Source organism: Heterodontus francisci, chromosome 10 (assembly GCF_036365525.1).
Source record: "Heterodontus francisci isolate sHetFra1 chromosome 10, sHetFra1.hap1, whole genome shotgun sequence".
Lineage (NCBI taxonomy): Eukaryota > Metazoa > Chordata > Chondrichthyes > Heterodontiformes > Heterodontidae > Heterodontus > Heterodontus francisci.
The window spans coordinates 44,973,332-46,126,764 of NC_090380.1; the positions used below are offsets into that span (position 1 = coordinate 44,973,332).

The 1,153,433-nt window shown below is 43.3% G+C and overlaps 3 protein-coding genes across 5 annotated transcripts; 2 read left to right on the forward strand and 1 right to left on the reverse strand.

Moving 5' to 3' along the window:
- Positions 1–59,555: 59,555 nt before the first annotated feature.
- On the reverse strand, positions 59,556–104,497 carry prrg1 (proline rich Gla (G-carboxyglutamic acid) 1). Its single transcript, XM_068040549.1, has 4 exons — positions 104,414–104,497; positions 94,844–94,884; positions 73,915–74,075; positions 59,556–63,088 (listed from the first exon to the last, which is right to left on the reverse strand). Exons 2-4 carry the CDS (start codon positions 94,851–94,853, stop codon positions 62,573–62,575), a joined length of 687 nt encoding a protein of 228 aa, XP_067896650.1. The 5' UTR covers positions 94,854–94,884; positions 104,414–104,497; the 3' UTR covers positions 59,556–62,572.
- Positions 104,498–107,383: 2,886 nt separating this feature from the next.
- Positions 107,384–885,021, forward strand: LOC137374438 (cilia- and flagella-associated protein 47-like). Of its 3 annotated transcripts, XM_068040550.1 has the most exons (65): positions 107,384–107,601; positions 117,967–118,121; positions 119,393–119,508; positions 134,060–134,201; positions 139,537–139,762; positions 154,191–154,360; positions 160,976–161,109; positions 164,310–164,542; positions 166,915–167,107; positions 168,481–168,691; positions 175,364–175,507; positions 189,601–189,784; positions 194,732–194,785; positions 207,104–207,203; positions 214,978–215,194; positions 217,343–217,587; positions 224,723–224,853; positions 236,080–236,202; positions 240,429–240,560; positions 240,679–240,756; positions 248,910–249,054; positions 265,483–265,577; positions 277,851–278,016; positions 290,397–290,497; positions 290,622–290,784; positions 296,835–297,033; positions 302,540–302,746; positions 303,770–303,870; positions 313,418–313,555; positions 320,115–320,337; positions 339,184–339,348; positions 346,430–346,511; positions 348,684–348,791; positions 351,459–351,657; positions 353,771–353,868; positions 361,325–361,441; positions 369,611–369,745; positions 378,614–378,726; positions 384,009–384,159; positions 385,252–385,340; positions 392,882–392,995; positions 465,207–465,298; positions 469,001–469,146; positions 486,193–486,301; positions 494,861–495,090; positions 498,640–498,823; positions 577,954–578,162; positions 600,391–600,534; positions 605,033–605,206; positions 609,287–609,398; positions 620,223–620,369; positions 628,997–629,091; positions 683,982–684,157; positions 714,440–714,547; positions 728,038–728,149; positions 731,468–731,572; positions 737,819–737,975; positions 740,376–740,471; positions 791,091–791,250; positions 792,538–792,623; positions 821,509–821,661; positions 838,105–838,276; positions 841,741–841,902; positions 854,292–854,460; positions 884,231–885,021. In XM_068040550.1, the coding sequence occupies exons 1-65, from the start codon at positions 107,458–107,460 to the stop codon at positions 884,453–884,455; spliced, it is 9,564 nt and encodes a 3,187-aa protein (XP_067896651.1). In that variant the 5' UTR covers positions 107,384–107,457; the 3' UTR covers positions 884,456–885,021. The 3 variants fall into 3 exon arrangements, with proteins under 3 accessions (XP_067896651.1, XP_067896653.1, XP_067896652.1); XM_068040551.1 differs by lacking the exons at positions 117,967–118,121; positions 119,393–119,508 and having other exon boundaries at positions 107,521–107,601; XM_068040552.1 differs by lacking the exons at positions 714,440–714,547; positions 728,038–728,149; positions 731,468–731,572; ... (7 more) ...; positions 854,292–854,460; positions 884,231–885,021 and adding an exon at positions 687,114–687,196.
- A 103,544-nt stretch (positions 885,022–988,565) lies between these two features.
- On the forward strand, positions 988,566–1,045,906 carry tmem47 (transmembrane protein 47). Its single transcript, XM_068040553.1, has 3 exons — positions 988,566–989,022; positions 1,019,140–1,019,280; positions 1,045,020–1,045,906. The coding sequence occupies exons 1-3, from the start codon at positions 988,800–988,802 to the stop codon at positions 1,045,196–1,045,198; spliced, it is 543 nt and encodes a 180-aa protein (XP_067896654.1). The 5' UTR covers positions 988,566–988,799; the 3' UTR covers positions 1,045,199–1,045,906.
- Positions 1,045,907–1,153,433: the final 107,527 nt, after the last annotated feature.

Genomic DNA, 1,153,433 nt, shown 5'->3' on the forward strand with positions numbered 1-1,153,433 from the left:
ACAGCCAGAGGACGCCTCCCAAAGTCATACCAGTCCAGGGGGCAGCACGTTCAGCAGCCTGTCTCCACCTCAGCTACATAGGTGCACACAAAAGTGCATAAAGAAGAGCACCTCGACGCATTTGGGGTTTCACTGGTGTGAAAAATGTGACCTTGTTATTGGTTGTTTGAATAGTGAAAATAAATCGATGTCAAAGTCATTGTTGTAAATCGCTGATGCTTTGATTGCTGCCTTGTCTGATGTCACCTTCACCCTTGCTCCCTCAATGGGGTGCCAGTGTATGGGCAGGCTGCGTTTAGTCAGCATCACAGCTCTGTAAGTGCGTGTGGTGAAGCAGGGAGCTAGGCACTGAGTACGAAAGGAAGGAGGCAACAGGTGGACTACATTGAGGTGAGTCTTTATGGCATTGACTTTGAGAGAGCATCTTGCTGGCAGGAACTGAGTATGTATGAGATTGACCCAAGAATCCCATGCACGTCTCTCCATGCCCCTTGCCTCCAGTTCAAGAGGTTCATCATCCAGTGCTGCCTGCCCAATAGCCTCCTCCATATTCTGCTCATCGGAGGAAGAGTGGCAATCAATCATGTCCTCATGATACAATGCCTCCCCCCTATGCACTGCTAGATTGTGCAGAGCACAGCAGACCACCACAAAACATGAGAGCCATGCTGGGGTATTCACTGGATTGATCAAGGCACCGGAATCTCATCTTCAGCAGCCCAAGGACCTGCTCGATAGTCACTCAGGTGGACCCGTGGCAGACGTTGTACTTCTTCTCTGCAGCAGTGCATGAGTTCCTCACAGTCGTCAGTAGTTATGTCTTCAATGGGTAGCCCATTTCCCCAAGAATCCATTCCTGAAAGTGAGCAGGCAGCTGGATAAGCTGTGGCACCTGTTACTGTTGAAGTATGTAGGCATCATGGCAGCTTCCCGGGAAGCAGACACACCTCTGCAGGATGCACTTTTGGTAGTCGCAGACCAGTTGAACCTTGATGGAATGAGAGTCGTCTTGTTAATGAAGGCCGTTGGCTGATCGGTTGGAGCCTTGATGCAGCCAATGACACCTTGTGCCTGTGGAAATCCAGTGATGGCTCTTAATCCGATGGACCTTTCGGCCTGACTGTCAGGGTTGTCCAGTAGCGCACATAGTCGCTGGCATTAGTCACCTCCTTGATGCAGCGGTGGGCTGCTGCCTGGGAAACTCCAGACATGTCCCCATTGGATCCCTGGAACGACCCTGACATGTAAAATGTTGAGTGCCACACAGATCTTCAGGGCCACTGGCATTGGGCATTGTTACGACCAAAGCAGGAAGAGTGCACTGTTAATTCAGTCCCATTTCTCCACAAGTCACAACATATTCTTTAAATTTCCCACTTGTTGAAACAGTTAATCGGATATACTACTTTTTCCTCCAGAACAGAACACACTAATCAGGTTTCTTTATTGAATAACAAAATTAACAGTTTATTATAAAATAAGAGCAAAATACTGCGGATGCTGGAAATCTGAAACAAAAACAAGAAATGCTGGAATCACTCAGCAGGTCTGGCAGCATCTGTGGAAAGAGAAGCAGAGTTAACGTTTCGGGTCAGTGACCCTTTTTCGGAACTGACAAATATTAGAAAAGTCACAGATTATAAGCAAGTGAGGTGGGGGTGGGGCAAGAGATAACAAAGGAGAAGGTGCAGATTGGACCAGGCCACATATTATAAAATAAGTCTTTACTAGTATTAAAGTAAAACAATAGCACATTGATCAAATTTTTAAATATCCAACATTAAATTTTAAAAAGTCCTTTTTTCTACTTTAACCAATTTTTAAAGTCCCTTTTACCTTAGTCCCTTCACACTCGCATTCACACATATGTATATATTCCTATACATAAAATTGGTTAACCGGGAAAAGTAAAAAAGGATTATTGGATCAGAGCTCTGTTACAAACAAAAAGAGCTTGGGTAGATTACTTGCTCATTTTTTGAAGTAAGCAGCAGATGAGATATATTGTTCCAAAATGGCATACAGTCCAACCTTCTGAGCACACAAATCTTTAGGATCTTTAGAGTCTTCCAGAAACTAGTTCTCTTAAGGCGGTGTTGAAAGTAATTTAGCAGGCCTTCTTGAAATACAGGAAACAGGATGAAGTCACAGTGAACTTCACAGGATCCTTCAAAGATATTGGAAAATGAAGCTGGGTTGTGGTCTTCTGTTCTTTTTTGACTCATTCTCCAGGCTTGACACGTACACTGACTGACAACCAAACAGCTTGGCAGTTTTTGCCCACCCGATGTTCTGTGCCTGCTATGGGGCTTGTCCAATCAAAGGAGAGATGCCAATTTTCTGCCCCTGTTGCTATGGCTTCTGCCTGAAGTCTAGACCGAGCCAGGTGACAAACAATAACACTGTTGCCAATCCAGCCCTCTTGATTAAAAAACATTTATTTAGCTTAACTATAAACTCCTATTTTAAAAAATTATTTTTAACAGAACAGAGTCACTTTCATAACAGTAGCCACAGAAGCTCATAGGTCACAGCTCGTCCTGCAGCATGATGCATAAGTCTATAACGGCCATCCTGGAGAGCCATAGTCTTCGCTGACAATGCCGCTCAGACATTTGCAGGTAGCTGAGATGAGTCTGGTACACTCTCTGTTATGGATAGGCCCTTCTTAGTGCAGCCGGCCACAGTCTATTCGAACATCACCTGCATGCCCAGCTGTTTCCTGGCCTTTCCTCCCTCTGAGACGCTGCTGTGCAACACAGGAATCTATGAGATCCATGAGATCCATGCTAGGTGGTTTCTACCTTTCCCGTGCACTGCCCATGAAGACATGTCCTTGCTTTGGGATCTTCCCCTTGCTACTCCCCTCTGATAATGCCCCTTTGTGCCCACACTTGCACAGAGCCCACCACCTGAGACAGTGCCCATCTTTCAGAGAGCCCACCACCCAGGACAGTGCCCACCCTTGCAGAGAGCCCTCCACCTGGGATAGTGCCCACCTTTGTGGAGAGACTTCCATCTGAAACAGTGCCCAACCATGCAGAGAGCCCACCACCCAGGACAGAGTCACTCATGCAGAGAGACTTCCACCACAGGACGACCATGACCTCCGCTCCCCTCTCTTCCCTTATCCAATGGTCACCATTACTGCATTCCCACAGCAGCACTGAAGCTTTGCCACTACCTTTAAACGGCCAGGGGTCAGAAGGCACGTGATCCCCATGTTCTGTTCACCAAATTGGACACCCCCCATAAAATTCGAGTCAAGCCGATGCAAATACATAGAGTCATAGAGTAATTTGTGGCACAGAAGGAGACCATTCGGCCCATTGAGTCCATGCCAGCTCTCCAAGGAGCTATGCAGTCAGTCCTATTTCCAGGCTCAATCCCCGTAGCCCTGCATGTCTATTTCTCTCAGGTGACCATCCAACTTCCTCTTGAAGCCATTGATCATCTCTGCTTCCACCACCCTTGTGTGCAGCAAGTTCCAAGTCATTACCACCTGCTGCGAAAAAATGTGTTTCCTCATTCCTCCTGCATCTTTTGTCCAAAACTTTCAATTGGTGTCCTCTAGTCCGAGTACTATTTGTTAATGGGAACAATTTTTACTTGTCTAATTTATCTAAGCCTCTCATAATCTTACACATTTCTATTAAATCTCCCCTTGATCTCCTTTGTTCTAAGGAGAACAAATATCAAGAGGTTCTTCATCCTCAAAGGTGTTCAGAAGGCGAGAGAGACAGAGGGAAATGTCCCAACTCCAGAAAAGCATGCAGAATCTGCTCCTGCTGCAGATGGGGGTTGATGTCAAGGAGGATCTCCAAGAGGTGAAGAGCCGGCAGACCTCGTTATTTGCCTTGAAGGCCTCCATGATCATCTTCCGGTCCAGAGTCTATTCCGTTGAACAGGATGAGACGAGCTCACGGTTCTTCTTCCAAATGGTACACAGAGAGAGCTCTGTGATCAGCAGCCTGAAGGAAGACATCATTGAAATCAGAGAGTTGGCAGCTCAGCAGTATCGGCAGCATCACTGGGAGCAGTGGCCACTGCTGGTACTGGAGAGGCCTCCATCCTGCCGCAGGAAAAGGAGATTAGTCCAAGAGAGTGTTAATCGCAGACTAATAGACAGCTCTGTCCAAAAGCACAAACATGAAAAATAAAGTTTAAGGCAGGCACATGGTTAAAAAATAAAATAAAATATAATAATAAAAAAGGCCACTCATGCTCTGAAATTATTGAACTCAATATTGAGTCTGGAAGGCTGTAGAGTGCCTGATTGGCAAATGAGGTGCTGTTCCTCGAGCTTGTATTGAGCTTCACTGAAGCACTGCAGCAGACCAAGGACAGAAATATGGGCATGGGTGCAGGGTGCTGAATTGAAATGGCAGGCAACCAGAAGCTCGGGGTCATTCTTGCGGACCAAGCGGAGGTGTTCACCAAAGTGGTCACCCAATCTGTGTTTGGTCTCCCCAATGTAGAGGAGACCGAATTGTGAGCAGTGAATACAGTAGAGTAATTTGAAAGTATAACTTCAAAAAATTCCAATAGATTTGTCAAATAAGATTTCCCTTCCCTAAATCCATGTTGACTCTGCCAAATCATATTATGATTTTTTAAGTAGATACAGAGAATGCTGGGGATGCTCAGCAGGTCAGGTGGCATCTGTGGAGGGAGAAGCGGGTTTGATGTTTCAGGTCTGTGAGCTGTGGAAGGGTCACAGGCCTGGAGTCTTGTCTCTGCTTCTCTCTCCGCGGATGCTGCCTGACCTGCTGAGTATTTCCAGCACTTTCTGTTTTTATTTCAGATTTCCAGCATCTGCGGTATTTTACTTTTATGATTCCTTAAGTGACCCCTGGTCCTGGACTCCCTCGCCATCAGGAACATCCTTCCTGCATCTAGTCTGTCCAGTCCTGTTAGAATTTTGTAGGTTTCTATGAGATCCCCTCTCATTCTTCTAAACTCTACCGACTACTAGCCTAATCGACCCAATCTCTCTTCATATGTCAGTCCTACCATCCCAGGAGACAGTTTGGTGAACCTTCGTTGCACTCCCTCCATAGCAAGAACATCCTTCCTCAGATAAGGAGACCAAAACTGCACACAATACTCCAGATGTGGTCTCACCAAGGCCTTGTATAGCTGCAGCAAGACATCCTTGTTCCTGTACTTGAATCCTCTCACTTTGCCTTCTTAAATGGATTGAGGGTGGCATTGGATGGGGATATCATGGGAGGGAAGGCATGGGAAGGATTAGATTGAGATTAGATTAGATTAGAGATACAGCACTGAAACAGGCCCTTCGGCCCACCGAGTCTGTGCCGAACATCAACCACCCATTTATACTAATCCTACACTAATCCCATATTCCTACCAAACATCCCCACCTGTCCCTATATTTTCCCTACCACCTACCTATACTAGTGACAATTTATAATGGCCAATTTACCTATCAACCTGCAAGTCTTTTGGCTTGTGGGAGGAAACCGGAGCACCCGGAGAAAACCCACACAGACACAGAGAGAACTTGCAACTCCACACAGGCAGTACCCGGAATTGAACCCGGGTCCCTGGAGCTGTGAGGCTGCGGTGCTAACCACTGCGCCACTGTGCAGTGTTTCAGTGCTGTATCTCTAATCTAATCTAATCTCAATCTAATCCTTCCCATGCCTTCCCTCCCATGATATCCCCATCCAATGCCACCCTCAATCCATTTAAGAAGGCAAATGGTATGGGATGGTGATGGCATGAGATAGAGGGAATGGCATGGGGGTATGGCTAAGATGGTGGAATTGGTTAAGATTAGCAAAATGGAAGGAAATGATTATTATTCAAAAGCTTTTCTTTGTGCTAAAAGTGAAGGTTCACTAGATTAGAATGAAAAAGTTTTGGAAAGGCTGTGATGATGGGGAAGCCAAGTTGGATCTTCCGGGAGAGCAGCGGTCAGGAGCAGACCTGCGGGAGGAACACGGAGTGGGGAGCAGATAAATAAAGGCTGAGGCCCGTTGCCTACAGCACTTACATGCTAAATACCTGTTCAGCAATTGCTGTCCCACCAGGTTGTAATGGAAATGTCGCCTTGGACCTTTCCCGCTGCTGACCAGAACCAACATCACGATACCGGGTTTCCAGTGAAGTGCGTCCCAACCCAATTTTTCCACCACCACCACCACCCCCCACCCCCCCTGTCCTCACGCCTTTAACCTTAATCCTGCTGGCCAGATAAAATTTTGCCCTCTGATTCTATCCCTCTCCCCAGTGCATCAGCAGTCCCTCCTATCAATGCACCCACTCCTTACACCCAGCTGATGAAATATCGAACAACAATGCAAAGAAACTGCTGGACAACAGCAAACTAGTTCACTACAGTTCATTTCAAGATTCAAGACAGTGAATTTGGAAACTAAAACACTTGTGCAAACTGCTACTGCCTGTCTTCTTTGCTTATTTTCCTGTTCTGGCGCTCCTGTGTCGTGCTTCCCAAATGGCTACAGCATGGGAAATAGAAAGTTATTTCCAGTAAGGGCAACTGAGATGGCCATGTAAGTAACCTTCAGGAGTTCTATCCTATGAGGGCCCAGCTACAGGCTGCAGCATTGCATAGGTGCCTGGGCAGTCAGGTCAGCTGGCTGTCTGGCACCAATATGGGCACTCGGTTCAGAGATCAAAGGGGGAGCAAGTGTTCTGTCATCCAAAGTGAGGACAACATGTGTCTCTCCCATGGCACCAATGCCATTGTCATGGTGCTGCACCTCAGCACTCATACTGCTCTGTGCAAGAACAGAGTGCAGGAGTGATGTGACACTTTGGAAGTCCCTAACCACGCTTTCCTTCTTACTTTGAAAGCTAGAAGAAGTGCTGGAACTCAGAGCCAAGATGGCATCAGTCTGAGTTTCTATAAAAGCTGTCAGAGCTGTCAGAAGGCTTCATCACTGGATTGTGCTGTAATGTTCATAGAACTGACCACATGCTCCATGGTTGATTGCATTGTTTCAATGCCATGTGTGAATACCCCATGAAATTGGAGCTGGACTCCTCTAAGCTCTTCTACATTGTATGGCAGACAGTCCAATGCACTAAGTAGTTTGTCATGCACAGCCATCACTTTTCTTCTGTAAGCTGGGCCTTTGAAGTCAGCATTTGTGTCCTCTACAGCAGAGCCATGATGTGGACTTGGCTCTGATGAGCTGGTTCCTGGGCTATCCTATCCATCTGCCCTTGATCCTGTGCAGGGGCTGGATTAATCTTCCAGTGCAGACCCTTGTAATTGATTGTATCAACTACATGGGGTGCCAATTTCTGAACGGGTGCCTGCAAGGGTAAGGTCGAATTATTGTGTGCCCTCAGATGTGCTGTCCTTTTTGGAGGAAGAGGACCCAGTAAAATTGCCTGATGGGTTGCCTTTGAGATTCATAAGGCAGATATCCTGTTAATGCCTAAGGATGCCCATGCAATACAGAGTTCAGCTGCTGATTGAGTGCAGGAAAGTAAACATTGAATACACTTATGAAGTCATTATCTCTGGCTCAGGTCCTGGCAAGAATAAGTCATATTTGTGTGGCTCCTTCTGTTAAAAGTAAGACTGTAAATTAAGAGTGGGGTGTTTTAAGAGTGAAGCCAACCTGTTTGTTGTTCCATGCTTCAGTACTGACTTGTTAGGTGTGATTGACACAAAAAAAATCAATCATATGTAAATGAGCTATTTAATACACTTGCTATTCAAAGCTGTTAACTTGTCAGCTATCTAAAGAATTACTCTTGAAGTAATCTTATCCATTTACAAACTCAGGCTCTGGCCACTGCTATAGTTAATACTCAGCATCTGTCAGCATATAGTAATATTATGTTTTGTTTGTGGAACTTTCTCTACTTCTTTTGTTAAATAACTCTGGCCATTAATGATTTGCTGCTCAAATGCTCTATGTTTATGTATGTCTATTAATTGTTTGTGTACCCATCTTTAACTTTAAGTTGTGAATTGCAACCAATAAATAGTGTTTAGTGTGCGACTTATGATCTGGGTTCTTCCTTGATGATTTGGCAACAAAGTATTGATTCATTACTCAGCAGTTTGAGGGTAACCTAATTGAGCATTAATAAATTAAATTCATTTTTATGCAAACTGGCTAGTGTAAGATAATTCAGCAAGTCAAGCTAGGCAATATTCATCATTACACCTACACTGGGAGGTAAAACCTCAGATGGTTCCTTAGTAAGGAGTTGAAGGAGGGAATTAAGAATTCTCTTGACTCCTCAGAATATATTTATCAGAATACCAAACACAGCTTCCCAACATTTTCCCTTTGGTAAAGGGGCCCATGATTTGTAATGGACCTGAAAAGGAAAGAAAGGGACAAGGATTAGCAATGTGACAAGCAGAGACAGAATAGTGGCAGTTTATAGCAGCACCACTTCGTCATGCAGATTGTGGTTAAAAAGATAACTTGATGAAAAGAGAAAAGGAGGTCAAACTTGCTGCACCCTGCGAAGCATATCCTCCAACATTACTACTCGCAATACTCTTGACACAACTCAAGCTCACAATGTCCATTACTGCCTCCTCCATTTGGAGAAGATATGAGTGGATGGACAGTGTCTCTCCTTCTGTCCATGCCTATGCCATCTATTTGTGTGAGAGTTTGTACTGTAAAAAGAAAGGAAAGGTATTAGTTTGTAGCCTGATGGAAGGTTGTCAATATGAGCATGTTACGATAGAATAATGTTGTTGATACATGAAAGATGACACAGTTGTGACAGGTGTGGAAAAGTCAAGGAATAGCAGCATAAGTTGAGTGAAGTCTCAGGAAAACCCTATATGCCAAATGGGAAATATTAATTTCTTGGATTGGAAACTTACCTTAGACTTTTAATGGAAAAAATCCTACAAGTAACTTTTAAAATCTAGCAGCCAATATTGCCCACTGCCAATTACATCTGAAATACCAGGAGAAAGGACTGGAGACAAAAAGTCTACCAAGAAGCCCAGCCAGGCCAATGGCTTGCTCTAAGTGATTGAATTACCTAGAATGGCTTCATTAGCAAGGCCATCCCCACCCAATGACTTTGAAAGAGCCAACCCCCTTCAAGTGTAGAAGAAGTAAGGGACCTTGGAGTGAATGTCCACAGATCCCTGAAGGTAGCAGGATGGGTCCATAAGGTGGTTAAGAAGGCATATGGGATCCTTTCCTTTATTAGCCAAGATATAGAATATAAGAGCAGGGAGGTTATGCTGGAACTGCATAACTCATTGGAGAGAGAAGCAGAGTTAACATTTCAGGTCAGTGACCCTTCATCAGAAGGTTCTGATGAAGGGTCACTGACCTGAAACGTTAACTCTGCTTCTCTCTCCACAGATGCTGCCAGATCTGCTGAGTATTTCCAGCATTTCTTGTTTTTATTACCCCTTCAAGTATGAATGGACATCCTGGGGCATGTAGAACCTTGAATTTCATCAGAGGATTCCAGAAAAAACCTCATTAGAAACAAAGGAGATTGAAAAGAACCATGTGACTGCCTGTTCATCTCTGAAGAAACAAGTTTTGTTACACAGTGAAGCAGGCAAGCAGTAACCGAAGCTGAGAAGGCTACTGCTCCCCTGTCTCTCTCTCTCTTCTCTCTCTCTCCCTCTCCAGAAAACATCAAGTGGAAACTTTCTGTGACTGGGGGTCTCTCCAAGCCTACAGACTGCTACAGCCAGCAACCAGGGGAAGAGAACCAACTACAAATTCTGCCTTCTAGCCTGAGCAAAACAAGCTAACCAAAGTGCACTTTGACCAGCGAGGACTTCAAGAATACAGCTTCAGCCGAGGACTACTCGATTTACAGATTGTATTTAAGTTCCATTTATTCTGGACTTTAATCCAACTACCAAATCTATTTTTCCTCCTGCAATCTATTTGTGTGTTTGTGATTCTCGTGTGAGTGTGTAGTGTATTTTTAGTATTTTTAAATCGGGTTAGAGTGTTAAGTAATAAACTTACCTCTTTCTTGTTTAAACTCAAGAAAACCTGTTCGATTGGTTCTTTCACAATCACAGTAAAGGAAAAAGGTAAAACACTCACAGAGATGGTAAGCATAAACAATGTTTAAAAGGAATAAACCCTGTTGCAGTCAAATCAGAGGAAGAGGCATGAGGAGAGCCAGAGAACGCCCCCCCCCCCCAACCCCTACAACTCACCTGGCCGTACAAGAGTTACTGTGATTGGGGGAGAGTGATGGGAATCAAAGGTAACAAGTGGTGTAGGGCTATGATAGAGTCAGAGAAATGGGAGTAGGAGTCTTACTGTAACAGCTCTGGTCACATCATTGAATTTTTTGCTGCATTGCATCCAGGTTCTAGCTGCAATGCTCAACTTATTGCTGCTTGCCATGTCTGCCCACTGGTGCTGGGCAATTTGACTTGGCTCGCTTCTGCCATTTGAAGAGAAAAGCAGCTCCCTCCTCCTGGCCACCTCTTCTACCAGCAGTTCCAAAGCAGCATCAGAAAGGCAGAGAGCCCTTCCTGCAACAGTTCTGCCTGCTATTTCACCTGTTTAACTTTAATTCAGTTAACAGCAGCCAAAGTACACCTCACCTTTCAGCAATGCAGGCCGTCTTTAAATGGCATCACTGATTCCTGATTTCCCACCGTCCAGTCTGTGAATTGCCATTTAATACAACAAATAGTGCTTGCAGTTTGCCAATCTTAATCAAGTATAGCACAAACACTAATGCTTCTCTCAAGGTTGAAGAGACTACAGAATGTAAATGTTAAACCTTCATTTGGAGGACCAGGAAAAGCAGGAGTTCTTCTTCACGCCCTACACAAAAAGCCTCTGGCCCTGCTGCTTTGTGCCCCCAATCTTCCCACCTATGAGACCCTGCCATAACCACCTCCCCAAACACATACTTTCTAGCCAATGAGTGGCCTCTGATCTATGAGTTTCGAACTAGCAGCCATTGGCAACTATCTCATTCTTCCCATTTTGGGCAGGCAGCTAGCTGGCAGGATGCAAATGAGGTCCAGGAGTTAAAATTACCCAGGCCTCAAACTAATAATGTTATGTGTGTTTGATGTTCACTTCTCCTATTGCACCCGTGTGAAACCTGCTCCCAGTTAAAATCCACCCTCTATCTTTAAAAATACTCAATATAACATTTCCCTGTATAAAGCTTTTAAAATTTTTCTTCACATAATTTTGAAAAAACAGATCAGAAACTAAAGTGAGATATTCCATCAGTACAACTGACTGAATGGTACTCATGCATTCTGGAATATTAGGTACACAGCACATGCTCAGTATGCACAATTCAAATTCAGCTCAGGGTAAAAGAGTGAGTTGAAATCCAAGCTTTCAGAGAGGCTGAGGGCATCAAATAGAAAATTTAATGGAGTCACAGAGTCTGATTAAAAAATAAAGATATGTATTTACATGGCACCTTTCAGAACCACCAGTCGTCCCAAAGCACTTTACAGCCAATGAAGTATTTTTGAGATGTAGTCACTGTTGTAATGTAGGAAATGCAGCAGCCAATTTGCACACAGCAAGCTCCCACAAACAGCAATGTGATAATGACCAGATAATCCATTTTTGTGACATTGATTGAGAGATAAATGTCAGTCAGGACACCAGGGATCACTTGCCTGCTCTTCTTTGAAATAGTACCATGGGGTCTTTTACGTCCACCTGAGAGGGCAGACAGGGCCTTGGTTTAATATCTCATCTGAAAGATGGTACATCCAACTGTGCAGCATTCCCCCAGTCAGCCTTTATTTCTGTGCTCAAGTCCTGGAGTGGGACTTGAACCCAGAACATTGTGATTCAGAGATGTGAACGCTACCAACTGAGCCATGGCTGACAGTTAAAAGGCACAAAAAAATTCAATGGATAAATGTAATAATGCTACTGTTAAATGCATAACTTTTAGATTTTTAATTTCATTTAAAGCCTTATTTTGGACATTGAAATTCCAGTCCCTAAGAAAAACTAGCAGGTGAATCATTTTCATATGAAACGTTTTCAGAAAATATTTTGAGAAATTTGTGAGGTAAGATCACCCAATATTTGAATCGTGTAATGAGAGTGATAAGGTTATGTAAGTGATTTTCATTATAAACGTTGACATATAGTTGTTTGGTTGTACAGAACTTGAGAATTGCTGAAAATAGAGACATGTTGTCAAAGCTTTTCATCTTGAACTCATCACGACATTACGCAAGAATAACCAATGTAAGGGAAAACAACAACTTATACTGCATAAGAAGAGAGTGCTGATTGGTTGGCAAGTGAACACTGATTGGTAGAGGCATTGTCATGGAGAATGCTTCAGTTTACGGTGACTGACAGTTAACTACAAAGTTTTGTTTGAAATTTAAACCAGGCAGCTTGACTCTCATTCGTCAAGGCATTGCCCTGAGGAATGAACCAGCAAATGGCTGTCACTTATTTTGTTCAGCTGAAACAGGTGCAATGTGTGTACATGTTCTTTCTCTCTGCAAAGAACAGGGCCCTGTGTATTAATATATGTGGCTTCCAGTACGTGCAAATGTGCCACACTGCGAGCCCTACTGAAATTTTAATACACAGGGCCCTGTTCTTTGCACACAGAAAGAATATGTACACACATTGCTCCTGGTTCAGTGGAACAAAATAAGTGACAGCCATTCACTGCTTCATTCCTCAGGGCAATGCCTTGACCAATCAGAGTCAAGCTGCCTGGTTCAAATTTCAAACAAAGCTTGGCAGTTAACTGACAGTCACTGTAAACTGGTGCATTCTCCATGGCAGCGCCTCTACCAATCAGAGTTCACTTGCCAACCAATCAGCACTCTCCTCTCATGCAGCATTGTTGTTGTTTTCCCTTACCTTGGTTATTCTTGCGTTTTGTCTTGATGAGTGCAAGACGAAAAGCTTCGACAACATGTCTCTATTTTCAGCAATTCTCAAATGTTGACATAGGAATTTATAATGAAAAAATGTTGACACCAAAGTGTGAAAAAAGAGTAACATTGACAAGTACGCTTTTTGTAAACAGCAAGTGCAAACATGTATAATTTTTTTTATTCATTCATGGGATGTGGGCATTGCTGGCCAGGCCAGCATTTATTGCCCATCCCTAATTGCCGTTGAGAAGGTGGTGGTGAGCTGCCTTCTTGAACTGCTGCAGTCCATGTGGGGTAGGTACACACACAGTGCTGTTAGGATGGAAGTTCCAGGATTTTGACCCAGTGACAGTGAAGGAACAGTGATATAGTTCCAATTCAGGATGGTGTGTGGCTTGGAGGAGAACCTGTAGGCGGTGGTGTTCCCATGCATTTGCTGCCCTTGTCCTTCTAGGAGATAGAGGTCGCGGGTTTGGAAGGTGCTGTCTAAGGAGCTTTGGTACGTTGCTGCAATGCGTCTTGTAGATGGTACACACTGCTGCCACTGTGCATTGGTGGTGGAGGGAGTGAATCTTTGTGGATGGGGCGCCAATCAAGTGGGTTGCTTTGTCGTGGATGGTGTCGAGCTTCTTGAGTGTTGTTGGTGCTGCACCCATCCAGGCAAGTGGAGAGTATTCCGTCACACTCCTGACTAGTGCCTTGTAGATGGTGGATAGGCTTTGGGGAGTCAGGAGGTGTGTTACTTGCCGCAGGATTCCTAGCCTCTGACCAGCTCTTGTAGCCACGGTATTTATATGGTTACTCCAGTTCAGTTTCTGGTCAATGGTAACCCCCAGGATGTTATTAGTGGGGGATTCAGCGATCGTAATGCCATTGAATGTCAAGGGAAGATGGTTAGATTCTCTCTTGTTGGAGATGGTCATTGCCTGGCACTTGTGTGGCGTTATTTACTTGCCACTTATCAGCCCAAGCCTGGATATTGTCCAGGTCTTGCTGCATTTCTACACAGACTGCTTCAGTGTCTGAGGAGTCGCTGAACAATATGCAATCATCAGCGAACATCCCCACTTCTGACCTTATGACTGAAGGAAGGTCATTGATGAAGCAGCTGAAGATTGTTGGGCCTAGGACACTACCCTGAGGTGATGTCCTGGAGCTCAGATGATTGACCTCCAACAACCACAACCATTTTCCTTTTCACTAGGTATGCCTCCAACCAGTGGAGAGTTTTCCCCCTGATTCCCATAGACTCCAGTTTTGCTAGGGCTTCTTGATGCCACACTCGGTCAAATGCTGCCTTGATGTCAAGGGCAGTCACTCTCACCTCACCTCTTGAGTTCAGCTCTTTTGTCCATGTTTGAACCAAGGCTGTAATGAGGTCAGGAGCTGAGTGGCCCTGGCGGAACCCAAACTGAGTGTCAAGAGCAGGTTATTGCTAAGTAAGTACCGCTTGATAGCACTGTCGATGACACATTCCATCATCTTACTCATGATTGAGAGTAGGCTGATGGGGCGGTAATTGGCTGGGTTGGACTTGTCCTGCTTTTTGTGCACAGGACATACCTGGGCAATTTTCCACATTGCAGGGTAGATGCCAGTGTTGTAGCTGTACTGGAACAGCTTGGCTAGGGGTGTGGCAAGTTCTGGAGCACAGGTCTTCAGTACTATTGCTCATAGCCTTTGCAGTATCCAGTGCCTTCTGTCGTTTCTTGATATCACGCGGAGTGAATCGAATTGGCTGAAGACTGGCATCTGTGTTGCTGGGGACCTCAGGAGGAGACTAAATGGATCATCCACTCGGTACTTCTGGCTGAAGATTGTTGCAAATGCTTCAGCCTTATATTGACAGATTTGCAATTTTGTTGTACGCAGAAAGTGAAGGAAATTGTAACCTCACCACACAGACCCCAACTGCTTTTTTCCTGTTGCACGGGATAAATATTTTGCAACTAATAGTATTCATAATATAGCGCCATCAACTATATAGGAATTTTGGGGGCTAAATATGATAGCACCATAAATGGACGTGAGGACCATGATGTACGATTCACCTACACCTGTTGATTGTGATGCAGGCAGCATGCCAACTCCATGTTGCCTGCTCATTTCAATACTTTCAGTATCCTACTAGTGCTGATCATGTTTGTTGGTTGGATGCATCAGCAGAGAACATGAGTGGCTAGTACCATTTATATTTATATTTATCCCCTCTTAAAGGGGAGGTGCATTGTGGCTGGAGCAGGTGCTGGAAGTCATGCAGGAAGTAACTCTAACTTGGGAAACAGTGAAGAATGATACAATATGGGAGAGAGTGGGCTCCAACGTATTTGGATGCTGCACTGGAGGTCTTGGTGGGAGAGGTAAAAAGGAGTGATGTCCTGTACCTACAGAGGCCAGGAGGCCCTCCAAACACATGTTGAGAAGGCAGTGGGAGCAGATAGCCATGGAGGTCAATGCCAAGAGACAGAACAGTTGCAGGAAAAGGTTCTAGGAATTTTCCCTCATGTGTAGTAACTCGAGCAATGGCTAAACAAGTTCCATTGCGGGAGGTAAAATTGTCACCATCAGATAATTGAATATCTGAAACTTTCGTTGGGGATTTGGATAATCCAAAGGAAATGTTTAATACATTGCCTCTGATCAGGGCTTAGCAAGCTGATCCAAAGTTAAATGAAGTGGCACAATCAGCGCTAACAGAAACTGAGGCAAAAGGAGTTCCAGAAGGCTATTATATTAAAAATGGGATTCTGATGAGGAAATGGAGATCTCATTACAGACCTGTGGACGAAGAATGGACGGTGGTTCATCAGATAGTGGTACTGCCAAAGTATCGCCAGGAAATACTAAGGATAGAGCATGAAATTCCTATAGCGGGACTTGTCGGGATCCGGAAAACCCAATCACCGATAAGTCAACATTTTTACTGGCCAGGTCTTTCCAAGGATGTGGTGCAGTTTTGTAAAATGTACCATACATGCCAGATTGTGGGAAAATCGCAACCTGCCATAAAACCAGCACCTCTAATTCCATCCCACTTTTAGGGGAACCATTTAGTAGGGTGTTGGTAGACTGTGTAGGACCCTTAACGAAAATAAAGGTGAGACACCAATATATACTCACTATCATGGATATGGCTGTGCAGTTCCCAGAGGCCATTCCCTTGAGAACAATTTCTGGTAAGATAGTGGTAGGGCAGTTAGTGGTAGACAAAAAAAGGAAAGAAGGTACCAGCCCTTCGTTTTGCAAGCTGGAATGTCAGAACTATGTGTCCTGGCCTGTCGGAAGACCTTACACAAATCATCGACTCTCGGAAGACCTCCATCATTAACAACGATCTCAGTAGACTCAATGTGAACATTGCAGCGCTTCAAGAGACACGCCTCCCTGCGAGCGGATCACTAAGAGAGCAAGACTACACCTTCTACTGGCAGGGTAGGTATCCTGAAGTACCAAGACAGCATGATAGAACCATCTACAAATGGCTCGGAATGCATACTGTCCATCCGACTGCTCACCGCCTCTGGTCCAGTACACCTACTCAGCATCTATGCTCCAACACTGTTCCCCACCTGAAGTTAAAGACCAGTTCTACGAGGAACTCCATGATATCATTAGTAGCATTCCTAATACCGAACATTTGTTCCTGCTGGGGGACTTTAACACCAGGGTTGGGGCCGACCATGACTCACGGCCCTCCTGCCTTGGGCACTATGGCAATGGAAGGATGAATGAGACTGGACAGAGACTGCTTGAGTTGTGTACCTATCACAACCTTTGCATCACCAGCTCATTCTTTCATACTAAACCCTGTCACCAAGTTTCATGGAGACACCCAAGATCACGTCATTGGCACCAGCTGGACCTCATCGTCACAAGGTGAGCCTCTATAAACAGTGTCCAAATCACATGCAGCTTCCACAGTGCAGACTGCGACACCGACCACTCCCTGGTATGCAGCAAAGTTAGATTCAAACCAAAGAAGCTACATCACTCCAAGTAGAAGGGCCACCAGCACACCAACACTAACAGAATTTCTTATCCACAGCTGTTCCATAAGTCCCCTTATTCAGTAACTATGTTCCTTAGTTTGAAATTCCCCTACCAGCGGAAGCATATTCTCAACATCTACCCTGTCAAGCCCCCTTAAAATCTTATATGTTTCAATAAGATCACCTCTCATTCTTCTAAACTCCAATGAATAAAGGCCTAACCTGTTTAGCCATTTTTGATAAGACAACCCCTTCATCCCAGGAATCAGCCTAGTGAACCTTTTCTGAACTGCCTCCAATGCTAGTATATCCTTCCTTAAATATGGGGACCAAAACCGTACGCAGTACTCCAGGTGTGGCCTCACCAACACCCTGTACAGTTGTAACAAGACTTCCCTATTTTTAAACTCTAACCCCCTAGCAATAAAGGCCAAAATTCCATTTGCCTTCCTAATTACTTGCTTCACCTGCATGCTAACTTTTTGTGTTTCATGTGCAAGAACACCCAGACTGCAACTGTAAGGCCAAGTACAAAAAATACTGTGAGTGTAGAGGTTGTGAATGATACATGAGAGTTGTAGGGAATTCTCGTTGAAAGGAAAAGTAACTCCTTATCCCTTATGTGAGGCAGGCAAACCTATAGTTATACTTAGGGATACAGGAGCCACCCAAGCTCTTTTGCTGGGGAAAGGCATAACATTTTGACCAGAGAGTGCACAGAATGCTAAGGTTTTAGTGAATGGTATTGGCGGAGAGAATATGCCTGTATCTTTGTATCGCGTGCACCTCTGGAAAGGTAACTGTAGGAGTTGTCCATAGCTTGCCAGTAGATGGAGTTGACCTATTCCTGGGGAATGATTTGGGTGGAGTGAAAGTAGTAGCTTCGCCAGTAGTTATGGAAAACCAAGTGAAATTAAAAAGCCAGAACAATTACAGGAAAAGGTTCCAGGAATTTTTCCTTCCTGTGTAGTAACCCGAGCAATGGCTGAACAAGTTCCATTGTCAGAGGTAAAATGGCACCACAGCCAGACAGCTGAATATCTGAAACTTTCTTTGGGGATTAAGTAATCCAAATGAAATTTTTAATAAATCTTCTCTGATCACAGCTCACCAAGCTGATCCAAAGTTGAAGAAAGTGGCACAATCAGCTCTAACTGAAGCTGAGGCAAAAGGAGTTCCAGAAGGCTATTATATTGAAAATGGGATTCTGATGAGGAAGTGGAGACCTCCTCACAGACCTCCGGACAAAGACTGGTTGTTCGTCAGATAGTGGTACCGCCAAAGTATCGCCGGGAACTATTAAGGTTAGTGCGTGGGATTCCTCTAGCGGGACATATGGAGATCCGGAAGTCCAAGGCACATATAAGTCAACATTATTACTGGCCAAGTCTTTTCAAGGATGTGGTGCAGTTTTGTAAAACGTGCCATACATGCCAGATTGTTGGAAAACCATAACCTGCCATAAAATCGGCACCTCCAATTCCCATACCAGTTACAGGGGACCCATTTATTAGAGTGTTGGTAGACTGTGTCGGACCCTTGCCAAAAACAAAAGCAGGACACCAATATATACTCACTATCATGGATATGGCCATTTGGTTCCCAGAGGCCATTCCCTTGAGAACAATCTCTGCTAAGGTAGTGATAAAGAATTTAACCCAGTTCTTCACTAGATCTGGATTACTGATTGAGGTTCAGTCGTATCAAGGTTCCAATTTCATGTCTAAAATTTTTCAGGAAGTATAACACAGTTAAAGTCTTCAGCATACCACCCACACACACAGGGAGATTTAGAAAGGCATCATCAGATCCTCAAAACAATGATTAGGCATACTCTCATGAATATCCCCATGATTGGGATAAAGGACCAGAATTTCTTTTGTTCGCCACTAGGGATTCACTAATGAATCTACAGGCTTTAGTCCTTTTGAATTAGTTTATGGACATGAGATCAGATAGCCTCTAAAACTAATCAAAGAAAGATATTTGGGACATAGGGATGAATCCTCTGTGCTAGATTATGTATCTGCTCCTGGAACAGTTCACGAGAGCCTACAAAGTGACTCAGGAACACCTTAAAGCTTCCCAAACAACCATGAAAAACTGGCAGACAAGCATGCTAAGACCTGAGCATTTCGGCCAGGGGATGAAGTGTTGGTTTTGTTGCCTATATAAGGTGAACTATTAAAAGCATGGTTCAGTGGTCCGTATAAAGTGGTCAAGAGAATTGGTGAAATAAATTATTTGTTTGACACCCCAGATCAACGGAAAAAGAATCGGCTGTATCATATCAATATGCTAAAACAATAATATCGCTGGGAGGAGATAAGCCAGCACAGGTATGTCAGGTAGCAGGGACAGTGAAAATGAAAGGTTTGTGAGGATGAGGCAGGAGCAGGCCTAGACAATTCTCAATTTGAACCTCCTACTATCCGGTTAGCTTATACTGAATTGCTAGGGAGATTGGACACTATGCTTTCATATTTAGATGCAAACCAATGAGAAGACCTACCAAAGCTACTCACAGCATTTAAAAGAGTCTGTAGGGATAAGCCAGGTTGTACAACCTTAGCCACACATGACATAGATATAGAGAAATCTGTTCCTATAAAACAACATCCTTACTGCTTACGCCCAGAGAAACAGGCCCAAGTAAAAGTGAAATCCAATATATGCTGGAGAACCACCTAATCGAACCCATCAAAGCAGCTGGTGTTCACCAGTAGCATTAGTGCCTAAACTTGATAGTTCAATTAGACTCTGTATAAATTATAGAAAAGTTAATGCAATAACAAAGACAGACTCCTACCCAATTCTTCACCTGGAACAACTGGGGTGCTTTTTTTGGAAGGTTGCAGTCAGCTGATTTGGTGATAATCTTCGTTGAAAATTTAAAAATAAAAATGCCGGACTATTCCGATGGAGTTTACTGTTACAAGCTTATCACTTGGAGATTATCCACATTGCGAGTAAAAATAATGTTATTGCAGATGCTTTATTGAAAATCTAACTTTGTCAAGTTATTTGAATGAAGAGAGTGAATGAGTATGAGTGTGAAAATGTGCTTTTTATTTTTCCCACAATTTGTAATGAAACGTATTTAAAATGGAATTCCATTCCTCTGAGGGTGCAGCTGTTATGAAAGTGACTCTGTTTTGTTAATTTTTTAAAAGGATTTTATCGTTAAGCTAAATAAATGTTGGATCATTTTTTTAACCGAGAGGACTGAGGGAGCCAGATTGGCAACAGTGTTACTGTTTGTCACATGGCTGTTATTAGGCTTCAAGCAGAAGCCTTGACAGCAGGGACAGAAAAGTCACAAGAGCTTCTTTGATTGGACAAGCCCAGTTGTAAAAGAAAATATCTGGGTGAAAAGAAAAACTACAAGTTTTACCTACTGGAGGAAGAGACCAGATTCTTGTGGAATGCTTTTTAAAAGTCAAGTGCTGCTGAAGTGTCAAAAAAGGACAGAAGAAGGAGAGAATTCCAAGGAGGAACAGAAGACTACAATCAAGCTCGCTTTCTCGCACTTCCCTAAAAGACTCGCTGAAGTTCACTGTGAATTCGTCTTGTTTCCTATATTTCAAGAAGGTCTGGTAAATTACTTTTCAATGCCGCCTGAAGAGAGCTAATTCTGGAAGATTCTAAAGATTCTGTTGATGCGTGTTTGGAGATTGGACAGTATGCCAATTTGATGCAGCGTGTCTCATCTGCTATTTTTCAGGGGTAGCAAGTGTGTGTTTTTGTCTGTAATAGAGCTCTGATCTAAAAATCCTTTTTTAAAATTCTTTCGGTTAACCGTGTATATGTGTGGCCTGAATTTTAATTGTGCGCTGTGCTTCGTGGTGGCGCACTTTGAGCTCGGCGGCATGCCTGCATTCAGTGGCTGCCACCAAGCCCCTGTGATATTATGCAGAGGGGCTCATTAGCATCACTGCAATGCGCTGCGCCCCCCATATTACTTGGGGAGAGGTGGGGCATCTGGCACAGTGAGGAACCTTTTGACAGCTGTGCAGCAGGTGCTGTGCCCTTATTTAAAGGGCCCCAGCACCTGATTCCTGACAGCTGTCAAAGAAATACTTACCTCACTGTTGAAGAGTGGGGCTGCTGTCAATCTGGCAGCAAAGTGCTGGAGAAACTCAGCAGGTCAGGCAGCATCTGTGGAGAGAGAAGCAGAGTTAACTTGACCAAGTTCACAGACCTAAAAGTTAACTCTTCTCTCGCCACAGATGCTGCCTGACCTACTGAGTTTCCCCGGCACTTTCTGCTTTGCTGCCACATACTTACCCTGCTGTGTCCCAGTGTCCTGTGAAGTTGCGATCCTCTTCTTCCACTCAAGTGTTACATTGCTTCTTGTAGGCGTACCGCACCTGGGTGAATAAACTTAATATTGCACATTCCAGGACGTGAGACTTAAATGTACCATAAAAGGAAAATACACAACAAAAATAATACCATAATTGAAGAATATGTACATACTATGGGCTTCTAATCATCTGACTGTGAAAAGCCTCAGAATAATATGCATTTAGAATCTGTATTTATTTCTGTGCTAACTGTTATGTGAAAAGACATGTAAATGCAATTCAATGATCTTTGTAAAAAAACAAGAAAATATGTTCATCCTCTAGCTGCATTGCCAACTAGAAATATTACACCAACAACTATGATTAGCTGCTGCAGAAGCAAAGTGTTCGTGAACATGTGTCGATGTGTAACAGTTGAAAAACCACGACAACAGCACAGATTTCCTCACTAGTCGTGCACTGGTTTCAAACATGTGCAAGACAAACCTTACAGCCAGAAGTTAGAGCATTGAAAGGACCACACCAAAAGCCGAGGATGGCAGAGAAGCACTTTAGGTTGGCCTCACAGTTCAGCGAAGCCTCACTGTACACTCTACTCCACGCTGTGCGGGCAAGGCGGGAGGTCCTTTCACCAGCGGTGGTAGGAAGAGGTCCTCACGTCTGAACAAGGCAGCCTGGCTGGAGATGGCAGAGGGGTGAGTAGCCGTGGGGCCATCTGGCGCCAAAGGGTCCAATGTCGGAAGGCGATGAACGAGCACTGCCCCAGCTAGCTGGAGCCCTCTAGGCCTCGTGCACACAGGGTATGACCGCCAAAGTCATCCACAGCCAAAGGGCAATCATATCAGCAGCCTTCCTACAGTCAGGCTGCTCATTCAGAAGTGGCATTGCATAGGAGCTTCTGCAAGCATTTCCAAAAAGCATCGTGACACAAATGGGTCTGCATGGGTGATACAACAGTGTAGAAAGGCTGAAAACAAAATCGTCTTCACTAACATGTGCCTTGCTTTTAATGTGTGAATGAAGTGTGCCACCATGCACCAATCATGGCTCCTCCCATTACCTCATTGGCATTTCAGAACTGCCAATGTATGGAATAACATCATTGCCATGCCAGTATTATTCATGTGCGTCTCCACGGATGCAGTAACAAGGACAATGGCGCAGTCTGCTGCTGCCAGAAATGGTGGACGCAAAGATGTTGCATATGCAGACTGCTGCACAACAGGTGAATGAGGGTGCTGTGTGGCTTGCAGACCCCAGAGTGGTTCCTATAGTGTGGAGAACCTTCGATCAATGAGGCACTGCCGTGCATCCCTAGCTCACTGCTCACCCTGCATGCAGTTCCTGGATGCTCTCTGTCTTTCGATGTGCCTTTCCTGCTGTAAGTCCTCATCATCCTCATCATCTGAGGATGAGCCCTGCTCATGTCTCTCCTCATCCTGCAAGGCCTCCCCACTATCGTGTGTGTAGTTGTGCAGAGCACAGCAAACAGCAATGATACGAGCTACCCTTTCCGGCTCGTACTGTAGGGCACCACCCGATCTATCCAGGCAGTGGAATCACATTTTCAACATGCCGATCACCTACTCAATGGTGGCTGTTGTAGCTCTGAGGCTGGTGTTGTATCTCTATTCTGCAGCAGTGGTGGGGTGTCTCATTGGTGTCTGGAGCCATGTATGCAAGGGGTAGCCCTTGTCTCCAAGAAACCTCCCCTTCATCTGAGCCATTTCAGTGAACAGCAATGGCAGCTGGGACTGGCACAGGATAAAGGCATCATGGCAGCTGCCTGGAAAGTGGGCACAGATTTGCATGAATCGTTTCCGGTGATCACATATGAGCTGCACATTGATTGAGTGGAAGCCCTTACAGTTTACATATTCAGCTAGTCACCTGGCGGGAGCCTTGATGGCCACATGGGTGGAATCTATGACCCCTTGCACCTGTGGGAATCCCGGAATGGAGCCGAAACCGGTGGCTCTGTGGGCCTGGTTTCCAGGGTCCGTCATGAAACAGATATAGTCACCTCCAAAACAGGGCATTGGTGACCTCTCTGATGCAGCGGTGCACTGCTGACTGCGTGACCCCACAAAGGTGGGCCCCTGAAATGATGCAGCGGCATAAAAATTGAGAGCCGCTGTCACTTTGAGGGCCACAGGCATAGGATGTCCACCAAAGCCCCTGGCTGCAGGTCATCATTCAGCAGGTCACAGAGATCTGTCACCGCCTCTCTCGACATCTGGAGTCACCTCTGACACTGGTGCTCTGACATCTGCAGGTATGTCATGCGGGACCTGTAAATGCACGGCGATCTGTAGTGGTGAGCTCTCCTTGGGTGCTACTGCTCACAACCGGGAGCCTCTATGTGGACTGCAACTGCCTGTTGGTTTTACCTGTTGGACATATGGATCCTCTCAAGAAGCGCATCAATGAATCGAGGGTGAACCATCCCCATCTTCAAGTTGCAATACAACTCGGTTCCTTCAATTCTTCAAAGGTTCCTGACAGGGCAGAGATTGATGTTGAGTGGTACATCAGGTGCTTTCATGCAGCAGCTATGTGGCATTGCCGTCATAGCTCCCACTAAGAGTGGCATTGCATGACCACATAAAGATTGTACAAGCTGTATCTATTGGCCCACTAGACATATAAGCTTCACATGCCTACCGTCTCTGGCACTCTCCCCACATATGGGGTGACTCAAGTGCCATTGCTCCTTCACTGACAGAGGCAATCAATGGTACACAGCTGCCAACCATTCCGGAGGGCGGAATCGCAGTGGCTCCCTACACGTTTGCAGAGTGAAATCCCTGATTATCCCCCGTCCCTTCCAGTATGCAAAGTGAGACCCCTGAATATCTGGACTTACCTTCGCTGGTGAAAACATGCCTCTGATGACCATTCGGGTTTTCTGTTCATGAACGAGATGGCACGTGTCGGCTGCCCGTTCAGTGTAAAATGCGGAAGTGTGCATCGAGAGGCAGCAGGCTGCATAATCTGCAGAGGTAAATACCGCTTTGAATATGGTAATTGGGGTGTTGCTGCCGAACGGCGAGGGGGGGCACAGCAAGGTCCCCCGGCACTGGTAATATGCGGCGGGCCCATCTCGACGTTGCGGGTCGAGGCGGGCCTCTCCCTGCAGAATTTTACCGGCCCTCGCGTCGCGATCGGTGGCGTCGAGAGGCTGGTAAAATTCAGCCCTGTATGCGTGAGTGTGAAGGGACTAAGGTAAACGGGACTTTTAAAAATTTAATTTTGTATTTTAAAAAAACTTGATCTATGTGATATTGTTTTTCCTTCATTACCAATTAAGACTTATTTTACAATAAACTGTTAATTTTGTTGTTGAGTAAAGAAACCTGGTTAGTGTGTTCTATTCTGGGGAAAATAGTATATCCGGTTGACTGTGTCAGTAAGTGGGAAAATTTAAAGAATATGTTGTGACCAGTGGAGAAGTGGGACTGAATTAACAGTGCATCCTCCCGCCTCGGTTGTAACAACAAGCATGCTAGGACCTGAACAGTTCAACCAGAGGATGAAGTGTTAGTATTACTGCCTTTACAGGGTGAACCATTGAAAGTATGGTTCAGTGGTCCATATAAAGTGGTCAAGAAAATTGGTAAGGCAACTTATTTGATTGACAACCCAGATTGCCGGAAAAATAATTGGCTGTGTCCTATCATTATGATAAAACAATATTATCGCTGGAAGGGGGAATCAGCAAGCATAGGTATGTCAGGTAGTAGGGACAGTGAAGGATGATAGGGATAGTGAGGATGAGGCAGAAGGAGGCCTAGACAATTCTCAAATTGAACCACCTACTATCCGGTTAGCTAATACTGAATTTCTAGGGAGATTGGACACTATGCTTTCATAGTTAGATGCAAACCAATGAGAAGACCTAACACGGCCAATCACAGCATTTAAAAGAGTCTTAAAAAAGTTTCTTACAAAAACACTGCAAGATAAAGAAATATCAGCCTTTGTCACACCGGATGGTATTTTCCAATGCTGAGTGATGCCGCTCAGACCAAAAAATGCCCCAGCAACCTTTCAGAGACTAATGAACCAAGTGGTAGCCAGTGTTCCTAACTGTGTAGTTTACCTTGATGATGTGCTGGTGTACAGTGACAATTGGAAGGACCACTAGGAACAACATGTAGCTCTGTTTAGAAAATTACAATCAGCTGACTTAGTAATAAAAATTACCAAAAGTGAATTTGCGAAAGCGAGAGTGACCTCCCTTGGGCATATAGTAGGGCAAGGACAAGTGTTGCCAAGAACCACGTAAGTACAAGCATTGGTGGTGTTCCCTACCCCTAAGACTAAGCGAGAAATCATGAGGTTTTTGGGGATGTGTGGTTTCTATCGAAAATTTGTACCAAATTTCAGTACCATAGCTGCTCAACTGACAGATTTGCTACAGAAAAAGTAAACCAAGGTAGTCCGGTCAGGGGAGTGCCAAGCATCTTTTGAGAGGCTGAAAGCCATTTTGATTCATGAATGTTGGCTGCTCCAAAGATCACTAAGCCCTTCAAGGTAGCAATTGATGCTAGTCACCTGGGGGTCACTGCAGTCCTGTTACAAGACAATGAATCAGGGATAGAAAGGCCAGCGTGAAACTTTTTCAAAAAGCTAAATTGACACCAAAAAGATAACCAACAGTGGAAAAAGAAACCCTAGGTTTATTATTCGCTCTTAATCATTTTGAAGTCTATGTCCGCCACGACTACAGAGAGACACTGGTATATATTGATCATAATCCCCTAGCCTTTGTGGAAAAATTTAAAAACCAGAATGCCAGACTATTCCAATTGAGTTTGCTATTACAACCTTATCACTTAAAGATTATTTACATTGCGGGCAAAAATAATGTTATTGCAGATGCTTTATTGAGAATATAAAGTTGTTCGAGTTAGCTGAATGAAAAGAGGTTACAGAGCAGAATTGTATCAACTACAAGAAAAGAGTGAATAAGTATGAGTGTGAAAATGTGTTTTAAAATTTTTTATCTTCTATTTTTCCCATGCTATGTCATGAAATGCATTTAAAAATGATGTTTCATTCCTCCAAGGGTGGCGGTGATATGAAAGTGATTCCATTCTTGTTAAAATATTTTTTTGAGGAATTCATAGTCAAACTGAAGAAATTTTAGAAGAATTTTTTTCAAGAGGGTCATCAAGAGGACACTGAAAGAACTGGTTAGGCAGCAATGTTTACTGGTTGTCACATGACACAAGTTGAAAAGAGAATGAAAACCCTGGTAACTGTGGAAGATGTGAGCAAAGAAGTGTCAGTCATGCGCCCCTTGATAGGACAGAACCCCAGCTCAGCCCTGCCTATTCCATCTCTTTATAAAGCCTGCAGAAGGAGAGAATTCCCAAGAAAGAAGACCACAACCCAGCTCAGCTTTCCAGCACCTCTCTGAAAGACCCTGAAAAGTCCATTCTGTTAACTCATCTTGTCTCCTGTCTTTCAAGAAAAGCCTGCTAAATTAATTCTCAACGCCACCTGCAAAGAACTGTTCTAAAACATCCCAGTGACCCATCTACGTGTACTCGGAGGCTAGACTGTATGCCAGTTTTGGAACACAACCTATCTCATTTGCTGTGTTTTTCAAGAATGAGCAAGTATTCAGCCCAAGTGTATTTTTGTCTGTAACAGAGCTCTGAACAAAAATCCTTTTTATTTTTCTGGGTAATCAGTGTATGTATGTGTGTGTGAGTGACTGTGAGGGGCTAAGGTAAAAAGGGAACTTTAAAATTTCAATCTGTGTGTTCATGCTTTACCTCATTACTGGTTAAGACTTGTTTTATAATAAACTGATAATTTTGTTGTTTATTAAAGAAACCTGGTTTGTGTGTTTTATTCTGGGAAAAATAGGGCTGGATTTTACCAGCCCCTCAAAGCCAAGGGTCGCGGCAGGGAGGCCCCTAAAATGCTAGTGGGAGCGGCTTGTCATGACCCAGGAGACCGAGCAGGCCCCAGCGGATATTAGCGGTGGCGGTGAGGCCTCGGTGCTGCACCCCCCCCCACCACTTGGCGGTGGGGCTTTCATTAAAATATTTAAATATGGGTAATAAGCATGCAAATGAACTTACCTGCCGCCTCCTGTCTGTCCCACGCTGATTATATGGCCGCTGGCCACAACTCGCACGCCTTCGGAACTCTGTACAGAGCTCCGAGGCGAGACACTGTTGGGGAGGGGGTGATGAGTCAAATTATCAGGGCTGGGGGGGGGGGGGGGCGGGGAGGAAGCGGTTAAGAACTTTTTCATTGGGTGTGGGGATGGTGGGTAGGGGTTTAGGGTCAAAGGGAATAAAGTTCGGGGGGAGAGATCGTTACTGATAACTAATATTTTTGGGGTGATAGGCTAAAAAACTAACCATTTATGCATTGCGGGGGGGGGCGGGGGAGGGGATGGGAGAGGGGATTGTAGGTGTGGACAAATCTTTATTTAAATTTTGATAGAACCAGCACCTTTAAAAATTTAAATTTGTCCTGAAGGGCTGGAAGCCCTTTAAAAATGGCACCGGCGCCTGTGCTTTGTCGTCGGGGATGCGGCGCCCACCCCCTCGACGTCATCAGGGGCGGCCGCTCCGCCCCCTCCATTTAAATGAGACCCCGTGCGTAATTTCGCAGGGGCTCTGCGGCGGCGCTTCCGCGTCAGAAGGCTGCCGACTTCACAGCACGCCGCCAGGGAGTGTGGCGCGCTGATAAAGTTCAGCCCATAATGTATATGATTGACTGTATTGGTAAGTGGGAAATTTTAAATATATGTTATGACCCGTGGAGAAGTGGAACTAGAATAAACAGTGCACTCCTCCCGCCTCAGTCGTAACATACTCAAGAAGTGTCACCTGGACAACAGTGGGAGAACAGCAAGAAGACAGTGATGATAACAAACATCATCACTTGAATTCACACTCACAGCCACGAGCTCAGATATTGGCACTGCATTTAATTTAGAGGATAGCATAGAGGTGGGATTTGCATGTGGTGAAATGCCAGGCAAAGGTGGACTGCAGTGAGGGCAGGGGGCAAGGATAGCAAAGGTGTCAGCTCACTGCAGGGTGAGGCTACTTATGAGTTCTGTTGCAGAGTATGCAGATGAGCACTTTGATGGAGCAGCCTACAGAAGAAGGTTGTTGGATATTCACAATGAAATGCTTGGTGCATTGGCAAGCATACCAGAAAACTTGAGGTCAGTGCCAAGCAGCATGGAGAAGTCCAGCACCAACTTGGCACAAGGCTTTGTACAGATATTGGAGCCCATCCTTTCCAATATGGAAGTGGTGGCCAACTTGGTTTGCCTATTTGTGAACCCAACCATGATGCAGTGTCTGATGGCCGATGTCACAGCCTTCATTGCAGCACAAGCAGAAACCACCCTAAGTCTGAGTGCTGCAGTGGAAACTCAGATTGCTCTCATGAAAGGTCAGCTTGCTGCACACGAGCTCAGACTGCTGCCATCATAGCTATGAATTACAGTGGGCAAATGGGTTCAGCATGTCACAGGAGGCCAGTAATCTGTCCTCCAATACATTACATAGATTGCTGAGACACTGCCCCAGTCGAGTGGCAATGGCTCCATGAAGCACGCACCTGCAGTCCTCTTTCAGGAAGATGGTACTCATCGTCTCATTCCTTATACTCTGCCAGTGCTCTTGCTGTTGCCTGTCAGCCAGCCAGCCCAGACTGCTACTGCTAATGCTGAGATGGTGAAGTCTGCAGCCGTGTTTTCTAAACCCAGAGATGCTCAAGGTTATCCTTCAAGGCCATCTGCTGTCTCCCTCACTGAAAGTCAGCAGCTTTCCACCAGCCATGTTGCAGCACAGCATAGAAGCACTAGAACAGGCAAAGGCACAGGGAAGACAGGTACTAATCAGTGGTACAGGGTGATTAGTTGACTTTTATATGCAATGTGACATGATTTCATTTATAAATTTGGTTTGGAATGTTAATTTAGTGGCAGCTTTTATTTTTGCTATGTGACCTACTGGACAATGTGATGTTCAGTGAAGGAGGGAAGAGAATATGTGGGGCTGTTGGTGGAGGGGAATTGAGTTGAGGTCACCAGTATTGCACTTGAATTAATTCTTCATGTACGGCCCGACCATTAAGGGGTTGTCTGGGTTGTCTCCTCTTTTCGTCTTCCTCCTCCTCCTTCTCCTGAAGTGCTCACTTTATAGCTGGTGGCAAGGGCTGTTCCCTCATGATGGCGAGATTCTGCACTATGAAGCAGACCACCACAAATATTGACAATCTCTGCCAAGTATTGCAGGGTTCCTTCAGAGTGGTCCAGGCAGTGGAAGCGTTGTTTCAGCACAGCATTAGTCTGCTCTGTCACATTGCCTGTGGCAGCATAGCTTTCATTGTGTGCATGCTGTGCACATGTATATGGGTTGCACACTGGAGTCATGAGCTGTGTGGTCAGCCCTTGTCACCAAGTAGGCACCCTCTGGTTTGTTGTGGTGGCTCAAATGCAGACGGCACTGTAGACTGCTGCAGAATGAAGACATCGTGACTGTTGTCAGGATACTGTGCTTATTGGTGTTATGATGGTGCTTCTATATTTTTTGTTAAGTTTTTTTTAAGGACTCATATATTTTAGAATTATGGACATTGTTTTATTTGGGAAAACTGAAAAGGATTCCATGGATTTTTTTTTACTGGGATCATTGAAAGGACACCGAGAGGTCTTGTTTGGAAACATCTGTCTTTTGATAAATACCCAGCAGGGGCCTTTTGACTTGGGGGAGATGTTTACAGAGAATTGACAGGTCAAGATTTATAGGGGTCAGGAGGCTTGAATCTTGAGATATTGTTTTTGGTTTCGCTTTGGACAGTGAGTTGGGGTGTGAACTGTTTTGAAGGCAGTTGGAGAAAACCAGTCAAGAGAGCAGTCACCATCAGCACCCTCTTCCATAGCTCTTAGAAGTGAGTGTAAGAAATAGAGAAATTGATGCTGCATTCCTCTTGAAAGGCCTGCCATAAACCCCTGTTGCTGCATTTCTCCTGGAAAGCCTGCCAAACTGATCCTCAACATCACCTGAAAAGAACTATTCTAGGAAGACCCCAGTGACAGCCGTCTACGCATATTTGGGACGTGAGACCAAAAATGAACAACTGACAGCTTTCCATGTCTTCTTTTTCCTTCAAAAATTAGCATGCATTTGGCCAATGTATTCTTTTTCATCTTTTTTTGTAATAGACCTCTGCAGAGAGAATTTCTCAATTTTTTTCAGTGTGTGTTTGAGTTTGTGTGTGGGGAATTTAAAAAGGGGAACTTCCATATTTCAATCTGTGTGTTAATGCTTTGTTTCATTACTGGTTAATTCTTATTTTCTAATAAACTGATAATTTTGTTGTTTATTAAAGAAACCTGGTTGGTGTATTTTACTCTGGGATAAAGAGTAGAGTATATAATTAACTGCATCGATAACTGGGTCAACATTTAAATATATGTTGTGACCTGTGGAGAAGTGGAACTAGAAAAGACAGTGCACTCCTCCCACCTCGGTCGAAACAATAGTCACACACCAGCTGGACGTTGAGGGAGCGAAATCCATTTCAGTTCTGGTATAGGGCTGACATGTTGACATGAGGCATCCGCAAAGTGACACCCATGCACTCAATGGCACCCTGCACCAGGGGGAAGCCTGCAATCCTTGTGAAGCTGCATGCTCATTTTGCCTGCTTCTCTCTGGCAGGAGAGAATGAAATGTGATTAGTCCTGGTTGAATACAGAACTGTAGTGATCTGGCCTTAAGCAACAGTGGACAACAAAAACCTGGGTCAAAAACCTAGAATTCCCTTCCTAACAGCACTGAGGGTATACCTATACCAGGTGGACTGCAACAATTCAAGAAGGCCATCATCTTCTCAAGGGCAATTAGGGATAGGCAGCAAAAATTGGCCTTGCCATCAAGGCTCACATCCCGTGAAAGAATTAAAAAAAAACTAAGAGATAGTGCAATAGCCCCAGCTCCAGCTTGGAAGGAGTCAGACACATAAAAGTTAATTTATAAGTAAAAGTGCATACTTCCAGCTGCCATTCGCCGCACAATAACTCACTGACCAATATGGTGTCTGGCTCCATTTACCACAAAAGTGTTCGTGCACACCACAGTCACCATTTTGGAGCTCTAAGGGCACTCATCGTGTGACAAATGGGCACAAACGATCCCAACTTCTTGCCCTTGGTCTTCTCTGTTTTACTATCTGCAACTCTTGCTTGACTGACATATACACTGCAGCTATTTTCATCTCTTCAAAATTTCCTTGCTGTGTTGCCAGTTTCCCCTATTACAGGAAGTGGTGTAAGCCAACACGTGATCTAGCAGTTGGAGGAGTGTTAGTCAACAGTCAGCACATGTATTTCAGAGCTCTCCTTTAAGTCTGTTATTTTGTAATAAAGAATCCTTCATTCAACTTACCATGCAGCTTCAGATTGTTTGTTATGTTTGTGTTGAAAAATTGATAACACAACATGAACCAAACTGTTCACAACCTTGGTACCATATTTGACTTAGAGATGAGCTACCGACCACATATCCATGTCGTCATTAAGACCACCTACTTCTACTTCCATGACATTGGCTGACTCCACTCCTGCCTCAGCTCACCTACTGCTAAAACCCTCACCCATTTGTTACCTCTAGACTTAACTATTCCAGCGCACTCCGGGCCGGCCTCCCACATTCTACCCTCTGTAAACTCGATATCATCCGAAACCCTGCTGTCTGGGTCCTTACTCAGGCCAAGTCTCATTCACTCATCACCTCTATGCTCGCTGACCTGCATTGGCTCCTGGTTAAGCAATGCTTCGATTTGAAAATTCTTATCCTTGTTTTCAAATCCCTGCCTGCTCTTGCTGTTCCCGATCCCTGTAGTATCCTCTGGCCCCACAACTTTCCGAGATATCTGTGCTCCTCTTGAGTATCCCCAATTTTAATTGCTTCGGCACTAGTGGTCAGGCCAGCAGCTGTCAAGGCACTAATCTCTGGAATTCCCTCCCTAAACCTCTCCACCTTTCTACCTCATTTTCCTCCTTTAAGACACTCCTTAAAACCTACCTTTTTGACCACGTTTTTTGCCGTCTGCCCTAATATTGCCTTATGTGGCTCTTTTTAAAATTATATTTTATAATGCTCCTGTGAAGTCCCTAGGGATATATCATTATGTTAAAGGTTCTATATAAATACAAGTTATTGTAATTTTTAAATAGTGCAAAAGTTCGCAGGACCTCAATTTTCATTGGACTTTATTTGCACTTGACATTCTTTGATCTTCTGCGTTGGTTTGGCCGAGGTCAGGTGACTTGTGCTGAAAAAAAAACAGTGCAGCCTTGCAAAACGCCTGGTCAGATGGTGTTAATTTCAGCATTAGCAGAGGAGATCTATGCTTTGTAAAGTTTCTTCAGCTTAAGAGAATGCCAGCTCACAACATATCCAGTTCTATTTGGGATGCAGATAAAACCTGTCCACAAGGCATGATGATATACTACTAGTTGATCTCCTGGTACTAGCCACGCCAGATGCTATTTTGGTGAGGATATAGCGCACATGCAGGGAGTATCTGCCAGAAGCACATAGAATAGGCAGATAGTGGCGTCAATCTGCGTGTAATACTGATTTTACACCAGCCTTAAGATGTTTTCTATGTTAAAGGTGCTGTATAAATGCAACTTGCTGTTATTTAAATACTATTTTCTCTGAAAATTCCTTCTATCTGTATCTTCAAAATGCTGTACTCTTATCTTCTATGGACTTTAATATGACATTTCATAAACTTCTGGTTAGTTCAAATTCTTCACAAAAGAAGACTTCAAAAAATGAGGGAGTGAAGTTCCATGTGAGCAAATTGGCCTCCTTCTGTGCCGTAAATTTTCTGTTTCGAACAAGACCATCAACCTTTGACCTCTGACCCTCTATGAAGAAGCTGCAGCAGATGATGCTACGGATCAGCAGAGGATAGTGCCTGCGCTTATACTAAATTTCTCCTGCTACTTTTTCTCTACACTCACTCATTCAATGCTGCCGAAGGATGTACCGGCCAAGAATTGCATGTCATTTATCCAACGGAAAGCTACATCTGAAGAGTTGTCATCTAGATACCGCTGCAACATACATTTCTCTTCCCTTTTTCTAAGTGCTTCACCTGAAACAGATTTGGGGGGGCACGATCCTTCCACCTCAAAAGACATACTGTCCCTCGCACTAGCAGTGCAAAGTACCAGTGCAGGTATATCCACCTTGGGAACTTTGCAGAATGAGTTTGAGGAGAGTGCACTGGGTGATGCACAGAGCTCAAGTAGACAGGTGGTGGCAGCAGCAGCGTGCTGGTCAGAGGGCTGGAGCTTTTAGTAGCTTGTCCTTGCCACAGATGCATTTCCTGTTTTTGTTTCAGATTTACAATATTTTTTCCTCTCACATTTCTAATTGAATTAACCAACAGGGATATATTTTGGGTAGCTCAACAAGTCTATTTTCTTTTCATATCTGTAATTGGAGAAAGTGAATATTAAAATGAGAGAAACTCAATCACCTTGGCAAAGGTCAAGTGGCTCATTTCCAATTGAAGCTTCAATTTACTTTTTATCACATGTTGTAACTTTCCGTCAAATCAATTACATTACACAAAGTGCAGAAAATTGTGCATCTACAGTTGACCAGTAATAGCAGCTTACCAATCCCACTCCTACTGGGAAATCAGATTGTAGATTTATATAAAACCATAGTGGCATAAAGGGAGTCACATGAAATTGCAAACAGGGCACGGCCTGCACTGCAGACGAAATGGATGTTATTACATGACCCTGGAATGTCAACCTTTGGTAATGTAAAGGTACAAAATGGATTTTCATTTTACTTCTCCCAGCCCACCCCCCCGAATGTTTTGATCCTAGACTGGCAGCATGACTACATGAGGGATTAATTAGTTTGTTAAGGGAGTAAAATTAAATCCAAAAGAAATTTTAAAAACAGGCAGAGAACAGGAGTGAAAAAAATTGAGCAAAAGAAAGGACAATAGATGGAGCAGGAATTTCTAGGTTCGGGGCAAGATAGTTTTATGTGCTTCACATGCACATTGTAATACAATTCACAAACATTGCAGTAAAATGGTATTCAAACGTCTTAATTAGCTTTATTAGCCCCAAATTATAACAATTTAATTGAAACTATTTCAAAATAATAAAAGTTTTTCTTTCAATTCTAAATCCATGCAAGTTAAGTCCAGAGAAATTCAAGCCAATTCCTGTAGCTCAGAGGCAGTGGTAAATCTCACTTAGGTCTATAAGGATGGTTGGTGTATGTGTGGAAGAATCAGTGTGTTTTGTGATGGCATTCCTCACATTGGGGTTTTACTCTACCTGATTTACTCCCCTGTCTTGGGAATACTCAACATTGATTCTGAGTGTCCAAAGTGAATGAACCTTTTATTTCCCATACTTAGGGCAAGAAATTGAACTCAATAGCGTTAAGAGTGCCCTTAGAGTTCCAAAATGGCAACTGTGGCGCATGTACATACTTTTGGGGCAAGTCCCACCAATTGTGCCAGATACCATATTGGTGACGGTGTTAGCGTGCACAGTGAATGTCTGCCAGAAGTATACAGAGCAGGCAGATCATGACATCAATCAGTGTGCATTGCTGATTTGATGCCAGTGCTGCAATTTTGGAGTTCAATGCTTCAGTTAATGCCTTCTCTTAAACTTGCACAGCTGAACATGCATTCAGCAGCAGGGGGGGGACTCCCCACCAGAGCTATTTAAAGGGATCATCAACAGCTTAAAGGTTTGTTGCTGGTTATGGCTGTTGCTTAGATTCTATAAGCATTTGATGTTTTCTGTGGTTGCTTAATTTGCAAAAGTCTGCAAGGAGTGGTATGTAAACACTCAAGGAGTTGTTGCTGACTTCAAGGCATCTGCACAAATCAGTTGTACCCAGACATGGGTGCACTAGTAAGCCTTTCCCTTGGAAGACAGCGTGTCCATAAGGAAGGCCATTGACCTGCTCTATTCAAAGAGAGTAAACTGCATTACATTCTCTCCTCCCAGAGACCAGCAGACGGAGAGAGCACGTGCTTTGCTCGAATTGCAGGTTGCAATACGGTGCAGGATGCCATTAACTGAACATACATTGTTTGGTGAGCGTTACATGTCAACTCTGCCCTATACCAGAACCAAAAGGGATTCTGCTCCTTCAATGCCAGCTGGTGGGTGATCATTGGCAACAAATTATGCAGGTCAATGCTCAGTATCTTGGCAGCAATCAGGATGCTTTCATTCTGCAACAGTCCACTGTACCAGCTGCATTTGAATCACCACAGCAAACCGAAGGTTTGCTACTGGGTGACAAGGGCTATATGCTGTCCATGCTGGGGTTCTGATGAAAGGTCACTGACCTGAAATGTTAACTCTGCTTCTCTCTCTCCACAGATGCTGCCTGACCTGCTGAGTATTTCCAGAACTTTCTGTTTTTATTTCAGATTTCCAGCATCCGCAGCATTTTGCTTTTATTATTATATGCTGTCCACATGGCTGATGACTCCAGTCCACAACCCTCACACGTGTGGGCGGCATGCATATAATTAAACTCATACTGCCACATTCATTGAGATAAAACATAGAAACATAGGAAATAGGAGCTCTCTCCATTCGGCCCATCAAGCCTGCTCCGCCATTCAAGCAGATCATGGCTGATCATCTACCTCTACTACATTTTCCCCCGCTATCCCCATATCCCTTGATGTCCACATCCGTTGATGTCATTAGTATCCAGAAATCTATTGATTCCTGTCTTGAACATGCTCAATGACTGAGCTTCCACCATCCTCTAGGGTAGAGAATTCCAAAGATTCAATGCCCTCTAAGTGAAGAAATTCCTCCTCATCTCAGTCTTAAATAGCCTGCCCCTTATTCTGAGACTGTGTCCCCTGGGTCTAGACTCACCAGCCAGAGGAAACATCCTATCCACATCTAACCTGTCATGCCCTTTAAGAATTTTGTAAGTTTCAATGAGATCACCTCTTATTCTTCAAACTCTGGAGAATACAGGCCCAGTTTCATCAATCTCTCCTTCTAAGACAATCCCAGCATCCCAGGAATTAGTCTGGTGAACCTCCATTGCACTCCCTCTATGGCAAGTATATCCTTCCTTAAATAAAGAGACCAAAGTAGACACAATACTCCAGGTGCGGTCTCACTAAGGCTCTAGAGCAACCATTGGCATGTTGAAACAACATTTCTGCATCCTGGACCACTCTGGAGGAGTCCTGAAGTACCCAGCAGAGTGGATGTCAATATTTTTTGTTGATGGAATGTGGGTGTTGCTGTCTGGGCCAGCATTTGTTGCCCATCCCTAATGCCCTTGAGAAGGTGGTGGTAATCTGCCTTCTTGACCTGCAGCAGTCCTTGGGGTGTAGGTACACCCACAGTGTTGTTAGAAAGGGAGCTCCAAGATTTTGACCCAGTGACAGTGAAGGAACAGCGATATATTCCAAGTCAAGATAGTGTGCGGCTTGGAGGGGAACCTGTGGGTGGTGGTGTTCCCATGCATCTGCTACCCTTGCCCTTCTAGGTGGTAGAGGTCATGGCTTTGGAAGGTGCTGTCTAAGGAGCCTTGGTGAGTTGCTACAGTGCATCTTGTAGATGGTACATGCTGCTGCCACTGTGCATCGGTAGTGAAGGGAGTGAATTTTGAAGGTGGTGCATGGAGTGCCAATCAAGTGGGCTGCTTTGTCCAGGATTGTGTCGAGCTTTTTGAGTGTTGCTGGGGCTGCACCCATCCAGGCAAGTGGAGAGTATTCCATCACACTCCCGAATTTGTGGTGGTCTGCTGCATATTGGTCAATCTTGATATCATGAGGGGACAGTCCTTGCCACCAGCTACACAATGAGCAGCTGAGGAACAGGAGGAGGAAGAGAAGCAACAGCAAGGGAGGAAGAAACCTAGACAGTCCCTTTCTGAGTGCGATACCAGTAACAGCAACCCCAATTCCCCATTCACCAACAATTCCTGGTGATGTCCAGTGGAGGAGACTGCAGATGGCTTGGAGGACAACATCCAGCAACTCTAGCCTTAGCAGTCCGGCTGCAGATGGTACCATGCTGACTTAGGCAGCAGCAGTCTGGACTGGTTGGCTGGCAGGCCCAAAAGGGCACTGGTGGAATGGCAGAGGTGGGAGGACAAATGCTGCTTTCCTGAGAAAGGACAACAGGTTCGTGCTTATGGAACCTCTGCCACTGCCACTCAATTGGGGGCAGCACCTCAGCAATCCGCGTAATGTATTGGTGATCAGATTGCTTGTCTGCACATTTTAATCCACAGCCATGATGGCAGCAGTCTGATCTTGTATGACATGAGTCTAAGCTTCCACTGCGAGTGAGATGTTGGATGGAAGTCGGTTGTGCTGAATTGGAAGCTGCAACATCAGCCATCAGATGCTGCATTATGTTTTTCCTTACAAGTGCATGAATGAAGTTGACCACCGATTCCACACTGGATGGGATGGGCTCCAAAGCTCTGTGCAAAGCCCAATATAAAGTTGGCGCAGATTCCTCCATGCTTGATCTTGAACACAGGCTTTCTGGCAGGCCTGCCAATGCACCAAGTACCTCGTTGTGTGTACTCATCAGCCTTCTTCCGTATCCTGCCATATTGAAGATCTTATCTGAGTCCTCTGCACTAGAACTCATGTGCGACCTCACTCTACGGCAAGTTAGCAACTGCGCTATCCTTGCCCCCTGCCCTGGCTTCAGCCTACACTTACCTGGTCTCTCAGCAAATGTAGGTCCCACCTCTATGCTGTGCTTGTAAATCAGAAAAGAGTATGGGATGAAGGGAAAATGGGATGTGAGAAGGAAGATTAAATATAAGGATAACGTCATCTTCACTAGTTTCAACCACGCCTCTGGCCACAGCCTCAGCAATGGCCAGCACAATAATGACCAGCACCATCTCCTCCATGGGGGTTAGGATATGCAGGCCAACCTGTCCACCTCTGGTTAGCTCTTGCTGCTTCTGATTATGTGCCGCCTTGTCCTGCAAGAGAGGGGGAAGTGTATCAGTGAATGTCATTCAATCTGTTTGGATGATGTGGCTGGCATGGTTGAACAGCTGGCAGTGTATGCATGCTGTGAGGTGTGGGTGTGGGACATGTAGAAGTGCTAAGTGCATGAGGGTGTTGTGGAGCTTAGGAATTTTAGCTATGAGGCCTGATTGATATAGACTGTTGGTAGGTGAGTGGTGGGGATATGGTGAATTGAGTAGTGTCTGAGACTACTGGTGCAATTGGTAGGAAATGGCATTTGCAGATGCATTCACTGACCTTAACCATTCCTGTGAGGTCTTGCAGCATTGCATCCAGGTCCTCAGGGATTTAGTCCTTATCCTTCATGGCTATCTGTTCATACTGCCTTCTGAGTATGTGTCTGGAGGGGCTCCTGTGCATATAGACGTCTCTTCTTCTTTCCACCTCCTCCACCAAGGCCTTCAGTGCAGCATCCAAAAACCCTGGAGCTCTTGCTCCCATGTTGTACTATTCTTCAATATTTCCCCAGTCAGATTCACTTCCTGCATGACTGCCAGCAACTACTCCAGCCACAATGGATCTCCCTTTAAGAGTAGGAGGCCTGCTTTAACTGATACTAGCTACTCACAATATTGGACCTGCTGACATGTCTACCCAATCAACAGTGTCGGTAACACTGGCTGGGCACTGAAATCATTCAAATCAGCAGGCAGCATGAATAAAAGCAAAATACTGCGGATGCTGGAAATCTGAAATAAAAACAAGAAATGCTGGAACCACTCAGCAGGTCTGGCAGCATCTGTGGAAAGAGAAGCAGAGTTAACGTTTCGGGTCAGTGACACTTCTTCGGAACTAGCAAATATTAGAAATGTCAAAGGTTATAAGCAAGTGAGGCGGGGGTGGGGCAAGAGATAACAAAGGAAGTGTAGATTGGACAAGGCCACGTAGCTGATCAAAAGGTCATGGAGCAAAAGCAAACAATATGTTAATAGTGTGTTGAAAGACAAAGCATTAGTGCAGAAAGGGTGTTAACGGACTGAAGATTGAACAGCAGCAAGTACAAACATGAAAAAAAAACAGTGGGTAAGCAAACTGAACAAACTAAGATGAAATGAAATAAACAAAAACAAAAATTGTAAAAAAGAAAAAAAAACTAAAAATAAAAGTAAAATGGGGGGCCTGTCATGCTCTGAAATTATTGAACTCAATGTTCAGTCCGGCAGGCTGTAGTGTGCCTAATCGGTAAATGAGATGCTGTTCCTCGAGCTTGCGTTGATGTTCACTGGAACACTGCAGCAAGCCCAGGATAGAGATGTGAGCATGAGAGCAGGGGGGAGTGCAGCATGAAGTTGGCATACTACCTGCAGTGCAATAAACGGACGTGGGTAATGGTGCATCACGATCCCTGCACCTGTTTTTGGGGGCTATTGAATTTAGCTTTCTTAAACATCCTTCAGCATGCAACAAAGATGAGAAGCGAAATTTTATTTCTGACGGCCAGATTGTGTGGCAAGGAAAGATTTGAATTATGGTGGTGCAACTGAGGTCAAGTGAACAGGAAGAGTTTTTGGAGAAACAACATTAAATTAAGAAATTAAATTTGAATAATACTGTAAAAAATATAGATACAAAGTGGTTCTGTGATGAAAGATACACAACTTAAATTTATAAAACAGTTGAATAAACTGTATCACTTGGTAATTCTCCACACATTTTCTGATTTTTACACAATGCATTGTATAGAATTGGAAATTTTAGTTTAAGTCATCAGAAAGTACACAAATAACTTAATTTCCTTCAATTTTAACTTAAGGAAAAGATGGCTCATCTTCCTGAATCTCCTAGTCACTTCTCTTTACCATGCTCGTCTTTTGATGTGATCATGTTTTATTTATTGTACTTACAAATAGTGCTGCAGTGAAACTTGTATCCTGCTTATTGCTAGTTTACTACATCACTGTTTACAAAGCACAACTTAATAACTCAAAAAATGATAAGACATTCAGTGCAATTTAAATTTCAAACGACCTTGGCTGAAAATCTGTGCAATGCAGTCAGTTTGACTATTAAACAATTATCTGCCAAGGATGTTTACATCTCCTTTTGAAAGGGGAATTCCACCCTATTCCAAAATAAATGGGAAGAAACTATTTAGTCAATTTGGAGGCCCTCCGTCTAGCGAAGAACATGTGCACTGAAGATTTGACTCTCAATCAGTCTAACTACAATTTAATGATTACATTTTATCATCATTACCTAGTATGCTTGCCAATGGATTGGCATTCCTTTTTTGATCATTCAACAGATTATGAACTTACTCAAAGTAAGACCAATTTAGAAATAATTTGTTTTCCTCAGTTCTGTTCCCCTCCCATTTTTCTGATAACTTTTATCAACTGTTAAACATAGTACACATTCGGAATTCTTTGAGCCAGTTCCTACTTGTGTGCACTATTTTCCTATATTTATCTAATGTTTTGTCAATAGTCAAATAACACTTAACATATTTTTTGCAAATGGAGTTTTATTCAGTCTCTTTGCTTACTCCTTGAACTCACTAAGCAATATTTTCTTTTAAAAATACAAGGGAAGATAAATTAAATTCCAGAATATTTCTCTTTATCATTATGTTGTCCCTTCTGTATTTATTTTAAAATTTTGTAAAAATGTTATTTTTCATTTTCACATTACTGACTAATAACATTTGGAATTTTTCGAAGAAGCCATTTACTTAATTAAAATCCTGATATATCTTTTGCCATTTGCTAATTTGTGAAAAAATTTAGTTGAGAGGTTTTGCTAATTTAAATGCCTGCATATCCTCAGGTAAAGGTACTTTTAATGAAAAAGTAGACTGTTTCTTTAAAAAAAAACTGACATTTTATTTCTCTTCTGGATTTTCACATTTTAAACATAATTCACAGCAGTTCTAATGAGCTTTAGTCCTCCATATAACCCACCACAATAAACTTCAGACAGTTCTTCCATATCCATAGACCACATTACATTTATTTAATGAAATCTTGCTTTTTGTGCTTGCTTGTAGGGTGTGGCATGAAAGTGTTTGTGAGGCAAAAAATTCTTGATTGGCTTAAATATCATCTTAAAATAGCAATGAATCAGAAAGCAGTCTTAAGCTTGCTGATTGGGTCAAATAATCCATTAATTTAAGACTAATCAAAACCATTAAAACACAGCCAAACAACCAAACCATTGAATTCTTCATTCAACCACCCCTCCATCTTCCCCCTCAGCCAGCCTATCATTGATGCAACAACCATGATGTTTCTCCATCCAGCCAAAAATATATTGCTAAAATTAACAAATTAATTCCGTAAAAAACACTTCAATTCAACCATTTTATCTTGTAATGCACATCTTTCAACAGTTAAAACAACTTTGGCCCATCTCTCTGAGGGTTTCTGGGTTTAGCTTCTGCTTGTTCCCCAATTACAAGATGCTTGAACTAAACTTTCCTACACATGTATGTTATGTGACTGCAAAGAGCAGTACAGTCTAGAAGGGATCACATTATACTGCATCACATACTTAATTTTCACAAATATACAAACATTTGCTGGAAGGTAAACACACATATTGAGATGGAATGGGTATTATTTTTATTCTACAAAAGCTATATATTTCATGTTGCTTAAAATAAAAAGTAGATTATTTTGTCAACCATTTTTACTAAAATACTGAAGACTTTAGAACCTCAAGATTTCTCCTCCAAGTGATACAATATGTATCAGGATAAAAGCTATAGTCTTACAGCCAAATTGAAGTCAATGGGAATCAAGGGGAAAACTCTTCACTGGTTGGAGTCGTATCTAGCACAAAGGAAGAGAATTGTGTTTGTTGGGGGTCAATCATCTTTGCCCCAGGACATTGCTGCAGGTGTTTCTCAAGATACTGTCCTAGACACAACCATATTCAGCTGCTGCATCAATTACCTTTCCTCCATCATAAGATCAGAAGGGGGGATGTTAGCTGATGATTATATGATGCTCAGTACCATTCGCAACTCCTCAGATACTGAAGCAGTCCGTGTCCAGATGCAGCAAGAGCTAGACAACATTCAAGCTTGGGCTGATAAGTGGCAAGTAACATTCACGACACACAAGTGCCAGGCAATGATGATCTCCAATAAGACAGAATCTAACCATCTCCTTTTGGCGTTCAATGGCATTACCATCCTGAATCCCCCACTATCAACATCCTGGGGGTTACCATTGACCAGAAACTAAACTGCAGCAGTCACATAAAAACTGTGACTACAAGAGCAGGTCAGAGACTGGGAATTCTGTGGCGAGTAACACACCTCCTGCCTCCCCAGCGCCTGTCCATTACCTACAATGCACAAGTCAGGAGTGTGATGGAATATTCTCCACATGCCTGGATGGGTACGGCTCTAACAACATTCAGAAAGCTTGATACCATCCAGTATGAAGCAGCCCGCTTGATTAGCACCAGATCCACCACCTTAAATATTCAATTACTCCACCAATGCACAGTGGCAGCAGTGTGTACATCTACAAGATGCACTGCAGCAACTCACCACACCTCCTTTGACAACACCTTCCAAACCCTTCCACCTAGAAGAACAAGGGCAGCAGACACATGGGAACACCACCACCTGCAAGTTCCCCTCCAAGTCACACACCATCCCAACTTGGAAATATATCACCCTTCCTTCACTGTCGCTCCCTCCTTAACAGCACTGTGGGTGTACCTGCACCAGATGGACTGCAGCGGTTCAAGAAGGCAGCTCACCACTGCCTGCTCAAGGGCAAGTAGGTATGGGCAACAAATGCTGGCTTTGCCAGCGACATCCACATACATGAAGGAATAAAAAAAAATTTAGCTGGTTGGCTACCAATCTCTTTAGTTAGATGAGAAGGAAAGGAACCTTTTGAATACATCTTAATGTTAACTGCAAAAAGTGAATAAAAGATGCCTGAGAGAGGCTGGCACATGTTTAATCACCATAAAGTCATAAGTGACTGAAATTAACAAATTAATTCTGGACAAACACATAATTCACACATAGGAACCATAGGAACAGAAGTAGGCCATTCAGCCCATCGAGCCTGCCCCACCATTCAATATAATCATGGCTGATCATCCACTTCAATGCCTTTTTCCCACATTATCTTCATATCCCCTTATGTCATTTGTATTTAGAAATCTGTCAATCTCTGCTTTAAACATACTCAATGACCGAGCTTCCACAGCCCTCTGGGGTAGAGAATTTCAAAGATTCACAACCCTCTGAGTAAAGAAATTTCTCCTCATCTCTGTTCTAAGTGGCATCCCCCTTATTTTGAAATTATGTCCCCTGGTTCTAGACTCCCCAACCAGGGGAAACATCTTAGCTGCATCTACCCTGTGTATCCCTTTAAGTATTTTGCAGATTTCAATGAGATCACCTCTCATTTTTCGAAACTCCAGAGAATACAGGCCCAGTTTCCTCAATCTCTCTTCATTGGACAGTCCCACCATCCAGGGAACAAGTCTGGTGAACCTTTGTTGCACTCCTTCTATGGCAATAATATCCTTCCTCAGGTAAGGGGACCGAAACAGTGCGGTCTAACCAAGGTTCTATACAATTGAAGCAAGACTTCACTACTCCTGTACTCAAAACCTCTTGCGATAAAGGCTAACATACCATTAGCCTTCTTAATTGCTTGCTGCACCTGCATGGTAGCTTTCAGTGACTTATTGACAAGGACACCCAAGTCCCTTTGTACATCCCATGTTCTAATGCACACCATCCAATAACACTGGCATCCACGCAATAAGGTGGAAAATTGCTGAGGTATGTCCTGTCCACAAAAAGCAGGACAAATCCAATCTGGCCAAATACTGCCCCCATCAGCGTACACTCAATCATCAGCAAAATAATGGAAGGTGCCATTGATAGCAATATCAAGCGACACTTATGCATCAAAAACGTCCTCACTCATGCTCAGTTTGGGTTCGGCCAGGGCCACTCAGCTCCAGATCTGAGAGCTGAATTCCAGAGGTGAGGTGAGAGTGATTGTCCTTGACATCAAGGCAGCATTTGATTGAATATGGCATCAAAGAGCCCTAGCAAAATTGAAGTCAATAGGGAATCAGGGAGAAAGCTCTCCACAGATTGGAGTCATACCTAGCACAAAGGAAGATAGTTGTTTTTGTTGGAGGCCAATCATCTCAGCCCCAGAACATCGCTGAAGGAGTTTCTCAGGTTCTTCAGCTGCTTCATCAATGACCTTCCCTCCATCATAAGGTCAGAAGTGGGATGTTCGCTGATGGTTGCACAACGTTCAGTATCATTCACGACTCCTCACATACAGATATTCCTCAGTCTGTGCCTGCATGCAGCAAGACCTGGACAACATTCAGGCTTGAGCTGATAAATGGCAAGTAACATTTGTGCCACATAAGTGCCAGGCAATGACCATCTCCAACAAGAAAGAATCTAATCATCTCCCCTTGATGTTTAATGGGATTACCATCACTGAATCTCCCACCAGCCGTATAAATACATTGGCTACAGAAGCAGTCCAGAGGCTGGGAATTCTGCGGTGAGTAACCCACCTCCTGACTCCCCAAAGCTTATCCACAAGGCACAAGTCAGAAGTGTGATGGAATACTCTCCACTTACCTAGATCATTGCAGCTTCAACAACATTCAAGAAGTTCGACACCACCCAAGACAAAGCAGTCTGCTTGATGGGCCTCATCCACATCATCAGCTCACAATGGCAGCAGTGTGTACCATTTACAAGATGCACTGCAGCAACTAGCCAAGGCTCCTTCAACAGCACTTTCCAAACCTGCGACCTCTACTAGAACAACAAGGGCAACAGATGGTTGGGAACGCCACCACCTTCAAGTTCCCCTTCAAGTCATACACCATCCTGACTTGGAACCATATTGCCATTCCTTCACTGTTGCTGGGTCAAAATCCTGGAACTGCCTTCCTAACAACCCTGTGGGCATATCGACATGACATAGACTGCAGCAGGTCAAGAATGCAACTCACCACCATCTGCTCAAGGGCAATTAGGGATGGGCAATAAATGCTGGCCTTGCCAGTGAGGCTCACATCCCAAGAATTAATACAAAAACACAAACTTGGCACCAGGACTCCATCTGCCCTTACTCACGTGAACAACTCCACTTCACTAGTTCTCCTTCTTGTGGACTATTTTTTGTCCACCTTTAACGTTTTTGTCAGTGATAACTGTTTCTTATTACAAACTTCTTTAATCAAAGAAGTTTCGTTGCATTTTGACAGATAAATGAAGAGTTTCTTAGGCTGGGCGAGTCTGATAATTGACAACGTTATAGTGATGAAGCAAAATTAACTAAGCAACAGGAGTTCAGAATCAAAACCATAATTTGAACTGAAATAGACTGTATGAAAGTTGCAACTTGAGCTAAAGCTATTATATAGCAATAATATAACTAAATATTTGCTTTGAGATTATAATTTAAATATTGAGGAAATACAACAATGGGAAGAATGTCCATAACTCAAGTAGTAAATAAATGACCTGAACCAGATCAAAGTGAAAGGAATCTAGATTATTAATTACTCTCAAACATCAGTAAAGTGATGGAAGGTGTCATCAACAGTGCCAACAAGCGGCACTTGCTGAGCAATAACCTTCTCAGTGATGCTCAGTTTGGGTTCTGCCAGGGCCACTCAGCTCCTGACCTCATTACAGCCTTGGTTCAAACAGGACAAAAGAGCTGAACTCAAGAGGTGAGGTGAGCATGACTGCCCTTGACATCAAGGCAGCATTTGACCTAGTATGGCATCAAGGAGCCCTAGCAAAACTGAGGTCAATGGGAATCAGAGGGAAATCTCTCCGCTGGCTAGAGTCATACCTAGTGAAAAGGAAAATGGTTGTGGTCGTTGGAGGTCAATCATCTGAGCTCCAGGACATCACTGCAGGAGTTCCTCAGGGTAGTGTCCTAGGCCCAACCATCTTCAGCTGCTTCATCAATGACCTTCCTTCAATCATAAGGTCAGAAGTGGGGATGTTCGCTGACGATTGCACAATGTTCAGCACCATTCGTGACTCCTCAGATACTAAAGCAGTCCATGTAGAAAGGCAGCAAGACCTGGACAATATCCAGGCTTGGGCTGATAAGTGGCAAGTAACATTCGTGCCACACAAGTCCCAGGCAATGAACATCTCCAACAAAAGAGAATCTAACCATCTCCCCTTGACATTCAATGGCATTACCATCACTGAATCCCCGACTATCAACATCCTAGGGGCTACCATTGACCAGAAACTGAACTGGAGTAGCCACATAAATTCCGTGGCTACAAGAGCAGGTCAGAGGCTAGGAATCCTGAGGCGAGTAACTCACCTCCTGACTCCCCAAAGCCTATCCACCATCTACAAGGCACAAGTCAGGAGTGTGATGGAATACTCTCCACTTGCCTGGATGGGTACAGTTCCAACAATACTCAAGAAGCTTGACACCATCCTGGACAAAGCAGCCCGCTTTATTGGCACCCCATCCACTAACATTCACTCCGTCCACCACCAACGCACAGTGGCAGCAGTGTGTACCATCTACAAGATGCACTGCAGCAATGCACCAAGGATCCTTAGACAGCACCTTCTAAACCCATGACCTCTACCAACTAGAAGGACAAGGACAGCAAATGCATGGGAACACCACCACCTGCCAGTTTCCCTCCAAGTCACACACCATCCTGACTTGGAACTACATCACCATTCCTTCACTGTCGCTGGGTCAAAATCCTGGAACTCCCTTCCTAACAGCACTGTGGGTGTACCTACCCCAAATGGACTGCAGCGGTTCAGGAAGGCAGCCCACCACCACCTTCGCAAGGGCAATTAGGGATGGGCAATAAATGCTGGCATAACCAGTGACGCCCACATCCCATGAATGAATAAAAAAAAATGAAAATCATATATTCCAGAACTGGAATTAAAATGAAACACAATTTAAACTACAACATAAACAATAAAGTCAGATCTTATATAGCTTTTCTTGTGGGTACTCCTAGCTCGAACCTGGCTTATGTTGGCTATGACCTTGTAGGACCTCAGAAAAAGACTTGCATTTATATTACATTGAACCTACTGCACGGAAATAGGCCATTCAGTCCATTTAGTCTATGCCGACATTTATGCTCCAAATGAGCCTCTTCCCACTCTACTTCAACTCATCTATCAGCGTACCCTTCTATTCCTTTCTCCCTCACGTGCCTATGAAAAGGTTTAGTATGATTGGCAGGCGTGGGTCGAGAAGGCCTCCTGGTGCCTCCCACTCCATTTTACGCCAACGCCAACGCCCCCATCCTGCTCGTCGGGGTAGCGTAAAATTACCGCCATAATTTTCAAGGCCTTCATCACGTCACCCCACAGCCTTCTCTTTTCTAGAGAAAAGAGCCACAGTCTGTTCAGCCTTTTCTGTTTAGTAAATCTTCTCAGTTCTGGTATTATCCTTGTGAAGCAAGATAACTTCTTCCTTGACCTCAGGACGGCAGCAGTCCATTATGACCGATGAAGCACTTTTGATGACTAATCTTAATCATTTAGTGAAGAAACATAGCAGCCAAATTGCACAAAGCAAGGTGCCAGAAACGGCAACGTGATAATAACCAGATAATTTATACTGCACTGGAGTGTTAGCCCAGATTACGGGATCAAGTGGGACTTTGAACCTACAATCTTCTGACTTAGAAACAGGCAATTTAGCCCCTTGAGTCTGTTCCATCATTCAATGAGATCATGGCTGATCTGTGACTTAACTCCATATACCCGCCTTTGCCCCATATCCCTTAATATCTTTGGTTAATAAAAATCTATCAATTCCAGAAACAAAATTAACAATTGATCTATCTATTGTTGTTTGTGCAAGAGAGTTCCAAACTTTTACCATCCTTTGTGTGTAGAAGTATTTCCTAACTCCTGAAAGGCCCGCCTCTAAAACTTTAGACAATATCCAATCCTAGATTTTTCAACCAGAAGAAATATTTTCTCTCTATCTGCCCTCAGTTTCCCATACTATCTTGAAAACTTTGTTCAAATCATTCCTGAGCCTTCTAAATTCCAGTGAATACAACCTTAGTTTGTGTAATCTATCCCTCAGAGTTCAGCTATCATTCTGGTAAATTTACGTTCCAAGGTCAATATATTCTTCTGAAGATATGGTGCCCAGAACTACACTCAGTTATCCTGGTGTGGTCTAACTAGGACTTTGTCTAGCTGTAGCATAACTCCTACCCCTTTGCATTCTAGTCCTTCAGATATAAATGCCAGTATTCCATTAGCCTTTTATTATTATTATTTTCGGTATCAGCCTGTGACATTTTAATGATCTATATACTTGGACCCCACTTGGAGGTGAGAGTGCTACCATTGAGCTATGGCTGACAGCAACATGTAATTGAAGGAAAAGAACAAGATGGGGCCAGGAGTGGAGGGGGGCACAGTTAAATCACCAAGAAATACCATGAAAAATCACCAATGTTGTATTGCATTGTGGGTTATGTTGACATTCTACCAAACAACCAGTGATTTACCAATGAATGTTCCATATTAAAATAAAGTGATTGAAAGATGAACCAATGATCTCAAATCACGAAGAAGCAAATTACTGTTTCATGTTTCCACATTTACTTACTTCTGTGAAGGTGTTGACACTTGCAGGGACATGGTTCCACAGTCGCTGATCTCCTTGGACCATTGTTCTTCATGTGTGTGCCTAGTCAGTGAGTGCAAGACAATTGACAACTTAACTTCAGGGAGGGGGTGGGGCATCACATTTACACCTGATTCCCGTCCTCACCCAAGGTCAGTGTAAGTGATATTTCAGTGGAGCTCATTTATGAGAACTATTTTCTCCCCAACGTGAAGCCAACCTCAACACACCTACTGGCAACCTGGCTGAGATCAGCTAACTCAACAAAGACTGGGGATTTTCTTTTTATTCATTCATGGGATATGAGCATCGCAGGCAAGGCCAGCATTTGTTGCCCATCCCTAATTGCCCTGGAAAAGATGTTGATGAGCCAGCCACCTCTTGAAACACAGCAATCATGTGGTGTAGGTACACCCACAGTGCTGTTAGGGAGGAAGTTTCAGTTTTTTGACCCAGTGACAGTAAAGGAACAGCGATATAATTCCAAATTGGGATCGTTTGTGGCTTGGCAGGAAGCTTGTAGATGGTGGTGTTTCCCTGTGTCTGCTGCCCTTGTCCTTCTAGGTGGTAGATGTGGCTGGTTTGGAAGGTGTTGTCGAAGGAGGCTTGGTGAGTTGCTGCACTGCATCTTGTAGATGGTACACATTGCTGCCACTTTGTGGTGGTTATGGGGGGAAGTGAATATTTAATGTGGTATATGGGGTGCTAATCAAGCAGACTGCTTTTTCCTGGATGGTGTCCAGCTTCGGGTGTTGTTGGAGCTGCACTCATCCAGGCAAGTGGAGAGTATTCTGTCACACTACTGTCTTGTGCCTTGTAGACGGTGGACAGGCTTTGGGAAGTCAGGTGAGTTACTTGCAGCAGAATTTACAGCCTTTGACCTGCTTTTGTGGCCTCAGCATTTATATCGTTGGTCCAGTTAAGTTTCTGGTCAATGGCAAGCTCCACGATGTTGATGGTAGGGTATTCAGCGATGTTAGTGCCATTGAACAGCAAGAGGAGATGATGAGATTCTTTCTTGTGGAAGATGGTTATTGCCTGGCACTTGTGTGGCACAAATGCTACTTGCCACTTATCAGCTCACACCTGAGCATTGTCCAGGTCTTGCTGTATGTGCACATGGACTGAGGAGCATCTTTATCTGAGGAGTCATGAATTGTACTGAACACTGTGCAATCAGGAGCAGACATCCCCACTTCTGACCTTATGACGGAGGGAAGGTCATTGATGAAGCAGCTGAAGGACTGGAAGAACTCCTTCAGTGAGGCTGTCCTGAGGCTGAGATGATTGGCCTCCAACAGCCATCTTCCTTTGCGCTAGGTATGACTCCAACCAGTGGTGAGCTTTTCCCCTGATTCCCCATTGACATCAATTTTGCCAGGGCTCCTTGATTCCACGCTTGGTCAAATGCTGCCTTATTGTCAAGGGCAATCACTTTCACCCCACCTCTGGAATTCAACTCTTTTGTCCAGTTTGGACCAAGGCTGTAATGAGACATGGAGCTGAGTGGCCCTGGCAGAACCTAAACTGAGCATTAGAGAGCAGGTAAGTGCCGTTTGATAACACTGTCAACAATTTCATCACTTTGCTGATGATTAAGAGCAGACTGATAGGGCAGTAATTGGCCAGATTGGATTTGTCCTGCCTTTTGTGGAGAGAACATACCTGGGCAATTTTTCACATTGTTGGGTAGATGTCAGTGTTGTAGCTGTACTGGAACAGCTTGGCTAGGGGCGTGGCTGGTTCTGGAGCACAAGTTTTCAGACTACAGCCAGGATGTTGTCAGGGCCCCATAGCCTTTGTTGTATCCAATGCCTTAAGCCATTTCCTGATATCATGTGGACTGAATCAGATTGGCTGCTATCTATAATGCAGGGGACCTCAGGGGAGGAGGCCCAGATAATCATCCAAATGGCACTTCTGGCTGAAGATGGCTCCCCCATCACGAGGATGGGGATGTTTGTGAAGCCTCCTCTTCTGGTTAGTTATTTAATTGTCCACCATCATTCACGAGTGGATGTGGCAGGTCTGAAGAGCTTTGATTTGATCCATTGGTTGTGTCATAGAGAGATACAGCACCGAAACAGGCCCTTCAGTCCACTGAGTCCGTGCCGACCATCAACCACCCATTTATACTAATCCTATATTAATCCCATTTTTCCCTCTCACACCCCCACCTTCCCTCAATTCTCCTACCACCTACCGACACGAGGGGCAATTTATTTTTACAATGGCCAATTTACCTATCAACCTGCAAGTCTTTGGTATGTGGGAGGAAACCCACGCGGTCACAGGGAGAACTTGCAAACTCCGCACAGGCAGTACCCAGAATCGAACCCGGGTCGCTGGAGCTGCAAGGCTGCAGTGCTCGCCACTGCGCCCCTTTGCTTCATCACATGCTACTTCTGCTGTTTAGCATGCACGTGTTGTAGCTTTACCTGGTTGGCACCTCATTTTATGGTATGCCTGGTGCTTCTCTATTTTTTTATTTATTTATTTAGAGATACAGCACTGAAACAGGCCCTTCGGCCCACCGAGTCTGTGCCGACCATCAACCACCCATTTATACTAATCCTACATTAATTCCATATCCCTACCACATCCCCACCTGTCCCTATATTTCCCGACCACCTACCTATATTAGGGGCAATTTATAATGGCCAATTTACCTATCAACCTGCAAGTCTTTGGCATGTGGGACGAAACCGGAGCACCCGGAGAAAACCCACGCAGACACAGGGAGAACTTGCAAAATCCACACAGGCAGTACCCAGAATTGAACCTGGGTCGCTGGAGCTGTGAGGCTGCGGTGCTAACCACTGCACCACTGGCATACTCTCCAAAACTCCTCATTGAACCAGGGTTGACCCTGTGGCTTGACGGCAATGGTAGAGTGAAGGATATGCAAGGCCATGAGGTTACAGACTGTCGTCAAATACAATTCTATTGCTGCTGATGATTCACAGTGCCTCATCGATGCCCAGTTTTGAACTGTCAGATCGGTTCTAAATCTATCCCATTTAGCATGGTGGTAATGCCACACAACTCAGTGGAGGGTATCCTCAGCATATACACAGGACATCATCTCTATAAGGACTGTACGGTTGTCACTCCCACCAATACTGTCGTGAGCAGATGCATCTGCAACAGGTGATGGTGAGGTCAAGTAGGTTTTTCCTTCTTGGTTCTCTCACCATTTGCTGCAGGCCCAGTCTGGCAGTTATGCCCTTCAGGATCAGCCAACTTGGTCAGTAGTGATGCTATCAAGCCATCTTGGTGATGGACATTGAACCGACTTACTGTTTATTTACCCAAGCCATTAGGGAAAAGTTCTCTTCCTTTTCAGTTGCGTGTACATAATTCTAACTCAGTACTAAATGCCTACTGTATCAGACAGCTGTACGAATTGCACAAACAGACACAAACTTATTTCACATGCACCAAACATTTAGAACATACAGCAAATACCTATTTCATTAGAATCATCGAATGATCAACACAGAATGCAGCTATTCAGTCCATTGTACTTGTGTACAAAAATTGGCAAATCTATAAGAGAGCCAGAAGAGGTAACATATTAAAAGAACTGGTCTAATAATGTAGAGGCTCTTGTTAAAAAGGACCCATTTCAATCCGGCCTGTAAACAAGATTTTGTGCCTAGCACTGGGTGATGCTGCATTTTGGAGAAGTTCAACTGACATTATAGTTTATTCCTTGAGGCACTCTGCTTTTTGTTATGAAAATACTTCCATTTTAAAAAATATTATTTGAGAACCCATGGGGAGGTGGTAGCGTAGTGGTATTGTCACTGGACTAGTAACCCAGAGCCAGGGTATTGCTCTGGGGACATGGGTTCGAATCCCACCACGGCAGGGGGTGGAATTTGAATTCAATTCATAAATCTGGAATTTAAAAAGCTAGTCTAATGATGGCCATGAAAGCATTGTCGATTGTTGTAAAAACCCATCTGGTTCACTAATATTATTTAGGGAAGGAAATCTGCTGTCCTTACCTGGTCTGGCCTACATGTGATTCCAGACCCACAGCAATGCCCTCTGAAATGGCCTAGCAAGCCACTCAACTTACCTAACCGGTATGAAGTCAGTAAGGAATGAAACCGGATGGACCACCGAGCATCGACCCAGGCACCGGAAACAACAAAAGCAAATCCAGCCCTGTCGACCCTGCAAAGTCCTCATTACTAACATCTGGGGGCTTGTGCCACAGTTGGGAGAGCTGTCCCACAGACTAGTCAAGCAACAGCCTCACATAGTCATACGCACGGAATCATTTAATGTACCAGACACCACCATCACCAGCTACGTCCTGTCCCACTGGCAGGACAGACCCAGAAGAATTGGCTGCACAATGGTATACAGTAGGGAGGGAGTTGCCCTGGGAGTCCTCAACATCGACTCCGGACCTCATGAAGTCTCATGGCATCAGGTTAAATATGGGCAAGGTAACCTCCGACTGATTACCACCTACCGCCCTCCCTCAGCTGATGACTCAGTACTCCTTCATGTTGAACACTACTTGGAGGAAGCACTGAGGGTGGCAAGGGCACAAAATGGACTCTGGGTGGGGGACTTCAATGTCCATCACCATGAGTGGCTCGGTAGCACCACTACTGACCATGCTGGCCGAGTCCTAAAGGACATGGCTGCTAGACTGGGTCTACGGCAGGTGGTGGGGGAACCAACACGAGGGAAGAACATACTCGACCTCGTCCTCACCAAGCTGCCTGCCGCGGATGCATCTGTCCATGACAGTATTGGTAGGAGTGACCACCGCACAGTCCTTGTGGAGACGAAGTCCCGCCTTCACATTGAGGATACCGTCCATCGTGTTGTGTGGCACTATCACCGTACTGAATGGGATAGATTTCGAACGGATCTAGCAATGAAAAACTGGGCATCCATGAGGCGCTGTGGGCCATCAGCAGCAGCAGAATTGTACTCAACCACAATCTGTAACCTCATGGCCCGGCATATCCTCCACTCTACCATTACCATCAAGCCAGGCGACCAACCCTGGTTCAATGAAGAGTGCAGGAGGGCATGCCAGGAGCAGCACCAGGCATACCTCAAAATGAGGTGTCAACCTGGTGAAGCTACAACCCAGGACTATTTGCATGCCAAACTGCGTTAGCAGCATGCGATAGACAGAGCTAAGCGATCCCATAACCAACGGATCAGATCTAAGCTCTGCAGTCCTGCCACATCCAGCCGTGAATGGTGGTGGACAATTAAACAACTAACTGGAGGAGGTGGCTCCACAAATATCCCCATCCTCAATGATGGGGGAGCCCAGCACATCAGTGCGACAGATAAGGCTGAAGCATTTGCAACAATCTTCAGCCAGAAGTGCCGAGTTGATGATCCATCTCGGCCTACTCCTGAAGTCCCCAGCATCACAGATGCCAAACTTCTGCCAATTCGATTCACTCCACGTGATATCAAGAAATGACTGAAGGCACTGGATACTGCAAAAGCCATGGGCCCTGACAATATTCCGGCAATAGTACTGAACACCTGTGCTCCAGAACTTGCCGCGCCCCTAGCCAAGCTGTTCCAGTACAGCTACAACACTGGCATCTACCCTGCAATGTGGAAAATTGCCCAGGTATGTCCTGTACACAAAAAGCAGGACAAATCCAACCCGGCCAACTACCACCCCATTAGCCTACTCTCAATCATCAGTAAAGTGATGGAAGGTGTCATCAACAGTGCCATCAAGCGGCACTTGCTTAGCAACAACCTGCTCAGTGATGCTCAGTTTGGGTTCCGCCAGGGCCACTCAGCTCCTGACCTTATTACAGCCTTGGTTGAAACATGGACAAAAGAGCTGAACTCAAGAGGTGAGGTGAGAGTGACTGCCCTTGACATCAAGGCAGCATTTGACCGAGTATGGCATCAAGGAGCCCTAGCAAAACTGAGGTCAATGGGAATCAGGAGGAAAACCCTCCGCTGGCTGGAGTCATACCTAGCGCAAAGGAAGATGGTTGTGGTTGTTGGAGGTCAATCATCTGAGCTCCAGGACATCACTGCAGGAGTACCTCAGGGTAGTGTCCTAGGCCCAACCATCTTCAGCTGCTTCATCAATGACCTACCTTCAATCATAAGGTCAGAAGTGGGGATGTTCACTGATGATTGCACGATGTTCAGCACCATTCGTGACTCCTCAAATACTGAAGCAGTCCATGTAGAAAGGCAGCAAGACCTGGACAATATCCAGGCTTGGGCTGATAAGTGGTAAGTAACATTAGTGCCACACAAGTGCCAGGCAATGAACATCTCCAACAAAAGAGAATCTAATCATCTCCCCTTGACAGTCAACGGCATTACCATCGCTGAATCCCCCACTATCAACATCCTAGAGGCTACCATTGACCGAAAACTGAACTGGAGTAGCCATATAAATACCGTGGCTACAAGAGCAGGTCAGAGGCTAGGAATCCTGAGGCGAGTAACTCACCTCCTGACTCCCCAAAGCCTGTCCACAATCTACAAGGCACGTCAGGAGTGTGATGGAATACTCTCCACTTGCCTGGATGGGTGCAGCTCCAACAACACTCAAGCTCGACACCATCCAGGACAAAGCAGCCCGCTTGATTGGCACCCCATCTACAAACATTCACTCCCTCCACCACCGACGCACAGCGGCAGCAGTGTGTACCATCTACAAGATGCACTGCAGCAATGCACCAAGGCTCCTTCGACAGCACCTTCCAAACCCGCGACCTCTACCAACTAGAAGGACAAGGGCAGCAAATACATGGGAACACCACCACCTGCAAGTGCCCCTCCAAGTCACACACCACCCTGACTTGGAACTATATCGCCGTTCCTTCACTGTCGCTGGGTCAAAATCCTGGAACTCCCTTCCTAACAGCACTGTGGGTGTACCTACCCCACATGGACTGCAGCGGTTCAAGAAGGCAGCTCACCACCACCTTCTCAAGGGCAATTAGGGATGGGCAATAAATGCTGGCCTGGCCAGTGACGCCCACATCCCGTGAATGAATATAAAAAAAAAATACCCTCCATCTTGCGTGGCACTACCACTGTGCTAAATTTCGAACAGATCTAGCAATGAAAAACTGGGCATCCATGCGGTGCTGTGGGCGATCAGCAGCAAAATTGTACTCAACCACAATCTGTAACCTCATGGCCTGGCACATCCCCCACTCTACCATTACCATCAAGTCAGGAAACCAACCCTGGTTCAATGAAGAATGCAGGAGGGCATGCCAGGAGCAGCACCCGGCATACCAGGAGCAGCACCCGGCATACCTCAAAACGAAGTGTCAACCTGGTGAAGCTACAACCCAAGACTACTTGTGTGCCAAACTGCGTAAGCAGCGTGCAATAGACAGAACTAAGCAATTCCATAACCAATGGATCAGATCTAAACTCTGCAGTCCGACCACGTCCAGCCGTGAATGCTGGCGAACAATTAAACAACTAACTGGAGGTGGCTCCACAAGTAACCCCATCCTCAATGATGGGGCAGCCCTGCACATCAGTGCAAAAGATAAGGCTAAAGCATTTGCAATCACCTTCAGCCAGAAGTGCCGAGTTGATGATCCATTGCAGCTTCCTCCTGAATTCCCCAGCATCACAGATGCCAGTCTTCAACCAACTTGATTCACTATATGCGATATCAAGAAATGACTGAAGGCACTGGATACTGCAAAGGCTATGGGCCTTGACAACCTTCCGGCAACAGTATTGAAGATCTGTGCTCCAGAACTTGCTATGCCCCTAGCCAAGCTGTTCCAGTACAGCTACAACACTGACATCTACCAGGCCATGTGGCAAATTGCCCAGGTATGTCCTGTGCACAAAAAGCAAGACAAGTCCAACCCAGCCAATTACCACCCCATCAGCCTACTCTTAATCATCAGTAAAGCGATGGAAGGTGTCATCGACAGTGCTATCAAGCGGCACTTGCTTAGCGATAACCTGTTCAGTGACGCTGAATTTGTGTTTCGCCAGGGCCACTCACCTCCTGACCTCATTACAGCCTTGGTTCAAACGTAGACAAAAGAGCTGAACTCCAGAGGTGAGGTGAGAGTGACTGCCCTTGACATCAAGGCAGCATTTGACCGAATATGGCATCAAGGAGCCCTAGCAAAACTGGAGCCAATGGGAATCAGGGGAAAAACTCTCCGCTGGTTGGAGTCATACAAGCAAAAGGAATATGGTTGTGGTTGTTGGAGGTCAATCATCTGAGCTCCAGGACATCACTGCAGGAGTACCTCAGGGTAGTGTCCTAGGCCCAACCATCTTCAGCTGCTTCATCAATGACCTACCTTCAATCATAAGGTCAGAAGTGGGGATGTTTGCTGATGATTGCACAATGTTCAGCACCATTCACGACTCTTCAGATACTGAAGCAGTCCTTGTAGAAATGCCGCAAGACCTGGACAATATCCAGGCTTGGGCTGATAAGCGGGAAGTAACATTCGCGCCACACAAGTGCCGGGTAATGACCATGTGCAACGGGACAGAATGTAACCATCTCCCCTTGACATTCAATGGCATTACCATCGCTGAATCCCCCACTAACAGCATCCTGGGGGCTTACCATTGACCAGAAACTGAACTGGAGTAGTCATGTAAATACCATGGTTGTAAGAGCAGATCAGAGGCGAGTAACCCAGCCTAGTGAACACTGCAGGCATGAATGGGAAGGCGGTGCGACTCTAGGGTGCTGAGTCTGGGGACAGCGCGATACTGGCTGTGAGAGCTCTTTCTTCCACCCATGAGGCAGAGGGTGGCACTGGGCACCAAGGAAAGCTCAGCAGAAGGGGACATGCTACAAGAGCACTGGTTCATTGATGACGTGTACCTTTGAGAATGTGGGCATCACTCCTGACTCCCCGAAGCCTGTCCACCATCTACAGGTTTCGAGAGGATTTGAGGAAAAAAAAATTTCACCCAGAGGATGGTTGGAACCTGGAACGCACTGCCTGAAGAGGTGGTACAGGCAGGAACCCTCACAACATTTAAGAAGTTGTTAGATGAGCACTTGAAATGCCATAGCATACAAGGCTACGGGCCAAGGGCTGGAAAATGGGCTTAGAATAGTTAGGTGCTTGATGGCCAGCACAGACACGAAGGGCGTGTTTCTGTGCTATATAACTCTATGACTTCGACTCTGCAAGACACAAGTCAAGAGTGTGATGGAATATTCTCCATTTGCCTGGATGGGTGCAGCTCCAAAAACACTTAAGAAGCTCAACACCATCCAAGACAAAGCAGCCCACTAGATTGTTTGTAGATGGGGTGCCATTCACTCCCTCCACCACCTACACACAGTGGCAGCAGTGTGTACCATCTACAAAATGCACTGCAGCAGCGCACAGAGGTTCCTTAGACAGCACCTTCCAAACCCGTGGCCTCTACCACCTCGATGGACAATGGCAGAAGAGGCATGGGAACACCACCACCTGCAAGTTCCCCTCCAAGTCACACACCATCCTGACTTGGAACTATATCCCCATTCCTTCACTGTCGCTGGGTCAAAATCCTGGAACTCCCCTCCTAACAGCACTGTGGGTGCACCTACCAAACATGGACTGCCGCAGTTCAAGACAGCTCAGTGCCACCTTCTCAAGGGCAATTAGGAATGGGCAATAAATGCTGGCCTAGCCAGCAATGACCACATCCCATGAATGAATAAAAATAAATTGTGGAAATTGATTCATTTGAAAGACTGAAGAGATTCCATAGATGCTGGACTTTATTTTTATTTCAGAATAAAAAAAACAAAGTATATAATTGGCCATATTGATAACTGGGTAAAACATTTATATATATGCCGTGACCTGTGGAGAAGTGGAACTAAAGAAAGACAGTGCACCCCTCCAGCCTCAGTCGTAACATTTCCATCTTAACAGGGGACTGCAAAAACATCAAGTACAGCATTGGAAGAAAAGTATTGTTGCAGGATAGTTTATTTTGCAACCCATTACGGACAATGCTAATAATGGGTGTTAAATAAATACTGTATGTGAAAATAGTTTGTTCAATCTTTATTAAATTAAGCATAGAAATTACTGCAAGATCATTCCCAAATGGAAATAAACTGCTAAAACGTTTATTTTAATTGAAGTGTAATGTATAGATTAGTCATTAATGTATGGGAAATGAGAACACTTGCTAGATTTCCAGTTCCTTGCTGAGAAATAAAAATTGGTATCAAATATTTTCTGTTCACCAGAATGGAGAAGTGCTACTTATTTTCTACATTGCATATAGCTGCAAGCATAGAAGTGCCCTACATGGTCACAATATTATTTATCTAGTTTGGTGGGGGGCCATGGTGGTGAATTGGAAGAGGGAAAGGGAAAGCATCAACAGGAAGGATAAATGTATTGAACTACATCAGTCAAGGACAGAAAGCACTGCATTTGCAGATGGACATTTTAAATTGGTCATCTAAACTGACACTTCAACGCAATACTTCTGAGCAATGTTCTCTTCTATGCACTAGGTATAGTTAAATCAAACATTTATAAGCTCTTTTAGAGACACAAATGCTAAACTTTATCCATTGATTGTACATTTGTTTTAAAAAAAAATAAATCCAGCTGTTAATCTGAAATGCTTTGTTTCATTCCTCAATGTAGCAACTAGTATAAATACCACATGGTATAACACAATTAAGACACCATATGGAATAACTTTTAAAACATGTTTATTTTTTGTTGCATTTTGTAATAAAACAGAAAAGCCTCTTCTACTCAGGAATACTTTATAAAAGGTTATAGAATTAGTCTTGCATTATAAAATTAAGGCATTAAATATTTTTATCTTGTGCTTCCTTCATGTATTACAAAGCTTTTTTGTTAATTAGCGCATATCACTGAAAAATATCCAAGGTTTAGAATTGCTACATTTAAAAGTATAATTTATTTCCTTCAAATTCACTTTACAGTGAAGAAATTAGCAATACATCAGTACTTCTGATTACTTGGCATGATAAATTTGAACTCACAGTTGTATTACTCAGAAGATCCGTATGCTTTAGTGCACATTAATATTGAATCAGAACTTAATACCCAATATAGTAATGTATACACTTATTCTTGAAGCTCTGTCATTCCTCCCAAACTTCATTTCAATAAGATATAAATAAGCCAGGCTACTGATGGTGGTAATTCTATCAAATAAAATGGAGATTGAGGAGCATGTATGAGAGTTGACTGCAATGGCATCAGTATTCAGTTAAAATAGTATTAGTGGCATATTGACAACTATGTTTTCCTCCTCATCCCCCTCTAGAAAGACATCAATTAAGTTCTATGATTAATTGGAACCTCAAAACAGAAGACAACTTTTCATTAAAAAAAGTACTGTACAAATGTCACCTTTTCAGCATGGCATCTACAGCTAATCAACTGTTTTTCTAGGTTACTATGTATTGCAATAAAATGCACGCAAGACTAAAGTTGTTTTCTAGTGAAGGAAAACACAATAATCGTCCTACACTGTTTTACTATTTGCATGGGGGTTTAAAAAAAAAGCACAGCAGCATCAGGTAATAGGCTTTCCAACTGGGACAGTTATTTTTTTTACTGCATTTGAAGCTCGGCCCCAAACAATTGTATCCTTGGTTTCTTGTGCTACTGAATGTTATAATTTGTGAGGACACTTAAATTGCCTACAAGGTTTTAGTTTATACAAATACTGAAGGAAATTTATACATGAATCACATCCATGTGCAATTTTAATTGCTGCTTCCTGAGACATTCAACAATAATGGCACTTTTTGTTGCGTATTACTGCACACCATCTACACTTTATGAAAATTTTCACTAATATATACAACATACATAAACATCACCTTAATATATATCCAAGATATTTAATTCATTCCCATGCTTACACTAGCTTTCCAAACTTTGTACGTCTGAATAAATCTCAAAAATACATTGTTCTTTTGTGCCAAAAGTGTACACTATTATTTGCCACATCCAATCAATACACACAATTTTTTGCAAATAGGAATTAAAATGTACATGTATTTTTGTTGAACCTGAGGAATATTGAATATGGATACTTGAATACTGTGTGTTTCAAATCATCCAGTCAGAACATTAGCTATTGAGAACCAACCAATATAAAATCAGCTTCACTTTTTCCAAATTATATTTGACATGAGCTTAGAACACCTTTCTACTTTCCATATTTAAAATGACAAATCAGACTGAATTTATTTCCATTATGCTTAGGGGACTTCCTTAGTTTTTGTGGTAGTGCAGGGGAAAGGGAAACGAAACTAAATTCTTGATCAAGGAGGTCCAATTCTTTAACTATTCATGGTGTAGTTTATAAAGCAATTAACAGCATTTAGGAGTTTTCTATAACACTCACTCATTCATGTTTAACAAAGTTTGTGAAATACTACATTTATGGTGCAGCACAGCAGTTTGTCCAATTCAATTGTACAAGAAACTGTATGGCACTGTATATCCACTATTGAATAAAGATAAAAAGCTATAAGAGGCAGACAAGAAAAATACAGAGCCAGAAGATACAACAAAACTGGTTAGATGTGCTGTCAATTGCTTATATAAAAAAAAAAGAGTTTCTTGTGTATATTCTACAAAATTCAAGTGGTAAAGTCAATCCTTAAAACCTGATCCTTCCCCCACAGATCAAGGTCAAGTTGGGTTGTGTAATTTTCTTTGGGAGGGGTGAAAGGAGGGACAGATATATTTCATAGACCCAATTTAGCACACTAGAACTTTTCTTGTGTAACGCAAATCCTAATGTTTACTCTGAAATACAGCAACACGGAGGACCAGTTCATTAGCTATTACCAATCTGAAAATCTCCATGCTACTGACAATCTAGAGGCATCAGTGTAATGGACCAATTTTGCAGAACTGAAAGGATCCTACTTCTTATGGCAGTGTTTCCAGTTGATCTTTAGCCGTACATGAATGATTAATAAAGTAGAAACAAAATAGCAAAGGTTAGATTCTATCTTTGTGGTACAAATCATGTTTAAAGAAAAAACTGACAAGTCAATTAGTTTTTAAACAATCATATTCTTTTGGTCGGTTCCCAAAAGTGTGACTTAAAAATAAGAATCAATAATATTAGGGGCAGGAAGATTAGAGGGGATTCAAGGAAAGATTTTTTCACCCAGAGGGTGGTTGGAATCTGGAACACACTGCCTGAAGGGATGGTAGAGGCAGGTCCCCTCACAACATTTAAGTATTTAGATGAGCACTTGAAACGCCATGGCATACAAGGCTATGGGCCAAGAGCTAGAAAATGAGATTAGAATAAATAGGTGCTTGATGGCCAGCATGGACACGATGGGCCAAAGGGCCTGTTTTTGTGCTGTAAGACTATGACTTTAATTCACCAGACTAGCACTTGTATCAATCAGAAACATATTAAATAGAAAAAAGTAAATGTAATGTTTGTGTTTGCAGACTATTTCATGTTATTCTGGTTATCTGCCAGATTTTACTAATTCCAAACTTCTCTAACTAGGTGCCTTTTCCTCGAATTTATCAAATTGCAATTTTTAATGTCTATTTCAGTTTGGTAATGAAACTTCACTGTTAAACCGCTGTTACACATCACTAAAAGAAAAGCTGGCTACTTGTAATATAATGAAAGTGTGAAATTGAATATCTTAATATTTAATGATGCAATTTAAAAAAATCCTGTTCATCTAGCATTATTGGCAACGTCAGGGGCATTTTTAGCTACATTTGAGGTCACAATTTCTTCATACTTTGGAGGATCTTCACTGTGTTGTGCATCACTATTAATTCTTATATTATCCACCTGCCCAGTAGCCTCATCGTAGGTTGGGGGTAGATCTGAATTTAAGCGTACAGATGGTACAGGGAGTCCATTCCCATTGGAGTAATCAGTAGTCATTGCTTCTGGTTGCTGTGCACGTAATCTATCAAATGGACTGACAGGATGCTCGTTGTAACCAAACACAACCACTGATAAGTTTCTGGTGGGTTGGTTTGCCTGGTCCTGTGACTGCACATAAGCATTCTGCCTGCGATTTGCCTTTCTCACCTGGCACCTCCAGATAGCAAAGAGTATAATAATAATCATGAGTAGTCCTGCCATTAGAGGAGCTACAAGATAAACTGATTCCATATTGACACCAGAGTCATTTCCTTGATCCTCATTTTGTTCCTTTATGTAATTTGTCCAGAATTCATTCTGAAAACAAAAACAAATTGTTATTAACCTGATTTACACCAATTTTTAACATTACTCAGCACAAATAATCTTTCTGCACTGCATTGTAATATAAAATCTACACACATTATTAAAAATACAACTTGAACTAAGTTATTTTAATCAAATGCCAATTGTTCAAGATTGAGTTTATAATGAGAAGGAAAAGTGATGCAAATTTATAATAATTTGCAGGAGTTTTTTTTTGCCAGAAGACAGGAATGCAATTAAACAGCAAGTGTTTCCTGTATTTCAGACAAAACTTTCAACTAAACCAACTTTCCCCAATAGCTAGCTGCAAAGAGCCCTTCAGCAGAGTTTGGAACAGGCTTCATATGTTGAAAACGCGGTACAAGGACAGAAAACAATGGAGGTATTTGACACAGAGGGCTATGGCCAGGATGAAGCAAGACTCTGACATCAACAAATTAGAGATTGATTGGTAAAGGACCCGGGATTCAATTTTTTTTGATTACGATGCTGAACAGCTGTGTACACTTGTTCTAAAAAAAACTGTGAAATGTAACTAAGTCAATAAGGACTTTTTGTACTTTGAAGGACTGGGAGAAATTTCTGAACAACTGAAAAATACATTAACAGAATACATTTTCTGAAGGGAAGGAGGAGCAAAGGGAGAGAAGGGAACAGGAAAGCAATAAAGGACAGAGGGCAGCCTGAAAAATCCTTGGAAGGTTGTTGCCCCTCAGATAAAAAAACATTGCGTTTAGATACAGTGATTGAAGAAATTAGGTAGTTATACAGGGAATAACCCCATTGCTGAGAGTTATATCAATGGTAAGGCTCAATTTAAACATTTTATGAAAATCAGAGATCATTTAAATATTGAAATATAAACAAAACTACTAGGTCAGTGGTATATAAAATACAAAACCTGGCAAACTTTACTCTTATGCTCTCACTGTTTAACCCCGAGTTTAAATTACTAGCTTCAAAAGTTACACCAGGATATTTTAAACTTGCTGCATTGGTGTTGGCAGCAGCTTGATTCAGTTTTGGTTAACATTTCTGTGCCACCGGAGGTAATCATTGGAGACATTAAAAAGGCCAAAAGAACGCTACATTGCTATACAACATTAATGGATAAATAATAAATTATTGATTGCTAGAATGTTTTGTAGCAGATAAAATAAAAAAAAAACTAGGATCCACATAAAAATTGTGTAAAACCAAAATCAGGGAGAGCTTTATCCCACCTGCAGTTCTCGGCAGGTTACCAAAATTAAAGAGGGAGTGCCAACTTGAACTGAGGAGAGAGAAACATGCCACAGTAAGTGGAGGTGGGGCAGGGGAAGGGAGGGGAAGAGAGGGAAATAGCATCTGTATGTATTTGCTGGGTTGTAGGAGGAGAACATGCTTCTGAAGGGGTTGGGGCATTGGATTCAGAGATGAGAACTGGGGTTTGATGTCTCAAGTGACTGTTGAAGAATTTATGGGGGAAACAGACGTTACCCTTGGTCAAATGTCACTTTGATTTTCCTTTTGCTAAGATTAAAACTTAATCAATGCTGAAGGAAAATTGGTCAAATTAACCAGCATAATTCTTAGTATAATTTTTTCCATTGAAGCATTTTCTGGACCAACTAGAAATGCAAGTCCATTATGTTTTTGGAACATCTATATTTCCCCTTTTATATAGTTTCATATACTGATTATTTTTATTCCCTACATTAGAAGTGAAGGAATGTTGGAAATACTTACAGCTTAAACCAATGTAATTACTGTGTCACATTTCATGGTGCCTAACTGATAAATCTGAAGAATGGCCCCAATTATAAAGGAGTCAGCTTTTTTTTTAAAAAAAAAAGAGCTGTTAGTCATCTTTAGCTATCTTTCTAGGTTGACATATAAATGAAGGCCTGATCACCAGCCCGACCACCCCCTCCACAACCCCCACCCAAAAAGCCACCCCTGCTCTGTAACTCCTCATGGCAGAGATTTGGGGTAGAACCTTGAATAAATAGAGCCCCATACAGCAGCAAGTCTGGTAGCAGGTTAGGAACCTTTCTGAAACAGGCTTTGCTGTGTCTCTGACTCAGCCACAGCAGTAGCATCCTGCTTCCAGGTTTCCTAACCAATCCCACAGTTTGGGCGTGATGATGACCCATACTCTGTCAATGAAGGCTCTCTATTTAAAAAAAAACGACCCCAGCAGGGGTCAGAATGGCCACAGGAAAGCTTGTTTGTGAAGGATACGGACGGAAAAAACAGAGAAGGAAGGTTCTCTCTCTCTTCCCTGGAGATGGTGAGAGGCAGAAGGGAAGTCCTCTTTTCTGTGGATGGGAGGAATAGGCCAGTCACCTAAATGAAACAGGAATGGCTGGAATTAGTGGAGGCTGTGAGCAGCTGGAGTATGGTGCCGAGGACCTGGATTCCATGTCAGAAAATGTTTAATGATTGCATTAGGTCTGGCAAGGAGAGTGTCATACCACTTTTGGGTACATACTCTCTGGCTTCTCTAGCATTCTCCTACACAGCACTCCTTTGACTGACATCTTGCAGTTCCAAACATTCCTTTCTCTCCAGGCATCTCCTCAAACTTCCATCAGCAACTCACACTCAGCCTATTGCCCTTTTGCACCCATTCCTCACAGCCATCTGCCTCAAATGCCTTCACTCCATTTCTCTCACATAATTCTCTGCCTTCTCATTACAGAACAGAGCACCCAAATAGAGGGAGAAGCAGAGAACGGCATCCATAGCCATTCTGTCCACATTAGAGGACGATGCCTTGGAGAGCAGCAGGATGGCACACACACTATATGCACTGAAGAAATGGGTGTGGCCCAGAAACCTGGTGTCAGTATTAGATAGGTGCCACTAGTGTCACCAGCAACTGAAATGATGCGAATGTGTAGTGCTAAGTTTGTATCCTTTCTCAATGTCAACTAACTCATTTTGTCTCCTGCAGGCCTTTCACAGGTGACAGAGGAGCTGATTAGGGACAAGGCCAAGAATTCCTCAAAGGAGGGCAGGCACTCTGAGGATGCACTGTCACATGACTCGTGTACCCTCCAACAGCAGGGATACTGGAGGAGAGAGATAGTTAGGTTGTGATATTGAGAAGCGTACATCACAAGTGAGCAGGAGTAGGTGCTGGAGACAGGGACAGCATTGGACAATCCCTGTTGGAGGGTGCAGGACACTCCAAGCTCTGTTCAGATGGACATAGATGCTGAGTCTTGGGGGTCATCCACAAAAAGGGAAATTGTGGACGGGCAATGGGAAATGTGTGTGTGCTTTTGCGAACATTTTCACAAGCAGTGTGCACTTTTAAAGAAAGATTAGAGGAGTCAATCTCTTGCAGAAGTGCCATGTTCTCTTGGGCATTTGCTCTGATGTCCACCTCCATGGAAACAGTGCTGCCTACATTGGATAATTAGATGCATGCTGGCCCAAACCAATGGCCTGAAAACTCTGGCTGCCACTTTACACTAGATGAAACAAAGCCTCGCCTTAGTGGCTCAATGCCTTACTGACCTACAGCCAAGTGCTCTCTAGGTCTTGGCTAGTGGGAAGTGCAGGTGGACCATGAGAGGGAAGGTAGAGAAAGGGAACATGGTATTGGGATGCTTGTCAAGGTTCTCCCACCCCTCCGACAGAGCCGCACAAATTGCCTCCTGCCCGGATGGTCAAGTTTACCCCTGCACAGGTGAGAGTCTTTGGCAGGGCCTTCATAGGCTTCAAAACCCAGAGTACATCTGCCACAGGCATCTCATCTGTCAAAACAGGGAAACAAGCAGCCTGCCTCCACCATCTACAAGTAAAGAAGTGAATGAGAAAGGTTTATTAGTTGCACAAAGGGATTCACATTGAAATAAACAAACATAATGCCAAAAGAAACACTTTATTTGAACTCATCATTGTCCTGGCCTCTACTTTTTTGCCTGGGACAGTAGCTTTTAGTTGAATGGTATAACAACTTTTATGAGGTGGTAAAGGCATTGGCGGATTAAAGTATGCCTGATGAGACTATCACGGGCTTCTCTGGCAAGCAGGTTTGTGGCTGCAAACACCATGGCCACATGTGACTCCTCCTCCTTGGATAGAGATTGTTCTGCACCTCACTCTTTTGGCACTGTGATATTGTGAAGGGTGCAGAAGGCCACAGCCATTCTGGAGACCCTTAATAGGGCATACTGAAGGGTGCCTCCAGATCTGTTGAGGTACCTGAAGTACATCTCGAGCAACTCAATGGTTTGTTTTATTATTGTTCTTGTGGTCATGTGGCTCCTGTTGTATTTCTCCTCTCATTCACTGTTAGGGTTCCTTACAGGAGTCAGCAACCAGATCATCAGGAGGGTAGCCCTGGTCTCGCAGGAACCAGCCTCTAAAGCTGCAGGGAGGAAAACTGTGGGAGATGTGACTGCCACAGGATGATGATTCATGGCAGTTCCCTGCCTATCTTGTGCCAACAGACATGACCACCTTCCAGCGGTCACAAACTAACCAGACATTGAGGGAGTGGAATTACTTGTGATTGGTGAAGACTCCTGGCTGATCTGGGGGCACCTTGATTGGCAGGTGTATGCAATAAAGCCCCGCACCAGAGAACCCAGCTACTGCAGCAAAGCCAACAGCTCAGAGTTTGACGAGCCTCATCTGGGGCAAAGTGCACATTAAGTGGTAGCCTTCAAAGTCAAGGCATCAGCGACCTGAGAGGTGCACTTATGGGCAGCAGAAGAGAAATCACCAGCAGATCCCTGGAAGGAGCCGGAGGCAAAGAAATTCAGGGTTGTGGTGACCTTGACAGCCACTGGCAATGAGTGCCCACCTAGTCCTCTCGGAAGGAGGTCTGTTTCCAGGAAGCTACAGATGTCAGCAATGACCTGCCATGAAAGCCTGAGCCTCTTGAGACACTCTTGCTGTTATATTGAGGAAGCTCATGCTGTCTGCATATCCTATGCTGGGGGTATAGCCTCCTTCGAGTTGCAGCTCTCTACCACCCCCTCAGTCTAATGGAGGGGCATGTGGCTGCACAGAAGGCGACTTCTGTTGGCGTTGATGCGGCTCCTGGTGTTGCCGCCCCTGCTGCCTAGGAGTTCCAGGCTACAGCTGCATAAGTTATTCCCATGCTGCAGTGAAGACAGACTGCAAGGAAATTGAGATGAGGTGTTACCTCCAAGGCACTTGAAAGTACTTCCAAAAAGTTGGAAATGACTCTTAAAGTATGAAATTCAAGCACTCAGAATTAATCCTGCAAGTGCAAGCCTTCCATTGAGACTGACTAGAAGCTTTGCGAGTTTACACTTTATCGGCTTCCCAGCACATCAGTTTCATTATTCAATGAGTCCCTGCTGTGCTCTTGCTCCACGGACCCTAGCCAGATCCACAAAGCTCAGGAAACCCATGCGCTGGCAGTTAAACCCAGAATGCTAGGTTAAATTCACAGATAATTGCCTCATGGCATATTGAAATTACTTACCCAACAGCTCCACAGGGATTATCGTTGAGCAATTAATGGTCACAATTAGCTTCTGCAGGAGTCAGTGCAAACATGGATAACAAATCTGACCGAGGAAAATCCAAGCCCATTTACTAACAGTGCGATGCCCAGTATAACCTGGCAGCCAAGATCCTGGAGGTAACTGTACTAGAAGTTTCAGCAGTTCATTCACACCACAGCCTCTCCCTACGCTTATATAAAAGCAAAATACCGCAGATGAGGGAAATCTGCTTTTGGCTAGGGCTTTCATTATTGTGTCATTTAACACCCTCTCTGCACTAAGGCTTTATCTTTCACCACATTATTAACAGTCTTTGCCTTATGACTCTTTGTCAGTTATTCTCCGTGACCCTATGTCCTATTGTTACAACCAGGAGAGAAAGAGGTCTAGGGTTCCCTTTCAGCCTTCCCCTGGTCTTACTGTAATGGGGTTTTACTTTTAAACACTGTTTTTAGCTCCTGCCTTGGTGAATCCTTGTTCACTGCTTTCCAATTCTAAGGCAAAGAAACCAGCACAAACAGGCTTTCTTAGATTTAAAGACAGACTGAAATTTATTAAACTTAAACTCTAATTCGGTTGACACCTACGGATGCACGATGCGCCCACACTAGCATGCATATGCGATACACACATGCAAATAGAGACAGAAAAAAAAAGAAAAAATAAAGTGGAAAGGTTTGAGGCAATATCTGAAGAGTTGTTGTTACGGTTCTTTGAGCTCACTGTAGAGTCCTTTTGTAGGTAGATCTTGCTTTTTGTTGGGGCCCAGTATTCTTAAACCTTGTTCACTGTAGGAGACTTTTCTCTCTTGGGGTTTGTGTCATCAGTGAGTTTTGGAGTTCCGTGAGAAAGAGATGGTAGCAGACAGACAGGAGAGGTGGTCTGCTTCAGTCCAGGAGCATTCTGATTTCTGCAGGCTCAGTTCAAACTATACAATTCAGCAAAAACCCAAACTGCCAAGCAAGTTAGTCGCGTGATTAACTGGTTTGACCACATCTGTTTGTGGATTGTATTGGAGCAGGGGATAGCTCATTTGTTCCAAACACGGTCTGTTAATATGCAAAAATGTCTTTCCAGCCCAGGGCCTGGCAACCCCTTATCACAGGCCTTCTCTTAATCCCAGTAACAATTTGAAATTTAACGTCCATGTGGTGAAATTAATGTGCCTTATTCTTGACAGGTGGGGGCCTGCATGACATCCATCAACACCGTCCCTTTTGTTCTCTTTTGCCCCACCTCCACTTTATTTGCTTAAAACCCATTACATTTCTAACCTTTGCCACTTCTGATGAAAGGTCACTGACCTGAAATGTTAACTCTCCATCTCTCTCCACAGATGCTGCCAGATCTGAATATTTTCCAGCACTTGGTTTTTACGCCCCCTACTCTTTCACAATGCTCTTTTCTCATCCAATTCACTGGGGAGGTGGTGGCATAGTGGTAACGTCACTGGACTAGTAATTCAGAGGCCCAGGCTAATTTCTTGGACATGAGTTCAAACCCCACCATGGCATGCTGGTAGAATTTAAATTCAATTAATAAACTCAATTAATAAATAAATCTGGAATTAAAAGCTAGTCTCAGCAATGCCATGAAACTATCACGATTGTTGTAAAAACCCATCTGGTTCACGAATGTCCTTGAGGGAAGGAAATCTTCCATCCTTACCTGGTCTGGCCTACATGTGACTCCAGATCCACAGCATTGTGGTTGATTCTTAACTGCCCTCTGAAATGGCCTAGCAAGCCTCTCAGTTGTCAAGGGCAATTAGGGATGGGCAACAGATTCTGACCTTGCCAGCAATGCCCACATCCCACGAAAAAAAAAAAATCCCTGCCTCTTGCGAACCCGCTTTAAACCCAGAAGTGGACAAAATCATGTCGAGTTCCCAGCCAGATGTCACTTTTCAGGGCTTTAAGCACCATCCCTCCACCCCCCCTCCCCCCTCCACGCATCCATCCTGCCTCCCCTTGGCTGTTAAAATTCTGTTCCTGGAGCTGGTTCAAGTAATGAAAAAAACTCTTCATTCTGTGCCAATACAGTGCTTACAGAGAGGGATTTTAAAATTATGAAGACAGTGGAGGATGCTTTATACTGAAAGCAATCCAGCTCTCCATTTCCCACCCCTTCTCTATAAACTTCTCAGTATAGTATCTGCAACTTTGAAACAACAAAAAAAGCCATTTAGCCCATCAAAACTAGTTTCCCTAGCTTTCAATTTCAATTCGGTTTATTCCATGCATTGCGGGTGAAGTGAATGTGTCAGCGAATAGGTGAAGACTGGGATGATCTGTCGAAGTAAACCATTTGAGGCTTCACCATTTAACAAACTGACACAGATAATAGAACTGCTGGAACACGGGGACGGTGAACAGAACACGAGCACAAGATATTGTCAATGAATTGGATGAGAAAAGAGCACTGAGAAAGAGTGGGGGTAGGTGGAGGCGGAGGCTGTGGTGTGAATGAACTGCTGAAACTTCCAGTACAGTTATCTCCAGGATCTTGGCTGCCAGGTTACACTGGGAACTGCACTGCTAGTAAATGGGCTTGCATTTTCCTGGGTCAGATTTGTTATCCATATTTGCACTGACTCCTGCAGAACCTAATGGTGACCACTGATTGCTCCATGACATCTAGTGTCATGCAAGCTGCCTCCCGTCTGTCACTCACTCGGGATTCATTAGTTTCAAGTACCTTTAAAACTCAAAAAGTACCTACATGACTGTGACTTCTGAATTTTGAAAAGAAAAATTTGAAAAAGGTACTAAGTGAATTTCTCAAGAAATGAAACAAACATGATGGACTGAATGGTCATCATTCGTGCTTCGAAGATAACCTTGCAAGCCAGTGTGTAACAGATGGGCAGCCTTACTAGACCAACATTCGGATATCTACCAGTGCTCTTTCAGTGCTGAAGCTGGGTGGTTTTAGCTGATTAAGCTCCAGTATTTCCCTTGTGCACACTTGGGTGGAATTCTCCAAAATGTAACATCTACAAAGCTCAGAACTCAAGCACAGGTTGCTGAGTTGGGTATGTTCCTATGGAGAAGTGGATGCTCTTTATAGGAGGCAAGCAGAAACTATGTGGACTGCTCAGTAGCTTGATTTGGAGATTCTTAAGCACACAAATGGTTCCTGTGATTGTATCAATTTGTCCACCTATCTGTGTTCACTGGCGCCATGGGTGGAGCTGCCGAGTAAAAGTGAAACGAAGACAGCTAGAAGCGTCTACAGAACACACAGCTTGACTCTTGACCAAGCACACACACTGGCTGCTCTGGAAGACATGTACTGAAATCCTGCAAGAACTTTTGTAGTTAAGTGCTCTAAATAAGTCAGTTGGTTATATAACACAAGTGTGATATCTGCATTGCTCTGTGATTAAATCGGATATCAAAATTAAATCCAGTAACCCGGGGGAAACATAACAGTTCCCATTGTAAGATTTAGAACTGTACTTATTTTATCTTTGACCAGACAATAAATTCAGACAAGGAGGCACTTGATGTGGTGATGATCTGTCAGGACTCAGCTAAACTAATGACACAATTATTCCTCACGTCACTCAACTGGTCATCTTACATTTTAACACCTCCCTTTACTTTAATCTAATCCTTACCTCTTCTGTCAGTCCCTTTCTTCATTATCATTTCCGTAATAAACTCTATGACTTTGCTCCGCCTGGTTCCCATGCTTATTGGTCTCTCTTCCCAAGTCCAGTAGGAACCTATGCATCATCCCAGAAACACTCACTGCTCTAAGCAGGAGAAGATTTTATAGTGCCACTTCTCTCTTTTTCAGGTAATGAATTAGCAAATTAATCTCATAACAATAGCCCTGTCTGAACACTAGAACTCTGGTAACTCGAAACATATACATTGTAATTCACCATTACTCTCATTTCACTTCCAATTTCCATGTGTAAGCGTTTTGGGGGGGGGGGGGGGGGGGTAGTTGATCTAAAACGTATTAACTTCACAACCTTGAAATATCTTATTCAAAACTTGTAAAAGGTTACCCAACAAATCAAACTGCAACTAAAGTTAAAGGATACTCTTTCCCAAACTACTCATTTGACCTGCTGACTGCCAAACTGGTGATTTTACCCTACTGAACGAGGGACTTGCTCACTTTGACAATAGGTTTTAAAACATAAATAGGTGGGACATTGGCAAAAAGTTAAAGTGAAATCCATTTCATTATGCATACATAAACTAGTCAATATAAATAAATGAGTGAGGGTAATTTTGCATTTAAAAAACAAGTCTGCAGCACTTTTGACCCAGGATCGCAAATTTAAATTCAGTCTTCATAAGTGGAGGGATATCAATGCTGGAAGTTGGAATATGTTCTTGCATTTTATACCCAAGACCAGTATTAAGCGCTCCCAGGATTGCAATAACATACTGTTATGACCAGGTGAGAAAGAGGTCTAGGGTTCCTTTTGTAGGTGGTTCTTGCTTTTCGTTGGGGCCCAGTATTCTTCTTAAACGTTGTTCACTGTAGGAGACTTTTCTCTCTTGGGGTTCACGTGTCTCCAGTGGGTTTTTGGAGTTCCATGAGAAAGAGATGGGAGCAGACAGAACAGGCAGGAGAGGAGGTCTGCTTTCTGCCAGTTCAAACACTGTCTCTACAATTTAAAACTCCCCAAGTTGGCCAGCAGGGTAGTCAAGTGACTGGTCTAACCATTTCTGGCTTTGTGTATTGGGTGGGTCAGGAAATGGTCCTTTGTCTAAAAATACTGTCTGTTAATATGCAACAATGTCTTTCCAGCCAGGGGCCTCGCAACCCCTTGTATCAGGCCTGCTCTTCCCAGCAAGAATTTGAAATTTTATGTCCAAGTGGCAAAATTAATATGCATCATTCTTGGCAGCTGGGGGCCTGCATGACAATACTTTAAATTCCCAAGATGCATTAGCATCTACTTTTCTCTTCCCATATCAATCATTATGGTCCCAGACCAGATTATAGAATCATACAGCACAGCCAGCCATTTGCCACATCGTGTCTGTGCAACACTTTCAAAGAGCTACCATTAGTCCCACTTCCCTGCTTTGCCCCCTTAACCCTGCAAATTTTATCCCCTTCAAAATATTTATCCAATTCTCTTTTGAAAGATATTATTGGAACTACTTCCACCAGTGCATTCCAGATCATAATTCACCTGTGTAAATAGTTTTTCTTTTTCCTCCTCTGGTTATTATGGGTAGTTCTGAGCCTTGGACCCACGCAAGAACTCATCACAGCTTACACATTGCTGAAAATCTGCATCATCTGCAGTAAAAGGCAATGCATCAGCCCACCTATCACCCAGCAGAGCCCCAGTAAATTTCAACTCACTGTCTTTTCATCATTTTCAAAAGCTTCTCTCGCTTCTTCATAAGTACAAACTTCTTTTCGGCATTCACGTTCTATGTTGCCTTGTTGCAATTCTTCCAAGAAGGTATTTTTTCTTCGAAACCTTCTCAGAACTGAGTTGGCTTCACCATCTGTCAGGAACACTGTAAAAACATTAAGCATTTACAGCTTGTGCAAGTTTTTTTTTTTTTAAAGTTATTTTATGCATTTAACATGTTAAAATGAAGCACAAATTCATTGAAATTTTCCACATCAAAAATGTTAGATGTTGCTCCAAATTTTAATTTGTTGGTTTCTCTGGCAGCAACTTTTAATACTTATAAATGAATCACATGAGAAACTCCATATCAAACAGTTTACTTGCCTGCCTACCTGGCCCCAGCTTTACCAAATTACACTTACCCCTCTTGGTGGGCACCCTGTCATGAGGCACCCTCTTCCCGCTGCAGTGGCCTCAGCAGCATCCACTGCTAGTAGTGGCTCTGCTGAGCTGCAGGCTCTCTGATTGGACGAGCAACTCTTGGCGACAGACCAGGTACTTAATTTGATGGTGACCAATTAAGAGGCTGCCATTGGAGCTGCCACCAGCATCATGCCATCCTGGGTTCCGCCACTGGCCAAAGCAGGGTTGGCTCCCATTTTTGGCCCAGGTGGTGAGACTTCACTGTTAGCCACAAAATTCAGCCCATAGACACTTTTCAGGGCTCCTACTATAGGGACCCCATTCCTTTGAAGAAACTGGTCTGGTTCAATCGTTGCAAGCAGATCTCTATACGAGGTGTAGAAGCTATGGACCAGGATCTCTCACTGATAAACGTCTAATACTACGAAGTAATTATGTTTAGAAAACCTCCTGTGGTATTGTCGCTATGCTTTTGAGGTGTGGAAGTAGGGGAAAAGAGCACATCTCTGGCAAAAGGGTTTTGAAATAAAACTAAGAATTGTGGCCAGACACAATGAAACAGTTTAATGAGTGTTTTTAAGATTGACTTCTGGAAAATAGTATTTCCCTCACCCACTGGAGCTAGATAAATAACACTACTGAATAATTAACTATATATAAACAATAGTTTTCATTCCGTACAATCAGAAAAGTGCTGCAATCTCACATGCTGATTGACACATTTGTACATAAATTTTATATGCACATATACATGCATCACAGTGAGCCAGATTCACACAAAAAGTTCTTGTGTTACGACAGAGGCGGAAGGTGTGCACTGTTAATTCAGTCCCACTTCTCCACGAGTCACAGCAGATCAATAAAATCTCCCACCAACCACATACTCTATTTATTCCACCCCCCCAACCCAGAATAAAGCACACCAACCAGGTTTCTTTAAAACATTAACTATTTATTTATTAATAAACTAAGACTTCAACAATGAGAAATCTACATACAAAAAGATTTTTTAGTGTATGTCTGTGATGGGTAGGTGTTCAAGGCAATTTGTCTGCAACAGGCTTCACATAGGTCTTTCAGCAGTGGTGTAGCTACAGGTCTGCTTAGGTCTTAACAGCAGCATAGCAGAAGTTTTCTTCAGATTTCAGGATCTCCCAAAACACAGGATGCAACAGGAACTACTCAATGCAGAGATTCTTTAGAGACAGGCGGCAATAGGAATCTGCTACCTCTAGCATACAGGTGTCTCTTCTCTAGAAATGCAGTCTTCCTCTACAGAGAGGGTCTTTCTCACTCTCTCCAGGCAGGTCACAGCCAAATTTCAAATGCCTGTTCTTTGTCCAATTCTTTTTTTAAAAAAAAAAAAGTGCCCAAAGCTCTGAGATGCAGAATCGCAAAAGGTTAGTATGCAGGTACGGCACGTAATTAGGAAAGTTAATAGAATGTAATTGTTTATCGTGAAGGGAATTGAATGCAAAAGTAGGGAGGTTATGCTTCAGTTATAAAGGGCATTGGTGAGACCACATTTGGAGTACTGTGTACAGTATTGGTTTCCTTATTAAAGGATGTAAATGCATTGGAGGCAAGGTTTATTATACTAATACCTGGAATGGGCAGGCTGTCTTCTGAGAAAAGATTGGACAGGCTTGTATCTGCTGGAATTTAAAAGAGTAAGAGGCGACTTGATTGAAACACACAAGATCCGGAGGGGTCTTGACAAGGTGGATGTGGAAAGGATATTTCCCCTTGTGGGAGAATCTAGAACTAGAGATCACTGTTTAAAAATAAGGGGTCGCCCATTTAAGACGGAGATGAGGAGAAATTTTTTCTCTGAGGGTTGAGTGTCTTTGAAATTCTCTTCCTCAGAAGGTGGTGGAAGCAGAGTCTTTGAATATTTTTGAGGCAGAGGTAGATAGATTCTTAATAAGCAAGGGGGTGGAAGGTTATCGGGGGTAGGTGGAAATGTGGAGTAATCAGTTCAGCCATGAACTGATTGAATGGCAGAGTGGCCTACTCCTGCTCCTAATTCATATGAACATATGAATGTGAAAGAAAGAAAAACCTTCCTGAGCTGATCACATGAACAGAGTCTCCCCTGTCAAAGCATTGCATTGGAGATCAAAACCCTTGCTGTTCCCTTGAAATTGCCTGCCTTCCAGTTCCTTTGTACAGATTCAACATACAAAAATGCCAACTATTTGCAGGTCAATGTCCACTGAGCAAAAATCTTTTTCAGGTTTTTTTTTCTAAACCCCCCCCCCCCCCCCCACAGAATTCTAAGTTCTCAGTATAAAAAAATCCTTGTTTCATTTAGTCAAGGGCGAAGGTGTATCATTTTTGAATACATTTCATGGCAATGTAAAAAAAAAGATGTTGAAAACATTTTATTGCACTCATGCCCCCATTCACTATTTGTGGTTAACACAATTTTGCTTTGTACCATTTTTACTTATATAACTCTACAAAGTTAAATTTGCGACAAAACATCTGCGATAACATTGTTCTTTCCCAAAATGTGTACAGTCTTTAAGTGATAAGGCTGTAGCAAACTCCAAGGAATATGCTGGCATTTTGGATTTTAAATTTTTCAACAAAAGTTAATGGTTTATGGTCAGAAGACATCAGTGCTTCTCTGCAGTCATGGCAGACATATCCTTCAAAAATATTTATGAGCCAACAGACTTAACATTTCTCTTTCCCACGGTGGAATACTTTTTTGGGTGGCAATTCAGCTATTTTGAAAAAAGTATCCTCCTATGCCCAATTAGTCATCTTGTAATAGGACTGCACCGACCCCTAGGTCACGAGCATCAAATCGCTACTTTGAAAGGCTTAGTATATATAATCTGGAGCAGCCTACACTGGTTCATGACTCAAAATTGCCTTTAGCTTTTCAAAAGATGCCTGGCACACTGCTGACCACACTACCTCGGTTTTCTTTTTCTATAGCAATTCGGTTAGTGGAGCAGCTACAGCACTGAAATTTGGCACAAACTTTCTGTAGAAACCACATGATTTCATGCGTCGTCATTGGGATTGGGAACTCCACCAACGCTTGTACTTCTGCCATTCTTGACAATGCTTGTCCTTGCCCTACTATATGCCCAAGGTAGGTCACTCTTGCTTTTTGCCAGAGTTACCACTAAATCAGCTGCTTGTAAATTTTTAAAACAGAGTGTTCCTGCCAAGTGTTACAGTATGTTTGCACATCAAGATACACTACACAGTTGGGAACACTGGGTACCACTTGATTCATTCGACTCTGAAAGTTTACTGGGGCATTTTGCCTGAATGGCATCACGCAGCACTGGTAAGGACCATCTGGTGATACAAAAGCTGATATTTCTTTAGGAACTTTAACAAGTCTATTTTTGTAAGAAATATGACACAGCCCACTGTCAATACAGTCTTCCAAGCGAGGAATTGGGTAGGAGTCTGCCTATGTTACCATCTTGACTTTTCTGTAATCTATGCAAAGTCTGGCTGACCCATCATGGTTAGGCAATAATACTATTGGTGAACTCCAGCTGCTTTGACTAGGTTCAATTAAGTTGTTTTCCAGCATGTATTGGATTTCTGCTTCGGCCTGTTTTTCTGGACTTATTTGGCAAGGATACTGTTTTATAGCAACGGATTCCCCTACATCCACATTATGTGTGGCTGAGGTTGTAGGCTTATCCCTACAGACTATTTTAAATGTGGTGAGTAGCCTTGTTGGCCTTCTCATTCTTCTGCATCTAAATATGAAAGCAGTGAACAATCTCCCAAGCCAATGTGTATTAGCTAACCAGATAGTAGGAGCTTCAATTTGAGAATTGCCGAGGCCTCCTTCTGCCTCATCCTCATTACCCCTTTCATTCTTAACTGTCCCCATTGCCTGACATACCTGTACTTTTTTTTTTTTATAAATTCATTCATGGGATGTGGGCGTCTTCGGTTAGGCCAGCATTTATTGCCCATCTCTAATTACCCTTGAGAAGGTGGTGGTGAGCTGCCTTCTTGAACCGCTGCAGTCCATGTGAGGTAGGTACACCCACAGTGTTGTTAGGAGGGGAGTTCCAGGATTTTGACCCAGCGACAGTGAAGGAATGACAATACGGTTCCAAGTCAGGATGGTGTGTGGCTTGGAGGGGAACTTGCAGGTGGTGGTGTTCCCATGCATTTGCCGTCCTTGCCCTTCTAGTTGGTAGAGGTCGCAGGTTTGGAAGGTGCTGTCTAAGGACCCTTGGTGTGTTTCTGCAGTGCATCTTGTAGATGGTACACACTCCTGCCACTGTGCGTCGGTGGTGGACGGAGTGAATGTTCGTAGATGGGGTGCCAATCAAGCGGGCTGCTTTGTCCTGGATGGTGTTGAGCTTCTCGAGTGTTGTTGGAGCTGCACCCATGCAGACAAGTGGAGAGTATTCCATCACACTCCTGACTTGTGCCTTGTAGATGGTGGATAGGCTTTGGGGAGTCAGGAGGTGAGTTATTCGCCACAGGATTCCTAGTCTCTGACCTGCTCTTGTAGCCACAGTATTTATATGGCTACTCCAGTTCAGTTTCTGGTCAATGGTAGCCCTAGGATGTTGATAGTGGGGGATTCAGTGATGGTAATGCCATTGAATGTCAAGGAGATGGTTAGATTCTCTCTTGTTGGAGATGGTCATTGTCTGGCACTTGTGTGGCGCGAATGTTACTTTCCACTTATCAACCCAAGCCTGGATATTGTCCAGGTCTTGCTGCATTTCTACATGGACTGCTTCAGTACCTGAGGAGTCACGAATTCTGAACATTGCGCAGTGAACATCCCCACTTCTGACCTTATGATTGAAGGAAGGTCATTGATGAAGCAGTTGAAGATGGTTGGGACGAGGACACTATGCTGAGGAACTCCTGCAGTGATGTCCTGGAGCTCAGATGATTGATCTCCAACGACCACAACCATCTTCCTTTGCACTAGGTATGACTCCAACCAACGGAGAGTTTTCCCCGATTCCCATTGACTCCAGTTTTGCTAGGGCTCCTTGATGCCATACTTGGTCAAATGCTGGCTTGGTGTCAAGGGCAGTCACTCTCACCTCACGTTCAGCTGTTTTGTCCATGTTTGAACCAAGGCTGTGATGAGGTCAGGAGTGGAGTGGCCCTGGCCGAACCCAAACTGAGGACGTTATTGCTAAGCGAGTGCTGCTTGATGGCATTGTTGATTACACCTTCCATCACTTTACTGACGATTTGAGAGTAGACTGATGGGACAGTAATTGGCCAGGTTGGACTTGTCTTGCTTTTTGTGTACGGGACATACCTGGGCAATTTTCCACATTGCCAGGTAGATGCCAGTGTTGTAGCTATCCTGGAACAGCTTGGTTAGGGGCACGGCAAGTTCTGGAGCACAGTTCTTGATATCACGCGGAGTGAATCGAATTGGCTGAAGTCTGGCATCTGTAATGCTGGGGGCTTCAGGAGCAGGCAGAGATGGATCAAAAACTCAGCATTTCTGGCTGAAGATTGTTGCAAATGCTTCTGCCTTATCTTTCGTACTGATGTGCTGGGCTCCCCCCCCAATCATTGAGGATGGGGATATTTGTGGAGCCACCTCCTCCAGTTACATAGGAACATAGGAAGAGGAGGAGGCCATTCAGCCCCTCAAGCCTGTCCCGCCATTCAATGAGATCATAGCTGATCCACAGCCTAACTCCATTTACTTGCCTTTGGCCCATATCCCTTAATATCTTTGCTCAACAGAAATCTATATCTCAGATTTAAAATTAACAACTGTTCTAGCTTCAACTGCTGTTTGTGGGAGAGAGTTCCAAACCTCTACCACCCTTTGCGTGAAGAAGTGCTTGCCAACATCTCTCCTGAATGGTCTGGCCCTAATTTTTAGACTATGCCCCCTAGTTTTAGAATCTCCAACCAGTGGAAATAGTTTATCTTTATCTCGCCTGTCTTTTCCTGTTAATATCTTGAAGACTTCGATCAGATCACCCCATAACCTTCTAAATTCTCACAAAAACAGGCCTAATTTGTGTAATCTCTCCTTGTAACTTAACCCCAGTAGTCTAGGCGTCATTCTTGTAAACCTACGTTACACTCCCTCCAAGGCCAATATATTGTTCCTAAGATGTGGTGCCCAGAACTGCTCACAGTACTCCAAGTGGGGTCTAATCAGGGTTTTGTACAGCTGCCGCATAACCTCTGTCTTTATACTCTAGTCCTCTGGATATAAAGGATAGCATTCCATGAGCCTTTTTGATTATTTTCTTCACTTGCTCGTGGCATTTTAAAGATCTATGCACCTGAACCCCCAAATCTCTTTGGACATCCACTGTACTTAACCTCTTCCCATTTAGAAAGTACCCTGCTCTATCCTTTTTTGGTCCAAAATGGATAACCTCACACTGGCCACATAGAAATCCATCTGCCACAATTTTGCCCACTCACCGAGTCTGTCAATATCTCCTTGCAATTTTATGCTATCATCTAGACTGTCTACAATGCCGCCTAACTTTGTATCATCAGCAAATTTGGATAGATGACTTACTATGCCATCATCCAAGTCGTTAATGAATAACGTGAATGATTGAGGCCCCAACAGAGATCCCTGCAGGGCACCACTAGTTACATCCTGCCAATCGGAGTACTTACCCATTATCCCCACTCTGTCGCCTCAACCAACTTTCTAACCATGTCAATAATTTGCCCTCAACTCCATGGGCTTCTACCTTAGCTAACAGTTTCTTATTTGGGACTTTATCAAATGCCTTCTGAAAGTCCATATAAGTAACATCCATAGACATTCCCCTGTCCACTACCTTAGTCACCGCTTCCAAAAATTCAATGAGATTTGTCAGGCATGACCTTCCCGTCATGAATCCATGCTGGCTGTCCCTGATTAACTGACATTTTTCTAGGTGTTCAGTCACTCTATCCTTGATTATAGACTCCAGCAACTGACCCACCACAGATGTCAGGCTAACTGGTCTGTAATTTCCTTGGCTCCCCCTTTCACCCTAAAAAGTGGAGTGACATGTGCAACTTTCCAATCCAGAAGGACCACTCCTGAATCTAGGGAACTCTGAAAGACTAGAGTTAGGGCATCTACAATGTGCTCCCCTACTTCCTTTAACACCCTCGGATGGAAACAGTCAGGTCCTGGGGATTTCTCACTCTTTAGTTCCATTAATTTCCTTGTTACTGATGTTTTACTTACGTTAATTGTATTTAGTCCCTGTCCCCTATTTTTTGGGACTTTCAGCAAGTTATCCTTCTTTTCAACTGTAGATACTGAGGTAAAGTAATTGTTCGACATGTCTGCCATTTCCCCATTATCAATGACAATATCTCCAGTTTCAGCTTTTAGTGGGCCTACATTGCTCTTGACCACCCGCTTTCCCTTTATGTAACTATAAGATTTCTTCTTATTGATTGATGTCCCTTGCAAGTTTCCTTTCATAATCCCTTTTAGTAGCTCCTATAAGCTGCTTTGTGACCCTTTGCTGGTCTTTGTATCGATCCCATTCGGCCGGATCTGTGCTGCGTTTTGCATTTTTGTAAGCCCTTTCTTTTTGTTTTATGCTATCCCTAATCTCTTTAGTTGTCCATGGCTGTTTTTTCTGTGAAGTGGAGCTTTTTCCTCGCAGGGATATCTAGTTCAGTCCTTACACTCTGCGCATTTGTATACAGAACTCTTATTTGGGCTATATCCCCTAACCTGTCCCTCAGCACTGATGCTTTATTTGCCTATTCATTATTTCTCTCTTCTGGTTTAACCGGTATACTTCCTGCAGTTTTGCCAGTACCTGAAATTCCTGAAGTAGGGTTCCTGACTGTTTCTTTACTCTCTGCCCTGTTACTTGTTTTTGAAACTGTATTGACTTCCCCTGGCCTCCCCTCCACCCCCCACTATTTACTAGTTTAAAGTCCTTGTGACCACCTTATTTATCCTTTCTGCTAGGACACTGGTCCCAGATCAGTTCAGGTGGAGCCCGTCCCAACGGTACAGTTCCCTCCTGCCCCAATACTGATGCCAGTGCCCCATGAAATGGAACCCCTCTTTCCCACACCACTCCTTTAGCCACATGTTTACTTCCCTAATTTTCTTATCCCTATGCCAATTTGCACATGGTTCGGGTAATAATCCAGAGATTATAACCCTTGAGGACATGTTTTTTCATTTTGTTCCTAGTTCCTGATAATCCTCAAACTGTTCCTCTTGCCTAGTCTTGCCTATGTTGTTTGTCCCAACGTGGACCACAACAACTGGATCCTCCCCCTCCAATATCCTTTCAGGTCGGTTCGAGCTGTCCCTCACCCTGGCACCGGGTAGGCAACATACCATGTGGGACTCTCGGTCCTGCTTACAAATGATGCTATCAGTACCTCGAATGATGGAATCTCCTACCACTACCACTTTTCTTTATGCTTCCCCTGCTTGAATGGCCTCCTGTACCACGGTGCAGTGGTCAGTTTGCTCATCCTCCCAGCAGTCCTTTTCCTCATCCACAGAGGGCTAAGGCTCCTCCATTGCGGAATTCAGGATCCCTCTACCTGCCTCACTTGCAGTCACACCCTCCTATCCCTGACCACTGGCCGAAGGGATACTTAATCTACAGGGCGTGACTGCCTTAAGCACAGTGTCCAGGAACCTCGCCCCCTCCCTGATGTGTTGCAGTGTCTGAAGCTCGGACTCCAGCCCATCAACCGAGCCGAAGTTCTTAGAGCTGCAAGCACTTGCTGCTTATGTGGTCACTGTGGCTCACAATGGGATCTACCAGCTCCCAAATCATGCAGCTATGGCACATCGCCTGCCCTGCCATCTCTACTTTACTTTAGTTAATTAGTTTTTCAATTTTAGTGCAGATTCCCTACTAGTTTTCCTGTGATGTCACTTTTTTCAGACTTTTCTCAGTTTCAGATGGAATACTGAAGCAATGAAAGCAGCTCCGCCCCACCAGGTCCGCTCTACCTCTGCTCCCCGGTCCACCGCTGGATGGGGCAGGACTACACAGCTTAGATCTGATCTGTTGGTTATGGGATTGCTTAGCTCTGTCTATTGCATGCTGCTTACGCAGTTTGGCACACTAGTCCTCTGTTGTAGCTTCACCAGGTTGACACCTCATTGAGGTAAGCCTGGTGCTGCTCCTGGCATGCCCTCCTGCACTCTACGTTGAACCAAGGTTGGTCTCCTGGCTTGAAGGTAATGGTAGAGTGGGGGATATGCCAGGCCATGAGGTTTTAGATTGTGGTTGAGTACAATTCTGCTGCTGCCGATGGCCCACAGTGCCTCATGGATGCCCAGTTTTGAATTGCTTAATCTGTTCGAAATCTATCCCATTTAGCACGGTGATAGTGCCACACAACACAAAAGGGGGTATCCTCGATGTGAAGGCAGGACTTAGTTTCCACAAGGACTTTGTGGTGGTTACTCCTACCAATACTGTCATGGACAGAAGCATCTGCGGCAGCCAGATTGGTGAGGACGAGGTCAAGCATGTTTTTCCCTCACCACCTGCCACAGACCCAGTCTAGCAGCTATGTCCTTTAGGACTCGGCCAGCATGGTCAGTAGTGGTGCTACCGAGCCACTCTTGGTGACGGACATTGAAGTCCTCCACCCAGAATACATTCTGCGCCCTTGCCACCCTCAGTGCTTCCTCCAAGTGGTGTTCAACATGGAGGAGTACTGATTCATCAGCAGGAGGTCTGTCTGTCCATGTTTGACCTGATGCCATGGGACTTCATGGGGTCAGGAGTTGATGTTGAGGACTCCCTGGGCAACTCCCTCCCTACTGTACAACCTCTGCTGGGTCTGTCCTGCCAGTGGGACAGTGATTGCAGTGTGTGGGATATTGCCTGTAAGGTATGATTCCGTGAGTATGACTATGTCAGGCTGTTGCTCGACTAGTCTGTGGGACAGCTCTCCCAACTTTGGCACAAGCCCCCAGATGTTAGTTCGGAGGGCTGGGTTTGCCGTTGTCATTTCCGTTGCCTTGGTCAATGCCGGGTGGTCTGCCCGGTTTCATTCCTTTTTATTGACTTTGTGACGGTTAGATACAACTGACTGGCTTGCGAGGCCATTTCGGAGGGCATCTAAGAGTCAACCACATTGCTGTGGATCTGGAGTCACATGTAGGCCAGACCAGGTAAGGACAGCAGATTTCCTTCCCTAAAGGACATTAGTGAACCAGATGGGTTTTTACAACAATCGACAATGGCCATCATTAGACTAGCTTTTAATTCCAGATTTATTAATTGAATTCAAATTCCACCTTCTGCTGTGGTGGGATTCGAACCAGTGTCCCCAGAGAAATTCCCTAGGTCTCTGGGTTACTAGTCCAGTGACAATACCACTATGCCACTGCCTCTCTGACTTGCTTATCCTTTTCCCTGTGATAATATTGCTTTAACATATTGATATGACAGCTAATTCTTTTTTTTTGATGATTTGGGGTGTCAAATAATTTAACTTACCAATTCTTTTGACCACTTTTTACAGACCACTGAACTGTGCTTTTAATGGTTCACCCTGTAAAAGGTAAAAATACTAACACTTGATCCCCTGGTTGAATGTTTGGGTCTTTGCGTTCTTGTCTGCCCATTTTTCATAGTGGTTTAGGATGCTTTAAAAAGGTGTTCCTCAGCCACATTGCAAGCTTTCATGAGCCTTTCCCAGAATACGGATACATGGTCCAGTACAGAAGATTCATCCCTCTGCTCTACGAACCTGCCTTTGATTAGTTTTACGAGGACCTCTTATCTCATGTCCATAAACCAATTCAAAAAGACTAAAAGCTGTAGACTCATTCGGTGAATCTCTAGTGCCAAATAAAAGAAAGTCTAGCCCTTTATCCCAATCATGGGGATACTCGCAACGATATGCCCTAATCATTGTTTTGAGAGTTTGATGGTATGTTTCTAAAGCTCCCTGTTAAAGGCCTGCTCAGGTCAGGAAAAAAAAACCCCCGACCCGAACCTAACAGAACCACATCAGACCAGAGCCTGACCCAGCCAGAGTCCTTCCATTTTTCTCCGCACCTGACCTGACCCCAACCCAACCATAGTGCACTCACTATACTTACCACTTTTGGAAGGAAGCTGCAGCATGAGCGCGACGATGTCATAGAGACTCTCACTGCACAGACTCAGTCTCCCTCCTTAACATCACGGAATCCCAGCTCAGGTAGGCTTTTCAACTTCTGACACTTACTAAACTCAACTTCCCTTTTCCTCCCAGCAGAGCAAACATTAATACTATGTGCGTCCGACCTGGACCCGACCAGATCCCAAAAGCGCGACCCGATCCCGACACGTCGTCGGGTCTGGGTCGGGTAGCAGGCCTTTACTCCGTGTCTGTAGGTGATATGTTGAAGATTTTAACTGTCTGATAACCAAATTATCCATGACTTCTTGAAATATCTTAGACATAAAATTAGAACCTTATTCGGATTGAACTTCAAGTGGTAATCCATATCTCAAAGAATTGCGCTAACTTCTCTACTGCTGAAGTGGTAGTAATTGTCTTTTGTTTTCAGCAAGGGTCCTATGCAGTCTAATAACACCCAACAAAATGGTTCCTCAATGACTGGTATGGGAATTAGAGGTGTCGGTTTTATGACATGTTGCGGATTTCCCACCATCTGGCATGTATGCATGTCCTATAGAACAGTACCACATCTTTTGTAAGGCCCGGCCAGTAATAATGTTGACTTATAGGATTTGGTTTTCCGGATCCCCATGCATCCTGCCATAGGAATGTCATGTCCTAACCTTAAATATCACTGAGAATTTTTAGGTGGCACCGCTACCTGTCGAATAACCATCCAGTCTTTGTTCACAGGTCTATGAGGCAGTCTGCATTTCCTCATCAGAGCCCCGTCTTCAACACAATAGCCTTCTGAAACTCCTTTTGCCTCAGCTTTTGTCAGAGCTGACTGTGCTATTCTGTATAATCCTGGCTCAGCTTGTTGTGCTGTAATTAAAGATTTGTTAAACATCTCATTTGAATTATCTAAATCCCCAAGGAAAGTTTCAGATATTCGGCTATCTGTCTACGGTGACAATAGAACTTGTTTAGCCATTGCTCATGTTAGTACACATGAAGCAAATATTCTTGGAACTTGTTCCTGTAATTGTTGTGTTTCTTTAACTTCACTTGGTTTCTCTGTGACTATGGGAGAAACTGATACTTTTGCTCCAGCCAAATCATTCCCTAGCAGGAGGTCAATTTCATCTACTGGCAAACTGTGGACAACTCCTACAGTTACCGTTCCAGACATTAGGCCACACTCTTGGTGCACTTGATACAAAGGTATGGGTATATACTCTCCGCCAATACCATATGCTAAAACTTTAGCATTCAGTGTGCTCTCTGGTGGTAATGTTATACCTTTCCCCAGCAAAATAGTTTGGGTTGCTCCTGTATCCCCAAGGATAGCGATAGGTTTGCCTGCCTCACTTGAGGGATATGGAGTTACTTTTTCTTTCGACAAGAATTCCCTATAACTTTCAGGTATCTTATTCACAACCCCTACACTCATATTGGTTTTTGTATCTGGTTTTATAATGGTCAAATCCACAGCTTGATCTGCTGTACTCTCAGTCAGAGCCCCTTTTTCTATAGTAGCTTTGTGTACACCAAGTCCCATGGATTTACCTCGCAACTTCCAGCATTCTGACGAAGATGTCTCACCTTGCGACAACCCCATGTTGGCGTGTGGACCTCACTACTACCCTCAGCACCTTCCTTTATGGCGGTGGTGGGGGAGGGGGGGGGTAAATCCTGGGCTTTCCCAGCAGTCCCCTCTTTTCGCTGGCTACTTGCCTTCTTTTCGCTCTCCCACCTTCTACCCTGCTCGGGTTTGTGGGGGTGACGGACAAAAGGGCTTAGGCTTATTCACAAGCTCAAAATCAGGTGATTTCCACTGCTTGTCTGGCTTTTGAAACCTTCTGGTCCTCTACATGAGTTCTCACTACTGGAGGGACTGAATTTTTAAACTCTTCCAAGAGAATCAATTCTCTTAGGTTCTCATATGTGGCTTCTATCGTTACTGCCTGTATACAATGATCAAAATTAATTGGCTTTACTGTCTCAAATTCTACAGAAGTCTGTCCAGCCAAGCGCTGGAGGTTTAGTTTAGTTTAGAGATACAGCACTGAAACAGGCCCTTCGGCCCACCGAGTCTTTGCCGACCATCAACCACCCATTTATACTAATCCTACACATTCCTACTACATCCCCACCTGTCCCTCTAGTTCCCTACCACCTACCTATACTAGGGGCAATTTTATAATGGCCAATTAACCTATCAACCTGCAAGTCTTTGGCATGTGGGAGGAAACCGGAGCACCCGGAGGAAACCCACGCAGACACAGGGAGAACTTGCAAACTCCACAGGCAGTACCCAGAATCGAACCCGGGTCCTTGGAGCTGTGAGGCTGCGGTGCTAACCACTGCGCCACTGTGCCGCCCACAGGTTCCGAAACTTCTGTCGGTAAGCTTCAGGGATTAACTTATACGCAGCTAGAATAGCCTTTTTTCCATCTCAATCTGCAGAAGCCTCTTCAGAGAGCATGGCATGAACTTCATGTGCTCTGCCCATCAACCTGCTTTGCATAAGTAGTGCCCAGCTTTCCTTTGGCCAGTCATCTATTGGTTATCTTTTCAAAAGAAAATAAAAATGCCTCCATGTCCTTTTCCCTCAAACTTAGGGAGATCTTGTATAAATTTAAATAGCTTTTCACTGGATTCAGATTCTTCCTGAGCAGAACTTTCCCTGGAGTCGAGACCAACCCTTAGTCTTAGTTCCATCTCAATTTGCACGCACTCTCTCTTTTTCCAATTCAAGTTTACTTATTGATATTTCTTTTTCCTGTTGAAGCTCAAGTTACCTCATCTGTAACTTAAATTTAGCTAATTCCACTGCATCACTCTCTGACCCATCATCTTCCATTTTCAAATGTTGAGCAATTAGTCAATTATCTATGCTTTTTTTGTACCCGATTTCAATTCTAACCCCAATTGTGCTGCCAAATCTTTCAATTTAACCTTAAAGTTTTCAAGTCACTGAGGGACACATTCTCCTTTCCCAGAAAAGCTGCAGCAACTGCTAATGCCATTCCGATGGTATGAACTTCACTCTATTACACAAGAAACCTGGTTCTTTTATTTTCCTCTTTCAATTATTATTACGCTGTTTACAATTATCAGCATTGGATTGGATCCCAATAAGACCCCCTCCCCCAATTAATATGTTACGACTGAGGCAGGAGCAGTGCAATGTTAATTCAGTCCCACTTCTCCATGGGCCACAGCATATCAATGAAATCTCCCACCAACTGAAAAACAGCTGATTACATACTCTATTTGTCCCCCAGAATAAAGTGCACCAACCAGGTTTCGTTAACAAAATTATTTAATAAACTAAGGCTTAAACAATGAGATTTAAAAAATCTTTTCGTATATAGATTTAAAGCTCCTTATTCTTCCTAGCCCTCCTGTACAAACACAGGCATCCAAAAAACCGGTTAACTGGGTGTTTTGACAGGTGGGAAAAGGTGTCTAAGGGTTTTTCCTCAGCATTCACCTGGTCTTATTGCAACAGGGTTTAATTTTAAACAAACTGTTTTGAGCTCCTCTTTGCTGAATCCTTGTTCACTGCTTTCCAATTATAAGACAAAGTAATGAGCACAACAGGCCTTAAGTTTAAAGATAAGTGAAATTTATTAAAACTTAAACTCTAATTCGGTTAACGCCTATGGATACACGCTGCGCCCATGCTAGCATGCATACACGATACACACATGCAAATAGAGACAGAAAAGGGGAGAGGTTTGACGCAATATCAGAAGAGTTTCTTGTTACTGTGATTCAAGCTCACCGTCATCCTTTTGTAGGTAGTTCCCTGTGAACAATTATTGTTTTTCAGTTTGGTTTTTAAAATGAAAGTAAGCATAGATGCTTTTATTATGCCCTTCATGTCTCTTGGATCTAAGCTCACTTGCTGAATTTGAAAAAGAAAATCATGCGATAATTTGTGGAACTTATCCTAACACTAAAAAAAAAAAAATTCAGCTTGTTGTTAAATTATTATAAATGAAATTTAAAGCCCAATCCTTCACTTGTTCTGGCTTGAAAAAAGTTAGAGAGCCATATTAACGTATACTAGGAAATTTTAACACATTCAGACAGGCACAGTGGTTAGCACTGCAGCCTCAACTCCAGTGACCCGGGTTCAGTTCTGGGTACTGCCTGTGTGGAGTTTGCAAGTTCTCCCTGTGACCGCGTGGGTTTCCACCGGGTGCTCCGGTTTCCTCCCACAGCCAAAGACTTGCGGGTTGATAGGTAAATTGGCCCTAGCGTAGGTAGATGGTCGGGAATATGGGATTATTGTAGGATTAGTATAATGGGTGGTTGTTGGTCGGCACAGACTCGGTGGGCCGAAGGGCCTGTTTCAATGCTGTATCTCAAAACAAAAGGCAGCAAAATAGGAATTACAAGAACAATTAAAGTTAACTCCTTTCAGCTGACTGGGCAATAGCACTAAAGAAAAATATCAAATTGAAGCATAGACTCAAAAAAAGGAGACTTTAAGTGACTATGCTATTTAAAAAATTATTAATATGATGTGAAATCTATAATGGGGTAGTGTTTCTGCTTAGTTGTGCTGGCCTTTTTGGCACCTAAAAGTGACATAAACTCATGTAAAAGATCATAGAACTTTAAACGTAAATTAAATTTCTGTGTTGGTTTAAACACATCACACTAGAAGTCAGCCCCACTCACAAAATGGGCCACAGCCGGAAAATAAATCAATCACAGTTGGGAGTTCCTGCTAATTGCAGGCCTTAGAGTGGCTCAAAATTTTTAGGTGATTCTTATTAGTGTCCTTGCACTCATAAGTATATTTTTAAAGGTTGTGAAGGTAATTAAAATATTACAAAAGGAACTGAGCATTGTACTGCAATGTAACTAGCAAATGGCTTTGCTTATATTTTAAGTCATTTAAAAATCAGGTTACTCACAGGTGGTGAATTGAGTGATTAAAATGCTTACTTTTTGTGATAACCCATTTTCAGCTGCATTAAACCAAATTGCACCTCGTTACCTCTCAAATGTGTTGGGCTGGATTTTGCGGTCAGCAGCAAAGCAAAGGCGCTCGCTGCTGACCACGGATCAAGTCTCGAGAGATCTAGTGATCTCTCTGGTGAGAATTTCACCTTTATCACTGTGCAGTGGAACTGCAACTGATTGCAGCATTCTTTACTGGGGATTCTCAGTGTGGAACTGCAGTGATGTCATCGTGCTGTTGAAGCAGCCAGTCACATTAATTTATTTTCACAAAAACATTTCTAAAAATGTTTTTTTTCCCCCACGTAGAACCTGTGTTGAAACTGAGCGACAGACCGCAATTGCAGGATTTCCGCACTAAACCCAATATCCTGAAGTTGCAGTCAGATTCAGACAGGTAATGATGGCAAACACCAACAGCATGCCATTAACAAACACCCCCCCCACAAAATCCGACCCAAAAAAATTATTTTTATAATTACACTGCCCGGTAGTGCTGGCTCATGGCAGGTTTTGCATTCTGAGATACGCAAATAAGTCTTCAGAAAAATACTTCACAAAACAGGCACAATTTGTATCCAGATCGCTGACTTCACCAGAACTGGAAACTCTACCCCAACATTTTTAACGTTTCGCACTGTTATTCTTTATGTAGACGGTACGCACTGCTGCCACTGTGCGATGGTGGTAAAGGGAGTGAATGTTTGTAGATGGGGTGCCAATCAAGCAGGCTGCTTTGTCCTGGATGGTGTCGAGCTTCTTGAGTGTTGTTGGAGCTGTACCCATGCAGGCAAGTGGAGAGTATTCCATCACACTCCTGACTTGTGCCTTGTAGATTGTGGACAGGCTTTGGGGAGTCAGGAGGTGAGTTACTCGCCTCAGGATTTCTAGCCTCTGACCTGCTCTTGTAGCCACAGTATTTATATGGCTACTCCAGTTCAGTTTCTGGTCAATTGTAACCCCTAGGATGTTGATAGTGGGGGATTCAACGATGGTAATGCCGTTGAATGTCAAGGGGAGATGGTTAGATTCTCTCTTGTTGGAGATGGTCATTGCCTGGCACTTGTGTGGCGTGAATGTTACTTGCCACTTAACAGCCCAAGCCTGGACATTGTCCAAGTCTTGCTGCATTTCTACACGGACTGCTTCATTATCTGAGGAGTCGTGAATGGTGCTGAACATTGTGCAATCATCAGCAAACATCCCCGCTTCTGACCTTATGATTGAAGGAAGGTCATTGATGAAGCAGCTGAAGATGATTGGGCCTAGGACACTATGCTGAGGAACTCCTGCAGTGATGTCCTGGAGCTCAGATGATTGACCTCCAACAACCACAACCATCGTCCTTTGCACTCGGTATGACTCCAGCCAGCGGAAGGTTTTTCCCGATTCCCATTGACCTCAATTTTGCTAGGGCTCCTTGATGCCAAACTCGGTCAAATGCCGCTTTGATGTCAAGGGCAGTCACGCTCACCTCACCTCGAGTTCAGCTCTTTTGTCCATGTTTGAACCAAGGCTGTAATGAGGTCAGGAGCTGAATGGCCCTGGAGGAACCCAAACTGAGCGTTACTGAGCAGGTTATTGCTCAGCAAGTGCCGCTTGATGGCACTGTTGATGACACCTTCCATCATTTGCATGTGTGTATTGCGCATGCATGCTAGTGTGGGGTGTGGCCTGTATCCGTAGGCGTTAACTGAATTAGAGTTTAAGTTTTATTAAATTTCACTTTTCTTCTTTAAACCTGAGAAAACCTGGTTGTGCTCATTTCTGTGCCTTATAATTGGCAAGTGGTGAAGAAGGATTCACCAGGGGTAGAGCGTATTTAAAAATTAAATCCTGTTACAATAAGACCAGGTGAAGGCTGAAAGAGACCCCTAGACACCTTTCTCACCTGGTTGAAACATAGGTTTTTCACAGCAATAACCGACTTTAAAAACGAACGGGCAAGTTCAAAGTTTCACACCACTGATAACTGCTCATTAATAGTTCAGCATCCTACCCACTTTAAATAAATTACTGCAGTCTATTATAGTTTCATTGGGATTGTATTGTGTTTATCTTGTGTACACTGCTAGACATCTGAAACATCTGACAAATCCATCTACTCCCTAGAAAGTAGCACTTCAACACAAGGATTTAATTCAGTGGGGGAAAAATAAAAAGAACCTTCAAACCACAAGTAAGAAAAGCTTTACTTTTTCTGGTGTGGATCTCTCTTCCTTTTTGCTATATTAGATATTCACATTTTAATGACCTTTTTGTCCAATTGAGCAGCTTAGAGATCATTCAACCCATTACCCTATGAATGCAGTTTCTGTTGTTTCTCCCACCTAATTTTGTCCCCTGCAACGCCTTAAAGATCTTACCTTTAGTTCTAATGAAGCGTTATAGCCAAATATTTTGTCTTTACCAAATGGGAGACTTGCTGTGTATTTCTAGTATTCTTTTGCGTTTCAGAGGACAAGATTTTTTTTTTCCCCCTCTTGCCCACTTTAAGACTCCAGTTACCCTTAAGTGGATTGGAAGAATGGAGGGTTAGGAAAATAAAAAGTAGGTGTGTCAGAACAGATATGTGGAATTCGAAGGCCTGCAACTTGCATACTGAGCTTGGAACTGCAACATGCTTGAGTCCTGACAAAGCCTGCCAAGTTTTTATTGCAAGTGCTGCTGTTAAGTATACATTAATTAAACCAACACTTAAATTGGTGACATCTAACCTTGGAATGTTCTGATTTGAGAAGTAACATTATAAGAACACATACATTTACCTCTCCTCCAATAATGCTACTAATTAATAATGCACTTTCAGATTATTAGGGGATGGAAGATAAGCCTAGGAAGAGATTATAAATTTTCCTGGATGCACATCGAATTGTGTGCACACAGAAGTGCAAGGGTTCAAATGACTCATACTACAGGCTGCTGTGGCATATTTAGATGCTCAGGAATGTTGAGCATTGCATAAAAAAAGGTGACAACTTCCTGTTGTGATGCAACCAATCTCCACTTTAGGCTATAGTAATGGGGCTGGGAATAGAAGGAGTCACTTGTTGCCTTCATAAGGAACTATTCAGATGGATATAGTTACAAAAGAAATAAAGAGCTAAAGTGAAACCATCATAAATTCCATGGTAACCTGTCTGGTAGCATTTCAAGAAGTCACAGCAAGATTCAATATTAAAATCCACAATAAAAGCCTGATCACACACACACATTTACAAACCTTTACAACTTGAAAGTGCTCTTAATCAATGTTGTCCCACTCTAATTTTAAAGAAATCTATATTTAAACACGAAGCCTACCGTAAATGTGAATTGGATTACGAGTGCCCAAAGGGTACACAATCTCCAAACAGGATGCTTCCTACCAAACAATTTACACATTTCAATGTGTGTCCTTAATTTCCAAATAAGGAGTAAAATGTAAATCCGCTATTTAATTGATTCAATGAAGGATTCTGCTAATACTTTCCATGTCCCTATTTCCATAAGCAGAAGGAAAGCCTTGTGGAATACTTCCTGTTTAGATTCTATATGACTTTATAGGATGGGAAAGTAATCTGAAGACTTCTCTGTTTGAGGTTTTAAAAAATGTGATTTTTCTTACTGCATGGAGACCCTTGATTCAGCCCCACTTTTCTGCTATACTTCTTTTGGTGACATCCAATGAAGAAATATCTCCATTTAAAATTAGTGACTTTAAACCAGCTAACCACCTGGTTCTGAGGGGCTGGCTTTTAAGGTCTTTTGTCAGTAAGAAACTCAATTTCTGTACAAATGTCAAATTTCTAGTGAGTCTTATTATTTTACTCCTATAGAAATGAAGATACTTTAACAAAAAAAAAAACTCCCTCGACTTTGCTTTCCTTTAACACCAATCACGAAGAGTTTGCAAAGTGCAGGCAGTATTTTTCGCGTTGCTCCATAATCTTTCAACTTTACACAATATTCCAGAATTATTTATGGATGGATTAAAACATTTTCTTCCCAATTTTCTAAATAAGTGTCAAGAAGCTGAACTGGAGTACTGTAATTTATTTATTGCTGAAGAAACTAACTCGGACATGAGAGATTGTGAAGCTGTAAATCAAAACTTGGGCCATGCAAGCAATTAAGTCTATTACAGTAAGTTCAAGAGAAAAAATAGCTATAGAACAGGAGGATTATTTTGTTTCCTTTGTAGGCTGACCATAACATAGCTTTTTCCACCCAGTCAAACCCATGTTGTGGTGGGGCAAAAAAAAAAAAGATATTTCAACTTGCTGACCATGTATGTGTTGTCTTTACTTCTGTATATACACAAAACAAGTAAAATATATTTCATGTGACCAAAAATCATTTCTATACTCAATAAAATTGGAAACTTGCTATTATGTAAATTGAATTACAATTTAGGATAAACTGTTTGACAATACCAAAAATTCAGCAGAAATTTAATTCAGTAAATGATTCAGTACTTACCACCCTGCATGTTTCCTTTTTGGAATAAAACTTCAGAAAGTCTGAAAGCAGAAAAAGGTACGTAAGCATAGCTGTACTTGTGTACAAATAAAACTCCACTATACAGTTTGGAATTAAAATGAGGAAGGACTTGTTTGAGTAGTTTCTACAAATATTGGAGGAATTGATAGTGGTCAAAGTACTGCAAGTTGACAAGGTCCTCCTCTGCCCCTCCCTCACCTCACTGCGGCTGAAACCATCAGCTACGCCATCGTAGCTGGTCTAATATGCACTCTCCCTTCATTATTAGCAGGGCATTCAGTCATCTGGAACAGCCTCCCTAATTCACTTAGTATTATGTGAAATTTTCCTTAAGATGTGTCCCTGGAATGGCTCCCTTGGCCACCTCCTACTGATAACTTTTAAGTAGCAAAATGTCACAAAGTACAAGTTGTTCTCATTTACTAACATCTGGAGTACATTTTCCGTACCCATAGAACCACAGAAAAATTACAGGACAGAAGGAGGCCATTCAACCCATCGTGTCTGCACCAGCCAGGAAAAATAGCCGTTCAATCTAATCCCACCTTCCAGCACCTAGTCCATAGCCTTGCAGGTTACAGCACTTCAGGTGTATGTCCAGGTACCTTTTAAAAGTGTTGATATTCACTGCCAGGCAGAAACTTCCAGACAACCATCACCCTCTGGTTAGAACAGAAACAACTGAGGAGCATGCGATCAATCACACAGACAACCCCAATGTATTGTTCTGGAAGAATTGCGCAATATTGTACAATGATTTCATCAAATTAAATTTTCTATTTGGAGAATTAGATTTATTCCTCACAAGTGTAAAAATTAAACTATAGCCACGTACTCCTTTTTTAAAAATAACTATATATTGTAAACTAACTTTAAAATAAAAACCAAAGCTATACATTTTATATGCCCTTAAGAAATAAATTTTCGTTGAGGTAGGCAGTTTCCTTTACCCATGAAATTATTCAAAAGTTAATTTTGAAACTCAAGGAAGAGAACTTAGATCATACATAATAAGGCACAGTCAACTTAGTTAGATTGCTAAGCAGATTGCCTTTTTTTAAAAAAATGGGAGGTACTTTATTCTCGTTTGAGAATTCCTGTATTTTTTTTTTAAATTTACTTTTTTACTCTTAAATTTAGTCCAGCTCACTTGGCCATATCTCCCTACTCAATGAATGAAAGCCAAATTGATGTGTAAACTAAGGAATGGAGTTAAGACTGCAGTTGGACAGGATTCCACAGCAGTAGGTGGTGCCCAAATTCAAAATGTCAGTCTCAATAGAAGTGTTACAAGTCTGACTGTTCTGCAACTGGAAGATACCATAGTGGTTAGAAAGTAGAATTCACTACAAGTAGTTGAGGTGACTGGCATAGATGTATTTAAAGGGAAGCTAGGTAAACACACGAGAGAGAAAGGAATAGAAGAACATGTTAATGGAGTTAGATGAAAAAGAATGGGAGGAGGCTAGTATAGCATAAACACTGGCATGGACCAGTTGCTGAAAATACTATAACAAAAATCACAAAATAAAATTATTATACTGTTTGGATTGTCAATTGAGGCATAGCTCCAAGAACAAAGTTAAAGAAATTTTGCATTAGGATGTTTAAAACAACTGCTTGATAAAAATTGACATTTAAAGAAAAACTTCCTAGGTGACATCTTATTGAATACCTTTTGTTACATAAACTATTGCCATTTCGCATTTTTAAAAACTTAGTGCAAGTACCAGCACATGTTTATCACATGCACACAATTTGCTATTTGGCCTAACTTTGAAGAAATCAAACGGCCGTGGACAAGGTGGGAATGGGAGGGGGTATAGTGGAAGGTAAGAAATTTTTTGTTTCAAATATTTTGGATGAAGGCACTTGGAAATTAAATATTTTTCTGCCGCACAAACCAAGTGTCAGCATCAGGCATTCCCATGTCTGCTGTGGAAGTTGGGTCCAAATTACGCACCACCTTATCATGTTAAGAAATCACAAAGCATTTCACAAGTAATGAATTAATACAAGTAGAATCACTTGTAATATAGGCAAACCAGCAGCCAATCTGCACACAGCAAGGTCCCATAAACAGCAAATGAGGAGAATTAACAATTAATCTGTTTATTTGTAATACTTGTTCAGAAAAAGATGTTGGGTGGATCCCCAACAGCAAAGGTCCCTGCACTTCTTCACAGGATCTTTTATGTCTACTTCAACAAGTTTTGGTTTAACATCTTGTTCGAAAGACCTCTTATAACAAAGCACTCCCTCACTATTGCACTAAAGTTAATAGAATCCTGGTCTCTTCCAGTTGTCATGGAAGTGTAGTTTTTTTTCTCCTCTGATTAAAACTAAGGGGGATTATGTGCCTTTAAAAGAGAGAGAGACTTTTGGATTCCCTGCGCACAGTATGCCAGCAGCAAGCCTGTTTCCAAGGCAACAGCAGGAGAGAGAGAGAGGACCATTTGCTGTAATGTATTAGTTACCCGTGTGTATATATAAAGACTAGCTGAAACCAGTCTGTTCTGGAAACCAGTGAAGCATGCTCACTGAAGGAAGGATCCCTCTCTCCAAGCAGAAGGATCTACTTTGGTCTACAGCTGTGTATTGCCTAAAGAGGGAAAAATCCTGGAAAAGTACATTTGCATTGTTGGAGAGAAGCTTCTACTGAAAGACTGCCAATTTAAAAATCCAAATAGACCTGTTACTCCTTTTTGAAAGAACTGTGTGGTGCCTGTTCCAAGTGAACACCTATCCATGAAAGACTGTCCGTTGAATTCACCCAGAGACTTAGAGTGGCATCTGACTGTTTGGCTCTGGGACACCTCACCGAATTGGGAATACAATCTACAAAGACTTACAACCTAGGTGATTTATTTATTCCGAACAACTCTAATTTTATTGAAACCGGTTAACTGTTGGTTTTTGAATGCATGTGTGTGTGCATGAAGGGTAGGATAAATAAGAAGTTATAAAAAGGTCTTTAGACATAGATTTATCTCCATATTGTTTAAGATTTAGTTTATTAATAAATAGTTAATGTTATTGTTTAAAGATACCCGGTTTGGTCTGTTTTATTCGGGGTGGGGGGGGGGGGGGGGCTTAATAAAGTGTTTAATTTGGAAAATTTCCAGTAGGTGGGAAAACTTTAATAATATACTACAACCTGTTGAGTAATGGGACTGAATTGACAGTGCATTCCTCCTGCCTCAGTCGTAACACAGTCCAATAAGAGACTAATTCAGTTCATCTGGCCAGCCTTAGTATTAGGGGATTTTTCAACTTTCAATCCAAATTGGTTTTGAGTACTACCTCTTTATTGATACTAATTACTTTCAGTTCCTCACTTTTACAAGTTCCCAGTATTCCTGGGAGATGTTCTGTGTCTGTCTTCATGGAGGGAGGAAGACAAAGTAATCGTATCATTTGTACACAGACATAGCTGAAATGTACCAGTCACCAGCATGCTAATTTCTCTGAAGAGCCTAAAATAAATTAGTGAATATTTTACAAATACTTGTGCAGGAGGGCATTTTAGTGTTTACTAATAGGCAAAAAGCCAGTTGGCTCACAGTTTGGCAATTTACAAAAAGAAAAAGTCTGATGACAATTAAAAACTAAAGTACATTGATAAACGTGATTGGAGGATGTTTTTTTCCTCAACCTAATCTTTGGAATAAGAAATCACAAATGACGAACACTTGTTAGTTCATAAAAAAAGTACATGAAATTGAACCAATGAATAACTTATCCACACAGCTAGAAAGAATCTAAATCAGTACTCTGTCGCATTTTCTAATTTACTGTAATTTCAAATAATTTTTAAAAACCTGAATATTCTGCATACGATAAATTTTTATGTACTCATCTTTTTAAAAACACATGAAGGCATGTGAAAAAAGAGCATTTCATATAGTTGGGGGAGTCTGATATCTACACCGGTATCAATACGTTAAAAAAAAATTAAACACTAGCAGCCCCTCTTGGCATACATGGCAACAACAACTTGCCTTTAATGAAGAAAATCATCAGATAAATATTGACATCAAACCAAAGAGGAAGCTACCAAGCGTAACTAAAAACTTGGTCAAAGCGGTAGGTTTTAGGGAAGATCTTAAAAGGAGAATGGAGGCAAAAAGGTTAAAGAAGGGGAGAATTCCAGAGCTTAGTGCCAAGGCGTCTGAAAGTTGCGCTGCCAATGGTGGGGCGATGAGAGTGTCGTGGAAACATGTTCACTAGCTCAGTTCAGAGGCCAGTTCGAGGAATACGGGGTTCTCAGAGGGTTGTAAGTCTCAGAGATGAGACAGGTTGAGGCCAGGAAGGGATTTGAACAGGAGGATGGGAATTTGAAATTGGGAAACACTGCAGGACTAAAATCCAATGTAGGCCAGCAAGCAAACGGGCAAGCATGACTAAGATATGTGCAGCAGGTTTGTGTGAACTGGAAGTTTATGGAGGGTAGAAGATGGGAGGCCAGCTAGGTGAACACAAGAATAGAATCATAGAGTCATAGAAAGTTTAAGGTACAGAAAGAGGCCACTTGGCCCATTGTGTCTGTGCCGGCTGAAAAACGATCCAACCATTCTAATCCCACCTTCCAGCATTTGCAGATTACAGCACTCCTTTTGAATGAGTTGAGGGTTTCTGCCTCAACTTCCCTTTCAGGCAGTGAGCTCCAGACCCCCACCACCCTCTGGGTGGGAAGAGTTTTCCTCATCTCCCCTCTAATTCTTCTACCAATCACTTTAAATCTATGCCCCCTCGTCACTGACCTCTCCACTAAGGTAAATAGGCCTTTCACCTCCACTCTATCCAGGCCTCTCAAACTTTTGTACATTTCAATCAGATCGCCTCTCAACCTTCTCTGTTCCAAAGAGAACAGCAGCAGTCTATCCAATCTTTCCTCATAGCTGCTGCATTTTTCCAGTCCTGGCAACATTCTCGTAAATCTCCTCTGTACCCTCTCTAGTGCAACTACATCCTTTCTGCAATGAGGTGACCAGAACTGCACATAGTAACTCATTGGTTAGGCCACAACTTGAGTATACAATTCCAACATAACCTCCCTGCTCTTACATTCTATAACTTTACTAGTAAAGGAAAGGATTCCATATGCCTTCTTAACCACCTTATTGACCAGCCCTGCTACCTTCTGGGATCTGTGGACATTCACTCCAAGGTCCCTCACTTCCTCTACACTTCTCAGTATTTTCCCATTAATCGTGTATTCCTTTGCCTTATTTGATCTCCCCAAATACATCACCTCACTTCTCCGGGTTGAATTCCATTTGCCACTTTTCTGCTCATCAGACCAGACCATCAATATCTTCCTGCAGCCTACAGCTATTCTCCTCGCTATCTAACACATGGTCAATCTTTGTACCATCTGCAAACTACTTGATCATGCTCCCTACATTTACATCCAAATCATTAATATGTATGACAAAAAGCAGGGACCCAGTACTGAGCCCTGTGGAATGCCTCTGGAAACAGCCCTCCAGTCACAAGAACACCCGCCAACAATTACCCTTTGTTTCCTGCCACTGAGCCAATTTTGTATCCACCTTGCTGCATTTCCCTGGATCGCATGGGATTTTTTTTTTTCAAACCAGTCTGCCATGTGGAACCTTGTCAAAAGTCACCTAAAATCCATGTAGATCACATCAACTGCACTATCCTCATCCATCTTCCTTGTTACTTCTTCAAAAAATTCAATCAAGTTGGTCAAAGAAGATCTTCCCTTAACAAATCCATGCTGACTATCCTTGATTAACCTGTGCCTTTCTAAGTGACAGTTTATCCTGTCTCAGACTAGATTATATAATTTTCCCACAACTGTGGTTAGACTGACTGGCCTGTAATTATTCAGTCTATCCCTCGCTCCCTTTTTAAAAGGAAGATACAACGTTACCAGTTCTCCAATCCTCTGGCACTACACCTGTATCCAGTGAGGACTGGAAAATGATGGTCAGATCTCCTGCCATTTCCTCTCTTGCTTCCTTTAACAGCCTGGGGTGTGTTTCATCCAGCCGTGGTGACTCATCAACTTTCAAGGATGCTGATCCCATTAATACTTCCTCCCTATGTTTATCACATCCAATACTTCACACCCCTCTTCCTTAATTACAATACCTGCATTGTCCCCCTCTTTCGTGAAGTGGGACACAATGCATTCATTAAGAACAATACCAACATCTTCCGCTCCTACACATTGGTTACCTTTTTGGTCTTTTATGGGCCCTAATCTCTCTTTAGTTATTCTCTTACTCAAATGTATTGATAAAACATCTTGGGTTCACCTTGATTTTGCTTGCCAATATTCTTTCATGCCCTCTCTTTTCTTTCCCAATTTCTTTTTTGATTTCACTTTCTATTCGTCCCTCGGCTTTCTGTAGTAGAGTTCTCGGTGTTGGACATAAGCTTTCCTTTTCTGCCTTATCTCACCGTGTAAGTTCCTTGACATCCATGGAGCTCTAGATTTGGCTCTCACCCTTTTTCTTTGTGGGAACATGTTTACTCTGAACCCCTTGAACCTCCCCTTTGAATGCCTCCCACTGCTCTGATACTGATTGACCTTCAAGTAGCTGTTTCCAGTCCACTTTCGCTAAATCACTCCTCAGTTTAGTAACATTGGCCTTACCCCAACTGAAAACTCTAATTCCTGTTCTATCTCTGTCCTTTTCCATAATTATGTTAAAACAGACTGAATTATGATCACTACCACCAAAATGCTCTCCCACTGCCACTCCTTCCACCTACCCATCTTAATTTCTTAAAATGAAGTCTAAAACTGCATTCTCTCTGGTTGGTCTTGCTTCATATTGGCCAAAAAAGTTCTCCTGAATGCACCTCAAGAATTCTGTTCCCTCAATTCCTTTCACGCTAAAACTATCCCAGTTAATATTGGGGTAGTTAAAATCCCCTTCTCTTACTGCCCGATTGTTCTTTCACTACTCACTCAGAGATTTGCCTAAACATCTGCTCTTCTATCTCCCTCTGACTCTTTGGGGGTCTATAGTACACTCCCAGCAGTGTCATTGCCCCTTTGTTGTTCCTTTTCTCAATCAATATGGCCGCATTTGATGAACCTTCCGACATACCATCCCTCCTCACAGCTGTAATAGTTTCCTTAACCAAAATTGCCACTGCCTCTCCTTTCTTATCCCCCTCCCTATTGCATCTGAAAACCCTGTAACCAGGAACATTGAGCTGCCATTCTTGTCCCTCCTTAAGCCTTTCTGTAATAGCTATATCATACTGCCATGTGTCTACCTGTGCCCTCAGCTCATCTGCTTTGTTAAACTCCTTCATTGAAATAGATACCCTTGAGCACTGCCAAACTCTATTTTCTAACCTTTGTTTCCTCTGTCTTCCAGACTCATCCATTAATTTTCTGCCTTCCATTTTCATTTCTGATTTTGTCCCAACTGCGTCCATCCTCAAGTCCCTATTCCCCCTACCAAACTAGTTTAAATCCTCCCCAACAGCACTAGCAAAATGTCCCACAAGAAATGGATGTCTGAAGGTGAAAAAGGCATGGATGAGGTTTTCTGCAATAGATGGGCTGAGGTATGTTCAGAGACATGCTATTTTACAAGTTGGAAATAGGCCACTTTTGTGATGGAGACAACATGCGGACCGAAATATTAGTTCAGAATCAAATAGGATGCCAAGGCTGCAAATAGTGCCTTCAACCCAAGGCAGAGCCTGTGAAGGGGGATGGAACACGTGACAAGGATATGTAGTTTGTGTCAGGAACGCAAGTCAATGACTTAGGTTTTCTCAAATGTTTAACTAGAGGAACTGTGGCTTATCTAGGCTAATGACACAGAAGGAGTAAAAGGGATTGAGAAAACTAGTGGTGAGGTACAGTTGGGTAGCTTCAGCATACATGTGGAACCTGATGCTATGTTTTTGGATGATGTTAAGGAGCAGCATGTAGATTATTATTAGTCCTTTCTATTTCTAGATTGAAAGAAAAATACTGCAATGCTAAAATTCTGTTTCATGCATTTTCTGTTTTTATTTCAATCAGCAAGTCTGGCAACATCTATGTGAAAGAAACAGAGTTAACGATTCAGGTTGATGACCTTTCATCAGAACTGGAAAACAAAAGTTAAGATGTCTCATTTTACTCTTCTCTCTTCCTCCAAATAAAAGGGTAAAAGGTACAGGAGCAGGAAGAGAGGCAATGTCAAAAATGCTTTGTCTACAATTGGACAGGTTAAGAGTTGGTTCAAACAAAGACAATCCCTCTCAATTGGGCAATTGAGTTTTGGAGGAAGATAGTGTTGTCTACAGTGTCAAAAGGTTGCAGAATGGTCAAGAAGGATAAAATGGGTTAGTACATTATAGTCATAAATCAGAGGAGGTCATTAGGTAGTTGCAGGCAGGGAACCTAGAGTTGACAGAAAGACGGGCACAGGTTTGGAAGGCAACAGAACATTTAAAAGGACTTGAGAGGAAAGTGTGGTTGGAAAACGAGGCAGTAGTTTTCAATGACAGAAGGGTTGATGGTGGGGTTTTTGAGGCGATGCTGATGACTATAGTTCTGAAATGGAGGGAGCACTGTACAAGCAAAACCATTTACAATGTCACATTCCTGACCTCCGTTTACTGTTGGGAGAGACAGCAAGTTAAACACTTCCTCTTTGGAAGAACAAAACCAAACGTAGACTGGTTGATCTATCCCAGATCTACAACAGCTGTTTGAAGAACAAAACTGGCAAAGATCTGAGAAAAAGCTTATAACAAATGCTCCGTGGCACAGTAGAGAAAAAAAGTGTACATGCCTCTTATTCAAAGTCAAAGCAAAATTCAACAGAAAAACCAACTTGTGTTGTGCCTTTAAATGGAGCAAAGTAAACTGTCCCAAAGCACTGACGGCATGGTGAGCTGAGGGGGAGGGTGGAATGAAATGATTACATCAGTTATCAGGCTCAGTCATAGCAATCAAGATAAAATAGCTTTCCAACACTCACTGCTTAGGTCTCATGTAATTACTTGAACATAGTATTGAATAGCTGCTGCCCCTGTACTATATACACCCTACCTAACACTATATCTCAAACTTTGGAAGGAAAGTACACACTCAATAGAATACCATCCCAGATTATGTTTATAAATTACTCAAACTTCACTTTAATAGGGCATATCGCTAACCTCACCTTCAGCAATAATACATGCTCTTGGTACATTTCGCTAAAAAGAGAAGTATGACCAAAAAACCAATACACGGAACCTAGCATTTAACAACACATGAAGCGTCGATGTTTTCGCTAGTGTTTTAAACCGCCCAACTGCCTAACCCCAGCTGGAGACAAAGGAGTTTATTAAAGAAAGGATGTTCTTGCATTGATTCAACTCACATGATCGACACAGCATTACTCGGCAACAGTACAAACAATCAGAATGAAGGGAACATTCGGCACCATCAACTGCAATTTAGTTCACTTTTTCATGTAAACAACTTTTATATTAAATTACAGGTATAGAAACAAAAAAAATCTTCGGCCTACGGTACGAAATATACTCCAAAATACAGTACAGGAAACTTACCGCAGTTTATTTCTCCTCCCGCTCAGCTCCCACCTCCTTCAAAAGTTTCAATCAGCGATCCAGCAAGCGCATGCGCACATCCCAACACTCCACTTTGTCATAGCACGATCTTTAAATGGCCAATGTCCACTGACTGGAAAGGCAAAATCCTTAAAGGAGCAGGATCTCAATCCTGCTCTGTTGTTTTTACAAATGTAACTCATTTTGATATATGTCACGCTGATAAGCACAACTACGTTTTCTTATAAGGAGGGGTTTGGGATCTGTTTTATTCTTTTTGATTATAGATCTCACTCCTAACATTAGGCACTAAAGACGTTTCATACATATAAGTAAGAGTATGATGTAATCAGATTTTTGACTATTTCTGTGATTTTCTTTTGCAAACTCGGGAATGTCCTTGCTGGGCACCAGAAAACTGCAATAATAAAAACAGAAAGTGCTGGAAATACAGGTCCGGCAGCATCTGTGATGGGAGAAGCAGAGTTAATGTTTCAGGTCAGTGACCTTTCATCAGAACTGGAACCAGAAAAGTACACCTCCCTAAATTTAAAGAGGCAAAATCTGGACTGAACACAACAACAACTGGGGATGCAATCAATAATGACAAACATAACCAATACTGTAAAATCAAAAATAACATTTTGGCAATATATAGATGTAAGAGTGAGAAAAAATATAATGAGGCCCATGTCAAGACAGGAAGTGCAATACAAACTAGCATCAGTCTTCCAAAACATTGTCATTTGCTGTGTATAGGAAAAGGGTTGAAGAGAGGCTTGCTGGTTGCAATAAAGAAGGGACGATGATGACAACAAGGAGGAAGATTCTTCTTCACAACAGCACAAAGAGAATGCACAAAGAGGTGGATATGGAACAGGACAGTCAGCAGCCAGGGAAAGAAAGACACAACTTATAGCGCAAGGGTTTCAAAGAATATAAGTTGATGCACCAAATAAAGTCACATTACCCATTCTTTCCCCCATACCCTCACAAAGTTCCTCACTGTCCCTCTAAATGACTCTCCATCAAGACCACCAGAACTATTCGTGGCCGGCTATATGAGTTGAAAAACTGAGATGTGACTAAGAATCATAGAATGGTTACAGGACAAAAGGAGGCCATTTGGCCTGTCATATCTGTACTAGCTCTCTGAAGGAGCAATTCACCTAGTGCCACTCCCCGCCTTCTCACATAGCCCTGCACATTCTTCCTTTTCAGATACTTTACAAATAGAGGCATAGAGTACAAAAGCAAAGAAGTTATGATGAACCTTTCTGAATCTCTGGTTCTGCCTCAGCTGGAGTATTGTGTCCAATTCTGGGCACTGCACTATAGGAAGGATGTGAAGACTTTAGAAAGGGTGCAAAAAAGATTTATGAGAATGGTTCCAGGAATGAGGGACTTCAGTTATGTGGATGGATTGGAGAAGCTGGGGTTGTTATCTTCAAGAGAAGGTTGAGAGGAGATTTGATAGAAATGTTCAAAAGCATGAGGGGTCTAGACAGAGTTTATAGAGAGTAACTGTTCTCATTGGCATAAGTGCTGAGAACCAAAGGACACCGATTTAAGATGATTGGCAAAAGAAGAAACAGCAACATGAGGAAAAACCATTTTCATACAGCGAGTGGTTAGGATTTGGCATGCACGACCCGAGAGTGTGGTGGAGGCAGATAAAATTGGGGCTTTCAAAAGGGAATTGGATAATTATATGAACAGAAAATATTTGCAGGACTGCGAGGAAAAGGCGGGGAAATGGGATGAGCCAAATTGCTCTTGCAGAGAGCCAGCACGGACATGACGGGCCAACTGGCCTCCTTCTGTGCTGTAACCATTCTATGATTCTATTATTCTATAAGGAGTTGAGTGAAGCCTCTATCATTGGTACAGGATGTGAACTGGGTGGGAGCAGTGCCTTTTCTTAACTTGACATTCATTAAATCTTTTCCTGTAGCATGGCAGTGCTTTGCATGACGGAGGTTACATTGACAGCTTCAGCAACCTTCCTTGATACTGCGCCACCCTCTAATGATGCTTCTTGCCCTCAGTGTCTAATAGTTAATCCCTATTAGTCCTTACTTTAGCCAGCAAAATCTCAATGGAAGTATCAGATAATCTGCTGACTACATCAGGGCGCTGTTGAGGCCACACCTGGAGTAGTGTGTGCAGTTTTTGGTCTCCTTACCTAAGGAAGAACATACTTGCCCTAGAGGTAGTGCAACAACCATTCATTAGATTGGTTTCTGGGATGTGGGGATTGTCCTATGAGGAGAGATTGAGTAGACTCGGCCTATATTCCCTGGGGTTTGGAAGAATGAGAGGCGATCTAATTGAAACATAACAAATTCTTAATGGTTTGACAGGGTGATGCTGAGAAAATATTTCCCCTGGTTGGGCAATTGAGAACACGGGAGTCACAGTCTTAGAATAAGGGGATGGCCATTTAGGACTGAGATGAGGAGAACTTTCTTCACTCAAAGGATTGTAAATCTTTAAAATTCTTTATCCCAGAGAGTCGTGGATGCTCGGTCATTGAGTAGATTCAAGACAGAGGTGGATACATTTTGGTGTATAGGAAATTAAGGGATATGCGGATAGTGCTGAAAGGTGGAGTTCTGCCAGGAGTTCTAAAGTAGATCAGCCATGATCTTCAAACAAAACCAGCTATACCTTCACAAATGCTATTTCACATTCTTCGCTTTCACATAAATACATTTAAATTCGGCGTCTGTACATTCCAAGCTTCTCAATTCCGAAAAGGACGGAAATAAAAATAATTGACTATTCATAGATCCCCTTCTTCCAAAGACATCTAAAATACCATTTAGCGTTGTGCTCGAGATGTTCCGGGCGCGTGAAATAATTTTATTTCAGTTTTACGAATTTGTGGTCGAAGTACAAATTGCTTACTTTACTCAACTGTTGCTAGGTAACGGCGAATGCTTAGAGCCTGTGTTCCTTGGAAACGGTTTGTTGGGAACCAGGCAAAGGCAGCATTGCTGGAGAGGACAGGGAAGGGATATGTGAACCAAGCGGCCACAGAGATGGATATCGCAGGTGTGAGGCTTTCACATTCAAAAGTAACATTTATTGGTACTGAACCGGGAGAAATACACCGTGCTACAGTCACCTTGCAAAATATCAGCAGCATCTCCAAAATGATTCTCATTCACCAACCAAAGCACAAGGTAAGCCCGCTCTCCCGACCTAGAGCTGTTGGTGATGGTAAACTTTTTATATATTGTTACGACCAGATGAGAAACGTGTCTAGGGGTCTTCGGCTGTCTTTTCCTGGTCTTATTGTAACAGGGTTTTATTTTAAATACACTGTGTTTTAAGCTCCCCCTTGGCGAATCCTTGTTCACAACTTTCCAATTATAAGGCAAAGAAAAGAGCACAAACAGACTTTCTGTGGTTTAAAGAGAAAGATTAAATTTATTAAACCTTAAACTTAAACTCTAATATGATTAACGCCTATGGATATATGATGCGCCCCCACTAGCATGCACACGCCATACACACATGCAAATAGTGACAGAAAAGAGCAGAAGAAAAGATAAGTAAAAGAGTTTGAGGCAATATCTTGTCACTGTTTCTTGAGCTCGCTGTAGTCCTTGATTGAAGATATGGTCTTGCGTTTCATTGGGGCCCAGTATTCTTCGTAAACCTTGTTGACATAGGAGATTTTTCTCTCTCTGAGTTTACTTATCTTCACAAGATTCAGTTCTGTGGGAAAGAGATGGAGGCAGGCAGACAGGAGAGGAGGTAATTCTTGCTTCAGTTCCAAGAGAGAGCTTCACTCCATGAGCACATGGCTTTGTCTCAGTTCAAATCCTGTTTTCTCCAAATTAAAACTCTCAGTTCAAAACTCTGCAACAGCCAGTTAGTCATGTGACTAAAACTGGTCCGACCACTTCTGTGTATTGGGGAAGCAACTGCTGGGTCCTCATTGTTTCAACATTGTCTGGAACGATGCAAATGTTCTTCCTGTCAGGGCTTGTGATTTTAAGTTTTTGTTCATGTGAAATAATCTGTGCCTCAGTCTTGGCAGGTGGGGGGTTTGCCTGAAAATATACAACAGGTGAATGTGATGTAGGCATTGCAAAGCATCTGCTGTGGGCTATGTGAGTCTGCCAGACAGACAAGAAGGTCAAGGCAAGTAGTGCAGGAGGCCCCAGAGGGTATTCTACTTTCTAACCGGTATTCAGTTCTGAGGGTTCCTCTGGAGAGTGCAGTGAGAGTCATCAGTCATCACCAGAGCATCATGCGTGGATCAGCTGTGCAGGGATAGAGGAGAAAGAACAAGAGAGCAACAGTGATAGGGGATTCTAGTTACGGGAACAGATCGACGTTTCTGTGGTTGCAGATGTCATTCTAGGATGGTATTTTGCCACCTTGGTGCAAGGGACATAGGTATCACTGAGGGGCTACAGGGCATTCTGGAGGGAAAGGGTGCACAGCCAGAGGTCGTGGTCTACATTGATACCAATGATATAAGAAGAAATAGGGATGAGGTCCTGCAGGCTGAGTTTAGGGAGTTAGGAACGAGATTAGCAAGCAGGATCTCAAAAGTAGTAATCTTCGGATTACTCCCAAGGCCACGTGCTAGTGAGTATAGAAATAGAAAAATACACCAGATGAATGTGTGGCTGGAGAGATGGTGCAGGAGGGAGGGCTTCAGATTTTTGGGGCATTGGGACCGGTTCTGGGGAAGGTGGGACCTGTACAAACTAGACGGTCTGTACCTGAACAGGACTGGGACAAGTATCCTTGTAGGAAGGTTTGCTAGTGCTGTTGGGGATGGTTTAAATTAGCTTGGCAGGGGGATGGGAACCTTAGAAAGGACAATTTCAGGGCAGGGAACAGGGAGCAGCAAAATAGGTGAGTGACTCTGAAAGACAGAAGAAGCAAAGGTTTAAAGGTCTGCAGCAGAGGAATTTGGCAGTATTAAAGGGTATTTATTTAAATGCCATGAGTATAGTAAATAGAGCCGATGAGCTGAGGGCACAGATAGACACATGGCAACATGATATCGTTGCTACAACAGAAACTTGGTCTAAGAAGAGGCAAGAATGGCAGCTCAACATCCCTGGATGTCAAGTTTTTAGGTGGGATAGAGAAGGAGATAAAAAAAGGAGGGGGTGTAGCATTATTAGTTAAGGAATCAATAACAGTTTTGAGGAGGGATGATATGCTAAATGAATCATCAAATGAGGCCATATGGGTGGAGCTCAGAAATAAAAAGGGGCAGCCACACTACGAGGAGTGTACTATAGACCCCCAAATAGTGAAAGGGAGGTAGAAGAACAAATATATAGGCAAATTTCTGAGTGCAAAAACTCCAGGGCTCTAATAGTTGGGGATTTCAACTACCCCAATATTAAAGGGGTACAAACAGTGTGAAGGGCACAGAGGGGACAAAATTCTTGAACGTAACAACGTAACAGCATGGAACAAGCCCAACAAGAGGGGGCACAATTCTAGATTTAGTCTTCAGTAACAGTGGGTGACCATTTTGGAGATAGTGACCATAATACAGTCGGTTTTAGCATAATCGTGGAAAAGGACAAAGATAAAACAGGAGTAAAAGTCTAAATTGGGGTAAGGCAAATTTTATGAAACTTAGAGGTGACCTGGCGAAAGTAGACTGCATACAGCTACTTGAAGGAAAATCAGTGGCAAACCAGTGGGAGGCATTCAAAAGCGAGATACTACAGGCACAGTGCAAGCATGCCCCCACTAAGACAAAGTCAAAGTAACCCAGAGACCCAGGGTATTTCTCTGGGGACATGGGTTCGAATCCCACCACAGCAGAAGGTGGAATTTGAATTTAATTAATAAATCTGGAATTAAAAAGCTAGTCGAATGATGGCCATGAAACCATTGTCGATTGTTGTAAAAACCCATCTGGTTCACGAATGTCCTTTAGGGAAGGAAATCTGCTGTCCTTACCTGGTCTGGCCTACATGTAACTCCAGACCCACAGCAATGTGGTTAACTCTTACATGCCTTCTGAAATGACCTAGCAAGCCACTCAGTTGAACGTAACCACTACGAAGCCAATAAAAAGGAATGAAACCGGACGGACCACCCGGCATCGACCTAGGCACCGGAAACGACAACGGCAAACCCAGCCCTGTCGACCCTGCAAAGTCCCCCTTACTAACATCTGGGGGCTTGTGCCAAAGTTGGGAGAACTGTCCCACAGACTAGTCAAGCAACAGCCTGACATAGTCATACTCACAGAATCATACCTTACAGACAATGTCCCAGACACTGTCATCACCATCCCCTGGCAAGTCCTGTCCCACCGGCAGGACAGACCCAGCAGAGGTGGCGGGACAGTGGTCGACAGTAGGGAGGGAGTTGCCCTGGGAGTCCTCAACATCGACTCCGGACCCCATGAAGTCTCATGGCATCAGGTCAAACATGGGCAAGGTAACCTCCGACTGATTACCACCTACCGCCCTCCCTTAGCTGATGACTCAGTACTCCTCCATGTTGAACAGCACTTGGAGGAAGCACTGAGGGTGGCAAGGGCACAAAATGTACTCTGGGTGGGGGACTTCAATGTCCATCACCAAGAGTGGCTCGGTAGCACCACTACTGACCGAGCTGGCCGAGTACTAAAGGATATAGCTGCTAGACTGGGTCTGCGGCAGGTGGTGGGGGAACCAACACGAGTGAAAAACATACTTGACCTCGTGGTCACCAATCCGCCTGCCGCAGATGCTTCTGTCCATGACTGTATTGGTAGGAGTGACCACCGCACAGTCCTTGTGGAGACGACGTCCCGCCTTCACATTGAGGATACCGTTCGTCGTGTTGTGTGGCACTATCACCGTGCTAAATGGGATAGATTTCGAACAGATCTAGCAATGGAAAACTGGGCATCAGTGAGGCGCTGTGGGCCATCAGCAGAGGCAGAATTGTACTCAACCACAATCTGTAACCTCATGGCCCGGCATATCCTCCACTCTACCATTACCATCAAGCCAGGAGACCAACCCTGGTACAATGAAGAGTGCAGGAGGGCATGCCAGGAGCAGCAACAGGCATACCTCAAAATGAGGTGTCAACCTGGTGAAGCTACAACCCAGGACTACTTGCATGCCAAACTGCGTAAGCAGCATGCGATAGACAGAGCTAAGCGATCCCATAACCAACGGATCATATCTAAGCTGTGCAGTCCTGCCACATCCAGCCGTGAAAAGTGGTGGACAATTAAACAACTAACTGGAGGAGGTGGCTCCACAAATATCCCCATCCTCAATGATGGGGGAGCCCAGCACATTAGTGCGAAAGATAAGGCTGAAGCATTTGCAACAATCTTCAGCCAGAAGTGCCGAGTTGATGATCCATCTCGGCCTCCTCCTGATGTCCCCAACATCACAGATGCCAGACTTCAGCCAATTCGACTCACTCCGTGTGACATCAAGAAACGACTGAAGGCACTGGATACTGCAAAAGCTATGGGTCCTGACAATATTCCGGCAATAGTACTGAAGACCTGTGCTCCAGAACTTGCCGCGCCCCTAGCCAAGCTGTTCCAGTACAGCTACAACACTGGCATCTACCCAGCAATGTGGAAAATTGCCCAGGTATGTCCTGTACACAAAAAGCAGGACAAGTCCAACCCGGCCAATTACCGCCCCATCAGCCTACTCTCAATCATCAGTAAAGTGATGGAAGGCGTCATCAACAGTGCCATCAAGCGGCACTTGCTTAGCAATAACCTGCTCAGTGACGCTCAGTTTGGGTTCTGCCAGGGCCACTCAGCTCCTGACCTCATTACAGCCTTGGTTCAAACATGGACAAAAGGGCTGAACTCAAGAGGTGAGGTGAGAGTGACTGCCCCTGACATCAAGGCAGCATTTGACCGAGTGTGGCATCAAGGAGCCCTAGCAAAACTAAGGTCAATGGGAATCAGGAGGAAAACCCTCCGCTGGCTGGAGTCATACCTAGCGCAAAGGAAGATGGTTGTGGTTGTTGGAGGTCAATCATCTGAGCTCCAGGACATCACTGCAGGGCTTCCTCAGGGTAGTGTCCTAGGCCCAACCATCTTCAGCTGCTTCATCAATGACCTTCCTTCAATCACAAGGTCAGAAGTGGGGATGTTCACTGATGATTGCACGATGTTCAGCACCATTCGGGACTCCTCAGTTACTGAAGCAGTCCTTGTAGAAATGCAACAAGACCTGGACAATATCCAGGCTTGGGCTGATAAGTGGCAAGTAACATTCGCGCCACACAAGTGCCAGGCAATGACCATCTCCAACAAGAGAGAATGTAACCATCTCACCTTGACATTCAACGGCATTACCATCGCTGAATCCCCCACTATCAACATCCTAGGGGCTACCATTGACCAGAAACTGAACTGGAGTAGCCAAATAAATACCGTGGCTACAAGAGCAGGTCAGAGGCTAGGAATCCTGAGGTGAGTAACTCACCTCCTGACTCCCCAAAGCCTGTCCATCATCTGCAAGGCACAAGTCAGGAATGTGATGGAATACTCTCCACTTGCCTGGATGGGTACAGCTCCAACAACACTCAAGAAGCTCGACACCATCCAGGACAAAGCAGCCCGCTTGATTGGCACACCATCTACAAACATTCACTCTGTCCACCACCGACGCACAGTGGCAGCAGTGTGTACCATCTACAAAATGCACTGCAGCAATGCACCAAGGCTCCTCAGACAGCACCTTCCAAACCCGCGACCTCTACCAACTAGAAGGACAAGGGCAGCTAATACATGGGAACACCACCACCTGCAAGTTCCCCTCCAAGTCACACACCATCCTGACTTGGAACTATTTTGCCGTTCCTTCACTGTCGCTGGTTCAAAATCCTGGAACTCCCTTCCTAACAGCACTGTGGGTATACCTACCCCAAATGGACTGCAGCGGTTCAAGACGGCAGCCCACCACCACCTTCTTAAGGGCAATTAAGGATGGGCAATAAATGCTGGCCTGGCCAGCATTGCCCACATCCTATGAATGAATTAAAAAAAAAAGGGTGGTATTGCCAAATCTAGAGCCCCTTGGATATCTAGAAGCTTACAGGGTAAGTTAAAGCAGAAGAAGAAAGCTTATGACGATTACAAAAATCTTAATACTTTAGAAAGCCTAGAGGAGTTTAGAAAGTGTAGGGGTGAAGTAAAAAAGGAAATTGGAAAAGCGAAGAGAGGACATGAAAAATTATTGGCAGCTAAAATCAAGGAAAACCCAAAGATGTTTTCTCAGTACATTCAGAGCAAGAGGATAACTAAGGAAAGGGTAGGGCCTATCAGAGACGTGCAAAGGAACTTATACGTGGATGCAGAAGATGTGGGCAGGGTTCTTAATGAGTTTTTTGTTTCTGTCTTCACAAAGAAGAGGGTTGATGTAGACATTGTAGTTAAAGAGGAGGAGTGTGAAATATTAGATACGATAAGCATAATGAGAGAGGAAGTACCAGAGGGTCTGACATCCTTAAAAGTGGATAAATCGCCAGGGCCGGATGGATTGCATCCCAGGTTATTAAAGGAAGTCAGGGAGGAAATAGCAGATGCGCTGAGGATCATCTTCAAGTCCTCACTAGATACAGGAGAGGTACCAGACGATTGGAGGTCTGCAAACATTGTACCATTGTTTAAAAAGGGTACGAGGGATAGGCCAAATAATTATGGGCCAGTCAGTCTGATCTCGGTGGTGGGTAAATTGTTAGAATCTATTCTGAGGGACGGGATAAACTGCTACTTAGAAAGGCACGGATTAATCAGGGATAGTCAGCATGGATTTGTTAAGGGAAGGTCATGTTTTACTCACTTAATTGAGTTTTTTGAGGAAGTAACAAGAAGGATTGATGAGGGTAGTGCAGTGGATGTGACCTACATGGACTTTAGTAAGGCATTTGACAAGGTCCCACATGGTAGACTGGTCAGTAAAATGAAAGCCAGGGCAATGTAGCAGGTTGGATCCAGAATTGGCTCAGGAACAGGAAACAAAGGGTAGTAGTCGACGGATGTTTTGTGAATGGAAAGCTGCTTCCAGTGGCATTCCACAGGGCTCAGTGTTGGGTCCCTTGCTGTTTGTGGTATATATTAATGATTTGGACTTAAATGTGGGAGGCCTGATTGAGAAATTTGCTGATGACACAAAAATTGGCCGTGTAGTTGACAGTGAAGAGGATAGCTGTAGACTCCAGAATGATATCAATGGTTTGGTTGAGTGGGTGGAAAAGTGGCAAATGGAATTCAATCCAGAAAAGTGGGAGGTAATGCATTTGGGGAGGGCAAATAAAGTGAGGGAATACACAATAAACGGGAGGATATTGAGAGGGGTGGAAGAAGTGAGAGACCTTGGAGTGTCCCTGAAAGTGGCAGGACAGGTAGATAGAGTGGTGAAGAAGGCATATGGAATGCTTTCCTTTATTGGCTGAGGTATAGAATTCAAAAGCAGGGATGTAATGCTGGAACTGTATAAAACACTGGTTAGGCCACACTTGGAGTGTTGCATACAGTTCTGGTCACCACATTACAGAAAGGACATAATTGCTCTGGAGAGAGTGCAGAGGAGATTTGCAAGAATGTTGCCAGGGCTTGAAAATTGCAGCTATGAGGAAAGATTGGATAGGCTAGGGTTGTTTTCCTTAGAAAAGAGGGAGGTTGAGGGATGTCTTAATAGAGGGGTACAAAATTATGAGGGGCCTAGATAGATTAGCCAGGAAGGACCTGTTTCCCCTAGTGGAGAGGTCAATTACCAGGGAGCACAGATTTAAGGTGATTGGTAGAAGGATTAGAGGGAACATGAGGAAAAACTTGTTCATCCAGAGGGTGGTGTGTGTCTGGAATTCACTGCCATGAATGGTGGTGGAGGCAGAAACCCTCAATTCTTTTAAAAGGTACCTGGACATACTCCTGAAGTGCTGTAACCTGCAAGGCTATGGACCTTGTGCTGGAAGGTGGGATTAGACTGGGCGGCTAGTTTTTTTTTCCGGCCGGCATGGACACGACAGGCTGAATGGCCTCCTTCAGTGCCGTAATTTTTCTATGGTTCTATGTTTCCATATCTGTGCTCTCATTTTCTTGGGAGTATTCCTCCCATCTCTGCTGAATTCCTGAAGTGGCCTAACACAGGAATGCTCCATCAAATTGTGATTCACAGGTCCAGGACGGATGCAATCTAAGGCGAGGAATGGTGGGGTCCCTCTGGCTGCCTGTTTCTCTCCTGTGACCTTGTTATCTGCTCTGGTAGCTCCAGAGATTTTTTTTTTGTGTGTGAATCTGGATTTCCAGTTTGATTTTGAGGTTTCATTGTAATGAGGCAGGTTACTGTAGCAGAGCTGAATAGATGGGTATGCATGGTCGATGAGGTCCAGTAGAGAATAATCGTGCATATGATGCTTGGAGAACGTTTGTTGGCATGATGTATTCAGCAATGCTTGTATTGGGATGACATTTAATAAAATTGTTGTTCACTAGACATTGCTAATTTGTCTTTTTTGCTGCTGCTCCAGTGTATTGTACAGCTTTTTAGCCTCAAACACATTGTCATCATCCTCTTCATGGATGGCCTGACCCTTGTTTTCTATGGTGACCCCTCTTCAGTTGGCAAAATTGTGCAGTATGTAGCATACCACTTTCATTTTGAACCCCTTTAGAGGGCTGTACAATAGCACACTGGCAAACCTGTTCAATCAGCAGAATCTTTACCTCAATAGACCTGTGGTATGTTCTGTCTGTATCCTGTGGAAACATGTGCCTTATTGACTTCAGCCATGGTTCCAGACTGGCATCATGAGCTATGGATCAAGAGTGCATCCATGCCCCTGAAATAAATCTTTGACAAGGTACCACATGGAAAATTACTGGAGAAAGTTAAGGGGTCTGGCATTAGAGTGAGGGTAGCACACTTGATTCAAAAATGGTTAGAAGGGAGGAAACAGAATAGGAATTAAGCGAGTTTTTCAGAGCAGTTGGAAGTGGTTATTGGTGTCATTCAGGGATCTGTTCTGTGGCCACTTCTGTTCACCATGTATATCAAAGATTTATGGTAAAATAGAGTACAATAGGAAGTATGGTTAATTCTTAGAAATACTAAAGGAAGCTGTAAAAAGATATTAAAAAGAGGTGAAGAGGGGAAAATGGGCTAAAAATGGCAGATGGAATTCAATGTATATGTGAAGTGATGCATTTTGGTATAAAAAAAATTTTTCTCACTGGAAGTAGGCTAGGTTTTGTGCTAAAGCATAAGGATTTGAAGGTTTCATGAGGTAAAAATATCATTTAAATTCTAGGTTTTATGACAAGATATTGAATAGAAAAGCCAAGAGGTAATGATGAGTGTATAGAACTTCAGTTAGAGTATTATATGCAAAATTCACATCCACCTTATGGGAAGTATAGTGAGACTCTGGATGGGGGTATAATGCAGATTCACTGTGATGCTATCTTGTATGAGGAAATAGAAAAAAGATTTGGAAAATTTTGGACTATTTCATTAGAACAACAGAGATTAAGGGGTGATAGGACTGAAATATTTAATATTGTGAAAGGATGAGACAGGGTAGCTAGTAGCAAACTATTTTCAGTAGCTACAGGGTCTAGAAAGGGGGGCCAAGAATACAAGATTTTTTGTAAGAGATTTAGAGAGAGAGAAAGAGAAACTTCTTTACTCAGATTTATGAGGCTGTAAAATTCACTTCCGGGATTAGTGTTTGAGGCATAAACTATGACAACATTCAAGATTAGATTGGATAAGTGGCAGAAGTAAAAGAGAATGATGGGATATTTGAGCAGGGTGGATAAATGTGTTTAGGACTTTTTGCTTGCATGAAAAGTAAACAACATCACAGATTGTTTAGTTTGAAGGGTGTGTTTTGGCAAATAACTTCTATGTATTTCTGTAATTCTTGTCTCGATATGCTATTCAATAATAATAGTAGTGTAAACTTGTATAGGATGAATATTTTGTGGCAGCCTCCAGGCTGCTTGGCATCCACTTGCATGATGTGGTGTGGATGGCCAAGTACAACCTGTGCATTCATTGAATAGAATCCTTTCCTGTACTTAAAACGATTGCATTCGTGGATGGAGCCCAAATAGTCACATGGGCTGCATCAGTGAGGCCCTACACTTTTAGGAACTCAGTCACCCTCTCTTGGTGCTGGCAATTATCAGTTGTAAAAGTTATTTACCTTGACAAACAAGGTATACTGATCTGTCACCTGAGGCAGCTGGAAAAGAAGCAGTTGCATGGAAGCTCAAGATAGTAGTGATAGCTATGGAAGAGGCATCACAGTTCCAGACAAAGGTTGCAGGTTGGGCTGCAGGAGATGGCAAAGTTCTGAGGCTGGTAATGCATCGACAAATCTTCTTGAATATGCTTAAGCAACTGTGGTGGAATCTGTAGACTTGCCTCCTTAAGTAAAGGTAGCTTGGCTAGGTGTTTAAGATAATTACAGCACAGGAACAGGCCCTTCGGCCCTCCAAGGGCCGAAACCAAAGATGGTTTGGCAGACTGAATTGCTTGAATTCAATACAGTAAAATTTGTCTCCCCCTTTACAGTTATTCAGGATCATTGCGAAGAATAATGGAAAAAAAATTGCACCGGGAGTACAGATTGCAGCAATTATAGAATATTCCACAGATAAAAGAGAAGATGCAAAAGATGAATGCATTATAACCATAAATAATGATGTTATTCACATCCCACTGTTTGCGTATGTATTATTTAATAATTCATTTCATTAATTTAGAAATAGCATACACTGTGTAGAGTTGATAATGCATAACAACTGAGATAGGATTATCAAAGAACATTAATACTGTTTATTGTTTGAGGTCCAGAAGAGACGTCATCAGTAAAATGTCATGTACCAATTCGTCAATTCCATTGGAAATTAAGAGAGTGTTGAGACACAAAAATGAAGTCTAGAGATTGTATTTGTCCAATATTGGAATTTTTATTATCCTTTTCCTGGAAAAGCAGGATTGCTTAATTTACCGCAATTATATGTATCATAAGTATACAATGAATGCTATTAAATTGTCAGATGAAGATTTATAAAGCAACCTGGAATCAATGGAAAGGAAATCAGGAGAAGTGCATAACAGGCAACAAATTTTTTACTGCCAGTTTCTGCAACCACCAGAGTTGATAATTATCCCAAGGTACTGGGATTTCTGGAGTGGTGTTGAGCTACAACAGTTCTGACTCAGAGACACGAGTGCTACCACTGTGCCAAAGTTGGCTGCTTTCTATGTTGTGATCCCAATGGACACAAACAATCTTATCATATAGATTCACTACAGACAACAACAACTTGCAATTATATAGGGCCGCTAACATAATAAAACTTCCCAAGGTGCCTCACAGGAGCATTATGAAACAAAATTTGGCATCAAGTCACATAAAGAGATAATAGGGCAGATGAGGAGGAAAGAAGTAGAGAGGCAGAGAGTTTTTAATAAATCCCTGCTAAAATTATAATATGAACTTCACTGAAAATATTTTCTCACAAAATCAAATTAATTACCTTATGGATATAGTTGTATCATGTTGAAAAGAGCAACATAAATATTGTTAATGTTTACTTTTTCTTTATTAGATTCACACTATTGTCACACACCACCATATTTCTTGTTCCACAAAGAGTGCAGAGCAATCTTGGTCAGGGATGCTTTTGCAGCTTGTGTTATTTCTGCTCCGTTACAAGCCAACAGGAAGTATTTTTGTAGAGAATTGAGGGTTTTTGCCAGATTTTCTATTGTCACATCAATTTCTTTGAGTTGGAGCACTTCGTTTGTAGAGTGCTTCATCTAGATGACTGGTTATTAATATGAGGCTGTGTGAGAGTGATGTCACTTTGTGTGGCTTGGTGTGAATAGAATAACTACTTCAGCTACTTTCTACCATTTTTTAGGATTCATTGGATTGCTGATATTAGAATTAATTGGCTGGATCACACTGTTTTTTTGTCTTCTTGTGCAGGTTTGTTTCTGCTTGTGATCTTAGTATTGATCCAGAAGTTGATTTTGGAACTGTGGTAGCCAACAGTAAAGTTATTTCGAAGGAATTAAATGTTCTGAATGATGGATCTCTCCCAGGTAAGTATTCTTCAACAATAACTTGCCAAAAACAAAACTCTTATGTATTTTGTGCTTATTTATAGTATTTTCTATTTGAAAGTTGAACATTTACAAGTTGAAAAAACAAGACCTCCATAATATTACCACAACAAATGTCATAATCAGTTTACTAAATGTTAAAATAAACAGGGTATAATGGGTAAGTTAGAATGATAATAAAAAACCCGAAGAATTCAAATAACATTATAAACTATAAGAATGAAATATCTTCTTTGGCCTCCTTATCTCGACAGACAATGGGTAAGCGCCTGGAGGTGGTCAGTGGTGTGTGGAGCAGCGCCTGGATTGGCTATAAAGGCCAATTCTAGAGTGACAGGCTCTTCCACAGGTGCAGCAGAAAAATTTGTTTGTCGGGGCTGTTACACAGTTGGCTCTCCCCTTGCGCTTTTGTCTTTTTTCCTGCCAACTGCTAAGTCTCTTCGACTCGCCACACTTTAGCCCCGCCTTTATGGATGCCCGCCAGCTCTGGCGAACGCTGGCAACTGACTCCCACGACTTGTGATCAATGTCACAGGACTTCATGTCGCATTTGCAGATGTCTTTAAAGCGGAGACATGGACGGCCGGTGGGTCTGATACCAGTGGCGAGCTCGCTGTACAATGTGTCTTTGGGGATCCTGCCATCTTCCATGCGGCTCACGTGGCCAAGCCATCTCAAGCGCCGCTGACTCAGTAGTGTGTATAAGCTGGGGATGTTGGCCGCCTCGAGGACTTCTGTGTTGGAGATACGGTCTTGCCACCTGATGCCAAGTATTCTCCGGAGGCAGTGAAGATGGAATGAATTGAGACGTCGCTCTTGGCTGACATACGTTGTCCAGGCCTCGCTGCCATAGAGCAAGGTACTGAGGACACAGGCTTGATACATTCAGACTTTTGTGTTCCGTGTCAGTGCGCCATTTTCCCACACTCTCTTGGCCAGTCTGGACATAGCAGTGGAAGCCTTTCCCATGCGCTTGTTGATTTCTGCATCTAGAGACAGGTTACTGGTGATTGTTGAGCCTAGGTAGGTGAACTCTTGAACCACTTCCAGAGCGTGGTCGCCAATATTGATGGATGGAGCATTTCTGACGTCCTGCCCCATGATGTTCGTTTTCTTGAGGCTGATGGTTAGGCCAAATTCATTGCAGACAGCCGCAAACCTGTCGATGAGACTCTGCAGACACTCTTCAGTGTGAGATGTTAAAGCAGCATCGTCAGCAAAGAGGAGTTCCCTGATGAGGACTTTCCGTACTTTGGACTTTGCTCTTAGACGGGCAAGGTTGAACAACCTGCCCCCTGATCTTGTGTGGAGGAACATTCCTTCTTCAGAAGACTTGAACGCATGTGAAAGCAGCAGGGAGAAGAAAATCCCAAAAAGTGTGGGTGCGAGAACACAGCCCTGTTTCACGCCATTCAGGATAGGAAAGGGGTCTGATGAGGTGCCGCCATGTTGAATTGTGCCTTTCATATTGTCATGGAATGAGGTGATGATACTTAGTAGCTTTGGTGGACATCCAATCTTTTCTAGTAGTCTGAAGAGACCACGTCTGCTGATGAGGTCAAAGGCTTTGGTGAGATCAATGAAAGCAATGTAGAGGGGCATCTGTTGTTCGCGGCATTTCTCCTGTATCTGATGAAGGGAGAACAGCATGTCAACGGTCGATCTCTCTGCACGAAAGCCACACTGTGCCTCAGGGTAGACGCGCTCGGCCAGCTTCTGGAGCCTGTTTAGAGCAACTCGAGCAAAGACTTTCCCCACTATGCTGAGCAGGGAGATTCCACGGTAGTTGTTGCAGTCACCGCGGTCACCTTTGTTTTTATAGAGGGTGATGATATTGGCATCGCGCATGTCCTGAGGTACTGCTCCCTCGTCCCAGCACAGGCATAGCAGTTCAAGTAGTGCTGAAAGTATAGCAGGCTTGGCACTCTTGATTATTTCAGGGGTAATGCTGTCCTTCCCAGGGGCTTTTCTGCTGGCTAGAGAATCAGTGGCATCACTGAGTTCCGATTTTGTTGGCTGTAAGTCCAGCTCATCCTAAGATAAAATTATTTTCATTGCACTCACTACCATTCAACTTTTCATATTTACATTATATATATGACTCATTCGTAGCAAAACTAAATTTGTAAATATGTAGCCAGATTATGGGAACTTGATCTAGTGGGTTCCTGGGGAAGTGACACTACTGAATACATCATAATTGGAAAAAAACTGATGTAAGTGTTATTTAATAAAAATACTAAAAGAAGGATCAAGAATGGTTTTTATTCTTCGTGTTATAGAGATGATCAAATTGTAGTTGAAATCAAGGAACATGCAAATTGAGATAAATCTTCCCATTTAAAAACTATTCAAGGTGATAAATATACTTTTACCTGCACAAATTGAATAAACTTCAGGCAAAGTAAAAGGGACATGGTGTGGATATTTCAGCACACACCAGAAGTGTCATGATTACTATTTAACTGCCACAGAACATTTTTTTTGAAGTCATATTAAGACTAATTTTTGATGGTACAGTCACTCAGCTACCTTAGTAATAGAACCATAGAAATGTCATTCTAACTTGTATTCCTGCATGCACACTCTGCTCCTCCACCACTTAGCTTCTTGTTCACTCGTCCCTGCATTCCATCATGAATGGCTGCTCATTCACAACAACAACAATCAATGATATTTATATAGCACCTTTAATGTAATAAAAAGTGCTACAGGGCTTCACAGAGCATTATAAAACAAGATCTGACACCATGCCACATCAGGAGATAGGTCAGGTGAGGTAGATTTTAAGAAGTGTCTTAAAGAAGAAAAGCGAGGTAGAGAGGCAGAGAGGTGTATGGAGGATATTGCAGAGCTTAGGGCCCGGGCAACTGAAGGCAAATACTACACATACTACATTTCTACTTTCAAGAGCCTTCTTCCCAGTTTTGCCCACTGTAACACCTTGCCAACTTTGAAAAACTTCAAACCTTCTCTTTGATTGTGCCTCAGGTCATTCACCAATTTTCCCTTTGCTTCTCTGATTTGGCATCCTCTCTTGTGCTCTCCTTAAGGCTATAGACTCTGAATTGTCTTCCTGCATAGAGGAACTCTATAGAAATGCAATTTGCCGTTGTCGGTGCTATGAATTATTTATTTTTATTTTTATTTAGAGATACAGTACTGAAACAGGCCCTTCGGCCCACCAAGTCTGTGCTGACCATCAACCACCCATTTTATACTAATCCTACACTAATCCCATATTCCTATCACATCCCCACCTGTCCCTATATTTCCCTACCACCTACCTATACAAGGGGTAATTTATAATGGCCAATTTACCTATCAACCTGCAAGTCTTTGGCATGTGGGAGGAAACTGGAGCACCCGGAGGAAACCCACGCAGACACAGGGAGAACTTGCAAACTCCACACAGGCAGTACCCAGAATTGAACCCGGGTCGCTGGAGCTGTGAGGCCACGGTGCTAACCACTGCGCCACTGTGCCGCCCTCTAAGAATTCTCAAAAACAATGAGGGAAATTTTAACCTGGGGGAGTGTGTGGATTGGGTGCGGGTGGAGGGTTAAAGTCAACAAGAATGCTAGTGCTTCGGGAAGCAGGATCCGACACGTCGACTTTGGCATTTAACTGGAATGCATTAGGCTGCTAGCACACAACCCCCTGGGGAGAGACTGGCTGCCTATTAGCATATATTAATCACTCAGTTGAAGTGATATTTCAACTGACTTTGAAATTTTTGGTGCATCCATGGCTTTTCTGTGCTTCTTGAAATTTGCCAGTGAAGGCAAGATGAGAATACAGCAGCAATTGAGGGGGCTGAATCAATCTCATGGAATTTCTTTAATACTGTGTACTCACAGGTGCTTTTTTACCTGCAGGAAAATGCTTGTTCACAGTAGTTTTGCTAAGAGGTTACTTTGTACACTTAGGAAATTTTTGTCAAACACATCGGGATGAGTAGTGCCATGGCTACCTTAGATTGGAGCTGAGATGAGAACCAATATGACTGTCAACAGCAGCAGTACTAGCCTGCTGGTCAGAGACCTGTAGCTGGACATAAGAGAGGGGACCCGACAGGTGTGACAGAGGGGTGCAGCTCTCAGGAAGCACTACCTGCGACACAGCGTGTCGAGGCTGAGTTGCCATGACATATCTGAACAGTAGTGTCTGAGAAGGCTCAGGTTGTAGCTGTAGTGGAACAGCTTGGCTAGGAGTGCAGCTAGTTCTGGAGCACATGTTTAGCACTACAGCTGGGATGTTGTCGCGGCCCATTGTCTTTGCTGTATCCAGTGTGCTCGACTATTTCTTGATATCATGTGGAGTGAATGTAATTGGCTGAACACTGGCATCTGTGTTGCTCAGGACCTCGGGCAGAGGCTGAGGTGGATTATGCATTTGGCACTACTGGCTGAAGGTGGTTGCAAACACTTCAGCCTTGTCTTTTATTCTGATAGGCTGCGCTCCACCATCATAAAGAGTGGAAATGTTTGTGGAACCTCCTCCTTCCATTAGTTGTTAAATTTTCACCACCATTCACAACTGGCTATGGCAGGACTGCAGACCTTTGATCTGGTCCATTGGTTGTGCGATCACTTAGCTCTGTCTCTGGCATGCCGATTATGCTGTTCAGGGTGTTATAACTTCACCAGGTTGGCATTCTTAGGTATGCCTAGTGCTGCTTCTGGCTTGTTCTCATTGAAGCAGGTTGGTCCCCTAGCTTGATGGTAATGCTGGAGTGAGGGATATGCCGGACCTTGAAGTTACAGATTGTTTTGGAGTACAATTCTGCTACTACTGATGATCCCCAGCTACTCATGGATTCCCAGTTTTGAGCTGCTAGATCTGTACTGAATCTATCCCATTTAGTACAGTGGTATTGTTACATAACATGATGGAAGGTATCCTCAGTTTGAAGATGGGACTTTGTCTCCACAAGGGCTGTGCGGTGGTCACTCCTACCAATACTGTCAAGAACAGATACATCTGCGATGGGTAGATTGGTGAAGATGAAGTCAAGAAGGTTCTTCCCTCTTGTTGGTTCGCTCACCACTTGCTGCAGGCCCAGTCTGGCAGATATGTCCTTCAGAACTCACCCAGCTTGACTAGTAGTGGTGCTACTGAGCCACTCTTGGTGAAAAACATTGAAGTCCCCCCGCCGAGAGTACATCTGTGCCCTTGCTACCCTCAGTGCTTCTTCAAGATGGTGTTCAACATGGAGGAGTACTGATTCATCAGTTGAGGGAGAGCAGTAGGTGGTAATCAGCAGTGAGAGTTCAGGCTAGTAGATGGGTGGCCATCCGGAAGAGTAGGAAGAGGCAGAAAGTGCAGGAGTCTTCAGGGTGTGAACCACTGTTAATCTGGTACTCAGCTTTGGAGACTGCTGGGTGTGACACCGCCTTGAAGGAGTGCAGTCCAATGGCAAGGGATTGCACAGAAGGGAACAGCAAAGAGAAGCAATTCAGTCGTTATAGGAGATTCCATAGTTAGGGGGATAGGCAGGCAATTCTGTAACCATCATTGTGAGTCCCGCTTGGTGTGTTGCCTCTGATGCCAGGGTAAAGGACATCACAGAGAAGGTGCAGGATATTCTGCAGGGGGAAGGAAGTGAACCAGAAGTTGTGTTACACATCGGACAGAGAGAGAGCAGATATTGAGGTCCTACGGTCAGATTTTCAGGAGCTGGGGACGAATTTAAAAATAGGACCTCGAACATTGTAATCTCTGGGTTGGCGAGAGTAGAATTGGGAAAGTAGTGAGGATCAGTGCACAAAGGAGTGAGAGTGTTCGATAGTACTAGAGATGGAAGTAGTACCATAGTAGATAGGAGCAGACTGAGAAGGGCTATGAGGAATACGAAGACACGTTTTCACTGCATGTATGTAAACGCTCAAAGTGTGGTGAATAAAATTGGTGAGTTACAAGTACAAATAGTCGTGTGGGAATATGATGTCATGGCATTAACTGAAACGTGGCTTAAAAATGGTGAGCTAAAAACAAAATACTGCAGATGCTGGAAATCTGAAATAAAACAGAAAGTGCTGAAAATACTCAGCAGGTCAGGCAGCATCTGTTGTGATGAAAGGTTACAGATCTGAAACGTTAACTCTGCTTTTCTCACCACAGATGCTGCCTGAGTATTTCCAGCACTTCCTGTTTTTATTAAAAATGGTGAGGATTGGGTGCTTAATGTTCAAGGTTACAAAGTGTTCAGAAAAGATAGGGAAGGGGAAAAGGGAGGCTGGGTGGCAGTACTGATTAAGGAAGCCATTGTCGTGTTGGAAACAGAGAATGTCCTTGAGGGGGGCAAAGACAGAATCCATTTGGTTAAAGTTGAGAAACAAAAAGGAGATGATCATGCTACTGGGATATTCTATTGGCTGCCAAATAGTGAGAGAGATAGAGGAGCAAATCTGCAGGGAAATCACAGAGATCTTCAAAACTGTAGATTGGTGATATTGGGGGACTTTAATTACCAAAATATTGATTTGGATAATATTAGAGTAAAGGGAAAAGAGGGGGAGGAATTTCTGAAATGAGTTCAGGAGAACTTCCTTGACCAGTATGTTCTTGGTCCAACTATGAACATACATATGAACATACGAATTAAGAGCAGGAGTAGGCCAGGAGGAGGAGGCTTTGCTGGATCTGGCTCTGGGAAAGAAGGCGGGCCAAGTGGACTGAGTGTCTGTGGGGGGACACTTGAGTAAGAGTGATCATTGAATCATAAAGTTTAGGTTAGCAATGGCAAAGAGCAAGGAACAATCTAAAATAGAACTTTTAAATTGCAAGAGGGCTTTCTTCAATGGGATGAGAGGGGATTAGCCAGGGTAAAATGGAACCAAAGATTGACAGGAAACACTGTAAGGGAACAACAGGTGAACTTTAAGGAGATGATGTTTCAGGTACAGGCTAGGTACATTCCAACAAGGGCGAATGGAAAGGAAACCAAAGCCAGGGCTCCTTGAATGAAAAGGGAGATAGAGAATATGATGAAACAAAAAAGATGGTGCATGATGCATGTCAGGTGAAATCTTCAAGTGAGGACCAGGCCAAATGCAATATGTTGAGGGGGGAAGTGAAGAGGAAAATACATCTGACAAAGGGAGAAACATTAAAGGGCACCCAAAAATCTTCCACCAGCATGTAAATAGTAAGTGAATAGTAAGAGGTGGTACGGGGCCTATTAGGGACAAAGTGGGTGATATATGCTTAGAGGCACAGGGCAAGGCTAGAATGCTTAATGGGTGCTTTGTATCAATGTTTACTAAGGAAGAGGATGCTGACAAAATATCAGTAAGAAGCAGTGATGGTAGAGGTAATGGATGAGGTGAAAATTGATAGGCAGGATGTACTGGAAAGCTTGGCTATGCTTAGAGTGGATAAGTCACCTGGTCTGGATGGCTTGCATCCAGGTTGCTAGAAGAAGTGGGAGTGGAAACAGTGGAAGGGCTTGCCATAATCTTCCAGTGTTCCCTAGATATGGGAGAGTGGCACAGGATTAGAGAAAGGATATAAGGACATTCCCAATAACAACAGACTGGTCAGTTTAACATCTATGGTGGGTAAGGTTTTAGAAACAACGATCAGGGAAAAAAATCAACAGGCACTTAGAGAGGTTTCAGTTAATTAGGGAGAGCCAGCATGAATTTGTAAAAGGTAGATCATGCTTGACTAATCTAATTGTTTTTTTTTTGATGAAGTGACAGAGAAGGTTGTTGAAGGGATGGTGTCCATATGGATTTTAAGAAAACTTTTGACAAAGTACCACATAAAAGGCTGGTTAACAAAATTGAGGCTCAAGGAATAGGAGGGTCAGTGTCCAATTGGATAAAATTTTGTCTTAAGGACAGAAAACCGCAAATTGTGGTAAATGGTTGTTTTTCAGACTGGAAGATGGTATACAGTGGTGCTCCCCAAGGTTCAGTGCTGTGACCACTGGTTTTTTGATATATATAACTGACTTGGATACTGGAATACTGAGAAAAATTTCAAAATTTGCTAATGATACCAAACTTGGAGGTGTGGCAGACAGTGAGGATGATACCAATCAACTGCAACAGGACATAGATAGACTAGCAGAATGGGCAGAAAAGTGGCTGATGGAATTTAATACGGAGAAATGTAAGGTGGTGCATTTTGGCAAAAGGGATAAAGAGAGGAAATATGTACTAAATGGTACAGTTCTACAGAGTGTACAGGGGCAGAGGGCCCTGGTGGTTCATGTCCATAGATCTTTGAAGGTGGCAGAACATATTGAGAGAGCAGTTAGCACAGCATATAGGATCTTGCGCTTCATAAGTAGAGTATTGAATACAAAAGCAGGGAGGTTATGCTGAACCTTTATAAAGCTCTGGTTTGTCCACTACTATATATTGAGTCCAGTTTTGGTCACCACACTTTAGGAAGAATATGAAGATCCTTGAGAGAGTGCAGAGGAGATTTACCAGAATGCTTCCAGGGATGAGGGATTTTAGCAACAAGGTTAGGTTGGAGAAACTGGGGTTGTTCTCCTTGGAGCAAAGGAGATTGAGGAGAGATTTGATAAAGGTGTACAAGATTCTGACAGGTTTGGATAGGGTAGACAAAGAAGAGCTTTTCCCATTAGCTGATGGTACAAGAACTAGGGGACACAGTTTGAAGGTTTTGGGCAAAAGATGCAGGGGGAACATGAGGAAGAACTTTTTTTATGCAGTGCGTTGTAATGACCTGGATTTTGCTGCCTACAAGGGTGGTGGAAGCGGAGACGATGAATGATTTCAAAGGAAATTGGATGGGCACTTGAGGGAAATAAACATACTGGGCTACTGGATAGAGCTGGGGAATGGGACTGATTAATTGCTTTGCAGAGAGATAGTATGGACTCAATGGGCCAAATGGCTTCCTTCTGTGCTGTTATGATTCTATGACCCTGAACAAAGAGGTGTCTCTACAGCACGACAAGGTGGCCTCCTCCTGCCACCCTCTGGGAAGAGGACCTCCCTCCTCTCCCTCATGGCCTCCAACTATAGGTCCAGATCGGCATTGATGAAGCAAGGTGCTGACCTGCCCCGGGTGCCAGGCTTCCAGCTCTCCTGTGACATCTCACTTCCCTCTGGTGAAGTGGAAGGCTTTAGCAGCCTCAGTGGTGTCTAAATCAAGTACCACACCCATCTGACCTACCTCCATTCCCACCCTCACTGGGTCTAAGTGGACAGGAAACCCACCTCTATATCAATTAAGGGCTCACTCTCGTGAAAATCTGAACTTTAATCACTTTCCCACTGAAGGTGCATTTCTGACCCAAAACAGATGTGGCTCCTGTTTCCTGCCTCCATGGCGAAAATTCAGCCCTATGTTTTTGCCTTGAACTGATCGTTGTTACTTTGCAAGACTCTTGGAGCTTGCACACTGGCATGAAACTAAATTTGTGAAGTTATGCAACGTCTGCGCAGCTTGCCATTTGACTGTTCTAACCCTATCGGGATCCTCCACAAGTGGTGGTTGCATCATTTGCATCCTGCAATATTTCAGTAAAGTTCTGTGCCTCATGTTTACTCAGATACCATAAACATTCTTTATGCTAGCGTAGTGATACAAAAAACAGACCTTCATGAGAATTAACTGATGAATCCACAGCTCTGTATGGTACGTTATAAAACCATGATCTGGGCATAAATTTACATTGCAATCAGGGTGCTTTATGCATGTTTGTTTGCACTGCCTAAGTAGATACTCTGAGCAAACAGTGCTGTTAAAGGGAAATACCATTCAGTATGTCTCTTACAGGTATTGAATTGATGGAAACTTACATGCTAAGCAGGTCTATCAATAAATTAACGAAGTACAATCAGAAATTGAACAATGAATTGGCGATGGGTTTTACATGAGCGGACTGACTCCCCCGAAAGAGTGCATGATTCTTCAGGATTTTCAAGTGTTATGTCCGCGGTTTATTCTGGAACATTCTTTTTTTTGTTACAATAAGAGGAAAGGCTTTAATTGCTACCAGTATGCTTGCTCCCTTCAGGGGGCCAGTTTAATTAACGATATTCAAGCAGAATATCTATCATTGTGGAAAAAGAAGGAAACTGATAATTCAGCGCTATGGAATCATTCGCAGGGGCGATCAAGAAATCTCCCGATTTCCCATATGGCCAGTCTGCTCCTGCTGTAAATGACATAAATAAAATGAAGAAAAATGCACCCATACCCCAAGAACTAAGGGAAGAGTTCTTTCCCCCCACCCCATAGACACCACCGATGGGGGATATCAGTATTTTTGCTGGTTCTGGAGCATGAAGGGAAGTAACACAGGAAGTATAAAAGGGAGTTGCGTAATTCGGCCAATGTACCAGTCACCTGGATGCTGCAGGTTCTTTGTTGCTGCACATTTGGAAAGTAGCTGCTAATTCAAAATTTCACTCTCCCTTTAAAGGCACTTTCGAATATGGGTTCAGATAAATTATCTTCCCTGCACAGTTCAGCATAAGTTTCTCAGGAGAGGATTTTAACAAAGCCTTAATGAAGGCTAATAGGTCAAGACAATATTCATTTAAATTCATGCAAAGTACATTTAAAACATGTATTACAAAGAATTTTTTCATTTAGAAGGTGATAAATATTTGGAATAACCCTCCAGATAAGGTAGCAGATTCAAGGACATTATAGTCGACTGTTATGGTCAGGTGAGGATGTCTCAGACTCCCCTTTCGCCTGTTCTCTGGTTTGACTGCAACAGGGTTTATCCTCTTTTTTTAACCCAGTGATCGAACTTACCATCTCAGTGAGCGCTTGCTCCTTTTTCTGTAATGTAATTGCAAAAGGACCAATCAGACAGGTTTTCTTGAGTTTAAACAAGATGTAAGTTTATTGCTCTTAACACTCTAAACTGGTTAAAACTACTAAAATGCACTACGCATTCACGCCCACATTCACACGAGAGTCACACACAAGCAAAAATTACAGAGAAAAAACAGATTTGGTGTTTGGAGTCCAGTCCAGAATAAACAGAATATAAAAACAGTTTTAAATCTCAAGTCCTCAGCTGAATTTGTATTCCTGAAGTCCTCGTTGGGCCACGTGCACGGTTGTGGGCTTGCTTCTCCTAGGGCTCCTGAAGGCAGAAGAGGGGGTTGTCCCCCGATTGTTGGCTGTGGAGGACTGTCGGCTTGAGGGGCTTTTTTTAATTGCAGCTGGGACTTCTGATATTTACTGGAGAGACAGAGAAAGACCTGCTTCATTAATGGCTTTACAGTTACTCCTGTCTGTTTTCTGTGTGACAAAGATTACAGTCTCTCCAGAGCTGCACAGGCAGTCATGACATCATCAAGCCCCTTTGTGGTTTTAATAAGGTCTTTCTAGAATCTTCTCTGAGATTTTACGCGCTATACCTCAAGTGATCCAGTCACACTTGGTGGGGGGTTGGCTCTTTCAAAGTCGATGGGTCGTCATGCAGGCCCATGGCCCCACCTGCCAAGAATGAAGCATATTAATTTTGCCACATGGACATTAAATTTTAAATTGTTGCTGGGCAGAAGAGAAGGCCTGTTACAAGGGATTGCCAGGCCCCTGGCTAGAAAGACATTTTTGTATATAAACAGACAGCGTTTGGGAACACAGGAGCTATCCCCTTCTCCAATACAATTTACAAACAGACGTTGTCAAACCAGTTAGTTACATGACTAATCTGCTTGACAGTCTGTTTTTTTTCCTGAATTGTACAGTTTTGAACGGCAGAAGGCAGAATGCTCCTGGACTGAAGCAGACCTCCTCTCCTGCCTGTTCTGTCTGCTCCCATCTCTTTCTCACGGAACTCCAAAAACCCACTGGAGACACATGAACCCCAAGAGAGAAAAGTCTCCTCTAGTGAACAAGGTTTAAGAATAATACTGGGCCCCAATGAAAAGCAAGATCTACCTACAATCAAGAACTCTACAGTGAGTTCAAAGACCCTGAACAAAAACTCTTCAGATATTGCCTCAAACTTTTCCACTTTATTTCTTCTGCTCTTTTCTGTCTGTATTTGCATGTTGTCATGGTCCTGTAGCTTTTGTTTCAGGAATATGCATTTTGCCTTTAAGGCTTGCAAGGGATCAGTATTGCTTTAAGAGCTGGCAAGCCTTAGGAGTCATAGGAAGGTGCATTTTCATTGCCTTAGAAACAGCCATATGGAGACTGCGATTCAAAGGGTGCATTCTCATTACCATAGATATAGCCAATGGGAGTGAACCTGATGCAATACATTTGTTACAATTCAGCTTGAACTGGCTTTTAGTGGGACAGTTTGTCCTAACAGAACACACAGACAGAAGACAAAGACAGCTGTGGTGTTCAGACACCTGAAAAAGAGCTCTCAACCATTTAAACTGAAGGAATAGGTTTTTAGTCTGTTTAATTATTATCTCTCAAAATCCTAAAATATCAAGTCAAGACAGAGATCTCCGGTAATTTAAAATGAAGGAAGGAAAGTTAGGCTGTGACAATTTTTTATCCCTCAAAAACTCTAAAGTCAGTTTGATTCCATTGAAAGAGTTTGCAAGACGTTAATTATTGAAATCCACTGGCGAAGGAAAGCAACATTCTGTGAGGACTTCAAGCAACAAAGATCCTGTGAGGACTTCGAGCAACATCGTGTGAGGAGTTCATGCAACATTAGACTGTAAATTTGCAAGGACTCTAATTTTTTCTATTTTAAATGTTGTTTATATCTTCATAGTGTTTAAGAATTTAGTTCTTCTAATTAAAGAGTTAATGTGTTGATTTAAAGACACCTGGTTTAGTTAGCCTCATTCGGGGGTTAACAGATGGTACAATTTGGCTGGGTCTTTCTTTAATTTGGAAAATTTTTAAATGATATGTTAGGCGATCTGTGGAGCGACGGGATTGAATTATCAGTGTGTCTCTCCCACCACAATCAGAATCGTATATTTTGATTGGTGGCTTTGACAGGAGCGGTCGGTTGTAACAGTATGTGTATTGCGTATTCATGCTTGCGTGGGCGCGTTGTGTATCCATAGGCATCAACTGTATTAGAGTTTAATAAATTTCAGTTTTCTTCTTTAAACCTGAGAAAACCTGTTGTGCTGGTTTCTTTGCCATATAATTGGAAAGCAGTGAACATGGATTCACCAAGGGGGAGCTAAAAACAGTGTGCTTAAAAAATAAAACCCTGTTACAGTAAGACCAGGTAAAGGCTGAAAGGGAACCCGAGACCTCTTTCTCACCTGGTCGTCACAGGGTGTAGATGGCCCTTGACGACCCTACTGATAAGGTCATTCCAGATAATTTAATCACCGAGAGCATACCATTGCACTAGCTAGGTTGAGTCAGTCGTGTCGTCTCTGGTCTGCAGCGGCCATCTTGGCTGCCAGTTTACTTTTAGAAAAAAGTTGCTTGTAAGAATTTCCAGTAAAGGTCTAAGGGAAAGTTCCAACTGATGAAATTAATATTTCCCATTTGGCATCTAGGGTTTTCATGACACTACACTTAATTTCAATTTTCATAATTTAAATTATCCGATAATTCAGATTTCTTTTCGGCAAATTCCTATTTTACTGTGTTAATTATATTGGTTACTTCAAATTAGTAGATTCTTTTTAACACAGATACAACTTTGAATTATCAGTAGATTTAAGTAGTTCATAATGCAGTTGGAAGTTATGTTGGGATCATTACAATAGTAGAAGAGTACTTGATGTGTCCATAGTCTTTTTGCATTTTTAATTGTCCCCACGGTTCTTATATTCCTCTATTGGCATTCTCTCTATCCTCTTTTATCTTAATAGAATTTCCACATCTTCATTGCTAAAGCAGTCCCCAAAAGTCTGTCTTCCATTTCATTCAAAAAATTCTGTTCACATCCCAGCTCTTCATTACTCTAGAAAGCTCGTTTATCCAAGATTTGCTGAATGTTGCCATATATGGCGGGCTTCTTCTATCACCTCTCTTATACTCCTGGCCAAGATATGTAAGATAAAATGTGGGGTCTCAATGTTGATGCCTAAATTACCAAGTTGGAAATTCTTGTCCATGGCAATCTTGTGTCTTTCTTTACAGTATTTTATTAATACTACTATGGACAATGCTCCTTTGAATTTTCCATTCTTGTAACTTGCAAAATGTCACCCAACATGTTCTTTTCCCTCCCCATATCCCAATTGTTTTGCAATCAAAACTCATTGTCGACTCTGACTGATTTTTTTCCGAATACCTTAAAACTGTTAAACTCATTACCTCTTCAGTGTTGCTTTTTTCCTCCAAATTTCAGACTTTTGAAATCCGAGCTTAGCATCAACTAATTATACCTTTTTTTTTCTTTCTCTTTTCAACCATGATGGTATCCTGTATTACAGGTCTTAGCTCTTCACATTGGTTTCTCCATAAATAAGAAAACCCCAATCCTTCTTTGAGCTCTCCACTTCCACGTCTCAAAGTAGGATTGAAATCCACTTTGAAATTCAGCAGCATTGCCTGCTGGATAATTAAAATATGGTGTTCTATGAATTTGATGCAGGAAGCTACAAGAAACTCATGGTCTTCTTTTCTCCCGTAGGCCAGTTTCTAATTGTGGATAAAGGCAATCTGCCTTTTATGACTGTTACACCCAGGAATGGAATTGTTTTGCCTAACACACAGCAATCGGTCAAAGTTGAATTATGTACTGTCCGGCCAATGGTCCTCGATGAAACGTTCCTGTAAGTTTCTATAATTGTAGTTAATCAAGTGCTTTTAAACATTGATTCATGAGCTACTGATTGTAATTCTTCTGAACATTTCTCTAATGCATTATTTTGAGTCCAGTTTTTGCAGAATAGAAAAAGATCAGAAAAGGAAGAAAATTCTAGCTTCTAAAGGCAGAATTAGAATTTCATAGAGTCATAGAGTTACACAGCACAGAAATAGGCTCTTCGGCCCATTGTGTCTGTGTCGGCCATCAAGCAGCTATCTATTCTAATCCCATTTTCCAGCACTTGGCCCATAGCCTTGTATGCTAAGGTGTTTCAAGTGCTTATCTAAATACTTCTTAAATGTTGTGAGGGTTCCTGCCTCTACCACCCCTTCAGGCAGTGTGTTCCAGATTGCAACCACCCTCTGGGTGAAAAATCTTTTTCTCAAATCCTCTCTAAACTTCCTGCCCCTTACCTTAAATCTATGCCCCCGGTTATTAACACCTCTGCTAAGGGAAAAAGTTTCTTCCTATCTACCCTATTTATGCCCCTCATAATTTTGTATACCTCAATCATGTCCCCCTTCAGCCTTCTCTGCTCTAAGGAAAACAATCCCAGCCTATTCAGTCTCTCTTCATAGCTGAAATGCTCCAGCCCAGGCAACATCCTGGTGAATCTTCACTGCACCCTCTCCAGTGCAATCACATTCTTCCTACAGTGCGGTAACCAGAACTGTACACATTACACCAGCTGTGGCCTAACTAGCTTTTTATACAGCTCCATCATAACCTCCCTGCGCTTATATTCTATGCCTCGGCTAATAAAGGCAAGTATCCCAAATGCCTTCCTAACCAACTTACCTACCTGTGCTGTTGCCTTCAGTGATCTATGGACAAGTAAACCAAGGTCCCTCTGACCCTCTGTGCTTTCTAGGGTCCTACCATCCATTGTATATTCCATTGCCTTGTTAGTCCTCCCAAAATGCATCACCTCACACTTCTCAGGATTAAATTCCATTTGCTACAGCTCTGCCCATCTTACCACCCAATCTATATGGTCCTGTAATCTAAAGCTTTCCTCCTCACTGTTTATGACACCACCAATTTTTGTGTCATCTGCGAACTTACTGATCATACTCCTATATTCACGTCTAAATCATTAATGTACATTACAAACAGCAAGGACCCCAGCACCGATCCCTGCGGTACACCACTGGTCACAGGCTTCCACTCGCAAAAACGACCCTCGACCATCACCCTCTGCCTCCTGCCACTAAGCCAATTTTGGATCCAATTTGCCAAATTGCCCTGGATCCCATGGGCTCTTATCTTCTTAACCAATCTCCCATGCAGGACCTTATCAAAAGCCCTACTGAAGTCCATGTAGACTACATCAACTGCTTTACCTTTATCTACACATCTAGTCAGCGCCTCAAAGAATTCAGTCAAGTCAGTTAGACACGATCTCCCCCTGACAAAGCCATGCTGACTATCCCTGATTAATTCCTGCCTTTCCAAGTGGAGATTAATCCTGTCCCTCAGACTTTTTTCCAATAGTTTCCCTACCACTGATGTTAGACTCACTGGCCTGTAATTACCTGGTTTATCCTTGCTACCCTTTAATAATGGCACCACATTCGCTGTCCTCCAGTCCTCTGGCACCTCTCCTGTGGCCAGAGAGGATTTGAAAATTTGTATCAGAGTCCCTGCTATCTCCTTCCTTGCCTCACATAACAGCTATGGGATACATCTCATCTGGGCCTGGTGATTTATCCACTTTTAAGCCCACTAAAACAGCTAATACTTCCTCCCTTTCAATGCTAATTTGTTCAAGTATATCACAATCCCCCTCCCTGATCTCTACACCTACATCGCCCTTCTCTGTAGTGAACACAGATGAAAAGTAATCATTTAAAAACTCATCTATGTCCTCTGGCTCCCCACACAGATTGCCACTTTGGTCCCTAATGGGCCCTACTCTTTCCCTGGTTATCCTTTTGTCCTTAATATATTTATAAAACGCCTTGGGATTTTCCTTTATCTTGCCCACCTGTGTTTTCTCATGTCCCCTCTCCTAATTACTTTTTTAAGTACCCCCCACCCCCCACACTTCCTATACTCCTCTAGGTCCACCGCTGTTTGCAGCCCGCTGAATCTGTCATAAGCCTCCTTTTTTTTCCTTATCCAATCCTCTATATCCCTTGACATCCAGGGTTCCCTGGACTTGTTGGTCCTACCCTTCACCTTTCTGGGAACATGTTGGCCCTGAACTCTCACTATTTCCTTTTGGAATGACTCCCACTGGTCTGATATAGACTTTCCTACAAATAGCTGCTCTCAGTCCACTTTGGCCAGATCCTGTTTTATCGTATTGAAATCGGCCTTCCCCCAAATTCTATACTTTTATTTCAGGTCCCTGTTTGTCCTTTTCCATAACTACCTTAAATCTTAGCGTTATGGTCACTATCCCTGAAATGTTCCCCCACTGACAATTCTATCACTTGTCCGGCTTCATTCCCTAGGATTTGGTCCAGTACTGCCCCTTCTCTTGTAGGACTTTCTACGTGCTTGCTCAAAAAGCTCTCCTGTATGCACTTTAAGAATTCTGTCCCCTTCAAGCCTTTTGCACTAAGACTATATCCCAGTTAATATTGGGGAAGTTGAAATCCCCTTCTATTATTACCCTATTACTTTTACAGCTCTCTAAGATTTGCCTACATATCTGCTCCTCTATCTGTCCCTGACTGTTTGGAGGCCTGGAGTACACTCCCAGCCAAGTGATTGCCCCCTTTTTGTTTTTAAGTTCTACCCATATGGCCTCATTTGAGGAACCTTCTAAGATATCATCCCTCCTTACTGCAGTAATTGACTCCTTGATCAACAGTGCAATGCCCTCCCCTTTTACACCCTCCCCGACACGCCTGAAGATTCTATACCCTGGAATCTTGAGCTGTCAGTCCTGCCATGTCTCTGTGATAGCAATAATATCATATTCCCATGTGTTAATCAATGCCCTCAATTCATCTGCCTTACTTGTAAGACTCCTTGCATTAAAATAGATGCAATCCAGCCTTGCAGTATTCGCTTGTGCCTTAACAGGTCTATATTTGCTCTGCCTTCCAGACTGACTTAGTTTCTCTTCTATATTTGACTGTGAATCACCCCCTACTGTACCTCCATTCTGTATCCCATCCCCCTCCCAGCACAGCACTAGCAAACCTCCCAGCAAGGATGTTGGTCCTGATCCGGTTCAGATGCAACCCGACCAACTTGTACAGGTCCCACTTTTGCCAGAAACAGACCCAGTGATCCAGGAAACTAAAGCCCTCCCTCCTGCACCATCTCTTCAGCCACGCATTCATCTGCTCTATCCTCCTATTCCTATACTCACTAGCATGTGGCACAAGGAGTAATCCAGAAATTTGAGTACCTGCATTTTGATCTGCTACCTAGCTCTCTAAATTCTTGTTGCAAGACATCATCCCGCTTTCTACCTATGTTGTTGGTACCAATGTGTACCACGACCTCTGACAGTTCACCCTCCCCCTTCAGAATGTCCTGCAGCCGCTCCGTATTTCAATTTCAATTCTACATTATAACTTATGTAACACTATTCTTAGTATATGCAAATAAGGGGCCTAACGCTTACTTCAGGACCCCACAGAAAATTGATCTGTACTGAGGGAGTCAAAACAAATGGTCAGGAAAAATCGACCTTATATATTCTCTGCATAAAAATCAAGGTAAGTACTTGCCACCATTTCCATCCGAATTGCAACTGTTCCTGGTCCTGAGATCCGCAACCTCTGACTTCCAGCCCTGACCCCGCCTCTGATCTCTTTTTTTCCCTCACCCACTACCCCTCCTGCCAACAATTGCTCCCCTCCGTGCCTCCCTCCTCTGCCCCTGTTGCCTTCCTGAACCACCTAATCCTCACTGACCACCACAATCCTAACCCCCGAAGACATGACAATTCCCTGTGGGCCACTGTACTAGATATGTGTAATTTTCCTGCGTAGATTGGTCGGGTACTCAAGAATGGGTGCTTCCAGATTTTCCCAATGTGTCATCATGGAAGCCTCATTTACAATTTAGAGCTGTGTTCCTAAAATACAGGTGTTACATCTATCTTATTTGCATATTTTATTTTGGACACTCATATTGTCTGTGAACACTGTAGCCCTGATTTTAAATAAAAACAAAGTGCTGGAAATACTTAGCAGGTCAGACAGCATCTGTGGAGAGAGAAGCAGAGTTAACATTTCAGTCTGTGACCTTTCATCAGAACAACAGATGAAAGGTCACAGACCAGAAACGTTAACTCTGCTTCTCTTTCCACAGATGCTGCCTGACCTGCTGAGCATTTCCAGCTCTTTCTGTTTTTATTTCAGATTTCCAGCATCTGCAGTATTTTGCTTTTATTTTAGCCCTGATTTTAACTTGGGGCAGGAGGCAGGCAGGTGAGGGTCAAGGTGACCTCAGCAGTATGAAGCCAGGGTGATTTTAACCCCTAAGCTTCATTTGTACAGCCTCCTACCTGAAATCAGTAGAAAGCAGCAGCTGGTCTGCAGTCAGGAGCACAATGTCAAGTGGTAGGAAGTTGTTGTCGGGACCAAAAGATTAAAATAGTAGTCTGGCCCCAATGATGCCATTAGAGCCCCATCTGCATATTTAAACAAGGACCCAGCAGGTTTCTGGCATGTGTCCCTTCTGTCTATTCACAGGAGCATGTTCGGTGTCGGACATCAGAGGAAGAGTTCCAAGGTTGATATATAACTGCCTTGTCAACTATTTTCTGATGAGTGATCAGGGGGTTAAAATTGCTCCAAGAGTTCTAAAACTCCTTACTGCTGCTTTCAATTCTTTACAGTACAGTAAATTGAAAATGTAATCCAAATTTTGGATTACACGCTCATCCTTCACATTTACACTGATGAATAAAATACATCTTTTGTAGCATGGTGCCTTGCTTCACTAGCAACATCAACAGTAATGCTGATACGAGTAATTAAAATTTGGCTTCAAAGAGCAGGTGGCTTTATGACTAGCCACAAATCTATTGAAAAAATGACTGAGCTACATTTCAAAAGTATGCAAACATTAATTTAAACGCAGTGCAATATTTTGGAGCAAAATTCTTAACTTCCGTTTATTGAAAACTTGGACATTTTTGAATTGCTGGCCAGTCACAGACATTTGTAGTCGCTTGTGCAGCCCAAACTATTTTATCTGACGTTTTCTTTTTTTGCAGGGTTGGGGGGTGCAGGGGGAGGAAGGGTTGGAGGGAGTGTTGGAGATAAAAAGTAGAATTTTTCACTCTACCAGTTCTATGCTTCCTTTCCATTTGTTCTCTCTCTTGCCAGGGTGAATTTGGAAGGCGTTGAAAAAACGACTCTGAAAATTAAGGCAAATATAGTCCAGCCGTTTCTGGAACTTCTTGATTTTTCTGGCCAGAAGCTTGAATGTATTCAGTTTGGTGGTACCTACTACAGAACCTCAAAGCTGGATCAAGTTATTTTGTATAACAACAGTCCTGAAGCTATTAACTGGGTGGCTGTGATGGAAAACAACTCTGTTGGATCTGAAGTGGTAATAGCCCTAGAAAATGTTATTGCAGAAATATTTCATTATATAAGCAGTACCTGCCTCTTAATCAGATTACTGTCAAGTCGTGGATACTTTCCAGATGTATTGATGTTTATTTATTTTATGCTTTGATCATTTCAATGGTAAATAATTGTTATCATGTGCTGTATCGAAATATTGCAGTTATAGAATTTCAACACCTGGAAACTTCTTCAAAAAGCCATGAGGAAGATTGTACAAAGTAGTGGATCTGGTGTAGTCAGCAGTTGAGGAAGGGTAATGTAGTACCGCTTCATTCATGCCGTGTGACATTTACTGGCTTCCAGCAGTGTCTTCCCTTCTTCTTCACCTCATGTTAGACTGTTAGACCACAGCACTCTCATTTTGGTGTTCGTTTTATTCATTGTGCTATTATGTTCTACATATTTCAATGATCCTGAAATTATGTCATGGGATACCAGTACGTGAATGCTGAACGTAAGAACTAGGAGCAGGAGTGGGCCATACAACCCGTTGAGTTTGCTCCGCCATTCAGTAAAATCATAGCCAAATTTTTCCATCAAATCCACTTTCCTGCCCTATCCACATATCCTTTGATTCCCCAGTCCCAAAAATCTATTGATCTCAGTCTTGACTATACTCCGACTGAGTATCTGCAGCACTCTGTGGTACAGAATTCTAAAAATTCACAACATTCTGAGTGAAGAAATTTCTCCTCATCTTAGTCTTAAATGGCAGACTGTTTTAGGATGTTTTCCCTGGCTGCAATATCTGGAACTCTCAGCACCTACTCTGTCAAGCCCTCAACATCCCTCGATGTTTCAATGAGATCACCTTTTATTCTTCTCAACTCCAGATAATATAGGCCCACTGTACTCAATCTCTCCTCATAGGATATCCCTCTCATCCCAGAAACCAATCTAGTGAACCTTTGTTGCACCTGCTCTAAGGTAAGTATATCCTTCCTGAGGTAAGGAGACCAAAACTGTACACAGTGATCCAGGTATGGTCTAACTAAAATCCTATATAGTTGCAGCAAGGCTTCCTTGCTATTATACTCCAACCCCCTTGCAATAAAGGCTAATGTATCATTTGCCTTCCTAATTGTTTGCTATATCCACATGTTAACTTTCTGTGATTCAAGTACAAGGACACCCAAATTCCTCTGAATACCAACACTTACTAGTCTCTCTCACCTTTTTAAAAATATGCTGCTTTTCCATTCTTCCAACTAAAGTGGATTATTTTACATTTCTCCACATTATATTCCATTTGCCATGTTCTTGCACAATCACTTAATCAAGCAATGTCCCTTTACAGCTTCCTTATGTCCTCTTCACAGCTTACTTTCCCACCTAGCTTTGTATCATCCGCAAGCTTGAATATATTACTCTTGGTCCTCCTATTGAAGTCATTGATGTAGATTATAAATATCTGAGGCCCAAGCACTGATTCTTGTGGCACTCCACTAGGTACAGTCTGCCATCTCAAAAATGACTGATTTATTCCTACTCCATTCTCTGTCTCTTAACCAATTCTCAATCCAAGCCAATATATTGTCCCAAATCACATGAGCTGTATTCTTGTGTAGCAGCCTCTCATTTGGTACCTTATCGAATGCCTTTTGAAAATCCAAATATAGTACATTCACTGGTTCCCCCTGATCTACCTTGTTAGTTACACCCTCAAAAGGGGTACAATATCATCGTGGTAATGTTACTGGACTAGTAATCCAGAGGACTGGACTAATGATCCAGAAGCATGAGTTCAAATCCTACCACAACAGCTGGGATGTTTAAATTCAGTTAATTAAAATAAAAATCTGAATTAAAAACTATGTACTTAATGGGTTGTTTTAAAAGCCCATCTGATTCACCAATGTCCTTTAGGGAAGGCTACCTGCTGTCCATGCTTGGCCTGGCCTATATGTGACTCCAGATTCACAGCCGTCTGAAATGGCCTAATACACCATTTACTTGTCAAGGCAGTAGCTCACCACCACCATTTTCTCAGGGGCAATTAGAGATGGGCAATAAATGCTTGCCTTACCAGCGAGGCCCACATCTTGTGAATGAATCATACAAATGAATTCCCTTTCATGAAACCATATTGACTCTGCCTAATCACATTGTGATTTTTCAAGTGCTCTGTCACTCTTAACTGGCCTGTAGTTCTCGGTTTTCTCTGCCCGTCCTTCCTTGAGCAGCGGGTTACATTTGGCACCTTCCAATCCGTGGGAACCATATTAGAATCTAAGGAATTTTTGAACATTAAAACCAATTGTAATGACCAGGCGAGAAAGATGTCTAGGGGTCTTTTAAGCATAGAAACATAGAAAATAGGAGCAGGAGTAGGCCATTTGGCCCTTTGGGCCTGCTCCGCCATTCAAAAAAGATCATGGCTGATCTTCTAATTCAGTACCCTGTTCCTGCTTTTTCCCCATATCCCTTGATCCCTTTGGCATTAAGAAATATATCTATCTCCTTCTTGACTATATTTAATGATTTGATCTCCACTGCCTTCTGTGGTAGAGAATTCCACAGGTTCAGCACCCTCTGAGTGAAGAAAGTTTTCCTCATCTCAGTTCTAAATGGCATATCCTATATCCTGAGACTGTGACCCTTGGTTCTAGACTCCCCGGCCATCGGGAACATCCTCCCTGCAGCTAGCCTGTCTAGTCCAACATCTCCAGCATATACACCCTACTGAGCCAACGGCGCTTGAGATGGCTTGGCCATGTGAGCTGCATGGAAGATGGCAGGATCCCCAAGGACAGATTGTACACCGAGTTTCTCAGTGGTATCAGACCCACCGGCTGTCCATGTCTCCGCTTTAAAGATGTCTGCAAATGTGACATGAAGTCCTGTGACATTGATCACATGTCGTGGGAGTCAGTTGCCAGTGACCGCTAGAGCTGGCGGACAGCCATAAAGGCGGGGCTAAAGAGAGGCAAGTCGAAGAGACTTAGCTGTTGGCAGGAAAAAAGACAGAAGCGAAAGGAGAGAGCTAACTGTGTAACAGCCTCGACAGCCAATTTTATCTGCAGCACCTGTGGAAGAGTCTGTCACTCTAAAATTGGCCTTTATAGCCACTCCAGGCGCTGCTCCACAAACCACTGACCACCTCTAGGCGCTTACCCATTGTCTCTCAAGACAAGGAGGCCAAAGAGAGAGTCCTGTTAGAATTTTATAGGTTTCTCTGAGATCCCCTCTCATTCTTCTAAACTCTAGTGAATATAAGCCTAGTCGAAATAATCTGTCCTCAATACTGCCAACTCAGGAATCAGCCCAGTAAATCTTCTGTGCACTGTCTGCATGGCAAGAACATCCCTCCTCCGATAAGGAGACCAAAACTGCACACAATACTCCAGATGCAGTCTCACCAATTCCCTGTATAACTGCAGTAAGACATCCTTGCTACTGTTCTCAAATCCTCTTGCAATGAAGGCCAACATACCATTCGCCTTCCTAATTGCTTGCTGCACCTGAATGCTTGCGTTCAGTGACTGGTGTACAAGGACACTCAGGTCTAGTTGCACCGCCCCCTTTCTCTTTTACTGTCTTTGCCTGGGCTTATTGTAACAGAGTTTAATTTTTAAACACATTGTTTTGAGCACCCCCTTGTAAGAAATGAGCACACCAGGTTCTCTTTAGGTTTAAAGAAGAAAAGTGAAATTTATGAAACCTTAAACTTAAACTCTAATTCAGTTAACACCTATGGATATACGATGCGCCCACGCTAGCATGCACATGCGATACGCACATGCAAATAGGGACAGAGAAGAGCAGAAGAAAAATAAAATGGAGAGGTTTGAGGCAGTCTCTAAAGGGAGTTTCTTGTTACAGTTTCTGTGGTTCCAGCTCACTATAGAGTCCTTGATTGTAGATAGCTCTTACTTTTTGTTGGGGCCCAGTACTCTTCTTAACTCTCGTTCTCTGTAGGAGACTTTTCTCGCTTGGTGTTCATATGTCTTCCAATGGTTTCCGAAGCTGGTGAGAGCTAGATGAGAGCAGATAGGAGAGAGGTGTTCTCAGTCCAGGAGCTAACAGCCTTCTGAGTTTCAAACACTCTGTGGCAAGTTCAAAATTCAAACAACTCCAACAGTCAGCCAGCCATGTGATCAAACTAGTCCGACCACGTCTGTTTGTGTATTTGGCTATCTTAGCAGTTAAACTGGAATGCTCGCCTTTCCACCTTCAACGTCTGGTAATCAAAAGTCCATTGTGAATTAAATTGGAGCAGGGAATAGCCCTTTTGTTCTTTGAAGTACTGTCTGTAGATATGCTAATGTCTCTTTCCAGCCAAAGTTTCCAATTGTTTTTTAAAGCAAGTTCTTTCTTCACCGTCAGCAGTTTAAAATCAATGTTCATGCGGAAAAATTAATTTTCCTCATTCTTGGCAGGTGGGGGCCTTGCCAGACACCTCCACACCCAGGGAAAAAAGAACAGCGCATTTCATTACAGAGTTTGAGAGAAATATAAGATACAGAAAGAAAAACCATGCATTTCTCTCATTTATTTCCATTCATTCCCCTATCTTAAAGCTTATTAAAAATGGTCTTTTCTGGGTGCCAGAACTGCTTTAATTTTCCCTTTTTTTTCCTCAGGAGAGTTAGTTGTGGGCGGGTCTATCCTGAACTCTCTGAGTCGTGCAAAGACATTTGACTTCAGTGGATGGGTGGTTCCCTTTTCCTCTGACTGTGGGGGAGGAGTCTTTTGTTACTCTCCCCTTTGTTCTCTGGGACACTCCTACCTGCAGGTATTTGTGCAGATTTGACTGTACTCTCCTCTGACAGTTCGACTAGGCGAGGCATCACCCTCATGGTTTCTGTTCTCCCTCGAGGTCTCTCTTTGTCTCTGCAGGTTCCTGTAAATGCTGTTAGCAACTCTGGTGGGGTGCATCTAGAGTCTGCATTTACATAGGAGGGTGTGGGATCTAAATGTTCACATTTTTCGTGGTTGGTTAACCAGACAGTAGGGATTTTCATCCGGGTTTTTCCCAGACTTCCTTTAACCTGCCCTTTTGGTCACTTTTTCCCCTTCTCTTTCTAATCTCTTGTGCCTGCCTGTCCCCTTTTGTTCTCGGCGGGGGTCCCTTACAGTTCACCAGCCTTCTGCTCCTAACAGCGGTACAGGACTTAGGGGTGCAGGTTTCATTGCAGGTTGGGGTTTCCCCTCAACCTGGCACATGTGGCAACTCCTGCAGTACTCCATCACATCTTTGTGCAGATTTGGCCAGTCAAACTGCTGTCTTATGCGGGCTTTGGTCTTTCGTATACTGGCATGTACTGCCACTGTAGTCTCATGGGCCCTTCTTAATATTTCTTCCCGGTACCTCTGCGGCAACACTAACTGGTAAACTACTGTACACTCCTTGCCCTCAGGTCTGTGAGGAGAACTCCATTTCCTCATCAATACCTCTTCTTTAACTAGGAGCAATCAGGGACTTCCTCTGCTTCATTTTCAGATTGGGCAGCCTGTGATAACTCTTGTAATACTGGGTCGGCTCGCTGAGCCTCAGCTAGGAAAAATCCCTACTTCATTCCCTGGGTCTCCTAACTTTCCAAAGAAAGTCTCGGACAGGCATTTGCCTGCAGTGCCAATCCTCTGGGGAAACTGGTTTGATCATGGCTTTATCCACTACACATTCAGGGACTCTGCAGGGAACCGTCTCCTGCCACTGCCCTGTCTCTCTGACCTCCTGCACTCTTTCTTCCACTACTGGGGGGGCTACCACCTTCATCCCCGCCAGATCATTACCTAGGAGCAGGTCAACCCTGTCCACAGGAAAACTATGGTCATCGGTCCTGAAACTAGGCCACACTCCAGGTGCAGTTACAGGTACAGGCATACACTGCCCTCCAATACCATTCACCACCATTTTGGTGTTCACTGCACACTCTGGGGGAGACCTTTTCCCAGTAAAAGGGAACTAGTCGGCCCCTCTGTCCCTGAGAATTACTATGGGCTTGCTTGCCCCACTCGAGGGATATGGGGTTACTTTCCCAACAAACATAAAACCCTGATAACCTTCAGGAATCCTATTAACTTTTTCTGCACTGGCCATAGTAAGCTTCCTGGGTTGCACTCTTACTGCAGTTAAAGCCACAGCTTGTTCTGCGTTTTCCATCAGGGTCCCGTCTGCACTGAGCGGGTGTACCTTGATTAACCCTACTGGTTTTCCCTTTAGTTTCCAGCAGTCAGCTTTTAAATGCCCTGCCTTATTACAATGGAAGCACACAGGTCTCCGGGTCTCACTCTTGCTCACAGCGCCTTCCTTTTCAGCTGGAGGATGGTCCCCTGTGTATCCTGCTTTCCGTTCTCTTCCAGGACTTCCTGGGCTTCTATCACCTTCCCACCCTTTGTCCTTTTCGGATTTGTGGTGGTGATTACGTAAGGTTCTCCCTGGGAAACCGACATATAACTTAAAGCAAACTCATCAGCCACAACGGCCGCTTGCTGGGCACTCTGGACCCACTGCTTCTCTACATGGGTCTTTATTGAGAATGGGAGAGAGTTTTTAAATTCCTCTATCAGGATTACTTCTCTGAGAGTCTCATAGCTGAGCTGTATTTTTAAAATGCTCAGTCACTGGTCAAAAGCTAGTTGCTTACTTCTTTCAAACTCCAGATAAGTTTGATTGGCTTGCTTTTTGAGGGTTCTAAACTTTTAGCAGTAGGTTTCGGGTACTAATTCATATGCCCCGAGGATAGGATTTTTGGTCAGTTTGTAATTTGATGAACTCTCATCTGGCAACAATGAAAATACCTCATGAACTTTTCCGGTTAGTTTGCTTTGCAATAAGAGAGACCAGGTCTCAGCTGGCCATTTTAGCTGCCTTGTCAGTTTCTCAAATGACACAAAGAATGCTTCCACATCTTCCTCATTGAATTTTGGAAAACATGTGGTACAGGGTCCTGATCAGCAGTTTTTGTAATTTGCTGTTACTTTCTTGATGTGATCCTAGTCATATTTTCAGGCTGTTTGTTTTTTGTTGGCTCCTGAGAATTTTGCCCCAGCGAGGGTAGTTAGGGATATGAGATGATTGCAGAAGAGTTTTTATGAAAATACAACAGGATCTCCTATTGTTCATGGCGAGTCAGACGTTTTATAAGAATAGAGCTGTAATGCCAAGTAATAACATCAGGGCGGGGAACTTCAATGTCCATCATCAAGAGTGGTTTTGCAGCACCACTAAATGAGGATGTCATTTGTGAGTTTGGTTTAGGGGTATTTCAGTGCCGTAGCTGGAATGGAAACTTGATTCAAAAATGAAGTTGCATTTAAGATGGGCACAGATTGGGAGGTGACACCATGTTAAATAACCTTGCAGAGGAAAAGAGGGTTGGAGATAGGGCTGTAATTTGCAAGGACAGAAGGGTTGAGGGTGCTTTATTTGAGGAGAGTGGTGATGACAAGAGTTTTAAAAGGGAGGGTGTGGTATGGATGGTCTTAATCAAAGAAACCCATGAGTCCCTTGCACTTGAGAATGGCGAGAGTGGAGAAACAGTGGAGAGAGGTTTAAAGGATTGGTTGGGAATGGAGAAAATAATCCAAGGGATGATTATAGAGTCATGGGTGATTTGGAAGAGGGAGGCCAGGTCCAGTGATGGATGACTAAACCAGTTGTGTATCAGCTATGCTTAAACCTGCACCCCTTGGACAGTAGGGGCTGTACTATGGGAACGACTGGGATTAATGAGCAACAAAGATGAAGGAGAGGGAGTGGTTCATCAAAATAACAGCTGTCAAAGGATTATGACAAATAGTGGGTCAAGGGGCAGGCAGTTTGCAGTGCAGTTGTAAGTGGTTCAGGGGAGAGTTTTACCATTGGCAGTAGCGGAAAGATGTAACAACAGAGTAGAAGAATGTGGGTGTTCAGAGATACAAGTACTTGGAGGTAGCCTTGTCTGTTATTGATCATGGGAGTGGAGAAGCCACGTGAGTATTGCGTGGTTGAGGCAGTGGCTGTTAATATGGATAGAATAATTTATATGGAGGGAAAGCTTTAGTGAGTACAGGAGGACAGTGAAATCAGAGGAAAGTGAACAAGATGAATTTATTGTATATTGAAATTACTGAGGATGAGGAGTTGCAGGTGCAGAGTTTGATAGGGAATATCTTTGGGAGAAACCCAAAATAGGGTTTGAAATGGTGTGAGGAAACAAGGATTTGAAAGGAGAGGTAACAGGTGTTGAATAAAGTAAGGTGCTCACAGGAGGAGGGGATTCCACAGAAATAGGGGAAAAGGCCAAGGTGTCATTTGGTGATGAGGGCTATATTGCCAGTGGCAAAAGTAGCCAAGCAGGGAGACTTCAGTAAAGTGTTGCTTCTCATGAGCTAAGTTTCAGTCAAAGCCAGGATGTCAATGCAGTTGTCTGCAATAAGGTCATGGATGTCAAGGGCCTTGTTTGCAAGTGAATGGCGATGATGGAGGAAAATACAGAAAGAGGTAGCAACCAAAATGCTCTCATAAATGGACACAATGAATTCAGGTTATGTAGATTAGGAGAGATATGACCTGGTTGTTAGCATTTGGGAAAGTCCACAGTTGAAATACTTGAAATAAACAGTGGAAACATGTATAGAGTAGATATCATCTTGGTTTCAATATCACCTCTGCAAATAGAACTCACGTCCCCTATGATCAGGAATTTATTTTGCCTGTCTAATATATAATTAACAACAGTTAACAGGGGATCATAACATTGATTTTTTGTTGTGTGTACTGGAAACTGTGATCTCTATGCAGCACCATATGTGTTCTCTTGCCTTTATGTAAGGTGTGCAGAAAAACACTCTTGTCATAGGAAGCACGGTTACTAAATAACAAACTAGTCTGTTTTACATAGGATACAGTAATGAACAGAATATTGTTTTCCAATTAGACAAATATATTTCTTTGCATTCCCTCGTCATGTAAAAATAATAAAAATTCACAACTCTGCCACTTTTTCTAAGTATGTTAATATCTAATTGTCCCTCATTTAACTGGTCCAAATTTATACAGAGCCAGCACCGTTCACTGTCAGTCTGGACTTCTGTATGTCCCTGACTGACATACACACCCTCTCTCTTCTTGTGAAATACCTAGCTATGCTGATTTGCTCAGAGCCAGTGGGTTTGCTTTTGAAGTGCTGGTACATATATAAAATGGTAAATCTCCAATTATGAAATAATTACATTTCAACTGTGCAACCACCTTTTTAAATGCTCCAATTACTGCTTAACATTACTGTAGTTTCACATGGACAGTAATAAAATTGTATTCTGAAATGAAAACTGGATGCTTATTATCAATAATAATATTAGCGACTGGTGCACCTGCAACCAGCTTAAACTTTTTTTCAATTAATCTTGCACTATATTCTGCATGTTATACATGCACATATCAAAGTTGGAGTTTTTAGAAAAGAAAAATTCAAAAGTACATTTTTTAAGCAGCTGAGTTAGTGTATGTCATATTGGAAGAAGTACTGAAGGGAAAAGTTGGTTTGTATCCATAATTGGACATGCAGCGGATGCAGAAAATGATCTCTGTGTCTGAATGGTTAGGCCTGAGGTGCACCTAATATTGAGTTTGACCCCATTATCATCCAACTGACGAACTGCGGTCAGCTAATAGGTGTCTCCAGGCAACTTGTTGGAGAAGCCTTGAAGATTGGGCTGCCCTGTTGCTGGCAGTTGCCCTCAGGTAAGACCTAAAAGTGGACTTGGGAGAGGATGATTTGGAGGTTGAGGCAATTGGAAAAGGGTTCAGGAGGAGGGGCGATCTGGAAAGTGAGGGGTGATCGTGACTTGGAAGCAGGATGGTGATTGAGGAGTGCAATTGTAGCTGGGTTAGGGAGGAGTGGCAGCAGATGTTATTGGGAAGGTGTTAGGTGACTGGAAATTGAGGAGTGTTGAGGTCATGGGTGGATGGGGGTGGGGTCGGGGGTTTGTGGGGGTGTGAGGTTGTGATCAGTGCTAGAAATGGCAAACAGCTGTGGCCAGCAATTTGAATGTGGAGACTGGAGGAGCATTCCTGCTTCTCTTGGCTCCACATTCAGGTATATAATTTTAACAAACTTGCCTTTCTGGTGGTGACTTACAGCAATCAGTTTAAGGACTGCCTGTTAGGCAATATATAGATCTGCTTTTTTTGAGCATACCTGTGAGTAACTGATTTTAGATAATTGAAAATGGCTTTAAAAACCTAAACAGAACAATTTACTAGTTTCATCTGTTTCTTCGTAAATTATTTAAAAAAACTTTTAAAAGGTGCCTATTGGTGCTCTTGTGCCGAAAAGGAAATTTAATATTCAGAGTCTCCTCGAAGGGCCACAAATGGGCACTATTGGCAGAAGCTCACTATAGTGATTAACTCTATCTGGGAGTGTGGCCAGTTTTGTGGTCATGGCAGTCTTCCACCACAATTTTTTGTAAACCAGAGCAAAAAGGTTGTGGTTGGCTGACTCAGGGCAAACAAATATTGCAGAGGGAACCTCAAACACTTGTAAGGCCCTTTACTTGCATATGCAAAGGTTCTAATGCCAGTTTGGGGAATGGGCCCTGGATGCCTAGTTTTTTGCTTATACCAATACGGTGGGCTTCATAGTTGGAGTTTTGCCATTTTATATTCTGGCTGCAATGGGAATGTCCTTCTTACCTGCCATATTGGAGGCTTAGGCACTCAAAAAAATGGGCACAGTGCCATTGCATTTATAGGCCTATGAATTTACATATGAGTTTGATGTTGCAGTCTTAAAAGTATTTAAATATTAGTTAATTTAGATTTGCTTATTTTATTAAAATAGCAAATCTTATGTGTTTAATAAATTAGTATGAATACTGAAAAAAATGGTAATTTATTTTACAAAGGAACATCACTAAATTGTATTTTCTTTTTGTGACTGACTAATGGGCTAGATTGCTCTGGATTTTCTAGCGCAATTAACCTGAAATTGTCAAAACCGTGTCAAAAGATGGAGGAACTTCAAGTGCCAGTTGCGTTTGCCACAAACCAAGTTTCCACAATCTTTTGCTCATGTTTACAAAAAATTGTGGTGGAAGACTGCCACGACCACAAAACTGGCCAGACTCCCAGCTAAGGTTAATCACCATGGTGAGTTTCTGCTAAAGGCCTAATATGGCCTTTTGAGGAGACTCTTAATCGTAAACCTTTTAGGCACAAGAGCATTTATAGGCACCATTTAAAAGCTTTTAAATATTAAAAAATAATTTACTAAGAAACAAATGAAACAAGTAAATTGTTCTGTTTAGTTTTTTTAAGGTCATTCTCAGTTATTTAAAATCAGTTGTTCACAGGTGGTGGACTAGACACTTATTATAAATGCTCTTTTTTATGATAGACCCATCCTCAGCTGTATTAACAAAAGGGCACCAGGTTACCATTCTTAAATATATCAAGAAATATTTTTAATATAAAGGAAATAAATAAATAATTACATTCTGAAACTCTGCCCAATTGTGCTGGTTCATGGAAGATTTTATGTTTGTGATTATGCAAATAAGTTTGAGTGGAAGGTTAAACTATAACTTCATTTTGGAAAACGAGAGCACAATGTACACCAAGATTGCTGATTGTGCCCAAAGTAGAAATTCTACTTTTTTTTTTTGTTCTGTAATACTAACTGGAATGATCATTTAAAATTGAATTTGGATGCTGTTAAGTTAATAAAATATTTTAGTTTTGATAAAAATTTATAAGGATGACTTGCAAATGAATTCTGACATATTGAAAATTGTACATTTTATGAATTTCCTGAAATGGTGCATGTCCAACATGACGTCATATCATATTTACACATTGACATGATCTGGTATAGAATTTTGTGGGACACAGGTGAGCATCCATGATGAATTCTTAACCTGAATTGGATCATTTAAGTGTAATGCAGAATGGAAACAAGGGGCAGATTTTGATCTTGCTATCAACTATCTAGACTTAGCTCTGGAGGTTTGCCTGTTTCGATTTTTGAATGGATCTGGGTTTTGGAAGCCATTGCTCTTCCTGGAATTTCTACTTTGAATGCCCTAAAGACAGCAGTGGAGTGTGGTGAGGTTTGTTTATAGGTTAATTTGTTGATAAACAAGAACCATCCTTCATTACCTTTGCGATGGGCAGGGACAGGTATATACCGCAGGGCAAAAATTATAGCTGGGGGAAAGGAAATTATGATGCGATTAGGCAAGATTTAGGATGCGTAGGATGGGGAAGGAAACTGCAGGGGATGGGAACAATCGAAATGTGGAGCTTATTCAAGGAGCAGCTACTGCGTGTCCTTCATAAGTATGTACCTGTGAGGCAGGGAGGAAGTTGTCGAGCGAGGGAGCCGTGGTTTACTAAAGAAGTTGAAGCGCTTGTCAAGAGGAAGAAGAAGGCTTATGTTAGGATGAGACGTGAAGGCTCAGTTAGGGCGCTTGAGAGTTACAAGCTAGCCAGGAAGGATCTAAAGGGAGAGCTAAGAAGAGCAAGGAGAGGACACGAGAAGTCATTGGCGGATAGGATCAGGGAAAACCCTAAGGCTTTCTATAGGCATATCAGGAATAAAAGAATGACGAGAGATAGATTAGGGCCAATCAAGGATAGCAGTGGGAAGTTGTGTGTGGAATCAGAGGAGGTAGGGGAAGTGTTAAATGAATATTTTGCGTCAGTATTTACAGTAGAGAAAGAAAATGTTGTCGAGGAGAATACTGAGATTCAGGCTACTAGGCTAGATGGGATTGAGGTTCACAAGGAGGAGGTGTTATCAATTTTGGAAAGTGTGAAAATAGATAAGTCCCCTGGGCCAGATGGGATTTATCCTAGGATTCTCTGGGAAGCTAGGGAGGAGATTGCAGAGCCTTTGTCCTTGATCTTTATGTCGTCATTGTCGACAGGATTAGTGCCGGAAGACTGGAGGATAGCAAATGTTGTCCCCTTGTTCAAGAAGGGGAGTAGAGACAGCCCTGGTAATTATAGACCTGTGAGCCTTACTTCGGTTGTGGGTAAAATGTTGGAAAAGGTTATAAGAGACAGGATTTATAATCATCTTGAAAAGAATAAGTTCATTAGCGATAGTCAGCACGGTTTTGTGACGGGTAGGTCGTGCCTCACAAACCTTATTGAGTTTTTCGAGAAGGTGACCAAACAGGTGGATGAGGGTAAAGCAGTGGATGTGGTGCATATGGATTTCAGTAAGGCGTTTGATAAGGTTCCCCATGGTAGGCTATTGCAGAAAATACGGAAGTATGGGGTTGAAGGTGATTTAGAGCTTTGGATCAGAAATTGGCTAGCTGAAAGAAGACAGAGGGTGGTGGTTGATGGCAAATGTTCATCCTGGAGTTTAGTTACTAGTGGTGTACCGCAAGGATCTGTTTTGGGGCCACTGCTGTTTGTCATTTTTATAAATGACCTGGAAGAGGGTGTAGAAGGGTGGGTTAGTAAATTTGCAGATGACACTAAGGTCGGTGGAGTTGTGGATAGTGCCGAAGGATGTTGTAGGGTACAGAGGGACATAGATAGGCTGCAGAGCTGGGCTGAGAGATGGCAAATGGAGTTTAATGCGGAAAAGTGCGAGGTGATTCACTTTGGAAGGAGTAACAGGAATGCAGAGTACTGGGCTAATGGGAAGATTCTTGGTAGTGTAGATGAACAGAGAGATCTTGTTGTCCAGGTGCATAAATCCCTGAAGGTTGCTACCCAGGTTAATAGGGCTGTTAAGAAGGCATATGGTGTGTTAGCTTTTATTAGTAGGGGGATCGAGTTTCGGAGCCACGAGGTCATGCTGCAGCTGTACAAAACTCTGATGAGACCACACCTGGAGTATTGCATGCAGTTCTGGTCACTGCATTATAGGAAGGATGTGGAAGCTATGGAAAGGGTGCAGAGGAGATTTACTAGGATGTTGCCTGGTATGGAGGGAAGGTCTTACGAGGAAAGGCTGAGGGACTTGAGGTTGTTTTCGTTGGAGAGAAGGAGGAGGAGAGGTGACTTAATAGAGACATATAAGATAATCAGAGGGTTAGATAGGGTGGATCGTGAGAGTCTTTTTCCTCGGATGGTGATGGCAAACACGAGGGGACATAGCTTTAAGTTGAGGGGTGATAGATATAGGACAGATGTCAGAGATAGTTTCTTTACTCAGAGAGTAGTAGGGGCGTGGAACGCCCTGCCTGCAACAGTAGTAGACTCGCCAACTTTAAGGGCATTTAAGTGGTCATTGGATAGACATATGGATGAAAATGGAATACTGTAGGTCAGATGGTTTCACAGGTCGGCGCAACATCGAGGGCCGAAGGGCCTGTACTGCACTGTAATGTTCTCATAATACAGTATAAAAAGTTAATTGTCTCCGCAAGTAGTGACGCTTAAATTTTGCAGCATCAAATGTTATTGGTAAAATGTGCTTTCCTTGATTTTATTTTTAAACTACTTATCTTTGACTTAGGGTACAGACCTAACCTTGAGTGTAGATGCAGCTTTGGCAAATAAAGGGGTAGACGATCCCAGGCCAAGTGCTTATTCATCTGCTCTGATTACGTGTCAACCTTGCCAAGGGATTCTAAATCCATATAACAAAACCATTGTTACTCTGTGCTTCAATCCAAAGGAAATTGGGTAAGTCATATGGCTCTGAGGACACTGAAATTCATTTATTATTTATTATTTAACATTCAATTATTGTAGTGGATTAATCTTTCTTGATTAGAGAACACAAATTATAATGCTAAAATATACACTCACAGAATGATCCCAACTGTCATCAAAATTACATTTTGTTTCTCAAGTGTATATTTTATGTTGGAATAGATAACTTTGAACAGCTTAAGATCTATGCTCGTTGTTGTTGATCACATCTGCTGCAATGTAAAAGTGCTGGATTGCTATTATAATTTTTAAGGAACAGAATAAAATAGGATGGGAAATGACCATTTGATCTATCAGGCTGTTCCCCTAGTATTTCAACTCACCTAGCTGAGTAACCAACAACATCTTGAACACCCGAACATTGTTGATTCTATTACCTTACTTGGTGAATCATTCCAAACATTTATCATCCTTTGAGTAAAGATATGTTTTAAATTTATGTTTCATTAAATTACATCCTCTTGTTTTCTTAACCTGATTGATTTTAAAGTTATAAAATATATCAGCAGATCCATTGAGCTGTTGCTCACTGTAAGTCAATAAGAACACTGTTTTTTGCTCCCTGTTTTCATCAGCAGCAAGACACAAAACCTGCTGTTCCTTAAAGGGTAATAGCAGCACTGGTGGAGACAGGCAACCTGGGAGGCAAGAATGGCAATCAGATCCAGGAAATAAGCAGCGGATGGCATGTCCACGTAATGGAGTTATAGAGGAGGAGGTAGCAGCTGTTTGGGTGAGGGGCCAGCACCCCAGGAAGGTTGTGGTAAATGCTTTGTTGAGGAAGTGAGGGAACCTTATTGAACACCAGGACTCCTCTGCAATGCAGTAGAAAGCTCAATGAACTTATTAGAGTAGCCAAGATAGGCTACCAGCTTGTCCTGACCCTCCTTGCAATTATTTTGTATGTGTGGCATTCTTTTATTCATTGTTGTCACAGTGCTGGAGGAGGCAAAGGTGAAAGTTGGATCTGACGGCGATGTACAGCAGAAGGCAACTGTAGGTTCCTGAGCCTGTGGAGTCCTACTCTACAAAGAATGCTGGACAAACATTACACTTCTGTGGAGCCATTGAAGACTAGAAGAGCCTGAGACAATTAACAGGAATCATGGTCGAGTCTGATGACATCCTGTGTGTCATTATACAAGGATTCAATAGAGTACAATGCTATCTAGAGACCTCCAGACCAGCCAATGCACCTGAAGTGAATGCTTTGACCACCGGCCTTTAAGTCTCATGAGAACATAAGAAATAGGAGCAGGAGTAGACCATACGGCCCTTTGAGCCTGCTTTGCCATTCAGTGTGATCATGGCTGATATTGGGCTTCAACTCCACTTTCCTGCCTGCTCCCCATATCCCTTGATTTCCTGAGAAACCAAAAATCTGTCTGTTTTAGCCTTAGATATATTCTCTGCCATAGAGAGTTCCAAAGATTCACAACCCTTTGAGTGAAGAAATTTCTCCTCATCTCAGTTTCAAATGATCGGCTCCTTATCCTGAATCTGTACCTCCTTGTTCTAGATTCCCCAGCCAGGGGAAACAATGTCTCAGTATCTACCCTGTCAAGCCACTTTGGAATCTTGAATGTTTCAATGGGATCCCTCTCTGTCTTCTAAACTCCAGAGAATATAGACCCAATTTACTCAGCCTCTCATCCCAGGGACCAATCTATGGAACCTTTGCTGTACTGTCTCCAATGCTAGTATATCCTTCCTTAAATATGGAGACGAAAGTCGCGCACAGTATTCCAGGTGTGGTCTCACTAAAATCCTGTGCAATAGTAGCAAGGCTTCTTTATTCGTGTCTTCAATCCCCTTGCAATAAAGGTCAACATGCTATTGCTTTCCTAATTGCTTGCTGTCTTCTTCTTCTTAGATAGTCCCTTGGGAACGAGGATGACTTTCTTCCACTCCAGGGTTGTGGGTCCTTAGGTAACTGAATAGTTCAATTCTGGATCTGCACACTCTGCCACAAGTAGGGCAGGTGGTGTTTGATGAGGCGAGTGAATGGGATGCTTAAATTTCGAGATGCTCAAATTTCCAAATGCTCCTTCCGCTGTTTGCACTTGGTCCCTGCTTGGGCATGTTGACGTTGTTCGAACTGGTGGCACCTTTGTGGATGCTTCTTCTCCGTTTTGGGCGATCTCAGGCAAGAGAGTCCCACGAATCAGTGGAGAGGTCAGATTTTTTTCAGGGAGGCTTTAAGGACATTCTTGTAGCGTTTCCTCTGCCCTCCTGGTAGCTTCTTGCCATGACGGAGCTCAGAGTTGAAAACTTTGTTTTGGGAGTCTTGTGTCAGTCATCCGGACGATGGCCCACCCATCGTAACTGACTAGCCATGACCAGTGTCACAATACTCGGATGTTGGCCTGAGAGAGGACACTGATATTGGAGCGCCTGACCTGCCACTGAATTTGCAGGATCTTGTGGAGGCACCGCTTGTGGTATTTCTTCAGGGCTTTGGGATGTCTGCTGTACAGTGTCCATGTTTCTGACATATACAGGAGGGCAGGTAACACTGTGGCCCTGTAGACCATGAGCTTGGTGCCAGGTTTGAGGTCTTTGTTGTTAAACGCTCTTTTCCTCAGATGACTGAAGGCTGCGCTGGCACACTGGAGGCAATGCTGAATTTCATCATTGATGTCTGCCGTTGCTGAGAGCAGGCTCCCAAGGTATGAGAAATGATCCACGTTGTCCAGTGGTTCGCCGTGGATGTTGGTAGTCAGTTGGGGGGGGGGGGGGGAGGGGGGACAGTGTTGCGCTGTGGGAGCAGGCTAGTCGAGGACCTTTGTATCTGCATGCTAACCTTTTGTGTTCCTTGTACGAGTGCACACAAGTCTCTCTGAACATCAACATTTACAAGTTTCATGCCTTTTAAAAAATATTCTGATTTTCTATTCTTACGACCAAAGTGAATAGCCTCACACTGCCATCTTGTTGCCCACACACTTAACCTGTCTATATTTCTTTGCAGCCTCCCTGAGTCCTCCTCAGCTTGCATTTCCACCTAGCTTTATATTGTCAGCAAACTTAGATACATTACTCTCTGTCTCTTCATCTAAGTCATTAATATAGATTGTAAATAGTTGAGGCCCCAGCACTGATCCTTGCAGCACTCCTCTAGTCACAGCCTGCCAACTTGAAAATACTCCATTTATCCCTACTCTCTGCTTCCTGTCTATTAACTGGTCCTCTATCCAAAATAATATATTATCCCCAACTCCATGAGCCTTTATGTTGCATATTAACCTTTTGTGTGGCACCTTATCGAATGCCATTTGGAAATCCAAATATACTACATCTACTGGTTTTCTTTTATCTGCCCCACTCGTTCCATTTTCAAAAAACTCTAATATATTTGTCAAACAGGATTTCCCTTTCATTAAACCATGTTGACTTGTTCTAATCACACGATGCCTTTCTAAGTGCATTGTTAAGACATCCTTAATAATAGATTCCAGCAGTTTCCCAATGACTGATGTCAGGCTAACAGGCCTGTAGTTCCCTTTTTCCTCTCTCCCTCCTTTCTTGAATAGTGGTGTTACATTTGCTAACTTCTAATCTGCTAGGACCGTTCCAGAATCTAGCAACTTTTGGAAAACCATTGGCAGCACATCCACTATATCTGCAGCTTTCTCTTTTAGAATCCTAGGATGTAGGCCATCAGGTCCTGAGGATTTGTCGAATTTTAGCTGCTTGAGTTTCTCCAGTACTTTTTCTCTGCTGAAAATAATTACCTCAATTTCCTCATTATTATTAACCCTTAGGTTACCCTTTATTTCTGGTCTCAGGGGACCATTTGGAGTAAATAAGGGAAAATGGCTTCCAAGATCTTCAGTATGACATCTTTCAGGATCTGCAGGTTTTGTTTTTATTTTAGTCATTTATGAGATGTGGGTGTTTGCTGGCAAGCCCAGCATTTATTTATTGCCCATCCCGAGTTTCCCTTGAGAAGGTGGTGGTGGGCTGCCTTCTTAAACTGCTGCACTCTTTGTGGTATATGTACTCCCATGGTGCTGTTTGGGAGGGAATTCCAGGATTTTGACCCAGCAACAATGAAGGAAGGGTGATAAATTTCCAAATCAGGATCGTGTGTGACTTTGAGTGAAACTTGCAGGCAGTGGTGTTTCCATTCACCTGCTGCCTTTGATTTTCTCGGTGGTAGAAGCCATGGGTTTGGAAGGTGATGTTGAAGGAACCTTGGCGAGTTTCTGCAATGCATCTTATAGAAGGTATACATTGCTGCCATTGTGCACTAGTGGTGGAGAGAGTGAATGTTAAGGTGGTGGATGGGGTGGCAGTTGAGCAGACAGCTTTGTCCTGGGTGGTGTCAAGCTTTTTGAGTTTTGTTGAAGCTGTACTCATCCCACCATGTGGGGAGTATTCCATCACACACCTGACTTGTGCCTTATATATGGTGGACAGGCTTTGGGGAGTCAGGAATTGAGCTACTGACTGCAGAACTCCCATCCTCTGATTTGCTCTAGTAGCCATATTATTTATGTGGCTGTTCCAGTTAAGTTTCTGGTCAATGGTAGCCCCCAGGGTTTTGATGGTGGGGGAATTCAGTGGTCGTAATGCTGATGAATGCCAAGGAGATGGTTAGATTGTCTCTTGTCGGAAATGGCCATTGCCTGCCACTTGTGTGGTGTGAATTATCGGCATGAATCAGCTCAACAGGTAACGCTACTCATTAGCTGCATGCCTATATTGGTCGGGGAGTGGGCGCGGTTGGATGTTGGCTGATGGATATCGGATATCTATTATGCTATTTAAAGGTGGCCAGCACCTCTTAAAGGGGAAGTGCATTCTTGCTGCGCACAACTAGGAAACATTTTTCAAAGGAGCAATATGGTTGAAGTGCTCAGAACACCAGGGTTCTTAGATGGAACCATGGAGCCCAGGTGCAGGTACTGGACAGGAGAAAGTACATTCTTTTCCTACCAGGGGGTAGGAAGCCTCCAGGCATCAACTCCACAGTCATTTTTAAGAGATTGGAGAGTATGAGGATGCCTGGACTCTAGTATCCAGTACTTGATTACAATTCCAGAAGAAATTCATTGTTGTTAAGGTAAGAATACCTCTTACTCTCTGCTCATATTTGCACTACTTAAAGCACCGCTAATCATAAGACTGATAGCACTCACAAGGTTTACTCTCGAACTTCCCTTCTCTATCATACAATTATTGCCCAACACTTCATCACATCTTCTTCTCCTCTGTAGAAATATAGAATTTTAGAGGGTAATGTTCCAGCTATCAGAGAAATGGCGCTTTAGATAGTGGTTGTAAGGGCCTTCACTTACCGTCCATGCAGAGCACTCCAAATTATCATAAACGCTTGCTTAATTTATTGCTGACAGTAAATTCATACACCCAGTGTGAAGTTAATTGGGATTATTCAAATAAACCAACTCAAGAAGGTATGTATGCTAAAGAATGCTAATATAGACTAAAGAATGCTAATGAGTTTGACATTATACACTGGTGGTGACAGAGGCAGCAGAAGAGCTATTATATTATTTTGGAGGCATGTTCTCTCAGTACCTTCCGATTGCATCACTAAAAACAATCAACAGCTGTAGGCTAAGGCTGATTGACCCAGCTCAGTCATGATACAAAAATGGTAAGGAGACCAGGAACTGTATACTTAAAATGTTTAGATATTGTCTTACAAATAAGTTTAAAAAGTACTGGGGTGGGGTATTTTTGAGAAATTTCAAGAAGCAAACCTTTGTGGAGACTTAGCCCAGTTATACCATAGCATTCTCTCATTCTCAAATTCACTGCAGTGAAGTTGACCTCAAAAAAACCATGGGGTTCAATCCTGTCAGTTGCACAGGGATTGCATCCCCTGGTGCCCTCTAGCATTGAATCCACTGGAGGTTGCAGGGTCAGAGGGAGGGCCCCTCATTTGTGTTAGCCTGCAGGCAGCTCTACTAGTATGGACACATCTATGTTTCCTATCTGCTCCATGTGGTCTGAAAATCTAGTGCTTGCCTAGTCTGTAATTGGACTGATCCAAAATAACTGTGTTTTCTTTAGGAGTTCAGGCCACCTCCTTCCTGGGCCCTGCTCTATAACTGGAGGCTAGTATGTTTTACCTCTCTTGGCATGCAAAGTCCACGTCTTCACTCCATTGACCTCATTCTTCTTATTAATAAAAGGTGGAGATTCTGCCTGTTACGACATTGACTAGCAACTCCTGGAGTTGGCGAAGACTTGGCCTAACTTTTTTCTGAGGTGTACTACTGGGCTCCTGCAAGAGTTATGAGAAGGGTCTGGTTGAACTTTTTGTATGGTCTGAGCTCTTACTTATAATATCAATTGTGAGCAGAGATATAGAGGTAAATTTTCATATTCGCTGTCTGAGTGGTAAACTTGCGGAGAGGATTATTTAACTCTTGTAGAACCTGCCAATTTTCATTCAGTTGATTTCAAAGGAATGAAGATCAGGTGGGTTCTACAACAGATGGGTGACCCAATCCACTAGATTTAACCCAGACAGTGATGATGAAAATTTAGTCCCCAGAGATTGTTTGATTTTAATGCATGAAAAACTGAAAAGGATTTTGACCTTTCCTATAGCCCTCTCAAATTTAAAAAAAAAGAGGATGATCTACCAAAATACAGAGAATATGCCCTTTATGTGAAATTTGAGACTGTGCGCAGCTGTGATGGCATCATGCAAAAATCGTCCAGTGGAAACAATGAACAACAAGGTACTCAACGAATTTAAAATGCATAATGTTGATTAAATGAATCATAATTGAAAACTAATGGGGTGTCATGTTATTATTTGAATGCATTAATGCATTCATGTCACAACACCACACAGCAGGTGCTATATTTAATTTTGTTAACTACAGCTGTGCAATTCAAGTGCCAATGGTAGCTAATGGGACAGAGTTATGGGGCTGAATTTTCACCTTGAGGGTAGGAAACAGGAGCCGGGACTGTTTCTGGATTCTGAACCTGCCCCCAGGAGGAAACAGTCGCTGACCTGGAATTTTAACGAGGGTGCCCCCTTAATTGGCATGGAGATGGATCCCTGTCCAATTAAAAAAAACTTACATTTATATAGCGCCTTTCATGACCACCGGGTGTCTCAAAGTGCTTTATAGCCAGGGAAAGCTGGTGCACCAAGGTGGGGAAGGGGAAAACTTAGAATTTTTAGTGTAGTGGAGGGGGGAAATGGGATCAAATCTACATGTGTAATGCAGGGGAGGGTGGAAGGGGTGATCTCTGTACTTTGTGCAGTTGTGGGGGTGGGGTGGGGTGGGGGGGTGCGGTAGTGTGGAAGGTCACATATTAAATACAAGTGTTTTGTGGGGGGAACGGGGCAGCCATTTATTTTCTTTGTATTGGGGGGAGGGGTATGGACCAAAAATCAAGTCACATTGTTTTTTGGGGGGGGAACGGGAGTACAGGCTTCAACTGTGCAGCTCTGACAGTGCTTTAAAAATGGCGGCAGCACCTGCGCAGAGACAGCTGATGCCGTTGCCGGCGTTGCAGAGCCCATCCTCGCCATGTTCAGTTCAGCATGTGGGAGATCAAATGCTAACAAAACACAATATTAATGGCTCAGATTTTCTGTGTCATGGGAACCCTTAACTGGTACAAAAGAATGAGGAAATTATGGAGTAAGTGAATTGCAGCGTTGCTTATGCAATACCATATTTTGCTTCGACGATTACACCTGTCTGACATTACCCGCACTGAAACCTGTGAGAAATTATTGATCATAGCTCCACCCCATTAAACTCAATGGCGATCATAATTTTCCTCGATTAATGGCAGTTTTCTCTCTGCTGTGATTTAGATGCAAAAATAATGTCACTGGTAGCTTGGCAGTTTGGTGATTTATTTTTTCCTAGCTAGATTGTTTTAAACATATTTTCAATGTCTGCAGAAAATTCATAATCAGCTTTAGCAACATCTATTGGACTGGAAACATTGGGCTGAATTTAACTCCCCCGCAGACAGCGGGGTCTGTGGCTGGGGGCAGGTGCCTGAAGGTCGATCTGGGGGAGGCCAGACCCCGATGCCATGAGGGCCCGGCTCGATCTTCACGAAGGCGGAGAGACTTCATGGCAGCCCCCGGCCGCTTGGTGACGGGCCTGGCATTTACATATTTAAATAAATTTAAATACCTGGCATAATTGCAAGCCTGCCGCCGCCTGCGGTCCCAGTGTGATCTTCGTGCCACTGACCGGCACTCCCGTGTGTTCCGATTTCCGTCCAGAGAATCGAGGTGCCAAACTGGTTGGGAGGGGGGGAGCAGGTAATTTTTCCTGTGCGGGAGGGGGGAAGCAGCAATAAAGGTCCCTCATTGGCGGAGGGGATGGTGGGAAGGGGTAAAGTTGGTAGTCTTTGCACTTTGAGGGGAGAAAGGACCTTTGGAAAATTTTGGGGTGGAGAGGGAAAGTATCTAATATTGTGGGATTTGAGGGGGAGGGAGAGATCCAGAAATACCAGTTTTTGTTGTTTATAAAAATGTTTAGTGATTTCTTTAAAAACCCTGGAAGGACTCCAAGCTGTTTAAAAATGGTGTTAGTGCCTGCGCACAGGCAACTGATGCCATTGCCAGTGATGGACGGGCCGTCCCACCCATGTCATTGGGGGTGGGGGGGGAGGGGTGCGGGCCGCCCTGACCATTCAAATGACCCACCGCACCGATAATTGCGGCGGTTCACCGACATGTGGCATGTGCAGGCCAGCCGCTGCTTCCTTCGCCCGCTGCCGACCTCAGTAGCGGCAGAACAAGATTCCTGCCATTGCTTCTGCAGCTAGAAAACAGTGGTCAGCAAGTGGAACAGGCACAGTTTCAATTTTATGATCTCTGCTATCATATATACTAAATGTCCTGCTGCCATGTCAGTGGACCTCCCATCCCTCTCTTTCCTGGTTCCAGTTTTCAGTGTAGATTGGAGTCATGCTGAGTGCTGGGCCCACCTGCATGCTGCCTACTTTGTTAAAAGTGATGAAGTTAGAATGAATGGATGGGGTTCCATGGTGGGTCAGAGGCAAGAGTTAAAACAAGTTTTGAGAAAGACTTTGTTTATATAGTGCTTTTCAGGGCCACAGGACATCTCAAAGCATTTTATAACCAATGAAGTATAGTCACTGTTGTAATGCAGCAGCCAATTTTGTGCACAGCAAACTCCCATAAAAAGCAATGTGATAATGACCAGATAATCTATTTTGTGATGTTGGTTGAGAGAGAAATATTGACCAGGACATTGGGGATAACTCCCCTGCTCTTCTTCGAAATAGTGCCATGGGATCTTTTATATCCACCAGAGCAGGCAGAAGGGGCCTTATTTAAAGTCTCACCTGAAAGATGGCACCTCTGCCTTTATTTCTGTGCTCAATTTCTTGAGTGGAACTTCAACCCAGAACCTTGTGATTCAGAGGCAAGAGTGTTACCAACTGAGCCACAGCTGATACCATATAGAAGGCAGAAGATGTTTCAGAACAAGCAAATAAAAGAATGGCATTTCAAAAGGAATAATTATTTTTTTAAATTCCCAGCTTTGAGCTGGTTACAATCTCCCTATCAGATCTATTCCAGTCCTAGCCTCCTTATTGGAAGCAGGATTCATAACTGGTGTCTTCATCCCACTCAATTATACACACACCACAGTATAATTACAATCCACTAGACACCTTTGCATTGGACATTGGCTGTGTTGCTTCTGATTTTCCGTTATGCCCACTGTAGTGTATTTCAATTAGATATACAGGAAAATTTGCAATAAATTATGAATGGCGAGTGACATATTGCATGACAAAATTTACAGCATCTCACTGTTGCAGTGAAATCTGGGCCAATATATTTTTAAATTCCCAATGTTGAACTGTAAAATTTAGCTGAATGTATGTGGAAGACTTTGCTCATTGTTTCGTTTCTTTTTTTTAGATCATCAACAGCAAGTCGAGTTAGCACTGACTGGAACTGGGTTCCCTGTCAGTTTAAACATTAGTCCAACAACAGAATTTGATTTCAAGGAATGTTTTCTTGGTGAAAAAGTGTATGTTACAAGTACTCTTAGAAATGACTCACCATTGCTTCCACTCATCTTCCAGTTCCGTAAGATAGCACATTTTCAGGTCACTCCTGCAAAAGGAAAGATTCAGCCTGGACAATCAAAGGTAGATATATTTTAAATGTACTGTAATTTTCTCATTTGCATAATATATAAAATGTGTAAATTTGAGAGAGAAAATTTTGTTTGTTATTACTTTGAGTTAATAAATGATTTTGACAGGTAGCATTACTTTTACTGAACTTAGAGAATCATTTTTGTCAGTGGAGTGGTGACGAGCATTTATCACTGTTATGCTTTGGAAGTTTTTTAAAAATGGGTTACGGATTGAAGTACACTTCAGACTGATGGGATGAAAGTCTTCTCTGCAGATGAGATGTTGTGTGAAATGAGTATATAGCAGCATCAACCCAATTCTCATTAGATGCAAACGTATAGCACAGTCTACATACAAATTAGTAGTTAGTTGGCAACTCTCTTAAAAAAATATAAGGACAGACTTTCCAAAATGCTTCCCTTGTTGTGCTGAGGTGGTTTGAAAACAGAAGATTGGGAAAAGAAGGTCTTAGACCTGTTAATCACCCAATTTTAACTTGCTGTGAGATTCCAGTTGCAACATTCAGGCTTGGGCTGATAAATGGCAAGTAACATTTGCACCACACAAGTGCCAGGCAATGACGATCTCCAACAAGAGAGAATCTAACCATCTCCCCTTGACATTCAATGGCATTACCATCGCTGAATCCCCCACTATCAACATCCTGGGGGTTACCATTGACCAGAAACTGAACCGGACTAGCCACATAAATACTTTGGCTACAAGAGCAGATCAGTGACTGGGAATTCTGTGGCAAGTAACCCATCTCCTGACTCCTCAAAGCCTGTCCACGATCGACAAGGCATAAGTCCAGAGTGTCATGGAATACTCTCCACCTACCTGGATGGGTGCAGCTCCAACAACACTCAGGAAGCTCAACACCATCCAGGACAAAGCAGCCCGCTTGATTGGCAATCCATCCACCACCTTAAATATTCACTCTCTCCACCGCTGAAGCACAGTGGTAGCAGTGTGTAGCATATCCAAGATGTACTGCAGCAACTCACCACCCCTCTTTCGACAGCACCTTCCAAACCCAATGACCTCTTCTACCTAGAATGTCAAGGACAGCAGAGGCATGGGAACATCACCACCTGCAAGTTCCCCTCCAAGTCACACATCATCCTAACTGGAAATATATCATCGCTCCTTCACTGTCACTGGATCAAGATCCTGTAACTCCCTCCCACCCACTGTGGATGTACCTACTCCACATGGACTGCAGTTCAAGAAGGCATCTCACCATCACCTTTTCAAGGGCAATTAAGGATGGGCAATAAATGCTGGCCTAGCCAGCGATGCCCACATCCCATGAAAGAATAAAAACATTTGTTTCACTTACGTTTTGCCTTTATATTTTGTAATTTTCGTTGTATTTTTGACTGGTTCCTGCATCACAAAATTGCTGAGAGCTGCAATTTATTGCATAATTAAAAATTTGAGGATGGGAATGGGAATTCCACTTACATTCAATTGAAGGAGATAGAAGCATATCTAAGAGGGAATTGGAGACAGTTAAACATACCAGAGGAGAATAGTTTGTCCAGCAGCTGAGAATGAAGGTCATGACAGAATTACCACTGTTATACTGGAAGAGATCTGCCCTTGTGCCCCATGCTTCATGATGAAGGTAGTCAAAAGTTGTGCTGTTGCCATTAGTTAACATCTACCACTGAGATGGCTCTGTTAGTGGTTGTGAAGATGCCACCAGATTGTTCCAAGTTGCCACTGGTGATACCTATGAAATAAATCAGTTGGCAGTGCACTGGTGCATCGACCGAGTAGCAGAAGCATTGTTTGTCAGTGTAAATTCTTTTGTCATTTCCCCTTGCAAGTTCATCAGCAGCGTGACAGGTGGAAAGGTTTCAAAAAGTGCATAGATAGCACCAACTCCATTCATAATATAAAGGGCCTCTAATCAGTGCAGGTTGTGACCATATGCACCAAGTGATGAGTAAATTCCTGCCATCCTATTAGAATTTTCAATGCCTTTATTTTATATCAATGCAACAGGCAACCATTATTTGAAGGAGGAAGCAGCCAGAATGGATGATTTCTTTACAGTCCTCACTAGTGATGTCTTTGCAAGAGATGGCGACTGGTGGCAATAGAGGGATTGGAAATAGGGGCGGTGGGGCAGGGGGCTGTGGGTCGCAAGTGCCGGCGATTTTGAAGGGTGGGCATGTGGTCAAGAGTAATGCAATTTTCCACCTATTAGAATGAATGGTCAGAAAACTACGGGCTAGCGCTCACAGAAGCGGAAAACCCAGGTTACTAGAATTGTGTGTGAATGCACGATAATTTCTGTCAAAGGTACTGATTTAACTAAGTCAAAGCTATTTTATGTAAAAGTAATTGTTCTTTTCTTTTCCCTCAAACAGGATATTGTCATCTGCTTTGCTGCTCAGCAACTTGGCATCTTTAAAATAAATCAAGTGATAGACTGTTTTGGATTTATGGTGCTTCCAGACGATCCAATAAAGTTGAAGATGCAATCATTTCATCAAATAAAAATCACCTTAAGAGGTGTTTGCAAATCTACCATGAAGAAACTGGAACCAAAATTCATTCCTCGTAGGTTTACAGCCTAATTATAAAATGCTATGGATAATCTACAAATGAACTGATATATAAGGATCACTTTACAGCTTATGTGCTCTCAATAGGAAACTTCACTCAGAGTAGACAATTCAGCCCCTTAAGCCTCAAAATCTGCCATTCAATGGGATCATGGCTGATCTGTAGCCTAACTGCATTTACCTGCCTTAGCTCCATATCCCTTAATACCCTTGGCTAGCAAAGATCTATCAGTCTCAGATTTAAAATTATTAATTGAGTTAGCGTCTATTGCTTTATGAGATAGTTACACACTTCTACCATCCTAAGCATGAAGAAGTGTTTCTTAACTTCTTTCCTGGTCGGAGAATTGTTGCCACAGTGTCGTAGTCAGATGGGACATGGGAGCCAAGAATTCATCCATTTTATTAAAGGGGTGGACTGTAGTGTGACATTGAAATATTTCCGTTACTTTGTCATTGACTTGATTACCTTTGATTTGTTTTTGTGATGGTAATTGGTCATTAATGATACACAAGTTTCCATACACTATTGTGAAACAATTGTCCAACAAAGTTTCTTGTATTTTTATTTTGCAGCTATAATCCTTACATTCTAATATTTTCTACTGATGCTATGTGAAGTACAGATAAACATTTAAGCAATAGTAAAATCTGTTATAGGGATGGTATGATCTGCTGAATTTTTTTGTAGTTCTGATTATAATAAATGCTATATGCTTTAGGATTTCTGGTTACAAGCAATCATTTTGGGGTCATTTTTTGATCTGAATCAGGCAGGTGGAGCAGTGGTGGGGGTTGCTGGTGTGGCAGGCAAGTGCACAATGCACCCACTGGTCTAAGTTTCAGGCCTGGTGTATTTAACTCCCAGTCCTCATTTAAATGCTTCCAGTCCATTTCCTCACCCAGAATGGGGGTAAAGAGGGCCAAGAGCAGCTGCCAGCAGGTGAAAATTAGGTGGCCCTTAGCTGCCTAATGACTTCCAGCTATGTGACATGTCGGGAGTTTTGGTAAGGTCTTATGGGAGGGAAGGGTCAGGGAATGCACAAAAGTCAACTGAGTGTTGGGTGGAATTCCAGGATTGGTGTGGAAACTCCCCTAGGCATACCCCCTTCATGTAGAGGGCCAGGTGCAGATTAGCCCTATTTCTCCATTTCCAGAATTTTGTGGGGCTTTGTTCAAAGGCAAAACTGGGTTCTGTACCACTTCTGTTACTGCATTGAGTGATCTTCTCAATATTTGCCTGGGCCTTATGGAAATTTTGGATTCAGGATCTTCTTTCTTTAGTTCAAAAATACAAATTGGTCTTGCATGATATAGAACCTAAATTATTTTTTGTTGATTAAATTTATACTTGTGTTTCATCCTTAGCCATCGCCAAAGAACCTGGACTATTGGCTCAGGAGACAACTGATCAAATAAACAAGTACAGTGATTCACCTCCTGTTACACTCCTTACTGGCTGTGAAAGCGTACTCAAAAGTCAAAATAGAAGCGAAAATTTTGAAAACAATGCACTTGTTTCAGTTCCCGATGGCAGATCTGCAAGTATCAGACCCTGCAACAGAACTGAAAAATACATGTGAGTACTTAAAAAAACAACTTGCATTTATATACTGCCTTTGAATTGTAGTTATTGTCGTAATGTAGAAAACATGGCAGCCAATTGTGCACAGCAAGCTCTCACGAACGGCAATGAAATAAATCACCAAATAGTAGTTGAGGGATAAATGTTGGCCAGGAGACTGGATGACATCACTGCTCTTCTTCAAATAATGCTGTGGGACCTTTTATGTCTACTTGAAAAGGTAGATAGGGCCTCGGATTAATGTCTCATCTGAAATACGGTACCTCTGACAGCATGGCACAGAAATGCCAGCCTCGATTATGTGCTCAGTTTTCTGGAGTGGGGCTCGAACACATAACCTTCTGACTCAGGTGAAAGTGTACTCTCATATGATAACTCTCTCAGTATTTGAACAGAATACTGCTAATTTCTGTATAATATGTTTAATTTCTGCTAAGAATGCCTCTAAAACAAACATATAGAATAATACTGTTTTACTTACCACTTGATTAATTTTGAAATTCAGGTCACAATGACTCTTGGAAAACAAGCACCTGGTAAAAGTTCTGTGGCCTCCTCAGCTGACGCTTCCTTTCCATAGGGAATATGATGAAGTTGTTTTCTCTTTACAAAGTTTGGATTTTCCAACCTTTACCACCCAATTTTGAGGTGGTATTCCAGCATACAGGAGTAGGAAAAAGCCCATTTTCCATGCTCATTTTTGACTGGTGCCAGCAATGTTAGCCCTTAAATGGTTGCGTGTATTTAAATGAAGTAGTGATGATGTGGTGGAATAGTGGGCTGAATTTTATTTGGGCGCAGTGCTCCGCGGCGGTATCCTTTAAACTCAGCGTGGTGCCCGCATTTAGCGGCCACTGAGGAGCCCCTGTGATATTTCATGTGGGGGCTCATTTAAATAGTTGGGGAGGAGCGCCCGCCCCCAATGATGTGTGAGGGCGGGCCACCGCGTCCTTGGCAATGGCGATCGGCTCCACTGTGCACGCACCAGCACCATTTTTACAGGGCTTTAACCTCTTACAATTAATTTTAATTTTTAAAGGCAAAACATAATTGATTTTTATTAAATATAAAAATAATTGATGGAGGCCCCTCCCCAACCGCCCCCCCCCCCAACCATGGTCATTTCATTGCCCGAAATGACCATCAATTGATTTTTCGAATACGCGAACTTCCACCCACCCACGACCTTCAATTCTTTGCCCTTCAACCCCTTCCCACCATCCCCACATCCAATAAAAATTGATTTCCTCTTCTGTGCGGAGTTCTGAAGGCATGTGAAGGCCGAACGGAGGCCATAAAATCGGCGTGAGACGGCAGGTAAATTATTGTCCATATATTTATTGGCAATCTGCATATGGAGATGAAGGGCCCGCCACCAGGTGGTGGGGGGGCTGCACCGAGGTCCCCCTGCTGCCAGTAATATGCGGCGGGCCCTTCTTGATGTTGTGGGTCGACGCAGGCCTCTCCCCACAGAATTTTACCAGCCACTGCGCTGCGACCCACGGCGTCGAGAGGCCGGTAAAATTCCGTCCAATGTGCCCCATTTACCATTATTATATTGTGCACTATGCTTGTTTAAAATAGAAATCCAGTGTTGTTAGGCAGTAATGTGAGGGTGAAAATAAAGGATTCAACTGCTATTGTGAAGTTTGCAATAGGTACCCCACTATAAGTGGCTGTGAAGTAACAACCCCCCTCCACCCCTGCAGTACCTTAATGCTTTGGGGTTATTCCAAGCAATCAGTGGGGGTATTGGTCCCAGTATCCAATAAGTTGTGCACAGATGCCTAAAGCCTGTCACAGAGGTGTCTCAATGTTCAGCCTATTTGTGACTCGCAGGGTTGTATCATGCAAGTGAATACATGCTTTCCCAGCAATGACTTAACTTTAAGACAGCCCACCAAACTCACAAAAGTAGGTGTCTGGGTGGATCCTGGGAGATCACTGTGCACCCACTCCCAATGATGCCCCAGGAAGCTAGCATTGGTCCCTTTGGAGAGGCCCTAAAGGCAAGGTGAAGTGATCTTAAAGATAAGTTTTGATCTTTGGCTCATGGGGCCTTTTAGTTGGTGTTCGGCAACAGCATCCAGAAGGCTCCAAGGCCGGGATACAGGGCTTAAGAGGCCTGCAGCTGCATTCTTGCTTTACCCTCCAATTCTCAGCAGAAGGCTCTGCCACGGGATGTGCCTTGTCACTAGCCTGGGGCACCAAATTTGGAGGCTTGGCAGCGGGACTTTTGATGCAAGATGGAGGGAGTGGTATACCAGGGCAGACAAGTTGGTATCAAATTTTCCAACAGAAACCTATGAAGGTAATTTTAGCAGGCTAGGCTAATGGATTAGTCATGCAGCCAATTGATATGGATGAGCTGAGGACCAAAGAACATAAAATTCCACATGGGACCTGACTACCAAAATTGTAAAAATGGCCTGTCTGATTCCCTATAAATGTTTTTTCTTGCAAAACATTTTTCATCATCAAAACCTCAATAAATTTGGGCTATTATGTGCTAAAATTACAAGTGTGTGCATAATCTGAGATTCCAATGAATTGAAACGATCTGGGGTCATGGTGGGTGGGACCCTGGGAAGGTTCCGCCCCATTTTACCGGCAGCAGCAAGGCCTCGGGGCGGAGGTCTTGATATAAATATTTAAATAAATGTAAATGTATGCATAAACACCTTCCTTGTCCCGTAGGCCATCCCATGTCGATATTCTGGCTGGTGGCCAGAACTCCCGCGCCTTCGGATCTCCATTTGAAGATCCGAGGCATGACACTGGTGGGGAGTGGGGAGGAATGAAATTTTCAAGGCAGGAGGAGGTCACAGAGAAACCTCCTACTATTGGCTGAGGGGATGATGGGAAGGGGTCAAAGGTAACGAAGTTCGGGAGGAGGAAAGTTTGGCATCAGAATAAAAGTTTGTTTGGGGGAATAGGACAAATTGTATTGAGCAGTGGGGGGGGGGGGGGGTGGGTGGCGGTGGTTGGAGAGGGGATTCAAAGTGACATTAAACTTTTATTTCTATTTTTAGAACAACGGGACCTTTAAAAATTTAAATTAAACTGAAGGGCTTGAAGCCTTTAAAAATGGTACGGTGCCTGCATGGTGGCACCGGGCGCTGTTGCCAGGGATGAAGCGTCCACCCTCTCCATTTTAATGAGCCGCCGCCTGAAATATCACAGCGGCTCCCATGCACTTATTGAAGCTCTCCACCAAGAACAGCGACAAGCTATTAAAATTCAGCCCATGGTTTTGATATGATCCTTTGAATGTTATAACAAATGGAAAAAATCTATGTATTTTTATTTACACAATCTATTGGATTTTCTCAGGTTCTGGTTTTTGGAAAGAAGGGTGCTCTTTCTAAAGGTAGCCTTGAATATGACAATGTTGCATTATGTTGACCTGCTTTTTAGGTGATGCTGCTATGGTCCTTTTCTCAGTTGATATAATTGAATTGTTCATTCTGAACCTGCTTATGGTTTGCACAGCATAAGTTTTCATATATAGTACCTTTAATGTATCTTAACATCCAAAAGGGCTAATGATGAGGAAAATGGAAATACATGCTGAGCAGGAGTTAAAGGAGGCCACAAAAGGTGTTAAAAGATAGGTTTTAAGGAAGCCTTTGAAGGTGAGGAGATGTTACATTCAAGTGAGGAGGGATCGAAGGGCTTCCCTCTTTTCTCTCTCCTTGTTTGACCACAACACATTTAATTCTTTCTTAAAGTGGATGTACTGGCCAATTCAGTAGGTGTTTGGTTACATACTTACTATGATCATAACAAGAACCAATCAGACAAGTTTTTGAGATAGCCAAACCAAACTAATTAAATAATAAACAACATGCCAACTTTCACTCACACATACACACTAGAGGTTTACACACACAAATAGGTTATAGAGTGGGGAAAGGTAGATTTGTTGAGTTAGTCCTTAAAAAAAGTTAACAGTCTGTAAAGTTTGGTGATTTGGCTGGCTTCTAGCTGAATTCAGTAGTCCTGAGGCTTTAAGTTTGAAGAGGTAGATGACTGGTTCGGTGAGTCTCTTGGAGATAGAGATGCAGATAATTTCCTCCAATGGGGTTTCTGATTGTAGCTGGGGTATGCAAAGGTGGTCAGTCAACAAGCAGGATTTGAAAGCTTTCAAACTGGAATGGAGAGAGAGAGGGGCCCCCACTTAGTGTCTGCACATGTCAGAATCCAGTTGCTTCTTCTCTGCTGCAGAGAAAAAAAACAGCTTAAAAACCACAGATGGGGAGGGGCTCATCACATGACAGTCACTCAGTGATTCAAACATAGCAGTTACCAGTATTTCTCTGCTTGCTGAGAGAACGGTTGGTTCCTTTAAACTTCCTGGGTCTTGATTCTTGCTTGGGACTGAGCAGGCATTTCTTCTCTCTCTTCACAGTCTTTTGCAATGTAGGATATAGTGTTGCAAACTAGGGGATCACCATAAGCTGCGAGCAGTCATCCTGTTTTAAATGTCTTTTTAAAAAAAGTATATAAATTCAGATCTCCAATCAGTGGATTAAAGAAAATTATCATTCAACAAAACACATTGTTGTAACAAGAGAGAGAGCAAAATAGAGGATTTGGGAAGAGAATTCAAATACAAGAGACTGACAATTGAAGTCTTTGCCACTGATGGAATTATTTTTATTCTTGTAATAAATATACATTTCCATTTTATTGTAATTAATTATAAGATATATAGTTATAAATGTATCTATAAATTATTAAAATTGCTATATCCTGTCACCTGTCAACATTCTGTATGGAAATATCTATGGAAATTATATTTGTAATAGTTTAAGAGTTTTTTCATACAGAGAACTCAACCCTTTTGTCACATTTTTCAGTCACACAAGCTGGTGACCATGTGCATTTCCTTATTGCAAAGCTTTGTTTGAGCTGTGTGCTCTGATCACTTTGTGGCTTTGTACCAATTTGGATTCTTAAACAATTCTATTCATCAGACAATTTCCTAAAAGTGAACTTTTAGTTGTTGAATGGAATAACAATTAAAAACTTCCATATTATTAATGAGTTTCAATTTACCCTTTACATACAACCCATCATACAGCCCATGTCTGGAAACCCAGTCCTTCAGGCACTGGAGATAATATCTCTTCTTCATCAGTCGCCATTTTATGCCTTTCCAATAAGGATGTCAACCCTTGAACTTGGCCGCAAAAACTCTTTAGTAATTACAATTTTGACGACCCACATTGAGGTAGAATTCTGGAGTCTCAGTTTCCCTCTGTACAAAGCTAAGTGCCCAGCATTACAATGCAGCTACTCCATTGAGATCAAGGCCCCCTTCCTGTTGACATGATGCTCTTCTACCCTGTGATCCATTCTCTTTCCCCACTTCCTGTAGCCTCTTTGAACTCATTTCCTCCAGCCCCACATCCTTCCTCCTCCCCCTCCTCTCTGCTGGTTTCCCTTCCCTTCCTTGTCCATCTTCCTCCTCCTCTTCTCCCCATCTCCCTTCTTCTTCCCATCACCCTTCCCATCTTCCCATCCCTTCAGATTTCTTCTCCTTCCTTCTCTTTCTCCTTTCTCTCCTTTCCCAACCTCCCTTCCTTTTGTTTCCCACCTCCATCTTCCACTGCTTTCCCCCTTCCCTTTCCTTCACCTTTCCCCCTCTTTTCCCTTGTCCTTCTGCCCCCTTCCACTCCCTCATGCATAAATATCTTGTGATTTTGTGAAATAAAGAACTTGCATTTGTATAGCACTTTATCACAATCTCAGAACATTGCAAAATGCTTTAAAAGCAATAAATTACTTTGATGTACAAATATTCTACTTTGTCGGGAAACACAGCAGCCAACTTGCACATAACTAGGCCCCACAACAGCAAGTGAATGAATGAGCACAGCATCTGATAATTGGTGAACTGTGAACCTGACTGGTTATTGGTGAAGTTACTGTCTGTGCATTATCTGATTCATGTGATATCTTATTTATAGTCTCTAAAATTTAATATTGAATGTAGATGCCATAATCAGTTAACTGCACAGTAGTGAACAGCAAATCAGTTTGAGACAGACTTTGGACGGCACAGTGGCGCAGTGGTTAGCACCGCAGCTTCACAGCTCCAGCGACCTGGGTTCAGTTCTGGGTACTGCCTGTGCAGAGTTTGCAAGTTCTCCCTGTGCCTGCGTGGGTTTCCGCTGGGTGCTCTGGTTTCCTCCCACAGCCAAAGACTTGCAGGTTGATAGATAAATTGGCCATTGTCAATTGCCCCTAGTGTAGGTAGGTGGTAGGGGAATGGTGGGGATGTGGTAGAGAATATGGGGATAATGTAGGATTAGTATAAATGGGTGGTTGTTGGTCGGCACAGACTCAGTGGGCCGAAGGGCCTGTTTTAGTGCTGTATCTCTAAGAAAAAAATATGTTTGCTAATTTGGTAAATATCTTCATGCATGGACAGCCATTGCTTGTGCAAAAGGTAACCCAACAACCTGATAAAACTTACATGAACATGTGGCAGATCTTTCAAACAATGGTTATAAAATACTTTCTTCTTTAACACTTTTTTTCTGTTGGTTATTATCTTGACCTTCAACACCTTGATTATATTATCGCCTTGTAATCATATCTCTGCATTATTTCATGCAAAAATACATGTACACTGCATTTTTTATTTAATTTTCTTAGTACAAAAATGAAACAGCACACTTATGTGGACCCTGAGTACGCTCACAATGAAGATGAGGTAGCAGCAATGAAAGCACATAAGAAATATTACGAAGATTACTTGCAGCATCGAAGATTGCGTCGCTTCCAAAAGCAGGATCGCAGGTAAACAATGGACATATAAATATGCTGTTTTGGCAAAACTCGAAAGAAAAGGAAAACTTAATGACCCCTTATAATTTTTTTTGTCCCAGGAATGGGGCTATTGTTTAACATATTTTCGGGTTACCTCTTGTTCCAAGTGTTCGTTTAAAATAAGAATTTTGGAGCATATCATTACTTTTTTTAGTAACTTCACAACTTTTTCATTGAACAAAATACATATTCAATTGTAGAAAGATGCAAAAGAGTGTATAAGAAACTAATTGACCTTTATCAGTGCATAACAGTATTTCTTGACACAATAGAAATAATATTTGTCCTCAACTGGTGGGCAGAACTTGCAACAGTTTGATTTGATACAGCACCGTGTGGATAATTTTGGCTATACAATAATATAAAAATGGCTCCGAGCGAGTCTGCAGCCCATTTTACATTTTTGCATGAGGTCAGAATTAACCCTTGTTGGCATTGCTGTAAATGGTAGAATTCTGAAAAAACGTACACCTCTAATAAATGCTCCTTTGATTTGACCAATGAGGTTGCCTACAACTATGCCCATAGGCATTTGCCTAGCCTACTTGTTTCTTTCTCTTTTAGCCCTTTCCAATTAACCTGGAGCAAAAGTATAATTCTCATGAATGGTCCTATTATAGTACAATAGTGAAAATAAAGTTTGGATCATTATCTCATATTCTCATAACATTTGGATATGCTTCCTGTTTTGAGAGAGAGGGGGACAATACCCGTGGAGAGGGAACCATTTAATCCGCGACTATGGGTACCAGATAATAAAGCTGAGTGATCAGAATTTTAGTGGCATTGAAAGAAAGAAATTCTTGCACTTGTACAATGCCTTTCATGATTTCAGGACGTCCCAAAGCACTTCACAGCTAATTAAGTTGTTTTGAAGTTTTGTCATTGTTGTAATGTAGGGAGGGATCAAGGGAGCAGGAGATGAGTGTCATAAAATCATAGAAACTTACAGTACAGAAGGAGGCCATTTGGCCTGTTGTGTCTACGTTCGCTCTTTGAAAGATTGGTTGTACTCAGTCCCACATGCTTGCCTTTTGTCTGGAATCCTGTAAGTTCCTCATCTTCAGTACCTTTCCATCTCCCTCTTAAAATTATGAATGGAATCCGCTTCCAACACATTCCAGGTAGAGCTTATGATTCCTGTCACTGAGCCAATTCTGTAAACATACCACATTTTCCCCCTTAATTCCATGGGCTTCCATTCTCTTAAGAGGCCTTCAGTGTGGCACTCTGTTGAATGCCCTCTGGAAGTCCATATATATAACATCTACTGCACAAATTTGATCAGCCTTCTCTGTTACTTCATCAAAGAACTAAATCAAGTTAGTCAGACACAATTTGTCTTTAACAAATCCATGCTGGCTTTCCTTGTTTAATCAGTGCCTTTCAAAATGAATGTTTATCTTCTCCCTGAATACTTTCCAATAACTTGTTAGGCTATAATTTTCTGGTTTATCCCTCTCCCCTTTCTTGTAGTGTGCTATTAGCAACCCTCCAGTTCTCCTTCGGCCCCAATCCTGTATCCAATGACGATTGAAAACTTGTGACCAATGCCTCTGCTTTTCCTACCTTGGTTCTTTGCATTAGAACCAGACCAGGTGATTCACCAACTTTCACTAATGCCAGTCTTTTTCGTACATCTCTATCTATTACTATCCTGGCCATAACTTACCTCTCCTCCTTTAATGTAACCTTTACAGCAGCCCCTTCCTTTGTGAAGACAGATGCAAAGTACTTAATTCTTCAGCATGTCTTCTGCCGCTACTTGAAGATTTCCTTTTGGGTCCTTAATAGACTCACATTCTTCCCCAGCTAACTAATGGGGAGAAATTAGGCTCTGTGGAAACAATTTTTTTAGGTGCTATGCAGCCTCCAAATGCTGGAAAATAGTGTCCAAGATGCGACTGCAAACTTCTGACAGGAAGTTCTCCGATGCCATCTTGATAAAGGGGTTTTCGCGTGAACAGATATCGACCACCGGCAACATGCAGAACAGGTGGATTATGGCATTAGTCAGTGTGCAACGCTGATTTGAGCCAGCGCTGTACTTCTGAATGCCAGATTCCAGCCTACACCCTGTCCTAACCTCGCACAGCTGAACATGATGTTAACTGGCATGACAGACGTTCGGTGATGACCAAAGTTGAGTTTTCTTTGCTTCACTAAAGAGGTCGTGACTGAAATTTGCCAACTGCTTTGGCCACAACAGCAACCTCAAAGCAGGGCAAGGACAGCATACAGAATCACAGAATAACACAGTGCAGAAGAGGCCCTTCGGTCCATCGAGTCTGCACCGATGCATTAAAGACACCTGACCTGTCTACCTAATCCCATTTGCCAGCACTTGGCCCATAGCCTTGAATGTTATGATGTGCCAAGTGCTCATCTAGGTACTTTTTAAAGAATGTGAGACAACCTGCATTTACCACCCTCCCAGGCAGGGCATTCCAGACCGTCACCACCCTCTGGGTAAAAAAGTTCTTCCTCAAGTCCCCCTTAAACCTCCCGCCCCTCACCATAAACTTGTGACCCCTTGTAACTGACCCTTCAACTAAGGGGAACAGCTGCTCCCTATGCACCCTGTCCATGCCCCTCATAATCTTGTACACCTCGATCAGGTCACCCCTCAGTCTTCTCTGCTCCAGCGAAAACAACCCAAGCCTATCCAACCTTTCTTCATAGCTTAAATATTCAATCCCAGGCAACATCCTGGTGAATCGCCTCTGCACCCCCTCCAATGCAATCACATCCTTCCTATAATGTGGCGATCAGAATTGCACACAGTACTCCAGCTTGGCGTTACCAAAGTTCTGGACAACTCCAACATGACCTCCTTATTTTTGTAATCTATGCCTCGATTGATAAAGGCAAGTGTCCCATATGCCTTTTTCACCACTCTATTAACCTGCCCTTCTGCCTTCAGAATTCTATGGACAAACAAGCCGAGGTCCCTCTGTTCCTCGGAACTTCCTGGTGTCAGGCCATTCATTGAATACTTCCGTGTCACATTACTCCTTCCAAAGTGTATCACCTCACACTTTTCAGCGTTAAATTCTATCTGCCACTTTTCTGCCCATTTGACCATCCCGTCTATATCTTCCTGTAACCTAAGACACTCCACCTCACTGTTAAGCACTCGGCCAATCTTTGTGTCATCCGCGAACTTACTGATCCTACCCCCCACATAGTCATCTATGTCGTTTATATAAATGACAAACAATAGGGGACCCAGCACAGATCCCTGTGGTACGTCACTGGACACTGGCTTCCAGTCACTAAAACAGCCTTCTGTCATCACTTTCTGTCTCCTGCGGCTAAGCCAATTTTGAATCCACCTTATCAAGTTACCTTCTATCCCATGTGCATTTGCTTTCTTGATAAGTCTCCCTTGTGGGACCTTGTCAAAGGCTTTGCAGAAATCCATGTAAACTACATCAACTGCACTACCCTCATCTACACACCTGGTCACATGCTCAAAAAATTCAATCAAATTTGTTAGGCATGACCTCCATCTGACAAAGCCATGCTGACTATTCCTAATCAAATTTTGCCTCTCCAAGTGGAGATAGATTCTCTCCTTCAGAGTTTTCTCCAATAGTTTCCCTACCACTGACGTGAGACTCACTGGTCTGTAGTTCCCTGGCTTATCTCTACAACCTTTCTTAAATAGTGGGACCACATTAGCTGTTCTCCAGTCCTCTGCCACCTCCCCCGTGGCCAGAGAGGAATTAAAAATTAGGGTCAGAGCCCCTGCAATCTCCACCCCCGCCTCCCACAGCATCCTGGGACACAAATCGTCCGGACCTGGAGATTTGTCCACTTTTAAGCCTGCCAAAACCTCCACTACCCTGTCACTCCCTCTGACAATTTGCTCAAGAACCTCACAGTCTCTCTCTCTAAGTTCCATATCTACATCCTCATTCTCTTGGGTGAAGACAGATGTGAAGTATTTGTTCAACACCCTACCAATGTCCTCTGGCTCCACCCACAAATTTCCCCCTTGGTCCCTGATGGGTCTTACTCTTTCCCTGGTTATCTTCTTCCCATTGATATACTTATAGAATATCTTGGGATTTTCCCTACTTTTACCAGCCAGAGCTTTCTCATATCCCCTCTTTGCTCTCCTAATTGTTTTCTTAAGCTCCATCCTACACTTTCTGTACTCCACTAATGCTTCCATTGATTTGCTCTCCTTGTATTTGCTAAAAGCCTCTCTTTTCCTTCTCATCATACCCTGAATGTTTCTGGTCATCCATGGTTCTCTGGGCTTGTTGCTCCTACCCATTACCCTAGAGGGAACATATTGGGCCTGTACCTTCCCCATTTCCTTTTTGAGTGCCACCCACTGCTCTTCTGTAGATTTCCCAACAAGTAACTCTTTCCTGTCTACCTTGGCCAGATCCTGCCTTATTTTACTAAAATTCGCTCTCCCCCAATCCAAAACCTTTTTTGCAACTTATCTATTTCTTTCTCCATTACAAGCTTAAATTGTACCATGTTATGGTCACTATCACCAAAATGCTCCCCCACCAACACATCAACCACCTGTCTGGCTTCATTCCCCAGAATTAGGTTCAGCACTGCACCCTCCCTTGTTGGATCCTCGACATATTGGGCTAAAAAGTTCTCTTGTATACATTTTAAGAACTCCACTAGATCTAAGCTGTTAACACAATGACTATCCCAATTAATGTTGGGAAAGTTGAAATCACCTAATATAATTACCCTATTATTTTTACACACCTCTGCAAATTGCACGTATATTTGCTCCTCAATTTCCCGCTGACTATCTGGGGGTCTATAATAAACACCTAGCAATGTGGCTGTCCCTTTTTTATTCCTAATCTCTACCCATAAAGCTTCATTTGATGCCCCCTCCAAGATATCATCTCTCCTTACTGCAGTAACTGACTCCTTAACTAATATTGCAATGCCCCCTCCTCTTTTACCCCCTCCTCTGTCTCGCCTGAAGATTCTATATCCCGGGATATTGAGCTGCCAATCCTGCCCCTCCCTCAACCATGTCTCCATGATGGTTACTATATCACAATTCCACGTGTCAATCATTGCCCTTAACTCATCCATTTTGCCTGCAATACTCCTGGCATTAAAGTAGAGGCCTTCCATCCTGGTCTTACTCCCTTGAAACTTACTTCCGCTGTATTCCCTCTGACTTGTTCGCTTTCCTGTGTTTAGCTGTGTCCCTATTCTGCTAGGAGTCTGCGTCCCCTCCCCCTGCCAAATTAGTTTAAACTCCTCCCAACAGCACTAGCAAACCTGCCAGCAAGGATGTTAGTCCCTCTCTGGTTCAGATGTAGACCGTCTCGCTTGTACAGGTCCCACCTTCCCCAGAAATGGTCCCAGTGGTCCAGAAATCTAAAACTCTCCCTCCTGCACCAACTCTTAAGCCACGCATTCATCTGTGCTATTCTCCTATTTCTATACTCGCTAGTACGTGGCACTGGGAGTAATCCAGAGATTACAACCCGAGAGGTCCTGCTTTTTAGTCTACTGCCTAACTCCCTGAATTCTTGATGCAAGACCTCATCCCTCTTTCTACCTATGTCATTGGTACCAACATGTACCATGACCTCTGCTTTATCACCCTCCCCCTTCAGGATGCCCTGCAGCTGTTCAGTGACATCCCGTACCCTGGCACCAGGGAGACAACACACCATCCTGGAGCACGTTGACGGCCACAGTAGCGCCTATCTGTTCCCCTGACTATAGAATCCCGTATTACTATTGCTCTTCCTCTCTTTCCCCCTTCCTGTGCAGACAGGCTGCTTGCGGTGCCAGAAGCTTGGCTCTGTCCGCACTCCCTGGAGGAACCAGCCTCATCAGTCTCCAAAATGGAATACCGATTTGCAAGCGGGACCCCAGGGGACTCCTGAACTACCTGTTTTTCTTGGACTGCCTGGTGGTCACCCATTCCCTTCCTTCCTCAAGTCCCTTCATACCCTGTGACTGTCGCGGTAACTCTTAACTTTTATGTGTCTGGTTCCTTCCAGGCTGCTATTGCTGGAGATATAAATGACATCTCATAGTTAGCAGTTCACTGCTGCATTAGGGAGGTCACCAAGGCTGTTTATACACAAAGAGACAGCTTCATCTCATTCCCTCTTGCCAGTGACATGTAGGTGGTACGAGCAGACGAGTTTGCACCAATTGCAAACTTCTGTATGGTGCCAACTAATATCATTACCTGGTATGTCCTACATGTGACTAAAGGCCCATAACAATGTGATTGACTCTTAAAAGACCTCTGAAATGGCCTAACAAGCCACTCAGTTGTATCGTCATATGCTACCCCTTGATTCGAGGATGACATTTACTCAAGGTCACTCAAGTTTCTGCCATGGGTCTTCAGGTGACTGAACAGGCCAATTCTCGACCCTCAGACCTTTAGGCACATAGGGCAAGATGTTCCACAAGGTAATGGGATCTGGAGTGCAGGATTTGATTCCTTTTCTTTCCTTCTCTGCCACCGCTCTGTCTCATCATTTAGGCGTTTGGACTTAAAGCATGCTGCAGCTTGATGGACAAGTTGTCAGCTGCATCAAACTGCTACAAAAAAGCTAAATAAGAATAAAACCAGATGGGCTATCTGGCATCGATCTCAGCACCAGATATGACTAAGGCATACTTTGCCCAGTCAACCCTGCAAAGTCCTCCTCATTAACATCTGGGAACTTGTGCCACAATTGGGAGAGCTGTCCCACAGACTAGTCAAGCGATATTCTGACAGTCAGATTCCCAAAATTAAACCTTACAGCTAATGCTGCAGACTCCTGCATCGCCGTCCCTGGCATCTTGTCCCATTGGTAGGATGTACTCACCTGAGATGGTGGCACAGTGGTATATGGTTGGAAGGGAGTGGCCCTGGGAGTCCTCACCATTGACTCTAGACTTCATGAAGTCTCATGGCATAGGTCAAACATGGAAAAGGAAACCTCCTGCTGATTACCACCTGCTGCCCTCCCTCAGCTGATGAACCAGTACTCCTCCATGTTGATAACCACTTGGAAGAAGCACTGAGGGTGGCAAGGACACGGAATGTATTCTGGGTGGGGGACTTCAGTGTGCTTCAGTAGCACCACTACTGATGAGTACTGAAGGACATAGCTGCAAGTCTGAGCCTGCAGCAGATTGTGAGAGAATCAATGAGAGGGAAAAACCTTCTTGACCTTGTCCTGACGATCTACCTGTCGCAAATGCAGTATTGGTAGGAGTGACCACCGCACAGTCCTTGTGGGGATGATGTCCCGTCTTCACACTAAGAACACACTCCATCATGTTGTGTGGCACTGCCACCATGTTGAATGGAATAGATTCAGAACAGCTTGAGCAGCTCAAAACTGGACACTCATGAGGTGCTGTGGGCCATCAGTAGGGGCAGAATTGTATTCTACCAAAATCTATAAACTCATGGCCTGGCATATCCCTCACTCTACCATTACCATCAATCCAAGGTACCAACCCTGGTTCAATGAGGACTGTAGGAGAGCACGTCAGGAGCAGCACCAGGCATACCTAAAAATGAGGTGTCATCCTGGTGAAGCTACAACACAGAACTACATGCATACTAAACAGTGGAAGCAGCATGCTATAGACAGAGCTAATTGATCTCACAACCAATGGATCAGATCAAAGCTCTGCTGTCCTGCTACATCTAGTCATGAATGATGGTGAACAATTAAACAACTATCAGGAGGAGGAGGATTCTCCGTAAACATCCCCACCCTCAGTGTTGGTGGAGTCCAACATGTCAGTGCAAAAGACAAGGCTGAAGCATTTGCAACATCTTCAGCCAGAAGTGCCGAGTGAATGATCCATCTCACCCTCCTTCTGAGGTCCTCAGCAACACAGATGCCAGTCTTCAGATAATTCGATCCACTCCACGTGATATCAAGAAATGGCTGAGTGCATTGTATATACTGCAAAGATTATGGGTCCTGACAACTTCTTGGTTGCAGTGCTGAAGACTTGTGCTCTAGGACAAGCTACACACCTAGCTAAGCTGTTCCAGTACAGCTGCAACACTGACATCCACCCAATAAAGTGGAAAATTGTCCTGGCATATTCTGTCCACAAAAAACAGGACAAATCCCATTCAGCCAATTACTGCTGTCCCACCAATCTACTCTCCATTATCACCAAAGTGATGTAACGTGCCGTCGACAGTGCTTTCAGGCTGCACTTACTCAGCAATAAATAATCTGCTTACTGATGCTCAGTTTGTGTTCAGCCAGGACCGCTCAGTGCCAGAGACCTTGGCCTGAACATGGACAAAAGAGCTTAATTCTTGACGTGAGGTGAGAGTGATTGCCCTTGACATCAGGGCAGCATTTGATTGAGTGTGGAATCAAGGAGCCAATGTAAAATTGAAGTTAATGGGAATTGGGTGAAAATCTCCCGGTTGGAGTCATACCTAGCACAGAGGAAGGTGGCTGTAGTTGTTGGAGGCCAATCATCTTAGCCCAGGACTTGGAGTTCCTAGGGTACTGTCCTAGGCCCAACTGTCTTCAGCTGCTTCATCAATTACTTTTCCTCCATCATAAGGTCAGAAGTGGAGATGTACACTGATGATTGCATAGTTTTCAGTTCCACTTTCAACTCCTTAGTTACTGAAGCAGTCCGTATCAACATGCAGCAAGACCCGGACAACATTCAGGCTTGGGATGTTAAGTGGCAAGTAACAGTCGTGCCACACAAGTGCCAGGCAATGATGATCTCCAACAAGAGAGAATCTAACCGTCTCCCCTTGACATTCAACAGCATCACCATCACTGAATCCCCCACCATCAATATCCTGGGGTTACCATTGACCGGAAACTGAACTGGAGTAGCCACATAAATACTGTGGCTGCAAGAACAGGTAAGAAGCTGGAAATTCTGTGGCAAGTAACCCACTTCCTGACTTCCCAAAGCCTATCCATGATCTACAAGGCAAAAGTCAGGAGTGTGATGAATACTCTCCACTTGCCTGGATGAGTACGGCTCCAACAACACTCAAGAGGCTCGACACCATCCAGGACAAAGCAGCCCACTTGATCTGCACCCCACCCACCACCTTAAACAATCACTCCCTCCATCACCGGTGCACAGTAGCAGCAGTGTATACCATCTACAAGGTACCTTCGACATCACCTTCCAAACCTGCAATCTCTACCAACTAGAAGATCAAGGACGGTAGATGCATGGGAACACCACCACATGTGTGTTTCCTTCCAAGTCACACACTATCCTGACTTAGAACTAGAATTGCTGTTCCTTTACTGTTGCTGAGTCAAAATCAAGGAACTTCCCCTCTAACAGCACTATAGTTGGACCTACACCATGTGAACTGCAGCAGTTCAAGAAAGCAGCTCACGACCACCTTCTCGAGCAATTAGGGATGGGCAATAAATACTGGCCTTGCCAGTGATGCTCATATCCCAAGAAGGTATTAAAAAAAGAAAAAAAAACAATTTTAGGGGAGCAGAACCAGAAAACAGCAGAAAAGAGCAGCAATGAGATCAGAGGACAGAAAGATATAAAGAACAGTAAAATGAGAAATATTCCAAAAATTGCAGTGACCAGATTGAGGAAAATAGGAAAAGTTAAATTATTTGGACATCAATGTCTGTAGTGTGACTAATAAGGTAGGTGAGCTGCAGGCACAAGTTGCCACATAGGATTATGACATGGTAGTATTAACAGTTGTCACTGATACCGCCCTCAATGCAGCCCAGTCTCTGCCAGTCATGGATGAGCTGGACGAACAGCCAACAAAATCAGAACTCAATGATGCCATTGAGGGTGTGGAAAAATGGCGCACTGACACGGAACAAAAAAGTCCGAGTGTTTCAAGCCTGTGTCCTCAGTACCTTGCTCTACGGCAGCGAGGCCTGGAAAATGTATGTCGGCCAAGAGCGACATCTCAGCTCATTCCATCTTCACTGCCACCGGAGAATCCTTGGCATCAGGTGGCAGGACCGTATCTCCAACGCAGAAGTCCTCGAGGCGGCCAACATCCCCAGCATATGCACCCTACTGAGCCAGCGGTGCTTGAGATGGCTTGGCCATGTGAGCCACATGGAAGATGGCAGGATCCCCAAGGACGCATTGTACAGCGGGATCGTCACTGGTATCAGACCCAACGGCCGTCCATGTCTCCACTTTAAAGACGTTTGCAAACGCGACATGAAGTCCTGTGATATTGACCACAAGTCGTGGGAGTCACTTGCGAGTGATCGCCAGAGCTGGCCGTCAGCCATAAAGACGGGGCTAAAGAGTGGCGAGTCGAAGAGACTGAGCTGTTGGCAGGAAAAAAGACAGAAGCGCAAGGAGAGAGCCAACTGTGTAACAGCCCCGACAACCAATTTTATCTGCAGCGCCTGTGGAAGAGTCTGTCACTCTAGAATTGGCCTTTATAGCCACTCCAGGTGCTGCTTCACAAACCACTGACCACCTCTATGCGCTTACCCATTGTCCCTGGAGACAAGTAGGCCAAAGAAGAAAAAGATTAACAGAGAAATAGCTCAAACAAGGTCTGGAATGTGCTCTTAATATTCCTGGTTACCAAGTATTCTGGAATGATAGAGAAGGAAGAAAAGGAGGCCATATTGATTAAGGATGATGTTACATTTCTAAATAGAAGGGACATACTAGATGGTTGTAGGATTGAGTTTATTTAGCTTGAGTTAAGGAACAGAGGGAGAACTGTTACATTATTGTGTGTTTTTTATAGAGCTGCAATCAGCGAGGGGAAGGCATTTGAACAAATTTGATGGCAAATTTCAACAATGTGGAACAATAAATAGAGTAGTAATATTAGGAGACTCTAATTACCTTAATATGGATTGTAAAAGCATAGTGCTAAGGGTAGAGAAGGAGAGAAATTTCTGATATGTGTACAGACCAACAAGGAAGGAAGCAGGGTTTGATCTAGTTCTCAGGAAATTAAGCAGTCAAGTGGAGCGTGTTAAAGTAAGAGATCATCTAGCTAATAGTGACTACAATATAATTTGGTTTACAATAATTATGGAAAATATTGAAGGCAAAAATGCTCTTCTCAGCAAGAGCTAATTTCAATGGTTTATGAAGGGACCAGCATGGTTAGATTGGAAAAGAAGTTTGCAGGGTAAAGCAGTAATGGAGCAATGGAAGACATTCAGTGTAGAAATAGTTCAAGCACAAAATAGGCAGTTTCCTATGAAGGGAAAAAGTAGAGTATCCAAAGCTAATGCACCCTGGATGACAAAAGAAATAACAGTTAAAATAAAACAGAAAAACGAGGCTTATGACAAATGTCAGGAGCAAGATTCAGTTTCTAACCAGGAATATTATGGAAAGTACAGGAGGGAACTTAATAAGTTAACATGGGAGACGAAGAGCAGGTTACAAGAAAAGTTTAGCAAGCAATATTAAATTGAACCCTACAATATTTGTGAGCATAGTGGGGGAGAAATCGACTAACCACCAGAAACGGGAGTAGGGATCACAACACGCAATTAATCCATGCCCGTTCTTTGCATTGACGACAGTGCCTCGTGGTTGCCAGTTCTGAGTTGCTAAAGCTGTTCTGAGTCTATCCCATTCAGCACAGTACCAATGCCACACAAAATGATGGAGGGTGTCTCCAGTGTGAAGATGGGACTTTGTCCCCACAAGGTCTGTGCTGTGGTCACTCCTCGCAGCACTGTCATGGACAGCTGCATCTGTGATGGTTAGATTGGTGAGGATTAGGTCACATAGATTTTTCCCTCTTGTTGGTTCTTTCACCACCTGTCACAGGCCCAATCTGGCAGTTATGTCCTTCAGAACTCGGCCAGCTTGGTCCATAGTGGTGCGACTGAGGCGCTCTTGGTGATAGACATTGAAGTCCCCCACCCAGAATACATTCTGTGCTCTTCCTATCCTCAGTGTTTCTTCCAAATGGTGTTTAACATAGAGGAGCACTGATTCATTCGTTGAAGGAGGATGGTAGGTGGTAATCAGCAGGAGGTTTCCTAGTCCATGTTTGACCTGATGTCATGAGACTTCATTAGGTCTGGAGTCAATGTTGAGGACTCTTAGGGTCACTCCTTCCCGACTGCATAACACTGTGCTGCCACCTCTGGTGGGTCTGTCCTGCCAATGGAACAGGACATATCCAGGAAATGTGATGGTGGAGTTTGGGACATTGGTTGTAAGGTGTGATTCGGTGAGTAGCACTGCGTCAGGCTGTTGCTTGACTAGTCTATGGGACAGCTCTCCCAATTTTGGCACAAGTCCCAGATGTTACTGAGGCTAACTTTGCAGGGTCGACTGGGCAGGGTATATCTTTATCATTTTCAGTGCCTGGGTCAATGCCAGTTTTATTCTTATTTAACTTTTCTGTAGCAGTTTGATACAACTGAGTGCCTTGCTAGGCATTTCAGAGGGGTTTTAAGAGTCGACCACATTGCTGTGGGTCCGAAGTCGCATGTAGGCCAGAATGGGTAAGGACCCCAAAGGGCATTAGTGACAATCCAGTAGTTTCCTGATCGTTATTAATAAGTCTAGAATTTTATTCCAGATTTATAAATCTGGAATAAAATGCTAGACTTATTAATTAATTGAATTTAAATTCCTCCATCTCCTATGGTAGGATTTGAATTCATATCTCTGGAGCATTCATCCAGGCCTTTGGATTACTAGTCCAGTAACATTGCCATTATGCTACCATCCCATCCCCAACGATACTAGTTAACCTTTCAGTGAGAACTGGTCCCAACTCTGTTGAGGTGCAACCTGTCCATCTGCTTCCCCAGAAACTGGTCCCAGTGCCTCAATCCCAAGAGATTGAGGAATGGTAATACATGAGGGGGGCTGGGCATGGCAACACTGGCACATTTGGAATGTGAGATTATGTGGTAAATAAGAGATGGAGACAATGAAAAGGGAAAAGGGAGAAAACACTGAAGGAGGAAGCAGCATTAGTTCAGAGGAGGTTTTATGTTATGGAGGTAATTGGAAGGGTTTAGGGTCTGAGTACAGGACCTTGATAGGAACTTGATAGAACTCATGCAAATTAATGCCCTGTTACACTTTGAGCATCTGTCAGCACTCCTGACAGCTGCAGCTGAACCCTTATCGCTATGAACATAATGAATTAAAGTTTTATCCTCAAAACCTTCTGCCTTTTACCTTCCAATGCTTAAATGTTTATGGTTTCAGTTGCCTTTTGCTTTGGAGTTGCCAAAGTGTTGCCTGCCATCACTGCTGGATAATCCTCTTGGCTTTAGTTGCAGTTTCATATTGAAATGCTGAGCTGTTATCCCTCGTCCTCAGCCCATAATCTTTGTCGGGACATGAGACAACGTCCCACATCAGCAGCTGGAGGCAGTGACCCGATTTACACTTTAATATATATTTAGTAGGAACCTTTTATTTATTTATTTAGAGATACAGCACTGAAACAGGCCCTTCGGCCCACCGAGTCTGTGCCGACCAACAACCATCCATTTATACTAATCCTACATTAACCCCATATTCTCTACCACATCCCCACCATTCTCCTACCACCACTAGGGGCAATTTACAAATGCCAATTTACCTATCAACATGCAAGTCTTTGGCTGTGGGAGGAAACCAGAGTACCTGGCAGAAACCCACGCAGACACAGGGAGAACTTGCAAACTCCACACAAGCAGTATCCAGAATTGAACCCGGGTCGCTGGAGCTGTGAGGCTGCAGTGCTAACCACTGCGTCACTGTGCCGCCCCAATTAGGAGTTATAGTTTTGTTTCTTTATACTGCTGTGTTGAGGGCAGCTTTGTGGCCCTAATTGAACTACCTCTGTACAAGATAATTGAAGATATAATGGAATATTTTACAGCATTATTGTCATGGTTTTTTTAATGAATAGGATCAAGTTGCAGGAGAACGGGATTTCTCTGGGAAAATGAGATGCAAGCCGCTAGGCTTTTCCAAAGACAAGTGCAATTTCATTTAGATCCTGCAGCAGATATCATCTGCAATTGGCTTTTATTGTGATACATTTATGTTGTGTTTTATAATAATGATACATAGAATTAATACATATATACTATCTTTAGAGAGTTTGAAGAGTATAACAATGTAATCGATATTGGTATGAGACCAGCAGAAGGACTACGTTCTCCAACTCTTTCAGTCAAAGACATAATTCAAGAGAAATGGCTGTCAAAAACATGTTCTGCAGTCCCACCGATTAGAATACACAAGCTTAGAGTCAAAGACGTCAATCTAGCTGCAAGTCCGGTAAGTTAGTGCCACTTAAGATCCACATAAATAAGGTACAATGATGTGGCAGTAATGCTATAATTAGAAATAGAAACAGAAAATGCTGGAAATTATTCAGCTGGTCAGACAGCATTGGTGGAGAGAGAAACAGAGATAATAGGCTGAACTTTCATTTTAGGGTAGGGATCCTGATGTCAGGACCATTTCTGGCGGGCAGTCATTAAGGTGGGGCTGAAGTGTGGCAAGTTGAAGTGATGGCAGGAAAAAAGACAAAAGCGCAAGGGGAGAGCCAACTGTGTAACAGCCCCGACAATCAAATTTTTCTGCAGCACCTGTGGAAGAGTCTGTCACTCTAGAATTGGCCTTTATAGCCACTCCAGGCGCTGATCCACAAACCACTGACCACCTCCAGGCGCTTACCCATTGTCTCCCGAGACAAGTAGGCCAAAGAGAAGATGCCACTCCGAGTTGGCGCCTGACGGCTGATGCAGTTTTCAAAGAGATGACAAATTAGTGGTCCGTTGGCGCATTTGCTGACAATTAAGGGTGGTGAAAGTGGTGAGGAGATGAGTATTGGTGTAGGGGGCCCGATTTAATGGGCTAATGGCAGACATTACTGTGGTCGGCGATTATTTTAGAATGGAGGTGGGAGGAGAGCAGGGGTCTAGCAGCCTGTCAGATTCCCATGCAAGGGTAGCCTCACGATTTATAGATGCCTCCCTTGAGGTACTTTTAGAGGCAGTGGCTGCACGACAGAGCATCCTGTTATCAGAGTGGTAGGAGAAGGCCAGCCAGCCAGACGAAGCGGCATGCCTGGAGGTGTCTCATGAAGTGAGCAGCCGCAGCATTGTCAGCATAATGTGGGTACAATGCCGGAAGCACTTCAATGATCTTCTGAAGACTGGCAAGATGAGTGCAACATGACACCCAGGTGAAAGGCCTTCAGTTCTGTAATGACCAGTACACCCATGAGCCGAGCAGACTGAGGGCACACAGTGTCCTGGAACATGAAAAATATGATTGCCCTGGAGCACTACTGAGCCTTTGGCAAAGATCATACCAAAAGTACTTGTGGAGGATGCAATACTGAAGGCAGTGAAATCCCATGTGTTTGACCCGCTGGAAGTGGTCTTAACTCTCTCGCTGTTTACCTTGCAGGAGAAAAGAACCAACAACTCTTGAAAAAGTGATGGCGAGATGGGAGTCTGTCTAAGACAGGGTGAAATGATCTTACCATCTCCAGGTGACTGGGATGGAGCTTCCTCCCCCTCAGTTTCCTCCATGCCAATACATAAGCTCTATTAGCCTGCTGCAGCTTAGCAGAAGTAGCTGCTGACAGAAGCGAGTGTTCCTAACCAGCTTCTTATGTCTACCACAGGGGCTGTTGTTAAGGTGGAGCCTCAGCATGCCAATGTGATGTTGTTGGCTTCTTCAGTGGAGGAAGGAACAATCGAGCCAGCATGTCACATCAGTCAAATGCACCCTCCACCAGCACAGATATACTTACCTCAGTGGGGCCTCACATGAATTTAGAATGGGTGGCACAGAGTAACCAATGCTTCACTCAGGAGGTAAGGGAGGCCGAGGCTGCTGTGGGCATTCCCCTTGGAGGATGGAGGACTGACACCATGCTCAGCTGGGTGGAAATGCAGGGAATTACAGGTCTTACTGAAGGTACAGCGGGAGATGTGCGCAGGCACAGAGGGTGGCACAGTGGTTAGCACCGCAGCCTCACAGCTCCAGGGACCCGGGTTCAATTCTGGATACTGCCTGTGCAGAGTTTGCAAGTTCTCCCTGTGACCGCGTGGGTTTTCGCCGGGTGCTCCGGTTTCCTCCCACAGCCAAAGACTTGCAGGTGATAGGTAAATTGGCCATTGTAAATTGCCCCTAGTGTAGGTAGGTGGTAGGGAATATGGGATTACTGTAGGGTTAGTATAAATGGGTGGTTGTTGGTCTGCACAGATTCGGTGGGCCGAAGGGCCTGTTTCAGTGCTGTATCTCTAAAATAAAAAAAAATGTTGGTATTCCCTGAGGCAGTATGTAGTCATGGGCAGAGAATGGAGACGTCCATACATGACATGCCCCACTATGTCTCAGGCATATGAGTGCATGAGCTCATCGATTGAGAGAGTGGCCAACCTTGTGGAGAGCAAGATGTGGAATCATGCTGAGAGGATGCAGGAAGAGTGCACTAACATGCCCAGAATGGGCCTGCGCCTGTATAAATTCCGATGCAACAAGAAGGCGATGGCCTCCACTTCGCACCACCTCCCATTGCAATTCCATGGGCACCCCTGCCTCTGAACCCATCTTGGGGGCCCATAAAATTCAACCCAATGTATGCATTCTGTAGCATTGACCAGCCAGTGGCACTGATGGCGCAAAGATGTATGGAGTGGATGCCATTTGCGGCCCAGCTGGTGGATCCTTTATTGAGTGTCATGACAGGGCGGAGGCAGTCAGCAATGTTGCTACCCCTCATAGGTAGCGTTATCATCGTCTGCCCCCTTGTCTCACTGAGGCACCATTTATACAGGAAGGACATGTGACTGAGACTGCCCTGTGCAAGTGGGGCATTCTGTGGCAGAGCCCCCACTGGCACTGCGATGACAAGGATGCCTGCCACAGAAATCTCCACCGCATGCACACACACGCGAGCAGTCTGTCTCCACCTCATCGACAGCCACAGGGGGAGCACCCATCCCATAGCAGCGGATGTGAGCGGACAGAGCAGAGTCTCAGTAGTATCACTTTTGTGACTTTTCCTATGGTTCTATTCATTTATAAGGATGCAAGGTAAGGAAAATGCTGATGAATCGGCCCAGACTTGTTGATTCCAAAGTTTGATGTCATTAAGACAGAAGAATGATAGAGTGGTGGGGGACACACACGAGTGTGTTCTTGGAAATTGTGTTGGAGGTGGATGCTTGTCTTCCGGGCAGTGTGGGGAATAGTGGAAAGGCTATGCATCATGTGCATCTGGATGCACTTCCTCACTCTGGAAAAGGTGAGTTTCTGAGGTTGTGCCTTCTGGAGTGATGCCTGAGCCTTCCTTCCATCCTGGTCAATGTTTGATTCCTCAGCTGGACTTGTTGAAGGCCTTGCAAGGCTGGTTGACTCTGCTCCACTACTTCTTCCTCCTCCTCCTCCTTGGAGGAGGAGGAAGAAGTGTGCCTCTCCTCTGTATCTCCCTTTTCAAGGCTCACACCTTTCTTTGTTATGAAGCACGCAACAGACCACCATAATCCTTGAGGGCGTGTATTGGAGTGCGCCCTCCCCGACTCTTCAAGGCACCAGAACCTCATCTTCAGGAGTCCAATGGCTTGCTCTATGATGGCCCTTGTTCTGAGATGGCAGCGGTTATAGCACCTCTGTGCCTCCGTTGTGCACAGGTGTCAGAAGCCATCTCTTCAATGGATAGCCCTTGTCCCCTAGCAGTCATCCATGTATTCTCAGCAGTGCAATGAACAGTTGTGGCACCTGCGATTGCCTAAGGATGGCAGCTGCCAGGGAACCATGCACACACCTTCAGGAAACGCTTGTGATGGTTGCACACGAGCTGAATGTTGACGGAGTGAAATCCCTTCCTATATATAAATGCCCCGGCTGCTCAGCTAGTGCCTTGATGGCTACATGGGTGCAATCAATACCCGCTGCACCTGAAGGAGTCCAGCGATGGAGGCAGATCCAACAGCCCTTTGTGCCTGTGTGGCTTGATCAGTGGTGAACTCAATGTAATCTGATGCCTTCTCAAACAGGGCATTCTTTACTGGCCTTGTGCTGTGATGGGCAGCTGCTTGTGAGATGCCAGTCAGGTCCACTGATACCTCTTGAAAGGACCCAGAGGCATAGAAGTTCAGTGCAACTATTACTTTAACAGAAACTGGCAGGGTGTGCCCCCATGGCCAGTGAGGAATAAGGTGCTTCTCTATGACGGCACACAATTTTGTCACCATATGCCATGATAGGCACATCCTCTGGCAGCACTGATACTCTGTCATCTCCAGGAAGCTCATTCTTTGTTGATATACGCAATGGTGAGGGTATCGCTTTCGTGCCCTTCCTGCCCCTTGTGTATCACCTCGGCATGTCTCAGGCCCAGTGGATTGTATTTGCTGTTAGAGCGCTTGCTCCTTATCGCTGCTAATCTCCAACTTGGAGTAGCTCAGCCCCATGTCCAAGGATGGCCTTCCTTGACAGCAGATGCACTATAATGGCTGCCTGGACACCCCTGCTCTGCCCCACTAACCACTGGAGGTTCACTTCCCCGCCCCCCTGCAAAAACATTGGTTCAGTGCCTACAGATCAAACTCTCTGCAACCTCTACAAACTCAGTGGCCACTGTGTGCCACTAAATGAAGAGCTCTCTAATCCTTTCACCTTTTATGCACAGCTCTTAAATGCACCCACCTCCATGACTGGCTCGCTACTGTGATTCCGCCTCCTCTTCCTGAATGTAGTTGTGACCCTGCGTGTTCCCTGTGATGCGCCTCCAAAATTGTTTTTTGTGCTTCAAAGAGGTCTCAGTTGGTTCGTTTGCATGATCAGTTGATGACCTGCCACCTTTGGATGGGTGCCGCTGCACAGGTCCCAATGCTTGCGCCAAAGTCACTGAGAGGCAGGACCATGTTGGGAAGTCGGCATTCAAAATTGCTGGCTTGGCTGCTTCTGTTCCCACCTCCTCAGCTCAATGTTTCAGGCTGATGACCTTTCATCAGAGTGGAACAGAAACAAAAACCAAGCTTTTCTCCCAGTTCTGATGAAAGTTCATCACTGATGCTGCTTTCCAGCATTTTCTGTTTTTATTTCCGATTTTCAGCATCCACAGTATTTTGCTAATGTTATACTTAGAAACGTTGAATTATCAGGTGAAAGGTATCCTATCTTACTACCAAGACCACATGTGCCTTTTTTTTGCTTCATTTTACTATTAATATTTTTATTCTCTCTCTTTCCTCTCTAAAGGAATTGGCATGTAGTGACGAAGGTTCCATGGGCACAAGAGACCATTTTTCAAAAGTGAGTTGCAACAGCAAATGTCAGTAGAGTTGGGGGGTGGTGGAAAAGCAAAGTGGTGGTGTGGGGGCAACAGACATGAGCCTTCTCAGAATCCTATATCCACACACTAGCAGGGCTTGCTGCATGGCCTTCAGATTAGGATTGCCAACCCTATTGAAGGTTAATTTACTGTGAGAAAAATCATTGGGGCATTAAACTATCTAATTTTTTCATTTTCTTTGAACTCTTTTGCTTATTAGTTATAAAAATATTGAAGATTTGGGGAAAAACTGGATGATTCTTGACTCTCAATCACTCAGGGGCGAATTTTACTGGGTCCCCGGCATCGGGGGTTGTGGCGGGGGTTGGGAAAATACCTCCGGGCTCTCTCCTGCCGTGGGCCTCGACGCCAGGAAGACCCCGCCCCACATTACCGGCGGCAGCGAGGCCTCATGGTGGCCTCCCGCCACTCGGTGATGAGAACATAATTAAAATATGTTAATGCATGTAAATTTAAGAATTAATACCACGTTGCGCCGGTTGTCCCGCTGCCATATTCCAGCCGGTTACCAGGAATCCCGTACCTTCGGATCTCCATTTGGAGATCTGAGGCGGCACACTGGTTGGGAGGGTGAGCAGGAAAGTTTTCAGGGCAGCGAGGTTGGGGGGAGCTGGGAAAGCTATTGTGATTGATGGAGGGGATGGTGGGAAGGGGTTGAAGGCGAAAGTTAATAAAGTTTGGCGGGGAGGTCGGGATCGCAAGGTAAGTTTTTTTTGGGGGGAGAGGGCAATAAATAAATTGTTCAGTCATTGACTGGGTGGGAGAGGGGCTTGAATCTTTTAGAATATTTTCAAATTTAATTTTAAAATGTATACAACTTAAAAAATTTAAATGAAGTTGAAGGGCTTGAAGCCCTTTAGAAATGGCGCCGAAACCTGCGCAGTGGCACCAAACGCCTTTGCCAGGGACGGAGCGCCCGCCGTCTCCACATCATCGGGGGATTGGGGGGGGGGGGGGTCAGACGGTGCATCCTGTCCATTTAATTGAGCCGCCGCGCTAAATATCGCGGTAGCTCTGCTCAGTAAACCTTACGTGTGCGCCCAGCAGTTTTTGAAGTTTGCCGCCGATGTGAAAGTGCAGCCCCAGGTAACAAGAGTCTGTTCATTTCCTGATTACCATGGGAAGGTGATGCGCCGTGTGGATGGATCTATCAGTGAGCCAGTGGTGGGAGCCTGTGAGGGGGGTGGTGGGGAGCATTTGGAATCAGGAAGTCAAATGATGAAATCTCCAGGAATACATCCAACGACAGTTGGCAACCCTGCTTCGGGGCAGGAATTGATTCTGTGTTCAATTTGAGTTTGGCTACCACTGTTCAGCTGAAATCTGTAAACTCAGACAGGCAAACAATAGAACCTGGGACCTGCTGGTCTATGGCTCACTGACTCAATGACTTAACCAGTTGAGCTATTGGGTGAGCCCGTTTTTTTATCTTTCTGAATGAACAGAAAAATTAAATTGGAGAACTTGGAAGTGCTTTAGAAATGCTTCATGAAATATAAGAACATAAGAAGTAGGAACACGAGTAGACCACACGGCCTATGAAGCCTGCCCGCCATTCACTATGATCATGACTGATCTTCTGCATCAATTCCTCTTTCCTGCCCGCTCCCCATAACCCTTGATTCTTGAGACACCAAAAATCTGTTTATGGCAGCCTTAAATATATTCAACAGTGGAGCATCCACTTCCCTCTGGGGTAGGGAATTCCAAAGATTCACAACCCTTTGAAGAAGCTTCTCCTCATCTCAATCCTAAATGATTATCCCCTTATCCTGAGACTGTGCCCCCGTATTTTAGATTCCCCAGCCAGCGGAAACAAGCTCCCGGTGTCTACCCTGTCAAGCCCTTACAGAATCTTGTATGTTTCAATGAGATTACCTCTCATTCATCTAAACTCCAGAGAATATAGAACCAATTTACTCAGCCTCTCATCATAGGACAGCCCTCTCATCCCAGGGACCAATCCAGTGAGCCTTCGCTGTACTGCCTTAAATGCAAATATAACCTTAAATATGGAGACAAAAACTGCACACAGTATTCTAGGTGTGGTCTCACTAAAGCCCTGTTCAATTTTGGGAGACTTCTTTGTTCTTAAACTCCAATCCCCTTGCAATAATGGACAACATGTCATTTTCCTTTAATTGCTTGTTGTACCTGCATGCTAACCTTCTGTGTTCCTTGTACAAGTACACCCAACTCTCTCGGTACATAAACATTTACAAGTTTCATGCCTTTAAAAAAATATTCTGCCCTTCTATTCTTACAACCAAAGTGAATAACTTCACACTTCCCCCCCCCCCTCCCATTATACTCCATCTGCCACCTTGTTGCCCACTCACTTAACCTGTCTATATATCTTTGCAACCTCTCTGAGTCCTCCTCACAGCTTGCATTCCACCTACTTTTGTATGATCAGCAAACCTAGATACATTACTCACTGTCTCTTCGTCCAAATAGCTAAGGCCCCAGTACTGATCCTTGTGGCACTTCACTAGGCACAGCCTTCCATCTTGAAAATGTTCCATGTATGCCTACTCTCTGCTTCCTGTCCATTAACCAATCCTCTATCCATGCTAATATATTGCCCCCAACTACATGAGCCCTTATCTTGCCTATTAACCTTATGTGGGGCACTTTATCAAATGCCTTTTGGAAATCCAGGTATGCTACATCTACTGGTTCCCTTTTTCCTACCCTACTAGTTACATCCTCAAGAAACTCTAATAGATTTGTCAAACAGAATTTTTCTTTCATAACACCATGTTGACTTTGCCTGATTATACTATGATTTTCTAAGTGCATTATTAAGACTTCCTTAATAATAGATTCCAACACATTTCCAATGACTGATGCAGCCTAACTGGCCTGTAGTTTCCTGTTTTCCCTCTTCCTCCTTTCTTGAATAGTGGTGTTACATTTGCTAACTTCCAATCTACTGGGACCATTCCAGAATTCAGGGAATTTTGGAAAATCATAGCCAGCGCCTCCACTATCTCTACAACTATTTCTTTCAGAACCCTAGGATGTAGGCCATCAGGTCCTGGGGATTTGTCGGATTTTAGTTCCTTAAGTTTCTCTTTTTCGCTACTGATATCTTAATTTCCTCACTATTTTTAGCCCCTTAGGTTACCCTTTATTTCTGATGTGCAACTTGTGTCTTCTATTGCGAAGACAGACACAAAATGTTTGTTCAATGTTTCTGGCATTTCCTCATTCCGCATAATAATTTCTCCTGTCTCTGCTTCTGAGGGACCAATGTTTACTTTAGCTACACTCTTCCTTTTTATATACTTGTAAAAGCTCTTACAATCTGTTTTAATATTCCTAGCTGGTTTACTCTCATTTCTATTTTTTCCCTTTTTATCAACTTTTTGGTGGCTCTTTGCTGGTTTCTAAAACACTCCCAATCTTCAGACTTGCTACTATTCTTTGTAACATTAAAAGCTTCTTCTTTTAATCTAATACTATCTTTATCCTTAATTTCCTAAGTAAGCCACACCACTCTTTGAGCCATGCGTTTATTCTCTTATCTGCTTGACCCTATGCCAATTGGCATGTGGCTCAAGTAACATTCCAGAGATGAATGCCTTTGATGTTCTGCATTTAATTTGGACCCTAACTCCTCAAACTCTCTCAGCAGAACATCATTCCTAATTCTACCTATGTTGTTGCTTCCTACGTGTACCATGACAACTGGACCCTCCCCTCCCACTCCAAGTTCATCTCCAGCTGGCAGGCAATACAACCTTTGGAGCTCCTGGGCATGGCTGCAGAGAACAGAATCCCTCTGACTATACTGTCCCCTATCATTACCACATTCTTTTTCGGTCCCCCCACTTGAATGGCATCCTGCATCATGGTGCCATGGTCAGTTTGCTCATTCATCCTACAGCTCTTGTTCTCATTCGTACAGGTCGGAAGCACCTTGTACCTGTTGGTCAACGTCTAGGGTTGAGCGTCCTCCATCACTACATTCTGGATGCCCATATCTGCCTGACTTGCAGTCACATCCTCTTGTCCCTGACCATTGCCCAACTCTAAAGTTGTACTTAACCTAAGGGGATGACTACCTTCTGGAATTAAGTGTCCAGGTAACTCTCCTCCTCCCTGATGCTCCGCAATCTCTGCAACTCAGACTCCAGCTCAGCAACTCTGAGCTGAAGTTGCTCCAGCTGTAGACATTTATCACAGATATGATTGTCCAGGACTGCGATGCATTCCATAGATTCCCACATGTTGCAGTCACGCCACACCACCATCACTGCCATATCAGTCTAAACTTAATTATTTAACTGTATTTATTTAATTAGTCAATTAGTTATGAATTTACTCAGCTAAATTAATAGCAAGTTAAAGTCCCTAGCTTGCAGACAAAACAACATTCATCAGCTATTGGAGGTTGGACAAAAAGATATGAAAAACGGTACCTCTTTCTCAGGGCCTGGTCAGGTCACAAAAAAAAAACCTGACCTAAACCCGACGGAACCACATCGGACCCGAGCCCGACAAGGCCCGAGTCCCTCCATTTTTTCCCCACGCCCGACCTGACCAGACCTGAGCCTGACCCGACCACTGGAATGTTCCCTTTACTTACCTTCCGATTCCCAATTTGAAGGAAGCTGCAACATGAGCATAATGACGTCATAGAGATGCTCACTTGCTCACTGCGCAGACTCAGAGTTTCCTTCTTTGACGTCCCGGGCTCCCAACTCAGGTAGGTTTTTTTACTTTTAACACTTCTTGCTGTGCGTGTCCGACCTGGACCTGGCCCGACCCGGACCGAGCCCGAAAGCCAGACCCGGAAGAGCGACCCGACCCAACCCGAACCTGACACATGTCGTCGGATCCTGTAGGGTTCAGGTAGGGTAGTAGGCCTTTACCTCTTTCCCCTTCTGCATCAAATTCCCACCTGCACCAATATCCTGATGTAGCACTCAGTCCTCGAGGCATTCTGTCGTTGGCTTTCTCTGTGCCATGTAACTGTGTGCGGTAGCAAAACTTGACTACTTTTATAGAGGAGATATTGATTGCAAATCCTTGGGAAGTGCCCCTTAGTGAAATTAAAATGAAGAAGGGCAAAACAACAGAAAATGTTTGCTGCTGTTACAGTGATTTCTAGCTACTAAATATGTCTTTCTTTTTTGAAAACGACACATGATGTAATGCTTAATTTCTTCTTTAATTTGATAATTGTGCCTCAACTGGAGAGTATTCTCTTCAGAAAATAGGAACATAAGGAATAAGAGTAGGCTTTATAGCCCCTCGAGCTTGCTCTGACATTCACTAAGATCTTGGCTGAACTTCTACATCTACTCCATCTTCTTAACTATCCCTATAAGTTGTAAAGAGGATGTAAGGAGGCTACAAAGGGATTATAGATAGGTTAAGTCAGTATACTCCATTATACAAATGGAGTACAATGTGAAAAAATGTGAAATTGTCCATTTTGGCAGGAAGGATAAAAAAGAAGCAGTTTATCTAAATGATGAGAGATTGCAGAGCTCTGAGATGCAGAGGGATCTGGATGTCCGAGTGCATGAATTGTAAAAGGTTAGTATGCAGGTACAGCAAGTAATTAGGAAAGCTAATAGAATATTATCATTTATTGCGAGGGGAATTGAATATAAAAGTAGGGAGGTTATGCTTCAGCTATGCAGGGCATTGGTGAGACCACATCTGGAGTACTGTGTACAGTATTGGTCTCCTTATTTAAGGAAGGATGTAAATGCATTGGAAGAAGTTCAGAGAAGGTTTACTAGACTAATACCTGGAATGGGCAGGTTGTGTTATGAGGAAAGGTTGGACAGGCTAGGCATGTATCCGCTAGAGTTTAGAAGAGTAAGAGGTGACTTGATTGAAACATATAAGATTCTGAGGGGTTTTGACAGGATGGATGTGGAAAGGATGTTTCCCCTTGTGGGAGAATCTAGAACTAGGGGTCACTGTATAAAAATAAGGGGTCGGCCATTTAAGACAGAGATGAGGAGAAATCTTTTCTGTCAGAGGGTCGTGAGTCTTTAGAAGTCTTCTTCAAAAGGCAGTGGAAGCAGAGTTTTTAAAATATTTTTAAGGCAGAAGTAGATAGATTCTTGATAAGCAAGGGGGTGAAAGGTTATCCGGGGTAGGCGGGAATGTGGAGTTGAGGTGACAATCAGATCAGCCATGATCTTATTGAAAGGCAGAGCAGGCTCGAGGGGCCGAGTGGCCTACCCCTGCTCCTAATTCGTATGTATATCCATTGATTCCCTTAGTGCTCAAAAATCTTTCAATCTCAATCTTGAATATACTCATCGACTGAGCATCCACAGCCCTCTGGGGGAGAAAATTCCAAAGACAAAATGTTGTTTAAATCTGGAATACAGGCTCTCTCACAGACAGCTCAGCTTTTGTAAAGAACTGAAAATTAACTGATGGGTTTTTAACATCACATTAAGCAAGACCTTTTCCTTGTGAGATAGAAAGAAAGGCTTGCATTTATATAGTGCCTTTCACAATCATTGGTGTGTTATTAAAAACCTGTGTTGTTCATTTGAGTAGTAACAATGTTCTGGTTACAATCACTTTATTCCCTGCTTTACCATACAAAACAATTTCAAGCGGAGTATATTAGCAGACAGAGCACAATTGAACACAGGTATGCATTCTTCTCATTGTACAACCTAAAATAAGAAAATGCTTATACACTATTTTTCTTTAGCAAGTTAGAATTTTTTCCTTCTCTCTACTGATAGTCCTTTCACTGCACATTGCCTTATATGATAATCTGTAGCCTAATTCTTAGTATCTGGTCTATTCGTCAGACATCAGCATCTTTTCTGTTGTTGCTGTCAGTCTGGAACAATCTGTTGATCAAAATTGAACCCACTAACTATTGCTAGGCTAATGTAACACTCTCTCTCTCTCTCTCTCTCTCTCTCACTCATTGTATCAATAGTCAGGATGTCCCAAACAACTTTACAGCCAATAAATTACTTTTGAACAGCAACAACTGTTGTAGGGAAAGGCTCAGCCATTTTTCACACAAGGCCCCAGAAAGAGAAATGAGATTAATAATCAATTAAACTATTTTTGTAGTATTAGCTGAGGGATAAATGTTGTCCTAGACACCAGGAAAACTCTCCTGCTCCTCTTTGAATAGTGCCATGGGATCTTTTACATCCACTTGAGAGGACAGAATGGGTCTTGGTTTAATGTCTCCTCTGAAATATAGATATGTAGTTATATAAAAAACACATTGCCCTGGATTTTGCGGTCAGTGATGAAGCAAGGACGTTGCTGCTGACCTTGAAGAGCACTTCGCTGAGAGACCTAGTGATCTCTGCAGCGTGAACTTTACCTCCTCTTACTATGCAGTGGATTGTAGCATTCTTTCATAGGGATTTCCAGCGTGGAGCTGCAATGATGTCATCAAGCTGTCCTAGTAGCTAAGCACATTGAAGAATTCTCAGACACTCCAACCAGGAAATGAAAAGCACTAAAATAAAATTACTTAAAATTTTTTTTACAGAGAGCAAAATAAGGATTGGGATATACATATGGGATGAAGGTAGAAGCTAAAATATCGTGAAAAAAACTTTTAAACAAATTTTAAAAATGTATTTTAAAAAAACGAGTAATTAATCTTAATGGTGACATTCAAAAACACTCCACAAAGATAAAATTACTTTTTCAGGACTAGGTCTGTTGCTCCGGAACAGTTATAACTTAGTTTGCCATTAAAAATCCAGTTACATCTGATTGAACAAGGTGTAACATTTTATTGGGTTTCCAACATCGATGTGAGAGTGGAAAATTAGACGTTCTTGTCACATCAACTGGTTTCAATGATTGCTGGTTCTGACGGGAGGGTCCACAGCACAGTCTGCGGCAGAGCAGTGAATAACAGACCGCAACTTCAGGATTTCTTTGTTAATCTGCGCTTGCGATAAATCCTGAAGTTGCTGTAAGTTTCAGAGGACTAATGATAGAAAATACTGATATTCGCTGTCAAAAAACCCCTGAAAAATCCAGGCCATTATTTCAAACATCATATCGTGCAAGACCTTTTTCTTGTGAAAAGGTAAGAAGAAAGAAAGAAGGAAGGAAGGACTTAGGAACTTAGGAAATAGGAGCAGGAGTAGGCCATTTGGCCCCTTGAGCCTGCTCCGCCATTCAACTTGATCATGGTGAATCTTCTACCTCAACGCCATTGTCCCACACTATCCCGAAATCCCTTGATATCTTTCATATCTAGAAATCTATTGATCTCTGTCTTACACATACTCAATGATTGAGATTCCACAGCCCTCAGGGGTTGAGAATTCCAAAGATTCACTACCCTCTGAGTGAATAAATTCCTCCTCCTCTCAGTCCTAAATGGCCTACCTCTTATTCTGAGACTGTCCTCTGGTTTTAGACACCCACAGCCAGGGGAAACATCCTTCCTGCATCAACCTTGTAGAGCCTGCTATTAATATTGGGAGTTTGGTGAGTGAGAGAGTTTGGTGAAGAGGGGAACCATAAATTAATTAAGAAAATAAATTTAATTTAATGAACACAATAAAGATGGAAGGACAAGCGATGTGCTGTGGCTGCAGCATGTGGAAGCTCCTGGATGTCACGGCAACCCATGGCAACCACATCTGTAGTGAGTGTCTGCAGCTTGAGGAGCTTTGGCTCAGAGTTAATGAGCTGGAGGCTGAGCTGCAACATTGCGATGCATCAGGGAGAGGGATAGTTACCTGGATACTTTGTTCCAGAAGGCAGTCACACCTCTTTAGGATAGGGCCATCTGATTTGGTCAGTGGTCAGGGACAGGAGAGTGTGACTGTGAGTCAGGCAGGTAAGGAGATCGAGGGGAGTGGAGGAGCCGCAACCCTTCCAATTGAGCAACAAGATCGAGGTTCTTGCAGCTTGAATGGACAAGAGCGAGGCTGTTGTGTGAATGAACAGACTGACCATGACACCATGGTACAGGAGCCATTCAAGTAGGGGGGTGGGGGGGGGGGGCGTTAAAAGGAATGTAGAGGTAGTAGGGGAAAATATAGTCAGGGGGATAGAAATAGTTCTCTGCAGCCAAGAGCAAGAGTCAAGAAAGCTGTGTTGCCTGCCCAGTGCCATGGTTTGAGATACCTGCTGAGGGCTGGAGAGGAATTTGCAGTGGGAGGGGGAGGATCCAACCATCGTGGTGCATGTAGGTACCAACGACATAGATAGGACTAGGAAGGAGGTTCTGAAAAGGGAGTATGAGGAGTTAGGCACTAAAATAAAAAACAACCTCAAAGGTAATAATCTCTGGATTATTACCTGAGCCATGTGCAAATTGGCATAGGGTAAGTAAGTTTAGAGAGATGCTTAAAGACTGGTGTGGAGAAGTGGGTTCCTGTTTGTGGGGCACTGGCACCAGTATTGGGGAAAGTGGGGATGAACTTCACTTGAACCATGCTGGGACCAATATTTTAGCAAGTTGTATAACTAGGGAAGTAGAGAGGGCTTTAAAATAAATAGAGGGGGGAAAGGGATCATGTTGGGGAAGATTGAGTGAATTAAAGGGAAATGACAAGGCAATAGATCAAAGTAGCAATAAAGGTAATGATGATCAAAGTATGGCAGGAAGGGATAGTAATTGAAAACTTAAGAGTGTGCCAGTGTACAGAGATCACAAAAACAGTGAAAAAGCTGAATTAAGGTCTCTGTATCTGAATTCCTGCAGCATTTGCAATAAAACAAATGAATTATCAGCTCAAATAGAAATTCATATGTATGACCTGTTATCCATTACAGAGATGTAGCTACAAGGAAACCAAAGCTGGGACCTGGATATCCAAGGATGTGTTACATTCAGGAAGGACAGGAAGCTGGGAAAAGCTGGTGGGGTAGCTCTGTTAATTAAAGAGGGCATTAGCACTGTAGTGTTAGATGACCTTAGTTCTAAAGATGAAGACGTAGAATCAGTTTGGATGGAACTAAGAAACAGCAAGGGGCAGAAAACATTGGTGAAAGTTGTTTTTGGCCAACAAACAACAGTGGTAATGTAAATCACAGTATAAATCAGGAAATTAGAGGTGTGTGTAACAAGGGTAATACAGTAATCATGGGGGTTTTCAATCTACATATAGACTGGGTAAAATCTATTCGTACTAATGTTGTAGAGGACGAATTCTTGGAATGCATGCAAGATGGTTTTCCAGAGCAGTACGTTGAGGAACCAACTAGGGAATGGGCTATTTTAGATCTAATATTGTGCAATGAAAAAAGGCTAATTAATAATCTTGTTGTAAAGGAGCCATTAGGAAAGAGTGACCATGACATGATGAAATTTTACATTAAGTGTGAAAGTGATGTAGTTCGATCAGAAACTAGGGTCTTAAATCTAACCAAAGGAAACTATGAAGGTATGAGGGGCAAATTGGCTATGGTGGATTGGGAAACTACGTTAAAAGGTATGACAGTGGATAGGAAATGGCTAACAGTTGAAGAACTAAAACATAGTTTACAAAACATAGTTTAGTGCACAAAAACCCAGCAAGGAAAGTGCTCCAACTGTGGCTAACAAAAAAAATCAAGGATTGTATTAGAGCAAAGGAAGAGGGAAAAAATGGTAAGCCTAAGGTTTAGGAGCATTTTAGAATTCTGCAAAGGAGGACCAAGAAAATGATTAAAAAAGGGAAAATACAATATGAGAGTCATCTAGCAAGAAACATACAAACGGACTGTAAAATAGGTATGTAAAAAGGAAAAGATTAGCAAAAACAAATGTGGATCCGTTACAAGTGGTGTCAGGAAAATTTATAATGGGGAATAAGGAAATGGCAGAGAAACTAAACAAATACTTCGTGTCTGTCTTCACGGAGGAAAATACTAAAAACTTCCCAGAAATAATGGAGAATCAGGGACTAGTGTAAACGAAGAACTGCAAAAAATATATTAATATTAGTAAAAAAAAGTTCTAGAGAAACCTCTCATTCTTCTAAACTCCAGAAAATAAAGTGTATTTAATCTTTCCTCACAGGACAATCCCTCAATCTCAGGAATTAGTTTGGTAAACTTTCGTTGCACTTCCCTATGGCAAGTATATCTTTCCTTAGGTTAGGAGACCAAAACTGCATACAATACTCCAATTGTGGTCTCACCAAGTCTCTATATAATTGCAGCAAGACTTCTTTACTCCTGTACTCAAATCCTCTTGCAATAAAGGCCAACATACAATTTGCCTTCCTAATTGCTTGCTGCATCTGCATGTTAGCTTTCGGTGACTAATGAACAAGGACACCCAGGTCCCTTTGGACATCAACGCTTCTCAATCTCTCATAACTCTGCATTTCTGTTTTTTCTATCTAAATGGATATCTTCACATTTTCCCACATTATATTCCATCTGCCATGTTCTTGCCCACTCACTAAGCCTGTCTAAATCCCCCTGAAGCCTCTTTACATCCTCCTCACAACTCACATTTCCACCTAGTTTTGCCTAGTTTTGTGTCATCGGAGAATTGAAAATATTACATTTGGTCCCCACATCCAAATCATTGATAGCTGGGGCCCAAGCACTGACCCTTGCGGTACCCCACTAGTTACAGCCTGCCAACCTGAGAATGACCCATTTATTCCTACTCTCTGTTTTCTGTCCATTAGTCAGTTCTCAATGCCAGTATATTCCCCCCAATCCCATGTGATCTAAATTTGCTTACTGACCTCCTGTGTGGGACCTTATTGAAAGCCTTCTGAAATTCCAAATACACCACATCCACTGGTTCCCCATGATCTATTCTGCTAGTTATATCCTCAATAAACTCTAACAGGTTTGTCAAACATGATACCCCTTTTGTGAATCTATGTTGACTCTGCTAAATCCTACTATTATTTTCTAAGTGTCCAGTGATAACATCCTTTATACTAGATTCATTTATATATTTTGCACTTATATAGTGTTTTTCATGATGTTAAGATGTCCCAAAACAGTTCAGTCAATGAATTAATCTGAGTAGTTTCACAAAACCATTGAAGGTGAAGATCAGCCTTAAATAAGAATTTACCAGCTTTAGGTGTTATTTGAGGGAGAAATGTTGACCAAGGAAAACTGGAGAACTGGGAAACACAAAAATGTGATTAGCTTCCAAATATAATTGAATGAGAAAGTATTGTTGATGTGTTTGAAAAACTAGAATCCATCAATATCCAGAAACAATTAGACCATGTATTCATTGACATCATTCGCACTGTTTTTTGTGGTGAGGAATAATTTCACTGTTTTTCCCTTCCATTACAAGCATGTTTGACCTCCTTTCAATTGATTTACAGCAGACAAAGGATGGTCTTAATGCTGTTCCATCGTCACTTCAAGAGGAGAAGGATTGCAGTTTGACACTGACATCTCAACAGCTTCACCAAATATCCATTGGTAGGCTAAATATTAGTTTATGACTTTTGCATTTATAATTCAATTCTGAAGAGTAGATTTAGTAGGGGTAATTGTGCCCCTGGCGGGAGCAACGCACTGTCAGTTCAGTCCTATCGCTCCACAGGTCGCGGCATATTATGAAAGTTTTCCCGCCCAACTGGAAAACAGACAAATTAAGCACTCTAGTAACCCCCAGAATAAATCAGACAAACCAGGTATCTTTAGAGAACAACAAATTAACTATTATTAAAACAAAATCTTAAACACTATTAAGATAAACCTTTGTCTAAAGACCTTACAACTTCTTATTTTAACCTAACTTCCCCATTCACACACATACACTCAAAAATCATGGTTAACCGGTTTCCTTTGTGAAACAATTACCTGTTTCTTAAGAATAAATAAATAACTGGCATTTAAGTCTTTGTGGGTTATGTTCCTGATGGGTGAGGTATTCTAATGTGAAAATAATCAAATGCCCCTCGAAATCTCCACACGGATTTGATGAAATAGTCTCTTAGTAGATAGGCCTTCAAACACTTTGGTTGCAGCAGGCATCAAACAGATCTTTCAACAATAAGCACAGCAATAGGTCTACTTGAATTTTAAAACCGACAGTCTCTGAGTCGAAATTTTACTTCAGAAATACAAATGATCTCTTCAAAGGGCTTTTTTCTCCTTAGGCAATTAACTTGGCCTTTAGCTCCTTGTAGAATTTTTGCTGAGAAAAATAGACGGCTCTTTTCTTCAGTAGCATGCTTCGCTGGTGAGTCTCTCAAAACTGGTTTCAGCTGGTTTTTCCACACAGTTAAGTTGAAACATTATACTATGTAACGTCACTCTCCTGCTGTGGCCTAGGAACAGGTGTACCTGGCACACTGTGCCTCGTAGTTTTTAACGGCACACTGTTTTTAAACAGAGTTTTAAAGGTACAGACTGTTTTTAATCAAAGGAGAAAAAAATACAGCTCTGTGAAACAGGAAACTTGTTTATTGTAAATTTGGGTGCTTGTTGTGTATGATTTTCCAACCAGTTAAATTAATGATTGGAACTTCATGTGCACTTAACTCTTATATTTTGGACTGAATTTCACAGACATCCCCCTCCCCTCGACGTCGTGAGTGGTGGCGGGGTGGGTTGGGGGCTGGAAAATGCCTCCCGGAGAGAGCTGCTATGCACCCCAATGCCATGAGGGCCCAACCCGAAATTGCTGGCGGTGGTGAGGCCTCGTGTCGGCCCCCCTGCTGCTCGGTGATGGGACTGCCATTAACATATTGAAATAAATTTAAATTAATGAATTAATTACCTTTATGTTCCCACCATCGGTCCCGGTGTGATATTCGTGCCACTGGCCAGCACTCCCACCCCTTTGGGTGCAGGGAACCAAGGCGTAACACTGGTGGAGGGAGGGAGGAGCTAAGTTTCTCAGTGCTGGTGGGGGTGGGGGGGGGTGGGGAAATGGGGTCAAAGTAATATCATTGGTGTAGGGGATGGTGGGAAGGGTTATAGTTTAAAGTTTCTGTACTTTGGCCAGGTGGACAGGGTATGTGTTTTGTTGTGGGAGAGGGCAAGTAATTAATTTCATTGTTATGGGGAGGTGGGAGAGGGACAGAATAAATGCATTTTTAAAAATTAAATGTTCTTTTAAATATTTAAATTGAATCGTAGGGCTCAAAGCCCTTTAAAAATGGTGTCAGCGCCTGTGCACAGGCAGCTGATGCCATAGCCGGGACAGACAGCCTGCCACTTCTACATCATCGGGGGGTGGGGCGGTGCGCCCTGGCTATTTAAATGAGCCATTGTGCTTAATATCGCAGTGGCTCTGCGACATGCAGTCCGTGCGAGCGGGCCACCCTTGTTTTCAGAGTATAAATTTAAGCCCCCGTGTGTGGTCCCAATGTTCAATGTCCCCCACTGAAAGTGCAAAATTGGAAAATTATTCCTAGTATGTTGAGAGTCATTTATCTTCAGATAAATATATAGGGAGGGGACTTGTTTTTTATATAGATGTTTAAACAAGTAACAAAACTGGAGTTTTTGCTAACCTGGTTGTTAGGGACCTTATTGTGCATTCCTGCTGCTGACTTTGGCCTTCCCTCTCTAGCAAGTCTCTAGTTCCTGGAGAAGGGTCTGAAGAAATTCTGAAGAAGGGTCACTGACCTGAAACGTTAACTCTGCTTCTCTCTCCACAGATGCTGCCAGACCTGCTGAGTCTTTCCAGCATTTCTTGTTTTTATTTCAGATTTCCAGCATCCGCAGTATTTTGCTTTTATTCTATCATTTCTGGTTACTCTGGGGCATGTCTCATGGTGAATTTGGTCATTCCCTCTCTGGCTGCTCCATGCATATTGACTTTGCAGCATGCTCTCTTGTAAGCCTTGGCTTATATCTCCCTCCAGGCCTGGACTCAGGAGGAAGAGGCAGTCCAGATTCAGGAAGGAAATGATCCACTACCAGACTTTGAGTCTGCCTCTACCTACTATAGCCTGGACTCTGCCTCCCCCAGTGTTGTCTTGCAAAATTCCACAAATACTGTTTCGTGGCCACGCACCTGTATCAATATTGCACAACAATTCCCCTATCAGATAAGGAAATTAAAAAAATTGTTTGAGACAGATGGTGATTTAAAATTGGTTTCAGTTTGGTACAGCTGAATAGGAGTCACTTTGGGGCATGGTCAACATAAAAAAATCAAACCGATGCATCAACATTTTCAAAGAGTATTCATAAAAGCTAATATTGGCCTTTATCTCAAGAAGGCTGCAATACAAAGGAAATGAAGTGATGCTGCAGTTGTACAGAGCCTTGGTCAGACTCCATTTGGATTGCTGCATGCAGTTTTGGGCACTGTATTTCAGAAGGCTTTGAAGAAGGTCCAGAGCAGATTCACCAGAATGATACCAGGGTTTATAGGGTTACGTTATGAGGATAGGTTGCATCAACTTAGCTTGTGTTCCCTTGAGTTAAGTAGGTTCAGGGGTGATTTCATTAAGGTAATTAAAGTGATGAAAGAATTCGATAGATACAGAGAAGCTATTTTCTCTGATGGGGAATCAGAACAAGGGGAACAATTTTAAAATTAGAGCTGGAACTATTCAGGAGGGAACACAAGAAATAGGAGCAGAAGTAGGCCATATGGCCCATCGAGCCTGCCTCGCCATTCAATATGATCATGGCTGATCTTGGGCTTCAATTCCACTTTCCTGCCCGCTCCCCATAGTGAAATCAGGGGGAGCACTTTTTCACACAAAGAATAGTGAAAATCTGGAATTATTTTGACCAAAAGGCTGTGGATTGTGGGTCAATTGAAATTTTCATGACTGAGATTGTCAGATTTTTATTTAGTAAGGGTATTCGGGGATATGAGTCAAAGCCAGGAAAATGATGTAATTGAATGGTGGAACAGTCTTGAGGGGCTAAAGACCAACGCCTGTTCCGATGTTCCAATGTGCCAATGTCTACACTTGGAAATGCTGCTTTAGAGATACACGTCTCCAATCCACATCTATTTATCATAACTGGATTCACAATCTTGGGGAATCAGATTAAGACAGCCATCACATAAGGCTTCAAAAACCTCATTGTTGTCTGGTGGCCACACAGATTGCTGAAGAAAAGCTCAGCAGCTAGAGCATTAGAAGAGTTGGCATAGATGGTGGATATTTCTCTTGGGGTGACAGTATATCTGTAATAACCTAGCAGCCATTTTCAAATGATTCCAGCATACAATCCCAGGCAGCCAACACATCAATACATGTGGAATCTAAAGTTGCAGAACCATCGACTGAACTTGCGCAAACAAGAACTGGACCATCTTCATTCCTAGAGGTGCATATTGACACCCAATAGCCAATCATCTTTCTTCCTCTTGACACTGGGAAAACCTTTAGAAAGCAGCCCGTGGTTAGTAAATAGGAGAAATGCACTTTGCACTTTTACAAAGGAAAAGTACCTTAAAAAAGCACACTAAATGCAATATGATTGAAGTGACATGCCCAGTGAAATAACGTTGATGCTATTTGGAAAACATGGAGAGAGGATCACTGCAGTTTTAGAAAGTCAGAATTGCTTCAGTGATGAAACAACAAATAAGCAGACAAATCTCTTAATTTGTATCCATTTGAAACAACTACTAAGCAGATTCTCTTTTAAGAATACCCAACATGGCTGTATGGACTTAAGTAGTCATGTTTTTTTGGGTATTGTTTATTGAAACACAATTCAAGCCCTCTGTCCTATTTTGGGAATGGAAAGTATTTTAAATAATTTTCAGGGTTCTACAAAGTCAAATCTACAATGGTGCAAGTGCTGCAGTCATGACAGAGCCTACGAGATTATTGTGGCTCAACCCATTGATAGTTGAATGTTGGGAATACTTACTTGTCTCTTGGACTTATTTGGAAACCTTCTCCTTTACTCTGGTGAAACATGATGCACTGATTGAATTAAATGAGGCAAATCACTGAGAGCAGAGGTTTCAGGATGTACTGATACGCTTTTCTGTCCAATGCCACTCCTTTCCCGATGATCTCCCTCATTTTGTATTGTGATGTTAATTGTTAGACCAGTGAGTGTTGTATTTGTTTTTATTGTTAGAAATTTACATGCTGACTTTAAAATATTGAAGCACTGCATGGAATAGCTAAGTGCAAAAAACAAAAGACTTGTGAGCAAATTGCAAAGTTGTCAAAAAAATTATTTTTTAAACTAACGCTACATCAGATGTGCTCTTGACAACTTCAGTGGCAAAGTTGCTGAAAATTTTGGCAGTGACTCTACTTTTAATGCTGATAGCCCCAAAACATTTTGCAGCAATGATATATTGATTGCCTGATTCCAGTGAAGTTTAAACTGAGCTGTTGAGAGAATATCTCACTGACAAATCAAAGTTTAGTGCGGGAACTTTAAGATCAGAACTTTATTGTAAACATGGCCGTTGTCAACCTGAGCTAAAGCACCATTCCCAAGTGACTCCAAGACAAATTAATTAGCATTAAATACAGCATGTTATGAAACCATATTGAAGGCCAGAATCAAATGTAATGAGTTCTTTTATGTTGTCTGAGGCAACATAAATGAAATGCGTGGAGTCCAGTTGGTTGAAGATCTCAAACAGGTTTATTACGGCTAAACTATTATACAGTACAGAGCTAACTATTTACAGAACCTTACTCTGGGTATTACAGTTGCAGAGTGACTCAGGCTTGTAGTCACATGACTGTATCCTGGTACTCAGCTCATTAGCATACTAAGATCTTAAAGGGACATTACTCTTGAAGGCAATCATACAACATCAAACTTAAACCTGGTTGGCTATGCTAATCTCCTGTGCTGGACAAAAGATACAGCTAAACCTGTAGCCTTTTCAGGAATCAGACGGAAAATTAAAGTGACTCAGCATGGATAAGTGGAATGAGAAACTGACAGCATTTGTCTTGAAATATAGTGATACAAGAACATCTGATTGTCATTTTGAAGCTTATTTAGTAATTGATCAATGGTACTTGAAAAAAGAAGTTGGTTACTAGAGGCAGGATCTTGATTGCTAACATGACCCTCACTTTAGTTACCCCTAAGCCATTGTTGGTGAACCAAACAATTGCATCTTTTTGTCTATTGTTGAACTACTGGCCAAATACAATCCTATTCTTGAAGAACTTTGAAATGATGATATACCACAGCCCAATAATTCAAAACAAGATTATAGAGTTGCTTTCAGACCAGGTTACATAAAGTATTGTTAACATCAAAAACTCAATTTTACTCAGTGATAATGGTCAAGACCCAGGCCTCAAGCAAAGTTGATCAATTAAGTTTTTCAGTACTTTACCATAGACAAAGATGATCAAGGAATTATAGCCAAATTAAATATTAACAAGTTTTGTAAGATTTTATGAAGTAAATGGCCAGTCAGCTTCTGGATCAACTGTACCAAAAACAAATGCCTAGAACTATCTAAACTATGAGAACAACGCTATGATGGTGCTGCGAATATTAATAGAATCTATTCTGGCATACAAGCAAAGAACCGAATGCAAAATACGTGCACTGTGCTGCATACAATTTGAATCCAGTGTTAAACAAACAACACAGAACTTTGACACTTTCATGATTTAATTAAGAAATTAAATACATATTTTGGTCATAGCAATAACCAATGAGTGTTGTTCTCTTTGTAAGCAAATCCAATCTAACCCTGAATCTGAAAAGACTTTGGGAGGAATTTTATCGTGGCAGCGGGGGTCTCGACTTCGAGATCCCCGCATCACCTCTTCTATGGAAAGCCCTCTGAATTTAGTGAAAATTGGGCACTTAACTGGATAGCAGCCGGCCTTCCATGGGATCAAGGATCCCAGCGTCAGAAGTCCTGCCCTTGCAGAGCTGCCGACCAATCAGAGACTGGCAGCTGCAGCGCCATCGTGGAGGCGGTGGCTGCTGCTGCAAGTGCACCTGCCGGAGGCCCAGGAGCATCACTGGAACAAGGCCTCGGGTAGGTCAGGGCAGGAAGAGCCTTGATGGGTAGGGGTCGTGGAGGAGTGGGGGAGGGGGTCGCGGGGAGGGGGTGGCCCTCAGAAGACCCCCCCCTTGTCGATGCCGGGTCCCCTGTTCAGGCACTAAGTACCTTTTAACTAGGGATCAACCCCCCCCCCCCCTCCCTCACGGCAGAGCCAGAAAGCACCCACACGGGTTTTCCATGGTGTGCTTCCTGTGCAGCGACAGGGCTGCCCGCTGCACTGGTAATTGTGGCTGTGCAGGAAGAGGCCCTTAATTGGGTATTAATTGCTCAGTTAAGGGCCTCAATTGACAGTGGAGTGGGAAGGCTGTTCATAGGTCTTTCCACCCTGGACTAAATTTTGGTGGAGGCGGGATGATGGTGGGAGCCTCCACCCGCCACCATCCTGCCCAATTTTATGCTCCCCCCTCTTCCAAATCTGCCACGGGGGAGAGCATAATATCCCCCCCATCCCGTCTTTCTCCTGCATGTTGGTCTTCTCAGTATGATTCTTCATTGCTTTCAGATGTGGATACACAGATATACTTAAAACGTATTGAAATTCTATCCCAGTCGTTTTTTTTAAGGGTGACATTACCACTTTCCAAGCTGTTTTATCCCCTTACCCTTTATGAAAGCCATTGTCCAGTGTGAAGTAGGCTTTATATTAGTTGCATATTTTCTCCCATTTTCACTTGAAGGGGTGTGGGATCCTAGAGAATAGGTCTTTTCTGGTAGCTCACTCAAATAGCCATTGTTAATGTGTGACCTTAGACAGTGAGTTAATAAATAATTAACACTTTTTGTTTTGGTAATTAGAGGAAACTAGTCATTTACTAATTAAAATTGGAGAATAAATATTTTATTTAACCACTAAGTTTGTTTTTGCTGTGTTCCCATGCGAATTATTCCCCTTTAACTGAAAAAGTATGTTTTAAAAAATCTTAGTACTTCAGGCATAACTATAATTGGGATAGGTTTTAGCAGTAAATTTGGTGCAGAAATAACAATAGATTAAGCATCAGAAAAAGCAAACTACATACAACATGGTTGCACAAAGAATTGTTTAATATTTACATTTATCTTTTTTCTAAGTAGGAAGAATACAGCACCCACGCCCTCGGGTTAATAACAGGCTTTAATCTTGAAAGATTTATTACATTGTCAGGGACCTCCTACCCTTTTTCCCTTGTGTGATTGTATTTCACCTATTACAAAGGTAATTGTTTGATGCAAAATTTTGCAATATTTTTTCCTAAATTCATACTTCTTTTTAACCAGGCCCAACGACAATTGACTTTGGAAAAGTTTGTGTACATTCAACATCAATCCAGAATTTGAATATTGTAAACAACTTACCTATGCACATTCTAATTGAAGTGACAACTGATTGTGCAGAGCTCCGAGAGTCTAGCCCATTATCTCAGGTGGTTCCACCCATGTCTGCAGCTTATCTACCAATAATATTTGAATCTTCATCAGAGGGGGTTTTTCAGAAGTAAGTGTTGAAGCGGACTTGCTTTTCTTTCTAATAGAGAAACAAAGTAAGGGTGAAATTGGATATGGACACAAACGCAAAACAGGCAGAAATGCTTTTTCTGCTTTTTGCATGTCACGCTAATATTCATTTCTGTTGAAGTCTTGGAACTGAATATTGGGTGATATGTCTCATGGGCAAACAATGCAATAGCGCCTGTTTTGTGTCCCTGTCCATGCCCAATTTCACGGCCTTTCTTTTTGAAGTCATGACAAAATAAGCATGAACTATTGAGACATTCTGAGATCTTATGCCATGGATGCAACTTGCAAGCACTGGGGACCTTGTTGAAAAATCCTGATTGTGATTTTCCATTCATTTTGTAGGGTCTTGGAAAATTTAGAATTATTAGATAAACATATCACAAATTTGTCCTCAGTTTCCAGATTAAAAGAGGCCTATCGCCGGATAGGTCTGGAGAGCCGGCAGTCAACCCCAGTTTGAGGCCATTACCTGACTGTCCTGGATGGTGAATTTTGTGCCAGTACTTGCAGAAGTGATTGTAAAACATAAATATACATTTGGTACAAAAAATACAAGTTGTTATTGCATGAGAGGGAATTGGATAGCACTAATAAGTGTAAGTTTTGCAAACGGGGAATCACTATCTTGTTAATACAAATGAGTGTTAAAGATATTTGCTATTTTCACCCTGAAATTATGCTGATTGTGACATATGAACAGTTAATATATTTATCTGAAATTCCTCCAGCAGCAACAACCTATTTTAAAACCTGTGCCAAAACAGCAGCAAGAGAAATTTCATTTGAATACATTATAATTGCAGGACCTTTAACTTTTGAAAAATATAATTAATAACTGATGCTTGCTACAAATAGCTGAAAAATATTTGGAAAGGTGGACATTTTAGCAGAGAAATGGACATCTCTACTAGTTAAAGATAGTAATTCAATGACTCATTGTTAGTAAAGTGTACATATTCCTTTTTTCTCTTGTCCTGAAGACACAAACTCATCTTAAGATACAGTTCAACAGGCACTGGTGCATATTAGGTATGTCACTAAAATGGTTATTCCTCACGAATGAGCGTCAGTAGGCTATTCCATGATGATGGTACGACAGCCAAGTCTGATCATGTCCTTACCTAACTGCACAATCTGAAAGTTCCACCAGAGATTACCAGATAAGAATCAGGAGTGGGAACTGAGGCTAACTTTCTTCCTCTCTCACCTATTAATGCTGAAATTAATTGTAGTACCACTACTACTTCCCAGCTGAAAGCACAGCTAATTCAACATAGATTGAATTATGTTCAGAGATCCAGGACCTTCCTGATTTTTTTGGCTCAGTTCCCCACTGATAATGTGCTTACTAATGGAGCTATTGGCGGAGCTTCTAAAATGAGATTTCTGATTTGCTTGTGATAACTAGCAGTAGGCGAATTGATAGTCACTTGAAAGAATGTCACTGAAGTATTGGAAGGATTTGAAAGCTTTCAAGCAGGAATGAAGAGAGAGAGAGGCCCCTACTTAGGATCTGCACATGTCAGAGTCCAAAAACCTCTTTGCTGCAGAGAAAACACCAGCTTAAAAACCACAGATGGGGAGGGACTTGTCACATGACAGTCACTCAGTCATTCAAACATGGCAGTTAGCAGTATTTCTCTGCTTGTTGAGAGAAAAGGTAGTTTCTTTAAACTTCCTGGGTCTTGGTTCTTGCTGGGATATTAGCAGACATTTCGTCTCTCTCCTCACAAGCATTGCAGTGTAGGTTACAGTGTTGCAAATTAGGTAATCATCTTATGCTGAAAGGATGACTTTGCTGGCAGATTGTCTTTTTAAAAATGTCTTTTAAAAAATACAAATTCAGATCTCCAGCCAGTGGACCAAAGAAAATTATTATTCAACAAAACACATTGGCATAACACTGAGTTTTAATATCTACCATATATTGGACATGATAGGTCTGTTTGTAGATTAGAAAAGCAACACTAGTGATGAGTAGATGGGAACTGTACAATGGGCTGAGAGGTGGTTGTACATTTCTAGGATTGTGAACTGAACAGTTTGTTAGCATTGAAAGTGTTGTGTCAATACTGCTTTTTTTTTAAGATGCAAGAATGTTAACCACTTTTCTTTTATTATGCAGGTCAATAACCTACACAGTAAACAACATCCATACCGGTCATGTATTAGTAGTGGCAGATGTGGTTTGTGTTGCTCTTGAGCTGGCGACCAATGAGCTGGTGCTGACTCCAAACTATGGGCTCCTGGCAGAATCAGGCTTCAGAACGACAGTGCAGCTCTATAACAGGAGAAACTACCCTGCTCAATTCAGTTGGAGTCCAATACTCACAGATGAAGGAATCGCGTTTTTCATTCGACCTGATGGAGGTACCTGATGTAGAAATGAAGTTAGCTTTTTCTGAGGTCTTTGGCTGACTCTGAGTGAGTTGGTGATGAGCAGTGCGGAAATAATATTTAAAGGGCAACAAAGACATTTCTTTTGCTGTTTTGAGTCTATTTCTGGCCAGCTTTTCATTTTTTTCTCATAGCATATAGATTATTGTGAGCCTTTATGTCAATTGTTCAATTCTTTATTTTCAGCAGTGCCATTACATGCATCAGGGAGTGTACTAAAGGGCTCCTCTAATATGAGGCGCTGGGAATAATACGGGGATTCTGAAGCAGATTGCAATCAATAAGAGGTGCTCTGAGCCACCTGCTGGTATCTGTATACTTTTGCACAGGGGACTAGACCTCGCTTTGGAAGAAGACTTGTATCGACAGAAGCTTCTACTCTCAATGCAGGTCCAATGACACAGATACAGGTGAAGGCCTGACGAAGTTCCAGGTGACAAAAATTATAGATCCATTGATCCATGGTTTAATATAAATGAAGACTTGTCACTCCATTTAAAAAGTGAGTGTGATCAATGAAGAGGCCTCATGACGTCAAAGTAAAAATGGGAAGGTCACACTTCTCTTACCTTGGCTGTCCTGATCATGTTATTCTTTTCTTTTGGCACTGTTGCACTGTATCAGGAATGAGAGAAGTGGTAACCTCCTTCCTCGCAAGTCCAGCCAACCAGTCGCTCTTCTGACTGATCTCATCAAGGGAGATCTACAGCCGTTTAAAAATTCTCGACTTGCCTCCTGAAGCTTTCTTTGTGAGCCTCCGGAGAGCAAGATAGCATTTATGATGATGTCTTGAGAAAGCACTTGGAATCCTTTGCTTAAACATTATTGCAATTGAACATTCTAACAGAAGCTGAAGCAAAAAACATGGAATGCTTGTCTGCTACACTTCCACGAATCTGCTGCTACCTTAATGCTGCAATCTTTTAAAACTCAGTAATTTACTCCTCTGCTGTATGGGAGTGGTGCTCCTGACCAGTTAGCACATACTTAAGTGGGTTGACCCTGTGAATTTCTGGCAGGATCAACTGCACAGTGCACCAGCAGACATAAGTCTCGATCTGGCATTGTAATGCTGATTTTAAAAGCCTATCATTCTGATGGAATTGACATCAGTCCCTAAATGCTTTAGACACAACTTATATCAGAAGAGGAAATGTGGCTTCAATGTGTCTTAAATTATACATAATAATTTATACATAGTTCAAATAACCTTTTTTGACTTACTATCATCTGATGCTGGAAGCATTCCAGGATTCAATTAGACTTGTTACTTGTTACTTTAGTCTTGAACTTAAAACAATCACCATCACCAAGGAAAAGGTGCTGGGAAAACTATTAGACTAAAAGTCTAACAAGTCCCCAGGACCAGATGACCTGCATCTTAGGGTCTTTTAAAAAAGTGGCTGCAGAGATAGTAGAGGCTTTTGCTATAATCTTCCAAAAGTCCTTAGATTCTGGATTGAGCAGATTGAAAAATAGCAAATGAAACACCTTTATTCAAGAAAGGAGGGAGATAGAAAGCAGGAAAATATAGGCCAATTAGCCTAACATCTGTCATAGGGAAATTACTAGAATTAATTACTAAGGAGGTTATAGAAGGATACTCAGAAAACTATAATGGGATCAGACAGAGTCAACATGGTTTTTGTGAAAGAGAAATCGTGTTTCACCAATTTAGTGGAGTTCTTTGACGAAGTAACAAGCAAGGTGGATAAAGGGGAACCTGTAGATGTGGTGTACTTAGATTTTCAAAGGACATTTGATAAGGTGCCACATCAAAGGTTACTAAACAAGATAAGAGCACATGGTGTAGGGGGTAACATATTAGCATAGATAAAGGACTGGTTAGCTAATAGGTAGCAGGGAGTAGTGATAAATGGGTCTTTTTTGGGTTGGCAAACTGTAACTAGTGGAGTGCCACAGGGATCAGTGCTCGGGCCACAACTATTGACAATTTATATCAATGACTTAGATGAAGAGACAGAATGTATGGTAAGCTAAAATAGCTGTTGACACCAGGATAGGAAGGAAAGTAACTTTTCAAGAGGAAGAGTCTACAAAAGGGTATAGATAAGTTAAGTAAGTGGGCAAAAATTTGGCAGATGGCGTGTAATGTGGGAAAATGTGAGGTTGTCCATTTTGGTAAGAGGAATTCTGTATACTATTTAAGTGGAGAGAGATTACAGAACTCTGAGGTGCAGAGGGATTTGGGTGTCCTGGTACATGAATCACGAAAGGTTAGTATGGAGGTACAGCAAGTGATTCGGAAGGCAAATGGAATGTTGTCAGTTTATTGCAAGGGGAATCAAGAATAAAAGTAGGGAAGTTGAACTGCAGCTGTACAGGACCTTGGTGAGACCACATCTGGTGTACTGTGTGCAGTTTTGGTCTCCTTATTTGAAAAAGGATATAATTGCATTGAAAGCAGTTCAGAGAAGGTTCACTTAACAAATTCTGGGGATGAAGGGCTTATCTTATGAAGAAAGGTTGAACAGGTTGGGCTCATACCCATTGGAGTTTAGAAAAATGAGAGGTGATCTTATTGAAACATATAAGATCCTGACTTGATAGAGCAGATACTGGAAGGATGTTTCCTCTAGTCAGGGAGACTAGAACTAGGGGACACAGTTGAAGAATAAGAGGTCTCTCTTTTAAGATGGAGATGAGGAGAATTTTTTTTCTCAAAGAATCATTAGTCTGTGGAATTCTCTTCCCCAGAAAGCAGTGGAGACTGGGTCATTGAATTTATTCACATCTGAGTTAGGTAGATTTTTGATAGATAAGGGAGCCAAAGGTTATGGGGGGCAGGCAGGAAAGTGTAGTTGAGACCACTAGCAGATCAGCGCTGATCTTATCAAATGGTGGAGCAGGCTCGAAGGGTTGAATGGCCTGCTCCTGCTCCTGAGTTCTATGTTCCTATGTTTTTCAAAAGTCTTACATTAAATGGTTGATTTTCAGATCCAAATCTTTTTCTTCTTCCTAATTTATGAAGGGGCACACATCTAATGCATCGACATTTCACATTTCTTTTGGTACTGTACAGTATTGTAAATTTTGTCTGCATTAGATTGTGCTTGTTGCTCCATAGGTTACATAATTGCATATTTTTGGATCATTAGAATGCTTCCAATAATTATAAATGCATTGGTATTACCTGACCACATAATAGTGGCAAATTTGATAATGTTAGAAATGTTCTGTTACATAACCTTTGTGATAGTATAAACAGCAGATGATACTGAAAGGAGGTCTGGCACCTATATCTGAACCCACTGTAACTTTTAAAGTGTTAACATTTATGAGCCTTATTCTTCCTCCCAAAATACATAAATTGTACTTTTCTGTCTAATCCGCTAATCTATCTTTGTCCTTCTGAAGTCAGTTACATTCCTGTTTGCAGTTAGCTGTACCCCAGAATTGTATGTAATTTATAAATTTTGGTTATTGTGCCCTCAGTACTCAAGCACAGATCATTAATAAGGGCAAGGGTTCTGATCCTGACCTCTGGGAGCTACCACCTATACATTCTTTCATCTTTTTAAAAATTACTGCTTCCTTATTTGAAGCTCTCCTATCCACCTTCTCCTCTTGAATTCTTTCATTGCCACTATCATATTATTTTGTTAAAAACTGAGACAAGCACTCAGGTATCTGTAGCATTTCTTCATCTTCTTTGAGAATTGACACCAACCTTTTTTTAACTTTTTTTTATGTGCCAATAAAATCTATTACTACCTCCTTTTATGTTCCCTGTCAGTCTTTCTTCCTATTCCTTCTTAGTCTTTCTAATCTCTTATCCTGTGGTGAAAGTGGCTATCCAAGGAATGGAGGGAAAAGTTGCAATGGTGAAGATGATTCCATAATCAGTTGCATAAATCATATGCTTTGCAGCTGTATCTGTGAGTCCCTACGTAGTCTGTTGCTTCCTTGATGGTAGGGTGAGAGACATAATTCAATAGCTGTGCAAATTCTTGATAGAGGAGGAGCAATCAGTAACCATAGTTTGTGTAGGCACTAACAGCATAGACAAAATAGTTGAAGATCCTGCAGTCTGAGTTTGCAGGCGTGGATGCTAGACTGAAAATATGGATCCCTGTGGTGGTATTCTGAGTTACGGCCAATGCCACATTGTGGACAGCATAGGTAGAATTTACTGGTAATTCTAGAGACACAAAGGGAGATCATCCTATTTGTTATATCTAGTGAATAGGTGCAGTGAAGAGAAAGGGACAGAGATGTGTTAATTGGGTCTGCACCCCCACTGAGCTATCCTGGTGTTTCCTTGATATCCTCAAACTTATGTCAATAGATGACACCATGCTGATCCAGTGGCAGGTTGGTCCTGGGAACCGGTCCCTTTAAGGACTGCTGGCTAGGCCACTCAACACCTGCTACAAGTGGGCAAAGCATGTGCAACACATGTTTCACTTATTTATAGCTGAGAATTGGAAACAGTGTTCTACAACCAATATAGGACCTTGTGTTGCATATTTAAGCAGCCTCCTGCCAGAAACATGCAGGCATGCTGCTTGCCCAATTACAGGCCCATGGTTAGTATGTTTGTAGTCCAACAAGGAAGGAAGCAAAAGAAACTTAATTGAGTTCTTTAGTGAAATAATGGAGAAGGTTAATGAAGGTAGTGAAATCAATGAGACATACAAGATAATCAGAGGGTTAGATAGGGTGGATAGTGAGAGTCTTTTTCCTCGGATGAGGATGGCAAACACGAGGGGACATAGCTTTAAGTTGAGGGGTGAAAGATATAGGACAGATGTCAGAGGTAGTTTCTTTACGCAGAGAGTAGTAGGGGCGTGGAACGCCCTGCCTGCAACAGTAGTAGACTCGCCAACTTTAAGGGCATTTAAGTGGTCATTGGATAGACATATGGATGTAAATGGAATAGTGTAGGTCAGATGATCGGCGCAACATCGAGGGCCGAAGGGCCTGTACTGCGCTGTAATATTCTAATTCTAATTCTAATGTTGTGTGTGTATATTTTTATATATAGAACTGCTATGAGGCATTTGATAAAATGCTACACAATATACTTGTTGGCAAAATTGAAGCCCGTGGGATTAAAGGGGCAGTGTATAATGGTATGATATGTGACAGATTAAATTTAATGCAGAGAAGTGTGAAATAATAAATATTGGTAGGAAGGAGTAGGCTATTTGGCCCTTCGAGCCTGCTCCGCCATTCATTATGATCATGGCTGATCATCCAACTCAGTAACCTGTTCTCGCTTTCCCTCCATATCCTTTTATTCCTTTCACCCCAACAGCTATATCTAACTCCTTCTTGAAAACATACAATGTTTTGGCCTCAGCTGCTTTCTGTGGTAGCGAATTCCACAGGCTCACCACTCTCTGGGTGAAGTAATTTCTCCTCATCTCAGTCCTGAAAGGTTTACCCGTATCCTTAGACTATGACCCCTGGTTCTGGACTCCCCCACCATCGGGAACATCCTTCCTGCATCTACCCTGTCAAGTCCTGTTAGAATTTTATAGGTTTCTATGAGACCCCCCTCACTCTTCTGAACTCCAGCGAATATAATCCTAACCGACTCAATCTCTCCTCATACGTCAGTCCTGCCATCCCAGGAATCAGTCTGGTAAACCTTTGCTGCACTCCCTCTATAGCAAGAACATCCTTCCTCAGATAAGGAGACCAAAATGACACACAATATTCCAGGTATGGCCTCACCAAGGCCCTGTATAATTGCAGCAAGACATCCCTGCTCCTGTACTCGAATCCTCTCGCTATGAAGGCCAACATACCATTTGCCTTTTTTACCGCCTGTTGGACCTGCATGCTTACCTTCAATGACTGGTGTACGAGAACACCCAGGTCTCGTTGCATATTCCCCTCTCTCAGTTTATAGCCATTCAGATAATAATCTGTCATGCACTCATCGGTCCTGGTTGCTGTTGGTGGACTGTATCAAAGTTGGACGGACCAGACTTATGGAACGGACTTCTCGGTTACTTCCATCCAAACCTGCTCAGTTGGAGAGGCTGTCCCCTTCGTCCTGTCTTTGGGACAGCTCGCCTCACTGCAGCCGCTCAGATCATGTAGCCGGACCTTCAGGTACGATTGAGAAACCTGGAGAGCAGCCTTCCCAGGTCTTCTTCCCATTCCAGTTGTTGCTGCAGCCTGATAAATTCAATTGCTGTTGAACCCTTTAAACCAAGTCATGGCACCTTTAATTGGAAATCCTCTCTTTGACAAATTCAGCGTGTCATTCCGCCTGCCCTCCCTGATTGGTTGGGTAACCCAGAGGTGGGGAACCCTGAGGTGGAATGGTAACACTGTGGCTCTGGGAAGGAGCCTTATCAAAGCCTGCCAATTAGGGAATCGGGTTCCCGACCTGCAAGTTGTCCTGCTGTTCCGACAGGGAATAAATACAGAAGATTTTGCCCATAGAGTACAGATGTAAGGAACTCATGCTAAACCCTTATAAACACTAGTTAGGCATCAGCTGGAATATTGTGTTCAATTCTGGGCACTACACATATGGAAGGATGCTAAGGCCTTAGTGCAGAAGAGATTTATTAGAATGGTACCAGGGTTGAGAGACTGGAGAAATTGGGGTTGTTTTACTTAGAGCAGGCAAGGTTAAGATATGTGATAGAGGTGTTCAAAATTCTGAACTGTTTTGATAGAGTAAATAAGAAGAAACTGTTTCCAGTGGCAGAAGGATCACACAACCAGAGGTAAACTGATTTAAGGTGATAGGAAAAGACCTAGAGGTGACATGAGGACTTTTTTATGCCATGGGTTGTTGCAATCTAGAATTCAGTGCCTGAGATTCAATAGTAACTTTCAAAAGGGAATTGGATAAATAGTTGAAGGGAAAATATTTACAGGGCTGTGGGGACAGAACTAGGGAGTGGGGCTATTTCGATAGCTTTTTCAAAGAGCTGGCACATGCATGATGGGCTGAATGGCCTCATTCTCTGATTCTATGAAGGTGGGGGGGAGGGGGGTCGGTTGTTGAGAACCTGAGCAGAAAAATGTATATTACCTCACCTCAAATTTAAGTTTTATTTCATATTTATACAATTAAGTTTTTCATTCAAAGAATACTTGTGAACTATACTTTATACAGGCATTGTGGATGCATTCAAAGATTTGGAATGTGAAGTGGTCTGGCATGCATCATTCTTCTCCCCTAACGAAGGAGAGTTTGATCTTATTGTGCATCACGGGAACAAAATCAGATTGAAGTGTGTTGCTAAGGTACAATGATGCATTTTTTTTTATTTGTGTAGTTATTTTAAGCTCATATAAACTGAATAATACGATATATCAATGTAATTCATTATTGAACATAAAGTAGCTTTTGCTGACCTCTATTAAAAAGATGCTTTATCTTCTATACCCATTGTTGTCAACAACTTGTAAGAACTGTTAGAATGATTTTAAACTACTTGAAATATTGTGTGGTATGCTATATTCAAGTTAAATTTAATTTATTATTTGTTACCTCATACACTTAATTCTCCAGACTCATGGGAATGCTGGCTGTCGCCCTTATTAATCATGTGAAAATGAAGGGAATAAATTATTCTAATTTGAGCAGTATTTTCTGTTTCTAAGTGTAGTACAGTGTTACACAAATGGGGCTGGAATTTATACTTCCGATACCACCATCGGCAGTGGGCGAAAATAATGGCGGTCTGCCAATGCAGACCACACATTGCAGAGCCGCCGCGATATTCAACGTGGCAGCTCATTTAAATAGCCGGGGCAGACCGCCCACCCTGATGACGTGGAAGGGGCAGGATGTCCGTCCCCGGCAATGGTGTCAGCTGCCTTTGTGCAGGCGCTGACGCAATTTTTAAAGGACTCTGAGCCCTAATGTTCAATTTAAATATTTGAAGGTAACTTCAATAAAAAAATTTCAATCCATTTAAATTGCCCCTCTCCCACCCCCCCTAAAAATCATAAAATGAATCACTTGCCCTCTCCCCCCCAAAACACTTCCCCTGTCCACCTGACCTTACCTCCCCCACCCCCCCAAAGTACATAAACTTTACACTCTAACCCTTCTCAACATCCCCTACACCAATGATATTATTTTGACCCTGCTCCCCGCCCCCCCAACACATTGAAAAATTTACCTGCTCCGCTCTCCCCACTAGTGTTCCGCCTTAGATCCCCGGATGGGGATTCAAAGGCGCGGAAGTGCCGGCCACCGGCACCAATATCGCACCGGGACAGATGTCGGGAGCGAGAAGGATATTTATTCATTTATTTAAATTAATTTACTTATTTAAATTTGGCTCCCATTGCCAAGTGACAGGGGGGCCACCACGAGGCCTCGCTGCCGCCAGCAATATCGGGCCAGGCCTACTCGGCGTCGAGGCCCAAGGCTCTGCCGGAGGCATTTTCCGGCTCCCCCAACATGACCCTGCATCCGGGGGTCTGTAAAATTCAGCCCATAGCCTTTTATGCTCAAGAATGCTTCCTCTGCCTTGATTTTTGTCTTTTCTGTAAGCCCCCAGTGCAGCAAAAAAAACTGTCTCAATCCATATTTAATTAAGATATATCCATAATATATTAAACTTTTTTAGCTGGCTCATGTGTTCCATTGAAATGGCGTTAGCCATGGCTCACGGTACCATTCCCTGATTAACAAGGTTGTAGGTTCAAGCCCCACTCCAGATTCTTGAGCACTTTAGTGTGGTACTTAGGGATTGCTAAACTGTCAGAGATGTTTTTCACATGAGCTGTAAAACTGAGATCCTGTCTGCCCGATCAGATGGACATAAAAAATCCCATGGCATGATCCTTCAACCAGCATCACTTAAAGAAAAACAGATTATCTGGTCATCGTTGCTTTTCATGGTATATGTCAATGATTCAGTACGAGGTCTCTTGCTTTTTGTGATTTATATCCATGATTTAGACCTAAATCTCAGGGGCATAATTAAAAACAGTAGTAGATTATAGAAAAATTGGCTGTGTGGTTGACAGTGAGGAAGAAAGCTGTGGAACTGCAGGAAGGTATCAATGGGCTGGTCAGGTGGGCAGAAGAGTGGCAAATAGAATTAAATCTGCAGAAGTGAGAGCTAATACATTCGAAGAGGGCAAACAAGGGAATACACAGTAAATGGTAGGGCACTGAGAAGTGTAGAGGAGCAGAGGAACTTTGGACTGCATATCCACAGATCCCTGAAGGTAACAGGATAGGTAGATAAGGTGGTTAAGAAGGCATACAAAATACTTTCCTTTATTAGTCGAGGTATAAAATATAAGGGCAGGGAGGTTATTTTAGAACTGTATAAACCATGAATAAGGCCACAGCTATAGTACTGCATACTGTTGTGGTCACATTACAGGAAGGTTGTAATTGCACTGGAGAGGGTACAGAGGAGATTTATGAGGATGCTGCCAGGACTGGAAAATTTTAGCTATGAGGAAAGATTGGACAGGCTGGGGTTGTTTTCTTTGGAACGAGTAGACTGAGGGAAGATTTAATTGAAGTGTATAAAATTATAAGGGGACCAGATAGAGTGGTGCAGAGGTCAATAACCAGGGGCATAGATTTGTAATAATTGGTAGAAGGATTAGAGGAGAGCTGAAGAGAAATTATTTCACCTGGAGGCTGATGGGGTTCTGGAACTCACTGTCTGAAAGGATGATATCAGCAGAAACTCTCACTGCATTTAAAAAGCATTTGGATATGCATTTGAAGTGCTGTAACCTTTAAAAGATGATGGACCAAGAGCTGGAAAGTGGGATTAGGCTGGATAGCCTTTTTTCAGCCGCCATGATCATGATGGGCCAAATGACCTCCTTTTGTACCATAAATTTTTGTGATTCTATGATCACATTGCTGTTTGTGGGACCTTGCTGTGTGCAAATTGGCTGCTGTGTTTCCTGTAGTACAATAGTGACTTCATTTCAAAAGTATTTCATTCGCTGTGTAGGACGCCCTGAGGTCACGAAAGAAGCTCTATAAATCCAAGTTTTTCTTTTTTCTTCTCTGTAAATATATCCTATAGGAATTCCTATGTTAATATATTCACACTTTCCTGTTACATCTTTGTATAATACCAGTAAGTGATACTCTAATAGGATTTCTACTGTTGATCTCATACCTTCTCTGTCATGGCTCCCTGCAACACCAAGTGGTGCTGTATTACCCTTCTCCCACAAATCACCAATGTATGATCTGGAAAAACAATTGTGTCCACTGCAATTTCCAGTGATCATGTAAAGTGTTAAACACATAAAAAGAACTAGAAAATACATGTTCACATTAACATTATTAAATGTATCCATTGAATTGTCTTTTGTGCCTTCTAATGCCTTCATTAAAGCTTTTACTTAAAGGCCTCAGCTTTTTCCAAAAACATATCTTGGCCTAGATATTTAGGCCACCCATTTTTGGCATATGGGGTTATGGTGGTTGGTGGGAAGCAGGAGTCAATATGAACGATGAGGTCTGATGTGCTTCTGATATTGGAGCTCAGGTCTCATTTCCATCAAACTGGCGAGCTGCGGAGAGTAACTGGCAGCTCGTGGTGATGCGATATTGTAGATAGGGCCACTATGACAACAGCAGTCAAATAAATGAGCATGTGAGGTGGGGGGAGGTAGTGGAGAGAACAGTGGTGATCGAGGGGGAGGGAGCAGTGATTGGGGAGGATGGACAGTGGGGTGGGGGTACGACAGCTGACTGCATTTTTTAAATGGACTCCAGATTAAGGTAAATATATTTTAAAAAGTTTAAATTGTTGGTTGCAGCCAGGTGGTTCCTTTAAAGACTGCTAAATTGCATATAGCTCTGGATTTCCTAAGTGCAGTGCTGATTGCCTCAGGGCAAATCAATTTTGTAGTTTGGGCTTAAAACAGGCATATGCAGATAGCCTAACATGCTGCTAAATTTTTAGCCTTTACCAATATGGCAGGCTTCTGACTTATAATGAGCATATGCTTTCTTCTCATCATATTAGAGTTTGGGAGGCTATTTAGTGCCTGGAAAAATAGGTCATAGAGTCATAACAGCACAGAAGCCAACTTTTTATCCAATTGGACACTGGACCTCAATTTTGGTAACCAGCCTTTGATGTGGTACTTTGTCAAAGGCTTTCTTAAAATCCATTTGGCCCGAGTCCATGCCAGCTCTCATCAGAGCAATCCAATCAGTCCCATTCCTTGGCTCTATCCCAGTAGTCCTGCATGTTTATTTTCCTCAAGTGCCCATCCAATTTTGAAATCATTCATCGTCTCTGCTTCCACCACCCTCGCAGGCAGCAATATCCAGATCATTGCCATTCAGTGTGTAAAAATATACTTCTTCACATCCTCCCTGCATCTATTGCCCAAAACCTTAAATCTGTGTCCCCTAGTCTTTATACTAGCAGCTAATTTGCCTATCCTATCCAAACCTGTCAGTATCTTATACACCTCTATCAAATCACCCCTCAATCTCCTTTACTCCAAGGAGAACATCCCCAGCTTTTCCAACCTAATCCTGCAGCTAAAATCCCTTTTCCCTGGAACCATTCTGGTAAATCTCCTTTGCACCTTCTCAAGGACCCTAACATCCTTCCTAAAGTGTGGTGAACAGACCTGAACACAATGCCCTAGTTGGGGCCTAACCAGAGCTTTATAAAGTTTCAGCATAACCTCCCTGACTTTGTACGCAATACCTCTATTTATGAAGCCCAAGATCCCATGTGCTTTGCTAATTACTCACTCAATATTTCCTGCCACTGTTAAAGATCTATGCACATGAACCCCCAAGTCTCTCTGTTCCTGTACGCTCTTTAGATTTGTATCACTTAGTATATATTGCCTCTCCCTATCCCTTTTGCCAAAATGTATCACCTCACACTTCTCTGTATTAAATTCCATCTGTCACTTGTCTGCCCATTCTGCGAGCTTATCTATGTCCTGCTGTTGTTGATTGGGATCATCTTCACTGCCTGCCACATCTCCATCTGTAAATTTTGAAACTTTATTCTGTATTCCAATATCCAAGTAATTTATATGTATCAAAAAATCAGTGATCCTTGCACTGAATGTTGGGGAGCACTGCTGTCTACTGTCCTTCAGTTTGAAAAACAACCATTTATCATGCCTCGCAGTTTTCTGTCCTTAAGCCAACTTTTTATCCAATTGGACACTGGGCCTCAATTTTGGTAACCAGCCTTTTATGTGGTACTTTGTCAAAGGCTTTCTTAAAATCCATAGAGACAACATTCATTGCTTTACTTTCATCGAACTTTTCTGTTACTTCATCAAAAAAATCAATTAGATTAGTCAAGCATGATCTGCCTTTTACAAATCTGGGCTAGCTCTCCATAATTAACTCAAAGCTCTCCAAGTGCCTGTTGATTTTTTTTCCCCCTGATTATTGTTTCTAAAACCTGACCCACTACAGATAATCAACTGCACAGCCTGTGGTTACTAGGAATGTCCTTACATCCTTTCCTGAATAAGGGTGTCACATTTGCCACTGTCCAATCCTCTAGCACCTTTCCCGTATCTAGGGAAGACTGGAAGATTGACAAGTTCTTCCGTTTTGTCTACTCCCACTTCATCTAGCAACCTGGGATGCAAGCCATCCGGACCATGCAACTTATCCACTCTAAGCATAGCCAGCCTTTCCAGTACATCTTGCCTATCAATTTTCATCTCATCCGTTACTGCTTCTACTGATATTTTGTCAGCATCCTCTTTCTTAAGTAAACATCGATACAAGGTACTCATGAAGGATTCTAGGCTTGCCCTATACCACAAAGCATAAAACACCACCTTTGTCCCTAATAGGCCCCAATCCACCTCTTACTACCCACTTACTATTTACATGCCGGTAGAAGATTTTTGGGTTCCCTTTTATGTTAACTGCCATTCTATTCTCATATACTCTCTTTGCCAATCATATTTTCCTCTTCTCTTCCCCTCTCAACTTATATTTGGCTTGGTTCTCGCTTGTGGAATTCACTTGACATGCATCATACACCATGTTTTTTGTTCCATCATATTCTCTATCTCCCTTGTCAACCTTATCAGCCTTAGCCTTGGTTCTTTTAATTTTTGCTCTGCTGGAATGTACCTAGCCTCCATGGCTGAATTTTTAGGCGCGCGCGTGTGTGTGTGTTAAAAATAACAGACTTTACTGAATAACCACGTGCAGCTTTGTTTTGTGTTCCATAAGCTTGAAAGCACATTTAATCTTAGAGGGAGAAAGAGATCCCAAATTCCATGCTATTTTTGGCATTGTTATAGTGTAAAATTTTAGATATTTTTCAAGCCAGCAAGTTGTCGAGAAGATATTTCTGCTAGTCTTCTGTTCCAATGAGAAGCTTTTTTTTGCAGCTTCCTCCCATGGACACTAAGCAGTCTGTCTCTACTGTGTTCAGTCTCATCGAGGAGGGTTTGGAGGTTGCTGTCACAAATATTGTGCGCTCTTTGACTGCAATGCTTTGGCATATCATTGTCCCACTTTCAGCTGTCAATGCCAGATGCTACAGTAGTAGCCATAAATAGGGGCAAAAAGATACATGAGATAAATAATGTAAATACTTAAGTGTAAATGGAGTGCTGCAAATATTTTTTGATTTTCCTGCTTTCCCCAACCCTGCTGCTGCAATCTTCGCACATAATTGCTTTTAAAGATAGCGGTCTAATTTCCAAGTATCACCAGCCGACAACTCTCACTTTACACACAATTTGTGTCAATGGTCTGAATTTTCTGGAAAGGCCCGAGGTCCTGCTGCCGGGACCGGAAACGGGAGCCACTGCCGCTTGGGCGGAGGACAAGCTGGAGTCTGCAATTCATTGAATCATAGAATGATGCCGGCTCTCTGGAAAAGCAACTCACCTAGTCCCACTCCCTTACCTTTCCCCATAGCCCTGTAAATTGTTTCTCTTCAGTTAATTATCCAATTCACTTTCAAAAGCCATGTTTGAATCTGCCTCCACCACATTCTCAGGCACAGCATTCCAGATCCTAACCACACACTTTCCTCATGTTGCCGTTCCTTCTCGCTTTAAATTGGTATCCTCTGGTTCTCAACCATTCTCTGCCAACGGGAACAGTGTCTCTCTATCTACTTTATCCTGCTCCCTCATAATTCAATTCCCGTCAGCCAATTAATTGCCGGGAGGAGGAGGAGCCATCCACTTGGGTGAGATCACACTGCTGGAAGTGCTGGCGCCATATTTAAAGGTCTGGCAGCACGCTGTCAATTCGATCCATCTACAAAGGCAACACATATTGAAGCCCTGAAGAGGAAGAAGGAAACATGAAAATGGCTGAAGGACGATCCAGGGTGGTCCCACAGTTCAGTGATGCTTCCCTGAAGGTTCTCCTCCAGGTTGTTTGGGCAAGAAGGGTGGTCCTTTTCCCCTGTGACAGGAGGAGGAGACCAGGCCTGCCAGAGGAAACAAGCTTGGATGAAGATTGTAGTGGAGCTCAGTAGCTGTGATGTTGTCTCTCGAACATGGCTGCAGTGCAGAGGGTTAATGACCTTACATGATCTCCCAAGGTGATAGCACCACATTGCACCCTTACAGTCTTGCATGCAACTAGGCGTGAATGTAAGGTTGGTAGAAAGGGCATGTCGATCCAGTCACTGTCAATGGCTGTCAGGCATGTCAGCCTTTCTGCGAAGGGCTCCAGTCAGTCAGGGTTGACTCCTGCACTGCTGCTTCTGAATGGCCTCATACAGGAGGCATTCCTGTGGCACTATCATGGACAATCAGACAGCCACCGGCATAGGCGTTGTGTGTGTTTTTGGCAGGCAACTAACTCTGGACATTTATGTGCTTGCTGGAGAAAACTGCGCTGAATGCAAAACAAAGGGCCGAGATGGGTGGCGGCATCCCTTACCATGCCTTCTTGATGCTGATGGAGGAAGAGGCTCAGCTGCCATGATCAGGGATAGCCGTCAACTTCTGAGGATGAGGAGGGGACCTCAGAGTGCACTGTCACATCATTATCCCACACCCACCACCAGTGCAGATACGCACACGTTGGTCTGTTTGCGCGTAGATTTGGGATTACAACTTGGTGAGCACATCACAGACGCACTAGAGCAGCTGACAGAGGTTGTGACAGCTGAAGCCACTGACATTTGGAGGACTCTGGGAGGCCGGGGTGATGCTGAACTTCAGCCTGATGACATGCCTCTGGAGTTACCAACAAGGCAGCAGATGCTGGAGCTGCAGCGTGAGATGCAGGAACATATGGGAGAGTTTCTAGAGGCTCAGCGCACCCTCGTGCGGACGATGGCGGAGTCCATCCAGGCCATGAGTGCTGCCAATTCCCTGGCGTATGCACGCTTGACTTCCTCCATGCAGAGAATGGTGACCCTCTTGGGGAGCCATATCGAGCAGATCACTCAGAGAATGCCGGAGATTTGTGCAGGCCTGCATGCCATCATCACCCCCATGAGCTCTGTGGAGCATGGCTGGATGAGAGGGTGCCATGGGGGAGAGGGGGGAAGGTGCATGAAGTGCCTGGACTCACCGGTAGGTCCTCTGATCTCTCAGTTGAGCAGGGTGGGACAATTGTGCGGTGAAAGGGTGGAGGAGCAGCTGCCTGATGCATCTGGGGGCTCCTCTCAAGGCACTGCAGGTGTGGACAGCAGATTCTCAGTCCCTCTATCAGTGACACCTGGGCCTCACAAAGCTGCAATCGCAGCCGGGGCTCTCCAGGCCTCAAGCTACCAGAGGATGATCGCCAAGGCCAGCAGCCTGCCTCCACCTCAGCTGACAGTGCAGGGGGAGCACCACATATGACCACATGTAAGAGATTTAAGAAGAACTCCTAGCTGCGCTTGGGGTTCACGGGTTTATTTTCTGTTAATGCATGCTGCTTTGCAATCCTTTTCGTTTCCCAATAAATGTGGAATATTACAAGGCAAGAGGAATCCTTTCATTTCTCAAAGGGTTTCATTTCTCGCTCCCTCAAAGGGTGCGATGAGAAGGACCACAAAACATGAGGTCAATGCATTCCCCATGCCACTGTCTAATGTCTGAATGGGTGCAGGTAAATGGTAAGGGCAATAATGGAAACAGTAATGGGCTACAGAAGGCTGCATCTTTATTGGATTGCATGGACCTGTCATTAAGGATCATCTGAAACATGCCTGTATTAGTGTGTCGCAAGCCTCCCTTGTGCATATCTCATTGCGTCTTACCTACGGACCCTGGGGTTCTTCATCGTTCAGCGCCCTCAGCATCTTCCTCCATATCCTTATCGTCGGAGGATGTATCACGCTCCATGATGTACTCATTGTTCTGCACAACCTGACGCTTTGACAGCACACCACAATGATATGCGAGACCCTTGCTAGGGCATCTTCAGAAGGCCAATATCCTGGTCGATGGTAGCTTGGATTGTCCTGTGGCAGGTGTTGTATGTTTCCTCTGCATCAGTGCTTGGCTTACCTTACAGGATTGTAGCCATGTCTTCAGTGCGTAGCCCTTATCACCCTGTATCATCCTTGAAGGCATGCAGGGGTTCTGAAAACGTCTGGCACCTGGGAATGCCTTAGTATGCAGGTGTCGTGATTACTTCCCAGGAACTGTGCACACACCTGAAGGATCCATCTGCAGTGGTCACAGACCAGTTAAACATTGAGCAAGTGGAAGCACTTCCTGTTGATGAAGGCCATTACCTGTGCCACATGCGTGCAGTCGATGACACCCTGCATCTGGGACAGCCCAGGAATGGCCCCAAATCCAATGGCCTTCTCAGATTGACTGGCTGGCCCACTTGAAGATGGCATTGGTACCATCTTGATGCAGTGATGAGCTGCACACTGGGAGATCCCACACATATCACCAGAGGATCCCTGGAATGATCTTGAGGCATAGAAATTCAACACCACGGTGACCTTTAGTGCAACAAGCATCGGGTGGCCACCGCTTCCCAGCTCATCCGTCAACATGGCAGACAGCCCCATGACCGCCTCCCGGAGAGAGACAGACTTAGACGACACTGCTGCTCCGACATTTGCAGGAAGCTGAGCCTCTGATGGTAAACCCTCTCTGGTGGGTAATCTCTTCTGCCCATAAGAGGCTGGTGGTGTGCCCCTCTGCACATTCCACCTCTGTGACCCCTCTGAGGCTGAAGCTCCTTGTGGTCTTCGGGTTGCTGCTGGTCCGCAGCCTGTGGCTGCAGTTCTCTCCCTCTCTGATGTTCCTCCTCACTGGAGGTCTGGAAGCCTGAATGAAGCCCATGGCAGATGGCTGCACTCATTTTCCAGGGCCTTTCACTCCCCTGCTCTAATCACACAACTCACTGCTGAGATGGCACTCAAGTGGTTTGTCCCTGCTCCCGACTGCTAATTTTCACACTGTTCCACTCTCCTTGCCAGGCCATGCTGGCGTTCACAAGGCTGTTTTCTGGACCCAGAACTGACATCCTGCCAATCCATCACCTCCTTATACCTGGTGAGGCTCTGAAGCCCTGTAGTTCCTGTGCACACTTTGTAAAATTTCAAAATCTCTGGTAAAATAGCAGTTAATTGCCTGTTAAACAGGCTTAATTATCTTCTTGCCACATTTCAGTGCAAGGTCCTCCCACCATGCAGGTCGCCCTTCAGAATATCTAGTTGCGACGTAAAGACGTCTGGCTTCCCTCTTGATGTCTTTGGTCACAATATTATGTCTCTTCCTGCCTTTCAGCCCACCGCCATAGGGCTGGTAAAATCCAAACCAATGTATCTGCCAATAGTTTGGCAAATAACCTGACCCACAAAATTCTAGAGGATTCAGCTCTGCAGAGCATTGGCAGGTGCAAGTCAAAATTCCTCGTTGCAAATCAGGGATGGAGAAACAGAGCAGAGGCAAGCACATTGACAATGGAGCCTATGTTAACTTAGCCAAATCAGTATTCATGTGGGACTAATGGCCTCAGAACTGGGTCACTCAACTTACTTCCCCAGTAACACCCAATGCTCTGCCTGCTGCCATTTTTTAGGCCTGTGCTAGGTGACCATAGTAATGCGAGTTCGAAGTTTCTAGAAAATGAATGGTGTTGTGGGAAGTCAAAAAGGATGGGACATGATAAGACATCGGGGAAAACATGGAAGCTGATTGATGGGAAGGGAGCTGCTCAGTGATGTAAGGCACATTTTCCTGCCACTCCTACTAGAAAATGAAGGCTGTAGCTTTTGGCAGCAGCTTTCCACACAGCCCTATACTATGCCACCCACCACCCTGACCTGAACGGAAAGCAGAAAATAAAAAGACCAAGCAGAAGAGCATACTGAGAGAACCAAGATGTGTTAGGGAGAGACAGTAATAAAAGTGGAGACACAGGGAGAAACAACAGCAGTTACAACAGATAGTATTTTCTGACCAAACTGCGTGCAATGCCACATGAGATCGATAGTATATGTTCAACTTTACAATAGTTCTCAATCAACCTGTTATAATTGTAGCATCTTCTGTGTCTTGCAATATCTAATAGAAACCACTTTTTTTGCTTTAAAGCTTGGCCATGTGAATGTTCGCTTTGTTGAGAACCGTCTGCTTTTTAATGCTGCTCCTTGGAATTTAGGTACCATGAAGACAGTTGTTCTCAAAAATTATGGAGAAAATCATGCTTACTTTAAGGTATGTCAGTTACTGACTTCTTAATTGGGTTATTATTGTGATTTTTAATTGTTTGTTAAAAATGCAGCTGGAATTATATGGAGACTGAAAACAAGTGAGAGGTATTTCAGTTCAGGGTTTGAGGAAGTGTAGCTTTGAACACTTTCAATCTGTTTTCATAGCTTTCACAAATGTACATCAGAGGGGGAGGTGAGGGGAAGTGGGAGCACAGGACAATACCAATACAGGACAATACTGCAACATGTGGAACTTGATACATTCTGCTACAACATACACTTATAATGTGCTTTTCATAAAGTGAAATGACCAAATACGCTTCACAAAGTGAATAATGGAACAAGAAATAGAAGAAGAATGTTAGGGGAAGCAATCTAAGGCACAGATGACAAGTAGATTTTGAGGAGGCTTTTGAAAGTAGGGAGAGAAGTCTTTAGGTGGGGAGGTTTAAAAAATGAATTCCAGAAAGAAGGCCCATGACTGTTGTAGTAATAGAATGTTATCGTTTATCGCGAGGGGAATTGAATACAAAAGTAGGGAGCTTATGCTTCAGCTATACAGGGCATTGGTGAGACCACATCTGGAGTACTGTGTACAGTACTGGTCTCCTTATTTGAGGAACGATGTAAATGCGTTGAAGGCAGTACAGAGACGGTGGCCTGTCTTACGAGGAAAGTTTAGACAGGCTAGGCTTGTATCTGCTGGAATTTAGAAGAGTAAGAGGTGACTTGATTGAAACATATAAGATCCTGAGGGGTCTTGACAGGGTGGCTGTGGAAAGGATATTTCCTCTTGTGGGAGAATCTCGTACTAGGGGTCACTGTTTAAAAATAAGGCGTCGCCCATTTAAGACAGGATGAGGAGAAATTTTTTCTCTCAGAGGGTGGTGAGCCTTTGGAATTCTCTTCCTCAAAAGGCAGTGGAAGCAGAGTCTTTGAATATTTTTAAGGCAGAGGTAGATAGATTCTTGATAAGCAAGGGGGTGGAAGGTTATCGGGGGTAGGTGTAAATGTGGAGTAATCAGTTCAGCCATGAACTTATTGAATGGCAGAGCAGGCTCGAGGGTCGAGTGGCCTACTCCTGCTCCTAATTCGTATGTTCGTATGTTTGTCCTGCCGCCAAATGTGGAACCAAGGGTATGGTGATCTGGCGGCTATGTTATTGGCTAGCAATCCAACCACTTTGATGAAAATTAGTATGTACATTTAAAGATGCTGGCTAAATACTGAATGAAGAATTTCTTACAATACAATTAAAAGGCCGTTGTTTGGTTTCTTTGTGTGGAAATTTTTAGATTAAAATGCAAATCCGCATACTATGTAATTACAAACTGAAATAGATAAGTTGCTGATATCCTGCATGTTATGAAAATTGTGGTTTAAACACATTAGAAAGTATAATTAATTTTCTAGGGAGCCTTTAGGGCAAACTATAGTGTTATGATATTTATTGAAATAGTTTTCAAATGACGAAGAAGTAATATTTCAAATACAACAGACACCAAAGTAATAATACAGCTTATAGTTCTTGTGCAGTTTAAATTGGTAAAATAATTTGTATTCATTAAGAAAAATTGCCTGTATACAGTGGCCACCACGGAAACCGACAGTGGGATTGCCAGTTCCAATTCTCCTGGGGGCGGGATAGGCCGAGAGGCCAATTGAGGCCCTTAAGAGGCCTATTAATGGCCATGTAATGGCCTTTTCCCACCACTGCTAGGATCTTACCCGCGGCGGGAGGGGCCTCCGCTGCGCGGGGAGGATGCCTTGGAAAATGAGGTGCCCTCCCTGTGGGCTTGGGGGAGGGGGTCCCTCCTTCATGGGCATTTGTGGCCCACGGAGGAGCCCCACCAGGAACCAATTCACTGCCTGGGACCCCGCTTCCCCTGGACTGAACGTCCACCTCCCCCTTCTGCCTCGCCAGGACCTTCCGGACTGGCCCTCGCGATCCTTCCTCACCTACCTGTGTTCCATGATTCCAGCGCTGGGCCTGGATCCAAGGCCTCTGCAGTACTGGCACCGCTGATCTGCCGGCCCTGTGATTGGCTGGCAGTTCTTGGGGACAGGATCCCTGTCCCTATTAACTCTTTAAAGGGATGGGGATCCTACCTCCTTAAACCAAAAGACTGGAGGGTCACTCCGTGGGGCTGAAAAAATGCAGAGGTGGGGTTCCCTCTGCCTTTTTGGCCTGTCGCCGGGAGCCCCTCCTCCTGCACAAAATCCAGCCCAGAAAATGGGGAAAAAATTTTATAAATATGAAATTGAAACTGAAGCTGTTCATTTTTTCATAGCCATGTACAAAGTTTGTTGGGTTATTGAGTTACTTTTCATTGTGGTATAGAAATTGTAGAGTTGTTGATGTTTATATATAACTGTTAAAGTAATTTCAAGTTATTAATTTACACTGTGAAGACAATGGGCAGATTTTAAATTTTAAAATCTGGTGGGCTCCATTAGTATGCACAACCCTTCTTGTTAATTTTTCTCTCTGAGTTGCACCCAGGCAATCCTTTGCTCTCAAAAGCAGTAAGAGGAAATTCTGTCCCTTTTATGTTGATAAACATAAATTGTGTCAAAGAATGTGAAATTCCATGCATCCATTTTAATATATATGTATTTTGGACAAGTGCTCATATATACAGCTCTAAGAAAAATTTGTCATTAAATATGCATACAAAATCAAACAAGCATGTTAAAAACTGAAATACAGTATAACAAAGAATTTCATAGAACGATGGAGCATAGATGGAGGTCATTTGACCACTTTCCCCGCTCTTTCCCCACATCTCTGAAAGTTTTTCTCTTCAAGTGTTTATCCAATTTCTTTTTGATAGTTATTATTACATCTACTTCAATCACATTTTAAGGCAGTTCATTCAATTTCATAACTGGCTCTGTAAGAAAACTTTTCCACATATCACCTCTGATTAAAACACAGATGCAGTCCATTTGACACAACTTTTCCAAGCTGGTGTATAAGCTCCGTACGACCCTCCTCTCACCCTTATTCATCTAACCCAATCAACAAATCCTATTCCTTTCTCCCTCATATACTTGTCTAGCCGCCTCTTAAGTGCATCTATGCTAATCACTTCAACTACTCCCTGTTGTAGCAAGTTCCACATTCTGACCACTTTCTGAGTAAAGAAGTTTCTCCTGAATTCCTTATTGGATTTATTAGTGACCAGCTTATATTTATGATCCCTAGTTTCGTACTCCTTCACCAAAAACATCTTCTCTACATCTATCAAACCTGTCAAATTCTTGCAGAATTTTTAAAACATTTATTAGGTAACCCCTCTGCCTTCTCTTTTCTAGAGAAAAGATCCCCAGTCTGTTCCATTTTTCCTGATAGGTATAACCTTTCAGTTCTGGTATCATCTTTGTAATTATTTTTCTTTTTTGCACCTTCCTCAGTGCCTCTATATCTTTTTTTTATAATATGGAGTTCTGGTCACAGTACTCTGGACTGTGCACAATAGTCTAAGTGCAGTCTAGTCAAGGACTATACAAGTTTAACATAACCTCTGTTTTTCAATTCTGTTCCTTTAGAACTTAACCCCTGTGCTTTGTTTTCAGTTTAAAAATGAAAACAACAATTTTCACTTCTGATTAAGAGCATAGGAACTTACGAAATTGGATCGGGAGTAGGCCATTCGGCTCCTTGAGCCTGCTCTACTGCTCAGTAAGATCATGGATGATCTTCGACTTCAGCTACACCTGTCTGCATTATCCTCATATACCTTGATTTCCTTAATATACAAAAATCTGTCGATTTCTGACTTGAATATACCCAACAACTGAGAGTCCACAGTGCTCTATGGTTGAGAATTCCAAAGGTTCACAATCCTTTGAGTGAAGAATTTTCTCCTCTTTGGTCCTAAATAGCTGACCCCTTATTCTGGGACTGTGACCCTTAGTTTTAGACTCTCCAGCCAGGGGAAATGGCCTACCCCGTCAAGCCCCTTAAGAATTTCATATGTTTCAATGAAATCACCTCTCACCCTTCTAAACTCTCGAAAATACAAGGCCTACTCGACTCAATTTCTCCTCATAGGACAATCCACTCATCCCAGCATTCAATCAAGTGAACCTTTGTTGCATTCCCTAATATCTTATTAATTCACAGTGTTTTGGTCTGCTCTTAGCAAAAAGGTCAAATCATGTTCCTATTTTCATTCACTAGTATATAACTTGGACTACATTTACTTTGACTCTTTCTATTAAAAGGTCAAAAATGTGAATCCTGTGCCTGGAATGACTGTAACTCCTGCTCATGGGACAGTACCTGTTGGGGGTCAAGTGTGCTTCAGAATTTTCTTCCACCCAACTACAGTGTTCAAATTTGATACCAGAATAAAGGTAAATGAAAACCTATTTTTAACAAAATTACCTAATAAACATCTTTCTTTTATGATGTAAAAATATAAAAGAGGCTGAGATTCAGCATCTTCTAATTAAATATTTGATATTTTCTCAGGTAGACATTCGTAATTCAAACCTTTTGAAATTACGGGTTGGGGGATCAGTGATACGACCAATGGCTGAAATTGATGTGGTTAGTATTTAATTAGTATTTCTTTACTTTGAATCTTAAGTTGTTTTGATTTCATGCTCCTGCCCGTCGAGCACAAGGGTTCAGAAATTACAAGCCTTGGGAAAAACTAAAGGTTAGACACTTTTTTTGCAGAATAGTGGAACAGATTCATTGAAAGAATTAGTTGAAGATTGAGCAAGTCTTTGAAAACCTTAGGGAAGTAATCCTAATGGAGGAATTTAAAATAGTATTCCTTCAGGAATAAGGTCCCACTTGGAAGAACATAAAGTTGATAAAATAAGGAGTGCCACAGAAATGGCAGATGATTACGAATTGATCCACAAAAGCTGTAGTTCCAGACCCCAGTTTGGAAACTTTCAGAGAACTTGGAAAGATAGGAAGGTGGATAATGAGAAGAGATTTGGTTTTAGTGAGAGAAAGGATAAAGGAGAGGATACAGGCAACCCTTAGAGTAGTTAGGAGAATAGGGTTGAGTCAAAGAGACCAATTTGTTATTTTAGTAATAAAAGAGGGCATATAAAATCAGATTGCTGGAAGTTAAAAGGTAAGTTGGTAGCTGTGGTAGGTTTACTGATAGCCTGTCCTGAAAAGGATGCCCCAATAGGTGGCATTGCTGACAAGTCAGTGCCTTTGGTGATGTTGAATAGTGAGCAGAAGTATGCTTGCCTGTGTGCTAATGAATTAAGTCATGTCCCTAAAGGTTATTGAAGTATTGTGTTCAGGGGTAAGGAGTCCCCATATTTGTCAGATGAGGCAGCAAGCAGATTGTGCTGCTTAGAGCAACCCAGTCATTAATGGAAGCAAAGGATGTAGTTTTTCCCCCAAGTAGTGCTATGAATGTGAAAGTCCTAATGCAGGGTATTGAAGGGAAGGGGGAGATATTTATCTGTTCCATTGCATAAGGTTAATTTACAATATGATTTAGTCACTGGCCCGGTAACAGTGGGAATCATCCTTGATTTGCATATTGTTGGGATGAATTTTTTGCTAAGGAATGACTTAGCTGGGGATAAGGTATTGGCATCCCCAGTAGTTTCGGAAAAGCCAGTTGAGATTGCTGAAATAGAAGTTTTGCAGGAATATTCCCAGATTGTGTGATAACAAGATCTCAGGCTCATAAGATTAAATGAGATGAGAAGGATTCAGTTGTTTATTTATTTTATTTATTTAGAGATACAGCACTGAAAGAGGCCCTTCGGCCACCAAGTCTATGCCGACCATCAACCACCCATTTTTTATACTAATCCTACATTAGTCCCATATTCCCTACCACATCCCTACAATTCTCCTACCACCTACCTACACTAGGGATAATTTACAATGGCCAATTTACCTATCAACCTGCAAGTCTTTGGCTGTGGGAGGAAACCGGAGCACCTGGCGGAAACCCACGCGGTCACAGGGAGAACTTGCAAACTCCACACAGGCAGTACCCAGAATCAAACCCAGGTCGCTGGAGCTGTGAGGCTGCGGTGCTAGCCACTGTGCCGCCCCTAGTTGTGGAGGACAATTTGGGTGTTTGGTTGGCTGAAGCTTTTTTCAATGATTTGGATGGGGATGTTGGTGAAAAAGGCTCCAAGTCTAGCAATGATGAATTGTTTAGCAAATCGTCTTTGATTGAGGCACAACAGGCAGACTCTGATTTAAGTTTGTCTCAGACGGTGTGCTCTGAGGCAGAAGTTGAGAAGGTCCTTGAGTGTTAGTATATTAAGAATGACATTTTAATGAGAAAGTGGAGACCTCCCCAGAGGCCCGCTGATAAGGACTGGGCTATAGTTCATCAGGTTGTTGGTTCACCTGGGGTACCGCAGTGAGATTTTTAAAATTGCCTATGAGATCCTAGTGGCATTTCATTTGGGAATTCAAAAGACTCAGGCCTGGATGAGACAGCATTTTTATTGGCTAGGCTTTCATAAAGATGTGGTTGGATTTTGCAGAACTTACCATACATGTCAGGTAGGTTGGAAGTCACAGCCTTCGATTAAGCCAACCCCATTGATAGCGATACCTGTTTTTGACGAACAGTTTAGTAGGGTTCTTGTGGATTGTGTTGGGTCCTTACCCACAACTAAGTCAGGTCACAAGTTTCTAATATAACCATCATGGATTTTTCCACTAGGTTTCCAGAGGCAATACCTTTGAAAAAGATCACAGAAAATGTTGTGATTAAAGGGTTACTTCAGTTTTTCACTCTGGATTGCAAAAAGAAATTCTGTTGGACCAGGGGGTCACATTTCATGTCAGGAGTATTTTAAAAAGTCATGCGTAATTTGGGAGTGAGACCGCTCAAATTGTCCACTTATCACCCACAGTCACAAGGTGTTTTGGAAAGGTATCACCAAACCCTAAAAAGTATGATGGAGGCCTATTGTTTTGAGTATCCTCATGATTGGGAGAAGGGGATATCATTTTTATTATTTGCCACCAGGGACACACCAATTCAGTCCACTGGTTTCAGTCCATTTGAATTGGTCTATGGGCATGAGGATAGCGGTCCCCTTAAACTCCTTAAGGAAAGATTTTTAGTACAGGAAGAGGAAACTACCCTCTTAGATTATGTGTCAGAGTTTTAAGAGAGACTCGCAAAAGCTTGTGAGATGGCCAGAGAATATCTCAAGATTTCTCAGCAGGTGATGAAAACCCAAGTGGATAGAACAGCTAAGGCACACCGTTTGCAACCTGGAGACAAGGTGTTGGTTTTGATGCCTTTGCCTGGGGAACCATTTAAAGCTAGGTTCAGTGGACCTTACTTGATTAAAAGGAAACTTAATGAGGTGAACTATCTGGTTAGTATCCCAGACAGACAGAAAAGTCAAAGGGTGTGACACGTGAATGTGTTGAAAAGACACTATGACTGTGAAACAAAAACAAGAAATGCTGGAATCACTCAGCAGGTCTGGCAGCATCTGTGGAAAGAGAAGCAGAGTTAACGTTTCGGGTCAGTGACCCTTCTTCGGAACCTTGTCAGCCAGTAAATGTATGTCAAATGATAGAAGAGGAGGTTAAAGATAGTATTAGTGTTACTTTTGATGAACTGTAGGAAAGGGCAGAGACTGAGAACTCTGATTGAACCCCCTGCAGTGAAATTGGCAAACACAGAAGTGTTAGAAAATTGTATACAGTTCTACACTATCTTTCTGAACAGCATGAAAGCGACATAGCTGATTAAAAGAGTTTAAAGCCATATGTGCAGATAAGCCAGATTGATGTAACAGCTCCAGCCATTAACAGAACTGATAAATTGGCTCCGGTCAGAGAGGAGGTTCAATATATGCTAAAGAATTATATAATTGAACCTAGTGTCATGAAGACCCCCACTTACCAAGAATGAGGCATATTAATTTTGTCATATGAACATTAATTTTAAAAAATTACTTGTTTAAAAAGAGATCACCAGACACTTGGCTGGAGGACATTTGCATACTAACAGACAGTGCTTGGAGAGACAAAAGAATTGCTCACTGATTCAATTAACAGAGATTGGGCTGGGCAATGGTGATCAACATCTTGTCGGGGTAAGAGACAGCATTACACCCCTCCCCCCCCCTCCCACTGAGAGCTTTGGAATCCACAAATGCAGGAGTGGTTAAGCCAATTAGTCACATGACTAACCTGCTGGCCAACTTGGAGTTTTGAATTGTGCTCACAGGACAGTTTAGTCAGACTGCAGTTTGCAAGCGAACCTGGAACAAGAGAGCCTCTCTCCTGGCTGGCACTCTGATGCTTTCTCACAGTCCTTCAGACCACTGAAGACACGTAAACCTCAAGAGAGAAAAGACTCCTACATCGAAACAGGTTGAAGCGTGCACTGGGCCCCAACAAACAGCAAGACTTACTGGAAACCAAAGACTCCACATTGAACTTAAAGGACCGTAAATAACTACCAAGTATTGCCTCAAACTTTTCCCCTTTATTCCTTCTACTTTTTCTGTCTCTATCTCCGTGTGTGTTTATTCTGTATGCATGCTAGCTTGGTCACATTGCGTATTCGTAGTCGTTAACCGAATTAGAGTTTAAGATTAATAAGCTTCCCTCTTTCTTGTTTAAATCTAAGAAAACCTGTCTGATTTGATTTATTTGCCTTGCAATTGGAAAACAGTGAACAAGGATTCACTGGGGGGGAGCTAAAAATGCAGTGTTTTTAAAAATTAAACCCTGTTACGGTTAAACCAGTCAAGGGCTGTGAGGGAACCCCTAGACCCCTTCGCACCTGGTCATAACACTAGTCAAAGTAGCTGGAGTTTTCCTGGTACAAAAACCAAATGATTTCGAAAGATTCCGTATTGATTATCAGAAGGTCAACAAACTAAAACAGACTCTTATCTAATCCCACAACTTGAGGATTGTACTGACAGAGTGGGAAATTCAGTCTTTATTAGCAAGATTGACTTACTGAAAGGATATTGGCAAGATCCCTTGATTGACCAAGCTAAAGAAATTTCTGCCTTCATGACCCCAGATGGCCTATTTCCGTGTACATCATGCCTTTTGTAATGAAAAATGCATTGGCCTCATTTCAAAGATTGACGAACCAGGTGATTGCTGGACTAAGCAATTCTGTTGTGTACCTGGATGATTTGTTGGTATAAAGCGACACTTGGGAGGATCATGTTGAACACTTAAAGGCTCTGTTTGGCAGGTTAGAGAGCCAATTTGGTAGTTAACTTGGTGAAGAGCGAGTTTGCCAAAGCTAAGGTCACCTATTTAGGGCATGTCGTGGGTCAAGGTCAAGTGTTCCCGAGAGAAGCTAAGGTTCAGGCGATAAAAGATTTCTCAGTCTCCAAGACAAAAAAGGAGATTCTGCAATTCCGAGGGATGTGTAGATTCTACTGGAAGTTTGTTCCTAACTTCAGTACAGTAGTAACCCCACTGACAGATTTATTAATAAAAGGTGGGAAGATGCAGTGGCCAGCATCCTGTCAAATAGCTTTTGAAAAGTTGAAGGCCATTTGAAATAAATGAACCAGTTCTGGCAGCACCAAATTTTGGCAAACCCTTTAATTGATGCTCGTGAGGTAGGAGTAGGGGCAGTGTTACTCAGGATGATGATGCTGGTATTGAATGACCAGCCAGTTATTTCTCTGAAAAACTCAATGTGGCAGAAGAAGTACTCCACTATTGAAAAGGAGGCTTTAGGCTTGGTATTAGCTCTTCAACATTTTGAAGTTTACATCAATAATGGCCAAGGGGTAATAACCATTTACACCAATCATAATCCATTCGGGTTTTTAGAAACATTCAAAACCAAGAACGCCAGATTATTTTGGTGGTGTTTAATGTTACAAATATTTACCTAAAGATTGTACATGTTACAGGAAAGAGTAATGTAATTGCCGATGCCCAATCCAGAATTTAAATATATGGTATAATGGAGGAGAGCAACGCTGAACTATAAAATATTGTTGTTACCTGTGTAAAGTGTAGAATATTCATAATGGAAATTTTTACAATGTTATATGTTGGTAATGTTGTTGAAAATCATTACTATGGTAATGAATTTTCTATTGGGGGAGTGTTATGAATGTTAGACTTTGTAACATGATTATGTTATAAAAATTTTTGATTTTTTAATGAAATTTAAGATGGAATCAGAGAATCAGGTGACCTCACATCAACTCTGCTTAAGAACAAGACAGTAATCTTGGTTACCAGGACAACAAAGATGCCAGATCAAAGACCTTTTCGAAAAGCAGAGACTGCAGATGCATGACACCTGACGAACAATGGGGTTCACCCTCCCAGACTTTCAAATCATAAACAAGGAGTCAGTGACTGAGAATGTAAATGAACGGCAGCTGTTAACACCTGGAAACAATGGAAAGTCCAGGTGGCTCTGCTGTAGCCAAACTTGTGGGCCAGAATTTTACGTTGGGGCGGAGGCCCCTCCCACCATCTTAAGAGTTAGGGGTGAGCCTGCCTCCGCCAGGCCTGGGAGCGACACAGAGATTATATGTGGCCCAGGCCCTTAATTGGAGATCCTACCTCCAGGAGCTGCCAGCTAATAAAGGGGCCGGTAGCTCCTTAGTTCCAGCAACACGACCAGGAGGGGTGGCCAATGCTGGGACAGCACCTAGTTTCAGGAGGATCATGGATGCTGTTATGTTTACGCCAGGTTGCTGGATATATATATCTGATTTATCTCAGAGCAATGCAGATATCACTTGTATTAAATCACCAACTGGTTTATTTACAGTACTTTAAAACATCTCAGCACTTACAATATTTCAGTATAATGTCTTTCTCAGAACGTCTCTGTTTTCAGTAGAACCTTCTACCCCGGCCTCTTTTTAGTTTCAGTTTCAACTAGGCTTAAACAATCAAATACAGTGAACACAGATCAGTGGACAGACTAATACAATCATACCCAGATCAATCAAACAGTGCAGATGCGGCGCAGATAGGGCGGCACAGTGGCGCAGTGGTTAGCACTGCAGCCTCACAGCTCCAGGGACTCGGGTTCGATTCCGGGTACTGCCTGTGTGGAGTTTGCAAGTTCTCCCTGTGTCTGCGTGGGTTTTCTCCAGGTGCTCCGGTTTCCTCCCACAAGCCAAAAGACTTGCAGGTTGATAGGTAAATTGGCCATTATAAATTGTCACTAGTATAGGTAGGTGGTAGGGAAATATAGGGACAGGTGGGGATGTTTGGTAGGAATATGGGATTAGTATAGGGTTAGTATAAATGGGTGGTTGATGTTCGGCACAGACTCGGTGGGCCGAAGGGCCTGTTTCAGTGCTGTATCTCTAATCTAATCTAATGCTGACACTGAAAATGGTAAGTGGGTTTTGAGGCCTCACTGGAGATAATTGGCTAGTCCCTGGCCAGGGTGGTGGTGGGGTCAATCAGGAGGGTGGTGGGAGGTGCACTCGCGGGAGTGACAGGAGCTGCTGGGAGGGTCCTCCATGGGGCATATGGTACCTGATCAGGAGGGCCCCCCCCTTGGGCCCACAAGGAGGCCATCTGGTGTTACTGGGCAGCCTCCACAGCTGACAAAGTGCCCTTCTGCTGCTGGTAATATACCAGCGGTGGCGGGAGAAGGCCCTTAAGTGGCAATTAATTGGCCACTTAAGGGCCTCAATTGGCATGGGGCGGGTGGGCTGCTTATCACCTCTTCTGCCACTTGTAAAATTGCAGTGGGGGTGGGAAGACGATGGTAACAGCACGCCCCCCCCCCCCGCCTCTCACACAATTTTATGCTCCCCATCCCCCGCCTCCATCCCAGTCCCACGGGTGGCATAAAATTCCAGCTGTGGATTTTGCATATTGGAAAAGGACGATTGGCTTTTGATTCCAGATAAATTCAACAGATTTTCTGAAGGTAGACAGGCTGTAAGAATGACAACCAACAGTGGCAGCCTTGAGAGAGAGAGAGGGAACACTTGTTCTCAGAAGACTAATACAGCGAAAAGCTATGAAGAGTTGAACCTGTTTGTGGAGAACTGAAAAACCAACTGGTTACCAGGAATCTCCTTATTCAGGGAAGTTCAGGTTGAAAGAGCTTGGAAGAAGTGAGCAAAGAAGACATTAACTTTGAGAAAGCTCAAGGAGATCCAACCCATTGCAACTGGGAGGAATTTGGGACTTACAGCTGCAAAGATTTTGCCATCAAGGAGGACTGTAACCTATAAGAGTGGTGTGAGGATTTCCAAGTATTTTAATAGGAAAATACCTTTCTCTCTAATTTGGGGTATCAATTACTTACAAAGTGCTATTTAGTTAATGGGGATTTCTTTTAGTTTAATTATAATAAAAGACTTAAAACTTGAAATCTTGTCAGTTAATTTAAATTGGTTGGGTGGTTCATATGTCATATTTTAACATTAACGGTCTCGCTGAGGTCATAACAACTAAACACTATAAGGTTTTATAAATAGAAATATGGCAATCAAAACATGTGGAAATCTTACCTTGCCCTTTAAAAACATTGACGTATTGGCAGTGTTCCTCCTAGATGCTGGACAAAAATTTGATGCAGCTTTTTCCTAGAAATTTTTGTAATACTTTCTAGTTATCATTTTCATACCAAAATGCTACTATATTCCTTAAAGTTTAAGAAAAATATGTTACTTTCAACAATGTTCAATAGGTTGTTTCAATAATTTATGATTTGTCTTTTTTAATTTAGGTTTTAATGTAACTTTTTTCTTTATCTGCAGAAATATTTTATGTTCTATGGTGTTTACTGTGGTTCTACTTGCATGATTCCATTCACTTTACTGAATCTAACTGAATCACATATCAAGCTTGAATTTGACCTTTCTAAGTACAAAGATTTCGCACTGAAGTTCGAAGCCTCAGCAGGTATATTTAACAAAACTCAGGTTGTGGAGTTATTCATTTTTCTATCAATGGCATTGATCTTAAATTATTAAGAGAGTATAGCGATGCTGTGGATTTTCTCCTGAGTTCCAGTGAAAAACCAGGAGAACTTTCAGAAAAGTGGCCATTCAGGGGAATGGACGTTTTCAGTTATTTATACCATTTGACTGGGGGTTCCACCAATTTCCCCCATTGACATTATGGCGTGAGATTAGGAGTACTCCTGAAGAATTTTTTTGCTATAATGTGGTGACTTTTGGAGTAGCATGAGGGAAACATTTATTGTTTTTAGCTGCAATGCTTATTGAGTATGTGTGATTTGAAACGAATATGTTCTTTATTCTGCACTGTAATGTGGAATCATATTCAACTGAAGTAATATACAAACTTTCATTGTGCTTCATTACTATGGAAATAGTAACAAATGGAAACATAAAGAAAAGGGGACTGCAGGGAGAGTACTTGTTATTTAAATACTTCCCTAGGCTTTACTTCCTGTTTATACGACTTATTCCATATAGTCAGGGAATCTTTTTTTTTAAAGAAATGAAGAAGTGAGTTAAATAGAATGTTCATGCCAGTTCTAATTCCATCCTTCTTGACTCATAGGGAAAGGAATTCAACTTGCCACATTTTCCGGCACAGAATTAGTGTCAGAATTGCTTTGCCTGAGGTTCGGTTGAAATTGGGCCTTAGGTTTTGTTTACATGAAACTGGTAAACATGCAGTTGCCAGTTGGGAGTCCCAATGGAGCTTGCTGGTCAGGATCTGACCCATTAGGATCAGCACCGCTGACTGGTCCCTCCACAGGTATACCCTGTGAGGACCAGCATACCTGCTCCTCCTGGCTCCACAGAAATTAAGGTATTAAAAGTTTGCCTCACCTTTTTGGAGCGGTTTCCAGTGGTCCCTATGAGGAGTGCTGGTTAGGCTGCTGAATGCCCAAAACAACTGGGTTGAGTGTGTGTGATGTAGATTTTGCCTATTTGCTGACCAAATTCTGTTGGGATCCTACAGCTGGCATTAGGACCCGATTTGCATATGCAAAGCACCTAATCCTTGCTTCAAATGGGGGTCCTGCACACCTAGAAGTTGCCGGCTTCCAGTGTGGCAGCTGCTGCACTTCCTGGGAAGATCAAGCGTGGGAGATCACAACCCGAAATTCCTCCCTATATCCTTAATGTTTCGCCCAATGAAACGAGTGAAACAAGGTTGAATTTCTCGCCCATTGTATTTTGGACTGTTAATGGTAGTGCTTTGGGTGTCATTTGGCCTCAAAGCCTGATCTTCTCAGTATACATGCTGATCACATTTTCATTACCCATCACATAGCCAGAGTTCGTTACAGATGAGTGAAACAAAACCAAAAGCAGTTTGAGACCCAACAGGTTAGCACTCAACTCTGGAAACTCGACTAAAGCTAGGCGTTAACACCTCTTCCTGTAACACCTCTGCAACTTGACTTCCAGTGTGTCATGCCATGCATAGTATGCACATGTATACATATAAAATAGATATACTACACATTTTCAGACTGCGCAATCCAAAATAAACACAGAATAGCAGCGCAACTCTGTGGGGAAAAAACAAGTCCAAGCCCAACGCGCGTGTGTGTGTGTATGTGTTATCTGCATTGCTTCACTTCATGTCAGCTCTTGCCATTATAAATTCATGTTTCTGCTATCTGTTTTCTCAGTACCAAAATAATGGACATTAATATGACTGGAGTAGAAAATTGGACGTGATGCAAAATAAACTGCCAATTTCATTATTTTGCGCTATGGGTAAAAGAACAATTTCACCCCTGAGGTGTTTAACAGTAGTTATTTGGTTGTGGTGGGAGGTGAGGAGGTGGGGGCAGGTTCTGGATTTGATATGATTGGGAAATGGTTTTGGCATATGGAGATTCAGTGGAAAGAAACCTGAAATTTAATATCACTGGTTGGTGGAATTTGGGGAATTCCTGGAATCTGACAGTACTGTAGGGATGGTGTTAGGAGTTGGAATCCTAAGTCATGAAGTAGGGTAACACTATGGGGAAGGCCTCACAATATGGGAGTATTTGGGTTGAGTGTGGGACTCATCAGCTTAAGGTTCCTAGATATTTCAGCACTGAGGTGGGTGCTAGTTTGAAGTATTTAAGGGGCATTATGGGTTGCCAGAAAGTTGTGGGGGTGGAGTGGGGGGAGATCCCAAGGTCTATTAACACTGGAGACAAGGTTTAAGAACACAAGAACATAAGAAATAGGAGTGGGAGTAGGCCATTCAGCCCCTCAAGCCTGCTCTGCCATTCAATAAGATCATGGCCTTAACTACACTTTCCTGCCTCTCCCCCATAACCCTTGACTTCCTTGTCAACTAAAAATATGTCTAACTCAGCCTTGAAGATATTCAATGACCCAGCCTCCACTGCTCACTGGAAAAGAGAATCCCAATCACTAACAACACTCTGAGAAGAAATTCCTCCTCAACTCTGTCTTAAATGAGAGACCCTTAATTTGAAACTGTGTCTCCTAGCTCTGGAGTCCCCCATGAGGGGAAACATCCTCTCAGCATCTACCCCTGTCAAGCCCCCTCAGAATCTTATCACGTTTCAATAAGATCACCTCTCAATTTTCGAAACTCCAATGAGTTTAGACCCAACCTGCTCAACCTTTCCTCATAAGACAAACCCCTCATCCCAGGAATCAGCCCAGTGAATCTTCTCTGAACTGCTTCCAATTGTATGTCCCTCCTTAAATGGGGTGGCCAAAACTATACACAGTACTCTAGGTGTGGTCTCACCTGTGCCCTGTACATTTGTAGCAAGACTTCCCTACTTTAATACTCCATCCCCTTGGCAACAAAAGCCAACTTTCCATTTGCCTTCATAATTACTTGCTGTACTTGCATGCTGACATCTTGTGATTTATGTACAAGGAGACCCAGGTCCCTCTGTACCACAGAATTCTGCAGTCTCCCTCCATGTAAATAATATTCTGTTTTTCTATTCTTCCTGTCAAAGTGGACAACCTCACATTTCCCATATCATACTCCATCTGCCAAATTTTTGTCCACTCACTCAACCTATCTATATCCCTTTGCAGACACTTGTGTCCTTCTCATGATTTGCTTTCCCACCTATCTCCGTATCATTAGCAAATTTGGCAACAATACAGCCAGTCCCTTTTTCCAAGTAATTAATATAGATTGTAAATAATTGAGGTCCCAGCACTTATCCCTGTGGCACTCCACTAGTTACAGTTTGCCAATCTGAATATGCCCCATTTATCTTGACTCTCTGTTTCCTGTTAGTTAGCCAATCCTCTAACCATGCTAATATTTTGCCCCGAACACCATGAGCTCTTATCTTATGTAGTAACCTTTTATATGGTACCTTATCGAATGCCTTTTGGAAATCCAAATACTGCACGTCTACTGGTTCCCCTTTATCCACCCTAGTTGTTACATCTTCAAAGAACTCTAACAAATTTGTCAAACACGATTTCCCTTTCAAAACACCATGTTGACTCTGCCTGATTGTACTATGATTTTCTAGATGTCCTGCTACTACCTGTTTAGTAATTGATTCTAGCATTTTCCTGATGACAGACATTAGGGTAACTGGTATGTGATTACACTGGGAAGGAGAGTGAATGTCTGGATACACTGGGGTGATCTTGGAGTCTTATGGGCTTTAATTTTGCTGACAAGCCTGTAACGTGGCATTTTATCAAAGCCCTTTTGGAAGTCCAAATACCACATCAACCACATTACCCTCATCAACCCTCAACCATCAACCATCGAAAAACTCAATCAAATTACTTAAACACAATTTGCCCTCAACAAATCTGTTCTGACTTTTCATAATGAATCCACATTTGTCTAAGTAACTCTTAATTTTGTCCTGAATTACCATTTCTAACATCTTTCCCACCACTGAGGTTAAATTAACTGGCCTGTAGTTGCTGGGTTTATCCTTATACCCTTGTTCAAAAAAAAGGTGTAACATTTTCAGTTCTCCAGTCCCCTGGCACTTCCCCAGTTTCTAAGGATGATTGGAAGATTATGGCCAGTGCCTCCACAATTTTGACCCTTACTTCCTTATTGTCAGATGCAGCTCATTTGGTCCTAGTGACTTATCAACTTTAAGTACAACCAACTTTTCTAATACTTTCTCTTTATCAATTTTTAGTCCATCCAGTGTCTCAACTACCTCCTCTTTCACTATGACTTTGGCAGCATCTTCTTCCTTGGTAAAGACAGATGCAAAGTATCCATTTAGTACTCAGCCATACCCTTTGCCTCCATGTGTAAATCTCCTTTTTAGTCCCTAATCGGCCCGACTCCTTTTACCATCCTTTTACTATTTATATACCTACAGAAGACTTTTGGATTCCCTTTTATCTTGGCTGCCATTTTCTTCCCATACTCTCTCTTTGCTGCTCTTAATTCATTTTTCACTTCTCTAAATTTTCGATATTCAGCTTGGTTCTCACTTGTATTATCAACCTGACATCTGCCATACTCACCCTTTTTTTTTGCTGAATCTTACTTTCTATCTCTTTCATTATCCAGGGAGCTCTGACTTTGTTTGTCCTATCTTTCCCCCTCGCGGGAATTTAGCTTACCAGTATCTGAGCTATCCCCTCTTTTAAAAGGCAGCCCATTGTTCAATTGCAGTTTTGCCTGCCCATCTTTGATTCCAATTTACCTGGTCCAGATCCATTCTCACCCAATTGAAATTGGCCCTCCCCAAATTAATTATTTTTACCCTGGATGGCTTCTTGTCCTTTTTCCATATCTAACCTAAGCCTTAGGATACTATGATCACTGCCCCCTAAATGGCTTCTGTTAAAGTCATTTCAGATTTCATGGATTACCCCCAGGGAATATTGCATCAAAGAGGGTTCAGGTGGACATAATAGTAACCTAAAGATAAGAAAAAGAAGGAATGAGAGAAAAGTTCAGAGTACAAACGAAGATAAGTTAATAAAAATACTAAGGGAAAAAAAATGATTATAGGAAGTAAAATACCTGATAAAAATAAAACAGTAATAATGAAAAATAAGAGCATATTAAATTGCGAGCATAGCAACGTGCAGAGCATCTATAACTGGGGAATTGGAGGCAAGAATTAGAAGTGAGAAAATAGATGTAATATGGACCGGAAGATGATCTTGGAGGCCTCGGTGGCAAAGAGCGAGGCCCGCTGGCTCTTCACCTTTTGGAGGTCCTCCTTGACCTCGACCCCCATCGACTGCAGCCGGAGCAGATTTTGCATACTTTTCTGGAGTCGGGACATTTCCCTCTGTCTCTCTCTCGCCCTCTGAACACCTTTGAGGATATAGAACCTGTTGATGTTCTCCTTGATCGCTTCCCACCAGTGAACTGGAGACTCAAAGAGGGGCTTCACGGTCCTCCAACCTTTGTAATCCCTTTTGAGCTCCTCAACGTTCTCTGGGGTTAGCAGTGTAGCATTGAGCTTCCATATCCCCCTGCCAACCCGCTGGTCGTCCAGAAAGTGACAGTTGGCCAGTAAGAGGCAGTGGTCGGAGAAGAACACCGGCTTGACATCGGTGGATCTGACCGTGACAGCACATGACACAAAAAGGAAGTCAATCCTGGAACGGGCAGACCCGCCCGATCTTGACCATGTGTATCTACGCTGCGCTCCGTCTGCAGGTTTGCTGAAGACGTTGTGCAGTTTGGCATCTTTTACTGTTTCTATTAGGAATCTGGACGTAGCGTCCAGTTTGCTGTCGTCTCTGCTGGATTGTCCAGCTGCATCAATGATGCAGTTGAAGTCACCGCCTAGGATGACTGGCCTGGACATCGCCAGCAGCAGTGGGAGCGCTCGCTGCATTGAACCGGGGCGTACACGTTGATCAACTGGAGCCACCACAGAGGCAGTGGCTACTGCTGGTAATGCACCTTCCCAAGGCCCAGGATTGTCAGTGGACCCAGGCCACAAGTGAGTGATGGCAGGAGGCGTTTTGCGGGGGTGGGGGTTGTCGGGGGCTTGGCAGCAAGGGCAGGGCAGTGGCTCTCAGTGGGCCTCCCCATTTCAGAGGGCAGGTCCCTTGATCAGGCACTATGCCTTTGAATGAGGGACACCTCCCTACCCACCCCACCCTGGAGCATGGATTTGCTTGCCAGCTCCCCGCGTGGTGATTGGTCTGCCTACCGCTGGGCTAATACTGGCAGCGGCGGGAAGAGGCTTTTAATTAGTTATTAATTGCCCACTTAAGGGCCTCAATTGGCAGCGGGGCGGGGAGGCCGTCCACAGGTTTGCCCGCCACGGACGTAATTGGGGTGGAGGTGGGAAGGTGGTGGGGTCCCCACCTGCCACCATCCTGACGGATTAAGTGCTCTCTTCACCTTCAAACTAGCCATGGGGGAGAAAATAAAATTCAGCCCATAGCTGCAGAATAGTAAATCGTTGGCAGTTAAATATTGCTGGCTATAATATATTTAGAAATGATTAAGAAGGAAGAACGGGTGGCGCGGTATCTATGTTAATCAGAAATAACATAATGGCAGTAGCCAATAATTAATAGAATGGTAGAAACAGAATCCATATGGATTGAGATAAAGGTTAGGAAAGGATTGGTCACACCAAATCCAGTTACACCATGCTCGCCTATCATGGGCAGCAACCTATATTGGGCAAATAACATGCACTATTTGCCATTACCAGAGAAGCCAATTATAAAGGCACCACTCGTATTAAGCATGCAAGCTTTTTTGGGCAGTGGCAGATTTAACAATGGTTATCACTGTGGTAATATTGGCAGTGATTAATAAGATTTACCTGCTAATTATCTTCATGCTTATCACTCTGATATTTTCTCTGAGACTTGAATTACAGTCAGTTTCATTTTTGATCACTTTATAGCAAAGTTCTCTAATTATCTGAGATATTGTAGCAGGAGTTTGAGACCACAGGGGACTCCGGAGAAATAGGAAGAATCACAAAGATCCAGAGGGGCAGACCCAGATAAAATCCACGATTTTACTTTTTGCTCTATCTGGTAACATAAGAACATAAGAAATAGGAGCAGGAGTTGGTCATTCAGCCCCTTATGCCTGCCCCACCATTCAGTTAGATCATGGCTGAACTGTCCCATGCCTCAACTCCTCTTTCGGGCTTGCTCTGCATATCCCTCGATTCCCTGAGATTTCAAAAATCTATCTACCTCCTCCTTAAATACATTTAGTGATCTAGCCTCCACAACTCTCTGAGGTAGAGAATGCCAGAGATTTACCACCCTCTGAGACAAGAAATTCCTTCGCATCTCAGTCTTAAATGTGTGACCCCTTATTCTGTAACTATGTCCCCTAGTTTGAGATTCCCCAACCAGTGGAAACATATTCTCAACATCTACCCTGTCAAGCTCCCCTTAGAATCTTAAATGTTTCAATAAGATCACCTCTCATTCTTCTAAACTCCAGTGAGTAAAGGCCTAACCTGTTTAGCCGTTCTTGATAAGACAACCCCTTCGTCCCAGGAATCAGCCTAGTGAACCTTTTCTGAACTGCCTCCAATGCCAGTATATCCTTCCTTAAATACGGGGAACAAAACTGAATGCAGTACTCCAGGTGTGGCCTCACCAACACCCTGTACAGTTGTAACAAGACTTCCCTATTTTTAAACTCTAACCCCCTAGCAATAAAGGCCAAAACTCCATTTGCCTTCCTAATTACTTGCTGCACCTGCATGATAACTTTTTGTGTTTCATGTACAAGAACCCCCAGATCCCTCTGTACTGCAGTATTTTGTAGTCTTTCTCCATCTAAATAATAATCTGCCTTTTTATTCTTCCTACCAAAGTGGATGACCTCACAATTTCTCACATTGAACTCCATCTGACAAGTTTTTGCCCAATCACTTAACCTATCTATATCCCTTTGCAGATTTTTTGTCCTCATCACTACATGCCTTCCCACGTATTTTTGTATTGTCAGCAAATTTGGATACACTACACTCTGTCCCTTCCTCCAAGTCGTTAATATAGATAGTAAATAGTTGAGGCCCTGGGACCGATCCTTGTGGCACCCCACTAGTTACGGCTTTCCAACCTGAAAAAGACCCATTAATCCCGACTCTCTGCCTTCTGTGTGTTAGCCAATCCTCAACCCATGCCAACACAGTACCCCCAATACCCTGAGCTCTTATTTTGTACAATAACCTTTTATGTGACACCTTATCGAATGCCTTCTGAAAATCCAAATACACTACATCCACTGGTTCCCTTTTATCCACTCTGCTTGTTATATCCTCAAAGAACTCTAACAAATTTGTCAAACATGATTTCCCTTTCATAAAACATGTTGACTCTGTTTGATTGCATTTTGTTTTTCTAAATGTCTTGCAATTTCTTCCTTAATAATGGACTCTAGCATTTTCCCAATGACAGATGTTAAGCTAACTGGTCTATAGTTTCCTGCTTTCCGTCTCCCTCCTTTCTTGAATAGGGATGTCACATTAGCGGTTTTCCAATCTGCTGGTACCCTACCAGAATCCAGTGAGTTTTGGTATATTACGACCAATGCCTCCACTATCTCTGCAGCCACTTCTTTTAAAACCCTTGGATGCAGGCCATCAGGTCCTGGCAACTTGTCTGCCTTTAGTCCCATCAGCTTGTCAAGCACCATTTCCCTCGTGATAGAGATTGTTACAAGTTCCTCCCTCTGATTTACACCTTGCTCATCTGTTATTGTTGGGATGTTTATAGTGTCCTCCACTGTGAAGACTAATGCAAAATATTGGTTTAAGTTATCTGCCATTTCCCTGTTCCCTGTTATTAATTCTCCAGTCTCATCCACTAAGGGTCCCACACTTTAGCTACTCTCTTCCTTTTTTTATACTTGTAGAAGCTCTTACTGTTTGTTTTTATATTTCTTGCCAATTTACTCTCATAATCAATTTTCTCCCTCTTTATCAGTTTTTTAGTCATCCGCTGCTAGTTTCTAAAAAAATTCCAATCCTCTGGCCTACCACTAGCTTTAAACCGCATTGTACACCTTTGTTTTTGATTTGATACTCTCCTTAACTTCCTTTGTTATCCAGGGGTGGTTCATTGTTCTCATCGAGTCCTTCCTTCTGACCGGAATAAATGTTTGCTGAGTGTTATGAAATATCTGCTTAAAAGTCTGCCACTGCTCATCTACTGACTTTCCCTTTAGTCTATTTTCCCAGCCTGCTTTAGACAACTCTTTCTTCATACCTCTGTAATTGCCCTTGTTTAAGTTGAAGACACTGGTTTGAGACCTGAGTTGCTCACCCTCAAACTGAATTTGAAATTCTATCATGTTATGATCACTTCCCCCTAGAGGATTCTTAACTACAAGATCTCTTATGAATTCTACCTCATGACACATTACCAAATCTAAAATAGCCTGTTCCCGGGTAAGTTCTGCAACGTATTGGGAGGAAGCACTGCTAGACCTATTAACGGTAAATACATCAGAACAGAGAAGAGAAATAAGCATGAAAGAACATCTGAGGAGTAGTGATTACAATATAAGGTTTAAGACTGTGGTTGATAGAGTTAGTACAAAGTCCACAATAATAGGTTGGAAAAAGCAACTATGAGGGAATGAGGATGGAACTAAGAAAGGTAAACTGGAGAAAAATATGAACAAAGTGGTAGAATAATAATAGAAACTTGCATTTATATGGCATCTTTATCATTGTAAATCATTCTAAGTTGCTTCACAGGAGTGTTACCAGACAAAATTGTACACCAAGCCACATAAGGAGATATTAGAACAGGTCGCCAGAAGCTTGGTCAAAGAGATAGATTTTAAGAAATGTCCTAAAAAAAGAGGTCAAGAGGTGGAGAGGTTTGGGGATAGAATTCCGAATTTTAGGGACTAGAGAGATGAAGGTGAGACAAAATTATCCTAATATTTGAAGTAATTGAATAGCAGATCAGAGCCACAGCATTCAAGTCTTACATGTAGTGCAGTTGAGTAGTGTCGTCCTGATGGCAAATAAGTCCAGGAATTGGGAAGCCAAATTTGAGCAGAGCTCCAGAGGTCAGTGAAAGACAAAGAACAGGAGGGTTGGGGGATGGGCAGTAGCTGAGCACAGGGAACTTTAAAGTTGTGATTTAAACTTGTGGTTTTAGCTAAAAGGCATACACTACTAGATAGAGGAGAACTTAAAACAGTGGAAAAGAGGTGACTCAAGGAGAAAGGGCAAATGATGGCCAAGGATAGAGTTGCTGAGCAATGTAAAGCATGGCTACCCGACCCGAACCCGATGGGACTCGACGACATGTGTCAGGTTCGGGTTGGGTCGGGTCGCTCTTCCGGGTCTGGCATTCGGACTCGGGTCGGGTCGGGCCACATTACAGACATCGCCACCACGACAAGTCCAGGTATAAGATTGCTTTGACTGCATAACTTCCTGGGATAATTTGCTGAACTGTACTTTCCTGGCTTCCACCAGTCCATGTTCTCTTTAGACTTCCAAGGCTTCATGGCGGGGAGGAATTCGTTTGCGGCACTGCCTGCCCCCAGAGAATTGTTGTAAATTTGCGTACTGCCACTCGAAGTGGAGCTATGTGAATGAATTTCTCCCTCATTTGTTTATCAGCTGTAAAATTTGGAAATTGATTATTCCATATCATTTAACCAATTTAAATCAGATTTAACCTGAACACCTGCTGCAGGTAATTTTGCTTTTAGTAATTCATGCATTGTGGGTGTTGTCATAGAGTTATAGAGTTATATAGCACAGAAACAGGCCCTTCGGCCCATCATGTCTGTGCCAGCCATCAAGCACATATCTATTCTATTCCTATTTTCCAGCACTTGGCCCGTAGCCTTGTATACTATGGCGTTTCAAGTGCTCATCTAAATACTTCTTCAATGTTGTGAGGGTTCCTGCCTCTACCACCCCTTCAGGCAGTGTGTTCCAGATTCCAACCACCCTCTGGCTGAAAATTTTTTCCTCAAATTCCCTTTAAACCTCTTGCCCTTACCTTAAATCTGTGCTCCCTGGTTATTGACACCTCCGCTAAGGGAAAAAAGTTTCTTCCTATCTGTGCCCCTGATAATTTTGTATACCTCAGTCAGGTTCCCCCCTCAGCCTTCTCTGCTCTAAGGAAAACAACCCTAGCCTATCCAGTCTCTCTTCAAAGGTGAAATGCTCCGGCCCAGGCAACATCTTGGTGAATCTTCTCTGCACCCTCTTCAGTGTAATCACATCCTTGCGATAGTGTGGCGACCAGAATTGTACACAGTACTCCAGCTGTGGCCTAACTAGCGTTTTATACAGCTCCATCATAACCTCCCTGCACTTATATTCTATGCCTCGGCTAATAAAGGCAAGTATCCCTTTTGCCTTCCTAACCACCTTATCTACCTGTGCTGCTGCGTTCAGTGATCTATAGACATGTACACCAAGGTCCTTCTTACCCTCTGTACTTCCTTGGGTCCTACCATCCATTGTATATTCCCTTGCCTTGTTAGTCCTCCCAAAATGCATCACCTCACACTTCTCAGGATTAAATTCCATTTGCCACTGCTCTGCCCATCTTACCAGCCCATCGATATCATCCTGTAATCTAAGGCTTTCCTCCTCACTATTTACTACACCACAAATTTTCTTGTTATCTGCGAACTTACTGATCATACTTCCTATATCCACGTTTATTGCTCATTCCTAATTGCCCTTGAGAAGGTGGTGGTGAGCCGCTATATTTAACCTTTTGTAGACTCATCATGGGCACAAAAAAAAGTGTTCCAGAAGCTGCTTTTGGTGGCCTGTCATAGCCTTGAAGGGAGTTACCCCTGTAGACAAGATGATGATTCTCTGGATCACCATTAAAATCAGGGGTACCTTCATGTGCCAATCTTTTGTTGTCTCCTCGACCACCTTTATCAGCATGGTTTTGATGGTATGTTTTATTCGCCCCATCTAACCTGATGCCTAGGAGTGATACAGTATATGGAATTTCTGCTTTATCTCCAGCATTGTACACATTTCTTTTTTGACCTGCTCCACAAACGATATACCATTATCTCCATCAATTAGCAGTTCCATGCCCCACCTCGAAAGGACTTGATCCACAATTACTTACACAGTTGCGAGGGCCATACAGCGACAAGTGGGGATTGTTTCTACCTGCTTAGTGAATGAGTTAATATTGACCAGAAGCTGTTTGCTGCCTCAGAGAGTTTGGGGTAGTTTTCCTGTGTAATCAACTTTTTGGTGTTCTCGTGGTCTGACAGTGAGCTGACTAAGAAGGGGGATTCTTGTGGTGAGCGTAGGGCAGGGAAGACGGTAGTTGAGATGGAAACGCATGTCATTCTCTACTGATACCGCCCGGCAACAGATTAAAGGTGATCCACCATTGTAGGTTTAAGTGACCACCAGAGGGGATATCATGAACTTTGCGAAGGAGGTCGTGATGAAGAGCAGAGGAGGCAACAAAGATGGAACATCCATCAGGATCAAGGGGCAACATGGTCTCCTTGGTTGAGAGACAAAGAGACATTACCAAGCATAATTTACTTGGCGGACTATAAGTGAGTTCCATTCAGAGAGCTGGACAGCAGGAGGTCAAATATGGCAGAACAAGTTCTGGTATTGACTGCACCGACTTGGTGGATAGATGGAGGTCGATTAATCAGTGCTCTTCCATGTTGAACATCATTGGAAATGTTGAGGGTAGTAAGAACACAGAATGTATTCTGGGTAGGGGACTTCAATGCCCATCACCAAGAGTGCCTTGGTAGTACCACCACTGACTGGGTCTTGAAGGACATAGCTGCCAGAATATGCTTGTGGCCGGTGATGAGAGAACCAACATATCAGGGCCTACTTGAACTTGTCCACACAAATTTACCAAGTCCCACCTTCACACTGAGGACACCCTCCATTGTGCGATATGGCACTCCTACTGTGCTAAGTGGGATAGATTCAGAATAGATCTAACAGTTCAAAACAGATCTGGTCATCCAAGCATTTGCAATCATCTTCAGTAAGATTTCCTCCTGAGAATCTTACCTGCACAGATGCTAGTTTTCAGCCAATTCGATTCATTCCACGTGACACAAAGAAATGGCTCAGTGCACTGGACACAGCAAAGGCTACGGGCCTGGACAACATTCCAGCTGTCGAAGACATGTGCTCCAGCCCTAGATGCATAATAATCTCAGAAGTACTGTTTGCTGATGATTGCACAATGGGCAATTCCATTCACAATTTCTCAGATAATGAAGCAGTCAGCATGACCTGGACAACATCCAGGCTCGGGCTGATAAGTGGATAATAACATTGGTACCACAGAAGTGCTACGCAGTGACCATTTCAATAAGAGCGAGCCTAACAATTGACATTCAGTGGCATTAACATCACTGAGTCGCTCTCCATCAACATCTTGGGTGTCACTATTGTCCAGAAACTCAAATGGAGCAACCAGATAAATGCGGTGGCTAATTGAACAGGTCAGAGGCTGGCTATTCTGCAGTGAGTGGCTCACCTCCTAACTCCCCAAAGCTTCTTAATCATCTACAAGGCTCAAATCAGGAGAGTGATGGAATACTCTCCACTTGCCTGGATGAGTGCTGCTACAATAACACTTAAGCTTGACACCATCCAGGAGAAAGCAATCTGTTGATTGGCACTTAATCCACCCGCCTATCTACTCTTTCCAGCACTGGTGTACCGTAGCTGCATTGTGTACTATCTACAGGATACTGTACATCAACTCTCTTTTTTGGCAGCACCTCCCAAACCTAGAAACATGGCTGCCTAAAAGTCAAGGACAGCAGTTGCATGAGAACAACATTAACTCTAAGTTTCCCACCAAGTGACAACCCATTCTGACTTGGACATGTATCAGCATTCATTCATTGTCACTGGGTCAAAATGCTGGAACTCTGTATCTAACAGCATTGTGGGAGGACCTTCAACAAGGAGGCTACAGCTATTCAAGCCGAAGGCCCACCATCAACTTCTAAAGGGCAAGTAGGGATGGACAATAAATGCAGCAACCCTCATTTGCTGAGAATGAATCACAAAAAATATTTATATCCTACTTCCTCCCAATTTGTGAATTGGGTAATGTCATGCCCAGTACAGGCACATCCTATTCATAACTTTAAATATGGACTATCTTCACCATAGCATCTTCTGGAACTGAATTTTCCTTTTGTTTTAAATGAACCACAGTGGACATTAAAAGTGGACATGGGCTGCAAAGATGGCCACCGAGGTTCAGCTGTTGTTTGGCTTGAGTATTCAAGAACTGACTCACTGTCTGAAAGGACAGAAGAATACCTTCCAGCCTTAGAGGTGTCATCAACGCCCATCCTGAAACCATAGGGAGACATTCCTGAATTGAATGGTTTTCTCCTGAAACAAAGATGGTGATTGTCTTAACCTTCCTCAGAACATGATGAGGCTAATCATTCTTGACCCTCACCATATTTGCAAAAGAAACTGTGAGAAGTCAGATGGTGGGGCAACAATGCTGGGCTCCTTTTAAAAATATTTAAAATACAGACTGCAGAAAAAGCAAAAAGCAGCCAAGGCAGTACCATCATGCCTTAAAAGAGCTGGAGACTATAACATCTGAGAGTCTCTAAACCTGTTCCTTTTTAAGTCCACCAGTGCAGAAAACTAACCATCTACGAATGAGGCTACAAGCAGCTAACTTCATAACCTGCTGAAAATCCACCTCTTCGAGAGAATCCTGCCAATGACTTCAATATACAATTCTGGCTATTGAGTCCACCTAACTACATTGCAGGAGTGAAAACGCCTTCTTCACCGGGCCCACAACGCATGCCTTTCCCTCAGCTCGAGCCAAATCACATGATTTATTAAATATTCCTTGGAATTTGTTAAAGTGCACTATCCACTTTAACAGCGTTTTTTCTCAAGTGCGTGCATGTGAGTGGTGAGTGTGTGATGTAGCATTAGATTTTTGGGGTGAACATGTGAATAAAAATAATCCTCTTTATTTAAACTCACGTCAAACATGCTGCTGGTTATTAAAATTGGCCATACGCTCAGGGGTTAAGAAACACACACACCTTCCTTTTCAAAACACACTGATTATTGACAGAAAAGGGAAAGTTCTTACTCAATTCTGTCCATAACAGGTAACCAGAAATTATATATATTTCAACTATTTTTGGAATGGCCTATTTTTTACAATCTTAATCCTTGCTTTCTACAAGAGTGTGTGAAATCACATTTCTTATTTTATTCCCAGTCTGTCAAGGATGCTACACTGGGGAAAAAAGAGTCTTTGGGGGATGAGCGGGGGGTTAAAAATAATAAATTGCATAACGTGATCACGTGACCCCCCAACCCACTGACAGGCTGCATGCTATGTTTGTGTCCTTTTCTTGAGAAGTGGGACACCTCATTATAACATTTAAATCAGGTTCATTTGGGAGCCTGAATCAAATTTGCTGCTGGCTGGCCAGAAAACCTGGCAGCAAAGTGGAGACAAGAGCAGCCAGATCAAGCGGGTAAGTGGTTTTTAGAGCACTGCTTGTGAGCCAGGAATTGCAGGAGTACCTTCCCTGGTCTCTTAGGCAAACCTTCTGTCCATTGTGGCCTCTCCTCACTGCTGCGATCCACCAACCCCAGCCCTCTAAACCTGTGATCTTGAGCTTTTTGCCCATGACCTCTTCCAGTCCCCTGAATACTGGTCATGCCACACCCCCAACAGCATCTGCACCTCCTCCCCCCCACCCCAAAATCTATTCTGATATCCCCTTGCTTCCTGATTGCTGGTCTGACCATTCCCCTTCTGCCCCACAATCTTTACTGTCCCCCCCGCAACCTTATGATTGCTGTTTTGTTCCCTCCCTTCTGCCCTGCGATCCCGCTCAGTCGCCTTTCTCTTCCAATTGATGGAACAACCTCCCCCCTACCCCACCAAAAACCCTGCAATTGTTCCCAAACACCCACCTTCCAATTGCTGATCTGACTCTTCCCATCCTGTCCATTTGCCCCACAATTTCTCCTGATTCCCCTCCAGGCTTTCCTGTTTGCCATATCTATCAACCCCAGATCTTTTCCAGTTGCTGGGGACTATCCCCAAAAGTCCTCAGCTGCAGCTTTCTACCGCTGACTTTCCTGCCCAATAGAGAGTTAGACAGTCAGTCTGTCCTGCAGCCAGGCAGAAAATGGAGCAGAAAAAAGTGTTATTGAGGTCCTGGCATTAAATACTGTGCTCCCGAAATTTTTTGAGTTCACCCCAACTACCACACTCTCCTTCTCCTTCTGTGCCACACAAAAATATCAGGGGCTTTATTTTTGTCTAACTTCAACTTAACAGACGCCTACACCACAATATAAATGGATTAAAGTAGAGGTGCATGGTTTGTTTTCACTTTAGTTGTGTAAGCAAGGCTGTGGAGTGCTTTAATTTTAATCTTCATCTTTATCTGCAGATGGAAGCCAAGATTCATTGAATCCTCAATTGTATGTTGTGGGTCTAGGAGCGAAAGAGAATCTAAAATGTAAATTATTATTCAGTCCTACAGAAGTAAGTATTGAATAAATATGAAGTTTTTTTTTCAAATCTAATGTTTGTTTCTTACCTCTTCCGAAGACATACTTTCATTATTGAGAATTATGAGATTAGGAGGCAGGAGCTAAGGTGGGCTGGTAGAGGTAGGTCATTGTTTCCTGGAGCCAGGAGGAGCACTGGTTAGGCTGCTCATGGCCCAGAAATGCCCATTGGAGCAAGCGCGTTGCAAGTTCTAAGTAAAACAAATGTAGGAGTTTGGGTGCAGAAATGAGTGCAGGAGGCTGTCTTGAATAAAAGGCACAGAACTCTCATGCACCTGGGCTGTGGGCCTCTGTCCTGCTAAGTTGGATATTGTTGCCACTGTTTTAGGCCCATAAAATAGGCACAACTATGTTAAATTTAAAGATTAAAACTAGAAAGTGCTGGAAATGCTCAGCAAGTCAGGCCAATTCTATGGACAGAGAAACAAACAATCTTTCATCAGAATTCAGATTAAATGGATAGGGTAGGGTCCATATTATGGTACAGTGTACATGGTCCATGAAAGGACTGAATCTTATGGGCCAAATGGCTTGCTCTCATTCCATTTTTTTGAATGTTCTTCAAAGGCATAGGTGCCAAATTGTGGAAAACACTGGGGAGAAAAACAGACCTAAGTGTGAATTATTTCGCTGACTGCTCGGCTGAATCTGGATACTTTGCCTCTAGTCTGTGAATGTAACTAAGGAAGTAGGCCAACAACTGCTATTACTAACCGTTTTCCATAAATCTCGATTTGAACACTTCCCACCCCACCCCAACCCCATGCCCAACAGGAAGCAGTGGGCATTGGGGTTACCATCTACAAAATACTTAAAGGGAATGACAGGGTAGATGCAGGTGAGATGTTTTCCCTGCTTGGGGAGTCTAGAACCAGGGGACACAATTTCAAAATAAGGGGGAAGCCACATAGGACAGAGATGAGGAGAAATTCCTTTACTCAAAGGGTTGTGAATCTTTGGAATTCTCTACCTCAAAGGGCTGTGGAAGCTCAGTCATTGAGTATGTTTAAAGCAGTGATTGACAGATTTTCAAATACCAATGACATAAAGGGATGTGGAGATAGTGTGGGAAAAAGGCATTGATGTGGATGATCAGCCATGATTGTATTGAATGGCGGAGCAGGCCCGATGGGCTGAATGGCCTACTCCTGCAACTATGTTCCTATGTTCTGGAAGTATCATTGATGCTTTTTTTTTTGGTTTCCATGTGAGCTGGGAGAAGTAGCAGTGTTCCTCCAGGCCCCACAAGAAAGCTTTGAATCTCTCAGGCTTTCCTTTAGCTCCCTTGACTCTGTTTGCCTCAGAACTCTTCCCCTCACTACTTGCCATAGTGCTGGGAACCATTGTCCTGGATCCCCAGTGGCAGCCGCCACTTGGGCAAAATCCTGCTCTGCCCACTGGACAACTAGTAATTCCCACCAGGTTTGAGCAGGAAATGGCACTGGAACTCGGTAATGAGGAAGGAGTTAACTTTGGGGTCATCATGAGCACTTCCCACTCACCCCCATACTTCGCACCATGCCCCGAGTTAAAATCAGGGCTTATATTTTCTAATTTATGTGCCTACATCTGTTGAAGCCACTCGAGGGCAGCAGTGTTTCATACAACGTTACAATGAGCAGCGAAGGACTAAAAGAATTTCCAATTAAATATTTCAAAGCACTGTGTGGAAATTGCAGGTCTGCAATTATATGAAACCTTGCATTCTTAATGCACTTTTAAGTCATAATTGTAAAGCAGATTGAGCACTTTGACAAGTATAAGTTGATGAAAGACAGCATGGATCGGTGAAGGTTAGGACATATCTGGCTAGTTGAATTTTTTGAGGAGGTCACTGACATGGTGGAGAAGGAATTGTCTATATGAACTTTCAGTACGTTTTTGATAAGGCTCTGTTCAACAAAAGGCTGCATTTGCTGACAACGCAACCACTGTGGCGCAGTACTAGCACATGCACAAATGCAGCCTGTCTGCAATTGTTCAGGCAGCTGCCAGGATTAAAGATGGCGCTGCTCAATTTATTACAAAAAACAAATCCAACATGAAAATCCCCTCAATGGCTTCCATCGCCGCCTTCATCCACCCACAACAGTCCCCCACTCCCTTCTGCCATTGCTCTTCTCTTTGCTGCTCCCTCCTGCACCCATCTTGTCGCCACTTGCTCCCCTCTGCCTTCCTTTAGCCACTCGCTCAGCCTCACCGCTCCCCTCTGCCCACGGCTGCTCACTCCCCACTTCTCCCTCCCCCCCTGCACCTCGTTCTCCGGCCGTTTGCTCCCCACTTCCCCCCCCACCCCCTCCAGCCGCTAGCTCCAGGCCGCGCTGCTTCCCTCCTCTCGGCTCCCACATTTGATCGTTCCCTGCTGCGCCGCCCAAAGAAGTAAAGCAGACCGTGAGGGGTGATGGGGTGATGTGGAAGCGAGTGGCTGAGAGGAGAGAAAGTGACACGGCCTGGAGCTAGTGGCTGGAGGGGGTGGGGGAAGCAGGGAGTGAGCAGCCTGAGAGCGGGGTTGGGGGAAGCGAGGAGTGGGGAACAATCAGCTGAGGGGAGGTGGGGGGGAAGCAATGGTGAGGTCTGGAGCGAGTGGCTGAGGGAAGGCAGCAGTGTGGCGGGGATCAAGCTGGGTGAAGCGGTGATTGAAGCAGGGATGGTGGAAGGAAGTGGAGTACTGTTCGGGTGAATGGAGACAGCTATTGAGGGATGAGGATATCATTGCGTGATGGTGTCATGCGTGCACCTGCGCGCATTCATATTGGCAGGCTGGCAAATGTTCGCACACATTGATGATGCCCGCGATAACTCAGGAGTCACTTTGTTAACTAAAATCAAAAATGTTCTGAATAGAACATGCCAAGGGAATTATAGACTAGTCAGCTTAACTTCGGTGATCGGAAAAATAATGGAATCCATACTAAAGGAGAGTATAGAAGAACATCTAGAAACGAAAAATATAATAATTAATTGTTAGCATGAATTTCAAAAGGGAAAGTCTTGTTTGACAAACTTTATTGAATTTTTTGAGGAGGTAACAGAGAGAGTAGATAATTTTAATGCAGTAGATGTAATTTATCGTGATTTTCAAAAGGCTGTCGGAAAGCTGCTCCATAGTGAACTAATGAATAAGGTCAGAGAATGTGGAGACAGGGGACAAGTGGCAGAATGGATTGCTTGCTGGCTTCAAAACAGAAAGCAGAGAGTGGGAGTAAAGGGTAGTTATTCAGAGTGACAGAAATTGGAAAGTGGTGTTCCACAAGGATCAGTGCTGGTACCACTGCTGTTCACAAATTACATTAACGTTTTGGACTTTGGAATCAAAAACATAATTACTAAATTTGCAGATGACATCAAATTGTGAGAGGGATAGTCAATACTGAGGGGACTGCAACAAATTGAAGGAAGACATTAATAAACTTGCAGAATGAGCAAATAATTGTCAAATGAAGTTCAACATAGATAAATTTGAGCTAGTACATTTTGGTAGGAAGAATGGGGAGGTAAATTATTACTTGGAAGGTGCGAGTCTAGGTTGAGTCAGGGATCTCTGAGTACAAATACATCAATCACTAAAAGTTGTGCCAAAGGTCAGCAAGGCTATAAAAAAAAAAGCAAACCAAACACTCGGCTTCATTTCTAGAGGGATAGAATTGAAAAGTAGGGAAGTTATGCTAAACCTGTATTGAATTTCAGTTAGACCATGCTTAGACGACTGTGTGCAGTTCTGGTCGATATATTGTAAAAGGCACTGGAGAGGGTGCTGGGGAGATTTACAAAGATGATACCAGAAATGTGTGGGTATAGATATCAGAAAAGCATGAACAGGCTGTGTCCCGTCTCTTGAAAAAAGAAGTCTGAGGGGTGACCTAATAGGGGTCATAGAATCATAGAAAGTTTAAGGCACAGAAAGAGACCACTTGGCCCATTGTGTCTGTGCCAGCTGAAAAACGATCCACCCATTCTAATCACACCTTCCAGCATTTGGTCTGCAGCCCTGCAGATTACAGAACTTGAGGTGCATATCCAGACTCCTTTTGAATGAGTTGAGGGTTTCTGCCTCAACTACCCTTTCAGGCAGTGAGTGCTGACCCCCACCACCCTCTGGGTGAAAAAGTTTTTCCTCATCTCCCCTCTAATTTTTCTGTCAATCACTTTAAATCTATGGCCCCTAGTTACTGACCTCTCTGCTAAGGTGAATAGGCCCTTCACCTCCACTCTTTCCAGGCTCCTCAAAATTTTGTACATTTCAATCAGATCTCCCCTCGGCCTTCTCTGTTCCAAGGAGAACAACCCTAGCCTATCCAATCTTTCCTCTTAGCTGCATTTTTCCAGTCCTGGCAACATCCTCATAAATCTCCTCTGTACCCTCTCTAGTGCAATTACATCCTTTCTGCAATGAGGTGACCAGAACTGCACACAGTACTCAAGTTGTGGCCTAACCAATGAGTTATACAGTTCCAGCATAACCTCCCTGCTCTTATATTCTATACCTCGACTAATAAAGGAAAGGATTCCATATGCCTTCTTAACCACCTTATTGACCTGTTCTGCTACCTTCAGGGATCTGTGGACATTCACTCCAAGGTCCCTCACTTCCTCTACACTTCTCAGTATTTCTCCATTCATCATATATTGTTTTGCCTTGTTTGACCTCCCCAAATACATCACCTCACACTTCTCCGGGTTGAATTCCATTTGCCACTTTTCTGCTCATCTGACCAGACCATCAATATCTTCCTGCAGCCTACAGCTCTCCTCCTCGCTATCTACCACACGCCCAATCTTTGTGTCATCTGCAAACTACATTTACGCCAAATCATTAATATATACCACAAAAAGCAGGGGACCCAGTACTAAGCCCTGTGGAACGCCACTGGAAACAGTCCTCTAATTGCAAAAACACCTGCCAGCAATTACCCTTTGTTTCCTGCTACTGAGCCAATTTTGTATCCATCTTGCTGCATTTTCCTGGATCCCATTTGATTAGATTTTTTTAACCAGTGTGCCATGTGGGACCTTGTCAAAAGCCTTGCTAAAACCCATGTAGACCACATTAGCTGCACTACCCTCATCTATCGGCCTTGTTACTTCAAAAAATTCAATCAAGTTGGTCAAACAAGATCTTCCCTTAACAAATGCATGCTGACTATCCTTGATTAATCTGTGCCTTTCTAAGTGACAGTTTATCCTGTCTCTCAGAATAGATTCCAATAATTTGCCCACTACGGAGGTTAGACTGACTGACTTGTAATTATTCGGTCTATCCCTCGCTCCCTTTTAAACAGAGGTACAACGTTAGCAGTTCTCCAATCCTCCAACACCACACCTGTATCCAGTGAGGACTGGAAAGTCACAGTCAGACCTTCTGCTATTTCCTCTCTTGCTTCTTTTAACAGCCTGGCGTACATTTCATCTGGCCTTGGTGGTTTATCAATTTTCAGTGATGCTAATCCCATTAATACTTCCTCTCTCCCTATGTTTATCACATCCAATACTTCACACTCCTCCTCCTTAATTACAATATCTGCATCTTCCCCCCTCTTTTGCGAAGACAGACGTGAAGTATTCATTAAGAACCATACCAACATCTTCCTTCCTACCTGTTTGGTCTTTTATGGGTCCTACTCTCTCCTTAGTTATCCTCTTACTCTTACTGTATTGATAAACATCTTGGGTTCACCTTGACTTTGCTTGCCAATATTCTTTCATGCCCTCTCTTTTGCTTTCCTAATTTCCTTTTTGATTTCACCCCTCCACTTTCTGTACACCTCTCAGTGTCGGACATAAGCTTTCCTTTCCTGCCTTATCTTACCCTGTAAGCTCCTTGACATCCATGGGGCTCTAGATTTGGCTGTCTCACCCTTTTTCTTTGTGGGAACATGTTTACTCTGAGCCCCTTGAATCTCCCCTTTGAATGCCTCCCAACTGCTCTGACATTGATTTATCTTCAAGTAGCTGTTTCCAGTCCACTTTTGCTAAATCACTCCTCAGTTTAGTAACATTGGCCTTGCCCCAGTTGAGAACTTTAACTCCTGTCTATCTCTGTCCTTTTCCATAATTATGTTAAAACTGACTGAATTATGATCACTACCACCAAAATGCCCTCCCACTGCCACTCCTTCCACCTGCCCATCTTCATTTCCTAAAACTGCGCCCTCTGTTGTTGGACTTGCTACATACTGGCCAAAAAGATCTCCTGAATGCACCTCAAGAATTCTGCTCCCCCAATTCCTTTCACACTAAAACTATCCCAGTTAATATTGGGGTAGTTAAAATCTCCTACTATTACTGCTCTATTGTTCTTGCACTTCTCAGAGATTTGCCTACATATCTGCTCTTCTATCTCCCTCTGACTGTTCTAGTGAGCTAGTCTTTAAAAGTATGAAAAGTTTTGATAGAGTGGATGCAAAGAGAATGTTTCCATTTGTGGGGAAGAGCATAACTAAAGGCCATCAAAATAAGTAGTTATCAAGAAATCCAATAGGGAATTCAGGAGAAACTACTTTACCCTAAGAGTAGTGAGAATGTGGAACTCACTACCACAGGGAGTGGTTGAAGTGAATAGTATGTATGTACTTAAGGGGAAGCTAGACAAACATATGAGGGAGAAGGTAATAGAGGGTTGTGATGATGGATTTAGATGAGCAAAATTGGGGGAAGGCTTGAGTGGAGCACAAACACTGGTGTGGACTGGTTGGACCGAATGGCTGGTTCCTCTGCCATATATCTAATGTAAAAACTTGAAGCACATGGAATTGGAGGTAATCTTGTGATATGGTTTGTTAATTAGTTGAGCAGTAGAACACAGAGGCCTATAAATTAATTTAGACAGTTTCTGGGGGCCAAATAATTTCTGTGCCTGATGGTGGAGGCTCAACGAATTCTGAGAAATTGGTCCTTGAGTCTCATCTAAATACTCATGATGATCTGCCAGTGACTGTTGCACCTCCACAGGCATCTCACCAGATTCAATAAGTGAATTTTGGGCCACCTGCTTTGCTAGCAATGGGCCTTAAATAAATCTCAGGAGGGGAGTGAGAAGAAGCACGGAAGGGGGGCTGATTGCAGGCCTGCAATGGCTCTCAGGAGGGCAGTGGAGCTGGGATAGGTCACCCTGCTCCTCCTGGTGAAGTGATTTATGACTTTAACCTGTTATAGGGACTAAACCAAATCAGGATATCTTGCTGCAATTATACAAGGCCTTGGTGAGACCACACCTTGAGTATTGTGTGCAGGTTTGGTCTCCTTATCTGAGAAAGGATGTTCTTGCTATGGAGGGAGTGTAGCGAAGGTGCACCAGACTAATTCCTGGGATGGCAGGACTGAAGTATGAAGAGAAATTGGGTCGATTAGGCTTGTATTCGCTAGAGTTTAGAAGAATGAGAGGGGATCTCATAGTAACCTACAAAATTCTAACAGGACTGGACAGACTAGATGCAGGAAGGATGTTCCCAATGGCGGGGGAGTCCAGCACCAGGGGTCACAGTCTAAGGATAAGGGTTAGGCCATTTAGGACTGAGATGAGGAGAGATTTCTTCACCCAGAGAGTGGTGAACCTGTGGAATTCTCTACCACGGAAAGCAGTTGAGGCCAAATCATTAAATATATTCAAAAAAGAGTTAGATATAGTTCTTGGGGCTAAAGGGATCAAGGGATACGGGGAGAAAGTGGGAACAGGATACTGAGTTTGGATGATCATCCATGATCATATTGAATGGTGGAGCAGGCTTGAAGGGCCGAATGGCCTACTCCTGCTTCTATTTTTCTATGTTTCTAGGATTACATCCCTATGAATCTCCTTTAATCAAGTTCAAACCAGACAAATTCTCAGACACTTATTTGGGTCCAAAGAATTGTACAAGCTTTCCCTCAAAGAACAGAGAATATTATCATCTTTTGGATAGCCTATTTTTAATATTTATTTTTAAGTCATAAGTATCTCAGATATTATAAGGGTCTGGGAAACTCTCTTCAATACGTTTCTCTCCAATTAAAGAGACATGGAGAGGGTGTTCTTGTAGTTGTATACAGAATACTACATGAGACGATTTATTAACTTTTATAGATTTATTAAAAATTTAACTTGTAATAAACTTCTTAATTGGATAAGTATATCACAACATCAAATATTACTGAGATGTAACATACATTCTTATTTCTAACATAGAATCCAAATGTTTAACCTTGCTAATGCTACTGCAAAATTATCCTAGAATATCCATCAAAATTTAAAGTAAACCTTTACCTTAAATCCCCCAAGCAAGGCATGGGATGGGAAGTGTTGTTTGAGGATACAACACCCCTAAACTTTGCTTTCAAAACCTCTCATTTTTATACTATTTCTAAGGAGTCATCTGACTTCCAGCATTTATGTGACCTTCCTGTTTATGTTTAAAATTCATATCTTTAATTACCATTTCCACTTAATGTTTTCCTGGAAACCCCCTATTTTCTGAAGTTGTAAGCATTTATATGGTCAAAATGTTTATAATTGTGTTTGCTTGACCTCTTGTTCCTGTGAGTCCATTTTCCATAATTGCCATTTTTATGGTGCCTTAAAGCAACCTCCGGAGCCGATTTGTCTGCATCAACAACCCCATAAACTAATTAAGTTTATTTCTACCTCTTACTGAGGTCACACAGGATATTTCAATGTGTGTGTTTACCTTCCAATTCCCTGATAACAGAAATTCTATTCTAACAGGGACCTTGACATTTTCTAACTTCTTAAAGGGGAATTTCAGTGAGGACTGAAAACTGACAATTTATTCAATCTTTACTTCTAAAAGGCATAACACACTAACTATTTCCAAATTCTATTTAATTAAGCCTATTATACCTATATTCCATCACACTGGCTCCAGAGGAACATTTAGAATTATTTTAGGTTAAACAGTCTATCTCAAGAGTGCCGAGCGAGGCAGACCCAATGCCTCTCAATATCAATTTCGATGAGAGAGCCTAAAACAAGCATTGGGCTCCTTATTTACGCAGGTAAGGGGGCTGCCAGGCACCTGGAAAATGTGGCTGCGTGTCAGGTACCCGCCCGAGGCAAACAGGGTCCTAATTAAAAGGTCATGGTTGCACACTGATAATGTCATATCCAATCCCACTGCATTTTAATTCAAATTCACAGATGTTCTGCCCACTTTCAGACCTGCAAGCAAGACCTAAATCAGGCGAGAGGGATTGTACACAGGAAATCAAACCCAGCACTCTGGGTCTATAGGCCAAGACTAATCTTCCTGGATCTAACTGATCCAGTTAGATCAGTGCAGAAAGAGGCGTGCTTCTCCCGACAGGTTGTCGCAGAACTCTGAAACCCACTCTGCCATCCAATCCCCTCCCGCAACACCGCTTACTACCTGCTGGACCAGGGAGTCGGGGGGATGTCTTGTCAGTGGCCCTCAAAGTCGCCTCAGACCTGAATTCTTATATCACTGGATTCTTTCAGTCAAGAGGGAGCAATTGCAATCTGTAGTTTGCAGCTGCATAAAGGAGGTAGCCAAAGACCTATTTTCCAGGGCCAACAGAATATCACCTTCCCTACTGATCTCAGCTTGTCCTTTGGCGCAGTTGCTGGCTTCCTTTGTGTGCAGAATATGATTGACTGTACACACATGGTCATTAGGGTATTGGAACATGAGTTGGCAACATTCATTAATAGAAAATGGTGTTGGACTATCAATATATAGCTGATGTACAGTGCCAATTACAGAAACAATAAATATCATGGAAGTCTGTGCAAGGTACGCAGGGAGCTGACATGATGCTTTTATTCTCAGACAACCCATCATTCCTCAGTTTTCAACTTTGGAAGGAATGTGGCAGGATGGCTACTGGGGCACAAGGGATAAGACCTGCGCGATTAACATCTCTGTGCAATCCCACCACTCCTGAGCAGCACAGTTCCAATTAAAGCCACCGGGCTATTTATAGAGCACACATATGAACTGTTGAATCAGAGTTTCAGATGTCTGGATCTCTCGTGGGCTCCCTTCAGTATGCCCCAGATAAAGTGTCACACATCATCATGGTCTACTGCATATTGCACAACATTGCATTTTGAAGATGCTCGCATTTAGAGGAGGATGAGCAACTGCAGCAGTCATCATCAGATGAGGAAGGAAGCCATAAAGGAAGGAAGGCTACATCAGTGCCTTGCACCCAGAGATGTTGGGGATCAGCTCTTAGTTTAGCGGTACCTCTCAGCTTCTTGCACCCTGCTCTGGGAACTTAGATAGAACTCCTCTTCATAACAGGCCTTGTTATAGTTTTCCCCACTTCCTTCATCCTGCATTGCAGAACAGTCAAGCCATTTGGACAACTTCTATGTAAATCACATTTGACCATGCTCTCAGAAGCTGCAATTAAACCACTCTGCTGACCAAAGTTTCAAAGGCCTTAAAGACGATCAATTTAATGCCAACATAATAAATGCCTTCCTTCATTTCTCGGACAGGTGATCAACCCAGCCGTGGCTCAGTGGTAACACTCTTAATTCTAAATTAGAAGGTTGTAGTTCAAGCCCCATTCCAGAGATGTGAGCACATAACATAGATTAACGCTTCAGCACAGTACTGAGGGCATGCACCACTGTTGTAGGTGCCATATTTCAGTTGAGATCTTGAACTGAGGTCAGGTGCTTATAGAAGATCCCATTGAATTTTTCAAAGAAAAACAGGGGAGTTCTGCCAGCATCCTCATGTGTAGGTGTCCGGCAGCTGTCAGCTTATATGCAAAGGGCCTAATGCCGGTTTCCACACGAGCCCTGGTTGCTTTTTTCTTGCCTATACTAATATGGTGGGCACACACTTTTATCTCATAATTACTGCGCACTTTCTGCCCACCATATTGTGACTTAGATGCCCATTTAGTGCCCGAAAAACAGGTGTGGCACCATCGGATTTCTATTCACTATGTGGTCTGTGAGGATCCGTGGCATGTAGCTAGGTGGCCCACAGACAGAGCTTGGATATTCAACCCTAGATTGTTATATCAAATAATGCAAAAATTATATTTTACTAGCTATTCTTTCAATATTACCAAAACATTTTTGGAAAAATGCTCAAAGGATTCTAATGCATCAATATGTTTTGTATGTTTTAAAGAGGATATATTGTAGGAATGAATATTCAAAAGCTTAGCTAAAATTTTATACTGAAATTTTCTTTTTTTCAGTGTGTTCCAACTATTTATAAATGGATTAAAAAATTTTTTTTGTAATAAATATAAACTGGTATGTTATAAGTAGGAATTTGATTTTACGAATTTTTAAAGACAATGACCTAGTGTATTATCATAATTTTGAGCTGTACATCAGTGTAATCTGGGAAAATCAAATTATATAGCACTAAAGATCACAGAATTTCAAGAGTAAGGGAGTTTCGTCCATAGCAACTTTATGCTGGAGTATCTGTGATCTTTTATGCTAATTCAAAAGTTAATTTGTCCAAAGCAGTCCCCACTCACAAAACTAGCCATGTCCCCAGGTCAGAATGGCAACTTTCTGCCAATTGTGCCCCTTGTACTCAGAACTTCAGGCGCGTAGGCACCCATTGTCACATGCAACTAGCATTAATCACTTGATCGCTTAGGGCGGCACAGTGGTTAGCACCGCAGCCTCACAGCTCCAGGGACCTGGGTTCAATTCTGGGTACTGCCTGTGCGGAGTTTGCAAGTTCTGTGACCGCGTGGGTTTTCGCCGGGTGCTCCGGTTTCCTCCCACAGCCAAAGACTTGCAGGTGATAGGTAAATTGGCCATTGTATTCTTTAAATTCAGTCAAATTATCTGCCCTTGGTACACAAGATCAGTTACCCACATCAATTGAAGCTGCACAGGTGTATCTTGCTCTACTACAGTAATAAGTTAATTGAAGACAGCAGTGACCAACACTCAATTATAGTCACAATACAAGAGTATCTTAGCTTATATCAACCTCACTCTGAAGGGAATTTTACCCTTGGTTTTTGGCCCCCTGGAGGCCCCATTGGCTCTGCTCTCGTCACAAATTTGATGAGGTTTGATTGCGCTGATAATTGGGAGATTTTATATTTGTGCTTAGCTCGCAATTTTACCAGAAACTTCAGTGCGACTTCACCTTGGCAAAACCAGAGCAGTGTGCTGCCCAGTCTGGGCACAATTTGCTGACTGTGCGCCCAGTGAAAATTTCCCGCCAGCTTTTCTAGAACAAGATATTACAGTTCTCTTATTTTAGGAAATACATAACAGTCAGTACTTTTTTTGTCTTAGGTGGCATCCTATGATTTTAAACTGCCAGTCAGTATCAATGGCAGTACTTCACCATCTCCTCCTCCAAGTTCTGTACCACCTGATCCTTATGATGAAATATCTATTGATTCTTCTGAAGTACAATTACTGAGTCCTGCTACTCCATCTCACAGAGTGCAAGCTACTGGTAAGTTCAATCGAAAGTGAAAATGCCACTACAAGCATAATTTTAAATGAATTCAAAGTGTGAGATTATCTAGATGACATCACATAGTATTTGAAACTTGTCATTTTGCTTCACAAAACAAAAAAATGTCACAATATCCTTCATAGGCTCTTAAGGGCTGTAGTGGAAAACCATCCTAAATTGCCACTTAGGATAGGATTGAGTCACGTCAAACAGAGCTCATGGATTTACATACAAGCATACAATAACAATGGCAAGTTCAGAGGGAGAGAGGTTAGAGTAAGTGAGGGGGGCACAGAAATTGAGACAACCGATGTCTCGCCGACAGTTTTCAATGAACAAATCAAGAGTGGGTAATTGGCCAGAGGGAGGGGTCCAGGTGGAGGGAGAATGCTGGAGGTGGGGGGGGCGGGGACTCCTGGTCAAAGAAGCGAGCCCAGAGGCGAAGGCGACGCAAGAAGAGCTCAATGTCCTGCTGAGTGCGAAATTCATTGAGGTGGGGGCAAAAGGGGATAAAACTGAGTCCTTTGCTGAGTACAGAACATTTACTGTCAGAGGGTATCGTGAATACACGGCAAGGGGTCAGATCAGAAGGGGTGGGGTCAGAGAGAAGTGATGCGGAAGAATGATCTGGAGGGGCATTAGTTCCTATCAGCGGCTGGAGTTTGCGTTCCTTAACACCTGAAAGGAAGAAAAAAAGTTTTTTGTTAATGCGTCAGATAAGATGAAGGATGAAATAAAACTACGGAGTACAACAGCTTTGAGATAAGGCGAGGTGGTGCTTCTGGAGAGAGAAGTCCAGTGTGTACATATGGCGGCACATGGCACTGAATATGGATCTCAGGATGTGGTGAGAACAGCAGTCCGAGGAACATTGAATTTCTCGGAGATACCTGTAATCTGGTTGGATTCAAAACATGAAGGGTGAAACTTCAGTTGGAATCCATGTGGAACAAGTTGGAGCCGGAGACAGTCACTGAGGAAGGACATGTGGCTGTGAAAACGAGTTTTGGTAGACACTTTATCGAACACCAGGAGGGAAATAGAAATCAATGAGACAAACGAAAATCCTGTTGGAGAGAAGAGCAGAACTTCTTCAAGGTAGGCATTCCTGGAAGAGAAGTGGCAGTGAATTAAACACTAAAATAAAAGCAAAATTCTGTGGATGCTGGAAATCTGAAATAAAAACAAGAAATGCTGGAAATACTCAGCAGGTCTGGCAGCATCTGTGGAGAGAGAAGCAGAGTTAACCTATCAGGTCAGTGACCCTTCATCAGAGCTAGCAAAGGTTAGAAATGGAATAGGTTTTAAACAAATAAAGTGGGGGTGGGGCAAGAGATAAGAAAAGTAAAGGTGTTAACAGGACAAGGTCACAGAGAATTCTGTGCTACTGTTCCTTCAAACTCAGAGGCCTATAATTACCAGGGTCCAATTTGCTTATTTTTTTAAATCATGAGATTACATCAGCTTCCTTCCAATCCATAGGCAATAACCCCAACTTCACTGAGTTACTGAATATATGAACCAATAGCTGATTCACTGTTTCTCTTGTACCTCTCAGACTCTCCCTAGCATATTAAATATAGAAACAATCATTAACTGTATCAACAAATATCTCAGTCTCTCTCTGCACTTGGCTTCCCCACATCAAACTACTTAAAGGATGGATCTTTAAAGCTCTGCATAATATCAAGACCACTGCTCTTCTAATTTGGTCACATAGTTCCCTTTCTTGCTTTTACTATTGCTCTGAAGGCCTATAATGTGTGCAAAGAATCACCTTTGTAACAACTCCATAACCCACTGCTACACAAACCACTTTAGCCTCCTCTGATAATCAATATGCTTCCACTCTTTTGCAGATATATCCTCTTTTGCATATAAAGCTACAGCCCTTCTCTTTTGTAATCTCACCTATCTTTTTGGACTCCCTTGTACCCTTGCAAATATGCTTCAGATCCGTCTAGTATCCAAACTATTATAACAAAATTCTCAATGCAATCATCTATCTGTTAATGCGATATTTTCTTTCTCATGTTTTAGCATTAGCATACAAAATCAAAGATTTTCTTTCATGTATCTTTTATGTTGCTCACCCAAAGTGCACTACATTGATTCCTGTAATTGAAATTACTTAAAATGTAACTACTATCATCAGCTGTCCTGCATTCCCTAGATCCAATTCTCTACCTTGTTCTGTCAATGCTGAACAATCCTCGCAGTGGATCTATTTATTTCCCATCCTTGGTTTCCCTTGAGAAGGGTGAGGGACCTTCTTCCTGAACTCTTGAGATAATGCTGTTAGAGTTCTAGGATTTTGAGCTAGCAAAGATGAAGGAACAGCAATATATGCTCAATCAGGATGGTGTGTGACTTTGAGGGGAATTTGTTGGTGATAATATTCTCATACATCTGCTGCTCCTGTCCTTCTGAGTGATGGAGATCACAGGTTTTGGATCTTGTGCCAAGAAGCCTTGGCGCGTTGCAGCTTTGCATCTTGTGGATGGTATACACTGCAGCCATGATACGGTATTGGTAGAGCAATTGGATGTTTTGGCTAGTAGATGAAGTGCTGATCAAGTGGACTGCTTTGTCCTGGATGGTGTCGAACTTCTTGAATGTTGTTGCAGATGTATCCATCCAGGCATGTGGAGAGTTTTCCATCATACTTCTGATTCATGCATTGCAGGGGTCTTACAAGGGTTTCCATTTTTTTCTTACAATTTGAGAATTTATATTTTATTACTAAAAAGAGATTCCATAAAAGCTGGAACTGTAAACAGTTACTAGAGGGTTGGAACTGAGAGTGGAACTGTAAACAGTTACTGGAAGGCATCTGTTTTCAAATAAAAATGCAGCAGTTTTGGTTTGGCGAGATGTTTGCAGAGAAGAAGTGACAAGCCAAGATTTATAGATGTCATAAGACTGGACTTCTGGAAGGTTTTGTTTTCAATTTGAATTGTTAAAAAAAAAAGGTTGCTTAGTGACCTGCCAGGAGATTGCCAGCCCAACCTTCTCTTGAAATGGAATCCTGTATCAAGAGTGTTCCTATTTTGTTCTGTATTTGAAGAATCCCTGCATTTTGAAGAAATCTGACATCGAATGTGTGGGAAGAAACCTTGTTGCTGCCTCCCTGCTATAAGACTTATTTGGAGCCTTCTGTAGTTGCATATCTTGGAAAGCCTACCCAAACTGATCATTACCATTGCCTGGAAAGAACTGTTCTAGGAAGATACCATTGACAGCCATCGATGCCTTTGGGACACCTCACCAAAACAAAGGACGTCTCACCATACTTTCTTTTCAGCCTAAGTGTTTTTTTTTATTCCTTCTACTTCTTTATAACAGCTGTAAACAAAAATACCTTTTTCCCGCTTAACTGGTTATACATGTATGTGTGTGTGTGAGGGCTAGGATAAACGAGGGGCTTTAGTATTTCAAGTTGTGTGTATGTTCTACTTCATCACTGGTTAAAACATGGTTTATAATAAACTGATAATTTTGTTGTTTATTAAAGAAACCTGGTTGGTTTGCTTTCTTCTGGGGAAAAATAGAGTATATGATTGACTGTTTTGGTAAGTGGGAAAAATTTAAATATTTCTTGTGACCTGTGGAGAAGTGGGGCTGAATTAACAGTGCACTTCTCCTGCCTTGGTCGTAATAGTGGTGAAAAGGCTTTGGGTAGTCAGGAGCTGAGTCACTTGTTACAGATTACCCAGCCTCTGACCTACTTTAGCAGCCATGATATTTACATGGCTCGTCCAGTTGAGTTTCTGGTTAATGGTGACTACCAGCATGTTAACGATGGGAGTCTTAGCAGCTAATCCCATTGAATGTCAAGGGGAGGTGGTTAGGCTTTCTTGTTGGAAATGGTCATTGCTTGGTATTTGGTGACGCAAGTATTACTTGCCACCTATCTACCCAAACCTGAATTTTGTACATGTGAGCACAGACGGCTTTATTTAAAGATTTCTGAATGGAGCCAAACACTGTGCAATCATTAAAAATCTCCACTTTTAACCTAAGGAAACAGCTGAAGATAGTTGTGTCTAAGACACTACCTTGAGGATTTCCTGCAGCAATGTCTTGGAGCTGATATGACTGGGCTCAAACAACCACAACCATCAGCTTTTGTGATGGGCATGACTCCTACCAGTGGAAAAATTTCCCTGTCACTCCCATTGACTTCAATTTTACTGGGGCGCATTGATGCAATACTTAGTTGTATGCTGCCTTGATGTCAAGGGCAGTTATTCTCACCACCTCTTGAATTCAGTCTGTCTCCATGTTTGGACTAAGGCTATAATGAGATCCGGGGCAGAATGGTCCTGGCGGAACCAAATTGATGAGCAGGATGTTGGTGAATAAATGCAGCTTGATAGCCTTATTGTTGACTCCTTCCATTGCTTTGCTGATGATTGTGAATCGGCTGATAGAGTGGTAATTAGCTGGAGGATTGGATTTGTCTTGCTTTTAGTGGACAGGACATATCTGGGCAATATTCCATGTTCTACTGGAATAGATTAACTAAAACGAGGATTTTGCTGAGGCTTGTATAGCCTTTGCTCTGTCCAGTGCACTAAGCTGTTTCTTGAGGTCATGTGGAGTGAATCACATTACTTGAAGATTAGCATCTGTGATGGTGAGGACCTTGGGACGAGGCCGAGAAGGATCATCTACTCAGGACTTCTGGCTGGAGATGGTTGCAAATGCTTCAGCCTTGTCTTTTGCAGTCACCTGCTTTGTTTTGCCATCATTGAGGATGGGGATTTTCATGGAGCCTCCTCCTCCATTGGTAGCTTAATAATCCATCACCATTCGTGACGAGATGTGGCAAGATTATAGAGCTTGTTCTGATATGTTGATTGTGGAATTGCTTAGCTGTATTTATAGAATGCTGTCTTTGCTAGTCAGTATGCGTAAGTCTTTGTGTTGTAATTTCACCAGATTGGCATCTAATTTTCAGAAATGTCTGGTGCTACTCCTGGCATGCTCTTCATTGATCTAGGGATAGCCATCTAGTTTATAGTGATCACTTGGCATATTCTTCATTCCTCCATGAAGTTACAGGCTATTGTGGTGGATTAGGAGGGGTGAGCAAAACCTGAATAAATTTTAGTGAACTTTAATGGGGATCTTAAAGGAGAAGGAGGTAGAGAGGGCAAGGTGTTTATGGAGGAAAGTGATAGCTGACAATGGTGAATCTAAATGAGAATAAATGCAAAGCCATTTCCAATCTTCTGCCTCGTTTAAATACAACAGTGAGTTGGCCAACCCAAACTGGCATCCTGATGCAGTCCTAGATCCCAACTGACCACCAACCCACTTGGAATGATATGACTGCCCACCAGGCCACTCTGAATGCATTGTATCATTTAGATCGTGATGTATAGGTCATCTTGTTTATATATGCAACTCAATGCACAGTGTCCAGCTATGTGTGTGTTTTTGGCTTCTGCCTGGACCCCGGTTCCCCTTCCCCTGTTCAGGCTGGTACCATATCAGGCAACCCAGAGACAGCCAGCTGACAACAAATTAACAGTCGTCTCCCAAAATGGCAATCAGGGTCCTATGTCAGTCATAGGTCTTTTTAATATGCAAATCAGAATTCTATCACCTGAACCAAGTGGGTGCATCGGTAGGTCATTAAAAATTAGGGCGACCGAAGCATTGGCATTAATGGAATGATATCTACTTGAACCTTTTTGAGGCCATTAACGCCTCATTAATACTGATTTGACAATGTTAAAATTAGCATATGGAGAGCAAAGGAATCTAACAAGAAAAATTAATCAGCCTAAAATAAAAGCAAAATACTGCGGATGCTGGAAATCTGAAATAAAAACAAGAAATGCTGGAAATACTCAGCAGCTCTGGCAGCATCTGTGGAGAGAGAAGCAGAGTTAACATTTCCGGTCAGTGGCCCTTCTTCAGAACTTAATCAGCCAGTTTAGTTTAGTCAGAGCTGTCCACTAACAGTTGAATTTGTTGCTATTTACTTACTGGGTATTAATTCATTATTTTGTGAAGATATTGTAAAGTGCTGCATAATGCTGATTTTCATGACAATGTAGCCACAATTAATTAATTTATCTGAATGAAGACTGGTCATAATTACACCAAAGGTAGCATTACACATTAACATTGCAAGCACCTTGTGGCACATCTTCACAGGACACAACCAAGACACAATCAACAGCTGAGAAGAGATGAATCAGACAAAGAAGTATATCAGAAAAGTTCCCTTACGACCCAAATTCACTGCAACAGATTTGAAACAATGGGAAAATAAAGAGTTGAACTTCGACCAACCACTTGGCTAGTCTGACCATAACCCTGATTGCCTGCTGGCAAGCCAGGTCCCTAATCCCAAACCCCAGTCTGCCAACCATAGATTCTGGATCACCACCAGATAGCTGGTCCAGGAACCCAACTGACTATCCACCAGGCCCAGATTTTTCAAGCCACTCCCAATACAATTTTATCATTTTCATTGTCATGTACAAGCCATCTGGTTTAGATATGTAACCCAATGTACTGTTTCCAACTAAGTGTAATTTTGGCTTCAGCCTGGACCTGAGTTCCCCTTCCCCTGACCATCTTCTAGACCTACCTGGCCACTTCTACTTTTCTTGTCTACTTTATTTCTTGATCTTTGTCAACACATTTTACTTTCATTCATGTACGATGTTGCTCTTGATTCCCCAACCCAACCGCTGCTATTCCCACTGTGATATTCTTTCATGCTGACATTACAGGATGGAATCTTAGGACAATCTTTATTCCTATACATCAATAAAGCTATGTGGATAAAGGAGACTGAGATTCATATGATCAATAATCTTTAATTATTAAATGAATAGAAACCCAACATAAGCAGTACTTTATGAGATAGGAACCTTTTGTTTTTGCAAGTAATGGATTCTTGGGGTTTTCTCAACATATCCCTCAGACCACTCATGGTAGCCTGTTGACTAAGACTATTTAGAATCTCTTCAGTTTGGTGATGTGCCTTATCTTTATAAAATTCAATACTCAAGGTTAAGTATGGTAAGTAATGCAAGTATACCACAGCACGTAAGGGTAGTACGTATGTGTGCCAGCCGTCCCGTAGCCAACTTCCCTCTTCTCGTGCATGCATACTGTGGCACAAGCTGCTATATTGTTCTTTAGTTAGGCCACAAATCAGCCATGATCTCATTGAATGGCGGAACAGGAGTTCCTCAGGGTAATGTCCTAGGCCCAACCATCTTCAGCTGCTTCATCAATGACCTTCCTTCAAGCATAAGGTCAGAAGTGGGGATGTTTACTGATCATTGCACAATGTTCAGCACCATTTGCGACTCAGTTAGATACTGAAGCAGTCCATGTAGAAATGCAGCAAGACCTGGACAATATCCAGGCTTGGGCTGTTAAGTGGCAAGTAACATTCGTGCCACACAAGTGCCAGGCAATGAACATCGCCAACAAGAGAGAATCTAACTATCTCCCTTTGACATTCAATGGCATTATGATTGCTGAATCCTCCACTATCAACATCCTGGGGTTACCATTGACCAGAAACTGAACTGGAGTAGCCATATAAATACCGTGGCTACAAGAGCAGGTCAGAGGCTGGAAATCCTGCGGCGAGTAACTCACCTCCTGACTCCCCAAAGCCTGTCCACCATCTGCAAGGCACAAGTCAGGAGTGTGATGGATTACTCTCTACTTGCCTGCATGGGTGCAGCTCCAACAACACTCTAGAAGCTCGACACCATCCAGGACCAAAGCAGCCCACCTGATTGGCACTCCATCCACAAACATTCACTCTCTCCAACACCGACGCACAGTGGCAGCAGTGTGTACCATCTACAAGATGCACTGCAGCAACGTCCCAAGACTCCTTAGACAGCACCTTCTAAACCCGCGACCTCTACCAATTAGAAGGACAAGGGCAGCAAATGCATGGGAACACCACTACCTACAAGTTCCCCTCCAAGTCACACACCATCCTGACTTGGAACTATATCGCCGTTCCCTCACTGTCGCTGGGTCAAAATCCTGGAACTCCCTTCCTAACAGCCTGTGGGTATACCTACACTACATGGAGTGCAGCAGTTCAAGAAGACAGCTCACCACCACCTTCTCAAGGGCAATTAGGGATGGGCAATAAATGCTGGCCTGGCCAGCGATGCCCACATTTCCATAAATAAATGAAAAAAACAGGCTCCCTACTCCTGTTCCTAAATTCAGACATTTCACACTTGCGTAATTAAGCCAGCCTGGAGGGTTAGCACTTCCTTATCTTTCCAGATAGTTTTCACACTCAAGCAGTGGTTTAGCTCTGAATTACCATATCTTTGCAGACATGCTGGCATCTCAACATTATACTTGCAGCTTTACACTCACAGCACTCAAAGCCCCCTATTAACCTTGTGACCACTACCATTACTTTTCTATGTTAGTTAGTATCCTTAACAATCCCCACCTCAGGACTTTTGTAGTCCTGCAATCTTTATTTTATCAAGGTGAACATTTCTATCCTCTTTTTCCTTACCTTGACACTTTTTTTACCTATACGCACATTATAGTAAGAATCACCACCGCCAAGAACCTCGGCATTAGCAGAATAGCTCAGGTTGTCCTTTCCCGTGGTTGCTGTCCTGTAATGTATTCTTCATCTAGGGTGAAGCTGCAAACTGGTAATGTATTCAACAACACCATGGCCAGGACCCACTATTCCTGCAAGTACCTCCAATGGCTTTATATTATTGCATATTAAAGATATCACCACCATTTGTATCTGTCTTGCCTGGCTTCCTGGCACAGTACATTGATCTGTACCTTCTTTCCTTACACTAATCCAAGTCCCTTTTGGATTTCTGGCATTTCAGTTTATAAAATATAACATTTGGGATCCAATTAGTCATTGTCAGTAAACTCTTTTGAATCTAATTTAACATGAACTACCCCAAGTATGCTGCCTTAGAGATGGGCCAAGTGGCCTCTTTCTGTGCCGTAAGCTTTCTATGATTCTAAAGAGCTTCTGATCTTTAAATTCCAGGTATGACTGATCAATTCATTAAATTTATCCCTGACCTTTCCTAATCTTTCAGCTAGCTCTTTTACTGATACCACAGACTCCTCTTGTTCAGCAAATATGTCCCCAGTCTGTCTATTCATTCCCTCAAGCAACTCCTTTTATCTGTTAATGCGTGGTCTTGCCATGCTCCTCGATCACTTCTATATGTACTCTATTCCATGTGGTAATTCCAGAAGCGGTTCCTAAACATATCCATTTTCCTAGAACGCTTTGTGCTATAGTTAATGTCCCTCTCACTCCCTTCTGATGTCTTTGGAGGCCAGAGATCATCTAAATTTCTCCCCAAAAAACACGGTAAAGTTCTTCACCATTTCCTTCAAAACTACAGGAAAAAAATTCTCAGAAGCACGATTACATGATCCATAAGGCCTTGATCATAGAATCATATGGCACAGAAAGACAACATGTCCCATTGTGCCTATGTTGGCTCTTTTTTATGTAAAAAAATCATTCATGGGATGTGGAATTCACTGGCAAAGCAAGCTTTAATTGCCTATTCCTAATTGCCCTTGAGGAGGTATTGTTGAGCGGCTTGCTTGAACTGCTGTAGTCTGTGGGCTAAATTTAGTTTTGTCGGCAGGGCTCCTAGAACCAGGTCGAAAAGGCGGTGCAAATCCTGCCTCGGCCATTTGGAGTCCTCATTTTACTGGGTGATCTCCCCGTATGGTGGAGGCCCCCACCCCTTTTGGCTTTATTCCGGCGGTGACGGGAAGAGGCCCTTAAGTGGCTGGTGACAGGTCACTCAAGGGCCCCAATTGGCTTCTGTGTGGGAAAGCCATCTTGGGCCTTTCCTGCCCCTGACTTAATCTGAATTTAATGGGCCCTCTAACCCCACCCCCCCAATCCTGTTGCAATTCTGTGAGGATGTTTGTGCAGCCTTCTCCTTCCATTAGTTGTTTAATTGTCCACCACCATTCATGACTGGATGTGGCAGGACTGCGGTGCTTTGATCTGATCTGTTGGTTGTAGGATCACTTAGATCTGTTGTATAGCATGCTGCTTCCATTCTTTAGTATGCATGTAGTCCTGTGTTGTAGCTTCACTAGGTTCGCACCTCATTTTTAGGTATGCCTGGTGCTGCTCCTGGTATGCTCTTCATTGAACCTGGCTTGATAGTAAGTAGAGTGAAGGATGTGTTGGATCATGAGGTTACAGATTGTGGTGGAATACAATTCTGCTGTTGCTGATGGCCCACAGTGCCTCATGGGTGCCCAGTTTTGAGCTGCTAGATCTGTTCTGAATCTAACCCATTTAGCATATTGGTAGCGCCATACAACACAATGGAGAGTATCCTCAGGGTGAAGACAAAACTTGGTCTCCAAAAGGACAGTGTGGTGGTTACTCCTATCCATACAGTCATGGACAGATGCATCTCCAACAGGTAGATTTGTGAGGTTGGGGCCAGGTAAGTTTTTTCCTCGTTCTCTCATCACCGTCTGCAAACCCAGCTTGGCTGCTATGTCCTTCAGAATGCAGCCAGCTCGGTCAGTAGTGGCACTACTGAGCCACTCTTGGCGATGGACTTTGCAGTCCCCCACCCAGAGTATATTCTGTGCTCTTGCTACCCTCCGAGCTTCTTCCAAGTGGTGGTCAACACTGTTAAGTTCCCATTATGGCCCTTGTTAGAGCCAGTCTTCATTACAGCTACTGTATTGACCCATTGTGGCAACTTGTGCCTGCAGCACACCAACCTTATTTATCATGCCCTGGGCTTTATGCACATGCAATCCAAGCCCACCTTAGACTGGTTCACATTTCTCCCTGTCAGATCACTCCTGTTTCTGGACTATTTATTTTAATGCTATTTGTCTCTCCATATCCTCTATGCATCTTGTTTCATTTCTCTGAGGCTTCATTCTGTTTCCCCTCCCCCTGCCAATTAGTCAAAAATCTTTCCCCCACAGCACTAGTTAACTTCTCCTGTGATACCAAAGTAAAAAGTTTAACAGAGCCAGAACAATTTCAAAACATTATACATAGCCTCGTGAATATAGATGACAAGTCCGTTTCTTGGCCTTTCAGTCTGCTCAGAACTTCTGCAGGACATTAATGTCCATTTCCTGTCTCATCGTGGAAGTCTGCATTCTCTGGTGAATCAATCTCCTCAGAAGGAACACGAGGAATCATGTGCATGATAACACCAGTACTTACCCTCATGTCAGTGCCAGAGAAAATGGAAGGTTCAGTACTGCGATGTATGTTCCCTCACATGGGATCGCCACGTTGCCAGTGGGCTCCCAATAAGAGTACTGGGCTGACTTTCCAGCAGCTATCTTCTTAAAATATATAACACCCAAATTTGATGTGAAATGTTTGGCAAAGGTGACACACTCAAGAATGAGTGGCCTACCGTTGGTTGCACTGAATGTTCAATCTTCAAATTGAACATCTTCAATCCCTATAGTTGTTTCAAATGACTATCCACTAATGACTTTGGACGAGTGTTTAAGTAGTGCCATGTGCAATACCGGAAGGGAGAAACAACACCACTGATGGATCCGAGAAAGTCCTATTCAATTTGGTATTGTGTACCTTTAAATGCTTTCAATTGCGTGCTATAAAGCTACTTATCTGAGACCGACTTCCTGTGATCTAATCGCAACAGATATATGGAGAGGCTCGCCTTCTTTGCAATATGGCTGGTTCAAGGAAGGATTTTCAGACAATTTTCTGAACCATCCTGGAGCTCCTCTTTGACAAGTTATCTTGATCTCCAGATAATTCACTATTTCCTGTATGTGCACATGCATTAACTACCCTCTTACACTAATGTAGTATCCCTCTGTCAGTTCGCAATGTGTACCTCTATGAATACCATGTAACAAATTTCACAGTGACTATAATATATCTTAAAAAACATGTATTTGCTCAAAGTAAAATTAAACAATTAACAGAAAAAGTAGACTTGAAATTAAAAGAAATAATGACATAATAGCCCAACACTGACATCCCTTACTTTGAACAATTCCAAGTGAAAAATTCAGATATTCTGAAAATTTGTTCTATTTTAAAATTTATCCCTGTTATCTGTCTTTCAGCTTGTCAACATCTAATTCAGCATAGAGCGAGAGTCAAATCTGGAATTTTCCTGTTCCATACAATCTTGTATATTTAATTGAATTGCTGTTTATTTAGCTTTTTAAAATTTTTTGATATATTCATTTTATTTTTCTATATTCACTTTTTTTATATTTTCACTTGATTAACTTTTTGCATTCACTAAAAATGCTAAATTACTTCTCTTTCTTTGCAACAAAATGGGTGATCAACCAGTACAATTAAATTTATCTTTCAGCACTAAGTCCACCACTTAAAATCTCAACTATCAAGGTGGAATTCTCTCTTCTACCGGGATACAATGATTTGGGTGCTATTGCAGCAGATCCATTCGTAAAGGTATTGTATATCATGACTACTAAGAATATCTTATTTTATTTTTCACTTTCATGATCATGAAGTGGCATACTCTTTTTTTTTTAGAAAAATAGTATTTTTTGATTTTTTTTTTGTAATTTTGTAGAAACTTGACATACACAACACTTCCAACAGAGAGACAAAGTGGATGTTGGATTTGAACAGTCAAGAAAACACAGCTCTTGAAGAAGGCATTTTCAGAATCTATAACTACAATGGAAATCTTAAACCAGGCGAAAGACACTGCGTTACAATTGGCTTTTGCCCACGTAGGTGTTTTTAGTAAAATTTTTATTGCATATGAATTCATCATCTATTTTGTTATCTATATTGCATTTATTGTTCTTGAGAAGAATTAGCTATGTTGTAGTCCTTATTGGGCTTGTTATTGTATTGGTCTAGCAGTATAAAGTTTGCTTATTTAACAGAGGCTGTACAATGTTCTATAAGAACAAATAGACAAAGTAAATGTTCACTATAAAGTTCTATCTAGGAGGTAAGAGTACATAGCATCATTGCAGTCTGAAACTCTGCTACATCCAATATTAACATTACAAAGGTATATAGTGACTTAGAATGAATTGAATGTCTTTCAATTTTGTAGCAAATTTTGTTATTTTCAGCGCACGACACAGCCAGTATACCTTCAAGATCTTATAAATTGTGGTATCAAGTCGTTGATAAACTTAAGACAATGGTTATAGATTAAAACACTGCATCCATGCGGATTATCTGTGACCGTAACATTTTAAACACATGAATCACGTTTCCTTTCCTGTCTGTTTTACTTCAATGAAAACAAGTTTATTTCTGAATCAGTTTTCACAACTTAGAGCCATAAATTTTAGAACCATCTTTCTCAGCATCTGCACTCTCTCCATGCATCATTGTCAATCTGAATGTAGGAACGTGAGATTGGTTAACGTAGCGCTGCTGGTGCCAGCACTATGGAAGCCCTGAACTCACAAAATGGCATGCTCTGTATTTATGGCCAAGCCCAGCACAGCACACGCAGTGCCCCATGCTGGGAAGTGCCCCTAGCATGAGTGTGCCATGTGTGCACCAGAAGCTCTCGATGTCGGCAGATTGTGAAGTCAAACAGCCACTCCAGCTGATTTGCCACATGTGTTTGAAATTTGGACTGTGTGTATCCACTGAACGCCTGTGCTATTCAGACACGGCTGACCATGCCTTCAGCTGCAGGAGGAATCCTCCCACAACACTATTTAGTGGGACAGGCCTCCACCTTGCTTTTGACTTCTGCTAGGGAAAGGTTGTGGAAGTACTGTGGAGTGTTTTTGAAGGTGTGGTAGTAAGTTACTGGATTTGCTGCATCCATACAGGGAGGGCAGAAGATTTGGTGACCTGTCCACACAAAGACTGCAACAGTTATGGGAGCTGTAGTTGCAGTGCCTCTCAATCTGCAACATAATGGACAAATGAAGCAGAGATTGCAGAGAGGGGAAGCTCTGCACAGAGGTGGCAGGCAGAGAACTTTCCACAGAAGACCCTTTCCTAGCTTCACCTCACCCAGGAACAATACCTGAGGCACCTGAAAATCACCAAGAAGGTAGTCACAGAACTGTGCCGCCTCCTTCAGCAGGATCTGCAGCCTCACACCGGGCGAAAATGGCACTTACAGTGGCCATCAAGATCACCATCTCTTTAAATTCTACTTAAACAGATCATTCCAGGTGGGAGCAGGCGACTTATTGAGCATTTCCCAGTGTGCACATATTGCTGCATCCGGGAGGTGTCAAGAATGCCAGGAGAGGCACGTTCACCATCTCTCTAAGCAGAGAGAAACAGGATGAATGGGCACACGGCTTTGCTAGGATAGCAGGATTCTCAATGTTCAGAGAGGCAGTGACGGCACACATGTAGCTCTGTGGGCTCCCCATGTTAATGGGGAGAGTTACAGGAACCATGAAGGATTCATGCCATTATTGAGCAGTTGAAGTGCGACCATGCACAAATCATCATGTTGATAAATGTCCACTATCCTGGCAGCAGCTAAGATGCCTTCATCCTGACACAGTCTGACGTTCCCACCATCTTTGGGATAGCACAAAGAACCAAAGGGTCACTGCTAGGAGACATATATACATCTCTCTCGCTCTCTCTCCCTATCTATCTATATATATATATATATATAATAAATGTATACACATGTATACATCTATACATGGCTGATGACCCCATCATCCCCACTATCTGACCACGCGATGACAGTGGGCGTACAATGAGAGCCATACTACTACCAGAAACATAGTGGAGCAGACCGTCAGCATTGTGTTCGCTGCCTGGACCGCTTGGGGAGAGCCCTACAATACTCTGTGGAGCGCGTCTCCAAGTTTGTGGTGGTCTGCTGCTTCCACATCATCACAATTATGAGGGCACAGCCACTGTCATCAGGCATTCAGAGGACATCCTGGGAAGAAGAGGAGGAGGAGGTAGGGAAGAGGCATTGGGGACGTGTTCATTTGTTCACTGTGGACAGGCTGTCTGTGAGTGCCTACCCAGACTTTAGTTTCCTTAGGATATCATTCCTTCACCACCATAGCTCCACTATTTCCCAACTTCCTATCCATCTGTGATGTCCCATCACAGTGTTCTCTTGGCCAAAATCCTGCAATAAAAGCCATGAACAAAAACCTTGCCATAACATCTTTATCCACCAATGCACCCAATTCTATAAACAAAAAAAAAAATCACCATTGTGCATTACCTTAGTGCCTGGCTTGCAGGTGCCTTTGCCTGGCCTCGTGCTCCTACACAGTGCTGCCCCAGTGGCTGCAGTATGCCTGCTGGATGCCCTCCAGCAGCTCTGGGTCTAAGGGCCTGGCTATGGACTGCACTACCTTGGCATGAGTGGCAGCAGTCTGGGCTGGCTGGCTGATTGACCTTGTCCTGAAAGAGAAAGGGAAGAATGCCAGTGATTGTGTTGCACTGTGTTTGCGAAATGTGCCTGCCATAGCTGAATAGCTGGAGGTATGTGGAGGCAGGGAGAAGTGGGTGTGAGGCTTGCATCATTGGAAGGTGTTTGAGGCTGAGGTGGAGTATCTGAATATTGGGCCTACTGATGGCGAATGATGGGAATGATTGGCCAGTGTGAGAGATTGGTGGTGCAGTGGATATGAGATGTCCTTTGAGGATGCATTCACTGGCCTTGACCACCTGCGTAAGATCATTGAGCTGCTTGCGGCACTCCTGCCATGTTGCAAGGGCAAAACTCTTTGGAGGTTGTTCCTTGAGGGCCTCAGTCTCCCTGTGGAAACATGTCCTCTTTCCTTTTGTTGACCTCCATCACTAAGACCTCCAGCGCTGTGGTTGTGTACATCAGAGCCCTCGCTCCCCTGGTGCTCTGTTTTTTCAGATTCTCCTTGCAGCTAATTGAAGTTCTGGCATTCAGTAGCAGCTTCCTTCTACTGGGTGCAGTTCCCCTTTAAGAGGGGCAGGCTGAATCATAGAATCGTAGAAATTTACAGCCTGGAAGGAAGCCATTTGGCCCATCGTATCCATGCCGGCTGACAAGTAGCCATCCAGCCTAATTCCACTTTCCAGCTTTTGATCTATAGCCTTGTATATTATGACTAATCACGCACTCTGCTAGGCCCTCTGTTGAGCATGTATCCAGCATTTGGTGCTGCCTGTCTCAACTGGCACAGGCAGATTGCAAGTTGCTATCCTGTGCACGAAAACTGGAAGAACAGACTTTTTGCTCTAGGTGTGTAACACTAAGCTCTGTATTCTAAATATTATTTTGCCAAAGTGTTATGCTGGGTTGCTTCAACTTTCAATAATTTTTTTCCCCAAAAATATACTTTATTCATCAATATCTGTAAAAAAAATCACAAAACAGTTCAAAACAGTTCCAAATTGACATTCCAGAAAGTGCAAAAGAAATCAGTTTTCTTCAATACAGAATATCAGTTGCCTCACAACCCTTCCATTCCATTTTACATGCAGTGTACATTTGCATTACACAGCAAAACCATATTTTGGTGCATTCAACCTGAGGGGTTTTACATAGGTTCCAGCTCCTCAGTTCACTATGGCAGGAGGACCTTACACAATGGCCTCTCCCCATTGAGCTTTTGCGGTGTCTGCCCCAAGCTTTAGTGTGTCCCTCAGCACGTAATCCTGCACCTTGGAATGTGCCACACTCAGTCATGGACAACTCTTTGCACTGGAAGACCAGCAGGTTTCGGGCAGACCAAAGAGCGTCTTTCACCGAGTTGATGGTCCTCTAGCAGCATTTCATGTTTATCTCACTGTACGTCCCTGGGAACAGACCATAGAGCACAGACTCCTGTGTTACAGAGCAGCTCAGGATGAACCTCGACAAAAACTACTGCATCTCTTTCCACATTTGCTTTGCAAAAGCACATTCCAGAAGGAGGTGGGCAACAGTCTCTTCCCCACCACAGCCACCTCGAGGTCAGCATACGGAGGCGGTGAGATTCCGGGTGTGCAGGAAGGATCTGACGGGGAGGGCCCTTCTCACCCCCAGACATGCTACATCGTGGTACTTGTTTGAAAGTTCTGGTGATGAGGCATTCTGCCAAATGACTTTGGCAGTCTGCTCAGGGAACCATCTAACAGGATCTACTATCTCCTTTTCCCATAGGGCCTTGAGGACATTCCGTGCAGACCACTGGACTAGAGTCCTGACAGTGATCATTTATATTTTTTAGATAAATACTGTATATTTTATAATTATTAATCACTCAGGACCTTCCTGGTCTCTGCATCTCAGCTGCTCACTGGATAAACTTGCAGCAAGTATTTCAACCTGTAAAGCAGGAGTCTAGGTAATGTATAATGATATTTTCTGAGCCTTTGGGCAATTGCTGTGTTTATTTTAAGCAATACTAGTACAGTGTGGCACAACCTGTCCGGGTACAACTCCATGGGTTTCTGTTTAACTCGTGACCAAACAGACTTTGTGGCTGTAATCATCTTTTTAAACAACATTTTAAGTCCAGTTAATACTGTGTGTGTCTGACCAGACCTGGCCCGACCCGAGCCCGATAGCCGGGCCCAGAAGAGCACTTGATCCGACCTGAACCCGATGCATGTCGTCGGGTTCGGGTTGGGTAGCAGGCCTTTACTGAGGTTCTACGCACAGCTTGGTGCAGCCGCACACAGAGGTGGCCATCAGGATGAGGGTGTCTTTGGGTACGTTTTATCCCCCTTTTATCTAAAGGTTTGAACATCGTGTCCATCTGCACACTGTCCATTTTGGATCTCCAGATATAGCGGAAGATGGCTTGGGTTACCGCCACGACGCAGGAGTGGGGTATGGGCCAGACCTCCGCCACATACAGCAACAACGTGAGTGCCTCACCCCTGATGACCAGGGTCTTACCCGCAATGGAGAGAGAACACTGCTCCCACATGCTCAGTTTATGGTGTACCATGGCTACTCGCTCCTTCCAGGTTTTGGCACACGCCTCAACCGCTCCGAACCATATCCCCAGCACCTTCAGGTAGTCTGACCTGACGGTGAAGGTGACAAAGGATCGGTCAGCCCAGTTCCCAAAGAACATGGCCCCGCTCTTGCCGTGATTTACTTTGGCTCCTGAGACCAGTTCGAACTGGTCGCAGATGCTCATCAGCCTGCGAACGGACGGTGGATCCAAGCAGAAGACAACAACGTCGTACAGGGAGGCTTGCCCCTTAGATAATCACATTATGATACATCTACTATCCCCTTGCTTCCTTGCCAATTTGCTGAGGTCAAGTTCAGTACTACCTATCTCCCTTACACTGGTAACAAAGTTGCATCTCATCACATTTTACAGTATAACTAAAATTACTCTGATATGTATTATTTGTAAATACCGTAAACTGCACGGGATCCAGATTAGATTCCTGCAAAGCTTTGCTGTCAGATAGTTTTCCATTTATTATCATCTTCCACTGTTTTATATTGCCAAGTATCTTAAATTTAGCTAATTACTGTGCCATTAATTTCAAGAGTCATAATCTGCTTCATAAACCTCACATCTGGAACTTCACAAAATGCTTTTTGAAAATCCAAGTCGATTATATCCATTGGATTACCTTCATTTACAATTTCATTTACCTCCCTCAAAGAATTTCAGTAGATTTGTGAAATCCTGACCTAGTGTTTTCTTCATTGCTGCTGTTAGGCTTAGTAGCATATAACTTTTGATCTGTAATTCCTTGCTATTTTGAATACTATTTTAATGTTTGCTATTTTCTCTGTGGGGATGGCCTGCGGGTTTTGAGAACAATGTACTTGTATTACCCAAAAATTATTACATTCTTTCTGTGCTTCCATACTTTTCAGGATGCCCAGGCAAATATATGTGTGAAATACCCATGTTTATTAATGAGGATAGAAATATCCCATATCGAGTAATTACTCTGTCTGGTGTTATACATACCCCAAAATTGTTTATGGATCCTCCTTTTGTGATTCTGAACTCAGTTCCTCTGAGCATGGAGACATCAGCAACAGTCCAGATTTCTTGTTTGGACTATCTAAGGTTTGAACTTTAATTTATATTCCTTTCGTTTACTCTACTTTTAGCACTAACCTTAACCATCATCAGTTTTGTTGCCATACAATTGAGTTCATGAGATGATATAAAAACTGCTGTTAAAAAAATTAGTGATAAAGAGAAAATGGATAATTATTGAAATCTGAAGTAAAAACAGGAAACGCTAGAAATAAATAGCAGAGCCATCAGCATTTGAAAGCGATACAGTTAACACTTCAGGTGCAGGTTTTTGTCAGATGTCCTAACTGAGATGTTTACCTAGCTTTGCTCTTTGGAAGTTTTAGGGACCTGCAATGTATTACGGCATTCATTGTTTTTATGGTAAAATACAACAGGATGTCCAGAATGAGTAAAAGATTGTAATTTAATTTTGCAGTTGGCTCAGGTGAAATTTGTAAACTGCTTTAATAACTTATGATGCCACTGCTTACTTCTAACTACCCATTATCTCCCTTCAAAATCTCGCGAATGCATCCCTGGCAACGGCGTCCGGCACCACCTCGCAGCGCTGGCGCCATTTTTAACGGGCTTTAAGCCCTTACAAATAATTTTAATTTTTGAAGGGCAAATATAATTGATTTTCATTAAATATAAAAATAAGCTATGGAAGCCCTGCCCCAACTTCCCCAATGGTCATTTCCTTGCCCGAAATGACCATCAATTGATTTTTCAATACCCGAGCTTTCCTGCCCAACCGGCAATATTTTGCCCTTCAACCCCTTCCCACCATCCCCACATCCAATAAAAATTGATTTCCCTGCTCCTCCACCCCTCCTGCCCTGAAAATTTTATTCCTCCCCCCTCCCCACCAGCTTATTGCCTCAGAACTCCGTGTGGAGTTCCGAAGGCACGCAAAGGCTGAACGGAGGCCGTAAAATCGGTGTGGGATGGCAGGTAGGTTATTTTGCATACATTTATTGGCAATTTGCACATGGAGATGAAGGGTCCGTCGCCAGTACTGAGATCCCCCTACTGCCAGTAATATGCGACAGGCACTTCTCGACGTCGTGGGTCAAGGCGGGCCTCTCCCCACAGAATTTTACTGGCCCCTGCGCTGTGACTCGTGGCATCGAGGGGCTGGTAAAATTCAGCCCCATATGTTTGTCCTGCGTCATAATTTTGAGTTTTGCTTTTTATGTCATCATTTCACATTGAAACTGTTTGTACAAACATTTATAATAGAAAAATCCATAGGCACATGTCAAATTTTCAACATCTTTGTTGATGAACATTTGAATTATTCAAAATATCTTTTTAAAAATAACATTTCTGCAACTGAAACTTCGAATGTCCGTACTAAGGATTTTAAACTAAAAAAAGTCAAAAAATACATATTTTCACAAAAGCATTGCTTTTTCATAACCTTATCCATTGACTCTTTGGGAACTTTTTAATGTCTTGATTATAGTATTTGCTTGAAAAACTTACCCTGTTCCAAAAGCCTGTGATTAGACTTTTCAGTCTTATAAATCTGCTAGCTAAAGGCAATTCTACAGCCTGAGCATATTCAGTGCGCACGTTTTCCTACAAAATACATACAGCTGCTTTTCAAAATTATTTGAAGAAAAGCAAAATTTATTCAACAAAAATATGCTTTGAGCTTTTTCAAATAGAAAGTGTATGTCTGTGAAAAATAGCAGACTACTGATTACGCCTGTTTTCATTCCATTGATTTCAAGCATTCCAATTATTGTGAAAAAGATAGAGCAAAATAAAGGCATCAAGAAGAGTGATAGAGTCAACCCCGTTCCCTCCTCTTCCCCTCTTCCAACTGTTGACAAACAATAGGAATCTACCTCCTCTTCCACCTCCATCTCCTCTTCAAGTTCTGCCAAACATTAATATTCCCACTACAGAGTTCCCAAACTCCAGGTACCCCATCCCAGTTCAGCCAAAGCTGAGAACCATCCCCCAGCATGACTAAACCCAACACTGCCCTAATGCAAACTCTCTTCTTCTCTATGTCTCTCTCCTCCTTTAAGATGTTCCTTAATACCTACCACTTTGAAGCCTTTGGTCACTTGTTCTTGTATCTCCTTTTGTGGCTTGGTGTTATAGTTTGTCTGATAATGCTATGTGAAGTGCCTTGGTACATTTTACTATATTGAAGGCATCTTCTCTCCTTCCAGTTCAGTAAATGGAAATGGTTGTTGTTAATCTGTCAAGAATGAGGAATGTCTAGATGAGGATGGGGGTAAGGCTGCACTCCCAGGAAAGAGTGTAGGTGAAAATTCATGACTTTCCACCGGTCCCTCCTCTGGAAGCTCAATGGGCACGAGCTGCATGATTAAGCTGCTGTCTGCTTCCTCCATTTCCCACAGAAGTAGTTTCTCCTCACTTTCCCACACGACCGCCCATCCTCCATCTCCTCTCCCTCCTCAGAGTCACCCCCTTTCTCCCTCTTGTGACTTAACTGAAGAAAAAGAGGGTTGGAATGGTTACCAGTGCTGATGCCCCATGAGGGGAGTGGAGGGGTGAGGTATGGGTGGAAAATTGAACCAGTTGTGTGCCACTGTCCTGACGTGCAGCGTAAATAGCCAGTGGGCAGCTCCTCACCTGGCTTGTGAAATCTCCCAGTCTACCTGGGTTTCCACTGTGGCCACGATGGTTTGGCAGCCAAACAGCTCCACCACCTTCTGCTCACTGTGAGTCAGAGAGCAGAAGACTTGGAGCCCACCCCCTACCCTCGGTCCTGTCTTGGGAATTGTGTGCACTCTTGACGTACAAAGCCAAAAATGGAAAGTCTTTGGAGTAACTGTGCAACTGATCTGCATTGAATGATGGATTTAAGATAATTGGCAGATAAAACAGGGGAGAGAGGAGGATTAATGTTTTTAAGTAACGAGTTGATATTATCCAATGCCTGAAAGGGTGATGAAAGCAGATTCAAGTAACATTCAAAAGGGAATTGGAAGGAGAAATTCATAGGACTATTTTAAAAAAAGGAGCACGGGAGTGGGACTAATTGCATAGCTCTTCAAAGAACTGACACAGGCATTATGGACCAAATGGCTTCCTTGTGCGCTGTATTATTTATGAAAATATGATGATGAGTTTCTTACCTTCCCTGACCTTGTCAAGTTATTGAATTTTTTTCCTGCACTGCTCTGCCATTCTTGCAACAATTGAAGACATGCTCAGAACTTCTGCTATGTCTTCTCACACCCTTCTCCTTTTTCCATGTGAGCACTGCAATGTTGAGGAGCTAATGAGGGGTTCCACTTCACCTCTGCCTCATCCTGCAGATCCTCCTCAGCAAAACTAAAGCCATCTTCTGGGACCCCTTGTTCTGCGAATTAATCATCTGTGAGAAGGGAAACCTAGATGTAGTTGCTACAGAGCAAATTAAGTGAATTAATTAAAAAATCTGCAGGACAGAGAGCTTAGCTTTCAGTCTCCAACTTCACTGAAGGGATTTTTTTTGTCCTCCACTTTTATAGACCACCACTACCCACACCCCCCCCCCCCCCCGCTCCCCCACACCACCACCCCGCACCATGCACGCTCGCATGTTGAAGCACCATTGGCTGTGTTCTAATTCTGTTTTAACTGCGCATGGATATTTTGCTGATTTTACGCTTGGGCTTATGATAATTAGTTTGCTAGGATATTTGGGCACAGTTTCATATCAGCAAAACTGACTTAGCTTGAGCACAATTTGAGTGTCACCTTACAATTAAGCCCATGGAGGAAATTTCAGTCTCTGATACCAGCCTTTAACTGCAACATGTTTTATATGTCAGCTTTAAAAATGATAAGGGATCAAAATTAAACACATAATAGGAAAAAGAATGCACTAATTTATTCGTTCTTTTACAGTATTCCCAGAATAATGGATAGGTGGCAGTATTTGATCCCTAAAGCACCAGTAAAAATCCTAGAATATCTGTAATAAATGCAGATTTTGATGTATTCAGTCAGCGTAAATCAGTGGCTCCAGTGTTATCCTTTCCATAGCGTTAGTCTCTTGTTATAAAACAGCATATCCTCCAACTCAGCATTTCTTTTACTGGTCGACTCTCCTGCCTAATTATTCAGGGTTCATTGTTTTCATAAGCCCTTGTTTGTTTTGATTTGAACATTCCCTTTTCAGTTTTTTTTTGCGGTTTTACTTTGAGCCACTCAGCAAAGAATGATGCTAAAACACTGATGGCAAAAGTATGACAATGAAATGTTGACCGTTCATAAATGTTGACATATAAATTATGACTGAAAATTATGATGTAGGATGTAGGATTAATACGAGAAGTGAACATCATGTATAATACTTTTAATGTAGATTTCTACATAGACTTTCCATGTAATGTCATGGGAGATTTTTATAGTCAAACTTCTATGCCATTGCATATGGACCCAATAAATTTGATGGTACCACTCCTGTTTTCAGGCACAAAATGGGTGTCTTAAGTTGTGCCTGCTCATTACAAGTTGGAAATGTGGCACCCGCCATATTGGTAAAGGCAGAAAAAGAGGCTTGTGCCTGAAACAGACATAAGGAACTTTGTATATGTGAATAGGGAGCTGAATGCCTGTTTGGGACCGTATACAAAATTAAGCTGCCCTGAACTCAGCTGGGCTGGCCGCATTCAGGACAACATGGTTCATGTGCTTCCTAATGAGAAACCCTTAAAGGGACTGCTGCAGGCCACCACCAAAAAAGTAAGTTTAAACAACTGAATGTGGAGTTGCAAAGTGCAGGAGTGCTCTTCATGGTTCCAGTGTAGTACTGAAGACTGTTGGTGCCTGCTGATTGGCTCCTCCCTCCCATTCACTTTCCCCTCTTTTCACGCTTCTCCTCTCCTTCCCCACCCTCTCCCAGTCACTCCCATCTCTCCCAATTATTCTTCTGCTTTCCTGATTGTCTCCCTCTCTCCCTATCACTCCCCCACTCCCTTACTCGATCTCATAACTCACCAGAGGGCAGCTGGTGTCTACACATGGAAATTTGTAAAAGAATTATCGGTCACAAGCCCTGTGTCAGGCTTCAGCTTCTGAAGCTTTACGCTTTGCTTATGACTTTCTGAATTCAATGGTTGGATTACTATCTTGAAATACTGTTATCTGTCCACTATCTTCTCGCCTTCCAGTATTTCAGTGAAAGGAAATGGTTTTTGATCTCAGCAAGGTAAGTAATCCGTTATTTGTTGACACGAGAGGGAAATATCCTCAATAATCATGTCTATATATTGTAAGGTTATCAAATTTGAGTTTATAAAAAGAAAGACTTGCATTTCACAGTTACTGGATGTCCCAAAGTGCTTTACAGTCAGTAAAATACTTCTAAACTAAAGAACAAGTTTAGCGCTGTATCTGTTGCTCATCCTGGCCCTCCTTAGCTGTGAAACTAAACATCAAACTATTTTAACTCATTCACTGAAGTAACTTATTCAGAAATGTTAAAGAAATTATGAGTTATGTCAAAGGAAAATGATAATTTCTTGCCCATAACATCTTTTAGTGTTGCAACATTAAAATGTTGATTTGGTTCCAGTGACTGCATACTCCAAACTGAAGTCCCAGAAGTGGAAACTGAAGATGGGAATTGGCTTAAGCCCCTATCTTGTCAGTTCCCTGAAGGCTCATCTTTGCCATTTAAGAGTGAGACTATCAAAAGCATAACATGCTGCATTACCTTCTGTTCATTCAGACCAATTTCAATATCCACGGATGTCATATTCATTGATCAGGAAAAGAAAAGGTAACAAATGTAGATAGATTTTGAAGTATACTAATGTTTGTGTGAGAGCTGTTGGATTTTAACATATGTAACAGTTTGGGTGTCTCTGTTATATTATTATATACCTGCCACTTTTATGGACGCTGCTGTATTCAGTGGTAATCATAATAGTTGAATGGACTTCAAGGAAGTCATAAATGAAGAACTGATCCCATATCCACTTTTGGATGACAAGACTTCATACTCTAATGTTTAACTTTGTGAATAAGCCCATCCAGGATTTGGCATGAAACTTTACCCTCTCATTTCTGGCAATCAAACCTGCTTCACTTTTGGATTCTTTAGATTCTAATATAGAATTGGAGCGGGTACAGGATGAAACTTATTTCATTTCTTAGCGACTACTTTAAAGCAAACACTGTACTTTTAATTTGAACGTTGCCCAAAACCTGAATGTGATTGTCTCAAAGCTACTCCACAGATCAAACCTCTGCTGATGGCTTTACAACGGATGGCTGCTGTATCTTCTGGAAAGGAATGGGAGTGGGAGAGAGGGACTGTTCATCCTTGTGGGTATTTGGTAGAGCATAGGGTAGTTGGAATGTTATGTCTGCAGTGCTATCCTGAAGTCCCCATTTACTTCCTTTGTAACTAGTTTAGGACTTGTCTGCCAGTAGACTGAAACATGGGAAGGCACTAATTCAGAGTACATAGGATTACAGGAACAGGAGTAGGATGCCAATTTCTTAAGTCTGTTCCACCATTCAGACAGATAACAGCTCATCTGTACCTCATCTCCACTTACCCAGCTTTTCTCTATATTCCTTGATACCTTTACCTAACAAATATTGATTGATCTCAGTCTTGAAAATTTCCATTACTGCAGCATTCACAGCCTTTTGGGAAGGAGTTACAGATTGCTGCTGGGGTAAAAGTACTTTGCCCAAGTTGATGAGAAACAGGGACCTAATTATTAAAAGTCTGCTTTTTAAAGTTTCATTTATTGCATAATGCTGTGATAACCTTTACCATATCCCCATAAAGGTTCAAGTTGCCAGTCACTGCATCTGCAGATAATTGTCTGTTGACCATCTATAGATACATAGCCCTCCACAGTACAGACCAACAAATCGTCCTCAAAACTGGTAAGCGTTCATGCAACTCCTCTTTTTTAGAGCTAAATTAACATGAAATTATTTGATTGTAGTTCATTCTTAATAGCAATTCACATTTGTCTGAAGTAAAAAGTGACCCTTTCCACAATGGTCATATTTAACTGCTGTGCAAGTTGTGTATATTTATTTTATACATATTGGCTACAATGTACAGGGTGGGACACCTAATTTTATTGGAGCAAAATTTGATTTCATTTTATTTTTCAATTTGCTTTTACTTGTGGCGTGCTCACAAACCATACTTATCCTTGACAATAACTGCAACCAAAAGTTCTTGTTCTTGATTGACTATCACATATTACTTAAACAATAACAACAACAACTTGTATTTACATAGCACCTTTAACAAAGTAAAATGTCCTGAGGTGCTTCACAGGAGCATTATCAAACAAAATTTGACACTGAACTGCGTAAGGAGTTTTTAGGGGTAATGATCAAAAGCTTGGTCAAAGGGGTAGGCTTTAAGGAGCGCCTTAAAGGAGGAAGAAGGTAGAGAAGCGGGAGGTTTAAGAGGGAAATCCATAGCTTAGGGCTTTGGTAGTTGAAGGCATGAACAAGACAATCAAAACAGTTTCAGGATAAAATAAACCAGTGAGTTTTTAATGTTATTAGAGTTAAATTGCTTTTCTGATGAAGCATCATCATTTATTTTTCCATCAATGTTGCTTGACCTGCTGAATGTTTCCAGCATTTTCTATTTCATTTCAGATTTCCAGCAAATGCAGTATTTTGCTTCTTTTTAAATTAAATTGCCTCTGACATTTCCTAAAGGATCTGATAGTACATCATATTCCATATTAGGGAACTCAAATTTGACTTAATGTAATAATTGATTAAAAGCTTGGCAATTTACTGTAGTGCAATCTCATACAGCTACTACTTTTACATAATGAAAGTGGGAAAATCCAGCTGGCCCCCCTTTATTTATTAAGAGTTAATACATTTCACAAACCATACATATCACTTTTATTGATCAATTCTTGATGTCTCCCCTTCTTAGACCTGCATATTTTACATCTATTGTTTTCAACAAAACAAAAGTCTTGAATAACAGTGTCAGCAGTTCAACCTTTTATTATTTCAATACTTTACCTGACTATGTTAATTATGAATTGATATGCATCCATTGCAATTAACCCACCAGCTACACAAAAGAAATGTGTTGAAGCAAAAATACAAAAATAGAAACTGCTGGAAACATTCGGGGCTAGAAATTTGTCCACTCTTTTTTTGAGTGTGATTCGCGACTTGTCCGCCCCCGTTGCTGTGGAGGCAAGTAGCATGCAAATTTGGTGCTGCCTCTTCATTTACCTAATTCTAATGTTGGTCCATGTGGGGACCTGCACTGCTGGCTGCCTGAGCGCACAGCAGGGGGCCGAGCACTATGTGCTGATAGCATGTGATGCAAACGGTTCATCCTAAAGGCAGTCTCTCCCTTGTAAAGGAAAGCAGCACTGAATCATAGAAAGCTGCTGCTGAATGCTAATGCTGCAATTCTGAAGAAGGAAATTGGAATAGCAGGGCAGCAAGAGGACTCACACATTCACGAATGCAGCGCTGGAGGCCTTCGTCATAGAGGTAAACAGAAGGAGAGATGCCATAGTTCCATGGAGGCCAGAAGGCCCTCGAGGACCATCTTCAGAAGGGATTTGGAGCAGATGGCCAGGGAGGTCAATTCTTAGAGTTTGGCCCTGAGGACCTGGCAACAGTGCCTTAAGAAGTCTAATGACTTCACATGGGTGGTCCAGGTCAGTGGATGCATCTTCACATGACATATACCCACCACAGCACCAACCCCTCATGCTGCTCAATGCACCACACTGCATCACTCAGCTGGCAGCAATTCCTGGCACTTAGGACTCACATCTAACATCCAGATACTCCTCACACACATTCCAATGATGTCAGCCTCACACCCAATTCCCACTGCTTTCACTTTCCTCCAGCTAGTCAGCTATGCCAGGCACATCACCCAAACACAGTGCAACACAATCACTGAGATTCTTGTCCTCTCTCCTTCAGGACATGATGGCAGAAAATAGAAGAACCAGTGGAGGACAAGAACCCCTGCATCTCCTGAACCCTTTGGAGAATATGGGTTGAAGCATCGTGGGCCAGCTGGGCCAGAGACTGGCACCTGGCATGGCTGAGAACATCAAGGATGATGGTATTCTTGTACCTTATGCTCCTTTTCAATATCCAGCTCACCTTCCTTCTGCCAGTTGACTGGATAAGCATGCTTTGTATGGTGTGATCATGGAGCTCTGACTCTCCTCCCCAACAACCTTCCCTCACCCCAACCTCAGGAGGAGGAGAGAGAGCAACAGCAAAGCACTTATGAAGAGGCCCCAACATTGATCTGACAGTTGAGGCACCAACTCAGATACTGACACAGCACGTACCTTACAGGCAAGTATAGAGTTGGGATCTGCACCTCGATGGGATGCACACTCAGATGCTGGGTGCATTGACTGGTCTGCCAGACAGCCCCCTGTCCTTGTCAAGGAGCATGGATGAGTCTGGCTACAACTTGGCAGAGGCCGTCATATGGAGCTTGCTGTCTTCGCTGCCTGTGCTCCATCTCGCTGTCATTCTCCTGACCCCATGCCTGTCGTAGTCTTTGTGTGGACAGGTTATGTAATCCTTTGCCCTCCCTGTGATGATGCAACAACACTCCCTGACAAATCCAAGAAGTCAGGAAACATTAGCATAGTGGTAATGTTACTGGGCTAGTGATCCAGAGGCCTGGACTATGATCCGAGGACAGGAGTTCAAATCCCACCATGGCAGCTGGGACACTTCAATTTAATTAATAAATCTGGAATAAAATCTAGTCTCTGTAATGATGATCATGAAACTACTGGATTGTCAGAAAAAACCCATCTGGTTCAATAATGTACCAAGGGAAGGAAATCCGAAGAAGGGTCACTGACCCGAAACGTTAACTCTGCCAGACCTGCTGAGTGAATCCAGCATTTCTTGTTTTTGTGAAGGAAATCTGCTGTCCTGACTCAGTCTGGCTGACATGTGACTCCAGCCGCACAGACTGACATAATCATACTCATCGAATCATACCTCGTAGCCAATGTCCTAGCCTCCTCCGCCATCACCATGCACCATCAGGACAGGCCCACCAAAAGTGGTGGCACACTGGTATACAGTCAGGAGGGAGTGGCATTGGCTGTGGGCCCCATGAAGTCTCATGGCATCAGGTTAAACAGGGGTGAGGAAACCTCCTGCTGATCATCATCTACCGCCCTCTCTTAGCTGATTGATCAGTGCTCTCCCATGTTGAACACCACTTGGAAGAAACGCTGACTGTAGCAAGGACACAGAATGTACTCTGGGTGGGGGATTTCGATGCCCATCACCAAGAGTGACTCAGTAGCACCACAGCTGACTAAGTTCTGAAGGACATATCTGCCAGACTGGGCCTGCAGTAGTTGGTGAGAGAATCAACAAGAGTAAAAAACCTACTTAATCTTGTCCTCACCAATCTACTTGTTACAGATGCATCTGTCCATGACTTAATTGGTAGGAGTGACCACTGCACAGTCCTTATGGAACAAAGTCCTGACTTCACATTGAGGATACTCTCTATCATGTTGTGTGGCACTACCATCATGCTAAATCGGACAGATTCAGAACAGATCTAGTTGCTCATAGGACATCTGTGAGGCTCTGTGGGCCATCAGCAGCATCAGGATTCAACCACAATCTGTAATCTCATATACCTCACTCCACCATTAAGCCAGGGGATCAACCCTGGTTCTACCGTAACCGTCAAGCCAGGAAATCAACCCTGGTTCAATGAGGAATGTAGGAGAGCATGTCAGGAACAGCACCAGACATACCAAAAAATAAGATGCCAATATGGTGAAGCTATAACACAGGACTTCATGCATGCCAAACAGCGGAAACAGCATGCTATAGATAGAACTAAGCGATCCCACAACAAATGGATCAAATCAAAGCTCTGCAGTCCTACCACATCCAGTTGTGAATGGTGGTGGACAATTAAACAACTAACAGGTGGAGGAGGCACCACATACACTCCCATGCTCATTGATAGTGGAGCCCAGCATGTCAGTGCAAAAGACAAGGCTGAAGCATTTGCAACAATCTTCAGCAAGGTACCTATTGGATGATCCATTTTGGCCTCCTCTTGAGGCCCCAGCATTACAGATGCCAGTCTTCAGCCAATTCAATTCATTTCACATGAAAGAAATAGCTGAAGGCATTGGATATGGCAAAGGCTATAGACCCTGACAACATCCTGGCTGTAGTACTGAAGGCTTGTGCTCCAGAACTGGCCATGCCCCTAGGCAAGCTGTTCCAGTACAATTATAACACTGGCATCTATGAGACAATGTGTGGAAAATTGTCCAGGTATGTCCAGTCCACAAAATGTAAGTCAATTCCAAAATGGCCAATTACTGCCACATCAGTCTACTCTCAATCATCAGCTAAGTGATGTTAGGTGTCATCAATAGTCCTATCAAGCAGCAATTACTCAGCAATAACCTGCTCAACTAGGCTTAGTTTGGATTCCACCAGGGCCACTCAGATCCAGACCTCATTACAGCCTTAGTCTAAACATGGACAAAACAGCTGAATTCCAGAGGCGAGGTGAGAGTGACTGGCCTTGACATTGAAGCAGCATTTGACTGATTGTGGCATCAGGAAGCCTCAACAAAATTGAAATCAGTAGGAATTGGGGAAACTCTGCACTCGTTGGAATCTTAGCGAGTGCAAAGGAAGATAGTTGTGGTTGTTGGAAGCTAATCATCTCAGCCCCAGGACATCACTGCAGGAGTTCCTTAGGGTAGCTCTAGGCCCAACCATCTTCAGCAGCTTCACCAATGACCTTCCCTCCATCATAAGGTCAGAAATGGGATGTTCGCTGATGATTGCACAGTGTTCAGCACCATTTGCGACTCCTCAGATACTGACGCATATCCATATGCGACAAGGCCTGGACAACATACAGGCTTGGGCTGTTAAGTGGTAAGTGACATTCATGCCACACAAGTGCCAGGCAATGACTATCTTCAACAAAAGAGAATCTAATCATCTTCCCTTGATGTTCAATGGCATTACCATAGCTGTAGTCCCCACCATCAGCATCCTAGGGGTTACCATTGACCAGAAACTTAACTGAAGCAGCTATATAAATACTGTGGCTACAAGAGCAGGTCAGAGGCTGGGATTTCTGCGGTGAGTAACTCACCTCCAGACTCCCCATAGCCTGTCCACCATCTAAGAGGCACAAGTCAGGAGTGTGATGGAAAACTCTGCACTTGCCTTGATGAGTGCAGCTCCAACAACACTCAAAAAGCTGAACACTATCCAGGACAAAGCAGTCTACTTGATCAGCACCCATCCATTACCTTAAACATTCGGTCCCTCCACCACTGACGCACAGTGGCAGCTGTGTGTACCATATACAACAGGGTTGTCCAACATACAGTCCATGGACAGGATCCAGCCCGCCAAAGGTTTCCGTCCGGCCTGCGGCTGTAAACTGTACTCAGGGCTGTTCCTCATCGTCACCGGGGCTCCGTGACTGGAGATGGGAAATTTCCCATTGTCTTCTTGCAAATTGGCCTTTTTAAAAACATCGTGCTGTCAGTTTCACAGCTGTCAGCTGCTGTCGCAGGAATGTGCTTCCCAACTTTGACAGATTTGGGTTTTCTGACTTTTTTTAAAAAGCCAGCCGGAAAACCCCGAATCTGTCCAATGTCGGGAAACGCGTTCCTGTTTTATCAACTGTCAGCTGTGAAATTCAGCGCAATGTTTTTAAACAAACTAACCAACCACAAAACTTCTGTGCTGAGCGCTCCCACTCAGTGCAACTGTTAGAGAGAGAGAGAGAGAGAGGTGGGAGGGAGAGCAAAAAGAGAGAGAGAAAAAGAGAAAGGTGGTGGGAAACAAAGAGAGAGAAGGGGAAACAAAGAGAGGGGGTCGAGAGAGAAAGAGAGAGAGGGAACAGAGACAGATTGGGGGAAACAGAGAAAGAGGGGGGGAAACACAAAGAGAGAGAGTGGCAGAGTGGGGACAGAGAGAGAGAGAGGGGAACAAAGAGAGAGAGAAGGGGAAGCAGAGAGGGGGGAAACAAAGAGAGGGAACGGAGAGAGAGATAGTGGGGGAGAGACAAAGAAAGAGGGGGAACAGAGAGAGATTGGGGGAAAACAGAGAGGGGGGAACAGAGAGAGAGAAGGGATAAACAGAGAGAGGGGGAAAGAGAGGGAGGGGGAGACAGAGAAAAGGGGGACGGGAGGGAACACAGAGAGCGAGGACAACACAGAGAGGGGGGAGCTACATAGAAAGAGGGGAACACGGGGGAGAGAGAGAGACAGGGATAGAGAGAGAGAGATCAAGATCACTCCTGGCAGATGGCTATCTATCCAGAATACTCTGCATCGCTACATCAAATGTGCAGGCAGAGATTGACCACTTATGCAACAAAAACAGGTATGTCACTAATTCAGTTTTCAATATGGTGATGAGAAAGTAAGTCAATAAATTAGTCGCATTTAAAGCTTCTTCATAAAAATGCACATTTGTTGTTGTTTTTATTAGTAATATACATTTTTAATGCCTTTATCTTTTGAAATCTGCTCACTGGCCCCCTGGGCGAGCAAAAATCGTAATGCGGCCCTCCATTCGAAAAGGTTGGACATCCCTGATCTACAAGATGCACTGAAGCAACTTGTCAAGGCTCCTTCGACAGCATCTTCCAAACCTGAAACCTCTACCACCTGGAAGGACAAGGGCAACAGATGCATGGGAACACCATCTGCAAGTTCCCCTCTAAGCCACACAACATCCTGATTTGGAAATATATCGCTGTTCCTTAACTGTCGCTGAGTCGAAATCCTGAAATTCCCTCACTAACAGAACTGTGGGTGTACCTACATGACATGGACTGCAGCGGTTCAAGAAGGTGGCTCGCCACAACCTTCTCATGGGTTGTTAGTGATGGGCAATAATTGCTGGCCTTGGCAGTGATGCTGACTTCCCACGAATGAATTTACAAAAAAACTCAGAACACACCTCCAAAAACATTCCAGAGTGCTTGCAGAGACTTTGCAATAACAGAAGTTATTCTAAATTGCCTTACTTGCAATTTGAGTCCCTGGCCCTTTAAATAAGGCTAGTGCTGGGCCCCCTTTGCAGTTGAACACATGTTCTTGTGAGTGCCAGACTAATATGTTGATTTGACCTACGTGGTCCAAGTTTGCCAATAGAACGTCAAATCAGCCAGTAGGGCTGAGTGACATCATGACATCATGAGTTGGGAGGCATCCGCTGCACACAGGGGATGCCCACACCAGTGCCCATTTCAGCATAGAGTGCCGTGCGGAGTGCATTGGAAATGGCTGGAGGCACAGTAAACCCTAGCTGGAGGGGTTTCAACTTTGATAGTGCCATTTCCAGCAGCGATACAGATCTGAATTTTATGCCTTCTCTATCAGGTTAAGCAGCATCTGTGGAGAGAACATAGGAGGTAGGGTTTCAAGTATGAACCTCTGTTTCAAAATGGTTAAAGCAAAGCTCAGGTACTGCAAGTTAATCCCCATCATTTTTATTATATTAAGTTCATAAATAAACTATCATTGCTATTTAAGTAATTCATCAACTATAATAGTAGACTACCATCCATAATATAGATAATATTTTTCAGTTTAAAGTTTGTAGTCTGGATAAAGCTGAAAAATGTATTAAAATTCTCAGAGCCAAGTAAAAGTAGAAACTATTTATCGTTACATTTTTTCCTTTATTAATTTCACATTTAAAATGTTCAATGTCACAAAAAGTGATTTTTCTAAAGGAATCATACTTCAGATATTGAACAAATGTGTATTTTTTTATCTGTATGATTTCATGGGTCGTGTTGAAATAGCTCAGAAGATCTAGGGTTTAGTAGACTGAATGCTCAACATGTCCAGCAATTGCAAAACAGATAATCAACAAACCAAATAGAAGGCCAATGAAGGAAGTTAAGGATGGTATCAAATTGAAAGAAAAGGTGTACAATGGGGATGGAGTATAAAAGTAGGGAAGTCTTGCTACATTTGTACAGGTCATTTGTGAGACCACACCTAGAGTACTGTGTACAGTTTTGGTCTCCTTACTTAAGGAGGGATATACTTGCATTGGAAGCAGTTCAGAGAAGGTTCATTAGGCTGATTCCTGGGATGAATGGGGTTATCTAAGGAAAGGTTGAGCAGATTGGGCCTGTACTCATTGGAGTTTAGAAGAATAAGAGGTAATCTTATTGGAACATACAGGATTCTGAGGGGGCTTGACAGGCTAGATGCTGAGAGGATGTTTTCCCTTGTGGGGGAGTCTAGAACTAGGGGGCACCGTTTAAAAATAATGGGTCTCACATTTAAGACAGAGATGAGGAGGAATTTCTTCTCTCAGAGGGTCGTTAATCTTTGGAATTCTCTTCCCCAGAGAGCAGTGGAGACTGGGTCATTGAATATATTCAAGGCTGAGTTAGACAGATTTTTGATCGACAAGGGAGTGAGGGGTTATGGGGACTGGCAGGAAAGTGGAGTTATGGCCACAATCAGATCAGCCATGATCTTATTGAATGGCAGAACAGGTTCAAGAGGCCGAATGGTCTACTTCTGCTCCTATTTCTTATGGTCTTATACAGCTGACCTGTTTAGCTAATATAGTTTGAGCGCCGATTTTAAATAGGAAGCCTCAAAGGACTGGGAGCCAATGTAGATATGCGAGATCTGGGGTGATGGGTTTTCTGCAGGATTGGATATAGGAAACAGAGGTTGGATGAGCTGAAGTTTATCAACAGTGAATGATGCACGTAAGGCCAGCCAGGAAAGCATTGGAATAGACCAGTCTGGAGGTGACACTGGTTAGGTTAAGGGTTTTAGAGGCAGATAGGGTGAGGCGAAGTGGAGGTGAGCAATGTTACAGAGATGGAAGTAAGGGATCAATGTGATGGAGAGGATATGGTATGAGAAGTTCATCTCTGGGTTACAAAAGATGCTGCGGCTGTGATACGGTCTGAGACATTGGCTGGGGTGGGGACTGGAATCAATGGCTAGGTATGGAGCTTGTGGTGGAGGATGAAGACAATGCCTTCAGCCTTCCCAATGTTCAACTGATGGAAATTACAGCTCATCCAAAAGAGCTTAACTTAGTCTTGCAGCCCCAGGTCCATGGAATCTCAGGTCCAATCTCCTTGAACCTTTTCTCAACATTGGTTTGTCCTGCACCACTGATCTTGCCCTTCACCCAGGTTTCTCAATTTAAAAAAGCATCAAAATATGTGTTTTTTGTTTGTAAACTTGACCAGATTTTGTGCTCATCATATTAAGGCAAATTGGTCCTCGGAAATAAAACAGTTTCCCATTTTGGGCTTGCAATGTGATAAAATCTTGTGCATTCTTTCCCCAAATAAATTGTGAGCTTTTCCTGATGCTAAAATAAATAAATAATGAATGAATGCGCTATTACTAATAATCCTTTGTGTTCTTTTCAGCAAATAATTCAAACAAACATCAGAGCATTGGAAAAGTTCTTCTACAACCCTATTATATCCCTGGAACTGCCTCACAAAGTACATCTACTGTCACCAGATTCTCTCCTTCCACTTCGTTTTTTGAAGAATCTGTTTCAGGTGAACCATCGTCTTATACCATAAATTGAAATCAAAGTCTAACCTTGTCCAAATTTAGATTGTGCATTTGGCTTGGACTGACAAAAGAATGGTAATTTAAAAAAAAATCTTGATCGGCCCCTTACACAGGTAACCAAAAGGGACATGGCTAAGCCCAGTTACTGGGCTTGGGAACACTCTCGACCCACCAATTGAGGACACATGTTGTACTTTCTGGTTGCAAGGGGCAGGCAAATGCTGGAGATGCACCTGCAGTGCCCCAGGCAGATTAGAAGTCTTTCCATTGATACTGTACATTCTGGCACGGTCAGCATTGGAGGGCATTGGCAGCTGAAAATAACCATCAGAACTGCATCCCATAGATTTTTGTAGCCACTGTAACTGGCCACAATGTGGATAACCAGTGGGACAGGAGAGAGGCATTTGAGAAGAGGCAGCCAAACTATCACCACTGGGATCCTTATTGTTGGAACACCTATTCCTGGGAATATGTGGACTAACTGTGCACCCTCTACCCTCAGGCTTTTAAAATAAAATAAGGCCACAATCTTCCCATTCATTACCTGTTATCAAGACCTGGAAAAGTATGAAGTTGCCTTGTATTGAATGTTACTGAACATTGTCAGTGCTTTTTGTCATGACATAAGGTGGTTAGTTGAGAAAGCCACTGACATTTTCATCCAATTTATTAATGCGTCAACTTTATTGATTAGACGCTAGTCACCGACATGTTGTTGGAGTGCTATGATAGAAGTGTCAGGATCATAAATATCTTTCCAAATGTAACAAAAGCTCTTGGTTAAAAAAGGACAATGTTCAGTAACTGAAGGTCTTTGATTTATTCATCCTTCCCGACATTATGCATATTCTTAAATTTAGTCAGTGGTTGGTTTGATACTGAGACTTCCTGAGACATTTAGTCATTAACCAATAAAGAAATGCTGTGTGCTTCTTGGCCAGCAGTGTTTGGATTACTGCATCATTCTTGCTAGCATCGCATTTGGATAAACTGTGTTTATGAATATATCACTCTGATCTGTATTGACTCTTGCAAATGCTTATTACTGAACTATTTTTGGATGTCTGTAGCTTTCAGGGATTTTAATTAAGGGTCATTGATGATGATTTTTCTGCTTGTATTAGTTGGTGGGTTGCCAAAATCCTAAATAATTGAAATAAAAGCAAAATACTGCAGATGCTGGAAATCTGAAATAAAAACAAGAAATGGTGGAACCACTCAGCAGGTCTGGCAGTATCTGTGGAAAGAGAAGCAGAGTTAACGTTTCGGGTCAGTGACCCTGCTTCGGAACTAGCAAATATTAGAAATGTCAAAGGTTATAAGCAAGTGAGGCGGGGGTGGGGATAACAAAGGAGAAGGTGTAGATTGGACAAGGCCACATAGCTGACCAAAAGGTCATGGAGCAAAGGCAAACAATATGTTAATGGTGTGTTGAAAGACAAAGCATTAGTACAAAAAGGGTGTTAACGGACTGAAGGTTGAACAGCAGCAAGTACAGACATGAAAAAAAACAGTGGGTAAGCAAACTGAACAAACTAAGATGCAATGAAATAAACATGAAAAAAAAGGTTGTAAAAAATGTAAAAAAGAAAAAAAGAAAAAATAACTAAAAATAAAAGTAAAATGGGGGGCCCGTCATGCTCTGAAATGATTGAACTAAATAATTGGCTGTGCAAGTACATGACTGGTGTAATTGAAAAGTAGTAACAGCTGAGAAGGAGCCAGCAGCCAAATGCCTGGGATGGTGAGCAGCAAATGTGGAGAAAGGGCCAACTTGTGGGAGCAGTTGCCACAGAATAGCAGGCATTGTAGAGTATGGGAAGGGTGAGAGGGACACCTCAGGTGAGCTATGACATTAGAATAGCATGAGGCACCAGGAGACAAAAAGAGGAGCAGCCAAGGGCTGAAAATTTCAGGCTGAAGGAAAGTAAAATGGGCACTGGGACAGGCCAGTAATATGGGTTGAAGTACTGGGCGGCCATAGGAAAAGCAGTGAAGGCAGAGAGAAAAGATGAAGCACTCATGGGGAGAAATATTTAAAACAAGGATAAAAATTGTCAAAAACTTGACAAGTTAACTGGTTACTTAACTCCTAAAACCACAAATCAATAAGAGCTGAAAACATGAAAAAAATGTAACCAGGTCAAGGTGAGGCCATAGTGGCATGGGCACCTGATATCCTACTGTCAAGGAGTGCTTGGGGCATATCTGCTGCCACGGACTTTTAGCCTCAGTATTGCCAAATACATTGGGGATGTTTGTTGTATGCCGACCATCCCATTTTTCAATATAAACAGAGTGGTAGGCAAACAGAAATTTTAAAAACACCTGCCGCTCAGCTGAAGCCCACCTAACTCTATTTTCGAGCTGGCCTTGGAATAAGTGGCTTGTACTCCTGCCCAACAAGGTCTGACCATGTTTGGGCCTCAGGTGCATTTCATTGAGTGGGCTCAACCACACAATGTCAAAAATGAAAATTGGCCCTATTAGGTTCACAATCGTGCAATTCAATAATACTCCCAGAATACTGTCATAAAAATGTAATTTGACTAATTCAGTCACCATCTGAAATCAGTGCCTCTATCTCTGGCTTGTCATGAATACTGTTATGGAAGATAGTAAAGAATTAAAAGTTTGAAGTTTTATTTTGGATTCATCTTTATAACAATTTCTGTATCATGCATAACAATTGTGATGCAATAGTTTGCAGTTCTAATGTCAGGGAAGCTGTTGGGGAGGGAGATTGGAAATGGGGCCAGGAGCATGGCCGTTTGGGGGGTCGAGGTAGGAGGATCGGGGGTGGCGGCAATAGGAAAGGTGGTTAAACATGAAGTCAGGAGTATTTTTCCTGTTCCTCCCAGCTTCACATTATGGTAAGTTACTTACCTGCTTTTTTTGAGGCATCCTTAGAGCTTGTTTCCCTGAATGCGGCCTGCAATACAAACCAGTCTTGGAGAGGGGACCTCAAGCAGGTATTATAACCCTTTATTTGCATAGTCTAATGTCTGCTTCAGGCATGGGTAAAAGATGCCTTTTGTTTGTCCTTGCTCAATATGGTGGACAGCAGACTTCCAGGTGGACGTGTGTACATGCTTCTTACTTGCCATTTTGGGGCTTTAGGTGTCCATGCAGTGCCCAAAAAACAGGAGCTGCATGATGTAATTTCTCGGCCAGTAGTTTTGAAAGGAGGGGCTGGATTTTATGCAGGAGGTGGGGCATGTGGCACCGGACTGAAAAGGCGGGGGGATACCTGCCTCTGCAATTTTTCAGCCCCCTAGAGTGCTTCGCCAGTCTTTTACTCTCAAAGTTGCAGGAGGTGGGATCCCCGCCTCTTTGAAGACTTAGTAGGGAAAGATAGGTTAGTTTAGGACTGATGTCTGGAGAAATTGTTTGGGCAAAGCTGAGTCGACATTTTGAATAGTTTTCTAGGTATTGTAATCAAAAACTCTAGAGTCATAGAGTTATACAGCACAGAAGCAGGCCCTTCGGCGCACCGTGTCCACGCTGGCCATCAAGCACCTTTCTATTCTAATCCCATTTTTCTGCACTTGGCCCATAACCTTGTATACTATGGTGTTTCAAGTGCTCATCCAAATACTTCTTAAATGTTGTGAGGGTTCCTACCTCTACCATCCCCTCAGGCAGTGCGTTCTAGATTCCAACCTCTGGGTGAAAATGTTTTTCCTCAAATCCCCTCTAAACCTCCTGCCCCTTACCTTAAATCTATGTCCCCTGGTTATTGACACCTCCGCTCAGGGTTTCATTCAAGATACAGTAGGTGATGTAATGGGGGCTAGTGTTTTCACTATATTAAATAACTATGGTAGACTTTGATCCGTGAAATTATAACAGCTAACAGAAACTTCAACATGATGCAATAGTATCTCAGGTGCCCTTTGCCTTTCTCACTTCTTTCTGTAACCTTCATATTTATTACCTCACCCAGTTTCAAAATAAAATCAAAATAACCTTTGTAAATTCTACATCAGTCAGCCCAAAGCCCAAGTAATAAGTACGAATTCATACAGATGGTCACATGGACAAAGCAGTCTGAATTGCTCAGACATAGAATCTTTAAGTGAGTAAAAGCAAAATACTGTCGATACTGGAAATCTGAAATAAAAACAAGAAATACTGGAAATACTCAGCAGGTCTGGCAGCATCTGTGGAGAGAGAAGCAGAGTTATTGTTTCAGGTCAATGACCCTTCATCAGAACTGGCAAATGTTAGAAATGTAATAGGTTTTAAGCAAATAAAACGGGGGTGGGGCAAGAGATAAGAAATGGCAAGGTGTTGATAGGACAGAGAGTCACAAAGAATAACTGACCAGAAGGTCATGGAGCAAAGGCAAACGGTATGTTAATGGTGTGCTGAAAGACAAAGCATTAGTGCAGAGAGGGTGTTAATGGACAGAAAAATGAACAGCCCTGGCCCAAAGCACAAACATGAAAAAAACAATGGGTAGACACATGGTAAAAAAATGATGAAACAAACTAAAATAAAATAAACAAATAAAAAAAAGAAAGAAAAATAACTAAAAATAAAAAGGGGGCCCGTCATGCTCTGAAATGATTGAACTCGATGTTCAGTCCGGCAGGATGTAGCGTGCCTGATCAGTAAGAGAGATGCTGTTCCTCAAGCTTGCGTTAATATTCACTGGAACACTACAGCAGGCCTAGGACAGATATGTGGGCATGAGAGCAGGGGGCTGTGTTGAAATGACAAGCAACCGGAAGCTCGAAGTCATGCTTTCAGACTGAGCGGAGGTGTTCCGCAAAGCGGTCAACAAATCTGCATTTGGTCTCCCCAGTGTAGAGGAGACCACATTGTGAGCAGCAAATACAGTATACTACATTGAAAGAAGTACAAGAAAATTGCTGCTTCACCTGAAAGGAGTGTTTCGAGTCTTGGATAGTGCGGAGAGAGGAGGTAAAAGGGCAGGTGTTACACCTCCTCCAATTGCATGGGAAGGTGCCGTGGGAAGGGGACGAGGTGTGGGGGGTAATGGAGAAGTGGACCAGCGTGTCGTGGAGGGAACGATCCCTTCGGAATGCTGAAGGGTGGGGAAGGGAAGATGCGTTTGGTAGTGGCATCACGCTGGACGTGGCAGAAATGGCGGAGGATGATTCTTTGGATGTGGAGGCTGGTGGGGTGGAAAGTGAGGACAAGGGGAACCCTTTCGCGGTTCTGGGAGGGAGGGGAAGGGGTAAGGGTAGAGGTGCAGGAAATGGGCCGGACACAGTTGAGGGCCCTGTTAACCACAGTGGGGGGAGGGGGGGGGGTTGGTGGGAATCCTCGGTTGAGGAAAAAGGAAGTCATATCCGAAGCGCTGTTGTGGAAGGTTGCATTATCAGAGCAGATGCATCGGAGATGGAGAAACTGGGAGAATGGAATGGAGTCCTTACAGGAGGCAGGGTGTGAAGAATCTTTAAGTGTCTCATTTCCATTTTGAGAACTATTGCCCAATTTTGCTGTCAGCGGGAAATCCAAACAACTCTATGCCCTCTATGAGGTGTCTGGGATCAGTATGAACAGGCCAAGCATCTATGTATTTCCTAAACCAATCAGACTGCAGAATCATTTCTGAGTAGTGCAGAATCTGATCCAGGAAATTAAAGTTAGAAAAGTGAATTCACTGTCAAATCGGGTACAAAAAGCAAAATAAAGAGAGGGAAAGATCGATCGGATCATTTTCAACATTACAACAGTGACTTCATCTCAAAAGTAATTTGTTGGCTGTAAAGCTCTTTGAGGTATCTGGTGGTTGTGAAAAGTGCAATATAAATGCAAGTCTTTTTTTCGTTCTTAAGTGAGATAAAAGAGACAGAGAAAAAATAAAACAAAAAAATGTATTTTAAAATTCCAAGAATAGTTAAAATCTGAAGGAATTAAACTTGACACTTGTAAGTTAATTTTCAATGTCAGAGAAGTTGTTTGGCAGTAATTAAGACTTAGCAAGCCATTAAAAGGGCACTTAGAGTTGAATGACAACTTCTTGTGGTGATTTTAGCCCATATCTACAGGAGATTCACGCTGTTCAATGTATTTGAATGGTGAGTTAGATGGTGAAATGTTGGTTTCACACAGCTTATGGAGGAGCAATGCATCTTGGACAGCCACTTCTGGATTTTTGCATTTAATTGTGCATGTGGGCTTGTTGCTGTCCAACTTGCACTTAAATGGCGATGAGAACTGTCGACTCACCATTATTTTTGTAGCATAACCTGGCCCATTGTCTTTTATTTTTATTGATGGCAACTTTCTCGTATAGCTAATTATCTTTTTAATTATTGATGGTGCTTGGTGTTGTTGCTTCTGTATGCAGCTCGCAGCTTAATACCATATTGTTTTTCCTTGGTTTATGAAAGGGGACACTGTATTTAAATTTAGTATTTCATGGATATTGCACATTAAATCACTGAAGCAGCATCAATAATTCTTATTTATTTCAGTTTTCTTAAAAAACATTTTTCCTTTTGTTGGTGGATGGAATAATTATCTTTTCGTGGGTACTTGAAATATATATCTTCTTTATTGTAGATGCTTCTGAAAGTAGAGATTCCAAAGTAGATAAGAAGAATTCAGAGGATGAAACTGAATTTTTGGACAGAAAGAACAATTTGGGAGAACTATTGTTTTCTGCTGAGAATATTGCCGAAGATATTTTCTATCAAAAGGTTCTAACTGCTGTACGGACTTGGTTCAGCCTCTTTGGTTGGTCGAATGGTATACATCCTATTTCTATCCCAGAGTCGCTGAGAAGGTAAGCCTGTCACATGATGAAATCAAGTGGTTTCAAAGGTTTTTTCAATAATTTGATCAATATTTGGATATTTTAGTTTAAACTTGAGTTAAAAAAAAAGAACTTGTATTTATAAAGCACGTTTCACAATATCAGGATATCTAAAAGTATTTCACAGGAAATGAATAATTTGAACTGTAGTCACTGTTGAGATGTAAGGAAACAAGGCAGCCAATTTGCACAAAGCAAGGTTCCACAAACAGCAATTAAATAAAAGACCTGATAATCTGTCTTAAGTGGTGTTGCTTGAGGGATAAATGTTGGTCAGGACACCAACGTGCTCTCCCTTGAATAGCACCATGGGATGTTTGACATCCACAAGAAAGAGAAGACAAGACCATTATTTAATGGCTCATCCAAAAGACAGCATGGTCAGATAGTGCTTGAGAACGGCATTGAGGTGTCAGCCTAGATTATGGGCTGGATATTCCTGCGGACGTTGGGACCATGATGTCGGGCCCATATAGGGATCCTGAGACCGCCCATGTCGTCAGCGGCCCACCAGCACAACTCTTCAGGGTGGCAGCTCCCTAATTGGCTGGCTCCATGTTCGCCATCATGTTAAGGATGGTGGTTGGGCTCCTGACGCTGCAGGCCCACTAAGCACACCCGCAGTGATGTCAGCTCAGCAGCCCCACTGAGATGGATGCTGCCAAAGTAGGCAGCTGAGTGCAAGGGTACCTCAGCATGTAGGCCCCCTCAGCTGCCTGCATTGATGTGATCAATTAAAGAGGCCCGAGGCTGGTAGGCCCATCAGATTGGAAGGGAAATCCTCCCGCAGGACTATTAAAGGACGGGGCTGTAGTCTGGGGCTGCATGTGCATCAATCTTTGAAGGTGGCAGGACATATTGAGAGAATGGTTAGTAAAGCATATGGGATCTTCATGAATAGAGGAATTGAGTACAAAAACAGGGAAGTTATGCTGAATCTTTATAAAGCTCTGGTTAGAACCCAACTGAAGAATTGCACTAGTTCTGCTCACTGCACTTTAGGGAGGATGGGAGAGTCCTTGAGAGAATGCAGAGGAGATTTACCAGAATGGTTCCAGAGATGGGGGATTTTAGTTATGAGGTTAGGTTGGAAAAACTGGGTTGTTCTCCTTAGAGCATTTGATAGAGATTTGATAGAGGTGTACATAGACAAGTTAGGTTCGTTCCATTAACCAATGTTACAAGATTGAAGGTTTTGAGCAAGAGATGCAGGGGGAATATGAGGTAGACCTTTTTACCCAGCGCGTGGTAATACCCTAAAACGTACTGCCCATAAGGGTGTTGGAAGCGAACACAATCAATGATTCAAAGGAAATTGGATGGACACTTGAAGGAAATAAACTTGCAGGGCTACAGGGATCAAGCAGGGAGTGGGACTGACTGGATTGCTCCGTGGAGAGGTGGCATGAATTCGATGGGCTGAATGGCCTCCTTCTGTGCTGGAAATGATTGTATGACTTTCATCCCCGTTGCCCTGTTATTGGGCGTGATGCTTCTGGGTCCATTGGCCCCTGGCCTGCCATCGAGAGGCTGCTTCGATTGACCTGGTGGCCTTCGCACATGTTGGGGGGGCTACTCCTATGTCGGTAAAATGCTGATGCCAATGCAAAAGGGCCCCTAAGTGGGGCTTTAATTGTCCTAATTGCCTGTCTGCCTCCATGGAACAGACAGCTGTTCTGGTTCCCATTTCATCCCGGGAAGGTCCTCCAGAGGTGGGATTGCGTCAGGGAGCCAACCTGACATGGCTTCCCACATTTTCTTGGCAACTCCACCCCCCCACCCGGAGGAAGATGGAATGAGTTGAGATGTCGCTCTTGGCTGACATACGTTGTCTAGGCCGCGCTGCTGTACAGCAAGGTACTGAGGACACAGGATTGAAACGCTCGGACTTTTATGTTCTGTGTCAGTGCGCCATTTTCCCACACCCTCTTGGCCAGTCTGGACATAGCAGTGGAAGCCTTTCCCATGCGCTTGTTGATTTCTGCATTGAGAGACAGGTTACTGGTGATAGATGAGCCTAGGTAGGTGAACTCTTGAACCACTTCCAGAGCATGGTCACCGATATTGATGGATGGAGCATTTCTGGCGTCCTGTCCTGTGATGTTCGTTTTCTTGAGGATGATGACTCAACCAAGTTCATTGCAGGCAGCCGCAACCCTGTCGATGAGTCTCTGCAGACACTCTTCTGTGTGGAATGTTAATGCAGCATCGTCAGCAAAGAGGAGTTCCCTGATGAGGACCTTCCGTACTTTGGTCTTCGCTCTTAGGCGGGCAAGGTTGAACAACCTGCCATCTGATCTTGTGTGGAGGAAAATTCCTTCTTCTGAAGACTTGAACGCATGTGAGAGCAGCAGTGAGAAGAAGATCCCAAACAGTGTAGGTGTGAGAACACAGCCCTATTTCACGCCCCTCAGGATAGGAAAGGGGTCTGATGAGGCACCGCTATGCTGAATTGTGCCTTTCATATTGTCATGGAATGAGATGGTGATTCTTAGTAGCTTTGGTGGGCATCCGATCTTTGCTAGTAGTCTGAAGAGACCACGTCTGCTGACGAGGTCAAAGGCTTTGGTGAGATCAATGAAAGCAACGTAGAGGGGATTTGTTGTTCGCGACATTTCTCCTGTAGCTGGCGAAGGGAGAACAGCATGTCAATGGTGGATCTCTCTGCTCGAAAGCCGCTCTGTGCTTCAGAGTAGACTCGCTCAGCCAGCTTCTGGAGTCTGTTTAAAATGACTCGAGTGAAGACTTTGTCCAGTATGCTGAGCATGGAGATTCCATGGTAGTTGTTGCAGTCACTGCGGTCACTCTTGTTCTTATAGAGGGTGATGATATTGGCATCGCGCATGTCCTTTGGTACTGCTCCCTCATCCCACCCAGGCAAAGCAGTTCATGGAGTGCTGAGAGTATAGCAGGCTTGGCACTCTTGATTATTTCAGGGGTAATGCCGTCCTTTCCAGGGGCTTTTCCACTGGCTAGAGAATCAATGGCATCACTGAGTTCTGATTTTGTTGGCTGTTCGTCCAGCTCATCCATGACTGGCAGAGACTATGCTGCATTGATGGCAGTATCAGTGACGCCATTTTCCCTGGAGTACAGTTCTAGGTAGTGCTCCACCCAGCAGTCCATTTGCTTGCCTTGGTCAGTGATTGTGTCCCCTGATTTAGACATTACGGTGCCTCAAATTCACAGTTACTTGAACAATATATAAAAACCCATGCTTCTATAAAACACCATAGTTCTTACAGTCCCCAGCTTGAGGATGAAAATGTCCCAACATTTGATTCCTCATCACCTGTTCTTCAACAGCTGTTGCTGCAGTTTCAGATTCTCAACTGCAATAGCTCGACCTGACATTCTCTTAATCAAATGTCGCAAGTAGCTCAGCGCGATAGAAACCATGGTCATCAAAAACAACTATACCGGCAACACCACCATGGGGATGATTCGGTACCAGGGGTGTTGACCCACATTGTAGGTTGCTTCCCACCAATAAGCCTGTCCTAAATGCTGTGCCTCTTCTGTTGCCGTTGAGCTAACCTGCTCCATCTGCACTAGATGCTTTTGGGATGTGGCCGACCTTGCAATGATGGATCTAACGTTTAGTGACAGAAAGGGTATTGGGTGTCTGAACTGGGTAACTGCACTAAGCACTTCCCCTTGCATGGAGAAATTCGCTTGTAACTCAGTAATGTAGTGTACCACTATGGGGAGCAGTACTTGGCACCATATTCAAATAACTTGAGTAGGCTTAAAACAAAAGGTGGATCTCCTTACTGAGCATTCAGTCTCGCCGTGCATGAATGATTTTGCACAAGTGGTCACACAATACGTACCCATCTGGAGATAGGCGTAACTTAGCTGGTCTCCACCCCACCTCTGCACCCTCATATCACAGAGGGGTGATTCTGAATCTAAAACGAACTCACAAGCTGGCTGACTTAGTTCTCTGACATCACACCTACACATGTATATCCCATTCCTTTCCTTGCAACAATCAGTTCTCGGGCTCTTTCATGTGTTGTTTTGTTTAATCTAGATTGGAGGGTGTGACGCGAAAGATGTATGAATCGTTCCGTCTAATGCTCTTATTGTTACCGACTTGAACACCTCCCATACAGCAGCTGTGCTAAACCGGGGAAGCTTTAAGATTATGGACACAATCACGTGGTTACTATAAAAAGCAGGACCTCAAAAGCAGTAATCTCAGGATTACTTCCAGTCCCACCTGCAAGTGAGCATAGGAATAGGAGAATTGAGTGATTGAACATGTAGCTGGAGGACTGGTGTTGGAGGGAGGGCATCAGATTTCTGTTAATGGCATTGAGACTGGTTCTGGGGCAGGTGGAACCTGTACAAGATGGATGGGTTGCATCTTAACATGACTGGGATGAATATCCTCGCAGGGACATTTGCTAGTGCTGTTGGGGAGGGATTAAACTAAATTGTCAGGGGGATGGGAAGCTGACAGGGAGCTCAAGTTGGAGGGAAGCATAACTGCTAACTTGCTATGGGTGTGGAAACCAGGAGCAAATATCAGAGAGGAATACCAAGGTGCAGAGAATACTGGGGGAGATAGATAGCACTAGAGTAGAGAATAGTAAATTATTAGGTGGGGTTAGAGTAAGGGAGAAAGTAATAAAGTCTTAATCGAGTTAATGTGCATGTATATGAATGCACGGAGTGTGGTTAATAAGACAGGTGAGGTACAGGCGCAGATTTCCTTGTGAAAATATGATGTTGTGGCTATAACAGAGACCTGGCTCAAAGAAAGGCTGGACTGGGTGTTGAATATTCCTGGATACAAGATGTTCAGGAAAGATAGAAAAGGACAAGAAAGGGGAGGGGTGATTAATGAGAGCATTGCAGTGCTGGAGAAAAAGGATGTTCCAGAGGGGTCGAGGACAAAATCAATTTGGCTAGAGTTAAGGAACAAAAAAGGTGCGGTTACATTTCTCGGTGTTGTCTATAGGCCACCAGCTAGTGGGAAGGACACGGAGGAACAAATTTGTAAGGAAATTACAGAGAGGTGCAAAAATTATAGGGTAGTTATAATGGGGGACTTTAATTATCCAAACAGAGACTGGAATAATAGTAATGTTGCTAGCTCAACGAGAAAGGAGACACTGCTAGACCTGGTTCCTCGGAATGAAGTGGGCCAAGTGGATCAAGCATCAGTAGGAGAGCATTTAGGGGGTAGTGATCATTGTATCATTAGGTTTAGGATGACAATGGAAAAGGACAAAGAGCAATCCAGGGTAAAAATAATTAACTGGGGGACGGCCAACTTTAATGGGGTAAGAATGGAGCTGGGGTGAATAAATTGGAGTCAAAAGCTACCAGGAAAACTGTAGCTGAACAATGGGCTACCTTCAAAGAAGTGATAGTTTGGGCACAATCAAGGTATGTGTCAAGGGGAAAAGTAAAGCAAACAAGAAACAGTGGCTAGCACTGCAGCCTCACAGCTCCAGCAACCCGGGTTCGGTTCTGGGTATTGCCTGTGCGGAGTTTGCAAGTTCTCCCTGTGACCGCGTGGGTTTCCTCCGGGTGCTCCGGTTTCCTCTCACATGCGAAAGACTTGCAGGTTGATAGGTAAATTGGCCATTGTAAAAATTGCCCCTCGTGTAGGTAGGTGGTAGGAGAATTGAGGGAAGGTGGGGATGTGAGAGGGAAAAAGTGGGATTAATGTAGGGTTAGTATAAATGGGTGGTTGATGGTTGGCGTGGACTCGTTGGGCCGAAGGGCCTGTTTCGGTGCTGTATCTCTCTGTGACTCTAAATCCAGAGCTCCCTGGATGACAAAAGAGGTAGAGATTAATATAAACAAGAAAAATTGTGGTTATGACAGATGCCAGGTCGAAAATACTATTGAGAACCAGGCTGAATATAGAAGGTCCAGAAAGTGAAAAAAGAAATAAGGGAAGGCAAGAGAGAGCATGAAAAGAGACTGGCAGCTAGCAGTAAAGGAAATACCAAAGTTTTCTATAGGCATAAAGATAGTAAAAGGGTGGTAAAAGGAGGAGTGGGGCCGATTAGGGACCAGAAAGGGGATTTACACATGGAGGCAGAGGGAATAGCTGAGGTATTAAATGAATAATTGGCATCTGTCTTTAGCAAGGAAGAAAATGCAACCCAGGAAATGTTGAAAGGGGAGGTAAGTCAGACGCTAGAGGGGTTTAAAATTGATAAAGAGGAAGTATTAGATAGGCTGTCTGGACTTAAAGTGGATAAAGCACCAGGACCAGATGAGATGCATCCAAGGATACTGAGGGATGTGAGGGTGGAAATTGCAGATGCACTGGCCATAAATTTTCAATCTTCCTTAGAATCGGGGGTGGTGCCAGAGGACTGGAGAATTGCAAAGTTACACCCCTGTTCAAAAAAGGGTGTAAAGATAAGCCAAGCAACTATAGGCCAGTCAATTTAACTTTGGTGGTGGGAAAACTTTCAGAAAAAATAATTCGGGACAAAATCAGTAGTCACATGGACAAATGTGAGTTAATTAAGGAAAGGCAGCATGAATTTTATGAGGGAAAATCATGTTTAACTAACTTGCTGGAGTTTTTTGAGGAGGTTACAGATAGTGTTGATGAGGCAATGCTGTTGATGTGGTGTACATGGACTTTCAAAAGGCATTTGATACAGTGCCACACAATAGACTTGTGAGCAAACTTGCAGCTCATGGAATAAAAGGGACGATAGCAACATGGATTCGAAATTGACTGAGTGACAGGAAACAAAGAGTAGTGGTTAATGGATGTTTGTTGGGCTGGAGGAAAGTTTGTACTGGAGTTGCCGAGGGATCAGTGTTGGGACCCTTGCTTTTCCTGATATATATTAATGACCTAGACCTAGGTGTACAGGGCACAATTTCAAAGTTTGCAGAAACTTGGAAGCATTGTGAACTGTGAGGAGGATAGTGTTGAATTTCAAAAAGACATAGACATGTTGGTGGAATGGGCAGACAGGTGGCAGATGAATTTCAATGCAGAGAAATGTGAAGTGATTAATTTTGGTTCAAAGAACATGGAGAGACAATATAGAATAAAGGGTACAATTCTAAAGGGGGTACAGGAGCAGAGGGACCTAGGTGCATATATGCATAAGTCATTGAAGGTGGCAGGACAGGTTGAGAGAGCGGTTAATAAAGCCTATAGTATCCTGGGCTTTATTAATCAGGGCATAGAGTACAAGAGCAAGGAAGTTATGTAGTTCGGCCTCAGCTGGAGTATTGCGTCCAGTTCTGGGCGCCTCACTTGAGGAAAGACACGAGGGCATTGTAGAGAGTACAGAAAAGATTCACGAGAGTGGTTCCAGGGATGAGGAATTTCAGTTATGAAGATAGATTGGAGAAGTTAGGACTGTTTTCCTTGGAGGAGAGAAGGCTGAGAGGGCACAAGAGAGTGGACCTTTTTTCCCATAACTCAAGACCATGAAAACGACAACCCAGCTCGCTTTCCAGCAATTCCCTAAAAGACTCTGAGAAGTCCATTGTGTTAATTTGCCTCATCTCCTGTCTCTGAGGAGGGCCTGCTGGAGTTGCTTCTCGGTGCCGCCTGAAGAGGTTGGACTGTGTGCCAGTTTTGGTGCAGCCTGTCTCATCTGCTGTTTCCTTCAGATCTTCAGAAGTGGGCAAATGATTTGCCCAGGTTTTTTTTTCAGCTGCAACAAAGCTCTGATCCAAAAATCTCTCTTTATTTTTTCAGTTAACCAGTATACATATATGTGTGTGTGTGTGTGTGAATGTGAAATGCTAAGGTAAAAAGGGGACTTTAAAATTTGGTTAAGGTAAAAAGGGGACTTTAAAGTTTAATGTTGGGACTTTAAAAATGTGTATTTATGTTTTACTTCATCACTAGTTAAGTCTTGTTTTATAATAAACCGATAATTTTGTTGTTCAGTAAAGAAACCTGGTTAGTGTGTTCTATTTTGGGAAAAATAGAGTATATGATTAACCATATTGATAAGTCAGAAAATTTAAATAATATGTTGTGACCTGTAGAGAAGGGACTCGGTCGTAACATTGACTGGGGTGTTCTGTACATAATTGTCATGCAGGCCCCCACCTGCCAAGAATGAGGCACATTAATTTCACCACATGGACATTAAACTTCAAACTGTTGCTGGGAAGAAAAGAGGGCCTATTACAAGGAACTGCCAGGCCCCTAGCCAGAAAGACATTTTTGCACATTAGCAGGCAGTGTTGGAAAAAAAGGAACCAGTCCCTGCTGCCAATACACAGAATGGACGTGGTCAGACCAGTGTAGTCACATGATTAACTGGCTGTTGCGGAGTTTTGAACTGAGAATTTTAAATTGGAGAAACAGTTTTTTTGAAGACAGAAAGCTGTTTGCTCCTGGACGAAAAGACATCTCGTAGCTGGCTTGCCACAGCCTCTCCTGTCTGCTCTCATCTCATTCTCACCTGCTTTGGAATCCATTGAAGACACAGGAATCCTAAAGAGAGAAAAGTCTCCTACAGTGAACAAGGTTTAAGAAGAATACTAGGCCCCAACGAAAAGCAAGAATTACGTACAAGCAAGAACTGCCTACAAAAGGACTCTACAGTGAGCTCAAAGCACAGTAACAAGAAACTCTTCAGGTACTGCCTCAAACCTCTCCACTTTATTTTTCTTCTGCTCTTTTCTGTCTCTATTTGCATGTGCATATCGTGCATGCATGCTAGCGTGGGGTGCGGCGTGTATCCATAGGTGTTACCCGAATTAGAGTTTAAGTTTTAATAAATTTCACTTTTCTTCTTAAACCTAAGAAAGCCTCTTTGTGCTCATTTCTTTGCCTTATAATTGGGAAGCAGTGAATAAGGATATACCAAGGGGGAGCTCAAAACACAGTGTGTTTAAAATTAATTCCTGTTACAGTAAGACCAGGTGAAGGCTGAAAGGGACCCCTAGGCACCTTTCTTGCCTGATCGTAACAGAATTTACTTAGCATACCTTAAGTGTCCCATTACCCCACTGTCCCTGAGGTTTGTGGGGGTATGCAATGTGTAATTTGTGTCTTATCCCCATTAAGCTTTGCAATTTGGTGAAAAACATTCCTGTAAAGTGAGTCCCCTGGTCACTGTCGACCTGTAGCGGCATCCCGATCTACAGAACACCTTAGTCAAAAGGGTCCTTGCAGCAACGATTGCAGTGTTGGTGCGATAGGGAAAAGCCTCTATCCACTTAGTGAGCTTGTCGATGACTCCTAGGGCATAAGTATAGTTGCCTTGTGAATGGCGGGAGTGGACTAACGCAATCGATCTGAATATGGGTTCAGGATCCCTCTGGGGGCACCTGGCTACGGAGCAGTGCACGATTGGAGAAGGGGAATGGGTTAACCTGTAAATATGGGAGGCAACGGGACACAAAAGAGGACACATGTTCCTTAATACTGGGGCACCACACGGTCGTGGAAATTTACTTTAAGGTGGTGTTTGCCAAATAATGTCCACCGGGTGGGACTGGAGTAAATTCATTACTTAAGTATGGGGGAACGGAGACAACAGGTGACGCCTGCAGTTCATATTGGTATCTGAGTAAGGTCAGGGAGCCTGACAAAAAGGTTGACTGTGCCCAAGGAGTCAGGGCGGAGAGAGGTCGTCCTTGGTCATGCCAAAAGATGGAAGTCATATATGGGCTATAGTCACGTTGAAGTGAGTCCAGGTCAAGGGTTGGCAATGTGTCTGTACGCAGACACCAGTGTTCGTGGTAAACAATTTTGGGGTCTGTGACTGGTAATTTCAGATGAGAAATTTCCCATTGGCTTCTTCAGACCAGCTTTTTAAAAAAATTGCAAGTGTCAGTTTCACAGCTAACAGGTCCTGAAGTAGAACAGCACTTCCCAAATTTGGACAGATTTGGGGTTTTCTGGCGAATTCCGAATTTAAAAAAAATTCTGCCAGAAAACTCCGAAGCTGTCCAAAGTTTGGAAGCGCTGTTGCCGCTCTCAGCAATGGTCAGAGAGAAAGCGACAGGGGTAAGAGGGTGCGGGGGGGTGGGGGGGGGGTGGCGTTGTTGCAGAGAGACAGACATCTGGAACAGCTTTCTGCAACACCGGGTGGGAATATAAGTCGACCAGTGGTAAAGGACACTTGTGGGGGTAGCCTACATACGCCATCATGGCTGGTAGAATAGTTGTATGGGTGGGTGTCATGTCTAGTTCTTGTTGTAAAAGTTCAAGGGTCCAACGGCTCAGTCTTTGTAATAAGACTAAAGAGTCTCCAGGCTTTAACAATAGTTTCAAGGGAGTGTGTGGCAAATGGACAACAACCTTCTGTGAGCCCATTACGTAGGTAAAATGTTTCATTGCCCAAGTAAATGGTGCTCACAGGCAGAGAAAGTATTTTCAGCTCCCTGAATTATCCGAGAGGCATACACAAGGGCATGAGTTGCAATCTAGTTCCTGACACAGTACTGCGTCAAACTCTGATCGGTGGCTGCTACCCCTAGGTGGAATGGCTCATTGTGCTCTGGAGTGATGAGGCATGTTGCCTGGATGACAGCTTGCTTTAACCATGCCACAGCATCAGTGTACGCTGCACTCCATGATGGTAGGAGGCCGTCTCTTTCTACCTTTAACAGTTCATTTAGAAGTTTGGCCATCTCAGCAAAGCCAGGAATAAAATTGCGTTGATAGCCAACAAGACCCAAAAAGGACCTCAAAGCCATCTTGGAGGTGGGGATCAGGAGTCACTGAATAGTCTGAACGTTGTGCTCATCAGGGCTCAGTCTTCTTGGAGAAATAGTGACGCCTAGGAAGGTGACCTTTGCTTGGAACAATTGTGCTTTTCATAGGTTGACTTTTAATCCTGCTGTTGCTAGGAGTTGTAAAAGTTCATCAACTCGTGTCATAGAGTCATAGAGTCATTAGACTTGTTCAGCACAGAAACAGGCCCTTCGGCCCATCATGTCCGTGCCATACATGAAGCACCTATCTATTCTAATCCCATTTTCCAGCACTTGGCCCATAGCCTTGTATGCGAAGCATTTCAAGTGCTCATCTAAATACTTCTTCAATGTTGTGAAGGTTCCTGCCTCTTGCACCCTTTCAGGCAGTGTGTTCCAGATTCCAACCACACTCTGGGTGAAAACATTTTTCCTCAAATTCTCTCTCAACCTCCTGCCCCTTACCTTAAATCTATGTCCCCTGGTTATTGACCCCTCTGCTAAGGGAAGATGTTTCTTCCTATCTACCCTATCTATGCCGCTCATAATTTTGTATATCTCAATCAGGTCCCCCCTCAGTCTTCTCTGCTCTAAGGAAAATAACCCCAGCCTATCCAGTCTCTCTTCATAGCAGAAATGCTCCAGCCCAGGCAACAACCTGGTGAATCTGCTCTGCACCCTCTCCAGTGCAATCACATCCTTCCTACAGTGTGGCGACCAGAACTGTACACAGTACTCCAGCTCTGGCCTAACTAGCATTTATACAGCCCCATCATAGCTTCCCTGCTCTTATATTCTGTGCCTTGGCTAATAAAGGCAAATATCCCATATGCCTTCCTAACCACCTTATCTATCTGTGCTGCTGCCTTCAGTGGTCTATGGACAAGTACACCAAGGTCCCTCTGACCCTCTGTACTTCCTAGGGTCCTACCATCCATTGTATATTCCCTTGCCTTGTTAGTCCTCCCAAAATGCATCACCTCACACTTCTCAGGATTAAATTCCATTTGCCACTGCTCTGCCCATCTTACCAGCCCATCTATATCGTCCTGAAATATAAGGCTTTCCTCCTCACTATTTACGACACCACCAATTTTCGTGTCATCTGCGAACTTACTTATCATACCTCCTATATTCATGTCTAAATTATTAATGTACTCTACAAACAGCAAGGGTCCCAGGATCGATCATGCGGTACACCACTGGTCACAAGCTTTCAATTGCAAAAACAACCCTCGACCATCACCCTCTGCCTCCTGCCACTAAGCCAATTTTGGATCCAATTTGACAAATTGCCCTGGGTCCCATGGGATCTTACCTTCTTGACCTATCTCCCATGCAGGACCTTATCAAAAGCCTTGCTGAAGTCCATGTAGACTACATCAACTGCTTTACCCTCATCTACACATCTAGTCATCTCCTCGAAAAATTCAATCAAATTTGTTGGACATGATCTCCCCCTGACAAAGCCATGCTGACTATTCTTGATTAATCTCTGCCTCTCCAAGTGGAGATTAATCCTGTCCCTCAGAATGTTTTCCAATAGTTTCCCTACCACTGATGTTAGCCTCACTGGCCCATAATTACCTGGTTTATCCCTGCCACCCTTCTTGAATAATGGTACCACATTCACTGTCCTCCAGTCCTCTGGATCTATCCTGTGGCCAGAGAGGATTTGAAAATTTGTGTCAGAGTCCCTGCAATCTCCACCCTTGCCTCACATAGCAGCCTGGGATTCATCTCCTCTGGGCCTGGGGATTTATCCACTTTTAAGCCCGCTAAAACTGCTAATACTTCCTCCCTTTCAATGTTAATTTGTTCAAGTGTATCACATTCCCCCTCCCTGATCTATACACCTACTCCATTGTGAACACATATGAAAAGTAATCATTTAAAGCCTCACCTACATCCTCTGGCTCCACACACAGATTGCCACTTTGGTCCGTAATGGGCTCGACTCTTTCCCTGGTTATCCTCTTGCCCTTAATATACTTATAAAGCGCCTTGGGATTTTTCTTTATCTTGCCTGACAGTGTATTTTCATGCCCCCTTTTCGCTCTCCTAATTACTTTTTTTAGTACCCCCCTACACTTTCTATCCTCATCTTAGGGCCTCTGCTGTTTTTAGCCCTCTGAATCTGCCATAAGCCTCCTTTTTTTCCCCTTATCCAAGCCTCGATATCCCTTGACATTCAGGGTTCCTGGACTTGTTGGTCCTACCTTTCATCTTTAAGGGAACATGTTGGCTCTGAACTCTCACTATTTCCTTTTTAAATGACTCCCACTGGTCTGACGTAGACTTTCCTACAAGTAGCTGCTCCCAGTCCACTTTGGCCAGATCCTGTTTAATCATAGTGAAATCGGCTTTCCCTCAATTTAGTACCTTGATTTCCGGTCCATCTTTGTGCTTTTCCATAACTACCTTAAATCTTACAGAGTTATGGTCACTATCCCCGAAATGCTCCCCCAGTGACACTTCTCCCATTTGTCCGGCTTCATTCCCTAAGATTAGGTCCAGTACCGCCCCTTCTCTTGTAGGACTTTCTATGTGCTGGCTCAAAAAGCTCTCCTGGATGCACTTTAAGAATTCTGCCCCCTTTAAGCCTTTTGCACTAAGACTATCCAAGTTAATATTGGGGAAGTTGAAATCCCCTACTATTATTACCCTATTATTTTTACACCTCTTTGAGATTTGCCTACATATCTGCTCCTCTATCTTTCCCTGACTGTTTGGAGGCCTGTAGTACATTCCCAGCAAAGTGATGCCCCCTTTTTGTTTTTAAGTTCTACCCATATGGCCTCATTTGAGGAACCTTCTAAGATATCATCACTCCGTACTATAGTAATTGACTCCTTGATCAATAGTGCAATGCCACCTCCTCTTTTACACCCCCCCCCTCCCGCCCCCATCACGCCTGGAGATTCTATACCCTGGAATATTGAGCTGCCAGTCCTGCCCTTCCCTCAACCATGTCTCTGTAATTGCAATAATATGTTAATCATGTGTTAATCAACGCCCTTAATTCATCTGCCTTACTTGTAAGACTCCATGCTAAAGGCCTGCTACCCGACCCGAACCCGACGGGACCCGATGACATGTGTCGGGTTGGGGTTGGGACGCTCTTCTTGGTCCGGCTTTCGGGCTTTCGGGCTCGGGTGGGGTCGGGCCAGGTCCGGGTCGGACACACACAGTACTACCTTTTGCTCTGCTGAGAGGAAAAGGGAAGTTGAGTAAGTAAGCGTCAAAATTTGAAAACGCCTGCCTAAGCTGGGAGTCTGGGATGTCAAAGAGGAAAACGTGCATCCGAGCTCCACAGACCTTGAGTTTGCTCAGTGAGCGAGTGAGCGTCTCCATGATGTCATCGCGCTCATGCTGCAGTTTCCTTCCATTCCATCCATCCAAAAGTGGTAAGTACAGTGAGTTCACTATGGATGTAAAACAAATACTGTCAACTGGAGAAAGTGAACATTCCGGTGGTTGGGTCGGGCTCAAGTCGGGTTGGACACAGGAAAAAATGGAAGGACTCGGGCCGGGTCGGGCTCGGGTCCAATGTGTTTCTGTCGTGTTTGGGTCGGGTTTTTATTTCCAGACCCGAGCAGGCCTTTACTCCTTGCGTTAAAATAGATGCAATCCAGCCTTGCATTATTCGCTTGTGCCTTAACAGGTCTTTATTTGCTCCGCCTTTCAGACTGACTTAGTTTCTCTTTTATCACCCCCTACTGTACCTCCACTCTATATCCCATCCGCCTGCAAGATTAGTTTAAACCCCGCCCCCCCCTAACAGCACTAGCAAACTTCCCTGCAAGGATATTGGTCCCGTTCCGGTTCAGGGGCAACCCGTCTGACTTGTACAGGTCCCACCTTCGCCAGAAACAGACCCAGTGATCCAGGAAACTAAAGCCCTCCCTCCTGCACCATCTCTTCAGCCACACATTCATCTGCTCTATCCTCCTTTTCCTATACTCACTAGCAAGTGGCACCGGGAGTAATCCAGAGATTACAACCTTTGAGGTCCTGCTTTTTAATCTGCTACTTAGCTCCCTAAATTCTTGTTGCAGGACCTCATCCCTCTTTCTACCTATGTAGTTGGTACCAATGTGAACCACAACCTCTGACTGTTCATCCTCCGCCTTCAGAATGTCCTGCAGCCGCTCTGTGAAATCCTTGACCCGAGCACCAGGGAGGCAACATACCACCCTGGAGTCACAGACTATCTGTACCCCTTACAATAGAATCCCCTATCACTATAGCTCTCCCACTCTTTTTACTCCCCTCCTGTGCAGCTGAGCCACCCGTGGTGCCACAGACTCGGCTCTTGCTGATTTCCCCTGAGAAGCTGTCTCCCCCAACAGTATCCAAAGCGGAAAATCTGTTAGAGAGGGAGATGGACCCAGGGGCCTCCTGCAGTACCTGCCTAGTTCTTCTACTATGCCTGGTGGTCACCTATTCCCTTTCTGTCTGAGCAGTCTTTACCTGCGGTGTGACCACCTGCCTGTACATGCTATCCACAGTATTCTCAGCCTTGTGGATGCTCCACAGTGTCCCCAGCCACCACTCCAGATCCGAAACGCGGATTTCAAGTAGCTGCAACTGGAGACACTTCCTGCACATGTGTTCGCCCTGGACACTGGAAGTGTCCCTGACTTCCCACATTGCACACGAGGAGCATTCCACGCTGCCGAGCTCTACGTTCGTGGCCAATTGTCTACGTTAGTGGCCAATTGATCAATTTTGGTTCTCATGGCACTAGGTGGGCGCGGTGCTTAGGGAAGTAGTTTGGGGCTCCCAGGCCCTTGATGAAAGGGGTCTGCTTCTATCCGAGCGTTTTGGCGCATGACAATCTTGAGCAAGGATTCTGCATCATCTGCAGTTATAGAAGGTGCTTGGGGTTTTACTCGGAATTTGGCCTGATTGGGAACCCAAATAGGGTCCTTCCTCAGCACTGACTGGCTTCTTAGGGGTGTTAACCAAAGTGTCCTTTATCATATCCCAAGCTCTGGCAAAATGGTCAATGACTACAGCCCAGGGGATACCTGCATGTATGGAGCAACCCAAGGCATTCCTGACTGCGGTCTGCATCTGGGTCAGAAGCATCTTTTTCAAAGGATCCATATCTTCTGAACTTGCTGCCGGCGGCCCTTGTGCTGAAACATAGCATTCGTACAGTCGATCAGCGAGTAGATAGGTGCTTATCTGGTTTCTGTACGGTGGTGACTAGCTTGTCAGTGAGGTTGATATTTCCGAGTCCCAATGCTATCAGGATACTGTTCAGGAGATTACCATGCGGGATGGCATGAGCGAAACGTGCAGTATCGACCCACTGTTTTATCGGGCCTTCACAGGCAGCAAATAAGACTCATTTAATGTTACCGTCCTCGAGCTCGTGATGGGCTTGTCTGAAGTCGACAGCTCTTTGGGTAACTTCAAGGGTGCAATCCTTTGACGGATTGATTCTAGTTGGTTTACACACAATTGGACTTCAGTAGCAGCCAGGGGCATGGATACATGATCTCAACCCTGGACATTTCCTTGGGCATCTAACTGTTGGCGAGAATGAATCACTGCTACAGGGGCAGGCGCCGGCTCTGGGGAATTCTCTGGGGTATTCCACAGGGACCAATCATTGTGGAGGCTATATCGGGGTGCTTCTCCAGGGAGGGGACCCCAATCTACATCCCCATGTTGAGGGTTTTCTCCCAGATCCTCTAATATTGCTTGTGGCCTCAGAGTTACTGCCGAGACGAGGGCTTTTCGTCTCCCCAATTTTTCTTGTAACTCACGGATTTTTTTTTACTGACACTGCGAGTGTTTAACCTTGCTATGGGGTTGTCTTAGGGCTTTATGCAGTGCCGCTCTCGCATCCTCGAGGGCACTTTCTTTCTTATATTTCTTTAGGAACCTCTTTGTTTCCTGCAGTTCCTGAATTGTGTGCCCTGTCTGGAGGGTCATCATGCTGTGTTGCTGCAAGACAGGTGAAGTTCTAGCTTCCTCCATCCTTAAACCTTTATTTTCTGACTAAATCCATCCGGATTTTGTCTGCTTCATCTTTCAACTTCCTACAGTGCTCATCATCACGCTGAGCACAATAGAAGGCTGCGTACATGATCAATTTAGTAGCTTTATCTGCCTTAATTTTCTTCTGGTTAACTCGCTCTTCTATGAAATTAATTCCTTCCTCAAACGGGACTCTTGCCCTTATTTAAACATTCTGTCAACAGAACTTACACTTTTTCTGTACACGCCTTGTTGACTTTATGTTTAAAAGCTTGCAACAAACCCGGGTCCCTGGAGCTGTGAGGCTGCAGTGCTAACCACTGCGCCACTGTGCCGCCTCAAACATTTAACTCATTGGCATGCCTTAAGACCTTGCACTCTCCACGTTGACCCCCAGGTTTTTCTCTCTCCTGTGTAGTTGCTGATCAGGCAAGCACAACTGAAGTCTGCCTGACCCAACTATGGGCTGAAGCCTATTGCCTGTTGCCTGTCTTAGTCTTCGCCTGCCTTGGTCTCCATTTGTAGGGACTAATGTATCACAGTTTTTGATTTAGTTTGGACAAGACAACCAATCTGGTGAGACAGAGAGATGGCAGCCAAAGTATAGCCGATCAATCAGAATTTATTAAGGTATATTCAACGAATAGGCAATCAGCAACGACTGTCCACGGTCTTTGGTTTCCTCAAATGGTCGGATTCTAGGCAATATTCTCCCCTTGGGTCTCTCCTTTTCCTTCAAGTGGAACTAGAGTATCTTTAGGTAGGCTTCAGGAATTTTTATACAGGTGAAACTGTGTATTTCCAGTAGTCCAGACTCTGACCTTATACATTCCTTTTCATTTGAGTTCTTAGACTAGTCAGACGGCATTCGTCGTACCTCATACCTTTGTAGTTTCCTTTGTTTAGATTTAAGACTCTAGTTTCAGATTGAACTACATCACTTTCAAACTTAATGTAAAATTCTATCATATTAGTTTAGTTTAGAGATACTGCACTGAAACAGGCCCTTCGGCCCACCGAGTCTGTGCCGACCATCAACCATCCATTTATACTAATCCTACACTAATTCCATATTCCTACCACATCCCCACCTGTCCCTATATTTCCCTACCATCTACCTATACTAGGGGAAATTTTTAATGGCCAATTTACCTATCAACCTGCAAGGCTTTGGCATGTGGGAGGAAACCGGAGCACCCGGAGGAAACCCACGCAGACACAGGGAGAACTTGCAAACTCCACACAGGCAGTACCCAGAATTGAACCCGGGTCACTGGAGCTGTGAGGCGGCGGTGCTAAGCACTGCGCCACTGTGCAATTAACTTTGACCCTCACCATCCACATCATAATTGATACAGTCCATAGCCCATTCATGTTTATGTTGGTAGACCATCATGCATAATCATGGCCATCTCCTGGATTATCCTGGCGGAGGATAACATGCAGACACTTGGGCTTGAATTGTTTTTAATGGTGGGATCCTTTAACAGTGAACCCCTGTGACTGTCTTGAGGTCTTGAACTACACATTCCCCAGACAGACTTAATTCTTCTAAACTGTTCTTAATTCCATCCAATCATCCTAGATTATTTGTTTCTGTAAGTGTCTGGTCTCCACCTACATTTGTCCCTAATCATTGTGTGACATTGTTTGTTTATTTAACTTAAACAATGAAGCTTTCCACATACCAGCAGTTCAATTCCTTGCTTCCCAAAAGAATCCACATGATACAAATATATATTACAGTGCCTAAAATTCATAGTTACATGAACACTATATAATAACTAATGCTTCCATACTTACCCCATACTTACAAACATAAGTAATTAAGAGACACTAAAAGAAGGAAATGGATAAGTAAAAATAATGGAAGCCAAAGACAGAAAAGGAGACCAAAAATTAGATAATTACAGGAAGAGAGACATTTTTTTTCCTAATCTTTGTATATTGTATTTATTATTTTATGTTATAATGCTCTGACTGAAATGAAAGAAGCATATCTTCTGATTTAGCATAAGCAACAGCTCAGGAGATCTGCTAAGACAAAATAAAGGGTTATGAGTTTAGAACCATAGATTAAAAAGGAACTTGTAGTAACAATGAAGTAAGTTAACTCCAGTGTGACTGTGCATCTGAATGTAAACTTTCTTCTAAATGCAGCACAAAGCAGGTTGGTAGAGACACAAAGACTATTTATGACATGCTGAACCATCTGAGTGGCCAGCAGTTGCCAGGGTTTACTGCAAAGCAGCCATTGCCCAGTGACCCAACGGAACATTTACTACAGTTGCACTGGCAATATTCAACACTTTTCACCTTCCTCAGGTAAGTGAAAATATTTTCATATTAATATGTAGTTGCTTTACTAATTGAAGGAATTATAATTTTGAGCTTTAGAGTTCTTTTGGAGTTCTGTGTTACATGAATCTCCCATAAGCAGGCTATGGCCAGGAATTTCCTCAAAGCTGCTCCCACTCCACTGCTGCAAAAGCAAAATACTCTGGGTGTTGGAAATCTGAAATGAAAACAAGAAATGCTGGAAATTCTCAGCAGGTCAGGCAGCATCTGTGGAGAGAGAAACAGAGTTAACATTTCGGGTTGATAACCTTCCATCAGACCCACTCCACTGCTGTAGGGGTCATAGTCTCAGAATAAAAGGGGTCAGCCATTTAGGACTGAGACACTCAATGGGTTGTGAATCTTCGTAATTCTCTGCCGCAGAGAACTGTGGATACTCAGCTGTTGAGTATATTCAAGACAGAGATCAATAGATTTTTAGATACTCAGGGAATTAATAGAAATGAGGATAGTGTGGGAAGGTGGAGTTGAGGTAGAAGATCAGCCGTGGGCATATTGAATGTCAGAGCAAGCTTGAGGGGCTGAATGACTTACTCCTGCTCCTGTTTCTTATGTTCCTATGCAACTTTGCTGCAAGTGTGTGGAAAACCCGTAAACAGAGGAAATTCCCAGCCTATGTGCTGCCTATGAATCAAAATGTGCCTTTATCTGCTTAATATCTGGGTAACTAACTAGATTTAGGAGTTGAACAGGGAACCTTGTTGCCATATCCTAGCTTTGATGTAACACATATCACCATGCTATCACCTTAGCTTCAGTAGATGAAAGAAAAATTGCTTTAGTAGACCATGGTAGGCTATCTTCTGCCTGAACATGGCAGAAAATGTTAGCTAGCCAGCAAGTTGGAGCAGTATTTAGAGTGCTGGAGGCCACCACTGGAGACCTGAGGAACAGTCCCTGAAACTTATGTAAGCAATTGGAGGGCCTCGCAGACAGGGGATGGGGAGAGAAACCCAGGGCAGGGGAGGCATAAGGTCTCCATTCCAGGTTGCAGGCTTCAAACCCTGCCTGCTGATTGACCACCTCTGCATACTCTGGCCGCAAACTGAGACCCCTTGGAGGAAATCATCCACAGCGCTGTCTCCAAGAGACCCACCGAATCAGCCGCAGGACCACTGAATTTGGCTGGATGCCAGCTGAATCACCAAACTTCACAGACTGTATACCCCCTTTTTCTGGACTCTAACTCAACCAATTTACTCTTCCTCACTCTGTAAGTGTGTGTGTGTGTGGTGTGTGTGTGTGTGTGTGTGTGTGTGTGTGTGTGTGTGTGTGTGTGTGTGTGTGAACCTCGAGTGTGTGTGTGTGAAAGTTGCAGCATGGCTTATTATTTTACTTAGGTCGGTTTAAGTACAATAAAGCAAACCTCTTTCTTTGTTATACTCAAGAAAACATGTCCGATTGGTTCTTTTTATGATCATAGCATGTAACTAATCAAAAACTCACTGAATTGGCAAGTACATCCACTTTAAAAAAGAATTAAACCAGTTGTGGTCAAGCAAGGAGAAGGAGCCCTTCGACCCCTCCTCACCTGACCGTAACAGTCGTACAGATACACGCTTCCCTGAAAATGCAAGTGTAGGTAGTTAAATCCATGTATACGCCGACAACATTTTGGACTTCATAATTAGGGGCATTGAGTACAAGAGTAAATATGTGATAGAATTATACAAGACACTGGTTATAGGCCACAGTTAGACTACTGTCTTCAGTTTTGGACACCTTATTACAGAGTCTGGAATTGTGTGTTTCTAAAGAAGTTGGCATTATATGTTCTGCCACTAAAACTTTGCTTGTAGCCATCCAGTTTCTTGCAAATCACTGTTAATATGGTGCAATTGAAAGCTCATTCTTATGACTCTTTTTGATTAACTCAGCATTTTCTCAGAACTCTTTCCTTTTTCCTAGTCTGACCCTTCTTCATGTCTATCACCACCTCTAGTCATCATCCAATCTATCTATCCACCATTCAACTCTGTCTATTATTTCAGTGATGATTTAACATCACATTCATCACTTCACTCAAATCACACACCCCAAGTGCACTCCTATAGCAATTGCTGAATTTTGATCTCCATGCTCTTCGTAATGAAAATGAAAATGCTGTTTCTTCCATTTCTTCTGATGGTTAGTTTTCCAAAGGACCTTAAAGACCTAACAGCTATGACCCTTGATGGCTGCACAGATACTCCTTTTCATTCATTGATGTTTTTGGCTTTTTCTCCTCTGACCTTTAGTGGACACCCATATCACAATTAGTAAAATTACTAACAAAATATTGGCTTTTTCTTGCATGCCAAAAACCTACCTCCTCTGAACAATTCTTAAAACTCAAGTCGATCCAACATTTGAATATACTTCCCATATATGGGAGTGTCTTCCAGTACCTGTCTTACACTCCTGGAGAAGGTGATCTTTCTGTCATCTCTAACTTCCAGCCCATTTGCAACATTTCTAGTATCTTCTTATTTTATCAATACCACTTTGATCAATGCTTCACTGCACTTTCCTCTCATTTCTTCAAAGCTCCAAATTCATTACTGTTCTCTTCCCATACAGTGTCAAGATATGAATTTAAGATCCATTGTACCGTCTCCCTGTCTACTCTTCTTCTAAGACTGTATTTTGTGGATCTCTTTATCATCCTCAGACTTTCCTTCTTACTATAATCTCTTCAGGGCTAAATCCTCAGCCCAATCATCTTCAGCTGCTTCATCTGTGACAGTTCTGCACCATAAGGTCAGGAATGGGGCTGCTTGCTAATATTTGCATAGTGTTCAGCTCTGTTCACAGTTCCTTTGGTGATGAAGAAAAACTTGGATAACATTCAGGCTTGTGCTTACATGTGGCAGGTAATATTCACATCACACATGTGCTAGGTGATGAACATTTTTCACAAGAAAAAGCCCAGTCACTACCATTGCTGGGTATCTCAGCATTAGTTTCTTGAAGTGGGGTGGTGGGGGGTGCTGCGGGGGGTAGGCATGAGGGTTGGGGTCACTCTTCACCAGAATCTTAACTCTAATAGCAGTAGCGATACTGTAGCTACAAAATTGGGGCAGAGGATGTGTAGTCTGTGATGAGTGACTCATATCCTAACCCCTCAAAACCCCCAAAAGACTCAAATCAGGTGTATAATGGAATATGCACCACTCCTTTGATAGATGCAGCTACCACATACAAAAGCTCAACATCAAGGTCAAAGCAACCCACATGATTGTCTCCCCTTCACCATTGGTAAACAATGGCAGCATTATTTGCCATCCACAGGGTGCACTGCAATATCTTGGCAAGTTTGCATTGTCATAAGAACCCATCTGTTTCACTAATGTCCTTCAGGGAAGCAAATTTGCCATTCTTAGCTGGTCTGGCCTACATGTGACTCCAGACCCATAGCAATGTGGTTGACTCAACTGCCCTCTAAAGTGGCCTAGCAAGCCACTCAGTTGTATCAACCTGCTACAGCAAAGTTGATTGAGAATAAAACTGGACGGATCACCTGGCATCAACCAAAGCACAGGAAATGACAAAGGCACACAATGCCCAGTCGACCCTGCAAAAGTCTACCTCACTAACATTTGGGGATTTGTGGGACAGCTGTCCCACAGATGAGTCAAACAACAGCCAGTCATACTCACCGAATCACACCTGACAGCCAATGTCCCAAACTCCTCCGTCACTATCCTTGGATATGTCCTGTCTCACCACCAGCACGGACCAGAGAAGGTGGCACAGTAATATAAAGACAGAAGGGAGTGGCCATGGGAGTCCTCAACATTGACTCCAGACCCATGAAGTCTCATGTCATCAGGTCAAAGATGGGCAATGAAACTTCCTGCTGATTACCACCTACTGCCCTCCCTCAGCTGATGAGCCAGTACTTTTCCATATTGAACACCAGTTGGAAGAAGGACTGACGGTAGCAAAGGCACGAAATGTACTCTGGGTGGGGAACTTCAATGTCCATCATCCAGAATGGCTCGGTAGCACCACTACTGACCGAGCTGGCTGAGTCCTGAAGGGGAATTGTCAAACTGGGCCTGCGGAACCAACAAGAGGGAAAAGCCTACTTGACCTCACCCTCACCAAACTACCTGTCGCAGATGCATCTGTCCATGACAATATGGGTACCGCACAATCCTTGTGGAGACGAAGTCTCATCTTCATGCTGAGGATACGCTCCATTGTGTTGTGTGGCACTATCATCATATTAAATGGATAGATTGAGAACAGATCTAACAGCTCAAAACCAGGCAACTGTGAGGCGCTGTAAGCCATCGGCAGCAGCAAAATTATATTCAACCACAATTTGTGACCTCATGGCCCAGCATATCCCTTCACTCTACCATCAAGCTGGGGGACCAACCCTGATTCAATGAGGAGTGCAGGAGAGCATGCCAGGAGTAGCACCAGGTATGTCTCAAAATGAGGTGCCAACCTGGTGAAACTCTGCAGTCCTGCCACATCCGGTCATGAATGGTGGTGGACAATCAAACAACTAATAGGAGGAGGAGGCTCTACACACATGCCCATTCTAAATGCTCCAGAGGCCAACACGTTAGTGCAAAAAACTCTAATAACGATATCGATACTGTAGCTACAAAAGTGGGGCAGATGATGAAGCATATGCAAACACCTTCAACCAGATGCGCCAAATAGATGATCCATTATAGCCTCCTTCTGAGGTCCCCACCATTACAGATGCCAGTCTTCAGCCAGTTTGATTCACCCCACGTGATATCAAGAAGCGACAGAAGACACTGGATGCAGCAAAGGCTACAGGCGCTGACAACATCCAGCTGTTGTACTGCAGACTTGAGCTCCAGAACTAGTCGCACTCCTAGCCAAGCTGTTACAGTACATCTACAACACTGGCATCGACTCGAAAATGTGGAAAATTGCCCAGGTATGCCCTGTCCACAAAAAGCAGGGCAAATCTAATCCGGCCAATTACTGTCCCATAAGTCTGCTCTCACTCGTCAGCAAAGGGATGGAAGGTGCTAACGACAGTGTTATCAAGTGGCACTTGCTCAATAATAAACGATGCTCAGTTTGGGTTCCGCCAGGGCCACTCAGCTCCAGACCTCATTACAGCCTCGGTCCAAACATAGATAAGAGCTGAATTCCAGAGATGAGGTGAGAGTCACTGCCCTTGACATCAAGCCAGCATTTGACTGAGTGTGGCATCAAGGAGCCCCAGCAAAATTGAAGCCAGTGGGGAATCAGGGGAAAACTTCCACTGGTTGGAGTCATACCTAGCACAAAGGAAGATAGTTGTGGTTGTTGGATGTCAATCACCTGAGCCCCAGGACATTACTGCAGGATTTCCTCAGGGTAGTGTCCTAGGCTCAACCATCTTTAGCTGCTTCATCAATGATATTCCCTCCATCATAAGGTCAGAAGTGGTGATGTTCACTGATGATTGCACAATGTTCGGTACCGTTTGCAACTCCTCAGATACTGAAACAGTCCATGACTACATGCAGAAAGATCTGGACACCATTTAGGCTTGGTCTGTTAAGCTGCAAGTAACATTCGCACCACACAAGTGCCAGGCAACAGAGAATCTAACCACATCCATTGACATTCAATGGCATTGCCAGTGTTGAATCCCCCACTATCATCATCCTGGGGGTCACCATTGACCAGAAACTTAACTGGACCAGGCATATAAATACTGTGGTTACAAGAGCAAGTCAGAGGCTGAGGATTTTGTGGTGAGCAAATCACCTCCTGACTCCCCGAAGCCTGTCCACCATCTACAAGGCATAAGTCAGGAGTGTGTTGGAATATTGTCCACTTGCCTGGATGCGTGCGGCTCCAACAACATCCAAGAAGCCCGATACCATTCAGGACAAAGCAGCCTACTTGATCGGCACCCCATCCACCACCTTAAACATTCACTCCCTCCACCATCAGTGCACGGTGACAACAGTGTGTACCATCTGTAAGATGCACTGCAGCTGCTCGCTAAGCCTCCTTCAACAGATCCTCCAAACCTGCGACCTCTACCACCTAGAAGGACAATGGCAACAGACGCAATGGGAACACCACCATCTGCAAGTTCCCCTCTAAGCCACACACCATCTTGACTTGGAACTATATCGCCGTTCGTTCAGTGTCGCTGGATCAAAAATCTGGAACTCCCATCTAAATAGCACTGTTGGAGACCTACACCACATGGACTGCAGCGGTTCAAGAGGGCAGCTCACCACCACCTTCTCAAGGGCAATTGGGATGGGAACAAATGCTGGCCTTGCTGGCGATACTCACATCCCATGAACAAATAAAAAAAAGAAAGTTTCCCTTAAAGCCTCACAGTATTCTGACCTTCACCTCCATTGTTTTTTCTTCAATGCTGCTGAGTCAAGTTCCAACACTTCCCTACCCTAACAGTATCATGGGAGCACTATCACCACAAGGACTTCAGCAGTTGAAGAAGATAAACCATCACCGCCTCCTCAGGGCAACTAGAAACATAATATGAGTTATTGCCAGGGTTGCCTCGATCCCTTGAACAAATTGATAAAACCTACATGCTTTAAAGCTTAAGCTTGGTTTCAAATCATTACTCCTGTAACTTATAATTTTTTCCAGCTGAACTAATTATCTTAATTACTTTAGGCATGGAATCTGACAAACCTTTGTTCCAAAATTGATGATTTACTAGACCTAAAGCTTTCCACTCTGTATCTTGGAGAGAAAATCCAGTCGCTTTTCCCTTTGGATAAATTAGTTCTCCTCAAGGTCAGGGATATCAGCTTCAAGGAAATACCCCTTTTAGTTAAATTTTTTTTGGCACCCAGGATAGTATGAACATTTTCATGATGTCTTTACCACAAGCAAATGTAGACTTTACACAATAGTGTGTTTCAACACCAATCTTCCAATTGTAGGAGGCTACATTTTCCAATTATTGAATATGAAAATCTATTGTCTTAGGACTTTTTTGTGGTGTTTACCCAGAAGGTACTGTAAAATAGAAATATCTGTTCTGGGCATAATGAACAACATGCTTTTTCTCTGTTTTAATTATGTATTATTACAGAGCACAAGGAGCTTGCCTTGCTCATGTGAAACCAGAGTTTTTATTTGAACCTGAAGAGTTTAAACAATGGAACCAGTTACAGGTAGGAATCTTCCTCGTCTGGCATACAGATATTAGACTTATTTCTGGTCTTAACTATTGCAACGCACTCCTGGCCAGCCTCCTTAGTTCTACCCTTGGCAAACTTGAGGTCATTCAAAACCCTGCTGCCTTTGTTATAATTCACACCAAGACCCGCTGACCCATCTCCCCTGTGCTCGCTGACCTACATTGGCTCCCAGTTAAGGGACGCCTCGATTTTAACATTTTCATCCTTATTTTCACAACCCTCCATGGCCTTGCCTCTTCCTATGGGTGTGATTTCCTCCAGCCTTATGCAACCCCCCCACCCCGCCACCTCCCCCCAGCGTTTCTGCCCTCCTCCAATTTTGGACTTTGAGCATTCCTGATGTTAATCTCTCCACCATTGGCTTCCATGCCTTCAGCTGCCAAGATTGTAAGCTCTGGAATTCCCTCCCTCAATCTCTCTGTCTCTATACTTCTGTTTCCTCCTTTAAGACACTCCTTAAAACCTACTCTTTGACCAAGCTTTTGTTCATCTGGCCTTATTATCACTTTATGTGGCTCGCTATCAAATTTTTTTGACAATGCTTGTAAAGCACTTTGGGATGTTTATTATGTGAAAGGTGCTATATAAATATAAGTCGTTGTTTATGGGTAACTGCATTCTCCTACACTTTACAATTGTTTTTATTAACATGTAATTCTTACCATTTTGATGATTGTATGTATGTACTCATAATTCTTCTTGTAATCTGGTAAGAGGAGAAGGTAACAATTTCCCCATAGTATTATATATTTTGTAAAATTGTGCTGCAATGTATCTTTATATTGAGTGTTATTAACTTTAACTGGTATACCAAATATCACAGTTCACACATCTTGGAGTAAATCAGCTCTAAAGAGAAGTTTACTTGCTGGGATTCTAGGTTTCATTCCTACAAAAAAAACTATTGTGATCAATTATATTTTATATTTAAAAGGTACCTGAAGTTTAGTGTTAATTAAAGATTGTGGGATGTGGTAAAGGATTTTAGAATACAAAGCAAGTTTATAAAGATGTAGGGACAGTTTGTCCTGTTTCTAAGCCAGGGCCTATTAGATTGCCTAGGTACATCACACAGAAGAAAATTTGGCAGGGAGTATTGCATGCCCATCGAACAGGGTCCCTTCTATCCAAACAGTCCTCCCTCCCAGATTTCCACTATGTTCTCTGGCCAGGCAATTCAATATGCCCAGAAGCAGGAACAGGAAAATCTGCCCTCTACGATCTAAATCCAGACTTCAAGGCGCAGATAAACTAATTCATCTTAAAATACACAGTAGGTCCATGGACATTTCTACAATGAGAAAGGATAGGTTAATATTTCTGGTGTAGTTCTTATTGTAATCTTATTATTTGAATAATAAAAACATCATTTTTTTCATATTTTATTTTTTATTCATTAACATCCTTCATGCAACATTTTAATTAACCCAGGTTACTAATGGATGAAGGAAGGATTTAACGCCCTGTTGTACATTTTGAGTAATGCTGCCATGGCATTAGGGCATTTGTACAACACCTCTGTCCCATGCTATATTACAGGTATACTTTTCATGTTGCTAGTCTTTTCTTAGGAAAAGTGAAACAACATGTACCAAAGTATAATGATCAACATCACAAAATAGTTTTTGAATATCAACAACAAAGCCCTATCTTTCATTCCAAACTCGGTGTTGGGTAAATGAGGGGCTCTACATTAAAGACTCTGCTAATCAGATGGTCTGTTATCATTCATATTATCCACACATTAATAAGATCATGACTCTAGAGTATCCCCTTACAGATAAGGAGTGTGCTTTTTGGGTGATTTCTGCTGCTTGGCTTAAGGAAAGATATATGAACTATTTATGTGAACAAATTTGCTTCTCTTTTATTTGTACTCCACGCATCACTAGATATGTTACAAATGGGAACAATCATGTTTGTAATGCCACTCCAAGCCTTTTTAGTGTAATTAACGTCATGATACTGATTATCAGTAGCTGTCTTTGCCACATGATATAAAAGATAAAGCCATCTGGAGTGTTCCTTAGCTCTTTTACCTATGGAAGGCTGGGAAAACAGTTATACATACAATAATGTAGAGTGTTGTACTTAATAGGTACTAATTAGACAGCACTATGCCAAAATTACATTTTGCCTTTTTAGAATTGCTTACAGGACCCCAAAACTGCTGAAATTTTTAACATGGGTGATGCTGTGTTTGAGTCTATAAGCAAGCGTTCATGGACTGACATGCTCCTACAGATTTACAAGGTAAAATGTATAAAGATATATGATATGTTTGTTTAGAGTTGACATCTTTGGCTGAATTCAGATGGTGGTCTGAGCATGTGCACTATGTTTTATTTATCTGGGTATGTCAGTACCTTTCAATAGTTGAACTAGTGGAATATTGTTCCTTAGATTCTAGCAGTTTATGCTCAGTTGTATTTAAAAAAATAAAGAAAGCTAGATGACAAACTCTAAAATCTCTATTCAATTAAAAGTTATATGCAATTGCTTTAATTTGAAAGACTATAAATTTTTAAAGATAGATAATTTATGTGTGCAAACAAAAATAAGTACTGATTGAGAGTTTCCTTCCTCATTTTAATTTGAGTTCATTTTTCAAAATAAAGCATTTGAAACAACCCCCCTCTAACTACTATCTGATTGTCATCTGTTATATTGAGAAAAAATGCTCATATTCTAATTAGTGACATCTGTGAGATGTAGGGCATGACTGTCGTTTGTATCTTTATTTGAACTCTTTCTGCAAACAAAAGTAAGCTAGTTTAATGCTGAAATTTCTAATTATTACCTGAATTTTGTTGATAGCAATAAATGTTTAGATTTTCCTACAGTTGTATGTATGTGAGAGGAAAATATTAATCCGAGCTAAAGGTTTTTGGGATATATTTTTCTAAAACAGGGAGGTGATGTTTGAGATATTTTGATGTTCAGTTTGGATATTATGGTGCAGTAAGTCACCCAACCAGGCTTGGACCAAGATGAAAGGCTGCTTGTTCAGTGCTCTGGCCATAGGAGACCACGAAGAACCTCTTAGATGCAATATTATACTAGTGACAGCTTAAATAACAACTACAGATCCAATCTACATTTCAATGAATCTGTATGCTGGAGTAGCTTATTTGAGCCAATGAGAAAATTGTATTACTTGCTTTTTTTTCTCTGTTACAGACATATTTAGTATACCAAAATAGATTTAATGTGTGATGTGCTATATGAAAGACTTCAATCAACACATAATGCATGTGAAGCACTTAAAAAAAAATCTTATAAATTTGTGAGCTTAATTCAAATAAAAATGCAAACTGCAAGTGCTGAAAACCTTGGAGAAATAAAGGACTTGTTTAGCAACACTGGTGTCATCATGGGTTCAGGCTTAGATGAGGGGGAGTTAAACGTTAGAGACTGAATTGTTGAAAGTGCTCAGAGCAGGGTTTTTTTTAACAGCAGTTGAAGGGTAGGTGGTCAATTTGGAAGTAGGTAGGGGGATATGAGTGGTTATGGAAACCAGGACGTAGTTGCAGATGGTCATATAAAAGCAAAATACTGCAGATGCAGGAAATCTGAAGTAAAAACAGAAAATGCTGGAAATGTTCTGCAGGTCTGGCAGCATCTGTGGAGAGAAAAACAGAGTTAACATTCCAGGTCGATGATCCTCCTGCCAGACCTGCTGAATATTCCCTGCATTTGGTCATATCAGAGATTGAGACCTTGGATGTGGTGAGCCCATATGAGATTGCTAGGTCAAGGGAGCGGAGTATACTTGGGTGTTGCATGGAAATTGATATAGAAGGTGAAGATTAGGCAGGAGGGTAGGCAAATGGTAGGAGAGGGAGCAAGGGGAATTAAGATGAAGATTGAAGTCATTATGGGTAAGCCATTACTCAATACACAGCCTGAGATCTCAACATGAAAGCTTTAGGGTTTGGTAAGGTGTAGACAATGGGGACTTCAAATTATTTTTTCTTCAGCTAAATGCTAGTAATTTCATCTTTAACTGAAGATTCAAAATTTTTCCCTGAAGCAGATGCTAAACTATGGCCTGTAATTGCTTTGGTTAGCTCCATCTCACTATTTGTAAGTGAGTACCACATTAGCCATTCTCCAGTGCTTTGTCACACATCCACTCTCAATAGAACCCTGAAAATATAAGCCTAGACTTTATCTGCTAAACTATCCAGCCCCCATATCACAGCATGAGGCCTGGAATATTTTAACTCTCCAGAGTCATTGTCATACAAGCTGTCAATCTACCAGCTGAACCTAGTGAAAAGCCCTAGCTCATTGGTGGTTAGGAATGGGATTTTGGTTAACAGGAGGCTGTCATTGGGGACAAAAAAGAACAATTCCCACAGCTAGTTAAGTGCGTGAGAGAGTGTTGGGAGGGCATTGTGGTGGTGGAGGCGGAGCAGGGTATTAGGCCCTGAAGAAGCACTCTTGCAAAATAAAAAAATCTACTCATTTTATGGGTCTCATTGTCCCAGATTCAATTCCTGCCAGATTGGCCTGGCAGGCTCAGGCCCCAGGTAAAAATTGCAGTCGGGTCCTAATTATGTCATCTGCACGTTTAAAGCAGGATCCTGCTGTTTTCTGACTGGTGTCCCCTGCGTCTGCTAAAATCAGGTGGGTTAAAGTGGAAGAAATTCTACAGGAAGGCGATAGGATCAGAGTTGGGGGGTGTTGTTACCCCAATTTTAATTGCCCATTCACCCCGATTTTTGTTGTAGGTAAGAGAATGGACTTTTGATCCTGGTATTTTGGGCTGGGTTCAAATGATAGTAGTCTGCTCTAAAAAGATAGTGTGGAAAGCTACTGCTGGATTTTTAATTCATGATTTTTAAAAATTTATTGTATATTTTTGCTACCAAGTGAATGACATAGTAGTAACTGAAGTTGACTTGTATTTTTTAGGTTTTGGTTCTTTCTCGATTGACACTGAAGGATATCAACAATATTTGTAGCAATCAAAAATACTTAGAAAATGTCCCAAAAATAAATGCTGAGCCCCTTTCCAGCAATATATATTCCACTGGTGAGCTTGTCCTGCTGACGTGGCTCAACTTTCACTATGAAACCATGAGAACTGCAGTGTGGGAATGTTGCCAGAAAGGTAAATGTAGCATGTTTGAATTTATTTTTTACTATTAACAGAAGACTTTCTTCAGTTTTTTGAACCAGCAACACAGTTAGAATGAGAACCCACGGACTTTGGGATTGATGGTACAGATTATTTTCCCCATTTCTTCACAACAGTTTGATCATATGACTTTTGTATTTCGGATTCTTTTTTTAAATGAAGAAATCCCTTGTTGATACAAAATGGAACAGATTACACCATTATTGATTATCATTGAATCTGTGACCAATGTTTCTTTTCAGGATAGAATACTTGGTCACTCTACTAATTGGCATAGCAGCTTTTTTCCAGGGCTAGATTTAGGATCAGTTGACATCATTCAGAAAAAAAGATAGTGGTTGTTGAGCAGACAAGAAAACAAAGTACAGAGCTTTGTGTCAAGATGCACAGGAGATTATGTATCATATTCAGCAGGGTCCTGTCTCCTGTAACTAAACATTCTGAAGAAAATTCATCAGAAGGGCCTAATAACCCTTTTTGCTTTGTCTTAAAAGCCACATTTCTAAGATTAGATTGATTCATCAGTCTTCTCCTTGAGCTTCCACTTGATGTTGTGGCTGAGAGATATGGGTTGGAGGTCTTCAGGGGTACATACCGTTCTTATGTCCAGAAAATCTTTCGCTTTATAAAAAGAGATTTATTCTGTGATATCCTTGTGATTTTTAATTAATGCAATAATGAAAACCAAAGCCAAACGCCATGGAATTGACATTATATACCACAGGTGGGGCACGATCACCTGCACCTCGCTCAACACTGGGCAGTCGCATCCCAGAAATGATGCAGAAAACCTACTGGTCTGCTCCCGCTCCTGCTCCTGTAGGCTGAGGACGTGCTAGATCCCATAGCCATGTTGGCAGCAGTTTCAGCTCCCAATAAAACTGTCAGAGCTGTCACATATGAACAATGACATACAGGAAAGGACCCATTAGTCCATTCAGTCTGCCCCAAACAATTGTAATGCCTTGTGCATCACAATAAATACAATCCCTACCCCACCCTAAAGTCATGTAGTCTCCTGGGAGAGGCAAGAAAACATGATATAGGCCAATTAGGAAAAAACAAATTGGAAATTTCCTTTCTGACCCCTTTAGGAAACCACTCTGGCCCTGATTAATGTTTTACAATACCGACCTTTTGTATGAGGTGATGTCCACTTCAGTCAGAAACTGGTCTAACTCTTGCTTGAAGAAATTGAGTGAATCAGCATTCACTGCATGAGCCAGCAGCCTATGCCAGAGCTTCACAAAAGAACCAGAGCCTAACATTTAATCTAGTTCTGGCATTACATAACTTAAATTAGTGACCCCAGTTCCTCTCTAACTTATTTAATTGAAACAACCTAGCGACACAAACACTATCTATTCCCTTTATCATCTTATAAACTTCAATCAAATCAACCCTAGTCTACACATCTCTATAAAGTATAGAGTCCCAGCTCTTTGAGCCTATCTTGGCACTTACATTGGTTTAAATATGGGAATTACTTATGTGGTCCTCCTCTGCACTGTTTCCAAAACTTCAATATCAATCCCCATGGGAGGAGACCAAACTAGACGCGGTATTCTTTCACTCTGGCTTCCTACATTATTACAATAATTATGTTTCAAAAAGTATTTAATTCTTTTAGTAGTAGCAAGAGTGTGATGTAAAAAGCTTCCTGGTATTATAAGGACAGAATGGCATCCAGCAGATTCACCTCACCAGCAGACTCTCTTATATTTTATTGCTGAATTTTAATGGACCTATTTCTAATCATTCACGACACAATTTTAACATCATGTTTGGATGATCTTCATATCATATGAATTCATAAATATTTTTTCCATCGAGCAACACAAAGCCAAGGTGCTCAAAACTACATGTAATTTGTATTGGTACAATAAGTGGTTTCTAATTGCAAATCTTATCCCTTGGTTTAAAAGCAAACTCTTTTAATATCAAGAGTATAAGTTTGAAAATCTATTTTATCAGTCCTCATGAACACATAATAACAAAGTTTGACTATATGCTCTCAGTTCAATGCTACTTTTATTTTAATATGACTGTTGTAACTTTTCACTTTCTTCCCTCTTCCTTGGAATAGGTGCTGTGCCACCAACACGCTGGATAATTAATTTTGACTTAGATTTGTTGGATGGTTTAGTGTTAGCAGCTGTCCTGGCTGCTTATTGCCCCCATCTGGTAGGTGATATTTTTATACAAAGTGCTTACTGACAACGCAGCTGGCCACTGACGTCATCAGGCTGCGCCAAGGTGCGCACATGCGCAGACGGGCTCCTGCTCTCTGTGTGCGCGCTGCGTTCCAACTTGCCAGGACTGGTTAGCGCATGCACCGATGACGTCATCGTGTGACGTGTGCATCTTCGGGTAAGGCGCCTGGTCGGCCTCTGCGCATGCGCTTTACGCGTACAGCAATGCAAGGCCAACGGGTATTCACCCATGCGTCAAGCTCTACTCCCCCACCTTCACTGCTCTCTCCGGCCGCTCCGCTCCCCCCCTCGCTTCTCTGTCCGGCCGCTCCGCTCTGCTCTTTCCGGCCGCTCTGCTTCCCCCCGTCCTCGGCTCATTCTGCCTCCCCCCCCCCACCAGCCTGCTCCGCTCCTTACCACCCCCCCCCCCCACCCCAGACCAGCTCCACTCCACCACTTCCCCGGCACGGTCCCTCTCTCCCTCCCGCCATTGTGTGCTGCCATGTGTTTAGGTTAGGTTGCCTCCGTGTGATTATTTGAGCAGGGCCATATTTAGTCCTGGCAGCTGTCTGAAGTCGCAGACTGTGATGTTTTAGTGGTACATGCTGCATTTGCGCATATGCCACTGCAGCACCACCTAGTGGTAGCATTGTCAGCAAACGCAGCCATTTTTATAAGCTACTGCATTTAATGTTCTTCAATAGCTGTTTTACTTCTGTTTTAAAATGGAGTGGGAGTAGGGAGTGGGTGGTGGGGGTGGTTGTAGATTTGGCCAACTGTTGGTAGATTCTGTACCTAGACAAAATCAAGTTTTGGTTGTAAATTTTGTTACTGCACTTATTTACACCATTACGTATCATCTATCATATATTAAACTGAATGGAATTGTTTTTCATGTCGGATGTATTAACATCTTGAAAGTTTAATGTTAAGATTAAGTGAAAAGTACTTCACATTGACACTAAAATTCCAGTATAAATCAGGTCCCCTGACCTAAACTAACTCTGAAGGGAATCTTAGTTTATTTCCAGCATCAGGTGAGGACCACAAATCAGACTGAGGTTGTATCTACCCTGTAATTGCTACATCAGTGCAAAGCCAAATTGCTATGTGACAATTCTCTGATTAGAGTGTGTTTGCACGCTCAGTAAAGCAATTTAGCCATTAAACTAACTTGGACAGCACTAACTTTAGAATTTAAAGCAAATAAATTTTGACTTTAACAACCACACAAAAAATCTCTGCCCGAGGTTCTTACTATTGTGGACGATGGTTTTATCTACAAAGGATGTCTGAGTTCTTGCTGAAGAGAATGATGGTATTTAGTCTGTCCTTGGACATGATAGGAGGAGAGTGAGAATAGATACATATTCAGGTTAAGCAGAACACAGGCAAAGAATGAATTATCTTGGACATAAAAAGACCTGTGAATTGTCCATCAATTGTTTAATTATATGCAGGTGGAGGGTGTTAATTGGGGTCTGACTTGAGCATTTACTTGAGACACTGAGATTGGTGAAGGGTTTGAGTGAGGAGCTACATGTTTGTAATCCTTTTACTCTGTGCAATAAATGTGAAACTGAGTAAAAATAGGCTTCAGCACCATCCTGCCACAACAAGCTTTCTAGAATTTAACATGGTAGCAAAGGATGGTTGCCTAAAGCTGAAGGTTGGAAACTAGGATTTTTTTTAAAATATAGAAAACAGAAATCTCACTGGCTATTGTGGAAAATATGGCAGAAAGCAAGTGTAAATTGTCACGGTATGATTACCCTCCGATGTTCTCTGAGTCTGAACCATATGACCATTGGAAGAATGAAGTGGATATGTGGACACAGGTAAGTCCCTACCAAAGAGGAAACTAGGTATGTCCTTGGTATTGTCACTTCTGACTAAAAGTAAAATCAGAAGTAAAGTGCTTTGTGAACTGAATGCCCATCAGTTGGATACTGATGAAGGTTTGGATCTTCTGTTAGACTTCTTGATGAAATTTACAAGAAAGATGACTTTTTATTCATTCGTGGGATGAGGGCATTGCTGGCTAGGCCTGCATTTATTGCTCATCATTCATCGCTCTTGAGAAGGTGTTGGTGAGCTGCCTTCTTGAACAGCTGCAGTCCTTGGGGTGTTGGTACACCCACAGTACTGTTAGGAAGGGAGTTCCAGGATTTTGACCCAGCAACAGTGAAGGAACAGCGATATAGTTCCAAGTCCAGATGGTGTGTGGCTTGGAATGGAACTTGCAGGTGGTGGTGTTCCTATGCCCATATCCTGTTGAATGCCTATGAAGCCTGGTCAAACTTTTATAGATTTCTGAAAACAGATATGGTTATTCAATGGAGAAATATCATAGAATTTAACAAACTGTACAGAAGATTGAAGATATTCAATTTGGAGACCCCTGGTTCAGTGCTAAGTATTTAAATTGCTCAATTGTGCTAGGGTGTCGCATATGGACAGGCTCCTGGTTCTAACTGGGGTTTGGTTCTTGGAAAAAGACTGCCTATTAGATCAGATGTCTGCTGCCTTAAAGAAATTCCTGGGGAACAGTCATTTCATGAAGCCCTAGTAGAACAAACAGGACATTCTGCGGTGACACGAAGAACGGAGGGCTCGATGTTTACTAAACTTTGAAATGGTCCAAATACTGGATGCAGGCATAAGTACAATGGAAGAGTTAAAGACGGGAGGAATGAGGATGAAAGCACCTTTAGCAGGTCTGACTATTAGAGCGGCAGACAGAATTGGAACAGCAATCATAGGCAATTGAATCCCAGGAATGCCCACGGAACAATTAATAGGTGGTTCAAATGTGACTCAAAGTATCTTTATGCATTGAATTGCCTTAACCGGAGGGGCTTGATCCTCGAAATAACACATGACATGCAGAATTCTTAGAAGAAGAAGACACTGATGAGCCTAAATGAATTGTACTAGTCACAAGGAGTTTTAATCCTGTGATGAATGTGTTAGTTGTGCATTCATCCAACTGTGTTGTATTAGATAGTTCTTGCACATCAACAGTATGTGGAACTGATTAGTTACAATGTTATCTGAATTTACTCAGTAGTGAGGATCAACGCAAGGGTAAGGAGTATAAAAGTACTATCAGTTTTAGGTTTGGTTAAAACAACACATTGAAGTCACTGAAGAGAGCAGTAATTCATGTAAAATAGCTGGAGAAAGTCGCTTTATCAGCACTTATTTAGTCTCTAGTGAGATACCTTTACTGTCGTGTAAACCTTCAATTAAAAAGGCACAAATGAAACTTGATTTGGAGTGTGATGAGGCAATTGTTTTTGGAAAGTCAGTGAATTTGCAGTTTGCCCAGTCAAGACATTATTGTATCCCTTTAATGAAACTTGATGTTTCTGGTCAAAGTGTTGGAGAAGTATAAATGGCATCAGGTGATAAGAATCAGAGAAATAAAAGCAAATTATCTTGAAGTATACAGACAATTTGCTCATCCTCCTTGTCGAAGATTAAAAACCCTGCTAAAGGATGCAGGTGTGATTTGCTGAAGAGTATATGAGGGTAATAGAAAAGATTAATGAAAAGTGTGAATTCTGTCAAAAGTATTGGAGGGTGCCATCATGTCCTATTGTAAGCCTACCATTGGCATGTGACTTTAATGAGGTAGTTTCCATGGATTTAAAGGTATGGGACAAAGACAAGAATATTTTAATTCTACATTTTATAGACCTAGCAACTAGATTTAGTCTTTTTACAATAATAAATAGCAAGGACAAAATGGTGATTATAGAAAAAATCATGGAGAAATGGATAGAGACTGGACTTGGGGCAGAGCTAAGTTTCTGACTAATGATGGAGAGGAATTTGCCAATGATGAGTTCAGACATGTATGAAAACATGAACATTATAGTTATGAATACTGCAGCTGAAAGTTCTTTCAGCAATGGGCTCTGTGAAAGGAATCATGCAGTGATTGATGAAATGCTGAATAAAATCTTAGCTGTCCAACCAAACTGCAAGTTGACAACTGCCCTGGCATGGGCGGTTCATGCAAAGAATTCACTTCGGATGGTTGGTGGACATAGTCCTTATCACTTGATCTATGGGCAGAATCCCAAATTGTCTTCTGTACTGTGCGACAGTCCTCCTGCGCTAGAAGGTACTATAATTAGTTCCATTTTTCCTGCACATTTGAATGCTTTACATGCAGGGAGACAGGCTTTCATCAAGGCTGAGGTGTCTGAGGAAATTTGGCGAGCTCGGAGACATCATATAAGGCCATCTGAGGTGGAATTTAATTCAGGAGGTTTGGTGTATTATAAAAGAGAAGGTGATAGGGAGTGGAAGGGCCCTGGTAAGGTAGTAGATTGTGATGGTAGGACAGTGGTTAACAAGTGTGGAAATCAAACTGTTATGGTTCATTCCTTACGATTAATTGGGATTGATTATAAAACCTGAGCAGCTGGTAGAGGGAAACGAGGCACCTTGTATCTCAAATACTCATGTGTTTTGTGTTGAAGGTCCTGAAGAACAGAATAAGGTAGACAATTGTCCCTAAGTAGGTACTCAGATAACATCTATTCCAGAGGGGTCTAAGAGATGGAGGGATGCAACAATTGTGTAACGTGCAGGAAAATCTACTGACTAGTTTCAATATTGGTTGAATGTTCAAGATGATGGCCAAGAAGCAAGGTCCATGGACTTGCAGAATGCAGTGAAAGAGTGAAGGGTAAGAAAGTGCTGTGCAAGTTCTAACAGTGGGTCTGGAAGTGACTCTTGCATCAGGAAATGATCACATTCTGGATAAAGAGCCTCTGATAGTGCACGAGGGGGATCTTATAGCAGTAGTCCTGAAAGACATCAAAGTGCTAATAGAAGCTGTAGTTTGAACAGATTTCTCAATGAAACATAGGCTAGAGAGCAGTCTCTGAACAGAATTAGAAGCAGAAGTCCTCCTGACCATGAAGTCTCAGTAGCTGCCAATGAACACGAGGAAAAACTAATAAGAGAAGCAAAACATAAGGAATTAGAGTTGGAGAAAGTTTGGTGTTTATTTTGATCTACCAGGTAGGGGACAGCCAGCCTCGTCACATAGATGGATTTGTACTGATAAAGTCCTTCCCAATGGGACTTATAAAGCTAAAGCGAGGCTAGTTGTGAGGGGCTTTGAAGTTTGCCTGAGTGATACTGATGTTAGAGTGGACTCTTCCACAGCTGGATAAGTCATATTGAAAATCTTTTTAGCTCTTTTGGCTACATATTCATGGGAGTGTAGATCCATTGACATAAAAGCCACATTTCTTCAGGGTGATACTTTTCAGAGAAAAGTGTTTCTGAAACCACCTGAAGAAGCAGCAGATGCATCTATTGCCTTAATGATGCTTCCTTGGTGTGGTATTTCTCAGTGAGATCTGTTTTGTTGAAAATTAGTTGTGTTCAACTGAAAGCATGAGCCATGTTAATTGATATCATAAAGAAACTTTCAGGCATCTGCATTATGCATGTTGATTTCTTATGAGGTGGTACTGCAGATTTTGAGAAATATGTTAAGATTAGGGCAGAATTTAGGATTGGGAGTCTGGCTTGTGGGGACTTTAAATATATTGGTTTAGATATTAAGCAGACTGAGTCTGGAATAACTTTAAATCAACAATCCTATTTAGAGCATATTACTCCCATCCTGGTTAATCGTGTTAGGTCATCAGTGAAAGATGATGATCTATCTGAAGAAGAGACAGAGCAATTGCGAAACTTCTTGTGCCCTCAGACTAGATATGAAGCTAGTTTTGATGTGCTGGAACTAAATACGACGATGAAACACCCAAAAATTGAGAATGTTTTAAGGGCAAATAAAACATAAAAAAATTAAATCTTGAGAAATGTGTGCTTAAGTTCCCATTCTTAAGGTGACCCAAAGAACATGAAGCTAATAATTTTTACTGATGCTTCACGTGCTAATCTTGCTGATGGGTATTCGAGTGCAGCTGGTTTCATAATATTTCTGATGAGTGAAAATGAGAAATGTTGTGCTTTAGCTTGGGAAACTAAGAAAATAAAAAGGGTTATTAAAAGCATTTTAGCAGTGGAAACTCTGGGATTTGTGGAGGCAGTGGATGTGGGGTTCTATTTGTCAAATATTTTAGGTGAAATTCTGAACAAGGGACATACTAAAGACAGGATACCCATTGAATGTTATGTGGATAATTGTTTGTGGGACAATGTACACTTTCTGTGGCTGAGAAAAGATTACATATTGACCTTGCTGGATTGAAACATGCTGGAGAGAAAGAAAATCTCCAAACTTAAATGGGTGGATGCAAGTCATCAGCTACTGATTGTTTCACAAAAAAGAAATGCTAGTACAAATAAATTGATAGGGGTATTAGAAGAGGGGCATTTCACAATGTAATATTTTGTACCTATTATGGAATTTATTTTGAAATGTTGTTTGAACATGTTAATCAATGAAAGGGAATCTGTAATTGTGTATCAATTGTTTAATTATATGCAGGTTGAGGGTGTTAATTGGCATCATACTTGAGCACTTATAAGGAGACACTTACTGAGACTGGTGGAGGGTTTCAGTGGGGAACTACATGCTTGTAATCCTTTTACACTGTACAATAAATGTGAAACTGAGTAAAGATAGGCTTCAGTATTATCCTTCCACAAAAGGTTTCTGGAATTTAACAGACCCTCTGGTTTAAATTGGGGACATTCATAAAAGCCCATGGGAAGAGGCAATTTGAAATCTCCGAGAAGCAACCAGTTGCTACTGGCCAACTTGATGCACTGCATTTAAAAGTAATTTATAAAGCACTGGTTTAGTCTTTAGAGTTACATTTGTTTATGATTTTGCCTACTCTACTGTACATATATCACCATATTAAATGATTGTTTCTTAAGTGCTTGTTTATTGAAAAATAAATTTGATATCTTTAACTTAAATTGAGGTTTAATATTATATTGATTTTGGAGACAGAATGAAATCTTCTGATGGTATAAGAAAGCCAGTAGCTAAAAACAATTACAAGACTAGGTTTGTTCATTTGCTGTGTATGTTAGCAAAAGCTTGCATAGATATCGAGGAAAGGATAATACCTCAAAGTGTTGAGTTGGGAATCATGAGAATTATCCAAGCTCCTGGAGCCAAAATCATTTTGGGTAAGAAGATTAGAAAAGATCCAATAATGTTGTAGCTATGTTACAAAAATCAGCCAGGAACATTTTGGACATGGGAACCAGGGCAACAGCCCAGTGTTTTCTTTTTGCAATTGTGTAAAATTGGTTAATACAGATCATTTGGTTGGTTTACTGTTCATCATGCAAATCTTTTTCTACTTATCCATTTTACACTTTTTGGATTTTTTAAAACAAAACAATGTTCTATTTAGTTAACTTGAAATCTATTTTATACTGGTTTTCATTTGTAGATTGGTACAACAAATAATACAAAATATTGCCTTTCTTTACAGATTCCAACTCATTTGGAGAATATGTATACTTCTCCTTCTGTTCCTGAGCAATGTTTGCATAATAGTCTGGTACTCCTAAATGCATTTTATGCCATTGGCCTTGATTTTGATATACAGGTAAACTGATTATTGCATAATTTCACTAATTTCAGAATAAAAATCATGGGTATGATAGCATAGTGATTATGTTAAGTAGTTTAGTTTAGAGATACAGCACTGAAACAGGCCCTTCGGCCCACCGAGTCTGTGCCAACCATCAACCACCCATTTATACTAATCCTACACTAATTCCATATTCCTACCACATCCCCACCTGTCCCTATATTTTCCCTACCACCTACCTATACTAGGGGCAATTTCTAATGGCCAATTTACCTCTCAACCTGCAAGGCTTTGGCATGTGGGAGGAAACCGGAGCACCCGGAGGAAACCAACGCAGACACAGGGAGAACATGCGAACTCCACACAGGCAGTACCCAGAAAAGTAGACAAGCAATTCAGAGGCCTGAACTAATGATCCAGATTCATGAATTCAAATCCTGCCATGGCAGCTCGGGCAATTAAATTTAGTTAATTAACTAAATAAACCTGGAATAAAAGGTTAGTGTCAGCAATGGTGACCATGAAACCACCAGATTGTCATAAAAGTGCTGTCCATGACAATTTTGGTCGGAGTGATCACTGCATAGTACTTGTGGAGACCAAGTCCCATCTTCACACTGAGGAAACCCTCCATCGTGTTGTGTGGGACTACCATTGAGCTAAATGGGATGGATTCAGAACAGATTTAGTAGCTCAAAACTGCCCATCCATGAGGTGCTCTGGACCATCATTGGTAGCAGAATTGTATTCAACCACAATCTGTAATCTTATGGCTTGGCACATCCCTTACTCTACCATTACCATCTAGCCAGGGGATCAACCCTGGTTAAAAGGACTGTGGAAGCGCACACCAGGAGCAGCACCAGGTGTGCCTAAAAATGAGATCAACCTGTTGATGCTACAACACAGAACTATTATGCATGCTAAACAATGGAAGCAGCACGTTATAGACAGTGCTAAGCAATCCCACAACCAATGGATCAGATTAAAGCTCTGCAATCCTGCCATATCCTGTCATGAATGGTGGTGCCCAATTAAGCAACTAACTGGAGGAGGAGGCTCCATGTACATCCCCCTGCTCAATGGTGGTGGAGCTTGGCATGTTGTTGCAAAAGACAAGCCTAAAGCATTTTCAGCCAGGAATGCTGAGCGGATGATCCATTTCAGCTTCTTCCTGAGGTTCACAGGAGCCAATCTTCAGCCAATTTGATTCATTCCATGTGCTATCAAGAAACTGCTGAGTCCACTGGCAACAGCAAAGGCTATAGGCCCTGACAACATCTGGACTGCAGTGCTGAAGACCTGCGCTCTAGAACTAGCTGTTCCTCTTGCCAACCTGTGCCAGTACAACTAAAACACTGGCATCTACACAACAAAGTGGAAGATTGCCGGGTATGTCCTGTACACATAATGCAAGACATATCCAATCTGGCCAATTACCGCCCCTGCACCACCCACCCCCACCACCACCCACCCCCCCCCCCCCCCCACCCCAAGCCCCCGCCCTGCCACCAGTCTATACTCAATCATCAGCAAAGTGATGGAAGGTGGCGATGATAGTGCTATCTAGTGGCACTTATTCAGCAATAACCTGCTCACTGTTGCTCAGTTTGGGTTCCACCAGGGCCACTCAGCTCCAGACCTACTACAGCTTTGATCGAAATATGGATAAAAGGGCTGAATTCCAAAAGTGCAGTGAGAGTGACTGCCCTTGGCATCAAGGCAGCATTTGGCCAAGTGTAGCATGCAGGAACCCGAGTAAATTTTGAAGTCGGTGGGAATCAGGGGGGAAACTCTCCACTGGCTGGAGTCATACCTACTACAAAGGAAGATAGTTGTGGTTGTTGGAGACCAATTATCTTAGTCCCAGGACATCGCTGCAGTAGTTCCTCAGCACAATATCCTTGGTGCAACCATCTTTGGCTGCTTTATTAATCTTTCCTCTATCATAAGGTCAGAAGTGGGAATGTTCACTGATTGCACAGTGTTCAATACCACTAGAAACTCTTCAGATAAAGAAGCAGTCCATGCCTGCATGCAGCAAAACCTGGACAACGTTTAGGCTTGGGCTGATAAGTGGCAACTGACATTCGCAAATAATTGTTAAGCAATGATCATCTCCAACAAGAGAGCATCTAACTACCTCTCCCTGATGTTCTATGGCATTACCATCACTGAATTCCCTACCATCAACATCCTGAGGTTGTCAGCATCGACCAGAAACCGAACTGCACCAGCAACATAAATACTGTGCCTACAAGAACAGGCCAGAGACTGAGTATTCTATGGCTAGTGACTCACCTCCTGACTCCCTAAAGCCTTTCCACACCTACAAGACAAAAACCAGGATTATGATGGAATCTTCTCCACTTGCCTGGATGAATGCAGCTCCAAGAAGACTTGAGAAGCTCCAGACAAGAAAAAGCAACCGGCTTGATTGGCACTCTAGTCACCACCTTAAACACACATTCCGTCCAACGCCAATTACTGTGGCTACAGTGTGTACCATTTACTAGCTACACGGCAGCAACTCACCAAGGCTTCTTTGAAAGCACCTCCCAAACCCAGGTCATTTACTGCCTAGAAGGACTAGGGTGGCAGGGGCATGGGAACAGCACAACCTTGACATCACACACCATCCTGACTTGACAATATATTGCCATTCCTTCATCACTGGGTCAAAATCCTGGAATTCCCTACCTGACAGCACTGTGGGAGTACCATCAGCTCAGGGACTTCCACGGTTCCAGAAGCGGCTCATCACCACTTTCTCAAAGGCAATTAGGGATGGACAATAAATGCTGGCCTTGCCAGCCATACTCTCATCCCTTGGATGAATAAAAAAATCAAATACATCGAGAGCTTCTTGACATAAAAACTGTTATCTTAACCTTCTTTTGGGCCTCCTTATCTCGAGAGACAATGGATACGCGCCTGGAGGTGGTCAGTGGTTTGTGGAGCAGCGCCTGGAGTGGCTATAAAGGCCAATTCTGGAGTGACAGGCTCTTCCACAGGTGCTGCAGAGAAATTTGTTTGTCGGGGCTGTTGCACAGTTGGCTCTCCCCTTGCGCCTCTGTCTTTTTTCCTGCCAACTACTAAGTCTCTTCGACTCGCCACAATTTAGCCCTGTCTTTATGGCTGCCCGCCAGCTCTGGCGAATGCTGGCAACTGACTCCCACGACTTGTGATCAATGTCACACGATTTCATGTCGCGTTTGCAGATGTCTTTATAGCGGAGACATGGACGGCCGGTGGGTCTGATACCAGTGACGAGCTCGCTGTACAATGTGTCTTTGGGGATCCTGCCATCTTCCATGCGGCTCACATGGCCAAGCCATCTCAAGCGCCGCTGACTCAGTAGTGTGTATAAGCTGGGGATGTTGGCCGCCTCGAGGACTTCTGTGTTGGAGATATAGTCCTGCCACCTGATGCCAAGTATTCTCCGAAGGCAGCGAAGATGGAATGAATTGAGACGTCGCTCTTGGCTGGCATACGTTGTCCAGGCCTCGCTGCCGTAGAGCAAGGTACTGAGGACACAGGCCTGATACACTCGGACTTTTGTGTTCCGTGTCAGTGCGCCATTTTCCCACACTCTCTTGGCCAGTCTGGACATAGCAGTGGAAGCCTTACCCATGCGCTTGTTGATTTCTGCATCTAGAGACAGGTTACTGGTGATAGTTGAGCCTAGGTAGGTGAACTCTTGAACCACTTCCAGAGCGTGGTCGCCAATATTGATGGATGGAGCATTTCTGACGTCCTGCCCCATGATGTTCGTTTTCTTGAGGCTGATGGTTAGGCCAAATTCATTGCAGGCAGACGCAAACCTGTCGATGAGACTCTGCAGGCATTCTTCAGTGTGAGATGTTAAAGCAGCATCGTCAGCAAAGAGGAGTTCTCTGATGAGGACTTTCCGTACTTTGGACTTCGCTCTTAGACGGGCAAGGTTGAACAACCTGCCCCCTGATCTTGTGTGGAGGAAAATTCCTTCTTCAGAGGATTTGAACGCATGTGAAAGCAGCAGGGAGAAGAAAATCCCAAAAAGTGTGGGTGCGAGAACACGGCCCTGTTTCACACCACTCAGGATAGGAAAGGGCTTTGATGAAGAGCCACCTTAACCTTAACCAATTATTAATGCTATTATATTCAGATATCTGTTAAAATCATATTTTCTTTCACAACCAGTATTTTCCTTTAAGTAATATGTAGAGTGAGATTTTGTCATAATTGCCTGTAATGATGGTAGGTACATTTTCTATTCAGGATAGTGGCTGAAAACATGAGAGCTCATGGCGTAGTAGAATAGCATAGAAGGACGCTATTCGGCCCACCTCACCTATTCCAGTGGTCTGAAAGAGCTATCTGTTTATTCCTTTTTTTTTTCTCTGCCCCTTCTCTATACCCTTTTAAGTTGATATTTTTCTAATATTTATTCACTTTTCTCTTCTAAATGCCATTATGGATTCTGCTTGCACCATTTTTTTCTAGTAGGGTATTCCAGAATCTAACAGCCACTGTGTTTAAAAAAAAAAATCTCCTAACCTCTCTGTTTTGGTGATAACCAGAAAACATAAATTTAAGGTAAACACCTTACCCATCTGGATCACTAATGTCCTTTAGGGAAGGAAATCTGCTGTCCTTACCTGGTCTGGCCTACATGTGAGTTCAGACCCACAGCAATGTGGTTGACTCTTACATGCTCTCTGAAATGGTGTAACAAGCCACTCAGTTGTATCGAACCACTACAATGTCAATAAAAAGGAATGAAACCGGACGGACCACCTGACATCGACCTAGGCATCGGAAACGACAATGGCAAACCCAGCCCTGTCGACCCTGCAAAGTCCTCCTTACTAACATCTGGGGGCTTGTGCTAAAGTTGGGAGAGCTGTCCCACAGACTAGTCAAGCAACAGCCTGACATAGTCATACTCATGGAATCATACCTGACAGACAATGCCCTGGACACCGCCATCACCATCCCTCGGTATGTCCTGTCACACCGGCAGGACAGACCCAGCCGAGGTGTCAGCACAGTGGTCTACAGTAGGGAGGGAGTTGCCCTGGGAGCCCTCAACATTGACTTTGGACCCCATGAAGTCTCATGGCATCAGGTCAAACATGGACAAGGAAACCTCCTACTGATTACCACCTACTGCCCTCCCTCAGCTGAGGAGTCAGTACTCCTCCATGTTGAACAGCACTTGGAGGAAGCACTGAGGGTGGCAAGGGTCAGAATGTACTCTGGGTGGGGGACTTCAATGTCCATCACCAAGAGTGGCTCGGTAGCACCAGTACTGACCGAGCTGGTCGAGTCCTAAAGAACATATCTGCTAGACTGGGTATGAGGCAGGTGGTGAGGGAACCAACAAGAGGGGAAAACATACTTGACCTCGTCCTCTCCAATCTGCCTGCTGCAGATGCATCTGTCCATGATAGTATTGGTAGGAGTGACCACTGCACAGTTGTTGTGGAGACGAGGTCCCGCCTTCACATTGAGGATACCCTCCTTCGTGTTGTGTGGCACTACCAGCATGCTAAATGGGATAGATTTCAAACAGATCTAGCAATGCAAAACTGGGCATCCATGAGGCGCTGTGGGCCATCAGCAGCAGCAGCAGAATTGTACTCAACCACAATCTGTAACCTCATAACCCGGCATAACCCCCACTCTACCCTTACCATCAAGCCAGGAGACTAACCCTGGTTCAATGAAGAGTGCAGGAGGGTATGCCAGGAGCAGCACCAGGCATACCTCAATGAGGTGTCAACCTGGTGAAACTACAACAGAGAACTATCTGCGTGCCAAACTGCGTAAGCAGCATGCGAAACACAGAGATAAGCGATCCCATAACCAACGGATCAGATCTAAGCTCTGCAGTCCTGCCACATCCAGCGTGAATGGTGGTGGACAATTAAACAACTAACTGGAGCAGGTGGCTCCACAAATATCCCCATCCACAATGATGGGGGAGCCCAGCACATCAGTGCGAAAGACAAGGCTGAAGCATTTGCAACAATCTTCAGCCAGAAGTGCTGAGTTGATGATCCATCTAGGCCTCCTTCTGAAGTCCCCAGTATCACAGATGCCAGACTTCAGCCAATTCGATTCACTCCACGTGATATCAAGAAACGACTGCAAAGACTGTGGGCCCTGACAATATTCTGGCAATAGTACTGAAGACCTGTGCTCCAGAACTTGCTGCGCCCCTTGCCAAGCTGTTCCGGTACAGCTACAACACTGGCATCTACCCGGCAATGTGAAAAATTGCCCAGGTATGTCCTGTACACAAGAAGCAGGACAAGTCCAACCCGGCCAATTACTGCCCATCAGCCTACTCTCAATCATCAGTAAAGTGATGGAAGGTGTCATCAACAGTGCCGTCAAGCGGCATTTGCTTAGCAATAACTGCTCAGTGACTCTCAGTTTGGGTTCCGCCAGGGCCACTCAGCTCCTGACCTCATTACAGCCTTGGTTCAAACATGGACAAAAGAGCTGAACTCCAGAGGTGAGGTGAGAGTGACTGCCCTTGACATCAAGGCAGCATTTGACCGAGTATGGCATCAAGGTGCCCTAGCAAAACTAAGGTCAATGGGAATCAGGGGGAAAACCCTCTGCTGGTTGGAGTCATACTTAGCACAAAGGAAGATAGTTGTGGTCGTTGGAGGTCAATCATCTGAGCTCCAGGACAACACTGCAGGAGTTCCTCAGGGTAGTGTCCTAGGCCCAACCATGTTCTGCTGCTTCATCAATGACCTTCAGTCACAAGGTCAGAAGAGATGGAGAGCCGTTAATTCCCAGCCTCGTGTTTTCCCAGATAGATTACAACTGTTGGCCATCCCCTCCCACCACCCCCCCCCCACACCTCCCTTACGCCCCCCCCCCCCCCACCCCCACTCCTCCCCGGCACCGGATTCAGAGGCTGGCGGCTGCTGATCTCTGCTTGTTCCAGGTCCCGTTTACCGGGTGGTGGTGGCACCCCTCCACTGCCTTTGTTAGGCGGAGAGTTTCATCTGTAGACTTTTTTTTATTAAAATAAAACCACCCAGTTTGTATATTCGCTGATGACACAATGTTCAGCACCATTTGTGACTCCTCAGATACTGAAGCAGTTCATGTAGAAATGCAGCAAGACCTGGACAATATCCAGGTTTGGGCTGATAAGTGGCGAGTAACATTCGCACCACACAAGTGCCAGGCAATGACCATCTCCAACGAGAGAGAATCTAACCATCTCCCCTTGACATTCAATGGCATTACCATCGCTGAATCCCCCTCTATCAACATCCTAGGGGCTACCATTGACCAGAAACTGAACTGGAGTAGCCATATAAATACCGTGGCTACAAGAGCAGGTCAGAGGCTAGGAATCCTGCAGCGAGTAACTTACCACCTGACTCCCCAAAGCCTGTCCACCATCTACAAGGCACAAGTCAGGAGTGTGATGGAATACTCTCCACTTGCCTGGATGGGTGCAGCTCCAACAACACTCGCAGTTCTACACCATCCAGGACAAAGCAGCTCGCTTGATTGGCATCCCATCTATAAACATTCACTCCCTCCACCACCGATGCACAGTGGCAGCAGTGTGTACCATCTACAAGATGCACTGCAGCAATGCTGCAAAGCTCCTTAGACAGCACCTTCCAAACCCGCAACCTCTACCAACTAGAAGGACAAGGGCAGCAAATGCATGCGAACACCACCACCTGCAGGTTCCCCTCCAAGTCACACACCATCCTGACTTGGAACTATATAACCGTTCCTTCACTGTCGCTGGGTCAAAATCCTGGAACTCCCTTCCTAACAGCACTGTGGGTGTACCTACCGCACATGGACTGCAGCAGTTCAAGAAGGCAGCTCACCACCACCTTCTCAAGGGCAATTAGGGATGGGCAATAAATGTTGCCCTGGCCAGCGATGCCCACATCCCATGAATGAATAAAAAAAAAACAAAAAAACCCCATGGAAGCAGTTTTTTTTTTCTCAATTTATGTTTTTGAAGTTCTGCATAACTTTGTTCTCTCTATTAAATATCTTCCAAAGATTTCATTGTTCTGATGAAAATAGCCCTAGTTTCTCATTGAATAGCAAGTTTGCATACAATTATATACAACACTAACCATAACATTGTAAAATGTTAATTTTTAATCTTTTAAAATGATATTCTTTTTGTTCATTAAACAGGCCACTGACATCTCAGATCCAAATCCTATAATGATGCTTATGCTGTGTGTTTACTTGCATGAAAGACTTCCTAACTACCTTCCTAAGATGACTGTAGAGTTCACTGGTGACCTGCATGCTACAATTGTTAAACAGGTGAGTAAACTCAGGCTCTTTCCAGAATCATAGGATTTTGTGCATTTCTTTTTTCAGTGTGGTTTTGTAGTGTTTCCCCCCCCCCCCCCCCCCCACTCTGCTTAATACAGGGGTTGAAATTGTGAAATTCTGAGTAATGTTGCAAAAACTAAACTTATAATGGAGCCATTTGCATCAACTCACTGGAGATCCTCAGTTTAATTTTTTCAATTCCAGAATCTGGTTTGCAAAATCTTCCCCTGTGACAGCAGAGTTTGGATTGTTTGTATTTCAGACAGCAGAAATGGAAAACTTAAGCGGTTAGGAGGGGAAAATTGTATATTTCGTTGCTAGTCATTTTGTTCTGACTTAACATTATGTAAAAAGTAGAAGTCTCGGCATCAAAACTACTTTGGGCAGTATTATTGCCAAGTGATGAATATTTTATGTCAGTTGAGGTAATTATTGGACATAAATCTAACAAGCTGCCGTAAATTCCAAATGATTATGCAGCACATTTGACCAGGCCTTAGTCCACAGAGATGAGTCAGAACAGTGATTGGTGGTGTTTCTGAATGTGTCGTATAAAATACTGTTTTGTATTGAGAAACCTGGGTGAAGCTTAAAACTCATTAGAATCATAGAAATTTTGATTCTGAAGAAAGGCCATTGTGCCTATTTCAGTAGTACCTGACATCAAGTGAGCAGATGAGACTTGGCTTCCCAACCCTCCCACTTTTTGCCGGAGTTGACAATAACAGTTTGTATTTATATAGCACCTTTAATGTAATAAAAAAATCCCAAAGTGCTTCACTGACTCACATAACGAAATATTAGGACAGATGACCAAAAGTTTGGTCAAAGAGGTAGATTTTAAGGAGCATCGCAAAGGAGGAAAGTAAGGTAGAGAGGCAGAGAAGTTTAGAGAGGGAATTCCGGAGCTTAGGGCCTAGGCAACTGAAGACACAGCCACCAATGGTGCAATTAAATTGGGAATGCTCACAAAACCAGAATTAGAGGACAGATATTTTGGAGGGTTTTTGAGTTTGGAGGAGATTACAGAGAGAGGGAGGGGTGAGGCCATGGAAGGATTTGAAAACAAGGATGAGAATTTTAAAATCGAGGCATTGCTTAACCGGGAGCCAGTGTAGATCAGTGAGCACAGGGATGATATGTGAACAGGACTTGGTGCAAGTTAGGACATGGGCAGCAGACTTGGATTACGTCAAGTATACGCAGGGTAGAACATGGGAGGCCGGCCAGGAATGCATAAGAATACTCGAATCTAGAGGTGACAAAGGCATGGCTGAGGGTTTCAGCAGCAGATGAGCTGAGGCAAGAGCTGTTGGGTGATTTTATGGAGGTGGAAATAGGTGGTCTTGGGGATGGCAGAGATATGTGATTTGAAGCTCATTTCCTGGTCAAATATGACACCAAGGTTGTGAAGAGACTGGGCTCAGCCTGAGATATTTGCCTGGAGAAGGATGGAGTTCGTGGCCAGGGAACAGTGTTTATGGCGGGGACCATAGACAATGGCTTCTGTCTTCCTAATGTTCAGTTCCATTCACAACTCCTCAGATACTGAAGCAATCAGTGTCCATATGCAGTAAGACCTAGACAACATTCAGACTTAGGCTGATAAATGGCAAGTAACATTCGCACCACACAAGTTGCCAGGTAATGACTATCTCCAATAATAGAGAATCTAACCATCTCCTGTAGATATTCACCGACATTACCATCACTGAATTCCCCACTATCAACATCCTGGGGGTCACTGTTGACCTGAAGCTGAAATGGAGCAGCCACATAAATACTGTGGCTACAAGAGCAGGTCAAAGGCTGGGAATTCTACGGCAGGTAATCCACCTTCTGTCTCCCCAATGCCTGTCTACCATCTACAAGGCATACGTCAGGAGTGTGATGGAATACTCTCCACTTGCCTGGATAAGTGCGGCTCCAACGACAACAAGCTTCGAGTGGGAAGACAAGCCATTGCAAGCGATTCTCTGCCTATGATTAGATAGATATGAATAGAACCAGGCGAATGCAATCCCACCCAGCTGGATGACAGTGGAGAGGTGTTGGAAGAGGATGGTGTCAAAGCTGCAGATAGGTCAAGAGGATAAGGAGGAATAGTTTACCTTTGTCATAGTCACAAAGATGTCATTTATGACTTTGATAAGAGCCATTTTGGTAGTGTGGCAGGGACAGAATGGCAGGATTCAAACCTGAAGTTCTGGGAAAGATGGGCACAATTTGGTAGGTGACAACACATTCAAATACTTTGGAAAGGAAAAAAAGGTTGGAGCAGGGGAGGGAGTTTGAAAAGACACAGAGGCCAAGGATTTTTTTTAAGGAGTAGGGTAATGTCAAAGAACAAAGAACAGTACAGCACAGGAACAGGCCATTCGGCCCTTTAAGCCTGCGCGGATCTTGATGCCTGCCTAAACTAACACCTTCTGCACCTCCGGGGCCCATATCCCTCTATTCCCTTCCTATTCGTGTATTTGTCAAGATGTCTCTTGAACATCGCTATCGTATCTGCTTCCACCACCTCCCCTGGCAGCAAGTTCCAGGCACTCACCACCCTCTGTGTAAAAAAACTTGCCTCGCACATCCCCTCTAAACTTTGCCCCTCGCACCTTAAACCTATGTCCCCTAGTAACTGACTCTTCCACCCTGGGAAAAAGCTTCTGACTATCCACCCTGTCCATGCCGCTCATAACTTTGTAAACCTCTATCATGTCGCCCTTCCACCTCCATCGTTCCAGTGAAAACAATATGAGTTTTTCCAACCTCTCCTCATAGCTAATGTCCTCCAGACCAGGCAACATCCTGGTAAACCTCCTCTGTACCCTCTCCAAAGCCTCCATGTCCTTCTGGTAGTGTGGCGACCAGAATTGCACACAATATTCTAAGTGTGGCCTAACTAAGGTTCTGTACAGCTGCATCATGAGTGGCCAATTTTTGTACTCTATGCCCCGACCGATGAAGGCAAGCATGCTGTATGCCTTCTTGACTACTTTATCCACCTGCGTTGCCACCTTCAGTGACCTGTGGACCTGTACGCCCAGATCGCTCTGCCTGTCAATACTCCTAAGGGTTCTGCCATTTACTGTATACCTCCCACCTGCATTAGACCTTCCAAAATGCATTACCTCACATTTGTCCAGATTAAACTCCATCTGCCATTTCTCCGCCCAAGTCTCCAACCGATCTATATCCTGCTGTATCCTCTGACAATCCTCATCATTATCCGCAACTCCACCAACCTTTGTGTCGTCCGCAAACTTACTAATCAGACCAGCTACATTTTCCTCCAAATCATTTATATATACTACAAACAGCAAAGGTCCCAGCACTGATCCCTGCGGAACATCACTAGTCACATCCCTCCATTCAGAAAAACACCCATCCACTGATACCCTCTGTCTTCTATGACTGAGCCAGTTCTGTATCCATCTTGCCAGCTCACCTCTGATCCCATGTGACTTCACCTTTTGTACCAGTCTGCCATGAGGGACCTTGTCAAAGGCTTTACTGAAGTCCATATAGATAACATCCACTGCCCTTCCTTCATCAATCATCTTCGTCACTTCCTCAAAAAACTCAATCAAATTTGTAAGACACGGCCTCCCCTTCACAAAACCATGCTGTCTCTCGCTAATAAGTTCGTTTGTTTCCAAATGGGAGTAAATCCTGTCCCGAATAATCCTCTCTAATAGTTTCCCTACCACTGACGTAAGCTCACCGGCCTATAATTTCCTGGATTATCCTTGCCACCCTTCTTAAACAAAGGCACAATATTGGCTATTCTCCAGTCCTTAGGGACCTCACCTGTCACCAATGAGGATGCAAAGATTTCTGTCAAGGCCCCAGCAATTTCTTCCCTTGCCTCCCTCAGTATTCTGGGGTAGATCCCATCAGGCCCTGGGGACTTATCTACCTTAATGCTTTGCAAGACACCCAACGCTTCCTCCTTTTTGATAATGAGATGACTGAGACTATCTGCACTCCCTTCCCTAGGCTCATCATCCACCAAGTCCTTCTCTTTGGTGAATACTGATGCAAAGTACTCATTGAGCACCTCGCCCATTTCCTCTGGCTCCACACATAGATTCCCATCTCTGTCCCTGAGTGGGCCAACCCTTTCCCTGGTTACCCTATTGCTCTTTATATATGTATAAAAAGCCTTGGGATTTTCCTTAATCCTGTTTGCCAATGACTTTTCATGACCCCTTTTAGCCCTCCTAAATCCTTTCTTAAGTTCCTTCCTACTGTCTTTATATTCCTCAAGTGCTTCATCTGTTCTTAGCCTTCCAGCCCTTACAAATGCTTACTTTTTCTTTTTGACTAGGCTCACAATATCCCGTGTTATCCAAGCTTCCCGAAACTTGCCAAACTTGTCTTTCTTCCTCACAGGAACATGCTCGTCCTGGATTCTAATCAGCTGACGTTTGAAAGACTCCCACATGTCAGATGTTGATTTATCCTCAAACAGCCGCCCCCAATCTAAATTCTTCAGTTCCTGCCTTATAATGTTATAATTAGCCTTCCCCCAATTTAACACCTTCACCCGAGGACTACTCTTATCCTTATCCGCAAGTACCTTAAAACTTATGGAATTATGGTCACTGCTCCCGAAATGCTCCCCCATTGAAACTTCGACCAGCAGATTTGAAGGAGAGGGACATAGTACCTGAGGAGAAAGAACTGTTAACAATATCAGCTAACATGGGAGCCAAGAAGATAAGTTGAGTAGCCAGTCGTTTAGTGGGAATAGGGTAGAGAGAGCTGGAGGTGAGTCTCCAGAATACAATGAACTTGGAGAGAACCTAAGGGGAGACAGGTGATAAACTGGAAAAAGATACTGGGCTGAATTTTATATGTCCCCTCGAGACAGGAATGGACGCGAGTGGAGCCCATAAGATTGCGTGGGGTGGTGGGGTGGGGGGGGGGGTGGGGTGGTGGTGTGTGGTTGGAGCTCCCATTGCCTTCCTGATGCCACATAAGGGCCTCTTCCTGCCTCCTCCTCAATTTTAAGAAGGTGGAGGGACCGCTGTCGTGGGGAGATGCCACCGGAGAAAGCCTTGGCGGCCTTCTAGCAGGATCGGGGGTGGTTGTGGGTGTGCCTCTTTTAGGGCAATCTAGTGCCCCCAGAGACCCCCTGGGGGCTTTGGCCACGGCCCGCTGGGAAGAATCCCGCTTTATCCCACCCCACGGCATCGGAGCCAGCCTGAATGGCCCCGGCGACTCGACCGCACTTGCGTGTCCCAGGGTCTCTTCCAATCTTTGGTACTGCAGCTCTGGAGGCGGAAGCTTGTCCCTTAAGGGGATGGCGTCAGCAGTCAATTGCCTGACTGCCTTGAAATAAAACCAGGGGTCCGACTGGGCTAAGGTGAGGTCCCCGGAATACAATCTGGCCCACAATTTCAGGGCTAGGGCGGGGGAAAGCAATAGAGGAAGTTTGGCCAGATGGGCTAGTGCAAGGGAGGGATGTGACAGAGGCAGCTGATCGGATGGTTTAGCTCGTAGTGATAAAGAAGCCCATGAGCTCCTTGCATTTGTTATTGGAGGTGAGGGTGGAAGAGTTAGTTATTTGCAGCATGAAAGGAGGCTCTTCGGCCCATCAAGTCCATGCCAGCTCTCCATGGAACAATCCAGTCAGTCCTACACCTGTTTGATCTTGGTAGCCCATCAAGTTTATTTCCTTCAAGTGCCCACCCAATTTCCTTTTGAAATCATTGATTGTCTCTGCTTCCACCACCCTCGTGGGCAGTGTTCCAGGTTGTTACCCCTCACTGTGTGAAAAAACAGTTCTTCCTCACATTCCTCTGCATCTGTTGCCCAAAACCTTCAATCTGTGTCCCCTAGTCCTTGTATCATTAGTAAATGGGAACAGTTTTTCCCTCTAACTTATCTAAGACTTTCATAATCTTGTACACCTCTATTAAATCTCCCCTCAATCTCCTTTGTTCCATGAAGAACAACCCCGTTTTTTCCAGTAAACCTTGTAACTAAAATCTCCCATCCCTGGAACCATTCTGGTAAATCTCGTCTGCACCCTCTCAAGGACCCTAACATCTTTTGTAAAGTGTGGTGAGCAGACCTGGACACAGTACTCCAGTTGGGGCCTAACCAGAGCTTTATAAAAGTTCAACATAACCTCCCTGCTTTTGTACTCAGTCCCTCTATTTATGAAGTCCAAGATCCCATGTGCTTTGCTAAATACTCTTTCAGTATATCCTGCCATCTTTAAAGATCTATGCACATGAACCCCAAGTTTCTCTGTTCATGTGCACTCTTTAGATTTGTACCATTTAATCTATATTGCCTCTCCCTATCCCTTTTGCCAAAATACATCGCCTCACACTTCTCGGTATTAAATTCCATTTGTCACTGCCCATTCTGCGAGCTTATCTATGTCCTATTGTAGTTGATTGATATCCTCTTCCCTGCATGCCACATCTCCAAGTTTGGTATCATCCTTAAATTTTGAAATTTTACGCTGTATACCAATATCCAACTCATTTATATTGTTATGGCCAGGTGAGGAGGGGGGTCTCAGGTTCCCCTCTTGCCCCTTCCTCTTATTTGACTGCAACAGGGTTTATTCTTTTAAACAGTGGTTGTGCTTACCACCTCCGTGAATCTGTTACTTATTTCCTTTACTGAGATTGGTTCTTTCACAGTCAGACAGATTTTCTTGAGTTTAAACAAGAAAGAGGTAAGTTTACTATACTTAACACCCTAACCAAAATTAAAAATACGCTCCACATTCATGCACACATTCACACAAGAATCACACGCACACACACAAAGATTACAGGAGGGAAACAGATTTGGTGGTTGGATTAAAGTTCAGAATAAATGGAACTTAAATAAAATTTTTAAATCCAGTAGTTCTCGGCTGAAGCTGTATTCTTGAAGTCCTCGCTAGTCAAAGTGCTTGGGTTGACCTGCTTTGCTCAGGGTTGCTTGAAGGCAGAATTGCATTGGCTCTCTTCCCCTTGTTGCTGGCTGTAGCAGTCTGTAGGCTTGGAGGGTCCCCCAGTTGGAGATGGTTTCCACTTGATGTTTTCTGCAGAAAGTGAGAGAGAGAGACAGGGTAGCAGCAGCCTTTGCAGCTGTGCACGCAATTACTGCCTGTATGCTTGTCTATGTGACAACTTCCAGTTTCTTCAGAGATGAACAGATGATCACATGGTTCTCTCTCACTCCCCTTTGTTTTTAATGATCTCCAAAGTCTAAAACCCAAAACTTCTCTTAGGTGGGGTTGGCCTGGAGGGACGTCTCCATTTATGAATGCCTCGAGATGGTTTGGAATGTCCTGCTAACAAGGATGATCTGGCTAATCTACTTAGTTAGCCAAAGCATTGTTCTGGTTGGGCTTCTTGTTCGGCTTTTTGTCTCCAGTTCAATCTCCTGGTATTTCAGATGTAAATGGCAGTGGCCATCTTGGCTGCTAAATTTTTAAAAGTTACGTATGGTTTTTCCCATTAAAGGTTGACTAAGTTTCTAACCGATGAAATTAAATATTCCTTATTTGGCATATAGGGTTTTTCCTGACAATATATATCAAAAAAGCAATTGTCCTCGCACTGACCCTTGGGGAGCATCACGCAGGTTTGCATGTCGTGCTCCCCGTGTGGCGACAGGCCTGCCTGCTGCTGATTTAATAACAGTGGTGGAGGAAAGAGGCCCTTAATTAAGCATTAATTGCCCCATAAGGGCCTCAATTGGCAATGGGGCGGGAAGGCCATCCACGGGCCTTCCCATCACGGACTTAATCGAGATGGAGGCGGGAAGGTGACAGGGTCCCGCCCACCACCATCCTGCCAATTAAATACCCTCCCTGCCTTCAAACCGGCCACCGGGGAGAGCACAAAATACCACACCTATGATCAAATTTCCATGGATATGCCAATCCAGGGATGTTTTAGTGATACCAAACATTATAGAGTTTGTAATTTGTAAGAACAAAGCTTGAGAAGGGTTCATAGTTTTGAGTTCCTAGTACACAAGTATCAAGTGTGCCTCAGGCCTACCTGTTCTGGCACAGGGATCATCTATTCCCAGTTTGCACTGGCAGGCTGGTGCTGTCCAGTTATCCCCCGACATTTTTTCTATCCACTGAAACAATACATTTGAACATCAGAAATTGTAGTCAGAAGAAGGACCTGTTTCAGTGCTGTATCTCTAAATAAATAAATAAAAGACCAAGCAGTCCATTTGGCCGTCCCAAAAATTAATACCTCTTAATTTTCTGTTCTCTCAATTATCTATCCAATTTACCCTTAAATGTTCCCATAATATTTGTATTTATGCCTTCCTGGGCATTCTATTTTACATGTTGACCATCTATAAAGTAATTAAATTACACTGTCTATGTGCCTTCCTTTTTCTACTCTTTTGCTCTTGCATTTGTGTCCACCTCTAAAATATTAATGTGGTTCAATTTATCTGTTTCCTTAAGGGAGTCACAGGCAGATTTCTTGTTATAGTATTGAGCAACAGTGGAAAATAATGATCTTCCACTCTCTGGTCAATTCAACACTTTTCAATACATTTATTTGTAGGGCAATTAATTTCATTGCTCTTTTAAATAAGAGCATTTATTAAATTTGTTTGCAAAATCATTTTAAATTCTCATTTTAAATGTCATCACATTTTACTGATTTGTAGAATAGAATGTTACAACATAGTAGGATGCCATTTAACCCATTGTTTCTGTGTCGGCTGTGAAAGAGCTTCCAGAGAATAGGGAATGTTAAGCGATGTTAGCTGAAAGTTCAGTGCAAATGTTTAATGCTACATGTTTAATTTAAATGAACACTATATGTTGCTCTCTCATAGATGAGGCAAATTTTTATTATTTTAATGCAGGTTCGATTACAAAATCCCATCAGGAGACGTATAGCGTATTTTGCAACAATTGTAGGGAAAGAGGCAGGTGATTTCTCTTTGCCCAATGGAAACAAAGTGACAATCCCAGCAAGGTAAATTGAAGTCCTAATGTATTGTCCTGTTTGTACCTAAGGTTTGTTTTATGTTACCATATTTCTTTACCGTAGAAATATATAGGGGTAGAGATTTTTGCACATGATCAGTGACTCCGACCTAAATTGCGCCTGTTTTGAAAAGTGTTTTATCTCCCAAGTTTCTGCTTGCACTCAATTGTATATTGATGAATGCCATGAATCTATGCAGTGTGTTTTAAAAGATTTTTAAAAATTGCTTTAAGTAATATCCCCTGATATATTTAAGGGTGACAACTTGGTAAAGTTTGATTAATACTGTAAAAATTCGTTATCACAAAAAGTAACCATTTTAAAATAGTGTCAATCCATCACCTCTGAGTAACCTGATTTTAAACTGATGAAAATGACTTTAAAAAATATACAGAACTATTTTCTAATTAGAATGGGGTACTCAGTCCCTGAGTAAATTTTAAAAAACCTAATTCAAAAGCTTTCAAAACATATTCTGTTGTTATGACCAGGTGAGAAAGAGGTCGAGGGTTCATTTCAGCCTTCACCTGGTCATGCTGTAACAGGGTTTAATTTTTCAGCTCCCCTTTGGTGAATCCTTGTTCACTGCTTTCCAATTATAAGGCAAAGAAACCAGCACAAACAGGCTTTCTTAGGTTGAAAGAAGAAAAGTTGAAATTTATTAAACTTAAACTCTAATTTGGTTAACGCCTACAGATACATGCTGTGCCCCAGGCTAGTATACATACGCGATACACACATGCAAATCGAGACAGAAAAGAGCAGAAGAAAATAAAGTGGAAAGATTTGAGGCAATATCTGAAGAGTTGTTGTTACGGTTCTTTGAGCTCACTGTAGAGTCCTTGATTATAGGTAGATCTTGCTTTTTGTTGGGGTCCAGTATTCTTCTTAAACCTTGTTCATTGTAGGAGAGTTTCCTCTCTTGGGGTTCATGTGTCTTCAGTGGATTCAGAGGCTTGTGAGAAAGAGATGGGGGCAGACAAGAGAGAGATCTTCTCAGTCCAGGAGCAGAGCCCTTTCTGCCAATTCAAACATTGTCTCTCCAATTTAAAAATCTCAGTTCAAACTCTGCATCAGCCAGTTAGTCATGTGACTAACTGGTCTGACCACATCTGTTTGTGGATTGAATTGGAGCAGGGAGTTTATCTACAAGCACTCTCTGTTAATATGTAAATGTGTCTTTCCAGCCAGGGGCCTGGCAACCCCTTGTCACAGGCCTTCTCCTCTTCCCAGCAACAATTTGAAATTTCATGTCCATGTGACAAGAAATTAATACGCCTCTTTCTTGACAGGTGGGGGCCTGCATGACCCTATTGTACCCTTGCGTACAAAAGCTCCAACATCACTCATCAATCTCAACACCATCCAGGATAAAGCAGCCCACTTGATTGGCATCCCATCCACCATCTTAAACATTTACTCACTCCATCACAGGTGCACTGTGGCCACAGTATGTACCATCTACAAGATGCAATATAGTAACTCGCCAAGGCACCTTTGACAGTACCTTACCAACCTGCAACCTCTACCCCCCGGAAGAACGAGGACAGCAGGTGCATTGTAACACAACCACATATAAGTTCCCCTCCAAATCACACGCTATCCTGGCTTGGAAACATATCACCATTCCTTCACTGTCATTGGGTCAAAATCCTGGAACTCCCTCCCTAACAGCACTGCAGGTATACCTACAGTACTGTGGTTGTTTCTACACCACTTGGACTGCAGCGGTTCAAAAGGGTGGTTCACCACCTGCCCAAGGGTGATTAGGGATCAGCAATAAACACCCAAATCCCATGAATGTAGAGATAAAAGTTCAACCTTAATTTTTGGAGTCTCCGTTAAGGTATGCAAGCAAACGGAATTGGTGGAGTTCCCAATGGTGCTTAATTCACACTGGGGATGTGGCCATTTTTGTGGGTGGGATCTGCTTCTGCTTCTAGCATGATGTTCTTAAAACTTTTAAAAGATTATGGAAACTTGAATTCCACTGAATAGAGTTTGCTTTTAAAATTTCATAATTTTGTGTGCTGGTTATGCTGATAGCAGGGAAATTGCACTGAGTAAAACCAGCAGAAATTCTAGGTCATAATGGTGTTTTTTAAAATTATCTTTGTTTTCCTTTATGGATTCTACTTTCACTGCTGTTTCTGGTAGGATATTGCATGTCCTCCATGTAACATATTTTCTTCTAACCTCCTTCATCTTTTGGTGATGAACTTAAATTTGTGCCATCTCTAACATCATGGTCTCACACCAACAGCACATTTCAAGGAGTAAAACCTTTTGCAGTTGTGGTGCATCTCAGCATTTAGATGCAGTGTGTGCAAAGCCATGTGCGTCAAATCAATGTCATCCTGCACCATGGGGAAGCCTGGCAAAGCCACATGCACCCATGCCTCCTTCTCTCTGGTCAGAGAGAACGCAATGTACTCCCCTGTCCTGGCATAAAAAGTGTCAGTCACCTCCCTTAATGGAGCAGTAGATTGCCAACTTGGAGATGTAAGAGATGCCACTGCAAAGAAATGCACAGGCATGGTCACCTTCATAGTCACTGACAGCACCGTCCTTACCCTGTTCTGAGGCTGCAGGTCTGCCTGCAAGACATGGCAGAATTCAGTGAGCACCTTGTTCGTAAAACAGAGATGATGCACACACTGTTGTTGTTTGAGGTACGGGCAATGGTCCCTGAAGACCCTGTGTGGATAAGGCTTTCAGCTGAGAGCCCTGCTCTCCCTCCTCTCCCTCCTCCTCTGAAAGCAGCTTGTCCTCTTCCGTGTTGCCTTTGCTCAATCTTGCCTTTCATGCTGCAGGCCAAGATGGATGGTAACTGCAGTACCCATAACTAGGAGCAAGTGATCTGACCAGAACACTTGAAGTCAAAACCAAGACCTTCACCGCATGCAGCACCACTCCGTCGACTTCACCAACCTTAAACAGCACTGGGAAACTCTCAGCACTTCTACAAGCTCAGACAGAGCCATCAGAAATCAATTAGCACGTAATCTGAAAATAGTTTTGATCCCTTTAAATAGCACTAGTTGGGGGTCATGTGGCTGAGTGTGTGTTTAAGAGACAGTATTAGCTGGAGTGACTAGGCCAAAAACAGCAGCGCTGGTATCAAGTCACACGCTGACTGATGTCATGATCTGTCTACTCTGTATACCTCTGGTGCACATTCATAATGCCTGAGCTAACACCCTCACCAATATGGCTGCAGCGCGGGTTGCATCAGAAGTGTGCGCAAGCAACGTGGATGCCATTTATGTACCAACACAACACCTGTAGCGCTGAAACTATGTATGCAGCAGAGCTGAACTCTTGTCGCTAATGTGGAAACTGTCTTTGGTCCTAGCATCCCTAAATTGGTACTTGGACTTCAATAATTTTGTGGGGTGAACCGACCGCAGCTTGAGTATTTTACTAAGATGAATATTGAACCACTTGCCTCACCGGCAGTGGACCAATGGTTATTCTCATGAGGGGGATTGGAGTGCCAACAATAGGGAGCGGGGGGGTGGGGGGTTCGTCAGGACTTATGGAATCTGGGGAGCAGTCCTGCTCATCCTTGCTGCACAAGACCGCTTGCATTTTTAAAAGTAACCTTACGTGCTGGTGGTGCTGCTGCTTCTTAGACCGCATTGGCCATTTAACATTCCTGAACATAGCAAGCCCTGCACCTGCTCTGTTCAATCCAAACCAATTTCTCCAAGTGAGTCTAAGAACAGGCCTTACGCCGCCCCCTTCTTTAAATATACAAGGGGCTTAATGCCTATTTCAGGTCAGTGCCCATGAATTCTGCAAAGTCGCTTTTACCAATATGGCGGTGTTTGTAATATAGGTGCAGATCGGGCGTCAGGCATTGTGCCCAAAATTGGTTTGTCGTTTTTTGCTTCTTTATTTGTACATCCCCAGCATGTTTGCCCTACTGAGCCAATGGCGCTTGAGATGGCTTGGCCATGTGAGCCGCATAGAAGGTGGCAGGATCCCCAAGGACGTATTGTGCAGCAAGCTCGTCACTGGTATCAAATCCACTGGCCATCCATGTCTCCGCTTTAAAGACGTTTGTAAACACGACATGAAGTCTTGTGACATTGACCACAAGTCGTGGGAGCCAGTTGCCAGCAATCGCCAGAGCTGGCAGACAGCTATAAAGGCAGGGCTGAAAAGAGGCAAGTCGAAGTTACTCAGCAGCGTAAGGAGAGAGCCAACTGTGTAACAGCCCCGACAACTAACTTTACCTGCAGCGCCTGTGGAAGAGTCTGTAACTCTAGATTTGACCTTTGTAGCCACTCCAGACGCTGCTCCACAAACCACTGACCACCTCTAGGCACTTATCCATTGTCTCTCGAGACAAGGAGGCCAAAAGGATTTGTAATATATATTGGTGTATATGTTATATGTGTGTATATACATGAATGCCACATATCCTTGAACATATTATAGAAGGTGGCATCTAACCAAATAATTAAACTTTTTTAATGTAATTTAAGCAGGCTGCTTCTCTGACAGTGGAATAGTTCATACTGTATTGTTCAGTTGAGTTGATGAATATTAAATTTGTTTTGAACTGAAACTCAATATTGCTATGAATGAACTGTCAAGTTTAGTCTGGAAGACATGGAATTCTTATTAGTTGGTACAGAATTTGTTTGACAGATGGTTGCATTGATAGTTGGTTACTTCAAATTCTATAAATCTTTTCAGATGGATAATTTACAATTTTACAAGACTACATAATTTGGTTTTCCTGAGCATGAGAAACAGATATTTCATTTTGAGGATTCATTTGCATTTGATATGGAGAGTAAAACAAGCCAATAAAAATTAGTTATCAAAAGTATAATCTCTATAAAAGTATTGAAATTCCTTATGTACCTTTCAAGCAAGAGAGCTCTCTAGTTTATAGATGTAATTTACTTTAAATTCCACCGCAGAATGGCAAACATGTATGATTCTTTCCATTTTAATCATTACTTGCAATATAGCACTCAAATAATTGAAGGCACATTGAAAGAGCACAATCCTAATAAATTCATACAGTTGTGAATGTGTTAAGTTAAAGTTGAGATTGGGATTGAATGTTTATGAAGAAGAAGAGACGTTGGAGATGAGTTCTGAGTACATGCTGGTGGCACAAAACCTTACCCAATTCTAGCAACATATTGGAAAATTCTGGGTGTGTTACCTGTGATTTTCTGCCCATTGTGTTGATCTAATTGATTGATGTTTGTTTATAGAGCTGAATTTTCAACATTTGTTTTAACCAGGAGTCATGTTGATATAAATGTGGAATTCACAAGCCGGTTCTTGAACCCAGAAGAAGCTTTGCTAGTTTTTGTATCGAGGTTGAGGAAAGGAGTTTTGGCCACCACAACTACATTTTTACTAATGGGACAAATCAACAACATTAATCCTACTGTAAGTGAATACTAATGTATGATATGTCTGTGCATCTATTTTAAAACTTGTGGGTCCTTTTTGAAGAATCGCATTGATCAGTATAGATAACATCACCTTTCCAGCTGTGTGATACTTTCTAGCAATGTCACATTGCTAATAATGTTTAGTTTAGTTTAGTTTAGAGATACAGCACTGAAACAGGCCCTTCGGCCCACCGAGTCTGTGCCGACCATCAACCACCCGTTTATACTAATCCTACATTAATCCCATATTCCTACCACATCCCCACCTGTCCCTATATTTCCCTACCACCTACCTATACTAGGGGAAATTTATAATGGCCAATTTACCTACCAACCTGCAAGTCTTTTGGCTTGTGGGAGGAAACCGGAGCACCCGGAGAAAACCCATGCAGACACAGGGAGAACTTGCAAACTCCACACAGGCAGTACCCAGAATTGAACTCAGGTCACTGGAGCTGTGAGGCTGCGGTGCTAACCACTGCGCCACTGTGCCGCCCTGACATTTGCATTCATTTCACTTTCTAGCAATCTAATTGGTTGCAACTTACCTTGTGATTGACCTTTTCACCATTTGTTTGACAATGGTGATAAAGACAGGTCAAGTAGGGAGAAGGTTTTTATTTGATCACTGGTAATTCCACATTTTCCATAGAATCTACTACTATTGATTTTTGAACTGTGCTTAGTCCATGGGTTGAGGAATATCTATGGTCACTGCTGCTTTCTGCTCCATAATAATAAGTTATAGCATCATAATGACTTCTGGAAATGCAACAGTTCAAAATGGTTACATTTATTGTACTTCTTATCTTGAATGTACTTTTGATATTGTATAAGGCTGCCGTGTTAATAATATAAAGGACTAACATTATCACTGGCCATATTAAATAGAAATGCTTTCATACCATGACCAAGTACAAACTTGACAGGTGTTTCATTTTATGCACTGTTATGTCTTATTTTGTTGAGCACAGTATCATTTTTTTATATTTTATCAATGCCTCGTAGCTATTTTCATGTAGTTGTGCAACAACTCGTGCTGCCATGTTGCTATTTGACTGATGTGTTCTTTCTTTCAATTTTTCAGGCTACTTTTAAATGTGAATCTCCATGTTATGAGCAGAAAAGAATGCAATTCAATATTACCAACCCTTTAAATGGAAAGGGAGATTTCCGGTATGTCTTAATTGGTGGCTGAACAAACCGCCAAAGTAAGAGCTATCTGGTAACTTATTCTAGGATATAATCCATATATGTTTTTATAAATGACTTTTCCCAAGTCAAGAATTTGGTGTAACTGGGAATTTGGCACAGAGGGGAAAAGAGGTGCTGCGTTTTTATCTCCAGTGTTATGAAAGTGCTTCCATTTTTTGTTAAATATTTTTTGAGGACTCTTATTTAAAGTATGGAATGGATTCATTTTGGAAGACTGAAGATTTCATAGATGAGGTCCCAGAGGACTGGAGAATAGCCAATGTTGTTCCTTTGTTTAAGAAGGGTAGCAAGGATAATCCAGGAAATTATAGGCTGGTGAGCCTTATGTCAGTGGTAGGGAAATTATTAGAGAGGATTCTTCGGGACACGATTTACTCCTATTTGGAAACAAATGGACTTATTAGCGAGAGGCAGCATGGTTTTGTGAAGGGGAGGTCGTGTCTCACTAATTTGATTGAGTTTTTTCAGGAAGTGATGATATATGGACTTCAGTAAAGCCTTTGACAAGGTCCCTCATGGCAGACTGGTACAAAAGGTGAAGTCACATGGGATCAGAGGGGAGCTGGCAAGATGGATACAGAACTGGCTCAGTCATAGAAGACAGAGGGTAGCAGTAGAAGGGTGCTTTTCTGAATGGAGGGATGTGACTAGTGGTGTTCCGCAGGGATTAGTGCTGGGACCTTTGCTGTTTGTAGTATATATAAATGATTTAGAGGAAAATGTAGCTGGTTTGATTAGTAAGCTTGCGGACGACACAAAGGTTGGTGGAGTTGCAGACAGTGATGAGGATTGTCAGAGGATGCAGCAGGATATAGATTGGTTGGAGATTTGGGCGGAGAAATGGCAGATGGAGTTTAATTCGGACAAATGTGAGGTAATGCAGTTTGGAAGGTCTAATGCAGGTGGGAGGTATACAGTAAATGGCAGAACCCTTAGGAGTATTGACAGGCAGAGAGATCTGGGCGTACAGGTCCACAGGTCACAAAGTGGCAACGCAGGTGGATAAGGTAGTCAAGAAGGCATACGGCATGCTTGCCTTCATCGGTTGGGGTATAGAGTATAAAAATAGGCAAGTCATGCTGCAGCTGTACAGAACGTTAATTAGGCCACACTTAGAATATTGCGTGCAATTCTGGTCGCCACACTACCAGAAGGACGTGGAGGCTTTGGAGAGGGTACAGAAGAGGTTTACCAGGATGTTGCCTGGTCTGGAGGGTATTAGCTATGAGGAGAGGTTGGATAAACCCGGATTGTTTTCACTGGAACGACGGAGGTGGAGGGGCGACATGATAGAGGTTTACAAAGTTATAAGCGGCATGGACAGAGTGGATAGTCATAAGCTTTTTCCCAGGGTGGAAGAGTCAGTTACTAGGGGACATTGGTTTAAGGTGAGAGGTGCAAAGTTTAGAGGGGATGTGCGAGGCAAGTTTCTTTACACAGAGGGTGGTGAGTGCCTGGAACGTGTCGCCGGTGGAGGTGGTGGAAGCAGGTACCATAGAGACGTTTAAGAGGCATCTTGACAAATACATGAATAGGATGGGAATAGAGGGATATGGATCCCGGAAGTGCAGAAGGTTTTAGTTTCGGCAGGCATCAAGATCGGCGCAGGCTTGGAGGGCCGAATGACCTGTTCCTGTGCTGTACTGTTCTTTGTTCTTTGTTCACTTTGTTTTTTTGTTGAAAGTTTACTGAAAGGACACTGAGAGGTCTTTTTTGAAAACAAACCTTTACTGGATATCACATGCCTTCAGCTCAATAAACAACAGAAACCTTGGTGACATGGGGGAGATGTTTAAACAGAAGTGACATGTCCAGATTTGAGGGTCAGAATATGGTTTTGCTTCTGAGATATTGTTTTGGTTCAGTTGGGGCATGGATAGAATTGAAAAGCAGTTGGTTTTGTAGCCTGCTGAAAAGAAACCCCCAGCTCATCTTTCCTGCACCTCTCCAAGAGACCCTAAGAAATCCAGTGTTCTTCTTTCTTTACCTCTTTGGAAAAAAAACCCTGCGAATCCAGAGTATGTTAACTGAAACCCCTGATGCCACATTTCTTTTCGAAAGCCTACCACTCTATTTTTTGACATCTCCAGAACGAACTGCTTCTGGAAATATCCCAGTGACCTGTCTCTATATATCAGGACGCCAGACCAAATGGGACAACTGACATCCTTCTGTATATTCTCTTTTTTCTTCAAGAATTAGCAAGTATTTGGCCAAAGTATTCCTTTCTGTATCTTTTTTTGGTAAAAGACCTCTGCAGAGAGAATTTCTTAATTTTTTGTCCCTGTGTTGTGTGGGGTATTTAAAAAGGGAACTTTCATATTTCAATCTGTGTGTTAATGCTTTGCTTCGTTATTGGGTTTTATAATAAACTGATAATTTTGTTGTTTATTGAAGAAACCTGGTTGGTGTATTTTATTCTGGGATAAAGAGTAGAGTATATGATTGACCGTATCGGTAACTGGGTAAACATTTAAATATATGTTGTGACCTGTGGAGAAGTGGAACTAGATAAGACCGTGCACTCCTCCCGCCTCTATTGTAACACCAGTAGCTGGTGAGTGTTTTTCTTTTGTCTCTAAGCTAGGATACTGTCAATTGCTATTAGTTTACTAAATTGGTAACTTAAACTAGATAAAGCAATTAATTCATAGAACTAAAATAATCGATTCAATTAAAAAGATAATTAATTAACTAATCAAATAAATAAATAAGGGTAGATAGGCAGGGCAGGTGGTGTGCAGTAACTGCAGCAAGTGGGAGTTTATGGAGAGCATTGCAATTCCGGACAACAATATCTACGGTAAGGGTTTGCAGCTTGAACAATTTCAGCTTAGGGTTGTTGAGCTGGAGTTCGAGCTGCAGACACTGAAGGGCATCAGGGAGGGATAGTTACCTGAAGACTTTATTCCAGAAGGCAGTCACACCCCATAGGTTAAATAGAACTTTAGAGTTTGTCAAAGTCAGGGGTGTGTGACTGTGTGTCAGGCAGGAATAGGGGTCCAGGATATAGTGAAGGAGGAGCCTTGGCCCTTGACTCTGACTAACAAGTATGAGGTACCGTGTGGATGAATACGAGGACTGCAGGATGGATGGACAAACTGACCTTTGCACGATGGTGCAGGAGGCCATTCAAGAGGGGGGTGTAAAAAGGAATGTGGTAGTTATAGGGGACAGTACAGTCAGCAGAATAGATACTGTTCTCTGTAGCCACGATCAGGAGTTGCAAAGGTTGTGTTGCTTGCCACGTGCCAAGGTTAAAGGCATCTCCTCGCAGCTCAAGAAGAACTTGGAGGGGGAGGATCCAGTTGTGATGGTCCATGTAGGAATGAATGACATAGGTAGAACTAGGAATAATGTTCCGCTAAGAGCGTTTGAGAAGTTAGGGTCCAAATTAAAATGCAGAACATCAAAAGGTAGTAATCTCTGCATTATTACCTGAGCCACGTGCCAATTGATATTGGGATAAACAGATTAGAAGGTAAAATGTGTGGCTGAAAGTGTTATGTGGGAGGCAAGGGCTTCACTTTTTCAGCCATTGGCATCAGTACTGGGGAAAGAGGAAGCTGTCCCGATGGGAGGAGATCCACTTCAACCAGATTGCGACCAGCGACACAGCGAAGCAAATAACTAGAACAGTAGACAGGGATTTAAATTAATAAGCGGGGGGTGGGGGGGTCAGGGGGTGAGCGCGGAGGTGGTGGCAGGAGGAGTCAGGAAAGGGTAAATTCAATAGTAGCAAGAAAAATGTCAAGGCTCCAGACCAGAGCAGTATTTCGGGTAAAAATAAGCAGAGTAGGTCAAGAAGGGCAGTGAGAATAACAAAGGTAATAGGGCCTTCATGAGTAAGGTGATGCCAGGGAAAATCAGAAAAAAAGTCAAAGCTAAAGGCACTATATTTGAATTCTCAAAGCAAATTAAATTACTTAGCACAGATGGATGTTAATAGGTTTGATCTAATAGCCATTACAGAGACATGGTTGCAAAGTGAGCAAGGTTGGGAACTAAATGTTCCAGGATACTTAACCTTTAGAAGAGATAGGCAAAATAGAAAGGAGGAGGGTGTAGCCTGATAATAAGATAGGATAAAGACAGCAGAGAGAGAGGATTTTAACCCAGAAAATCAAGTAGTAGAATCAGTTTGGATGGAGCTAAGAAACAGCAAAAGGCCGAAAACTTTGGTGGGAATTGTTTATAGGCACCCTAACAGTAGTGGTAGTGTAGGGCAGAGTATAAATCAGAAAATTAGAGGCACTTTTAATAAGTGTAAAACAGTAATCATGGGACAATTTAATCTTTGTGTAGACTGGGCAAATCAAATTTGCAATAATGCTGTGGAGGATGAGTTCATGGAATATATATAAGATGGTTTTCTCAATCAGTATGACAAAGAGCCAACTAAGGATCAAGTTATTTTGGATCTAGTATTATGCAGTAAGAAAGGGTTAATTAATTAATAGCTTTCTAGTAAAGGGACCCCCAGGGAAGAGTGACCATAATATGATAAAAATTTTATATTGAGTTTAAAAGTGATTTAGTTAAGTCCAAATCGAGCGTCTTAAATATAAACAAAGCGAACTACGTAGGTATGAGGGGTGAGTTGGCTAATGTCAATGGGGAAATTATATTAAAAATGTATGACAGTAGACAAACAATGACTGTCATTTAAAGAATTAATACATAATTTACAACAAATATACATTACCTTAAGACACAAAAACACCACAGAAAAAGTGCCCCAACCATGGCTAAAGAGGAGTTAGATCAAAGGAAGAGGCTTAGAATGATGTCAAAAAGAGTGGTAAACTTAATGATTGGGAAGATTTTAGAGTTCAGCAGAATAAGAGCAAGAAATTGAGAAGGAAAGAGATGAGACAATGAGAGTAGACTAGCAAGAGACACCAAACAGGTTGTAAACGTTTCTATAGGTTTGTAAATAGGAAGAGATTAGTAACAGTAATCCAACTTAATTAGCGGGGTACTGCAAAGAGCAGTACTTGTGGCTCATCTATTTATGATCTATGTTAATGACTTGGATAAGGTGACTGAGTGTAGCATATCCAAGTTTGCTGTTTCCCACCAATGTTAGGTGGGAAAGCAAGCAGTGAGGAGGATGCAAAGAGGCTGCGGAGGGATATTGACAGGTTGGGTGAATGGGCAGGAATGTGGCAGATGGAATTACAATGTGGTAAAGTGGGTGAAATTATCCACTTTGAAAGGAAAAATAAAAAAGCAGAATATGTTTTGAATGGTGAGGGACTGGGAAATGTTTGCATTCAGAAGGACCTGCGTGTCCTTGTACATGAATCAGAGAAAGTTAGCATGCAGGTGCAGCAAACAATTAGGAAGGCAAATAGTATGTTTGCTTTTGTTAAAGGATTGGAATATGACAGTCAAGAAGTCTTACTACAATTATACAAGGTATTGGTGAGGCCACACCTGAAGTACTGTGTGCAGTTTTGGTCTCCTTATCTAAGGAAGGACAAACCTGCCCCAGAGAGAGTGCAACAAAGTGTTACTGGACTGGTTCCTGGGATAAGGGGATTGTCCTATGAATAGAGATTGATTAGACTAGGCCTATATTTCCTGAGTTTAGAAGAATGAGAGGTGATCTAACTGGAATATATAAATTTCTTAAGGGACTTTGCAGCGTAGATGCTGAGAAAATATTTCTCCTAACTGGAAATCTAGAACATGGGGTTGCAGTCTTAGAATAAGGAGTCAGGGCCATTTAGGACTGAGATGAAGAGAAATTTCTTCACTCAAAGCTTTGTGAATCTTTTGGAATTCTTGACCCCAGTGAGCTGTGGATGCTCAGTTGTTGAGTATGATAAAGACAGAGGTCTTTGGGTACTAAGGGAATTGAGGGATATGGGGATAGTGCTGAAAGGTAAACTTGAGATAGATGATTAGCCATGATCTTGTTGAATGGCACAGCAGGCTCAAAGGGCCAAATGACCTACAACTGCTCCTATTTCTTATATTTAGTTTAGTTTAGTTTAGAGATACAGCACTGAAACAGGCCCTTTGGCACAGACTCACAGCGAGTCTGTGCCGACCATCAACCACCCATTTATACTAATCCTACACTAATCCCATATTCCTACCACATCCCCACCTGTCCCTATATTTCCCTACCACCTACCTATACTAGGGACAATTTATAATGGCCAATTTACCTACCAACCTGCAAGTCTTTTGGCTTGTGGGAGGAAACCGGAGCACCCGGAGAAAACCCACGCAGATACAGGGAGAACTTGCAAACTCCACACAGGCAGTACCCAGAATTGAATCCGGGTTGCTGGAGCTGTGAGGCTGCGGTGCTAACCACTGCGCCACTGTGCCGCCCACATTCTTATGTAAAACTTTAATTTTGCTGAATGCCATGTGGGTATGCATTAATATAAAAGCTAAAGCTTTTTAAAAAACCTTTTTCACACTAGAACTCATCCATGTATTATTCAATAATAAAATTGTGATATTTATATCAAACGTGGGTGGGTCTAGAAATAAATATGTTTTAAAATTTATCTGCTTATTCAAATATAATTAACGATCAAAAGGTTGCAGAAGTGCCTGTTTGTGCACAAATATCAGCATCTTCAGTCACTGATGTTAAATATAGCTCATTAATTATATAGTGGAGAAACATTGATTCACTTTCTAAACTGGTGAGGGTATATAGTACCACAAATAAAAAATCGATTTGAATATTACAAGCTTTGGAAAATCACTTGTATTCGTTTTCTAAAAAACAAATCCTCTTTTGATGTCTTGATAATGAGTGCAGATTTGTACATCTGTAGCAAGTATTTTTCAGAGTGGACACTTTGGCCGGAATTTTACGTTGAGTGAAAGGCCCTGCCCACCAGCCGAAAAGTCGGTGGTGAGCCTGCCTCTGCCGGGCCTGGGGAGCCAGGCTGGGATTTTTTGCTCCCCAGGCCCTTAATTGGTCTTGGGCGGGACTTCCACCTCCTTCGGGCAGGAAGTCCTACCTAATGGAGCTGCCAACCAATCAGTGTGCTGGCAGCTTAATCCCAGCAGCGCCACTGGGAGCAGTGACCACTGCTGGGACTACACCCAGCCATTGGAGGCAACAGGAAGGACAGCCCGGGAAAGGAGGTAAGTTTTTTGGGCTTCGCCAGGGACAATAAGTCGAGCCCTGGCGAGGTAATGAAGGTTGGTTGGGGGGGCAGTGTTGCGCTTTGGAGGCGGTTAAATTCTGGACTTTATCTTGCAAAGAAAATATTGGGGTTGAATTTCTACAGGGGTTTACTCCTACTGTAACTTCAGCAGAGCCACAGGATCCCTGGATGAATGGCCTAAGCACTGGTTACATCACTTTCCCAGAGTTTCTGCAGCTTTTCTGCCAAAGTTATGGCAGAGGAACAGAACAGCCCCCATGGAAATTCACATTCAGTGTTTTGAGTTTGAGGTTTTGAGACAGTATGTAGATAGTTGTGAATTATTTACTTAGGCAATACTTTTACTGTTTTTTCTAGGGTAATTTTAATGGAAACCCAGAACAGTCTTTTTAAGACAGAGGATTTTAAATGCATTGCAGCCTTACTTGCTAAAGTGAAGATGCAAAATCAAAAAATGAATATAAAGTTTAGGTAAGTTTCACAGCTAAATTAGACTGTTTAATAAATTGATTTGCTTGTCCACTGAATTGTTTTTTCAGTTGACCACAATGTAACTAGAAATTCAGTTGAAAGATTGAATTTAATTCTGTTCTTATCATTGTTTCCAAATCATTGCATCGTTTGAAACATATAAAGGGGGAATGACAGCCATAACTGATCCTGCCCTCATTCAAGATACACACAAATTCTTGTTCCAGAGTGTGCCACTAAATAGCAATCAAGAGTTGGAACCAGGCAGGCTGTTTTTAGCCTTCCTTACCATGGGGTACTTTGGCCACTTGTAGCACTTTGACTAACACCTTGGCTGAGATCAGGCATCACAGCTGTCTGGAGATCGAAGACGCACCGCCCTGTTCTGTGTGGTTCAGTGTCACGAGGGAGTGCTTTTACTTACTTTTTACTGAATAAAAAGAGTTTTATTGGTTCTTGGGATGTGTGCATCAATGGAGAGGCCAGCATTATTGCTTATTCCTAATTTCCCATCCCTAATTACGCTTGAGCAATGTTCTGCTTAGGACCCTGAAATGTATAGAGTGTGTAGTTGTAAATGCACATTGTAAAGCTGGATTAACATTTTGTTATTTTGCTTGATTGGCCCTTGAGATCAAGGAGAAATTTTGTAGACCTTTGCTTGCCAGTAGTTGCTTTCCTCTTTCAGGTGACTGACCGAGCTGGTAGACATGGGGGGGCCCGATTACGCATAATCTATGGAGGAAATGGGGTCAGTGATTGGACTGCCCTCTCTCATTTCATACTTTTGGTGTCAACTGTTGGTCAGTGGTAACACTCTTGCCTCTGAGACAGAAGGATATAGGTTCATCTCCCACTCCAGAGAACTGAACACATAATCTTGGATGAGATAATTTGTTGGATGAGATGTTAAAAGGGGATTAGCCTTTTGTGTATTCAAACTGTCTGACAAAGACTAAGGACAAATCTTCAAAACCAAAAGGTGTTAATGAAACCCATCTCACACCTCTCCTAAAAACATTCCAGAATTGAATGTTTTCTTCTAAAACAAAGGAGGTGTGAAGTAGCCATATCTTGGGCCATTGTATGATCACCATGGGAATGCAATCAGAGTGTCTCCTAACATGAGGTGAGATGTGACAGTTTTGTCTAAAAACAGACAACCAGAGAGAGATCCAGCAGGTGAAGCTACTTGTAATAGTTGGCATTCCAGAAATCACCTGCCCTGGTGAAAACATCCTGCATCTACATAATACAGCAGAGAGAGCTGGAAGTGACCCACCATCTTCAACAGAAGTTTCAATTAAGAGAAATCTACAATCATCTCAGGACTGCAAATATCTGGAACTTGAGTCTCAAGAGAATTCAACAAGTTTATCGTAACCCATCATCCCTACAAAAACCCACCTATCTCTTTCCCTTCTCTATCTGTTTCTTTGTGTGTGTGTGCGTGCATGCACGTGAGTGAATGCGTGAATGAATAAGGTTGCGACAATTTCAGGATAAGGCGTCTTGATCAATAAAGAATTGACTTTGTTTTGTTTTTAAACCTACAAGAAAACCTGTCGTTGTCTTTTTATTTGAAAAATAAAACCTCAAGGGGCTAAACTCTTAATACAAATGCACTTGCTGCGGTCAGGTGGGGAGTTGAACAGTGGGAACCACCTATGTCACACCACGTGGCCGTAACATCTAGCCTAGCCTATAGCCTGGCCTAGCCTATTCTATTTTTAACATTTTAATCAAAGACAGGTCAGAATAGGGAAGTCTTATTTTTACTAAAAACGGAGACTAAGGGACCAAACTACATTCAAAGCATAAATTGGCTAATTTCTTAGCCCCTGAATTATGGCCCAGATCAATGGTGGTGGCAAGGTCGGATCAGCAAGCTAAAGCCAGAATTTGAAGTGGACCCGGTTCTACCAGAATCCTACCTTGCTTTATTGGTGCTGCCATTTTTTGATGAGGTTGGGGCTTTAGGTTTATTTTCTACCCATCCTCTTATGACAAGCAAACATGTCAATGAAGTTCCTGGGCTAGGTTGAGAATTCCATTTTTTATGTTCTTCAAAGACTTCAGCAGAATTCATACCACTTGAGTTGGCAGGTCCATTTGAGGCCCAAATCTTTACCTAGACAAATGTAATAAATTTTGGAAGGATTCAATTATCTGGTCTGGAGGCAGAATGATTCCTTTTGAAGCTGAACACTCCCAAATAATAAGCTTTGTCTTTGACCCCAGTGGCCCTTGGCGGATCTTGCATAGAGTGGCAATGAGCTGCTCTACCTTATAAAGCTAGACTGAATTGAGCATTGCTGATTTGCCATTGCAGGTGTTAGTAGCCCATCCAGGGCATGCAATAATCCTGCCTCCAGGTCTTGGGGTTGGAATCCCATCCCTGGGTTTAGGAAGGACAGGGTTTCCATTCTGTCTTAACTGAACTGCAGTCCAGACTTCCAGGAATGTTGAGCCTTTGTTTTCTCCTATTTTGTTCAGGTGCATGTAAATAGAGTTACTATATTTTAATCTAATAATTAAATTTGACCTGTCACCAGTGTCATGGAACTGTAATTATTTTTCACCTTGGATTAAAATCATTGTGTGCCTTTAAGACTGAGCACAGGGTGCCAGCTGCACCTATCCCTCAGCCACAGCAGGAAAGGTCACATGGTATAATGTTTCGATTTGACTGTGTAAAACTGGCAAAAAATAGTCCTAACCAGCCACCAGCGAGGCATTCTCCTGAAGAAAAGAGCCGTCTATTCTCTCTCAGCAGTAAGGAGCTACAGGCTGAGTTAATTGCCTAAGGGAAAAAAAAAGCCCTTTTTTGAAGAGACCACTTGTATTGCTGAAGGTAGAAAAACTGCTTTACTTTACTTCCAAGCTAGGAAGTATTTGCTTCAAGATTGAATCTCACTTGAATGATTGTATTTTCTGGAATTCGCCATTGGACTTGATGCCTGCTGCAGCTGAAGTGTTTTGAATGCCTATCCATTGAAGAACTATTTAATCAAATCCGTGTGGAGACTTCAAATGGCATTTGACTATTTTCACATTAGAATACCTCACCCATCGGGAACGTAACCCACAAAGACTTACTTATTTATTTATTCTTAAGAAGCAGCTAATTTTTAAAAACAACATTTTTTTTTAAAGAAACTGGTTAACCATGATTTTTGAATGTATGTGTGTGTATGGGGGAGTTAGGTTAAAATAAGAAGTTATAAGGTCTTTAGACATAGGTTTATCTTAACAGTGTTTAAGATTTAGTTTTAACATAGTTAATTTGTTGTTGTCTAAAGTTACCTGATTTGGTCTGATTTATTCTGGGGGTTACTAGAGTGTTTAATTTAGCTGTTTTATGGTTGGGTGGGAAAACTTTAATAATATGCTGTGACCTGTGGAGTGATGGGCCTGAATTGATGGTGCATTGCTCCCACCTGGATCGTAACACCGATATAGTATACCGAAATAGGGGCGGCGCAGTGGTTAGCACCGCAGCCTCACAGCTCCAGCGACCCGGGTTCAGTTCTGGGTACTGCCTGTGCGGAGTTTGCAAGTTCTCCCTGTGACCGCATGGGTTTTCGCCAGGTGCTGCAGTTTCCTCCCACAGCCAAAGACTTGCAGGTTGAGAGGTAAATTGGCCATTGAAAATTGCCCCTAGTGTAGGTAGGTGGTAGGAGAATGGTGGGATGTGGTAGGGAATATGGGATTACTGTAGGATTAGTATAAATGGGTGGTTGTGGGTCGGCACAGACTCGGTGGGCCGAAAGGCCTGTTACAGTGCAGTATCTCTAAATAAAATTAAAATAAATAAATAAACACCAGTCATAGATTTAAAAAAAATAAATAAATGCTGCCAACAGAATACGATATATTAGACATCCCGAGTGAGATTTACAATGGAACTAGTTATTTCACAAGTGGAATTTTAGAAATTGAGGTTCAGTAGTAGCTTAGGTAGTAGCATACCGATATAGGGCCTGAAATTCCAATTAGGCTCACGAAGCAACTTGGACGGATTGCAGTGGATTCTGGTTCTGCTGGATTCTCCCCCATTTAGATATCCTGGCAAAATTCTAACCGGGATATTATGGACAAATCTTCAATCTACTGCCACCTCCCATGTGAAGGGGCATTTTTGGATGAGAACTTAGGCATCACAGTACAACCTCAGTAAATTCAGCTTCTTTAATCAATGCAGGCAGAAGAAAACTTTTCAACAGCTTCTTAAATCAAGCTTTGGAGTGTTTCTGTATTTGAGGATTAGAGGTTCTGGAGCTTGTCCTTGCAGCCTAATCTGTTACTATCTACAATTGGGCTATTTTCTGTGCTGTCATTCTGTTTGGAATATATAAATTCTGCATCCTTCATGAAGTTGTTGGGATGTTTTTGGGCACTGGTAGCTGAATGGAGGGCATGGGGGAGGTGCACTGTTGTCCTGCATGACGTTTATTTCAAAAAGCCACATCTGGTACTGGTAATGAAGTATGGTTCAGTGTATATCTGGAACTGTAAGGGTTTTGAAATAAAAGGAAATTGAGAGGTACTTCAGTTGATGGGATCTGCAACCTAATAATAGGTGTCTTCAGACCACTAGCAGAAAGTGGTTGCTAATGAGTGAAATCAACATATACTGTAACATTAACACTGCCCACCAAGTTTTAACACAAAAAGTAATGTGTTGCTCCTTGATGTGAATTTGACACAAATATGACAAAAACTTGGAAAATTAGGCCCTTTATATTTGAGAGAAAAAGGGAACGTAAGGAGATCTGTATACAATGATTGAAAATTATGTCAAAAATAATACAGCAACTACTAGCATTTATATAGCACCATTAAGATAATAAAACATTCCAAGGCACTTCACAAGATCATTATAAAGCACAATTTGACAGTGAGCCACATAAGGAGCAACATAATAAATGTTGAGAGGAATTATTTTAAAAGGTACAAAGATTTAATCAGTGTTAGAATAGGTGAGAGGAAAATAAAAGGTCAGCTTCTCAATAGCAGTAAAAATCATTAAAATAAATTACTTATGTGCAAAGTAGTCTGAGTATAAAAGATCAGATAGGTTCTTTGTAATTTGATAGAAATGTCACAGGAAGAAATTAAAAATGGCAGATGTGTTAAATCAGTTCTTCACATTAACCTTCATAGATGATGACTACAAACACATTCCATTTCCAATCAAACTGGTTTAGGAATCTCTAACATGTAAAGGTCAGTGGAACATGTGTTATGAATAAACTCAAACCATTAAATGTATAGGGTAATTGTACTGGATGATGTACACCTGAAAATTGTCAATAAAATTAGTGTGGGAAAAAAGGTGCTGGTTAATAATTTATAATTTCCCAAATTTGGACAATATAAATACGTTGGCTGACAAATGGCAACTGCAGATAATTGCAAAGTGCTGCACTTAAGGATGGAAAAATAAGCGACATATGTACTCCATAAATGGTATTAAAATAGCTAAGGATGAAGCAGAAAAAAGAGTCTGAGGAGTCTTGGCACTACACAAGTCATGTTCAGCCAGTGTAAGACAGCAATCAGCGAAATCAATAAAATATTGAACTGCATAGCCAAAGCAGTCTGAAGAGGTCATAATCAAACTGTGTCAGACCACACCTTGAGTATTCCATCTTGTTCTGGTTGTTGACATACAAGAAAGGCATTCAAGTGCTGAATACAGTGTAGAGAAGACTCAGGAGACTGGTCCTTGGTGCTTGGGGTCTAAGATATGAGGAAAGCCTGGAAAGACTTGGAATTTTGAGCCTGGAAAGGAGGTGTCCTTATAATTGTGTACAAAATAGTAAATGGTAAGTCTGGAATATTGCTTTAAATTAAAATATAGAAGTAAGACAAGGGGATTGATTTCAAACTAGTAAAAGGTAACTTTAAGACTGATGGAGCTGCTTTCCACAGAATTACATATATGGAATGTACAGCGCAGAAACAGGCCATTCTGCTAAACTGGTCCAAGCCAGTGTTTATGCTCCATACGAAGCTCCTTCCACCCTACCTAACCTAATCCTATCATCATATCCTTCTATTTCTTTTGCCCTTGTTTGTATCTAGCTCCCCATTAACAACAACAATTTATATTTATATAGCGCTTTTAACATAATAAAACGTCCCAGGCGGAAAGTGAGGCGGAGAGGTGTAGGGAGGCTATTTCAAAGCTTGGAGCTTAGGCAACGGAAGGCACAGCCACCAATAGTGGAGCGATTAAAATCAGGGATGAACAAGATTCCAGAATTGTAGGAAAGCAGATATCTCTGAGGTTTGTGGGGCTGGAGGAGTTTACAGAGATAGGGAGGGCGAGGCCATGGAGGGATTTGAAATCAAGGATGAGAATTTTAGAATCAAGTCATTGCTTGACCGGGAGCCCATGTAAGTCAGCGGGCACGGGTGATAGGAGAACAGGTGCGAGTTAAGACACGGACAGTAGAGTTTCAGATGACCTGAAGTTTATGGAGAGTAGGATGTGGGAGACCAGCCAGGAGTGCATTGGAATAGTCAAGTCTAGAGGTAATGAAGGTATGAATGAGGGTTTCAGCAGCAGATGAGCTTAGAAAGGGGCGAAGCCGGGCGATGTTAGAGGTGAAAATAGGCGGTCTTGGTGATAGCATGAATATGAGGTCAGAAGCTCATCTCGGGGTCAAATGTGACACCAAGATTGTGAACAGACTGGCTTAATCTCAGACTGTTGCCAGGGAGAGAATGGAGTTAGCTTGGTAATGGAGTTTGGAGTGGGGACTGAAAACAATGGCCTCAGCCTTATCAATATTTAATTGGAGGAAATTTCTGCTCATCCAGTACTGGATGTCAGATAAGCAGTCTGATAACAGTGGAAGAGTTGAGAGAAGTGGCATTTATAGTATTTCCCTCAGCTGCTTCTTGTGGAAGTGAGTTCCACATGCTTTGTTTTCATGCAGAGAGTGGTCTGAATTTGAAGGAAAAAGTCATTTAAGCAACAATTCGATGCAGAAAAGGTGGACTGTAGGGTGCTTCTGGATGAATGAACTAACATGGGCCGAATTGTCTTCCTCGTCCATAATTATATTAAAGAATGAAAGAACTTACATTTATATAGTAAAAGCAAAATACTGCAGATGCTGGAAATCTGAAATAAAAATAAGAAATGTTGGCAATACTCAGCAGGTCTGGCAGCATCTGTGGAGAGAGAAGCAGAGTTAACATTTCAGGTCAGTATATTTACTTCAAAGAACTAAACCCTTGTGTTCCAATAGATTGGTTAAGCTTTCCAAAGAACATGTCTCTTCAGAACTATTCATTGGTCCCACTTATTGAAGTAAAGGTTGCTAGAGTACTACAAAAAGGAAGAAAGAAACAGAAAGATTTGCATTTATACAGTGCTTTATCACATATCCGAAATATCTCAAAGAGTTCCCACATAAGATGAAGTGAAATGATGGATATGTGTGCAAGTGTAACAGCCATTTTCCATGCAGCAGGATCTCACAAACAACATTGAAGTGAATAATTAGCTATATATTTTTGCTGGCATTGTGTGAGACAGGAATTAAATACCAGCCATGGGGAGAAATCCCTGCTTATTTTGAATAATGACAAGGGGGCTTAAAAATTTGATAGAGCAATGTCCATTTTTCAGATGCAAAACAAACCCTTAAGCACACAATATGATGGATGCTCATTATGCATTGGAAGTGTGCCACTCATTATATTGGATTGGGTTGCTCTGTAGGAGTCCAGATGTATTCCAGAACTATTTAAAACAATTAATTAAATATTCAAATTAAGATCTTGTGCTTGTTGTAGGACTTTATTTTGATATTGGTCCATTCCAGCTGTTGTCTCGCCATGTGATAAATTTGCCTAAACACTCGTGACAAGCAGGAAGGACCCTTCAGCACCACTATTTAAAGAGCCAAAATGCTACTTATGGGTTTTTTTTTCAGAACATTACAGCGCAGTACAGGCCCTTCGGCCCTCCATGTTGCGCCGACCTGTGAAACCATCTGACCTACACTATTCCATTTTCATCCATATGTCTATCCAATGACCACTTAAATGCCCTTAAAGTTGGCGAGTCTACTACTGTTGCAGGCAGGGCGTTCCACGCCCCTACTACTCTCTGAGTAAAGAAACTACCTCTGACATCTGTCCTATATCTATCACCCCTCAACTTAAAGCTATGTCCCCTCGTGTTTGCCATCACCATCCGAGGAAAAAGACTCTCACTATCCACCTTATCTAACCCTCTGATTATCTTATATGTCTCTATTAAGTCACCTCTCCTCCTCCTTCTCTCCAACGAAAACAACCTCAAGTCCCTCAGCCTTTCCTTGTAAGACCTTCCCTCCATACCAGGCAACATCCTAGTAAATCTCCTCTGCACCCTTTCCATAGCTTCCACATCCTTCCTATAATGCGGTGACCAGAACTGCACGCAATACTCCAGGTGCGGCCTCACCAGAGTTTTTTACAGCTGCAGCATGACCTCGTGGCTCCGAAACTCGATCCCCCTACTAATAAAAGCTAACACACCATATGCCTTCTTAACAGCCCTATTAACCTGGGTAGCAACCTTCAGGGATTTATGCACCTGGACACCAAGATCTCTCTGTTCATCTACACTACCAAGAATCTTCCCATTAGCCCAGTACTCTGCATTCCTGTTACTCCTTCCAAAGTGAATCACCTCGCACTTTTCCGCATTAAACTCCATTTGCAATCTCTCAGCCCAGCTCTGCAGCCTATCTATGACCCTCTGAACCCTACAACGTCCTTCGGCACTATCCACAACTCCACCGACCTTAGTGTCATCCGCAAATTTACTAACCCACCCTTCTACACCCTCTTCCAGGTCATTTATAAAAATGACAAACAGCAGTGGCCCCAAAACAGATCCTTGCGGTACACCACTAGTAACTAAACTCCAGGATGAACATTTGCCATCAACCACCACCCTCTGTCTTCTTTCAGCTAGCCAATTTCTGATCCAAAGCTCTAAATCACCTTCAACTCCATACTTCCGTATTTTCTGCAATAGCCTACCATGGGGAACCTTATCAAACGCCTTACTGAAATCCATATACACCATATCCACTGCTTTACCCTCATCCACCTGTTTGGTCACCTTCTCGAAAAACTCAATAAGGTTTGTGAGGCACGACCTACCCGTCACAAAACCTATCGATAATGAACTTATTCTTTTCAAGATGATTATAAATCCTGTCTCTTATAACCTTTTCCAATATTTTACCCACAACCGAAGTAAGGCTCACAGGTCTATAATTACCAGGGCTGTCTCTACTCCCCTTCTTGAACAAGGGGACAACATTTGCTATCCTCCAGTCTTCCGGCACTATTCCTGTCGACAATGACGACATAAAGATCAAGGACAAAGGCTCTGCAATCTCCTCCCTAGCTTCCCAGAGAATCCTAGGATAAATCCCATCTGGCCCAGGGGACTTATCTATTTTCAAACTTTCCAAAATTGCTAACACCTCCTCCTTGTGAACCTCAATCCCATCTAGCCTAGTAGCCTGAATCTCAGTATTCTCCTCGACAACATTTTCTTTCTCTACTGTAAATACTGACGCAAAATATTCATTTAACACTTCCCCTACCTCCTCTGATTCCACACACAACTTCCCACTACTATCCTTGATTGGCCCTAATCTAACTCTAGTCATTCTTTTATTCCTGATATACCCATAGAAAGCCTTAGGGTTTTCCCTGATCCTATCCGCCAATGACTTCTTGTGTCCTCTCCTTGCTCTTCTTAGCTCTCCCTTTAGATCCTTCCTGGCTAGCTTGTAACTCTCAAGCGCCCTAACTGAGCCTTCACGTCTCATCCTAACATAAGCCTTCTTCTTTCTCTTGACAAGCGCTTCAACTTCTTTCGTAAACCACGGCTCCCTTGCTCGACAACTTCCTCCCTGCCTCACAGGTACATACTTATCAAGGACACGCAGTAGCTGCTCCTTGAATAAGCTCCACATTTCGATTGTTCCCATCCCCTGCAGTTTCCTTCCCCATCCTACGCATCCTAAATCTTGCCTAATCACATCATAATTTCCTTTCCCCCAGCTATAATTTTTACCCTGCGGTATATACCTGTCCCTGCCCATCGCTAAGGTAAACCTAACCGAATTGTGATCACTATCACCAAAGTGCTCACCTACATCTAAATCTAACACCTGGCCGGGTTCATTACCCAGTACCAAATCCAATGTGGCATCGCCCCTGGTTGGCCTGTCTACATACTGTGTCAGAAAACCCTCCTGCACACACTGGACAAAAACTGACCCATCTAAAGTACTCGAACTATAGTATTTCCAGTCGATATTTGGAAAGTTAAAGTCCCCCATAACAACTACCCTGTTACTCTCACCCCTGTCAAGAATCATCTTCGCTATCCTTTCCTCTACATCTCTGGAACTTTTTGGAGGTCTATAAAAGACTCCCAACAGGGTGACCTCACCTCTCCTGTTTCTAACCTCAGCCCATACTACCTCAGTAGACGAGTCCTCAAACGTCCTTTCTGTCGCTGTAATACTCTCCTTGATTAACAATGCCACACACCCCCCTCTTTTACCATCTTCTCTGTTCTTACTGAAACATCTAAATCCCGGAACCTGCAACATCCATTCCTGCCCCTGCTCTACCCATGTCTCCGAAATGGCCACTACATCGAGATCCCAGGTACCAACCCATGCTGCAAGCTCACCCACCTTATTCCGGATGCTCCTGGCGTTGAAGTAGACACACTTTAAACCAGGTTCTTGCTTGCCAGTGCCCTCTTGCGTCCTTGTAACCTTATCCCTGACCTCAGTACTCTCAACATCCTGTACACTGGCACTACATTTTAGGTTCCCATTCCCCTGCTGAATTAGTTTAAACCCCCCCGAAGAGCACTAGCAAACCTCCCCCCCAGGATATTGGTACCCCTCTGGTTCAGGTGAAGACCATCCTGTTTGTAGAGGTCCCACCTACCCCAGAAAGAGCCCCAATTATCCAGGAAACCAAAACCCTCCCTCCTGCACCATCCCTGCAGCCACGTGTTCAACTCCTCTCTCTCCCTATTCCTCGCTTCGCTATCACGTGGCACGGGCAACAACCCAGAGATAACAACTCTGTTTGTTCTCGCTCTAAGCTTCCACCCTAGCTCCCTGAATTTCTGTCTTAAATCCCCATCTCTCTTCCTACCTATGTCGTTGGTGCCTATGTGGACCACGACTTGGGGCTGCTCCCCCTCCCCCTTAAGGATCCCAAAAACACGATCCGAGACATCACGAACCCTGGCACCTGGGAGGCAACATACCAACCGTGAGTCTCTCTCGTTCCCACAGAACCTCCTATCTGTTCCCCTAACTATGGAGTCCCCAATAACTAATGCTCTGCTCCTCTTCCCCCTTCCCTTCTGAGCAACAGGGACAGACTCTGTGCCAGATACCTGTACCCCATTGCTTACCCCTGGTAAGTCGTCCCCCGCAACAGTATCCAAAACGGTATACCTGTTGTTGAGGGAAACGGCCACAGGGGATCCCTGCACTGCCTGCTGGTTCCCTCTCCTTCCCCTGACGGTAACCCATCTACCTACTTCTTTTACCTGAGGTGTGACTACCTCCCCATAACTCCTCTCAATAACCCCCTCCGCCTCCCGAATGATCCGAAGTTCATCCAGCTCCAGCTCCAGTTCCCTAACGCGGTTCTCGAGGAGCTGGAGTTGGGTGCACTTCCCGCAGATGCAGTCAGCAGGGACACTCTTGGCGACCCTTACCTCCTTACCTTAGTTGTTAGTTTGTCGTTTGAGGCTGCTGGTGTCTGTTTTTTGGCCTATTTTCTGACTTTGACTGCTGAGAAGACAATTTTGCTGGTGCTGGACTGTTTTTGGCTGCCTTCTAAACAGTTGTACTGCAGTCATGCGTAGTCTGGTAGGTTGCCTTAGGGGGAAGCTGCAAAGAAGACAGGGGAGAGCAGAAGCAGCTTACAGAAGAGGGAACTGGGCACGAGATCATATCCATTGCTGGTATTCAGGGAACATTTCTCCGACATGAACTTCTTAAAGGAGTTCAGGCTTCTCCACCTCACAAAAGAGGGTGTCACTAAGTGTAGTGCCCCCTGTAGCCACAAAACAAACCTCATACCAGATCATGGGTAGGTACTGCCTGTGGCTGTCACGGTGATTGTGGCCCTTAACTTTTAAGCTATAGGCTTCTTTCAGGCTGTACTAAGTGACGTCAGTGACATTTCCAGGGTACGGCCCAGGAGATTTTAATTCTCACACCTCGTTTGTATAGGCCTTAACCTGGTGGGCAAGAATAGGATTTTGGGTGGTAAGGGGTTGCTGCCAGGAATCCAAAGGGATGGACCAGTAATCAGTAGTTGGGAGGGTATAGTGGTTGGGGGAGGTTGGAAGTCCAGGACAGAGGAGCCCCCAAGGTTTCTGCTTCTCCTAGTCTACAATGAAACAAACAAAAAGTAAAATTAATGTGTCTTTCTAGTTTCTTCTGGCCCACCAGCAACGCTACAACAACTTTCCTATGCCAGCCATGGATTAAAATTGCAGTCAGGCAGTGATGACCTAATCTGAGCCTGATCTGATATTTAGAGAAGGACCCACTACCTCAATGAAGAGTGCAGGAGGGCATGCTAGGAGCAGCACCAGCCATACTTAAAATGAGGTGTCAGCATAGTGAAGCTACAACACAGGACTACTTGTATGTCAAACAGCGGAAGCAGCATGCATTAGACAGGGCTAAACGATCCCACAACCCATGGATCAGATCTAAGCCCTGCGGTCCTGCCACATCCTGTCGTAAATGGTGGTGGACAATTAAACAACTAATAGGAGGAGGAAGCTTCACAAACATTCTCATCCTTAACGATGGGGAGACCAGCATATCAGTACAAAAGACAAGGCTGAAGCATTTGCATCTATCTTCAGCCAGAAATGCCGTGTGGATGATCCATCTGAGCCTCCTCCTGAGATCTCCAGCATCTTAGATGCCAGTTTTCAGCCAATTCGATTAACCCCACATGATATCAAGAAACGGCTAAAGGCACTAGATACTGCAAAGGCTAAGGGCCCTGACAACATTCTGGTAATAATACTGAAGACATGTGCTCCAGAACTAGCCATGCCCTGAGCCAAGCTGTTCCAGTACAGCTACAACACTGGCATCTACCCGACAGTGTGGAAAATTGCCCAAGTATGTCCTGTACCCAAAAAAAGGGCAAATTCAACCTGGCCAATTATCATCCTATCAGTCTACTCTCAATCATCAGCAAAGTGATGTAAGGGGTCATCGATAGTGCTATCAAGCAGCCTTGCTCAGCAATAACCTGCTCAGTGACACTCAGTTTGGGTTCTGCCAGGGCCACTCAGCTAATGACCTCATTACAGCCTTGGTCAAAAGAGCTGAACCCCAGAGGTGAGGTGAGTGACTGCGCTTGACATCAGGGAAGCATTTGACCGAGTATGGCATCAAGGAGCCCTAGCAAAATTGGAGTCAATGGGAATTAAGGGGAAAACTTTCCACTGGGTGGAGTTCTACCTAACACAAAGGAAGATGGTTGTGGTTGTTGGTGTCAATCATCTCAGTCCCAGGACATCTCTGCAGGAATTCGTCAGGGTAGTGTCCTAGGCCAACTATCTTCAGCTGCTTCAACAATGACCTTTCCTCCATCATAAGGTCAGAAGTGGGGATGTTCGCTGATGAATGCACAATGACCTGGCAAAAGTGGACTGGATACAGCTACTTGAAGGAAAATCAGTGGCAAACCAGTGGGTGGCATTCGAAAGTGAGATACTACAGGCACAGTGTAGGCATGTCCCCACAAAGATAAAGGGTGGTACTGTCAAATCTAGAATCCCCAGGTTATCTAGAAGCTTACAGAGTAAGTTAAAGCAGAAAAAGAAAGCTTATGATGATCACAAAAATCTTAATACTTTCGAAAACCGAGAGGAGAATAGAAAGTGCAGGGGTGAAGTAAAAAAGGAAAACAAAGAGAGGACATGAAGAATTATTGGCAGGTAAAATCAAGGAAAACCAGAAAATGTTTTATCAGTACATTAAGAGCAAGTGGATAACTAAGGAAAGGGTAGGGCCTAACAGATGTACAAGGGAACTCGTGCATGGATGCAGAAGACGTGGGCAGGGTTCTTAATGAGTTTTTTGTCTCTGTCTTCACAAAGAAGAGGGTCGATGCAGGCATTGTAGTTAAAGAGGAGCAGTGTGAAATATTAGATACGATAAGCATAATGAGAGAGGAAGTACTAGAGGCTCTGACATCCTTGAAAGTGGATAAATCGCCAGGGCCGGATGGATTGCATCCCAGGTTGTTAAAGGAAGCCAGGGAGGAAATAGCGGATGCACTGAGGATCATCTTCAAATCCTCACCAGATACAGGAGCGGTACCAGACAACTGGAGGTCTGTGAACATTGTACCATTGTTTAAAAAGGGTGCGAGGGATTGGCCAAATAATTATAGACCAGTCAGTCTGACCTCGGTGGTGGGTAAATTGTTAGAATCAATTCTGAGGGACAGGATAAACTACCACTTGGAAAGGGATGGATTAATCAGGGATAGTCAGCATGGATTTGTTTGGGGAAGGTCATGTCTTACTAACTTAATTGAGTTTTTTGAGGAAGTAACAAGGAGGATTGATGAGGGTAGTGCAGTGGATGTGGTCTACATAGATTTTAGTAAGGCATTTGGCAAGGTCCCACATGGCAGACTGGTCAGTAAAATGAAAGCCTATAGAATACAGGGGAATGTGGCAGGTTGGATCCAAAATTGGCTCAGTGACCGGAAACAAAGGGTAATAGTCGGAGGATGTTTTTGCGAATGGAAAGCGGTTTCCAGTGGCGTTCCACAGGGTTCAGTGTTGGGTCCCTTGCTGTTTGTGGTATATATTAATGATTTGGACTTAAATGTGGGAGGTATGATTGGGAAATTTGCTGATTGACACAAAAATTGGCCGTGTAGTTGATAGTGAAGAGGATAGCCGTAGACTCCAGAATGATATCAATGGTTTGGTTGAGTGGGCGGCAAAGTGGGAAATGGAATTCAATCCAGAGAAGTTTGAGGCATTTGACGAGGGCAAATAAAGCGAGGGAATACACAATAAACGGGAGGATATTGAGAGGTGTAGAAGAAGTGAGAGACCTTGGAGTGCATGTCCACAGGTCCCTGAAGGTGGCAGGACAGGTAGATAGAGAGGTGAAGAAGGCATATGGAATGCTTTCCTTTATTGGCCGAGGTATAGAATACAAAAACAGGGATGTGATGCTGGAGCTGTATAAAAAGCTGTTTAGGCCATAGCTGGAGTATTGTGTACAGTTCTGGTCGCCACATTACAGGAAAGACATAATTGCTCTGGAGAGAGTACAGAGGAGATTTACAAGAATGTTGCCAGGGCTTGAAAGTTGCAGCTGTGAGGCAAGATTGGATAGGCTATGGTTGTTTTCCTTCGAACAGAGGAGGCTGAGGGGTGACATAATTGAGGTGTACAAAATTGAGGGGTCTAGATAGAGTAGACAGGAAGGACCTATTTCCCCTAGCGGAGCGATCAATTACCAGCGGGCACAGATTTAAGGTGATTGGTAGAAGGATTAGAGGGAATATGAGGAAAAACTTTTTCACCCAGAGGTTGGTGGGTATTCACTGCCAGGAATGGTGGTGGAGGCAGGAACCCTCAATTATTTTAAAACGTACCTGGACATGCACCTGAGGTGCTGTAACCTGCAAGGCTATGGACCAGGTGTTGGAAGGTGGGATTAGATTGGGCGCTAGTTTTTTAAAAAAAAAAATTCATGGGATGTGGGCATCACTGGCTAGGCCAGCATTTATTGCCCATGCTAATTTCCCTTGAGAAGGTGGTGGTGAGCTGCTTTCTTAAACCGCTGCAGTCCATGTGGGGTAGGTACACCCACAGTGCTGTTCGGAAGGGAGTTCCAGGATTTTGACCCAGCGACAGTGAAGGAACGGCGATGTAGTTCCAAGTCATCATGGTGTGTGACTTGGAGGGGAACTTGCAGGTGGTGGTGTTCCCATGCATTTGCTGCCCTTGTCCTTCTAGCTGGTAGAGGTCGTGGGTTTGGAAGGTGCTGTCTAAGGAGCCTTGGTGCATTGCTGCAGTGCATCTTATAGATGGTACACACTGCTGCCACTGTGTGTCGGTGGTGGAGGGAGTGAATGTCTATGGATGGGGTGCCAATCAAGCGGGCTGCTTTGTCCTGGATGGTGTCGAGTTTCATGAGTGTTGTTGGAGCTGCACCCATCCAAGCAAGTGGAGAGTATTCCATCACACTCCTGACTTGTGCCTTGTAGATGGTGGACAGGCTTTGGGGAGTCAGCAGATGAGTTACTCGCCTCAGGATTCCTAGCCTCTGACCTGCTCTTGTAGCCACGGTATTTATATGGCAACTCCAGTTCAGATTCTGGTCAATAGTAGCCCCTAGGATGTTGATAGTGGGGTATTCAGCGATGGTAATGCCATTGAATGTTGGCCGGCATGGACACGATTGGCTGAATGGCCTCCTTCTTTGCCGTAATTTTTCTATGGTTCTAGGGCGGCACAGTGGCGCAGTGGTTAGCACCGCAGCCTCACAGCTCCAGCGACCTGGGTTCAATTCTGGGTACTGCCTGTGTGGAATTTGCAAGTTCTCCCCGTGTCTGCGTGGGTTTCCTCCGGGTGCTCTGGTTTCCTCCCACACCCAAAAGACTTGCTGGTTGATAGGTTAATTGGCCATTATAAATTGCCCCTAGTATAGTTAGGTGGTAGGGAAATATAGAGACAGGTGGGGATGTGGTAGGAATATGGAATTAGTGTAGGATTAGTATAAATGGGTGGTTAATGGTCGGCACAGACTCGGTGGGCCGAACGGCCTGTTTCAGTGCTGTATCTCTAAAACTAAAACTAAAATGTTCAGTACCACTTGCGACTCATCAGATACTGAAGCTGTGTGAGTCCAGATGCAGCAAGACCTGGACACCATCTAGACTTGGTCTGAAAAGTGGCAAGTTACATTCGCGCCACACAAGTGCGAGGCAATGACCATCTCAAGCAAGAGAGAATTTAACCATTTCCCCTTGATGTTCAATGGGCATTACAATTGCTGAATCCCCCACTATCAACATCCAGGAGGTTACCATTGACCAGAAACTGAACTCTACCAGCCACATAAATACGGTGGCTACAAGAGCAGGTCAGAGGCTGGGAATTCTGTGGTGAGTAACTCACCTCCTGACTCCCCAATACCTGTCCACCATCTACAAGGCACAAATCAGGAATGTGATGGAATATCTCCACTTACCCAGATGGGTGCAGCCCCGACAACACGCCAGTAGCTCGACACCATCCAGGACAAAGCAGCCCACTTGACTGGCACCACATCCACCACTTTCAATATTCACTTTGTTCACCATCGATGCACAATGGCAGCAGTGTGTACCATCTGCAAGATGCACTGCAGCATGACAGTACCTTCCAACCCACGATCACTACCACCTAGAAGGCCAAGGGCAGCAGATGCATGGTAACACAATCACCTGCAAGTTGCCCTCCAAGCCACACACGGTCCTGACTTGAAACTATATCGCCATTCCTTCACTGTCGCTAGGTCAGGATCTTGGAACTCCTATCCTAACAGCACTGTTGGTTTACCTACACCCCAAGGACTGCAGCGGTTCAAGAAGGCAGCTCACCACCATCTTCTCAAGGGCAATTAGGATGGGCAATCAATGCCGGCCTTGCCGGCGATGCCCACATCCCATGAACGAATAAAAAAAAATACCCACTCTCCTGCTAACAAGACCAAGTTAAAATTGCAACAGCAAGAAGGCAGCGGGATTGATGGGGTAAGTCGCAACAGCCATTTTAAAATTGGCCTTTTAATGTGGATTTTTGTCAGTTAAAGGTTAATCTATTTCAAAGAATCAATGAGGAAGTACTGTGAAATTTTCAGTTTTGCAATATAAAATGCTTCATTTCGTTAGTCTCATTATCCAGCAGCAGCAGACTACTATAGGAAGCAGGGCTGACAGTGCAGCTAACCAACTGCCAATTACATTATTAATCAGCTTGAAAAGCTGTCAAAAGGACTCTGGTTTTCAAGCTAAACAACCTCCCAGTTGCTATTAATGTTGATATAAAGTGGAATAGCATTGGTGACTGTAGAATGTATTCTAATTATCCAATGTCAAATGGAAATACAAGTCCTATATAAGCACTATTTTTAGCCACAATTCTACATGATTTAAATTTCTTGGATTTAAACTTCTCATGCTACCTAGCCTCTTTTCTCTTCTGTACATGCATAGTTACAAAATCACATGCTCTGCACTGGCTCATGATTCAGGGACCTAAAAAGTACAGGAGATAGAGAAGTAAAGGATGAAGGAAGGCATGGCCTTAATTAAGGACACAGGCTGGAATTTTACGCCACACCAAAAAGTGGGATGATGGCGGGGGGTGGCGTAAATGTTGCGGGAGTCTCCGGGAGCCCTTCCTGATGCGTTCCTGCCTCCGTCGCCACTTTATGCAGGGCAGCGATGGCGAAAAACAGCCCGTCCGCCTGCCCCAGGCCACTCAACGCCCTTAACTGCCCACTTAATGGCTGATTAAGGGGCTTTGCCTGCCTCCACACGGATTTTATGCATGGCAAGCAGGCGTCCTAGACCCAAGAGAAGCCGCCTGACAAAAGCAGGCAGTTCTCGAATGTCCCAGGGAGGCCCTCAAGATTGGGCACCCTGTGCCCGATGTAGGGCTGCCCCAGCTACACCAACCCCCCCCAACACACAACATACCCCCCATCCTCCCAACCAACCACCCTTGCCTTGCCGGGGCCCGACCAATTACCCCCGGCGAGGCAACAAAACTTACCTGCCTTCCAGGCTCCCCGGCATTTTTACTTCCAGTTGGACTGTAGTCCCTGCAGTGGCCACTGCTCCCAGTGTTGCTGCTGGGTCTAGGAGCTGTCGGCCCGCTGATTGGCGGGCAGCTCCATTAGGCGGGACCTCCTACCTCAAGTGGGTGGAAGTCCTGACTCAAAACAATTGAAGCTCAGGGACCCGCAAAATACGGGTCGGATCCCCAGGTGAGGTGGAAGCGGGTTCACCACCAACTTTTCAGTTGGTGGCCGGCTCCCGTCCGCCTACGGTTAAATCCCGGCCACAATTACAGACACAGAAAGGGAAAAAAAAAGAAGAGAGCTAGTACCCGATTGGCAGTACATTATAGTCCAGTGAATTGTTGTAAAGAAATTGGGAATGTGAGTTGTAGGTAATTTTCAGAGGTTTGTATAATAATAGTCATAATAATGGGGTGCTTTGATTAGTCTAAGGCAACGTAGGAACATAGGAACTGGAATAGGCCATTCAACACCTCAAGCCTGATCATAGATTGTGGCTTAACTTCCTTAACCTGTGTTGATTCAATATCCTTGCCGAACAAAAGTATCAACCTTAGTTTTGAATTTTTCACTGACCTCACCCCAAACAGTTTTTTGGAAGTTGAGAGCTCCAGATTTCTACTTTGCATGAAGGAGTGCTTCCTGACATCACCCCTGAATGGACCTGCACTAATTTTAAAGTTAGAAGAGCATAAGAAATAGGAGCAGGAGTAAGCCATATCGAGCCTGCTTTGCCATTCAGTCAGATCAACTCCACTTTCCCACCATATCCCTGTATCCTTGGATTTTTGGACATTTAGGGAATCAATCAATCTCAGCCTTGAATATACTCAATGACTGAGCATTCACATCTTTCTGGGATAGAGAATTTCAAGATTCACAACCCTCTGAGTGAAAAAAATACCTCCTCGTCGCAGTCCTAAATGGCCAACCCATTATCCTAAGACTCTGACCCCTAGTTCTAGACTTTCCAGCGAGGGCAAATATTCTCATTGTGCATACTTTGTCAAGCCCTCTACAAATTTTATACATTTCAATGAGATAATACTCATTCTTCTCAACCCCAGAGAATATAGACCCATTTTACTCAATCTTTTATAGGACGCCTCAGGAGTCAATCTGGACAAACTTTCTTACAGGTAAGGAGACCAAAACTGTATGTAGTGCTCCAGGTGTGGTCTCATTAAAGCCCTATACAATTGCGTCAAGACTTCCGTTCTGTTATACTCCAATCTGCTTGCAATTAAGGCTAACATATAATTTGCCTTCCTTTTGCCTTGGTATCTTTCTGTGATTCATGTACAAGGATACCCAAACTTTTGTGGATACCAACATTTACTAGTCTCTCACCTTTTAAAAATATTCTGCTTTTCCATTCTTGCTACCAAAGTGGAAAATTTCACACTTCCCCACGTTATATCTATTTGCCACCTTCTTGCCCAATCACTCAACCTGCCAAAGAGATTGCAGTCTCTTTGCATCCGTCTCACAGCTTATTTTCTCACCTAGCTCTGTATCATTAGCAGATCTGGATATATTATACACAATCTAAGCCATTGATATAGATTTTAAATAGTTGAGGTCCAAACACTGATCCTTGTGGAAGCCTACTAGTTACAACCTGCCAACCCGAAAATGACCTGTTTATTCTTACTCTCTGTTTTCTCTGTTAACCAATCCTCAATCCAAGCCAATATTACACCCAGCCATGTGAGCTCTGATCGAGTAACAATCTCTTGTGTGGCACTGTATCATATGCCTTTTGAAAATCCAAATATACCACATCCACTAGTTCCCCTTTATCTACCCTGCAAATTACACTCTCAAAATACTTCAAAAGATTTGTCAAACAGGATTTCCTTGTTATAAAACCATGTTGACTCTGACTAATCATATTTGTGATTTTCTGAGTCCTTGTTACCACATCCCTAACAATAGATTCTAATATTTTCCCTACTGTTGACTCCCCCACTAGAGGAAATTGTTTCTATCTATCTTATCAAATCCTTTAATTATCTTCAAGATAGATCTCTTTCAGAATTATTTTTGGATATATGAGTAATTTGAGGCATGACATATGTTAAGTGTAGCATGCTTGTGATGAACAGGTGACTTTGGACCTGTGGTTCCCAAAGCCCACTACAACTGAGGTTTTCTTTGTGTTATTTCTGGTTCTGAACACAAGAAATAGGAACATAGAAACATAGAAAATAGGAGCAGGAGTAGCTCATTCAGCCCCTCGAGCCTGCACCACCATTCAATATGATCATGGCCAATCGTCCAAACTCAGTAGCCTGTTCCTGCTTGCTCCCCGTATTCCTTGATTCCTCTCGCCCTAAGAACTATATCTAACTCTTTCTTGAATATATTTAATGTTTTGGCCTCAACTGCTTTCTGTGGTATAGAATTCCACAGGCTCACCACTCTCTGAAGAAGCAGAAGTATACCATATGGCCCATTGAGCCTGCTCCTCCATTCAATATGATCATGGCTGATCTTGGGCTCCAATTCCACTTTCCTGTCCGCTCCCCATATCCCTTGATTCCCTGTGAGACCAAAAATCTATCTATCCCAGCCTTAAATGTATTCAATGATGAAGCATCCACAACCCTCTGGGGTAGAGAATTCCCAAGATTCACAACCCTTTGAGTGTAGTAATTTCTCTTTGTCTCAGTTCTGAATGATTGGCCCCTTATCCTGAGACTGTGTCCCCATGTTCTAGATTTCCTGACCAATGGGAACAATCTTTCAGCTTCTACCCTATCAAGCCCTTTCAGAATCTTGTATGTCTCAATTAGATCGCCTCTCATTCTTCTAAACTCCAGAGAATATAGGCCCAATTTACTCAGCCTCTCATCATAGGAAACCTCCTCATCCCAGGGACCAATTTAGTAAATCTTCACTACACTGCCTCCAGTGCAAGTGTACCAAAACCGCACACAGTATTCCAGATGCAGTCTCACCAACGCCCTGTACAATTTTAGTAAGACTTCTTTATCCCTGCACTCCAATCCCCTTGGAATAAAGGCCAGCATGCTATTTGCCTTCCTAATAACCTGCTGCACCTGCATGTTAACTTTGTGCATTCCTTGTACAAGTACCCCCAAGTCTCTCTGAACAGCAACACTTACCAGTTTCACACCTTTTAAAAATATTCTGCTTTTCTATTTTTACGACCAAAGTGAACAACTTCACACTTCCCGACATTATACTCCATTAGCCATCATGTTGCCCACTCACTTAACCTGTCCAAATCTTTTTGCCGCCTCGCTACGTCCTCCCTGCAGCTTACCTTTCCACCGAGCTTTGTATTGTCATGCAGGGCCCCACCTACCAAGAATGAGGCACATTAATTTTGCCACATGAACATTGATTTTTAAACTGTTACTGGAGTAAAGAAAGAACTTACTTTTTAAAAGAAAGCAACACCAGACCCTTGACTGGAAAGACATTTGCATATTTACAGCCAATGCTTAAAAGGGACAAAAGACCATTCCCTTATACAGTCAATGCACAATGGACTTTTGATTGAAGGTGGAAGAACTAACATTCCAGGTTGACTACTCAGATGGCTGAATACACAAATAGACATGGTCAGACCAGTTTAGTCATATGACTGACTGTTGCAGTTTTTTGTTTGAACTTGCCACAGAGAAATTGAACTCCGAAAGCTGTTTGCTCCTGGGCTGAGAAGACCTCTCTCCTGTCTGCTCTCATCTCTCGCACCAGCTTCGGAATCCATTGAAGACATAAGAACCCTGAGAGAAATGTCTCCTACAGTGAACAAGGTTTAAGAAGAATACTGGGCCCCAACAAAAAGCAAAATCTACCTGCAAGCACGGACTACAGCAAGCTCGAAGAACAGTAGCAAAAACCCCTGTTCAGGGATTGCCTCAAAACTCTCTACTATTTTTCTTCTGCTCTTTTCTGTCTCTATTTGTATGTGCATATTGCGTATGCATGCTAGCGTGGGGTGTGACGTGTATCCCTAGGTGTTAACCGAATTAGAGTTTAAGTTCAAGTTTTAATAAATTTCACTTTTCTTCTTTAAACCTAAGAAAGCCTTTTTGTGCTCATGTCTTTGCCTTATAATTGGAAAGTGGTGAATGAGGATTCACCAAGGGGGAGCTCAAAACACAGTGTGTTTAAAAAAAATTAAATCCTGTTACAGTAAGACCCAGGTGAAGGCTGAAAGGGACCCCTAGACACCTTTCTCACCTGGTCGTAACAGTATCAACAAACTTAGATACATTGCTCTCTGTCTTTTCATCTAAGTCATTAATGTAGAGTGTAAATAGTGAGGCCCAGCACTGATCCTTGCGGCACCCCACTATTCACTGCCTGCCAACTTGAAAATGCCCTGTTTACGCCTACTCTCTGCTTCCAGTCTGTTAACCAATCCTTTCTCTACGCTAATATATCACTCCAAACACCATGAACCCTTATCTTGCCTATTAATCTTTTATGTGGCACCTTATCAAATGCCTTTTGAAAATCCAGGTATACTACTTCTACTGGTTCCCCTACCCTACTAGATACATCCTCAAAAAACTCTAATAAATTTGTCAAACAGGATCTTCCTTTAGTAAAACTATGCTGACTTGTTCTAATCATACTATGCTTTTCCAAGTGCAATGTTAAGACTTCTTTAATAATAGTTTCCAGCATCTTCCCAATGACTGTTAGGCTAACTGGCCTATAGTTCCCTGTTTTCTTTATACTTCCTTTCTTGAAAAGCGATGTAACATTCGCCAACTTCCAATCTGACAGAACCATTCTGGAAAATCATAGCCAGCGCATCCACTATCTCTGCAGCTATCTCTTTTAGAACCCGAGGATGTATGCCATCTGGTCCCGGGGACTTGTCACATTTTAGTCCTTCAAGTTTCTCCAATACTTTTTCTCGGCTGATATCATTATCCTTAATTTCCTCACTATTTTATCCCCTAGGTTACTGCCTATTTCTGGTGTGGAACTTGTGTTTTCTACTGTGAAAACAGACACAAAATATTTGTTCAATGCCTCGGGCATTTCCTCATTCCCCATGATAATTTCTCCTGTCTCTGAGGGACCAATGTCTACTTTACTTTAGCTACTCTCTTCCTTTTCACATATTTATAAAAGCTCTTACAATCTGTTTTTATATTGCTGGCTAGTTTACTCTCATATATTCTATATTTTCCCTTTTTATCAACTTTTTGGTGGCCCTTTGCTGGTTTCTAAAACATTCCCAAGCCTCAGACTTGCAACTATTTTTGCAACATTGTAAGCCTCTTCTTTCAGTCTAATACTCTCCTTAACTTTCTGAGTGAGCCCCGAATGGGTCTTTCTTGATGAGTTTTTGTTTTTGAACAGAATATACTTTTGTTGAACCCTTTGAATTGTTTCTTTAAATGTGACCCACTGTTCATTTACCGCCATACCTTCCGGTCTATTTACTCAATTAACCTTAGCCAGTTCTCCCCTCATACCATCGTAATTGGCTTTGTTTAAGTTTAAGATTCTTGTTTGTGATTGAAATGTGCCACTTTCAAACTTAACGTGAAATTCAATGGTATTATCATCACTATTTCCCAGTGGATCTTTTACTATGACATTGCTTATTAACCCTGCTTCATTACACAATACAAGATCTAAGATAGCTTTGTAAACCGTGGCGCAGAGTCAACTCCCCCTTGGCCCCTTTATTCCCTTCACCCACTTGATCCTGGCCGTCACGTGGGACTAAGTCCTCTTAATTCAGGCTCAGGCTGGGTGTTTGGGATATCGGGGTTACAGGAGAGCCACCCTCCACCTAATCCACCGGCTACAGTTAATGGCTTAGTACAAAGAGGAGGAAACTCAGTCCTTTCTTTAACTATCAATTTACTTTATTCATGTTGTTGTACAATTTAAGAATAAGGCTTATACACTTGGTTAAACAAAAGCATGCAACTCACACTGTGTTATACAGTTAATAACAAAGCTAACTAGAATTGATAAGTACACCCACTAGGTTCCTCTGACCTTTCGCTGACCTAGTCACAGAAAACAAAGGATAATACCTGAAAAAAGGGAGAGCTGACGCTGGCCAGGCGTTCCGTTCTCTCCTTTTACGTCGTCGCCGCGTTGCTCATGCAAGGTCTTCCACTTCTGCGATGGTTGGTCTCCGGGGTTTCTCGCTGGCTCTATGCCTGAGATTTTCCATACATTCGCTTTCTTATCTCTTCAAACTGTGCTGTTTCTTTCCGGTTGGTTTAGGCCTGCTCACCTCATTCATATCTTCTCCTTATTGGCCCAGACCCAAAGACCCCGGTATCACACCGTGTCCAAATAAGGCTCTATTCCTGTGATCTCTCTTGTCTTGTCACATAAATTAATTAGTTCAAACTGGTTTTTACCAGCACAGGCCAGTGTCTGAGCTCCGGTTACTTTAGTTCACAAACAATCCAGCAGTTTGTAACAGATTCTGTACTTTTGCAGCCCCTGGCCAACATCTTTATCCCTATAATAAAAGCAAAATACTGCAGATGCTGGAAATCTGAAATAAAAAGAAGAAATGCTGGAAATACTCAGGTCTGGCAGCAACTGTGGAGAGAGAAGCAGAGTTAACATTTCAGGTCAGTGACCCTTCAACAGAACAGGCCGAGGCTAGAAATGTAATAAGTTTTAAGCAAGTAAAACGGGGGTGTTGCAAGAGATAACAAAAGAGAAGGTGTTGATAGGACAAGGTCACAGAGAATAACTGACCAGAAGATCATGGAGCAAAGGCAAATGGTATGTTAATGGTGTGGTGAAAGACAAAGCGTTAGTACAGAGAGGTTGTTAATTGATAGAAAACTGAACAGCCTGGCCCCAAGCACTAACATGAAAAAAGCAGTGGGTAGGCACAGTAGAAACAAACTAAAATAAAATAAACAAATAAAAAAAATAAATAAATAAAAAAGGGGCCCCAACATGCTCTGAAATTATTGAACTCAATGTTCAGTCTGGCAGGCTGCAATGTGCCTAATCGGTAAATGAGATGCTGTTCCTCAAGCTTACGTTGATGTTCACTGGAACACTGCAGCAATCCCAGGACAGATATGTGGGCATGAGAGCAAGGGGGAGTGTTGAAATGGCCAGCAACTGGAAGCTCGGTGTTGTGCTTTCAGACTGAGTGGAGGTGTTCTGCTAAGCGGTCACCCAGTCTGCGTTTGTTCTCCCCAATGTAGGGGACACCACATTGTGAGCAGCGAATACAGTATATTAAATTGAAAGAAGTACAAGTAAATTGCTGCTTCACCTGAAAGGAGTGTTTGGGGCCTTGGATAGTGAGGAGAGAGGAAGTAAATGGGCAGGTATTACACCTCCTGCGATTACAGGGGAAGGTGCCGTGGGAAGGGGACGAAGTGGTGGGGGTAATGGAGGAGTGGACCAGGGGGTCGCGGAGGGAACGATTCCTTCGGAATGCTGACAGGGGAGGGGAGGGGAAGATGCGTTTGGTAGTGGCATCACGCTGGAGGTGGCGAAAATGGCGGAGGATGATCATTTGAATGTGTAGGCTGGTGGGGTGGAAAGTAAGGACAAGGGGGAACCCTGTGACGGTTCTGGAAGGGAGGGGAAGGGGTGAGGGTAGAGGTGCGGGAAATGGCCACACATGGTTGAGGGCCCTCTCAACCACCGTGTGGGGAATCCTCGGTTGAGGCAAAAGGAAGACATATCAGAAGCGCTGCCATGGAAGGTTGCATCATCAGACCCTGGAATACTCTAGCTTTATCCCTAGTTGGTTCTACAATGTATTGCTCCAAGAAACTATCACTAAAGCGTTCTACATATTCATCTTCTAGATCACCGTTGCCAATTTGATTGTTCTAGTCTATATGCAGATTAAAGTCCCCCACATTTAATATATTACCTTTTTTACAGGCTCCAATAATTTCCCGTTTAATGCTCTGTCTAATAATATAAATACTGTTCGGGGGCCTGTAAACTACTCCCACCAGTGTTTTCTGACTCCTGCTATTCCTAATTTCCACCCAAACTGATTCTATTTCATAACAGCAAAACAGCGCTTCTGATATGTCTTCTGTTTTCCTCAACCGAGGATTCCCCCCCACTGTGGTTGATGCGGCCCTCAACCGTGTCCGGCCCATTTTCCGCACCTCTACCCTCACCCCTTCCCCTCCCTCCCAGAACCACAACAGGGTTCCCCTTGTCCTCACTTCCCATCCCATCAGCCTCCATATCCAAAGGATCATCCTCCGCCATTTCCGCCAACTCCAGCGTGATGCCACTACCAAACGCATCTTCCCCTCCCTTCGCCTGTCAGCATTCCGAAGGGATTGTTCCCTCCGCGACACCCTGGTCCACTCCTCCATTACCCCCACCACCTCGTCCCCTTCCCATGGCACCTTCCCCTGCAATTGCAGGAGGTGTAATACCTGCCCATTGACCTCCTCTCTCCTCACTATCCCAGGTCCCAAACACTCCTTTCAGGTGAAGCAGCTTCAATGTAATATACTTTATTCGCTGCTCACAATGTGGTCTCCTCTACATTGGGGAGATCAAACGCAGACTGGTGACCGCTTTGCGGAACACCTCCACTCAGTCTGCAAGCAGGACCCCGAGCTTCCGGTTGCTTGCCATTTCAACACTACCCCCTGCTCTCATGCTCGCATCTCTGTCCTGGGCTTGCTGCAGTGTTCCAGTGAACATCAACGCAAGCTCGAGGAACAACATCTCATTTACTGATTAGGCACGTTACAGCCTGCCAGACTGAACATTGAGTTCAATAGTTTCAGAGCATGACGGGCCCCCAATTTTACTTTCATTTTTAGTTACTTTAAAAAAAAATTTTTTTTTTTGTGTTTATTTTATTTTATTTCATCTTATTTTATTTCATCTTAGTTTGTTCAGTTTGCTTACCCACTGTTTTTTTTCATGTTTGTACTTGCGGCTGTTCAATTTTCAGTCCGTTAACATCCTATCTGTACTAATGCTTTGTCTTTCAACACACTATTAATATATTGTTTGCCTTTGCTCCACGACCTTCTGGTCAGCTATTCTGTGACCTTGCCCTATCTACGCCTTCTCCTTTGTTATCTCTTGCCCTACCCCCGCTTTACTTGCTTATAACCGTTTACATTTCTAATATTTGCCAGTTCTGAAGAAGGATTACTGTCCTGAAACGTTAACTCTGCTTCTCTCTCCACAGATGGTGCCAGACCTGCTGAGTATTTCCAGCATTTCTTGATTCTGTTTCATGATCTTCTGAGGCCAGATCCCTTCTTATTAATGTCGTTACGCCATCCTTTACTACCTGGGCTACCCCTCCTCCTTTGCCATTCTGTCTGTCTCTCCGAAATATTGTGTATCCTGGAATATACATTTCCCAACCTTGATCTCCTTGTAACCATGTCTTGGTAATGGCAATTAGATCTAGATCATTTACTTCTATTCGTGCCACTAGTTCATCTATCTTATTACAGATACTTCATGCATTCAGATAAAGGAACTTTAATTTCATTTTTTTTACCTCTATTTCCTGCAATGACCTTATTTGCCAATGCACAATTTTTGTTCAACATCGCTGTCACTTCCTATCCCATTCTGTTGGGAGTTACCCACATCACTATCCTGCTCCGATGCCCTGACCTCTCTCTTTGGATTTCTAAATGTCCCTTTACCAAAACCCTCCTCGCCTCTGTTAGCTTAAAGCCCTGTCCACAGCCCTAGTTATGCGATTGGCCAGAACACTGGTTTCAGCCTGGTTCAAGTGAAGCCCATCCCAACGGAATAGCTGCCTCTTCCCTGAGTACTGATGACAGTGCTCCAAGAATCGAAACCTCTTCTTCCCACATCGCTCTTTGAGCATGCATTTAGTTCTCTAATCTGCTTGACCCTGTGCCAATTTGCAGGTGGCTCAGGTAACAATCCGGAGATGACTACCTTTGATGTTCTACGTTTTAGTTTGGCCCCAAACTCCTCAAATTCTGTAAGCAGAGCATCATTTCTGGCTCTACCTATGTCATTGGTTCCCACATGGACCACGACAACTGGATCCTCCCCTTCCCACTCCAGCTGTGAGGAGATGTCCTTACCCCTGTCACCAGGCAGGCAACACAACTGTCTGAACTCCCAGTCGCGGCTACAGTGAACAGTATCTATTCCCTTGACTATACTGTCTCCTATCACTACCACATTCCTCTTCACTCCCCCCACTGGAATGGCATCTTTCACCATGGCGCCATGGTCAGTCTGCTCATCCACCATGCAGTTCTTCTCTTGATCCACACAGATAGCAAGGACCTCGTACCTGTTGGACAAGGTCAGAGGCTGAGGTTCTGCCATCATGCTGATTCCCCCTACCTGCCTCTCTCACAGTCACACACTCCTGTCCCTGATCATTGGCCATCTCTAATGGTCTCCCTACTCTAAGGGGTGTGACTGCCTCCTGGAACGAAGTGTCCAGGTAACTCTCCCCCTCCCTGATGCTCTGCAATGTCTGAAGCTCAGTCTCCAGCTCAGCAATTCTGAGCGGAAGTTGTGCAAGCTGCAGACACTGTCGGAAGACATAAACAGTCGGGGTTTGTGTTGCAGGAAACTGCTAAATTGTTGAAGAAAGGAGCTGAAAATCTCCAACAGTTAAAAATTTAAGTAGGGTTGTAGTGCTGGAGGAAGTTACAAAGATAGGGAAGGATGATGCCACTGAGTGATTTGAAAGCCAAGAGGAGAGTTGTAAAATTGAGGCATTGCTGGACTGGGAGCCAATGTAGATCAGTGAACACAGGGATAATGGGTGAATGGAACTTGGTGCAAGTTAGGATATGGGGAACAGAGTTTTGGGTGAGTTCAAGTTATGGAGGATGCAAAATGGCAGGCCTACCAGGACAGGGTTGGAATAGTCAAGTCCAGAGACAACAAAGGCATTATTATACCAGATGACATTCATTGGTCATTATAGTAATGATGCTAATTTGCATATAAACTGCAGTGGTGAATTTGCTTGTTATTGTGAGTGCATTAGTGATGCATAAATACGACAGGAACATTTTTTAAAGCAGGGACATTGGGCATAAGCCGTTTTCCCCTAATTTCTGTTATTAAGATGGTTCCCTTGTGCTTTTTAAACCTTCTCATGATACAGCCACTGAGTCCTGACTGACTTCATTTGCATAAGTCAAAATGAGGCCCAGCAGCTGTGGGTTTCCTGATTTTACAGTCTGAATACGCTCTGGGTAATTTACACTGAGATTTATGAAGTGCAGGAGCTGCCCAAATCAGCTGATAAATGTGGGTGTGGAGTTTCTGACACAGAAAAGTCTAGTGATTTTGCTAAGTGGACCCCACTGATAGAATTAGTTCTGGAGAACACTGATGGATACTATTTTAAAGGCCTTAAATTTTCAACTGTTGGGAAAGACCTCTGGCCATGCCTGTATCCCAAGTCAGCACAAAGCATCTCCCCTGGGCAAGATTGTTACAGTTCAAGTCAGGCATGAGCCAAGCCTTGTAAATGTGGTTCTGTCTGGCTGGAACACAAACTGCAGCTACCAATATTAGACTATAAAATAGATGCGCTTCCAATTAAAGGCCTGCTTGGTCTGCCAGTGAGACCCGACCCGAGCCCGACAGAACCCCATCTAACCCCGTGCCCGACCCGACCCCGCGCTCGACCCGACCCGACTCGACCATCAGTTAACCTACCTTCCGTTTTTCACTTTGTTCCTTATCTGCACAAGCTTAAAATAACTGTAGCAAAACCACCTTTAAAGTCCAAAATGTAAATTAACATTAAAGTCAGTTACCTGAGCTGGTGATGGAGCGTGTCTGATCTGGCCCGACCCGACCTGAGCCCAATTGTCGGACCCGGAAGTGCGACACGACCCAACCCTAACCCGACACATGTTGTCGGGTCCCATTGGGTTAGGGTCGGGTAGCAGGCCTTTACTTTTAATCATGGAAGGAGGACAAAAAGGATTCACTGGAATGAAATCCGGATTAAAAGTTCACAGCTGTTAGAAAACAGCTTCAAAAATTGGGCTTTCTTTACTGGAATGTGAAAATTTAAGTGGGATCAAATAATAGTTTTGAGAGGCTGAAGATTTAAAAAATTGTTTCTACTAGTTAATAAATGAGTAACAAGGAGGAATAGATTGGGGACGATTACCAGAATAATGAAGGGGGAGGTTAGGAGAATGTTTTCACACAGATTATCAGATCTAAGCATGCCACATTACATAATTATTCAGACAGAACCTATAGCTTAATATAGAAGAGGTTTAGCTGAGTATTTGAAAATCAAGAATATAAAAGGATGCATGCAAAAGACAGGGCCAATGGAATTAGAGTCAATGACTAGTTAAAAAGCTAGTAGTGGCTTTTGCATGATGGGTAGGGTTCTGAACTCTCCTGGAATGACTGAGAGTTTCCTGTAATTGAGGGGAGTGGGGCAGGCAGAGGGGAAGGAGGGGAGTAAGAGGAGAGTGGGGCAGGCAGACAGGGCAGAAAATTGGTTGGAAGTGTGTGTGGGGACCAACATTTCTCACAGATCTGGGAGTGACAGCAGTAAAGTAGTTAGTGTGAGCAGCACTAAGAGAGAAGCAGCCAGGAAAAAGGGCGAATGAAACCCAGAGACCTTGCTATGGGAAATAGTGAAAGATTATTTCCATTGGTGGCCAAATGGGGAATTAGGGAACCGAAAACAAGGATTCTCATTGGATGACACAAAGGAAGAGGAACGTTCTTGAACTGAGGGCTATTGGACTGTGAGATAGATCACCACGTGTACCTACTGAGATAGAGACTAAAACTTCATTTCAAAGGGATTGGGATATGTATTTTAAAAAGAGGAATATAAAATGGGCTGGTGCCCATCCCACTGCCAATTTAGTTTACACCCCGCCCAAACACACTAGTGAATCTTCCCATAAGGACATTGGTCCTAGTCCTGTTGTAGTGCAACCCGTCTCTTCTGAATAGGTGCCTTCTGCTCCAGAACTGGTCCCTATGCACCAGGAATCTGAAACGCTCCCTTCTGCACCATGCTTTAAGCCACATACTGATCCTTCCTGTCTTCCTATTTCTACTCTTGCTAGTGTGTGGCACTGGGAGTAATCCAGAGATTACTACCTTTGAGGTCCTACTCTTTAACTTCCTTCCTAGCTCCTGAAAATCTGACTATAGGACCTCAATACCTGCCTTGCTATGTCATTGGAACCTATGTGTACCCCAACTTCTGGCTAACACCTTCCCCCTGCAGTATATCCTGTACCCACTTCATGATGTCCTTTGCCCTGGCACCAGGGAGGCAACACACCATGCGGGACTCACGATAATGGTTACAGAAATGCTTATTTGTCCCCTTGACTATGGAATCACCTATAACAACTGCATTTCTGCACTTTTCTGCTCTCTCCTATATAGTTGCATGCCCTTTGGTGCCTGGACTGCACTCTTTGAAGGTGTCGTCACTCCCAGCAGTCTCCAATGCTGAGTACCAGTTTGAGAGTAGCACACACCTTGAAGATACCTGCACTTCCTGCCTCTTCCTAGTCTTTTCATGGCCACCCACCTACTATTCTGAACTCCTACTGCCTGTGGGGTGACCACCTCCTGGAATATACAATCCAGGAAACTCTCCTGGTTCCTGATGCTCTGCAGTGATTCCATCTGCCACAAGCTAGGAAATCCTAAGCTCAAGCTGAAGCAGCTGGAGACACTTCCTACACACGTGGTCACCCAATACACATGAAGTGACCTGCAATTCCCACATGGCGCAGGAATTGCAAGCAACAGATCACAGCTGCCCATCCATAATCTGAACAAAAACCCTTCTATTACCTTTTTAATCAAATCTATTTAGTACCCTGTTTAAACTATCAATTTTAATTAATACCTCGTGTCCTGCTCTGTGCTTATACTCTTAATACAACACTTACTGTTATACTGACCCCGATTTGAATATTTTTAATTTCCCAGCTCCTAATTTGAACCAATACCCTAGTTTTAGAGTGAGAAAAGAACAAAATACTCACCAATCACTTACCTTCTTCCCTGTGACTTCACACTGTGATTTACTTTAGAACGCAGTCTGTTGGCACATCCCTCTCAGGCCACCCTTTTACACTGCCATCAGTCTCACTGTGCTCCCCCTTGGCCCGATCCCTTACACTGCCACCAATCTCGCTGTACGCCCTGTCAGACCCGCTCCTTTACACTGCTGCTGGTCTCTCTGTGCTCTACCTCGGCTAGCTCTTTTATCCTGACGCCGGTCTCACTGTGTTCCCTCTCAGGCCTGCTCCTTTATAATGCTGCCAGTCTCACTGTGCTCCCTCTCAGGCTCACTCCTTTATACTGCTGCTAGTCTCACAGTGCTCCCTCTCAGGCTCGCTCCTTTATACTGCTGCCAGTCTCACTGTGCTCCCTCTCAGGCCCGCTCCTTTATACTGCTGCTAGTCTCACTGTGCTCCCTCTCAGGCCCGCTCCTTTATACTGCTGCTAGTCTCACTGTGCTCCCTCTCAGGCTCGCTCCTTTATACTGCTGCTAGTCTCACTGTGCTCCCTCTCAGGCCCGCTCCTTTATACTGCTGCCCGTCTCACTGTGCTCCCTCTCAGGCTCGCTCCTTTATAATGCTGCCAGTCTCACTGTGCTCCCTCTCAGGTTCGCTCCTTTATACTGCTGCCAGTCTCACTGTGCTCCCTCTCAGGCTCACTCCTTTATACTGCTGCTAGTCTCACAGTGCTCCCTCTCAGGTTCGCTCCTTTATACTGCTGCTAGTCTCACAGTGCTCCCTCTCAGGCTCGCTCCTTTATACTGCTGCCAGTCTCACTGTGCTCCCTCTCAGGCCCGCTCCTTTATACTGCTGCTAGTCTCACTGTGCTCCCTCTCAGGCCCGCTCCTTTATACTGCTGCTAGTCTCACTGTGCTCCCTCTCAGGCTCGCTCCTTTATACTGCTGCTAGTCTCACTGTGCTCCCTCTCAGGCCCGCTCCTTTATACTGCTGCCAGTCTCACTGTGCTCCCTCTCAGGCTCGCTCCTTTATAATGCTGCCAGTCTCACTGTGCTCCCTCTCAGGTTCGCTCCTTTATACTGCTGCCAGTCTCACTGTGCTCCCTCTCAGGCTCACTCCTTTATACTGCTGCTAGTCTCACAGTGCTCCCTCTCAGGTTCGCTCCTTTATACTGCTGCCAGTCTCACTGTGCTCCCTCTCAGGCCCGCTCCTTTATACTGCTGCCAGTCTCACTGTGCTCCCTCTCAGGCTCACTCCTTTATACTGCTGCTAGTCTCACTGTGCTCCCTCTCAGGCTCGCTCCTTTATACTGCTGCCAGTCTCACTGTGCTCTCCCTCAGGATCGCTCCTTTATACTGCTGCCAGTCTCACTGTGCTGCCTCTCAGGCCTGCTCTTTTAGTTTAGTTTAGAGACACAGCACTGAAACAGGCCCTTTTGCCCACCGAGTCTGTGCCGACCATCAACCACCCATTTACACTAATCCTACACTAATTCCATATTCCTACCACATCCCCACCTGTCCCTATATTTCCCTACCACCTACCTATTCTAGGGACAATTTATAATGACCAATTAACCTATCAACCTGCCAGTCTTTGGCATGTGGGAGGAAACCGGAGCACCCGGAGGAAACCCACGCAGACACAGGGAGAACTTGCAAACTCCACACAGGCAGTACCGAGAATTGAACCCGGGTCACTGGAGCTGTGAGGCTGCGGTGCTAAACACTGCGCCACTGTGCTGCCCTTTTATTCTGACGCCGATCTCACTGTACTCCATCTCAGGCCTGCTTCTGTATACTGCTGCCAGTCTTACTGTGCTCCCCCTTGGCCTGCTCCTTTATACTGCTGCTGGTCTTGCGTTTAGAAATATTGGTGCTGAACTGACTTTAGGATGATGTGTCCTGTGAGAAGTGTCCTAAACACTGAGCCCCTGCACTTTATCATAGAATCATGGAAGAGGGCCATGCACCAGCCAACAAGTAGCCATCCAGCCTAATCCAGCTCTTGCTCCATAGTCTTGTAGTTATGGCACTTCAAGTGCATATCCAAGTACTGTTTGAATGTTATGTGGATTTCTGCCTCCACAACCCTTTCAGGCAGTGAGTTCCAGATCCCTATTACTTTCAGGGCAAAATTTTTTTCTCTTGAATCCCCTCTAAACCTCCTATCTCTTACAGGATTTATGCCTCCTGGTTATGGACTGTTAAAACATGGGAATTAGGACCTTCCTATCCACTCTAAGCCCCTCATAATTTTATACATTTCAATTAGGTCTTCCCTCAGCCTCTCTGTTCCAAAGAAAACAACCATAGCCTATCTCATCATTCCTCATAACTAAAATTCTCCAGTCCAGACAACATCCTTGTAAATCTCCTCTGTACCTTCTCCAGCACGTACAATCATATCTGTCCTATAGTGCGGTGACCAGAATTCACACAGTACTCCAGCTGTGGCCTAACTAGTGTTTTATACAGTTCGAACAAAACCCTCCCGGCTTTTATATTCTATGCCTCAGCTAATAAGGGCAAGCATCCCATATGTGTTCTTGACCACCTTATCTACCTGACCAGCGACCTTCAGGGATCTGTGGACCTGTACTCCAAGGTCCCTCTGTTCCTCTACACTTCTCAGTGCCCTACTATTTATTGTGTATTCCCTTGCCTTGTTAGTCTTCCCCAAATGCATTACTTCACACTTCTCCATATTGAACTCAATCTGCCAGAGTTCTACTCACTGACTCGTCCATTGATATCTTCCTGCAGTCTACAGTTTTCTTCCTCATTATCAACCAACCAGACAATTTTTGTATGGTCTGCAAACTTCTTAATCATACCACCTACATTCAAGTCCAAATCATTGATATATACCACAAAAAGCAAGGGACCTAATAAAGAGCCCTGTGGAACCCCACTGGAAACAACCTTCCAGTCACAAAAACACCCATCGACCATTACTCTTTTCTTCCTGTCTCTGAGCCAATTTTGGATCCAACTTGCCACTTTGCCTTGAATCCTATGGGCTTTTACATTCGTCACCAGTCTGCCATTTGAGACCTTATCAAAAGCCTTGCTAAAATCCATATAGACCACATCAAATGCACTACCCTCATCAACCCTCCTTGTTACCTCCTTAAAAAATGTAATCATGTTAGTCAGACACAACAAATCCATGCTGATTTGCTTTGATCAATCCATGTCTTTCTAAATGAAGATTTATTCTGTCCCTCAGAATTATTTTTCCAATAATTTACCCAGCACCAAGGTTAGGCTGACTGGCCTGTAATTACTTGGTTTATCTCTTTCTCCTTTTTTAAACAATGGCACAACATTAGCTGTCCTTCGGTCCTCTGGCATGATACCTGTAGGCAGAGAGGATTGGAAAATGGTTAGAGCCTCCACTGTTTTTTCTCTTGCTTCCCTTAACAGTCTAGGATACATTTCATTGGGGATTTATCCACTTTCAGAGATATTAAATCCCTCAATACGTTCTCTCTCACTATGTTAATTTCATCTAATATTTCACACTCCTGCTCCCTGATTACTGTGTCTGTTTTCACAAAAGAGAGGGACAATGCAGATGCAAAGTATTTATTAAGAACCATACCAATGTCTTCTGCCCCAAACACAGGTTACTCTTATGATCCCTCATAGGCTCTACTCTTTCTTTAGTCATCCTCTTGTTCTTTTTGTGTTTATAAAAAATCTTTGGGTTTTCCTTGATTTTACTTTCTAATATTTTTTCTTTCCTAATTTCCATTTTAATTTTACCCTTACACTTTTTATATTCCTCTAGGTTTTCTGCAGTATTGAGCCCTCGGTATCTGTCATAAGCTTCCTTTTTTAAATCTCATTTAAGTCCCTTGACATCCAGGGGCCCTCTGGATTTGTTAGTCCCACCCTTTTTCTTTAAGGGAACATACTTGCTCTGAACCCTCTATCTGTTCCTTGAATGCCTCCCACTGATCTGGCACTGATTTACCTTCAAGTAGCTGTTTCCAGTCCACTTTAGCTAGATCACATCTCAGCTTAGTTATATGACTTTTCCCCAATTAAAGAATTTTATTCCTGGTCTGTCTTTGTCTTTTTCCATACTACCCTAAATCTAACTGAATTATGATCACTTCCACTAAAGTGCTCCTCAACTGATACCTGCTCAGCTTCATTGCCTAAAACTAAGTATAGAACCGCACCCTCTCTTGTTGGGCTTGCTACATACTGTCTTAAAAAGTTCACCTGAATGCGTTTTAAGAATTTTTCTCCCCCTGTGCCTTTCATAACACCCCAGTTAATATTAGGGTAGTTGAAATCCCTCACTATTACTGATCTATTGTGTTGCCATTTCCCTGAGATTTACCTACATATGTTCTCTTCTATCTCCCTGTGACTGGGGGGTGGGTCCATATTACACTCCCAGTAGTGCGATTGCCCCTTCTTTGTTTTTCAGTTCAACCAATATAGCATCATTTGAATATCCTTCTACCTCCTCACAGCTTTAATTGTTTCTTTAATCAATATTGCGACTCCCCCTCCTTTTTTATCTCCCTCTGTATCCCATCTGAAAACCCTGTAACCAGAATGTTGTTCTGCCATTCCTGCCCTTTCAGGCATGTCTCAGTAATAACTATAATATCATACTCCTGTGTGTCAATTTGTGCTCTCAGCTCATCTGCCATATTCCCTAGACTTCTTGCATTGAAGTATTTGCCATTTAGCACTGCCAAACTCCCTTGTCTATTTCCTAGCCTTTGTTTCCTCTGCCTTCCAAACAAGCTTCCTCTTTTTCTGCATTCCATTTCCAACTTTTTTTCTCTCCTTTCTTTCTACTCTCAGGTTCCCAACCCCCTGCCAAGTTAGTTTAAACTCTCCCCAACAGCATGAGAAAAACCCCTTGCTATCCAGTTTGTACAGGTCCCACCTCCCCCAGAAACAGTCCCAATGCCTCAGGAATCTAAAGCCTTACCTCCTGCATCATCTGTCCAGTTCACATTTTCATCAGCTCTATCTTCCTATTTCTGTACTCACTAGCATGTGGCATCATGAGTAATCTGGAGATTACTACCTCTTGAGCTCCTGCTTTTCAATCTCACTCGAAGCTCCTTAAACTCTGCTTGTAGGACCTCATTCCTCTTTTTGCCTATGTCATTGGTGCCGACATGGATATTCACTCTTCCCCTCAGAATGTCCTGCAGCCGCTCAGTGACATCCTTGACTCTGGCCCAGGGAGGCAACATACCATCCTGGAGTCATGTCTGCAACTGCAGAAGTGCCTGTTTGTTCCCCTTGCTATCGAATCCCCCAGCACTATTGCTCTTTCACTCTGCTTCCTTCCCCAACCGCTCCCCCCCACCGCCCCCCCCACCATGCAGCTGAGCCACCCATGATGCTGTAGACCTAGCTCTGCCTGCACTCCCCAGAGGAACCATCAGTTTCACCAATATTCAAAACTGAATATTGGTTGGAAAGCGAGATGCGCTCAGGAAATCCATGCGATGTCTGCCTGGTCCTCCTTATCCTTCTGGTGATCACCTATTCCTTCTCTCCTGCACAGTTTTAAAGTGCAGAAAAACCTCCAGAAACATGCTATCCACAAAGCTCTCAGCCTGGTGGATGCCCTGTAGTGACTCCAGCCACCACTTACGCTCTGAAACCCAGAGCTCGACCTGCTCTAGCTGGCGATGCTTCCTGCACATGTGATCGTCCAGGCCACGGGAAGTGCCAGGATTTCCCACAGGGCACAGGATGTGCATTCCACGGGGCTGAAGTTCCCTGCCATACCTTTACTTTTTAGACTATTAACCAGGAACACTTACCAGCCACTTACCAACCATCTCCTTCCGTGGTCGTGACATCATTGTAGCTGTTTTGCAGATGTTGCTTTTCGTTTTGGTGATTTCGCTGGAGGCTCGCTCCCCCGCTTTAACTCCTTGGTTGTTGCGCTCAGTCTCCATGCAAGTCCGCTGCCGCTGGTGAGTCTCTAGGTTTGGTTTCAGTTGATCCATGCCGCCCGGTTTTGACGTGTAAATTCTAAGTACAGATCAGCTCTGACTGAAGTTTCTAGTTCAGAGTTTTCACCTTCACTTGGAACCAGAGTCTAAACCAGAGCCCAAGTAGGTAAAGAGACTGATTAGGCTTGTTAAAAGTGGAATCAACTGGGAATCCTAACTACATCTTGTGCATGGGGATACTGGCTAAGGTTTCAGGGTGAATATCATCAGGTTACAGGATTACTACTAGTTACAGGTGGGACATCAGGGCATTGCATTTAGTACTACAAGTTAAATACAGTGAGTTATTATATTACTGTTGATTGTTACCACTTTACCAGTAGTTATCAATGTAATTTCAGTGAGTTACCATTAGCCACTGCTGGAGTCAAACTTCCTCTCACCACTGCATCCAATCAGTGAATCGCTCCTCCACCCCACTCTGAAACACCCCCTGCTGTCAGTTTCCCCTTTACCCCATCCGCTGTTTCCCCTTTTCTTCACTCCTTGCCCCCTCTGCCCTCCATACCTCCCCCCCCACCCCAACCCTGGGCTCATTGCCCCCACCCTCACCATCCTGTCTACCCTCTCAATCCCCTCTGCCCTCTCTAAACCTCCCCCCCGTGCCCTCTCTCACGCCCCCTCCACCTTCTCTACTCTCCATCCTTTGCCCTCTGTACATCCTCCTTTTCCCTCTCTCCTTCCCTCTTTTGCCTTCTCGACTCCCCTCCTTTGCCCTTTCTCCTTCCCCTTCGCCCTCCCTACTCCCCCCCACTCTCTCTCTACCCCTCTCCACCCTCTCTACTCAGTCCTCACCTGCCCTCCCTACTCCCCACTCCCCCACTTTTTTCCCTTTCCCTGCAGCCCCGGTTTCCTCTTTTTGCCTGCTCGTGGGTGGTCTCTAGTTTCTTGGAACTTGTTGCACAACAGTTCCTGGCACAGAGGGACATGCAAGAATACTCAACTACATGGGACCCAACCTTTATAAGGTAAATGCAGTAACAGTTTCAGATGTCACATGACAGATAGCCCGTGATCAGAATGTCAACATTTCCAACATGGTCTCCAACCCTATTGATGGGTCAAAAATCTCCTGCTATGATTTCTAGTTTTCTCTTTTTTCATAATATCTTTGTATGATCAAGGGAAGGAGTATTAGAGCTGCGAATGGAGCCCTTCCATTTTAGGAACCTATCAAACATTCCTATACCATGTAGAGCATAGCTAGCTGTCACTTGTCACAGCAACATGTTTTAGACCCAACCTCAGAAGAACTATTTTATCTCTGTTTTCCACATCATGTGGCACTTCTGGAGGTGAAAGGCCAGCATCAAACCCACTGTGCCTTCAAATTTCCCTTGTTCTGTAAATCCCATGCTGGAAATTGCTGCAATAGTTACGGATCTAGCTTTATCTGTAATGTTCAAATTTTCTTGGAGTATTTCCTTTTCAGAAATTACCGTTTCTGTCCATTCATGTGAATCTGATGCACTTAAGCATGGCAGGAGAGCTAAGAGAAGATGATAGGAGATTGGTGACAGCACACTTTTAAGGGTATGAGACATAGGCAGATTACTTACAGCGGTTAAGATCCATTTTTATATAACTCTTCATCTAATAAGACTTCATTAGGATTCATACATGTTCACTGTCAGCATTTCACTGTCAGTATTTCTAAGTTTCTGTTTGCTTGTCAACATCTCATGCCAAAAATCAAGGCAGGATTTAAACTTTCCAGAATTAAACGCAGATTGGGTGACCGCTTTGTGGAATACCTCCGCTCAGTTTGAAAGCATGACCCCGAGCTTCCGGTTGCTTGCCATTTCAATACACCCCACTGCTCTCATGCCCACATATCTGTCCTGGGCTTGCTGCTGTGTTCCAGTGAACCTCATCGCAAGCTCGAGGAACAGCATCCCATTTACTGATTAGGCACGCTACAGCCCGCTGGACTGAACATTGAGTTCAATAATTTCAGAGCATGACGGGCCCCCCTTTTTATTTTTAGTTATTATTTATTTATTTTACTTTAGTTTGTTTCATCATTTTTGTTTACCATGTGCCAGCCCACTTTTTTTTTCATGTTTGTGCTTTGGCCCAGGGCTGTTCACTTTTCTGTACTAACGCTTTGACTTTCAGCATACCATTAACATACCATTTGCCTTTGCTCCATGACCTTCTGGTCAGTTATTCTCTGTGACCCTGTCCTATCAACACCTTCCCTTTTTTAAACTCTTGCCCCACCCCCACTTTATTTGCTTAAAACCTATTACATTTCTAACCTTTTCCAGTTCTGATAAGGTCACTGACCTGAAATGTTAACTCTGCTTCTCTCTCTGCAGGAGACCTGTGAGTATTTCCAGCATTTCTTGTTTTATTTCAGATTTTCAGCATCTGCAATATTTTGCTTTTATTTAAACTTTCCAGGTTACCTGCCTGTTGTTTTGAGATTGACCTTGAATACTGCAGAAATCTTTTCTACGCATGTGTAGCTAAGCTACCCTCAGGAGCATGCAAATATTTAAATTACAGGGCACATATGCCCAAAAGATTGATCATGTTGCTTTTATTTGGGAGACTAAATGTTGACCATTCTCACCCATCTTATTTCATGTCTTCTTCAATTATGACAATGTAGGGGATAGCTTCTGAGTCTCTGTTTTGTACATTTCTGGAAGAATTGCAGCATTCCTTTTCTCAGGTGATACTTTGTTGGCCAACAGATATGAAGTGCTTGCTGCCTGCCCATTGAGCCTATTCCGCCATTCAAAACGATCATGGCTGATCTTAGGATTCAACTCCACTTTTCTGCTTGCTCGCCATATCCCTTGATTCCCTGAGAGACTAAAAACCTGTTTATGCCACCCTTAAATATATTCAATGATGGAGCATCTACTACCTCTGGGGTACTGAATTCCAAAGATTCACAACCCTTTGAGTGAAGTAATTTCTCCTTATTTCAGTCCTAAATGATTGCCCCTTATCCTGAGACTGTGTCCCCATGTTTTAGATTCCTTGACCAGAGGAAATAATCTCTCAGGGTCTACCCTATTGAGCCCCTTTAGAATCTTATATGTTTCAATGTGATCACCTCTCATTCTTTTAAACACCAGAGAATACAGACCCAATTTACTAAGTCTCTGATCATAGGACAACCCCCTCATCCCAGGGACCAATCTACTGAACCTTCGCTGCACCATCTCCAATGCAAGTATATCCTTTCTTAAATGTGGAGACCAAAACTACACACAGCACTCCAGACGCAGTCCCACCAAAACCCTGTACAATTGTAACAACACTTACTTATTTCTGTACAATTGTAACAACACTTACTTATTTCTGTACTCCAATCCCCTTTCAATAAAGGCCAACATGCCATTTGCTTTCCTAATTGCTTGCAGTACCTGCACGTTAACTGTTGCATTCCTTGTACAAGCACACCCAAATCTCTTTGAATTTCGACACTTACAAGTTTCACATCTTTTAAAAAATATTCTGCTTTTCTATTCTTACCACCAAAGTGCATAACTTCACACTTCCCTACATTATACTCCATTTTCCATCTCGTTGCCCACTCACTTAACCTGTCCATATCTCTTTGCAGCCTGTCTATATCCTCCCCACAGCTTACCTTTTCACCGAGCTTTGTATCATCAGCGAACTTAGATGCATTACTCTCTGTCTCTTCATCTAAGTCATTAATATAGATTGTAAATATCTGAGGCCCCAGCACTGATCCTTGTGGCACCCCACTCTTTACTGCCTGCCAACTTGAAAATGCCCTGTTTATGCCCAGTCATTGGTTAACAGACAGGAAGCAATCACCTGTCCATGTTAATATATTACCCCCAACTCCATGACTTCTTACCGTGCCAATTAAACTTTTTTGTGGCACCTTATCGAATGCCTTTTGGAAATCCAGACATACTACATCTACTGGTTCCCCTTTATCTACCCTACTAGTTACATCCTCAAAAAACTCTAATAAATTTGTCAAACAGGTAAAACCATGTTGACCCTTCTTCGTTCCGAAACGTTAACTGACCCGAAACGTTAACTCTGCTTATCTTTCCACAGATTCTGCCAGACCTGCTGAGTATCTCCGGCATTTCTTGTTTTTATTTCAGATTTCCAGCATCCGCAGTATTTTGCTTTTATAAAACCATGTTCACTTGTTCTAATCATACTGTGCTTTTCTAGGTGCATTGTTAAGACTTCCTTAATAATAGATTCCAGCATTTTTCCAGTGACTGATGTTAGGCTAACTGGCCTTAGTTCCCCGTTTTCTCTCTACCTCCTTTCTTGAAAAGTGGTGTAATGTTTGCCAACTTTCAATCTGATGGGACTATTCCCAAATCTAAAGATTTTTGGAAAATCATAGTGCATCCACTATATCTGCAGCTATCTCTTTTAGAACCCTAGGATGTAGGTCATCAGGTCCTGGAGCTATGTCAGATTTTAGTCCCTTAAGTTTCTCTAATACTTTTTCTCTGCTGATATGAATTTCCTTAATTTCCTCACTCTTTTAGCACCTAGGTTACTGCCTATTTGTGGTAATGAACTTGCGTCTTCTACTGTGAAGACAGACACAAAATATTTGTTCAATGCCTCTGCCATTTCCTCATTCCCCATGGTAATTTCTCCTGTCTCTGTTTCCAAGGGACCAACTTCTATTTTAGCTACTCTCTTCCTTTTGATATACCTATAAAAGCTCTTACGTTCTGTTTTTTATGTTACTGGCTAGTTTAATCTCATTCTATTTTTTCCTTTTTTATCAACTTTTTTGGTGGCCCTTTGCTGGTTTCTGAAACACTCCCAATCCTCAGACTTGCTACTCTATTTCCAATATTGTAAGCCTTTTCTTTTAATCTAATACTATCCTCAACTTCCTGTGTGAGCCACTGATGGGTCTTTCTGACTGGCTTTTTGTTTTTCAAAGGAATGTATTTTTGTTGAGCATTTTGAATTCTTTCTTTAAAGGTTTCCCACTGTTCTTTTACCGCCATACCTTTTAGTCCATTTACCCAATTTACCTTAGCCAGTTCTCCCTTCATGCCTATATAATTGGCTTTATTTAAGTTTAAGCTTCTTGCTTGTGATTGGAGCATGTCACTTTCAAATTTAACATGGAATTCAATGGTATTATGTTCACTGTTTCCCATTAGATCTTTTATTATGACATTGCTTATTAATCCTGCTTCATTACACAGTACTAGATCTAAGATAGCTTTATCCCTAGTCAGTTCCACAAGGTATTGCTCCAATAAACTGTCTGGAAAACATTCTACAAACTCATCTTCTAGACCACTCCTGCCAATTTCATTGTCCTAGTCTGTATGCAGATGAAAGTCCCCCACAATTACTATATTGCCTTTGTTACAAGCTCCAATAATTTCTTGTTTAATGCTCTGTCCAATGGTATATATACTGTTAGGGGGCCTATAAACTACCCCACCAGTGTTTTCTGATTCTTGCTATTCCTTATTTCCACCCATACTGATTCTACTTTGTGATCTTCTGAAGCCAGATCCTTCTTTACTAAACCCTTATGTCATCCTTTACCACCAGTGTTACCCCTCCTCCTTTGCTATTCTGTTTGTCTTTCCAAAATATTGTGTACCCTGGAATATTTATTTCCCAATCGTGATCACCATGTAACCATGTCTCAGTAATGGTGATTAGATCTAAATCATTTACCTCTATTCGTGCCACTAGTTCATTATCTTAATGCTTCACGCATTCAGATATAGAACCTTTAAATTCATTTTTTGCTTTTATTCCCTTCAATTACCTTATTTGCTGATGTACAATTTCTGTTAAATTCTCTGTCTCTTCCTGTCCCATTCTGTTTGTCTTTACCCACAGTGGTATACTGTTCCGATGCCTTGGCCTTTCTGTTTGGATTTCTAAATCTCATCTCTCCTGAAACCACCACCCCCACACTCTGTTTGTTCACAACCTCTAGTCTTATCTGCTGGCTCACTCTTGAGTTTGTACGCACTGTCCCTTACTGTCATTATCCTGATTTCTATCTTGCTCTCATGCCTTTTCCTCTCTCTTTAAATTATCACATCTTTCCTCATTTGATCCTTTGCCCCCACTATTTATTTTAAGGCCTTCTCTACTGCCCTAGTTATACAACTCACCAGAACACTTGTCCCAGCATGATTCAGGTGTAGACCGTCCCAACAGCTCCTACTTTGCGCAGTACTGGTGCCAATGCCCCACGAATCAAAACCCATAGAACCATAGAAAAGTTACGGCACAGAAGGAGGCCACTCAGCCCGTTGTATCTGCGCCAGCTGAAAAAACTAGCCACCAAATCTAATCCCACCTTCCAACGCCTGATCCGTAGCCTTGCAGGTTACAGCACTTCAGGTGCATGTCCAGGTACCTTTTAAATGAGTTGAGGGTTTCTGCCTCCACCATCGATCTGGGCAATGAACTCTGGACACCCACCACCCTCTGGGTGAAAAAGCTTTTGTTCATGTCCCCCCTAATCCTTCTACCAATCACCTTAAATCTGTGCCCCCTGGTAATTGACTTCTCCGCTAGGGAAACAGGTCCTTCCTATTTACTCTATTTAGGCCCTTCATAATTTGTACACCTCAATTAACTCACTCTTCAGCTTCCTCTGCTCTAAGGAAAACAACCCTATCCATTCCGATCTTTCCTCATAGCTGCAACTTTCAAACCCATTTCTTCCACACCAATCTTTGAGCTATGCATCTAACTGTCTAATCTCATTTACCCTATGCTATTTTGTTCGTGGCTCAGGTAATAACCCAGAGATTATCACCTTTGAGGTTCTGGTCATACTCCCTATGCAAAACCTCTTTCCTAGTCCCATCTATGTCATTGGTGACCACAACAACTGATCCTTCCCCTCCCACTGCAAGTTCACTCTAGCCCTGAGCAGATATTCTAAACCCTGTCACTGGGCAGGCAACACAGTCTTCTGGACTCTCACTCTTGGCTGCAGAGAACAGTGTCTATCCCCCTGACTATACTGTCCCCTACTACCACTACATTCCTATTTACTCTGCCCTCTTGAATAGCTTCCTGTACTATGGCGCCATGTTCAGTTTGCTCATCCACTCTGCAGCCCTCATTCTCATCCATACAAGCTGAAAGAACCCCAAGCCTGTTGGACAATTGTAAGGTTTCAGCCTGTTCCACTTCTGCCTTCTCAATCCCCTTACCTGCCTTACTCGCAGTCACATCCTCCTGTCCCTGATCACTGACCAAATCAGAAGACCCTATCCAATGGGGTATGATTGCCTCCTGGAACAAAGTGTCCAGGTAACTTTCCCGCTCCCTGTTGCATTGCAATGTCTGCAGCTTGGCCTCCAGCTCACTGACTCTGAGCCGAAACTCTTTGAGCTGCAGGCACACTGCAGACATGTTTGCCGTGGATCACACTGGCATCCACCAGTTCCCATATACTGCAGCTGCAACACATCACCTGCCCTGCCACCCTGATTGTATTTTAGATAACTAATTATTTACTGACTTAAATAATAGGAATTATTCACCAGCCAATCTATTAAGCTTTACTAGTATTAGTAAATAAAACTTACAATTCATAAACTTACTGGAGTTTTGAAAGATAAACAATTTTAAAAACTCACCAATCAATCAACTGTCTGTTTTCCTGTGACATCACACTTTGATATTTTTTCCTCCTCAGAATGAGATCAGTCCGCTCTGGTGTCCTAGACTGGCTAGGATAGCTCTTTTGCACTGCTCGCTGGACTTGCTCTCGCTCTCTCTCTCTCTCTCTCTCACACAATTAAATTAAATTGATTTTTCTTAATTAATTTATAGTTCCCCTCCTCACCGAACTCCCTCACTTACCAAACTCCCTTCTTCACACTCTGTGCACTCAAGCAGCACTCAGTGCCCTAGTCCTACTACACAGTCCTACCCCAGTGGCTGTGGCAGGGCTGCTGACTTTCAGTGGGGGAGACTGCAGATGGCCTTGCAGGATGACCTTGAGCAGCTCTGTATTTAGATGAACCAGCTTTGGACTGCACCACCTCAGTATGGGCGACAGCAATCTGGGTTGGCTGCCTGAAATAATTTACAACAAATATACATTCCTTTAAGGCACAAAACCCCACAGAAAATGTGGTTCCACCTTGGCTAATATGAGGAGTTAAAACAGTATTAGATCAAAGGAAGATGCTTATAATGTTGCCAAAAACAGTAGTAAGCCTGAAATTGGGAGGATTTTCGAACTCAGCAAAGGATGACCAAGAAATTGATAAGGAAAGAGAATGAGAGTAGATTAGCAAGAGACATAAAAACAGATTGTAACTTTCTATAGGTATGTAAATAGGAAGAGAATACTGGAAGTAAATGTGGGCCTATTAGAGGCAGAGATGGTGAAATTATATTGGGGAAGAAGGAAATGGCAGAGACAGTAAACAAATATGAGGGTCGGGCTTTTATCCGGATGACGGCGTTCTCGACGTCTGGAAAAAGCGGCGTTGAGAACCCTGAGTCACTTCTTCTGTGGGAGGCCTGCGAATCTAGTGTCAATTAGGCACTTAATTGGACAGCAGCAGGCCTTCCACGGGATCAAGGACTCCGGCGATGGAAGTCCCACCCTCTAAGGGCTGCCAGCTAATCAGAGGCCGGCAGTTCATTATCTGAGCAGCGCCACTATGGAGGCTGTAGTTGCTGCTGGTGGAGCAACTACCTGAGACCCAGGAACGGGGCTGGACCAAAACCAAGGCCACAGGTAGGTCAGGGCAGAAGGGGTCTCATAGGGTGGCGGTTGCAGGGGAGAGGGTATAAGGGGGTTGGTAGCAAGGGCAGGAGGGTGGCTCTCAGTGGGACACCTCTTCCTGATGCCGGGTCCCTGGTTCAGGCACTAAGTGCCTTTTAGCGAGGGACCGCCCCCACATCTCCCTGCCCCCCACCGTGGAGCTAGCAAGCAGCCCGCACGGTTTGACGTGTCTTGCTTCCCGTGTGGCGACAGGGCCGCTCACCGCACAGCTAATTGCGGTGGTGGAATGAGGCCCTTAATGGGGCATTAATTGCCCCATTAAGGGCTTCAATTGGCAGCGGAGTGGGAAGGCCATTAATAGACCTTCTTGCACCCGACTTAATTTTGGTGGAGGCGGGAAGATGGCGGGGTCTCTCCCCCACCAGCATCCCACCTGATTATATACTCTGCCCGCCTCCAACCTGCCACGGGGGAGAGCAAAAAAATTTCCCCTGTATTTGTCTTCATGGTAGAAGACACAAAAAAACCAAAGGTCTAGAGAAAATTAGGAATTTGAAGAAATCAGTATAAGAAATAGTTCTGGAGAAATTAATGGGAATAAGTGGTAACATTTTCCCTGGATCTGCCAACCTGTATCCTAGGGTTTTAAATGAGTAAGCTGCAGAGAGAGTGCATACATTGGCTTTGATCTTCCAGAATTCCTTTGATTCTAGAAGAGTTCCCAAGGATTGGGAACATAATCCTGTTGTTTAAGAAAGGAGAAAGAGAGAAAACAAGGAATAATAGGCCGGTTAGCCTAACATCAGTAGTATAGGCAAAATGCACTTAGAAAATCATAATCTGATTAAGCAGAGTCAACGAGGATTTATGAAAGGGAAATTGTGTTTGACAAATGGAATTACAATGTGGCGAAGTGTGAAACTATCCACTTTGGTTGGAAAAATAAAAAAACAGAATATTTTTTGAATGGTGAGAGACTGGGAAATGTTTGCATTCAGTTTTTATTTCAGATTTCCGGCATCCGCAGTATTTTGCTTTTAGTTTTACATTCGGAGAGACCTGGGAGTACATGAATCATGGAAAATTAACATACAGGTACAGTAAGCAAATCGGGAGGCAAAGAATATGTTAGCTTTTGTTACAAAAGGATTGGTGTATAAGAGTAAAGAAGTCTTACTACAATTATATAGGGAGGGTTTAAATTAAATTTTAAGGGAGATGGGAACCTGAGAGGGAACTCAGATTGGAGGGAAGCAAAACTAGTAACTTGTCTGGGGTGTGGGAACTAGGAGCAAGTATTAAAGAGGAATACCAAGGTGCACAGAATACTGGGGGAGATAGATAGCACGAGAGTAGGGAATAGTACGTTATTAGTTGGGGTCAGAGTAAGGGAGAAAGTAATAAAATAAAAGTAAAATACTGCAGATGCTGGAAATCTGAAATAAAAACAAGAAATGCTGGAAATACTCAGCAGGTCTGGCATCATCTGAAGAGAGAGAAGCAGAGTTAATGTTTCCGATCAGTGACCCTTCATCAGAACTGACAAATCTTAGAAATGTAAAAGGTTTTAAGCAAGTAAAGCGGGGGTTGGGGCAAGAGATAAAAAAAGAGGTGTTGATAGGACAGGGTCACAGAGAATAACTGACCAACAGGTCATGGAACAAAAGCAAACAATATGTTAATGGTGTGCTGAAAGACAAAGCATTAGAGAGGATGTGAATAGACTGTAAAGCACAAAGCACTCCAAGCATAAACATTAAAAAAAACAGAAACAGTGGGTAGGCACAGTAGAAACAAACTAAAAAAATAAAATAAACGAATAAACAAATAAAAAATAACTAAACATAAAAAGGGGGGGCCCGTCATTCTCTGAAATTATTGAACTCAATGTTCAGTTCAGCAGGCTGTAGCCTGCCTAATCGGTAAATGAGATGCTGTTCCTCGAGCATGCGTTGATGTTCACTGGAACACTGCAGCAGGCCCAGGACAGAGATGTGAGCATGAGAGCAGGGGTGTTGTTGAAATGGCCAGCAATTGGAAACTCGGGGTCATGCTTACGGACTGAGCGGAAGTGTTCAGCAAAGCGGTCACCCAATCTGCATTTGGTCTCCCCAATGTAGAGGAGGTCACATTGTGAGCAGTGAATACAGTATACTAAATTGAAAGAAGTACAAGTAAATCGGAGAAATTAATGAAGTCTGAATCAGGGTTAATATGCATGTATGTGAATGCACGTAGTCTGGTTAATAAGATGCTGATTGACATGTGGAAATATGATGTGTGGCTATAACAGAGACCTGGCTCAAAGAAGGGAAGGACTGGCTGTTAAATATTCCTGGATACAAGGTGTTCAGGAAAGATAGGAAAGGGAAAAAAGGGGAAGGGGTGGTAGTATTGATTAAGGAGCTCACCGCTGTGCTGGAGAAAAAGGATGTCCCAGAGGGGTGGAGAACAGAATCAGTTTGGCTATAGCTAAGGAATAAAAATGTGTAGTTACATTGCTCGGTGTTGTCTATAGGTCACCAGTTAGTGGGAAGGACGTGAAGCAACAAATTTGCAAGGGAATTACAGAGAGGTGCAAAAATTAAAGGGTAGTTATAATGGGGGGACTTTAATTATCCAAACATGGACTGGGATAATAGTAATGTAAAGGGCTGTGAGGGGCAAGGGTTCCTCAAGTGTGTTCAGGAATATTTTCCACAACAGTATGTTGCTAGTCCATTGGGAAAGGAGGCACTGCTTGACTTGGTTCTTGGGAATGAGGTGGGACAAGTGGATCAAGTATCAGTAGGAGAGCATTGAGGGGATAGTGATCATTACATCATAAGGTTTACGGTGACTATGGACAAGAACAAACAGCAATCCAGGGTAAGAATAACTAACTGGGGGAAGGCCAGCTTCAATGGGGTAAGAATGGAGCTGGGGTGAATAAATTGGAGTCAAAAGCTGGCAGGAAAACTGGTAGATGAACAATGGGCTACCTTCAAAGAAGAGATAGTTCAGGCACAGTCAAGGTATGTTCCCTCAAAGGGAAAACATAGAGTTTACAAATCCAGAGCTCCCTGAATGACAAAAGAGGTAGAGATTTAAAAAAGTGTGCTAATGACAGATGCCAGGCAGAAAATACTATTGAGAACCAGGCTGAAGGTCCAGAGGGGAAGTGAAAAAGCAAATAAGAGAAGCAAAGAGAGAGCATGAAAAGAGATTGGCAGCTAGCATTAAAGGAAATCCCAAAGTTTTCTATAGGCATATAAATAGTAAAAGGAGGAGTGGGGCAGATTAGGGACCAGAAAAGAGATTTACACATGGAGGCAGAGGGCTTGGCTGAGGTATTAAATGAATACATGGCATCTGTCTTTAGCCAGGAAGAAGATGCAATCCAGGCAATGTTGAAAGAGAAGGTAAGTCAAACACTAGAGGGGTTTAAAATTGTTAAAGAGGAACTATTAGATAAGCTATCTGTACGTAAAATGGATAAAGCACCAGGAGCAGATGAGATGGGCGGCACAGCGGCGCAGTGGTTAGCATTGTAGCCTCACAGCTCCAGCAACCCGGGTTCAGTTCTGGGTACTTCCTGTGTGGAGTTTGCAAGTTCTCCCTGTGACCGCGTGGGTTTCCGCCGGATGCTCTGGTTTCCTCCACAGCCAAAGACTTGCAGGTTGATAAGTAAATTGGCCATTGTAAATTGCCCCTCGTGTAGGTAGGTGGTAGGAGAATGGTGGGGACGTGGTAGGGAATATGGGATTAATGTAGGATTAGTATAAATGGGTGGTTGTTGGTCGGCACAGACTCGGTGGGCCGAAGGGCCTGTTTCAGTGCTGTATCTCTCTATCTATGAGATGCATCCAAGGATACTGAGGGAGTGTGATGGTGGAAATCGCCGAGGCACAAACCATAATTTTTCAGTCTTCCTTAGACTCGGGGATGGTGCCAGAGGACTGGAGAATGCAAACGTTACACCCTTGTTCACAAAAGGTTGTTAAGATAAGTCCAGCAATGACAGGCCAGTCAGTTTAACTTTGGTGATGGGAAAACTTCTAGAAAAAATAATGCGGGACAAAGTCACATGGACAAATGCGGGTTAATTAAGGAAAGCCAGCATAGATTTCTTAAGGGAAAATCATGTTTACCTAACTTGCTGGAGTTTTTTGAGGAGGTAACAGAGAGGATTGATGAGGGCAATACTGTTGATGTGGTGTACATGGACTTTCAAAAGACATTTGATACAGTGTCACACAATAGACTTGTGAGCAAACTTGTAGCTCATGGAATAAAAGGGACGATAGCAACATGGGTACAGAATTGGCTGAGTGACAGGAAACAAAGAGTAGTGGTTAATGAATGTTTTTCGAGCTGGAGGAAGGTTTGTAGTGGAGTTCCTCAGGGATCAGTATTGGGCCCTTGTTTTTCCTGATATATATTAATGACCTAGACCTTGGTGTATAGGGCACAATTTCAAAATTTGCAGATGACACAAAACTTGGAAGCATTGTGAACTGTGAGGAGGGTAGTGTAGAACATCAAAAGGACATAGACAAGTTGGTGGAATGGGCAGACAGGTGGCAGATGAAGTCAATGCGGAGAAATGTGAAGTGATTCATTTTGGTAGGAAGAACATGGAGAGACAATATAGAATAAAGGGTACAATTCTAAAAGGGGTGCAGGAGCAGAGGGACCTGGGTGTATATGTGCATAAGTCATTGAAAGTGGCAGGATAGGTTGAGAGAGCAGATAATAAAGCATACTGTATCCTGGGCTTTATTAATAGGGGCATAGAGTACAAGAGCAAGGAAATTATGTTGAACTTGTAGAAGACACTAGCTCAGCCTCAGCTGGAGTATTGCCTCCAGTTCTGGATGTCGCACTTGAGGAAAGATGTGAGGGTATTGGAGAGAATACAGAAAAGATTCATGAGAATAGTTCCAGGGATGAGGAATTTCAATTATGAAGATAGTTTGGAGAAGTTAGGACTGTTTTCCTTGGAGGAGAGAAGGATGAGAGGCGATTTGATAGAGGTATTCAAAATCATGAGGGGTCTGGACAGAATAGATAGATCGAAACTGTTCCCACTTGTGAAAGGATTGAGAATGAGAGGGCACAGATTTAAAATATTTGGTAAGAGAAGTAAAAGTGCTATGAGGAAAAACTTTTTCACACAGTGAGTGGTTAAGGTCTGGAATGCGCTACCTCAGAATGTGGTGGAGGCAGGTTCAACTGAAGAATTCAAAAGGGAATTAGACAGTTATAGGAAAAGGAGGAGTGTGCAGGGTTATGGGGAGAAGGCAGGGGAATGGAACTGAGGGAGTTCCTTTTTCAGAGAGCCAGTGCTGACATGATAGGCCAAATGGCCTCCTTCTGTGCTGTAACAATTCTGTGATTCTGTGGTATAGGCCATTGGTCAGGCAACACCTGGAGTAATGTGTGCAGTTTTGGTCTCCTTACCTAAGGAAGCACATACTTGCACTAGACTGGTTCCTGGAATGAGAGGATTGCACTGAAGACAAATTGAGTAGACTCTGCCTATATTCCCTGGAGTTTAGAAGAATGAGAGGTGATCTAATTGAAACACATAAAATCCTTAAGGGACTTGACGTGGTAGGTAGTGAGAAAGTGTTTACCTCGGCTAGGGAATCACGAACATGGGTCACAGTCTCAGAATATGGGGTCTGCCATTTAGAACTGAGATGAGGAAAAATTTCTTCACAAAGTGTTGTGAATCTTCAGAATTCTCTACCTCAGAGAGCTGTGGATGCTGAAGACAGAGGTTGATAGATTTTTGGCAACTGTTAAAGGATATGGAGATAGTTCCTGAAGCTAGAGTTGAGGTGGAAGATCAGCCAGAATCTTGTGGAATGGCTGAGCAGGCACAAAGGCCAAATGGCCTACTCCAGCTTCCATTTCTTATGTTCTTATGTAACAGCATGGACACTGGTGGAATGACTGCTGGGAAGATGAAAGCTGTCATCCGAGGGAGAACAGCAGGTTTGTTTTCCACTGAGCCACTGCCATTCCTCTCGGGTGGCGTCTCAGTTAGCCTTGTAATCTGTTGGAGAATAGGTTTCTTGAGTTCTGTGACACCCTGCAAGCCCCTTTGAACACTAGTATTCGCAGCCATGATGGCAGCAATTTGAGCTTGTGTGGCAACAAGCTGAGCTTGCAAGACTTCACTCTGAGCTTGTACTGCAGCACTCAGACATTCGGTGGCTTCTGCTTGTGCTGCAATGGAAGCTGAGACATTGGCCATCAGGCATCATGATTGAGTCCACAGGTGTGGTAATGGAGTTGCCACCATTTCATGCTGGAAAGGATGGGCTCCAAGCTCTGGGCAAAACTCTGTGCAAGCTTGACGCTAGACTCCTCTGTGCTCCTTGATAAGAACCACAGGCTTTCTGGCAAGCCTGCCAATGCACCAAGCATTTCAGTGTGCTTATCCAGCAGCCGTTTTCAGTAGGCTGCCCAGTCAACGTGCTCATCTGAGTCCTCTGCAGTAGAACCTGTGTGCGAACTTGCCTGCCAGCAAACTGGCACCTGTGCTATTCTTTCCCCTGCTCTAGCTGTAGGCCACTCATGCCCAATGACTGATTGAACTAGAGGCAGATCCCACCTCTAAGTCATCCTTTAAAGTACATACAATGCCAGTATCTGAGCCGGTGACTGTGAGTGTGAAATCAAGTGACGGTGTTTCATCATCATCAGTCTCTTCTTCCTCTTCCACTTCTTGCTCCTGCATTGCTTCTTGGCCAGATGGCAGTGCTTGGATATCTGAAAGGAGAAAGGCACAAGGATGTGGATGTGGTAAGGAGTTGGGGTGAAACAAGAGGTGCATCCTCCGGCCATCTACAACTTATAAATCAGCAGATTGTTGGATCGTGGGAAATGGGTTATGAGAATGAGTATTAGGTATGAGCATACCATCATCTTCAATGGTTTCATTCCTGCCTCTGGCCATGGCCTTAGTCATGGTTATTCCAGTGATGGTGAGCACCATCTCCTCCATTGGGTTTAGGACATTCAGCCATTCCTGTCCTCTGCCAGTTGGGAAGTGTGTCAGTGAATGTGGTGTAATGTGCTTGGGTAATGTGCCTAGCAATGCGTGCAGCCTGTGAGATGTGGATGTGAGGATTGCAGCAGTGCTAAATGCATGAGGGTGGGGTGAAGCTATGGATGTGAGGTATGAGTTATGGTTGTGAGAGATTGTTGGTAGGTAAGTGAAATGGGTGTGGTGAATGGAGCAGTAGGTGAGGCTCGTGCTTCAGTTGTAAGGATATGGCATTTGAAGAAACATTCACTGACCTTGACATCCAGGTCCTTGGGGCTACACTGAGGACAATGACTGTGATGGCTATCTGCTCCCAATGCCTTTGGAGTGTCTGAGGGTTCCCCTCGTTCCTTGCAGTCAGAGGACCTCTCTCTTCCTGTCCAGTTGCAGGACCAAGGCCTTCAGTGCTGCATTAGAGATCCTTGGGCCTTGCTGTCTGCCATTTTGCGCCTATAATTCAATGTTCTTCCTGCTTAGACAGTTTTTCACAGCTACTTCCAGCACCAGCTGCAGCCAGAATGCACCTCTTCTTTAAAAAATGGAGTCTGGCTTTAAGCAGTGGAAAATAGCTTTAAGTGATATCGAAACGAAGTACTGCGGATGCTGGAAATCTGAAATAAAAGCAGGAAATGCTGGAAATACTCAGCAGGTCAGGCAGCAGTGGAGAGAGAAACAGAGTTAACAACTGATGTAAGGTCATCAACCTAAAATCAAGTTTGCATTTTGGCTTAAAGTAGCTGAATCTTTATTCCTCTTTTTTTTGGATCTATACAACCAAACTCTAAGGTAAAGTTTTATATTTATTGCTGACATGACTGGAAAGTGTAACTTATATAGGGCAGATGTATGAAATGAGTAAATGAGTAGCTCTCTTCTGTGAGTCATATAAAATATTTTTTTTCGTATTTCATTTGTCATAGAATGAATTGTAAAGTATCCTGTGAAATGAGTTTTAAAGGTCACAGTCGTGCATATTTCTTGCTGCGTTACCTTACTAGCAAAACAAGACAACTGTAATTACAAATTTGAAGCCACATTCTGAAGGTTAAAATATAGTTTGTGGAGGGAAATATGCTATCTTATAACCTTCAGGGTTTTCCTGAGTAATAGAACATCAATTTAATATTTATTTTATTGGAATCCATTTTCTATGTCCTATTTATACAAATGAGTATCAAATTAATAAATGCTGTGCAGTTCGTTTTCTAATGCAGTTCAGTTCTACTGAATGAATCATTAAGTAATCTCATTTGACATCCTTAGCCACATGATCAATTGTGTACTGTATTCATGCTGTTTTTTATGTAGAATGGTGGCATGCTTGGAGGAAACTTGCCACGAATTATTATGTCTTTCTACAGAGTTATGCACTGAAGGAAAGTTATGTCTGAAGTAACTTTAAGGCTGCATTCTGGATCGTAGGAATTTCCACAACCAGAAACTTTATTGCAGCCACATAAATCCTATTTACATGAAGGTTCATATTGAATCCAAATCTGTAACAAATTGGAGATAAAGTTAAAATCTACGTATGACAAGCTAAGCCAATGTGTTGTGATTCTGAATATAAAAATACACCCAGAGCTGGATGGATTTCAGGTTGATTTTGAATATAGTTAGTGCAAATAAAATATGAATGCCATTCAGTTGTCCCAGAATTCTCAATTTGGTCATTCAGCCCAGAATCAACAATAATGTGTGTGAGCAGGCCAATAATTAAAATAGATCATGTTAGTATTTAAAAAAAGATGCTGGGGATGTGAAATTAAAGTGCTGGAAATATACTAGCTGTGCATCAGAAAAAAGACAAATTGGTGCTTCAGGTGAAAATCTTCTGCTGTGAGCAAAATAGAAAGGCAGGTTAACAAATAAAATAGGGACGGGGAGAATACTAGGTGTTGTCAAGAGTACAGAATACCAACTCCTATTACAATATGGCAGGTTTAAAAGCTAGTGAACAGTTTATTAAAAAGATGTAAAGATGATGCTGGCATGGACTGTTTGGGCCAAATGGCCAGCTTCCAGTACTTAGTGTTGTGCAATATAAAGACTATTTCAGTCAGGCTGTGAAATGGCAGTAAGAAAGAAAAGTGAGTCCAGAGACAGTTAATCGCAGAAGTTGCTAAGGTTGATGTTCAGATGAAAGGGCTGCACAGAGGAAGATAGAAAAGTATCCCTAAAGTTTTTATTGAGGTTGGTTGTAGTAGTATGCAAAGCCAAAGACAGAAAGGTCAGAGTGAGAATGGGAAGAGGAAATGAAATGGTGAGTCACAGGGACAATATTGTGATATTTGGAGAAATAATGGAGATATTTGGCAAAGTAGTCATCTAATTGTTCTTTGGTCTCCTTAATAAAGAAAAAAATCACACCATCAGCGGCAAACCTGGTATACAATACTGGAGGAAGTATATGCAAATTGTGTATTGATAAGATATCTGTGTTTCTAGATAATCATATGGGATGAAGCAAATATACACTTTGCATGGAAAAATGTTTGGGAAAGGGCAAGAGGGCAGTAGGGTAATGAAAGAGTGAGTGAGGATTATTCAGGAGTAATGAGAAAAGCTGTGTTTGATCAGAGATCATGTTGTAGGTGGTGGAAGACAATCCAGTCCGACCCCCACCCCTCTTGCTGGGGCTCAACCGATTGTCCTCACCAAGGCCTAGATCCCACTTACCTTCCTGAAGGGCGATGCCCATTGTTCTCTTCGTTCTGGGTGCAGTCCCAGCAGTGGCCACCGATTCCAGTGACGCTACTGGGACTAAAAAGCTGCTGGCCCTCTGATTGGCTGGCAGCTCTTGGACGTGGGACTTGCTGCTCAGAGGGGCAGAAGTCCCAACCGAGGCCAATTAAGGGCCTGGGTCATGCAAAATTGCAGTGTAGCTTCCAGGCCTGGCAGAAGTGAGCTCAACCCCCAATTTTTAGCCGGTGGGTGGGGCCACTGACTGAAGATAAAATTTGGGCCAGTGTTCCAAGCCAATGACCTGTCTTCAGGACTAGGAAATGTTAGAGCTGTAATCGGTTTTACGCAAGGTGTGTGATAGCATGGAAGGCAGGAGAGATTAAATGTAAAAAGGGTTGATGATGCAAGCTAAAGGGAGTGGTAATGGGACAAGTGAAGAAACAAACAATGTGTCTAGAGGAGTTGTGAATGGCGGAATCATGAACATCTGGCATCTGAAAACAAAATAAAAGAGAAAAACAAGAGAAAGAGAAAAAACAAAACCAGCAAAGAGAAAGGAAACATAATGGGGCAGAGATTCCAGTACTGCAGTATTTTGCTTTTATACTGGTGGATGTTGAGACTGTTGGGAGTACAGGCATAGAAAATTGAACGAATGTAGTCAAGGGACTTCTCGACTACAGAGAAAGGAAAACCTCAATGAAGCTTTTAATTCAGAAGTTGGTTAGTTAGTTGATTAGTCTCCTTTGCCTAATGGCATATGACGCAACCCATTTCTTCCATAGCTGTCACTTCATAGCAAGATATTTGACTGCAATCAGTGTATCATCTTGCCTTACACCTAGCTGTTACGACCAGGTGAGAAAGAGGTCTAAGGTTCCCTTTCAGCCATCACCTGATCTTAGTGTAACAGGCTTAATTTTAAATACACCATGTTTTTAGCTCCACCTTGGTGAATCCTTATTCACCGCTTTCCAATTATAAGGCAAAGAAACCAGCACAATGAGGCTTTCTTAGTTTTAAAGAAGAAAAGTTGAAATTTATTATATTTAAACTTAAACTCTAATTTATTAACGCCTACAGATACACAACGCAACCACGCTAGCATGCATATGCGATACACACATGCAAATAGAGACAGAAAAGAGAAGAAAAAATAAAGTGGAAAAGTTTGAGGCAATATCTGAAGAGTTGTTGTTACAGTTCTTCAAGCTCACTGTGGAGTCCTTGATTGTAGGTAGATCTTGCTTTTCGTTTGGGCCCAGTATTATTCTTAAACCTTGTTCGTTGTAGGAGACTTTTCTCTCTTGTGGTTCATGTGTCTTCAGTGGATTCAGAGGCTTGTGAGAAAGAGATGGGAGCAGACAGAAGAGAGATCTTCTCAGTCCAGGAGCAAACAGACTTTCCAAACTGTTTGTACAAATTCAAAAAACTCAGGTTGCCCAGTAGGTTAGTCATGTGACTTGGTTGGACCATGTCCATTTGTGTATTCAGCCATCTTAGCAGTCAGTCTGAAATACCAGCTCCCCCACCTTCAACGTCTGGTGATCAAAAGTCCATTGTGGGTTTAATGTGTCAGGGAATGGCTGCTTTGTCCTTCCAAACACCATCTGCCAATATGCAAAGTCCCTTCTAGTCAAGGCCGATCTGTTCAACAGTTCAGTAACAGTTTACAATCAATGTTCATGACAAAATTAATGTGCCTCATTCTTGGCCTAGCATGACATAGCAAATCGCAGTTTTCCACAGTTGTTGTTTATATTTGCAAATCTGAAGCAGACTCATCTTAGTTTATACTGTTACAAAAGGCATTTTTGTACAGACAGGATACTAGCCTTCAAGGAGGTAGAGTGAACTGCTTTTAGTCTCACTCCTACCTTTTGACTTGCGTTGTTTAGGCCACCTTGCCCAGAAGCTATACTCCTGCCTCCATTGCTGTTGGAGTCATAGGAGCATGCAAGCCTTCCCATCATGTCAAGGTACAGTCTCTATAGAAGGGTTGTTTCAGAAGCTCCGGCATGAAAGGTGGAATCATCGGAGTAGATATTCCAGAAATGGAGAAACTGAGAAAAGAGAATGGGGTGTTTTCAACAAAACTGGGAAGGATCATAATTAAAATAATTATGGATATCTGTGAGCTTGAAATAAATCTGAGGAAAGCTAATGGTGGATGGAAAGGGATGGAAGATGCAAAACTACACCATTTAAAGTTAAGGAATGGGTGGTAATGTCTTGTATAATTATGGATTTCTCCAGGTGTCTTTGTTTTAGAGATACAGCACTGAAACAGGCCCTTCGGCCCACCGAGTCTGTGCCGACCATCAACCACCCATTTATACTAATCCTACACTAATCCCATATTCCTACCACATCCCCACCTGTCCCTATATTTACCTACCATTTACCTATACTGGTGGCAATTTATAATGGCCAATTTACCTACTAACCTACAAGTCTTTTGGCTTGTGTCAGGATAGCTCAGTCAGTAACAATCTGCATCTCAAATGTAAAAGATTGAGTTCAAGCTCTACTCCGGGCTTGAGCACATAATCTAGGGAAGTGGATGTTTTTGGGGCCACTGTTGATAAATATCAGAGCCTACTGGGGTAAGGCAACAACCAGGTGACACCGATATGGGGCTTGGTGTTATATATACTGAACGTGAGGTGGAAATTATAAGACATTGGGCCAGTGACATCAGCGCAAATCTAAGGGAATGCTGTTTTGACTGTGGTGCCATTTTATAGATGAGGCGTCTGCCTATTCAGGTAAACATAAAAGATCTGATGGCACAATTTGAAGAAGGACAGTGAGTTCTCCTGTCATTCATTCCTCAACTAGAAATCTGGTCATTTATCTCTTTTGCTGTTTATAGGATATCGCTGTTTGCAAATTGATAGTTGCATTTTTCTATATTACAACTTTGACAGCACTTCAGAAGTAATTTATTAGATGTGAAGTGCTTCCAGATGTCCTTAGGATGTGACAAGGTGCTCGAAGCTCAATTGTCTATTCTCCAAATTAAAGCTAGAGTAGGAAGCAATACAAACGCAGTCATTGGTGTAACAAAAGAATTGACAATTGGCCTGAACAGAATTGGAACAAAGAGTTTCACATGAACTAAAAAAAGACAAGGGATCCTGCAATTTGTGTTCAATTGGTTCTTGGCAGTTAGTTATTTTGGTTCTTAGTTTTTTCTTTTTATTTGCCCTGATGCTAGTGCCTATAGGTCTCGGAGTTAATCTTTTTTTGTTTACAGTATATTTATATATTTAAAACAGGGCTTCTGAATACGTTTTTGTGCTTGGTTCATTTAAAAGTAACAGAATGAAAAATTCTGCACTATTCACGAATTTACAAAGGGAGTGTTGCAAATGTAACTGCATAAAATACATCTGTCAACAATATGCACATTGACCTTGCTGACATTTATACTGTAGACTAAAAAATATTTGTGTTACCATTGAGAGGTATCATTTTCATTCTAAAAAACAAATGATTGATAAGGCCACAGATAAAGGTTCTGGCATGTTTTACACATTGCTATTAAGCATGCCAGTTTGTAGTTGTCTTGCTCATTCAGATTAGCTGAAATCGAGTGTACATGTATAATATCAGTTCATAAAAGCAAAATACTGCGGATGCTGGAAATCTGAAACAAAAACAAGAAATGCTGGAATCACTCAGCAGGTCTGGCAGCATCTGTGGAAAGAGAAGCAGAGTTAACGTTTCGGGTCAGTGACCCTTCTTCAGAATATCAGTTCATGTTGGGAGAGTGTTTATCTTCCAGTGAATTGCATAAATTCCAATCAACAGGAGCCTTAAGTTAAGCTTGCAGTGTCAGCAATTACTTCTGAGCAGAAGATTCTTGGAACAATATATGGCTGAACAGATGAATACTTCCAATGGATATATTGCAGCATTATGAAAATCAGTAGTCATAGTCATTTATGGCATAGAAGGATGCCATTCAGCCCATCGGGTCCATGCTGGCTCTCTGTGGAGCAATCCAGTCAGTCCACCCACTCAATCCCCATAGCCCTGCAAGTTTATTTCCTTTGTGACCATCCACTTTCCCTTTAAAATCATTGATTGTCTCCACTTCCACCACCCTCGTGGGTAGCGATTTCCAGGTGATTACCGCTCACTGCATAAAAGAAGTTCTTCCTCACATTCCCCTTGCATCTTTTGCCCAAAACCTTCAATCTGTGTTCCCCTGGTCCTTGTACCATCAGGTATTGGGAACAGTTTTTCCCTCTCTAATTTATCTAAGCCTGTCATAATCTTGTACACCTCTATCAAATCTCTCTTCAATCTCCTATGCTCCAGGGAGAACAACCCCAGCTTTTCCAACCTAACCTTGTTAACTAAAATCCCCCACTCCCAGCACCATTCTGGTAAATCTCCTCTGCAACCTCTCAAGGACCCTCACATCTTTCCTTATGGTGACCAGAACTGGACGCAGTACTCTAATTGGGGCCTAACCAGAGTTTTATAAAGGTTCAGCATAACTTCCCTGCTTTTATACTCAATGCCTCAATTTATGAAGCCCAAGATCTCATGTGCTTTACTAATCATTCTGTCAATATGTTCTGCCACCTTCAAAGATTGATGCTCATGTACCTCCAGGTCCTCCTATTCCTGCCCACTCTTTGGAACTGTGCCATTAACTCTATATTGCCTCACCCTGTTCCTTCTGCCAAAATGCAGCACCTTACACTTGTCTGTATTAAATTCCATTTACCACGTGTCTACTCATTCTGCTAGCCTATCTATGTCCTGTTGCAGTCGATTTGTATCATCCTCAATGTTTGCAACTCCTTCAAGTTTGGTATCATTGGCAAATTTTGAAATTCTGCTCTGTATTGCTGAAAAAAGAGACATGGTGTTGAAACTTTTGGTCTTGCACTCATCAGGACAGATGTAAGAAGGACAAATTGCAAAGGGAGCAACAATTTACACTACATGAGAAAAGGTTGGATGGCAAGTTTTTTATTTATTTTTGTTTATTTAGAGATACAGCGCTGAAACAGGCCCTTCAGCCCACCAAGTCTGTGCCAACCAACAACCACCCATTTATACTAATCCTGCAGTAATCCCATATTCCCTACCACCTACCTACACTAGGGGCAATTTACAATGGCCAATTTAACTATCAACCTGCAAGTCTTTGGCTGTGGGAGGAAACCGGTGCACCCGGTGAAAACCCACACGGTCACAGGGAGAACTTGCAAACTCCACACAGGCAGTACCCAGAATTGAACCCGGGTCCCTGGAGCTGTGAGGCTACGGTGCTAACCACTGCGCCACTGTGCCACCTTCTGATTCTGATCGGTCAAGGTTTTGCCATGGAGAATGCAGCAAGGAACTATTGTCCCCCATGCTTTTGTTTAATTCAAAAAAGGCACAATGCCTGGACATGTTCCTTTTGCCTGCAAAGGACAGGTTCCTGCAGATGAATATATGTAGTTTCTAGCAAGCGTAAGTGAGCCAATTTCCACCGTGCTCTCACCTTACTATGGTCGATCTCTGACACTTCCCTTCCCTTCCTTGACTTCTCTGTCTCCATGTCTAGGGATAGGCTGTCCACTAATATTCATTATAAGCTCACCAACTCCCACAGCTACCTTGACTACACTTCCTCACACCCTGTTTCCTGTAAGGACTCCATCCCATTCTTCCAGTTTCTCTGTCTCCAACGCATCTGTTCTGATGATGCAACCTTCCACAACAGCACTTCTGATATGTCTTCGATTTCCCTCAACCGAGGATTGCCCCCGCACTGTGGTTGAGAGGGCCCTCAACCGTGTCCGACCCATTTTCCGCACTTCTGCCCTCACCCCTACCCCTCCCTCCCAGAACCGCAGCAGGGTTCCCCTTGTTCTCACTTTCCACCCCACCAGCCTCCACATCCTCCACCATTTCCATCACCTCCCGCATGATGCCACCACCAAACAAATCATCCCCTCCCCTCCCTTGTCAACATTCCAAAGTGGTTGTTCCCTTTGCGACACCTTGGTCCACTCCTCTGTTAACCCCGCCACCTCATCCCCTCCCCATGGCACCTTCCCATGCAATCGCTGGAGGTGTAATACCTGTCCTTTTACCTCTACTCCCCTCACCATCCAAGGCCCCAAACACTCCTTCCAGGTGAAACAGCGATTTACTTGTACTTCCTTCAGTTTAGTATACTGTATTCACTGCTCACAACGCGGTCGCCTCTACATTGGGGAGACCAAACACAGATTGGGTGACTGCTTTGTGGAACACCTCCACTCAGTCCGAAAGCATGACCCCCAGTTTCCAGTTGCTTGCCATTTCAACTCACCACCCTGCTCTCATGCCCACATTTCTGTGCTTGGCCTGTTCCAGTGTTCCAGTGAACATTAACGCAAGCTTGAGGAACAGCACCTCATCTTCAATTAGGCACTTTCCAGCCTTTCGGACTCAACATTGAGTTCAACAGTTTCAGAGCATGACTGGCCTTTTTTATTTATTTTTTAACCATGTGCCTGCTTTAAACGTGATTTTTCATGTTGTTCAGGGCTGTTCATTATTCTGTCATTAACATCTCTCTGGACTAATGCTTTGTCTTTCTCCACCAACCATTAGCACTCTCTTTGCCTTTGCCTCATGACAGCTTTGTCATTTAATCTCCCCTGCCCTCTGCCCTATCACACTATTTCCTATTTGTTCTCTTCCCCACCACTTGCTTAAAACCTATTACATTTCTAACCTTTGCCAGTTCTGATGAAAGCTCATCGACCTGAAACTTTAACTCTGCTTCTCTGTCCACAGATGCTGCCTGACCTGCTGAGTATTTTCAGCACTTTCTGTTTTATTTCCTGTTTTTCCTTCTCTGTCTTTTCTGAACACTTCATTTGTTTCTTTGTATTTAAGCCATGTTTCTGTTATTGCCGCAACATCATATTCTCATACCGCTATTTGTGCTGGAAGCTCACCAAACTTATTCACTACACTTTGTGTGTTTATATGAGTTCAAATCCCACCATGGCAGCTGATGTAATTTAAATTCAATTAATTAATAAAAATCTGGAATCAGTAATGGTGACCACAAAACTACCATCGATTATTGTAAAAACCTATCTGGTTCACTAATGTCCTTTAGGAAGCAAATCTGCCGTCCTTACCTGGTCTGGCCTACAGTGACTCTAGACCCAGAGCAATGTGGTTGATTCTTAACTGCCCTCTGTAAAGGCCTAGCAAGCCCCTCATTTGTCAAGGGCAATTAGGGATGGGCAACAAATGCTGGCCTGGACAGCAATGCCCACATCCCGTGAAAGAATAAAAAAGGTGCCAGACCTCTAGCTCTCCTGTGACATCTTGCTTTCCTCAGGTGCTGTGAAGGGCTTTGGCACATTCAACAGATTTCTCCCTTGGGACAACCAGCACCCTCAGTCTGACACTTCATCTGACCCACCTCCATTCTCTATTGGCTCTAATTGGGCAGGAAACCCATCTCCCTATCAATTAAGGGCTCATCCTTGTGAAAGTCTTAACTTAAATCAGTTTCCCACTGGAGGTGGATTTATGACCCGAAAACAAATCCGGCTCTTGATTCCCGCCTCGTGGCGAAAATTCAGCCCCAAGTCTCTTTCACCCCTGTGTTCGCTGACCTACATTGGCTCCCAGTCTGGCAATGCCTTGATCTTAAAATTCACATCCTTGTTTTCAAATTCCTCCAGGCCCTTGCCCCTCCCTATCTCGGTAACCTCTTCTAGTCCTACAACCTTCTGAGATCTCTGCACTCTTCCAATTCTATCCACTTGCACATCCCCAGTTTTCTTTCCTCCAAACGTTGGCAGCTGTGCCTTCTACTGCCAAGGCCCTAAACTCTGGAATTTCCTCCCTAAACCTCTTCTTCCATCTACCTTCCTGCCCTCCTTTAAGATGCTCCTTAAAATCTACCTCTTGGACCAAGTTTTTAGTCACCTGTCCTAATCTCTCTTTATGTATCTCTGTGTCAAATTTTGACAATGGTCCTGTGAAGTTAAAGTACTATATAAATGCAAATTGGTGTCTGTTTACTAAAGCATCAAAACAACATCCCTAACACCTGCTATGATGCCCTGCTCTTGTCAATTCTGATATTCATCAACAGTAGCCCTGGAAACACCCGGCAGCTTTTTAAAAAAATAGCAGCTTCTGGACACCATGCACAATGGTCAATAAAAGGGTACGGCCTATCAAATTCATTGGTGTATTTGTTCTTCTGTTCCAAAAAGCAACACTTTTTTCTCAGGATTCAGATCAACATCTATGGTGGCCATTGCGGTGCAGTTCCTCAGTTCTTGATTTAATGCACTGCTCTGTGATCTGAATACTGGTGCAACATTAGAGTCAATTGTACCAACTTCTGAAACTACGTATGAGTATTCCGCACTTCTTTTGTCACTAGAAATTGTTCTACCAACTGTAAATCTTAATTCCTACCAAAAATGTTTTAATTTGTGAGTAACCAAAAGATTTTGAAGAGATGCATATTTGGTATGAACAAAAAATGTTCTGTTGTGAGTTATGAAGACTAGGGTTTTGAATTGAACGTGGGCGTTGTAAAATTGAGTGGAAGATGGGTGGGGGTAATGTGCTGTGCTAATTAATTGTCTTTAAGCGCCTCTTCCCACCGCGGCTGGTATTTTACCAGTGGTGGTTGGCCACTTCGACACCTGGGGAGGCAGATAGTAATACCTAGCAGCCTCCTTGCGCGCTGGGGGGCGGGGGAGGGGCCCTCCTGATCGGGCACCCTGTCCCTCACAGAGGGCCACCACCCCCAGCAGCATGGTCTACCCCTGAAAAAACGACCATCCCATCCTGCTCTCCGACACACTGCACCCCTCCCTCCGCCCCCCCCCCACCCCCCGACTGAGGCCGAATCAATTGCTCAGTGGAGGTGGCCTCCATGTGACAGGCCGGGGAGACCATCAGAGCTAGAAGCTTCATACCCCATTGACTGGGTTGCAAGCAGGAAAGGCTGCACCTGCGGCTAAAACGATTCCTCTGGAGGGGTTTCCCTACCGACTTTGGCCCTCACAATTTTTGATTCAGATTCACACCTCTGAGAGCGCCTCCATGTTGAGGTCTCCTCACTGTCCCCACCCTGCCTCAGCAATACCGACCTCTCCTGGTGGGGCTGCTGAGGCTCCAAAGCGTCCAGCCCTCTGATTGGCCCGGCAGCATCGGGAGCCCTCCCACTGTCCTTAATAGGATGTCGAGCGAGGAGTCAGCCAATTAAAAGGGCGTCTCCTGGAAGATTGTGCTATTGGTGTTGCTGCCAACAAGTGCGGGCTCGGGACTCCCATTTCGTCCTGACTTCGGTGTCCCGAAGCCCATGGGAAATGACTACACCTCACCGATAACTCTGTTTTTTTCTTCACGGATGCTGCCAAAACTGCTGAGTATTTCTGGCATTTTCAGTTTTTTTATTAAAGCTGCCTAAGACATCATCTGCCCTGCAATATGATATTTACTTTTCCTTTTTAGTCCATTATTTATGTAAGTATGTACAGAAACTTAACAGCCACATAAATACTATGGCTACAAGAGTAGGTTAGAGACTACGAATTCTGCAGTGACTAATTTATCTTTTGGCTCCCCAAAGTTTGTCCATCATCTGAAGGCACAAGTCAGGAGTGTAATGGAATACTTTTCATTTGCCTGGATGGGTGTAGCTCCAACAGTCAAGAAGCTAGGCATCATCCAGGACAAAACAGCCCATTTGATTGGCATCCGATCCATCACCTTAAACATTCACAGCCTCCACCACTGATGCACAGTGGCAGCAGTGTGTACCATCTACAAGATGCCCTGCAGCAACTCACCAAGCCTGCTTCAACAGTACCTTCCAAACCCATGACCTCAACCACCTAGAAGAACAGGGGCTGCAGATGTACGGGAACCCCATCACCTTCTAATTACCCTCCAAGTCACACACCATTCAGACTTGAAAATATATAGTTGTTCCTTTACCGTCGCTGGGTCAAAATCCTGGAACTCCCTCCCTAAGAGTTCTCTAGCGAGTTGTTAAATGTTTGAGCAAGGGACTCTCATTTAGCATAAAACCAGAAAGTGCTGGAAATACACAGCAGGTTTGGCAGCATTTGTGGAGAGAGAAACAGAGTTAACGTTTCAGGTCTGTGACCTTTCATCAGAGCGTTCTGATGAAAGGTCACAGACCTGAAATGTTAGCTCAGTTTTTCTCTCTCCACAGATGCTGCCAGACCTGCTGTTTATTTCCAGCATTTATGTTTTTATTTCAGATTTCCAGCATCCGCAGTATTTTGCTTTTACTCTCATTTAGTAATTGAACATTGTCTACTGGAGTGTTTCGATATTCATTTTTGAGATATAGGCATCACTAGCAAGGCCAGCATTTATTGCCCATCCTTAGTTGCCCTTGAGAAGGTGGTGGTGAGCTGCCTTCATGAACTGCTGCAGTCCATATGGTGAACACCCACAGTGCTGTTAGGTAAGGTTTCCAGGATCGTAACCCTGTGATGATGAAGGAGAGTGATGTATGTCATTTTCAGTCTTTCTACAGCATATATCACAGACAAAAAAAGCCTTGTGCAAATCAATTGAGCTAATTGCAAGTGGATAATCAATTGGGTTGTCAGTTCCAACAAGAAATTACAGAAAACTGGAAAAATGAAACCTATAGATAGTTCACCTGGGAATTTATAACATCTGCGGTAGTTAATTCTACTGTTAAAGATGTATTTAGAATTAAATTGTGCTTTAACTATGACTCATCTGGTTGAAATGCTTTGAGAATCTTGTTTGTCTGCTTGCCTTATCTTTCTTGCCAAATGTGGCACCATTGATAATATTAATCGGGGAAGAAAAATTAATAAGCACAGAAAATATCGTCAAGATTATGCACTCAATTATTTTTCTTGGCATATAGAAAGCTTTGAATGAACAATTTTAATATTACGTCATTACAATAAAAATAACTCTCGGGCAGAAGACCTTTAAAATTGCTTGCAAGAAAGTTCTGGAAAAGAAATTGAAGCTCATGTCTGTGCTGAGTTAATTTTCTGTTTTATTCCTTTGCTATGACAGTACATGATATGAGCTGGTTTTATTCTTGGTTTTGAATTCTGTATATAAGTCCAGGAGATTTTCGATGAAATTCGTATTGTTTTTACTTTCTCAATATCCACACAAGGACGCGAGAAGTAGGAGCAGGAGTAGGCCATTCAGCCACTCGAGCCTGCCCCGCCATTCAATAAGATCATGGCTGATCTGTCTCAGGCCTCAACTCCTGTTTCGGGCCTGCTCCGCATAACCCTCGTCTCCCCGAGATTTCAAAAATCTATCTACCTCTTCCTTAAGTACAATTAGTGACCTAGCCTCCACAACTCTCTGGAGTAGAGAATTCCAGAGATTTACCACCGTCTGAGAGCAGAAATTCCTTCGTATCTTAGTTTTAAATGTGTATTAAATGTGTGCCCCCTTATTCTGTAATCCATCTCAGCTAATATTTGTCTTTTGAAAGCTAGGGCCTGGAAGTCATCATCTCTGCCCTCTATGACAAGACTAGGATACAAGTTTACCTTACAGTGAGCTGTATCCTGAGTCATATTTTGCACTTGCTTCGGCATGTTTGTGATGGGTGCAACAGCCAGCACTGATCCCTCTATGACACCACCTAAAGTTCACAGGTTTCAATTTTTGAATTGGTGCTTGTAAATATAAGAGTGAGTGATGCTATAGCCTCAGTTACCTTTCAAATTCCTTTGTCACCACCGATGAGCCTGTGACTTCTTATGTATTTCTTAAGAAAAAGTAATTAAAACAACTCCTAAACTATTATTATTACTACTATTATTACTACTATTATTATCATTACAGCCTTGGTCCAAACGTGGACAAAAGAGCTGAATTCAAGAGGTGAGATGAGAGCGAGTGTCTTTGACATCAAGGCAACATTTGACTGAGTGTGGCATTAAGGAGCCCTAGCAAAATTGAAGTCAATGGAAATAAGGGGGAAAACTCTCCACTGCATGGAGTCCTACCTAGCACAAAGGAAGATGGTGGTTGTTGGAGGCGAAACTTCTAAGACCCAGCACATGGCTTCAGATGTTCCTCAGGGTAGTGTCCTAGGCCCAACTATCTTCAGCTGCTTCATCAATGACCTTCCCTTTAACATAAGGCCAGAAATGGGGATGTTCGCTGATGATTGCACAATGTTCAGTACCATTTGCGACTCCTGAAATACTGAAGCAGTCCATGTCCACATGCAGCAAGACCTGAACAACATTCAGGCTTGGTCTGATAAGTGGCAAGTAACATTCATGCCACACAAGTGTCAGGCAATGACCATCTCCTGCAAGAGAGAATCTAACCATCACCCTTTGACATTCAATGGCATTTTCCATCGCTGAAACCCCACCATCAACATGCTGGGGGTTACCATTGACCAGAAACTTAACTGCAGCAGTCACATAAATACGGTGGCTACAAGAGCAGGTCAGAGACTGGGAACTATGTAGCAAGTGACTCACCTCCTGATTCCCCATAACCTGTCCACCATCTACAAGGCACAAGTCAGGAGTGTGATGCAATATTCTGCACTTTCCTGAATGGATGCAGTTCCAACAACACTCAGGAAGCTCGCTGCCATCCAGGATGAAGCAGCCCACTTGATAGCACACATCCACCACCTTAAACAGTCACTCCCTCCACCACCGGCGCATTGTGGAAGCGGTATATACTATATACAAGATGCACTGCAGCAACCCGCCAAGGCTCCTTTGACAGCACCTTCCAAACCCACAACGTTTACCGCCTAGAAGGACAAGGGCAGCAGATGCATGGGAAACCCTTCACCTGCAAGTTCCCTTCCAAGTCACACATCATTCTGACTTGGACCTTAACTGTTGCAGGGTCAAAAACCTGAAACCCCCTTCCTAGTAGCGCTGTGGGTGTACCTGCACAGATGGACTTCAGTGGTTCAAGAAGGCAGCTCACCACCACTTCCTCAAAGACAATTAGCAATGGGTAACAAATGTTGGCCTTGTTAGTGATGCGCACATCCCATGAAAGAATAAAAGAATGGTTTATCTAACAAACAGCAACTATAGATATATAGCACCTTTTAATGTAGGAAAACATGAGAAGGTACTAGACCGAGGCATAATCTTATATTAACTTGCAGTCAGATGTTTTAGTAACTTTACTAGGAAAATAAATGGAGCATGGGTAAAAGCCATACACACCAGATTGTCGTAACTTTGATTTCCATTCTTTTTTGATTTAGAAGACTTCAGCTAGGGCAGCCATAGAGGTATACAATTGGCCTCAATGGCTATGACCAGGGGAAGGGGAAAAAAAAGTCAGGGTTCTTGCTCCTGATCATAATCCACTGATTCCTCCTGGAAAGTGCAGGTTAGTGGATGTCAAGTAAGGACATATCAGGCTTGGTGCGATGTTCTCCATGATGGAAGAGTCTTTCAACACACATCAATCCTGGACTTCTGCCCATCATTTACTCTACTGTCATCTTGATCCATTTTCTTGGAATGGGGTCATTAATTATGAAAGAGAAAGCCTGCTTCTGTTGGGAGTAGCACCCAAAGAGGAGGGCTGAGGAGCTCTGAAGATCAGCATACAATCTTTTGTTTATGCCTCAGATTGGGCCAAATCTTCTATCCAGTGAATGGCTGGGGCCTGATGACTGGGAGAGAGGCACACTTATGACCCTTCCCCTTAAAAGGGTTCAGCAGGCATTCCAACACAACCCCAGCGGTACCTCTCCCCTAGGAGTCCCTGAAATTCTTAGAATCAGCAGTGGAAGACAGGGGAATTAACTCAGTTCTCAGACCCCACCTCACCAATACAAAAGCAAAATACTGCAGATGCTGCAAATCTGGAATAAAAACAGAAAATGCTGGAAACACTCAGCAGGTCAGACTGCATCTGTCGAAATAGGAACAGAGTTAATGTTTCAGGCTGATGACCTTTCATCAGAACCCAATGTTATGTGCTTGTGCGCAAGGGTGTGTGATCAGCTGTTAGTGAGAATCATAGAAAAGTTGACAATGAGCCCTGCAATACTTTATGCGGCCTTCAAAGGCTGAATGAGGGAAGAGCACCCAAAGTTACCTCCCTCTCAGGCCACAACCTCTCCAGTGCTTGACCCCTAAGGAAGGGTGAATTTGACCAAGTGTGGAGTGCAATATATATTCAATGTTATATATTCTGCTCACTTCATTCTGCCACCGATATTGGTTGCATTTTACAGTGAAACCTGTATAAATGAACACTCCCAAAAAACAAAAAACAGGCTCCGGCAAAAAGTGGACACTTATTGAGAGACTCAAATGACTTGCATGGTAAAATCTTCAAGAGGCAATCTGAAACCATGGACATTCACAAATTGTGAATTATGGACAGCTTTCAATGCATCAGGCCCTTTTAGAACTTCAAACATGGAACACACAGGTCAGTGTGAGGGAGCAGCTGGGTTTGTGAAAGAAGCAGCTTTTGTGGAGTGGGGAACTCTTAACCCAGCAACCATAGTGGCAGAGAAACGATCTTAGGGAGAGAGTGACTTCTTTGCTGCTGTGGATTCTGGGTAAAGAACTTCCCAATGTACTGAAAAATACAATGACCATTTAAAAAATAAGGAGACCTGCACAAAAAGGACAGCTAATGCCAGAACCAAAGGTGTCCAGAATTTACAGGTGTCACTGCACTTCTTGACATTCTTCCTCTTTTTTATTAGGTGGTGTCGGTCTCAGTAACATGTTTATTTTAAAGAAGGAAACATTTAGAATTAAGTTGAATATGTTTGCTTTGGTACATGTAGGTCTTTCCATGTGAATAACTATCTTATTTGTTTTGTAGTGACTTACAGCCTGAACCAAGTGAATTTGAAGATAAGAAAGAGAATGTTTCTGAAAATGGATTGGATGATCAAAATATGAACCTGAAAGTCTGTAAGTCTTTGCAGGACTAAAACCATGTTTTAAAATGACCATTCCTACACTTCAAAGAATTGAAATATTGGGGACCATGTAAGAAAGAACTGGTTTTAGTATATTGTTTTAATTGATACTGCTTAAAGAAAACATTGGGCTGAATTTTACAGACCCCCTGACGTCAGTGGTCATAGCAGGGTGGGGAGTGGGGGCCTGGAAAATGCCTCCGGCAGAGGTCTGCCACGGGCCTCAACACCGGGAAGGCCCAGCCAATACTGCCGGCAGCGTCGAGGCCTTGTGGCAGCTCCCGCGCACCCCCCCTCCCCCCGCTGCTGCTTGGCGACAGAGCTGAATTTACATATGTAAAATCATTTAAATGAATAAATAAGTGACCTACCCGCTCCCGCCATCCGTTCCTTAGCAATATTGGTGGCAGTGGGCGGCACTCCCATGCCTTTGCGTCCCCGGACGGGGATCCGAGGCGGAACACTGGTAGGGAGGGGGGAGCAGGCAAATTTTTCAGTGCGGGAAGGGGGCTACAGTGTCAGATTAATTTCATTGGTCTAGAGGATGGTGTGAAGGGGTAAAGTTTAAGGATGCATTTGCTGACAATGCAGCCACTAGGTGGTGAGCAAATGCAGCCTGTTCAACCTAAACGTCACAGTCAGCGACGTTCAGGCAGCTGCCAGGACTAAAGATGGCACTTCTCAAATAATCACACAAAGGCAACTTAAACACATGGCAGCACACAATGGCCGGAGAGATCGGCTGGCTGGGGAATGGCTGGAGTGATCGGCTGGCTGGGGAATGGCCGGAGAGAGAGAGCGGGTGGGGGGTGGGGGAACGGCCGGGGAGAATGGGCAGGCGGAATGGCCGGAGAGGGCAGGCGAGAGGGTGGGTGGTGTGGGTGGGGGGGGGTGGGAATGGCCGGAGAGAGTGGGGTGGGGGGGGGGGGCGGAGGAATGGCCGGAGAGAGCGAGAAATCGGGGGGGGGGGGGGGGGGGGGGGGGGGGAGAATTGCCAGAGAGAGTGGAAGATCGGGGTGGCAGGGGGAATTGCTGCAGAGAGTGGGTGAGGAGGCAGGAGGAGAGCGCCACCAAGGTCTTCGGCCTCTCTCTCCCCGCTTCCCCCCACTGACTCCCACACCCCGCTTCTCCCCCACACCCCATTCTCTCCCCGCTTCCCCCCCTCCCCCCCCCCCCCCCCCCCCCCCCCCCGCTGTCTCCCACTCCCCGCTTCTCCACTGGCTCTCCCGCGTTATGCGATGACGTCATCTGGGCATGCGTGTACCAGTCCTGGCAATTTAGGTAATGACGTCGTCTATCCATGCGCCAACCAGTCCGGGCAGTGCGGAACGCAGCGCATGCGCAGAGAGCAGGAGCCCGTTGGCGCAGTCGGATGACGTCCCGCCAGCTGCGTTGTCAAGAATCACTTTGAAAGTTTAAAGTTTATGAACTTTGTGGGGGCAAAAGGTCAGGTGCACAAGGTAAGTATTTTGTGAGTGGAAGGGCAAAGAATTAAATCTATGGTTGTTGGAGGTGGGTGGGAGGGGGCAAGATCAATTATTTTAATTTAAAAAAAACCTCCTTTAAATATTTACATTGAAAATTAGGACCCGAAGCCCTTTAAAAATGGCGTCAGCGCCTGCGCAAAGGCTGCTGATGCCATAGCTGGGGACGGGCCGCCCACCCACTCCATGTCATTGGGGGTGTGTACCACCCTAGCCATTTAAATGAGCTGCTGCATTTAATACCTTGGCAGCTCCACGACATGTGGAGACAGACCACCATTGTTTACGTCAGCGGCAGACCTGTAAAATGCAGCCCATCGATTCACTGCACTAAAGAAACTTCATTTTCAATTATCTTGATGAGAATAAAGAGCAATTTGTGTGAAAAATAGGTTTTCAGTTTGATTTAATCTTTTGCATGGTTAACATTTCATTTTCAGCAAGAAAAATATTTGTTACAGCAGAGGCCTTTAAGTTTTGCTGTGGTGCAAATGGATAATGTAATCAAATGGAATTCCTGTCTCTGCAATTTTAGTAAAGCCATTCAATTTTAATGAAACTCATTCAATTTAATTAGGTCAACACCCCTGCTAAAATATCAGAAAAAGCAAATTAAGATTGACAATAATTACATTTTTGTCTAATATCGATTTTGAACTGTTACTGTGCATTGTTAGAAACAGCATGTTAAGGGTTTAACATCCAAATCATCAACTCAGAACACTCGTTGTCTGGAAAGAGCTCCACATAGTGGAGTTTTTTTAATATCCTACACAATGGTTCTCTGAAGTGTTGACTAGTTACTCAACCTGGGCCATCATTTACAATCACAAAGATCTTTTGCAATTGTCAAAGGTTACCCACATTCGCTACTGATGTTTGGCTGTTTTTTTCCAAAGTATTTATGAGAGATACAGATCTGTGCTGTTTTGTTTCAGGATGATCAAAGAGATGGTTGCAAACTGCCTGGACACAGATCAAATGATAGGCCCCAGCCTCAGTACAGATTTTGATTGATAGCTGGTTCTGAGAACTTTGAGAAATGGGCAGGGTTGTAATGGGGCAAGCTGAAAGGGTGACCTACTGATGGGTGCCCAAGATGTACCCCTCTATTGGCTCAGATGCCAGTTCAAAATATTTAAGATGACCTTCTTGTGACCGTACATCGAAATTAAAATGCTGCAAAACTATAAGCACCATTTGATTGATGGGTTTTCTTGCATGTTTTCTCTATGCATCATTATTAAGTTGGCAATGTAATTGTTTTTGAATACTTGTGAAGTTTACTACAGTAAATTATTGCAGTTGACTCACACATGGGGCTGGATTTTACCCCCCACGACGTTGGGGGGTCGGTAGATGGTTGCGGCAGAGGCCTGCCACGGAGCTCGATGCTGGGAGGGCCCGGCCCGATCCTGCCGGCGGTGGCGAGGCTCCGTGGTGACCACCCCCCCCCCACCGCTGGGTGATGGGATCTGGATTTAAATATTTAAATTAATGAGATGAATAAATTGAAATCAACTTACCTTGAATCTTCTGAGCCCGCTGAGATCGTCGGCCCGGTGGCCAGCACTCCCACATCTTCAATTCCCTGTTTGGGGAAAGCAGGCATGAAACTGGTGGGGAAGGGGAGGAGCTAATATTTTTACTACAGCGGGGAGGAAATGGGGTCAAATAAGCATCGTCAGATGTTGGGAAGGGGTGAACTTTCATCATTGTGCAGTCTTGGGGGGGTGAAAGTCAGAATACAAAGCTAAGTGTTTTCAGGGGGAAAAGGGCAAATACTGAATGTAATTTTTAGTGGGGTGTTGGAAAGGGGCGTTAAAATGTTATTTTGTAAATTTTTGGGGGATCACTTTAAAAATTAAAATTTGCCAGCAGGGCTGGCTGCCCTTCAAAAATGGCACACAGGCAGCTGATGCCATTGTCACCGACGGACAGCTTGCCCCCTGCGGTGGGGGGGTGGGGGGGTTGTGGGGGGTGGGGGCTGGCCCGGCAATTAAAAAGATCCGCTGCATGGGTCATTATGGTGGCTGTGCGGTGGGTTGCCATTTTATAAGCCCACTGCTGAGAGTGACGGCGGGCTTCTGAACTCCAGCCCATGGTTTAAAGTTCTAATTATTTACATATTTTTAAAAGGTTTCATTCTTCTTGAATTCTGCCCTGTTAAAGCACAATGATTACTTGTACGTATCCATTTTTGCTTACAGCTTTCCAAGCTAATTGGGTGCCGGAGTTCTTCAGTAAAGTGCAGACATTGCATTTGGAGGCACAAGGTTCTTCAGTCTTGGAAGTTCTTTACCTTCCCTTTCACACAGGAAAATGCTATTGTACCATTTTCTTAGTTAATGAGCAGGTACATTTATACACTTCTTAATCATAACTGTATTATTGGAAAGTTAATTTAGGTTCAAAACTTTACTTTCTACAGCTACAATAATAAAAACAGATTTTGACCTAACGTATAAAAGAGTTTCTCAATAATTGTGGTTAAATTGAAAGCAATTTCTTGTGATTTAGTTAATCTGATAATTGGAAGATGATTATTCGTATTATTTATTGTTTAATGCTATAAATGAAGTTTTGAGTAAAAACTTTGCATCTGGTATGTGTGCATAAAGCAAACACATCTGTAGGATGTAGGAGAATGTTTTGAGGAGGGCTTAGGAATCTCTGAGGCATGCAACATGTTACTTATTTTTCTTTTTTTTTTATTGAAAGGAATATTCAAATCAATCAAAAGCTGTTGTCACATCTTTTTGTAAAATCATATATTCATTAAAAAAATTAGTGAACAACCAACAACCACCACAAAAGCAACAAATCAAATCTCTGATTTTTTTCCTAGTAACTGGACCAACTATGGTCTATACTTATCCCACTGTTTTAAAAGCTGTTATAGATTCTGCATTCATCATTGTTCTAACAACCCTCTATGTAAAGATATTGCTCTCAGACTCTGTCTGTTCTTTTGATGATGATCTTAAAATTATGCCTTCTAGCTACCTACCTTGCTGCAGTTATACAGGGCCTTGGTGAGACCACATCTGGAGTATTGTGTGCAGTTTTGGTCTCCTTATCTGAGGAAGGATTTTCTTGCCATGGAGGGAGTGCAAAGAAGATTTATAGGCTGATTCCTGTGATGGCAGGATTGATGTACGAGGAGAGGTTAGGTCGACTAGGCCTATATTCACTAGAGTTTAGAAGAATGAGTGGGGATCTCATAGCAACCTATAAAATTCTAACAGGATTAGACAGGCTAGATGCAGGGACGATGTTCGCGATGGCCAGGGAGTCCAGAATCAGCGGTCACAGTCTCAGGATACGGGGTATGTCATTTAGAACCAAGATGAGGAGAAATTTTTTCACTCAGAAGGTGGTGAACCTATGGAATTCTCTACCACAGATGGCAGTGGAGGCCAAGTCATAAATATATTCAAGAAGGAGATAGATATATTTCTTAATGCCAAAGGGATCAAGGGATATGGGGAGAAAGCGGGAACAGGGTACTGAATTAGATGATCAGCCATGATCTTTTTGGAATGGTGGAGCAGGCCCGAAGGGTCGAATGGCCTACTCATGCTCCTATTTTCAAAGTTTCTATTAACTGACCAGTGGAAGTCATATTTCCCTATTTACCATATCAAAATCTCTCAAAATTTTCTTCATCAGATCTCTTCTTAACCTTGTCATTTCGAACAAAAGAATCTCCAATTTCTATCGTTTTTTGTCAGATCTACATTCTCTTAAGCCTGGTATCATCTTAGTGAATCTCTTCAACACCTTCTCCATTGTGTTTTCTGAAGCAAAGCACCCAAACTGAGACATAATATTCTAGTTATGGCCTAACCAAGGATTTGTATAGTTTTTCACTCTATGTGCCAATTTTTGAAATCTTGGATGCCATATGTTTTTTTCAAGAGTTTTACGAACTTATACCAATTTTAAAGATTTCTGTATTTGAACCCTGAGTATCTTTTGACCTTCCACACCTTTGAAAGTTGTCATGCTAGGCCCCCACCTGCCAAGAATGAGGCACATTAATTTTGGCATGAATATTGATTTTAAACTGTTACTAGACTGAAGAAAGGACTTGTTAAACAAATCAGCTGTGGCTGAAAAAGACATTTGCATATTAACAGACAGTGTTTGGAAGGACAAAGCAGCCATTCCCTGATACATTCAACCCACAATGGAATTTTGATCTCCAGACATTGAAGGTGGGGGAGCTCACATTCCAGGTGACTGCTAAGATGGCCGAATATACAAACGGACATGGTCAAACCAGCTAGTCACATGACTTACCTGCTGGGCAACCTGAGTTTATTGAACTTGTACAAACAGTTTGGGCGGAAAGCTGTTTGCTCCTGGACTGAGAAGATCTCTCTTCTGTCTACTCCCATCCTTTTCTCACAAGCCTCTGAATCCACTGAAGACACATGAACCCCAAGAGAGAAAAGTCTCCTAAAGCAAACAAGGTTTAAGAATAAGGCTGGACCTCAACGAAAAGCAATATCTACCTACAATCAAGGACTCTACATTGAGCTCGAAGAACCGTAACAACTCTTCAGATATTGCCTCAAATCTTTCCACTTTATCTTTTCTTCTCTTTTCTGTCTCTATTTGCACGTGTGTATCGCAGATGCATGCTCGCATGGGGCGCAGCATGTATCCGTAGACGTTAACCAAATTAGAGTTTAAGTTTAATAAATTTCAACTTTTCTTCTTTAAACCTAAGAAAGCTGAGTGTGCTGGTTTCTTTTCCTTATAATTGGAAAGCGGTGAACAAGGATTCACCAAGAGTAAGTTGAAAACACGGTGTGTTTAAAATTAAACCCTGTTATGGTAAGACCAGGTGAAGGATGAAAGGGAACCCTAGACCTCTTTCTCAACTGGTCGTGCCAAAGTATTACCATTTAATGTATATGTCATTTTTCTTCCTTCTAAAATGTATGAACTCACATTTCTCTGCATTAACTTACATCTGACATCTATATTCCTAATTTGCTAACCTCTCTGTATCCTCATGAAGTCACTAATAGTCTTATTATCAGTTAACATGCTCTATATTTTTTACTTATCTGCTAATTTTATTGAGTCCCTTATACCTAAGTCAAAGCCATTTATACATTGAGTAGAGCAATAGTCTCAACACTGATCCCTGGGATGCACCATTATGTACACTCCTCCAGTCCAATCTATTAATCATTACTTTCTTTTATCTTTTAACATCTTCTAATCCATATGCCTTAATTTTATCAACAGGCCTATTAAGTGGCAGATTACCAATTACCTTCTTAAAATCCATATGGAACATTCACTGCACTTTCTTTATCAATGCACTCTTCTATTTCCTTAAAGGACTCTATTAACTTTGTCAGACATGATTTACCTTTTACAAATCCATGTTGAATTACCCTTAATTAACCAAGTCTTTCAAAACAAGTATTAATTTTATCCTATATTAAGCCTCTAGAAGATTACCAACTATCATTGTTAGGTTGAGTAGTCTATAGCTATCTGGTATATCCCTTTCCTCTCTGTTTGAACAGAGATGTTGCACTGGCAACCTTCAAGTCCTCTGGCACAACATATATATCCAAGGATGTATGCAAGGCTGTGATCTGATCCTCTGTTATTTCTTCTCTGATTTCTCTCAGCATATGTTTCAGACCTGGTGCATTTTCCATTTTGAGTTCCAGCAATATTTTACAATTTTAATTCCTTCTCTATATTTAATCAATCTAATGGTTCTTGCTTACTCCTTTTGTACCCTTTCACTTGCACTTCCAGGCTCATTGGAAACTGTGGCATCCTGCTTATGTGGAATCTCTGACATTCTTTCATCTTCACAAGAAGATTTCCTTTTTCATCTCTAATTCTATTTTTATCAATTCTTTACTTTGTAAGTGTTTCAAAAATCCTTCACTAGTTCTCCTAATGTTACATTCCAGTCTGTCCTTCATATTCCATTTTTTTGTTTTCTATATTCAGCTTGATTTTCATTTGTATTATTCACTCTAATTTGTCACATGACTATTTTTTCAGTCTCACTTTAATTTATTTAATAATGAAAGCAACTCCAGCCTTTTCTGTACAAACTATTCATCTTGTAGGGATATGCAAAACTCGATACATGCATCGGGAAAGCAGCTACCATCTTTGGCTGACTTGTGAAATGTGCATGGCATATCCCCAAGCTGACCCTCAGGACCAAGCTGATGGTTTATAAGAGCTGTGTTCTCAGCACCTTGCTGTATGGCTGTGAAACATTGGCGACTTACAGCTACCATGAAAAGTTGCTCAATAATTTCCATCTTCACTGTCTGCGGCGCATTATGGATATATTCTGGCAGGACAAAATATAAGGCAGTCGCATACCCAAGGACCTTCTGTATGGCGAGATAGCCAGGGCCAGACGATCAGTGGGGTACCCAAAACTCTGTTTCAAGAATGCTTGCAAGCGTGACATAAAGGCCCTAAATGTCGACTATCACACCTGGGAGTCACTCGCTGGTGGAAGAGGGAAATGGCAACATATCCTTTGGACCTGTGTGCACTACCATGATGACCGGTTGCTGCAGCAGCTTGGCAATGTCAAAAACAACAATTCACAGTGTCACTTGACAGTTTCACACGCGGCACCTGTGGCAGAATCTGCCCCCTCAAGGATTGGTCTTCACAGCTATCAGCAAAGGTGCACCAAGAGAAGACACTCCACCTGAATGGACACCCCACCTAAATCCATGTCCAACATCTTTCGTAGATGGGAGGAGACCAGCCATACTCTAGTCATCTCTTGTTTGAAATTTTGACAATTGTTTGTGCACTGTCTTATTTTCCAAATTGTCTTTCCAGTTTTTAAGAACATAAGAAATAAGTGCAAGTGTAAACCATTCGACCCTTCAAGCCTGGTCTGTCATTCAGTGCGATCATGGCTGATCCTTTAGACTACCTCAACTCCACTTGCCTGCTTGCTCCCCATATCTCTTGATTCCCTCAAAGATCCAAAATCTATCGATCTCAGTCTTGCATATACTCAACGATGGAGCATCCATTACCCTCTGGGGTAGACAATTTCAAAGATTCACAACCCTCTGAGTGAAGAAATTTCTCCTCAACTCAGTCCTAAATGATCGACCCATTGTCCTGAGACTATGCCCCTGTGTTCTAGATTCCCCAGCTAGGGGAAACAACCTCGCAGTGTCTACCCTGTCAAGCCCTTTCAGAATCTTATAAGTTTCAATGAGATCACGTCTTATTCTTCTAAACTCAGAGTATAGAGCCAATTTACTCAGCCTTTCATCATAGGACAACCCTCTCATCCCAGGAACCAATCTAGATAACCTTCACTGTACCGCCTCCAAGGCAAGTATGTCCTTCCTTAGATATGGAGACCAAATCTGGGCAGAGTATAGGTCTCACCGAAGCCCTATACAATTGTACTAATACTTCCTAATTCTTGTATTCCAATCCCCTTGCAATAAAGGACAACATGCCATTTGCCTTTCTAATTGCATGCTGTACTAGCATGTTAACTTTCTGTGTTCCTTGTACAAGTACACCAATATCTCTCTGAACATCAACATTTACAAGTTTCACGCCTTTTGAAATATATTTTGCTTTTCTATTCTTACGGCCGAAGTGAATAACCTCAAACTTCTCCACATGATACTCCATCTGCCACCTTGTTGCCCACTCGCTTAACCTGTCTGTATCTCTTTGCAGCCTCTTTGTGTCCTCCTCACAGCTTACATTCGTACCTACCTTTGTATCGTCAGCAAACTTGGACATTGTTCTTGGTCCCGTCATCAAAGTAATTAATATAGATTGTAAATGGCTGAAGCCCCAGCACTGATCCTTGCAGCACTCCACTAACTACAGTCTGCCAATTTGAAAATGTCCATTCATTCTTACAATCTGCTTCCTGTCCATGAACCAATTTCTCCATCCATGCTAATATATTAGCCCCAACTCCATGAGCCTTTATCTTGCATATTAATCTTTTGTATGGCACCTTATCAAATACATTTTGGAAATCCAAGTATTCTACATCTACATATCCCTTTATCTACCCTAATAGTTACATCCTCAAAAAATGCAAATAAATTTGTCAAACATTTGTAAACCTTGTTGACTTTTCTGATCATACTATGATTTTCTAAGTGCATTGTTAAAACTTCCTTCATAATAGTTTCCAGCATTTTCCCGATGACTGATGTCAGGCTAACTGACCTGTAGTTCCCTGATTTCTCTCTCAAAAAATGATATAACATTTGCCAACTTCCAATCGCTGGGACCATTCTAGAATCTAGGGAATTTTGGGAAATCATAACCAGTGCATCCACTATCTCTGCAGCTACCTCTTTTAGAACGCCAGGATGTAGGCCATCAGGTCCTAGGGTTTTGTTGGATTTTAGTTCTTAAGTTTCTCCAGTACTTTTTTTCTGCTGATATTAATTATCTTAAATTCCTCACTTTTGTTAGTGCCTTGGTTACCCTCTATTTCTGGTATGTAATTTGTGTTCCATGAAGATAGACATAAAATATTTGTTCAACGGCTCTGCTATTTCCTCATTCCCCATGATAATTTCTCCTGCCTCTGCCTCTAAGGGACCAACATTTACTTGAGCTACTCCTTTTATATACTTGTAAAGCCTCTTACAATCTGTTTTTATATTCCCAGCTAGTTTCCTCTCATTCTATTATTTCCCTTTTTTTCAACACTTTGGTCACCCTTCGCTTGTTTCTAAAACACTCCCAATCCTCAGGCTTACTATTATTCTTTGCAAAGATTTAAGCCTCATCTTTTAATCTAATACTATCCTTAACTTTCCTAATAAGCCACAGATGAATCTTTCTTGCTGAGTTTTTGTTTTTAATGGAATATGTGGAGGCTGCCTCCACCTCATCTGAGGCCATAAAGGGAGCACTGCATGGAGGTGGTAAGAGAGGAGGCCACTACGTCCGGCAGAGCACTGAATGGTTCACTAGGGTTTCTTTCACCTATAACTGTGCACTTTTTGTCTTTTTGAACACCATGTAAATATTGACACACAGAATCATAGAATGGTTACAGCACAGAAAGAGGCCATTCAGGCCATCATGTCTGCTGGAGCAATTCACCTAGTGCCACACCCCAGATCCTAACCATTTGCTGCTTGAAGACATTTTTCCTCATGTTGCCATTGCTTCTTTTGCAATTACTTTAAATCTGTGCCCTCTGGTTCTCGATGCGTCCATCAATGGGAACAGTTTCTCCCTATCCCCTCATGGTTTTGAATACCTCTGTCAAATCCCCTCTCATCCTTCTCTTCTCCAAGGAAAACAATCCCAACTTCTCCAATCTATCCACGCAAATGAAGTTCCTCATCCCTGGAACCATTTTCATGAATCTTTTTTGCACTCTCTCTAATGCCTTCACATCCTCCCTAGAGTGTGGTGCTCAGAACTGGATGCAATATGCTAGTTGAGGCCGAACCAGTGTTTTTTACAAGTTTAACATAACTTCCTTGCTTTTATATTCTATGGCCCTAATGATAAAGCCGAGGATGTTGTATGCTTTATTAACCACACTCTCAACTTGTCCTGCCAACTTCCAAGATGCCAGATGTGTGAGCTTCCTTTTATTAATTGTGGGACAAGAAAAGAGAGATGAAGTGGTGAAGGGATCAGTGGGCCATGAACGGTGACAGTGAAACCTCTGGGCAGATGTGCATCCTTCATTGGCGGAAAGAGTTGATCTGTTTCAGACTGTATCTTTGATGGAAGTGTTCGAACAGACAGCTCAAGGTAAGTTCCAGACCTTGCCATTCCACCTGGTTAAGAAGGACTCAACTGAAACGAGCCTGCATCAGATGATCCCTGATGTTAATGGCATCCTGATGAGACCCTCAGGCTCCGCGCTGGGCCCGGCCACCTCCCTGTGCAGTCGGTGCACCTCTCTGTTCTCCATCTTCTTCCTCCTCCTCCACCTCCTGTTCTTCCTCTTCCTCTGATGAACTGTGCCCATCCAGTGCTTCACCCTCTACTAGATCCACACTTCTCTGGAGGGGCACTTGAATGGTCCAGGCACCGGAACCACTTATTCAGAGCCCCGTGGCCTGCTTAATGGTTGTCCTATGAGCAGATGACTTCAGTTGTAGCAACTCTTGGGTTCTCATAGAGGTGTGAGTAGCCATGTCTTCAAGGGATATCCCTTGCTCCTTAGAATTCATCCACGGAGTTTGGTGGGGGGATGGTGGAATGAAGAGCTGCGGCAACCTGGACTGGCATAGAATGAAGAATTCGTGGCTGCTGCCAGGAAAGCTCTTGTTTGATCGCAGACCAGCTGAACGTTGAGGAAGTTCTTTTTGTTGATGAATCTCACTGGGCGCTCAGTTGGTGGCTTGGCGGCCACATGAGAGCAATTGGCTTACAAATCCGGAGATCCAGAATATGGATATGGAAGTCCTGATGTCCTCTTGATAGCAAATGAAGCAATCTTCCCTTTACCAGTTCAGTCTTATTGCCAATCGAACCAATGCGGCATTGCCCACAACCGTCCTGATGCGTGGCTCCGCTGATAACTTTTCAATCGCCGAAAATAATGGTAGCAACTCTTATTTCCAAAAGTCAGCTATGAGGAAACAGGTTCCAATTCAAAGAGCCTGTCCCTTTAAAATCAGCAGCTCCCAGCTTTGTCCCTGCTCCCAACCGCAGCCCTCCTTGTGCTCAGGTAGCCTCCCAATTGTGTTTGGAAGCCTTGCCCCCTCCTCTTATGGCCCCATGATGCTAGCAGGGTGACGACGCTCTGCACTACCCAAGCGCTTACTAAGCACCCTCCAGCAATCTGCGCTGACCTGATGGAACCTGCGTGCAAATGGCCGAGTCACACTCTGAGCCATTCTCTCTTTTATGCGCCCACCTAATTTGTTGGAGTGACCATGACTGTCTCCTCACTGTGTATCCATCTCCATGCGCCTGGTATGCCCATGACCCAGTCTGTAGCCTGTACGTCCCCACCAAAGTCTCAGCATGGCCCTCAGTAAGCGCTTTAACGACCTTAATTACATGTATTAACGGATTGGGCAGGTTCTCAGGGAAGCCCTGTTCCTGCCCTGGTGAAACTCACTGGTGACAGGAATGGCAAATGGCAGTGTTTTCATTACCTGCTCACTTCCACTCCCGCCCTCGACAGGACCTAAAAATCTAGCTCTGTGTTCTGAGCAAGCACACACTCATTAAATAAATGAATTCATAGGGTAATTCCCTGATACAAGAAGGTGGGTATGTGTGAAAGCAGAGAAAAACGGTAAAGAATGTTATGCCATGATTGTAATTTTATAGGGATGGATGTTTCTCTCCATAATTATCTTAAACATTTTTTTTTGCCCCTTGTATACATTCATTATTGAGATTTTTATTTTCACTAACACCACTAGAACACTACTAATTTCATTCTCTTCATTATTGCTAATGTTTCTGTTCTTCTATGTACATTTTCCAATTTTATTCTGATCAAAATTTCCATCTTGAAGTCCTTTCTTGAACCTACTTTCTGACTTTTGTCCTCTTTCCTGCTTTTCATTTCTCTTTTCCAGTCTTTGTCATTGGTCTCACTATCTTTTTATTGTAGTTTCCATTCTTAGTCATTATTGCAAATTCTTCCTCAGAATCTTCAAGCAAATCTACCTGATGTGCATTTTCAACTTATGTCTTTATATCATATTTCTAGCATTCATAGTTGTTCCTTTTATTTCAACAATCAGCGGTAATTTCACATATGTGTGGCCTTGTCCATTTACTCCAGCTGTAAGTAAGAGTGAAAGGAGAAGAACTTGCAATTTATATAGCATCTTTCATCTCCTTGGGACATCCTAAAACACTATGTGGCCAAGTACTTTTGAAGCGTTGTCCTTATTGTAAATTAAGAAAAGATGCCTAGCAAGTTGGGCGGCACAGTGACGCAATGGTTAGCACCGCAGCCTCACAGCTCCAGGGACCCGGGTTTGATTCTGGGTACTGCCTGTGCGGAGTTTGCAAGTTCTCCCTGTGTCTGCGTGGGTTTTCGCCGGGTGCTCCGGTTTCCTCCCATATCCAAAAGACTTGCAGGTGATAGGTAAATTGGCCATTGTAAATTGCCCCTAGTGTAGGTTGGTGATAGGGAATATGGGATTAATGTAGGATTAGTATAAATGGGTGGTTGTTGGTCGGCACAGACTCGGTGGGCCGAAGGGCCTGTTTCAGTGCTGTATCTCTAAATAAATAAATAAGTTTCCACAAGTAGCAATGAAATAAATGATCCAATGATCTGCTTTAGTAGCTGTTACAGTATTGCTGGTAGAAAATCTCACAGGTCACGCAATGAACCCTCCTTCCATGGCCATTAGCGGAATTATACCAGCTGATATGGCTGGGTAATTCTATGCAGCAGGAGGATTTTATAAGCTCTCACAATCCATTTGATGAGAGAGGCCATCTACATCCACTGGATGCGAGTATCCAGCTGGATGCCAATCTAAAATTCAAAACCAGTGGTTTGGTCTCCACTCACTTGGACTGGCTTAAGTGGAGTTCAAGACCTGCACCTTCTAACTTAGAGGTGGAAATGCTACCACTAAGCCAAAGGCTTACTCCTGTTTTAGGGCTATTGGTTATATAGGAACATGGGAGCAGGAGTAGGCCATTCAACCCATCGAGCCTGCCCCACCATTCTGTACGATCATGGCTGATCATCCGCTTCAATGCCTTTTTCCCACATTATCCTCACATCCCCTTATGTCATTTGTATTTAGAAATCTGTCGATCCTTGCTTTAAACATACTCAATGACTGAACTTTCACAGCCCTCTGGGGTAGAGAATTCTGAAGAATCACAACCCTCTGAGTAAAGAAATTTCTCCTCATGTCGGTCCTAAGTGGCTGCCCCCTTATTTTGAAATTGTGTCCTCTGGTTCTAGACTCCCCAACCAGGGGAAGCATCTTTGCTGCATCTACCCTGTCAATCCCTTTAAGCATTTTGTAGGTTTCAATGAGATCACCTCTCATTCTTCAAAACTCTAGAGAATATAGGCCATGTTTCCCCAATCTCTCTTCATAGGACAGTCCCGCCATCCCGGGAACAGGTCTGAAGAACCTTCGTTACACTCCCTCTGTGGTAAAGGGACCAAAACTGCATACAGTACTCCAGGTGCGGTCTAACCAAGGTTCTATATGATTGAAGCAAGACTTCACTACTGCTGTACTCAAATCCTCTTGTGATAAAGGCTAACATACCATTAGCCTTCTTACTTGCTTGCTGCACCTGCATGTTAGCTTTCAGTGACTCAATGACAAGAGGAGCAGATATGTAGACAGATTTTGGAAAGATGTAAAGGTAACAGGGTTGTAGTGGTGGGTGATTTTAACTTCCCTATATTGACTGGGACTCACTTAGTGCTAGGGGCTTGGATGGGGCAGAATTTGTAAGGAGCATCCAGGAGAGCTTCTTGAAACAATATGTAGATAGTCCAACTAGGGAAGGGGCCGTACTGGACCTGGTATTGGGGAATGAGCCCGGCCAGGTGGTCGAAGTCTCAGTAGGAGAGCATTTCGGGAACAGTGACCATAATTCCGTAAGTTTTAAGGTACTTATGGATAAGGATAAGAGTAGTCCTCGGGTGAAGGTGCTAAATTGGGGGAAGGCTAATTATAACAATATTAGGCAAGAACTGAAGAATTTAGATTGGGGGCGGCTGTTTGAGGGTAAATCAACATCTGACATGTGGGAGTCTTTCAAATGTCAGTTGATTAGAATCCAGGACCAGCATGTTCCTGTGAGGAAGAAGGATAAGTTTGGCAAGTTTCGGGAACCTTGGATAACGCGGGATATTGTGAGCCTAGTCAAAAAGAAAAAGGAAGCATTCATAAGGGCTAGAAGGCTGGGAACAGATGAAGTCCTTGAGGAATATAAAGAAAGTAGGAAGGAACTTATGCAAGGAGTCAGGAGGGCTAAAAGGGGTCATGAAAAGTCATTGGCAAACAGGATTAAGGAGAATCCCAAGGCTTTTTATACGTATAGAAAGAGCAAGAGGGTAACCAGGGAAAGTGTTGGCCCACTCAAGGACAGAGGAGGGAATCTATGTGTGGAGCCAGAGGAAATGGGTGAGGTACTAAATGAGTACTTTGCATCAGTATTCACCAAAGAGAAGGACTTGGTGGATGATGAGTCTAGGGAAGGGAGTGTAGATAGTCCGGGTCATGTCGTTATCAAAAAGGAGGAGGTGTTGGGCGTCTTGCAAAGCATTAAGGCAGATAAGTCCCCAGGGCCTGATGGGATCTACCCCAGAATACTGAGGGAGGCAAGGGAAGAAATTGCTGGGGCCTTGACAGAAATCTTTGTATCCTCATTTGCTACAGGTGAGGTCCCAGAGGACTGGAGAAGAGCCAATGTTGTTCCTTTGTTTAAGAAGGGTAGCAAGGATAATCCAGGAAATTATAGGCCGGTGAGCCTTACGTCAGTGGTAGAGAAATTATTAGAGAGGATTCTTCGGGACAGGATTTACTCCCATTTGGAAACAAACGAACTTATTAGTGAGAGGCAGCATGGTTTTGTGAAGGGGAGGTCGTGTCTCACTAACTTGATTGAGTTTTTTGAGGAAGTGACGAAGATGATTGATGAAGGAAGGGCAGTGGATGTTGTCTATATGGACTTCAGTAAAGCCTTTGACAAGGTCCCTCATGGCAGACTGGTACAGAAGGTGAAGTCACACGGGATCAGAGGTGAGCTGGCAAGATGGATACAGAACAGGCTCGGTCATAGAAGACAGAGGGTAGCAGTGGATGGGTTCTTTTCTGAATTGAGGGCTGTGACTAGTGGTGTTCCGCAGGGATCAGTGCTGGGACCTTTGCTGTTTGTATTATATATAAATGATTTGGAGGAAAATGTAGCTGGTCTGATTAGTAAGTTTGCGGATGACACAAAGGTTGGTGGAGTTGCGGATAGTGATGAGGATTGTCAGAGGATACAGCAGGATGTAGATCGGTTGTAGACTTGGGCAGAGAAATGGCAGATGGAGTTTAATCTGGACAAATGTGAGGTAATGCATTTTGGAAGATCTAATACTGGTGGGAAGTATACAGTAAATGGCAGAACCCTGAGGAGTATTGACAGGCAGAGAGATCTGGGCGTACAGGTCCACAGGTCACTGAAAGTGGCAACGCAGGTGGATAAGGTAGTCAAGAAGGCATATGGCATGCTTGCCTTCATTGGTCGGGGCATAGAGTATAAAAATTGGCAAGTCATGCTGCAGCTGTACAGAACCTTAGTTAGGCCACACTTAGAATATTGCGTGCAATTCTGGTCGCCACACTACCAGAAGGACGTGGAGGCTTTGGAGAGGGTACAGAAGAGGTTTACCAGGATGTTGCATGGTCTGGAGGGCATTAGCTATGAGGAGAGGTTGGATAAACTCGGATTGTTTTCACTGGAACGACGGAGGTGGAGGGGCGACATGTTCGAGGTTTACAAAATTATGAGTGGCATGGACAGAGTGGATAGTCATAAGCTTTTTCCCAGGGTGGAAGAGTCAGTTACTAGGGGACATAGGTTTAAGGTGCGAGGGGAAAAGTTTAGAGGGGATGTGCGAGCAAGTTCTTTACACAGAGGCTGGTGAGTGCCTGGAACCTGCTGCTGGGGGAGGTGGTGGAAGCAGATACGATAGCGATGTTTAAGAGGCATCTTGACAAATACATGAATAGGATGGGAATAGAGGGATACGGTCCCCGGAAGTGCAGAAGGTTTTAGTTTAGACAGGCATCAAGAACGGCGCAGGCTTGGAGGGCCGAATGGCCTGTGCCTGTGCTGTACTGTTCTTTGTTCTTTGATACCCAGGTCCCTTTGTACATCTACACTTTCTAATCTCTTATCATTTAAGAAATACTCTCCACATCTGTTCCTCCTACTAAAGTGGATAACCTCACATTTTTTCACATTCTTGCCCACTCACTAAGTCTGTCCAAATCCTCTTGAAGCCACTTTGCATCTTCCTCACAACACACATTCCCACCTAGTTTTGTGTCATCTGCGAACTTGGAAATACTACATTTGATAACCATATCTAAATCATTGATATATATTGTGAACAGCTGGGGCCCAAGCACTGATCCCTGCGGTACCCCACTAGTCACAGCCTGCCAATGCTAGAATGACCCATTTATTCCTACTCTCTGTTTTCTGCCTGTTAACCAATCCTTAATCCATGCAAGTATATTACCTCCTATTCCATGTGCTTTAATTTTGCTAACCAACCTCCTGTGGAGGACTTTATCAAAAGCCTTCTGAAAATCCAAGTATACCACGTCCATCGATTCCCCTTTATCAATTCCGCTAGTAACATTCTCAAAAAATTCCAACACGTCCTTCAATTCATAAATCCATGTTGACTGTGCCCAATCAGACCATTATTATTCAAGTTTTCATTTATCACATCCTTTAGAATAGACCCTAGCATTTTTTCAACGATTGATGTAAGGCTAACAGGACTGTAATTTCCTGTTTTCTCTCTCCCTCTCTTCTTAAATAGTGGGGTGACATTTGCGACCTTCCAATCTGCAGGAACCGCTCCAGAATCTATAGAATTTTGGAAGATGATCATCAATGCATCCATTATCACCATAGCCACCTCTTTCAACACTGTGGGATCAGTTCTTGGGGACCTATGAACTTTCAGCCCCATTAATTTCTCCAATACACTAATACTCTTTTCCTTCAATTCCTCATTCCCCCTAATCCCTTGGGTCTCTAATTCTGGGAGATTTCTTGTATCTTCCTCAGTGAAAACAGACACAAAGTAATCATTTAGCTTCTCTGCTATTTCTCAATTCCCTATTATATATTCTCCTGTATCTGCCTGTAATGGACCCACATTTGTCTTAGCCAAACTTTTCCTTTTTACATAATTATAGAAGCTTTTACAGTCTGTTTTTATATTTTTTGCTAGCTTTCATTCATATTCTATTCTCCCTTTGTCAGTTTCTTCATCCTCCTTTGTTGTATTCTAAAATCCTACCAATCCTCAGGTTTACTATTATGTCTGGCAACTTTATAGGCCTTTTCTTTTAATCTTATACAATCCTTAACTTCCTTTGTTATCCATGGTTGACTGCCTTTTCTTTTGGGGTTTTTGTGCCTTGAAGGAATGTATAGTTGCTGTAAACTAATATTTCTTCAAAGACTATCCATTGCCAATGCACTGTCACACCTTTTAATGTATTTTCCAAAACCACCTCAGCCAATTTGCCCCTCATACCTTCATAATTTCGTTTGTTCAAATTTAACACCCTGGCTTCAGATTGAACTAACTCACTTTCAAATATAATGTAAACTTCTATCATTTAATGGTCACTCATCCCTAAAGGTTCTTTTACAGCAAGGTTATTAATTAGCCCTTTATCATTACATAATACAAGATCTAAAATAGCCTGTTCTCTAGTCGGTTTCTCAAAATATTGCTCTAGAAAACCATCCCTAACACACTCCAGAAACTCATCCTCCACAGCATTAGTGCTCATTAGGTTTACCCAGTCTATATGCAGATTGAAATCACCTATGATTACAGTATTACCGATGATACATGCTTCTCTAATCTCCTGATTAAAACCACGCCCCCCACCACCACTACTGTTTGGTGGCCTTTAAACAACTCCTACCAATGTTTGCTGCCCCTTGCTGTTTCTTAGCGCCACCCAAACAGATTCCACATTTTGTTCTTCCGATCTGAGATCCTGCCTTACGAATGTACTGATCCCATCCCTTATTATCAGTGCAACATCACCTCCTTTTCCTTTTTGCCTGCCCTTCCTAAATGTCGAATATCCTTGAATATTCAATTCCCAGTCTTGGTCACCCTGTAGCCACGTTGCCATTATGTCAATTAAATCATACGCATTTACCTCTATTTGGGCCTTTAAATCATCTACCTTGTTGAGAATGCTGCTTGCATTCAGATAGAGTGCCCTTAACCTCATCTTCTTGACATTCTGCTTTCTAAGCCTAGTTGATGCTCGCCTTTGTTTTGCCTGCCTTCTAATGTCGCTTGCTACTTTTCTACCTCCGTTACCAGCTTTACTTCCTTCCAGTTTGAGCTACCCCTCAGATTCCCATCCCCCTGACAAGCTAGTTTAAACCCTCCCCAACAGCACCAGCAAATCTCCCTACGAGGATGTTAGTTCCGGTCTTGTTAAGGTGTAGCCCGTCCATCTTGTACAGGTCCCACCTGCCCCAGAACCAGTCCCAATGCCTCAGAAATCTGATGCCGTCTCTCCTACACTAATTCTCCAGCCATGTGTCCAATTGATCAATCCTCCTATTCCTATGCTCACTAGCGTGTGGCACTGGGAGTAATCCTGAGATTACTGCTTTGGAGGTCCTGCTTTTTAATTTCCTTCCTATCTCCCTAAAATCAGCTTTCAGGACCTCATCCCTCTTCCTACCTATGTCATTGGTACCAATGTGGACCACGACCTCTGGCTGTTCACCCTCCCCCAGAAGGATGTCCTGCAGCCGCTCTGTGACCTCCTTGACCCTGGCACCAGGGAGGCAACACACCATCCTGGAGTCACGTTTACTGCTGACGAAACTCAATCTGATCCCCTGACTATTGAATCCCCTATCACTATTGCTCTTCCACTCTTCTTCCTCTTCTTCTACGCAGCTGAGCCACCCGTCGTGCCGTGGACTTTGCTCTGGCTGCACTCCCTTGAGGAACCATCGCTCTCACCAGTATCCAAAATGGAAAAGTGATTAACAAGCAAGATAGACTTAGGGGACTCCTGCACTGCCTGCCTGATTTTCTTCAACTGCCTGGCGGTCACCTATTCCCTCTCTGCCTGCATGCTCCTAACCTGCGGTGTGACCACCTTTGGTTAAGGGATAAATGTTGGCCAGGACATCAGGAAAACTCCCCTGCCTTCCACAACTAATGTCATGGGACGTTTATTCAGCTGAGCCAATGATTAATGTTTCATTTAAAAGTAGGCACCTCTGATAGTGCAGTACATGCACAATACTGCATTGAAAGGTCAGCCTAGATTATGTACTTAAGTCTCTGGAGTGGGACTTGACCTCACAAACCTCTAACCCTGAACGACAGTGCTACCACTGAGCGAAGGCTTCCACCTATGGCGTGCTATTTCATATCATATGTAAAAAATATAAAGCAGAAAGTAGCTGTCATCCTTTAGTGAATTACATTATAAGAGTCTTCTGAAACTTCAATGATGAAAAGTTACAACCAAAACATTAACCTTGCTGTTTTACATTTACTGTAATTTCCAGAAATATTAATTTTTATTTGATTTGTTCATCAGAATAGCTTTTTCGTTATCTTTTGTTGTAAACATATTCTGCATTCAATGTTAAGCTGTTTTGTTTTCTTTTATAGATTGGAGAATTTGTGTACTGTCTGGAAGGAACTGGCTGTATACCGTTGCCTTCCACTGGACTACAAGTGTTCAGTCCAGGTGCAATACAGAACCATTGTGCAGTTTCAGGTACAGTGGCTTTTATTTTCTGGCAGCATCTGTTCAATAACAACTGAGAAAATAATTCTTGTCGAGTTCAATTATGATGTGAAAACAAACAGGGAATGAAATTCATCTTGGGCCATCACGCAAAACTGGCAAAGTCATTGGAAAAGAAAATCGGGCAAAACGGGCTGGTGTCATTGAGTCGTACAGCATAGAAACAGGCCCTTCGGCCCACCGCGTCCATGTCGACCATAATGCCTATCTATACTAATCCCACCTGCCTGCATTAATTCCATATCCCTCTATGCCTTGCTCATTCAAGTACCTGTCCAGATGCCTCTTAAATGTTGCTACTGTTCCTGCGTCCACCACCTCCTCTGGCAGCTCATTCCAGATACCCACTATTCTTTGTGTGAAAAATTTACCCCTTTGATCCCCTTTAAACCTCCTCTCTCCTACCTTAAATCTATGCCATCTAGTTTTAGTCATCCCTACCATGGGAAACAGACTCTGGCTATCTACCCTATCTATGCCTCTCATAATTTTATATACCTCTATCATGTCCCCTCTCAGCCTCCTTCGCTCCAGGGAAAACAGACCCAGCCTATCCAATCTCTCTTTATAACTCAAGCCCTCCAAACTAGGCAATGTCCTTGTGAATCTTTTCTGCACCCTCTCTAGCTTAATCACATCTTTCCTGTCATTCGGCGACCAGAACTGCACACAGTACTCCAAATGCAGCCTAACCAATGTTACGTACAACTGTAACATGACGTCCCAACTCTTGTACTCAATGCCTCAGCCGATGAAGGCAAGCATGCCATAAGCCTTCTTCACCACCCTGTCTACATGTGTTGCCACTTTCAGGAAACTATGTATTTGCACCCCAAGGTCTCTCTGCTCAAGAACACTCCCCAGGGCCCTGCCATTCACTGTATATGTCCTGCCCTGGTTTAACTTCCCAAAATGCATCACTTCACACTTGTTTGCGTTAAATTCCATTTTCCACTCCCTTGCCCACTTTCCCAGTTGATCTATATCCTGTTGTAACCTTAGACAACCTTCTTCACTGCCTACTATACCACCAATTTTGGTGTCATCTGCAAACTTACTAATCATGCCCCTTACATTCACATCCAAGTCATTAATATATATGACAAACAACAGATGGCCCAGCACCGATCCCTGCGGCACACCACTGGTCACCGGCCTCCAATCTGAAAAACAACCCTCTACTACCACTCTCTGCCTCCTATCAGCAAGCCAATTTTGTATCCAATTTGCTCGTTCACCCTGGATCCCATGTGTTCGAACCTTCTGGACCAGCTTACCATGCGGGAACTTGTCAAAGGCCTTGCTAAAGTCCTTGTAGACAACGTCCATCGCCCTGCCCTCGTCAATCCTCTCGGTCACCTCCTCGAAAAACTCAATCAAATTCGTGAGACATGATTTCCCACGCACAAAGCCATGCTGACTATCCCGAATCAGACCATGCCTTTCCAGATGCATATAAATCCTGTCTCTCAGAATCCCTTCCAATAACTTTCCCACCACTGATGTAAGGCTCACCGGCCTGTAGTTCCCTGGCTTATCCCTGCTGCCCTTCTTAATTAAAAGCACAACATTAGCTATCCTCCAGTCTTCTGGTACCTCACCCATGGCTAACGATGATACAAAAATCTCTGCCAGGGCCCCAGCAATCTCCTCCCTTGCTTCCCATAGCATCCTCGGATACACCTGGGGATTTATCCACCTTAATGTGCTTCAAAACCTCCAACACCTCCTCCTTTGTAATGTTGATATGCTCAAGGATATCGGTGTTCTGTCCCTTGACCTCACTAGCTTCCATGACCTTCTCCACGGTAAATAAGGACGAGAAATATTCATTTAAGACCTCGCCCATTTCCCGTGGCTCCACACATAGATTGCCACACTGATCCTTAAGGGGACCTACTCCCTCCCTAGCTACCCTTTTACTCTTAATATACTGATAGAATCTTTTAGGATTCTTCTTTATCTTATCTGCCAGGGAAATCTCATGGCCCCTTTTCACCCTCCTAATTTCCTTCTTAAGTGCAGTCCTACATCCCCTATACTCCTCGAGGGACTCACTCGATCCTAGCTGCCTATACCTGACATATGCCTCCTTCTTTGTCCTGACCAGACCCTCAATATCTCTCGTCAACCGAGGTTCCCTAAACTTACCAGCGTTGCCCTTCCATCTAACAGGAACATGCCGGCCCTGAACTCTTCCTATCTCACTTTTAAAAGCCTCCCACTTGCCAAACGTCCCTTTACCTGTAAACAGCCTCTCCCATTCAACTTTTGAGAGTTCCTGTCTGATGCCATCGAAATTAGCCTTCCCCCAATTTAGGACTTCAACCTGAGGACCAGTCCTATCCTTTTCCATAACTATCTTGAAGCTAATAGAGTTATGGTCACTGGTCCCAAAGTGCTCCCGCACTGACACATCAACCACCGGCCCATCCTCATTTCCTAACAGGAGGTCGAGTGTAGCCCCTTCTCTAGTAGGGCCATCCACACACTGGTTCAGGAAACTATCCTGGACACACTTAACAAATTCTTCCCCATCTGATCCCTTAGCACTAAGGCAGTCCCAGTCAATATTAGGGAAGTTAAAATCACCTACAATGACAACCCTATAATTCCTGCACCTATTTGTGATTTCCCTACATATATGCTCCTCCACTTCCCTCTGACTATCCGGGGGCCTATAGTATAATCCCATCAAAGTGATCACCCCTTTCTTATTTCTAAATTCTACCCATATGGCCTCGCTGGACATTCCCCCTGGGATATCCTCTCTAAGTACTGCCGTGATGTCCTCCCTAATCAATAGTGCAACTCCTCCTCCTCTCTTACCTCCACCTCCGTCACGCCGGAAAGATCGGTACCCCAGAACATTGAGCTGCCAGTCCTGCCCATCACTGAACCACGTTTCTGTAATAGCTATAATATCACAATCCCATGTACCGATCCATGCTCTGAGTTCATCTGCCTTACCTGTAAGGCTTCTTGCATTAAAGTAAATGCAGTTTAGCCGACCAGACCTTCCACGGTCCCTGTCCTGCCCCTGCTCGGCCTGCCTACTGGACTTGCTTGCTTTAACCTCTACATTTGCCTCAACTATCTCATCTGAGAGACTACTACTTTGGGTCCAACCCCCCGGCAAGACTAGTTTAAACCCTGCCGAGTAGTGCTAGCAAACCTCCCTGCAAGGATATTGGTCCCCCTCTAGTTTAGATGCAACCCGTCCTTCTTGTACAGGTCACCTCTGCACCAGAAGAGATCCCAATGATCCAAGTAGCTGAAGCCCTCCCGCCTACACCAGCTCTTCAGCCACGCATTCATTTGCCTAATCCTCCTATTCCTACCCTCACTAGCACGTGGCACAGGCAGTAATTCTGAGATTACAACCCTAGAGGTCCTGCTTTTTAACCTTCTGCCTAGCTCCCTATATTCACTTTGCAGGACCTCATCTCTTTTCCTGCCTATATCATTAGTACCAATATGGACCACGACCCCTGGCTGCTCACCCTCCCCTTTCAGAATGTCCTGCAGTCGGTCCGAGACATCCTTGACCCTAGCACCAGGGAGGCAACATACCATCCTGGAGTCTCGTTTGTGGCACAGTGGTTAGTACCGCAGCCTCACAACTCCAGGGACCCAGGTTCGATTCTGGGTACTGCCTGTGCGGAGTTTGCAAGTTCTCCCTGTGACCGCGTGGGTTTGCGCCGGGTGCTCCGGTTTCCTCCCACAGCCAAAGACTTACAGGTTGATAGGTAAATTGGCCGTTGTAAATTGCCCCTGGTGTAGGTAGGTGGTAGGGAATATGGGATTACTGTAGGGTTAGTATAAATGGGTGGTTGTTGATTGGCACAGACTCAGTGGGCCAAAGGGCCTGTTTCAGTGCTGTATCTCTAAAATAAATAAAAATAAAAACCGCCTATCTGCAACCCTTACAATAGAATCCCCTATCACTATAGCTCTTCGAACCCTTTTTCTCCCCTGCTGTGCAGCAGAGCCCTCCATGGTGCCACTAACTGGCCATTGCTGCTTTCCCCTGGGAGGTCACCCCCGCAATAGTATCCAAAGCTGTATATCTGTTTGAGAGGGGGATGGCCACAGGGGACTCCTCCACTACCTGCCTGCGCCTACTACTCCGTCTGGTGGTCACCCATCTCTTTTCTGCCTGTGCAGCCATTACCTGCAGTGTGACCACCTCACTAAACGTGCTAGCCACAACTTCCTCAGCATCGCGGATGCTCCACAGTGAATCCACCCACAGCTCCAGCTGCGTAATGCGGGTAACCAGTAGCTGCAGCTGGATACACCTCCTGCACACATGGTCATCAGGGTCACTGGAAGCGTCCCTGATTTCCCACATAGCACAGGAGGAACATATCACGAGGCTGAGCTCTCCTGTCATGACTTACCCTTAGATTAATTAGTTACCCCCTTAATTAAAAAATACTAATTATACTAGGGGCCTTGTTCTACCCACATCAATCCAAAGTCCTTAAAAAAAAACACTTTAGTAGTACTGACCTTATCACCAGAGATTTTATTTTCAACAAAAAAAACTTACCCCTTTTTTTAAAAGATATTCTAACAGCTGCTACTCACCAACCAATCACCTTGCAGCTCTCCTCTGATGTCACTGTTGGCTTTTTTTTTCCAAAACTCAGACGTGCTGCCGCTGCTCTTTTTAAACACCGCTGGTTTCATTCAGTCTCCTGCTTACCCGCTGCCTTGCTCTTTTTAAACACCGCCGGTCTCACTCAGTCTCCTTCTTTCCCACTGTTGCTGCTCTTTTTAAACACCACCGGTCTCACTCAGTCTCCTTCTTTCCCACTGTTGCTGCTCTTTTTAAACACCACCGGTCTCACTTAGTCTCCTTCCTTCCTGCTGTCGCTGCACTTTTTAAACACCACTGGTCTCACTCAGTCTCCTTCTTTCCCGCTGTCGCTGCTCTTTATAAACACCGCTGTTCTCTCAGTCTCGTTCTTTCTCCCTGCCACTGCTCTTTTTAAACACCGCTGGTCTCACTCGGTCTCCTTCTTTCCTGTTCCCGCTGCACTTTTTAAACACCGGTCTCACTCAGTCTCCTTCTTTCCCGCTCCTGCTGCTCTTTTTAAACACCGCTGGTCTCACTCAGTCTCCTTTTTTCCCACTCCCGCTGCACTTTTTAAATGCCGCTGGTCTCACTCAGTCTTTCCCGCTGTCGCTGCTCTTTTTAAACACTGCTGGTCTCACTCAGTCTCCTTCTTTCCCGCTGTCGCTGCTCTTTATAAACACAGCTGGTCTCACTCAGTCTCCTGAGTGATTGGTGATCCTGGTGATTCACTGTTATATGTTTTACGCTGCAGCCCAGGGTTACTTTTTACCCCATAGTATATTCTTTATCACTTGAGATAGATCAAATTTAACTTACTAAAATATTTTTGCTACACGTACTGTATATAATGTAATTTTGTTTTGCAAGTTAAAGTGCTTGTTATTTTAATATTTGCAAATGTGCAGGAACGAGTTGTATATTAAAGTGAAATATCACTTGATATAATATACAAGTATTTTCAAAGTGATTCCCAAAAAGCTAAAAAAAAAGGTAGCTTTGTATAATTTTCGAGAGGAAATATTCCTATTTATTTCTAAAAGCAGCCGCATGGAGACAAATTGTGTTGAGTTCCTTAGCCAGAGAAGACCTATGTGCATGAACTATCCAGTTATCCTGTCCTGTTAGCAGCCAGTGAGATGAGTGGGTATCTTTATTTACTTAGTTCTGGATGTTCAAAGCTTTGGGACTAGCTGGAACTTCAGTGCCTTAAAATTACAATTCTATAGTGTATGTTTTTATAGAGAGAGAGAGAGAGAGAGAGATACAGCACTGAAACAGGCCCTTCGGCCCACCAAGTCTGTGCCGACCAACAACCACCCATTTATACTAATCCTAGATTAACCCCATATTCTCTACCGCATCCCCACGTTCCCTCAATTCTCCTACCACCTACCTACACTTGGGGCAATTTACAATGGCCAATTTACCTAGCAACTTGCAAGTCTTTGGCTGTGGGAGGAAACCGGAACACCCGGCGGAAACCCACGCGGTCACAGGGAGAACTTGCAAGCTCCGCACAGGCAGTACCCAGAACTGAACCCGGGTCACTGGATCTGTGAGGCTGCAGTGCTAACCACTGCGCCACTGTGCCGTGTGCCGGCTTTAGCTCAGTGGTCACTTGGTGATTTAAAAAAAAAGTAACTTTCTGGTTTTCAACTGCTTATCAAATTCTAGATATCTTGTAATAATCTCAGTGAAAAAAAAATAATTGTTCCTTCACTAAGCAAAGCTTCATGGCTATTAATGTTTTAATGTAATATTAATTAAACAGCCATAACTGATAACCTGACTGTGGGGAAGTGATTGCTGACAACAATATTTAGGTAACAATAAGCTGCTTGAGTTTAACGGCTGCATTTTATGTAACTAAGTATTAAATGATTTCTTTATAATCATTATTCATTATTCTCTCCACAAAGATATATTCATTTTCAATAAATCAAAATCATTATAAGCCTCTTCACAACAAACTGAATACATTAAAATAATTGTCATATGTTAGTGAAATCTGGTGACTCTTATGCCTTAAGTATCAATTCAAAGAGGTGGGATGTAAGTATAGTGAACAGACTGGATTCATGTTTAACTTTCATTTTAAATAATCCATCTACAGAGGAGAAAGTATGGATTTATATAATGCTCTGTTGTTTGCTATCCATTCATTCCTTCATTGGAGCTGAACAGTTGCTTCTAAATTAATAGCATTAATAATTTAAAAAAAAACGAATTCAAAAATAAATTTGGTATCATCAGAAATTGACCAGGTAAGAGCATCAGAGAAAAGGAAAGGCCATTCAGCCCATCAAGCTAATTTCTTTCACTGACAATATACTTTTTATTCTATCACATAAGGCTCTGAAAATGTCTTTCTGTGTCAAAAAGGTAAATCAAAGGAAACTGGGGAATATCTATCTGACCTCATAGCCCAATTATCCATTTTCTTGTCATGACATTGCCACGCATAGTCTGGTATGGGATAACCGGAGGAAAATTGACTCTTACATGTTGTAAATTAGGAGGACCAACACCATCATCTTTGGCCCTGTCACAAATCACACTCCTTGACACTGATTCCATCCCTCCTTCCTGGACACACACTCAGGCTCAATTCAACCATTTGCAATCTTGATATCCTGTTTGACCCAGAGTTAACTTTAAACCCTGATTTGTATTCATCACCTAGATTGTTCAATTCCACTGCTGCAAAATTGTCCTCCTTCACTCTGACCTCAACTACTCTGCCATTTAAACCCTTGTACATGCTGTCTCACCTCCAACTTTCCTTTTGCTGGTCTCCAACCGACATAAACTCCAACGTTTTAGATTTTTTTTTTAGATTTAGAGATACAGCACTGAAGCAGGCCCTTCGGCCCACCGAGTCTGTGCCGACCATTAACCACCCATTTATACTAATCCTACACTAATCCCATATCCCTACCACATCCTCACCTGTCCCTATATTCCCCTACCACCTACCTATACTCGGGGCAATTTATAATGGCCAATTTACCTATCAACCTGCAAGTCTTTTGGCTGTGGGAGGAAACCGGAGCACCCGGAGGGAACCCACGCAGACACAGGGAGAACTTGCAAACTCCCCACAGGCAGTACCCAGAATTGAACCCGGGTCACTGGAGCTGTGAGGCTGTGGTGCTAACCACTGCGCCATCCAAAATTGTACCACACGTATCTTGTCCATTGTAATTACCCATCATCCTTGCCTCTATTGACCTATATTGGTTCCTTTTCCCCCATGCATTCAACTTAACATCTTTGTTATGATCTATAAATCCCTCTACAGCTTCAACTGCTACAGTCTCCTCAAACTTTATACCCACTCAAAAGTTTTGTTCCTATGATTTCAGCCTTTTTTGCAACTTATCTCCCTTAATCCTACCACTTACAGATTCCTCAACTGCTGACTTTACTGCTCTCTGGAGCTCCCTCTCTAGATCTCTCTGCTGCTCCAAATCTCTTTTCACCTTTTAAAAACCGCCTCAAAATCCATCCTCATAGGTGGTTTTTGGTAAGCCCTCCTAATCTCTCTCTTCAGGACTTAGTGTTGGTTTTCCTTAGCTTATTTGTGAAGTGTATTGGAACCTTTTTTTGCTAAATAAATGCAAGTAATTGTTATAGCAAAACTTGAATCTAGACTGCTCCACAGAGAACTTTAGATGGGACCATTTCTCGGCAAAATTATATGGTCATCCTATATGCTCTTCCTTGCAAACTTCCATGGACATTTGGAAGATACGTTTCTTGAAAAGAGGGATTGACAGGTGTGATGAGGAGGTATAAAGCTAAGGTTAAGATCAATTTAAGACAGGCAGATTTGTTGGGCCACTGATTTTTTTTTCTGTTACTGAAGTTTTCTAAACTTAGATTTCTATAACATTCACTAAGAACTCTACTTTGTTTAAAAAAAGATTTTTTTGTTGTTGTAGGTAACAAGAAAGCAGCACAAATTATTCTATACTATAGATGTAATAACACTCATACCTTTGATCAAGAACTGAAAATCCCATTGGTCAATGAAGCCAGAGAGAAAGCTCTGGCAACTGTAGGACAGCAGCAGATGTCGCAAACGGAATACAAACGCAGAAAGATCGCTGGAACACTGGAAAGCAGCAGTGTCCGAGCTTCAGTTGCAGCTGTTGGCCCTTGTTGCACCCAGGTAGGAACATCTGTCATGTTATCACAAAACACTTCTCAGCTCTAAAGCTGTTCATCTTGAAATGTTAACAGCATACTGGTGAGCAGGAAGAATAGTAGACATTTTTGACAACAGTGACGGTGGGGTGGGGTGCCTGTTACAGATTGTTTGTGGAGATCTACTACTTTTTGTTCCCTACAATCATTGTAGATAGCTCTATAGTGTTGTTCTGATCATCTTAGCTAAGTTCATTCAATTACACCTTTCTAAATAAAACATGATGCTCAATTTTTTTGTTACTTGAGTGAAAAAATGTTATTAGGTTTCCAGCACTGTGGATAGACATGATGGATATTTTTCTTTGAGGCATAATACAACTTCCTCTCTATTCTCTGTGGTATTTTCAATTTATAACTCACAATTTATTCCCACAATTAACATTAATGCCCAATCAAATGACTTATTAATGAAGAGAAATTTTGGGAGTGTTGTGCTATAGTATTTCTCTCTTCCAGATTGACACCAAATGAGTGTAAGGACTCTATTAATGCTCATAAACTGCTGTTAGTCGTAGAACAGCTTGGTTTCTGGCTGCCTCAAGATAGGATGCCCATGAATTCACCACTGATGCACTGTCTGTGTTGATTGTCATCAATTGGTGGCACCTTTCACAGATTCACCTGTGGTCTGTGGTGAGATTGAGTAGTTTCTTTGTTACCAGCCAGTGTTGTTAAAAGGTCGATGTTGACAAATATGTACATAGATTGACTTACATAGACTAATGTTGATGACTGTTGTAATCCCATTGTAACCAGCAATTGCCATGTCCTCAGAAGGACCCTGATAATCTGAGGGATCACAGAATTTACAGCAAGAAGGAAGCCATTCAGTCCATTGCACTAGCTCTTCAACTATCGATTCCATTTCCATTTACTTTTTATATTTTTGACTTTTAAAGTATTTGTCCTATCCCTTTGAATTTGCTATGTCTGTGTCTTAATAAGTAATAGTGGTGAAGCGTTTCATGTTGTGTGCAATAATTTCTTCTAATACTCCCCTTCATTCTTCTACTGATAATTCTAAATCTGAACACATCCAATTGAAACAACCTTTCGCTGTTTACCATCTCAAAACCTTTCAGATTTTGGAAATATGTTATATGCCTTCTTAAAATTCTTTGTTCCAGTGAAAAAAAGCCCCAGTTTTTGGAATCTTTCTTCATAATTAAAAGTTCTCATTCCTGGTATCATTCCAGTGACTCTTCACTTTATCCTTTCGATTGCCCGATTGCTCCTACTGTAATGGGGTATCATGAACAGTGCCCAAAATTCCAAAATGCTCTGGACTAAGTCTGTGCAATTGTGGTGTCAAATTTTTGAATGAGTAGTATAAGTACCCAGTTAAGGTTTAATCTTGCAGCTGGCCTAATGAGCGATATAACAAATCTGATTAGCAACTCTTAAAGGAATGTGCCCATTTAAAGGTAAGTGATGCCATAGGGGGCAAATAAAGATTCAAAATAGATTACTGATATTTGTCAGCTTTTGCCAAGGTTGTGGGATGGCAGGATGGTGGCTGGTGGGCGGGGGGAATAAAATGCCAAGCAAAAATACGAGGATGGGAACTCCATTTATAACCAAACCACAAAAGTGAGTCTGTGGACAAGTGCCAGAGTTACACAGCATGAAATCTATTGTTTGAGAATTTTAAAATCAGGACACATTGGACCGGGAGCCAGTGTAGGTCAGCAAGCACAGGGGTGATGATGAATGGCACTTGGTGCAAGTTAGGATACAGGTAGTCGAAGTTTGGATGAGCTCAAGTTTCTGGAGGGTGGAAGATGGGAGGCTTGCTAAAGTATTTGAATTGTCGAGTCTAGAGGTAACAAGAGCATGGATGAGGGTTTCAGCAAAGATGGACTGAAAGAAGGGCAGAGATGGGCTATATTGTGGAGCTGGAAGTTGGTGGTCTTTGCGATGGATATGGCATTTGAAGCTTAGCTCAGAGTCGGATAGGATGCGGAAGTTGCAAATAGTCTGGTTCAGCCTTCGACGTTGGCCAGGAGAGGAAGGAAGGGATGGAATTAGTGATGAATGAATGGAATTTGTGGCTGGGACGGAAGACAATGGGTTCTGTCTCCCTAATATTTAATAGGAAGAGGTTTCGATTGGATGTTGGACAAGCACTTTGACAGTATAGAGACACTGAGACAAGTGGTGGTGTTGTGGAGCTGGGTGTCGTACATGTGGTACCTGATTGTGGTTTCAGATAATGTTGCCAAGGGGCAGAATGCAGATGTCAATTAACAGGGGGCTAAGAATAGATCTGAGGTGGGGGTTTGTTTACAAGGTGGGGCAGGGAAGAGAAGCCATTGTTGGAGATTATTTGGCTCTCTCTGGATAGCTAAGATTAGAACTAGGCAAGGGCCATTGTACTCAGTTGGGCATTGGAGGAATGTTGTTGGAGAAGGATAGTGTAGTTAACCATGTCCAGGCTGCGGGCAGGTTGAGAGAATCATAATTGATAGTAAACCAAAGTCACACTCACATAGGATGCCATTTGTGACTTCGATTAGGGTTGAGACAGTGAAGGAAAGCTGGAGAGGTTCAAAGATGGAGTAGGAAAGATGGACATGGATTTGGGAACTGACAACATGTTCATAGATTTTGTAGAGGAAAGGGAGGTTTAACATGGGGCAGTGGTTTGCAAGGACAGTGGGGTCAAGTTTTTTTGTTTTTGAGAAGGGGGATGATGTGGCAGATTTGAAAGGGAGTGGCCTAGTACCTTAGGAGAGGGAACTGTTTACAATATCAGCTAGCATGGGACCAGAAAGGAATGTTGGGTGGACAGTAGTTTACTGGGAATAGGATCGAGAGCAAAGAAGATGAGTCTCATGGACAAGATAAGCTTGGAGAGGACATGAAGGAAGATAGAAGAGTGTCTAGAGGAAAATGAGAGTTCTGGGCTAGGGCAGGGGATCAATGAGGGCTGTTTGGTTGGTGGGTAATGGGAAGGGAGGGATACAGCAGAAGAAGCTGATTGAATAGTCTCATTCTTGGTGACAAAGAAGTCCATGAGCTCCTTGCACTTGTTGCTGGAGGGGGGCAGGGGAGAGGGGTTTAAAGAGATGGTTGGTAGTGGAGAAAGAAGTCGGGGATTATTTTTGACATTCCTGGATGATCCTTGAGTAGTGAGCAGTTTTGGCAGAGGAGGAGAGGTGGCTCCGATAATACTTGATGTGGTCCAGCTAGATCTGGCGATGCATAGCTGAACAAGTTGTATGCCATAAGCATTCAATTCTACGTCCCTTGGACTTTAAGAGAGCAAAGATGAGGCCCAAATGAATTTACACTTGAATGTCTATTTTATAGGGCTGTTTTATCAAAACAGCTGGACCATTGATGAGAATTTTTTTTTAATTTTTTCTGTACTATGACAAAAGAGAAAAGAAAAAGTTAATATCATAAATATAGAATTCACAAAATGTTTCATTTTGTTGTGAGAAAACTTGTGAATATAGTTCATATAGATATTCCAAATGATTTATAATAAATGACTTTATTTGAACAGAAAAAGATGCCTCTCTCCACTGGAACAGATTGCACAGGGCCAAAAAATATTGACTACACTGTAGAAGTATCCATGCCAAAGAACTTTGAAAGTCCAGATAAAATATTGATTCCTGTATCCCAAGTGCATAGGGTGAATTCCAAGTCACAGCAGACATGTGGAAGTCTGAACTTGAGTGAAATGGGTAATGTATGAAATATATTTTGCCACTCAGGCTTATTGTGTGGATTATTTAGACAATTTACTACATAAATTTTGATCTATAATTACTGGATATCAATTACTATTTACCATTTATGACATACAAAATAAATTTACTACGGAAATGGAATGCTTTAGTTATATTTTCATGCAGTAGTTTTGTTTCTAACTTTCCTCATGGGCAGCATTTAAAAGGCTTAACCATGTGCAGTGGAAATTATTTGTAACAAATTGGCATGGATTGAAAATATGTCCTGTGTTTCAATGAATTCATCTTGCAACTGGAAGTGTTGTTTTGACAATTTTCATTGAAATACCTGCAATTTTTGCTTTTTAATTATGTAATTCTCATAAGACCTACATTCATGTAAGTAATACCATTTTGTTTATTTAATTCATGATATTCTCTGTTCTTGTAGTATTAGCTTTATGTAAACATCTTCACTTGTGGTATTATTCACTGATTACCTAGATGCACAGAACACGTGTTAAAAAACAATACACAATATTTTATTATCTTAAAATACTTGACTTTTTGCTGCATTTGCTGCTTATGTTCTCTGCATATCATGATTGCATTTATCAATGGTTGGTAAGTGAACTTAATTTTATTTCTTTTCTGGCATCTCAGCTACCACAACAGTTTTAGAAGAGTTTAGTTGCTTTAAACTACTGTCAACAGCTTTATTGGATTTTAAACTCAGCAGTTTAATTGACTCATTAAGGCTGTTTAAATTGTTCAAATGTCATAAAGTAAGATCTTAAACCAGTGTCTCAATTTTTCTCCAAGAAACTTTATACTAATCAAAGGTAGGAAATAAAAATTATGGTAGTTTTTAATCATCCTTTTGTGACTCAATCATGGACAATGCTGTGCTAGACATAGTGAGGGTGAATTCTTTGCGAAGCGGAGTTTCGATGGTGTAGTGTAGTGCTTCCCCCTGTCCTCTCTGTGCATGCCCTGGTCAAATTCATTATAGCTGCATGGCAGGCTCCTGCTGAGATTCTGCCATCAAGAGGGGAAAAAGATCCAAATCCTGATGGTGTTGCATCAGGGTTGCCACTATATCGCCAAAATAGGCGGTGAGGAACATTAAAGTGACAGAAGCTCCTCCCCCCATCCAAAAAATTGAAAAGAATGCCCCTATTAAAGATCTTAGAGAAGACTGAGTCCTTCAGCAGGTAAGCTTCAGCTGCCAACTGGATGAAGAAGCTGGTGCTACAAAGCCCTCTCCTCCCATTTGGGGAGCTCTGAGGATGTCCTGCAGCTTCTTGGGGTCTATCACCATGTGGAAAGTGGTGCTAGGATCCAGAAAGCGCGTTAATGCGGTGGGTGGGAAAGGAGCAGGCAGCAGCAGACCCAGCGGTGACAGGGGTGGAGTTAGGGAAATCCTAGTCTGGGTAGTAAGTGTAACCTTCTGATATTCTCCATTGTGACTTCACCTGATTTCAGATGGCTCGTGGAGAATAATTCCCTCCATTGAGTTATAATATGATATTTATAAAGGGCAGTGTCGGTTCAAGTGTGAATTGAATCTTCACACTATGTGTGGTTCTTACAGTAGAATTATTTCATGTGGTAGGTGAGAGTGAAGTTCAATGATGAGTAATACGCAGCAGGTTGCAGAAGATGAGAGCACAGGCAGGTTTGCAAAAGCTAATAGGCACAGACCAAATGTCCATCAAAGGCCTAGGCTTATAGAATCATACAGCACAAAAGGAGGTCATTCTGCCCATCATACCTGTGCCAGCTCTTCGTAGCACTACTACTCACCTACTCTTTTTCTATGGAAGAAAAATGATTCATTAGCTCAATGATTGGAGAAATATTTCAGGAGTCTGAAAACCTTTTAACATTGTCTTAAGGCCTTATATTAATTTTATTTTACCTATTTTAGTTGTTGCCTCAATAAATAAAAAATAAAATCAGTGCAAATTTGATCCACCATCAAGTCTTTCAGATTTATCTGTCCAGTGCAAAGCCAGTATATGCAAAGGACCCAGTACTACTTCTCATGGTAAAATCTTTAGCTAGGACTACATATTCTCCTGTGTTTCAAGATTGCAATCATTTGAGGATCACAGTCTCCAGCATATATTAATTTATGCTGTTGAGGCAGGGCTTTCCAGAAGTCATAGTGGAAGTGAAAGCCCTCGTCCAGAATTATGGAACCCTCCCTCTATAGCTGCCTGTTGGTTTCTTTTACTCACCAATGGCAGAAAGCAAGTGAAACTGTTTCCAAATTCCACAGTCACATGAAATGCAAAGACAGAGTGATGAATTGAGAAAAAGAAGAGAAATATAGAAAAACAGATGAATATATTAATATATGCCCCGACAAACAAATTTCTCTGCAGCACCTGTGGAAGAGCCTGTCACTAGAATTGGCCTTTATAGCCACTCCAGGCGCTGCTTCACAAACCACTGACCACCTCCAGGCGCTTATCCATTGTCTCTCGAGATAAGGAGGCCAAAGAAGAAGAAGAAGAATATTAATATGTATAGGCTGTCCTCTATAGTCCATGTAATAGATGCAGCTTTCCCCTTTGAACTAAATTTATGGTTTTGGTACAAGTGGGCACCTCACATTTACAGGTCATATCCAGGATTTAGCTAATACTGACAACTCTACCTTTCAAGTTACAGCAGCACCTTCCATCACTTAGGACCATTCAAAATCTATTACATGTGGCGTCCTGTTTGCTGCTTCATTAACTCAGGACCACTGTTTCCGAAGACCTGAAGGTTAGGTGAACATACCTTCCCTTCTCAAAGATAATCTTCTTGGCTAGTGAATGAAAAGATTGTTAGAGCTTTTCAAAAAGCATAGAAACAGGAGTAGGCCATTTAGTTCCTCGAGCCTGCTCCGCCATTCAGCCCTCCAAGCCTGATCTGCCATTCAAGTAGGCCGTGGCTGATCTGTACCACAATTCCATTTACCTGCCTTTGATCTATATCCCTGATATCCTTGTCTAACAAAAATCTTATTGATCTCAGTGTTGAAATTTTCAACTGAGCTAGCATCCACAGCTTTTTGGGACAGAGAATTCCAGATTTTTACTTCTCTTTGTGTTTAACACTTAATTTCTCTCCTAAATGGCCTTGCTCTGATAAATTAAAGAGAGAAAGCAAGGCAAGGCAAGAGAGCAAGGTAGCAATAAGGGAATTGATAATCTGAGTGTGGCAGGAAGGGACAGAGTATACAAACTTAAGCATGCGCCAGCAGATAAGGCTAAAATGACAAAATTAAATGCACTCTATCTGAATGCACACAGCATTCACAAAATGGCAGATGAATGAATTGACGGCACAAATGGAAGAAAACAGATATAATCTGATTGCCATTACGGAGGCGTGGCTGTAGGGTGACCAAGGCTGGGAACTGAATGTCCAAGGATATTTGACATTTAGGAAGGATAGGCAAAAAGGAAAAGGAGGTAGGGTAGTGCTGTTAATAAAGGATGATATCAGTACATTAGTGAGAGAAGATCTTAGATTGGAAGATCAAGAATCAGTTTGGGTAGAGCTAAGAAACAGCAAGGGACAGTAATCATGGGGGACTTCAATCTACATATAGACTGGGTAAACCAAATTAGCACAAATGGTGTGGAGGATGAATTCCTGGAATGTATACGAGATGGTTTTCTAGAACAGTATGTTGAGGAACCAACTGGAGAATGGGCTATTTTAGATCCGGTATTGTGCAATGAAAAAGGGCTAATTAACAATCTCATTGTAAAGGACCCTCTAGGGAAGAGTGACCATAATATGATAGAATTTGACATTAAGTTTGAAAGTGATGTAGTTCAATCCGAGACTAGTTCTTAAATCTAAACAAAGGAAACTATGAAGGTATGAGGGGCAAATTGGCTGTGGTAGATTGGGAAAATACATTAAAAGGTATGATGGTAGACAGGCAATGGCTAGCATTTAAAGAATTAATAAATAGTTTACAACAAATTTACATTCCTTTGAAGCACAAAACCCCAACAGGAAAGGTACTCCAACCATGGCCAACAAGGGAAGTTGAAGATTGTATTAAATCAAAGGAAGAGGCTTATATAAAAAAAAAAGTAAGCCAGAGGATTGGGAGGATTTTAGAATTCAGCAAAGGAGGACCAAGAAACTGATAAAGAAAGAGAAAATAGAAGATGAAAGTAAACCAGCAAGAAACATAAAAACAGACTGTAAAAGCTTCTACAAGTATGTAAAAAGGAAAAGAAAAAGATTAGCAAAGACAAACGTGGGTCCATTACAGGCAGAGACAGGAGAATTTATAAACGAAATAACAGAGAAACTAAACAAATACTTTGTGTCTGCCTTCACAGAGAAAGATACAAAAAACCTCCCATGAATACTAGAGAACCATGGGACGAGCGAGAATGAGGAACTAAAAGAAATTAGTATGAGTAAAAAAGTAGTACTGGAGAAATTAATGGGACTGAAAGTTGGTATAGCCCCTGGACTTGATGATCTACATCCCAGAATGTTGAAAGAGGTGGCCGTAGAGCTAGTGGTTGCGTTGGTGGTCATCTTCCGAAATTCTATAGATTCTAGAATGGTTCCTGCAGATTGGAAGGTAGCAAATGTAACCCCACTATTTAAAAAAGGAGGGAGCGAGAAAATGGGGAACTACAGACTGGTTAGCCTGATATCAGTCGAAGGGACAAGCTAGAATCTTTTTTTTTTATTTTTTCATGGGATGTGGGGGTCACTGGCTAGGCCAACATTTATTGCCCATCCCTATTTGCTTTTGAGAAGATGATGGTGAGTTCCCTTCTTGAACGGCTGCAGTCCTTGGGGTGTAGGTACACCCACAGTGCTGTTAGGAAGGGAGTTCCAGGATTTTGACCCAGCAACAGTGAAGGAACGGTGATATAGTTCCAAGTCAGGATGGTGTGTGGCTTGAAGGGGAACGTGCAGGTGGTGGTGTTCCCACGCATCTGCTGCCCTTGTCGTTCCAGGTGGTAGTGGTCGCGGGTTTGGAAGGTGCTGTCAAAGGAGTCTTGATGAGTTGCTGCAGTGCATCTTGTAGATGGTACACACTGCTGCCACTGTGCTTCTGTGGTGAAGGCAGTGAATGTTGAAGTTGGTGGATGGGGTGACACTCAATCAAGCTGTTTTGTTCTGGATAGTGTTGAGCTTCTTGAGTGTTGTTGGAGCAGCACCCATCCAGACAAGTGGAGAGTATTCCATCACACTCCTGATTTGTGCAATGTAGATGGTGGACAGGCATTGGGGAGTCAGGAGGTGAGTTAGTCGCCATAGAATTCCCAGCCTCTGACCTACTCTTGTAGCCGGAGTACTTATGTGGCTGGTCCAGTTCAGTTTCTGATCAATGGTAACACACAGGATGTTGATAGTTGAGGATTCAATGATGGTAATGCCATTGGACATCAAGGGAAGATGGCTAGATTCTCTCTTATTTGAGATGGTCATTGCCTGGCACTTGTGTGGCGTGAATGTTACTTGCCACTTATCAGCCCAAGCCTGGATGTTGTCCAGGTCTTGCTGCATCTGGACATGGGCTACTTCAGTATCTGAGGAGTTGCGAATGGTGCTGAACATTGTGTAATCATCACCGAACACCCCCACTTCTGACCTTATGATGGAGGGAATGCCATTGATGAAGCAACTGAGGTACTGCAGGGATCAGTGCTAGGCCCCCAGCTATTCACAATATGTATACATGATTTAGATGAGGGAACTAAATGTAATATCTCCAAATTTGCAGATGACACAAAACTGGGTGGGAGGATGAGTTGTGAGGAGGAGGCAGAGAGGCTTCAGGATGATTTGGACAAGTTGAGTGAGTGGGCAAATGCATGGAAGATGCAGTATAATGTGGATAAATGTGAGGTTATCCACTTTGATAGCAAAAACAGGAAGGCAGATTATTATTTGAACAGCTATAAACTGAGAGTGGGGAATATGCAACGAAACCTGGGTGTTCTCGTACACCAGTCGCTGAAGGTAAGCATGCAGGTGCAACAGGCGGTAAAAAAGGCAAATGGCATGTTGGCCTTCATTGCGAGAGGATTCGAGTACAGGAACAGGGATGTCTTGCTACAATTATACAGGGCCTTGGTGAGGCCACACCTGGAATATTGTGTGCGGTTTTGGTCTCCTTATCTGAGGAAGGATGTTCTTGCTATAGAGGGAGTACAGCGAAGGTTTACCAGACTGCTTCCTGGGATGGCGGGACTGACATATGAGGAGAGATTGAGTCAGTTTGGATTATATTCGCTGGAGTTCAGAAGAGTGAGGGGGGATCTCATAGAAACCTATACAATTCCAACAGGACTTGACAGGGTAGATGCAGGAAGGATGTTCCCGATGGTGGGGGAGTCCAGAATCAGGGGTCATAGTCTAAGGATAAGGGGTCAACTTTTCAGGACTGAGATGAGGAGAAATTTCTTCACCCAGAGCGTGGTGAACCTGTGGAATTCGCTACCACAGAAAGCAGTTGAGGCCAAAACATTGTATGTTTTCAAGAAGGAGTTAGATATAGCTCTTGGGGCGAAAGGGATCAAAGGATATGGACGAAAGGGGGAACAGGTTACTGAGTTGGATGATCAGCCATGATCATAATGAATGGCAGAGCAGGCTCAAGGGCCAAATGGCCTACTCCTGCTCCTATTTTCTATGTTTCTATGTTTCTAATCGGCGAGCATTGTTGTTAGCTCTCCTGACTGTACATCTTCAGCCTTACCAGATATAAAATCAAACAAAACATGTGGCACATAGTTGTTTTGCTCATCAGTGGACTCATCACCAATAATTGCTAAAGACTCACATGTGTTAATCTGAGACTTAATTTTATCACAATGTGCAGCAAAAAGCTTTGGTAGGAAGTTTATCTGCACTTGGCAAGCAACCACCAGTTTGCACATTACGTTGAATTAATACCTGCAGCTTTGGGTGATCTCGTTTATCCAATGGTATGTTTGGGCTTGTGGAAGCATCCACAAATTTCATTGTAACCAACTGACAATTTTTTGAGCCCTCTGTAAACTTCTTAAAAAGAGATGAAATCGTTGCTTGTTTTTTTGCATGTTCGTTTTCCAGCAGTGCGGTGTCAGATACTCTCTGCTGCAATGGCTTTCAGGCTCCAAGTGGTGCTGAACCATTATCCGTTGTGTGTCAGCCAATGAAACATTGCAGCTTGTACAACAGTATTTTTTTTTTATTCATCCATGGGATGTGGGCGACGCTGGCCAGGCCAGCATTTATTGCCCATCCCTAATTGCCCTTGAGAAGGTGGTGGTGAGCTGCCTTCTTGAACCGCTGCAGTCCATTTGGGGTAGGTATACCCACAGTGCTGTTAGGAAGGGAGTTCCAGGATTTTGACCCAGCGACAGTGAAGGAACGGCGATATAGTTCCAAGTCAGGATGGTGTGTGACTTGGAGGGGAACCTGCAGGTGGTGGTGTTCCCATATATTTGCTGCCCTTGTCCTTCTAGTTGGTAGAGGTCGCGGGTTTGGAAGGTGCTGTCTAAGGAGCCTTGGTGCATTGCTGCAGTGCATCTTGTAGATGGTACACACTGCTGCCACTGTGCGTCGGTGGTGGAGGGAGTGAATGTTTGTAGATGGTGTGCCAATCAAGCGAGCTGCTTTGTCCTGGATGGTGTCGAGCTTCTTGAGTGTTGTTGGAGCTGCACCCATCCAGGCAAGTGGAGAGTATTCCATCACACTCCTGACTTGTGCCTTGTAGATGGTGGACAGGCTTTGGGGAATCAGGAGGTGAGTTACTCGCCTCAGGATTCCTAGCCTCTGACCTGTTCTTGTAGCCACGGTATTTATATGGCTACTCCAGTTCAGTTTCTGGTCAATGGTAACCCCTAGAATGTTGATAGTGGGGGATTCAGCGATGGTAATGCTGTTGAATGTCAAGGGGAGATGGTTAGATTCTCTCTTGTTGGAGATGGTCATTGCCTGACACTTGTGTGGCGCGAATGTTACTTGCCACTTATCAGCCCAAGCCTGGATATTGTCCAGGTTTTGCTGCATTTCTACACGGACAGCTTCTATACCTGAGGAGTCACAAATGGTGCTGAACATTGTGCAATCATCAGCGAACATCCCCACTTCTGACCTTATGATTGAAGGAAGGTCATTGATGAAGCAGCTGAAGATGGTTGGCCCTAGGACACTACCCTGAGGAACTCCTGCAGTGATGTCCTGGAGCTCCGATGATTGACCTCCAACAACCACAACCATCTTCCTTTGCACTAGGTATGACTCCAGCCAGCGGAAGGTTTTCCCCCTGTTTCCCATTGACTTCAGTTTTGCTAGGGCTCCTTGATGCCATACTCGGTCAAATGCTGCCTTGATGTCAAGGGCAGTCACTCTCACCTCACCTCTTGAGTTCAGCTCTTTTGTCCATGTTTGAACCAAGGCTGTAATGTGGTCAGGAGCTGAGTGGCCCTGGCGGAACCCAAACTGAGTGTCACTGAGCAGGTTATTGCTACGCAAGTGCCGCTTGATGGTACTGTTGATGACACCTTCCATCACTTTACTGATGATTGAGAGTAGACTGATGGGGTGGTAATTGGCCGGGTTGGACTTGTCCTGCTTTTTGTGTACAGGTCATACCTGGGCAATTTTTCACATTGCAGGGTAGATTCCACCATCGGCATGCAGAATTTGCCTTCCAATTCTTTCGCTCAATGTGCTGCTGTAATGGGTTTGGTCATTTTTGATTTGCTTATTCTGGCATTCTAACTTGTCTGCTAATACTTAAGACTGCTTCTCTAAAAACTGCACTGAAAATCCTCCGTCATCTACCAGTCAGCAAGTTGAGCCTTGTGTCAATCACTATAACATATGATGTTTGCAACATGCCCAGCAATCAGTAAGGTGAACTTTGTGTCAATTAATAAAATGCGCAAAGTTCACAAAATGACCAATTTCATGGAGGACCTGAATTTTCATGGTCCCTGACGCATTTTTTAAAGCCGTGTATTTGGTAGGGTTCTAATCATGAGGAATGAAGCTTAGCAGTGTGATTGTCATGTGTTATGCCCAGTAAAGGCATGTCCTATTCATAACGTTAATCATGGACTATATTCAGCATAGCATCTTCTGGAACTGAATTTTCCTTTTGCTTCAAATGGAGATTAAAAGTGGACATGGGCTGCAAAGATGGCCACTGAAGGTTAGCTGACTTTTGGCTTGTGTATTCAAGAACTGACTCACTGTCTGAAAAGACAGAATAATACCTTCCAGACTAAGGTGTCATCAACACCCATCCTGAAACCATAGGGAGACATTCCTGAATTGAATGGTTTTCTCCTGAAACAAAGAAGGTGATTGTCTTAACCCTCCTCAGGATGAATGTCTTGGACCAATAAACTGGATGAGGCTAATCAACCTAGACCCCCACCATATTTGGAAAAGGAACTGTGAGAAGTCACATGGTCGGGCAGTCATGTTGAGCTTCTTTTAAAAATCTTTAAAATACAGACTGCAGTAAAAAGCAGAAAGCAGACAAGGCTTAAAAGAACTGAAGGCTGTAACATCTTAAAGTCTCCAAACCTGCTCCCTTTCAAGTCCACCATACAGAAAACCAACCTCCTAGTAATAAGTCTACAAGCAACTAACTTCATGACCTGCTGAAAATCCATCTCTTCAAGAGAATCCTGCAACAACTTGGATATACAACTCCGGCTATCGAATCCACCTAACTACATTTCAGGAGTGAAACCGCCTTCTTTACCGGGCCAACAACGCATGACTTTTCCCCAAGATGAGCCAAATCACGTGACTTATGAAATATTCCTTTGCTTACAATTTGTTAAATTGCACTATACTTTTCAATGGCTTTCTTTCAGAGGTGCGTGGATGTGAGTCGTGAGTGAGTGACATAGCTTTAAACTTTCGAGTTGAACGTGTGAATAAAAAAAGTCCTCTTTATTTAAACCCATGAAAAGCCTGCTGCTGGTTATTCAAATTGGCCATACACTCAGGGGTTAAGGAAGACACACATCTCTTCCTTGTCAAAAACACACTGATTACTGACAGTAAAGGGAAAAGTACTGGGGTTTCACTTCTCTCTCAATTCTGTCCGTAACACATGTTTGATATGTAGTCTTTCAATGTCTTCTTTCAATGTAGTATACTGTATTCGCTGCTCACAGTGTGGTCTCCTCTACATTGGGGAGACCAAGCGCAGACTGGGTGACCGCTTTGCGGAACATCTCCGCTCAGTCCGCAAGCAGGACCCTGAGCTTCCGGTTGCTTGCCATTTCAACACTCCCCCCTGCTCTCATGCTCACATCTCTGTCCTGGGATTGCTGCAGTGTTCCAGTGAACATCAACGCAAGCTCGAGGAACAGCATCTCATCTACCGATTAGGCACACTACAGCCTGCCGGACTGAACATTGAGTTCAATAATTTCAGAGCATGACAGCCCCCCACTTTACTTTCATTTTTAGTCATTTTTAGTTATTTTTTCTTCCTTTTTTTTACATTCCTTTTTACATTTTTTACAATTTTTTTTGCATTTATTTCATTTCATCTTAGTTTGTTCAGTTTGCTTACCCACTGTTTTTTTCAGGTTGTTTTTCTTCAGGTTTGCACTTGCTGCTGTTCAATATTCAGTATATTCACACCTAATCTGTACTAATGCTTTGTCTTTCAACACACCATTAACATATTGTTTGCCTTTGCTCCGTGACCTTTTGGTCAGCTATGTGGCCTGGTCCAATCTGCACCTTCTCCTTTGTTATCTCTTGCCCAACCCCCACCTCACTTGTTTATAATCTGTGACTTTTCTAATATTTGTCAGTTCCGAAGAAGGGTCACTGACCCGAAACGTTAACTCTGCTTCTCTTTCCACAGATGCTGCCAGACCTGCTGAGTGAATCCAGCATTTCTTGTTTTTGTTTGATAAGTAGTGTCTTAGCATCACGACCTATTACCTTACCAAGGCCTTCTGATTCCCTATGACCCTTTCTTTTATAATGCACCAAAACTTCTGAATTAAATTCTGTCTTGGATGGTCTTATATGATGCCTCAGAGCTCTCTGAATTTTCTCAGACACCTCAGCCTTCATGAAAGCCCATCTCCCTGCATGTAAAGCATTCAAATCGTCAGATAAAAATTGAATTAATTGTAGTACCTTCTGGAGCAGGAGGACTATCGCTCAGCATTGAAGGCAATTTGGGATTTTGCCCATAGACCAATTGATAGGAACGATAGCCTTTAACCATCTGGAGTGAATTCTTTGCATAAACTGCCCATGCCAGGGCGGTAGTCAACTTGCAGTTGGTTGATCAGCTAAACTTTTGTGCAGCATTTCATTGTTCACTGCATGATTCCTTTCACAGAGCCCATTGCTGAAAGGACTTACACCTGCGGCATTCATGACCATAATGTTCATGTTATCACGCGCGTGTCTGAACTCGTTATTGGCAAATACCTCTCCATTACTAGTCAGAAACTTCACTGGTGTTCCAAGTCAGGTCCCTATCCTTTTCTCCACGATTTTGTATATAATCACCCTTTTGTCTTTGTTATATATTATTGTAGAAAGACTAAGGGCTGAATTTAATGTGGCCTTCAAAGGTGGGTATGGTGGCGTGGGGGGACGGTGAATTGCATCACAACTGTTTGCCTGGCATCATGAAGTTGGTTCCGGATTTTGTCAGTGGCGGGAAAGCACAATGGCAGCATTGCTGCCGCAATGCAATGGAAGTTATTTTAAATCGCTGAAGTGCTGATTTACATGTATTTAAATATAATTAATTCTGATTTAATGATCGGTGCTTGATTCTGTGAATGGCAGGCGGCACCCACGTGCGTTCGGATTAATGTCTATTAAAATCTGGCAGCACCGAGGCGTCAGACCACATTTCCACGATGGGTAAGCAGCGTTGAGCATGACTGTATAGGGGAAGAGAGGTGTTTGGAGGCCATTGCGGAACTGTATTGCTTTGCAAGGGGGTCCTGAGTCCTGGGGGGGCTCTGCAAAGGGGTCGGGGTCCTGGGAGCTCTGCAAGGGGGTTAATTGTGGGTTTGGGGTGGGGCAGTATAGAGTTGACAATTTGCTGTTTAATGGATTTGGTCGCTCACAGTGCTGGAACAGAGGGTGGACCATCACCAAGGTTGGGCTCTGAGGTCTGCCGAAAAAATTGACAGATTCTCAGTTCCCAAGACAGGGTCGTCTCTGTATCGACAGCGCTCTGGAGGCCCATTGATTACCTGGCATGGATGTCGTATGCCCTGTATTTCTGGACCCCCGTGATGTGATGTGGCACCTCCGACGGAGAGAGAGCCAAGAGGCAGCTGCACCTGTCTGTGAAGCTCCATGACAAGAGCAATAGCAGCTGGCTTTGACAAGAAGTGTCCACCAGTGCCAGACAGTGTACCGGACTCGGATTAGCTACCTCCACATGTCCAAACACCACTGTCAGAGATTACTACGGCTCTCCAGGGAGGCTGTTACAAACTCGCGTGCCCTGCTGCAGGATGCGTTGTGACCTATAAGATTTGGGGGTCACCCTATGCCAGTGGTCCTGAAAATCACCGTTGCATTAAACTTCTACACATCTGGATCTTTCCAGGGATCCACCGGGGACATGTGTAGGGTCTCCCGGGCAGCAGCTTACCACTGCATCAAGGAGGTGACCAATGCCCTATTCAAGAGGGGTTGCAACGATGTCCCCTGATTGCACACATGTGGCCATCAAGGCTCCCATGGACCAGCCAGCAACCTTCATCAACAGGAAGGGCTTCTATTCAATCAATGTTCAATTAGTCAGTGACCACTGAAATGTTTCCTGCAGGTGTGTGCCCGCTTCCTGGGAAACAGCCATGATGCCTACATACTTCAACAGTCCCAGGTGTCACAGCTTTTTAGGCCCTTCGCTCGTCTTCAGGGATGGATTCTCAGGGACAAGGGCTATCCATTGAAGACATGGCTGCAAGGCAGCAGAGGAGAGGTACAGCAATTGCCACGTCTTTAACCGAGCAACCATCGAGCTGGCCTTTGGGTCACTGAAGATGAGGTTCAGCTGCTTCCATCGATCCGGTGGAGCCATGCAGTATGTCCCGTTGAGGGTCTTGCATATTGTGGTGGTCTGCTGAGTGTTGCACAATCTAGCACTGCAGAGGTGGGGGGAGACCCTACATAACGATGGGATACTTGAGTGACTCTCATCCACCGACAAGGAGGATGCAGAGGAAGGCGAGGGGCAAGCAGCATGGATGTTGGAGACATGGGACTGGAGACCAGACAGGTTGAGAGATGCACAAAGTTGGCAAGAGACAACCTCATAATTGCACATTTTCAGCCACCCTGATATCCACTCACTGAGAATGCAATAGAGGCTCACCTTCAGGCATGAATACTGTCGCCTCCTTTCCATTTGTACCCCCTGACGTGCCACGAGTTGCAATGCGTGCTAGTGCCCATGGGAGAACATATGTTAATGAGGAATCTCATCACATTGGCATGTTAATGAGAGCTGTGGTCACATTGGCATATCCCTAAGGGGGAAGGGGGAGATCAGCAGCTCACAATTAAGGCATAATGGCACATGTCTTTCATACAATGAAGTCTAATAATATGAACAAAGGATCTTTTAATTATTTTGCACTAAATATATATGGGGCTGGATTTTACCAGGGTCATGGCGGGGGGGCCCGGAAAATACTTCCAGGAGAGGCCAGCCACTCTCCCTGACGCTGGGACGGCCTTGCCCCATTTTACTGGTGGTGGCGTGACCTTGGAGCGTTCCCCCCGCTGCTTGGCTGGGGCACCCAAACTTAAATATTCGAAGTGTTACTTACCTTGCCTCTCAGTCCACAGTTCTGTATTTTCCTGTGAACGGGTGTCTCTCACGTGCCATCCCATTCACGACTAAGAAAAGCCAACGGGGCAGCAGAAGTAGCAGCCATCTGAGTCTGTGCAGGTAAGTCTTGCGAGATGGGTCTAAACTCTGCATATGTGTGTACGGAGGGGGAATGGCATTACCAGGGGCACAACTCTGCAGGTATGAAAGAAGGTGGGAGGGAGGATGGTATTAGCAGGGGCACAACTCTGCAGGCATGAAGAGAGGTGGGAGGGAGGATGGTATTAGCAGGGGCACAACTCTGCAGGCATGAAGAGAGGTGGGAGGGGGATGGCATTACTGGGGGCACAACTCTGCAGGTATGAAAGGATCAACTGTGTACCCTCCCTCCGAAAAGGGGGGTACTCTGTGCCATTGAATGCTTGTGTGAATGAAGGAACAATGGCACTCCAGGAATCTATGTGTGGGGAGGGTGCCATAAATGGTAGGCATGTAAAGGTAATCTGGCTGCTCAGCTAATCTATGCAGCTTCTACAATCTGAATGTGGTCATGTTGTGCCACTCTTAGTGGAGGCTAAGATGGGCAATGCCATGCCACACCACATAGTTGATGCATGAAAGCACCTGATGTAAGAGTCAACATCAGTCTCTGCCCTGTGAGGTACCTTCGAAGAAGTGAAGGAACCGAGTTTAATTGCAACTTGAAGACGGGGATGGTACACCCTATAATCATTGATTCACTTGTCGTGAGGAGCCATATGCGCCGCAGGCAAAACCAAGAGGCAGGTGCAGCCCATGTAGAAGCCCCAGGTCGTGAGTGACAGCAGTCCCCGAGGACAACTTGCCACTATAGTTTGCCGCGCATCTACAGGTCCCGCATGACAGACCTGCAGATGTCTGAGCACCAATGCCAGATGCGACTATGGATGTCCAGAGAGGCAGCGACACATCCCTGTGCCCTGCTCAACGAGGACCTACAGCCGATGGGCTTCAGTGGACATCCTGTGCCTGTGGCTCTCAAAGTGACAGTGGCTCTCAACTTCTAGGCCTCTGCATCATTTCAGAAACCCACTGGTGATCTATGTGGGGTCACAAAGTCAGCAGCATACTGCTGCGTCAGGGAGGTCACTGATGCCCTGTACCGGAGGGCTGGTGACTATGTCCACTTCAGGATGGACCCTGAGAGCCAGGCCCAGAGGGCTATCGGATTTGGCTCCATCACAGGTGCAAGGGGTCATAGACTGCATCTATGTGGCCATCAAGGCATCCGCCGGCTGACCAGCTGCATAGCTCAGCTGAAAAGGCTTCCACTCCCTCAAAGTACAGCTAGTATGTGACCACCATAAGCGCTTTATGCAAATCTGTGCCTCCAGGTAGCTGCCATGACGCCATCCTCCTGTGCCAGTCCCAAGGGGTCTTTGCTGTTCACTGAACTGCCTCAGATGGAGGGGTGACTTCTTGGAGACAAGGGCTACATGGAGACATGCAGACATGGCTCCCGACACCAGTGGGAAAACCCCACCATTGATGCAGAGGAGAGATACAGCGCCAGCCATGGAGCTACAAGAGCCACCATTGAGCAGGCTGAAAAAGCGTTTCTGCTGCCTGGATAGAACGGGTGGTGCCCTGCAGTACAAGCCAGAAAGGGTAGCTGGTATCGTTGCTGTTTGCTGTGCTCTGCACAATTACGCCTTGGACGATGAGGACACAGAGGACTTGCAGCAGGAGAGGTGCATGGGAGGACAGCGAGAATCCAGGCGCTGCACGCAGGGTGAGCAGCGAGCAAGGGATGTACAGCAACGCCTTATTGATCAACAGTTTTCCATGCCATAAAGACCACCATGTGCTCTGCAAGCCACACAGCACCCTCATTTACCTGTTGTACAGCAGTCCGCATCTGCAACATCTTTGTCTCCACCATTACTAGCAGCAGCAGACTGACCGCGTGGAGATGCACATGAGTAATACCGCCATGGCAGTGATGCTATACCATACATTGGCAGTTCTGAAAGGCCAGTGATGTAAAGGGAGGTGGCACAATTCATTCACACAGTAAAAGCAACACACATGTTAGCGAAGAACCTTCAGTGATTTAACGTTTTACAGTGTAGTGTCACCCATGTTTATCTATTTGTGTAACAGTGTTTTTCTGAAATGCTTGTGGGTGCTCCTTTGTAGTGCCGCCTCTGTGCTAGCAGTCTGATTGGAGGAAGGCTGCTGATCAAAGTGTCCTTTGGCTTTGGATGACGTCGGCAGTCTTCCTCTGTACACATGAGGCCTGGAGGGCCCCGGCTGGCTGAGGGAATCCTGCGTCAGCGCATAACTCTCCTCTAACATCGTGGCTGCTGGAGCTTAACTCTCCAGCGGAGGGGTGGAGGGGCTGGTGTCCACATTGGAGTGACCTTGAAGGGGGACCCCAGATATGGCGCACAGGCTCATCTCCTCCATCTCAAGGCTCCTTTGAATCTTTCTGCTCTCCTGGGAAGGAGCAGGGGCAGGGACAGTCTCCATTCCCCTGGATCTCTCTCACCTTGCCACTGATTTGTGGATCTGATGGCCCGGAGAAGGATTGCAGTTCAGCGCGTATTAATGGAATCTGGCTCACCAGGAGGGCTACCATCATCTCCATGGATGAAGCCATGTGCTCAACTGCCTGGGACGTAGCAGCTGTCATGGTCTGGATGGACTCCCCATCGTCCACTCAAGGCTGCGCAGGGCCTGCAGCATCTCCATCAGATATTGCCATGGCTGCTGCTGCAGCTCCAGCATGCCCTGTGATGTCGACAACAGAGGGTCATCAGTAGCCTTGGGCTCAGCATAGGCCTGACCATTCACAGCCCTCCGACTGTCAGGGGCCTCGGCTTTCTCAGTCTCAGTCAGCTGCTTGGGTGTGTTTGCAGTGCTTTCACCAGCTTGTGACCCAGACTGTAAGGCAGACCGGATTCCAACCGTGGTGACTGCATCTGCCCCGGTGGAAGGTGCGGGAGTGTCATGGGACGCTGCTTCCTCGGAAGATGTCTCTTCCTCAGAGGTGCGGGAGGAGTCCTGGGCCGCCATTGCTGACTCAGAACGTTGACCTGCAAGATACAATGAGAGGAGCACACTGTTAGTCTTTATGGTGAGCAATTGACGATTATGACAGTATTGTCTCAAACAGTACGATTTTTACAGTGATCATTGTGTATATCAAATGGCTGCATGTTCACCCAGGAGTCCAAACTCTATGTTACCGACTGCACGGTCCAAATGTGTTGCAGCCAGTTCGAGGGCCTCCTCCTCAGCTTGTGTCAGCGTTCGCATACCTGGCACTCCTTCACCAGTCCGACTCTCCTCACGAGTATTGTGGGCCCTCTTTGCTTGGAAGAGCCAGGAGGCAGAGGTTAAGCATGGCAAGGCAACAACCTGACACATGTCACAAGAGGGGTTCTGGGCCCAAAGGTGGGGAAGGCTTGGTCTGCACTACTGAGTGAGCCACTCATGTCGGTGCTTTGAGCACAGACAAGGATGAGCTCTTTCATACTTTCTTCCATTCATGTCACGTCATTCCTCCCTGCCCAACCTCCCTGTCTTTCACATGGCAGTGGCACACATGTGTCACTCTGTGTGGGGACACCCAGGTTCGGTGGGGCCATGATACAAAGTGCCACTTACTTTTGCGGTGCGAAGAAGATCGTTCTCCTCTTCCGGCATTAGATCCATTCACGCTGGATGGCCCCACGGCCACTGGCCTCCTCTGCCACCTCCAGCCAGGTTGCCTTGGTCAGGCAGGAGGGCCTCTTCTTACCATCGCTGGGAAAAAGGACAACCTACCTTGCCCACAGCCTAGAGGAGAATGAGCAAGGAGGTATCGCTGAACTGTGGGCCAATCTGATGCGCCCTCTTCGGATTTTTGTCTGCTCCATTAAATGCAAAGGTTATTCCGCAGTCTAACTGCTCTAACTTCTGCTGCAAGGTTTTTTTTCCAGGTTTTTAACATTAATGCAGGACTAGTGAGGAAATATGTGCTGTTGTACTAGTTTTTCATACATGACAGATAGACACAGATATAGGTGTTGGCGATCACTTTGCTTCTGCACCAATTTATCATAATTATTGATTTAATATTTCAGGTTTTCAATGCAGCTACAAGAGAAACATATTTTCCTGGTTCTTTGACAAATAGTTCTAATTCTAGTTAGAAGTATTTTCAAATACAATTTCAATGCAAAATGAGTACAGATTCCAAATTAGTTTGCAGCTTTTTACATTCAGGAAGTGAAAAGCCCATAATATGTTGATATTATTGAATGATGCTTTTATTTCTGAGAGAGTATTTTCCTTTTCTGATGTAATTCAATCTCGCTTTCACGTATGTGAAAAATTAAGATTATGCACCCAGGTGTAGTAGCCCTACAGGAAGAAAGGTTGCACTTGGGTGGAGGAAGAGGATCTCAACTGCACAGGACACTGGGACAAAGCAGAATAAATATTTGGCAGTTGGCAAGAAGCAGGTGCTGGGGCGCTTTAAATAGGGCCCCAGCATCTGCTCCTCAGCCGACCTGACACCGATCACAGCGCTGGATGTCCCACCCGCCCCCCACTCCAGCCACGTCATTTGGGGGGACGTTGCGTCAATGTTAATGAGTCTGGATACAGCAGCGGCTCCACGAGGGGTGCTCCGCCCGCCTTTAAAGCGTGTGGCCGATCTCAGCAGCTCGCTAGTAAAATTCAGCCCATCGTATACCCGTGAGACCCGAATTATGGCTATGTGCTCTTCTTAATACGTTTGTGGGTGCTCCTATGCAGTGTGATCTTGGCAGCAGCAGCTGGGCTGGAGACAGGCTGCTGATAAGGCTGCCCCTTGGCGGGTGTCCTCTGGCTGCCTGAAGCCTGGAAAGTCCCGGCTGCCTTAGGGTGTCCTTGACTGGTGCAGGACTCTCCTCAGGTATCGGGGCTGCTGGAACTGGGCTCACTGAGGAAGGGGCTGAGGAGCCGGTGACTACATTCAGAGCGCCTGAGTGGAGACCCTAGATGTGGCTGTCAGCCTCTCCTACTCCCTTTGAAGGCTCTCTTGAGCTTTCCTGCTCATTAAAGAAGAACCAGGAGCTGCAGAAGCCTTAGGGCTCCTGTTGCTTCTCTTGCCTTGCCATTGCTGCGTGGGGCTCATGGCCAAGCCGATGGTATTCATGTATCTATGGGATCTGGCTCTCCATGAGGATCGCCAACCTCTCAATGGAGGAAGCTGTGCACTCACATGCCTGAGACATGGCAGCAGTCAAGACATGGATGGATTCCTCCATCATCTACTCATGGCTATGAATTGCCTCTGGCAGATGTTGCATTACCTCTTTCTGCAACTCCAGCATGTCCTGTGCTGTGAACTCCAGAGGCGTCATCATCCTGGGGTTCAGCATGGGCCTGGCCACCCACAGTCCTTCCACTATCGGAGGTTTTGGCTGTCTCAGTCTCAGACAACTGCTCAGATGCAAGTGTGGTGTTCTCACCAGCTTGTGATCTTAATTCTAATGCAAGCAGGTACCTACTGAGGTGAAAGTATCTGCACTGGTGGAAGATGCAGGAGAATCATGGGACGGTACATCCTTTGAGTGGTCCTCCCCTTCCGAGGTTGACAGTTATCCCCCTGTGGCTGCAGTCTCCTGCCAACGGCTACTGGCATGAGACAACACAAACATATGTGGGTTAGGCTGTGCAGATCTCACGATGCCAACCATCCATAATGTGGGTGTCCAACATTGATGTGCATGACGATGTGAGGCAATTCTCACTTTCTTGCACAAGGACTCCAATCTACCCATCCGATATTGTGTGGCCACCCTGGGTGCCTGCCAACTTCAATGCCTCTTCCTCGGCTGAGGTGAGCGGACGTTGTTCTGGGAGCCCTCCTATTACGAGCCCTTTTGTCCTGCAAGAGGAAGGATGGAGATGGAATAGAATGGCACAGAGATCAACATGATAGTTTTGCTCATGTCAGCCCCTTTTCCCCTACTGGGGAATCTGATGTATCCCCATCCTGACACTCGCTGTTAGGGAGTTAAGGGGTGTGAGCAATGAAGGAAGGTGGCCTGTGGCTGGGAGGCAGCCATGCATCTGTGAGGAAGAGATAAAACCTTAGCCCCATCAGCCAACGTCATAGCGCTGCTACCCTCCCCATGTCATGCAATCGTCTTCATAGTCGCATGCAATGCTCAGCAAGACAATTGGTATGGAGCACTCACCTTGGCAGAATGCAGTAGGTCATTGACCCTCCTCCTGCACTGGACCCAGTTGCGCTGGGTGACACCATGGCTGCTAACCTCCTCTGTGATCTCCACCCAGGCTTGCTTGGTCAGGCGGGAGGACCTCTTCTTGCCATTGCGGGGGAAGAGAACCTCTCACCTTTCCCTTGCAGCCTGGAGGAGAATCTGCAGGGAGGCATCACTGAACCATGGGGCCACCCTGTGTCTTGCCTCAGCCATCGTCTTCTGCCCTCTCGGGGGAAGGGGGATACAGGACCCAGACAGACCGAATTGTAGGCTGCACAAAACTAACAATGAATCCAAAGCAGGGGTGGATGCAAGGCTGGCAGGCCTTTAAATATGGCAGCATCACCTGTTCTGAAGTCATCCGAGGCAGTAAGTAATGATTCACCTCCTGCCCCCAACACGTGATTGGGGGAACCGTGCCTCCCCTGTGTGAAATGGTCACCCACTTTGTAATTGCGGTGGGGCGGCTGCCACGTGATGAACATGAACGGCACCCTTTTCCAGGACTGGCAGCATGCTCATTAAATTCAGCCCTATTTGTGCTTTTATTTCATCCGTTATGAAAGCTAACTTACCAATTACCAAGTTAGATAGGGAAAAGCTATTTAATTTCCCAAATGATTGGTTTTAATTTCTTTGAAGAGGGTGCTTCACAGAAAGGATAACACAGGCACCTATTTTGTATCTGTGTTTTATGTGAAGAATGTAAAAGATAACATCAAGAGGCATGTGAAGCACAACTAGTTAATATCCTTGAAATTATTCTGCATCATCTGGAGTGTTTTACCACCTCTTTGGTGAGACACAAAATGTAAGTCACACTAGTTAATCTCCCATAGCACTGCTCATAAACAAAAGTGCTTTCCTAAAATAGCTGATAATGAGGTCACTTCTGCACAAGAGTTTCCATAAAACACACTTGATATTTTGATAGAAAATGGCAGGTGTCTGGCTCAGTCTTACAGAGGGAGTTCTCTGCAATATAGTCTGGTGGGAATTTCAGGGTCTTGGTGGTGTGCTGCATGATGTACAACTTTGACTTAAAAAGAAACATTTCCAGAGAATGAAGGTGCCCAGGGGCAATTGGAGAATGAGGCATCAAGCAGATGAGCAGCAGCAGGATTAAGAGATTCTGAGGAGTACCCTTGCTGGCTTTAAGATTTTTTCATATCAATATAAAGTATTGCTGGATCTGTTAATGGTATATGAACCAACATAGATAAGAGAAATAGTTGTAGGAGAGCATCTACACAATAGTGATCACAACATAATAAGGTTTAAGATGAAAATTGAGAAGGACATAAGAAAGAAAAAGACCAAAGTAATAAATTGGAAAAAAAAAGATTTTTAATGGGATAAGAATGGAAATAGGGAAAAAAACTGGAATAATTTACTGACAAACAAATAGAATAGCCGTTTAGTAGTATAGAACTTGAGTATTTCTGAAAGTAGAGACATTTTGTCGAAGCTTTTCGTCTTGTACTCAGGACAATTCGCAAGAATACCAATATAATTTGAGCAACAGGTGAGCTAACTGTTTCACGCTGCTACCATGCAGTAGCAACGCCGTCAAGCCAAAAAGATGTTCTGCCTATCACACAAATTAGTAATGTGATATGTGAATTTCAATGCCAGTGTGATGCTAGGTATATAGGTCGTATGTCCCAAGGACTGGCGGACCATATCAAACAACATGTCCCTTCTGCTGTTCGCAACGGGCAAGGCACTGTGTACCCAACCAGCCCATGCTTGCAAAATTCAAAACACAGTTTCCAACATTCGATGCAATTCCACGATTGGACAACGTTTGCTAAATAATCCTCAGTGTGTTAAGAATTACGCTGACAACCAATTTAAGATTGCCTAGTGGCCTACTCCTTCTCCTAATTCATATGTTGGTAATGCCTTGAAGAAGTAACAGAAAGGGTAGATAAGGGTAATGTTATAGATGTAATATATTTGGATTCGCCTATGCGGATAGAGTGGAGGAATGGGAATGACTGGATTGCACTACAAAGACTCGATGGGCTGAATGGCTGTCTTCTCTGCCATAATGACTATGGGCTGAATTTTCCTACCTGGGTCCCAATCCTGCTGTTGGGAGGAAATGTCAGTTGGGAACCCACAAATGCTGACACCGGGAACCAGAGGGCGATTTTCGTGGAGGCGGCCACTTAAGAATGGAGGGCGGGATCCTGAGGCTGGAGGGTCATAAAGAGACCCTCGCACTGAAAGATCGGCAGCTCCACCATCAGAGGTAGGAGCTGCCAATGTAGGTAGGGGAACGCGAGGGTGCGTCAAGATAGAGGTGCCTTCTGAAGAATTTTTCAAAGATTAAACTAAAAAGTGGCCAAGGTGCCAGACCATCATTGTGAAGGGGAAACCTTCCACAAGACAACCTGTGGTTGCAGCTGTGGCCCTCTGTCAAGCACAGTTGACAGGGTGGGAGGGGGGGGGGTGGTTGTGGTGGTGAGATAAATTTAATTAGGCATCAATAGCTTCTCAGTCTGCTGCCGTGATGCCACCTCAAGCCATCGGCTGGGCCTCAGCCTCTTTTTTCCAGACAGCTTCTGATAAGTGCCCTCAATGGGCAATTTAATTGGCCTAATGGGCTACCTACCACTGGCAAGCAGGTAGTCATCATCCCCCAACACGCCCCAATCCAGCCTCAATGGAAATTGCCCAGAAGTGGGCCTGTAGCAGCAGACTATAGCAGATGCCTACCAGTAGTGGGAAATTGCGGGCTTGCTGGCCTCCACTCCTGCCTCCACATCCCCCATCATAAATTCAGCCCCATAACTATGAACCTCGGTTAGACCACACTTTGAATGCTCGAACAGTTCTGATCGCCATATTATAAAAAAGATACGGAGGCAATGGAGAAGGTGCAAAGAAAATTTGTTGGAATTATACCAGAACAGAGAAGTTATACCGATTGGGAATGCTTGAACAGGCTGGGGCAGAGAAGACTGAGGGGTGATGTGATAGTGGTCTTGAAAATTATGAAGGCATTTGATAGCGTATCACAGAGAGGATGTTTCCACTAGCAGGGGAGGCCAGAACCAAGGACCATAAATTTACTGAGCGGGTGGTTAGAATGTGAAACCACAAGGAGTAGTTGAGGCAAATAACAAAGGGAAGCTAGATGAACACGAGGGAGAAAGAATTTGAAGGATATGTTGATATGTTAGTGTTACGACCAGGTGAGAAAGGTGTCTAGGAGTCCCTCTCAGCCATCACCTGGTCTTACCGTAACAGGGTTTAATTTTAAACACACCGTGTTTTTAGCTCCCCCTTGGTGAATCCTTGTTTACTGCTTTCCAATTATAAGGCAAAGAAACCAGCACAAATAAGTTTTCTTAGGTTTAAAGAAGAAAAGTTTGAAATTTATTCAACTTAAACTCTAATTTGGTTAACGCCTATGGATACACTATGCGCCCACGCTAGCAAGCATACACAATATACACATGCAGATTGAGACAGAACAGAGCAGAAGAAATAAAGTGGAAAAGTTTGAGGCAATATCTGGAGAGTTCTTGTTACAGTTCTTCGAGCTCATTGTAGAGTCCGTGATTGTAGGTAGATCTTGCTTTTCGTTGGGGCCCAGTATTCTTCTTAAACTTGTTCACTGTAGGAGACATTTCTCTCTTGGGGTTCATGTGTCTTCAGTGGATTCAGGGGCTTGTGAGAAAGAGATGGGAGAAGACAGCAGAGATCTTCTCAGTTCAGGAGTTCAAACTGGACAATTCAGAAAAACCCAGGTTGCCAAGCAGGTTAGTCATGTGACTAACTGGTCTGACCACACCTTGGATTGAATCACTTTAGCAGTCTCTGGAATGCTGTTCTTACACATGATATCTGGTGATCAAGGCCCATTGTGGATTGAATGTGTCAGGGAATGGTCCTTTGTCCTTCTAATCATCATCTGTTAATATGCAGATGTCTTTTCCAGCCATGGCTGATCTGTTTAACAAGTCCTTTCGTCACTCCAGTAACAGTTTAAAATCAATGTTCATGACAAAATTAATGTGCCTCATTCTTGGCAGGTGGAGGCCTAGCATGACAGTTAGATGAAGAGGGTGAGAGGAGGCTCATATGCAGCATAAACACTGGCATGGGCCTGATGGGCTGCATGGTCTGTTTCTCTACTGTAAGTACTTTGTAGTATAATATGGAAGTCTAATTGATAGCTGGGCTCTAGGCAACCATTTACAAACATTGTTGCAAAGTGTACAAAAGTCTCTTTCATCCATGTAAGTTATTAGATTGATTAATATCCTCTAAAGAGGATATTTTAATCCTTCGTTGACTGATTTCATCTTTATTGTTTTCCAAGTATTTGTGCCATTAGTAACTTAATGTTTTTATTGTACATAATTGACTATTGATTTTAGCCTGAAAATAAAGATCTTGAAATCTGGAAAAACAAAATACAGCAGATGCTGCAAATCTAAAATAAAAACTGAAAATGCTACAAAATACACAGTATGACAGCAGCATCTGTGGAAAGGGAAACCAAGTTAATGTTTCAGGTCATTGACCTTTCATCAGAACGTTTGGAATGAATATTACAACAGTAACAGAACTGTAGGGAAAATGGTGAGACCTTAAACGGATGCCAATTGGGATAAAATTAAGACAGAACAGAGAAACAGTATAATTAAATCTCACATTAATCCTTGACATATTCATTATTAAACATTATAGTAACTTGCTGTTCATCAATGGAGACAATTTTGGTTTGATGGGACTGGTTGTTTGCTGTTGGGGTGGGAAACAGAAGTTGGGACCATTCCCGGAACCTGAAACTGCTTGGGGGAGGGGGAGGGAACAGAAATGGGCCTCGAGTTTCACCGGGGTTGGTGGGGGGGGGGGGGTGGTGGTGGGGGAAGCGATCACTTAATTATGATGGAGGCGGGTTTGGCAGCCAATTAATGGTTGCAAGGATGGGAACCAAGGCGGGCCAATTCAAGTGCGGCCCCAATGTGGCTGGCTTTTCGCTGCTGTAACTGCACAGTGAAGGATCATGGAAAACTTCGTTTCCACAATGTCTCAGGAGAGTCAGAGGCCTACAATGTGGAGAGCAACCGCTCAATTTTCAGAAACGGACCTGGAGGTGATGCTGAAGGTCATGAGGGAGAGGAGGGAGGACCTCTCCAGAGGGTGGCAGGAGGAGTTCACCCTCCCAGACCAAGCAGGCATGGCTGGACATCGCTGCCACTGTTGCAGAAGCATGGTCGGAAGAACCTGGATCCAATGCAGGAAAAGGTTCAATGACCTGATACACTGTGGCATGGTGAGTGCTACTCCCAACCCTTAGGACAGGCCTCTGGGTATTCACCCTCCAGAAGACACAACAGCTGAGGAGCCTCAGGGCACATGTTGCTTCTGAACATGGAAGAAGTGTGTGCCCAGGGCACCTACTGACCCCTCAGAATGGCTCAGAGCCATAGTACTGCTGTGGACCTGTCACCATTGATACACGCACCCGCCAATGAATGAGCAGTTACCATTGGCCATAGAGGACAGCAGTGCCTTATCACACTCTCTTTCGTCCTTGTGGGAGAAACAGGCACATAATGCCTGAGAGAGGGCCCAAATGGGTGGAAGGGTCCCTTAGTTTCAGCTCATCACACCAATGGAGGAGGGAGCAATGGAAATACCCAATATCGCAGAACACAAGGAAGTTGGCTATGGCAAAATGGGCGCTTATGATGGAGATAGTGATTAGAGAGGGCAATGCACTCATTATGTGGGTGCCTTGTGCTCCACCCTGTCCGACAGCATACCAAACACTGAGTAGCATTGGGAAGCCTTCGCACTGCAGAGGCCACTGCTCTCCAAGGCTAGCTCTTATGATCTCTTCCTGTGTCTCCCACAGATGCAGACATCCACCCAAGGAGACATTTTCCCTTTCAATCACTGGGCCAAGATGACCAGCAAAGCTCCACATTAGCACCATCAAACCTTACAAGCGCACTGTCCACCAGCGCACTTACAGTCACCTTGGTGGATCCTTGCACACGTTTAGATAGGGTGGCACAGGGTAAGAAGCATGGCACTAGTGTGTAAGAGGAGCTACCAGAGGCAGAGGCAGCTGTGGGCAGTTCCCTCAGAGGAGGGAGAACAGACACAACTTTGCTCAACTGGGCACAGGTGCAGGGCCTCAGGAGTTTCTACCTAGACCAGCAGCTGCAGATGTGCTCCCACATTTTGGAGTTCCCTGAGGCAGTACGGGTCATGGGCAGAGAATGTAAGAGTTCATCCAGCTCATGTGCACCATGATGGTTCAGGGCCTTGAGCACATGAGCTCCTCCATGGAGAGAGTGGCCAATCTCATGGAGAGCCATATGTGGCAGCACTCGGAGCACATGCAGGAGCAGTGCACTGACGTACACAAGATCCAGGCCACACCATGTAGCTTGGACCAGTCAGTGGTGCTGATGGAGCAGAGATGTATGGAGGGTTGACACTTGCATCCCAGCTGGTGCTCCCCTCCAGTTATTCGGAGCACCAGCCAAGGGCTGAGGATGTCACTGAGGAGGATGAAGGTGCCACCCTTCAAGGGGCGCCTTCATCATCTTCAGCCTCTGCAATGATGCAGGTGCAGCAGCCTCTGGGGATTTCCCGACGAGCACCGCTACGACGAGGACAACCACCACGTGCATCTCAGCTGAAAGTCGAGACAAGTCAGCAGACTGCCTCCACCTCCACTGAGGCCAAAAAAGTGAATACTGCATAGAAGTGGCCGAGCACAGAGGCCACTGCATCGTGCGGAGCACTGAGTGGTTCACTGGGTTGTCTTCTTCCTGTAACTGCGCCATTTTCTTTTCTGAGCACAATGTAAGTAATGACACTTGAAGCCACACATATGAGACTCCTTTTATTGATGGGGAGAAAGGAAAACAGGTATAAGGTGGTACAGGAGATCAAGGGTTCCTCAATGGTGACAACAAAACCTCTGGGCAGAAGTTCTTCCTTCATTGGCGTTGAGAGTTTACATGTTCTAAGTTGCATTTTCAATGTAAGTGTTAGCACAGGAACCTCAGAGTGAGTTCCATACTATGCCATTCATCTTGGCTCAGAGGGGCTCAGTTGAAACGTTCCTGAATCAGATGATTTATGATATTCATGACATCCTGATTAAAGGCCTGCTTGGGTCTGCAAATGAAACCCGACCCGAGCCCGACAGAACCACTTCCAATCCTAGCCGGACCCGTTGCGAGTCCTTCCATTTTTTCCTGCGCCCGACACGACCACCGGAATAAAGTTGATTATATTAAAGAGGTTGTGCTCTACCTTGGATGGAATCGCTCACTGCAGACTATTGCAGAATGTTTCCCGCCTTGACATCCTGGCTGTCACTGTGTCCGACCTGGCCTTACCCGAGCCGAGCCCGAATGCCGGATCCAGAAGAGCGACCCAACTCAACCCGAACCCTACACATGTCGTCAGGTCCTGTCGGGTTCGGGTCAGGTAGCCATGCTCTAATTCTAATGGGACTTGAGCCCCGCACTGTGCCTGGCCACCTCCCTTTGCAGCTGGAGCACCTGGGTGTTTTGCAACCTCCCCCTCTGCCTGCTCAATGGTGGTCCTGGTGAGCAGATGTCTTTGGTTGTATCACCTTTCTCTGAGTCTTTTGTAGAAGGGTGAGGAGCCATCTCTTCAAGGGATATCCCTTGTCCCCTAGAATCCATTCATGGACTTTGGGAGTTGGAGTGGCAGCTTGGACTGGCAGAGGATGAAGGCAACTCGGCAGCTGCCAGGAAAGTGAGCGCACACATGGAGGAAGCTCATTGTGATCACAGACCAGTTGAATGTTCAGGGAGTGGAAGCCCTTCCTGTTGATGAATCTCACTGGGAAGTCACTAGGTGCCTTGATGGCCATATGGTGTAATCGATGATGCCCTGCACCTGGGGGAATTCAGCAATGGAGATGAAACCCACTGCCCTCTGTGCCTGCGAGGCTCCATCTGTCATGAATAGGGTACTGTCCAACTCTGGCAATTATTTCATCAGTAACCTGCAAGATGCAGTGGCGTGCTACTGTTTGCGAAATGCCACCAAGGTCCCCAGCTGATCCTGGTAAGGAGTCAGAAGTGAAGAAGTTCAAGGCCACAGTGACTTTGACAGCTACTGGCAAGGCATGACAACCAGTGCTGCGAGATGTGAGGTCTTCTGCGACAAGGGCACAGATGTCAGTGACAATCTGTCTGGAGAATCATAGTCTCCCATGGCATTGGTTCTTGGTCATCTCCAGGTCGCCCTGTCTTCACTAGTAGATACTATGCTGAGTTTATGGCCTTTATTTCCTTCCTGCCCCTCCTTCCTCTCCCCTGCCCTCCTGATGCCTGGGGCTTCATCCTTCCTGGGGAGGGTGTTGCTTCTCATCGCCACTGGGTCCAAAATCTGAGAGTCATGCCCCCATTGCCAGATGCTTCCTTCCTTGTGCTCAGGTGGCCATCCAGTTGTCCTTGGCAGTCATGCCCCCTGCTCTTAATGCCTCCATGATGCCAGATGGGTGATGAAACCCTGCACTGCCTGAATGCTTACTGGTCACTTTCCCCGCCACCTGCGCTGCACTGATGTTTGCCAGTGGCCATGTCCCCCTCAGTGACATTCACCCTTTTATAGGGCCCAGCTAATTCCCTGGGACGGCCATAGCTGACTGCCACTATGTACCTGCCTCCCTTCACCTAGTCTGCCCCAGACAGAACATGCAGCCTGTGCGCCCCTGCAAAAATCACAACCTCCCCCATTAGCAAGCTCTTAATGAGCTCCTTAACCAGCTTAACTGGCCATAATTAGAGACTGGGCGGGATCGTGGGGCTGCCGCCATCCAACCTGGTAAACATGGCTGGCGTTGGGATTGGCTTTGGGAACCAGCACGTCGGCCAACACCGGTATTTTGGAGCACCCCCACCCTGCCTCCATTTACGCACCCGGTGGGACCTGAAAATCCAGGCCAAGGACCTTGACATCCAAGAGGTCGAAATTCTAGATAGACTTAAAGTACTCAAAGTAAATCCCTGGTTAGTAATTATTCCAGAATTCCAATAGATGTTAAAGATGAGATTTGTGTAGTACCGGCCACTATCATGAGGTAATCATTAAATACCAAGGTGATATTGCTGGATTAGAAGCAAGCCAATGCAGTAGCCATATTCGTAGATAGGGACAAATCTAACTTGGGCAACCACAGACCTATTAGCCTTGCATTAATTGGTAAAATAATAGAATCAATTATCAGGACCATACTTTAGGATTACCTATATGATAATCAGTTAATAGAAACCATTGGGACTTTAGAAGCTTTTCCTGGTCAACCTCCTTGCCTTTTCAGGAAACAACTTGCCAAGTTTTCTGTGATGTACCCACATTTTCAGGAAACCTTGAATAAAGTTCCTTAGCAAAGGAACATGCAGAAATTGAAAGCAATGGAAAGTCAAGATAGAATCTGGAAAAGGCTAAGAAGTTGGCTGAAGGAAAGGAAGCAGTGGGTACTTGTTGATGTTGGGCTGGGTGTAGTATTGATAGGAATGGATAAGGAATTAGCACTGGGCCACTACTATTTCTAATTTACATCAACAATTTGTATTCAGAAATTCCGTGCAAATCTTTTAAATTTACAAGTGATACTGTTAATACTAAACTGTGGAGAGAAGCGGCTGTTAAGTCTGATGAAGCAGCCAGGAATTTACACATTTGTTTCAGAATCTTAAGATATTTTTAAACTTTCGGACTGGCCAGATGGACTGCAGTGGTCCTTTACAGCCCTATACATTTGTATATTTCTAACAAACATCTGTGCAAACAACATAGATGCTGCTTTTTATATTCTTGCATTTCTTCATTTAAAGATCAGTGATTTATGTTACATAGGAACAGGAGTAGACTGTTCAGTTCTTTGAGCCTGTTCCAACATTCAATGAGATTATGGGCTGATAAGTACCTCAACTTTGATATATGCCTTTGCTCCATATTCCTTGATACTCTTGCCCAACAAAATCTATCAATCTCAGTATTGAAAATTTTAATTGACCCAGTCTTTTGGAAGTAGAGCATTCCAGAGCTCTCCTACCCTTTGCATTTAAAAGGTGCTTCCTCATTTCAGTCCTAAATGGCCTAGATTTAATTTTAAGATTATGCCCCCCTCCCTTGTTCTGGATTCTCCCACCAGAGGAAATAACTTCTCTATATCTATATTATCAAATCTAAAGGGGGTGCAGGAGCAGAGGGACCGAGGTATACATGTGCATAAGTCATTGTAGGTGGCAGGACAGGTTGAGAAAGTGGTTAATAAAGCATACAGTATCCTGGGCTTTATTAATAGGGGCATAGAGTACAAGAGCAAGAAAGTTAAGTTGTCTTTTCTCAGCCTCAGCTGGAGTATTGTGTCCAGTTCTGGGTGCCGCACTTTAGGAAAGATGTGAGGGCATTGGAGAGAGTACAGTAAAGATTCATGAGAATGGTTCCAGGGATGAGGAATTTCAGTTATGAAGATAGATTGGAGAAGTTAGGACTGTTTTCCTTGGAGGAGAGAAGACTGAGAGGTGATTTGATAGAGGTATTCAAAATCATGAGGGGTCTGGACAGAGTAGATAGAGAGAAACTGTTCCCACTCATGAAAGGATCAAGAATGAGAAGGTGCAGATTTAAAGTATTTGGTAAGAGAAGTAAAAGTGACATGAGGAAAAGCTTTTTCACACAGCGAGTGGTTCAGCTTTGGAATGCGCTGCCTGAGATCGTGGTGGAGGCAGGTTCAATTGAAGCATTCAAAAGAGAATTAGACAGTTATATGAAAAGGAAGAATGTGCAGGGATATGGGGTAAAGGCAGGGGAATGGAACTGAGGGAATTGCTCTTTCATAGAGCCAGTGCAGACACAATGGGCCGAAAGGTCTCCTTCTGTACTGTAATGATTCTGTGATACTGTGAAATCGCTTCATCATTTTAAAGACCTTGATTAGATCACCCCTCAACTTTGTAAACTCAAGGGAATAAACCAAGTTTATGCAAGTTATGCAGCTTAGTATTGTATTAAAAATAGTGTGCTCTTCAATACCACTAATAATTTTACAGTACCTTATTTAACCTTTAATCATAAAATATATTTACTACAGCAAGCTCAATACCTGACTGTAGATCGTTTCAACAGCTCAATAGATTAAGAGTGCACATGTATCAGCAAGGTCACATACATTTTGAAGGAACTGTAGTATGAATGTAAAGTGTCCTTGGTAGAGGGAAACCTTTATGAATGTGTATCCTTAATCATATTTGATTGAAGTACTTGTCTGATTATATATTTAGGTCGGTAAAATTATATGAGTTTTTTTGGAAAATAGAAAAGCTAATCAAAGAAAAAAATGTTGACCATCGAAGATATTAAAACAAAAGATCATGACCTTGCCTTTTTCAAGGATTTCACTTTCAGCTTTCAGGCACAACTGATGAGTTATGTGTTATTGTTTAATTTACATACAGAGACCATCCTTCTGTAACAGAGCATATGTGCTCTGATGATTTTTATTCTTCTGTCAGTCACTAATTGTTTGAGACTGCATCTAAACAGTAGAGAATTTAGAAGTTGAAGATAGAAATTAAGATTCCAGTCACCAGCTTTATTTCTAGAATATGTAGTCCTGGTGACTGTTGGACAAATAAAGTCTGTGTTATTAGTTTCACAGGCCTTAGCGCTGTTGGTCGACTAAAGAGCTGAGTGCACTTTATGCAGTGATATGCAGTGATATGAGAGGAGAGGGCATGCCCTCCCCTCAATAAGGCTGAAAGTAGTGTTAGTTAGGCCATTGCAACATATTATTACATGTTTGTTAATATCTGCCACTTTGGTAGCTGTCATGATTCCTTTTTTTTGGTAATTGGAAGTCTGGGTGGCTGCTCAGGAACAACAATTTTCCCCTTTCCGCTCTGGCTTATGATAGTGATGCCCAAAAGCTGAACAGCAATATAATAATGCTAACACCACCCATCAGCAACATGGTAGAGCAACAGATTGAGTTGTTGAAACAAAGGTTCCAAAACTTCACAGATTATTTGGTGGGAGGGGTGGCATATTACAACCTGACTTATTGAATTCTTTGAAGAGGTACAGAAAGGGTAGATAAGGGTAATGTAGTGGATATAATATATTTGGGTTTTCAAAAGGCTTTCAATATGGTTCTGTATAGTAGACTCATGACTAAAGTCAGGGGACAATAGCAGAATGGATAGCAACTGGCTATGAAACAAGAAACAGAGAGCAGTGCTTAAAGCTAGTTATCCAGACTGGCAAAAGGTGGGAAGTGGTGTTCTGCAAGGATCAGTGCTGGGACCACTGTTGTTCACTATTTAAATAAATGATTTGGACTCGGGAATTGTAAGTACAACTTCAAACTTTGCAGGTGACACCAAATACACAGGAGGACTGCAACAAAATACAGGAATACAGTAATAAACTTGCAGGATGGGTGTGCAATTGGCAAATGAAATTCAATATAGATAAGTGTCAGGTGGTGCACTTTGGTAGAAAGATTAAGGAGGCCTCATACTCCTTGGAAATAAGTGTCTAAATGGGTTAGAGGAGCAGAGGCATCTGGGAATACAGATACACTAATCGCTAAAAGGTCAATAAGGCCATAAAAAAGCAAACAAAGCACTGGGGTCTATTTCATAGAGCATAGAACATAGAACATTACAGCGCAGTACAGGCCCTTCAGCCCTCGATGTTGCGCCGACCTGTGAAACCATCTGACCTACACTATTCCATTTTCATCCATATGTCTATCCAATGACCACTTAAATGCCCTTAAAGTTGGCGAGTCTACTACTGTTGCAGGCAAGGCGTTCCACGCCCCTACTACTCTCTGAGTAAAGAAACTACCTCTGACATCTGTCCTATATCTATCACCCCTCAACTTAAAACTATGTCCCCTTGTGTTTGCCATCACCATCCGAGGAAAAAGGCTCTCACTATCCACCCTGTCCAACCCTCTGATTATCTTTTATGTCTCTATTAAGTCACCTCTCCTCCTCCTTCTCTCTAACGAAAACAACCTCAAGGCCTTTCCTCATAAGACCTTCCCTCCATACCAGGCAACATCCTAGTAAATCTCCTCTGCACCTTTTCCAAAGCTTCCACATCCTTCCTATAATGCAGTGACCAGAACTGCACGCAATACTCCAGGTGCGGCCTCACCAGAGTTCTGTACAGCTGCAGCATGACCTCGTGGCTCCGAAACTCGATCCCCCTACTAATAAAAGCTAACACACCATATGCCTTCTTAACAGCTCTATTAACCTGGGTGGCAACTTTCAGGGATTTATGTACCTGGACACCAAGATCTCTCTGCTCATCTACACTACCAAGAATCTTCCCATTAGCCCAGTATTCTGCAATCCTGTTACTCCTTCCAAAGTGAATCACCTCACACTTTTCCGCATTAAACTCCATTTGCCATCTCTCAGCCCAGCTCTGCAGCCTATCTATGTCCCTCTGTAACCTACAACATCCTTCGGCACTATCCACAACTCCACCGACCTTCGTGTCATCCGCAAATTTACTAACCCACCCTTCTACACCCTCATCCAGGTCATTTATAAAAATGACAAACAGCAGTGGCCCCAAAACAGATCCTTGCGGTACACCACTAGAAACTATACTCCAGGATGAACATTTACCATCAACCACCACCCTCTGTCTTCTTTCAGCTAGCCAATTTCTGATCCAAAGCACTAATTCACCTTCAATCCCATACTTCCGTATTTTCTGCAATAGCCTACCGTGGGGAACCTTATCAAACGCCTTAGTGAAATCCATATAGACCACATCCACGGCTTTACCCTCATCCACCTGTTTGGTCACCTTGTCAAAAAACTCAATAAGGTTTGTGAGGCACGACCTACCCTTCACAAAACCGTGCTGACTATCTCTAATGAACATTCTTTTCAAGATGATTATAAATCCTATCTCTTATAACCTTTTCCAACATTTTACCCACAACCGAAGTAAGGCTCACAGGTCTATAATTACCAGGGCTGTCTCTACTCCCCTTCTTGAACAAGGGGACAACATTTGCTATCCTCCAGTCTTCCGGCACTATTCCTGTCGACAATGATGACATAAAGATCAAGGACAAAGGCTCTGCAATCTCCTCCCTGGCTTCCCAGAGAATCCTGGGATAAATCCCATCTGGCCCAGGGGACTTATCTATTTTCACACTTTCCAAAATTGCTAACACCTCCTCCTTGTGAACCTCAATCCCATCTAGCCTAGTAGTCTGTATCTCAGTATTCTCCTCGACAACATTTTCTTTCTCCACTGTAAATACTGACGGATAGAACTGAAAGCAGAGAAGTTATATTGAATTTCTATAGAAATGTGCTTAGAAACATTGGGCTGAATCTTCTGTGCTCGCCGCCGATGTTGACGACTGGCGAGAAAAACGGCGGCCCGCCCGTGCGGGCTGCATGTCGCAAAGCTGCTGCAATCTTTCGTTCGGTGCCTTATTTAAATAACCAGGGCGGGCCAGCCTCCTGATCACATGGAGAGGGCTGGTTGTCTGTCCCCGGCAATGGCGTCAGCTGCCTTGGCGCAGGTGCAGATGTCATTTTTAAAGGGCTTTGAGCCCTACCGGTAAATTTAAATATTTAAAAATAAAGCACGTAAAAATAAATAAAGACATTTCTTCTGCCCCTCTCCCATCCCCCAATAACAATAACATTAATTATTTTCCTTCCCCCCCCACCCACCTGCCTTGTTCATCTGACCTTCTCCCCCCACCCCCCCAAAACTGCATAAACTTTGACCACAAACCCTTCCCGCCATCACCTACACTAATGATGTTACTTTGACCCTGTTCCCCCCCACCCTGCCACCCCGGCCCCTGGCACTGATAAAGTTACCTCCTCCCCCCTCCCACCAGTGTGGCGCCTCGTTTTCCCGGATGGGGATCCGAAGGCACAGTAGTACCGGCCACCGGGCCGAAGATCGCAGCAGGACATCAGGCGATGACCTAAGTATCATTAATTCATTAATTTTAATCTATTTAAATATTCAAATGGGGGTTCTGTTGCCGTGCGGTGGGGAGCAGCCGCCACCAGGCTTCGCTGCCGCTGGTAATATTGGGCCGGGCCCTTCCAGCATCGGGGTGCGTGGTGGCCCTCTCCAGGAGGAATCTTCAGCCCCCCCCACCCCACCACAGACCCCAACGCCTGGGGAAGAACTAAATCCAGCCCAGAGAATGGTCACAGCACAGAAGAAGGCCATTCAGCCCATCGTGTCTGTGCCAGCTCTCTGCAAGAACAACTAACTTACTATCACTGCTCAGCCTTTTCCCTGTAGCTGTGCAAATATTTTTTTCTTTAGTTAATTCTTCAATTCTTTTTTGAAGGCTTCGATTGAATCTGCCTCCACCACACTCTCAGGCAGAGCATTTCAGATCCTAACCACTTGTTGCATAAAAACGTTTTTCCTTGTGTCGTCTCTCGTTCTTTTGTCAATCACCTTAAATCGGTGTCCTCTGGTTCTGGATCCTTTGGCCAATGGGAACAGTTTCTCCCTATTTATTCTGTCCAGACCCCTCATGATTTTGAACACCTCTATCAAATCTCCTCTTAATCTTCTCCAGGGAGAGCAGTCCCTGCTTCTCCAACCTTCTCCGACGTTACTGAAGTTCCTCATCCCTAAAACCATTCTTTTGTGAATCTTTTCTGCACCCTCGCTAATGCCTTCACATCCTTCCTAAAGTGCAGTGCCCAGAGCTGGACAAAACACTCCATCTGAGGCCGAACCAGTGTTTTATACAGGTTTATCATAACTTCCTTGTTCTTGTACTCTATGCCCCTATTTATACAGCCCAGGATCCCATATGCTTTATTAATCGCTTTCTCAACCAGCTCTGCAACCTTCAATGATTTGTGCACATGTACCCCAGGTCTCTCTGCTCCTGCACCCCTTTTAGAAGTATACCCTTTAATTTATATTGCCTCTCCTTGTTCTTTCTACGAAAATATATCACTTCACACTTTCGATCACACTTGGAGTATGTTTAAGAGTTCTCCCTATTATAAAAAGTATAGAGAAGCACTGGAGAAGGTGCCAAAAAAGATCTACTAGAATGATACCCGACTGACAGGTAGTACCTATCAGGAAAAATTGAACAGGCTGGTGCTCTCTTCTCTAGAAAAGAGAAGACTGATAGATTGTGAAGGTGTTTGTTAGGCTGGAGGTAAGGAAGATGACTCCACTTTCAGGGGAGACCAGAACTAGGGGTTGTAAATGTAAGGTAATCACCAAATAAATCCAATAGGGAATTCGGGAGAAACTTCTTTACCCAGAGAATCATTAGAATATGGAACTCACTACCATAAAGAGTAGTTGGGGCAATTAGCATTGATATATTTAAGGGGAAGCTACATAAACACATGAGGGAGAAAGGAATAGAAGGGTATATCAACGAGGTTAGATGAAGAAGGATAAGAGGAGGCTTGTGTGGAGCATAAACACTGGCATAGACCTACTAGGCCGAATGGTCAGTGTCTGTGCTGTAAATACTATGGATGCAAGTGTTAGCAAGATCATTGTGGTCACTTCCTTCTTGTACAAGCTTGCCATTCAATGAGACATTGCCATGGAGCAGTTAATAAAGGAGGCTCAGCCAATACTTGTGACAGTGAAGATACTGATTCAAAAGCTGAAGAAGTGTATACTGAGCCTGACTTACAGACAGGAGGAGACTTAATGGCCTGGACTTTGTGGTGGTAATAATGGTGAAACTGTCAGGATTCACAATCATTACTCCTCTGAAACTGACAGCAACTTCTGGAGTCTGCACCTATGTAGTTAAACATGGACATCCAGAAGGTGTTGTCAGTGATTCTACACTTTTCCATTGGTGGGTAGGGAGCTGTTGAATTCCTTGCAGAGTGCAAATAATTAGAAAACTCTGAACTGATGAGAATTTCCCTCTTACACTATAATATTGCTGTCAACCACCCCACCCCCCAAATGTTACACCTTGCAAATGAGGTGTAACTGGGTTTTTAAACATTGTAATAAATCATAACTACCGCTGGTCCTGGAAAATTAATTTTATGTTTGTGTAATGTTAAGTCTTTCCATTCTGATAAAAAAGTCATTTAATATAATTTTTTAAAAAGTTTGTTTATGATATTTCAGCTTCTAATGGCCCGGATTTTGCGGTCAGTGGTGAAGTAAGGGTGTTCAGTGTTGACCTCAATGAAAGCCTCCCTGAGAGTTCTAGCGACTTCTGCGGCAAGAACTTTAACTCTCTCTATGTGCAATTGATTGGAGCATAGCTTAATGGGGATTCCCTGTGCAAACTGCAGTGATGTCATCAAAGCTGGCCAAGCAGCCAATCACAGGAAAGAATTGTCATAGCCAGCCAAACAGGAAATGAAAAGCACGTATAATCAACTCGCTTTTTTAAAAAATAGAGTGGAGAAGAAAAGAATAGGATAATAGATACGAGGTTAATGCAGAAGTTCAAATATCATCACTTTAAGAAAAAAAATCATTACAAAATCAGTAATTAATCATAATGGAGACTTTTAACAACATTCTATAAATATAAAATGATTTTCTCAGGGCCACATTGGTTGTTCAGCAATAGCTATCACTCAGATTGCCATTAAAAGCTCAGTTACATCACATTGAACATTATGGGGTTTCTACCTGCAATATGAGAGCAGAAAAGGGGAAGTTCTCACTAAATCAATTGATTTCACTAATTGCTGGCTTGGGGGTGGGAGCAGTCCACAGACTGCACAATGCAGTAAATGACAGACTGCAACTTGAAGATTTCTGTGTTAACCTGCGCTTGTGCTCTGAATCCTAAAGTTGTGGTGAGATTTAGAGGGGCAATGATGGTGAACGCTGACAGTTTGCTGTTAAAAACTGTGCACATTCCATACCAATATGTATGTCCGAATCATTTATTTTGCTGTCTGTAAAATTTATTAAATGGTGAAGGAATATCATTGCATTTTACTTTCTGGTTTGCTGTCTGTGAGAATTCTTCAATGGGATTAGCTGCTTACCCTGCTTGATTTAGATTTAGATTTTTTAGATTTAGAGATACAGCACTGAAACAGGCCCTTCAGCCCACCGAGTCTGTGCCGACCATTAACCACCCATTTATACTAATCCTACACTAATCCCATATTCCTACCACATCCTCACCTGTCCCTATATTCCCCTACCACCTACCTATACTAGGGGCAATTTATAATGGCCAATTTACCTATCAACCTGCAAGTCTTTTGGCTGTGGGAGGAAACCGGAGCACCCAGAGGAAACCCACGCAGACACAGGGAGAACTTGCAAACTCCACACAGGCAGTACCCAGAATTGAACCCGGGTCGCTGGAGCTGTGAGGCTGCGGTGCTAACCACTGCGCCACTGTGCCGCACTGTGCCAACATCATGTTGTTGCTGACTGTAAAACCAAAGCCTTAAATTAGAGTCATAGAGTCATTTACGATATAGAAGTCCATGCTGACTCTCCATGGAGCTATTCAGTCTGTCCCACTCGCCTGCTCGATCCCTGTAGCCCTGCAAGTCTATTTCCTGCAAGTGGCAAATTTCCTTTTGAAGTCACTGATTGTCTCCACTTCCACCACCCTTGTGGGCAGTGAGTTCCAGGTCATTACCACCTACTGCTTAAAAAAATTCTACCTCATATTCCCCCTGCATCTCTCACCCAAAACCTTCAATCTGTGTCCCCTAGTCCTTGTACCGTTAGTTAATGGGAACAGTTTTTCCTTGTCTAACTTATCTAAGCCTGTCATAATCATGTACATTTCTATTAAATCTCCCCTTAATCTCCTTTGTTCTAAGGAGAAAAATCCCAGTTTTTCCAACCTAGCCTTGCAACTAAAATCACCCATTTCTGGAATCATTCTAGTAAATCTCCTCTGCACCCTCTCAAGGACCCTTACATCCTTCCTGAAGTGTGGTGATCAGAACTGGATGCAATACTCAAGTTAGGGCCTAACCAGAGCTTTATTAGTGTTCAGCATAACCTCCCTGCTTTTGTACTCAATGCCTCTGTTTGTGAAGCCCAAGGTCCCAGATGCTTTACTCATCACTCTCTCAATATGTCCTGCCACCTTGAAAGATCAATGCACATGCACCCCCAGGCCCCTCTGTTCCTGCACTCTCTTCAGAACTGTGCCATTAAATGATCTCATTGATGGCACCTTCTCTTAGATGTCTATGCCAATGTTGCTACATTTGTGCCCAACAAAATGACACAATACCCATACCTTTTCCCTCAGCCTTCTAATAGTTACTGTTACCACAATTTCATTTGTTTTTATGGTGTGATCTATGCATGAACAGTGTTTCTTACCTGAGGAATTCTTCTTTCATAAATAGTATGGATTATATTAAAAGTAATTTACAATATCTGTCAGATTACACTATATGCCAGGATAGTAAAGTTTTTAATTTAGCCTTATAGTTGTGCAAAAATAAGGGGCAACATGTGTTGAAAAAGTAGGGGTTTGTGAAGCTAGTTTGATGATTAATGTTCTGAGTGGGTGGTGTGAGGAAGGCAAGTTAAAATAAGGATGTCAGTTGCCCCCACCGATCCTGTTTCCTTACGGGTATGTCCTCTTATTAATTTCCTCTTTTCAGCAGGTGAACAGGAAACATATAGGTAGGAATTGGGGCTCAGTTTTAAATATGCAGATCGAGTCTGATGATATCATTCAGCTTTGATCTGCAAAATCAACCTGAGGCCTGAGGCCTGAATGGGGGAGGCTCCTGACTCCCCAAAGCTTGTTCACCATCTACAAGGCACAAGTCAGGAGTGTGATGGAATACTCTCCACTTGCCTGGATGGGGCAGCTCCAACAACACTCAAGAAGCTCGACACCATCCAGAACAAAGCAGCCCGCTTGATTGGCACACCATCCACAAACATTCACTCCGTCCATCACCGACGCACAGTGGCAGCAATGTGTACCATCTACAAGATTCACTGCAGCAACACACCAAGGCTCCTTAGATAGCACCTTCCAAACCTGCGACCTCTACCACCTCGAAGGACAAGCGCAGCAGATGCATGGGAACATTACCACCTGCAAGTTCCCGTCCAAGTCACACACCATCCTGACTTGGAACTATATCGCTGTTCCTTCACTGTCGCTGGGTCAAAATCTTGGAACTCCCTTCCTAACAGCACTGTGGATGTACCTACCTCACATGGACTGCAGCGGTTCAAGAAGGCAGCTCACCACCACCTTCTCAAGGGCAATTAGGGATGGGCAATAAATGCTGGCATAGCCAGTGACACCCACATCCCATGAAGGAATTTTAAAAAAGGAAGAAGTGTTGGCTCTCTGTCAGGCAAAACTTGCTAGGAGCTGGATCCTGGACCAGAAGAGAACCAGCAGGTAAATTGAAAAGTTATTTTTCATGGGCCAGGAAGGGCAGGAGTGCTATCTCACTCCCTCTTGATCATGGCCTTGTTCACAGCTCTTTCTGCAATCACCTTCCAATTGTGGCCCTGAACCCCAAGCCCCATTAACTGCCAAGGACCTTCTCCATGGTCTCCAGTTTCGGCCTCCTCCCACTTCTGACCATTTGCCAAGCTGTCGATCTGGCTGGCTGCTGGGCAGCAGACTGCATCAATAGCAGGGCCTCCACATCCCTGTCTTGCCAGGTTCTTCAGCTGATTACTCTCCCGCAATTTCCCTACCTCCCCATTAATATCGAGCCATAAACTGTAGTAGAATTGTGGTACTTCAATGTAAAATATGAGAATCCCGTTTTAAGAATAGTTGATTTTACTTTTAGCCCACAATTCTTTGGACCTGATAAAATATGCAATTCCTTGCAATAGCAATCTCTTTGTGTAAAGAGAAAGAAAAGGCCACAGTAGCTATCAAATTTTAGTGCACCATTTGAATATCAACAAAAATTTTTTTTTAAATGGCTTGTATGACATTTTAATAGTAATTTGTTGCTTGGGGTGTGGATTCAACATGTTCATGACCATTAAACTGCATTTAAAATACAAGTGCCTTATTTCCAATTAAATCAGTTTTGAAGTAGTGTTTTGCAAATTATAGCTGACAGTTGTGATAAGAGCCTGCATGTGATGTGCATTTGGTCACTCAATTCATTTTTCAGTTATAAGTTCACGCTATATAAACTACCGTATATTTCAACTTTGATTATCTTTGATTTATTATTCCCCATATACTAATAAACAATCTAAATTGACAACAGTACAAAGCTATACACTGTTCCTTTATGATGTTTTGTGGAAATACTAATTATGTAATTCTCCTTTACCAGTCATCTCAAATCTTGAGCTACTTCTTTAATTTGTTTTTCCCTGCAATTATCCCAAGTTTCAGGCTTGAGTCTCTTTGGGCCAGATTTCCATGGAGCTGGTGAAGCATCTTGTGGCCTCTCCTGTTAGTTAAACTTACAATTGCTAATTCACGTTTTAAAAATGTTTTTCCCACAAAGTTTCTGGAAGTCTGAGCTGATAACAGTGCAGTGAGCCCAATGGGGCATCTGGGACCCTGCTAAACAATGGAACAAACAATATATTTCCTTAACCAATGAGGTTAAAGAATTGTGAAATAAATAGAGGAAGGACTGAGGAGGAGAGTGAATTAGAGTGGGTGATTTCAATGTCAAATCAGGTACAGAAAGCAAAATAAAGAGAGGAAAGAAAGATTTAATTAAGAGAGAGAAAGGAACAAAGACAAAGTAAAAAAAAAATCTTAAAATTTCCTTTAAAAAATCTAAACCTGAAAGAATGACACTCCACATTTATAATTGTTTATGGGCACGAGAGGTCGGTTGGCAGTCATTAACAATTGTCATGTTAAGAGGGCACTTACTCTAGTGATGAACTTAGCTTCCTGAGGTGAGTTCAACTGAAAATAATGTATAAATGCAGCAACTTCATGAAAATCAGGGGCAAGATGCTGTTTTCATGAAGCTAATGGCAGAGCAGCGCAAATTGTCCAGCAACTTGTGGCAAATCACAATTCGTGGGATAGTTCTTCCTTGTTACAAATTGCTGGACAATTTGCGCATTAGTACTGGCGTACGTCGTTCACACTGTTACTTTTCTTTCTGCAAATTTTAGCCCTTTGTGTAAAGTAGCTAAGTGATTTATCAAGAACCATTTATTGCTTGTGTTTCCTCTTTAAAACAGTTATTTGAAGCTTCTTGTTCAAATAAAACCTAGTATGTTTCAGCAATGCTTCATCGAAAACACTTGCAAATTTAAGTTTATGTCCCCAATGGGTTGAAATTCTGCATAGTCTGGTACTGTGGTTTTGAGCATTAGATGACACAATCTGTTTTTGCTGACATCACAACCTTAGCCTGAGTTTGTTTAAAGTGTTTCTTGTGGATCAGTTGGTAGCACTCTTGACTCTGAGTTACAAGGTTCTGGGTTCAAGTCCCACTCTAGGGCTTGAGCGTAGACATCAAGGCTGACCCTTCAGGAGGGTACTGTACGGTCAGAGGTGCTGCCTTTTGGATGAGATGTTGAACTGAGGCCCCATTCTGCCTCATGTAAAGATCCCATAGTGTTATTTTGAAGAAGAGCAGGGGAGTTATCCCTGGTGCCCTGGCCAATATTTATCTCTCAATCAACGTCACAAGAACAGATTATCTGGTCATTATCACATTGCTGGTTGTGGGAGCTTGCTGTGTTTCCCTATGCTACAACATTTCAAAAGTACTTCACCAGTACAAAGTGCTTTGAGAGTCTAGTAGTCTTTTTTTTGGTTCATGCCAGAAAAGTTGGTGAGTAACAAAAGAAATAAAATAACCAAGCTAATCATTTATAAAGGAGAAAAGCACAGAAACTTAATAAGAAAACTGAGAGACATAACTTAGACAACAGACTTAAGAAATATTATGGAGATGTAAGAATATTTGCCATCTATCAGGGTCTGTGAAGAACCTGAATGAAGCAATGCACTTGTCAGGCAAGCCCCCCACCTACCAAGACTGAGGCACCCATTATTTCACCACATGAACATTAAAACTTAAAATTACAAGCCCCTGACTGGAAAGACATTTTTGTATGGTAACTAGCAGTGTTGGAACAAAAGGGACCCAGTTGTTGCTTCCCCAATACACAGAAGATGTGGTCAAACCAGTTTTAGTCACATGACTAGCTAGTTAGAGTTTTTTTGAATTTCCAACAAAGGATTTGAACACAGACAAAGCCATGTGATCATGGAGTAAAGATCGCTCCTGGAACTGAAGAAGCAAGAATTACCTACACGTGAAACTCAACGAGAGAAAAGTTTCCTGCATGAACAAGGTTTTAAGAAGACTACTGGGCCCCAATGAAAGCAAGACTACTTACAAAAGGACTACAGTGAGCTCGAAACAACATAACAAGATATTGCCTCAAACCCCTCTCTACTATATTTTCTGCTCTTTTCTGTTCCTATCTGCATATGTATAACGCGTGTGCATGCTAGTGTGGGCGCGTCGTATATCCATATACGTGAACTGTATTAGAGTTTAAGTTTTAATAACATTTCATCTTTCCTCTTTAAACCTGAGAAAGCCTGTGTGAATTGGTTTCTTTGTATTATAACTGTGAACAAGGATTCACAAAAAGGGGAGCTCAAAACACAGCATGTTTAAAATTAAACCCTGTTACACTAAGACCAGGTAAAGACAGCAAAATACCCCTGGACAACTTTCTCACCTGGTCGTAACATACTTAATTCATTTCCAAAAATAAAACATTCATTAACAGTTTTTGGAGCTGTTGCAATTGGTAGGTGTTTTGTATTTTGTTGATTGGGACTGATATGAAGACTTTGCTAGTGGACTGATTGCATCACATGTACAATGATTGAACTAGCCTCTTTTCTGCTTCTAAGAGAGAATAATTATTACTTGTTACTGTCTGGTGAAATTTGCCTGTCTCACTGCATTGAACACATTGGCTGCTGGTTGGGGGAGGAAAAATGAGGTTGCGGCATTCTTTCACTATCCCATCCCATTTCAGCCATGATCGTGGAAAAGAATCCAATTTTGTGGAACTGGATTGTACTAACTGGAAAGTACCAAAAATTATGTGTATAAATTCAGAAATGCTATGATCTATGTTGATAATTTTCAAAATTATTAGCATTTTACCGATTTGTCCAATGTTATTGTAACTTGTATTTTTGTGCTTTCGGTCCTTAACTATTTTGACTATTAAATATGTTTTTTCCTATTTTGAATATTTTGCTTAAGATAAAAACCAATGTCTGCCTTCACAGCAAGTTATTACATTTCTGATAAAAGCACTGGAGTATTGTGCCCTGTTCTGGTCACCACACTTTAGGAAGGATGTGAGGGTTGTTGAGAGGCTACAGAGGAGATTTACCAAAATTTACCATGCATGAGGGATTTTAGCTACAAAATTTGGTTGGAGATGCTGGATTGTTCTTCTTGGAGCAAAGGAGGCTGAGGGGAGATCTGATAGAGGTGTACAAGATTATGACAGGTTTAGATAAGGTAGACAAAGAAAAGTTGTTCCCATGAGCTGATCGCACAAGGACTAGGAGACAGAGATTTAAGGTTTTGGGCAAGAGATATGGGGGTGGGGGGCGGGGAATGTGCGAAAGATTTTTTACGCAGCGAGTGGTAATAACCTGTAACTCGCTGCCAATGAGGATGGTGGAAGCGGAGATGATGATTGATTTCAAAAGGAAATTGAATAGGCACTTGCAGGAAATGAACTTGCAGGACTACGGCGTAGAGCAGGGGAATGGACTGACTGGATTGCTCGACAGAGAGCCGGTATGGACTCAATGGGCTGAATGGTATCCTTCTGTGCTCGAATGACTGTAAGAAATTTCATGAATATATTTCATGAAAGTAAGTAACATTGAGGTTATGTTGTGGTTATGTTGTGGAATACTAGCATATGAGCTCTTAATGAATTTATTTATTTTGAACCAGTTAACATCTTTGTTAGAATACCAGAGGAAGATTTGAAAGAACAGACAGAAAAAGATTGCCTGATCCACTGAGTATGTACCATTCAATAATGTTGCAACGAAGCAACTTGGCTCCTAATACTTCCCACGCACCAGTAGCCATTTCTTGGAAGAAGCAAAAATAAACAGATATAAAAAAAACCCTAGTCCAATTCTGGAATATTCTAGTCCCATTTTCCAGCACTTGGCCCATAGCCTTGTATATTATGGCGTTTCAAGTGCTCATCTAAATACTTCTTAAATGTTGTGAGGGTTCCTGACTCTACCACCCCTTCAGGCAGTGTATTCCAGATTCTAACCACCCTCTGGTGAAAACATTTTTCCTCAAATCCCCTCTAAACCTCCTGCCCCTTACCTTAATTCTATACCCCCTGATTATTGACCCCTCTGCTAAGGGAAAAAGTCTCTTCCTATCTACCCTATCTATGCCCCTCATAATTTTGTATACCTTAATCATGTCGCCCCTCATCCATCTCTGTTCTAAGGAAAACAACCCTAGCCTTTTCAGTCTCTCTTCATAGCTGAAATGCTCCAGCCCAGGCAACATCCTGGTGAATCTCCTCTGCACCCTCTCCAGTGCAATCACATCCTTCCTATAGTGTGGTGCCCAGAACTGTACACAGTACTCCAACTGTGGCCTAACTAGCGTTTTATACAGCTCCATCATAACCTCCCTGCTCTTATATTCTATGCCTCAGCTAATAAAGGCAAGTATCCCATATGCTTTCTTAACCACCTTATCTACCTATGCTGCTGCCTTCAGTGATCTATGGTCAAGCACCCCAAGGTCCCTCTGACCCTCCGTACTCCCTAGGATCCTACCATATTGCCTTGTTAGTCCTACCAAAGTGCATCACCACACTTCTCAGGATTAAACTGCATCTGCCACTGCTCCGCCCATCTTACCAGCCCATCTATATCGTCCTGTAATCTAAGGCTTTCCTCCGCACTATTTACGACACCACCAATTTTCGTGTCGTCTGCGAACTTACTGATCATACCTACTATATTCACGTCTAAATCAGTAATGTACATTACAAACAGTAAGGGTCCTAGCACTGATCCCTGTGGTACCCCACTGGTCACAGTCCTCCATTTGCAAAAACAACCCTTGACCATCACCCTCTGCCTCTTGCCACTAAGCCAATTTTGGATCCAATTTGCCAAATTGCCCTGGATCCCATGGGCTCTTACCTTCTTAACCAATCTCCCATGCAGGACCATATCAAAAGCCTTACTGAAGTCTATGTAGACCACATCAACTGCTTTACCCTCATCTACACATCTAGTCACCTCCTCGAAAAATTCAATCAAATTTGTTAGACACGATCTCCTCCTGACAAAGTCATGCTGACTATCCCTGATTAATCCCTGCCTCTCCAAGTGGAGATTTATCCTGTCTCTCAGAATTTTTTCCAATAATTTCCCAACCACTGACATTAGACTCACAGGCCTATAATTACCTGGTTTATCCCTGCTACCCTTCTTGAATGATGGTACCACATTTGCTGTGGTCCAGTCCTCTGGTACCTCTCCTGTGGCCAGAGGATTTGAAAATTTGTGTCAGAGTCCCTACAATCTCCTCCCTTGCCTCACATAGCAGCCTGGGATACATCTCATCTTGGCCTGGGGATTTATCCACCTTTAAGCCCGCTAATACAGCTAATACTTCCTCCTTTTCAATAATCTGAACAAGTATATCACAATCTCCCTCCCAAATCACTACACCTACATCGTTCCTCTCCATAGTGAACACAGATGAAAAGTAATCATTTAAAACCTCACCTATGTCCTTCGGCTCCACACACAGATTGCCTCTTTGATCCCTCAAGGGCCCCACTTTTTCCCTGGTTATCCTCTTTCCCTTAACATGCTTATAAAATGCCTTGGGAGTTTCCTTTATCTTGTCTGCCGGTGACTTTTCATGTCCCTTCTTCGCTCTCCTAATTACTTTTTAACGTACACCCCTACACTTTCTATATTCCTCTAGGGCCTCTGCTGTTTTCAGCGCTTTGAATCTGCCATAAGCCTCCTTTTTTTCTTTATCCAATCATTTATATCCCTTGACATCCAGGGTTCCCTTGATTTGTTGGTCCTACCCTTCACCTTTACGGCTACATGTTGGACCTGAACTCACTATTTCTTTTCTGAATGACTCCCACTGGTCTGATGTAGACTTTCCTCTAAGAAGCTGCTCCCAGTCTACTTTGGCCGGATCCTGGTTTATCATATTGAAATCAGCCTTCCCCCAATTCAGTACTTTTATTTCCAGTCCCTCTATGTCCTTTTCCATAACTACCTTAAATCTTACAGAGTTATGCTCCCCCATTGATATTTAACAGGTCTACATTTACTCTGCCCTCCAGACTGACTTAGCTTCTCTTCTATATTTGAATGTACATCACCCCTTACTGTACTTCCACTCTGTATCCCGTCCCCCTGCCAAATTAGCTTAAACACCAACCCCCCCCCCCAACAGCTCTAGCAAACCTCCCAATAAGGATGTTGGTTCCATTCCAGTTCAGGTGCAACCTGTCCATCTTATACAGATCCTACCTTCTCCAGAAACAGGCACAGTGATCCAGGAAACTAAAGTCCTCCCTCCTGCACCATCTTTTCAACCATGCATTCATCTGCTCTAACCTCCTATTCATATACTCACCAGCCCATGGCACCGGAAGAAACCCAGAGATTACAACCTTTGAGGTCCGACTTTTCAATCTGCTGCCTAGCTCCCTAAATTCTTTTTGCAGGACCTCATCCTTCTTTCTAACTATGTCATTGGTTCTAATGTGGACCACGACCTTTGGCTGTGCACCGTCACCCTCCAGAATACTCTGTACCTGCTCGGTGATATCCATGACCCTTGCACCAGGGAGGCAGCATACCATCTTGGAATCACGTCTGCGACCACAGAAATGCCAGTCTGTTCCTCTAACCACAGAATCCCCTACCACTATTGCCCTCTTTTCCCTATTTTCCATCCCAGCACAGCTGAGTCACCCATGATATTCCGGTTATGACTCTCGGTGCATTCTCCAGAGGAATCCTCTTTCCCATTGGTACCCAGAACTGAATGCCGGTTAGAAAGTGGGATGTCCTCTGGGGACTCCTGCACTACCTGCCCTGACTTCCTTGTTCATCCGGCAGCCACCCAGTCACCCCCCGATTGTGCTTGCCTAGGCACCGGTTTGACTACCTCCTGAAACGTGCAATCCATGTAGTCCTCCACCTAATGGATGCACCACAGTGACTCCAGCCGTCGTTCGAGCTCCGAAACCTGAAGCTCAAGCTTCTGCAACTGGAGACATTTTCCGCTGACATGTTCGCCAAGGACACATGGCATGTCCACAACTTCCCACATTGCACAGGAGGCACATTCTGCTTGGCCAAGTTGCCCTGCCATTACTTAACTTTATAATGAAAACTTGCTCATTGAAATAACGTACTAGCTATTTACAATCAGCTTTTATCCCCTGCACCTTTGAGGCTGAGAAAGAAAAAGTCCAAAGAGCACCTTCCACCACCCCCAGCCAGCCTTTCATCTGATCTGACCTGACCTGAAATGTTCACTCTACTTCTCTCTACACACATGCTGCCAGACGTGTTGAATATTTCCACCATTTCTTGTTTTAATTCACAACTACCGTCTGTTTCCTGCCACTCAGTCAATTTTTATCCATGCTGCTAATATCCTCTTTATTCCATGGGGAAATTATGTGATACTTTATCAAATACCTTTTGGAAACATAGAAAATAGGAGCAGGAGTAGGCCACTCGGCCTTTCGAGCCTGCTCCGCCATTCATTCTGATCATCCAACTCAGTAACCTGTTCCCGCTTTCGCCCCATATCCTTTGATCCCTTTAACCCCAAGAGCTATATCTAACTCCTTCTTGAAAACATACAATGTTTTGGCCTCAACTGCTTTCTGTGGTAGCGAATTCCACAGGTTTACCACTCGCTGGGTGAAGAAAGTTCTCCTCATCTCAGTCCTGAATGGTTTACCCCTTATCCTTAGATTATGACCCCTGGTTCTGGACTTCCCCACCATCGGGAACATCCTTCCTGCATCTACCCTGTCAAAACCTGTTAGAATTTTATAGGTTTCTATGAGATTCCCCCCTCACTCTTCTGAACTCCAGCGGATATAATCCTAACTGACTCAATCCCTCCCTCATACGTCAGTCCCACCATCCCAGGAATCAGTCTGGTAAACCTTCGCTGTATTCCCTCTATAGCAAGAACATCCTTCCTCAGATAAGGAGACCAAAACTGCACACAATATTCCAGGTGTGGCCTCACCAAGGCCCTGTATAATTGCAGCAAGACATCCCTGCTCCTGTACTCGAATCCTCTCACTATGAAGGCCAACATACCATTTGCCATTTTACCGCCTGTTGGACCTACATGCTTACCTTCAGCGACTGGTGTACGAGAACACCCAGGTCTCGTTGCATATTCCCCTCTCTCAGTTTATAGCCGTTCAGATAATAATCTGCCTTCCTGTTTTTGCTACCAAAGTGGATAACCTCACATTTATCCACATTATACTGCATCTGCCATGCATTTGTCCACTCACTCAACTTGTCCAAATCACCCTGAAGCCTCTCTGCATCCTCCTCACAACTCATCCTCCCGCCCAGTTTTGTGCCATCTGCAAATTTGGAGATATTACATTTAGTTCCCTCATCTAAATCATTAATATATATTGTGAATAGCTGAGGTCCTAGCACCAATCCCTGTGGTACCCCACGAGTCACTGCCTGCCATTCGGAAAAAGACCCATTTATCCCTATTCTTTGTTTCCTGTCTGCCAACCAATTTTCTATCCATTGTAATACATTACCCCGAATCCCATGCGCTTGAATTTTACACGCTAATCTCTTATGTGGGACTTTGTCGAAAGCCTTCTGGAAGTCCAAATAAACCACATCCACTGGCTCCCCCTCATCAACTCTGCTAGTTACATCCTCGAAGAATTCTAGTAGATTTGTCAAGCATGATTTCCCTTTTGTAAATCCATGCTGACTCTGTCCGATTCTACCACTGTTCTCTAAGTGCTCTGCTATAAAATCTTTGATAATGGACTCTAGAATTTTCCCCACTACCGATGTCAAGCTGACTGGTCTATAATTCCCTGCTTTCTCTCTACCTCACCTTCCCCTCCCTTCCCCGTCAGCATTCCAAAGGGATCGTTCCCTCCGCGACACCCTGGTCCACTCCTCCATTACCCCCACCACCTTGTCCCCTTCCCATGGTACCTTCCCCTGCAATTGCAGGAGGTGTAATACCTGCCCATTTACCTCCTCTCTCCTCATATCCAAGGCCCCAAACATTCCATTCAGGTGAAGAAGCGATTTACTTGTACTTTTTTCAATGTAGTATCCTGTAGTCGCTGCTCACAATGTGGTCTCCTCTACATTGGGGAGACCAAATGCAGATTGGGTGACCGCTTTGCGGAACACCCCTACGCTCAGTCCAAAAGCATGACTCCAAGCATCCGGTTGCTGGCCATTTCAACACACCCCCCCTGCTCTCGTGCCCACATCTTTGACCTGGGATTGCTGCAGTGTTCCAGCGAACATCAACGCAAGCTTGAGGAACAGCATCTCATTTACCATACAGCATGCTACAGCCTGCCGGACTGAACATTGAGTTCAATAATTTCAGAGCATGACGGCCCCCCCACCGCCCCACTTTATTTTTTTTTAAGTTATTTTTTCTTTTTTCTTTTTTATTTGTTTATTTTATTTTAGTTTGTTTACTTTGTTTCTACTGTGCCTATCCACTGTTACTTTTCATGTTTGTGCTTGGGGCCAGGGCTGTTCATTTTTCTGTCAATTAACACCCTTTCTCGCTACTAACACTTTGTTTTTCACCACACCATTAACATACCGTTTGCCTTTGCTCCATGACCTCCTGATCAGTTATTCTCTGTGACCTTGTCCTAGCAACACCTTCTTTGTTATCTCTTGCCCCACCCCCGCTTTACTTGCTTAAAACCTTTGACATTTCTAATATTTGCCAGTTCTAATGAAGGGTCACTGACCTGAAACGTTAACTCTGCTTCTCTCTCCGCAGATGCTGCCAGACTTACTGAGTATTTCCAGCATTTCTTGTTTTTATTTCTGGCCTGTGCAGGTCCCATCTCGCCCAGAACCGATCCCAGTGTCCGAGGAATCTGAAACCCTCCCTCCTGCACCATGTCTCCAGCCACGCATTCATCTGCTCTATCCTCCTATTTCTATTCTCACTTGCGTGAGTAATCAGAGATTACTATTTTTGAGGTCCTGCTTGCTAGTTTCTTTCCTAGCTCCCCAAGTTCTGCCTGCAGGACTTCATCCTCTTTTTACCTACGTCGTTGGTACCAATACGGACCTCGATTGCCGACTGCTCACTCTCCCCCCTCAGGGTACTCTGCAGCTGCTCGATGGCATCCTTGATCCCGCCACCAGGGAGGCAACATACCATCCTGGTGTCCTGTCTGCGGCTGCACAAACGCCTGTCTGTTCCCCTAACTATAGAATTCCCCGTCATGATTGCTTTTCCAATATTCCTCCTGCACCCCCCTGTATAGCTGAGCCAGCCATGATGCCATGTCTAGACTCTGGCTGCGCACCCAGAGGAACTATCACTCTCACCAGTATTCAGAATGGAATACTGGTTGGTGAGTGAGATGCACTCAGGGGACTCCTGCACTACCTGCCTGGTCCTTCTTGACTGCTTTGTGGTCAACCACTCCCTCTCTGCCTGCTTACCCTTAAACTGTGGGATGACCAAATCTATAAATGTGCTATCCATGAAACTCTCAGCCTCGCGGATGCACCGCAGTGACGCAGTTGCTGCTTAAGCTTTGAAATCCAGAGTTCGAGCTGCTGCAGCTGACAACACTTCTGCACATGTAGTTGTCCAGTATCGTGGAATTCCCAATTACAGCAGGATGTGCTCTCCATCATTCTGAGCTGCCCTGCCATATGTCTATTTATTAGACTATTAAGCTTACTACTTAAGGACTCACCAGCTACTCACTGATCAGTTGCTCTCTGCAATGAGAAGCTTTTTTTGATGTTGTCTGATGCAACATAAATGAGATGCATGGAGTTCAGGTTGTTTGAAGATCTCGTATCAGATTGCGATTATGCAGGTCTCTGGTGCTTTCCTTGCTGCTGTTGCAGCGCTGCTGCACCCGTCTTTTGCGTCCTACTGTGGCTTCTGGCTGCGGCTTCGGAGCAAGAATTCCTGCATAGGCAGGCCCAGTGCCCTTTTATACTGCACCCCTTGCACACATCTTGAAATGCAGGGAAATTACAGCATGAGCGGGACCAACCACACTTATCACACAGCTTGCTTGCTCTTTTCGACCTGGTTATGGTGCCAATACTGTTGCAGATGCTGTTGTCCAGCTGCAATGGCTTTGTATTTTCTGCCATCTTCCAGCAGTGCATCAATTCTGTGACCTTTCTTTTTCCCCAAGAGGCCTTTCTGAAACGCTTCAATGGGTGTTGATACGATCACCAGCTCCATTATTCGGTCTGACAGCTCAGCTTCTGAGAAGTCGCATTCGTTGCCCTTGCTATGGCATCTGTTTATGAACTGGTCTATCGATTCATGTGGTTGTTGCCTGCAGGACATCAATTCCAGGCGGTGAATTTGAAAATTCACTCTTAATCTGAGCTGATCTGCCAGCACTTTCCATAGCTTTGTGGGATCTTTCTGGTCCTCTTCTGATACACCTAAGGTATTGATTCTGTGCAATCCCTCATTTCCAATCGTTATCATTATTTTTAGAGCTTGCTTCTCTGGTTCTACCATCACTTGGTCTGTGAAGCATAACTACATTCTCTGTTTGAACAGTTGGAACTCAGGTAGGATATCCATGGTTTTCAGGTTCATGCTGGGAAACTTGGAATTCATCTTCCTGCTGTTCTTTTGCTTTAGCACTTGTTTTAAGAGCCTGCTTTAAGAGCTGGTTCTGTGACTCGGTACTGTTTCTGCAAGAAACTGCCTTGGCTGATTTGATTAACAGCAACAGCTTGTCTGTTTGTCCAGCTTCCAGCACTAAGCCTGTTTGTTTATACAGCTGTGCAATAGGTATTTCAAGAGCCTTTTTTCTGCTAGTGTGTTTATACAGCAGTTCAGTAGCCACTTTTTAAGGCTCGAGTGGTTTTATGAGTTTTTTTAAACTCAGGCTGAGTGAACGAAAGCCCTTCATGCTAGAGTGATTTAATGGGGTTTTGTTTTATAGCTTCAGCTGTGAGCTGCGTGAATGGAGGATTCCCACACTTTTTTCTGTCGGGCACTTTCTGTAATGGCGCAGACCTGATCAGACTGGGAGGGGAGTTGGGTCTTCTCCATTTTTTTTAACAGAAGCTTTGACAAAGATCAATTTTTAGCAACTTCAGAGCTTTTGGAAAAAAAATTGATCTGCTGAAGGACTTCGAAGCTTTTCTTTTTCAAAGCAGTATCCCTCGCCCATCGGCTGAATGACTCACCCGATTTCCTTGTAGCCTGTTGTTCAGTTCTGTCTTCTACAGCTTGAGGTAAGCGTTTTCTTCTTTCCTTTTTGGGCTAGTTTTTTTTTTTTTACTTTTTCTCTTCCAGCTGTAGGAAGGTAGTTTTTAAAAGCTGTTCTGTGGTCTTCAAACTTGGATTTGTTTCTTCTCACCACAGCTGCCACCATGCAATGAGAAGCTTTTTTAATGTTGTCTGATCAACATAAAATGAGATGCGTGGTGTCTAGATTTCAAACAGGTTTATTAGTAGCTAACTATTATATATAATGCAGAGCTATTTACATGACTTGCCTCCAGGTATTGCAGTAGCAGAGTGAGTCTGACATGTAGTCACATGACTACATCCTGGTACTTGGCTCATTAGCATTCTAAGATCTTAAAGGGACAGCACTCTTAAAGCAAACACACAACACTCCCGACCTGCTTTGCACTGCACCTGGCTGGCTTCACATTGCTCCCGACCTGCTTCTCACTGCTCCTGACCTGTATAATAATGATCGTGGTCTACTTTACACTGTTCCAATCCTGGTCTGCTTCACATTGCTCCCGAACTGTGTCACAGTGATCCCAACCTTCCTCACACTGCTGCGATCCTGGTCTGCTTTATAATACTCCCAGTCTGCTTCACACTGCTCCAATCCTGGCCATGTACAGAGATAGTATGACCCTATTTGTTTTGTATTGTATCATCCTAGCTATACATCCTAGTACTTTATTTGCTTTTGCTACAACTTCTTGACTGTGGTCATGGACCTTTTGGAATTCATGCACTATAGCACCCAGATTTTTCCTTTTCAACAGACTTTAATTCAGAGTCCAGAATAGCATACACATGCTTGGCAATAGCCCTTCCAATATGTATCACATTACATTTATCAATAATACGAGCCTGTTTCCCATCTGGATTAGATTGTGATCCTTTCTTCTCTTCTGAAACCAGCGTAGGCCATCGTGTCATTCACAAACGTAAAGACATTACCAGATTGCCACCAACCTGATGTATATCATGAAGAGTAAGTTCTAACACAGATCTTTGCATGGCACCAATAGTAAGTGGTTTCAATGTTGAGCTGCTACTATTAATGACATCTTTCTGAGCACAGGAATGCAACCAATTCTCTATCAAACCCAAAATCTGCAATCCAGTCTCACTGGACTCTATCTTATATAGAAGCTTATCATGAGACAACTTACCAAAAGCTTTCTGAAAGTCCAAGCATACAATTTCTACAAGGCTGCCTTCATCCTTCAGCCTGGTAACTTCTTCAAAGAGTTCAACTAGGTTGGTGAGATGTAACCTTTTCCAGAAGCCATGTTGCGTATCCCCAATAATTAATAAAAATATCTGGAATTGAAAGCTAGTCTCAGGAATAGTGCCATGACACTATTATTGATTGTCGTGAAGACCCATCTGGTTCAATAACGTCCTTTAGGGAAGGAAATCTACTGTCCTTACCTGGTCAGGCCTACGTGCGACTCCAGACCCAGAGCAATGTGGTTAATTCTTAACTGCCTTCTGAAATGGCCTAGCAAGCCACTCAGTTGTCAAGGGCAGGTAGGGATGGGCAACAAATGCTGGCTTTGCTAGCGATGTCCACATCCCAAGAAAGAATAATAAAAAAAACTAATAACACTGTTGAACTAGCTTCCTTCTCCTTGTAAGCAAAAATTTAGACAGGAAGACCATACACTAATAAATCTAGCCTGAGATCTATGAAAAGAGTATATAATTCTCTCCAGCTTTTCATGATCACTTTTTCCGTGCTGTATGAGAAGATATTTGCTTTTCTGAAGCAGTTAGAAATCAAATATTACTGTTCTGAGCACATCCCCTTCTTAACTTTTAGATACAAGGTACGTCAGATGTATTTAATGATTCTGTAGCGGTCTTCCAACCCGCATGGTGGTGCTGCTTTTATAATCAATAGCTGTAAATGTTTATATTCATACCAGTTAGTAATTTTCTGTTCCAGAGGAAAAGTAACAAACATTAAAGAAATCCTTAAACAACCCTACAGAATTTTGATGATAAGATGAAAACTTATTTTAGCTTGTCGAAATTGAAGCATTCAGTGTTGCAGTAATTTTTTTTGTCTCGCATTGCTGCAGTTTCAAATGTAATCTGGCCAGCTGCCAGATTTGGTCTGAAGTGCTCTTTGTTAATGTATTCAGTGATGTTCTCATTTGTAATTACTGGGAGGATTCATTGGTGTGTAATGGACAATTCTGAGTTGGTAATCAATTGTTGGAGTATACACTCATTAGTGCTTATGCAGCAGATTTAGAGCACCCTGCTCTTACCTTAAGAGAATGCTGTGAGTTCCCCTTCAGAACTATTGATCTATACTTCTAACTCTTGCTGGATGTAGTTAGAATAAATTCAATGTTTGAGGGGTGCCGTACTGTGGCCCATTTAGAAAGAGGATATTCTTCGAGTTTATATACATTCCTACAATCAGATCCAGTTCCAACTATGCTGGAAGAGAGTGAATTGCAGGCTTGCACAATATTCCCATTGTCCCTTTTGAATTTGGCTGTGAAAGGATTTTGCTGAGGAATAAATATTCCATGTGGTAGTAAATGCTTAAATTGTAATCAGCTATCCAGGACTATGGCTTATTTTGGTTCTAAAATTAAAGCTATATTTTTGGTGTATCTAATGCATAACAGAAATGGATAGGAATAGTGCCCATACTCTTTTTCAAGATCGAGGGCAAGGGCATTATTTAATGATTGGGTCACCTAGTACTGCCCTGGCTCATTACTCCATTGTGTTGGACCACCAATGAAACAGAGAAGCAATATAATGAAGCTCTTGCCTGAACTAGAATCAACAGAACCAACCTTGGCATCTGAAAAGGACAGTTCAGGGACCTATTCAACTGTGAATTGTCACAGCTTGATATGCGACCCCAGTTTGCTCTGCAAAAAAGCCCTGAAAATAGACATCCTTGAGGAGGAAGGAGAGGCTGATGCTGAAAAACACTTCAGCCTATAAGGCAGCAAATGAAAATGCAGCAGCAGCATCTTAATCAGCAGTTGGTCAAGATCTATGAGACTCACTAGCGAAACGTTCAGTTATGAGTGACCCATCTCGTCATTGTAATTTAAATATCATGGCTATTCCCACCACTACATCCCACTTCCTCCACTTGCATGGACAAAGATAACAATCTGAGAAAGATGGAATGCGCCAATTATTAGTCTAATAATTTCTACTTTACATGTGGTCATGAAACAAAGAAATGAATAATAATATTCAATACTTCATAATGGCGCTGAAACTATTTGGTGAAGCATAAACTAAGAATTACCCATGAACGTTTGTGAGTTTAAATACTTTCTTTAGCTCTATTTTCATACTTCCTGTACTGTGGATGACTGGTTCACTCTACAATGAGCTTTTTTGGATGGAGATGATTTTCCTCACAGAGCTGCTGAGTCCTGGGGTTGACCTAGAAAAGACTACATCTCAGGGTTTCAGTCCTCAGCAAGATGTGTCTCAAGGCTTAAATTAAGAGGGCCGTGGACCCAGTGTCAGTAGGAGAGCACTTGAGTAAGAGTGATCATCGTATCATAAGGTTTAGTCTGGTAATGCAGAAAAGCAAGGAACAAAATAAGGTAGAATGTCTAGATTGGAAGAGGGTTAATTTCAATGTGATGGGAAGGGATCTAGCCAGGGTAGAATGGTACCAAAGACTGGCAGGAAGAGCTGTATCGGAACAATGGGTTATCTTTAAGGAAGAGATGCTTCAGATATAGGCTAGAAACATTCCAACAAGTCTGAAAGGTAGGGGAACTAAGAACAGAGCTCCTTGGTTGATGAGAGAGTTAGAGATGATGATGAAACAAAAAAAGAGGGTGTATGATTCATGTCAGGTGAATTCATCAAGTGAGAACTAGACCATATACAATAAGTTGAGAGGGAAGGTGAAGAGGAAAAATAAGACTGGCAAAGAGAGAACATGAAAATAGAATGGCAGTCAACATAAAAGGGAACCCAAAGATCTTCTACAAGCATGTAAATAGTTAGCGAGCAGTAAGAGGAGGAGTGCGGCCTATTAGGGACACAGAGGGTAATATGCTTAGAGGCACTGGGCAAGGCTAAGATACATAATGAGTACATTGCATCAGTGTTCACTAAGGAAATGAAGGCTGACAAAATATCGGTAGAAACAGAGAGATTAGGGGCAATGAATAGGATAAAAATTGAGAGTAGGGCGATACTAAAAAGGCTGGCTAAGCTTAGTGTTGTTAAGTCACCCAGTCTGGATGGCTTGCATCCCAGTTTGCTAAAGGAAGTGGGGATGGAGATAGTGGAAGGGCTTGCCATAATCTTCCAATCTTGCCTGGATACGGGGAAGATGCCAGAGAATTGGAGAGTGGCAAATGTGACACCCTTATTCAAGAAAGGGTGTAAGGACATCCTAGCAACTACAGGCCTACAGTTTAACCTCAGTGGTGGGCAAGGTTTTGGAAACAATAATCAGGGAAAATATCAATTGATACATAGAAAGGTTTGAGTTAATTTAGGGATAACCAGCATGGCTTTGTAAACGGCAGATCATGTTTGACTGATTCAATTGAATTCTTTGATGAAGTAACAGAGAAGGTTGATGAAGAAAATGCGGTGGATCTTGTTTATATGAATTTTAAAAAGGAATTCGATAAGGTACCTCATAAAATGCTGATTAACAAAATTGAGGTTCATGGAATAGGAGGGTTAGTCTCCAGTTGGATAAAAAATTGGCTTAAGGACAGAAAACAGCAAGGCTTAGTAAATGGTTGCTTTTCAGACTGGAGGATGGTAGACGGTGGTGTTCCCCAAGGGTCAGTGCTGGGACCACTGCTTTTTCTGCTATATATAAATTACTTGGATCTTGGAATACAGAGTAGAATCTCAAAAGTTGTTGATGACACCAAACTTGGAGGAGTGGCAAACAGTAAAGATGATATGAACCACGTGCAACAGGACATAGATAGGCTAGCAGAATGGGTAGACAGGTGGTAGGTGGAATTTAATACTGACAAGTGTGAGGTGATGCATTTTGGCAGGAGAAGTAAGGAGAGGCAATATATACTTAATGGCACAGTTCTAAAGAGTGTTCAGGAACAGAGGGACCGGCACAGCAATCCTTGAAGGTGGCAGGACATATTGAGAGAATGGTTAGTAAAGTTAAAAAGAGATATTGAGTACAAAAACAGGGAAGTTATGCTGAACCTTTATAAAGCTCTGGTTAGGCCCCAACTGGAGTATTGTGTCCAGTTCTGGTCACCACACCTTAGGAAGTATGCGAAGGCCCTTGCGAAGGTACAGAGAAGATTTACTAGAATGGTTCCAGGGATGAAGGATTTTAGTTACAAGGTTAGGTTGGAAAAGCTGGGTTTGTTCTGCTTAGAACAAAGGAGATTGAGGGGAGATTTAATACTGGTGTGCAAGATTATGACAGGCTTAGATAAGTGAGACAAGGAAAAACTGTTCCCATTAACAAATGATACAAGGACTATGAGATACAGATTGAACGTTTTGGGCAAAAGATGCAGGGGGAATAAGAAGAAGGACTTTTTTATGCAGCGGGCGGTAATGACCTGAAACCCGCTGCCCACAAGGGTGGTGGAAGCAGACACAATCAATGACTTCAAGAGGAAGTTGGATGGCCACCTAAGAGAAATAGACTTGCAGGCCTGCAGGGATCGAGCCAGGGAGTGGGACTGACTGCATAGCTCTGTGAAGAGCCGGCATGGAGTTGATGGGCCAAATGACCTTCCTTTGTGCCGTAAATGACTCTCTGACTCCTCAGCAGCCTGTGTCTGCATAATTGCTTCTACTCCTGAAAGACATCTACAGAGGCAGTCCACAGAGCTGTCTTGTGATATTCTGACCAAGGGGATGCTGAATTCTTGGAGTGCTCTCCTACAACCTCACTGATCTGCAGGATAAGGCACCTAATTCGATCACTTACTTTCTCCCAGGGCTTCAAGACGTATATTTGATACTAGATGTCCTCTTTGCCCTCTGAAATCTTGTTCTCAAGAACTCAGACTCCGGCCTGTAAGTCATCATTAAAAGCTTCCATGTGGGAGGCATTGTATGGAGGACTCCCTGTAATGAGGATTAGATGCAGATGTTCCTACAATTGCCACTGTCTCCAGGATACATTGCATTGATGGAAATCCATCTCTTATAGTGGCAGAAGATCGAAATTGGTCTTGGCCATAACCTCAGCCATGGGCTACACAGCTTATGAGAAGTCAACTGGAGCCAGCATATGCATGTGATGCCCTGCAGGCATCTTTTCTTCATTGAAGGTCACTTGAAATCATTATATACATGCCCTGGAACCAGGGGTGGATGTTTCTGGATCTGCATTCTTCCATAGCTTTTGGCATCCTAGTGTTCTATAACTCACTAAGTGCCAGTAGGGGGAGGATTATCTTGGTATATGCTTTACTGCTGAGGTGCTATGTAGCTGTACTGCTAAGCTTTCTTTCACTGTTTCAACTTGTGTTCCTTTTGCACAGATGAAAAGAATAACAGTAAGGTCTCAGGTCGTGACCTTTTATCAGAAGTTCTGTAAAGGTCATGACCTGAAACGTTGGCTGGGACTTTACTGAGCTCCTGACATCAGGCTCTGTGGTGGGGGTGGCCTGCTACGGACTCCGATGCCGGGAGTGCTGGGCCCGATCATGCTGGTGGCGGTGAGGCTCCGGGGCGACAGGACCCGGCTTTGAATCTTTAAACTAAGCACATGAATAGATTTAAGTAAAATTCACACCAATTGTACCTTCAGGCCGTGAACTTCTGAGTGGCGGCCAGCATTCACGCGTCTTCACTTATCCGTCCAGGTAAAGCAGGCACCACCGTGGTGGGGAAGGGGGGAACGTTTGATTTTTCATGCAGGGGGGCTGGGGGGGGAGCGGAGGGTGGATGGGATCAGATTTACAGTACTAGTGTAGGAGATGGTGGGAAGGGGTGACCTCTGCACTTAGTTCAGTTTGAGGGCGGGAAGGTCAAGTGTTGAAGGTAAGGGTTTTGTGGGGGGATAGGGCAAATCCTGAATTTAATTGTTATTGGGGGGTTGGGAAAGGAGAGACAGATTTTTGATCAATACAGTGACGGGTATAACTTTAAAAAGGTAAATTAGCCGACAGGGTTCGCTACCCTTTCAAAATAGCGCCAGTGCCTGTGTACAGGCAGCTGATGCCATTGCCGGTGTTGGAGAGTCCGCCCTCCCATGTGATTGGGGGTGGGGGAGAGGCCCAACCAGTACATTATTGTGGGCCACCACGAGGAAGACCGCAGCGGCTTGGCGGCCCGCACATGTAGGCCGCCATTTTTTCGCCTCCGCCGTTCCTGGCTGTGGGTGCATAAAATCCAGCCTGTTAACACTGTTTCTCTTTTCACATTTGCTTCCAGACCTGCTGAGCATTTCCAGCATTTTCTGTTTTTGTTTCAGATTTCCAGCATCTGCAGTATTTTGCTTTTATAACAGTAAGGTTATTATCGGAACATAGGAAGATAGGAACAGGAGTGAAAACAAGAAACGCTGGAAATACTCAGCAGGTCTGACAGCATCCGTGGAGAGAGAAGCAGAGTTAACGTTTCAAATCAGTGACCCTTCTTCAGAACTGGCAAATATTAGAAATGTCAAAGGTTATAAGCAAGTAAAGCGGGGGTGGGGCAAAAGATAACAAAGGAGAAGGTGTAGATAGGACAAGATCACAGAATAGCTGACCAGAGGTCATGGAGCAAAGGCAAACAATATGTTAATGGTGTGTTGAAAGACAAAGCATTAGTACAGAAAGGGTGTTAACGGACTGAAATTGAACAGCAGCAAGTACAAACATGAAAAATGCCAATACCAAACGCACCTTCCCCTCAGCATTCCGAAGGGATTGTTCCCTCCGCGACACCCTGGTCCACTCCTCCATTATCCCCACCACCTTGTCCCCTTCCCATGGCACCTTCCCCTGCAATTGCAGGAGGTGTAGACCTGCCCATTTACCTCCTCTCTCCTCACTATCCCAGGCCCCAAACACTCCTTTCAGGTGAAGCAGCGATTTACCTGTACTTCTTTCAATATAGTATACTGTATTCGCTGCTCACAATATGGTCTCCTTTACAGTGGGGAGACCAAACACAGACTGGGTGACCGCTTTGCGGAACACCTCCGCTCAGTCTGCAAGCAGGACCCCGAGCTTCCGGTTGCTTGCCACTTCAACACTCCCCCCTGCTCTAATGCTCACATCTCTGTCCTGGGCTTGCTGCAGTGTTCCACTGAACATCTACGCAAGCTCGAGGAACAGCATTTCATTTACTGATTAGGCACACTACAGCCTGCCGGACTGAACATTGAGTTCAATAATTTCAGAGCATGACGAGCCCCCCATTTTACTCTTATTTTTAGTTCTTTTTTCTTTTTTATATTTTTTTGTGTGTTTATTTTATTTCATCTTAGTTTGTTGAGTTTGCTTACCCACTGTTTTTTTCATGTTTGTACTTGCTGCTGTTCAATTTTCAGTCTGTTAATACCCCATCTGTACTATTGCTTTGTCTTTCAACACACCATTAACATATTGTTTGCCTTTGCTCCATGACCTTTTGGTCAACAATTCTGTGACCTTGTCCTATCTACACCTTCTCCTTTGTTATCTTTTGCTCCACCCCCGCTTTACTTACTTATAACCTTTGACATTTCTAATATTTGCCAGTTCTGAAGAAGGTCACTGACCTGAAATGTTAACTCTGCTTCTCTCTCCATGGATGCTGCCAGACCTGCTGAGTATTTCCAGCATTTCTTGTTTTTATTTCAGCTTTCCAGCATCGCAGTATTTTGCTTTTATTTTAGGAACAGGAGTAGGCCATTCAGCCCCGCGAGCCTGTGCCGCCATTCAATGAGATCATCGCTGATCCGTGGCCTAACTCCATATACCTGCCTTTGGCCCATATCCCTTAATATCTTTGCTTAACAAAAATCTATCTATTTCAGATTTAAAATTAACAACTGTTCTAGCTTCAACAGCTGTTTATGTGAGAGAGTTCCAAACCTCTGCCACCCTTTGGGTGAAGAAGTGCTTCCTAACATCTCTCCTGAACGGTCTGGCCCTAATTTTTAGACTATGACCCCTAGTTTTAGAATCTCCAACCAGTGGAAATAGTTTATCTTTATCTAGCCTGTCTTTTCCTGTTAATATCTTGAAGACTTCGATCAGATCACCCCTTAACCTTCTAAATTCGAGTGAAAACAGGCCTAATTTCTGTAATCTCTCCTCATAGCTTAACCCCAGTAGTCCAGGTGTCATTCTTGTGAACCTACGTTGCACTCCCTCCAAGGCCATTATATCCTTCCTAAGGTGTGGTGCCTAGAACTGCTTACAGTACTCCAAATGGGGTTGAACCAGGGTTTTGTACTGCTGCAGCATAACTTCTGTGTCTTTATACTCCAATCCTCTCGATATAAAGGCTAGCCTTTTTGATTATTTTCTGCACTTGCTCATGGTATTTTAAAGATCTATGCACCTGAACCCCCAAGTCTCTTTGGACACCCACTGTACTTAACCTCTTCCCATTTAGAAAGTACCCTGCTCTATCCTTTTTTGGTCCAAAATGGATAACCTCACACTTGCCCGCATTGAAATCCATCTGCCACAGTTTTGCCCATTCACCTAGTCTGTCAATATCTCTTTGCAATTTTATGCTATCATCTAGACTGTCTACAATGCCGTCTAACTTTGTATCATCAGCAAATTTGGATAGATGACTTACTATGCCATCATCTAAGTCATTAATGAATAATGTGAATGATTGAGGCCCCAACAGAGATCCCTGTGGGACACCACTAGTCACATCCTCCATATTAGAGTACTTACCCATTATCCCCATTCTCTGTCACCTACCAGTCAACTAACTACCTAACCATGTCAATAATTTGCCCTCAAATCCATTGGCTTCTACCTTAGTTAACAGTCTCTTATGTGGGACTTTATCAAATGCCTTCTGGAAGTCCATATAAATAACATCCATAGACATTCCCCTGTCCACTACCTTAGTCACCTCTTCAAAAAATTCAATGAGATTTGTCAGGCATGACCTTCCCGTCATGAATCCATACTGGCTGTCCCTGATTAACTGAAATTTTTCTAGGTGTTCAGTCACCCTATCCTTGATTATAGACTCCAGCAACTTCCCCACCACAGATGTCAGGCTAACTGGTCTGTAATTTCCTTGGTTCTCCCTTTCACCCTTCTTAAAAAGTGGAGTGACATGTGCAACTTTCCAATCCAGAGGGACCACTCCTGAATCTAGGGAACTCTGAAAGACTATAGTTAGGGCATCTACCATGTGCTCCCCTACTTCCTTTAACACCCTCGGATGGAAACCGTCAGGTCCTGGAGATTTCTCACTCTTTAGTTCCATTAATTTCCTTGTTACTGATGTTTTACTTACATTAATTGTATTAAGTCCCTGTCCCCTATTGGCTATTAATTTTTTCGGGACTTCTGGCAAGTTATCCTCCTTTTCAACTGTAAATACTGAGGCAAAGTAATTGTTCAACATGTCTGCCATTTCCCCATTATCAATGACAATATCTCCAGTTTCAGCTTTTAGTGGGCCTACATTGCTCTTGACCACCCGCTTTCCCTTTATGTGACGATAAAATTTCTTCTTATTGATTTTGATGTCCCTTGCAAGTTTCCTTTCATAATCCCTTTTAGTAGCTCTTATAAGCTGCTTTGTGAGCCTTTGCTGGTCTTTGTATCAATCCCATTCGGCCGGATCTGTGCTGCGTTTTGCATTTTTGTAAGCCCTTTTAGTTTTATGCTATCCCTAATCTCTTCAGTTGTCCATGGCTGTTTTTTCTGTGAAGTGAAGCTTTTTTCTCTCAGCGGTATATACTGGCTCTGTATTTCATTAAATGTTTCTTTAAATATTCTCCATTCCCTTTACCCCTCCTTCTGGGATTTCCACACACTAATATATATAATAGAATTACAAAGCATTTCGAATACAGGCTCAATCATTTTGTGTGGATGCTTATCCTCCACACCAGAAATGGTCGGTGATAGAACGAAAAACCTGCATACTTTTGAGGGAGTGTAATTTGGAGGGATTCAGTTGTGAAATTCTTTCTCAATGTTACATGCCAGAGAATAGTACTTGAACATCTATTGCAGACTTGTCTCTGTGATTCCATTACCTGGATGGCTGTAGTTGCAACATCTAGAAGCTCAACACTATCCAGGATAAAGCAGTCTGATTGATCGGCAGCCTTAAATATCATCAGCACTTTACTGGCACAGATCAACCCCCTTAAACATTCAATCTCTTCAAAACTGGTGTGCTGTGGCTGCAGTGTGTACTATCCACTAGGACACACTGCAGTAACTTACCACGGCTTCTTTTGAAGCATCTTCCAAACCCGCAACCTACACTACCTAGAAGGACAAACCTGGTAGATGCATAGAAACACCAGTACTTCCAAGTCCCATAGCATCCTGCCTTGGAAATATTTTGCCATTCCTTCATTGTTACTGGATCAAAATCCTGGAACTCCTAACTAAGGCACTTCACCACATGAATTGTAGCAGTTTACAAAAAGCTCACCACCATCTTCTCAAAGACAATAAATGCTGTACTTGCCAGTGTTGCCTGCATCCTGAGAATGAATAAAAGAAAATATGTTTGGTATAGAGCCTCCAACTTGGATGTCCTTGTCAGGTAATTGAACCTCTTTATGCATTACAGAGGTCTCCTGTTTGCCGCTGCAAATGTTCCCGACCATGGTCATTTCATTGAACCTACTAAAGTTGTGTTGGATTTGGAGGAAGAAGAAGAATGTACGAGGTGGTAGGAGAGACAGGTTCACTGGCACAACAGACTCCAAGCGTGCACCTGCAGGCAGTTCCAGTTATTTTATTCAATGACCCAGGTACAACTGCTTTGGCATATTGGAACAGATCTGCCTTTGCTACAATTCAGTAGGGAAACATCATGGTGTTATGCAGTGTACTGACAAAAGAACTGCAGACAATACCCAGTACAGGGACAGCCTGCCTGTTGTAATTATTCACCACTGCATTGAACTTTAAAGCTCATTTGAAGCTACTGTTGATGACATTTGCTAAACTGGTCCATTGTCTGCACACCAATGCATCAAGAATCTCAATGGATATGCAAGTGAGATGAGTTGAGAGTGACTGCCCTTGACATCAAGGCAGCATTTGACAGAGTGTGGCATCAAAAAGCTCTAGTAAAACTAAAGTCAGTTGAAATCAGTGGGAAAACCTCCACTGGTTGGAGTCATACTTAGCATAAAGGAGGATGGTTGTGGTTGTTGGAGGCCAATCATCTCAGGACATCGCTGCAGGAGTTCCTCAGGGTAGTGTCTTAGGCCCAACCATTTTCAGCTACTTCATCAACGACCTTCCCTCCATCATAAGGTCAGAAAGGGATGTTCACTACTGATTATAGTGTTCAGTGCCATTCTCAACTCCTCAGATAATGAATGCAGCAAGATCTGGACAACATTCAAGCTTGGGCTGATAAGCGACAAGTAACATTCACACCACACAAATGCCAGGAATGAGCATCCACCCCTTGACATTCAACAGCATTACCATTACAGAATCCCCCAACATCAACGTCCTGTGGGTTACCATTGACTAGAAACTTATCTGGATCAGCCATATAAATACTGTGGCTACAAGAGCAGGTCAGAAATTGGGAATTCTGCGGTGAGTAACTCACCTCCTGACTGCCAAAGCCTTTCCACCATCTACAAGGACAAGTCTGGAGTATGATGGGAACTCTCCACTTGCCTGGATTGTAGCTCCAGCATTTGAGAAGCTTGGCACCATCCAGGACAAAGCAGCTTACTTGATTGGCATCCCATCCAACACCTTAAATATTCATTCCCTCCACCATCAGTGCACCATTGCTAGAGTGTATACCAGCTACAAGATGCGATGCAGCAAATCATCGAGGCTTCTTCAACAGCAACTCCCAAACCCGCAATCTGTACCACTTAGAAGAACAAGGGCAGCAGCTGCAAGGGAGCACCATCATCTGTAAGTTACCCGCCAAGTCACACCATTCCTGACTTGGAAATATATCACCGTTCCTTCATTGTCAATCAGTCAAAATCCTGGAACTCCCTCCATGATTGTTCACCACAGGGTCTGCAGAAGTTCAAGAAACAGCTTACCACCACCTTTTCAAGGGCAATTAGGGGTGGCCAATTAAAACTGGCCTTGCTAGTGATGCTCATATCCCATGAATTAATTAAAAAAAACAGGAAATTGCCTTGTATCGCCCTCTAGTGGCCAACAATTAATATAACACAAATTACATCAAGAAAATTATAGGCTTGTTTAACATGATAAGTAAGTCACTGTGAGATTCTGACTTTTTAGCATTACCCCTTGTTAGTATGACGAATCTCTCTCTTTGGCCTCCTTGTCTCGAGAGACAATCGGTAAGCGCCTGGAGGTGGTCAGTGGTTTGTGAGGCAGCGCGGCAGTATGACGAATGCATGCAAACAAAGTAAACCATTACGTATTATACTAAAAGTTGTGTATATGGCAGGCACTTCTATCCAGAAGACCTTACATTTTGTGTGTATGCCAACATTTAAAATTGAAACTCAGCCCATAAATATCTATAATGGGAAAACCCTATCTAAAAATAAACATTTCCTAGACTGCCAGTAGATGGCAATGTAGTGAGGTTTTGAAATTTCTGTCCCAACTTGTTTTTCTTCTCCACTTAAGGGTAAGTACTTCCCTTTTTAAAGCTTTAACTTATGGATACATAAACTTTTATTTGGCCTTCTGCTCATGTATTTGGTAAAATTGGGTACAGTAGTGAAATCATTATGACACTGGAGTAGAAACTCAGAGGTCTCGAGTTGAAAACATGCCATGGAAAGTTGTGAAATTGAATTCAACACACCTGGCAATTTGTAGCATAGCACCAGGAAAATGATTGGCTAGGCTAGATTGGCCATCCATTTTACACCCCACCTATTTTACTTTTCATGGAAAGTAAAATTGTGCAGTGGGTAAAATGGGCGGTCGATCCAATCCTGTGGGTTTCCCGCCGGGTGGTTAAAGTTAAATTACGCTTTAATATTATCCTCCTTGCTTCTCCGGATGCTAGCTTCATAAATAATGTGCCATCACTTATCTCCCTCAGTAAATTAGTAAATTGTCCTCCCCTTCACTGGATCTGCTGAAATAATTGCCAACTGCTCCATAAACAACTTAATGCTGCAGTCAATTGTAACATTGTCAATATTTATAAAGCAACATTTTCAATGAGAAACTGTAAGCAACATCATGGGACATTTATCAGTATATATAAAATAATACAGGGGTAAATTTACGTCTTCACCGCATGGATGGTAATCTGATACTGCAGATTGCCCACCTGTTGTAGAACCCATCTAGGTTTTATTCAAAATCAGATGGTTCTATAATGGGCGGGCAAAGCACTTCACTAGATTATCACCCAAGTGGTGAAAAGTTAAATTTATTCCAGTAAGTTTTAAAATTATTTGAGCTATAATCATTTGTTTATCTATAAAAATCAGAGTAAGTAGAACAACTCAAAATTGATTCAATCTACATGCAGAAAGCTGGTAAAAACTTGCATAGTGCCAGCTTGCCCCACTATTACCTTTGAGTCAGAAAGCCATCAATTAAAGCTGCACTACAGAACTTAAGGATATATGTGGAATATTGGAGGAGTGCTGCATTGTCAAAAGTGCCATCTTTCAGATGAACTGTTAAACTGCGGTCTCCGTCTTTCTGTTCAGGTGGATGTAAAAGATCTACTTGTGCTATTCAAAGTTGATCAAGGGAGTTCTCCTGTTGCACTGGTTGACGTTTATCAACCAACACCTCCGAAGATATTATTTGGTCATTTATCTCATTTCTGTTTGTTGGATCTTGCTTTGTGTGATTTGACTCCTGTGTTTGCCTACAGAACACTGCTTACAACTCTTCAACGTTTAATTTATTGGCTGAGATGATATGAAAGGTGCTGCACTAATGCAAGTTCTTTTTTCTGGAATGTTTAAATCAACCTTTTAGTTGAGGAAAGAGATGCTTGTCTACATTACTGCTGGCATTTTAAATTTTGATAAATGGTTCAACAAAAATACTTCAGTAACATTAGCCTAGACCTTGATAAGCAAGGGGGTGAAAGGTTATCGGGGGTAGGCGGGAATGTGGAGTCGAGGTTAAAATCTGATCAGCCATAATCTTGTTGAATGGTGGAGCAAGCTCAAGGGGCTGAATGGCCTACTCCTGCTCAAAGCCTTTAAACTATAGCTTTTCTTCCACAAGCATTGTTGCTATAGGAGGAAGTCAGCAATGTTTAGGAAATGTGTGGAGATATTTTAGCTGGAAAAGATCACAGCAATTTTTGCCATGAAAAGTAAGAAACGTGTGGCTTGATTTTCCCTACGGGGGCAAGAAACAGAAGTCAGTACCGTTTCCAGGTCCCGAACCCACCCCCGGGGTGTGGGGAGCTGTCACTAACTGGGACTTTCACGGAGGCATTCCCTTAATTGGCATGAAGACAGATTCTCTGTAATATTAAGGATAGTGGGTGGGCTATTGAAGTTGGAGGATCAATCAGAGCCCTTCCAGCTTAAAAGGAGCAGCAGGTTGTGATGGAAGGTAAGTAAAGAGAGAGCACTTCAACATGGAGGCACCATCTCACCAACTTTTTAAAAACCTTAATTAAAAATGGTTCTTGCAGCCTGGCCACCACTGTGGTGAGGGAATCCCCTCTACAGAGCGGCATGTGGCTGTTCTTGCATGCAGGCAGGCAGGGAGGGCCTCCAGGCCTACTTGGATCACTGCCCCTCCCCCAGCTTGCTGCCAGGTGCCCACCTCCAGGTATCTAAACTGGCCGCTGCTGGTGCAGGAAACTGGAGGCTGACTGGAAAATTTCAATCGGTCTCCTTTAATTGCACTTAATAAGGCTCTTAATGAACATAATCAGCTACCCATCATGAGGGGGCAGGTAGCTCTGGAGGTCCTGATCTCACCACTGCTAAAATGGCCGGCGTTGGGAATGGCATCGTGAAACTGGTATGCCAGCAGGCCCCATTCTCCTCCTTTCCTGCCCCCAGCGGGCCCTGAAGATTCAGCCCATGAAATGTGATGTTGTACATCATTCAAAGGTAAATTTTGTTTCAAAATTTAATATAAGACGCATTATAAAATGTACAACTACTTTAAGTACCTTGTGATGTTTGAAGTGCTATATAAATGCAAGTTGTTTAAAAAAACAACAATATGAAACAAAATATTTCACTATTAATGGTGGATTATAGAGATTTTACTTGTGCAAAAGATCATAAATGAGCCACTTATGGCTTAAGGGTCTTACTCAAATTTGCAATAATTTCCTTAACAGACATTATGTGGTGTCTTAAAAATAATAATTTCCCAATATCCATAGAACTCCCAATTCAAAGGATCAGTATATAACATAGCAGACTGCACAATGTATTAATGTAGTCTTTAACAGTTTGGCCTAGTTTAATGTGAAGCACAGCATGTACTACAGTTAAAATGAAAACAGGAATGCTGAGGAATATTAATAGCTGCTTTGAGAAACCTAATTAATATGCACATGCTGTATTTGGCAGAAAAGTTCCACTCAGTTACATCTGATAACAACACATTTATTTTTAGTAAATCTTGAGGTATGGGATGGTAAGGGGATGGTGGCATGGTGGTAAGGTTACCGGACCCGTAATCCAGTGGCCCCAGCTAATGCTCTGGGGACATGAGTTCAAATCCCACCGTGGCAGCTGGTGGAATTTAAATTCAATGAATTAATATATCTGGAATTAAACGCTAGTGAAACTCCTATAAAACTACCAGATTGTCTTAAAAACCCATCTAGTTCACTAATGTCCTTTAGGGAAGGAAAACTGATGTCCTTACCCAGTCTGGCCTATATGGGACTCCAGTCCCACAGCAATGTGGTTGATTCTGAACTGCCCTCTGAAATGGCCTAGCAAGCCACTCAGTTGTACCAAATCGCTACGGAAAAGTTGAAGAAGAATAAAACCGGACGGGACCACCCGGCATTGACCTAGGCACCAGAAACAATAAAAGTACATTCTGCCCTGTCAGCACTGCAACGTTCTCATGAAAATCTAAGGACTGGTGCCAAAGTTGGGAGAGCTGTCACACAGACTAGTCAAGCAACAGCCTGACATAGTCATACTTACTGAATCATACCTTACAGCCAATATCCCAGACACCTCTGTTACTATCTCTGGGTATGTCCTGTCCCACCGGAAGGACAGACCCACCAGTGGTTGTGGCACAGTGGCATACAGTCAGGAGGGAGTTGCCCTGGGAGTTCTCAACATTGACTCAGGACCCCATGACGTCTCATGGCATGAGATCAAACATGAGCAAGGAAACCTCCTGCTGATTACCACCTACCACCCTCCCTCCACTGATGAATCAGTACTCCTCCATGTTGAACACCACTTGGAAAAATGTACTCTGGGTGGGGGACTTCAATGCCCATCACCAAGAATGACTCGATAACACCACTACTGACCAAGCTGGCTGAGTCCTGAAGGACATATCTGCCAGACTGGGCCTGCGGCAGGTGGTGAGGGAACCAATAAGAGGTTAAAACCTGCTTGACCTCGTCCTCACCAATCTACCTGTCATAGATGTATCTGTCCATGCCAGTACCAGTAGGAGTGACCATTGCACAGTCCTTGTGAAGACAAAGACCTGATTTCACACTGAGGATATCGTCCATCATGTTGTGTGATAGTACTACTGTGCTAAATGGGATAGATCCAGAACAGATCTAGCAACTCAAAACTGGGCATCCATGAGGTGCTGTGGACCATCAGCAGCAGTAGAATTGTATTCAGCCACAATCTATTACCTCATGGCCTGGCTCTACAATTAGCATCAAGCTGGGGGACCAAGCCTGGTTCAATGAGGAGTGCAGGAGAGCATGCCAGGAGCAGCACCACGCATATCTAAAAATGAGATGCCAACCTGGTGAAGCTACAACAGAGGACTGTTTGCATGCTAAACAGAGGAAGCAGCATGCGATAGACAGAGCTACGCAATCCCACAACCAATGGATCAGATCTAAGCTCTGCAGTCCTGCCACATCCAATCATGAATGCTGATGGACAATTAAACAACTATGCAGGAGGTGGCTCCACAAACACCCGCATCCTCAATGATGGAGGAGCCCAGCACATCAGTGCAAAAGACAAGGCTGAAGCATTTTCATCCATCTTCAGCCAGAAGTGCTGAGTGGATGATCCATCTGGGCCTCCTCCTGAGGTCTCCAGCATCACAAAGGCCAGTCTTCAGCCAATTCGATACACTCTGCATGATATCAAGAAACAACTGAAGGTACTGGATACTGCAAAGGCTATGGGCCCTGACAACATCCTGGCAGTAGTATTGAAGACTTGAGCTCCAGAACTAGCCACACCCCAAGCCAAGCTGTTCCAGTACAGCTACAATACTGACATTTACCTGACAATGTGGAAAATTGACGGGTATGTCCTGTCCACAAAAATCAGGACAAATTCAGTCCGGCCAATTACCACCCCATTAGTCGACTCTCGTTCATCACCAAATTGATGGAGGGAGTTGTCGACAGTTCTATCAAGCGGCACTTACACAACAATAACCTTCTCACTGTCGCTTAGTTTGGGTTCCACCAGGGCCAATTGGCTCCAGACTTCATTACAGCCTTGGTCCAAATATGGAGAAAAGAACTGAATTCAAGAAGTGAGGTGGAAGTGATTGCCCTTGACATCAAGGCAGCATTTGACTGAGTGTAGCATAAAGGAGCCCTAGCAAAACTAGAATCAATGGGACTCAAGAGGAAATCTCTCCACTGGTTGGAGTCATACATAGTACAAAGGAAGATGGTTGTGGTTGTTGGAGGCCAAACATCTCAGTCCCAGGACATCGCTCCAGGAGTTGCTCAGGGTTGTGTGCTGGGCCCAACCATCTTCAGCTGCTTCATCAATGACGATCCCTCCATCATAAGATCAGAAGTGGGGATGTTCGCTGAGGATTGCACAATGTTCAGTACCATTCATGACTTTCCAGAAACTGAAGCAGTCTGTGTCCTTATGCAGCAAGACCTGGACAACATTCAGGCTTGGGCTGATAAATGGCAAGTAACACTCATGCTACACAAGTGACAGGCAATGACAATATCCAACAAGAAAGAATCTAACCATCTCCCCTTGACATTCAATGGCATTATAACGCTGAATCCCGCACTATCAACATCCTGGGGATTACCGTTGACCAGAAACTTAACTGAATGATCCATATAAATACTTTAGCTACAAGAGCAGGTCAGAGACTGGGAATTCTGTGGTGAGTAACTCACCTTCTGACTCCCCAAAGCTTGTCTGGCATCTACAAGGCACAAGTCAGGAGTATGATGGAATACTCTCCACTTGCCTTGATGAGTGCAGTTCCGACAACAGTCAAGAAGCTCAAGGGGCGGCACAGTGGCGCAGTGGTTAGCACCGCAGCCTCACAGCTCCAGCGACCCGGGTTCAATTCTGGGTACTGCCTGTGTGGAGTTTGCAAGTTCTCCCTGTGTCTGCATGGGTTTCCTCCGGGTGCTCCGGTTTCCTCCCACATGCCAAAGACTTGCAGGTTGATGGGTAAATTGGCCATTAGCAATTGCCATTAGTATTGGTAGGGAAATATAGGGACAGGTGGGGATGTGGTGGGAATATGGAATTAGTGTAGGATTAGTATATAATGGGTGGTTGATGGTCGGCACAGACTCGGTGGGCCGAAGGGCCTGTTTCAGTGCTGTATCTCTAAACTAAACTAAACTAAACTAAACCATCCGGGACAAAGCAATCCAATTGATCAGCACTCCATGCACCATCTTAAATATTCACTCCCTGCACCACTGATGCACAGTGGCAGCAGTGTGTTCAATCTACAAGATGCACTGCAGCAACTCACCAAGGCTCCTTTGACAGAACCTTTCAAATCTGCGATCTCTACCACTTAGAAGGACAAGGGCAGCGGTCATGTGGGAACTCCACCATCTGCAAGTTCCCCTCCTAGTCACACATCATCCTGACTTGGAACTATATCGCCGTTCCTTCACTGTCGCTGGGTCAAAATCATGGAACTCCCTTCCTAACAGCACTGTAGGTGTACCTACACCTCAAGGACTGCAGTGGTTCAAGAAGGCAGCTCACCGCCACCTTCTCAAGGGCAATTGGGGATGAGCAACAATTCCTGGCCTAGCCATTGACGCTTACATCCCATGAAAGGATTAAAAAAAAGACTATGTTCATTTTAGACTCAACAGTCACTCAAATGTAACATGGCACATTTCAGAATCTATTACTATTTAACTTGCTATTTCATAATGAGTGTGAATAGCACTATTCTATCGGTTTATATTTATTTGTGCATAATTTTATAAACACATCTGAGTCTTTGCTTAAACCAAGGGCAACACATTCAGCTAAAATGGAATCAGCTCAACCGCCAAGGCAAATGCAATACAGTGCAAGTGTTTTGTTCTGTGGAACAAAATGGTATTAACTTCTCACAGTCTATTACTTTGCAAAATATATGGCTCTGCAAATGTTGAGCTTTAATTCTGCACTAGATGCTGTTGGAAAATGAGTGCCCAGTGCAGTGAAATAAGTAAAGTGCAGTAAACATTCTTGAGACTTTTTTCCCACTGGAAAGGCGCAGATAAAATCAGTCTGTTTTGCTGGATTCCATTATCGCTAAGAACAGAAATCCATTTTTTTACTAAAACATTGCTTTTCGCTTTGCACTTAAATCTTAAATCTAAAGCAATTGCTAGTTGGTTGTATTTTCACTAATACTTGATTTAGTTGATCTTTTGTGAATATAATGAAGAAGTTCATATCAAGCCAGATCTTAGTTGGTCTCTTGGCTGGTCTATTCCCTGTGCATAATAACAATAACTTATATTTATATAACACCTTTAATGCCATAAAAAGTCTCAAGGCATTACAAAGGAGCGAATATCAAACAAATGTAACACCAAGCCAAATAGAGAGATGTTAGGACAGATGAACAAAAGAGGTTGGTCAAAGAGGTTGGTTTTGAGGAGCATCTTACAGCAAGATAGAGAGGTAAAGTGGAAAGGAATTCCAGAGCTTAGGCCCTAGGTGGCTGAAAGCTTCCGGTTTTGTGGGGGGGACTTTTGAAGCAGGCTGCAGGACCAGGTAGGTCTGATCCCCAACTCCAGTAGCAGTCCAATTTTGGACTCTGGGGTCTTTATATGGGAAATAGGGGTCTGATGGGAGGTGGGAGGAAGCACTACTGCTCTACCTGGCCCACAAGATGTGCTGTAAAGGCACTTAGCTTCTCCCCAAAGCTGTGTTTTTTTAAAAATTCTTTCATGGGATGTGGGGTGTCACTGGCAAGGCCAACATTTATTGCTCATCCCTAATTGCCCTTGAACTGAGTAGCAGCCGATCCTTCCCTAAAGGGCATTAGTGAACCAGACAATCACCATTACTGAGACTAGCTTTCAAGTCCAGATTTTTAATTAATTACTTGAATTTAACACCAGCTGCTGTGGTGGGATTTGAAGCCACATCCCCAAAGTATTAGCCTGGGGTTCTGGATTACTAGTTCAGTGACATTAGCACTCTTGCCACCATCTCCCCTTGTCTGTTTTCACCTTCCTTCAGCTGTCAGGAATCCTGAGGCGTGGGAAACCACAGATCACAGTTAAACCTGTAAAACATGTTAAATCAGAGGCTGCGATCCTCATTAAAATATTTAAATCGCAATCCTGTCCGTTCCTTGTACTGCCCCCATTAGGGGGGTCGGGTTTGAGATTTTTAAAATTTTAACCTTTGACTCATCCCAATCCACCCATTTTCGAGTGTTAAAATCCAGCCCATACTATCAGATTACAAGAGAACTGGTGAAATGGGGAGACACATGGCTGATGAAATTTAATGCAGGGAAGTGTGGCATGATGCATTTACGAGGAAGAATGAGTAGCGACAATATAAACTAAATGGTATAATTTTAAAGGGAGTGTTGGGGTAGAGAGACCTAGGAGTTCACAGACACAAATTTTTGAAGGTGGCAGTGCAAGGTAATAAAACTATTAAGGAAATGGATTCCTTGGCTTTATAAACAGACGAATAGAGTATAAAACTAAGGAAATTATGTTAAACCTTTATAAATCCGTGCTTAAACTTCAGCTGAAGTATTGGAGAGGATTCTGTGAGACAGGATTTATGATTATTTGGAAAAGCATAGTTTGATTAGAGTTAGTCAGCATGGCTTTGTGAGGGGGAGGTCATGCCACATCTTCTTTGAAGATGTGACAAAACACATTGATGAAGGAAGAGCAGTGGATGTGGTGTATATGGATTTTAGCAAGGCGTTTGATAAGGTTCCCCATGGTAGGCTCATTCAGAAAGTAAGGAGGCATGGGATACAGGGAAAGTTGGCTGTCTGGATACAGAATTGGCTGGCCCATAGAAGACAGAGGGTGGTTGTAGATGGAAAGTATTCAGCCTGGAGCTCGGTGTTCCGCAGGGATCTGTTCTGGGACCTCTGCTCTTTGTGATTTTTATAAATGACTTGGATGAGGAAGTGGAAGGCTGGGTTAGTAAGTTTGCCGATGACACGAAGGTTGCTGGAGTTGTGGATAGTGTGGAAGGCTGTTGTAGGTCGCAACGGGACATTGACAGGATGCAGAGCTGGGCTGAGAAGTGGCAGATGGAGTTCAACCTGGAAAAGTGTGAAGTGATTCATTTTGGAAGGTCGAATTTGAATGTGGAATACAGGCTTAAAGACAGGATTCTTGGTAGTGTGGAGGAACAGAGGGATCTTGGGGTCCATGTCCATAGATTGCTCAAAGTTGCCACCCAAGTTGATAGGGTTGTTAAGAAGGTGTATGGTGTGTTGGCTTTCATTAACAGGGGGATTGAGTTTAAGAGCCGCGAGGTTATGCTGCAGTAGGGCGGCACAGTGGCGCAGTGGTTAGCACCGCAGCCTCACAGCTCCAGGGACCCGGGTTCGATTCCGGGTACTGCCTGTGTGGAGTTTGCAAGTTCTCCCTGTGTCTGCGTGGGTTTTCTCCAGGTGCTCCGGTTTCCTCCCACAAGCCAAAAAGACTTGCAGGTTGATAGGTAAATTGGCCATTATAAATTGTCACTCGTATAGGTAGGTGGTAGGGAAATATAGGGACAGGTGGGGATGTTTGGTAGGAATATGGGATTAGTGTAGGATTAGTATAAATGGGTGGTTGATGTTCGGCACAGACTCGGTGGGCTGAAGGGCCTGTTTCAGTGCTGTATCTCTAATCTAATCTAATCTAATCTCTATAAAGCCCTGGTTAGACCACACTTGGAATATTGTGTTCAGTTCTGGTTGCCTCATTATAGGAAGGATGTGGAAGCTTTAGAGAGGGTGCAGAGGAGATTTACCAGGATGCTGCCTGGACTGGAGGGCATGTCTTACGAAGAAAGGTTGAGGGTGCTAGGGCTTTTCTCATTGGAACGAAGAAGGATGAGAGGTGACTTGATAGAGGGGTACAAGATGATGAGAGGCATAGATAGAGTGGATAGCCAGAGACTTTTTCCCAGGGCGGAAAGGGCTATCACCAGGGGGCATAATTTTAAGGTGATTGGAGGAAGGTTTCGGGGAGATGTCAGAGGTAGGTTCTTTACACAAAGAGTGGTGGGTGCGTGGAATGCACTGCCAGCGGTGGTAGTAGAAGCAGATACATTAGGGACATTTAAGCGACTCTTGGATAGGTACATGGATGATAGTAGAATGAAGCGTATGTAGGTAGTTTGATCTTAGAGTAGGTTAAAGGTTCGGCACAACATCGTGGGCCGAAGGGCCTGTACTGTGCTGCACTGTTCTATGTTCTATGTATCCATTTCTGGGCATCATACTTTAGGAAGGATATCAAGGTCTGAGAGAGAGTGCAGAATGGTACCAGGGTTTTCACAGAATCACACAATTATTACAGCACAGAAGGAGGCCTTTCAGCCCATCATGTCTACACTGGCTCTCCAAATGAGCAATTCATCTTGTGCCATTCCCTGCCTTCTCCCTGCAACCCTGCGCATTCTTCCTTTTTAGATAACAGTCTAATTCTCTTCTGAATGCCTCCATTGAATTTGCCTGCACTACACTTTCAGGTAGTGCATTCCAGACCTTAGCCATTCGCTGTGTGAAAATGTTTTTCATCATGTCGCTTTTGCTTCTTTTGCCAATTACTTTAAAATTGTGCCCTTTCATTCTCGATCCTTTCACGAGTGGGAACAGTTTCTCCCTTTCTACTCTGTCTAGACCCCTCATTATTTTGAATACCTCTATCAAATCACCTCTCAGCCTTCTCTTCAAGGAAAACAGTCCCAACTTCTCCAATCTATCTTCATAACTGAAGTTCCTCATCCCTGGAACCATTCTCGTGAATCTTTTCTGCACTCTCTCCAATGCTTTCACATCTTCCCTAAAGTGCAGCACCCAGAACTGGATGCAGTACTTCAGCTGAGGCTGAACTAGTGTCTCATGTAAGTTCAACATAACCTTCTTGCTCTTGTTCTCTATGCCCCTATTAATAAAGCCTAGGATACTGTATACTTTATTAACTGCTCTCTCAACCTGGATATATATATATATATAAAAAGGAAGCTGTTATCTTCAGAGTAGAGAAGGTGAAGTGGAGATGTGCTCGAGATGTTCGAAATTATAAGGACTTTTGACAGATTAAGGATGGTAGGTGGGTTGGTAACCAAAGCTTGCAGATTTAAGATAATTGACAAAAGAACCAGAGGGGAGATAAGAGGCCTCACCCCTTCCTATCACTATAACCTCCTCCAGCCCTACAACCCTCTGTGCTGTTCCAATTCTAGCCTCTTGCGCTCCCCAATTTTAATCACTCCATCATTGTGCCTTCAGCTGTCTCAATCCTAAATTCTAGAATTCCCTCCCGAGACCTTTCCGCTTCTCCATCTTTCTCTGCTCCTTTAAGACACACCTGAAGACTTACCTGTTTGACCAAGCCTTTGGTCATCTGTCTTAATATCTCCTTATGTGGCTTGGTATTTCAAAGCACTCCTCTGAACCACCTTGTGATATTTTCCTAGATCAAAAACCCTATAAAATTACTTGTTGTTATACAAAGGTTAAAATACCTTGCAATACGCTCTGGCCCCTTCTTGCAAGAATACAATCACATATCACCTTAGAATTAAATTTAAAGCAGTTTTGGTGTAGTGTACGCTGTAACACTGGGACTTTCTTTGCTATTAGTTTCATGTCTACATTTATTCTCAGGCAGACTCCAGTTAATTTAAGAAAATGGACTGCAGAAACAAAATGTTTTTAAATGGGATATACAGGACTTAAGATGAAGTTTGTGATAAAATATAATTTGTGAGAATTGCCATAAGTCTAGTATTCTGATGTTAAGTAGCCTTGCAATATGGAAAATTAATATTTTCGCTTTTGTTTTTAGCAAATCTAGATAAAGAAGATTCAACCATCATGCCAATGAAATTTATTTCAAAAGGGCCAGGTCGATACCCTTGTCAGATTCTGTTACGGTCCTCATGTGATATACGTTTGTATAACATTACATGTGTGGTAAATCCTGAAGACAACTTTGAGACTGAGTTGGAAATTGCTGCTTCCACTCACCAATCTGCCATCAAAAATATTCCTGTGGTAAGTGTTGAAAATGTAGGCTAGATTTACCAAAATTCAACATCACTCAGCTGTTTTACTTCCTCACTGCAGAAACTAATGTATTCATTCTCCAATAGCAAATACATTCAAAAGTAGAATTCCTGTAATAGAGATTTACCATTTCAGCTCACTACCTTCTAATCAAGTAATAGTTTAGTTTGAGCATAGCAGAAATAGGTAAACCATATTGTGGGCATATCTGGAAGACTCGCCTGTTTAATCAGACAAAAAAAAAATCGAATTTCCATTAAATAGTTCATACTGTTATCACGTTATATTCTAATTACTAAAACTATTTATTTGATTTAATTGGAAGTGTACATTTTAAGTGTGAATTTTCTGAACCGGCATTGTGCGACAAATATCTTCTCAGTTCTTGCACACTTTTCAGTACAAGTCTGATTACCTATTCCAAAGTTCCAGTCCTTGCCTGTGGGAAAGATTTTATGGGATTTTTTTTATTTCATTTCTGCCAGATTCATTTATTGTTTTTGAAATTAAGGTGAAGTCTTAGAAGTCTCTAAAATGAGTTAAGAATGGTGTACATTCTGAATAGAAGAGTCTTGAAATTTGTCCTGTTGATAATTTTAGCAAAAACAAAATCCCAATTTGCCCACTTACTGGGTAAAAATTTCAACATCAGTAGGTTCCCACTCTGCAACTGTTTAAACTCATGGGGAAAAGAAAGTGTAAAAAAGATAGTGTTTCTCATAACCTCAGCACATACCAACATGCTTTACAGCCACTGAAGAACACTTGGGGCTGAATTTTATTTGGGCGTCACTGCGCTGCACGGCAGCACCCTTTAAACTTAGCGGGGTGCCCACATTCAGCGACCGGCACAGAGCCCCCACGATATTATGCAAAGAAGCTTATTAGCATCATAGCGCTGAGCTGCCCTCCCCATATTATGTGGGGAGAGGTGGGACATTTGGCGTAGTGAGAGACCTTTTGACAGTTGTGCAGCAGGTCCCGGGGCCCTATTTTAAGCGCCTCAGCACCTACTTCCTGACAGCTGTCAAAAAATACTTACCTGACTGCTGAAGAGTGGGGCTGCTGGCAATCTGGCAGCAAAGCAGAAAGTGCTGCAGAAATCCAGCAAGTCAGGCAGCATCTGTGGAGGGAGAAGCAGAGTTAACTTATCCAAATTCACAGACCTGAAAGTTAACTCTGCTTCTCTCTCCACAGATGCTGTCTGACCCACTGAGTTACCCCAGCACTTTCTGCTTTGCTGCCACATACTTACCCAGCTGTGTCCTAATGTCCTGTGAAGTTGCAATCCTCTTCTCCCACTCAAGTGTAACATTCCTTCTTATTGGCATGCCGCACCTGGGTGAATAATCTTAATTTTGCATCATTCCAGGACGTGATACTTAAATATACCATAAAAGGTATTACAGAAGTTTACAGACAACACACTGACATAAATGGGAATGCACAGGTGTCACAACAATGTAAATACGTCTTTCACTAAATGTTCCTCACCAACATGTGTGTCCTTTTCTCTGTGTAAATGATGTGTGCCAGAATGTAGTGCCAATGTCACATCCCTTTGCACTGTTGGCCCTTCAGGAGAGCCAATGTATGCAATAACATCATTGCCATGCCACCATTACTCATGAGCGTCTCCACAGGTGCAGTGACATGGACATTGGCTCAGTCAGCTGCTGCCTCTAATGGTTTACACAGGGATGCTGCAGATGTGGACTGGTGCACAGCAGGTGAGCGAGGGTGATGTGTGGCTTGCAGTGCTCATGTTGGTTCCTATGGAGCAGACAGCCTTTGTCTGAAAAGCCACTGCCGTACATCCCTAGCTCACTGCTAGCCCTGCATGCAGAGCCTGGATGCCATCTGTCCTCCCATGCATCTTTCATGTTGTAGGCCTTCAGCATCCTCATAGTCTAAGGAGGAACCCTGTTGACGTCTCTCCTCATCATGCCAGGCCTGGCCCCTATTGGGTGTGTAGTTGTGCACAGCAGCAAAGAAAGGAGCTAGCCTTTTCAGCCCGTAGTACAGGGCATCACCCTATCCATCCAGGCATTGGAAGTGCTCTTTCAGCATGACGATCTCCTGCTCAATGGTGGGTCTTGTAGCTCAGTGGCTGACATTGTATCTCTCCTCTTCAGCAGTGGTGGGTCTCTCATGGGTTTTGGGAGCCATGTCTGCAAAGGATAGCCCTTATCTCCAAGAAGCCACCCCTCCAGCTGAGGTAGTTCAGTGAGCAGTTGGTGCAAGTCCCAGGTGTTATGACAGCTGCCTGAGAAGCAGTCACAGATTTGCATGAAGCATCTGTGGTGATCACATACCAGCCTCACCTAAATTGAGAGGATTCCTTTAATGGTGACGTCGGCAGGTGGTAGCCTGGCGGGAGGCCTGATGGCCACATGAGTTCAGTCTATGAACATTACAACCTATGGTTCTCTGGTAATGGTGCCGGAACCGATGGCCCTCTGGGCCTGGCTGTGAGAATCCATCCTGAAGTGGACGTAATCACTGGCTGTCCAGTGCAGGGCATCGGTGACCTCCCTGATGCAGCGGTGCGCTGCTGACTGTGTGACCCCACAGAGGTCTCTGGTGTGCCCCTGAAAAGCTGCAGAGGCATCAAGCTTGAGAACCGCTGCCACCGTGAGGAACAAAGGCATAGGATGTCCACCGAAGCCCATGGGCTGCAGGTCATCATTGAGCAGGGCACAGAGACATGTCATCATCCTCTGACACTGGTACTCTGACATCTGATGGCATGTCATGTGGGGCCTGTAGATGCACGGCAATCAAAATGGCGAGCTCCCCTAGGGGGCTGCTGCTCACGACCGGGGGCCTCTACGTGGATCACCCCTTCCTGTTGATATTGGCTCTGGAGCATATGGATCCTCAGGAGCATAGGATCACACAATGTAGGATGAGCCATACCTATTTCCATGTGATAAATAATGTTAAACCTTCCATGTATTCGAAGGTTCCTAACAGGGCAGGGATTGGTGTAGACAGGTCCATCAGATGCTTTCATGGATCAACTATGTGGTGTGCCATGGCATTGCCCATCTTGGCCAACACTGAGTGGCACAGCATGACCACATCAAGATCCTACCAGCTGAATCGATTTCCCCCACCATCCATAAAACCTTAACGCTCCTACCCTTTCTGGCACCCTCCCCACACACAGGGTGACTAGAGTGCCATTGCTCCTTCACAAACACAAACCAACGCAGAGTGTACACTGTTTACGGAGAGAAGGTGCACAGTACCTCCCTTCAGGCCTGCAGAGCTTTCCCTCCAATGATCCTGGACCCTCTCCTTTCTCCCTTCCAGTATGCAGAGTGATACCCCTGAATATCCCCCTTCTCTCGTCCCTTCTAGTATGCAGAGTGAGACCCCTGTACTCCCTCTCCCTCCTCCCTTTAAGAATGCAGAGTGATACCCCTGTGTATCCCCCCTCCTCCCTTCCAGTATGCAGAGTGAGACCCGTGTAATCCCCCTCCCTCCTCCCTTTAGAATGCAGAGTGAGACCCCTGAAAAGAAATTTACCTTCTGTCGTGAAACCTTCTGCCTCTGAGGACCTGCCTGCTTTTCAAATCGTGAACAGGACAGTATGTGAAGGCTGCTCGTTCAGTGAAAAATCCGGAAGTGTCCATGGAGAGGTGGCGGGCTGCATAATCTGCAAAGGTAAGTACCGTTTAACATATTGTAATTAGGGTGCTGCCACCTTGTGGCGGGGGGCCCGCACCGAGGTACCCCCGTCGCCGGTAATTTGCGGCGGGCCCTTCTCAATATCGTGGGTCACGGTGGGCCTCTCCCCGCAGTATTTTACCGGCTCCCGCGCTGCAATCCGTAGTGTTGAAGGGCTGGTAAAATTCAGCCCTTGAAGTGTAGTCACTGTTGTACTGTAGGAAATGGGTCCTTTTCCTGTAATTACTCCAAATACACATAGCTGTCAGCCAAATTTACTGAGTAGTTATCTACCAACAAATGTCGTAGTTTGAGTCTGAGGCCAGAACTTTCTGAGCTGCTGCATTGCACCTTACATTCCAATTAATGGATAACTTGAGAGGCAGACTGTAATCGCATATTGTCCATGGTCTGCTGTCCAAATCTGCCACATGCAGTTTTAATTTTCCACTCTGCCATCAGATATCAAGATGATGCTGTTGTACAAGGAGCCCTTGCTTTGGGAGCAGGTTGAGGAGATGCTGAGACATTTTGAAAGAGGATTTTTTAACCATGTATGGTGCACTAAAACAGTAGATGTCACTGACTGCCCACAGGCAAAATTGTTTTAGCTGCATGCACTAATTTTAATAGAAAACACTTCACACAATGCAGGTAAACATACTTCATTAGTATGTTTAAACCATTCAGTGTGTGAAACTTGCAGTCTATCTTTTACCAAAGTTTGAAATTCTGGTTTGTATTTATCAGACAGAGGTTAGCTTACTGCAGTGTCTAGATTTTTGTCCAGCAGTTGCAAGTAGCATTTTAGCTGCAGCAGAATGATTGCCAACAATATCGATTTGCACAACAAGACGTGCCAGACCTACCCCTGCTCTCCATCTTGACCATGGTTGGATGCAGCTCACTTTTTGCCATAATGTTCCCTATTGTAGTTCTTTATTCGTTTGACATGCTTTCTTATACTGACCTGTAACAATTATTCTGATTGGTTGAGCTGACGACAATGATAGCTACACACAATGTCATTGTTGTTTCCATAGTGCAGAAATCTGGCATTTTCACCATGTTACACACCTTTTTAGCTGATAATCAATAAGCAGTATCCAAGGAAGTAAAGCATAGACATACATGTGGATAGTGATTAATGTATTGGACCACATTGCACTAAATATAAAAATAAAAATACCTATTTATGGCATTCATAGGCCAGGAAAACCTATTACCAAAGTTGGTTAATTGGTTAATTATGCATTCTACTGCAGGTTATCAGAGAGAGAAGCATTAACAGGAATCAATGGCAATTACACAAGATTAATAACTACTAAGTGAATCGTATTTCAATAGTGCTGAAATCCAGAATTTTCACCCATGTTAGACACCTTTTTAGCTGATAATCAATAAGATGTAACTGAGAAAGTAAAGCGCATACGCATTCGAGAGTAGAGACACACTCTACTTCTCATCTTACCATTTTGCCAACAAATGTATACAAAGTACATATACTTATGCCATAAAAATGAGTATTGAAATAAGATGCCCAACAACAAGGTCTATTACTCATTTTTAAATTTACTAGTGAAAGTACAAAGAGCCACATCTGGATTCCCCATTAGCCACATGTGGAAAGTGACTGATGAACAACATTGCACATTCCAGATAAATGTTGCTTTTGAAGGAATTTGTAATGTTGGGAAATAGAGCAATCAACCAAATACGGATTCATGTTATTCTTTACATTTGATTTCTAAGATTGACTTTGAAAGGTCAGTTTTGGACACTGATCTACAGATGTATCCCTTCCTTTATCATCATTATTAGATGAGAATCAACAAGTATGTAGAAGAAGCGGATAGAGGTTCTGAAATTCCATGCAGTAAGTTGTGGTAAATTTACATAGATTTGGCTGGAGTTGTACCCAGCAATGCTTTAAAATGGGATTATTATGCTAAAGGTGCTTGGAAGTTAGTGTGCAGCATTTGAGAAGCCATGTTTGCCTGGTTCCATTCTTATCTGTCCTGTCATGGCCAGAGGATCTCTTGCAATGGCATCTCTTCTAGCTCCCTCACTGCTACCTCTGGAGATCCCAAAGTATATTTCCTTGGCCTCCTCCTATTTCTCATCAACTTGATGTTCCTCGGCACCATTATCCGAAAACATGATGTTAGAATCCACATGTACGCTGACCACACTCAGCTCTACCTCACCAATACTTCTTTTGACCCCCTCCACTACCTCTAATTTGTCATACTTCTTGTCTGGCATTCAGTATTTTCTGAGCAGAAATTGCCTCCAATTAAATATTGGGAAGACCGAAGCCATTGCCTTGGTTCCCTGGCATAGACTGCATTTCCTATCCATCAACTCTATCGCACTGTCTGAGGCTGATCCAGGCTGTTCACCACTTCAGTGTCCTCTATGACCCTGCGCTGAGCTTCCGACCCCATATCTTCTCTATCGCTAAGATTGCCTACTTCCATACCCATAATACTGCTCATCACTGACTCACTTGGTTGGCTTCCAACGTTGCATCCTTCATAAACTTGAGCGCATCCAAAATTCTTGCCCATATTCGAACTTGCACCAAGTCCCATTTACCCATCATCTCTGTACTTGCTGACCTACATTGGCTCCTGATCTGGCAATGCCTTGAATTTAAAATGCTCATCCTTATCTATAAATCCCTCAGTGGCCTTGCACCACCCTATATCTAGGGAGCAGAGGATGAGGAAGAGAGGAAGAAGAAGACGTTGATGGGGAGAAGGGATGGAACTTATGTTTCATTGAGTATAAAGATGATGAAGGGAAGGAGGATGATGATGATAATGACAACAAACACAAAAAAACAGCGGAATAGTGAATGTTTAGTGGGTGAGGAATGACACTTTCCCAGTGCAAGCTGAGGAGAAGTCTGCCCAAGACTTTGGAGGTGTGGAACCCAGAACTCACGGGTGTTCACCTGAAAAGTTGAGTATGCCTAAGGATGCTTGAGAAATATTACACTTTGGTGCAGACCCTAAAGTTAATCTCTGAGAATATGTGGCAACTGAGCCTACAGCTATCATTTGTAGAACCATCATGGAAACAGCCAGAGACCAATGATGCCATTTTCTGCACAAAAATACAGACTGCAGCCCTGATGGTGGTAAGGGACAAGTAGAAACTACCCTGTGTTTCAGACCCTGGTGGCTGAGATTCAGGCTGCTGTGTGTTAAGGCTTTCAGGATAGACCAGATAGCCCTCTAATAAGTGGAGGCACAGATCCAAAGTCCAGTGGAATGGTGATAGATGGAACAGACCAACCTGTGGCTGCTGTCTCTCAGGGCATCAACAAGCTGCCTGGGCACAAGCTTCTTCCCAAGAGCCAGCTGCTGTGAAAGAAGAACCAAATCAATGTAATTAACTTTTCATCAGACAGTAGAAGACAGCCACCTCTGGTAATACTGGTCCTTAAGTTACACTTAGAATGGGAGAAAACAAGGCATGTTCAGCCACCTAGGGGAAGCACAATGTCAGGAAAGAGTAGGTTGTCTTCTGTTCACTTTGGATTTTGTGGTACTAAAACAGAATGTGCCCTTATGTCATGCTCTATTACTCAAGGTGTCGTGCAGGAAAAGTGTCCTTATTTTATGCTGATTTATCAATTAGGTAATTATTATTGGCATTGTTATGCAGGTTCAAAGAGGTCTGATGTGATTTCATGTTCTAGGATGGGTACTGGATTGAAGGATTAGTCCTTTATTTGAAGATAGGTAGAAGGCAATGGTAACAAAGGTGGAAGGTGTTAAAAAGTGAAGACTTCAGTGATCAGTTGTGATCTCATGCCCTTTGCAGGAGTCCTTGGAGTGATAGATGATCATGCTGATGCTCTCCAAAGCAGGTAGGGGCATCTCTAAGACAAGACCTTTGCGGATGGCAAGCTGTGCAAGACATAGCAAGTAACAACAATGCAAGTCATATGAGCCACTGAAGAACTATCAAGGCAGTGCAAGCACTCATTTTAAGACTGCAATGGTGCTCTTGACCACTTTGGTAGAAACAATGTAGTGCTGTACTGCTGCTTTATGCACAGCTCTAAGTGGGTTCATTATCCATGGGATCAAAGGTACACTTTGTCACCCAGAAACCATACTGACAGTATTTTCTCCCTTGAAGAGCTTTGAGAAGGTAGAATTCAGAAGGATGAATACTTGGTGAGAACTTGCAGGATTGTTTGCATGTTGTCACACACAATCTGCACATTTAGGGAATGGAAGCATTTTTATTTGCAAAGCTGAGGGAGTTCACTAGGAGTTTGCAAAGCCACTACCCTGAACCTTGGGACAGCCAGCAACTCCATAAAACTGGAGGACCCTAACTCAGTGCTCCCTTTCTGTGCTGCCAAAATGATTGAATTTCCCAACTCTCCTGAAAAGTGCATTCATCACCTGATGAAACAAATTGTTTGGGTAAGGATGTTTGTCAACATTTTAGTAGAACACAAAAATCTTTAAAGAATAATGTTCAACATGTAACACAAATACATATCTGAGATCAGCAGGTTCAGTCTAAAAATGTGATCCGAAATGGATTAAGAAACATTAAAAAGTGAAATAAAGAGGAAAAATAATAATTACAAATCATACTGGGAGGAAGGAGAAGGGACTTGTTGGATGAATATAGGAAAATACAAAACATGTTAGAAGGGTAATGAGAGGAAATCTTGAGAGATCGAGAAAAAAGCATAGCTGCAGAGGTAAAACAACAATAAAACATTCAGCACTACAATAGCAGAGGGAGGAATGTGAGAATATTAAAAGATGCAAATAGTTTGAACTGAAAACCAGCACAAAGGACTAAAAATTCTGAATGATTACTTCTTCAAAGTATTATTAAGAGAATGAAAATGCCCTTCCAAAGGAAGAATACCAAGGAAAAATTTAGAAATTTGATATAAATGAGATGGAATTTCCAGATGTGTAGAGAATCATACAGAACGGGGCTATTCGACCTATCGGGTCTGTGCTGGCTCTTTGAAAAAGCTATCCAATTAGTCCCAGTCCTCTGCTCTTTCTCCTTGGCCTGCAAATTTTTCTAATGTGGCATTATATTAAAAGACAAAACAGACACAGGCAAGTAATGACCTTTTAGTTTGACTTCAGTTCCATGTAAAATAATGAAATTGATTATCAGAAATAAGGATTTTTTAGTATTATTTATTATTATGCTCTGCCATTCAATAAGATCATGCCTGATCTGAGCTTGACCTCAACTCCATTTTCGTGCTTGTTCCCCATATAGTTCAAGAATCTGTCTATTTTAGCATTGAATATGTTCAATGACTCAGCCTCCACAGCTCTCTAGGGTAGAGAATTCCAAAGATTCATGACACTCAAAAGAAATTCCTCCTCATCTCTGTCTTAAATAGGTGACACCTTATTCTGAAACTATACTCCATTGTTCTAGATTCCTCTACGAGGGGGAAGATCCTCTCAGTATCTACCCTGCCAAGCTCTCTCAGAATGTTATATGTTTCAATAAGAACGCCTTTCATCCTTCTAAACGCTAATGAGTTCAGGGCCAACCTGCTGAATCTTTCTTCATTAGACAACTCCTTCATCCCAGGAATCAACCTAGTGAACCTTCTGTAAACTGCTTCCAATACTAGTATATCGCTCCTTAGATGGCTCCTGGGCTGGAAGCTCCCTAGGAAGCTCCCTTGCTGTTCAACTCTATCCATGGCCATCTGCTCCCATCCCTAACGTTTTCTCCCCCAATCTACCCTCTTAAACTGTTTAAATTCCCCTGGCTCTTTAAATCAGTTCATTTTAGCCCTATCTAAAGGCTAACAGTTAGTTTAGTGTATGTTACCTAGGCCCACTGCCCTCCCCCAGCCACACCTGCTCTTTGTTTTCTCAATGAAATTGATCCGGATGAAACTGATGAGCACAGCTGCCGATACTTCAATCTCCGATCCTGCTGTCTTCACCGCCCAGAGTGTCTGCAGCCACGGCGTGCGGTAAGTCCATTGAGGTGAAGAAGGAGCAGCGGGACCCGAGAGAAGTCTTGAGAAAAGGTGCCCTGAACACCCAAAAAATCCACGCAACTTCAAAGCGCCCACGGGAGATGGCTCGGAGAGCATCTGCAGCGCACTGTCGGCAATGCTGCATGCCTTTATTTAAACCACTGCAAAAAAAAAACCCTTAGCAAATGTAATCACCTCTAAGTCTGCCAAAAGATGCTTCACCTCCCGAAGGACGTGGATGAGCTTTCCGGACGTCGATGGTGGGCACTGAGGAAATGGCTTATTACCTGCACCAGCTGACACAACACGGAAGGCAGCAGTTACGGGTTATAAGTCCAGATAAATTGGCGTAGAAACTGGGCGCCACGGGTTGCCTTTGTCGGTGGGAGAGGTCATTGCACCTCACTGGACAGCTACCGCCCGCCTCAAACCGGGCAGCCCCCGGTCAATATGGTTCTGTCCCGCCACAGTCTGCCTGCTTCAATGGGTGCTTGGAGCTCAGGGTCATTGCCCGAAAGGTGGACAGATACACCGCACCAAACAACACGAAAAAAGGAAAGAAGGTACCAGCCCTTCGCTTTGCAAGCTGGAACGTCAGAACTATGTGTCCTGGCCTGTCGGAAGACCTTACACAAATCAACGATTCTCGGAAGACCGCCATCATTAACAACGAGCTCAGTAGACTCGATGTGGACATTGCAGCACTTCAGAGGACTCGCCTCCCCGCGAGTGGCTCTCTAGCAGAGCAAGACTACACCTTCTTCTGGCAGGGCAGGGATCCTAAAGAACCAAGACAGCATGGAGTGGGCTTCGCCATCAGAAACTCCTTGCTCAGCATGATAGAGCCTCCCTCAAATGGCTCGGAACGCATACTGTCCATCCGACTGCTCACCACCTCTGGTCCAGTACACCTACTCAGCATCTATGCTCCAACACTCTGCTCCGCACCTGAAGCTAAAGACCAGTTCTATGAACAACTCCATAACATCATTAGCAGCATCCCCAACACCGAACACCTATTCCTGCTGGGGGACTTTAATGCCAGGGTTGGGGCCGACCATGACTCATGGCCCTCCTGCCTTGGGCGCTATGGCGTTGGAAGGATGAATGAGAACGGGCAGAGACTGCTTGAGTTGTGTACCTATCATAACCTCTGCATCACCAACTCGTTCTTTCACACTAAACCCTGTCACCAGGTTTCATGGAGGCACCCAAGATCGTGTCGTTGACACCAGCTAGACTTCATTGTCACAAGGCGAGCCGCCTTAAACAGTGTTCAAATCACACGCAGCTTCCACAGTGCGGACTGCGACACCGACCACTCCCTGGTGTGCAGCAAGGTTAGACTCAGACCAAAGAAGTTGCATCATTCCAAGCAGAAGGGCCACCCGCGCATCAACACGAGCAGAATTTCTCACCCACAGCTGTTACAAAAATTTCTAAATTCACTTGTAACAGCCCTTCAAAACACTCCCACAGGGGATGCTGAGACCAAGTGGGCCCACATCAGAGACGCCATCTATGAGTCAGCTTTGACCACCTACGGCAAAAGTGCGAAGAGAAATGCAGACTGGTTTCAATCTCATAAACAGTCATGGATGAGCTGGACATACAGCCAACCAAATCGGAACTCAATGATGCCATTGATTCTCTAGCCAGCGGAAAAGCCCCTGGGAAGGACAGCATTACCCCTGAAATAATCAAGAGTGCCAAGCCTGCTATACTCTCAGCACTACATGAACTGCTATGCCTGTGCTGGGACGAGGGAGCAGTACCCCAGGACATGCGCGATGCCAATATCATCACCCTCTATAAAAACAAAGGTGACCGCGGTGACTGCAACAACTACCGTGGAATCTCCCTGCTCAGCATAGTGGGGAAAGTCTTTGCTCGAGTCGCTCTGAACAGGCTCCAGAAGCTGGCCGAGCGCGTCTACCCTGAGGCATGCTGTTCTCCCTTCGTCAGATACAGGAGAAATGCCGTGAACAACAGATGCCCCTCTACATTGCTTTCATTGATCTCACCAAAGCCTTTGACCTCGTCAGCAGACGTGGTCTCTTCAGACTACCAGAAAAGATTGGATGTCCACCAAAGCTACTAAGTATCATCACCTCATTCCATGACAATATGAAAGGCACAATTCAACATGGTGGCTCCTCATCAGAGCCCTTTCCTATCCTGAGTGGTGTGAAACAGGGCTGTGTTCTCGCACCCACACTTTTTGGGATTTTCTTCTCCCTGCTGCTTTCACATGCGTTCAAATCCTCTGAAGAAGGAATTTTCCTCCACACAAGATCAGGGGGCAGGTTGTTCAACCTTGCCCGTCTAAGAGCGAAGTCCAAAGTACGGAAAGTCCAAAGTACGGAAAGTCCTCATCAGAGAACTCCTCTTTGCTGACGATGCTGCTTTAACATCTCACACTGAAGAGTGCCTGCAGAGTCTCATCGACAGGTTTGCGGCTGCCTGCAATGAATTTGGCCTAACCATCAGCCTCAAGAAAACGAACATCATGGGGCAGGACGTCAGAAATGCTCCATCCATCAATATTGGCTACCACGCTCTGGAAGTGGTTCAAGTGTTCACCTACCTAGGCTCAACTATCACCAGTAACCTGTCTCTAGATGCAGAAATCAACAAGCGCATGGGTAAGGCTTCCACTGCTATGTCCAGACTGGCCAAGAGAGTGTGGGAAAATGGCGCACTGACACGGAACACAAAAGTCCGAGTGTATCAGGCCTGTGTCCTCAGTACCTTGCTCTATGGCAGCGAGGCCTGGACAACGTATGCCAGCCAAGAGCGACGTCTCAATTCATTCCATCTTCGCTGCCTCCGGAGAATACTTGGCATCAGGTGGCAGGACTATATCTCCAACACAGAAGTCCTTGAAGCGGCCAACACCCCCAGCTTATACACACTACTGAGTCAGCGGCGCTTGAGATGGCTTGGCCATGTGAGCCGCATGGAAGATGGCAGGATCCCCAAAGACACATTGTACAGCGAGCTCGCCACTGGTATCAGACCCACCGGCCGTCCATGTCTCCGCTATAAAGACGTCTGCAAACGCGACATGAAATCGTGTGACATTGATCACAAGTCGTGGGAGTCAGTTGCCAGCGTTCGCCAGAGCTGGCGGGCAGCCATAAAGACAGGGCTAAATTGTGGCGAGTCGAAGAGACTTAGTAGTTGGCAGGAAAAAAGACAGAGGCGCAAGGGGAGAGCCAACTGTGCAACAGCCCCGACAAACAAATTTCTCTGCAGCACCTGTGGAAGAGCCTGTCACTCCAGAATTGGCCTTTATTGCCACTCCAGGCGCTGCTTCACAAACCACTGACCACCTCCAGGCGCGTATCCATTGTCTCTCGAGATAAGGAGGCCCAAAAGAAGTAAGGAGACCAAAGGTATACACATTACTCTAGGTGTGGTCTCACCAACACCTTGTACAGTTGTAGCAAGAGTTCCCTAATTTTATGCTCGCTCCCCCTTGCAATAAACACCAACATTCCATTTACCTTTCTAATTATTGCTGTACCGGCTTGCTAACTTTTTGTGATTCACGTTTGAGGACATGCATTTCCCTCTGTACCGCAGAATTCTGTAGTCTCCATTTAAATAATATTTTGTTTTTCTATTCTTCTAATCAAAGTGATAATTTCATATCTTCCCACGTCATACTCCATCTGCCAATATTTTGCCCACTCACTTAACCTATCTATATCCCTTTGCAGACTCTTTTTGCTGCATTTTAAGACTCCGCTGTCAAAATAGGCGGCAGGTATAAAAAAATGCGGCCCTCACACACGGGGACCACGTCACAGTGCCGCCGCGATTTCAGATATAGTGGCTCATTTGCATGGCTCCAGCACCTGCCCCCCACGATGGTGTGGAGGGGGCGGGTGAGCCGTCGCTGGTAACGGCGTCCGGCGCCAATGTGCAAGCGCCGGCGCCATTTTTAAAGGGCTTGCAGCCCGAAAAGAGCTTTGAAATTTTTAAAGGGCCAGTAACTTTATAGTTTAAAAATATGAAGGACCGAGTCTACCCATGCGTTCTCCCACCCACCCCTTAATGGCATATCACAACATTCCTGCCCTTTTCCCCCCCGGAATACATGTATTGGAAATTTGACTTTCCCCCTCACCCCCTCCAAAGTTCAGCACCTTTGGCCTTTACCCCTTCCCATCACCCCCCGTCCAATTCGAGTCACTCTAACCCCACTCCCCCCTCCCACACAGAGAATAAACCTCCTCCCCCCCTCCCCACAGGGGTCATGCCATGTTTCCCCGAATGGGGATTCGAAGGCGCGGCATTGTTGGCCGGCAGAATAAAGGTTGTAACATGCTGGAAGAATCGCCGTGGCCTGCATGGTAAGTAGCAATTTATATATTTTAATGTGGGTCCCCTCACTGAGCGGCGGGGCGGCGGCAATAAGGTCAGTACAGGGCCTGCCGGGGTCAATGGTGGGCCTCCGCTGTACTGATCCTCATTGCACCCCCCACCGCCACCATTCTTGGCAGCGGAGGGCCTTTAAAATCCAGCCCTTTGTGACCTCCTCACAACTTACATTCCCACCTATCTTTGTATTGTCAGCAAATTTGGCTCCAATACACTTGGTCCCTTCACCCAAACCATTAATATAGATTGTAAATAGTTGAGGACCCAGCACTGATCCCTGTGGCATCCCATTAGTTACAGTTCACAAATCTGAAAATGACCTATTTATCCTGACTCTCTTTTTTCTGTTAGTTAGCCAATCTTCTATCCATACTAATATATTACCCCTAACATCATAAGCTCTTATCTTGTGCACCTTGTGGCACCTTTTTGAATGCCTTTTGGAAATCCAAAACCACTACATTTACTGGTTCCCCTTTGTCCATCCTGCTTGTTACATCCTCAAAGAACTCTAACAAATTTATCAAACATGATTTCCCTTTCATGAAACCATGTTGACTCTGCTTGATTGTATTATGATTTTCTAAATATCCTGCTACTACTTCCTTAATAACGGATTCCAGCATTTTCCCAATGACAGATGTTAGGTTAGCTAGCCTATAGTTTCCTGCTTTCGATCTCCTCCTTTCTTGATTCGAGGTGTTACATTTGCAGTTTTTCAATCTGCTGGGACTTTTCCAGAATCTAGGGCATTTTGGAAGTTTACAACCAATGCATCCGGTTTCTTTGCAGCCACCCCTTTTAAGACCCCAGAATACATACCATCAGGTCCGGGGGACTTGTCAGCCTTTAATTCCATTAGTTTGCTTCGTGCTTTTTCTCTAGTGATAGTGATTGTTTTAAGTTCTTCCCTTCCTTTCTCCGCCTGATTTTCTACTATTTTTGGGATACTTTTAGTGTCTTGTACCATGATGACAGATGCAAAATATTTATTCAAAGTTTCTGTCATTTCTTGCTAGTTTACTCTCAGTCTATTTTCTCCACCTTTACAAGTTTTGTCAGTCATTCTTTGCTGGTTTCTAAAGTTTTCCCAATCTTCTGGCTTACCAGTAATCTTCGCCGCATTGTATGCCTTTTTTTTCAATTTGATACCATCTTTAACTTCCTTAGTTAGCTACAGATGTTTCATTGTGGAGAGTCTTTCTCAATGTTTTATATCTTTGTTGAGAGTCATGGAATATTTCCTTAAATGTCTGTCACTGATTATTTACTGTCTTACCTTTTAATCTATTTTCCCAGTCCACTTTAGCCAACTCTGTCTTCATACCTTTCTAATTGCCTTTATTTAAGTTTACTACACTGGTTTCAGACCGTGTTTCTCACCATCAAACAGAATGTGGAATTCTATCCTGTTATGATCACTCTTCTCTGGAGGATTGTTTATTTTATTAGATCATTAATTAATCCTGTCTCATTACACATGACCACAGCATTTTGTTCGAAGATACTATCCCAAATACAATCTATGAACTTGTCTGCAAGACTACCTTTGCCAATTTGATTTGTCCAATCGAGATGAAGATTAAAGTTTCCCACAATTATTGCAGTATGTCCTCATTATTTCTTGATTTATACACTGGCCTACAGTGTAGCTATAGATAGGGGATCTATAGGCTACTGTCACCAGTGACTTCTTTCCCTTGCTAATTTTTATCTCCACCCAAACTGATTCTTCATCTTGATCTTCTGAGCCAAGATTATTTCTCACTACTGCACTGTGCTTTGGGGTGCACTTGAGTAAGAGTGATCATCGTATAATAAGGTTTCGACTTGTAATGCAGAAAAGCAAGGACTGATGTCAGGTAGAACAGCTAGATTGGAAGAGGGCTAATTTCAATGTGATGAGAAGAGATCTAGCCAGGATAAAATGGAACCAAAGATTGACAGGAAAAACTGTAATGGAATAATCTTTAAGGAAGAGATGCTTCAGGTACAGGCTAGGTACATTCCAACAAGGACGAAAGGTAGAGGAACAAACAACAGGTCTCCTTGGATGATGAGGGAGATAGAGATTATGATGAAACAAAAAAAGAGGGTGCATGATGCATGTCAGGTGAATTATTTAAGTGAGATCGAGGCCAAATGCAATAAGTTGAGAGGGGAGGTGAAGAGGAAAATAGGACTGGCAAAGAGAAAAATATGAGACTAGAATGACAATCAACATAAAAGGGAACCCAAAAATCTTTTACCGATATGTAAATAGTAATTGGGTAGTAAGAGGTGGAATGGGGCCTGTTAGGAATAAAGAGAGCAAGATATGCTTAGAGGCATAGGCAATATTAGAATAAGAACATAGGGACAGAGCAGCAGGAATAGGACATTCAGCCCATTGAGTCTGCTCCACCATTCAATTAGATCATGCCTGATCATTTACCTCAATGCCACTTTCCCATGCTATCCCCATATCCCTTAATGCCATTGGTATCCAGATATCTATCGATTTGATTGAGCTTCCACAGCCCTCTGTGATAGACATTTCCAAAGATTCACCACCCTCTGAGTGAAGAAATTTCTACTCATCTCAGTCTTAAATGCCCTACCCTTTATTCTGAGACCATGTCCCCTGGTTCTAGAATCACCAGCCAGGGGAAGCATCCTATCTACATCCACTCTGTCACGCCCTGTAAGAATTTTATAAGTTTTAATGAGATCACCTCGCATACTTCAAAACTCTGGAGAATACAGGTCCAGTTTCCTCTGTCTCTCCTCATAAGACAATCCTGCCATCCCAGGGATTAGTCTGGTGAACCTCCGTTGTACTCCCTGTATGGCAAGTATATCCTTCCTTAGATGACGTGACCAAAATTGTGCACAATGCTCCAGGTGTGGTCTCACCAAGGCTCTATACAATTGCAGAAAGTTGTCTTTACTCCTGTACTCAAAACCCCTTGCGATGGAGGTCAAAATATAATTTGCCTTCCTAATTGCTTGCAGCACTTGCATGCTAGCTTTCAGTGACTCATGAACAAGGACACCCAGGTACCTTTGGTCATCAACACTTCCCAACCTCTCACCATTTAAGAAATACTCTGGCTTTCTGTTTTTTCTACCAAAGTGGATAACTTCACACTTATTCACATTACATTCCATCTGCCATGTTCTTCCCCATCCACTTAGCATGTCCAAGTCCCCTTGAAGCCTCCTTGCATCCTTGTCACAACTTACATTCCCACCTAGTTGTGTCACCAGCAAATTTGGAAATATTACATTTGGTTCCCGCATCCAAATCAGTTATATAGATTGTGAACAGCTGTGGCCCCAGCACTGATCCTTGCGGTACTCCACTAGTAACAGCTTACCATCTGAGAATAACCCATTTGTTCCTATTCTCTCTTTTCTGTCTGTTAGCCAATTCTCAATCCATACCTGTATATTATCCCCAATCCCATGTGCTCTAATTTTGTTTACTAACCTCCTTTGTGGGACCTTATCAAAAGCCTTCTGATAATCCAAATACACCACATCCATTGGTTATCCTTTATCAATGCTACAAGTAACATCCTCAAAAATCTCCAACAGGTGCATCATTTCCCTTTCACAAATCCATGCTGACTCTTCCCAATCATATCATTATTTTCTAAGTGTCTAGTTATTGCATCTTTTATAACAGATTCAAACATTTTCCTTACTACTGATGTAAAACTAACAGATCTGTAGTTCTGTTTTCTCTCTCCCTCCTTTCTTAAATAGTGGGATTACATTTGCGCTGAATACTTAATGAGTTCTTTGTATCGGGGTTTACTAAGAAAGAGGAATCTGACAAAATATTGGTAGAAGCAGAGAGAGTAGAGGCAATGGATAGGGTAAAAATTGAAAGGGAGGAGGTACTGGAAAGGCTATCTATGCTTATGGTAGATAAGTCACCTGGTGTGGATGGATGGCTTGCATCCCAGGTTGCTAAAGGAAGTGGGAGTGGAGATAGCAGAAGGGCTTGCCATGATCTTCCTATCTTCCCTAGATATGGTGGAGGTGCCAGAGGATTGGAGAGTGACAAATATGATACCCTTTATTGAAGAAAGGGTGTAAGGACAGTCCTATCAACTAGTTTAACATCAGCGGTGGGTAAGGTTTTACAAACAATAATCAAGGAAAAAAATCAACAGGCACTTGGAGAGGTTTTAGTTAATTATGGAGAGCCAGCACAGATTTGTAAAGGGTAGATCATGCTTGACTAATCTAATTGAATTTTTTTGATGAAATAACAGTGAAGGTAATGCAGTGAATGTTGTTTAGTTTAGCTTAGAGATACAGCACTGAAACAGGCCCTTCGGCCCACCGAGTCTGTGCCGACCATCAACCACCCATTTACACTAATCCTACACTAATTCCATATTCCTACCACATCCCCACCTGTCCCTATAGTTCCCTACCACCTACCTATACTAGGGGCAATTTATAATGGCCAATTTACCTATCAACCTATAAGTCTTTGGCATGTGGGACAAAACCGGAGCACCCGGAGGAAACCCACGCAGACACAGGGAGAACTTGCAAATTCCACACAGGCAGTACCCAGAATTGAACCCGGATCACTGGAGCTGTGAAGCTGCAGTGCTAACCACTGCGCCACTGTGCCACCCTGTATGAATTTTAAGAAAGTGTTTGATCAAGTACCACATAAAAGGCTGGTTAACAAAATTGAGGCTCATGGTATATGGTGGGCTGTGGGGCAGGGTCTGTGTCCAATTGGATAAAAACTTGGCTTAAGGACAAAAAATAGTGAGTCATGGAAAATGGTTGTTTTTTATAACGGAGGATGGTAGACAGTGGTGTTCCTCAAGGGTCAGTGCTAGGACCACTACTCTTTTTGTACTATATATAAATGACTTGGGTCTTGGAATACAGGGTAGAATTTCAAAATTTGCCGATGATACTGAACTTAGAGGAGTTGCAAACAGTGTGGATGATATGAATCGCCTGCAACAAGACATAGATAGGCTAGCAGAATGGGCAGACAAATGGCAGGTGGAATTTAATACAGACAAGTGTGAGGTGCTGCATTTTGGCAGAATGGATAGGGTGAGGCAATATAGACTTAATGGTGCAGTTCTAAAGAGTGTGCAGGAACAGAGGGATAGGGATCTTGAGCTTCATAAACAGTAGGCATCGAGTACAAAAGCAGGGAAGTTATGCTGAACCTTTATAAAGGTCTGGTCAAGCACCAACTAGAGTATTGGATCCAGTCCTGGTCATTATGAGGGTCCTTGAAAGGGTGCAGAGGAGATTTACCTGATTGGTTCCAGGGATGGGGGATTTTAGTTACAAGGTTAGGTTGTAAAGTTAGGGTTGTTCTCCCTGGAGCAATGGAGGTTGAGGGGATATTTGATAGCGGTGTACAAGATTATGATAGGCTTAGATAAGTTAGACAAAGAAAAATTGTTTTGATTACTGATGGTACACATAGGGGACACAGATTAAAGGTTTTGGGCAAGAGATGCTAGGGGAATGTGAGGAAGAACTTTTCTCACAGCGTGTGGTCATGACCTGAAACTCACTGCCCATGAGCTTAGTGGAAACAAAGACAATCACTGATTTCAAAAAGAAATTGGATGGACACTTGAAGGAAATAAACTTGCAGGGCTATGGGGATTTGGCCAGGAAGTGAGAATGACTGGATTGCTCTCTGGAGAGACAGCATGAACTCAATGGGCCGAATACCCTCCTCCTATGCTGTAAATGACTCTATTAAATGTAACCAACTTGCTTTGTATGGGGTAGCTACTGCCTGATCAACCTCTTTGATCTCTTTCAGGAAGTGACTACTCAAATCAATTGGCAAACCCTACAATGTTGAGTACTGTAGCTACTAAAAGGCTTTTGATAAGATTCCAAGCAATATGAAATATCAGGAGCAAAATACTGTGGATGCTGGAAATCTGAAATAAAAACAGAAAATGCTGGAAATACTCAACATGTCAGGCAGCACCTGTGGAGAGAGAAACAGAGTTAACATTTCAGGACGATAATCTTTCTGATGCAGGGTCATTGACCTGAAATGTTAACTCTGCTCCTCTCTCCCCAGATGCTGCCTGATCTGCAGAGTATTTTCAGCATTTTCTGTTTTCACATTGCACATGAAATATCAGGATGTGGGTGAAGTACTGAATAGGGTGCCCTGGGTTCAGAATTCTTGAGATATTCAGAATTCTGGAGATACTCAGATGCAGTTATTTTCAATCTGCATCCATTCTATTTCTGAAAGTTTTCTTTTGAACTGGTGGCCAGAGGCTGTCTAGTTTTGCATCATCAGATGGGAGGTAGGAGAGATAAACTTGGTAAAGTGTTTAACATAGTTTATGCAGGTAATTCATTGAACCAGCTGACAGACCATACTCCATCAAAATGTATCTCCAGGATGACCCACTCTAAGATACCAGAAAGACTACTCCAGAATATGAGGGTACTTTCATTTGATAGTGACTTTCTGTCAAGATCTCTTGTTCAAGCTTGTAATGATCAAAAACTGTCTCAATTATCAAGATAAACAAGATTTCTCAAAATTACACAGTGAGAGCTAACTTAATATTTTCATATTTAACTTGGCTAGAAGGTACAGTCATGTTCTATAAAAAGGGTTATCTTCAGAATGCCATATTTTATAAAGTTCTTACAATTAAATATGGAAGTTTCAATGATCACATTACATTTACATAATCCTATTTTATACAGTATTAGAATTTAAGTTAAGTAATTTTGCTGATGTTAAAAAATAGAAAGAAGTTAATGTACCAAAATGAATTAATTCAGTAGATAACTGGATTAAGCAGAATTGTTTTGAGTATAGTTAATTAATCCAACTACAATACATGCTTTAGTTTCAAATAGAAATTGTTTTCTTATTTAAACTGTATAATTTCTTCAGCCACTGGCCAAGGCTTTCTGTCCCCTCCCCCAATCCCACTATTGTGGGATATCTTAGAGGGGGCAGCATTTCCATCTACACCCCTGACCCCAGCCATATTTTAAGCCTTAGGGTAATTAACAGGAGGGAGCTCCAATTTCTGTCAAAGCGTTGTGGCTGGCATGGTGCCCATTAATCAAAAATACTTTTTACTGTCGAAGCTCTTTTACCTGATGAGTCTGTGCAAAATGCCTGCACAGTCTCCTTTTCCAGTTCTGGTCCAACTCCCCTTCTGTAAAACTCTTGAACACTGAACACCAGGACCTAATAGGGGACCTGTATGTCCAGTGTTCCTGCAGTGCAAATGGCAGGAAGTGTGGTGGTATGGCTTTAGTGTTACCCCCGATGAACTAGCCAGTGGAAAGCAGTAGGGAGTCAGGAATACAGTGAATGTATCTTCAAATTGCTTTTCACTGACAAAGAATTGACAGAGGGGAGGAGAATAATATAGGCCATCGTCTCCAGCTTTTTGCAGAAATATAGGTTTTGTTTTTTACTTTTATTTCAGTATGTGAAATTCTGAAATGTGAACACAGCAGCCTACAAGTATTAATGACTTACCAAACTACATTTTAGTCACCATGTTCTTAGCTATTATGGAATATTTCTTCTCTAATAAAAGGCACCAAGAACCCCACCTGGTAAAACCTGGCGGCCTTTTTGCAGGCTGGGGTGGGGTGGGGAGGGGGCCCTCCCCTGAAGTCCCAACACCTCCAATGCACAACACTCCCCCTTCCCCCCAACTGACCCCCCCCCCCCCACTCCCCTTGCCTCACCAGCGCCCAACCGATTGTCCCTGGCGAGGCCAAAAAACCTTACCTGAGTTCTGTGGCTGTCTTTCCTGTTGCCTCCGATGGCTGGGTATAGTCCCAGCATTTGTCACCACTCCCAGTGGCGCTGCTGGACTAAGAGCTGCCAGCCCACTGATTGGCCAGCTCCATTAGGCGGGACTTCCTGCCTCAAGGAGGCAGGGAGTCCCGCCCAAGACCATTGAAGGGCCCGGGGAGCGAACAATCTCGGCTTGGCTCCCTAGGCCCAGCGGAGGCGGGCTTGGCACCGACTTTTTGGCTGGTGGGCAGGGCCTCTGGTCCAATGTAAAATTATGGCCGTTGTACAGCAAACATTTCTAAATGGCAACTAAGCGAAAAGAATTCTAAAACTGACATTGTACATAATTTGTTTTTCAGCATAATGAGACCCAAGAAGAATGGAAAATTAAAGCTGTTCTGGAAGGGAAGGACTTCTTTGGTCCATCAATGCTGTACATACAGGCTTGCGAAACAGCAATGTACCCATTAATGTTCAAACCAAATTTTGAGTGTGTGACAATGGTAGGATGTCTAATTGCTTTTGTATGTTATATTGTTGAATACTTGATAGGCTGTGTAATATAAAATTATCGATGACAGGCCATTGCTCATGTAAAATCAGTACTTCCATATTTATTTTCAGTATTCTGTGTTTGAAATAATAATCAAGAGGGGAGTCATTGTGGAGTTACTGCAGATAGGAAGTAACCTACTAAGATATTAGAATTTTCATTGATGCTATTTCAGGTTCATATGACTGAAATGTGGACTACTGTTGGCAAATGGGGAAGAAGTAGTATCTGGCCAGCAGTTAAGGTGGTAGATGTATTTTAACAGAAAAATTTTTTAATTGCTAGCAAGCACATGAATTGAGTTGTTTCAAGGGGGAGAGTGAAAAAAGAAACTTGGGCACTCCAATGTTAAGGACTGTTTTTTGTGACTTTTACCACTGCACCAGTTTTGACAGAAAAATTAGAAGAGTGTGGCAACACTCCAATGCTACTCTCCTCTAATGCTACTCCCAATTAACATAATGGGGACCATTTTCATGTTGCATGTAAATCAGACAGGCGGTGAAGCATTACATGGTGGCCATCAGGAAGAGTGAGCAGAGGCTGTTTGCAATTTTCATGGTTGGCCCTAATTTCAGTTAGATTGGCAACCTGCCAACACTAAATGCATCCCCAATTCAGAGGGCATTCCCATATATATTCTTAACCCTGTTTGTAACTTGGGCAGGGGTCATGAGGCATTAGTCGAAGCAAGTTGCAAACTATACTGACCTTAGCAGATAGGGTGTGAGAGATTTTAACTCCCAGGCCTCATCTGCACAGATTTCCTCAGTCTCCTGTCCAAAACTGATGGGAGGCAGCTAGGGGATGAGATGCAATATCAGACAGAAGGAAGCTAATACCAGGGACTGACACTCAGGTAAGTCAGTGGCTGGGAGTGGGTTCGGGAGGATTTCATGATTGGGGATGGAGGAACCATGGGGCAGGAATATTTAAACTTTACTTGTGGGGCCGGAGGAGCAGCAAAAAAATGTAAAACCTCTTCCCGGTTGGCTTTTTGGGAAAGCCTTGGTGGCTTCACCACGCAGAGTTCTGGTTAAAAACCATTCTGGTCTTGATGACATCATTTGAGTCTGATCTACATATTTTAAGAAGATTGCTGCAGTATCTGGCAGGTGCCCCTCTTGCCTGCTCAGCAGAGCAGATTAAAATAGGGACCGTAGGAAGACAGCGGGCCCTCAGCGTTAAGTCCTAGAGGTAATCTTAACTGCTCCCTCTTGGTATGCGTTGAGCAGGCATATCACCTCTCTTATAATGAAAGCAAAACAGGAGCAGGACCAGAACAGAGGCATGAAGGATAAGGCTACACCAAGGCAGAAGCAGAGGACTTCAACCAAATTCTACAGGGTTCATTCGGGGCCTTGCCTCACTTATATTGGTAGAATGGCACCATCAGAGTTTTGGGACTCCCACTAAAATCATTTGAATCCTTTGATGTTTTTAGTCTCTAAAATGTTACAAATGTATAAGTTGTTAAAGTGCATTAATGAAACATGTGAGACTGCCCATGCATTTTTGTATATGTTGCAACCTGTACTTGAAAATGAAGGTCCAGTAAATGCCCAAGATATCTGTTACAACCGTGATTTCCAGTATAGACATGGACAAAAATAAAATGGCCTCCATACAAATGCCACAGAGAAGGTTAACATAGAAACATAAGAGCAGGAGAAGGCTATTCAGCCCTTCAAGCCTATTCAATTAGATCAATGCTGATCTGCACCTCAAATCCATTTACCCACCTTTGTTTCAATGGGGCGAGCTGGGGAAGAATGTTAGATTAATAATTTCATGCTTAAATGGCCTAGCTGTAAAATCATAGTTCTAATTGTAATTTTAATTGATGCACAGCAATGTGGTTGACTCTTAACTGCCCTCTGTAATGGCTTAGCAAGCCATTCAAGTTGTCAAGAAGGTGGGTGATCACCACCTTCTTGAGGGTAATTCAGGATGGGCAATAAATTCTGGCTTTGCTTGCGACACCCATATCCTGTGAATTAAAAAAAAACAAGATGATGCCCTGTGGGAGTAAGGATTCAACGTGACTATACCAATTGGCAAGTTGGTTTACTTTATTGAGAAACAAAAGACAAATCCAGGTAGCAAGCTATTATAGATTCAGGTAGCGATTTACAGAACAACTCGAGCTATACACTTCCTGTGTTGCAGCTGGATGTCGGACCACACTGTGTCTTTGTTCAGTCCTCTGTTCTCTTCTACCTTCTTCTGTATCCTTCTTCTCCTGTCCTGACTTTTCTCTCCGTCATGCCAGTTATTGCAGACTCTCTTTTATCTCTAGGTGGTCCTGCTAACTTTTGTCAGAGCACCTATCAGAGGTACCGCTGTCCATTTCTAATCCAATTATTGTGATCTGTGTGTATCCCCTCTGACTCAAGTCATGTACATTTTAACAAGCTTGTGCTCCCTTTTGTTCTCCAGTTTCTTATCTTACGATATGTCTCACCATGTGGTTACACAACCTCAGTTTCTGCTTACACTGTAGTTTTAATCTAATCAACTACCTGACATGATTTCAACCTAATCAACTGTCTCACTGTGGTTTCAACCTAATCAACTGTCTCACTGTGGTTTCAACCTAATCAACTGTCTTTTCACTAACAATACTCTAGCAGCTTCACCATAATTTTCATGCAGCTTCTAGCTTGATACTTCTCCCATAATTCCATTACTTAGCATATCCAAGCATAAAGCACGTTATACATAGTTCAATAATCTTGTTCTGTTCTCTTGTTCTGGATTTCCACACTAGAAAAAGAAACCTCTGAATCATTGATGCAATGGTGCTAAAGTATATAATGTTAAAATTTCTTGCTAATGCTTTAGTGACTATGTCAGTACAGTTTGGTAAGACTTGAATTCTTTTAGCATCTTTCACATCCTCAGATCCCAATGTGATTCACAGTCAATTAATGACTTGATTTGTAGTTACTGATGCTTTGTAGGCAAACTTAGCAGAAAATTTTCACATTCATAGAAATAGGAGCAGTTATTCTATTTTAAATATTAAGTGAGGGATAAACGTTGACCAAGAGAATTCTGTCCAATTCAAGATTGAACCTGAGATCATACTGGTATGCATGGATCAGCTATTCACTGGATAAACTTGCTGGACCATCAGGGGATCTTATAAATTAAATTTAAAGTATTTCTGACTATTTACTTACAGTTTATGCTCCAGTCTGTAAGTTGTGACATCAATGCAGTGCATATTGAGTCTGTGAAACACGATCTGTTTTATACGAACAAGCAAGGTTCATAAAACTTCCCTGATCAGTCAATAAGTTTATCTGGTGCAGTGCAGTCATACACACAGATCAAGATGATGTCAGGGACATTTATCTGTGTTCAGTTAGCTGAATCTAGTCAGAGGGGCAGTAGAGGCACGATGTTTCGTCTCAACATTATGGGATAAGAGAGGGACATTTGGCCAGGATTTCACCTCTTGATGCTGTCTAGAAATTCCTGCACATTTGTAGATGTCAATGGAAGGCAAGTTAGGCTGTTCCCATAGTTGAATAACCTAACCAAGCTTTCTCTCGAGGCTCATGCATGACTAATGCCTACTTGATAAAAGTACACTAAGGTCATCAGTCTGCACAAAATCAAACCCCCAGAAGAGGTCAGTGCCTTTCAGAGAGGCTGGGGGTGGGGGGAAATGAGAGAAATTTAGCAAGAATAGTACTGTGTCCAGTTCTGATCATTGAAACACAAGGAAGAGCCACAAGACAATCCCTAGTGTTGGAGGACTGATTTTCATGGAAAGATTGAAGAAACCTTGAAAGGAGGCAACAGAAGTAATTTTATACAATGTTTACAAAGGTTGTAAATGGCGTAGAAAGCATAAATACAGAACACTACTTCGAACTAAATCATGACAATATGCCAAGTTTCAAACTAGTTAAAGGTAACTTTAAGGACTGAATCCAGGAAATGCTTTCTCACACAGAGTGATGAACACATGGAATAGACTTCCTTATAGGCTAGAGGCAGCAAAACCCTCAGAATCATTTAAGAAACAGTTGGACATGGTGATGAGGCAACTGTCGGTTCTTTCTGGATGGATGAGAAAATGTGGCCAGAATGATCTTCCTCATTAGTTAGAAAGGTCATCACTAACCTATAATTAATTCCTTATAATTTGTTATTTTTAGCATACTCTATTCATTACAAATTATATGGACACATTTGCTGTTATTTGCATTATGTAATAATCATTAAACTATGCTGAGTTGCCTGAATCAGAACTTTACTAATGTTGCTTAAACATTTTGAGTTGTACTAAGATGATCAGTATGCAGCACCTCCTAGAATGCTCATTTGCTAACTGAGCTTTAAATGCATTGCAAAGGAATGACCGTTAGACAGTGAAACCGGCCCCTACTATTTTTAACACTTAAGTTTCTTTTGAACTTCCTCCTTATTCACAGGGTAAACTTGTCCTGGTGAATGAAACAGATGGTACTGAGCGTATCATCAACCTCAAAGGGATTGGCAAAAAGCCTGTAGCAGTGGATCATGTCAGGATAGACTGCCAAGTAAGACAGATTACAAGGAAGGTCCTAATGGTTCCCAATTATACACAAACCAGGTTAACATGTAAGGTAAGAGAATTCAGATTTTACAACATTAAGCTTGATTTCCTTACCAAAATGAGCTAATACAAATTATACTGTATTAAAACATCTATTTAGCCAACATCAATTTAACACTCAATTACTTTAACAAATTGCAACTACAGGGGCCATTTTAACTCTTCTCCTGATTGGCGTAAAAGAAGTGGGTAACCGAGTATCTACATTTCCCACTCTGTTTTTGCCAATCTGCCAATCTAATACCGCTGGTTTTGTTGATGGATAAGGCTTTTGCTTGTCTCTGGCAGAACCTTATTAATAAATGAAAGACCTATATCAGACCTGATGGAATTTTAACCGACTCTCTGAGTGAGGTGCTGGCTATACCTGCCTGCCAGGTAAACATGTCGGGAATCCAGTGAGACCCACTATAGTAAATTTTAAAGTAAGTGCTCTGCCGGGCCCCACAAGGAAAATCTGACCTCTGCTATCACAGTTACCCCCATCTCCCGGCAGCGAGACCCTGCAAATTAGACTAATTTTACTGCCAGTGTCCTCCATCTGATGCCAGTGAATATCCTCTGGAGCTCCCAATTTTCATCTTTCTCCACCCAACAGCTGCTGCTTTCTCTGGAAATGGCTGATGAATCTTTATATTATATAACTGCCGAATTCAAGCAAGTTAAAATCTTTTGGCCCTCTGACCCACACTCCTGTGCGATTCCCACCAGGGGTTAAAATCAGCCTTATATATACCCTGTTGATTTAAAGAACAAACTGTTTTGCAAACAAATCCAGTGTCTTAACTAAAAACAAGAAATGCTGGAACCACTCAGCAGGTCTGGCAGCATCTGTGAAAAGAGAAGCAGAGTTAACGTTTCGGGTCAGTGACCCTTCTTTTATTTCAGATTTCCAGCATCCGCAGTATTTTGCTTTTATTTCAGTGTCTTAACTAGGTCAGTTAAATCGGATTTTTTGTGTGTGACTGCCCAAACACTCTCATAACCATAATTTCTCACCCACGTAAAGTCAAATTAAGGGAGGTGTTACAGCATTAATAACTGGATCAGTATTTCTCAGGATTTCAATTCTGGTAGCATTTAATGTAAAACTTTAATAGAATTCTCCACTTTTGATTTTGCTATCTTTCTTACTTGTTGGTTTTTGCATATCTGCAATCATTTTCAACTGGAAGAGTGAAAGAAGTAGCTGTGGATTCTATACAACTTCAGATCAATGTAACATAATCCAAATTAAGGCTTCAATAATTCCTCAGGAGCAATCCATTTTATATGGCTGCAACAAAAAATTACCTAAATTCACCAGTTCCTTGACTTATTATTAAGTGGCAAATGGTCCCAAAAAAGGAAAGGATTCTGTTCCCTTGAAATAATTGAGAAAAAAATTCTCCCATTTCCTCTTCACATGCGGGTTGAACAAAGGTACCTTGCTAGAGTGGTCTCCCATAAAAAAGGTCCTAATATGCTTTGCAAATGGAGGTAGTTAAGGGAAATAAATGCTCAACTGGGAGGAAAGGATTACAAAGTGTTCCAAAAGCTTCATTGAAATATTGGGTTTGGAGGTGTTTTTTGAAGATGAAGAAACAAGTGGAGGAGCTTAGAGAAGGAATTCCAGAGAGTAAAGATGGTATTGGATGCTTGACACTTCCACTTTCGGGGGGGGTAATATTCTCGGGCAAGGGGGAAATGGTCTGTGTGCATGTGGGGAGTTAAATCCCCTGAAATTGACGTTGGGTCAGGATCCCGACATCATCTCATCCTCCACTGGGTTTCTATAGGGTGGGATTGAAGGCGAGTGGGCACCCACTTGAATCTAACATGGAAGTTAGTCGGGTAATTAAAAAGCCAATTAAGAACTGTTTTAATGTTAATTTCTGGATTTCCCAGCCCGGGAACCTGTTTCCCAACCAGTCAGCAACTCGCCAGGGTCACCGAGGTGAGTGTACAGTTTGGCAGAGCTTCTTCACTAAAACTGACAAGCTGGGAAGGCTTTGATCAGTTACACTGAAGAGCTCCAGCCATGGCCATTGAGAGACTGCTGTTCAAAGCATTTCTTCTCTCAGAGAGTGCTTTCACTGCTTGACAGGTGTTTGCCAATTTGTTAGAAGGCACTTCACCTGTCTAGCACTTCACTCACCTTCAACTGCACTTCTTTGCTGCCATACCTCATCACGGCAGCTACGCCTTGCATCTCTGATGAGGGGCAAGGGCAAAAGCCAGACCACTAACAACAGCACCAGAAGCAGCACCAGCTTTCTTGTTTTCAGTCGCATGCCCCTCCATAGGGAAGTGGGGATGGACACAGCGATGCAGCTGGAAGGAGGTGAGAGCCGCAATACAGGGTCTACATGCAGAGAATCATTTCTCTTGTCATGTCTAAGCACCAGTGCCTCAGGGAGCTCAGACGCTCATGGCAGGTCACTGCTGACATCTGCAGCCTCCTGGGACAAAATATCCTAGTGGAGCAAGTGGGCACGCATTGCCAGTGGCTGACAAGGTGCCTGTCACTGGGTGGCCACCACTCCCCACCCCATGCCCCCGCCCCCGCCCCCGCCCCGCTGGGTCTTTGTCTCTACCTGTCACCAAGTTCTGTGCTCTCTTTTCTTGCAAGGAAGGAAAGCAGAGAGGTGTGAGTATATGTAATGGCTTGTGTGGAGAAGAGGGAAGGACACTGTGAGGCATGGGTGTGAAGGAGCAGTAGGATGAGGTTGAGTGCGAGTGTTGGCTGCGCAGATGGGGAGACAGGAATGCAACGAGTTTCAAGCTGTCTTGTCCTGAGGAGTGCTGTGCAGATAAATGCTGGGCAAGTCAAAATGTGGGGTTTGGCACCTGAAAGTGTTATGTTACTCTCCTTTCCCACCTTCCTGAGGTCCTGGGCCCTCAGTGCACTGTCTCCAGGTTGGAGGGAGCACACCTCTGCTGCTCACTTCCTCAGCCACTTCCACCCACACCTGCTTTGTTAGAGGGGTTCTCCTCCTCCTTTCCTTGAGAAAGCTCACTTCACTGCAGCCCGTCAGATCCCGCAGCAGGACCTCTAGGTAAGAGTGAGAGACCTGAAGAGCAGTCTTCCAGGTCTCCTTTATATTCTTGTGGTTTCTGCAGCCTCAAAAATGCAAGTGCTGGTGAGGCCTTGTAACCAATGCCATGGTCTCTTTAATTAGAAATCTTTCCTTTCACAGAATCTAAGTGTCATCCCGCCCTCCCTTCCCTAATTGGTTGGGAAGCCTGGAGATGTGATGCTGATGCCTTGGATGGGTTAAAGAGCCTCAGCTAAGTCTGTCCATTAGTAAATTGAGTTCCTAACCAAAAATTATACCCCTCTGCGTTCCAGTAGGGACTAAGTCCAGAAGTTTCTGCCCTCAGTCTTTAACATATGTACTAGCCTATAAACATTAATGGAACAGTAAATGGGATGTATTTAAACTTGCTAAATTGGTATTAACAGCCTTAGAATAGGGTTGGTAGACTTAATATCCATTAATGCCAAAACTTTGCCTGCAACCAAAGCACCTGTATGTTTCAAGCAATAGGTCTTTTTTCAAACATACAATCAGGGTCCTATGACATACATAGGATCCCAATTGCCATTTTTAGGAAAGAACTGGTAATACTGTGCTCTCCAACAAGTTTTACTGGCAATAGAGCTGAAGATGTTCTGAAAAGTTAAGTTTTAAATTCTTTTATCAGGCCAGAAAGCATGAATGCGCATTTGGGACCTATGACACGCCAGTTCTATTTAAATATGAACTGGGCCTCAAAATGGCTCCAGCTAAAACAGGCATATTGCTGGTGCATTGAAGTTAAAATTGACCCAAATGTTTTCTATTTCGGTAATATTCAGATGAGCTGAGGTGTTAAAGGTCTAATGTGTATCATTTAATTTAACAACGTCTGCTTTACACTGTTCATATATAAACACCCAAATTGTTCCAAATTTCAACTAGTCTATGCTGTAGCATAACTTGACAACTGATTCACTGCATTCAAATACTCTCTTTAAAAAGTGTCACAACTTGGCAAACTAATGTTTATATGAAATGATATACCTTACTTTGTTAAAAGATGTACAACCAAACATTTGTATTTCCAGGTTGTATCAGACTTACTAATAGTGAGTGGAGAACCATTTTTTACCTTAAAAGCTGGACAAACTGCTCCATATTTACTTAATATCTTACCATGGAAACGAGGGAAGTTCACAGGTAAGACCACCAATTAAATAAATGTGTAGCTTTGAATAATTTAACTGAATTCTTCAAGGAAGTTATTAAGTGAATAAAGTAATGAGTGAATGTGGCGCAATTGAACTTCCAAAAAGAATGTGAGGACGAAAGTCAATGGCTTTACACGTAATTTGGCAGTTTCAATATAGGGATGAGGAGTAAATGGGTATTTCTCAGATTGGAAATATGTAGGTAGTGGCATGAAACATGGATTTTTTGTGATCTTTTATTTTCCATCTATATAAAGGAATTGGGCATCCGATTTCCAGGACTGGATTGTGCACACATTTATTCGCACATTTTCCCGATCTTTCTGATTCTCTTAATTTAAGTAAATGTAACTATATTGTTTTTAGTGTCTTTGAGTACCTTATTTAATGTCTTTTTTGAAGGTGTCAGCCTCTCCCAAAACCTTGGACTTGGTGGTCCTTTGAAATTATGCCGTGAATACCCAGAATCACAAAATCACAGAATTGTTACAGCACAGAAGGAGACCATTCGGCCTGTCATGTCTGCACTGGCCCTCCGAAAGAATGATTTACTTAGTGCCACTCCCTGCCTTCTCCCTGTAGCCCTGCACATTCTTCCTTTTTAGATAACAATCCAATTCCCTCTTGAATGTCTCGATTGAACCTACCTCCACCACACTCTCAGACAGTGCATTCCAAATCCTAACCACTCACTGCGTGAAAAAGTTCTTCCTCATGTCGTCATTGCTTCTTTTGCCAATTACCTTAAATCTGTGCCCTCTGGTTCTTGAACCTTCACCCAATGGGAACAGTTTTTCTCCATCTACTCTGCCCAGACCCCTCATGATTTTGAATACCTGTATCAAATCTCCTTTCAGTCTTCTCTTCAAGGAAAACAGTCTCAACTTCTCCAATCTAGCTACATAACTGAAGTTCTTCATCCCTGGAAATATTCTTGTGAATCTTTCCTGCACTCTCCCTAATGTCTTCACATCTTTCCTAAAATGTTACCATCAGAACTGGACGCAGTACTCCAGTTGAGGCCGAACCAGTGTTCTATACAAGTTTAACATAACTTTCTTGCTTTTGTGCACTAGCCCTGTTAATAAAGCTTAGGATGCTGTATGCTTTATTCACCACTCTCTCAACTTGTCCTGCCACCTCCAATGTCTTATGTACCTATACACCCAGGTCCCTCTGTTCTTGCACTACCTTTAGAGTTGTACCGTTTATTTTATATTGTCTCTCTGCATTCTTCCTACCAAAATGAATCACTTCACACTTCTCTGCATTAAATTTCATCTGCTACTTGTCTGCCCATTTCACCAACCTGTCTATGTCCTTTTGAAGTTCTACACTATCCTCCTCACAGTTTCGTATCATCCGCACATTTTGAAATTGTACCCTGTACACCCAGGTATAGGCCATTAATAGCTATCAGGAAGAGAAAAGGTTCTAACACCGACCCCTGGGGAACTCCACTACAAACCTTCCTCCAGTCTGAAAAACATTCATTAACCATTACTCTCGGTTTCCTGTCACAACCAATTTTGTATCTATGTTGCTACTGTCCCTTTATTCCATGAGCTATAACTTTGCTCACAAGTCTGTTGAGCAGCACTTTATCAGGTCCACTGGGAACATCACTGTATACTTCGCTCATGTCCATAAAACTACAGTTTCCCACTACTCTTTGCTTTCTGTCCCTTAACCAATTTCATATCTATGCTGCTACTGTCTCTTTAATCCTATGAGCTTTAATTTTGCTAACAAGTCTATTACGTGGTACTTCATTAAACATCTTTTGAAAGTCCATCTACACAACGTCAACCTACTCCATTACTTCAGTAAATATGATTCTCCTTTAACAAATCTGTGATGGGTATCATTTATTAACCTATGACTTCCAAGTGATAATTAATTTCATCTTGAATTGTTGTCTCCAGGAGTTTCCCCACCACAGACTTTAGGTTGACTGGCCTGTAGCTTACCAGGTTTATCCCTTTCCCCTTTATTGAACAGGGATGTAAGTAATATTTGCAAGCCTCCAGTCCTCTGACACTACTCCCTATCTAACAAGGATTGGAAGATTGTGGCCAGAGCCTATGCGATGTCCATCCTTACTTCCCTTAGCAATTTAGGATGCATCCCATCTAGATCAAGTGACTTTTCTACTTTGAGTGCTGCCAACCATTTTAGTACTTGCTCTTTATCTTTATCCTATCCAATTTCTCTACTACCTCCTCCTTTACTATGACATTGGCAGCATACTCTTCTTTCGTGAATATAGATACAAAGTATTCATTTAGTACTTCAGCCATATCCTCCGCCTCCATAAGAATATCACTTTTTTGGTCCATAATTGTTGGATCCCATTAGTAACACAAAGAGAGACGAAGTCTGACTGTAGCTTTAAGAAACTTTATTGCAGTACTTCTTGGTTACATCATCAGCAAAGCAAACAGCAACAACACCTGGGCTCTCCTCTCCTCTCCTGCCTGCGATGGGAAATCAAGCCTTTCTTATAGTTCTTCATACACATCAGTGACACCCCCTTTATGTTTCCAATTGGTTTACAAACTCTGCAGTTTCTTGGTGTCATGGCCTGATTGGGGTACTGCCTTGTCAAGCAGTTTCTTATCCCCCTATCTCCTTGGACCGTTAGGCTGATTGCTATACAATGGGCTACTATTATACAGCCTGCAGCTGTCCTGTTAGTTTTTACTTGTTAGTCTACTTCTACTGATAAGCTGTCTGTGCAGCCCTGAAGCTATGAAGTCATTTCTGATAAGCTGTCTCTGCAGCTCCGAGGTTAGTTTGTTAGTAGTACATGATTGATTAATTATTTCACCTTAAATGTCCCCATATTATTCTGTTCTCGAAAATTCTGTTCCCACAATAATTGACCCCAGAAAGCATGAAAATTTACTAATTGGTCATGTATTTACATATCCCCTAATGTTTCTGTTTCACTTTCAGTTTTTCTCTCAGAGACACAGAAATGCTCAACATTCATGTGCTGGGAGGTGGTAGGGTGGGGGTAAGATCTGGAAATCCAGCAATTCCAAACCAAAGCTGAACCAGAAAAAAACTAGGGAACCCGCTGAGCAGCTGGAAATAGTTCATAGTTTTTAATGAGCCCTAAAGGAGCATTCCTGCTTCTTCTGCCACCACAAAGAAAAACAGAAATTCTTTTAGTGGCTGTTTTATCAGCAGTCTCTTTAAGACCACTCAAGCCCTAGTACCAGTGGGTGGATCATGTAAAATGTACCCTCTGCCCACTATATTGTAAATTACAAATGGGGTCCTACAACTGATGTAGGACTCGATTTATATAGTAACGTGGGTTTCCACCTGTTCTGGGCCAGAACTCTGGTTGCCCAATTGCAGGCTTGCCTGACGGCTGTTCCAGACATGGACATGTAGTCAATGGATGGGTGATTTTTTTAAATTTTCAACTGCCAGATACCACATCTCCTAACATAAGGAGGTTGAGCAGCAGCTGAACATGGGTTTACTTCCTATAGCGCCTTGAGATATTGGATTGATGGGATATCTAATGCAAATCTCAATATTGAGATTATAGTGGAAATATGCAAAGTTCATCTCTGGGAGGTAACATAAGTGAATTAAAATATAAGATGGTTCCAAAAGGTTATGTATTGATTATTGGAAAGTCAATGCAGTAACTAAAACAGACGGGCGGCACAGTGGCGCAGTGGTTAGCACCACAGCCTCACAGCTCCAGGGACCCGGGTTTGATTCTGGGTACTGCCTGTGCGGAGTTTGCAAGTTCTCCCTGTGTCTGCGTGGGTTTTCGCCGGGTGCTCTGGTTTCCTCCCACATCCAAAAGACTTGCAGGTGATAGGTAAATTGGCCATTGTAAATTGCCCCTAGTATAGATAGGTGATAGGGAATATGAGATTACTGTCGGGTTAGTATAAATGGGTGGTTGTTGGTCGGCACAGACTCGGTGGGCCGAAGGGCCTGTTTCAGTGCTGTATCTCTAAATAAAATAAAATAAAAATAAAATAAATAAATGTAAAAATGACTAAGTAAGGCATTGAAAATGCAACACAATAAGCCTCCAAAATAAATTGGGAGGTACATGAGAGAAACAGGTAAGAAAACAGACAAGACAACCCAGTGAGAGATAGTATTCAGAGCGGAGGGCTCTGTAATGTTGGAAAGGGAGAATGTCCTTGCGGGGCCAAAGATTTGGCTAGAGTTCAGAAGCAAAAAGGGTGTAATCAAGTGACTGGGGGTATTGTGTAATGAGAAAGGAATAATTGACAATCTAGTGGTGCGAGACCCCTTGGGGATGAGCAACCACAATATGATAGAATTCTGCATCAAGATGGAGAGTGACGTAGTTCATTCTGAGACTCGGGTCCTGAATCTTAGTAAAGGAAACTACGAAGGTATGAGGCGCGAGTTGGCTCTGACGGATTGGGAGATGTTATTTAAAGGGATGATGGTGGATAGGCAATGGCAAACATTTAAAGAGCACATGGATGAACTGCAACAATTGTTTATCCCTGTCTGGCGCAAAAGTAAAATGGGAAAGGTAGCCAAACCATGGCTTACAAGGGAAATTAGAAACAGCATTAGATCCAAGGAAGAGGCATATAAATTCTCCAGAAAAAAACAGCAGACCTGAGGATTGGGAGCAGTTTAGAATTCAGCAAAAGAGGACCGAGGGATTGATTAAGAAGGGGAAAATAGAGTACGAGAGCAAGCTTGCGGTGAGCATAAAAACTGACTGTAAAAGTTTCTACAGGTATGTGAAGAGAAAAAAATTGGTGAAGACAAATGTAAGTCCCTTACAGTCAGAAACAGGGGAATTTATTATGGGGAACAAAGAAATGGCTGACCAACTAAATGCATACTTTGGTTCTGTCTTCACAAAGGAGGGCACAAATATCATAGCAGAAATGTTGAAAAACACAGGGTTTAGTGAGAGAATAGAACTGAAGGAAATCAGTATTAGTAGAGAAATGGTGTTGGGGAAATTGATGGGATTGAAGGCCAATAAATCCCCAGGGCCTGATGGTATGCATCCCAGAGTACATAAGGAAGTGGCCCTAGAAATAGTGAATGCATTGGCGGTCATCTTCCAAGATTCTATAGACTCTGGAACAATTCCTACAGATTGAAGGGTAGCTAATGTAACCCCACTATTTAAAAAGGGAGGTAGAGAGAAAGCAGGGAATTATAGACCAGTCAGCCCGACTTCGGTGGTGGAGAAAATTCTAGAGACCATTATCAAAGATTTTATAGCAGAGCACTTAGAGAACAGTGGTAGAATCGGGTAGAGTCAGCATGGATTTACGAAAGGGAAATCATGCTTGACAAATCTGCTAGAATTCTTCGAGAATGTAACTAGTAGAGTTGATGAGGGGGAGCCGGTGGATGTGGTTTATTTGGACTTTCAGAAGGCTTTCGACAAAGTCCCACATAAGAGATTAGTGTGTAAAATTAAAGCGCATGGGATTGGGAGTAGTGTATTGCGATGGATAGAAAATTGGTTGGCAGACAGGAAACAAAAAGTAGGGATAAATGGGTCTTTTTCCAAATGGCAGGCAGTGACTAGTGGGGTACTGCAGGGATTGGTGCTAGGACCCCAGCTATTCACAAGATATATTAATGATTTAGTTGAGGGAACTAAATGTAATATTTCCAAATTTGCAGATGACACAAAACTGGGTGGGAGGGTGAGTTGTGAGGAGGATGTAGAGAGGCTTCAGGGTGATTTGGACAAGTTGAGTGAGGGGGCTAATGCATGGCAGATGCAGTATAATGTGGATAAATGTGAGGTTATCCACTTTGGTAGCAAAAACAGGAAGGCAGATTATTATCTGAACGGCTATAAACTGAGAGAGGGGAATATGCAGCAAGACCTGGGTGTTCTCGTACACCAGTTGCTGAAGGTAAGCATGCAGGTGCAACAGGCAGTAAAAAAGGCAAATGGTATGTTGGCCTTCATTGCGAGAGGATTCGAGTACAGAAGCAGGGATGTCTTGCTGCAATTATACAGGGCCTTGGTGAGGCCACACGTGGAATATTGTGTGCAGTTTTGGTCTCCTTATCTGAGGAAGGATGTTCTTGCTATAGAGGGCGTGCAGCAAAGGTTTACCAGACTGATTCCTGGGATGGCGGGTCTGACGTATAAGGAGAGATTGAGTCGGTTGGGATTATATTTGCTGGAGTTCAGAAGAGTGAGGGGGGATCTCATAGAAACCTATAAAATTTTAACAGGACTTGACAGGTTGGATGCAGGAAGGATGTTCCCGATGGTGGGGGAGTCCAGAACCAGGGGTCATAGTCTAAGGATATGGGGTAAATCTTTCAGGACTGAGATGAGGAGAAATTTCTTCACCCAGAGCGTGGTGAGCCTGTAGAGTTCGCTACCACAGAAAGCAGTTGAGGCCAAAACATTGCATGTTTCAAGAAGGAGTTAGATATAGCTCTTGGGTTTAAAGGGACCAAAGGATATGGGGCGAAAGCGGGAACAGGTTACTGAGTTGGATGATCAGAATGAATGGCGGAGCAGGCTCGAAAGGCCGAATGGCCTACTCCTGCTCATGTTTTCTATGTTTCTATCCTATAGCCCTCCAAATAGCGAGGGAGAGAGATAGAGGACCAAATCTGCAGGGAAATTACAGAGATGTGCAAGAACTATGGAGTAGTGATATTGGGGAGAGGCGTGAGGGGGGTGCTTTCATCACCCAAATATCGATTGGGATAATGTTAAAGGGTAAGGATGGGGAGGAATTTCTGAAAAGTGTTCAGGAGAACCTCCTTGACCTGTATGTTCTCGGTGCAACTAGGAAGGAGGCATTGCTTGATCTGGTGTTGGGGAATGAGGTGGACCAAGTGTGTCTGTGGGGGAACACTTGGGTAAGAGAGTTCATTGTTTCATAAGGTTTAGACTAGCATTGGAGAAAAGCAAGGAATAATCTAAAGTAGCGCTTCTAAATTGGCATCTTCAATGGGATGAGAGGGGAATCTAGTCAGGGTAAGATGGAACAGGAAAAAGGGTAATGGAGCAATGGGTGGTCTTTAAGAAGTAGATGTTTCAGGTACAGGCTAGGTACATTCCAACAAGGGTGAAAGGTAGGGGGAACTAAAGCCAGGGCTCTTTGGATGACGAGGGAATTAAAGAACAGGATGAAACAAAAAAAATAGGGTATATGATGCATGTCTGGTGAATTCTCCAAGCGAGAACCAAGTGAAATACTATAAGTTTAGAGAGAAATTGAGGAAGAAAATAAGACTGACAACAAGAGAATATGAGAATAGAATGACAGTTAACATAAAAGGGAACTCAAAAATCTTCTCCCAGCATGTAAATTGTATGCGGGTGGTAAGAGGCCGAGTGGAGCCTATTAGGGCCAAAGAGGGTGATGTATGCTTAGAGGTGCAAGGCAAGGCTTGTATCGGTATTTATTAAGGAAGAGGATGCTGCCAAAATATCAGCAGAAGCGGAGATGGTAGAGGTAATTGAATGGCAGGATGTACTGGAAAGGCTGCCTATGATTAGAGTGGATAAGTCACCCGGTCTAGAATGCTTGCATCGCAGGTTGCTCAAGGAAGTGGTGGCGCAGATATTGGAAGGGCTTGCCATTATCTTCCAACTTTCCCTAGATAGAGAGGAGATATCAGAGGATTGGAGAGTGGCAAATGTGAGACCCTTATTCAATAAAGGGTGTAAAAACATTCCTAGTAACTACAGTCTGGTCAGTTTAACATCAGTGGAGTGTAAGATTTCAGAAACAATAAGAATTGCAGAGAGTCATAGAATCGTTACAGTGCAGAAGGAGGCCATTCGGCCCATCATGTCCACACTGGCTCTCCGAAAGAGCTATTCCCTCAGTTCCATTCCCCTGCCTTCTCCCCATAACCCTGAACGTTCTTCCTTTTTCATATAACTGTCTAATTCCCTTTTGAATGCTTCAATTGAACTTGCCTCCACCACCCTCTCAGGCAGAACATTCCAGACCTTAACCACTGTCTGCATGAAAAAGTTTTCCCTCAGGTCACTTTTGCTACTCTTACCAAATACTTTAAATCTGTGCCCTCTCATTCTCGATCCTTTCACAAGTGAGAACAGTTCCTCTCTATCTACTCTGTCCAGACCCACTTGATTTTGAATACCTCTATCAAATCACCTCTCCGCGTTCTCTTCTCCAAGGAAACCAGTCCTAACTTCTCCAATCCGTCTTCATAACTGAAATCCCGCATCCCTGGAACCATTCTCGTGAATCTTTTCTGTACTCTCTCCAATGCCCTCACGTTTTTCCTAAAGTGCGGCACCCAGAACTGGACGCAATACTCTAGCTGAGGCCGAACTAGTGTCTTCTACAAGTTCAACATAACTTCCTTGCTCTTGTACTCTATGCCCCTATTAATAAAGCCTGAGTCATTGTATGCTTTATTAACCACTCTCTCAACCTGTCCTGCCACCTTCAATGACTTATGCACATATATACCTAGGTCCCTCTGCTCTTGCACCCCCTTTAGAATGGTACCCTTTATTCTATATTCTCTCACCGTGTTCTTCCTCCCAAAATGAATCACTTCACATTTCTCTGCATTGAACTTCATCTGCCACCTGTCTGCCCATTCCACCAATTTGTCTATGTCCTTTTGAAGTTCTACACTATCCTCCTCACAGTTCACAATGCTTCCAAGAGAAGATGAGAATAGAATGGCAGTTAACATAAAAGGGAACTCAAAAATCTTCTATCACCATATAAATTGTAAGCGGGTTGAAGAGGTCGGATGGGGCCTGTTAGGGACAAAGAGGGTGATGTATGCTTAGAGGTGCAAGGCAAGGCTAGAATACTTAATGAGTACTTTGTATTGGTATTTACTAAGGAAGAGGATGCTGACAAAATATCAACAGAAGTGGAGATGGTAGAGGTAATTGAACAGCAGGATGTGCTATAAGGGAACATATTAACAGGCATTTGGAGAGGTTTGAGTTAATTAAGGAGAGCCAGCACAGATTTGTAAAAGGCAGATCATGCTTGACTAATCAAATTGATATTTTATGATGAAATAACACAGAAGGTTGATGAAGGGAAATCAATGGATGGTGTCTGTATGGATTTTAAGAAAGCATTTGATAAAGTACCGCATAAAAGTTTGGTTAACAATATTGAGGCTTATGGAATAGCAGGGTCAGTGTCCAATTGGATAAAAAATTGGCTTAAGGACAGAAAACAGTGAGTCATAGTGAATGGTTGTTTTTCAGACTGGAGGATAGTAGACAGTGGTGTTCCCCAAGGTTCAGTGCTAGGACCACTGCTTTTTATATATATAAAAATGACTTGGCTTTTGGAATACAGAGTAAAATTTCAAACCGGGTCAATGACACCACACTTGAGGCAGACAGCGAGGATGATACAATCAATTGCAACAGGCCATATATAAGCTAGGCAAATGGGCAGATGAGTGGCAGATGGAATTTAAGACAGAGAAATGTGAGGTGATGCATTTTGGCAGAAGGGAGAGGGAGAGGCAATATTGACTAAATGGCACAGTTCTAAAGAGTGTACAAGGACAGAGGGACCAGGGGGTTCACATGCATTGATCTTTGAAGGTGGCAAGACATACTGAGAGAGTAGTTAGCAAAGCATATGGAATTTTGGGCTTCATAAGTAGAGGTATTGAGGACAAAAGCAGGAAAGTTATGCTGAATTTTTACAAAGCTCTGGATAGACCACAACTAGACTATTGTGTCCATCACACTTTAGGAAGGATGTGAGGGTCCTTGAGAGGGTGCAGAGGAGAGTTACCAGAATGGTTCCAAGGATGAGGGATTTTACCTATGAGGTTAGATTGGAGAAGCTGGGCGTTATTTGCCTTGGAGCAAAGGAGATTGAGAGGAGATTTGATAGAGGTATACAAGATTCTAACAGGTTTAGATAAAGTAGACAAGGAAATGCTGTACTCATTAGTTGATGGTATAAGGACTAAGGGACACAAATTGAAGGTTTTGGGAAAAGATGCAGGAGGGATGTGAGGAAGAACTTTTTTTATGCAGTGTGATAATGACCTGGAACTTGTTGCCTATGAAGGTGGTTAAAGCGGAGATGATGAATGATTTCAATAGGAAATTGGATGAGCACTTGAGGGAAATAAACTTGCAGGACCATGGGAATAGAACGAGGGAATGGGACTGATTGGATTCCTCTATAGAGAGCTGGCATAGACTTGCTGAATGGCCTCCTTTTGTACTATAATGACTCTATGACTGTATCTGCTCCTAGCAGCTGAGGTTGCCCATTACCTCTTCCTGTTCCTGAATTTGATTTTTAACTTGGTTGGGATACCAATGCTTTTTAAAAGGTGATGCCATTTTAGAGAGGGGAAGACTTTTCAGCGTAATGTTTATCCCCATAAAACCTGGTTTATAAAAAGTCTAGTTGGCTGTCCACTCACTTTGATGTGGAAAGCAGCTCATTGATCGCTGGCATGTTTTATCCCTCAGTAGAGGAGAAATGTTCAGCTTTTTTTTAATGGCCTCGTTCCAGCCAGTTCTTAAACTGAGCAGGAATTTGACATCCTTCATGCTGCTTGATGTTTATTTCATTGATGAAAAGCACATCAAAGTTTCAGTACTGGGTCTGGTAATCTTCCCTCAGAGGAATGTTCCCCTTTAAATAAATATCAGCACTAAGATCAATTTATCTAGATCAATGTCAAATAGAATTTGGGGTTTGGCTTAAATTTCGACTAAAAGCAACAACAATATATAATGTCAGTAATTCACCCAATTAAAAATAATGCTTTGTTTAATAGTGCATCTGTTACCTATTTGTTTCAGGTGTAATCTCATTTATGGTTGAAGATGAAACACAGCAACAACAGCAGCTGCCCGAGTGCAGTAGCTCAGTGGAAAAGTCAGATGGTGAACAGCCAGTAACAAATGTGACATCAATAGCATGTGAAGCAATTGGGGATGCAAAGTCCGGTATGCTTTTTATAACCAGTAATTGTAAGCTGCAGCATACTATTTGTTTTTTTTTTAATTGACAAAATTTGGGCGTCACAGTGGCGCAGTGGTTAGCACCGCAGCCTCACAGCTCCAGGGACCCGGGTTCGATTCTGGGTACTGCATGTGCGGAGTTTGCAAGTTCTCCCTGTGTCTGTGTGGGTTTCCTCCGGGTGCTCCGGTTTCCTCCCACATGCCAAAGACTTGCAGGTTGATAGGTTAATTGGCCTTTATAAATTGCCCCTAGTATAGGTAGGTGGTAGGGAAATATAGGGACAGGTGGGGATGTGATAGGAATATGGGATTAGTGTAGGATTAGTATAAGTGGGTGGTTGATGGTCGGCACAGACTCGGTGGGCCGAAGGGCCTGTTTCAGTGCTGTATCTCTAAACTAAACTAAACTAAAATTGCTCATGCTCTATCATAGTTGATCATTTACAAGCTATCATAGTTTCAAACAGATCATTGAAAAATTGTGTGGACTGTGGCACTGTTTAGAAATGCAACAAAAGATTAATTTAATCCTTCAAGCAGGCATATCAAGCCCTTTGGGTATAAAAACTAACTGTACAAAGCTACCTTTGAGCAGTTTTGACTCTGACTGAAATACTGCAGTGTTAGAAAGGGTATGTTACCACAGACATCCAAGCTTTTTATTCTTGTTGAATGTCATGTCAGTCAGGTTTCCAAAAGCTTTAGGATTCAACATTAAATTAATACAACATGCTTGGATTGGAAGTAATAACACTTCCAGCTGGCTGAAAGTGGTTTCTTAAAATTGGTAGACCATGCTAGCTTTTACAATTAAAGAGTACATTTGACTTCATGAATACACATGACACAAACTTGCCTTATGGAATGTTTGATCCTCCTTATTTCCTTTGCGATTAGTGAGTAGAATTAGACAGAAACTGTTTCAAACAGGTTTTTTGGTGCATTTAAAAAGTTAGTGGGGATTATGGAGAAGCACCATGTGATGTTACACTAACCTATACAGTCCAGAAGTTTCCAGGTTCATCCAGTGAACTATGCTGAGAAATGTTAGCATTACTTTTGGCTTAGGTATCCCTGAGATATGGAGCACAAAAATTTAGCCATTATTCTTATCTTGTGAAGTATTCCGGTAAATGTGGCAGCATGAGGACAACAAAGAAGTTAGTCAGACTGTTCTACAACCATTTGAGATCTCTGCACTCCACATCTGACGTATTGTGTACACTTTTGGGCACCGCACCTTAGAAAGGAAGAAATTCTGATTCACCAGAATGTTGTTTATTGTTTAGAGATACAGCACTGAAACAGGCCCTTCGGCCCACCGAGTCTGTGCTGACCATCAACCACCCACTTATACTAATCCTACACTAATCCCATATTCCTACCACATCCCCACCTGTCCCTATATTTTCCCTACCACCGACCTATACTAGGGGCAATTTCTAATGGCCAATTTACCTATCAACCTGCAAGTCTTTGGCATGTGGGAGGAAACCGGAGCACCCGGAGGAAACCCACGCAGACACAGGGAGAACCTGCAAACTCCACACAGGCAGTACCCGGAATTGAACCCGGGTCGCTGGAGCTGTGAGGCTGCGCTGCTAACCACTGCGCCACTGTTACTGGGGGTCCAAGGGTTATATTAGGAGGAGAGGAAAGATTACATAAACATAAATTAGTCCTGTATTCCCTGGAAGAAAGGAGATTTTAATGCATGCGGCACTATTGCTGATTGCATGGGAGGTGCTGTTGTGATGTCTAGAAACCCGCAAGAACAGGCTTCCCAAATGTCCTGCACAATTTAACTGCAAGGAGCCTTTCAGTGGGGTTCCTGCCCACAGACAGCCTGATTGACATGCTGGAGGCCTTTGAGGTTAAACGCCTGCTTGACAGGGTTGAAGCCTATGAGAACTGATGTTTTGGAGAGTGGGAGGGATTGTGGGTGGAGCAGAAAGATCCCGGTTTGGGTGTCAGGTAGTCATGGGGGGTCGTATGGTGGTTGGGGATGGCAGTTAGTAGTTGGGCTGGGGGGAGCAGGCGAATCATGGTGGGGTGGGGGAGATGGTCTTCATTGTAGAGGATACAAGTAACATCCCAGAAATAATTGTGAATCAAGAGTTGAAAGGGAGGGAGGAACTTAAAAGGCCTCTTCAGATTGAAAAATAACGAATATTGCTCAGCTATTCAAGAAATAAGGAAGACAGAAAGCAGGAGACTACAGGCCAGTTAGCTAAACATCTGTCATAGGAAAAATGCTGGAATCTATTATTAAGGAGGTTATAGCACGTCATTTAAAAATCTCAATGCAATCAGGCAGAGTCAATATGGTTTTGTGAAAGGGAAATCATGTTTGACTAATTTATTAGGGTTCTTTGAGGAAGTAACAAGCAATGTGGATAATGGGGAACCTGTGGATGTGGTGTACTTGGATTTCCAGAAGGCATTGGACAAGATGCCATGTCAAGATTACTAACCAAAATAAGAGCCCATGGCATACATGGTAACATATTAACATAGATAGAGGATTTGTTAGCTAACAGGAAACTGAAAGTAGGCATAAATGGGTTGTTTTCAGGTTGGCAAACTATAACTAGTGGAGTGCCGTGGGGATCAGTGCTGGGGCCTCAACTATTTACAATCTATATCAATGACTTGGATGAAGGGACTGAATGTATGGTTGCTAAATTTGCTGATGGCATAAAGATTGGTAGGAGAGTAAGTTGTGAAGAGGATATAAGGAGTCAGCAAAGGGATATAGATAGGTTAAGTGAATGGGCAAAGATTTGGCAGATGGAGTATAATATGGGAAAGTATGAACTTGTACACTTTGGCCGAAAAAATAGTAAAGCAACATATTATTGAAATGGAGAGAGATTGCAGAACTCTGAGATGCAGAAGGAGCTGGGTGTCCTGGTACATGGAACACAAGCAAGTTAGTATGCAGGTACAGCAAGTGATTAAAAAGGCAAATGCAATGTTGTCGTTCATTGCAAGGGGAATGGAATATAACAGGAGAGCTGTTTTGCTGCAGTTGTGCAGGGGATTATGAGACCACATCTGGAGTATTGTGTACAGTTTTGGTCTCCTTACTTAAGAAAGAATATAATTGCATTGGAAGCAGTTCAGAGAAGGTTCATTCGACTGATTCCTGGGATAAGAAGGTTATCTTATGAGAAAAGGTTGGACAGGTTGGGTCTGTATTCATTGGAGATTAGAAGGATGAGAGGTGAACTGATTGAAAAATATAAGATCCTGATGGAACTTGACAGAGTGGATTTTGAAAGGATATTTCACCTTGTGGGAAAGACTAAAACTAGGGGGCACAGTTCAAAAATAAAGGGTCTCCCAGTTAAGACAGAGATGAAGAGAATTTTTTTCTCTGAGGGTCGTGAGTCTGTGGAACTCTCTTCCCCAGAGAGATGTGGAGGCAGGGTCATTAAATGTTTTTAAGGCAGAGGTAGACAGATTCTTGACAAACAAGGGAGTCAAATGGTATCGGAGGTAGGCAGGAAAGTCCACAAACAGAGCAGTGTCATGCAGACCCTCACCTGCCAAGAATGAGGCCTATTAATTTTGTCATATGAACATTGATTTTAAACTGTAGCTGGAATGAAGAAATGACATGTTTGAAGATCACCAGACACTGGGCTGGAAGAACATCTAAGAGATGCTGCTTGTGGAGACAAAGGACTATTATTCCCTGCTTCAATTAACCCAAATAGATTTTGATCACCAGACATTGAAGGTGTAAGGAATCACATTCCAGGACCTGCTAATATGATTCAATCCACAAAGCCAGGACTGGCTAAACCAGCTGGTCACATGACTAACTGGCTGGTCCAGATTTTTTGAACTAGCCACAGGACAGTTTGACTTCAGAAGGCGGTTCGCAACTGAAGTTGAAACAAGGAAGCCACTCTCTCTCTCTCTCTCGCGCTTTTTCCCAAGCCACTGGACCCATGGAAGACGCGTAAACCTCAAGAGAGAAAAGACTCCAACATCGAAACAAGTTGAAGCATGAACGGGGCCCCAACGAATAGCAGGACTTACTGGCAACCAAAGACTCCACATTGAACTCAAACTAACTAACAGATATTGCCTCAAACTTTTCCCCTTTATTCCTTCTACTTTTTCTGTCCCTGAGTGTGTGTTTGTCGTGTGTACATGCTAGTGTGGTCGCGTCGCATATTCGGAGTCGTTAACTGGATTAGAGTTTAAGATTAATAAACTTCCACCTTTCTTGTTTAAATCTAAGGATACCTGTCTGATTTCTTTATCTTACAATTGGAGCAGTGAACAAGGGTTCACTGAGGGAGAGCTAAAAACACGGTGTTTTAAATTAAACTCTGTTACGGTTAAATCAGGCAAAGGCTGAGAGGGAACCCCTAGATCCTTTCTCACTTGGTCGTAACATCAGCCATGATCTTATGGAATGACGGAGCAGGTTTGAGGGGCCGAATGGCCTTCTCCTGCTCCTAGTTCTTATGTTTGCATGTTTACTGGCTAGCTTGTTGGGTCTGGTGGAAGTATTCTGCTCTTCCTGTCCCAGAGCAGTGTTGTAAAGGCACTTAACTTTCGCCTCCTTTAAGTTGCCGAATTACCTGGCTGCATAGGGTTAAAAGTAGAATCAATGTTAAAATGAAGGCATACAGGCTCATCATAATATCTAAATGACAAGCCCACTTCCTGTAAGCGAGTTGTTCCCCTGACCCTCGTCCTACCTCTATTAAAACTGGAAGTGGTAGGTTTGAGGCAGGTTGAGTTCCTTTTTCAGACTTCATACATTTCAACTTCTGACAAAACGCCAACCCACCCATTTTTGAGAGTTAAAATTCAGCCACATGTTATTAATAGGCTTTGACAGTGTAGATGAGATGCATTTCCTTGGTCATTATCAATTTAATTTTGTATTGCAGGGAAATGTAATAAAGGATATCTTTTCATAGCTTTTACTTAGGGCCACTGCAAAACAGTCCTGTCATTGTGTTCCCTCTTTTGCACAAACATCAAATCCTCCATTTACAAGCATTTGCTTCACATCCACAAAAACCATGACTCTCTTTTTGAAAACATTTTACATTTCATTCTCCAAGGCATCCCCCCACCTTTATCTTAATCCATCTGTACTTTTAACATCAAAGTAAATAATTCTTCCATCAACAAAAATATGTCTTCCTGATGTTTGCCAGCACTCTTCCTTTGGTATGCCCCTGTAAACCTAGTCTCATTTTTTTCACATTGCTCCCTGAGTGGCAGGATGTTTTGCCATCCCACAGTGGCAGTTTGGGAAGTTAAATTCAATTTTTTAAAAATCTGGAAATATAAAGCTAGCACTAGTAAAAGTGACCATGAAGCTGTCAGATTCTTGTAGAAACCCAACTGTTTCACTAGATTACCTTAGAGAAGAAAACCTGCAATCCTCACCCAGTGGCTCCAATCCCACACTGGCACGGCCCACACTGGCACGGTTGACTCTTAACTGCTCTCTGAGCAAACTAGCTAGCCAATCAAACCGCTAGAAAGAAACAAAAGAATAAAATCAATCAGGACACTGCAAAGGTACACCCAGCCTGACTGACCTACAAAGTCCTCCTCACTAACATCTGGGACCTGTTAGCAAAGCTGGGTGAGCTGTCTCACAGAATAGTCAAGCAACAACCTGGCATAGTCATATTTAGAGAATCAAACCTATCAGCCAATGTCTGAGACTCCTTCGTCACCATTGCTGGTAATATCCTGCCCCACCTCCTCAGACAGATCAAAGCGATCCCACAACTAACAGATGGAACTTCCAGTAGCGAATGCTGGTGGACGATTAATCAACTAATGGGAGGAGGAGGGGCCATGAATATCCCATCCGAAATGGTTGTAGAGTCCAGCGAGTGAATGCCAAAGACAAGGCTGAAGCATTTACAACCATCCTCAATCAGAAGTGCTGGTCTTCCTCAACTTCATCCTGAGGACCCTACTTCACTGATGCCAGTTTTTAGTCAATTTTAGAAACGGCTGAAAGCACTGGAAACTGCGAAGTCTACGGACCCAGATATGTGCTCAAAAACTGAGCATGCCCTTAACATCAATACTGGCATCTACCTGATAATGTGGAAAATTGCCCAGAGATCAGATATGTCCTGTCCACAAAAGGACAAATCCAACCCAACCCTCACCATACCTAATTAATTAATTAAATGCATTAATTAAAGAAGGTGGTCCACCATCACCACCTTCTGAAAAGCAACTAGGGATGGCCAATAAAATGCTGGCTTTGCCTGTGATACCTACAAACCAAGAATGAATTGAAAAAAAAAATTGGCCTTTTAAATGTAAATGTTGCATAAGTTGCGAATGTTTGAAGCATTAATTTTAACTATTTTTTTTATTTGTTCATGGGATGTGGGTGTCACTGGCAAGGCCAGTATTTGTTGCCCATCCCTAATTGCCCATGATAAGGTGGCGATGAGCTGCCTTCTTGAGCCATTGGAGTCCATCTGGTGCAGGTACACCCCACAGTCCTGTTAGGGAGGGAGTTCCAGGATTTTATCCAGCGATACTGAAGGAATGGCAATATATTTCCAAGTCAGGATGGTGTGTGACTTGGAGGGGAATGTGCAGACGGTGGTGTTCCCCTGTGACTGCTACCCTTGTCCTTCGAGGTGGTAGACGTCACGGGCTTGGAAGATGCTGTCAAAGGAACCTTGGTGAGTTGCTGCAGTGCTTCTTGTAGATGGTACACACTGTTGTCACAGTGCATTGGTGGTGGAGGGAGCAAATGTTTAAGGTGGTGAATGGGGTTACAGCCAAGCAGACTGCTTCATTCTGGATAGTGTCAAGCTTTATGAGTGTTGTCAGAGCTGTACTCATCCAGGCAAGTGGAGAGTATTCCATCATACTCCTGACTTGTGCCTTGTAAATGGTGGCCAGGCTTTGGGGAGTCAGGGGGTGGGTTACTTACTGCAGAATTCCTGGCCTCTGACCTGTTCTTGTAGCCACAGTATTTATGTGACTGCTGCAGTTCAGGTTCTGGTCAATGGTAACTCTCAGGATTCAGCAATGGTAATATTGTTGAATGTTAAGGGGAGATGATTAGATTCTCTCTTGTTGGAGATTGTCATTGCCTGGCACTTGTGTGGCATGAATGTTACTGCCACTTATCAGTCCAAGCTTGAATGTTGTTCACATCTTGCTGCATGTGGACATGGACTGCTTCAGTATCTGAGGAGTTATGAATGATACTGAACGGTGCGATTATCATCAAACATCCCCACTTCTGACCTGCAGGGATCAATGCTTGGGCCCCAGCTGTTCACAATATATATCTATGATTTGGATGTGGGGACCAAATGTAATATTTCCCAGTTCGCGGAATGTGTGTTGTGAGGAAGATGCAAAGCGGCTACAAGGGGATTTGGACAGAATTAGTGATTGGGCAAGAACGTGGCAGATGGAATATAATGTGGAAAAATGTGCGTTTATCCATAGGGTTGTGAATCTTTGGAATTCTCTACCCCAGAGGGCTGTGGAAGCTCAGTCATTGAGTATGTTTAAAGCAGAGATTGACAGATTTCTAAATACAAATGACATAAAGAGATATGAAGATAGTGTGGGAAAAATACATTAAAGTGGATGATCAGCCATGATCATATTGAATTGCAGGGCAGGCTCAATGGACTGAATGGCCTACTCCTGCTCCTATGTTCCTATGACTTCAATGAGGATAGGGTTCCTTGATGCTACACTCAGTCAAATGCTGCCTTGATGTCAAGGGCAATCACTCTCACCTCACCACTTGAATTCAGCTCTTTTGTCCATGTTTGGACCATGGCTGTAATTAGGTCAGGAGATGAGTGGCCCTGGTGAAACCCAACATGAGCATTAGCGAGCAGGTTGTTATTGTTTAAGTGGTGCTTGATAGCACTGCTGACAACACCTTCCATCAGTACTGATGATTGAGAGTAGATTGATGGGGCAGCAATTGGCCGAATTGGATTTTTTCTACTTTCTGTGGACAGGACATACCTGGGCAAATTTCCGCATTGTCAGGTAGATGCCAGGGTTCTAGCTATATTTAAAGTACATTTAAAGTATATTTAAAGTACAATGAAGAAAATATAATTTCTGATTACAATGTAAAGTACATATCCGTGGTAAGGAATAACAACCCGGTCAGTAATCGTCCATCACTTTTAATTCCCCAGAATGATACTTTAGAAGAAATATTGAATAAAGGACACATAACATCCCTCTACTTTAAAGTTCAAAATATTGTGCATGGAATTTATGACGTCATCTTCCTTGCCCATATTAAGTTACATTCTACTCTGCAGTCCTTCCTATTTAAATCATTAAGCTTATTGCAACTACCAAAAACATGGACTGGAACATCTCCATTGCATCAGTTATTTTCAGTTGCTATTAGTATTTGTATTATTCATAAATTTGCATGGACAGAAACTATGTTATGACAATAGCTTATTCGTTTTGTAAATCCAAAATTATAATGTTCTACATGTAATATTATGGTTATTTGCTTCAAAATTGCCAAGGAGAAATACAGTTGATGCAATTAAATATTAATTGTGAAAATATTTCATTTTATTCTTGAACTACTACAGAGAAGAACAAATTGTACAGAGTTTGGTTTTACTTGGAGATTAATGCTGTCCCAGCTCCACCCGAACAGTGTCTCTGTGTAACCTGTGCTGTGCAGGTAAGACAGATATAAGAAAATTAATTGCAACCATATTTGAAAAGGTAAACAAATGTGATCTGAATAATATGAATATTTTTAGAATTTAATTTGGCAGTATTCGGTCCAAATCAAAATAATGTTTAGTTAATTACAATTGAGAGTAATAGACACCCTGAAGTCATTTGAAGGCAGTGATCACATTGTGTTCATGGTGGGCAGGAGGATGATCAATTCAGATGATAACGCTCAAGTATTTATTACTGCCACTGGAACACTGAAATGAGATTATGGCCTTGGAAATCATTCCCATATGTCTTTTTAACATGATATATAGTACTTTTGGCAAGACAGTGCAAAAGAAATAAAACTACCCATTTTTAGTCTGTGTCTTGGTGAATACAGATGGACAGGATGTCTATAGTTTTAGGGATGTATTGTAATCACTGCAAATTTATAGTCTGATTACTTGCAGTTTATTATCATAAATTTATACAGTCAATGGTATATTGTTATGCTTGCCACAACTTCATCGAGGTAGGGACTTAGTGGATTGAGTAGGTAACTGCCTGAGAAGACTCCATGATTGGGCACCCTCTACTGACCTTCTTCCTGAAGCCTCCAACCTGCCCCGCACTACCACCAGTCCCTGACACCCCCCACTACTACCCCCGCCCCCCCCAACCAGGAAGCCTCTGACTTCCCACCCCACCCCTCAGGGTCCCAACCTCCACCTTGGGAATCCCTGCTCCTCCTCCTTCTCCAACTCCCCACTCTAATCTCTGTAGTCTAAGGACCTGAAAGGGTTAATGTTGGATACAGTGAGAGCAACCCCTCCTACTGTAATGATGATGATGTAACAGTCATCTGGTACTGGGCTTTTGGAAGAAGAGAGTAGCAGCACGAAGGATGCTAGCTAGAGAGGCTTGTGGAGAGTGTAAATAGAGATGTGTAAATAATAAAGGAGTTATTAAATGACCTTATCCAGACGCCAAGACTTTATCAATAATGCCCGAGCTATGTTACTGCTACAACAACAACACAATATGGTGGCACCGGTTAAAACACCAATAAAATACTGAAAAAACCTTACCTTGTGAAGTAGTGCCAAGAGAACAGCAGATCTTGTCGGGGGACTGCAAAAACCGCCAGAGCTGCTCCATAGCTGAGGAAGACATGGACAATCAGTAAGTCAGCAGCACAGGCATTCAGAGTGCATCACAGAAGCGCGATGGTCTGCAGTGAAACATTTAGGTTCAGCAATTGGGTTCCGAGTCACAGTGCCGGGCAACGATCCAGATCGGTTGAGAGAATTTTAAAAGGGGACATTGTTGGAGAATGGCGCACTGGAAAAAGCAGGGAGAGAGGTCGGTCTCTAGCGAAAAGGCAAATCGGGAGTCGGGCTTAGTCGGCAGCCATTATTCAACCATACGCCCGAGAGAAAGCACGGGAAATCCCTGAAAGCGTGGGAAGCCTCCAGAAAGAGTGCAAACACCTCTATTGAAGCCAAAATGATTTAAAAAGAAAGGGGAACATCCTAAAAAGCCTAACAAAGTCTAGGAATCAAAATGGATGCAAAATTTAGAATGCCTGAAAACCTCCACAATCAGGAAGGACCCAATCAGGTACAAAATTGGTCCTTTTGAAGAAAAAGATTCCTACAATTTAGGACAGCTTTCCAGCTGCGTACTAAATCAGAAGCAGAACAAGTAAATACCCTTTTATAATCTATGGGTTTGATTGTGGATAACGTGATTGTGAGGCAAGGATCAAATGAGTCTTCTGATAAATTTGAGGGTGTGCTACAAGCCTTCGACAAATATTTCAGTTTACGCCGTGTAAGATTAAATAAGAGGTGGGGGTGTTTTATGCCCGCTTCTAAGGTGGGAACAGACTTGGCAGCACAAAGCTTGTTATGAATTGACTTTATTGAGATAAAGGTAAGGACAAGTTTATTAAGTTTTCAGATAAACCATAGTCACAAACTCAGGCACTGATTAATAGTCAAACACAGATATTACCCGTATTAGAGACTGGACGGCATAGTGCACAACTCTTTCTCTTGCAGCTTTTGGTCTTCAAGATTTCTGGTTGGTCTCTCTCTTGTCTCTTGTTCAAAAATTCTCTGCTCTACAGTGTCAAAGACAAAATATCTTTTCTCCTGGCAGCTTTCCAATTAAAACTCCTTCCTCCCAATCAGTGATTATTCCTGTATTAAAGGATGCTTTCCTTAACCAACCAAGGGTCATTTTGTGATGATTGCTAACCTTTCGGATTTACGTATGTAAATACCCTTTTGTGTTGACTACTATATCTCAATGCTTTTACATTTAGAGGTTCCTTATCTCATTACAAGACAAATCTGCACAGAAGCTGTTTTCACTGTCTTCTCTCAAGGTGTCACCCTTTTACTGCAATTAAGCCTTTTAAAACTTGGCATATCTCCCAGAATCCCTCTACCTTGACATCTTGTCTATACTGTGCGCTATTTCCTAAGTTTTCCCACTTTTTCCACTAAATGTTAGTTTATAATAATGTCAATTATTAGTTTATAATAGCTAGATTTTAACAATTAGTACTCTGGTTAGTAGCTTTGAGTAACCTAATAATCTTTTTTTGAATTCATTCATGGGATGTGGACATAGCTGGCCAGGCCAGCATTTATTGCCCATCCCTAATTGTCATTGAGAAGGTGGTGGTGAGCTGCCTTCTTGAACTGCTGCACTCCATGTGGGGTAGGTTCACCCACAGTACTGTTAGGAAAGGAGTTCCAGGATTTTGACCCAGCGACAGTGAAGGAACGGCGATATAGTTCCAAGTCAGGATGGTGTGTGACTTGGAGGGGAACTTGCAGGTGGTGGTGTTCCCATGCATTTGCTGCCCTTGTCCTTCTAGGTGGTAGAGGTCATGGGTTTGGAAGGTGCTGTCTAAGGAGCCTTGGTGCGTTGCTGCAGTGCATCTTGTAGATGGTACACACTGCTGCCACTGTGCGTCGGTGGTGGAGGGGATGAATGTTTGTAGATGGGGTGCCAATCAAGCGGGCTGCTTTGTCCTGGATGGTGTCGAGCTTCTTGAGTGTTGTTGGAGCTGCACCCAGCCAGGCAAGTGGAGAGTATTCCATCACACTCCTGCCCTGTAGATGGTGGACAGGCTTTGGGGAGTCAGGAGGTGAGTTACTTGCCGCAGGATTCCTAGCCTCTGACCTGCTCTTGTAGCCACGGTATTTATATGGCTACTCCAGTTCAGTTTCTGGTCAATGGTAGCCACTGGGATGTTGATAGTGGGGGATTCAGTGATGGTAATGCCATTGAATGTCAAGGGGAGATGGTTAAATTCTCTCTTGTTGGAGATGGTCGTTGCCTGGCACTTGTGTGGCGCGAATGTTACTTGCCACTTATCAGCCCAAGCCTGGATATTGTCCAAGTTTTGCTGCATTTCTACACGGACTGCTTCAGTATCTGAGGAGTCACGAATGGTGCTGAACATTGTGCAATCATCAGCGAATATCCCCACTTCTGACCTTATGATTGAAGGAAGGTCATTGATGAAGCAGCTGAAGATGTTTGGGCCTAGGATACTACCCTGAGGAACTCCTGCAGTGATGTCCTGGAGCTGAGATGATTGACCTCCAACAACCACAACCATCTTCCTTTGCGCTAGGTATGACTCCAACCAGGGGAGGGTTTTCCCCCAATTCCCATTGACCTTAGTTTTGCTAGGACTCCTTGATGCCGTGCTCGGTCAAATGCTGCCTTGATGTCAAGGGCAGTCACTCTCACCTCTTGAGTTCAGCTCTTTTGTCCATGTTTGAACCAAGGCTGTAATGAGGTCAGGAGCTTGAGTGGCCCTGGCGGAACCCAAACTAAGCGTCACTGAGCAGGTTATTGCTAAGAAAGTGCCGCTTGATGGCACTGTTGATGACACCTTCCATCACTTTACTGATGATTGAGAGTAGACTGATGGGGCGGTAATTGGCCGGGTTGGACTGTCATGCTTTTTGTGTACAGGACATACCTGGGCAATTTTCCACATTGCAGGGTAGATGCCAGTATTGTAGCTGTACAGAAACAGATTGGCGAGGGGCGCAACCAGTTCTGGAGCACGTCTTCAGTATTATTGCTGGAATATTGTCAGGGCCCATAGTCTTTGCAGTATCCAGTGCCTTCAGTTGTTTCTTGAGATCACGTGGAGTGAATCGAATTGGCTGAAGACTGGTATCTGTGATGCTGGGGACTTCAGGAGGAGGCGAGGTGGATCATCAACCCGGCACTTCTGGCTGAAGATTGTTGCAAATGCTTCAGCCTTATCTTTTGCACTGATGTGCTGGGCTCCCCCATTATTGAGGATGGGGATATTTGTGGAGCCATCTCCTCCAGTTAGTTGTTTAATTAATCTTACAGCAGTTAGAAAATTTCTGGAAAGAGCAAAACTTAACAAGCAAGTCCAGAAGATGGACAAATCCATAGATTCTTTTATAAATGATCTGTTCAGATTAGCTGAGGAATGTGACTATGGAGAATTGAAGGTGGAACTGATAAGGGATCGAATAATCGTTGGAATAGCTGATGTGTCTTTATCAGACCTCTTACAATCGAAAGATGACCTTACAGAGTCATTCTGCGGCCTGAAGTGGAGCCTTGGATTAGAAGAAATTCAACTACTGTACAGTTCTTGAAACCAAAGACAGAAAGGCAATCTCTAGATAAGAAGACACACACAGGGAAACCGTGCCAGTGCTGTGGAGCCTGGAAGACCCGCAGACGGGAGCAGTGTTCTACTAGTAGAGGGGAATTTTTCAACTGTAAAAAGACAGGTCATTATGGGAAAATTGCCTGAACAAGAACTCTTTGCTCAAAATTGCAAAGCAAAAGACCTTCACACAAAGAGCAGTGAATGATGTACATCAACCTCCAGCAGCAAAGAAACCAGGAGATTTCCTAGGAGAAATTAATGACCCAAATCAAGGATTTTGGATGGTGGACATTTACATAAATGGACGCTTAATGAATTTCAAATTGGACACAGGTGCTAGTGTCACAGTTCTATCAGACCAAGAGCCAGGGTTAATGGACATTGCCAACAACTGGTGGACACACAGTTGCATGGTCTAGGCCAGACACAACTGAAAGTGAAGGGTGAGTTTCAAGCAACTCTCTAATATAGAGGGAGACAAATTATGGAAACCCAAATACATCCTGAAAGAACAATAATTTTCCCTGTTAAGCAGAAAAGTGTGCTTAGAGCTGCATCTGATCAAGAAAATTTATGAAGTTAATAAGCCACAGGTAAGCAGTCACTTTCAAGCAGACTATCCAAAACTTTTCTCAGGTCTCAGAAGACTCAAGACAGAGTATAGAATTACACTTAAAGAAGATGCCAGACCCAGGAAAATACCACACTCGTTAATGAACCAAGTTGAAGAACAGCTGGAAGAGATGACCATGATGGGAATCATTTCTCCTGTTACTAAACCAACAATTTTCGGCTATGGTTCCAGTTCCAAAACAAAATGGTACTCTTCATATCTGTGTGAACTTAATGCAACTTAACAGAGCAGTGGCGCGTGAAATTCATCCAATGTCCACAGTGGATGACAACTTGTCAAAATTGTCTCAGAGCATCATGTTTATCAACTCGATGCCAATAGTGCATTTTGGCAGGTATCCTTAGATGAGACCTCAAGATTACTAACCACATTTATAATTCCATTTGGAAGATTTTGTTTCAATTAGTTACCATTTGGGATAACTTCTGCACCAGAGATCTTCCAAAGGTCTATGTCAAACATATTAGAAGGACTCAAGAGAGTTATTTGTCACATGGATAACATCCTGGTACATGGGCTGTCAGTAGAGGAACATGACCAAAGAGTTCAAGCAGTTTTACAACGGCTCCAAGAACAGGGCTAACAATGAATGAGAAGTGCGAATTCTCCAAGACATCAATCCATTTCCTGGGGCACATAGTAAGCAGTAAAGGTATAATGGCAGACCCACAGAAGACACGAGCCATTACAGAATTCCCTACTCCTACTTCCATTCAGAAGCTCCAAAGATTTCTGGGAATGGTGAATCAGTTACCCAAATTTCTACCTTATTTAGCACAGGTAACAGAACCACTAAGACAACTTTTCAAAAAAGATTAAGTGTGGTGTTGGTGTTCACACTAAGAACAAGCATCCCAGAAGATTAAAGAAATGCTCATATCACCAGGCATCTTGGCACACTATAACCCTACACTGCCAAGAATGTTAACTGCAGCTGCATCCTCTATGGGGTTAGGGGAAGTTCTTTTCCAGGAGCAACCTTATGGTACTTGCAGACCAATATACTACACATCTATAATAAAAACAAAAGGTGCTGGAAATACTCAACAGGTTTGGCAGTATCTTTGGAGAGAGAAGCAGAGGTAACGCTTCCAAAAATTGTTTTTATTTCAGATCTGCATCTGCAGTATTTTGCTTTTATTATACTACGCATCTATAGCTTTGTCTGAGACAGAGACGAGGTATGCGGTAATAGAAAAAGAAGCACTTGCCATCACATGGGCATGTGAGGAGTTTTCTGAATACATCGTTGGATTGAGAGTCGTCATTGAGATAGACTATAAACCTTTGGTATCTTTGTTGGATGAAAAGGAGATCACAAAAATGCCTCCAAGAATCCAAAGATTTGGTTTAAGCTTGATGAGATATATGTATGAGACCGTATATGTCCAGGGAAAGGTGCAACCGTCTGCTGATGTGCTATCAAGAGCAATGGTAGACCATCCAACACAACAAGATGTGAATTTTGTGGACAAGATAGAGTTATATTCACAGTATACTGCACAACAATGGCCGGCAAGCATACAGAAACTACATGAAATTGGTCATGCCCAGAAAAGTGTAAAGAATGTATTCGTATAAGGCAGTATTACATACAAGGGTGGCCATTTCCTAGTGGGAATATGATGAAAACTTTCTGTGAATATAGAAAATACTTTGCAATCATTGATGATTTGCTAGTTTATAATGACAGACTAGTCATTCACAGTTCACTTATCTTGGAACGTCTACATCAAGGCCACATGGGAATAATGAAGTGCAGAGCAAGGGCACAATCATCAGTGTGGTGGCCAGGAATATCCAGACTTCGGAAATGTGATCCAGAACTGCCAGATCTGTGCAATACAAAGACCAGATCAGCGTGAACCTCTGATAACTACTCAATTCTGACCAGACCATGAGAATGTCTATGTATGGATTTACACATGTTCAATGGAATGTCCTACATAATCATCATTGATTACTTTTCAAGGTGGATAGAAGTGAAAAGGTTATATTCAACAACAATAGAAGCAGTTAGAAGAGATCTACAAGACATCTTTGCAACACATGGTATCCCTGATGAAGTACTGTCAGACAATGGATCACAGTTTGCAAATGAATATTTCACACAGTTTACGACAAGAATTGGATTTCAACATCTCACAAGTTCACTATGTCGAATGGTGAAGTGGAAAAAGGTGTAAGAACCATTAAGTCCTTATTGAAGAAGAATGAAGACCTTCCAATCTCACTTCTAATTTGTCAATCTACACCGTTGATGTGTGGACTGTCACCTGCAGAGTTACTGATAGGCAGGAAGATACGAACGCAACTTTCTATGTTGCCTAAAAGATTGCTTCCGGTATTGGATGTCCGGGACTATGACAGAGAAAGAGACCAGGAAAACTCCTATAGAAAGCAAAAAACTCAAAATTACAAAAAAAGATTTTGTTCTGGAGACTTACCCAAACTGAATGAAGGCCAAAGATTATGGATACGGGACCTAGAAAGGGAAGTCACTGTAATCCACAGAGACGAAAACTACCCGAGATCATATGTGGTACACACAACAGAAGGGACCATATGTAGAAATAGGAGAAACATTATCCCTGTTCCCCAGAAGCATCAGTCAATCATTTATTTGGAAGAACCAGATAATGAAGAAGAAACTCAGAATAAACGGAATACTACAATCCTTAGTAAAAATCAACCAAGTCAGCGATCAAGACTTACAAGGAAGACTACTGATCATCCCAGTCAGACTAGAACAAGATCAGGGAGAGTCGTGAAACCTCCTAACAGACTAAATCTGTGAAGTCAGAGATTTGGAGGGAGAAAGGGTCGTCGGTAAATTCAAGATGTTTATATGGTAAAGAAAATGTATGGGTAAAGACCTGGGGGGGAGTTTTTGAAATTTGTTCCTGGGATGTAAGTGCCACTGGCTAAGCCAGCATTTATTGCTTATCCCTAATTGCCCTTTAGAAGGTGGTGGTGAGCTGCCTTCTTGAACCACTGCAGTCCTTGGGATGTAGGTACACAACAGTGCTGTCAGGAAGGGAGTTCCAGGAATTTGCTCCAACGACGGTGAAGGACAGGCGATATACAGGATGGTGAGTGGCTTGGAGGGGAACTTGCAGGTGGTGGTGTTCCCATGCATCTACTGCCCTTGTCCTTCTAGGTGGTAGAGGTCACCGGTTTGGAAGGTGCTGTCGAAGGAGCCTTGTAGTATCCTGTAGTATAAGGACCTGAAAGGGTTAATGTTGGAGACAGTGAGAGTAACCCCTCCCACTGTAGTAATGATGATGTAATAGTTACGTAGTCATAGGCTTTTGGAAGAAGAGAGTGGCAGCATGAAGGATGCCAGCTAGAGAGGCTTGTGGAGAGTGTAAATAGAGATGTGTAAATAATAAAGGAGTTATTAGTTGACCCCATCCAAACTCCAATACCATCAATAACGCCTTAGAATGCTACTACTACAACAACACACAACAATCTCAATGCCCACACATTTCCGCCTTCCGCCTCTCAGTTGCTCCCACCCCTTCCTTCCCCCCCAACCCACCCATCCCCAGCGCAGATGTATCTGCTGCTGCAGCCTTCACTGACTGGTTCCCTGCCCGACTGGAGGCTCAGCCTGTCAATCAGTTCGAAGGTTCCCGGGAACAGTTTAGCTGTCTCAGGCTGACACGCTAGTGCAGGTTCCCCACAACTTTCTGATTGACCCGCTTCCTGCAGGTCAGGCCAGTAAAAATTCTGTCTTGAGAGTTCAAATCCTACTGTTTGCAAGTTATGAAATTGAATTCAATGAATCTGGTCATTTGTGGGCTGGCACTGAAAATATGACTGTGAAAGCTGCTAAATTGTTTTTAAAAACCTAACAGTTCCACTCCTGTCCATGTGATAAGTCAATTTGTCAGGTAGGATTTTCCTTGCCGGCTTGTGGACCCCATCATCAAGCTCAAATGGAGGTCCCGAGGCCTGCACAGCATGGGAAATGCTCACCTGTGATTTGCCCCAGGGTGGCAGGCTCGCCATCCAATTAAGGGCATTGGGTGGGCCAATAGGAGGCCTTCCAGCTTGAAAGCAGCAGCAGAATGCCATGGCAGGTAAGTGAGGGAGAGGATACCCCAATAAAATAAAAAAGGACCTTTGCAGCCAGGCCACCACAGCAAGAGCCTCTAAGCCTGCCTGGAGCCTGGCTCCCCACCCTCCTCCCCTGCTAGTCTGCCACCTGGAGGCCACCACCAAGCAGCTAAACTGTTCCCTGCTGCTTCTGGGAACCTTCAATTGGCCTTAATAGGCCATTAATAACCTTAAGCAGCTACCTGCCGCTCCCCCTCCCCAATTCTGCTTCTGGGAAAATGGCCCGAGTAGGATAGAGCCAGGGAATTGGCACATCGGCCAGTGGCACAAAATTCTGTGCCCGCCCATCTCTGGTTCTGGCCCTGGCAGGGTCTCAAAATCTTCCCCATCATCCTTATTTGGTCCAGCCTACTCACGACTCTAGTTCAACATAATGCGGTTGACTCTGAACATCCTCCAAGTGACCTGGATGTTATTCAGTTATAAAAACAACACATCCGCTACCTTCTTGGGGCAACTAGTGGTAGATAATAAAGCCATATCCCAGACCCTGACAAAAATCAAATAACATTGATTTTGTTTTGTTGTTGTGGATTTTATGCTCATCTAGGTGATGCTGGGTTAAGAAACACATCAAGGATAGATGCAGATTAAAGTTCACTCTACTGTTTTCCAACAATGGATGTTTTCTGTTTTTTAAAAACAAAGACAGATGTTAAACTGGTGAAAAATGGAGAATAAGTTGAACTTTCCAGCTACTTTGCATTTTGGCACTACTTTCTATTTTTCTCCCCTCAAAAAGAGTGAAATTGGTCACTTTTTAAAAAAAATAAGCTGTTGCTTGTTAATGCCTGGTAAATGATATTTTAGAGAAAAGGTGCAGCAGTTTTCTGTTGGAGGAAATGAAAATAGCTAGTTAATTAGATCATCCACCCATTTAATTCAGAGATGAAGCAGTTAAACTCTGGTAGAGTATCTGTTCAACATAGATTTTTATACAGTTCTTAAATTAAATGGTTTGGTATTACTGCTTGTGGAAAAAATCTCTTCAGGAATGTAGGCCCCCACTGGAGGCTAATCATACATTCCCACTATCAGATTTTTAAACAGTCTACTCTCCTGTACTTATTTGCACTTTGAACAACTGAGCATTGTTGAGTTCAGCTTTAACTAGGTGAGCAGTAACCTGTTTAAATTTCTGATATGGTGTTCAGCTATATTCTCCTCATTCTCCCCCCAGCAAATTCAAAAACTCAAAATTTTAATGCAGTCTACAATCAGACTATGCCATTTTTAAAACTTGAAATGTGGTTTACGTTTTGTACTGATTATGAAGTTTCAGGTTTATTACACTTACTAGTTCTGATGCTTCTCTTGGGTCAATTTTCTGGTCCCCGTCCAATGGTGGCAGGATGGAATGTGCAATCCTGGGCCTATGGGCACTGCATGTGATCTTTTGGATACTGACTGTCCAGGACAGTTTGGTTTGGTTCCAGAACAGAACAGGTGTTGGAATGCTAGCTGCAAGTCACTCCTTCACACACTGCCAAGATGGTGTCCTGCAGGTCCATGAATGAGTGTTTGAGCAAATAATGAGATAAAGAATAATTGGAAAAGGATGGTACTAGCCTCTAGCTGTGGAAAAGCCTTCAGTTTCTTCCTGGTCCATTCTGCTGATGTTCTCCAGCTACAGGATATCCAGCTTGGCATGTTCAAAGCAACTTAAGCTTTTAAATTAGAGGGGCCTTGGGTTTGTTCACATATATGATGCACCTTCTTGACCGGTGAAGTGTTGAGATGTTGGAAGTTTGAAGAACAGATAGTATGAGACTCAAATGTGCACCCTCTAACATATTTTCTTGTGAGGAAAGAAACTATTTTTTTGTGCTTTCCTTATGGGCTCGCCTTTCCAAGTGCAAATACAATCATTGTTTCATCTTGAAGTGACAGTAATACTGTACTGGGATGTAGCATGGGCATAAATATGAAACTTGGAAAGGGCTGTTTGATGAGAGTTTAGCTTCAGTCATGGTGTAACAGATTGAGATGAGCCTTTTTGTGACCTGCTTCATTTGGTGTAGTGAAATGGCAGACCTCCTCAAACTATTAACTTTTTTTTTATCCATCTGCTTCCACTACACAGAATCACAGAATAACACAGTGCAGAAGAGGCCCTTCGGCCCATCGAGTCTGCACCGATGCATTAAAGACACCTGACCTGTCTACCTAATCCCATTTGCCAGCACTTGGCCCATAGCCTTGAATGTTATGATGTGCCAAGTGCTCATCCAGGTACTTTTTAAAGGATGTGAGGCAACCCGCCTCTACCACCCTCCCAGGCAGGGCATTCCAGACCGTCACCACCCTCTGGGTAAAAAAGTTCTTCCTCAAATCCCCCTTAAACCTCCCGCCCCTCGCCTTAAACCTGTGACCCTTCGTAACTGACCCTTCAACTAAGGGGGAACAGCTGCTCCCTATCCACCCTGTCCATGTCCCTCATAATCTTGTACGCCTCGATCAGGTCACCCCTCAGTCTTCTCTGCTCCAGCGAAAACAAGCCAAGCCTATCCAACCTCTTTTCATAGCTTAAATGTTCCATCCCAGGCAACATCCTGGTGAATTGCCTCTGCACCCCCTCCAATGCAATCACATCCTTCCTATAATGTGGCGACCAGAATTGCACACAGAACTCCAGCTGTGGCCTTACCAAAGTTCTGTACAACTCCAACATGACCTCCCTGCTTTTGTAATCTATGCCTCGATTGATAAAGGCAAGTGTCCCATATGCCTTTTTCACCACCCTATTAACCTGCCCTGAGAGATTGATGGACAAACACGCCAAGGTCCCTTTGTTCCTCGGAACTTCCCAGTGTCAGGCCATTCATTTAATACTTCTGTGTCACATTACTCCTTCCAAAGTGTATCACCTCACACTTTTCAGTGTTAAATTCCACCTGCCACTTTTCTGCCCATTTGACCATCCCGTCTATATCTTCCTGTAACCTAAGACACTCCACCTCACTGTTAACCGCTCGGCCAATCTTTGTGTCATCCGCGAACTTACTGATCCCGCCCCCCACACAGTCAGCTATGTCGTTTATATAAATGACAAGCAATAGGGGAACCAATTTTAGATCCCTGGACACTGGCTTCCAGTCACTAAAACAGCCGTATGTCATCACTCTCTGTCTCCTACAGCTAAGCCAATTTTGAATCCACCTTATCAAGTTACCTTGTATCCCATTTGACTGTTTGACACAGCTTCGATTCTGACCCCTTGACAGGCAGAATGGAAAGTTCTCCTACAGGGTGCATTCTTTAGAGATCCAAATAATGCAACCATTCTATTCAGCACTTTGTGCAGTAACACATACAAAGCAGTATCTGAAAATTAAGGTGCTTTGTGATGTTGGCCAGCCATTTTGAATGTTACCCAATCATAATTAAGAGCTGCAACTATACATTCTTTATTATTGATGGTAGACAGAAAGCTCCCACTTGCTCTAATCCTGTGAATCCTGTTATGACTGAGGCTGGAGAAGTGCACTGTCTTTCTCTAGTTCCACTTTTCCACAGGTCACAATATATATTTAAATGTTTTACCCAGTTACCAATTCAGCCAATTATATACTCTATTTTTATTTCAGAATAAAATCCACCAACCAGGTTTCTTTAAAAAACAACAAAATTATTAATTTATTCTAAAACAAAGGAAATTAAGGATTGTATAAGATTAAAAGAAACGGCATATAAAGTTGCCAGAAATAGTAAAGGAGGACAAAGAAACTGATAAAGAAAGGGAGCATAGAATATGAATGTTAGCTAGTAAAAAATATAAGAATGGACTGCAAAAGCTTCTATAGGTGCATAAAAAGGAAACTTTTGGCTAAGACAAATGTGGGTCCATTACAGGCAGATACAGGAGAATTTATAATGTGGAATAGAGAAATGGCAGAGAAACGAAATGATTACTTTGTGCCTGTCTTCACTGAGGAAGATACAAGAAACCTCCCAGAATTAGAGATCCAATGGATTAGGGGGACTGAGGGATTGAAGGAAAAGAGTATTAGTTGTATTGGAGAAATGAATGGGGCTGAAGGTTGATAAGTCCCCAGGACCTGATATTCTACATCCCAGAGTGTTGAAAAAGGTAGCTATGGAGATAGTGGATGCATTGGTGATCATCTTCCAAAATTCTATAGATTCTGGAGCAGTTCATACAGATTGGAAGGTCGCAAATGTCACCCCACTATTTAAGAAGTGAGGGAGAGAGCAAATAGGGAATTACAGACCTGTTAGCCTTATATCAGTCATTGAGAAATTGTTAGAATCTATTCCAGAGGATGTGATAAATGGACACTTGGATAATAGTGATCTGATGGGGCATAGTCAACATGGATTTATGAATGGGAAATCATGTTTGACGAACCTGTTAGAGTCTTTTGAGGATGTTACTAACAGAATTGATAAAGGGGAGTTGGCGGACATGGTATACTTCGATTTTCAGAAGGTTTTTGATAAAGTCCCCCACAGGAGGTTGGTTAGCAACATTAAAGCACATGGAATAGGAGGTAATATACTGGCATGGATTAAGAATTGATTAACAGGCAGAGAGTAGGAATAAATAGGTCATTCTCGCATTGGCAGGCTGTGACTAATGGGGTACTGCAGGGATCAGTGCCTGGGGCCCAGCTGTTCACAATATATATCAATGATTTGCATGTGGGGACCAAATGTAGTATTTCTAAGTTTGCAGATGACACAAAACTAGGTGGGAATGTGTGTTGTGAGGAAGGTGCAAAGTGGCTTCAAGGGGATTTGGACAGACTTAGTGAGTGGGCAAGAACGTGGCCGATGGAATATGCTGTTGAAAAATGTGAGGTTATCCACTTTGGTAGGAGGATTAGATGTGTAGAGTATTTGTTAAATGGTGAGAGATTAGAAAGTGTAGATGTACAAAGGGACCTGCATGTCCTTGTCAATAAGTCACTGAAAGCTAACATGGAGGTGCAGCAAGCAATTAAGAAGGCTAATGGTATGTTAGCCTTTATTGCAAGAGGATTTGAATACAGGAGTAGTGAAGTTTGCTTCAATTGTATAGAACCTTGGTTAGACCGCACTTGGAGTACAGTGTGCAGTTTTGGTCCCCTTACCTTAGGAAGGATATTATTGCCATAGAGGGAGTGCAACGAAGGTTCACCAGACTTGTTCCCAGGATGGCGGGACTATCCTATGAAGAGAAATTGGGGAAAGTGGGCCTATGTTCTCTGGAGTTTCAAAGAATGAGAGGTGATCTCATTGAAACCTACAAAATACTTAAAGGGATAGACAGGGTAGATACAGCTAAGCTGTTACCCCTGGTTAGGGAGCCTAGAACCAGGGGACACAATTTCAAAATAAGGGGGAAGCCACTTAGGACAGAGATGAGGAGAAATTTCTTTACTCAGAGGCTTGTGAATCTTTGGAATTCTCTACCCCAGAGGGCTGTGGAAGCTCAGTCATTGAGTATGTTTAAAGCAGAGATTGACAGATTTCTAAATACAAATGACATAAGGGGATATGAGGATAGTGTGGGAAAAAGGCATTGAAGTGGAAGATCAGCTATGATCGCATTGAATGGCGGGGCAGGCTCGATGGGCTGAATAGCCTACTCCTGCTCATCTGTTCCTCAGAGTTATTCAGGAACTATGCAAAGCATTAATACGCAGGTTGAAATATGAAAGTTCCCTTCTAAATTAACTCAGCGCACACACATACAGTTAAAGAAAAAATAAAGTTTTCTCAGCAGAGATCTCTTTACAAAAAAGAAACTTTGGTCAAATACCTGTTAATTCTTGAATAAAAAGGAGATGATATGGAATAATATCAGTTGTCCCTTTATTCTGGCGTCCCAAATACACGTCGATGGCTGTCACTGGGATCCTTTTGGAGCAGTTCTTTTCAGGCGACGTCGGGCAGGCTTTCCAAGAGAAATGTGGCATCAGGGGTTTCAGCTATCACACTGGATTCTCAGAGTTTCTCGAAGAGGTGGAAAAATAATGAGCTGGTTGTTTCTCTCTTAGCTGGCTAACCCCCAACTGAACCAAAACAATATCCAAAATTAAACCAACTTTTGACCACCATAAATCTTGACCTCTCTGTAAACACCCCTTCGGTCACCAAGGCTGCTGCTGTTTATTTAGCTTAAGACATATGACATCCAGTAAGGATTGTTTTTAAATAAAATCTCAAGTCCTTCTAGTGACCTTTTTTTTAAACAAAAACAAAGTCCAGCATCTATGGAATCTCTTCAGTCTTTCAAATGAATCCATTTCCACAATTTTAAACACAAATCCTCAAAAATCCTCAAAAAAATTAAAGCCCCTTCATCACACCTCCATTCTTGAAGGAATGAAATGCCATTTTTAAAGCGTTTCATCACAAAGTGTGGAAAAAAACAGAAGAAAAATAAATATTAAAATACATTGACGCACTCATTCTCATTCACTCTACCTGCAACTGATACAGTTATGCCCCGTACCATCTTTATACTCAGAAAACTCAAAGCAAAATTAAATTTTAGGCAAAGCATCAACAATTACATTATTTTTCCTCACAATATGGATAATCTTTAAGTGATAGGGCTGCAATAATAAACTCCATTGAAATAGTCTGGCATTCTGTTTTTTGAATTTTTCCACAAAGGCGAGGGGGTTGTGATCCGTATATACCAGTGTCTTTCTGTAGTCGCGATGGACATATACTTCAAAATTTTTAAGAGCTAGTAGTAAGCCCAGGGTTTATTTTTCCACAGTAGAGTATCTCCTTTGGTGTCTTTGGTAGCTTTTTGGAAAAGTATCCCACTAGCCTTTCTGTGCCCGATTCATCTTCTTGTATCAGGACTGCACTGACCCCCAGGTCACTAGCATCAATTTCTACCTTGAAGGGCTTAGTGAAATTTGGGGAAGTCAACACTGGTTCATTGATCAAAATGGCTTTCAGCCTCTCAAAAGATGCTTGGCACTCTCCTGACCACACTACATTAGCTTTCTTTTTTGTAGCAGATCCATCAGTGAAGCAGCTATATTGCTAAAATTTGGTACAAACTTGTGGTAGAAACCACAAATCCCCCAAAACCTCATGATCTCTCATTTAGTCTTGGGGGCAGGAAACTTTATTGATGCTTGTACTTTCGCTGTTCTTGGCAACTCTTGTCCTTGCCCTAGGTAGGTTACCTACCCTTCTGCAAATTCACTTTTGACAAGGTTTATCACCAAATCAACCGACTGTAATTTTCTAAATAGAGCTTCTAGTTTTTCCAAGTGGTCCTTCTAAGTGTTGCTGTATACCAGCACATCATCAAGGTAAACCACACAGTTAGGAACACCAGCTACCACTTGGTTAATTAATCTCTGGAAAGTTGCTGGGGCATTTTATAGCCCGAATGGCATCACTCGGCATTGGAAAAGACCATCTGGTGTGACAAAGGCCGATATTTCTTTAGCTTGGGGTGTTAAAGGAACTTGCTTGTATCCCTTTAAAAAATCTATTTTGGTAAGAAACGTGGCACTGCCAACTCTGTCAAGACAATCTTCCATAGCCTTCTGGAGCTCCCTTTGCTTCAGCTTCAGTTAGAGGCAATTGCGCAACTTAACTCTGGATCGGCTTGCTGAGCCTTGATCAGAGAAGACATATTGATCATTTCCTTTGGATTATCCAAATCCCCAAAGAATGTTCCAGATATTCGGCTCTCTCTCTGTGGTGCCAATTTAACCTCCAGCAATGGAACTTGTTTAGCCATTGCTCGGGTTACTACACATGAAGGACAAATTGCTGGAACCTTTTCCTGAAACTGCTGTGTCTCTTTGATTTCACTTGGTCTTTCCATGACAACTGGAGAAGCTACTATCTTCGGTCCAGTCAAATCATTCCCCAGGAGTAGGTCAACTCCTAATGTTACCGTTCCAGACATTAGGTCACATTCCAGGTTCACCCAATCCAAAGGTATGGGTATATACTCCCCACTGATACCATTCACTAAAACCTTGCCATTCAGTGTGCTCTCGGGTGGAAATGTCATACCTTTCCCCAGCAAAAGAGTTTATGTGGCTCCTGTATCCCTAAGTTTAACTATAAGTTTACCTGCCTCACTTGAGGGATAAGGAGTTACTTTTCCTTTCTCTATAACTATCAGGTATCTTGGTCACGTACCCCACACTCACAGCGGTTTTTGTACTCGGCCTTACAGCTGCCGTCAGAGCTATAGCCTGATCTGTCGTACTCTCAGTCAGGGCCCCTTTCTCTGCATTGCCCTTGTGTACCCCAGTAAGTCCCATGGGTTTACCCACAACTTCCAGCATTCTGCACAAAGGTGTCCTACCTTGTGGCAATGGAAACACTTAGGCTTTCGAACCTCACTTCCACCCTCAGAACCTTCCTTTCTGGCCTGAGGAGGAGATCCCGGGGCATTCCCAGCTATCCATTCTTGTCCCCGGCTACTTGCTTCCTTTTGCCCTCCCACCTTCTGTCCTTCTTGGGTTTGTGGGGGTGATGGACTAAGGGCTTGTAAACAAGCTCGTAATCATTAGCGATCTCAAATGTCTTTCTGGCTGTTGAAACCTTCTGGTTCCCTATATGGGTTCTTACTAATGGAGGGAGTGAATTTTTAAATTCTTCCAGGAGAATTATTTCTGTCAGAGTCTCGTATGTGGCCTCTACCTTCAGTGCCCGCATCTACCTATCAAAGTTAATTTGCTCTAGCCTATCAAATTCTATTTCAGTCTGCCTAGGCTGTTTCCTGAGGTTCCGAAATTTCTGCCTGTAAGCTTCAGGGACTAACTCTTAATCAGTGAGAAGAGCCTTTTTTGCCATCTCATAATCTGCAGAAGTCTCCTTAGAAAGCATAGCATAAACTTCATGAACTCTGCCAATCAACATGCTTTGCATGAGCAATGTCCAGTTTTCTTTTGGCCACCTCATCTGTTTAGCTAGCTTTTCAAAAGAAGTGAAAAATGCATGAAGGTCCTTTTTATCAAACTTCTGAGGGCTTGCACAAATTTAAGCAGCTCCCCACTGGGTCCTGGGTTGAAGTCAGATTCTTCCTCCTCAGAACTTTCATTGGAGTCAAGGCCATCTTTTTGTTTTAATTCCAGCTTCTTTTAATTCGAATACCCTTTCTCACTCCCTTTCTCTCTACTGCCTCTCTTTTTCCTTTTTGAAATGCTCTCTCTTTTTCCTTTTCCCCTCTTTCTTCCTTTCCTTTTTTTTTCTTTCAAGTTCAAGTTTTTTCATTTCTTTTTCTTTTAAGTTCAAGCTGCTTCACCTGCAGCTAATTCTAGCTAATTCAACTGAACTCCCAACTTGATTGCCTTTTCCCTCTTCCAATTTCAAATGCTGTGCTATTACCTCAATTATGTCTGCTTTCTATAGCTCCTATTTTTAAAACTCTAATCCAACTTTTCTGCCAGTGCTTTTAGCCTAGTCTCAGCTAAGCTTTTCAAATCACTCGGGGATAAATCCTCCCTCATCAGAAAGGTCATAGTGACTGACAAAGTCATTCTGGTGGTGTAAGCTTTGCTCTAATGCACAATAAACCTGATATTTTCCTTTTCCCCATTTCAATTATTATTACCCCACTTACAATTGCACTGTCGTTGGCTTTGGCTTATCCCAGACAAGCCTCCAATTATATGTTATGACCAAGGCTGAAGGAGTGCACTGTCTTTCTCTAGTTCCACTTCTCCATGGGTCACAACATATATTTAAATGTTTTACCAAATTATCAATTCAGCCAATTATATACTCTATTTTTAATTCAGAATAAAATCCACCAACCAGGTTTCTTTAATAAACAACAAAATTATTAATTTATTATAAAAAAAGACTTATTCAATACAGATGCAAAGCATTAACACACAGGTTGAAATATGAAAGTGCGTACACACACATACCGGTTAAAGGAAAAATAAAGAACTTTTCTCTGCAGAGATCTCTTTAAAAAAAAAAGACAAAAAAAAAATGCTTTGGCCAAACACTTGTCAATTCTAGAGGGAAAATGAGAAGATGTGGAATGATATCAGTTGTCCCTTTATTCTGGCATCCCAAATACGCGTAGATGGCCGACATGGCTGTCATGGGGATATTTCTGGAGCAATTCAATTCAGGCAACATTAAGGATTAGTCTGACAGGCTTTCCAGGAGAAATGCGGCATCAGGGGTTTCAGCCATCACACTGGATCGTCATGGTTTCTCAAAGAGGTGGAAAAAGGATGAGCTGGTTCCTTTTTAGCCAGCTTACCCACAACTGAACCAAAACAATATCCAAAACGAAACCAACTCTTGACCACTATAAATCTTGACACATCACTTCTCTGTAAACAACTCCCCCAGTCACCAAGGCTCCTGCTGTTTATTTAGCTGAATACATGTGACATCCAGTAAGGGTTGTTTTTAAACAAAATACGCCAAAGACTTGTGGGTTGATAGGTAAGTTGGCCATTGTAAAAAAAAAAGTGTAGGTAGGTGGTAGGAGAATTGAGGGGAGGTGGTGATGTGAGAGGGAAAATGGGATTAATATACATGGGTGGTTGATGGTTGGCACAGACTCGTTGGGCTGAAGGGCCTGTTTCGGTGCTGTGTTTCTCTATGACTCTATGAAAATCTCAAGTCCTTCCAGTGACCTTTTACTAAAAGAAAACAAAGTCCAGCATCTATGGAATCTCTTCAGTCTTTCAAATGAATCAATTTCCACAATTTTAAACAAGAGTCCTCAAAAAATATTGAAGAATGGAAGCACTTTTGTATCAATCCTGTGAATGTATAAAGAAGCCAAACTGAGGAATTCCTGCATGGCCTTCCAATGCAATGTCAATGAATACTAACTTTTCTGTTCTTCTGCATCGCTTTGACAACCAGAAAATTTAACTATATCCGTAAATTGGTCTTTCAAAATCCAACAATGGCCATTCCAGTGAATTAGGACATATAAATTAACTTCTCTGCTTGATTTCTTACCATGTCCATTCTTCGGACCTGGATTGCTGTCCATGGGTATTAAGTTCCTTGAGAGGTATAAAATGACTATTATTGCAGGCAGGTCCAGGCAAACCAGTTTTATGTTGATAAGGCTAAAAAATCCTTAAATAAACACCCTGTGAACAACTAAAATAGTTAGTATTTCTATTTTTAGGCAATAAAATAGAGAATAAGGAAATTAATATCCCAATTTCCAAAAGAAAATGAATTCCAGCCCCGAACTCTAGCCTCAGAAAAACATCCTATTCATTAATTTCCCACATTAGTCATGGCCTCTAAGTAAGAGCGTTAGGTTGGTGCCAATTAGGGGCAGTTTTATGTTTTCAGTGCATTTCCACTGTAAATAAGTTTTAAAATGGTCTAACTAATTTAATGGAAGGATTTTACAGCAAACAAAGGAGGACACTTTCTGGGCTGATGTGCAACCTTTCTTTTTACTATTACTCACTGTTTTCTGTCCTTAAGCCTTTTTTATCCAATTGGATAATGACCCTCCTATTCCATGAGTCTTAATTTTGTTATCCATGTGGTATCTTATCAAATGCTTTCTTAAAATCCATATAAATAAAATCCACCACATTCCCTTCATGAACCTTCTCTGTTACTTCATCAAAAAATTCAATTTGATTAGTCAAGCATGATCTGCCTTTTACAAATTCACGCTGGCTGTCCTTAATTAACTCAAGCCTCTCTAAGTGTCTGTTGATGTTTTCCCTGATTATTGTTTCTAAAATCTTACCCACCACTGATGTTAAACTAGCTGACCTGTAGTTGCTAGGACTGTCCTTACGCCCTTTCTTGAATAAGGGTGTCCATTTGCCACTCTCTAATCCTCTGACACCTCCCCCGCATCCAGGAAAGATTGGATTGCTTTGAATAAACCTTAAGCTTTTACTTGCTTTGTTGAATTTTTTATCAAGCAGTGGCTGAAACAATAGGTTATTAGAAAACCTGTTCAAGTTGCACCCTTGTTTAGATATCAGTTCCAGACTAGCCAGCCAATTGTCGTTAAAATAAATTGCTAATGTTCTTAAGAGTGACAGGAGTAACATACAGTACTTCCGAAAATTTGTGAACCTATTAATAGTCTCTGGAATAATCTGGGTAAGGAATGTTTATAGAGAAATTATTTTTAGATTAGTTTTAAAAGTTAAAGCTGCTTCAATGGTTTTCCAGTATTATGATGTTCTCAGAGCCTTCAGCCTTAGATGTCCTTTGTATTTCGTCAAACATTTGATCAGTGCGATGTGAACTGCAGCATAGCAGGATTTCAAAGTAAGTTATCTGTATATAAACAATGAAAGTATATTTTGTTAATAAAGAAGTAATCTGGTTCTTAAATTTACTTTCAAAGAGTTTTTCTTTCACTTTTTCAAGGTACTTTAGTTTATACATATAAATATACAAATACATCAGCATTATGGAGTTGGTAGAAAATAGCCATGCAGCCCAATATCTGTATGGAGAAACACTAGTGAATTTTTACACACAAACTCACAAGAGACCCTAGTTCATAAATAGATAAATACAGATATGGTATAGGAGGAAAGAAAAGAGGTGACATGTGGGAAGTACGGAAAAACAAACTCATTCTGAAATATTTCATGCAATATGTTTCTGCAAAAGTGTTTATAAATGTTTAACTGTACAAAATGTGTTGTTTTCAAAAAGGTTAAAGTATTTTTTGATTTTTCACATTCATGATTTAGTGATATACAATTATATTATTTCAAATTTATTATTATCCCTCATTTTTATTGCCTCATGCAACATACATATCATTTCTGGATGAAAGTACTGTATGTCCAGCTAACTTTCAGACCTATGCTAATGATAATCTAACCAGCCTTGGGAGTTTTGTGGAACTGGCTGGGAGTGGCTGCATCCCTGATTTTTCCCTCTTGCCTTTCAAAATATTCCTGACCTCCACTCAATGCCTTCTTGAGAACCTGCTTCAGACAGTGGGTCTCTCCATTTAGAGAACTGGTGTGATGAATATACGTCCTGTCTCATTTCACTGCCATGTAAATGTCAAAGATTTATTATTTCTTAAGAGTTAAACACATTGTAATAATATTGGCATATAGTCATAGAACAGTACAGCACAGAGGGAGGCCATTTGGTTCATCAAGTCTGTGCTGCCACCTGAACACCAGGAAGGCTGCAGCTGGCAATGCAGGCATGACCCTTGGATTTTGGACCCAGTGGCGAAGAGGAGCAACACACTCTGCCGGAAGGGCAGGGCCATGGGAGTCAGGGGAGCAGGGAAGAGGGACAAGGGGCAGGAAGGACACAGAGGCCATACCTTCAGCAGAGGATCTACTAGTGAAGATGGAGCTACCTGGAGATGACCAAGAACCAGTGCTGAAGGAGCCTGTGACTCTCCAGGCAGATGGTCACAAACATCTGTGCCCTCGACTTGGAAGACAACCATGGTTGCCATGGCGTACCAGTAGCCATCAAAGTCACTTTGGCCTTGAACTTCTGGCTCCTTCCAAGGATCAACTGTGGCCCTTGGTGGCATCTCGGAAACCGCTGCACACCACTGCATCTCGCAGGTTTCTGATGCCCTATTTGCCAAAGCTAGACAGTACATTTAATTCCAGACAGATAGGGCCTCGCAGGCACAGAGGGCATTGAGTTTTGCTGTCATCACTGGATTCACCCAGGTGCAGAACAGCATTGATTGCATCTATGTGGCCATCAAAACACCCAGCAACTGCCCAGTGTGGCCATCAAGGCACCCAGTGACCACCCAGTGAGATTCATCAACAGGAAGGGCTTCCACTCCCTCAAAGCTGGTCTGCAACCACAGCAAGAGCTTCTTCCATGTGTGCGCTCACTTTCCTAGCAGCTACTGTGTCTCTTTCATCCTCCACCAGTCCAGGCTGCTGCAGTTCTTCACTCCACTCCCCAAACTCCGTGGATGGATTCTAAGGGACGAGATATTTCTTGAAAAGATGGCTACTCACCCCTCTATGAGAGCCCCAGACAGAGGCACAGGGGTGATGCAACCAAAGCCATCTGCTCACCAGGACCATCATTGAGAAGGCCATTGAGCTTCTGAAGATGCGGTTCTGGTGCCTGGACCAATCGGGTGGTGCTCTGCAATGCACACCTGCGAGGGCCTTGCTCACTGTGGTGGTCTGCCGCGCTCTCCACACATGGTCCTTCAGAAAGGTGTGGACCTTGAAGAAAGTGCTGCACTACATCAACACAGCTAATCGGAGGAAGAGGAGATGGAGGTGAAAGATGCAGAACACCGAGGTCCTCGGGGTGCACAGGGAGGTGGCTGGGCCCAGTGTAGGTCTTGAAGGTCTTGTTAGGTTGCCATGAAAGTCAGGGATCATCTGATTTAGGAATGTTTCAACTGAGTTCCTCTGATACAGGATGAACAGCATGATATGGAACTCATTCAGGTTCCTGTGCTAACACATCCATTGAAAGCTCAATCTGGAACATGTAAACTTACTGCCAATGAAAGGCGTGCATCTGTCCGGAGGTTTCACCGCCACCAATGAGAAACCTTTGCTCTCCTTCACCATGTCTTTTCCTGGCATTAATAAAATGAGTTTCACACGTCTGGCTTCAAGTATCACTATTTCCAAGGTGCCCTTAAAGGAAAACAGTGCACAGTTACAGGAAGAAGACACCCCAGTGACCCACTCAGTACTCTGCACAATGGAGTGACCTCCGCGCTCGTCCACTGCTATATGGTGCTCCCCTTGTGGCCTTGGAGGAGGTGGAGGCAGCTTGCTCATGTGTCGGCTTGCGGCTAAGATGCGCGTGGCAGTTGTCCTTGTCATGGAGGTGCCTGTGGGGGCATCTCCAGAGGCTGCGGCACCTGAATCATTGCAGGGGCTTCCTCCATCACTTGGCCCTGCTACACTGATGTTCCCTCTGTCAGAGGAGCTGAGGAGGTCGAATATGATGATGCCCACTCCCCCAATCCATGAGGTGTAGCACCCTCATCCTCTTCTCAGGTGACATCCTCAGTCCTTGGCTGGTGCTCTGGATGGCTGAAGAGGAGCACCAGCTGGGCTGAAACTGACATCCACTCCAAACATCTCTGTGCCATCAGCGCCACTGACTGGTCCAGGCTACATAGCGTGGCCTGCATCCTGTGTACGTCAGTGCACAGTTCTCGCATGCACTCCAGGTATCGCCGCATATGGTTCTCCATGAGGTTGGCCACTCTTTCAATGGAGGAGCTCATGCACTCAAAACCATGAACCATGGTGGAGCACATGAGCTGGATGGACTCCCCCATTCTTTGCCCATGACCCCGCACTGCCTCAGGGAACTCTGACATTTGGGAGCACATCTACTGCTGCTGGTCTAATTAGAGACTTCTGAGGCCCTGCACTGTGCCCAGCTGAGGAGGGCTGTGTCTGTCTTCCCTCCTCTGAGGGGAACTGCCCACAGCTGCCTCTACCTATGGCACCTCCTCCTGCACGCTAGTGCCGTGCTCCTCACCCAGTGCCATCCACATAACCGTGTGTGAGGACCCACCAAGGTGCTGGTGGAGGGTGCTTTTGTAAGGTGTGATGGTGCTTCTTTGGAGCTCTGCTGCTCCTATTGGCCTGGTGATGGTGAGGGAGAATATCTCCTTGGCTCAATGTCTGCACCTGTGGGAGACATAAGAAGAGATCATGAGAACTAGCCTTGGAGAACAGAAGCCTCTTTGGTGCTGAGGCTTCCCAATGTACCTCAGTGTTGGATATGCTTCTGGACAGGCTGCAGTGCAGTGCACCCCCTTAATGAGTGCATTACCCTCTCTAATCACCATTTCCACCATAATTGCAATTCTTGCAATGGCCAACTTCCTCATGGTCCATGATCCTGGCTATTTCCATTGCTCCCTCCTCCATGAGTGTGATGACTTGCAGGTAGTGGAGACTTTGACATGTGTCTGGGCCCTCTCAGGTATTATGAACTGTTTCTCCTGAAAGAACAAAAGAGAGTGAGATAAGGCACTGCTGTCCTCTGTGTCCAATGTCAGCTGGTCCTATTCATTGGAAGCTGCATGGATCAGTGTTGGCAGGTCCTTAGCAGCACTATGGCTCTGAGTCATTCTGAGGGGTCAGTAAGTGCCCTGGGCACACACTGCTCTCATGTTCAGGAGGAGCATGCGCCGTGAGTCCCCTCAGCTGCTGTGTCTGCTGGAAGGTGAATACCCAGAAGCCTGTCCTGAGGGTTGGGGGTAGCACTCACTTTGCCAGTGGGTATCAAATCGTTGAACCTCTTGTGACACTGGATCCAACTTCTTCGGACCACGCTTCAGCTGACAATGTCAGCAATGCCCATCTATGCCTGCTTTGCCTGGGTGGGTGGCCTCCTCTCACTCATGGCCTTCAGGAAGAGGACCTTCCTCTTCTCCATCACGACCTCCAGCAGGATCTCAAGTCCACATCTGCGAATCGAGTGTCTGCCCTGTCCTGGGTTCTAGGCCTCTCGGTCTCCTGAGACATAGTGGAATTCAGATCTTCTGTGCTCTTCCAGTCTGCAGTAACAGCACTCAAACATCAGCCACAGTAATGGCTGCTGTGATGTGTTTAAATTGGGCCTGTATTTGAGTCGTCCCCGCCTCTGTTGCCATCCCCATGGCTGCAAAATGGCCACCAAACCCATCTCCATGGCAATTAAAGGGACACTCATGTGAAAGCCTGGGCTGATTACTGTTTCCCCACTGGGGGCAGTTTCAGGAGCTGGAAACAGTCCTGACTTGCGTTTCCCGCTCTAGCAGCAAATATCCAGCCATAAGGTCAGATTTTGCTGCAGTAGGACATCTCACAACATGTCTCCTTAGTTCATGCACATTTAGATTTTAACTTTTTTGCCCAGAATGTTGCTGGAAGTGTGAGCTGCGAGGGCAACAGGGCATGACTTTGTGAACAACCGGACAAACAGTATATCTACTTAACCAATGAGATTTAAGGGTTGTGAAATGCACAAGAAGAACTGAGAAGACTGGGTGAATTCAATGTTGAATCAGGTTCAGAAAGAGAAATAAAGAATGATTGGATGGGAGAGAAATAAAGGAGACAGGAAAAGTAAGAATTTTTTAAAAATGAAATTTTTAAAATCTCTGACAATAATTCACCAGCTGAAGGAATTGGACTCCACATTAATTGCTTGCTTTCTGGGCAAGCGAGGTTGATTGGCAGTCATTTACAATTTTCATGCCATTAAAAGGATACTTATGCTATTCATTAATTTAGTTACATTTTTGTGGTGAGTTTCATTGGCAACGAATATGCAAATGCAGCAACTTCGTAAAATGATGGGAGGTTAAGCACAAAATTTCCCTGAAGCTAACAGCAGCACACAAAAATTTGTAGGAACAGAATGTGGTGGAACCCTCCCCCACCATCTTAATGCCCCGTCTACACCATTCCTAACAGTACAGGCAGGGTAAAAATTGAACCTAGAATGTTGCGATCAATTTTTAAAAAACCTATTAGGACTTTGAACAAGCAAGTACTGATGTAAACAATAACATTATCTGGCTGCATAAACACAAAAGATTTGGCACAAACCACTGTAACACACAAAGGACATTGTCTTGTGCAACATCAGCTGAAATGCATAATTTGGAGGACAAACAGTTATATATCCAGTATTCAGATTTTGTAGAATTAGCACTGCTCGTGAATGGTTCCTGGCACTTGTCCACCTAGTGCAGACTCAAACTTGCATTTGTTGTCTGTATAATGACCAATTAGTGACTGCCTTCCTTGTTGGGAAGGTAAGCAGAGTCTCTATGGGTTGAGTTGGGTCCAAGATGACATGTTTGCTATGAAAATTGGAATTGAGTCTTACCTCTTTGGTAGATTTGACATTTCAATACTTGAGCCAACCAGGTCCACAGTACTCCAGGCACTATTGATAATTAACCAGACAGTCTGGCTCATTAATAGTATCTGAAGGACTGACATTGCAGATTGACACTGTTACCACTTTGTTCTTGATAATCTTCCAAGCCAGTGTCCCTAAAGGATATGATGGTTCAGAGGAGTTAAGCAGCTGGAAATTTACTGATACTCTGTTGATAAGCTTCATGGTTTGGACTTTTTAATCTGCTCAATTGCTCAATTCCACAATCTCTACCCAACTGTGGGCAACCTTATTCACTAGTAGTTGGGTAATCTCCTGCTGGACCTCAATGATTTGGTGGCTTACTATTCTGCAGTCCCAAGGGCCCCTTGTAGTGCTCGTGTGGTGTGCACCAGTTCTCTCAATATGTCCTCCATGGGCTGTTCTCTTTCTTTCTCTACCAGAGTCTCAATCCCACTTCTGACAACATGTGTTATAAAATCCTATTGACTTAGGATCTGCTTTCATTCACAAACTGTAGTTCTTGATCAATCCAATTTCCAAACAGTTTTTAATGTAACTTACACAAAGCAAGGTCACAAACTACATCTTTTAGCTCTTCAACTCCCATGCCTCTCTTCCCCTCTCATCAACCTCTCTGATACAAAAGGAAAATATTGAGGATGCTGGAAATTTAAAATAAAAACAGAAAAATGCTGGAAATACTCAGCAGGTCTGGCAGCATCTGTCAGAGAGAAACATTTCAGGTCTGTGACCTGTCATCAGAACTGGGAAAAGTTAGAAATGTAATAGATTTTGAGCAAGTGAAAGAGGGGAGGGTAGGAAGAAGAAGAAAAGGAAAATCTCAATGCAAGCTCAAGGAACAGCACCTCATTTTTCAACTGGGCACTTATGCACAATTCTCCAGCTGCAAAGACTGACAAAGTAGATGATTTTGACTTTGATTTCAGTGGTAATTAAATATATAATGGGTGACTGAATCAATATTGCCTATTTTACACTAATCATCCAAAGTCAAAATTACCCCCATATAACCTGCTTATGCATCTTTATCTATTTTTGATGGAATTGCACAAGAAAGGCCTTGGGTGACTTACTGAATTTCTCTTCCTGTAGCAGAAGGCACCCAACCTCTAGATAATTTTTTCTCCTAACACTGTTGAGATCAGGCAGTAGCCACGTGTCTGCTTACAGCTCATAAAAAATAAATTGAACTTTCTACTAGCAAATAGGAAACCATTTTTATACCTACATTATATTGAGACAGATTGATAGCAGACATTTGATCTAATCTGAATGTCCTTTGCTTGGGTATTGTCCACATCATGCTCTGATTGACTTAGATTGATTCTGAAGTGCATAAGTCATTTCAAGTTTCCTTTCCTAATACAGGAAGGCTGACGACTGATAATTTCTCAATTTTATGCTGCATATTGTGTCAGCTATGCAGCTGGGTTTAGCTAATTTTTAAAGACATTATAATGTTTATGCTGATTTTTCCCTCATTTACTGCTGCACTCAAAATTCTGCTCAGCATGATGTTGCTGAGCCCAGTAATATTTCTGGATATGCGCAATGTTGTTTCATCTTGATGAAAGGCTGATAATTGCCATTTAAGATAATTTCTATCCCTATATCTGCTAATTTTCAGATGTTGTCTATGTAATCTTTTTGAGATAGGTGCTATGGTATTGCAGCAAGTGGCTTTATTTTCTTTACAGCATAACAGGAACTGAAGGAGTGTGAGAGTTTACATTTGCTTGACAAGAGAATAGGGATCCTAGTATACCATATAGTGAATGGGGTATAGGACAAAAGGACAGGGACTAGTCATGGAGGTGAGGAGCCAGGGAGATGCACTTATAGGTCTTGCATTTATCCCTGTATAGAGTATAGGACAACCCATTGAGCTTTCGGAGCAGCACAGAGCAATGGGGCACAGAAGGCTAAACAGGGAGCCAAGTCTGTGGCAACTACTGCAAGGTGACGTGCCGACACAGACAGACAGCATAATGGCATTGTTAATACATTTGATCAACAACAACTTGCATTTATATAGTGCCTTTAATGTAGTAAACAATCCCAAGGCACTACATAGGAGCATTTTTAGACAAAGTTTGACATTGAGTCACGTAAGGAGATATTAGGACATGTGACCAAAAGCTTGGCCAAAGACATATGTTTTAAGGAGTCTCTTAAAGGAGGACAGTGAGGCAGAGAGGTTTATTGAGGAAATTCCATAGCTTAGGGGACAGACAACTGAAGGCACGGCTGCCAATGGTGGAGAAAAATAATAATCGCCATGAACTTCTATCCTGTGTTACGGCTAGGTGAGGAGGGGGGTCTCAGGCTCCCCTCTTGCCCCTTCCTCTTATTTGACTGCAGCAGGGTTTATTCTTTGTAAACAGTGGTTGTGCTTACCAACTCCATGAATCTTTTACCTTTTTCCTTTACTGTGATTGTGAAAGAACCAACCGGACAGGTTGAGTTTAAACAAGAAAAAGGTAAGTTTATTATACTTAACACTGTAACCTGATTTAAAAATACTAAAAATAGGTGACACATTCACGTGAGAATCACACACACAAGTAGATTACAGGAGGGAAACAGATTTGGTAGTTGGATTAAAGTCCAGAATAAATGGAACTTAAATATAGTCTGTAAATCCAGTAGTCCTCGGCTGAAGCTGTATTCTTGAAGTCCTCGCTGATTAAAGTGCACTTTGGTTGGCCTGCTTTGCTCAGGGTTGCTTGAAGGCAGAATTGCAGTTGGTTCTCTTTCTCTTGTTGCTGGCTGTAGCAGTCTGTAGGCTTGTAGGGTCCCCCCAGTCGCAGGCAATTTTCACTTGATGTTTTCTGGGCAGAGAGAGAGACAGGGAAGCAGCAGCCTTCTGTGCTGCTGTATACTCAGCTACTGCCTGTCTGCTGTCTGTGTCACAAAACTTCTAGTTTCTTCAGAGATGAACAGGTGGTCATTTGTTTCTAAATAAGGTCGAAAGTCTAAAACCCCAAACTTCTCTTATGTGGGGTTGGCAGTGTTTATCCCCTGGAGGGAAGTCTTCATTTATGTATGCTTCGAGATGGTTTGGTATGTCCCGCTAACGAGGGTGATCTGGCTAATCTACTCAGTTGGCCAAAGCATTTTTCTGGCTGGGTTTCTTGTTAGACTTTTTGTCTCCAGTTCAATCTCCTGGTATTTCAAATGTAAATTGTAGTGGCCATCTTGGCTGCTAGTTTTTTAAGAGTTAACTTGTTGGATATTTTCCATTAAGAGTCTAAGGTAAGTTTCCAACCGATGAAATTAATATTTCCTAATTGACATATAGGGTTTTCCTGATGCCACCGTACCACACAGAATGAAGTGTGATGATGGGAACATTTCATTAAAGGGGTTGAAAAGAAAAAAGAGGAAAACACACATTCATTCTCATTTGCTCCCCAAATTCACTCATTAAATTAGAATTGTTGCAGCTGTTTTTTTCTCTGCAACCACAATGCTTCTTTGATTTTTCGGAGTTTTGTCTGGGATGGTCATGTGTTGTCAAATGGGATTAGGGTTTCTTTAGTATCAATTTGTAATACCCTGGGGCTGTGCATCTCAATAAACATGTGGTCGTTGGTGAAGCTTGGGGTCTGCAAATTTCCATTGTTGTTTAAGGCAAGTTCTCCTCTATGTACAATCTTTAACCCCTCAACAACACATGGCGTTAATCATTCAGGTTCCAGCACCTTGATAATTTTTCTCCCTATAGTGGTAGGAGGTAATAAATTGGTTTTAAGCCCCTGTGAGGTGTCTGAAATTTCCTCTGGGCCCTTGTTCTTGCTGAATTCGGAAGTAAAATTATTGGGTTTGATTAGCTTCGGGCTTGGGCCCTGATCATTGGGCTCTTCAGTGGGTAGATCTACCCTGACCTCATTTTTAGTTTCTGGTGAGTCACACAAGTGCTGTTTACTTTAGGGCATTTTTGTTTCCCATTTCCCTTTACTATGGGGAGGGTCTCTTTGCTAATCTACCCCATGTCCTCTCTGACATTCCTGCTCGCAGGTATCTTTCCAGCTTTTACTGCACTCCCCTGCGGCACTTCAATTAGGTGAGGCTTCACCATCACTGTTGATTTGCGTTTTTGGGAGCTTTCCTTGTCCTGCAGGTTTTGGTAAATGCTGTTAGCAGCCCTGGTAGGGTGCCTCTTTGGCCTGAATTTACATAGGAGGGTGTGGAGTCTAATTTTTCCAATATTTCAGGGTTGGCTAACTGGACAGTAGAGGCTCCCATTTGGGAATCCTCCTGACCCTCCTTTAACCTGTTTTTACTGCCCTTCTCGTCCCCTTCCTTCATAACTGTCTGACAGACCTGTGCTTGTCTGTCCACTTTTGTTTTTGGCAGGGGTCCCACACAATCCACCAGCACTCTGCTGAAGGGTTCCCCAAAAGCTAGTATGGGAATTAGAGGTGCAGGTTTTACTGTAGGTTGGAGCTTCCCCACAACCTGGCATGTGTGGCAAGCTTTACAGAATTCCACCATATCTTTGAGGAATTTTGGCCAGTCAAAATGCTGTCTTATGCGGGCTTTGGTTTTTTGTACACCGACATGTCAAGCCATTGGAAGCTCATGGGCCATTCTTAATATTTCTTTACGGTACCTTGGCGGCACTATTATCTGGTGAAGCACTGTCCACGCTTCGTCCGCAGGTCTGTGAGGAGGTCTCCACTTCCTCATCAGCACCTCATTCTTTAAATAGTAGCACTCAAGGATTCCCCCGCCTCAGCTTTAATTTGGGCAGTCTGTGCTAACTACTTTAATACTGGGTCGGCTTGCTGAGCCTCAACTGGGGAAGATTTGTTTAACCTGTTCTTTGGGTCCTCTAACTTCCCAAAGAAGGTTTCAGACAACCAGATAGTGGAGTCATCTGTCTGCAGTGCCAGTTCGGTCTCCTCTGAGGCAGCTGGTTTGGCCACGGACCAAGTCACCACACGGTTAGGGGAAATGCTGGGGACCGTCTCCTGCAATGCCCCATCTTTCTGACCTCTTTCGGGCTCTCTACCACTACTGGGGAAGCTACCACCTTAGCCCCCGCCAGATCATTACCCAGGAGCAGATCAACCCCGTCCACAGGCAAACTAGGGACAATCCCCATGGTCACCGGTCCTGAAACTAGGTCGCACTCCAGAAGCACCCAAAATAAAGGTATGGGCATACACCTTCTCCGATACCATTCACTAACACTCTAGCATTCACTGCATTCTCTGGGGGAAAGGTCAAGCCTTTTCCCAGCATAAGGGATCTGGTGGCCCCTGCATCCGTCAGTATGACGATAGGTTTAATTTTGTCCCTTGAGGGGTATGGGGTTACTTTCCCTTGGGAAATCCTGATAACCTTCAGGGATTTTGGAAAATTTTCCCACACTCACAGCAGTATGTTTACTGGGTCTTACTGTTGTTGCAGTTAAAGCCACAGCCTGCTCTGCTGTGCTTTCCATCAGGGCCCCTTCTCCTGCACTGGTCTGCTGAATGCTGCTTGGTGATACTGGGTATTCAACCTTGGCTAATGATGTTTTGCAGACCTGCAGCACCAAGTTAGTGAGACTTGTTTGTGAACCAGGATTATCATAGAGCAGCACTTAATATGTTAGCATTGATGATGGCATGGTGTACAAACTTACTCTTCAAATAGGCCATGGAAGATGCAGAAGATGAGATACCAGCCATATCAGAAAGGGATGCTGTCAGTGATGAGGATCTAACAGCTACAGAACAACTAGTGCATGAGTGTAGACTGATATGGCAGGCCCTCGTGGCAGAGCCACATTGAGTCAATTGAGCCACATCACCCTTAAAACATGCTTGATCATCCAACATCTGTAACTTATCCTGACACATTGCCTGCGGGGATGATGGTGGTGCAGTGGTAATGTCACTGGACTAGTAATCTAGAACCCCAGACTAATGCCCTGGGTACACATGTGCAAATCCTACCATGGCAGCTGGTGGAATATAAATTCAATTAATTAATTAAAAAAAACCTTAAATTGAAAGCTAGTCTCAATAATGATGCCATGAAAGTATCATTGATTGTTGCAGAAACCCGTCTGGATCCCTAAATCCCTTTAGGGAATGAAATCTGCCATCCTTACCTGGTCTGGCCTACATGTGACTGCAGACCCACAGCAATGTGGTTGACTCTTAACTACCCTCTGAAATGGCCTAGCAAGCCACTCAGTTCAAGGTCAATTCGGGGTCGGCAACAAATGCTGGCTTGCCAGTGACGCCCACATCCTATAAAAGAATACAGAAAATTCCATTGGCAAGTACGGGCGCCAAATGGATGTCTGCTGTAATTTGCCATGTTCACTGTTGTGTCCTTTCTTTTCTCTATGATGGTTTAGCATTGCTATTGGTCTCTTCATAATTTATGCCTAGTGCACTTAAAGTAATAACTTAGTGCACTATACATTTTAGGTCAAGTAATCACAGTGCTTTGTCTTGTGAATGTAGAACTTTGAACATAGCTTAAGAATGATAGTGTAATCAATGAAGTAAGTCGGTTTCTGACTGTGAGGTAGGACTAGTTACACTAGATTTTTGTATGTTTTCGACTGCAAGGTCGTACTTCTGTGACAGCAGCATTGTGGGGTGTTCTGATTCTCTGTGTCTGTCTGCTTTCTGAAAAAGTAATTGTTGCTTGTGCAGAGCCATGCGACAGTCTGGCTTTGTTGTTAACTTAAGAGTCACCTGTCAACAACAACAACAACTTGTATTTGTAAAGTGCCTTTAATGTAATAAAACGTCACAAGGTACTTCAAAGGAGGGTTATAAAGCAAAATTCGACAACGAACTCTTTAAGGAGATATTAGGGCAGATGACCAAAAGCTTGATCAAATAGGTAGGTTTTAAGGAGTGAATTAGAGGTTGAGAGGCAGAGAGATTTAGGGAGGGAATTCCATAGCTTAGGGCCTGGGCAGCTGAAGGCATTGCTGCCAATGGTGGAGTGATTAAAGTCAGGGATGCTCAAAAGGCCAGAGTTAGATGGGCACCGATATCTTGTAGGGTTATGCAGGAGATTACAGAGATAGGGAAGGGTGAGGCCATGGAGGAATTTGAAAATACGGAGAAGCATTTTAATTTAAGACTTTGCTTGACCAGGATCTAATGCAAGGATGGGTAATGGGTGAATGGCAGTTGGTGTGAATTAGAACTTGGGCAGCAGTTTTAGGACGTAACTGCACCATTTCCTTCAGCAGAACAAGATAAAATAAGTTGTGTTTTCTTTCAGGTCTGTGCTTCATTAATAGCTGCAAATTACTTTGCAAACAGCTGGAATCAATGTTTCAATATCAAGTGCATAGTTACCTGATTAAAGAGATACTTACAAAATTATTGAAGGTGCAACTTGATTGGCTGCTCCATTGTATATTTGTTATAGAGCATATGATCTATTAACATTCCAACAGCCTGATAGGATTCATTCCACCACAGACACGATAGCTTCGAAAAATATTAACTAGTGCTGTACTTAACTATTTTTTCTCACCAATTAATTGCTAGGCTATAAATTTCAATAAAATATGTTCAGTGGGAAAAAATTCTGATTTCCCTTTGACAAGTTTAGTTTATTGCTTTCTTATGTTTAGGTTTATTCTGACAAATGCATTGCATATGGAATTGTAGGATGAAATCTTCATTCTTGCTGGAATACAAACCATTGAAGTTTAATTCAGTATCAAGCAGCAGACTGAAAAGAGTCATATATCCACGCAATTAAAATAAATCATGTCTGGCATGCCTTTCAAGGGCATCACACCTGAAAATACGGCCTCATAAGCTGCACATCTTAAATGTATCACATCTGAGGCATCATGCTTGCAAAATGTCGTAAGTCTATATAGAAAAGTATTATCATTGGCAAGAATATCTAGATGTGTATGAAGTGCTATAAATAGCCATAGTTAAAAATTACAAAAAGCTTCTGAAGTAATGGTGTTGTTTGGAATTCGTTTTTTTATGACAATGTGGAACATGCATGTGTCCATCAGGGTTAGAGGGGGATGTTTGATGTGCTTTGATGCTAACTTCTGGTTTTATGGTAGGAGACTATCAGTCAGCCAAGGCTGGACTAAATGCTCAGGCACTGGACATAAAGATTTAATACTAAGAAAATTGTCTCTTCTGTCAAAAAGACTCTATTGACCAGCCTCCTGGTATTTTAACTAGATTTTGGTATATGACTGCAACAGAAAATAGATTACAAATATTATAAATACCAGCAAATTCCTGCAGCATTGCTTGTGGTGAACTGAACGATGGTGGAACTAATTTCACAGCCTCTGCTGGGTGGGAATTGCATGATAGTGTTCTGAAAATTATGAGACTGAAATTTCTACCTTATTCGCACTCCCAGTCCATCCAACATCATTTTGTTTGGAGCCTTCACAACAACACCAGCATGTTTTGGATAGGTACATCATTGAGGTATGTAAATTGGATTGAAATAATTGGTATGAATATCAGGCATTCTCCAATAGGGAGGCACTCCACCCTCCCAGATTAACACCCAGGCAGTGTCTATTGTCTCCTTTCTATTCTCCCTATAATTTTTATTGAGGTTCAAAAGATCTGAGTTGCTTCTATATATCTATGTTATTTTTTCACTATATTTGTACCAGTTTCAAATAATTTGTGCATTACAGGAAACAGGTGCCTTTGAAACTGATCTTAGTGAAGGCAATAAAACATAAAATCTTGCCATTAATTTTACAAGTACTGAATTGGTGAGGTGTCAACCTGGTGAAGCTACAGCATAGGACTACATGAATGCTAAACTGCAGAAGCAGTATGGGATAGACAGAGTTAAGTGATTCCACAGCCAATGGATCAGATCTGAGCTCTGCAGTCCTGCCGTATCCAGTCGTGAATGGTGGTGGACAGTTAAACAACTAACAGGAGGAGGAAGCTCCACAAATATCCCCATCTTCAATGATGGGGGAGCCCAGCACATCAGTACAAAAGACAAGGCTGAAGCATTTGCAACTATCTTCAGCCAGCAGTGCCAAGTGGATGATCCATCTTGGCCTGCTCCTGAGGTCCCTGCATCACAGATGCCAGTCTTCAGCCAATTCGATTCACTCCACGTGATATCAAGAAATGACTGAAGGCACTGGATACAGCAAAGGCTTTGGGCCCTGACAATATTCCAGCATTGGATTGAAGACTTGTGCTCCAGAACTACCCACGCCCCTAGCCAAGCTGTTCCAGTGCAGCTACAACACTAGCATCTACCTGACAATGTGGAAAATTGCCCAGGTATGTCCTGTGCACAAAAAGCAGGACAAATCCAACCCAGCCAATTACCGCTCCATCGGTCTACCCTCGAACATCAGCAAAGTGATGGAAGGTGTCGTAGATAGTGCCATCAGGAGGCACTTACTTACCAATAAGGTGCTCACTAATGCTCAGTTTGGGTTCTGCCACGGCCACTCAGCTCATTACAGGCTTGGTCCAAACATGAACAAAATAACTGAACTCAAGAGATGATGTGAGTGTGCCTGCCCTTGATATCAAGGCAGCATTTGACAGAATGTGGCATCAAAGAGCCCTGGCAAAACTGGAGTCAATCACCTCAGTCGCAGGACTTCTCTGCGGGAGTTCCTCAGGGTAGTGTCCTCAGCCCAACCATCTTCACCTGCTTCATCAATGACCTTCCCTCCATCATAAGATCAGAAGTGGGGATGTTCGCCGATGATTGCACAATGTTTAGCACCATTCGCGACTCTTCAGATACTGAAACAGTCCATGCCCCCATATGCAGCAAGACCTGACAACATTCAGGCTTGGGCTTATAAGTGGAAAGTTACATTCGTGCCACACATGTGCCAGGCAATGATGATCTCCAACAAGAGAGAATCCAACCATCGTCCCTGACATTCAATGGCCTTACCATCACTGAATCCCCACTATCAGCATCCTGGGGGTTACCATTGATCAGAAACTGAACTGGATGAGCCATATAAATACCATGGCAACAAAAGCAGGTTAGAGGCTAGGACTCCTGCGGCGTCTCATTCACCTCCTGACTCCCCAAAGCCTGTCCACCATCTACAAGGCACAAGTCAGGAGTGTGATGGAATACTCTCCACTTGCCTGAATGGGTGCAGCTCCAACAACACTCAAGAAGCTCAATACCATCCAGAACAAAGCAGCCCGCTTGATTGAGACCCTATCTACAAACATTCACTCCCTCCACCACCGACGCACAGAGGCATTAGTGTGTACCATCTACACGATGCACTGCAGCAACTCACCAAGGCTCCTGAGACAGCACCTTCCAAACCCACGAACTCTATCACCTAGATGGACAAGGGCAGCAGATGCATGGGAACACCACCACCTGCAAGTTCTTCCCCAAGCCACACACCATCCTGACTTGGAACTATATCGCCGTTCCTTCACTGTCATTGTGTCAAACTCCTCCAGCTCCCTTCCTAACAGCACTGTGGGTGTACCTGCACCACATGGACTGTAGCCGTTCAAGAAGGTGGCTCACAACTCCCTTCTCAAGGGCAATTAGGAATGGGCAATAAATGCTGGCCTGGCCAGCGATGCCCACATCTCGTGAACAAATAAAAAAATATATTGTGATGCATAAGGCATTCACAACTCTATAGGACAAGCTAGATGAATGAATTTGTCTTTTCCTGTCAGTCATTTTCAACTTTTCGTACGTTCAGATGTGGACAAGAAAAATAACTCTCAAAGCAAAAGTAAGTGCAGTATTTTCCATAAACTGACTAAATTATTTAGAAATTAAATTTTCCATAAATGTTTTATACTCTTCAGACATTACAAGGATAATTTTTTAAATGCGACTGGAAGTAAATTGTGCATTTGTAAAATTGGCCCGTAAATTTGTTCATGAGAAGTCTCCAATTCTCTACCCGAATGGAGATTTCCAGCAGGCAGCTGATGGTAAAATGTATAGTAAGCAATGTTTTGAATGTGCATGTATCTAGAGCCTGAACATATTTTAATAGATAATTGTTTGGAGATGATTCAATGATTTTCAGGAGTTAGGGAAGGAGTTAAAATGACCTCGACATTAGTAATCTCTGGATTACACCCAGTGCTACGCATTAGCGAGAGTAGAAATATGGGCACTTGAGGGAAATAAACTTGCAGGGCTATAGGGATAAACAGGGGAATGGAACTAACTGGATTGCTCTACAGAGAGTCGGCATGGACTCGAAGGGCTGAATGGCCTCCCTTTGTGCCATAATTATGGGCAAGATTTTACCAGCACTCAGGTGATGGACTAGTTGGCGGGAGGGGGTGGGCCAGTAAAGTGCCAGGGAGCTGCACCAGGAGGGTTCCCTGTTGCAGTCCCACCATTGGGCCATTTTTACCAGAGGTGGGTGGTCAATTTGAATAATTAAAGGCCCAATTGACGGCATTTTTCTGGATAGTTGTCATTTCACCAGCAGCGGAACATCCCTCTACTGTGTGGGGAGGCAGCCAGCTGAATGGAGGAGGCCTATCTGCGGTTTCCCAGGGGAGAGTGGTGGGGGAGGAGTGGCATTGCAATTCGGAGGTTCTATGACCCAAGGAGGGGGCCCCCTGCAGCAATGGCTACCCCTGTGGCACCGAAGCCGTCAATGGGGAGGGTTACCCCACTGATTGCTGGGGCCTGCCTGTCTGGCCCCAGCAGAGAACATTTTCTTTTTCCTCTCCTGCAATGGCACCTAAAAATGGAGGCACCCTCTTGTTCTGCTTGCAGCCTCAGCAGTGGCCACCTCTCTTGATGGCACAGCCAAGGCTGCAGTGTTTGGGGCCGTGTGGAGAGTCAGCCCACTGTCCTTAAATGGACAGTGGGTCCGGCGGTGGCAAATTAAGAAGCTATCGCCATGATGATTGCCACTGCCAAGAAGATTGCTGCCACAGTCCTGCTGCCCGCCCTTGCTGGCTTGGGACCTGCATTTGGTCCCGATGTTGGGATTTAAATCTTGCCGGTAAAATCCTGGACTATGAATCTATGACTCGAAACATTTCAACATGAGAACAGAAATAGGAGCAGGATTGGACCATATGGCCCCTCCAGCCTGCTCTGCCATTCAATACAATCATGGCTGATCTTTTGCCTCAACTCCACTTTCCTGCCCACTTCACATATCCCATCAAGGATCTAAGATCTATCTATCCTAGCCTTGCTTATATTCAATGATGGAGTATCCACAAGCCGCTTGTGTAGAGAATACCAAATATTCACAACCCTTTGAATGAAGACATTTCTCCTCATCTCTGTCCTTAATGACCAACCCCTGAGGCTGAGGCTGTGCCCTCACTCCTCCATGTTCCAGATTTCCCAGCCCGAGGAAACAAACTCTCGGTATCGACCATGTCGAGCTCCTTCAAAATTTTGTATGTTTTAATGAGATCACCTCTCATTCTTCTAAACTACAGAGAGTATAGACCAAATTTATTCAGCCTCTCATCATAGGACAGCCATCTTATCCCAGAAGCCAATCTAATGAATCTTCGCTGCACAGTCTCCAAGGCAGTTATATCCTTCCTTAGATAAGGTGCACTGTTTATCCAGGTGTGGTCTCCCCAAAGCCCTATTCAGTTGCAGCAAGACTTGCTTATTCTTGTACTCCCTTCCAATAAAGGCCAACATGCCATTTGCCTTCCTAATTGCTTGCTGTACCTACATGCCAACTTTCTGTGTTCCTTGTGCAAGTATACCCAAGTCCTTCCAAACATCAACATTTCCAAGTTTCATACCTTTTAAAAAAGATTCTGCTTTTCTATTCTTACAAAATGAATAACCTCGCACTTCCCCCCCCCCCCCCCATTGTACACCATCTGCCTCCTTGTTGCCCACTCATTTAAACTGTCTATATCTCTTTGCAGCCTCTTTGTGTCCTCCTGACAGCTTACAAGCCACCTAGCTTTATATCATCAGCAAACTTGTATACGTTCCTCTTGGTTTCTTTGTCTATGTTATTAATATAAATTGTAAATAGCTGAGGCCCCAGCACTGATCCTTGTGGCACTCCACTTGTTACAACCTACCAAGTTGAAAATGCCCTGTTTATGCCCACAATTTGTTTCTGGTCTGTTAACCAATTATCCATCCATGCTAATATATACCCCTAACTCCATGAGTGCTTAACTAGCATATTAACCTTTTGTCTGGTGACTTATTGAGTGCATTTTGGAAATCCAAGTATATTAGATCTACTGGCTCTCTTTTATCTACCCTTCTAGTAGCATCCTCAAAAAACTCTAACAAATTTGTCATACACAATTTGCCTTTCATAAAACCATAAAGATTGGGTTAAAGTGTTATGATGGTGCTTCTATATTTTTTGTTAGGTTTTATTTGCGGACTCGTATTTTAGAATTATGGACATTGTTTTATTCGGGAAAACTGAAAAGGAATCTATGGATTTTTTTTCACTGGGGTCATCAGAAAGTCTTTTGGACTTGGTTTGTAAACAACCCTGACTGGAAGTCACCTGTCTTCAGATAAATACCCAGCAGGGGCTTTTGACTTAGAGAAGATGTTTACAGCGAAGTGACAGTTCAAGATTTATAGGGGTCAGGAGGCTTGAATCTTGGAATATTGTTTTTGGTTTTGCTTTGGACAGGGAGTTGGAGAAAACCAGCCAAGAGAGCAGTCACCATCAGCACCCTTTCCATCTCTTTGAGAAGCTCTTAGCATATGTAAGAAATAGAGAAATTGATGCTATGTTCCTCCTGAAAAGCCTGCCAGAAACCCCTGTTGGCGCGTTTCTCCTGGAAAGCCTGCCAAAATGATCCTCAATGTTGCCAGAAAAGAACTGTTCCAGGAAGATCCCAGTAACAGTTGTCTACATGTATTTGGGACGTCAAACCAAAAAGGGACAACTGACATCTTTCCAATCTTCTCTTTTTTTTTCAAGAATTAGCAAGTATTTGGCCAAAGTCTTTTTTGTCTTTTTTGTCTTTTTTTATAACCGAGCTCTAAAGAGAAAGTCTCTATTTTTCAGTTAACTATGTGTGTTTGTGTGTTTTTGTCTAAGGTAAAAAGGGAACTTTTAATATTTCAGTCTGTGTGTTAATGCTTTGCTTGTTACTGGTTAAGTCTTATTTTATAATAAACTGATAATTTTGTAGTTTATTTAAGAAACCTGGTTGGTGTATTTTATTCTGGGATAAAAAATTGGGTCTATGATTGACCTTATCAGTAACTGGGTACACATTTAAATGTATGTTGTGACCTGTGGAGAAGTGGAACTAGAAAAAACAGTGCACTCCTCCCACCTCAGTCATAACAAAAGTAAAATCAGAAGGGAGGATGTTGACAGTTCATTTATTTCAATGTTTTATATGAATTGTTGTACCCCTGAAAATATTTTCTTTCATTGCACAATGAGTATTTTAGTCTAAATAAAATAGAGTAATTCTTTCCATATTTCTATTATGTGACAATATATTAGAAAGAAAGAAAAACTTGCATTTATACAGTGCGTTTTATGACCACCGGACATCTCAAAGCGTTTTACAGCCAATGAGGTACTTTTGAAGTGTTGTCACTGTTGTATCTTAGGAACTGTAGAGTCAAGATCCCACAAACAGCAAGGTGATACTGACCAGATAATCTGTTTCTCTGTTGTTGACTGAGGGATAAATATTTACCAGGATTCTGGGAATAACTCCTCTGCTCTTCTTTAAAGTGTCATCATGGGATCTTTTACATCCACCTGAGAGGCAGACAAGGCCTCATTTTAATGTCTCATCTGAAAGGCAGCACCTCTGACAATGCAGCACTCTCTCAGTATTGCATTGGAGTGGGTCTTGAACCCACAACCTTCTGACTCAGAGACAAAAGACCTACCACTGTGCCATGGCTGACATACTAGGAAAGGATTGTTGCTTGAAGCACACACAATTTTATATTGTTTTATCCCAAAGATATTAATGTTATTTTTATAATTCCTAAGGCACTGTTATGATTCAGTATCATTTTTCTAGCTCCATGCACTTCATACACAAAACTAGCTTTAGAATAATATCACCAAATCTGAATTAATTATTTCAGTTTCCTAGTGACAGCATCTAATCCATTTCCTTCAATTGAGCTCTGTGTAATGTAATGTTTTTAGATCAATGTTTTTATCACTGCAGGGTTTTTTTTGCTCGCAGCAGTAGTTCTAGTCAAATAATTTATTTTAGTTATATATTTTGTTTAAAGCTAAAGATTTAATGGAGGAAGTTTCTAATGGACCAGTTGTTCACAAGTAACTAATAACACATGAAATAAAACCCCAAAATTCTGGAAATACACAGCATGTCTGTCAACATCTGAAAAGAGCAGAAATAAGTTTCAGCAATAACAACCTACTTTTTCCTAGTGCCTTTAACCTAGAGAATCATCCCTCAGTGCATTACAGAAGCATAATAATAAAGGGTGTCAAACTAAAGATGGAGATATTAGGAAGAGTAATTACAAGCTGGGTTTTAATGAAAGTGTTAAAGGAGGAGGTAGAGTTGGAGAGATGCAGAGGGGTTTAGGGAGGGTATTATCGAGTATGGAGCATGGGTGGCTAAAGGCACAGCTGCTAACGGTGGAGCAAAGAGAGGGAGGATATAAAAGAGGCCAAAGTCAGAGAGCTCGGTGGGGGGTAGGATTTGAGGGGGTTGCAGTCATAGGTGAAGCAATGATGGGATTTAAACGTAAGGATAATATTTTTACATTTGAGGCATTGGTGGCAAGGGTACAATTGGGCCAGCAAGGACAGGTGTAATTTGGCATGGTACATGATAGGATACAGGCAGAAGAGTTTTGGATGAGCTAGAGTTTATGGAGGGTGCAGATTGGGAAGCTTGTCAGAAGAATATTGGAATAGTTAAAATAAAAGCAGAAAATGCTGGGAAGTTCTGACGAAAGGTCATTAACCTGAAATATTAACTTTGCTTCTCTCTCAACAGATGCTACCTGATCTGCTGCTTTGCAGAATTTTCTCATTTTATTTCAGATTTCTAGCATCCACTGTATTTTGCTTTTGTATTGGAATATTTGAGTCTGGAGGTCACAAAGATAAGGATGAGAGTTTAGCTGCACTGTTTTTTTCTGTATTTCCCTTTTATTTCAACATACTGTAGGCAGTATCTGAGAGCATTGTGAATCACAGCTCCAATTTATAGCAACTTTAAATGCCAGGAGATTGTGTTAGCTATTTTTAGGAGTGGAGTTCATCTGAGCGTCTCTTTAACCAATTTTACTTGCTTAACCACCTCTACAACAAAAATGGACAGTTTTCTTAGAGGAAATTCCAGACATGTATGTCTTGCTGGTATTCTAAATGCTAACAGTCAATACTTTTGTATTTTTTTCACTAACATTTTCTTTCTACTTATGAATACGAACATATGAATTAGGAGCAGAAGTAGGCCATTCGGCCCCTCGAGCCTGCTCTGCCATTCAATAAGATCATGGCTGATCTGTTTGTGTCTTGAATTCCACACTCCCATCGACCCCCAATGACCTTTGATTCCCTTGCCTAACAAGAATCTATCTGCCTCCGCCTTAAAAATATTCAGTGACCCTGCCTCCACCAGCTTCTGAGACAGAGAGTTCCAAAGTCGCACAATCCTCTGAGAGAAAAAAATTCTCATCTCTGTCTTAAAAGGGCAACCCCTAATTTTAAAACAGTGCCCCCTAGTTCTGGACTCCCCCACAAGAAGAAACATCCTTTCCACATCCACCTTGTCAAGACCATTCAGCATCTTATATACCTCAATCAAGTCTCCCCTCACGTTTCTTAACTCCAGTGAAGATAAGCCTAGTCTGTCCAACCTCTCCTCAAAAGACAACCTGCTTATTCCAGGTATAAATCCAGCAAACCTCCACTGAACCGCCTCCAACACATTTACATCCTTCCTTAAATTAGGAGACCAAAATTGCACACAGTATTCGAGATGTGGTCTCACCAATGCCCTGTATAACTGAAGCATAACATCCTTACATTAATTTTCAATTCCTCTTGTAATAAAGGATAGCATTCCATTAGCTTTCTTATTACTTGCTGTACCTGCATACTAACTTTTTTTGTCTCGTGCACTAGAACACCTAGATCCCTCTGCACCTCGGAATTCTGCAGTCGTTCTCTGTTTAAGGAATGTCCTGCTTTTTTATTCTTCCTGCCAAAATAAACAACTTCACATTTTCCCACATTATACTCCATCTGCCCGATTTTTTCCCACTCACTTAACCTATCTATGTCGGTCTGCAACCTCTTTATGTCCTCTTCACAACATACTTTCCTACCTATCTTTGTGTCATCTGCAAATTTAGCTACCAAGCCATCGCTCCCCTCATTTATGTCATTGATATAAATTGTAAAAGATCATCAGGCCCCCCCTCAACTGCCTCATCCAGTCAACAGTGCAGCCTCCCACACCACTGACTCACCCCCTGGACATGCCATCTCCTCGGAAAGGGAAAAAGTAGAAAGAAAAGCTACAACCGAATTTAGTAACACTTTAAGACAATGAAACAAGCTCCAGATGACCACAGTTTGCCACATTGAAACCACAACTATTGGAAATATTTCCTTCTTCAGGAACTCGTCATGTTACTTTATAACAGACTAGCTACTCCATGAGCCCACATGCAGTCATCTTAAGTAAAACATAAGGGTCTGGGAACACCAAGAACATTCAGAATCCCCTCCAATTCATTAAAAGAAACAGCCCCCGGCCCCCATCCATTAAAACACACGTGTGTTGTAATATGCATGAAGAAGTAGGTCTGAAGAATGTTTACACAGTCCCATCAGTAATTACAGAGCCATAGAATCATTATAGCACAGAAAGAGGACATTCAGTTCATTGAGTCCATGCTGGCTGTCTGTAGAGCAATCCAATCAGTCCCATTCCTTCTCTCTATCCCCGTAGCCTTGCAAGTTTATTTTCCTCAAGTACCCATCCAATTTCCTTTTGAAATCTTTCATTGTCTCCACTTCCACCACCCTCATGAGTTCCAGGTCATTATCACTCTCTGCGTTAAAAAGTTCTTCCTCACATCCCCCCTGCATCTCTCACCCAAAAACCTTAAATCTGTGTTCCCTAGTCCTTGTACCATAAGCTAATGGGAACAGCTTTTCTTTGTCTACCTATTTAAACCTGTCATAATATTGTACAGCTCTATCAATTCTCCCCTCAGTCTCCTTTGGTCCAAGGAGAACAACCCCAGCTTCTCCAACCTAATCTTGCAGCTAAAATCTCTCATGCTTAGAACCATTCTGGTAAATCTCTGCACCCTCTCAAGCACCCTCACATCCTTCCTAACGTATGGTGAGCAGAACTGAATGCAGTCCTTTAGTTGAGGCCTAAGCAGAGCTTTATAAAGGTTCAGCATATCTTTCCTGCTATTGTACTCAATACCTCTATTTATGAAGCCCAAGTTCCCATATGCTTTGCTAAATACTGTCTGAATTTTTCCTGCCACTGTCAAAGAGCCCTTAGGTCCCTCTGTCCATTCACACTGTTTAGAAATGTACCATTAAGTATATATTGCCTCTCCCTATCCCTTCTGCCAAAATACATCAATTATGTTGTAACAAATCTGTTAACTGTGCTTTGCATATCTGACAGTATTTTTAATACTGAAGTATTTTGGTCCAATGGTTGTGTGTAGTTTTACCATGATATGATAAGTTTTATTGGGAACTCGTATATGGCTTGTGCATTAATCTGTCCCAGCTGCATACCTTGGCAACTTGTTCCACTGAATGATGACTTTGTGAAAATAAATCTTTATTGGCATCTAACTAACTGTTGACCTACAGATTTGATTGCCATGGCCTCTAGTACTGCCAATTTTAAATAACCTATCTATTCATATTATATCCAATCCATTTCTCATTGTAAAATATGAATTATGTTACCTCTATGCCTGTCTTTCTCTAAAGTAAATAACCTAACTTTTGGAGTCTCTTCTACACTAACTATAGTACTCTTCAATTTTTACTCAAGGATGCTAACAATGCAAGCTAAATTTCTACAACAAAAGCAAAATAATACAGATGCTGGAAATCTGAAATAAAAATAGACAATGCCAGAAATATTTAACAGGTCTGGCAGCATCTGTGAGGAGAGAAACAGAGCTAATGTTTCAGGTTAATGACTTTTCATCAGAACTGTGAAAAATTAGAGATGTAATAGGTTTTAAGCAAGTGAAAGTGGGGGGAGAGTAGGGAAAAGAACAGAAGAGATAGTCTGTAATAGGTTGGAAGGCAGGAGAGCTTAAATGAAAAAAGGGTTGATGGTGCAAGGCTAAAGGGAGTGGTAATGGACAAGTAAAGAAACAAAAGATCTGTCTGTAGGAGGTGTGAACGGCAGAATCATGAGCAACTGCTATCTGAAAGTGGAAAAAAACTAGAGTAAAACCAAAACCAGCAAAGAAAAAGGAAACAAACTGGGGGCAGAGATTACAAACTGAAATGTTGAACTCAATGTTGAGTCCAAAAGGCTGCAACTGAAAGATGAGGTGCTGTTCCTTGAATTTACGTTGAGCTTCATTGGAACACTGCAGGAGGAAGAGGACTGAGAGTTTAGAGTGGGAGTAAGGTGGTATCAGTAAAAGTTTTTGCTATGGGAACCCTAGCTATGCCTGCCCTTTTTGGGATATGTGGGACATTCTTTGTTCCAGTCCCACTCAGGCCCCATTCCTCACCTCTTTTTCCAATACATTGATGACAGTATCCTGCTGTCGCCTGGAACTGGAATATTACTTCCAATTTCCATTCTTCACTTGGTTCATCTTCAAATCTTCCCCTTCCTGCCTCGACTTCTCTAACTCCATTTCTAGGGATAGGCTATCAACCAATATTCACTCGAAGCCCACTGACTCCCACAGCTACCTCGACTACACTTTCTCACACCTGCTGCCTGTAAGGACTCTATTCCATTCTCTCAGTTTCTCTGTCTGTTTCGATGCTGCAACTTTCCATACTAGCACTTCCAATATAACCAAGGATTTCCCCCCTCCCACACTGTGTTTGACAGGGCCGTCGACCATGTCATTTCTCACATTTTTGCTTTCACTCCTTCCCCACCCTCAACCATGATAGCATTCCCTTTGTCCTCATCTTCCACCTCACCAGCCTCCGTATACAATTGATCATCCTCCACCAGTTCTGCCAATTCCAGCGTGATACAGTATAAGTGTAGAGAACAGAAGGACCTTGGAGTGCATGTCCACAGGTCCCTAAAGGTGGCTGGATAGGTAGATAGGGTAGTCAAGAAGGCTGAAGGGATTTTTTTTTCGTTTGTGAGAATTGCTGTCTAAGCCAGCATTTATTGCTCATCCCTAATTGCCCTTGAACTGAATGGCCATTTCAGAGTCAACAATGTTGCTGTGGGTCTGGAGTCACGTGTAGGCCAGACCTGGTAAGGACATTCGTGAACCAGATGGGTTTTTACAACAATCTACAATGGTTTCATGGTCACCACTAGACTAGCTTTTAATTCCAGAATTATTAATTGAGTTCAAATTTCACCATCTACCATGGTGGGATTCGAACCCATGTCCCCAGAGCATTAGCCTGGGCTCTGGATTACTAGTCCAGTGCCATTACCACTATGCCGCCAACTCCGTCTTGCCTTTATTGCCAGAGACATAGAATATAAGAGCTGGGAGTTTATGCTGGAACTGTGTAAGACACAGGTTAGGCCACAACTGCAGTACCGTGTGAATTCTGGTCACCACACTATCGGAAAGATGTGATTGCACTGGAGAGGGTACAGAGGAGATATATGAGGATGTTCCCTGGACTGGAGATTAGTTATGAGTAAAGATTGGATAGACTAGAGTTGTTTTCTTTGGAACAGAGAAGGCTGAGGGGAGACCTAATTGAAGTGTATAAAATTATGAGGGGTTTAGATAGAGTGGATAGTAAGGCATTATTCCCCTTAGTTAAGTGGTGCATAACCAGGGGGCATAGATTTAGGGTTGAAGTTTTAGAGGGAATTTGAGGGGATATCTTTTCACCCAGGGGTTGGTGGGGGTCTGGAACTCATTGCTTCACAGAGCAATAGAGGCAGAAACCCTCATAATATTTAAAAAGTACTTGGATATGGGCTTGAAGTGCCGTAACCTGCAAGGCTGTGGACCAAGATCTGGGAAGTGGGATTAGGTTGGATGGCTCCACATCGGCCAGTGCGGACATGATGGGCACATGCTGTAAATTTCTAAGATTCTATGTGATGGCACCACTAAACACATCTTCTGCTTCCCTCCCATTTCACCCTTCTGATGGGATTGTTCCCTCTGCCATATCCAGGTCCACTCCTCAGTAACCTCCAACATCCCCTCCCCTTTCCATTACACCTTTCCATGCAAATGCTGGAGATGCAACACCTCCCCTTTACCTCTTCCCCTCTCACCAAAGCCCCAGACACTCCTTTCAGGTAAAACAGTGATTTTCAATTTATGTTATATTCACTGCTCACGATGAGGTCTCCTCAACATTGGGGAGACCAAATGCAGATTGGTGACTGATTTTCAGTCCGCGAGCGTGACCATGAGTTTCTTGTTGTCTGTCATTTTAAGTCTGCACCTTGCTTCCACTCTGACCTCTCTGTCTTTAGCCTCCTGCAGTGTTCCAATGAAGCTCAAGGTAAGCTTGGTCAACAGCACCTCATCTTTTGACTGGGTACTTCACAGCCTTCCAGGCTCAACACTGAGTTCAACAATTTCAGATCATAACTTCTGGCCCCATTTTTTTCCCCTTTCTGTTTGCTAGTTTTAGTTTTTCTCATTTTTTTTGCTTTCAGACAGTAGCTGTTCATGATTCTGCCATTCCCACCTCATCTAGATACATCTTTTGTGTCTTTACTTATCCCATTACCACACCCTTTACCGTGGCACCATGTACCCTTTTGTATTTAATCTCTCCTGCATTTCACCCTATCACAGATCTTCCCTTATGTTCTTTTTCCCATGTTCTCCACTTTCATTTGCATAAAACATATTACATTTCTAACTTTACCCAGTTCTGATGAAAGTTCTTTAAGGTGAAACATTAACTCTGTTTCTCTCCTCACAGATTGCTACGTGTTTTTCCCATTAGCCACTCATAGAATTATGTACATTTGAATGGATGATCAACTATTACTCCTAAATCTTTTTTTCTGAGCCATTACCTTTAATAGATGGTTCTGCATGGTACAGAGTCATTTATGGCACAGAAGGAGGCCATTCGGCCCATCAGGTCCATGCCGGCCCTCCATGGAGCAATCTAGTCTGTCTCACTCCCTCACTGGATCTCCGTAGCCCTGCAAGTTTATTTCTTTCAAGCAGCCATCCAATTTCCTTTTGAAATCATTGATTGTCTCCGTTTCCACCACCCTTGTGGGCAACGAGTTCCAGGTCATTACCACTCGCTGCATAAAAAAGTTTTTCCTCACATTTCCCCTGCATCCCTTGCCCAAAAAGTTCAATCTGTGTCCCCTAGTCCTTGTACCATCAGTTAATGGGAACAGTGTTCCCTTGTCTAACATATCAGTGCTTGTCATAACCTTGCACACCTCTATTAAATCTCCCCTCAGCCTCATGTATTCTAAGGAGAATCATCCCAGCTTTTCCAACTTAACCTAGTAACTAAAATCCCCCATCCATGAAACTATTCTAGTAAATCTCCTCTGCACCCTCTCAAGGCCCTTCACATCCTTTCTGAAGTGTGCTGACCAGATCTGGACGCAATACTCCAGTTGGTGCCTAACCAGAGCTTTATAAAGGTTCGGCATAACTTCTCTGCTTTTGTACTCAATTTATGAATTTATGAAGCCCAAGATTCCATATGCTTTGCTAACCACTCTGTCAACATGTCCTGGCAGCGTCAAAGATCGATGCACATGCGCCCCCAGGTCCCTCTGTTCCTGCACACTCTTTCAGACTGTGGCATTAAGTATATATTGCCTCACCCTATTCCATCTGCTAAAATGCATCACATCATACTTGTCTGTATTAAATACCATCTGCCACCTGTCTGCCTATTCTGCTAGCCTGTTTATGTCCTGGTGCAGGAGGTACATATCATCCTCACTGTTTGCCATACATCTAAGTTTGGTGTCATCAGCAAATTTTGAAATTCTACTCTGTATTCCAAGATCCAAGTCATTTATATATAGCAAAAAAAGCAGTGGTCCCAGCACTGACCCTTGGAGAGCACCACTGTCTACCATTCTCCAGTCTGAAAAACAATCATTTACCATGACTTGCTGTTTTCTGTCCTTAAGCCATTTTTTTTATTCAATTGGACACTGACCCTATTATTCCATGAGCTTTAATTTTGTCAATCAACCTTTTATGTAACACTTTATCAAACATTTTCTTAAAACCCATATAGACAACATCCACCACATTCCCTTCATAAACTTTTCATCAAAAAATTCAATTGGTCAAGCATAATCTCCTTTTTACAAATCCATGCTGGTTCTCCTTATAAACTCAAACCTCCTGATGTTTTCCTTGGTATTGTTTCTAAAACCTTACCCACCACTGATCTTAAACTAATTGCCCTGTGATTGCTAGGACTGTTCTTACACCCTTTCTTGAATTAGGGTGTCACATTCAATCCATGGACACCTCCCCTTATCCAGGGAAGATTGGAAGATTATGGCAAGCTGTTCTGCTATCTCCACCACCATTTTCTTTAGCAACCTGGGATGCAAGCCATCCGGACCAGATGACCTATCTATCCTAAGCATAGCCAGCCTTTTCAGTACCTCTCAATTTTTATCTTATCCATTGCCTCTACTCTCTCTGCTTTTACTGATATTTTGTCAGATTCCTTTTCCTTAGTAGACACTGATACAAAGTACTCATTAAGTATTTTAACCTTGCTCTGTGCCTGTAAGCATATATTTCCCTCTTTGTCCCTAATAGGCTCCACTCCACCTCTTACTACTTGCTTGCTATTTACTTGCTGGTAGAAGACTTTTGGGTTCCATTTTATGTTGACTGCCATTCTATTCTCATGTTCTCTATTAGCCAGTCTTATTTTCTCTTTGCCTCCCTTCTAAACTTACTGTATATATAAGAACATAGAACTAGGAGCAGGAATAGGCAATTCAGCCCTTCGAGCCTGCTCCGCCATTCAATATGATCATGGCTGATCTCATCTTGGCCTCAGCTCCACTTTCCTGCCCATTCTCCATAACCTTTCAACCCTTTACGAATTAAAAATTAAATTTACTCAATGTCCCGGCATCCACCGCACTCTGGGGTAGTGAATTCCACAGACTCACGACCCTTTGAGAGAAGTAATTTCTCCTCATCTCTGTTTTAAATCTGCTACCCCTTATCCTAAAACTATGACCTCCATTTCTAAATTGCCCCACCAGAGGAAACATCCTCTCTACGTCTACCTTAATCATCTTATATACCTCAATTAGATCTCCTGTCATTCTTCTAAACTCCAGAGACTAATGGCCTAAACTGCTCAATCTCTCTTCATAAGACAAGCCCCTCATCTCTGGAAACAATCTAGTGAAACTCCTCTGAACTACGTCCAATGCAAGTACATCCCTCCTCAAGTAAGGGGACCAAAACTGTATGCAATAGTCCAGGTGCGGTCTCACTAATGCCTTGTACAGTTGCAGCAACACTTCCCTACTTTTATCCTCTATTCCTTTAGCAATAAATGCCAATATTACCTTCTGTACCTGCATACTAATTTTCTGCAATTCATGCACGAGGACAGCCAGATCCTTCTGCGCCGAAGCACTCTGAAGTTTCTCTCCATTTAGATAATTTGCCTTTCTATTCTTCTGACCAAAATGGATAACCTCACACTTGTCCACGTTAAACTCCATCTGCCAAATTTTGGTCCATTCATCTAACCTATCCATATCCATTTCTAAATTTCTTATTTCTTTATTGCAACTTACTATCCCACCTATTTTGGTGTCATCTGCAAAGTTGGCTATAGTACCTTCTATCCCTGCATCCTAGTTATTAATATAGATTGTAAATAGTTGGGGCCCGAGGACCGAACCCTGTGGCACCCCACTAGTTACATCTTGCCAACCAGAAAAAGACCCATTTATCCCCACTCTCTGTTTTCTGTTTGTTAGCCAATCCTCTATCTAAGCTAATAAATTGCCCCTAACCCCATGTGATCTTACCTTGTGTAATAACTTTTTGTGCGGCACCTTATCACATGCCTCCTGGAAGTCCAGATATACTACATCTACAGGATCCCCATTATCCACTTTACCTGTTACATCTTCGAAGAACTCTAGAAAATTAGTCAAACATGATTTACCCTTCATAAAACCATGCTGACTCTGATGGATTGCATTTTGACTTTCTAAATGTCCTGTGATTACTTTCTTAATAATGGATTCTAACAATTTCCCAATGACAGATGTTAAACTAACTGGTCTATAGTTTCCTACTTTCTGCCTTCCTCCTTTTTTGAATCAGGGTGTTATATTAGCATTTTTCCAATCCACTGGAACCTTTCCCATATCCAGGGAATTTTGGAATATTATAACCAATTGATCCACTATCTCCACTGCCACTTCCTTTAAGACCCTAGGATTCAGGCCATCATGCCCTGGGGACTTGTCTGCCTTCAATCCCAATAGTTTGCTCAGTACTTTTTCCCTAGTGATGATGATTGTTCTAAGTTCCTCCATTCCTGTAACCTCTGCATTATTTGTTACTATTGGAATGGTACTAGTGTCCTCCACCGTGAAAACTGAGGCAAAATACTGATTTAGTGTCTCCGCCATTTCTCTGTTCCCCACCATTAACTCACCAGTCTCATCCTCCAAGGGACCAACATTCACTTCAGCTACTCTCTTCCCTTTTATATACTTATAGAAGCTTTTGCTATCTGTTTTTATATTTTGTGCCAGTTTTCTTTCATAATTTACCTTTGCTCTTTTTATTACTTTTTTAGTAACCCTTTGTTGATCTTTAAAAGTTTCCCAACCTTCCAGCCTGCCACTGGCCTTTGTAATATCGTATGCCTTAGTTTTTGTCATTATGTTAACCTTAACTTCCTTGCTTAGCCATGGATGTTTTTTCCCCCTTACAATATTTCTTCCTCTCTGGAATATATTTTAGTTGGGTGGATTTGAATATCTCCTTAAACATCTGCCACTGCTCATCAACTGCCCTAACTGTTAGTCTTCCTGCCCAGTCCACTAGGGCCAAATCTGTTCTCATGCCTATGTAATTACCTTTGTTTAACTACAGAACTGTGGGACTCCAGTTTCTCGCCCTCAAACTGAATTTGAAATTCTAGCATGTTATGATCATCCTTCCCTGGAAGATTCTTAACTATGAGATCATTAATTAATCCCACTTCATTACACAATACCAAATCTAGAATAGCCTGCTCCCTGGTTGGTTCCACAACATATTGCTCCCAAAATCTTTGAGCACTTGGCACGTCATAACATTCAAGGATATGGGCCAAGTGCTGGCAAATGGGATTTGGTAGACAGGTCAGGTGTCTTTAATGCATTGGTGCAGACTCAATGGGCCGAAGGGCCTCTTCACTGTATTATTCTCTGATTCTGTGATTCTGTGAAAAACAATCTCTAATACATTCAATGAACTCTCTCTCGAGGCTCCCCTTGTCAATATGATTAATCCAGTCTATATGCATATTAAAATCACCCATGATTATTGCCATACCTTTCTTACAAGCCCCCAGTATTTCCTGGTTTATACTGTGCACCACTGCGGAACTACTGTTTGGGGACCTATAGATTACTCCCACCAGGGTTTTCTTTCCCTTGCTATTTCTTATTTCTACCCAGACTGATTCTACATCTTGATCTCCAGTGCTTATATCATTTCTCACTGTAACACTGATCTCTTCCTTTACTAACACCACCTCCTTTTCCTTCCTGCCTATCCTTCCGAAATACTGAGTACCCTTGGATATTCAATTCCCAAATCTGGTTTCCTTGCAACCACGTCTCAGTAATCGCCACTAAATCATACCCATTCATCTCTATTTGCACTGTTAACTCATTAATTTTATTACGAATACTTCATGCATTCAGATACAAAGCCTTTAAGTTTGTTTTATTATCAAATTTTCCTACTCTTGTACGATTCCTGGCCTGGTTGTCGCCTGACATGCATCATACACCCTCCTTTTTTTTTGTTTCATCATTATCTTCCTCGTTATCCAAGGAGACCTGTTTTGGGGCCCCTACCTTTTGCCCTTGTTGGAAGGTACCTAGTCTATACCTGAAGCATCTCTTCCTTAAAGATTACCCATTGTTGCGATACAGCTTTTCCTGTCAGTCTTTGGTTGCATTTTACCCTGGCTAGATCCCTCTCAAGTTGTCAAAATTAGCCCTCTTCCAATCTAGATGTTCGACCTCATTTTGTCATGGAAGTGCTTGGAATTTCTTTACCTCAAGTACATTGCACTTGTCTACATTAAATAACTTCAGTCATACCTGAGTCGCTCATATCTTTCTAAATCAGCCTGCAACCTTTTGATTTGGTCTGAATTACTAACCTTTTGAATTATTACAGATCAGTTGTTTAGATTATATATTATGATCAATGATGTGACCTGTTCTGTGAAATGCTTTAAAATGAAATAACTGAGTAGATAATTATCACATTTTATTAAGCAAGTTGTTATTTCTGTACCTAGGATGCCACAGATGTGATTATCCCTATAAGTAATCCTCTTCAAGAACCTTTGACACTTGATGTTATGCTGAATGGAGCAGGGATTACAGGAGACACCTGTTTGGTAATTGGACCAAAAGAAGTTATTTCATATAAAGCTAGCTACATGCCAAGTGTTGTTGGTGAAAGTATTGGAAGGTAAGATAACATTTCTTGAATATACTGGGATATGGCCAAGACATTGGCTGCTCTTCATAGAACTATAGAAATTTATGACACAGAAGGAGGTCATTCAGTTCATTGTATCTGGTCGGCCAAAAAAGAGCTCTTCAACCTAATCCCACTTTCCAACTCTTGGTCCGTAGCCTTGTAGGTTACGGCATTCAAGTACATAGCCAAATACCTGTTAAATACGATGAGGATTTCTGCCTGTACCACCCTTTCAGGCAGTGAGTTTCAGATCTCGTTAGTGAAAGATTCTCAACTTTCACTAATCCTTCTACCAATTACTTTAAATCTATGCCTGCTATTTATTGATCTCTCAGCTAAGAGAAATAGGTCCTTCATATCCACTCTAATTCTTCTCTCAGCCTCCTCTGTTCTCAAGAAAACAACCACATCCTATCCAATCTTTCCTAGAGCTAAAATTCTCCATCCTCACAAGTCTCTTCTGTACCCTCTCTAGTGTGATCACACCCTTCCTGTATTGGAATAGCCACAACCATACACCATACTCTAGCTGTAGCCTAGCTAGTGTTTTATTCAGTTCCAGCATAACCTCCTTGCTCCTATATTTTATGCCTCCGCTAATAAAGAAAATAATCCCATTTGCTTTCTTAACCACCTGCTCTCGCTGCCCTGCTACTTTTGGGGACCTGTGGACATGCATTCCAAGGTCCCTGTGCTCTGCTGCACTTCTCAGTATCCTATCATATTGTGTATTCTCTTGCCTTGTTTGCCCTCCTCAAATGCATTACCTCATACTTCTCTGGATTGAATTCAATTTGCCACTTTGCACTGTGCCTTGAGTTCAGCGATTTAAATGGGCCTTGCCAAGTTCTCGGTTGATAGCAAGACAGCAGTAAAAGCAACATTGGCTGTTAAAAAAAACAAGTGTTTTTTAAAAAACTTGTGCTATGCATTATATGCAATGCTACTTTCATCAGGTTTTTCTACCCAGGCATTTTTGTTGCCATATTTTTAGTTGCTGCAATGTTTAATGTTTAAAATGGGCATTCTAATAGGCATTTCCCTATTTCTGTGTTATTTGAAAGCTGAGGAACACCATGAAAAGAGATATAAAAACAAGAAGTGCTGGAAATACTCAGCAGGTCTGGCAGCATCTGCGGAGAGAGAAGCAGAGTTAACTCTGTTCTCTCTCCACAGATGCTGCCAGACCTGCTGAGTATTTCCAGCATTTCTTGTTTTTATTTCAGATTTCCAGCATCCACAGTATTTTCTTTTTATTATACCATGAAAAGAGAGATGTGAGACAGATCTATTGAATGAAAAGTGGACTGCAAACATTGCCTTTACCCATCAAACTGTATGCACAAACTGAGGCATATCATCTAGTAATATCACAGGAAGCAGCTTCAGAATTTGCATTTCACTAACAAAGCAGTAACAAAGTTGTACTCTACCACAGGATCTAGCCTCTAGCTAATCTCAACCATTGGGATGGCACTGCCAAGGCTGTTAAGATCACTACATTCTGATACTTTATGCATCCAGCTGTTACGAAGCAGCCACCAGAGTCATTCTTAGCAACAAATCAACCAGCAATTCACAGATATATCAAGCCAGTGACTCAAGCTGTTCACCAGTTTATTAAGTGCTTACAACTGCAGAACATGGGGTTCATCTTGGCTGCTCCATGTTGCTTGGAGGAAAAGGAGCAGCAGTAACAACAGATGGGGAATCCTTGGGAAGCTACATCTGGGGATGTTAGGACTTGATAAAGGAGGGTTGCTCACAGGGGCGGCACAGTGGCGCAGTGGTTAGCACCGCAGCCTCACAGCTCCAGTGACCCGGGTTTAATTCTGGGTACTGCCTGTGTGGAGTTTGCAAGTTCTCCCTGTGTCTGCGTGGGTTTCCTCTGGGTGCTCCGGTTTCCTCCCACATGCCAAAGACTTGCAGGTTGATATGTAAATTGGCCATTAGCAATTGCCCCTGGTATAGGTAGGTGGTAGGGAAATATAGGGACAGGTGGGGATGTGGTAGGAATATGGGATTAGTGTAGGATTAGTATAAATGGGTGGTTGATGGTCGGCACAGACTCGGTGGGCCTGTTTCAGTGCTGTATCTCTAAACTAAACTAAACTAAGGTGTCTTTATCTTTCCCTTAACATCAATAGGTCTATTGTTAGTTACTTCTGGTTTCCTGAGGATTAGTGCATATTAAGACCATAAGGGACCAGATATGCTGTCATCCAGAGAGAGGGCAATATTTGCCATCCCAATTGTGCCACCGGCATATCTTGGGACTGTTGCTCAACACTCCTACTGATCTGCCTGAGTGCAACTGTAGGAGATTTTTGATGCAAGTGAAGCCCCTTTCTATTCAGTTCCCCAGCCTGTCCAGGGTGGAGGATATAATGGAGCCCAGAGTCATCTGGTGCCAGAAGGAATATCCATGAGAGATGCTACTAATTGTGTTGGAGAATCCTGGAAAGAGAGCCAAACCACAGTGCTTGTAGAGGTTGTTATGAGTGCTTCCATTTTTTTGTTAAATTATGAGGATTTGTGTGTTAAAACTGAAAAAAGATTCCATAGATGCTGGAACATTCTGTTATTTTTTTAAAAAAAAGGTATTTGGAAGGTGTTTTGGACTGAGCTTGTAAACAATAGTTACTGGAAGAATCAAGGAGTGCTAAAAACAAGCCCTTACTGGAAGGCACATATCTTCAGATAATTACCCAGCAGGTTTTTTGACTTAGGGAAAGATGGTTACAAAGAAGTGACAGGTCAAGATTTATAAGGGTCAAGAGGCTTGACTTTTGTAACATTGTTTTTGGTTTCACTTCCGTCAGTGAGTTGGTGATATGGACAATGTTAAAAAAGACAGTTGGAGAAAACTTGCCAAGGGAGCAAACTCCAACTCAGCTTGTTCGATCTCTTTAAATAGACCTGACAACTTTTCTATCTCTTTAAGAAACGCTGAGAAGCAAGTGTAAGAAATTGCCTGAAACCTCTGTTGCTGCATTTTTCCTGGAAAACCTGCCCCAACTGACCTTCAACATCACCTGACAAGAACTGTTCCAGGAAGATCCCAGTGACAGCCATCTATGTGTATTTGGGCCGCCAAACCAAAACAAAGGACATCTGACATCTTTCCATATCTTCTCTTTTTCTTTAAGAACTAGGAAGTATTTGGCCAAAGTATTATTTTTGTCTGTTTTTCTTGTAATTGAGCTCTAAAGAGTACATCTCCATATTTTTTTCACTTAACCAGTGTATATGTTTGAGAGGCTAAGGTAAAAAAGGGAAATTTCATATTTCGGTCTGCGTGTTAATGCTTTGCATCGTTACTGGTTAAGACTTGTTTTATAATAAACTGATACTTTTGTTGTTTATGAAAGAAACCTGGTTGGTGTATTTTATTCTGGGATAAAAAGACTCTATGATTGACCGTATCGGCAACTGGGAAAAAAGAACTGGAAAAACAGTGCACTGCTCCCACCTCCGTCGTAACAAGGTGACCATATGCTCCATGGTAGATAACCAGCAGTTGTACCAGAACTCCATATAAGCTGGAACAAAAACAAGAAATGCTGGAATCACTCAGCAGGTCTGGCAGCATCTGTGGAAAGAGAAGCAGAGTTAACGTTTCGGGTCAGTGACCCTTCTTGTTTTTGTTTCAGATTTCCAGCATCCACAGTATTTTGCTTTTATCCATATAAGCTGGAAGCAGACTCTTCCGTACTGTTCAACAGGCAGTCTGATGTATTAAGTTATTGCAAGTTACTCATCATCTTGACATGGAAATATATCACCATTTTGTTGGGGAGGTGGTGGCGTAGTGGTAATGTCACTAGACTACTAACCCAGAGCCCCAGGCTAATGCTCTGTGGACAAGGGTTCGAATCCCACCATGGCTGATGGTGGAATTTGAATTCAATTAATAAATCTAGTGGTGATCAAAAAAACATTGTCGATTGTTGTAAAAACCCATCTGGTTCACTAATGTTCTTTAAAGAAGGAAATCTGCCAGGCCTCCATGTGACTCCAGACCCACAGCAACGTAGTTGACTCTTAATACCCTCTGAAATGGCCCAGCAAGCCACTCAGTTGTACCAAACTGCTACAAAGCCTAAGAAAAGGAATGAAATCGGAAGGACCACCCAGCATCAACCCAGGTGCCGGATATGGCAATGGCAAACCCAGCCCTGTCAACCCTGCAAATTCCTCCTTACTAACATCTGGGGGCTTGTGCCAAAATTGGGAGAGCTATCACACAGACTAGTCAAGCAACAGCCTGACATAGTCATACTGACAGAATCATATCTTGCAGACAATGTCCCAGACACCACCATTACCATCCCTGCGTGTGTCCTGTCACACCAGCAGGACAGACCCACCAGAGGTGGGGGCACAGTGGTATATAGTGAGGAGGGAGCTGCACTGGGAGTCCTCAACATTGACTCCGGACCCCATGAAAGCTCATGGCAATCGGTCAAAAATGGGCAAGGAAACCTCCTGATAATTACCCACCTACTGTCCCCCTCCCCCCACCCCTTGGCTGAAGAATCAGTGCTTCTCCAATTTTGAACACCAGTTGGAAGAAGCACTGAGGGTAGCAAGGACACAAAATGTACTCTGGGTGGGTCCATCAACAAGAGTGGCTTGGGACCACCACTATTGAACCAGCTGGCCAAATCCTAAAAGACATAGCTGCTAGACTGGGTCTGCGGCAGATGGTGAGGGAACCAACAAGGGGGAAAAACTTACTTGACCTCGTCCTCACCAATCTACCTGTCACAGATGCATCTGTCCATGACAGTATTGGTAGGGGTGACCACCGCACAGTCCTTGTGGAGACTGTTATGACCGAGGCGGGAGGAGTGCACTGTTTATTCTAGTCCGACTTCTCCACAAGCACAACATATATTTACATTTTCCCACTTACTGATATGGTCAATCATATACTCCATTTTTATCTCAGAGTAAAACACATCAACCAGATTTCTTTAATAAACAACAAAATTATCAGCTTATTATAAAACAAGTCTTAACTAGTAATGAAGTAAAGCATAAACACACAGATTGAACTAGTGGGGATATTCATGACGGTATGCCCTGATCATCGTTTTGAGGGTCTGATGGTACCTTTCTAAAGCTCCTTGTGTCAGTGGGTGGTATGTTGAAGACTTTAACTGTGTTATACCCAAATTACCCACAACTTGCTTAAAAATTTTAGACATAAAATTAGAACCTTGATCCGACTGAATCTCAATCAGTAATCCATATTTTGTGAAAAACTAGGTTAACTTCTCTGCCACTACCTTAGCAGAAACTGTTCTCAAGGGAATGGCCTCTGGGAACCGAGTAGCCATATCCATGTTAGTGAGTATACATTGGTGTCCTGCTTTTGTTTCCAGTAAAGGGCCTACACAGTCTACCAACACCCTATTAAATGGTTCCCCAATAAAGGGTATGGGAATTAGAGGTGCCGGTTTTATGGCAGGTTGTGGTTTTCCCACATTCTGGCACGTGTGGCACATTTTACAAAATTGCACCACATCCTTGGAAAGACCTGGCCAGTAAAACTGTCGACTTACATGTGATTTGATCTTCTGGATCCCCACATGTCCCCCTACAGGAATTTCATGCATTATCCTTAATAGTTCCCGACGATACTTTGGCGGTACCACTACCTGCTGAACAACCATCCATTCTTCATCTGCACATCTATGAGGAAGTCTCCACTTCCTCCACAGAATCTCATTTTTATTATAATCGCCTTCTCGAACTCCTTTTGCCTCAGCTTCAGTTAGAGCAGATTGTGCCACTTTATTTAACTTTGGATCGGCTTGCTGAGCCTCAATAAGAGAAAACTTACTAAACATTTCATTCAGATTATCCAAATCCACAGAGAAAATTTCAGATATTCGGCTGTCTGACTGTGGTGCCAATTTTACCTCCGACAATGAAACTTGTTTAGCCATTGCTCAGGTTATTGCACATGAAGGAAATGTTCCTGGAACCTTTTCCTGCAACTGTTCTGCTCCTTAACTTCACTTGATTTTTTCATGACTACTGGAGAAGCTACTATCTTCGTTCCAGCCAAATCATTCCCCAGGAGTAGGTCGAGTCCATCTACTGGCAAACTATGGACAACTTTTACAGTTACTGTTCCAGACATTAGGTCACACTCCAGGTGAACCCGATACAAAGGTACGTGTATATACTGCCTGCCAATATCATTCACTACAACCTTAACATTCAGTGCGCTATCTGGTGGAAATGACCTGCCTTTCTCCAGTAACAGAGTTTGGGTGGCTCCTGTATCCCTAAGTATAACTATAGGTTTATCTGCCTCACTTAAGGGATCAGGAGTTACTTTTCCTTTTGACAAGAATTCCCTATAACTCTCAGGTATCTTATTCACAACCCCTGCACTGACAGTGGTTTTTGTATTTAGCTATACAGCTGCAGTCAGAGCTACAGCCTGATCTTTCGTACTCTCGGTCAGGGTCCCTTTTTCTACATTGCCTTTGTGTACCCTAATAAGTCCCATGCGTTTAACCCACAACTTCCAGCATTCTGCACGAAGACGCACCACCTTGTGACTATAGTAACACTTAGGCTTGCGGACCTCACTTCCACCCTCAGCATCTTCCTTTTTGGCCTGAGGAGGAGATCCCGGGCGTTCTCAGCTGTCTATTCTTGTCCCTGGCTACTTGCCTTCCTTTCACCCCCCACCTTCTATCCCTCTTAGGTTTGTGCGGGTGGCAGACAAAGGATTTTGGCTTATAAACAAGCTTGTAATCGTTAGCAATTTCCACTGCCTGTCTAGCCATTGAAACCTTCTGGTTGTCTACATGGGTTCTTACTGCTCTCTGGTTTGCTTTCTTCTTCTTCTAATTTCAAATGGTGTGCTATTACTTCAATTATGTCTGCTTTTGTAGCTCCTGGGTTTAACTCTAACACCAACTTTGCTGCCAATGCTGTTAGCTTAACCTTGGTTAAGTTGCTCAAATCGCTTGGAGATACATCCTTCCCCAGAAAAGTCACAACAACTGTTAAAGACATTCTGGTGGTGTAGACTTTATTCTATTACACAAGAAATCTGGTTCTTTTTATTTTTCCCTTTTCAACTATTATTACCCCACTTACAATTGTACTTTGTCAGCGTTGGATTTCTCCCGGAAAGAGCCCCCAGTTATATGTTACAACATAGATCACAAGATATATTTAAATTTTCCCACTTACTGATACAGTCAATCATATACTCCATTTTTATCCCAGAATGAAACACACCTACCAGATTTCTTTAAAAAAAATAAAATTATCAGTTTTTTATAAAACAAGTCTTAACCAGTAATGGAGTAAAGCATAAACACACAGATTGTAATATTAAAGTTCCCTTTTAACCTTAGCTCCCTCATACACACGCACGCGCGCACACACACACACACACACACACACACACACACACACACACACACACACACACACACACACCAGCAAACTGGAAAAATAAAGGGATTTTTGTTTTTAGAGCTCTATTACAGACACAAAAGAAAATCTTGGGCTGAATACTTGCTCATTCTTGATGAAACAGCAGATCAGTTATGTTGTGTTCCAAAACTGGCATAAAGTCTGGCCTCTGAGGACACGTAGACGGGACACTGGGATCTTTTAGAACATAGAACATAGTACAGTACAGCACAGTACAGGCCCTTCGGCCCACGATGTTGTGCCGACCCTTTAACCTACTCTGAGATCAAGCTACCTACATACCCTTCATTCTACTATCATCCGTGTACCTATCCAAGAGTCGCTTAAATGTCCCTAATGTATCTGCTTCTACTACCACTGCTGGCAGTGCATTCCACGCACCCACCACTCTCTGTGTAAAGAACCTACCTCTGACATCTCCCCGAAACCTTCCTCCAATCACCTTAAAATTATGCCCCCTGGTGATAGCCCTTTCCGCCCTGGGAAAAAGTCTCTGGTTATCCACTCTATCGATGACTCTCATCATCTTGTACACCTCTATCAAGTCACCTCTCATCCTTCTTCGCTCCAATGAGAAAAGCCCTAGCTCCCTCAACCTTTCTTCATAAGAGGCAGCATCCTGGTAAATCTCCTCTGCACCCTCTCTAAAGCTTCCACATCCTTCCTATAATGAGGCGACCAGAACTGAACACAATATTCCAAGTGTGGTCTAACCAGGGCTTTATAGAGCTGCAGCATAATCTCACGGCTCTTAAACTCAATCCCCCTGTTAATGAAAGCCAACACCCCATACGCCTTCTTAACAACCCTATCAACTTGGGTGGCAACTTTGAGGGATCTATGGACGTGGACCCCAAGATCCCTCTGTTCCTCCACACTGCCAAGAATCCTGTCTTTAAGCCTGTATTCTGCATTCAAATTCGACCTTCCAAAATGAATCACTTCACACTTTTCCAGGTTGAACTCCATCTGCCACTTCTCAGCCCAGCTCTGCATCCTGTCAATGTCCCGTTGCAACCTACAACAGCCCTCCACACTATCCACAACTCCAGCAACCTTTGTGTCATCAGCAAACTTACTAACCCAGCCTTCCACTTCCTCATCCAAGTCATTTATAAAAATCACAAAGAGCAGAGGTCCCAGAACAGATCCCTGTGGAACACCACTGGTCACCGAGCTCCAGGCTGAATACTTTCCGTCTACTACCACCCTCTGTCTTCTATGGGCCAGCCAATTCTGTATCCAGACAGCCAAATTTCGCTGTATCCCATGCCTCCTTACTTTCTGAATGAGCCTACCATGGGGAACCTTATCAAACGCCTTGCTAAAATCCATATACACCACATCCACTGCTCTTCCTTCATCAATGTGTTTTGTCACATCCTCAAAGAATTCAATAAGGCTTGTGATGCATGACCTGCCCCTCACAAAGCCATGCTGACTTTCTCTAATCAAACTATGCTTTTCCAAATAATCATAAATCCTGTCTCACAGAATCCTCTCCAATAATTTGCCCACCACCGACGTAAGACTGACTGGTCTGTAATTCCCAGGGTTATCCCTATTCCCTTTCTTGAACAAGGGAATAACATTTGCCACCCTCCAATCATCTGGTACTACTCCAGTGGACAGTGAGGACGCAAAGATCATCGCCAAAGGCGCGGCAATCTCTTCCCTCGCTTCCCGTAATAGCCTTGGTATATCCCGTCCGGCCCCGGGGACTTATCTATCCTCATGTCTTTCAAAATTTCCAGCACATCCTCCTTCTTAACATCAATCTGTTCGAGCAAATCAGCCTGTTTCACGCTGTCCTCACAAACGACAAGGTCCCTCTCACTAGTGAATGCAAAGAACAAGAACAAAGAACAGTACAGCACAGGAACAGGCCATTCGGCCCTCCAAGCCTGCGCCGATCTTGATGCCTGCCGAAACTAACACCTTCTGCACTTCCGGGGCCCATATCCCTCTATTCCCTTCCTATTCATATATTTGTCAAGATGTCTCTTAAACATCGCTATCGTATCTGCTTCCACCACCTCCCCTGGCAGCAAGTTCCAGGCACTCACCACCCACTGTGTAAAAAACTTGCCTCGCACATCCCCTCTAAACTTTGCCCCTCTCACCTTAAACCTATGTCCCCTAGTAACTGACTCTTCCACCCTGGGAAAAAGCTTCTGACTATCCACTCTGTCCATGCCGCTCATAACTTTGTAAACCTCTATCATGTCACCCCTCCACCTCCGTCGTTCCAGTGAAAACAATCCGAGTTTTTCCAACCTCTCCTCATAGCTAATGCCCTCCAGACCAGGCAACATCCTGGTAAACCTCCTCTGTACCCTCTCCAAAGCCTCCACATCCTTCTGGTAGTGTGGCGACCAGAATTGCACACAATATTCTAAGTGTGGCCTAACTAAGGTTCTGTACAGCTGCAACATGGCTTGCCAATTTTTAAACTCTATGCCCCGACCGATGAAGGCAAGCATGCCGTATGCCTTCTTGACTACCTTATCCACCTGCGTTGCCACTTTCAGTGACCTGTGGACCTGTACGCCCAGATCTCTCTGCCTGTCAATACTCCTAAGGGTTCTGCCATTTACTGTCTACCTCCCACCTGCATTAGACCTTCCAAAATGCATTACCTCACATTTGTCCGGATTAAACTCCTGGCATCTGCCATTTCTCTGCCCAAGTCTCCAACCGATCTATATCCTGCTATATCCTCTGACAATCCTCATCATTATCCGCAACTCCACCAACCTTTGTGTCGTCCGCAAACTTACTAATCAGACCAGCTACATTTTCCTCCAAATCATTTATATACTTAAGCAAAGTATTCATTAAGGACCTCCCCTACCCTCACTCTGGCCATCCTCTTGTTCCTCACATAAGTGTAGAACGCCTTGGGATTTTCCTTAATCCTACCCGCCAAGACTTTATCATGTCCCCTTCTAGCTCTCCTAAGTCCATTCTTCAGTTCCTTCCTGGCTACCTTGTAACCCTCGAGAGCCCTGTCTGATTCTTGCTTCCTCAACCTTAAGTAAGCTTCCTTCTTCCTCTTGACTCGCTGTTCCACATCTCTTGTCATCCAAGGTTCCTTCACCCTACCATCCCTTCCTTGCCTCATCGGGACAAACCTATCCAGCAGTCGCAGCAAGTGCTCCCTAAACAATCTCCACATTTCTGTCGTGCATTTCCCTAAGAACATCTGTTCCCAATTTAAGCTCCCCAGTTCCTGCCTAATAGCATTGTAATTCCCCCTCCCCCAATTAAATATTTTCCCATCCCGTCTGCTCCTATCCCTCTCCATGACTATAGTAAAGGTCAGGGAGTTGTGATCACTATCACCGAAATGCTTTCCCACCGAGAGATCTGCCACCTGGCCTGGTTCGTTGCCAAGCACCAAATCCAACATAGCCTCCCCTCTAGTCGGCCTATCTACATATTGAGTCAGGAAACCTTCCTGGACACACCTGACAAAATCTGCTCCATCCAAACTATTTGCACTAAGGAGGTTCCAATCAATATTAGGGAAGTTGAAGTCACCCATGACAACAACCCTGTTACTTCTGCACCTTTCCAAAATCTGCCTCCCAGTCTGTTCCTCCGTGTCTCTGTTGCTATTGGGGGGTCTATAGAAAACTCCCAATAAAGTGACTGCTCCTTTCCTGTTTCTGACTTCCACCCATAATGACTCAGTAGACAAATCCTCCTCGACGACATCCCTTTCTGCAGCTGTGATACTATCCCTGATTAGCAATGTCACTCCCCCACCTCTTTTACCTCCCTCCCTGTTCCTTTTGAAACATCTAAACCTCGGAACATCCAACATCCATTCCTGCCCCTGTGATATCCATGTCTCCGTAATGGCCACAACATCGTAGCTCCAAGTACTGATCCATGCTCTAAGTTCATCACCCTTATTCCTGACACTTCTTGCGTTAAAATAGACACACTTCAACCCATCATACTGGCTGCAACTTTGCCCTGTCAACTGTCTAACCTTCCTCACAGACTCTCTGCACTCTGTATCCGCCTGTTCAACAGCTACCCCATCCACTGTTCCGTAGCTCCGGTTCCCATCCCCCTGCCAAACTAGTTTAAACCCTCCCGAAGAGCTCTAGCAAACCTCCCGCCCAGGATATTGGTGCCCCTCCAGTTCAGATGCAACCCGTCCTTCTTGTCCAGGTCCCACTTTCCCCAGAAGGTATCCCAATGATCCACATATCTGAAGCCCTCCCTCCTACACCAGCTCTGTAGCCACGTGTTCAGTTGCACTCGCTCTCTGTTTCTAGCCTCACTAGCACGTGGCACCGGTATCAATCCTGAGATTACTACTCTGCGCGTCCTGCATTTTAGCTTCCAACCTAACTCCCCATATTCGCTTTTCAGGTCCTCATCCCTTTTCCTAGCTATGTCATTGGTACCGATGTGTACCACGACTTCTGGCTGCTCCCCCTCCCCCTTAAGAATCCTGTAGACTCGATCCGAGACATCCCTGACCCTGGCACCCAGGAGGCAACATACCATCCGTGAGTCTCGTTCGCGACCACAGAATCTCCTGTCTGTTCCTCTAACCATTGAATCTCCTATCACTATCGCTCTCCCATTCTCCCCCCTTCCCTTCTGAGCCACAGAGTCAGGCTCAGTGCCAGAGACCTGTTTTAGAACTGTTTTTTTCAAGTGGCATTGAAAATTAATTTAGCAGGCTTTTCTTCAAAGACAGGAGATGAGATGAGTTGACACTGTAGACATATCACGGTCTTTTAGAGAGATACTGGAAAGCTGAGCTAGTCGTGGTCTTCTCTCCTTCCTTGGGAATTCTCTTCTTTCCTTGGAAGTTCTCTTTTCTCCTTGGAAGTTTTCTCCCTTTTTATACAGTTCAACCCCAATTCAAAACAATTCCAAAGTGAAACTGACAACAGGAGGTCAACCTTTTGACCTCTATCAATCTTGACTTGTCACTTCTTTGCGAACAACTTCACTAGGTGTCCAAAGTTTTCTGTTGTTTATAGAGCTGGAAGTCAGGTGGATTCCTGGAAAGGCTTGTTTTCCTCAAAAGACCTTTCAGTGCCCCTTTTAAAAAACATTTCCAGGGACTGTTTTTCAAAGTCAATTGGCCCTTACATGACCCCACTTTGAAAACCCCAAAGTTTAACATTTCTTCAGTCTTTCAAAAATAAATCCTCAAAAAATATATTTAACAAAACACGGAGGCACTTTCGTAACAAGACAAAGTCCCATCTTCATACTGAGGGTACCCGCCATCATGTTGTGGGCACTACCAGCGTGCTAAATGGGATAGATTTCAAACTGATCTAGCAAGTCAAAACTGGGCATCCATGAGGTGCTGTGGAACATCATTAGAGAGCAGAATTGTATTCAATCACAATCTGTAACCTCATGGCCCGGCATATCCCCCATTCTACCATTAGCATCAAGCCGGGGTCCAACCCTGGTTCAATGAAGAGTGCAGGAGGGCATACCAGGAGCAGCACCATATCTAAAAATGAGGTGTCAGCCTGGTGAAGCTACGACACAGGGCTACTTGCATGCCAAATAGGGGAAGCAACATCCAATAGACAGAGTTAAGCGATTACACAACCAACAGATCAAATCTAAGCTCTGCAGTCCTGCCACATCCAGTCATGAATGGTGGTGGACAATTAAACAACTGACAGGTGGAGGAGGCTCCACAAACATCCCCATTCTCATTGATGGGGGAGGCCTGCACATCAGTGCAAAAGACCAGGCTGAAGCATTTGAATCCATCTTCAGGCAGAAGTGCCAAGTGGATGATCCATCTCGGCCTCCTCCTGAGTTCCCCAGCATCACAGATGCCAGTCTTCAGCCAATTTGATTTACTCCACGTGATATCAAGAAACAGCCGAAGGCACTGGATTCTGTAAAGGCTATGGACCCTGACAATGTTCCGGTAATAGTACTGAAGACTCGTGCCCCGGAACTAGCCGCCCTTAGCCTAGCTGTTCTAGTACAGCTACAACACTGACATCATTGAGTATGTTTAAAGCAGAGATTGACAGATTTCTAAATACAAATGACATAAGGGAGGATATGAGGATAGTGTGGGAAAAAGGCATTGAAGTGGACATTCAGCCATGATCATATTGAATGGCGGAGCAGGCTCGATGGGCTGAATGGCCTACTCCTACTCCTATATTCCAATGTTCCTATCTACCCGGCAATGTGGAAAATTGCCCAGGTATATCCTGTGCACAAAAAGCAGGACAAATCTGACCCGGCCAATTACCATCCTATCAGTCTACTCTCGATCATCAGCAAAGATATGAAAGGGGTCGTCAACAGTGCTATCAAGCAGCACTTGCTCAGCAATAACCTGTTCACTGATGCTCAGCTTGGATTCTGCCAAGGCCACTCAGCTCCTGACCTCATTACAGCCTTGGTCCAAACATGGACAAAACAGCTGAACCCCAGATGTGAGGTGAGAGTGACTGCCCTTGACATCAAGGCAGAATTTGACTGAATATGGAATCATGGAGCCCTAGCAAAACTAAAGTCGATGGGAATCAAGGGAAAACTCTCCGCTGGTTGGAGTCATACCTAGTACAAAGGAAGAGGGTTGTGGTTGTTGGAGGTCAATCACATCTCAGTTCCAAGATATTACTGCAGGAATTCCTCAGGGTAGTTTGCTCAGCCCAACCATCTTCAGCTGCTTCGTCAATGACCTTCCGTCAATCATAAGGTCAGAAGTGGGATGTTTGCTGATGATTGCAAATCTTCAGCACCATTCGTAACTCCTCAGATACTAAAGCAGCCCAGCTGACCTGGACAACATCCAGGCTTGGGTTGATAAGTGGCAAGTTGCATTGCCAGGCAATGACCATCTAAATCAAGAGAGTTTAACCATCTCCCCTTGACGTTTAATGGCATTACCATCGCTGAATCCCCCACTATCAGCATCCTGCGCTCACCATTGATCAGGAACTGAACTGGACCAGCCACATAAATGCTGTGGCTACACGAGCAGGTCAGAGACTGGAAATTCTGCAGCGAGTAACTTACCTCCTGGCTCCCCAATGCCTGTCCATCATCTACAAGGCACAAGTCAGGAGTGTGATGGAATACTCTCAACTTGCCCGGATGGATGCAGCTCCAACAACACTCAAGAAGCTCGACGCCATCCAGGACAAAGCAGCCCGCTTGATTGGCACTCCATCCATCACCTTCAATATTCACTCCCTCAACCACTGACGCACAGTGGCAGCAGGGTGTACCATCTACACGATGCACCGCAGCAACTCACCAAGGCTCCTTCGACAGCACCTTCCAAACCTACAACCTCTACCACCTAGAAGGACAAGGGCAGGAGATTCATGGGAACACCACCACCTGCAAGTTCCTCTCCAAGCCACATACCATCCTGACGGAACTATATCGCCGTTCCTTCACTGTCGTTGGGTCAAAATCCTGGAACTCCCTTCCTAAAAGCACTGTTGGTATACCTACTCCCCAAGGACTGCAGCCATTCAAGAAGGCAGCTCACCACCACCTTCTCAAGGGCAATTTTGGATGGACAATAAATGCTGGCATAGCCAGCGACACCCACATCCCCTGGAGGAATTTTAAAAAATTCCTTCATTTTCACTGAGTCAAGATCTTGGAACTCCCTACCGAGCAGCATTATGGGCACCTTGCCCACACAAAGTGTAGTAGTTCAAGAAGTGACTCAGCACCACCCTTTCTCAAAGGCAGGGATAGGCAATAAATGCTGGCCTTGCCAGCGATGCCGATCTCCATGAATGAACAAATAAGGAAAAACTATCTATCCTACTCAGGGTATCAATTTATATGTTGGTTGCTGGAAAGATAAGGCTTAGTGCCAGTGTGCCAGTGCAACTTCTGGAAGATTGTCCGCCTCCATCTTCTGGCTTTAGGGTGCAAGCCCTAGGCTGGACCTGGGACGGGAAAGCAGTAGTTGAGAAGTGTCAGTGCAAAACAACACCAGTTTGACAACTTATCTGTATGTATGAATGAGGAAAGAGAAAAGGTAATGGAAATAACCAAACACCTTGCTGCACTTGGCCTCCAGACTTGCCATATCCAATACTATGCATCCTCCCTGTGCCAACAATTTCCTTAGCAGCATTTTCCATCAGAATGAAGGTTTGATGGTTGCTTCACCTTCCCTCCTTTTGGTTTTCTCCCTTCTGTTGCTCACCAACTTGTCTTGCAAGAAGAGTGGGAGTAGGTTAGTGTGTGGTGCTTGAAATGTTTATGAAAATTTATGATTCAGCTTTTTATAATGTGCATGCTGAGAAGGAGCAGCAAGTTGTGAGCAAGAGGGGGAGGTGTACAAGAAAACACCTCTAGTGTGAAAGCAGCTTGCAAAACAGTTAAATGCCTTACAGTTGTAACTAAATAGCAGCAGAATGTTGTTTGTGCCAGTTCTGAGGACAGTGGCAGGTGTTCTGTGTGATTGTAAATGGAAGGGGCTGTGATGCCATGTCACATTGTGATTGAAGGAGAAGCATGTCCAGTGGGGGAGGGAAGGATTAGGAGCGCTGGAATAAATGTGTGTTGCTGCAAGGCTCTGCAAAGTAAAATAGAGTTGAAGATAATATTCTCATCCTCCCTCTTTTGCTCAAATTGTTGGACCTCTTCCTACATCCAGCACTCATCCAATGTCTACTGAAAATGAAAATCAGCCCAGGAGTCCTCAGTGACAGCTGGAAGGAGCATCAAAACTCAAGTTACAATAAAGTATTCACATCTGGTTAACATAGTCTGCATTTGTTACACTGCCATAAATCCTTCTGCCCCACCTTCAAATAAATGACAAATCTTCAGTTCAGTACCCATCCTTGGACAGGCATCACATCAGATGGCCATGCAATTCTTAATCACCTGATTAGCACAAAATAAGTACACCCTTTCCTGTATGACTATAATCTCAATGAATAATAGAGCATGATGTAAATGCACATCCTCCTTTAATACAAGGAACTCGAATGACTAATTGTACTCTTATTCTGTTCAAAGGTTCTTGCTTGTCAGAGATGCAGATTGAGGGCTAGGATCATGAGACAGTGGGTTGCTCCTGTGGTACAAAGACACGTGGGAGTAAAATGGTCCTCCTCTCATGGCAGCTTGGTCCCGTCATGGAGCTACCATTTTCAGGATGTCTGCAGCTTGTGCCTGGGCAGCCTGGTATCACCGTCTATATGCTATTTCTGTGGTGCTATTAGGGGGAAGAATACATATGCCTTGCATACTGCTGTACTAATGCAATCGTACTGACCTTGGATCCAAGTCCCTACTGATCAAAGACTTAGATAATTTAACGGTAGCAGAGCAGCTGTCGGTGCTTCATGGAAGAGGAGGCACTGACTAGTCCCAAGCTGTTTCTGGGGGAGGCTACCACAGATTCCAGTGAAAGTAAAGAAAGAAAGGCTTGCACTAATATCGCACCTTTCATGACCTCAGACATCCTAATATGCTTTTCAGCCAATGAAGGAAGTACATTTGAAGTGTTGTACTGTTGTAATGTAGAAAATGTGGTAGCCAACTTTGCTCACACCAAGATCCCACAAACAGCAATGATCTAATGACCAGATAATATGTTTTTAATGATGTTGATTGAGGGATAAATATTGGTCAGGACACCAGGGATAACTCCCCAAACCTCCTTTGAGATAGTGCCATGGGATCTTTTATGGCCACATGACAGAGCAGACAGGGCCTCGGTTTAACGTCTCATCCAAAAGACACCACATGTTCCATTGCCACGTGCTCCTTTGATGCCTCATTTGAGTTGAAGCTTCCTTGATGTCCCAGACTCACAACTGTCTGTGAATATGTATATATTCAATAAAATATCAATATTTTTGTTGGGGAATGACCTGGAACTAGCTGCCCACGAGGGTGGCGGAAGCGGAGACAATCAAAGATTTCAAAAGAAAATTGGGTGGGCACTTGAAGGAAATAAACTTGCAGGGCTACTAAGATCGAACGGGTAGTGGGACTGACTGGATTGCTCCGCGGAGACCTGGCATGGACTCGATGGGCCGAATGGCCTCCTTCTATGCCATAAATGTCTCTATTTATCCAATTCTCTTTTGAAGGGTACTATTGAAACTGCATCCACCACCTTCTCAGGTAGTGCCTTCCAAATCCTAATCACTTATTGTGTAATAGGTTGGAGATAGTGGATGCATTGGTGATCATCCTCCAAAATTCTATAGATTCTGGAGCAGTTCCTGCGGATTGGATGGTCGCAAATGTCACCCCTCTATTTAAGAAGGCAAGGAGAGAGAAAATGGAGAATTACCAACCTGTTAGCCTTACATCAGTCATTGGGAAAATGCTAGAATCTATTCTAAAGGATGTGATAAATGGACACTTGGATAATAATGATCTGATTGGGCACAGTCAACATGGATTTATGAATGGGAAATCATATTTGATGAATCTGTTGGAGTTTTTTAAAGATGTTACCAACAAAATTGATAAAGGGGAGTTAGTTGGTGGACGTGGTATACTTGGATTTTCAGAAGGCTTTTGATCAAGTACCCCACAAGAAGTTGGTTAGCAAAATTAAAGCACATGGGATAGGAAGTAATATACTGGCATTGATTAAGGATTGTTTAACTGGCAGAAAGTAGAGAGTAGGAATAAATAGGTCATTCTCGCATTGGCAGGCTGTGACTGGGGTACCGAGGGATCAGTGCTTGGGCCCCAGCTGTTCACAATATATATCAATGGTTTGGATGTAGGGACCAAATGTAGTATTTCCAAGTTCGTGGATGACACAAAACTAGGTGGGAATGTGTGTTGTGAGGAAGATGCAAAGTGGCTTCAAGGGGATTTGGACAGACTTAGTGCATGGGCAAGAATGTGGCAGATGGAATATAATGTAGAAAAATGTGAGGTTATCCACTTTGGTAGGAGGAATAGATGTGTAGAGTATTTCTTAAATGGTAAGAGATTAGAAAGTGTAGATGACCAAACAGACCTAGGTGTCCTTGTTCATGAGTCACTGAAAGCTAGCATGCAAGTGCTGCGAGCAATTAGGAAGGCAAATAGTATGTTGGCCTTCATCGCCAGGGGTTTTGAATACAGGAGTAAAGACAACTTTCTGCAATTATATTGAGCCTTGGTGAGACCATACCTGAAGTATTGTGTACAGTTTTGGTCACCTCATCTAAGGAAGGATATACTTGCCATAGATGGAGTACAACAGAGGTTCACCTGACTAATCCCTGGGATGGCAGGATTGTCTTATGAGGAGAGACTGAGGAAACTGGACCTGTATTCTCCAGAGTTTTGAAGAATGAGAGGTGATCTCATTAAAACTGACAAAATTCTTCCAGGGCATGACAGAGTGGATGTAGATAGTATGTTTCCCCTGGCTGGTGAGTCTAGAACCAGGGGACACAATTTAAAAATAAGGGGGAAGACACTTAGGAAAGAGATGAGGAGAAATTTCTTTACTCAGAGAGTTGTGAATTTTTGGAATTCTCTGCCTCAGAGGGCTGTGGAAGCTCAGTCATTGAGTATGTTTAAAGCAGTGATCGACAGATTTCTAAATACAAATGACATAAGGTGATATGAGGACAGTGTGGGAAAAAGGCATTGAACAAAAGTTGATGATCAGCCATGATCATATTGAATGGTGGGGCAGGCTCGATGGGCTGAATGGCCTACACCTGCTCCTATGTTCCTGTATTGCCTCTGGTTCTTTTCCCAATTGGTTTAGTCTATGTTCTCTGGTTATTGACCCTTCAGCCACTGAAAACAGTTTTTCTTTATTTACTGTATCTAAACACATCTATGAGATCTCCTGTTAGCTTTCATTGCTCTAAGGAGAGCAACACCAGCTTCTCCAGTCTATCCATATAACTGTAATCCCTCATACCTGGAATTATTCTAGTAAATCCCTTCTGTACCTTCTTCAAAGCCTTCATGTTCTTTCTAAAGTGTGGTGCCCAGAATTGGACACAATGGGCAGAATTTTAACTAGCCGGTGGGGTGGGGAGGGGGGCGTGGGGTTGTGCACGGGTTCAGGTTCAGGTGGGAATGGTTAAATGCTCAAAAAAGACCGTGTTTCAGAAACCTGACATGATCCTGCTCACTTCCGGTTTTTACTGGGGTGCGTTCGGAGGCATGTGGGAAACCCCCATGGAGTTTTTGGATCTCTCATTTAAATACGTTAAGGGGCAATTAATTTAGACTTTAACCCAGCATTCTGGCTTTAACAGCCAGAGTATGGGTTTCCCGAGCTTTGAAACTTGCCAGGGACAACAAAGTGAGAGCACAGCAAGGATTCGTTGCTCTGTGAAATTGACAGGCTGGAAAATATTTAAAGGCTGAAACTGCACAGCTGCTTCCCTGCCTAGGTGAAAGGCTTGTGCTAACAGGACTTGTTCTAAGAACGTGCTTTACAGGTGATTTCCAATATTTTGGAAGTCATTTTTGCTAACGTATTTTACTCACCTTGATCTACACTTTCCGGCTGTCAGCTTTCACTGCAGGATGGGAGTAGCTTCTGCAGCTCTACCTTGGACCTCTAATGAGGAACAAGAGGAGCCACCAGCAGCAAACGCAACAACAACAGCAGCAGCAGCTAAGTTCTCCTCAGCCATATGTCGGTCCACAGAACAGAATGTTTGGACTCTGAGGGTACAGAGGATGACTAAAGTTTATTTTCCCCCAATTTCTCTTGTCCTTTCCCAGTATTACTGGACTTCCAGTTCTAAGGGTACTTACAGACCTTTACTACTTCACCCAAGTCTCTATTTTTTATGCCTGGGTCTACTGATCAGTCGCTAATTAACCATAAGAGCATCACAGCTGTCCTTGTTCTTATCCAACATCCACAGATTTCTCATGAGTGTCGCTATCCAGTAAACAGTAAAAATCCTGGCTTATTTTTCTTCTCTTGGGCAAGACTCACAGGAGCAGCATGTCTACCTAGAGGCTCTTTGCATTACCTAAACTCTATATAAATGCCTTAACAACAGCAATTTGAGTGTTAAAATAGATTGGTGTCCTGTGATTGCATAATCTGTTCTCATTTCAATGTTTTAAACTATTCAATACCATTTTTAATAAATTGTATTATGGTGTAATGCAAACGTTTGTAATTTGATATATCAATTAGAAGAATGTGAGTGATTTATTTATTCACAAGTTTTTATAGAATCATACCTTATTAGCCATAATTAGCTGAAGTGCTTATACCGCTGTTTTACGCTGTCTATAATTACACTTGGGATCCAGTCCTGCTGAGTCACTGTTGTCTGATTTCTTTTCCTCCAATGAGATTGACAACTTCCCATTAGATTTTCTTGGTATTTTAAAGAAGGATCACCATCCTCATCTTAGATAATGATGGATTATTCATTTGGTAGCTGTGAAACCTTTGACAATTAACATCAACAATACATTTTGAACTGTTAGTTTTTCAAAAATTTGAGAGAAAATGAACACTGATTTAGGGTTATAGAAACATTTTGTACCAAAATAAAAATAGCAACCTGATTGTTTTTCAGTTTAGTTAGAGAATACCAAGAAAAACAATATATTCCCTGTTTCAGTGCATGTCACTAATTCTATTTTCTATAATTTATTTAAAAACTCAAATAATGAACATTAGCAGTTGCTGTGAAATAGCCATTTAGTCTGTTTACTGCTGGAACTGCTGCAACCTTGTTCATGATTAACAGGATGAAATGCTGGGTGGAATTTGTTCATTTGGCCATCTGTTTGGGTGTACCTGAGACAGCCAACAGGGGGAAATTGAAGGGGATGGGCTGAGGCCCATTGCCAGGTCTCTGCTCCAGAATCATCTTGCAAGGTATTTCTGTAGCTGTGCTATAGCCTCGCCTGTTGCATGTAAGTAAGGATATGTAGATGGGTTTTCTTGCAGGGCTATATTTAGCCCTTAGTTCATGGTTTTCCAGCAGATTGCGATTTTTTTTAAAAAGCCGGCTGGAAAACCACAAACTTGTCCGAAGTTTGGAAACCGCTGTTCCCGATGTCAGCATCTGTCAGCTGTGAAGCTGAACACTGCGATTATTTTTAAACACGGATCAATCCCAAAGCTTCTTAACTGAGAATTCCCGCTCTCTGTAACTGTCAGAGAGAGTAGGGAGAGAGGTTGGGGGGGTGGGGGAGAGAGAGAGATGGGACAGAGAGAGACAGGGGGGAGAGAGGGGAGAGAGAGTGGGAGGGGGGACGAGAGAGCAGGGGGAGATAGAGAAGAGAGAGGGGATGGGGAAGAGAGAGGGGAGGGGGAGAGAGAGGGGATGGGGAGAGAGAGAGAAAGGGTAGAGGGAGACAGAGAGGAGATGGGGGAAGAGAGGGGGGACAGAGAGGGGGAGAGAGACAGTGAGAGAGGGAGAGGGAGGTAGAGAGAGAGAGAGATGGGACAGAGAGGGAGAGAGAGAGGACAGAGAGAGAGGGGAGAAATGGGAGAGAGAGAGAGGGGTAGGGGAGAAAGGGGGAGAGAGGGAGGGGAGAGAGAGGAAGAGGAGAGATTGGGGAGAAAGAGATAGGGGAGAGAGAGTGGGGTGAGAGGAGGTGAGAGGGGGAAGAAAGAAAGGGGTGGAGAGAGAGAGGGGTGGAGAGAGAGAGAGGGAGACAGGGGAGAGGGAGAGAGAGAGAGGAGATGGGGGAAGAGAAGGGAGGGACAGAGAGGGGGAGAGAGATGGAGTGAGAGAGGGAGAGAGAGGGAGGTAGAGAGAGAGATAGGACAGAGAGAGAGGGAAGTGAGAAATGGTAGAGAGAGGGGGGAGAGGGGGAGATGGGGGGGTTAGAGAGAGATTGGGTGAGAAAGAGAGCAGGGGAGAGAGAGAGGGCGGAGAGAGGGGTAGAGAGAGGGGGGTGAGAGGAAAAGGGAGGGGAGAGAGAGAGTGAGAGGGGGAGAAGGAGGAGAGAAAGAGGGGTGGAGAGAGGGGGAGGTGTGGAGAGAGAGAGAGTGGGGAACAAAAGAGAGGGGAGCGAGATAGAGGGGAGGGAGAGAGAGGAGAGAGGGGAAGAGAGGGGGACAGGTAAAGAGAGAGAGAGGGCCTATAAAGAAGGGGAGAGGGGAGGAGAGGGAGGGGGGAGTGCGAGAGAAAGGGAAGGGGGAGAGAGAGAGGGGGGACGGAGAGAGTGAAAGAGGGAGGTAGAGAGGGAGAATGGGAGGTCAAGAGGAAGAGAGGGAGGCTGAGAGAGGTGGGGACAACACAGAGAGGTGGGGGGAGAGAGAGAGACAGACAGAGAGAGAGAGGAGGGAGAGAAAGCGATCAAGATCATTCCTGACAGATGGACATCTATCCAGAATACTCCACATCACTACAAGAAGTGTGCAGGAAAACATTGACTATTTGTGCAAGCAAAAAATGCCAGGTATCACTAAATCGGTGTCCAACATAGTGATGAGAAAGTGTCAATAAATTTGTCTTCTCATATAAAGCTTCTTCACAAAAATGCACATTTGTTGTTGTTTTGATTAATAGTAAGATAAATTTTAATGCTTTTATTTAGTTTAGTTTAGAGATACAGCACTGAAACAGGCCCTTCGGCCCACTGAGTCTGTGCCGACCATCAACCACCCATTTATACTAATCCTACACTAATCCCATATTCCTACCACATCCCCACCTGTCCCTATATTTCCCTACCACCTACCTATACTAGGGGAAATTTATAATGGCCAATTTACCTATCAACCTGCACGTCTTTGGCATGTGGGAGGAAACCGGAGCACCCGGAGGAAACCCACGCAGACACAGGGAGAACTTGCAAACTCCACACAGGCAGTACCCAGAATTGAACCCGGGTCACTGCAGCTGTGAGGCTGCGGTGCTAACCACTGCGCCACTGAAATTGTCTCACTGGCCCCCTATGTAAGACAAAAATTGTAATGTGGCCCTCAATGTGAAAAGGTTGGAAACCCCTGCTTCAAGCTTTTAACCTTGTGTTTTAAAATAAGCTAGCAGCTAGGTTATTTTAAAACACAAATTTAAAGGCTTATGTTATGAGTCATAGAGAGATACAGCACTGAAACAGGCCCTTCGGCCCACCGAGTCTGTGCCAACCAACAACCACCCATTAATACTAATCCTACATTAATCCCGTATTCCTTTACATCCTTCCCTCAATTCTCCTACCACCTACCTACACTAGGGGCAATTTACAATGGCCAATTTACCTATCAACCTACAAGTCTTTGGCTGTGGGAGGAAGCCGGAGCACCCGGCAGAAACCCACGCAGCCGCAGGGAGAACTTGCAAACTCCGCACAGGCAGTACCCAGAATTGAACCCGGGTCACTGGAGCTGTGAGGCTGTGGTGCTAACCACTGTGCCACCCCATGTTTTGTCAACTCATTTTAAAATGGCAAGTCACTTTGGGAATGTCTCAATTTCTGTGCTCCGGCATGCATTACTGTCACTTGGGACACAAACTCAGTGACATGTTCCAAGTTGATGGACTTTTACTACTTCTATATAAATGTCGCAATTCCGCTACTATCCACTTGGAATCACATTGTTCCAGAACTTGTATTGAGGTGAAAACAGGCAGGAAAATCCGTGGAATCTCCAGAAGTCAGCACTATACATTCATCATGAGTACGAATAGTACGGTGTAACAGGGCTGAGCGATATTGGCAACAACAGGATGCCGCTGACCTATATAAAATAGTTAGTAAATACAATGTAATGGATAACTTTAATAAACCTTAATCTATGATGAACTGTCTATGATTCCTAAACAAATTCTATGCTGCATTTAGTTTTAAAAACTGTCAGAGAAGACATAGTAAAAATTTGTAATGTTTCAATGACCATGTTTTAACTTTTTTTTTGCTACAAATTGGATTAAATGACAAGTTTTACAAGTATGTCAAAGATCAGTAACTGCAATGTGCATCACTTACTATCCAGTTTGAGGACAGATAACCTGAGTGGCCAATGTCATTTGAAAGTTGTCTATCATATAATTACATTACGTTAAAAGTGCACCTTTGCTAATGGGTAATAGATTTGGCTTGGACATAAATTGGTTAGTCTGGAGTACAACCTTACAGATAGTGATTAAACATTTTGTAATTGAATAATACATGCAGTAACAACCGCTCAATTTTTTGTAGAAAAGCTTTTTGTTAATAATTATCAGAGCTGAATCGGAATTGACAGTGATAGACTGAAATATAAACCTAAGTGAATTTAAGAGAATCACTTTATTTGAGGAATTGAAGGGCGCTCTTTATTTGTAATTGTATTTATCTAATTTTGTCACTGGCTTTGGTGAGCAAATGATGTTTTGTCCATGAGAGATGCTGTTGTTTCTGTATTTTAAAATCCAGGACCTGGATTAACAGCCTGTCAAGATGAATAAACTAGTCTTGGCTACCTACTGTTAATTTCTCTGTCCCTTCCTGTCCCACTCAGCTTTTCTGTTTTACATGACTTTTCTGAAGGACTATCTGCTTCACCCTATAAAATTCCCCTGATTTGTAGATCACAGCCCTATTGTTGGATGCCCTGTCTTCAAACACATATTACAAGCAGGTGGAGAAGTTGCACAAACAGATACCATCACGGGTTCAAATGTCTTGTGATAATAGCAGTATGAGAAATGGTCTGTCTTCCTAGTCCTGATTTTGTTACCTCAATAACCACAATAACAATCCTTTCCTTGAGTTTCATGCTTTATTGGATGAATTTGCACTCCTGACACAGAGGTCATCCGATAAGGTCCATCTATCACCCCGTGACATGTTGTAGCTAGCTAGCTAATACAGTTGTGCTGCTCTCGATGTTTGTATGCTTAGCTAATTTATTTATAGGGAGAAATGTGTTTTAAATCGGACTGTGTTTTGATGGCATTAGATTGGCTATATGCTTTATATACAGATTAATTGCCCCCATGTCTGTGGCTAAGTCAATAATTTTGTCAGATGTCCATGGTGCAACATGTTGATTGATGCCTGTTCCTGTTTTTCATATAGTGCCCAATGTCCAGTGGTGGATAGAAATGCCTCAGAGGAAGAATTGTTGAGGCCTGCTTGTGGCAGGCAACAAACACACGATACCTGAAGGCCATAAGCAACCCAATGTTCTGTTTAGTAGCATTTTTTCAAGTTTAAAAAAGACTACTTTTAGGATCTTTGTGAGTTTTTTAAAGTATTTAAAGTTCCTTTAGTTCTTTTAAAATTCCTTTAAGTACTTGTAATGTATATCTAAGAATACATTTATTTACATATAGTTATTTTCAAATATATATATTTAAGAATTGTTAATTGTTTTCAGTAATTTTAAAGATTTTTTTTGATTTTTTAATATGTTTTGAGGCTTCAGCCTTAGCTTTGAGGACCAGTGCAGTCACCCTCAGGCCTTCCCCTGTTCTTCTGCTTTGAGAAAGTTCAGGAAGACTATTTCAGGAATGCCAGGCTAAACAGACACTGCAGGAAGCTTTTTAACCCTGCCCACTGTCACTCACACTTCCCAGTCTGCAGATCCACCTGGGTTATTTCACTGAGATCCTCAGCACTGCTTGAGAAGTCTACACCTCCTTCACAAAGCAATAACTGAGTTGTACCAAATTACCAGACAGCTGCTGGCACAACACAAAGTGGAACGTTCAATTGACTATGATTCAAATGAGTCCTGCCACCACTGTCCCTTTTTGGCTATAACCTCGACACAGTTGCTTGCTGCCACTGAGGTCTCCACCACAACTTCCAAAGCTGCTTTTTGGAGATCAATCTGCAACTCTTTCGCACAGGCATTCTCCCACCTTACCCCAGATCATTCAGCACATAATGCATCTTAATGGCAACAAAACTATCGACTCCTTTATTTTTCAAGGTCACCATGGTTCCTATTGGTGCCTCTTGTGTGCTTTTCAACCTTAGCCCTACTTCTCCTATAGTGGCAAGAGGTTCTTATTGATGACTTTTAGTAGGTCCCTTAGCGAAATTGATGCGCAACTTCCTTGTCTTTGACTGTAGGCCATTTCCTCTTTAAGAAGAAAGTTGAGGCCATAAAGGCACTCTGTATCCCATCATAAAAATGTAACTCAGGTATCATAAGGCATTCGTGAATGCTCAATAACTAAAAGGCTACCACATCTGTTTCTCTACTGCAAAACGCTGTATTGGCCTTGCCACTCTGTGCACAGCAATTGGTCACTTATGCTGTGTCAACATCTTTTATTTTCCTTGCATGGGATCTTGTAAGATGAGGATGTTAACACCAAGGTGTGGTGCAGGTAGCATAACCATAAGAAGCACCAGCACAGAAACATCCACTTCATGGGAATTAGATTGGGGAGGTCAGTAGAGAGCTCAAATGAAGCACTGCACATCAGTGAGGAAGTGGCATTGGATGAGCAGGAAAAGAAGGAAGGGAGACTGAGAGAAACAACCTGCAAAGCAGTGCCCATGATTTATGGCCACCCAATGGTATACCAAGCTGTACTGACTAATTAGCAGAAGCTCAACATGCTGACTTTTGGGAATGTTCAGATCTCCCTGCATGGCATGGTTAAGAACATGCAGTAGGGTTGCTCCAGGCATGCAAGATGGTTTCAGAAACCTACAAGTACAAAATTCAGGGTATCCTGTTAGGGTTCCCCCTAGAACAGAGGCTCCCAATTGCGGTTTTGCTTACCAACACTATGAAGCCCAAGGTTTCCATAGCAGCAAACAATTTGCAGAAAGCTCTCACTTCTGATTAGCAGTGGATTGGCTTGAGAAGACCAGGATGGCAGGCTTCAGGCTCCTTTGTGGTGGTCACAGCTTTATTCCCACACAGCAGTCCAATTATCCACTAGGGTCAGCCAGCAGCTGCTAAATAGCAGGAAGAGAGATCCTTGAAGATTTGGTATCTCAAGGAGATGATTCTCCTAACTGGCAACTGAAAGGACTGCAGAAGTTCCCAAATAGCGTCACAGGTAAAGTGCAGGCTGTAAGTGGCAGAACTATCTAATAAGCCATCAGAAACAGACTTTTCATAACGCAACTTTTTTTTTACAGAATTCTGTTGACTGTCCTTGATTACCTCATGTATTTCAAAATGGTGACTAATTTTATCTTGACTTATGAATTTTAAGCGTTTTCCTATAACATGTTAGGCTACCTGGTCTAAAGTTACCTGGTTCTCCTCCTTCTTGAACAGCGGTGTTCATTTACAGTCCTTCAGCATCTAATGAGATTTATTTTTTAAAATCTACGCATATAAAATTTAAGCTTTCATGAGCTCACATGACGAGCTGAGTTTTACCAAGCCCACGATGTCGGGCTCCGCGGCATGGTGGGGAGGGGAAGATTGGTCTGGCATAGACCTACCACGGAGGCCAACCCTGGGAGGGCCCAGTCCGATTCTCCCAGTGGCGACGAGGCTCTGTGGCGGGACCCCCACCGCTGGGCGATGGGACCTAGATTTAAATATTTAAATTACTGATAATTAAATTACATGCATAAATTTAAATCAAATTACCTTAAATCTTCTGGGTCACTCCCGAGCCGTCAGTTCCCCGTCCGGGGAAAGCCAGCGTGAAACTGGTGGGGAGGGGGGGGAGGAGTTAAGATTCTCAGTCGGGGGTGGGGTGAGGAAAATGGGATCAACTAAATATAATGGATGTAGGGGATAGTGAGAAGGGGTGAACTTTAAACTTACGGGTGGCGTGGCGAAGGAAGGAAGGAAGGATTTAAAAGGTAAGTGTTTTGTCGTGGTGGAGGGGAAGGGCAAATAGTTAATGTGATTGTTATTGGGTGGTGGGAAAGGGGCATTAGAAATTTATTGTACAAATGTTGGGGATACTGTTTTAAAGATTCAAATTGACCGGCAGGGCTGGCTGCCCTTTAAGAATGGCACCAGCACCTGCGCACAGGCAGCTGATCCCATTGCCGGGATGGACAGCTTACCCCCTCCATGTGATTTGTGGGGGGGGCGGGGGGGGGGGGGGTTGCGTGCCGCCCCAGCTATTTAAATGAGCCACTGCGCGAGAGATCGCGATGACTCTTTGGTGATGTGCGGGCTACTATTTTTGAGCTTGCTGCTGAGATTAGCGTCAGGCTCTTAAAATCCAGCCTGACATCTCAGTACATGATTGAAGCTTGCAAAATTCTGTTTTGTTTATTATATTACAATTGTTTTCCTGCATTTAATCCTCAACCCTTTAAATCAGTAGGACTTTTATTGCTAGTATAATGAACCTGAGACAGCCCTGGTAATTATAGACCTGTGAGCCTTACTTCGGTTGTGGGTAAAATGTTGGAAAAGGTTATAAGAGATAGGATTTATAATCATCTTGAAAAGAATAGGTTCATTAGCGATAGTCAGTCCGGTTTTGTGAAGGGTAGGTCGTGCCTCACAAACCTTATTGAGTTTTTCGAGATGGTGACCAAACAGGTGGATGAGGGTAAAGCAGTGGATGTGGTGTATATGGATTTCAGTAAGGCGTTTGATAAGGTTCCCCACGGTAGGCTATTGCAGAAAATATGGAAGTATGGGGTTGAAGGTGATTTAGAGCTTTGGATCAGAAATTGGCTAGCTGAAAGAAGACAGAGGGTGGTGGTTGATGGCAAATGTTCATCCTGGAATTTAGTTACTAGTGGTGTACCGCAAGGATCTGTTTTGGGGCCACTGCTGTTTGTCATTTTTATAAATGACCTGGATGAGGGTGTAGAAGGGTGGGTTAGTAAATTTGCGGATGACACGAAGGTCGGTGGAGTTGTGAATAGTGCCGAAGGATGTTGTAGGGTACAGAGGGACATAGATAGGCTGCAGAGCTGGGCTGAGAGATGGCAAATGGAGTTTAATGCGGAAAAGTGCGAGGTGATTCACTTTGCAAGGAGTAACAGGAATGCAGAGTACTGGGCTAATGGGAAGATTCTTGGTAGTGTAGATGAACAGAGAGATCTTAGTGTCCAGATACATAAATCCCTGAAAGTTGCTACCCAGGTTAATAGGGCTGTTAAGAAGGCATATGGTGTGTTAGCTTTTATTAGTAGGGGGATCGAGTTTCGGAGCCACGAGGTCATGCTGCAGCTGTACAAAACTCTGGTGAGACCGCACCTGGAGTATTGCGTGCAGTTCTGGTCACCGCATTATAGGAAGGATGTGGAAGCTTTGGAAAGGGTGCAGAGGAGATCTACTAGGATGTTGCCTGGTCTGGAGGGAAGGTCTTACGAGGAAAGGCTGAGGGACTTGAGGTTGTTTTCGTTGGAGAGAAGGAGGAAGAGAGGTGACTTAATAGAGACATATAAGATAATCAGAGGGTTAGATAGGGTGGATAGTGAGAGTCTTTTTCCTCGGATGGTGATGGCAAACACGAGGGGACATAGCTTTAAGTTGAGGGGTGATAGATATAGGACAGATGTTAGAGGTAGTTTCTTTACTCAGAGAGTAGTAGGGGCGTGGAACGCCCTGCCTGCAACAGTAGTAGACTCGCCAACTTTAAGGGCATTTAAGTGGTCATTGGATAGACATATGGATGAAAATGGAATAGTGTAGGTCAGATGGTTTCACAGGTCGGCGCAACATCGAGGGCCGAAGGGCCTGTACTGCGCTGTAATGTTCTAAAAAAAAAACCTCCTATTAGTTTTCCTGATTAAAACTATATAAATGATCATGTTAGCAACTGGTGAAATAAGCAGGCAATTTATGCATGTTTATCTCATTGATTATCATGACTGCTTCAGACATTGGGTACTATCACCAAACTGTGTAATGACACATTGCATATTTAGCATAATGAAAACTTGATTGTTGTTTGATTTTTGGCTGGTGAAAAAAATAAAGTTCCTATCTGTTTATATTTGCAGTGTTACCTTCCACTCAGACCTCGTAGGAGAGTTTTGGTATGAACTAAACCTCATTGCAAAGAGGCCAACACCAATAAATCTTCCAGAGCTGCAGTGTGAACTGGGAAAGTAAGTACCCGACTACATAAAAAATAATTTCTAAGCAGTGATATCCTTAAATCCCAATAAGTATCCTACATAAAGATTCCTATTGGCTTATCATTACTTTTGTGTGGCATTCACTAAAAATGTCAGAACTTAGCACCAACTCAAACAGTAGGACACATCTGTATAATTATAATAAAAGATGCGTGTATAGTGTGAATCTCTTGTGTCACACTTCCTTTAACACTTTCCTGTCATACCTATTGCTGTCATGTCTGTCACGCTCTTCTATCTGTAGAAGTTTTTAAATTTAATTACTTTTGAGTGAGTCTTCTAAGCATCGTCTTCAAGGTTGATGCACACTTAACTCTGAGAACTCTTGAGCTTCATTTCCAAGAAAGGTGATACTGTGATGCTATTGTCCAAGTGTAACCTGCCTGGGAGTGCTTTCCGCTACTTTTTAAAAAAAGCTAAAGAAAATGGATGCTAAAGAAGGAGACTAGGAATGATGATCAAAGCTTCCTGAGAGAGGTAGGTTTTGTGTAGAAGAGAGATATATAGAGAGGTTGAGTTTAGAGAGGGAATTTCAGAAATTGGCACCTAGCCAACTGAATGCACAGTCACCCGTGGTGGGCTGAAAAGAATGAAAATTCATAAGTTATTGGAGTCAGATAATGGAGAGTTCAGGTAGAGGGAAGGTTTTAGAGCTAAAGGAGGTTATCTAGATGGGGAAGGGCAAGACCAGGGTGAGATTTATAGGCAAATATTTTAAATACAAAGCATTGGGTTAATGAAAGCCAATGAGGCCCTTGACACTCTTTCATAAACTAAAACTTTAACGCAAATTTTTAATGGCAAAACATCCAATGGACTGTTTTCACTGTGCATCTGCTTCATGCCTCCAGTACTGTCCCATTTCAATCCTAATCTTTTGCTTCTCCTCCATGTTCTTCTAGTTGCAAGAGACTATGAGGTGACTACGTTCCTGCAGGAGTCTTTGGGACTGAGATAGCCTTTGCCTTAAGGCAGCTGAAGCCCCAAAGGGTCTTCTGCAGGCTGCATTACCTGTGCTGCTGCAAAGGGGAGCCTGGCCCTGGCTACTTCCTGCCACACGTACAGGAATCTGAGATGGGTTTGAAGGACGGCATAGATTTTTAAAATTTGTTCATGGGATGTGTGCGTCTCTGGTTAGGCCAGCATTTATTGCCTATCCCTAATTGCCCTTGAGAATGTGGTGGTAAGCTGCCTTCTTGAACCGCTGCAGTCCTTGGGGTGTAGGTGCTGTTAGGATGGGAATTCCAGGATTTTCACCCAGCAAAAGTGAAGGAATGGCGATATAGTTCCAAGTCAGGATGGTGTATGGCTTGGAGGGGAATTTGCAGCTGGTGGAGTTCCCGTGCATCCGTTGTAAAGGCCTGCTCAGGTCTGGGAAAAAGAACCTGACACGAACCCGACCAAACTACAGCGGACCCGAGGCTGACCCGGCCCGAATCCCTCCAATTTTGCCCCGCTCCCGACCCAACCCAAGCCCGAGCCCGACCCGACCATCCCTTTACTTACCTTCCGACTTGGAACCTCCAGGAAGCTGCAGCATGTGCGTGATGATGTCATAGAGACGTCACTCGCTCACTGTGCAGTCTCAGTTTCCCTGCTTGACGTCCTGGACTGCCAGCTCAGGTAAGTTTTTAAATTTTAATACTTACCAACAGAGAACGTACTGTGTGTGTCCGGCCTGACCCGGACCCGGCCCGACCCGACCCGACCCGAGCCCGAAAGCCGGACCCGGAAAAGGGGCTCAACCCAACCCGAGGCCAACACGTCATCGGGTCCTGTCGGGTTCGGATCAGTAGCAGGCCTTTAATCCGTTGCCCTTGTCCTTCTGGGTGGTAGAGATCAGGGTTTGGAAGGGGCTGTCAAAGAAGCCTTGGTGAGTTGCTACAGCGCATCTTGTACATGGTACTGTGGTGGAGGGAGTGAATCTTGAAGGTGGTGGATGGGGTGCCAATCAAGTGGGCTGCTTTGTCCTGGATGGTGTTGAGCTGCTTGAGTGTTGTTGGAGCTGCACCCAGCCAGGCAAATGGAAAGTATTCCATCACACTCCTGACTTGTGTCTTCTCGATGGTGGACAGTCTTTGGGGAGTCAGGAGGTGAGTTACTCGCCATAGGAATCCTAGCCTCTGACCTGCTGTTGTGGCCACGGTATTTATATGGCTACTCCAGTTCAGTTTCTGGTCAGTGGTAACCCCCAGGATGTTGATAGTGGGCGATTCAGTGATGGTAATGCCATTGAATGTCAAGGGGAGATGGTTAGATACTCTCTTGTTTGAGATGGTCATTGCCTGGCACTTGGGTGGCGTGAATGTTATTTGCCACTAATCAGCCCAAGCCTGGATGTTGTCCAGGTCTTGCTGCATCCGACCATGTGCTGCTTAAGTATCTGAGGAGAGGGTGGCGTAGTGGTAATGTCACTGAACTAGTAATCCAGAGGCCAAGGCTAATGCCCTGTGGACACGGGTTGAAATCCCACCATGGCATCTGGTGGAATTTAAATTCAATTAATTAATAAAATTCAATTAATTAAAAAACTAGAGTTGAAAGCTTGGCTCAGTAATGGTGCCGTAAAAACCCATCTGGTTCAGTGATGCCCTTTAAGGAAGGAAATCTGTCGTCCTTACCTGGTCTGGCCTACATGTGACTGCAGACCCACAGCAATGTGGCTGAGTCTTAATTGCCCTCTGAAATGGCCTAGCAAGCCATTGAGTTGTCAAGGACAATTAGGGATGGGCAACAAATGCTGGCCTAGCCAGCGACACCCACATCCCATGAAAGAATAAAGAAAAAGAGTCGCGAATGATGCTGAACATTGTGAAATCATTTAGCCAACATCCCCACTTCTGAAGTTATGATGGAAGGAAAATCATTGATGAAGCAACTGAAGATGGTTGGGCCTTGGACCCTACCCTAAGGAACTCCTGCAGTGATGTGCTGGGACTGAGATGATTGACCTCCAACAACCACAGCCATCTTCTTTTGTGCTAAGTATGACTCCAACCTGCGGAGAGGTTATCCCCTGATTCCCTTTGACTCCAGTTTTGCTAGGGGTCTTTGATGCCATGCTTGGTCAAATGCTGCTTTGATGTCAAGGGCAGTCACGCGAACCTCACCTCTGGAATTCAGCTCTTATGTCCATGTTTGGACCAAAGCTGTAATGAGGTCAGGAGCTGAGTGGCCCTGGCGGAACCTAAACAGAGTGTCAGTGAACAGGTTATTGCTGATAAGTGCCACTTGATAACACTGTTGACGACCCCTTCCATCACTTTATTAATGACCGAGAGTGGACTAATAGGGCGGTAATTGGTCGGGTTGAATTTGTCCTGCTTTTTGTGCACAGAAAATGGTTGGGTAGATGCCAGTGTTGTAACTTTACTGGAACAGCTTGGCTAGGGGAGCGGTTACTTCTGGAACATAAGTCTCCAGTACTATTGCCGGAATGTTGTCAGGGCCCATAGCCTTTGCAGTATCCAATGCCTTTAGTCGTTCCTTGATATCACATGGAGTGAATCTGATTGGCTGAAAACTGGCATCTGTGATGCTGCGGACCTCAGGAGAAGCTGGTACTGTCATAGAATTGTTACAGCACAGAAGGAGGCATTTGGCCTGTTGTGTTCATGCCAGTTCTCCTCCAAGGGCTTCTCAGCTAGCCCCACTCCCCCACTGTTTCCCCCTAGCCATGCAAACTTTTTCTCGTGAGAATTTTTCAACTCCCTTTTGAAAGACACGATTGAATCTGCCTCCACCATGTTGTCAGGCAGTGTATTCCATGTCCTCATGATACACTGCGTATAAAAGCTTTTCCTCATGTCACCTGTTAGCTGTTCTAGCGGGCTTAAAAGTGGATAAATCCCCAGACCCAGATGAGATGTATCCTAGGCTGTTATGTGAGGCAAGGGAGGAGATTGCAGGAGCTCTGACACAAATTTTTAAATCCTCTCTGGCCACAGGTGAGATACCAGAGGATTGGAGGACAGCGAATGTGGTACCATTATTTAAGAAGGGTAGCAGGGATAAACCAGATAATTATAGGCCGGTGAGTCTAACATCAGTGGTTGGGAAACTATTAGAAAAAATTCTGAGGGACAGGATTAATCTCCACTTGGAGAGGCAGGGATTAATCAGGGATAGTCAGCATGGATTTGTCAGGGGGAGATCGTGTCTAACGAACTTGATTGAATTTTTTGAGAAGGTGACTAGATGTGTAGATGAGGGTAAAGCAGTTGATGTAGTCTATATGGACTTCAGTAAGGCTTTTGATAAGGTCCTGCATGGGTGATAGGTCAAGAAGGTAAGATCCCATGGGACCCAGGGCAACTTGGCAAAGTGGATCCAAAATTGACTTAGTGGCAGGAGGCAGAGGGTAATGGTCGAGGGTTGTTCTTGCGAGTGGAAGCCTGTGACCAGTGATGTACCATAGGGATCTATGCTGGGACCCTTGCTATTTGTAGTGTACAATAATGATTTAGATGTGAATATAGGAGGTAGCTCTATGGCAGCGAGGCCTGGACAATGTATGTCAGCCAAGAGTGACGTCTCAATTCATTCCATCTTCGCTGCCTCCGGAGAATCCTTGGCATCAGGTGGCAGGACCGTATCTCCAACACAGAAGTCCTCGAGGCGGCCAACATCCCCAGCAAATACACCCTACTGAGCCAGCGGCGCTTGAGATAGCTTGGCCATGTGAACCGCATGGAAGATGGCAGGATTCCCAAAGACACATTGTACAGCGAGCTCGCCACTGGTATCAGACCCACCGGCCGTCCATGTCTCCGCTTTAAAGACGTCTGCAAATGCAACAGGAAGTCCTGTGACATTGATCACAAGTCGTGGGAGTCAGTTGCCAGCGATCACCAGAGCTGGCGGGCAGCCATAAAGGCGGGGCTAAAGTGTGGCGAGTCGAAGAGACTTAGCAGTTGGCAGGAAAAAAGACAGAAGCGCAAGCCAACTGTGTAACAGCCCCAACAAACAATTTTTTCTGCAGCACCTGTGGAAGAGTCTGTCACTCTAATATTGGCCTTTATAGCCACTCCAGGCGCTGCTTCACACACCACTGACCACCTCCAGGCGCCTGCCCATTGTCTCTCGAGACAAGGAGGTCAAAGAAGAAGAAGATCAGTAAGTTCACAGATGATACGAAAATTGGTGGTGTCATAAATAGTGAGGAGGAAAGCCTTAGATTACAGGATGATATAGATGGGCTGGTAAGATGGGCGGAGCTGTGGCAAATGTAATTTAATCCTGAGAAGTGTGAGGTGATGCATTTTGGGAGGACCAACAAGGCAAGGAAATATACAATGGATGGTAGTACCCTAGGAAGTACAGAGGGTCAGAGGGAACTTGGTGTACTTGTCCATAGAAGGCAGCAGCACAGGTAGATAAGGTGGTTAGGAAAGCATATGGGATACTTGCCTTTGTTGGCCGAGGCATAGAATATGAGAGCAGGGAGGTTATGATGGAACTGTATAAAATGCTAGTTAGGCCACAGATGGAGTGCTGTGTACAGTTCTGGGCGCCACACTATAGGAAGGATGCGATTGCACTGGAGAGGGTGCAGAGGAGATTCACCAGGATGTTGCCTGGGCTGGAGCATTTTAGCTATGAAGAGAGACTGAAAAGGCTAAGGTTGTTTTCCTTAGAGCAGAGAAGGCTGAGGGGAGATATGATTGAGGTATACAAAATTATGAGGGGCATTGATAGGTTAGATAGGAAGAAATTTTTTCCCTTAGCGCAGGGGTCAATAACCAGGGGGCATAGATTTAATGTAAGGTACAGGAAATTTAGAGTGGATTTGAGGAAAAATGTTTTCACCCAGAGGGTGGTTGGAATCTGGAATGCACTGCCTGAAAAGGTGGTAGAGGCAGGAAGCATCACAACATTTAAGAAGTATTTAGATGAGCACTTGAAGCGCCATAGTATTTAAGGCTACGGGCCAAGTGCTGGAAAATGGGATTGGAATAGTTAGGTGCTTGATGTCTGGCACAGACACAATGGGCCGAAGGGCCTGTTTCTGTGCTGTATAACTCTATGACCTTTGGTTCTTTTGCCCTTCACCTGAAATTGGTGTCCTCTGGTTCTCGATCCTTCTGACAATGGGAACAGTTTTTCCCTATTTACTTTGTCCAGATCCCTCATGAGACATTATAATTCTGGGAATGAGAGGCCCCCCCACCCTCAAGCCCACAGCGAGGCTGCTTTGTCTTACTGGATGACCTCCCTGCATGGCGGAGGCTCCTTCCCCCCACCCCGGCCCCCACACCACTGGTTTAATTCCAGTGGTGGCAAGAGGCCCTTAAGTGGCTACTGATTGGCCACTTGAGGGCCTCAATTGGCCCCAGGATGGGAAAGCCATATTCGGCCTTTCCTGCCCTTGACTTAATTGCAGTGCCATGGAAAGGTGACGGGCCCTCCACCCCCTGCCTTCCGTCGCAGTTCTATAGGCGCCCCTCCCTTCTTGCCTGTCTCTGGGGAGTGGGGGGGCTCATTAAATTCTTTCCATTGTACCATTGTTTAAAAAGGGGGAAAGGAATAGACCAAGGAATTACAAGCCAGTCAGCCTAACCTCAGTGGGGACAAATTATTGGAAAAATTCTGAGGGACAGTATAAACCGTTGTCTGGAGAGGCACAGATTAGTTAGAAATAAAAACAAGAAATTCTGGAAATACTCAGTGGGTGTGGAAGCATCTGTGGAGAGAGAAGCAGATTTAATGTTTCAGGTCAGTGACCCTTCACCGGTTCTGATGAAAGGTCACTGATCTGAAACGCTAACTCTGCTTCTCTCTCCTCAGATGCTGCCAGATCTTCTGAGTATTTCCAGCATTTCTTGTTTATATTTCAGATTTCCAGCTTCTGCAGTATTTTGCTTTTATTTTACAGATTAATTAGAGACTGTTAGCATGGATTAGTTAAGGGAAGGTCATGTCTGACTAACGATTGAATATTTTGAGGAGGTAACAGGGAGGGTCGACGAGAGTCGCACATTTGATGTAGTCCACATGGATTTCAGCAAGGCCTTTGACAAAGTCCCACATGGAAGACTACCTAGAAAAGTATAAGCCTGTGGAATTCAAGAGAAAGTGGCAAGTTGGATCCAAAATTGGCTTCATAGCAGGAAACAAAGGGTCATGGCCGACAGGTGTGTTTGTGACTGAAGGCTATTTCCAGTGCAGTTCCGCAGGACTCAATTCTAGGTCCCTTGCTTTTTATGGGACAAATCAATGGTTTAGACTTAAATGTAAGGGGCATGATTAAGAAGTTTGCAGATGATACTAAAATTGGTCGTGGTGGTTGATAGTGAGGAAGGAAGCTGTCGACTGCAACAAGGTATCAATGGACTGGTCAGGTGGTCAGAACAGTGGCAAATGGAATTCAATCTGGTAATGTGCGATGTAATAAATTTGGGGAGGGCACGCCAAGGCAAGGGAATACACAATAAATAGTAGGATACTGAAAAGTATAGAGCAACAGAGGGACTTTGGCATACATGTCTACAGATCCCTGACGGTAGCAGGACAGGTAGATAGATGGTTATGGCGGCATATGGGATGCTTTCCTTTATTAGCCGAGGTATGGAATATAAGAGCAGGGAAGTTATGCTAGAACTGTATAAAACACTAGTTAGGCCACAGCTGGAGTACTGTGTATAGTTCTGACCACTGCATTACAGGAAGGATGTGATCGCACTCAAGAGAGTACTGCGGAGATTTATGAGGATGTTGCCAGGAATGGAGAACTTTTACAATGAGGAAAGATTGGATAGGCTGTGACTATTTTCTTTGGAACAGAGGCGGCTGAGGGGAGGTTTCATTGAGGTGTATAAAATTGAGAGAGGCCGAGATAGAGTGATAGGAGGGACCTATTTCCCTTAGCAGAGAGGTCATTTACTAGGGGGCATAGATCTACAATTATTGGTAGAAGGATTAGAGGGGAGTTGTGCAGACATTTTTTCACCCAGAGGGTGGTGAGTATCTGGAACTTTCTGCCTGAAAGGTTGTTGAAGCAGAAACCCTCATCGCATTTAAAAAATGCTTGGATATGCACTTGGATCGCTCTAAGCTACGAAGCTACAGTCCAAGAGCTGAAAAGTGGAATTAGGCTGGCTAAGTCTTTCTTGGTCAGCACAGAAGGGGCAAATGGCCACCTTCTGTGCTGTAAATTGTCAATATTTCTACACTGGAGAAACTGGGGTTATTCTTCTTGCAGCAGACAAGTTTAAGAGGTTTGATAAGAATTATTCAAAATCATGAAGGTTTTTGATAGAGTAAATAAGGAGCCACTGTTTCCAATGGCAAGGGTCAGTAACCAGAGGACACAGATTTGAGGTGATTTAGCCAAAGAACCAGAGGCGACCTGAGGCAACTTTTTTTAAAGCAGCGAGTTGCTATGATCTGGATTGCACTGGCTGAAAGGGTAATTGAAATAGATTCAGTACTAACTTTCAAAAGGGAATTGGATAAATATTGCATGCAAACATTTATAGGGTTACTGGAAAGGTGCAGAAGAGTGGGACTAATTGTATAGCTCTTCCAAAGAGTGGATATAGGCATGACGGACTGAATGGCCGCCTTCTGTTCGCTACGATACTACTATGATAATTTAGCTTATGTCATGAACGTGCTTCCATTGCAAATATTTTTTGAGGACTTGTGTGTAAAAGACAGTGGAGAATATTTGAGGAGATGTTGGACTTGTTTTTTTTAAAAGGTCACAGGGAGGACACTTGAGACTTTGTTTAAAAACAAACATTAAGTGGAAGTCACATGTCTTAAGCTAAGTAAATAGCAGGAGCCTTGCTGACTATTGGAGTTGTTTACAGAGAAGTGGCATGTCTAGATTTATGGTGGTCAGGAGTTAGTTTTATTTTTGATCTGTTTGAATGGGCAGTTGGGGTGTAAGCCTGCTAAGAGAGAGAGGCAACCAGCTCATCCTGTTTGAGAAATCCAGTGTGAGAACTGGAGAAACTGATGCAGCTTGTCTCCTGAGAAGCTTCTGCAAGACTTTCTCTCAACATCTCCAGGATGAACTGCTTCTTAAAAGATCCCAGTGACCACCTGTTATGACCGACCACTCCAGTCAAAGCCCCCAATACAAATAAACGATTCTGATTGTGGTGGGAGAAACGCACTGTTAATTCAATCATGTCGCTCCACAGATTGCCTAACATATCATTTTAAACTTTCCAAATTAAAGAAAGACCCTGCCAAATTGTACCATCTATTAGCCCCTGAATGAGGCTAACCAAACCAAGTGTCTTTAAATCAACAAATTAACTCTTTAATTAGAAGAACAAAATTCTTAAACACAATGAAGATATAAACAACATTTAAAATAAAAAAAAATTTGAGTCCTTGCAAATTTACAGTCCAATGTTGCTTGAAGTCCTCACAGAATGTTGCTTGAAGTCCTCACAGTCGTCCAATGTGGAAAAATGGTTCTTCCACAGTAGAACAGTCCGTAGTCTGACTCCAGGTGATGCTGTCCTTCTCCAGCAAATTTCAACTGCAAACAGTTGACTTGCAAACACTTTCAATAGAATCAATCTGACTTTAGATTTTTTGAGGGATAAAAGATGGTCACAGTCTAACTTCCCTTTCTTTGGTTTAAATTATCAGAGATCTCTGTTTTGGCTTGATGTTTTTTGAATTTTGAGAGATAATAATAATTAAACAGACTAAATTTCTCTTCCTTTAGTTTAAATGGCTGCGAGCTCTTTTTTCAAGTTCTAACACCACAGCTGTTCTGTGTCCTCTGTATCTGTGTTCTGTTTGAACAAACTGTCTTCAACTTAAAAGCCAGTTCAAAATTGAATTGTAATAAATGTATTGCTTAATATTCGCTCCCAGTGGCTGTATCTATGGTAACGAGAATGCACCCTTTGAATCGCAGTCTCCAAATAGCTGTTTCTAAGGCAACGAAAATGCATCTTCCTATAACTCTTGAGGCTTGCTGGTTCTTAAATCAATACTGATCCCTTGCAAACCTTAAAGGCAAACCTCATATTCCCGGAAAAAAAAACCTACAGGGCCGTGACACCACTACATGTGTCCAGTGTCACCCGTGTATGTGTACCCGGATGCCAGACCAAAGAACCCTCTGGAACAATCCATATCTGACCCTTTTTTTTCAAGAATTAACAAGTATTTAGCCAAAGTTTTGTTTTTGTCATTTTTTTAAGTTGATCTCTGCAGAGAAAGCTTTTTTATGTGTGTGTGTGTGTGTGTGTGTGTGTGTGTGTGTGTGTGTGTGTGTGTGTGTGTGTGTGTGTGTGTGTGTGTGTGTGTGTGTGTGTGTGTGGTTATTTAGAAGGGAATATATTTATACTTTCATAATTCAACCTGTGTGTTAATAATTTTTTAAATCTTTTTTGAATCAGTGTTGTTTTATAATAAGTTAATAGTTTTGTTGTTTATTAAAGAAACCTGGGTTGGCAGATTTTTATACTGAAACCAAAATAAAGTATATAATTGGCCGTATTGGAAACTGGGTGAAACATTTAAATATATGTTGTGACCCATGGAGAAGTGGAACTAGAGAAAGACAGTGCACTCCTCCATCCTTGGTCGTAACACTTAGGTCAAGGAGGATTTGTTTTCCAATAAAGCTGTCTTACCCTCTCTCTATAATTCTGAGTTTGCAATCAAAATAAATGTAAGTGGCTAACTTTTTCTTCCTTAAGTATTAATTTTACTCTAGCCATATTTTATTTGAGGTCAAATTTTTTTTTAAAACCTTTGTTTTAAAAAATATGATTACATTATTCAGTTTTCTAATAATCCTTTATTCTGGTATGGTAAGAATTTTGAAATGTATATAAATTTCTGTGGTCTGCTAGCTCAGGTCTTGAATTGTGTGGAATAGCTTTAAAAAAAAATCACACATGCTTGTAAAACACAGTCTGTAAAGTGAATGATCTGGTAGAAAAGCTAGATCGGAGCTGATGAGTTAAAGTATAACCCCACTGCTTATAGTGGTGTACTTGTGGCAATGCGATTGGCCCAATGGCCGGTATAACCGGGGTAGCGTTAAAAATTGAAACATTATTTCAATTACGGTTTAAGAAGCAACTTTTAAATTGACATTAATGCAGGTAGTCAATGGTTAGCACTTTTGGCCAATATAAGCAACTGCCCATTTTTAAGCGATGCAGACTGTGATATATCATTAGACAATTAAAATATATTTTGTCATCAAAAAAATGTTCATTAAAAATGACACATTTTGTGAGGTCTGCCAATTGATGTGAAGTTTTTAATTGCAGCCGGATGAAGGCAGGCAGGTCAGTATGTAATGGGGTTAACTGCTTCAGACTATATTTTTTTGTATGATACCTGTATTGCTAATAATTCTACTGCAAAGTATCAAAATATAGACATGACAATCAGTAAACAGTCTGATGTTTGAAATGTTAGTTGGTACAGTACTTTCTTGACTTCAGTTTTGAATAAACTAAAAATGAGTTCTACAAAAATTCCAGGTACTGGTAAGAGCCTAAAGATGCTGCATGTGGGAGGATTAACTGGAATCCAAAATCATTAGGAACTTTACTGTTCAATTTTGGTGCAGTATTGTTCTTGTAGTTTCGGAGGTTTTTGACAACGAAAATTTTTGAAAAATGGTTTAACCATTATATGTATTTGGTAAAGTACAATGAATGTAATAATTTTCCATGCTATTTTGAAATCATATTCCCTCTCTATTTCTATAATTAACAGAATCTGTATGGGAATGGAGAATTAGTGCACAAAGAAATTAATAACAATTGTTGCTCCTCCACATAGTAGATATTCTCGATTCTCAATTTCTCACTCACTGATGAGAATACTTTTACTTTTAAAGTCAAAGCTTTATGTCACCTATAGAGTTGACTATGCAAATACAATTTGTAGGGAAAACACTAAGCATAGCAAGATTAAAACTTAATTCATAGTATCTAGTATTTCCATGCTAAAGCTATACAATAGAAATAGACAAGCACCAACCAAATAGCTAAGTAAGGCTCTAATCATTTCCCAGTGAGTAATAATTGATATTTAAATCCTTTATTGAAATTTGATTGAAGACTCTAAAGTATACTTGTAAAATATAAATGTCATTTTTAATGTGTAAATCATGCATGAGTAGACCTGTAGGTTGCAACTCAAGCATGTACAATCGGGCCCTGTTATAATTTGAATAGAAGGACCAAAGAGATGAACGATTCAACACGACAAGGAAAGAACTGTTCTCTGTGCTATCTACTGGGAGTTGTGTTGACATTTGCAGATGATACCAAAATAAGGCAGTATAATTAATTATTTAGAAGACCAAAAGAAGCTGCAATAGGGTATTGATAAGATGTGGGAACTAGTAATCCAGACTAATGCCTCGGGGACACAGGTTCCAATCCCACCATGGAAGCTGGTGGAATTTAAATTCAATTAATTAATAAAAATCTGGAATTGAAAACTGATCTCAGAAATGGTGCCATGAAACTATCATTGATTGTCATAAATGTAATCAATTAGAAATCATTGAAGTGGCGTGACCTTCCACCCTTAAACTCTTAGTCTCACTGTAAAAACCCTTGAAAAATTTACATCTTGTTTTGTGCAGTGCAACTCCATTTTTTAAATTATACTAAGTTCATAATTGTTGCCAAACAGCCTCACTGACCCTGAGGTTCGAGAGGGAAAATAAGTCAAAGCTTCTGCTCCTGTTTGTTTTCAGTCACTCTGTTAGAAATGTGTGCCTGTTTTATAAGTTGATCAGATGCTGTTGTGATGCCTGTGCAGTCAAATAGTCAATCAACACTAACTGTAAACGATTACATATGACTAATGGCCATTTTGGGTGAGATAGCAAAGGAAAACTGGTATCTATAGAATTGTAACTCAGCAATGCCTTCTGGAGAGGAGAGGGCAATAAATAGGCAACAGAGTACGTTAGAATAAAATGTCTTAAATTCTAGCCAGTATTACACCAGACATCCTTCCTTCACTGGCGGGAACTACATGGTGGGAACTTTACTGTAAATATTTTTTTCTGCAGATTGCTTTGCATTTTTTCTCACTTTAAGATAAGATCAATTTAAAAAGCATAATGAAAAAAACATGGTGGGAATTTTCTGCTTATTCCTGTTTCATTCCAAACAACAGCTGATTATCTGCATCACGTCAAAATATCTAGCAATAACACAAATGCATCAGCATAAAATAAGTACTGAAAGGGAATTCAATAGATGTAACACTTTTTCAAAAAAAAGGCTGCTTTAATTTAAAATGGCATTTTCACATCTCAATACATTTTTGAATGACATTTTGACCAGTATTTCATCAATGCTTTGTGTATATGGTTGAAATTCTACTAAAAACTGCAAACTGGATGAATTACTTACTGACATATTTCAGATATCTGCTGTTTCTTGATTTAAGCTAAAGAATTATTTCTGTGCAATAACTGTAGCTATGTCACATCCTTTCTACAGACGGATTTTGCAGTACATTCCTCTGGCTAATTCCACTATTGAGACTCTGAAATTGGAAGTAGTCAACAGTAACCCAGGAATTTTCTCAGTAGAGATTGATCCTAGAAAACTTGTGAGTATCTGTAAGAAGTGATAGCAGAAAGAAAGCACTTGTTTTTTGTTTAGAACCATGTAATTTACAGAAAAAGAACCTAATGCCACTTGCTAAAGCTGCTTGTCTGACATCTTGTATTGTATGAGCAATAATTTCCTCCACCAAAATATTGGGAAGACCAAAGCTATTGTCTTTGGTCCCTGCCACCAACTCTGTCCCTTCTCCCTGACGCTGTCTGAGGCTGAACAAACCATTTGCAACCTTGGCATCCTATTTGACCCTGAACTGATTTCCAACCACATATCGTACCATCACCAAGACCACTTACTTCCACCTCCGCCCTTGCTACAGCTCTTCTGCTGCTGAAACCCTCATTAACATCTTTGTTACCTCTAGACTTGACTATTCCAATGCTCTCCTGGCCGCCCTCCCACTTGCACTATCTGTAAACTTGAGCTCATCCAAAACTCTGCTGTGTGTAGCCTAACTTGCCAACAATTGTGTTCACCCATCACACCTGCGCTCGCTGATCTACATTGGCTCCCATTACGGCAATGCCTCTATTTTAAAATCCTCAACCTCGTTTTCAAATCCCTTCATGGCCTCACCCCTCCTTATCTCTGTAACCTCCTCTAGCCCTACATCCCTCCGAGATATCTGCACTCCTCCAATTCTGGCCTCTTGTGCATCTCAGATTTTCATTGTTCCACCACTCTTCAGCTGTCTAGACCTAAGCTCTGGAATTCTCTCCCTAAATCATCTCTACTTCTCTGTCCTCCTTTAAGATATTCCTTAAAATCTACCTTTTTGACCATGCTTTTGATCATGTCCTACTATCTTATGTGGCATGGTGTCAAATTTTGGTTTATAATGCTACTGTGAAATACTTTGGGAATATTTTTACCACGTTAAAGATGCTATATAAATTGCAAGTTGTTGTTATCCTGTTAGGCTGCTTATCAGTTTCTAGAACTTTTTGCGCTATTTTCTTAGCTCCACTTCCAACTTGTGAATTCTGGGAACAACATTTTGCTGATGTAGGACTGCTTGTGGTCAAGTGGCTTAGTGGTAATGTCATGGGAGCTAGTAATCTAGAGGCCCAGGCTGATGCCCTGGGATGTGGGTTCAAATCCCACCACAACAGCCGGTAGAACTTAAATTCAATGAATTAACAATAACAAAATTCAGGAATTGGAAGCTAGTCGCAGTAATTGTGCCATGAAACTATCATTCATTGTTGTAAAAACCCATCTGGTTCACTAATGTCCTTCAGGGAAGGAAATCTGCCTTCCTTACCTGGTCTGGCCTACATGTGACTCCAGACCCACAGCAATAAATAGTTTTTAAAAAAGTACCACGGGGTCTTAACCTTTTTTGCACATGAAATGAAAGATAGGACCAAGGTTAGCTTTTAGTGTCAAGGGCAAGCAGATTTCAGGCAGCTACTATTCGTCATGCAGGGTGTATATGATTAGATAGAAGAGCAGAGGGAAAAAGAGGTGTGAAGAAACTCTTCAGCATGTCGCCTCCAGTTTTCACTCATCTTGGCCAAGACATGCCCCCTCGCTGTTATGTCAAGGACCTTCTCCTCCAGTAGGGAAAGGACGTCTAGGCAGCTTTTGTCTCCTCTATTTGTATGATGTCTTCTGCTGCAAGAAAGAATGTGTTAGCTGTTTTGAGAATATGCCTGCTGGGGTTGAATTGTGTGAATTTTGTGTGCAAGATTGTGAGATTTTAAGAAGTGAGGATTCCAATAGTGATGAAAGTAGGAGATGCAGAGTGTGCATCAGAGGAAAAGGGAGTAGGGAAAGGTGATTCTAGGAAAATGAAGGGAATTGGGAGAGGTGTGTATTCGAATAGTGGGGGTGCAGCTGTGTGCAAAGAGTAATTGAGCTGAGAACTTGATTTCTTACCTTGATGACTGGTGAAGTCATTAGACCTCTTTTGATATTGCAGCCAAGTCGTAGGAGCTAAGCTCCCCCCATTTAACTCTGTAGCCACCTGTTCCCATTGTCTTTGGAGGTGTTGACTAGAGGGCATTATGTCTCCCGAGAGGATCATATTCTCACTCCCCCTTGTTGACTGCCTGCTCAAGGGCCTGAAAAGCTGCATCAGAGAATCTGGGTGCTCCATCTGCAGCTCCTGCATCCATTTTGGCTCTTAGATAACTTTTCCTGCTGCCTGGAACCAGAATGCACCTCCTCTTTAAAAGGGATGGGGCAAGTCTTGGCCAAGGTGACTGAAAACTGGAGGAGACATGCTGAATGGTTTCTTCACGCCTTTTTTTCTCCTCTGCTCTGCTATCTAACCTTACACAACCTGCATGACAAATAGCAGCTGCTGTTAGCTCTCTGCTTTCCTTTGACGCTAAAAGCTAACCTGATCCCTATCTTTTATTTTATGTGCAAAAAAGGTCAAGACCCCTGTGGTACTCGACGACAAGCAGTCCTGCACCAGCAAATGGCAGGTTGCCTTTAAATGGTCTAAGTGGCACCCAAATTCCTACCCTTCCAATCAGATTTTCAAGCAATGAATAGCATGGTATCATTGGCAGCATGTCTGCCTTATGATAATGTTGTCCCCATGGCCACTGCAGAGGTGCATGCGGTGTCTTACCTTGTGCACCCACAATACTGTTTTTTGTTGCAATCAAATCTCTAGGCCGTAGGCCTTTTCCTTGAGTCATTGGAACAGCTCAATGCACACTTTAAATGAAAAATATTCTTAAGTATAGCCAAACAGATAGAGTATTGTGACATCATTGTAAAATATGTTTCTTTTTCAAATGCCATCTGTTTTGAATTATCACATTATCTCTGTAAAGTATAAAAATATTCTAGGAAGATGATACCACCTCATGTGGTCTAATTTAATTTACACCATGAACATACAGAATCTGACTTGATGAATACTTTAAGAAGATTCAACACAAATATTAAAAAAGGAGTAAAAAAAATATTTTCATCACAAGCTGTAAAGGAAATCCATGGCTGGGCTGGGGACCCACCGTATCTAGGTCCTGGTTGATTTCCCTGTGGTCTTGCTGCACTTTAAGCCATATTTGTACCACTCACCAAGAGCAAATTCAGGTACTGGGTTTCCAAAATTAAAATAAAATCATTGCTTTTCTGCACACATGGCCATAAGATTCTGAGATTCTGTGTAAAAGTGCTAAATTTCTTGGTTCTAACAGACCTTCTCTGCCGACCATGAAGAATTTAAGTAGCAGTCTGCATTAATCATACAAAATGTCGATACAGTCAATATAGTACATCAAAGGAATGAGGCTATAAAACGCGGTATTGATTTTATGTTTTGATTCTTTCCTGTTCACAGTTAATTGTGAATCCTCAGTCTACAATTGAAGTACCTGTTCAATTCTCTCCCTCAACATTGGGAAAAACCAATCATTGTGCAACTATTATCTTCAAGTGTCCTCAGGTATGTCTTTTCATTTCTCTTCACCATCTATATTTATGATCTGGTTGAAGGGGTTGGGGGAACTGAATGGGAAAGAGACCTATGTGTTATAGTGCATGAACCTCTAAAGGTTCACAACCAGTGCAGACAAAGTATTAGATTGAAAAGAAAAATACTACAGAAAAACTGCTGGAAATTAGAACAGAAAATGTTGAAAATTAAAATCACTGACCTCTAACATTAACAGTACCTTCCTCTGTCCACAGATGCTGCCTGACTTGCTGAGTGTCTGCAGCATTTTTGTTTTTTTATAGTATTATGCTGTATCACTAGGATGATCCAGTAAAATACAAAAAGCGCAATGGTATCCCATTCAAGACCTTAGTTCGGCCTCAGTCTAGAACACTATACATAATTTTGGTCTGTTCGCATGATAGGTTACCTAGAGCCCCGGAAAAGGTTCAGAAGAGACCTTCTCACTTGGTAAACAGCTTAAAAGCCCTTAGTTACCATGATTGGCTTGAAGAGCTGAGTCATACTAAGAGTTTTCTTTATCAATTAAAGGTACCACTGCCTTGAAATTCTTTGCAAATGAGTTTTTTTCCAGACAGCATCTGGTAATCTATGCCACATTAGCCAGGCAGCAGCTTGCTAACAAATAAAGAAGTTCAATGATGGTCTCTTCCGACCGGTGGCACACTTAATTTCCTCACAAATGGAACCAGAAAAAACAGAGAGAGAGAGAGAGAGCTCTCTAATTCTACAGGTAGGTTCTCACAGGTGCAAGGAGCAATTGACAGAATCCATGTGGCACTCAAAACCTCCTATGAGAACCCTTCAGTTTCATGAATAGGAAAGACTCACATTGCTATGATGTGCAGCTAGTATGCGATGCAAAACCCTTTATCCCGCATGTTAATGCTTGCTGTGCATGAACTAAACCCCTGCCTGTTCTCTCTCACCACCCTCACAAAGATTTCTGTTTATTTCCTTAATAAGATAGAAATTATATATTTTCACTGACATCATCCAACTCCCAAAATTTGCAAGCACACAAAAATGAACTCAGAATTCTATGCGATAAAGCCAGATTTATTCTGAAGAACTGCGTTCAACAAAATGTGTCTAAAATCCATTCACCCAATACAGAACTATTTAAAACTATGTCTGCTACTTGCACCTTACTCGCCCAAACACCTAGTCTGTTACCTCTACAAGGGTGCTTTCTGAACACTGGGTGGCTGGGATGGTTCCCTTGCAACCTTAGAGGCCTGAGCTAACTCTCACCTCAGTGAAGTAGCTGTCCCAGACAGACCAGCTTCCCAAAGAGTTTCTTTTATAGAATTAAAGAATTATTGACTTATGCTGAATCTCCCTCATGGCAAGCACTGGAGTGGACATTAAGGAAGCAGACTGATTAGCACTCTGTGGAGAGACAGTGACATCTGTGCCCACTCTTTCCAGCTCATTGGTGCAGGGAATAGTTTCAGAGATCATACTGATCAATGTCATTATAGACCAAATAGTCCAAATTTGAAGCACTGTGAAAGTACAACATTCAGGTTGATTCTCAAAACATCTACTGAAGAAGAAAGAAATACTTGCATTTATAGAATGCATTTCATGACTTCAGGACACCTCAAAGTGCTTTGGCAGCCAATGTAGTCACTGTTGTAATGAAGGAAACACAGCAGCCATTTTGAGCACAGCAAGCTCCCACAAACAGCAAGGCGATAATGACCAGATAATCTGGCTGGAATTTGACCGCCACGAATCGGGTCCCGTCGGAGTCATGCGGAGGGAAAAATGGTGCGCGAAGACGTCGGTCTGAGTCCCCGGCGTCATTACACGCTGACACAATTTAACTAGCGTGGGAAGTCGGACGCAATCGAGTTTGCGTTCGCCGCACGACTAACATCAATTGAGAAGTACTTAAGGTAATTCAGAATCCAATTGACAGAGATTTTACAATACGTGTCTGATTTTATGGCCGTTATTCGGGTCGTGGGGCGTGTCGGGAACCCGGCAGGTTCAAAAGGGCAGCAGGCATTGATTCATGAGGGAGTTGGAAGTAAAAATGAATTTATTGAACTTTATTCATGCTGATATTATTTGTGTGTCCTAACAAGAGTTGTAACTTGCAGGTTGTGCAGAAGGTTTAATCTGAATGTTATGCACTGCTGCTCGGGACCCATCAAATATTAGTTATTGCCTGAAAGGAAATACCTGAAGTGAGCCAGTCACAAAAGCTGGAAGCTATTACCTGTGGTCAAAGCATTTGTTCTGTTGTTCAACAATGGGACTTGTTCACTCTGGAGGTGGATCATTAGATGAGGTGGACAATGATTCAATGAGTGACAGAAGTACAAATGGTCAGGGGAACGTACAGCAAGCTGCACCAGTGCATCCTCGTGCTGCTGGAGGGAGAGTAGTTTGCAGAGTCGCCAGGAGTGACCAAATGTCAGGAGACGTGCCTTCCCAGTAGGAAGGGCATACCGAACGCATCTGAACTACCTGCAGTTGTCAGAACGCCAGTGCAGAAGAAGACTGCGACTGTCATGGGACACTGTCATATCTCTTTGTGAGGTGCTGGCATTGGATGTTGCATCAAACTGTCTCGGTGGCCATCCAATGCCAGTCGCTCTAAAGGTCACAGTAGCTCTTAACTTCTATGCGTCTGGCACCTTCCAAGCCTCAGCTGCAGACTTGTGTGGTGTCTCACAATCAGCAGTGCACCATTGCATAAAGGTTGTGACATTGTTTCAATGTGCTCACCATTTCATCACGTTCAAGACGGACAACACCAGTCAGGCTGAGAGAGCCAGAGGCTTCAGCACTATATCTGGCTTCCCAATGATACAGGGCGTGATAGACTGTACTCATGTGGCCCTTAGAGCACCAGCTGGACAGTCAGGTGCTTTCATGAACCGCAAGGGATTCCATTCAATGAACGTTCAGCTCCTCTGTGATCATCGGAAGCGAATCATGCAGGTGTGTGCACGTTACCCTGGTAGTTGTCATGATTCTTTCATTCTCCACAACTCACAGGTGCCTGCAATTTTCAGTCCTCCACACAGAATGGAGGGATGGATACTTGGCGACAGGGGTTATCCTCTGAAGACATGACTCATGACACCAGTGAGGAACCCAAGGGGTGAGGTGGAAGAACAATACAACGGGAGCCATGCGGCCACCAGAGTGACAATCGAGCAAACTATAGGCCTCCTAAAGATGAGATTTAGGTGTCTTGACCACTCTGGTGGATCACTGCAGTACGCACCATTGAGGGTTTCCAGAATCATTGTCATCTGCTGTGCCTTGCATAACCTGGCAATTGAACATGGAGATGCCCTAGAGGATGATTAATGTCAACGCGATGTGTCATCAGATGATGATGACATTTCTGATGAGGAAGATGGGCATCCATCTAATGATAATCATGGAGAGGAAGCTGAATGTAATTTGGCTCTAACTGATAGAGAAACAAGAGAATCTCTATTGGAACGCATTTCAGTTGAAATGATATAAACCTTCACACATTTCAATCTGATTTATGACATTAATCATTGTGAGGATCTGTCAGTGCAAAATCTCTAACCTTTAGGGGGTGAGACAAAGCGAATAACCAATCCATCACATCATGAGAGACGTGACCCAAGTGTGTGGCCTCACATTTGAGACAACTTGAGCTGACTAACTATGTAATATCTGACTTCAGGAATGACATGTCCAATGATAAAATCTCCAATTTAATCAAACACTATTGTTTTACAAATCAAATAAATGTACTTCAAGCCACCCAATGCACCAGTAGTGAAATTAATTAAAGTGTTTTCTTAATCTGTTTACGCGTGCTCATTCGTGTGCATGATCCCTTGCCACCAGACTAACCAGAGGCAGGTGGCTGATCTTGTTGCCGCCCTGCTTTTGATGACTTGGGCAGATGTCCTCTGCATGCTCATGGCCGTGAGGGCCCTGGCATCTCAGTGTTCTCATGACAAATATCATGAGCACCCTCTATCACCCCGGGATTTAACGGTTCACATGTCCCTGGCGGAGGGAGCAAGGAGCTGCAGGATGCATCAGAAGCGCCGTGAGAGGAGCTCCCATATGTGATCTGCTGCCCCTATGCCCTTGTGAGGCTCTGGTGGTCCTCAATGGTAACATCAGAGCAACCTGGTGCAGTCGCATCAGATTATGCTCTCTGATGCTCTGGTCCAGGGAGGCCACAGTCGTTCTGAGGTCCCGAATTGCTTGAAGAACTGGTCCCTCCACTGCAGCCGTCAGTCTATCAACGGAGGAAGCCAGATGTTCAAATACCGGTGAGATTGCTGAACTCATACTTTGGATGGATGCCTCCAGAGTATGAGTCATAGCGCGCAACGTCTCAGGCAACTCCGCCAGATTTCCATGGACCGCATTCTGTACCTGCAACATCGCCCGACGAAAGGATGATCTCTGAGGCATGTCATCAGCTTGCGGATCTGCACTGGCCTGGCATCCCACTCTCCTCCGAGTGTGTGATGCATCGGCCGATTCTGCCTCCGGTGTCTGGCCCGGCAACTGTGCTGTGCTCACACCAGTATGTGACATTGATTCCCCAGACACAGTCATCCCAACCGAAGTGTCAGTATCTGCTGTGGGACTTGGTGTGTCGCGATGATGTGACAGTGCACCCTCTGAGGCGCCCTCCTCTACCTCAGAGGTGGATGGTCGGGCAATGCTAACGCTTCCTGGCACATGCTGGGTTTCACCTGTTGGGAAAAGCATTATGATCAGTTTCATCATCAAAGAACAAAGAACAGTACAGCACAGGAACAGACCATTCAGCCCTCCAAGCCTGCGCCGATCTTGATGCCTGCCTAAACTAAATGTACATTGAGGGTTGTAAGCCCTTTAAAAATGGCGTTGGCACCTGCGCATTGGCGCGAGACACCGCTGCCGGCGACTGCTCACCCACCCTCTCCACGTCATCGCTGGGGACGAGTGCTTTGGCTTTGGACATGAGCCGTTGCGTTTGAAATCGCGGCGGCTCCACGACGTCATCTCTGTGTATGCGTGCTGCATTTATTTTTACAAAATTTGCCTATTTTGGTGGAGGAGTCTTAAAATGCAGCCCATTATGTTAATGTCATTGAATATTTCACACTCCTCCTCCCTGACTGCAATGCCTGTATCATCCCTCTCTTTTGTGAAACAGATCCAAAGTATTCATTAGGAACCATACCAATGTCCTCCATCTCCATACACAGGTTACCCTTATGGTCCTTAATAGGACCTACTCTTTCTTTAGTTATCATTATTTATTTATGTAAAAAACATCTTTAGATTTTCCTTGATTTTACTTGCCAATATTTTTTCATGCCCTCACTTTTCTTTCTTAATTTCCTTCTTAATTTCACCCCTACACTTTTTAAACTTCAGGTTTTCTGCAGTATCCAGCCTGCAGTATTTGTCATAAGCTTCCCTTTTTTTCTTTATCCTCTCCTTTAAGCCCCTTGACATCGAGGGGGCTCTGGATTTGTTAGTCCCACCCTTTTTCTTTAAGGGAACATGCTTGCTCTGAACCATCACTATCTCTTCCTTGAATGCCTCCCACTGATCTGGCACTGATTTACCTTCAAGTAGCTGTTTCCAGTCCACTTCACCTAAATCACATTCCCCTATTGAGAACTTTTATTCCTAGTCTATTTTTGTCCTTTGAAATGACTACCCTACATCTAACTTCCACCAAAGTACTCTCCAGCTGATACCCCTTCCACCTGCTCAGCTTCATTCCCTAAAACTAAGTTCAGAACCATGCCCTCTCTCATTGGGCTTGCTACATACTGGCTAAAAAAGGTCTCCTGAATGCATTTAAGAATTTTGCTCCCTCTGTGCCTTTTCTGGGTGATTCTACCACACAGTAAAGTCTAGAAAAACAAGAAACAAATTGTAGCACCTTTTGTACACTTCATCAGAACTTTTAACTTGAATCCTTAACTTAATATCATACATAATTTTTAATTTTAATAAGAGAAAACAAAAGCTGACTTAGTTCTCTATTGGATGCAAAGATCAATTATTATTTCACCAACCAATTGCTAACATCCCTCATTTAAAAAAGGAAGAGTAAATTTGTAGCTTCCAATCTGCATCATTGTTTATTGAATATCAATAATCAATAATTACAAATGTTTTGCAAGTTGAAAATGAATGAACTGTTATTGCTCAGAGAAGTTTTTGTAGATTTCTCATATAGCTAACCACCTTCCATTCTTTCAACAGTTGAAAGAGTGGACATTTCATCTGTCAGGAGTAGGCTTGCTTCCGCGGCAAATGGACCCTGTTAGTATCAGTGCGTCTGTCAACTCTCATGCCTCAGTTATTGTGCCCTTTGAGAACCCCACTAATGAGTTTCTTCTGGTGGATGTGGTGCTGACAGGTAATGGCCTCAGTTCAGAGCATTGTTTAATTTATCTGCTTGAATGTTCATTAGTGTTGAAGTAACTTTATGATAGAGTCTAAAACTCAGTAGCTGAGCAAATTTTAAAAACATGCTAGTTAGCAAAACTTGCTAGTGTTAAATATTGGATGTTTCATACTCTTAAATGCTTTAATTGGCTTGCCCTGATAGATTAGCGATCTTAACCAGTAAGTAACTGAGCAATTCATACCAGAATAATTACAGGTTCAATCCACTACCTGTGTTGAGCTAGTTGACTTTAGCTAGGGCATTAGGAATGGCATTACAGTTTGCCACACCATTTCTAGTTTAGGGAGGGGTAAATCATCCCAAGGTTCTTAGCATTGATTTCTTTCCAATAATTACTTTTGAAAGTTCACCTTTGAAGCATTTTGTGAGGACAGGAATGGGTTTGATTGAGGTGCTAAAACTGCTGAAACTCATTGTTCTAATTGAATAAAGTCTACTTATGAGATACTGGAAGGTAGATGGTGCCCATGGAACCTTCCTCTAGCAAGAAGTCAATGACTTCAGATGAAATAAATACTGTATTTTAATGTGGAAGTTTTTTGTGATAACAGTAATAGAAAACTTCAAAAGCCTTGGAAAGAGCTATGTACTCAAAATTACACAGAAGATTGAATACATTTTCATTCTGAATCTACTGTAATAAATAATTTTAAACCAAACGAACTCTGCTTCATATCCATTTCTCCAAATACCAAAGCAGTATATTTGGATTTTTGCTAGTATTTCCTAGAGTAAATGTGGTTAACAGCTGGAAGCAATCCTTGGAAAAACTAAGGAAATCGATGAACTAGAAATTATTTATATTGTTGAATAAGAATATAAGCGTCTGAAATTTATGAGCTAGCCATCATTCGCGGTGGCCACTCCGATATCAGCAGTCTTCCCATGCGGATGCACTGTTGCTAAGCTCCCATGATATTTTGCGCGGGGCTCATTTAAATGGAAGGGGCGGAGTGGCCGCCCCCGATGATGTAGAGAGGGCAGCTGCTCCATCCCTGGAAACGGTGTCTGGCGCCAACACCATTTTTAAAGGGCTTCAAGCCCTTAGAGGAAATTTTAATTTTTAAAGGAATATTTGTATAAATGTGATTTTAAAATTTTAATAAAAGCTAGAGGCCCTTTCAACACCCCCCACCCCTACCAATGCCTGTTCTAGGGTCCCGCCCTGATAATTTCAATACTACCCCCTCCTCACCAGTGTCACGCCTCGCAACTCCAAATGGGAGTTCCAGCCAGTGGCCAGAATATTGGCACGGGATGGTCTCCAGGGTAAGGTAAGTTCATTTGAATGATTTAAACGCAATTATAATCTTAATATGAAGACCCCGCCAGCGGCATGGCCCCGGCGGGAAAATGCAGCGTGGCCTTCTCGCCGTCGGGGGTCAGGGCGGGCCTCTACCGGAAGAATTTTCCAGGCCCTCACGCCACAACCCCCGATGCTAGATGCCTCTTAAAATTAAGCCCAAGATATTCAAAACGTTCCCTCTCTTTTATTTCTCTTTAGTTTGGCAAGGTCACAGAATAAAAATACTATTAAAATTATTTTGGTTAAGTGTATTGTTATTTCATATCTAATTTCAAAGCTAAGTACATAAAGAAAAACATTATGTTAATCTAGAAACACTAAAGAGTCGTTGTACAGAAATACGGTCGAAAAATAACCATTCTGCTTATACCTGACAATATTGCAGGAATGCTATGTTCCCATTCAATTGATGAAATATGCATTGTGCAAATATCTTCAGTTGAAGCAAAAATTACGCATCTTTGCATATTAAATCTTTGGAAGATTGTAGCATAACTGTTTAGATTAGATTAGATTAGAGATACAGCACTGAAACAGGCCCTTCGGCCCACCGAGTCTGTGCCGAACATCAACCACCCATTTATACTAATCCTACACTAATCCCATATTCCAACCAAACATCCCCACCTGTCCCTATATTTCCCTACCACCTACCTATACTAGTGACAATTTATCATGGCCAATTAACCTATCAACCTGCAAGTCTTTTGGCTTGTGGGAGGAAACCGGAGCACCCGGAGAAAACCCACGCAGACACAGGGAGAACTTGCAAACTCCACACAGGCAGTACCCGGAATCGAAGCCGGGTCCCTGGAGCTGTGAGGCTGCGGTGCTAACCACTGCGCCACTGTGCCGCCCTTTCTTTCTAAATAAAGTGATCTGTCTGGAATTATCACTTTCATTGTAAAATGTACCACCATATGCTAATTTACAACTCATTTTGATGTGATATGATAGAAGAAAATGCATTAGTGTCATTGAATCTTTCCTTTGATGTAGTGAATTGAAAAAGCTTTTTAATCTTGTAATCTTCATTTGTTCAGATAATGAACAGGTGAAGCACCATCACAATCCTTCAGACCTGCTGCAATGCACTAACAAAGAGCCTGTTTTCTGTATTCCACTGAAACAAAATCAAGGTAATGATTTGCCAAGTCTTCTAACAACAGAGTGCAGTATGACGATTTTATAATCTTGCACATGTTTCATGCACGGCATCTGAAATGATTATTTAATTGTATGCCTTTTATTGAGTATCATCACTTCAGTAAAAATGTTAAATATCTGCCCGTCATGTTGAAAAACTATATGCTCTGCAGCATGACTCAAAAGTCACAGAACCAACCATTCTGCTAATTTCGTCATTTTAAAATACTTATGAGTCTTTAGCTTTTTATTGCATCTGCGCCATTGTCAGTGTTATTTATTTGTATTATTGAGTGCAGGTTTTGGTAATAATTAATGTTATTGGTGGTGTAATTGTTATACTTCTCAAAGCCTCCTATAAACTGGAGTACATACAGTAACATTCATATTACATGACGACTGTACATTGCATTTCTATTTTTCCAAGGCGAGACAAGACTTGATACCAATTTCTATGTAAACCACAAACTAAATGTGGCTTGATTTTGCAGAAGTATTCACTTCTACAGGATTTTGATTGGCCATTGAACTTTTAAAATGACTACCAAGATTCTTTCCAAAAGGTGTGATCTTGTATAATAGCATTAACAAATACAACAGAACAGTAGTAACTTTGATTTATATAGTACATTTTAACATAGTAAAACACCCAAATGCACTTCATAGGAGCGTTATCAAACAGAATTTGACACTGAACCACACTAGGACATATTAGGGTAGATGACAAAAAGCTTGGTCAAAGAGGTAGGTTTTAAGAAATGTCTTAAAGGGGGAAAGAGGGGTAGGGAGGTTTAGGCAGGGAATTCCAGAGCTTAAGGTCTCGGCAGCTAAATCGCACAGCCGCCAATGGTGGAAAAATAAAAATTGGGACTGTTCAAAAGGTTGAAATTGGAAAAGCAGAGCTATTTCGGAGGGTTCTAGGGCTGGAGGAGGTTAGAGAGATAGGAAGGGGGCAAGATCATGGAGGGATTTGAAAACAAGGATGAGAATATTAAATAGTAAGGCATTGCTTAACTGGGTCAGCGAGCACACTGGTAAATGGGTGAATGGAACTTGGGGCTGGATTTTACCAGCCATTTTGTGCCGTGGATCGTGATGGGGAGGCCCATAAAATACTTGCGGGAGATGCCTGCCTCGACTCACGACACCGAGAAGGCCCTGCCACATACTACCAGTGGCGGCGGGACCTCAGTGCGGCGGCAGCCCAATTATAATATGTAAAAGACTACTTACCCCTCCTGATTATGCATCTCACCATCTCTTGATCCACACTTCCGCATTTTACATTGAACGGGCGCCCATCACGTGCCATCCCGTTCACGAAACTGAGAAGCCGACGGGACATCGGAAGCAGGAGTACTTGCTCACAGTGAGGGTAAGTCCAGATATACAGGGATCTGAATTCTGCATACTTGAAGGGAGGTGGGTCTACTGGAGGCAAAGCTCTGTAGGCATGAAGGGAGGTATTGCATATCCTCCCTCCGTGAATGATGTCTGCACTGCGCCATTGTACGTTTGTGTGTGTGAAGGAGCAATGGCACTCTAGTTACCCAGTGTGTGGGGAGGATGCCAGAACCAGCAGGAGTGTATGGTTACCTGGCTGGTGGGGGCAATTGATGCAGCTGGTAGAATCTTCATGTGGTCATGCTGTGCCACTCTTAATATGAGAAAAGATGGACGATGCCATGCCATGTCACATAGGTGATCCATGGAAGCACTTGATGTACCCGTCAACAAAACTGCCTGCCCTGTTAGGAGCCTGCAATTAAGTGAAGGAAACAACTTTATTTATCACATGGAAATGGGTATGTCTCATCCTAGATTGTGTGATCCGCTTCTCCTGAGGATCCATATGCGCTGGAGGCAAAATCAACAGGCAGGTGCAGTCCACATAGAGGCCCCCGGTTATGAGCAGCAGCCCCCAAAGGGAGCTCACCATTATAGGTCACTGCGCATCTACAGGCCTCACATGACATGCCAGCGGATGTCAGAGCACCAATGTCAGAGACGACTGTGCATGTAGAGAAACGTAGAAACATAGAAAATAGGAGCAGGAGTAGGCCATTCGGCACTTCGAGCCTACTCCGCCATTCATTATGATCATGGCTGATCATCCAACTCAGTAACCTGTTCCTGCTTTCGCCCCATACCCTTTGATACCTTTAGACCCAAGAACTATATCTAACGCCTTCTTGAACACATACAATGTTTTGGCCTCAACTGCATTCTGTGGTAGTGAATTCCACAGGCTCACCACTCTCTGGGTGAAGAAATTTCTCCTCATTTCAGTCCTGAAATGTTTATGCCGTATCCTTAGACTATGACCCCTGGTTCTGGACTCTCTCACCATTGGGAAAATCCTTCCTGCATCTACCCTGTCAAGTCCAGTTAGAATTTTATATGTTTCTGAGATCCCCCCTCACTCTTCTGAACTCTAGCGAATATAATCCTAACCGACTCAATCTCGCCTCATACGTCAGTCTCGCCATCCCAGGAATCAGTCTGGTAAATCTTGGCTGCACTCCCTCTATAGCAAGAACATCCTTCCTCAGATAAGGAGACCAAAACTGCACACAATATTCCAGGTGTGTCCTCACCAAGGCCCTGTATAATTGCAGCAATACATCCCTGCTCCTGTACTCGAATCCTCTTGCTATGAAGGCCAACATACCATTTGCCTTTTTTACCACCTGTTGCACCTGCATGCTTACCTTCAGCGATTGGTATACGAGAACTCCCAGGTCTCGCTGCATATTCCCCTCTCTCAGTTTATAGCCATTCAGATAATAATCTGCCTTCCTGTTTTTGCTACCAAGGTGGATAACCTCACATTTATCCACATTATACTGCATCTGCCATGCATTTGCCCACTCACTCAATGTGTCCAAATCACCCTGAAGCCTCTCTGCATCCTCCTCACAACTCACCCTCCCACCCAGTTTTGGGTCATCTGCAAATTTGGAGATATTACATATAGTTCCCTCATCTAAATCATTAATATATATTGAGAATAGCTGGGGTCCTAGCACCAATCCCTGCAGTACCCCACTAGTCACTGCCTGCCATTCGGAAAAAGACCCATTTATCCCTACTCTTTGTTTCCTGTCCGCCAACCAATTTTCTATCCATCGCAATACACTACCCCCAACCCCATGCGCTTTAATTTTACACGCTAATCTCTTATGTGGGACTTTGTCGAAAGCCATCTAAAAGTCCAAATAAACCACATCCACTGGCTCCCCCTCATCAACTCAACTAGTTACATCTTTGAAGAATTCTTGTAGATTTGTCAAGCATGATTTCCCTTTCTTAAATCCATGCTGACTCTGCCCGATTCTACCACTGTTCTCCAAGTGCTCTGCTATAAAATCTTTGATAATTGTCTCTAAAATTTTCACCACTACCAACATCAGGCTGACTGGTTTATAATTCCCTGCTTTCTCTCTACCTCCCTTTTTAAATAGTGGGGTAACATTAGCTACCCTCCAATCTGTAGGAACTGTTCCAGAGTCGATAGAATCTTGGAAGATGACCACCAATGCATCCACTATTTCGAGGGCCACTTCCTTAAGTACTCTGGGATGCATACCATCAGGTCCTGCGGATTTATCGGCCTTCAATCCCATCAATTTTCCCAACACCATTTTTCTACTAATACTGATTTCCTTCAGTTCCTCTCTCTCACTAAGCCCTGTGTTCCCCAACATTTCTGGTATGATATTTGTACCCTCCTTTGTGAAGACAGAACCAAAGTATGCATTTACAACAAAAACAAGAAATGCTGGATTCACTCAGCAGGTCTGGCAGCATCTGTGGAAAGAGAAGCAGAGTTAACGTTTCGGGTCAGTGACCCGAAACGTTAACTCTGCTTCTCTTTCCACAGATGCTGCCAGACCTGCTGAGTGAATCCAGCATTTCTTGTTTTTGTTTCAGATTTCCAGCATCCGCAGTATTTTGCTTTTATCAAAGTATGCATTTAATTGGTCAGCCATTTCTTTGTTCCCCATAATAAATTCCCCTGTTTCTGACTGTATGGGACTTACATTTGTCTTCACCAATCTTTTTCTCTTCACATACCTATAGAAACATTTACAGTCAGTTTTTATGTTCCCCGCAAGCTTGCTCTCGTACTCTATTTTCCCCTTCTTAATCAATCCCCTGGTCCTCCTTTGCTGAATTCTAAACTGCTCCCAATCCTCAGGTCTGTTGTTTTTTTCTGGAGAATTTATATGCCTCTTCCTTGGATCTAATGCTGTTTCTAATTTCCCTTGTAAGCCATGGTTTGGCTACCTTTCCCATTTTACCTTTGCACCAGGCAGGGATAAACAATTGTTGCAGTTCATCCATGCTCTCTTTAAATGTTTACCATTGACTATCCACCATCATTCTTTTAAGTAACATTTCCCAATCCATCATAGCCAACTCATGCCTCATACCTTCATAGTTTCCTTTACTAGTCCCTAGTAAAGGGGGGGACGCTATTCTCAGACCCTAGTCTCAACTACATCACTCTCCATCTTGATGAAGAATTCTATCATATTGTGGTCGCTCATCCCCAAGGGGTCTCGCACCACTAGAGAGGCTGGTGACATGTCGCTGTGCCCTGCTGAACAATGACCTGCAGCCCCAATTGCTTCGATGGACATCCTATGCCTGCGGTCTTCATAGTGGCAGCGGCTCTTAAGCTTGACGCCTATGCAGCATGTCAGGGGCCCACCGGAGACTTTTGTGGGGTCACAAAGTCAGCAATGCACCCCTGCATCAGCGAGGTCACCGATGTCCTGCACCAGAGGGTCAGTGAGTAGGTCCGCCCCAGAGGCCCACCGGTTTTGGTACCATTGCCGAAGAACCATAGGTTATAGGGTTCATAGGCTGCACCCATGTGACCATCAGGCCTCCTGCCAAGCTGCCACCTGCAGACGTCACCATTAAAGGAATCCTCTCAAATTAGGTGCAGCTGGTATGTGATCACCGGAGATGCTTCATGCAGATCTGTGCCAGCTTCTCAGGCAGCTGCCATGACACCTGGGTCCTGCGCCAGATCCAACTGTTCACTGAACTGGCTCACGTGGAGGGGTGGCTTCTTGGAGATAAGGGCTATCCCTTACAGACATAACTGCTGACACCAGTGAGAAACTCCATCACTGCTGCAGAGGAGAGATACAACGCCAGCCACTGAGCTACAAGAGCCACCATTGAGCAGATGATCGGCATGCTGAAAATGCACTTCCAATGCCTGGATGGATAGGGTGATGCCCTGTATTACAGGACGAAAAGGCCAGTTCCTTTCTTTGCTGCTCGCTGTGCTCTGCACAACTACATACCCAATAGGGGGCAGGCCTGGCATGATGAGGAGAGACGTCAACAGGATTCCTCCTCGGACTATGAGGACGCTGAAGGCCTACAACAGGAAAGTCGCATGGGAGGGCAGATGGCACCCAGGCTCCGCATGCAGGGCTAGCAGCGAGCTAGGGATGTATGGCTGTGGCTTATCAGATAAAGGCTCTCTGCTCCATAGGAACCAACATGAGTTCTGCACCCTTGCTCACCTGCTGTGCACCAGTCCACATCTGCAGCATCTCTGTGCAAACCATTAGACGCAGCAGCTGACTGAGCCAATGTCCATGTCACTGCATCCATGGAGATGCTCATGAGTAATGGTGGCATGGCAATGATGTTGTTGCATACTTTGGCTTTCCTGAAGGGCCAATGTTGCAAACTAATGTGACATTGGTGCTACATGCTGGCACACATCATTCACACAGAGAAAAGGACACACATGTTGGTGAAGAACATTTAGTGAAAGATGTATTTCCATTGCTGTGACACCTGTGCATTCCCATTTGTGTGAGTGTGTTCTCTTTAAATGCTTGTGAGTGCACCTTCTCAGTGCAACCTCTGCGCTAGCAGCCTGACTGGAGGAAGGCTGCTGATCTGATTGCCCTTTGGCTGTGGATAACTTTGGCTGTCATCCTCTGTGCGCACGAAGCCTGGAGGGCCCCAGCTGGCTGAGGGAATGATCGATCATCCTCTTCTGGCTTTAGAGCCTTTGACGCCAGATGGCCTCACGGCTACTCACTTCTCCTGCCATGTCCAGCCAGGCTGCCTTGGTCAGGTAGGAGGGCCTTTTCTTACCATCGCTAGGGATGGTCTTGTCCACTCAGCCTGTAGGAGAAGGGAGGCACCGCTGAACTGTGGGGCCACCCTACAGCACCCCTCTGGCATCCTCAGTTTTTGGTCTGGTCCTTTAAATGTAAAGGTGATTCCACAGTGTAACTGCTCTAACTTCTGGCTGCAAGGTTATTCTAGCACATGTTTTCCCAGCACTTTCTGCTTTGCTGCCAGATTGACAGCAGCCCCACTCTTCAATAGTGAGGTAAGTATCTATTTGGCAGCTGTCAGGAAGCAGGTGCTGGGGTGCTAATAAAATTCAGCCCTTGGTGTGGGTTAGGATATGGGCAACAGAGTTTTGGATGACTTTAAGTTTATGGAGGTGGAGGATAGGAGTCCAGGGTGTGCTGGAATAATTATAAAGTCTAAATGCCAAAAAGGCACAGGTTCAGCCTGGACTGGTTTTGATCATCTGAGAGGATCAGAGAGGAAATTTACAGATTATTTTTTCCCTTATTGGCCTGGATCTTTTTACATAGCTGTGGAGTATGAAGTAGGGCGGGGGAGGTTGGGGAGGGAAGAAGTGTTAGCCATCATACTGTGGGGCAGGCTCAATGGATCAACTGGCCTTTTCCTGCCTGTCAGTTTTGTATTTTCATAAAGAATGGCAAATTAATGTTTCATATTCAAAATTTCTGTTTTACATGGAATGCCATTGAATCTATGAGTATGGTAATTTCAGAAACAGTTGGATGCTGTGGTGTGAGAGTGTAGGTTCTTTCTGGATTGACGATCTGAGATGGGCTGTTTGGTTTCCTCACATGTACTTATCTTGTGATCTTGACATTTTTTTTCTTCTGAAAGAATTGTGCAGAATTGGAGATTGGACTTGGATATTCTGAAAGTGAGGGGAAATAGTACAAAGAATGAGTGAAATAGAAACAAACGAAGCAGAGGGACACTGAGAAAATAAACAAGAAAAAAGTGATACTATATAGCTATAATATAACCTTGACAAAATATTGCCTGCATACATATGAATTAAATAATGCCAACAAAAATATGTGAATAGCATAATTGTTTCCGTATTTATTCTTCTCACAAATGGGTATTTGGAGACTTAAATAGGATATCAGTGAGAAACTAGAAAGAAAAAAAAACAAGCTTTGCAGGTCATTTGAACACTATTTTTGATATTTTTGGACTAGATTTTCCTTTGTGGTGGAAACGCTGTTCACCTATATAACTATTAAGAGCAGCCCAATTTTCTTCAGTGCACCTTCATTATCATTGCATATTCTCAGCGGACATGCAGAACTTTTTTTTTTGTTCATTCATGGTATGTGGGCATCGCTGGCTAGGCCAGCATTTATTGCCCATCCCTAATTGCCTTTGAGAAGGTGGTGGTGAGCTGCCTTCTTGAACCGCTGCAGTCCATGTGAGGTAGGTACATGCACAGTGTTGTTAGGGAGTTCCAGGATTTTGACCCAGCGACAGTGAAGGAACGGCGATATAGTTCCAAGTCAGGATGGTGTGTGACTTGGAGGTGAACTTGCGGGTGGTGGTGTTCCCATGTATTTGTTGCCCTTGGTCCTTCTAGTTGGTAGAGGTTGCGGGTTTGGAAGGTGCTGTCTAAGAAGCCTTGGTGCGTTACTGCTGTGCATCTTGTATATGGTACACACTGCTGCCACTGTGCATCGGTGGTGAAGGGCGTGAATGTTTGTGGATGCCAATCAAGCGGGTGGATTTGTCCTGGATGGTGTTGAGCTTCTTGAGTGTTGTTGGAACTGCACTCATCCAGGCAAGTGGAGAGTATTCCATCACACTCCTGACTTGTGCCTTGTAGATGGTGGACAGGATTTGGGGAATCAGGAGGTCAGGATTCCTAGCCTCTCTCCTGCTCTTATAGCCACTGTATTTATGCGGCTACTCCAATTTAGTTTCTTGTGAATGGTAACCCCCCAGGATGTTGATAGTGGGGATTCAACTATATTAATGCCATTGAATGTCAAGGGGAGATGGTCAGATTCTCCCTTGTTGGAGATGTTCATTGCCTGGCACTTGTGTGGTGCGAATGTTACTAGCCACTTATCAGCCCAAGCCTGGATGTTTTCCAGGTCTTGCTGCATTTCTACACGGACTGCTTCAGTATCTGAGGTGTTGAACATTGTGCAATCATCAGACAACATCCCCACTTCTGACCTTATGCTGGAGGGAAGGTCATTGATGAAGCAGCTAAAGATAGTTGGGCCTAGGACACTACCTTGAGGAATTCCTGCTGTGATCACCTGGAGCTGAGATGATTGATCTCCAACAACCACAACTAGCTTCCTTTACGCTAGGTATGACTTTAACCAGTGGAGGGTTTCCCCCCTGATTCCCATTGACTTTAGTTTTGCTGGGGCTTCTTGATGCCATACTCGGTCAAATACTGCCTTAATGTCAAGGGCAGTCACTCTCACCTCACCCCTTGAGTTCAGCTCTTTTGTCTATGTTTGAACCAAGGCTGTAATGAGGTCAGGAGCTGAGTGGCCCTGGTGGAACCCAAACACAGCATCACTGAGCAGGTTATTGCTAAGCAAGTGCCGCTTAATAGGACTGTCGGTGACACCTTCCATCTCTTTACTGATAATTGACAGTGATGGGGTGATGATTGGCTGGGTTGGACGTCCTGATTTTTGTGTACAGGGCATATCTAGGCAATTTTCCACATTGCTGGGTAGGTACCAGTGTTGTAGCTGTACTGGAACAGCTTGGCTAGGGGCACAGCAAGTCCTGGAGCAGAGGTCTTCAGTACTATTGCCAGAAAATTGTCAGGGCCCATAGCGTTTGCAGTATCCAGTGCCTTCAGTCATTTCTTGATATCATGTGGAGTGAATTGAATTGGCTGAAGACTGGCATCTGTGATGCTGGGGACTTCAGGAGGAGGCCAAGATGGATCATCAACTCGGCACTTGTGGCTGAAGATTCTTGCAAATGCTTCAGTCTTATCTTTCGCATTAATGTGCTGGGCACCCCCAACATTGAGGACATGCTATTAGCACCTTGCAAATGCTTCAGTCTTATCTTTCGCATTAATGTGCTGGGCACCCCCAACATTGAGGACATGCTATTAGCACCTATTACAAGCAATCTGTCTCTGGAGAGGAGGAGATTCAAGCCCTGTGCTAGTAGTTGAAAGAATCAAGGCACCAATATCAGTGTTGGAGTCACTGGTTCTTCTTTAGGGCAATGCTCCTACAAATTTGAAGTCTTTTCAGTTGAGGTGTTAAGAGTCTGTAATCTGGCAAAGGATGACTAAACCTTTTAACCATGAGGAGAGGAATCCCACAAACGCAGACCCGTGAAAGGAGATGGTCTTGGCAGTAATTACCATCTCCAGTAAAACCCAAATGTCTACTTAAATCTGGAAATAATTCACTGACTTCCCAGGACAGTCAACAGGAGCCTGCCATAACTTTCAGCTGTTGTATGATTGCCTTTAAGAGTGATGTCCATTTAAGATCTTAGTATGCTAATGAGCTATGTGCCAGGATGTAGTCATGTGACTACTAGCCAGATTCACTCTGTAACTGTAACACTTAGAGGCAGGTTCTGTAAATATTCAGCTCCGTACTGTATATATTAGTTTAGCTGTAATAAATCTGTTAGAGATCTTCAACCAGCTGGATTCCACGCATCTCATTTATGTTGCATCAGACAACATAAAAAGATCTCATTATATGGTGGCAACTCCCCATTATGACAGCAATACACTGCATCTTTGTCAGTTGCAGCGGCCTTGCCCTCATTGCATCTGCTGCTTGCCAGCAATGCGCAGAACATAATGGAATACCCTTCATACTCACTTCCTTCTGCAAGTGTTCCATTGTTCAGAGTTAAACATGTAGAGAAGCAGTGCAAGGCTCTCATAATTGAAATAACATTGACAGCAACTATTCTCACCTCCATTATGGAATGTTTTCTGAAACTGGGATTGCATTCCATATTATGGCACACAGAGTGCATTAATTCATTCTGCTTTCTTCTTACAGAGAAAATAGCCCACAACCAAAGAAAGTACCACCTCTAGATTCCTGCTGCATATCATTAGGTAGCCACCTCAGATCCTCGTACCACTGTTGAAGAAGTTTGAAGTTAGAATTGAAAGATCACACAATAGTATGCACCAAGGGAAAGCATGGTGGTCTTAGACAGTACAGATTTGTTTTTGATGTGATGTTCTTCACACTGATGGGACTTTTGCAGAATGCTGGCACAAAGGAATAAGAGAATAATCTACAAACGGGACCCTTTGTAGGTCTGGAGGAGAGCTATATGTCAGCAGGTGACAGTGTTAATTTTATTGCAAGAGGGCAATCCTGTTTCTCGGACTCATTTGGCAGTGGGCTTGGAAGTTAGATTAAAATGTTTCTTATGAACTGTGTCTACAGTTATCAGCACAACTCAGTTATTGTTTCATGAAGGAAACACAGTTATTTCATGCATTGCTGATAAAGGTGTAATAGCCTTACCTGGATCTGCAGACAGGCCTAAGGGAGATTCCATTAGAGCATGACTACCCGACCCGACGGGACCCGACGGCGTGTCCAGTTCGGGTTCGGGTCAGGTCGCTCTTCTGGGTCCGGCATTCGGGTTCAGGTCGGGCTGGGTTGGACACACTCTATCACCACCTCCGGTACGTGCTCCAATCTTAATATACTTTTAAAACAACCTTTCAAGTCCAGTTACAGTTTTTGCTGCTTATCTGCACAAGCTTAAAAAGTGAAAAACGGAAGCTAGGTTAATTGAACATTCCAGTAGTTGGGTAGGGTCGGGCGCGGGAAAAAATGAAAAGGCTCGGGCTGGGTCGGGCTCGGGTCAGATGTGGTTCTGTTGGGCTCGGGTTGGGTTTCATTTGCAGACCTTAGTACGCCTTTAGAGTCCATAGATTCCTGAAGCACAGTCTGCAAGATTAAACATAAAAACTTAGATATTTAAAATATGTGCTTTAACATACTGAAAAAAGATTTAAAATTGCTAAATTAACTTCCTCAATATTCTTAAAGTGTACTTAAAATATACTTATATATGGGTTAAAATATGGGTTGAACATTAACAACTTGAGATACAGAGATGACACTGCACTGATTGTAGAGTCAGAAGAGGCCCTACAGGCAATTGTGAACAAAATGAATGCAAGGAGTGTGGAATATGGATTAAGAACAAGTGTGAAGAAAACCAAGACAGTGGTGATAAGCAGGGACCTAACCCCGGAAGTGAAAATTGAAGTAAATGGACAAGTCCTGGAACAAGTGAAAAGGTTTATGTACCTGGGGCAGCTTATCAGAGTTGATGGGAGATCTGGCTGTGAGGTCCAAAGGAGAATTGACATAGCCAAGACTAGCTTTATCAGAATGAAGGACTTGTTAACATCAAAGAAACTGACCCTGAATCTGAGGAAAAGACTGCTGAGGTGCTACATTTTGTCATCTATGTTATGTGCCTCGGAGACATGGACAACAAATAAAGAAACTATTGATAAGCTGAATGTATTCAAGATGTGGACATATAAGAGGATGTTCCACATATCCTACACAGACAGAAAGACTAATGAGGAAGTGCTGGAAATAGCTGGAGAATAGAGGAAATTAGTGCATAACATCAAAGAGAGAAATTACAATACTTCGGTCACATCATTAACGCAGAAGGTAGACAGAGACAATTATTGGAAGGAAAGATTGATGGAAAATGTCGGAGAGGGAAGCAGAGAACAAAATGGATGACAGATATAATGGACTGGATGCAGTTGAACTATGCAGAATATGTAAGGACAGCACAAGACTGACAGAGGTGAAGATCCATGACAGTCAACCAACTGGGAAGAAGATGACACCAACGAACAAACAAATGAAAATTTACTTCAAGAATACTTTACAGTATGTTCCAAATCCCTTGTGGGCTTCAGGTCTGCAGTGCATCTGGCCAGATCTGAATGCCTTTATCAATGAGAGAAGGAAACGTACCCTGCAGCAAACCAAGCTCACCTGCCCTACCCCATGCCATCAGTTGCAACCAGCTATGTGAAAAGATGGTAGAGAGAAAATTCTGGCTACGTGGAGAAGTAAAATCTTCAAGGCCCTGATTTGGGTTGGAAATCCAGTAGTTGACCTTCCAACCCCATGAATGTTCTAAGATGGCCTGTAAAAATGTAAATTTCCAACAGAAAATTCACTCTATGTGTTCTTTTCACTGAATACGATTTCTTCCCTGCAGCAATTTTCTCACATTGTAGTCACAAAGAATCATAGAGTAATTTACAGCAGAGAAAGAGGTCATTTGGCCCAATGAGTCCATGCTGGCTCTCTGGAGCAATCCAGTCAGTTCCACTCCCCCGCTCGATCCCTGTAGCCCAGCAAGTTTATTTCTTTCAAGTGCCCATTCAACTTTGTTTTGAAATCATTGATTGCCTCTGCTTCCACCACCCTCGTGTGCAGCGAGTTCCAGGTCATTACCACTTGCTGCATAAAAGGTTCTTCCTCACCTTTGCCCTGTAACTCTTGCCGAAAACCTTCGATTTGTGTCCCTTAGTCCTTGTACCATCAGTTAATGGGAACTGTGTTTCCTTGTCTAACTTATCTAAGCCCGTCATAATCTTGTACACCTCTATCAAATCTCCCCTCAATCTCATTTGCTCCAAGGTAAAAAACCCTAGCTTTGCTGACCTAACTGTGTAACTAAAATCCCTTATCCCTGGAACCATTCTGGTAAATCTCCTTTGCACCCTCTCAAGGATGCTTGCATCATTCCTAAAGTGTGGTGACCAGAACTGGATGCAATACTCTGGTTGTGGCCTAACCAGAGCTTTATAAAGGTTCAGTGTAACTTCCCTACTTTTGTACTCTATGCGTCTATTTAGGAAGCCCAAGATCCCATATGCTTTGCTAACCGTTCTCTCAATATATCCTGCCAACTTCAAAGATCAATACACATGCACCCCAAGGTTCCTCTGTTCCTCGACACTCTTTAGAACTGCACCATTAAGTCTGTATTGTCTCACACTTTCCCTACTGCCAAAATGCATCACTTCACACTTGTCTGTATTAATTTCACCTGCCAATTCTGCTAGCCTATGTCCTGTTGCAAGCAGTTCATACCATCCTCGCTGTTCGCCTCACCTCCAAGTTTGGTATCATTAGCAAATTTTGAAATTCTATTCTGTATTCCAAGATCTAAGTCATTTATATATAGCAAAAAAGCAGTGGTCCTAGCACTGACCCTTGGGGAACATCACTGTCTACCACCCTCCAGTCTGAGAAACAACCATTTACCGCAACTCGCTCTTTTCTGTCCTTGAGCCAATTTTTTTTATCCAATTGGACACTGACCCTCCTATTCTATGAGCCTCAGTTTTGCTAACCAGTCTGTTATATGGTACTTTATCAAACCTTTCTTAAAATCCATATCGACACTATCCATTGCATTCCCTTCACATCAACCTTCTCTGTTACTTCAAAGAATTCAATGAGTCAAGCATGATCAACCTTTACAAATCCATGCTGGCTATCCTTAATTAACTCAAACCTCCCCAAGTGCCTGTGGATTTTTCCCCCCGATTATTCTTTCTAAAATCTTACCTTGTACTGATGCTAAACTAACTCTTCCTTATTAAGCACCGATTGAAAGTACTCATTAAGTATTCTAGATTTGTCCTGTGCCTATAATCATATATTACCCTCTTTATCCCTAATAGGCCCTACTCCACCTCTTACTACCCATTTATTATTTGCATGCTGGTAGAAGATTTTTGTTGACTGCCATTCTATTCTCATATTCTCTCTGTGTGGGTCTTATTTTCCTCTTCGCCTCTCCTCTCAACTTATTGTATTTGGCCTGGTTCTCACTTGAAGAATTCACCTGACATGCATCATACACCCTCTTTTTTTGTTTCATCATAATCTCGATCTCCCTCATCATCCAAGGATCCCTGTTTTTGGTTCACCTACCGTTCGCCTTTGTTGGAATGTACCTAGCCTGTACCTGAAGCATCTTTTCCTTAAAGATAACTAATTTTTCCATGACAGTTTTTCCTGTCAGTCTTTGGTTCTATTTTATCTTGGTAGATCCCTTCTCATCACATTGAAATTAGCCCACTTCCAATCGAGCCATTCTACCTCATATCATTCCTTTCCTTTCTGCATTACCCGCGTGGGTTTTCGCCGGGTGCTCCGGTTTCCTCCCACAGCCAAAGACTTGCAGGTTGATAGGTAAATTGGCCATTATAAATTGCCCCTAGTATAGGTAGGTGGTAGGGGAATTGAGGGAAGGTGGGGGTGTGACTGGGTAATGGGATTAATGTAGGATTAGTATAAATGGGTGGTTGATGGTCGGCACAGACTCGGTGGGCCGAAGGGCCTGTTTCAGTGCTGTATCTCTAAATAAATAAAATAAATAAATTACGAGTCGAAACTTTATGATACGATGATCACTCTTACCCTAGTGCTCCTCCACAGACACTTGGTGACTTGGCCCACCTTATTTCCCAGCACTAGAACCAGTATGCCTCCTTTTTAGTTGGGCCAAGAACATACTGATCAAGGAAGTTCTCCTGAACACCATCCAGAAATTCCTCCCCCTCCTTTCCCTTTACTCTAAAATTATCCCAATCGCTATTTGGGCAATTAAATTCCCCCAATAGTACCACTCTATAGTTCTTGCACATCTCTGTGATTTCCCTGCAGATTTGCTCCTCTATCTCTTTCTCTCTCACTATTTGGAGGTCTATAGAATACCCCTAGTAATGTGATCATACCATTTTTGCTGCCCAACTCGAACCACATGGATTCTGTCCTTGCCCCCTCAAGGACATCCCCTCTTTTCAACACTACAATGCCTTCCCTAATCAGTACAGCCACCCCACCTCCCTTTTATCCTGAACACTTTATATCCTTGTATATTAAGCTCCCACCCTCACCATTTTTAACTCAGGTTTCCATTATTGCCACTACATGGTATTGCCATATTGCTATTTGTGCTTGTAGCATTTACATGCATGCATTGTAATCCTGTCTTTGCATTCCTCATAGCCCTTCTCAGTCTGCTAATACAGAACTACTCCCTTCTCTAGTACTGTTCAACACTCTCACATTATGCATCTTCTTCCTCTTTTCTACTTCTGTATGCTGGTGCCCATCCCCTGCCAATTTAGTTTAAACCCTCCCCAACTGCACTAGTGAACCTGACCTCATGGACAGTTGCCCCAGTCCTGTTGAGGTGCAACCTGTCTCTTTTGAATAGGTGCCTTCTGCCCCAGAACTGGCCCCAATGCTCCAGGATCTGAAGCCCTCCCTCCTGCACCATACTTCAAGGCATACATTGATCCTCCCTATCTTTCTAATTGTACTCTCGATAGTATGAGGCACAGGGAGTAATCCAGAAATTACTACCTTCATGGTCCTACTCTTTAACTTTAATCTGAACTTAGGACCTCAGTATCTGCTCTTGCGATTTCATTTTGTGAAAAGTTGTGAATCACATTCAGTATTTCACAGATACCAGCAAGTTTTTGGTACTTGATCTAAATGATCAACCTTCATGTGTGAACTTAGACTTCAAAGACAAAAAAAATGTCATTCACATACTAAAGTGCTGGGACCAGAGTACGGCAGGACTTTTGCTCCTCATAAGCCGATTTCATGTTTTCCGTATTCATTCTTGGGATGTGAGCATCGCTGGCAATGACAGCATTTATTGCCCATCCCTAATTGTCCTTGTGAAGCTGGTGGTGAGCTGCCTTCTTGAACAGCTGCAGTCCACGTGATGTAGGTACACCCACAGTGCTAAATAATTGTTATTTCCCAGGGTGACCTTTCCAGAATATGCTAATTAACAAAATCTTAGCTGTAAAATTAAAAGCAATGTAAACCATAAATGGAATCTATTAAATATAGAATAAGTGCTCTAAATGGCTGAAAACAGCTGGGATTTCTGTTGGGATTATGTTGGTTTACCACTTAGAATGGTGGGCATATATTTCAGGTTGGTTCGGATGGACTGGCTCAGATGGTGATCCGGACTGGTAATGGTGGGGGTGGGGAAATGAGTAGGTTAGGAGAAGCAATATTCAGTGAGCTGGAGTATAGCTGTGGCTGAAGGCTGATCTTGGAGACCTGCCACTGCATCACAGTACTCGTCTTCATAGGAAGGATAGTCGTCTTCATCTGTTGACATCAGTAGCTCTCCTTACTTCAGTGTCAGTTATGCAGGTGGCAGCACTCACCACGATCCTTGACAGTCTTTCAGGGCTGACATTCAAGGAACAGGTGTCTATAACTGTCAGAGTGGGATCATCAGGTGTGGCTGGATGGGATATCCCTCATCTCCTAGCAGCCAGCCTCTGACATGTTACCCTTCACCAAAGGGGGAAATGCTGATCTGCCACAGAACATAGGCATCATAAAAACTTTTATAAAAGTGGGCACACATCTATGTGAACCATTACTGGTGGTTATGCTTCATCTGGGCACCAAGGGACTAAGGTTCATGTAAGTACAGGGCTCAACTGGCAGAAGCCCTGATGACCACATATGTGCATTAATGATGCAATAAATGCTGACCTTGTCAGGGACACCCACATTCCATGAACTAATGAAAAAAAATTAACAGTATCCTGCACTTGTGGAAATAGTAAAATGACTGCAAAATCCAGAGTGTATTCCTGCTGTCCAGTTAGAAGTTAACAGTAGGAAGAGACCATTACCTTTTATTTTATTCAGATGTTTAGAATTGAAGCACAAAAAAACAGTCAAAATGTACAACATAGCACAATGAATGTAATAAACTTGATTAAAACTTTCTGGCCTTGTTCAGAGCTTTTGCCATTCTGTCTCAATAAAAGTGGACTTTAAAACATCTTCCAGAAACTATACTTAATATTATGTTGAAATGATAAAAATCTGCTTATGAAGTGATAATACTTCATGCACATTTAGTTTTTTTTTAATCTATTGGGTGCCAAATTATAACTTAGTATCTATTTCTTATTGAGGATGGCTGGATCAAGCTATTAAGAGAATTGTCAGGATATAATAAAACTTAATTTGACTTGTCAAAAATTACATTGTCTTGGAGCATCTGAAGTTTTGAATGAATTAAATCTAAATTACAAAGCCATTGATTGCCAAATATCTGATAACACACACCCACACAGATGATTTGTTGGCAAGTGGAGAGAGTGGACATGTTGCAGAATGGGGGAAAATCTCTGGCTCTGCTGTGCGTGGCAGAAATGACTGCTGGCCAATGTTATAGAAACATAGAAAATAGGAGCAGGAGGAATGGCCCTTCGATCTGCCATTTAAAAAAGATCATGGCTGATCATCTAATTCAGTACCCAACATGTTATAAAATAATATATCATCCAACCATGAGCACAGGAGAATCATTAGCAATGATAAAGTTTGAATAATGAGTCCTTAATATTTTTTTTATTTCCAAAATATACTTTATTCATAAAAATCTGTAAAAAAAAATACATTACCTAACAGTTTCAAAAAGCACCAAGTCAAAAAATACAAACAGTGCAAAGGAGGTCCGTTTGCTTCATTACAATCATGAGTTGCCTCACAACCCTTCCATTTCACATTTGTCATGCCAATTACATTTTTACATTTTACAGCAAATGAAAATTTTCCCGACACAGTTCAAGGGGTTTCCCATGGATCCAGCCCCTCAGTTCAGCTTGGTGGGGGGACCTTAAACTGTGGTCTTTCCCCATTGAGCCTTTGCTGCCGCTGCCCCAAGCTTTAGTGCGTCCCTCAGCACTTAGTCCTGGACCTTGGAATGTGCCAGTCTGCAACATTCGGTCGTGGACAACTCTTTACGCTGGAAGACCAGCAAGTTTCGGGCAGACCAAAGGGCGTCTTTCACCGAATTGATAGTCCTCCAGCAGCAGTTGATGTTTGTCTCGGTGTGTGTCCCTGGGAACAGCCCGTAGAGCACAGACTCCTGTGTTTCAGAGCTGCTTGGGATGAACCTTGACAAAAACCACTGCATCTCTTTCCACACCTGCTTTGCAAAGACATATTCCAGGAGTAGGTGGGCAACCATCTCTTCCCCACCACAGCCACCGTGGGGGCATTGTGCAGAGGGGGCGAGACTTAGGGCGTGCATGAAGGATCTGACGGGGAGGGCTCTTGTCACCACCAGCCAAGCTACATCTTGGTGCTTGTTTGAAAGTTCTGGTGATGAGGCATTCCGCCAAATGACTTTGGCGGTCTACTCAGGGAACCATCCGACAGGATCCACTGTCTGCTTTTCCCGTAGGGCCTTGAGGACACTCCGTAATTTTTTTATTTATTTCCAAAATATACTTTATTCATAAAAATCTGTAAAAATTACATTCGGACATTCCGTAATATGTAGTGGTGACACATGCTAGGTGCTTTCTTTGCATAGCCGCTATTTGAAAAAAATCCCCAACCTCCTTTCTCAACACCACATTTTGGTGAACATGAACAGTGATAACATTGATCACAGTTATAGTTATATAAACTGTGGATGGCTACAGTGGAACCATTTGATGTTTGAAGAAATCAATTCAACACAACATATATTACAGCTTTAAATTGGCAGTTATCGAAGAAACTTAACAAAGGTAAAAAAAATGCCATCAAGCAAAAGTCGTTGAGTTAATGGGATGGCAAAGGAATGGCCAAAGAGATAAATTCTGAGGCAGTTTTTGAAGGTGCAAAAGAAATTTCCAGAGTTAAGAGTCAAGACAGCTAAAACTCTGTAACTAAAGGGCTAGAAGAGGTCACAAAGCTGGGATAGTTGAGGCCATGGAGAGATTTAAAAACAAAACTGAAGATCTTGCATTTGAAGACTAAGGTATAGAGAAGCCATGAAAATTGGTGAGAAAAGAAATAATGGGTGAGTGGGATTTACTGCAAGTAGGATATCAGTAGCAAAGCTTTTGGACAAATTGAAGTTTACGTAGGGTGGACAGCATAGCTTGTTATGCAGTGTGGCCTTGTGGTGTAACATATGCTTCAAATGGAAGGACACTGGTTTCTATCTGAAAAGTTCCAACCATTATATAAGTCATTTAAAGGAGGTAATATCCCTTCAGGGAAGAAGGGATATTACTGTGTTCTTTAGAAATTATACTATGTGATACTAGCAAATGAACATGAATGCATTTGTTGACCACTAATTTAACTGGTTAATTCCTCTGTTAAAATACTGGATAAAGTGATTTAATACAAATGTGTTGAATGTTAGTATGCTAATATCACACCAGATTATTTCCAGGCTTTTTAGGTTTTTTCTCCTGTCAAAGAAATGATGAAATAAAATCTTGAACCAGTTGAAAAATTTTTGTATCTCTAACAGAAGAGGAATCAGAAGTCAAAAGCAAACTCGAAACCATTCTTGACAGACATGCAGTAATGAACTACTTGGAAGTCTTGTACAAAGGAAGAGTTTGAAAGATATGGTTTGATTAATTTTTATCATCCTGTACTGCATGTCATCTTTCAGGATAAGAAAACTAGTCTGGTTCAGATATTTAGTTTAGTTTGATGTTGAATTAACCCAAGGCTGTCAAGCACAGATGCAGAATTGAATCTCTGAAGTCATGTTGTGAAACTCCTTTCACAGGGGAATAAGGTTGTCATTTAGCACATTTGCAGAAAGGTTTTAAACTGAAAATCATTTTGTATCAGCTTGTATTTTGGTGGGAAACCTATTTGATGCATTCTTTACAGTGCCCACATGAATATATCACAAAATATTAATAGAATTGTACGTTTGTGTTAATAGCTCCTTGAAAGAGGAACCAGATATGATTTTTGGGCTTTACATAGACTAAGTAAGATTATAGTATCAATTTTATGACTGCAACTCTTATTTGAATATTTGATCACTTGACATTCAATCACATGACACTTTGGCCCCAAAATTAATGGGAGGATAGGGATGATGTGGGGGAATGCAGTAACATGGGGAGAACTTGACAAGCCCAGGGGACGTGACATAATTAAATAAGCTACTGCAGCCTCCTCTTTGGCCAATTGACAGCCTAGCCTGTGAAGGGGAGCATAAACAAAGATGGTCCCCAGCAGTTAGAAGCTACCAGCAGCAAGAACAAGGCAGATAGAATATAATCTGAATAAGTGTGAAGTGATTCACTTTGGTAGAATAAAAGCAGAAAGGCAGAGTATTTCTTAAATGGTGAGAGGTTGGGAAGTGTTGATATCCAAAGGGACCTGGGTATCCTTGCTCATGAATCACTAAAAGCTAGCATGCAGGTGCTAGCAAGCAATTAGGAAGGCATATGGTATTTTGGCCTTCATCACATGGGGTTTTGAGTACAGGAGTAAAGAAGTCTTGCTGCAATTATATAGTGCCTTGGTGAGACCACACCTGGGGTATTGTGTACAGTTTTGGTCTCCTCATCTAAGGAAGGATATAGAGGGAGTGCAATGGAGGTTCACCAGACTAATCCCTGGAATGGCAGGATTACCTTGTGAGGAGAGATTGAGGAAACGGGGCCTGTATTCTCTAGAGGTTCCAAGAATGAGAAGTGATCTAATTTGAAGTTAGAAAATTCTTACAGGGCATGACAGGGTGGATGTAGATAGGATATTTCCCCTGTCTGGTGATTCTAGAACGAGGGGATATAGTGACAGTAAGGGGTAGGCCATTTAAGAGATGAGGAGAAATTCCTTCGCTTAAAGGGTGGTGAATCTTTGGAATTCTGTACCCCAGAGGGCTGTGGGAACTCAATCATTGAATATGTTCAAGTCAGAAATTGATAAATTCCTGAATATTAATGACATCAAGGGATATGGGGATAGCGCTGGAAAGTGACGTTGAGGTAGATGATCAGCCATGATCTAAATGAGTGACGGAGCAGGCTTGAAGGGCTGAATGACCTACTCCTACTCCTATCTTCCTAAAAGGAGCTGATCTTTAACACTCACCTTAGACAGCTGCCAGTTCCCACCTGAGATCTGTTGCGAGGCAGCCAACAGCTTGGGCCTCCCCTTCGCACACAGTTAAATTTATGTTACATACATGTGAATTAGGAGCAGAAGTAGGCCACTCGGCCCCTTGAGCCTGCTCCGCCATTCAATAAGATCATGGCTGATCTGATTGTAACCTCAACTCCACATTCCCATCTATCCCCAATAACCTTTCACCCCATTGCTTATCTAGAATCTATCTACCTCTGCCTTAAAAATATTCAAAGACTCTGCTTCTGCCACCTTTTGAGGAAGAGAGTTCCAAATAGTCACGACCCTCTGAGAGAAATAATTTCTCCTTATCTCTGTCTTAAATGGGCAACCCCTTATTTTTAAATAGTGACCCCTAGTTCTAGATTCTCCCACAAGAGGAAACATCCTTTCCACATCCACCCTGGCAAGACCCCTCAGGATGTTTTATGTTTCAATCAAGTCGCCTTTTACTCTTCTAAACTCCAGCAGATACAAGCTTAGCCTGTCCAACCTTTCCTCATAAGACAACCCACCCATTCCAGGTATTAGTCTAGTAAACCTTCTCTGAACTGCTTCCAACGCATTTACACCCTTCCTTAAATAAGGAGATCAATGCCATACACAGTGCTCCAGATATGGTCGCACCAATGCCCTGTATAACTGAAGCATAACCTCACTACTTTTGTATTCAATTCCCATCACAATAAACAATAACATTCTATTAGCTTTCCTAATTACTTGCTTCACCTGCATACTGTTATGAAAGTACTTCATATTAATTTTTGTGAGGACTTGCATTTTACAATTGTGGAAATGGATTCCGTTGGCAGACTGAAGTGATTCCATAGATGCTGGATTTAGTTTTTTTTTAAAGGTCTCTGAACGGACTTTGGGACTTTGTTTGAAAACACTTACTGGAAGTCAAATGTCTTTAGCTAAGTAAACAGCAGATGCCTTCTGACTATGGGAGTTGTTTATGGAGAAGTGACATGTAAAGATTTATGGTAGTCCAGAGTGGGTTTCGTTTTGGCTTGTTTTGAGTCAGTTGGGGATCAGTCTGCCTAAAACGAAGACCTCTCTGAGAAAGCCTGAGAATCCAGTGTGCGATAGCTGAAACCCCGATGCCGCATTTCTCCTGGAAAGCCTGCCAGACTAATTCTGGATGTTGCCTGAAAAGAACTGCTCCAGAAATATCCCAGTGACAGCCATCAACACATATTTGGGATGCCAGAATCAAGGGACAACTGATATTGTTCCAAAACTTCTTCTTTTCCTTCAAGAATTAACAAGTATTTGGCCGAAGTATTCTTTTCTGTCTTTTTTGTAAAAGATCTCTTCAGGGAAAACGTCTTTATTTTTCCTTTAATCGGTGTGTGTGTGTTGGGCTAAGGTAGAAGGGAACTTTCATATTTCATTCTGTGTGTTAATGCTTTGCATCTTGACTGAATACGTCTTGTTTTATAATAAATTGATAATTTTATTGTTTATTAAAGAAACCTGGTTGGTGGATTTTATTCTGAAAGAAAAATAGAGTATATAATTGGCCGTTTCAGTAACTGGGTAAACATTTAAATATATGTGTGACCTGTGGAGAAGTGGAACTAGAGAAAGACAGTGCACTCCTCCTGTCTCGGTCATAACAATACTAACCTTTTGCGATTCATGCTGTAGGACACCCAGATCCCTCTGCATCTCAGAGCTCTACAATCTGTCACCATTTAGATAATATGCTTCTTTTTCATTCTTCCTACCAGAATGGACAATTTCACATTTTTCCACATTATACTCCATTTGCCAGGTCTTTGCCCAGTCATTTAACCTATCTATATCCCTTTGTATCCCCCTCATGTCCTCTTCACAACTTACTTTCCTACCTATGTTTGTGTCATCAGCAAATTTAGCAATCATACCTTCGGTCCCTTCATGCAAGTCATTTTATATAAATTGTAAAAGGTTGAGGCCCTAGCACTGATCCCTGCAGCACACCACTTGTTACATCTTGCCAACCAGAAAATGACCCACTTATGCCTACTCTCTGTTTCCTGTTAGCTAGCCAATTTTCTGCCCATGCTAATATGTTCCCCCCGACACCATGAGCTTTTATTTTTTGCAATAACCTTTGATGTGGTACCTTATCAAATGCCTTCTGGATCCACCAGTTCCCCTTTATCCACAGCACATGTTACTCCTTCAAAGAACTCCAATGAATTGGTTAAACATGATTTCCCTTTCACAAAACCAGTTGACCCTCTGCCTGATAACCTTGAATTTTTTGAAGTGCCCTGCTATAATGTCTTCAATAATAGCTTCTTTCCCTATGACAGCACAGCGGCGCAGTGGTTAGCACCACAGCCCCACAGCTCCAGCGACCTGGGTTCAATTCTGGGTACTGCCTGTGTGGAGTGTGCAAGTTCTCCCTGTGTCTGCGTGGGTTTCCTCTGGGTGCTCCGGTTTCCTCCCACATGCTAAAGACTTGCTGGTTGATAGGTAAATTGGCCATTATAAATTGCCCCTAGTATAGGTAGGTGGTAGGGAAATATAGGAACAGGTGGGGATGTGGTAGGAATATGGAATTAGTGTAGGATTAGTGTAAATGGGTGGTTGATGGTCGGCACAGACTCGGTGGGCCGAAGGGCCTGTTTCAGTGCTGTATCTCTAAACTAAAAAAACAAAACTAAAAACTAAACTATGACAGATGTTAAGCTAACTAACCTGTGGTTTCCTGCTTTCTGTCTCCCTCCCTTTTTGAAGAAAGGAGTTACATTGGCTATTTTCCAACCTAATGGAAGCATCCCCGAATCTATGGAATTTTGGAAAGTTAAAACCAATGCATCAACTATTTCACTAGCTATTCTTTTAAGACCCTAGGATGAAGTCCATCAGGATCTGGGGACTTGTCAGCCCGCAACTCAAACAATTTGCTCACTACCACTTCCCTGGTGATTGTGTAATTTTCTTGAGTTACTCCCTTCCATTTCTTGATTTACAACTATTTCTGGGATGTTACTTGTATCCTCTGTAGTGAAGACTGATGCAAAATACCTGTTCAATTCATCTGCCATCTCCTTATTTTCCATTATTAATTCCCCAGACTCACTTTCTATAGGACCGATGCTCACTTTGTTAACTCTTTTCTTTTTAAAATAACTCTTACAGTCTGAGCTAGATTTCTCTCATACTCTAATTTTTCCTTCCTTATTTTTCTTTTTGTCATTCTTTGCTATTTTTATATTCTGTCCAATCTTCTGACCTGCCATCCATCTTTGCGCCATCATATGCTTTTTGTTTAAGTCTGATACTATCTTTAACTTTTTTGGTGACCACGGATGGTGGATCCTTCCCTTGGAATTTTTCTTTCAAGTTGGAATGTATCTATTCTGTATATTCTGAAATATTCCCTTAAATTTCTGCCACTTCATCCTATTGACCTATCCCCTAACCTAATTTTCCAGTTCACTTGAGCTAGCTCTGCTTTCATGCCCTCATAATTGCCCTTATTTAAGTTTAAAATACTAGTCTTAGACCCACTCTTCTTTCCCTCATACTGATTGTAACATTCAATCATATTATGATTGCTGCTGCTTAGGGCGCCTTCACAGAAGTCAGTAATTAATCCTATCTCATTGCACAATACCAGTTTTAGTATAGCCTGCTCTCTGGTTGGCTCCAGAATGTGCTGTTCTAATAAACTATCCCAAAAACTTTCTATGAACTCCTCATCTAGGCTACCTTTGCCCATCTGATTTTTTCAGTTGACATGTAAATTAAAATTCCCCCATGATTATCGTGGAGTGCCTTTCATTATTTCTTCCTTTTGTTACCACCGAGGTGGGAGGAATGCACTGTCTATTCCACTTCTCCACAGCTCAAAACATATATTTTAAAAATGTTTATCCCAGAATAAAATACACCAACCAGGTTTCTTTAATAAACAACAAATTTTTATTTTATTATACAAACAGGACCTATCCAGTAACAAAACAAAGCAAAGCATTAACACACAGATTGAAATATGAAAGTTTATTTTTTAAATCCCCCACACACAAACTCACACACACACACGGCAACAAATAAAGAAATTCTCACTGCAGAGCTCTTTTACCAAAAAAAAAATACTTTGGCCAAATACTTGCTAATTCTTGAAGAAAAAAGAGAAGATATGGAAGGATGTCAGTTGTTCCTTTTGGTCTAGCATCCAGCTATGTGTAGACAGGTCACTGGAATCTTTTCTGGAGCAGTTCTTTTCAGGCGGTGTTGAGAATTAATCTGGCAAGTTTTTTCCAGCTTCTCAGGAGAAATGTGACATCAAGGGTTTCGGTTATGACACTGAACATGCAAGGGGTTTTTTTGAAGACAGGAGGAAAGAGGAGCTGACACACTGGGTCTCAGGGTCTCTTAGGGAGGTTCAAGAAGGATGAGCTGGGTGTTTTTTCCTTAGAAGGCTCATCTTCAACTGCTTTTCAAACACTGCCCACACCCCAACTGAACCAAAACAACATTTCAGAAGCAAAACCAAACAGCAAATCAGAACCTCCTGACCCGCATAAATCTTGACATTTCACTTCTCTGTAAACATCTTCTCCAGATCACTAAGGTTTCTGCTGTTTATTGCGCTTAAAGCACATGATTTCCAGCAAAGGTTGTTTTCAAACAACATCTCAAATGTCCTTTCAGTGAACTTTGTAAAAACAAAACAGAGTCCAGCATCTATGATATCTTCAGCCTTCCAAAATCGAATCTAGTTTCACCATTTAAATATGAGTCCTTAAAAAAATTAACTAAAAAAGGAAGCACTTTCATAACACGTTATATCCCATTCCGCTGTGTGGTTACTGTTAGGGGGTCTATACACCACTCCTACAAGTGACTTCTTGCCTTTATTATTTCTCATCTTGACCCAAACCATTTCTACATCCTGTTTTCCTGAACTTCGGTCATCTCTCTCTTTTGTGCTGATACCATCTTTAATTAATAGAGCCACCCCTCCACCTTTTCCTAGCTTCCTGTCCATCCTAATGTCATGTGCCCTTCAATATTCAGGTCCCAATCTATGTCATCCTACAGCTGTGTCTTTTTAATGGCTATCAGATCATACTTATTTACTTTTATTTGCGCTATCAGTTCATCTGTTTTGTTTCGAATGCTACGTGCATTCAGATACAGAGCCTTTAGTTTTTTCCTTTAATTATTTTTGTAACCTCAAGCTTTATCTGCTGATTTACTCTTAGATTTGTACTCTCTGTCCCTTCCTGAGACAGTCTATCATTTCCCATATTAATACCTTTCTCTCTTCCCTTGTCCCTACTCTTTGATTTATCGCATCTTCCCTTGCCCCCACTATTAAGTTTAGTTGTGGTGCCGAAGATGTCATCAGGCCACATTTTTGGAATGTTAATTAGGCACCCGCCTGCCTTTTGCAGGAGCCTCGCTGCTGCCCTGATTTATATTTGTTATTATTTAAACAGCTAGGAATATGGTTCAATTGAGGTAGTTTTGCTCGATCCTAATATTTTAAACTTCAAACTCTTCCACAAATGAATCACAAACAGATAGCATGATAAGTACTACTCATGCACTGCATGCCTGTATACCGTTGAGAGTGGAGGTGAGAGGTGTAAGGGTTAAAATCGAGACCTTTACTATAATTTACAAATGTTACTGCATTTACTTTATAAGGGTTGGGTTCCCTGTGGTTGGGCATGTTTGCCCATGATTTTGTGTCAGCAGTTCTCATGGAGGAAGTTCTGCCAATTGGAAGACAATGAGGAGGAAAAGAAAGTGCAATGTCCAGGAGATCAATCATCAATCCTCAACTTTTGGAGACTCCCAGATTATCCAGGAGAGTTGGCAACCATGGCTGGTGCTGCTGTTGCGCTTCTCTTTGGAGGCAGCCACAGTTTGTTCACCTTGAGTGGATCCAGATTCCTCTGACCCATCCAGCATGTTTCTGATACTTGTGTTATGGATAATATTATCCATATTATACCGTTATCTATGTTATCCATGTGGATAATTTTCTCTCACTTTAACAAGTACTTAAGGGCGGAAGGTAGGTAGAATCCTGGGTAAAGCCCTCCATGCTCCATCCCCAACCCCAATAACAGATTGCATTTCTCATTCTTCTAATTTCATCCTTATCTATAAAATTTGAAATCATCTGCTTATTTATTTCTCAAGCATGCGTTTTAATCTTTGCCAGCACATTGCCCATTCTGAGTGGAAAGTAGACCGTTGGCATGTTAATGGGAATAACAGAATCATTTCCAACAGCAGTTGTCTGAAAAACTGAGGGCAGAGGTTATGGTCTGAAATTGTTGAATAAAATGTTGAATCTGGAAGATGAGGTGCTGTTCATCGAGGTAACATTGAGCTTCGTTGGAACAATGTAGGAGGCCAGGAGTTAAAATAGCCCGAGCCTGATTTCTGCCAAAGTGGTTGAGTTTCCAAATCACCTTGCAAGCCAACTGACCAAAGTATGCCTAGATTTAAAATCAAGGCCGGCGTGCATTTACAACATTTTATTGGAGGTGACGCGGTTCATCCAACATGATTTTATCTATGGTTATGTAAAAGAGGTCTACCATTTTTAGGGCAGTTCAATTCACACTCAATTTAAATAACAGATAAACAAAATATTAGAAATCAAAATGAAATTAATCAGGACAGTTCAAAAATAGAAGTCTGTCCAGCAAAGAGAAGAACAGTAATACAAAAGCAAAATACTGTGCCTCCTGGAAGTCTGAAATAAAAAAGAAAATGCTGGCAAACTCGACAGGTCAGGCAGCATCTGTCGAGAGAGAAACATCATTGCAGGTTGATGACCTTTCATCAGAATTGGAAAAAGTTAGAGATGCAGCCAGTTTTAAGCAAATACACAGGCTGGGAAAGTGAGTAGGGCGGAAGAACAAAAGGGAAGGAAGGTCTGTGATAGGGCGGAAGGCAGGAGTGATTAAATGGCAGAATGCATATTGAGACAAGTCAAAAAAGAATATGATAATGTGATAAGTAAAAGAATAAAAGATGGGTTTAGAGGAGGTACAAGTGGGAATATCAGAATCATTACAAACAGCAGCTGCCCAAAAAAATAGGTGCAGAGGTTATGGTCTGAAATTGTTGACTCAAAGTTGAATCCAGAAGGCTGTAAAGTGCCGATTTGAAAGATGAGGTACTGTTCTTCGGGTTGAGATTGAGCATCATTGGAACAGTGTATGAGGCCGAGGACAGAGAGGCCAGCCTGGGAATGGGGCAAAGAATTTAAAGGACAGGGGACCAGAAGCACATCTTCACTGAATAAAGCTGTTCCTCAAAGACGATCTATGTCTCCCCAATGTACAGGAGACTGCATCATGAGCAGCAAATACAATATATTAAATTGAAAGAAGTACAAAGAAATCACTGTTTCACCTAGAAGGAGTATTTGGAGCCTTGGGACATGAGAAGGGAGGCAGTAAAAGGATAGATGATGCATCTCCTGTACCTGCATGAGAAGGTGCTGTGGGAAGGGGAGGGGTATTGGGGGTAATGAGTGGATCAGGGTGTCATGGAGGGAATGGTCCCTTCGGAATGCTGAAAGGGGAGGGGTGGGAAAGAAGATTTTGGTGATGGCATCATGCTGGAGCTTGAGGAAATGATGGAGGATAATCCATTGAATGTGGAGGCTGGTGGAGTGGAAGATGAGGACAAGGGGAGCCCTATGCCCTATTGTGGTTCTGGGAGGGAGGGGAAGGAGTGACAGCAGAACTGTGTGAAATGGAATGTACATGGTTGTCAACCACAGTGGAGGGGAATCCTTGTTTGAGGAAAAAGGAAGACATATCAGAAGCACTGGCATGGAAGGTGGCATTGTTAGAAAAAATGCAACAGAGATGTAGAAACTGGGAGAATTGTAATCAAGGTAACTGTGAGCGTTATAGTGGATATTGGTTGATAGCCTATCCTCAGAAATAGAAACAGAGAAATCAAAGAAGGAAAGGGACGAGCCAGAGATTGACCATGTGAAGGTGAGGGAAGGTTGAAATTGAACAAAAGTTGATGAAATTTTCCAATTTGGTGTTAGAGCAGGAAACAGCACCGATTTAGTCATCAGTGTACTGGAAAAAGAGTTGAAGGAGGGGATTTGAGTAGGACTTGAACAAACACTATTCCCCATATCCCACAGAAAGGTAGGCCAAGCCATGACCTTTATTGATTCCCATAGCAGCACCTTTTATTTGGAGGACGTGAGTGGAGTCAAAGGGGAAGTTGTTCAACGGGAGAACAAGTTCAGCCAGGGGAAGGAGGGTGGTGGTGGATGGGATCTGGTTGGGTCTCTTTTTAAGGAAGAAGCAAAGAGCTCTCGGGCCATCCTCGTATAGGATGAAGCTATAGAGGGACTAGGCATCCATGGTGAAAAGGAGGTCTTTAGGGCCAGGAATCTGGAAACGGTTAAAGTGGTGGAGATCATTGGAAGAGTCACAGATGTATGTGGGAAGAGGCTGGGGCCAAGCAGAGGAAAAAATGGTCGAGACATGAAGAAATTGGATCCATGGGGCAAGCCAGGCTGAAATAAGCCCTGTTATGAATCTTGGGAGGGAGCTAGAAGAAGGTTGTATGGGGTTGAAGGTCTATGAGGTAGGAGGTCATGGAGGAAATATCTCCAGTACTGATGAGGTCAGTGACAGTCTTGGAAAAGATGATAAAGAGAAGAACAGTGCCTCACAATAACAAAACAGCAATCAAGGCGCTGTGAAAATCAATGTCAGCACATTGCTTAAATGTGCAATAGAGGAAACACTGACAGCTGAAGAACGACCATTGAAAGTGCTACAAAAAGCAACAAAATGGAAACTGGAAAAATAGTTGAAGGAGGGGATCTGAATAGGACTGGAACAAAGACTGTTCCCCATATACCACAGAAAGGCGGGAACAGCAACACACAGGCACACCTCAAAAAGGAAGAGTTGACCTGGTGAAGCTACAACCAAGGATTACTTGCATGCCAAACAGCATAAGTAGCATGCGATAGACAGAGCTAAGCAATCTCACAACCAATGGATCAGATCTAAGCTCTGCAGTTCTGCCACATCCAGTCGTGAATGGTGGTGGACAATTAAACAAGTAACTGGAGGAGGTGGCTTCACAAATATCTCCATCCTTAATGATCGGGGAGCCCAGTACATCAGTGCAAAAGATAAGGCTGAAGCATTTGCAAAAATCTTCAGTCAGAAGTGCCGATTTGATGATCCATCTCGGCCTCCTCCTAAAGTCCCCAGCATCACAGATGCCAGTAATCAGCCAATTTGATTCACACCACATGATATCAAGAAACGACTGAAGGCACTGGATACTGCAAAAGCTAGGGGCCCTGACAACATCCTGGCAATAGTACTGAACATTTGTGCTCCAGAACCTGCCGCTCCCCTAGCAAAGCTGTTTCAATACAGCTACAACACTGGCATCTACCCAGCAATGTGTAAAATTGCCCCGTTATTTCTTGTGCACAAAAATCAGGACAAATCCGACCTGGCCAATTACCACCGCATCAGTCTACTCTCAATCACCAGTAAAGAGCTATCAAGTGACACTTGCTTCACAATAACTTGCTCAATGACGCTCAGTTTGGGTTCTATCAGGGCCACTCAACTCCTGACCTCATTTGAGCCATGGTTCAAACATGGACAAAAGAGCTGAACTCAAGAAGTGAGGTGAGAGTGACTGCCCTTAACATCAAGGCAGCATTTGACTGAGTATGGCATTAAGAAGCCCTGGCAAGATTGGAGTCAATGGGAATTGGGAAGTTTCTCTGCTGGTTGGAATCATACCTAGCACAAAGGAAGATAGCTGTGGTTGTTGGAGCTCAATCATCTCAGCTCCAGGACATCACTGCAGGAGTTCCTTAGGGTAGTGTCCTAGGCCCAACCATCTTCAGCTGTTTCATCAATGACCTTCCCTCCATTATGTCAGAAGTGGGGATGTTCACTGATGATTGCACAATGTTCAGCACCATTCACAACTCCTGAGATACTGAAGCAGTCCGTGTAGAAATGCAGCAAGATCTGGACAATCTTCAGGCATGGGCTGATAAGTGGCAAGTAACATTCGTGCCACTGTCAGGCAATGACCATCTTCAACAAGAGAGAATCTTACCATCTCCTTTTGACATTCAATGGCATTACGATCGCTGAATCCCCCACTATCAACATCCTGGGGCTTACAATTGACCAGAAACTGAACTGAAGTAGCCATATAAATACCAAGGTGACAAGAGTAGGTCAAAGGCTAGGAATAAATGCAAAATACTGCAGATGCTGGAAATACTCAGCAGGTCTGGCAGCATCTGTGAAGAGAGTTAACGTTTCAGGTCAGTGACCCTTCTTCAGAGGCTATTTCAGAGGCTAGGAATCCTGCAGTGAGTAACTGACCTCTAGACTCCCCAAAGCCTATCCACCATCTACAAGGCACAAGTCAGGAGTGTGATGGAATACTGTCCACTTGCCTGGATGGATGCAGCTCCAACAACACTCAAGAAGCTCGACACCATCCAGGACAAAGCAGCCTGCTTGATTGGCACCCCATCCACAAACATTCACTTCCTCCACCACCGATGCACAGTGGCAGCAGTGTGTTCCATCTATAAGATGCACTGCAGCAACGCAACAAAGCTCCTTATTTATTATTTCTTTTTTTAGAGATACAGCACTGAAACAGGCCTTTCGGCCCACCAAGTCTGTGCCAACCATCAACCACCCATTTACACTAATCCTACACTAATCCCATATCCCTACCACATCCCCACCTGTCCCTATATTCCCCTATTACCTACCTATACTAGGGGCAATTTATAATGGCCAATTTACCTATCAACCTGCAAGTCTTTGGCTGTGGGAGGAAACCGGAGCACCCGGCGAAAACCCACGCAGACACAGGGAGAACTTGCAAACTCCACACAGGCAGTACCCAGAATTGAACCCGGGTCGCTGGAGCTGTGAGGCTGCGATGCTAACCACAGCACCTTCCAAACCCACAAACTCTCACCTAGATGGACAAGGGCAGCAGATGCATGGGAACACCATCACCAGCAAGTTCCTCTCCAAGCCACACACCATCCTGACTTGGAACTATATCGCCGTTCCTTCACTGTCGCTGGGTTAATATCCTGGAACTCTCTTCCTTAAAGCACTGTGGGTGTACCTACTCCACATGGAGTGCAGCAGCTCAAGAAGGTAGCTCACCACCACCTTCTCAAGGGCAATCAGCGATGGGCAATAAATGCTGCCCTAGCCAGCAATGCCCACATCACATGAACGAATAAAAATAACCACTTTTTGTTTCGAGGAAGTGAGTGGACTCAAAGGGGAAGTTGTTGTTGAATACGTGGGATTTTAACAATTTAGTCATTACAGAAGAATGCAAAATTCAGGCAAATGAAGCAGAAGTTTGCTGTGGCACATTACCTCCACTGAGGTAGCTCCCTCCAGTTTTATTCATCATAAACCAGAACCTGCTCTGAGACTGTACCCTCCCAGCAGGATTTCTAACTAACACTTCTCCTCACACTTTACATTGATCAGAACTTTAACCTTGACCCCTCTGCACCACGGAGCAGCTTCTTTGTCCTGACCTTCAGCCACTAAGCAGGACTTCAACCTCATCTCCACAATTCTGGTGAGCAGCACACACTATTTAAGCATCCAAAGGCAGTTTACACCACACAAATTTGGGCTTGCTGTAATAGCAGCTGTGGCCCTCACATAGGTCTGGGGTTAGGGGGGTGGCAAAGGTGAACGGCCCTCAGGTAGGACTGGCGTTGGGTGGCTAATGTGTGCTGTCCTCAGGTAGGTCTGGCGTTGGGATGGTGGGGTGAAGGTGACCAGTGGGGGGGGTTTGGGGAAGAGAATAACATCATTTTTATGCTTTTCTCCTACTCTATTTTTGTCTCCCTTTTCTCTATTGTTTTTTCTGCATGGCTCACATACTTTTCTAGTTGTCTCCTCTGCATTTCTCTGATTGTTTGACTCTTTTCCTCATTTACTCTCCCTTTCTCCAGAACAATAGACTGGCATAACCTTTCAAATTAAACCATAGCTTTCTGTGATCCAGTAGATATGCTATGGCAACAGCTGTGAGCATTGCTGCTAAGGTTTTTTTTGAAGATATGCATTTGCATCTACAAATGATCTCATTTCTGGATATTTTCCTTCATGGTCACATTGAAACATTTGCAACCAAGTGAATCATTAGGAGCTTATCCTGTCATTTTTTCCTTGCCTTTTGTAGAATGCTACAGACAGAATTGAGAAAGAATGGAAAACCCTGTTATTTTTCCCTTTTCTATCTGCAATCAGTATTTTATTGAAAAGGAAGATGTGTGTGTTTCTTAACCCCTAAGTGTATGGCCAACTTGAATAACAAGCAGCACACTTTTCGTGGGTTTAAATAAAAAGGATTATTTTTATTCACAGGTTCAACCGGAAGGTCTGATGCTGTGCCACTCACTCATCACTCACCCACACATACACACAACCCACACACACACTACCTTGAGAATGAAAGCCATTAAAAAGGATAGTGCACTTTTACAAATTACAAGCAAAGGAATATTTCAGAAGTCACATGATTGAGCTCATCTTGGGGAAAAGGCATGCGTTGCAGACTTGGTGACGAAGGCATTTTCATTCCTGAAATGTAGTCAGGTGGATTCAATAGCTGGAATTGTATATCCAAGTTGTTGCAGGATTCTCTTGAAGAGGTGGATTTTCAGCAGGTCATGAAGTTAATTGCTTGTAGACTTATTACTAGGAGGTTGGTTTTCTGTATGGTGGACTTGAAATATAACAGGTTCGGAGACTTTAAGGTGTTACAGTCTCCAGTTCTTTTAATGCACAATGGTACTGCCTCGTCTGCTTTCTGCTTTTTCGACAGTCTGTATTTTAAAGATTTTTTTTAAAATGAGCCCAACATGGCTACCCTGCCATGTGACTTCTCACAGTTCCTTTTCCAAATATGCTGGGGGTCTAGGTTGGTTAGCCTCATCTTGTTTATTGTTCTAAGACATTCATCCTGAGGAGTGTTAAGACCTTCTTTGTTTCAGGAAAAACCCATTCAATTCAGGAATGTCTCCCTATGGTTTCAGGATGGGCGTTGATGACACCTCTTAGTCTGGAAGGTATTCTTTGGACTTTTCAGACAGTAAGTCAGTTCTTGAATACACAAGCCGAAAGTTAGCTGACCTTCGGCAGCCATCTGTGCAGCCCATGTCCACTTTTAATGTCCACTATAGTTCATTTAAAACAAAAGGAAAATTCAGTTCCAGAAGATGCTATGCTGAATAAAGTCCATGTTTAAAGTTATGAATAGCACATGCCTGTACTGGACAGGACAGGAATAGAAATCCATGCTCTGTCATACAAGATTGAAAATCTGAACAGTTGCTCTCTCCCTCTTTTACTGTCATCTGTTAAGGGACTGCCCACACTCTAGAAAATCACTTCGCACATTGCATTTTCTGTTAAGCCATTTCATATCAAAATATATCAACTATTTTATTTGACAACAACCACTAATCACAACCTCTCTTCGATAACTCCTTATAGAACTCCTTCTCAGCTTCGCTGTATTCTGGATATTACCTGTCTGATGTAATTATATCTTTGCAAAGTAATACATACAGAAAATCTCCATCAGGAAATTAGTTAAACCAGCCCTGATGCATAGCATCACTCTAACTTGTTCTCTGGCTGTATATTTGGCCCTTGTTTATCTCTGATCCCACAGACCAGTCAGCTTGCACAAAGATGATACATCTTCAGCTTTTCTTTTAGTATGCATTATATTTGTGTTTAAAATCATCATTTGACACACTTTCAAAGTCAGCACAAGTGAGAACTAGGTAGTAGTACTATAGCAACAAAGAATTTGTTGTAGCACACATATCCCTTCAAGTGTTGGCATGCTACAATTGTTTAAAGCACAGTTATCATTAGACAGAAATCTATCTTTTCAGACTAATTTTCCATACCACTAGGAAGGAGGTGATGGCGTAGTGGTAATGTTACTGGACTAGTAATCCAAAGCCTAGGCTAATACTTTGGCGACATGGGTTCAAATCCCATGGCAGATGATGAAATTTTCGGGCGGCACAGTGGCGCAGTGGTTAGCACCGCAGCCTCACAGCTCCAGCAACCCGGGTTCAGTTCTGGGTACTGCCTGTGCGGAGTTTGCAAGTTCTCCCTGTGTCTGCGTGGGTTTCCGCCGGGTGCTCCGGTTTCCTCCCACCTCCAAAAGACTTGCAGGCAGATAGGTAAATTGGCCATTGTAAATTGCCCCTAGTATAGGTAGGTGGTAGGAGAATGGTGGGGATGTGGTAGAGAATATGGGATTAATGTAGGATTAGTATAAATGGGTGGTTGTTGGTCGGCACAGACCCGGTGGGCCGAAGGGCCTGTTTCAGTGCTGTATCTCAAAATAAATAAACAATCTGTCCTCGAATGTAATGTAATGTGATGTAATCCCAGTAGTCACGCTGGGATCACGCCTGCTGATGCCATCCAGAGCAGACCCCAGTGGAGTAATGTTTTGAAAATTGCATTGTGCATATTGTCCACTTGAGGTTACCATGTACAACATACATGAGCCAGCAAAGGTAAAGTGAAGGTGAAAGTGAATAAAGAAGAATCTATTGTTTTAACAGCATGCTGCCGCTCTCTCTCTCTCATATCACTTACTAAATTCGGGTAAACCTCACTCCAGTCCCGAGATATCACAATACGATGAGGTAAATAGAAAACAGATGGTGAAAATCAGGAAACATTGCTTTCAAGTACGAAACTTTTGGAAGATTTTTGTTTTCTCTCTGAAGACAGCATTTTAAGTTGGAGACTGTGTTAGAAACACATAAGAAACTTGTACAGTGTATACATACACACACACTGATCTCTCCAAAATAACCATCCAATCAGAAAATAATTTTAATCTCGGATCATTTCAGAAAAGCTTCCTCTGAAAGGAATGAGATCCCGGATCCTTGATCACACAAAATCATTGCATTGCTGATCAACATGGCATTGTTTATACCCAATCTACCACCTTTTGATGTGTATCCAGAACCATCATATGTATCCCTACGTTAGCAAAAGTGGCTGCGACGGTTCAATTGTGCGATGGCAGGCTTTGCAATCACAGATGATACAAGGAAAAAGGCCCTGCTTCTCTACTATGGAGGAGAAGAATTAGAAGATATCTTTGAGACACTTATTTTATGCCTGAGCAAAATGACTACAACTCAGCAAAAAATGCGCTGACAACCTACTTTACACCCAAGAAAAATACCATATACGAAACTATTGTATTCCGATGCACTAAGCAAGAAGCAAACGAGACAATTGACCAATATTGCATGCGATTGAGGCAGCTTGCAACCAAATGTGACTTCAGTGATGTTGAACAGGTCGAACGGGGCACAGGGTACCTGATCAGGAAGAACACCACCCCTCCCAGGCTGCAAGGAGGCTGCCAGGTTTAACTGGGCAGTCTCCTGAGGTGGCTAAATGCCCATCTGCTGCTGGTAAAATACCAGCGGTGGCAGGAAGAGGCCCGAAAGTGACCATAAATTGGCCACTTAAGGGCTTCAACTGGCCTAAGGGCAGGCAGGCTGCTTGCCACCTCCCCCGCCACTGCTAAAATATCAGCAGAGGTGGGTAGGCAATGGGCACATCAACCACCACCCACCCCCCACCACCATCCCACCTGGCTTTATGCGCCCGCCCCCCCCCCCCATCCTACACCTCCCACCCTGCTCCAGGGAGGGGTGGGGGTGGGGGGTGCATAAAAGTCTGGCCAATTTCTCTTACCTTTTGACTCCATGTCTGTTTTTCCCTGATTCCCGCAAAGATCATTGGGACATTTTACTGCATTAACAGCCATATATAAATGCAAGTTGTTGATTCCTGTTTGCTGATAAACTGCCTCGGGCCACCAAAGAACAGTTTGCTGGTGCAATTTAAAAGAGCCCAATATCATTTGAGCCTTGGGCCTATTTGTTCAGGTGCAGAGATCAACCCATTCTCTAGACATTTATGAAGTTGTAGACCAGCATGAGTCAGTTTTTCTTTCTGGAGGCAAGAAGAGAAAATTGGAGGAGAAAAGAGTTAATATCAGTAGAATCCCAGACTGCGTGTTTGCACCATTCAAACGTGATGCCAGTAACTGCAATATAATTGCAAATTTTGCAATCAAATCTATATCATTACAGACAGATGTAAATTCAATATGAAAATAATGTGTAATAGAGCACAAAGATGCATTAGCCTTACACAGTTTTATAGATTAAAGCATTTCTTCAGTTTAAAATACATTTATCATTCCTATTTTTTCATTTGAAATGAGCAAAAACAAGAGGGGGGATTATATTTATTGCCCATCCCTAATTGCCCTTGAGAAGGTGGTGGTGAGCTGTAGTCCTTGAGTGTAGGTACACCCACAGTGCTGTTAGGAAGGGAGTTCCAGTATTTTGACCCAGCGACAGTGAAGGAACGGCGATATAATTGCAAGTCAGGATGGTGTGCGGCTTGGAGGGAAATTTGCAGATGGTGGTTGTAATGAATTCTTTATGTTGTCTGATGGAGTCCAGTTTGTTGAAGATCTCAAACAGATTTATTACAGCTAAACTATTATACAGTGCAGAGCTAACCATTTACAGAGCCTTAATCTGGGTATTTCAGTTGCAGAGTGACTCTGGCTCAGAGTCACATGACTACATCGTGGTACTTAGCTCATTAGCATGCTAAGATCTTAAAGGAAGATCACTCTTAAAGGCAATCATACAACATCCCCATTCTTTCCAAAGATAGTCTCATATGCTAAGAACAAAAACACATAAAATTAAGATTACATCAAAATTATTTACACAGGTACAGAGATTATGAACTTTACACATGCAGAAGCTTAATAGTCCACATATTGTTTCAGTGGTTTGACAACTGTTCCAGATCTGGTTGTGGTATAACCTGCTGGGGATGTCATCCTTGGCTGTTTTGGGTTTGTAGGCAGGTTGTCATTGTGTTGGCTGTTCTCCTGTTGTTCCATCACACCCTGATTGTCGGAGTGTGTTCTTTCGAGTCTGCTGTGCGCAGCTGGGGTATTGCACATGTTATGACCAGGTGAGAAATGAGTTTAGGGGTATTTTGCGGTCTTTACCTGGTCTTATTGTAGCAGGTGTCCTCAGTGTAGTGTCCTCAGTACCTTGCTCTACGGCAGCGAGGCCTGGACAACGTATGCCAGCCAAGAGCGACGTCTCAATTCATTCCATCTTCGCTGCCTTTTGAGAATACTTGGCATCAGGTGGCAGGACTATATCTCCAACACAGAAGTCCTTGAAGCGGCCAACATCCCCAGCTTATACACACTACTGAGTCAGCGGCGCTTGAGATGGCTTGGCCATGTGAGCCGCATGGAAGATGGCAGGATCCCCAAAGACACATTGTACAGCGAGCTCGCCACTGGTATCAGACCCACCGGCCGTCCATGTCTCCGTTATAAAGACGTCTGCAAACGCGACATGAAATCGTGTGACATTGATCACAAGTCGTGGGAGTCAGTTGCCAGCATTCGCCAGAGCTGGCGGGCAGCCATAAAGACAGGGCTAAATTGTGGCGAGTCGAAGAGACTTAGTAGTTGGCAGGAAAAAAGACAGAGGCGCAAGGGGAGAGCCAACTGTGCAACAGCCCCAACAAACAAATTTCTCTGCAGCACCTGTGGAAGAGCCTGTCACTCCAGAATTGGCCTTTATAGCCACTCCAGGCGCTGCTTCACAAACCACTGACCACCTCCAGGCGCGTATCCATTGTCTCTCGAGATAAGGAGGCCCAAAAGAAGATTGTAGCAGGGTTTTATTTTTAAACACACTGTGTTTTGAGCTCCCCTTTCTTTTGAATCCTTGTTCACAGCTTTCCAATTATAAGGCAAAGAAACCAACACACCAGGCTTTCTCAGGTTTAAAGGAGAAAAGTGAAATTTATTAAAACTTAGACTTAAACTCTAATACAGTTGACACCTACAGATATATGATGTGCCTACACTAGCATGCACATGCGATATACACATGCAGATAGGGACAGAAAAGAGAAGAAAAGATTAGATTAGATTAGAGATACAGCACTGAAACAGGCCCTTCGGCCCACCGAGTCTGTGCCGACCATCAACCACCCATTTATACTAATCCTACACTAATCCCATATTCCTACCAAACATCCCCACCTGTCCCTATATTTCCCTACCACCTACCTATACTAGTGACAATTTATAATGGCCAGTTTACCTACCAACCTGCAAGTCTTTTGGCTTGTGGGAGGAAACCGGAGCACCCGGAGAAAACCCACGCAGACACAGGGAGAACTTGCAAACTCCACACAGGCAGTACCCAGAATCGAACCCGGGTCCCTGCAGCTGTGAGGCTGCAGTGCTAACCACTGCGCCACTGTGCCTTCCGAAGAAGGGTCACTGACCCGAAACGTTAACTCTGCTTCTCTTTCCACAGATGCTGCCAGACCTGCTGAGTGATTCCAGCATTTCTTGTTTTTGAACCTGGAATGCTAGCTCCCCCCACCTTCAACATTTGGTAATCAAAAGTCCATTGTTGGTTGAATGAGTCAGGGCATGGCCCTTTGTCCCTTGTTCCAACACTGTTTTTTACCATGCAAATGTCTTTCCAGTCAGGGCCTTGCAATTTTAAGTTTTAATATTCTTGTGGCGAAATAATGTGTGCCTCAGTCTTGGCGGGTGGGGGGCTTGCCTGACAAACACTTCTCTTAGTTGGCTACAGTTCCTTCTTAACACTACTCTGCTAGGTGTTGTAATCTCATAGGACCTAGGCTCCTTGCAAATTTTGGATACCTCTACGGGTAACCATGTTCTCATTGTGGGGTGTATGACCTTGACCGTTTGTGCTATGTGTAGCTGAGGTAGTTCCACCCCTGCATGTCGGTCATACACCATCTTCATTCTCCCTTGTTTTTCGAGCAGTGTCCCCTGCATCTCAGAGAATTTGAACCGATGGTGGCTTGGCAAAGTCGTCTACATTTGTCTGCCAAACATGATCTCTGCTGTTGACGGTAGGCCCATATCCATAGGTGTGGATCTGAGGTGGAGCATGGCAACATGAAAATCTTGTTTCGTTGTCTACACTTCAGGATAAGTGACTTGACTGTGTGAACCATTCACTCGGCAAGACCATTAGATCTTCGGTATTGTGGTGAGGACGTCACATAGTTTACAGCCCATTTGGCGCACATATTCCTGAAAGGTCTGCCCATATACTGTGACCCATTGTCCGAAATGATTTCTTCAGCTGCACCGCATAGACTGAATACGGCACTCAATGTGTCTGCGATAACCGCGCTTGAAGTATCTTTTACCTGTCTGATAATTGGAAATTTGGAGAAATAATCAGTGACTAAGATAAAGTCATCTCTATTAATGGAAAACAAGCCAGTGGCAATTTTGGACCAAGGGACTGACGGAATCTCATGAGGGTGTAGAGGTTCTTTACATTATTGTGGCTGGTGGCTCTGGCATGCCTTGCACATCCTCACTAAACTTTCGATGTCACTGTTTATCCCCGGCCATTAAACAGTGTCTTGTGCCATTTGTCTTGTTCGCTCTATGCCCATATAGCCTTGGTGAAGTTGTGACAAGATGTCCTCTGGGAGAGCATTGGGCACAATCACTTGTTTTCCCTTGAAGGTGACACCTTTAGAGATTCTGAGTTCACCTCTAGAAGGCCAAAAGCATCTGAGGGTTTCTAGCACCTCTTTTATTGTATCAGGCCAACCTTCTGTGATGACTCTCCACAGTGCCTTCAGTTGTGGGGCATTTGCTGTTTCTTATTGTAGTTGGTCATATCTGTGCTGACCAACATGCAATAAATCAATTTTGAGCACATCTTCATTCTTGCTCGGGTTTGGCAATCTGCTCAGTGTATCCAAAGTGACTATTTTGGTACCTGGTTTGTAGCAGACGTTGATGCCATACTCCTGTATTTTCACTAAGAGTCGCTGTAGTCGAGGTGGTGTGCTTGTCAATGGTTTGCGCCAGATCATCTCCAGTGGTTTGTGATCAGTTTCCACCATGAAATGCTTACCGGACAGGTAGGTGTGGAACCTTGTGATCCCAAACACCAGAGTAAGTGTTTCACACTCTATGTTTGAGTAATTGGATTGTGCTGAGGATAAACACTAGGATCCGAATGCAATTGGTTTGCCATCCTGTAGGATGTATGCTCCTAGCCCTTCCTGTGAGGCGTCAACTTCCAGGATTATCTTCTTCCTTGGGTCGTAGTACTGCAGGGTACAGGTTTCTGCTGACAATGTTTGTTTGAGAGACTCAAACATATGCTGATGGTCCTCCTGCCATACAAATGGTATGTCTTTCTTTAGGAGCTCTCTCAATGATGATGGTTTGTCAGATAAATTTGGAATGTATGGTGCCAAAAAGTTGAAAAATACAAGACATCTCTGGAGGTTTTCCTTGTCTTGTGGGGTAGGCATATGCCTTACATCTTCGACTTTGCCTGGGTCATGACGGATTCCTGAATAGATGGATCCAAAGAAATTGATCTGATTACATTCACCTGGCACTTCTTGCTGTTAAAAACGAGCCCTTCACGATGAGCTACTGCCATCAGTGATTGGAGATTTTGATCATGTTATTCTTTGGTTTTGACCATTACTGCAATGTCATCAGCAATGCATATGCGGCCAGGCACGTTTTCTCCAATTCTGTCCATATGCTGGCTGACCTTGGGTAATCTTGGTCTCTTCTGCTGTAGTGGGTATTTTGTGACTTCGTGGATGGTCATGTTGTTGAGGTCTTTATATGCTGATAGTCCTGCTACTGCTGGTCCGCTTGTGTCTACAAGGGAGAATGTTTGTGGTTTCCATGCCGACTTGCCATAGCTGCATTGAACTGCAAGGGATAGGTGACCCGTTGTATGCAGACAACTTTGCAGTTGTCAGTTGTATCATTGATTTCCAATGACTCCAGTGCATATCTTTGAGTATTCGGACTGGTAGGATATTTACACCAGCGCCGGTGTCATTCTTGACCCTGAGTGTAGGTTTGCCAGCTTTCTTTGGGCACGTGATTTTATTAGTGGCAAAAGCTTCCAGTTGTTTGACTTCATCAACGTGATGTGTCAGGTTTACAATGTGGAATGCCTGTTCATCTTCTGGCTGAGAATTATTCCTTATTGAGTCTTGTCTCAGGTCTGTTTCACTGTGGACTTCGTGTCTCGGCTTGCATATATGCAGGTCTCTGGTGGACTCCTTACTGCTGTTGCCCTGTTGCTACGCCTGTCTTTTGTTTCTTTGTGTTCTGCTGTGGCTTTTGGCCATGTCTTTGGAGCCACATTTCTTGCAAGGAGGCCCAATGTCCTTTCGCACTGCACATCTTGCACAGGTCACGAAATGCAGGACAACTATGCAGTGAGTGGGACCAACCACAGTCACCACACAGCTTGCTTGTTCTTTTCGACCTGGTTATTCCAGCAATACTGTTGGCTGCACCTATTGTTTGCAGATGCTGTTGTCCAGCTACAATGGCTTTGTATTTTCTGCCATCTTCCAGCAGTGCATCAATGCTGTGACCCTTCTTTTTCCCCAAGAGGTCTTTCTGAAATACTTCAATGGGTGTCGATACAATCACTACCTCCATTATTCGGTCCGACAGCTCGGTTTCTGAGAAGTTGCATTAGTTGCCCTTACTACAGCATCTACTGATGAACTGGCTGATTGATTCCTGTGGCTGTTGCCTGTAGGAGATCAATTCCAGGCGGTGAATTCTAAAATTCACTCGTAATTGGAACTATTCTAGTACTTTCCATATCTTTCTGGGATCTTTCTGGTCCTCATCAGATAAGCCAGAGATATTGATTCTGTGTATTCCCTCATTTCCAACTGCTATTAATATTTTTACAGCCTGTTTTTCTGATTAAACTATTAATTATGTTAGAGAAACTTCCAAGCCTGTGCTGGCTAGGTCTTCTTTATATATACATATTTGAGTATAATTAACGAATCATCACCCAAAGCCTGTTCATCCTATTACCTTCAACAACCAGGTATTTAACATCCATTAACAGAACCTTAGACCCTAACAATTTAGTCTCTGAAGAATAATGGCATTCTTTGAACAGTTAGAACTCAGATAGGATATCCAAGGCCTTCCAGTTCATGCTGGGAAATTTGGTATCCATATTTCTGCTGTTCTTTTGCGTTAAAACTTGCTTTAAGACTTGTTCTGTGACTCGGCACTATTTCCCATGTAGGAGACTCTCTTTTATTTATATTAGCTGCTTTGATTGACAGGAGCAGGTCTTTGCTAGTACTGTGTGATTATCTTGCTTCCAGCACTTAAGTCTGTTCAGTTTACACAACTGTTCAATAGACAGTTCAATGGTTTTTTGATTTCATTTTTATGTTCTTCACACACGATTGGTTTTAATGGTTTTTTGTGACTTTGCAAATGGAAGCTCTTATTCAGGCTCAAGTAGTTTAATGGGCTTCTTTAAACTTTGGCTGCATGGATGAAGGCTCTGCAGTGATCTGGGTTTTCTTGCATTTTTTCTAATGGACGCCTCATGTAATGGCATCAACTTTGATCTGCTCAGGAAAGGAGTCGTATCTTCATTTTTTCTACATGGAGCTTTTGAAAAACAACAATCTTCTGAAGCATTCAAAGCTTTTTTTTTTAAAGCAGTATCCCTTGCTCATCGGCACAATGACTCACCTGATTTACTTGCAGCCTGTCATTCTGTGCTCTGTCCTCTACAGCTTGAGATAAGTTCTGCTTTTTTGCTGTTTGAGCCAGTATTTTATGAACTTTCCAGCAGCTGTTGGCAGGGTGGTTTGCAGAGCTGTTTTCCCTGTGGCCTTCAAACCTAGACTTTGTTTTCTCACCAGAGCTGCCAGCGTATAATGAGTTCTTTATGTTGCCTGATGCAACATAAGTGATATGCATGGAGTCCAATTTGCTCGAGATATCACTCAGGTTTATTACAGCTAAACTGTTATCCAGTACAGAGCTAACTATTTACAGAACCTTACTCAGGGTGTTACAGTTGCAGAGTGACACTGGCTCCAAGTCACATGACTGCATCCTGGTTCTTAGATCATTAGCATACTAAGAACTTAAAGGCACGTCACTGTTCACAGAATCATAGAATCATTACAGTGCAGAAGGAGGCCATTCAGTCCATCGTGTCTGCTCTGGCTCTCTGAAAGAGCAATTCCCTCAGTTCCATTCCCCTGCCTTCTCCCCATACCCCTACACATTCTTCCTTTTCATAATTCCCTTTTGAATGCTTCAATTGAACCTGCCTCCACCACATTCTCAGGCAGCGCATTCCAGACCTTAACCACTCGCTACACAAAATAGAGTTTCCTCATGTCACTTTTACTTTTCTTACCAAATACTTTAAATCTGTGTCCTCTCGTTCTCGATCCTTTCACGAGTGGGAACCGTTTCTGTCCATCTACTCTGTCTAGACCCCTCATTATTTTGAATATTACTATCAAAACACCTTTCAGCCTTCTCTTCTCCAAGGAAAACAGTCTTAACTTCTCCAAACTATTTTCATAATTGAAATTCCTCATCCCTGGAAGCATTCTCATGAATCTTTTCTGTACTCTTTCCTACGCCCTCACATCTTTCCTAAAGTGCGGTGGCCTGAACTGTACGCAATACTCCAGCTGAAGCCTAACTAGTGTCTTATACAAGTTCAACATAACTTCCTTGCTCTTGTACTCTATGCCCCTATTAATAAAGTCCAGAATACCATATGCTTTATTAACCGCTCTCTCAACCTGTTCTGCCACCTTCAATGACTTATGCACATATACACTGCTCCTGCGCCCACTTTAGAATTGTACCCTTTATTCTATATTGTCTCTTCGTGTTCTTCCTACCAAAATGAATCACTTCACATTTCTCTGCATTGAACTTCATCTGCCACCTGTCTGCCCATTCCACCAACTTGTCTATGTCCTTTTGAAGTTCTACACCATCCTCCTCACAGTTTACAATGCTTCCAAGTTTTGTATCATCTGCAAACTTTGAAATTGTGTCCAGTACACCAAGGTGTAGGTCTTTAATATATATCAGGAAAAGCAAGGGTTCCAACACTGATCCCTGGGGAATTCCACTATTAACCTTCCTCCATCCCGAAAAACATCCATTAACCACTGCTCTTTGTTTCCTGTCACTCAGCCAACTCTGTATCCATGTTGCTACTGTCCCTTTTATTCCATGAGCTGCAAGTTTGCTTGCAACCCTGTTGTGTGGCACTGTATCAAATGCCTTTTGAACGTCCATGTACACCACATCAACAGCATTGACCTCATCAATCCTCTCTTTTACCTCCTCAAAAAACTCCAGCAAGTTAGTTAAACAGGATTTTCCCTTAAGAAATAGATGCTGGCTTTCCTTAATTCACTCGCATTTGTCCATGTGACTATTGATTTTGTCCCGAATTATTTTTTCTAGAGGTTTTCCCACCGCCGAAGTTAAACTGACTGGCCTGTAACTGCTGGGCTTATCTTTACAACCTTTTTTGAACAAGGGTGTAACATTTGCAATTCTCCAGTCCTCTGGCACCACTCCCGAGTCTAAGGAAGACTGAAAAATTATGGCCAGTGCCTCTGCGATATCCACTCTCACTTACCTCAGTATCCTTGGATGCATCTCATCTGGTCCTGGTGCTTTATCCACTTTAAGCACAGAAAGCCTATCTAATAGGCAGGGGCGGCACAGTGGCGCAGTGGTTAGCACCGCAGCCTCACAGCTCCAGTGACCCGGGTTCAATTCTGGGTACTGCCTGTGTGAAGTTTGCAAGTTCTCCCTGTGTCTGCGTGGGTTTTCTCCGGGTGCTCCGGTTTCCTCCCACAAGCCAAAAGACTTGCAGGTTGATACGTAAATTGGCCATTATAAATTGCCCATTGTATAGGTAGGTGGTAGGGAAATATAGGGACAGGTGGGGATGTGGTAGGAGTATGGGATTAGTGTAGGATTAGTATAAATGGGTGGTTGATGGTCGGCACAGACTCGGTGGGCCGAAGGGCCTGTTTCAGTGCTGTATCTCTAAACTAAACTAATACTTCCTCTTTATCAATTTTAAACCCCTCAAGTGTCTGTCTTACCTCCTCTTTCAACATTGTTTGCACTGCATCTTCTTCCTTGGTAAAGACAGATGTAAAGTATTCATTTAATACTTCAGCTATGCTCTCTACCTCCATGTGTAAATCCCCTTTCTGGTCCATATTGGCCCCACTCCTTCTTTTACCACTCTTTTACTATTTATATGCCCATAGAAAACTTTGGGATTTCTGTCAATTCTCGCTGCCAGTCTATTTTCATGCTCTCGCTTTGCTCTTTTTCTTAAATGCAATCATATAACAGCGGTGTTCCCAAGCATCTGCTGCCTTTGTCCTTCTAGGTGGTAGAAGTCACGCATTTGGAAGGTGCTGTTGAAGGAGCCTTGGTGATTTGTGGCAGTGCATCTTGTAGGTGGTATACACTGCTGCTGCTGTGTGTTGTGGTGAAGGGAGTGAATGTTGAAGGTGGTGGATGAGGTGCCGATCAAGTGGACTGCTTTGTCCTCAATGGTGTCAAGCTTCTTGAGTATTGTTGGAGCTGCACTCATGCAGGCAAGTGGAGAGTATTCCATTACACTTCTGACTTGTGCCTTGTAGATGGTAGACAGGTATTGGGGAGTCAGGAGGTGAGTTACTTTCCACAGAATTCTGAGCCTCTAACCTGTTCTTGTAGCCACAGTATTTATGTGACATGTCCAGTTCAGTTTCTGGTCAATGGTAACCCCAAGGATGTTGATAGTGGGGATTCAGCGATGGTAATGCCATTAATCATTAAGGGGAGATGGTTAGATTCTCTCTTGTTTGAGGTGGTCATTACCTGGCACTTGTGTGGCACAAATGTTACTTCCCACTTACCAGCCCAAGCCTGGATGTTGTCCAGGTCTTGCTGCATGTGGACACGGAGTGCTTCATTATCTTTGAAGTCGTGAATGGTGCTGAACATTGTGCAGTTATCAGCAAGCATCCCACTTCTGACCTTATGATTGAAGGAAGGTCATTGATGAAGCAGCTGAAGATGGTTGGGCCTAGGTCACTACCCTGAGGTACTCCTGCAGTGGTGTCCTGGAGCTCAGATGATTGACCTCCAACAACCACAACCATCTTCCTTTGCGTTCGGTACAACTCCAACCAGCGGAGAGTTTTCCCCCTGATTCCCATTGTCTCCAGTTTTGCTAGGGCTCCTTGATCCCATACTCGGTCAAATGCTGGCTTGATGTCAAAGACAGTCACTCTCACCTCACCTCTTAAATTCAGCTGTTTTGTCCAGGTTTGGACCAAGGCTGTAATGAGGTCAGGAGCTGAGTGGCCTTGGTGGAACCCAAACTGAACGTCAATGAGCAGGTTATTGCTGAGCAAGTGCTGCTTGATAGCACTGTTGACGACCCCTTCTATCACTTTGCTGATGATCGGGAGTAGACTGATAGGGCGGTAATTGGCTGGGTTGGATTTGTCCTTTTTGTGCACAGGACATACCGGGGCAATTTTCCACATTGCTAGGTAAATGCCAGTGTTGTGTCTGTACTGGAACAGCTTGGCCAGGGAGCCAGTTCTGGAGCACACGTCTTCAGTACTATTGCTGGAATGTTGTCAGCGCCCATAACCTTTGGAGTATCCAGTGCCTTCAGCCGATTCTTGATATCACGTGGAGTGAATCGAATTGGCTGAAGACTAGCATCTGTGATGCTGATGACCTCAGGAGGAGGCCGAGATGGATCATCAACCCGGCACTTCTGGCTGAAGATGGATGCAAATGCTTTAGCCTTATCTTTTGTGCTGGGCTCCCCCTTGGTTGAGGATGGGGAGTTGTGGAGCCACCTCCTCCAGTTAGTTGTTTAATTGTCCACCACCATTCATGACTGGATGTGGTAGGAGTGCAGAGCTTAGATCTGATCCATTGGTTGTGGGATTGCTTAGCTCTGTCCATCCCATGCTGCTTCTGCTGTTTGGCATGCAAGTAGTCCCATGTTGTAGCTTCACCAGACTGACACCTCATTTTTAGGTATGCCTGGTGCTACTCTTGGCATGCCCTCCTGCACTGTTCATTGAACCAGGGTTGTTCCCCTGGCTTGATGGTAATGTTAGAGTGGCGGAATATGCCGGGCCATGAGGTTACGGATTGTGGTTGAATACAATTCTGCTGCTGCTGAAGGCCCACAGCGCCTCATGGAAGCCCAGTTTTGAGTTGCTGGATCTGTTCGAAATCTATCCCATTTAGCACGGTGGTAGTGCCACACAACACGATGGTGGGTACCCTCTATATGAAGATGGAACTTTGTCTCCACAAGGATTGTGTGGTGGTCACTCATACCAATACTGTCATGGACAGATGTATCTGTGACAGGTAGATTGGTGAGGACGAGGTCAAGTAGGTTTTTCCCTCTTGGTGGTTCCCTCACCATCTGCCGCATACTTAGTCTAGCAGCTATGTCCTTTCGGACTCAGCCAGCTCAGTCAGTAACTCATTCAGGTATTCGGCCATCTTCCTTGCTCTTAGAATGAAATAAGGATTTCAATGTTTTCCAATTATATATTCTCGGATTTTAGAGCCATGTACTTGTTCAATAGATTTAAAATTGCCTTTATGGTTCAGATTGACAGAGGTAAAGTAAGGTAAAATGTCAGAATTAGTGTTTACCTACTGACTTAGTTGGAAATTTAGTATTGTTTTCACGCTTTGCTTTTGTGACAATGAACCTTTGACTTTCTAAATATGTGTTAATTTCTAATCAATATTGCCTGAAAGTAAATACCCTGACATAGAAATTGAGTCACTAGTGCCAGTTTTTAAGATACTTAACCTCATAAGTCCTCATATTGGGTAAGGATAAACCAGAGGTGTCCTTTACTCAGGCATGAAGCAGGGCATATGCTAATAAGGGACTTAACATATACTAGCAGTCCAACTTCAACATTGTGTGCCCTGAAGCAGTCAGCACCATTGCAGGCTGCAGGCAGAGAAACCAACCTACAGATTGCATCAGCAAAAAGGTAACTTACTTCCCTGTAAGCCATACTCCTGATTGTTGCCAGTCCGACAACCGTCGACCTCCCACCTGAGATCCCTGACCTCGGAGCCCAAGATCCACCAACACAGATCTCCCTTGGACCCCAACCTCTACACTCCCCGATCTGCAACATACCTGCCCTCTGGACTTGACCACAGGCTATCGATTGCTCTCCCCCAAGCCACCGATGCTCCCCCCCACCGCCGCCACCAACACCTGTGACCGCCACCCCAAGACCTTCAATCCCCGAGACCTACAATACTGTCCAAGGCCCTGATTACTCCCATGAGTACCACAATCCCCCTTCCAAGAACTACGATCCCCACGATCTCCCTTCCAAGACCTACGATCCCCACGATCTCCTTGAAACTGGGAGCTCCTGAACTTCTAGCCACCTATATTTGCCTATTACAGAAAGACAGAAACTGTTCAATAAAAAATGAGGCAAATAATGAAAATTTTCAAGATGTTTCTTAACAAAAACTGTAGAGTGAAGTATATTCTTTTAGTTTGTGATCAGTTGCAATAAGAAAGACTTTTCTATCGGATATAATATCAATCACCACTCAGTAGGTTTTCATTGTTGTTGGGAGAGAATTTTAATAAGCGGCTCTCAGATAGGTCTTAGAGGATGTAAATTGTATTAACTTAACTTCCTCTTAAATATGTTGAATGGATCTTATGGAATGCTATTGTTTAATTTACAGGTTAGACCAAATATTTTCCTTTTTTCTTAATCTCAATACTATAGTGAATCATTGATTTGGGGCAAGTGGCAATCAAAAGCCTAAAGCAGCAAATGAGAATGAGGCTTATTTTGTGCAATGGAAGGCAGAATGTATAAACTATTTGCCTTTGAACTTTTCATCTTGTGTTTTCCATGGGATAATAATGATCCTGGAAGTGAAAGGCAATCCCTTGGAATAGTTCTCGTGTATACTGTACCTGGTTATTTCAAGCTCCTCTTTATCTCTTAATTCTCCACACAGCACAGGCACACATAAAAAGAATATTGAACTATTTTATATCATTTCAAACATGTAGGGCGCATTTACAATTTCATACCTTTATGCAACTCCTCTCCCAATGTCGTATCAGGATAATTTACAATTTAATACTTGCATAGCTTCCTAAATTTAATAGTGTGTCTTAAATCATCTCACATTTATCATTATCAGTAGCAATAAATTGCATATCAACTGATTTGTCTACACAATGTGTCATCTTTCTTTATCAGTTGGCCTCCTGTTCTACTAAGCCATTTATAGTATCTAATATGTAAAATTAAAATTGTCAAATTTGAAATTACTATAGGTGAATTACATATCTCTGCTCTCTGAAATTCAAGATTTTTTAACAGTATATACTAATACTATACATGTTCTTCAATTGAATAGGTATATTACTTCCTCCGAAAGGGAAATTGGACATCCCCCTGATTTTTGCACCTGATGACATGGTGTTATATGAGGGTCTGATGGTGGTCCAAATTAAGAAGCAAAATGGAAGTAGTTGGCCTTATGAAATGGGTAAAGTGACAGATGGAGAACTGAAAAGGTAAGATGAAGGCACATCATGTGGCAATATCAAAGAGGCACAATAAGTGGCAAGTAACATTCGCGTCACGCAAGTGCCAGGCAATTATCATCTCCAACAAGAGGAATTCTAACCATCTCCCCTTGACATTCAATGGCATTGTGATCACTGAATTCCCCACTATCAACATCCTTGGGGCTACCATTGACCAGAAACTGAACTAAAGTAGCCATATAAATACCGTGGCTACAACAGCAGGTCAGAGGCTAGGAATCCTGCGGAGAGTAACTCACCTCCTGACTTCCCAAAGCCTGTCCACCATCTACAAGGCACAAGTCAGGAGTGTGATGGAATATTCTCCACTTGCCTAGATGGGTGCAGCTCCAACAATACTCAAGAAGCTCGACACCATCCAGGACAAAGCAGCCCGCTTGATTGGCACCCCATCTACAAACATTCACTCCCTCCACCACCGATGCACAGTGGCAGCAGTGTGTACCATCTACAAGATGCAATGCACCAAGGCTCCTTAGACAGCACCTTCCAAACCCGCGACCTCTAGCAGCTTGAAGGACAAGGGCATCAAATGCATGGGAACACCACCACCTGCCAGTTCCCTTCCAAGTCTCACACCATCCTGACTTTGAACTATATCACCGTTCCTTCACTATCGCTGGGTCAAAATCCTGGAACTCCCTTCATGTGGGTGAACCTACCCCACATGGACTGCAGCTGTTCAAGAAGGCAGCTCACCACCACCTTCTCAAGGGCAATTAGGGATGGGCAATAAATGCTGGCCTGGCCAGCAATGCCCACATCCCGTGATTGAATTAAAAATAAATAAACACCCGGCCCCCAGCATGGTGGTCCAGTGTTGGTCATGGCCTGCTTCCTGCTGTTTTCCAGCCTTGAGCTGCGACTCATCTTCCAGACACTTTCAATGATATAACAATGCCCTCAAACCCATTTATTATCTTTGCCAGTAATTCAGTTCTGAAAGTGCATTGAAAACTGAACTGTCAGTAACTGACAAAGATGATGGATGAGGCTTAGGGCTGACATGAGTTAGTTCGATTTCAATGGGATGATAATGAAGCAGGTTGTACAATGGGCAAGTGATCCGCTGCACAAGATTACTGCCCAGGAGGTGAACGTGAAAATTACCGCCCTCCTGACTTCATGTCATAGTTGTGCTGCCACTGTAAATAATGAGATTGAAGAGTGTGAAGATTGAAGCTTTAAGTCCCAAATGCTGCTCTATAAGTGTTGTAACAATAACAGTCATTTTTTTCTGTTTCGGTTTTGTAGATCGGAAGGGGGAGGCATTCCTGGAATTCGATGGCTGTATCCAATTTATGGTATCCCTGAAGCATTGTCCACAAACTTGCCCCCCGGTAAGCATGTAAAGGATATTTGTTTCCAGTGCCAGGTCACCAATCACATTTAAGTTGTTTAAACTGCAGCACAACAGCTCAAACTATTAAACCACAGCACTGCAGTTCAAGCTATTTACAAATACTTGGCAAGGAGAATGACAGTTAAAACTGTCTTTCATGAGAAGTACGCTTTATTGGGGAATGTACATTTCTGTGAAAAGTACAGACCTAAAAATAAATATGCACCAAGTGAACAGCCTAGCCTAGTCAGCAATGCAGAAGTACTGCCATAGTTGACTTGTAACTAATCAGATTAGTTATATACAAAAACTTTTGATGCACTTAAGCCTTACTCAGGCAACTTATGGAAGGTTATTGTGCCTATTTTCTTCTTTATGTTTTTTCTTAAACAGCTACACTATTTATAATGCTGAGTACTGTACATGCATATATGTATATAAGTCATGTTTTCTCCAAAAACTTTTACCTAATGCTGATAGCTGTTTACACTTTTTACATGTTTTCCACCAATCCTCTGCCAAAATTATGATAGGTAATCAGAGAACTACACAGAAAAGTTACCCCTGAGCTTTCTATGAACCAAAACCTGCAACCCTTACATTTGACATAAGTAGGATAGCATGTCACAGGACCAACAGTTACCCCTTAATTACAGTATGATGCACAAGAGACTAAGTTGGATGTCCACCATGTTTTCTTGTCTGCTCCAAAAAGTGTTAAATACCACACTATCCAATGGTTATTTTCAGACCTAAACTTAGTTATTTTGTTATACAGAAGCAAAATGGCACACCAAGAAACTAGTAGTATAATACCTGACTTTCACAATGCATAGATTGTTTTAAGAGCAAAAAAAATGGCATTTGAGATCCTTAGAGTGCTTTACAGTAGCTTTTGGATCAGTTTTTGACAGATGTCACATGAAAGATGACTTACATGAAATCTGCTTTAGCCACTTAGAAACATAGATAGGAGCAGGAGTAGGCCATTCAGCCCTTCGAGCCTGCTCCACTATTCAATACAATCATGGCTGATCATCCAAACTCAGTAAATTGTTCCCGCTTCCTCCCTGTATCCCTTGATCCCATTAGCCCTAAGAACTATATCTAACTCTTTCTTGAATATATTTAATGATTTGGCCTCTGCTGCTTTCCGTGGTAGAAAATTCCACAGGTTCACCACTCTCTGGGTGAAGAAATCTCTCCTCATCTCAGTCCTAAATGGCTTACCCCTTATCCTTAGACTGTGACCCCTGGTCCTGGACTCCCCCGCCATCAGGAACATCCTTCCTGCCTCTAGTCTGTCCAGTCCTGTTAGAATTTTGTAGGTTCCTATGAGATCCCCTCTCATTCTTCTAAACTCTAGCGAATATAAGCCTAATTGACCCAGTCGCTCTTCGTATGTCAGTCCTGCCATCCCAGGAATCAGTCTGGTGAACCTTCGCTGCACTCCCTCCATAGCAAGAACATCTTTCCTCAGATAAGGAGACCAAAACTGCACACGATATTCCAGATGTGGTCTCACCAAGGCTTTGTATAATCCTTACTTCTGTACTCGAATCCACTCGCTATGAAGGCCAACATACCATTTGCCTTCTTAACTGCCTGCTGCACCTGCATGCTTACTTTCAGCGACTGGTGCAAAAGGACACCCAGGTCTCGCTGCACCTCCGCCTTTCCCAATCTAGCGCCATTCAGATAATAATCTGCCTTTCTGTTTTTGCCACCAAAGTGGGTAACCTCACATTTATCCACATTATACTGCATCTGCCATGTATTTGCCGACTCACTCAACCTGTCCAAATCACACTGGAGCTTCTCTGCATCCTCCTCACAGCTCACACTCCCACCCAGCTTTGTGTCATCTGCAAACTTGGATATATTACATTTAATTCCCTCATCTATATCATTAATATATATTGTGAATAGCTGGGGTCCTAGCACCGATCCCTGCGGTACCCCACTAGTCACTGCCTGCCACTCGGAAAAAGACCCACTTATTCCTACTCTTTGTTTCCTGTCTGCCAACCAATTCTCTATCCATGTCAGTACCTTACCCCCAATCCCATGAGCTTTAATTTTGCACACTAATCTCTTATGTGGGACCTTATCGAAAGCCTTCCAAAAGTCCAAATACACCTCAAAAAATTCCAGTAGATTTGCCAAGCATGATTTCCCTTTCGTAAATCCATGTTGACTTTGTCCGATCCTGTCATTGTTTTCCAAGTGCTCTACTATTACATCTTTTATAATGGACTCTAGCATTTTCCCCACTACTGAAACCCACAGGAACCTGCCCACTTTTCTCTTACATCATAACAGAACTCAAGCACCTGTGCTGCATTGCAAACAGGATTGGTAGCTATCTCTTATGAAATCCATTCACCCCTCCCAACTCATCCATCCAGAAAAAAAGCTACAGATTTATGCTTGGTTTTATCTTAAACAATTTATTTTTGAACAAAAGATGTTTCCACTTCTGGTAGAGGCCAACACTCAGGGCCACCAATATATGATAGTCGCTAACAAATCAAATAGTGAATTAAAGAGCAGCTTAGAAACATAGAAAATAGGAGCAGGAGTAGGCAATTCGGCCCTTTGAGCCTGCTCCAGCATTTATTATGATTACGGCTGATCATCCAACTTAATAACCTGTTCCTGCTTTCTCCCCATACTCTTTGATCCCTTTAGACCCAAGAGCTGTATCTAACTCCTTCTTGAAAACATACAATGTTTTAGCCTCAACTGCTTTCTGTGGTAGCAAATTCCACAGGCTCACCACTCTCTGGGTGAAGAAAGTTCTCCTCATCCTGAAACGTCTTTACACTTCATATGGTATAGGCAGTATAAAGCAGGGAATTAAAAGAAAAAGTCTGGACTATAAATAATATTAGGTATCCTTTCTTTCACAGAAGCGCACAATGCCTGAAACACTGTTGACACTGCTGCCCATTGAAATCTCATTTTGTTCAATTCTCATCTTTGATGGTTAAACCATTTGGAACATAATGCATTCATCTGTAAACTTCCATATTTTTAACACTTGTCAGCAATTGAAACCATTCTTATATTTGATTGCCATCGCAAGATGTTTCACTTTATCCAGAACAGTAGAAACTGGACACAACCTGAATTTTCACCCCCAGGTACAAGTGAGTTGGGAGCAGGCAGAAAGGTAAAAATGTTTAAATTATCAAACTCCATCACAACCCACCTTCAACCTGTCAATTCTGGTATGCTCTCATACGAACATACGTACATACGAACATATGAATTAGGAGCAGAAGTATGCCATTCGGCCCCTCTAACCTGCTCCACCATTCAATAATATCACGGCTGATCTGATTGTGTCTTGAATTCCACACTCCCGTCTTTGATTCCCTTGCCCAACAAGAATCTATCTACCCGCATCTTAAAATTATTCAATGACTGCCACCTCCACCACCTTCTGAGGCAGAGAGTTCCAAAGTCGCAAAACCATCTGAGAAAAAAAAAATTCTCCTTATCTCTGTCCTAAAAGGGCAATACCTAATTTTAAAACAGTGCCTCCTAGTTCTAGACTCCCCTTCAAGAAGAAACATCCTTTTCTCATCCACCTTTCCAAGACCATTCAGGATCTTATATACATCAATCAAGTCTCCACTCACTCTTCTAAACTCCAGTGAAAACAATTTCAGTCTGTCCAACCTCTCCTCATTCCAGGTATCAATCTAGTAAACCTCTGCTGAAGTGCCTCCAACGTATTCACATCCTTCCTTATATAAAGAGACCAAAACTGCACACAGTATTCGAGATGTGGTCTCACCAATGCCCTGTATAACTGAAGCATAATATCCTTACTTTTATTTTCAATTCCTCTCGTAATAAAGGTTAACATTCCATTAGCCTTCTTTATTACTTTCTGTACCTGTATACTAACTTTTTGTGACTCATGCACTAGAACACCTAGATCCCTCTGCACCTCGGAGTTCTGCAGTTGTTTTCTGTTTAAGTAATACTCTGCTTTTTTATTCTTCCTGCCAAAATGAACAACTTTACATTTTCCCGCATTATACTCCATCTGCCAGATTTTTGCCTACTCACTTAACCTATCTATATCGGTCTGCAACTTCTTTATGTCCTCTTCACAACATACTTTCCTACCTAGCTTTGTGTCATCTGCAAGTTTAGCTCCCATGCCATCTCTCCCCTCATCTTGTAATTGATATAAATTGTAAAAAGTTGAGGCCCCAGCCTAGACCCCTACGGCACTCCACTCGTCACATCCTGCCAATCAGAAAAGGACCCATTTGTGCATACTCTCTGTTTTATGCCAGCTAGCCAATCTTCTATCCATAATAATATGTTACCCCTGACACCATGAGCTCCTACTTTGCACAATAACCTTTTATGTGGTACCTTGTCAAATACCTTCTGAAAATCCAAGTACTGTACGTGAAAGGACTCCCCTTTATCCACGGCACATGTTACTCCTTCAAAGAACTCCAATAAATTGGTTAAACAGGATCTCCTTTTCACAAAGCCATGCTGACTATTCCCAATTACCTTAAGTTTTTCTAAGCGCCCAGCTATAGCATCCTTAATGATCGATTCTAACACCTTCCCCAAAACACTCTTCAAGCTAACTGGCCTATAGTTACCTGTTTTATGCCTGCCCCCCACCTCTTGAATAGAGGTGTTATATTTGCTACTTTCCAGTCTCATGGAACCTTTTCAGAATCTAGCAAATTTTTAAAAATTAATACCAATGCATCTACTACCTCATTAGCCACCTCTTTTAAAACCTGAGGATGAAGCCCATCAGGACTTGGGGACTTGTCAGCCCGCAGCTCCATCAGTTTGATCAGTACGCTTCCCTGGTGATTGTAATTTCACCAAGTTCCTCTCTTCCTTCCACCTGCTGATTTACAGCTATTACCGGAATGTTTTTTGTATCCTCTATAGAGAAGACAGAAGCAAAATATTTGTTAATTTCATCTGCCATTTCCTTATTATCTACTATTAATTCCCCATTCTCACTTTCTGGAGGAACAACGCTCACTTTACTTACTCTTTTCCTTTTTAAGTACCTGTAGAAACTCTTGCTATCCATTTTTACATTTCTAGCTAGCTTCCTCTCATATTCTAATTTCTTTCTCCTGATTAACCTTTTAGTCATTCTCTGCTGTTCTTTATATTCTGACCAATCATCTGAACTGCCACTCACCTTTGTGCAATTATATGCCTGTTCCTTAAGTTTGATGCTTTCTTTAACAACTTTAGTTAACCACGGATGGGGGTCCTCCCCTTAGAATTTTTCTTTATAGTAGGAATATACCCATCTGAAATATCCCCTTCTCTATTCACTGCTTCTCTTTGATCTATTGCCTAGCCTGGTGACCCAGTTCACTTCAGCTAGCTCAGCTTTCATGGCCACATAGTTGCCCTTATTTAAGTTTAAAATACTAGTCTTAGACTCATTCTTCTCTCTTGCAAACTGGATGTAAAATTCAATCATATCGTGGTCGCTGCTATCTAGAGGTGCCTTTACTCTGAGGTTATTAATTAATCCTGTCACATTACACAATACCAAGTCTAATATAACCTGCTCTCAGGAGGCAAGTGGATCTCTAAAATATTTTAAGGAGGCTGCGAGCCTTGAATTTAACAAGTTTTTATTTTTAACACATGGATCATAGGCTTTCCAGGCCCTGTGTCTCCCGGCAAGTAAAAGAAGGTGAGAAGGGCTGTATCCATGAGGTAAAGTGCCTTTATCGCACTGCTTGTAGGCCAGAAGGAGCATGAGTGCTTTTCCAGGCCCAACAAATTTACCTTCATCCAACTGGACGCCCACGATCGGCCGGCCCCACCCATCCCACAATCAACCGACACCCTGCAATATCAGATTCAGTCCCTCCCCATGATTTCCTAATCCACCAACCCACCCCACAATGTCTGAATCTTACGCTCGCGATGTCAGATCCACCCACGATATGCTGGCCAAATCCGTCCAACTCCCCCACCTTCCCTACGATGTCTGAATCATCGCCTCCCATCACCACCACTCTCCAACCACACCCCACCCCCACCTCCGCACTGTCGGACTTATTTCACATCCCCTCCCTTGCTGCTTTCCAGCTGACAGCCAGCCAGCCTGTCAATCTGGCTGTCTGTCTGGTGGGGGAAACCTGTTGAAAATTTTTAAACAATCTCCTGCTGTTAAATTCAGCAGGATATGCAGCAAACCTATACTTCCAGGCTTCCCATCCAAAACCTCTCCTCCACAGCTCCCAGTAAATATTGGGGCCATTATTTCAGTGAACGAGTGGCCAACAATGGATCACGGTCCCTAGGACGTACATGGAAGGATATAGCATTGATTCATTCAAATGCTAATTAGGTAGATTTCTTTCAGAAGCTAATATTTTTGGTTAGTTTTTTGATTAATTTGAGACATTACTTTTGATATACATATAGTATACATTATAGTAAAGTGTAGCAGCTTGGAGGAACACATGACTTTGGACTAATGGTTATAAAGATTTCCACCACTGGCGTTTTCCTCGCCTCATGGTCTGAGTCTATTGGACACTAATTATTAGGAATTGATTGTTAGGATTAGTCAGCAACTCCATGTATCATGCCACCACCAGGATGGTAAATCATGAACTAGATGAGCTTTGTTCTTACTTCATCTACCAATTCTTATGTTTTTCCTTTGAAGGATTAATAATTTGATTAGTAGCTAGAACCTGCATCCTAGCTCATCTACCAATCAAAATTTGTTCTCACAGATAGGTTTCGTTATGGGGAGTCAACTTCCATCTTAACTCTGTTTTAAAAATTGTGGATATGTATTTGGTTTATGTAACACCACTAGAGACAGTGCTTTGGAAGCCTAGCACCCTTTTGTTGGGATGTGCTGCACCACCAGATGTTTCTGGTGCAGCCTGCATAGCATGCCATCATGAGAAGGACACTCACATGAGTACATGCACCAGAAGCAACTGGTGCTATCTTAATATTGCACAGATCTACCAGCTGTTGTCACACCCATCTACCAAATTTGAACCAAGCAAGTCCATTTAACAAATGCACACATTATTACACAAAGATCCAGTGTTCAGCTGCAAGATGGGCCCTGCTCCAGCACTATTTAAAGGGTCACTTAACACGTTTCATGTGAGCTGCTTTTGACTTCCTGTTGCTGAGGTTGAGTTTGTGCAGGTACTTTGCTGGTTTTCGGGGTTAGTTTTTGGCTGTTGGCACTTACAGTCAAGGAGGACAGAAGAATATCTAACTCAGGTATGGGAGTAAAAACAGAAAGTGCTGGAATGACTCAGCAGGTCAGCAGCATCTGTGGAGAGGTAAGCAGAGTTAACGTTTCAGGTCTGTGACCTTTCATCAGAACTGGGAAAGGTTAGAAAAGAATTAGGTTATAAGCAAATGAAGTGGTGGGGGGGTGGGGGGTGGGTGGTGAGGGGCTGGTGTGGGTGGGGAAGAGAACAAGAAGAAAGGTGTATGATAGGGCAGAGCTCAGGGGAGATTAAATAACAAAGCTGTCCTGGGACAAAGGCAAAGAGTTTGTTAATGCTTGTGGTGAAAAACACAGCAATAGTCCAGAGAGAGTGTTCATAGCAGAATAATGCGCAGTTCTATCTACATGAAAAATAGGCACATGGTTAAAAAAAAAAACATATAAAAATATTAAAAAAGGCCAATTCTTGCTCTGAAATTATTGAACTCAATGTTCAGTCCGCAAGGCTGCAGAGTGCCTAATCAAAAGAACAGGTGCTGCTCCTTGAGCTTGTGTTGATGTTCACTGGAACAGGCCAAGGACAGACATGTGGGCATGAGAACAGGGCGGGTGTTTCAGGTATGGGAGTAGTTGTTACAGTACCTCTTGGTCTGCAACATGACCAGGCCATGGAGCAGAGGATGCAGAAAGGGGAAGCTCTGTGAAGAAGGAGCAGGAGGAGGGCCTTCCACAAAGGCCCTGCCCTCCAAGATTTTCCAGAGAGCACTTTTCTACTTTCACTTGACCCAGCAGCAATGCCTGAGGCAAATCAGATTCAACAAGGAGGTGGTCACTGAGCTGTACCACCTTCTGCAACCTGATCTAGAGCCTCCCACCAGGGCGAGGACAGCCCTACCAGTGGTCATCATGGCCACTGTTGCCCTCAAATTTCAGCTCACCAGTTCCTTCCAAGCGCGATCGAGAGACATCGTCAACATTTCCCAATATGTCATCCAGCACAGAATTCGGGAGGTGTCGGAGGCCATACTAGCCAGAGAAGGGGATTTTATTGTCTACTTGCTCAGGAGGGACAAACAGGATGAGAGGGTACATGGCTTCACCAGGATAGTGGGATTTCCAATGGTGCAGGGCACTTCACGGCTCTGCAAGCTCCCCAGTCAACACGGAGAGCTACAGGAACTGCAAGGGGTTCTATTTGATAAATGTGCAGACAGTATATGAAAATGCCAAGACCTTCATCTCAGTGAATGCCAGCTATCCTGGCAGCAGCCATGATGTATTTATCCTGCGCTAATTGGCCCTACCCACTGGATTCGGACCTTCTAGAAGAGCCGGGTATTGACTGCTTGGAGACAAGGGCTACCCCCTCTACACATAGCTAATGGTTCCTTTCCATCATTCCACCAGGTGAACAGAGTGGGCCTTCAGTGAGAGCCACAAGCCACTTCAAACATCATGGAGCAGGCAACTGGCCTCCTCAAACAACAATTCCACAGCCTTGACTGCTCGGGGGGAGCACTGCAGTAAAGACCAGAGAGGATCACGTAGTTTGTGGTGAAATGCTGCATCTTCCACAATCTTGCCATTATAAGGACTCAGCCATTACCTCCAGGGATCCGGAGGATATCTCAGGAGGAGGAAGAGGAACATGAGGAAACAGACAGGAGGCATCCTGGTCCCTTGTAACTGGATGGGCTGCCAGAGGGCAGATTATGAGGCTCGGCATCCACTGAGGCAACATTCACAGCCCAATATGGACCCACCGTTCCCCACTGTTACATCCATCTCAGACGGCCCGTCACAGTGAGCCCTTGGCCACCATCCGACAATAAAAGCCACCAACAAAAACCTTTACATAACATTTCACCCTTGTACATTCTCAATGCCGTCTTGTGGGCACCCTTGTATGCCTAGCAGTGCTACCCCAGTGGCTGCAGCTTGGCTGGTGGATGGCTGTTGACTTTCACTGGGGGACACTGCAGATGGCCTTGCAGGATGCCCTTAAGCTTCCGGGCTAGCTGGCTGACTGACAGGCAACAGCAATGGCACTGGTGGAGTGGCAGGGGTGGGAGCACAAATGCTGTCATCCTGAGAGACGATGGCAGGTTCATCCTCCACAGTGCCACAGTCACTCCCATGGGGGCGGCAATCCTCAGCAATCCTGGTGATCAGTTGAAAGACAGATTGCTAGATTGCTGTGAGACCCTGCAAGTCTCTTTGATCACAGTGATCCACAGCAACGATGGCAGTAGTCTGAGTCTGCATGGCACCAAGCATAGATCTTATGACCTCAGTCTGAGCTTGCACTACAGCACTGAGATGTTGGATGGCATCTGCTTGTGCTGCAGTGGAAGCTGAGACAGTGGCCACCAGATACTTCTTCATGGTCGGCTCTGCCAGTGCAGTCATGGAGTTGGCCGCCACTTCCATGGTGGAAAGAATAGTCTGCAAGCTCTTTGCGATGCCCTCTGCAATATTGGAACTGGACTCCTCAATGCTCCTTGACTGGAGGCTCTGTGGCATCCCTGCAAGAGAACTTTTCTGTGACCTCACCCTCTGGTTAACTGGCACATGAGCCAACCTTTCTCCCCGGCCTCATAGCTCACTCATGCCCAGCCACTTACCAGGTGCTGATCCTGACTCTATACTAGCCTCTAAGCAACATGCAGTGCCAGTATCTGAGCTGGTGGTTGGGTTTGTGAGATCAACGGATGGTGCTGTTGTATGATCGCTTTTAGAGTGATGTCCCTTTAAGAACTCAGTATGCTAATGAGCTAAGTACCAGGATGCAGTCATGTGATTAGAAGCCATAGTCACACTGTACTGTAACACCCTGGGGCAAAGGTTCTGTATATAGTTTGCTCCGTATTGTATGTACTCGTTGAGCTGTTAATAAATCTTCCCGACATCTCCAAGAAACTGGAGTCTACGTACCTCATTGTGTTGCTTAAAATAACACAAAGAAACTCATGACAGATGCTTCCTCATCACTGGTATGGGTTGCTCTTCCTCTTCCTGTTAGCTGTATTGGGGCTGGCCAGGCAGCAGATCTTGGAAATCTGAAAGCATAAAAGCAGACAGGGGGAGAGAGAAGGTTTGGTAGGAAAGCAGGAGGTCCATGATACACCATCTGGAGCTTTCAATTTATGACAGATCTCAGGATGAGTAGAGAGTTAAGATGGAGCATACGGCTATAACTCAACATCATCATCGATCTTCTCAGTGGTGCAGGATGCCACAGGCGCTGTTGCTGCTGATCCCATGATGCGGAGCACCATCTCCTCCATTGGGGGAGTGGCTGTAGTCATGGCAGTCCCCCACTGGTCCTCTGTTGCTCCCTCTTGTTCTGGGTGCCCTCCTCTTGTAAGAGAGAGGTCAGAATGTCAGTGCTTCTGTAGCTCTGTGTGATGTGCCTGCCATAGCTGAATAGCTGGAGCTATGGAGACAGCGAGCCATGGGCATGAGACTGGCATCATCGGAAGGTGTGTGTGGCTGAGGTAGAGTATGTGAATGTTAGATGTGAGTCCTGAGTGCTATTGAGTGCTGCTGGGTGAGTTATGGGGGTGTGATGCATGGAGCAGTGTGAGAGTCTAGTGGATTGGTGGGAATGAAATGTGATGTGAAGAGGCATTTAATGACCTTGAGGTCATTAAACTTTTTTCTGACCTGCTGCCTGGTCCTCGAGGCCAGATTCCGGATGTTGACCTTTCTGGCTACCTGCTCCCATTCCCTTCTGAGGAAATTCCTTGAAGACTTCCTGGGACCCCAAGGAAATGTGGCCTCTCTCCTTCTATCCACTTATGTTACCAGTACCTCCAAAGCGGCATCAGTGAATCTTGGAGCCCTCGACCTGAGCTAAAACTCCATTTTTAGTGAATGTTGTTAATTCAATTGTTTTTAGACTTGAGTGTTCCAGTGCAGCTTCCCTTTACAAAGGACAGACTGCCTTTAAGATCTGGAGGCTAGCTGGAACACATGCTGGCCTCACACACTCTTAGGCCCCTCATAATGTTTGCAGCCAGCTAGCAATGTGGGCAGAAATCATGGTAATGAGGAGGCAGCATAAAATGCTGTCTCACTCCAATGGAACAGGTGTGGGCAGGCCATGAATTATGACCCCTGCGCCCAATTTAGTGTGCAGATGAACTTTTAGACCTGTATATCATAAACTACAGAAATCTTTCCCTGTTCAGCATAGTACAAAAGTTCTGCTATTTGTACAGAAATCATTTCCTTCATAAATAGTGGCTTTCTTTTTGGTGGTTGCCTGCGAGAATTAGTAATAGTGATAAGGTTACCCTTTGCTTCCTGACCCAAAGCGCTCTATTTTTGCATTGCCATATGTTCTGATATTCACCATAGTTCACTGTGGGTCCAAAATTCAACTCCTGTGCACTGGCAGTGCAGGCACTCAATTAAAGGCACTGCCCTGGGTTTCCAGTGGGTACCAAGGGAACATAAAGTTTGCACTGCTCCATGACACAAGTGTCATTAAATCTCCATAAAATATTTAAATTATAGCAGAGCCTCCTGCTGCATAAATCCAATTACTTTGCATTGCACTATAGAGTAGGCACTGGATGTGACTTACTGTTCCTCCTTAAGGTATATCTGATGAAGTTGCTCAGTACTTTTTCACTCTTTTTATTTATGTTATTTAAAGTTATAGCACTGAAACAGGCCCTTCGGCCCACCGAGTCTGTGCTGACCAACAACCACCCATTTATACTAATCCTACATTAACCCCATATTCTCAACCACATCCCCACCATTCTCCTACCACCTACCTACACTACAGGCAATTTACAATGGTCAATTTACCTATCAACCTGCAAGTCTTTGGAGATGGGAGGAAACCGGAGCACCCGGCGGAAACCCACGCAGACACAGGGAGAACTTGCAAACTCCGCACAGGCAGTACCCAGAACTGAACCCAGGTCGCTGGAGCTGTGAGGCTGTGGTACTAACCACTGCGCCACTGTGCCGCCAATTTGTGTTCTTTTGTTACATTTATTTTGCAGTATTATTTTTCTATTTGTTTTATTTACTGTTTTATTTTTCTGTTATCTCTTGTTCCCAACTACCAGTCAGCGAGATATAATTTTAAAATGTCTAAAGTGGAGGCCAAGGCGGAATGCATCCCTGAGCAGTTTTTGCCCCTGACTGCCCCAAAAATTGATAGAGTTGGGGGTGGGACCGAGCCACTGCGAGAACTTTTGTACTGCTACATGATCTGGGTAAGGGAAGTGTAGGAAAAGCAGCAACAAACTAGCTTTAAGAGGCCCTACAGAGCAAATCCTCCGATGAATGCGGGGTCTTCTGATTTGGTCAGTGGTCAGGGACAGAAGGATATGACTGCAAGTAAGGCAGTTAGGGGATCAAGAAGAAAGAAGTGGAGGATCCTCAGCCCCTGCAATTGTCCAACAGGTTTGAGGTTGTATGGATGAGAGCAAGGGCTGCAGGTGGATGAGCAAACTGACCATGGCACTGCAGTACAGAGTGGGGAGTAAATAGGTATGTAGTGGTAATAGGGGACAGTATAGTCAGGGGGATAGACACCATTCTTTGCAGCCAAGAGCAAGGGTCCAGAAGGCTGTGTTGTCTGTCCGGTGCCATGGGACATCTGCTCAGGGCTGGAGAAGAACTTGCAGTGGGAGGAGGAGGATCCAGTTGTCGTGGTCCACGTGGGTACCAATGACAAAAATAGGACTAGGAAAGAAGTTCTGCATAGAGAGTATGAGCAGCTGGGGGCTAAATTAAAAAGCAGAACCTCTGGATTATTAGCTGAGTCACAAGCAAATTGGAGGAGGGTAAATAAGATTAGAGAGTTAAATGTGTGGCTCAAAGATTGGTGTGGGACAAATGGATTTTGATTCATGGGGCACAAGCACCAGTACTGGGGAAAGTGGGAGCTGTACCATTGGGACAGTCTTCACCTGAACCATGCTGGGACCAGTGTTCTGGCGAGTCGAATAACTAGGGCGGTAGAGAGGGCTTTAAACTAAATAGTGGGCCAAAGGATTAAGTGAGCGAAGATATGATAAAGAGAGAAGGCAAGGCAAAAGAGCAAGATAGCAATAAGGGAAGTAATAATCAGAGTGTGGCAGGAAGGGACAGAACGTACAAAATTAAGAGTGTGCAAGCAGCTAAGGCTAGTGGTTGTGTAAATAATACAAAGACAGAACTAAAGGCTCTGTTTTTAAATGCACGTAGCAAATGAATTGATAGCTCAAATATATATAAGTATGTATGATCTGATAGCCATTACAGAGACATGGCTGCAAGCTGACAAAGGCTGGGACCTGAATATTCAAGGGTACATGACATTTTGGAAGGATAGGAAATTAGGAAAAGGTGGAGGGGTAGCTCTGTTGATTAAGGGTGACATAAGAACAATAGAGAGAGGTGATCTTAGTTCTAAAAATCAAGATGTAGAATCAGATGGGTAGAGATAAGAAATAGTAATTGTAGGAAGTCATTTGTGTGATCTTTTATAGGCCTCCTAACAGTAAAAACACTGTAGGATAGGGTGTGCAGGAAGAAATAATGGGTGCTTGTGAGAAAGGTATATTGATAAACATGGGGTAAAATCCAATAGCGTAGCATGAAGCATGGATGGCTGCTTCCTGTGTGGCCAGTGTGGCATTCTGCAAGAATATGGGTGCATGCAGGTGCAGATGCAGGTGCATCCCCTGTGTGCACTGTGTGCACTGGAAGACACTGATTTGGTGCTATCCTGATGTCACACAGGCCAAAAGGCTGATGTGAAGCTAGGATCCCAAATTTGGACAACGAGTGTGCAAGTAGCGGCTGTGTTTAGTCATGAAAAACTAAGTGAAAAGCTGCACAATGGGCCTTGCAGTAGCGCTATTTAAAAGGCAAGGTGCCCTGATTGCAAGTAAGGTAAATTTTTTGGAAATTTTTCTACTGTAAATTGCCTGAAAGTACTCAGCAGTGTTTTCAGAGGTGTTTTGGTGAGTTCCTGCATTTGCCAGAGAGTGTTGCATCATCCTCATAGAGATGGCAGATGAGTAGATGAACTGTGGACACAAAGGTGGCAACTGATATGGGGATATCAGTGACAACCTCTGGGTCTGCAACATGACAGGGAGCTGCAGCAGAGGCAGTGGAGTGGGGACACTCTGTGCCATCCCCTCTGCCACGTTGGAGCCAGACTCCTCCATGCTCCTTCACAGTGGCATGAGGCTGTCTGGCAGGCCAGCCAATATACCCAGCATCTTGATGTGCATGCCTATTCAGCATTCCTGTATGCTGCCCCATCAAGGTCCTCATCGGAGACCTTTGCAGCAGAACTCATCTGCCACCATGTCCTCTGTTGAGCCAGCAAACAAACCACTCTTCACCTGGCCTGGTTGCTGCCCACTCATGCCCAGATGACTCATGACGTGCTGATCCCAGCTTTGTACTTGTCTCCAAGTTAAGTGCCATGCCAGTGTCTGAGCTAGTGACTGAGAGTATCAAATCAAGTAATGGGGCTTCTTCATCAGTGTGTGGCGATGCTCTCTCTGCTCCTCCTGGGGCTCCTGTAGCCAGCAGGTGGCAATTCTTCAGTGGCTGAAAGCAGGAAATCTAAAGGGGAAAGTTGGTCTGAGGGAAAGGGAGTGGGGTGGAAAGCAAGTGGTCCGTAGCTTGCTCAACATGCCACATAGCAGGGTGAGGGCAGGAACATGCTACTATCCTCAATGTTCTCATCAACATTGGGTGTTATGGGTCCTGTCGCTGTTGGCACCATGATGCAAAGAATTTCTTTCTCCATGGGGGTCAGAAATTTCAGGTGCCTTGTCCCCCTGCCAGTTCTGCTCTTCCCCCTTCTATTGTTTACACATTGTCCTGCAAGAGATAGGGCAGAATGTCAGTGGTTGTTTAGTACTATGTTTGGGCGATGTGCCTGCCATAGCTGAATAACTGGAGGTATGTGGAGGCAGTGAGAGGTGGGTGTGAGGCTGGCAGCATTGGTAGATATGTGAGGGTGAGGTGGAGTTTCTGGATGTTAGGTGTGAGTACTAAGTGCCAGGGAGTGCTGCTGGGTGAGTGCTGGGTGCATTGAACAGACTGATGTTGTGGATAGGAGATATGTTGTGATGTTGCATTCACTGATGTTGACATAGAAACAGGAGTAGCCCCTTAAGTCTGTTTCACCATTCAATGTGATCATGGCTGACTCCATATACCCGCCCTTACTCCATATCCCTTAATACCTTTCTCCAACAAAAATCTATCAATCTTAGTTTTAAAATTGTTACGACCGACTACTCCAGTCAAAGCTTACAATCAAAATATACGATTCTGATTGTGGTGGGAGAAATGCACTGATAATTAAATCCCGTCCCTCCACAGATCGCCTAACGTATCATTTTAAACTTTCCAAATTAAAGAAAGACCAGCCAAATTGTACTATATATTAACCCCCAAATGAGGCTAACCAAACCAGGTGCCTTTAAATCAACAAATTAACTGTTTAATTAGAAAAACTAAGTTCTTAAACCCTACTAAAACATAAACAACATTTAAAATAGAAAAAATTATAGTCCATGCAAATTTGCAGTCCACTGTTACTTGAAGTCCTCACAGCCATCCGATGGGGGAAAAAAGGTTCTTCTACAGTCGAACAGTCCGTAGTCTAATTCCAGCAGTAAGTGATGCTTTCCTTCTCCAGCAAATTTCAACAATTAACGACTTGCAAACACTTTTTAAATTAATCAATCTGGCTTTAGAGTTTTGAGGGATAAAAGATTGTCACAGTCTAACTTCTCTTCCTCCAGTTTAAATTACCATAGATCTCAGTTTTGGCTTGACTTTTTGTAGAATTTTGAGAGATAATAATTAAACAGGTAAAATTCACTTCCTTCAGTTTAAATGCCTGAGAACTCTTTTTTTCAGGTGCTAACACCAGCTGCCTGTCTATGTTAGAACAGACTGTCTTCAACTAAAAGCCAGTTCAAAATTGAATTGTAACAAATGTAACAAATGTGATGCTCAATCCAAGTGGGTGTATCCATGATAATGAGAATGCACCCTTAGAATCGCAGTCTCCGAATGGTTGTATCCAAGGAAATGAAAATACACCTTCTCAGTAACTCTGGAGGCCTGCTGGTCCTTAAAGCGGTACTGATCCTTTGCAAGCCAAAAAGGCGAACCGCATGTTCCCCAGAGAAAAAAAACTGCAGGACCATGACAAAATTAACAATTAATACAGTATCAATTGCTGTTTGCTGAAGACAGTTCCAAACTTCTACCACCCTTGCGTGAAGAAGTGTTTCCTAATTTCACTCCTGAAATATCTGTCTCTAAGTTTTGGCTATGTACCTTAGTCCTAGAGACTCCGGAAATAGTTTCTGTCAACCTACTCCATCTGTTCACCTTAATATCTTGAAGACTTTGATCAAATCATCCCTTAACCTTCTAAATTACAGGTAATACAACCCTAGTTTGTTTAATTTCTCCTCGTAGCTTAACCCACGGAGTCCAGGAATCATTCCAGTAAATCTACAGTGCACTCCCTCAAAGGCTAATATATCCTTCCTTAGGTGGGGTGTCCAAAACTGCTTGCAGGACTCCAAATGTGGTTTAACCAGTACTTTGTATAGCTGAAGTATGACTTCAAGCCCCTTGCATTCTATTCAAATGACTTAGACGAAGAGACTGAGAGTAATGTACCTAAGTTTGCTGATAATACAAAGCTATGTGGGAAGGTAAGCTGTAAGGAGGACATAAAGAGGCGGCAAAGAGATATGGACAGGTTAAATGAATGGGCAACAAGGTGGCAGATGGAGTATAATGTGGGGAAGTATGAGATTATCCACTTTGGTAGTAAGAACAAAAAAAAAAATTATTTAAAAGGCATGAAACTTCTAAATGTTGATATTCGGAGAGACTTATACAAGGCACACAGAAAGTTAGCATGAATGTACAGCAAGCATTTAGGAAGGCAAATGGCATGTTGGCCTTTATTGCAAGGAATTGGAGTCCAAGAATAAAGAAGTCTTTCGAACAATTGAATAGGGTTGGTGAGATCACACATGGAGTCTGACTGCCTTCTGAGGGTGGTCCTTGAGGGTATACTGCCCCCTCCCCCCCCCCCCACTTGCAGGATCACGGTGTTTCTCTACCTGCCCACCTATACCACTAATGCCTCCAGGGCCACATCCATCAAAATGGATCCCACTGTTTGCCCCAGTGTTCATTTTGCAACAATTTACATTGCAACAATCTTTTTGCACAATTTTCCTTTAAGATTTCTTTTGGGCCTCCTTATCTCGAGAGACAATGGATACGCACCTGGAGGTGGTCAGTGGTTTGTGAAGCAGCGCCTGGAGTGGCTATAAAGGCCAATTCTAGAGTGACAGGCTCTTCCACAGGTGCAGCAGAGAGATTTGTTTGTCGGGGCTGTTGCACAGTTGGCTCTCCCCTTGCACCTCTGTCTTTTTTCCTGCCAAGTACTAAGTCTCTTCGACTCGCCACAATTTAGCCCTGTCTTTATGGCTGCCCGCCAGCTCTGGCGAACGCTGGCAACTGACTCCCACGACTTGTGATCAATGTCACAGGATTTCATGTCGCGTTTGCAGACATCTTTAAAGCGGAGACATGGACGGCCGGTGGGTCTGATACCAGTGGCGAGCTCGCTGTCTAATGTGTCTTTGGGGATCCTGCCATCTTCCATCCGGCTCACATGGCCAAGCCATCTCAAGCGCCGCTGACTCAGTATTGTGTACAAGCTGGGGATGTTGGCTGCCTCGAGGACGTCTGTGTTGGAGATATAGTCCTGCCACCTGATGCCAAGTATTCTCCGAAGGCAGCGAAGATGGAATGAATTGAGACGTCGCTCTTGGCTGGCATATGTTGTCCAGGCCTCGCTGCCGTAGAGCAAGGTACTGAGGACACAGGCCTGATACACTCGGACTTTTGTGTTCCGTGTCAGTGCGCCATTTTCCCACACTCTCTTGGCCAGTCTGGACATAGCAGTGGAAGCCTTACCCATGCGCTTGTTGATTTCTGCATCTAGAGACAGGTTACTGGTGATAGTTGAGCCTAGGTAGGTGAACTCTTGAACCACTTCCAGAGCGTGGTCGCCAATATTGATGGATGGAGCATTTCTGACGTCCTGCCCCATGATGTTCGTTTTCTTGAGGCTGATGGTTAGGCCAAATTCATTGCAGGCAGCCGCAAACCTGTCGATGAGACTCTGCAGGCACTCTTCAGTGGAGTACAGTTCTAGGTAGTGCTCAACCCAGCGGTCCATTTGTTTGTGTTGGTCAGTGATTATGTCCCCTGATTTAGATTTGAAAGGGGTGATCTTCTTGATGGTTGGCCCAAGAGCTCTCTTCATGCCATCATACATTCCTCTGATGTTTCCGGTGTCTGAGGCCAGCTGAATATGACTGCATAGGTGTTGCCAGTAGTCATTTGCGCAGCGCCTGGCTGTTCTTTGTGCAGTGCTTCTGGCTGCTTTAAGTGCTGCGGATGTTAATTCGCTGGGGGCTTTCTTGTAGTTCAACAGTGCAATGCGCTTAGCGGCTATGACAGGTTCCAGCTCTTCATTATGAGATTGAAACCAGTCTGCATTTCTCTTCGCACTTTTGCCATAGGTGGTCAAAGCTGACTCATAGATGGCGTCTCTGATGTGGGCCCACTTGGTCTCAGCATCCCCTGTGGGAGTGTTTTGAAGGGCTGTTACAAGTGAATTTAGAAATTTTTGTAACAGCTGTGGGTGAGAAATTCTGCTAGTGTTGATGCGCGGGTGGCCCTTCTGCTTGGAATGATGCAACTTCTTTGGTCTGAGTCTAACCTTGCTGCACACCAGGGAGTGGTCGGTGTCGCAGTCCGCACTGTGGAAGCTGCGTGTGATTTGAACACTGTTTAAGGCGGCTCACCTTGTGACAATGTGGTCTAGCTGGTGCCAACGACGCGATCTTGGGTGCCTCCATGAAACCTGGTGACAGGGTTTAGTGTGAAAGAACGAGTTGGTGATGCAGAGGTTATGATAGGTACACAACTCAAGCAGTCTCTGCCCGTTCTCATTCATCCTTCCAATGCCATAGCGCCCAAGGCAGGAGGGCCATGAGTCATGGTCGGCCCCAACCCTGGCATTAAAGTCCCCCAGCAGGAATAGGTGTTGGGTGTTGGGGATGCTGCTAATGATGTTATGGAGTTGCTCGTAGAACTGGTCTTTAGCTTCATGTGGGGAGCAGAGTGTTGGAGCATAGATGCTGAGTAGGTGTACTGGACCAGAGGTGGTGAGCAGTCGGATAGACAGTATGTGTTCCGAGCCATTTGAGGGAGGCTCTATCATGCTGAGCAAGGAGTTTCTGATGGCAAAGCCCACTCCATGCTGTCTTGGTTCTTCAGGATCCCTGCCCTGCCAGAAGAAGGTGTAGTCTTGCTCTGCTAGAGATCCACTCGCGGGGAGGCGTGTCTCCTGAAGTGCTGCAACGTCTACATTGAGTCTACTGAGCTCTTTGTTAATGATGGCGGTCTTCCGAGAATCGTTGATTTGTGTAAGGTCTTCCGACAGGCCAGGACACATAGTTCTGACGTTCCAGCTTGCAAAGGAAAGGGCTGGTACCTTCTTTCCTTTTTTCGTGTTGTTTGGTGCGGTGTATCAGTCCACCTTTCGGGCAATGACCCTGAGCTCCAAGCACCCATTGAAGCAGGTAGACTGTGGCGGGACAGAACCTTATTGACCGGGGGCTGCCCGGTTTGAGGCAGGCGGTAGCTGTCCAATGAGGTGCAATGACCTCTCCCACTGACAAAGATACAGCCTGTCTTTCAGAAGAGCAGGCTGGTTGTATCATGTGCTCTGCAAACACCGCTGCCGGGACCTCCTGCTGTGTATAGAGTTCACCAGCAGCATTCTGGAGCAGACAGTAGCACTGGAGGCACATTGGCTAGCACCACAGTCATGCAGATGAGCTAAGTACACAAATTTTGTGTGCTGCCCACCTCAATCTGATCGTACGAGGGCAGATCGTGAATCGTGATCCCCATGTCCAAAAATGGCACTACCCAATCTCTAGTCCTACCTGTTTTGCATGAGCTGAATTTTTAACATAATATTTTTCTGCTTAGACTCTGCTTGTCAGAAGTTAATCCCCAAAATAGCATTTTTTTCCTCAAAATTAGCCTATAAACTTAATCTTGTCTCAATAATAGTGATTTGGAGTACTAATCCATATACTTCTTTCTTTTGGGCCTCCTTATCTCGAGAGACAATGGATACGCGCCTGGAGGTGGTCAGTGGTTTGTGAAGCAGCGCCTGGAGTGGCTATAAAGGCCAATTCTGGAGTGACAGGCTCTTCCACAGGTGCTGCAGAGAAATTTGTTTGTCGGGGCTGTTGCACAGTTGGCTCTCCCCTTGCGCCTCTGTCTTTTTTCCTGCCAACTACTAAGTCTCTTCGACTCGCCACAATTTAGCCCTGTCTTTATGGCTGCCCGCCAGCTCTGGCGAATGCTGGCAACTGACTCCCACGACTTGTGATCAATGTCACACGATTTCATGTCGCGTTTGCAGACGTCTTTATAACGGAGACATGGACGGCCGGTGGGTCTGATACCAGTGGCGAGCTCGCTGTACAATGTGTCTTTGGGGATCCTGCCATCTTCCATGCGGCTCACATGGCCAAGCCATCTCAAGCGCCGCTGACTCAGTAGTGTGTATAAGCTGGGGATGTTGGCCGCTTCAAGGACTTCTGTGTTGGAGATATAGTCCTGCCACCTGATGCCAAGTATTCTCCGAAGGCAGCGAAGATGGAATGAATTGAGACGTCGCTCTTGGCTGGCATACGTTGTCCAGGCCTCGCTGCCGTAGAGCAAGGTACTGAGGACACAGGCCTGATACACTCGGACTTTTGTGTTCCGTGTCAGTGCGCCATTTTCCCACACTCTCTTGGCCAGTCTGAACATAGCAGTGGAAGCCTTACCCATGCGCTTGTTGATTTCTGCATCTAGAGACAGGTTACTGGTGATAGTTGAGCCTAGGTAGGTGAACTCTTGAACCACTTCCAGAGCGTGGTCGCCAATATTGATGGATGGAGCATTTCTGACATCCTGCCCCATGATGTTCGTTTTCTTGAGGCTGATGGTTAGGCCAAATTCATTGCAGGCAGACGCAAACCTGTCGATGAGACTCTGCAGGCATTCTTCAGTGTGAGATGTTAAAGCAGCATCGTCAGCAAAGAGGAGTTCTCTGATGAGGACTTTCCGTACTTTGGACTTCGCTCTTAGACGGGCAAGGTTGAACAACCTGCCCCCTGATCTTGTGTGGAGGAAAATTCCTTCTTCAGAGGATTTGAACGCATGTGAAAGCAGCAGGGAGAAGAAAATCCCAAAAAGTGTGGGTGCGAGAACACAGCCCTGTTTCACACCACTCAGGATAGGAAAGGGCTCCATATACAAAGGTAGAATAATTGGGGATGAAATTTTATTTCAGGCAGCCACAAAAACTGATCAAAAGTACATAAGCAGCCCGGTTTACACATCATTGTGAAAAGATGGTTCTTTTTGACACCAGCAAGGCACAATCATCATTTCATTCCATTCTCAAAGCCGGGGTCTTAGCCAAGGCAGATGGGTGAAAGCCTTCTGCTCTCAAATCAGAGTTCAGCTGATTAGGAACTGAGATTGAAACTCTGTGGACAAAGCCCCACTCAGAAATTTAGAGCAGAGAACTCTTTCTCTGTCTGGGGATGCAGAGAGTGAATGTTGTTCTAGCAGGAACATTAGGAAGATGTCTGCATTTTAAAAGTCTGAAACAGCTTAACAGATAGGCACAGAAATTAGCCTACATTCACAGAATTATTACAGCACAGAGGGAAGCCTTTCAGCCTATCATGTCTGCACCTGCTCTCCGAATGAGCAATTCACCTAGTGCCATTCCCCCGCCTTTTCCCTGTAACCCTGCACATTCTTCCTCTTTAGTTAACAGTCTGTTTCCCTTTTGCATGCCTCCATTGAATTTGCCTGCACCACACACTCAGGTAGTGCATCCAGACCTTAACCATTCGCTGCGTGAAAATGTTTTTCCTCATGTCACTTTTGCTTTTTTTGCCAGTTACTTTAAATTTGTGTCCTCTCATTCTCGATCCTTTCACGAGTGAGAACAGTTACTCCCTATGTTCTCTGTCCAGACCCCTCATGATCTTGAATACTTCTATTAAATCATTTCGGGAGATGGGAAAATTGCATTTTTGTTATAATCAAAGAACATAGAAAAATGGCCTTTATCACAGTGAGAATTGTTTACTGTTCTTTTATATATTTCATGTTAAGCAAACCAGCTGTTTGAAGTTGTGCCTATCTGTCAGTTCCTATAAAGAGAGGTAAATGTACTTGGGTTTCTTGTTATGAATCCTGAGTCATACTATAATTTAATTAGAAATTGGAAAGTAAAAGATGCACCCTGGATCATGGGGCATATTAGGTCATCTTAGGAGAATGACGAATGATACAGAACCCAAGAAGTGTGCCACTCACACGTGCCAGTTGTTTGGCCTCAGTAAATTGTTAACAAATGGCAGTTGGAAAATTGGACTGGCAATGTTTCCATGCAAGGTCATGTACCCAAATTTATGGCCTGTGCCCACTATATGCTGCTGCCCGCTGGCAGCATGTAGCCTTTCAAAATTGAGGCTTATATTTGCAGGGAAAACACGACATTGGTCTGACATGTACGCTGCCGACTCACAGTTCTACCTCACCACCACCTTTCTTGTCCTTGCCACTGTTAATTGTATATTAGAAACATAGAAATTTATGTCACAGAAGGATGCCATTGAGCCCATTGTGTCTGTGCTGGCCAAAAAAAAAGAGTTATCCAGCCCAATACCACCTTCCAACTCTTGGTCTTCAGACCTGTGGGTTACAGCACTTCAAGTGCATATCCAAGAATGCTTTAAATGCAATGATGGTTTCTGCCTCAACCACCATTCAGGCAGTGAGTTCCAGACTCTCACCAACCCCTGAGTGAAAATAATTCTCTTCAACTCACTTTTTAAAATTTTATTTAGAGATACAGCACTGAAACAGGCCCTTCAGCCCACCGAGTCTGTGCTGACCATCAACCACCCATTTATACTAATCCTACATTAATCCCATATTCCTACCACATCCCCACCATCTACCTATACTAGGGGCAATTTATAATGGACAATTTACCTATCAACCTGCAAGTCTTTGGCTGTGGGAGGAAACCGGAGCACCCGGCGAAAACCCACACGGTCACAGGGAGAACTTGCAAACTCCGCACAGGCAGTACCCAGAATCGAACCCGGGTCACTGGAGCTGTGAGGCTGCAGTGCTAACCACTGCGCCACTGTGCCACTTCTAATCCTTTTACTATTTACTTTAAATCTATGGCCTTTCGTTATTGACCTTTTTGCTAACTGAAATAAATCCTACTTATCCACTCTATCCGGGTCCTTCATAATTTTATACAGCTCAAGTAAATCTCACCTCAGGCTCCTCTGTTCCAAAGAAAACAATCCCAGCCTATGCAATCTTTCCTGATAGCTAAAATTTCCAGGCCTGCCAAGTACCTCTCCAGTGTGATCACATCCTCCTGTTATCCGATGACCAGAACTGTACGCAGTACTTTAGCTGTGGTCTAACTAGTGTTTCATACAGTTCTAGCATAACCTCTCTGCTGTTATATTCTATGCCTCAGCTAATAAAGGAAAATATCCTGTATGCCTTCTTAATCACCTTATCTACCTGTCGAGCTATCTTCATGGATCTGTAGACATGCACTCCAAGAGGTCCCTCTACACTCTCAGTGTCCTACCATTTAGTGTGTATTCCCTTACCTTGTTTGCCCTCCCCAAATGCATTACCTTACATTTCTCCAGACTGAGAGCTGGTTCAAGCTATCTGATTCTTAGTTCTGACTCTTCCTCCTCTGCCCTCACTGTCTCCCTTCAATTAATTGTGTTTAATTCTATGCAGTTGGTGCGCATTAACTGGTGATTCATTTGAATCCCTATGAATAGACACAGACTGAAGCTGTGATTATTGGGTTAGGAGGTGTATGCTTGTGATATGTAACTCTGTATATAAATAGAAAAGTGTGTAAAGATTGGCTCCAGTTCTATCCTTCATGAACTGGATTTCTGGAATATAATATGGTAGCAGAGAATGGTAGCCTAAAGGTGAAGGTTGGAAGCTAAGGAAAAAAATCGGACAAAAAAACCACAATCTCAGTAGCCAATATGGAAAATGGCAAGTGTAAATTGTCAGGTTATGATTACCCTCCAATGTTCTTGTGCAGCTCCAACAGTACTCAAGAAACACAACACCATCCAGGACAAAGCAGCCCACTTAATCGGTGCACCATCCACCACCTTAAACATTCACTTCCTCCACCAGTGTGTACAATCTTTAAGGGGTATTGCAGCAACTTGCCAAGGCTCTTTCAACATCATCTTTTGAAGCTGTGACCTCTACCAGAAGAACAAGGCCAGTAGATGCATGGGAACACCACCATCTGCAAATTCCCCTTCAAGTCATACACATTCCTGAATTGGAACTGTATCACTGGTCCTACACTGTCACTGGGTCAAAATCCTGGAACTCCCTCCATAATAGCACTGTGGGTGTACTTACACCACATGGACTAAGCAGTGGTTCAAGAAGGGAGCTCACCACCACTTTGTCAAGGGTAATTAGATATGGGCAATAAATGCTGCCCTTGTCAGTGATGCTCACATCCATGAACAAATAAAAAAAAAGTCTGGACCATATGGCCAGTGGAAGAATGAAGTGACTGTTGGACCCAGGTTACATCCCTACCAAATACCCTTGCTGTTCATCCTTCCTACCAGAAGTAAAGCATTTTGTGAGCTGGATGCCCGTCAGTTGGATAGTGATAAAGGTTCAGACCTTCTATTCGAGTTCTTGGATGAAATTTAAAAGTAAGATGTTAAGTGCCTATGAGGCATGGTCGGACTTTAATAGATTTCAGAAAACATGGGCGTTCCATGCAAGAATATATCATGGACTTTAACAGACTATATAACCGACTGATTAAATTCAATTTGCGGATCCCGAGATCAGTACTGGTGTTTAAATTGATGGACTTTGGTGAGGTGTCTATCATGGACAGGCTCCTGGTTCTAAGTGGTGTTCAGTTCTCAGAAAGGGAGACCCTGTTGGATCAGATGTCTGCTTCCTTGAAAAAATTCCTGAGGAATCAATTATTTCCTTCAGCCTTCATGGAATAAATGGAACATTCCACGGTGACACAAAGAATAGTGAACTCAATGATTGCCAGATTTCGGCATGGTCCAGATACTGGATGCAGGCGCTAATACAGTGGAAGGATTAAAGACAGGCAGAATGAGGATGAAGTACCTTTAGCAGAGCTGGCTATTACAGCAGAAGACAGAATTGGAGCAACAATAATAGGCGAATGAATCCCAGGAATGCCCAAGGAATAGTTAATAGGTACTTCAGGTGTTAGTCAAAGTACCATTATGTGATGAACTGCCCAAAGTGCAGATGCAAGGTCCTTGAAATGACACAGGACAATGAGAATTCTGAGGAAGAGGATGAAAATAATTATAAATCCTAAGAAATTATACAAGTCACAAAGAGTTTTAATCCTGTGATGAATGTGTTAGTGCGGATTTTTTCACTGTGCACTGATAATTTTGTTGTTTATTAAAGAAACCTGGTTGGTGTGTTTTATTCTGGGATAAAAATAGAGTCAATGATTGACCGTATCGGTAAGTGGGAAAAAATTTAAATATATGTTGTGACCTGTGGAGATGTGGAACTACCATAAACAATGCACTCATTCTGCCTCAGTCGTAACAATATGTGGAAGTTAAGTACTACAATGAAACACCCTAACTTCAAGAATGTTTTAAGGACAAATAAAATATTTTAAAAAATTAAATTGGAGAAATGCATATTTAGATGACTCAAAGAATATAAAATTAGTCATTTTTAGCAATGCTTCACATGCTAATCTTCCTAATGGGTATTCAAGTGCAGCTGGTTTCATAATAGTTTAGATAGGTAAGGGAAATTTCCTTTAGCTTGGGAAGCTAAGAAAATGTTTTGATGAAGTAACAGAGATGGTTGATTAGAATGGGGTAGATGTTGTCTATCTGGATTTTAAGAAAGCATTTGACAAAGTACGATATAAAAGGCTGGTTAACAAAATTGAGGGAATTCAATGGAATAGGAGGGTCAGTGTCAGCTTGGATAAAAATATTGGCTTGAGGACAGAAAACAGCAAGTTGTGGTAAATGTTTTTTTTCAGACTGTAGGATGGTAGACAGTGGTGTTCCCCCAAGGGTTCATTGCTAGGACCACTGCGTTTTTGATATATATAAATGAATTAGATATTGGACTTCAGAATAAAATTTCAAAATTTGCCGATGGTGCAAAACTTGGAGGTGTGGCAAACAGTGAGGATGATACCAATTGACTGCAACAAGACATAGATAGGCCAGCAGAATGGGCAAGTGGCAGATGGAATTTAATACAGAGGAGTGTGAGGTGATGCATTTTGGCAGAAGGGATAGGGAGAGGCAATTCAAACTTAATGACACAGTTCTAAAGAGTGTGCAGGGGCAGAGGGACCTCAGGGTTCATGTGCATAGATCTTTGACAGTGGCAGGACATATTGAGAGAGTAGTTAGCAAAGTATATGGGATCTTGGGCTTCATAAACAGAGGCATAGAGTACAAATGCAGGAAAGTTATGTGGAACCTTTATAAAGCCCTGGTTAGGCTACAACTAAAGTATTGCATCCAGTTCTGGTCACCAAACTTTAGGAAGAATGTGAGATTCCTTGAAAGGGTGCAAAAGAAATTTACCAGAATGGTTCCAGAGATGAGGGAAGTTAGGTTAGGTTGGAGAAGCTGAGGTTGTTCTCCTTGGACCAAAAGAGGTTGAGGGGAGATCTGACAGAGATGTACAAGTTATAGCTTGTTTAGCTGATGGTACAAGGACAAGTGTGCACAAATTTAAGGTTTTGGACAACAGATGTGGGGGAATGTGAGAAAGAACAGTTTTACACAGCGTGTGGTAATGACCTGGATCTTGCTACCTACGAGGGTGGTGGAAGTGGAAATGATCAATGATTTCAAAAGCAAATTTGATGGGCACGTGAGAGAAATAAATTTGTAGAGCTGCAGGGGTAGAGTGGGGGAATGGGACTGACTGGATAGCTCTACAGAGAACCAGCATGGGCTTGACGGATGAAATGGCCTCCTGCTGTGCCATAATAACCCTATGACTAAAATAAAGAGGGTTGTTAAAAGTACTTTGGCTGCTGTAATATATGGCTCTTGTGGAGGCAGTAGGTCTGGGATTCTACCTGTCAAATATTTTAAATGAGATTGTGTACAATGGGTGTACCGATGATATTTAATGTTATGTAGATAATTGTTCATTGTGGGATAATGTACACTCTAAAAAACATGAGTGAGAAAAGGTTACACATTCACTTTGCTGGCTTGAAACATTTGCTGGAGAGAAAGGAAATCCCAAAAATTAAGAGGGTGGATGCAAATCATCAACTGTCTGATTGTTTTACAAAACGAAATGTGTGTATGAAGAAATTGTTAGGGGTCCTAGAGGAGGGCCGTCTTGCAATATAATGTTTTGTACAGAATTTGGAACTTTTTCATTTGACTCGTTTTGATATTTTGGTTGTACATATTAACACTAATTTTTATCTAACGAGAGAAGAGAATCTGTTAATTTTATATTAATTGTGTTTATTTGTATGCAGGTAGTGGGCAATAACTGGTGATTCACTTGAATCACTGTAAATAGACACAGACTGAAAGTGTGGTTGTTGGGTTAGGATCTCTATCCTTCGCGAACTGATTTTCTGGAATATCACAGCTACTGTCTGATATGTCACACGACTTGCACAACATCCAGTATTGATAAGCAGAAATTTCCTTCAATTAAAAATTTGGGGAAACCAAAGCCTCTTCTATGTTCTGTCTCTGCCACGAAGTCTGTTCCCTAGCCACTGACTCAGTTCCTTTTCTGGCTATCTATCTGAGGTCAGACTAGAACATTCACAGTTTTGGTGTCCTGTTTGACCCTGAGCTGAGCTTCTGACCCCATATCCTCTTCATCACTGATACCGCCTGCTTCCACCTCTGTAGCATTGCCCAACTCCACCACTGCATGAGCTCATCATAACTGTAGACCTGACTATTCCAATATTTTCCTGGCCGATATCCCATTTCATACCTTCTGTAAACTTGAGTTAATCTAAACTTCTGCTGCTCGTATCCTCACACCAAGTCCCGTTCACCCATCACCCCTGTGCTCACTGACCTACATTGGTTCCCAGTCCAGCAAGGTCTCAGTTTAAAAATTTTCATTATTGATTTCAAATCTCTCCATGGTCATCTTTTCCTATTATCTTTTTATGTAGCTCTGTGTCAAATTTTGTTTGATATTGCTCCTGAGAAGCACCTTGGGATGCTTTACTATGTTCAAGGAGCTATATAAATATAAGTTGTTGAGTTAAGTACATCTAAACTGTGCAGTAAAAATTGTAATATCTAGACAATAAAAATATTTTTGAATTGCAATCTGGCATGCTAAAATTTGTTAGGAATTGCTTACCAATTGAAATTATAAATATTATTGTTTTCCATAGCTGTGATCGAGTGCCAAGCTAGAAACAGAAAAGAAGAAACAATGAAAGTTATTCTGACAGGTGCTGTTCCTGGCCCTACATGTACAGCAGCAATGCAGAACCAAGCCACCACTCCTTGTACTTGTGATCAAGAGGAGGTTCAGGCCACCAATGGTAAGCTGCAGAATACTACTGAGTGACTTTCTATCAGATTATCTCTCCTTACAAGAAGCACAAAACCATTGCTTTGCACCTCAATCTTACTAATTTCAAAACTATATTGACCTTACATATGTGAAATGATTTTACAAAGCCGCCAAAAGTTCACAATCTTGCTTTGTAGTCTACTAGCAATTATTAGTTATAATAATCCAGTTAAGGTCATATTAAAGGAGCTCTGTGTACAGCAATGCTGGTCACTCAAATAAACAGTCCAGCATTTTGTGTTTATGTGACATAGCATTTCCTTCCCTCACAATTGTGACTGCACTTTAAAAATACTTTACTGGTTGTGAAGCACATTGGAATGCTATGTTGTCACATTTACGAGATGAAAAAATACAAATTCAAACTGAAGAGTTATAAAACTTGACTTTGCCTTTTTTTTTAAAATGGACAATGTTGCAAAAGATAGCCACATTGTGTATTCAAACATTGCCACACTGTCTGTTTAGAACAAAGGATGCCTAACCAGGTTGATAGGTGTTAATTATACCAATCCTGAAACATTCCCGTATGGAATGGGTTCTTCTGAAACAAAGAAGGTGTGAAATAGCCACATCCTGGGCCATTGTGGGTCATCACAGGGAGGGAGATCTACATCTTCCAACAGAGGCAAAATGTGAGACCATTTTGACCTTAAAAGTAACTCTCTGGAGAGAGACACCCGGAAAGAAACATCACCAAGAAGCTTGTCCAGCTAAGAACTGGGGAGAAAATCCAGCAAGCCAGAGGGAGGTCCCCTGCTGTGAATTCTACATTTCCAAGCTATGCAGCAGTGAATTGAAGGTGATCCTCTGCCTTCAAACTGAACTTTCCACCAAGAGAGAAACCTACAAATACCTCAGACTTGCAGCCAACAAGAATGTGACTTCTGAGAGAATTCAACAGGTTTACCATGAACCCTGGAACCCAAACTCACTTGAAAACCATTTATCCTTTTTCATCTCTGTCTGTCTCTTCGCACATGTGTGTGTGTGTGTGTGTGTGCGCGTGCGCGCACGAGTGAACGCGTGAGTGGATGCAGTTGCGACAATTTCGGGATAAGGCGTATTGCTCAATAAATAATTAATCTTCTGTTTTAAATCTACAAGAAAACCTGTTGCAGTCTGTTTATTTGACAAATAAAACACAAAGCGGTTAAACCCTAGTAACAAGAGACACTTGCTGCAGTCAGGTGGGAGTTGAACAGTGGGAACCACCCAAATCCCTCTCCTCGGGGCCATAACAATGTATTGTGTGGTGGGGTATGCTGCACATCTGACAGGTCATGATTGCCTATGTGGTTCTTGTGGCCAGTCTATAATGCACTCCCAATTTCATCTTGGAACAGTAGCTGGGCGATACTCCTGGGTTTTGCCATGAACTGGCTCCATCTAGCCACCTGCTAGCTGGCAGAGGCAGTCATCCTGAATGAACAGCTTGAATTGCCCCTCGTTGATCAGTATACAACATGGTCTCCCATTCTGTGGAAAATTTAAAGCACTCGTGTGGACGTTCCCAATTGGTCACTGAACCTTCAGCAAATGATTGGCAGAAAGCTCATTTTTGTAGTATATCTGGGGTTTCTGCCCAGATCACAGCAGGCAATTGGGAGAACCCCGAGGAAATTGCCAGCATTGATCTTACTGTCTACAGGTCTCTGACTTCTACTTTACTGCCCCCTCCGATCTCACCCATGCAGATCAACTGGCTCATTGAACAATTTTTCTGTGGATGGCAAGAGGCATCTGGTCTTCTATCAGGGCTGATTTCATGAAAGTATCCAACGTATTGTTGGTCACTTTACTAAGCCAAGAGCTGTCCAGGTAATTAGTAATTGAAAATCGGTTTGGGGAAGTAACAAATCAGTCAAGTGTAATAAATCTACCAGACACATTAGTTAGGAACAAAGACCTACCCTACTAACTTATCAAGATAAAGTACTTCAAGTTTTGTGTCTGCTTCAGAAGGGAAGAAATTCCTGCTTAAGTGAGGCAACTTTGATACATTTTGAACATGTCAAAGAGCTGTAATGGCTCCTCTTCAACATCTGCCAATCCAAAGAAACCTGAAATGTGCACATTCCATACTCTTGACACTTAAGTCAGTCCTTCTTCTATGTTGTTCCAGGTTTTGTTATTTGTTATCAGACTCTTATCTATAAGAAAGGAACAAGAGAGCAAAAAAGAAAAACACAAACAGAAGTGCCATGATACTGGGAAATGAACTAAGGTGCTGTGCCATAAATCAACCTGGTCCTAACTCTCATTTGCAGAAGAAAAGAATTCTGCTATTCTTGCTCTACTCAGGTTAGGTCTTCTTCACCAGTAAGCCATTAGAGCAAACAATGAGGGTTCAAACTTCTAATCACTATGAAGCCACCTGTCTCAATGGTCCCTTAACTAACAATAAAATAAACGGGCTGAATTTTACTGGCCCCTCGACACCGCAGATCGCATTTTACCGCCAGCAGCGGGACCTCAGTGCAGCCCCCCCGCCGCATGGTGGCGGCACCACAATCAACATATGGTAATGATTAATATAAAAGCAAAATACTGCGGATGCTGGAAATCTGAAACAAAAACAAGAAATGCTGGAATCACTCAGCAGGTCTGGCAGCATCTGTGGAAAGAGAAGCAGAGTTAACGTTTCGGGTCAGTGACCCTTCTTTGGAACTCAACGGAACTTATGGTAATGATTACTTACCTATGCTGATTATGCAGCCCGCCGCCTCTCCACCGACACTGCCGGAATTTTCATTGAATGGGCAGTTGTCACGTGATGTCCTGTTCACGATCTGAAAAACCGGCGGGTCCTCACTCTGCATTACGGGAGGGAGGAGGGAGGGGGGCTACACAGGGGTCCAGCTCTGCATTCTTAAAGTGAGGAGCGGAGGGATACACAGAGGTCTAACTCTGCATTCTGGGAGGGAGGGGGGATACACAGGGGTCTAACTCTGCATTTTGGGAGGGGGGGATACACAGGGGTCTAACTCTGCATTCTTAAAGGGAGGAGGGAGGGGAGATACACAGGGGTCTGTCTAACTCTGCATTCTTAAAGGGAGGAGGGGGAGGGATACACAGGGGTCACACCCTGCATTCTGAAAGGGAGTGGGTCTGGGATTACTGGCTGGAAAGCTGAGCTGGCATGAAGGGAGGTACCATGTGCCATCCCTCCGTTAACAGTGTACGCTCTGTGTTTGTGAGGGGGCAATGGCACACAAGGCACCCTGTGTGTGGGGGAAGGGTGCCAGAAAGAGCAGGAGCATTAAGGTTTTATGGATGGTGGGGGCAATCGATTCCTCTGGTAGGTTCTTGATGTGGTCATGTTGTGCCACTCTGAGTTTTGGCCAAGATGGGCAATGCCATGGCACGCCACATAGTTCATCCAGGAAAGCAGCTGATGTATCCGTCAACACCAATCCATGCCCTGTTAGGAACCTTCAAATACATGGGTTCAACTTTATTTATCACATGGAAATAGGTATGGCTCATCCTACATTGTGTGATCCTCTGCAGGTGAGGATCTGTACGCGCCAGAGTCAATATCAACAGGCAGGTGTGATCCACGTAGAGGCCCCCGGACATGAGCAGCAGCCACCAAGGGGAGCCCGCCATTACATTTGCTGTGTATCTACAGGCCCCACATGACATTCCATCGGATGTCAGAGCACCAGTGTCAGAGGAGATTGCGCATATAGAGAGGGTGGTGACACGTCTCTATGCCTTGCTCAAGGATAGCCTGCAGCCCATGGGCTCCGATGGACATCTCAAGCCTGACACCTCTGCAGCCTTCTAGGGGCCCACCAGAGACCTTAGAGGGGTCACAGTCAGCAGTGCACCACTGCTTCAGGGAGGTCACCAATGCCCTGTGCTGGAGGGCCAGTGAGGATGTCCACTTCAGGATGGACTATCACAGCCATGCCCAGAGGGCCATCGGTTTCGGCACCATTGCCAGAGACCCAAAGTTATAATGTTCATAGACTGCACTCATCTGGCCATCAGGCCTACTGCCAGGCTACCACCTGCAGACGTCACCATTAAGGGAGCCCTCTCAATCTAGGTGAAGCTGATATGTGAACACCGCAGATACTTGCAGCGAATGTGTGACTGCTTCTCAGACTGCTGCCATGACACCTGGGTCTTGTGCCAGTCCCAGCTGCCACTGCTGTTCATTGAACTTGCTCAGATGGAGGGGTGGCTTCTTGGAGATAAGGGCTATCCCTTGCAGACATGGCTCCTGACACCGGTAAGAGACTCCACCACTGCTGCAGAGGAGAGATACAACTCCAGCCACTGAGCTACATGAGCCACCATTGAGCAGGAGATTGGCATGCTGAAAGAGCGCTTCCAATACCTGTATGGATAGGGTGATGCCCTGTACTACGGGCCAAAAAGGCCAGCTGCTTTCTTTACTGCTCTGCACAACTACGCACCCAATAGGCCTGGCATGATGAGGAGAGACGTCAACAGGATTCCTCCTCGGACTATGAGGATGCTGAAGACCTACAATATGAAAGACGTATGGGAGGGCAGATGGCACCCAGGTTCTTCACGCAGGGCTAGCAGTGAGGTAGGGATGTACGGAAGTGGCTTATCGGACAAAGGCTCTCTGCTCCATAGGAACCAACATGAGCTCTGCAAGCCACACATCACCCTCGCTCACCTGCTGTGCACCAGTCCACATCTGCAGCATCCCTGTGTAAACCGTTAGAGGCAGCAGCTGACTGAGCCAATGTCCATGTCACTGCAACCGTGGAGACGCTCATGAGTAATGGTGGCATGGCAATGATATTGCATACGTTGGCTCTCCTGAAGGGCCAACGGTGCAGAGGGATGTGACATTGGCTCTACATGCTGGCACACATTATTCACACAGAGAAAAGGGCACACATGTTGGTGAGGAACATTTAGTGAAAGACGTATTTACATTGCTGTGACACCCGTGCATTCCCATTTGTGTCAGTGTGTAAACCTCTGTAATACCTTTTATGGTGTATTTAAGTCTCACGTCCTGGAATGTGCAAATTTAAGATTATTCACCCAGGTGCAGCACGCCTACAAGAAGGAATGTTACACTTGAGTGGAAGAAGAGGATTGCAACTTCACAGGACACTGGGACACAGCAGGGTAAGTATGTGCAGCAAAGTGGAAAGTGCTGGAGTAACTCAGCAGGTCAGGCAGCATTTGTGGAGAGAGAAGCAGAGTTAACTTTCAGGTCTGTGAACCTGGACAAGTTAACTCTGCTTCTCTCTCCACAGATGCTGCCTGACCTGCTGGGTTTCTGCAACACTTTCTGCTTTGCTGCAAGCTGGACAGCAGCCCCACTCTTCAGCAGTCAGCTAAGTATTTCTTTGACAGCTGTCAGGAAGCTAAAAATAGGGCCCCAGCATCTGCTGCACAACTGTCAAAGGGTTCCTCACTAATGAGCCCCCGCGCTTAATATCGGGGCTCTGTGGCGGCCGCTAAATGCGGGCACCCCGCTGAGTTCAAAGGGCGCCGTCGCAGACGGCAGCGCCCCAATAAAATTTAGCTCAATAGCTTTATGTAACAGACTCAGCAAGAAATTTTATTGTTTTCCTCTGCAAAAAGGGGAAGTAGTTTTAAGAAGTAGGACCCCTCAACATTCCTTCTCTATTTACTATTTATATTTAACAAGGACCATGGTTAGGTCTGGGTTGCTGAAATAAAGGCCCTGATGTTAATCCGAAGCCGACTTCCAAGGGGAATTGAAATTGCATGAGCGAAACCCGAAAGGTAGTTCAGTGAGTTGGAGTCTGCAGTCACAACTGAATTGAAGCAATAAATTTTGACTAACTGTTTTTGTAGGGTGGGTGTGAATAGGCACCTACATGACTCGATTCTAATTCTATTTAAAGGGACAATGTGCAAATGGAAATTGGAGGAGTCAGGGCATGTTTACAATGAATGCACATAGAGCAAGGGCAGCACCCATATTTAATGATGCATCCCTTGGAAATACTGCTGGGTGCAGTCAGGAGCATGAGGGACATACTTTTCACCAGCAATGGGAGGGAAAAATTCTGTGGCTCTCACCAAGTTGGTATGTTTGGAGATTGCTGAGGAGGTGAGCAGCAGGAGCATTGTACCCCAGTCTTGGATGTAGTGTAGGAAAGTTTAATGATCTTACCAGGTCAGGAAAACTGACTACATTTTGTTGATTCACCCACCTCCTGGGCTTTAAACACCCCCACCTTCATTTCATTCTGTCGAGCCAAGTGTACTCCATCACTCCTCTCACACAATCAGCTTTCAGCAGCACCCAACCTTCAGTTTCTATGCACATGGTCACTTTTCCATTTATCCATCCATCATTGCCACTCACCCCAAATCCTTATGCAAAGTACCCTCACCAAATGCACTGCATCCATCAGTGAATACCTGACCTTCATTCACTCATAGGTTTGTGTTTTCGCCTCTTGTAGTGCAAAATGCAAGGGAGAGGGAGAAGACTGGAGGTGGTTGCCACAACCAGTACAACAACAGGTGCAGAGAAAAATGCCCTGGAGATAAGTGGCACATCTGCATCCTCTCAATCAGAGATAGAATGGGAATTCGCAGACAACTGGTTACAGAATTACAGATATCTCTGACACAATGGCTGAAATCATACCTATCATAAAGGAAGATGGTTGTGGTTGTTGGAGGCCAATCATCTCAGCCCAAGGACATCGCTGCAGGAGTTCCTCAGGGTAATGTCCTAGGCCCAACTGTCTACATCAATGATTCTCCCTCCATCATAAGGTCAGAGGTGTGGATGCTCACTGGTGATTGCAGTGTTCAGTTCCATTTGTAATTCCTCAGATATTGATGCAGTCCATGCTTGTATGCAGCAAGACCTGGACAACATTCAGGCTTGTGCCGATAAGTGGCAAGAATTGTTTATGCCACACAAGTGCTAAGCAATGACTATCTTCAACAAGAGAGTGTCTAAAAAGTTCTCCTTGACATTTAATGGCATTAACATTGCTGAATTGCCCACCATCAATGCCTGGGGTCCCATTGACCAGAAATTTAATTGGGCCTGTCACATAAATACTGTGACTACAAGAACAGTCCAGAGAGTGGGAATTCTGAGCTAAGTAACTCACCTTCTGACTCCCCAAAGCCTGTCCACCATCTATAAGGCACAAGTCAGGAGTGTGATGGAATACGCTCCGCTTGCCTGGACGAGTGCCACTCCAACAACGCTCCAGAAACTCGACATCATCCAGGTCAAAGCAGCCCTCTTGATTGGTACCCCACCCACCATATTAAACATTCACTCCCTCCACCACCAGTGCACTACAACTGCAGTGTGCAACATCTACACCTTGTTGCATCATTTAGACGGTTAGGTTTTCACCTGGTGATTTAAGACTCACAAGTGAGCACGAGCAGACACTAGTGGCAGGGACAACTGTGGAGAGTCTGCATTGGAGTGGGGGAGGGGCCGGTTGTGGGGGGGTGAGGGGCGCGCAATCCTTTCCAAGCTCTGCTCAGCTGGACACAGATGCTGAACCCTGGGGGCTAACATTGATGAGAATGCTAGAAATGCATCAACAGCTTAGCTCTGCACACTCTTCACAATAACAGAAAGGAGTCCAACTCAATCATTAGGCAACTGGGAGAGCAGGGAATTGTCTGAATGTCTGCCCTGGAGAGAATTGCCGCCTCCATGAAGCTTCAGACATGGCTCTCACACAAGCAAATGCAGGTCACTTGCATGATCATGCAGATTTTGGATGCCAACAAGTCTGACACCTTAACCAAGATGACCGATACCTTTTCTGTGGCCTTGCAACTTGTCATTGATCTTCACCAAGCTGCTCTCTGGTGGGAGAAATGTGGTGCTGGCCCAGGTGAGAGATGATGACGAATATTGTGTGCAGTTTTGGTCTCCTTATCTGAGGAAGGATGTCCTTGCTATAGAGGGAGTGCAGTGAAGGTTTACCAGACTGATTCCTGGGATGGCGGGACTGATGTATGAGGAGAGATTGAGTCGGTTAGGATATATTCACTGGAGTTCAGAAGAGTGAGGGGGGATCTCATAGAAACTTATAAAATTCTAACAGGACTTGACAGGGTAGATGCAAAAAGGATGTTCCCGATGGTGGGGGAGTCCAGAACCAGGGGTCATAGTCTAAGGATACGGGATAAACCTTTCAGGACTGAGATGAGGAGAAATTACTTCACCCAGAGAGTGGTGAGCCTGTGGAATTCGCTACCACAGAAAGCAGTTGAGGCCAAAACATTGTATGTTTTCAAGAAGGAGTTAGATATAGCTCTTGGTTCTAAAGGGATCAAAGGATATGGGGAGAAAGCGGGAACAGGTTACTGAGTTGGATGATCAGCCATGATCATAATGAATGGTGGAATAGGCTCGAAAGGCTGAATGGCCTACTCCTGCTCCTATTTTCTATGTTTCTATGAGATATGGAAGTGGGAACTCCACTCAAAGCACTTACACTTCTCACCTGTTTCCCCTCCCACCAGCCAGTACCAGACATGCTACCTCGTCGCCTGATGGCCGAGTCTGCCCCTGCATAGGTGCAGATTGAATAGTCTTTGGCAGGGCCCTCGGGCTCTGAAACCCAGAGTGTGTAGGCAAAAGCATCTCAGCAGTGAGGGCAGGGGTGTGAGCAGCCTACTTCACACCTTTGCTGAAGCCACACAGGATGCACCAGGTAGAAGCAGGGAGCATAAGAAAAAGCTACTGTGATTCACCAAGGGTATGCACATGTATGTTAAATAAAATGTTATGTTATTACATTTTCTTTTCTTATGAGAACACATCAAATTTATTGTTTAACACCACTTCCACATCTTGCCCATTATTGCATTTTAAGTATCAATTTGCCTTTCAATTGTTTCATGATGGTGCCAATACATGACAGCACCCATCGAGCAGATGTGTATGCATGATTGAAGAACTGATTAGTGCAAAGCTGGGGGGAGGGGGGGTTGGTGCTGGTGGTAGGAGCATCTGATGGATTTAATTTGTGATGTTTTCCTGTGCGAATCACCACGAGCTGATCCTTTGCGCTACTAGGGCATCCCTGACATCCTGGGCAGCAATTTACTCGACTACTCTAGCGATGGATGCCCTATTTTCATATTCCTTCTCCTCTTCAGTGTTTTCCTCATCTGAAGATGAGGAATGAGCACTTTTGCCATCTTCCATCTGCAATCCTTTCAGCTGCGCAATTTTGTGTAGAAGGCAGCACACCACTATTATTCTGGACACCCTCGCTAGTAAGTACTGAAAGGCCAGACCTATCTAGGCACCTGAAGCATATCTTCAACATTCTGATGGCTTGCTTTATGACACACCTGGTGGTCATGTGGGCCTCATTTTATTGCTGCTGCCCCTCATTGGTAGGGTTCCTCACAGGTGTCATGAGCCAAATTTGAAGGGGGTATCGCCTGTCTCCTACGAGCCAGCCTTTAAGTCTGCTTCCTGGAGTGAAAAGGTCTGGAATGTTGGACTGCCACAATATGAATGCATCATGACAGCTTCCAGGGATTTTAGCGCAGACCTGCATGAACCTCTTGTGGTTGCGCATCAACCGCATACTGAGGGAAGAATATCACCCTCGGTTGCTGTGGTGGCATTCAGATTGCCGCATGTGTGCAATTGATGGCACCCTATACCTGAGTGGGAATTCACTCATTCTTTCTATTGTCATCATCTGGGAAACTGACATAACTCCAAGCCCTGGCAAACAATTCACCGATCACCTACCTTATGGAGATAGAGAATAATGTAGGGAAATGTGAAAATATCCACTTCGGTAAGAGGAATGGAAAAGCAAAATTTTTATTAAAAGTGAGAGACTAGCAAATGTGGGTATTCAGAGGGATTTGGGCTGTTGAATTTTTTTCTATTCCTCAGCATTAATAAGCAGAAAGCATTTTCTTCCAAAGAGGAACTTAAGTTGACATTAATAGCAATGCAGTGATTATTTTATTACGGCTTTGTTTTAAACTAGTTTTTCCCTATTAATGTCAATTTTGGCTAGCTTTTTGCAGCTTTCTAATTTGATAGTTCTGTACATAATTTGTAGGATAATATTATTTAACTATTGTGGTTGTGTACCAGATATTGGATTTCACTTGGGAGATGTTTGCCAAGTTTATTGATTAATAACAAGATTTTCTCAGAAAGGAGCAGAAATTAGCAGGTATAATCTAATGCCAAAACTTTTCAATCATATATAAAGGTCAAAGAATATAGTTTTCCCAATGACATTAGAAATAGGCTAGGGTGCAACAAAAATAGAAGGGAAAAAGGAAACACAAAGTTGGAAAATGCTTGAAAGAACAGAGACGTATGATGAATCTGAAGACTCTGGCTCTTCCCCGTAATTCTGCCACAACTTTGGCAGGAGTTAGCCAGAAGGGCTGGATACCAGGTCACGTGCCAGATATATCAGGTCACAGTCTAGTGTATTAACTTCCACTCGCCTTACAAATGACCATCGATACGGGAGGGGCTAGGGCAGAACGTCCCACATCAGAGTTCCTGAGACCTCAACCCTCAAAAAAACTGGCATGAGGTTTGCATAGCTCCATCTGATGAAGTACCAGATAACCCAGTGGTAGTTGTTGAAGAAAGCCAGGCTACTTGCATAAATTACCTCATTTATATATTAAAATCAGATACAAAACTTTATCCCTCCAAATTTTACCTGTTCATTCTGGGCTCTGTTCATAGCATGAGCTTGCTCGTTAAAACTAGCCATATTAGAATCGTAGAAGCTCATTTGCTGAAGCAATTAGCTTAAAGGTTTTTAAGAACATTTTTGGTTTGTTTTGCGTTTTCCTGTTCCCTTTTTGTAGAACACAATTACTGAAAAAAAAAATGACCTGCTGACCTTGCAAAATCAGCCACCAAAGGCAGATCCCACAATCCACTGATAATGACTTTTTACTGACACTAACAATAATATCAAGTTAGTGCATACATCACGGAAGTTGTGATAGATAACAAATGAAACTACATAGGGATCAGCTTTCATTGTGAGGGTAGCTGCTAATATTACCAGGCAAGGCTTTAGCGATATGAAGGATTGCTTAAATGGAATTTACTTTTTTGGTACGTTTTGGAATGATACTGGTAAACCTGGAAGTTAAAGATGCTGTGGGTAATCTAAATGTTACTTTGGGTGTATATTTTCTGCTTAATGTTCCCTCAACCTTTCTGGACACATAATAGCATAGCTGTACATAATAGCATAGTTCAAATAATTTTGTTAGACATACTGTGGATGGATCACACACCAGGAGGAGTTCAGCTATCTTCTTACAGAATTATAAAAAAATTTCCAGTGACATGCCAGCTGGGTTCATTGACTGTAAAGTGTTTGGTGAGAATTTTGAAGCTAAGTTAAGTCTGAATAGAAGCAAGCCGTTGGTGTTTGGACAGGAGCACTGCAGCAACTCGGGGAGAAAAAGAGATCACCCTGCTTGTGGTAATGGGCCATAATTTTCCCTAGCAGTGCAAGGAATGATGTCCATCATTAGTTAGACTTTCCCTTGTCCATTTAATCATGATGGTATTTTGTGCCACAAGTTGCTGAAAGTGCAAGCTAATAACTTTTCAAGCAGAGAAACCGGGCAGCTGGAACCTAAGTGAATGGGGCGAGCAACTGAGTAGCTCCTTAACAAGTCAGATTAAAGGATTGTTAAGTTAACAGTGCAAAAAATGAGAAGGAAGTATAAATTAGAGTGGGTGAATTAAATGCAAAATCAGGTACAGAAAAAGAAATATAGAGAAAGATTGGATTAAGAGAGAAAAAAGACAGAAAAGAAAAGTAACGAACAAGTTTTAATTTTAAATGTTACATTATTAAAATCTCTAGCAACAGTTAAAACCTGAATGAATGAAACTTCATACTTGTAATAATTAATTTTCAGTGCCAGAGAGGTTTTTTGGCAGTACTTAACATTTATCATATTGTTGAAGTGGTACTTAAACTGAATTAAGCAAGACTTAACTTTCTGTGGTGAGTTTAGTTTGTATACCCCTCACACATGTACAGCAACTTCATGGTGTTCAATGCATTTTAATGGTGAGGCAGACAGCAAGATGCTGTTTTCACAGTGGGACGTGGCAGCTGTCAAGGTCCGGATGGACTCCCCCATTGTCCGCTCAAGGCTGCGCAGGGCCTTTGGCATCTCCACCAGATGTTGCCACAACTGCTGCTGCAGCTCCAGCGTGCTCTGTGCTGATAACAGAGGGTCATCAGTAGCCTTGGGATCAGCATTGGCCTGGCCACTCACAGCCCTCCGACTGTCAAGGACTTTGGCTGTCTCAGCCTCAGTCAGCTGCTCGGACGTGTGTGCAGTGCTCTCACCAGCTTGTGAACCAGAGTCTATGGCCGGTCAGATTCCCACTGAGGTGACTGTATCTGCACTGATGGAAGGCGTGGGAGTGTCATGGGACACTGCTTTCTCAAGGATGTCTCTTCCTCTTTGGAAGGAGTCCTGGCTGCTGGGGCTGATTCAGAGTGTTGAACTGCAAGATGCAATGAGAAGAGCATACTGTCAGTCTTGATGTTACGCATATAACGATTATGACAGCATTGTCTCAAACAATAACAATTTCACAGTCATCATTGTGTATGGCTGTGTGTTCACCCAGGACCCTGAGCTCTATGTCGCCGAATGAACAGTCCACATGAATGGATGCAATTTCCAGGGCCTTCTCCTCAGCCTGTGTTAGCGTACGCACATCTGGCACTCCTCCACCAGTACAGCTCGCCTCCCTTGCATTGTGGGCCCTCTTTTCCTGGAGGAGCAAGGAGGCAGATATTAAGCATAGCAGATCAACAACACAACACTTATCACAAGAGGGGTGCTGGGCTCAAAGGTGGGGAAATGCTCAGTCTGCACTACTGAGTGAGCCACTCGTGTAGGTGCCATGCTCTGAGCAGCAGACAAGGGTAAGTTCTTTCATACATTCATCCATTGATGTCACGTCATTCCTCCCTGCCCAACTTCCATGTCTTTGGCATGGCAGTGGCACACATGTGCCACTCTGTGTGGGCACACCCAGGTTCAATGGAGCCATGATACAAAGTGCCACTTACTTTTGCAGAGCGGAGAAGAACGTTCATCCTCTTGCATCACTGTACCCAATCGCGCCGGATAGCCCCACGGCTACTCACCTCCTCTGCCACCTCCAGCCAGGCTGCTTTGGTCAGGTGGGAGGGCCTCTTCCCACTAGGGAAAAGGACCTCCTGCCTTGCCCGCACAGCCTGGAGGAGAGTGAGCAGGGAGGGATTGCTGAATCGTGGGGCCACCCTGGAGCACCCCTCTGCCATCTTCAGATTTTTGCCTGGTGTGGAAAATGATTAGCTTATTCAGCAGTACAACACTTCACTCACTTCTACATGCAGGTTTCTTCTTTAGGTTTTTAACACTAATGCAGGACTGGCTGCCTTTTAAATAGGGCCCCGGCACCTGATACTTAGCTGACCTGCGCCGATTATGGCGCCTGAAATCCTGCCCCCTCCACGTCATTTGGGGGGACAGCACATCGTGTCAATGTTAATGAGCTGCTGCGCTGAATATCACGGCAGCTCCTTGACTGGCGGTTCGTGCAGGCGGACCCCCATTTTGAAAGTTCGCTGCCGCAAACTCAGCAGCAAACTAATAAAATCCAGCCCAAAGGGAATCAAGGGATATTAGGATGGGATGGGAAAGTGGAGTTGAGGTAGAAGATCTGCCAAGATAGTATTGACTGGCAGAGCAGGCTCAAGGGGTCAAATGGTCTGCACTTGCTCCTATTTTGCATGTTCTTATGTCCTTATGAGTTGTCATGGGAAGCATTTTGCTCATAGATATACTCGAAGGCATTCTAAAGTACCAATAAATTGCCAAGAGATGATGACAGTATACCTGAGTGATTATTTTATTTTATGGAATATAGTTTATATGGTAGGAAACCAGGCAGTCCTATAAAATAATCTCATTTGCTATTTATTTGCTCTCTTTTTATGAATATCAGATTGATTTATTGTTTGAGATTAGTTTATTATAATCTGCACAAATGTTTTGAGAGCAGCATCATCAAAGCTTGCTTTCCTCTGACTGTATTACTTTGAATTTCTGCACAAAATTTCTGTGACAGAACTGGACTAAGTTATGTGTCCCTTTTTAAAGCAGGTAAGGGCCTTGTTTACTAGCTAACAACTACAACCTGATTGACTGTTTGATTCAACCTGATAACACAGTGCTGCTACAAAGAATAAAATTGAACAAAATTCATGTTTCAGCTTGCATGCTGTACGCCACAAATAACAATACACTACTAACAAATGCAGAGGAATTTCTGGCCCCTGTGTATAAACAGACTGCTAGCTTTGTGTTATTCTGTATAGTTGCTTTTACACTGACACTCATTTAACTCAGTGTCCTATTACCAGCTTCCTGCATTTATACATCTAAATTCAGCTCCCTTATTCCAGAGCAGAAACACAGACCCACAAAAACCTAGTTGGCTTTAGTAGAGTAAATGCGGGGAGATTGCTCATGGATGCCAGTCTTCTGAAATCGGGACTAAATGCAAGCCATTCCAAAAGCAGCTTATGTAACAAATGTCTGTATTTTGTGCTACTCTGTGTGTAACACATTCCTAGCTTTTGCAAATCCACATCAGTATTTCACAGTACCTTTTTGCCAAGGACCGCTACCTATGCAGCATCTTCCTGAAGCATTAATTTTCGGAATGCTCCCACCATGCTGTATCACAGATTGTTGAAATGTAGGCCTATATCTCTGATTTCCCGCACAGTGAACTCTGGATTTCAAGTTTGTTGCGATGGGGAATTGCCAAGTTGAGGCCAGGCATTTCCTCAGAAAGTGAAAAAATATTTGTATTAATGTTGCCTGGTCTTTTAGATTGAATCGATGAAGAAAGAATCTATGGCCAGTTGGGAATGTTTTTAACTTTCCACTATGAACTTAATAGTCTTGAAATTATGCTGTATTAACACATGAACAATTAACAAGTTCAGATCAAATTCATTTGTACATTACTTTAACAAGGTGTCAGTCCATTTATTTTAACTTATTTCAATGTTAATTATAAGTTAATAACTCATAAAATAAGGGGGAAAGGAATTTCATTCTAATAAGTTTATTGTTTGTGCAATAATATTCTATTACCTATTTTCAAGGCCTAATCCTGGGTTTTTCAATACTAGCTGACACCTGTAGCAGCTTTAATTGGGCAGCTGGTAGTGGAGATGTTAGAATAATTGCCTTTCTGATCACAAATACTAAGAGGACACCAAACAATTCTGCAGATGCTGGAACACATACATGGCAATAACTATGGGGGGGCTATCTTCACAGGTTCCAAGTCAGCAAAGGGCCAGTTACAGAACCAGGCCATTTGCTGTGAGGGCCCCTGCAGCTATCATGCAGAATAGAATAGGCACATCAGTGACAGTGACTGTCCTCTGTAGGCTGATACTTGGCTCCATCTCCTTGAAGGTACACTGATGCAATGGAACATAGGAACATAGGAGCAGGAGTAGTCCATTCAGCCAGTCGAGCCTTCTCTGCCATTCAGTTAGTTCAAGGCTGATCATCTATCTCAATGCCTCTTTCCTGCACTATCCCCATGTCCCTTGATGTCATTAGTATCCAGATATCTATCGATTTCTATCTTGTACATGCTAAGGATTGAGTTTCTATAGCCCTCTGGGGTAGCGAATTCCAAAGATTCACCACCCTCTGAGTGAAGAAATTTCTCCTCATCTCAGTCTTAAATGGCCTACCCCTTATTCTGAGGCTGTCCCCTGTTCTAGACTCACCAGCCAGGGGAAACATCCTATCTACATCCACCCTGTCACACCCTGTAAGAATTTTATAAGTTTCAATGAGATCACCTCTCATTCTTCGTAGCTCCAGAGGATACAGGCCCAGTTTCCTCAATCTCTCCTCATAAGACAATCCCGCTATCACAGGGATTAGTCTGGTGAACCTCCGTTGCACTCCCGATATGGCAAGCAATGCTGGCCTATGAGACTGATACATGGAGTGGTGGTGAGCAGCACAGAAATAATCTCATAGTTCCACTTTAGCTGCTATCACATAGGAGGTCAGCTGCTGAGCCGCTCCATCGCAGCAGACTTGTAGCTGCACCATGGGTTTCTTTCCCTTTCATATATGCCTGTCATTTTTTACTCTTCTGACCCTTTAATGTTATTAGCACTTTGACATACAGTACAGATGTAGCAGATACATGTCAAGCAAATGATCATTATTGCGTATATATGCCTATGCATTACTGCATATATGTGGATCTGGCTCTATATAAAATTGATGTATGAGCCAGGCATGTTTATATTATAAAATGTGTGAAAATGCCACTATAGATTTCTCTGTTTGCTCTATACTGCAGGACAAAGCTCAGCAGGAGAATTTTTTTATGCAATTCAGTATGAGACAGCGAAGGCCAGAATTCAAATGGAGTCTGCAGTTGCAATAAACTTTGTGAAAAAGGAATGGGATGTAGAAACTGGCATTGTCACACTAACCTTCAACATTGTTTTTTCACCATATAAACCAATCAGGTATGTGAATGCTACAATGTGCACCACAACGTCATCTCTGATAATACAAAATTTATGAGAAAATCGTTGATAAACAGTTTTTGAAAAAGAAAAGCAAAAGGAGGTGGAGCTATGCAGTTTCCTTATTTTTGGTATTCAACTAGATAGTAGCTGGTAAAAACACGGCAGTCAGCTGGTACCAGAATTTCCTGTCTGAGGTGCTGCCAGATTGGTCTCAAAGGCTGCAATATGTGTAACCAAAATGGGCCAAGATGTCAATGGCAAGCCAGAATTGTAGATCACCATAACAGGTAAACACGACTAAAACTAGGATGCGGGAGATTCTAGATTGTTGCACCTAGTCTTAATGTGCAGTAACAGCCTCAAAATGGGGTCGGTGGCCTTACTACCACATTAACCCCGATGATATGGCTTGCTTCATTTTGAAAGGGGCATACTGCTGGGCTCCCAAAGTGCCTGCCTGTTTCAGGCAACTGGTCTCTTTTAATATACAAGGATCTTGATTGCCATTTTGAGTTGGACCTGCTTGGTGCATGCTTCATGCACACTCCAATCACTTTTATGAGCAATAGAGCTGAATAGGCTCAGCAAAGGTAAAGTGGAAATTATTTTTGTGAGGCCTGGAGGAGCACTTTCCACAAAAATAATCTGAGCTGCAGCCATGTTGAGACCTTCCTCTCAACAATCATGACTTACCACCACACCTTCCCTCCCCCAACCCCCCCCCCACCCCCCCCCCCACCTCTCCCCTCTGCACTTACCTTGATTCCTGCTGTTGCTGGGTAGGCCTGATATTGGACATCCTACATCTGACGAACTGCCCAAAAGTAAATGTCGACCCGATATCTTATAAATGTGAAAGACATTTTATTCAGAAATAGCTGTAAATCAGGAAATGGAAGGGAGGAAAGAACTCAAGAAAATTACAATCACCCGGAAATGGTACTGAGCATTTTGTTGGAGCTGCGGGCTGATGCATGTCATCCTAGGGTCTTAAAAGAAGTGGTTCATGAGATAGTTGATAGATGATAGTTTATTCAAAAAGGGAGGGAGACAGAAAGCAGGAAACTACAGGCCAGTTGGCTTAACATCTGTCATAGGGAAAATGTTAGAAGCTATTACTAAAGACGTTATAGCAGGGCACTTCGAAAGATTCAAAGTAATCAGGTCAAGTCAACATGGTTTTGTGAAAGGGAAATCATGTTTAACCAATTTATTGGAGTTCTTTGAAGAAGTAACATGTGCAGTGGATCAAGGGGAAACTGATGGATGTACTGTACTTAGGTTTCCAGAAGACATTTGATAAGGTGCCACATCAAAGGTTATTGCAGAAAATAAAAGCTCATGCTGTAGGGGGTAACATTTTGGCATGGATAGAAGTTTGACTAGCTAATGGGAAACAGAGAGTAGGTATAAATAGATAATTTTCTGGTTGGCAAGATGTAACGAGTATTGTGTTACAGGGATTAGTGCTGGGGCCTCAACTTTTTACAATTTATATAAATGACTTGGATGAAGGGGCCAAAGGTATGGTTGCTAACCTTGCTGATGACACAAAGATAGGTAGGAAAGTAAGTTGGGAAGAAGACATAAGGAGGGTACAAAGGGATATAGATAGGTTAAATGAGTGGGCAACGATCTGGCAAATGTGGTATAATGTGGGGAAAAGTGAAATTGTCCACTTAGGTGGGAAGAATAAAAAAGAAGCATATTATTTAAATGGTGAGAGATTTCAGAGCTGTGAGATACAGAGGGATCTGGGTGTTCTTGTGCATGAATCGCAAAAGGTTAGTGTGCAGGTACAACAAGTAATTAGGAAAGTTAATAGAATGTTATTGTTTATTGTGAGGGGAATTGAATACAAAAGTAGTGAGGTTATGCTTCAATTATACAGGGCATTGGTGAAACCACATCTGGAGTACTGTGTACAGTATTGGTCTCCTTATTTAGGGAAGGATGTAGATGTATTGAAAGCAGTTCAAAGAAGGTTTGCTAGACTAATAACTGGAATGGGCAGGAGGAATGGTTGGACAGGCTAGGCTTGTATCTGCTGGAGTGTAGAAGAGTAAGTGGCAACTTCATTGAAACATATAAGATTCTGAGGGTTCTTGACGGGGTGGATGTGGAAAGGATGTTTCCTCTTGTGGGAGAATCTAGAACTAGGGGTCAATATTTAAAAATAAGGGGTTGCCCATTTAAGACAGAGATGAGAATTTTTTTCTCTCAGAGGGTTGTGAGTCTTTGGAACTGTCTTCCTCAAAAAGCAGTGGAAGCAGAGTCTTTGAATATTTTGAGGCAGAGGTAAATAGATTTGTGATAAGCTAGAGGGTGAAATATTATCATGGGTAGATGGGAATGTGGAGTTGAGGTTTCAATCAGATCAATCATGATCTTAATGAATGGCGGAGCAGGCTAGAGGGGCCAAGTGGCCTACTCCTGCTCCTAATTCGTATGCTGGTCTGTTTGTATTCAGTTGATTTTTGAATAATACAGGTGGGAAGTACTCCATAGATAAAGATTTACCTCTACCTTTACTTTCGCTATTAAACTCTGAAGCATTAAAAAATTCAATTACTCCAGAATCATTCTGATGAGAAATAACTCAAGTATTCGTTCACTGAAATTTTTGGCAACCTTCAAAATTCTCCAAAAAACTTTGAAAATCAACCATCACTGTGAAAAGTTGATGTGAAATTTTTAGCAAAATCACACAATGCAATTAATATTGCTCACATTTTTTGTTACATCTCACATTGTGTTTCATCACTAACAGAATGTGGTACTACAGATGCTACATCATTTGAACAGAACTCTCCAGCAGTTCTGTACTGACTGAAATCATCTGTGTCAATGATTTTTTTCAATTCTTTGTGCAAAGACAAGCCAAACGAAAATGACTCACTCATGTTTATAATGAAGAACCTTTCACACTCTTTAAGGGAATCAGTCACTGCAAACTTTTATAATAGATTATTCCTAGGAATTAATCAAATTAGCAGTCATTCCACTTCACTTGAAGGCTGTTGATTCTACCATTTCCGTCTTGTTTTATGAATTCTTTGCAACCTCTCTCTGCTTCATATCCTTATCTGAGATGAAATTGGACATGGTTTCAGGAAGCAATTCAAATCAGTGGAATGCAGCTGCAGGCACTCAGCCCTCATTTTCATTAACTGACCATTTTTGGTATCGTTTTGGTGTGCCTGAAAAATTACTCAAAACATTTGTCACAGTAATGGCCCCGCTGACAATTATGGTAGTATTGGATTGAAGAAGTGGATCTGTGCCAAAGCAGAATTAGATATATCCACAAGACACTGTTTATTTTTGTTGCAGTTGAGTGTTTTTCTTTGCTTAAGTAAGTGTTTTTTCTATAATCAGAAACATTAGAAGTGCCAAAGCTTCATAAAGTTTAGAACATGATTGCATTTCATATGCTTAACCATTTCATTGTTTTAATTCAGCCAACCAGCAATGCTAAAAGTGCAGTCTGCTACTGGTGGAATCTGGAGATTCCCATTACTGCTGATTGCCACTGAGCCACAGGTAGACGACGTCATCAATATTGAAGCATTAGGACTGAATAAGGAGTCTGTGGTTTGCTTTAGGCTTACAAGCCAGACAAGGTATTGTAATCATTTCCAATTACTTTCAATACTCTAAAAGGTTGACGTCCCTAATGCCCCACAAGAAATAAACTTTTTTTATCAAGCAGTTGATTTTTTTGAGTAGATTATGGGCCAGCTTTTACATTTTGGCACAGCTCCCTCCATAGGGAGGGGGAAGAAGGGTCACTGACCTGAAACGTTAACTCTGCTTCTCTCTCCAAAGATGCTGCCAGACCTGCTGAATATTTCCAGCATTTCTTGTTTTTATTTCAGATTTCCAGCATCTGCAGTATTTTGCTTTTATCCCTCCATAGGGGATCTGGGACCTGTGTGAACAGGGCAAGCAACTGTGTATCTGCTTAACCAATCAGGTTGATAAACTGTTAATGAGTAATGCATAGTCTGAACCAGGAAATGTCAGTTAGAATATTCAATTCAATGTCATAACAGGTACAGAAAGTGAAATAAAGAGAAGGAAGGAAAGATGGGATGAAAAGAGAGATATAAGAGACAAAGAAAAAGTTCTTATTTTTAAAAAATCTCTAACAACATTTAAAATCTGAAGGAATGAAACTCCACATTTGTAAAAGCTAATTTTCATTGCCAGAGAGGGTTTTTTGTCAGTCATTAAAACTTACCATGCGGTTAAAAATTTACTTACACTGAAATGTCAAGTGCTAGCTTTTCCTGGCAAGTTTAGTATCATGTAAATACAGCAACCTCATGCTGTTCTGTGTGTTTCAATGCTGTATCTCTCAGCGAGATACAGGTACAACAAAGCTACTGGAAGAGCAGGGCAACTCAGACAGCTGCATTTAACTGCACATGTGCGATCACTGGAAGTTTCTGTCCAATTTACACTTCAATAATGGGGACACTGTTAGCCTCAGTGCCGTTTTTACATCAAAATCTGACCTATTGAAATTATTACTCTATTAACACCAGTTATCTACTAACCTCAAACTGCACACCACTTTCTACTAGTGTTAAAACTCCTCTGGTCATTTAAATGGAATTAAACACATTAAAATTACAGTATTGCAAACAGGTCATTTGGTCCAACCAATCCGTGAAAGTATTTACATTCTATATGATTGGTAGTCGGAATATCATTTCCCCATCTGGTTTCCATATCTCTTTGATCCCCTTTCCTTCAACCACCTGCTTAACCTATTCTAAATGTTGACATGGTCTCTCCTTCAACTACTAACTCCCAAAGTGTATTTTACAGCCTACAATCCTGTGGAAAAAAGTTTATCTTGTTCTCTTTAATCTTATATCCATCTCCCCTTGTGCCAGACTCCTGCTTCTATCAACCCTGTCCCATCCCTTCATAATTTTGAATATCTCTATTTAATTTCCACTGTTTTAATGAAAGCAACCCCAATTTCCCCAAACTGGAAAACTTTATCAACTTTGCTTCTAATTTCCACCCTTCTCTCACCTTTACATGGGCCATCTCCGACACTTCCCTTCCCTTCCTCGACTTCTCTGTCTCCGTCTCTGGGGATAGGCTGTCCACTAATATTCATTATAAGCCCACCAACTCCCACAGCTATCTCAGCTACACTCATTCATACCCTGTCTCCTGTAAGGACTCCATTCCATTCTCCCAGTTTCTCCGTCTCTGATGCATCTGCTCTGATGTTGTAACCTTGCATGACAGCGCTTCTGATATGCCTTCCTTTTTCCTCAACCGAGGATTCCCCCCTACTGTGGTTGACAGGGCCCTCAACTGTGTCTGGCCCATTTCCCACACCTCTACCCTCACCCCTTTCCCTCCATCCCAGAACCGCAACAGGGTTCCCCTTATCCTCACTTTTCACCCCACCAGCCTCCACATGCAAAGGATCATCCTCCTCCATTTCCACCACGTCCAGCATGATGCCATCACCAAACGCATATTCCCCTCCCCTGTCAGCATTCCGAAGGGATCGTTCCCTCCGCGACACCCTGGTCCACTCCTCCATTACACCCAACATCTCGTCCACTTCCCACGGCACCTTCCCATGCAATTGCAGGAGGTATAATTTACCTCCTCGCCCCTCACTATCCAAGGCCCCAAACACTCCTTTCAGGTGAAGCAGTGATTTACTTGTACTTCTTTCAATGTAGTATACTGTATTCACTGCTCACAATGTGGTCTCCTCTACACAGGGGAGACCAAACGCAGATTGGATGACCGCTCAGTCTGAAAGCACGACCTCGAGCCTCCTGTTGCTGGCCATTTCAACACACACACTTGCTCTCATGCCCACATATCTGCCCTGGGATTGCTGCAGTGTTCCAGTGAACATCAAAGCAAGCTCGAGGAACAGCATCTCATTTACCGATTAGGCACATTACAGCCTGCCGGACTGAACATTGAGTTCAATAATTTTTAGTTATTTTTTCTTTCTTTTTATTTTTTAATTGTTTATTGTATTTTATTTTGTTTCATCATTCATTTTTTTACCATGTGCCTACCCATTGCTTTTTTTTCATGTTGCTTTGGGCCAGGCTGTTCTATTTTTCTGTCAATTGACACCCTCTCTGTGCTAACGCTTTGTCTTTCACCACACCATTAACATACCGTTTGCCTTTGCTCCATGACCTTCTGGTCAGTTATTCTCTGTGACCTTGTCCTATCAACACCTCTTTTGTTATCTCTTGCCCCACCCCTGCTTTATTTGCTTAAAACCTATTACATTTCTAGCCTTTGCCAGTTCTGATGAAGGGTCACTGACCTGAAATGTTAACTCTGCTTCTCTCTCCACAGATGCTGCCAGAGCTGCTGAGTATTTCCAGCATTTCTTGTTTTTATCCCAATTTTTCAAGTCTTTCTTTTACTTTTTTCATACCATTCTGAATCTGTATTCTCTCTATTGTCTCAACATCCTTCTTACAGTGTAGAGCCCAAAACTGCACACAGTATTCCAACTGTGATCTTACCAACTTTTATATGGATTCACCATTTTTTCTCCACTTTTATATTCTATATTTCTTGCTATAAAGCACAGTATTCCATTAGATTTTTTATGGTCTTATCCACTTGAGACACTACTTTAATGTTTTCATGTAAATTGTGGGACAGGATGGCTATAATCATTAGCTCTTGATTTTCAGTCATGCAAATATTCAAGTCAACTTTAATAGGTTTTAAAACCTCTCCAACCACATAAAAGGAATTAAGTCTCTGAGTCCTAAGACTACCAGGACTTGACTCTTAAACTTATTTGCTGATGTCACAGTCAAGCTCTTAAACTTATTTGCTGATGTCACAGTCAAGGGCAAGAGCTTTTTTTAGTTTTCTGATCTGGTACAAATGTTCCACCATAGGAAGTTATGTGTCTGCCAGGTGGAATATAGGAGCCCAAGTAGTTATTTTGGTTGATTTTTTTTTTACATTATTTCACATTTTGCCTCTTCATCAGTGCACTACGCCCTTAGCCTAATTGAAAGAGTGAAAAGATAATTTGCTCACTGCCCTCTTTTTGAAGGTGTATGAAAACAGCATAGGTTGATCAAACTGTGATTATTTTCCTCTATAAGGAAATTTGATTCCCTTTCTTCTGCCTGCTTCTAGCTATGTGGCTAAGACTGAGAACTCATGGTCTTTCTGCTTTGTGACACACTGTATTAGTATCTCGTAATGTTATGTCCTCACACTGCTTACATATATCTACTTTCAAGATAAAATGAAATATACTCAATACTACTTTAAAATATTACAATCTCTTTCCCTAAAATGGCAATCAATGGAGCATAATAGAAAATTAAAGACGCAATACTGCAGAGACATGTACTGTATTTATTATTTGCAATATAATTAGTAACTTTTCAAATCATTAGCCATATCTATTAGAATATATTACATTGAAGCCCTAGTAGGAGTCACTTAATTTGTATAGTGCACTGGACTCGAGGAAAGAGACATTAGGAATGCTATAGCAAAGAAAAAAGGCCCAAAATTCCTTTCCTGCTATGTGGGCAGATGACCCTGTCTGCAGCTCCTCATGCAGTGGTTGGACACCTCTACTCATGCTCTTTGGTGAAGCGCATTCTTCACATACTCATCATATTAAGGTACTCACAGGATTCCTGTTCATTGGATATTCTTTTGAGGGTGGTGATAATTTCTTGTAGGCTACATCCTCCTTAAATGCTGCCTCGCTTTCCTTTCCTTTATCCTTTCCTGATTCTCCTCCCCCTCCATAATAATGACTTAAAAAGGTATACCCATAGGGAACATCATTCTTGGTCCTGAAAATTTCTCACTGTAGAGGGTGGTGGTCACAATCTTCCAATGGCTTACACTGCACAGATGATTTGAAGTATGTCCAAGGCTGGCTATGCTCACTGCAAAAAATATTATCACTCCAAAAAGTTGTTCCTGGCCACAGTAATGGCTATTCCAACTTTCAGCATTCTTCAGTTCTAAACCTCCACACTTCATAGAATGACAGAATGATACAACACAGACGGAGGCCATTTGGCCGATTTTGCCTTTGAAAGAGCTATCCAATTAGTCCCACTCCCCTGATCTTTCCCCATAGCCCTGCAAATATTTCCTTTTCAAGCGTTTATCCAATTCTCTTTTGAAAATTATTATTGAATCTGCTTCCACCATCCTTCAGGCAGCGCATTCCAGATCATCGTAACTTGCTGCGTAAGAACATGTTTTCTCAAATTGCCTCTGGTTCCTTTGCTAGTCACCTTAAATCTGTGTCCTCTGGTTACCAACCCTTCTGTCATTAGAAGCAGCTTCTCCTTATTTACTCTTTCAAAACCCTTCAAGAATTTACAACACATCTGTCAAATTTCCTGTCAACCTTCTCTGCTCTAATGAGAGTAACCTGTTTCTCTAGTCTCACCATGTAAAAAGGAAAGACTTGCATTATATAGCACCTTTCATGATCCTGGGATGCCCCAAAACACTTTACAGCCAATGGAGTACTTTTGAAGTGTGGTCACTGTTGTAGAGTAGATAATGTGGCAGCCAATTTGCCCATTGCAAGTTCCTGTAGGCAGTAATGTGATAATGACCAGATAATCTGTTTTAGTGATATTGATTGAGGGATAAATATAGGCTAGGACACTGGGAATAACTCCCCTGCTGCAGGATCTATTACTGCACCTGAGAAGGGTCCTGATGGACTTCATCCAATGGTCTTAAAAGAAGTGGCTCATGAGATAATTGATGCGTTGTTTTAATTTTCCAAAATTCCCTAGATTCAGGGAAGGTTCCATTAGATTGGAAAATAGCCAATGTAACTCCTTTATTCAAAAGGGAGGGAGACAGAAAGCAGGAAACTACAGGCCAGTTGGCTTAACATCTGTCATTGGGAAAATGTTAGAAGCTATTATTAAAGACGTTATAGCAGGACACTTAGAAAAATTCAAGGTAATCAGACAGAGTCTACATGGTTTTGTGACAGGGAAATCATGTTTAACCAATTTATTGGAGTTCTTTGAAGAAGTAACATGTGCTGTGGATCAAGGGGAACCGGTGGATGTACTGTACTAGGATTTCCAGAAGGTTTTGATAAGGTGCCACATCAAAGGTTATTGCGGAAAAGAAAAGCTCATGGTGTAGGGGTAACATATTTGCATGGATAGAAGATTGGCTAGCTAACAGGAAACAGAGAGTAGGCATAAATGGATCATTTTCTGGTTGGCAAGGTGTAACGAGTGGTGTGCCACAGGAACCAGTGCTGGGGCCTCAACCTTTTACAATTTATATAAATGGCTTGGATGAAGGACCGAAAGTATGGTTGTTAAATTTGCTGATAACACAAAGATTGTTCGGAAAGTAAGTTGTAAAGAGGACATACAAAGGGATATAATAGATAGGTTAAGTGAGTGGGTAAAGATATGGCAAATGTGGAAAATGCGAAATTGTCCATTTTGGCAGGAAGAATAAAAAAGAAGCATATTACCTAAATGGTGAGAAATTGCAGAGCTGTGAGATGCAGAGGGATCTGGGTGCCCAAGTGCATGAATCGTAAAAGGTTAGTATATAGGTACAGCAAGTAATTTGGAAAGGTAATAGAATGTTATCATTTATTGTGAGGGGAATTGAATACAAAAGTAGGGAGGTTGTGCTTCAGTTATACAGGCCATTGGTGAGACCACATCTGGAGTACTGTGCACAGTATTGGTCTCCTTATTTAATGAAGGATGGAAATGCGTTGGAAGCAATTCAGAGATGGTTTACTAGACTGATACCTGGAATGGGTGGGTTGTCTTATGAGGAAAGGTTGGACAGGTTAGGCTTGTATCTGCTGGAGTTTAGAACAGTAAGAGGTGACTTGATTGAAACATATAAGATCCTGAGGGGTCTTGACAGGATGGATATGGAAAGGATGTTTCCTCTTGTGGGAGAAACTAGAACTAGGGGTTGCTGTTTAAAAATAAGGTGTTGCCCATTTAAGATAGAGATGTAGAGAAATTTTTTCTTTCAGAGGTTCTTGATTATTTGGAACTCTCTTCCTCAAAAGGTGGTGGAAGCAGGGTCTTTGAATATTAAGTCAGACATAGATAGATTCAAGATAAGCAAGGGGTGACAGATTATCACAGGTAGGCAAGAATGTGGAGTTGAGGTTACAATCAGATCATCCACGATCTTGTTGAATGGCAGAGCAGGCTCAAGGGTCCTACTCCACATGAGGCAGGCAGAGCCTTAGTTTAACATCCCATCTGAAAGACAGCACCTCCAACAATGCAGCACTCCCTCAATATCACACTGGAGTGTTAGCCTTGATTTTTGTGCTTTGTTTTGGAGTGGGACTTGAACCCACAACCTTCTGAGTTAGAGGTGAGGGTGCTACCACTGAACCACAGTTGACACTTAATGGAGTCTCTCTAATTCAAGTGTTTCATCCCTGGTACCATTTGAATGACTCTCATCTACACCCTCTCTAAACCTTTGGTATTATTTCAAAAGTATGGTACCCAGAATTGAACTCAATACTGGAGCTGAGGCTTAACTAGTATTTTATGAAAATTTAATTTAACTTCCTTTGCTTTTGTATTCTGTGCCTTTATTTTTAAAGCAAAGGATCTCACATACCTTTTTAACAGCCTTCTCACCTTGTTCTGCTATCTTCAAAGGCTTATGTATGTACATGCCCCAGGTGTCTGTTCATGTACCTCTATAAAATTATATCATTTAGGTTCTATTGCTTGTCCTCGTTCTACCAACCAAAATAATTCACTCCACACTTCTCTGTGTTAAAGTGCTTGCCCATTTTACCAGTCAATCTGTGTCCTCCTAAAGTTTGTTATTATTCTCCTCATTGTTTCCTATATTTCTGAATTTTGTGTTATCTGCAAACTTTGAAATTATGCCTGTATACCCAATTCCAGGTCATTAATATATATCAAAAAGAACAGTGGCCACAACACCAATCTCTGGGAGACACCACTGCACATTTCCCTCCGGTCTGAAAACAACCGTTCACCACTATGCTCTGCTTTCCATCCTTTAGACAATTTGATATTCACACAGATACTGCCTCATTAATCCCATGGGCTTCAATGCTGTTAACAAGTCTATTATGTGGTACTTCATCAACCACAGTTTTGCTGCAACTTTATAAAGCTGTGGTTTGGCCACAACTAGAGTATTGTATCCAGTTCTGGTCACCACACTTTAGGAAGGATGTGAGAATCCTTGAGAAGGTGCAGAGGAGATTTACCAGAATGCTTCCAGGGATGAGGGATTTTAGCTACAAGGTAAGGTTGGAGAAGCTGGAATTGTTCTCCTTGCAGCAAAGGACATTGAGGGGAGATTTGATAGAGGTGTATGAGATTATGGCAAGTTTAGATAAGGTAGGCAAAAAAAACCTGTTCCTATTAGCTAGTGGTACATGGACTAGATTAAGGTTTTGGGCAAGAGATGCAGGGGGAATGCAAGGAATGATCTGGAACTCGCTGCCTATGAGAGTCGTGGAAGTGGAGACCATAAATGATTTTCAAAGGAAATTGGATGGCACTTCAAGGAAATAAACTTCCAGGCCTATGGGGATCGAGCAGGGCTGACTGCTAGGTCCATGGAGAGCTGGCATGGACTCAATGGGCAGAATGGCCTCCTTTAGTGCCGTAAATGACTCTACACTATGACTCTTTACCGTGACAATGGCAGAATCCTCTTCTAGGTGAAGACAGATGCAAAGTACTCATTTATAAATTCAACTCTGCCCTCTGTCTCTACAAGAAGATCTCTTTTTCATGGTCTCTAATTGGCCCCACCCTTCCTTTGACTACCTTTCACTATTCTATTCAGCTTGCTTCTCCACTGAATTATGAACCTGATATTGATCATAAGCATCCTTTTTCTGTTTCATTTTAATTTCTATATCCTTGGTCATCCAGGAAGCTCTAGCTTTGGATGCCCATCATTTCCCCTTTTGAAAATCTGCATAGTCTGTACCCGAGCTATCTTCTTTTTGAAGGTCTCCCATTGTTAATTTATAGTTTTACTTGCCAATCTTTGATTCCAATCTACCTGGAGCAGATCACTTTCTAACTCACTGAAATTAGCCCTCCTCCAGTTGACTATTTTCATATTGATATTTCTTTGTACTTTTCCATAACTACTCTAATTCAAAAGATATTGGGCTGAATTTTTCCAGTTTGCTGCCGATCTTGGCAGCGAGCTTCAAAAACATCAAGATGTGTGCTGCAGAGCCACGATATTTAGCTCGGCGGCTCATTTACATGGCCGGGGCAGTCTGACCGCCCCCAGTGACATAGAGGGAGCGGGCGCTCCATCCCCAGCAACGGCGTTTGGCACTGGTGCTGGCGCCGGCACCATTTTTAAAAGGCTTTCAGCCTTTCAGTTTGACTTACATTTTTAAAGTTACAGGACATGAAAAATTAAATTGACAACTTTATCAACAGTTTCAATCCCCTCTCTTACCCCCCAATGAGTAAAAACTTTATTAGTTGCCGTCTCCCCCCCACAAAAAACTGACGTTCCGATCCTGACCTTACCCCCCCCAACTTTATGCACTTTCACCTGCAACCCCTTCCCACCCTCCCCTCCACCAATCGCGAGGGTTTTCCTCACTTCCCCCCCCGCCCGCCCTGAAAACGTAACTCCTCCCCCTCCCCACCAGTGTTCTGCCTCGGATCTCCGAACGGAGATCTGAAGGCACGGGAGTTCCGGAAACCAGCCGGAATATCGGAGCAGGACGGCTGTTGCGACGAGCTAAGTATTTGTTCATTAATTAACGTTTATTTCCTTATTTAAATGAGGTTCCCATCACCAAGTGGCGGGGGGGGCGGGGAGGAGTCGCCATGAGGCTTCGCCACCACAGGTAAAATGGGGAGGGGCCTTCCCAGCTTCGAGGCCCGTGGCTGGCCTCTCCTGGAGGTATTTTCCGAGCCCCCCCCCCCCGCTCCCCGTCATGAACCCCGACATTGGGGGGTCTGGTAAAATCCAGCCCATTGTGTTTCCCAAATACTCTCCCACTGAAAGCGGCTGCATTTGCCCCAATGCATTCCCCAGAACGAGATCAAGCACTGCTTTCTTCCTCATGAGGCTAGAAACACACTGATCAAGAAAGCTCTCTTGTACACATTTCAGGAATTCCTCTCCCGCATTGCAGTTTGCACTGTTATTTTCCCAATCTATAGTAGGATAATTGAAGTACCCCATTATTATTCCTGTAAAGTTCTTGAATCGTTTTGAAATGTTTTGTAGTCAGGAATAAAAAATGCCATTCCTCCCCTAGTTTGATCCAGCTATCCAACTTCTGCCAATGTCAGCTATCCTGGCAATAGCTGTCCCTTATATTTTTCTTTTTAACCCACATTTCGTTCATTGCAAATGTAAAACTCAGTAACTCAGACTGCAGTACCACTGGTCCTCACAATAATACATTCAGATTAGGTGCATAGACACCTGGCAGGCACATTGTGGAAGGGCCAAATTGGGCTTGAAAATTTGAATGCTTCATTATTGGCGTAGAAAACCAGCAGACACATCCTATGCCCCAATCTATTGGCTGATCCAGTGATCTGCCTTGATTTTAGTATCCATAAATGCCAAAAACAAATTTGAATTTCAGGTTTGTGCAAACTAATACCACCCCTGCACAATTAACACAGCAATAACAAAATGTTTCTGACTTGAATTTTAATACAATTTTTACTATTATTAATTACTGCAAGAATTTTTATAGTCCAGTATAGATTTGTAATGTTTTACATTTGGTGGCTTAGAGGATTAAACACTCGAGTCGCTTTAAACAGGCTCCAAAAGCTGGCTGAGCGTGTCTACCCTGAGGCACAGTGTGGCTTTCGAACAGAGATCCACCACTGACTAGCTGTTCTCCCTTCACCAGCCACAGGAGAAATGCCGTGAACAACAGGTGTCCCTCTATGTTGCTTTCATTGATCTCACCAAAGCCTTTGACCTCGTCAGCAGACGTGGTCTCTTCAGACTACTAGCAAAGATCAGATGTCCACCAAAGCTACTAAGTATCATCACCTCATTCCATGACAATATGAAAGGCACAATTCAGCATAGCGGCACCTCATCAGACCCCTTTCCTATCCTGAGTGGCATGAAACAGGGCTGTGTTCTCGCACCTACACTGTTTGGGATCTTCTTCTCCCTGCTGCTCTCACATGCGTTCAAGACTTCAGAAGAAGGAATTTTCCTCCGCACAAGATCAGATGACAGGTTGTTCAACCTTGCCCGTCTAAGAGTGAAGACCAAAGTACGGAAAGTCCTCATCAGGGAACTCCTCTTTGCTGACAATGCTGCATTAACATTCCATAGAGAAGTGTCTGTAGAGACTCAGCGACAGGATTATGGCTGCCTGCAATGAATTTGGCCTAACCATCAGCCTCAAGAAAACGAACATCATGGGACAGGACGCCAGAAATGCTCCATCCAAGAATATTGGCGACCACGCTCTGTAAGTGGTTCAAGAGTTCACCTACCTAGGCTCAACTAATACCAGTAACCTGTCTCTCGATGCAGAAATCAACAAGCGCATGGGAAAGGCTTCCACTGCTATGTCCAGACTGGCCAAGAGAGTGTGGGAAAATGGCGCACTGACACGGAACACAAAAGTCCGAGTGTATCAAGCCTGTGTCCTCAATATCTTGCTCTACGGCAGCGAGGCCTGGACAACGTATGTCAGCCAAGAGCGACGTCTCAATTCATTCCATCTTCGCTGCCTCCGGAGAATACTTGGCATCAGGTGGCAGGACCATATCTCCAACACAGAAGTCCTCAAGGCGGCCAACATCCCCAGCATATACACCTTACTGAGCCAGCGGCGCTTGAGATGGCTTGACCATGTGAGCCACGTGGAAGATGGCAGGATCCCCAAGGACACATTGTACAGCGAGCTCATCACTGGTATCAGACCCACCGGCCGTCCATGTCTCCGCTTTAAAGATGTCTACAAACGCGACATGAAGTCCTGTGATATTGACCACAAGTCGTGGGAGTCAGTTGCCAGTGATCGCCAGAGCTGGCGGACAGCCATAAAGGCGGGGCTAAAGAGTGGCGAGTCGAAGAGACTTAGCAGTTGGCAGGAAAAAAGACATAAGCGGAAGGGGAGAGCCAACTCTGTAACAGCCCCGACAATCAATTTTATCTGCAGTGCCTGTGGAAGAGTCTGTCACTCTAGAATTGGCCTTTATAGCCACTCCAGGTGCTGATCCACATCCACTGACCACCTCCAGGCGCTTACCCATTGTCTGTCGAGACATTGAGGCCAAAGAAGAAGAAGAAGACACTAATATAGTGAGAACAAAGTAAAGTTAGGACTTGATTTTTGAGGCTGGATCTTCCTGTAAAGCTAAAATAAAAGCACTAAAATAAAGTAAAGCTGTTTGTTAATTAAAAGAATGAGGCATTCCTTCATGCATTCTTTCAGTTTGATAGAAATTACCACTAGATTCGACATCCCAGCCTTTCAGCTACTAGCACACAGAGGTTGCAGTGTGTACTGCCTGCAGGATGCACCTTACTCATATGCAACCTCTGCCTCCAAGAAAGACAAGAGCAGCAATGTCACAGGAACATCATTATCTCAGGTTCCCCTTTAAGTCAATCACCATCCTGATTTCGGCATATATTTCCATTTCTTCATTGTCAGTAGGTTGCTGGAGCACTATCTCCTCAAGGACTGCAGTGGTTCAAGAAGAAGGCCCACCACCACCTCTCAGGGCAACTAGGGCTGGGCAATAATTGTGACCTTGCCAGGAATTCCCTTATCCTGAGAACAATTTTTGAAAGAATATTATTATTGATTTGTTCAAATGTTCCTGGAGATCATATGAAATTAAATAAAACATTCAGTCTAAGGGATTACAACATATCATTTTTATAGAATGTGGCTAACCTAAATAAGGGATATCATGTCTAAGTATTTTTCTACTTCACTTCCTATCACTTTTAGGTATCCATTGCCATTCACTGCGCACTTCCTACCTTGTAGTGATCAGGAATTTGTGGTATCACCTCAAACTGGAGAATTGCTTCCTCTTGGCTCTACTGGGACTCTATTTACTGTTGGATTCACCCCACGTATGTACAGCAGAAAGCACAAGGCCAAACTGCTGATTCAGGTAAGTATAATAGATAGGAAAGGCACAACATTCAATTTTAGCTTTAAAGCGGCATAACTGTTATTAAAAACAGAAAATTTGGAAATACTCAGCAGGTCTAGCAGCATCTGTGGAGCAAGAAACAGTTCTGACCTTTTAAGTCTCTGACCTTTCATCTGATGAAATGTTAACTCGGTTTCTTTCTCCACAGATGCTGCTAGACTTGCTGAGTATGTACAGCTTTTTTTGTTATTTCACATTTCCAGCATCCACAGTATTTTGTGTTTGTAACAGCATAACTATTCGTTTAGTAACAAAAACACATATTTTTAACCCAAGTGAGTTTTGTTTTAATAATGAAATCTATACTTATTTATTGGGTAATGAATATCAGCATTAAGAAATTGGACTTTTTGCATGGGTTACATTCCAAGTGAAGGTTCCCTTTAGCCTGCCCCAACAAAAATCTTTAATTGCACTCTCAGAAAAGCACCATGTAATTTTTTTTTCTACCTACCAAACATCCTTGCAATCTATCCAAGTGCAGTTACCAATATAATGCCATAAGTGCAGAAAGAGGGTGAATTTTGTATTGCAGACTGTCATCCGCTAAGAAGTGATTTGCCTTTGAAAGAACCCATTTAATTTAGGTCCTTTTCAATCAACAGACAAAAAAATGTATTTCATCCAGCATTCTAAACTGGATCCAAACCCGCGTTGCAGAGGCTAAAACCAAATGTTATAGTTTCTTGCAATACCCAGGCCCATCTTTTTTGAAGAAGATATAATTTGATTAATATGTACACCGATATATAATAAAATTGTACTGTGTCTGTAAGGCTGTCTTTGGGATATTAATGTGCATTAGAGTGAAGAGAATCTTAACAAAAATGTGTTTTATGTGAATGTAGGGTGCTTTAAGCAATGCATTTTATAGCAGTGTGTCAGAAAGTGTTAAAGCATTACTTTATCCACTCCTTAGGTTATAGAAACACAAGCATGCAGAATCAAACTACAGGAGAGTGGTAACAAATAGTGACAGATACCTGCAGCCCTGCGGTAGATCCAGAATAGCTGGCCTGGTTTTTATTTTTTTAACTGTTGCCTAGCATTAATGCCTTTGTTCTTCTTTGACTAAAGTGATTTTGCTTGTCCAACTTTGGTGCTAGCTGTCTCTTGTTCAATCATAAAGGTAGATATATGGAGCCATACTTTCTCTTGAACCACCATCAATGATATTGATCAATCTACAAAAATGTGCATTTGCATTTTACCTTCTCCTCTGCCTCACAATATATGGTTGTGCTCCTGTACAGCATTCTTTTTAGCATTCTGATCAAGAATTAGCCAAACTGGCTGAATAGGACTAAACGGGATCAATTTTAGCTTCTCCTTTTCCCAGAAATGGGTGTGATTGATGTAATGTAGCATAAAATCAGATTTTCTGTTCGAGTTTGGAGCTATTGGTAGAAGCTTCTGTTTGAACAGGTAGGAGTTTCACAAATATATTGGTCCCAAAATTCTCATGCAGTAAGTTGAGACATTATCAACAATGAGCCTAGAGTTGTGACTTCTGGTGCTCTGCAGAGCTCAATCTACTAATGTCTCATGGGTCAATATACTTAGATATCCATTGGTGGCTTTCTGGTGTAAATCCCATGTCAAACAGGAATACTGCTCTTTGGAGCCTTTTAAAATCCAGGTCTGTCTAAAGACTGCAGCAACAGGCTGGAAGAGCAGCAGGCAAGGAGGAATAAAGCCATACTTTTCCTCCATTATTTCTTGCTCCTCAACCTCCACATTAATGGCATTCAAAGGTATGCCCGTAAGTAATGCCAGTGTTTGACAAGCCATCACTATGTGTGGGAATGAAGGTGTCATAATCTTCCAATGGTTTCACACTACCTCAGGCAACCAGAAGCAATTCCAAGGCTATCTGAGCTGAATTCTAAATAAATGTCCAAAAAGGTGTTCCCAGTTGCAGTAATTGGCACTCAAACTGGCCGCAGTGTTCTGGCTCAAGAACTCTTCACTTCCACTAGTCTCAGCTGATCCTGAAAACATTTATGCCTTATATTTCTCATTGTAACTAACTGTTTGTGCATTGCGAGAATAAATACAGGAGATTTGAGGTTTCAGCACCAGTAGCCCTCATTTAAGTATTAAATTAAGCACACGAGGTAAAGGCCGGCTCGGGTTTGCAAATGAAACCCAACCCGAGCCCGACAGAACCACGTCCGATCCGACCAGGCCCGAGTCCTTTCATTTTTTCCCATGCCCGGCCTGACCCAACCCGACCCAACCACCGAATGCTCAATTAGCCTAGCTTCCGTTTTTCACTTTTTAAGCTTGTGCAGATAAGTGGCAAGAACTGTAACTGGACTTGAAAGGTTGTTTAAAAAGTACATTAAGATTGGAGCCACATACCGGTGGTGGTGATAGAATGTGTCCGGCCCGACCTGACCCCGAATACCGGACCCGGATGAGCGACCCGACCTGACCCAAACCCGATACATGTCGTCAGGCCCCGTCGGATTCGGGTCAGGTAGCCATGATCTAGCATGAGGACTTGGCAGATGGATCACAAGAAAAGTCAAATTGCATTAGGAAGTTTGAGGGGATCATTTTTGAGGGAGAACATTAGCAAAATTGGCTTCTGCCCCAATTTTCCAACCAGAAAAATGAGATACCCTAACTTAGTGCTAAAGAATCACCAAAAATGGCATGGAATTTCAAGACCATTCAAATTATTTATGAGTGTCATGTAGTCATCAACCCAATTTCACATAGTTTCCATTGAGATTATCCTACTTCCTGACTATACATTTGGAGCACATGCAAGTGTATGTCAGTTGTTTCAAATACAAAACATTTAGGCCCGGATTTTATGGTTGTAATGATTGTGAAACTGTCTGCATTTGCCATCATTACAACTGTGAAACTGACAGCAACTTCTGAAATCTGCAAATGTGCAGTATAATGCCCAAATCCAGAATCCGTCAGCGATTCCCTGCTTTCCCAAAGTGCATACATATGGAGTGCCCGCAAATGGAAATCTTTTGAAATTACTTGACGTGACGTGAACTTTATATTAAAGCTTAGTCTCGTTGTAAAATCCCTTACAAAGTTACACCTTGTTGAATGAAGTGTAACTGGGTTTTAAATGGTGTTTTTAAGTTCTTAATTATTCCTGAACTAGTTCTGTGGCCCTGAAAAACTAATATATTTGTGGAATGGCAAATTTCTCCATTATGATCACTCGTAGGTTGTTAATATAATTAAAATATATTTTTAACTTTGTTTATGATGTTTCAGCTTCTACATAATCCTATGTGTATGTCCCAATCTTTATTTTGTTCTCTGTAAAATGATTAAGAAGTGAAGGATAATCAGTGCTTGTTACTTATGGTTTGCTGTCCGTGAGAATTCTTCAATGTGATTGGCTACATGGCCTGCTTGATGATATCCCTGTTGCTGGATGCTGGAAATCCTCTACAGTTGGCGCCAGAATCAAATTCATGCTGGGAAAGATGAAATCCACGCCACAGAGACTGATAGATCTTTGTGGGCAGCTTTCTTCAAGTTGAGTGGCAAGCACTGTCACTTCGCTGCTGGCTGCAAATTGTGCATCTTTAAAGTCTCACCAGGTTCATTGGCAATAGTGTTTTTCAGGGGTGAATATTTTTGTAAGTTCTCTACCCTGTATGTACAAAGGACTTAAGGAGGAATTTTGAAGTGTTCAATTTTGAAAGCTTCCTTGCTCTTTACATTGTGGGTGCTCCTATGGAAATTCCTCTTTATTTGGCTGACTTGGAGAAGAGGATCAAGAGGAAGATTAGAAGGATAGAAGGCTCTGCTAAAGGAATGTCAAGTAGTAGAAGCACTATTCCTATATACTCTTATGTCCCAATTTAGTTTACAGGCCAAAATTAACATTTCTGAAAATCAGAAAAACACTTTGGGCTGGATTTTGTTCTCAGCCTGACATGAGATTTTGTGGCGAAGGGAGGGGGGGAATGCTGGAGAATCGGAGTGGCAGTGGCCGCCTGGGAACCCAACATCGGGATTGCCGGGCCTGATCTTCCTGGTGGCGGTATAGGCCGACAACAGCCTTCCCACCCAAAGGCCAATTGAGGCCCTTAAGTGGCCTATTGACAGCCACCTAAGGGCCTCTTCCTGCGGCCGCTGGGAACCTACCAGTGGCGGGGTGGGGGGGGTGGTGGGGTGCCCTCCACTGTACGGGGAGGGCGCCTTGGGAAACGAGGTGCCCTTCCTACGGGCTTGGGGGGCCCTCCTCCTTGGACAATTTGTGGCCCATGGAGGACCCCCACAGGGAACCAATTCACCCCTGGGACACACCCCCCCTACCACGGACTGAATGGCCACTCCCCCTCACCAGGGCCATCTGGACTGGCCCCGGTGACTCCGCCTCAACTACCTCTTGTCCGGGGTTCCAGCACTGGGCCTGGGACCAAGGCTACTGCAGTACCGGCAGGGGCCACTGCTCCCAGTGACGCTGGCCATACAGCTGAGCTGCTGGCCCTCTGTCCCTATTGTTTAAAGGGATGGGGATCCTGCCTCTTTACGCTTTGACCCCAAAAGACCAGAGGATCCCTCAGGGGTGGGTGTGGTCAGAAAAATGCAGAGGCGGGGTTCCCCCTGAATTTTCGGCCTGGCATCAGGAGCCCACCTCCTGCATAAAATCCAGCATTTTTGTGGAGACTAATCTCCAGCAAGGAGGTAATGATAGAATTGTGTCACATGCTGCAAGATGGCCTACAGTTACGATCTCCAGGGAAAATACTGTTTGCAATAAAGGTAATGGAACTCTGAACTTTTGTTGCTGACTTCTTCCAGGATTCTACAAGGGACATCAGTAACATCAGCCAATCTGTAGTTCATACAAATATAAAGTACGTGATTGGCATTTTATTTTTGGCAGACCAAACAACTTTGTCACTTTTTCAATGAGCACTGGAACTAGTAGAAGAAGTCCCTGGGTTTTGCCCAGATTGTGGGATTTCTCAAAAGTGCAGTGTGTCTTAGCTTACCTCGCTCTCAATAGTTCAGCCCCCTGAACAGCAAAGCCTTCCAGTCAATCAACATCAGTGATCAATGTGATCCTGTGCAGATATCATGATGAATTAATTTTATGACAGTGTCCCACTTCTCCATTGTTTGGCTCTGGATACAAAATACACAATTGACTTCTTGGAGACCAAAGCAATCCACTACAGGGATGGCTTGTGACACATGTGTAACTTCCATAAGCGCTGATTAGGTACAATGATGATCATATGTCATTAAAAGCCATTGTCGAGCATGCCATAGGAATGGTGAAGTGAATATTCCAATGCCTTAATAGGTCGGGGGCTTCCCAGTACAGCCCTGTCACAGATCATTGTGGCTTGCTGTATGCATCACAATCTTGCTGTTCATTGTGGAATAAACATGAGGATTCCAGAAAAGGATGGCTCTCAGTCTTCTGAGGGTAAAGCCACATGTGAGATATGAAATGCTGAGCATTCCTCTGGTGAGCCACAGTTGCGAGCCGCCAGAGCTGTCCATCAAGATCTGACTCAAGAATCTTTCACATAATGATACTTTAGTCCCATTATAGTGTTCCTTATATTTTTTGCCTATCTTGAGAAATTGTGATCAGTACCACAGTTACTCCACACTGGCAAAGTAGAATATTTCTCTTACCAGACTGCTCCAATCTGCAATTCTATAAGAAATACATTTTCTAAACATATTTCAAATGAAGTGCCGCCAAGTTTTATGTCCCACATTTAATTTTGGACTCTTACTAATGTTTTTTATCCTGGTGTTCAGTTAATGTTGTATTGTGCTCTACTGCCTTATATATCTTGCTGTCCCAGACTGGGCCATGGAAGGTGGTTGGCTGGTGATTGTGATCAACTTTGATGAGCAAGGACCAGAGACAACTGGACTTCAGTGGCTAAGGGAGCAACTTGAACTTCCACTTTCTGGCACATGCTCACTCAGTGCATGAGGAGGGTGGAAGGGAGGTGTTGTCACACAGAGATAAAGGAATACCTATTCCACACCTGACCCTGTTACTGGGCTCTGTCGACATGCTAACTGTCTTAGAGCTGACTTGAAGAGCATTGAGATTACTGAAGCTGCTCTAAGTATGACCTCATAGGCTGCCCAAGGAGGAAGAGATAATAGAACCAGAAGCCTGCATAGCAAAAGAATGAACATTCCTAAAAGATGCTGTGATTGACATTACAGTCTCAACTTAACTGCAGGTGGCTCAGAATTACCACAGACAATTGCCCCAAATGTACAGGTTGTGGAATCCTCCATAGCAGCCACCATATAGCAAATTCCTATTTACACTTTCCAGATGAAAAAAGACAAAGGTGCATATAGTTTGTCTTCCACCAACAGTAGTTGTGTGATACAACAATGACGTTGTTGACTAATCACAGAAATCAATTTATATCAATTAGTCTACAACAGAGCCCAGCCATGAGGTGATGAAAACCCCCAGTGATAGAAAGCTTTAGGAACCATAGGTCCAAAGTCACCTATTTCTCCCTAGCCTGCTGCATGTGAATTGGTAAACAAAAAGCAGAAGTTGGCCCAAAACCATGAATTGGGATCAGGCCCCCTGATTCTCAATCTTCTTTCTCTTTCAATATGGGCAATCTGCCTCTGCAAGGAGGGTAGATGGGAATGAATTATAGATGTTAGCAAGTGGAGCATTCAGGTGTAGCCGTGTATCACCCTGCAGCCCACTCTATACTTGATTACAGGAACAAGCATTAGATTGTTACAATGGATTGGATGGAATTGTTAGGAAAACAGCAATTTGGGGCACGTTAAGAAAGACAGAATGGAGGTGTAGCAGCAAACTGCATTATGGGCAAAAATGAGAAGCTTTCAAAGTACACTAAAGTTTGTGGCGGCAAGGATGCAGATCATGCCCTTAACAGTTGAATAAATGAAAGATGCAAGTGGTGTTTCCAACCTCGGCATATTTATTTATTTTATTTATTTAGAGATACAGCACTGAAACAGGCCCTTCGGCCCACCGAGTCTGTGCCGACCAACAACCACCCATTTATACTAACCCTACGGTAATCCCATATTCCCTATCACCTCCCTACACTAGGGGCAATTTACAACGGCCAATTTACCTATCACCTGCAAGTCTTTGGATGTGGGAGGAAACCGGAGCACCCGGCAAAAACCCACGCAGACACAGGGAGAACTTGCAAACTCCGCACAGGCAGTACCCAGAATCGAACCCGGGTCCCTGGAGCTGTGAGGCTGCGGTGCTAACCACTGCGCCGCCCATTATGTGGTGATTCATTGAACTTATTAACTTTTTGTAGAAGTACAACTAGATGCTGATATTTACATAGGCGACCATCTCTTGCTCAGCATTTTGTCCACCTCACTGCGGGACATAGTGATCATTCCCAGAGGAGAGGATCTCCCCCTTGTGCTGCAATTGATACAGTAAAATTTACAAAGCCTGCCATAGAAGTGAGGTTTCCTTCTGTTAGTACCACTGTTTAAAAACATGTCAGCAAAGTTCCTTCCTTTCTTTTGCCAGAACAACAATGGGGGGAATTTTAAACCCAATAACAGTTGAGTCAGGGGCAATGTTCTCGCTAAGGTGGGATCAGCATGTGCACAGCAACCCAACAGTCCCCGCTCAAAAGTCTGCCCTTTTAAGTTACTGCGCATGCGCAGCCATGCAAAAAAAATTAAAGGGTCCTCGCACTTAAACAGATTGGTTGGGCACAACAAAAAAATTAGGAGTTGGGGGTGGGAGGGGGGGTGCGCTGCTGGGGCGGTAGGTAGCTAAAATAATTAATTTTGGATTGCTACTGCAACCCAGCTCCAACTCGCTCATTTCCAGGTTTAATGGAGGGGCACTTGGCAAGTAACCTACTCACTGCAGTTGGGTCATTAATTAGTGTAGGTAGTGGGTACTTATTGCTGCAATTAACATCCTGGGGAGATATTAATGAGGTGTTTTTAAATTGGAATATACTTAGGTTTAAATTTAACCTGCCCAGCAAGGGTTCCCAGGCTCAGGAAACCGACAAGTGAAATGGAGGCAAGATTGAGCCACAGTCCAGATGGGTGTTTAAAATTGTGATTGGTGCATCTGATAAAAGCTCACTTATTGTAGTTGGTGTCTCAGTTTCTTCTGGCAAAGATTTGGCAAAGAGTGCTTTGTTGATACAGCATTTTCTAAACTTATGAAGTATTCAAACTGACGAAATCAGAATAGGAAAGGTATTGGATGATTTTGACAGCACGTCAGATGAAGAAGACCATCACCATCCACTACAGCACTAACGTGTTGTGGTGGGATCAGCATGTGCACAGGAGAGAGGTGCATAGGAGAGAATGCATAGGAGGGAGATGCACAGGAGAAGGACTGAGGTAGCAGGTGGCACTACCCACATCACAGGGTTTACCAACTCTGGGAAGGGCAGTGGTTCCGCAGGCTGCATTTGCCATGTCAGGTGTTGGCAAAGAAGAAGACCTGCTACCTGCTTGATTACCAGTGACTATGAAAAACACCACCTCCCTCAGTTTTTGCCTCTGGTTCCCTCCAGGACACTTGAGAAGACATGTTAAGGGTCTCGCAGTCCTTGGCTTATAAATACATAAAACAGGTGATGGATGCATTGTTTTCCAGGGTTGGGAGTTATGTAAACTTCCCTTGTAATGACAATAGTCAGAATATTTGGCTTCCCACAGATACAGGGTGCCATCAATTTCAGTCAGAGCACCACCACGGCAACCAGGAGTTTTTATAAATCTCAAGGGATATTATTTTATCTTATTTTATCAATGTGCAGCTGGCTTGCAACTGCAAGAAGAGGTTCATGAAAGTGTGCACCAGACCCCCTGGGAGCTTTCATAATGCCTTTGCACTGTGGCATTCCAACATTCCAAATGTTTTAGTTCCAGGAACCAGACATAAGAACTGGTTTGCAGGAGACAAGGGATACCCTCTTCAAACATGGCTCATGATACCTGTGAGGAACTCCACCAATGAGGCGCAGGAGCACTACAATGAGAGCCACATGACTACCAGGTGTGTCAGTGTGTCATAAAACAAGCCATCGACATGTTGAAGATATGTTTCTAGTGCCTAGATAGGTCTGGAGGCACCTTCAGTACTCACTACTGAGAGTGTCCAGATCACAGTGATGTGCTGCATCCTGCTCAACATTGCAGGTGGAGGAGGATGAAGGGGCTTCTCACTTATCTTCAGATGAGAAGAACATAAAGGAGGATGAGGACAGTAATGATAAGCTGACACCCATAACCAGACCAGATGCTTACATTGCTGCCTGGGATGCCCTAATATTATGAAGGTTCATCTAGTGTCGACTCACAGCAAAACCTAAGTAATGAAATCCTGCAGTCCACTCCCACCACTTGAAGCACCATGCAGCCCCCCACTCCCTCCCCAATTTGCACGAAACATTCCTTCAACTACTCACCCATCGATTGCACATCTACTCAATGGGTCCCACCATGTATTGACTCTCATTATGAAGCAAGTGAAAAGGTGAATTGGCACTTGGGATGCAGTAATGGGCAAGTCATGAAAGTGCTGCTAAGCAATAAATTTTATATGGTATTATGAAATAAGGAAACTTAGTAATGTAGTATTTTGTCAGACATCCATGTTCATATCCTTGGTGCATTACAATTTCTTTAACTTAGCACTTTTAGATTGCAGAGAAAATTTCACAGTGAAATTCTCATCTCTTGACATCATTTTCTGGTCATCTAATGTTACTGATATCTGGAGAAGAGATGTGCAGAGCAGCTGGTTATAAACAAGGTAGCTGGCCTGTACAGGCAAGGCTGAGTTGCTCAACCCACTTGATTCCACAAAAAACAGCATTGCTGTTTTTAGGGTCAGGTTACATTTGTAGCTGGGTACTTCTGGCTGTGGAGACTCCATTGAAGCCAACCCATTTAGTTTAGTTTTGGCACCTCCTAATGCAGCAATACAACCCAATTCATTTTACAGTACTGAAATGTGAAATAAAGGCATCAGTAATTTAACAATTTCCCTTATATTATTTAATGGAGACATTTACTTAATAATTCAAAGTAAAACATCAATATGTAAAGAAATATTTAACTCTAATGTAGTTAGAACGTTAGAATTAATGCAGTAATATTTAGCGCAACAACTCTTACAATATCACAGAATTGTTACAGGGTAGAAGGAGGCCGTTTGGCCGATCGTGTCTGCGCCAGCTGTCTGAATGAGTAATTCACTTAGTGCCATTCCCCGCCTTCTCCCCATAACCCTGCACATTCTTCCTTTTTAGAAACAGTCTATTTCCCTTTAGAATGCCTAAGTTGAACCTGCCTGCACCACAGTCTCAGGCAGTGCATTCCAGACCTTAACCACTCGCTGTGTGAAAAAGGTATTCCTCATGTCGCTTTTGCTTCTTTTGCCAATTACCTTAAATCTGTGTCCTATCATTCTTGATTCTTTCATGAGTGGGAACAGTTTCTCCCTATCACTTTGTCTAGATCCCTCATGATTTTGAATACCTCTATCAAATCACCTCTCAGCCTTGTCAATGCGATTTGAATATACTTCTTTAAAACTGTACTCCATAAATCTAAAGATTAGAGTGCTCACAAAGTACAGATTGTATAACATCTTAACAAAAATTTATTTGCCATTCCTAATGAGACAATTGAAATGTTTCTGAATGAATTCTTTGTGCTCTACGAAGGTCTTTAATGTTAAGCTAACACCAGTATTAGTACATAAAAGGTGAATACTGGTGAATGTCTTGGCCTGGATTTTCCTCCCTGGCCCTTACCTTACCTCAGTATAAATTGAGTGGCGAACTTTTCACAAGTGCTCAAAATGACCTCATGTGAACGTAGCTGTATTTATAAGTCCAAGCCATTTGAATAGCTTTTGTGAAGACCACTTGGGATTCAGCACTCACACCATACATGAGGAAGAAAGTTGTACAGTGATGCAAGCCTCAAAAGCTTGTATCAAAGCCAATTCCGAGATGTATTTTGGCCTACTGTCTATGTGAGACCTCCTGCTTTGCAATGCAACTGTGCTACACTCTAGGAGAGGGTAAGAAATAATCATAAGTCCCAGGCAGCTCTTTTACAGTGTGCGGCCATGTGGTGAGGGGTGTAGTTGGTTCCCACTGTTCAATTGCCACCTAACTGCAGCAAGTGTTCTTTTGTTATTAGGGTTTAACCCCTTTGAGTTTTATTTATCAAATGAACAGACAGCAATAGGTTTTCTTGTAGGCTTAAAACAGAAGATTAATTATTTATTGAACAATGTGCCTTGTCCCAAAATTGTCACAACTACACCCCTCCCACATTCACTCACGTGCGCCCACACACACACATGCACAAGAAGAGACAGATAGAGAGGAAAAGGAGTAAGTGGTTTGAGGTGAGGTAAGCTTTCAGGGTTTGTGTTAAAGCAGTTGAATTTTCTAGGAGGTCAATTTCTCTTGAGTTGCCGGCCTGGGGTGTTTGTAGATTCCTCTGTTGGTTGAAAGTTCAGTTTGAAGACAGGGGATCACTTCCAGTTCTCAGCTGCACGAGTTGAAGTGTAGAATTCACAGCAGGGTGCCTTCCTTTTGGCTTGCTGGATTTTCTCCCAGCTCTCAGCTGGACAAGCTTTGGAGTTGCTTTTTCTTGTGTTTCTCTCTCTCTCTCTCTCTCTCTCTCTCTCTCTCTTTCTCTCTCAAGAGAGAGATCTTCCTACCTGTGGTGACTGACAATGGCCCAGGATGTGGCTATTTCACACCGTCTTTGTTTTAGAAGAATCCATTCAATTCATAAATGTCTCTTGATGGGTTCAGGGTGGGTGTACTTGACACCTCTTAGCTTTGGAATGTAGCCTTCTGTCCTTTCCAGACAATCAGCAGTTTTAACATACAAAGCCAGGTCTTTTGACCTTAGGTGGCCATTTTGAAGCACATTGTCCACTTTTTTGAAAAGAAATGTCCACTTTTATAACTCTTCAGGTTGAGTTCCTGTATTTTCAATTGCTGCACTTTATGGGAGCAGAACAACAGAAACTCAATATGAAGAAGCAAACAAATAATATTTTCCATTCAATTTACATGTGCAGTCTTCAGAGTGGACACCTGCTAGGTGGAGGCCCCAGAAAAGCAGGCAGGAGGTAGTAATAGATCACAATGTGTTATTTAAATATAATTTAAATGCTTCCACCTGTTTCAGCCTGGGGGTTCCCACCCACACCAGAAAATACTTGCCAGATGTAAAGGGAGCAGATGGTCTGTGTTAAAGGTTGCACCTCCTATTCCTTCTGCTTAATGCCTCAGGAACTGGCATACACAGGAACAAAACCAGCCCTCGGTAGCCTCCACCCATTTTTGTGGGTTCAGGTCATGACTATGGCCCGGACATTTCCCCAGAGCAGGAACATGTTGGAAAGGGCTCACATGCAAAAGCAGGCCTCAAGAGTGCAATGACTACTGACTTTAGGACTTTCTAGCTGCTGTTTAAAAAGAGCAATCAGCAGGCTTCGAACCCTGCTGACCCTCCTTACTGAACCTAGGAAGAAAATAATTTACCTTCTTGGGGGTGGAAAAAGACGGTTAGCAACATTTTCTCAGACCCTATCTTAAGGGGATGGCTGCAACCGGAAAGATTGCTGTGTATGGGCCTCTAACTCGCAGAGACTAGATAAAATGAGACAAAAAGGGAGTTGAATCTCCCCTTCGAGGCAGAGTTCAAGTGGAGTGGGAATTTCAAACACCCATTTTCCAGGGTGAGGGCTTCTTACATATATATGGTAGGATTTTGTTCAGCCATCAAAAAGGAGCCCACCAGCATTGAGGTGGAGATCTTCAGTAGTGCTGCAGCAGGACACTGCTTCCTGGGGCCTACCACCACCCTCCTCATGGTGATCCTGCAAAGTAGTGCTAATCAAGGCCTGTCTCCCAACCACAATTTACATGCAGGAAAGGAGCACCTAGCTACCCTCCAGGCAGTGGTGAAAGAAAGGAAATTCCAGGTTGGGGTGATATCAGCAACAAATAAAATCATCCAGATTTTTCCCTTTATTTATTTTTTCATTGAGGAAAATCACTCCAAGGTATTTAATATCAGTCCCATCTCATCAGCATGGTTTTGAGTGGGGCAACATTTTTTCTTCCACTTTGCGCTTAGAAAATAGAGGTATCTAGAGCACAAAGCAGAGGGAAATCACCCTACTGGGTGATCATCAGAGTTCTAAACAGCAATATAGAAAGCATGGTGCAATACTGAGTGAGTAAGCCCATAAACAACGCATACTCGAGGGTAAAGCTCCTTTAAAGCTAAGTTGTTAATATTGACAATATTGTTTGGCTGAGGTGAATTTACATTTCCTTGCAATAGTTAATCATCATAAAATTAACCAGTCTTTCATGCAGAAAAGATTTGTTTCTGTGATTATAGTACATATTGTAAATATATAATGAGAAAGTTTTATGTAGCAGTTTTTACAACTCCAGGATGTCTTCACAGTCAATGAAATACTTTGGAGGTGTAGTCACTGTTGTAGGAAATACAGCAGCCAATTCCCATACAGCAAGGTCCCACAAACAGAAGCAATAAATGACAAGTAAGCTGTTTTTTGTGATGTTGGTGGAAGGATTAATGTTGGCTGCAGCAGTCTGTGAATTCCCCTGCTCTTCTTCTAAAAGTGGCATGGGAACGTTTACGTCCACCTGAGAAGTTGAGGAGAAATTTTAACTCCCCCCCCAGGATAGGTGTGGGGGGTTGGGGGAGGGGCAGTGGTGTGTTCAAAATTCAAAAATGGGAAACCCATCTTCAACATGCCCACTTCTGGTTTTAATGGAGGAGGGTTGGTCAGCAGGTGACTAACCTGCTCTCCAGTGACATGTCCCTAATTTAAATATTTTAATGAGTCATCGTGGCTTAAATTTAATGCCTACAGGCCGGCTTTCCCAGGGCTCAGGAAACCTGGCAGCTAAAGGAAGGCACGAACAGCCGGATCTAACAGTTGAGTGCCTTTCCAGCATTGCTTGTGGGCCAGGAGGAGCCTTCACCCGCCCTGGTCCCTCAAGCTAACCTGTTTCCCATTCCTGTCCCCACCCACATTCGGACCCCTGCGATCTATCCACAACCCTTCCCTGGTCTTGCTGGCTCTCAACTAATATCTTCAGCTTCCTCCCCCCCCACTATTCATGACACTATCATGTCCGTTGACCCATGAAATTTACTTCCATTCCTCCTCTTTGCTCCCTGGCTGTGGCCTGGTGCTGTGGGCCTTCCCGCCTGCCAGCAAGCCAGCCTCTCATTTTGGCTGGTTGTCGTCCAGGAAGCAGAGTCTAAACATTTGAATTTAGTTCTGTAGTTAAATTCGGCAATACCTCTGGGAAACTCATACTTCCAGGTTCTTGAACTGCTACACCTCCCTCCCCACCTCCCTGTAAATATCAGGGCCTTAATGTCCCATCCAAAAGACAGCCCCTCTGACAGTGCAGTACTCCCTCAGTATAGCAGTGAAGTTCAGCCTAGATTAGATGCGTTCGTCCTAGAATGGGGCTTGAACCCATAACTTTCTTACTCAAGAGGCAAGTGTCCTACCACTGGACAAAGGCTGATATAGTTTTTAATGATACCATGATTTAGCTAGTGCTAATTACAAAGTTTGGAAAGACTTCATAGCCAGAAAGAATTGTTGGGTAGAAATTTGTCTCGGGCAGAGACACAAAATGGGCAATATCGGATTGGTTGCCATTATATGCAGCGTCTGACAGTCAGTTCCATTGCAGTTAATGAAACTGACTTTCAGGTGCTGCTTTTAACATGTGGCCAATCGGCTATCATCTGTTTTGCACTACCAACCAAGACAGATTTCTATCCCATAGTCTTTCTTCTGCTTGCTTTTCCTGTAATGAAATTAGTTTGCAAGTGTATATTTCAGTAAAATAACAATATACAACACAATGCACTTCATTTGAGAATAGATTACATAATATGTAATAATTTTAAGACAACCAATGTGCTCAATATTATTTAGCATTAAAAGATAACAATAACTTGCATTTATAGAATCTGCCAAACGCTTCACAAGTGTTCAAGGAAGGAAATAGACACCGAGCCAAACAAGCTGACCAACAGATGAATCAAAACCAATTAAAATATGACTTCAATAAAGTTTTACCTTTTAAAAACATATTGATTCATTCTAATTAACTCCTTTAATGTACATAGTTTGGAAACAGCTAAGTCTTTAGTAGGCTAATCTCCATTTAAAGTATGTATGAACAGAAGAGGCAATCAGCAGTTTCACCTCAGGATTAAGCCAACCTAAAACAGTTTGGGCATTGTGCCAGAACTGAGCTTTTAGTTCCAAAGCTTTTTACAATGATAAATTCTCTGGAGATGGTAGAAAAAAATGGGAACTACTGAAAAAGAGAGACAGTGTTGCTGTAATACAATTACTTCTTGTGATCTGCAAATTGGTTTCATCTCCACTGTTTCATAGAAGTGACATTATCCTTTCTGTATAGCATGTATGCATTATATGGCAAATGTTTTTCCACATGGGATCCTAGTTCACTTTCAACATTGATTTGTTTGCATTGATTTACTTGGGTTCAAACTGAAATTAACTCTTTATTTGGCCTTACACATAAATATATACTGATACCAAATTAACCTCAGAATTGAATTTGTTTCTACTTAAAATATATATTAAAAATCCCTGTACTGCTTTAAAAACCAGAAAGATGGACTGTATTTTTAGCGATCACATTTCAGTTACATTCTTAAGTAATCTTCAGAAGTAATCTGTTCAGAAAATATGAAACTTGGATCTATTCAGAAATTATTGCTACTTGTAAACTGATGTGAAATGGTTCAAGCATTTACATTACTGTAATGAGGGAGGATGCATACAATGGGTAATGGAATTGTCCAGGCCAGCAGAGGTTGATTTTATTTTTAAAAAAGACAAATGTGGCATTATAAACACAAGGCCGGTGCCTTAGAGCTATATATAAAATATCACAGATACTTATTTTTGTTTTCTGACTGTCTGTTCCTTTGTTTTCATTAAAAATGTGATCAAAAGGGTCTGGGTGGCTCATTGGTTATGATACTAATCTGAGGCAGAGCTTTTACTGTGAACCAGATTGATGATTTTTAAAAAAATTATGACACAGGCAAGACCACATATGTAATTGCCTTGATGGTGATAGTAAGTCTCCTTGCAGTTCTTGTAATGATCATGCTCCCAGATTGTTGTTAAGTAGGAAATGCAACACTTAGTACTGACTGTTTACAACTGGATGGCTTACCACTTCAGAGCTCATTAAAAGTCATCCACTTAATATGGAACTAGTGATGAGAGATAAGACATCCTTTACTGATGAGAATTAATGAATCAGTTGTTTTTTTTTATAACAATTCAGAAGCTTTTGTGGTACCTTTCCTGCTACTAACCCACAAGTGACTAAATTTATTGAACTCAATTTCCCAACTTCATAATTTTACAACTTGTCATTTGAACTGAAAATCTCTGATTTCCTTGACGAGAAGCATGATTACTAGGTTACTGTATCTACCTTAGTGTGGTAATTGTAAGAGTCCTTTGCAACATGAATCTTAATTAAAATCCTCATAACTCAAAACGTTAAACTGTGCATAATTTGGCATTAATTAACACTCACACTCTGAAATTGAGATTAAAATATTTTTGTTACTGCCTCAGAACTTTACTCTCCATCCTACTGTGCAATGCCTGAACTGTAAGTGCTCAATGCTGACAATTTGGGAAAGTATTCCATTCCCAAATACCCTACAACCTTCAACAAATATTCATTAAAAATCCACTCTAAAATGGAAAATAACAAAATGTATTGGCTAAAACAATATTTGGGATAATATACTGGGCACAGAATGCTGGTGACCAAGGCTACCAGTGGTAGGATATATACTCATGCCCTAGATTCTCAACCAGACAGCTTCCATTCTTGGCTAGCATGTCAATAAGAGACATCAAAGGGAGAACAGGAGCAGTTTGCCTGATCAGTCACCATCTGTGCTGGAAAACATGCTATGGAGATGTAATATTCTACTGTATAGATTTGGATCACATATCTAGGAAAAAAGTAGAATATACAATTTCCATAAAAAGATATTCTCCCAAGGGCCAGAAGCAGTACAGCATGTTCAAGCATCAGCTAACAGTACAGAAGAGTTCAAGGATGCCTGTTTTATTTTTCCCCACATAAAATTGAGTAAGTGCTGAATAGGGCCTGGCGCCTACCTATAGGAGCAAAAGAAATAGAAAGGAAAAACATCCTAAGGCCATTCTTGAGCACCTTCTAGTGGATATTTTGGAGCAATATTAATGGAATCCTGGAGAAGGCAGAGAAAAGAGGAAAAATAGAGTATTTTTAAAAGTTCCATTTATTTACTGCTTTATCTTCAGTTCTGCAGATTTATTTTATGGGCTGGTTATGCTGATAAAGTGAGTATTGTGAGCATGGGAAATTGAACACTTTTCATTCAGGCATATACTGCCAATATGAAATGTGTTCAGGTCAAGAGCAATGTGCTTAGATGCAAAATAATAAACTATCCACAGTGCTGCAAGAATAAGCTTGAGCTGTAACTTCAGAAAACCATTATAGTATTTTTTTCTTCTATCACACCTGTGCCATTGGAGAGTGTCAGATTGGAGGACATTGTGGGCCCAATCCCACAAGGAACTGGATTGAGACTACATGAATTTTACAATTAATCAAGGGGACCATATTCTTTTGGCTGAGTTCACTTACAGTTAGCTGGCTCTGCTTTCACTGGAGCAAATTGATTGAATTTGATAATAATGTCTCTCTGGGGAGAATTTTAACCTGCCAGAGATGGCGGAGGTTGGTGGTGGATGTCTGTGTGGATGACAGTCAGGAAGCTGGCAGGAATCCACCGACTTCTGCATTTAATTTGAGGACGTTTGTTAGCACGAGAAACCACTGAGGGGCAGGCAGGTCTGACATTCACATATGTTAAAAGTTTTAACTTTGGATTCTGTCTTTAACGCTCAGCACAAAAGTTTCCTGGGCATCCTGGAACTCGCCAGGTAAAACAGGTGAGAGGACAATGGGAATTGATGACTGAGATATGATGACTGCTTCTTTAGCCAGGTGAAAGACATTTGCTCACAGAACTTATTCTGAGAGTGTGCTCTCCCTGCTTTGAAGGTAATTTCCAAGTCTTAGGAGGTCATTTCTGCTATCTTGGAATTTTTCGCCCTGGGTCTGCATTTTCCAGCTGCCAGCCTTCTCAGCAACATGGGAGCCACTTATGCAGCTCTGATTGGACCTTTGATGAGCTACAAAAGGAGCATCACCAGCAAGAACAGAAGAAGCATCGGTCTTCTCCTCAACCACCTGCTGCTCCACAGGACAGAGGGGATGAACACAGAACTCCAGCTCGCAGGAGACAATACCCCCAACAGAGGGTATACAAGCAGAGGATAAACTTTCTGAACCAGTGCCTCTGGAGGCTCCGAGCTTCTAGTCAGGTTGTTGCTCTGACATTTGCAGCATTTTGGAAGATGACCTCCTTTAAGAGGACCAGGTGGGCAAGCATTGCCAGTGGCTGTCAAGCTCACAACAGCCCTGAATTTCTTCGCCTTCAGCTTCTTCCAGAAATCTGCTGGTAACATTTGTTGAATCTCACAATCTGCTGCCCACAAGTGCATCTCCCAAGTGACAGATGCCATGTTTGCCATACCTGTGACTTACATCCACTTCACTCCTGATGAGTTCAGTCTGAACTCACTCACGGCCCATGGATTTGCTGCTTTGGCTGTTTTCTACAGGTACAGGGAGTCATAGATTGCACACATGTGGCAGTCAAAATGCCCTCAGATTAACCAGCAGCATTCATCACTCCATTCATGTTTAGCTGGTATACAACTACTGAAAGATCATTATGCACCTCAATGCATGATACCCAGGAAGCCGCTATGATTCCTTCATCCTGTGCCAGTCAAGTCTCCCATAGATTTTCACATCTCAAGCAAAGTCAGTAGATGGCCCCTTGGAAACAATGTAGCATATTGAGTGTGCAGACTGTTAGTCAGGGTCAGCATGGTTGCCTACCGCACGTGATGCTCCATCCAGGTGGCCACTCGCCATGGACAAAGACATAAGCAAGAAGGCCAGAGACATCATGGCACTGATGCTGGAGATGAACTCCTCCAATCTCTTTCCAAGTGTGTACAGTGCCCCTGGAAAGGCTGACAGAACCTCACACATTTTCTGCTGCTGCTCCAGAACAAGCTTCTTCATAGGCGCCTCCCAAGGCTCAGCATCTGCATCCAGCTGACCAGGGCTTGGAATACCCTGCACCCTCTGACAGGGACTCTCCACTGCTGCACCTGTCTCCAACACTTGCTCCTGCTCATTTGTGAAGTGTGCTACATCATGTAACATCCACATACCTGTCTTGGTGGCCCCACTGAGGTGTGCATATCTGAACTGGTGAAGGATGCACATGAGTTGTGTGACGGTGTTTCCTCAGAGTGAGTGATCTCCTCTGAGTAGTCTTTATTTTCCTCCAGCACCAGCTCCTGAGGGAGATGAAAGACAGAAATTAGAACCAATAAGGTGAGTGCGATCTCAGTCATCGTTGTGCGCATTATAATTTTTTCATTGCCTGCTGACATCGAGTCAATATGAGTGAGTGTTATATGCCATGTGGCTGTGTTATATTTAATTCTATTACCAGATTGCTGGAAGGCCCCCATCTCCCCATTGCCAAATGGTCAGGCATGCCGAGACACTGCTTATCTCCAGTGCCCCTCCCTCCCAACCCCGATCTCTGCGTCTCTCTAGTCCTCTGTTCTCTTTTCTCTTGCAAGGAGAGGATATGCATGTGAGAAATGGAATGTGTTGAGAGGATGGAAGGACAACATTTGTGGAGAGTCACTGTGAGGGATGGGTGTGACATGGAAATCAGATGAAAGTGAGTGCCAGTGGTGGCTGGTCAGAAGGGGATGTGAAGAGGTGCCTTGACAGAGGGATGGGTGTACGTGCAAGGCATATTGTGCTTAGGAGTGATTTGCAGGAGGAGGCTGGGGAAAGTAGAGTGAGGGGGTTTGCAGTTGAATGTGGAGTGCCGCTCACTTTTCCTGCACTGATCAGGTCATTAAACTTCTTGCGACACTGTGTCCAGGATTGACGTACCACGCTCCTGCTGCTGACCTCTGCCACTTCCAGCTCATTCTCTGTGGCTCCCCTCTTCCTCCCATCTGTGGAACAGAACCTCCCTGTGGGACCTTACAGCTCTACGGACACATCGGAGAACCGTGGTGCAGCCTTTCCACATTGACAGTCCATCTGTCAAGTAGCTGGTTCTGTCTTGACACTTCTCGAATGCTTCCATTCTGACTCTTGCAGGGTCCCTTTAAATAGTGGAGCTGTAACAGTTGTTACAACCAAGGTGGGAGGAGTGCACTGTTAATTCAGTCCCACTTCTCCGCAGGTCACAGCATGTTAATAAATTTTCCAACTTACCAAAACAGCCAATTAGATACTCTATTTGTCCCCAGAATAAAGCACACTAACCAGGTTTCTTTAATAAATAACAAAAAATTATCCATTTATTATAAAACCAAGTCTTAACCAATAATGAAGTAAATATATATACAAATTGAGATATTAAAGCTCCTTATTTTTTCCCTAGCCCTCATACACACACACCTATATCCAAAAACCGGTTAATCGGGAAAAAAGGGATTTTTGCTTACAGCTGTTTCAAGTGAATAAAAGAAAAAAAAACTTAGACTGCAATGATCTGGAAGGAAGTTCTTTGGTTTGGCGAGGTGTCCCAAAGTCGAATAGTTGGATGCGACTTGAAGTCTTTCCAGGCGAGGTTGATGAACAGTCTGTGTTGGGTCGGCCTCCAAAGAAATCCAAATGTAGAAGGTCTTCCATCAGGAGTGTAGCAACAGGTGTGAGTTCTCACCTTTGATGCAAAAGTCCTTTTTAAGATGCAAGGTTTCTGAAAATTCAGGGTTTCTTCAAAAAATGCAGGAAGCAACAGTACCACTTCATACAAGCGTTTGCTTTTCAGGAGCGAAGATTCTTTATAGAGGGGTAATACTTGTCTGGTTTTCCTCTGATTTCCTGGCAGGTCCAAATCAAATTCCAATTGCCTGCTTTTGTCCAAATCCACTGGCTTTTTAAAGTCTAAAAATGAAACTAAAATTTCCCAGAAACAAGTCACATGCTAAGTCATAAATTGTCTCTTGTCACGCAAAAGGGTGGCTCTTAGGTCAAAACCCTCTGTGGTTTCCTTGAAATTACCTGCTTGCCAGTCCTTGTTTACAAGTTCAACTTTTGTTGAACTTCCTTTCAAAAAAACACACAAAAGATCAGCCTCTTCAGTTTTTTCAAAACACAGATTCCAAGTTTTATCAAAAAATATATGGAAAGTCTGTAACACAGTCAGGTGCAGGTCATCATCATGCCCGCCTACACTAATTGTTCAGGAAACCCAGAAGTCAGATTCAAGTGCAGTGGCTGAGTTAAAAATCCACTGACAAACATGTTGCTGAAATCTCTGGTTCCCAATGCTCTGAGGTCACCCTGCTGTCAGCAGGTATGATAGTTAAAATGTAGCATTCTTTGTCAGTTTGGCTATGTTAGCAATACTCTTTCCTCAGAGTCAGGAGGTTATAGGTCCTAACCCTGATCCAAGATTTGAGCACCTGATCACAACTGGCATTCTAGTGCAATATTGGGGCAAGTGTTGAAATATTACTGCTGTTCTTCCTCCTGTTATGGTAGATGTAAGAGATCCCATGGCATTGTTTGAAGAGTAAGATGTGTTGGCCAACATTTGTCCTTCAACAAACATCACCGAAAACACATCAATTGGCCATACATTTCGTTAGCGGTGTGTGACATCTTGTGTGAATAAATTGACTGCTGTATTGTCAATGGACTGGATAGGGATGGTTCTTTATTAATGGGATGAATGAGATGAATTTTAATTGACCCAGCATCCATAGCCTTTTGGAGAAAACATTCCAGATTTCTGCTACCCTTTGTGTGAAAAATTGCTTCCTGCTTTCACTCCTATATGACCTAGTTCTAAGTTTGAAATGATGCCCATGAGAGCAAATAGGTTCTCTGTATCTACCTTAGGAAATCCTTTTATTATTTTAAACATCTCGATTATATTATGCAACAATGGAGAGCAGGGGAGCCCTCCCTGGTGCCCTGGACAATATTTATCTCTCAGCCACCACCACAATGAATAGATTATCTGGTCATGGTCACATTGTTATTTGTGTGACCTTGTTGTACACATATTGGGCTGGATTTTGTACTCCAGGCGGTGGGCGCAGAACATGGCAGCCATCCCCTGTCTTTTACCGGGATCTTTTCCGAGTCTGGAACATGGTCGCCTCCAGTCAGGGCGCTCCCCCGCCGGCGGAGGAGAGCGCCTCGGCTGTCCGGGCGGCCGACTCCGGGGACGGTCCGGCGGGCGGAGGAGTAGCCGGAACCCCCGGGACGCCCCTCACTGCGGGTGGCGAGGGGGCTCGGGAGTGCGGAGCGATCCCGGCCGAGCTGACCCCCGCTCGGCCGGAACTGCTCATCGGACCCAGGCCCCGAAACCCTCCTCGGGAGCCGGTCCCGCACAACCCGAGCCGCCTCTCGGAAATGCCCTCCGTGCCATTCCAATCGGCGCGGAGGGGTTTCCTGTACGGGCTGCTCCTGCACACTCTCCACTTCCTCGCCCTCGTCAGCCGGCCGGACACGCCCTGGCGGTCCGCGTTGCCATCTGGCGGCGAGGGGAAACCCCGATGGAGGTCTCTCTACGCGGGAGTCTTCCCCCTTTACATCGGGGACCTGGGGTGGAGGGTGCTGCACAGAGCAGTCCCGTGCAATAGGCTTTTAAGTAGGTTCACGGACTCCCAGGCCACCTGTACTTTCTGCGGCCTGGACGAGTCCGTGTTCCACATTTATATGGAGTGTGCGAGGTTGCAGCCCCTATTTGAGTATCTGAAGGGGCTGCTCCTCAAATTCTGGCTGCACTTCAGTCCCACGCTCCTGATCTTTGGGCACCCGGTGCGGAGGGGCTTGGGCCGGGAGGAGGATCTCCTCGTCGGTCTGCTCCTGGGCCTGGCCAAGGTGGCAATTCACAGGTCCAGGTTGCGGGCCGTCGGGGGTTCCGTCCTCCCCGATTGCCTGCCCCTCTTCCGCGGTTACGTTCGCGCCCGGGTGTCCCTGGAAAAGGAGCATGCGGTGTCCGCCGGTACGCTTGAGGCCTTCCGCGACCGGTGGGCACCGCAGGGACTGGAGTGCATCGTCGACGCCGAGAATGGCATTTTAATTTGAGTTTTTTGTTTATTTATCTGTTTTAATAAAGTTATTTTAAAACTGTAAATATGTACATAAAGGGGGCCTGAGGGATAAAGGCCCCCTCGATGTGAAAAATATAAAAGGGGCCTGGGGTATAAAGGTCACCTTGTAAAAAGAAAGAAAAAAAAAGAAAAAAAAAAAAAAAACGGGGTTAGATACAGAGTAAAAAAAAAAATGGCAGCCATCCCCCACAGGGCCCGCACCACCACAATTACGTTGCGGGCGGCCACTTTACATATTGATGGCGGCCAGCCCTCCCCAATCACGTGGCGGGGGCGGCCTCTGTGACGCTGTTCAGGGCGTCACCTATTGAAGGCGCAGGTACTGGCACCATTTTTAAAAGGTTGCCAGCAGTGCAAACAGCAGAACATAACGCAAAGTTCACCCCTTCCCCCCCCATACCCATCAGAGTGCAGAGTTCACCCCGTCCCCATCCCTCTATACCCTTCAGAGTGCAGAGTTTGCCCCGTCCCCATCCCTCTATACCCTTCAGAGTGCAGAGCTTGCCCCGTCCCCGTCCTCCTCCTATACCCATCAGAGTGCAGAGTTCGCCCCGTCCCCGTCCCCCTATACCCATCAGAGTGCAGAGTTCACCCCGTCCCCGTCCCTCTATACCCATCAGAGTGCAGAGTTCGCCCCGTCCCCGTCCCCCTATACCCATCAGAGTGCAGAGTTCACCCCGTCCCCGTCCCTCTATACCCATCAGAGTGCATAGTTCACCCTGTCCCCGTCCCTCTACGCCCATCAGAGTGCAGAGTTCACCCCGTCCCCGTCCCTCTATACCCATCAGAGTGCAGAGTTCACCCTGTCCCCGTCCCTCTACGCCCATCAGAGTGCAGAGGTCGCCCCATCCCTGTCCCCCCCATACCCATCAGAGTGCAGAGGTCGCCCCATCCCTGCCCCCCCATACCCATCAGAGTGCAGAGTTCGCCCCATCCCTGTCCCCCCCATACCCATCAGAGTGCAGAGGTCGCCCCATCCCTGTCCCCCCCCATACCCATCAGAGTGCAGAGTTCGCCCCATCCCTGTCCCCCCCATACCCATCAGAGTGCAGAGTTCGTCCCATCCCTGTCCTCCCCATACCCATCAGAGTGCAGAGTTCACCCCTTCCCTGTCCCCCCCATACCCATCAGAGTGCAGAGGTCGCCCCATCCCTGTCCCACCCATACCCATCAGAGTGCAGAGGTTGCCCCATCCCTGTCCCCCCCCATACCCATCAGAGTGCAGAGTTCGCCCCATCCCTGTCCCCCCCATACCCATCAGAGTGCAGAGTTCGCCCCATCCCTGTCCCCCCCATACCCATCAGAGTGCAGAGGTTGCCCCATCCCTGTCCCCCCCCATACCCATCAGAGTGCAGAGTTCGCCCCATCCCTGTCCCCCCCACACCCATCAGAGTGCAGAGTTCGCCCCATCCCTGACCCCCCCATACCCATCAGAGTGCAGAGTTCGCCCCATCCCTGTCCCCCCCATACCCATCAGAGTGCAGAGGTTGCCCCATCCCTGTCCCCCCCCATACCCATCAGAGTGCAGAGTTCGCCCCATCCCTGTCCCCCCCATACCCATCAGAGTGCAGAGTTCGCCCCATCCCTGTCCCCCCCATACCCATCAGAGTGCAGAGTTCGCCCCATCCCTGACCCCCCATACCCATCAGAGTGCAGAGTTCACCCCTTCCCTACCTTGGTGTGCCAGCTTTCCCTGGACGGGAAAGTGAAGGCACTTGAGTGCCACATTCACACTGAAGATCAGAAACTGAAGTTAAGATCGCTGTGGTTTACGTTTTAATTCATGCAAAGATGTAATTTACATATGCTAACTCGGGTCTCGTCACAGAGCAGCGGAAGGGCCGCCACAGAGCTTCCCTGCCGCAGGGAAGATCAGGCCCGACAATCCCGGCGTCGGGTTCCATGGCGGCCATTGCCACTCCAATTCTCCACCCACCCCCGCCATGAAACACAACATCGGACTGGGAACAAAATCCAGCCCATCGGCTGCCACGTTTGGCACATTACAGTGGTGATTGTGTTTCAATCAATACTTCATTAGTTGGATAGCTCTTTGAGACATCCTGAAGTTGTGAAAGGCACTATATAAGTTCTTTCTTTCTTTGCAAATTCAAGGGAATATAACCCAAGTTTAAGCAACCATTCCTCATAATTTAAACCATTAAGCCCCGGTATAATTCTGGTGAATCTGTGCTGTATCTATTCCAGTGCCAATGTATCTTTCCTGAAGTTCAGTGCCCATAACGGAATGCATTGCTGCAGCTGAGGTCTCATTTTTGAATTCCAACTCACTTGAAACAAAGGCCAACATTCCATTAGCCTTTTAGGTTACTTTTTGTACCTGTGCATTAACTTCTAGAGAGTTGTGTACATGATTACCTAAATCCCTTTGCTCTTCCACAGCTCCGAGTCTCTCACCATTAAGAAAATATTCTGCTTAATCTTTCACACCGCCAACCCCCGCCACCCCTCCCCCAGCATTTAACTGCATCTGCCATTGTTTTGCTCACTCACTTAGTCTATGTCCCTTTACAACTTCCTGCTCCCATCCATACAACTTATTAACAATTCCCTCACATAACTCATGTAATAAATCTCATGATCAGAAACATTACTCAGCTTCAAAGTCAGAGCCTGAAATTCTGTGATAAAGCTCTTATAGTAATGGTCATAACTTTACTTTGGATTGCTATTTTTGATAAATTCCTTTTGTACTTTATTTTTAGGTTCCTAGTGTTACTTCAAGGTTTTTTTTTGGACTGTTTTTTGTTTTGGGATTTTCCAATGATCCTTTAAAGCAGCAAAATAGGTTTTCCAATGGGAATTCCCCTTCTTTATGATATATGTTGGAGATGAAGAGGAAGATAAGACGGCCAGCAGACAGACCAAACTCATAACGTAACTCTGCAAGCGTTCTAGATCCTCCCTCAGAAACCCAACCACTAGGGTGCACACACATACAAAACTTTTAAAAATATGTCAGGTTCAGCCCAGAAGCCATGGGAAAACTTTACTCCATCCTACATTGGAGATCTGTAAAGTGCTCAGAAAGTGGCCACAACACTTAATTTCACAACCATCAAATCAGGCTAAGGGGCATCATGTGACTTCTGCCAGGTTAACCAACATTCTTGCACAAGGCAAATAATTAATGAGCTGTTTTCCAAGGTAGCTTAGTTCATTGCATTTGATGCAGAATCAAGACAAATGAGCAAATGGGCCATTAATTGTTAATCAGATGACTGGGTTTCTATGAGTGCTTCAAGCAATAGATTGCACTAGATTGCAATAGATCTTACTGTCAACACACACCATATGTAAAATGAAAGCATTCACTCCCTTAATATTCACATAATGTATGACTACAAGCATAGATTTCTGCATGCCAATGTTCAGTATACAGGGAGCTGCCATGATTCATTCATCCTTTAGCAATCTAGTAGCTTTGCAGAATCAAACGCATTGGCTGGCTTATTGGAGATGAGGGCAACCAGTGCTACCACGGCGGCTAACACCGTTAAAAAGAATCACTTTTGTGAAGGCTCACATCTGTACTCAAATTAAAATGAGGCAGGCAATAAGTAAGCTGAAGGAAGATTTGGTGCCTTGATAGATCCATCGTTCCTTCCAGGACTGTTGGTGAATTGTGGTGGACTCTGCTATGTGCTCTGTAAGTTTGTTCAATTCCTGAAGATGATAAAAAGTCATAAGCTGAATCCCCCAAAGCTGAAGAGCATGGGCATAACGAGGACACATTAAGGTCAGAGAGCAGCAAGAGAGAGATGCAAGACAGACTTAGCTGGGACATTTTCAGTAATGCATTATGCTATTATTGCCATTCTACTTCTGCTATAAGCGGGTGAACTCTATTGAATTATACCATTAAACCCCTCAAGACACAGCTTACTTATTAAAAAAAAACTAATTCCATAAAGGTCCTAAGTTTCACAGCTTTTCTGTTCCAATATCAATTTTTGTATCATTCTGAATAATCATGAATATTATCATTATCTATCAGACTCTTAATAATTCCATAAGGTTCTGGAACTGCAGAACAAAACTATCATTACAATTCCTAAGCATACACCCCTTGTGATAATTTTAATTTCCCTTTGGCCTATTCCTCACATTTAATATAAATGTTTGGATAAGGATTGCTGAACTGAATGACTATGAGCCTCCTCTTGAGGTTGTTAAATTCTATGTAGCCATTGGTCTGTTGAATTTCTTCCATCTGTGAAGGCAAATGGGAGGACTGAGCAGAGACATCGCTTATGCTGCTAGCCCAAAGAAAAGCAGTCCTCTTGGAGTACTTTCTGAAGACATGGGGACACGATGTTAGTGGCCAATGATCTGCAGGAGAACAGACCTTATGAAAAAACAAATACTCCTTTGAACTTAAGAGGTATACATGATACGCGACAATTTCTCCAACATGTAGCCCTAGATATATTGGAATTCGAGAGATATAGATTTCTCCATTCGGTTATCAAGGGACCTGATGTCCCGGGGGAAAAATTTGATAGCCCCCGAAAATGGGGACAGGGACCATGATGCAGGATTAACCCATGCCCATTCCTTCTGATGCAGGCAACATGAAAACTTCACACTGCCTGTTAATTTAAATGATAGTAGCGTGCAACCCAGTGTGAAATGTGGTGTTGAGTGCCTGCGTGCATCAGCAAGGGGGCCCCATGTTTATGTGATGCTATTATCATTTAAAGCTAGCCTGCTCACAGCGCCAACACCATTTTGGATGCAAAACGGCACCCATAACACCTGTATTTTCAATTATGCAACCCAGTACTCGGTATTGACAAGTTGGAGATAGTGATACGTGGTACTTTTGCAGAAGTTGCTGCAGCAGTCACTTTCTCCAGTATGTTCATTGTGCTTTTATTTTGAAAGTCAGTTAAACTTTTTGAAGAATGTAGATTACTTTGAGTGCACAAATAAAAGCCTATCATTCGTAACTGATTTAGGCACTGATTAAAATCTCACCTTGATACTGTAGGTTCCCGGAGACCATGTTCCGAATGCTTAACAGAAAGAAGTTAATAGTTTCTTAGCTTCCACTCAGTGGGCTGAGTTTTACAGCCCCCCCAATGTCGGGGGTCGTGGCGAGGGGACCGGAAAATGCTCACAGGAAAGGCTCGCCATGGGACCTCGACACCGGGAAGGCCCGGCCCGATATTGCTGGTGGCAAATTTAAATTTAAATAAATGAATTAATAACCTTCATGCTCCCGCCATCTGTCCCGGTGCAATATTCATGCCAGTGGCTGGCACTCCTGTTTCTTCGGATCCCCGTCCAGGGAACTGAGGCATAACACTGTTGGGGAGGGGGGAGCAGGTAAGTTTCTCAATGCGGGAGGCGGGTGAGTGGGGTCAAACTAATATCATTGGTGTAGGGGATGGTGGGAGCAGTTATAGTGTAAAGCTTATGTACTGGGGGCTGGGGGGTTGCGGGGGAAGGCCAGGTGCACAAGGGAAGTGTTTTGGGGGGAGAGGGCAAGTAGTTAATTACATGGTTATGGGGGGGGGGGAGGGAGGGGCAAATTAAATGTTGTAAAAATTTTTCATAAGCTCTTTCTTTAAATATTTAAATTGAATGGAAGAGATCGAAGTCCTTTAAAAATGGTGTCAGCTCCTGGTAAAGGCAGCTGATGACATTGCCAGGGACACACATCCCGACCCCTCCTCATCAACGGGGCGGGCAGTGTGCCCCGACCATTCAAATGAGCCACTGCGTTTAATATCGCAGCAGTTCTGCAACATGCAGCCCGCACGGGTGAGCCACTATTGTTTTTGTCCGCCGCTGTATAAATTCCAGCCCATTATTTCAACTTCCAATACCTTATCTTCTGGCTTTCTTGTGCATTGCGTATCACCCAGTGTCAACTCCTCATTTAGGCTATCTGTAACTATGTGATTTTATCTTATTTGTTCAGTGCTAGTTATAGAGTGTATGACAGAGTGGACAATTTCTACTAGTTGTGCAGGTATAGACGGCCCTGATATTTATTTTTTCTCTATCTTTTCAGCCTTTTCTATCATCCATATTTTTTGAGAAAAAAAGTATCAGAAATCAGTTCCAATCTTTACTAGTGTAAATATCCAATTGTTGGCAGGACTTGCATCCTCATCCCACCCGGCAATATTTTAATGAGCTGACCCAGGATTTCTGGTTGGATCAGTGTAGGGCCCAATGGGCAAAGGGGAGTTCTGCTCCAACTATGGTGAAGTGGGATCATTAGAATTTCAAGGCCAAGCATTTTATATGTATAGTATTGCACTGAAACAAACACAGAAATAATTTTGCATGATTTCTTGTCACTTGTACTTATAGACGGTGGATATGCAATGGATGTATGAGATCAATGGTTTGGATCCCCACTACACCCCTCCTAACATTCAACATGGCAAAACCATCAGTACAGGCTTCAACCACTCTGTTCCAGTACGACAACGTAACTTCATCCGAGAAAATCTCAAAGTGATAACAACTGCAGTGTCCTCTCCTTTTAAAGGCGCTCCGCTAGCCGCTATGAATAAAACAAGGAGAACAAAGTAAATATGAAATAAAAAGTTACATTTCATTGTGCATCATTTTGTGAAGAATGAAAGTTGCTTTTTCTGTGCAAGTAAAGGCCTATCATTTATTCCTGATTTATAGAAGAAATTGATACATTTTCATTAATGCTGGTGTTTGGTGCATTATATCTAATAGATTGTATTTTTCCAATAAATAATTTTCGTGTAACTATCATCATTTCAAGCTATTTTGCATTACAAAAACTTGCTCATTGTGCCCACTTTTATTTTTGTATAAAACATATCTGTTCAACTGAATATTTTGTCCAGCATCTGTGTTTTTGTGAAAATATATACACTAGCTTAGCAGCAAAACTAAAAAATTTTTGGCAACATTTATTTTTAAATGACTAGAGCAAATAATTATTTGTCAGTCTGTTAGCAGGTGGTATTTGATTCCATGTTTGGTAAAGCAAGTCTGGTACATCTTCCTCCATTCACTAATGTTAGCAAAAAAAGTTAAATGAACATAAAAAGTGCAGAGTGTACTTCAAGCTGTATCATTCTATGATTCTATCACCAAACCTTGCACAAAATATACATAATTAAAAGCAATTTTGATTGTAGTGGTACTTTTATTTCATATCCCATCTCACACTAGCTAACATTCATAGATAATAAAAAGAAGAAAATGCTGGAATACTCAGCATCTGTGGAGAGAGAAACAGAGTTGACGTTTCATATCGATGACCTTGCATCAGACTGCTAATTGTAGAATGTGCTAATCAAAGAAATCATAAAATGCTTACAGCACAGAAGAAGGCCATTGTCGTGTCCATGTCAGCTCTCTGCAAGAACAACTCAGCTGGTCCAACTACTCCACCTTTTTCCCTTAGCCCTCCAAACTTTTTCACTTCAGATAGTTATCCAATTCTCTTTTGAAAGCCACGATTGAATCTACTTCCACTACACTCTCAGGCAGTGCATTGCAGATACCAATCACATGCTGTATAATTTTTTTTTTCATGTTGCCATTTCTTCCTTTGCCAATCACCTTAAATCGGTGTCCTCTGCTTCTCGACACTTCTGCCAACAAGAACAGTTTTTCCCTATCTACCGTGTCCAGACACCTCATGATTTTGAACACCTCTATCAAATCTCCTTTTAATCTTCTCTTCGCCAAGGAGAACAGCCCCAGCTTCTTCAATCTATCCACATAACTGAAGTTCCTCATCCCTGGAACCATTCTCGTGAATGTTTTCTGCACGATCGCAAATGCCTTCACATCCTTCCTAAAGTGTGGTGCCCAGAATTGGACACAGTACTCCAGTTGAGGCCAGTGTTTCATACAGGTTCATCATAACTTCCTTGCTTTTGTACTCTATGCCCCTATTTATAGAACCCAGGATCCCATATGCATAATTAACTGCTTTCTCAATCTACCCTGCTACCTTCAATGATATATCACAGGTCCCTCTGCTCCTGCACCCCCTTTAGAATTGTACCCTTTATTTTATGCTGCATCTTCTTCCTACCAAAATGAATAACTTCACATTTCTCCATTAAATTTCATCAGCCACTTGTCTGCCCATTCCACCAGCCTGCCAACATCCTCTTGAAGTCTATCAACTACCCTCCTCACAATTCACAATACTTCTAAGTTTTGTGTCATCCACAAATTTTGATATTGTGCCCTCTACACCAAAGTCTAGGTTATTAATATAGATCCAGAAAAACAGTGGTCCTCACACCAACCCCTGGGGTACCCCACTATATATTTTCCTCCAGTCTGAAAAACAACCGTTCACCACTACTCTCTGTTTCCTGTCACTCAGCGAACTTCATACCATGCTGCCACTGTCCCTTTTATTCCACGGGCTTTAACTTTGCTGACAAGTCTGTTAGTGGCACTTTATCAAATGCCTTTTAAAAATCCATGTACACCACATCAACTGCAGTACCCTCATTAACTCTGTTACCTCATCAAAAAACATAAGCAAGTTAGTTAACACGATTTGCCCTTAACAAATCTGTGCTGGCTTTCCTTAATTAATCCACATTTGTCCAAGTGACTGCTAATTTTGTCTGAATTATTGGGCTGGAATTTATAAAGACCTTGACGTCGGGATCTGTGGCAGGGGGTAGCATGAAGATTTCCCCGGATGAGGCCCGCCACCGACCTCGACACCGGTAGGGCCCGTCCTGATCTTGCTGGTGGCGGCAAGGCCTTGTGGCAGCCTCCCCGCCTCTCAGCAGTGAGACCATAATTAAAATCTTCAAATTCATTACTGTACCTGAGTAAGTGACGTTCCCATCGCCTCCTGAAGTGCCGTCGTGAACTTCATCCCGGTGGCCAACACTGCCATGCCTTTGTACCCCCGTCCGGGGAAACGATGGTTGGAAGGGGTAAAATTTAAAATTTGTGAACTTTGGGAGGGGAAGGTCAGGTACACAAGATAAGTATTTTTGTGGGGAGAGAATAAGGAATGAGTGTATTGTTAATAGGAAGAGGGTGGGAGAGGGGCTGGAAACATGTATGTAACTTTTTAAATCAGTTTTATTACATGTTCCCTTGAAACATTTAAATTAAATGTAAGGGCTGGAAGCCCTTTAAAAATGGTGCTGGCACCTGCGCCTGCGCAGTGGCGCCGGACCCCATTGCTGGGGACGGCTCGCCTGCCCTCTCCACATCATCGATGTGCAGCGGTTCACCCCGGCCATGTTAATGGGCCGCTGCATATAATATCGCGGTAGCTCCACGGAGTAAAACCTGCATGTGCGGCCAGCCATCTTTTATGGCTGCCACTGTAATCGACGGTGGCAACATAAAATTCAGCCTGTTGTTTCTAAAAGCTTTCCCACCACTGTGGTTAAACCTACTGGCCCTGTGGTTGCTAGGCGTATCCTCACATCCTTCTTTGAACAAGGGTGTAACATTTGCAATTCTTCAGTCCTCTGTCATCACCCCTAAGGAGGTTTTCAAGATTATGGCCAGTGCCTCCGCAATCTCTACCCTTATTTCTGCAGTATCCTTGGATGCATCTCATTCGGTCCTGGTGATCTATCTTCAAGCACAGCCAGCCTATCCAATACCTCTTCTTTATCAATTTCTAGCCCAGTCAGTGTCTCAACTGCCTCCTCTTTCACCATGATGTAGGCAGCATCTTCTTCCTTGGTAAAGACAGATGCAAAGTACTCATTTACTATCTCAGCCATGCCCTCTGCCTCCATGCCTAAATCCCCTTTTTGGTCCCTAATCAGCCTCACTCCTCATTTTACCATCTTTTACTATTTATATGCCTATAGAAGACTTGAAAATACAACATGGAAACAGGTTATTTGACTGAACCAATCCATGCCGCCGTTTTTTGCTCCACTTGAGCCTCCTCCCATCCTTCCTCATCTAACTCTATCAGCATAACTCTCTATTCCCTTCTCCCTTGTATGCTTATCCATTTTCCCTTTAAATGCATCTATACTATTCCCTTTAACCACTCTATGCCATAGCGAGTTCCACATTAAAGAAGTTTCTTCAGAATTCACCATTTGATTTCTTGGTGACTATCTTATATTGATGGCTTCAAGTTTTGCTCTTTCTCACAAGTGGGAACACTCTATCTGTGTCTACCCTATAGGAAACTTTCATTATTTAAAGAGTTCTAAAAGGTCACCCTCCGCCTACTCTTTTCAATAGAAAAGAGACCCTACCTGTTCATCCTCTCTTGATAGGAATGACCTTGCAGTCCTGGCATCATCCTTGGAAATCTTTTTTGCACCCTCTCCAGTGTCTCTATAACCTTTTTATAAAACAACAACCAGAATTGCCCACAGTACTTCAAGTGTGGTCGAACCAAGGTTCGATATTAGTCTAGTGTAACATCTCTACTTTTCAATTCTATTCCTCTAGAGATAAACCCTGGTGCTTGGTTTGCTTTTGTTATGGTCTTATTGGCCTACATTGCAAATTTTAGTGATATGTGTATTTGTAGTCACAGATCCCTTTGCTCATCTAGCCCATTTAGATTCTTATTTTCTAAGTAGTATTTGACCTCCTTATTTTTCTTTCCAAAATGTAATACCTTACACTTACTCTAATTTGCCAATTATATGTCCATTCTGCAAGTTTATTAATATCTTCTTTTAATTAGTTGCAGTCCTCACCCAATTTGGCGTCATCCGCAAATTAAAAAATTTTGTTTTTGATTCCAAAGTCTAAATCATTCATGTAGATTGTTATGATCACTGTGGAGACCACCAACAAATGAAAAGAATCGAATCAACTTAGGAAACCAAAAACCAAACGGACAAGATATCACTTTTATAAATTTTACTGTAATACTTGAACAAAAACCAACATAAATGAAACACAAACTAACAGTTAAGTACAGGTAGATATATATATATATATATATATCTTGAAGATTACACTTCAATTAGCAGATGCAATAAAGATAGTCCTTACAGGTCTTCGGAATAGTCTTATTAGTGGGATGGCACTGAACTGTTCCACAATATAACAAAATCAGGATCTTCCACAGGTTCAAGTTCTGTTCTCCAGAATGCGCAAATGTGGAAGTAATGAGGTCCTGTCAATAGCGAGCGATACAATCTTCCCTTTAACGGTTTGGTTTTGCCGCCTCTCAAACAACTTTGGCCTTGTCCGCTACCATCTTGATGGCCTGGCTCCATTGATAACTTTTCAGTCTGCTTTCCAACTTTACAATCATCCACCAATGGTTAGCCCTCAGTCCAGACTTCTTTGCTGGTAGCCAAATTGTTTCATCCAGCTGCTTAGTAGTCTGATTTTCTAGAAGCCCAGAAACTTGCAGCTCTCAGCCTATCTCTTTAAAACAATCTAGTTGATTTTCCATCCACTGCAGAGTCCTTCACAACTCCACAGACGTCTTTTTGCAAAACACAAAGTCTTGCAGCTGGCTTCCACCTTTTTCAAAAACTTCTGGTCAAACAACAGACCCAGATTTCCTTTTAGCTGGCTTAACACTCAGTAGAGTTTTCTTGACAAGCTGAAACTAAAACCTCCAGTCACATGTCCTTGGTAAGAAAAAACTGCTTGATTGTTCTCAGTCACAGGTCTGTTTGTTTATCTCCGAAGAAGGGTCACTGACCTGAAACGTTAACTTTGCTTCTCTTTCCACAGATGCTGCCAGACCTGCTGAGTGGTTCCAGCATTTCTTGTTTTTATTTCAGATTTCCAGCATCCGCAGTATTTTGCTTTTATGTTTGTTTATCTAACCTGAGTTTAACTCCCCAGAACTTGGAAACTTTGAGTTTCAATTTTATATCAGTGACTGTCTTAAAAAAAACAAACACAGGCAGTATTGCATGACACTTCCCCTTTGAAAAGAAGGCGACCTTAAGATAGTAAGATTTTCTTTTAACAGTTCGACAAAAAAATCAATAAATTCCTAATATAAATATTTTAAACAAATAGCTTATTGTATATTGTACAGGACCTATTTCACTTTTCAGATCTTTCCTTCACTCTTACACTGTTAGGGCTGGATTTTGTATTCCCACCTCTGTTCCCAGCGGCGGGTGTGGAACATGGCAGCCATCCCCCACAGGACCTGTGCCGCCGCACTGATGCTATTACGTGATGGGCAGCCATTTTACATATTCACGATGGCTGACCCCTCCTCAATTGCGTGGCAGGAGTCTCCTCAGTGACGCCGTTCACTACATCACCTGTTGAAGGAGCAGGTGCTGGTGCCATTTTTAAAAGGCTGCCAGCCCTGCAAACAGTACACCGTAACGCAGAGTTCAACCCCCTCCCCCACCCCCCACCCATCAGAGTGCAGTGTTCACCCCTTCCTCACCTCAAGTGAAGGCATGAGTGCCGCTCGTCACGCTGAGGATCGGGAACTGAAAGTAAGATCACTGTGGTTTATATTTTAATTCATGCAAATGTGTTATTTAAACATGCTAAGTCAGGTCCTGTTGCAGAGCAGCATGGATCTTCCTCACCACCAGGAAGATCAGGCCTGACAAGGGTTAGATAAAGGGACTAGCCAATATCCTTTAAGCAAATCAATTTTGCTAACAAAGGTCACGTTCCCCAACCTATCAATACAATCCTCAATCCTTGGGATTCGCTAGGAGTCTGTCTTAGTTACCGCTTTCAGTAATCTATACAGAATCTTTGAGAACGGTTTGGTTTCGGTACTAAAACAGCAGGAGATCTCCAACTACTTTTACTAGGTTCAATGATATCATTACTTAACATGTACTAAACCTCCTTCCTGAGTTTGGCCAATTTACTGAATAGCTAGGAGGTATGTCGAAGGTGGGTGTGAGGCTGACATGATTGGTAGGTGTGTAAGGGTTTTTTAGTGGAGACAGACTGTTCTAACAGACAGATAACTGTTCTGCCAGCATGTGCTGAAGGAAATAAGAGAGAGCTCTCCCTCAGTTTGTTTAAACCCTATTTATTATACTCTCAGAATTCTGAAAAGTAAAACCAGATAAATTCTTTAAAAAAAAAATTGTTGATTGGTGTTCATCATTGGAAAAGGAAAAGGGGTACTGCAGCTGCTGAACTAGATCACTGACTGACCTACTGTTGAAGAACCATTTATTTCCTATCGGACGGCTGCGAGGACTTCAAGCAACCTTGGACTGCTGCACATTGGAAGATTTCACTTCGGCAGGAGCGTAAATCTGCAAGGACACTGATTTTTCTATTTTAAATGTTGTTTTTATCTTGGTAGTGTTCAATAATTTAGTTTTCTCAAGTAAACAGTTAATTTGTTGATCTAGAGATACCTGGTTTGGTTTGCCTCATTCAGGGGTTAATAGATGGTTCAATTCGGCTGTGGTTTTTCTTCAATTTGGAAAGTTTAAAGTGATATTTTAGGCAATCTGTGGAGGGACAGGACTGAATTGACAGTGCGTTTCTCTGACCACAAACAGAATTATATGTTTTTGTTGGGGGCTTTGCCTTGAGTGGTCGGTCGTAACAAGTGAAGAATGAATATGCACACAGGAAATATGTGGCCCAAATTTGGAATCCAGGCATCACATCAGGCAGTTGGGCTGTGTGACATCAGGGTGGCGCCTATTTGAAATGTTTCAGTGCAAACAGAGGATGCTCTGCATGCACCCTTTACCTGCTGCACGGGCCACGCAGGAATCAGCCCATGCTGCATCGCACCCCCGGGGAGCAGGTGTAGGTATACGGTGGAATGTCTGGCCCATGGTTTTGTCACAGTGGAGGGAAAGGAATTTGGAACATAACCCGTTCCCATTGGATTTTCTGCCCTTTCTCAATCCTATAGCGATGTCTAACAAAGGAAGGGCGGATCATTTTTCCACCTGTGCCACTCCATTCCAGTCCATACAGTGGATGCATCTGGCAGGTTCCCAAGCTCCTTTCAATAACTCAGCAGTTAAGCCAATGCCCCTCACAATTCTATATCATAATAGAAATATTTCTGTATGGGATAGATTGCCATTTGCATTGAGGGTGGGGAGGGTCACCAGAAAAGGAACAACAGAAAGGAATTTTGGAATTCTTTGGATCTTTTGAGAGACTGGTTTGTGGATCCCATTTGAAACAGTAAGGTGCTGCTTTGAACTCCTGCCATGTCTGTGTCTTGGGTACTTCAGTGGGACTGACACTCGTTCAATTGCCTACCTCCGGTATACAGATAACTTCATCCCAGGATTTTGACACAGGCACAGTGAGCATAGATGTGTGGCAGATGTCCTGTCCCATTGCACATTGTGCCGCTACAATTTCTAGGCTGTTTCCTTTTATAATAATTAGGGAAAAGGTCCTCCTGGACTCCTCTCATTGCAGGGGCAGAAATCACTGTACTACATATATTTTAATTTCTACTTTTCAGCTTCTGTACTGCTCTAATATCCACTCTCAGTTGGTATTTTTGCAAGTGTTCTTTACATTACAGGATTATGCAACCCACCATAAACATGGTTCATTCTGCTCCTTCCCTGCTGCCTCAACACCCTGGATATCACAAACAGCTGTAATTATTGCCATTAGTAGGTAGTACAGATTACTTCAGACAATGTTTTCCTTGAAACTTCCTTTTGTTGCTCTTTCACCACAGTGCCAGATTTCATGGAGTCAGTCATTTACAGACAGAAGGAGGCCATTCAGCCCATCAAGTCCATGCTAGCTCTACATGGCGCTGACTGGTCAGTTCCACTCCCACACTCAATCTTCGTAGCCCTGCAAGTTTATTTCCTTCTAATGCCCATCCAATTTTAAGTCATTGATTGTCTACACTTCCACCACACTTATGGGCAGTGAGTTCCAGGTTATTACCACCCATTGCGTGAAAAGATTCTTCCTCATATTCCTGCTGCATCGCTTGCCCAAAACCTTCAGTCTGTGTCCCCCTAGTCCTTGTACCATTTGTTAATGGGAACAGTTCTTCCTTGTCTAACTTAGCTAAGCCTGTCATAATCTTGTGCATTCCTACTAAATCTCTCCTCAATCCCCTTTGCTCAAAGGAGAACAATCCCAGCTTTTCCAACCGAACCTTGTAACAAGAATCCTCCATCCCTGGAACCATTCTGATAAATCTCCTCTGCACCCTCTCAAGGACCCTCACATCCTTCCTAAAGTGTGGCGACCAGAACTGGATGCAATACTTTGGTTGTGGCCTAACCAGAGCTTTAAAAATGTTCAACTTAACTTCCCTGCTTTTGTGCTCAATGCCTCTATTTAATGAGCCCAAGATCCCATATGCTTTACTAACCTCTCTCTCAATATTTCCTGCCACCTTCAAAGATCGATGCTCATGCAACTCCAAGTCCCTTTGTTCCTGCACACTCTTTAAAACTGTGCCATTAAGTATATATTGCCTTATCCTATTCCTTCTGCCAAAATGCATCACCTCACACTTGTCAGTATTAAATTCCAAGTGCCACCTGTCTGCCCATTCTGCTAACCTATATTCCTTCATTATATATACTGGCAATAATGGGATCCTTTCTGTCATGCTCTCGTGTGTTTTGGTTGTTTGTGACGCTACTATTTTTTCTCCAATTAAAGGAATATCAGTGCTGTGTAGCTGCAGGGAAAATCACCTTTCTATCTGTATCTGTGACGAACCCGATATACCTGCAGTAGTGCCATGGATGCCATCGTTTATAGCTTGTTCGCTTTCAGATGTGGTGTCTTGCTAAGTATGATCTATATTAGCATTTCCACCAGCATTAACCTTCTGTATTCACATCTATTTTTTTGCCAAAAGAATTAATTAAACAAAATAAAATATGGCACTTGATTTGCAGATACATTATTTGCTCTAGTGCAGGCACCATATTTTCAAGACTTCACCAAGGGGAAAAAGTTACTTGAAAATTTAATATTGGATATTTGGCTACTTGCTTCTTTTAAATTCCTATATATTGTTGTATTTTAAACTTTACTGTTTAAATGGTGCAGTAGACTTGCAACCATTGCTGCAACATCATTTGCTCATAAATATTGTTGGAATGAAATAATCATACCAAACACAGGCCTGAAATTTCTGGGTTCATGGAGGACACAGTTGTTGTCATTTTTATGCTGGGGTCAGGCATTTGTGCAGGTCTCAGATGCACTGGGTTTCTGCCTGTGTGAACTTCACCCCAAATAGCTTGGGTCTGAGGGCAGATGGAAGAAGCACCCACTCACTGAGAAATGAAAATATGTATATGATGAATTTAGGATGGGATGACACTATCAGCCATAAATCCTGTTATTTATAGTCTGCCAGTCTAAGAAGTGTCTGTAAAAACAGGTGTGTCTGCCAGGCCCAATGAAGTCTTAAAGGAAAACTATAAACAGCTTTGTGGCAAGAAAAAGTTGTTGCCTATAATTTTGCTTTACCTGCACCTTGATGGAAAATTATTTTTTCATTTTTCATCTGAAGTCTCGAGATTCAAATCCGGATTGTCCTAGAAATGATATTCATACAGCATGGGCTATGGGCTGTGTCAACATCCTGGCTATGGTGCTGAAGACTTGTGCTCTCGAATTAGCCGTGCTCCTAGACAAGCTATTCTAGTACAGATATAACCCTGGCACCTACCTGACAATGTGTAAAATTGCCCATGTACGTCTTGTTCACAAAAAACAGGATCAATCCAATCCAGCCAATTACAACCCCATCAGCTTACTCGCAATAATCAGCAAAGTCATGCAAGGTGTCAGTGAGAGTGCTATCAAGCGGTACTTACACAGTAATAACCTGCTCACCGATGCTCAGTTTGGGTTCGGCCAGGATCTCTCAGCTCCAGACCTCATTACAGCCTTAGTCCAAACAGGGACAAAACAATGAATTCCAGAGGCAAAGTGAGAGTGACTGCTCTTGACATCAAGGCAGCATTTGTCTGAGTGTGGCATCAAGGAGCCCTAGCAAAACTGAAGTCAATGGAATCAGGGGAAAAACTCCACCGGTTGGAGTCATACCTAACACAGTGGCGGCACAGTGGCGCAGTGGTTAGCACCGCAGCCTCACAGCTCCAGGGACCCGGGTTCGATTCCGGGTACTGCCTGTGTGGAGTTTGCAAGTTCTCCCTGTGTCTGCGTGGGTTTTCTCCGGGTGCTCCGGTTTCCTCCCACAAGCCAAAAGACTTGCAGGTTGATAGGTAAATTGGCCATTATAAATTGTCACTAGTATAGGTAGGTGGTAGGGAAATATAAGGACAGGTGGGGATGTTTGGTAGGAATATGGGATTAGTGTAGGATTAGTATAAATGGGTGGTTGATGTTCGGCACAGACTCGGTGGGCCGAAGGGCCTGTTTCAGTGCTGTATCTCTAAAAAAAAAACACAAAGGAAGATGGTTTTGGTTGTTTGAGGCCAATCATCTCAGCCCCAGGACATCACTGCAGGAGATCTTCAGGGTGATTTCCTAGGACCAGACATCTTCAGCTGCTTCATCAATATTAAGATCAGAAATAGGAATGTTCGCTGATTGCAGTGTTCAATACCATTTGCAACTCCTGACCCCTGCAATCTGTGCCTGCATGCAGCACAATCAAAGCAGACCATCACCTGCAAGTTCCCCTCCAAGCAACACACCATACCCACTTGGAACTGCATCGCTGTTCCTTCACTGTCACTGGGTCAAAACTCTGGAACTCTTTCCCTAACAGCATTGTGGGAGCACCTACACCACATGGACTGCAGTGGTTCAAGAAGGCAGCTCATCATCACCCTCTCAACAGCAATTCTGGATGGGCAATAAATGCTGCTCCTTGCCAGTGATGCTCACATCCCATGAACGAATTTTTTAAAAAGTATGATTTGGCAGACAAACATTAAAGACAGCAAAATGGAATTCCCAAAAGGGATCCCATTATTTCTCATATATATGATGGAAGGAGAGGAGGAAAGTGTTATACTCTAGAAAGCTTGCTTTTGAAGGATTATGCTGGCACCAATCTTTACTTAGTCTTGCATTTATTTTACAAAGTAAAAAGATTACAAACATGCAGTTCCTCATTCAAACCTTCACCCAGTTTCGGTATGTGTCTCTGTGTATATACTCACTCAAGTAAGACCCTAATTAACACCCTCCATCTGCATATGATTATACACAATTAACAGACAACACTAAGTATTTGCCCAGGAAGCCCATCAAACATGACAGCAACAGTTCTTAACTTCAATGTCAAGCTTGCAAGCAGCTACCATGATGCATTAATATTCTAGCAGTCGAGAATTCCTGCCATGTTTCAGGATGAAGCACAAATGCTAGAATAGCTTCCATGGTAAAAAGGATATCCTCTCCTCCCATGGCTAATTACACCACTGCGCAGAATTGCCCCTGCAATTGCGAAGAGTTACAACTCTCACATGAGAGAATTATTTTGTAAAGAGCAAGGAATGCTTGAAGCAAAATTCAGCTGCTAAAATAGGAGACCTTTAGTATGCTCCTAGGATTGTATCAAGCATTTGTATTAACCCCACTACTATCATTGCTTGCTAGAGGAGGGGAAAAAACCAGATGGTGACACAGTTGAGGTTGAAGATCACCCAGAAGAAGACGAGGCAGCAGAACCACCAGATTACCACGATTCTAGATACTGAGAGCCGCAGTTGAGATTTCTTGACAGCTTTGGTGAGGCTTAAATCACAGCTAGTTACATCCACCCTTCCTTTGCATGAAGACCCTCCATTCTACCCTTAAGCAACCTTATTTGAAAACAACAAAATTAACATGTCAGTGATACTTCAATACTTCATACGTCACAAGGCGAGCCTCTATAAACAGCGTCCAAATCACACGCAGCTTCAACAGTGCGGACCACAACACTGACCACTCCCTGGTGTGCAGCAAAGTTAGACTCAAACCAAAGAAGCTACATCACTCCAAGCAGAAGGGCCGCCCGTGCATCAACACTAACAGAATTTCTTATCCGCAGCTGTTAATTAAGTTCATAAATTCACTCGATAAAGCCCTTCAAAATACTCCTGCAGGGGATGCAGAGACGAAGTGGGCCCACATCAGAGACGCCATCAATGACTCAGCAATGACCACCTTTGGCAAACGTGAGAAGCAGAATGAAGACTGGTTTCAATCTCACTTTGAAGAGCTGGAATCTGTCATAGCCGCTAAGCGCATTGCACTGTTGAACTACAAAAAAAACCTCAGCGAGTTAACGTCCGTAGCACTTAAAGTAGCCAGAAGCGCTGCACAAAGAACAGACAGGCGCTGCACAAATGACTACTGGCAACACCTATGCGGTCATATTCAGCTGGCCTCCGACACCGGACATCAGAGGGATGTATGATGGCATCAAGAGAGCTTTTGGGCCAACTATTAAGAAGATCGCCCCCCTCAAGTCTAAATCGGGGAAACAATCACTGACCAATGCAAGCAAATGGACCGCTGGGTTGAGCACTACCTAGAACTGTACTCCAGGGGAAATGTTGTCACTGATACCGCCCTCAATGCAGCCCAGTCTCTGCCAGTCATGGATGAACTGGATGAACAGCCAACAAAATCGGAACTCAGCGATGCCATTGATTCTCTAACCAGTGGAAAAGCCCCTGGAAAGGACGACATTACCCCTGAAATAATCAAGAGTGCCAAGCCTGCTATACTCTCAGCACTACATGAACTGCTTTGCCTGTGCTGGGATGAGGGAGCAGTACCACAGCTCATGTGCAATGCCAATATCATCACCCTCTACAAGAACAAGGGTGACCACGGTGACTGCAACAACTACTGTGGAATCTCCTTGCTCAGCATAGTGGAGAAGGTCTTCATTCGTGTCGTTTTAAACAGACTCCAGAAGCTAGCTGAGCGTGTCTACCCTGAGGCACAGTGCGGCTTTTGAGCAGAGAGATCCACCACTGACATGCTGTTCGTCCTTCGCCAGCTACAGGAGAAATGCCGCGAACAACAGATGCCCCTCTACGTTGCTTTCATAGATCTCATCAAAGCCTTTGACCTCGTCAGCAGATGTGGTCTCTTCAGACTACTAGCAAAGATTGGATGTCCACCAAAGCTACTAAGTATCATCACCTCATTCCATGACAATATGAAAGGCACAATTCAGCATAGTGGTGAATCAGACCCCTTTTCTATCCTGAGTGGCGTGAAACAGGGCTGTGTTCTCGCACCTATACTGTTTGGGATCTTCTTCTCCCTGCTACTCTCACATGCATTCAAGTCTTCAGAAGAAGGAATTTTCCTCCAGCACAAGATCAGATGGCAGGTTGTTCAACCTTGCCCATCTTAGAGCGAAGACCAAAGTACGGAAAGTTCCTCATCAGGGAACTCCTCTTTGCTGACGATGCTGCATTAACATCCCACACAGAAGAGTGTCTGCAGAGACTCATCGACAGGATTGCGGCTACCTGCAACGAATTTGGTCTAACCATCAGCCTCAAGAAAACAAACATCATGGACCAGGACGTCAGAAATGCTCCAAACATCAATATCGGCGACCACGCTCTGGAAATGGTTCAAGAGTTCACCTACCTAGGCTCAATGATCACCAGTAATCTGTCTCTCAATGCAGAAATCAACAAGCGCATGTGAAAGGCGTCTGCTGCTATGTCCAGACTGGCCAAGAGGGTGTGGGAAAATGGCGCACTGACACGGAACACAAAAGTCCAAGTGTTTCAAGCTTGTGTCCTCAGTACCTTGCTCTACGGCAGCGAGGCCTGGACAACGTATGTCAGCCAAGAGCGACGTGTCGACTCATTCCATCTTCGCTGCCTCCGAAGAACTCTTGGTATCAGGTGGCAGGACTGTATCTCCAACGCACAAGTCCTTGAGGCGGCCAACATACTCAGCAGATACACCCTACTGAGCCAGCGGCGCTTGAGATGGCTTGGCCATGTGAGCAGCATGGAAGATGGCAGGATCCCCAAGGACACATTGTCCAGCGAGCTCGTGACTGGTATAAGACCCGCCGGCCGTCCATGTCTCCGCTGTAAAGACGTCTGCAAACGCAACATGAAGCCCTGTGACATTGACCGCAAGTCGTGGGAGTCAGTTGCCAGTGATCGCCAGAGCTGGCAGGCAACCATAAAGGCGGGGCTAAAGAGTGGCGAGTTGAAGAGACTTAGCAGTTGGCAGGAAAAAAGACAGAAGTGCAAGGAGAGAGCCAACTGTGTAACAGCCCCGACAACGAATTTTATCTGCAGCGCCTGTGGAAGAGTCTGTCACTCTAGAATTGGCCTTTATAGCCCTCCAGGCGCTGCTCCACAAACCACTGACCACCTCTAGGCACTTACCCATTGTCTCTCGAGACAAGGAGGCCAAAGAAGAAGATAATTCAATGTGTATATAATAACCATTTATTAATCTTTCTAAAAATTACTAAAAATATGTACAAAGACTTTCTACCAGGTAGGTTCCTGATGAATTTTCTACTTTTCCCATCCTAATAGTATATCTAAGTGCTATTTGAGGGCTGGAGATCTGAGATGTTGATAACTTCTCATAAATATTGTGGTTCTGTGGGCGAAGATGGCCTTTCACTCATGGCTGTAAGTGCTGAGATGGAGCCACATATTACAGACAGGTGAGGGATGATAGGGAGGGTTCCCCCTTTTCCACCTCTCAACTGACTGAAGACAGCATGTTTTAAAAAAAATGCTTTGACCCCTGAGTGTTTTCATGGTCAACAAATAGACAAATGACAGGTTTTCTCATAACTTTAAAAGAAAGATAAATTCTCTGGCTACGGGAAAGGTTCCAGTGGATTGGAAAAAAGCTAATGTAGCACGCTTATTCAAAATGGGACGGAGGTAGAAAGTAGGAAACTATAGACCAGTTAGTTTAACATTGTCGTTGGGAAATTGTTAGAATCCATTATTAAGGAAGTAATAACAGGACACTTAGAAAGTCAAAGCGCAATCCATCGGAGTCAGCACGGTTTTATGAAGGGTAAATCGTGTTTGACTAATTTGATAGAGTTTTCGAAGCTGTAACAAGCAAAGTGGATAATGGGGATCCTGTAGATGTAGTTTATCTGGACTTCCAGAAGGCATTTGATAAGGTGCCGCACAAAAGGTTAATACACAAGGTAAGATCACATGGGGTTAGGGGCAATTTATTAGCTTGGATAGAGGATTGGCTAACCAACAAAAAACAGAGAGTCGGGATAGATGGGTCTTTTTCTGGTTGGCAAGATGTAACTAGTTGGGTGCCACAGGGTTCGTTCCTCGGGCCCCAACTATTTACAATCTATATCAATGACTTGGATGCAGGGATAGAAGGTACAATAGTCAAATTTGCAGATGACACTAAAATAGGTGGGACAGTAAGTTGCAATAAAGAAATAAGAAATCTATAGATGGATATGGATAGATTAGATAAATGGACCAACATTTATCAGATGGATTTTAACGTGGATAAGTGTGAGGTTATCCATTTTGGTTGGAAGAATAGAAAGGCAAATTATTATCTAAATGGAGAGAAACTTCAGAGTGCTTCGGTGCAGAGGGATCTGGGTGTCCTTGTGCATGAATCGCAGAAAACTAGTTTGCAGGTACAGCAGGTGATAAGGAAGACAAATGGAATTTTGGCATTTATTGCTAAAGGAATGGAGTATAAAAGTAGGGAAGTGTTGCTGCAACTTTACAAGGCATTGGTGAGACTGCACTTGGAGTATTACATACAGTTTAGGTCTCCTTACTTGAGAAAGGATGTAGTTGCATTGGAGGCAGTTCAGAGGAAGTTCACTAGGTTGATTCCAGAGATGGGGGCTTGTCTTATGAAGAGAGATTGAGCAGTTTAGGCTTTTACTCTCTGGAGTTTAGAAGAATGAGAGGAGATCTAATTGAGGTATATAAGATGATTAAGGGGATTGACAAAGTAGACATAGAGAGGATGTTTCCTCTTGTGGGGCAATCTAGAATGCGAGGTCATAGTTTTAGGATAAGGGGTAGCAGATTTAAAACGGAGATGAGGAGAAATTACTTCTCTCAAAGGGTCGTGAATCTGCGGAATTCACTACCCCAGAGTGCGGTGGATGCTGGGACATTGGGTAAATCTAAGGAGGAGATAGACAGATTTTTAATTAGAAATGGGTTGAAGGGCTATGGAGAATGGGCAGGAAAGTGGAGTTGAGGCCAAGATGAGATCAGCCATGATCGTATTGAATGGCTGAGCAGGCTCGAGGGGCTGAATTGCCTACTCCTGCTCCTAGTTCTTATGTTCTTACTATGCAACACCTGAAAATATTCGCAACTTCACCCACTCTCACACGCATACAGATGCACACACACATAAGAAAAGATAGAGATTACAAGATAGATTAGGGCTGATGGTTTTAAAAAGAGTTCACTGTAAAACTTACTTTTTCCCTTGGGTGAAGACTTGAAACAGTACAGGCCTGTTTTTCCTTTTTTATGGTTCACTGAAGAAAAGAAGCTTGGAAGGTTCAGGGGGGCAGTGTTGCAGACTTCTGTGGTTATCTCTCAGTCACAGTTCGATGGTGAAAACCCTGATATGATTTTTAAGGTATGGACTTAAAGGTCACTTACAGTCTCTACCTTTATGTAGCTTAAAGCTGGTGATTTGAGGCAGTGTCCTTTCTCTTATATGGCATAGATTGGAATCTCTTTTGTCTTCCCAGAAAGTCTCTTATTAAAATGCCTTATCAAAAACCTGATTTCTGTCATGTGACCAGAGTTTCTCTCTCATTATTCTGATAAATAGTGTCTGATGGGGAAGCCATTGTTAGACAATGGGGTCTGGGGTGTCACTCATCCTCATTCCATCTTAATAAAGTGGAGTTTTTCACACCAATTTTCTTGAGTTTGAATTTGGAATCACTATGTCTGCAATGCTATTGTTGACCCAATTCGTTGGAGAGAAGTAGCCATTAACACAGAATAGGTTTTTGCATATTAATGCCTTCTCCAAGACTTGGCCAGACATGAAGATTGGCTCAGAGTTTCTGCAGTTTCCATGTGTATTAGCAGTGCAGGATAAGGTCACTTGACCTCTTGACTCCATTTAGTTTTGTAGGAAAAATGTCCATTTCAGGTAAGTTTCATGAGTTCATTATATAATTCATAACTTCTTCCTGCATGACCGTGACACATGACAGACTGAGGTGTACTCTTTGACTTCTCCACATCTGGGTAGACTCTGTTTCTTCTACTTTTGAAGGCATTGGGAGGGGGTATTATTGGAGATCTGAGGTAATGCTGTCCTAAGCGAAAACTATCTCTTCAGCGTGATCTCCAACTCTTCCACCTGATCTGGGAATAGGATATTGGAGTCCAATGGTATGCAAGAGAATACACCTAATGAAAGTTCTTTAAACCTGGAGAGAGAGTGCACTGGTTATCCTTGAAGGTTTCTCAGACATTGTTTTGGATTGTGGAGGTTGGTACCTGTTGCTCTCCATTTGGTCACCTAAAGTCTGAAGGCCAACAACTAAGGCTTCTATAATAAAATAAAAGCAAAATACTGCAGATGTTGGAAATCTGAAATAAAAACAAGAAATGCAGGAAATACTCAGCAGGCCTGGCAGCATCTGTGGTGAGAGAAGCAGAGGAAGCCAAAGCTTCCACTTGTGATACATTAACTGGCTTGCAGGCCTCATTGTTAAGGAGATACATGCAAGTGTTCCCAGCAGCACCACTCTCTCCAGCAATTCCTGCATGGAATGAAATCCCTCAGATTATACAGCAGAGGATGGCATTGGACTCCGATGCCATGGCATCCACCTGTTTCACATCAGCTGATCAGTTGTACAGTGCCTCCACATATGTATAATGCTCCATGAGCACGTTTATTTCACGGCATGCCCCATGAGATCTTCATCTGCTCAATCTACAACTGGTAAATGACATTTCCATCCTCTATTCAGCACCATCATGATGCATAACAACACAATAACACTGTTGTGTTGAAGACAATGGGGACAAAATTTGATAGCCCCTGAAAGTGGATGTGGGGATTAAGTGCAACACAGGCAGCAAGACAATGATTTCAGCATTCAGACTGCATTAATTTAGGAACATAGGAACAAGAGTAGGCCATTCAGCCCGTCGAGCCTGCTCCGCCATTCAATATTATCATGACTCATCATCCACTTCAATGCTTTTTTCCCACATTATCCCCATACCCCTTTATGTCGTTGGTATTTAGAAATCTGTCAATTTCTGCTTTAATCATACTCAAACATACAAACTTGCTGGCGGTGACAGAGCAGGTGGCCAACAAAACGTAGTTAGCTCTCAATGAATAGAGAGCATCAGTGACCTCCCTTATGCAACAGTGGACAGCAAACAGTGAGACATTGCAAATATCTTCAGCTCCAGCCTGGAAGGAGCCAGATGCATAAAAGTTCACTGCCATGGTTACCTTCACAGCTGCTGGCAATCTGGTCCTTTCCCTGTTCTGAGGCTACAGCAGCTGACAGATTTAAATGAGGACATCCTTACTGAAGCACAGATATCTCACACATTGTTCCTTGCTGAGGTTCAGGTAGGAGAATGTGCATCTTGGGCAGATATGCCTCCTGCTGAGAGGCCTTCTCCCCTTCCTCCTCCATCCTCCAACAGCTTGTCCTGCTCTGCATGCCCTCTGTTCATTCTTTACGTCATGCTCTATTCCAAAGGGAATGACTCTGAGTGCACCTGCGTTTGAGAGCAACTGGTTTGTGCAGACGCTTTGAATTCAGCAAAAATATTCCTTGAGCGCCAGCCAACCACTGTTGACTTTTGCAACTTTGAACAACTATGTAAAGCACCAAAACTTGTGGAATCGAAGAAACACTCAGCAGAATTCAGCCATCACCTTACCTGTAAGCAGTTGATGATCCCTTTAAGTAGTACTAGTGGTGGCTCCTTTCTGCTGTTGAATATGTGTTCAGCTGTGCAAGGTTAAATGAGGGCATCAGCTGGAGCGTTGAACTCCAAGATGGGAGCACTGGTGTCAAATCAGCATTGCATGCTGATTGGCATCAGGATCTGCCTGCTCTGCATACTTCCGGCAGACATTTACTGCGTACGTGCTAACTCCCTCATCACTATGGCACCTGGCATGATTCACTCCAAATGTGTGCCACGTATCACAGATGCCATATTGGTCCCCAAATGGCCCCCATATTGCCAAACAATGAGTGCTACTGCCTCCAATTTCACACTGAACAAGTCAATTCAGGACCGTAGTTTTTTTGGTGCTATCCACAATTTATCAGACTTATTAAATTCAATTACCATCATTTACCACAATTGGATTGGAACTTTCAATCCCTGGTTAAGCAGTCAAAGAATCGTAAAATCACGGAATGGTTACTGCACAGAAGGAGGCCATTCATGCCAGCTCTCCACAAGGGCTTAGCTAGTCCCACAGTAGCTCTGCAAAGTTTTTCCTCTTCAGATGCTTATCCAATTCCCTTTTAAAGATCCAGTGCCATAACCACTGCACCGTACTTGCCAGCAAATATGCTTAGGAATGTTGTCACTTCCTCTTGTGAGAAGAAACTGAAGACAAAGCTGCATGTACATGGAGAAAGGGCCATAGGTATGCATTAAGATTTAAGCCAGGGAGTGGAACTGACTGCATAGCTCCGTGGAGAGCTGGCATGGGCTCGATGGACAGAACAGCCTCCTTCTATGCCGTAAGCAAATGACTCTTGACTCTCGCTCCCCTTCCCTCTCTGTCTCTCTCTCTCCCTCTCTGTCTGTCTGTCTGTCTCTCGGTCTCCCTCTCACCCCTCTCACTGTCTCCTTCTCCCCCTCTCTCTGTATCTCTCTCCCCCACCAACCCCGTGTCTCCAGTGTTCCTTGCTCAACACTCAGTGTTTCCTGCTCAGTGTTCCCTGTTCCCCGCTCCCCCTTTTCCTCCCGTCTCTCTGTCCCCTCTCTCTCTCTCTCTCTTCCCCTTTTGCTCTCTCTCTGTCCCTCTTTTTTCTCTCTCTCTCTCTCTCTGTCCCCCCTCTCTGTCTCTCTGCCCCATCTCTCTCTCTGTCCTCCCCTCTCTCTGTTCCCCCCTCTCCCTCTCTCTGTTCCCCCCTCACCCCACCACCCCCAACCTTGTTGCAGAGTGGAATGCTTAGCAAATGGTTGGTCAGATCTTTTAAAAACATTGCTGTCAGTTTCACAGCTGACAGCTGCTGACATCGGGAACAGCTGCTTCCCAACAGACTCTGGGTTTTCCAGCGGGCTTTTTAAAAAAAAAAGTCAAAGCCCGCCGAAAACCCCGAGTCTGTTGGAAAACGGCTGTTCACGATGTCAGCAGCTGTCGGCTGTGAAACTGACAGCAATGTTTTTAAAAAGGCGGCTCTGTAAGAAGAAGATAAAGGGAAATTTCTCATCTCCAGTCATGGTGAAGATGAGGAACGGCCAAGGGAACAGTTTACATACATGGGCCGAATGGAAACATTTGGCGGGCTGGATCCTGCCAGCGATGCTCACATGTTGGACAACCCTGTTGTAGATGGTACACATTGCTGCCACTGTGCAGCTGTGGTGTAGGGAGTGAATGTTGAAGATTATGGATGGGATGCCAACTAAAGAGGCTGCTTTGTCCTGGATGGTGTTGAGCTTCTTGAGTGTTGTTGGAGCTGCACTCAATCAGGGAAGTGAAGAGTATTCCATCACATTCCTGACTTGTGCATTGTTGATAGTAGACAGGCTTTGAGGACTCAGGAGGTGAGTTACTCGCCAGAGAATTTCCAGACTCTGACCTGCTGTTGTAGCAACAGTATTTATGTGGCTGCTCCAGTTCAGTTTTTGGTCAATGGTGACCCCCAGGATGTTTATGGTGGGGAGTGGGGGGCTGGGTATTCAGCAATTGTCATGATGTTGAACATCAAGGTGAGATGGTTAGCTTTTGTCTTGTTCGAGATAGTCATTGCCTTACACTTGTGTGTTGTGAATGTTACTTACAACTTATCAGCCCAAGCCTGAATATTGTCTGGGTCTTGCTGAATGTGGGCACGGACTGCTTCAGTATCTGAGCAGTTGCAGATGTTACTGAACACTGCAAACATCTCCACTTCCGACCCTATATTGGAGGGAGGATCATTTATGAAGCAGCTGAAGATATTTGGACCTAGGACACTACCCTGAGGAACTCCTGTAATGATGTTCTGGGGCTGAAATGGTTGGTTTCAACAACCACAAACATTTTTCTATGTGCAGAAAGTTTTCAGAAATTGCATTGATATGGATGTAGAATAAAGTATATACAAATACCCATGGAACCCTGTTCTCAATTTCCAGATGCCAGCTTCATTCTTTGTGGGTAGTGAACTGTACTTTACTAACACACGCTTACTGATAACCTGCCAATCTCTACTTAGGTTTTTTTAATCTAATGTTGCAACAGTATTTTGTGAAGAAGGTTATGTAACTAACCCTACTTATATTTACTAAAATCAGGCAATGTTTACTTGAACAATAAATACAATGTCCTCATTTCTCTTCCTTTATTAATTTCCTCAGCATTGACCAAGATTAAATTTATTATATGTTAAATTGATGGTTTTGTTCCTCACAGCTATGCTTCATTACCCTACAGGAAGTTAATTATCTAAAGTCGTGGGGAGTCTGCTCCAAAGCATTAACGAGCTTGGAGACTGAAGTTACTTTCCTGAATTCAAGATAATTTTCTAAATAAAGGAATTGCAAATTGCCATCTGTAACTTTTCAATAAGGTGGCATCATATATGGCACAAAATGAGACTGAAATTCCTCACAAAAATGTTACTGAACACATATTAAAATTAGAAGACAGAGCAGTTCAAATAACCAATGCTATTTTCATAAAAAGCATAAAGTTACAGCGTGAAATAAAAGAAAATTGATTTTAAAAAATGAATAATTGTACATGATAGTAGGTTTGAATTGCTATCTCCTGCTGCTGATGTTAATCTTGGTGCAAAGTTAGCAGTATTAGTGGGCCTCCACCAAAGGGAAAATTTTAATTTACTATTTCAGCTTTGAGCATTTTTTGTGAACTGATCAACATGATTATCAAATTTATCAGACTGAAATTTATGAAATGTTAGTAATTTCTGTTAAAATTGAAGCAGACAGTATCCTAGAACTTACAGTGATGTATGGGCTGAATTTAATGAGCTCGCCACCGTTCCTGTTTGTCATGTGGGTGGTCGCCCCACCGCGATCATGCAGCGGGCAGCCATTTTGCATAATGGAGGCTCAGGGCCCCCCAATCACGTGTTGGTGGTGGTGGGAGGCGAGACATCAAATATCGCAACAGATGACTCCGGAGTAGGTGCTGACGCCATATTTAAAGCTCTACCAGCCCTGTTTTCATTGCTTCCTTGCATTCAGTCGCTGCCAGCTATTCCAAACTGAGATTTGTTTTATATTGACTCTGGACCACCCCCCCCCCCCACCCCCCCCAGCCCCAAACCCCTGAGGCAGACCCCGCAGGATTGCCAAGCCAAGACACAGGGAAGCCCCATGATTTATTCTTGCTTCCCTCCAGATTCTCCTCCAGGCTACAAGGGAAAGGGCAGAAGTCCTCTTCCTCAGTGATGGCAAGAACAGGTCCTTCTGCCTGACCAAGCAAGCCTAGATGGAGATGCTGAGAAGGTCAGCAGCTGTGGTGTCACCACCACCCTGCCCCCACCTCCCCCCCAACACCAGAACTGGGTACAGTGTTGCAAGAGGGTCAACGACCTCCTGTGTTCTGCCAAGGTAAGTTCCCCAGACTTCTTTTTTTTAGTGATTACAAGTGGCTACTAAGGAAGAAAGGGGCCATGGGGAGGGTGGCACTACAATGGCGATGGCAGAGGGGTTTAGGCATCACCTTATTCTGACAGATGCATGGCTGCATCTCAGTCACAGGCAACCTTCTTTCACTGATCAGTCCCCCCTTAACTGCCCTGAGAGCAGCAGGAACATGAGCTATGTGTGATACCCCAGTAGGGGACGAGAGGCTGACACTAGCAGAACTGTCATGTTGATCACTCTGTGAAGTATGACTATCTCCCTCTTTCTCTTGAGGAAAAATGTTTTCACCCAAAGGGTGGTTGGAATCGGGAACACACTGCCTGAAGGGGTGGTAGAGGCAGGAACCCTCACAAAATTTAAGAAGTATTTAGATGAGCACTTGAAACGCCATAGCATACAAGGCTACGGGCCAAATGTTGGAAAATGAGATTAGAATAGATAGGATTTGATGGCCGGCATGGACACAATGGGCCGAAGGACCTGCTTCTGTGCTCTATAACTCTATGACTCTATGGACTACAACAGAAGGGAGACAGCCCAAACAGGTGGAGGCTGTCCAAATTATACCAAATAAGAAATGAGAAAGGTAAGAAGTCACTTGTGGGAGTAGGTTATAGGCTCCTTAACAGTTGTTACACTGTAGGGCAGAGTATACAGGAAGAAAAAATGGGGTGTGTAGGAAAGGTACCACAATAATCATGGGTACCTTTAATCTGCATGTAGATTGGGCAAATGAGATTGGTAAACGTAGCCTGGAAAATGAGTTCATAGAGTGTATTCGAGACAATTTCTTAGAGCAGTATGTTCTACAGCCAACCAGCAGGCTATTTTAGACCTAGAAATGTGCAATGAGACTGGATTAATCAATAACCTCATGGTAAAGGAGTCTGTGGGCGACAGAGATCATAACATGATAGAATTTCAAATTCAGTTTGAAGGGGAGACATGTATCTTAAACCTAAATAAAGGCAATTACAAGGGTATGACGGCAGAGCGAGCTAAAGTGAACTGGGACACTAGGTTAAAATGTAGGACAGTAGAGATGAAGTGGCAGTCTTTTAAGGAATTATTTAATAACTCCCAGCAAAGATTTATCCCATTAAGAAAGAAAGACTCTTTGAGAAGGATGCATCATCCGTGAATAAATAAGAAAATTAAGGATAGTATCAAGTTGAAAGAAACACTGTACAAATCTGCAAAGATTAATGGTAGGTCAAAAGATTGGGCAGATTTTAAGAACCAGCAAAGAATGAAGAAAAAAAAATAAGATGGAGAAAGTAGAGTATGAAAAAAATTTAGCTGGTAAAATAAAAACGGATAGTAAGAGCTTCTACAAGAATGTAAATAGGCAAAGAGTGACTAAAGATAGTGTTTTTCCTCTAGAGAGTGACTCTGGAGAATTGATAATGGAAGACAAGGAAATTGCAGAGGCGCTCAACAGGTATTTTATGTCTGTCTTCACTATAGAAGACTTAGAAAATTTCCCAAAGATACTTGAAACTGAAGAGTTGGAAGGGAGGGAGGAACTTAAAACACTCACATCACCAGGGAAAAAGTGCTGGGAAAACTATTAGATCCAAAGGCTGACAAGTCCCCAGGACCAGATGGCCTGTATCCAAGGGTCTTTTAAAAAAGTGGCTGCACAGATAGTAGAGGCATTGGTTATAATCTTCCAAAATTCCTTAAATTCTGGAAGGGTCTCAGCGGATTGGTAAATAGCAAATGAAATACCTTTATTCAAGAAAGGAGGGAGACAGAAATCAGGAAACTATAGGCCAGTTAGCCTAACATCTGTCATAGGGAAAATGCTAGAATCTATTATTAAGGAGGTTATAGCAGGATACTTAGAAAACCATAGTGGCATCAGACAGAGTCAACATGGTTTTATGAAAGGGAAATCGTATTTAGCCAATTTATTTGAGTTCTTTGAGAAAGTAACAAGCAAGGTGGATAAAGGGAAACCTGTAGATGTGGTGTACTTGGATTTCTAACAGGTATTTGATAAGGTGTCACATCAAAGGTTCCTACACAAGATAAGAGCACATGGTGTAGGGGGGCAATGTATTAGCATGGATAAAGGATTGGTTAGCTAACAGGAAGCAGAGAGTTGGGATAAATAGGTATTTTTTGGGTTGGCAAGCTGTAACTAATGGAGTGCCACAGGGATCAGTGCTGGGACCTCAACTATTTACAGTCTATATCAATGACTTGGATGAAGAGACTGAATGTATGGTAGCTAAATTTGTTGATGACACAAAGATAGGAAGGAAAGTAAGTTAAGAGGAGATAAAGAGTTTACAAAGGGATCTAGATAGGTTAAGTGAGTGGGCAAAAATTTGGCAAATGGAGCATAATGTGGGAAAATGTGAACTTGTCCACTTTGGCAGGAAGAATAGAAAAGCAGTATATTATTTAAATGGAGAAAGATTGCAGAACTCGGTGGTACAGAGGGATCTGGGTGTGCTGGTACAGGAATCACTAAATGTTAGTATGCAGGTACAGCAAGTGATTAGAAAGGCAAATGGAATGTTGGTGTTTATTGCAAGGGGAATCGGTATAAAAGTAGGGAAGTTTTACTGCAGCTGTACAGTTTTGGTCTCCATATTTGAAAAAGGATATAATTGCGTTAGAAGCAGTTCACAGAAGGCTCACTTGACTCATTCTGGGGATGAAGGGCTTATCTTATGAAGACAGGTTGAACAGGTTGAGCCTATACCCATTGGAGTTTAGAAGAATGAGAGATAATCTTATCGAAATATATAAGATCCTGAGGGGACTTGATAGAGTGGATACCGGGAAGAGTTTCCTCATGTGGTGGGAGGGGCTAGAACTAGGGACACATTTAAGAATGAGGTCTCTTTTTTGAGATGGAGATGAAGAGAATTTTTTTCTCTCAGAGGATCATTACTCTGTGGAATTCTCTTTGCCAGAGAACAGTGGAGGCAGGGTATTGAATTTATTCAAGGCTGGATTACATAGATTTTTGATAGACATGGGAGTCAATGGTTACAGGGGGCAGACAGGAAAGTGGAGTTGAGACCACAAACAAATCAGCCATGATTTTATCGAATGGCTGAGCAAACTTAAAGGAACTGCTTCTAATGCAATTTAGAAGCTGTTAGCTAACCAATCCTAGGCCTACTCCTGCTCCTAAGTCCTATGTTCCTACATTCCTATGTTCCTAGTCCTAGTCCTATGGATCTTTGGCCTCTCACCACAGCCGAGGAAGATGCTTTAGTATTGGCAGGGACACAGGGCGGCTGCACCATATTTGATGGAGAGACATGTGTCTCCATGCAGGAAAGTGAGGATTGTCTTCCTGTGTCCTACTTATCACTTTGGGAGACTCAAAACACATATGGTTGGCATGCCGAGATCTGCACAGCCCAATCCATAAGCAGGTCAGCGTCCTCAGGAGATTCAACCAGAGTGGGGACAACTGTCCACCTCTGAGGAGGAGGATCACTCAGAGGATGCACCATCCCATGACTCTCCTGCACCTTCCACCAGCAGATACTTTCACCTGTTGGTTTGTGCTCTGCTGTAAGATCAGGGTCACAAGCTGGTGAGAGCACCCCACATGTGGCTGAGCAGCTGGCTGAGGCTGAGACAGCTGAGGGCTCCAACAGTCAGAGGACTGTGGGTGGCCAGGGCCATGCTGATCCCCAGGCTGATGACGAGCCTCTAGTGTTGACAGCACAGGGCATGCTGGAGTTGCAGAGAGGGGTAAGGCAACATCTGTCTGAGATGCCAGAGGCCATGCGTAGCCATGAGCGGATGATGGAGCAGCCCGTCCATGCCATGAGGGCTGCCATGTCTCAGGCATGTGAGTGCATGGTTTCCTCCATCGAGAGGTTGGCAACCCTCATGGAGACCCAGATCCCACAGATGCACGTTTACCTCTCCACCATTGCCTTGGCCAAAGCTCGATGTAACAGTGGCAAGGCAAGAGAAGGACAAGGCTCTTGCAGGCTTCTCCAGCTCCTTGTCCTTCCGTGGTGAGCAGGGAGTAAGGAAGACCACCTGGATACACTTGGAGGTTCACAGGTGTTTGCTATCTGATATGTTATGCGTCATATAAAGTTCTTTTGTTCATATCATTAATGTTCATTGTGTAAAAGTGATTATTCTATCATACACTACTTGTGAGCTGCTGACTTCTGACTTCCCCCTTCCCCCTTCCCCCTTAGTTGAACGCCAATGTAAGCACAGCCCTCATTTAAATATGATCTCCTATGGGCACTAGTGCGTGATTTAGCTGGGCGTTAGACACGGCACACAAATGGAAAGGAGGCAAGAGATTACATGCATTGAGGTTAATCTTCATTGGTGAGTGGACATCAGGGTGGCTGGAAGCAGGTAATTATGAGATTGTCTTTTGTCTCCTTGGCACGTTGCTCAATCTGCCTGGGCTCCGGTGCAAGGGCTTCAACATCCACTGCTGTTTGCTCCTCTTCCTCCTCCGCGTCCTCCTCATTGGTGAAGGAGTGTCACTCAATCATGTCATCATCATGCAAGGCCTCCACCTTGGTGCTTTCCCGTCACTGACTAAATCCAAATCCGACGTCACAACACCAGATTTCTGGGAGGACGGTTCCGACGCAATTCTCCGTCCCCCCACACCATCATTCCTGCTTCAAACAGCTGCACAAAATAATGCAAAAATGCACGAAATGCCCATAAAGTGCAAAGACAAAGCTCAACCTATCCAAATCTTAAATTCCAGCTCATGGCAGTTATAGTCAAGCTAAACAAAATACAAACATTTGACATTGTGTTTAAGTTCACAATGATGCATGTGCAAATTAAAACATTGCTTTTTGTGCAACTATAATATTTTGCACCCTATTGAAACTCTATTGGTGGCAGCATCCTGATTATGGTTGCTAAAGCGATTTGAAGGGTAAATCCATGGTGTTCGTATGAAGCCATTAGTTAACTGCTAACATGTTTTTCTCTTTTATCATATTTCAACTTTCTACCAATGGTGAATGCAGAGGAATGCTAGATGTAAAATGCTTAAGAACTGACAGTGACCAATTTGACCCTTTAATGGTGATACCTGATCCTATGCTGGTGGTAAATGAATCTTTCAACTGAATGGGTTTATTAACCCTTTAAAGTCCAAGTTAAATTACAGGGAATGTGAGCTGCATAGTTTCATATTCCTGTTTTAAAAAAAATACAAAGAGGGGAGTTAAGAAGCAAATAAAAACAGAAAGTGTTGGAAATGCTCAGCAGGTCTGGCAGCATCAGTGAAGAGCAAAACGGAGTTAACAGCCTGAATTTTACTGATTGGATGGGTGGTCCAACGTGGGGCCGAAATGCAGGTCGCTGCCACGCACAAGCAGGCAGCTGGATTTCCTACGGATTTTACCAACAACAGCCAATTAAGGGTCTGCAGGCAGGGAGCTGGCCAATTAACGGCAGTGGGTGGGTCCTAGTGCTGGCAGCTCGCACGCAGCTGCCATTTTTAAAAGCACTTGTGCAGCAGTCAGGCAGACTGAAGACAAAGGCAAGAAGGAGGGGGTGAACAGAAAAGAAAGCAGCAGAACAATGGCTTCAGAACGAGGAAGGTCGCTCCATGGAGACCTCCTGTAGACAGAGAAAGAAGAGATATCCTATTTGCAGCAGACGGGAGGAGGATGCCAGTAAGCCTAATGCTGGAGGTGGCAGACATTGTAAGCAGCTGAGGGGTTGTGGCAAGAAACTGGATCCAGTGCAGGAAGAGATTTAATGACGTTCTGCAGTCTAGAAAGATGAGTGAAGTTTAGAGTTGTCTGTTTACAGTGCCTCAGAGTGACCAGCACAGATGGGCCATGGGACAGGGAGTGACACTGAGTATGTCTGTGCTTACAGGACAGACACACTCAGAATGCCAGGGAACGTCAACAAACCGGAGCTGGAGTGCCTTTCATCACCATGGTGACATTGATGGAGGAGGAGGCCTCCACCAATGGGTCACGGCAGAACAGCCTGTCCCTGAGAGCGAAGCAGGTGTGGAAGCATTGGAGAATGGGTAAAGTGATGGTTGCGTCCAACATTCCCCAGACCATGTGTGGCCTGTGGCACCTGTGTGGGCCTTTAACACCACTGGAAGCTCCTGACCAAGGGGAGGCACCAGGTCTTGGCTGAAGGAGCAGCTATTACACTTAAATCATGTCTCTCCACCAGGTACAGCAGCAGGTGAGGAACAGACCAGGGCTCCTGCTACACTAGATAGCTCAGAGGATGCAATGCCATTTCAGGACTCTGCGTCACTTTATTCCAGCGCACCCTCCACCAGCACAGATACACTCATGTCAGTGGGCTTTATTGAGACTATAGAATGGCTGGCACAATTTGGTGAGCTCTGCACAGATGTGCAGGAGGAGGTAATGGAGGCAGTGACAACTGCAGCCGCTTCCCCTCGGAGGAATGAGGGGAGGCCCAACAACGCTCAGCTCCATGCAGATGGCAAGCCTCGGGTGTCATCAGCAAAGCAGCATATGCTTCAGCTGCAGCTACAAATGTGTGAACATCTGTCGGAGTTTCCAGAGGCAGTCCATCCCATGTGCAAGCAATGGAGGAGACCATCCATGCCATGAGTGATGCCATTTCTCTGGTCTGTGAACATTTGGCGTCCTCTATTGAGAGAGTCGTGACCTTCATGGGGAGACACATGGAGTAGAGCACTGAGTGGATGCAGGGGATGCACACAGACCTCCATAGCATAGCCTCATCCATGAGGCCTATGGAGCAATCGGTGGTTGAGATGCACCAGCCACACATCTCCCCATTTCCAGAAGCTGAACCATTCCAGGCAACCACGGGAGTGCATGTGGAACCTGAAAGGTCAGAGGAGGGGCTGGCTGAAGGCAATGGGGGCTTCTCTCGAGGTACTTCTATAGCTGAAGGCAGATTCTTGTCCCTTTTTATGGTGACACCAATGCTGCATGCTGTTCTGATGACTGAGGTGGCCTCTGCACAGATACAGGTGGCCCCAAATGTGCCAGGTTCCAGTAGGGTTCAGGCACCCAGAGAATGCAGGCCATGGCCATCTAATGCACCAGTATAAGAAAGGCAGCTGCCTGCCCCCACATCAACTCCTGGTGCAGGGGGAACACCACATCGAACTGACAATAAGCAAGTGTGTAAATGCATGGATTAGCACTTGGAGTTTCACTGGATGATAACAATTTGTTAAGTGCAGAAGAATTTAATGCTGAATGAGAGTTAAAGGTCTTGATAGTCAACGTATAATGACTTGCGTATTTATTTTTATGCAACAGTTGACAGTGACTGGATGTGGACTCAAATAGATGAATGGTATGTAAGAGTGAGGGCCTCATGAGTGCCAGTGTTGACGGAAGGCCTTGGCATATAGGCTGATGGGTACAGAAAGATGCTAAGGGGTTCTTAAGAAAGGTCAGCAAAGCCATCTCCGGGAGAGAACTTCTTGGTTTGGTGGCCCCTCACACTTGTCCTCATGTGAAGTGTCTAGTGATCAGAGAGTCGCGATTCTCCCTGCCTTGCATGTCACCTCCTGTGAGCTAGGCCCGTGGTGCTATCTTCATCGGCTGGCGCCTGTTGGGGTGCTTCATGCTCGTCCTCCTCCTCGAAGGATCAGCTCACTCAGTGACTTCCTCTGGCTCCCGCGTTACTCCCCTTTGGGGCATCAGGTTGTGCAATGCACAGCAGATGACAAGATGCAGGATAACCCTGAGAGTGCGTATTGTAGGGCTCCCTCAGATATATCGAGGCATCGAAACCTCATCTTCAAAAGGCCAACAGCCAATATGATGGCAGTTGTATGTCTCCTTTGCCTGTGTGTTGGGGTTGTGTACAGGGGTCTGAAGTGATGCACTTCAGTGGATACCCCTTGTCTTCCAGAAATCAGCCACAAAGGTGTTTGGGAAGCCTGAAGAGCTGAGGCAATTGGAATTGTCTAAGGTTGTAGGAATCATGGCAGTTTCCTGGAAATCTCACATGCACCTGCATGAACAGCTTACAGTGATTGCAGATGACATGAACATTGAGGCAGTTCCTGTTCACAAAGGTGCCTAGCTGCTCTGGAGGAGCCTTGGTGGCCATGAGTACAGTCAATGACCCTTGCAGCTGGGGAAAGCCAGCCAATTGCCTCTTGGCCTGACTGGCCTGATTGGTTGTGAACTTGATATATTGGCCAGCTCGATGGTACATGGCATCCGTCACCTCCAGTGATGGGCAGCTGACTGAGAGATGCCATTTGGATCTCCAGATGAATCTGGAATGAACCACAGGCAAACAAATTGAGTACCATCATCACCGTTAAGGCAACAAGCATTCAAGCATTGGGCATCCATCACTTCTCATTGACATCAACTCCTGCTCCAGCATACCACGTGTATCTGTGCAGGAAGGATGTTATGCTTCATTTATACATGACATTGATGAGGCCACATCTCAAATACTGTCTGAAGTTTTGGTCTCCTTATTTAAGGAAGGATGTAAAAACGTTGGAGCAGGTTTACTAGATTAGGTTCAGAGCAGGTTTACTAGATTAATACCTGGAATGAGCGAGTTGTCTTATGAGGAAAGGTTGGACAGGCTAGGCTTGTATCTGCTGGAGTTTAGAAGAGTGAGGGGAGACTTGATTGAAGTTTATAAGATCCTGAACAGTCTAGACAAAGTGGGTTTGGAGAGGATGTTTCTTCTTGTGGGTGAGTCCAGAACTAGGGCGCACGGTTTTAAAATTAGGGGGTCGCCCTTTTAGGACAGAGATGAGGAATTTTTTTTTTCTCAGAGGCTTGTGCGGCTTGGGAACTCTCTGTCTCCCTGGAGGTGGGGTCATTCAATAATTTTAAGGTGGAAGTAGATAGATTCTTGTTAGGTAAGGGAATCAAGGGTTATCGGGGGTAGATGGGAGTGTGGAATTTGAAACACAAACAGATCAGCCATGATCTTATTGATGGTGGAGCAGGCTTGAGGGGCCAAATGGCCGACTTCTGCTCCTAATTCGTATGTTAATACTGTACAACTCCACCACCACCTCTCTGGACAGACACAGTCTTCAGAGACATGGGTGCTCGGACAGGTCCATGAAGCTGAGCCTCTGATAATACACCTTTGACTGGGTAGCACCTTCTGTGAGCATGAGGCTGCCCTCTTGACCCCTTGCGCCCTCCTTGTTCACACCCCATGGCTTCCTCAAGCCACTGGGGCACCCCTTGCCACTGCACAGGCATTCCATGTGGCTGCATCCCCATCTCTATGCCACTCTCATCCTCACTGGAGGAATCTAAATCTGAAAGCATTGACCCCATAGCCAAGTGAAGCCTCCACTTTGATAAACCTCTCAAGAACCTTGTCCTGCCTCGAGTGGCTGTTGTGGACCTGGGAGTCACCTTTCCACTAGCAGCATTTCACTTAGGCCCCACCCTCTGCAGTGCCTCCAATCTTGAGAGTGTCATTTCTTGCAGACACAGCCTGCAGACAGTTTCACAGTATGGCTTCCAGTTCCATCCTCAACTCAGCTGCTGCAGAGATCTCGCCTCTTTTGGGTAGGTGAGGCTCTGAACCTCCGTGTGTCCCATGCACATTGTTAAAATCAAAAAAAGGTTGGAAAATACCTGACAATTGGCCATTTAATTACCTTAATTACCTGCTTGCTGCTGATCTGTCAGCTACTGAACCGTCCTGCTGCCCGCACTTGATAAAATTGTTTGGCGGCAGGAAAGCGTCAGGGAGCCAGCCTGGTTGTGCCCATGCCATTTTACTGGACCCACCTCTATTCCAGCCTCCACAGAGCCACTAAAATTCTGCCCAACATTTCAGGTCAATGATCTTTCATCAGAATTTTTATTTCAGATTTCCAGCATCTGCGATATTTTGCTTTTGTATTGAGTTAAACTAAGAGGGTTATGGTCCTCTTACTACATTGCAAATGCATTAAGTGTGAGTAAATTTGCATTCCTTTTTTTAAAGGTACCCTTATATTTGCAAGACTTTACTCATTGTTGTGTTATAAATAATATATAATTGTGGAGCCCATCAGACAGTAGTACTGTTTGTTGACTAATTCTCCTGCGTTGTGTCTATTTTGTTCTGATTGGGTAAACATGTGAGAAGCTTGATGTAGTCAGAAGGCTCTGCATTAGACCATACCTCTAATGGATACCATTCTGCTATAAACTTAAACAAAATAGAAGTTTATATTGAAATAATTATTTGCAGGAGCACATCATTATTGCCCATTTGATGTAGCTAAACACCAATTTAAAAATACATATGCACTGACTCACAGAAAGATCAGTAATTTTTTCAAAACTGTAAAGGATTAAATTATGCAACATGCCTCAAGAAGGTATTGTTGCATTTTTAGATTGCTCTTGTTATTGTTTTCAGGTTCACTGACTCAGACCACTTCTATAGACAGGCCCTCAATCGTTATACTGAGTGTGCCTTTACCTGCCCAATGTTTAGGGAAAGGATGAAACAGGGCACACTTGCCATTATGTTTTGGTTATCTTACCTCCCTCATATGATGTTCCTTGACTTCAGAAGCAGTATAATAAACACTCCATTAAAGCATTATCTTAGATTATAAATTGTCAAACTGATTTATTAAACATTAAATAAACAATAGCGCTGACACACTTTTATGATATTTGCAGGCTCAACTATTGGAATAATTGAAAAATAACAAGTTGTAACTGCTGTGCTGGACTTCAATATGAACTGGAATTGGTACAAGGTTCCTGTATATCAACCTTAAACAGCATTCATTGCTGACCATATATGAAGTTTCATAGGCTTTCAAAGGCTATCCAAGATGGCTTCAGACTACTCAATTGGAACAGTTGACCTGAGATATAAGGGCAAATTCCATTCTCTCAGTGGGAAGTAACACTCACATGAAGCACATTGCTCGTGATTTTCCACTTATTAAATGTAATTGATGTAACCAATGGACTGCCGATTGGGAGTTGGGGAATTGGCTCTTGATTTTAAAATTTGACCAGGACATAAGAAATATAAATATGCATATCTTAATTTCAAATAGAGCTGTAATTCAGTTCTATTAAAACCCACAGACCTGCTGCAGGCATAACGGCTTGGATTCTCCTCGCGCTGACAGTTTTGGGACATCCTGAGGTCGTGAAAGACACAATATAAAAGTCTTACTTTTGTACAATTTCATAACATCTATTGATCACAGTGCACAATTAGGCTAGTCACACCTGGAAAAGTAGGTTGGTTGTTTTGTTAATCTGTTAACTGTACTGGTCCATGATGATTTTTCCCCTGTATCGTTCAAGGTTACCAATCACACCTTAGTGGAATCATTTGCTAGCCTGCCTGTTAAGATTGGAAGATAGGTTTGATTGCAACTGTGATTGATGTGCCAGTCCCCTCAGAGGCTGATCTTGCAAGGTTCTTAAAAGGATGTGTATTCTCAAAGGTTGACTTCAATTAATGTTTCAAACTTTTCCATGATGAGTCATTTTTGCAGTTACTTATCAGTACCTTTTTTAACTATTAAAATATTGCTATAACTTAGTTACGTCTTGAAGTGCGGTTGTTAATTAAAACCTTATTATTGATTGTGCAACAAAGGCATGATTTCTGAAAGCAGGTTACCAAATAAAATTTAGAAAGATTGTGGAATCAGTGCTACAAGGTGCTCGTGTTCTGTATCTGGAATAATTTACCACAGCTTTATCTCCTATGTTCACCTTTTTCCATTATATAATGTAGAAAATGATAAGGGAAGCGGGAGAAAGTGTCAGTTCGTTAATTAAAACAATTGGGTGGAAAGCAATGTCTATTTGAAATGATCATTACTATTCCTTTAAAGTATATAATATAATGTCAGCATTGGAGCCAATTTATAAACCATCAGATTGCTTTTTCATCTTAAAGCATCTCTGTCATTTGATCAAAATCAACAATAGTGAATCACAAGTCACAGCAAAGTCATATGTGGCAGAATAGGGAAGATTTATAAGTATTTATCTTACTGATGGGCGTTAGTACTTCAAATGTGTCATATTATCAGTGTTTTAGTCATTGTGCAGTAATGCATTTGCATTATCATTAGCCAGCAGATAAAATTTAATATAGACAAGAGTAAAGTACTGCAGATAGGACGAAGATATGGACAACATAACGAACAAAATTGTTACAAGTTGAAGTTGAAAGCGGATGAGAGGGTAAATTTTCTTGGAGTTTCTCCTGCTCCACCATTGTGACTGCAGTCAGAGTTCCGCAGAAACTCTATTTATGTGCTGAAGCTCCAGGGAAATTCAGCTCCATCGGAGTTTAGTAGACGCAAGCTCAACATATTCAATTTTTCTGCAGCAGCAATCAATGAAGACAATAGAATGATAAAATATCGAACTAAAACAGTGCAGTACAGGTCAGAGGAACTCATATTTAAACTAGGCAGTGCTGTATTCCGACCAGACCTTGGGTACTGTGTTCCAGTTCTGGTCACTGGCACACAACAGAAACCTTGAGCCGAAAGATGGTTAGCAGGCAGGCACCAAGCCGAGCAATTTTCCACAACTTCCTGCCAATTTTCCAGCTCAAATTGATGGGAAGCCAGCTGACAGGTATTTAAATGAGGCGAAGGGGTTAAAATAGCCCAGACCCCATTTCCTAAGCATCAGGCGAGTTTCCAACTCATCCTGTCACCCATTTGCCCAAAACCTGCCTGGAGATAAAATCGGGGCTGTTGTTTCGTAACTGGACTGATATATTCAGTAATTTTTGTATGAAGTCATGCAATGAAGCACAGGGGCATTCCTAACACTAGGATTGAATCAGACATCAGAATTATTGTCTGATTCAGCAAAAGTAACTGTTAATGCATCAGTCATTCCCTGAAAATGTAATATCAGAAATCCAGGAGCTTCTCAAGGCCTAGTCAGACAGCTTCCAGGAAGAAGGGCACAAGCATATGATTAATCTTACTCATTAATTATCTATTAATGCTGGGGTTATAACAGGTTGAGTTTGTTTTGTGATTGGAAATGGCTGTGATACTGGTGTACAATACATGATGATAAATGAATACAGATTAATGTTGGCAGATGGCCCTGCCCATCTTACTGCTATGCAAAATAATGGAGCTTCTTTTTGAATAAGTACTTATATCGTCAATAGGTCTGTCACTATTGTAGAGACCGCAAGAAACAATGGCAGATTTATTTGTATTTTTCAAGGCTTCTTTTTAGTTTAAATTATTTATGTAAAGAACAAAGAACAAAGAACGGTACGGCACAGGAACAGGCCATTCGGCCCTCCAAGCTTGCACCGATCTTGATGCCTGCCTAAACTAAAACCTTCTGCACTTCCGGGGCCCATATCCCTCTATTCCCTTCCTATTTATGTACTTGTCAAGATGTCTCTTAAACATCGCTATCGTATCTGCTTCCACCACCTCCCCTGGCAGCAAGTTCCAGGCACTCACCACCCTCTGTGTAAAAAACTTGCCTCGCACATCCCCTCTAAACTTTGCCCCTCGCACCTTAAACCTATGTCCCCTATTAACTGACTCTTCCACCCTGGGAAAAAGCTTCTGACTATCCACTCTGTCCATGCCTCTCATAACTTTGTAAACCTCTATCATGTAGCCCCACCACCTCTGTCGTTCCAGTGAAAACAATCTGAGTTTTTCCAACCTCTCCTCATAGCTAATGCCCTCCAGACCAGGCAACATCCTGGTAAACCTCCTCTGTACCCTCTCCAAAGCCTCCACGTCCTTCTGGTAGTGTGGCGACCAGAATTGCACGCAATATTCTAAGTGTGGCCTAACTAAGGTTCTGTACGGCTGCAACATGACTTGCCAATTTTTAAACTCTATGCCCCGACCGATGAAGGCAAGCATGCCATATGCCTTCTTGACTACCTTATCCACCTGCATTGCCACTTTCAGTGACCTGTGGACCTGTACGCCCAGATCTCTCCGCCTGTCAATATTCCTAAGGGTTCTTCCATTTACTGTATGCCTCCCACCTGCATTAGACCTTCCAAAATGCATTACCTCACATTTGTCCGGATTAAACTCCATCTGCCATTTCTCTGCCCAAGTCTACAGCCGATCTATAGCCTGCTGTATCCTCTGACAATGCTCATCATTATCTGCAACTCCACCAACCTTTGTGTCGTCCGCAAACTTACTAATCAGACCAGCTACATTTTCCTCCAAATCATTTATATATACTACAAACAGCAAAGGTTCCAGCACTGATCCCTGCAGAACACCACCAGTCACATCCCTCCATTCAGAAAAACACTCATCGCTTAGAGCGAGAACAACCAGAGTTGTTATCTCTGGGTTGTTGCCTGTGCCACGTGCTAGCGAAGAGAGGAATAGGGAGAGAGAGGAGTTGAACACGTGGCTGCAGGGATGGTGTAGGAGGGAGGGTTTTGGTTTCCTGGATAATTGGGGCTCTTTCTGGGGTAGGTGGGACCTCTACAAACAGGATGGTCTTCACCTGAACCAGAGGGGTACCAATATCCTGGGGGGGAGATTTGTTAGTGCTCTTCGGGGGGGTTTAAACTAAATCAGCAGGGGAATGGGAACCTAAATTGCAGTGCCAGTGTACAGGCTGTTGAGAGTAGTGAAGTAGGGGATAAGGTTACAGGGACGCAAGAGGGCACTGGCAAGCAAGAACTTGGTTTAAAGTGTGTCTACTTCAACGCCAGGAGCATCCGGAATAAGGTGGGTGAGCTTGCAGCATGGGTTGGTACCTGGGATCCTGATGTTGTGGCCATTTCGGAGACATGGGTAGAGCAGGGGCAGGAATGGATGTTGCAGGTTCCAGGATTTAGATGTTTCAGAAAGAACAGAGAAGAGGGTAAAAGAGGGGGGGGTGTGGCATTGTTAATCAAGGAAAGTATTACAGTGGCAGAAAGGACGTTTGAGGACTCGTCTACTGAGGTAGTATGGGCCGAGGTTAGAAACAGGAGAGGAGAGGTCACCCTGTTGGGAGTTTTCTATAGACCTCCGAATAGTTCCAGAGATGTAGAGGAAAGGATAGCGAAGATGATTCTCGACAGGAGCGAGAGTAACAGGGTAGTGGTTATGGGGGACTTTAACTTTCCAAATATTGACTGGAAATACTATAGTTCGAGTACTTTAGATGGGTCTGTTTTTGTCCAGTGTGTGCAGGAGGGTTTTCTGACACAGTATGTGGACAGGCCAACCAGGGGCGATGCCACATTGGATTTGGTACTGGGTAATGAACCCGGCCAGGTGTTTGATTTAGATGTAGGTGAGCACTTTGGCGATAGTGATCACAATTCGGTTAGGTTTACCTTAGCGATGGGCAGGGACAGGTATATACCGCAGGGCAAGAATTATAGCTGGGGGAAAGGAAATTATGACGCGATTAGGCAAGATTTAGGATGTGTAGGATGGGGAAGGAAACTGCAGGGGATGGGCACAAACGAAATGTGGAGCTTATTCAAGGAGCAGCTAATGCGTGTCCTTGATAAGTATGTACCGGTCAGGCAGGGAGGAAGTTGTCGAGCAAGGGAGCCGTGGTTTACTCAAGAAGTTGAAGCGCTTGTCAAGAGGAAGAGGGCGGCTTATGTTAGGATGAGACGTGAAGGCTCAGTTAGGGCGCTTGAGAGTTACAAGCTAGCCAGGAAGGATCTAAAGGGAGGGCTAAGAAGAGCAAGGAGAGGACACGAGAAGTCATTGGCGGATAGGATCAAAGAAAACCCTAAGGCTTTCTATAGGTATATCAGGAATAAACGAATGATAAGAGTTAGAACAGGGCCAATCAAGGATAGTAGTGGGAAGTTGTGTGCGGAATCAGAGGAGATAGGGGAAGCATTAAATGAATATTTTTCGTCAGTATTTACAGTAGAGAAAGAAAATGTTGCCGAGGAGATTACTGAGATACAGCCTACTAGGCTAGATGGGATTGAGATTCACAAGGAGGAGGTGTTAGCAATTTTGGAAAGAGTGAAAATAGATAAGTCCCCTGGGCCAGATGGGATTTATCCTAGGATTCTCTGGGAAGCCAGGGAGGAGATTGCAGAGCCGTTGTTGTTGATCTTTAAGTCGTCATTGTCGACAGGAGTAGTGCCGGAGGACTGGAGGATAGCAAATGTTGTCCCCTTGTTCAAGAAGGGGAGTAGAGACAGCCCTGGTAATTATAGACCTGTGAGCCTTACTTCGGTTGTGGGTAAAATGTTGGAAAAGGTTATAAGAGACAGGATTTATAATCATCTTGAAAAGAATAAGTTGATTTGCGATAGTCAGCACGGTTTTGTGAAAGGTAGGTCGTGCCTCACAAACCTTATTGAGTTTTTCGAGAAGGTGACCAAACAGGTGGATGAGGGTAAAGCCGTGGATGTGGTGTATATGGATTTCAGTAAGGCGTTTGATAAGGTTCCCCACGGTAGGCTATTGCAGAAAATACGCAAGTATGGGGTTGAAGGTGATTTAGAGCTTTGGATCAGAAATTGGCTAGCTGAAAGAAGACAGAGGGTGGTGGTTGATGGCAAATGTTCATCCTGGAGTTTAGTTACTAGTGGTGTACCGCAAGGTTCTGTTTTGGGGCCACTGCTGTTTGTCATTTTTATAAACGACCTGGATGAGGGTGTAGAAGGGTGGGTTAGTAAATTTGCGGATGACACGAAGGTCGGTGGAGTTGTGGATAGTGTCGAAGGGTGTTGTAGGGTACAGAGGGACATAGATAGGCTGCAGAGCTGGGCTGAGAGATGGCAAATGGAGTTTAATGCGGAGAAGTGTGAGGTGATTCACTTTGGAAGGAGTAACAGCAATGCAGAGTACTGGGCTAATGGGAAGATTCTTGGTAGTGTAGATGAGCAGAGAGATCTTGGTATCCAGGTACATAAATCCCTGAAAGTTGCTACCCAGGTTAATAGGGCTGTTAAGAAGGCATATGGTGTGTTAGCCTTTATTAGTAGGGGGATCGAGTTTCAGAGCCACGGGGTCATGATGCAGCTGTACAAAACTCTGGTGAGGCCGCACCTGGAGTATTGCGTGCAGTTCTGGTCACCGCATTATAGGAAGGATGTCGAAGCTTTGGAAAGGGTGCAGAGGAGATTTACTAGGATGTTGCCTGGTATGGAAGGAAGGTCTTACGAGGAAAGGCTGAGGGACTTGGGGTTGTTTTCGTTAGAGAGAAGGAGGAGGAGAGGTGACTTAATAGAGACATACAAGATAATCAGAGGGTTAGATAGGGTGGATAGTGAGAGTCTTTTTCCTCGGATGAGGATGGCAAACACGAGGGGACATAGCTTTAAGTTGAGGGGTGAAAGATATAGGACAGATGTCAGAGGTAGTTTCTTTACGCAGAGAGTAGTAGGGGCGTGGAACGCCCTGCCTGCAACAGTAGTAGACTCGCCAACTTTAAGGGCATTTAAGTGGTCATTGGATAGACATATGGATGTAAATGGAATAGTGTAGGTCAGATGATCGGCGCAACATCGAGGGCCGAAGGGCCTGTACTGCGCTGTAATATTCTAATTCTAATTCTAAAATACCCTCTGTCTTCTATGACCGAGCCAGTTCTGTATCCATCTTGCCAGCTCCCCTCTGATCCCGTGGGACTTCACCTTTTGTACAAGTCTGCCATGAGGGACCTTGTCAAAGGCTTTACTGAAGTCCATATAGATAACATCCACTGCCCTTCCTTCATCAATCATCTTCATCACTTCCTCAAAAAACTCAATCAAATTAGTAAGACACAACCTCCCCTTCACAAAACCATGCTGCCTCTCGCTAATAAGTTCGTTTGTTTCCAAATCCTGTCTCGAATAATCCTCTCTAATAGTTTCCCTACCACTGACGTAAGGCTCACCGGCCCATAATTTCCTGGATTATCCTTGCTACCCTTCTTAAACAAAGGCACAACATTGGCTATTCTCCAGTCCTCTGGGACCTCACCTGTAGCCAATGAGGATGCAAAGATTTCTGTCAATAATTACTTTTTGACAGTTTTTGTTTTGCAATTGTTCAGTACTGAATAACTTATTTTACCAGCAGTTGGTTAACAATAAAACTCTGATAGTGAATTCTCCAGGAAAAACAAGATAATATATGGAAGGAAAGTAATGCAAGATAACAGAAACATGAAATAAAGTATAACAATATATTCGCATAGACTAGTGGATCTCCTTTGACTCCTCACTGAAAACCAGAGGATATACTGTGTTATAATCACAAAAGTCTAACCAACACCTAAAAAAAAAATCTGGCTATTATCACATTGCTGTTTGTGGATCTTGCTATGAGCAAATTGGTTGCCACATTTCCTACATTACAACAGTGACTACACTTCAAAAGTACTTAGTTGGCTGAAAAGCACTTTCAGACATCCTGACTGTGAAATGCAGTATATAAATGCAAGTTGTTCTTTTCTTTAGAGCTACACTATATAATGTTTAGTGTATTATTCTGCTGCTAATGGTGGCTATATTTTATGTAGTCTATCAATTTAATGCCACAAAATCTAATTCCTGTACAAATGCATATCCTGATGTCAATCACAGGCTTTCAGTTGAGGGAAGTTTGTAGCTTTGCAGCTACTTTGTAATTCCCTGGCTTCTTCCCTTGGAAAGAGACTGGGCTAAAGTCACAGGAAGGCAGCAAAAAATGCAAGTTTTTTTTTAATGCTTCACGTTTTGTTGCTCCTTTATGAATATGATATTTGAGACAATCAGGTGTAAGTGCGACACAGACTTTGCATGTGTAACTCTTTCAAGTATGACTTGTGCGAGATTCAAGACCTTTATATATAGATAGATAAGATAAAGCCAATGATTCTATTTTATGAATACTCCAAGGTCATTTGTATTATTACACTATATTTCCTCCACCTTTTTATTTTTAGCTTAAAAATAAATACAAATATCAAACAAGGAACATTGTCGTATTCCTACATCATTTTTATTGATAAAATTAGGTAATTATACCTCACTGTGTTGGACAATTACATTCTAAACACATATGTGGAGGGTTCAAATTGTTGCAGACAGATCAATCAACATGAGAAACCATTAGCCACAGCGTGTAAATCTACATCTATTTTCATATCTACTTATTTTTGTCATTTTATCAAATCAATTCAGGTTGATCTTGCTTCATACCAATAAATTGAACAATTCAGTGACTTCTAAATTATCTCGCTTTTGCCAACACATTCCACAAAAATCCCAAATCAATTCACAAAAAAATTAGTAAATTCTAGATCAGGCAGTTTGATGAGAAAAGTCAACTTTCATTACATGCAATACTGAACAAAGCTAGAGTAATTCAGAAAACAAAAGAACCAATTTGGATCCATAAAGTTATTTTATCACATAATGTTAGGTTGGCTCAGTGAAAGTGCTCTCATCTTTGAGCCAGAAGGTTATGATTTCAAACTCCATATCAATACTTGAATATGTAATCTAGATAGGCATTTCAGTATAGGACTGTAAGTGTACTGTCTTTTATTTATTTAGCGATACAGCACTGTAACAGGCCCTTCGGCCCACCGAGTCTGTGCCGACCAAGAACCACCCATTTATACTAACCCTACAGTAATCCCGTATTCCCTACCACCTACCTACACTAGGGGCGATTTTATAATGGCCAATTTACCTATCACCTGCAAGTCTTTGGGAGGAAACCAGAGCACCCGGTGCAAACCCACGCGGTCACAGGGAGAACTTGCAAACTCCGAACAGGCAGTACCCAGAATTGAACCCAGGTCCCTGGAGCTGCAAGGCTGCAGTGCTAACCACTGCGCCACTGTGCCACCCATGGATGAAATTAAACTGAAGCTTGTTCTGTGAATACTATTTACAAAAGAGTAAAGATGGGTATTGGCTAACATTTATCCAACAATCAACATCACCAAAACAGATTAATTGATTATTTCTTTAATTGCTCTTTGTGGATCTTTGTTGTATCCAAATTAGTTGTTTCATTTACCAGCAAAATAATAGCGACTACATTTCAAAAGTACTTCATTTGCGATGAAGTGACTTTTTTCTCCTATTATTTTCAAAGATATAAAGTGAATGAAGCAGTCATCAACAGTATTATCAAACAGCACTTACTCACCCATAACCTGCACACCGATACTCACTTTGGGTTTCGCCAGGACCACGTGTCTCCAGACCTCATTACAGCCTTGGTCCAAAACTGGACATGAGGTGAATTCCAGTGGTGAGGTGAGAGTGCCTGCCCTTGATATCAAAGTAGCAATTGACTGAGTGTTGCCCCAAGGAGCTCCAGTGAAATTGAAGCCAATAGGGATCAGGGGAAACTCTCCAGTGGCTGCAGTCATTCCTGGCACAAAGGAAGATGGTTGTGGTTTTTGCAGGCCAAACATTTCAGCTGCAGGACATTGCTGCAGAAGTTCCTTAAAGCAGTGCCTTAGGCCCAACTATCAGCAGCTGCCTCAGTAATGACATTCCCTCCATTATAAGATTAGAAGTGGGACTGATGATTGCACAGTATTCAGCTCCATTTGCAATTCCTCAGATAATGAAACAGTCCATGCCACAAGCAGCAAGACCTGGACAATACCTAGGCTTAGGCTGATGTGGCAAGTAACATTCGAGCCATACTGGACCAGACACATAAATACCATGGCTACTGGAGCATGTCAGAGGCTGGGTATTCTGCAGCAAGTACCTCACCTCCTGATTCCCCAAAGCCTCTCCACCACCGACAAGGCACATCAGGAGTATGATGGAATACCTTTCACTTACCTGGATGGGTGTAGCTTGATTGACACGCTATCCACTGCTTAAACATCCATTTTTTTGTACCATGGTTGCAGTGACAACTATCTGCAGAAACACTGCAGCAAGTCACCAAGGCTTCTTCGGCAGCACCTCCCAAACCCACAAACTCCACCAAGGAGGACTAGAGCAGCAAGTGCATGGGAACACCATCACCTGCAAATTCTCCTCTTAGTCACACCATCCTAACTTGGACAAATATCATCATTCCTTTATGGTCGCTGAGTCAAAACCCTTTGAAGTTCCTAACAGCGCTGATTGCAGTGGTTCAAGAAGAAAGCTCACCACAACCTTTTCAAGAGCAAGTATGATGAACAAGCCCAGACCTTGGTAAAGAAAAAAAAAATTAAATCACATATTCACAGATTACCGGTTGATGTAATTTAAAATTTACTGTAATTAATGAGTAGATATTTTAAAAAAGATTCTAGCTTTAATTACATACATTAAACATGCCTCTTTATTCACTAATTGTAACTGATGGTTATTTAATTTGCATCATATTTCATGATTAGCATGGTAAATATGATACTAGTTACACATTGTTGTTATTAAAAGCAGCTGCTATTGGATACCTTAATAAATTCCCCATCAAAATCAATTACTGTTTCTTATGATATGCATGATAATACAACCTCCATTAAATAGTTTTTATATTTCATGGAAGTTATACCACAACTAAGCGACGATTTAAGAGGCATCTTGACAAATGCATGAATAGGATGGGAATAGAGGGATACGGTCCCCAGAAGTGCAGAAGGTTTTAGTTTAGGCAGGCATCAAGATCGGCGCAGGCTTGAAGGGCCGAATGGCCTGTTCCTGTACTATTCTTTGTTCTTTGTTCTAAGAACAGATGGCACTGTGTTAGAAAAAAAAATCACAGGAATTTTACTTGACTCTTTCTGCAAAAAACCACACATTCATTTATTTAAAATTTATATCCAACCTTTACCAGTTTAATTCAACTGATATATATTATAAACAGAATATACGGTGAAGAATCAAGGAATGTGATCTGCAGCACACTAATGGTGCAGACCATAACTCACCATATGCAAAATAAATTGAGATTTACATTTGTATCCAGGGTTTAATGTGTTATACCTAGTTTGACTCTGAACCATCCTACAGAAGCTACATTAATTAACATTGATTCAGCCACAGATCAGTATCAGCAGGAATGCAGTAAGTATTGGTCACCATTTATCTCATAGATCACCTCAGAGTTATCAAGAGCTGAGAGGACACAGAATGCATTACGAAACAACTATTTCATTATGTTACTTCTATGTAAATAGGTAAATTACTATTATGAATATAATTATCATCAGCATTACCATAGCTTGATATCAGGATTTCAACATTTCATTAGCTAGCCTCTGTCATTCTAACTTTTTGGATGAGTAATAAAAAAAAAGTACAACTTCATTGATGTGAGACCAATTCAAATTTGTATGGAAATGGTTTTGTTTATAATTCTAAGATGTTGTTTCCACCTCCAGATTACATCTTTGATGACTCATATTTAATCTTCTATAATGCAATATGTCCTGGGGTACTGCTCCCTCGTCCCAGCACAGGCATAGCAGTTCATGTAGTGCTGAGAGTATAGCAGGCTTGGCACTCTTGATTATTTCAGGGGTAATGCTGTCCTTCCCAGGGGCTTTTCCGCTGGCTAGAGAATCAATGGCGTCACTGAGTTCCGATTTGGTTGGCTGTATGTCCAGCTCATCCATGACTGGTAGAGGCTGGGCTGCATTGAGGGCAGTCTCAGTGACAGCATTCTCCCTGGAGTACAGTTCTAGGTAGTGCTCAACCCAGCGATCCATCTGTTTGCGTTGGTCAGTGATTATGTCCCCCGATTTAAATTTGAGGGGGGCGATCTTCTTGATGGTTGGCCCAAGAGCTCTCTTCATGCCATCATACATTCCTCTGATGTTTCCGGTGTCTGAGGCCAGCTGAATATGACTGCATAGGTGTTGCCAGTGCTGGGACGAGGGAGCAGTACCCCAGGACATGCGCGATGCCAACATCATCACCCTCTATAAAAACAAAGGTGACCGCGGTGACTGCAACAACTACCGTGGAATCTCCCTGCTCAGCATAGTGGGGAAAGTCTTTGCTCGAGTCGCTCTGAACAGGCTCCAGAAGCTGGCCGAGCGCGTCTACCCTGAGGCACAGTGTGGCTTTCGTGCAGAGAGATCGACCATTGACCTGCTGTTCTCCCTTCGTCAGATACAGGAGAAATGCCGTGAACAACAGATGCCCCTCTACATTGCTTTCATTGATCTCACCAAAGCCTTTGACCTCATCAGCAGACGTGGTCTCTTCAGACTACTAGAAAAGATCGGATGTCCACCAAAGCTACTAAGTATCATCACCTCATTCCATGACAATATGAAAGGCACAATTCAACATGGTGGCTCCTCATCAGAGCCCTTTCCTATCCTGAGTGGTGTGAAACAGGGCTGTGTTCTCGCACCCACACTTTTTGGGATTTTCTTCTCCCTGCTGCTTTCACATGCGTTCAAACCCTCTGAAGAAGGAATTTTCCTCCACACAAGATCAGGGGGCAGGTTGTTCAACCTTGCCCGTCTAAGAGCGAAGTCCAAAGTACGGAAAGTCCTCATCAGAGAACTCCTCTTTGCTGACGATGCTGCTTTAACATCTCACACTGAAGAGTGCCTGCAGAGTCTCATCGACAGGTTTGCGTCTGCCTGCAATGAATTTGGCCTAACCATCAGCCTCAAGAAAACGAACATCATGGGGCAGGACGTCAGAAATGCTCCATCCATCAATATTGGCGACCACGCTCTGGAAGTGGTTCAAGAGTTCACCTACCTAGGCTCAACTATCACCAGTAACCTGTCTCTCGATGCAGAAATCAACAAGCGCATGGGTAAGGCTTCCACTGCTATGTCCAGACTGGCCAAGAGAGTGTGGGAAAATGGCGCACTGACACGGAACACAAAAGTCCGAGTGTATCAGGCCTGTGTCCTCAGTACCTTGCTCTACGGCAGCGAGGCCTGGACAATGTATGCCAGCCAAGAGCGACGTCTCAATTCATTCCATCTTCGCTGCCTTCGGAGAATACTTGGCATCAGGTGGCAGGACTATATCTCCAACACAGAAGTCCTTGAAGCGGCCAACACCCCCAGCTTATACACACTACTGAGTCAGCGGCGCTTGAGATGGCTTGGCCATGTGAGCCGCATGGAAGATGGCAGGATCCCCAAAGACACATTGTACAGCGAGCTCGCCACTGGTATCAGACCCACCGGCCGTCCATGTCTCCGCTATAAAGACGTCTGCAAACGCCACATGAAATCCTGTGACATTGATCACAAGTCGTGGGAGTCAGTTGCCAGCATTCGCCAGAGCTGGCGGGCAGCCATAAAGACAGGACTAAATTGTGGCGTGTCGAAGAGACTTAGTAGTTGGCAGGAAAAAAGACAGAGGCGCAAGGGGAGAGCCAACTGTGCAACAGCCCCGACAAACAAATTTCTCTGCAGCACCTGTGGAAGAGCCTGTCACTCCAGAATTGGCCTTTATAGCCACTCCAGGCGCTGCTTCACAAACCACTGACCACCTCCAGGCGCATATCCATTGTCTCTCGAGATAAGGAGGCCCAAAAGAATAATGCAATAATCATTTCCTTTTCCTATCCTTGCACATTTAACTATTACACAGTTTCTTAGAATTTTATCAAATTTTTCTACTAAGTTATCTGTTTGATTACTCTCCGCACTTCTCTTTTTATCCATACCTATTTAATATTTCGAATTTTCTTCTAGTTTTCTTCTAACCATCTCAAGCTTCTTTTTCTAGGAAATCCAGACAGCTAATGTGTTTAAAAAGGAGATTGAAAAGATCCAGAGAACTATAGACCAATTAGCTTAACATCAGTGGTAGGAAAGGTAATGGAATCTTTACTCAAAGATATAATAGAAAAATATCTAGAAACTGAAAATATAATAAAAAGTAGTCAGCATGGATTTCTGAAGAGATCATGCATGACTGACCTTATTGAATTCTTTCAAGAAGTAACAGAAAGGGAAGTCAAGGCTAATGCATTAGACATATTATATATGGATTTCCAAAAGGCCTTCAATATGGTACTGCAAAGAAGACTCATGACTAAGGTCAGAACATGTGGAGTCAGAGGACAAGTAGTGGAATGGATAGCAAGCTGGCTTCAAAACAGAAAACAGAGAGTGAAGGTTAAAGGTAGTTACTCAGATTGGCAAATAGTGGGAAGTGGTGTTCCACAAGGATCAGTGCTGGAACCACTGTTGCTCATCTTTTACATAAAAATTTGGACTCAGGAATCAGAATGTCATTTATTGTAAGGAGTCCTGCAGCTAACTAGTATCTTAGGGCTCACATAGCCAATGAAGGTAATGGTCAGAAATAAAAACAGAAAATGCTGGAAATACTCAGCAGATCGTGGCAGCATCTGTGGAGAGAGAAGCAGAGTTAACATTTCAGGTCTGTGACCTTTCATCGGAATATCTCATTAGCTAGCCTCAATTTAATTTGTGATAATTCAGTTCAGCATTACAGTAATACAGATATAGCTGAATTCAATTTAGCGTTGTTTCAACATTGCAGAATGAGGGTATATAGCATGGTAACAGATGACAATCATAGTCTTTCTATGTCCATCTAACTTTATGGACACAGACCTGAAAGGTTCTGAGGCAGAGAGTTCCAAGTGGGAGTGGAGATAGTGGAAGGGCTTGCAAAATTCTTTCAATCTTCCCTAGATGTGGGGGAGGTGCCAGAAGATTGGAAAGTGGCAAACATAACACATAAGAAAGGGTGCAAGGGCATTCCTAGTGACTATAGGCTTTAAACTTAGTGGTGGGTCAGGTTTTAGAAAAAATAATCAGGGAAAAAATCAACATGTACTTGAAGAGGTTTGAGTTAATTAAGGAGAACCAGCATGGATTTGTAAAAGGCAGATTTTGCTTGACCAATCTAATTGATTTTGTTGGTGAAGTGACAGAGAAAGTTGATGAAGGGTTGCAGGGGATGTTGTCTATATGGATTTTAGAAAGCTTTGACAAAGTACCACATAAAAGGCTGGTTACCAAAATTGAGGCTCATGGAATAGGAAGGTCAGTGTCAACTTGGATTAAAAAATTGGCGGAAGGACATAAGACAGCGAGTCGTGGTAAATGATTGTTTTTTTACAGACTGGAGGATGGTAGACAGTGGTGTTTTCCAAGGTTCAGTGCTAGGACCACGGCTTTATTTGATATACATAAAAGACTTAGTATTGGAAGGCAGAGAAAAATTTAAAAATTTGCTGAGGATACCAAACTTGGAGGTGTGGCAGACAGTGAGGATGATACCAATTGACTGCAACAGGACATAATTAGGCTAGCAGAATGGGCAAATAAGTGGCAGATGGAATTTAATACAGAGAAGTGTGAGGTGAAGCATTTTGGAAAAAGGGATAGGGAGAGACAATATAGACTTAATGGCACAGTTCTAAAGAGTGTACAGGGACAGAGGGACCTGGGGGTTCATGTGCATTGATCTTTAAAGGTGGCAGGACATGTTGAGAGAGAAGTTAGCAAAGCATATGGGATCTTGGGCTTCATAACTAGAGGTATTGAGTACAAAAGCAGGGAAGTTATATTAAATGTTTATGAAGTTCTGGTTAGGCCACAACTAGAGTATTGTGTCCAGTTCTGGTCACTGCAATTTAGGAAGGATGTAAGGGTCCTTAAGTGGGTGTAGAGAAGATTTACCAGAATGCTTCCAGGGATTTTAGCTACATGGTTAGGTTGGAGAAGCTGGGGTTATTTTCCTTGGAACACAGGAGTTTGAGGGGAGTTTTGATAGAGGTGTATAAGATTATGACAGGTTTGGATAGGGTAGACAAAGAAAAGCTGTTCCCATTAGCTGATGGTACAAGAAATAGGGACACTGATTGAAGGTTTTGGGCAAGAGATGCAGGAGGGATGTGAGGAACAGCTTTTTTACACAGCGAGTGGTAATAACCTGGAACTTGCTGCCTATGAGGGTGGTGGAAGAGGAGACGTTGAATGATTTCAAAAGGAAATTGAATGGACATTTGAGGGTAATAAACTAATAGGGCTACAGGAATAGAGCCAGGGAGTGGGACTGACTGGATTACTCTGCAGAGAGCTAGCATGGACTCGATTGTCCGAATGGCCTCCTTCTATGCCATTACGACTCTATGGCCGGGATTTTATTTGGGCGATGGGGGTCTCGGCCATTGGTTGAAGTCGACGAGAGCGCTGCGTCGCCTCCTCTGGGGAAGACCCACTGCATTATGTGCCAATTAGGCACGTAAGTAGACAGTGGCAGGCTTAAGGATCCCGGTGATGAAAGTTCCAACTCCTGAGAGATGTCGGCCAGTCAAAGGCTGACAGTGCTTTAACTGAGCAGCGCCATCGTGGAGGTGGTGGCTGCTGCTGGTACTGTACTCACTGGAGGTGCTGGACCCAGCAGGTGAGTCAGGGTGGGGGTGGGTTTTGCAGGATGGAGGTGTCGGGGGAGGATTGTGTATGGGGGTCGACAGCAAGGGCAGTGGGGTGACTCTCAGTGGACACCCCCTTCCTGTTGCTGGGTCCCTTGATCAGGCACTAAGTGCTTTTCAACGAGGGAACCCCCGCCCCCCCCTCCCCGCCCCCCCCCCCGCCCCACCCCCCCCCCCTCCCCCAGAGCCCCCAAGAAACCTGAAGAGACAACAGGCTCACCCGCCACGGAGGCAGGATGAGGCCTTTAATTGGGGACTAATTGCCCGCTTAAGGGCCTCAGTTGGCAGCAGGACTAGAAGGCCGTCCACTGGCCTTCCCGCCCTAGACTAAATTTGGGTGGAGGCAGGAAGGTGGTGGGGTCCCCCGGCCACCATCCCACCCGAATATATGCTTTCCCACCTCCAAAGTCGCTGCGGGGGAGAGCACAGAATTCCCTCCTATGACCCATAATAACAGCTCGGGGGATGTAAGTTACATTGTTCCAATCATTTCTGTTCTTACTTTAAAACAAGCATGAAAATCATCATCAATAAACATAATTAACTAGGGAAACTATCCAACTTAAAATGCGATAGTTTTACAGGATAAACGCTTTATTGTACCTAATATCACATAGAAATTGTCTTCATGGAACTCTGATGGCAGTGGGTGCAGGTGGGAAAATTGTGTGACCAGTCTCCATGACTAATATGTGGAACACCCGTATTCCAATGGGTGATTTGGGGGCATAAATTGGACTGCACTACCAGTGTGTGCGACCTTTCAGTATTTAAAATCCAATAAACAGGATCCTTCACCAAATTTCACATTTTATGGTAAAGCTTTGCTGACAGTGAGAACCTTGCCCATGAAACCTGGGTACTGGGGAATTGTGGGACCAGGCCTTCTCAAGCAAGCTTCTCAAATGGAGATGATGGCTTATGATGAATTTTGTTGCTGAGGGGAGTTTAAGTACCCTTACTGCTTTTTGCTCAAAGCATTGGTTGCTGTGTGGTCTCTCGGTTTCACATGTTTGAGTTTTCTTACCTCACCGGCACTTTGCTTCATTATTCTTGTTTCTGCGGGCATTGTCATCAAAGATGGCAAAGACATTAAGGTGACTATCCCTTTGTGAGTTCTGAATATTCTGTTCATTGAGAGGAGAGAGAGCAATTTGTTCAGGGCTGGTGCAACAATACCTGTAGCATTTCGGCTACACTTGCCACTACTCTGGTAAATATGTTTATAGGCCATTCCACGTGTACCTGAATATGTCAGAGGAGACCTGTCTTCCCTGCCTCTTCTACACAAAACAGGCTATGACGGAATTGTGCCATCTAATGCACACTCACATCCAAACAACATCTGAATCAGGAACAGTTCTTTATGTCAGTACACCTTGCAGCTTTCATACTACCAGATCCTTCCAAGCCACCCATGAGACATATACCACATCAAGCATTTTGCATGCACATATGTATCAAGCAAGTGACAAATGCAATGTTTGGAGAGTAGTAACACTTTTATCACTTTTAGTGTAAAAAGAAGCATTTGCTGTACAGGTTGCTCAGTTTTAACTTTAGCCCAACCAGTCAATGTAGGTAATAAAAACAGAAAGTGCTGGAAATACTCAGCAGGTCTGGCAGCATCTGTGGAAAGAGAAGCAGAGTTAATGTTTCAGGTCAGTGACCTTTCATCAGAACTCAATGTCAATGTAGGCATTTGCCCCACATATAAACAAATAATCTTCATCACATTTTCCCGCCCTGCTCCCATATCCCTTTATCTACTTTTCCTTCATCCACTTATCCAGTCTAATCTTGAATATTGTCATAATTTCTGCCCCAACCACTGGCTGGAATTTTACGGGGCCATTTTGAATGGGCTCAGAGGTGGGGGAGGGGGGATCATTGTTACTGGTGGTGCATGGGAGATGCTGGACCGAACGTCTGACATCTTTACGTCGTTTCTGCATTTTAAGGACGGCGGCCTACATGAAGGACGGACTTCATACATCGACATGATGGGAAGGTGAGTAAGGTACTTAACTGGCCAATTGACTGCAATTGGATTTTACCAATGGTGAATGGGAACCACAGGGCTTCAGGGCCTTGTCTGGTTAAGGGAGGCAGCAAGCAAGTGGGAGATCAGTGCAGGCTGTCTCCGGCAGCCATTGAGAGAGCCATCCTGCTCTGGCAGGGAGGGTGGAATAGCGTGGGCACCAGCAACCGAAGGCAGGAGGAGATAAAAGGTGCCAGCACTGCGGGGGCATGCTGCCAGGGTGCCATTGGGGCAGTGGCATGTATTGAAAAAAAACGAGTGAGAGAAAGTTCGGGGGGGTCATCTGGATAGATGACCTTGCAATGTGAGAGGCCACCTGCCATGGTCCTCATTCACCCAGGCTTTGGGGCCCCATTGAGGAGGAGGAGCAGCAGAGAGGAAGGGAGATCCAGACACCAACAGCAGGACATCAACCAACAAGAGGGTCAGTCTCAGGGTGGGAATGCCATAGAAGGGCAAAGAGGGGCACGTGAACTGCTTCCTGTGCACAGAAGACGCTCATGAGAGGATCTACCATCCGTGGCTCAGTTACCTCCAGATGTCCAAGTGGCAATGTCAGCAAAGACAGTAGCTCTCCAGGGAGGCCATCACTGATCTGTGTGCCATGTTGCAGGGTGAGCTGAGACCCAGGGGGTTGCTGGACTCACAATGCTAATGGCATTGAAGATCACCATGGCTCTGAACTTCAACACTTCTGGATCTTTCCAGGGATCCACTGGAGAGTTGTGTGGAATCTCACAGTTTGTGATGCAACGAAGCACCAAGGAGGTGACGCATGCCCTTTTCAAGCGGGCTGGCAACTATGTGTGCTACCGCACTGATCCAGACAGTTAAGCAGAGAGGTCCATTGGGTTCAGGGCCATCATTGGATTTCCACAGGTGCAGGGTGTCATCGACTGTGCACATGTGGCCATCAAGGCTCCCACAGACCAGCCAGCAACCTTCATCAACAGGAAGTGCTTCCACTCACTCAATGTACAACTGATCTATGACCACTGCCATAGGATGCTTCAGATTTGTGCACGGTTGCCGGGAAGCAGCCATGATGCCTTCATACTTCACCAGGGCCAGGTGCCACAGTTCCTCCAGCCCTCCACCACTATCCCCCCCACCCCTTCACCCCATGTGCCTTCAGGGATGCATACTTGGAGACAAGGGCTACCCACTGATGACATGGTTACTTATGCCTGCGAGGAATCCACACATGGATGCAGAGGAAAGGTACAACACCAGCCATGGATCAACCCAAATGACCATCGAGCAGGCCATTGGTCTCCTGAAGCTGTGTTTCAGGTGCTGTATTTGATCTGGTGGAGCCTTTCTGTATGCCCCAGCGAGGGTCTCGAGCATCAGGGTGGTCTGCTGTTCTCTGCACAACCTGGCACTGCAGAAGAAGGAGGTGTTGAATAATGAAGATATTGTGGATTGCAATGCCTCCTCTGATGATGAGGATGCGGAAGAGACTGCTGATCAGGCAATGCAAGATGCCCTAGTCCCCAGGGACCACAGGCAGGGTGCAATGAGATACGTGCAAGTAAGGCTCGGGATGCGCTTATACATAGATGTTTCTTATGACCCTTACTACCTTGTTGGAACTATTCCAGTAAAGCCTTACCTTTTTGGAGCCCTGCTGTTGCCTCCTTCATTTTTCACTTCAGTGCTCAGGTGCACATTGCACAGTGGCAAGGCTGAAGAGTTGACTGCATGCAACTGAGTCCATTGCTTCCAGTCTATTTAGGGAGCCAGGCTGTAAATGACGTCCCATAGGGCAGCAAGAATTGGAAGGAGATGTAGCAACAATACATGAACCATTTATTACACGGTACATCATATGCGAGGCTTAACATTGAGATACTCCAGTCACCCATGGTCCCCAAGTGCAGCTAGTTGCTCTTGTTAAATTTTTTACGCAAGCTCCTATGTGGTTTCCTCCCTCCGCTGTTATCTGAGGTGGAGACAGGCTGCTTACCTTCCTGGCCTGTGGCTTGGGATGATCTTGGTGGCCGTTCTCTGAATCCCTGAGGCCTGCAGTGTCTTGGCATGTGGAGGGACTCCTGCAAAGGTTCAGGACCCTCCTCTGTCATCGCAGGTACCTGAGGTGCTGGTGTCACTGGCAGAGGGGTTGAGGAGTTGCTATGTGCAGCCCCAAGATGTGGGAGGCAGCCGCTCCTCCTCCCTTGCAGGCACATTTGTACCTCCCTGTTGACCTGAGAAGCACGAGGACCTGGCACAGACTCCGGGTGCCTTATCCCCCTCTCGCCTTGCCATGTTGTGTCGAGCTCAGGGACGAGGCGATGACATGCAGGTCTGTGCACATTTCAAGCATGCACTGAGTGGTCTGCCAGATTAGGCTATCCAAGAGGGTTGCCAATCTCTCCATGGATGCACAGGGACATGGCAGCACTCATAGCCTGAATGGACTTCTCCATCATTCGCACGAGTACACGTAGCCTCTGGCAGCTCCGCCAGATGTTCCCTTATCTCTTACTATAGCTGCAGTAGTTTCCATGTTGCGGATAACTCCAGAGGTATATCATTAGCCTGGGGCTCAGCATTGGCCTGGCCTCCCACAGTCCTCCAACTATCAGTGGCCTTGGCTGTCATAGCCTCTGCCAGCTGCTTTGGTGAGTTCATGCTGTGTTTACCAAGTTGTGTGCCCGATTCGAAGCACAAACAGATACCCATCGATGCATTGGTGGAGGGTGCAGGGGAATGCTGTGACGGTGCACCCTCTGAGGATTCCTCCTCCTCCTCAGAGGTGGCTGGCTGGCCCCCAGTCTCTCCATATGTCAGCTGTTCGGCATGATCCTGACCTGCATGAGAGAACAGATACAGTGAAGGTTTCTGGGTTTCCCATTGCATTGTTCCAATTATCCCGACTCTGGAGCTCTAGCTGTCAATGATGGGCACAATGGCACTATGTCTCATGTGTACCAGATGTATCCTTGTGCCCCTGCACTCATTCACTCACTCTCTTGCATTGACACTCCTGCTTCACCATCAGCGATAGAGCGGCTACCATGTTGCCCTGCCAGTTCCAAGGCTTACTCCTCTATGGGGGTCAGGATGGACAAATACATCACCCCTCTGTCTGTCTTGGCCCTTTCTTTCATGTTATGAGCTTTCCTCCTGCAAGCATAAAGATGAACACGGTTCGTTTCCCCACAGAGACAAGCACAATGCCCATGCAGGTGGCAGCCCAGTGGTCCATGATGGGGGCACACAAATGCCTCCTGCATGTGGCTGCTCTCGAGGGAGATTTTGGGGGTCAGCAATGGCAGATGGGTGGCTCTCACCGAGAGGCAGCCATGGCTCTTGCAGCATGTTCTACTGCTTAACCCCATTGGCACTGATAGGGTGGCCACTCCCTCTCTACCAAACTCCCCCTTTCATGTTGCCACATACAAGGGCCAAAGGGAAAAGAGGTATGGAGTCCTCACCTTGACAGACCAAAGAAAATCATTGACACATTTGTGGCACTGTGCCCAGGTCCATGGGTGACCCCACAGCTGCTGCCCTCCTTTTCAACCTCCATCCAGACTTGCTTGGTCAGGCGGGCCAGTCTCCTCCTCCCATCCCTGGGGGAGAAGACCTCCTTGCCCTTGCAGCCTGGAGGAGAGCCCGCAAAGCAGCATCGCTGAACCGTGGGGCCACCCCAGGTCTTCCTTCTGCCATTGTGGCTGCAGGTTTTGGTTCAATTTTCTGATTTCCGGGCATGCAGTCACCAGTGGTTGACAGACACACAGTGGGACCTAGGAGGCAGTCTGTAGGACAAGGAAGGCAGTCCACAGTGAATGCAGGGCCAGCAACTCTTTAAACATGGCACCGGCACCTTTTTTTTTAGTTTAATTTAGAGATACAGCACTGAAACAGGCCCTTCAGCCCACCAAGACTGTGCCGACCATCAACTACCCATTTATACTAATCCTACACTAATCCCATATTCCTGATTTGGAGTTGGGGACCACGTGTAGGGTGTCAAAGTTTGCAGATGACACTAAGATGAGTGGCAGAGCAAAGTGTGCAGATGACTGTGAAACTTTGCAGAGGGATATAGATACATTGAGTGAGTGGGCAAAGGTCTGGCAGATGGAATACAATGTACAGGGCGGCACAGTGGCGCAGTGGTTAGCACTGCAGCCTCACAGCTCCAGGGACCCGGGTTCGATTCCGGGTACTGCCTGTGTGGAGTTTGCAAGTTCTCCCTGTGTCTGCGTGGGTTTTCTCCGGGTGCTCCGGTTTCCTCCCACAAGCCAAAAGACTTGCAGGTTGACAGGTAAATTGGCCATTATAAATTGTCACTAGTATAGGTAGGTGGTAGGGAAATATAGGGACAGGTGGGGATGTTTGGTAGGAATATAGGATTAGTATAAATGGGTGGTTGATGTTCGGCACAGACTCGGGTGGGCCGAAGGGCCTGTTTCAGTGCTGTATCTCTAATCTAATCTTAATAAATGTGAAGTCATTCATTTCGGTAGGAGTAATGGTAAAAAGGATTATTACTTGAATGGTAAAAAGTTGCAGCATGCTGCTGTGCAGAGGGACCTGGGTGTCCTTGTGCATGAATCGCAGAAGGTTGGTCTGCAGGTACAGCAAGTAATTAGGAAGGCAAATGGAATTTGTCCTTCATTGCTAAAGGGATTGAGTTTAAAAGCAGAGAGGTTATGTTGCAGCTGTATAAGGTACTGGTGAGGCCGCACCTGGAGTACTGTGTGCAGTTTCGGTCTCCTTACTTGAGAAAGGATGTACTGGCACTGGAGGGGGTGCAAAGGAGGTTCACTAGGTTGATTCTGGAGTTGTGGGGGTTGGCTTATGAGGAGAGACTGAGTAGATTGGGATTATATTCATTGGAATTCAGAAGAATGAGGGGGGATCGTATAGAAACATATAAAATTATGAAGGGAATAGATAAGATACAAGTAGAGAGGATGTTTCCACTGGCAGGTGAAGCTAGGACAAGAGGGCATAGCCTCAAGATTAGAGGGAGCAGATTTAGGACTGAATTGAGAAGGAACTTCTTCACCCAGAGGGTTGTTAATCTATGGAATTCCTTGCCCAGTGAAGTAGTTGATGCTACTTCAGTAAACGTTTTTAAAGCTAAGGTAGATATCTTTTTGAACAATAAAGGAATTAAGGGATACGGTGAGAGAGCGGGTAAGTGGATCTGAGTCCATGAAAAGATCAGCCATGATCTTATTGAATGGCGGAGCAGGCTCGAGGGGCCGGACGGCCTACTCCTGCTCCTAGTTCTTATGTTCTTATGTTCTACCACATGCCCACCTGTCCCTATATTTTCCCTACCACCTACCTGTACTAGGGGCAATTTATAATGGCCAATTTACCTACCAACCTGCAAGTCTTTTGGCATGTGGGAGGAAACCGGAGCACCCAGAGGAAACCCACGCAGACACAGGGAGAACTTGCAAACTCCACACAGGCAGTAACCAGAATTGAACCCGGGTCGCTGGAGCTGTGAGGCTGTGGTGCTAACCATTGTGCCACCTGACGCGCATCAGCTGATGCCACCTCCGCCGCCTCGCTTCCTGCCCATGCGTGTGACTGGACTGCCCCCACGCCTCCCCAGTTTTAATTGGCCAGGCACCCTGTAGCTGGCTGCTTAACGCCCGAATGGAAACGGCACCCACTTCTGGTCCTGACGTTGGGACCTGCAGCCTAACCACAAAATTCAGCCTACTAACTCTGAAAATGAATTCCACAGCCTCACAACTCTGTGCGTAAAGACATTTCTTTTGCTCTCATTTTGAAGTGACTTCATTTAAATTAATGTAATTTAATCTTGTATCTATGGCTCTTTTTCTAGACTCCTCAACTACTGGAAACAGTCTGCTTATATTTACCCTTTCTAAATCCTTTCATAATTTAAAACACAATACCATGTCACCTGTAATGTGCATTGTTCTAAGAAAAAGGAGTCCGTTTTCCTGAGTACGAAGTGTTGCACATGACAGCCAAGTGGGCATCAAACTCTTCATATCAATCTTACAGCCTTCTAAAATTGATGAGGATTCCACTAAAATAATATTCAGGTGGCATCTAATCACAGAAACATCATTATTCACATCAGTAGTCATGAACAAGAAGACAGCAATGTTGCACTCAATAAATGTGCGGCATTACATGAATGCAGGGGATAGCTCACATTATTTGGAGAACGGGGCTATGCTGCTACCATCGTGACTGCTGTGGACAGAGCTCTGAAATAATCATAGATCCTGGAGTTTGTATCTCTTATATTTTACACATCTCTACACGTGTGGCAGAATGTACAGAGACTGTTGTGCAGTGGTGGTTAATGCGGTATTAAGGATATACATTTGTACATCTGCATGAACAGTATAGATCTTAAATCATTTTTGGATAATATAATAATAGAACATCCCTCCTTTTGAAAAAAAAATTGCAATGCTTTTTACTATCAGCATAATTTTTCAAACATGATTTTTTTTCCCTTGGCTACTAAAGAACATTTACAATCAACTTTTACAATTAAACTTGTAATTTTGAACACTATAAAACTCTTTTGTGGTTCATTTTCTTCCAAAGTATTATTCATGATATCATGATATCATTCCGGTTTTAAGATGTCATGTCTCCATTTGGTGGATTTGGTCATCGTCATCCATCTCTGCGATGAGTTGGCCCTCTGTACTGGTGGTGCTGTACATGTTGCTCCTGGTGTTGTAGAAGTTGTGCTTGATGTTGGTGATGTTGTCTCACTCGCTGGTGATGTTGCTAATATTGCACTGCTTGTTGGTGATGTTTCTGATGTTGTCACTTGTTGGTGATGTTGCTGATGACCTTCTCTGCTTTACTAGATCTGGTGTAGGTCAAATATGAACTCTGTTCCTTCTCATCTGCTTACCGGTTTCAGTCTTGATGATGGATGAACGTGGAGTCTCAGCTTAACCAAAAACTTTTGCTGGGTTCCAGGTTTTCAGAATTGGGTCCTGTACATGCAGAACTTGACTTCTCAACAACTCAGGCAATGATTTGACAAGTTTTTTGGAGTGCTGACTTCTCCTACCTGTGCATCAGTGATATGTTGCCTTACTTCTTCATGGTCATTTGGAGGATGCACCTTGCTTGGCAGAGTTATCTTGTATTTTCTGCCTGTTACAATCAGGTGAGGAAGATTTTATAGCAGAGCACTTGGAGAACAGTGGTAGAATTGGACAGAGTCAGCATGGATTTACGATAGGGAAATCATGCTTGACAAATCTACTAGAATTCTTCGAGGATGTAACTGATAGAGTTGATGAGGGGAAGCCAGTGGATATGGTTTATTTGGACTTTCAGAAGACTTTCGACAAAGTCCCACATAAGAGATTAGTGTGTAAAATTCAAGCGCATGGGATTGGGGGTAGTGTATTGCAATGAATAGAAAATTGGTTGGCAGACAGGAAACAAAGAGGAGGAATAAATGGGTCTTTTTCTGAATGGCAGAGTGACTAGTGGGGTACCTCAGGGATCGGTGCGAGGACCCCAGCTATTCACAATATATATTAATGATTTAGATGAGGGAACTAAATGTAATATCTCTATATTTGCAGATGACACAAAACTGGGTGGGAGGGTGAGGTGTGAGGAGGATGCATAGAGGCTTCAGGGTGATTTGGACAAGTTGAGTGAGTGGGCTAATGCATGGCAGATGCAGTATAATGTGGATAAATGTGAGGTTATCCACTTTGTTAGCAAAAACAGGAAGGCAGATTATTATCTGAATGGCTATAAACTGAGAGAGGGGAATATGCAGCGAGACCTGGGTGTTCTCATACACCAGTCGCTGAAGGTAAGCATGCAGGTGCAACAGGTGGTAAAAAAGGCAAACGGTATGTTGGCCTTCATAGCGAGAGGATTCGAGTACAGGAGCAGGGATGTCTTGCTGCAATTATACAGGGCCTTGGTGAGGCCACACGTGGAATATTGTGTGCAGTTTTGGTCTCCTTATCTGAGGAAGGATGTTCTTGCTTTTGAGAGAGTGCAGCCAACATTTACCAGACTGATTTCTGGGATGGCAGGACTGACATATGAGGAGAGATTGAGTCAGTTAGGATTATATTCGCTGGAGTTCAGAAGAGTGAGGGGGGGGGATCTCATAGAAACCTATAAAATTCTAACAGGACTTGACAGGGTAGATGCAGGAAGGATGTTCTCGATGGTGGGGGAGTCTAGAACCAGGGGTCATAGTCTAAGGATACGGGGTAAACCTTTCAGGACTGAGATGAGGAGAAATTTCTTCACCCAGAGAATGGTGAGCCTGTGGAATTCACTACCACAGAAAGCAGCTAAGGCCAAAACATTGTATGTTTTCAAAAAGGAGTTAGATATAGCTCATGGGTCTAAAGGGATCAAAGGATATGGGGAGAAAGCAGGAACAGGCTACTGAGTTGGATGATCAGCCATGATCATAACGAATGGTGGAGCAGGCTCGAAGAGCCAAATGGCCTACTCCTACTCCTATTTTCTATGTTTCTATGAAGGGGTCTCAGGCTCCCCTCTTGTCCCTTCCCAGGTTTGGCACTAACAGGGTTTATCTTTTTAGACACAGTGATTTTAACTTACCACCTCAGTGAGCGCTTGCTCACTGCTCCTCAAATATAATTACAAATGAACTAATCAGACAGGTTTTCTTGAGTATAAACAAGAAAGATGCAAGTTTATTAACCTTATAACTCTAAACCAGTTAAAATTACTAAAATACGCAATGTATCCATTGTGGAATGCTCCCACAAGGGGCAACATCCTTTCCACATCCACCCTGTCAAGACCCCTCAGGATCTTATATGTTTCAATCAAGTTGCCTCTTACTCTCCTAAACTTCAGCGGATACAAGCCTAGCCTGTCCAACCTTTTCTCATAAGACAGCCCACCCATTCCAGGTATTAGTCTAGTAAACCTTCTCTGAACTGCTTCCAACGCATTTCCATCCTTCCTTAAATAAAGAGACCAGTACTGTACACAGTACTCCAGATGTGATCTCTTCAATGCCCTGTGTAACTGAAGCATAACCTTCCTACTTTTGTATTCAATTCCCTTCACAATAAACGATAACATTCTATTAGCTTTCCTAATTACTTGTTGTACCTGCACACTAACCTTTTGCGATTCATGCACTAGGACACCCAGATCCCTCTGCATCTCAGAGCTCTGCAATCTCTCACCATTTAGATAATATGTTTCTTTTTTATTCTTCCTGCCAAAATGGACAATTTCACATTTTCCCACATTATACTCCATTTGCCAGATCTTTGCACATTCACTTAACCTATCTATATCGCTTTGTAGGCTTATGGACTGAAATTAATTAACTCAGTATTGAGTCCAGATGGCTGTAGAGTACCTAATCAGAAGATGAGTTGCTGATCCTCAAGCTTGCGTTGAGCGTCACTGGAACACTGTGCTTTATTTTTTTCATTTTATTTTTATTAGTTATTTTTTAACCTCATGCTAGCCTTATACTTGTTTTTCATGTTTTCGGACAGAGCTGTTCATTAATATGCCATTAGTACTCTGTCTGGACAAATGCTTTGTAACTATGTAGCACTCCATTTGCATTTTGTTCCATGACACCCTGCCATTTAATCGCTCCTGCCCTCTGTCTTATCACAGACTTTCTCTTTTGTTCTTTTTATCTCCTCCCCACTTGCTCAAAGACTGTTACATTTCTAACCTTTGCCAGTTTTGATGAAAGTTCACAGACCTGAAGCGTTAACTCTGTTTCTCTCTCCACAGATGCTGCCAGACATGATGAGTATTTCCAGCACTTTCTGTTCTCATTTCAGAGTTCCAGCATCCGCAGTATTTTGCTCTTGACTTTGTCTGATCATACTGGGATTTTCTAAGTGCATTGTTAAGACTTCTGTTGTGATTCTCATGGAAATCACTAACAAACCAAATGAATCAAATCCACCAATTGACCTGAATTTAGCAAACAAAAATCAAACAGACAAGATTTCACTTTTATAAGTTTTACTGTAAGACTCAAACCAAAACCAGCATAAATTAAACATGAACTAACAGTTAAATTATGGTAGCTAGATATATCTTAAAGGTTACATGTTAATTATCAGATGTAACAAATATAGTTCTCATAAGTCCTTTGAGCAGTCCAATCAGCAAGATAGCAATGAACTGTCACAAAGTTCTTGAAAATCAGAAACTTCTTCAGATAGTTTTCCAAATCCCGTCCTCCAGGATGCAGAAACGGAAGTAATGATGTTCCATCGATAGCAAGTGATGCAATCTTCCCTTTAACGGTTCAGTCTTGTCACCCCTTGAACATTGGCTTTGCCCACAACAGCCTTAATGACGTGGTTCCACTGATAACTTTTCTAGTCATTAAAAACAGCTGCCGTATGTCATATTCACTAATGGTCAGCTCTCAGAGTCTGATCTCCTCAGCCTGCAGCCTGTCTTTTTAAAACAACTTCTTGCTGTTTTCTACCACACACACAGCAGTCTTTTGCAGTTCAGCAGATCTGTAATCTGAGCCTTGAATAGCCCAGTCACATCTCTCCCACATGACTTTGTGACCTGTGCTTTAAACTGGAAATGACCGTTTGGTCTTCCCAGAACTCTGAAGCTTTTAGTTTTGTTTTCCAGTAAATGACTGCCTCAGAAAAATACAAGCTTTGAATCCAAAGTCATAGTGCCTAACAGTTCACTTAACAAGTCATCTCTTCAGATAATGGTCTGCAGTTGCTCTTCCACTGATCTTGCACTGCAGATTCCATCACACTTCCTTAATAATAGATTCCAGCAATTCCCGATGTCTGATGTCAGGCTAACTGGCCTGTAGTTCTCTGTCTTCTCTCTCCCTCCTTTCTTGAATAGTGGATAGTGGTGTTATATTTGCTAACTTCCAATCCGATGGGACCATTCTAGAATCAAGGGAATTTTGGAAAATCATAACCAGTGCAGCTATTTCTTTTAGGCCATCAGGTCCTGGAGGTTTGCTGGATTTTAGTTCCTTAAGTTTCTCTGTTGATATTGATTACCTTAAGTTCCTCACTCTTCCTAGCCCCTGGTTTACCCTCTATTTCTGGGGTGTAATTTGTGTCTTTTATGTCACTGTAATTTCCTCAATCCCCAAGATAAGTTCTGTCCCAGCCTCGCAGGGACCAAAGTTTACTTTCGTTACTCTTTTTTATATACTTGGAAAAGCTCTTACAATCTGTTTTTATATTCCTGGCTAGCTTACACTCATTCTATTTTTTTCCCTTTTAATCAAATTTTTTGTGGCCCTTTGCTGGTTTCTAAAACACTCCCAATCCTCAGGCTCACTACTATTCTTTGCCACATTATGAGCCTCTTCTTTTAATCTAATGCTTTCCTTAACTTCCTTCTGAAGCCTCAGATGGACCTTTCTCGCTGAGTTTTGTCTTTTAATGGGATAGTGAACTGATGGCCAGCAGACTTCCCTCCTGGGATAAAGAATGGCAAATCCAGATCAGACAGAAATGCAGCAGGAGGAGGCTTCCTCTCCCATTCCTTGATTTTCATCCTGATATCAGGTGATACGGCAGAAGAAAATCAAATCCTCTGTCTCTCTTGTGTACATCTATTTTATAGTGTAGCAGCACACTTAACAACAGCAGTACTATGATTAGATGCATTTAGGTCTTTTTTTCTATAGAATTACTCTAGACCCTATTTTAAAATATTAATAATTGAGAGACTATATTGATCTGTCTTGGTCATCTCCCAGAAGAATAAATTGTAGTAGTAACAGTATCAAAGTTACATCAACTGTTTCCTCCCTCTGGTTGCAGTAATTGCCAGACAATAACCTTTTTAGTGCTTTAACATACTGTATATCCAGTGCTCTGATAGTGCCCTGAACCAATACAATCATAAAATCCTACAGCACAGAAGGAGACCATTTGGCTCAATGAGCCTGTGTCGGCTCTTTGAAAGAGCAATCCAACTTGTTTCACTTTTCCCCATAATGCTCATTTTTCAAGTGCATATTCAATTCACTTTTGGAAGTTACTGATGAATTTGCTTCCACAAACCTTTCAGTCAGTGCATTCCAGATCATAACAAATTGCTGCATTAAAAAAAAATGTCCTTTTCTCCCCCTAGTTCTTTGGCCAATTATGTTAAATCTCTGTTCTCTTGCTACCAACCCACTCACTAGTGGAGACAGTTTCTCTATCAAAACCTTCATAATTTTGAATGTCTCTATTAAATCTCCCCTTAATCTAAGGAGAAAAGTCATAGCTTCTCTAGTCTCTCCACATAACTGAGGTCCTTTTTTTATTCATTTCATGGGATGTGGACGTCGCTGGCAAGGCCAGAAATTGTTGCCCATCCCTAATTGCCCTTGAGAAGGTGGTGGTGAGCTGCCTTCTTGAACCGCTGCAGTCCATGTGGCATTGGTACACCCACAGTGCTGTTGGGAAGGGAGTTCCAGGATTTTGATCCAGCAACAGTGAAGGAACGGCAATATAGTTCCAAGTCAGGATGGTGTGTGGCTTGGAGGGAATCTTGCAGATGGTGGTGTTCCCACACATCTGCTGTCCTTGTCTTTCTAGGTGGAAGAATTTGTGGATTTGGAAAGTGCTGTCAAAGGAGACATGGTGAGTGGCTGCAATGCATCTTGTATATGGTACACACTGCTGTCACTGTATGTCAGTGGTGGAGGGAGTGAATGCTTAAGGTGGTGGATGTTGTCGAGCTTCTTGAGTGTTGTTGGAGCTGCACTCATCCAGGCAAGTGGAGAGTATTCCATCACACTCCTGACTTGTGCCTTGTAGATGGTGGACAGACTTTGCGGAGTCAGGAGGTGGGTTACTCGCTGCAGAATTCCCAGTCTCTGACCTGCTTTTGCAGCCACAATATTTATGTGGTTGCTCCAGTTCAGTTTCTGGCCAATGGTAAGCCCCCAGGATGTTGATAGTGGGGGATTCAGCGATGGTAATTCTGTTGAATGTCAAGGGGAGATAGCTGGATTCTCTCTTGTTGGAGATGGTCATTGCCTGGCACTTGTATGGCATGAATGTTACTTGCCACTTATCAGCCCAAGCCTGAATGTTGTCCAGGTCTTGTTGCATATGGCCACAGACTGCTTCAGTATCAGCTGAAGATGGTTGGGCCTAGGACACTACACTGAGGAACTCCTGCAGCAATGTCCTGGGGCTAAGATCATTGGTCTCCAACAATCACAACCATCTTCCTTTGTGCTAGGTATGATGCCAACCAGTGGAGAGTTTTCCCCTGATTCCCATTGACTTCAATTTGGCTAGGGCTCCTTGATGCCACACTCGGTTCTTCATCCCTGACCAAGTAAATGAGCAAGTACAATGAGGAGGAAGACCAGCAGGAGGTTTTCATGACTTTTGAGCTTCTGGCAGTCCTCCAACTTTCCCAAAACCAGAACCTGCCTCCTTTCCCAGGATTCATAGGAGTTTGGCCTCATACAGGGTTAGAATGTACATGTTAGGTCATTTCTCATATATCAAGCATGCCCTAAGAATTGCGTCAGTAGTCAGAATGAATAATAGAAAAGGAACATGCTGGTGCTAATTAGCACATTCGTCAAATTTTGAGGTGACAAAGTCATGAATGAGGGTTTAAGGAGCAAATGGGCTGGGGAAGTCGTGGAGACTAGCAATGTTACAATGGTGGAAGTAGGTGGTCGTTATGTTGGAGAAGATATGGCTCAGCTCAGGATCCAATAGGATACCAGGATTACGAACAGTCATGTTCAGCCCAAGATGATAGTAGAGGAGTGAGGGGTTGGGGGGGAGGATGGAATCAATAGTGAGGGTTTGGAGTTTGTAGCAGGGACCAAAGACAATGGCGTCCATCTTCTGGATGTTTAATTGGAGGAAATTGCTGCTTATCCATGATTGGATATCAGACAAGCAGTCTGATAATGTGGGGCAGTGGATGGGTGAAGAGGTAAAATTGGGTGCCAGCAATGTGAAAGTAGAAGTTGACCCCACGTCTGCATATATCACCAAGGAGCAACTTATAGATGAGGAAGAGAGGCAAGGATCAATCCCTGGGGGATTTTGGAGGTAACAGTGCAGGAGCAGGAAAATAAGCTTTTTCTGGAGCTGGTCCTGCTCCAATAGGTTAGATAAGAGTGTAACCAGGCGAGTGCAGTCCCACTGAGTTGGTCAATGGAATGGTAATGGAGGAGAATGATGTGACTAACTGTGTCAAAATTGCAGAGAGGTCGAGAAGGAAGAGGAGAGATAATGCATAGTCACAGACGATGACATTTGTCCTTTAGTTAGGGCTGTTTTGCTGCTGTGGCAGGAACAGAAAGCTGATGATAGAGATTCAAAGTTGGAGTTGCAAGAAAGTTGGGAACAGATTTGGGAGGTGATTACAGGAAGTTTGAAGAAGAATGGGAGGTTGAGGATACGGTGGTAGATTTAAGGCCAGAGGGATTCAGAGTGGGTTTTTTTGTGGGGATTGTTGATGATAAGTTTTGAAAGGGAGGGCAGAATACTGGGGTTGAGGGAAGGACGGTGTGGAACATGAGGATATGTTGGATAAATCAGGGTATATTACTATCAGATATTGTGTTGACGATGTATTCATTACAAATATGACTGATGTCAGCATAGTCAATACTTCTACATCCTTTCCCATCGAATACCAGGACACACACAGCCAATGTTGCCACATTGGTGCAGTTCCAATATGTGGGTGGTCACTGATTGTTGTCATGTGCCAATCTGAAGACTTTTGAAGCTGTGGGTACGGTAAGACTTTTATTGTACATTTCATCTTGAATTCACCCTGTTGAGGTATGTGTCTGCATGAGACACAAGGTAAAAGCAATAAAGTTATATGAAGACTTGGCATCGGTGAACAGTAAACACTTAGCAACATATACTACCCAGCTGATACCATCTTCCCTGGCATTTATTTCAGGGAATACAGGCACTGCAGACATACATACCGGGTAAACCTCCTGCCAAGTATGGTAATCTGCTGCTCTCTGGGGAAGGTGTTTTGGAGTGCCAATCAGGGTAAGCCTCCTTGCACCTATCTACTGCACCAGCATTAACTTTGCCAGCCATCAAACACAGGATTAGGAGCTGCACTACTCCACTACTTGCCCATATATTCCATTTCATGCCTCCATATTATTTGCCTTCGCTTTCCTTTGCCTGCCAATTAGGATCATAGGAACATAGGAGCAGAGGTAGGCCATTCAGCCCAGCGAGCCTGCTCTGCCTTCAATATGATCATGGCTGATCATCCACCTCAATGCCTTTTTTCCCAGACTATCCCCATATCCCTTTATGCCATTGGTATTTAGAAATCTGTCAATCTCTGCTTTAAACATACTCAATGATTGAGCTTCCACAGCCCTCCAGGGTAGAGAATTCCAAAGATTCACAACCCTCTGAGTAAAGAAACTTGTCCTCATCTCGGTCCTAAGTGGCTTCCCCTTAAGTTGAAATTGTGTCCCTGGTTCTAGACTCCCCAACCAGGGGAAACATCTTAGCTGCATCTACCCTGTTTATCCCTTTAAGTATTTTGTAGGTTACAATAAGATCATCTCTCATTCTTCGAAACTCTGAAGAATACAGGCCCAATTTCCCCAATCTCTCTTCATAGGAAAGTTCTGCCATCCTGGGAACAAGTCTGGCGAACCTTCGTTGCACTCCCTCTATGGCAATAATATCCTTCCTAAGGTAAGGGGACCAAAACTGCACACTGTACTCCAGGTGCGATCTAACTAAGGTACTGTACAATTGAAGCAAGACTTTTTTACTCCTGTACTCAAATCCTCTTGCAATAAAGGCTAACATACCATTAGCCTTAATTGCTTGCTGCACCTACATATTAGCTTTCAGTGACTTATTGACAAGGACACGCAAGTCCCTTTGTACATCTACACTTTCTAATCTCTTACCATTTAAGAAATACTCTGCACATCTATTCTTCCTACCAAAGTGGATAACCTCACATCTTTCCACATTATATTCTATCTGCCATGTTCTTGTCCACTCACTAAGTCTGTCCAAATCCATCTTCCTCACAACACACATTCCCACCCAGTTTTGTGTCACCCACAGACTTGGAAATTTTACATTTGGTCCCCACATCCAAATCATTGATATATATTGTGAACAGCTGGGGCTCAAGTATTGATCCTTGCAGTACTCCACTAGTCACAGCCTGCCAACGTGACCCGTTTATTCCTGTTCTGTTTTCTGCCTGTTAATCAATCCTTAATCTATGCCAGTATATTACCTCCTATCCCATGTGCTTTAATTTTGCTAACCAACATCCTGTGGGGGACTTTATCAAAAGCCTTCTGAAACTCCAAGCATACTATGTCCACCGACTCCCCTTTATCAATTCTGTTAGTGACATCCTCAAAAAACTCCAACAGGTTTGTCAAACATGATTTCTCATTCATAAATCCATGTTGACTATGCCCAGTCAGATCATTATTATCCAAGTGTCCATTTATCACATCCTCTAGAATAGATTCTAGCATTTTCCCTACTACTGATGTAAGGCTAACAGGTCTGTAGTTCCCGGTTTTCTCTCTCCCTCCCTTCTTAAATAGTGGGGTGACATTTTATTTTTTATTTTATTTATTTAGAGATACAGCACTGAAACAGGCCCTTCAGCCCACCGAGTCTGTCCCGACCAACAACCACCCATTTATACTAAACCTACAGTAATCCCATATTCCTTACCACCTACCTACACTAGGGGCAATTTACAACAGCCAATTTACCTGTCGGTGGAAACCGGAGCACCCAACAAAAACCCACGCGGTCACAGGGAGAACTTGCAAACTCCGCACAGGCAGTACCTAGAATCGAACCCAGGTCCCTGGAGCTCTGAGGCTGCGGTACAAACCACTGCACCACTGTGCCACCCACAATCCACTACCTTCCAATCTGCAGGAACCGTTGCAGAATCTATAGAATTTTGGAAGATTCACCAATGCATCCATTATTTCCATAGCTACCTCTTTCAACACTCTGGGATGTAGAATATCAGATTCCAAGGACTTATCAACTTCAGCCCCATTAATTACTCCAATACAATCTTCTTACGAATACTCTTTTCCTTCAATTCCTCGCTCTCGCTAGTCCCTTGGATCTCTATTTCTGGGAGATTTCTTGTATCTTCCTCAGTGAAGACAGACACAAATTAACATTTAGCTTCTCTGCCATTTCTCTATTCCCCATTATAAATTCTCCTGACTCTGCCTGTAATGGACCCACATTTGTCTTAGCCAAACATTTCCTTTTTATGTACCTATAGAAGCTTTTATGTTTTTTTTGCTAGCTTACATTCATATTCTATTCTGCCTTTATCAGTTTCTTGGTCCTCCTTTACTGTATTCTAAAATCTTCCCAATCATCAGGTTTACTACTATCTCTGGCAGCTTTATAGGCCTTTTCTTTTAATCTTATACAGTCATTAACTTCCTTTGTTAGCCCCAGTTGACTGACATATTTTGTTTTTTGTACCTTGAAGGAATATATAGTTGCTGTAAACTATGTAATAATTTTTTAAAGACTATCCATTACCTATGTACTGTCATACCTTTTAATGTATTTTCCCAATCCACCTCAGCCAATTTGCCCCTTATACCTTCATAATTTCCTTTGTTCAAATTTACCACCCGGCTTCTGATTGAACTACCTCACTTTCAAATATAATGTAAAATTTGATCATATTATGGTCAGTCATCCTTAAAGCATCTTTTACAACAGTATTATTAATTAGCCCTTTCTCATTACATAATACTAGATCGAAAATAGCCTGTTCTCTAGTCAGTTCATCAACATACTGCCCTGCAAAACCATCCCTAACACACCCCAGAAACTAGTCCTCCACAACATTAGTGCTCATTAGGTTTACCCAGTCTATATGCAAATTGAAATCACCCATGATTACTGTATTACCCATGACACATGCTTCTCTAATCTCCTGATTTATATCATGCCCCACACTACCACTACTGTTTTGTTAGTATAAACAACTCCTACCAATGTTTGCTGCCCCTTGCTGTTTCTTAGCTCCACCCAAACAGATTCCACAATTTGTTCTTCCGATCTGAGATCCTCCCTTACGAATGTACTGATCCCATCCCTTATTATCAGCACAGCACCACCTCCTTTTCCTTTTTGCCTGTCCTTCCTAAATGTTGAATATCCTTGAATATTCAGTTCCCAGTCTTGGTCACCCTGTAGCCACGTTACCGTAATGATGATTAGATCATACGCATTTACCTCTATTTGTGCCTTTAAATCATCGACCTTGTTGTGAATTCTGTGTGCATTCGGGTAGAGTGCCATTAACCTTGTCTTTTTGACATTGTTCTGCATTCTAAGCCTAGTTGATACTCGCCTTTGTTTCGCCTCCCTTCTAATTTTTCTTGCTACTTTTCTACTTCCTGTTACCAGCTTTACATTCTTCCAATTTGTGCTACCCCTCAGCTTCCCATCCCCCTGACAAGCTAGTTTAAGCTCTCCCCGACTGCACGAGCAAATCTCCCTGCGAGATATTAGTTCCAGTCCTGTTAAGGTGTAGCCCATCCATCTTGTACAGGTTCCATCTGCCCCAGAAACGGTCCCAAATGTCTCAGACATCTGATGCCCTCCCTCCTACACCAATTTTTCATGTGTTCAAATGATCAATCCTTCTATTCCTATGCTCACCAGCACATGGCACTGGGAGTAATCCAGAGATTATTGCTCTTGAGGTCCTGCTTTTTAATTTCCTTCTTAACTCCCAAAAATCTGCTTTCAGGACGTCATCTCTCTTCCTAACTATGTCATTGGTACCAATGCTGACCACGACCTCTGGCTGTTTACCCTCCCCCAGAAGGATGTCCTGCAGCAGCTCCATGACATCCTTGACCCTGACACCAGGGAGGCATGTTTACTGCCGCAGAAAGGCTTGTCTGATCCCCTGACTATCGAATCCCCTAGCACTATTGCTCTTCCAGTCTTCTTCCTTCCCTCCTATGCAGCTGAGCCACCATGGTGCCATGGGTTTTGCTCTGGCTGCACTCTTCTGAGGAACCATCGCTCTCACCAGTATCCAAAATGGAAAAGTGATTAGCAAGCAAGATAGACACAGGGGACTCCTGCACAACCTGCCTGGTTCTCTTCGACGGCCTGGTGGTCACCCATTCCCTCTCTGCCTGCATGCTCCTACCCTGCGGTATGACCATCTCACTAAATGTGCTATCCATGTAGTCCACTGCCTCGTGGATGCACATCAGTGACTCCAGCTGCCGCTCGAGTTCCGAAACCCAGAGCTCAAGCTTCTGCAGCTGGTAACATTTCCAGCAGATGTGTTCATCAAGGACACATGTTGTATCCATTACTTCCCACATACCGCAGGATGTACATTCCACTTGACTAAGCTGACCTGCCATACAGTAACTTTAAAAACTATTTATTGCAATTAGAATAAGTAGAATAACTTACCAGTTACTTACCAATCAGCTTCTTCTCCTGTACCAAAGAAGAGCCAGCTACTGGAGGCTGAAAAAAGTAGAAAAATAAAGAAAGGACCACCTCCCTCACCAAACTCCCTCACTCATCAAACTCCCACTTTACACTCTGTGCATTCAAAGCAGCACTCACTCCCCTCCACCCCCCCCCCCCCCCACATTGTTGCCTTTGGAAAGATTGATAAATATTTAACATCTTTTTTCAACCTTTCTAAACAATCCCAAGGCTAAAGCAATGTAGGTTGCAGAAGTTCAATGTTTAAAACACCCCTCAGCACAATTGAGCTGTCTCATTACCAGGATTAGAGTGCACAGGAGCACCGAGAGAACAAACAGTGTTCCCCAATTGCCAATTTGTCCCTTCTAAATCCTCAAAGCTCATTTACTAATTTTATTTGAAATAGAATCATAAATGGATACAGCACAAAGGGAGGCCATTCCTCCTGTCATGCCTATGTTGGCTCTCTGAAAGAGTAATTCATGTATTGCCACTCCCCCCACCTTCTCCCCATAGCCCTGCACATTCAGATAATAATCCAATTCCCTCTTGAAGGCCTCAAATGAGCCTGTCTCCACCATACTCTCAGCTAATGCATTCCAGATCCTAACCACTCGCTGAGTGAAAAAGTTTCCCCCCATGTCGCCATTGCTTCTTTTTCCAAATACCTTATATCCGTGTCCTTTGGTTCTTGATCCTTCCACCAATGGGAACAGTTTCTCCCTATCTACTCTGTCCAGATCTCTCATGATTTTTATTACCTCTATCAAATCTCCTCTCAACTTTCTCTTCTCCAAGGAAAACAGTCCCAACTTCTCCAATCTATCTATGAAACGGAAGTTCCTCATCCCAGGAACCATTTTCGTGATTTTTTTTCTGCACCCTCTACAACGCTTTCACATCCTTCCCAAAGTGCGGTGCTCAGACTGGACGTAATACTCAGTTGAGGCCGAACTAGTGTTTTATACAAGTTAGACATAACCTCCTTGCTTTTGTACTCTGTGCCCCGATTGATAAAGCCTAGGGTGCTGTATGCTTTATTAACCACACTCTCAACTGGTCCTGCCACTTTCAATGATTTATGCACATATACACCCAGGTTCCTCTGCTCTTGTTCTTCCTTTAGAATTGTACTCTTTATTTTATATTGTCTCTGCATTTTTTCTACCAAAATTAATCACTTCACACATCTCTGTATTAAATTTCATCTGTGACTTCTCCGCCTAGTCCACCAATCTGTCTATGTCCTTTTGAAGTTCTGCACTATCCTCCTCACTGTTCACAATACTTCCAAGTTTTGTATCATCCACAAATTTTGAAATTGTGCCCTGTACAGCAAGGTCTAGGTCATATAATATACATCAGGAAGAGCAAGGGTACTAACACCGGCCCCTGCGGAACCCCACTATAAACCTTCCTCCGGTCTGAAAAACAACCACTAACCACTAGTCTCTGTTTCCTGTCATTCATCCAATTTCGTATCCATGTTGCTACAGTCCCCTTTATTGCATGAGGCCCACCTTCTCTCACATATCTGTTATGTGGCACTTTATCAAATGCCTTTTGGAAGTCCATGTACACCACATCAACAGCATTACCCTTATCAACCCTCTCTGTTACCTCATCAAAAAACTCAAGCAAGTTAGTTAAACACGATTTTTCCTCAACAAATCCATGCTTTCTTTCCTTAATTAACCTGCATTTCTCCAAGTGACTATTAATTTTGTCCTGAATTAGCTTTTCTAGAAGCTTCCCCACCATTAAGGTTAAGCTGACTGGCCTGTGTAGCTGGGCTTATCTTTGCACTCTTATTTGAACAAGGGTGTTTCATTTGCAATTCTCCAGGCATGGCCATAATTTTCCAACCTTCCTTAGATTCAGGGGTGGTGCCAGAGGCCTCCTTCCCTCAGTATCCTTGGATGCAGCTCATCCTGTCCTGGTGCCTTATCAACTTTAAGTCCAGACAGCCTAATGAATACCTCCTCCTTATCAATTTTAAACCCTTCAAGTGTCTGAACTACCTCCTCTTTCACTATGACCTGCACTGCATTTTCTTCCTTGGTAAAGACAGATGCAAAGTGTTCATTTAATACCTCAGCCATGCTCCCTGCCTCCATGCATAATACCCCCCCCCCCCCCATTTGATTCCTAATTGGCCCTACTCCCCCTTTTTCCACCCTTTTACTATTTACATGCCTGTGGAAGACTTTTGGATTCCCTTTTATGTTAGCTTCCAGTCTCTTCTCATATTCTCTCTTTGCTTCTCTTATTTGCCATCTCAATTCCCCTCTGAACCTTCTATACTCAGCCTGATTCTCAGTTGTATTATCCACCTGACATCTGTCATAAGCACACTTTTTCTTCCTCATCTTTATCTCTTCTGTTATCCAGGGAGCTCTGGATTTGTTTGCCATACCTTTTCCCTTTCGTGGGAATGTACTTTGAATGTGCCCAAACTATCTCTTCTTTAAAGCAGCCCATTGTTCAGTTACAGTTTTGCCTGCCAATATGTGATTATAATTTATCTGGGTCAGATCCATTCTTACTCTATTGAAGTTGGTTTCCACTAGTGTCCTTTTCCATAGCCAACCTAAACCTTTTGATACCATGATCACTGCCCTCTAAATATTCCCCTGCTGACACTTGATCCACTTGGCCCACTCCATTCACAAGAACTAGGTCTAGCAATGCCACCTTCCTCATTGGAAAAATGAATGATAAATAATTCCAAGTCCCTTATTTGTGGATTCTAAGTATATGTTGGCTTGGAAGAATCTAACCACCCCCTACTCCCTGCCCTTCCAAATAAGCAAATGTATTGGTCAAAAACAAGAAATGCTGGAATCACTCAGCAGGTCTGGCAGGACCTGCTGAGTGATTCCAGCATTTCTTGTTTTTGTTTCAGATTTCCAACATCCACAGTATTTTGCTTTTATTATAATGTATTGGTCAATTTCTTCATTGAAAAACCAAGTTGGAAAAATTTGGATGGAGGAGTTTCATAGTTTTGAGATCACAAGAAAGAAGAAATCACTAATGGTAAGTTTGTTTTAAAAGCATCTCAGGTACAAGTAGTTCATATTTCAGGTGGTATGAGGTGAAAGAAGGCATGTCATGGATATTGTTGAACCCCAGAATGTCCTGCCAACCCTGACACATTTTTCTGTCATTGAATTATCTTACTCCAGGTTTGCAGCAAGAATACCTGCAGCAAAATAATGCAATGTAAAGAAGCCATTACTCATGGATGGCAAGACCTTCAGTTGTTATGCCGATTGTTCATTTTCAGTTAGCACTAAATATCAGGTATTGTCTGCCCATATACATCCAAAATATGTTTTGATCATGACCAGCACTTTTCCAACTGAACATCTAGACATGCATGCACAATGTCTCCATATTGGTAAATTTCCCACAGTGCTGGGGTCACTACTGCTACGTGTCCAACATGAAGTCCTTGGAAGATGTGAATGTTGCATCTTGATCATGAAGTCCAATGAAAGAGCTATAAGGTTATGTGAGAACTTGGAATGGGCAAGTAGCAAATGTGCATGGGTGTTGGGTGAGGACAGGATTGCGTCCATGGTTAAATAATCTTTCAACATGTTGGGGGCAATTTTACCCCTATTCGCCTCAGAATAAAGAACAAAGAACAGTACAGCACAGAAACAGGCCATTCGGCCCTCCAAGCCTGCGCTGATCTTGATGCCTGCCAAAACTAACACCTTCTGCACTTCCGGGGCCCATATCCCTCTATTCCCTTCTTATTCATATATTTGTCAAGATGTCTCTTAAACGTCGCTATCGTATCTGCTTCCACCACCTCTCCTGGCAGCAAGTTCCAGGCACTCACCACCCTCTGTGTAAAAAACTTGCCTCGCACATCCCCTCTAAACTTTGCCCCTCGCACCTTAAACCTATGTCCCCGAGTAACTGACTCTTCCACCCTGGGAAAAAGCTTCTGACTATCCACATCTGTCTCAAGGGAGACAATTAAAATGCCTAGGTTGCTTACTCACCCTGAAGTCAGTTGCTAGGATCGCACAGTCCATGACTTTAACCTGCAGCAGACAAGGATACATTCCCAAAACCACAGGGTCCTTCTTCACATATATGCATGTTGGATCCTGATGTCATCATGCCACTTTAGCTTTTCCACGAGGCCAGTCTGGGATGGAGGAGGATCAGCCCCAGAGAGGTCAAAAAATTTAAGTGTTTCTCTTTCCTTTGTGTAGCCAGGAGGAGCAGTAGTACTCCTCAGTGTCCCATAAGGAAAATCTAGACCTATACCTTGTGTCAGCGGGCAGCCTCTGGACTATGCAATTTTCTGCCAATTCCTGCTGACTTCCAACCTGTTCCAGGCAGGAATGGAACTGGCTGCATGTTAGTGAGGCCCAGGAGTTAAAGTAGCCTGGGCCTAACTTCCCACTCATCTTCCTACCTACCTGTGCAGATTTAAACCTGGGGCCTCACTGTCCACACAATAAGTATGCTTGCAAGGTTGAGCTACTGGATGTCTTCTCATGTCTGTGCAGTATATCCAAGTAAGAGTTCAGGAGAGGATGGTAAAATTAGGGGGAATAATTACTGAAAAAAATGAAAAACTCCTAATAGCATGAAAACTACTGTTTCTCAGAAAAGAGTAATTGACTAGGAACACCTACTTTGCTAGCAGGAGATATCTTAATGTTCTGCTGGACATCTTCTTGAACACTTAAGATTCTGTTTTGACCCAATTGAACACAATGAGAGTGGGTACCATTGTTTTATTTATGCATCTAATTAAATCTCAAAAAACAGTTTAATGAAGTTATTAGCTTGAGAAATGACAACCTGAAATTATATTTGACTTCACTGTAATTCTCAAAGCAATCACTGCAACTTCTATCATCATCTTTTTCTTATCTGCCTGTTTTAAGCAACAACTTGTATTCAAATAATTGCATTGCGATTCCTGCATTTCTGTGCCATTTATCATTGGAAGATATAGCTCTTAGTTTATGTGCACAGCCTTTGTGTATTTGTATACAGGCCTAATTTATTTCTGTTTTTACAGACTCAATAAAAGAAAGACGCAAGACCTATCAACGCTGATTCATTAGGGTTGATTTCACAGTCAGGACAAAAAAATTGGATTCCGCTTGCATGTGCTCATACAGTGGCAGCATGATGCTGCTAAATACAGCTAGGTTAGCTAATTTGTAGTATTTTAATAAGCTCCATATGCAGTTTTCTTATGTATAGGGAATATTGAGTCAACCTGGGAGGGCATGGAATTGGAAATGCAACACCTCTTAAAGGGCTGCTGCACTCTAAAATGGAGGCAGCATTTTTGTTAATAACGAATTCCTGGTATGGTTGGAGTAACTCCCAGAGCTGGCTCCCTCTGTGAAGAGAGCCCAGAGATATTATTGGAGGATGTGTCCCTGAGGAAAGAAAGGAAAGACATTTTGTGGCAGAAAGAAATCCTCCAAATGGAGCCAATGCACAGCAAGCATGACAAGGCCCGACAAGCCATATGAATGCTATCTCTTCAGCATTACTCATGGGATTAAATGAAAAAAAGATCTCTAGACTGAGAGTATTATAATAGGGAAACCAATGAATGTTCACTAAAAGTAAGGCTGTACTATGGTTGGCTCACAAAATAATGCCACATCTGCAGTGCAGTCTGCAAACCATTGGACTCACCTCTCACTTCTTCAACTCTTAAATATCTGAACTAATACCTCCAACTCTGTAGCTGCCAAACTTTCTGCTCCATACATAGCCAACATTTGTTGTTTACCTTTCAACCACTCTTAAACCACCCTAATATTTTGCCATCTATCTCATAGACACACACTATGTGAATCAGTCTGTTATATAGGACAGTCAATGTTTTCCTGAAATCCAGATAGGTGACCTTTTCTGCATCACATTTATCCACCAGATCTGCAACCTTCTCAAAAAAATCCACTAACCTAGTCAGACAAGGATCTGCTTGTTCTAAACAAATGCTAGTATTTCAAATAGGGACAGCACCCTTATTCTGAAATTCTACTTTTTCGCTTTGGACATAAAACTTGGATGTGGTGGTAAGCTTAAATCTTTTTGTCTTCTTATAGTGAATCATAATAAGATTCCTGCAGGGTAAAATAGCCATTCCCAATGTATTCCTTGATGGCAATTGCCTTCCATTCAGAGTAGAAATTACCTGAAGCCTGGAAACCACAGTTCCTGGTGCTGGGTAGATAATTCAAATCAGTGATTCTGCTAACCTGTGCTTGCAGAGGGAAGGCTGAACTCACAGGGGAAATTGCTTGGAGATAGGCATACAATACCATAGCCCAAATTCTCTGATCCATGCTTCCTGCTGAGTGCAACTTCTGACTGGGAAAGTGGAATTGTGGAATGATATCACAGAGGCTTTCCTCTGAAAAGGGCTTTGCAGCCTCTTTGGCTTATACTTAATTTTAGCATCTTTTTGGGCCAAATAGGAATCTGCCTGCTGTAAATATTCTGTGTGGAAGGCTGAGGTTATAAAAGGATGTTTTGCTGGTACTTATGCATATTGATTCTTTTCACAGTTATGTATCGTAGTGTTGATGACTAAATTGTTGATTCCTAAGGTATTATCTATATTAATTCGTACTGTGTGCTGCAGGTGTACTGCTCCTCTTGAAATTAAGATTAAAAGATTTGTTCAATCATGTTGTGATGAATGGATCCCTGGGAGTGATGCAAAGCAAGAATCACAACAAAGAAGTTTAGTGGGAAAGCAGAATTTTTTTTTTAAAAGCCTGTGATGGGTTTGTATAGAGATCATAAAAATATACATTAATATTCCCAAATAGAAATGGTGCAATGGCAATTCTGTTATGCCCACACCATACTCTGATCAGAAAATGGAGTTCTCTAAATAGGGACTTTTATTTTAAAATAAGCAAGAATTTTTTTTTTTAAAGGCATGGCGATGCTCTCGGGGTAAGTGCTTATCATGATAGAGCTTACTTCATAGCTATCTGCTTCTCTGAGAAATAGTACTCATTAAAAGGGCAACGTAGTGAAACATTTTTATGATTAAATCCTGTTTGCTTCCAAAAATGCCATTATTAGGAGTTTCACTACATCAGGAGTCTGCTAATTGAACATTACTAACAGTTGGACAAAACAGGGAAAACAGGAAATTATATTCATGAAATGGACTACGCACTGGTACTGTGCACATTAACAAGAATGTTCATGACCCTGAGATGCTTTCCTGAACTGTAGCTGAACTTAATCTGACTTCATTCTCTGCTTCTTCTGCCTGTGAAACTGATCTGAATACTTATGTGCCTTACTAATAAAGGTTTTCTTCTTGCATTACCAAGTATTTACAGCACAGCCATTTGACCCAAAATATCCATGCCAGTGTTTATGTTCCACACAAGCCTCAACCCACACTACTTCAAAGTCCCATTAATATATTATTCTATTCCTTTCTCCCTCATGTGCTTATCTTGATTCCCCTTAAATTAATCTATGTTATTTGCCTCAACTATTCCTTGTGGTTTTGAGCTCCACATTCTAACCATTCTTTGGGTAAAGAAGTTTCTCTTGAATTCCGTATTGGATTTATTAGTGACTATTTTTTATACTTATGGCCTCTTGTTCTGATCTTCCCCGCAAGTGAACATATCTTCTCTACATCCACCCTATCAAACCCTTTCATAAATTTAAAGACCACTATCAGGTCAGTCTTCAATCTTCTCATTTCTGGAGAAAAGAGTCACAGCCTGTTCAATCTTTCCTGATAGGTATAGACTCTTAGTTCTGGTATAATTCTAGTAAATCATTTTTGCACCTTCTCTAGTGCATTTATATAATTTCTTTATAATTTAGAGACCAAAACAATTCAGAATACTCCAAGTACTCTAACCAAAGTTTTATCCAAGTTTGACACAACCTTGAGTTTTCAATTTTTCAAGTTTTCAATTCTATCCCTCTAGAAATGAACCCCAGTTCTTTGTTAGTTTTTTTAAATGAACTTATTAACCTGCGTTGCTACTTTTATTGCTTTGTGTATCTGTATCCCCAGATCCTTCAGCTCCTCTATCTCATTTAAGCTCTTATTTTCCAAAGAGTATGCGACCTCCTTATTCTGACTACCAAAATGTACTACCTCATGTTTATCTATGTTGAAGTTCATTTGCCAATTCCACATCAATTTTGCAAGTTTATTAATTACTTCCTCTAATTTATCACAGTCCTCCTCTGCATTAACTACACGCTCCATTTTGATATCCTCAAAATTTGAAATTGTATGTGTTATGAAAATGCTTCTGTTTTTGTTAAATATATTTTTTTAAGGAATTCATATTCAAACTGAAGAAATGTTGGACCAATTTTTTTCAAGAAGGTCATTAAGAGGACACTGAAAGGACTTGTTTGACAACAACGTTAACTGGTTGTCACATGACTCAAGTTTAAAATAGAACAGAAACCCTGGTAACTGGGGAAGATGTGTGCAGAGAAGTGACAGGTCAGAAGGTAGATTTTCTGTTTCCGGTTGCACTTTTGAATTGTTTGGAGTTGGGAATGAACTGTTTAAAAGGGGTTCAAGTTTTAAAAAATAAAACTGAAGGACAGAACCCCAGCTCAGCCCAGCCTGTTCCATCTCTTTAAAAAGCCTGCAGAAGAAGGAGAAAATTCCCAAGGAACGAGAGAAGTCCACAACCCAGCTTAGCTTTCCAGCACCTCTCTAAAAGACCCTGTGAAGTCCATTGTATCAACTCATCCCATCTCCTGTCTTTGAAGAAAATCTTGGTAAATTAATTCTCAACGCTGCTTGAAAAGAACTCTTCTAAAAGATCCCAATGACCAGTCTACGTTTACTTGGAGGCTAGACTGTATGCCAGCTTCGGAACACAACGGGCTACATTTTAAGAGTCCACCGTCAAAGTAGGCAGCGGACATAAAAGAATGTTCCCCGCCCGCATGGGCACCACGTCATGGAGACACCACGATTTCAAACGTGGCGGATGATTTGCATGGATGCGGCACCTGCCCCCTATGATCACATGGAGAGGGTTGGCGAGCCATCGTAGGCAACAGCGTCCGGCGGAAATGCGCAGGCGCCGGTGCCATTTTTAAAGGGCTTACAGCCCTCAATGGAGATTTTAAAATTAAAGGGCCAGGTCAGTTCAATGACCAAAAAATAGAATTAAATTACTATTGAATTCATTTTCTCACCCCACAATGGCATTTCAAAACATTCCAGCCCTTTTCCTCTCCAGAATTTGTTTATTAAGAATTTGACCATCCCCCACCAAAGTTCGGCACCTTTGCCTTTTACCCCTTCCCATCATTAAATCAGGTATGTAAATTAGTTTATATATTTAAATGGGAGTCCTGCTGCCGAGCGGCAGGGTGGCCGCCATGAGGCCTCGCCGCTGCTGCCAAGTTTGGCATGGGGCCTGTTGCCATCGGGGTCAGTGGCAGGCCTCCACCACACGAATCTCCATTGCCCCCCGCCAATGTTTCCAATGGCAGAGGGGCTTTAAAATCCAGCCCAACATATCTCATTTGTTTTTTCTTCAAGAATGAGCAAGTATTCAGCCTAAGTGTTTTCTCTGGGTTTTTTTCTGTAACAGAGCTCTAAACAACAATCCCCTTCATTTTTCCAGTTAACCGGTATATGTATGTGTATGTGAGTGTGAGGGGCTAAGGTAAAAAGGGAACTTTAATATTTCAATCTGTGTGTTTATGCTTTACCTCATTACTGGTTAAGACTTGTTTTATAATAAATTGATAATTTTGTTGTTTATTAAAGAAACCTGGTATGTATTATTCTGGGAAAAATAAAGTATATGATTGACCATATCGGTAAGTGGGAAAATTTAAATATATGTCGTGATCTGTGGAGAAGTGGGACTGGAATGAACAGTGCACTTCTCCCGCCTCGGTCGTAACACATCCTTGTTAGAACATCAGTTCACTCTAGCTTTCTTATTGCTCTGTGCTAACTGCTTATTATTATCTGCTCATGCTTAGAGAGAACCAATCAGATTCCAGACCATAAGAAAAAAAGTGGTTGAGAAGTTCTGATCCCCAAAATCCTCTCTCATGCCTCAAAACAGTTTTGGAGCCAATCATTAAGAGCAAAGCGACAGCAGACTCAGTCAAACATAATAGGAAAAAAATCTGCAAACCAGATAGAGGCTGTTTCATTTTGTTGAAATGTACAAACACTTTGCAATCAAATAATTAAGAGATTATTAGTGTACAGCTAGGCTTGAAATGTATTACGATTGGAAGCACCGTTTAAAATTAATTTGAGGTAAATTCCATTGCTCCATGTGGACGTAAAATGAAATAGAATTTTGCTATCAGCATTGAATTTCCTCATAACAAAAAACATATTACTCAATTTGGTAACATAATATGTGAATTTAAATGCTGAAATCTTGTAGGCTTTTTCCATACAACGTCACTGTATTGTGAACTGTGAATGAAATGTATTTGGGGGAAAATAAATCTAGGATAAATATCTATATTTTTATCAAAATGTTACTTCTTAAGAACACTTTGGCCGGAATTTTACACGTCCCGGTGGGTCCGCTGTCCGGGAGCTGGAAGTGGGTGTCGAAGTTGCTCCTGTTCCGCACTCAACCGCCACCCCGATCGAGTGCTAAATAACCAATTAGCGTCTTGGTGGTGGATTCTTGATCAGAAAAGGTGCGTGCGGGCAGGAAGGTCAGCGTCAGTGGGGGTAGGGCAAGAGCCGGAAGAAGGTACTGAAAGCCATTTAAAAGGGCTGTCAGCACCTTCAGTGGCTCTGAGAAGGCTGTTTGCTTCTCAGAGGATGGTGGGAGGAGCAAGAAGTCAAGACCAGACACATACCAGGCTGAGGGGAACAGGAGATGCTCCTTCAATTAAAGGGGCGACTCACCTTCAATTGCAAAAAAATCTACCCAAGATCTTGGAGAACCAGAACCCACTTGTGACAATGGCAGAGAGAGCCAACCGCATAGCCCCACGGTTCACAGACGACCTTCCTTAGGTCCTGGATCCTCTCGGGATACGGTCTGAATGTTGGAGGAAATACACTCTGGCTGTTGACTTCCACGGCCACTTCCATTCATGTCTACTTGGTTGGAGATGCTGTCCTCCACTTCCTGTCCTTGGGAGAGCTCACCTCAATGCAGCCCCTCAGCTCCCTCAGCTGCACCTCCAGGTAAGAAGGAGAGACACAGCGGGGCAGCATTCCCAGGTCTCCTCTACCTTCCTGTGGGTCTCCAGTGGCAGACAACTTGACAGCTACTGCCAATGCGTGCCCACCTAGTCCACTGGGAAGGAGGTCTTGTTCCAGGAGTCTCCAGATGTCAGCAGTGACCTGCCATGACAGCCTGAGCCTCCCTGAGGCACCAGTGCTTGAACATGTCAAGAGAGCTGGACCTCTACTGTAGACCCTGTGCTGGGTGTCTAACCTCCTTCCAGTTGGCTCTCAGTTGCCTTCCCCTGTTCCATGTGGAGGTGCAGGTGGCTGAGGAGAAGACAGATGGTGCTGCTTTTGGTGTTGCTCCTGCTGCTCCTGGAGCAGTTGGCTGTGGTGAGCCCACAGCCCTTGACCCTTAGCAGAGATGGAAGCTGGAGTTGCATAAGCTGTTCCCATGCTGCTCTGAAGCAACAAGGACGTGCAGCTGAAGGTGGGTGCAGTGCTGGACAGGTGAAGTGCCTTCTGTGATATGCTCAGGACTTAAGTGAGGTTTGGACAAGTTTAGTATAAGATATGTGAGGAAAGGACTGAGGCAGCAGCAGCAGGCTGTTGAACATAAAGGCTTCTTCTTTATTCTCTGTTTTTACTTTCAGTTTGCCTTTGCTAGCATGTGTGTTCTCATAGCAACCTCTAGAGCACACAACACAATTGCAATTTCAAAACACTACAACATTACATCCCTCCCCTTCTCAGTAGATGACAGACATAGCATTTTTCAATGGTTTGTTTCCAAAAAATGTAAACAACACACTTAAACATAAATTGTTCACTTCGTAACAGTCACTAAAGTATGATGACCGTTTTCTCTCATGAATAGGATATCGTCTGACATCAGATGTAATCTTATTTGATTCATGTTCTTCATCTGAGATGTTGATGTTGGGATCAGAGTCAATGCTTGCAAATGGTGTTTTCAATGCCTTGAAGAATGACATGTTTTTTGTGATGATTTTGAATCGCACTTAGCAATGAACATTGATTCTTTTGTGTTGGTCACAACAAATGGTTGGATGTCATAAGGAATTGTTTGCTTTCCAACATGACCATCACGTTTTACAAGTACTTTATCTCCTCGCTCATGTTCCGTAGCTCTAAGTTTCATGTTCCGCTCTACATGTACTTTCATTCTATCCTTCTGTTCTCAATTGCATTCATGTACATGTTGATCATTAGATCTGCAGGGTAGCTCAGGTAGACTTGTGTTCTAGGATGTGCAAAGATGAGTGTAACTGGAGGTTTTCTAGTAGTTGAGTGATGAGTCGCTCAGTATTTATGAAGAAGGTGATATAGCTCTTGCTTCCATGACTTGTTCTCAGCTGTTGCTGCACGTATCACTTTTTTCAAGGTTCACATAAACTTCTTGACCTCTCCATTAGCTCTTGGCCAACAGAATGTGATTTTTTGATTAGTGAACCCGAAGTAGTTCATGAATTTGCTGAACTCTTTGTTGTTGAGTGGGGGTCCATTGTCACTTCTTACCGTTTGAGGGATTCCAAACAAAGTGAAGATCTGGTCAAGCTTTGGGATGACTGCTTTTGTTGATGTTGACATAACTAATTCCACAATTAGGAATCTGCTGTAGTCGTCAGTGACAACAAGCAGGTGTTCCCCTGTGGGCAAAACTGCGAAATCACAGCTGACAGCAATCCATGGTCCTGGAGGTAGTTCAGACATTTTGAGAGAATCATGAAAATTTGACATTATAGTTGCTTGTCATGGCAAACACTGATTGATTTTGTGCTGTCCCATGCGGTCAATTCCTGGGAACCATACCTTTTTCTGAAAGAGTTTTTAGTCTTGATTATTCCTTGGTGTCCTTCATGTACTATATGACAACACATTCCCTTAATGAGTGTGGAATGACAATGCAGTTGTTATGTAATACGAGGTCAGATGTGATTGTAACAGTGAGCTCATTTCGAACATTGTGAAGACCTTGTAGTGTGTGAGTGATTTCACTTATGGACGCTTTCTTGATCAGGCCTTTCCAGTTTTGTGATTCCATAGCCGTCATACATAATTGCAAAGCCTCATTTTGTTTTGTTGCTGCTGTGATGTCAGCTAGTTTTAGCGACTTTGGCACTGCATTTATGCTTATGTAGTTAAGATGTTGTTCAGAACCTTTTTCTTACGACTAGTAGGACCAACGGTTGGCAACGGACATTGTGAAAGGTAGTGCGCTGGGTTGAGCTTGCCTGGCTGATACCCAACATGGAACTTGTACTCTTGTAGTTTGAGTATCCAACCTTCTATTCGAGTGGATGGTTTGCTATGTGGATTGTTGAACAATCTCATAAGTGGTCTGTAATTGGTTATTACTTTAAAATCACATCCATATAGGTAGAAATGAGAGTGTAAGATACCCCATGTGATTGAGAGTATTTCTCTCTCTGTTTGTGAATAACATTGCTCCACAGGCATTAACGATCTGCTTGCCATTGCAACGATTGATGGGTTACCTGTCTTGTCTTTCTGTATGAGAACTGCACCTAAGCCAATTGGACTTGCATCCACAACGAGCTGGGTGGTTTTCTCGTAGTTGAAATAGGCATTTGTGCAACTTGCTGACAAACATCATTTGATCTGGTGTACTGCCGGTTCGTGTGATTTAGTCCATTCCCACTTGGCTGGCAGATATGTCCTTCTGGACTTGGCCTGCTCGGTCAGTGGTGGTGTTACCAAGCCACTTTTGGTGCTGGACATTGAAGTCCCCCACCCAGAGTACACTCTGTGCCCTTGCCACCTTCAGTGCTTCTGTTAAATGTTGTTCAACATGGAGATGCACTGGTTCATCAGCTGATGGAGGGCAGTAGGTGATAATCAGCAGGACGTTTCCTTGCCCATGTTTGGCCTGATGCCATGAGACTTCATAGGGTCCGGCGTCAATGTTGAGGACTCCCAAAGCAACTCCCTCTCGACTGTATACCAGTGTACTGCCACCTCCGGTGGGTATGGCCTGCTGGTGGGACAGGAAATACCCAGGATTCATGATGGTGTTGTCTGGGATATTGGATGTAAGGTATAACTATGACTAGGTCAGGCTGTTGCTTGACTAGTCTGTGGATCAGCTCTCCCAGTTTTGGCACAAGCCCCCAGATGTTAGTAAAGAGGACTTTGCAGGGTCGACTGAGCTGGAAGGTGCTGTTGAAGGAGGCTTGGTGAGATGCTGCAGTGCATCTTGTAGATGGTAGATGCTGCAGCCATGGTATATTGGTGGTGGAGGGAGTGAATGTTTAAGGTGACGGATGGGGTGCCAATCAAGTGGGCTGCTTTGTCCTGGAAGGTGTCGAGTTTCTTGACTATGTTTGGAGCTGCAGTTATCCAGGCAAGTGGAGAGTATTCCATCACACTCCTTATTTGTGCCTTGTAGATTGTGGCAGACTTCGGAGAGTCAGAATGTGACTTACATGCTGCAGAATTTCCAACCTCTGACCCGCTCCATGGTTGGTCTTGTTAAATTTCTGGTCAACGGTGACTCCCAGGATGTTGATGGTGAGAGATTCAGTGATGGTAATGCCTTTGAATATCAAGGGGAGATGCTTAGGTTCTCACTTGTTGGAGATGATCATTGACTGGCGCGAATATTACCACATATCAGCCCAAACCTGAATACTGTCCAGGTCTTGCTGCATACGAACATAGACTACTTCATTATTTGAAGAGTTGTGAATGAAACTGAACACTGCGTAATCATCAGTGAACATTTCTGACCTTATGATGGAGGGAAGGCCAGTCATGAAGTAGCTGAAAATGGTTGGACCTAGGACACAGCACTGATGAACTCCTACAGCGATGTCCTGGGGCTGAGATGATTAGCTTCCAAAAAGCACAACAATCTTCCTTTGTGCTATGTATGACTCCAACCAGTGGAAAGTTTCCCCCTGATTCCCATTAACTTCTATTTTGCCAGGGCTCCTTGATGTCAAGGACAGTCACTCTCCCCTCACCTTTGGAATTCAGCTCTCTTGTCCATGTTTGGACCAAGGCTGTAATGAGGTCTTGAGCGGAGTGGCCCTGGTGGAACCAAAACTGAACATCAGCGAGAAGATTATTGCTCTTGATGGCACTGTCAACGACATCTTCCATCATTTTGCTGTTGATTGAGAGGAGACTAATAGGGCGGTAATTGGCTGGATAGGATTTGTCCTGCTTTTTGAGGACAGGACATACCTGGGCAATTTTCCACATTGTCAGATAGATATCAGTGTTGTAATTGTACTGGAACAGTTTGGCTAAGGGCATGGCTAGTTCTGGAACACAAGTCTTCAGTACAACAGCTGGGATGCTATTGGGGCCAATAATCTTCCATGTATCCAGTGCGATCAGCCGTTTCTTGATATCATGTGAAGTGAATCAAATTGGATGAAGACTGGCATCTATGATGGTGGGGACCTCAGGAGGGGGCTCAGATGGATCATCTACTCGGCACCTCTAGTTGAAGATGGTTGCAAACATCTCAGCCTTGTCTTTTGCACTGGTGTGCTAGGCTTCATTAGACTGAGGATGGGGATGTTTGTGTAGCCTTCTCCTCAAGTTAGTTCTTTAATTGTCCACTATCATTCACAACTGGATGTGTTATGACTGAGGTGGGAGGAGTGCACTGTCTTCTTTAGTCCCACTTCTCCACAGGTCACAACATATATTTAGATGTTTACCCAGTTACTGATGCGGTCAATCCTATATTCTACTCTTTATCCTGTAATAAAATGCACCAACTAGGTTTCTTTAATAAACAACAAAATTATCAGTTTATTACTAAACAAGACTTATCCGGTAATGAAGCAAAGCATTAACACAGATTGAAATATGGAAGTTCCTTTTTAAACACCACCCCCCCACCCCATACACACACAAACACACACACACTGAAAAAAGTACAGAAATTCTCTCTGCAGAGGTCTGGCACAAAAAAAGACAGAAAATAATACTTTTGCCAAATACTTGTTAATTCTTTAAGAAAAAAAAGAAGATTTGGAAGGAAATCTGTTGTCCCTTTTGGTCTGGCATCCAGGTATATGGAGACGGGTCACTGGGATCTGTTCTAAAGCAGTTCTTTTCAGTGGCGTTAAGAATTACTCTGGCAAGTTTGTCTAGCTTCTCAGGAAAAATGCAGCACCAGGGATTTTAGCTCTCCCACACTGGGGGCTGAATTTATTGACGGCGGTGCCCTTTGAAATCGGTGGCGCGCCCGCATTCGCCAGCTGCCGCTGAGCCTCCACGATATTAATCAGGGGATCTCATTAGAATCACGGCGCCGAGCCACCGTCCCCATATTACTTAGGGAGAGGCAGCACATTTGGTGCAGTGAGAGAGTTTTTGACAGCTGTGCAGCAGGTGCTGGAGCCCTATTTTAAGCGCTCCAGCACCTGCTTCCTGACAGCTGTCAATGAAACACTTACCTCACTGCGAAAGAGTGGGGCTGCTGTCAATCTGGCAGCAAAGCAGAAAGTTCTGCAGAAATCCAGCAGGTCAGGCAGCATCTGTGGAGTGAGAAGCAGAGTTAACTTGTCCAGGTTCACAGACCTGAAAGTTAACTCTGCTTCTCTCTCCACAAATGCTGCCTGACCTGCTGAGTTACCCCAGCACTTTCCACTTTGCTGCCACATACTTACCCAGCTGTGTCCCAGTGTCCTGTGAAGTTGCGATCCTCTTCTCCCACTCAAGTGTAACATTCCTTCTTGTAGGCGTGCCGCACCTGGGTGAATAATCTTAATTTTGCACATTCCAAGACGTGACTTAAATACACCATAAAAGGTATTACAGAGGTTTACACACTGACACAAATAGGAATGCACGGGTGTCACAGCAATGTAAATACGTCTTTTGCTAAACGTTCCTCCCCAACATGTGTGTCCTTTTCTCTGTGTGAATGATGTGTGCCAGCATGTAGAGCCAATGTCACATCCCTTTGCACCGTTGACCCTTCAGGCGAATCAACATATGCAATAACAGCATTGCCATGCCACCATTACTCATGAGCGTCTCCACGGACTCAGTGACATGGACATTGGTTCAGTCAGCTGCTGCCTCTAATGGTTTACACAGGGATGCTGCAGATGAAGACTGGTGCACAATAGGTGGAGGCACTCTTTCAGCATGCCAATTTCCTGCTCAACGGTGGCTCATGTAGCTCAGTGTCTGGCGTTGTATCTTTCCTCTGCAGCAGTGGTGGACTCTCTCACTGGTGTCGGGTGTCATGTCTGCAAAGGATAGCCCTTATCTCTAAGATGCCACCCCTCCATCTGAGCCAGTTCAGTGAACAGTGGTGGCAGCCGGGACTGGCACAAGACCCAGGTGTCATGGCAGCTGCCTGAGAAGCAGTCACACATTCACTGCAAGTATCTGTGGTGTTCACATACCAACTTCACCTAGATTGAAAGGGCTCCTTTAATGGTGACGTCTGCAGGTGGTAGCCTGGCAGTAGGCCTGATGGCCACATGAGTGCAGTATATGGACATTATAACCTATGGTTCTCCAGCATTGGTACCAGAACCAATGGCTCTCTGGGCATGGCTGTGAGAGTCCATCCTGAAGCGGACATCCTGACTGGCCCTCTGGCGCTGGGCATTGGTGACCTCCCTGATGCAGCAGTGCACTGCTGACTGTGTGACCTCACTAAGGTCTCTGGTGGGCCCCTAAAAGGTGGCAGAGGTGTCAGGCTTGAGAACCGCTGCCACTATGAGGAACAAAGGCATGGGATGTCCACCGGAGCCCATGGGCTGCAGGTCATCCTTGAGCAGGGCACAGAGACATGTCACCACACTCTCTATATGCTAAATCTCCTCTGACACTGGTGCTCTGACATCCGATGGCATGTCATGTGGGGCCTGTAGATGCATGACAACCGTAATGGCGGGCTTGCCTTGGGGGCTGCTGCTCACGACTGGGGGCCACTATGTGGATCGCACCTGCCTGTTGATATTGCCTCTGGCGCATACGGATCCTCATGTACAGAGGATCACACAATGTAGGATGAGCCATTCCTATTTCCATGTGATGAATAAAATTGAACCCTGCATGCATTTGAATGTTCTTAACAGGGCATGGATTGGTGTTGACGGGTACATCAGCTGCTTTCCTGGATCAACTATGTGGCGTGCCATGGCATTGCCCATCTTGGCCAACACTCAGTGTGGCACAGCATGACCACATCAAGATCCTACCAGCTGAATTGATTGTCTCCACCATCCATAAAACCTTAATGCTCCTGCCCTTTCTGGCACCCTCCCCACACATAGGGTGCCTAGTGTGCCATTGTCCCCTCACAAGCACAGAGCGTACACTGTTACACCATACCCCCCTTCATGCCAGCACAGCTTTCCCTCCAGTAATACCAGACCCCCTCCCTTTCAGAATGCAGAGATAGACCCCTGCATATCCCCCCTTCCTCCCTTCCAGAATGCAGTTAGGCCCCTGCATATCCCTCCTTACCTTCCAGAATGCAGAGTGAGACCCCTGTGTATTTCCCCTCCCTCCTCCCTTCCAGAATGCAGAGTGAGACCCCTGTGTATTCCTCCTCCCTCCTCCCTTCCAGAATGCAGAGTTAGACCCCTGTGTATTTCTCCTCCCTCCTCCCTTCCGTAATGCAGAGTGAGGAGCTGCCAGCTTTTCAGATCGTGAACAGGATGGTACGTGATGGCCGCCTGTTCAATGAAAAATCCAGCAGTGTCGGTAGCGGGCTGCATAATCAGCAAAGGTAAGTAATCATTACCATATGTTGATTGTGGTTCCGCCACAATGCGGCGGTGGGGAGGGGCGCACCAAGGTCCCGCCACCAGCGGTAATATGCGGCGGGCCCTTCTCGACGTCGCGGGTCGAAGCGGGCCTCTCCCCGCAGCATTTTACCGGCCCCCACGCTGCGACCTGCGGCGTCAAGAGGCTTGTAAAATTCAGCCCTGGATCTTTTCAGGGTTTGTTCAAAGTGGTAGAGAAAGAAGTGAGCTGGGTGGTTTATTTGTCCTTGGCAGGCAAAACACCAACTGCCTTCAAAACAGTTCACATCCCAACTGACTTGAAACAATATTCAAACCCTAAAACAGAAAGTCAACCTTATGACATCCATAAACCTTGACATGTACCTTCTCTGTAAACATTTTCCCCAGGTCACCAAGGTTTCTGTTCTTCACTGAGCCCAAAGCACTTGATTTCCAGCAAAGGTTGCTTTCCAACAACATCTCAGTGTCCTTTCTGTGAACTGTCAACAACAAAGCAAAGTCCAGCATTTATTAAATTTTCAGCCTTCCAATGAATCCATTTCCACAAGTTAAATTCATTCTCAGAAAATATGTAACAAAAAATATAGAAGCATCTTCATAACACCTCCAACTTTATAGGAATGAAACACGACTTTTAAATGCATTTCATTGCAAAGAATGAAAAAACAGAAGTTGAAGAAAAAATATTAGAACACATTAACACACGCATTATCATTCACTCTTTACCTTTTGCTAATACAGTTTTGCTTTGTACCATCTTTGCACTCAGATAACTCAAAGCAAAGTTAGATTCTGGACAAAGCATCAGCAATTACATTATTTTTCCTGCCATGTGGATAATCTTTAAATGATAAGGTTGCAATAGTAAATTCTGAAACAATAGGGACCCCATAGTTACTTCCCCAATACACAGAAGTGGTGAGACCAGTTTTAGTCACATGACTAAATGTCTGTTGCAGAGAATTTGAACTTCCAACAAAGGATTTTGAAGAGACCGTTCCATATAAGGAGCTAGTCACATGACTAACCAGCTGGGCAACCTGGGAGTTTTTTTTTAATTTGAACTCCCAACAAATGAATTGGAACAGAACAGAACGCCATGTGCTCATGGACTGAGAACATCTCTCCTGTCTACCTGCCTCCATCGCTTCCCACAGAACTGAATCTTGTGAAAACATGTGAAACTCAAAGAGAGAAAGGTTTCCTATGTGAACAAGGTTTTAAAAAGACTACTGGGCCCCAATGAAATGCTAGACCATATCTTCAATCAAGGACAACAGCAAGCTTGAGAAACAGTAACAGTAATATTTCCTCAAACTGTTCTACTTATTTTTTCTCCTCTTTTCTGTTCCTATTTACATGTGTGTATCGCATGTGCTTGCTAGCATGGGCACATCATATATCCGCAGGCATGAACCATATTAGAGTTTAAGTTTAAGGTTTAATAAATCTCATCTTTCTTCTTTACCAAAGAAAGCCTGTTTGTGCGCATTTCTTTGCCTTATAATTGGAAAGTTGTGAACAAGGATTCACAAAAGGGAGCTCAAAACACAGTGTGTTTAAAATAAGACCCTGTTCCAGTAAGACCAGGTAAAGACAGGAAAAGACACTTAGACGCATTTCTCACCTGGTCGTAACAGCATACTTGTCTGCCCATTTCTTCATGGTTGTTTGGGAAGCTTTCATGTGTTCCTGAGCCACTTTACAGGCTCTCATGAGCCATTCCCAGACCACGGATACATAATTTAACACGAAAGATTCGTCCCTCTGTTCTAAAAACTTTTCTTTCAGTAGTTTTAGAGGACCTCTTACCTCATGTCCATAAACTAATTCAAAAGGACTAAAACTGGTAGACTCATGAGGTGAATCCCGAGTGGCAGACAAAAGAAATTCTAGCCCTTCATCCCAGTCATGGGGATATTCATGACAGTATGTCCTGATCTTCATTTTGAGGGTCTGATGGTACTGTTCTAAACTGTAGTGACTGTGTGTTGTATGTTGAGGACTTTAATTGTATTATACCCAAATTACCTTTAACTTCCTGAACAATTTTAGACATAAAATTGGAACCTTGATCAAACTGAATCTTGGCTGAATTTTACAGATTCCCTGACGTCGGGGTTCATGGCCGGGGAATCGGAAAATGCCTCAGGGAGAGGACTATCACACACCCTGACACTTGGAGGACCCAGCCCGATATTGCCGGTGGCAGAGAGACCTCATGGTGGCTCCCTGCCGTTTGGCGGCGGGACCCCCCATTAACATATTTCAATAAATTAAAATTAATGAATTAATCATACCTACGCCACTGCCTTCCGTCCCACTGCAATCTTCCTGCCACTGGCCAGCACTCTTGCACCTTCAGATCCCCATCCAGGGAAATAAGGTGGAACACTTGTGGGGAGGGGGAGGAGGTAAATTTGTCAGTGCAGGCAGGTGCGGGGAACAGGGTCAAAGTAACATCATTGGTGTAGGGGATGGTGGAAAGGGTTTGAGGTCAAAGTTTATGCACTTTAGGGGGGGGAAGGTCAGGTGGACAAGGTAAATGTTTTGTAGGGGGAGAGGGAAAGTAATTAATTTTATGATTATTGGGGGTGTGGGAGAAGGGCAAAGTAAATGTATTTTGTTTTTTATTCACTGCATCTTTAAATATTTAAATGTAATGGTAGGGCTCTAAGCCCTTAAAAATGGAGTCAGAACCGGCGCACCAGCAGCTGTAGCCATTGCCGGGGATGGACAGCCTGGCCCCTCCACATGATCAGGGGGGTGGCCCGCCCCGGCTATTTAAATGAGCTTCCGCACTTAGGATCACGGCGGTTCCGCGACATGCAACCCGCACAGGCAGGCCACCATTGTTTTCGGCACCGGGCTTTTAAAATTCAGTCCTTTATTTCTCTTTCTTTACCTGATTTAATCCTACTTCACCCTATATCATTTCTCACCATTCCTATTTGTTTTTCATTCCATTAATCTTATTGGTTAAGGAGATCGACTGTTGGTCCCATCATTCACAAAGGTCTGAGATGCCCCATTGCTCTTATTGCATCATCAACAACTCGCAACTTCAGCAATTTACAGGGTAAAAAATGTTTGAGCTGAAGGTGAGAAAAAAAGAGGCAGGCTGCAAAATGCCTCACTCCAGTAAATTATGGGCCAGTAGCTCCACATCCCCAACAAACCCTTAATACCTGTGGCGATGTAAAATCTATCAATTTCAGATTTAAAATTAACAATTGAACTAGCATCAAATGCCGTTTGCAAAAAAGAGTTCCAAACTTCTACAACCCTGTAGAAGTGTTTCCTCATTTCACTCCTGAAAGATCTGCCTCTAACTTTCAGACTCCACAATTAGCAGAAATTCTTTCTCTATCTCCCCTATCTGTTTCCCTTAATATCTTGAAAACTTTGATCAAATCACCTCTTAACTTTCTAACTTCCAGGGAATACAATTCTTGTTTGTGTAATCTCTCTTTGTAATTTAACACATGGAGTCCAGGTGTCATTCTGGTAAATCTATGCTGCATGTCCTCCAAGACTAATATATCTTTCCTAAGTTGCAGTGCCCAGAACTGATCAGAGTACTACCAGTGCTTTGTTTAGCTGTGACATGACTTTTACTCTCTTGTATTCTAGTTCTCTAGATATAAAGGACAGCATTTCATTCGCCTTTTTGATTATTTTCTGTACCTGTTCATGATATTTTATTAATCTATGTAACTGGACTCCCAAGTCTCGATGGACCACCACTGTTTCTTGCTTTTCATCATTTAGAAAGTACAGTATACTATCCTTTCTAGATCCAAATACTGTGAATTTTTGAGGTCCAACACAGATTCTTGCGGGACATTGTTGGTCATATCCTGTTAATTAGCATATGTGCCAATTATCCCTACTCTGTGTCTGCTGCAAGTCAGCCAATTTCCTAACCAGGACAATAATTTGCCTTCAATTCCATGAGTTTCTTGTGAGGGACTTTATCAAATACCTTCTGAAAATCCATGTAAATAGCATCCATAGACATTCCCCTGTCCACTACTGCCCTCCTCAAAAAATTCTATCAGATTTATCAGACTTGACCTACACTTTACAAATCCGTGCTGGATCTCTCTCATTACCTGAAAATTTTCAAGGTGTTCAGTCACTCTATCCTTAATTATAGACTCTAGCAATTTCCCAACAACAGATGTTTGGCTAACTGATGTATAACTGATATATGCTCCGGTCTCCTCCCACCACCAAAGACTTGCAGGTGATAGGTAAATTGGCCATTGTAAATTGCCCCTAGTTTAGGTAGGTGGTAGGGAATATGGGATTACTGTAGGGTTAGTATAAATGGGTGGTTCTTGGTCGGCACAGACTCGGTGGGCCAAAGGGCCTGTTTCAGTGCTGTATCTCTAAATAAATAATTCCTAGGTTTCCCCTCTCTCACCTTTCTTAAATAGTGGAGTGACATGTGCAATTTTCCAATCTAAAGGGCTAATTCCTGAATCGAATGAACTTCGGAAGATTATAACTTAGGGCATCTGCAATATCCTCACCTACTTCCTTTAATGTCCTGGGTAGCAAACCATCTGATCCTGGGGATTTGTCACTCTTTAGTGCCATTATTTTCTTCATTGCTGTTAGTATGGTTGCATTAATTTTGGTGTGTCCCTGTCCCTGATTCAATATTAGTTTACTTGGGCTGTCTGGCACGCCAACCTGTTCCTCTACTGAAAATACCAACAAAAATGATTTGACATGTCCGCTATTTCCTTATTTTCATTGACAATATCGTCATTCTCTGTTTTCAATGGCCCACATTGCTCCTGACCACCCTCTTTTCCCTAATATAATTGTAAACATCTTTTGTGTTGATCTTGATATCCCTTGCACGTGATTTTAACAGCACTTTGATTGCCATTGTCACCAAATGACGTTGCTGCACTCAGGATCAGACAAGTAATCAATCAGCAAATTGCCTATATCTGAGGAAGGGCTTTATTTCATAATAATCTTTAAAGCCCCTGGGAAGGACAGCATTACCCCTGAAATAATCAAGAGTGCTAAGCCTGCCATACTCTCAGCACTCTATGAACTGCTTTGCCTGTGCTGGGACAAGGGAGCAGTACCAGAGGACATGCGCGATGCCAATATCATCACCCTCTATAAAAACAAAGGTGACCGCGGTGACTGCAACAACTACCGTGGAATCTCCCTGCTCAGCATAGTGGGGAAAGTCTTCGCTTGAGTCACTTTAAACAGGCTCCAGAAGCTGGCCGAGCGTGTCTACCCTGAGGCACAGTGTGGCTTTTGAGCAGAGAGATCCACCATTGACATGCTGTTCTCCCTTCATCAGCTACAGGAGAAATGCCGTGAACAACAGATGCCCCTCTATGTTGCTTTCATTGATCTCACCAAAGCCTTTGACCTCGTCAGCAGACGTGGTCTCTTCAGACTACTAGAAAAGATCGGATGTCCACCAAAGCTACTAAGTATCATCACCTCATTTCATGACAATATGAAAGGCACAATTCAGCATAGTGGCGCCTCATCAGACCCCTTTCCTATCCTGAGTGGCATGAAACAGGGCTGTGTTCTCACACCTACACTGTTTGGGATCTTCTTCTCCCTGCTGCTCTCACATGCGTTCAAGTCTTCAGAAGAAGGAACTTTCCTCCACACAAGATCAGGTGTCAGGTTGTTCAACCTTGCCCGCCTAAGAGCGAAGTCAAAGTACGGAAAGTCCTCATCAGGGAACTCCTCTTTGCTGACGATGCTGCATTAATATCTCACACTGAAGAGTGTCTGCAGAGTCTCATCGACAGGTTTGCGGCTGCCTGCACCGAATTTGACCTAACCATCAGCCTCAAGAAAACGAACATCATGGGACAGGACGTCAGAAATGCTCCATCCATCAATATTGGTGACCACGCTCTGGAAGTGGTTCAAGAGTTCACCTACCTAGGCTCAACTATCACCAGTAACCTGTCTCTAGATGCAGAAATCAACAAGCGCATGGGAAAGGCTTCCACTGCTATGTCCAGACTGGCCAAGAGAGTGTGGGAAAATGGCGCACTGACACGGAACACAAAAGTCCGAGTGTATCAAGCCTGTGTCCTCAGTATCTTGCTCTACGGCCGCGAGGCCTGGACAATGTATGTCAGCCAAGAGCAACGTCTCAATTCATTCCATCTTCACTGCCTCCGGAGAATCCTTGGCATCAGGTGGCAGGACTGCATCTCCAACACAGAAGTCCTCGAGGCAGCCAACATCCCCAGCTTATACACACTACTGAGCCAGCGGCGCTTGAGATGGCTTGGCCCTGTGAGCCACATGGAAGATGGCAGGATCCCCAAGGACACATTGTACAGCGAGCTCGCCACTGGTATCAGACCTACCAGCCGTCCATGTCTCCGCTTTAAAGACGTCTGCAAACGCGACATGAAGTCCTGTAACATTGATCACAAGTCGTGGGAGTCAGTTGCCAGCGATCGCCAGAGCTGGCGGGCAGCCATAAAGGCGGGGTTAAAGTGTGGCGAGTCGAAGAGGCCTCGCAGTTGGCAGGAAAAAAACAGAAGCGCAAGGGGACAGCCAACTGTGTAACAGCCCCGACAAACAATTTTATCTGCAGCACCTGTGAAAGAGCCTGTCACTCTAGAATTGGCCTTTATAGCCACTCCAGGCGCTGCTCCACAAACCACTGACCACCTCCAGGTGCTTACCCATTGTCTCCCGAGACAAGGAGGCCAAAGAAGAAGAAGGAAGAAGAATCTTTAAAGCCCTTGCTGTTGATCAGTTGAGCATTTTCCAGTTAAAATATAAGCCTCAGTGAGCAAATGGATTTTATGTAATTAGAATGTTGAAACCAGGCTTTGAAATACTGACTTGAGTGCTGTGACCTGTGAGCAAAGATTGACTTTACTTTAATAACACAAGGCCCAGCTTTTATCTCTTAAATTTTACTTCTGATATAGCTGATGTATTACTGCAAGTAGTTTAATATACTTAACTAGGGTTAGATGAAGTAGCGTGCGAGGTGGCTCATGTAGAGCATAAGCACTGGCATAAATCAGTTGGGTCAAATGGCCTGTTTCTGTGATGGAACTATGATGTATCAGCAAATTCGGTTCTAAATCATCTCGTGGATATTAGCTTAACAATAATTTTTGATGCGAAAGTCAAATGACATCCTTCTGTTATAAGATTCTGTGATTCTCGGAGGCCTCATCCAAAAAGCCACAAGAAGGCTGGTGTGAGAAAGAAAAATTACACATTGATACATTAGAGAGTTCTTCTTTTGGGCCTCCTTATCTCGAGAGACAATGGATACGCGCCTGGAGGTGGTCAGTGGTTTGTGAAGCAGCGCCTGGAGTGGCTATAAAGGCCAATTCTGGAGTGACAGGCTCTTCCACAGGTGCTGCAGAGAAATTTGTTTGTTGGGGCTGTTGCACAGTTAGAGAGTGCAGATTGCTAAACAGGGTGGAGAGAGTTTTTTTCTCTATTTGGCTATGCTATAAATGACCTGGAAATATTTGATATGGGAAAAAAATACTTCTATATTGATGATATTTTTGTAAGTGCCAAAGTCTGTTTTGTTTCTTAAATGGACCATTAAAAAGGAAAAATTGAACAATACCAAAAAAAAATTTGCTGGGTAAAGATTTAAAAGAAATTTATAAACTTTAAAAGAACAGAGCTGTTTCTTCTGAGGAAAGAAGCTACCAAAACCTACACATCTTACAGAGTTACAGTGGCCCATTTGCTTCCATCACTTCTAGTGAAAAGGAACTTGGATAGAACAAAGAAAATTACAGCACAGGAACAGGCCCTTCGGCCCTCCTAGCCTACACCGATCCAGATCCTCTATCTAAACCTGTCGCCTATTTTGTAAGGATCTGTATCTCTTTACTTCCTGCCCATTCATGTATCTGTCTAGATACATCTTAAAAGACGCTATCGTGCCCGCGTCTACCACCTCCGCTGGCAACGCGTTCCAGGCACCCACCACCCTCTGCGTAAAGAGCTTTCCACGCATATCCCCCCTAAACTTTTCCACTTTCACTTTGAACTCGTGTCCCCTAGTAGGGGTGGAAGGTTATTGTCTGGAAAGTTTATTTGTAGAAAATGAAACTCAGTGAAGTAAATCTTGAGTCATTTTCTTTGTTTTTTTTGTCATATTGACACAACCAAACAAAGCATTAGCACACTATCATTAATACAACCCATTCATGTGCCTGGATGTTAAAAATATCAAAAATAAAGATAGCAGAAATTGAGAGAATAGAAAGTTCCCAGTAAATATACCACACACCCAGGGGTTTCGATATCGTGAAACCTGCAATGCATTGTGGACTTTACTCTCTGTCATGGTCTTCATCATGGACTAAACTGACAACCCCAGAAATGTGCTTTTCTTCAAAGATTTTTCAATCTTTTCATGATATAAACTGAGCATTTATCTGTGAACAGCATCATTGGGAGAAGATTAAGAAAATATAAAAGACAATTAAGAAAATGTGCAAATTACAGAGGTCTTCAGAAGTTGAATATTCAATTTCATGGCATGTGGCATTCTTTTTCAATTTTGGTTGTATTTTTGACCACTTCTTTGGACCCAGGAAAATAACAGATGGAACTGACCTAACAGTAAGTGCAAATGTATTCCGATCTTGATGATACTTAGAGATACAGCACTGAAACAGGCCCTTCGGCCCACCGAGTCTATGCCGACCATCAACCACCCATTTATACTAATCCTACACTAATTCCATATTCCTACCACATCCCCACCTTCCCTATACTTCCCTACCACCTACCCATACTAGGGGCAATTTATAATGGCCAATTAACCTATCAACCATATTATGTAATAACATTTGTTCTTTCTTAAATGGAACTTTAAAGAAGAAATATGCTTCAGGAATGGAGGCATTTAATATGACATTTTGTTGGATTTTGTTGGGAGTGGCGCAGTGGTTAGTACCGCAGCCTCACAGCTCCAGTGACCCGGGTTCAATTCTGGGTATTGCCTGTGCGGAGTTTGAAAGTACTCCCTGTGACCGCGTGGGTTGTTGCCGGGTGCTCCGGTTTCCTCCCACAGCTAAAGACGTGCAGGTTGATAGGCAAATTGGCCATTATAAATTGCCCTGAGTATAGGTAGGTAGTGAGGGAAGGTGGGGATGTGGTAGGAATATGGGATTAATGTAGGATTAGTCTCAATGGGTGGTTGATGGTCGACACAGACTTGGTGGGCCGAAGGGCCTGTTTCAGTGCTGTATCTATAAATAAATAAATTTCTGTGAAATCATAAACAATGGGTTGGATTTTGCAGCAAACAATGATGCCAGTCATACATTAAACTTGCACTTGCTCAAAGACTTTCAATGGGATTTTGCAGGCAAGTTGCTGTCAGTGGGACATCCAAATGGCGCAGCACCCTCTAAAAGGGTGTCTGGGACCTGTATTAACAGGGCAAGCAACAGTGTATCTCCTTAACCAATCACACTGAAGAATCTTTAATGTGTAATGCAGAGTCTGAACCAGGAAGTGTAAGTTAGAATAGTGAATTCAATGTCCAAATAAGGTGCAGAAAGTGAAATAAAGAGAGGGGAAAGAATGATTGGATCAAGAGAGACAGACAAAAGAGGCAGAAGGAAGAAGTAAAAAAAAAACTTACGTTTTTTGGATCTACAATGATTAAAAGCTGAAGGAGTGAGATTCTACACTTGCTAAAGTTATTTTTTCAGTGCCAGACAGGTTGTTTGTCAGTAATAAAATAAAAAGCTATTCTTAGTAATGGTGACCATGAAATTATAGGATTGTTGTAAAAACCTATCTGGTTCATTAATGTCCTTTAGGGTAGGAAATCTAGCATCCATACCTGGTCTGGCCTCCATCTAACTCCAGACCCACAGCAATATGGTTGACTCTTAAATGCCCTCTGAAATGGCCCAGCAAGCCACTCAGTTGTATCAAACTGCTATGAAAAAGTCTAATAAGAATAAAACTGGATGGACAATCCAGCATCAGCCTAAGCACCCAAGTCAGCAATGGCACAGTTAGCCGAATCAAACTTGCATAGTCCTCCTCGCTAACATCCAGGGATTTGTGCCAAAATTGGGAGAGCTGTCCCACAGACTAGTAAAGCAACAACCTGACATAGTCATATTCACAAAATCATACCTTACCGCCAAAGATCCAGACTCTTCCATTACCGTCCCTGAGTTTGTCCTATCCCACTGGCAGACAGAACCACCAGTGATGGTAGCACAGTGGTATACAGTCAGGAGGGAATGGCCCTGGGAGTCCTCATCACTGGATGCAGACCCCATGAAGTCTCATTAGATCAGGCCAAATGTAGGCAAGGAAATCATCTGCTGATTACTACCTAATGCACTCCATCAGCTAATGCATCAGTGTTTCTTTATCCTGAACACTGCTTGGAAGAGGCATTGAGGGTAACAAAAGCATAGGTGGGAGACTTCAATGTCCATCGCCATGAGTGGCTGAGCAGCACCACTACTGATCAAGCTTGCCAAGAACTGAAGGGCACAGCTGCCAGACTGGGCCTGCAGTAGGTGGTGAGGGAACCAACTTGAGGGAAAAACCTACCTGACCGCATCTTCACCAATCTACCTATTGCAGTTGCATCTGTCCATGACAGTATTGGTAAGGGTGACCACCACACAGTCCTTACAGAGACAAAGTCCCATCTTCACATTGGGGATACACTTCATCATGTGTGACACTACTACTGTGATAAATGGGATAGATTCAGAACAGATCAAGCAGCTCAAAACTGGGCATCCGTGAGGCGCTGTGGGTCATTGGCAGCAGCAGAATTGTATTCCACCACAATCTGTAACCTCACGGCCCAGCATATCTTTCACTCTACTATTACCATCAAACCAGGGGGATAACTCTAGTTCAACAAGGAGTGTGAAAGAGCATGCCATTTAGGACAAACAGCTAACCAGAGGAGGAGAAGGGACCATGAACATCCCCATCCTCAATGATAGTGCAGCGCAGCACATCAGTACAAAAAACAAGGCTGTCCTATCCACAAAAAGCAGGACAAATTCAATCTGGCCAACTACCGCTCCTTTAGTCTCCTCTCAATTATCAGCGAAGTGTTGGAAGGTGTCATTAACAGTGCCATCAAGTGGCACTTACTCACCAATAACCTGCTCACCGATGCTCAGTTTGGGTTGCATCAGACTACTTTGCTTGAGACCTCATTACAGCCTTGTTCCAAGCACGGAAAAAAGAGCTGAATTCCAGAGGTGAGGTGAGAGTAATTGCCTTTGATATCAGGGCAGCATTTGACTGAGTGTAACATTAAGGAGCCCTGGAAAAATTGAAGTCAATGGGAATCATGTTGAAAACTTTCCACTGGCTGGAGTCCTACCTAGCACAAAGGAAGATGGTTGTGGTTGTTGGAGGCAAATCATCTCAGCCCCAGGACATTGCTGCAGGAGTTCCTCAGGGTAGTGTCCTCGGCCCAACCATCTTCAGCAGCTTCACCAATGACCTTCCCTCCATCATACGGTCAGAAGTGGGGATGTTCGTTGATGTTTGCACAGTGTTCAGTTCCATTTGCTACTCCTCAGATAACCAAGCAATCCATGCCCACATGCAGCAGGTCCTGGGCAGCATTCAGGCTTCGGCTGATAAGTGGCAAGTAATATTCATGCCATACAATTGCTAGTCAATGATTATTGCCAACAAAAGAGAGCCTAACCATCTCCCTTTGACATTCAATGACATTGCTATCACTGAATCCCCACCATCAGCATTCTGGGAGTCACCATTGACCAGACATTTTACTGGACCAGCTACTTAAATACTGTGGCAGGCCAGAGATTGGGCCTGCTGTGGCAAGTAACTCACCTCCGGACTTCTCAAAGCCTGTCTGCCATCTTCAAGGCACAAGGAGTGTGATGGAACAGTCCCCACATGCCTGGATGGGTGCAACTCCAACAACACTCAAGAAGCTTGACACCATCCAGGACAAAGCAGCCCACTTAATGACAGTGAATGTCGTTAGCTTCACCACTATTTGTGCTGCAAAATCCAGCCCTGATATTAATTCTTCAAAACATTTTATCTTCTGATTGTAAACACAAACATAAATTGTGACAAAATAGTTGGGAATAATTGCACATGGAGTTGGGGGATGTAGCTTTGTTCTGGATGGATGCACTAAGATGCACGAAATGGCCTTTCTCACTCCTACCTACCTTGTGATCTTGTTGTTTCACAATTGGTCATTATACCATCACTTTCCTTAAATGTATGCATCACTAGCATGCACATTATTTAATCACTAAAAAAGTGAAAACTCTTTCCCCTTATTGTAAGCACTTCACTGAATTAAGTTGTAATGTTTATCCAGTCCATCGCATTAATGTATCAATCTTGTTTATTGAGCAACTGCATTCATTTTAATTAAATATCAGATATTATTTCACAAAACATGGCTACAATGAACCAGAATATCTTGCTCTAAAATGATAAACATTTCGGGAAAGTATATCCCATTTGAGACAGAGATGAGGAGAAATTTTTTCTCTCAGAGGGTCACGAGTCTTTGGAACTCTCTTCCTCGAAAGGCGGTGGAAGCAGAGTCTTTCAATATTTTTTAAGGCAGAGGTAGATTCTTGATAAGCAAGGGGTGAAAGGTTATTGGGGATAGGTGGGAATGTGGAGTTTAGGTTACAATCAGATCAGCCATAATCTTATTGAATGGTGGAGCAGGCTCGAAGGGCCGAGTGGCCTACTCCTGCTCCTCATTCGTATGTTCTTGAAAATGCATAAGCATTAATGAAAAAAAAATTATTGCATTTTACCGAATTGCAACCGCAGGCCAACCAGTAACCGACCTTAAATAATAAAAACAAGAAATGCTGGAAATACTCAGCAGGTCTGGCAGCATCTGTGGAGAGAGAAGCAAAGTTAACGTTTTAGGTCAGTGACCCTTCTTCAGAACTCAGTAACCAACCTTGCAGGATTGACAGTTTTACTGACAATTTATTCTAAACTCTCTCATTTTAAAAACTCGTTTGAAGTTAATTTATTCAATTTCACTGGTTCTTTATTTACATCCCCATGTTTTGTACTCCTGAAATTTGACGGCTTCTGAAATGTACGAATTATTCAGTCTCTCTCTCGGTGCCGCTTACGACGATCGCACATCATTTTGCAGCATCAGAAAACAAAGTTCAGCCGTGTAAAAGTTTTGCTGTTGTGGGTTAAGCGTTCACTGGAGGCGTTAGGACCAGAGGGTGATCGCAGGCGGGATAGCGCTGACGTTCTACGCTTTCCTAGTAAGGAGCTGACTCACACGGTGACGGCAGAAAGTCTGAAAGATCTTCAGAGGAAACGAAGCGGAGAGAGAGAGAGACTGCGAAAGATATTGAGAGAGGCGACAGAGACAGGCAGTCTGTGAGTGCAGATTCGGTGGCAGCTGGCACTTTGACGAGTGTTGCCCCATCGCTCGGGGATGATGTCTGCGGCGGAGGAGAGCCGAGTGGCAGCGGTGACTCCACTCAAACTGACTGGGCTGGTGTGTGTGGTCCTCTCGCTCTGTTTGGACGTGGTGGCCTTGCTGAGTCCAGCCTGGGTCACTGCCGACAATCACTTCTCACTCTCTCTTTGGCAGAGGTGCTTCCGACCGGTCTCGGTCCCCGACAGCGAGTGGAACTGCAACTGGGCTCTGGGCAGCGGTAAGAAGGGAGAATCAGCCCCTTACAGGGGTAGTGCCTGGTAACCGGGACAGGACACGGAAATTGAAAGAGATAGTTATAGAGGAACTGATACAAGGTTGTAGGGACAGACAGAAAGATTGATAGGGAAATGTCATACAAACAGACGACAGTAACAAACAACTTGACAGGAACCGAGAGACAGTTACTTATTGGCTATTCGAGAAATTGATTGAAACAGTGTTGTGAGGAGTTAAACAGTAGAATGTGAGGCGGACATAAGATAAATAAATAGAGCGCTTTGAAGGGACGTAAGGTAAATAGCTGAAAGTGTTAAACAGATAAAGAATTAAATAGAAAGGGGATTATGCAACGAGAAAGAAATGGTGTACGGGCGCTTAAAGACAAATGGGGAGAACTGTTAGAAATACTAGCATTTAGAATCAGCTACTATAAGGACACTTACAAGGCGAAATATCGCATGGGGAGAAAAGCATGCGGATTGTGTTGCAGAAATACAGACATCTTACATAGGTACTTACATCATAGAAACACAAGAATATGTTCAGGCAGAACATGTTATATACTGACAAGCACAAAACGACATTGAGACATACTCTGACAGAAGCATAGTCATATACACTGGGACATGTTACATATTGGAAAAAACATTGACAGAGAGATGTTCGATACTGAAAAGTTAACATATACATTGGAACATACTATATACTAACAAACCAAATTATAGAGATGGACTGTAGGAACAGACATGCATTAGAGTATGTTGTTTACAGGCAACAACACATAACCACAATGGAACATATTATATTGACAAAAGCACACATACACAAACATATTAAATCCTGACAAAAATTAGGTACTGGCATATGTTATATACCGATAGGCACATAAATGCTATATAATGATAAATGAACACATGTGGGGTGATATATACTGACAAACATTCAGATACTGTGAAATTAGAGTAACAAAAATACAGATTAACTGGAAGAACTATGCTAACAGAGTGATGGGTGGATACACTAGGCAATATTGAATACTAACAGAAAGAAAGGTAAAAAGTAAAAATACCAACTGATATCCAAATGTCTAACAAAAAAGAGGCAATTATTAGATAGTGTTATGACCCGGTGAGAAAGGTGTCTAGGGGTTCCTCTCAGCCTTCACTTGGTCTTACCGTAACAGGGTTCAATTTTAAATACACTGTTTTTATCTCCCCCTTGGTGAATCCTTGTTCACCGCTTTCCAATTATAAGGCAAAGAAACCAGCACAAACAGGTTTTCTTAGGTTTAAAAAATAAAAGTTGAAATTTATTAAACTTAAACTCTAATTCAGTTAACGCCTATGGATACACGACGTGCCCATGCTAGCATGCATACGTGATACACACATGCAAATAGAGACAGAAAAGAGCAGAAGAAAAAATAAAGTGGTAAAATTTGAGACAATGTCTGAAGGGTTTTTGGTCGGGTTCTTTGAGCTCACTGTAGATTCCTTGATTGTCGGTAGATCTGGCTTTTCGCTGGGGCCCAGTATTCTTCGTAAACCTTGTTCACTGTAGGAGACTTTTCTGTCTTGGGGTTCATGTGTCTTCAGCGGATTAAGAGGCTTGTGAGAAAGAGATGGGAGCAGGCAGGAGAGATCTTCTCAGTCCAGGAGCAAACAGACACACAGTTCAAACTGTTTGTACAATTCAGAAAACCCCAGGTTGCCAAGCAGGTTAGTCTTGTGACTAACTGGTCTGACCACGTATTGGATTGTATCACCTTAGCAGTCTCTGGAATGCTCCTCTTACACACAATACCTGGTGATCAAGGTCCATTGTGGGTTGAATGTGTCAGGGAATAGTCCTTTGTCCTTCTAATCACCATCTGTTAATATGCAAATGTCTTTTCCAGCCATGGCTGATCTGTTTAACAAGTTCTTTCTCCACTCCAGTAACAGTTTAAAATCAATGTTCATGACAAAATTCTTGGCAGGTGGGGGTCTAGCATGACAATACTGACATTTAGACTTACCGAAATCAAACACATAGACAAAGATTGATAATGATTGTGACATAAATCCTGTACAAACCATACATCTACACATACAGTACAAGTGGACACTAATATTGACCTTAGATATAGCCTGACAGAGAAATAAAAAGAGACAAAAGAAATGGAGACTGTGAATAGTACAAATACAATATAGAAACTGAGAAAAATAAAACCATAAAGATTGAGAGAAACACTTAGAAAGAAAAAAATACAGAATGTGAGAAAATACAGAATGTGAGGACAATTATCGATGAATAACTAGAATATGTGAAAAATGCAGAATTCTGAGACACAAAATGCCTGAAAAATGCAAGATAAATTCAAAACAGAGATTGAGAGAAATGTGAGTAACAGACTGAAAGAAATAGCGAGGAAAAAAACAAAATGAGAAACAATAAAATAGAAATACAGAAGGTGACAAAAATGAAGAAAAAAACAGAAAAGAGGCGGACAAAAATACAGAAAAGTTGATAAATACTGAGAAGGGACTGACAAACTCAAAAGAGGCAAAAGAAACAAGTTACAAGGGCAAGATTTCTGCTGCATGCTTTAGAAACTCAAGCTAGTCTGAGCTGGCTGCTAAACGCAGGCTGGCGGTGTAAAACTTTATAGTGTGCTAGGTAGTTTTCTACGTTATTTCTACCACTTTTGTGGATTTACAGTGAAAACCATCAACACAAACGTGAAAATATAAATGCAGCTTAAAGGATCGTTCTGACAGTTTTATTTGTGTGCTGCAATATAAAAGCAGCTTAAGAAAAATATAGTGACTGATGACAGGAATCCAGAAGAGAGGCTGAGATTGCCAGAAGCAATTGCTGGCAATAAGTGCAGGCGATGGGTGACAACATACTCATCACTTGCAGCTTCTGATTTAGTTACGTATTTACTGTTTGTCTTTTTTTTGCATTTTTAATCTTAGTTGTAGTGAATTGTCAACAAGTCTTTGTAAAATACATCCCCTCACAGGGATCCATTCATGGATCTCAACTTCAGTGGCTCTGCTCTGTCTTGCCTGTTTTCATATCACCTTTGCTCGGATGGTTAAAAAGTACCTTCCTCAACAATTTATTTGCGTCTATTCATTAATCCAGGGACACAGGTGAACAATGAAGGTCGCTCAGAACCCTATCACTCTTTTTGCAGCTGCGATTTTTATTTGCAATGTTTGTAGAGGGAAACAATTGCCGATTTTTCTGGACCTTTCCCGGGCTGCCTGGGTATTAGAAACAGCAGACAATGTGGACTTTAGTTCTAACAGTGCGGCGTGCTGCTCCCGGGATGCTTGCCATTGAATAGTTTGTTGGTTATTTTTATAAAGGCTCCTGTCTGATGAAGTCCCACAACGCTTGGCGGTTAGCAAGTTTGTAGTGCCTATTCATAAAATATGGATAATACTCTTCCTAGATTAAAATATTCAATTGTTGGGAATGAAAGGAAAGCAGTTGGCAGATTGTTTAGCGGCAATTATTGATAAACCGCAGTGGAGAAAAACAACCATTTCTCCCCATCCCCGCTTCACACAGGCACGTTCCTCAGAAGCTCGTTTTTAAGTCATAGTGTGCAGTGGGCTTCTCACACGGCACTTTTATTTGTGAATAAAAATATTGCACTGGCGAAAGAAGGGCCAGGAGCCTCCGAACTAAAGCTAGTCTGGCCGTCAGTATGCTTGGGGACACGTTGCTTGTTTCCTGACATTTGTCACATGATGTTTTGTGGCGAATTCTCGAGGTTTTCTGTTGTCATACTTAGTTTAATTAGGAGCAAATTTGAGAAAGAGAATACACAAACTTTATCTTGTATAAGAATTGATCGCGTCCATATTTCTGTTTTCTGATGTTTCGGTCTGCCTATATCTGTATTGCGATGACAATTATATTAAACATTAAAGGTGGACAATGAGGTTTGGTGTACTGGGTTACAGCGCTTTGGGACCTGGTTTTGAATCCACTCCACAATTTGGGGATGTTTCCCTTCTCTGACCATTTAGCACGTTTAGCCCAGTTTCGAGTGGGGCTTGTTACACAACACAAATCATTGCAATATTCTGGCACAAATTAGCAGTCTCAGAGGTCTCAGTGATAGAGTAAGATAATAAAACTTTCTTAACTGTGCAGTAAAAAGTATTCTTTTGCAGTCAGCCATTTAGAGAGATTGGCGCTGAAATTACACTGCAGAATGCAAGGTAAAATCGAAAGTGGCACTCTGCACAAACAAGTTTTATGTCACAATCTCAAAGCGTAATTTCAGGGCTATTGTTCAGTTGTATTAGGAGTTTTACTTTGCATCTGAGGAAGAACTGCTCCAGTGTTCAAACATTTTACTGTATATGGTATAGAACTGTTGCTCTTCAAAATGACCAAAAATAACATTTTTATATGTTTAATATTAGATTAGCTCACATTATTGAGATTGTACCTCTGAAATAAGAAATATTACAGATTAGTTTATTGCAACAGCCATGTCGAAGATACAAGCTATTGAATAAATAGAGGATACAACAGAAATGAAATATTCCATAACTCAATCATCAAAACATAAGTCATGAAAACATGACTGGGTTATTTCAAGGCTGTTTTAGCAGGGAGTATTTTACACATATAAGGTTATCCACATTAACATATTTTGTTAGTGTTGTGAAACATTTGAATCTTTAAACCCTTTTATTGTTGTCAGGTACATATTTCTGCAAAGGTGGAGAAGTACTTCACAGCACCATGTGATAGCGTTAAACACAAACATTGCTCAGGGCAGCTGTGCTGCAGTTTTTAGTGGGTGTTATTCAGTGGGTAACAGAGACACACCAAAAATAATTTCAAGGAGATGCGAGCTTTGAAATTGTGAGAATTTGTCAGCAACATGAGGCCTCGCCACGAGTGAACATGACTCGTGATTTCAGGTATCTTAGTCTGAGGCAGGATTAAAAAGGACAAGGCAGATTGTGCTGCTGGCTAGTGTCAACCTCCTTGTGAAGAAGGAATAATGTCTATGAGATATCCTGCTGAAATTCACATTGTTTAGTGAACTCTGGCCCAGTGTTCGCCTGCGCTAAGTAAAAAGGGCACATGACTGGCCTAGGATGCTGAAATTCAATTCTTAAAACTAAATTACTGTTAACAAAGTTTAATCAAGACTTTTTTGTTGTTGTAGAAGGTGCTATTTTTGTGTGTTAACTTTCTTTAGTACATTTTCATACAGTTAGTTGTTTCTGCAAACATTTTGGATGGGAATTCCTTTGGAGGTTCTGATCTTTATGATTTAAATGAGGAAGACTAATTCACGAGGGGATGATAAATGCAAGTAGAATACAATGTGACAAATTATGCCAGCAGCAATCACCACCCTGGGACTTGCACTGAGAGATGCTGGTAATTTTAAGTAGGCATGTCAGTGGAGAGTTGTCTTCACTGCCTTCACTTCACAAGAGAGGCTATCACTGAGCTGTGCCATATGTTCCAGATTGACCTGCAGACAACTGCTCGAACAAGGAGGTCTCTTCCCATAAATAAAAAGGTTATCAAAGCACTAAGATTTTATGCCACTGGATTATTCCAAGTCACAGCAGGGAGCATGTGACAGATCACCCACAATGCAATGCAGTAGGCCATCCACAGTTGTGTCAAGCAAGTGACAGATGTTATGAGAGTGCACTGTATGGTAGATGGCACCCATATGGGCATCAGGGCTTGTCACATCAACATTGTGACCTACATGAACTGAAGTGACTTCCACTCAATAAGCATGTCTTAGTGCAATCAGTATCTTTTAGTCAAGATGCCTCCATTATGCAGAAGTCAAAGATGCCTGCACTATTTGAAAGCTCAAACAGATTGGATGGATAGTTACTAGGAAATCAAGGCAATGCTTAGCAGCTGTGGTTATGCTTCACCAAATCCCGATAAGGGTACCTTTTATTCGCTCATGGGATGTGGCAAAGCCGGCATTTATTGCCCATCGCTAATTGCCCTTGAAAAGGTGGTGGTGAGCCACCTTGAACCACTCTAGTCCTTGTGGTGTAGGTACACTCACAGTGTTGTTAGAAGTTGCAGGATTTTCCTGCAGTGACATTGAAGGAACTGTGATGGGGAACTTGCAGGTGTTGGTGGTCCCATGCGCCGACTGCTCTTGTTCTTCTCGGTGGTAGGAATTGCAGGTTTGGAAGGTGCTGCTGAAGAAGCCTTGGCGAGTTGCTGCAGTGCATCTTGTAGATAGTACACACTCCTGCCACTGTGTGCCTGTTATGAAGGGAGTGAACGTTTAATTTGGTGGATAGGGTCACTCAAGCAGGCTGCTTTGTCCTGGTACAAGTGAGAAGTATTACTTCACACTGCTGACTTGTGCCTTGTAGATGGTGGAAAGGCTTTGAGGAGTCAAGAGGTGAATTACTTGCCGTGGAATACCCAGCCTCTGACCTGTTCTGGTAGCCAGAGTATTTATGCAGCTGGTCCAATTAAGTTTCTGGTTTTTGGAGACCCCAAGAATGTTGAAGGTGGCGTATTCAATGATGGTAATGCCTTTAGATGTCAAGGGAAGATGGTTAGGCTCGATTTTGTTGGAGATGGCCATTGCCTGGCACTTGTGTGGCATGAATGTTACTTGCCGGACCAAACCTGAATGTTGTTGTTTTTATTCATTCCTGGGATGTGGGCGCCGCTGGCTATACCAGCATTTATTGCCCATCTCTAATTGCCCTTGAGAAGGTGGTGGTGAGCTGCCTTCTTGAACCGCTGCAGTCCATGTAGGGTAGGCACACTCATAGTGTTGTTGGGAAGAGAGTTCCAGGATTTTGACTCAGCGACAGTGAAGGAATGGCGATATAATTCCAAATCAGGATGGTGTGTGGCTTCGAGCGGAACTTGCAGATGGTGGTGTTCCCATGCATCCGCTGCCTTTGTCCTTCTGGGTGGTAGAGGTCACGGGTTTGGAAGGTGCTGTCTAAGGAGCCTTGGTGCGTTGCTGCAGTGCATCTTGTAGATGGTACACACTGCTGCCACTATGCGTTGGTGGTGGAGGGAGTAAATGTTTGTTGATGGGGTCCAGTCATGCGGGCTGCTTTGTCCTGGATGGTATCGAGCTTGTTGAGTGTTGTTGGAGCTGCACTCATCTAGGTAAGTGGAGAGTATTCCATCACACTCCTGACTTGTGCCTTGTAGATGGTGGACAGACTTTGGGGAGTCAGGAGGTCAGTTACTCGCTGCAGGATTCCTAGTCTCTGATCTGCTCTTGTAGCCACGGTATTTATATGGCTACCCCAGTTCACTTTCTGGTCAATGGTAACCCCCAGGATGTTGATCAGTGATCATAATGCCATTGAATTTCAAGGGGAGATGGATAGATTCTCTCTTGTTGGAGATGGTCATTGCCTCGCACTTGTGTGGCGCAAATGTTACTTGCCACTTATCAGCCCAAGTCTGGATATTGTCAAAGTCTTGCTGCATTTCTACATAGACTGCTTCAGTATCTGAGGAGTCACGAATGGTGCTGAACATTGTGCAATCATCAGCGAATATCCCCACTTCTGACCTTATGATTGAAGGAAGGTTATTGATGAAGCAGCTGAAGATGGTTGGGCCTCGGACACTATCCCGAGGAACTCCTGCAGTGATGTCCGGGAGCTGAGATGATTGACTTACAACAACCACAGTCATCTTCCTTTGCTCTAGATATGATTCCAACCAGCGGAAAGTTTCCCCCCTGATTCCCATTTACTCCAGTTTTATTAGGGCTCCTTGATGCCATATTCAGTCAAATGCTGCCTTGATGTCAAGGGCAGTCACTCTCACCTCACCTCTTGAGTTGAGATCTTTTGTCCATGTTTGAACCAAGGCTGTAATGAGGTCAGGAGCTTGAGTGGCCCTGACGGAACCAGAACTGAGCCTCACTGAGCAGGTTATTGTTAAGCAAGTGCTGCTTGATAGCAGTGTTGACGACACATTCCATCACTTTGCTGATGATTGAGAGTAGACTGATGGGGTGGTAATTGGCTGGGTTGGACTTGTCCTGCTTTTTGTGTACAGGACATACCTGGGCAATTTTCCACATTGCCGGGTAGATTGCCAGTGTTGTAGCTGTACTGGAACAGCTTGGCTAGGGGTGCGGCAAATACTATTGCTGGAATGTTGTCAGGGCCCATAGCCCTTGCAATATCCAGTGCCTTCAGTCGTCCAGGTCTTGATGCATACGGGCATGCACTGCTTCTTAGTTGAGGAGTAGCGAATGGAACTGAATGCTGTGCAATCATCAGCGAATATCTACACTGTTGACCTTATGGCAGAAGTCGTTAATGAAGCAGCTGAAGATGTTTGGGTTTAGGACACTTCCCAGAAGAACATCTGCTGCAGTGTCCTCGGGCTGAGAATATTGGCTTCTGACAGCCACAACTATCTTCCTTTGTGCTAGGTATGACTCCAGCTAGTGGAGAGTTTCCCCTGACTCTCATTGACTTCAATTTCACTAAGGCCCTTTGATGTCACAGTTGGTCAAATGCTGCCTTGATGTCAAGGGGAGTCACTCTCACCTCACCTCTGGAATTCATTCAACAGCTTTGTCCAGAGAAACATAAGAAATAGGAGCAGGAGTAGATCATGTGGCCTGTTAGCCTGCTCCGCCATTCAATATGATCATGGCTGATCTTGGGTTTCAACTCCATTTTCCTGCCTGCTCCCCATATCTCTTGATTCTCTGAGAGATCAAAAATCTGTCTATCTCAGCCTTAAATATATTCAGTGATGGAGCATCCACTATCCCCGGGGTAGAGAATTTCAAAGATTCACAACCCTTTGAGAGAAGACATTACTCATTATTTTAGTCCTAAATGATCGGCCCTTATCCTGAGACTGTGCCCCGGTGTTCTAGATTCCCCAGCCAGGGGAAACAACCTCTCAGTGTCTACCATGTCAAGCCCCTTCAGAATCTTGTATGTTTCAATGAGATCACCTCTGATTCTTCTAAACTCCAGGGGATGTAGACCCAATTTACTCAGCCTCTCATCATAGGACACCCCCTCATCACAGAGACAAATCCAGTGAACCTTTGCTGTACTGCCTCCAAGGCAAGTATATCCTTCCTTCCTTGTACAATTGTAACAAGGCTTCTTTATTAGTGTATTCCAACCCCCTTGCAATTAAGGCCAACATGCCATTTACCTTCCTAATTGCTTGCTGTACTGGCATGCTAACTTCCTGTGTTCCTTGTACAAGTACACCGAAGCCCCTCTGAACATCAACCTTTACAAGTTTCAGGCCTTTCAAAAAATGTTTTGCTTTTCTATTCCTACAACCAAAGTGAATAGCCTCTCACTTCCCCACATTATACTCCATCTGCCTCCTCGTTACCCACACAGATAACTTGTCTATATCTCTTTGAAGCCTCTTTGTGTTCTCCACACTGCTTACATTCCCATCAGCAAATTTAGATGCATTACTCTCTCTTCTTCTAAGTCATTAATATAGATCGTAAATAGCTGAGGCCCCAGTGCTAATCCTTATAGTACTCCACTAGTCACAGTCTGCCAACTTGAAAATGCCCCATTTATCCCTACTGTTTGCTTTCTGTCTGTTAACCAATCCTCTATCCATGCTAATATATTACTTCCAACTCCATGAGCCCTTATTTTGCATATTAACTTTTTGTCTGGCATCTTATTGAATGCTTTTTGGAAATCCAAGTATGCTACATCTGCTGGTTCTTCTTTATCTGCTGTTTTAGTTATAACCTCAAAAAACTCTTAATACATTTCTCAAGCACCATTTCCCTTTTGTAAAACAATGTCGACTTTGTCTGATCACACTATGATTTTCTAAGTGCATTGTTAAGACTTCCTTAATAATAGATTCTAGCACATTCTTGACGACTGATATCAGGCTAACTGGCCTGTAGTTCTTTATCTTCTCTCTCCCTCCTTTCTTGAATAGCAGTGTTACACTTGCTAGCTTTCAATCTGCTGCGGCCATTCCAGAATCTAGGGAATTTGGCAAATCATAACCAGCACATCCACTATCTCTGCAGCTATCCCTTTTAGAACCCTAGGATGTAGGCCAACAAGTCCTGGGGATTTGTCAGATTTTTGTCCCTCAAGCTTTTTTAATTTTCTCTGCTGAATTATTTACATTAATTTCCTCACTTTTTAGCCCCTTAGGTTGTCCTCTATTTCTGGTATGTAACTTGTGTCTTCCACTGTGAAGACAGACACAAAATATTTGTTCAATATCTCTGCCATTTCTTCATTCCCCATATTAATTTGTCCAGTCTGTGCTTCTAAGGGGCCAATTTTTACTTTAGCTACTCTCTTCCCTTTTATATACTTGTAAAAGCTCCTGTTATGACATTTGTGAGACTGTTAATGTTGAAATACAAGATATGAACCCCCAGACCAATTTGAAGAATTGCACAACAAGATTTCACATTTTAAGACTTTTATTATAACAACTAAGCGAAAAGAAATCCCCATTAACTAAATAGTACTTTGTAAGTAGCCGATACCCCAAATTACAAAGAAAGGTATTTTCTTTATTTAATAAAACACATGAAAACCTCACACCACACTAATACGTTACACAGTCATCTTTGATGGTAAAATTTTTGCACTTAAATTTCCCAAACTGCTCCCATTTGCAATGGGTTAGAGCTCCAGACCTTTCTCAAAGTAAGTGTCCTCCTTGCTCACTTCTCTGAACACTTTCGATCTCGATGTCTGTAAATAAGGCGATTCCTGGTGATCCTGTTGGTCTTTTACTTCTCCATGAACCACGACTTTCAAAACAGGTTCAAGTCTTCACAGCCTTTTGCTGTATCAGTTTTTTTCCTGAGAGCAGGAGTTCCTTCTGTCTCTCCCTTGAGGCTGCCACTGCTATTTGTCTTCCTTTCTTACAGCCTGCCTGCCTTCCGAAAATCTGTTAAATTTATCTGGAATCAAATGTCAATAGGTCATTGTCCTTTTCCAATATGCAAAGTCCAGAAGTCTGGCTTCAGCAGAGCCACCTGACCTTCCATTGTTTCCAGTCATAAGCAGCTGCCATGCACATTTGCATCCTCAGAATCACTGATTCCTTGTTTATGATCCGTAAGTCTGGGAGCATGAAACCCATTGTTCTTCAGGTATTATACCCCTATGATCTCTGTTTTTCAATACACGTCTTTGATCTGTGTTCTCTGTTGTCCTGGTAACCAAGATTTCTGTCTTGTCCTTAAGCAGAGTGGATGTGAGGTTACCTGACCCATCGGACTCCATCTTAAGACTTGCTGGTTGATAGGTTAATTGGCCATTATAAATTGCCCCTAGTATAGGTAGGTGGTAGGGAAATATATAGGGACAAGTGGGGATGTGGTAGGAATATGGGATTAGTGTAGGATTAGTATAAATGGGTGGTTGATGGTCGGCACAGACTCGGTGGGCCGAAGGGCCTGTTTCAGTGCTGTATCTCTAAACTAAACTAAACTAAACTTAAACTTTTAAAAGTCACAGTTTTTAAAGCATAATCATGTTACAAAGTCCAGCGTTCACAACACCTTCCCCTAAATTCATTACTGTAGTAATGATTTTCTCACAAAATAATCACATATAACATTGTAAACATTAGCATTTTACACTTTACACAGGTGACAACAATATTTTATACTTCTGAGTTTTTTGCCTCCATAATACTCTTTCTTTAAATTCTGGATAGAGCATTAGCAATTACATTGCTCCTTTCTGCAACATGTACAATTTTTAGAGTAAATGGCTGTAATATTAAACTCCACTGAAATAATCTGGCGTTCTTGGTTTTGAACATTTCTAAAAGCCTTAATGGATTATAATCGGTGGAAACACTTATTTCCCCTTGGCCATGATTAACGTACACTTCAAAATGTTGAAAAGCCAATTCGAGACCTAAAGCCTCCTTGTCAATAGTGGAGTACCTCTTCTGGTACTTATTGAGTTTTCTAGAGGAATAACTGACTGGTCATTCAATACAAGCATCATCATCCTGAGTAACACTGCTGCTACTCCTACATCAGTGGCATCAATATTTAACTTAAAGGCTTTGGCAAAATTTTGTGCTGCTAGAATGGGTTCATTTATTAAAATGGCCTTTAACTTTTCAAACGCTGTTTGACAGGATGTGGACCATTGGATCTTCATGCCCTTTTTCAATAAATTTGACAGTGGAGTTACAACTGCACTGAAATTAGGAACAAACTTCCAACAGAACCCACACATCCTTAGGATTTGTAGTATCTCCTTTTTTGTCTTGGGGACGGGAAGTCTATTATCACCTGAACTTTAGCTTCTCTAGGCAACACTTGGCCTACGATATGCCCTAAATAGGTGACCTTCGCCTTAGGGCGGCACAGTGGCGCAGTGGTTAGCACCGCAGCCTCACAGCTCCAGGGACCCGGGTTCGATTCCGGGTACTGCCTGTGTGGAGTTTGCAAGTTCTCCCTGTGTCTGCGTGGGTTTTCTCCGGGTGCTCCGGTTTCCTCCCACAAGCCAAAAGACTTGCAGGTTGATAGGTAAATTGGCCATTATAAATTGTCACCAGTATAGGTAGGTGGTAGGGAAATATAGGGATAGGTGGGGATGTTTGTTGGGAATATGGGATTAGTGTAGGATTAGTATAAATGGGTGGTTGATGTTCGGCACAGACTCGGTGGGCCGAAGGGCCTGTTTCAGTGCTGTATCTCTAATCTAATCTAATCTAATCTTGGCAAACTCGGTCTTCACTAAATTCACTACTAAATTGGCTTTCTCTAACTGTCAAACAGAGTCTTTAAGTGTTCGACGTGGTCTTCCCAGATTTCACTGTATACCAGCAGATACAGTTCACAATTGCTTAGTCCAGCAATGACCTGGTTCGACAACCTTTGAAATGTGGCTGGTGCATTTTACATATGAAATGGCATGGCCTTACATTGAAATAGGCCATCTGGGTCACGAAGGCAGAAATTTCTTTAGCTTGGTTGATCAAGGGGACTTGGCAATATCCTTTCAGCAAGTTAATCTTGCTGATAAAGACTGAATTCCCCACTCTGTCAGTATAATCCTCAATTCATGGGATTGGATAAGAGTCTTATTTATTTATCTAGAGATACAGCACTGAAACAGGCCCTTTGGCCCACCAAGTCTGTGCCGACCAACAACCACCCATTTATACTAACTCTGCAGTAATCCCATAATCCCTATCACCTACCTACACGAGGGGCAATTTACAATGGCCAATTTACCTGCAAGTCTTTGGCTGTGGGAGGAAACTGGCGAAAACCCACACAGTCACAGGGAAAACTTGCAAACTCTGCACAGGCATTACCCAGAATCGAACCCGAGTCCCTGGAGCTGTGAGGCTACGGTGCTAACCACTGTGCCACCCGTCTGTTTTAGTTACTGCATTGACTTTCCAATAATCAATACATAACCTTTTGGAACCATCTGATTTTGGTACTAGCACCACAGGAGATCTTAAGCTACTTCAACTAGGTTCAGTTATATCATTCTTTCACATATATTGAACCTTCTCTCTGACCTGAGCCATTGATCAAGATTGAGTTGGATAAGGGTTCTGTTTAATGGGTGTAGCTTTCCCTACATCAACCTCGTGAATAGCTAAAGGAGATCGACCTGGCTTAACTGCACATATGGCTTTAAATTCTTTTAACAGTTCAGTTATGTCCCTTTTATGCTGTTGAAAATTATGGTGTAGAACCGTACCTAAACTTTCTACCACTTCTGTGTTTGCCAGTTTAACCGCAGGGCATTCAATTTGAGAGTTCTCAGTCTCTGCCCCTTCACCCAGTTCATTAAAAGTAACACTATCCTTAACCTCCTCTTCTTTCATTTGACATGCATTTACTGGCTGACAAGGTTCACGGTCATAGTACCTTTTCAGCATATTCACATGACACACCCTTTGCCTTTTCCGTCTGTCTGTACTAACCAGATAGTTCCCCTCACTAAGTTTCCTCTTAATGAAGTAAGGTCCACTGAATCTAGCTTTCATTGGTTCCCCAAGCAAAGGCAACAAAATTAACACCTTGTTTTAAGCCTGCAAACTGCTTGCCTTAGCTGTTTTATTCACTTCGGTTTTCATCACAAGCTGGGAAATCTTGAGATGTTTTCTGGCCATCCCACAAGTTTTTGTGAGTCTCTCTTGAAACTCTGACGCATAGGATTGAATATTATTAATGCCACACATCGCGGCTGCATGCTTTGAACACGGACGCGTTGCCGCTGAGTCCCCGCGATATTTCACACAGGGTCTCATTTAAGTGGAGGGGACGGCATGGCCGCCCCCATTGGCGTAGAGGGGGCGGCCTCTGCATCCCCAGCAACGGCGTCCGGCACCACCGCACAGGCTATTTTTAAAGGGCTTCAAGCCCTTCACGTTCATTCACATTTTTAAAGGTACCGGTGCCCAGATGTAACAAACAAAATGCCAGCAACACTTGCAATCACCTTTCCAGCCGCCCCCACTGAGTTATCAATTAATAAAGTAACCAATTTTCACTGAAAAAGCAATTTGTAAAATAATGAACTGTAACCCCCCGCCCACCTTCAGAACATTTGACCCTCAACCCCTTCCCAACACCCCCGTTTCTCCAACCAATAGAAAGGTTTTCCCTGCTCCCTCCCGCCGCCAAAGGTTTTCCCAGCTCCTCCCCGCCCTGATAATTTCACTCCCCCCCGCCACCAGTGTCTCACGTCGGAACTCAGTATGGAGTTCTGAAGGCACGCGAGTTGCAGCCGGTGGCCATAAAATCGGCGTGTGACGGTCGCCGGGACCAGGTCAGTTAATTCACATTTGATTTTTATTTAATTTTAATATTTAAATGAAGCAACGGGGGCTACACCAAGGCCTCGCCACCGTTAGTAAAATGCGGCGAGGCCTACTCAGCGTCAGGAGTCGTGGGGGGCCGCTCCTGCAAGTATTGTACGGGCCCCCCCACCACGACCCCCGATGTTGAGGGGCTGGTAAAATTCAGCCCATAATCTAAGAGGGTGGTTTTCTTTTCCTGTGCTAAAAATCTCTCCTTAGTGAGTTTAAGGGGACCCCTAATCTCATGCCTATAGATAAATTCAAATGGACTGAAACCAGTGGACTGATTTGGTGTGTACCTGGTGGCAAATAATAAAAATGATATCGCCTTCTCCCAATCATGAGGATACTCAAAACAATAAGCCTTTAATCATACTTTTTAGGGTTTGGTGAGACATTTCCAAAGCACCTTGTTACTGTGGGTGATAAGCAGAAGATCTGAGCTGTCTCACTCCCAAATTACTCATGATCTCACGAAATACCCCTCACATGAAATTTGACCCCTGGTCTGACTGAATTTCTTTTGGCAATCCATATCTAGTGAAAAGCTTAATTAATACCTCAATCACAACTTTCGCTGTGATCTCTTTCAAAGGTATTCCCTCTGGAAACCTAGTGGACAAACTCATGATGGTTATATGAGAAACTTGTGACCTGACTTAGTTGTGGATAACGGCCCAACACAATCCACAAGAACCCTACTAAATGGTTCATCAAAAGCAGGTATCGGTATTAATGGGGTTGGCTTAATTGAAGGCTGTGGTTTCCCAACTACCTGACGTGTATGGCAATTTCTGCAAAATTTAACCACATCTTTATGCAAGCCTGGCCAATAGAAATGCTTTCTTATCCTGGCCTGAGTCTTTTGAATGCTCACATGATCTGCCACTGGGATCTCATGGGCAATTCTCAAAAACTCACTGTGGTACCCTGGGAAACAACAACCTAATGAAATATAGTCCAATCTTCATCAGCATGTCTCTGGGGAGATCTCCAATTTTTCATTCGAATGCCATTCTTAATACAATAGCACTCAGGGACCTTTTCAGCTTCTGTCTCACAACAAGCCATTTGAGACAAACTTCTTGAGTCAGGGTCTGCCTGTTGTGCCTTAATCAATGTCGATCTGTTACACAATTCACCATTGCTGGCCATGGAGTCTCCCCATTCAAATCCTTGAAAAATATTTCAGCCAACCAAAGATCCGAGTTGTCCTCCTTCTCGTCTTGTTTAATTTTATGAGCCTGGGATGTTGTCACTACGCAATCTAGGAATGTTCCAGGAAATTCCTCCTGCAAAACCTCATTTCAGCAACCTCAACTGGCTTTTCCGAAATTACTGGGGACGGCACTACTTTATCCCCAGCTAAGTCATTCCCTAGCAACAAATACGCTCCTTCCATATGCAAATCAGGATGATTCCCACTGTTACTGGATCAGTGACTAAATTGCAAATTATGCAATGCAATGGATAAATAACACCCCTCAATGCCCCACACTATGGTTTTCTCATTCATAGCGCTATTTGGGGAAAATCTACATGCTTTGCTACCATCAATGACTGAGCAGCATGATCAGCTTGCTGGCCTGATATGACAAATATATGGGGACACTGTACCCCTGAACACAAAACTTTCATAACCTTCAGGAACCTGACTTAATTCATTAGCACACAGCGGAGCACATTTCTGCTCACTATTCAACATTGCCAAAGACACTGACTTATCAACAGCATCAGCTATTGGGGCATCCTTTTCAGGACATGCTTTTGGTAAACCTTCCATAGCTACTGGCTTGCCTTTCAACTTCCAGCATTCTAATTTTATATGCCCTCTTTTATTACAAAAATAACATGTTGGTCCTTTTGACTCAACCCTATTCTCCTGACTGCCTTTTTTTTACCACTCTGAGGATTGCCTGTATTTTCACCTTTGCTCTTTCTCTCACTAAAACGGAATCTCTTCTCATTATCCACTCCCCTATCTTTCCAACTGCTCTGAAAGTTTCCAAACTGGGGCCTGTAACCACTGCTTCTGTGGGTCAATTCATAATCATCCACTATTTCTGTGGCATTCCTTATTTTACCAAATTTATGTTCTTCCAGGTGGGATTTTTATTCCTGAAAGGATATTATTAATTCTTCCATTAGGATACTTCCCTAAGGTTTTCAAAGTTTTGCTCAATCTTCATGGACCAATACCAACGATCAAATATCATTTCCTTCTCTTTAGCAGATTCCACAGATGTTTGACTCTGTTGTTTTTTAAATTCCTGATTATTTGTCTGTAAGCCTCCGGTACCAACTCATAACCGTTGAGAACTCCAGTTTTAACCACTTCATAATCACTTGAGCGTCCTCCAAAAGTGTTGAATATACCTCGAATGCTTTTCCCATGAACATTTTGCAATAAAATCATCCAACTTTCTTTCAACCGTTGCAACTCCAGAACAATTTTTCAAAGGACACAAAATACATTTCATCGCCTTCCTCATTGAATTTAGGCACTAAGCGAATATTCATTGCCAAATCAAAATGAGAAGTTAAATCAGATTAATCTTCAATCTTTCTGCCACTCCCTGTTCACATAATCTAAGTTTCTCACTGTCCAGTGTAAATGTTGTTACGACCAGGTGAGAAAGGGTTCCAGGGTTCCCTCTCGGCCTTCACCTGGTCTTACTGTAATAGGGTTTAATTTTAAACACACCATTATTTTTAGCTCCCCCTTAGTGAATCATTGTTCACTAACATTCTTCCTTCACTCCAGTAACAGTTTAAAATCAATGTTCATATGACAAAATTAATGTGCCTCATTCTTGGCAGGTGGGAGCCTGCAAGACACCTCCACACCCAGCGGAATGAAATGCGATTTGAGAAGAGCACATTTCATTCAAAAGGGTCGAGAGAGAAAATATAAGAAACAGGAAAAAAAGCATGCGTCTCTCTCTCTCTCTCTCATTCCTTCACATTCATTCATAAATCCTCAAACGTATTACAGTCTGTCTTTTCTTGGTGCCAATGCTGTTTTAACTCCCCCCTTTTTGGCATCCCAATAAACATGTGGTTCTTTGGTGAAGTTTTTCTTCAGTTTGCCCATTTCCATGACTGCCTAGGGTCTTGGTTCCTGCTGAGGTCTGCAAAGTGGGGGGTGGGGGCTGGGGGGGTGGGTTTAGATTTAATAAGCCCCAATTTGGAATTTTTTTTCAGGATAGTCGGTAGTGGGTGTGTCTATCCTGAACTCTCAGTGCTTTGCTGAGTCATGCAAAGGCTTTTGATTTCAGGGGATGGGTGGTTCTCTTTTTTTCTGACTTTGGGGGAAGATTCCTTGCTAATCTCCTCTTTGTCCTCTGGGACACTCCTGCCTGCAGGTATTTGTGCAGTCTCTACTGTACTCCCCTGTGGCACCTCAACTAGGGGAGGCATCACCCTCTTGGTTTCTCTGCCCCCTAGAGTTCTTTCTTTGTCTCTGCAGGTTCCTGTAAATGCTGTTAGCACCTCTGGTGGGGTGCTTCTAGTGTCTGCATTTACATAGGAGCATGTGGGGTCTAACATTTCAAATTTTTCGTGGTTGGCTGACCGGACAGTAGGGGTTTTTATCCGGGATTCCTCCTGGACTTCCTTTAACCTGCCCTCTTGGTCACTTTTCCCCCTTCACTTTCTAAACTTTTGCCAGCCTGGTGCCTGCCTGGCCCTTTTTGTTTTCGGAGGGATCCCTTACAGTTCACCATCCCTCTACTGGAGGGTCCTCCTAACAGGATTTAAGGATGCAGGTTTCACTGTAGGTTGGGGTTTCCCCTCACATCTTTGTGGAGTTTGGCCAGTCAAACTGCTGTCTTATGCAGGCTTTGGTCTTTCGTATACCAGCATGTACAGCCACTGTAGTCTCTTGGGCCCCTCTTAATATTTCTCTCCAGTACCTCTGTGGCACCACTAACTGGTGAACTACTGTCCACTCCTTGCTCTCAGGTCTGTGAGGAGAACTCCATTTCCCCATTAGTACCTCATTCTTTAAATAGTAGCCATCAGGAAGTCCCTCTGCTTCAATTTCAGATTGGGCAGCCTGTGCTAAGTCTTGCGGCACTGGGTTAGCTCGCTGAGCCTCAGCTAGGGAAAATTTATTTAATTCACTCCCTGGGTCTTCTAACTTTCCAAGAAAGTATTGGACACACAGATCTCATGGTCATCTGCCTGCAGTGCCAATGAAGTCTCCTCTGGGGGAGCTGGTTTGATCATGGCCTGATTCATTACACATTCAAGGAAACTGCAGGGGACCATCTCCGGCCACTGCCCTGTCTCTCTGACCTCCTGCAGTCTTTCTTTCACTATTGGGGGTGCTACCACCTTCACCCCTGCTAGATCATTACCTAAGAGCAGATCAACCTCGTCCACAGGAAACTAGGTACAATCCCTATGGTCACTGGTCCTGAAACTAGGTCGCACTCCAGGTGCTCTACAGGTACAGGCATACACTGCCCTCCAATACCATTCACCACCATTCTGGTGTTCCCTGCACTCTCTGGGGGATAGGTCAGGCCTTTTCCCAGTAAAAGGGATCTAGTGTCCCCTAAGTTCCTGAGAATTACTATGGGCTTGCTTGCCCTACTCGAGGGGTACAGGGTTACTCTCCATTCAAACACAAAACCCTGATGGGTTTCAGGAATCCTATTAACTTTCCCTGCACTTGCAGAAGTAAACTTCCTGGGTTGCACTCTAACTGCAGTTATGCTTTTCATCAGGTCCCCATCTTCACTGAGCAGGTGTGCCCTGATTAACCCTACAGGTTTTCCTTTTAGTTTCCAGCAGTCAGCTTTTACATGACCTACCTTATTACAATGGAAACACACAGGTCTCCGGGTCTCACTCCTGCTCACAGCACCTTCCTTATTGGCTAGAGGCGGACCCCCTATGTCTCCTGTTTTCCTTTCTCTCCCAGGACTTCTTGGGCTTCTATCGCCTTCCCACCCTTTGTCCTTTTCTGATTTGTGGGGGTAATTTGGAAAGGTTCTCCCTGGGAAACCGACTTATAAATTAAAGGAAACTCATCAACCAGAACGGCCGCTCTGCATGGGTCTTGATGGAGAGTGGGAGAGAGTGTTTAAATTCCTCTAACAGAATTACTTCTATGAGATTCTTCTGGCTGAGCTGTACTTTAAGAGCCCTCAGCCACTGGTCAAAAGCCAGCTGCTTACTTCCAGATAAGTTTGATTAGCTTGCTTCTTGACAGTTCTAAACTTTTGGCAATATACTTCAGGTTCTAATTCATATGCCCTGAGGATAGCATGTTTTGTCAGTTCATCTGGCAACAGGGAATAAAACTCATGGGCTTTTCCAGTTAGCTTGCTTTGTAATAAAAGATGCCAGGGAACAGCTAGCCATATTAGCTGCCTTGCAGTTTCACAAAGAACACAAAAAACTCTTCCACACCTTCCTCATTGAATTTTGGGATTAGTTGAGATAATTTTAACAATTCTATACCCAGCCCTGAATTACGCTCCTCCATATTGGCCGTGCTTTCACTGGGGTTACTCTGTCTCCCCTTAGTTAACTCAAACTGTTTCAGTTCTCTCTCTTCGCATTCCTTCTGGAAGGATCTTTCTTTCTCCCTCTCCTGCCTCTCTTTTTCCCTTTCCTCAGATTCAAGTTTCCTCTGTTCCAATTGTATCTTTGCTAACAATACCCTGTTGGAGGCTGCTTCGAACCCTGTTTCTGCTTCTTCAGATTCAAGGGAAAAATGGTTAGCCACTAGTCTTAGGAGTTCAAACTTTCTAGCCTTGGCACAGACAGTGATCCCACACTGCTCAGCCATTTTTCTCAGCTCCTGCATAGACAGTGCTTTTAACTTATCCCAAGTTACTTAATCCTGGCTTGGGGAGCTACTAGCTTCAGTTGCAGACATGTTAGTTTTCAAGCACACATAACCACAAGAAAACCTGTGTTGAAGTCTTGCTCTTTTTTGATTGGGAACAATTTGGCATCCCACTTCCAATTTCTCTCGTTTGTCTGTGGGTAAAATACAGGATGGTAGCCCCCAGATTTCTGTTAAGACCAGGTGAAAAGGGGTCTAGGAGTCCATCTCAGCCTTCACCTGGTCTTACCATAACAGGGTTTAATTTTAAACCGTTTTTCTTTAGCTCGCCGTTAGTGAATCTTTGTTCACTAACTTCCTTTCTTCACTCCAGTAACAGTTTTAAATCAGTGTTCATATGACAAAATTAATATGCCTCATTCTTGGCAAGTGAGGGGCTGCATGACAATGTCCTGGCTTCTCGTTCTTTTTGTAACTTTTGCTTCAAAATCAAGCTTTCTCACTTCAAGTTGTAATTGTCTGTCCCTTTCGCTTTCTTTTTTCCTTTCTTCTCTTTCCTTTTCTCTTTCTTTTTTGAATTCCAGTTGCCTCATTTGTATCTGAATTCTAACGAACTCAGTCTGAGAGCTATGACCCTTTTCTTTCTCAAGGTACAAAGCCGAGCCATTACTTCAACAATTTATGCCTTTTTAGCTTTTGATTTCAAAATAATCTCAACTTGCTCTGCTACAGCCCTTAATGCATCCACTGTTCACAGTGTTAAGTCATTGAGAGTTAAATCTTTTCTCTTTGCAAAGGCTTGAACATTAAAAGTTTATTGCCCTCGAGCCTGTGCTGCCATTCAGTAAGATCATGTCTGATCTGATCTTGGCCTCAACTCCACTTTCCTGCCTGTTTCCTGTAAACATTGACTCCCCTATAGTTCAAAAATCTGTCTATAACTGTACTGGAGCAGCTTGGCTAAAAGTGCGGCTAGCTGCAAAGTACACATCTTCAGAACTACAGCCGAGATGCTGTCGGGGTCCATAGCCTTTGCTGTATCGAGTGAGCATAGCCGATTCTTGATATCAAATGGAGTGAAAAGAATTGATTGAAGACTGGCAGCTGCAATGCTGGGGACCTCAGAAGGGGGTCTTAGCACTTCTGGCTGAAGATGGTTGAAAATGTTTCCACCTTCCTCTTTGAGGGTGCAGATGTTTGTGGCGCCTACACCTCCCATTCGTTGTTTAAATTTCCATCACCATTCAGTACCAGTTGTGGCAGGATTGCAGAGCTTTGATCTGACCTGTTGGTTGTGAGGTCACTTAGCTCTGTCTATAGCATGCTGCTTCTGCTGTTTAGCACGTGTGTAGTCCTGAGTTGTATATTCACCAGGTTGGCACATCAATTTAGGAATGCCTGGTCTGCTTCTGGCATGCTCTCCTATATTGCTGATTGAACCAGGGTTAGTTCCCTGGCTTGATGGTAATGGTAGAATGAAGGATATGTCAGGCCACTACGGATTGTGGTAGACTCCAATTCTGCAGCTGCTGCTGGTCCACAGCGCCTCATGGATGCCCAGCTTTAAGCTGCTGATCTGTTCTGAATCTATCCCATTTTGTATAGTAGTAGTACTATCCAGCACGATGGCGCGTGTTCTCAGTGTGAAGATGGGACAGGCAATTGGTGAGGATGAGATCAGGTAGGTTTTTCCCTCATGTTGGTTCTATCACCACATGCTGCAGGCCCAGTCTGGTAGCTATGTCTTTCAGGACTCAGCCAAGTCAATCAGTAGTGGTGCTACTGAGCCACTGTTAGAGATGGATATCAAAATCACCCAATTCGAGTACATTTTGTAGCCTTGCTACTTTCAGTGCTTCATTCAATGTGGAGGAGCATTGATTCCTCACCTGAGGGAGGGTGGTAGGTGGTAATCAGTAGGAGGTTTCCTTGCCCATGTTTGACCTGATACCATGAGACTTCATGGGGTCTGGAGTTAATGTTGAAGACTCCCGGGGTCACTCCCTGACTGTATGCCATTGTGCCTCCAACTCTGGTGGGTTTGTCCTGCCAGTGGGACTGGACATACCCAGGGATAGTGATGGCGGAGTCTGGGAAGTTGGATGAAAGGTATGATTCTGTGACTCTGACTATGTCAGGCTATTGCTTGACTAGATTGCAGGACTGCTCTCCCAATTTTGGCACATCCCCAGATGTTCTGTCACAAACAGTGAAAATTGGGCAACTGACATCTTATAATCCAACTTTCTGAGAAGCCCCAAGCAAAATTAAGGGATATGGTTCATCCAGAATTAATATGGAGAATTCTGCTGGCATGCTGAAGCAAAGATTCTACTATTTGAACTGTACAGATTGGGTGCTTCTATATAGCTCTGTAAAATGTCAAAATAATCACCACCTGCTAAATATAACTTCACTGTGCGAAGAGGTATCATCATGCAGCAAGCTGAAGAGGGAGCCCTGGTGCAGCAGTAGCTGGGGTGAGGGATGGGGAAGGAAAAAAAGGAATCAGTCTTGTGGCCTGGGTGTTTAGTGCAGCACTCATTGATAACTGTTTACACTAAGTTCTGCTCAGATATTGTAGATGAATGAAACACTGTACAGTGTACCCAGAAACAGCATCCTGTGCATTTAGACATCTATCTTGCCAGCTTACAGCGGTACTATCAGTTGTAACCTTAACATGACCTTTCCCAACTGAAGTAGCCCATGCTAAAGTTAAATGAAGTGTTCAATGAGTGATAGGAGCATGTGTTCTGACAGGCTGCTATTATGTAGTGCGTGTCTCAAGGGCAGAAGTGGTGTTACACTTCTGGATGCAGGGTGCTGTAGTTAAAACATCATCTGAAAAGGCAGTGAGTATCAGCTTGTGCCTGCTAACTGGCACTTCAATCTTTAAACAGACTGGTCTGGATGGAAGTAATCCTTAAGAAGATTCAAGAAGAACCAGCTTGATCTTTCTTTTCTCTTAACAGGTTTCAGATACTGGGCACCTCTTCAGGATGGTTTAGAATTTACACAATAACATATCATTGAGGTGTGGCAAACCCACTACAATAACTAAAACTAAAACTCTGACTCTGTGAAGTTCAACTGACTCCTGTCATTTAGAGTCCAAGGTGTTAGTTGCCTCTGTCACTGTGTTCTTGGGAGAACATTCATCAGGATTTGGTTTCTCTGTTCTCGGTGACTCCCCTGAACTTGCCTGTAAAGTAGTCACTTTCTCCATGGCACAGCCCTTCACACAATAGTGCAGGGAGGATGAATATGCACTCTACACATCCATTGACAACAGCTGCAGAATATTTATGCTGTCCCAAGAATGTCATGAGGACCTTTTGGTCATCCATCAACTGTCTCCTGAAGCCAGGCTAACAAGTGTATTAATCTATTATCTGTGCATTTGAGAAAAGTGTCAGGCTGGAATTCTGGGCGGATACTTGTTTATGTCACTTTGCCTTGCTCTTCCTCATTTGTAATCTCTGCTACATCTGGTGCTCCTTCCTCATGTAGGGACCCGAGATGCTTGGATCTGTGGCTACTATTGGATGGCCTGTTCCTGGTTGCCACTAGCTGTTTCTACTTTATCCTGGTCCGAAAATGCTTTGAGACACCTTATCAAATTGAGTCAGCAATTCTACATGTGGTGGGAGAGGGTTTATTTGTATTAGTGTGGGTAGCCTTGTGCTTGTATTAGTGTGGGTAGCCTTTTCGGGAATCCAACATCCAGATGCTGTAAATTGGCAGAGCACCCAGCCTGCCAGCCCTGTGCCAGTGCACATCTTCTTGAGGAGTTTAATCTAAAACTATATACATGTAGGTTCTGGGGGCAGTGCAGATTCAGAGCACCCTTTCCATGTTCATATGTCTTACTGCAAGATAGTTGTATGCCAAAAGAAATTATATTGTACAGCTTTTCTGAAATTATATGGTATAGTAGAAAGTTTATTTGGCTGCATTGACATGGTGCTACCCTGCAGGTGCTGCAACTTTAACTTTGGTTCATATTATGCACAAAGTACCTGTTGTTAATAAAGTGTGCAAAGCTGTGTGCAGTATTTTTGGTAATTCCCCAAATAACCCTTTTCCTTATTAGTGTTCAGGTTGTACTTAAATGCCCTATTTCATTGACTTCTCTACTTACAATCATGCAACTTGTACTTCTGCTTTCATCGAAGGGTGGTTTTCTGCTCCAAAGAGTGCCATCTGCCTTTGCTGCATCTCTTCGATGAGCATCTCCAATGCCTCATTTTGTAAAGGGACTCATGTTTCTCCTGTGTTCCATTGCAGCTTCCGCCAAACCATTTCTGAAAATATACAAACACTTCCTTTTAAAAGTGAGTGGTATTCCATTAAGAGGTACTGCTGTTCCCCACCTGCCTCCCCCACCTCTGCCCACAGCTAATTGCATCATGTCCAGTCCACAATGCCTGTTTTCCAGGCAGTGGGAGCCTATTGCAGTTGATGGAAAGGGCTTTCAGTAAAACCAACCTTACCTGTTGTCAGCACAGGTGTGCATACAAAATACCGTATGTACTACATACTATGGGTTGAACTTTACTAGCCCATTAGGGATGGGCTAGCAGGTGGGGTGGCTTAAAAATGGTGAAGGAAGACAGGGGTGGAGTGCCCATCACCCTCGCAAAACCGTGCAATGTTATCTGTGGCGGGGAAGGTCGAGGACAGCCTTCCCATCCAGAGGCCAAATGAGGCCCTTAAGTGGCCAACTAAGGGCCACTTACCTGCAGGCTCGGTGGGTTGTGGGCCCTCCTCATCGGGCACCCTGGGAGCAAGGGCCACCCCCACAGAACATCCTCCCCACCCTCACAAATGACCCCCACTGCCCCCACCTTCACCAGGCCCTGCCTGACTGGCTCTGGCAACCCCAACCCCACTCAACTGGTTTCCAGGGCAGTGTCGATGGTGCTGCTCTGGACCAGATGCAGACCCAACAGTGGCCACCCCACCAGGTGGCATTTCTGGGACTGAAGAGCTGCCGGCCCTCTGATCAGCTGGCAGCTCTTGGAGGCAGGATCTCTGCTGTTAAAGGGATGAGACCTCTGATGCCAGGCAGTTAATAACCTGATGCTAACAAAATTGGATCGGGGCTGCCAGTAACAGCCAAGGCGGGGTTGTCCCTGGCTTTCCAGTCCACCATTGGGGCCACCACCGCCCCAACAAAATTCAACCCTATGTATGTAACATATGTCAATCTGTTGTAGTCAAAGCACTATTACAATTGGGAAAAAATGGCCAATTTGGGGGGAAAAGTTCTTTTTTGATTATGGAATAACTTCTCTGGTCTACATTTGGCTCCCTGCCCAAACTATTTGGCCACCATATCAGATATCTAATCAAGAATTTAAGATATACAGATATTGTAACAGCTAATTATATTTGCTAAATATTTGCATTTTCCCGTCTTTTAATTTCCCTGTCAATTAATGCACCATTCTCAGACTGAGAGGGTAAATAATCTTCTCCCAAGGATGTGTCAAAGTCACTCTATAAAGAGCCACTAGGGAAACAATGAGAACAGTCTGGGTGAGTTGGTAGTTCACCTTACTTCTGAGTTAGAAAGTTGTGCTTTCAAGTCCCACCGCAGATACTTGAGAATACAATTCAGGCTACCTCTTCAGTGTAGTTCTGGGGTTGTCTTTTGGATGGGATGTTAGACCAAGCCCCCTTTGGCCCTCTCAGATTAATGTAAAATGTCCCATGGCACTTTTATGGACAAAATCTGACAAAGTATCGGTAGAAGCAGACAGAGTAGAAACGATGGATAGGGTAAATTGAGAGGGGGAGGTACTGAAAAGGCTTGCTATGCTTAGAGTAGATAAGTCACCTGGTCCGGATGGCTTTCATGTCGGGTTGCTAAAGGAAGTGGGGTTGGAGATAACGAAAGGGCTTGTCAAAATCTTCCAGTCTTCCCTGGAAATGGGGCAGGTGCTAGAGGATTGGAGAGTGGCAAATGTGGCACCCTTATTCAAGAAAGTATGTAAGGACAGTCCTAGCAACTACAGGCCAGTTAGTTTAACATCAGTTGTGGGTAAGGCTTTAGAAACAATAATCAGGGAAAAAAATCAACAGGTACTTGGAAAGGTTAGAGTTAATTAAGGATAGATAGCATGGATTTGTAAAAGGAAGATCATGCCTAACTAATCTGATTGAATTTTTTGATGACGTCACAGAGAAGGTTGATAAAGGGAATGCAGTGGATGTTGTTTATATGGATTTTAAGAAAGCATTGATAAAGTACCACATAAAGGCTGGTTAACAAAATTGAGGTTCGTGGGATAGGAGGGTCAGTGTCCAATTGGATAAAAAATATTGGCTTAAGGGCAGAAAACAGAGAGTCATGGTAAATGGTTGTTTTTCAGACTGGAGGATGGTAGACAGTGGTGTTCTCCAAGCATCAGTGCTAGGACCACTGCTTTTTTTACTAAATATAAATGATTTGGATCTTGGAATACAGAGTAGAATCTCAAAATTTGCTGATGGCACCTAACTTGGAGGTGTGGCAAAAAGTGAGGATGATATGAACCACCTACAGCAGGACATAGATAGGCTCATGGAGTGGACAGACAAGTGGCAGATAAAATTTAATACTGACAAGTGTGAGGTGATGCATTTTGGCAGAAGGAATAGGAAGAGGCCATATATACTTAAGGGCACAGTTCTGAAGAGTGTGAATGAACAGAGGGACCTGGGGGTGCATGTGCATCAATCTTTGAAGGTGTCAGGACATATTGAGAGAGTGGTTAGCAAAACATATGGGATCTTGGGCTTCATAAATAGAGGCATTGAGTACAAAAGCAGGGAAGTTTTGCTGAACTCTTATAAAGTTCTGATTAGGCGCCAACTGGAGTATTACATCCAGTTCTGGTCACCATAGTTCAGGAAGGATGTGAGGGTCCCTGAGAGGGTGCAGAGGAGATTTACTAGAATGGTTCCAAGATGGGGATTTTTGTTACACGGTTATGTTGAAAAAGCTGGATTTGTTCTCCTTAGAGCAAAGGAGATTGAGGGAAGATATAATAGAGGTGTACAAGATTATGTTAGGCATGGAAAAGTTAGCCAAGAAAAACTGTTTCCATTAACTAACGGTACAAGGACTAGGGGACACAGATTGAAGGTTGAGGGCAAGAGATGCAGGGTGGGGAAGAGGTGAGGCAGAATTTTATTACGCAGCGGGTGGTAATAGCCTGAAGCTATTTGCCCACAAGGGTGGTGAAAGTGGAGATAATCAATGATTTCAAAAGGAATTTGGATGGGCACTTGAAGAAAATAGACTTACAGGGCTACGGGGATTGAGTGGGGGGACTGACTGGATAGCTCCGTAGAGAGCTGGCATGGACTCCGCCTATGCCGTAAATGACTCTAAGAGCAGGGGAGTTCTTCCCGTTGTCCTGGCCAATATATATCCTGTAATTATCATCACTAAACATGGATTATCTTGTCATTATCTCATTGCTGTTTGTGGGAACCTTGCTGCGTATAATCTAGCTGCCATTTTTCTTATGTTACAACAGTGACTGCACTTCAAAAGTATTTAATTGGCTGTAGAAACATAGAAACAGAGAAAATAGGAGCAGAAGTAGGCCATTCAGCCCTTCTAGCCTGCTCTGCCATTCATTATGATCATGGCTGATCATCCAACTCAGTAGCCTGTTCCCACTTTCGCTCCATACCCTTTGATCCCTTTAGACGCAAGAGCTATATCTAACTCCTTCTTGATAACATGCAATGCTTTGGCCTCAACTGCTTTCTGTGGTAGCGAATTCCACAGGCTCACCACTCTCTGGGTGAAGAAATTTCTCCTTATCTCAGTCCTGAAAGGTTTACCCTCTATCCTTACACTGTCCCCTGGTTCTGGACTCCCCCACCATTGGGAACATTCTTCCTGCATCTACCCTGTCAAGTCCTTTTGAATTTTATAGGTGGTAAAGTGCTTTGGGATGCCTTGAGGTCATGAAAGATGCCATATAAATGAATGTTTTTTCAAAAAAATTCTCACTCCCTTCCTGTTTCATCTGTACACAGGGTTCAGAGTATGAACCTGATGTGCAAAATAATTGGTGTGAACCTGAAACTTAGAATTCTATGCTGCAGCAAACCGATACACTGACAGTTATGTTGTAAAACCACCTGAGATACCTTTTAGTTCATTCATTTTATGAAATTTTCTCCTCTCTTTAGATCCTCCCTGTGCCATCTGTCACTCTCTGACTGAAGTCAAGGACAAGTAACCACCAATTGTGCACTTGATATAATTGCTAGTTAGTGTAAGAGATTAGCTTGGGGGTCACTCTGATTTCTCATCTGTAGCTTTTGCTCTGAGCTTCCTAACACAGAGAGCATGGTGAAGATCAATTTATAATGGTTTTGGTTACCAGTGAACCTCACCCACCAAAGGTGGGTAATTGTGGTAAAATGCTATCCTTTTATAGATGTTCACATCTATTGTTCATACTTTTAGATTTCATTTGCTAGTTAGTGTATTTTTATATAATAGTGGAAAAATTATTTTCATAATAGGAGAATGCTTGTTTTTCTTCTTAATTACTAACTTGTTAAAAAATTCCATTCTTAGAAATGGGACATTTCAGAGCTGCATGTTCTTATGATTTCCTTAATGAATTGTTAGTTATGGAATTGAAACATATTTTCTAAGTTTTCAGTAAAAGAGGAATTTCTGGCTCAGGGCACTAAGCACCTCTGAGAAGAGATGGAAGTCATCTCTTATAAATCGGGAGCTTTAAAGCATTTCCTATGCTTCAAACAGTTCACAAAAAGTTTAAAAATAGCTTACTACGTGTTTAAAATTTAGTATGATTTGAATACTCAGTGGATAAATAAGTAATACCACATTTCATCTACTCATGGAAAAGCACTTATCAGCTAACTTGTGATTTTGTCAACTTGTGAATTATATGGTTTTCCTAACCATCGGCTAAACTTCTAGCTGTCATCTAACTACGAGTATCCTGTCTCGTAATATCACAGCTTCCCACCTGGCCTGGAATGGAACCAGATCCATTTTGGATAATTTGCATCCCATGGGAAGTCCTACTTAGTGACTGCAAGGTACATATCTGTTGGTGGACTACATTCCAAAAATTAGATTTGAAACTGGGTAACGCATGTGTGCATTTGTAAGCTTTCCCTCTGTCTGGGTCAGATGGCCTCTGGTGTTACCCCAAAGGAAATGTAAACCCCTGAGAAATGCAAGAAACAGTTCTAGGCAGATTTGCATATAGCATATTGGCAAATTGTTCCTGTACTATTTTTTGCACATTACGGATTTGAACCTGCTGTTCAAATGTTACAAATTAGCAGATGTATTACTTGTTTCTTTCAATATATATATTTACATTTGTACACTGTTATTTGTGAATATTATAAGTTAACAGACTTATGTTTTGAGATTTTATATATATTAAGGATTATCAGGTTGTTCCTCTTTTGTCTTCTATGTTATAGATTGGGAGATTGCTACAGTTGCTTTGCTTCTGGCTGGAGGAGCCATTATTCTCATTGCTTTTCTGGTGGCTTTGATCTCTATCTGTCAGGGAACCCGTCGGAGATTCTACAGACCTGTGGCTGTCCTGTTGTTTGCTGCAGGTAATTTATTAATAAATCTGAATGGTATACAAATTATATATTTGTATTAAATATGAAGAGATGGCTTTACCAGTATGGAAATGATCGTCCATACTGCATGCAGTGTTTTCACAGTTTTTCTTGCACAATCAACTAACAGTTAGAGTTGTATTTTTCTTTTTAAAACAGGTTTGATTGATTTTTCAAAAATGTGAAATAGAAAATAGGAGGAAAAATGGAATATCCATGAATGTTAGTTTGTTTTCCAATTTTCTTTATGGAGCATGGGTTTGGGGTGTTGATGACATTCTTGTACTGTGGCGAAGGAGCCATTCATAAAGTATGAACTGAGCATCAGCAAGCTGTTCAACTGTGGAAGAATCATAGCTGACCCCAATCCTTCCTCACAAATATTCACATGCTCCTTTCTAACAGGAGTCACTGGATAGTGATCAGGAACCTTTTCCAACTTTCAATGCTGAGGCCTTTTATGCTGCATGTGCTGTTTTCTCAGTTGAGAGCTAATGGTTTAAAAACTGTTCTGCCTGTGCAGGGTCTGTGTGGTCCTGGTACCAAAGAAAACTTTCCAGGCCCTCATCGGCATCATAAGAACACTCCTCAGCTGCGCAAACAGGCTTCCCTTGCATCGAGTGTTCTAAGGACGTTAATTGTGCAAAAAATATCAGAGAAGCAAGAACTGGCATAAGTCTGGGCTAATATATTTGTTGAAACATGCTTGAATGTATCACATTCCTGTGAAGGAACCTTATTCCATTCACGATAAGTTGCGATCTTATATTTCACACTTGTGCCAAAATTGTTGGATAAGTGTTGCACAGAATTATGGCAGGACAATGGTTAAGCTATTACTTGTGTGAAATTCATGATATACACGCAATATACATTGTGCGTCAACACAATGATATATATATGTATGATATATCTCAGAAGGACTCATTAAACAGACCACGGGCCATCTGTGACCGTGCAAGTTTCTATTGCAGACCAGCAGCAGCATCTGGCCCTGTCCACAATCCAGCCAATACATTAGTGAGAGATCTCCCACCCTCCCGCTGAGGGTCACAATTTCTCAGCTATATTGTGCCACAATGCCTTGTATTAAGAGTGCCAGTGGAAGTTCCATATAAGGTTTAATGGATTTAATAGAGAACTTCCCTCATCACCGTGGACTCTGGGCCTTTTCTTTTCCTCTTGCTTTTCAGCAACAATCAGCAAAAGGAAACCATGAAAGTGGCCCTCACACCCAGTGCCAGGTGAGTGGTGAAGACAGAAAGATAGGAAACAAAAGACAAAGAGAGGCATTGGCCAGGGACATCAAATAAAGACTGAAGGACAATAAAAGACAAAGAAAGCAAGAAAAAGGACAGAGAAAGAAAAAAGATATTAATAGTGGTAAAAAGAAAAAACAAAGTGAGAAAGAGCGACAAAAGGCCAAAGAGAGCAAAGGAAGGAAAATGACTTAGCAAAGGAAAGAGACAATGGGGTTAATTTTGACTTTGGATGATAGGATAAACAGACGATATCAATTAAGCCGCCTATTGTAAATCTCTCCTGATCAACATTCCCATTTACTTAATTACCCTGGCGTTAAATATACCTTCAGCAGCACACCCTCCAATGACACCAGGATGAACTTTTCCATTTTCCACACCAGTGGGGCAAAATACCTCGAGAAAGGGCAGAGGGTTTGTAATCCCCGATGCACCTGCTGCCTTCTCATTACCATGATTGTAGCATGCAGCCTGCTCTAAGCACGCTGTTGAGTGGCTGCACAGCTCAGCAGGGGGCCCAAGTTTATGAGAGGCCAGCACCATCTAAAGCCAGACAGCACCTCTTAAAAGAGAGGAGCATCCTGGCTGCAGCCGGTGCTGTAAGTGGCTGGGGGAGAGTACCCGAACAGGAAGAACACTGAATAATGTCACAACAGGACAGAAAGCATGCTCCAAGGTTCTCTGATGCAGCACCGTGGACAGGAGGAGAGAGGTCCTGTACCTACAAGAGACTAGGAGGCCCTGCAGACAGGCATTGCAAAGGCAGTGGGAGCAGATAACTGTCACGGTGAATGGCAGCATTGTAGCCCTGAGGACATGGATGCAGTGCAACTGATTGTGGGGGTAGGGGTGTGGTAAACAAGTTTGCTTGGTAGGCTCGCAAAAAGAACTCCTGCTCCTCCTGGCCCACAAGGAGTTCAATAATGGCACTTAACTGATAGATCTGGCCCATCTCGCCTCCTTTCATCTGCTGGGTTTTGCAAGGCCCGGGGAATCTGGTCAATAGGTGTTAAAAAGAAAAGTGAAGTTAAAATGGAGGCTCATGGCCTTCTTACAATATTTTAATGTACAGTCCGCCTCTGGAGAGCAGATTGATTGTCTGCTGCCCGGCCCACTTCAGTTAAAATCAGAAGTGGGCAGGTTGGGGTTGGGTTCCCATTTTTTTAAAACTCCCCACCTGTCCTGAGCAGGAGAGGAAGTAAAAACTCCCCCCCCCCTTCTCATTTTATCGTATTCTTTTTTATTTGTATCTTTCCCTTTGCTTTTTTTTTAATACATTTTCTAAACCTATGTTGTAAACATGTTTTTATTTCTATCTTGTTCATCCCCCTTCTATTGTGTCCGGCCTCCTACTTAATACCAGCTTTGTATTATTTATTAGGCTTTGCTATCATATTTCTGTTTGTGCTTTTAACTGTTTATTTCCTTTTACATTTCATTTAATCTTATTCTTTGTTACTGTTTAATAATGTACAAAATGTGTCCTGTGGAAAATATGGCTTTTTGTGTTTTTAATCTTTCATTTATATTGTGACCTTGTTAACTGTTCATTTTAATTCAAATTATCCTCGTTCTATTTTTCTGTTTTATTTGTTTGACCATCAACATTATTATTAAGAAATATAAGAAATGAAAGAACAAGAAATGATATAGTTTCTTTGCAATTCTTTTAATTCCATGATATGTCCACTTTTGTTTTCTTCTGCCTTGAATTAGCCACCTTTTTACTTTTCATAGTCATACTGTGACTACATTCTTAACTGTAACTATAACAAGGCTTGTCCCTGTCCCACACTGTGTTGTGCTGCTCACTGTAATGAGGATTCAGCTGTACTGTAGGAACACCTGAGCAAGCAGCTGTTTTAAGTGCTTTGATTCAGTGGACGAGATGAGCTGGGAGGCGAATAACTCATTACTCAGCTGTTTAATGACCAATTTCATTTCTGGATGAGAAATCATCTTTTGCTGCCAATGCAGTATTCAAATTAGCTATCAGCAATGTCACAATTTACAAGCAGTGAAAATAGATCTAAGTTTCTTATGCTAAAGCCAGTGTTACTTGAGGAGGAAGGCGTGCACATTTTGATTTGTAATGCCATTTGCATTTCAAAATAGATAGGTTGAAAACGACGACACAATTCTGAAAGGCATCAGGATCAATTTATGATTCTAATCATTATCAATTATCACTTATGTCATGATCTTGATCTGAAAACTTCAATCATTTTTAATCCTCCAAAAAAACAGATAATTTGCTTCTATATTTTGATCACAGTGAATAATATTACTTCCCAAGTTATCCTTAGCATTTGCAGTAAATCCTTTAAATATGGGATACTTAAAGTTATTCTGAAAAATTGGCAAGCTGAAAATAATGACTGAAACTTTATGTGACCGCTTCTGGAAAATTTATTCACACTTTCTCCTCAGGCACCTATTATATAAACAATAATAAGGCCACATGCAATACAGGGTTGAAGAAAGGGTACAAAAAAGAAGTCTTCTGTAACTTGATTCTTTCAACTTGCTGCTTCTCCTCTTTCTTAGTATTAGTAGTATGAATTACCTGTGTTTGAATAGATAAACTAGCAGATAATTATACATTTAATATTTTATTAGTTTAGGCCCATAGCTTTTCATTTCATGTCTTCCAGAATAATTTAACTTGCTTTGTTTAATTGCTGGTGTTCATTACATTTGAAATATTTACATTTGTTTTTTAAAAAATTACATAGCCTTTCAAGATAATGATGTATTGATACGGGGGACAAGCAGAGTATAATGCAAAGTATAGCAGTGTACAATAATTTCTGTCAATGAAAAATATTGGCCAGGATTTTACGTGACCTGGCGGGGAGGGGAAGGCAGGACCAGAAGCAGGTCACATTGGTGCTCCCACTCTGAACCCCGTTCTTGGAGCAATCTTGGGTGGCCAACCATTCACCAGCCGGAGGTGGGGACTGAGGCAGCGACCGCATGTCAACTGACATGGTCAGATGTGCTGCCGCCATCTTTAAATGGCTGCCAGCACCAGAACACTGCCTCAGACCTTCCTGCTCAGCAGCCTGTAACCAACAGTGCTGCAGCCTCAGAAAACATCCAGCCAGCAGCACCACCGCGCAGGCATCGGCACCAATTTTAAAGGGCGTCAAGCCCTTGGAAGTAATTTTAATTTTTAAAGTGATATTGTGGTGCAATGTGTTTAAAAATTGAAATAAATGCTGGAGGCCCTTTCCTACCCACCCGCCAATGTTTGTTTTCGGGGCAATATGAACAAAATGAACTTTATTCCCAACCCCAACTTTCACCCCCAACCTCTTCACTTTTGCCCTTCAACTCCTTCCCACCATTCCCACAACCAATAGGAATGGTTTTCCCTGCTTCTCCCCTCCCCCCCACCGCCGGTCCTGATAATTTGATTCCTCCCCCCTCCCCACCAGTGTCTCGCCGCGGAACTCCAATGGAGTTCTGAAGTCGCACGGGTTGGGGCCGGTTGGCCGTAAAATCGGTGTGGGACAGCCAGTGGCGGCAGGTAGGTTAATTTGCATTGTAATTTATCTAACTTCAATATGTTAAAGAAGATCCCGCCGCTTGGCGGCAGGGGGTGGGCCACACCGAGGCCTCACTGCTGCCACTAGTATCCGGCGGGGCCTTCTTGGCGTCATGGGTCGAGGCGGGCCGCTCCTGCTAACATTTTATGGACCTCCCTGCCACGACCCAAAATGCTGCTGCCTGTGTCCTAACTTGCACCAAGTCCTGTTCACCATCACCCCTGTATTCACTGACCTACATTGGCTTCCAGTGAAGTGATGCCTCAATTTTAAAATTCTCATCCTTGTTTTCAAATCCCTCCATGGCCTTACCCCTCCCTATCTCTGTAATCTCCTCCAGCCCTACAACCTTCCAAGATATCTGCTCTCCTCTAATTTTGGCCTCTTGTGCATCCCCGATTTTAGCTATTCCACCATTGGTGGCCATGCCTTCAGCTGCCAAAGCCCTAAGCTTTGGAATGCTCTCCCTAAACCTCGCTGCCTTTCTTTCTGTCTTTCCTCCTTAAGACGCTCCTTAAAACCTACCTCTTTGACCAAGGTTTTGGTTATGTGCCCTAATATCTCCTTATGTGCTTGATGTCAATTTTATTTTGATGCCTTGGAATGTTTTACTATGTTAAATATGCTATATAAATACAAGTTGTTGCTTTTGATGTTGTTTATTCCTTTTTAAATGTAAAATATTTTATACTTACTAACGATAAAATGACATTGCTGAGGAAGGGAACAGAATCTACTTTTTGTACCCAGCACAAAGCAGAGGCAAGTTGGATATAGCTAATAGCTATAATAGTTCAGAGCTCCCACATGACTCCACCAACGTAACGCAGTAGCATAAAAAAGTGTCCTGATCTGCTAAAAAGCAGTTGTTTTCTAATTTGTCAGCAGTGGTTATTAAAAGATAGCAGGCAAAATCAGGCATTGGTTGGCACTGTGAAGAAAATAATTGTCATCAGCTCAGCACAAACTTTGCAATTTGGAGCCAATTTGCCTTCATATGGACCTTGAACAAGCATCCTTGGCTGCAGAATTATTTGCCTGTTGTTCAGATGATTTCTCTGAAAGTTTCTATCACAGATATCTTAAAACGTTAAAAGAACTTAGTTGAACTGTGGTTCACAATATTTTCAGAACTAAATATTTCAGCTTTGTTGAAACTGCATTTTGAATAATGATGCAATGAAAGGTACAGGAACCTGATTGATGTTGCTGAGTGTGCATTGCGTCAGACCTGTTTAATTTAACATATTGATTCTGTTATTCTAATTTTCCCCTCACACACTATTTATAAGACTTTTTTTCCATGTCACAGTAAAAATGGCAGCGTTAAGGAGGTCACATTGAGTTGTATTGAGGGCCGTGCTAACCAGCATTTTGGTGATAGATGAGTTGCCATTTTCAGCAATTGGCATCCTAATTTTTTCCATTGCTCTCTCTCAAGTGACTACGAACGTGGGTATGTACAGAATCAGAAAAGACCATCTTGGCCCACCTGAAGAAATGTTAACTGAAGTCTGGATGTTACTTTGGTTCTGCTTTAAACTGGCATGATGAAGATCGTCTGGCTTGTACAGCCCCTTCCATCCCAGAACTCCCAACAGTGCCCTAAAAACCAAACACATTAATTCCTATTCTTTTTGATTTAGGATAATGGTCTGACAAAACAGCAGAAGTTTGTTTTTGCTTTTTGCATTATTGAATATTGCACTCAGGGGAAGATGGCTTTGGTATGAGGAATCTAACTTCTTACAGATTGTATCTCTAGAGCAGACTGTCTCGACTAAGATTGCTGAGTTTGAGGACCAGCTTTCACTATTCCATAACTTCCAGGAGGATTAGGAATATTTCTCCTCACTATTCCAAGGCACTGGGAAATATATTACAACCTACATGGATATCTATATATTAATGAAATCGTGATTACATTCTTGCAATTCTATATATTTTTACTAGATGTATCGAGGTATAGGGAGCAAAGGCAGGTGAATGTTGTTGAGGTGCAGAACAGCTATGATCTTATTAAATGACAGAGCAGACTCACGGGATTGAATGGCCAACTTCTGTTCCTAATGTTTTAATAAGGCAGTGGTCTAAACCATTTAGAGACTAGACCACTTGCTCTCTGAAATGTGTTTTGCTTTTTCCCCCCCAGTTGCTTCAGTTGCTTTCTCTCTGTTTTGTCGGTATTTTGTTGCATTTGTGAATTGACTTGCTCCAAAGCTATGCCAGTTCTGGCCTCTTAACTCACCAGCAGGTGCATGGCTGTTGCATAAATTAAATGATGCCTCCATGTCTCTAGCCACACATTTGCTTGTTTAATCAGATCTTTCCTATCCTGCCCCAATGCATGGCCTCTGTAGTAATCTGGAGCTTATTATCTGAGAGCTCCTTTCTTTAATCTAGCACCCTGTTCCTAAAAAACTGATTGAAATTCTCCAAGTTATCTTGCCTATAGCATTGGTTCCAAAGTAAATCTCAACTACTAGCTGCTCCTAAGATTGACAACCCTCTTAATTGCTCTGGAGTCTCCAGGAATTGAAGATTAATCTCCTGCACATTTATGTGAACAAAATAAGGGAAAAATCATACAGGCATTAAAAATTATGTGCTTTATTTCATTTCACTTTGAATACTTACAATTATTAATTAGAAAAATATTGTTGGGGGGAGTGGTGGGTGAACGCTGTTTGACTGGGCAGGGTAGTTGGAGGTGTGAGGCCACATGTTAAAACCTCCAGGAATACATCCAACAAAAATGGGCAACCTTTAGCTGCTTCCCCTTCCTTGCCAGAGGATTACCTTCCCTTCCTGTAAGTCGCTGCTGCTATCCACTTTATAGCTATCCAGTCCCATGTAGCTAGTGCCAACTTCAGGAAACTGGGGACTTCCTGCACCTCCTAACTCTTCCCACTCCCCCTGCGAATGGTTATCCACTCCTGTCGTCTTCCCTAAACTTTTCTATCACTGGACTCTGTTAGTTGGCCACTCTGTAGAACTTCTGATCCAGAAACTCTTCACCCTTTCACATTGGAGTCTTGCGAGTTTGTCTTCAAGCTCAGCAATCTTAGTCGAGAGCATCCAACATAGAGATAAGGCCAGTCAGACGTTCTTTTTCTGTTCATATGAAAACCATCTTCTAACCCTGAATGCGATAGACAAAATAATGACTAAAACAGAACCAAACTTCTGCTTTTTCACTTGGGTTTTATTTACGTCATTTGAAATGCTAACTTATATTTGAAGAAATTACAGATTTTACTTAAGTGAGCAGAGAAAGGCAAAGATTAAATGATCTTAAAATGTGGCTTCAGATACAGCAGAAGCTGCAAGCCCCTTTGCTTTTCAGAGTTGAATGTTACAGTTTCAGTCAGCAGATTGTGTTGGGGGAATCCTGTAGTCAATAAAGTTTGAGAATAAAATAAATTTAACTATTATATAAATGCATAGAGTAAGCCAACATTTTGATGCATATTTCTGGATTTTTTTTATTCGTTCAGAGGATGTGGTCATTACTGGTAACACGAGCATTATTGCTCATCCCTAATTACTCTTTAGAAAATGGTGGTGAGACTCCTTCTTGAATCGCTGCAGTCCTTGTGATGTAGGTACACCAGCAGTGCTGTTCAGGAGTGAGTTCCATGACTGGGACCCAGCAACAGTGAAGGAACAGCGAGATAGTTCTGAGTCAGAATGGGGTATGACTTAGAGGGAAAGTTGCAAATGTTGGTGTTTCATGTGCCTGCTGTTCTTGTTCTTTTAGAGCCACAGAACTACAGAAAATTTACAGCACAGAAAGCGGCCATTCAGCCCATCGTGTCTGTGCTGGCTGAAAAAACTAGCCGCCTAATCTAATCCCACCTAGTCCATAGCCTTGCAGGTTACAGCACATCAGGTGCATGTCCAGGTACCTTTTAAATCAGTTGAAAGTTTCTTACTCCACCACTTATCCAGGCAGTGAATTCCAACACCCGCCACGCTCTAAGTGAAAAGGTCTGTACTGCGCTGTAATGTTCTAATGTTCTAATAGTGTAGGTCAGATGGTTTCACAGGTCGGCGCAACATCGAGGGCCGAAGGGCCTGTACTGCGCTGTAATGTTCTAATGTTTTTCCTCATGTCCCCTCTAATCCTTTGACCAGTCACCTTAAATCTGTGCCCCCTGGTAATCGACCTCTCCACTAGAGGAAACAGGTCCTTCCTGTCCATTTAGGCCCCTCAAAATTTTGTACACCTCAATGAAGTCACCCCTCAGCCTCCTCTGTTCTAAGGAAAACAACCCTAGCCTATCCAATCGTTCCTCATAGCTGCAGTTTTCAAGCCCTGGCAACATTCTTGTAAACCTCCTCTGTACACCCTCCAGAGCAATTATGTCCTTCCTGTAATATGGTGACCAGAACTGTTCACAATACTGCAGCTGTGGCCTGACCAGTGTGTTATACAGTTCCAGCATTACATCCCTGCTTTTGTATTCTATACCTCGGCCAATAAAAGAAAGAATTCCATATGCCTTCTTCACCACTTCATCTACCTGCCTTGCCACCTTTAGGGATCCGTGGACCTGCACTCCAAGGTCTCTCACCTCTTCTACCCCTCTCAATATCCTTGCATTTACTGTATATTCCCTTGCTTTGTTTGCCCTCCCCAAATGCATTTCCTCACTTCTCCAGATTGAATTCCATTTGCCACTTCTCCGCCCACTCAAGCAAACCATTGATATCATTCTGGAGTCTACAGATATCCTCTTCACTATCAACTACATGAACAATTTTTGTGTCATCTGCAAATTTCCCAATCTTGCCTCCCACATTTAAGTCCAAATCATGACCAAATACCACAAACAGCAAGGGACCCAATACTGAGCCCTCTGGACTCCACTGGAAACTGCCCTCCATTTTCAAAAACATCTGTTGATCATTACCCTTTGTTGCCTGTCACTGAGCCAACTTGTCACATTCCCCTGTATCCCATGGGCTTTTACTTTTCTGACTAGTATGCCATGTGGGACCTTGTCAGATGCCTTACTAAAATCCATGGAGACCACATCCACTGCACTACCCTCATCAATCCTCCTTGTTATTTTCTCAAAAGATTCAATTAATTTAGTAAGACACAATCTTCCATTAACAAATCCATGCTGACTATCCCTGATTAATCTGTGCCTTTCTAAATGACAGTTTATCCTATTTCTCAGAATTGATTCTAATAATTTGCCCACCAATGAGGTCAGACTGACTGGCCTATAATTATTTGGTCTATCCCTCACACACTTTTTAAACAATGGTACAATGTTTGCAGAGCTCTAAACCTCTGGTACCCTCCCTTGTATCCAGTGAGGATTTGAAGATGATCCTCAGAGCATCTGCTATCTCCTCCCTGGCTTTCTTTAACAGCCTGGGATACAATCCATCCAGTCCTGGTGATTTACCCACTTTCAAAGATGTCAGACCCTCTAGTACTTCCTCTCTCATACTTATCATTTCTAAGATTTCACACATCTCCTCTTTAACTACAATGTTTGCATCATCCCTCTCCTTTGTGAAGACAGAGACAAAGTACTCATTAAGAACCCTGCCCACATCTTCTGCATCCAGGTGTAAGTTCCCCTGTACATCTCTGATAGGCCCTACCCTTCCCTTAGTTATCCTCTTGCTCTTAATGTATCTTTGGGTTTTCCTTGATTTTACCTGCCAATATTTTTTCATGTCCTCTCTTTGCTTTCCTAATTTCCTTTTTTACTTCACTCCTGCGCTTTCTATACACCTCTAGGCTTTCTAAAGTATTAAGTTTTTTGTAACTGTCGTAAGCTTTCTTTTTCTGCTTTATCTTACCCTGTATGCTTCGAGATAACTAGGGGTCTCTAGATTTGGCAGTGCCACCCTTTTTCTTTGTGGGGTCATGTCTACACTGTGCCTGCAAAATCTTGCTTTTGAATACCTTCCACTGGTTTACCACTGATTTTCCTTCAAGTAGCTGTATCCAGTCCACTTTGCCAGATCACCTCTCAGTTTCATAAAATTTGCCTTCCCCAATTTAGAACTTTTACTCCTGTTCTATCCTTTTCCATAATAATGCTAAATCTAACTGTATTATGGTCACTATCTCCAAAATGGTCACCCACTGCTACTTCATCCACTTACCCAGCTTCATTTCCAAAGACTAAATCTAGAATTCTGCCCCCTCTCATTGTGCTTGTTATGTGCTGACTAAAAAAGTTCTCTTGAATGCAGTTCAAGAATGTTGTGCCCTCTGTGCCTTTCATATTGTTTGTATCCCAGTTGACATTAGAGTATTTGAAATCCCCAACTATTATTTCCTTATTGTATTTGCCCTCAGAAATTTGCCTACATATTTGTTCTTTTATCTCCCTCTCACTCTTTGGGGGTCTGTAGTACACTCCTATTTTTTTTATTCATTCATGGGATGTGGGCATCGCTGGCCAGGACAGCATTTATTGCCCATCCATAATTGCCCTTGAGAAGGTGGTGGTGAGCTGCCTTGAACTGCTGCAGTCCATGGGAGGTAGGTACACCCCACAGTGCTGTTAGGAAAGGAGTTCCAGGTTTTTGATCCAGCGACGGTGAAGGAACGGCGATATAGTTCCAAGTCAGGGTGGTGCGTGACTTGGAGGGGAACTTGCAGGTGGTGGTGTTCCCATGCATTTGCTGCCCTTGTCCTTCTAGTTGGTAGAGGTCGAGGCTTTGGAAGGTGCTATCTAAGGAACCTTGGTGCATTGCTGCAGTGCATCTTGTAGATGGTACACACTGCTGCCACTGTGCGTCGGTGGTGAAAGGAGTGAATGTTAGTAGATGGTGTGCCAATCAAGCAAGCTGCTTTGTCCTGGATGGCGTCGAGCTTCTTGAGTGTTGTTGGAGCTGCCCCCATCCAGGCAAGTGGAGAGTATTCTATCACACACCTGACTTGTGCCTTGTAGATGGTGGACAGGCTTTGGGGAGTCAGGAGGTGAGTTACTCGCTGCATAATTCCTAGCCTCTGACCTGCTCTTGTAGCCATGGTATTTATATGGCTGCTCCAGTTCAGTTTCTGGTCAATGGTAACCGCAAGGATGTTGATAGTGGAGGATTCAGCGATGGTAATGCCATTGAATGTCAAGGGGAAATGGTTAGATTCTCTCTTGTTGGAGATGGTCATTGCCTGGCACTTGTGTGGCACGAATGTTACTTGCCACTTACCAGCCCAAGCCTGAATGTTGTCCAGGTCCTGCTGCATTTCTACACGGACTGCTTCAGTATCTGAGGAGTCGTGAATGGTGCTGAACATTGTGCAATCATCAGCGAACATCCCCACTTCTGACCTTATGATTGAAGGAAGGTCATTGATGAAGCAGCTGAAGATGGTTGGGCCTAGGACATTACCCCGGGGAAATCCTGCAGTGTTGTCCTGGAACTGAGATGATTGATCTCCAACAACCACAACCATTCTCCCTTGCGCTAGGTATGACTTCAACCAGCGGAGAGTTTTCCCCCGATTCCCATTGACTCTAGTTTTACTCGGGCTCCTTGATGACATACTCAGTCAACTGCTGCCTTGATGTCAATGGCAGTCACTCTCACCTCACCTCTTGAGATCAGCTCTTTTGTCCATGTTTGAACCAAGGCTGAAATGAGGTCAGGAGCTGAATGGCCCTGGCAGAACCCAAACTGAGCAGGTTATTGCCAAGCAAGTGGTCTCCTGGCTTGATGATAATGGTAGAGTGGGGGAACATGCTGGGCCATGAGGTTACAGATTGTGGTTGAGTACAATTCTGCTGCTGCTGCAGCCCCACAGTGCCTCATGGATGCCTAGTTTTGCATTGCTAGATCTTTTCAAAATCTATCCCATTTAGCACAGTGCTACTGCCACACAACACGTTGGAAAGTATCCTCAATGTGATGGCAGGACATCATCTCCACAAGACCTGTGCAGTGGTCACTCCTACCAATACTATCATGAACAGATGCATCTGCAGCAGGCAGATTGGTGAGGACAAGGTCAAGTATGTTTTTCCTTCTTGTTGGTTCCCTCACCATCTGCCGCAGACCCAGTCTAGCAGCTATATCCTTTAGGAATCAGCCAGAAGTGGCACTACCGAGCCACTCTTGGTGATGGACATTGAAGTCCCCCATCCAGATTACATTCTGTGCCCTTGTCACCCTCAGTGCTTCCTCCATGTGGTGTCTAACATGGAGGAGTACTGACTCATCAGCTGAGGGAGAGCAGTAGGTGGTAATCAGCAGGAGGTTTTCTTGTCCATGTTTGACCTGATGCCATGAGACTTCATGGGGTCTAGAGTCAATGTTGAGGACTCCCAGGGCAACTCCCTCCCGACTGTACACCACTATCCTGCTGGTGGGACAGGACATACCGGGGGATGGTGATGGCAGTGTCTGGGACATTGTGTGTAAGGTATGATTCCATGAGGATGACTATGTCAGGCTGTTGCTTGACTAGTCTGTGGGACAGCTCTCCCAACTTTAGAGCAAGCTTCTACTTAGTAGATAGACTTAAATGTTTTTGAAAAAATAAAAATCAGCAGAGAAAAGAAAGTCAGAAAATACCCACCAAATCCTCACTGACGAGCACCCTGTGCCTTGTCGCTCTCTCTCCCCTCTCGCGCTGTTTGTAGCTCTGAAGTCTCACCAGCCAATCGCCTACCTGCTTCCCTGTGATGTCCACTTACCAAAACTAATCTACCTTAACACTATTAATATACTCTACCAATACTAAAATGTTACCAATAGTAGTAATGACCTCAGTAATAAACCTTATTGCTTTAAAACAAAATAAAACAGGAGACTCACCAGTTTTAAAATAAAATGGAGAAATATACTCACTAGCTTTTCCCTTCTGCTTGTGCACCGTAATTAATTATAAAGTAGTTACATAAATTTTAATGTTAAGTTTTTTGCTAATTTGTAGCTATTTACACACACCCCCTAACAGCAATGTAAAAACCCAGCTATTTACAGATACTCCCTAACAGCAGTTATTCACCAACCAATCACCTTACAGCTTTCCTGTGATGTCACTGTTCACTTTTTTTTCAAACTCAGGCACGCCTGGACTCCTGACCACTCTTCTCCCAGAAGGTAAGTGCTGTAGGTCATTATCCTCGGGCTTTATTTAGCTGCTCCCCGTTCCGAGTTCCTCCCGCAGGTCTGCTTCTGTCTGCTGCGCACCCAGCAGGTAAGTGCTGTAGGTTGCGATATTCGGGCTTTATTTAATTGTTCCCTGCTCCGTGTTCATCTCGCAGGTCCGCTGCTCTCCTGGAAGTTAAGTGCTGTAGGCCGCGATTCTCGGGCTTTATTTAATTGTTCCCTGCCCCATGTTTCTCCTGCCGGTCTGCTCCTGTCCACTGCTCTCTCGGAAGGTAAGTGCTGTAGGCCGTGATCCTCCGGCTTTATTTAACTGTTCCTGCTCCGTGTTCCTCCTGCAGGTTCATTCCCGTCTGCTGCTCTCCCAGATGGTAAGTGCTATAGGCCGTGATTCTCGGACTTTATTTAACTATTCCCCGGTCCGTGTTTCTCCTGCAGGTCCGCTCCTGTCTGCTGCTTTCCCGGAAGGTAGATCATTTTATGTAGTAGTGGTCGTATGTTTGGAAGGTGCTGTCAAAGGACCCTTGGCGAGTTGCTCCCGGTCATCTTGTAGATGGTACATACTGCTGTCACTGTGTACCATTGGTGGGAGTGAATGTTTAAGGTGGTGGATGGGGTGCCAATCAAGTGGGCTGCTTTGTCTTGGATGGTGCAAGCTTCTTAAGTGTTGTTGGAGCTGCATTCCTCCAGACAAGTAGGGAGTATTCCATCACACGCCTGACTTGTGCCTTGTAGATGATGGACAGGCTTTGGGGAGTCAGGAGAATTTCAAGCTTCTGACCCACTTTTGTAGCCACAGTATTTATGTGGCTGGTCCAGTTAAGTTTCTGGTCAATGGTAATCCCCAGGACTTTGATGGTGGGGGATTCAACAATGGTATTGCCGTTGAATGGAAAGGAGAGATGATTAGATTCCCTCTTGTTGGGCATGGTCATTGCCTGGCACTTTTGTGGCATGAAAGTTACTTACCACTTACCAGCCCAAGCCTGAATGTTATCCAGGTCTTTCTGAATGTGAACACGGACTGCTTCAGTATCTGAGCAGTCACGGATGGTACTGAACACTGTGCAATCAACAGCAAACATCCCCACTTCTGATCTTATGATGGAGAGAAGGACACTGCTGAAGCAGCTGAAGGTGGTCGGGCCTAGGACACTACCCTGAGAAATTTCTGCAGTGATATTCTGGGGCTGAGATGATTGGCCTCCAACAACCACAACCATCTTCCATTGTGCTAGGTATGATTGCAACCAGCGGAGAGTTTTCATTCTGATTCCCATTGTATTCAATTTGGCTAGGGCTGCTTGATGTCACATTCTGTCAAATGCTGCCTTGATGTCAAGGGAGTCACTCTCACCTCCCTCTGGAATTCAGCTCTTTTGTTAATGTTTGCACCAAGGCTGTAATGATGTCTGGAACCCAAACTGAACATGGGTGAACTGGTTATTAGTAAGTGCCACTTGATAGCACCATCGATGACACCTTCTATCACTTTGCTGTTCATTGAGAATAGACTGATGGGGTGGTAATTGGCCAGATTAGATTTGTCCTGCTTTTTTTGGACAGGACATAGCTGGGAAATTCTCCATTTTGTGGGGTAGATGCCAGTGTTGTAACTATAGTAGAAGAGCTTGGCTAGGGGCACAGCTTGTTCTGGAGCACAAGCCATCAGCACTATAGCCTGATTGTTGTGGGGGCCATTGTCTTTGTGGTATCCAGGGCGCTCAGCCGTTTCTTAATACTATGTAGAATGAATCGAATTGGCTGAAGTCTGGCATCTGTGATGCTGGGAACCTCAGGAGGAGGCCGAGATGGATCATCCACTTCAGCACTTCTAGCTGAAGATGGTTGCAACTGCTTCAAACTTGTATTTTGCACTGGTCTACTGGACTCTGCCATCAATCAGGATGGGGATATTTGTGGATCTTTCCCTCCATTCATTCTTTAATTGTCCATCACCATTCAGGACTGGTTGTGGCAGGACTGCAGATCTTTGTTCTGATCCATTGGTTTTGGGATCGCTTAGCTCTGTCTATAGCATGCTGCTTCTGCTATTTAGCATGTTTGTAGTTCTGTGTTGTATCTGTGTTGTAGCTTCACCAGGTTGGTACCTCATTTTTAGGTATGCCTGGTGCTGCTCCTGGTATGCTCTCCTAAACTGCTTGTTTAACCAGGGTTGGTTCGCTGGTTTGATGGTAATGGTAGAATGGGGGGTATGCCAGGCCATGAGCTTACACATTGCGGTTGAATATAATTCTACTGCTGCTGATGGCCTTATGGATGCCCGGTTTTGAGCTGCTAGATCTGAACTGAAACTATCCTATTTAGCATGGTGGTAGTGCCACACAACATGATGGAGGATGTCCTCAGTGTGAAAACAGGACTTTGTCTCCACAAGGACTGTGCAGTTGTCACTCTTACCAATACTGTCATGGACAGATGCATCTGTGACAGGCAGATTGGTGAGGGCTAGGTCAATTAGGTTTTTTCCTCTGGTTGGCTCCCTCACCACCTGCTGCAAGCGCAGTCTGGCAAATTTGTCCTTTAGGACTCAGCCAGCTCAGTCAGTAGTGGTGCTTCCAAGCCACTCTTGGTGATGGGCATTGAAGTTCCCCACCCAGATTACATTCTGTGCCCTTGCTACTACCCTTAGTTCCTTTTGGAAGTGGTGTTCAACATGGAGGAGTACTGATTTGTCAGCTGAGGGAGGGTGGTAGGTGGCAATCAGCAAGAGGTTTCCTTGCCTATGTTTGACCTGATGCCATGAGACTTCATGGGGTCTGGAGTCAATATGGAGGATGATGTCTGTAAGGTATGATTCTCTGAGTATGATAATGTCAGGCTATTGCTGAACATCTTTCCTAATTTTGGCACAAGTCCTCAGATGCTAGTTGGGAAGACTTTGCAGTGTCCACTAGGCTGGGTCTGCCTTTGTCATATGCAATACCTAGATCAGTGCTGGGTGATCAGTCCTGTTTTATTCTTATTTGATGTTTCCACAGCTGTTTGATAAAACTACGTGGCTTGCTAAGCAATTTCATAGGGCAGGTAAGAGTCAACCATAGTTTGGTGGGTCTGGAATCACATGTAGACCAATCAAGGATGGCATATTTCCTCCCTCCCCTGAAGGACATTAATGAACCAGGTGGGTTTTTATGACAGTCCAGTAGTTTTAAGGTCACCATTCCTGAGACTAGCTTTTTATTCCAGACTTAGTTAATTAAATTCAAATTTCCCCAATTGCCATGGTGGGATTTGAATTCATCCCTCCTGACCATTAGCCTAGGAGATCTTGGATTACAAGTCCAATGATATCACCACCATGCTACCTTTTCTGGAATATCTGAATAGCTGTTCAGAGTTCTAATATTGGTGCCCTTAGGGTTAATGGTTTTGTAAATTACACATTGGAAACATTCTTTCAAAAACATGTGGTTGAACAAGTTCCAGAAAAAAATGGCAAATTATAGAGTTATAATGATGGGTGGGGTAGTACATCAGATTACAGATATGCTGCACCATCGAGTAATTGGAAGATTGTTCATTCCTGTGACTCTACACACAAAAAATTCACAGTATAGCTCCAGTACATTCTGGGAGGAGCCAGATGAAGATGCACTGTTTCCTTAAATGCATCAGTTCACTTGTGCCACAACCATGCATCCGCTGGTGAGTTAAAGGTCTGAATTGGAGCAAACTTGGGAGCAAGTCAATCCAATGGTGAAGCAAGGGGGCCTAACAGAGACAAAGGGCTGAATTTTAATCTGCAAGAGCACGTGGTTTTGGATGCAAGTGGAGGGGTTGAAACTGGCAAAATTGACCGGGTGCGCATAGGAAGATTGGCAATTATCATATGTTAATCACTCAATTCGAGTCATATTTCAACATTTTTGACTGGCGCAGGTCTACAAGTTTCCCAGGCTTCCTGAAACTCACCAATGAAAGCAAGACGAGTACACAGTGGCAATTGAGGAGGCTGAAGCAATCTCAGGGAAGTATGCCAATCAAGATTCAGTACTCAAAACAGCTTTCTTACCAGCTATTGGCAAAATGTTTGTTCACAATACTTTTGTACTTTGGAAGTTACTTTCTAGAATTTGATGGATTGCTCTATCACATCAGGATGGTTGCCTCCTTTGCTGTCTTAGATTGGACTTCAGATGAGGACCAAGATGACCAGCAACAACACTCACAGCAGCCTGCTACTCACAGACCTGTAACTGCTCAGGAGAGAGGGGTCAGCAGAGAAGTGCAACTCACAGGAGGCACTACCCATGAAATAGAGTCTACATACAGAGAATCATTTTCCTTAATATATCTGAACACCAGTGGCTCAGAAGGCTCAAAATGTCTCGTCAGGTGGTGGCGAATATCTGCAGTGTCCCAGAAGAATATCTGCTCCCTGCCGAACCTGGTGGCCATATATTACCAGAGGCTGTCAAAGTCACCACTGCCCCCTGAATCTCTTTGCTTCCTGATGCTTCCAGGGCTGTGCCACAGACAGTTCCAGGATCTCCCAGTTGGCTGCCCACAAATGCATTAGACAGGTCACTGATGGCTTGCTTGGCAGGATGGCAACTATGTTAACCTGTGATGATGCCAGTCAGAATGAGGGGGTGTTCAACTTTGTGGCTCCTCATGGCTTCCCAAGATGCAGAGCGTCATCGACTGCACACATGTGGCAATCCGGGCATTCTCCATCCACATGCAGCTGGTGTTCATGCAGGTGTGTGCAAGATTCTCGGGCATCTGCCATGATGCTTTCATCCTACTCCAGCCCAAGACCCTGATGTCTTCACACTTAGAAACAGACTTTCATGGTCACCGCTAAGAGACAAGGGATACCCACTGCAAACTTGACTCATGACATTGGTCAGAAACCCCAACCTTGAAACCCAGAAGCGCTACAATGAAAGCATATTACCACCAGATGTGCGATTAAGCAGGCCATTGGCATGTTAGAGATGCAATTCAGGTGCCTTGACAGAGCTTGAGGTGCCTATCAGTACACCGTAGCCAGTGTCTCCAGAATAGTAGTGTTTTGCTGTGCTCTGCACAACATTGTGCAACAGCAAGGCTGGGACCTGCAGGAGGAACAAGGCGAAGAGCTCAGAAATTCCTAGGACGATTTTGAAGTGGTGGAGGAAGAGGAGGATGAGGGTGATAATGCCATTCTACCCCCAGTTGCTCACATTGCTGCCCAGGATGCCCTTATTAATGCAAGGTTCACTTAGCTGACACCAGTGGACTCTTGTCACATCACATGCATTGGCTATTCTTCTCCCATCTCCAATGTCACTGACACAAAGCAGTCCTGGAACCAATCAACCTTCAATATCCCCCATTGGTCCCCATCAATTCATGCCTTCACATTCATCATCAAACAACTTACCACCCAACACCCAAGAATGGACAAGATGGGAAAGTAGTGAAGAAGAATGACATTTATGTGAGCTAAATAAAGAATAAAAACTTATCAAAATAGCATTTTCTCAGACACCCATGTGCATACCATTGCACAATTACAAAGCTTTACCCTTCCTTTTTCTGCTCCTCCTACATGGTGCAACCTGTGTGGCTTCAGCAAAGTTACAGGCAAGCTGCAAAGACCCTGCTCTGACTGCTGAGATGCTCATGGCCAATGTCCTCTGGGATTTGGAACCCATGAGGGCCCTGCCAAAGTCTGTGCCACCAGCACCTGTGCAGGGGCAGATTCAGCCATCGGGAAACTAGGCAGCATTTGTGACTGAGAAGTGGGCTATGAGTGAGAAATGGAAGCACGTTGAGTGAAGTCCTCAATTCCATGGCCCCTTTCACCATCATCCCTCTTATGGCCCAGCTGCACTTGCACTACCAATGTGCCAGAGAACATTTTGGGGCAGATCAGTGTGGCACAATAGGGCCAAGACTAAGGTATCCGTCAAGCTATTTAAGGTGGCAGATATGTTGGCAGAGTCTGCATGGTGATGTTGAAAAGGTGCATGGACTCATTTGATTGTATGGCCATGGTGCTGGCCACTCTATCCAAGGTAGAAGACTCAGTGGCCTGTGACATCAATCCCCTCATGCTTGCAGTGGACATCTCCAATCTCTCTGCAATTGTGGTGATTTCACTTTGAGGGCCTGTCAGTGCATCACACATTGACTCCTGCTGCTCATTGATTCTCCTGTTTGTCAGTGGCACTCAAAGTACAGGATGTGCCCAGCTGAGCAGAGCATTGAGAAAGCTGTGCTCTCCAACAGAGACTCTTCACTGCTGTTCCTGTCTCCAACATCTGCTCTTGCTCACTTCTGAAGTGTGAATCATCTGGCAAAGACCCAACTACCGGTCTTAGTGGTCCCACTGAAGTGAGAGCATCTAAGCTGGTGGGTCCTGTGATGGTGCACCCTCAGAAGGACACAGTTCCTCTGAGGACTCTCCACATCCACCAACTCCTGGTGCATGTATGGAAGGTCCTTCAGAGATAAAATGTGTGAATTAAACATGGTAAGGTAAGAATGTTGCAAATTATCACTATGGAGTTGGCCATATTTCACTCGCTGGTCAAACCAAATCAACATGACTGAGACTGTATGATATTTGGGTGGTTCTTATTTAATTGTATCACCAGATAGCTGGGAGCTCCCCATCTACAACAGCCAGGGATGCTGAAACTCTACATATTTCCAGTACCTCCTCCTTTGCACTTTTGAGTTGCGTGTTCTGTGGAGGGCCCCCTCCGGTTCTCTGCCTCTTCCTATGCTCTCTTCTCCTGCAAGGAGGGAAAGAAGAGATGCATGAGTGAGTGTAATGGCATATATTCATCAGATGCATTTGGTGAGGGTGACTATGTTAGGCATGAAATTGCATAAGGAAAAATGTGAGTGGGAGTGCTGGATGGATAGGTGGGGATGTGAGGAAGTACATAGAAAGAGAAAGGTGGATGTGCTTGCATAAGTGGGTGTGAGGAGTGATGTAATGGAGTAGGCTTTAGAAGGCCAAGTGAGGGGATGCAGTGATGCACACAGCAAGATGTAGGTGAATGTGTCACTATACTCACCTTTCCTGATCTGCTTAGGTCATTATACCTCGTTCTTCACAGAAACTGCTTCTGACCTGCTCCGCAACCTGTTACCACACCTTCATTGCCTCAGCAGCAAGTTTCTTCCTCCCATTATTACGGAACAGTATCTCCCACTCTCACAGCATTCAGAAGCACATCCAGGCAGGTGACAGTGAAACAGGCTGCAGCCTTTGTCTGTCAAGATTCCATTCTCACACATCCAGTTCTCTGACAGCCAACTGCAACTCCTTCAACTATGATATTTGGTTTGTCCCTTTAAATACTGGAGTTGAGATTGTATCATGTGGGTCCACATCACGCCCGCTGCCTCTGATTGGACAGGAAACCCATAAGTAAAATATTACTGGGTTAAAAAGCCATTGACTAACATGCTGCACTTACTTCTGGGCTTTCTGTAAGTCATCAGACCCCACTCTGCCTCCAGTGTATTGCAACCTTAAATTCGGGGCTGAAATAACTAAAGAATAGAGGGAAAGGAAGCTATGATGACTTCAGAAAGAAAGTGATTTAGGCCAGTATTCAATGCTCCTGGGAGCAGGCTAGGAGGCGGGGTTGCGGGGTGGGGTGCCATGCTCATCACCCTCCCACCCTCACTGCTATTTTGTCAGCAGTGGGGGAGGTGGCAGGCGGCTCACCTGCCCTGAGGCCCATAAATGGCCAATTAATGGCCACTTAAGGGCCTCCTTCCAATACCATTGGACAGGCACTTCAGCAGCTAAGGAGGCCGCCTGGTAATAAATACATGGTGGCCTCCTAATGAGCTGGATGGATGGGGGGTGCTCCTCCTGATCAGGCACCCTGTGCCCAATGGAGGGCCACCCCAGCAGCACTGGCCACTTCTGCTGAAACAACCCACCCCTGCCATAAACTCTGATGAACCCCTCCCACCTTGCTGGGGCCTAAACGATTGTCCCCGGTGAGGCCCCACACACTTCCTTCCATTCTTGCTGGTCCTGGCTAGGTGCAGTCCCAGCAATGGCTACTGCTCCTGATGGTGCTGCTGGGACCGAAGAGTTGCCGGCCCTCTGACTGGATTAAATTCGGCCTAGTTTCTGAATACATTTAGACTCTGCCATTTCGCTTAGAATGATATTAAATATATTCATATTCACATTTGTGGACAAAGACCTCCATGTATGTTTTATAAATGTAAGCTGTGATGTGTTTTTGACACAGTAGCTGGCAAAGCTCTTCCCAACAGCTTATATTTATATAGCACCTTTCAGACAGTAAATCATCTCCAGGTGTTTCACAGAAGCAAAAGCAGACAGATTTGGTGAAGGTGACGGAAGGCACGTTTGGAGAAATAGGTTTTGAGCAGGTACGGAAAGACTTAGGAAAGCAGCGTTATTTAGGGAGCAAGTTCCGAAAGGTAGGTATGGCCAAGATAACTGAATGCTCAGCTAGTATAAATGGTGCAAAGGGAGAGCGCTATGTGCGGTATAGGAGGTTGCAGATGTAGGGCGAGGTGAGGCCATGGAGTGATTTGTAGATGAGGGTGCAAATTTTGAATTTAATGAGCTGGGGGCTGGGGAGCCAATAGAGGTTGGTGAGGATAGTTTAGTGCAGGATGGAGTGTGGACTATGGAGAAGCAACTTGGGAGAACTTTGAGGAGAGCATTGGAGAAGATGACTTTGAGCAATGTTGCGAGAGTGGAAGTAGGCGGTTTTGCCGATGGATAAGGTATAGAGTTTGTAGCTTAACCTGGTGTCAATTGGAACTTCATGGTTGTGCAGTGTCTTATTCAACTTGGACAAGGAACTTGGGAATAGGATGAAACCAAGGGCTAAGTTGTAGAGATTTTGACCAGAGTTTAACAGGATGGCTTTTATCAATATTACGTTGGAGAAAGATCTGAATTATCCACAACGTGACAACAATGCTGGTCATAGAGTCAAGGTTGGTTGCAGAAAAGAAGAGCATATTTTTGGAAGCTGACCCATCCCAAGTTAGAAACTATTTTATTGCAATGTAAAGAATTAAATGCAAAGTTGATTCCATGGGCTGGATTTTACCAAGCCCTCAATATTGTGATCTGTGGTGGGGGGGGGGGGGGGGGGGTGGGGGCCTGAAGATGGCTCTGGATGAGGCCCACCATGGACCTCAACGCCAGGAGAGCCCGACCCAATCCTCCCAGTGGCAGCGAGGCTCCATGGTGGCAACCTCCCACCTCTGGGTGACAGGACCACAATTTAAATATGCAAATGAATAAATTTAATGAATTTACATACACTTACCTCCAATCTTGAGGGCCCACTACGATCTTTGGCGCGAAGTTTGCCAGCAAACTCACGCCTTCAGATCCCCGTGCGGGGAAACACAGCACCACACTGGTGGGGAGGGTGGAGGAGGTAAGTTTGTCAGATGGGGTCAAATATATGTAATGAGTGTAGGGGATTGTGGGAAGGGTTGAACCTTAAACTTTGTACAGTTTCGGGGGGAGGGGGAAGGTTAGATATTAAAGGTAAGTGTTTTAGTGGGGGGAAGGGAAAATAGTTATTGTAATTGTTATTGGGGAGTGTTTTGGAAAGGGGCTATAGAATTTTATTTATTTAATTTTGGGGGTTAGGACGTTAAAAATTTAAATTGGGTGGCAGGGCTGGCTTCTCTTTAAAAATGGCGCCAGTGCCTGCTCACATGCAGCTGACGCCATTGCAGGGGACGGACAGCCGCCCCTCCTCGAGATTGGGGGGGGAGGATGAGCGGGTCGCCCGGGCTATTTAAATGAGCCACCATGCTTGAGATTGCGGTGGCTCTTTGGCACGCGACCCGCGCGTGGGGGACACCATTTTTTGAGCTTGCTGCCGAGATCAGCGGCGGGCTCTTAAAATCCAGCCCCTTGTGTTCAAAATCCCATCTTCCTGCATTGGAATGTTTCATATGGTATGATTGCATTTGATTTACAATTTTTCAGGAGTTGAGCAGTTAGATTTGAAAACCTGTGAAATGTTTTTGGAATTTTACAACGGGAATGCACATGTGCACATTCACTGTTTGGCTTGTGCGTGGTTTCATTTTCCAGGTGATTCGTGCAAGATGCATAGAATATGTACTACTGTGCTTCACTTTCAGATCTGTTATACATTTGTACGCATGGACAGTATAAATTTGAAAAGCTTAATAGTAAAAGAAGACTCTTTTGTGCCACACAAATTTTCCTTTGTCAATTCTGGGTATTGCATCTATACAGTTCAGGCCAGGAGGAAGTAATTTTGCATTACATTTATATATGTTCATTATGTGATGTACCACCCAACTATATGGACACAGAAGGTCACAGTTTAAGACACTAGTCTGTGGTGATTTTTCCAGTCTCAGCTAGGGCAGCACTTGGCATCACAACTGGCTTCAACATCCTTGATTTAAGGAGGAGTACAATTGCACACAGGTTTCCCTTTATATTTGGCATCTAGTAACTGTTGCTGCATATTCAAACTCTGGGTGACAACAGATTGGGTTCAGTTATGATGCTATCCAGTGGTTTCCTCACCTGCCAGGTTTGCCATCCAGGTTAACAAATGGTTGCATGCTGAAGGATTACAGTGGGCCATAGAACCATATCTCTGCCTGACTAAGCACTTTTAACAACAGCTGGTATTTATATAGCGCCTTTAATGTATCAAAACCTCCCAAAGCGTTTCTCAGGAGCGTTATGAAACAAAATTTGACACCAAGCCACATAAGGAGATATTAGGGCAGATTGAGAGAGGTTTTAAGCTGGAATTCCAGAGCTTGGCAGCTGAAGGCACGACCACCAATGGTGGTGCGATTAAAATCAGGGATGTTCAAAAGGCCAGAATGGGAGGAATGCAGATGTCCTGGAGCGTTGTAGGGCTGGAGAAAATTACAGAGATGGGGAGGGGTAAGGCCATGGAGGGATTTGAAAACAAGGATGAGAATTCCAGGGAGATAACTAAGGCAGATTTATAACAGGAATATGCAAACTCCCATCTATATTAATGCATAGAAACACTTGTGGACCCTGCTGAAGATTGTTACCAAAAAAAATCCTCTGTTTGGGTTGGCGACATCCTTCATCTTATGCACAGCTGCTATGAAGGACTGAGACTATGGTCATATATGGTAGCTCCCACAGAACAAACTAGAAGATGGAAATCATTTTATTAAATAGTGCTTAAATGTGAAAAAGCTCAAAACTTATCTTGTGTACAGAAATGTGCATTTGGGGATCTGTGTGTACATTTCTAACCTCAAAAGTGTATCTACCTTGGGATGTATAGGGGAGGGCAAAAAATTTGGACCCACTATGGGCTAATATTAAGTTTAGCAGTTCTCCAGAAAGATGAGGGCATAATTAAATAATAATTATGGAAATTGATGTGTATTTAATATACTTAGTGATCCCAACCCAACTGTTCCATTCAATGAAATAGATACAAGTGGGACAAAGAGCAGGTGGCACTTGAAGTATTGCCTTAATTTTTTTTTGACAAATTACTATAATTATAAAGATAATAGAGACTACCATTAATTTTTAGGTTTTGTGTGGAGTACTTACATAAATTCTAACCTTTAATGATTTTCAGTGAAAGTTAGGACCATAACTTCACAATATGTTATGTAATATGTGCATAATACTGAAATATTTCTCCATTTTGATATTAAATGTTACAAATAAAAGGTATATTAATTGAACACAGCTGGAGACAAGAGAGCCTACAGTATTAAAATTTCCTGTTCTTAATATTTGTGGCCAAAGAAAAGTATGGCTATTGTTTTAATCGCATGTATTTCTTTGCAGTTGTTCTCCAAGTATGTGGACTCATTTTGTACCCAATCAAATTTGTGGAAACAGCCACCATGCGAACATATCATGAGTTCAACTGGGGTTATGGCATTGCCTGGGGAGCTACCATCTTCTCACTTGGGGGAGCTATTCTTTACTGCTTAAACCCGAAGAACTATGATGACTACTACTAGAGCAGAACTAATGCCACTGACAAATTTAAACTAGAGCTCACCACCTATGCTTACTTGCTGCTCTGTCAGTTGAAGTGTGGTATTTAACCTGTTCTATCAATGCACTATCTAATTTGTCTGTAACGAAGATAATTGCTTTAAATCCTGAACCACACCTAAGGAACTCTGGAAAAAATTATGGCTGAAATTTCTGTGCATTGGCAGTTTCACATACAGCGTGTTGGAATGCAGACTTCTGATAGTGTCACATCATCTAAGATGAATCACAAAAGAGCTTGGTTTACAGTGAAGAATATTAAACAAAAACCACAACTGCAAGATGTTCACTTCAATTTGCCTGCTGGAAAGAACGTGCCCTAAGTATATGTGTTTCCTAAATTGAGGCTGGGAACTTATGCCTCATTTTTGGATTTGGGTTGGATAAAGTATGTCAACTGCTGATTGTTCTGTGGTAACTTAAGTAAAAGTGCATGCTTGTATCCATTTAATAATACTCAGCAACATCTTCTGTCAAATCCTAGTGTCCTAACGCAAAGTAGAATTATATTACTCTTGTTTATAATTATTACAATGCGTTTGGAACACAAAGCAGTTCTAGTGCTGTGTTGAAGTTCCATTTGTATCGTCAAATTAAAACTGCAGCATTTTCTTTATCATTTTCTTATGCCTACAAATAAATTTTATGAAGTATCTTTAAAGATAAAAAAATAGCAAATGTACATGTACTTATAAGTCACGATATAAAGTCACAAATGAGCATTTTAGTGAGCTGAAAAGCCAGAAAGGACCTTATATGCTATTGTGAGCACTCTAATTTATTTGAGGAACTACTGTATTTTTATATAGACCCCTGCACACTACTTCCTGAATGTTGTATACTATTCCTTTAACTGTGCCTAAAAACTTATTTTAACTTATAGCTAAGATAAATATCATATTTCCAGCTATTTGTTATCTCTTTCTTTCTTTGTATCTTTCCTTCTCAGAATAATATTGATCCATGAATATGTTTCATTATTATAAAAATACAATATTTTGGGAAGGAAAAGGGGTTTTGTTTTAGCTGTAAAATACAGCATCAGTACTATGAATCAGTAGAACTCTGCAGAATAATAGGCCTGTATACCTTAATTTTTCATTTTATTATTATTTTCTAAATAATTACCTCTAAATTTTTATAGATTGGATTGTATGATTTATCCAAAAAACATTTGCCAAGAACTATTCCTGCTCTAATATGGATATTAACAGAATATGCTGAATGTTTAAACTCCATCAATTTTTCCTTCAACCGCACGTTACAGAATTGATGCTCTCAGCAGCAAACATTCCCTTGGCAAATACACTGCCTCCAACAAACAGGACACATGAAATAACCAATAAATGTGCTCCAAGCTGTAACAACTGTGGATGCTATCATGCCTTCTATAATATCATATCATTAAACTCCATATTACTGACAGTACATATGCCTCACATTTGATTGCAATCAGCAATTGGCAAAATATTAGGACTGATATTTGTGATAAGCAAAAGTGACACAGTTTGCATAGCCATTGAACCAATTTATTTTTCATCGGAATATAGAAACAGGAGTAGGCTATTAGTACCTTGAGCATGTTCCACCATTCAATGAGATCAAGGCTGATCCCTGACTGCATATACCCCGCCTCATATCTCTTAATACCTTTAGTTAAATAAAACTATCAATCTCAGATTTAAAATTATCAAACGATTTCGTATCAATTGCTCTTTACATAAGAGAGTTCCAAACATCTACAATTTCACTCCTGACTTCACTTCTGAAAAGTCTGGTTCTAGTTTTCGACTGGACCCCTCGTCTTAGACTTCCCAACTAGTGAAAATAGTTTCTCTCTGTCTACCCTATCTGTTTCCCTTAATGTCTTGAAAATTTCAACCAAATCACTCCTTAATCTTATAAACTCCTGGGATACAACCCTAGTTTGTGTAATGTCACTTTGTAACTTAACCCTTGGAACCTAGGTATAATTCTGGTAAATCTAGTATGCACTATCTCCAAGGCCAATATATCCTTCTGAAGGTGTGGTGCCCAGAATTGCTCACAGTACTCCAGGGGTGGTCTAACCAGGGCTTTGTATAGTTGAAGCATGTTTTTTACCCCCTTATATTCTAGTTCTCTAGATATAAAGGCCAGCATTCTACTCGCCTTTTTGATTATTTTCAGTACCTGTTCATGGCATTTCAATGATCTATGTACCTGGAGCGCCACATCTCTTTGGACCTCCACTGTTTCTAGTTTTTCCCATTTAGGAAGTACCCTTTTGTATCTGTTTTAGGTCCAATGTGGATAACCTCACATTTGCCAACATTGAAATCCATTTGTCACAGTTTTTCCCATTCACTTAATCTATCAATCTATAAAGGTATACTTAATCTCTTTATAATTTTATGCTTTCATCTACACTACTTACAATATAGCCTATCTTTGCATCATCAGCAAAATTGGATATGTAGCTTTCTATTCCATCATCTAAGTAATATTTTCAAAGTAAATTATAATTTACTTATGGACATATGAAAAGAAGGATGAAAAAAGACCACCAGGCCTATCAAGCCTGCCCCATTTAGATACATTTACCCCATCTACCAACCCCTTAATCACACAGTCTCCTCAGAGGGCAAAAAAAAAGATTCCAACTTAAAATTTTGGGACATTTCTCTCCAATCCTCTAAAGATCTAGAAAACTCTGCTGGCCTTTTATTTATTACAGCACTGACAGCCTTCTGAGTCATGATGGTTTGTGCCTTGTTGGTCAACTTCTTGGTAGGGGGATTTTATGCTTTCCCCCGCAGCATGTTTGGGGGCAGGGAGAGCATTTTATTGGGCACAGTGGTGGCGGGTGAGGACCCCGCCACCTTCCTGCCTCCACCCCAATTAAGCCTGCGGCAGGAAGGCCCGTGGACAGCCTTCTCGCTCCACCACCAATGAGGCCCTTAAGTGGGCAATTAATGCCAGTATTAGTCCAGCGGAGGGTGGACCTGTCTCCAAGCGGGGAGCATGCCAAGCAAGCCTGTGTGGGTTGCTTGCCAGCTCCAGGGGTGGTGAGGGAGTGGGGGGGGGGGGGTCCCTCATTAAAAGGCACAGTGCCTGATTTAGGGACCCGGTATCAGGAAGGATGGGGCCTGCTGAGAGCCACCCCCCTGCCCTTGCCTTCGATCTCCCTACACCCCCTCCATGGTGACACCCACCCCGCAATACCCCTCCCGCCATGAATCACCTGTGGCCTGGGTCCCTCGATGATCCTGGGCTTCAGGTGGGTGCATTACCTGCAGCAGCCACCATCGCAGTGGTGGCGCTGCTCAGTAAGAGAGCTGCCAGCCTCTGATTGGTTGGCAACTCTCAGCAGGCAGGACGTCTCTCACCAGGGTCCTTAATCTCGGGGAAGGCTCGCAATTGCTCACTTAAGTGCCTAATTGGCACATAATGCAGTATGCCTTCCCCATAGGAGGCAACACGGGGCTCTCGCCGGCTCTACAGTCAGTGATTCGACCCCCGTCGCCGACACAAAATCACCCCTATGTTAAACATTGGCTGGTGTGGCTCAGGAGCCTTACTCTGGCATGGCAGTCTCTGCCGCACTTGTTGCTGATGAAGATGCAGGATTTGCTGGCCTCTGTTTTCTCTGGGCCCTCTTCTCAGCCAGCTGAGATTTCCATTATCCTCGTGTCTTCTGATTCTCCTCCAAACAGTCAACCTCCATGGACCCCAGCCATTGCTTGCAAGTATTCTAGTAGCAAAGGTATTGACATCCAGCACGTCGTGACCCAGTGGCCAGTCCACGGTACACAAGGTCTTTGGGTATACGCCATCCTCCATCTGATGAAAGTGGCCGAGCCATCACAGACACCATTGGATTAGTAATGAGTGTATGCTGATTGAATTAGCATAATTAGCATGTTCCAGGGCCTCTGAGTTAGTGATCTTGCACCCCACCCACCCCCCCCCCCCCCCCGCAAGAGCTGCCGAGGATACGTCTGAGACAGAGAAGATGGGAACTGTTCAGCCCTCTCTCCTGCCTAGCATATGTTGTCCAGGTCTCAGTACTGTATTGGAGTGATTAATGATGCACCTTGTATAACTAGAAGTGGCCAAGTTCCCTTATAAAGCAATATACATAATGGCCGGAGTTTTACAGGACCCCCTCCTCTGCCAAGGTGGGATCGGAAGCTGGGGGTGGGGGCAGTGCTGCGGAGGGCCCGTCGCCTCCCCGTCACCCCTCCGTCACCAAGCTATCTTCCTGGGGACGGACTAGGCTGACGACTGCCTTCCTACTCAGAGGCAAATTGAGGCCCTTCAGTGGCCTATTAAGGGCCTCCTCCCACCACCACTGAGATCTTACCAGCAGCGGAGTGGGGGGGTGGGGGGAGTGCTTACACCGGGCTGGGAGAATGTCGTAAAATTAGGCGCCCTCCCTGCAGGCTTCGGGTGGGTCGCTCCTTCATGGGCAATTTGTGGCCCATGGAGGATCCCCACCAGGAGCAACTTTACCCCCCAGGACCACCTCCCCCCACCCCGAACTGAATGAGCAACCCCTCCATGCCTCCTTGCTGGGGTCTTCTGGACTGGTCCCGGCGACCCTGCCTCACCTACCTGTGGTCTGGGGTTCTACCGCTGGGCCTGGGTCTGAGGCCTCTGCAGTAGCAGCAGTGGCCACCGCTCCTAGTGACGCTGCCAATACACTATGCTATCGGCCCTGTGATTGGCTGGCAGCTCTTGCGTGCGGGATCCCCGTCCCTTTAAAGTCTTTAAAGGGATGGAGATCCTGCCTCCTAAAACTTTGATTCAAAAAGACTGGAGAATTGCTCCAAGGGTGGGGTTGGGGGGCAGGGAATGGGATGAGGGAAAGGCAGAGTGCCGGGAGCCCCACCTCCAGCACAAAATCCAGCCCAATGTTTCTGTATTCTGTTTCAGAGGGAGATAGCTCTCTCTGAAAAGAAGTATTTCCTGGCATCTAATCTAACTCTGCCTAATGATTTTGTATGCATGTCCTACAATCTCTATCAATCCCAAATAACCTATCCATCTAGAATGAGTCCAGTTCTTTCATCATTTAAAAAATGTCAATCATGCCCCCTCCAAGCCTTCATTTTCTGAAGTAATATGCCCTAACTCTTGGAGTCTCTCTGTGTAATGAGGAACTCTAATGCCAAGCATTGATTTGGTAGCCATCCTATGCATTTTCTTCTGAACCTCAATATCTTTGTGATGTGTGGATGGACCAAGGCCTTAATGACCTAGGCGTAATGCTATTTATTGTTCTACCCATTAGACCTTGAAACACAAGCTAAAACAATACATTCCTTCCCTGTAAACACTTCATAGCACTTGTGCACATTTAATGAGATGTCAACTATTATCGCCTCCCAATATCCCCCTGTGAGCCATAACTTACAACAACAACTTGTGGTTATCTAGCACCTTTAACACAGAAAAACTTCACAAGACACTTCATAGGAGTGTTATCAAACAAAATTTGACACTGACTCACAAAAGCAGATATTAGAAAGTCATAGAGATATTAGAGCAGATGACCAAAAGCTTAGTCTTAAGGTGTGTCTTAAGGGAGGAAAGAGAAGAAGAGAGCTGGAGAGGTTTATGGAGGGAGTTCCAGAACCTAGGGCCCTCGAGGTAGTAGGCATGTGCCCCAATGGTGGAGCAATTAAAATTGAGGATGCCAAAGAGGCCAGAATTGGAGGAGTGCAGATGTCTTGTACGGTTGTGGGGCTGGAGGCAATTACAGAGGAGTGAGGCCATGGAGGGATTTAAAAAGCAAGAATGAGAATTTTAAAACTGAGGTGATCTTTAACCAGGAGTCAATGTAGGTCAGCAAGCATATGGGTGATGGGTGAATGGGATGGTACAAATTAGGATATGGGCAACAGAGTTTTGGATGACAGAGGGTAGAACATGGGAGGCCGACTAGGGGTGAGTTGGAGTAGTCAGGTCTAGAGGTAGCAAAGGCAAGGATGAGGATTTCAGCTGCAGATGAGTTGAGGCAGGGGCGGAATCAAGCGATGTCACAGAGGTGGAGATAAACGGTCTTAGTGATGGCACGGATATGTGGCCAGAAGCTCATTTTGGGATCAGATATGACACCAAGGTTGTCAGGAGTATGGTTCAGCCTCAGACAGTTGCCAGGAAGAGGGATGGAGTTGGTGGCTGGAAAACAAAGTTTGTGGCAGGGGCGCAAGACAATAACAATGGCTTTCCCAATATTTATTGGAGGAAATTTCTGTTCATCCAGTACTGGATGTTGGACAAGCAGTCTCATAATTTAAAAAGAGTGAAGGAGTTGAGAAAAGTGGTAGAGCTGGGTGTTGTCAGTATACGAAAGGAAACTGATGCTGTGTTTTGGGATAGTGTTGTCAAAGGACAGCATAAAGATGAGAAATAGGAGAGGGCCCAGGATAGATCCTTGGGGGACACCAGAGGTAATGGTGTGGAAGCGGGAAGAGAAAGCATTACAGGTGAGCTGAGTGAGAGAACTAAGTATTAGCTTGTGGTTTAGTTGCTGCAATAGATGACATAATTCAAACAAGGTTATGCCATTAACATCTCAAGTGTATTTAGTTAAACACAATATGCGAAATTTATTGACAAAAATGAAAGTGATATCATTAACTCAGCAGTGATTTTAACCAGTTAATTTATTACATAAATGTGCCTTTTAGTCCCACTATACGATTAACATGTTAAAGTTTTTGCAATCAAATACATATATCCAGGTATGAACCAACAGCAATATTAGCTCTATATATACACAAAAATATATTTACTATTCTGTTATGATTATACTAAGCAAACACTTTGTACTTGGGCATGTTAAGTTTAAAGTTATTAGATTGACTGATTATTTAGTACAGTATATATGAACTTAAGGAGGGAACAGAAAATATTTTTCAAACACAATCAGTAAAATCGCTGTGTGCAACCATGTTATGTTTATCATATAAATGTAACTATGATGTAACCACGTAGTGATCTGCTTGCAAGATTAATTTGTTACATTTAATGAACAAATTAGCCCTTTTATCATCCAGCAGAGAAAATGTAGGCCTTCTTAATGCGATATTCCAGTTGTTGCAACACTGTCTCTGAATTCCTTGACAGTTAATTACTGATAATTATGTCAGAATGCTGATAGAATTCTAATTGAATTGCATCCATCCATGTGCATTTAACTTGTGGAGTATGATACAGGTATGGCATTTTTACAAAACCAAAAAATAAAGATTGCAAAACAATGTCAGTGAGTCCAGAGTCAATTTTTTTGAAATGCTTAATGTAAAATTATGAAGATATCAGGTTAAAGATTAGAAACTATTGTACATAAATAATTCTTTTGAATATTATTATTCAGAATATAACTGCAAAACAAAAAGAAGCATTTTTTGTCAGGAATATCGTCTCTAGAAAGTCCTGCATTGAAAGAATTCTGTACTGAAATCCAGTTCTGAAGTCTGTTAAGCTAACATGGAGAGATTTTTATCTACTGATCTCAAAGGCCTGAGCTGCTGGAGATAGCTGTCCACCCCCATCTCAACGATCCTCATCTAAACACCAGCAGACTTCCACCATCCTTGCTGGGGAGCTCCTTATAGTTGCTCGAAAATAGGTAATGGAGCACTGAAGATGAGCATGATGGGGTAACAATGGAGTGAAATTCTTTTGTTATGCCACTCTGTCAAACTGTTAAAAATTATCATAGCTGAACAATGCATGTTTTTCTGTTCATTCGGTTATACTGAGTTAATCTCTCATCAATGGCAGGTGGCATCTTTACAAATGGTGGTCAGATTTTTTTTTCTTGCAACGTGGAAGGTAAAGATGGAATGGTATTGAAAAACTATAAATGCAGTGATGCGAATGCGTTGGTTCTGATTTTTCTGTTATTGGAAGCGCTGGTCTATGAGCAGCTGCCTAATAGCCCTGGCTGCTTGCCATGTAGCAACTTTTCTTGCATTTTCTCATTCCTGGGAATTATTCCTTTGATGAGTATTCCTTTTCAGCCACTGCTGGCTCAATATCTACTCCCCACTTCCAGGTAAGGTTGTACCAGAATGCAACAACACAGGAGAGGCAATGGGATCAGTATTGAAGGAAACCCCCTGCTTTACCAAGGCCCCTGAATCTCTGCATTAGCACACCAGTGGCTTGCTTGATTACTGACCTGGTGCTCCGATATCTATCATTGAACGGACAGGGGGCATTCTGAAGGGGGAGGGTGAACAGCCAGAGGTTGTGGTACACATCGGTACCAATGACGTAGGCAGGAAGAGTGATGAGGTCCTGCAGGGGGAGTTTAGGGAGTTAGGTAGTAAGTTAAAAAACAGGACCTCTAGGGTTGTAATCTGTGGATTACTCCCTGTGCCACATGCCAGAGGCTAGAAATAGGAAGATAGTGCAGCTAAACACGTGGCTGAGCAGCTGGTGTAGAAGGGAGGGTTTCAGATATCTGGACCATTGGGCTCTCTTCAGCGACAGATGGGACCTGTACAAGAAGGATGGGTTGCATCTAAACTGAAGGGGCACTAATATCCTGGCTGCAAGGTTTGCTAGCGTCACTCAGGAGGGTTTAAACTAGTGTGGCAGGGGGGTGGGAACCAGAGCAGGAGGACAGCTAGTGAAATAAATGAGGAGGACATAGTAAATAAGGCCAGTAGGATTAAGAGGAAGAGCAGGCAGGGAGATGTTGCTGAGCACAGCGGGACTGGTGGTCTGAAGTGCAGTTGTTTCAATGCGAGAAGTATAACAGGTAAGGCAGATGAACTTAGAGCTTGGGTTAGTACTTGGAAATATGATGTTGTTGCTATTACAGAGACTTGGTTGAGGGAAGGGCAGGATTGGCAGCTAAATGTTCCAGGCTTTAGAAGCTTCAGGCATGATAGAGGGGGATGTAAAAGGGGTGGGGGGGTTGCATTACTGGTTAAGGAGAATATCACAGCTGTACTGCGGGAGGACACCTCAGAGGGGTCATGCAGCGAGGCAATATGGGTGGAGCTCAGGAATAGGAAGGGTGCAGTCACGATGTTGGGGGTTTACTACAGGCCTCCCAACAGCCAGCGGGAGGTAGAGGAGCAGATATGTAGACAGATTTTGGAAAGAAGTAAAGGTAACAGGGTTGTGGTGGTGGGTGATTTTAACTTCCCCTATATTGACTGGGACTCATTTAGTGCTAGGGGTTTGGATGGGGCAGAATTTGTGAGGAGCATCCAGGAGGGCTTCTTGAAACAGTATGTAGATAGTCCAACTAGGGATGGGGCCATTCCAGACCTGGTATTGGGGAATGAGCCCGGTCAGGTGGTCGAAGTTTCAGTGGGGGAGCATTTCGGGAGCAGTGACCAAAATTCCATAAGTTTTAAGGTACTTGTGGATAAGGATAAGAGTAGTCCTCGGGTGAAGCTGCTAAATTGGGGGAAGGCTAATTATAACAATATTAGGCAGGAACTGAAGAATTTAGATTGGGGGCGGCTGTTTGAGGGTAAATCAACATCTGACATGTGGGAGTCTTTCAAACGTCAGCTGATTAGAATCCAGGACCAGCTTGTTCCTGTGAGGAAGAAAGACAAGTTTGGCAAGTTTCGGGAAGCTTGGATAACGCGGGATATTGTGAGTCTAGTCAAAAAGTAAAAGGAAGCATTTGTAAGGGCTGGAAGGCGAGGAACAGATGAAGCACTTCAGGAATATAAAGACAGTAGGAAGGAACTTAAGCAAGGAGTTAGGAGAGCTAAAAGGGGTTATGAAAAGTCATTGGCAAACAGGATTAAGGAAAATCCCAAGGCTTTTTATACGTATATAAAGAGCAAGAGGGTAACCAGGGAAAGGGTTGGCTCACTCAAGGACAGAGATGGGAATCTATGTGTGGAGCCAGAGGAAATGGGCGAGGTGCTAAATGAGTACTTTGCATCAGTATTCACCAAAGAGAAGGACTTGATGGATGATGAGTCTAGGGAAGGGAGTGCAGATAGTCTCAGTCATCTCATTATCAAAAAGGAGGAGGTGTTGGGTGTCTTGCAAAACGTTAAGGTAGATAAGTCCCCAGGGCCTGATGGGATCTACCCTAGAATACTGAGGGAGGCAAGGGAGGAAATTGTTGGGGCCTTGACAGAAATCTTTGCATTCTCATTGGCGACAGGTGAGGTCCCAGAGGACTGGAGAATAGCCAATGTTGTTCCTTTGTTTAAGAAGGGTGGCAAGGATAATCCAGGAAATTATAGGCCGGTGAGCCTTACGTCAGTGGTAGGGAAACTATTAGAGAGGATTATTCGGTACAGGATTTACTCCCATTTGGAATCAAACGAACTTAGTAGCGAGAGACAGCATGGTTTTGTGAAGGGGAGGTCGTGTTTTACTAATTTGATTGAGTTTTTTGAGGAAGTGACGAAGATGATTGATGAAGGAAGGGCAGTGGATGTTATCTATATGGACTTTAGTAAAGCCTTTGACAAGGTTCCGCATGGCAGACTGGTACAAAAGGTGAAGTCACACGGGATCAGAGGTGAGCTGGCAAGATGGATACAGAACCGGCTCAGTCACAGAAGACAGAGGGTATCAGTGGATGGGTGTTTTTCTGAATGGAGGGATGTGACTAGTGGTGTTCCGCAGGGATCAGTGCTGGGACCTTTGTTGTTTGTAGTATATATAAATGATTTGGAGGAAAATGAAGCTGGTCTGATGACTAAGTTTGCGGACGACACAAAGGTTGGTGGAGTTGCAGATAATGATGAGGATTGTCAGAGGATACAGCAGGATATAGATCGGTTGGAGACTTGGGCGGAGAAATGGCAGATGGAGTTTAATCCGGAAAATGTGAGGTAATGCATTTTGGAAGGTATAATGCAGGTGGGAAGTATACAGTAAATGGCAGAACCCTTAGGAGTATTGACAGGCAGAGAGAGCTGGGCGTACAGGTCCACAGGTCACTGAAAGTGGCAACGCAGGTGGATAAGGTAGTCAAGAAGGCATACGACATGCTTGTCTTCATCGGTCGGGGCATAGAGTATAAAAATTGGCAAGTCATGTTGCAGCTGTACAGAACCTTAGTTAGGCCACACTTAGAATATTGCGTGCAATTCTGGTTGCCACACTACCAGAAGGACGTGGAGGCTTTGAAGAGGGTACAGATGAGGTTTACCAGGATGTTGCCTGGTCTGGAGGACATTAGCTATGAGGAGAGGTTGGAAAAACTCGGATTGTTTTCACTGGAACGACGGAGGTGGAGGGGTGACATGATAGAGGTTTACAAAGTTATGAGAGGCATGGACAGAGTGGATAGTCAGAAGCTTTTTCCCAGGGTGGAAAAATCAGTTACTAGGGGACATAGGTTTAAGGTGCGAGGGGCAAAGTTTAGAGGGGATGTGCGAGGCAAGTTTTTTACACAGAGGGTGGTGAGTGCCTGGAACTTGCTGCCAGGGGAGGTGGTGGAAGCAGATACGATAGCGACGTTTAAGAGACATCTTGACAAATACATGAATAGGAAGGGAATAGAGGGATATGGGCCCCGGAAGTGCAGAAGGTGTTAGTTTAGGCAGGCATCAAGATCAGCGCAGGCTTGGAGGGCCGAATAGCCTGTTCCTGTGCTGTACTGTTCTTTGTTCTTTGTTCTTTCAGCTAGGGTTCGTGGATCCCAGAGGGTGTCATCAACCATTGGAATAACAGTTAACCCTTATCCCTATTACCCATTCTTGTAACTGCTGCTCTTGCTGAAAAAGTGAGGTGATGTTGGAGTGATGTCGAATTAACATAAAATGGTTACTCTCAGGGTAATGGGCACATACCTGAATATTTCGTCATATTGCCAAGCTGCATATTGAGAGAATGGAATCTGTAGCTAACATGTGCCATGTTCTCCGCTTGGCAGGATCCTGATGATGACAGTCATCGCTTTGACTGTCACTGGCAGAGAGAAGCCAGGTGGCAGAGAGGACCACAGATTCTCCTACAGGAGGCTTCAAAAATTCTGCCATTGTCAACTGGCAGAATCTGGGTCTGCTTGCACATTACTCCATGATGAGTTCTTGGTAACTGCCTCTTGGTCTGCAGTACCTCTGTGGAGGGTTGGGTCACCTGTGCACACCTTCCCTTCTATATGGTGCTGTGACAACATCTGCTGCTGCTTCAGTATGCTCTCATTGCTGCTTCAGTTGCTGCGGCTGCTGTTGTTCCTGCTCCTCCCCCTCCTCCTTTACTGTAGCTATTGGGCAGGGCACCCCATGGTTATATGTCTATTTTAGGCAACTAAAATACTATTGGGGTTCTATTCACATCATAGGACCTTGATTTGCATACATTAATAAGCTTATCACTGTGTTCAACCAGTCATCCAGGCCATCCATGAAGACCCCTGGCCAATGACACCAACACAAACTGTGTGGTAAGTCGTTCCCTGTGATTTTTGGAGTCCTGCTAGCCAGTTCCTGACAAGCAACATGCCTGAAAATTCAGTCCCATATTTCCAGTCCTAGCAAGTCTTGCCAGCATCAGTGACTCCAGGCTAAGTGTAATATAATTTAGGTGCAGAATCAAACGTGCTTCAGTGAGTAGACAGTACTCCAGCCTCCAGGAGGTGCACCAAAGGAACAGTTCCATTTCCTACACCAACTCATTTTGAGGCTTTTCTGAGTCAGATTGACAAATTAGTGCTGAATTGGGTGGACTTCTTGTATGCGATCATAAGAACTGGACTGAGACTGCACAGAGTAATTTCACATACAAATCTTACAGTTGGCAGAAACAAGACTTCCATCCTAATACCCTAGGCTAGTTTCAAACTCTGGACCCAGTGTGCTAAACAAACCTCTAATTTTTAATTTCTTTTCCAATTTTTTTTATTTGTTCATGGGATGTGGCCATCTCTGGCAAGGCCCTTGAGAAGGTGGTGGTGAGCTGCCTTCTTGAAACGGTGCAGCCCATCTGATGTGGATACACCCACAGTGCTGTGAGGGAGGGAGTTGCAGGATTTTGATCCAACGACAGTGAAGGAACGGCAATATATTTCCAAGTCAGGATGTTGTGTGGCTTGGGGGGGAACTTGCAGATGGAGGTGTTCCCACACATCGGATGCGTTTGTCCTTCTAGGTGGAAAAGGTTGTGTGTTTGGAAGGTGCTATCGAAGGAGGTGCGGTGAGTTGCTGCAGCGCATCCTGTATATGGTACACACTGTTACCACTGTGTGACAGTGGTGGAGGGAGTGAATATTTAAGATAGTGAATGGAATGCCAATCAAGCAGGCTGCTTTGTCCTGGATGGTGTCGAGGTTCTTGAGTGTTGTTGGAGCTGCTCTCATCCAGGGAGGTGCAAATACATACTAACTGAAGAAACCACTTCTAATCTTAATGAATGCCATTTGGTTGACTGCAAATTCATAAAATGAATCAAAATACCTATATGTTGGATCTAACTGTTCACCCATTGCAAGCATGCAGCGAAAAATCCATAAAGATCTCTAATAAAATATATCAAAACCACATGAAGAACTGCCTTTTGCTGGAAATAATACCTTTAAAATTCAAAAATAAAATTTGACTGAATTGGTTTTTCTATAAGCCATTACGAATGAGACAGTTGTAATCAATACTCATTAGCAGCAATGAGCATTGTACTGAATTCTATACTGTAAAATACTATTGTGTTTGAGAAGATAGGTCCAGATGTCTTTAGCTCTTTATAATCCTTTGAGCATGAAATAGTACTTGCAGCTTTTAAATCTGTACTTCTCTTTCAGTTACAAATGTATTTTCTATAAATTGCAATGCTGAAAATTTCAAAATAGAATTAATAAAATGTGTATAACTATATGTAATTTGTATTATTCAAATAAATCATGTCTTTGTACTGCCATTTATAACTATCATCCAGGAAGGTTATATTATCTAATTGGTGGAAGGTTTGTCATGAAATATATCGAGTACCCCTTCCCTTTCCCTGAGATACATGACAGCAGAAATTGATTCTTCAGTGCCTAAAGACAAACTGATTAACGTTTGATTGCAAATGACAGTTTAGTTGGAGGGAATGTCACTTTCATTATAGGTTTCAGTTAGAGAACAAAATTCCCTAATGTCTTTAGGTGAATGAGAACCATTAATCACCGAAAGATGTATTTTTAATATTTTTTTATCATTCTGTTGAGCTTTTTTGAATAATGTGATGGCAAACAATGGGGATGAAATTGGTCTTGACCAGTGCAAAGTAGTCCGTTTTTCATTCACCCTACTTTCTTTTATAGAGAGATACAGCACTGAAACAGGCCCTTCGGCCCACCGAGTCTGTGCCGACCATCAACCACCCATTTATACTAATCCTACATTAATCCCATATTCCCTACTACATCCCCACCTTCCCTCAATTCTCCTACCTACACTAGGGGCAATTTACAATGGCCAATTTACCTATCAACCTGCAAGTCTTTGGCTGTGGGAGGAAACCAGAGCACCCGGCAGAAAGCCACACGGTCACAGGGAGAACTTGCAAACTCCGCACTGGCAGTACCCAGAACTGAACCCAGGTCGCTGGAGCTGTGGTGCTAACTACTGCGCCACTCTGACTTCTTTTCTGCTGACTTCAGATATAAACAGGCTGCTAATTCACTGTCTCCCACTTTATGCTACTGCCCAAGACCAACTTCACTCTCAATAGGTTGTGGAAATAGCTGTTTCAGATATTTGAGATCAGTGCCGACAAACCACCAGGATTTACCTGGAGCTGCTTCTGCTCCTCCAATGTAACTTCACTCAAAGTGTGGTGAATCCCCTCTGATTTCTATTGAATATTCAGCAACGTTATGGAGGCAGATCATGCGAGCAACTCCATGGAAATTCAGGCCATTGACACACTGATAGAGGTCAAAGTTGATTTAGAATTTAAAGTAATTTATGAAGTGTCATGCCCAGTAAAGGCTTGTCCTATTCATAACTTTAAACATGGACTGTATGCAACACAGTATTTTCTGGAACCGAATTTTCCTTTTTTTTTACATTGTTATGAAAGTGATTTTATTTTGTTAAAAAAAATGTTATTAAAGGAATTTATGGTTAAGCTGAATAAATGTTGGACCAGGTTTTTTTAAAAAAGAGAACCATCAAGAGGGCACTGAGGAAGCCCGATTAGCAACAATGTTGCTGGTTGTCACATGTCTCAAGTTAGACTTGGAACAGAAACCCTGGTAAAAGGGGCAGAGAAATGACAAGCGCTCCTTTGATTAGACAAGCCCATTAGTCGCAGAGCACCTGGGATGGGCAGAAAACTGACAATTGTTTTGGTTGTTGGTGTGTGTGTGTGTGTTTTACCTTCTGGAAGGAGATAAAGTCAAGTCTGCTGAAGTGTCAAGGAAGGAGAAACCAATACAACCCAACTCGCTTTCCAGAGATTCTATAAAAGACTCCGAGAAGTCCACTGTATCGATTCATCTTGTTTCCTGTATTTGAAGAAAGCCTGCTAAAAATAATTCTCAACGCAGCCTGAAGAGAACTGTTCTGAAAGATTCTAGTGACCTGTCTACATGTACTTGGAGGTTGAACTGTGTGCCAGTTTGGTGCAGTATGTCTCATCTGCTGTTTTCTTCAGGGTGGGCAAGTGATCTGCCTGTAATAGAGCTCTGATTCAAAAATCCCTTTTCTTATTTTTTGGTTAACTGGTATACATATATGTGTGCATGCGTGCATCTGAGATGTGAAGGCAAAAAAGGGGACTTCAAAATTTAATGTTGGGACTTTAAAATTTTTAATCTGTGTGTTATGTTTTTCTTCATTACTAGCTAAGACTTGTTCTATAATAAATGATCAATTTTGTTGTTCATTAAGAAACTTGACTAATGTGTTCTGTTCTGGGAAAAATAGAGCATATGATTAACCATATTATTAATTGGGAAAATTTTAAAGAATATGTTATGATCTGTGGAGAAGTGAGACTGAATTAACAGTGCACTCCTCCCACCTCGGTCGTAACAACATGAACCATAATGGACACTAAAAGGGCTGCATAAGATGGCTGCTGAGGGCCAGGTGACTTTTGAAATTGAATAACCATGGGTTGAGTGCCTCCCTTGAATGGGCATACCAAGACAAAACCATTTCTGGAATTCACACATCCTTTTTTTATGGTCCTACCCAAAACTCAATATCTATGGACTCCTAGACTCACTGGGCTGCATTTTACAATGCCACCGCCGAAATTGGTGGCGGATGTAAACAATAGCAGTCTGCCTGTGCGGACCACATGTCGTGGAGCCGCCGTGATATTTAGCGCAGTGGCTCATTTAAATGGCCAGGGCGGACCACCCACCCTGATGACATGGAGGTGGGGCGGGGGGGGGGTGGTCCATCCCTGGCAATGGCACCAGCAGCCTTTGCACAGGCACTGACGCCATTTTTAAAGGGCTTCGAGCCCTTCCATTTAATTTAAATAGTTAAAGAAATAGGTTTCAAAAATTTTTTTAAATATTTAAATTGCCCCTCTCCCACCCAATAACCATGCAAGGCATTACTTGCCTTCTCCCCCGTCAAAACACTTCCCATGCCCACCTGACCTTCCGCCCCAAGTACATAAACTTTAAACTCTAACCCTTCCCACCATCGCCTAAACCAATGAGATTAGTTTGACCCCGGTCCCCCACCCCCACCGCACTGAAAAACGTACCAGCTCCCGTACCAGCTCCCCCCTCCCCACCCGTGTTATGCCTTGGTTTCCCAGACGGGGATCTGAAGGTGCAGGAGTGCTGGCCACCGGCACCAATATCACAGTGGGATAGAAGGAGGAGGCAAGGAGGTAATTCCTGTAGTAAAATTTATTTACATATGTAACTTTTGCTCCTGTCGCCGAGTGGCATGGGCATTGCCACAAGGCCTCACCACCACCAGCAATATCGGGCCCGGCCTTCCTGGCATCAAGGCCGTGGCGGACCTCTGCTGGAGGCATTTTCCAGCTCCAGCAGCCACCACCCCCGCCCCCCCCAACCCTGCCATGACCCCCGACGGCGGGGGGGGGGTGGCTGTAAAATTCAGCCCACTGCCTCTGAGCTCGAAACTTAACAAGGACAGCTGTAAGAAACCAGTTAAATCATAAGTAGGTGTGAATGGCCGCCATCCATCCCCCATTTTGTAGCCGTGGCTTCAAACTTCAAATCATTCTGGGTGGACAATAGGGGTATTGATCAGGTGGTCGCATGACCAAAACTAAACACAGGAAATGGATCTTATTACTTCAAGCACCAGGGGGAAACTGGTCAGTAAGCAAACAACAACTGCAGAGAAACCAGACAAGGCAGTACCATTGTGCCTTAAATAAAATGGAGGTTGTAACATCTTAAGGTCTACAAGTCTGTTCCTTTACAAGTCCACAAGTATAGAAAACCAACCTCCTGGTAATAAGACAATAAGCAACTAACTTCATGACCTGCTGAAAATCCACTTCTTCGAGACAACTCTGCAATGACTTTGATATCGACTCCAGTTTTCAAATCCACCTAACTGCACTGCAGGAGCAAAAAAGCCATCTTCACCAGGACTGCAACTCATGCCATTTCCCTAGGAAGAGCTAAAATCACGTGACTTATGAACTATTCCTTTGTAATTGGTAAAAGTGCACTAGCCTCTTTAACAGCTTTCTCTCTCAAGTATGTTCGTATGTGACTGGTGAGTGAGTGATGTAACATTAGATTTTTGGGATGAGCTTGTCAATAAAAATAATCCTCTTTATTTAAACCTACAAAAAGCATGCAGTTGTTATTCAAATTGGCTGTACACTCAGGGGTTAAGAAACACACACATCTTCCTTGTCAAAAACACACGGATTACGGACAGTAAAAGGAAAAGAACAGGTTTCAGTTCTCTCTCAATTCTGTCAGCTACTGTGGGGAATTTGCCGATGTAAATAATGCTGATGATTGAAAACAATTTCAAGGTATGTTGCAGAATTTGTGAGAATCCAGTGGCCAGATTGTTCAATCAGATTGATACTCTCTCACTATAAAGCAACAGCTATTGTGTATCACAGTGTGATGTCTTTGACATTGAAACTATAGTTCAAAGCACCATCTGTAGCAATTCTGGGTCATGCAGGTAATTCTGAGCTTTCATTGAAATGTGTGCCTAACATTCTGGTGGCTCATTTGGATATCCCCAAAAATGGGTGCAGGGATCACTGTGTGATTAACCCGCACCCAATGTTTGCAATGCAGGAAACATGCCAATTTCATGCTGCCTGTTAATTGTGCTACGACCAAGGCTGGAGGTGTACACTGTCTTTCTCTAGTTCCACTTCTCCAGGGTTTTACCCAGTTTGCCCAATTATCGATACGGCCAATTATATACTTTATCTATTTTAGTTTCAGAATAAAATCCACCAAACAGGATTCTTTAACAATCAACAAAATTATTAATTTATTATATAACAAGACTTATTCAATAAAGATGCAAAGGCTTATTAACACACAGGTTGAAATATGAAAGTTCCCTTCTAAATTAACCCAACACACATGCACACACACACACTGATTAAAGAAAAAATAAAGAAGTTTTCTCTGCAGAGATCTCTGTACAAAAAAGACAAAAAAAACTTTGGGCAAATACTTGTTAATACGAACATAGGATAGGATGTCTACCAAAGCTACTAAGTATCATCACCTCATTCCATGACAATACGAAAGGCACAATTCAGCATAGCGGTGCCTCATCAGACCACTTTTCTATCCTGAGTGGCATGAAACAGGGTTGTGTTCTCGCACCAACACTGTTTGGGATCTTCTTCTCACTGCTGCTTTCACATGCGTTCAAGTCTTCAGAAGAAGGAATTTTCCTCCACACAAGATCAGATGGCAGATTGTTCAACTTTGCCAATCTTAGAGCAAAGACCAAAGTACAGAAAGTCCTCATCAGGGAGCTCCTCTTTGCTGACGATGCTGCATTAACATCCCACACTTAAGTGTGTCTGCAGAGACTCATCGATAGGATTGCGGCTGCCTGCAACGAATTTGGCCTAACCATCAGCCTCAAGAAAATGAACATTATGGGACAGGACATCAGAAATGCTCCATCCATTAATATTGGTGACCACACTCTGGAAGTGGTTCAAGAGTTTACCTACCTAGGCTCAACTATCACCAGTAACCTGTCTCTCGATGCAGAAATCAAGCACATGGGAAAGGCATCTGCTGCTATGTCCAGACTGGCCAAGAGGGTGTGGGAAAATAGCGCACTGACACAGAACACAAAAGTCCGAGTGTATCAAGCCTGTGTCCTCAGTACCTTGATCGACGGCAGCGAAGCCTGGACAACGTATGTCAGCCAAGAGCGACGTCTCAACTCATTCCATCTTCGCTGCCTCCGGAGAATCCTTGGCAGCAGGTGGCAGGACCATATCTCCAACGCAGAAGTCCTCGAGGCGGACAACATCCCCAGCATATACACCCTACTGAGCCAGTGGCACTTGAGATGGCTTGGCCATGTGAGCCGCATGGAAAATGGTAGGATCCCAAAGGACGCACTGTACAGCAATCTCGTCAATGGTATTAGACCCACCGGTCATCCATGCCTCCGCTTTAAAGACGTTTGCAAATGCGACATGAAGTCCTGTGACATTGACCACAAGTCGTGGGAGTCAGTTGCCAGTGATCGCCAGAGCTGGCGGACAGCCATAAAGGCGGGGCTAAAGAGTGGCGAGTTGAAGAGATTTAGCAGTTGGCAGGAAAAAAGACAGAAGTGCAAGGAGAGAGCCAACTGTGCAACAGCCCTGACAACCAATTTTATCTGCAGTGCCTGTGGAAGAGTCTGCCACTCTAGAATTGGCCTTTGTAGCCACTCCAGGCACTGCTCCACAAACCACTGACCACCTCTAGGCGCTTACCCATTGTCTCTCAAGTCAAGGTGGCCAAAGAGAGACAAGACAAACATAGGAGCATATGAATTTTGAGCAGGAGTAGGACACTTGGCCCTTCGAGCCTGCTCCGCCATTCAATAAGCTCAGGGCTGAACTGATTACTCCACATATCCACCTACCCCGATAACCTTCCATCCCCTTGCTTATTAAGAATCTATCTATCTCTGCCTTAAAAGTATTCAAAGACTCTGCTTCCACTGCCTTTTGAGGAAGAGAATTCCAAAGACTCACAACCCTCTGAGAGAAGAAATTTCTCCTCATCTCTGTCTTAAATGGGCAACCCTTTATTTTTAAATAGTGACCTCTAGTTCTAGATTCTCCCAAAAGGGGAAACATCCTTTCCACATCCACCCGATCAAGAACCCTCAGGATCTTATATGTTTCAATCAAGTCACCTCTTACTCTTCTAAATTCCAGCGGATACTAGCTTAGCCTGTCCAATATTTCCTCATAAGACAGCCCGCCCATTCCAGGTATTAGTCTAGTAAACCTTCTCTGTACTGCCTCCTATGCATTTACATCCTTTCCTAAATAAGGAGACCAGTACTGTACACAGTACTCCAGATGTGGTCTCACCAATGCCCTGTCTAGCTGAAGCATAACCTCCCTACTTTTGAATTCAATTCCTCTCACGATAAATGATAACATTCTATTAGCTTATGCTGTACCTGCATACTAACCTTTTGCGATTCATGCACTAGGACACCAAGATCCCTCTGCATCTCAGAGCTCTGCAATCTCTCACCATTTACATAATATGCTTCTTTTCTATTCTTCCTGCCAAAGTGGACAATTTCCCACTTTCCCACGTTATACTCCATTTGCCAGGTCTTTGCCCACTCACTTAAGCTACTATATCTTTTTGTAGCCTCCTTATATCCTCTTCAGAAGTTACTTTCCTACCTATCTTTATGTCATCAGCAAATTTAGCCACTATACCTTCGGGCCCTTCATCTAAGTCATTTATATAAATTGTAAAAAGTTGAGGCCCCAGCACAGATCCCTGTGGCACACCACACTTTATATCTTGCCAACCAGAAAATGACCCATTTATCCCTACTCTCTGTTTCCTGTTAGCTAACCAATCTTCTATCCATGCCAATATGATACCCCCTACCCAATGAGCTTTTATTTTCTGCAGTAACCTTTGATTTGGCACCTTATGAAATGCCTTCTGGAAATCTAAGTACAGTACTTCCACCAGTTCCCCTTTATCCACAGCACATGTAACTCCCTCAAAGAACTCCAATAAATTGGTTAAACACGATTTCCCTTTCACAAAACCATGTTGACTCTGCCTGATTACCTTGAATTTTTCTAAAAACCCTGCTATAACATCTTTAATAATAGCTTCTAACATTTTCCCTAAGACAGCTGTTAAGCTAACCGACCCGTAGTTTCCTGCTTTCTGTCTCCCTCCCTTTTTGAAAGGAGTTACATTCTCTATTTTTCAATCTAATGGAACCTTCCTCGAATCTAGGGAATTTTGGAAAATTAAAACTAACACATCAACTATCTCACGAGCCACTTCTTTTAAACACCCTAGGATGAAGTCCATCAGACCCAGGGACTTGTCAGTCCGCAGCTCCAACAATTTGTTCAGTACCACGTCCCTGGTGATTGTAATTTTCTTGAGTTTCTCCCTCCCTTCCATTTCCTAACTTACAGCTAATACTGGGATGTTACTTGTATCCTCAATAGTGAAGAAATGCAAAATATCTGTTCAATTCATCTGCCATCTCCTTATTATCCATTATTAATTCTCCAGATTCACTTTTTATGCGACCAATGCTCACTTTGTTAATTCTTTTCTTTTTTAAATATCTACCAAAACTGTTACTATTTGTCTTTATATTTCCAGCTAGCTTTCTCTCCTACTCTAATTTTACCTTCCTTTTAGTCATTCTTTGCTGTTTTTTATATGCTGTCCAATCTTCTGGCCTGCCTCCCATCTTTGCACAATTATAGGCTCCTTCCTTAAGTTTGATATTATCTTTAACTGTTTTAGTTAACCACGGATGGCGGGTCCCACCCTCGGAATTTTTCTTTCTCGTTGAAATGTATCTATTCTGTGCCTTCTGAAATATCCCCTTAAATGTCTGCCACTGCATCTCTATTGACCTAACCCTTAAGCTGATTTGCCAGTTCACTTTAGCCAGCTCTGCTTTCATGCCCTCATAATTTCCTTTATTTAAATTTAAAATACTAGTCTTGGACCAACTCTTCTCTCCCTCAAACTGAATGTAAAATTCAATCATATTATGATTGTTGCTACCTAGGGGCACCTTAACTATGAAGTCATTAATTAATCCTATCTCGTTGTACAATACCAGGTCTAATATAGCCTGCTCTCTTGTTGGCTCCATAATGTACTGTTCCAAGAAATTATCCCGAAAACATTCTATGTACTCCTCACCTAGGCTACCTCTACCCATCTGACTTTTACAGCCCATATGTAGGTTAAAATCCCCCAAAGTTATCACTGTACCTTTCTGACAAGCTGCCATTATTTCTTCCTTTATACCCTGTCCTATAGTGTGGTTAATGTTAGGTGGCCTGTACACCACTCCCACAAGTGACTTCTTGCCTTTATGATTTCTCATCTCTACCCAAACTACTTCTACATCCTGGTCTCCCGAACTTAGGTCATCCCTTTCTATTCCATCATTAATTAACAGAGCTACCCCTCCGCCTTTTCCTAGCTTCCTGTCCTTCCTAAATGCCATGTACCCTTCAATATTCAGGTCCCAATCTATGTCGTCCTGCAGCCATGTCTCTCAGATGGTTATCTGATCGTACTTATTTATTTCAATTTGCGTTCTCAGTTCATCTGTTTTGTTTCAAATGCTATGTGCATTCAGATACAGAGCCTTTAGTTGTGTCCTTTTATTATTTTTGTAACCTCCAGCCTTATTTGTTTATTTACCCTGTCCTTTCCTGTCACAGTCTATCATCTCCCATATTAATTACTTTCTCTCTTGCCTTGCCTCTACTGTTTGAATTTTATCCCTTACCCCACTATTCAGTTTGAAACCCTCTCTACTTCCCTAGTTATGTAGCTTGCTAGAACACCAGCTCCAGCATGGTTCAGTAATTCTTGAAGGAAAAGGATAAGATATAGTATGTTCCCAGTCCTTTATCCTGGTATCCAAATAGATGTAGATGGCTGTCACCGGGATTTTTTTGGAGCAGTTCGAGGATTAGTCTGGCAGGCTTTCCGGGAGAATCACTGCATCAGGGGTTTCAGCTATCACACTGGATTCTCAGGATTTCTCAAAGAGGTGGAAAAAGGAATGAGCTGATGGCTTCTCTCTTAGCAGGCTTTCCCCCAACTGACTCAAAACAAATCCAAAATGAAACCAACTCTTGACCACCGTAAATCTTGACATATCACTTCTCTGTAAACAACTTCCCTAGAAAGAAGGCTCCTGCTGCTTACTTAGCTGAAGACATGCAATTTCCAGTAAGTGTGACCTTTAAAAAAAAAAGTCGAGCATCTATAGAATCTCTTCAGTCTTTCAAATAAATCAATTTCCACAATGTTTAAACACGAGTCCTCAAAATGTATTAAAAATGGAAGCACTTTCATAACAATTGCAAATCAATTGTGTTTAATTCAATGCAGGGGGATGGCATTAATTGGGGTCTTAAGCGCATTTCGGGAGACAGTGAAACTGGGTGAAGGTTTGAGTTAGGAACAATATGTTGATAATCTTTCACTCTGTGAATAAATGTAAGACTGAGTAAAGATTGGCTCCATTTACATCCTTCTACAACTGGCTTTCTAAATTAAAATACTGCCTGCTCATTTGAACGATCACTGCATCCAGTTACTCCCAACAATGCTGTTCATTGATTGTACACATCTGTTGGGGGAGGGGGGTGGTGTGGGGTGGGGGGGGGCGCAACATAGTGAGTGGCTATCCTGTTTTAAAGATAGTCTGCACTGTTTAAAGTTAGCCTGCAGCTCTTCAGTGGAAGGTGCACTGTGGTTATAGCAGGTGCTCGGAGGCATGGTTGAAAAAAATCTGATGTGGGGAAAGAATGAGGAATGGCACAACAGGGGAGAGAGTAGGCTCGAAGGTTTTCCAATGCTGCACTGGGGGAGGAGGTGGAAAGGAGGAAAGATATCCTGCATCTGTAGTGGGGGAAAGGCAATCCAGGCACAGGCTCAGAATGCAGTGGGAGCAGATAGCTGTGGCGGTCAATGCCAGGAGTCTAGTGCCAAGGATCTGGATGCAGTATCACTAGAAGTGCCAACACCTCACGAGTGGTCAAGATCAGCGAATATATTTTCAAATACCACATCCTACCAACTGCTCCACTGCTGAATGCATCACACATCCATCACTGACCTACCAACAATCCCCACCAATCAGGTCTCATACATAAAATTCATAGATTTACCTCAGCCTCACACATTTAGCACTGCTGTAAGCTTCACCCACATTTCCCAAGTTGCACATACTGGCAGCTATTCAACCATGACAGCCACATCATCTGAACAGATTGCATGACACTCACTGACACACTTCCCTCTCTCTTGCAGACAAGGTAGCGTATAACAGGAAGCAGCAGGAGCTAACTGAAGGGGGCTGCACCTGTACATCCTAACCTCCATGGAGGAGATGGTGCTGGCCATTATTGGGATGGCCATTGCTGAAGCTGTGGCCAGCAGTGGGGCTGAAACCTTTGAAGATGATGGTATCCTCATACTTAGTCCTCCTTCTCACAACCCATTTCTCCTTCATCTAACTGTCTTCTGCTTTACAAGTTGCATGTGGTGTAAGCATGCACCTCTTCCTTTCTTACCATAACCTTAAACTTGTGTGCTTTTATTTTCAGATATCCAAGATGTGCAACCTGACCAGACAGTGGAGGAACACTAAGAAGAGAGTGATGATGGAGGCACAGCACCATCACCTGATTTCTCACTCACAGCCACCAACTCAGATAATGACACTGCTCATATTTTAGAGGATAGATTAGAGGCAGGATCTGCATATGGGAGGCTGAATTTTTATTTTCCTGCCACCGGGAGCAGTGGAGGGCATGCAAAATGGCAGCTATCCCGCCTGTGACATCAGTGGCTGTGCCGCTGCGATTACAGCAGCAGACAGCCATTTAACATAATCACGTGGCGGGGCTGGCAATGACGACATTGTTCACGGCATCACCTGATGCCATTTTTAAAAGGCTTTCATCAATATCTCCCTGAAGATTCACTTCTGTGTTGTTGTTTAAAATTTTTTTTGTCCTATGCAAGCAGCCTTCTGGGCACCCTCAACACCCCCCCCCCCCCGCCACACCCCCCATCCCCCCCCAACACCACCCCTCTTCACAGACAAACCACTTGCAGAGCTCTCCCGGCACCCCATAAAAAATCTACTTGCAGAATTCTCCCACCCATCTACTTCCCTTTCGGTAACACCGGTACAGTTACCCTCTCGAGACACTGAGGACTTTCACCTCGCAGGCGCCAGCATTTTAAAGACATGAAACTGAAGGCAAGTGAGTGCCACACATCCAACACTAGATTGTGAACACCTGCCAAGATCGCAATGAATGACATTCAAATGTATACTAGTTCGTATTTAACAGATGTAAATGATCATGGCTGTCACATCAGGGCGGAATTGACACCACAGCACTTCGCCACCTCCACAGAATCATGAAGTAGCATTACGGTGTCGGGTTCCATGACAGACATCTCCATGTGAATTCTTTGCCCCCCTCCACCTGAAATCTTGCCTTCTAGAAGACCATAAAATCCAGCCTGGTGAGACATTGGGTGTGAGTGTGCTGCAGCCAGGGCACGGCTGGTGGAAGGCTGCTGACCTTCAATAGGGGAGACTGCAGATGGACTTAGAGGATAACCTTGAGGTTGGAAAAACTCGGATTGTTTTCACTGGAACGACGGAGGTGGAGGGGCGACATGATAGAGGTTTATAAAGTTATGAGTGGCATGGACAGAGTGGATAGTCAGAAGCTTTTTCCCAGGGTGGAAGAGTCAGTTACTAGAGGACATAGATTTAAGGTGAGAGGGCAAAGTTTAGAGGGGATGTGCAAGGCAAGTTCTTTACACAGAGGGTGGTGAGTGCCTGGAACTTTCTGCCGGGGGAGGTGGTGGAAGCAGGTACGATAGCGACGTTTAAGAGGCATCTTGACAAATACATGAATGGGATGGGAATAGAGGGATACGGTTCCCGGAAGTGCAGAAGGTTTTAGTTTAGACAGGCATCAAGATCGGCACAGGCTTGGAGGGCCGAATGGCCTGTGCCTGTGCTGTACTGTTCTTTGTTCTTTATTCTTTGATGCACATACAGTGTTATGACCGACCGCTCCGGTCAAAGCCCCCAATCAAAGTATACGATTCTGATTGTGGTGGGAGAAATGCACAGTTAATTCAATCCCGTCCCTCCACAGATCACCTAACATATCATTTTAAACTTTCCAAATTAAAGAAAGACCCAGCCAAATTGTACCATCTATTAAGCCCCGAATGAGGCTAACCAAACCAGATGTCTTTCAATCAGCAAATTAACTGTTTAATTAGAAAAACTAAATTCTTAAACACAACTAAGATATGAGCAACATTTAAAATAGAAAAAATTAGAGTCCTTGCATACTTACACTCCTGCCGGATGTGGAACAGTCGAAGGTTGCTTGAAGTCCTCACAGCCGTCCGATGAGGAAAAAAAGGTTATTCAACAGTAGAACAATCCGTAGCTGAATTCAGAAGTTGAAACAGTTGCTCCTTCTCCAGTGATGAATTTCAACAATTAACAACTTGCAAACACTTTTTAATGAATCAATTTGGCTTTAGAATTTTTTGAGGAATAAATGATTGTCACAGTCTAACTTCCCTTCCTTCAGTTTAAATTATCAGAGATCTCTATTTTGGCTTGACTTTTTAGAATTTTGGAGAGAATAATAAATAAACAGACTAAATTCTCTTCCTTCAGTTTAAATGGTCTGAGAGGTCTCCTTTCAGGTGCTAACACACAGCTGCCTGTCTGTTTCTCTGAGTTAGAACCATCTGTTTCCATTGTAAGTCAGTTCAAAATTAAATTGTAACAATGTATTTCTCAATCTCTGGTCCTGAATGGTTATATCCCAGGCAACAAGAATGCATTCTTTGCCTCAGTCTTTGGAGCTTGCTGCCTTAAGGCAGTACTGCTCCCTTTCCAGCCTTAAAGGTACACTGCATTCTTCCCGAAAAAAAACTACAGGGTCATAACAATAGTCATTTGCATCCTGCACCATGGGAAAGCCTGTAATCCTAGTGTGCAAGTTCTATCTGCTTGTCTCTGGAAAAAGAGAATAAAAGGTAGTCATCTCTTTGAATAAAGAGCCTCAGTGATCTCCCTCACACAAAAGTGAATGGCTAGCTGTGAGATGTTGCATATATCTTCAACTCCAGTCTGGAAGGAGCCAGTTACATAACAGTTCTTGGCCATGGTCACCTTCACAGCCACAGGCAATGCCGTCCTTCCCCTGCTCTGAGATTGTAGTTGTTGCTGCAGCAAGTGGCAGATTCCAGCGAGGATGTACATACTGAAGAGCAGACATCTCACACATTGTCCCTTGCTGAGGCTCAGGTTGAAGAATTGCTCCCTGAATACCCTGGGTGGGTATTTCCTCCTGCTGAGACCCTTCTCCCCTTCCTACTCCTCCCTCTTCCAGCATCTTGTCCTTTTCTTTGTGGCCTCTGTTCATTCGTGTAGAATTGCAACAACTGTTAGAAGAAATCAACCAGCAACTATCCTGAAAGTAATTGATGCTTGCTTTAAATACCACTAGTGGATGTTTCTTCCTCCCGCTGAACACATGTTCAGCTGTGTGAGGTTAAGAGAATACATTTGCTGGAGCGTTGAACTCCAAAATAGCAGTGCTGGAGTCAAATCAGCTTTGCATTTGATTGACATCATGCTCTACCTGTTCTGCATACTTCAGGAGGACGCTCACTGCATTGTAAATACCTAGAGCAACAACATTTTTATTTATATGCATTTGAAAAAGCTCAACAGCAGAAAAACGATAATGTTAGAGTGGGCAGTTCTAGAACATTTATTCATTTACAGGGGGAGGGGTTTTAAATCAAATCCCAAATTTAAACATATTTATTTAAAAAGAACGTCTTGATTCCCTTAAATATATTTGCAAATATATTTAGTAAGGAAAGGAAGAAGTTAATTGCATACATTTCTTGTTTTCTGGTCCTTTCTGTAATGATTCATACCTTGAAGGAATGGCCCTGGTTCACAAGATATGCTTAGTCTACCTGTGCTGACACTACACAAACTCCTGACTAAGGATGGGGCACTGGAATTCCCAACTTATGGAGTCCCCGGTCCAAACACCAATGGCTTTGTAGATGTGGCTGGAGGCTCTGAAATATTAAAATTCATTGCTTTGGGTCCCAGATTTTACATTAGGGCTCCATTGCAACAACCCTGGAAAACAATAAATAAAAACCAAACCAAACCTAATTCTATTCACTGACTCCCACATATGACCACTTAGATCCGGCTTCAGGGATGTGAAGCTCAGTCATCAGATAGCAACACCAAAGATGCCAGATTCCCGGAACAAAACACATACACAATAGTGAACATCACAGGCTGGCATGTACTCTACCTCCCTCCAGTTATGTCATTCTCTCTCTCTCCCATTTTGTGTTTCCTGCTGTAACTTTACTATTTACAGAAGTAGAGGTGGAAAAAATGAAAATGCTGAAAATAAAGAAGTATAAAATATTAGAATGATACAGCACAAAAGGAGGCCGTTGGGCCCATCATGCCTGTGTTGGCCCTTTTGTAGAGCTATCTAATTAATCCCATTCCACTGCTTTTTTCCCATCACCCAATAAATCTTTTCCCTTCAAATATTTATCCAATTCTCTTTTGAATTCAGTCTGCTTCCACCACCCTTTCAGGCAGTGCATTCCATATGAATAAAAAGAGCAAATGCAATGGGTAACTGGCTGAAAAGAAATGTTAATGATTTGTCCTTCGTCAGAATTAATCTTTTCTTTTTAGAGGTGCTGATGGATGTGCTGTCTCTTTAACAACATTTATTATTTCTGCTCTCTTTTATCTTTCAAGTCTTTTGCAAGCTGTTATTTTGTTATTTCCCCATATCCATGCTCTGTCTACAGCTTTTATATTTTCTTGCAATGCTCACACTGTGCATGTTGTGCTCAAAGAAAAGGTGTCAAGATTTGTAAAATACAGCCGAGGTCTGTGTGGCATTTCTGTAGTGATTGCAAGATTCCCCCTTCCCTCTCCTCGATCAAAACGGCCTAGGCCATAGACTTGAGTTCATGCGGTCAAACGTACAGATAGTTATAGTTTTCGGGTAAGTTTTCATACTTACTCTGGAAAACATATAACACGTGGGGAAATATGGCATCATTTCTCTGCTGCCTGTGTTTCTGCTATGTTCAGATGATTGTGACCCAGATTTTGCTGAAAAAATAACGCATGCCCTGTTGCCCTCACCTGTTATCAGCTCGCACTTTCAGCAGCTTTACAGGCAAAAAAACTTAAAAACTAACAGGGTACACCATGAGATACTGTTTCCAGCAAAATCTGGCTGAATATATTCATCGGAGGGTGTAGTAGTTGTCATGTGTTCTTTGTGTGATGTTAAGCAACACTATGAGGTATGTGGATTCCAGTGCCTTGAAGATCTCTAACAGGTTTATTAACAGCTAAACTAGCATATACAATACATAGCAAACTATGTACAGAACCTTTGTCTAGGGTGTTACAGTTGCAGATTGACTATGGTTTCTAGTCACATGACTATATCCTGGTACTCAGCTCATTAGCATACTGAGTTCACAAAGGGACATCACTCTTGAAGCGATCATACAACAGTAGTATGTTCTTATTAAAGGAGCAAGTCACTTATATATTTGATTATGGGATCTTTCTACACAAAGAGAAATGTGGATTTTTATAAGCTGCTTTGATCCATTTTCATCCATAGTCATGTCAAATGTTGCACAGGAGCTTAGCATGGGAAGCTCAAGGCCAATGCATTTGATCCTTGTTGTGGAAAGTTTAGAATTATTTATGCATTCTACGATATAAAATCATGAGTAAATATATTAAAAGTTAATTAAATTCCCTCTTAAAGTGCTAGACATCATTATAATTTGTTCTACTGGTGCTAATTATTCACTGTCTGGGAACAGATGATGAGTACAAGTTGAATGTGATGATAATGATGAGGAATGTGATAGCGAATTGCACTTACAAGGAAAGGAGTGTCTCATGATGAATTTCTGTTCAAAGTACTTCATTTTATATTCAAATATAATACACTAAGGATAATTTTATAGAATTGTCAATGATTACAGGACAGAAACAGGTCCATGAAATTGCCAGGACATTTTTGATTCTGTTTGATATTTTTTGCTTCTTCATCCAGCAAGCAGGCTGAGAGGCTGAAGTGTGATGTTTGGAGATGGATGGGGAGCTGTTCTTGTACAACACAGTGGTTGAAGGGAGAAAAGGTCAAAGCAATGAGGCGAATAATGAAGGGGCTTCCAGTCATGAGCAGATGAGCCAAGCCTGCTGTTTGTGACTGTTGTGAGGACATAAGAATCAGGTGAATGCCTGTTGGTTATGAGAAGGAGAGCTGCCACCCTGACCTATTATATATGGAGAAGAAGGAAGTAGATTGTGAGGTTGGAGTGACAAGAAACTTCTATGTAACAGCGCAAGACTTAAAAATGGAGGTAAGAAGAACTGCACCTCACCGCTGCTGCTCTGGTCAAGTTGCTAAACCTCTTTTGGCACTAAACCCAGGTCTATGGGTGGATGCAACCTGTGTTCATTACTTCAGTAACTTCTTTCCAGCATTGCTACTGGATCTGTTCAGATACCTTGGCATGGTCTATAGGGAAGAGGAACTGCCTATGTTCCCTCACTTGCTGCTGCAGCACTTCCACTGCCAGTTCACTGGATTTTGTTGTTTGGATGCTCTGCAAATGATACAAACAAGTAAAGAAACAATAGGCCAATCTGTTCACAGTTACTTCAGGAATATAATAAAAACAACTTGTATTTATACACCAACAGTAACATAGAGTCACTTACAGTACAGAAGGAGGCCATTTGGCCTATGGAGTCCATGACAGCTCTCCATGGAGCTATCCAGTCAGTCCCACTCCCCTGCTTGATGTCCAAAGCCCTGCAAGTCTTGAAGCCATTGATGGTCTCCACTTTCACCACCCTTGTGGGCAGCGGGTTCCAGGTCATTACCAGCCACGGGTAAAAAACGTGCTTCCTCATATTCTCCCTGCATCTTTTGCCCAAAACTTTCAATCTGTGTCCCCTAGTCGTTGTACCATTTGTTAATGGGAACAGTCTTTTTTCTTGTCGAACTAATCCAAGCTTGTCATAATCTTATACACTTTTATTAAATCACCCCTCAATCTCCTTTGTTCTAAGGAGAACAAACCCAGCTTTTCCAACCTAACCTTGTAACTAAAATCCTCCATCCCTGGAACCATTCTGGTAAATCTGCTCTGCACTTTCTCAAGTGCCCTCACATCCTTCCTAAAGTATGGTGATCAGAACTAGATGCAATATTCCAGGTGGGGCCTAATGAGAGGTTTATAAAGGTTCAGCATAACTTCCCTGCTTTTGTATTCAATGCCTCTATTTATGAAGCCCAAGATCCCATATTCTTTGCTAACCACTCTCTCAATATGTCCTGACACCTTCAAAGATCGATGCACATGCACCCCCAGGTCCCTCTGTTCATGCACACGCTTTAGAAAAGTCCCTATTCCTTATGCCAAACTACATCATCTCACACTTGTCAGTATTAAATTCCATCTGCCACCCGTCTGTCCATTCTGCCAGCCTATCTGATCTGTTGCAAGCGGTTCATTATCATCCTCACTGTTTGCTGTACCTCCAAGTTTGGTGTCATCAGCAAATTTTGAGGTTCTATTCTGTTTTCCAAGATCTAAGTCATTTATGTGTAGTAAAAAAGCAGTGGTCCCAGCACTGACCCTTGGGGAACACCACTGTCTACCATCTTCCAGTCTGAAAGGCAACCATTTACCATGACTTGCTGTTTTCTATCCTTAAGCCAATTTTTTATCCAGTTGGACACTGACCCTCCTATTCCATGAGCCTTACTTTTGTTAACCAGCCTTTTATGTGGTACTTTATCACACGCTTACTTAAAATCCAAATAAACAACATCTATCGCATTCCCGTCATCAACCTTCTCTGTTACTTCATTAAAAATTTCAATTAGCTTAGTCAAGCATGATCTGCCTTTTACAAATCCATACTGGCTATCCTTAATTAACTCAGATCTCTCCATCTGCCCATTCATATTTTCTCTGATTATTGTTTCTAAAATCCTACCCACCACTGATGTTAAACTAACAGGCCTGTGGTTTCTAGGACTGTCCTTTCACCCTTTCTTGAATAAGGGTGTCAAATTCGCCACTCTCCAATCCTCTGTTACCTCCCTCTTATCCAGAGAAGATTGGAAGATTGTGGCAAGGCCTTCCGCTATCTCTAACCCCACCTCCTTTAGCAACCTGGGATGCCAGCCATCCGGACCAAGTGACTTATCTACACTATACATAGCCAGCCTTTTCAGTACCTCCCCCCTCTCAATTTTATTCTATCCATTACCTCTATTCTCTCCACTTCTACTGATATTTTGTCAGTATATATTGCATCAATGACTTGCTCAGATCAGCAAGGGTAAGTGGTCCTGGCGAAGCATCTCCATTGTTTTCTTCCATAGCTCCGTGTCTTTAAGGCACAGGGTACACAAGGAATGCTGTGGAATGCGTGAGCAGACTTAGTGCCATTCACTAAATTATGTTGCACCGAGATGAAGATTAACCTTGTTTATGTGATTAGAAGTGTTGTGCAAAAACCAATGCAGAATAAATGATGTTGATACATGTATGCAATGGTTGTGATGCATCATTTGCCATGTCATTAAATCTGCACTGTCTGCTGCAGGATAAACACAGTCACAACCAGCGTGAGTCTGCTAGAACTGGAGGAGGGGTCCCTGACATAAGGCTGCTGACCATGGCTGAGGAGAAGGTTTCGGAGATCACGAGACAAGGGAGGCAGGGTGAGCGGAGATGGCGAAGGAGGAGCCACAAGCCGTAAGGATGAAGTGCCATTTCCACTCTTGCAGCCATATATGGTAATGGCGTGAACTCATGTGACCCACATGCTTAAAGTGCCTCTGCTTGTGTCTTCACTGCAGGTGCCTGCACTCGAGTTCTGGAATGCTACGTGGTCCACGAGGATTTGAGTACAGGAGTAGTGAAGTCTTGCTTCAATTATATAGAACTTTGTTTAGACCACATTTGGAGTACTGTGTGCAGTTTTGGTACCATTACCATAGGAAGGATATTATTGCCATAGAGGGAGTGCAACAAAGGTTCACCAGACTTGTTCCCGGGATGGCAGGACTGTCCTATCAAGAGAGATTGGGAAACTAGGCCTATATCCTCTAGAGTTTAGAAGAATGAGAGGTGATCTCATAGAAACCTATAAAATACTTAAAGGGATACTGGTTGGGGAGTCTAGAATCAAGGGAAACAATTTCAAAATAAGGGGGAAGCCAGAGATGAAGAGAAATTTCTTTCTTCAGAGGGTTGTGAATCTTTGGAATTCTCTACCCCAGAGGGCTGTGGAAGCTTTGTCATTGAGTATATTTAAAGCAGAGATTGACAGATTTCTAGGGATATGGGGATAGTGTGGGAAAAAGGCATTGAAGTGGATTATCAATCATGATTGTATTGAATGGCGGAGCAGGCACGATGGGCTGAATGGCCTACTCCTGCCCCTATGTTCCTAAGAATCCTCTTCCTGGGAGGAAGAAGAAGCCAATATCCCAGAGGGTGCACCATCACCTGCCTTCTTTTTTCACCTCCGCCAGTGCAGATACATCCATACGGTCCACGGGGGGGTTTAAGATTAGAATCTGGATCACAAGCTGGTGTACACGGCATAGACTGAGGGAGCATGTGCCAGTCAGGTCCCCTGACAGTCGGAGGACTGCTGGGTATCAGGCCCTTGCTCAGCCCCACACTCACGATGATCCACTGTTTGTTGCTATGAGAAGTCTTCTGGATGTGCAGCAAAGCCATGTGGAAAATATGTCAGAGATGCCTGAGGTCATGCGTGGCATTGCAGGTGCCATGGAGGAGCCCATGCAAGCCATGACATCTGCCATATTCCAGCTATTTGAGCATATGTCTTCCTCAGTCCATAGTCTGGTGAGCTCCATGGCGAGTCTGGTTGAGCACTCGAGCCATATGTGATCTGACCTGCCATGGCCTCCGTGTAGCACATCTAAGCGACAGGGGGATGAGGAACCTGGACCTCGCTCCGGGTCACCCTTCCCCTCAGGGAGACAGGCATGTGCCATCGTGCACACAGATGGAGGTGGTGCACATGCCAGCTGCCCTTCCTCTCAGGACACCCCGAGGGTAAGCGGTGTCTCATCCTCCCCCGCGACATTGACGCCCTTACCTCCAGCAGGCAAGCACACGGGATACTCAAGCACCATTGCTGCAGATCCCCAGTAGGAAGGAACCATCAAGGTCCCATTACTCCAGAGGATGCCAGCCACAGTCATCCACAGCAATGGGGCAGCGCACTGAGCAGACTGCCTCCACCTCATCTGCTAATGTCAGGGTGGAACCAAGACATAGTGGGAGAAAAAGGAAATTGAAACAGTTTTGAGCACGAAGGTGGCACGGTCGATGTACATATTGTGACGATTGAAAAGATTTATTAATACATTTTTATTTCATGCAAAATTTGATCCACTCTCAGTAATGTTTTGCTTGGTTATAAATGGATAGAAAGATGTTTCTTGGAGGCCTATGGCAGGAACACAATTCTTGTTCAGTGTCCATATCTCATTGGAATTTGAGCTTTCACTCTTCAATGATGGCTGTCTACCTATTGATGATTCATAACTTTTTCCAATACTGTCATGCCTTACCTTTGTTTCCTATGATCATAACTTAACACTGCTTGCAGTGGTGTGTAATCACATTGATCATAGCCCACAGATAATTTTAAATGTCAATCACATGAAAATGCAACAATGCTTGTTAAGATTGCAGCGATGAATAAGACCTCAAGCAAAAGTGAATTTCTGTGGGGAATTGTTATGTTTCTTCTCCCAACATTTCTTGATAGTGTGGCTTATTGTTGGCTGAAACGTACATAAATGAGGTTCTACCTGATGTCCCTTGCACGTCTCTCCATGGCCCTCATATCGATGTTGGCATCATTGTCATTGTCCTCCTCCTCACCCTCGGCGTAGTCTTCCTCATCTGAGGAGGACTGGTGTACCTCCTGTTCCTCCACCTGCTGAATGTTGCCGCGTCTCATTGCAAGGTTGTGCAAGGCACAGCGAACAACAATTATTCATGACGCCCTTTGTGGCGCATACTGAAGAGCCCCTCTAGACTGGTCAAGGCAATGGAATCATATTTTCAGCAGGCTAATGGTGTGTTCTATGATAGCTCTGGTGCATCTGTGTACAGCATTGTACCTCTCTTCAGCAGCACTTTGGGGATGATGTACTAGTGTCATCAACCATGTACAAGGGAGGGGGGTAACCCTTGTCACCCAGAATCCATTTGTCCACTTTGGCTGGTTCTTCGAAAACTGCTGGTAGCTGGGAGTTTCTCAAAATGTCTGAGTTATGCCAGCTCCCTGGGAAACATGCACAAACATGCATGAATCTTCTCCTGTGGTCACAAACCAGCTGCATGCTTAATGAGTGGAAACCTTTGCAAGTGACAAAGGTAGCAGGCTGGTCCCAGGGAGCTCGAAGGGCCGCATGAGTACAGTCGATCACCCCTTTCACTCTAGGGAAGCCAGCGATGGTGCTGAAGGCCACAGACCTTGCTGCCTGGCTGTCCTCGTCTACAGGTAAGTAAATGCAATCATTGGCACTTCAAAAAAGGGCATTGGTTACCTCTTTGATACACCTGTGAGTTGCAGACTGCGAGATGCCACATATATCATCTGTGGATCCCTGGAAGGAGCCACTGGAAAAATAATTGAGTGCAGCAGTCACCTTGAAGGCAACTGCAATTCCCACCGAAACTGCAGGTCATGCTGCAGGATCCTACAAACTTCTGTGACTGTTTCACGTGACATTCTTAGGCGTCTCTGGCATTGCCTCTCTGACATTTGTAGGTAATTTGTCCTTGTCCTGAGGATGCGATGATGAGCCAGTGTCCGTCTTTTATAAGGCCGTTCCTGGATGTTATCATTTGGAGCATCCTCACCTTCCTGTTCTGCCTGTTGCTGGTGCTCAGGCATCATGCGTTGAGGGAAAAGAGCCTTCCATAGTCTCTCCCTTTGCTCTTCTTGCCATGGTACTAGACAAATTGGGTGTATGAGGCCCATGTCGCTGCGACTTTTCTGAACAATAATTAAGCAGAGTGCGGCGGTTCAACCCTCTGTTGCTAGCGAGCTAAAACATTGAGGCATTGAACAGCTCTCATATCTGCCTTCAAGTTGCAGCCAGGTAGAAGATACACCCACTGCCATTTGCCTCCATGCTCTCCTTGAGTGCCCACGTGGTTTCCATTATCTTTGGAGAAAATGGTGCGTGTGGAATTCAGGGCAAGTCTCACCACCTCCACCCTCCCCCTGCAAACTTCCAGCTTGAGCCCATCACCCTTGACCCACCCAATGTTCCCGTTACCCTTCCCTCCGTTACCATTGAGTCTCCCACCATTACTGTGCACAGTGTAATCATCAATGTATTCATGCCATCACTCCCCCTGTTCCTACTCCCATTACTATTGACTTGCCGACTCTGACCCTTGAACCTCCTCACATCGACCTGACCATTTTTGCCGAGTCCCATCCCCCTCCATATGAAGCTGTCGATTTCCCACCCATTAATCATGACCTTGCCTCCTACAGAATCCGTTTTCCCCCATTGACTGTGATTGTTTCCTCTCCTAGCCAGTACCATCAATTTGCCCCACATCTCCCTGATGTTGACTGCACTCATCCATCTCTTAAGGCCCTTGCCAAATATCTTCACACTGTGCTGATCTAATCCACTCACCACCCCTGCAGCCGACAACGTGCATCTTCAGCATCAACAGCAACCATTCAACAACGTGGATGCTCCACTCCACTTTCCCTTGCTCAACGATGCACCTGCTTGGCCTACCCTTCCCTCTCCGACTACCCTTCCCTGCTCCTCCATGCACCCGATCAGCCTCACCCTTCCCTCCCGACTACCCTGTGTCATGGTCCTGTAGTTTATTTTGGAATATGTGGTTTGCCTTTAAGGCTTGCAAGGGATCAGTATTGCTTTAAGAACCAGCTAGGAGTTATAGGAAGGTGCAACTTTGTTGCCTTAGAAACAGCCATTTGGAGACTGCGATTCAAAGGGTGCATTCTCGTTACAATAGATATAGCCACTGGGAGTGAGTCTCATGCAATACATCTGTTACAATTCAGTTTTGAACTGGCTGTTAGTGGAAGACAGTTTATTCTAACAGGACACAGACACAGAAGACACAGACAGCTGTGATGAGCACACCTGAAGAAGAGCTCTCAACCATTTAAACTGGAAGAATAGGATTTTAGTCTGTATAATTATTATCTCTCAAAATTCTAAGAAAAAGACAAGCCAAAACAGAGATCTCTGGTAATTTAAATGGAAGAAAGGGAAGTTAGACAGTGACAATCTTTTATCCCTCAAAAACTCTAAAGTCAGATTGATTCTGTTGAAAGTGTTTGCAAGTCGTTAATTGTTGAAATTCACTGGAGAAGGAAAGCAACATTCTGTGAGGAATTCGAGCAACATCCTGTGAGGACTTCAAGCAACATCCTGTGAGGTCTTCGAGCAACATCCTATGAGGACTTCAAGCAACATTGGACTGTAAATTTGCAAGGATTCTTATTTTTCTATTTAAATGTTGTTTATATCTTCATAGTGTTTAAGAATTTAGTTCTTCTAATTAAAGAGATAATTTATTGATTTAAAGATACCTGATTTGGTTAGCCTCATTCGGGGGTTAATAGATGGTACAATTTGGCTGGGTCTTTCTTTAATTTGGAAAGTTTTAAATGATATGTTAGCCGATCTGTGGAGCGACAGGATTGAATTGGTCCCACCACAATCAGAATCATATATTTTGATTGGGGGCTTTGACAGGAGTGGTCAATCCTAACATATTAATTGAGTGCTCACTCAAGATTTGAATCACATATTAATTGGGTTTCTGGATTTGAATCATATCTTAATTGGGGGCTCGCTCGCAGTTGAATCATATTTAATTCGGTGGCTCGCATCTGGGATCAGAATCAGACAAATTTGGAGGGCTCACATTTGAAATTAGAGTAATTACGCGTCTCTGGGATAACATATTTAAATTGGGGTCTTGCGTTTGGCATCAGATTAATTGCTCTCAAGTCTGGGATCTTATCATTGGAAACTTGATTGTTGGGATATATATCTGACACCAATTACAAAGAAATTAAAAGAACCAGGTCTCTTGTATAATAAGGTACAGTCTATACCATTGTTATGGCATTAATGGTTGTAGCACAGTTTTTGGGAAAGCAGAATGTTTCCCTGAGTGACTTGATAATTTTAACACAGAGCAAATTAAAAGAATTGGCAGTGAAATTGGGGTTGGAATTGAAATCAGGTGCTAAAAAAGCATAGATAATTGAAATAATAGTTGAACATTTGGAATTAGTAGAAGAATAAGATGATGCTGATGGCGGCACAGTGGCGCAGTGGTTAGCACTGCAGCCTCACAGCTCCAGTGACCCGGTTCGGTTCTGCCTGTGCGGAGTTTGCAAGTTCTCCCTGTGACCTGCGTGGGTTTCCTCCGGGTGCTCCGGTTTCCTCCCACATGCCAAAGACTTGTGGGTTGATAGGTAAATTGGCCATCGTAAAAAAAATTGCCCCTAGTGTAGGGAGGTGGTAGGAGAATTGAGGAAAGGTGGGGATGTGAGAGGGAAAAATGGGATTAATGTAGGATTAGTATAAATGGGTGGTTGCTGGTTGGCGTGGACTCGGTGGGCCGAAGGGCCTGTTTCGGTGCTGTATCTCTCGATCTCTCTATAATACAGGTGAAGGATAATACGGGGAACAAGAAAGTGAATACGAAAGACATGAAGGTAGTAGGTCCAAGAGGGATGCAGTGGAATTGGCTAGGATTCAGTTAGAAATGAAAAAAACTGGAACTTCATCAGGAGTTCAAAACAAAAAAACTTGATGCAGAAAAAGAATTACGAAAACTTGAATTGAAAAAAAGGAAAGAGAAAAAGCAATAGCAATAAGAAAACTTGAATTGGAGGAAGGAGAGATAGAGAGAGCATTTCGGAGAGAAAGAGAAGAGAGGGAATTTAGGCTAAAAGAGATGGAACTAAGACAAAGGGATAGTATTAAATCCAGGGAAAATTTGGGTCAGGAAGAATCTGAATTTAGATCAGAACCCAACAAGAAGTTGTTTAAATTTATACAGGCTCTTCCTAAGTTCGTGGAAAGGGACGTAGAGGCATTTTTCATATCTTTTGAAAAAATAGCCAAACAGATGAAATGGCCGAAAGAAAGCTGGACATTGCTCATGCAGGGCAGGCGGGTAGGCAGAACTCATGAAGCTTATGCCATGCTTTCTGAAGAGGCTTCTGCAGATTATGGGATGGCAAAAAAAGCTATTCTCGCTGCATATGAGTTAGTGCCGAAAGCTTACTGTCAGACATCTGAAACCTTATTTGGGGATTTAGATATTCCAAATGAGATGTTTAACAGATCGCCTATCATTGCAGTACAGCAAGCTGATCCAGAGATATACCAAATAGCACAGACAGCTCTGTCAGAAGCTGAGGTGAAAGGAGTTCCGGAAGGCTATTATATGGCAAACGGGGTTTTGAGGAGGAAATGGGGATGATCTCATAGACCCACCGACGAAGACTGGACAGTTGTTGAACAGATAGTGGCACCACCTAAATATCGACAAAGATTATGAAGGATAGCACATGACATTCCTTTTGCAGGACTTAGGTGAATTCGGAAGACCAAATCACGCATAAACAAACATTATTACTGGCCAGGTCTTACAAAAGATGTGAGACAATTTTGTAGGGCATGCCACACCTGGCAAATGGTGGGGAAACCACAACCTAAGATAAAACCAGGGGATGAGATATTAGTGTTGTTACCATCACTGGGAGAACCAGTCAAAGCATGGTTCAGTGGCCCATATAGAGTGATCAAAAGATTGAGTATGGTAGATTACTTGATTGACACCCCTGATCGCCGGATGAAGAACTGGTTGTGTCACATTAATTTGCTCAAACCATATTACTGTAGGGAGGAGGATAAGCCAGTCAGGTAATCGGGACTGTGGATTAGGAAAAGGATAGTGAGGTTGAGGCAGAAGCAGGCCTAGGAAATTCTCAGATTGAACCTCCAACTATCCGATTAGCGGATACAGAATGGCTCGGGAAATTAAACAATAGGCTTTTACATTGAGAGGCAAAACAGCGTGAAGTCCTAACCAGGGTTTTCACAATATTTCAAAATGTTTGTAGGGATAAGCCAGGATGTACAACCTTAGCCACACATGATGTGGGTATAGGAGGAACCATTCCTTTAAAACAACATCCTTGTCGCTTAGGTCCAGACAGACAGGCCCAAGTGGAAGCAGAGGTACAATGCATGCTGAAGGGCAGCTTAGTTGAACTTAGAGGACAGCTGGAATTCGCAGATGGTCTTGATGACTAAACCTGGTGAGACAGCTCAAACCTGCATAGATTCTAGAGAGTCACTGTGGTAAAGAAGGCAGACTCCTACCCAAATTCTCATTTAAAGGACTGTAAGGACAGAGTGGGCAGCACAATATGTCTTAAAGAGACAGATGTGTTGGAAGCATACTGTCAAATTCCTTTGACACCCCAGGGTAAGAAAAAATCAGCTTCTGTTACACTGGACAGGGTTTTCCAGTGTCAAGTGATGCCACATAGGTTAAGGGGTACTCGAGAAACTTCTCAGAGAATAGTGAACCCAGTAGGAGTAAACATCCATTGCAATGCTGGCGTGGAGGTAAACATCCATTCCAATGCTGGCGTTAGTTTAGTGGAAGAGTTAAAGAGAGAAGAGCACAGAACTGAGACTCAATTGCACAAATCCAACTGTTGCACGCCAGGTTGAACAATAGTGAATTGGGTGGCATGAGAATATCACTCGCCGTTCACTTAATCTGGCAGGTAGGACAAAATTGCAACTATACATGTGGTAATTAGTATTCATGTGGTTGAACTGAATGCAAAGCTGCAATCCACCACCATGCTGGGGGAACTCCGGAATGCCACAAACCTTAATTCTTCGAAAATATTCCGTCGTCGGGAATCCAAAAAAAACCTCCTATCTAATAATATCATCTGCAAGCCACCAAATCTTCTAGGGTGGAGAGCATAAAATTCCTCCAATGTCTCTATCTCTCGCATCATCCAAGGAGCCCTGTCCTTGTTTCCCCTACCTTTTGTCTTTATTGGAATATACCTGGCCTGTGCCTGAAGCATCTCTTCCTTTAAGATAACTCATTATTCTGATGCAGCTCTTCATGTCAGTCTTTGATTCCATTCTACCCTGACTAGATTCCTCCTCATCACGTTGAAATTAGCCCTCTTCCAATCTAAACATTCCACCTTATTTGGTTCGTTCCTGTTCTGCATTATTAGTCTAAACCTTATGATACGATGATCACTGCTATCCAAGTGCTCCCCGGCAGACACTTGGTCCATTTGGCCCACCTCATTTCCCAGCGCCAGGTCCAGCAATGCCACCTTTCTAGTTGGGATGAGAACATACTGATCAAAGAAGTTCTCCTGAACACATTTCAGAAATTCCTCCCCCAATTAAAGTCCCCTAATATTACCACTTTATAGTTCTTGCACATCTCTGTGATTTCCCTGCAGATTTGCTCCTCTATCTCTCTCACTATTTGGAGGCCAATAGGATACCCCTAGTAACATGATCATATCCTTTTGCTCCTGAAGTCTAACCAAATGGATTCTGTCCTTGCCCCTTCAAGGACATCTTCCCTTTCCAACACTACAATGTCTTCCCTAATTAATACTGCCATCCCACCTCCCTTTTTCCCTTCTCTATCTTTGCTGAACACTTTATATCCTTGTATATTAAGCACCCAGCCATCACCATTTTGAAGCCATGTTTCCATTATTGGTACTACATCGTATTTTCATACTGCTATTAGTGCTTGTAGCTCACCAACCTTATTCACCACACTTAGTACGTCTACTAAGTGTAGGCCAGCAAGCACAGGGGTGATGGGTGACAGAGACTTGGTGCAAGTCAGGATATAGGGGCAGAGTTTTGGAGGAGTTCAACTTTACAGAGGATGGAATGTAATTGGCCGGCCAGGAGAGCTTTGCAATAGTCAAGTCCAGAGGTAAAAAAGGCATGGATGAGGGTTTTAGAAGCAGATGTGCTGAGGTGGTGGAGGTGGAACTAAGTGGTCTTGGTGATGGAAGGATATGGGGTTGGCTGCTCAGCTCAGGGTTGAAATGGATGCTGAGGTTGCAAATGGTTTGGTTCAGCCTCAGGTAGGGGCCAAGGAGAGGGACAGAGTCAGTGGCCTGGGAACATGGCCACTATTAATCTTTTGGCAGTTCACCCAGGTTGGACAGTGAATATTGGCAGAGAACATAGCCATTGCAGTCGAGCCCAATCCGATCCAGTCATGACATCCACAGAAACACATGATTCAGCATTTGGTAATGTATTCTGTCCTGGATTAGTGCACTATTTGTTAGCGGCAATCAATGTGATTGCTCAGGAGAATTTGATTACTGCTTACCATGTGCTGCACATTGTATTCTGAAAATCTATCTTTGAAAAGTTTTTAAAATGTTATCTTGTTGCTAATGTCAGTACTTGGATATAAAACGTTTTAACCCTGACACTCTGTGTGGATTCCACCCGTCTCCCACTGTAACTCCACAGTGGCAATTCCAGATGACGGAATTCACCGGGCATCAGTGGAGAACAGCTTATGTTGAATCATCACCATTCCTGAGAGGTTCTTTGGTGACATTTAAGAAGCCAAACTTCCATCCTCTCCTTATAAGAAAAATGATGGATACGGATTCCCTAAGCCAGTGTTCCAAGACCAATGTTTGAAAGGCAGCCAGTAGATCAATTTGGTGTGCTACAGAAACCTTTCCGGCCATTGCAGATATATATGACAGATCACCTAGTCTATAGTTGATTCCTGTAACAAATAAATAATGGTGAAGTATTTTGTCCAAAGAAACAACCTCATCACTTTCCCGGTTGAAAGGAGGCATACAGGCCCTCATAAGGAGATATGTAGCTCCTCTGGTGCGGTCTAGGCCTGGTGAGTCACCTCGTTTCCCAAAGACCTCAAATTCTTCTAAAAGAAACAGATCGCCCCATAGTATCATCTCAAAACTTGGATTCATCCCCCTTTCATTCCCAAATTCAGGTAGCTTGACCTTTAGAGTCAATCTTGCGAGAAATTACACCATTTGGCAGGGCTTTGCCTGCAGCCAACACAGCTCATTAAGTTGTGCATCAGAGTTATTCCATTGCTGATTTTGTCAGGTGCAGTTTGGGACAGTTCCAGGAGGCTGCAAAACTATCATATGTGGGCCTCCTAATTACTTAACGAGGCTTTTCAGGTCCCATCAGACAAGACCTTCTTAAAGCTGATTTGTTGTCATTTTGGCTACATTTCAAAATTGGATTTTTTTTTTGCTGATAGCATTTATAAAATTTCTTTTTGTGCTTCTTGGTGCTGACTTTTATAAAATCCTAGTGAATGGATTGAATTGAGTCTGTTTGGATAGGCATTTGATATGTCTAGAGACAGCTGGACGAGAGGCCATACCTAACAAATCTTTAGACCAAGAATTCGGTTAGATGCCAGGAATTACTTTTTATATCACAGAATCATCACTCTCTAGTACAGACTGCTGAAAATGAGGAGTCTTTGAAAGAGAACTTGTCAACAGCTTGAGAGAAGGTGGGCCGAATTTTCCATGCCCGCCGCCGGTGTCAGCGGAAAAAATAAACTGCGGCCCGAGAGTCGCCACAATCTTCCATGTGGGGGCTTTCTTAAATAGCCGGGGCAGGCCGGCACGCCCCTACCCGAACACACAGAGATGGCTGGCTGTCCGGCAATGGTGCTGGCTGTCCGGCAATGGTGTCAGCTGCCTATGCGCAGGCACTGGCGCCATTTTTAAAGGGCTTTGAGCCCTACCAGCAAACTTAAATATTTAAAGTTAACGTGAATGAAAAAAAATGCAGACATTTCTTTTGCTCCTGTCCCACCTTCCCAATAACAATAAAATTAAATATTTGCCTGTTATCCCCCTAAAACACCTTGTCCATTTGACCTTATCCCCTAAACTGCACAAACCTTAAATTCTAACCCTTTCGACCATCCTCTAAACCCATGACATTACTTTGACCCCATTCCCCAAACCCCCCACACAGATAAACTTACCTTCTCCCCCTTCCCCACCAGTGTGGTGCCTCATTTCCCCAGACAGTGATCTGAAGGTGTGGGAGTGCCAGCCACCGGCCCAAAGATCGCAGCAGGACATCAGGCGGTGACCAAAGTATCATTAATTTATGAATTTAAATTTATTTTAATATACAAATGGGGTCTTGTCGCTGAGTGCCGGGGTGGGGTACTGCCACAAGGCCTCGCCACTGCTAGTAATATCGGGCCGGGCTCTACCGACGTCGGTCCTCTCCTGGAGGCATCTTCAGGCCTCCCCCACCATGGACCCCGACACCGGGGGGAGAACAAAATCCAGTCCGCAGGCTTGCAGCAGCACTAGTTAAGAATAAACTTGCATTTATGTAGTGCCATTGATGGCATCCTAAAGCTTTTTACAGCCAATTAGGTACTTTTGGAATGCAGTCATGTCGTAATTTAGGAAACACAGAAGCCAATTTGTGCATAGCACAATCCCGCAAAAAGCAATAAGATAATGACCAGATAATCTGTTTCTTTTTAGTGATATTGATTGAAAGATAAGTATTGGTCAACACACCAGGGAGAAATCATTTGTCTTGTTGTTCCCTGAATTACAATCTCAAGCACCTGGCCATCAAAATAGACCCCTGTACTAAATTACAGCAATAAAATTGCTCAACTGTAATCGCTTCATAATTTGTTGTCTAGTGCTTCAAACAGGTGCTTGACAGGATTATTGCAGGTAGAGTGTAATTTGTTTCTCCATTGAGCAATCATTAGAGCCAGTGCGATCTAGCACTAACTAGAAAGGGTACATTTTCATGGCCAGGCGTTTGCTATATAATGCTGCAACAACATAATAATGCACTCATAAATGACTCTTTGCCACGTGGAGTTAAATTTCTATACCATAGTGATATGGGAAAATCCATTTGAATTTATTTGGTATTATTGGAAGCAAATTAAATGCTGTCATGCTTACAAAAAATAAGACGGAGGTGGCTAAATTGGATGGCCCACAAAAATGGGTGCAGTGATTGCGGTGAGCAGTTTATCCATGCCTATTGATTTCAGTGCAGCGAGAACATCAACTTCATGCTGCCTGCTCAATTGAATGATTTTTAAAAATTTGTTCTTGAGATATGAGCATTGCTGGCTAGGCCAGCATTTGTTGCCCATCCCTAATTGCCCTTAAGACGATGGTGATGAGCTGCCTTCTTCTGCTGTAGTCCATGTGGTGCAGGTACACCCACAGTGCTGTTAGGAAGGGAGATCCAGGATTTTCACCCAGTGACAGTGAAAGAACGGGGATATAGTTCCAAGTCAGGATGATGCATTGCTTGGAGGGGAACTTCAGCTGCTGGTCTACCGATGGGTCTGCTGCCCTTGTCCTACTAGGTGGAAGAGGTCACGGCTTTGGAAGGTGTTGTTGAAGGAGCCTTGGTGAGTTGCTGCAATGCATTTGTAGATGGTACACACTGCTGCCACTGTGCACATGTGGTGAAAGAAGTGAATGTTGAAGGTGGTGAATGGGGTGACAATCAAGCAGGCTGCTTTGTCCTGGATGGTGTCGAGCTTTTTGAGTGTTCTTGGAGGTATACTCATCCAGGCAAGTGGAGAGTATTCCATAACACACTTGACTTGTGCATTGTTGATGGTGGAGAGGCAGTGGGGAGTCAGGAGATGGGTTACTTGCTGCAGAATTCCCAGCCTCTGACCTGCTCTTGTAGCCACGGCATTTATAGGGCAGGCCCAGTTACATTTCTGGTCAATACGAACATAGGAGCATACGAATATACAAATTAGGAGCAGGGGTAGGCCACTCAGCCCCTCGAGCCTGCTCGTCATTCAATAAAATCATGGCTGATCTGATTGTAACCTCAACTCCACATTCCCGCCTACCCCCGATAACCTTTCACACCCTTGCTTATCAAGAATCTATCTACCTCTCCTTTAAAAATATTTAAACACTCTGCTTCCACTGCCTTTTGAGGAAGAGAATTCCAAAGACTCACGACCCTCTGAGAGAAAACATTTCTCCTTATCTGTGTCTTAAATGGGCGACCCCTTATTTTTTAATTGTGACCCCCTAGTTCTAGATTCTCCCACATGGGGAAACATCCTTTCCACATGCACCCTGTCAAGACCCCTCAGAATCTTATATGTTTCAATCAAGTCGCCTCTTACTCTTCTAAGCACCAGTGGATATAACTCTAGCCTATCCAACCATTCCTCACAAGACAACACGCCCATTCCAGGTATTAGTCTACTAAGCCTTCTCTGAACTGCTTACAATGCTTTTACATCCTTCCTTAAATAAGTACACAGTCCCAAGTTACTTCACCCTGGCTTGGGAAGCTACTAGCTTCAGTCGCAGACATGTTAGTATTCTAGCACACACAACCACAAGAAAACCTGGATTGAAATCTTTTCTCTTTTTGATTGGAATCAATTTGGCTTCCCACTTCCAATTTCTCATTTGTCTGTGGGTCAAATCCAGGGCGCTAGTCCCCAAATTTCTGTTACGACCAGGTGAGAAAGGGGTCTAGGGGTTCCCTCTCAGCCTTTGCCTGGTTTAACCGTAATAGTGTTTAATTTTTTAAAACACCATGTTTTACCTCCCCCGACAGGTTTTCTTAGATTTAAACAGGAAAAGTGGAAGTTTATTAACCTTAAACTCTAATCTGGTTAACGACGATGAATATGCGACGTGACCACACTAGCATGCATACGCGATAAACACACACGCAGATGGAGACAGAAAAGTAGAAAGAATAAAGGGGAAAATTTTGAGGCAATAGCTGAGTATATTTACAGTCCTTTGAGTTCAATGTGGAGTCTTTGGTTGCCGGTATGTCTTGCTGTTCGTTGAGGCCCAGTGCACGCTTTAACTTGTTTCGATTTAGGAGTCCTTTTTCTCTTGAGGTTTAAGTGACTTCAGTTGGTCTGGAGGCTTGAGAGAAAGCGAGAGAGAGCCAGCCAGGAGAGAGACTCTCTTTTTCAGTTGCAATCTGCAGTCTGTCTTCAAACTGTCCTGTGTCTAGTTCAAAAAAGCCTGTGCCAGACAGTTAGTCATGTGATCAGCTGGTTTAACCACTCCTGTGTTTGTGGATTCTCCATTTTAGCAGACACTGGAATGCAAGCTTCCTTACACCTTCAACGTCTGGTGATCAAAATCCATTTGGGTTAATCGGACCAGGGAGTAGTTGCTTTGTTTCTCCAAGCACCATCTCCTAGGATGCAAATATCCTCCAGCCAAATGTCTGGTGATCTCTTTAAACAAGTCATTTCTTCACTCCAGCAAGTTTAAAATTCATGTTCATATGATGAAATTAATATGCCTCATTCTTGGCAGGTGTGGGTCTTCATGACAGTACCTTCGGTCCCTTCATCCAAGTCGTTCATATAAATTTTAAAAATTTGAGGCCCCAGCACTCATCCCTGCGACACACCACCCATTACATCTTCCAACCAGAAAATGACCCATTTATGTCTTCTCTCTGTTTGCTGTTCGCTAGCCAATCCTCCATCAATGCCAATATGTTACACAATACACCATGACCTTATATTTTCTGCAATAACCTTTGATGTGGCACCTTATCAAATGCCTTCTGGAATTCTAAGTACAGCTCATCCACCAGTTCCCCTTTATCTACAGCATGTTTTACTTCCTCAAAGAACTCCAATAAATTGGTTAAACATGATTTCCCTTTCATAAAACCATGTTGACTCTGCCTGATTATCTTAAATTTTTCTAAATGCCTTGCTATAACGTCTTTAATAATAGCTTCTAACATTTTCCCCAAGACAGATGTTAAGCTAACTGGCCTGCAGTTTCCTGCTTTCTGTCTCCCTCCCTTTTTGAATAAAGGAGCTACATTCACTATTTTCCAATCCAACGGAACCTTCCCTGAATCTAGGGAATTTTGGAAAATTAAAACCAACGCATCAACTATCTCATCAGCCACTTCTTTTAAGACCATAGGATGAAGTCCAGCAGGACCCGGGGACTTGTCAGCCCGCAGCTCCAACAATTTTCTCAGTACCACTTCCCTGGTAATTTTCTTGAGTTCCTCCCTACCTTCCATTTCCTGATGTTACTTGTATCCTCTAGAGTGAAGATCAATGCAAAATAATTGTTCAATTCATCCGCCATCTCCTTATTGTCCCTTATTAATTCCCCAGACTCACTTTCTATAGGACCAATGCTCACTTTGTTAACTCTTCTTTGATATCTATGGAAACTCTTACTATCTGTTTTTATATTTCTGGCAAGCTTCCTCTCGTACTCTAATTTTTCCCTCCAAATTAATCTTTTTGTCATTCTTTGTTTGTGCATATTTCTGTGCACCTTGCCTGCTGTCCCTGGGGTGCATCGCAGTGGTCCACCTGGTCAGCATCCCCCTCCAAATCTTTATCCTCGGATGAGGCATCGTGTTGTAGGATGTTGGCATTATCCAAAGCTTCTCCCCTCTGTAGCACCAGGTTGTGCAGAGCACAGCACACCACCATGATACGCAAGACCTTTGCTCGGGCATATTGAATGGCTACACCAGATCTAAGAAGGCATCTGAACTGCATTTTCAGCAGCCCTATGGCCTGTTCAATGGGCACTCAAGTTGTCGCATGGCAGCTGTTGTATGTTTCCTCTGCATCTGTGCTGGGGTTCCACATAGGCATAAGGAGCTATGTCTTCAGTGAGTTGCCCTTTTCACTCATCATCCATCTTGAAGGTGTGCAGAAGGCCTGTAAAGCTTGGCCACCTGTCCAGTTATGAGGGTGTCATAACAGCTTCCCGGAAACCTTGCACAGACCTGAAGGACGCATTTGCAGTGGATGCAGATCAGATGCGCATTCAGCGACTGGAAGCCCTTCCTGTTGATAATGTTGCTGCCTGATCTGTGGGAGCCTTGATGGTTACGTGCATGCAGTCGATTACAGCCAGCATCTGGAGGAATCCAGTGATGGCCCTGAACCCTACAACACCTTTCAGCTTCACTGTCTGGATCAGTGTGAAAGTGTACATATTGGCCAGCTCTCTTGAACATGGTATTTGTGACCATCTTGATGCTGGAAAATCCCAGTTATCTCTTGAGGATACCTGGAATGATCCTGAAGCATAAAAATTCAGCTCCATGGTGACCTTCAATGCCACAGGCAATGGGTGACCACCAATTTCCATTGGGCTCAGATCCTCCTCCATCATGTGCTCACCAAGTTTGGCTAGCCTCCAGATTGCCAATACTCTCTATCACCCTCCCTTCACTGCCATGCTACCTCTCACATTGGCTGCCAACTGCAGCCAAAACTGACGTTCCGTTGAGCTTCCGCTGAGCTCTGAAACTCCATTGTTCTCTTGCGTTCCTCAATAATTTGTGAATACCTCATAAAATTGCTATGAGTTGCCTGTTTAACAGGCTCAATTGCCTGCCCACCACCTTAAAGCGCAGCCTCCACCTGGCAGCCCTGGTGCCTCTGGGAATATCCCTTCATGGCGTAAAGAAATCAGGCTTCTGTCCCAACGCTATTCTTCGGCATTTGACACCTACCCATCTCCCAGCCTGTCGCCACTGTGCTGACAAAATTCTGCCCTCAGTGTCAGAGAGAGAGAGAGAGGCCATGACTTGAAGTTTCATGTCTTGTTGCCCCAGTGACATGATTATGTGCATTAGACCAGTTGGCAAATTTCTCCATGTTTTCTTCATGCTTCTGATTTCTACCCCATGTGTGTGAGTTCACTATCATTCACATCCAATTGAGTTACTGTCTGCTGTACCATCAAGAATTAGAATTATGACCAGTACCATATTTACACATTATATGCAGTTTAAAAAATGCTTGTGGTAAGGTATAAAGAATCTGCACATTGGAAGGATAATTATGTGAGATGTCTCTGGTCAGCCAGAGTGTGGAGAAAAGAGAGAATCTCAGCATAAGACAGGGAAAGACTGGAAGATAGCAGTCAAGTTGTAAGTAAGACAAAAATAATAATGAATATATATGCTGTCATGAATACATGCTATGCTGAATGATGATGTTTAATCCATTGGTTAGAAACCTGAATTAAACTTTAAAAGGAAAGCAGCTAAAATGACCACCTCAATTTGCATCTAAATACCTCACATACCAAGGTATCGAGGTGAAGCCGAACGTCTGGTTAATCTCCCACCAGAATGATGGGCTTGATTTTATAGCCCTCCTGATGTCAGGGGTCATGGTGGTGGTGGGGGCTGGAAAATGCCTCCGGCAGAGGCCCGCCATAGGCTTCGATGCCGGGTAGGCCCATCCGATATTGCCGGCGATGGTGAGACAAATTTACATTGGCAAATTTATTTAAATAAAGGAATTAAGTACTTACCCGCACCCGCTGTTCACTCCAGTGCCATATTGGTGCTGGTGGCTGGCACTCCCGCACGTTCAGATACCCGGACGGGTATCCAACGCAGAACACTGGTAGGGAGGGGGGGGGGGGCGCAGGTAAGTTTTCCAGTGTGGGAGGCAAGGGGTGGTGGGAAGGGTGTGGGGGAGCAGGGTCAAACCAACCTCATTGGTCTAGGGGATGGTGGGAAGAGGTAAAGTTTAAAGTTGATGAGCTTTTGGGGGGAAAGGTCGGCAGCACAAGGCAAGTGTTTTGGGGCGGGGAGAGGGCAGGTAATTACTTGCATGGTTATTGGGGTGGAGTAGGAGAGGGTCACCTTCACGTCATCGGGGGTGGGGGGGCAGGGGCGACTACCCTGGAAATTTAAATGAGCTGCTGCGATTAATATGTTTACGGCTCACGACGGCGGCAACATAAATTTCATCCCAATGGCTTGCGAATTCTGAATGAGCTACCTGCCTTACCTCCATTAACAAGACATTCAAAGCTATCTTGGAAAATTAACACTGGTGGAGATGAATCCACACTCAATGGAATAAAATGCAATTTTAAAAGAGCATTTCATTAAAAGAGAATAGAGAGAAGGGTAAGTACAGGAAAACACACATGCATCTCTCTCATTCATTCTCATTCATTCAGAAATCCTAAAAATTTGTTACAGCCTGTCTTTTCTTGGTAACATTCACGCCACACAAGTGCCAGGCAATGACCATCTCCAACAAAACAGAATCTAACCATCTCCCCTTGACATTCAACAGCATTACCATCGCTGAATCCCCCACTAACAACATCCTAGGGGCTACCATTGACCAGAAACTGAACTGGAGTAGCCATATAAATACCGTGGCTATAAGAGCAGGTCAGAGGCTAGGAATCCTGAGGCGAGTAACTCACCTCCTGACTCCCCAAAGCCTGTCTGCCATCTACAAGGCACAAGTCAGGAGTGTGATGGAATATTCTCCACTTGCCTGGATGGGTGCAGCTCCAACAACACTCAAGAAGCTCGACACCATCCAGGACAAAGCAGCCCGCTTGATTGGCACCCCATCTACAAACATTCACTCTCTCCACCACCAACGCACAGTCACAGCAGTGTGTACCATCGACAAGATGCACTGCAGCAATGCACCAAGGCTCTTCAGACGGCACCTTCCAAACCCACGACCTCTAACAACTAGAAGGACAAGGGCAGCAAATGCATGGGAACACTACCACCTGCAAGTTCCCCTCCATGTCACACACCATCCTGACTTGGAACTATATTGCCGTTCCTTCACTGTCGCTGGGTCAAAATCCTAGAATTCGCTTCCTAACAGCACTGTGGGTGTACCTACCCCACATGGACTGCAGCAGTTCAAGAAGGCAGCTCACTACCACCTTCTCAAGGGCAATTAGGGATGAGCAATAAATGCTGGCATGGCCTGCGACGCCCACATCCCATGAATGAATTTTTAAAAAAGCAGTGCTGCTTTAAACTGCCCTTTTTGGCATCCCAATAAACATGTGCTTTTTGGGGAAGTTTTTGGTTTGTACATTTCCATGACTGCCTAGTGTGTCTTTGTTCCTGTTGAGGTCTGCAGAGGGAGGGTTAGATTTAATTAACCCTAAGTTGGAGTTCCACTCCTTGCTCTCAGGTCTGCGAAAAGAACTCCACTTCCTCATCAGTACCTCATTCTTTAAATAGTAGCAATCAGGGACTCCCTCTGCTTCAATTTCAGACTGGGCAGCCTGTGCTAACTCTCTCAGTGCTGGGTCAGCTCGCTGAGCCTCGGCTAGGGGAGATTCACTTAATTCATTCTCTGGGCTTTCTAACTTTCCAAAGAAAGTTTCAGACAGACAGACTTCATGATCATCTGCCTGCAGTGCCAATTCTGTCTCCTCTGGGGGAGCTGATTTGATCATGGCCTGATTCACTATACATGCAGGGGAACTGCAGCGGACCGTCTCCTGCCACTGCCCTGTCTCTCTGACCTCCTGCGATCTCTCTTCACTACTGGGGAAGCTACCACCTTCGCCGCCGCCAGATCATTACCGAGGAGCAGGTCAACCCCTGTCCATAGGCAAACTAGGGACAATCCCTACGGTCACCAGTCCTGAAACTAGGTTGCGCTCCAAGTGCACCCGACGTAAAGGTAAAGGCATACACTGCCCTCCAATACCATTCACCACCATGCTGGTATTTACTGCACTCTCTGGGGCAAAGGTCAGGCCTTTTCCTAGTAAAAGAGATCTAGTGGCCCCTGTGTCCCTAAGGATTACTATGGGCTTGCTTGCTCCACTCGAGGAGTGTGGGGTTACTCTCCCTTCAGACCCAAAGTCATGTTAACCTTCAGGAATCCTATTAAATTTTCCAGCACTTGCACCAGTCTGCTTCCTGGGTCTTACTATTGCTGCAGTTAAAGTCACAGCTTATTCTGCTGTGCTTTCCATCAGGTTCCTTTCTCCTTCACTGAGCAGGTGTGCCCTGATTAACCCTACAGGTTTTCCCCATAGTTTCCAGCAGTCAGCTCTTAGATGACCTGCTTTATTACAATGGAAGCACACAGGTCTCTGGGTCTCACTCCTACTTACAGCACTATACTTTTTGACTGCAGGAGGGCCCCCTGTGTATCCTGCTTTTCTTTCTCTCCCATAACTGCTTGGGCTTCTATCACCTTCCCACCCTTTGTCCTTTTCAGACTTGTGGGGGTGATTAGGAAAGGTTTTCCCCTGGGGAACCAACTTATAAATGTGAGCAAACTCATCAGTCAGAACTGCAGCTTGCCAGTCTCTATGAACTTTCTGTTCCTCTACATGTGCCTTTATGGAGAGCAGGAGAGAGTTTTTAAATTCTCCGAGCAAAATTACCTCTCTGAGATTTTCATAGCTGGGCTGCACTTTGAGAGCCCTCAGCCACTGGTCAAAAGCCAGCTGCTTACTTCTCTTAAATTTCAGGTAAGGTTGATCAGCTTGCTTCTTGAGGGTTTGAAATTTCTGGCGGTTGGCTTCCGGTATGAGCTCATATACCCCAAGGATAGCATTTTTTGTCAGCTCATAATTGCATGAACTCACATCTGGCAACAGGGAATAAACCTCATGGGCTTTTCCTATTAACTTGCTTTGTAGCAGGAGGGTCCAAGCTCAGCTGGCCACTTTAACTGCCTTGCACATTTTTCAAAAGATACAAAAAATGCTTCCATGTCTCCTTCATTGAATTTTGGGATCAGGAGATTAAATGTTAACAATTCAATACCCAGCACCGAATTACAATCCTTCATATTGGCCATGCTTTCCCTGGGGTTACTCTGTCGCCCCCTAGTTAACCCAAGCTGCCTCAGCTCTCTCTCCTCGCATTCCTTCTGGAAGGTTCTTTCTCTTTCTCTGTCCTCTCTCGCTTTCTCTTTCTCCTGTCCCTCTCTTTTTCTTTCCCTGTCTTCTAATTCAAGTGTCCTCTGTTCCTTTCGTATTTTTGCTCGCAATACCCTGATGAGTCCATTTCTAACGCTGTTTCTGCTTCTTCAGATTCAAGAGAAAAATGGTTGTCCACTAGTCTTGGGAGTTCAGACTTCCTAGCCTTGGCACGGACAGTGATCCCACACTGCTCAGCCATTTTTCTCAACTTTTCCATAGACAATGCTTTTAACTTATCCCAAGTTACTTCACCCTGGCTTGGGGAGCGACTGGCTTCAGTTGCAGACATGTTAGTATTCTAGCACACACAACCACAAGAAAACCTGTATTGAAATCTTTTCTTTTTTTTTCTTGATTGGGATCAATTTGACTTCCCAATTCCAATTTCTCGTTTGTAGGTCGAATCTGTACGCTAACCCCCAAACTTTTGTTACGACCAGGTGAGAAAGGGGTCTAGGGGTTCTCTCTCAGCCTTTTCCTGGTTTGACCATAACAGGGTTTAATTTTTTAAAACACTGTGTTTTTAGCTTCCCCTCAGTGAATCCTTGTTCACTGCTCTCCAACTGTAATGACGAAGAAATCAACCAAACAGGTTTTCTTAGATTTGAACAAGAAAGGTGTAAGTTTATTAACCTTAAAACTCTAATTCAGTTAAAACTACTAAAAATATACGACGTGACTGCGCGAGCATGCATACGTGATAAATACACATGCAGATAGACTCAGAAAAGAAGAAAGAATAAAGGGGAAAGATTTGAAACAATAGCTGGAGTTCATTTACTGTCTTTTGAGTTTGATGTAAAATCTTTGATTGCAGTTAAATCTTGCCGTCTCATTGGGGCCCAGTGCACAGCACAGTGGCGCAGTGGTTAGCACCGCAGCCTCACAGCTCCAGCGATCCAGGTTCAATTCTGGGTACTGCCTGTGTGGAGTTTGCAAGTTCTCCCTGTGTCTGCGTGGGTTTCCTCCGGGTGCTCCGGTTTCCTCCCACAGCCAAAAGACTTGCAGGTTGATAGGTAAATTGGCCATTATGAATTGCCTCTAGTATAGGTAGGTGGTACGGGAATATAGGGACAGGTGAGGATGTGGTAGGAATATGGGATTAGTGTAGGATTAGTATAAAATGGGTGGTTAATGGTTGGCACAGACTCGGTGGGCCGATGGGCCTGTTTCAGTGCTGTATATCTAAATCTAAATCACTCTTTCAAACTTGTTTTGATGGTTTTCTGTCTTGGCTTAGTTTCTTTTGTGGGTCCCTGTCTTTGCGTGAGAGGGTGAGCGAAAGAACCAGGGAGAGATGTTCTTTCTTCAAGTTCAGTTGCAGTCTGACCCAAACTGTTCTGTGAGCACAATTCAAAGCTCCAAGTTCGCCAGCAGGTTAGTCATGTGGTTCACTCCTGCGGTTTGTGGATTGTCCGTCTTAGCAGACACCTGCAGTGGGGGGGGAATGGAATGCTGGCTTTTTACACATTCAATGTCTGGTGATCAAAATCCATTGGGTTAATTGAATCAGGGAGCAGTTCCATTGTCTTCTCCTGGCAACTGTCTCTTGGAATGCAAAAGTTTCCAGTCACTGTCCTTTTTAAATGCAGGTACAGCCATATTTCAGTGCAGTAAGAGTTTAAAATTTATGTTCCATGTGATGAAATTAATATGCCTCATTCTTGGCAGGTGGGGTTTCCATCATAATTGTGTAATTGACTTTTATATAATAAAATATTTATGTTGTGTTACAGCAGTCTGTGGAACTTTTAATAACATGTAAGGGGAGTCCTCAGAAGCAAAATGGTTGAGAACCTTGTCTGAGCTGATAAATTAGAGACAGGATATGCACATGGTGAGGTTGCTGTGATGTCGCAGATGTAGCTTTAGAAGGTGACAAATTTCTGTGAGGATGTTCTTACTGAAGTGCATACATCTCACACGTTGGTCTTGTCTGAGGTTCAGGCAGCAGAAATGCTCCTCGAACACCCTGGGAGGATATGACCTCCTACACATCTCCTCCCCACTCTTCCAGCAGCTTATCCTGCTGTACATGGCCTCTGCTCATTCTCCAAGTTATGAATTATTCCAAGGGGAATGCCTACTAGTGCACCCATGTCTGGGAGCAACTGCTTTGTGCATAGAACATAGGAGCTGGAATAGGCTAGTTAGCCCCTTGAGCCAATTCCACTCTTCAATGAGATTGTGGCTGAATTGCAACCTAACTCCATATACCCAACTTGACCACATATCCCTTGATATCTTACGTTAACAAAAATCTATTAATCTCAGATTTTAAATTAACAATTTGTCGAGCATCAATTGCCGTTTGCAGAACAGAGTGCCAAACTTCTACCACCCTTTACATGTTGAATTGTTTCCTACATTCTCCTGAAAAGTCTGGCTTTAATTTTTAAACTATGCCTCCTAGTCCTAGACTCCCCAACCAGCAGAAATAGTGTCTTGATATCTACCCTATACCTTCTCCTTCATATCTTGAAAACTTTGATCAAATCACTCCTTAACCTTCTAAATTCGAGGGAATACAACACTAGTTTGTGTAATCTCTCTCTTTGTAATTTAATCCTTGGTGTCTAGGTTATTGCAGAAAATAAAAGCTCATGTTATAGGAGGTAACATATTGGTATGGATAGAGTATTGGTTAGCTAACAGGAAACAGACAGTAGGCATAAATGTGTCATTTTCTGGTTCGAAAGCTGTAACAAGTGTTGTGCCACAAGGATCTGTGCTGGGGCCTCAACTTTTTACAATTTATATAAATGACTTGGATGAAGGGACCGAAGGTATCGTTGCTAAATTTGCTGATGACACAAAGTTGGATAGGAAAATAACTTGTGAAGAGGATATAAGGGGGCTACAAATGGATAAAGACCGGTTAAGTGAGTGGGCAAAGACCTGGCAAATGGAGTATAATGTGGGAAAGTGGGAAATTGTCCATTTTGGCAGGAAGAATAAAAAAGAAGCATATTATCGAAATGGCAAGAGATTGCAGAGCTGTGAGGTGCAGAGCTGTCCTAGTGCATGAATCACAAAAGGTTAGTATGCAGGTACAGCATGTAATTAGGAAAGCTAACAGAACACTATCGTTTATCGCGAGGGGAGTTGAATATAAAAGTAGGGAGGTTATGCTTCAGCTATACAGGGCATTGGTGCGACCATATCTGGAGTACTGTGTACTGTATTGGTCTCCTTATTTAAGGAAGGATGTAAATGTGTTGGAGGCAGTACAGAGAAGGTTTACTGGACAAATACCTAGAATGGGTGGCCTGTCTTAAGAGGAAAGATTGGACAGGCTAGGCTTGTATCTGCTGGAATTTGGAAGAATAAGAGGCGACTTGATTGAAACATATAAGATCTTGAGGGTTCTTTACAGGGTGGATGTGGAAAGGGTTTCCCCTTGTGGGAGAATCTCAAAATAGGGGTCACTGATTAAAAATAATGTGTCGCCTATTTAAGACAGAAAAGCGGAGAATTTTTTTCTCTCAGAGGGTCTTGAGTCTTTGGAATTCTCTTCCTCAAAAGGCAGTGGAAGCAGAGTTTTTGAATATTTTTAAGGCAGCGTAGATAGATTCTTGATAAGCAAGTGGATGGAAGGTTATCAGGGGTCGGTGGGAATGTGGAGTAGTCAGTTCAGCCCTGAGCTTATTGAATGGCAAAGCAGGCACGAGGGGTCGAGTGGCCTACTCCTGCTCCTAATTCGTATGTTCATGTGTCTAGGTATCATTCTGGTACATCCATGCTCTACTCCCTCCAAGGCCAATTTGTTCTTCCTAAAGTGTGGCGCACTGAACTGCTCACAGTACTCCAGCTGTGGTCTAACCAAGGCTTTGTATAGCTGTTGCATAACTTCTACCAATTTGTATTCTAGTTTTCCAGATATAAAGGCCAGTGTTCCATGAGCCTTTTCAATTTTTTTCTGCATCTGTTCATGACATTTTAATGATCTATGTATCAGGGTCCCTGAGTCTCTTTGGACCTCCACTGTTTCTAGCTTTTCACCATTTAGAAAGTACTCTGCTCTATCCTTTTTAGGTCCTTATGTTTACCAACATTTGGGGCTGTTCCCGCCACCGATGTCAACGACGGGCGAAGAGAACAGCGGCCCGCCTGTGCGGACTGCATGTCGCAGAGCCGCTGCAATCTTCCATGGGGGGGCTCATTTAAATAGCCAGGGCGGGCCACCTCACCCCGATCACATGGAGCGGTCTGGCTGTCCATCCCTGGCAATAGTGTTAGCTGCCTGTGCGCAGGCGCTGACACCATTTTTAAAGGGCTTTGAGCCCGACTGGTAAATTTAAATTTTTAGTGATAAAGTTAATAAAAATAAATAAAGACATTTCTTCTGCCCCTCTCCCACTAACAATTAAATTAATTATTTGCCCTCTCCTCCCCAAAACACTTACCTTATCCATCTGACCTTTGCCCCCCAAACTTTAACTTAAAACCCTTCTGACCATCCCCTACACCAATGATGTTACTTTGACCCCACTCCCCATCCACCCCCTCTCCCGCACTGACAAACTTACCTCCTCCCCGTTCCCCAACCATAGCAAATTATTTGGATTATTTAGCAAATATTGTCCAATCGCGGAATCGCATCTAATGTTGGACACTGTGTTTTGAGTTTTGCAAGTACAGGCTGGTTGGGTATGGCCCGTACCTTGCCCATTGCAAACAGCAGAAGGGACATGTTGTTTGATACGATCCGCCAGTCTTTGGGACGTACGGCCTATATACCTCGCATCACAATGACATTGAAATTCATATATCACATTACTCATTTATGTGATAGGCAAGGCGACTTTTTGGCTTGACAGCAGCTTCCTGTTAGTGGCCAACACCACACGTGTTGCTACTGCAAAGTAGCAGCATGAAACAGCTAGTTTTACCTGTTGCTCAAATTTTTGGGATACATTACTCTTCCAGGGTAATTTGAGGTAGACTTTTCAGGACCAAAAAAGATGCCCTTAGGCCCATTCATAAGTTTGCGCGATATACAGCGAGAAATGATCTGATCAGGGTAGCCATTGTCATGCAGGATGTCTTTGATTCACCCTATTTCAGCATCAAATAATCCACAGTGTGCTAAGAATTATGCTGACAACTAATTTAAGATTGTCAGTGGGGCTTGCAGTGTGGCACATTTGAGCATACAGGAAGCTACATATATTAATACACAAGGCCCTGTTCTGTGCAGACAGAAAGAATATGTACAAACATTGCGCCTGTTTCAGCTGAACAAAATAAGTGACAGCCATTCGCTGGTTCATTCCTCAGGGCAATGCCTTGACCAATCAGAGTCAAACTGCCTGGTTTAAATTTGAAACAAAGCTTGGCAGTTAACTGTCAGTCACCGTAAACTGGTGCATTCGCCATGGCAAAGCCTCTATCAATCAGTGTTCACTTGCCAATCAATCAGCACTCTCTTCTCATGCAGTATGAGTTGTTGTTTTCCCTTACATTGGTTATTCTTGTGATTGTCTGATGAGTGCAAGACGAAAAGCTTCGACAACATGTCTCTATTTTCAGCAATACTCAAGTTCTGTACTACTAAAACCTGTCTGATTGGTTCATTTGCAATTACATTAGAGAAACAGGAGCAAGTGCTCACTGAGGTCGTAAGTGAAATCACTGCGTTTAAAAAGATAAACCCTATTGTGGTCAAACCAGAGAAGGGGCGAAAGGGGAGCCTGAGACCCCCTCCTCACCTGGTCGTAACAATGACATGTGATTCTGTGAAAGACAAGAGTGTGTAATGTGAAATGAGAAAGGAGCATTTTGTTGTGAAAGTGGTAATGTGAGAAGAAGATGGAGTTAATGTGTGGTGAGGAGAGGAAAGGAAGAGGTAAGTGTGTTTGGAATAAGAAAGAGAGGTGTGGTAGTATGCCTTTATGATTGTCTGGTGAAGAACGTGATGGAAGGGAGGCATTATTGAAAGTGGTAGAGGAGAGGGTGAAAGGATTGTTGTCAGGTACCGTTGAGAGACGTGGAGAAATGAAGAGTTGTACTCAAAGTTTTTACTCTTGAGAGGTCATTGAACCCCCAATCCTAGAGATGATGTTGGTGGCACTGACCCTGTCAGCCACCTCTTTCCAGCCCTGTTTGATAGTAGCTTAGAGGGTGTTCCTGCTGCAGAGGAAGAGTATCTCCTTCCTTGCCCTGACTTCATCCACTAGGACTCCAGAGAGGCATCAGAAAAATAGGATGGCGGCCGGGTAGGGTGGGGGGGGGGGGGGGTGGGCAGAGCGGGGTAGAGGAATCTTCTATCTATCTCAGTAACCATGATATCTTCCAATGTGCTTCAATGAAAAATGATTGCAGGGTCTGCAACCTTGCTTTAAGACGTCTAATTCTGCTTTAAATAGATCACGGGCGTCATGTCAGAAATTGCGCATGGCAGGTGGGTGAGCTGCTTGATTTACAATGTAATTTGGAGGACAGCTCATCTGTCAAATGTAATTACGGTCTGGGAGTTAAAATCATCTTGCGGCAAGGGAGACATGTGGACTTCTTGCCTACCCCACCCTGCCCACCTCCTGACTTTAGTGGAAAAAAATAACAGAACCATATGGGACTATAGAATTGATGCAAATAATTCATGGAATAATATCAAAAGATGTATTATTTTTTAGTTTATATCACCTTTTAATGTGGGCCAGTATCTAATAAACACAAACTTATTGTTCAGTGTTCTCATATGATGTATCCAGTGTGAGTTATTCGTGGTTAAGTAGCATTGGATAAAAGCAAAATACTGCAGATGCTGGAAATTTGAAATAAAAACAGAAAGTGTTGGAAAATTCTCAGCAAGTCAGGCAGCATCTGTGGAGAGAGAAGCAAAGTTAACGTTTCAGATAGGTGACCTTTCATCAGAACTGGCAAAGGTTAGAAATGTAAGAGATTTTAAGCAAGTGAAGGGAGGTGGTGGGGAAGAGAATAAATAGGAAATTGTGTGATAGGGCAGAGGACAGGAGAGATTAAATGACAAAGATGTCACGGAATAAAGGCAAGGAGAGTGCTAATGGTTGGTTGTGAAAGACAAAGCATTAGTCCAGAAAGAGTGTTAATGACAGAATAATGAACAGCTCTGTCCAAAAGCACAACATGAAAAACCAAGTTTAAGGCAGGCACATGGTTAAAAAATAAAATAATTACAAAATAATTAAAAAAGGCCAGTCATGCTCTGAAACTGTTGAACTCAATGTTGAGTCCAGAAGGCTGTAGAGTGTCTAATTGAAAGATGAGATGCTGTTCCTTGAGCTTGCGTTGATGTTCACTGGAACAGGCTAAGGACAGACCTGTCGGCTTGAGAGCAGGGTGGTGAGCTGAAATGGCAAGCAACCAAAAGCTCGGGGTCATGCTTGAGGACTGAGCAGAAGTGTTCTGCAAAGCGGTCACCCAATCTACATTTGATCTCCCCAATGTAGAGGTGGCTGCCTTGAGCATTGGATGTTTTCCTTAATGCCTAAATGTATAGCAGGGATATAAACATTTTTAACAAGTTGTATAAGAACTATAACCCAGTTACCTTATGATTTATAAGACTAAGGGATCAGATGGGGAAGAATTTGTTAAGTGTGTCCAGGATAGTTTTCTGAAGCAGTATGTGGATGGCCTTACTAGAGAAGGGGCTACATTCGACCTCCTCTTAGGAAATGAGAATGAGCAGGTGGTTGATGTGTCAGTGGGGGAGCACATTGGGACCAGTGACCATAACTCTATTAGCTTCAAGATAGTTATGGAAAAGGATAGGACTGGTCCTCAGCTTGAAGTCCTAAATTGGGGGAAGGCTAATTTTGATGGCATCAGACAGGAACTCTCAAAAGTTGAATGGGAGAGGCTGTTTACAGGTAAAGGGACGTCTGGCAAGTGGGAGGCTTTTAAAAGTGAGATAGGAAGAGTTCAGGGCCGGCATGTTCCTGCTAGATTGAAGGGCAAGGCTGGCAAGTTTAGGGAACCCTGGTTGACGAGGGAAATTAAGGGTCTGGTCAGGACAAAGAAGGAGCCATATGTCAGGTATAGGCAGCTGGGATCAAGCGAGTCCCTCATGGAGTATAAGGGATGTAGGAGTACACTTAGGAAGGAAATTAGAAAGACGAAAAGGAGCCATGAGATTTCCCTGGCAGATAAGACAAAGGAGAATCCAAAAAGATTCTAGAAGTATATTAAGAGTAAAAAGGTAGCCAGGGAGACAGTAGGTCCCCTTAAGGATCAGTGTGGTAATCTATGTGTGGAGCCATGGGAAATGGACGAGGTCTTAAATGAATACTTCTCATCTGTATTTACCATGGAGAAGGTCATGGAAGCTAATGAGTTCAAGGGAGGGATCAGCGATATCCTGGAACATATCAACATTACAAAGGAGGAGGTGTTGGAGGTTTTGATGCGCATTAAGGTGGATAAATCCCCAGGGCCTGACCAGGTGTATCCTAGGATGCTATGGGAAGCAAGGGAGGAGATTGCTGGGGCCCTGGCAGAGATTTTTATATCATCGTTAGCCACGGGTGAGGTACCGGAAGACTGGAGGATAGCTAATGTTGTGCCTTTATTTAAGAAGGGCAGCAGGGATAAGCCAGAGAACTACAGGCCGGTGAGCCTTACATCAGTGGTGGGAAAGTTATTGGAAGGGATTCTGAGAGACAGGATTTATATGCATTTGGAAAGGCATGGTCTGATTAAGCATAGTCAGCATGGCTTTGTGCGTGGGAAATCATGTCTCACGAATTTGATTGAGTTTTTTGAGGAGGTGACCAAGAGGATTGACGAGGGCAGGGCAGTGGATATTGTCTACATGGATTTTAGCAAGGCCTTTGACAAGGTCCCACATGGTAGGCTGGTCCAGAAGGTTCGAATACATGGGATCCAGGGTGAGCTAACCAATTGGATACAGAATTGGCTTGATGATAGGAAGCAGAGGGTGGTAGTGGAGGGTTGTTTTACAGATTGGAGGCTAGTGACCAGTGATGTGCCGCAGGGATCGATGCTGAGCCCTCTGTTGTTTGTCATATATATTAATGACTTGGATTTGAATGTAGGGGGCATGATTAGTAAGTTTGCAGATGACACCAAAATTGGTTGTATAGTGGACAGTGAAGAAGGTTGTCTCAGGTTACAACAGAATATAGATAAACTGGGAAAGTGGGAAAGGGATTGGCAAATGGAATTTAATGCAGCCAAGTGCAAAGTGATGCATTTTGGGAAGTTAAACCAGGGCAGGACATAAACAGTGACTGGCAGGGAGTGTTGTTGAGCAGAGAGACCTTGGGGTGCAAGTACATAGTTCCCTGAAAGTGGCAACACAGGTAAACAGAGTGTTGAAGAAGGCGTGTGGCATGCTTGCCTTCATCGGCCGAGGCATTGAGTACAAGAGTTGTGACGTCATGTTATAGTTGTACATAATGTTGGTTAGGCCGCATTTGGAGTACTGTGTGCAGTTCTGGTTGCCGCACTACAGGAAAGATGTGATTCAGCTAGAGAGGGTGCAGAAAAGATTCACAAGGATGTTGCCTGGTTTGGAGGGCTTGAGTTATAAAGAGAGATTGGATAGGCTGGGTCTGTTTTCCTTGGAGCGAAGGAGGCTGAGAGGGGACATGATAGAGGTATATAAAATTATGAGAGGCACAGATAGGGTAGATAGCCAGAGTCTGTTTCCTATGGTAGGGATGACTAAAACTAGAGGGCATAGATTTAAGGTGAGAGGGAGGAAGTTTAAAGGGGATCAAAGGGGTAAATTTTTCACACAAAGAATAGTGGGTATCTGGAATGAGCTGCCAGAGGAGGTGGTGGAGGCAGGAACAGTAGCAACATTTAAGAGGCATCTGGACAGGTACTTGAATGAGCAAGGCATAGAGGGATATAGAATTAATGCAGGCAGGTGGGATTAAGATAGATAGGCATTATGGTCGGTATGTACCCGGTGGGCCGAAGGGCCTGTTTCTATGCTGTACGACTTTCGTTCGGTGTATTTTAATGAAGACTTCAAGCATCAATAAGTAATTGTTTTTGGTGTTGGCATGATTTGTTTCTTACTGATGTTTTCATTTGGAATAAAGTGTTGTTTTCTCAGCTGCAGTTATTTCTGTTGTGGGAGAACATATAGCAAGGGGCTATTGTATGAGCACTCAGATGTTGACACTCATTCATTGATTTGTATGCAACTTCGGTGGCTTACAAAGATATTTTGGATAGTTCAGATTGCAGGCAAGAGGGTTTGGCTATAAAGCTTTCTAAACAGGGGAAAATTGGTGACATCAGCAAAATCTATGCAGTTTCTATAAACTGCTCATTTTTCACTAATAAGTTGAAACTCTTTCAAAGATTAATATATTACATATGATGGTCAGGATTAGGCCAATTAACAGAATAGTACACTGCAACACGTTGCAGAACAGATGTTTCTGTTTGTGCATAAGCCCTGCCATAAGCTGTTAAACTAAAATTGCTTTTTATTTGCAACTCTCAAGCAAGAGGGATTGTGTTTAAATTTCTGTTTACAGAGGCAATGTCTAATATTGTTATACTAACTGGATTGCCTCTGATAGATTCATTTGCCTGATCCAATCAGCTTATTTGATGCCTATTTTATTATCTTGTGTGAACCGTAATCATCGGAAAATTAAAAAAAACTGGATAAACTCAATATGTTTCAGTTTGTGCAACAACTTAAAGCACAATTTTGTAAATGATGCTCAGTATATTTGCTAAAATAACAATCATTTTTTTATAAAGCAAAATTGCTGCTACATTATAAAAAAAAAGCCTGAGAAGCACTGTATTGATTTTAAGCTGCTGAGCAATACTGTATGCAGGGTCTACTGGGATTTAACCATATTAGTTAGAACATTCCCATGTGAGCCATTTTATCGAGGTCACGGTAGGTTACATGAGCCCTCTGGCAAGCTTGATGGCTGCGGAATGTTGCTACTATAACTGTGGTTGTTAAATTAAAGTGTTATGACGGAATACGTCTTCTGTGAGTGGCCCAACTGTTTGGGGAAAATGCACACTACTCTTCTATAGTGTTGGTATTTGGTGCATTATTCCACTGAAACACATTTCTGGATACAACGTTATTGCTTCAAGTGGAAGTTATTTCATGAAATTGTGAAATTAAAATCTAAATGCTGTATAGGGAGAAACCGTCTTTTATAACTGGCCCTGAAAATCCTCGGGACACAATCCAGGCAGGAATGTTGGGATCATGCTTGCAGGTGCCTGCCAGTGGTGTTTGCCATGGAATTTGTGGTGTCAGTGGGAGGGTACCAAATTTGAATGAGATGCGCAGGTACAAGTGCTACCTCTGCAGCCATCTACCCAAGCAACTGGTAAATCTGGAGCTCCACCTGAATCTCAATCAACTCCCCCCTATGCAAGGGAACAACTCTTCTGGCCTCCACATTAAGTCTGTGACTGCTGCTGACCCACTTACACCTGGACTCCCCTTCCCTCCCAGATTCACTGGTGGGTCTCAGTTGGTGTCTGAGCTGTGTCCGTACTACAGCTTATACAATTTAATTAGCCTGCTGATGAAAAAGAGGTTCGATTTTCAACATTCCCAGCCATTTTTAGCCAGTATAAAATGTTTACCTCCACTGTCTTTCAAATGTCACATTTTGTTCCTGCTTCACCACCTCTCCCCCAACTACCCCTCCTGTGGTATTATTAATTTGAGCTAGCCCAGCAGAATCAGGCTGTCTTTGTGGCGATGGATCATAATTCCTGCTCTGGAACATTCACAGTGGTGGAGTGGAATAGTTAATAGTTGGGTATAACTTCTCCCTAGGATGTAATTATCCCATGAGAGCCCTGAGGTTGTGTGCCAAACTTCCCATTCCTCCAACTCAAAGCATGATAAAAGCAAGCATCATGTTGCTGTCCTCTTGTTACCCTTGGCAGTGTATTCAGCTGTTAGTGTCAGCTCTGGCTTAGCGTATGTGGGCAGTTCATTTAATTGATCCAAAACTGCAAAGTGGCTTGATGTAATTGGATCCTCTTACCAACTAATGCATTTATTTGGTATTTTCCCACAGCTTTGAAAAACTGTTCTGAACATCATGAACTGGAAGCTTCCATCGACAATGGATAACTGTTTTGATGCATTCAGTACAACTGCTTGTGGACATCTTTCGGCCATCAGAAACATAATTGACACCTGGAAATGTGTTCCACCCAGAAACTTGCACCCAGCCTGTGATCCTTTTCAGGCTACAAATCATTGTAGCCAATAATAGCAGATGAATGCTTGATTCGTTCATGTGAGATTTCTTTGCCCGCTATTTTAATAGAGATGAGGATGCATCTGCAATAAACAGGTATATGCCTCAATTAGTGTTGGACAGAGGAATGTCATAAGAATATGTTAAACATTTGTCAGCTAATTCTGAAATCTCAGTATATTTTGTTGAATGTTTTGGATAGTTCAGCAATGCTGTCTTGAGCAGTTAACTGTGATAATGTCTGGTCTCCCACTGTGAAACGGCAATTCACATTTATGTAGCACATTTAATGTTGAAAAACATCCAAAGATACATCACTTCAGTGTAAGGAAAACTGCATGTCATGCCAACGAAAGAGATATTAAGAAGATTGGCCAAAAGCTTCGTTGAAGAGGAGGGTTTTAAGGAGGCTGTTAAAAGTGGAGAGGGGTGTGGAGTGGCAGAAGGGTTCAAAGAAGGTAGGGCCTGGGCAGCTGAAAGCATAGTCACCAATGAGGGCACAAAGGGAGAGGCACACAAGAAACTGCAATGAGGTGGGCACAGAGAGTTGGGCAGGAGAGGTTTGTAGCACTGGAAGAGGTTGCAGAGAAAGTGAGGAGCAAGATTAATGAGAGAATTAAACATAACACAACTTCCCAAACCATGCCAAAGTGCTTCACAGGAGCATTATCAAACAAAATCTGAGATTCAGCAACATAAAGAGATATTAGAACAGGTTATTAAAAGCTTGGTTAAAGAGGTAGGCTGTAATGAGTTTTTAAAGTAGGAGAAAAAAATAGGGAGCAGTGAAGTTTAGAGAAGAAATTCCAGAGCTTCGGGCCGAAGCAGCTGAAGACACGACTAAAAATGGTGGAGCAATGAAAATCAGGGATTAACAAGATGCCGGAATTGGAGGAACACAGAGATTTTGGTAAGTTGTAAAGCTGGAGGAGGTTACAGAGATAGGAAGGTGTGAGGTTAAGGTTGAGAACTGTTAATGTAAGGTTTTGGGGAACCAGGAGCTAATGTAGTGCAGTGAGGACTAAGTTGATAGGTGAGCAGCATTTGGCACTGGACAAGGCTGGCAGCAAGGTTTGAATGCGCCGGTGTTTATGAAGAGTGGATTATGGGAGATCTTTGGAATAATGGAGCTAGGAGGTTACAAAGGAAAAGAGTTTCAACTGCAGATGAATTTAGGCAGGGCCTGGTGCAGACGATGTTATGAAGGTTGGAAGTAGGTGGTCCTTGTGATGGAGAGGATTTGGGATCATAAGCAGAGTTTGGTCTGAAATAAAACACCGAAGTTGCAAACAGTCTGGTTCAGCCAGAAACATTGGCTGGGAGGGGGAACGAGTTGGTGGCAAAAGTACTGTATATGTAGCAGGAGCCAATGACAATGGCTTTGGGCTTCCCAATGTTTAGCTGGAAGTAATTACAGCTCATCCAAGACTGAATAGTAGGAAAAAAGTGAAAGTGTCAAAATGATCTGGGGACTGGTGTCACCAGCATGCATATGGAAGAAAACCCATGCCCATAGATAAAATTGCTGATGGGCAGCATGTAGATAAGGAAGAGGATGGGGCAAAGCATAGACTTGGATGTAATGGCGTGGGTGCGAGAAGAGAAGCTATCGTTGGGGCTTTCCGGGTATGTTTGGACAGGTAAGAGTGGAACCAGTCCACTGAGTTGGTCAATGGAGGAGGAATATTAAAGGAAGAAGGTGTGGTTGACCATTCAAAGGCTGCAGAGAGATTGTGCAGGGGTAATGTACCATGGGCACCTTGTTTAGCAATATTTCTGTGCTGTGGAATGGACAGAGACCTGATTGAAGGAATTCAAAGAATGCATTGTGGGAACAGATCCATATGTATCTGGGAGGCAGCAACACATATAAGGACATTGGGGAGGAAGTGAAGTTGAAGATAGGCATCAGTTTGTGACGATAGAGAGGTTAAGGAGGGGGTTGATGGCAATGGTTTTAGAAAGTAGGGGGAAAAGACCTGAGGGGCTGAATTTAATGAGCCCACTGCCGATCCCAGCAGCAGGTCTGGTAAAAGGCATGTGGGTGCCTGCCCCACCACAATTACATGATGAGAGCTCATTTTGCTCAGCGGAGACGCGGGACCCCTCAATCACGTGGCAGGGGTGGGAGGCGATTCGTTGATTACGGCCTCGGATGACTCCGGAGCAGGTGCTGGTGCCATATTTAAAGGCCTGCCAGCCCTGCATTCACTCCTGTCCTGGGTACTTTGTCATCTTGGTGCAGCCTACAACTTTGTCCGACTGGCTCCTGTATCCCCTGGCACCCACCATTCCCCCTCCCCGAAACCCCCAAGGAAGGCAGACGATTATGTCTGAGCAAAGACACAGGGTGGGTCCACGGTTCAGCGATGCCTCCCTGCAGATTCTCCTTCAGGCTGCAAGGGAAAGGCGGGAGGTTCTCTTCCCCCACGATGGCAAGAAGAGGTCCTGCCGCCTGATCAAGCAAGCCTGGGTGGTGATCACAGAGGAGGTTAGCAGCCGTGGAGTCACCCAACACAACTGGGTCCAGCGCAGGAAGAGGGTCAATGACCTACTGCCTTCTGCTGCCAAGGTGTGTGCTCCATACCAAACACCTTCTTGAAGACTGCCTGTGACTACACAGGAGGGTGCACGACAAGGGGAGGATAATAGTGCTGTGGCATTGGCTGAGTGGCTAGGGTTCTGTCTCTTCTTGACTGATGCATGTGTTGTGGGATTAAACTGACCACTCTCGAGTCCGTGGGATTTAAGCAAACAAAGACCTTTATTCAAGCATATGCAAGGGGGAAAAGTTTCTGGTATCCCAAGGAACCTCTCAGCGATGCAGAGTTTGCAGCATATATTTATCGTTCTTAACTTCCCAGTTTTACTATATAATTCTGTGAAAGCTATCAATCATTAATCACTTTAGTCCATTACATACATCTTGTTGTTCGTAACTTGATCAATGAACAATACAGGCCCAGCAGATGTTCCTTGCTATCTCAATCTCCGGCCTTGAGTCTGTTAGTTCCTTGATGACTTAATTGCCTGCCTGGCCTTCATTCCCCCTTATCTCCCTTCACAGAATAACATGTTTACACAGACTGCTAATGCTATTATTATCACTGCTACTGTTTTTGCAGTCCCAGTGCTGACATTGGTCAGGTATCCCATCATTCCTATCTTCACTACAGTGCTCACTTTAAAATTATTAGTTAGACTCTGCTACTAGCCCTATTTAGCCCGATGTAAAACTAATCCCTTTTGTCCCACTTCATATGGATATCTCTCGGCACAGGCCACCTTCCTTCATAACTCACCCCACTTAACTCCCATGATTGCGAGTGTCAGCATGAGAAACATCAGATTCCCCAGTAGGTGATGAGCTGAACTGTAATGTTGATCTCTGTGTCATTCTCAACCATCTCCATCCTTCCTCTTGCAGGACAAGAAGGTCCACAATAGGGAGGGAGGTGGCCTGGACAAGTGGAAGAATCCCAGATGTGCATCCACTTACCTCTGCCAAGGAAGAGGCCTCAGGTGGGCACCCAGGGCGGCTGCTCAATAGTCAATAGGGAGATTGGAGTCCCTGAGCAAGAGAGTGAGGACTGTGTCCCGTTGGCATGCACAGCAATGTGGAAGACCCACATAATGCTTAGGAGGCATCAGGAGAACTGCAATCTAACCCACATATGTTTATGATCACTCATGAAGGTTGTTGCTCGCAGGGGTCCGCAGCCACAGGGAGACAACTGTCCACATTTGAGGAGGAAGACAACTCAGAGGATGCACCATCTATGACTCTCTTGCACCTTCCATCAGTGCAGATACTTTCACTTTGGTGGGTATTTACTAGGCTTTAGAATCAGAGTCACAAGCTGGTGAGAGCACAACACACACGCACGAACAGCTGGCAGAGGCTGAGACAGCCAAGGCCTCCGCCACTTGGAGGATTGTGGGTGGCCAAGCCCATGCTAAGCCCCAGGATAATGACGAGCCTCTGGTGTTGACAGCACAGAGCATGCTGGAGTTGCAGAGAGGGATAGGGCAAAACCACGTGGAGATGCCAGAGGCCATGCGCAGCCATAAGCGGACGATAGAGGAGTCTATCCATGCCATGACAACTGCCCTGTCCTAGGCCAATGAGCATATGGCTTCCTCCATTGAGAGGTTGGCCACCCTCATGGAGAGCCAGATCCCACAGATCTGTGCTGACCTGCACACCATCGCCTTGGCCATGAGCTTGACACAGCAGTGGCAATGTGAGAGAGGGAACAGGAGTCCAGATGATTCTCCTGCTCCTGGTCCTTCTCTGGTGAGCAGGAAGGTTCAAGCGAGCTTTCAAAGGGAGGAGGAAAGGCTGACAGCCACATCTGGAGGCTCCCCTCAGGACACTCCAATTTTGGCCACCGGCTCCTCAGCCCCTTCCTCCGTGAGCCCGGTTCCAGCAGCTGCAGCGCCTGAGGAGAGTCCTGCACCAGGCCAGTACACCCCCAGGCAGCCGGGGCCCTCCAGGCCTCAGGCAGCCAGAGGATACCTGCCAAAGTCATCTCAGACCAAGGGGCAACCTTATCAGCAGTCTGCCTCCAGCCCCAGCTGCTGCCACAGGGGTCACACCTTGTAGAAGCACCTGGAAACAAAATTTAAAAAGCACATACGAGCACTTAGGGTTTCAGGGGTGTAGAATATATGTTTTATGTTAAATAATTAAAAGATCCTATGTTCAAATCATTCAGCTTCATTGTCTGGAAGCAATGTGCCATTATACCAATTGTGAGATGTAGACCTCATCCTTCCCCCATTGGACAATGCCAATGTGACCACACCCTCACTAACATGCCAATGTGATGAAAGTCTTCATTAACAAATGCTCTCCCTTGGGCACTAGTGCACATTGCATCGGGTCACAAGACAGGAACGACAAATGGAAAGGACGTGACAGAGTACAGACATTAAGGTGATCCTTTATTTCACTCATTGTGAATGGACACCAGGATGGCTGCAAATGAGTCATTGTGAGGTTGTCTCTTGCCTCCTTTGCACGTACCTCTATCCATCTGGCCTCCTGCCTTAGTACCTGAGGATGTGCCAATTCTGTCAGTGTTCCCCCTTGCTCATGGACCCCAGATCCCAATCTTGATGATGACCCATCCTCTGTTCCAGCTGTGTGACCACATAGACCCATCACACAGCAGTTTGCCAGCCCTATACTGACCCCCAACTCCTCAAATGCACATTTCACCCGCTTGCAGAGCCCCTGCTACCCCGAACCCCCTTGCAGAGCCCCCACTACCCCAGACCTCCTTGCAGAGCCCCCACTATCCCAGACTCATTTGCAGAGCCCTGGTACCCTGAGCCCCTTTGCAGAGGCCCGGTACCTTGGATCCCTTGCAGAGCCCCCTGCACCCCGAACCCCCTTGCAGAGCCCCCAGTACCCCAGACTCCCTTGCAGAGCCCCCGGTATCCTGGACCCCCTTGCAGAGTCCCTACTACCCTGGACACCCTTTGCAGAGCCCCCACTACCCCGGACCCCCTTGCAGAACCTCCGGGGTACACCAGACCTCCTTGCAGAGCCCCCACTACCTTGGACCCTCTTGCAGAGCCCCTGGTACTCCGGATCCCCTTGCAGAGCCCCTGGTACCCCGGACCTCTTGTTTTATGACTTTAGCCCCTTATAGGGACTAAACCAAATCAGGCACACATCCCTATGAATCTCCCTTAATTAAGTTCAAACCAGACAAATTCTTATAGACACTTATTTGGGCCCAAAGAATTGAATTAGTTTTCCCTCAAAGAAAGAAAACTAACAGAGAATATTACATTCTTTCAGATAGCCTATTTCTTAAAATAATTATGCCTAAGTCATAAATATCCCAGATATTATAATGGTCTGGAAAACTCTCTTCAATACTTATCTCTGCACTTAAAGAGACACAGAGAGGCAGTTCTTGTAGTTGTGTACAGAATGCTACAAGAGACGATTTATTAACTTTTATATATTTATTAAAGAATTGAACATGCAACACACTTTTAAGTGGATAAGGATATCACAATATCAAATATTACTAAGCGATGTAACACGCAATCTTACTTCTAAAATAGAATCCAAAAGTTCAATCTTGATATTGTTATAGCAAAATATCTTCCCTCATGTTTATATTGTTTCTAAGGTATCATCTGACCTTTTAGCATATAGGTGTTACCCTTCTGTGTATGCTTTTCCTACTTTTGAGATCCATAAATGGTAATATCATTAACTAACATCTCCACTTAATGTTTTGCTGGAATTCCCCTGCTCTTGAAGTTGTGTGCATTTATCTGGTCAAAATGTTCATAATTGGCTTTACTTGGCATCTGTTTTTGTAAGTACTATTCCATTAATTATTTTATTATCTATAATTGTGGTTTTTATGGTACCTTGAAGTTACCTTTTGAGTCGATCTGTCCACATTTTACCAACACTATTGCTACCTCTTACTGATGACACACAGGATGTTTCAATGTGTGTTTATCCTCCAAGTCTCTGACAACAGGAATGCTGAAATGGATTTTCCAACTTAAAAAGTGTTTCTGGTTCACATTCTATTGAACAGGGACCTTGAAAAACCTTGAAATTCCTAACTCTACTTCTTAAAGGGGAATTTCAGTGAGTCTTGAAAACTGACCATTTTTTCAATCTTTAATTCTAAAAGGTATTAAACATTAACTATATCTAAATTCTATGAACATACGAATATACGAATTAGGAGCAGGAGCAGGAGTAGGCCACTCGGCCCTTCAATAAGTTCATGGCTGAACTGATTATTCCACATTTTCACCTACCCCTGATAACCTTCCACCCCCTTGCTTATCAAGAATCTATCTATCTCTGCCTTAAAAATATTCAAAGACTCTGCTTCCACCGCCTTTTGAGGAAGAGAAGTCCAAAGACTCACAATCCTCTGAGAAAAAAAAATTCTCCTCATCTCTGTCTTAAATAGGTGACCCCTTATTTTTAAACAGTGACCTCTACTTCTAGATTCTCCCACAAGGGGAAACTCCTTTCCACATCCACCCTGTCAAGATCTAATTCTACCTATTTAAGCCTATTATACCTATGTTCCATCACACTTGCAGAGCCCCTGGTACCCGGATCCCCTTGCAGAGCCCCCGATACCTGGACTCATTTGCAGACCCTGCAGCAACACAGAGCCACAATGGCCTCCAAATCCCCCTCTTCCCCTAGGTTGCGGTGCTGAAGGCTGCCTGCCTGTTGCATCACTGTGATCTTGCCTTTGTGCTGCCAGGTAGCGGAGCCACCTGCTGTTTACAGAATTGGTCATCGATCATTAAATTGCTTATAATGATATTTAAGTGCATTTAAATCAGCATCTCAGCAATTTAAAATAGGTTCCCATTGCATTGCAGTGAGAGTGCTGCCATTGTGCTTTCCCTTCACTGGTAAAATCCGGAACCAACGTCACGATGCCGGATTTCCGAGCAGACGGCTGCAGTGCGTTTTTCCGACACCCCCACCACTGTTCCCACCCTCGACGACTGCACAAAATCCAGCTGAGGAGAGGGAACAATTTACAATTCAGAATGGATGCCATAAAGGGAAGTGAGGTGGCCAGCAGTTTATTGGGAATGCAGTTGAGGGAGTTTAGGGAAGAAAAGAGGGTGGTAAATTTAGAGGAGGTGGCAATAGGAGCTGTGATGGAGATTGAAATCACCAAAGATGAAGAGTCGTTGAGTAGACAGGCTGAGTGAAGACAGGAGGGAGAAACTCAGGTAGGGCTTGGGGAGTTACAATGAGAATTTCAAAGGTAAGAGGGGTGGAAAGCAATGAAGTACTCAAAGGAGAAGGTGTCAGAGGAGTATGTGGAAAGCCAAGGTGACTTGGTACTCGAGGGAACACTGACGCTGTAATGGTTTGGGCAGAGCAGATAATGGAAAATATAAAGTATAAACGCTTTGATAAGGTGCAAGGTGTTGCCACCCATAAACCATGTTTCAGTCAATACCAGGATGGCAATACAATCATCCACAATAAGGTCATGGATAGCCAAGGGTTTGTATGCAAGGGAACAGACATTCTGTAGGGAAGTATGGAGCTGGGCAGTGATTGTTGATCTGCAGGCAAAGTACAAGGATGAAGGGGGGTTAATAGGACAAGCAAGAAGATCGTGCCCAGCAAGGAATGATTGACATTTTACTTGAAAACAAGTTAAACTGCTTTTCTTGTTATAACTGATTGGAATTATTTTCTATATTGTTATACTGAAACTAATGAAAAGCTGTTTGTATGTCAGATCTATTTATTCCAATGGAACAAAGCACATGTAAGAAGCATCTATGTGCAAAGCACAAGTGAGGGAAGTTGAAGGTTAAACTGGTCGGTTTAAAAAGTACAAGGCTGTAGCCATGAAAAGTGCCAGAATCTACTTTGCCCAAGGGATTTTAAACCATTTCTAGTGAATTTAAGGCAAAACAGTTATTATATTATTTTGGGGCGATAAAATTATGTTTAATTCCACAGGGAAAAAAAAAGTTGGATCGCTCTATTGAATAACAGTAAGAAATTTTCCATCTCAGGAGCAAGGGGTCAGAGCAATGAAAGGAGTGTGTAAAATTATATGAAAGTGGATATCATAGAGGCAAGCAATAATCAATAAAAGTATTTGTTTCATTGAGGCCATGCAGCAGGTGGGACATCTTTTATATTGTCAGGTCGATGTTAATGTTAAAGCTGTACTCGAACAGCATGACTAGGGGATCACCTAGCTCTGGTACACAGCTGCTCAGCACTACCACTGAATGTTGTCAGAGCCCTCATCCTTTGCTGTGTACAGTGCACTCAGCCACATGCAGTGAACCCAATTAATTGGATATTGGTATCGATAATGGTAGAAAGCTCAAAAGGAGGTCAAGACTATTCACTTGGCACTTTCGGTTCTTGACACTTCAATGTGTTATATATTGGGGAAAACTTGGAAAGAAAGAGAGACACCAAGATGGCCAGATCACATGTTTAATGGCATCCTCACGCGCAGGGCATGTTCATAAGATAGGAATGCATTACACTGCTTCCCCTTTTTAAAAAAGGATTAATAAACTATTTACAGGTTTGCTAACTATATAACTTCAAAAACAAACAAATCTTTGAGAATATGCACACTTGGCAAAGTAACAACTGACTCTTTTTCTTAACACAACATCTATAAATCAAGTCTCACAACTGTCTTATGAAGTCTTCCTGATCTTCTCTCAGGTTTTGGTGTAGAGTCAGGTTTTGGACTGGTTGGTTTCAGTTCAGGATTTACAGAAGATCTTGCTTCTTTTTCTGAAACTGGCACTTCAGACACCGAAGTCTATATTGGTTTACACTCTGACAAAAGCTCGCTATCAAGTAGGTTATGCTCAAGTTTTGGATCGTTCCTCGCTGGGAAGACTGCACCTTCACAGGCTACTTTTGAGTCTTCATGCAGCAAATGCGACAGCTATAGCATTCTGTTTTGAACGACGACATTCAATGCTGTAGATGTACTATGAGAGAATTACAGCCCACTGATGCATCATTGAAGCTGCCATTATTGGTATTGCAGACTTTGGAACCAGAATAGCTATTAGGGGTTTATGATCTGTAACTAGTGTAAAGTTTCTACCCAACAAACACTGGTGAAACTTATTGATTCCCAAGATGATTCCAAGTGCTTCCTTTTCTACCTGCGCATAGTTGCATTCACTCTTGGTTAGGGTAGATGACGCAAATTCTACGGGCTTCTGTTGACCATCATCCATTACATGACTGATCACTGCTCCAAGATCCATAGTTTGAAGCATCACACGCGAGCTTCAGTTATGATTTGTGTCATAATGAACGAGTCGTGCATCCCTGGTCAAGATCCTCTTATATGAATCATAAGCATCGTGTTGTGCTTTAGACCATTCCCATATCACATCTTTCTTCAACAACTCATGTAGTGGAGCCAACACCATTGCAAGCTCAAGCAGGAATCATGAGTGGTTTTGGACCATGCCGAGAAAAGATCTAAGCTCAGACACATCTTTTGGCTTTGGGTCATTAGCGATAGCCTCTATCTTCTCTTTCACTGGTGTAGTCTTTTTTCATTGATTTTCAAGCCAAGGTACACTACCTCAGATTGCATGAAAGCACATTCGCTCTTTTTCAATTTCACATTGTGTCATTGAGCCATTTTAACAACAAAGTGATTCCTGACAACGTAGTGGCCCGCTGACATCATCAGAGTGTGGCAAACTGTGCACATGCGCAGCTACATCTAGCCTGGACCAAGTGGCGCATGTGCGGGATTACGTCATTGCGTATCGCCGCCTCGTCCATCTTCGCACACGTGTGATAAAGCGTCATTGGGTATCCAGCCCCCACTCGGCTGCAGGAAGCAGCTGAATGGGAGACTTTGAGGCTGGAGCTTGATCCCTGTCACTCGCCCCTCAGCAATTCGCTCCAGGCCTCGATGTTTCTTCCCCTCAGCCGCTTGCTCCAGACCATGCTGCTCCCCCCTCACTCCCCTGGCTGATTGTTTCTCGCTTCGCGCCAACCCACTCTCTGGCCGCTCACTTCCCCGCCCCCCTCCAGCCACTAGCTGTAGGCCGCGCCACATCCCTCCTCTCAGCCAGTCGCTCCTACGTCGTCCCTTGCAGCTCACCTTGCTTCTTCGGCCGAGAGGAGGAATGCGGCGCAGCCTATAACTAGCAGCTGGAGGTGGGGGTGGGGGTGGGGTGCAGGGAGCAACCAACCGACCGGAGAGGGGGGGGAAATGGTCGGTGGGGAGGAGGGGGAGAAAGTGAGTTGCCGAGGGCGGGAGAGCAGCCAGTGGAGTGGGAGCTAGGAGCTGCATTCAGGTGAAATCAGTCCTGGTCAGTCATATAAATGAATTACGATAACAAATTGGAAGCATGTTTTATACTCTACAATTTTCTTGTCCATCAATTGGGGTGCCAATTCATTATATTCCAATGGAAATTCAATCATAAAATTCCTTTTGTATTTAATAGGATTACTGGAATATTAAATGGATCTGTGGATTACAGTTAGTATCCTATAAGATCCTGTAAGAACAGAGAAGATGGTAAAAGAGGGGGGGGGTGTGGCACTGTTAATCAAGGAGAGTATTACAGCGACAGAAAGGACGTTTGAGGACTCGTCTACTGAGGTAGTATGGGCTGAGGTTAGAAACAGGAGAGGTGAGGTTACCCTGTTGGGAGTCTTTTATAGACCTCCGAATAGTTCCAGAGATGTAGAGGAAAGGATAGCGAAGATGATTCTCGACAGGGGTGAGAGTAACAGGGTAGTTGTTATGGGGGACTTTAACTTTCCAAATATCGACTGGAAATACTATAGTTCGAGTACTTTAGATGGGTCAGTTTTTGTCCAGTGTGTGCAGGAGGGTTTTCTGACACAGTATGTAGACAGGCCAACCAGGGGCGATGCCACATTGGATTTGGTACTGGGAAATGAACCCGGCCAGGTGTTAGATTTAGATGTAGGTGAGCACTTTGGTGATAGTGATCACAATTCGGTTAGGTTTACCTTAGCGATGGGCAGGGACAGGTATATACCGCAGGGCAAGAATTATAACTGGGGGAAAGGAAATTATGATGCGATTAGGCAAGATTTAGGATGCGTAGGATGGGGAAGGAAACTGCAGGGGATGGGAACAATCGAAATGTGGAGCTTATTCAAGGAGCAGCTACTGCATGTCCTTGATAAGTATGTACCTGTGAGGCAGGGAGGAAGTTGTTGTGCAAGGGAGCCATGGTTTACTAAAGAAGTTGAAGCGCTTGTCAAGAGGAAGAAGAAGGCTTATGTTAGAATGAGACGTGAAGGCTCAGTTAGGGCGCTTGAGAGCTACAAGCTAGCCAGGAAGGATCTAAAGGGAGAGCTAAGAAGAGCAAGGAGAGGACACGAGAAGTCATTGGTGGATCGGATCAGGGAAAACCCTAAGGCTTTCTATAGGTATATCAGGAATAAAAGAATGACTAGAGTTAGATTAGGGCCAATCAAGGATAGTAGTGGGAAGTTGTGTGTGGAATCAGAGGAGATAGGGGAAGTGTTAAATGAATATTTTGCGTCAGTATTTATAGTAGAGAAAGAAAATGTTGTTGAGAATACTGAGATTCAGGCTACGAGGCTAGATGGGATTGAAGTTCACAAGGAGGAGGTGTTAGCAATTTTGGAAAGTGTGAAAATAGATAAGTCCCCTGGGCCATATGGGATTTATTCTAGGATTCTCTGGGAAGCTAGGGAGGAGATTGCAGAGCCTTTGTCCTTGATCTTTATGTCGTCATTGTCGACAGGAATAGTGCCGGAAGACTGGAGGATTGCAAATGTTGTCCCCTTGTTCAAGAAGGGGAGTAGAGACAGCCCTGGTAATTATAGACCTGTGAGCCTTACTTCGGTTGTGGGTAAAATGTTGGAAAAGGTTATAAGAGACAGGATTTATAATCATCTTGAAAAGAATAAGTACATTAGAGATAGTCAGCACGGTTTTGTGACGGGTAGGTCGTGCCTCACAAACCTTATTGAGTTTTTCGAGAAGGTGACCAAACAGGTGGATGAGGGTAAAGCAGTGGATGTGGTGTATATGGATTTCAGTAAGGCGTTTGATAAGGTTCCCCACGGTAGGCTATTGCAGAAAATACGGAAGTATGGGGTTGAAGGTGATTTAGAGCTTTGGATCAGAAATTGGCTAGCTGAAAGAAGACAGAGGGTGGTGGTTGATGGCAAATGTTCATCCTGGAGTTTAGTTACTAGTGGTGTACCGCAAGGATCTGTTTTGGGGCCACTGCTGTTTGTCATTTTTATAAATGACCTGGAAGAGGGTGTAGAAGGGTGGGTTAGTAAATTTGCAGATGACACTAAGGTCGGTGGAGTTGTGGATAGTGCCGAAGGATGTTGTAGGGTACAGAGACACATAGATAGGCTGCAGAGCTGGGCTGAGAGATGGCAAATGGAGTTTAATGCGGAAAAGTGTGAGGTGATTCACTTTGGAAGGAGTAACAGGAATGCAGAGTACTGGGCTAATGGGAAGATTCTTGGTAGTGTAGATGAACAGAGAGATCTTGGTGTCCAGATACAGAAATCCCTGAAGGTTGCTAACCAGGTTAATAGGGCTGTTAAGAAGGCATATGGTGTGTTAGCTTTTATTAGTAGGGGGGTCGAGTTTCGGAGCCACGAGGTCATGCTGCAGCTGTGCAAAACTCTGGTGAGACCGCACCTGGAGTATTGCGTGCAGTTCTGGTCACCGCATTATAGGAAGGATGTGGAAGCTATGGAAAGGGTGCAGAGGAGATTTACTAGGATGTTGCCTGGTATGGAGGGAAGGTCTTACGAGGAAAGGCTGAGGGACTTGAGGTTGTTTTCGTTGGAGAGAAGGAGGAGGAGAGGTGACTTAATAGAGACATATAAGATAATCAGAGGGTTAGATAGGGTGGATAGTGAGCGTCTTTTTCCTCGGATGGTGATGGCAAACACAAGGGGACATAGCTTCAAGTTGAGGGGTGATAGATATAGGACAGATGTGAGAGGTAGTTTCTTTACTCAGAGAGTAGTAAGGGCGTGGAACGCCCTGCCTGCAGCAGTAGTAGATTCGCCAACTTTAAGGGCATTTAAGTGGACATTGGATAGACACATGGATGAAAATGGAATAGTGTAGGTCAGATGGTTTCACAGGTCGGCGCAACATCGAGGGCCGAAGGGCCTGTACTGCGCTGTAATGTTCTAATTCTAGTTCTAATTCTAATTCTAATTCTAAAAACTACATAGCATGTTACTAGGTTTCCATCCAACTTAATGCAAGGTTAGTTTGCTAGAATGATCTAGCCATTAGCATTTCCTGTGATAAATTGAGTAGCACCATCTTTAATCCTGGCAGCTGCCTGAATGTCACAGACACTGACGTTCCAGTTGAAGAGCCTGCATTTGCGCATGTGCAAGTACTCCACCACCTAGTGGTTGCATTGTCAGCAAACACAGCCTTTTAACACTTCATCCAACACCTGAAAATTCTCTTCACCTGTTGGGATTGTGATCAACATATCATCCTGATTGCAGAAGCAATGCGACAGTCCTTGTAAAATCTTATCCATTGTAGCTTGGAAGATCTTTGGACAAGACTTTACACCATAGGGTAGCTTCATGAGAGAGTATAACCCCATCTGTGCATTTATTGTGAGATACTGCTGACTATCTCGATCCACATTGAGCCGTGCATAAGCATGGGACAAATACAACGTCATGAATAACTTGGGTCCCGCTAATCCTGCATCTTGTGAGGTCAGTAGTGGATACTGCTCATCAACAACTACCTGGTTGATTGCAACTTTGTAGTCCCTGCAAAGTCTTATGGTTTTGTCTGACTTGGGCACTACTACAATTGGGGTTGCCCAATCACAGTAATCAGTTGTCATTAGCACGCCACTCCTCTCTAGCTTCTTTAGCTCCTCTTCAACCTGGGTTTTGAGAGCATAAGGAACCAGCTGAGTCTTGCAATATACTAGTTTTGCATCAGGGCTGATTAGGATGTTTGCTTTCACACCAATTATATCTTCATAACTATCCTCGAAAATGTTCCTCTAACTATTCAATAGCTGACCAAGCTTCTTGACCATCTCAACTGAAAAACATGCTTCCAGTCTAACTTCAATGTACAAAGCCAGTCTTTGCCCATTAATATTGGTTTGTTGACATATCTCATTACAACAATGGGAGATTTGCCCTTATATTGGACATTGTACTCCATTTGTCCAAACGTTTCTAACACCTCACCAGAGTAGGTTTACAACTGAACTGTGATCTGAATGTTGTTCCTTTGTTTAAGAAGGGTGGTAAGGATAATCCAGGAAATTATAGGCCGGTGAGCCTTACATCAGTGGTAGGGAAACTATTAGAGAGGATTCTTCGGGACAGGATTTACTCCCATTTGGAAACAAATGAACTTAGTAGCGAGAGACAGCATGGTTTTGTGAAGAAGAGGTCGTGTCTTACTAATTTGATTGAGTTTTTTGAGGAAGTGACGAAGATGATTGATGAGGGAAGGGCGGTGGATGTTGTCTATATGGACTTTAGTAAAGCCTTTGACAAGGTTCCGCATGGCAGACTGGTGCAAAAGGTGAAGTCACATGGGATCAGAGGTGAGCTGGCAAGATGCATACAGAACTGGCTCAGTCACAGAAGACAGAGGGTAACAGTAGATGGGTGTTTTTCTGAATGGAGGGATGTGACTAGTGGTGTTCCGCAGGGATCAGTGCTGGGACCTTTGCTGTTTGTAGTATATATAAATGATTTGGAGGAAAATGTAGCTGGTCTGATTAGTAAGTTTGCGGACGACACAAAGATTGGTGGAGTTGCAGATAATGATGAGGATTGTCAGAGGATACAGCAGGATATAGATCGGTTGGAGACCTGGGCGGAGAAATGGCAGATGGAGTTTAATCCGGACCAATGTGAGGTAATGCATTTTGGAAGGTCTAATGCAGGTGGGAGGTATACAGTAAATGGCAGAACCCTTAGGAGTACTGACAGACAGAGAGATCTGGGCGTACAGGTCCACAGGTCACTGAAAGTGGCAACGTAGGTGGATAAGGTAGTCAAGAAGGCATACGGCATGCTTGCCTTCATCAGTCGGGGCATAGAGTATAAAAATTGGCAAGTCATGTTGCAGCTGTACAGAACCTTAGTTAGGCCACACTTAGAATATTGCGTGCAATTCTGGTCGCCACACTACCAGAAGAATGTGGAGGCTTTGGAGAGGGTACAGAGGAGGTTTAGCAGGATGTTGCCTGGTCTGGAGGGCATTAGCTATGAGGAGAGGTTGGAAAAACTCAGATTATTTTCACTGGAACGACGGAGGTGGAGAGGCGACATGATAGAGGTTTACAAAGTTATGAGCAGCATGGACAGAGTGGATAGTCAGAAGCTTTTTCCCAGGGTGGAAGAATCAGTTGCTAGGGGACATAGGTTTAAGGTGGGAGGGGCAAAGTTTAGAGGGGATGTGCGAGGCAAGTTTTTTACACAGAGGGTGGTGTGTGCCTGGAACTTGCTGTCAGGGGAGGTGGTGGAAGCAGATACGATAGCGACGTTTAAGAGACATCTTGACAAATATATGAATAGGAAGGGAATAGAGGGATATGGGCCCCGGAAGTGCAGAAGCTGTTAGTTTAGGCAGGCATCAAGATCGGCGCAGGTTTGGAGGGCCAAATGGCCTGTTCCTGTGCTGTACTGTTCTTTGTTCTTTGTTCTTTGTTTAGTTAGAGGTCATCGAGTCATAGAGTTATACAGCACAGAAACAGGCCCTTCGGCACATCGTGTCCATGCCGGGCATCAAGCACCTAACTATTTGAATCCCATTTTCCAGCACTTGGCCCTTAGCCTTGTATGCTATGGCATTTCAAGTGCTCATCTAAATACTACTTAAATGTTGTGAGGGTTCCTGCCTCTGCCACCTCTTCAGGCAGTGCATTCCAGATTCCAACCACCCTCTGGGTGAAACTTTTTTTCCTCAAATCCCCTCTAAACCTCCTGCCCCTTACCTTAAATCTATGCCCCCTGGTTATTGACCCCTCCGCTAAGGGAAAAAGTCTCTTCCTATCTAACCTGTCAATGCTCCTCATAATTTTGTATACCTCAATCATGTCCCCCTTCAGCCTTCTCTGCTCTAAGGAAAACAACCCTAGGCTTTTCAGTCTCTCTTCATAGCTGAAATGCTCCAGCCTAGGTAACACCCTGATGAATCTCCTCTGCACCCTCTCCAGTGCAATCACATCCTTCCTATAGTGTGGTGCCCAGAACTGTACACAGTACTCCAGTTGTGGCCTAACTAGCGTTTTATACAGCTCCATCATAACCTCCCTGCTCTTATATTCTATGCCTTGGCTAATAAAGGCAAGTATCCCATATGCCTTCCAAACCACCTTATCTACCTGTGTTGCTGCCTTCAGTGATCTATGGACAAGTACACCAAGGTCCCTCTGCCCTTCTGTACTTCCTAGGGTCCTACGATCCATTGTATATTCCCTTGCCTTGTTAGTCCTCCCAAAATGTATCACCTCACACTTCTCAGGATTAAATTCCATTTGCCACTGCTCTGCCCATCTTCCCAGCCCATCTATATCGTGCTGTAATCTAAGGCTTTCCTCCTCACTATTTATGACACCACCAATTTTCACGTCATCTGAGAACTTACTGATCATGCCTCCTATATTCACGTCTAAATCATTAATGTACACTACAAACAGCAAGGGTCCCAGCACCGATCCTTGTGGTTCACCACTGGTCACAGACTTCCACTCGCAAAAGAAACCCTCGACCATTACCCTCTGCCTCCTGCCACCAAGCCAATTTTGGATCCACTTTGCCAAATTGCCCTGGATCCCATGGGATTAACCAATCTCCCATGTAGTACCTTATCAAAAGTTTTACTGAAGTCCATGTAGACTACATCAACTGCTTTACCCTCATCTACACATCTAGTCACTGCATCGAAAAATTCCATCTAGTTAGACACGATCTCCCCCTGACAAAGCCATGCTGACTATTCCTGATTAATCTCTGCCTCTCCAAGTGGAGATTAATCCTGTCCCTCAGAATTTTTTCCAATATTTTCCCAACCACTGATGTTACATCTCTAAATTTGTTCTTGTGCATGTCTCTACTCATAATGGAGCAATCTGCAGCTGTATCAATGCGCATGTTGATGTACTATTGCTTTATCAACACCTTAATACAAATATCTCTGTAATTTGAGTGATTGCTCGTGGCATAAATGCTGCACAGCCCTAGCTCCTCTTCAGTTCAGCACTCTGGATTCACTTTAAGATTGTGAACTCCATCCTTGTGATGTCACTGTTTTCCATTACCACTAGAATGTGTTTCCCTTCCTGTTTTGACCTTTGCTTGACAAGCAGTTGCAATATTGCCTTTCTTTTGGCAATTAAAGCACTTGACATTTCTGTACTGATATGCCAGTGCCATGTGGATGCCATTACACTGCCATTAAACATTTACCAATAACACTGTTCTGATAAGGTCTCCCTGCTTTAGACTCGGCAGAAGCCTTCTGACAGTGGACAGAAGCTGTACTAGTCACTTCCAAAGGATGAATTTCCTAAGCATTCTTTGATGCCCTCTCCATGGAGAAGCAATCTTACATGTTAGCTCAACCATAAGATTTTGTGTGTTTAGTAACTTCAATTGCATTCTTTGTCCACTAATCCACACACGAATGTGTCTCATAATGCATGGTCTAAGAATGTACCAAAATTGCAATGTAATGATAAATTCTTCACTGCCACAATGTAGTCGCCAACTGTTTCACTACTTCTCTGGTTTCTGGTTCCAAATTTGTCGCTTTCCGCTATCACTAGTGGCTTCGCATTAAAATGTTCTTCCAACTTGGTGGTAAGTATATTGAATGACACATTTTTTTTTGCCTTGATGGAAGCAAGAAGCTTTGTTAACATGTCATACACTTACAGGCCAATCACCATTAGCAAAATTGATTTCTTGCACTCAAGAATTGGGTTATTCTGAATCTGGGCATCTTTACGTTTACCTTCGAGTTCTAATGTATCTTTAGCTCTGAAGAACATGTTCTTTCTTTCAATGTATGAACTGACTGGTTCTTGAGCTCTATCATATATTCCTCGCCATCTGACACATCCAGTCAGCGCAGCCATTTTACCCCATTTCCAAATGTAACAGTGACCCAGTAAACACTTTACTGTGGCTGTCTGCAACAGTAAGCGGAATTTAATGGGTCCCTGCGAGATGGGCTGGGAAGCGGTGGGGGCTGCTGTCACCCATAGAATTACAAGGAAAAGCGGGGGGCAGAGAGCCCGTCACCTTCCTGTCGCACTGAAACTAAGTCGGCGGCACGAAAGGCCGAAGTCTGCCTTCCCGTCCAGACACCAATTGAGGCCCTTAAGTGGCCAATCAATAGCCACTTGAGGGCCCCTTTCCGCTATCACTAGGATTAAACCATCGGCAGGGGTGAGGCCTCTGCCATGGCTGCCTTCCTGTGGGCTTGGGTGGGATCCTTCTCTGAGGACAATCTATGGCCCATTGAGGCCCCCCAGTGACAGGGATAGACACCGACATGTTGCACCATGGACATTTGACAAAATTATTGACTCAGCCACGGACATGGAGGCAATTAAGTTGTTTATGAAATGTATCGCCAATCTAATGCCATCCAAACCATATTTCTCCTGATAAATAAAGTAGCTCAGCATACAAACATCGATGGAGAGCAGCACAACAGTATTAGCTAGCTAGCAAGCAAAATAGTATGCAATGCCAAGGTGCATTACTTTTGTTGACAGAAGACAGCTAACTACATCATGTCACGGGGTGGTAGATGGACCTTATTGGATGACCTCTGTGGATTCACATTGTGTCAGGAGTGCAAATTCATCCAATTAACCATGAAACTCCAAGAGAGGATTGTTATTGTGGTTATTGAGTGAGGCGGTAGAAAAATCAGCAATAGGAAGATGGACCATTTCTCACACTGCTCTTGTCACAAGACAATTTAACTTGTGATGGTCTCTGTACAACTTCTCCACCTGCTTGTAATATGTATCTGAAGACAGGGCAGCTAACAAAAGGGCAGTGATCTCCAAATAAGGAGAATTTTATGGGGTGAAATAGATAGTACTTCAGAAGAGTTATATAAAACAGAAAAGCAGAGTGGGTCAGGAAGGGATAGAGAGATTAACATTAGGGTGTCAAGACTAGTTTATTCATCTTGACAGGCTGTGAAACCACATCCTGGATTCTAAAATACAGAGATAACAGAATCTCTCATGGACAAAATGTAATTTGCTCAACAAATCTCGTGACAAAATTAGATGAAAACAATTACAAATAAAGAGAACCCTTTAATTCCTCCAATAATTCTCTTAAATTCACTTCTGTCTATATCTCAATCGATCACTGTTGATTCTGATTCAGTTCTGACAAGATAATTATTAACAAAAAGCTTTTCTGTGAAAAGTTGAGCGGTTGTCACGGCATGTATTATTCAGTTACAAAATGTTTAATCATTATCTGTAAGATTGTACTCCAGACTAATCAATTTATGTCCAAGCTAAATCTATTACCTGTTAGCAAAGGTACATTTTTTACATAATGTAATTATATGATACAGACAACTTTCAAATGACATTGGCCACTCAGGTTATTTGCCCGCAAACTGGATAGTAACTGATGCACATTGCAATTATTGATTTTTGACATACTTAGCTGCAAGGTAACTGCTACAAAGCAGCTAGGTTATTTTAAAACACAAGGTTAAAGGCTTGAAGCAGGACTATCCAACCTTTTTGTGTGAGGGAGCCACATTACAAATTTTGCCTTACATAGGGGGCTGGTGAGACAAGTTCAGAAAGATAAAAGAGTTAAAAAATTATCTTACTATTAATCAAAACAACAACAAATGTGCATTTTTGTCAATAAAATTTTAACGAGACAACTTATTTATTGACATACAATCTCTTCACTATGTTGGACACTGATTTAGTGATATACCTGGCATTTTGTTGCTTGCAAGAGAAGTCAATGTTTGCCCGCACACTTGTTGTAGCAATGCGGAGTATTCCCGATAGATGTCCATCTGTCAGGAGTGATTTTGATTGTTCTTTCTCCCTCTTCTCTCTCTCTCTCTCTCTGGCTCTCTCTCCCCCTCCCTCTCTGTGGTTCCCCTCACCATGTCATCTCCCCCTCTCTCTGCCCCCTCTCTCCCCCTCTCTCTCTCTCTGCCCCCTCTCTCTCCATCTCTGCCTCTCTCTCTCTCTGCCTCCCAACTCTTTTTGTCTCTGCCTTCCACTCTCTTTCTCTCTGCTCCTCTCTCTCTGCCCTGCTCCCTCTGCCCCACCATTCTCTCTCTGTCCCCTCTCTCTGCCCCTCGCTATCTGCCCCCTCTCACTCTCTGTCCCGCTCTCTCTCTCTCTGTCCCCCACTCTTTCTCTCTGACCCTCTCACTCTCTGTCTCTCTCCCTCTCTGCCCCCTCTCTCTCTTTCTCTCTGCCCTCCTCTCTGACAGTTGCAGGGAACTCTCAGTAGAGCTGCTTTGTGATTGCTCAGTTTTCTTTTTAAATTGCAGCTGTCACTTTCACAGCTGACAGGTGCTTGAGCAGAAACAGTGCTTCCAATTCGGACAATTTCGGACTTTTCAGTGGGCTTTTAAAAAAAAGTTGGAACCTGCCAGAAAAGCCCGAACTTGTCCAAAATTGGAAGCGCTCTTTCTGCTCAAGCACCTGTCAGTGTGAAAGTGACAGCTGCAGTTTTTTAAAAGTGGGACTGGTGTTGAAGAAGTTAACAGGAAATTTCACATCCCTGAAATTATCAGTCACGCACACCAAGATCTTTTACCATGGACACTGGTGTCCGTATACGGACATGTTGCCCAGTGGCAAAAGCCACCCCTGCATGAACATACCCCTCCTTTGCTGGGGCCTGCCGCACTGGCCTCAGCAACCCCTCCACACTCAGGACTGGCCCCAGCAATCCCTCCACACTCACCTTGCATCTAGGGCTCCAGCGCTGGAGCTAGTCCCAGGCCTTGTGTAATACCATCAGTGGCCACTGCTCCAGGTGGCATTGCCAATACTACTGAGCTGCCAGCAGCTCTTGGAGGTGGGATCCCTGTGCTTAAAGGGACGGGGACCACGGCACTGGGCAGTTAAATGCCCAAGCTTCATTGAATTTCAGCCCCACCTCAGGACCCCTGCCAGCTTGACTAAATTCAGCCAAGTGATACAGAAGCTTAGCCAACCTTATCAGAATAAACTCACCAAAGCCAGTGTAGTTGGTAATTGAATAAGATGGACACTAGGACCCTGCAGAATCCATTCAACTGAGTGCAGCCACATGTTTTCAAAAACAATGAGACTTCATATAATCTCGTCAAAAGTCTTTACCATTCTGGCAGGTAGGTCATTGGGAGCTAGCTTATTTTGTTCATCATGGTCTCTACTGCTGTTTGCTGCAAAACATTTTGAACTTCAATCCCATTTCATAGCCAACGTCTGTTATATATTGGCAGCAACTTGTAAAGAAAGACAGACACCAAGGTTACCAGATCACATGTTAATGACTTGGCATGCTCATAACAGAGGAATACATTACACCACTTCAGCATTGCTTTTTATGCTCATCTGTTGGGTTCTGCCATTGCTGAGAATGGGGATGCTCATGGAGCCTCCTCCTATTAGTTACCTGATTGCTCATCGTCATTCTCAAGTGGATGTTATAGAACTACATAGCTATGCTCTGATCCGTTGATTGTGGGACTGTTTAGATCTGTCTGTCGACAGATTGAATAACTCAGCACCAAGTAAATGCAGCCTTTCCTTTATGACATTAACCTCTGTGAATAATAAAAGATGATATACATGCAAATTCTATTTGACTACAAAATGGCCAAATTGGACACAAATCAACCTACTGTTTCCTGATACTGTTCTTCCCTGAATGGTTAATGATGGGTTTCTTCCTTTTATTCGAGAATCTTTCCTCGGGGTAACTTAAAATTCAGTGTCATAAGAAGTGGTTGGCCGCTCATGTTCTGCAAAGGATCATCGGACTGAGGTGGCCCTCTTCTCGTGCAGCTGGATTCTGGTGGGAGTTACCACTTGTTGCATGTCTGCAGCTTGTTCCTGCATGGCCTGGTGTTACCTCCTTAGTTCCACTCGTGTGCTGCTCTGAGGGGGAAGACCAACAAGTGAAGCTGTCTTGAGCAATGGCAATTTTATGCAGTGCTGTTCCAACCATCACCATTCCACTGAGCCACTCTGTCATAAATGTTCAGACTAATGGTGGCTATCAGATCCTTATGTGATGGGACTACCTAGGACTACATTGCAGTAACTATGGTCTGGAAGTTGGTGAAAAGAAAATTGGGCAGAGTATAAAACAGACTGCCAATACACAATTACCTATTTTGTGCTATTGCCAAAGATGAAGAGCCCCCACCCAAAATTTACTCATGGACACATTTGTTGATGACGCAACTGCAGGGAACGATCTTTCTACCCACATGTTGCAAGGCCTGTGATGTAAAATAGTGCATATTTTCAGATCTACTACACATCCAAAAAAATTTAATGAGACATTTAGCTTTGCAAAACTGGAAAAACTACAGGAAGCAAAATACTCTGAAATTAAGGAGCAGGTAAAGCAAATTTCATCAGGTATAAGATCATAGAAACATCAGAGAAAATTTACAGCACAGAAGGAGGCCATTCAGCCCATTGTGTCAGTGTTAGCTGATAAAGCTCCATCCAGCCTAATCCCACTTTCCAGCTCTTGGTCTGCAGCTCTGTTGGTTATGGCACTTCAAATGCAGATCGAACTATTTTTTAAATGCAATGAGGGTTTCTGCCTCTCCCACCCTTTCAGGTAGTGAGTTCCAAACTCCCTTCACACTCTGGGTGGAAAGAAATTCTCTTCAACTCCCCTCTATCCTCTGCCAATTACTTTAAATCTATGCCCCTGGTTATTGACCTCTCTACTAATGGAAATCGGTCCTTTCTATCCACTTTATCTAGGCTCCTCATCATTCCACACACTTCAATTAAATCTCCCCTCAGCTCCTCTTTTCCAAAGAAAACAACTTGGCAACATCCTTGTACATCTCCCCTTTACCCTCTCCAGTGTGATCACATTCTTCCTGGAATGTGGTGACCAGAAATGTATGCAGTTTTCGAGCTGTGGCCTAACTAATGTTTTATACAGTTCTAGCATAACTTCCCCAGTCTTATATTTTATGCCTCGGCTGCTAAAGGAAGGTATTCTGTATGCCTTCTTAACCACTTTATCTACCTGTCCAGCTACCTTCAGGGATCTACGGACATGCACTCCAAGATCTCGCTGTTCCTCTACACTTCTCAATATTGTTATAGCCAGGTGGGTGATGGTGTGGCCTGTTCCCACTGTTCATCTCCCAATTGACCACAGCAAGTGTTTTTGTTACTAATGTCTTAACCCCTTGTGTTTTATTTGTCAAATAGACAGTGACAGGTTTTCTTATAGGTTTAAAATGGAAGATTAACTATTTATTGGACAATACTCATTCCCGAAATAGTCGCAACTGCACCCATGCACACATTCACTCACACATACACAAGAATAGATAGATGGAGAGGAAAAGGGTAAGTTATTTGAAGTGAGGCAGGTATTCGGGGTTCACAGTAAACCTGTTGATCTTTCTCGGCAAACAGTTTATTTTTAAAGTTGCAGGCTTGGGTGTTTGTAGTTTTCTGCTGGTTAAGACTTCAGACTGGAGGCGGTGGTCACTTTCAGTTCTCTGCTGCACCAGTTGAAGTGTAGAATTCATAGCAGGGTTCCTTTCTTGATTTTTGATGGACTTCCCACAGCCACTTGCTGAACTGCCTTTCTGTGATGTTCTCATGGTCTCTCTCTCTTTCTCTCTAGAGAATTATTTTTTAAGGTATAAATCTCTCACAGCCTCTGCTGAGAGATGCATGGACAACTCCCTATTTTTACCACACAATGACCCAGGATATGGATACCTCACACCTTCTTTGTTTCAGAATAACCCATTCAATTCAGGAATGTCTCTTGAAAGTTTCAGGGGTGTAAAGATAAGCCCAGAAACTATAGGCCAGTCAGTTAAACTTCAGTGGTGGTAAAACTTCTAGAAAAATTAATTATTAAATAATTAATGTCACATGGACAAATGCCGGTTAATTGAGGATGAAATTCTTAAGGAAAAGTCCTGTTCAACTAACTTGCTGGAGTTTTTTGAGGAGGTAACAGAGATGGTTGATGAGGGTAATACTGTTGATGTGGTGTACATGGACTTTCAAAAGGCATTTGATACAGTGCCACACAACAGACCTGTGAGCAAGCTTATAGCTCATGCAATAAAAGGGATGGTAGCAACATGGATATGGCATTGGCTGAGTGACAGGAAACAAAGAGTAGTGGTTAATGAATGTTTTTTGAGCTGGAGGAAGGAGATCCCCAGGGGTCAGTGTTGGGACCCTTGCTTTTCCTGATATATATTAATGACTTAAACCTTGGTGTACAGGGCACAATCATCCAAAGATGATACAAAACTTGGAAGCATTGTGAATTGTAAGACGGATAGAGTAGAACTTCAAAAGGACAGAGGCACGATGGTGGAATGGGCAGACAGGTGGAAAATTAAGTTCAATGCAGAGAAATGTGAAGTGATTCATTTTGGTAGGAAGAACATGATGAGAATTCTAAAGGGGGTACAAGAGCAGAGGGACCTATATGTGCATAAGTCAAGGTGGCAGGGCAGGTTGAGAGAGTGATTAATAAAGCATATGGTATCCTGGGGCTTTATTAATGGGGTATAGAGTACAAGAGCAAGGAGGTTATCTTGAACTTGTATAATACACTAGTTCGGCCTCAGCTGGATTATTGTGTCCAGTTCTGGGCACCGCGCTTTAGGAAAGATATGAGGGCATTGGAGAGAGTACAGAAAAGATTCATGAGAATGGTTCCAGGGATGAAGAACTTCAGTTATGAAGATAGATTGGAGAAGTTAGGACTGTTTTCCTTGGAGAAGAGAAGGCTGACAGGTGACTTGATAGAGGTATTCAAAATCATGAGGGGTCTAGACTGAGTAGATAGAGAGAAACTTTTTCCACTCGTGAAAGGATCAAGAACAGGAGGGCACAGATTAAAAGTATTTTGTAAGAGAAGCAAAAGTGACATGAGGAAAAGCTTTTTCACTCAGAGAGTGGTTGGGATCTGGAATGCACTGCCTGTGAGTGTGCTGGAAGCAGGTTCAACTGAAGCATTGTAAAGGGAATTAGACTGTTATATGAAAAGGACAAATGTGCAGGGTTATGGGGAGAAGGTGAGGGAAGGGAACTGGGTAAATTGCTCTTTCGGAGAGCCGGTGCAGACACGATGGGCCAAATGGCCTCTTTCTGCACTGTAACAATTCTGTGATTCTGTGATTCCAGGATGGGTGTAATTGGCACCTCTTAGCTTGAAATGTATCATTTTGTACTGAACAGACAGTGAGACAGTTTGAATACACAAGCCAATTCAGCTGACCTTCAGTGGCCATTTTGCAGCACAGTGGCAATTTTTTAAAGAAAAAGTCAATTTTTATAACTCTTCAGTTGTTTCTGTATTTTCCTCGCTGCACGTCTCATGAGCATGATAGTCTCCTACCATTTATCATGTATTCATTTGCCTTGTTTGCCCTCTCCAAATCCGTTACCTCACATTTCTCTGGATTGAATTACATTTATCACTTTCTGTCCACCTGATCAATTCATTGCGAACTTCCTGTGGTCTACAGCTCTCTTCCTAAATATCAACTGCACAATGAATCTTTTGTATATTTGTCAAACTTCTTAATCATGCCTCATACATTTAAGTCTAAATCATTATTATAGACCGTGAAAAGCAAGGGACCTGTCATTGAGCCCTGCAGAACTCTACAGGGAACAGCCTCCCAGTCATAAAAACACCCATCAACAATTACTCTTTGCTTCCTGCCACTGAGCCAATTTTGGATCCAACTTGCCACTTTCCCTTGGGCTCTTACTTTTCTGACCAGTCTGCCATGTGGGCCCTTATCAAAAGCCTTTCTAAAATCTATGCACTATCCTCATCAATCCTCTCTGTTACCTCCTCAAATCAATCAATCATATTAGTCAGACATAACCTTCCCTTAGCAAATCCATGTTGACTGGCCTTGATTAACCTGTACCTTTTTAAATGACAATTTATATTGTCCCTCAGAACTTTTTCAAATAATTTGCCTATTAGGCTGTTAGACTGACCGACTGTAATTACTCAGTCTAACCCTTCCTCCCTTTTTAAACAATGATGTAATGTTACCATTTTTCCAGTCCTTGGTACCATGCCTGTAGCCAGAGGGAATTGGAAAATGATGGCCAGAACCTTTGCTATTTCCTCCCTTGCTTCTTTCAGCAGCTTGGGATACATTTCATCTGGGTCTAGCAGTTTATCCATTTTCAAAGATGTTAAACCCTTGATTATTGCCTCTCTCACTATGCGTAGGGGATTAGAACTTAAATTTATCATAAACTCCCCAGCTGCAGGAACTGACGCTAGTACAAGGATTGTAAACGGCTTCTGAAGTGAAGTAGAATCTTCCAAAACAAACTAACCAGATTCTGTCACCAGACTGTGTATTGCTTCTGCTACTGGTACTAAAAGTGCCATCTGAGCACAGTCAGTTTAATCCAAAGAAACAAAAAATTTCTCACTGGCAACTCATAAAGCAACTTGGACAAATGTATTCACTGTTTACCTGCTTTGTATGGAAAAGGACATTGCAGGGACACATGGATACAAAATTGACTGAGCAACAGGAAACTGGGAGTAATAGTTAATGAATGTTTTTCAGACTGGAGGAAGGTTTGTAGTGGAGCTCTCCACAGGTCAGTGTTAGGACTCTTGTTGATCCTGCTATATATTAATGGCCTAGACCTTGGTGTACAGGGCACAATTTCAAAATTTGCAGATGATACAAAAGTAGGAAACATTGTGAACTGTGAGGAGGATAGTGTGGAACATGGTTGTCCAACATAAGGCTCATGGACCAGAATCTGGCTGGTGGATGTAAACTGGGCCTGGCCGCTCCTCCTCCTCACTGCACGGTTTCTGCCCTGGCCGTTTGCTTTGTCCTTTCCTTGAATTGGAATTCCAAAATTGCCCCTGCTTCAGCACCAAACGCCAGCTACGGTGGTCGCTCCAAGGTCAAACCCAGCGCTGCCAGAATGTCAGGCACCTTGGCAGGCAACTACGAGTTTATCAGGACCACGTTCCCACACAACATGGCTGCACACAGTGGAGAGGCGGCATTCACAGCCTGTCTCTATTATCTGCATTTATGGTGAGTACACAGACAGAGAGCGGGGAGTGAGGAGTGGCTAACGAAGAGCGGGGAGTGAGAAAGACACACAGAAAGAGAGCAGAGAGAGAGAGACACACACACACATGGTGGATGTGGTGGGGGGGAGGGGTGGTGGAGAGGGACAGAGAAAGATAGTGGGGAGAGAAGCAGAGAGAGGGGGAGAGAGATGCGGGGGTAGAGAGGGAGGGGGAGAGAGACAAAGAGAGGGAGGGGAGAGGGATGGAGAGAGATGTGGGGGAAAGAGACACAAAGAGATGGGGGCGAAAGATGCAAAGAGGTGGGGAGAAAGATGCAGAGAGATGGGGAGAGAGAGGGGGAGAGATAGAGACAGAGAGAGAGGGAAGGGGAGAGAGGGAGGGGGAGAGAGACAGAGAGAGGAAGGGAGAGAGAGAGAGAGACACACACAGAGAAAGGAGAGAAAGAGAGGGAGCAGAGAGATAGACAGAGAGAGAGAAAGAGAGAGGGGAGAGAAAGAGATCAACAGCATTCCGAACAGATGGACACCCATCCGGAATCCTGTGCATTGCTACATCAAGTGTGCAGGCAGAGATTGACTATTAATACAAGTACAAACAATGCCAGGTATGTCACTAAATCATTGTGCAACATCGTGATGAGAAAGTAAGTCAATAAATTAGTCTTCTGATTTAAAACGTCTTCACAAAAATGCATGTTTGTTTTTGTTTTGATTCATAGTAAGATAAATTTTTAATGGCTTTATCTTTCCAAAATGTTCTCCTCGGCCTGATATGCAGAATAAAAATTGTAATGTGCACCCCCCCCCCCCCATGCAAAGAATTTGGACAGCCCTGGTGTAGAACTTCAAAAGGACTGAGACAGGTTTGTGGAATGGGCAGACAAGTGGCAGCTGAAATTTAATGCAGAGAAGTGTGAAGTGATTCATTATGGTAGGAAGAACATGGAGAGACAATATAAAATAAAGGGTGCAATTCTAAAGGGGGTGCAGGAGCAGCGGGACCTGGGTGTATATGTAAGTAAATCATTGAAGATGGCAGGATAGGTTGAGAGAGCAGTTAATAGAGCATACAGCATCCTAGTCTTCATTAATAGGGGTATAGAGTACAAAAGCGAAGAAGCTGTGTTAAACTTGTGTAGCACACTGGTTCAGCCTCAACTGAAGTATTGTATCCAGTCCTGGGCACCATACTTTAGGAAAGATGTGAAGGCATTATAGAGAGTGCAAAAAAGATCCACGAGACCAGGGATGAGGAACTTCAGTTATGTGGATAGACTAGAGAAGTTGTGACTTTTTTCCTTGGAGAAGAGAAGATTAGGAGGCGATTTGATTGAGGTATTCAGAATCTTGAGGGGTCTGGATAGAGTTTTTTTTATTATTTCATGGGATGTGGGCATCACAAGCAAGGCCAGCATTTGTTGCCCATCCCTAATTGTCCTTGACAACTGAGTGGTTTGCTAGGCCATTTCAGAGGGCAGTTAAGAGTCAACCACATTGTTGTGGGTCTGGAGTCACATTAGGCCAGACCAGGTAAGGACAACAGGTTTCCTTCCCTAAAGAAGAACCAGATAGGTTTTTACAACAATTGAAGATAGTTTCATGGCAACATTACTGAGACTGGCTTTCAATTCCAGATTTTTAAAAATTAATTAATTGAATTTATTAGTTCATTGAATTTAAATTGCACTAGCTGCTATGGTGGAATTTGAATCCGTATCCCCAGGACATTAACCTGTCCAGTGACATTACTGCTGTGCCACCATTTCCCATATGGAAAGTCTATTCCCATTGGTGGAAAGATCGAGAACAAGAGTGCACAGATTTAAGGTAATTGACAAAGATAGCAATGGCAAAATGAGGAAAGACTATTTTCACACAGCGAGTGGTTAGGATCTGGAATGCACGACCTGGGAGTGTGGTGGCGGCAGGTTCAATAGAGACAGTCAAGAGGGAATTGGATTGTTATCTGAAAAGGAAGAAGGCGCAGGGCTATGGGGAGAAGGCGGGGGAGTGGCACTAGGTAAATTGCTCTTTCAGAGGGCCAGTGCAGACACGACGGGCCGAATGGTCTGCTTCCGGGCTGTAACAATTCTGTGATTCTGTGAACAATTAGGAAGTTGCAGAAATGTCATATGCCTGAAAATAATGGTTGCTGGTCAGTAGATCGTCCCCAACTGGTATTTCAAGAATCCTCCTTCAAACACTGATGAATGTTACCAAACTTCAGAATCATTAGCAATGCTTCTGTATAAAGCAAGCAAAAAAAAAATCTAATCTGGAAAAAAACCTGGCAATGATTATGCAACTGTCAGCTTGATTTCACAAGAAACAGGAGAGAGGTTTAAACCATAATCAGAACTTACACTGGAAAGATAGCAAGCATGAAAAATAGAATTAGAACAAAACTAAAAGGAAATTTTATAGGACCTTAAAGTTATGGGATCCTCACTTTGATACAGAAACAGAAGAATAAGGCAGAATAGCGACTTTCTATTCACACTGACAAAATGGTGGTCATCAGATAAGAGGCTGAAGATGGAAAGAAATATTTGAACTGAAAGTTGAGATAGAAAAGACATTGTACCAAAACAATCGTAAGGTACAAATCAATTCCACATGCAGCCATGAGAGGAGGCAGATGGCCCTTTCCAGCAGTTCGTGACAAAGCGATTAGACCTTTCTTCTGAATGCCAACAATGTAAGAGGACAGACACATCCCTGAAAAATATGTGAGTCCGGAGAGAATGCTTAAGAACTATAGTTCTCAACTATGCTACAAAGAAAAAGAATAAGTCAGTTTGAAAGACCAGAGACAATTTTGACAGAAAGCCAGCAATTGTCAGCAATTATTTTTGATGAAACTGTTTCTGCAGACTAACTGAACTCTTTCTAGGGGGAGAAAAAAAAAACTTACTTCAAGGAAAAACACTGTTGGAAGTCTATTTAATAGTAATCATACACTGTTGGATTCTTATACTTAACATAATATATTTCCCATGCCTATTAAAATTAGAGGGCTAAGTCCCAATTGAATCAAATCTCAGATTTGTAAAGCAGGGTTGCAGATTCAAAAAGTATCAACTAATAAATTTCCTTGTGAATAAAAAAAAAAGTTCCTTTTGCAACTATAAAAAGCCAAAAGAGAGAGAAAGTTCTAGGACAAAGTAAAAAGATTAATTAGTCCCAGAGGAGAATGAAACAACTGTTCAGTTCCTTAACATGACATTTCTATTCTCTCTGCAATGTGTTCCACGCAGCATTCAATTATTTCTATTTGTATTTAACCTTATATGCCTCAATCCACTCCTCACCAAATGTTCATCCAGTTCTTTTTAAATGGTGTTAATTGACACAGCATTAACTGCTTCATGTGAGAGCACTTTGTGATGCAGTTACCACCTTTTCAGTACATGAATGCAGGATGGACAAGGGGTGCAGTATTCGTCTTCAAGAGTTTGGGTGCCAGTAGAATTTATAGGTAGTCCAGAAAGACTTTCAAGTAGACATATGAAGTGTAAAAAGAATCTAGGGTATGTAGACAAAATACCCATAGCTGTAAATGAAAGAAAACTACAGGTGCTGTTGCAAGACTAGCCACTGTAACCAGCTGTAAGCCCCTCAAAGCCAAGTCCAAGAAAACAAATGCAGTAATATGACGCAACAGGTCAACAAGAATTAAACATAGAAATAAATTGAGAGGGCCAGATAAGTCAGCAGAATCTCTTATTCGGATTCTTGGTTCACAGAGCACAGCTGTTCAGAAGAGACAAGAACACAACTGGTAGTACCATGAAACGCAGCAGAAAGGTTGAACAACATTTGAAAGGATAAGGAATTATCTTCCAGAACAAAGACATTACTGCCAAAGCATAAAATATTGACTCAAAGCGTAACAAAACAGAAAATGCTTGAAATACACAGCAGATCAATCAGCATATGGAAGAGGCAGTTTAACTTTTCAGACATAATACCTCATCAGAACAAAAAACTGAAAGATAAAGAAGTTCCTTGATAGGGTTGGGAAACCAATATGTTATCCCCTTCTCTATTACAGGCGAGCTCGTGTCTGGGAAGAAAAACCTGACCCGAACCCAACAGAAACACATCGGACCCAAGCCCGACCCGGCCCGAGTCCTTCCATTTTTTTCCCACACCCGACCCGACCCAAGCTCAACCCGACCATAGTGCACTCACTGTACTTACTACTTTTGGATGGATGGAATGGAAGGAAGCTGCACTGCTGCAGCATGAGCGCGATGCCGTCATAGAGATGCTCACTCGCTCACTGTGCAGACTCAGTCTATGGAGTACTGCATGTGTCCGACCCGGACCTGGCCTGACCCAGACTCGGCCCGAATTGACCCGAGCTCAAAAGCCGGACCTGGAAGAGCCACCCAACCCAACCCGAACCCAACACATGTCGTCGGGTCCTGTCAGGTTCGGGTTGGATTGAGTAGCAGGCCTTTATTCTCTATCAGTTTTCTGAAGGCATCTTTCCCTGCTAAATATACGTGTTCCCTCTTCCCACACTTCAAATTCCAGCTGCAGCACCTGTTTATTTATCTCCTCCCACACCATAGCCCAGGGCTCTAGACACTGTCCTTCCATATGAAACATCAATCTGTCTGTACCAGCTCTAATCCAGTTTACTGTAGTTTGCTCATGGTGAAGTGTCCTTTGCACTGGGGCGACCAAATGCAGATTAGGTGACTGTTTTGCAAATCCCTTCCACTGTGACCACAAATGTGCCGCCTGAGCTCCTTCGGCTCACCACTTTAAATTCCCTTCCCATTTCTCCACTGATCTCCACATATTTGGTGTCCAACATTGTTCCAAACAAGGTCAATGAAGCTTCAGGGTTCGGGACATCTGCAGGCTGGAGAGGAACTTACAGTGGGAGGGGGAGGATCCAGTCGTCATGGTCTATGTAGGTACCAATGACGTAGGCAGGACAAGGAAAGAGTTTCTGCATAGTCAGTATGAGGAACTAGGTGCCAAATTAAGAAGCAGATCCTCAAAGGTAATAATCTCTGGCTAAAGTGAACTGGCAAATCAGCTTGAGGGTTAGGTCAATAGAGATGCAGTGGCAGACATTTAAGGAGATATTTCAGAAGACACAGAATAGATACATTTCAACGAGAAAGAAAAATTCCAAGGGTGGGACCTGCCATCCGTGGTTACCTAAAACAGTTAAAGATAGTACCAAACTTAAAGAAAAAGCCTATGTACAAAGATGGGAGGCAGGTCAGAAGATTGGACAGAACATAAAAAACAGCAAAGAATGACTAAAAGATTGATAAGGAAGGTAAAATTAGAGTACGAGAGAAAGCTATCTAGAAATATAAAGACAGATGGGAAGAGTTTCTATAGATATTTTAAAAAGAAAAGAGTTAACAAAGTGAGTGTTGATCCTATAGAAAGTGAGTCTGGGGAATTAATAATGAATAATAAGGAGATGGCAGATGAATTGAACAGATATTTTGCATTTCTTCACTATTGAGGATACAAGTAACATCCCAGTATTAGCTGTAAGCCAAGAAATGGAAGGTAGGGAGGAACACAAGAAAATTACAATCACAAGGGAAGTGATACTGAACAAATTGTTGGAGCTGTGGGCTGACAAATCCCCGGGTCCTGATAGACTTCATCCTAGGGTGTTAAAAGAAGTGGCTCGTGAGATAGTTGATGCGTTAGTTTTAATGTTCCAAAATTCCCTAGATTTGGGCAAGGTTCCGTTAGATTAGAAAATGGCTATTATAACTCCTTTATTCAAAAAGGGAGACAGAAAGCAGGAAACTACATGCTTGTTAGCTTAACATCTTTCTTAGGGAAAATATTAGAAGCTATTATTAAAGACGTTATAGCAGGGCATTTAGAAAAATTTAAGGTAATCAGGTAGAGTCAACACGTGAAAGGGAAATCATGTTTAACCAATTTATTGGAGTTCTTTGAGGGTGTTACATGTGCTGTGGATAAAGGGGAACTAGTGGATGTATTGTATTTAGATTTCCAGAAGGCATTTGATAAGGTGCCACATCAAAGGTTATTGCAGAAAATAAAAGCTCATGGTGTGGGGGGTAATATAGTGGCATTGATAGAAGATTGGTTAGCTAACAGGAAACAGAGAGAAGGCATAAGTAGGTCATTTTCTGGTTGTCAAGATGTAACGAGTGGTGTGCCACAGGGATCTGTGCTGGGGCCTCAACTTTTTACAATTTATATAAATGAAGGGACCAAAGGTATGGTTGCTAAATTTGCTGATGACACAAAGATAGGTAGGAAAGTAACTTGTGAAGAGGACAGAAGGGAGCTGCAAAGGGATATAGAGAGGTTAAGTGAGTGGGCAAAGACCTGGCAAATAGTGTATAATGAGGGAAAGTGTGAAATTGACCACTTTGGCAGGAAGAATAAAAAAGCATATTATTTAAATTGTGAGAGATTGCAGAGCTCTGAGATGCAGAGGGATCTGGGTGTCTGAGTGCATGAATCGCAAAAGATTGGTATGCAGGTACAGCACGTACTTAGGAAAGCTAAGAGAACGTTATCGTTTATCACGATTGTAATTGACTACAAAATTAGGGAGGTTATGTTTCAGCTACACAGGGCATTGGTGAGACCATATCTGGAGTACTGATCTCCTTATTTAAGGAAGGATGTAAATGCTTTGGAGGCAGTACAGAGAAGGTTTACTGGACTAATACCTGGAATGGGCGGGCTGTCTTACGAGGAAAGATTGAACAGGCTAGGCTTGTATCCGCTGGAATTTAGAAGAGTAAGAGGCAACTTAATTGAAATATATAAGATCCTGAGGGGTCTTGACAGGGTGGATGTGGAAAGAATGTTTCCCCTTGTGGGAGAATCCAGAACTAGGGATCACTATTTAAAAATTAGGGGTTGTCTATTTAAGACAGAGATGAGGAGAATTTTTTTCTCTCAGGGTCGTGGGTCTCTGGAATTCTCTTCCTCAAAAGATGGTGGAAGCAGAGTCTTTGAATATTTTTGAGGCAGAGATAGATAGATTCTTAATATGCAAGGGGGTGGAAGGTTATCAGGGGTAGGTGGAAATGTGGAGTAAACAGTTCAGCCAGGAACTTATTGAATGGCAAAGCAGACTCCAAGGGCCGAGTGGCCTACTCCTGCTCCTAATTTGTATGTTTGTATGTTCAGGAACAGTAGTACCTGTTTCTCCTTGGCACTCTGGAGACCCCATTGTCTGAACATTGATTTTAGTAACTTCAGACCATAGTTCTCGGTCTTTACAGAAAGAGGTGATTTGAATTAGATTTTATTTTGACTGGGTGGAGGGGAGGTGCATCGATATTTTAGATGTAGTCCCTTCATCAAAACACAATTATATTGGATGTGCAGAAATGGTACCCGTCTAGGGTACTCGAGAACTGGCAGATCCACTGTTTCCAACATTTTCTATTTTCATTTCAGACTTCCTACATTTGTAGTTTTTTTTTAATTTTTCCCATTCCCTTGCCTGTTGCTTTGTGTGGTCCTCTCCCATCTTCCCTTGGATATTTGCTCTTTGAATGTCTTGCAATTGTCTTACTGAGATGATATTTTAAATAGTCTGACAGCTTTCTATTAAACAGCTTGCCGATCATTTAACCCATTAACTTCTGCTTTGTGGTTGAAGTATCTCCAATCTGCCCTGTTTCTTTTTTCAGCTTTACTAAGGAGCTTACCTATCTTTCAGATTTTAGCTCTGACAAAGGGCTATACCCAAAACATTACCCTGTCTATTTTCTTTATAGGTTTTAATTATTTTGCTGTGTATTTCCAGGATTGTTTTGTTTTGTTTTGTTTCAGATTTCCAACTTTTTTTTAGCCAAACTGAGTTGGGTTGCTTTAGTTTTTAAGGCTCTTCTGACAGAATGAATCCCTGTATCAGATACATTAATGCGTGTTTCTTTAAACACAGATCCAGTCCAAGACTTGAGAGCATTTCACAATCGCTATCTCATACAAAGAGTAGAAATCCAATTTATTTCAATGTGCACAAAAAGCAGATAATACATCAAGAAAGATGATAACCCTGTAGAATTCCATATCACTGACGTTACCTCAATTGAAAGTCTGACCATTCGTAAACAATGTTTCTGCTTTTTGAGAAATTAATTTGTACGTACCTATTAATGACATTTGTATTCCCACCTTTGTTACCATGACCTAGTGTAGCAAACGTCTGGTGTACTCCAAGATTCCAACCTTGGTCCCTCTTCTTACTCATCGAAATGCTGCCTTTTGGCAATGTTGTGGACAAGCATGTGGTCATTTTCTATCTGTGTGTTGCAATACCCAGATCTCCCACTTTATAACACAAGAGGGCTGAAATTAGTCTTGCGTTGTAGTGCAAAACAGGCAATAGAGAATGGTCAACCTGTTTGCACCCTGTCCTATTTTCATTTCCACAAATCAATAAACTGGAAAGTCAACCAATGACTTATCAGAGGTATTATCTTTCACATGAGACACAAACTGAGTCTCCATCTCCTCGTGTCCTGACAACTAAAACAGATTAACTGTTTGAGGGGCCTTGCTGTGAACAAATTGACTGACATGTTTGCCTACCTAATTCATTGGCTGTGAATTACTTTGGAGCATCCTGAGATATGAAAAGTGCTACCTAAAAGCATTTGCTTTCTTTCTCTCTCTCTGTCACACACACACACACACACACACACACACACACACACACACACACACACACACACACACACACACACACACACACACACACACACACACACACACAGTTTGGATGCATGCTATAAGCTTAATGTATGATCACTCTTTTCTATCATGTTCATTCTAACTGTGGTCCCAAAGAACTGTGTCCAAGCTAAAGTTGACATCTAGGAAACTCTCCAGGGACTGATGCCAATCAACAGTCGACGAGATGCCAATCAGTATCTTTGGGATCTCTTTAACTTGGCAACTTTAGTCAGTTAAGACTGGGGTTAAAATCCATGACCTTTCTCTCCATGATAATATAACAAATTGTATTCCTTTCCAATTAGCGAGCAGGTTCACTAATTGGACTAAAACTATAACAAGATTTTTATTTTGTAGCTGCTGGGATTGCACATTGAATCAATGATTTGAATCACTTACTAAATGCAGTTAATTTATACTGCCCCAGGTTTAATGAGATGTAGCAAATATCAAGCGCTTCACTGATGATTAGAATCAATCCCCTGGTGTACATACGATTTCTCAACACAGGTAATGAAAATGCCTAGTTATAGTGCATTGAAATAAACCTATGAACTGACTGCAGTCTCTAGTATCACGTTAGATAATCATCAAGAATTGGAGCTCACAAAACCTAATTCACTGTATTTTATACTCCACAATCATTCATACATTTTTTAATATCATGTGGCATGCAATAATGTCCAAAAAGCTTAAAGTATTAATAATTTCTACTCAAAACTGTGATCTGCATGGAATCATTGACATCAGCAGCTTTTGCACACAAAACAAAAACTTGACTTAATGTAAGTGACCTTTCAGCTGATATGCAATTAAAAATAGTGTGAATTTGTCCCATAGATATTGTCACTGTTCTAATTATCGTGCATGGTTTAACCCATGTTTCTCATATATTGACACTTCATCTACACTAGCTACTTTACTCCCAGGGTTCATTTGCTACTTTTTCTAATTTTTATTAATCATTTGCCTCAAGAAGTCTCTGCATTCAGATGATGATTGTCTATTTGCTGATAGTATTTGAATAAAATAAGTTTATCTGTAAAATTCAACCAAGAGCATTGTCATTGTATTTACTTATCTAAATAAAGCATTGACCCTACTTCAGTCAGAATAATGGATTACCTCCTCATTTCACTTTTTCAGGTCCTTTTGTAACTCAGGTCCACTCAGCCACTACCGCACCTAATGCAGAAGGCCTACACCCATTCTTGCCACCTATATCATAATGGAGTGCTAGATACAGCTCAATTAAAAGGAAATGTTTGATTTTCACTTAGTATAATTATACATAACCAGTTTTATCAATTAGCTCTATTTAAGTAAGCAAGCCAACTTTAATGAAATAAATACTTTTGTTTTATACAGCGTGAATTAAATTACTGACAGATTGTATTATTTTGCTACTGTAGCTACAAATACCAGGAAGCACTAATGCTAGTTTGAGAGAGAAAGAGGCTCAGATTCTGGAATAAAAGAGGCCAAGCTTCAGAATATTACCATTTTGAAACAACCAAATGTTCATAATCTTGAAATTTACATTTTCTGATCATTATGTTCTCATCCAATGTATTACTTCGGGCCTGAGATGCCAAACACACGGTCTGCTTTCTAGGATCTACTCACAATGTTCCATGGTTGTGATCTCCAAGATATGGTCTGCAAGGGTCCTATAACCTGGCCTGCGGTTCCTTTTTCCTTTGTGCATTTGTGTCAGATTTTAAGCCTCAGTTGTTTAAAATTCCTGGACTTGGAGGATTATAAATGGCTGCTCCCTTACAAATGGATTTAGACCAAAGAAGGAATAGCCTTTTAGCTCATTTGGGGCCATTTTCCATGTGTGGGCTACACAGAGATTTTTGACTCAGGTTAATCAACCACAGAGGTTGATGCAGAATCCGAGTTCAAGTTGCTAGATAGCAACAGGTAGTGTAAACTGTGCCACCTTTCTCTTCTCTAACTGAGGCACTGAGATAAATTGTAGCCCCTGCTTGCCATCCTGAATAAGATCAGTTAATTCAGCACAAATTGGGAATTGAACCTGGGATCTTCCTGGTCTATGTGGCACCGCTACTCACTAACCTAAGCAAATGAACCATTGGAGGAATGACACTATTACCACAGAAGGGCTATTACATTTGATGCTTGGTACAGTTAAAAAAAAACCATCAACAATGTATACTGTTAGTAGTAATCGTTAATAACATCTTTAATTATAATCTTTCACCATTGGATGCACAGAATTAAAATGTTTCTGGAAACATGCCCAAAAAAAGTGAAATAAAATCAAAATATATTTCTTACGTTAGAGAGTCTTAGATACCCAATTTGTGATAGCCTTGGGATTTGAGTGAGGTTTTGTTGAGTTTGGTATAGGATATGAGGAAAAAACAGAGACAAAGCCTGCAGCAGCTGAACAGAAAGGCTTCTTTATTATTCTGTCTGTTTCTCTTTGCGAGCATGTGCATTCTACGGCAGCCTCTAGAATACACTATGCACAATGCATTTACAATTTCAAAACACGACACCCTCCCCTTCTTAGTAAATGAGAGACATAGCAGGTTTCAATGGTTTGTTTCTAAAAATGTAAACGATAAACTTAAATAGAAATAGTTCACTTCCTAACATAGTGACTTAAGTATGGTGGGCATTTTCTCTCATGAGTAGGATATCGTCTCACATTAGATGTAGTCTCATTTGATTCATGTTCTTCATCTGAGGTGTCGATATCAGATTCAGATTCAATGTTTGCGAGTGGTGTCTTCAGTGCTTTGAAGAATGACACATTTCTTGTGATGATTTATGAACCGCACTTAGCAGTGATCATTGATCTTTTTGTGATAGTCACAACAAATGTTTGAATGCCATAAGGGGCTGTTTGCTTTCCAATATGACCATCACATTTCACAAGTACTTTATCTCCTAATTTTAGCAGTGTAGCTTTAAGTTTCATGTTTCGCTCTGCATTTACTTTCATTCGATCCTTTTGTTCTCGATTGTATTCGCATACATGTTGATCATTAACTCCACAGAGTAGCTCATGTCGACGTGTGTGCATAGGATGTGCAAAGATGAGTGCAGCTGGGGGTTTTCTAGTAGTCGAGTGAGGAGTCGCTCTGTATTTATGAAGAAAGTGATATAGCTCTTGCTTCCATGACTTGTTCTCAGCTGTTGCTGTACATATCAGTTTTTCAAGGTTTGCATAAATCTCTTGACTTCACCATTAACTCTTGGCCAATGGGGTGTGATTTTTCTATGAGTGAACCTTAGGTAGTTTGCGAATTTACTGACCTTGCCACTATTGAATGGGGATCCATTGTCACTTCTTACCATTTGAGGGATTCCAAACACTGAAGATCTGGTCAAGCTTTGGGATGACTGCTTTTGTTGATGTTGACATAACTAATTCCACAATTGGGAATCTGCTGTAGTCGTCAGTGACAAGCAGGTGTTCACCTGTGGGTAAATCTGTGAAATCAACGCTGACGTCAATCCATGGTCCTGGAGGTAGTTCAGTCATAGAGTCATAGAGTTGTACAGCATAGAAACAGGCCCTTCGGCCCACCGCGTCCATGCTGACCATAATGCCTATCTATACTAATCCCACTTGCCTGCATTAATTCCATATCCCTCAATACCTTGCTCATTCAAGTACCTGTCCAAGTGCCTCTTAAATGCCGCTACTGTTCCTGCCTCCACCACGTCCTCAGGCAGCTCATTCCAGATACCCACTATTTTTGTGTGAAAAATTTACCCCTTTGATCCCCTTTAAACCTCCTCCCTCTCACCTTAAATCTATGCCCTCTAGTTTTAGTCACCCCTACCATGGGAAACAGACTCTGGCTATCTACCCTATCTATGCCTCTCATAATTTTATATACCTCTATCATGTCCCCTCTCAGCCTCCTTCGCTCCAGGGAAAACAGACCCAGCCTGTCCAATCTCTCTTTATAACTCAAGCCCTCCAAACCAGGCAACATCCTTGTGAATCTTTTCTGCACCCTCTCTAGCTGAATCACATCTTTCCGATAGTGCAGCGACCTGAACTGCACACAGTGCTCCAAATGCGGCCTAACCAACGTTATGTACAACTGTAACATGACGTCCCAACTCTTGTACTCAATGCCTTGGCCAATGAAGGCAAGCATGGTATACGCCTTCTTCACCACCCTGTCTACCTGTGTTGCCACTTTCAGGGAACTATGCACTTGCACCCCAAGGTCTCTCTGCTCAACAACACTCCCCAGGGCCCTGCCATTCACTGTACATGTCCTGCCTGGTTTAACTTCCCAAAATGCATCACTTCGCACATGTCTGCATTAAATTCTTGCCAATCCCTTGTCCACTTTCCCAGTTGATCTATATCCTGTTGTAACCTCAGACAACCTTCTTCACTGTCCACTGTACCACCAATTTTGGTGTCATCTGCAAACTTACTAATCATGCCCCTTACATTCACATCCAAGTCATTAATATATATGACAAACAACAGAGGGCCCAGCACCGATCCTTGTGGCACACCACTGGTCACCGGTCTCCAATCTGAAAAACAACCCTCCACTATCACCCACTGCCTCCTATCACCAAGCCAATTCTGCATCCAATTGGCTAGCTCACCCTGGATCCCATGTGTTCAAACCTTCTGGGCCAGCCGACCATGCGGGACCTTGTCAAAGGCCTTGCTAAAGTCTATGTAGACAACGTCCATTGCCCTGCCCTCGTCAATCCTCTTGGTCACCTCCTCAAAAAACTCAATCAAATTCGTGAGACATGATTTCCCACGCACAAAGCCATGCTGACTATCCCTAATCAGACCTTGTCTTTCCAAATGCGTATAAATCCTGTCTCTCAGAATCCCTTCCAATAACTTTCCCACCACTGATGTAAGGCTCACCGGTCTGTAGTTCCCTGGCTTATCCCTGCTGCCCTTCTTAAGTAAAGGCACAACATTAGCTATCCTCCAGTCTTCTGGTACCTCACCTGTGGGTAATGATGATATAAAAATCTCTGCCAGGGCCCCAGCAATCTCCTCCCGTGCTTCCCATAGCATCCTAGGATACACCTGATCAGGCCCTGGGGATTTATCCACCTTAATGCACTTCAAAACCTCCAACACCTCCTCCTTTGTAATGTTGATATGCTCCCTCCCTTGAACTCACTAGCTTCCATGACCTTCTCCACGGTAAATA

What these genes read in the sequence shown, in the direction of transcription:
- prrg1 (XM_068040549.1), bottom strand. An exon ending in TTGAAAATGATGAAAAGACA is followed by an intron (nt 63,089 to 73,914) that starts GTGAGTTGAAAT and finishes TTTTGTTTTCAG; the next exon opens with AATGAATTCTGGACAAATTA.
- LOC137374438 (XM_068040550.1), top strand. Translation starts at nt 107,458, where the DNA reads ATGGATATCGCAGGTGTGAGGCTTTCACATTCAAAAGTAACATTTATT. An exon ending in TATTATTCAGTCCTACAGAA is followed by an intron (nt 265,578 to 277,850) that starts GTAAGTATTGAA and finishes TTTTTGTCTTAG; the next exon opens with GTGGCATCCTATGATTTTAA. An exon ending in AAAATGAATATAAAGTTTAG is followed by an intron (nt 392,996 to 465,206) that starts GTAAGTTTCACA and finishes TTTGTTTTGTAG; the next exon opens with TGACTTACAGCCTGAACCAA.
- tmem47 (XM_068040553.1), top strand. Translation starts at nt 988,800, where the DNA reads ATGATGTCTGCGGCGGAGGAGAGCCGAGTGGCAGCGGTGACTCCACTC. An exon ending in CAACTGGGCTCTGGGCAGCG is followed by an intron (nt 989,023 to 1,019,139) that starts GTAAGAAGGGAG and finishes TCTATGTTATAG; the next exon opens with ATTGGGAGATTGCTACAGTT. An exon ending in TGTCCTGTTGTTTGCTGCAG is followed by an intron (nt 1,019,281 to 1,045,019) that starts GTAATTTATTAA and finishes ATTTCTTTGCAG; the next exon opens with TTGTTCTCCAAGTATGTGGA.